Here is a 1,137,266-nt window from a genome sequence, read left to right on the forward strand (position 1 = left end):
ACATACAGTGGGGCAAAAAAGTATTTAGTCAGCCACCGATTGTGCAAGTTCCCCCACTTAAAATGATGACAGAGGTCAGTAATTTGCACCAGAGGTACACTTCAACTGTGAGAGACAGAATGTGAAAAAAAAATCCATGAATTCACATGGTAGGATTTGTAAAGAATTTATTCGTAAATTAGGGTGGAAAATAAGTATTTGGTCACCTCAAACAAGGAAAATCTCTGGCTCTCACAGACCTGTAATGTCTTCTGTAAGAAGCTTTTCTGTCCCCCACTCGTTACCTGTATGAATGGCACCTGTTTGAACTCATCATCTGTATAAAAGACACCTGTCCACAGCCTCAAACAGTCAGACTCCAAACTCCGCCATGGCCAAGACCAAAGAGCTTTATAAAGGACACCAGGAAAAGTATTGTAGACCTGCACCAGACTGGGAAGAGTGAATCTACAATAGGCAAGCAGCTTGGTGTGAAAAAATCAACTGTGGGAGCAATCATCAGAAAATGGAAGACATACAAGACCACTGATAATCTCCCTCGATCTGGGGCTCCACGCAAGATCTCATCCCGTGGGGTCAAAATGATCATGAGAACGGTGAGCAAAGATCCCAGAACCACACGGGGGGACCTGGTGAATGACCTGCAGAGAGCTGGGACCAAAGTAACAAAGGTCACCATCAGTAACACACTACAACGGCAGGGAATCAAATCCCGCAGTGCCAGACGTGTTCCGCTGCTGAAGCCAGTGCATGTCCAGGCCCGTCTGAAGTTTGCCAGAGAGCACATGGATGATACAGCAGAGGATTGGGAGAATGTCATGTGGTCAGATGAAACCAAAGTAGAACTTTTTGGTATAAACTCAACTCGTCGTGTTTGGAGGAAGAAGAATACTGAGTTGCATCCCAAGAACACCATACCTACTGTGAAGCATGGGGGTGGAAACATCATGCTATGGGGCTGTTTTTCTGCCAAGGGGACAGGACGACTGATCCGTGTTAAGGACAGAATGAATGGGGCCATGTATCGTGAGATTTTGAGCCAAAACCTCCTTCCATCAGTGAGAACTTTGAAGATGAAACGAGGCTGGGTCTTCCAACATGACAATGATCCAAAACACACCGCCCGGGCAACAAAGGAGTGGCTCCGTAAGAAGCATTTGAAAGTCCTGGAGTGGCCTAGCCAGTCTCCAGACCTCAACCCCATAGAAAATCTGTGGCGGGAGTTGAAAGTCCGTGTTGCTCGGCGACAGCCCCAAAACATCACTGCTCTCGAGAAGATCTGCATGGAGGAATGGGCCAAAATACCAGCTACTGTGTGTGCAAACCTGGTAAAGACCTATAGTAAACGTTTGACCTCTGTTATTGCCAACAAAGGTTATGTTACAAAGTATTGAGTTGTATTTTTGTTATTGACCAAATACTTATTTTCCACCCTGATTTACGAATAAATTCTTTACAAATCCTACCATGTGGATTCATGGATTTTTTTTTCACATTCTGTCTCTCACAGTTGAAGTGTACCTCTGGTGCAAATTACTGACCTCTGTCATCGTTTTAAGTGGGGGAACTTGCACAATCGATGGCTGACTAAATACTTTTTTGCCCCACTGTACGAGGTTTCTGCTAAACACTGACAGTAACACTATTCCTCCCCGCTTACTTTTTTCAATCAGATGGCCTCTGTATCTGTCCTCCCAATAACCAGGGGTAACACTCTTGATATTGTCTGCCATGTGTGAAACTAATCAGAGCCAAAACCTGGTGTGTGTGTGTGTGTGTGTGTGTGTGTGTGTGTGTGTGTGTGTGTGTGTGTGTGTGTGTGTGTGTGTGTGTGTGTGTGTGTGTGTGTGTGTGTGTGTGCTTGCAATAGCCACTGGCACCTTGTTGTAAAGTCAATGATGCTGCTTCTTGTTGTACACTACCCCGTTGCACACAGACAGACACACACACACACACACATTCACACACTCTCATACAATCTGTCTCCCTCCATACACACCCCACGAGCAACATTGCTTGTATACAGGCAGCTGGTGATGAAAAAATATTCTCTCTGTTGTGGGGTGTGTGGGCATTATTGCCTGCATAACTGTGCATGTGTGTGTGTGTGTGTTTGCAAAACGGGAATAACTCGATCGTGTCGACAGCAGCCGCCTTCCCGCCCTCCGGCACTGTGGCTCCTGATTGGATATCTCGTTAGTCAATTACCTCATTAGCGCATGTCCCATTGAGGGATCATGCTCCAGTGACAAAAATAAATAAATAAATCCATCCTTTTGTTTTGCTTGGATGCTTTTCTTCACAAGATTCCTTACATATGGGATTCCTATGTCCCACATTTGCAGTTAAGCCGTCTGCTCATTTACTGACATGACCGGTTTTTGCTAGTCCCGCAAGGGCTCAAGTCAAATAGTCAGAATGCACATCTGGCAGCGTAATGCTCCTAGCACCGGGGCGTCCTGCTGTTCTTGAGCATATCAATTACATTCAGTGAGATTCCTCTCCATATTAAAGACATTTAAATCAAACCTGTCACTGCTACATGACTGTCAGGCTCAGTCTAGTCATTATACAGTTTATCCGTCTCTTGGGTAGGGTCAATGAATAGAAAAGACAAATAAACAAAGATGATTTTTCAACACCTGTGTGAATGTACAGATGAAAGGATCTGGTAATAGGGAACTCGGTGTTGTTTACCGCTCATCTGTTGGCTTTAATACTTTACTGTTAAAAGGACAATTGATCTTTGAAATAGCAAATTATTGCTGAATCTGTGCTCAGGCTAAAAGAATTTGTATAACCTGACACTTGAAGTTTAGTGATTTTCTGAATGACCATATTGAGTACACTTTTACAGCATGGAACAGCCGTATACCACGCTGACACTTTGCTTTACTGTAAAAATGAGAGACACAAACAGTTAGAATATAGTCAAAATGCAGAGTTTGGGCCATGTATGTGAGTTTGAAAATGATTATTGCATGAGAACAGAAGGACAGTGGTGTGGTCTCTCCCAGGTTACTAATGAATTGCCTTTTTTTTCAGCTTTACTTGCTTCTATGCGCTATTGCTTCAGGATAATTCAGACATGACAAACACAATACAACATAATTTGTATAAAAAGGGCCGTTTAAAAAAAAACAACCTAGGATGTTCCATTGTCCTATTCACAATTCCCATAATAAGGCCTGTAAACAGAGAAGAAAATTGACAATTGATATAATCTGATGCCAGCTGTTGGCTTCTGGATCCAAATAGACTGGATGTGTCGCCTCTAATCATCAAAAACAAACTTTGACTGTTCACAACAATAGCAAAGTAATGGATACAAACAAATAGGATTTTGAAATGCAGCAGTGATATATGCCATATCATTTGAACCATTGGTACCACTCTGTAGGAAAGCCTACAGAGATAAATCAGGTTCAGGTCTGTCAACAACGTTGCTTTGAACAAGACAGTGATGCCTCTACCTGCTCGCAATATATAAGCTCTTCTAGATGAAGCTTAGTATGCAGCAGAATAAGGAAAGTATGTAAAGTGAATCTTAGTTTCTTGGGTTTCTAGGACATGCTGGAATACATTACATCTGTCTGCTGTGTATGTCTAGTTTTTGGGGCAATTGCAAAGAACCACTGTGAATAGTGAATTACTCATGAAAGTCTCTCTAGCATTCTCCCCCTCCATGACCCCCCCCCCCCCACCAACCCATTTTATTCGTTAGCCACAGAACCTCCTTCCATCCCCCTCTTGTCTCCCTCCTTCCCTGGACTTTATCTGCATTTCTCTAACCTGAGTGTTTTTTACCATAATTTTTTTGTCTTTCCTTCCTGTCTTCTTCCTTTTTGCCTTTTCACCCACTTTCCTTTTCTCATTTCTTCTCCTCTGCTCCTTTTGGCTCTTCTTTTGTTGTACAGCCTTCTTTTTCCTCTTTGCATCTTTTAGTGCATTCTTGCCTTCTGCTCCTCTCCTTTTCACACCCCTACATATCTCCCACCTAACACCTTTCCCTCCATTCTCTCCCTTTTTACATCCCACTCTTACTTCCATTCTACTCTCCTTTCTCTCTTTCTCTCTCCAGACATGAACCTCACGCTTGCCTTATTGATTTCTGAAAGCAACAGACAGCTAATGTAGGGCCCAGAAATTGTGCACACGGAGGATTCAAGACATCCATGTACATGCATATGGACTAGATACGCACGCAGACTCCAAGAAACAGCAGTTTTGCACTGAATATTGAAATGATGCCAAAATGATTAACACAAGTTTTTGTTTGGGAGAAAGTGAGAGAGAAGAAGGGGGAGAGAAGGTGCCTGTAGATGGCAGAAGAGTGCTTCAAGGGAGCATTTGGGAGCAGGTTTCACAAACACACACATACATTCAGGCATGCAAGCCAGTTCGCTGTCACATATTCCTGCTAACTCTCACATAGATGCATGTACACAATTTCACCAGTGTTGGATATTCCTCCACCACATAAACGTTTCTTAAAATCATTTCAGAACAGAAAAGCACACATGCCCCGTTTACTCGCCTCTTCTCCGCACACTCAGATGCTGTAAATTACACCAGAGCTGCACTCAAACTGAGAATCAATGATCAGGAAATCAAAAGCACCGTTACTAATTTAATACTATTAATTACCTACTGAGAGAGAATGGCTTGTATTGTTTTTTTTTCTATTTGTTTCTATTTGTATGTGTTTGTGCCAAACACCAACCGTAGCAGGAATGAATCCCACGTAGATGGGTGGATATACTGCAGGATTGCAATGCACAGATATGATCATGGCAGGATTAACTTACAGAAAAGTCGTTTAGATTACAATGAAGGCTGAGTTTGAAGATGGGTGTGGTCTAACACTGTTGTACTGAGTAAGTGGTGACAGAAGTGCACGTCCCACATGCTTGTTTTAACTCCCTATTGACAGACAGATGTAGTAGTCGTGACTAACATAAACCCATTGCAAGATGGTCTCTACTAATGACATGGGAGTAAAACAGACCAAAAATTATGGCTTCCCAAATGGGGGTAGCATATTAGCACTTGAGCCTCTATATAATAACACTTAATGAACTAAATTTATTTATATTTTATATATTTTAAGAGTAGTGCCATCTAGGAAGTGTAAGTGTTAAATATTGTCTGGCAAAGGATAATTGTTTTTACAGTTAGATGCTTTGAAAGACTTTTTGAGCCCTGGATTGGATGTGTGTGTGCACATCTCAGCTTGGAGTTGTTGCAACTAAGTTTTACTGGATCTAATAACATTTGATTATCAGATAAAGATAAACAACATAAAAAATGAAGATAAGGAAAAGAAATTTTAAGATAAGGAGTATGTCAGAAGACTAACTGACACAAAAGTTAACAGAAAACAGAACTGTGGATTGGAGATTGGGTTTGGTAGCTTTTACTGCTCATATTCAGCAACTTCTAGTGTTGTTTTTCATTGATACTTTATATTGTAAAGAATGGTGTGATTAACATTTCATTTTTGGTAGTTATCTAAGTAAGTAACCCCATCTACAGTACATACAGCTACACTCAACCATTCAAAAAACTTCAGCTACAAGCTCAAATTATGTCAGCTGGTATGGCTTCAAGAACTAGATCTCACAGAAATCTCAAGTCTGAATACAACTTAACCTTGAAGGGAAACCATGAGGTAACGGGTGATTAGAGATTCCTTCCTCTAAAGGGTGAATAAAAAAATGGATGTACGTGAAAAATGGATAGCCACAGAGTACACTTGGTCGTTAAAATCAATTTTAGAACAACTTTTACATCAGATGTCATGATTTAGTGTAGAATCACTGATGCCAGTATACAATTTTCTGTCTCTTTGTTTGTGTTTTGAATACAAATCAACTTGCACAAACTTTTAAGCTGGATAATTGGCTGACAGAATTCATTTAATGAAGCCAGTATCAATTTCCCAACTTGTTTGCACAAATGTTTTGTACATTTGAATATTTGTAGCACATTTTAAATGTAGACTTTTTGTTAGTTTGGCATCAACAACAATTTGACCATTGGGATTTGTTACACAGTGAATGTTGACTAACAAGAGTGGACAACAAGCCAACATATACTCTTCTTCTCTTTTTGTGCTGCCTGCAAATTTCAACTGAATAAAGACACAAAAGTTTAATCCAAGAAATTTTGAGGATTGCTGGAAAGTTGTGATATCAAAAGTGACAACACAAACTGTTTAAAGAAAAACAATGCATAATTATCCATTTTCTTCTCTCTGTGCAATTCAGGGTTGCAGATGCCTGTCACAGCTGTCACCACTTAACCAAACACTATGGATTTGACTACTGGGGCAACCTGAAGTACCCACTGTGGACCCTTGCAAGAATATACAAATTCCACACAGACATGCCTGGATACCTGGATTTTAACCCAGGACCTTCTTGCTGTGAGTAAGTTGGAAATATTATAATTCCTTACGGAAATAATCAGGTTGGTATCTTGTCTTAAATCAAACCATTACATGAAACTGAAAAACCCAGAAATGCACAGATGGGAATTTAACCTAACAAAGACTAATGAAAATGAACTTTTTGCAGAAATATTCATTCTAAATTCCCCATTATGTCCAACAGTGGGTTAGCGACACTCAATGGGATGGCTGTAGCTCAGGTGGTAGAGCAGGTCATCTACTGATCGGAAGGTTGGTGGTTCGATTCCCGGCTTCCCCTAGTCTGCATGCCAAATATCCTTGGGCAAGATACTAACCCGAAATTGCTCTCCAATGCATTCATCGGAGTGTGAATGTCAGTTGTGCTTGTGCGAATGGGTGAATGCACAAGTTGTGTAAAGTGCTTTGAGTGCTCAGAAGAGTGGAAAAGCGCTATATAAGAACTAGTCCATTTAACCTTCCTTTCAGTGAAATGGACAATGCTTGTTAATTGGAAGGTGGAGAAATTGGATTCTTTTAATATAGACACCAGGCTTAAAGATTATTTGGATTCGGCGTCAATGGAGCAAGCAGCATTGGCTCATCAAGGTCTTCATCCACCCACATAGCCTCTTTAAGCCTGCTAAGTATGAACATAAGGCTGTAACAAAAATCATAGAACCATATATAGACTTTTTTTCTTTTTTGGACATTTCTGATTTTAATCCAGGCTTTAACAGATAAAAGTCATGACACAGTGATGTGTTTTTTCCTATGCCAATTGTTTCCCTTCAGCATATAAAAAAGCAAGAAATGAATCTAAATAAATCAATACATAAACTCCAAAACTGCACACTGGAGGGACCTGACCTGTTGGGTGTTTAGTCATTGTAACCTCTTGGCCTTGCCTCCATGTTACTTTGTATTTAGTCCATTATTTCTTACCCTTCTTTCCTACCCTTTTGGGGGGAGGAAAAACAAAAAAAAGATACATTTACTGCATAGATGTGGTAAGCTAAATGTGCCTGAAGTGGCATGCTATTTATACCCACTTGCAAACTATTATGAGGTTATCATTCTTTGGTAATGACTTGGTGCATTTACACATTTCCCCTGTGGACTTTGTTAATATAAAGTGGAGGCAAGGAGCTCTGCAAATATACCAAAATAGGGCATTGCCTCTAAACATATTCAAAGCATTAGCTTAAAGTATTTTAGATGCCTTCAAGGGATCAGCAGTGCACTTCAGTCGGCATTAGATACACTCAAACATTTCTGTCTACCATTTACCGCCAAATTCCCACGTTTTCCTCCTTGTATTGATTTTATTTCAAAAGACAAATGGAGTAATTGAGTGATGACTGTTAGTTGATCATTAGTTGGCCCATGTTACTAATTATGAGTTTAATTACCATTTGCTTTAAGATGTACCTTTTGAGTATTTGTTATTTTTTTCCCCCGTTTATAATAAATTTTGACTAGACGTTCAGTTTTGGTAAGAAACCATTCCCTGACACCGGTGTAAACCAATGAACACTGTCCTTTTTACAGAGCTGCAGTGGCAAAGAGTGACACCGAGTCAATTTTAGGCTATTATTTCCGACCAAACGCACGTGAATAGAAGCGGGAGCTTACGATGAGCTCTTGAAAGCAGCATCCCTGTATCAGCGCAGAGGGAAGAGACGCACCAACCAGTACACCAGGAGAGAAGACCACAGCACACCGAGCAGAGAGAACGATGCACGTCTCCTAGGGGTTCTGACAAGAGGGATTTTCACTATCCTTTCCTCGTTTGGTTTTCCCAAGAGAACTTAAGGACTGGCTCAACATCACGAGCGAGCTCTGGTTTGACTTGTTTGGTGAGGATAATGAGACGCAGTGACTGTGACGCTTTTTTGAAAAGAAGTCGAATGAATGAGAAACGGTGAGATCAATTTCTCTTATTTGGGGAGGTAAAGGTACATTTTTTTCAGCGCAATTGTTTGTGAAGAAAGAACGAAATTAAGAAAGATAGAAAGAAAGCGAAAGGAGGTGCAGAGAAGGGAAAGAAAAAGAAGCTTTGACACACGCACGGAAGAGAGGAAGATTTTCCGAACAGATACCCTATTAAAAACAGATATCCCTGTTCATTTTTGAGATATTCAGCGGTAAGAAAAAAAAGTCAAGGGGATATACATATTTTTTAAAAGACAGAAAAAGAGGGAACGCGCAGTATACATAAGAGCACAGGAGGAGAGGCATATAAGAAGGGAAAACGCCACAGAGCCTAATATTTTCCGACTGAAGAGGAGATGCAGCTGAGGGGAAGTGTGGATTTGAAGCTCTCCCTCCCTCTCTATCACTTTTCTGCAATGGAACGGGACGGAATAGAGAGGTACTGACGACAAGCACCGCTAAAACCTAGCGGAGAGTGGATTTAAAGACAGAGAGGCAACCTGTGCGCCCGTCCCTTCCACCCCTCTGCTTCTCTGGGCTTTTTTTTTCTCTCCCTCGGTGGATGTTGACTGAATTTATTAGATTTTTTTTTCGGATATGAAGGATTTATCTAGTCTATGTTAGAAGGAGGCGGCAAAGAAAACGCACGCGTCTCCGGTTTCTCTCCCCCTCTCTCTTTCTCTCTCTATCTCTCCCACTCTCTCTCTTTCTCTCTCCCTCCGTTTTCTGGATGTGAAGCAGCATGCGGCCCGGTGAGAGCTTAGAGGGCTCGAGCTCGGCTCACGGAAGATGTATTGATGCTAATAATATTACTAATAGCGGCACGGAACGCTGTCTCACGCACCTCTCGTCGGCTACGAGGAGGATGAAGAGGGTGACGACGAAGAGGAGGATGAGGGGGACGAACGAGAGGATGAGGGACGGAGGAATGACGGCGATGCGCTGTTTTCTGTGGAGTCTCGTTCTCTGCTCGCTCTCATCGCGCGCCCAAGGTAAGGGGATGCGACACCCGCAAACACACAGACACACACGCGCATACACAGACAGTTAATAAGCGAACCCACACGCAGTCACACGGTTTGAGTGAGAATGGCCGGCAGTACATTTTTTCTTCTTCTTCTTTTAATTTTTTCTTCTTTTTCTTTACTGATGCAGTCAAGCGCGCGCGCGTTTGTAAAGAGGAAAGTGTGGGTGTGCTTCTGCTAGTGTGCGAGAGGTGTCTGCGTGCGCGCGAGGATGTCTGCGAGGTGTCAGTGCAAGAGTGTGAGTGAGAAGGGGTTGGGGATGTATGCGTGGATGTATGGTGTGTTGCGGGGCAAAGCAGAGAAAAGGGAATTGGCATACAGGTAGGATGAAGGGAAAGAGGGAGAGATGAGTGGAACAGGCAACAGCTTCTCTCCCTCTTTCCTCGTTTTCTGGTTGCTTCAGTTTGCGCTCTCTCTCTCTCTCTCTCTCTCTCTCTCTCTCTCTCTCTCTCTCATCCTTCTCTTCAATACAGCCATTGAGCTGGTAGCCAATAAATATTCTTGCGGTAGCTCTTGGGCTGTGGCAGCGAACGTGAGTTGCTTATACCAAAGTGTGTGCGGGAGTGTGTTTGTCTGTGTGTGTGTGTGCATGAGTGTGAACGTGAGTTGCTTATACCAAAGTGTGTGCGGGAGTGTGTTTGTCTGTGTGTGTGTGTGCATGAGTGTGAACGTGAGTTGCTTCTAGTGATGAGGCCCAAGCCTTACACAGCATTTTATTCCCAAACCTCCTCCACCATGACCATTTCTTCTTCTTCTTCTTCTTTTTTTTTCTGAAACTGCATTTCAGTCAAAAGATGTTATATAATTCTGGTGTCCCCCCCACCACCTCTTTTTCTTTTCTATCTTAGACACTTTCTGTCCTTGTCCTTGCTCTTTCTCTTCCCCCTCCCTCTCTCCTCCTTGTTTCACTTGCTCCCACTCTTTCCTTTCTTGAGTGAAATAAAATGTTAAAATATTCACAGCGTGGCACCCCCTCTCCTGCCTTCTTTGTCTGTCTTTCCCTGCTTTCCATTTTTAGTCCTGTCTTTCTGATCCTTTTCAAAAATGTCGTATGAACGCGCACATTTGAGTGAGCTCACACACCCAGGCAAACGCAGTCACTGCTGCGTCAGGTGAGGCTTTTGTGGTGTTTAGAGTAACCGAGTCTTAATCATCGCATCTAGAGGAAAGGATGGTGTAGAAGAGGGAAAAGATGGATAGAGAAGAAGTAGAGGAAGTAGGGATGTGGGAAGAGGGAGGTGAGCTGAGTGACAGAGAGAGGGAGAAATAACACGATAGGAAGAAGACAGAACAAGTTTAGAGACTCGAGCAGGACCAGGTTTCTAACTGAGCCTGCCCCTTCTTTGGGCTTCTGATAACACCCAGCCAAGGTAGTTTCATAAGAAAATATGGCTTCATAAGGGGATAGACTAAGCCTGAAAATTGCACAAGAAGGAAAAGGAAACCTCAAAAATCCAGCTCCAGTGGAAGCTACTGAGAACCGTTTGTCATTGTCATTGCAAAGTCTGTATCATCCTCCAGTGCGGGGAGATTGTGTGTAGGCTGACTGAACAGAAATACTATGGATTTCTACAGCGATTAAGCGAATCGACACAGGGACAGTCTAGACGTGCGGTTTTGCACCATCACAGCATGCAGTGTTGTAGTTTAACGCAAAAAAAAATAACACCCAGGAAACTCCAGACTTTTTTTGTTGCCGATTTCAAAAATACTTTTTTTTTGTTATGGTTCACTTTGATGGACAGATGAGAGATTGTGATTTGTAGGGTGCCAACTGAACAAAGGCAAGAAAGGTAGGATTTCCTCAGGCGCAGAAGATCTAATTTTAAACCCTCGGGGGCACAGATCCTGGCACTGATCTCCTCGCAGCTGTCAAGCCTGTGATAGACCTCATAGCAGCAGATATTTTTAAAAATACTTCTTGGGATAGCTGTTTTATTTAAAGCAGTCTAAAGAGTATCTTTAGAGAAATGCTAATTCTTATTAGGATCAATCGAATGTCAAAGGTATAGAAGCTGGCAAAGTAAGCGGGCAAATAAAGCCTTCTTTAAACGTACAGAGGCTGGAATAAAAAGTAAATAAATGTGTAATTAAATGTCCCCTTGATCCATGCTGACATTTTCAGGACCAAGGGTTTAAAAAGAAGCTGGAAAATTAAAAGCAGCCACCAGCCAAACGCTGTTACATTTTGGCTGTGGCTGGCAAATTAGTCTACTCCACTGGCCATTGGCAGGTAACCAATCATTGTATGGACCTGCAATTCTACTCTAAAAAGCAATCTGGAAGGTAAAGTAATGAACAAGGCGGTAATGGATTCACACGCTGCTGTAGCCAGTGGACAAAAACATTAATTTCTCAACTTGCTTAACACATTTGACACAAAGATACAGTACCATTTCTGGAGAAGTAGCATCTTTTGTCATGATGCGGGACTTTAATTGAGGAGTCGGTGTTCCTCAAAGTCTTTGTGCAATGAAAGGACTTTAAAGAGGTCATTCATGGAGAGAGCTGATGAAAGGTTTCAATACTCCTAATTTCTTTGGACTCTGTGTATCTGAGAGGTGATTATAAAAGTGCTACTCTTTCGTTATGTTTAAAATTAAGTTTTTCTTAACAGTATATCTTGAAAAAATTGCTGTAGTCGTACTCTGCTCTTCTTCTCGCCACTTGTCCTTTCTCCGTTTCATCTGTTCAGCTCTCCTCCTCCTCCCTGCTGCTCTGCTCTCCTCAGCTCATCTCTACCTCTCCTCTCACCCCTTCTCCTGTCGCCTGCTCCTCTATTTTTCTCTCCTCCGCTCAGCATTTCTTCTGTGCTCTCAGCTATCCTCTAGGCTCCCTCTCTTCATTTCATCTGTCAGATTTGTCCTGTGGCTCCAGAGGCTTAATTTACTCACCAAACATACTAAATTGCACATGTGCACATGCACGCAAGGAAAAACCCACACACATTTTTCACCGTCTCCCAGACCTAAATGTAATCTGGGCTACATTCAACTTGTCAGAATCAAAACGAGAGCTGTGTCCAACCTCTCAACCTGCATGTGCGCAGCAAATATGGATTTGAGCTGTTTTTCAGCAGTGCCACCAGAGATATAACCTTAGAGATTTTTTTAATGACACTATAGATCTCATCAGCACCCAATTTAAAGGACCAACGCTGACTAGTTGAATACGACCAATTATCAATTAGATAGTCGGGTCATTGTCTTCCAGTCATCAGTAGGGTGTAGAATTACATACTGTTTCTGCTGATAGCTAGAATCAGGCATGTGACCATGCAATTAACCCATAAGGCTAAAAATAGCTAATTTAATTTATATTGATTAGCCATGTAGTACTTTGTTCTTGCAACATGAAGAAATTGAAATTTATCAGACATCCTCTGGTAGCATCTAGTAATTTAATGCTGGTCATCAGTGTTAAATTGCAAAGGCTCTAAGGCACGGGGAAACGGTCCACCACCCAGGCTTTACAGCTCATCTCTGCATATCAAAGAATGATTGGAGCAGTCCACAACCCTGATGCTGATTATAAGTCATTGATTGATGTTGTCTATTAATATGCCCCAACTGATCATTTATCTGTGTTAGTTAGGGGGCAAAAATCACTTGATATTCTATCTACAATTGATACTATGTCTTATTGCTGAAACTCACAGAGGGAACTTTTTGTCTCTGCTAGACACATTGTACATTTGGACTATTAGAACACTGTGTTCATAATGAGCCAGAGCAGCATACTCACACAGCAAAGACTTTCTAACACACATTTAATCCTGTGGCTCATGGCTGGTTTCTCAGGGAGGAAGATGTGTCTGTCGTAGAGTCAGCCTCTTGATCGTATAAATAGTTTTGGCTTGCAGAGACAGAGAAAGGAGAAGATGAGGCGAGGTTCAACGGTAAGCATGTAAGGCAATTACCAATTTTGGTTTCTTTAACAAAAACCTGGGCTCAGATTGTCCCACTTCTTATCTCACCCTTTCCTACTGTTTAATCTTGATCATTCTCAACCTTTGTGCTGGTGTCTTTTGTGTCCTTTACTACTTCTAACCACCTTTTTTAAACTGTTGTGCTTATTGTTTCTTCATCTGTTTGAGCCTTACCTATAGAAATATTTCAGTGCCTATTTTGAAACATGACTAAACCTAAAGCACCAAGAAAAGTAAGTGACGAGGAGCTTGAAATGTTTCAGTTTTAATAATTAAAACATCCAAGATCCAGTTTTTGTTAACGATCCTGTGGGAATCTAGTTTGACAAAATGAAAAAAGAAAATGTGCTCAGTAGAGTGTAGATCTCCACCAAGCAGGTAGAGAGTCATTTGTACCCAGTCTACTTTAATGCACTTGTGTGCAGGCTAATAATCCTCACTTGGTTTTTTTATTACCCTGAAGTGCCAGACGTGCTGTCATTGCCATTTATGTTTGCTTTATTTCATGCCCAGTAACCCTCTTATTTATGTTCTATTAAGTGTTTTTTGCTGCTGCCATCTACACCTGAATTTATGTGATTTCTTTCATAGTTAACTCTAAATTTGAAGTAGTTCTCACTTATTAAACGGCGGTAGGACTCCGTACATCTCCTTGGCAGAGGTTTGTGCTCTACTGGGTGCAAAGATGTATAGGTAGTATAAATGTGCTTTTCCGATGCTTTGCCAAGTTTTTTGTGTTAAAGAACGGACTTGTAGTGTCTCCTGGCTGTCTGTCACTGTCGACTGTGAAAGAAAATTACTCCATACGTCCGTCGTTTTTGCTGTTGACAGTTGACATAGGTACTTGTACTTTCAGCCACGTCTTGTCAATTCAAAGGTAAAGAAAACATGGGAGAGAAAATGACAAAATGCTGACATGCACACTGTGCCTTCAGGGTGTGGAACACTGGCCTTCACCATTTTTAACACCAAAGTATCACAATGTTTTGCTGTTATATCACCCAGCTTTAAGGTGCTAAATGTGTTGTGAACATTCTCTTGAGATTTTTTTTCATTTATGTTATACCTGATGGTCAAACAGGAAGCATTGATTTCCCCAGAAAGTTTATTTTTATAATGTAAGTTACTTTCTCATGAATGTAATCTTGTGATAACTGTCACCCCTAAACCCATGAACATATGTGAGATTTGTGTACCTTTGATATTTTACCTTTGATAACATTAGAGGGAACTGAACTTTCAGTTAGAGGTATCACTTTTCGCTACTTTTGATGTAAATTGTGCTCTCGCCTGTTCTCTTTCCCCTCCGATTCCTTTACAACCTGCATACTTTTATGTTATCACCATAGCTGTCTGAAAACAGTTTGGCACCCGTGTGGATGTAATTTTGAATTGAACCCAAAAATCGTGACCCAATTGAAGCCAAAAAACAAACCAAACAAACTAGATCTGTAGGCAGTATTATTTAGTTGTCCCTTTTAGTTAATTTTGTAGCATTTACTGAAAACTATACTTCCCTGGCTTATGCATACTTCTGAATAAACCAGTTTAGTGAAACCTACTTTTTGAGTGGTCACCAAGAACATTTTTTCTCTATATTGACTGATCCATATTCAATTGCATTTTTCTCTCCATCCAAACCCTGCCTTTCCTGCTAACCCATTATTCCTTCCTCCTGCATCCTCCTACTGACCTCCACCCATGCTGAATTTGTAATGGCCACCTTTCTTTCATCTCCCACATCTGGCATCTCTCCTCTTACCTCCTTCATCCCCCTTCCTTCTCTTTTCTCTTGTCCATTCATCTTACCTTCTCTTCTCCTTTTCCCCTCCTACCCGAACCTCTATTCTTTTTGAATTTGTTATAAGTGTTGATTATATTATCTGGGCACACACATGGTACAGCTGTGTTAATCTCTTGCATTTTTTTCCTTCTAGCTGGGAACACGTTTTATTCCCTGCAACACAAATTGCCACCCAAATTTTGTGTTTTCTTTTAATTGCTGGAGCCAAATCTGTTCATGTATTTACAGATCTCTGCCTGGTATGCTTTTAAAAATGTCAGATTGCACATATTGAGCTGTCTCTGCTATCAACAGGCTTGTTAAATTGAAAGAAGTGATAATTTTGCCATGCAAATTGGAATAAAAAGGGAGACTGCACTCTGGTTAGCTGTTCCAGCTGTTTTAAGGTCTCATGGATCCTTAACAGCTTTATATATACAATTCCTGTTTTCCTCCAAGGTCTGTTATGAATACTCATTGACACAAGTGTGACAAGTTCAATCATAATTCACTGTAATTAAACTGAAAGGTATGGCAGCTTCCTATAGAAGTGATCAGTGAATATAATGTTAACAAACCATCAAAAGAAATAGTCTAGGAAGTGTGTTTTTAATTTACCTGAGAGTTTTACTTTTTTTCAAATTAGAAAAAAAAATACGATTAAAGGGCAATCAAATTGGAGAAATCTCTGCTTCTCTAATAATTAACGGAGGAGGTTCAGAAGATATGAGATTTCCACACAAACCTGGCACAGACACACACACTGTAGCCTCTTCATTATTTCAGAGATGACTCGAAGTAGACATGACATGAACATGTTGAGGAGGCTAGAGCAGGCACGCATACACACATACACAGGAACTTATAAATACACAAAAAAATATTGGGCACACCGAGATAGCATGTGTTACCCTAAGGGTAACTGCAAACACACAAGTGCACACACGCAGGGACACGCAGGCATAGGAGGTAGACACATGCGCACACACACACACACTCTGATGCGTTACGAGAAAGGCAGATGAGAAATTAACAAAGACAGACAGTCTCAGATCCAGCTGGTGCTCCTTCTTGGTGTGTGTGTGTGTGTCTGTGTGATCTGCTTTAATCTATGTAAAGAAACATGCAATATTGGTATGGTAGGAGGACATATTTCATTAAAGATGGATGCTTGAAGGAACATGGGAAATGGCATTGGAGAAGGATAGACGTGTGGATGCATAAACAGCAAAGTCGGTCAAAGGTTCAGTCCTTGGTGACAACCAGAGTGTGCCCCTCTCAGACAGTCCTTGAGGAGGAAACTGATTCCCTTAATGACTGTTCTCTCTGTAGAAAGTACATACAATAGCTGACATGAAATTACAACAAGAAAAAATAGTCCGTTTTGTTTCTGTCTTCACAGATATTGCATCTACTCTAACAAATTTCCATAGATGGGCAGATTTTAATTTTCTCTGTTAATCAGTAATATTGTATCTTTAAAAAAATGGAATACCGTGAAAAAAATTAATGACATGTAAAGTGAAATATTTATTGAGAATAGAAATTCAGTATCTCAAATTATTCGTTTTTTAATATGTTGATATAATCAGTACTGATTTGGACTACAGTACTTTCCAATAAGTAAAGCACTGCTGAGGTGATATTAAAGCCCAAGTTGCTTTGATAATGGCTTTAAGCTCATTTGTATTTTTGGATTGAGTGTCTCTGATCTTCCTCTTGATGATAGTTGTGGGATTTAGGTCAGACAAGTTGGATGACCAATCAAACACAGTAATAACATGGTCAGCAAACTATTTGGTAGTCCTTTTGGCACTGTGAGCAGTTGCTAAGTCCTGCTGAAAAAGAAAGTCGGCATCTCCATAAAGCTTGTCAGCAGATGGAAACATGAAGAACTCTAAAGTCTCCCGGTAGAAGGTTTCTGACTTTGGACTTGATACAACACAGTAACCAACTATCACCAACACCAGCCAATGACATGGCACACCAAATCATCACAGGCTGTGGAAACTTCACACTGTACTTCAAACAACTTGGATTCTATGCCTTTCCTCTTTTCTGTCAGACTCTAGGACCTTGATTTCCAAATGAAATGCACAATTTACTTTCATCTGAAAAGAGGACTTTGGGCCACTGAGCAACAGTCCAGTTCTTTTTCTCCTTAGCCCAGGTGAGAAACTTCTGATGTTGTCTCAGGAGTGGCTGATATTAGGAATGCAACAGTTGTAGCCCCTTTTCTGCTTTTGATGCACTGACACCTGCCTCAGTATACTCCTTGTGAAGTTCTTCAAGTTCTTGAATCAACTTTTTTGGCAATCATCTCAAGGCTGCAGTCTTCCTTGTTGCTTGTCTACCTTTTCCCACCAATATTTTTCTTTCTAGTCAACCTTCCATTGATATGCTTAGATAATACAATACTCTGTGAATAGCCACCCTTTTCATTAATGACCTTCTGTTGCTAACCCTCATCATTTGGACAAATGCTGAATCAGCGGTCTTGATGTAAGTTGCATGTATTGAAACAAGTTTTATACTGTTTAAACAGTAATTTGCTTAAACTTAAAATGAAATATTCTAATAATTTAAGATACTGGATTTTGATTTTCATGAGCTACAATGAGCTGTTACCAAAAATAAAACAAAACAAAAAAGTCCTGAAAGGTTTTCACTGTGCATGTAGTGGATATACAATAAATGAACATTTACTTTTTTAAATTAAGTTATTAAAAAACTAACTTTATACGTTGTTGTGTATATTGCTAGAATCTAAAATCTACATGTAATAAACTTTAATTTGACACTGATGTGTAGCCATGCCAACATATTGGTTGTCTTAAGGTTTTAAGGGTAAAGAAAATATATTTTTGCATGCTCCTGCATTTGTTGTACAGTAGTCATGTCTCATAGCTACCAAAAACATGCAAGCACTGGCTGTTTAAAACACCCCTGTCATAACGCATCGCTTACAGTGGTTGTCAGAGGCATTAATCTCGCTGATGGCACTGATTGGCTAATCGTTAGGCTTCCTGGGGCACTTATTAGACTTATGCCATGAAATGCTACTATGTCAATGAGTCAATTTGGTGGAGTGGACACATTTGAATGTCTGGACGCAGGCAACCACAACAATGAAGAACTGAAAAGACACAAGTGGGATGGTTGCTCATTACTGTTTAGAAAGAAGCTCTGCAGTCTTCTTCACAGGCTTGTAGGTTGCTGATCTTCCAGGTAAAAATGGTGGGGGCGATCAAGCTCTTTTTTCTGTCAAAGAGCCTCAAAATCTACTTGAAAATCCTTGTAAGAGGATATTAAACTTGAATGCAATTTTGATTAAGAATTTATCATTCATCCTATTTTATGGTATATCTTCAGCTGAAGCAGGCCTGTCCTAGTTGTTAGGTCCTAATAATTGGATATACGTCATGTCTACTCAAGGAACACTGTTGTAGGTGTAAAACATGTTACTGATAAATATAACGCAAAGCTTAAACTAACATAAGTTAGTGAGAATTATTTAGAATTTAATTTGCTCACAGTGATCTTTTCTTTTAGAGTCACAAAATATAATAGAAATATTTATTTCTCTGCTGTAGTTAGAAATTTTCTAACTTACTTAATTCTAAAGTACTTAATTCTGTATGGTTCTGTGCCTTGCTTTTTCTAACTAATTTTCTATCTTTTTTTTAACTAACTCATCAATTCACTGTTATATATATCACATTTTAGATAGTCGTGATGTAAATAATATTCATAAAAAATCTGTAGTAAGATACTAATGGAAACTAAAAATTACCATCATATTAGATACACAATTGCAACCTTCTTCACCTCCTCCAGCTAACACAACTTCACACTCCAGTATGTACAAGCAGTTTCATGAGGTCACCAAAGCCTGTGTTTCAACAACATTAAAGTTTTAAATTGTAACCTGACTGGTGCACACACTAATGTTAGCTGTATAACTATTAGCAATTATCCAGTGGCCACATTAGCTGTCTGTTAAATTATCATTAAGGTAGCAGCTAGCAGCTATTGCTAAATAATAAAACAATAATGTAATTTTGGATCTAGGCAGCAAACGATATCAGTCTTGCTTGTTAATATACAGTGTTAATATAACAGGATAACACAATTATTTGTGTCTAAAAATGTTTCTCTTAAAGTCTCAGGTTAAAGCAGAGAAAAGTCAGCTTGGCAGAAACAGTGACAGCCAACTTACCAACTCTGTTTATCAGAAGAGATGGTACCAGATCACCAGAAGCACAGGAAATAAACAGGGCGGTGTCAAATACATGTGCAGAATTGTTCTGTGATATTGAGTATGGTATTGAGTGTTAAATATTTTCTCGAGTATTGGCATTGAGTTTGAAATTCTAGTATCGTGACAAGCCCAGTGTCTAGTTGCTAAGCTTCTCGTTTTGCTCCGGAGGTAAATGGAGCTATTTTTAATAAATGCAAATACATAAATGTTCAACATAACTTGTTCCAGTTTAGGTGTGAGAAAACTTAACAATTGACGTGGATGTTTACCAATTATCACCTTAACTTAGTGCCTTAAAGAACTTGGTACTAAACAATTACTGCGGTTGTCTTTCTTCTGTTATTCCGACTGTAAAATATGTACAGTCAGATTATAGAACACTCAATCAATTTAATTTATTATTTTTTAAATCAATTTTTAACCCAATAAATCTTATTTTAATCTAAATTATTGATATTAAAAAAGTGAAATTGCAAATTGATGAGTGTACAGCAGACAAAGAAGTGGTCTGTGAACCCAGCTACATTTTTGCCCTAAATTGGAGCTAATCCAACCCTTCAATATTTCATGCAAGTTTTACATTTATTTCTTTTTTTTAAAGACAGAAAGTGTGGCACTTAGCTTAATTGATTCTGTGGGAAGCATTTGACAATTATCATGTAAAAGAATACTTTTATCTTGTATTAAAAATATATAAATGGATACACACGGGAAATTGGAGACAGAGAATGGAAATGAATGGCTTTTTTCCCATTTAGGCCTGGCATGTGATGACAGTGCTCATAGAAGCAGGCTGTCAGCAAAGATCATACACGCAAACCTTATCTAAACAAGCACACAATCTCCCTCCCTCAACACCTCATACTGTTATGCTCATGAAGATTGTGTTTTTACTATAGAATTATGGTTATTAACTCCTCTGTTCGTAAATAATCCTACAGGATTTTGTATCCTGATGCAACATTGCACAAAATGAGCAAGAAATATAGCTCATGGATTATTATCTTTATTATCATCATTAAGCTGCATTTGCATGCGTTAGCACTATCACCTTATCCTGCAGTCTTTTAAGCTAGGAGTCTCAGACCTCTGCAGGTGATGCATTTCTTCTTGAGTGATGATGTATTTCCTGTCTGAGTCTTGCGCCTTGGGAGCCTTTTTGTACTCTTGTTCATTCTGTCTATGTATGTGTATTTTCCCCTGTGTACAGGAGTCCTTTGTATGTGCGTGTGCATGCATGTTTGTGTGTGTATGTATGTGTGTGTGTGTGTGTGTGTGTGTGCAAATGCAAGTGTGTGCTTGTCGGATTTATTCCCAGAGAAGACTCATTTCCCCAGCAGGCCCTGTCAGGCTGTTTCTGGGCGCACTCGGTTCACAGCTGGAGGCAACTGCTGTCACCTGCTTACCTAACATCTCTCCTCTCTTCTCCTCTCCTCTCCTCAGTTTTTTATTGCTTACCCTCATGTCAGTCATAATATCAGTGAACTATGCATCCCCATGCAACACTCAGATTCACTGTGGTGCAACTTTTTACAAAGCAGCTAAATTGAAGGTAATTTGGTCCCTTAAAATAGGCAATAAAATTACTCCAAAGAGACTTCAAACCCTAATGTTTGCACTGTGAGTCCAGGAGTTGTATTTTTAGAGCAGTATTTAGTGCAAGCCTATTCTAAAATAGCTTTCTGTAGAGACAGAAACCAAAAAAAGCTTCACTTGCTGCTCATGTGTGTCAATACTCCACAGGGACATACATGAGCCATATATACTGTACATGCATGAAACCTTAACTTCTAAACTTCTGACATCTGTCTAATCAAGAGCAAAATCAGCTAAATTAAGGTGTATGCGCAGAGAGCTTTTGTCCAGACAAAAGCTTAGCAGGGTGTTGAAGTGGAGAGCAGTAAACGATTTGAACTTTGACCCTTGCCGTCTGTTTCTTTTTCTTCCTAACCCTACCCCTCTCTCTGTCTCACTGTCTTCCTCCCGCTTTCTTTCAGGGTTACTGGGTCAGACAGAGAACAGATGCTTAAATGCATGACCACAACCAAACCTGACACCGCACCACGCTTACTCCCATTCTGGCACCTGTCTGTGTTAAATGTATGTGACTCCCTGAAAGTTTTTTTTTCATGTCTTTGTCCCTTTTTTGAATTTGCAGTCAAACAAATAGGAAGGAAAACTGGTTGGATTAAGCACAGTATAATGCATTTTGATTGTGATCACAGGACTTGGTTGTGGTTGGTAAGCTCATGATCTGCTTTAGTGAAAGGAAAACTCATGGAAACTTGAGACACGGTGCATTTATTCACTTTTGCAAAACGATTTTATATTTCTAAACTTAGCAAACAATATAAAACACATATCGTGTCTTGTAGGTTTTATAGATGTGGAACTCCTGTTACAATTACTTTCCACATAAACATCGATAATTCTTTGTATAATTTCAATCTTTGCATTGGTTTTGGAAAAGACAGGCTCGTGTAACACTACAGCATACAGCAAGTGCTATAGATATTCAATAAGCTAAAAATGTCTTTTTTTTTTTTTTTTTTTTTTTTTTTTTTTTAAATGACATCAGAAACAGCAGTATGCGACATTACGTGATGGCAGAGCTTCAGTTCATCCTTTGTCATTTTTTTTTTTTTTAATAAATAGGACAGGGGGAATGAATGAGAGAAAGAGGGGGAGAGAAAGAAAGAAAACCAAAGGGGAGAAGAGACGGTGAGAAGGGGGGGGAAGAGAGAGAAAAAAAAAAAAAAGAACTCCTGGGTCACCTGTATGGAGAAAAAAACAAACAAACAAAAAAAACAAACAGAGGAGACAGCAAACAACAAAGAGTAACATAATAATAGAGAAAACAAAGCACCATCACAATAAACTAGCTAGTCATAGATATCAGTATTTACTAAATAATAAACGATATTGTGCAGCACGCAAGATAGACAGCGCACAGTGTGCTTTGAGGCAGCAGCCAAGAAAGCTTTAGTCCGCGTCTGTGAATACCCATGTGTGCATACCTGTGTGGATCAGCATGCTTGCATTCCAAAGGTTTCTCCATGTAATGATCTGCTAGGGAGTGTGGGGGGGCCACAGCCCCGTCCTCCAGGGTGTGAAGCGGGTATGGAGGAGATCAAAACTCCAGACATCCAGAGGCCCCCAGAACACAAGAGACCATGGAAGACCAACAGAGGGGCAGCCGCGCCACTGTTCCAGTAAGAGCTGAGGAGAGTCCCAGATGAGGGCTCGCCCAGCAGCCGCGGAGCAGAAGCCAGGGGGAGTTGCAGTGACGCGCCCGTGAGCTCCGCCGGCCCCCAGCTGTGCCTGAGTGACCGAGCCCCAGGCCGAGAGGCCGGGGGCACCCCACCTCCAAAGTGGCCCGAGCGAGCCCCAGGCCCCAGGCCCCGACAAGCGGCCGCCAAGGAGTGAGCCGGTGTGTACCCGGACGCCCACCCCCAGACACAAAGAACCACCAACACACCGACACCTGAGGGAGTCCGCCACCGGCAGGGGAAGTGGTGGTGGGTGGAGATAGGCCTCCAAACCTTGGAGGGCCTGAGGTGTCCCCAGAGAGGTGGCGTCTGATACCCAACCTGACATATAGACACAGACATACAGGCACACACAGACACAAACATCCATTCCCACCCTCATGCTCTCATATGCACTCACTCCACACTCAACCAACGTGGAGACAGACATAAAGAGACGCTGTACACACAATCACACTCCCCAAGCGTACTCTACAAACCGGGTCTAGGTATCCTTGCCCCTGGAGGGGGGAATTGCACCCAGACCCAGGTGGTGTTACCCTTTTCCCTGCGGTGGGGAGAGGCAGACCACCCCGACTCCGCAGCAGCAGGGAGGCCCCACACCCCAGACCGCAGTCGGACGGCCAACTCCTCCTACTAGCCCTCCCGCTCCAGCAGGCCGCAGAGAATGGGGGTGGGAGAAGACTCCAAACCTCCCTCCACCCGCTCATTGTAGTGTTGATGCATATGTGTTCTAAGGTGCAATTAAAACCCAGGAGGGCATGGAGCTACCTGCCAAGGAGCAGCAGGTAAGCGCATAGTCCCTCCTGCTAGCCCTCAATGACTAAGTGTATTTAAAATTGAGAGGTGGGCAAAAATGTCTTTTTTTCTTTGGCAAGCTTCCTGTGATACACTTTGTTGCTGTTGTATTTGCTGCCAATGTTCCCCTAGATTTTATGTGGTTTTACAAAAAATGAGGATGTAGTTAAGTGCCTCCTTGGCTTGAAAGTCATAGAAAGCAATTTAATCACAATTTTGTTGCTAATAGAAAACAATAACCATAATTTTGGTTGAAACATCATACCTCTCCTTTATCAAAAAGTGTGTTCTTCATAACACATTCGGGTTTCTTTGCACTATGACATTTTTGAGCACATTGTTTTTATCCTCCTAGGACCTGGCGTCCACATATGTCGACATCACATTTTGAGTTATTTAGACCAAAATACTCAATTTTGCTCTACAAGGGCCTGATATCCACTTACTACTGTTCTATCAAAATTTTAAACGAATATCCTCATATGTGGCTCTTTTTTTTCATAAAAACAAAAATGAGGTAAAAAACAAAATCTGTTAATTCTTTGTTTTTACATTCATTGGGCCCCAATATGCCCAAATATCAAAGAGAAATTAAAAATGCATGCTGTGGAAGAGTTCGGGTCTTAGGAGGTTATACCAATTCTGAAAAAAATTCACTGTGTAAAATATAAATAAAAAAGAATGCAATCGTTTGCAACACTCATAAACTCATATTTTATTCATAACTGAAGACAGAAAATCTATAAAATGTTTAAACTGAGGTATTTTATTATTTTAATGAAAGTTGGAAACACAGCAACAGTTTGCTAGAAACAGCTTCAGGAACATCTGAAAACTAATCAGGTTTATGTGAAAAATATCAATAATTTGAGTATGGATATAAATGTTTTTTGATGTTATGGTTGGTGGAGGTTCACAACTCTGAATCAAGAAATTGTGGAACTAAGGATAACGTAAAATGGTTTCTCAACATGAAACTGTGAGGACTTTGAACATTTCATTATTTACAGTGCATAAAATCATCACAAGATTCTGTGAATCCGGAAATATTTGTGCGCTAGATATAAGGACAAAAATCAGTATTGTATGCCCATGATGGTCCTGCAGCACTGCGTTAAAAAGTCTGTTCTGGAAATCACTGGAACCCTTACAGAAATCACAGAATTCACTGTGCCATCAAAAATGCAGGTTAAAGGTCTTTCATTCAAAAAAGAAGCCACATGATCCACAGCCATCTTTCCTGGACCAAAGCTCATTTAAAATGGACTGAGGCAAATGTAAAACATTCTGTGACTAGACAAATAAAAATCTGGATTGTTTTTTTTTTTTTTTTTTTTGGAAAACATGGAAACTGGATCCTCTGGACTAAAGAGTACATGACCCATCTGTTTTGTTGTCAGTGCTCATTACAAAATCTTGCCTCTCTGATTGTAATGGTGTGCATTAGTGCCTATGGAATTAGTTACTTGCACATCTGATACTATGAATGCAAAAAAGTATATACAGATTTTAAAGCAATATATGCTCCCATCAGACAACATGCTTTGCCTTGTATAATTTAGCATACTGCACCTATTATAACAGCATCTCTTCATAATAGAAAGGTCTGGGTGCTAAACTGGCCAGCATTCAGACTTTTCCTCAACTGAAAATATTTGATGTATCATGACAAGGAAGATCCAGGACTGCTGAACAACTACAATCCTGTATCAGACAAGAGTGGAACATGCTTCTCCAAACAGTCTAACAGCTGGTCTCCTCGCCTCCTAGACGTTTACAGACTGTTTCTAAAAGAAGACAAGATGCTACATGGTGGTAAACATGGTCCCATACCAACTATTTTGAGACATTGCCATTTTTTAGTTAAAGTGGTACATGTTGTACCCTCAGCAAAATGTGGATTTATAAGATTTGCAAAACATTGCAGTATGTTTTTATTCACACTTACATTTGAAAAAACATACACAAAAAAGTCTAAAGTTAAATGCTGGCAACTACATATTATAAAATTACATTTTATTTATTATGTTACATTATGTGCTAATAAATGTTTTAACTTAAGAAAATAATAGAATAATATGGCAACATATGATATGATTTAATCTTCTTTTAAAGACCTTTCAATGTGGACTTGAACAGGAATTACTTAACATAAGAATATATTTAAAAGATAAAGAAAAACTCAGTAGTACTGGTAATTTGGTCTCACAGCAACTCCCAGCCTTTCCATAAAGTCTGTCAGAGGTAATTTACTGTATATCTTCCAGCAAACAAAGGAAGGAAAAGGCTATTCTAAGGAGTAGTCTATGTCCAAATGCCTGGTAGAGGTTGAGCTGAAATTAGTTTCTGAGATCAAAAGAAATAGAACGATAAAAGGATAAAAGGGTTTGAAAGATAAAAGGAATTGAGTCACTGGATCAGGATCACACCTTTGTAGAACTGAAATCAACAGAATTAAAATCCATTCGACCACAAGGAACGTTGGACTCCACATATGTCATGGAGGTCAGCGTGTTCAAAAGATGTTTCGCTCTACTTCACACAACTGATCAGGTTCAGTTTCACCAAAATTTCTTCTTCTTTTTTTTTCCCGGCCGCGCCACAGAAGTAATCAAAGCCTGCCTCCACAAAGGATCTCTGCTCAGTTGTATATCTGAAGTAAAAGTGTTTGCCATGTGTGTAGTTTGCCACTTATTTCATGATTTATTTTTCTGTTGGAGTTAACCGAGATAATGGGAAAAGAGGTGATGACACCGGGATACAAAACCAGCTCAAAGGTTGTTGGAATTTCTTTTATGTTCCTTATCTGTTCATTTGTTATTTATGAGACTAGGCTGTATGGACTACTTGTTATGCATGCTGGCTGACATCAAGGTTTGGAGGCAACGTTTGCTAAAAGTCAAACGTGAGTAAATCCTGCCTGCATGGGAAACAAGCCAGCTGAGCAATTTGTTCTGATCTCAAAGCCACTTTAACTCTAAATTAAAGGAGTAAACACACTAAATAAAAGTTCCATTTACTTTTATTTGCAATTTTCAAGCGTTTTGCAGTAGATATTGCAGTGTCACAAAATAAAACAAAGGTCGCTCTGATTAAGTGTTCAGATATTTAAAATGTAAAGAAAACCACAGAAAAGTTTATTTAATATAATTAATTTGATGCCCTTTGCATGTGCATGTAGTGTTTCACTTAAATGACTGTTCCCTTAAGCCTTCATGCTAGTCTGGTTAAGCCATTAACCTTACTCTGCAGTTCATTTTATGTTTTCAATTATGGTTTGAATATACAAGCCAGTTGTTTCCCCACATAATGAAATTGAATAGGATTATGGATTATATGGATAACATCCATTAATTTGTTCATTTGTCCTACAGATGTGTGTAAGACATTCTTAATTGGAGTTTGATGAATTTTGGAAGCACGATAGGCCTCACCGTTTAGACAAGCCGATCTAATAGAAAAGCTACAGATCAAACCAACGTCACATTTGTTACTGGTGCTCTGTCATTTGGACTGATAATGTGTTTTAGATACAAAAAGAAATTATTTTTGTTCATACACTGAATAAGAGGTCTGGTATTGCCATAAAAAGGCGAAGTATGTGGATTTATGTGTTGGCCATGTAGTTCGCACTAATCTGCCCACTATGGTCATGAGGGGCAGTAACTCAAATTAATGATGTAAATATTACCTTGAGAGAGTTGTAAGGATTTGTATAGAGCAATTCAGTTTCAGATGTTATCATACCTGCATCTCCTATCATCTCTTCCGATGGAGAGCAGATATGTAGATATTTAAACATGTTAATATATGTTTAAAACTATAGCTTTTTTATATTTTCATTATATTTTTTATTGTGTAAAATGTGTTTTGTAATACAGTGAAAGAAACAATATAGACACCAAATTGCTGCTCCAGTCTGCATGCCAAATATCCTTGGGCGAGATACTAACCCCAAGCTGCTCTCCGATGCATCCATTGGAGGATGAATGTTTGTGAATGTTAGACAGAAAGCAGTTACATGGAAAAAGCATAGCAAAAAGTGCGTGTATGAATGGCTTTGGATGGGGGAATTAGTCAAATTGCGTAAAGCGTTTTAAGTGCTCAGAGTAGAGAAGCGCTATGTAAGAACCCCTCCATTTGCCATTACAGTTGGTTCTGCATTTAAAGGAGTATAAAATTAATGATACTCGAATGAACGCAATTTAATCATGGCGCACATAAAAAATGTGTTTATTTAACATGTACGCATTGTGTTTATGCTTTTAAATCATTATTTCTTGTTTGTTTTATGTAAATGTGTTCGTTTGACATGATAAAGAATGAGTTATTTTACTTAAGAATTTAATTACGTGGAAATGTGTGCCATGGGTTAAATTGTGTTAAACCAAGAGAGTTGTTGAAGAAAACATGGTTGTACCAAATACTGACTTTCAAGTGTGTTGGAATTATAGAGATTCTGTTTTTGCTTTATGTACTTCCGTCTATGTTTGCATGTTTCAATAATATGCTGGACCTATTTCCCATTTTCCTAGAGAAATATAAATGAGGAGTGGCCCCAAAACTTTTGCACAGGCAGTGAGTACCAAATCTAATGAACTTTTTTATGGAGGGGGAGGGCTGCCATAATAAAATAAATAAATAAATCCACCATTAAATAATTAATTAATTAGTGCTCTCAATTAAATTTGAGCTGAATTAGTCTCTCATTTTTATTTTTTGATGTTCAGATGTTTCATACATGTTAGTTATAGCAGCTTTTATTCAATAAAATCAACATTAACAATTATGATGATTTTGAAAGTCTCCTAAAATAATAAAAAAAATATAACATCTAGTCTGTTGTTTTCTTTGATGAGGATTGCATGTGCAATGTTTTTAAGAGTGATCTGGGGTACAGTTTATTATTACCTGGACAATATGATATAAATAACATAATAGAGCCCACAATAAACATATCAACATATTAAATACACCTTGTATCGCCTTCTTCTGCTCTGCAAAATCTCAGACAAATATTATTAGCAGTTACTAGCAGTCCCTTGAATAGAGAGTACAGGCCATGTATTCTACCTATGGAAATTAGACAAAGGGGAAACAGGACAGATGCAAAATCCTGCAGAGATGTTGGTATTCACAGCAAAGGTGACAGGCTCAGGTATTATAAAAGCACTTCAACTTTTGAAGTACTGGCTTTTAAAGGATGCGGGGCCTCACAGACACTTGCATCACTATTGTCATGTAACTTTGCTCAAGTTTAGTGATTTTTAAGATTATTATAACAGTTAAATTACTAGCGTGAGAAAACACCCAGTACATCTTGTTAAAGCTTATTCCTCAGTTGCTTTACTTGGGTTCTACCAACACTGGTGTTCGATGAATCTTGGCACAGGGTGGGCTGGGAAGAATCCACCCAGTGCCTTGTTCATATCCCAGGTAAACCAAATCCTAGAATGCATTTGTGGGTCATGTTTGGAGGAACCTACTTGTGATATAATCAACCTTTAAATATGGCCTTTGAAGGGTGAAAGCCCTGAATTGGAACAAAGATTGTGTACTTGGTGTTGAGGAACAGCTACTGAAAGAATCAACTCCAGAACAAAGCAGTGGTTTTGATTATGCTAGCGTTAGCCTTTCCGTGTTCGATGGGTGAGGCTAACAGACAGAATAAATTCATAATGCACTGCAGCACAGGAACTGTGAAATAATTAATTCATTAAAACTTCATGTGAAAATACAGTGATGTCAGCAACAATATTGATAATGGGATGATCTTTTTTTTATGAGGAATTTAAACACTGGGTGAACTTGGTGTTAGAGATGGCATTTTGAAAGGTTGTCTTGCTGTCTTGTGGGCCTTGAGCAATAGTGGGAACCAGCTGTCACATTTGGTTTTACAGAGAATGTGTTTTTTATTGCTTTTGGAAATGTTATGTTGCTGTGGATGTGCGGTCACTCTGCTTAATGCACAATGATGGAGTGTCAAGTGAGCTTGAGCTCTGGACTATCTCTGCTTGAACTGCAAACTTCTGAGAATCTGTTGGCAAACGCAGCATTTTTATCATCGTGCTGGACAGGTTACAACACACAGAAAATTGATTGGCCTTAATTTAGTGCCTCATAAAAAGTGTAATCTCGTTTAGAATTCTGATTGACAACCATATCCACAGTAGATGAGCCGCAGGTGCATCTTCTTCACTATTTCAGAACATGCTATGCATGCTTATTCTCCTGGAATACTGAGAATGAAACAGTAAATCACAGGTAGTTTTTCATAAAACCAACTACATTTTTAGTCCAATATTTTTAGTCCATTAAAGTGAGAGAAGCTCACACATAGCCTTTTTAATGAATGTCTTCCACTGATGGTTTATTTGATTGAGTGATAGTACACTTTTGTTTTTGTTTTGATTGAAAATTGTGTGAAGCCCCACAGAAATAACTAAAAATTTTTGAAATCCGCTCTGAGATTGTTCTATATACAGCACATTCCTATGGTATTTGCTTATTGCTTAGCACAACTATTAAAACCAGATATCACATGAGTACATATGTACACGAAAAGTCTAAATCATGCAAAAGCGGAAATGTAAACATGTTGATTGCAGAGGTAGGGGTAGATGAAACTTTAATATCATTTTACAAAAGCTTATAATAATTTTGCAAATGTCATTTTAAGATTTCAGTGAAAAGAAAAGAAGTGAATGGATAGTACTTCCTGTTTGTTGTTGTCTGTGCCCTTGGAGGCAAGAGTTATGAAAAGGAACACCAGGGGAAATAGGTGTAGGAAGTACTTAGTACTGATGTAACTACGGTGGAAACAGCGTGAAGCTGAAATTATAATCGCACCTCCTCTTCACAGCTCAGTGGGCTTTCAGGAACCTGCAAAGATAACATTTACTACATACACATAGACAGAAACTCAAACACCCATGTAGAAAGCAGCTGATAGTCAGTCTGTATAAATACACACACACACACACACACACACACACACACACACACACACACACACACACACAAGCACAGAGGTCCTAATAAAGCGATATGACTGTTCAGTTTGTAGACATTAGTCAAGTGTCTTTTGCAGTTTGATTCCATATTGCAAATGGAAGTCAACATGTTATACTTTTTAATGTTATTTAGCATTGCAGAAGGAAATTCATTTTATTTATGCAATACAGTTTTTTACAGACGCTAGGACACATTTCTCAATACTTAGGTCACGTTTGCAAAACTCCTCACACAGTGAGCACAACAGAAGTCTATGTGGGCTAAACTGAGGACCGGTTATCATTGTTTTGGCACAAAATGCATTCAATGACTACATCTCTCAAATTTCATGAATTATCTTCTCACTCAGACACAACAACTGCCAAAAATCTTTGTACGGACAGGACATTTTGCATGTGCTTACATACTGTTTTCAAAACTGTTAAACTTATGGCCAAAACAATAACACAATGCAAAACTTGAAAAGACAGCAAAATTCAACAACAATATTTTATTGAAACATATTTTAAATCTAAAAATGCAGTTTAACCAGCCACAGCTTATTCTCATTGTAGATGAACATCTACACAGGTGTTACTCCTTCAATTTTTCAACTCCTTCAATTCTGGCATGCCAGAAGATTCTGTCCTAGGTGTATTGCCCTAGATGACATAAGATGTGATGTGGATGAGAACCTGTGGCCAAATGGAGAAGACCGAGTAGATTAGCATTACTATTGTATGTGTATCAGTGGATGGTGTGTATACAAATTCTTGTATTTTGGGATTACTTAGTGCAAAAAAATAAAAAATACATAAACAAATATTAACGAATTCTGCATGATGTCTGATTCATTCCAGTAACATATATTGAAATTATAAACAGAGATGTGTCCTTGTTTTACACAAGAAAACACTGTGTAATGCTACATGTTGTTAGTGTTTTTTAGGTCATTGTTTTGTGGGTGACAAAGTGTGTTTGTCGGCTGTCAACCTTTGCTAGTGTTCTGGAAGAATGAGGTTATTTGAGACCTGAATGAAGTGTTTTGGTAGTTGTAGTGCATTTTGAATGTGAAATGAACTGCTTTGCCAAGCTGACGGTCAGTTAGGAGGATTGTGTGAAGAGTTTTGCAAAAGTGACCTAAGTATTGAGAAATGTGTCCTAGCGTCTGTAAAAAACTGTAATACAGCTGTTGCCAAAATTTCCTAGACTTCTGTAAGCACATGCATGCATGCATTAAGTCTAATACTAATTTCTGTCTTCTCACTGTCTGAACCACCATTTGTAACCAAATCATATTTTCAAGGATGTAAAGCCTTGTCCATTCATCAGAAAAATGTAGAAGACAATGGCTAGAGCTTTGGCTCTCCAATCAACAACAGACATATGGTTTAAAATCACTGCCATTTACAGTTACAGCCCTACCTCGAAGTATTTAGTATTTGTTTATCTTTTGTTTTCTGCACTTATTTTCACCAGAAACAGAAACAGTTCTTCCAGCTCTTTTCCAACCATTCTAACAGTGTCATCAGCATGTTATCCATTGGTGATTGTTTGACCTGCAGTGCTGATGGTCGCCATTAGATTTTCCAGGTTTTCTCATATTGCTGTTCTAGGAAGATGTTGAATAGTGTAGGTGCTCTGTAGGACACCAGCTGAGGTAAGGAACAAGTCCCCTGCGGTGACTTCCACAAGGACTTTGTTGGTGGGCTTGCTGTAGAACTGTTGAATGATGGTAATCAGACTATCGCTCATGTTGTACTTCTTCATTGTGTCTCACAGGGCCCCATACCAAACCCTTTCAAATGGCTGGAAGTTTGCGATGTGGAAAAGTTCTTGTTGGTGCTATAGATTTTTCTCATGTAGACCATTAATGCTGAAACTTTGGTATATGGTGTTTTTTCCTTTTTTGAACAATCCCTGCTTTTTATCTCAAGGATTTCTTTGGCCCACAGTTTCAGCCTGTTGAGAAGGATCTTCAGCATCACTTTCTTTGTGTGGCTGATAAGACTTATGGTGCTGTAATGTCCACACTGTAGGAGGTTCCCTTTCTGACGCAGAGTAATGATGATGGACTGAACCCAGGATGTCCTCTATTCTCCTATCTGCCAGATTTTATTGCACACAACAGTGAGAATGTTAATCACTACTTCTCCTCCATTTCTTAAAGGTTCTGCGGGAACATTGCCAAAACCTGCAGTTGTCCCCTTTTACAGCTTTCTCATTGCTGTCTCAACTTCTTGTAATATTGGGAAGTCATCTTCTTTTGTGAATTCTTGCCTACGCAGTACTTTTGGATCTCCAGTAATGTCGAAGCTGTAGAACTCTGCATAGTGTTAAATCGACCTTTTCCTGACATCTTCTTACTCTGTCAGTCTCTTCACACTTTGGCCTTCAGGTCACCTTGGACATTTAGGACATCAGCTTGTCTGGTCTGTTGATGATAGGTTAAACCAGGCTATAAAACTTGATCATCATCACAGTGGCTCACATACAGTCAGTCATCAATGTACTGGATTACTAAATACATTTGTTTATGAAAAGACATGTACATTAACCATTCAAATCTGTTGTGTTAATTGCAGAAGACCTACATATTGATTCTACTCTATAGTTGAAGATGCCTAAAAGCAAAAGAAAAACCAAGCTATAAAAAGGTTTAGGCTTTCTTTAGGTTTTGTACATTTTAATCATTATTTTTTTTTATATTTGGAAAAAATCATGTAGCTTAAATGATTAAAGACTGAAAAATGAACTCAGTAGTACTAGTTGTTACTCTGTCACCCCTAATGTGGTGGATGTCAAAGACAGAGTTTAGTATTGATTTTCTGTAAAAGTTGAGTGTGTGGCTACTTGTGCGTTTGTGTGAACGTGTGGATATCTGTTTGTGTGTCAGTCAGGTGGTTTATCTCAGCTTTGTGAGAGAGGCAGCAAATCTCCCTGTAATTACAATCTGAACAGCCCTGACATTTTACCAAGACTCCCCCAGGTGTGCGCATGAGCTAGTGTCTATGTCTGTGTGTGCATGTGTGTTCGAGTATGTGCTGAAGGCCTTTTGTCTTGTGGGGCTGAAACAGCTGGGTGCTCTTCGCTAATTAACGAGGAACCTCATAATTACTGTTAACTGGCCTACTATAGCTGACAGGGAGTGTGTGTGAGAAAGAGAGAGAGGGAGAGAGACAGAAAGATAGAAACCTTGAGGAGGATCGTTTACATAGGCAAATATTTCTTCAGTGTCAGCTCACTTAAAGAGCTGTCACAGTGTGCTCGAGTAGGAACACGGTGAAAAAATACCAGCCACAAAAATTACTTTCATTAATTCTCTGGATATGAAACTTTAAACTAGTGTGGTGCACAAGGTATTAGCTGAATACTGCTGCCATCCCTGGGATGGTTATCATGACCTTAAGCCCCCTCTTGTTTAAATGTTCTTCTGCCTAGAAGTCTTGCAGCGTTTGCATAAGAAAGATGTTGTACAGTGATTTCCCCTCAAGCACTATAGGAGAGCAGTCATGTTTTTTCAACATCAACATTAGTAAAATATAAGCCATCATTTTTGTTTTAAGTAGACTAACATGGATAGAGTATACAGATATATCCCATATAAATCTGCACAGATACAGTTTCTATCCTAATGAAAATGAGCTTGGTTCTTTGTTCATGTAGCTACCCACAGTTTCCTTTTTTACGCAGTCTGCAGTTTTAAGAACAGTGAAATGATTGACTGAGAAAATGGCAAATTTAAGAGATTCAATCATGATTACATCCAATGAGTATTTTTATGATGGCAAACTATCCAGTTAAGTGCAGTTATACAAATGTGCCTAGAATCAAAATACACTGATATAAAAAAAAAAAAAGGCAAGTAGACAAGAGCAATGGTAGGATAGATAGAAGAAGAAAACAGAGGCGCTTCAAATACAGAGAAAAACCTGTATGAACATAGATTATTGTTGTTACTCACTCAGTTAAATGTCAGTGCTGCCACATTGTTTTCATCACTCAGAAAGTATTGCTAGCTTTCATTGTGTATGTATGTGTGTTTTTATATAAGGTTGTGATGAACATATAATGTCATGTTTTATGTCTCACTGGCTCTATTTCCGTGCTGGAGAAAGAGTTTTAAACGCTACCTTGAAAGGTCAAGTAGATCAGTTAAGACACACACACACACGCCTACACACACACACACACACACACACACACACACACACACACACACACACACACACACACACACACACACACACACACACACAGATTACTGACCTGGAAAACGAGAGACCATCTTGCAGTAAGCAAATCTCACATGTGGAAACTCGTATGCATGCACTCATGTAGTTATATTACAGTATTACATGACTAAGTCTCACTAATGTATCCTCAGATTGGTTCATCTCGGTCTGATCGACACACATGTCACATTTCAGTGACAGCATATTGCACAGTAATGCAATCTCTTGTTCACAAAAGCAAGCTTTTTCTTAAAAGAGTGACATCCTTTTCTTGAATTTCAAATAACTCTTGGGTTTTCACTGATATAAAATTTATATACTTATATATAGAAAATACATGTGTCAAAAGGCTGAAACTTACATAAAGATGCCAGTGCCTAGGTTAACCTAACAGTCACGATCTGCCTGCACATGTGTGGTATCTGTAAATCGGTGATCAGTGATGTCATGTATGCTGGATATGTCTGTGTGTAGATTTTTTTTCCAAATGATTTGCTTGAGGTCTAAGCAGTTGGCTATTGATCTGTGTGTATGTGAGTGTGTGTGTGTGCATAATGGTCATGTCACGCAATGTTGATTTTCATGTCAGACAGCAGCGTTCGCTTCTCACTCCATTACTTCCCATTCTGTTGCTGTTTGTGTATGTATGCTTGTGTGTGTGTCTGTCTGTGGCTGCGATTTCTCGCCCAGAACAGTTCTTGTACTCTTCTTTTTGGTTGTTTTTGTTCTTCCAGGCTTACAGCTGTTTAATTGTTCCTTTACCCGAGCTTGCAGATATCAACACGCATAAACAGTGAGGTAAATGAAACGCCAAAAATCCTCCTCCACACCATTTTGCAAGCGGACTCTGTACTGTCACAAGAGAGTTGCAGAAACTACCGAATTAAGACGGTTCCAAAACAAAAATGAGCAACCGTGTTCAAAACTTTGCAGTCATGTAAGTAATGACAGATGGAATCTGTCACACTCTGTTGTAGCCATTTAAGCACGTAATGTGGCCTTTTCTTTCTTAAACAACTTAAACTTTATTTGTTAATACAAGAGAAGCCATCTAGGTAAATTCAGGGAAAAGATAAACAGATTCATTCAGACCGTAAAAATGTTACATAAAAAAATATCAAGGTCTGCTTTAACCCTGTGAGGTCAAATGCCTGATTCAGACTTGTCCAGGAAATACATTGTAACTCATGAGATGACTGAAAACCTCTTTTAATCCTTCGACATAGCTTTCCACGTATGTGCATGTCTCAAGGAAAGTAAATAAACGTGGGATCAATTCAATAAAAGGAGTTTCCGGCTAAATCACAAGTGATATAATTTAAGCCGAAATCAGCCAGGACCAATGAAATGATCACCGTTAGTTATGGAAAATCCAACATAGCAACAAACAGCATTAAACATGCAGAATAGTTTCCAGTCTTCTGATAATGTGCGTAAGTTTCCAAGTACAGTGTTAGTTTTTATTTATTTTTTGTGTGTGAAATCTCTGCGGTGAGCATGACTGTGCTATTATGCATGCTGAGCACGCTGTAGACTCTGTGGTGGCTGCCACTCACACTCTTGATCCTCTGCTCATTGTCTCTAAGGATGACATCCCCGGCGCCACCAGTCTCCTACTTTTGTACTTCCAGTGCATTTCAGGAGTTCTTTTGTGATGAAATGTTGTAATTTACTTTCACGGGAACCTTCTTTCCTTTTGACAGCCTCAACTACTTTCTCTCACTTAGTGACTGACTACACAGAATGCCTTTCAGCAGTCCCTAGACAATAGGAGGGAACTTCTTCTGCTCAGCTGAGCATTATACCTGTAGGTGGAGAGAGCTGTAGCAATAGACTGAAAGACTTTTTTTTTGTCTCTGGTCAAGACAAAAAGTCCCACAGCTTACAACTTACTGTCTCAGCAGAATTACCTTCACATCTGAGAATTTTAATATCAACAGATTAATAGTTCAAGTGCTTTCATTTGTGTGATTGGTGAGCATCAACGAAAACTTAAATTCTGAAAGGACTGACAACAAAATCTTATGCTAACCGCATGTCTTCAGTAGCTCATACACATTACTCTCACCTCTCTTTATACTTAATTGGAAATGTCAGTCTGTAATATATAAGGTGTGGCCAAAAGCTTTTGAGAACAGGTGCATACAGTTTTATTAATGCTGGAACTAAGTGCTACGTTTGACACTGTGGATCACTGCATTTTATTAGATAGGCTTGAACATTTTATTGGAATTACAGGAAATGTTTTATCGTGGCTGAGATCTTACCTGTCTGGGAGGTCTCAGACTGTTAGTTTTAAAAATGATCTCTCTGAGACCTGCGCAGTGAGCAGAAGTAACGCGTTACTGTAATCTGATTACTTTTTTCAAGTAACGAGTAAAGTAAGGGATTACTATTGCAAAAACGGTAATTAGATTACCGTTACTTTCCAGTAGGAACGCTGCGTTACTGCGTTACTAAAACCGTGATTTTCTGCGAGAATGTCTCACGACAGTGACGTAAGCAAGTGCGCCGTTAGTGACAACAGCTGTGTGCAGATCAACAATGGATCACATATCGATTGTGGGAGAGAGTATGAGCGTGCAGCGTTTAAAGCGTGGAAGTACTGACCTTACTTTGAGTTTGATTCCATAAAAAGTGACAAAAACATTAGTGTCCGTTGTGCGTGGGAAGAAAACTTCTTTTTACAGCAAAAAAACCCCCTAAACTTCCAAGCAAGCACCGAGTGCGCAATGACGTAATGGGAAACTCACAGAGAAAGTCGTGGATTCTTCAACTGACCGCGGCACACCTGCACCAGGGTAAACCTCCGCCTACCGTAGTCCTGCTTTACAGGTGAAAATAGAGCAACAGGACTGCTGAGTCTTTGACTTTATTTATTTTCTGCTGTGTTTTACTTGCATCTATTTGAAAGAGTGAGTGTAAACACAAAAAATATTTTATTTTATGTGCTGGAATGTGCAGAAAATAGCTTTAAATGTTAAACTAATTTATTCAAGTCAGAGAATGTTGCATATAATTAAATTTTTGCTTGATGCATAAAGTTAAAAGATTAAAACTGATAAAACAAGTTAAAAAAAAAGAGACTTTTCCATTAGATTACATTTTGTATGATGGATTATGTAGAAAAAGTAGAATTGGGCTGAAAGATCTATCGCTTTATCACCTCTTCAGGTTGTAAATCGTGTTTTTATAAAGTAACTAAGTAATTAATTACTTTTGAAAATAAGTAATCAGTAAAGTAACGGGATTACTTTTTTGGGGAAGTAATCAGTAATTAGTTACTGATTACTTTTTTCAAGTAACTTGACCAACACTGGCAGTTAGGCATGGGGTCCCTCAGGGCTCTGTACTTGGACCATTGCCGTTTTCTATGTACCTGCTGCCTCTTGGTGTTCTGTTACATTCTTTAATGTAACCTTTAATTGTTACGCTGATGACCTGCAGCTTTATGTTCTTTTAACCATTGGAAATTGTGCTGAAGTCTCTAAACTAGAATCTTGTCTATCTGCAATTAAGGGCTGGTTATCGGATAATTCCTTGCTCCTAAATACTGATAAAACAGAGTTGATGGTCATTGGGCCACACAAATTTCAGCACTTGTCCCAAAATTTCATCTTGAGAATTGATGACAGTGTCATAAATTGTAGGGACAAGGTAAAAAACTTGGGCGTGTGGTTTGACATGGTGCTCTCTTTCGAGTCTCATGTAAAAGAGATAACAAAGACCGCCTTTTATCATTTGAGGAACATAGCCAGAATCAGACAAGTTTTGTCAAGCGACACTGCAGAGGTTCTTGTCCATGCATTTGTGTCCTCACGCATTGATTATTGTAACGCTCTTCTTTCAGGGCTACCAAAGAAAAGTTTTAGAGGTCTACAGATGGTGCAAAATGCAGCTGCTCGCATTTTAACAAGAACTGGGAAATTTGAGCACATTAGCCCTGTACTGAACTCTCTTCATTGGCTACCTTGTCAGGTTCGAGCAGATTTTAAGGTCCTGCTGCTCACCTACAAGGCTTTAAACGGACTGGCACCGTGCTCTCTGATCTCAGGACTCTGGCCTTCTAAAGGTTCCTAGAGCCAGAAAAAAGACAATTGGAGAGTGTGCTTTTTCTTTTCATGCCCCGTTTCTGTGGAACAACCTCCCTCAAGATATCAGGCAGGCATGCTCTGTGGAGGTTTTTAAAACTAAGCTGAAGACACATTTGTTCACCCTATCTTACATGTCTTAATTCTATGGCTTTTAGTTTTGAAATTTTTACTGTTTTTAACTTGTATTGTGTCTTTTACCTGTATTGCTATGTATCGCTTTTATTTTATTTTTTTTATCTTTTTAGTTTCAAATAGTTGTACAGCACTTTGTTTGAAAGCGCTTTATAAATAAAGTTATTATTATTATTATATTACAGCATTATGTAATTTGGGTGATTTCACATTCAAGGTCATTGTTTCATTCACCTCTAGACTGTTTTCAGTGTTGCTGCTATTTTTAGATCTCTTCGTGGAAGTCCAGCTTTGTCCCCTTAAATATGAGCCTATGTGATGTGCACCGATTCTCCTCCAGTGTCTCAAAACAGTGCTCCTTCAACTTAACTTTTATTTTTGGTAAATGCAGTGAGCTGGCACACCTGCAACTTTGATTTTTTCCTCTGAATGTTTTCCATCAGATGGATATTACATAGAAGTCCACATTGACGCCCCGCCCTAGAAAACAGTTCAGAGTCTATAATCTGGTAAATCTTGGAAAAAGTCTAACACGAATGCTTCAAATTTGTCTCCTCAAACTGTCGCCTCATCAGCTGATATAGAACTATATCACAGACACTCAGCTCTAATGCTCAGCAAAGATCCGTCACATGCTTTTCATTTGAAAGAAAAGGTGAAGTTTAAGATCCATGGTAAACATTCTGGGGCACACACAAGAAGTTGTTGGCACTTCCAAGGGGTGGTTTAAAAATAAGAGCTGTGGAAGCTATCTAGACATGCCCAAAAAGATGGCCAACCATGTGAGATTGGGCAAATTTAACTAAAGTAAGGGTCTTTTTACTGTCATGGTTCTGTTCATGGTTCAGAAAGTTCTTCATCACAAGCCATATTAATCTCAAAATGTCTGGCTTCCAATAACCTAGACTCTGTGGACATTGGACTGCTTTTCACTCGGCTTTCTTTCCTTACTTACATTTTTTGATACCAGACAAACTGCAAATGCACCTGGATACCTGGATAAAAGAACACACACTGGAGCATTTTCAGTCATGGACTGGCCTCAGAACCTGTACCTCAGCATTATTTTTTTTTTTTTTTTTTTGGCCTGTCTCGTTTGGCTCTTTTGCCATCAGAATTGTTGTCTAAAGGCAAAGAAAGATGCCCAACGGATTTACTTTACCAAACTGACCATCCCAGCCTTGCCGTAATGGTCCATTTGATTCACCTTTTATTGTTTATTTTATTTTCACTTACTGAATACGGGACAGACTTGACTGGGGGAAAGAAGGGGAGAAAGAAAGAGGGAAAGAGAAACAGCTGAGAAGAGGGACGGGGGAGAAGGGCAAAAGACACCTCAGCATTATTGATGTGGGATCATTTTGACAGATGGGAACAAAAGGCATCCAACATCCAAAGAAGAGCTTTGGGATTTAGTTAGCTTGTACTGTTGACACCCTTAGCTAGTTAGAATCTAGCATACTACAAAAACTGAGGTGGTCAGCCTTTAGTCAAAGGAAGTAAGGATATAGCACATTTAATTGTAAAGGGTCATGTTGATTATTGATTAAATTTAAGTCAAGAAAAACGTAAACTTGCTTAAAATTGATGACGATTGCTTCACTACTCCTTGTAATCCGCTTAAAAGCTGCAGCTAAAATATGGTCATAGACTAAACATCTATTGCTGTCTTCATTCATTGGCTTTCTGACAGCAGTAAAGGGATCCGAAGGACCTATCCTGGTATCTATACAAAAAGCACTGCTAATATATAGTGATCCCTACACTAAGCCCTTTATCGCAGCAATTAGCCGGATGTCTTTTAACGGCCAGAGTAGAAAAGGGCTTTAGAGGGGGCAGTACAGGTGTGAGGGAGCAGCGTGAGTGCAGAGAGGATTCCTTAAATTATTCATTTACTGACTGAATGAGTCAGTGGATTACTGAGTGAATGAGCGACATACAAGCTTTTTACCTTCTGGCTGACCAACTGGCTGAGTGTTGCAGTAGAGGACTGGCTGGAAGTGAAACAAAGCAGCTTGCTGATTGTCTAGCTGAATGTGTTTCATAGAGGATGTTTGTGATGCATAAAAGATAGCTTCCTCCTTCTTTGTGTTTCTTTGTGGCGAATTTTATCTCAGTGTTGGTGTGTTTGATGAGGTGCGTGTCTGATATCAAAACAGCTACAAGGGAAGCTGTTTTCCGAGTGAAAGTATCCATAAGTGCTGAGGGAAACATATGCACGTAAATCCAAAAAGTCGTTTGGTATGACAGGGGACTATATTTAATCAAGAGACAAACAGTGTTTTCTAAATGTGTGTTTCGAAATGTGACAACACATCGCTGTTTCTGTGTGTCTGTGTGTTTTTTGGAGTGTTTTCATTGTTGCAGACACCTGATGTTTAAAGAGCTCTAATGCTCTTTTTCCAATCTGACAACAGCATCAATGTAAATTGTCCTGGGAGACACATACTTATAAACGCACATGCACACAAAAAACCCAGCTTGGGGATTTTGAAGTGATTTGTTTTCACTCTGCTTCTTGAACACAGGCAGACACACAAACAACCACCCTGAATGAAACACTGGCACTTTAACTGACACACGCGCACACACAGAGACACAAAAGCACTCGGCGAGTAAGACAAACGGACACGGAGAAAATAGATAACTTTAACTTACAGTTTTTGCCCGTTGCTTGAACACATTTGGCAAAACGTCGCTCATTGTGCCAAAACTCTAAACACAAGTAAACACGACACAACACTGGGAAATATACCATACACATCTGTGCCAAAATGAAACTCCACTCCCAAAACCTAAACTCTGCTGTCAAAACCTAACATTCCTCTGTCAAAATGTAACTCTGTTGACAAAATGACACATACTTGCATCATATGCAAACACTTACAGATCAGGGGGAACACACTAGTCTTCTTTACATAAAACACTGCAGTCCTTGATTTCCATTGTGTATTCAGAAGGCACATTTACAGGAGACACATTTCCAAACAACCAAAAACGCAAATAGACCTACTCAATAGTGTACATCGCAGTACCATGAATTCAGATGAAGCAAAAAAAAAAAAAAACCACAACACAATAATACTGCAATAGAAAAAACACTATACTGTAAACACAAAAAACCATGACAAGTGTGCATAAGTGGGCTCATGGATCCCGCCGTCTGTTGGGGTCTGGCCACAGGACCTCATCAACATCGCAAGCTATGTCCTCTCCCGCTAGGCACCGGGGAAAATACCCTCTTGCATGCCGAAACCATCCATGGATCGCTGTCACCTCAATGTCGCCGCAGGCCTGTTCCATTGCCTGCAGAAGAGGCATGCGGGCATGTGGTTGGCGGTCATATACTCGCCATCTCCAAGCCGAAAAAAATTCCTCAATAGGGTTTAAAAATGGTGAGTAAGGGGGCAAGTATACCACTTCAAATTGATTGTGGTCGGTGAACCAGGCCTGGACCAGAGCAGCCCGATGGAAACTGACATTATCCCATATCACCACAAACCTGGGCTGATCTGGTCTGTTCTGTACAACTATGTTATGGAGAGCATCTAGAAATGTGAGTATGTGTTGGCTATTGTATGGACCTAGCATTGCATGATGGTGCAGAAGTCCTCGAAGGCATATGGCGGCACATAATGTGATGTTTCCCCCGCGCTGCCCTGGGACGTGCACAATTGCCCTTTGGCCAATTACATTACGACCCCGTCGTCTTGTTTTGCTCAGGTCGAATCCAGCTTCATCAATGAAAATGTATTCATGAGGCTGTGCAGCTCCATCCATGGCCAAGATTCTCTGAAAAAAAGGGGAACATATCACTGTACTACAGTGCTACACATACAGCACCCTCACCCCATCACACAGGTACCTGTGTAGCTCTCAGAATAGATCCATGTGGTACTGATATGGTACATATTCAGCTGCTACTGGACTTCACCAATACTCTATTGTAAATGTAAGGGACAGTTACACGTACCCGTACATATTCAGCTCGAAGTCCTTTGACCCTGTCACTGTTCCTCTCGAATGGGACTCTGTAGAGCTGCTTCATGGTGATGCTGTGTTTACCCAAGATGCGTCTGATGGTGGTGATGCTCACATGGTCTATGTTGCTGAACACTCGCCTGTCTGCAAGTATTTTCCGTCGTAGCTGGTGGAGACGGATGGCATTGTCTGCCCTCACTAGGTCCACAACGGCAAGTTCCTGCTGTTGTGTGAACAGGCGTTGCCGTCCACCCCCAGAAGGTCTTCGGGTCATTCTGGAGGAATACAACCACATATTGTCATCGGTTTGCTTATTTTTCATACAGTACTTTACTGTACGTACTGTGTCATCCACTGTACAACACTGTACTTCAATATGAGGAATCAGCCACTTTGGCTGCAAAAGGAGCATTAGCACCCCGTACACTTGATATGGTAATGTGATATACTGTAGAACAGTGCTATGGAACCATCTGAGTAGAGCAGAAGGTATGGAGGTGAAGACAGACCTGTTTTCTAGTCGGAATGTTCGTATTATAGATGCCACTGTGAAGCGGCTTAGATGTGGGTGGACTCTCTGCCCAGCTTCCCTCATAGTCAGGCCATGGTTGATGACATGGTCCACCAAAGTTGCTCTTATTTCATCAGAAATATGGGTCCGTGCATGGCCTCTTCGGCCTCCTCCTCCTCTTCCTCCTCCTCCTCTACCTCTTCCTCTACCTCTTCCTCTTCCTCTTCCTCTTGCTCTCCCTCCATCCATGCTTGCGAAGTTCTTGAAATGGCTACGCTGAGGGCTTTTTGTAGTTGGCTAATTGGTGTTCGGTTTTGCAAGTAAGTGCCTTCAGGTGTGTATTTGCGTGGTTGCAATTACCCCATGTGTTTTGTATTTTGGATACATGTGTTTTCCGAATGGCACCCTGACATTTCATTTTGTGAGCGAAGTGTCTTATGTATGACATAGAGTGTAGCATGCAGGACCATGTGTGTTGCATAAAGGGGTAGGTGTGTTGCATAAAGGAGTAGGAGTGTTGCATAATTGGTACTGGGGTGCAAAGCAGCGCTTTTGTTTAAGGTAGGGGTACATGTGTTTGAGGTATGGTAACAAAAGCTTCACGTTGTGTTACTTTAGTCTGAGCATGGGTTTATAGTGTTCAAGCAACGGGCAAAAACTGTAAAAGAGAGACACAAAGTTGAAGAACGCGAGACAGACACAGAGGTGTGTACGTGCGTCATTAAAGCAGCGAGACAGAAGGTTATATTTGTGTGATGGCTGTGAAGCTGCTCAGGAGATACAAACACCAAACATAGCAGATAAGAATGCAGGTTGACTGGTTATCAGCGAGGAGAAAACTATCTGAGCCAAAGAAAGCGAGTGTGTAGTCACTCTGTCTGACATCTGAATTTTCCTTCAAGTTCATATTTAGTATTATATAAAAAAATATATGGTTTTATGCTGGCCCTCTATTTAATCACTTCCAATGATTCATGTGGAAAACAGGATCAATTAAATAGTTTGATTTGGATGGAAAATGGTTTGTTTTAAACCTAATCCACAGAGATTTCCTTTAGGTATTCCCATATCTTAGACTCCTTTTTACAGTTTTTCTCAAATGCTAAAACACATTTCACAAACGTTACCACCAGGTCCCCCAATGTCCAAACACAACACCCTTCTCTAAAGCTACATAAACACAACCACACCTTCCCACTGCAAAACTCAAACTCCCACACCAAGAGAGCAGCTCGAAGCTGTCAAAACTGTAAACACTATACACAGCATTACACACTACAGCAAAACAATTGAAAACACAATGCTCAATTTGTGAGAAGGTTCTTTGTTCCATAACTGCCAATGCATATTTTAGAAACTATACAGTAACGGATCGTCGTAGATCTCTGCAGAGGATTAGGCATTTAGATTTGTGAGTTTCATATGAGTAGTATAAATCTATAGAAAATCCTGCATGTACGTACACTACTGTAACACAACTCAATGCAAAAACAGAATCTATTGCACACAACAGTAATCTTGAAAACATGAACAGGGTGTGAAGTTTTTTTATTTACGTTATTCACACCACACACACACCACAATCACTGTGCGGCATCATGTCGCTGAGCTGTTGCTCGCATCTCGTCCGTAATGATGGTGCGAGATTGTCTTGCTCTCCCTCCTGGACCTTCTCCTCTCCCATGTTGGCCTTCTCCTCTTCCTCGTTGGTCGCTCCTCTTCCTCCTCTCATTTGAACTCCTCTTCCTCATTGGCCTGCTCCTCTTCTTCCAGGGCCAGCTCTTCTCAAAACAAATTTCCCACGTGTGGGACTAATAAAGGTTATCTTATCTTATCTTATCTTATCTCCCTCCTCTGCATCAAATTCCTCTTCCCCTGACTCTGCCTTCATCCATTGTGTTTGTTTGGAACCTTCAGCATACTGTGCACTCTGAACTTGCTTTTACATGTGGGTACAGCATTAGCAACAAGTGTCTTCAATTTTGAGTCATTGTGTGTAGTGAATGACGCCAGGTGTGTTCCCTGTGTTCAAAGATTGGTGACTGTGGCAAGCATTTTGCATCACATGGGCTTTCATTTGAGGATATGAGCAGAGTTGTTTTGCAACATGTGTTTTAGCAAGGAAAAATGTGTTTAGATTTATGAGTACAGAGGGTTGTGTTTTGTGAATTGTGTCTTCATGTGACATGTGTTTATGGTACTGGAATATGGTGGCTACATTTAGTAAATGTGTTTAGACTACTGGTCATTTGGGTTACAGGATTGGCTTTTGTGTTTTAACATTTGAGAAAAACTGTAATTCCCTTAATATTTTTATTTTTATTTTTTATTTTTGCAATGCCAGTCAGTAGTAGCAGGGAAATCATTCAAACTTTCTATCATTTTAGCTTATGGCTGAACATTAAGCAAAAAACTATATATAATTGTGCTTTTAGTTGTTTTTTAAATTTATGTATTATTTTTACTTTATCAGATTATCAGAGAATTATTCTGTAATTTCAAATCTGGACGTGCCGCTTTACCTGGAATGCAAAAGTACAGGAAAACCCACAGTGGTGTTCATTTAGGCCAGGTTACTCTGCACAGCGCCATGGAGAAAATTAACCACAAAAAACTATAAACTACATTTTTTTTCCTGTTCTGATGTCTTTACCAAGATGAATATGTAAGAAACCTTACCCAGCCAAGAATCATGGCTGTCATGGATGATCAGATCAAGAACACATTCTGGAAAAATACTAACTGTCAAAGAAAATTATTTTACAGTTTTTTCTGAATGCTTAAACCCTAACTGTGATTCCTGTAGCACAATCTCTAAAACTATTCAGACTTATAGCAAAACCACTCACTGAGTTTGCAAAACTAAAAGCACAAAAACTGCTTTGCACTCAGTTTGCAATTTTGTAACACACACTTTGCAAAACTGTAGGCACAATTCACTGCACAACACTCAATTACCAAATTTCCAACACACTCCTAGCAAAAGTATACACATGTATGGTTATCATTAACACTAATTTGCCAACTGTCTGGCACACTTTCACATGTCAAAACGTTCTTAGATAATTAGTTCACTTTGCAATCAGCCTAAGCACTATAATACAGGTAAGCTGTGTGTGCGGAGTACAATGGAGGGAGCAGAAAGAGTGAGAAGTAGAGGAGGCCGAGGAAGAGGACGTGGAGGTGAAGAAGTAGGATGAAGAGGACGACAAGGACAAGGAGGAGCAAGAGGAAGACGAGGAGGGGGGAGAGGAAGATGAGGAGGGGGGAGAGGAAGGGTAGGAAGAGTAAGAAATAGAATTGCTGATGACATCAGAGCTACAATAGTGGACCATGTAATCAACCGTAGAATGACCCTGAGGGAAGCTGGCCAACGGGTCCAGCCTAACTCGAGCCGCTACACTGTAGCAAGTACCATAAGGACATCTTGAAATGAGAATCGGTTACAGTTTTTTCTGAATGCTTAAACCCTAACTGTGATTCCTGTAGCACAATTCCTAAAACTATTCAGACTTATAGCAAAACCACTCACTGAGTTTGCAAAACTAAAAGCACAAAAACTGCTTTGCACTCAGTTTGCAATTTTGTAACACACACTTTGCAAAACTGTAGGCACAATTCACTGCACAACACTCAATTATCAAATTTCCAACACACTCCTAGCAAAAGTATACACATGTATGGCTATCATTAACACTAATTTGCCAACTGTCTGGCACACTTTCACATGTGAAAACCTTTTTAGATAATTAGTTCACTTTGCAATCAGCCTAAGCACTATAATACAGGTAAGCTGTGTGTGCGGAGTACAATGGAGGGAGCAGAAAGAGTGAGAAGTAGAGGAGGCCGAGGAAGAGGACGTGGAGGTGAAGAAGTAGGATGAAGAGGACGACAAGGACAAGGAGGAGCAAGAGGAAGATGAGGAGGGGGGATAGGAAGGGTAGGAAGAGTAAGAAATAGAATTGCTGATGACATCAGAGCTACAATAGTGGACCATGTAATCAACCGTGGAATGACCCTGAGGGAAGCTGGCCAACGGGTTCAGCCTAACTCGAGCCGCTACACTGTAGCAAGTACCATAAGGACATCTTGAAATGAGAATCGGTTAGTACAGTCACTTCGCACAAAGATTTGTAGCACTGCCATATGCCAATGAGAAACACACCAATACCATTGATGTAAAAATACTGAAATTGTTACTTTACAGAGTTGCTAGATGACCAGATGCTGGGGGCAGAGGAAGCATGTTCACTGCAGACCAAGTAACCCATATAGTCATTATGGCGATTGCAAATAATCCTATACTTGGAAATAAACACTTGTGTTTGTTTTGATGTGTTTGAATAAACACCAGTACTTGAAGTTTGGATCCCTCTATGCTTATGGATCTATGACAGAAGTATGAGCTCAAACTGACATAGCCTACCTTGTGCACAGAGAAAGCAAAAGCCAGATGTGTTTTGTATTCATACCATCAGTGTGCAGTTGGCGCATTGTGTGCTTAGTAGATGATGGCTTGTGTGTACTGTTTGATATGGAAACACCATTTTTACGAAGGTGTGAAGAGTTAATCTAGCTGTGTTTGCTTTTGCAAGAGAACTACAATGTTTTGATGATTGGGTGACAGGTTTTCTTATTTGTGTGAAGAGTTTTGCAAAATTAGCCAATGGTTACAAAAAATGTGCTTAAGCAATCAGAAAAAACTGTAACTACTTCCAAGAGTCTGATAGGAGAGAGTGTGAATTTGTGTGATGGAAAGTCCATGTGTGGGTTGCACATATTACTGCATTTCATGTTTCATTAGAGGCATAGAAAAGGCTTTCAGTAATGAGAGCTCTTTTAGTCTTATCTCAGAGAAACTTTGTTAACAGCAGCAGTTTGAAAGTCGTTTCTAGTCTTTCCTCTCAAAAAAGCCTTTTTCCTTCCAAAGTATGGCTGTGCCATATCATATCTTCTGTGATAATACCGATATTTTAAAAATGTTTACGTCACGCAAAACTGTCACAATGCAATAAAATTATGACAATGCATTTACATTAAGAGCGATCAACTTCTGATGATACTTTAAAAGGCAACTATTTTAACAACCCCTGTCAAAACACAACATTTGGCAAAATATGCAACAAAACAAAAAAAACCCTGTTATCATTAAATATGGAAGCAATAAACCTCACCACTTAAATGAAATTGTGGATGGAAACTACTATTAAGGTTACATGGTAGAAAACCAATGCTTTACCAGCTGGTTAAAAAGCTCGACTACAGATACAAGTTCCCATTTAGAAAATATTTTATTTATGTTCTATGACAATGTTGCGCAGGAAACTTTTAAAATAAAGTGTTGAGTTTTGTTACACTTAAACTTAAATTTTCCATGGCAAGCACTGCCGAGGCTACTTTTGTGCTCACATTTAACTTATGCTGGGTCACTGTGTATAATGCTGGGTCACTACTTTTGCACTACAATGCTGCTGTTGGCAGCCTGATGCAATATACTACACTGCAAATGAGGTAGTATGTCATATAAATACCCCTCATTCACACACACTTATGAATGTTGCTGCCCGAAAGCTGCAAGCATCAGTATAACATTTTGTATATTGTCATAAATATAATTATATATAATTATAATTATAATTTCAAATTGTATTGAAATATTGTGGTATAATTTTAAGGCTATGTCGCTCACCCTTATGCAGAAGCAGGTGTTGGAGTTTCAGGTGTTCATGAAAAGTGCTTTGAATTATGAATTCTAATCTCATCTTTGCAGTTGAGGGTCTTGTTACGCAAATGTTAATGTGTTAATGTTTATGCTAGAGCTAAGGAATTCAGGTGTGATCCAACACCAGTTAAAGCACATCAGATATGTAAGTATATGCAAGTTTGATGCTTGTCAATGCATGGCTTTTCTATTATGCAACATGCATGGGATTTTCAATGTCACCTCTAGCGGACTTCAAATTAGGAAAAACGAACAGACAAACAAAAAGCTAGCAAGGATCCCTGACACCACTGGCACTCGCAGAATTATTCTGTAGCACATACTGATCTAAACTGTACAATGGCTTTCTAGACGACGCAACTTTGAACCCATATTAAACCTTTAAACGTAGAAAGGCTAATGCCAAAGCAACAGCCCCAGGACCATCAAGCAGACTACAGACAAAAAGGCACCATCTGGGTCAGGTTCAGATTCCAGACGGTCTTGCTGTGAGGCAATGGTGAGCTATCCTCTGAGCCACCATGAATAATATGATTTGATCTGTTGTTTAATAATTTAAAGCTGATGGAGGGAGAGAGAGAGAGAGCGACAGCAGTTTGAAATAGAAATAAAGCCTCATATTTAAATGCCACAAAAACAACCTTTAAAATACTGCCACTCCTCTCCCAGCTTTGTTTACCTTTTGACTGATTGGATTGTCTTTAAATCGATTGTCTCATTTGACGCAGGGAACAACAGGAAAGTCTTTTGAGAGTGGTTCTCATTGATTTTGAGGCAGTGTAACCTCTGACTTTGTCAAGTTTCTTACCTCTGGAGTAAAACAGACATCTATTTTGAATGTTGAATCACTGCGAGCCCACTGAATGGTATTATTAAATATTTCAAGAAGGATTATAAATATATCTAAGATTTACGCTGCATAATCTTGAATTTTCTAATTTAGCAGAGCCATAAATACACAGTTCATGTTCCTGTTTTTCTCACTGTCCATCTGTCGACTGGACTTTCCAGTTTGTAACTTGACCAAAGTCACTTCAATAACACAAACACGCACACACATACTCACACACAGACTCCCCAGTTACATCTTATGCCTCCTGCAATACACTGATAAGGCCGTCTCTGTCTCACTCTCCATGTCTCTCTGATTTTCTTTGTCTCTCTTGCTTTTCTCTGTCTTTTTCCATTCTGTGCTGTTTTGGTCCATCTGGTTCTACTATTCTTTGTCTTGTCTTTCCATATTTATATGCCTTGCTCCCCACTATTTTTACCTTCTATTTCAAATCATGCTGGTTATTTGCCAGTTCACTTGGTATCCTGGTCGTTCTTTGCTCACAAGAAAACACATTATAACTTATAACTATTACAGTCATACATAAAGTACTGTGCAAAACTCTTGCAGGTTCTCTCCGGGTACTCTGGCTTCCTACCACTGTCCAAAAACATGAAATTCGTGGGGTTTGGTTAATTGGTGATTGTAAATTGTGTGAATGAGAGTGTAAATGGTTGTCTGTCTCTATGTCTTAGCTCTGCGACCTGTCCAGAGTGTGCCCTGCCTCTCACCTTATGGTAGCTGGGATTGGCTATAGCCCCCCTGTGACTCTGATAAGGATAAGCGGAAGTGAATGAATGGATTGGCTGACCATCTTTATTTGTCAACATATCCTGAACTCTTTTGAATGACATTCAAAGTTCTTCTTTAAATGTTGGCTGCCTTTTATTCTGTTCCCTGTCAAGATGACCTCAAACTAAATCAATAATGCTTGATCTGGGCTCTGGGGAGGCCAATCCATGAATTCATTCCACTGTGTGCTTTTCTATCAGGTAGGCTTTGAGGTCATCGTCATATTGAAAAATGAAGTTTCCAGATTGAAGTTTGAATCAAATTCTGACAGCACTTTTCTGCATTCATAATTCAATCGATTTTGGCAACATCTTAACACCACTGGCTGAAAAATCACCACAGAGCCCCACCAGACTTTACAGTTGGCTGAGACACTCAATGTAGCTCACTCTTCACCTACTCTGTACATATTAACAATGATGTGAATCAAGCTTTCAGATTTGGTTTAATCACTTCATAAAACCTGTTACTTCTGATTTTCAGTCCAGGTCTTGTGAAATTTGAGATACCTAAGCCTTTTCTTCCCGTTTTTTTTCCATTGTACTGAGACAATTGCTGATGAGGCTTTGGTAAACAGAAGATGAATATACAAAAATAACAAAGTGCCAAAAGATACACTTTAAAATTGTTTGCGTGGAAACAACATCAGCTCAATCTTTGAGTTAAGTTCATTTTTATGCTTAAATGATTCATTCATCGGTATTAAATGACTTAAAGAAAAAAGAATCATTCCTCTAAAAAAACAAAATGAGTTGTAATTCAAAACCTTTGCAAAATACTGTATTTGATGTTTTCCCTGAACTCAGTACAGTGGATGTCTAGAATCCATGCTTTGAAATTGATTTTGACTTGTGGCAGCTTTAAGCTCCATAACAACATATTTTGGAAATTATCTAAGTTGTGTTTCTAGTTGAATTCTTTGCTTTATTAGAACAAAGCATTTTAATGTATTGTTACACCGAAACTGGAGAATAACAGCAATGTAGCTGATGGTCATACAGTATCCAGAGAATTTAAAAAAGAGAAGAAGAGTCTTCTGAAGATGTAAAGAAAACACTTTTCCTGTACTTTAGAGAAACCACGATAAATGCATCAAAATCAAGTTCACATATCAAAGTGTGGATGAATATTTACACTGTGCATTGTTTTTTTTGGCAGAGGTACCATTATTTCCAGACTTTAGTAGTGTCAGCGATGTCAAAATCAGCTTGAAGGAAGGGTTGAGTTATCGTTTGAAGTAAATTTAGTTTAGTAATATACTGATGTACCATATTTTTAAAGGTTTGTGTAGGGGGTTGGTAAGGTGAGGGTGCAATGGGAAACAGGGAGGGCATGTATACATGTTAGTATAGTCCAAACTGTAAGACCATCAACTTTAAAGTGAGATGTTTCCCAGTCCCATAGGCAACCCTTGTCGCAGTAAATGCGACTATAAGAACATATATTCAGCTAGATTTCAGACAACTTTGTTTAAAGAAGACAAATTTGAAAAATTTCATGCATTTCTTTCTCAGCATTCGAGTACAAAAAGCATCATTTACTGAATAACTTGCCTCAAAAATGACTCAATTTATGTTGACTGTGATAATTTCGTCTGTGGGTAGAAAATTGCTGGATCAAATCAAGCCTGCAGCGGGACAATCAGCAGCTTGTCAGTGTGATCACTACCACAATTCAAATGATGCATCTTCCTTACTATGTGAAGATTGTAACTGTTCTAGTTAATCTTGACTGTGTCTCAGCCAAATGTGTACCTCTCCAAACTCCTGAAGAACACTCTACTGATGGCTTTGTTTCTGTTATACTTGAATGACAGAGTTGGTAAGTCTAATCAGTCGGTTTAAATTACTGCATTGGTGTAAAGCCACCTGCTGTAGAACAGAAAAAAAATTATGTTTACATAGTGTGTGTCTTAGAATTCTTGGACAGCACAGCACTCTTTGAAATCCTATTCAATTTTGTAATATGAGATAAAAACTCATTAGATTGAGAGCAAAACAGCTTATACAAGCAACTGCTAATGGCGCTCTGAAAATGTAATGCTACCCTTAAACTGTAGATATACTTACATCAGTTGTGAAACAAAGAAGCAAAGAAAAATCTCAGATAGATGGAGTTTCAAGGATGAAGATAGTGTACACATTCTAGTAGAGTATCATTTATTCCACTTGGCTTTTTTTAGCATAAGGATACAGGGTTGCATTGATACACAGATTGGTATCACATCAGGATCTTATAGTAAATATAACGAGACATGTAACAACATGTGGGGAAAAGGAGTGGATCTAATTTTCTACTTACTATTTGCAAATGCCATCCACTATAATTTAATTGTTAAAAATGAGAAATAGATTTTCTTTTTTGTGGTATTTTTGTGGTATTTTCAGACTATTGACATAAATCTTTGTGAAACAAACAAAAAAAAATCCTGCAAGCAAAGAACACACCAAAAGTTACCTATCTAAATGGCTGTGAAACAAATTGAAATTGTCATTGACTAAATTTGAAAATTCATCACACAAATGGCAGAGAAAAAAACTAGAACATTTAAAGTACATCATCTCATCCATGTCTGCCTTCACTTCACCCACCCTGCAGCGCTCCTCAGCTCTGCTCCTCAGGCCTGAAGCCGATCTGATTTGGGTGCTCTGGTCTGGATTTCATTCTTTATTTGCTCAGATGAATTCTCCACACTATGGACTCTGCTCAGTTCAACCACGATTACCCATTGGGTTGGTTTGCTCTGCACAGCCAGCAACCTACCCAGTTCTCCATACATCACACATGCCCAGCATCCCATTCATGAACTGTTCAATGCTGCAGTAATTGTTCTTCTTTTAACAGTGCCTTAAATAATATATCAGTCACATTTAGCTACCTCTGTTTCGTGTTATAATTCATATCAAAATACTCAGATACTGTAAACAATAAACGTGGCTTGGCAGCCAGGCATGGTGTGAATGCTGAACAAGATTTCTGTGGGACTGATTTGTGATTATAGATATGAGTGCTTGTTTTTTCTTTTTATCCCACACATCCCAAAATTCATTATATGATGAATCAATCCATTTTAAGATGAGTCATGAAATATTAGATGATGGGGTTTTGTTTTAACAGAGTGATGTGATTTTTTTAAACGCCTCCCTTTGCAAATAATTATGTAAGGTGAAAAATAACTGCCGATGGGTTGAGCAGTAATGATAAACTGCTATCGCACTCTTGTTTCCCATAGACCACATTGATTACACCGATCATTGTTATGTGAACATCCCAGGTTACATATGTTTGTCTCCATATTATCGCCTGCCTCTGTTCATTCTCGAGAGCCCATTTGGTTTTAACACATGAAGTTTATTCTACTGTCAGTTCTCATTGGCTATTTGTGCTCTTTTAAACGGTAGCGCCAGCCAATAGAGTTTACTCAAGGTTACCATGTCATAGCAGGTGTTTCCTGAAGAGACGGAGTAAATTAAAATGGGCCAGATGACTCAGCGATCCTCAGCAACCTGACGCACACCTACGCTCACATGCTCATGTGTCTTCACACCCACACAAATGATGCACAAAAACAAGACACAGACGCATAAATATTTTCAGCGTGTTACTCTACAAACTTTCAGACATCCTCCCCCTCTTGCTCCTTCTCTTTGTCTCTCTCTCCCACACAAACACACTCGAGTGCACGCACACGCATACACATACACACGCACACATACACATTTCTTCCTTTTTCCGCACACAATATGGCTCATGGCACACAGAACAATGAATAGTGCAATGAGTGGCATGTACAGCTTAACTTGGGCTTTGGTGTGTGTGCGTGTCTTTGTGTCTGAGCGTATTTGATGTCAGCAGGGTTGATTCACACTCACTTACCCCCCGACAACTGGAATCATACCACCCGCTTCTTGACGAGCTCACATCAATACACACACACACACATACACACACACGCACGCACGCACACACACAAAGCTAATTAGGAGTCTTCATTATTGTTGGATTATGCTGTTCAGCTCCAGAGCTACAGGCTTTTCTTTATGGGTGCAAAGGAGCTAAGGACTCTTAAGTACATTTAGCAGACTGCTAGTTTGACTTAAATAATGGATTTGTGCACAAAACTATCTAATAAAGTAGTGTAGCATTACACACGTTGGGTTCTTACCTTAAAATTTATGTTTTGGATGACAAGCTGCGATGTTAGTAGTCTAAGTAAAAGGCAAATGGCTCCATCTGTAGAAAGAGAAATTTGACAGTAATTATGATAGTAGCACATCGATGGCACTCAAGCCTCCCTTGGGGATGAAAACCACAAACCCTGTGGTTGAATCAACCTTCCTCCTAAACCACTACACAACGCCCGAATGTCTCTATCCCCAGATGTGTCCTCTAGCTCTTTCCAAGGCAACCTAAAGCATCCCCAAGCCAAATTAGACACAGTATTTGGAATAAGCCCTCCACTGTGTTTTAAGTCCACCTGAGGGAAATTCAGGAAGGAGGTTATTACCATATCTGGTCCACGTCGTTTGACTACTTTGAATGTTAAAGAGCACTAATTTGTCCTAGTTCTCTACCCATGTTCTGAAGTAAGCAGTCACCTGCGAAAATAACATTTTTTTCAGCTATGTCCAAACGTAGCAATTTTAAAACATTTTAAAAACCAATTTATTTACAGTCTCTGCAATTGGCGCTTGTTTGCTTAATTTTATTTTTTTGTCTAATTTTTTCTTTATGCCCCTACGTAGTGTGACCATAATCTAACAGACGAAAGACAACATGAACATATTGAGTTTATATTGAGTGTCCATATGCTTATATCAAATTGGCACACACTATATGGAAACTGGTGTTACGTGTCACTGCTCAAGGGCACTTTGGTAATACTGGGAACTGAACCTTCTCATTATGTTGGCTCTTCTATCCAATCTGCCACACTCAACTGACGCTCCCATGGCTCTCCTTCCCCTCTTTAAACCGCCCTGCTCCACTTTGCTTCTCTCATAAAAATCACGAAGTAAAATTTTTTTGCGTTTTATGATGACAGCGTATGAGTGTCTATTTATGTGTGCACACGTGACAGTACATATTAGTGCAGATGTGTTTGCCTCTGCTTGTGGCTTCCTGGCTGTGTATTTGCATGGGTTTGTTTGTGTCTGTTTTATTAAAGAGAGAACCCCGATGATCCAAACATCCGCCATGAGCCTGTACTTGACAACAGTGGGGAGAAAAAAAAAGCACACTTACACCAGTAATAATACTTTTTTAAAATCAGGTTCAGGGAGGGCAGCCATCTGCCTCAATCTGTTGGCAGGTGAGGGCAAAGTGAAGAGTAAAGGATGAGCATAGATGATTGCAAACAAAATAACACACAACTCTGGGTAAAATCATGGTAAAAAGAATTTACACCATTTATAATTCTAAGATTTTACCAATTAGGACATGATGAAAAAAATCATGGTTGTTAACATGTTGTAAAATTAGTTAATTTAACAAAAATTCAGCCAAAATCCAAATGCAATATGTGGAAAACTGAGTACATGTTTACTGTTTCCACAGGAATTAGGAAGGTAAGTAGCAGCCAGGTGCTGATAGTAAGTGTGAACACCTCTATGAAAGCAGAGGTTTTACCAGTTTACTGATCTGTAGCATTCAGGTGGGTGTTGACACAATGCCAAGAATGAAAGATACCAGCAATGATCTTCAAAGAAGCAATTGTTGCTGTCTTTCAATCTAATTCACAAGTGGGACATTCAAGACCGATCTTCCCAGGAATTGATGTCAAAGCAAATTCGATGCTCATAAAAAAAAAGCGCTGCATCTCAGACCCTACAGACCTCAGTTGTTAAATGTTAGAGTTCATGACAGCGCAATTAGAAAGAGACTGAGCAAGTATGGCTTGTTTGGACATTTGCCAGGAGGAAGCCTCTTCTCTCTAAAAAGAACATGGCAGCATGGCTGAGGTTTGCAAAGTTGCATCTGAACAAACCACAAGAGTTCTGGAACAATGTCCTTTGGATAGACAATTCCAAAGTGGAGATGTTGGAATCACATTTGGTGAAAGCCAAATATGATTTGGGCTTATTTTGCAGCCACAAAACCTTAGCATGTTGCAGTCATTGAGTTCACCGTGTCCTCCTCTATATACCTAAGTATTCTAAAATCAAATATGAGGTCATTTGTCTGACAGCTAAAGCTTCGCTGAAACTGGGTCATGCAACAGAAAAATGATCTCAAGCACAACAGCAAATCTACAATAGAACTAAGCCAAACTTTTTGGCTTTATGTTCTGATATGGAAAACCTTAGAGCAGATGACATAGTTTGAACATTCTGTGTATCGTGACTGCATATTTAGTCCAAACTGCCTTCCTAAAGGACGTCAGAGCTTTCTAAAATGGCACTGTGTGACTTTTCTTTCCAATATAAAGCTCTCCAAACTAGCCCATTATGCAAAACAATGTTTTTATGTATGAAGCAGCCATAAAAAGTAAACAGCACCTAGAAAGTCCTGACTTTATGTAAGTGCATGACTAACAGTGCGACAAACTGCAGACAGCTACTTCAGTTTGACAGTGGCTATGATGACGATCAAACTGTGCATGACAGCCATGCTCTACAATGTCTAGCATTATTATGAAGTTACTGGCAAAACCAGCATTAAGGGCAGGGGTAATATCAAGTTTGCTAAAAGTATTAACTTGCTGCAGGGGGCTGCTGTGTATGGTTTTATGTGGGTGTCTTTAACATAAATTCATTGTTGCCATTTCAATGAGTGAACTGATGAGTAGCTGATTATGCCAGATTCTAAATAGATTTAATGTTACGTATGTTCTAACTCCCTGCTCAGTACTAATATCAAATGTATGAAGTTTGGAATCCAAGTAACAACACATGTTTGCTTTATTTAGCGACAGCAGCAAACTCATATGGTGTTTTGCTTGTTTATAAAAGACACTGCTCAAAACCTCCATCTGTGATGCTGAGTGAGATGCGTTGGACGGTTTCTTGTATGATGTACTGATCGTTCATTTAGCCTAGGACTTTATAAGATATACATGAGTGACTGGCACAGATCAAAATGCCCACATTTGCTTTAAGCTTGTGAAGAAATCCAAATAAGCACAGAAAAACATGCAAAAGCTATTTGCTATACGTACATATGACATGTGGAGTGCAGGAGAATATTGAATTCCAAAGTCAACATTACAATTTAAAGCTCTGGAAAAGGAACAAATCATCACCCTGCAAGTATATGTATGCATTTGGGTGTGTGTGTGTGTGTGTGTGTCAGTGTTAAAGCCCCAGGTATTAGCTAGCCTAGTTTAAGGTGTCATGTGAACACACACAAACATTGAGATAGCATCATACCTGAGGGCCAAAGTTGTGCTGACCAGATGAGTTGTTTTCCTTTCATCTAATATGTGTGCATGCCTGAGTTTTAAGTTTTGGTTGTGTCTTGGGGTTTACAAGTATGATTTTTTTTTACTCTGTGTGCATGTTTGGTTTTTGGTTGATGGGTCCTATAGGGTCACAGCAATGACTCAGCACTTTAAGAACTTTCAGGAGGACTTTGCACCTTTGTAAAAGTGAGGAGGACAGGTGCCGCTAGGCTTTCTTAAGACGTGACAGGGAAGAGGTATTTCATTTCACAAACAGCACCTAATAAGTGAAAGTTCTCTTCTTCTATCTTATTTAACTTTAGCTGAACTTGTTTTTCAATAAGCCCTCCTTCACATTTCTGTCTCTTATAATCTGTTGGAAACAGTGAATAATATTTTTTCATTCTCAGAGGCAAGTTTGCTAATGAGTGGAGACTGAAGAGTTCTACTAATTTTCCATTTCATTGTAATCAAATTCTTTTTTGCCAGAACGGCAAGAATCAAATGTGCCTTTATTACCAAGTGCGTGTGATTCCTTAGTTTCAATGCAGCTCCTATTTTTTTGCTGTGAATTTTTTATGAGTCATTAAATTGTAATATTTTCCTAGAAAATGGTGTAGTATTAAAATAATGCCATCTAACTTTATTGTTCTTTTGCTGTTCCGAGTTCACTTTAGCTAAGGGGAATGTTTAAAGCTGTTTGTAATGTAGAGCTGTACAGTGAAGTTTTTTTTTGAAATCTTTAAAATTATTTTTAGCACATTTTCTAGAAAAAAAAGGAAAATTTTGATCCATGTCTTTTGTATGTAAGTCCCTGTGTGTGCATAGTATTTGTGTGTATGCGCTAGTGTTTGTGTGTATTTCCCTTTCAGGGTTTTGAAAACTGCAGCTGTGATGAAAGTAGAAAAGAGATGGAAGATAGATATTCATCTAGCTCTGTCTCCCACAATCCCACTGTATGTTTCAGGCCCACTGCCAGCCTTCTTTCTGTCTGTGTCACTATGTTCCCCCTCTTTGTGTCTTCAAGGTAAAAAGCTGCTCCCTCATTATGCACGTTTGTGCATCTGAGCACTAGAGAGAAAGAAAGGAAGGAAGTTTGAGCTTTGGATTTGCAGACCTGCATGCCGTTATGTTTTTGTTTTTTTCCACTGTGGTCCTTTACATAATGAAATGCATTTTTATTTATAAAGCAAGTATGTAAGAGTGCAGAGTAAACTTCACCATGACAGATACAAGTGAGGGCTTTACGATGTAATTATGCTCAATAAATAAACCAAAGCAAAAGGAAGGAATAAGAGAAGCAAGCTGTGGGCACTCCTGGCTGAGAGAGACTGGAGAAGACTGGGAGAAAGACAAACAGCGAGCAGATCACAGTGCAGTGTACTCGAGACAGAGGAGGAAAATATGGAGGTACAAAAGGGAGACCACAGTACGGTACACTCATGAGAATGAGACAGTGGGGAAGAAAATGAGGAAGTTTTACACATTTAAACATTAATAATAATCTTCAGGGGGAAAAGCATCAAGGTGCTGTCAACATGTTTCAGAGAGTCAAGAGAAGATCTTGCAACATTGCTTCTGTTTTCATGACTTAGTCTCCAGCGACTCAGAGATTCCACACTGGAAATCAAGTTAAACAATACCTAGATGCTAAACGATTGATAATAACGGCTCCGTGTATATTAAAAGCTAGAACCAGTATTCATAGAGGCTCTGTTGGAACATTGGCATTGGAAAGAATGGGAGAAAAGGGGATGAGCAAAGAGAAAACATGGTGATGGGATGCTCCCGGGATGTTACACTTGCATTCATTCATATGTATGCTTACATATGCTCACACATCAGGGCACTGACACAATGATTTTTAGGTGAACCAATTCAGGTCATCGGTAAATTATAAATCACTGGCTTTGAATTGCTCGTGTTAGCCAAAGATTTGAAGTTGTTTTCTGTTGTGTGATTCCAGTTTCTGTTAGACAACATGGAAATCTTTTATCCCATTATTCTGCATCTCACTTCTTTCCTTTTATACTGCTTTTGAGAATAGACTCTTAATTTTTGTGACACTCTGCTCTCTTACGCCTCCGACATTCTTGCGCAAAACTTTGATCCCACTCCTGTCAGCGTGACTGCACACAGAATATTTTCGGTTGTGCAAGGAGGTTTTCTTTTTAAAGCATCTTTAGTTGTTTGTGAGCTTCTTTTTTTTAAACTTTTGTTTCTCTAGCTCTCTGAATGCTTTCTCATTATCTTCACTTCATAACATTATGACCAACCGATATTTTGCTTTTCTTCTAAGCATCTATTTGGCTGCATAACATTTTTCAGTTGTTCCCAGCAGCCTTTTGCTAGAAATCTACCTTCTACCTTTGAAGAAGCTTTACTGCATTTGCCTCCTTTCCCTCCCCCTCTTCCCCATGCTGCAAAGTTCCCGTGCACCATCACTGCTCCTTAACTTGTTCTACCCCCTATTGTCATTACCTGTGTCTCTCTCTGCATGACCTCAATTCACAGGCAAGCTCACATCTATTGCCTCTCTGTGTCTCTATCTCCGTCTCTTGCCAGGTGTAGCTGTGCTGAGCTTCAGGCTAATGTGTGTGAGCGGCAGCGTCTATGTGTGTGTGTGTGTGCGCGTGTGTGCTTTATGAAGCATGTTTTTAGTATGTGTGTTTGTTCCTCTCTCCTCCTCTCTGGCCTCAATTTCCTGGCAGCCATTCCTTTTCTTTTTCCTCTCCCTCTTCTTTTTCTCTTTTATTTTCACCACATGCATGTTTCTCTCTCACCAGGTATATTTTGTTTTCAGCTTTAGGCTAATGTATGTGTGCAAGAGACAGCGATAAAGAGAGAGAGTGAGCGAGAGGGAGGGTGCCCTAGTTCTTGCAGTAAAACTGGAGGGGAAATAAAATAAACTGCAATCAAGGCAATAACAGTAAAATCCTTACATCGTAAAGAAATGTAACAAAAATAAAATAAAAACATACCTCGTCTGTGTGTGTGTGCTAAGAGGGTCTCTGTCTGTACTTATGATCTTAATTGTGAAGGAGATGTGGACCACTCCTTCCCTGCTGTCCTTGCTCCTCTGAAATACTCACTGGCAACTAGCACCCTAGTGGTGCAAAAGAAAATGTAAAAAAAGAAAAAGCAAAAAACTGATTGCGTTAATCAAATGATCTCCTTCTTGGTTTTATTTGGCCTAGTATGGGAGGTTCTTGTGCTCAATTTCCCTCCATATCTTAAGAGATTCCCTCGGGCAGACACATCAAACACAGCAAAGACTTGTGAGAAGGGAATGTAATGGAGTCTACTGATGGAAAAGAAAATTAGTACTGAGGCTCCAAGTAAGTCTGTGGAATGGTGCCCCAATGGCTGCAATCATAATTCATTTATTCAGTGTGATATGTAAAAGGGAAATTCCTCATAGGTTATGTTAGACTTGCGGGACAGAAAAGAAAATCCACTTGTGATTGGACAGTCTCCAGTCATCAGATGTGTCATTTGGCTTTGACAATTGGATTATGAATCCGGGGATTTTGAAAGTTATTTTCATTCAAATTGCATACGTCCCTTCACATCACATTTTAACACAGCGTGTATCCCTACTAGAAGACACACACACAAAGTCACACAACCTCACACCAGGAAACAGACGTTTGAGCGTAATCAGGGAATGCTGCTCATGCTGGACAAACATTTTTCTTTACTTTACTTTTTGACTTTTACTTTTCTGTCGCTGTTTGGTTAGGTTTAAGCTCCAAAACTATCTAGTTTGGATTAAGTCAGTCAATTCACAATATTATACAGGTGTTACAACTCACAGCAAGCTGGCTTTTCTTGGTAACCACAGTTATGCATCTCTCAACAGTGACAATACTAGCAGAGCACATTTACCTGAAGTCTCATTTAATCTTTTCAGACACAGTGACCTGATGAAGTCTTTCCAACTACATCACACTTGGAAAAAAACTGTTTTAAATTGTTCATTCAGCATATGTCACAAGTTGGGAGTGAGAATGGGTGTCGTAGTGGCACAGTAGTTAGCAGTGTCGCTTTGCCTGGTTTAAATATCCTGACCTTTCTTTGTGAAGTTCGCATGTTTTTGCTACAGTGGTGTGATTTTCCTTTGGGAACTCTGGATGCATGTTATATTAATTGGTTATTCCAAATTGGTTATGAATAAGAGAAGTGTGTAAAATAAAGCACTGTGTGAATACATGGTTAAATATGGCTTGTAGTCTAAAGTGCTCTCAGTAAAGCTCTATATACATCCTGGTATATCACAGCACAGTGTTATGGCTTGCTTTTATGCTTTCACAGATAGCTATACTGAAAATGGCTAAATGTATATCTGACAGTTACTAAGGTAACCACCAAGCATCCATGCTGAAAAAAGGCACTAGCGATGCTAATAGACAAGATTTGTATTCATGGAGGGTGAAAAAGTAGAATTGGAAGAGAAAGAAGGAATATACCAAAGATTACGTGACTGAACATATAGCATAAAAATGGTTATCACTACACTGGCTTTAAAGCACAGATGTAAGAATTGCAGCTTTCTTGGCTGTGGCCTGCCAATACCAATTCTTTTCTGTAAATGTGCTAGCACAAACAAAACACAAATCAACATTTTTTAATACAAAATATCATAAATAGAATAAATAATTAAGCTTTAAAGCTCTCTTAATAAATGTTCTCTTAATGAAAGTCTCTAAACAACTGAAAATAAAGTGCTCTGCTGCTCAAAAGAGCTACAGATAATCAAACTAACATGAGCTGCATTTAAATTACCAACCAAAAAGCAGATACAACAGATTTATATAACAAATCAAATGTCAGTTACTTAATAATTTCCCAATGTGTTTATGAATTCACAATGTAAATTCATGACATGACAAGTGATCCACATTTATTCATCCATAATTTTCCTCCTAACTCCTTTGGTTCTTTTGTTTTGTACGGAGGCCACTAACTTGTGGCTGGCTCTGAACTATGCATAGCTTTAGCAGCTTTACCTTTGTTGACTCCTTTTAAAAGTTCAACTCATTAAATTGGGTGATGGGGGAAGTGTCTGATTAGTTACAAACATTTTCATGATGGTCCCCCAGTGTTTACTTTGATGTGCTTTGTGTCTTCATTCCCAGTGAAGAGCTTCCATGCTAAAGGCATGTTAGCATGTGGTTGTGAGTGTGCATGTGTTAGCATGTGATATTTATGCAAGGGTATTTATTTGTAAAAGAACAATCCGCCATCTGTCATTTTTATAAATTTTCATAATTAAGATAAGTATGTAAGATAAGATAAACAGTGTTGGTGACTATGGTTACCAAATAAAGTAATTCACTAAATATTTGTACTCAGGTATTTCATTGGATGGTGGAAAGCAGGGGCCACTGAGATTAATTGGTTTTCCCTTGGCAAGGGGTTAATGCACATTCGCCACTGGGCTGACAGGGGGGCATTGTAAATGATGTAACCCAGAGAAATATCAGCAATCCGGTAAAGCTGCTGTCTCTTCCTCCCCCTCTTTCCTATCTTATCATCTTCTTGTTTCTCCCTCCCCTCTGTGCCTCTCAAGGCTCTCAGTCCCTTTTCTCTCCTCCCCATCATTTCCCCCTTCTCTCAGTCCTCATCACATCTGTTTATCCTCAAATACACTCTCTTCTATCATTTTAAACGTATTCTGCTTAGTCGGTCCTTTTTGCATTCATCTTCTTTTGTTCTTTCATCTCTTACTTCATAAAGCTTTTCTATTCCTCACTACTTTCTCCCCTTTCCTTACACTTCGCTTTACTTCTCTCCCTGTCTCTCCTGGAAATGCAGGGGAGAGGTAGAGCAATTGAAGGCAATATGAGATTGAAAAGAGAATAGAAACCTGAAAAGGATGGATTGAAGGGGGGACGGGGCAGTGAAGAAGAGTGGGAGGGAAAAGCAAGGAGACGATCAAAGAAAAAGGAGACTCCAGAGAGAGTTCCTGAATTAAATAGAAGATTAAATTGAATTAATATTGAATTGAGAGATAGAAAGAAGGCGGGAGATTGAAGCAGAGGCAGGTGGATGCTAAGAAACTGGCCCACATAACAACTATCAGAGTAACTAGCTAATAGATATATGTTCCCAGCATTAGGGTCTACAATTCATTTTGTTTTGTGGGAAGATTAATTTACTTCTCTCAGTTTCGTGCCATAATGACGTGAGAATAAAAATATGCAGCCTGATAAAAACTTTATACACAGAAAATAATGTGTAAGCCATTATAACCTCCTTTCACAGACACTATTTTCATTCCCAAACAGAAAATCTGCAGATGATGCAAGCCACAAAATTGCCTCAGCATAGTAAGAAAGAAATAGTAATTACCTACTTCGCTACATATAGAGGTGACAGAACTGGGTACTGTTAGCTTATTCACTGAATATGTGTGATTGGAGTCAGAGCTGCCATCCCTAATGGAATCGTATGCTTTGGTTTCTCTAATTAGATAAAAAGTTGATACTTTATGTTGTAAAGTCATTTAAAGATCTTCCTGCTGATGCAGTGAAAGCTCCTTCAATTAATTCAGAAAGAAACTTGTATATTTTTTGTATAATTTCATGAAAGCTTCTAATTTATTTTAAATTAGTGTTAAACATGCTTGCATGTTTGTAGTAATTGGAACGCCTTGTTTGGAGGATGGTAGTCTTAGGCTGAAAATATTTAACAAATTTAAAATCAATTTTAGGCACTGCATTGTGAGCGTAGTGACTGATTGCCAAAATGCTTTGGCAACTTTTAGGCATTTACTAGCCAAGTTGACACGTCTGCCAGATTTTGGTAGTCTCAATGTTGTGTTAAACTCAAATTTAACCCTGCAGTTTACATGCACAATTTAACCAGACGTTGAGGGAACTTGACATAAAATTTGAAGTTTTCCACTATATCCGTGATCTAGGCAATGAGCCTGAGCCTCCAGTGAAGTCTTCTAATATTCAAACAGCATCTTAAAGGGAACAGATCTCCATGACTTCAAAGGAGCTCCCCTCAGCCCTGCAAAGCATTTCAGCATCATTTAGCGTTCACCTTAGGATCGCTTTGGTATTTAAGTAGCAGGAAGCAGCTCTTTTTAAAAAAAAAAACTCTTAAGCCCTTAGCCCTCATTTAGCAAAACAGGCAACAACCAAAAGCTAGCTTGTAGACATATGAGAGTGGAAGCTAAATGGTCAGGCATAGTTTCCAATACTTGCCAGGGTCCAAAACCACCATAAGAATAAAAACAAGACTACTACTCTAACTTTTGAATGTACAAAATATAGGAAATATGTTTTACTAAGAACTTCAACGCATCACTTGCAAGTTAATGAGGGTTTTAAGTCATAAGGACAATTTGATGTGAACAGGTTTTGTGGGTAGATCCAGGAGTGACTAGATTTGATTTTGTTTGAGATTTCATTTTTGAGCAACATAGCCAGTTAACTGGCTGCACAACACATCTGCCAGAGCCGCTAGCAATGAGTAATCAGGCCTTTCCAAGGACAATGAACCACATTAGTGGCAGTAGATTTGAGGTTAAAGAAAGAGCTTCATCATCTGGACGTTCAGTTTTATTGCCAAAGTGAAACTTGTTCATAATGGTTTCTATGTAAAAGGAAACTTTCCCAAGCTAAGTCCTCAACAGCCAACTGAAAAATACTATCTTTTGTATTTAGCATTTCCCAGGAGTGGGCATGTGTAACTTTCAGTGAAAACATTTCCGTACCCTTCAAAGCTTCTTGCAGGGCAATTCCCGCAATGTCTTAGTTGTCAATCTCAAAGTGATTTGGAATTTTTAAGTCCTTCACAATCAGCCACGTTGTAAAGTCTTGATTGACAGCAGACAAACCCTTGAGATGTCAACCTGCCTTGAATAATGGTCTTTATTTTCTGCTTGCCTTACTTGCTCCTCTCTTTCACACCGAAAAATCAGGCACGTAGCTTCCACTCCATTTTTTTCTATTTTGCTGTGTATCTAACATAATTGAGCACCTTTCTTTGATCCTGTCTGTGCTCTCTTCTATCCGTTTGTTGTTCGTTTCCATCTTTCTCAGCCCCAACTTTCTTGATGACTTTGGGGAGCACCGTTAGCATTGGCCATCAGATAACAATGTCCTTGATCAATATATTCTCGTTGTGCATGAGAGTACACACTAGAATGTGTCTGTGTGCAAGTCAGCCATTTGTCTGCGTGCCCTAAAGTGTGTACACAGCCTTTTAAGGCATATCTCTTTAGGATCAGCATGTGGCTGAGCACTGAGCTTTTAATACCCTTGGTAAAGCTATAGGGGCCGACATTCCTCGCCTATCGTCCTCACTCCCTTCCTAATTAAGTTTTTAATACAACTTAAAAACCGTAGAAGGCAACATTACTATTCATAGAAAGAAAGAGGGGAACTAGGTGAAAGAAAGGGGGAGGAAGGAGGAGAGCAGAGAAAAACAAGCAGAGCTGAGAGCTACTGAAAATGAAAAAAGTTTAGAAAATGGAATTACAGAAATAAGAAATGGAGCAAATTTGAGAGAGTTTGCAGTAATACTGATTTAAAGAGAAGAGTATTTTCAGAAAATGCTGACAGTCTTTAAATGCCAAATTAGCTGAGAAAATGTCACAAGGTCTTAAAGGATTGCCTCAATGGAGATATCAGATAGAAATTTTGACTACATTTCACGAAAGCCCAGTAACTGACTAACTGGCTAGGCTTTGAAATGTCAGTTTATCACATGGGACATTTTTATAAAAAAAATAATAATAAGAATATGGGAAAATTTATTACAGGTATATAATATAATATGTTCCCATGGACTCAAATGTAGTTGGAAAATGACACAGCAATAAAAATCATATTTGCTAGTTAATAATTTTCACATCTGCAGCTTTGGATTAGGCTCTAATTTGTAGACTAAATTATATTGAATTGAACTGCATTGATTTGTGACTGATTGCTATAAAAGATGATCAAAACAGTTAATAAAGCGACCAGCCAACTTAGTACGCAGCATAATAGTGTGCATTACCCTGCTGAACTTACCGACTAGCCCTAACAAATACCATTGCATCAAACTGCAACAATATTCAGCTATGTATCAAAATCTCCTCCACGTGCCAAGAACTGAGGTTACCCAGCAGAATATTCCCCCTGAGCATTGCCTCTGCTGGCTGACCAGTCTATCCAGCTGCCATCTCTTCCCCAGTTAAATGAGGCACACATATCGGGTTGTCCACATCGCATTACAGAAAACATAATTCGTCACACCAAACCACCTTCTTCCGCTGCGCTGTGAATTGGTTGTGGATAAAGGTTATGTACTCTATCTGGTCCATAAGCAGCAAGCTGGGATGCACATGAGTTCTGACATCTTTCTGTCATAGCCAGTGTTATTTTTTGAGCAGTTTATGCCACAGTAGTTCTTCTGTGCAGGTGGACCACATAGTCCATTATACATGCATCAGTGAGCTTCTGGCACCAGTGACCCTATTGATGGTTCACTGGTTTTTTTCTTAGACCATTTTTGGAAGGTACTATCTACTGCATTCTGAGAACATGGCATACAGTGATCTGACTTGATGGGCTTTTCATAGTCTCTTGAGTTATATGCTTATTATTCCTGCTACCACCTGATAAACAGAAGCGAATGGACTGCTCCATTGCTACAAAACATAGCTTTCCACATCATGTGCCATTTCAAGAAAATGGCTTTTATTTCTTTTACCAGCTATTTGTAACTTGGGGAAAGTTTTGCCTGCATTTCAGTAATTAAGTGCAACGCAGGGAAGTTAGGTTTTGTAAAAAAAATAAATAAATAAAAAAGTGTAATTAATTGATTTGCTAAAAATTGAGGGCAAAGTAGAAAATTCCAAAAACAACCACAACAAACATCAAACATCACATACATAGATAAAAAAAAACGTGTTCCACAGTAGGACCTCACCTACAATGCAAGTTAAAACACAGAATAAGAGTTAGGGGGTACTATTTTTCTATTAGCTAATTTTTACATCAACAAAGTTGAAGATTAATCACAACTCGAGGCTGTTTGATCAATATATTCAGCAGGTTTTTTGTTTTTTTTCTCTCTGAGTGACATCAAAGAATGTAAGTGTTTCTTTCTTTGTCCTTGTGGATCTTTGATACACAGTGGTAATCAAAGCCCTATAGAAAACAAATAAAACATCTGATGAAAGTAAAGAAGAAAACAAAGATGTGAGTGAACTTGTGTAAGATTCAGTCACTAAGGAAGAATACTAAATCACAATGAAACCGTGAAATTAGTTTGTAACCTTGTTGGCTAAATCCAAGACATATTTATTTATAGGCTACCACCTATGGCACTGTAATATTTACCAATTCAACAAACAAAAAATAGGTATTCTCCAACATATTTATGATAAATGTGTTAAAGAAAATGGTGGAAATTGCTTTCACAATTATTTTTAATTGACATTTTTTAAGTACTCTGTGAATTAGGGTTAGATAAAGAAAGACTAAATTGCTCTTTGTTATCCCTTTGCCTGGCTGAGCTTTATTTAAAACTTTAAAGACCCTTCCTGCTTTCACAAAAATCAAAACTACATAAAAAGCAAATGTCCTTTGGTCACTTAATTTATTTTTGGAAAGAAAAACTCAATATTAACAAACAAATAATATTTGTGTCTATTGGTATACAGTAAATTTCTGGTTTCTCCAGTTTTCTTTGATTCTTTTTTTACCGATAATTATGATTATACAGTAAATAATAATGGATGATGAGCAGAGCGGGAAGTACAATAATTATTATAAGTCACCCTGTTTCCAGCGGTGGTTCATGAACTGACCTTATATTGAATGAGGTTGACAGTGAGCATTTGCAGTCTTTTTTCTTGTAATTTTGTTGCTTATACACTCATAAAAATTAGTCATTGGATGAACTCAATTTGACTGATGGCAGGTTTTCCACGTAATACATTTATTTTGGTTCAACCAAATCTACATACATCATGACAATTTAATTAAATTGAGTCAGTAGAACACAATTTAAAAGGAAAAAAATTACATTAATAAGATGTGAAAGGTTTTGGTTGGTTCAACTCAATACAATGTCATTCATTTGAGCTAGATTTTCTTTCGAATTGAAATGATTATTTTAAGTTCAACTAAATCATAATTTTAATTACCAGAAAACTAATTTAATTATTAAAATAATGACAAAATAAATTTGTTTTTTCAACTCAGTTTTATTCACTTGAATTAAAAGCAGAAACAGAATATTTTGTGAATAAACATACATTTCACATGGTCAAATTAACCTTAACAAAATCAAAGTGCTCACAAAAAAGTGCCTTACATTTGAAATGAATATCAAATCTGAAAAGCACACACCTTTGTATTACTAGGCAAGACTGAAAACAAACTGGAATTTGTAAAATCCGATTTCACGTAAGAATCATTGTATATATATTTATAGTGACACTTGCAGGTAGGTTTTCAGCAAATTCACAATGATAACCTACTAAACATTGCAATTCACACCATATTATGCCAGTCACTGAACATTTTAAACAACCCAAAAATACTTAAATACAAATATATAATGTGTATATATATATATATATATATATATATATATATATATATATATATATATATATATATAAAAGATTTTCATTAAGAACATTTTGTGTTACCAAAGGGGAGGTATTTTAATAAAAAAAACCTTTATTTCTCTAATTCAAACTTTTACAAGCTTATAAGAACGGGAACACCAACTTTAAAACACTGGAAGACACCAAACTTGTCAACATTTGTTTTGTCTCTTCGAAAATCCCAAACGCAATTAAAAGGAAGATGCTGGTTACAACCATTGAATTTTTTTTGAGCTAAATTCTCACAGTCCTTTTATCCATCTATAGTAGTATAGATTAAAGGTTACATCACTCACAACAGAACAGCAGACAAAAATAGACAACTTCTATTTTTCAAAAAAAGGGGGAAAAAAAGGTCACAGTTTGAACAAAAGAGATAAAAAGGCCAAAATCAAATTTTGTGCTGGGGTCTTGTTTGCCTAAGCAAACATCTTCAATTTCATTTGTTGCATTTGTACTGAGCCTTTGTCCATCCAGATTCATTAAATTCTTCTGACATAACTCGAAAGTGTACTTGAGGTCATTTGGATAGCTCAGATCAAGTGCATAAATCAGTCCAAAGAGAACGATGAATGACATGATGACACTACCGAGGTTGTTCATAACTGTAGTACCTTCAATGACAACTGCAACATCCTCTGGCTCCTGAATGCCTTCTCTTCTGATGGTGTAAATACCCATGACAGTTGCTGCAGTGGATCTCAACTGTTCATCCTCAGTGGAGGAGGTCTGAAAAACAGGATGTTTCAGGTTTAAGGGCTCTGTCACTTGGAAGGGGAAATATTATGCAAAACTCAGCTTTGTATCCTTTTGTGCTGAAACATGGGTCTCTACTGCCTCTATAAACACTCCAAACATGAATAAAACCCATCAATCTGTTCTCTATCAATAGTTTGGGCTAAGGTATTATGTACCTCCCTAAGGGAGGGGCTTGAAATAGAGGAGCAGCTCCTCAAGTGTCTATAGGTGTAGGTGTGTGTGTGTGTGTGTGGGGGGGGTGGGGGCTGGGTCAATTTCCCTTATTTCATGACAATTGGGGACCTTTTGAAACAGCTTGTTTTAGGCACATTATTCCGGAAACCAGAGGATCGCTGTAACGCCAGTGACACTAGTCAGTGTCTCGATGCAATCTGCTGGGTTCCTTATATAGAAGACTTTTTACTAATTGGCATAATTAACTGAATTTCATTGGAGTGTTTACTTTATGAAGTGCCTTGAGATGACTGTTGTTGTGATATACCGCTATATAAATAAACTGAATTTAAACACTGACAGAAAGTGGATGAATGTTTTCTTCACATTTACCGTGTTTATAGAGGCAGTAGATACCTACATGGCAGCCCCAAAAAAATGAACAATTGAATTTTTACTGAATCTGTCCCCTTAAAAGGTGCTCTCCAGTACAAGTTTCAACAATGACTATTAAGAGTAATACATATTTCACAATTATATTGTCTTATTTGAATATATGAGCATTTTGCGTGCGATGAACCTAACTCAAATTGAATCTAGAAAAGAAAGTGTGATAAGCGTACCAGATACTCCTTGAACAGTAGGTCTGGATCTTCATTAAAGTAGATCACCAGGCTTTTAAGAGTATGCTCCCTCTTTATGTCGATGTCATCACACTAATGCAAGGGTGGGAAAAAAAGGGTGAAAAAAATGGAATTGATTGATTGCATTTAATTGATGGGTTTATCATTAGTACTGACCAAACTACTGATCGCCATGATATCCTTGATCTTTTGGCCCTTTGCTCCTTTGCTCCCCTCAAAAATTTGCATCAGCTTGTCTGTTAAGTTGTCCAGCTGAGCCAAGAACTTCGCCTGCAGGGGTTTTGTAGTGATCTGCAGGAACTCTGCATTCACCTGGAAATAAAACATACATAAATATAGTAAACTAGAAGTTTAAATACAGACTGCTGAATCAACACACTGAAAGTTGCTAAACATTTGAACCATCAGTGAAGTTTGTCAAGACCTAAACTGTTTTTAGCTGAGTTTAGGAATATATCGCCACCTGTTGCTTTGGCATGTTCCTAGCAGCGTTTTCCTTCATTTTTGCGTTTACCTGTGGACGGGATTATTTTTTAAAACGAAAACGGAAAATCTCCGTTTTCAAAAATACCTGTGTAAGTGTGGACGTAGCCGAAATCTTTTATAATAATAAATAGGTTTGAACATCATGGGAGTGCGCATTGTGCTGCCTGCAGTTACTCTTCCGGCCACATGGTTCGCTTTTGGTAGCACCCTCAGTAAACTATGTAGTGCTTTTAAAGACACCTCAAAACGATACTTTCTACTAGAAAATGGCATTATATAATAATAAACACAGAATACATAATTTTTAGATTATAAAAAGAAAACAGTAAGAAAGAAGTTAGCTATAGGACATCATCTTTCATTGAGCACAATGGCTAGCTGCTAATAAGCTAGCACACGTTCCGACTTAAAAGTTGGCAGCTACACAATTTCTCCTCTAAAACAAGGCACTTTTGAAAAGACCTGGCTATATTGTCAAAAAAAATAGTATTCAAGCAGAGAAGAGAATGGTAGCACCACCAAAAGTTCAAAAAACAACTGTTACAAGCTTCTATGATAAATAGCATTGCCATAGATTTAGCTGATAAAGAAATACACAATTGGATATATGAAAAAATAATATTTTACCTTACCTGAAGGTGTAGTTTTATCCAAAAAGTACAGAAAGGCCAAGAGCAGCTGCATTCATTTAGGTGATCCTGAAAGAGCGCAAAATTTTCAAAGAAGGCGGACCGTTGTGTAACTCAATAACTTTGTGTTCTTGTGACAAAGACTGCTTTGAGAGAAAATAATTTAGGTTCACCACACGAATAATAATTGCAGTAATGCTGGAGTGCTACATTTGCGTTGAATGAGATTAAAAAAAATGTTTAAGCTTAAAGAGGGGCTTGAATTTATTTCTTTGAGTTTACAAATACTTAATTGCAAAAATGTACTCCTCCTACCCCCAGTGCCCCAACAAACTCATTCATTTTGTGTTCAGAATCAGCCTCTGCTGGTTTTGAATAATTTTAGGTTTACACAAAGAAAATCAAATTAATTTGGTATTTTTTAATTGCATTTATGAACAACTAACAAAATTTGTATGTGTTCTTTGAAAGGAGGACCTGAATCTGTTTTTTGAGTGTATATGAATTGAACATAATTAGACAGACTTTGTACAGAAGTTCCAATGAAAACATTTTCTAGGAAGAGTGCAAATGGCAGGGCTTTGTATCACAATGATGTAGCTGATGAATTTCGTTCCCATTAAGAAAAAAGTGCCTGGATATTTGCAAAACCATGCAATTTTTCTCAATTATGACTTTGAATGGTAAAAATGGTAAATGGTCTGCCCTGTACCTGTGCATGTGCAATGACAATAAAGTTGAATTCTATTCTATTCTATTCTATTTGTATAGCACTTTACTTGGTCCTAAGGACCCCAAAGCGCTTTACACTATACACAATCATCCACCAGAATGGAAGAAGAGAAATAAAAGAAGAAGAAGAAGAAGAAGAAGAAGAAGAAGAAGAAGAAGAAGAAGAAGAAGAAGAAGAAGAAGAAGAAGAAGAGAAATAAAAAATTAACATAAACCAGTGACACACTCCGGGGCCTGATCAACCCTGGCAGGGCCTCCTAGGATGAGGGTGTCTAGTGATAATGGCCGAAACACCCGATGAATCCAAGATCCACTAGTGCCGATGTGTCCCAAATCTTAATATGATAATCCAGATCAGATGTCTAATCCCCAAAAAAATGGTAGATTATCTTGGGTAAAAGAACGAAAGCTGAGGCACACAACGATGTGTGCTGCTGGTAAAGTTTCTGGGCTGCCTTTCCTCATAACAGCCATCCTTCAAGATTCTCTCCATTTAAAGCAATGCAGTATCATGGACTATAACATCTAGTCCTTTTACTGAATAAGTAATGCAAATTCAAACTTTTTTAAAACAGTCAAATATTATTACTACTGCTGCTAGGCTAGGGATGGGAATCGATAACTGGTTCTTGTAGAAAACTGTGAACTGGTTGTTCATTTCCTTGGAATTGTAAGTCTGCCTGCCTGTTGAGCCCACTTATCGGTTCTTGTACTCGCACTACAATCAGCAGTCTAAAGCTTGGATATGGATATTTATTTTTATTGCACAAAAGAGTGGGATTAATGGTAAAGTGGAAAACTGCATCCAGGAAAGAAACAACTGCATTATTCTGCTAACACAACTTTGGTTCTTTGTAAGCATCTGCACAGACAGTATGCTCATGCTAAGCTAGCCAAGACTTTTTCAGATAAATAAAGGCAAATATTGCAAACTACACAAAAGGCAGCCGCTAAAGCGTTTAAGTTTCAAAATAGAACAAACAAAACAGGCTACTAAATTGTCAATTCCACTTAGAAACAAAATATTAATTCTAAAAATAAATCTTAGTTTGTTTTACAGAAGAACTGACAAAACTGACTAACTTTTGTCAATATCAAATAAACTGAGAACTAAAAGGAAATTCTCAATCTCTCCTTGTTGTACAGCTTAGCTTTTCAAACAGTTTTAACAGGTACTTTAGTCTGACAAAAGCCGAATGACGAATTAGCGCTTCCAGTCAGAGATTGAGCATGCACCAGTTTATTGTATTTCCAGACTTGCTTTCGGCACAATTTACAGTGCGCGCTACTCTGTTTTTTGTCAGACTTGAAATAGCCGAAATACCTTCACACTATGGAACAATCTCTCCGGCGTTGGAACCATCACCACACTCATTTCCTCCATTACCCGAGCGGCACGGTGGCTGGCTGCTTCCCAAACAAATACAAATGTGCAGCTTGGCACTTGTGCTGTACGTAACAAGTCACGTGACGTGACGCTGCGGCTGTGATTGGTTCGACTCTGCGCTACTTAATTTGGATTGGCTGTTCTTTTTTTTTTTTAAGAGGACAAGAGCGGTGAGGCCTATCGCAATAGTTTAGTTTTTCTATCGAGAAAAAGTTATTTCGCAATACATATCGTTATCGTTCTATCACCCAGCTCTAATAAGGAGTTACTTTATCTTTGGAGGAATAAAGTAACATACTGCATTATGTTTAAGAAAAGTGTTCTGTGTAATACATGTAATAATGACTTTTTTGGGTAAACACTGATCACAAAATACGAAGGGAAATACTTAAATAAACATCCACAAACATTTGACCCACAGCATGCAACTAATTTGCATGAAGGGAATTTCTTTATTGCTGCTTAGCAACGGAGGTTAGTCTCAAAACAGAGCAAATGTGAACCCAAATCGATAAGAGAATCAATAATGGAATCTAAATCACTAATAAACCACTAATAAGAATAATCTAACAGTATTGTACTGTTCACTTATCTACTTTCTTTTTTTTGTGACTTAGGATCTAAAATCATTGCTGAATAGAGCTGCAAGCTTTGGGCAACTCTTAAGACATTGACTTTATACTAACCCTTGACATTTATCTGTAAGAGTGAGTCACAGTAAACACACTCACACACACACACAAACACACATACATGCACACACACTTGGTCTTTTTAAGGCCTTGTGGTCTAATATGAGCTGTCAGCTCTGGCACATTGTTTTGACTTGTTGGGGATGGTCCTGCAGGGTATAGGACATTATGTGTGTTTTCTCTTATGTGTAAATATTTGCATGTGTACATATTTTTTTTCCTGGCATATCGCCATTTTTTTCTGTGAAATCCCAGGAAGTGATATATGACAAAAAACATCTATCTCAGAGTACTCGGGGAGTAACCCCCAAACCAGGCAAGTGGCTCCAGTAGATCCCAAGAATGACATCCTGGAGGAGGAGCAGTACTAGGAAAGATACTGTGCAGGACCCTCAAGGTCCCAGGCTGAGTTTGGACCTGAGCTTTAAGGATACAGACCAACTGTTTGTGTGTGTGTGTGTGTGTGTGTGTGTGTGTGTGTGTGTGTGTGTGTGTGTGTGTGTGTGTGTGTGTGTGTGTGTGTGTGGGTGGGTGTGTGTGTGGGTGTGTGTATATGTGTGTGTGTCCAGCATCAAATAAAGATTATCTTACCATTTTAATCCCATTTTTTAAAACATATTTGACATGCCCCCACATACAACCACAATAGTGGGATTTATACAGTGCATACACCCCCACACAAACATACTCGTGCATGCCTTTAGGGCAGATCATATGAGATTGTTGATGATTGTTTCAGCAAGAACATAAGTCAGTCATTGCACGCAATCTGCAGAAGAAAAGGCACGCACTCTCTCTCTCCCTTTTTTCGAGTATCACATCTTTTACATATTGCATAGTACACGAGCATGTAATCACCTCCTATCAGCATTGTGTTAATTGTGTATTCTGATAAATTAATGTGTAGATGGAGAAACCTTAAGTTGGATGTATGTATCTTATAGATGTTTTTACACGTTAATGTTATAATCTTGCAGTGAAATGGTCATTAAGGGCCATTTAAGACTACTTTCAGTTTAATTATTAACAACACTTCATATTTGTAATAATAATCAAGCAAATTAAATTTGAGAATAAAGAAAAATGTAATATAATCGGTCTAAGGGCTGCAGTGTATAATCCTAAGCATTCGAATGATACAATACATGTAAACCATGGTCCGATATCACAGGGTGTGTATGTGTGTGGGAGTGGTGAGTGGGTTCAACAGACAGTGAGGAAATATGTGTCAAATCTCAAGGAAGGTGGTAAAATTGGTATGTGAAAAGTGCCGGTAAGACACTTCCCCCTCCCAGCCCCACCAAACAACTACCTTCAATTTGCCCGTAAGCAAAACACTTTACCACCAAACGCTTCAGTGAAAGATTGCAATGCACACCAATTACAAGTGTGGAAAACTGGTGGTTCTACTGGGCAACCCCCAGGTCTGAATATGTTTAGCCATATTAAAACGAAGCAGGGATTTGCTGTGTAAGGGCACGCGTGTTGAGCCTTATAAGTTTCACTTTAAAAGAAACTGTGAAATTGAGGTCAGAGAATAAAGTGATACCTGGGTCCAAGGAAAAGTTAACAGCTGCGATTTTGATTTTGCCCTTAGAATACATATTGACTTTTAAGATAGAGGTAGAAGTAGAGTCTTTATCTCTTACTGTCACTGCTTTTAGTCTGTCTCTTGCTGTCTCTTTGGTAGTCTCATCATAGCAGACTCCCCCTTTGCTATCTCAGCAGCTATCTGTAATGGGCACAAGATTCAAAGTGCAGCATTGGTGTTTGTGTCTGGGTGTTAAGTGTTTCGGCATGCCTGGCTGTGTGCGCATGTGTGCCCATGTAAAATGTCTTTTTCGTGGCCTCTCTCTCTTGCCTTCTCTTTCGTCTTCTCTCTCAGCCCTCCAGAGTCAAAGCTTCCTTCCAGTCAATTGAAGCTGTTTTCATGTCTGGCACCCTGCGCTGCTGCAGGCGATGTTCATGTGTGTCTGTATTTGGGGCTAAGGAAGAGTGCATTTCTGTGTGCAAGTTCATGCATTTGTGGGCATAGGCTGCAGCTTCTTTGACAACATGATGTCTACACAGAATAGGAGGGAAAGACTTTTTAATTTTTATAAATCAACACCAGCACAATTGGTGTGTATATGTGCCAGCAACAGTTAAATTATCCAGTGCAGTATGTTTGGCTTCTTAAGCTGGTCATGTGAATCCTTAGCTACAGAAAATAATTATAGTGTATTACTGTGTATTTAAATAAGCATAATTTAGGGTGTCTGTGGCTCAGGAAATAGAATCGGTCATCTACCAACCAAAAGGTCAAGATGTGAACTCAAAAACTGGTTATGATGTAACGTGTGCAATATAAAAAATGCTGCAATGATAGAATAAAGGGCAATATGAGCCTGTTACAACTGATTGTTTACAACCGGATCTGCTCAGATGTTTGTTGCGTTCCAAAAACATGTGCTGCTAACAAGGAAATTGCAGAGTGCCCCCTGGGCACCAGCCAAATTGTATGATTTTGGTGGTGTAGGCTAAAGTATAAAATTTGTGTCATCATCCAAAGACTTTTGGACCAAAGTGTTACTCTTAATTCAACTCAATTCAATTTTATTTATCCAGCGCCAAATCACAACAACAGTCTCCTCAAGGCGCTTTATATTGTAAGGGACACCCTACAATAACACATGTAGAGAAAAACCCAACAATCATATGACCCCCTATGAACAAGCACTTTGGCGACAGTGGGAAGGAAAAACTCCCTTTTAACAGGAAGAAACCTCCAGCAGAGCCAGGCTCAGGGAGGGGCGGGGCCATCTGCTGCGACCGGTTGGGGTGAGAGAAGGAAGACAGGTTAAAGGCATGCTGTGGAAGAGAACCACAAACTAACAGAATTAATTGGAATAGAAATTTTACACAGGCCAGTGTGACCTCTGCTAGGTAGTGGTTCTGTCACCAATAACACAGGACTGACTGAATATTTATACTAATCTAATTATTTCTGTAACCTAGTTAAACAAACATTTTCTACAAAATTAGCTTATCTTACCTTTTTTTGTTGTTCTGTTTAATGTTGTACCTGTGCAGTTGATGTAATATGCATGCACTCATCCTTTATAACCAACCCTCCTTGTGTACATTGTTAAGCAGGCACCAAAGTGTTACCATATTTATGGTGGCCTAAGAGCTTATTTCAAAACAGTTGTCTTCATTAACTTTATTCTCTTAAAAATGTTTTGTTCAGCATGTTTAGTGTCAGGAGGTGCAAAAACCAGTGTGGTGTAATTCATTAGTATTAGTTTCACTGTGATGCAGGAATTTGTTATTATGGAATTATATAATTAATATTGGAATTGATTTTAAAAAAAGTGTTTAGCTGTTTTATAAACATGTCTCTAAGTGAAGGCCTTAGTAACAGATATTCTAGCACGAGCGCTATTTGAAAGAATTTCATTAGGATTCCTTTTAATGGGGAGTTTTACTTTGTGTAAATGCTGCATTTAATTGCTTCGACTGTAGTGGCTTCAGAGGGGCATTTAGGCATTAAATGAACAACTGAAAATTACAACCAGTCAACAGCTGCTCATTTGTGGATGTGTGTGTGTGTTTTTAATATTATTTTTTATAATATTAATCCTATTTTGTTTCCTAATTCTAATTTCCTAATGTTGTCTTTCCCATAGCAAACAATTTTGAAATGACTGGGTTGTATGCATTCAGACAGTTTCCATCCACCTGGTATCCTGTTACCTGTTATGATTGACTAATATAATTACCTAAGTACTGAATTTTACTCCACTAAGATATTATATTTAAAATGCTGTTTCAGCAGCTTTTCCTGTACAGGCAGTGTGTCTGGGGCAGGATGCTGGATGTACTCCAGGCAGGTGTTTTCCACACAGGTGTAGTTTGTGACTTAATGAAGTTAATTACATTAATTGGTTAACGAAACAATCAATTATCCCATCATCCCCTCCCACATGCCATTACCTTCATTGCACTTTGCTCGGCCTCTGTCCAAGTCCTCCTTGGTTTCAAATGATTTGAATGAAATTCAAATTCAAATTTATTTGTCACGTACACAGTCATACACAGTACGATATGTAGTGAAATGCTTGGACAACTGCTCGTGACCTAAAGAGAACAAAAAAGGAAAAGGCTATGAATAAGATAGGAAATAAATATGAAAAATTAAAAAGGGTAAATTTAACTAGGAAGGAATAAAATATAAATTAAGGTTAAAAATGAAATAACTGTACAACACAAATTAGAATGAAGGGTAAATTTAACTGGGAAGAATAAGATAAAGATAAATATATAAATTAAAGTTGAAAATAAAATAACTGTACAACAAAATACACAATACACAATATAGAACTATATAAGAATGTATGAAGAAATCTAAATATAAATAAATATATACACAATAACAGCAGCTGTACAAGTATTAACCGGAAATGAAGAATATAGTGACCAGTGTTGTGCAAAACCAAAGTCCAGAAAGTCCAGTGTGTGTGTAAGAACCATATGTGTGGGTCAGTACTGTGTGGTGGTGTGATTGAGAGACCGTATCGCCTGCGGGAAGAAGCTCCTCCTCAGTCTCTCTGTGTTGGTCTTCAGGGAGCGGAATCGCTTTCCTGACCTCAGCAGAGAGAACAGTCTGTTGTTGGGATGGCTGAGGTCCTTCACGATCTTCCTGGCCTTGGTCCAGCACCGCCTGCTGTAGATTGAGTGCAGGTCAGGGAGCTCGGAGCGGATGGTGCGCTCAGCTGACCGCACAACCCTCTGTAGAGCTCGTCTGTCCTGCATGGTGCTGTTCCCGAACCAGGTTAAGATGTTTCCCGCCAGGATGCTCTCTATGGTGCACGAGTAAAAGTTCCTGAGCACCTTGGAGGGCAGTTGGAAGTCTCTCAAGCGTCTGAGGTGGTAGAGACGCTGTCGGGCCTTTTTCACCACGGTGTTGATGTGACAGGACCATGACAGGTCCTGCGTGATGTGAACTCCGAGGTATTTGAAGCTGTCCACTCTCTCCACTGGGCACTCGTTGATGACGGGGGTCTGGTAGTTCCTCTCCTGCTTAGTGCTGAAGTCCACTATCAGCTCCTTTGTCTTACTGACGTTTAGAAGGAGGTTGTTCCTCTGGCACCAGTTCTCCAGATTCCTAATCTCCTTCAGGTAGGCCGTCTCGTTGTTATCAGAGATCAGGCCCACCACGACGGTGTCGTCAGCAAACTTGATGATGGTGGTGGAGCTGGTAGTGGCCACACAGTCATATGTGTACAAAGAGTACAGCAGGGGGCTCAGAACACACCCCTGGGGGGCTCCAGTGCTGAGAGTGGTGGAGGCTGAGACATGTCCGCCCATCCTTACTGCCTGTGGTCTGCCAGTTAGGAAGTTGGAGATCCACTGACACATAGATGAGCTGAGTCCCAGATGCTCCAGCTTGGTGGTGAGTGTGGAGGGAATTATGGTGTTAAATGCAGAGCTGTAGTCTATGAAGAGCATTTTAACATAATTCCCCCTTCTAGTGTCCAAGTGAGTGAGTGATGTGTGGAGGAGATGAGAGATGGCATCGTCTGTGGAACGATTTGGACGGTAAGCGAACTGTAGTGGGTCCAGTGTGTCTGGTAGTGAAGAAATGATGAAGTCTCTGACCAGGCGTTCAAAGCACTTCATCACTACTGAGGTGAGGGCTACAGGGCGATAGTCATTGAGAGAAGCAGGGTGGGGTTTCTTCGGGACAGGAACAATGATGGACTCTTTGAAGCATGTGGTGATCACCGACTGAGATAAAGAGATGTTGAATATCTCAGTGAACACAGGAGCTAGCTGGTATGCGCAGTCTCTTAGGATACGACCTGGGATGCCGTCTGGTCCTGCTGCTTTCCTGGTGTTCACTCTCTTGAAGGCTCTCCTTACTTCATGCTCGGAGATGACGAGCACGTTTCCGGTGCTGGCAGTATCTTCCTGTCTGCAGCCGTTAGCGCCGCTAACACTAGCATTGTTGGAGACCTTAGCTGCAGCCTCGAAGCGAGCATAGAAAGTGTTCAGCATCTGTCTCCTGGATGCATGAATGGATGGATCAATTATTAAATAAAATGAAGGGTAGAATGATGGATGCGTGTAGAGACTGCAATGTTAAACTCTTGAATGGAGAGATGAAAGAATGAAGAGATGAATAAAACAGAGGGAGGAGTTAACTTTTCATGAAAGCCAGAAATCCTGGGCCTGTTCATTGAAATATTCCATGTGCACATCAGCAGGCAGATTTCCTAACCTTTACTCTCTTTTGATGTCACATCTCCCATTCTCTGCCATTTTTAGGTTAATTAAAATGCCCCTGGCTTTGTGAACATCAACTGTAGTGACTCTGAAAATTATCCAACCCTCCACTTCTCAAGATGACTAAAAATGGTTCAAATAGCAGTTTTCTGTCCAAGCTTTTATAGTCAAGCCAACAGAGACATAAAAAACAGAACACAGCAAGTGTCAAAAAAGCCTGTTTGACCCATAGACCATTAGCCATCCAGTACAGTCACAAGCAGTGTTTTTAATGCTTCAGCCCGGCTTGTATGACGTACACACACACACACATTCATCCATCCTTCTCTGAGTCATATAAACAGCTAATGTCAAACCAAAAATCACACACTCACTTTTTATCCTCTTCCTCTCTCTTTTTCTCGACTTTATAGATGCCATACCATCCACAAACACATGGATCCTCAGGTACACACAGGGGTTGTAATGTCAGGCACTTTGGTTTATCAGTCACATCAACTACAAGCTTTACAATATGGTAATTACCTATAAGCTTTTTGTATTGCACATCAGTGCTCAGAAAAAAGCGCACACTCTCACTGAGGGTCAAAGAGGAAATTAATCCCTGCATACATATTGCTCAGATGTTGCCCCTTTAAGAAAAAAACCTTCTTTCTTTATGCTTCTGTCAACAAAGTGTCTATACTTTTTTATCCACTATATCTCTCTCTCTCACACACACATGCATATGCGCTGTCTTACACACTGTTTTCTTGCTCTCACTTTCTCTCTTTCTCTAATACCATTATTTGAACCATCAGCCAGAGTGGTGGCATTTACTGGCCCCGATGCTTCCAGACACAGACACACACAAACACGCAAGTGCACACGCGTACACACACATACACACACACACAGTGTCTATCCGGGCAGGCTGCCCACTGCATGCTAAGCTAATGAGATTGGCAAAGTGCCACGTTACCAATATCAGCGGCAACCTTCTTTTACTGAACTCACACACATAAAGGGGGATAGACACACACACGCACGCACACACAGAAGACTCACAATCTGAATCAAACATATGCAAAGGCACCGACAGACATAGATGATGATCACAAAAGAAAAGAAACTCAACCAAGTGCGCAAAAGTTATGCCCAGAAAAAGATTTCTGCAGTTAAATATGGAACTGATGGAGATTAAGATGTGAGGGACGCAATTAGCTAGCAGACTTTTAGTTTGGAGGGATGACAAAAATCAGGATTGCATATATTTTGGTTTTTTCTTTGTTTATGAAATATTATCAAAGAAATTATGCCCCTTCCTCCTCAAACACGCACAATTCCCTGGTTTTTATGCCTCGCACTTCTGATAGCTTAAAAAGTTCTAATCTTACCATGAGTTGTAGACTTAGGGTAATCATTTTTCAAATAAATGTCTTCAACTTGCACTGTGAAAAATACCAATGGTTCTTGAAATGTCCTATTCTCCATCCATCCATTTCCTTCCAGCTCAGCTTGTCCAAGCTCTCACAGGGAAAGAAACAGGGTGCACTCTGTACAGGTCGGCAGTCTATTGCAGGCCTAACATAAACCGACAACCATTCATCATCACATTCACACCTACAGCCAATTTAGAGTCACTGGTTAACCTAATAAGCCCGTATTTTGGACTGTAGCAGGCACAGGAAGAACATGCACACAGACGACACAAAAAAGGGCCCCAGCTGGTGGATGTCATATTCTTTGCCCTGCAATTATTACTTAAAAGTGGATCCCTGCAATGTGGAAGCCATTAAATCATTTATGTTACTTACTACTTCTCATTTTTCTAGTTTTTGCATGCTTCTACCTTCAAAATAGTGGTTAGAAATGTCAGAAAGAATCTGACTGAACTTGGAATATGGTGCTATTGTTGGAACCTCCCGTCCACAAACAACACCAAGAGCAGATAGAAATCACTTTGCATTTGCTTCATTGTGCATGAAAGCACTGCCATGAAATTTTCATGATGTGGTGTCCCAAAAACTATAAAAGTTTAATTCTAAATGATACACTTGTTATGGATACAAAGTGCATTCAAGCTGAGAACAAGAAAACCAATGAGAGAAAACACTGGAAACGTTTTGCCTGTTCATTTGTTGTCTGTATCTTCTTAGGACCCATGTGAAGTGAGTACAGAAGAGGAAAGACTGCATGGTGGAGAAATGTTTAACTTGGACTCCTGGCAAACAGAGCCACGTCGGTATTATAGCTTAATAAGAGCAAAAATAATTATTGCTTCAGTTTATAGAACGCTGTCCTCCCCAATGTCTTTGAAAAAGCTACCGGGTACGGTGTTAAATATTTAGAGCTTCTTTCTGCCAGGATTTTGTCAGTTTTTGTCTTAAATGGAAACATTGTAATTTTGGAAATTGAATTGAAAATCCAATGTTAAATAAGTTTGGACCAAAATGTGTATTAATATAACAAACAGGATTTAAAAGTCAAATTTACAAGGAATCCCGTACTTGTAAAATTGCGTTACTGGCGGAACCAAATTATAAATCGTGTGTGTGTGTGTGTGTGTGAGAGAGAGAGAGAGTGTGAGTGAGAGAGAAGGCTTCAACAGTTTTACAAAGGCTTTTTGCCAGTGTCTGTGATGTCTGTCACTCTTTGGCCAGACTAACAATGCTTTCAGTCAGGCTATTTCTTCAAGTCATTCATCATTTACAGAATAAAATAAATGTTTTACTGGGGTCCTGAATAAAAAGAAACAGTGGAATATTGTTTCATTTGGGCCAAGAGCTGAGTGAAAGTGTACCTGCACTGGAAAATTTGCATAACTTGATTAGAGATACACAAGCACTTCAAGGAAATGTTCAATAGCTTAAGCACACTTTTTATTTAAATATAGCCTGGATTAAAGTAAACACGTCACATATTAATTACAAATGAGGTGAAATTACCATTGGAAAGTAAAACTAATTAAAAAAGACAAGAAAACAAACAAAAAAATATTAAAGATCCTCAACAGGACATGAACCTCCTGCCTTCTTCTTTGGCCTCTGTAGCTCTTCCAGAGCCCTCAGGTCATCTGGATCCCTTTTTTTATCAGTTCCCAGAGTCAGAACCAGACACGGAGAAGGTGCATTCAGCTTTTATGCTCCATATATCCTTTTTATTTGTTTTTGTTTTTTAATGTCTCTGTAAAGCTCTTTGAATCACCTTGTTGTTGAATTGTGCTATATAAATAAACTTGCCTTTCAAACAAGGCTGTGTTTTCTTAATCGTTTCTGACAAAATGGCAGCATTTGATGCATTTGGATGAGAACCTATTGGACCAATCAGCAGGAGTTCGGTGCAGTCTGTGTTAAATGTCAACAGGTATAAGATGTTGTGTGACCCTTGCACACTTGACTATTGACCTACGGTCTTTCTCAAACCTTACTCTGATACTCCTGCATGATGTCTTTTATAGTTTCATGTTTCATGTTGACTGTTTATTTACCCCCCCCAAGTGTTTCCCAAGTGTTTGCATCGCTTAGCTTTCTTTGCACTCCTATTGGCAGCCCACCTCTCTGCCAGTTGCTAAGGTTACCAGACAGTAAGGAGGGAGGTAAAGTATGCAAGGAAACTTGGAAGAAGAGAGAGTGATGAGAGACACTATATGTGTGTGTGTGTGTGTGTGTGTGTGTGTGTGTGTGTGTGTGTGTGTGTGTGTGTGTGTGTGTGTGTGTGTGTGTGTGTGTGTGTGTGTGTGTGTGTGTGTGTCACAGCGTGGGCTCATTCTTTCTATTTAGATTAAACAATCATGACAGTTAAAGTAACAAACGCTCAAACTTAACTGTTTTAGAAAAGACACTGAGCCAGTGTTTAAAAGAATAGAGAGAGCTCACTGTGCCCTGAATAAACTTTAATGCGTTCATTTGCTTAGCTTTTTTAGATTCCTGTCTTTGTGGTTTTTCCTTTCTTGAGCAAACGGTAAAACCGCATCATTAAATGCAAGTCCAGTTGAGTTGTTTTCTTTTTGTATGTTGCTGAAAAGTTGCCAAAACAGCATTAGTGGATTTTTTGTAGTGGGCAGTAAAAGAAGTAATACTGCAAACTAGGGGATGGTTGCTGTCCAAGGTCCTGAATTTGTTCTTCACAATCGCTTGATTTGTTCAATTAATTGAGTGTCAAGCAGGATCCCTTTTTTTGTTATCACTTTTTAGCTTTGGAATTAGAGGAGATAAAACACACAAATACCTGGCATCTTTGCTCTAAAAGACCTGAGTTTATTAGACCACCACCCAATACAGGTTTAAAGCTGTCCTAAATTAGCAATTACCAGAGTAATTTTTTATGTTTCTGTTATGGTTAATCCACTAGCATGCCCAAGCTTGTTAACCGGAATTATAGTTTTTAATGCTGCAATATCATTATTGTTGAAATCCATGAACTTTTAAATTTTGTTTTGCAAAAAAGCAGACAAGAATTGCGAAGCACATGATTTTTTTTTTCATTAAGAAGCCAGTTATTGTTACAGTTGTTTACTTGCCTTTCTCAACAGAACAATTAGTTTCAGTGGTTGAATGCTCTGGTTGATTAATTACTGATTTCTCACAGAAATCCAGTGTGTTGGCTCAAATTTGGGTATAAAGATATGAAGCTTAATTTATTATCTGCCTAATATTTAGCAATATCATTTTTAGTTACAAACAAGGTTTTGACGTGACCGTGGCTCAGGGGGTTGGGAATCGCATCTGTAACCGGAAGGTCGCCGGTTCGATCCCTGGGCTCTCTGTCCTGGTCATTGTGTCCTTGGGCAAGACACTTTACCCTACTTGCCTACTGGTGTTGGCCAGAGGGGCCGATGGCGCGATATGGCAGCCTCGCTTCTGTCAGTCTGCCCCAGGGCAGCTGTGGCTACAACCGTAGCTTGCCTCCACCAGTGTGTGAATGCGAGAGTGAATGAATAGTGGTATTGTAAAGCGCTTTGGGTGCCTTGAAAAGCGCTATATAAAATCCAATCCATTATTATTATTATTGACAGATTTCTAAACTATTTGTGTTTTCTTGTTTTTAATACATTGATGCATTTGTTAAATTTGTTAAGCACTGTAAATGGTGTATTCATTTTCTCTTAGCCAAGTATCACCTAATTGTTTTAGCTCTTTCCATGTTTCCATGTACACTATATACAGGTTTGGCATTTGTGTTTCATTTTTATTTGTATGCAGACAATTCTGTGTTATATAAGCAATGTTTGGTTTGACTCAGGCTCAGCAGAGGAATAGACTTTAATATACTTCAACCTCAAAACTATCAGTTCAGTGACAGTTAGAGAAAAGTCTATCCACAAAGTAGAGAACTCCTTTACTTAAAAGCACCTGTTCAATCATTTTAAACATGATGCTCCCCTTACGAGTGAGCCAGTTAAAAATGTCTAAAACAATGGTTTTTTTTAAATTATTGATTATTGAATTAAATTGATAGGGGCTATTTCACACTGAAATCAGTGACTACAAATAGTAATATAAAGCCTGTGTTTGCAGGGCAGAATAGGTTTAATAAAAGACCGTAATAGGTATGTGAAATCTAGGATCATTTTTAAACCTCCCATTCTTAAAAATGAAGGTATCCTTCCCCCTGATACTACAGTGTGAATCAATCTTAATTGAAGTGCACTGACAAATCCTTGGATTAGCACTTTAAAGCGAGCATGCAACGTCGAAACTTTCCACAGTCCTCAGGTGTTTGGGGCAGCACTGATGTGAATCTTGAGTTCAAAATAACTGAACTGGTTAGCATTGCTCCCTGAATGCATCTATTTTTCCACACCGGAGGGTTTGAAGTAAATACATAATTTCCCAACAGAGATCAATATTGTCGAATACTTCTCTGAGTTCGTAATGAGCTTCCCAAAGCAGAGGTTCCTGAGGTAACTAAATTTGATCCACACCGCTGAATTGTTCATTTTGTGTCACTGCACTCTACTCATTAACCATATCACTGTGACAGCACAGCCCCAGCTGTTGATGGGGTTCAGTCCTGTGAATTAATCATTGCCTGAAACAATCAATTTTAAGTCTCGACTGGTTTTGATCAATCAGTGACTTGGTTTACCCATGTACAGTATGTGACTGGTTCCGATGCAGTCTTAACAGATGGCCCCCTCTAATTAAAAGTACTGTTGCTGACTGGAACCAGAGCTCAGTTCTCATCTTGTTAGCCCAAAGAAGTGATTTATAGAAATGTAGGCTTCAAGTATAAGGTCAGTATGTCAGCTGTTAGAGTACAGTAGGGATGTACTTAAAAAAGATTGGCAGGACTGAATTTGTGCCTCAGAGATCACAGTGAAGATTTCTATGTTAAACCCATAATGGACAAGAACTGATGTGTTTTTATGTTTATTACTGAATATTTTTATAGCCTACCTGCTTTATTAGTTTAGATAAAATAATCAGGCAGAAAAAAGAGAGAGAAAATGATAAAATTGGGTTAAATTTGTGCTCAGAGAGCTATTATGACATTCAAACTGAAAGCCGCTTTTTTATTTTTTTTCAAGTCTTCAAAATGTCATAATTGTGCTTCTTTCCAACATGGCAATCCTGCTGGAAATACTTTCACAAATTTGGAAACCTCAGGCATTCTTTTTAGGGCTTTCAGATCGTTGCCAGGTTTGAGCATGAACACCAAATATAAACCCCGAGGGCGGGGGGGAAAAAAAGAAATAGATTACGGAAAGCAGTAATGTGGCCTAATTACACTTTTAAATTGCCAAGAAAGATTACTCAGAAATAGACCCAAATATTAGAAGATAATGGAAATGTCTGTCTCAAAAAGCAACTGCTGGAAAGAGGTTGAGGATTACAAAAAAATATTTTCCTCCATATTCCTGGAATCGAGGCAGATTTTAGGTATGGTAGGGATTTATATCTCAGTTAGAGCATCCATGGACCCTGCTGAAGCTCCCTGTAGAGCAACACTGACTCCTTATTCCTGACTGCTTAGTTTCACTTCAATGCCAGCTTCATATAACACACTGTGGCCGTAGATGTGTATGCCTTTTCGCCTCCCAAAAGACAATCTAAGAGGTAATTGGACAATAGTTACATTACAGAGGATCATGTCTGTCAGAAACACTCTTGTATCATTTGCTGCAGTGTTTTTTAATGGCAGCAGATGTTCACTGTTGTTAGTTTGGCATCAAATGTCTTTGTCTTTGTTAAGTACAAAGTGAAGAGTTTCCTAACCTCAGTCTTCTACCAGCGTTCTGTATGCAAAGATATGTTACTGTCCTTGATTATTGATGACGTTTGTTGATTTTTTTTTTATTTTTAGCATTTTTGCACCTCAATCACGTCCATATTCTCCCGTTGTTATGTTAACGAGGGCTTTTTAATTTAAATAGATAAAAGCAACTTACATTAGTAGAAGGCGCACATTAGTTGTGTTGAATCTTCTGTCATTGTTTATTAATTTGCAGTATTTTATTTTATTCAGATGCAACACGTTGGTTAAAGTGTCAGTTAGATGTCTTATTTCTGTAGTATTTCACAGCATAATTGAATTTGTGAGTTTCTTCTTAAGCTGAACAGTGGGTTCAGGATGTGGAGATGATGCCGACCACAGATAAATGGTTAAAGAAATTCGTCCGCGGAGAGTAGATAATGATATGTCCCAAGACACTGTCACGGCACTAGTCGTAATTTTGTCACACTTATTAGAAGACGTCTAAGCTGTAAGCCCTACAGATGAACTTATTTGGCTGTGATCTCTCGAGTTATAAAATATAAATATTGTGAGCCCACAAAGACAAAACATTGGACCAACAATTCAGATACAGTACCTGACAGTAATGTAATGTTCCACTGCAAAACTTTATTATAACTTTAAGGAAAAAATTCTGTTTCTTCATTATTTTTCTTTCTTTTCACTCCGCACTGTGTGTACATAATTTCGTTCCACCTCATGTTAACATGTGATGCAAATGACAAATAAAGCTCCTTGAATCCTTCTGTCTGTCTTCAAAAGAACTTGGAACAGTAAAAATAGCATTTTCTTAAATAAAAAAACAAACATGTTCATCTGAAGTTTTGCTTCAAATGAACGTTATGGAATAATGACATCATTTAGACTGGTTTGTTATAGGCATTGCCTTCACTTTGCAATTCTGTCAGCCAACGGGTACAAAATTGCCTGAGGATGGGGGGGGAAAGACGCTTGCTATGGGACATTTTTTCTGTCAGTGGCACCAGAGAGGGTGATGACATAGACTCTTCATTAGTTACACCATGCTGGTACAGGGTGTAACTAATGAAGTGGCCAGTGAGCACCTCTTTTGTCTACAGAACTGCCTTAATTATTCATGGCACAGATTCAACAAGGTGCTGGAAACATTCCTCAGAGACTTTGTCAATATTGACATGATAGCATCACACAGTTGCTACAGATTTGTCAGCTGCACATCCATATTGACAACCTACAATTCTACTGGATTGAAATCTGCTAACTATGGCTGCAGTCAACTCACTTGCTTGTTCAAGAAACCAGTTGGAGATGACTTGAATTGTATGATATGGTGCGTTATCCTACTGAAAGCAGCAGCCATCAGAAGATGTGTACACTGTTCTCAAAAAATAGGTTGGACATTGTCAGCAACCGTACGCAGGTAGCTTGTGGTGTTTAAATGATGCTTTGGGCACTTAAGGGGTCAAAGTGTGTCAAAATATCTTATAGACTACCACTAAACCACCACCAGCAGCCTGAAGTCTGGATAAAAGGTGAGACTCGTGATTTCATGTTATTTAGACTAAACTCTGATGCAACAGCACTTGAGACTCATCAGACTATGGATATTTTGTCATTTTTGGACCACTCTGAAATGACTATGCGGGAAAATTCCTGTAGATCAGCAGTTTCTGAAATATTCAGACCAGCCCATCTGTCACCAACACCCATGCCATGTTAAAGGTCACCTTTCTTCAACCTTCTGATGCTTAGTTGACTTTCAGCAATTTCTCTCGACCATGTCTACATGCCTAAATGCATTAAACTGCTGTCATGGAATGATGGTAAGGGTTTTTGTCTGTCCATTCATATTTAAAAGAACAATTATCTACATACTTGAATCCTTGTAGTTACTTGCCTAACATCCAAGCCATATTGTTACACCATACTGTATGCAACTCTTAATTGAGCATACCTTTAATTTTTCCAAAGTAGTGTTCATTGTTTCAAGCACAGGATTATTGGTAGTTGCTAGTCTAACTAGCATCTGAACAGTTATTATCTAGAATGGTATTAACTGAGAAGTTAAATTGGATACGGTAAAAAATGAACATATTCTCCAGCCTCCCTGAGAACATATTTTGCTGACTGCAATCAGCGTGTTTGCAGATAAGACTACACTCACTAATGACACAGCTAGTTATAAGTCTCCTGACAGGTGAGATTGGGAGGTGTCCTGTGAATCTTATGGACACTGCCTGGAAGAAGTAAAGTGTGCCCCTCAAATGCCAGGCGACATGCTTTAGCACTTCCAAGTATGCATTAAACATTATGTTGAGCCACTATTCCCTGTCTCCCAATTTTATTAAAATGGCACAATGCACAGGATTTATATTAACTCTAGATTCTACACTACTTTTGCCTCACTTTAATGCATGACAGTTGAATAATACATTTAGCATCTCTGCAGAATTAAAAGGGAGCTACTCTTTCCTTCCCTCATCTTTTCAACGTATGACTTAAAAGTTTTAGTGGTTGAACGAGATTCCACGTCTCGCCATGGCCGTATTAGACTTTAATATTTTACTAAAGAAATCTGAGGTAGCACTTATTGGCAATGGGAACACGGATGCTTTTACTTCAAAGAATGTATTAATGTCTAGACAAAGCTATCCTGTGATCATAGCCTAATCTTGTCTATATAAAGGAATTTTTTTGTTTTGAGTTTTCTGAAATAAATATTATAGCCTGAAAGATGTCAAATATTACATATTTTGATTAAGTTATGTCTATTGCATGTGAATAAGCATTTCTGCTTGTGTGAGTTGAGTTAGCCCACTTGGGTTTTGAAAAACTCTTATAACTGCAATTTGTGTCAATCATTTAAACATCTGAAGACTGTAAAAATATATCTAATAAAAGGTCACAGTAAACAGTTTATTATATAACTCTTGTGTTGAGATCAAAAGAGATGACACGATTCAATAACCTGATAATATGAAAAAAATAGCACGAGGGCATATAATAAGGCACTGTACACTTAGGCACATAAAATACAAGATTGACTTTATGGCTGTTTTACATTTTTGAAAACTTATTTTAGGGTTTCCAGTGCTGGTATTGAACTCTTTTATTGATTGATCCTAAAAAAGAGAGAAACTGGGTTGTTACTAATCAATCAGCAAAGTCTTGGGGTTGTAAATTTATGTTATCAGAACACCAAAAAATAAAATATATGCCTCCTTAACAATGTCAATAACTCAACAAGCGCTGAAACAGCAGATAGAACAGGTATAAAGAGGCAGAAATGTTCTTATTGGCCTCAATCCACAACATGTCCCATGATGCTGGCATCATTAAAAATCAGGAATCATGAAGTTGGTATACTATGTGCTTGCCCCAGGATGGACTATAAAAGATTTTAACTACTACACAAAAAAAACAAAAACACACACAAAACCAGGAACAGATGAGTAAAGGCACATGTGTAGCACTTGTGCCCTGTCACTCTGTACTCTGTTGTTGAATGTGATCATTTGTTTACCCATTTACTTTTATTTTAATCCTCAGAATCAGAATACTTTATTCATCCCTAGGGGGATGAGACCTAACTAATAATGAGACCTAACTTATTGAATCCTCAGATAGTTGTCAGCAGCCCCCCCACCACCACACACACTTTTACAAAAAAAAAAAGTCACAAGCCCTCATTTTGATAAGAGGTGTTTGCTGAACAGTCATGTGAATAAGTCCTTGCTGTGATTTGCGATGCACTTTTGCTGTTGAGAGTTGACTGGGTGATACTGCTTGTAGTAGCAGTCTCATATAAGTCAAGTTTTAGCCTTATGAATCAGTGACTGTACAGCACTCCAGCCTTTTAAATGACCTTTCTAACTCATTGTATGTACCTTAAGTTCGTTACATTTACTACTACATTCACACATCAGTCCTGTGTTAAATGCATGCCTGAACGTCCTCGCTTATATAACTGATGATTACTCAACTACAAATTGAGCCTCTTTTCACTTAGCAATGCTTTGTTTCACAACAGCATAGTGAGAACGATAAGTGTGCGTGTGAATGAGAGTGTGAGGAAAACAGTGTGAATTTAACCCCAGGTTGCCAGTCTCAACAGCTCCAGCCTTCATGTGAACAGAACTGTGTCAACCCTCTCATTGTCTCGGAGGGAACCCCATCCTACTCTGGAGGGTAACTGCAGACATGGGAGGGTCTTCAGAAGCTGGCCCATGTGTTAACTTCATCGTTGTCTTCTATAAGCCTAGCATAAATCTTAGAATATACACCGTTACATTTGTGATACAGGTGACATTCACCGTCTACATTATTGTTTTTGATTTTTTTCACTTTACCACACTGCACTCAACATATACAACCTCAGGTCCAAAGAAGTTAGGGCACTGTGTAAAATGTTGATAAACACAGAATGCAAGCATTTGCAAATCTCATAAATCCATTATTAGTTTACAATAGAAAACATATCAAATGTTTAAACAGAAACATTTCAGTATTTGATGAAAAAAAATATTGTCTCCTTTTTAATTTTATGGTGGTAAGTTGTTTACCACCCCATTGTCCCACTCAAGTCTGATATATGATTCTTGCTGCCCCACAGTCCTGGCTCTCTTGGGTCCTGTTGAATTTTTCGTTTCATTTCATGTTTTCCCCTTGGTGAAAGATGTGGACTGCAGGCAAGCCAGTACAGCACCCATATTTTTAGTTTTGTCACTTACGCACAGAGATTTCTCCACATTCTATGAATCTTTTGATATGTTTGCACTATAGATGATGATACATTCCACAAGAAGTCCTACCATGTCTCAAATTTCCACTATAATTTAGAGTCCAATTACCTCTTGAAGTGTCATGAACTGTGTGGCAGGCAAGAATGGAAGACCCAATATGCAGACTCCAGGAGCCAAAGATAAACTCAAAAACTCGAAGCTTTATCGCTGGCAGCGAGGAAATACAAAAATTAACTGGAAATATACATTAACCTAAACAGGTAGCTAAACAGACAGCACACACAGCTAGATGTGAGGGAGCTCACAACACAGACAAAGGAAAACACAGGGCTTAAATACTCAGAGGGATAACGAGAAGATGGGGAACAGGTGGTAACACAGCCTGGACAAATCAGAGCTAACGAGACACAGGAAGCAAAGCAGACCATGCTGACAAAGGACAAGGACTATCAAAATAAAACAAGAAACACACAAACTGAACTCAAAACACGTGCGCTTAACACTACGGATGGAGAAATGAAAACAGAGACAAGATTCACAAAATGCAAGGCATTGCTAGACACAGAGGGAGGTAAAACATAATCACTAACAGCAAGGAATAAACAACCTAACATAAACCACTCAGAGAACCTAAACTGAGAATATTCCTTTAACCCACTAGACAAAGAAAACTAGAACATAATGAAATAAACAAAATCAAAGAGCCAAAAACACAAAACACTGGGTTGATGGCCCAGGCACCCTAACATGAAGTATCGGCTTTCATACATTCATAGTAAAATTAAAATATTAAAAGCTAGAGTTAGCTAACCCTAACCCTCTGTGTTAGTTGAATTGCATAGAAGAAAATCAGGCTAATGTTTACCTGATAAGGAAGTCATATGCACAGAAACAAAGATGAGAGTAATCATTTTTAATGACTATTTTCCTCAGGACCACATGTTTATGTTTGTAACAAATCCCACAAAGAGGGAGGCTGATAGCTGTGTTTCTGACTCAGTTGTGCATTGAAACTGTTTTTGCTATTTGAAGCAAAGTTTGTCAGCAGCTATTCTACTTTTTTTTTTCCTTTTTACAAATATATACTTTTAGTTATATGCAGTAGAAAATGCTAAGGTATAATATAGGAGGAGTGTGGTTTTGCTATAAGGAGTAAACTTATAACAATTTTCTTTTCTTTTTTTTGTTCGTTTTATATCAAATGTCAAATAAATAAGAATTATATGAGGAAAATAAATAGAATAGTAGGAAATGTTTGACCTGCTGCCATGTTTGCCCATTCTGCTTCACCTCTCTGTATACTCAAAATTTATTGACAGCTGAAAATGAAATTATAATCCTGGGAGTGAATCCCCTAAGTGGCCCCTAAGCCCCTTTCAGACATGCACTCCTTTCCATTATTGTGATGGCATCTGAATGTGCCATCTTCATGTCTGAAAAAACAAGCTGTTCACACTACACTTTAGTTGATGCTGAAAATGTTGGTTGCTACCAGTGCTACTAGTTTTTTCAGCATATGGGCTGTGAAAATATTTGAAAAAGGATTTGCAAAAAGTTGTTATGAAAGTATGAATATCATCCCTAAAGCCATCAGTGTTATGTATTGTATGTCTGAAAATGGCTGTTGTGACTCCAGCAGTAGCTTCATGTTAATTTTCCAGCTGTTGGTGTATGGAAGATGATGGATAGGAAAAGGGAGGGAAAAAATTCTGTTGATTTGTTTTTGAAATGTTTTCAGGAACTTCAGCAACGTTGTATTAAGAAGGAAGTGTGGGAGAGAAGACTGTACTCTCAGTGTGGGTTTGCATGGGCGACCTCATTAGTCACATTGGAGGTGATGACACTTAGCAGACACAAATCAATAGTAAACCCCTAAGACAGCCTTTCATCCCCATTTCTTTCTGTCTCATTAACTCTTTATGCTTTTATCTACCTACCTTTCAGTAAAGGTTTTATGAAACCCCATAATATGATGTCTGTATGTTTGCATTTCTCTACATGCATGCAGTAGGGTCAATAGAACAACTGACTGCTGTAATCAGCAGTCAGTAATTTAGATTTTCCAGTAGTACTACCATTTTTCTCCTTTTCAGATTTTTAAAACACAGGGACTAACTCAATAAGTACAGTATTAATCTTTACAGGGGCAAAGCCAAGTAGTCATTCAGTGTCTTGCTGCTTTACTCCCTCCCTGCCTCACTGCTCAGAAGCACACACTCAAGGTTGTATTTACCAAAAACTCTTCTTTGCTTAAAATTCTTTCCCTGCTCTCTTTGACCCACTTTCTTAGAAAGAGGGTTTTTTTTAATTTATCAGGGAATGTGAGTGTTTGCGTATTCCCACCACCTCCTGTCCTCACTGCTTACTGTGCCTTTCCCCTTCCCTTACCCCAGAGTGCCAGAGTATCTCTAAGCTGCTATTTCGCCAGCCGCCATAAAAGTCAGCATGCTGCAGTCAGAAACATACCTTTCAAATATCATGGCTTATCACTGTGCTTTTGCATAATACTAATGTTCATTTCCAGTGCACGGCTGTAATTTCTTTTCATAGAATAGAGTAGAATAGAATAAAACAGAATTGATATTCCTATTCATAGTTGTTACAATTTTTACTTGATTTTACTTTTACTTAGATTCTGATGTTACCAAAAAGAGAGATGACAGTCAAGGAATCATAAATTGAAATAGGTGAATTTGCAAAATAATGGTAGTAGTATAACTTCCAGGCTGAGAAAGAAGCTTTTTAAAAGCTTGTTGTGAAAAACGTTTTAAGCTGGTTGTGTGTGTGTGTGTGTGTGTGTGTGTGTGGGGGGGGGGGGGGGGGGGGGGGGGTATTGGTCATTCTAAACCATAGATAATATAAAAGATGGCTGTAGCTATCATTACATGACCAATTTGGTCTTTGGGTTCCTGTTTTGAAGCATCACAATGGGTGTTTTTCCCATCGCTATCTTGGTGTTTTGAACCCATATGTGATTTGCAAGCGTTGGATTTGACTGTAAAACCGATTATCCTGCGTAACTCTCCTGCCTGACACATAAATTGCCAAATGGAGTTAATGTTTTATTTGGTACACTGGTAACAGAGACCATAAACTGATTGGGTCCTTACAGAGTTCTAGTGGCGTTTTTCATATAGACTTCTGTAGGAAAAGAACCCACAAGTATTTCCCCCTGATGGCCATTAAAAAGAATGCAGCTTTTGAAGTACTTAAATGGAAGGTTGAAATGGTTTGGGCATGTGCAGAGGAGGTATAGTGCATATATCGCATAAAGGATGCTGAATATGGTGCTGCCAGGCAGGAGGAAAATCACAGAGAAGAGTCATGGATGAGTGAGAGAGTTCATGCAGAGGAGGTCAGGGATAGGATGAAATGGAGGCAGAATATCCACTGTAGCGACCCCTAAAAGCACCAGCTGAAAAAAGAAGAGGGTCAGATTTGCTTCTAGAAGGACTTTGACTATATCCAGCATCACATTTTAAGAAAACACCACTGAACGTTTGTACATTTCCGCTTTCGAAAAAAGTCTGTTGTACAGTCTGTGAGGTAGCATAACATAAGCAGCATGGAAAGTGATAGAGAGACAGCATCTGCAGACTGTTCAAGTTTCTTTTAAGTGTTCTTTATTTTCTGGCGTTGCCTTTCAACAGTTATTCCACGAAACAGAAGAACCTGGCAGTCAAAATCTCACCTGCTTTATACAGAATTCCATTCACATCTCAACCTCATTAACCTCTACCATTGAGAAAACAGGGTAGACTAAATAACACAGTCTAGACAAAGAAAAAGGAATATAATCATTCTTCCACTTAACAAACTCATTCTCTGACTCATGAGGTTATTTTAAAGGAAATAAACAATTTTACACAAAAGAAACACCCCTTCATTTGGTTACACCCAATTGACATGAGCAATGACATCATGTCCTATAAAAACAGGAAGTACTGGGGCGGCCCTTCCTGTTCATATAGGACCTGCACAAAGGAACACACAATGGTAAGTATAAACAAACGAAAGATTCAAATCAACTACTGATGAAGTGACATTTAGCTTTAAGAACATTTGCACAGATGTAATGAATGGAACCAATGCTACCACAAACAGACCCGGGATAGTATGCAGAGGCAAAGTTACATGTGCTGTGTTTACATTAAAGCATTATGATTGACTATAAGATAACAGAACACAAAATAACAATATATGCAAGTGACAAATGGTAAACGAATTCAGTCCTAGCCACTTTGTCACACAGTTGTTGCTGGTTATTGGAGCAATTTGAAACAAATGCAACAGATGAATCGGCTCCAGTAGAAGATGTGCAACAAAACCTGCATGATATTTTCATGTCAGGAGACCTGACACTGATCTATAATTTAAAATTCTTAATGATGACGTTTTCCTGGCATGAGTTTTCACACCAGTGAAAACTGTTTAGCTAATGTAGGAACTACAAAAAGGTGATAGAAGCAATAAAAACCCTACCCTGCATCACTTACTTCAGGACTATGCTGGGGATTTTCAATCACTCCACTAGTATGTTAAAAACATGCTGTCATTTGCCATCAACATTCAGAAGATGTGGAAGACGCCTTAAAGGAACAAGTCGGTTGTGAAGATGCATTTTGACTATGGAAGGCTAATCACATTCAAAATGTAAAAGCATAAAGATGAAAGTAACAATGAATTGAGATGGTGTTGGATTATTTATTGCATTTACATATAATCTTCTAGGAGGGCATAAAAGCCCTTCACAGTTTTAAATGGCCTCAACAGTAAATCTGTGTTTCTACAAGTCACCAACAGCACTAATGGTTTCCATTCAACCATTCCATCATTCGTTTGGCCAGTTTTGAGTCTGATAAAGACTGGCTTTCTTGAGCTCAATGGTGTAAAGTAGGCTACAGGATTGCTGAAGATGTCTTGATTGACAGGTGAAGCTTTTTAATACATTCGAGAAATATTCAACAGTCATTCTGTATTTTTCTGGTTTATTTCAGATTTTCATTCTGCTTAGATTTTTTAGATATATAATAACCATTACAAAGTGCTTCCTTTATCACTACAAAGGGAGTGATGTAACCATACTTTGTGCTTTTAAACTACAATTGGTGCCCACACACTGCAGCAAGCAGGTTTTAAGTTTTAGTCCAAATAGGTGAGCAGAAATATGTTTTACACTATCTTAGAAAGTCCCTATTTTGTTGAAAATTGTAACCACCCACAAAGATCAGTGGTATATCGTGGCCTGATCTCGTCTTCTGTCTCATCTTCTGTCCCTTCCACCGCCCTGGCATCACACCTGCACACAGGCTTTTGCTTAACTCACATCTCACCAGACAGTGCTCATCCTCAAAATAACTCTAGACAACAAAAGCCACATGGGACAGCAGACTTGTTAGCTTTCACACCATTTTACCTTATACCAAGGCAATGATGGAAGGGCTGACCCTGCTGAATAAATCATACCTCAGTTTTCTTCATTTCTTCAGTAACCTATATTTACGATCTTAAAATATGACTTACCGGTATAGTGCAGCTTTGCCTCACGCTTCCTTACAAATGCTTACAGCAGTTTTACAGGACCTTAGTCTGATAATTTCTGCTGTCATTTAAAGTTTAAACCTTGGTTCTGGTTGAAGTTGTTGCTCTAGTGAGGAGACAGTAAAACTGCTCATCTCTGGACTCATAGTAATATCTAATACTTGCGTATATTATGGACAAGTTGGGATAATAAAAATTTCTCCTTTAATATCTTCCGTTTAAAGTAACAGAATGCAGTGTTGTGTAGTGAATTTAGTGGTAACAAGCCAGCGTTTAGGATGTTTTTGGATCAGATAGATAATTATAACGACATTATCAAAATTTATCACCAGGAAATAGCTAAACAAATGTATGCTGACTCTGCAGTCACAGCATTCAAGTGCTGTTTTCCTTTTTTTGGAACAGTAGTGATTAAATTATCTTAGGCTGATTATGTCCCCACAGCGCTGTATTATATAAAGAGGTTCTGCCTCCTGAAGTGGCTGCATAAAAGCAGAGTACCACGCGTCTGTATATTTCTCCATGTACCTCTCCTCTTTACCGCTTCATCATCTCTTTCTTTCTGATTCCCTTAACGCAGCAAGAGTCCCCTCTGTTCTCATCTTTTCTCCATCAGTCCCATTTGTTTACTGTTCTCTCAAATCTTGTCTTTGTCTTTACTTTTATGTGTTTCCCTCCGTCTCATTCTTGTTGTTCTCTTTTTCTCTCTCTTTATCTCTACTCCATCGCCCCCCCCCCCCCCCTCCTTCCCCTGACTGACAGTGTTATAAATTGATTTTCAGCCCAGTGTGTTCCTTCTGTCTCTCTCTAGGCATTTCCCTTATTTAGCCTCTACCACTCCAGGGTATAGTCTAGACCGCAGGCCGACTGTCAGTCAGTGGCAGTGTGGAGCAGTCTAATTCTTGGCTGACAAGCATTCCTGACAGCAGGAACCAATGGGACGTTTCAAACATGCTTACTCTCTTTGGCTATGTCTCTCTCTGTTGCAATTTTTTTTCTTTGCTCTCTCTCATTTTCCTCACATTTTCCCTTCCTGTGCACTCCACTCTTCATTCTGTCATCGTTTTTTTTTCTCAGTTTATCTACCTTTCTGCCACCGCTCCTTAATTTTCTTCATCTTTCTTTCACTCAATCATCCCAAACCACCACAAGACAATTACAGATACAATCATTTTCCAGAGCCATGCACAGCTCATTTAAATTAACTAACGTTGGACTCATGCACACGTGTGCACACCAATACATGCATTATATTTTGTCCTCTGGTGCTTTGAGTGCAGTTGTGATCTGAATACTCACTGAATGATTGGTATGTCTGCAAGGATTTTTTATTTTTTTTGGTCAGTTTGCTCCATTGGGAAATCCATTCTTTAATCATAAATGAGTGTGTGTGAGATTAGACGAAGTATCCCTTTAAGCGAATCTGGTACCACAGAGGTCCTGAGAGACATGAAGGGAGAAAGAGAGAGAAAGAGATCAATAAGAAGGAGAAGGAGAGACAGACAGAGCATGGCATAGAGGTGGAAAGGAATTTAAACTTTAAAAAAAAATTCTTCAGGGATGGATTTGTGTAATTTCACTGCACTGCTCAGGATATGGCTAATATTTTATTTTACAGTATGTGTGCACACCCACACAGATATGTCTCATATGGAGACATTGCTGCCACCCCCTAGCAGGAAATGGGGACGCCCAGAAACCTTAAGGGGGTAGTGCAGATTGCATTCAAATGAAAAATAGGATAATTTCACATTTTCTTCATTTAGCAGTCAGAACCATGTGGAAATAGCTATAGTGATCATAGGGTTCCCTTTGCAAAATGACAAGCCTAGTAATTGATTTCACCCCTTCAGAATCATCAAGCTTATTTCAGAACGTGTAAAGTCAAATTATCTTACTGAATGGCAATGGCAGATTTTTATTAATTTATATATTCAGTTTGACTAATATCATTTCCCTAGCTTCATGATGATGCTTTTCTCACTGACTTTAAAGGCTCAAGGATTCTTTCAGCCTGCACTAGTTTTCCGGACCAGGGCGTGTGTGGGCGTTGCTACTGATACTCTTGAGAAAATAAAGTGCGAAGCAGAAGTCTATTTTGCAAGCTCAAAGACGCCATAATCAAGTGTACAATCATTTGAGGCATTATTTTTCAATTTTGAATGTCTTAGCGACTGCACAAATTTACTCTTCCATCACAAATCATTGCTCAGTGGTACATGGTCCAGCCTATTATGAACCTAGAAGTTTTCCCACACCACAGATTAATCTTGCAACAACATAAGAGTGTCAACAAAGCTTTTGAGCCTAAAAAACTGAAACAGAATTTCTGCCCAATGTAATTTGGGAAATATCTTTAACATCAGAGGGTGCATGCACGCAAACAATCGTATTCACATTCACTGGCTATTCAGAACAATTTTATTTTTGAAAAGAAATAGAGCACTTTGCTCTCAGACTACTGGCTCAGACTTAAAACCTTTGGTAAAGCGTATAGTTATGGCTGGATCACTTTACCCTAAACACTGCCTTGGTTATGTTGAATAGGACTAGGCTGCTGGGGGCTTTGCAAACAGTTTGCATTTAATCATTAGTTAAATGATTAACCCCCCAGGAGAAATGTTCTCCTGGAGGTTTCTTCCTATTTAATGGGAGTTTTTCTTTTCCCCACTGTCGCCAAATACTTTCTCACATGGGGTCGTCTGAGTTTTGGGGTCTCTGTGCTATTGTGGGGCTGAGTTGAATTGAACAGAACTGAATTGAATTAGACTTCTCAAAATATTTGCTGATATGTTATTTAAAGTCCAAAATTTACACTATATCTTTAATTAGCTGTCCATAAAACTGGACTTCTCTCACAATGGTGTGACAAGTGCTGGGGTAAGTCACTTGTTAATCTCACATTTCCTTTTTTTCCTGGAGTGTTATCTTAGACATTCAAGATGAGATATTGCTTTGAGAAAAGAGATCAAGCTTATATTGTAGACCAGGGTTCATTAAATCCACTCAATTCACGAAGCAGATTTTCTTCTTTGTCTTTAAGCTTTCTTTATCCAGGGAAGGTTTTGCTGAGCACGCATGCTCTTTTCCAGCTAAACCCTGTTCCTCATTAGCACCAGCGCAGATACTCACACCTGGGAGCTACCCAGTCCAGCCACAAATCTTTTACTGTTTGCCAATTAGCATCTCGTTTTAAGTCTTCAGGGGGATATGTGTTCCTTTAAATGAATTCCTACTCAAAATCCCTTTAAGAATTAAACACACCTGGCCTGTATTTGACTATAAGCAAAGTTTGCATGTGCTAAATTGTTTGTGGAGGGCAGTGTCACTCCACAGACATGGTTATATTGGATATAATGACTTTGCACAACAAATAGGTCCAGTTATGACACACTTTCAAGGCAAAAAATACACTTCATCTTCACAGTGTTTGCCAAAATCTGACTCAATTCGGTGTGTCTCGCTACTTCTTTTAACCTCCTCTGCTATGGGTCAAAATCAGCCTAATCGGGTGCCAGTTTCGCTCACTGGGTTAAGTAGGCGACCCATACGCCGCAAGGCCACTGCAGAGGCCCGGGTTTCATTCTGCCCCGAGCCATTTCCTTCGTGTCATTCCCCCTGCTCTCTTTCCCTCCTTTCCTGTCTGCTTCACCGACTTATCCAGCAATAAGTCTGCTATAAACAAAAACAAACTTGGCCTGATCTAGCTATGGGAGTACATAAACCCAATATAGTTACTAAAACCAAACAGACAATTAGTCAGAGGAGCATAAATGCTACTTCAGGATGTCATTATAGATAATGTGTGTGGTTAACTAGCAAGGTTAGGGTTTGAGAGGACGCTTCATGTGTGCTGTGTGTGAGGGGAGTAGGGGGCAAGAGGGGAGTAAGCTAAGAATTGTGAACAAAGTAAATGGAATAACGTGTAAAAGGTTTAAATGGCAAGCATATTCAATAAGCTGTGTGAATGATGCATGGATTTGTGTGTATATTCCTCGGAATTGCCCCGTGCATGTGAAGCTATGTGTTTATGTGTGTGTTCATGTATGCTTGTCTGTCTGTGACTCTATGCCTGCATCTGCGTGTGTGCATGTGTGTAGAGGGGCTGTCAGTTTCGGTCTGGTAGTCACCATAATTAGAAGTCTCTCTTTTACCCCTGTCTCCTGCTTGCTTTTCCCTTTCTCTCGCTCTCTCTCCTCCGCTGAGTCTAGCCTTCTTTTCCTTTTACTTCTCCCTTTTCTCTGTTTCGATATTTTCAATTCTTTCTCTACCTCTTTCCTCCTCCTACACTCTCTCGCACCCTCTGAGTGATGAGTTTTAAATCATCCTTTCATTCTTGCGCAGTGATGAACGAGGGGGAAATCTGTCCTTTTCTCTTTGTTTATTCAGCTCTCCATCTCTGTCCCTCTGTCTCTTTTTCGCTCTTTATTCACCCCACCTTGTGTCCTCGGTTTTCTGTATAATGAAGATGCCTAATCTAGGCAAAGATACCCTTAGATTTGTAAGTACACACAGAATTGTAAGTCATATTTGCATATTGTGATGACTTCACATTTAATGTTCAATTTTGTTTAGAAACAAAAGCAAAATAAGCTACACCAAGCAAATAAGTCTAAAAAACAGACAAATCCAAATTCAAGTACTATCCAAAAGTCATTTGAATCAGTTATCACTTGATTAGACTCAAAGAAATCAAAGACATTTGCTCTTTGTATTTGTGTTCATATCTTTTCCCTTTATGAATTGTGGTTTCTGTTAAACTCTCCTTGAAACATTTCATTGTATGATGGTTAAGAACCACATGGGCCTTCTAGTTTTGAACTGGGAAAATGGCAGATAAGTATCTTGTTTTCTTGCTGTACCTTGCAAAATCTTCTTCTTTATTGTTGTTGTTTTCTTCCCTTTTCTTCTTCACTCCTTTGACCTCATTAAAAATATGTAGACAGGGTGACCAGCGGCATGTTAGGTTTGTAGGTTTGCGTGTTTGTGCACAGGTATCCCCTCATATGGCTTAGCTTGTCCCTCCCGGTTGCCCAACATCTCATCTCTGATTGGTTGTGAAGGGATAGAGATACCAGCCCTTAATTGGAGCCAAGGCTGCCATTGGTGATTACATCTGTCACTGCGATAGCCTTGGAATAGTCTGGGTAAATGAGGGTTGGACAAACACCACACACGCACAGACATCAGCACACACAGATGCACGCGCGCACACACACGCGCACAGACAGACACACATCATTTTGGTTGGGATGCTGTCTTGGATAATTGGTTCGAAAAGCATCCAGCGGGATCGTCCCTGCTGTCCCCATGGCCCTGGCTGCCATGGTAAATAACAAGGCTCATAAACATGAAAGTCAGGGGGATGATCATCCTGATTTGAGCTTTGCACTCAGATGAGATTGATGAAAGCCTAGAAGTTTAAAGGACTTTGAACATCCAATAATAGCATTTTTCAGCAAAACACTTTCATTTATAGCTAAAACAGCACAGCAAAGCCAAACAACTGTGGCATTAAAGGCTCTTGAAAACTATTTTAAAGCTTTTTTTCTCTTTATTCTGTTCATTTGAATGTTTGCTGATTGTAAATGGTTAAAAAACAAGACTAACAACACCTTTATAGGTTAATGGGAAAATTATTTAAAACAGGCATAAATGTTTAGCAATTTGTAATATTTTTTCTTGGCAAGAAGACATGCATTTATAACAGCAAGCGTCTTTGCTGTAGTGTCCTTCAACAGAATAATGTTAAATCCTTACCAGGAACAATGGTTTCTCCTCTGTGAGCTTACTCTGCAATCTCACCTCCCTGTGAAGTACAAGAAGTGAACAGTTTCTCCATCGGGGATCGATAGAGCATTGCAAGCAGTAGCCTGGACCGACTTCAGTCCTGGACACTCCAAGGTTTTCATCTAGCACCTGTAGTGTATTTGATATAAAAGGATCATTAAGATCAAAGGGAGAAGATAATGATACTGATGTGAACTGTAAAGTCCAAGGAGATCAATTACATTTACATTTTATAATTTAGGCATTTAGCAGGTGCTGTAACCCGGAGAGATTTAAAATAAGTACAGCAGCAGGATTAGCTTCACTTCTAATTTATCAGTACATGAACCTTATAAAAGAAAGTGCAAAGGATCACTGTTGCTGTGTTAAACCTTTCTTTCAACTTATTGCCATATCATTAGAAAATGTCTGCAGGAATTACACTTCTCGTAGTTTTACTGTTTTAGTAGAATACCACAAGCAGTGCTTCTTAGCAACAACGCGTCATCCTTTATGACTACTTAACTCGAAACCTGAACTTTAATAACTTCTAACAAACAGAGTTCTGAATGACTGACCATAGTTTAAGTCTAATACTGCACTAATATCATTCACAATTGCTTGATTATCCAGTGCTTTACTCACAGGGAAAAAAGCATTGGGAAGCAAGAAAAGCATATTTACTGTTGTCACAAAAAATATAGATTTTTTGTTGTAGTTGATGTTAGAAGTTAGTTTTGCACCTGTCCCTCTAGACCCATATTTTGCACCAATATTTTGTGCTGTAGTTGATTTAGATGTCAGGTTTGCACCCCTCCACCCCCCTAAACCCACTTTCTTTGTCTCCTCCTGCTACCAGCCTGCCACCACATAAACAAAGTCATTTAAAGAGCCTATAGGAGCTCATTAAGATCAAGTAGTATTTATCTTCTCCATCCCTGAAGAATTCATTAACTGTTTTTGATGTTGTATGGTGCGAGCAAGAGCGTAATCGGTGTCGTTTTTCATTTTCAGTTGTTGTAGATGGATGTCTCAACAAAACAAAGCAAATGGTTATTCTGTACAGCTATAAATTGCCGAGTCATGTTCAAAGGCACTGCCGCTGACTGACACACCCCTTTGCTTGTTGTGCATTTTAACATGTCAGTAATTGATTAGCAGCAAACAAAGGAATTGCCAGCTTTTGATCTTGCAGATGCCCATAGGATGAATCCAGGAGAATGCACCGGTCTCTCATTGATTTCACCTTTTAAGTGAGCTGGAAAGGTTGCTCAGTGGCAAAAGAGTTTCCAGTCACTCGGGGGACCCGAGTTCAAGCACCCCATGCTGAATGTGAATACCACTTCCTGGGGTGCTGTTCTGAAGTCCTGCCCCTGCCCCATGCCCTCACTGTGAAGGAGTGCATCACAAACTATAGATAAGCAGCGCTACCCTAGAAGAAGTTCTGGGAAGTACTTACTTCTATGATCTTCATATATTTCTATTAATACGTAATCATAGATCAGCATCAAAGACCAGGATATATCAAAACGAAGCTGACCTACTTAATATCACTCATGCTGACTCGTTGCTTCTTGGTTCATTCATTAAAAGCAATGTTTTGTATATATTTTTTTCTTTTGACTTTTTAGTGGTCTTACATAAAATAATAATGAATAATTGACTGTCACTTCTAATGGTTGTGTTTAAAAAAGGCAGTAATAAGTACTTGTTAGTGTGCGTATGTGTGGTTTTGTGTACAGTTTGAATGTGCTATGCAGTTACTACTCTGTCATAATGACAACTGAACCAGCTTTAATACACTGGCAGTTACACACTGATGCTGTTGCAACTGCACGTGCTGAGGAAGACTCATGGCTGCACTTACAATAAATAGTTGTGCGACAGTTACGAAATCCTTTTGTCACAATGGGCAGACATACGGAGGTGAAACTTCTAGCATCATCACTCTTTCACGTTTTAAAATATTGAATAATGAACATTAAACATTTTGAGAGTTCAATTATCTTGATTTATTATAATGTCTTAAGGTCACAACTTCAGTTTGGCACCTTTATGTTTTCTTCCTCTAACTTAAGATGTGCTCAAATCTCTTTTCTCTTTCAGGTTTTATCTACACATGCGGGGGTACACTGAAAGGTCGAAATGGCAGTATAGAATCTCCTGGCTTTCCCTATGGCTACCCAAATGGAGCAAACTGCACCTGGGTCATTGTTGGAGAGGAAGGAAGTAGAATCCAGCTCATCTTCTTGTCATTTGCCATAGAAGAAGAGTATGACTTCCTGTCGTTGTACGACGGACATCCCCACCCTGCTAACTTCAGGACCAGGTAGGGCAGTTTTTATGTGTTATTCTTTTCAATTTTTCTTTTTTCATTTTGTTTTTTTTAAAGCAAGCGTTCATTTTGTCAAAGGAGAGAAATATGAAAACATTTAAAGCTTCAAACTGTTCTCATCCTATAATCTCATTAAAAATGAAGCATTGAATAAACTAAAAAATGCAGAGATCCGTCTCACATTTTGAGTTTTAATATCAATACAAATTGCTTAAGTAAAAGAAAACGTCCTTCTAACAGATACTGACACTACGGATGTTGCCCGAATTCTTTTAAGCAATGTTCACATGGTGTTAAATGACCTTTGATAGCAACAGGGTGATCCACATTTGGTTTGCGGCAGCAATCACTGCCACTGCGGCTTCCTTTAGTTATTGAATTAGTTTATTGAGCTCTTCTTGCAAGAAACACAATACCCTGAAAGAATCTTGTTTTAGATAAGCTATTAAACTCTACTTGTATGATTTTATCAGTCAATCAGTGGAGCTTAATAGCATCTGTCTGTGACTCTATTCACATTCAACATGTTCCTTTAACCCTGAAATGAATTTTTTTTTGTTATTTTATTAACTGTGAAATGTGAGAACACTGTTTAAATGTTTAAATGTCACTGCACACTGTACAAAGTGTTTAGGATGTTGGTTCACAAAAAGTAACTCAATTATATAAATGCAAATTAATTTTTTTTGTGGTTCATTCACACAAAATCATCCCTTAAAGATGGACTTATTGTTATAAGCCAGCTAATCAATAACATCTCACGTCCAAATCTGGTGAGTGAAAATAATCAAAGTAATAAAAGACAACAAACATTGCAACCAATTTAGTATTGGAAGAAAGACATTGTTTATAGAGCATAGCTGTTATTAACTGTTTTGTTTGATGCTTCACTAAGTTTTCTATGTCTTGGTCACATCAGTTATTCAAATTAAATAAACAAGCAAAAATAGAAACCAACTGTGACTCAGAAAGTGAATTTTATTTTATTTTTTTGTGTGGATTTGGTCATCCATGTGGGACGACTTTTTTTTTTTTTTCAGTGAAGACTATCCAAGCTAAAGCAAGGTAAGCAACCACACGAAAGAAAATTCCCAATATTTTGTTCTTTCTTTGTGTGTTTTTCTTCACTTTGTAATGGATTTGAAGTTGGCTAAGCTTGGTTTCTAAAAGGCTTATAGTGAAGGCTGATCAAACCACACAGCCCCACAGTCCCAACAAAGCAGTTTCTAGTTTTCGTTCAAATCAGATAATCCGCATATCATATAATATAAGGTCTGATGTCACAACCTTGTTTTGCATATCTCATCGGACAAATTATGAACAGAAGCTTCCACTGTTGATGGAAAGATTTCTTTAATTACATCAGGCACGTGTGAGGCAACTACCAACAATATAGTGCCAGGAGAGAGAATCTGGTTTGGTTCAGTTGAGGAAAAAGGATTTGGGTCATGTAGAAATGAAATGAGTCGCCTTGATACTTGTCATGGGGAATGAACTGTTTTCATTAGCTTCAACAGGCATAATTTCTAATCAGCGAGCTGCACTAATCAACCTTTCTCGGACGTGGCGTTTAGGGCCCAAATTGCCATACAGAGTTAATTAAACAAGAGAGGAAAAGAATGGAACAAAACAGAAGAGAATACAAAAGGAAATAAGGTGACTAGGTGATTTTTGCCAGGTTATATAAAATTCTTGTTTCCACAAAGACAAAGAGACTTTCTCCCGACTCCAGTCTAAAGAAACTGGAGCTGGGAGAAAGTCAGAGATGCCCTCTGTGCTCTTATTGGCTGATTAGGATTCTTTGCTTATCTAAGATAACAGAAGATAATGTGTTGTGTGAATGCATTCATGTCCATAGGTTTGTCTGTGCTTGTCTGTGTGTGTATGTGTGTGCCTGTGGGGAAGATTTATGGCATGCATAATTCCAGTCGCCTTGCTACGTAAGCCAAACCTGTGGCTTATTCTCCTGCAGTCTCTTTTTCACTCTTTCATTACTTAAAACAGACATAGACACATAGCAACAAATTGTAATTTCATTGTCAACATAATACAAATTTAAGTGATTAAATACACTGGAGAAGACTGCACGATACGCTGCAAGTCATTTGTTCCCACTCACACACATGCAAATATTTGACCTTGCTCAGTAAAAACATATTTTATGGGGTGGCGCAGTGGTGCAGTAGTTATCACTGTCTCCTCACAGTAAGGTCCTCCAGCTGACTGAGGCCTTTCTGTGTGGCGGTCTCTCCTGGTGCTCTGGCTTCCGTCCATAGACATGCTTGTTAAGTTAATTGGTGATTCTAAATTGGCTGTGAGTGTGAAAGGTTGTCTGTCTCTCTGCGTTAGCCCTGTAATAGACAGCCAACCAGTAAAGGGTGTTTCCTGCCTCTCACCCTGTGACACAGTTTAGGCTCCTGCGACCCTAAATTGGATAGAAAAATATTCGATGAGCTTAGAAAAAGACACATTTCTCTATTCCTTCTTTTTGTTTTGGTTTTTTTCATATTTTTTCCAAATCCTTTACAATTTGAGAACTGGAAAAAAAAGTAAAATGCCCTGCACTGCATCTCAGCTATATAGGTATGGTGTCACAATCGATACATAAAAAATAAGAAGAATTTGTGTTATTGAAAATATGAATATTAAAATATTCAACTTTTTAATAGTTTTTAGCCTAAAAGCAGTTATTTGGGGTTTCATGGTTCAAGCTTGACCGTTGCTGTAAAAGTAATCTTTTTTTTAAAAAATGCATTAAAACTGTCACCGTTCTTTTTTTCTTTTTCAGTTAAAAAGCCTTAAATTCTTGGGTTTCTTTGTGGTAAAGTTGAAATGACATTTTTACATTTTTGTCACCACCTGTCTCACCTTGACTAGTATCTGAAAGTAAAAGCATTTTTTTAACAGTAAATATCTGTTCTTTTTAAATAACTATTATTATTGACAACATCAAAGGTGATGCTGTCTATCAACTGGAAATTAAATCTATTTGTGAATTTCTTCTACAATCACATTAATCAAGGTATAAAAACATTTTTCCCACTGCAAGTTGCCATCAGTGAGTAAAGGTCACCTTCCCTGATTTCTGCATGATAAAAAAAAGCCCCAGTGCAACTTTGAAATAACAGTTCCTCTCTGCCCCAGTCGATTATTTATTGACTCTAGCTGGAAGTTAAAATTATTGACTGTGATAAACTGGGTTTTGAACTTTGGGATGGTCTCACCTGCCTGTTCTCTTCTTGATCTTGGTGCAACAAATAGATATGATGAATGGAGTTCATATAAGCCAGGAAACATCTGGGGATCACACACTGTGACTAGCACATTCAAGACATTTTTATGCAATTAGTAACTGGCTCAAATCAGGCTTTCAGGCTGGAATTTCTGCATAACTTATTTTAAAAAAAAAATACTCTAATTCACAAATGATCCACAGTGTCTTGACAAAGTGAAGTAGTATTATTGCAAATCAAAACCATTTAGGAAACACAGCAACTCAGCCATAAAGTTACAGACCATGTAAATTTACAGAGTGGGGTCGCTGAGTGCTGAGGTGTAGGTGTCACTGTACTTTCGTCCATATAGTCTTTTTCTGGTAGAGAAACAGACGTTTTCTAATACACTATGAATCATGTTATTTCTCTGAAAAAAAGGTGTGAGGGTTTTTTTGTTTGTTTTCTTTTTTGTTTTTTACATGACTACCTACAACTTCATGGGCAGTCAGTGGAAACAGTACTTTAACATGTTTCTCAGTTTTAGTTGGTCTGTGTTTTGATTTATTTCAAGGAATGCTGCATGAACAACACAGTACTCCAATTATTCATGCAACATGCAGTTCATGCCAAATACCCTTGGTTTTCAGACTTTCTAGGCCAGATAATCAAATAAACCAAAGTCAAAAATCTGCTTTACTTAATGCAACTAAGAGCAGTGGGTCATCATCAAGAGCAACATGGGTCATGCTCAACATTCCTTCCAAATGCTTCCCTTTGAATCTGCTCAGCTGAACAATACATTTAAAGCACTGGACAGTGCAGTGCACAGACAGGGTAGTGGCCACCCATGGTGCATGTTGTTAACATCTCTGTCATTGAGGACGTGGGTTAGCACAATATTTGTATACCAGTTTTCCCACTGTGCATAGCTTTCACAAGTTTCTGTGACTGAATTTTTTTTTTTTTTTTTGAATTGAAACCATGGTAAGGTATCAGGTGGCACATAAACTGTTGGAGTAGAAGACGTGACTGGGACTTCAGAGACTTTACCAGCTGTCTGAAAATTAATCATGTGTGAGCGCCAAGAGAGCATCTGAGAGTTTTTGGCCATGCATGGATAGATGGATAAAATACAAGTATTAAATGATGGAAGACACAGTAAGGGGTTTCCGTCACCAGACTTTCAGGATTAAATTGCGAAATTACCAGATTTAGGATTTGATCGCTGTGGTGTGACTACATGGTTCTTACAGTTACTCAGATTCAATGTAAACGTTTACATTATACATGAATTCTTCTGTGATTCATTTTTAAATTGTTTGATTTTTCCCCCTCTTCGTGTTATCCTTTCTTCATCCGAATGTCCAGTCAAAACTGTTGATGTGTGTATATTTTATCTGTAGGATCCTGGCAGATGACTTAGTGGCTTTCATTCAACTCGCTTGGACTTTTGTGCTGGTTCAGATACCATGGTAGCTTTACATGTGCAAAATGCAGATACAATTGTGTTTTCCATCAAGTAAGTGCACAGTCATGTTCACAAAATGAAAAAAAGAAATGTGGGGTTGTAACAGGTCACTGCATGAATATTTGATCAGTGCAATCTGTCAGTCTGTCCATTTCATCCTGTGGCTAGATTTGTTGTGTGCAAGCAAATCTGTTTTCAAGCCATTTACTCAAGTAAACTAGGTTTGTGCAGATGCATTTCAACAATAAAAGCCACAAGAGGAAACCTAAATATAGTATTTGTGATTTCAAAGGAGCTTGCAAAGAAAAGCGTCTGGACTTCTTTAAGTTGCTTGAAGATGTTTCACCTCTCATCCGAGAAGCTTCTTCAGTTCTAAGGTCAAATGGTGGAGAGTCCCAGATATAAACCTAGTGGGAGTGACCCCCCACAGAGGGACAAAAGGACCCCCTGATGATCCTCTAATCGCCTGAGCCAAGGTGTGAAATTGGGTGTGGGTCCCAATCAGCCAGGGTTTCGGGTGTGTTCATTGTGAAACCTGGCCCCACCTTATCATGCGAATTCCTGAGGTCAGATGGCCCAGGATGTGAGTGGGTGTTAAGGCGTCTGGGAAGGGATCTCAAAACTGGATTATAGATGACAGAGAGTTGGTGTCGTAAACCCCCGCCTCTGTTCAAAGATGGTCGCTCACAGTGGACATAGATGGCTTCTTTCACTCCTCTTTCAAACCATCTGTCCTCTCTGTCCAAAATGTGAACATTGGCATCCTCGAAAGAGTGTCCTTTATCCTTAAGATGCAGATGGACTGCTGAGTCTTGTCCTGTGGAGGTGGCTCTTCTGTGTTGTGCCATGCGCTTGTGAAGTGGCTGTTTGGTCTCTCCAATGTAGAGGTCTGAGCATTCCTCGCTGCACTGTACAGCATACACCACGTTGTTAAGTTTGTGTTTTGGCGCTTTGTCTTTCGGGTGAACCAGTTTCTGGTTCAGCGACCATCTTTGAACAGAGGCGGGGGTTTACGACACCAACTCTCTGCCATCTATAATTCAGTTTTGAGATCCCTTCCCAGACGCCTTAACGCCCACTCACATCCTGGGCCATCTGACCTCAGGAATTCGCATGATAAGGTGGGGCCAGGATTCATAATGAACTCACCCGAAACTGATTGGGTCCCACACCCAATTTCACACCTTGGCTTAGGCGATTAGAGGATCATCAGGGGGTCCTTTTGTCCCTCTGTGGGGGGTCACTCCCACTAGGTTTATATCTGGGACTCTCCACCATTTGACCTTAGAACTGAAGAAGCTTCTCGGATGAGAGGTGAAACGTCTTCAAGCAACTTAAAGAAGTCCAGACGCCTTTCTTTGCAAGCTCCTTTGACTACGATGACCTGGATGACTGAGAACCTTCACAGACTATTTGTGATATCAGACAGATTCAGTGGCAGACTATCAGCAACAGCTTGAAAATATTAATAGTCTTTATGGAGCTTGAATCTATAACATTTCTGATCAAAGTCACGCATGCGTTACCATTATTACTTATTACACTGGATTTCAAATTTCTAAAAACACTTGGAAAAATGTTTCACATTTTTAATTTTTAATTGAAAACTTTCATTTTGAATTTAGTAAATGTGTAATTTACCTGCCATCTATAATTCAGTTTTGAGATCCCTTCCCAGACGCCTTAACGCCCACTCACATCCTGGGCCATCTGACCTCAGTAATTTTTCCTCTGGTGGTAATTAATGACCTTGTAACCCAGGTTATTCCTATATTTCCTTAATCTCTGACTCACTTCCACAGTGTGTCTTTGTCCTGTCTTCCTCCCCTCACCCAGATGGACACTCCTCCTTGAGCCTAGTTCTGCTGGAGGTTTCTTCCTGTTAAAATGAAGTTTTTCCTTCCCACTGTTGCCTTTTTTTTGCTCATGTTAGTGTACCTTGGCACATACAAATGCAGACATGCAGCAAATTAACTAGTAGCAGTGCTGTAGTCCGAATACAGAGCACAAAAAAAATGTTTTTATTATGATGGTCATCTGATCACGTAACTCCCAAATATATTTGATCTCATTTCTTGAGCAAGAACTGATCTTGACATTACAAAATATATTCATAAATCTGTGATGTAATGTGACGTATGCTTGGAGCCACATTACTGTGACACACACACATTCAGAGAAAAAAAACATTGCTGAATGTCACGAGAGGAAAAGCTTGGATGTGTCTGTTAACTCTATTTTTACCCCTTTTAGGTTGCGATATACTGGCTACTTTATTCCCTGCTTCCTATTTGTACTCTGACCCAGTTTGTATCTTCAATCCTTTACAGCACCAATTTTACACCTGGCTAAGTCACACCCACCCACTCCCTAAACACACAAGACACATCCACGGAAACTGAGAGACACATGGTCGCTGCCACAAAGTAAACGTACACAGGCAACGTAAATACACAGCCATACAGCAAGACATGCACCTGCTGCACACAGGCGCAGAAGGCAAACAAACACAAAGGCCATGGGAAACAGCAATGTGTGATTGGTGTGAAAAGAAACAAATACGGCCTTTGATGTCGGGACAATATTCCTGAGCAAAACCGAGTTCACATTTTTGGGGGAAGACAGCGAGAAGTGTATATGTAGATGCACAGGTATGTGTGTGTGTGCTTTAGCGTGTGAGTGAGTGAGAGGTTTTGTGTGAGTGTGAACTGAGGTGTGTTTATCCCTGAGGTAGTGGTATTTCATCTCTTCCTGCATCAGTTCTGCCCTGTAGGGGGTAAGAGGCGTGTGTGTGTGTGTGTGTGTGTGTGTGTGTGTGTGTGTGTGTGTGTGTGTGTGTGTGTGTGTGTGTGTGTGTGTGTGTGTGTGTGTGTGTGTGTGTGTGTTAGAAGATCCAAATAGCTTTGCTCAGGTTAAAAAGACAGGAAGGAACAGAAAAGGAAGTCTTTTTCTTAGCATGTCTTTTTTTGCCAAGGTTGTTCTCCCTGCATGCCCTTGTGTATGCCACTTTTTGTTGCTTGACAATTTGAATTGGTTCATTGTTGCCAGCCTGCTGTTTGACAGAGATTGTTGAGGATTTAAACATGAAAAACTAACTTAAACAAGAACACAGCAGGACATCTGTATGGTCACTACAGGAGGCTGTAGTGGCAAACATGCAATACTAAAGTGATTTTGTGCAGAAGAAATTCTTCTGTATTCTTCTAAATGAACACATAGGAATAATAGCCACAGTCTCAACAGCGAGAGTCTCTTTAGACAAACCAAAACCTGCAACAAAACAAATAAACCTTCTCAGGAGAACTGTTCCAACTTTTACTGCAGTAAACAACATTTTGGCACTGTGGGTGTCCATCAGGTAGCCAATTTGGGGTAAACGATCACTGCAAGAAAACTTGAGCAAAACTGTTGTGAGGCCTTGCTTTGATTTGTGCATAATTGCTGGGCCTTGCACAATGTGCAGGAAGACACTTTTTGATGTGAGTGCGTTTGTGCTTCATCGAGGTATCCTTTCATTGAAAGTTACACAGATTTCAGAAATCAGAAACATTTCTGTTTGAAGCAATTACATCACTGCATGTTTACATCTGTGTCTCTTACTTTTTTTGTTAATTTCTCTCATTTATTTTTGCAAAGTATGATTCAAAAAGTTTTTTTTATAGTTTTACATGACAAAAGTTACTGTTATACAAAGGAAACTCAGGGAAAGAAGGGTGTCCCAAGTCCATTAAAATACACATTAAGCTAGAATTTACCTCAACAATCAGTATGTTTTTACTTAAAATTGATATAATTCCAAGCATTTCTCATTTTTACTTCATATCAGTGACTGTCTGTGTCTCTGAACTCCTCTCTTGATATACCTTCACTTTTATCTTTTCTCATTCTCACAATCTGTCTCTGTCTTAAGCCTGCCTTTTATTGAATAGATGTAATTCACTACTTCATCTCTCTTTTACTTAATATCTGTTTCTAAACTGTCCTCTGTGTCTCTCTCTTTTCACAATTCGACTCCACCACTCCCCACCTAATCTGTTTCTCTCTCAATTCTTCCAATAAATGTCATTAATTCGGCACTGATAACCAGCTCTGTTCTTTCAGCTCAGTCTGGCACATATTATAATTAGAATCATTACAGTAACGTTAACAGTGCAATACAATATTCAGGAGTCAAATCCCCTGGTGATTGAGCTCTCTTGAGGCTTTGGAGCTCCTGTTCTTTGTGTCATCCTGTGGACACTGTAGTCTGTTGAGATTATGTCTGTGTGCGTTTATTACACCTGGGGTTGGTGTTAATTGATTCCTCCCCGTCCTTTTCTGAATGGTGTGTTCGGTCTTATGAGAGAAAATAGGTGCGGTTTCATCAGTCATGTGCAATAAAATCTCCATTACAATAACTACATTTAAATACTAACAAGGCTACCTGCCAGTGCTTGATGAGGGCAATACTTCAGAAACTGCCAGATCAGTGACCTGTGTGCTTATTCACATCTGGTTCTTTTATTGTAGAGCTTATTAAAATTATAATTAATTTAAAACATTAACAAAAACATATCCACCACAACTCTTACCAGAGCCTTTAAATCTTAACATCATAAAAGGGTGACCGAACAAATAGAAACGTGGATTGATGATTGAAATAACTGATAGAATAATGTAAGTGAGAAATGTGTGTCTATTGCATACTTTGTGTACTGAACTTTACATTTCTATAGCCTGATGTCAGGTTGCCTTTTCTTGACAGTTTGATCAGTTACGTGAAAGAAGAACAATTAGAACTTGCAGCCATAAAAAGTCATAGGAGTCTTTAAATACAATCAGCACTGTAAAAACATGTTTGCCTGACAATGCAAATGTGAGTGTTTCAATATTCAGAGCAATGCAAATGTGTTTACTTGGAAGTCTTTTTTGGAAGCTTTCTCAGCAGTGGCAACATAATAAACGCATTTGTGCAGTATGGGTTTATTGTATGTCTAAATTTTACAGTTTTGGCTTATTTTTCCTCGTTTTTTCAGCTGCTCCCTTTTACACCAGGGGTGGTCACAGTAGACGGATCCACATGTGTGATTTGTCAGATTTTTAAGTCGGATACTCAGCCACTTAAATCCTAAATCTTGTGTCTTAGACCATGGATTTTATGCATGTTAGGCAAATGTGGTAACCACTATACTTTAGAGCGACAGACTTTTTGTCATTATTGCGTTAGTTTATTCCATCCATGAGACTGACACTGCCCATGGACAACTCAAACTAAAAATAAATAGATTTTTATTCTGTGTGCTAAACCTGTTGAGCTGTTCAAGGTCCTGGTGAAACCCATTTTGCCTTGGTCATGGTTCAGTCCTCTTAACTTTGTTTGATTTGGATGGCAAACCGATGAGACCCGAGGCTATGAAACAAGTCAGCCTGTCTGATAATATTGACTGTTTTGCGAGCTTGAGTGCTTGGTCACACATGTGCGTGCATGCCTTTTCTGTTTATGTGCTCGAGTCTTACTCATGTTTTGGGACTTAGATGTTGGGATGTGTCTTTACTATGGAGAAGGGACGGGGAGTATCATATAGTATCTCATATGGTAAATCAGTTTAGCCTGATAAGGAAGGTACAGTAGTACGTATGGTTAAGGTTAGATTTCCAGGAAATAGATGGAAGTCAGTGTAATGGCTTCAGAAAACATGACTGTTTTGTGTGTGTGTGTGTGTGTGTGTGTGTGTGTGTGTGTGTGCATGAAGTTCCAGTAATCCCAGTGGCTAAGCTGGTAATCCCCTCAAGCTGCCCATTAGCCCCTTGACACAGACATATACAGACACACACGCCCACAGACACACACAGACAGACTCTACCTCCAGGGCAGTCACCCAGGTGTCAGACAGACTATTCCTCAGGGAGGGATCACTATGATCAGCCACAGAGTTGGCCCACTGCCCCTGGAGAAGGAATGGAGACAGTGGCTGGCAATACATACAGATTAAAGAGAGGGAGACAAAAGGCGAGCAAGAGATGAAGAGAGAGACAGAAAAGGGGATGTCAGAGGGAAATCAGATTTAGATGATTGGCAAAGGGAACAAGCAAAGACAAAGAATTAAAAGGAAAAGTTATTTTTCGGTGTGTTTCTGCTTACTGGACTGGCCTCTGCATCAAATGCTATCTTATCTAGAGATTTTGAAGCTTTGAAATACTCCCCCCTCCGCTATCAGGACAAGAACACCAGATTTCTGTTATGGCTGGATTTTTTTTTGTCTTGTGTAGAGCATTTCTTTTCCATTTCTGTGTTTGCCCTGATGTTGTTTCTATCTCTGAAATGACATCAGGTGATCTCTACAGCAACATTTCCTTTGAGTTAGTATCCTCAAACTGGTGGTTCACCTACGCCACAAATGGACTTTTTGAAAAGCATAATGCCTTTGTGGAAACACTGTCTTTGCTCTATCAATTCCTCCCACAGGAGCTTGTGATAATCAGTGTGTGGACACTCATGGCCCTTGGAATCTGTAAAAAGAAACAAACAAAAAAAAACAACTCACAGTTTTACCTGTGTGCTTGTCATTGATAAAGCAAGACAACTTGTGCATTTCGGGAAACTTTTTTATAGGTATGCGACATATGGTGAGAAAACACTGCCTTGATGGAATCCCATAGACACCCACCATCTCTTTGGAGTTCAGCACTGAGCCATGTGGGCAGGAAGAAGCATGTTTTTCTCATTAAAGCTCTACTATTATGAGTCATTCAGTTTGAACGCTGAACATATCACTAGTCCACGCTGATGTGGGACGACAGAAGAATTGTTCCCTTTAGTATGTCACATAACAGAAACAGTAGGACACAGGAACTAAGACTCAGAAAGCAGGGATGCTGTTTCTGTTTGCACTCCTGTCTCCAACATCATTTCTAGGCAAAATCTTAGAAGTGGTGTTCTCACTTGGCTCAGCATTGCCTAATTTGAATTTCCTCTGTGTTTAGTTAGGGCTTCTGTGTCTGTAGTATTTCCTCTTTTCCTTCTTTTAACATACACTAATAAGCCAAAACATTTTGACTGTCTGCCTAATATTTTCCTCCTTGTGTCATAAAAATAGCTCCTACTTGATAATTTGTGGTCACCAAGATACTAGCAGTTCCAATAAAATGAAATATGGATTTTCTAAATTGTTTTTCTGTCTGTTACTTCTTTTTAAGGAATTTTAGTATAAAGGTTCTTTTCTTTATTTTGGATTCTTCAGTCTAAATCCAGTTACATAAACCCATTTCACTACAGCATGGGTTGAATAGTACAACCTATAAAACAGTGCTTGGCCCCTAACAGCTTTCCTCTAGAGTAGAGTTATAGTGTTTGTGTGTAGACAGTGATTGAGATTTTCTTTATTTAGTCATCCTTAGTCGTCCTGCAACTGGTCTAGTCCAGACACTCAGCTTCAATTGGGGTTTGGTGAAATTACTGAAGACAAAGATGTTTAAACTTCTGTTGCAATCGTTCCATTGAGTTGAGATCTGTGGAATTTGGAGGCCAAGCCACCGTTTTAAATATTTTGTCAGTTCCGCAGTTTCCTTCTACTGAGGACACTGTGGGCAGTGTGGTAGGACACATTGTTCTGTTGAAAGAGGCCATGCTGTGATGCTTAGTGAATGTCACTTGAATGCTTAGACTTTGAGTTAGCACTGTTGCTAGGTGCACCCATCACCGCTGACTAGATTGCACCATTACACTTGACACTGCAGGGGTAGTTGGGGTGCTCTGAGCCAATCATCTGGCCATGATCATTAGACTCACATTGATTTCAAGATCTCGCATGCACTACATTTTGAGACAATCATCATAATTCACTGTATAACTACAGTCAGTGGTCTTAATGTTTTGGATCATTAATTTTCATAGCAGGTTCAGAAGATGAACAAAAAGGCCTAAAAAAAAAACAAGTTGGCAGTCAGTGAATTAAAAAAGCGGTGAACTACTAAAGAAATAACAGAAAAAGCTGCACAGTGCTGACAGGAAAACGACTAAGTTGGAAAACACTAAACAAACCAAATGCACAGGAACAAAGTGGAAAAATAAAAGCTCAAACAACGACATGCGCCACACACACACACACACACACACACACACACACACACACACACAAAGTATAGATGGACTAAATAAAGGCAACAACAAGGGCATGAAAAAGGGAAGAGTAAGAGTAAGAAAGTGCAAAAACAAAATCTCCATAAATATCTAACCTTCAAAATCAGGAAGTAACTACAATACTATAACTATAAAAACAACTCACTAAGTCAACGAGGGACACAGAAATAAAGAGCACGCAGGTAAAACTCTAGTACAAAGTATACTGGAAATTAAGAATTATAACAGAGACCATGAATCCACATAAATACCATAACCATACTCACATCGCTTTATATCTCTGCTTTTGGTGTACCATGTTTCAGTTCTAAGGTAAATAAGGGTAAATAGCTAAGATTTATTGATCATCAGGGTGACTTCTTCTCTAACATCAGAAATGTTTGCAGTTTTGATGTTGGTCTGGGGTATTTGGCTGTGTGTTGACAAAATGACATGGAGGAGAGACATAAAGCAGTGATCACAGACAGACAGCAGCTGCTGCTGCCCATCAATCTGAGAAGGCTTAGAAAATTCCTGGCAAATTCACAGCAAGATCAGAGATGCCGTGCTCACAGAAAATGAAAGTAATGCAAGAGCTACGACTCAGATTCTATAGGTTTTGTTTAGCATATTAAATTTTAAATTTCATGACATTACAGTTAGATAAACACTGAAAAAGTATGGCTTGTTTGGAAGGAATTAGAGGGCAAAGCTTCTTCTCTCTAAAAAAAAAAAAAAAACAAGATAGCTACATGGCCTAGGTTTGCAAAGTTGCTTCTGAACAACAATTATGTCCTAATACCTAAAACCTAAGAATTTAAAGAGGTGTTACTTTATTTTCACAATGACTGTATTTTCTGTGTTACAGGAGCAGACTTCTAAGGACCAAATCATTCTTGTGCTACAATAATGAATAAATAGTTATGGTACATTATTCCACCTACTTATACATTGTTTTTTGCACAGGGCTACGTAGCCACTTGAGAGTTTCTATGCTAATAAAAGACCCAAGCGAAGTAAGTAATTTCACTTATAAAGCATTCAGTTGGAAATTAACTTATTAAGCTCTTAGGTGAAATTTGACTTTATCGCTCCTATGATTGGTGCAAATGAGCTAAATACCATAAAGTTAATTACATTGTGCCATAGAAGCCAAACATTTGTTTGGAAAATAGGAATCCAATTATGTTGCAGCAGACACACACTGTATATCAGCTGTCCATGACAGCATCACGTTACCTCAGTCTCAGTGTTTGCTGAAAGGTAAACAGTAGTTTTTTTTCTCATTTTCTATCCTTGCCATTGTTTCCTTCTGTCATTTCCTTTGATCTTTATGATGTGACATAATAATCAATAGTGAACTCAAGCAAAAGCAAAACACATACAAAGGAAAATCAATCATCTTTTTTTTTTCCCAAAGAGATTCATTACTTCTTTCCTTGGGGTGTCTAAGTGTCTCAGACTGACCATTTCATAAATGTGGTGATTTTTCTATACATCAATAAGCAGACATTGTCCATGGTTGCCTGGTCCCTAAAGCTACATGTACAGTATCTTTTTAATTTGATTTAACAGAATACTTGTGAAACTGCACCACCTGGGTACACTTTCCTTTTAATTTGAAGTTATCAGTGTTTCATCAGTTATTCTTTGTCAGCAAAAACCCATATGAGCATTTTTTTTGCCAGGCCTGCTTCCTTTTTTGCTTCACTCATGTATGGCACCGACATGTACAGTTAATTTATCTGTTTGATCCTGGAGTAAAACACAAATGGATAACGTAACATTGCATTTGCAAGGGAATTGCGAAATTAACATATATTAAAATATTAATATATTAATATTAACATTAACATATATAAAACTCAAAGGAATTGGAAAACATAGATATTAATAATTGCTGACCTCCCCATGGCCATTCATTCTACACAAAAATAATTAAGTAGTTAACAAAGAAATGACATAAAAGCTATTCTCTCTTTTATTATCTGTCATAGAAACAGTTAAAGAAAAAAAATCTGGGCAATGAGCTACAAGAAATTCTATAATTTTATACATTTATTTCTTAGAATTTGTTCCCAGAGAGTCACGGTTATTCTTTGAGCATCTCTCTCACTCTTTGGTTGTCCTTCATTTGTTACGGCAGCAATTCTTTATCATACAGAAAAACTAATATATAGTGTTGAAATTGCACTTGTCTTGTTTTATATTATATCTCAGATATTAAATGTGTGTTTAAATTTCTTTACTCTGACAGAAAGGGGAGTTTCACTGGTTCTGCTCACATAAGATCAAAATGGGCTATAAAGCCCCTTTCGCCACAGCCTTTTAGGGTTTTCCATTTGGTAATAGTACCTGGTACTGGATACTTTTTTAGTACCTACTTGCCCGGGGTTCCAAGGGATAGAAGCAGGTACTAAAATGTGATGTCATCAGACTGCAGGCCACCAATTGGCTGGTCAATAGAGTCACTCAATGAGTCATGGGAGCCTCTCATTCACGAAAATCTAAACCACCGTTTTTGTTTCCCGAATCGGGCCAAAAGCCACAGATCGAACAGCTGGTGTATTGTTGCTTTGATGTCCACCTTTGCTGTATAGCGTTCCTGTTGCATATTAATTATGTCATGGGACGCGCAGATGCATTGCTATGATGACAAGCACGCATACAAGGTAGTACTGGGTTGTAATGAAAAACCAGTCGATCCGAGTTGAGCTATGGCGATCCGTGGCGAGTCGATCTGAGTAGGTACTAATGGAAAAGTGGCTTATGTGGCTTACAATGCAAAATGAATTTGACATTTCCAGTCAACACTATATGCACTGAAACCAGTTTGACATTTCATTTAGTTGTTTGGGTAACTGCTTGTATGCATACATGGACATGCAGTAGGACATGTTTAAAGCTTACAAGTAATGTTCTGGTAATAATTTCAATCTCCACCCCAGAGAGGGGATTGCAGAATAGATCAGAGACGGGCAGATATAAGGATACATAAACGCCCAGACACTGAAAGGCTGAGAACAATGCTTTTCTGTCTGCTCTGCTGCGCTCTCCATTATCCTTCAGACAGAAATACAAGAATTCAATTAAAAGACCATGTACTGACCTTAACACACACACACACGTGAACACACACAGTGTTGATGTATCAATTAATCACTGTCTGTCACCTGACTTATTATAGACTATGTATCCTCACTAGGCCATGAGAATTTTATATATATCTACAACGTTTGTGTGTGCGCATGCATGTCCATGTGTGTAAGATGTCCTTCCACTCTATAATGACCATTGTTATTCCCAACCCTTAAAATAATGTTTGTGCCAACAGGCCCTTTAATAGGATTTGTGTGTGTGTGTGTGTGTGTGTGTGTGTGTGTGTGTGTGTGTGTGTGTGTGTGTGTGTGTGTGTGTGTGTGTGTTTGATTCATTAGTATGCAGTGCTGTTCTGTACTTGCCTCATGTTATTAGGCATTGAAATGAAATGACTGAGTATGGCCTGAGTCCTGGGGCTCAAACTAACACAAAAAGCTAAACATTAAACTGACACAATCAGAGACACACAAACACATTCACACCGTCAACCCTGAAGACATATGCTCTCGATGTCTATTTCAATTTCCATCGAAGGCTAAAGTCATTTTATTGTGGATTCTTAAAATTGCTATTTTGACTGAAGAACGCTATTTATTTTCACACTGCTGTGAATTAAAGTCACAGACTCTGGTTGGCCCATTGCTATTGATGTCATGGTCTGCACAGGACCTGAAGACTTTCACTGGCTTTGCGCCAGATACCTATTCCACTTTTGTTAGGATAAATTAAATAAACAGTCTCATTTATTTAGCATGCTACACTGAATGCAAATGCTTTTATTCACATTTTATGTTTAATAGATTATACCCATGCCCACATATATGCTGTAAATCTTAATGAATTTATTCAGCCCTGTAACAGCAATATTTGTACTTGTCCAAAACTCTACCAAAACTAATGAGACTATGCGGTTTAGAGCAGCCAAGGGGGATTTTTATGGACAGAAGTTACATTTTCTGATTCACAATCCTTTCGAAAAAGAAAGTGCATTTGGATATTAAAACTAACTGATGAGCCATCTGTCACAAGTAGGTGGGAGCTGAGCAAGAAGTTGAGCCAAGTTGTTGATATGCAGTGTTGGGAAGGTTACTTTTAAAATGTATTCCATTACAGAATACAGAATACATGCCCCAAAATGTATTCTGTAACCTATTCCGTTACGTTACTCAATGACAGTAACGTATTCTGAATACTTTGGATTACTTAATATATTGTGGCGAGTTCAGACAAGGAGGAGACGGAGGTATCGTTTGGTCTTGCTTCCCGTGAGCTAGCCAGGGAGCACAGCCGTTTATTACATTTGCAGAAGAACACACTGCCACTAGCTAACTGCTCAGCGCGGCAACCACAACACACATAGGGCGCCCTCTGACCCCGGAAGGACACACCGTCGCAGCGAGAGGGCGTCACCCGTCACCATGGCAACATACACAAAACATAACTGTACAAGCAGAACCCCGAACAGCCCTGACCCGCTACAATATTATCATGCTTTTTACAACAACGTGAATGTACTATTGCTGTGTGATTTATTACTATTACTGAAGGTCCGCGACTCCGAACTGTAGTAAAGGGACCTCTGACTAATGCTGGGCTCACACTGTGCGATTTTTGGCCCATTTTGAGCCGATTTTTGAGTCGTGCGATCGTTTTGGCGATCGGCCCGATTTTGGCCTTCATCGTGCGTCGTGCATCGTGTAGTATACGTGGGGTAACGAGAAGCGATTGACACCTCACGACCAGCTCCCGATCATCAATCGCTTGGTCGTGAGGGTGTCACCGCAGTTTGCCACACTGCGCACGCGCAAACACAAATGTCAGCGAAAAAGACGGCGTAGCACGGCAGTGCAGCGTGTGATCTGGACACAAGCGATGGAGGCACAACCTGTAGAACCATCCGAGCCCTTTCGATGTGGCCTCACAAAATTATCACGACCACAACAACCGTGAAAATAGTTGGATCGACACTGCTGCTCAATCACAGCTGCCTGACCAATGTTTTTCATTAGCAATTTAGCAAAGTTGATGGTGGTGGTGTGTCTGTGTGAGTGAAAGACGGAGAGGGAGAGCGAGCGACAGAATTTCTGTTATAACCTTCATTTTTATGGACGCACAGTGTGAGCACTCAGGTCGCATCAGAGCATCGGGCCGTATAGTGTGAGACCCTGCATCGTGACCTATGAACTTCTAACCCCTGCGAGTCAATCGTACAGTTTGAGCAGGAGCTGAATCGCGCGACTGAAAAAATCGCACAGTGTAAGCCCAGCATAATACGGCGGGGTCCCTGTCGGCTGGTAGCCGAAAAATAGCTCTACTTTGTTGTGTGGGTCAACTTTTCTTGCGACAGACAGAGAGAGGCGTTGAAAGGCTGCTCCAACGGAACTTGTTGTTTTCGGAGGAAAACACGAACACAGTGTACAGTCGAGTCTTAATAGCTTACTTACAACTGGGCTCGTCAGGCACTCTTCTTGGCTGCAGTGGTTATTATTATATTTACATGCTTCCAGCTCCCGTTTTTGCTCGATGACTGCTCGTACCTTTCCACTCCCCTTTTTCTCCCTCCTAGCGCTCACAGACACATAACGTGTATGGCAGTCCATTCTCCCAGCAGCACGGACTACACTGAACATGATGCTACATTCTTTAGAGCTATGCTTGTAGCATTCTGCCTGTTAGCTTAGCACAACAACAACAACAACGAAAAGGCGCTCTCTCACCCAGGAAACACACAGTCGCAGAGAGAGAGAGCGTCGCCCTGTAACCATGGCAACCGTAACGCTGCCGCCTGGAACAAAAGAACGTAGCTGTCAAACAAAACCCAAACAGTCCTGACCCGCGACAAAATGAAACAGGAAAGTACCCCAGTGTATTCCATTTATTTCAACAAAGTAACTGTATTCTGAATACCACCTTTTTAAACGGTAACTGTAACGGAATACAGTTACTCATATTTTGTATTCTAAATACGTAACGGCGGTACATGTATTCCGTTACTCCCCAACACTGTTGATATGTGAAATTTAACATTGCACTCAAGGGTTTGCTGTATCAATTCTGCACTTCAACCTGCAGATTTAGATGGGTCTTGTGTAAGTTAGGCATCTAATTTAGTGTTTCTTTTTCCCTTGTTACTTTTACAATAAAGTTAAGCAACTATTTCTGTACAGGGAGTGCAGAATTATTAGGCAAATGAGTATTTTGTCCACAGCATCCTCTTCATGCATGTTGTCTTACTCCAAGCTGTATAGGCTCGAAAGCCTACTACCAATTAAGCATATTAGGTGATGTGCATCTCTGTAATGAGAAGGGGTGTGGTCTAATGACATCAACACCCTATATCAGGTGTGCATAATTATTAGGCAACGTCCTTTCCTTTGGCAAAATGGGTCAAAAGAAGGACTTGACAGGCTCAGAAAAGTCAAAAATAGTCAGATATCTTGCAGAGGGATGCAGCAGTCTCAAAATTGCAAAGCTTCTGAAGCGTGATCATCGAACAATCAAGCGTTTCATTCAAAATAGCCAACAGGGTCGCAAGAAGCGTGTGGAAAAACCAAGGCGCAAAATAACTGCCCATGAACTGAGAAAAGTCAAGCGTGCAGCTGCCAAGATGCCACTTGCCACCAGTTTGGCCATATTTCAGAGCTGCAACATCACTGGAGTGCCCAAAAGCACAAGGTGTGCAATACTCAGAGACATGGCCAAGGTAAGAAAGGCTGAAAGACGACCACCACTGAACAAGACACACAAGCTGAAACGTCAAGACTGGGCCAAGAAATATCTCAAGACTGGTTATTCTAAGGTTTTATGGACTGATGAAATGAGAGTGAGTCTTGATGGGCCAGATGGATGGGCCCGTGGCTGGATTGGTAAAGGGCAGAGAGCTCCAGTCCGACTCAGACGCCAGCAAGGTGGAGGTGGAGTACTGGTTTGGGCTGGTATCATCAATGATGAGCTTGTGGGGCCTTTTCGGGTTGAGGATGGAGTCAAGCTCAACTCCCAGTCCTACTACCAGTTTCTGGAAGACACCTTCTTCAAGCAGTGGTACAGGAAGAAGTCTGCATCCTTCAAGAAAAACATGATTTTCATGCAGGACAATGCTCCATCACACGCGTCCAAGTACTCCATAGCGTGGCTGGCAAGAAAGGGTATAAAAGAAGAAAAACTAATGACATGGCCTCCTTGTTCACCTGATCTGAACCCCATTGAGAACCTGTGGTCCATCATCAAATGTGAGATTTACAAGGAGGGAAAACAGTACACCTCTCTGAACAGTGTCTGGGAGGCTGTGGTTGCTGCTGCACGCAATGTTGATGGTGAACAGATCAAAACACTGACAGAATCCATGGATGGCAGGCTTTTGAGTGTCCTTGCAAAGAAAGGTGGCTATATTGGTCGCTGATTTGTTTTTGTTTTGTTTTTGAATGTCAGAAATGTATATTTGTGAATGTGGAGATCTTATATTGGTGTCACTGGTAAAAATAAATAATTGAAATGGGTATATATTTGTTTTTCGTTAAGTTGCCTAATAATTATGCACAGTAATAGTCACCTGCACACACAGATATCCCCCTAAAATAGCTAAAACTAAAAACAAACTAAAAACTACTTCCAAAAACATTCAGCTTTGATATTAATGAGTTTTTTGGGTTCATTGAGAACATGGTTGTTGTTCAATAATAAAATTATTCCTCCAAAATACAACTTGCCTAATAATTCTGCACTCCCTGTAAGTAGTACACTATATGGACGAAAGTACTGGGCCACCTACAGATTACACCCACAGGAGCTGCTTAACCATGGAAACTCATGCCATTAAACACATAGTTTTTGTGCTGATGTTAATGCCAGAGGAGTTTTGGATCTCTGTTGTTATTGAGTCAGCAAAGTGTTGGTGATTTTTATGCACTATGTGCCCCAGCATTCTTGCAACCTCACTCCTTGCTCTACCTGTTATACAGCTGTTGCAATTTAACCGAAAGCACCTGAATTCAAAGATTATAAAGATAAGCCCCAATACCTTTGTTGATACGCTATATATATTAAAAAGAGAAAAATGGTTGCTCCTATTACAGGTTATTGCTCAAGTCGTACTAATGCAGTAAAAACGCAGCCAGCCCACTGATACATTTATATTTACATACTGACACTGACACTCTGGACTCACAAGCACAGAAATTTAACCACAGGGTAAACTTTTAACATGATTTTTCAGTATGTCTGGAATAAACTTCAGTATTGTGTGCTTGGTGGTTGAGACACCTCAAAAAGTAGAATAAAGCCACAGCCTACAGTAAAAGACATCCGAAAAACCAGCACGGTGGCCTCATACTTAAACCAAGGTACCTTATGTAGTACTTTAAATTTAAAATGTATTGGAAAAATGAAACACACAAAATCACTTTTTAAATTTGGAATTTTTATAAAAGTTCTTATAATCAACCAAAAAGGGCCAAAAGCCTTCAGGCAAGAAGCTGCGATAACAATGAACCCCTCATCATTAGACACCTGTACATCCAAGTGTTTGCCAAGTGTGTGTGTTAATTTATTATTATTTTTTTATTGTGTGTCCACTGCCAGTGTTGGGGAGTAACGGAATACATGTACTGCCGTTACGTATTTAAAATACAAAATATGAGTAACTGTATTCCGTTACAGTTCCCGTTTAAAAAGGTGGTATTCAGAATACAGTTACTTTGTTGAAATAAATGGAATACACTGGGGTACTTTCCTGTTTCATATTGTCGCAGGTCAGGACTGTTTGGGTTTTGTTTGACAGCTACGTTCTTTTGTTCCAGGCGGCAGCGTTACTGTTGCCATGGTTACAGGGCGATGCTCTCTCTCTCTCTGCAACTGTGTGTTTCCTGGGTGAGAGAGCGCATTTCGTTGTTGTTGTTGTTGTTGTGCTAAGCTAACAGGCAGAATGCTACAAGCATAGCTCTAAAGAATGTAGCATCATGGGCAGTGTAGTCCGTGCTGCTGGGAGAATGGACTGCCATACACATTAAGTGTCTGTGAGCGCGAGGAGGGAGAAAAAGGGGAGTGGAAAGGTACGAGTTGTCATCGAGCAAAAACGGGAGCTGGAAGCATGTAAATATAATAATAACCACTGCAGCCAAGAAGAGTGCCTGACAAGCCCAGTTGTAAGTAAGCTATTAAGACTCGACTGTACACTGTGTTCGTGTTTTCCTCCGAAAACAACAAGTTCCGTTGGAGCAGCCTTTCAACGCCTGTCTCTGTCTCTCGCAAGAAAAGTTGACCCACACAACAAAGTAAAGCTATTTTTCGGCTACGAGCCGAAAGGGACCCCGCCGTATTAGTCAGAGGTCCCTTTACTACAGTTCGGAGTCGCGGACCTTCAGTAATAGTAATAAATCACACATTCACGTTGTTGTAAAAAGCATGATAATATATTAAGTAATCCAAAGTATTCAGAATACGTTACTGTCATTGAGTAACGTAACGGAATACTTTACAGAATACATTTTGGGGCATGTATTCTGTATTCTGTAATGGAATACATTTTAAAAGTAACCTTCCCAACACTGTTCACTGCGTAGGTCAACTGTTTGAATTTGTGACACTCTGTGTTGTGTAGCTTTTTGTTGTCTCCAACAAGTGAAAAAGATAGTTATTACCACAGACAAGGTTATACACCTCAGTACAGACAGACCACACACAAAGGAATACGAGGCTGTTTGTTGCAGTGAAACCTGAAAAATTGCTAAGATCACCATAAGCTGGCCTCTACAATCCAACACTAAAAAGAAAAACACATTTTATTATCTCAGTTATTTCCAGCTGAAATGCCTCTTTTGCACTCTCTTCTTAGTTTAGTATATTTTAAGAATTGTGGATTCACATTGCTGCACAATTATTGTGTTAGTAAACAAGCTTTGCATTTAAAAGCAGAGCGAGAGGAGATCTTAATTCATCTGACAGGATGGCATGATTGTCAAAACTGAATAAAAGTATCTGCATACGTTCCCAACAGTTGCAATAGAAATACAAATATAGATAGCTACATTTTACCTATTAGCAGTGAGTGATCTAATGATCTGATATTGTCGCTGATCAGGAATTTTACAGATTTGTCATTAATGGAACTAAATTTAAGTGTTTCATTCTGAAACCAACCAACCTAGCCTCCCCTGTACCATCTCGTTTTTCCCTACGTGCACCTACACTAAGTAACTACAGTATCTTTGATATTCAGCTACCTTTCCCATGACTCTCCTGTCCCATTATAGACATCAGTGCAGCAGTGGGTTGGAAGACCGATGCTGCCAGAACTTGACTGGGAGGTGGTTTACATACTACACCTTATCAAACTCACTAAGGCTGCATAGCAGAAGAAGGAAGCCATCACACTATTCCATCTGTCTCTACAAGATGTGGGATTGGAGTGGAGTAGACTTACTGAAAAAAACAGCTCGATGGCATCAAGGCAGCAAAACAACATCAAAGTGATTGAAGATGTTAATTACCACTTTTACTCCTAATGTTATGTTAGGTTACTGTAGTAAAAAGATTCAGCCTAAGTTTATATTTAGGTTAACGTTAGGACTAGCTTTACTGGTTATGCTTTAAAGTTAGTGGAAATGAATTTACGAGTCCACTGAAGAATGTTATGTACACGTGTTTCCTCTGCCGTCATATTTCTTCTTCTACATTCCCTCTCTCTCTCTCTCTCTCTCTCACATCCCATCTCATCCCGTCTTTCCTTTTTGTCTCCCTCCATCCATATATCTCTCTAACGACTGTCCCTTTAAGGTGCTGTCAGTCATGACACCTCCCCTTTAAATGCCAGCAGACACCTGCAATCTGTCTCTACCTATCTACAAAATACAGGTGTATGCATTTGCAAGCACACAAACTCTTTGTGTGTGTGTGTTAATGTGTGCCCCTTCCATTATATGCATTCATGTGTTTGTTTGCCCTTTTCTGTGTATGCGAGTCAGGTTTAATGGTAAGCGATGGTGTAGCCAGCAGCCTAAACAAGCTTTAGCTCACGGGGGCAGCACTCACTATCTGTCTAGCTGTCTGAAAAAGAGAAAGAATGAGGCAAACAGAGGAAATATTTGTGTGTGAGAGGAGGTGAGAAGTGTGTGTGGTGGGTGGAGCTTTATCATTTAATAGTGGAAGCAGCATCTCCTTTGAAACTTTGTAACACTGCAAGGATGCTGGTTACTGTTAGGGAAAGGACTCGTGAGGGAAACTAAGACTTTTAAGTGTAAGTAATTGTAAGCAATTCCTCTTTAAAAGCCCTTCTTCTTGCTGCTTAGTATGAAGGTGGCAAGTGAATATCCTTTGCATATGTTATCTATTGTATCACGACAGTACTCTACTGGCATTATTTCTAAAAGCAGTTCTTAAACAGAGCCTTAAATTATGTAAGCAAAATGTTTTTCATTTCCCCCTTTCTCTGTAGTTATTTCTGTTTGTCTGTTGGCAAGTTTATGCAAAAACTGCCAGTGTGAATTTGATTAAACTTGCTGGAGAGGTGAAACGTGCAAAAGAAGAACAAAAAAAAAAGTGCAGATCACTTTTCTTAAAATTGTGATAGGGCATTGGCCTTGGCAGAAGATTGCACTCGGAGTGCCCTTCCAGTTAAATCAATTTGGAGATGTAAGAACACAAAGCCAACAAGAATAAGTTTAAGTTTAATATGTTGCAATGCTGTTATGAAATTCTAATTATTAGCCAGCCATTCTACACTCAACATGCACGAAATACTGACGCTCATAAAAAAAATAAAAAATTATTAAACAGCTAGAGGAAGCAGATTTCCACTTCACAATTATTATCAGTGTGAGTCTCAGCATGTTTGTCTAGGAACCTCCGGCGCTGACAGGAAGGTTAATCCACTATTCAACCCCAGTCAGAGTGTCTTTCCTTGGGGGTGCACACAGAGCGCTGATGGCCCCTGTCACCTCCAAAGACGAGAACCCCCTGCCTCTGCAACACAAAAGGATTTATCATCCCAGGACATCACTGCAATGCTGGAAGAGAATGGAAAGAGTGAATGTTTGCACTGCTGGATGCCAATAAATGTGACAAAGAGAGTCTCACAGATGTGATGAGATACGCATGAGCAGACACATGGAGGTGGCATGAGAGAAGATAAAAAAGAGAGACTGTACATGCAGGTTTCTGCCTGTTTTTAGCTTTAAGTGATGTTTATTAGAGAGCATGAACATGGACTAGACCTCAGGCTGTACAGTGCCGTACAGCCTGAGGTCTAGAACTACCCTGTGAACCCTGTGAAGGAGCCATGTTCGGTTTAGTTATGTAATTATTGTCTAGGATGTCACACAAGGAAAACAGAGAAGAAAATAAATGAATGTTTTTTGTACAAAGCAATGCGTGTATTTGCAAATAGCAATTAGCCAAAGCTTTCTTCATTCAGTGATTCAGGTTTGTACTGCAATGTCATTAAAATTTTAACAGTGACCTTTGGTTAATATTAGACTACTGGCAAATGCTAAGTCAGTTTAAAGTTTGCTTTAAAAGAGAAGTTGTCAAAATATTGAACAGGAAGTCCTTGTTTGTTGGAAAAGGTTAACAAGGTTTATTATTTTTATTCACGGGTTTGCAGATTAACTCAGAGGACACCTTTCTGTATGCTGACTACTCTCTTTCACTGCATCCTTTCTCTTCACTTTCTCTTTGTGATGAATGGAAACGGTGAAACGTAACCTGACCAGGGGGGACTTTACTATGTGCTTTTGTGTATGTGGTTGTCCATGTGTGAACTTACTTATATGAGGCTAATTTTATTGGCTTGCATATGCAACCTGCTAATACACAATCAAATGGGTACACCAAAATGCACACACAGTTCGGGGCGGGTAGAGGATGACTGATTTACAAGACACGCCAGCAACTATTGACCACATGTACTCTAACCTGAAAAATGGCTGTGTGTGTGTCACAAAGGCAAGTGTTGCTAATCAATCACTCACCACAGACCCTGAACTTTGAACACTAGTAAAAGAAATAAATCTACTAGACAAGAAGTGGAGGAGTGGGGAATGAAGGTGAAAAAGGTGGGGGGGGGGGATATATTTTTGTTTTGTTTAGTTTTGCTTTTACTTTTAGCAGAAGAGGCTGATTTTGTTATTTAGTTGATAAGGTCATTCATTTTTCCAAAATAGCTTTGTAATTTGTTCTTTTAAGTCACAACAGCAAATCATACATTTTTATCTCTAGTGTTCAAAAACGTAAGTTTAACAATAACTTTCTGTACACTAAAATTACAAATTTGCAAATGCCTCTCAAATACAAAAAAAAAAAAACATGATAAAAAGCTTGTAACGGCAAATCATTAGAGTTCTTAATAATGGATCAGTATGTTCAGTTTTGTTAATATTTTTATTTTTTGTAATTAAACATTGAATTTATTGTAATCTGTCAGTTTATATACATTATTTTATTGTACTGAGCTGCACATAATCAGGCTTTGCAGTCATTCTTTATGTTCGCAGTTTTATCTTGTTTAGGTTTTTATTTCTCTTCTGTATTTTTTGTTCCTACCTGTTTCAAATTGTTCCCTAGTATACACCTGTCTGCCTATTTGATTAGGATTTTCTTGTCTTCTGCTCTATCAGACCGAACTATTCATTTGATTACTGACCTTCAGGCTCTGTGGGTCAAAATAAAACAGATTGCTGTGAAAAACAAACCTGACACTGTTTATGGCATGCCCAATATTTGCAGGGTAATTCTCTTTATTTGAGGTTCAACCATGAGTAATTTTAGACTTCTATCTTGGAACCTAAACCCCTGTAACTTGGCATAGTGTACTGTTTTCCATTAAATAAATGTTTTTGCCCTAAAATTTTGTATTTATTTTTTTTTTTACCACTAGACTGCTCTAAGTATGATCTGATATAAAACTTAGTGTCTTTGGCTGACAGGTCTATGTCAGATCAGTCCAGATTTCCACTGTTTTGTAAAGTACTGTGTTTTATTTTCATCCCATTGGGCTCCTCTGCAGGTCTATTTCACTCTCTTTGAGCTTGTGGTTTGATGCTTGGGTTGCTAGAAGGCAAATAAGTGTCTTTGACCCATAAAATTAGGTTACTGATTGGGTCATGTTGTTGTGATGTTTATGCTTAGCTAGTCAGATGAGAATCTACTGAGATAATGTCGATGCGCCATTGTGTCACAAAAAAATCATCAAAACAAACTGTAAACATAACTAGCACCTCAATCAGTCTTGCACTGTGGTCCGCAAGTGATATTTACCCGCCAGATGATGTACAGCAACCCTTTTTATTACCCCTCAACTGTAACAGGCTGACCGGGTATTGTCATCACCCGTGGCAACATGGACATCCAAGTTTATGAGTGAAATAACTCAAGAACAAAGTAATGTAGGAGTTTCAAACTGATACCATACTACTAAAAATCTCAGACAAGTTTGAATCTCAGTGCCCTTGACCTTAAGAACAGAGGTCAAGGTCTTTTAAAACAATTCATATGAATGGGATAACTTGAGAAGAAGGTGACATAGGATTTTTAAATTCACACATGTGAATCTCTACCCATGATAGACATCAGATAAGTTATTGATATGATGAATGATGACATTTACATCATTAATGACTTCACCTCAGAAACAATTTCACACAACACAAAATTTTAGCTAACTATTACTTACTCCATAAAGCCCCTTTTGTTTTAATATTTACAGTTTTTCTTTCCCATTCTCTCTCTTTTCTTCATGGCCGTGATGGTAATGAAACGGGTAACAGGAGGAGGGACTCTGCCAATCACATTAGCCATACTGCGTTGTTGCTTCTTTTTCAGAAACTAAAGCAAACGGTGTGTGTTTTCTCTTACCCTTCTGTTTTTGTATTTGTGTGTGACAGCACAGAGAAGGCACTCTGCTGATATTAGCTTCATTCACTCACTCGCTAATGTGATTTTGCTACACACAAAACACACACACACTCATGGGCATACGCTACTACACACGGTCCCATGGGAATAGACCTTGAGTGCCAGTCGCCCACTGCTCCATCTTTCGTTCAGTTTCTGTGAGAGAATTTTGGTTTTACCTCATAAATCTGAGAACACATAAATGCTGTCGCTGTGCTGTCCCGCATATTGAAAGATTCAGCTGAGGACGGGGGGTGGGTGGAAAACAGGGCAGGGGATGCACCTTCAATAATCTGAGAGCCAAATCTGGAAGTCTGCTTTGTTAAATATGCAGGTCACATTCTCCAGATGGCAAAGCTATTACTTACATGTTTTCAGGTGATTTGGCTTATAGTTTTCTCTGGAACCAGAACTCTCAATTTGTGCTCCATATATACAATACAGTCCAAAGGTTATGAGCAACTACTGTGTTCTTTAAATTAGGAAGGAGCCAGATTGTCTTATAATTTTTAGCAGTCTTGAGCAGTAGTTCTCCAGGCTTTCTGAAGGTCATTCAAAGTGTTTCTTTAGGCTTCTTTTTCACTCATTTTCAGTTTAGCCCTTTTACCTGGTAAATGGACTGGTTCTTATGTAGCTCTTAGCTACTCTTTCTGAGCTTTACACAACTTGCCTCATTCACACAAACACTTTTTCCATGCAAGTGCTTTCTATCTAAGATTCATACTCCGATGGCTGCATCAGAGAGCAATTTGGGGTTAGTATCTTGCCCGAGGATATTTGGCATGCAGACTTGAACAGCCAGGGATCGAACCACCTACCTCCTGAGCTACAGCCACCCCCCGATTATTTTTGGTTCGCTAAGCCACTTAACACTGACCTATGAATCATTCGAGTATAAGACAGGTACCTAACTCAAGGGATGAATCAGTGTTGTGTCTACACATAACAGTCAACTTGGCAAAGAACCGGTTTTAAATAGTAACTTTCTACAATTTGCTAGCAGCAGTCTGTTGTCTAATTTTCCCCATTTTTTTTATCTGAATCTGTGAAAGATATGCTTAAGAAAACAGTCTCTCAGCTATTAATCTATCTATGGCTAAGATGCCGCTCATAAGGATGGGAAACAGCGAGAAAAGGCTGAGGTTTACACAGGTACTGGACTGAAAATCAGTGACAATAGGTCTTTTGGAATGAATAAATAATAAGAAAAAAGGTAATGGCGACTTTAGTCTTTGATGTAATTTACATAATATTTTAATAGAACAGTCAGGAACAAAACCAAGGGAGTGTTTGTTTGCACTTTCAGCTGTTATGTTTTATCCATCATGGCGGGCTACAGCTGTTAAGGAAGAATACAGTAGCCACAGTTAATAAACTTGCACCAACAACCATTGTGCTCTGAACAGATGCAGTCAATATGCTAACCAAGAGTGATGCATGCATATTCTTTGCTCAGTTACATGTTTCCTAAATTGGCAGATCTGAGAGAATTTTTTTCGGCATCGCCTTTTCTAATTTTTTCAACTTATTCATAATAATCAACTTTTTAATCATTTTCCTGTTGTGATCTCTTATAACTGTCACATGGCCAAACTCTGTAACTCTCAGCACTATGAGCGCTGGTAATGTAAGATGACACACCAAAGTATCAGCCACATCACAAATGAATAATCTCATATTTAAAAGGCAGGGGTTTTTTGTTTCTGTGTGTGTGTGTGTGTGTGTGTGTGTGTGTGTGTGTGTGTGTGTGTGTGTGTGTGTGTGTGTGTGTGTGTGTGTGTGTGTGTACTGCTTTGTATTTATTACCATGACATTTGGTTCAGCTCTGGAGTCCAGATATTACTTTCATCATAAAATAAAATAGAGTACTGGGGGTATATACACATATGTGTATTGATGGATTGTTTCTGAAAGATGTGATGCATTACAAGTAAGACATTAGAAGCCTAGAAATGGGACGGAGGAGGAGGAGTGGTCAGAGATTTTATTTTCTTTGTCTCAAGAGCATATAAAATGTTGTTATTGTTGTGGTGTAGAATTCTTTCTGTAATAGCAGATTGTGTTAAACTGAAATATGACTTAAGGTGCTTCATCCAGGGAAACTGTTATTTTTCATATTTAAAAAAAAAATCACACACACAGATAATTCAAGGGGGGCATCTGTTGATTAGGGGGTAGAGCGGGTAGTTAGCAGATCATAAGGCCAGTGGTTCAATTACAGCACCTCTAGTTTCTGTGTGAAAGTGTCTCTGGTCAAGATACGGATCCTCAAATTACCTCCATTAGTGTGTAATGGAGGTAATTTAATGCCAAGAATAAAGCATTGTGTGGATGGATGAATGTGGTTTATAGTGTAAAGAGCACTTTGAGTGACAAGTAACAGTAGAAAAACCATTAAGTGCTGAGCCACTTGGACATTTTGTGCTTAAAAAACAGTTAATTATACAAGACGTTGCTAATTAATCAACTAAATTATATATATTGTTTACTAGAGTGATCAAAAACCTAAAACCTATGTCATGTGTGCACTCAGCATGCACTCAGTTTGCTAATGATATGTTGATTGTTGCACAGTAATCCCCGTTTTCAGTGGGAGAAACATTTCGTCACTTGGAGGAAGACGTCACTCAGATGACATCTAGACGTACAGAATCACGTTACACAGTAATAACTTGATATTACTAAGGTTCCTGTGACTACTGCCTAAACTTTGTGTTTTACGGCTTTTTCCTTTTACAAACTTTGCATGCACACATGCATAAACAGCATTGCGTTTACTGTAAAGACAGATAAAATGGAGAGGGAAGTGAGGCCAAAAAAGGGCAGCTTAATAATGCTGAGAAGAAAAAAACAAAACAAATAGAAGAAGAACTGAGAGAGAGGAAGACAGAGATTTACTGACTGGAGATGAGATCAGAAAAAGCCCAAAAATAGAAATGAAGCTGAGGCAGAAATGCATAGATGAGAAATAGATTAGGAATGGAGAGGAAGATTAAAGAGATGGTTGGGTACTTTTAAAAAGGTGGCCATTTGCACTTTGAGTGGTTTTGGATTAGAAGGGAGAGAACAAAGAAATAGAAAGGGAGTAAGTCAGTTGAGAAATGAGAATCAACATGTGAGCCTGGATGAGTTAAAACGATTCGGGGGGGGTGAACAGCAATGGAAAGCAAGCTGACGGAGGAGATGGAAGCTGGTGCAGGACAGTCGGCTTGAGCAGAAAGAAGTGGAGGGAGAATGATTAGTGAAGAGTGAATTTACAGAAGGGGAACAAATCTGAACTAACAACTGAAAAAAGTGGAGCATTGGGGATTAAAACAGGGAGGAAAATGGAGGTGAGATGGAGGTAAAGAAAGATGAGAAGAAAGCAGAGGAGACAGCAGACAATTAATAAATATGACAAGGAGGATGTGAGAGGGTAAAAGAAGTAGGATAGGGAGATTAAAAGATGAGAGGTAAAAAAAAAAAAGCAAACTCATAATGGAGCATAAAAGCAAGGTAGGTGGCAGAAGAAGAAAATGAAAGAAGGGCAGAGAGGAAGAATAGATTGAGGGAAGGATTCTAGACTTAACTGTGGTTGTTTTTGCTGATAGAAAGCTTAATAAATTAATATGTGGAGACAGAAAGAAAAACGGGAAGACATATTGAGAAGAAGGATGAGTGCAGGGATGTAGCAGGAGAATACAAAATTAAAGCAAGTCTCTGCGTGCTGTGAATGTTTTAAAAATGTAAAAGCACTTTGTCATAACTGGGGAAGCGTGTTATGCTAAAGTCTCAATACTAGTTAGAGGTCACAGTCAGACATCGTTTCTCTTGTTGCAGTAACATGAAGCAGATTACTTTGAACAGCTCACAGGTACAAAAGTGGCTACACTGAACTTGTCTTCTGTGTTATAGCAGGTGTATTCTGACATGCTTCAAGTGTCGTGTTTATGTGTGCAGAAAGAGTGGGGAAGAATAAAACACAGTTAAGTAATAAGCTGTGTCCTAATTGTTAGGAAGGGGAGAGAGTAAGTGGTAAGTATGGCTAAAGGAAATATAGATACAAAGGAAAAAAATAAAAAAAAAGATGGTGAGACAAAAGAGAGGGAATATATCTATATACAAAAGAAGGCCAGGAAAAAGAGATTAGCAGAACTGAAGAGGAAGGGTAACAAAAGAGATTTAGGTGGATAAATGCCACAGAAGGAAGTGGATGGAGGAGATGAGAAACTACATAGGGAGGGGAGTGAAGGCAAAAGGCAAAAAATATGAGTTTGGTGACTTAATGCTAGAGGAGAGGATGGTATGAGTAGATGTAGGCAAGGGGAAGAGAAGGAGGAGGCGAAGGAAAGAGGAAGGGAGGAAATGGAAGGAAGAATGGTAGCTGCAGGACACGAGAAAAATGTGTCGCAGTGGCAGCAAGGCGGTTTGGCTCTTTTCCCTACCTGAAAAAGCGCTGGCCTTCCATTCCTCCTCTTCGCTTCCTCCCTGTTTATTTCAAGTAATTCTGAGAGCTAAAGGCCCACCTACGAGCGGTAGTGGGTAAGCGTATTTTTCAAGGTCAGACTCAAACATGTTGAGTGCACATTAAAGGGGGCCTTGGCTTCCTACTTGACTCTTTTTTTTTTTTTTTATTGTTTACTGATCTGCACACAGATCCATTTCAGTATTACTAGCTGGCTGACCAGATTTCATAGCACACTTTGATCTGATGCCTTGACTTATTTGAAAGCCCCCATTAAAGTAGATGTTTTTTACAGGGAAATGGAGAGGGTTTTTGTGCTCTGTCTAAGAGGCTCGATGCCAGGCAGTGGTGTTGGTGAGGACTGAGAAGAGGTTTTATACTGTCTTTACTGTTTTCCATTTGTCTTCTCTGTCACTGTGGTACTGACTTCAGCAAAATGAATTCCTCTTTCTGAATCCTAAAAAACATCTATCAACGTACTTAAACACAGAGTGTATGAAAAGTTTTTTATTACATAAAAGCCATTCATTGCTAAATGGGCAACGGTCAAGGCTGTTAAAAATGTTTTTTCCTCTCTCCTGTAAGTACAAGATGGGTTCTTGTTAATCTTCTGCTGATTTATGCATTCCCTGATATTTTCCTTGTCACTGCAGGTTACTATCACCAAGGCTTTTATTTATTCCACAAAAGCAAGTGGCTTGTTTTTCTCATACTTAATGTGTAATGTGTTGATCATGTCAGTATATTATCTTCTCTGTTTATACAGGTTAACAGGTTTCCAGGTTCCACCTCCGGTCACCAGCACAGGAAATGTCTTCTCGTTGAGACTGACCAGTGACTTTGCGGTTTCTGCACATGGCTTCAAACTCAACTATGAAGGTCAGAAAGTGTCTGTGTTTGTGTTTGCGTGTCTGGCTGGTATGTAAAGCATAAATATGCTATGCTTCACTGCTGACCTTTATATATCTGATAAATTAATAGCATAAGCCGAGACCCACTCTGAGTACTAAATATCAGGTCAAATTCCATAGGACACATCTCGTTGTGGGTATGTACTGAGGCGTGTAGGAAAGATGGACACTCGCAACAAACACTCGACCTTGAGTGAGCCCTTGTTTTTCAATCAAGAAGTAAATGAAGTGGTCCACTGTGTGTTGTCTACCCCAAGCAATCCCTGTTTATTTGTTAGACATAGTGTACTCTTAAAATACCACACGTAAGGTTTTTACGTCCTCGTGTCTTCACTCAGTACATGATTTTAAGTCAGTCCCACTGAGAGCCATCCAGATGCAGAAAGTTTCCAAGAAGGACTGCTATGCCCTGAATTCAATATGCATTTTCTGACTCCCTCCCACTCAGCACAGGAAGAGACTCCCTAGTGGGTGACAAGTTCATACCTTTTTTTTTTTTAAAGTAGGCTGTTATGAGAGAGAGGAAAGCATAGATAAACAAAAATGACAAAAATGTGAGCTTACTAAAGATTATATAATGTAGACGTGGAAGAGCAGAGCCCAGATGTTTGGGCGCTAAAATCTTTCTCATACATTTATGTTTTTTAACTTAAACAAAAACAGACAAGTCAATCTGTCCTTTTTACATAACCACTTTAATATGGTGGAAGAATTTACCAGTTGAAAAATGCAGCGTTCTGATCATGCTGTGGAGGAGTGGAGTCATCGCGAGGGGAACTGCTTTTGCCCCCTTCCCTTAGGGCCCAAATAAACACTGTGGTGCCATAGTCATACATAAGGAGAGGTAAAAGTTTGCTTGTTAATTAAATTTAGCGCTCACTGTGAATCAACACCATATGCTGGGAGCATTAAAGATTTGAGATGAGATTCAGATAAGAAAAACTTTGATGTCCTCAACAATTCAGTGAGTAACAAAGCATAAAGCATCAAACTGAGGCAACCACATTACACTGGGAAAACTAGCAACACTTATTACTTGATTCTTATTGACTGAATAGTTTCTTGACATGCTAACAGATTGCATGGCAACACTATAGTCCCAATATGTAACCCCAAATGCCCTCTAAAAGATCATCGACACAAGGTGTCATTTAGGTAGACATAAATTAGACACGAGTCGGTAACATAATCATTTGCAATGTATCAGTTAACAATGCAAAAATACTGTAGAGAAGAGAATGTGAGAAGAAGGTGTTTAACATAATTCAAGAACAATTAACATAATTTACAATTAAACCTGTTGTCTTTATCATAATGTGTTTGTTATAGGTGGTGATGATGCACAACACTTGGGCAAAAATGCCTCAGCAGCTATACCTTTGAATGAGCTTCTTTGTTGTATTTTATACCTCTGCTTTCTTTTCCACCATTTATCACAAAGTGGCTACAAATGTTCAGTGAAAGTAAAATGCCAAAAACATTATATAGAGTGTAAGTTATAGTCATTCATACTACTTTTTAATACTATTTAGTGTGAATATAGCCTCTGAAGAAATGCTGTGCTGCCCTTACAACAGCAAGTCTTACAAATTAGTTCCTGAAATAGTGGTGGTTGTGATTAATGGCAATTTGGATACTATTTCATAGGAACAGGTAAAAATAATAACATGGTTAATGTTGCATGAATTCCATTTATCTGATTCTATGTCTGAATGCTGTCTCCCCAAATCCCTCTGAAACCTGGAGTGTTATTAAAAAAGCACTTTGGTCAGATCAAAATACCTGCTTTTACTTTTTGTATATGAAGCTATTTATAAATGACTTGGAATACTTAGGATACTTTCTAATAGTGTCAGTGTTAGTAAAGATGGGACCTCGTGTAGTCAGACACACACTGCATTTAGTTCATGCATGAAAAGCATAAAGCAGATGTGGGCAATGAATTTTAAAATTTGTTGTCCACACCTGGCATAAAGGATTGACACAGAAGTGCCTTAAGCCAGTATTTCTTTAATGGCCACTGAGGGCAATAGCTGCGGTGTCAAAAATAGAAGTCTCTTTGAAAGCGGCCCTCACATTTGGCCTCAGTAAACACTCCCTGGATGCCTTTATGGGCTCAGTCACACATTTAACTCATAGTGAATAAAACACTGATTAATTAGTATGTTTTTGTCATTAGAAAGGATGAATATCCAGGATACGCTCATTAGGAGATTGACAAGTTGTTAGAAGTTGATGATGAAGACACTCGTCTCCACGCTTTAAAATTAATTAGTGGGTAATTTCAGCTGTTTTATTACTCGAAACATGGTTAAAAAATGGCCTACATATGTGCTCCAAAATGGATTAAAGTCACTTACCAGAGGAAAAAAAAGACCACCACCATGATGCCTCTGTACAGTAGCCACACAGGCAGTGTTACCTGTAAACCTTTAACTTGTCAATCTAAACTACGTTTGTGTAAATCTGTACATGCACCTCAAACACACCTTATTATGATCATCAAATACCTAGCTCCTTGTCATAAGCTTGACGCACACAAATAAAGGCCTGTTTTTATCTAGATCTAACCTTTGGTCCAACCTAAACCACTAACCGAAACTCAAGCCTTAACTCCCAGTCCGCTGGAAAGTACGTCCCAACATAAAACCATCCAGATGTCCTCCCCACTTTCCAAAAAATATCCTCTTCCGAGGTCTAAACTGGTCCTCACAAATATAGATGGCTAAATGCATAAATATGTTTGTCACAGCTGTTTGCTGTTCAAAAGTATACACTCTTCAACTGCCTATGTTCGTCTTTGTGCATTCTTTGGTGGGCCTTCCGTGATATTCTCTGTGTAGGTACAATAGCTGATTGGCGTATATCTTATTTATATGTGTGTCTGGTGTGCTGCAAGATGACAATATCACTGATTGCAAAGTGTCTGGATCTAAATCTCCACACATGCTGTGTGCGTGTTTATGTGTGTGCCGGTGCCACTTGTGTGTCGAAGCAGTTGTCCCAGATTTATTCACTGGCACAAATTTTTACTTGCTACTTGGCCCGCGTTCATCCTGCGTGATAGTGTGTTTCTGTGTTGATGTTTATGCGGGCATGTGTGTGTAGCTGTGATACAGAAGGAGTTTGCTCTCAGTGAGAGCATCCATGGGACTTAGCTGAAGAGCCCCTGCTGTTGATACATTCAGATGTTTGACTTGCTCTGTGTGAATAAGGGGGTTTTAACAGCAGACCACATTGCAATATTAAACTTACTTCTGGTCGCTCTTCTATTGAATTTGAACTTTTTAGACTGTCCACAGCAGACACCTAGGCTGTATATTTATACAGCAAGTAGAAGATTTTCTCTGAAGGAATTATCCACCCAAGTTTGGACAGTTTTTGGCAAGTCATTCACAGTCCATGTAATCCTTCCGCCTAATCTGTTTCTGGAGCCATCGCAGAGTTTTGATTTTTGCAGGTACTGACTTTATGCTTACAGAAAAACAATGAGCAAAAAATACCTGCTCATTATCTTTATTACAAGCCATGAAAGTGAGTTCATCATGGCAGTATCATCCTGAAGCAGGCACTTCGCAGAGGCAGATTTAAATAATTTGGCAGGTGTTTAAAAATAGGCTGTTTGTGAATGCATTTTTGTCAACACTATAGCATGAAAGATGCATTTTCACAACGTTACAGGTGCACAGTTCAGATCAACACAAAGACGAGTTTGAAGATGGTCCCAGAACTCAATGGTTTCACAGCTGAGTGTTTTTAGTTGGTTGAAATAGGGCTGTGCGATATGACCAAAATCTCATATCCCGATATAAGACATCTATCGTCCCGATAACGATATAAACCACAAAAATGTAACATTTTTTGTAAATTCTGTGAATCTCGGGCAGCTCGACTTGCGGGAAGTGTTTCCTGCTGCGCGTCATGTAGCTGGAGTCGAGTGTTTTAACCGATGCATGAAACTATACATTTTTAGACATAAGTTATAACGGCCGCCGTTTTCTTTGTGAGCATTTATTGCACGGTGTGCTGCGGGAAAAAGCCTGTTCTAACGTTTGAGTCTAAGGTTTATTTTTTAGCACCTGGCGGCTCTTTTTTACTTCTCATCCGTGAATAATCTGCTCTTTCACGTGATTCAGTTTATTTTGAAAAGTCTCAACAGGATCTTGAGCTTTATTGTGAAAGGTTTATGTGGAACATAAACAAGCAGACACGCGATGGTGCTACTGTTGTTGGTGGTTGCTAACCACAAGGCATAAAAACAGGCGCTTGTCCGTCCGTAGTGTGGTTATATAAAATATAAGAGAAAGAGAGAACTTTAAGAAATTAATATAACCACTACAGTGACCATCAAAACGATGAAAAAATATTGCCGTAAACAGTTTATTTTGCGACACCACGAAACAAACGATAGCATAAAATGAAACGATAGACGTTTTTATATCGTCATCCGATATATATCGTTATATCGAACAGACCTAGGTTGAAATATTGATTGTTTACTTCAGGGATTTTTTTTTAAATCCCATCTGGCCTCAAAATGCCTTGGAACTCTTCAATCAGGTGTGCAAGAGAAATTGGAGAATGCGTATGATGACAAGAATGTCTGAACTTAACTGCCCTGCCTGTTGCTTCAGTGTATTGTGGATACGGGTGAATGGATAATATTGAACTGATAGATCAGTTAATATACTGTGTAACTGTGTACCCATGACATAAATTGTAATAAAGCAGCATGATTATGCCCACTTTATAAAGCAGATTGCTGTATAGGACGAATTTTGCGTTCAGCATGGCAAAGATACAGTAGGGCTGCTTTAGCCTTGGCAGCCTGCCTGCTTGGTGGGGTACACTTTGATGTGATTGTTGGACTCCTTGAACATTTCTTCCTCTTCCTCTGAAGGCTGTCAGGTCATAACTAATTCATGCTTTAGCACATACCATACAGTGTGTATATGTGCGCGTGCAAGACAGAGAGAAAGACAGTGATGTATTATTTAGCATGATGTCGGAGGCAGTTTGATATTGTGCTGATGAGACAGAATCACAGATTATCAGAGCACTTAGGCTACGTTCACACTGCAGGTCTTAATGCTCAATTCCGATTTTTTGATCAAATCCGATTTTTTTTGTCTCCTCGTTCACACTACAAATAAAATGCGACAGCAAACGCGCTCTAGTGTGAACGCTCAAAGCGGCCCGCATGCGCAAAAGAAGATGTCACACACAACGCGCTCTGTTTAGACCAAGAACAAACAGTATTGTTTGACTGATGGCCGTTAATATAAAGACTTCGGACTTTACGTTTCCCAATTTTTGCTTTAAGTTATTTTGTTATTTACATAATAATGTAAATAACCTAATAATAACCTTATTGCTGTTTAAGAGAGGAGCGGTGCTTCAAAGGATAGCTGCAGATTTCTGTCAGAATCTGCAGATTATACAGTACAAATAAAATGTTTACGTTGTCTTCCCAACAGTTTCACTGACATCTACACTGGATGGCTAGGAAGCGTTCGCGATGTCTTCTCGGGCGCTGATAATTGGCTTCAGTCTTGTGTCGGTGACGTAAAAGGCGGATTTAATGCGACTTGACCGTTCAAACAGCAGTCGCTTTCTAAAGCATCGGATATGTATCGGATTCAGTACCACATACGAAAGTGACCCAGATCGGATTTGAAAATATCGGATTTGCGCCGTTCACACTGTCATAGCATGATCGGATATGGGTCGCATAGGGTCAAAAAAATCGGATTTGATGCGCTTTCGCCTGCAGTGTGAACGTAGCCTTAGACACGCACATACGCACACTTACACCCTGTTCTTTCCCAGCATGATCGGTGTTGAAATCATTTTTTCCCTTCTTATTCTTATTTCTCCATCGTCTACTGAGCCACCTTGTGCGTTTTCATCCTCTTTCACCCATTTTAATTCCTCTTTTGACCTCTAAAGACCATGTGGTCTCATATGGGGGCATTCAATCTAGGCTTTTCTACACATTAAACCTAATTTTGCTCACTAAAGTATTTTATAGGTTTTTGTTAGTTTGTTTTTTACACAATGGGGACTTTATTGTGTTATTGTGTAAAATAAACTCTTGCTAAACTAGCGCTCATACACTTCCATAAATTTTTTTGTACTTTTAGAAAAACGTTTTGTTTAAGAATAACAGTTTCCATACTTACAAAAACACATAAAACACATAAATCCCGAATAGTTACAAAAAGATTAAAACTGTATTTTAAACAAGTGCTGGTGTCCTGTGAGGTTAATATGTTTAGATTTGTTTTTTGCTTTTCATATTACCTTTCACATTAAGGTAAGGAAAAATTAGTAGGAACAATCTGGTTGTTCAGTCTGACATCACTAGCAGTGTCTGGACCTAAACTCCGCTGCAGGTCCATATATCAAACGATCACTATGGCATTACTGAGAGTAGAAAAACTGTCTAAAGTCTTTCATCTTTAATAAAATGATCAGCGTTCTGCTCTACCAGGTGTAACAATTGAGTTTAACATCCAGGCATCCATGAAAATGGAATTTATGACATTTAACGGAGTTAGAAGTTAGCAGGGAGTTAGCTCGCTAGCTTCTATCTAAATACAATATAGCATGTCCTGACTGCGGGGTTTTGGAAACAAATTAAAATGTACAGCTCTGTTATCACTTCCAGCATAAATGAAGACAGAAAACTAAACAGCAGTGACATTTGTAGGGTTGCTGAAGTTGGGCTAGCTGGTATATAAAGATGTGCTACGTGACCGCTAGCGACACAGCTATGTTAGCATAATATAAACAAGCTAACTTTTTTTCCACTGGATAAAAGTTAACGTGAGTGTTCTCGGTGGTCAGGAACAAATGTAATCGCATGGCAGGATGCTGTAAAAGGACCAAACTTCAGCCAGGAGAACAACTGAGATAATCCATCCACAATACGAGGTTAGTCATTCATATACTGCTGCATGGGCTGGGCTGTAGTTACATCCTAAGGTTTTAAAAACTTAGCTTAAATAAATGATTAGCGGTAATAAAAGCCGAGGTAGGTCAACAGTGATCACTGACTGTTTTAGGAGCTTTTTGAGATTAAATAGAAGAAAATACATAACATTAAACATGTTAACAACACAAAAGCCATATTAAACGCAGACTACTTTAGGCCCGGAAGTAGGATTCGTCACGTATGTATGTGTGTGTATATACATATATATATATATATATATATATATATATATATATATATATATATATATATATATATATATATATTATTATTATTATTATTATTATTTTTTTTTTTTTTTTTTTTTTTGACTGAAAACTCCAAAAGAAAATCTGAGGACAACTCACCTAACTCTAAACACAGTTCCCTGATGTCTGATGTAATCATTGTTTTGAGAACATGGGAGAGAGAGCCTGTTTTTCATCCTAGAACATGCTACTATGCAGCTAATAAGTCAGCAGAGATTTCATTTCACTCCCCTCTTCGCTCTCTTTACTACTGCTGTTTTCTCCTCAAAGCCTTTGCTTTATCGTGTCTACACTGCCTGTGTTTTAACTTACTAAGATGTAACATATTTCTTATACCTTTACCTCAGAGAGAATAGATACAGTCACGAACTAAAGGGATGATATTCAGTTGGTAATTTACTAACAGGAGAGGCTCTGCTTGGTAATTTAACGTGCCCGTTGAATGTGCACCCATGGTGGCAGTCTGGTGAAGAGAGTCATTATAATAGAAACAGCCTTCATTAATCGAGTCTCTGAGTTGGACTTTAAGCCGTATAAAATTAATTTTACATTGCTTTTTGTAGCATTCTTGGATTAAGACGAGTTACATCTCTTCAGGGGTAAAACCAACCAAAAATGCCTGAATGACAAAAGTTTCTATAACCTTTGACTGGTGTTGTTAACTATAGCACCACAATTTTCCAATGCTAGTTTTTATTTCTATTTTTTTTACAAACTAAAACATTTTTATACCACAAAACATTAAATAGTTCAGAAACATCAGATCATCAGATCATAAAATGATTTTATTTCAGGCACACTCAGAAAGTTATCCAAGAAGTCCAGTATCAGAGTAATATCGGTTAAACAGCTATATCAGGCTAAATTATTTTGTAAGATGACAATTATTTTTTATTTGAGAAAAGAAGAGAGCCCCCCACCTGGACAGTTGGTGCCAGGTGGTTAGGTACTTTGGGAGCTCTAACTGGCCAGATGTCAGAAGCACCAATGAGTCCATCTGGGCATTTATCCATCAGTTCCACATTGCTACCATAGGTCTGCTGCCAACTGACTGACCCTCTGGTCATGCACTAATTTTCTGGACCTACTGTTCCATCATTATGACGTATGAACAAGGATTCAACTTTTTGTTTTAGAAGAAGAGTTTACTAAAGCTTCCTCATTTAGTATGTATTGTTTATCAAATGCTTGGTGTACATTGCAAGGGGTTTAAAAAAGAAACAGATTTTTGTGAGAAACTAAAAATGAATGCAGCTTTTTAATATTGACTACTCTGGCTTTTTACTGTATGAAATATTTGACTTTGATTTCAGAGCTGCTAATTGGATTCATTTGTCCTGTGTGCTTTTTGATAGCTTCTGACTGTTAAGTGTGACATTGATTTAGGAAAAAAGATTACACCTTTTGTGAACAGACGTTTTCACATTTTTAATTACCTTTGAGTGAGTATTTCAGTCAGATCAAAGCCTCAAACTAATAAGTGCAGACACAAACACAAACACGTAATATAAGTGGGAAATAAAATGAATTGGATGAACACATTTTTTAAACTATTTGGATCTTTTTGTTCTATTCTAGACAGACTCCTGTGATTAAAAGTCTGTCATAAATTTTGAGTTTATACTCACTTATTTGAATGTAAATTACATCCCAAATGCAACATTCAAGAATTTCTATACTTTTAATGTATTAAATGACCTTTACGAGATAATGAGCTTTCAGATAATCAAAGCGTGCAACCCTTTTCTGCAGTTGCAGTGTCTCAACCTATAATGAAAGCACTCATTTTCAACAGTGTTGTACTGTATGGGCATCGTCGTTACACTTGGAGGTACTTGGAGGTAGGTCAGTCAAACTAGACGTGTCCGGTGCTGGCTGCTTTGTCAGTTAATCTAAGTTAAGGTTAACTTTGCGGTCATTGGCTAACATTACCGCAAGACGTTTGTGCATCAGATGATCTCTTATGTTTGTAACATTCCCCAAATATTTTACTTTCATATGACACTCCTTGCAAATTCCACATGTCAAATCAATCTTTTTTACCATCCTTGGTAAAAATCCCAAATGTCTCTATTTTTGATTTAAATGTAAATGGAGCTTTTCAGATTTCTTCTTCTTCTTGTCTGTAACTTCCTTCTGCGATTTTACCATTTTATCTAGTACTAAAAAACTGAAGGTCACGTGGTACGCCCGCCCAAGATGGCAGCTTAAGTTGGAGACGCGCACTCCTCTTCCCCCGAAACCTCGTTAAAAATAGGTCAGAGCCGGTTATTTGTCTTATTTGGGATCTGCCCTGGTAAATTCAGTGGAAGGAGTCAGAAGAATCATTACGTTTTACGCAACGATTCGATTATGCCGCGAGGAAAAACACACAACACTCAGGCTACTTCACTAACTACTATGGCGGAGACACCTGATGGAGTCGATGCCAGGTGTCCTTCCCAAGATGGTGTGGCGGCCGAGCTGACTTCTATAAGATCTCTGCTTGAGCAGGTAGCACAAGACATGACGGCGGTGAAAGGTGGTATCGAGTCTCTCAAGGAAGCTGTGAACAGTTTGGGTGTGAGAGTGGATGAAACAGAGACAAGAATTTCTCGATTGGAGGACGAAGAGGCTAAAGCCAGCTCAATATGTAAGATCTTGAAGATACAGAACCAGCGGCTGCAGGAAAAAGTAACGGCGCTTGAGGGTTCCTCACGGCGTCAGAATATTAGAATATCGGGTATTAGAGAAGGATCCGAAGGCAGTAATATTGAGGATTACGTGAAGAATTTGCTGTCTGAGGCTCTGGACATTGAGATGGGAGATTACTACGAAATAGATAGAATCCATCGAGTGGGGCCAGCTTTTCCGAAGCCCACGGCGGACTCCAGACCGAGACACATTATTGTTCGCTTCCTACGGGATAAAGCCAAGATGTCCGTGCTGGCGGCTGCCAGAAAAAAGGGGCAGATCGTTTGGAAAGGCATGAGAGTTCTTTTTTTCCAGGATTACGCTCAGGAGGTACAAGAAAAACGCAGGAAGTTTGATGAGGTGCGCCGCTTGTTGCAACAGTACAAGATTGGCTATTCTCTTCGTTTTCCGGCTGTTATGACTTTTTCAGTGGATAACCAGTATCATCAGTTTTCCAACCCAGCTGAGGCTAAGCAATTTCTAAGCGGCCTGGATTTGGTTAACATTCCGGGTGATGTAGATTAAGAGGATTTGATAAGCTATGGGTTGGTTTACTTCTGAGGGGGGGGGAGACGTAAGGAGGGACACCATCTGGGATTTTTTTTTTGAGTGCCACGGACCTGCGATTTTTTTATGTTTTCATGTTTTTTTTTTTTTTTTTTTTTTTTTTTTTTTTTTTTTTTCTTCTTCTTTTCTCGTGTTTGGTTTTGTTGTTGGTTTTGATGGTATGGTACCAACTGTCCCGTATAGACCTAATTTTTGGATCATTGAGTTGTCTCATGTTACTGGCTCTAAGAGTTGTTATATGGGTAAATGGGATATTCCTCTGGATAAATTTGTATAATAATTCGGCTCACATGGTGTGATGGAGTTATGTAAAATTGTGTCGTGGAATATAGCGGGTTGTCATAATGTTATTAAAAGGAAGAAAATCCTCACATATCTGAAACAGAAAAAGACTGATATAGCCCTGATTCAGGAGACCCATCTTGATGAGGCCGAATCATTAAAGCTTAAAAGAGACTGGGTGGCGCAAGTTTATTTTAGTGCATTTTCGGCTAGAAAAAGAGGGGTGGTCATATTGATTAGAAGAAACTTGGATTTTCAGGTCTTTAAGCATTATACAGATCAGGAGGGTAGATGGGTGGTTTTGGATGCATGTTTACAGGGGCGGAAAATGACATTGGTCAATATATATGCTCCTAATTCTCCTCAGCCACAATTTTTTCATGAAGTCTGTAACATGGTGCGGACTATAGGTAACACACACATTGTAATTGGGGGAGATTTTAACCGGGTCAGGGATGTCTTATTGGATAAATCTTCTTGTACTGGACTAAGCAAGGACCCAACAAATGCTGCGGTGGACGTGATGTCAGAGGAACTGAGTCTAGTAGATATATGGAGACTTCTTCATCCTCAAGAAAGAGACTATACCTTTTTTTCGCATCCTCACTCAACCTACTCCAGGATAGATTACTTTTTGGTGTCCCGTTCTTTGGCAAGTCAAACTATTGGGTCCTCTATTGGTAACATTGCTATATCGGATCATGCTCCCATTGACCTTGTTCTTACTGACACTGATAATATTAAACCGTCACCTAGGTGGCGCTTGAATAACTCAATATTGAAGAATAAGGGTCATTGCGAATGTATAAGGGAAATGATAAAGGAGTTTTGGTTGTACAATGAGGGCTCTATTGACGACGTTGGAATGACCTGGGATGCTTTTAAGGCCTATTTAAGGGGGCGCCTTATTCAATATTGCTCCTTGATTAAAAAAGCTGAGAGGGATAAGCTGATGAAGTTGGAACAGGATATCAAGGAGCTTGAAAAACAACATATGTTGCTCCCAGAGAGGGACTTATGGAACAAATTAATTAAATTTAAATTTGAGATGAATAGCATATTGGAGAAAAAAGTGGAATATGCAATGTTTTGTCTAAATCAGAAGTACTTTGAACAAGGGGAGAGAACAGGTAAAATGTTGGCACACAGGGTTAAGCAGATAAAATCTAGTAACCTTATACCATCTATTTTTGATCCTAGTAATAATAATAAGTTGACTACTAGTAAAAAAGAAATAAATGATATTTTTACTAAATATTATCAGGAGCTGTACACTTCTAATGGACTGGTGGAGGAACAGAGGCTGTCAGATTTCTTCTCTTCTATTAAAATTCCCAGCCTGTCGGAAGATCAAAGAAGTATATTAGAAGGTAAGATTACATTAATTGAAGTTAAGCAGGCAATCGGCAGCCTTAGAGTGGGTAAATCTCCAGGTAATGATGGATTTCCATCAGATTTTTATAAGGTGTGTGTGGACGAACTAGCTCCAAGACTACTGTCGGTATATCAAGATGCGTTTCAAAGAGGGAGACTACCGTTTAGTATGCGATCGGCAGTGATCACGTTATTACATAAAAAAGGGAAAGACCCACAGCATTGTGGGAATTATCGCCCAATTTCATTAATTAATGTGGATGAAAAAATTATTTCTAAGATATTAGCTTTTAGGCTTGAAAAAGTTCTTCCGTATTTGGTGCATAGGGATCAGGTCGGTTTTGTGAAAAATAGAAGCTCTGCGGATAATCTACGTAGGTTATTGCATATACTCTGGAAGAGCAGGACTAAGCTAGACCCTGTCGTTGCCTTCTCTTTGGACGCAGAGAAAGCTTTTGATAAAGTTGAGTATCCTTTTCTGTTTCATACCTTGAAGAGATTTGGTTTCGGTCCCTTTTTTAGGCAGTGGATTCAGGTGGTATACACAGATCCAATGGCTACAGTTATTACCAATGGGATAATGTCACCCTCATTTTCGTTAAGTCGGGGTACTAGACAAGGTTCACCCTTATCACCTCTCATTTTTGCTCTGTTTTTGGAGCCTTTAGCCATAGCTTTACGTGAATGTAAGAAAATTAGAGGGGTGGATTTGGGTCAAGAAGAACATAAAACTTTTTTGTATGCAGATGATATTTTACTGATTTCAACTAACCCAGAACAGGCCGTTCCTGCAATTTCCTCAATTATTGATTCTTTCTCTGTAATCTCTGGATACACTATAAATTGGTCTAAGTCTGAAGCTATGCCTATTTCTAAAATGTGTCCGCCTGTTATGAGGAGTTCATGGCATTTCAAGTGGAAGCCCGAGGGTCTGACTTATTTGGGGATTAAATTGACCCCTGGTTTAGACAACATAATGAAAGTAAATATTTCCCCAGTGATTCAAAACATCCGTTCGCTGTTGCAGAATTGGGTTAAAATAAATCTGTCCCTTTTGGGCAGAATTAATTTGGTGAAGATGATTATTGCCCCTAAACTTCAGTACTTTCTTCACATGTTACCGATAGCAGTCCCACATAATTTGCTAAAGCTTTATAATACATGTGTAGAGGGTTTTGTGTGGGCAGGTAAAAAGCCATTGTTCAATCGGTCTAAATTATATGCTGCTAAAGAGAGTGGTGGGTTGGCATTGTCTAAGATGGTCTGGTATCATTACGCTTTCTCCCTCTCTCAGTTAGTTAAGATACATAATTCCTCTACTGATAAGCCATCATGGGTTGGGATTGAGGAAAGTCTTGTGGCCCCTTCGTCTTTAGAGGCCTTCCTTACTCAGAAGGGTAGGCCAGTACCGTTTAAAGATCCAGTACTGTCTTTCATGCAAGAGACCTGGCTTAGAGCTCACCAATATACCAACAGCAGCCCTTATCTCACCGCTAGAGCCTCTATTTGGTATAATAAGAAAGTATTAATAGGGAAGAAACCGGTCTGGTGGGAGGCCTGGGCTAGGACAGGTATTAATCAGATGGGGGACCTATTTGGGCAGACTGGCATGAAATCGTTTGCAGAAATCAGACGAGAATTCAATTTGGATCCAAGGGAAATTTGGAGGTTTTTTCAAATAAGACATTGTATTAAAGCCATTTTGAAAAATAATCTAGACCCTCCATCTAGTGTTCAGAAGATGTTTGCAACCCCTGACAATAACAGAATCAGGGCATCTAAATTTTATGGGAGCTTCAGAGAGGCACATGCTCCCAGTTTGGGGGGACTGAGGCGGTGTTGGGAGAAAGATCTGGGTATCCAGATCTCAGAGGACAGTTGGAAGATGCTGATTTCATCATGGTATGTTTGCTCACCTGAAACACAGTCTCAACTTATCCAGTACAAGTTGCTTCACAGAAACTATTGGACACCCAGTAAATTAGTCAGGTTGAAGCTCGCAGATAAGGACATTTGTTGGAAATGTCAGCAGGAAGTCGGGACTCTAGTTCATATGTTGTATACATGTCGGAAAAATGATTATTTGTGGGATGGGATCATCAACTTGGTGAATGATATTTTTAAACTTAATCTTTCTAAATCTCCAGCTATATGCGTCCTGGGCCTACTACCTGACGATAACATTCTCTCAAAAAAACAGAGATTGTGGATGCGTCTGGCTTTTATAACTGGTTGCAGGGTAATTCTTAGGCATTGGAAGTCATCCAGCCCCTGTTCTTTCAAGGAATGGACCGAACAAATGTCTAGGATGGCATCATATGAACGGGTTATGTATAGAATGAAGGGAAGAGAAGATATTTTTGAGCAGGTCTGGGGTCCCTTTTTGCGGTACATTGACAATGTCTCTTAGACATTATGATAAATGGTCTCTTAGAGGGATATTTTATGTGTCATTGGTATTTTGGTTGTTGCTTTTTTTTTTTTTTTTTTTTTTTTTTTTTTTTGCACCAGGGGGTTTTACCCTTATTCGTTTTTGTTTTTGCTGATGTTTTCCAGGAGGCGGTGTATTATTTTGTTTCTCCTGGGTTTTATTTATTTTATTTATTTATTTATTTATGTAATTTTTTTTTTTTTTTTTTTTTTTTTTTTTTTTTTTTTTTTTTTTTGCACCAGGGGGTTTTACCCTTATTCGTTTTTGTTTTTGCTGATGTTTTCCAGGAGGCGGTGTATTATTTTGTTTCTCCTGGGTTTTATTTATTTTATTTATTTATTTATGTAATTTTTTTTTTTTTTTTTTTTTTTTTTTTTTTTTTTGTTTGTTAGTGTGTTGTTTGTTTGCTTGTCTTAGTTTGTTTGTTTGTTTAGAAATGGACAGAGAACTGACAGTATGATTATTGCAGTTGTATATTTATTTATTAATGTTTCTGTCCATCCAAAAATATTAATAAAAAAAAAAAAAAAAAAAAAGGAAACAAATATATTTTTTATGATGTTAAAAAATATTTTAAGTTACAGTAAACTTAAAAAATTGTCACAAACTTAAGTCAGTAAGGTGAACATGATACATGTAGGAAGGTTGTGTCATTGTTTTTAATAACAGGATATGACAGCTCAAATGTTGCATAGTTGTTTATAGGGAACCTTCTGTTATAATATCTGATCAACATTGGTTTTAATGGCTGATTCCAGGTGTGAGAGGCTGTATTAAAAAGATTAAGAACAAAAAGGAAAAAAAAAAAAAAAAAAAAAAAGTACTAAAAAACTATTCAATTTATATTTGCAATTTTTATAATAAAATATCGACATTGAGTGTCGCTGGATGAATACAATATTAGTATCGCAATATTATGTTGTATCAATTTTTTCCTCATTTAGTTATTAGGATGTCAATATTCTCCATTTGTTTACTCAAGATGAATACATTTTTATTACCGGATTTAAAGGGATATATAGTCTCATGCAAGGGGGGAGTGGTGTTGTCCATAATGGGCATAAGCTTGGCTAACACCCTCATCTTGCCTGTCTTGGCCAATCACAGAACTGGTCTTCTTCACCAGTCTATCAAGCCGTTTCTTGTGCCACCTTCCCAGCAGAAAATAGCTTTAAAAGATAAAACCTCTATCTCTTTCGTCTTACTGGTGTTGATGTTGACTTTAGACCATGACGATAAAGTCAGTGATGGCCTTCCCATTTTTCCAGATCATTCCCTTATGAGATGCACATCCAACAATGGCTGTATCATCAGAAAACATCTGGAGGTGACAGTTAGGGATGTTGAATCTGAAGACCGATGTGTAGAGCGGAAGGGTAACGGAGAGAGCACTGTCATAATGGGCCACATTATGCATACCACATTGCAGCTTCTTCCTCAGCAGTGTGGGTTGAACTTTATTGAAAGCACTGGAAAAGTCAAAAACAAATGACCCTCACAGACCTTCTCCAGGTGTGACAGTGATTGGTGGAGGAGATAAATGTTAGCATCATCTTTCCCAATAACAGGACAGTAAGCAAAGTGCAGAGGTTCCAGTAGTGTGCTACCAGGGGTTGCAGGTTGTTGATGATTATTCTCATCAGGGTGTTTTTCAGGTTTTAAGTTAGTAGTTAAGACCATAAGTCCAAACTGTTTAACCTCCCTGAGCTGTACAGAATTTGGCACTGGAACCACACAGGAAGACTTCCACAGGATAAGGACCTTCCCCAGACTAAGGCTCAGATTACAATTGTGCATGACCACCACACACAGAGCTGATCTGCACAGCCTCTGAACAGTCTAGATCTGATATCATCTAGGCCTGTTGCTTTTCAATCTTATTTAACTCCTTCCTCCCTGCATGAAATTTTAGTTAGAACACCATCTAATTGTTTCCCACATTATAATTCAGTGATCAAAAACATCTTTGAATCACATTTACAAAATGTTTCATCTCCCGCATCAGTAATATCTTAGCATTTATAACTATTTACCATTCACAGCAGTAAGCCCAAGCCAATAACATTCAGTTAGCAGACTGATGAGTCTGATCAGACTGCCAGATGCACTGCCACTGAAACCATATCCTCAGAGGAAACCCCTTAAATATGAAATATGAATTTTTGATGATTGTCCAGCTTGTGGATACAGTTCTAGTAAAACCTAAACACTGGAAAGTCACTTCAAATTTTTGTTAAAACCATTTGCAGCAATGTCTAGAGGCACCGGCTTATGGAGCATTCTACCATTTGTTCCTCTTGGTCTTTGATCCCTTATAAGCACTTGATTGATTGATTTTGACTCCAGCCTCTTTAACTTGAACATGATCTGAGTGTAGAAGTCAAATACAAGTGTGTGTTTGGTATGTGTTTGAGTGAGAGGGTGAATTAATAGTGTATCTTCCAGAAATGTGATTAGTGTTCATGTTTTTTGGTGTGTGTGTGTGTGTGTGTGTGTGTGTGTGTGTGTGTGTGTGTGTGTGTGTGTGTGTGTGTGTGTGTGTGTGTGTGTGTGTGTGTGTGTGTGTGTGTGTGTGTTTGCGCGTGTGCACGCACGCATGCATGCGTATGTGATTGAGGTTCTGGCTGTGGCTGCTCTGATCTTTATCAAAGAGACCTGAGGGGACTGACAATACCCACTCCTCTATCTATCATCCCTCCATCTGCCTGTCTCTTTGCCTTCTCATTTTTTGTCATTCAGTCTTTTGCTCTCTTCATTCATTTTATTTCAGTTTAGTTCAACTCAATTCATTGAATCCAGGTCAGGTAATAGCATCATGGAAAGGAGAAGGTGACCCTAGCAGTGGAGGTTGATTGAAGGCGTGACACCGTCACCTATGAATGTGTCAAAAGATGAATGCAGCTTGTAATGTAAAGCTCTTCAAGTGATTGGTAAAATATAAAGTCAGTGTATAATTTCCACCTTAGCAATATGTTGAACTTTTTAAACTGTATTTTAATTTACAGATACTTTACAAATACAAAAAAAAAACCCAGATGTAGTTTTTTTATGAAGCAACAGGAGGGGAGCTTGGACTCCTTCTTCTGCACTTTCTTGAAGTGGTTTCCTGTGAACACCTGTGGGGCTTTTTTGTTATTTTTTTTGTCCTGATGCTGCCAAAGCAGCTCCAGACTAGGAGTAAAGGCTATAGACAGCGCCTGTCACTGACTTCAATTCTAGCTAATCACAATATGAATAGTCACTACTCAACCATCCTTTTGCCTTTCTTTCATTTTCTTACTCTCTTTCTGTGTATGTTCTTATATTTTAGTAATTTTCTCCCACAGATCGTGCATGGTTTAACACATATATTTAACACACATTGCACACAAGTAAGCATGTGGTTGTGCCCGCATTTGTACACAACTGTGGCTCAGTTCATACATTTAAAATGAGAACCAATATATCAGCTCAGTCCCATGAAAAAAAAATTATGTTTCATAGTCATGTACTGAGGTACGCTGTATTTGTGGGTCTTAGTACATGCATGTGTATGTGTGAGTACAATGTACAGTGTAAGTGTCCTACATATTCCCATAGCAGCGAGTTGTTGTTTATACAATGGGTGACAAAAGGAGTAAGATGAATGAGGACCATGCAACATGTAAGAGTACCAAAAGGCAGAGTGGAAGGAATGGAAAACTGAAATAATGAAACTGAAGAAAAGGGGGGAAAAAACTGGGAGAAAAAATGAGAGAAGAATAAAATGAGAAAAGCAAATATGTACCTTGAGATCGGAAAAAGCGAAATAGAGAGGCTACAGGGAAGGAAGAGGAGCTGAGTCTAACAATGTAATGTGCTCTATGCTTTCTAGGTGAACAGGAGAAATCAGTGTTTCCTGTGTGTGTCTTTGTGATCACCATCTAGAGCATAGGTGTCAAACTCTGGCCCGCGGGCCAAATTTGGCCCGCAGTCTAATTACATTTGGCCCGCGAAGCCATACCAAATTACTATTAGAGCTGGCCTACTGGTATTATACAGCTAATATATACATTGTTTAGTATTAAGCTTTGCTTGTTCCAAAGTTTTTCAGCAAAACTTGTTTGAGTCCATAAGAAGAGATTCATTCTTAAATCTGGAGGAAGATATTTTTCAATAAATATTAATGTTAGCCCGCGACCTTGTTCTAGTTTTGAATTTTGGCCCACTGTGTATTTGAGTTTGACACCCCTGATCTAGAGTGTGCATTCAGCTCCTCACTGTTACAACTTCTGCAAGGTCATCTTCAGTAAAGTGGCATCAGCTGAGACAATTACACATACCCACTTACGTAAATGTATAGTCACTATACATATATATATATACACACACACATATATACATATATATATATATATATGTATATATGTGTGTGTGTGTATATATATATGTATATATGTGTGTGTGTGTATATATATATGTATATATGTGTGTGTGTGTGTGTGTATATATATATATATATATAGATATATATATGTATATATATATATATATATATATATATATATATATATATATATATATATATATATATATATATATATATATATATATATATATATATATATGTATGTGTATATATATATATATATGTATATATATATATATATATATATGTATATATGTATACAGTGGGGCAAAAAAGTATTTAGTCAGCCACCGATTGTGCAAGTTCCCCCACCTAAAATGATGACAGAGGTCAGTAATTTGCACCAGAGGTACACTTCAACTGTCAGAGACAGAATGTGAAAAAAAAATCCATGAATTCACATGGTAGGATTTGTAAAGAATTTATTCGTAAATCAGGGTGGAAAATAAGTATTTGGTCAATAACAAAAATACAACTCAATACTTTGTAACATAACCTTTGTTGGCAATAACAGAGGTCAAACGTTTACTATAGGTCTTTACCAGGTTTGCACACACAGTAGCTGGTATTTTGGCCCATTCCTCCATGCAGATCTTCTCGAGAGCAGTGATGTTTTGGGGCTGTCGCCGAGCAACACGGACTTTCAACTCCCGCCACAGATTTTCTATGGGGTTGAGGTCTGGAGACTGGCTAGGCCACTCCAGGACTTTCAAATGCTTCTTACGGAGCCACTCCTTTGTTGCCCGGGCGGTGTGTTTTGGATCATTGTCATGTTGGAAGACCCAGCCGCGTTTCATCTTCAAAGTTGGAAGGAGGTTTTGGCTCAAAATCTTACGATACATGGCCCCATTCATTCTGTCCTTAACACGGATCAGTCGTCCTGTCCCCTTGGCAGAAAAACAGCCCCATAGCATGATGTTTCCACCCCCATGCTTCACAGTAGGTATGGTGTTCTTGGGATGCAACTCAGTATTCTTCGTCCTCCAAACACGACGAGTTGAGTTTATACCAAAAAGTTCTACTTTGGTTTCATCTGACCACATGACATTCTCCCAATCCTCTGCTGTATCATCCATGTGCTCTCTGGCAAACTTCAGACGGGCCTGGACATGCACTGGCTTCAGCAGCGGAACACGTCTGGCACTGCGGGATTTGATTCCCTGCCGTTGTAGTGTGTTACTGATGGTGACCTTTGTTACTTTGGTCCCAGCTCTCTGCAGGTCATTCACCAGGTCCCCCCGTGTGGTTCTGGGATCTTTGCTCACCGTTCTCATGATCATTTTGACCCCACGGGATGAGATCTTGCGTGGAGCCCCAGATCGTGGGAGATTATCAGTGGTCTTGTATGTCTTCCATTTTCTGATGGTTGCTCCCACAGTTGATTTATTTCACACCAAGCTGCTTGCGTACTGTAGATTCACTCTTCCCAGTCTGGTGCAGGTCTACAATACTTTTCCTGGTGTCCTTCGAAAGCTCTTTGGTCTTGGCCATGGTGGAGCTTGGAGTCTGACTGTTTGAGGCTGTGGACAGGTGTCTTTTATACAGATGATGAGTTCAAACAGGTGCCATTCATACAGGTAACAAGTGGGGGACAGAAAAGCTTCTTACAGAAGACGTTACAGGTCTGTGAGAGCCAGAGATTTTCCATGTTTGAGGTGACCAAATACTTACAGTGGGGCAAAAAAGTATTTAGTCAGCCACCGATTGTGCAAGTTCCCCCACCTAAAATGATGACAGAGGTCAGTAATTTGCACCAGAGGTACACTTCAACTGTGAGAGACAGAATGTGAAAAAAAAATCCATGAATCCACATGGTAGGATTTGTAAAGAATTTATTCGTAAATCAGGGTGGAAAATAAGTATTTGGTCAATAACAAAAATACAACTCAATACTTTGTAACATAACCTTTGTTGGCAATAACAGAGGTCAAACGTTTACTATAGGTCTTTACCAGGTTTGCACACACAGTAGCTGGTATTTTGGCCCATTCCTCCATGCAGATCTTCTCGAGAGCAGTGATGTTTTGGGGCTGTCGCCGAGCAACATGGACTTTCAACTCCCGCCACAGATTTTCTATGGGGTCGAGGTCTGGAGACTGGCTAGGCCACTCCAGGACTTTCAAATGCTTCTTACGGAGCCACTCCTTTGTTGCCCGGGCGGTGTGTTTTGGATCATTGTCATGTTGGAAGACCCAGCCTCGTTTCATCTTCAAAGTTCTCACTGATGGAAGGAGGTTTTGGCTCAAAATCTCACGATACATGGCCCCATTCATTCTGTCCTTAACACGGATCAGTCGTCCTGTCCCCTTGGCAGAAAAACAGCCCCATAGCATGATGTTTCCACCCCCATTCTTCACAGTAGGTATGGTGTTCTTGGGATGCAACTCAGTATTCTTCTTCCTCCAAACACGACGAGTTGAGTTTATACCAAAAAGTTCTACTTTGGTTTCATCTGACCACATGACATTCTCCCAATCCTCTGCTGTATCATCCATGTGCTCTCTGGCAAACTTCAGACGGGCCTGGACATGCACCGGCTTCAGCAGCGGAACACGTCTGGCACTGCAGGATTTGATTCCCTGCCGTTGTAGTGTGTTACTGATGGTGACCTTTTTTACTTTGGTCCCAGCTCTCTGCAGGTCATTCACCAGGTCCCCCCGTGTGGTTCTGGGATCTTTGCTCACCGTTCTCATGATCATTTTGACCCCACGGGATGAGATCTTGCGTGGAGCCCCAGATCGAGGGAGATTATCAGTGGTCTTGTATGTCTTCCATTTTCTGATGATTGCTCCCACAGTTGATTTTTTCACACCAAGCTGCTTGCCTATTGTAGATTCACTCTTCCCAGTCTGGTGCAGGTCTACAATACTTTTCCTGGTGTCCTTCGAAAGCTCTTTGGTCTTGGCCATGGTGGAGCTTGGAGTCTGACTGTTTGAGGCTGTGGACAGGTGTCTTTTATACAGATGATGAGTTCAAACAGGTGCCATTCATACAGGTAACGAGTGGGGGACAGAAAAGCTTCTTACAGAAGACGTTACAGGTCTGTGAGAGCCAGAGATTTTCCTTGTTTGAGGTGACCAAATACTTATTTTCCACCCTAATTTACGAATAAATTCTTTACAAATCCTACCATGTGAATTCATGGATTTTTTTTTCACATTCTGTCTCTTACAGTTGAAGTGTACCTCTGGTGCAAATTACTGACCTCTGTCATCATTTTAAGTGGGGGAACTTGCACAATCGGTGGCTGACTAAATACTTTTTTGCCCCACTGTATATGTATATGTATATACACATATATATATGTGTATATGTATATGTATATATATAGAAACATATACAGAAACATCTGTGCCGAATATGGCCTGGAAGTCCCAAGGTCAAAATGGGAGATGCCCCCAAGGGTGGTGGAGAATGACCGAGCTAAGATCCTGTGGGACTTCCAAATACAGACGGACAAAATGGTGGTGGTTAACCAACCGGACATAGTGGTGGTAGACAAACAGAAGAAGACGGCCGTAGTGATCGATGTAGCGGTCCCGAATGACAGCAACATCAGAAAGAAGGAACACGAGAAGCTGGCGAAATACCAAGGGCTCAGAGAAGAGCTCGAGAGGATGTGGAGGGTGAAGGTAACAGTGGTCCCCATGGTAATCGGAGCACTAGGTGCGGTGACTCCCAAGCTAGGCGAGTGGCTCCAGCAGATCCTGGGAACAACATAGGAGATCTCTGTCCAGAAGATACTGCGCAGGACCCTCAAGCTCCCAGGCCTCTGGTAGAGGACCCGAGCTTGAAGGATAAACATATATATATATATATGGCTTCTCTTTTATCCATGCCAATGACTACCTGTCATCCAAAGCAGTTGAGAAATTTTTTTGTAACCAATGCCATCCATATGTTTTCAACAACAAGGTTGCAAAGGTTTTGATAGAGCTCACTGGTTTTATCATTAATATATAGATATTTTATGTAAGAAGTGGTACTCGTCATATCATTGTTAAAATCAAGTGGTATTAGGTCATTATCTTGATTACTGCATGTAATTATATAATGGTAAAGTACAAAATAACTTTTAAATCTCTCAGTGTCAACCCTTCACTGAATTTCCGCACAATGTATCAGTTTGATGTCTGGATGATATAATTACATTAAATTGCTGCCAGACATCTCACTTTCCTGCTATGAAGTATACTATAGTTTCCTCTAATTATCAAATTCCAGAAAGTGACAATTTAATGTGATACCTGGATAAAACTAACCAATTCTGTGATGTATTTATATTAAGAAGGTTCCAAGTGTTTTATTGCATAGAAAGGATAGATGTCCATCTTCAAAGCTTGTCCACAAACGAGCCATTACTGTGACATCTGATTAATACTATTAAATAAAAGTCTTTCAGCACTTGAATTGGCAAGGAAGAGGTTTCTCACTAAAAGAAGTCCAGCAAATGATATATTGACCTCATATCTGAATTATATTAAACACCTTTATGATGAAAATATATGGAATAGCTGCCAAACCCCTCTGTGCTGGACAGGATAGAAATTACATCGAATGATATATTGATTTGATATTCAGGTCTGTCAGACAACCACTGGCCACCTGACTAAAATATATCCTGGTACAGAGTTAATATAGGTGTGCAGTTCTGTGTGTCTGTGTGTGAGTGCGTGTGTGGTTTGATAATAATATGGCCACCTGGCCAATGTCAGTCCATCATTCAGCTTTATATGAGCCAACCAATCAAACGGCCTCCCTTCAGGGTCTCCACCTCGGCCCATCCAATCAGCTCCTTCTGCCAAGCAAGAAGGAATGTCACCTGATTAGCATAACGGCAAAAATGAACAGGGTCATGCTGACAGAGCAGTTCTTAATGCCGTGAGTTAGACAGAACTCAGAGGCAGCATTTACACAAAACAGATCCCTTAATGCTGTCAGCCAGTTAGGATTTTCACCAAATGTATAACCATCCCAAAAAATGTGATAAGGAACATCAGCAGACTGGTCTCTAACCTCTTGTGGCCTCTCATCAGCAGATTTCATTATTTAAGGGCATTCCACTGGGTTTTTCACTCAATATTTAATCATCCAATTAATTGCTAACATGACTATCAGCCCTGTATTCTTCAGCCACTGTGCTCTGCTTTTTGTTCAGCAGATTTTGTTATTTAACTACCCCACTGCTTTTAATATCTCAACTACTGTTTCTTAATAAAGTGAACAGCAGTATTACAGTGGAAAGTATAGCAACACAGCACTCTTAGTTTAGTGTGAGAACATCTGCCACATTGAGTTTTGGCTTTTTCCCCACTAAAACTGATGCCTGAGCATTTGATTCTTTTGGTAATTAGCAGCTTGGGGAAGTCTTTTCAGGGAAAATGTTAACATTAGCAATATAATGGACCTTGTAATAAAGAACACAAGATTGCTGATCAAACCATTTCTACTTATTTGACAACAAACATTCCTGCTAAAAGCTTTCAAGATAAAATGAAGGGTTAAAAATAGTCGTCAGTATAAGAGAAACTCTGACTTAAAGGTCATTTCAAATTGATTTCTCTATCAGTACTGTCAGCATTGAGATTAATACAAATAGATACACTCACTTTCAATTCAATCTCATTTATACAGAACCAAATCACAACAACAGTCACCTCGAGGTGCTTTATGTTGTAAGGTAGACCCTGCAATAATGCGTTACAGGGGAAAACCCAACAATCATATGACCCCTTATGAGCAAGCACTTTGGCGACAGTGGGAAGGAAAAACTCCCTTTTAACAGGAAGAAACCTCCGGCAGAACCAGGCTCAGGGAGGGGCTGTCATCTGCCATGACTCACCTGCTGCTTTATTAGGTATATCTGTTCAACTGCTTGTTAAAACAAATTGCTGGTTAACGCTAATCAGCCAATCACATGGCAGCCACATGTATTTAGGCAATGGGGAGAAAAAGTGATTTAAGTGAATGTGGTATAGCCGCTCGTAGTACAGGGGCTATACCAGTGTACTGCACCTACCAGATTCTGCAGGTGGTGGTCTAATAGTGTGGGGGATATTTTCTTAGGGCCCTTTAGTACCAAATTAGAATTGTTTAGCAGCCTACCTGAGTATTCGTGCTGTATGCCAAGTTTCTCATGGCTGTTTCCTGCAAGATAATGCACGATGTAACAAGCCTGAGATGTGCAGCTGACAGATCTGCAGTTACAGTTCTGTGTGGTGCTGTCATATCTATATGGACGAACATCACTGAGGAATGTTTCCAGCACCTTTTTGAATCCGTGTCATGAAGGATTAAGGTAGCTCTGAAAAGAAAAAGGTGTCCAATTTCATACCGGTAGGTGTATGTAATAAACCAGTCATTTAGTGTACATCTATATATTTATGTTTTTAACTCAATAAAATAAGTCCTTCACTCAGAGACAACGTTTCTGTCATAGCAGATAGTATCTGTAATAATTTAGGTTCTGTTTTATGATGAAAACTACTTTTACTCCTTGATTGATTCCTTGGTGATATTGCACACCAGAGACAAATTGTGCACACACGAACATGTTTCCATCATGTACTGGCAGGGAAATTATTTAAGTTACACAAGGACCACTTGTTGGGTTGTGTTTGGTGTTAGACGATACTACACAATTGTTACAAAGACTAGTGATAGAGGAGAGTATTATGGCGAGAAGAGAGATGAAAGGAGAGGAGATTAAAAGGGACAACACTGATACAGGTTGAAAGAGCTTTAATGTTGAGGTGTTGTGAAGTGCACTTCAAAATAAAAGCTGGCACCAAACTACACATTCTGATATCACTTCAATGTTCAACTTTAGTTTTAAAAGCCAATATGAATGCTTCCATTGGTAAGCTTCTGGATCAGGACTTACATCTGGTGTGTGAACCATTCAATGAAAACTGCATTAGTAGCTTGTCATATATAAATATGGCTTGTAGTCCATGAATCCATGTTTTTGTGAAGCCTTAGGCTTTTTTTCTGAACCTGAACCTGTTGATTTTCCCAGAAGCAGTCATTAACAGTAATAGTTTAAATTCAATAACAAGCCAGCTGTGTGCATTGTAGTACCATCGATTTGGTAATAATATAGCTTTTTGTTTGCTCGTTTTCTGGAAATGTGTATTTATGACAATCTTTAAGCTTTTATTGTAGAAAAGTGAAAAACTACTTAACATCAAAAGACCACCTCGAAGGGATATACAATGTACGTAGTGTTATTAATGCCTGTGTGTCCGTGGGTGGGCTTTGTAGTTCAACTTTTTGGAAGTTACCATTCCACTGAATGTCTGTTAGCATCTGAAATTATTACATCATATATCGTATATTGCCATTAGTTCAAATCCTCCACCAACCCGTAAGTTTACTGCGCATTTATCAACCCATATTATGTTGTGTGTATTGTATTGCTGAGCCCACTTCATTTTCCAATTGTCTACTTGAAAACAAAAAAAAATATAGAAATAGAGGAAGTCTGTTTAGTTTAAGGCACCAGACCTAATTAAATACTAAAAAATAAAATATTTTTACAATGTTAACAACAGCAAGTTAGAACAGAGATATACTTAAAGACACAGACACTATAGAGGTATCCTGAGTCATTTTTAATTAATCGCTGATTTCACTACTGGCAGGCTTGTAGGTACAGGAGGGTGACTGCTTGTTGAATCCATGGGAGCTAACAACTCAAAGCAACTTTTCAGTGAGACTGCATCATTTAGTAGGTACACAGTTAAGGTGAGATTTGTTTACATTTGTGTGTGGGTACATGTGTCCTAGTATCTGTCAGTCACTTCCAGGGTATCTTAAGATGTTAAATTTAATATGTTATACTAGGGCTGCACGATTTTGCATAAAATGAGAATCACGATCTTTTGGCTTAGAATTGAGATCACGATTCTCTCACAATTTTCTTTTCCAATATAAATATTTATTGCACTTATTAACTGCACATCAACTTCTTAACAGTTGAGACTGAACATAAAAACAATAAATAAACATAAAAACAACAAATGTCTCACGTTTTGTTGTTGCCGCAAAATGTTGTACTGCTTGAAATTCCGTCTCCACCGTTGCTCAACGCTGCGTGTATAGAGCAGGTAGTGCAACAATAGAAAAATAGTTGCGGGACGGCACTGCGTAGCGTTTGTCTAGGGTGTTGATCATTTTCCTAAATCCCTCGTTTTGCACAGTGTTGATGGAAGCCATATCTTTGGTCAGGTGATAAGTGATAGCCTCCGTAATTTCTTTGTGCCTGCGGGAGTTCGACGTGTATAGGGAAGCGCTGTATAAGGTTCCCGTTATTGATGTTTGGGTGGTTGACCGGGACAGATTTTCTCCTGTCACTTTCTCGTCATCCCTGACGTGCTCTCCGTTGTTTTTTCCTGCCAATTTTAGCATCACACGGCACAGCTTCTGTATCACGTGGTATAAGGCTCCGCCCTTGTCATTTGTCAAGCAGGAAGAGTGAGCGCTTGTTTTCATGCAGATTACGTCCCGGATCAAAATGCGGTGCAATCGTTGTCGTCTTTTTTTTTTCTTTTTTTTTTAATCGTTGTCATTTGGAAATGAGATCGCACATAAGTATGAATCGAGATTGTGATTTTCTAACGATTAATCGTGCAGTCCTATGTTATACTTTAGTAAGCACATCTACTAGAGATCACACAAAAGATAGTTAGCTAGCCTGTCTCAACTGAGCAGAAACGCACATACAGATTTGATCAGCACGTACATACACATACAAATTGGTAATATTTGCCTCTGCAGGCAACAGTTTGTGTTTGCTATACAATTTAACAGCATTACCCCTGCATACCTCTAATTTGCTGTCTTCTCGCATATTGCTTTTTTGTTTGTGGACAAGTGAAAGGTTTGTCTGACAGAATTAAATATATACTGTCTCAGTGACAAGTGACAACATGGTTAGTGACCCCTGGAGACAGCAAACTTCACTGTATCGCATTTTCATCTAGTAGCACAGCCACCAGAAATATTGTTAACCAGATGATTTCTGAGGATCTGAAATTTAAATCAGATTTCAGAGCAAGAATACCAGTTGATAAATCCAGTGGCAAAAAGTCATTTACTGTATAGCATGAAGTAGTGCTTACACTGTTAAATCTAAGGCTCTGTCTCAGCTTCAGCCTGTGAAGCTGTATAAAGAGTAGAGGTAGAAGGTGTTGAAGAGGACAGTTTAATATAAAAACAAGCTTATATTGTGGAAATGTGACAGTGGATGTTACTTGGGGCATGAAGCTGTCAGTGTACTAGGCAAGCTGGTTTGAAATGGCAAATTGAGCTGACTGTCTGCTATCTTTATCCCATCAGAGAAGCCACCAGTCCTGTACAGTTCATCAAATACTATCCTCGTCTCTTTTCTTGTTTTTTTTTTTTTTTAAATATCAACAAAATGTATTTATATGTATGTAAGGCACATAAAAGGCTGTAGTAGATAAAATAATACTGAAAGGTGCATATTGAGATTTGCAAAGAAAGAGAAAGCAGTAGTAGTGTCATAAATGCCATAGAGACAAAGGCTGCTGTGGTATTGATCAGTACAAAAAGGCCTTCTGAGATGATCCGCTCTATGTAGTTCCTCCCAATGTTGGCTTTGCATCTATTTTGTTTCTGAAAATCTTCTCTCTCACGCTATCTCTTGTTTTCCTTAATAGATATTGATTTTGTTTTGGGTACATGCTGCAATTTCTTTCTTTGCTTACATTTTGTGCCAATTTGCTTCTTCTGTTCAGATAACAGCTTCTGTTTCTTTACTCTCGCTCTTTTCTCTCTGTCACAGTGTTTGAAGTAAACCTATCTTTCCAGATGACAGCAGTGCAAGTGCAAATCTCTGTGTGCAAGTGCAGACGTACATGTCTGCGTATGCATGGTGTCACTGTGCAGTGCAAGTTTAGCAGAGTGACAGTGATGTCAGACACATAATGATTTCCTATTGGCTCGCAGCCCCCGAGGCCTAACGACCCGTTATTGATCTGACCAATTAGCATTCACACCTTTAATTAATACTGAAGCCTGATGTTTGCACACAAGCAAACTCTCTCTCACACACACACACACACACACACACACACACACACACACACACACACACAGATACAGACTTTTAATTAATAGTAAGAAGAGGGGTGGCTGTGAGAAGAGATAAGAGAGGAAGAAAGGGACAGAGGTAGAAGTGAAAGATGAATGTGTGAAACAGAGAAGAAAACTACAGGAAGTAGAAAGCTGATCAGTACTCTTACTAAAATCAGTGCAGGACTCTGACATAAGAGCTAAGGCTAAGACGGAGCTTAATGGTTTACTGATTTTTAGTAATACACACAAGCTTTTCTTCATGCACTGAGAAAATTGTTATTACTTTTGCTTCTCTGTGTTTGCTATTTTGTGTGGTACTTGATGCAGTTCAGTCTGTGTAACATATTTCTTTTAACTGCAGTGAAGTAAATAATCACTGTGCTGGACACGAAGATAATCCACCAGCTATACTTCTCAGCAAAAAGCATATCAAAGAAATCCTCATAACACACAGTGTGTTCCTTTAGCAATGTATCACCATCATCTACAGTAAGTCACTTCAATAAAAGAAAACGTGTCCGTTTCTTGTGTTGCCTGTGTCACTGGACGGTTTACTATTTTGTTTGATCAAGTCTGCTCGAGCATATTTGTTCCAGTCAGAGTCAGCCCTTTTAGGTCAGATCAAATGATAGCTGATGCTGCAGAGTACTGCTTTAGTAAAAGAAAAAAGAAACAAAAGAAGCAACCGCAAACAAACTAGAACTGGATTATGTTCATTTCCGACGCCCACAGCCTGTTAAAACAGGATACATTTTGAGGTAACAGGTGTGTGTGTGGCATGTTTTCTTTTTTCTTTATATGTATGTGTGTCAGTCTAATGAAGTTCTGTTGGCAGGATGTCTTTAGGGAGATATCTAATGGTTTATTGAACCAAACCTCAGAGAAACATTGATCACAGCATCAAGGAGTTACACCCACATGGACTCAAAACACACACACCAATCCTTGTATATGCACGTGCGGTGACATGCACGCAAGAGGCCCACACACAAACACTCACGCTAGAGTGCACGTGAACGACCACACACACACACACACCGGTGAAGTGGAGGTAAAGAGCTTATAATTGACATCCCCATGTTTCTTTGTGAGCAGTCAGACTGCTGTCATTATCTGCTCATTCAATTACATACAGGGAAATTGCAAGCCTGGAAAAAAACCTAAGCACATCTTTTCAACTAACATTTTTAGATGGATACTCCATCCACAAAAATGAGGTAATTGTGTTGGACAGGGTTATTGTCTACCCTCAAAATGAATAACTTGTTTTACCCTGCCACATTAAATTGCATCCTCCCTTGGATGGGTCTAATTCTGGCATATGGAAATTTGTAGTCAGCTGCAATATATTTCAAAGGAAAACCAGGCTACTCACTATATCTGCTTATTATGAATGCGGGTTCTTCTTAGTAGTGTTGATTAAATATTATGTCCAATAATTGCATCTACAGCGGCCCCTTTAGTGATATATATGTGATATTTACTGAGCAGTATCGTAAAAAGTAGACGAAGAAGGAGGCATTAATTTAAGCCTAACTACTGGAGAACCCAAAGTTTTCACACCGCCATCCACTCCAGTAATATATCATCATTACTGTGATATTTTAATTGCCAAATAATCAGGTTATGGTAAATTCTGTATCAGAACAGCATTTATGCAGGCCAGCATATGCAACATTTATGGTCAGACAGTATACACTGACACTGGCTGCTGGAAGCTACTTCATGATCTCAATGAACACAGATAATTATTGTTCAGCCTGAACATCAAGGCACCACTATCGCAACCCTCACAGCAGCTTTTACCTTTAGGGAGAGTGGGGTGTGTGCTTGATTGTTTGTGTTCTGGGGTGTAATAAACCCAGAGAGACATTAGTGGTCTGTTGCTCTGAGTCCATAATCTCTGATCTACACTAGAAGTTACAATCATTAGCAACACAGTTGTGTGTATTAACTGATCTTCACAGCTGCCAGATGAGCTAAAGCTTTGAACAACTGTTAGTTTATCTGAGAGCTCTCCATTTTTCCCGCTTTAACTCTGCCTCACAGTCTCTCTGTCTCCCTCTGACATGCGCGCGCACACACACACACACACACGTTCTGCTACCACTTTGCCCCACGATAAATGTTTTCAGAAGTAATCAAACTTGGGCTATTTTACACATTTGTTGTGAAGTGCACTCACACAACCCAAAAGTAAATTTAAAATGAAAAGAAAATCTTAGCTTTTTAAAAAGATCTTACTATTATCTATTAAGGTAATATTTGAGATAGCAGCAGGCCTAGTACATTTATGAAGTCATTATTTGTAGGACGCTTTCAATTGAAAGATGACTATCCTGAATCCTAAGCCCTATATTTTGTCAATTCAGTTCGTAGAGCCATTCATTTTCTTCACTGCCTAAGCCGTTAGTGTTATGTATTAGATAAGAATTATGTAATGTGATGGGGTTTGAGTACTAGCTGAAATTATTAAAGCGCAACAGCCTTGGATTGTATATTTTAGACCATTATTAGGCTGTACAAATAGGATCAAAAAAAGGTTACATTAAAAACACATAGAAAAGAAAAGAGGTAGCATGTGTATCCCCAGGCAGCATGCACTTTGCACTCTTGTCATCTGTTCTATACAATTTGTGAAATGAAGCTTAGTGTTGACAGCGCTGGTGCAAGAAAGCCCTTAGCACAAATTGTGTGTGTGTGTGTGTGTTTGTGTGTTTTTCCTTATACACTCAAATTACACAATGTATGTCAGTAAAGCTTTTCAACTTGAATCTTCAAGATCTGATGTGTAACTTAAGTGCTGTCTTCCTTGTTTTAGCGTTGTAACTCATAGTTTGGAAGACCATTGTGGCCATCTCATCACCCAGTTAAAACCAAGCAGTTCATCTTTTAACACACATGACCTGCCTTAAAGCTTGCTAGTGCCCTAGTCTTCTCTATTATATGCAACAGTGACATTACAGAAGACATTAAATGATTTGTTAACACATATTTTTGCTTACTCTTACTCTGACATTATATCAACCATGTTAGTTACTAACAATATTAGAACAACTAATTATCCTGTGTATTGTGTCTGTTTTAATTGTTAGAGTACAATGAAAGAGTATGTAGGGCATCTACTGAAATGTAGCCTTTTTTATTTCATGCTTGGCTTACATACTTGCCCTCTGTTTCATTAAGTGCATCTGTTCAACTGTTCTATATAGCAAACAGCTAATCAGTCAACCATATGGCAGCAGCTTAGTGCTTTTAGGCATGCAGGCTTCGTGAGATCACCTGCTGAAGTTCAAAACAAACATACTTGGAGAAGAAAGGTGATTCAAGTGAATTTAAATGCAGCGTTGTTGTTGGTGACAGACAGCTTGGTCTTCAGGAGCTGTTGATCTACAGGGATTTTTCATCGCTAGGATTTATAGAGAATGGTCTGAAAAATATTCAGTAAGCAGTGCTTACTCAGTAAGTGAAAGGAAAAAAATGAAATGAAAATGCCTATTTGATGCCAAGGGTCAGAGGAGAATGGCCAGGCTGCTTGGAGCTGATAGGAAGGCCAGAATAACTCATCCATTTGTTAGCGCCAAGGTGGGCAGAAGTGTAGCTATGAATACACAGCACATCAGTTTCAATTAAATTCAATTTTGTTTGATTTATACAGCGCAAGTAATAGTCGCCTCAAGGTGCCTTATATTGTAAGGTAAGGATCCTACAATAATACAGAAGAAAAGAACCAGATGACCCCCTATGAGCAAGCACTTGGGAACAGTGGGAAGGAAAAACTCTCTTAACATAAAAAAGAAACCTCCAGCAGAACAAAGCTCAGAGTAGATCCAGTAGAGCACTTTTGGGATACAATGGAACAGGACATATGCATCATGGATGTGCAGCTGACAAATCTGGAGCAGGTTTGTGCTACCCTGTCATGTATGGACGAAAATCAAGGTGTCATCATCTTGTTGAATTTAAGCCATGAAGAATTAGGAAAGTTCTGAAGGCAAAAGCCGGGACTACCTAACAGAATGGCTGATTCGCAGATCCAATGGAGATATAAACCAAATTTGCTTTCTATTTACTCTCTCTATTTTATAAGTATTTGCATGCCAGGCTGGCGTTTGATATCAGTGCACATTCAAACAGCCAAAATGCCAGTTCTGGCTCAGAAAACTCTATGTTGGGTACTGAACTGCTCATGTTAGAGAGAAACCACAAATGAAGGTCTCTGGTGTAAAGTCTAATGGCCTACCCATACAAAACATTAAAGAAAATCTTTCTAGCTCTTTCTCAGTTGTATTTTCAATTTTGCTGGATTGCTTTCCAAACATGGCTCTGTCTTAGTCCCTTAGGAGGCAATTAAGCTACCAATGTACTTTTGCAACATGATTAGAACAGACAAATAGTGCCAACATCATCAGGTTGTCAGTTTCACCAAATGCAGAGCTGCGGAGTACTTATGACATTTTCAATATTAAGTGGTCATGTAATCACAACTCAAGTGGATGATTGCTGCAGGATAAAGGTGAAAATGGCCATTACCCTTACACAAACACTGCAGAGCTAGACTCCAGTTCCTATTACTGAGAGGTTTAAAATATATATATATGTATATATATATTTATTTATTTATTTATTTATTTATTTATTTATTAACCTTTATTTAACCAGGAAGATCCCATTGAGATTAAAAACCTCTTTTTCAAGGGAGACCTGGCCAAGATAGGCAGCAGCAGATGTCTCACAGTTACAGAAATTACTCAAACACAGGCAGCAACAACACACATGCAACAATAAGTGAAAGAATACAAATAAAATAAAAATAAAATTCAATAAAATTCAAATAAAATAAAAAGTCAGTTAAAATGACAATCAATCTAATTGAAACAGTTGCATGTTATGGACTTGGCCTCAAGGATTCGTAGTTTAGATTTAAAATCACTTAATGAAATGAATTCAGTCATTTTCCATTCCTTCTGCAGTTTGTTCCAGGCCGAGGGTGCTAAATGGACAAAAGCTCTTTTACCAAGTTCAGTTCGGGCAAATGGAACAGAAAGCAACAAGTAACCATGCGGACGAAGAGAATACCGACCAGCATGTTTCATTACAAGCAGGGAACATATATAAGAAGGCAGCAACCCAAGTATCGCCTTATATATAAAACTGTATAAATGAGAGTTCCTCCGACTTACCAAAGCAGGCCATCCTACCTGAGAGTATAACTCACAGTGGTGAGTCTGAAATTTACAGTTAGTGATGAACCTCAGAGAAGCATGATACACAGAATCAACCATTCGAAGACATTGAGCAGAAGCATTCATATATAGAATATCACCATAATCCAGCACAGGCAAGAATGTTGCAGCATATATATATATATATATATATATATATATATATATATATATATATATATATCTGATTTCTTTTATTAAATTACCAAAATATAAGCGAATATGTGATTAAAAGTAAACAATAATGATAATAAATAAATTTAAAAAAAAATCTGCCATAGACTTGCTGGTCAATTTTAAATGGCTGTATCTGTAGATGGCATCTCTTACCACCACACATACTTCTCTGAATGTAAAATGTATGTTTTTATTAAGGTCTAGGTCATCATCAACCCCAAGCCTATTTATTTTGACACAGTCAGATTGCTTTCTTTGTCACCTTATTGCCAAGACTGTGGAGAACAGTTTTAAACAAAGATAAAAATTACATATTTTTAGGACATAATTTAGGATTAGGGTTATCACCAATGATGAGTTGGACCCGAGAGGGTTCAGACAATCTAGTCTCACAGCTTGTCATTTTGACCAGGAAGTGAAATACATATAAATACAGGCCATTTACCATTTACCATTTACCAATGAATGTGAAAATGAATGGCTCGTTTTGTTGCTAGCGGTTCGCCACCGAGAGTCAGTTTGAGGCTGAAAAGGGAATTTGTCTGGAAAAGATCTTAGTCCTACCCCCTGCTGTTCCTCACTTTGGACTGTGGCTGGTAATAGCTGGAAGAGGCCAGAACTGCTGGTACTTGTTGTTCCATTTCCATTATCATATATCATGTCAACTCTCTTCTCTTCGCCATCACAAACGTTATATAGAAGTGTGTGTGGTGGGGGGTGGAGGTGAGGGGGTTACCTTAACTACTCTTTTAAAACAGTGCCCAGCTGTGAACTTCACTTTAGCTCCTTTTGTTTATCACACGCTGTAAGATTTTATTACAAGGACCTACATAGCAGCTCCAATGTTCTTCTTTAACTGCTTTAACACACACATATACACTGTATAGAAATAAATGTAGTTGATACCTACATATACATATAGTCACATAAACAGAAAAGCTTTCTTCTTGGTGTATAACCACATCAAGGAGAAAACTTTTACCATTCATCCCATCACTCTTTGTATTTGCTCAGCTTCTGCTCAGCACGATTCTTTTAACTGCTTTTTTTTTCATTCTTTTAATGCTTTTATAGAGAAAGGTGTCACATTTTTCAAATGGTGGATATCTCATCTTGGCATTAATCTTTTCATATTAAAAAGCACAAAGCCATGTAGAATAATTTCACATTATCCCATTCGTGATTGTTAAGCTGTCATAGTTAGAATTTCAGAAAATAACTCGAATCCTAGTATGACAGTTACTTGACAGCTCTGCAGCAACTTTCTAACAATACAGGGATTGTTTGGTGGGAAAGGTTCCACTGTCAATATTATAAATATATGGATGTATTATTTTTGAACAAAATGGGCAAAAACACATCTGACATTTTTCAACCACAACATTGGATTATTTCCAAAACTACCACATAACCCCTTAAAGTTTTTGTTTGTACAATCAAGGACACATTAACAATTTCAATCACATACCTGCTTGCGACTCTGATGCATGCTACCACAAGCAGCATTTTATTTTAGAATTAAGATTATAATCGTTTAATTAATCCAGACAGATGTACATGGAGTGCTGTCAAAAGTCTTGAGCAACCCGTCATTTCTATATAAAGTGCAGCAATTTATGAAAACATAGTGTGTACACAGCCTGATCTCTGTTAAGCAAGGTTTCTTACAATCTGTTTGAGCAACCTTTAGGAATAGTTCTCCAGGCTTCTTGGAGAACATGCAAAGCTCTAAAACGATGTTTTGGATGTTGGCTGCCTCTTGTTCCATTCTCTGTCAACATGATCCTGCTCTGCTTCAGTAACGTTGAGGTCCAAGCTCTGTCGAGGTCAGTCCATTGAGAGTTTTCCATTGTGCGCTTTTTTAAAATTTGTGTCCAGGTACACTTTTATTGCATTGGCACTGTGTTTGGGATAAATGTTGAAAAATGAAGCTGTTGCCAATTAGATGCTTTTCAGATAGTATTACATGGTATTAAAATCTAACTGTATGTTTCTGTGTTCATAATTCCATAATTTTGACAAAATCCCCAACACAATATACTGAAATACAGCACCAAACCTTGACAGAGCCTCCGCTGTGTTTTACAGATGACCGTATCACTGATGTACCTCTCTACTGGCCTCCTCTGTACATACTGACAATGATTATATGAATCAAATATATAAAAACGAGGGATGACTCGTGATCTTTGCATGCTATTGTAGATTATAAAATAATCTAAAATTGAATGGATAACAAGTGTAGTACAATATAACATAATTTTTTATTTTTTATTTTTTTTATTTTCAAATCCTCTTCCTTCAGTAGCAAGGGCAGTTTCACAGAAGGGTTATCTGTCATGATCCTGGGTCCTTTTGACCCAGCGTTTGTGTACTCTGTTCTGCCCGTGTGTTCCTGTATCTAGTCCGTGTTTTTTAGTTTGTGTCCTTTCATGCGTAGTTCCTGTTTTATTGTGAAGGTCTGCGTCTTATGTGAGTGTTTTCAGTTTGCCTCCCTAGTCTCGTCACGTTAATCACTCCCAGCTGTGTTCCCCACCTGTGTGTAATCTCCCTGTGTTCTCTGAGTGTATTTAAGTTGTGTCTTCTGTCATAGTAGTTGCTGGTTCGTCTGTGTTGTTTCCCCTCGGTCTCCCTGCATCTCTCCTTGTGTATTTCCCCGGACCTCCTTGCATCTTCGTTTGTGGTTTGTTTTGTTAGTTTTACCCAGTTTAGGTTCCAGTTTCATGTTCCCAGTGCCTTTGTTGTTTGTTTTTCCCTTCGTTAATAAATACTCACCTGCACCAGAGCTGCCGCGTCCTGGTCCTAAATATTCCACACGGCTTGCCCCGGCAATGACATTTAACTCCAGCAATTCTAAACCCGTCTCATTTATTTGGTAATGGCAACCTATTGCTGCAGACAGGAAACTGCCAATCACATTTTGCCAAGCTGTATCAGAATGCTAATGTACGCCTCACGTGCACGTTACAGAAAATTTGACATGAAGAAAAGGATGTATTCAGAACGTCACCTTGTGCAAAATAAAGGTTTGGAAAATAAATGTGCAAAACATTCACGCTGATCTTTAAAAGTAGTAACAACATGTATATTCTGGGCCTGTTATATAAAACTATTTTCTTGTGTTTTTTTTATTTATTCATGATTGCTTAATAGTGCCTCTGCTTGGATTAGAGAAACAGATTAAACAGATAAAATGTGTTTGTTGTGTAAAGTGGCAGCATGATTAAACTGTCAGGAGAGGCACACTGTATCATACAGTATGGTTTATGATGTACAACTAAGGCTGTAAAGTGGTGTTAACTTATTAGACAAAAAGTGTTTTATGATACAAGTCCTTCACAAGTCTATAAAAAGAGTTGGTCACAGTGATAAATGAATCAAACTGACAGGCAACTGACTCGGAAGTTGACAGGCGGTAAATCTAAGTGCCCCAGAAGAGACACCTGATTGTTACAGAACTCTCTAAAAACAAAATCTTTTTGTGTTATACATCTTAAAAAGTAACTTCAAAATCACATTTTTGGTTTATTTTTTATTTTTTGCCCTTTAATCTATGTATATGATTTCTTACCACATATTCTATGTTTTGCATTCAAGCATTTTACCTTCTACTGTACTCTGTTCAGGTCTGAAACTCAGTTCATCTTGTAAAAAAAATTACTGCTGACTGAGGTGTAAAACCTCTGAACTCCATGAATCACCCCCCCGTCTCTGTGCCTCTGTTTTCCTGTCTTGCTCTCTGTCCCCCTCGCCCACTTCACTGTCCTTCACTCCCCCTCACCAGTCTTCCAGTCTGCAGTGCCATTTGTCTCACTAAAAAGTCTAAAAGCATGGCAGCATTCTCTCGTGCTTTTTACCCTCTGCTCAGTTCTTTCCTCCCCACCTCTTCCCCTCTTTCTTGTGCTCTCTGTACTTGGACTCGGCTGTAATTGCTTATCTAGGGAGAAATAAAAGCCAGGTAAATGGTTACATGTGTGAGAATGTGTATGTGTGGTAGAAAGAGAGAAACTGTATAGTCCTTTACATGCAGGCCTTTGAATGTGTGTGTGTGTGCGTGTGCGCGTGCATGTGTGCGCGTGTGTGTGTGTGTGTGTGTATGTGTGACAAATGCAGATAGTTCTACAGATGGCCCATAAAAGCAGCAGCTTGTAATGAAGCAACTGAGACTGAAATCATGGTTATGGTAAACTGGGGAGAGACTGAGATAGCGAAAGAGAAGCAGACATAGCTAAAGAGAGAGAAATGAGAGGAAGAAGAAGTGTGGGTATGAGAGAATAAATAAGAGAGGGAAGGCAGCAATAAACCACTGTGAAGAGCGTGGCATAGCTGCTGGCTACTGAATAAACTAGTGTAATGAAAGTGTGTGATGTTCACAATAAACTAGGTAGGAAAGAATGAAAGGAGGAACAGGGAGATGGACATAAGGGTTGATATATTAGTATGGATAAAACAAGGGAGAAATAGAAAGGAGGGAGGTGTTGTCAAAGGTTTTTTGTTGAGGATAAGGTAGTAAGGGAAGAGAAGGGGGGAATCGATGGATGGAGGTGCAGAGAAGGAGAGGGGTAAAAACAACAGAAGTGGGAATGAAAGCCTAACAAGACAGCAGAAACAGATGGAGTAAAGAAGCTGGACAGAAAATAGTAATAGTGAAAATGACAAAGGGGGAAACAATGCAAAAAGATAGATAAATGGAAAAAGTGATGGAGATACCAGTCAAGCTCCAAGTAGCTAAAATGGGAAACTGTTTGTTAGCGTGTGCCCTGGATTGCACTCTGGACCACCAATGTTAATGTTTGTGTGTGTGTTTGGATGAGAGTAAATGTGTGCCTGATAGGATGCTCAACAACAACAAACATCCTGACACCAAGTGGGGCCATGCTGACTGGTAAAATCGATAGGCCAACGGGTCGCAACACTAGGCCAACCTGACATCCAATCACAGTACAGCACAGGGGTTCGCCACAGTGATGGATGACCATGGTTGTGTGTGTGTGTGTGCGCATGTGCGCTAATGTCCAAGTGTGTCTTGTTAGTGTGTGTTTCCCTGTCACTGTGTGTGTGGAGATAAGGAGAATGGCAATTAGAGGTGTGTGTGTCAGGGAGCTGGCAGGCAGACTTAATGACATGTACACATGCATATACGCATTTAAGAGATATGATAATAACAAAAAGAAAGCTGACAGGTTTATTTTAAAGGAAAATGAAAAGACAGGTTGATTGTGGCCACATAAAAATTCCAAATATAAATGTCCACATAATCACCCGCACTGTGGCTAAAGGGGAAGGAATGGGATGTAATTGAAAAGGTATGACAGTAAAGTCATTTTATAAATGAATCTATCAGCCGGCCAATTCAAGAGTCATATCATCCGTTCATTTACTGACATTAAATCTCCTCTATACCTGCTTTGTGAATAGTAATTACAAATTATTGCAGTTAGTATGACAGAGAGCTCCCTGCTGCTGTACTAGAGCTTTTTACAAACTTATTTTGGGTATTTTTGCAGTTCGAGGAGTAAAGTGAAAGATTTCCAGAGTTTCTCGTGACATTTAAAGAATACGTGTTGCTATACTGCCACCTCTCATTTGGGAGCATAGTCTTCCTCACCACTGCTGTTGATTTCTGTTTTTCTAATCTTTTCTCTCTTCCTTTAACATTTTGCTTTCTTACCTTTTTTGCTCTCCGTGTCTTAGTAGTTTCATAGTTCTATCTATCATGCTGGGCATCCTGCTCCTTTCCCTCTCTGCCCCACCACCCTCACCAATCCACAGTTCCCTCTCACCCCTATCTGTCTAGTTCCTGCTCCCCCTCCCTAACCCCGCATCTGTCTGAACTGTTTCATAGTTGTATCAATCAAGTTCAAACAATAAGACCAGAGTTGCTCCCTGTGCGCCCATCTACTTCCTGTTTTATGGCTTGTAATACCCCTTCTCCCCCTGTCTCGCTCTCTCACTCCCTCTCGCGCTTGTTTGTGCGTCTGTGTTGGCGGATGTTTATAAGCCTACAATTGTGCATACGTCTTTGACACAGAACTGCAAATTAAGCTAGCGGGAAGACGGGGGATTGAAAAGAAACTTTAGCATTTCCGCCCTTTCTCCGAGGCTGAATTTTCTCTTCTTTGATTGCAAAGGCAATCCAACTGCCCATTTACAGCCATCGTGCTCGGCAGTATGTATTTGTAAAGACCAGTAGGCTCCCAGCTATGTCTGTGCTTGGAGCAATACTCTGGAATAGGCTGTAATGGAGGTATTTAAACTGCATCACCACAATGCAAGTGTCTTGCTTTTCTGACCCCAGAACTGTTTTTAATGACAGACGCAATGGGACCGGGCTGTAACACCATGTCTACACAGAAGACACAGTGTGAGCTGCACATTAGCAGAGCAGCAGCAGCTCTGATTCAGTCACAGTATCGAGCTGTGGGTCACCTGTGTTTTGAAAGCCCTCAGAGCACAACATAAAATAAAATAACCATTGGTGAGACCGTGTGTGTGTGTGTGTGTAATATACGGGAACTAGAAGCAGAAAAAAACTGTTTGGATTATGGGGGTAAGCATAACTGAAAGGTTCACCCGGACTGATTGAAATTGATCGTCTGTTTAGTTAGATGTGTGTGTGATCTGACAGACTGAATTACATGCATCACTATGGCTGTGGCTACATTGTAGCTTGCCATCACCAGTGTGTGAATGTGTGTGTGAATGGGTGGATGACAGGTTGTGTAAAGCGCTTTGGGGTCCTTAGGGACTAGAAAAGCGCTATACAAATACAGGCCATATAAAAAAGTGGCTGAGCATATTATCTGAGTGATGGCTGAGATAGAAAAATGTATATTTCAATATTTTAATCAAATTAATCCCAAAACAAAACTGATAAAAGCCTTCATCTTTCTCTTTTTCTGTTATCTTTTGCAGAACTGCACAGTTCATCTTGTGGAAACCCTGGTGTCCCACCCAAAGCGGTGCTAAGTGGTGGAGGAAGATTTGCAGTGGGAGACAGTGTGCGGTACAGCTGTGTCCCTGGTTATGTCTTAGATGGTCATGCGACACTCACATGCATCACCAATGCCGGAAATGCCGCCGTCTGGGACTTTCCCGCTCCCATTTGTCGAGGTACGGACTCCACGTGTTTTTGTGTTGTGCGTGTGCAGGCGCGTGTTTATGTGTGTGCATGACTAGATGTGAAGAGTTTTTGTCCAATTTGAAAATAAATTCAAAATCGACCTCTATTTTCAAGATCTTACTACTATACATGTGTCAAATGAAATGGAAAAAAAAAAAAGCTGAAAATGTTCAAAAAGACTCAAGCAATCTTCAAGATAACAGAAATGTTGACCTCTATGTGGAATTTTATGGGGAAAAAAGCTCTTCATATATTTATGTGTACTGTGTTTAAGTGTCCCTGAGAGAAACAGTAAAACAGACAGACTGCATGTGGGCAGAACAAGGCTTGTGTGCATGCATGTGTGCAGGCACAGAGTGACGCAGGCAAGAGTGTGTAAAGTGTGCATATAGTGCGTGTGTGTGTGTCAGATCAGTGTGTGGAAGTTTACTGAAGTAGAAGTTTTTAAAATGTTTTAATTATTGCTGTATGCCACACTGCAGCATTTATGTGAATTTATAGCAGACATGCACAGTTTGCTTTAAACATAAAAAATTAAGTGAACAACTGGAAAAACCTGAGTTTGGAGTTTAGGTGTGATTTTTTTAATGCAATCCTCTTGATGACTTTGGTTGACTCAGGAAATGACACAATGCATGTCCAAAAAAGATTTTGAATATTTCCTTTAAGGTCCAATTTATAATTAAACATCTCAGATTGTTTTAAACTTGATCAAATCATATAGGGAGGTAATAATATCTATGTTAACCTGCCAGGGATTCCAGGAAGAGCATGTTTGGCTACATCTGGCACACTAACATGATCCAGGTTTTTATGTTACTCAGTGTTCTCCCCCCCCCCCTTTTTTTTTATTTATAAAGTTTTGCACATGTAATTTGACATATCAGGCCCAATACAGCAAGTACCAACCGATACAAAGATATATATCAAGAGAGATTGTGCCATTAGAATTCGGATGATAACAATAAAACAGAAAAAAGAAAAAGAAGAAAAAAAGGGGAAAAGGAAGAAAAACAAAAAACAACAACCCACACACAGAAAACAACAACAAAAAACCCCAAAAAACCAAAACAACCCCACCCCCCCAAAACCAGAACAAAAGGGAACCCCATGATACAAGTGTTTTCAATGAGTTAAAGTAAATGATAAAAGGCTGCCACATCTGTGAGAACTTATTAACATTTCCTCTGAGTCTGAATTTTATTTTCTCCATTTTAAAGAGAACATAACATCTTCCAGCCAACGTGATCGGGCTGGAGTGTGAGGAGCTTTCCAAGACAGCAAAATTCGGCGTCATGCCAGCAGTGAAGTGAATATATATATATAATATCCAGTTGCTTACGACTAAGGTTTAGGGTGGCATCTTCAGAAACACCAAAAATGGCAACTAGTGGGCATGGTTTGAGAGTAACGCTCAAAACATGAGAGAGCACTTCAAAGTAAAAAGTCCAGTATAACTGAAGTGATGGGCAGGCAAAAAACATACGAGTTAAATCACAGGGGGAGGTGTTGCATCTGTTGCACAGGTCAGGAATGCCGGGGTATATTTTAGATAGTCTAAATCTTGAGAAGTGTAATCTGTATACCGTCTTAAACTGAATAAGGGCGAGTCTTGCACATGAGGCTGAGGAATGAATTTTGTCAATTACTTTGTCCCAGTAACCTTCAACAAACTGAAGACCCAGTTCCTGTTCCCAACTCGAAGCAATTTTCTTGGTTGAGTAATTGCTTGATGCCATAATTAAAGTATATATTTGTGATATTAGAGCCTTACTGTGAGGCTTCAACTGGAATAAGTCTTCCCACCAAGGCTTGAGAGGCTGACCTGAAAACTCTAGCAAGATAGAAGATGCACAGTGTCTTATTTGAAAGTAGTGGAACAAATGGTATGAGGGCAAATCATACAAAGGACAAGTCCTCAAAGAATGACTTAAAGTCCGCTAGCAATGCAGCTCTATGCTCCTCAAGCATTAAGCTAATCTCGGCTGCAGTTACAGGTGCCGCAGATGTCGAGGTTTCTCGGTCTCGGTCTTGTTTGCCCTTTGACTTTGACATTCTTTGGATCTTCAGTAATCGACAAAGGCAAAAGACATCCAAAACTGGGATTCAAAATCTCAAAGAAGTAGGTTCGTTAGGTAAATGCTGAGCCGAGTAGCGGAGCGGACCTAAAACACGTCTACCCAGTAAACGCCATTACCGGAAGTTCCCATGTTACTCAGTGTTCTTTGTCCCTCCTTAAATGTACAGTGGACACTGTTGCTGTAAATTGTGTAGAACCTGCAGATCCCTAGCTGCTGACAGCTCATTATTTTACTTTGCCAATCAATGTTGTTGAGTCCCAATGGCTCTTGTTGTCCCTCATTTATAAAACTTTGTGTTGAAAGTTCATGGAAAAGGCAACATAGACACACTTTTCTTGGCAGTTTGAGGAACTAAGGCAATAGTATATCTGAGGTACAATTGACAGTTCAAAGATGTTTCCATATATGTGCAGCCTTAGGAGACCTGAATCAAAAGCACTCTGTTTGTGTCATTTATTGCTGGAGTTATCTACTGAGTTCATATTTGCCGTGGGTCCTAATTAAAAATATCACACACCATCATTTAGGCAGGGGCACTCTGTCACTCATTTTAAAGGGCACAGGCATGAAACTAAGTTATTTTATCTATATAATATTTAGATATTGGTTAATTGGGTACACGAATACGTAAGTATAAGTATAAAAGTAAGTATAAGGCCACTTACTTTTGTGAGGGCGTTGTGGTGTGGAAAGAGAACCCAAACACAGGCCTCGCAGGCAGATTGAGGATGTGGATGGTGTTTATTATAAATGTATGGTGAACATAACATGAGACGGGCGGACGGACGGGCTGAATGGCTGGCTGGGCTGAAGTGAACTGAAATGAAAAACTCACACACACAATTGACGATGACAAGACAGTGAACTGCGAGAAACTGAGGGTTTAAATACACTGGCTAATGATGATGATAAGAGACACGTGAGAACACAGCTGAACTGAACAGAACATAATGCATAATGCTAACATAATAAAGCAGGAAACGTGAAAACTAAACCGTGACAAAGTAAGAACTGAAAACACTGGGTCAACAACCCAGGAACCCTGACAACGTTTTAATAAAATATACATTTTCTTTTTTTTTTGTGATCAACATTTTATTGATTTAAAACGGGGTTTGGGGGGGGGGGGGGGGGGGTACAGACATATACAGCACAACTGTAAACTGCAGTAGCAAAGCAAACATTAGCAAACAAGGCATAGGGACAGCAAAGAAAAGACACAAAAACACAAAGTTAAAACCAATTATTGCCTCTTCCAGGAGATAACTCTGGATGAGAAGATTTTCCAAGCGTCAACAGTCGTGGGTCGAGCTTTATTTAATTTTGCTGTGGTATGTTCAAAACCAATAACACGGATAGACATAGTCTCCAGAATGATTCCATACAAATGTCAGGACAGAACCATTGCTTTGTAATAGTCTTCTTTGCAGAAAATATAAATTTTTTTGAAGTTGAACATCAGGGTAATGTAGGCACAACAGTAACTCACTGGAGTAAAAGTCACTCCACCTTTCATTACTGAGATTAAAATCTATTATTTGTTCATTTTCAAACTCTATATAGGCCCCTATATTTTCAGTGACAGGTATAATCCAGAAAGACCTGTCATTTTTCAGAGATTTAGCTGCAACGGAGGAGTTATATTTCGCTATATATTTCAAAATGTTTTGCATTCACACAGCCCAGCATCATCACACTTTCTCTTTCCTTCACTGTTGAAAGTATGCATTCACTGTGGTACTACTACTAATATTGGTTTTATCCAATCAGATAATATATCTCCAGTTTTCATCAGGCTTCTTTTTTTAAAAAAAGAAAATGATTACAATTATACAGTTTTTATTTTGATAGACAACTGACAGATATAATCCTCAGTCAAGGGCTTATGGCCTGTATTTTCCATATAGTCCAGTCTTAATGTCATGCTTTTTTGATTTTTCACGAGAGGAAACATTCAGTTTGTCAACTTAATTATAGGGAGATAATACTGTTATGATTATCTGACATTTAAGTCATATTGTACATTGTTGTACCTTACAGTGTAGCCTTATGTGCATGGTTAATTTGTCAGAGGTAAGTTATATTTTTAAAAAATTAATGCTCTTTTCAATTGGCAAGAACACCCAGTAGATGCAATCAATGCAGCCAACCCCCTGCGACTGAATTTTAAAAACAATCCAGGGAATGTCAGCATTATCTTACTGCAATGAACAAATCTGCTCTGTTTTAGTCTAGCTCTGACTTCCTTAGACCAATTACACATTAAACATTTTAGCCACTGTTAAAGACTTAAAGGCTTAGATTTTGGTTTTGTTTTGTGTCCTTTGACTAGTTCAGTTCTGTCTGTTTATGAATCAGTTAGTTGCCTGTAGTGGTTTAAAGTGCAGCAGAAACACCCTTCACTAGTAGTGCAGGGAAGACATGCCCTCCCATGTTACTGGGTTCAATTCTTCTAATATACAGAGATAATTTTAAGGTTCTTTTATATTATTTTTTAAGTTGCTCGGAAAACTAGCAGCAGGTGACATCTCTGAAATGATCCATTATTCCACTTTCAGATCTATTACTTGTGCTGACTAGTCACTCTTCTGTACTGTTAAAATCCAAAGGCATCAGGAGTTTTTTCTAAAGGTTTTTTCTCCCTTTCTAATAATCCTCATAAATATATCAGAGAGAGCATTTTATTTAATGACTTTTTCTTTTTTCTTTTTAGTCTCTGCATTTCATGTATGTTTATGTTGCAATTTTATCTACTTATTTACTCCTTTTATTGATATTGTTTCTCTCATTATGCCATTGTTTTATTTGGTCATTGCATTGTTTTGACTAGTTTAAGTGTCTTCTAATTTTCTGGCTCTGTAAAACAGTTTTGCTTTCCAGCCTTTGCCACTTTTAAATTAACTGTAGAAATAAATTTCACTTTGATATACACAGAGATAGTACTGGGATTTCCCCATAAATACAGCTCTACCATGAACTTAATTTCTAAAAAGTAAAGTTCATTTCAGTTCATTTCAAGCTGTTTAATCAGTGACTCTACACCTTCTTCTGTGTTCAATCTAGTCCAATAATACTCATGACTGCCAAGTGACATCGGTGACCTGAACTTCCACAGGCGCAAACTTAATTATAAAACTGAACTTTGCTGTTCCACCTGAAAGCTTTCTGGTTGTAGATCTGATAAGCAATACAGAGTCAGTCATCCATAAGAAGAAACCATAGGAGAAATCGCTTACACTTCTCATGAAGGACCCAGACATCATCATCCTCCCATGAGAAAGTGGGTGGGTTCACCGTGTTCAGCACAAATAACTATCAGTTCATGGTAAAATATCTCTTTATGCAGCCACAATACAAACTAGGTGAGATAAAGGTTGTACCACCGTGCGCTACAAGGAAAGAAGGCAAGTAGTTACTTAGAAGCACTAAAAGAACAGAAGGTATACCATTATCAAGGTTTGGAGCCTGGATCAATCCATTCTGTTATATGATATGTAAACATCCTCCAAAAACATAATTAAAAAATGTATTTCCTTATATGGCATTGTTGGACAAAGACACAACTTCTGTATGTCTGTGAAGGTTCTCAGTCATCCAGGTCATCGTAGTCAAAGGAGCTTGCAAAGAAAAGCGTCTGGACTTCTTTAAGTTACTTGAAGACGTTTCACCTCTCATCCGAGAAGCTTCTTCAGTTCTAAGGTCAAATGGTGGAGAGTCCCAGATATAAACCTAGTGGGAGTATCCCCCCACAGAGGGACAAAAGGACCCCCTGATGATCCTCTAATCGCCTGAGCCAAGGTGTGAAACTGGGTGTGGGTTTTGAGATCCCTTCCCAGACGCCTTAACGCCCACTCACATCCTGGGCCATCTGACCTCAGGAATTCGCATGATAAGGTGGGGCCAGGTTTCACAATGAACACACCCGAAATTCTGGCTGATTGGAACCCACACCCAGTTTCACACCTTGGCTCAGGCGATTAGAGGATCATCAGGGGGTCCTTTGTCCCTCTGTGGGGGGATACTCCCACTAGGTTTATATCTGGGACTCTCCACCATTTGACCTTAGAACTGAAGAAGCTTCTCGGATGAGAGGTGAAACGTCTTCAAGTAACTTAAAGAAGTCCAGATGCTTTTCTTTGCAAGCTCCTTTGACCACAACTTCTGTAGTTTTTACTATGTACACTGCTACAGTGCATTTTAAGTAATCTGTTAAGATGTGATTGAAGTGTGGGATTTAAGCTTTCAGTGAAGTAATGTCAGTAAAGTAAAAGTAAAATAAAAGTTTATTTATATAGCACCTTTCAAGATAAAATCACAAAGTGCTTTACAGAGGCAGAAAACAGACATTAAAATCTAAAACAAAACAAAATCAACCAAAAGCAAGTTTAAACAGATACGTTTTTAACTGCTTTTTAAAAGACATGACTGAGTCCACAGATCTCAAACTCAAATGGAGCGAGTTCCAGAGTCTGGGAGCCACTGATACAAACGCTCTGTCACCTTTTGTTTTTAACCTTGTATGCGGGACAACCAGCAACACCTGGTCACAAGACCTTAGGGACCTGCTGGGGTGATAAGAAAGAAGAAGATCACTTAAGTAAGTTGGAGCTCCACCGTGCAGGGCCCTATAAGTCATGATTATGATCTTAAATTGGACCCTGAACTTGACAGGGAGCCAATGCAGCTGAATTAGCAGGGGAGTGGCATGGGAGTATTTGTGATGCTTTATCAGAAGCCTAGCAGCAGCATTCTGAACACCCTGCAGTCGTTCCAGGGAGGCATTACTTAAGCAAGTAAACAAGGAATTACAATAGTCTAAAAATCTACAATCTGGTACATCTGATACGGTATACACTGGCCAGCTCAGAAACACCAAAAACCCTGAAAGACCACAGAAGACAACTGAAGTGGATGATCGCAGAATTATTTCTATGATTAAGAGAATTCATTTTCTAACATCTAACCAAGAACACTCCCAACGAGGTAGGTGTATCATTGTCTACATGTCTTTAATTAACTGGCACCTTTATGAATTAATGGAAAGGGTTTAAAAGAAGGTGCTAAATTCTGATTACACTCATGAACAAGAAGGCTAGGTGGCCAGATAACATCTTAAAGAGGCTGCACAATTCTGAAGACAATTCGTTTAGAATATGAAACCAAGATGAGCATGTATTAGAATGATGGGAAGAAAAAAGCATAGAAAAACAGAGACGCAGGTCAGGATTGGGACATCTACCACATAGTGGAGGCAACATTATGGCAGGGGGCATGTATGGCTACAAGTGGAACTGGGTCACTAGTGTTTACTGATGATGATGCTTGATACTGTTGGTGACTGCTAATAGGTGTAGCATAATGAATTCTACTCAGATTCAGCCAAATGGTGCAAAACAGGTCCGACAGCAGTTCACTGTCCAAATAGATAATGATCGTAAGCGTACTACAAAAGCAACCATAAAGTTTCTCAAGGCGAAGAAATTTGATATTCTTCAATCACCAAGTCGGTCACCTGATCGAAGCCAACATGACGTGATGTTTACCTACTGAAACTAAGTCAAAACTGAAAACAGAAATATGCACACATATTTTGTTTGTGGGTTCTAGACTTCAGGTAGTCATGAAGTAGAAAATGATTTAATAATGATGATAAGTTGATTATGTAGTTGTAGGTTTGTGCATTTGCAAAAGTAAATATATTCTTCGAAAAGAGATGATAGGATAGAAAAGTTGAGTTTATTAAATTTTAATCAACGCATATACTGAAGGAATAAAACATTCCTTACAACAGGTTTACATGCTATTTTTTTACAGCAGAAACATTTAAGAAACTCATTAAAAAGACTAACAGAGTAATTACCATCAAGTAAAGCAGAAACAAAGCACTGTCAGACTATATTTACACCAGCTACAAGAAACATGTCGCCTTTCCAGCTCTGAGATGATTCATTATAATAAGAACATGGTGGTCTTTAATAACTTTCATAAGATTGTCATATAATCATTCAATAGCAATTTAGTTGGCTTCGTTCTTAAACTTTTAATGCCCAACATCTGTATTTATGATATAATGGAAACAAAATAAATAAATAAATAAATAAACATGTACCATCCGTTTAAGAATGGAGCATTGCAAAGACGTGTCATGTTTGTGCAATTTTCCAGATTAGCACTGCCTTTGTGCTCTACCCACCATCAAAGCAAGTCAAATACATCCAACAATGTGCTGAATTGCTGCACAACGTACCTCAGTGCACAGTAAACTATGATTTGAGTCTTGGGGAAGAAGGAAGCATAGATAGGAAGGGAGTGAGAGGGAAGCAGGGGAATAGTAACTTGTCATTGCTGGATTAGTAATGTCTCTGTCACTCTGTCAGTGAGGCTAAGAGGAGCTAAGCTATTAATATGTTCACACCAAGTTTGAAGCACACAGATACACAACTATACAGCTCTGCTTTTAGCTTATACTTCTTTACCTCTCTCTCTCACACACACATACATACATACATGCCTACACCCCCCTACCAACCCCTCCAAACCACACATCATAGCAGGTCTCACTACCATCTTGTAAACCTTCCCTTTCACTATTGTTGCTATCATTCTGTGTCTGTGTGTGCATTCTCATTCCACCAGCAAGTCATCTCCTCAGTTCTCTGATCACTTCAGCTGCACTGTCCCAGTCATCTGGTAACTCCTCCCTACCACCCAAAGCATGTCTTTCTCTTCTAACTGAGGATCCATCCAATTTGTGGGGTATATGCGTCACCAACATTCAGCATCACCTCTTCGATTTCCAGCTACAAAATCACGAATCTGTCTGACAATTGTCATTCTCCACAAGATTGCTCACATGCTCTTCCTTTAAGACTCCTGCTCCATTAGTTTTCCTATCTACACTGTGATAGAACAGCTTGAATCCACCTCCAGTGTGCTTGACTTTGTTTCCCTTTCACCTGGTCTCCTGCACACATAATATATCTACCTTTTTACTGTCCTTCATATCAACCAGCTCATTGCCTTTACCAGACATTCCTGCCTCTCCCATCTTCTATTCTATCCAGGCACCATTAGCACAGTTTGCAACTGTACCCTGTGTGCCAATTGCATTGGAGGCACTTGTTATTAACATGTGCTCTGACTAATCTGGTACTAAAATCTCATTCTGAATGATGTACATGGCTAAGATTTAGTGCTGGATGTCCTTCCTAACATAACTCCAATTTACACTAGTTAGTATGTACTGCACAGTGTATGTGTGTGTGTGTATGTGTATGTGTATATATATATATATATATATATATATATATATATATATATATATATATATATTAGGGGTGCAACGATACACAAAATTCACGGTTCGGTTCGGTTCGATACTTTGGTGTCACGGTTCGATATTTTTTCGATACAAAAAAAATGTTCATGCATTTTTTATTTGTCATTTATTAAAATTATAAATATATATTTTAACTCAAAAGTACAGTTTTTAAATTTAACCCTAACCCTTGTGCGTGTTTTTTATTTTGACAGCGAATGCGCACCTGCGGACCACTTATGTGCAGCCCTGGTTATTTAGCTCATCATATTGCAGCCACAGAAATTCTTTTGTCCATGAAACCATAAAGCTGCACTTTCTTTTTGCCTTATAGTCTGATTTGTCATAACTTCTCCGTTTTGTGGTAAGCTTTTCTTTGGCTGTCACTTCTTCACCCCGACCTGTCTTATTTGGCTCAGCAGAACTGAAATGCTTTTACACATGCACTCACATAAGCTCAGCGATTCTCTGCGCGATCAACCTCTCACATGTTTAAGCTTGCTGCGGGAGATTTCACTTGTCATGTTTGCATAGTAAGCTAACGATTAATAAGACGATGTCAGAGGAATTGGTGCACAAATTATCATCACTCACAGATCAGTGCTGTCGCTCTCTATACACAGTTCGCACGATTGCAAAGTGAAAGCAAAAAAACAAGCGCAAATTCAAACGCGACTTCAATATGTCACATATTGACAGTGGCTCACCGATGCCAATGACATAATTACCCAGCTACATTTCTGAAAGAATGCAAAAGCATTGACATATATTTTTCCTACAGTAGCCCGACGGGCAGGGAAGAGATAGATTTTGGTAGCCCGACTGGAAAGATCGCTAGCTCCGGGACGTCGGGCTAGCGATATTGCGAGCCCTGTATCTGATTGAGGAATCACTCATCTTTGGAAAAGAGAGTTTATTACAGAGAAATGGCTCTTTCCAAAATAAAAGCTATACTATCCGCTTCTTCTGGGCTATATTCTCAGCAGCATAAGGAGAATCATGTGCTAACAGCTGTCTAAATGACTCGGCTAAAGTTAGTAGCATGCTTGTTGTATTTGTCTTTGCACTAGGATGATGTCGGCGTAAATGTGCAGTCATATTCGTTGTGTTCCCACTAGTGCTTTCAGGTTAATCTCGTTGAAATGACCTTAACGCCACAACACGGCAAATCTCCGTTAACGAGCTACCGCCGATTGCTCCGTGCATGGGGCTAGACGGCCAACACGTTAACGAGCTAACTGCGCTAACACACTAGTTCACACCAATGTAATTGAGCATTGCATGGCACATCCAACATACTGTTTTACTTTAGTCCATGACTCGCTTACCTTCAGGGTCATACGTCACATGAAAACCAAAATAATTCCAAACGCCAGATCTGAATGAGGTTCAATTTGCCTGTTACAAGGAGAGCTTAACTTCTGTCTCGCTAGCTTGCCCTGCGCTCTTCCTTCTGACTATGCTGTCTGTGTTGAGCGCTCAGTGAATCTGCATTCGACTACTCCGCCTAGGCTGCACTGTCAAGCCTAGGCGGAGTAGTCGAATGCAGATTCACTGAGCGCTCAACACAGACAGCATCGTCAGAAGGAAAATTGATAAAATAAATTACAAATGTTGTATTGTTCGATACATATGCGTACCGAACCGAAAGCACTGTATCGAACGGTTCAATATCGATACGAATATCGTTGCACCCCTAATATATATATATATATATATATATATATATATATATATATATAATGTGTGTGTGTGTGTGTGTGTGTGTGTGTGTGTGTGTGTGTGTGTGTGTGTGTGTGTGTGTGTGTATACATGCTATCAACAACACACAGAGGAAGTGGTTGATATCAAGAAATACTACCTGTGGCTCGAAAAGACCAGGCTGAATGACAGCTCAGAGGCTCTGATCATGGGAGCATAAAATCAGGCCCTAAGCACCAGCTCCATAGAAGCAGGAGTCTACAACTATTGACAGGATCCAAGTTGTAAACTTTGCAAAGGTGCCCCGGAGATAGTCCAGCACATTATAGCAAGATGCAATGTGCAAGTTAGGGCAGTCAACACTGACAGGTACAACCAAGTGGTTGGCATCGTGTACAGGAACATCTGTGCTGCATATGGATTAGAAGTCCCCAAGTCCCAACAGGTAATACTTACGAAGGCGGTTTAGAGCAAGAGGGTCCTTTGGGAATTCAAGTTCCAGACAGACAAGTGACATTCAGAAGTCATAAATACTTAAAATAACACCAAATCTCATCCATCCATCTCCTTCCACTGTACTACTAAAGGCTGTACAATCCCTGTAGCCAATCCCAGCTGCCATAGCTGGAGTTTAACCCATCAAAGGGTGGGGGTTCAACATCCAATTGTCAGTTGGTCTCAGTTTACGGTGTCAAGAACCGCAACCGTTATATGCTTTTACATTAGTAATATTAGTACATTTCATAGTTGCATGAACTCAACTATAACACTTATGCTGAATAAGAAGTGTAGAAGTACATCCTTATTCCTTCTGTTAAGGTTCAAAATATTGGGGATGGAGACAAGAGAAAAACCACAATAACAACACTGGTCCGGTCGGGTTGAGTCAAACGATGATTTTAATGATCACACGCGTGGGAGATGGACACTGATGCAGACAGCCTCAGATCTCAAAATGGTGGAGCATTGCTCAAACTTTTATAGCCTCTGGTGCCTCCACCTTATCATACAAAGCCTAAACATTCACATGCTTTCTCTCACACAGCGCCTAAGCTACGACCTTGGCTCCCTGTTTATCTGCTCCTGCTGAAATGGGGCAGAAAACTCCAGCACACTCTGTTCTCTTCTACTCAGACAAATTAGATTTCTTATAACTCAGCAGTATAATGCATCATAAAACAATATCATTCATTCACAACAAGTCAGCAGTTTAATGTAATGCAAATCAGTTTAACTAATGCAATAGTTATCAGCTTCTTCTAATTCAGGAGAATAATGCAAACTAAAACTACATATTAATTCACAATCTTTAATTAGGGGTATAACATGGCATAAAATAATATTATAATCTAACAATTCTCATAATGCACTTTTAATGTACAGAGGCTATGTTAGTTGAACAAAAATATAACAATATATTGCTCAGTCATAGTATTGTTAACACACACTGTAGAACAGCATGTAAGGTTATATTCTATGTGTGCCATTGCAAGTGTTGGGGCATTTGAGTTCATATGTGCATTTATGCTTTGTCAGTATGCATGCTTTGTTTGTGTAGAATTATTTAGAGGACAGAAGCATCCATGGGCATCCAAGGCATACACCTTCACACAAACACACACATATACACATGAGCAAAGCTGCCCAAGAGAAAATTTAATCATGATCTCACAGTAAAAAAAAAAAGAAAATGTGTATGAATATTCACATTTTGGGAAATTGTTTGTCTCTTGTGGGGGTGGTTTACGTGAAAGATCATCAGTGAGAAGAGGGTATACCTCGATGTTACAAAGATTCTCTGTGGTGAAAATGTGGGAATTTAAGAGAAATTGGTCCTGTGCATGTTTTCCATGGTGGTGCAATGTCTGCAAGTATAACTTAGACACACATGTATACACACACACAGAGTGAGAGAGAGAGTGAGAGACAGAGAGGGCAAAGCAGAAGGAAAGAGCCAGAAGGAACGGAAGTAGGGGGTTGTTGTTGGAATTGAAAAAGTAATAATGTGACAAAACTTGAAATTAGACTGGCTGAGAAACGGAAATGAAATGAGTGTGTGGGGGGGAGTGTGTTTGTTTGTGAGTGTGTGCAGTCAGCATAACGAGACTGATGCTGCTAGTGCTGCTGCTGCTGTTGCTACAGCTTGTGTCCATGTTTTGTGTGCTAACAGGAGAGCGCTGATTACTGGTTGAGCTCATAGTAGTAATTCTGCTGAAGTCTGATCAGGTACTTGTTTTTCCTTGTGAAGGGAAATAAAAATGAATGTTCACCAAGGAAAATGAATTCAGTGGTTAGTCTTTAGCTTTACTCTGTGCCTCTATGGTGTGTTCAGACACAATCTAAAGGTTATTTATGAGGTTGCACGGGTCCAGGTATTTCATTTTGATGCCTAATGGCAGTCTATACCAGCCTTTAAAGGTCTCTGTAGATATTCTTCCCCAGACCATCACTGACCCACCGCCAAACCAGTTATGCTGAACAATGCTGCAGGCAGCATAACGGCTTGGACCTGCCAATTCTGGTATTCTATGGCAAATGCCAATCTGGCTCTCTGATGCTAAGCAATGAGCACAGGGCCCACTAGAGGACTTTCGGCCCTTGGGCCACCCTCATGAAGTCTGTTTCTGATTGTTTGGTCAGAGACATTCACATTGGTGGCCTGTTGAAGGTCATTTTGTAGCTCTGGCAGTGTTTATCCTGCTCCTCCTTGCACAAAGGACCAAATATTGGTCCTGGTGATGGGTTAAGGACCTTCTACAGCCCTGTCCAACTCTCCTAGAGTAACTGGCTGTCTCCTACAATATTCCTCCATACTCCTGAGACTGTGCTGAGGAGACACAGCAAATCATCTGGCAATAGAACATGTTGATGTGCCATCTTGGAGGATACCTGTGCAACCTCTGTCAGGTCCAGGTAGGTTCCTACCCTAGACAAACGCAAAACTATTGGAAAAACAGTCAGAAAATGAGCAGGGGGAAAAAACAGTGGCCTAAACCCGTAAAACTACTGTTTTGGGGGCTGTCTTGTTGTTGCCCCTCTAGTGTACCTGTTGTTAATTTCATTGATAACAAAGCACCAAAAAACCTGATTAACATCCCTTCTGTTACTTAACTGACCAGAACAATACCCCAGAGGTTCAACTGAGATGATGTTATACTCTGTTTAAAAGTGTTTCTTTACTTTCTTTACTTTATGCTGGCAGTGCAACAAAGACTAAACCACACATAATGATATAGTAATGTGTCTGCCGGGTGTATTTTTTTGTTAACATAATGGTTTTCCAGCTGAATTAGAGGTTTAGTGCAGAGCAGCATTTTAAGTGAGAGAAGAAGAACAAACGCTTTAGCTTTTCTTTGACACTGGAGTGTTTTTAATGACAAGAGCTCTGCAAATAAGACTACTGATGATGAGGAATTAGTTTTGTGCCATTCAGGAATCAGATCATTTAAAAGCACTAGAAAATGGCATAGTGATTCAAAGCAAAACAACCTCAACAACCCCCTTTACATACACAAGTAGTTTTTCAGACCTTATTTCCTTATTTCTAACCAGCATTTGAACTGAAACTGTGTTTTGCAGGGGGTTTTTTTTTGGTTTTTATGGGTTTTTTCGGATCTGTATTTTTTGTCATTTTAGGCATTTTGGTGAAAATTACACAGAGATTTCTTTGTGTTGTTGTTGTTGTTTTGCTAGATTGATGTGGGAATTTTACAGTCATCATTGCAAAAAAATAGCCTATAGTTTCAAAGATAGTGCTCAAGCAACAGCAATCACTGAAGTACTTACTGTGGCCTCAAACTGGACAACAGAAGCACAGGGGAGAAATTTCAATTTGACCCACAGAATCATGGTCTTAAAGCATAAAATGAAACCAATAGATCAAACCAAAAGCATCACATGAAAGCTACAGTCTACTACTCAGCTATAGTTATAAAACCTTTAGATATATTACTGACATAAACAGTCAGCAGAATACCAGGCCTAAAAGACCACGACAAGGACATCAGGTGTGATAACACTGGCCATCATTTAACATGTGTCTGGGAGAGAATGAGGGTTTGCAAGTTAAAAAGAAATCAGCAACATAATTCTTTCTGAAGTTGCTGAAATTCTAGGTGGGTTAGTTTCCATATGTACAGATAGACACAACACCCAGACACAAAATTAGCTAAACAAGTCTCACAGTGTTTACTGCACAGATGAATTACAGAATTAAACTCTGCTGAAGTTGGTTGTTTGACTTCCACATAAACTTTCTCTGACTTTCGGTGTGGTGGCTTGTGTCAGAGTGGGACAAAGTGTGACTGCTTCCCACAGCGTGCATCTCAGTGTTTGTGCTATTGAGTGTATACTGTCTGCGTGTGTGTGTGTGTGCGTGTGTGTGTGGTTTGCTCAAGGCTTACTCGAATTGTTGTTAAGTGGTTACACTGTCACAGTAGTACTGCCATCTTCATTACAGTGTTAGCTCCTAGGTAGCATGTTTTTATGCTTTCTCCCTCTTTTTTTCATTTTCTTTCTTTTCCTTGCTCTCTCTCTTCTTATTTAGTTTCTCTTCGTGCCACATAGCAGTCTGACACAAATTCTGAGCTTAGCAATGAGAATTGGCTTTGTTATCCAGCAATGTAATAGATGAAGTGCTTTCAAGTACGCTTTATTGTATAGATCCAAGACTTAGACTGGGATTGGTTGGAAATATAACATATCTGTTAAAGGGTAAAAGAAATGTAACTGTATTATATAGATATACAGTGGGGCAAAAAAGTATTTAGTCAGCCACCGATTGTGCAAGTTCCCCCACTTAAAATGATGACAGAGGTCAGTAATTTGCACCAGAGGTACACTTCAACTGTGAGAGACAGAATGTGAAAAAAAAATCCATGAATTCACATGGTAGGATTTGTAAAGAATTTATTCGTAAATCAGGGTGGAAAATAAGTATTTGGTCACCTCAAACAAGGAAAATCTCTGGCTCTCACAGACCTGTAATGTCTTCTGTAAGAAGCTTTTCTGTCCCCCACTCGTTACCTGTATGAATGGCACCTGTTTGAACTCATCATCTGTATAAAAGACACCTGTCCACAGCCTCAAACAGTCAGACTCCAAACTCCGCCATGGCCAAGACCAAAGAGCTTTCGAAGGACACCAGGAAAAGTATTGTAGACCTGCACCAGACTGGGAAGAGTGAATCTACAATAGGCAAGCAGCTTGGTGTGAAAAAATCAACTGTGGGAGCAATCATCAGAAAATGGAAGACGTACAAGACCATCGATAATCTCCCTCGATCTGGGGCTCCACGCAAGATCTCATCCCGTGGGGTCAAAATGATCATGAGAACGGTGAGCAAAGATCCCAGAACCACACGGGGGGACCTGGTGAATGACCTGCAGAGAGCTGGGACCAAAGTAACAAAGGTCACCATCAGTAACACACTACAACGGCAGGGAATCAAATCCCGCAGTGCCAGACGTGTTCCGCTGCTGAAGCCAGTGCATGTCCAGGCCCGTCTGAAGTTTGCCAGAGAGCACATGGATGATACAGCAGAGGATTGGGAGAATGTCATGTGGTCAGATGAAACCAAAGTAGAACTTTTTGGTATAAACTCAACTCGTCGTGTTTGGAGGAAGAAGAATACTGAGTTGCATCCCAAGAACACCATACCTACTGTGAAGCATGGGGGTGGAAACATCATGCTATGGGGCTGTTTTTCTGCCAAGGGGACAGGATGACTGATCCGTGTTAAGGACAGAATGAATGGGGCCATGTATCGTGAGATTTTGAGCCAAAACCTCCTTCCATCAGTGAGAACTTTGAAGATGAAACGAGGCTGGGTCTTCCAACATGACAATGATCCAAAACACACCGCCCGGGCAACAAAGGAGTGGCTCTGTAAGAAGCATTTGAAAGTCCTGGAGTGGCCTAGCCAGTCTCCAGACCTCAACCCCATAGAAAATCTGTGGCGGGAGTTGAAAGTCCGTGTTGCTCGGCGACAGCCCCAAAACATCACTGCTCTCGAGAAGATCTGCATGGAGGAATGGGCCAAAATACCAGCTACTGTGTGTGCAAACCTGGTAAAGACCTATAGTAAACGTTTGACCTCTGTTATTGCCAACAAAGGTTATGTTACAAAGTATTGAGTTGTATTTTTGTTATTGACCAAATACTTATTTTCCACCCTAATTTATGAATAAATTCTTTACAAATCCTACCATGTGAATTCATGGATTTTTTTTTCACATTCTGTCTCTCACAGTTGAAGTGTACCTCTGGTGCAAATTACTGACCTCTGTCATCATTTTAGGTGGGGGAACTTGCACAATCGGTGGCTGACTAAATACTTTTTTGCCCCACTGTAGCTGGATAAATAGTTGTGTTGATGATTTATTCATTGTTCTAATATTTAAGAAAATTTACTTTTCTCTTAATCCTTTGCTGTTTGTCTTTGTTTCCACCTGTGAAAAATCTCATCTCAGAGCAGGAGATAAAGGATGATTCAACCCTGCACCGTATAATTCTATGTGCATGTTCACTAGCTAGCATGAACAAGTTCAAAAAATTACAGTGTTTACACAGGTAGTTTTCTCCAGCCTAAGACACAGATTTAAATTCACTCGGGCACATTCAGACTCCCCCTTCCAGCACAGACGCTTCAAGCTGAGCTGTCATATGGATTCAAACATACGCACACACTCACTGAGACGTATTGCATTCTGCACACTGGTGTTTGTGTGTCTATAATTGTGCTACATCTCTATACTGTGGAATATCTAAAAGTTCTAAAAAGTTCTAGAAATATCGCTTTCCCTAACAAGTAGAACTTCCACAAACTTTAAAGAAAGAACATGTGGTTTTCCCTACGAAGAACCAGTAAAGTGGCAAAAGAATGACATTGTGGTGAACATAACCAATGACAAGGAGAAGGTTTCAGCTGAAAAAGTAATAGTCAAAGTATGAAACCCAATATAATTAAGATAATCAAGTCTAATACTAATTCTAGCTCTAATTAGCTCAAATTAAAGCCACAGACATGATTAACCTAATCAATAATCTTGTTGCATCAGTGGTCTTTTGGGAAACTTTGGATCCTAATATTCATGTTGGTGCTAATTTCACACTCCCGCCCCCACCTCCATGGCAACGGCTCTTTCCAATATCAGAGGCGCCTCCCCTGTTAGGACAGTGCAGCCTGCCAGCCTGCAGACTCTGCTCAGCAACAACTTGAGGAACATGAAAAGAGCTCGAGGCATTCAGCCAGCCTCCTAACTCCCTACATTCCAATTCAAACAAGCATTCCTGGGATGTACTGGAGCAGGCCTGATCCACAGAGGCCAAACACTGTGGCCCACAGGGCCCTAAGCATCTGCTGCCAACATATTGTGCCAGACACCACAGGACAGAGGTCCCATGCCCATGCCCCAATAGGTTAGAGCTCTTCTGGCTGCATAAGGGAGACTTAGAGAAATGATCAGAGCAATGGTTTCCATGTTACAGCTGGATCAGTGTCTGTTAAGCGTCTGGTCAACATTCTTGTCTCTCCAGCTAGTTATTTCAAAGCACACTTATTTATAAGTGCATTGAAAACATAAATTAGAATTTATGAAGCCAGTTTCATGTATCTGGAAGGTGAGTCGATATAACACTGAAAATAAATGACTATCCTAGAGGTGGGTATAGATGAGTTTGCATATAAGTCCCAAATTAAAGACATTATCTTTCCAAAAATTAAGAAATCAAATAAAAAAGCAGTGACCAAGAGACAGTATCTGAAGAAATAAAGGCATATTTAACTTTTTCACACATCCTGACACAGTTTAGTTTTGATTGTGACAAGAACTCTAATGGCTAACTAAGCAGAATAAAACAAACCTGGAAAAAATCCTTTGCTCACGATGTTTACATCATTGACTTGGAACATGTTTGTTTCTCCTTCTTCCTGTCTCTCTGTCCCTTTCTTTCACACTCATATACCCATGCACACACACACATGCGCGCACACACACACAGACACACACATCTCTTTCAGCTTCTCCATGGTCTCATTATTATCTTGCTAATGGTTCCCTGTGGATGTAAAGCTCTGCTGATCCAAGCAGCTGGAGACGCACACACACACACACATATGCCAAGCAGACACACATGCCCATTGTATATTGTGCATGCCCAGGTAGAGAGTAAGTTAATCCAGGACCATATGTACCCAGCAGTGCAAAAAATTTGACACATTTAATAATTTAATGCCCTTCCTTACCTCTCACCACACACAAACACAGATTCATTTTGACCATAGTGCTAATCCATCTCTGTGGAAGTATGGGGATTTAATTCTGTAATATGTCCTGTACTGATACTGTATATCCTAAAGTACTGAAACAGCAATTTACAGACTAATAAATTGGCCTAAACTCTGTGGGCACATTTTACATTTAATTTCTTAAAACTTAAGTAGAGTGCCCCATAGCTAGTTTTTTCTTCAAAAAAAGTTCAGTCAGGACTATTTTAATCAAAAAGAAAAAGTTCATTTCATTTGCAGCCATGACAGTCTGGTTTTGTTTTCTGGACCTACCCACCCAGCAGCATCCAGACCCCCAATACAGATCAGAGCAGACATCACTGACTACAGAGATGACAATGATTGAATCAGAAACATGAAAAGGAACATGAAAAGCTTGGAAGTCTGTTGCAAAACACTTTGCAGACACAGCAGGATCTTAAGCACCAGAGGGGATTCATTTCTCAAAATGTATTGCCATTTTTTACATCCCAATATGCAACAATTTCCAAACTTTAAAAAAATGGAGGCTTTTTAATTAATTACAGTCGTCCTGGTTATGATACCCACTTAACTACATGTTGTTATTTGCAATTTCTAAAAGTTGCAACTTGAAACTGCAAATTGTTCAGGAAAATTCAAGTAATCGCTTTAAAGATTTCTTATGCACTAAGGAAAGCATTGTTGGAGACACCAAAATGACATAGGAACTTTGCAATGTTGCTTTTACTGTATATAGGAATATAACCAGAATACAACCGGCTGTCTGAGCCAGTTCCTCTTTTGCAAAGAGATGCGTTGCTCTCATCTGTGCAAATTGACTCCAATTGATTGCAGCGCGTTGGCAATCTGTCTCCATTTAAGTTTTTGCAAACCTTCATCATTGGATCACGATTTTTTTGGGGACAGGCTGCTTCCCACTATGTGATAGTGATGTGCGATACCACTGATTTCCTTTCCGATCCGATACCAAGTAATATTCAGGGTGGTATCGACGATACTGATCTGATACCGATACTTTGTACAAAAACTTATTTTATTTATTGTATCTGAAATTATAGCATCATAATGATTACAGGACATCAGATTACTTGTTCTTATCACTTAATAATGCAGAGTTCATCATATAGAAATAAAAAACCTGAAGTTGTGCGCTATTTGAACACCTTGCCTGCCTGCAGCACTAAAGGACTCCGTGAGAGACGTCTGTCTCGCCCTAGCAGCACCTGTCCCTGTCCTCCTCTTCAGTTCACCTCAACATACGCTCGTCATATTCTGTGATATGATTTACTCTGAGGTGTTTGACAAGGTTAGTGATGTTGCCACAACCATACATGCCAACCCTCCCGATTTTACTGGGAGAATACCGAATTTCAGTGCCCCTCCCGAAAATCTCCCGGAGCCACCATTCTCCCAAATTTTTCCCGATTTTCCACCCGGACAACAAAATTGAAAAACCATATTGCAGAATTCATAGCGCGGCCCAGCCAATTCCAGTTTCCAACAATGGCGGCAGCGACTTAGTTTTAATATTACTCTTATTTCTCTTTCTGGGTCGCAAAAAAACTTTTAACATATTTTCAGGTGAGAATGTAGCTATGTAAACTTCAAATATCTGAGCCGATCGACACATCGTTTTCAAACCCCCACGGTCTTTCGGTCTCGGGTTAATATATATATATAAGTCACTTTGATAACTTAAAAATGTTATTGTTTGGCTTTTTCAGTGTTTTATTTGTTAGTGAGTAAATTGGTTTGGCTGAGATTAAAGTTATTAGATTAGATTAGATTGCCCTGGGGCAGACTGACAGAAGCGAGGCTGCCATATCGTGCCATCTGCTTTCATGCCTTCTGGCCAACACCAGTAGGCGGTAGGTGAAGTGTCTTGCCCAAGGACACAACGACCGAGACTGTCCGAGCCGGGGCTCGAACCGGCAACCTTCCGATTACAAGGCGAACTCCCAACTCTTGAGCCACGATCACACTACCCGGCTTTCTTTAGACCACGAAGGCCGAGTCCTCAGGTGGAAGCAGCCTCTGAATTTGGACACCCCAGCTGCTTCCGGGCCGGCCAATAATAACGGTGACATTTAACGTATTTTATCCGATAAATAAACCCTGTAAAATGTATTTATCACCCCCCCAACAGCTCTTTTGAATGTCTCCCTAGTACGGCCACAACACCTCACTCTTGGAGCACTTTTTTGCCGCATGTATGACAAACCACGTCTCAGCTGTTTGTGAAGGTAAAATACGTCCGCACAATTACAATCAGCAATTGTGAGTGCGCACGCCAAGGGGCTGCGAGACATTTATGCCGCTGTATTTCGCACATGACTATGAAAGGCGGAAGAGGAAGTAGTTCCTTTGAATGTAGATAATCCGAATGTTCTAGTTTCTTTCCACTGTGTTCCTGTTAATGATAAACTACAAATTTACTCTAAATTACTAAAATATCGATATTTTAATGTGAGAATTGATTCTAGAACATAAATGATTGGTATCGGAGGAATCGATATTTCAGGATCGATCCGCACATCACTACTATGTGACTCCCATATGCAGTCACCTTGCGATTGAAAGTGGACATCTAGAGATTGAGGGTATTGTACATTCACGATCTCAGAGACCAGTTGGTCACAAAAACTAGTCACCAGTCAGTATAGATAGATGGATAGATAGCCCGAGATGCAATAAGAAGAGATGAATAACACTGACTAAGTTCAAACCTCCCACATCTGAGTACATCTGAGCCGTGTTTTCCTCAAAAAAAGTGGTTGCGAAGGATATTTGAGGTTTCTGCAAAATTGCAGGAATTTCCTTAAACATTTATTAGTAAGGTTCTAAGGAAAAATCAGAGAACGACTGAGGTCGCTAATTTTGAACCGCGGCTTTGCAAGGGTATACTGTATAACACTGCTTGCTTTTGCTTTTTTTAAAATATGCAACGAAATGTTGCCAAACATGTAGTAGACAGACTTACACAAACTTACCAAATGTGTACAGTATGGATATGTACTTAGTTTTGTGATGGAAGGAGAGTCTTGTTAAAATATAATTTCTGAGTGTGAGGCTGCAAGACTTCATTCATGTCACTTGCGGGGTTCTTTTTAAGTGGGCAGAGTGAAATTTATCGCCATATGTGAGTGTAAAGCAGCAGGTTTTTTTTTTTTTTTTTGGTTTTTTTTTTTTGGGGGGGGGGGGGGATTTGCAAAAGTTGTAATTAGAAAATAAGTGTAAACCAAAAAACATGCATTCAGTTCGCCGCACTGAGTAAGTGGACTGGCTTTAAATGCCAGCTGTGGTTACCATTAATCATCACAAGTGCTTCACACAGAAAATGTGTTTCCTTCGTAAAAGCCCGTTTACAGTTCTTTGCAGAGGAAATGAGATCTACAAATTGCATCTAACTAGGTGAAAACTGTTTAAGGTTTTGCCAAAAGAGTGATTGATTTTAAAAATTGGTTCTGGACACAGGCGGAGCGTTTGGCTCACAGAATTTGATTTCGTTTTTTAGAAGTTTTTGCTCATTTTCAAGACTTTTCACTTCGGGCCAGACATTAAGGCCGATGATTTCTAGAAGCCCCAAAATGCAAATTATGAAGAAATATAGACTCTTGGTATATTAACATTTTTATGTTGCAAGTAGTTAAAGGTCTGTTTTATTTATGGCATCATATTTTGACATTTGAAATTATATTCAAAACACTGTTCGCAGCAATAAAACTCTCCCTCTGCACCGCTCTGCCTCTCTCTCACAGATCAATGTACCAGTCTTGTAGTGACACTTGAAGTACTCTTATCTCTCCTCTGCAGACCTACTCAGTTCTTGGTACCTCTCTTCACCCCTCCACTTCTCTCTCCCCCCTCTTTTTCCTCCCTGCCACTTCCCTCCTCTCATTGATGCAGATGATGGGTGCTACCTAAACTTGGGTTAACAATGACATATGAGCCCTCTCTTGCAGGTCATATGCAAGTACTCTGCTTTGCTGACATTTTCACAAGCAAGACTGCAGTGAGTACAGTGGCTCTTTTGCTTTCTGTCACGTCCTTTTTTCTCTTTGTGTTTTTAATCTTTCTATTATGCAAGTTCTCTTTCACATGCTGTACATGTGACATATTTTGTGTGTTTGATCACTAGTTTTTACATTTGACCGCACTTAAGTACCCCAACTTAACCTTATCGGGTATTTATTTAACCATAAGGCACTACAGATGCTTTTAGAACAATGACACTCCTGCACAATATCTTAGCTGTAAAAGCATTTAAATTTAGCTGGAGGAAAATTATGTCATTGCCTAAAAGGTACAAAGTAGCTGATCTCTGAACAAATGTGAGCATTATAAAAAAAACAAAAACAAAACATGCAATGGAGAAACATAATTTATGCATGATCAAATATGCCTTCACATTTTCTTCTCAACAAAAATATGCGGGTGCCAGTTTAGCTCACTGGATTGAGAAGGTGACCTAAATGGTGTAAGGATAATGCAGAGGCCTGGATTTGAATCTGCCCTAAAGCCCTTCACTGCGTGTCTTCCCTCTGGTCTTTCTCTGAGCTGTCCTGTGTTCTCTCCACTATATTATCGCAGGAGAGGCTATAAAAGCCCAAAAATTACATTAAAAAGTCTGTGCACCAGTCACAGCAATTATTCACTAATGATTTAAATGTAATACGGTAAAGTCCTGTCATGCTTTTCTTCCAGATTTCCCAGTTGCACTAATAATGAACAGAAGCCAAAGTGTAAAAGTAATGCCAGACTCCAGTGCACATGGCCTGAAATCTCAGCAAAAACAATTATGCCATCCAGTGCAACAGTATCTTCCTCTAATACAGACCTTCCCAAGGTGTGGGCCCGTGTGGGGCGCAGAGCCATTGCAGGGGGGGCGCCGTATGAAAGGGGGGGGTGGAAACAAAACGCTTGGACACTGCTAGCACAGGGCGGCCACAGAAACGCAAAGCAAGAGATGAAGCATCGCTGAATATGTTTCCAAACCGACTTCATTCTAGAAAATATGGTGAAGCAAATCTTCCCTTTGGCTTCACCTGCACAAGTGCCAAGGTAGGTCTCCCCTGCAGATTTGGTTTTCCCTGCATCAGGAGCAGCGGTGGGCTGTTCAAATCACTGACAAACAGTATCCCGCATTCTTGATTTTTAGTTCACAAAAACTTCTTGTAAAGACTAACTACTCCTGACATGTTGGAGATGTTAGCTCTTTATACAGTAAAGTTACAGCGGGATACAAATAATATCAGGCTGATCCTGCCACAGTTTGTTGCCTCGGTTCAAATCACGGACAAACAGTATCCCACAGCTGTTTATGTTTTTAAACCCATTTTGCACAGAGGCATTTTTGAAAAATGTATTGACAGCAATGTTGAACATTATTACACAGGAAAAAAACAACTACACGTAAAATAATTACAACGTGACGCCTCTGCCTTTCTAAATGGAGGGACAGTAACTGCGTGTGTATATGTAAGCGTGTAAAACCTGCAGATAGTCAGATTAACAGTATTTTGTCTCTATCTGTCATTCTGCAATTCATCTCATGTAAACAATAACGTGCACACAGGGTGACGTGAACAAAGGCACATACCTTTGACATTGCGTGAGGAACTCTGTATTCCTCGTCCACAGGAAAACACAGAAAAGGAGTTTTAAAAAATCTCAGTTTTCTGTGATTTGAAACGGCGTTTACGTGTGGACGAAACAGCTGCGTTTTCAAAAATACCCGTGTAGGTGCGGACGTAGCGTAAAAGAGTTAGTAGTTTACTTTATTACTATCTGTATTTTTTTGTAAATTACTTGTATTTGCTTAATTGTTTGCTAAATGTTTGAGGTGTGCGTGCACGCGCGGGAGGGGGGGGCGAACATTTTTCTTGTAAAACAAAGGGGGGCCCAGCAAAAAAAGTTTTGGAACCACTGCTCTAATACATGAAATATCAGAAGTTGAGCAACCAAACTTGGCCCAGGGGTACATGTGAGATCCATGTAGGATCATAGTGTTGCCTAGCAAACATTTACCAAACACCTTTGGTCTGTTAAAATTGCCTGTTTTTAGCATTTAAGTACCTGCAACACTTTTTAAAAGCATACTGTCATGAATTATGCATCACACAATTCAACCAACTAGCAATCAAGAGGTCAAAAATGACTTGTCTTTAGTATATAAGCTTTTTTTTTTTTTCTTCAAACAGCACAGTAAAATGGACATGTACTAGTAACACTGGTTTACCATTATATTACTTTTTGGTAAGAATGGTTAGCAACAACAATCAGTGTTTTAGCAAGTAAGGAATAATGAATTTGCAACTTTGAAAGCACTTTTGCTCCACACCTCCAGACAGCTTTGATTTAACAGTTTTGGTTGCTAGCATGTGAACCCATATAGGAATCTCCTAGATTTTCTTTTACTGTTTTTCTTTTTCCCTCAAAGAAGTTGGCTACAGCAATTGTGAGTATTTTGATCAGCTTCTTCACTGCACCTTCAGTATTGGCTTTGTTTGCTACAGCTTTATCTCTTTATTGGCTAAAAGGGTTATGCAACATGCAATTGCTAACATTTCTTTTCAAATTAAAGACAGTTTCATTTGCTTGTTTTGTTTATAATCCCAGATATATTCATAGCTAATATTTAGCAGCCAACTACAGACAGTATAAAAAATGGACAAACCTTCCAGGTCAGAAAAATCAAGCCAGTGTTGAAGTGGCGTAAACCTGTTTTTTCATCGGAAGGCCACCAGATGGCGATAGCTCTTCGTGGTTCAGTATTTGCAGATTCCACTATTCGTGGATTTTTCTGTGGAACCAGTTTTTCGTAGAGCACATCTAAAATATTTGCTAATTATTTTCATTTTATTTTTATAATAATAATGATAATGGATTGGATTTATATAGCGCTTTTCAAGGCACCCAAAGCGCTTTACAATGCCACTATTCATTCACTCTCACATTCACACACTGGTGGAGGCAGCTACGGTTGTAGCCACAGCTGCCCTGGGGCAGACTGACAGAAGCGAGGCTGCCATATCGCGCCATCGGCCCCTCTGGCCAACACCAGTAGGCAAGTAGGGTAAAGTGTCTTGCCCAAGGACACAACGACCAGGACAGAGAGCCCGGGGATCGAACCGGCGACCTTCCGGTTACAGATACGCTTCCCAACCCCCTGAGCCACGGTCAGGGGGTTGGTTATGACTAAATGCATTTTTTATGATTAAATGGGGAAAATTGCATTGAAAGACAAGGAAGTGTCCGCAAAAAATCCTGAGACGTTCAAGAGAGACCTGTTGTACAATGACTTTGAAATGATATTTAAGTGGTTTAGGATGATAATTTAATGTATATTTGGTGTTTCAACTATTAAATTAGGCAGTTATAAACATTTTTAGAGGGGGTCTCAAGTATTTGTGGATTTCAGCTATTTACAGGCGGGTGTGGTCCCTAACCCTCATGAATACTGGTGGTCGACTGTACAAGTCTTTGGAAAAATGGTTTTCTCTCTTGACCTCTGGAAGTCATGTGGATTGTTTTTTTTTTTTTTTTTTTTTTAAAGGTCTACTTTGCAAATCTCCTCCATATTATGTTTTGGAAACTAAGTAGGACTGCAAATACACTAATTTTGAGGCTTTAAAAATAATTTAGAAACCAGGGGATGATGTATCAGTAACTATGGCCACCTTTTACATGTTTATGCAGCCAGCAGAACGTTTATGTCAGTTTACTCCAATAACTCTAATGTGATTGGTTTAAAATATATATTTATCATGATGGCTTTCCCCCTGTAAGTCTGCTGACACTATAACAGATACTGCACACTACAAGCAACCAAACACGCATATGCATGTTCATTCAGCCAAGGTGCAAGAGACACACACACAGAAGCAGACACATAAACACAGTGCTGTAGTCAGCAGGGGCTCATTTAGCCACTAAACGATTCAGGAGCTTCACATTGTCTAAGTGTGAGTGTGCGGATGTGTGCGTCTGCATGTGCCGTGTGTGAAGGCTTGTGGCAAACAGTGACATAGATTTTCAGGACAGCAGGTTTCTCTTCGTTTTCAACCCAGTACTGGTTGACTTTCCAACAACCTTATCATTACCATAGTTCTCTTTAAAGAAAAAACAATGCAAAAACACTCCTTACCAACATCAGCATTTCAGTTCAGCAATCTCAAGAGGACAAAAAGCTATCATAAACTTTTAAGCAAGGGTTCTCCTGGGGTTCTTAGTGATTTTGTGAAAGTGGAAAGTGGTATCATCGCAGCCAGTTGCAGTGTTGCAACTGGCGATGTACAAACATACATGGTTATTGATATTTGAATGAATTTGCTTTGTTATAGGGTTCTGCAGTGTGAGTTTGTCCTGTAATCAGGGTATTTGTAGAATTGTTTCATGAAAAAGTAGTCTGTGTTTAGTCTTTTTGGTTTAAAGCAGCGCAAATAATGGGAGCTGACATTTTTGGAGTGTGTGGATGTGTCGACCCAAATGCAGGCCCAGGACGTCCAAGTAAAATAAACAAAACTGAAATTTAAACTAGGAAAAGGCTAGGGGCAACCAGGGAAACCAGTTACACAAGGAAACAGAGAAACAGTATGACATTACAACAAACAGAGATTAGCTGAGGGTTTAAATCCATGAGGTACCGAGGGAAAGGGAAACAAGTGTGGAAGCCAACACAGCTGAATCCAAAGGCACAAATAAGAAAAAGATTAAAGCCAATAGAAATAGTTTGACAATAACAAAACTCATAGACACATGGAAATAAAAAATAACACTATTAACAGAAAACTATAAGTAATACCAAACTCGAACGTAAACTGCTTCTCAAAACCTCAAAGAACAAAAACTCTCAGAAAAACTCAAGCCAGAGGGTCCGACATCCGAGGTCCTCCAGAGTCGCAGTATTTCTGATCTATAGTAAATGTGTGTTAGGTTATGGATGAACCTGTGTGTATATACTTCAGTGATGGTTAAAGAGAATTACGATTAGTCATGGCTGCTTTGTAAGATACATAACATACTCATGGCTGCTGTGACAAGCGAAACAGTCTCTTTGCACGGACAATAGGACAATAATCACGGTTGTCACAGTGACACAAAAAAGCTGCTGTTTATACTGGCATTTTCAGAGATTTTATTGTCACGAAGGGAGAGATTTGCTGGAGCCATTCAATATATTTTTTTTTTTTTAAAAAGGACATTTAATGAAATATGGCAAATTCTGCCTACATATTTATATATATATTAGTGGTCTTTTTGTAGTATAACATTGATATGAATCTACGATGACCCTAACCGTGAGACAAGAGCGGGTAGAAGAGGCTCTAGTCTTTTACTGTAGGTAAAGTTTCCCTGATAATTTTAATTGACCCAAGGAAGACGGAAAGGGAGAGAAAGCATGTCAGTAAAACCTGAAAACATGAAAAACAGTGATACAAAAATCTATTTGTCACATTCATATTTTCTCCTCTCAGGCTTTGAAAGTGATCTGAATCGTTTTTTAAGACACTGACACATGGTAGCCGTATTTCTTGGCTTTTCATATTTTCTCTCATTTCTGCTATTGTACGACAGTGAAAGATGCTATTAACTCATTCTCAGTAATTATGAATTGGTACAAGCCTAGAGAAATTGAAAGGTTTAACTAAGCTTAATTTTCCAGGGGGAAAAGTTGCCTAATATTCTGGAAAACTTGTTGTCCTGGTGCATTACTTAATTATAATAATTGTAGGAAGTATTTATTTTCAAACTACATGGAGGTCTGCATTGTAGACAACCAAGCCGTTTTGTGTATGTTTAGTAGTTTGTGTGTGAGACAGAATACAGACCTTCGCTATCAAGCAACATGTAAAGTTCTGGATCTGCTGATCAATTCCCACTTCTTTCCCCCCCCCCCCCCCCCCTCTCCGTCACTACCCTCCCCATCTTTTTCTTTGTTGCCTTTTTTTTCTCCTTCTGTCTCTAGATACTTTGACAGGTTAATGCTCAGCTAGCATATCTGGCTTATGCGCGCACACACATGCACGCACACAGCCTGAGGTGATGTGTAACAGGGGATTTCAAGGGGGACAGCGGGATAGACAGTTTAATCTGAGAGGGAAGGGCGGTTGGTGAGAAAGAAAGAGGGAGAGGGAGATGCTGACAGATAGAGTAAGCAGAAGAGAGACAAGCGGGGGTAAAGGTTATGGTCAGGACATCTCTGTGAGAAACATGGAGCGAGTGGGAAAAAGAGAAAATGAGTGTCAAGAAGTTAGAAAAAGTTTTGCTTCTGTCGGCATTTTATTGGGAGCATAATTCACAAATTAGGGTTATGAGTTCATATTGTATAGTCTAAGTACTACAGTGCATCCAGAATGCATTCACTTGTTCCACTTTTTTTTTTTATCTCAACTTTTGATGACAGATAGGGATGAGGAATTGATAAGAATTTAGTGATTAAGATTCCTTGTTGATTCTCTTATCGATTTTCATTGAGTAACCACCGTTGCTAAGCAGCAATAAAGAAATTCTATTCATGCAAATTAATTGCATCCTGTGGGTCAAATGTTTGTGTATGTTTGTTAAGGCATTTCCCCTCTTTGTTGCAATCAGTGTTGGAGTCGTTACTCAACGAGCTCATTATTGCACATATGATGCAGAACACCTTTCTTAAAAGTAATGCAGTATGTTACTAAATTCCTCCCGGGAAAAGTAATTTGCTATACTACTTGTTATATTATTGTCATGTTACTTTGTAAAACAGTAGAAACACACTGTGTCGTAATCACAAACCCACACACTGACACAAATCCCCGATGAGGACACACATCTCTAAGATCTTTCTCTTAGTAAAATAGAAAGCTGACCACACACAGCAAAGATGAAAACCAGCACAAAGAAGCAACAGCCACAGTGATTCTGCTTTAGAAATGTGAACATGTAGAAAGGAAAGCTGTGCCCTGAGAGCTCATCTGCTTGTTATGTTAAGGGTCTGATTGCTGAGGTCAGCATTGTCTCAGCTTTCACTCGGGATTGTTGGCTGGCTTAGCGTTAGCGTGCTGTCTTTGCAGATGTTTGCAAAGAACCAGAGTAATTCCACCATTTAGGTCGTCCTTTTGCGCAATTAAAAATCAGTGTCTTTATTCATGCTCGAGACTGCATCACTATTTTCCTCCTCTTATGAGCCAATTGTAGCGTGAGTGCAACAACCGCTAAGCAGTATCGATAGGCAGGCAGACTAACAATTCCAAGGAATTGGACCACTGGGAACCACAGTTTTCTAAAAGAACCAGTTCTTGAATATCATCCCTAATGACAGAATTTTTGCTCGAAATTCTCGCAAATGTATTAAATTTAATATATATATGTATATAATGTATACATACTGTAAATATTCAAAGCCTTGCCATGATAATTTGTTGAAGCATTGCTTCATTCATCTTATCCTTGATTCTGACTTCTCTCCGAAGAACATCCCCACATCATGATGCTGCCACTACCGTGCTTCCCTGGAGGGATGGTATTGGCAGAAAACTTTGTTTCTCATGTCATATTTTTGTTTTAACTTTATGAAATTGGTGACAATTTCACACAAACTTTTTTTTTAACTTTTTCATTATGGAGTACTGTGTGTATATTTTTGGGTGAAAAATCAACGCATTTTGGAATAAGACTGAAAGATGGCAAAACGTGGAATAATTGAAGTGCTGTAAATACTTTCCAAATGTACTCGATGTGGAACCAGCTAAATAATCACGCACTCAGCTTAGAAAGTTAGAAGAATGTTAGGTTTAATATAACGTGCATGCTCTTTGATTGTGAGTATGTCCCTGTCTTTGTTTTTTAAGCCATCTGCTCAGGGGACATCTGGTGGTAAAAGGCCCTTGTACACCAGCCTGCTTTATGTCAGTTTATGATGGATCTGCCCATGCCCTGGGTGTGACAATGTGTGAGCGTGTGCACAAAGTTGTGTATAATCTCACAGCTCATTGAGTGTGATGGTAAATACCCAGACAACATAGATCCTATATGTATATGTGCGTCATTCCGGGGGCATTTGTCTGCGCGTGCATGTCTGCAGGTGTGTTTGTTCACCTGTATTTGTCTGTGCAGATGTGGGGCTTATCACAGCTCCCCTTGGGACAGTGCGGTGCTGACTGACAGTTCTATCCGTGGTTGTCATGGTGATGATGATGGATGTGTTTTGGGTTACCACGGAGACCACTGTTTAGGCATTCTATCTGCATGCATAATATAGTTTTAGCATGAAGAGATGCTGTAGCTGACAGAAAGATAGAGAACAGGCGCTATGGTAACCAAAAATAACTTAACTGGCAGAGTTTGCTCCTTGTAGCTGGTGTAACACATACGCTGTAAACATTTACAATCACAGCTTTCTCAAGGATTACACAATAAATGGGAATAGGGTTTTTTGGGCTGGATGAAGCTAGAGATAGATAGATAGAGAGATAACACAGGCTGACAGGGAGATGGGCGAGTCGGTGTTAAAAACAGTTCACGTCCTCTGATAAAGATGAAAGAGTTTGTACTATTGAATTATACAACTTTAACTATCCTGCACCTGCAGTGCTGAAGTTTTAACACCTTCATCTGCAGAAGTTCTGTCACAAAGTTTTTAGTTTTACAGTGAAAGCATAGAAAAAGATCCGACCCCTGGTGGGTTCAGAGGCATGAGATGTGTTGGAATGTGTTTCCCCCCCAAAAAAAACTTACAAGCACTTCTCAGGGCTGTGCTTATGCTTACTAAAAACAGAACCATTGTTCCTTCTCTTTCAGATTATTTAAAGTATGAGTGAGGTTCTTTTTTTTTTAGTTATGGGTACACAGTGTGCATTTGTAGAATATCACAAAAACCTACAAATTATATATATTGTGAGGTGAATGATGTTGTTTCATTATGTTTTGCTCCAAAAGCACTCTTTATTCCCAGCTACACATGTGAATTATCTACTAGTACTAGTACATGACCTCTTGTGGTTATGTGAGTAACTGCATGTAAAATGTGTCTGTGTCACCACAGACTTAGCAGGATTCACCGTGGCATGAGAAACCTGGGGAAAGTTTGGCTCATAAAGCCGTACTTATTATCCCAAATTTGTGTTCATTTTCTCGCTTCATTGTCGCTCTGCAGAGAGAGCGATAATGGGAACTCAACCACTGCAGGAGTTACGGAAGCACTTCTGTGCTGCCCTCAAAAAGTTATTATTATGACTCCATTTGTCGGTCAAAAAGAGCAGGAAGATCCCCGGTTCACTGAGGAGCGGAGGGGAAAATGTCAGCGAACAAAAAAGCATGAATAAGAAGCATAGACAACAGCTGCAGTGGGCAGTTTAATTGCTTTTAACATTGTTTCACTTTTCTATAATAAAGCTCTTTGTGTATGTTAACAAGTTCTGTTTCCTCAGGGTCAGACAGAGAAGGCTAAAGAACATGCATTCTTCTTTTAAGCAGAAGTACAGATATCCTCTCATTAAGTTGACCTGTTGATGCAACTTCTTTAAAAGAATGTACTAAGAATACAAAAGTCTTTGAATGACGTTAAGCCATAGTAGCCCCATTAAAATAACAATAAAATAACATAAATAAATGGGAATGCAAGCTTCATTTCAACCTAAATTCTAACTTTATCAGTGTACTCAGCTCGAACGTCTGTTTTGCAAAACACACGCAGAGGAAAAACAAAGTGAATGAAAAACAAAAGCAGAAAAATAGCTGTATTAGCTGTTGTCTACATTGTAGATGGGTGACTATACCTCCATGAATAAGTAGAAAAATGGGTGTAATAAGGGGTTGAAGTGGGGTATGGTAGTGTAGGAGCCCTGAGATTGGTTGTAGCGGTACTGTGTAGGGAGAAAGAAAGTTCATGGAGATATAAGCTGATGTCAGATGAGCTGTCATGGATGATTTCCAACAGCTAGACAGCATAAAACTAGTATACAGGTGGAATTCAGGGAGTGAATCTAATCAGCATCATCAGTTTAAATTTAACTTGATGTTTGCTGTTTTCTTTATATAACCTATAACATTGTTTATTGTTCCAAAAAACTCCAAAAAAGAAACTCTGTAAAATGAATGAGCCTCTGTGATCTCTTCATGCATGTTAAGCACCGGTGATGGATGCGCCAATAGGATTGCTTTTTATATGTTATTGTTCCTCCATTTAAGTTTGTATTGGTTTAATATTGGGAAGTCAGGCAATGAATTAAAATAACTACGTCCCTCAAGTGTTCTAAACCTAAACTAACGAGGCTGTTTTGTCGGGTGTAACAGTAAAAACCTACCATAAAAAGAAGCTCTGAAGTAAAGATCATATATCTGAAAGTTATACATAATATTGTTACGTCTCACCTCCTGGGTCAGCTGCCAAGTTAAAAGACCAACAGCAACTCAAATGTGAGCCCAAGTAGGCAACATCACTGGTTGTTTAATATTTAGACAGAATCAAAGCAATTGTAGATAAAAGTTAAAAAAAAAATCCAAAGTGATCTACATCTAAAAGCAGTTTTTCTAACATAGGATATCAAGCTCCATCTGTTGGTTTAAACGTGGTCTTGTGCTGCCTTACTGGAGGCTCATTGGCAGTTGACCTATTCTGCCAATTAGGTATGAATGTGCTGCATATAGATCACACAGAAAAATAACACCTAGGGATATGCTTCTATGGGGAGCTGTGGCTCTGTGTCAAACTGTCTTTGGGCCAAACACTGAACTGCACATTCATTCTCGAGAATCTTTGTGTGTGGGTAAATGTGGCTTGCAGTGTAAAAAGCACTTTCAGTGGTAATTAAGACTGTCCATTTACTATACATTCAATATTTCCTTATTTAATGTACCTTCAAGACAACTGCCAGGCACATCAGCATCTGCTTACTATGTGGTCTGTGCAGGTGTTACGAAAAGTATTAAAATGACCATTTCATTTATACCTTAATGTCATGCAAAGAGCATCAAAGGCAGCATTTCTCAACTTTTACCATTTTATTGTAAAACACAATCAATTCTCCTAGGTGCATTTATGCACAGTTTTCAAGAGATTTGGCAGGTTGTTTGTTTGTAAGCATCTTGGCAATCTTGCCTTAGATCTTGGACTCAGGGTGTTTCAGTTGCTTCAGTCACTTTATGTACATAAATCCCAGATTGACTCCATGATGTCAAAATCGTGGCTCCAAAGGGGGCCATACCATCTGCTGCAAAACTCTGTGTTCTTGTTGTCCCTAAAGATAGCGCTCTGGTTGTATGTTTGGGAGACATATGCATGCAGTATTTTGGACAAATCAGATGCCTTCCCAGTGGTATTCTGTGATGGAGAAGAATTTAAACAACCATAATGCCTGCAACTTTTCCACAGTCCTGTTTATACTCACAAAAATGTGGTAGATATGCACAATCATGCTGTTACACAAGAACACGCATTTACATGCCTGTACAAGAGCATATAAGCACACAGTTACTGCTGTATGTCTCTTAGATATATACACACAACTGCACACTGGGTTCGGGTATTTGTATCAGTAGTCAACATGCATGACTGGCTCATTCTCAATCAGGCTGTTCACCTATGCATGACTCTGAGATACACGCCCTCTGTCACACACATATACACATACATTATTTTCCATACAAATACAGCTGTGTGTTTATAAAACAAAGTCACAATTGCAGCCGCACTCATGCTCGCAGAAATGCAATTTAATGCACACAAATGCTCGCAACTGCCTGTATTTACAAAAAGGACATCAGATCAAATAATTGCACGCATACAAATAAAACAATGCTACGCAGACGAGGCTAGATGACACACATGGTTAACACTATCCCCGCCAATGATGAAATATTCCAGCAATCATTGCTTTCATATCATGCAATAGTGTTAAAGGTCTATCTTTCTGCTCTTTCTTTTGAACAAAACAAAAATATTCTGGTAGATCTTTAAAAAAAAACTAGTGATTCATTAGTCAGTGGTAAGTTCAAAACAGCACTCTGGCAGGGAAAGTGTTAAGAATGCTTACATCAGGATTGCCTTGCCACCTGTCTCTGTTTATTCATTTACCTTTTGCTATGTTTTGTTGTAATGCCAACAATATATATAGCTCTTCTTTATGGCTTGCATCTCCATACACATACAGTAAACTGTTTCTCGGTGTTTCATAGATGTTATTTTTTAATGCTGTTAATCATGTTTACTAGGTCATTATCTGACCAGATAAACTCCAGTACCGACGTGGATATAGATACAGACAGCAGACGCATGATTCTTTTATATTACATATGAATGGATAATTCTCGGCTACTGAGAAGCTGAGAGCGAGAACACCTGGTGTGGGGCCGGGGGGTATTATAAAGGGGGTCAGGGTACCTGTGTCCTTGAAGGAACTGATCTGTGTTAAACAGATGTAGTAGTAGTAGAACTTCTGTAATTCGTCTCAATAGATGGCACCTTCCATAGTCAGAAAACGGGGGTTACGCTAGTAACCAAACATACGGACAAGTGATTCTTCTGTAACATAGAATGTCACATATATTGTTGAAATTGAATTAATAGCTGTACTTAACATTTAGCAATGAATGGCACTAATGCATGCATTGCACCTGAAGTGGCTTAAGAGGCTATTCAAATTGTATGTGCAGCACTGCAAATGATAGACTGAGTTCATATGCTGACACATATATGTAGCAGTGGGCTATATGCTGGATATATCAAGTGTCTGTATTCTTTATCTCTTTTACTGGAGGGGTTGAAAACGTGAACTTCCTGAGGCAATGCATGTTTTAAACACAGACAGACATGTTGTGAATAAGGTATTAGAAGCATGTTGCATTGCGTTTCTCCCAGAGGAGAACTTTAGCCTCATAAATAATTCACAATAACACAGTCTCTCATGAATGCACACTACCCACTAACAGCACAGATGCACTTGCCCATGCAGGGTTTTGCGTGCACACACCCACGCACACATACACACACAAACAAAATGCACTTCCTGTATTGATCACTGGTTATTTAAACTGCTTGAAAGGTATTGTTCCTGTAAGAGGGTGGATTAGTAATCAACGGTTGGGGAAAAAAAGTGATAGAGACAGAAAACAAAAGGAGGAATGAGCAGAAAAGGTTGTAAAGTAGAAAGGCGAACTTGCAATATTCGTGTGAGAAACTACACTGATTCGGGGTAAAATTCATGGTCAGAGAAGGCAAAAACAGGGAGGAAAAACAAAACCGCGAAAAATCATGGGAAATCAGAAAAACAAGGTGCTTCAGGCAGCTGTGGAAAGAAGGCTTCCAGCACTTTGTTCTCCCTCCTTCCATTAAACATTGAAGAGAGACAGAATGAGACAAAACCACAAGTGAGGAAGATTTCAAAATGGGGTATCAACCAGATACACACATGCACAAATGCATACAGAGGCAGACCTACAATTTCACACACTTAATCCTTGGGTTTCCATTATATATGCTCCTCTTCATTTTTGAATGCTAATGCCGCATTCTGTCACAAATTTTGCAGCTGTGTCAGTTATTTTCGGTAAGTGATATCATTATTCCCCAGACAAAAACTTCCTTCTTAGCAAAGTAAGCACTGGAAGAATGTCCCCAGTTTTAAGGTTTCCTTTAAGTTCTATCCTTGAAAGACATTTCCTCATCTTTCAGTCCTTAAGAGTTCCCTGCCCACATCCATCACTAACACACAGTAACACTCAAATCGCTCTATGTCTCCCAGTAATGTAATCAAAAATTCTTATTCCTATAAATCATTCTCTGTGTCAATCATTTTTCCTCCTTTCCTGACTCTGTCTGCTTAACAGTTTTGTCTTTCTGCACATCTCTACCTCTGTCTTTGGCCATTATCTGTATTCATATTTCTCTATCTTTCTGCTTATCTCACCATTGTTCTCACTAATGCTCTCAACCGTTGTCTTGATCCATCTCTTCTATCCAATATTCATCTATCTTTCTTTCTTTCCATCTCTTTCTCCTGCACCCAGTGCTCATGTCGTGTCTTCTAATTGGTTTTCTTTCCTTCCAGCCAGTCAGTTCTTCATTAAATAATCTGTCATCATCATGGTTATGTCTGTGATCTGTCTTTCCCTCAGCTAACATCTCTCTCTCTCTCTATCTGGCTATCACACTCACCCTCTGCCTCTCACGCCTTTATCGAGACTCATCAGAATTTCATGACAGCTGTTTGATAGATACTACATCTCAAATGTAACTTAATGCATCTATATAGATTTGTCTGTCCTGAAAAAGCTCTATTGTTTCTTCTGCATTATCTGGTGATGCGGATAGATGAGAATGTTGTTACTCTCTAACTCCATTAGAGAACTCTCCAACTCTCTTATGGCATACTCTGTTCTTATCAGGGCCTCATATTTCTTAAATTGTTTTATTTACATCACTCCAACAGCTGTCTCAGTGTGTTTAAACATACATCCTGCTGTAACACACAAAATCAGTCTGTCTGCCAACTGCTCCTACACGATTAGGAGTTGAGGTTCAGGTCCATTTTAGGCCCCTTGAAGTTCCTACAGGTATCTGTATCAGATATGTCAATGTCATCTTGTTTCAACCACCTACCAATGAGCTCAAGTGACCAATTTCTATCATATATACACTTAAAACACCTTATCAATGCATTGTATCATTTGAACTTAATGGCAGTAACATCAACAATAACAATTTCTAACCATAAAATCTGAATTATGCATGACATATTAAGACTTCATCATGTTCATCATGTAAAAACTCAAGACCAGCTTCTGGACTTTTTGGAGAAGAATGTTTCCCCCTTCTTGTTTGATATAAGCTTCTAACTTCTTCATTTCATGATACACCAAATGTTTTTAGTTGGCGAAGAGTCTGGACGGGAGCCAGGTACCCAGACTCTTCTACTTTGAAGCTATGCTGTTGTAATAGATGCAATATGTGGGTTCTTGCAAGGCCTTCCCTCAAAAAGATGGGAGCACATGTTGCTTTAACATTTGTCTCCACTGTTCAGCTTTGATGGCGCCTTTTCAGATGTGCAAGCTTCCAGTTCCATAAACATTGATGCACCTCCATAATAACAGAGATCCAAGCTTTTGAACAAGCTGGATCATCCCTCAGCTCTTTTGTCCGGAGGACCGCTGTCCACATTTTCAATAACAAATTTCAAGTTCTATTTCGTCTCACAACAAAAGAGCTTTCCAATTCACTTCAATCACTTTTAAATGAGCTTTGGCCATGAGAACCCTAGTGATGTTATTATATGGCTTTTTCTTTATATGTTAGAGCTTTGACTTTCATTTGTGGATGGCACGGTGAATTGTGTCCACAGTGATTTCTGTAAGTGTTCCTCAGCCCATGCAATGATTTCCATGACAGGTTCATGCCTGTTTTTGATTCGCCGATGCCTAAGGTCCTGAAGATCCCAAGCAACCAATATTGATTTTCATCATTGTCCAATGTGCACAGAGATTTCTTCAGTATTGGAGAATATTTAGATCAAATTATATACCGTAGATATCTTCAGAAATCTTTGTTTTTTTCAAATAGGTGAACCTCTGACCAGCTTATCAGAAACCGTGCCACTCCAAGATGCTCATTGTATTACTAATCATTTCACTGCCCTGTTGCCAGTCAACCTAATTAGTTGTAACATGTTTCTCCAGCTGTTTCTTTGGCCCTGTCCTAACATTTTTGCCATGAAATTGACTTTCAGTTTCTGTATTTTATTTTGAATAAAATATGGCTTTTTGAGATTTGCAAATCACTGTATTGTGTCAGTGTGAACTGTGTGTCAGGCAGTGTGTGACCCAGTGCAGGACTCAGAAGACCAGGAGTACAACTCAAAAAAATGCTCTATTGCTAAACTCCAACAAATATACGAAGATAAGCTGGACCAGAGGAAAAAAATCCAAAAAAGTAACTATTCACAGAAGAGACATAGCTAAGAGGGAGGACACAATACAGGGCAAGGGAACAGGTAACAGGTGCAAGGATAGCTGAAACTATCCATCCATTCGCTTCCGCTTATCCTTTTTCAGGGTCGCGGGGGGGCGCTGGAGCCTATCCCAGCTGTCATAGGGCGAGAGGCAGGGTACATCCTGGACAGGACGCCAGTCTGTCACAGGGCTAACACACAGGGACAGACAACCATTCACACTCACATTCGGTCCCGCATTCACACTGTTGTGGAAGTTTTCCATTAAATAAAGCCTGCAGACGGTCTGCAGAGTACCCGGGGAGAACCCACGCAAACCCCACACAGAAAGACCCTGCTGACCTGATGGTGGAATTGAACTCAGGACCTTCTTTTTGTGCAGCAACAGTGCTAACCACTGTTCCACCGTGCTGCCTAGCTGAAGCTAATCACAGATAAATAGGTAGGGGAAAGCACAGGCGACAAGAGGTCACCAAAATAAAACAGGAAATGACTAACACTGACTTGGACTAACATACTTGACACATAGACTAGGCTGCCTTTCCCAGAGACAAGACTGATTTAACGCTAAGGACAAAACACAGACAAGACTGAGATAGACTGGACACTGACGAGAATTAACATCATCTTACCAAGAGCTACAACCAAAGATGACAGACTTAGAAACACTAAGAAATACAATCATACCAAGAGGACTAAATATAGGACTTGAACAGAAATTGTGCCTTAAATGAAAAAAAAAATACATCATGAGTCCACAACAAAAACTCCAAACCGTGGGTTAACGACTCATCACATTATTATAAATTTATATAAATCATATCAAATCATAATGTGTGTATTTGCCATTTGAGTTTCTTCCTAGTGGTTCTGGTTAAATAAACTGAGTTCCTGAAACTGAATAAAGAGCCTGATGAGCCTGGTTTAAAAAGAAACCAAATAAATACATAAATGCACGTAAAAGCTAAACGTTCACAGACAAACCACAGGGATTTCATTCCATTTATACCAGTCAAATATTTACTGAGTGAAAATGTCAAAGCTTAGATGCTAGACTTTTCACTCTCCTCTTGTCTTTGCTTCCTATCTTTGTCTATCTTTATCTCTTCTGATCAGTCTTTGACCTTTCTCTAGTTTCTTCTTTTCCTTTTGCTTTTTGATGAAACACTTGATGTTTCTTGTGTTTCTTCAAACACACACACACACACACACACACACACACACACACACACACACACACACACACACACACACAACTACTGTCTTTCAAAATCTCACCAACTGGAAATTTATGGTTATATCTTTTTTTTCATTAGTCGGTTTATACTTCACCTTTTCTATCCATCTTGCTGATTGCATGTATACAGTAATCTTGTAATCAAAGAGGCTTCTTATCAGATATACTGGTTGCTGTAATACAATACAGTATGATAATACTGTGTAACACAGCCTATCCGGTCGTTAAGTCTACATGTCTACATCTAATATAGCATGTCCTGACTGTGGGGTTTTGGAAACAAATTAAAACGTACAGCTCTGTTATCACTTCCAACATAAATGAAGACAGAAAACTAAACAGCAGTGACGTTTGTAGGGTTACTGAAGTTTGGCTAGCTGGTATATAATGATGTGCTACATAACCGCTAGCGACACAGCTATGTTAGCATAATATAAACAAGCTAACTTTTTTTCCACTCGATAAAAGTTAACGTGAGTGTTCTCGGTGGTCAGGAACAAATGTAATCGCATGGCAGGATGCTTAAAAGGACCAAACTTCAGCCAGGAGAACAACTGAGATAATCTATCCACAATACGAGGTTAGTCATTCATATACTGCTGCATGGGCTGGGCTGTAGTTACATCCTAAGGTTTTAAAAACTGAGCTTAAATAAATGATTAGCGGTAATAAAAGCCGAGGGAGGTCAACAGTGATCACTGACTGTTTTAGAAGCTTTTTGAGATTAAATAGAAGAAAATACAAAACATTAAACATGTTAACAACACAAAAGCCATATTAAACGCAGACTACTTTAGACCCGGAAGTAGGATTCGTCACGTCATCACTTAACGACCGTATGGGTTCAAAAGCTCAACAAGTGGGAGTTTGAAAAGGCAGGTGAGTGAAGGATAGCTCTCACTAGTCATAATAATTGAACAGAAACAAAAAGAGCTTACATTTTGCGTGGTAGGTCAGTATTTCTGTAATGAGTAAGATCCATTAGCAGTGAACCAAAAAAGGTCAGAAACACATTGAGAATTATTGATATGATTTACTGGTAGTCCTTACATATGATGCGTGTATGTATTGATTACATAGGGCTAAGTATCAACTTTAGGGTAGTCCGCTGAGCCTTTATGGATGTGATAGATCTATAAAAGGACATGTTGCAGTCACCTTTTCGTTAAAGCCTGTTTAGACTATAGACGGACTGTCAGAAACTATTTGGAAGTGGCCATTTGAGGTTTTGTCTCATAAGCATTTTTGAGAGACTGTCAACACTAGAGACATGTGGCATTTTGCTATCAAATTCCTTGTGACAGTACCTTATTACAGTGACTATAGTTGGTGACAGTAATCTAATAAGTCTTTTTAGAAAGACACATCACTTTTCATAGTTTGTCATTTTTATTTCATTTTATGGTTTTATGTGTTTCATACTTGTATATGTCCTCTCTAATCCATCCATTATCTTAGAGACTATTTTTGTTCACCCACTGAAAGTTTAAAGGTAACCTATAAAGTTATCTTGTATGAATCCAAGCACATTCATGCAAGTGGGTGAATTCTAAATGTGATGCCAGTCAGCTTATTGCCAAACTGCAACCCTTCCTGATATTATTATTTAATTAAGCTGTAATGATTGCATTTGTTTCTACTTTGATTCAGCCCACAATAATATGTTTTCACCAATTATAATGTTTTTGATGCAACTTTGGCTAAAGTACTGTACACATTTGCATTATTGTCCTCCATCTCAGTGCAAAGAAACTTGCATCAAATCTCTCTCTCTGTATCATATATAAAGCTGAACAACGACACTTGATGACAGCGTTAACAACACTAACAAGTTTTGCGAGTACCTTTTAGCATGACGCTAAAGCAAGAAGCACCCTTGGCTTACCATACATTTTCAGCACGACTATTAAACTGCTAATCATCAATACATATGAGTCATTTAGTCATAATTAGGCTGTGTGTTTAACTGTGTTTAAAAAAAACAATAGATAAAAGAAACTCAGAAATAGGAGTATTTCTGAGTAGTATAGGAAATAACAGAGCGAAAGAAATAGGATGTGAATGATTGAGTGGTAATACCGAATACGTCAAAACTTTAGGAGTTTGTCATTACAGTTAATAATTTATAAACTCTGTTTAATTACCGGATGAGAAAATGGATAAGACAGATTCATCCATCTCAATTCTGCTGTGAAGTATCATCCAGTCTCACTCTTTTTGTTCACCCACGCTGTTGTCATTTACTTCAACAAATCTTTAACTTCTGTGACCTTGCATTTTGCTTTTATTCAGACTTCTAAGCTCCCCAAAAGTCCTCGTGAAGCGTTCCTCAGTAAAACACTGAAATGTAGGCGATGCTGTCATTTATCATTGTCATTTTGTCGGAATATCATTTTAACTTCATCTGCTTGGTTCTTGGAGTGAAAAATGCTCACGTATATTCAGCAAAAGCCAAGTTATGCGATATCATCAATCTGAGGTAGAAGCTAAGTGGGGTAAGTAACAGGGGTCAAAGAGTAACATTTACAGGAGGAGGTAATCACAAAATAATGAGTTAACTTGCTATTTGTTACCAGGACTCCAAATATGATTCAGTAAGTCAGGGTCACACGATGACTGTAAGAATGATAATTATGATAGCAATCTATCTATCAATCTGTGCCGTCTCTCTTTATGTCTCAATCTGTTGATTTACCGTTTTATCACTCTTCTGCCCTAATTGGTCTAAATGTCAGGGTGTTAGTTGACTGGCAGACAGCATCTGTTCTCTGATTTGTGGACAGATGGTGGGAGGAGTAGAAGGTCAGCGTGGGTGGGTGTGCGACCTAATCGCTGTAACTATTCATCGAAAATGTAATGCTGCCAAGAAGAGCAAAGCAACCAATATGTTTACAACAAGTTTTTGAAGGGTTACAGAAAAATATGACAGACGTAAGCGGGTGTAAAAAGGAGTAGTGGAACCCACACATACAAAGGACTGAATTTGAAGTTACTGAAGTCAAGTTACAAAGAAAGCTGCTTGCTATTAGTCATACAAAGCTGAATGTAGACATAAACATAATTTTACCTGAGTGCTAGGACCTGGCACATATGTGGGCATCACATTTTGGGTTGTCTAGACCAAAATACAAAGTTTTGCTGTACAGGGGCCTGATATCCACTTACGAGGACATTATACTGCCTCTGTTTTATCAAAATTTAAAACGAATGTTTTCATATGTGGTGCTAATTTTTCTTAGAAACAAAAATCGGATAAAAATAAAAATCTGGTGATTCTGTTTTTACATTCATCGGGTCCCAATATGCCCAAATATCAAAGAGGAATTAAAAATGCATGCCGTCTTAGGAGGTTAAAGAAACTCCTGCACCTCGTGGTCGCAAGCTTCAACTTATACAGAATCAAACAGAATTAAAGCAAGATAAATGTAAATCCCCCAAAACCTCTCCTAGAACATAAGTAAAGAAATGATTCAATATCTTAGTGACCGTCTCAAAAGCAAAGCTGGTGTTTCTATGACACAATGGTAGATTCTAGGTGTGAGCAGGATAAATTCTCTAAATAAGAAAAAAAACCAGGATGTTTTGCCTTTGACAAAAATAAAATGACTTTAGTCCACATGTTTGCTGCATTGCAGAATAGCTGCCAAATAACATGTGGCCAGATGGTGCAAACGCTTTTCTTTTTTTATGCATCACTTTCCATATGCACTTACAAATCAGCGCAAACATAATTTACTCAAAGAGTACATTAAGACAGGCATTGTTCCTGGAAGTTTTAAAGGTTAATATCGGGTTCCTTTGTGCTTCAGTGAACTGAAGGTTACCCTTTAAGAATAATCCTGTATCCTATTACACATGCTGCAATGCTGAAGCATCATCAAAGGGAAATGATGGTCATACTTCTTGTCGAGAGAAAAGAAAACAAGAATGAAACAAAAAGTGCAAACATAGAACATCTGCTCCGTTTGTAGGTAAGCCTGAAAAATAATCAGCTCTGTTATGTGAAATGAACAAATGGTTAAGATCCTGCAACAGGTAAACACAGAAAATCAAACATAAGCAAATATGTGGCACTGTGATTGTTAACCTTTTTTGCACTGGAAGTCATAGTCCCTTGAGTTGTATCACTTCTACTGAAGCACATATTCAAATGGCACTTAGATAGATTAGATCTACTGCAGAATTATAAAGTTAATCAGCTTGCAGCCATTGTTCATTGTTAAATTTGGCTGTTCCCCAGGTTTCCACAGAACATTACTTAAAAACTAGAACGAGAAATTAAAACGTCAGAAGTCACATGTTACATTAATTATAGACTGTCTGCTAAACTAAAGGATTTTAAGAGGTATATGTCAGCGGAATCACTGGATCAGTTGTATCCCAAGCATATTCAGGCAAGCGAAATTGGGCAGTTAAAGCAGTACAATCAATCTATTTAATCAATAAATGGAGATAAAAAAGCAACTTTCTCACAGAGGATTTGCTAAGTAAGTAACACAGGATGGCAATCAGCAAAGCTTTTGTCTAAAGAAGGCTGTAAGTAAAGGGGCAATGATCTCTAAACCACTTAACCTGGGAGAGGGGGACAAGGTCAGTCATTTGAGGTGGACTGAGACACACTGGCTTTTCTAAGTAGATGAACAATAGTCCTGTTTACTGATTGATCCAAAACATGGTTTGTTGAGGGTGCTAAGGGTGTAATGAAGAGAGGGAGGAAATGGGATACTGCATCAAAACCACAAATGGTGGTTATAATAATCCCACCTGCACACCTCTACAGACACCTGGCCTCAACCTTTTCAAAATACTGTTTTTAGCCCATCCTTAGCTAATTTAGTTATGTATAGATTATAAAACTGTTTTATCTTTGCAACGGCAATTTGTGATGGATTTAGGTGGAAAACTGAATGTGAGACTTTGTGCTTAAAATAAAGGGAGGGGGCAAGTTGCATTTTATTTTGTAGATCCTCAGTAAAAATAGGTTGCATTGGAATGTTTATTTTTTTTATTTCCAAATGAGATTGTGTGAGTTTAAAGTTGCATTTATGTAGTTATTTTCATTGTAAAGCTTATATGCTCAATGATGCTGGACTCTATCCAAAAGCAAAGTTGAATTCTGTTCACAATACCAAAGTTTCTCTTAGTTTGGCAGACGCAATGCCATTGCGTCTGCCAAACTAAGAGAGGGCAATGGCATTGCCTGTGAGGTCTTATTCTTATACATCCATATCCACTTAACGGGCTCTGGCATGACTGAATTGTGAAAGTGACATTGAGACCGCGAGTGAAATTGCGTCCTCTGTATAGTTAGGCAACAAGGCACACAGAGTACAGCTGTGTGATGAAGATCATGTGGTAATGTTTCAGAGCAGAGGCTAATTACTTATACATAACTACCTAACCCTAACCCATTTATGTGGACGTATACCTGTATATTTCATGTGTATTCGGTCATTTATAGTAGGTAAGCTTAGGTATGAAAGGTATAGTAGGGGTGGTGAGAGAGAAAGAAGGGTGGCTATATATTCGACTTTACAGTACAAGGGTGGGGGCAAGAGGTTGATGGATGGGTGGATGGATGTAGATAAGAGAGCAGAAGGGATGGATGGATACAGCCTGAAGACAGAGGGAAAGAGAGGATGATGTAGATGGCCCATAATCCTTAGAGGCTGACAGCACACGGGGTCTTCTGTGATTGAAGTCTGTGTGAGTGTGTGTGTGTGTGTGTCTGTGCGCAAATCTGATGGTGATAGTGATCTGCCTATCAAAGTGATGCAGGAAAGGAGATGGAGTTATGGGACAGAAGGAAGGAAAGGGGGTGGAGGGGTTGCGGGGGGTGGGGGAGGTGGGATAGACAGTGAAAGGAGGGGAGAGGAAGAGATGAGGCCAGAAAAGCCATTAAACGTAAAATCAATCAGCAGAAAGACAGCGCGAGAGAGTAAGAGATGGAGAGTGAAAAGCAAAGGGAGTAAGATCTTAAAGAAAGACACAGGGAGACAGAGAGGGATAAAGAAGGAATCCTCAGATGACTGCGATATTGATGACAGCACAGTAGGGAAGACGGGATGAACGCATGGGAGAGAGGGAAGCAGGATAAGGAGGCTAAGAACGAGTGATCAAAGCACCCCGGGCCATGTGAGAGAAGGAGTGAGAGAGAGTGAGATGGAGAGTTGGAGGGTGAGGGGGATGATGAGGAAGGAGATGGTAGAGTGAGTGGGGATGAATTTGAAAAAGAGAATGAAGTATAAAGTGTGTGTGTGTGCGTGTGTCGGTGTTGGTGGGTGGGGGCTTAAGCTGTTTTCACATACGAACTGGAAAATCAGGTTGGGACATTGTCTGAAAATGTCCTTTCTCACAAACCTTCTGATGTGTTACTGTACTGGTTTGGTCCTTGAAGGACACAGACTGAACACTCGCTAGCTGTAAATTCATCGGACATTACTTGTGCTGTTCTCACACTATTGGACATCACACTAGAAAGCTCGACAGTTAAAGACTGTTGAATATCTGATCTGACCGCGTTAGACATTTGTGTTCTCACATGCACTGCTGATGTGTAATGTCTGGACAAGTTTGGGACTGCAGCGCGTGGGAGAAACAGCTTAAATGAGCCGAGGGCAGTGGAGGACATGCACTGTTTTACTACGAAAAATAATCTTCATGCAGCAAAGGGAAGAGGAGGGGTGTATAGCAAGCGGAGACCAGTAGGGAAGAAAAGAGAGATGGTGTTACAACAACAACCAGAGAGGGAGCGAGAGGTGGAAAGGCAAAGAAAAGGCCAGTACCAACTCACTGATGTGATAAGAAATGAAGGCAACATGGCAAACACTACCTCTCTTTCCCTCTCACACGCTAACACATAAAGCACCCTCTTCCATACACACACACACGCACACACGCACACTTTCCCTCCTCCTGTGGGTCAGTGCAAGTGCACTGGGGCATGAGTATGTGTTGCGCCTCCCCAGGTTACTGTCTGAAATAAAAGCGGAGAAGAGATCACAGCAGTGCACACAGACAGCAAAGCAGTCTCTGCCTATAGATTTATTTAGGTTGATCCTCCGTGATGGGATCATAAGACATTTCTTCATGGTTCTTTGTGAATCTCTCACCTAGAGCTGGGCGATAGAACGATAACGATATGTATCGCGATATAACTTTTACTCGATAGAGAAATTAAGCTATCGCGATAGACCCCGCCGCTCTTGTCCCCCCCCCCCCCCCCCCAAAAAAAAGGTCAGCCAATCCAAATTAAGTAGCGCAGAGCCGAACCAATCACAGCCGCAGCGTCACGTCGCGTGACTTGTTACGTACAGCACAAGTGCCAAGCTGCACGTGTGTTTGTTTGGGAAGCAGCCAGCGGGTAATGGAGGAAATGAGTGTGCCGACTAGAAAAATCAACCGAGCGTGACCGAAGAGAAAACAGATGATGGTTCCAATGCCGGAGAGATTGTCGAACGGAAGAGCCATAGAAGTTCCGTAGTGTGAAGGTATTTCGGCTATTTCAAGTCTGACAAAAAACAGAGTAGCGTGCACTGTAAATTGTGCCGAAAGCAAGTCTGGAAATACAATAAACTGGTGCATGCGTCACACTGCGCCACGTTATTGTTTCGGTGAAATGAATTTCTACAATACTGTTACTGTTAATTCTACTCTCTGCAGTGTTTAAATGCTTACATATACACACAGTTACTGTCCGTCCACACATACGACTCTGTTCTGCTTCTATGCCCCAGCTTTGTTTACTTTTTCCCACCGAGGCTTCTAGACTTCTGATTGGCCAACATTTCTGCACGGTTAGGAATCTAGCGCCACCTGCTGCTTTGGCATGTTCATAGCAGCGTTTTCCTTCATTTCTGCCTTTATGTGTGGACGGGATTATTTTTTAAAACGAAAACGGAAAATCTCCGTTTTCAAAAATACCCGTGTACGTGTGGACGTAGCCTCAGTCTCTGACTGGAAGCGCTAATTCGTCATTCGGCTTTTGTCAGACTAAAGTAACTGTTAAAACTGTTTGAAAAGCTCAGCTATACAACAAGGAGAGATTGAGAATTTCCTTTTAGTTCTCAGTTTATTTGATATTGACAAAAGTTAGTCAGTTTTGTCTGTTCTTCTGTAAAACAAACTAAGATTTATTTTTAGAATTAATATTTTGTTTCTAAGTGGAATTGACAATTTAGTAGTCTGTTTCGTTTTTCGTTCTATTTTGAAACTTAAACGCTTTAGTGGCTGCCTTTTGTGTAGTTTGCAATATTTGCCTTTATTTATCTGAAAAAGTCTCATGTTCCTTAAGTACATCTACCCTGTTGAACTTATTATGGGAAATAAATATTTAAATCAAAACAAGCTGCTGATTATTTCACATTTTACTTGTGAGCAACGGCACATTTAAATCTTACAAATATAGTTATTTGGCTTATATCGTGATAGATATCGTTATCGCCTGAAATGAAAAAAACATATCGTGATATGAAAAAATCTCATATCGCCCAGCTCTACTCTCACCTGTAGTTTGTCATTTGAAACAAAGTTCACCAGCAAGTGTTAATCAATCAAACATCAGATGTCTAAAAGCACAACAGGCTAAAATATGCACCCAACCACAATCTTGGGGCCTTACTGTTGTGTTAGCACAGGTTAATGGAGTTGATGATTTTATGTGGATCTTATTTCTACCCTCCATGGGTCTGAATGTTGTTGTGTACACAGCACCTAAAACAAAACCAGTGTCATGATATACTCGTGATGTGCAAAATGCATCAAATTAAACACCTATTGCTAATTATTAGCTATATGCAGATCTGTTCATGGATGCTGATTCATCCATTTATTTTTCTTTAGATAAGTGAGCAGCATGGTGGCACAGTCTTAAATGTGTACTTAGATGGTGCTTATGTAATTTAGATGAGCACTCAAAACACTTTTTACTACAATCGTCATTTGCACTTTTTTTCTATACATAAGCCTTTTGTCTAACATTCACACGCACACTAAATGATTGGAGGCAACTGGGGGTTCAGGATCTTGCCCGAGGATACTTCGACTGGAGAACCTGGAGAATTGATCCACTAACCTGTACTACCTCCTGAGCCACAGCCTTCCCCACAGTAGTTACTGCTGTTGCCTCACAGCAAGGGGTTCAAATCCAGCCTGGGGTCTTTCTGTAGGTGATTGTAGGTGATTCTAAATTGACCATAGGTGTGAAAGTGAGCGTGGATGGCTATTTGTCTGTGTTAACCCTGCAACAGACTGATGACCTGTCCAGGGTGTACTCTACCTCTCGCCCCATGACAGCTGGAATAGGCTCCTGTGACCCTGGTTTAGATAAGCAGAAGAAAATGGATGGATAGATAAGATATGATCTGGAAATAACCATAGCTCTTGATATAATAGCTTTAGGCTGACTGTTACAGACAGGTGTTGGTTCAATCTTAACAGCGTTTTTAATTGATATTTAAAAAATAATCATTATCAGTCACTTCTACTAATAATGTAATAATCAACCACATTTATTTTTTGTGTTCAAGTGAGCTTATGTGTTGCCTGTAGGTGCAGCAATCTCTGTGTTCCTTCATTATCAGGAAATATTAAATTAAAAGCTTAACTGATTTACAATCTTGATCAGACTCATTTGTAATAAAATTCTATTTTCGATCTCACTGAAGTTGTTGGCTCAAAATGAAATAATAAAGCTAGTTAGTTTTGGGCATTGTACAGAACAGAGTTGCCTAACCAGAACATATGGCCCTTTATCACTGGTGATTGATGACACAGCCGCTCGTATCATCAGCTGGCGCGAAGGTCAAGAACATTTTTTGACAATTTCGCAGCAGTACAATAGAGGCGATGAGTAACTTTTAACTGCAGTAAGCCAAGGCAAATGCAAACGGAGGAGAGACGCTCTGGCAGCTAATAATGAGATCCCAAGTGCTGTCTGGTGTAGTCACCCAAAGGTGTTGTTCCAAGGCATCTTTTGTCTTGGTCAGTGTCGGAGGATTGATGTGCTAGATTGCATCACATAATCCTGAAGTACAACCTTTAAGGCTTAACATTCTCAAGAGAGCTGTTTGATGAGGGGAAATAGAAACGTTTGATAACGTTTCATGACAAAGTGTTGAGCCTGCAGTTATAGGAAAAAAAATGTGATTGAATGATGTTAAACTTTTTTTGACCGGCGTATTGAAAGAGATAAATGAATCATTGCAGGTCTTTGAAGAACATTATGTAATTTCTGAAAGTGAAAATAATTATATGCAACCTTTATCTGAGAAGACGTGATAAAGGATTTTGGGAGTTTTGTGCTTGTTTATAATTAAGGAAATACAGTTTGAGCCAGTGTCTCACTATAATCTGGACCACAGGAGTGTTGAGCTACTGTTGCTCCAACAGTAGCTCAACACTTAAAGGGAAATAAGGAGAGCAGGCCAAGACAGCTCAGTGGGTAAAGCAGATTAACGAACCGGGCATTTTTTTTAGTTAGTTAAAGGGTTAAAATGAGAAAAACTTACATTAATTATGCTGCATTCCTTTTATACTGCAGCTGAGATAGACCAGGGAGCGGTAGGAGATGTAAGGTTAGGCACGGTAATATTTAACACTGTCACACAGATGTGTCATTATGATTGATCAGGCAGGAGCAAGCAGTATCCAAAATTAGCAGGTGCAACAAGGAAATCTGACTAGTTTCATGCCATGTCTGCTGCACACTAACAGAAGGTAATCAGAGTTGGCTATAGGTGTCACACCCTCCCCTGTGAACACGCAACAAATGTCTCTTTTTATTAGAGCAGCTGTTCCTGAAGCGGTCTCTGACCAGGCCTGCCATTACTAGATGACACACAACAGATTTAGTGAGGATCCTAAATGCATCATGTGTCAGCTAAAATGATGGCTTTCATAATGAGTTACAGGCTCCATATTTTCATACAATAATGATAAATTTGTAAAAAGGCTTTTGTCAAAGCATCTAACAGCAAGCTTTGACAATAAACAATATAATATTCATAGTATATACAGTGCTCTGAAAAATGTGTTTGCCCCTCTCTGATTTCTTATTTGTCGCACTTACATGTTTCAGATCATCAAAAAAATGATATTAGACAAAGATGTGCAGTTTTTCTATTCTGCTGTGGGAAAAAGTAATTGTCCTTGGTTGTTCAATCATGAATTAACTGTGATGAGACACATGTTTTGAAAAAAACTGAGTCCAGCATCATGAGCCACTCCCAGGTCTGATTACTGCCAGACTTGTTTAATCAAGAAACCACTTAAACAGAAACTGTCTGACAAAGTGAAGTAGCCTAAAAGAGCTCAAAAAGGAACACATAATGCACTATCCAGAGCAATTTCTAAGTCTTTGGGACTCTACTGAATCACACTGAGAGGCATTATTAACACATGGAGGAAACTGGTGAACCTTCCCAGGAGCGGCCAGCCTTGCAAAATTACTCCAACAGTGAATCAATGGCTCATCCAAGATGTCCCAAAAGACCCCAGAACGACATCTAAAGAACTTTAGGCCTCACTTGCCTCAGTTAAGGTCAGAGTTCACGGTTCAACAATAAGAAAGAGACTCAGCATAAATGGCATCCATGGGAGAGTTGGACCAAAAAGAACACAAAGGGTTGTCTCACATTTGGCAAAAAACATCAGCAACTCGACCTTTGAGTGTCTTAAAATAAACAAAATGAAGGTTTTGAAGTGTCGTACTCAAAATCCAGAATTAAATCAGATCGAGATGGTTTGGTATGACTTTAAACAGTTCGGCCATGCTTGAAAACCCCCCAGTGTGGCTTAATTATAACAATTCTGCAAAGAAGAGTGGGACAAAAATTCTCCATAACAATGTGAAAGACGTATTGCCAGCTACCACAGAAGCTTGATTGCAGTTTTTCCAGCCATGTGTAGCACAATCAGTCATTAGGTTTAGGGGGCAATTACTTTTTTACATTGGGCCAGTTAGGTTTGGATAACCGTTTCCCATCTGAGAAATCATAATTTACAAATTGCAATTTGTATTTACTCTGGATATCTTTGTTCAATATGAAAATTAGTTGCTTGGATGATCTGAAATGTGAAAGTGTGATAAATATACAGAAAATGCAACACAGCACTGTATGAAATAACACTGTCTTTTGTTATATGTAGTCAATAATACTATAGTTTTCGTTCGGATGCTAATTGGCAGACAGCTTCCAGCTCTTTTAAATCACTTTCTTGTCTGTGGTTTGTGAAGTGCTGCAGCAGCAAAACTTTATTTGATGTGAGCTGCTGCCTCCAATCATCACACAGCACACTGCTGGGATGTTTTTCAGGGAGTGCTGCAAACTCATCAATTCTAGATTCAGTTTAATTTGTCTGAATCCTACGTTTTTAACATCTCTATATGGACACATGTTCTTGCAAATAAGATAACTTATGGTTTTGGTTATTGCATTTGACTCTGTGGAGTTATCAGCTCATGTGCTCTGGAGACTAGCGTTGTTGTTACTGGTCTTAAATTGACTGCTTGTGCACCTTCCTTTACTGTGACTGCGAGTGCCATTTATCTTTGTTTTGACAAGGTGTCGCTTTTAAAAGTGAGTTATAAAGTTTTCGCTACTTCGAGTATACAGGGGTGTGGGATATGTTTTGCAAACTGTAGATGTTTGATGTATCTTACATTGCTTCGGTACTGAAACTGGCCAGCGAGCTACTTCTGGATGCCTAATAATAAGCTCAGGAGATACTAATAAGGGAGGCTGTGCGACTCATACACAGGGGACACAAACAGGAAAATGCTGTTTTGCTATCTTAAAACAATTGTTCTTTAATATCCAAATTTTTATTATTTTTTAAGGAAGTCAGACACATCGGACAAATATAGTTGCTACATCCTAGTTTAGTAACATTTACTGCATTCATTTAAATCGAGCATTTATATTAAAGCACACAATTTTATATTCTGCAGATCAATGCAAGCTTCTTTGTTTTCCTTTTACAAGTTAATTTCCTTTTGCTCAATAAAACGCACATCAGTGCACCTTGAGGATATTCCACCTGTCTGTCAGCCGTCACATCACTAAGCCGGAGGGCTGGTGGAGGTGTGTGCGTGGGCGTGCACGTCTGCCTGTATGTGTGCGTGGCTGCAGGTGTGTGTCCACTGGTGCTCGTGGACGCCCTGCTGTTGTCATGATAAACCAGTGACAGCTGTCATCCTGCAAGCAGCTCATTCCCATGGTGTGGAAACAGGCACACGCACACACACACACACACATACAATTACACAAGCATACGCATACACAAACAGATCACTGTTCATTGCACTCCTGCAAATGTGATGGGGTCTCAGCAGGTCTTGGTTCGGTGTGTTGGGTCATTTACACAAATCTCCTTACCTGTCGAGCTGAGGAATGAGAGTCTGCCTGGATAACTGAATGGTCTGTCTGTCAGTGCCTGCCCTGCCTGCCTGCCTGCTTGTCTGTCTGTCTGTCTATTTGTATGACTGACAGGTTCAAGGGCCTGTGTGAATTGTGTTAAATTAATAAATTGTTAACAAATTAATAATGCATGTCTGTGCTTCATTCTCAGCACATCAGCACCTGTAGTTCGGGACAATGCACAACATTTTATTTCCATCTCAGCAAATGTGGAACACCGCTTAATGTTTTGACACAGGCACCATTACTAATGACACAGAATCAGTGGAAATGTGTATTGTTCCTAACTTCATACTCTGATCTATTAAAAAAAGGAGTCTGGGTCTATTTTAAAATTCATTTTAACCACTTATTTGATTCATTCTGTTTCTCATTTCCTGTCTGGTGCTGTTTGCACCAACACTTTGCCTAATTCAATCTGATCTCTATTTTTGTTTGCTTGTTTGTTTCACTATATTTCTGTTTGTCTCTATTTGTTCCTATCTATTTATGTTCCCCTGTTAGCCTCTTTGTATTTCCTGTCTCTACTCAGTGTTCTGTCCGATTTCTAGTATCTTTTAGTAACGTTTCTATTCATTTCTATGGGTCACCATCTGTTGCTAGAGTCTGTGAGTCTTTGACCAAAGTTATTCTCTTCACCCATCCTGTGGGTGGAGCGTGGTTTGGTCCCTACCTTATCTCTGTCATCTGTACATGCATCCCCCCCGGGGCAGCACTGCCTGGATGAGCCAGAAAAAGCGTGCATGTATACCTGACAGTGCCTGTCTACACTCTTGTAAAGGATATGTCTTTTTCACTATATCAGTGAGTGCAGTTTAAGGGACGCGCATTTGGTATTCCTCTGTCGTGTCTGAAATTGAACTATGTCAACATGGGAATTCCATTTAATTGAGTGTCATCCCAAATTGCACTTGCTGGTATGTACGAAAACGCATGTCTGCTTTAAGAGTGTGCTACATGCAGTATTGCCTCTTTTATGTATATAACTATAAATTATACAGGTATAATTTATACCATGTTTAAAGTTTGACGCTCTCCGAAAAAAAGGTTCAACATTGTATCTTTTCTCACTGTGATACTGGCAACGCTCAATTTGCTTTTGATAAATACTGTTTAAAATGCAAAAAATAAGCATTTTCTTTGTAATATCCTGAAATGAATTGGGTATTTAAAACATATGTGTAGATAAAAGTATTTTGAAAAAGTGAATTGAGCACACTCTTCTGAAATAAGCTCCCATACAGCCAATGTCCCAGTGACACAACAAGGTCCAATGTAGTATGTTTTTTTCTCACTGAGTGTATCTGTATAAATTATATGTGTATAATTTATGCCGTGTGCACAGCGCAATCCATGTGTCTTTATCTGTTATACAATAATCAGTACTACTGTCAATTTGACAATGCTCGAAATCAGATGTGATCACCAATTAAAGAAAATCAGGCAAATCGATTTTCACATCTGTTCCATATGTTTTGAACCAAATCAAGGTTTAATTGAAAGATTAACTTTAAAAAAGCCAATTGGGAAACATTTGAATCTAAAGTTCCTAGGTGGTGATTGGAGGAGACGAGAGCGGAGCTCAGGAATTGGAGAAACTGGAAACTTACCCTATTATTGGAGGAGAGGACAGCAGCTCTGGGTGTGACAGGAACTGCAGCCTAACCCTTAAACCCCACTTCTAATTCTAACTGGCTAAAAAAAGCAATAATTTTCTATGACATGTACAGACTTAAAGGCAGATAACTTATAGTCCATAAAGGGCTGTTCAGAGTATCTACTGTACGTGCTAATTTTCATATCTGAAATGCAATGTGAGAGCTCCATATTTCCAAAATATGGTTTTAACATGACTTTACAGTTGATGTGTCATGAGAAAGTTATCCATCTCTAACAATCCAGACACAGCATAACAATCACACTGTACAGAAAAGAGTGAACCTGTAAGACTAAAAATTACAGTGACTGAGAAAAATCACTTCTTAGAGGGAGAGAGTTGGGGAGTTGGGCTGGCTGAACTTTAATCTGTAAGATTGATTAAGAAATAATGTTAGCTATATTGAGAATGAGATCTTAATTGCTAATTTGGTAAACAGACAGAATCGATTATACTAAATTGTCGATTGTCTCACCCAGTCTAATATAGCTGTGAAAATTAAAACAATTTATTCCAAAAGCAAGAAATTCAATTTAAAAAAAAAAAAAAAAAGTCCGCCCCTCGGTCCCTCCTCCTCTCCCTAATCCAGGTTTTCTATTTGTCACTCTGATTTGATTGACAGCTGAGGACACATGTGGGGGCACTGTGAGGGGCGGCAGTGGGGTGGTGACCAGTCCCGGTTACCCCGGCAACTATGGTAACCAAGCCGACTGTACTTGGATCCTATTGGCCGAACCTGGAGACACCATCTCTGTCATCTTTACAGACTTCCAGACAGAGGAAAAGTATGACTATCTGGAAGTGGAGGGATCTGAACCACCAACCATTTGGTGAGTCGTTGTATTCACTTTGCCATGCATGTGTTTATGTCCCCATCAAGGTATTGCTGGGAAAAAGAATTGCTGACTTCTTAAGTTGCAGTCGTTAATTGCAGAATGAAAACGACCTACAATTTAGTGTTAAATTGGGAGAAAAAGAGGTGCATGCAATCAGTCCTGTGAGCAAAATGAAAGCAAGCTGTAGATGCTCTTATTGCAAAAAATGCCTTTTATGACAAGCAGTAAATGGTGGCTCAAACACTTACCAGTAGAGCTTCATAGAACCTGCAGCTGGCCAGTAAAATAAAGAGTATAGCGGTTACAAGTTCCTGGTATATTTGTTGTCTTGTATAAAAAGTGGTGCTGGTTAAAAATTTAACTTTAAAAAAACCTATTTGGTTGACATTTGAGATCTGACATTTCTGCAAAAGCAGGTGTAGACACGTAGTTGCTGAGTTTATGGTTCAATTCAACCACACTTGGAGTACGGTAATAAAAAGTTAGAATGGGTAATAAAAATAAGCTAGAACTCAAGTAAGAACAGGTAATAAAAAGAAAACATTATTATAGATATAAAAGTACAGTTTTTATGGCTTGTTTTGGAGGTATAACAGTTTTGACCTGTGACCTGTGTAAGTGTGTGGGCAACAGTTTCATGTACAATATTTGTGCATGATACTTGTGTACCTCACAGGAATTAACCGATCTGTGCTAGTTTTATAACCCCATGTTTTCAGATGGTTCACTCATAACAATATTTTATCGCTCTGGCTGTTTATTGATTGTTGTTAAATTAGAGTATTGATCAACCATTGCCTTTGCTGTAACCAATTTGAATCTAATCATGCCTTCGAATTGGAGTGTAGGCATGCCTGTGTTGTTGGAAGGAAGTAATAATAGCCAGCTACCTGCTTTTAGGAAAGTGTAGGTGTATCTAGACAGGCGCTCACTTGTGTGATACTTGGAATTATGTTAAATGAAGTCAAGCTATGCTGGTCACATTTCACACATATCCCAAATTGTGATAGTCGCTATATATATAACTTTTAAGATGACACATTAAAACTAATATTTACATATTTAGGAGAATGCATTAAAAGCAAAAGAACAACAGCTTTTTGTAAAAACTAGCTTTACAAAAGCCATAAGAAGTCTCCAGTGATGTGTTCTGCCAGTTTACTTTCTTGTACTATAGAATGAAATATGCATTGATGTACTTATGTTATCATGCCCGATGGCCACAAATTCACAGTGAGGAAAAAAAAGAACACTAATATTTTCAAATACAATTAAATAATTTGTAACAAATTTTCAGCAAGCATAAAGCCATTTAGGTAATTTGTATCTTGCTTTCACTTTAAACCAGAGGCAAATACAGAACCTTACTGCTGTAAAAACTCACCTTCTAAGAATATTTACAACCACTATTTATGGCTCAGTTAGCTTGTTGGCCTTTGGGGGAAAATGTGGTGCTGGCTGGTAGTGTGTGATTTAGTCTGACTGCTGTCTTGGCTCACGTAATATATTACTGTTTAGTTATTTACTTGCTGAATTAACTCTGGAGTCACATACTAAGGTCGCTGCATAGGTTGATTTTCTCATATCATGGGTCTTCTCTGGCAGTCGGGTTGGTCATGCGGTTATAGTTTTCTACTGAGAGGAAAACAGAGACAATCTGGTGTACAGCCTGGAACAAAACTGTTACCAACCTGTCCCGATGCCAATAGAAGCACCTGCTAAACATTTACAGTTGAGGTTTTCTTTGAGGTCAGTGTTTTCTGACAGCCCAACAAGTTTTGATGCATTACATTTAGCACATGTTTAAAAATATCTGTCAGTCCGGTGGATAAATGTATAGCTGAAAACCAGGAGGGACTTAGCATGTCGGTTCTAGGTCTGCATTTCAAACAAAGTATCATACATTGCTGTGCAAAGTCTTGAGGCACCCCTTATTTCTTTATTTTTTGCCTTGAAAATGGGGAAACAGGTGCAGCACATTTATTTATTTTATTTATTCTTCAGCACAGCCGGAACTCTCTTAGGTAGCTTTCTTGTAATTTCTTGAAGTAGTCTTCAGGAATAGTTCTCCAAGCTTCTTGGAGGACATTTCAATTCTCTTTGGATGTTGGTGGCCTTTTGTTCTGCTCTCTGTCAAGATGACCCCACAATGCTTCAATAATATTGGGGTCTAGGCTCTGGGGGGTTTTCTATCCAGTATACTTTTAGTGCATTGGTGATGTGTTTGGGAATCATTGTCATGCTAAAAAAAAAAAAAAAAAAAAAACTATCTTTCTCCCTGGTTTCCTTCCTTATGAATGGCTTCTTGAGAGCCACCCTTCCACTGAGACCATTTCTGATAAGGCTTCAGTGAAGAGTAGATGGATCAACTGAAAGGGCAGATGCATCTCCCAGGCCTTTGACATTGCTTTCAGCTTCTGTTCATCTGCTTTAGATTATTTTTTAGGCCTTGCTTTCTTCTGACCACTACTCATGCTAGGGCCTTCATCTGGATCGGAATTTTCTCCAGGACCCAGGTCAGACTGACAACTTTTTCTTTTCAAATATTTATCGATTGCTATTACACGCTGGGTTGTCTCACTCGCAGCATGACTATTATGTAATTTCTTCTTTGTCTTCTTCTGCTTTACTTTCAGTTGGCAACCCATTTAATTAGAGCAGGTAGTTGTACTGCCCTCTAGTGGAAGAGAATGTAATTGTTCTTGCTGTTACTCAGGCCGGTCGCTTAGGCTACGTTCACACTGCAGGTCTTAATGCTCAATTCCGATTTTTTGATCAAATCTGATTATTTTGTCTGCTTGTTCACACTACAAATAAAATGCGACAGCAAACACGCTCTAGTGTGAACGCTCAAAGCGGCCCGCATGTGCAAAAGAAGACGTCACACACAACGCACTCTGTTTAGACCCAGAGCAAACAATATTGTTTGACTGATGGCCCTTAATATAAAGACTTCGGACTTTACGTTTCCCAATTTTTGCTTTAAGTTATTTTGTTATTTACATAATAATGTAGATAACCTAATAATTATCCTTATTGCTGTTTTAGAGAGGAGCGGTGCTTCAAAGGATAGTTGCAGATTTCTGTCAGAATCTGCAGATTACACAGTACAAATAAAATGTTCACGTTTCTCCAACGTTGTCTTCCCAACAATTTCACTGACATCTACACTGGATGGCCAGGAAGCGTTCGCGATGTCTTATTGGGCGCTTCTCCGGAGCTGATAATTGGCATCTGTCTTGTGTCAGTGACGTAAAAGACGGATTTAATGCGACTTGACCATTCAAACAGCAGTCGCTTTCTAAAACATCGGATATGTATCGGATTCAGTACCACATATGAAAGTGACCCAGATCGGATTTGAAAATATCGGATTTGTGTCATTCACACTGTCATACCATGATCAGATATGGGTCGCATAGGGTCAAAAAAATCGGATTTGATGCGCTTTCGCCTGCAGTGTGAACGTAGCCTTTGTGTACTAATCAGGTGGAACCAGATAATCTTCCACGGCAAACCTGACCATTTCTCACAGCACACCTATGTGCTGCGGCACACTGGTTGGGAAACGGTGAGATAGACCATGCTGATAAATGCTAATTTTGTGACGAATAACTCTTTGGGAATAATTTTATTGTTGCAAAAATATTATTTTAAGCCTGTCAATCTGTGTTGTATTTTATTTTCCATAGATTCAGCTCTAAAAATGTAATCTTATTGTGTGTTTTGGTGACAGGCTGCTAGTAACAAATAGCCTAAAGATACAGTGAAAATTGTCAGGTACAAGGACTGGAGTGAACATGAGTCAAAAAGCAACCAATGTCCAAAGAAAACCTCTGAAAGACCATCAAAGAACACTTAAAAGGCAGGAAAGTATTCCTCTTGGAAGCAAAATACAAAGAATTAATTGGTGATTCAAGACTTTTGCAGAGTTCTATACGTATAAGTCTTCCCGTCTAACATTGATTGCCTCGTGGCTTGACGAAATAACAATTTCACTTTGTCACTTTGATCTTTTTTTTAAATGCAAAGTTATTTTTCCAATAAGTTATTGAGCCCAAACAAATTAGATTTTCCAGTTAGCTTCAATTCAAAGAACAGATACAAATCACATCCATTCATGTGTTTGTGTTTTGTTTTTTGTTTAAGTATCCATGCTGGTTTGCATGCGAGTAGATTATTTTTTCATTGACTGTCCTCTCTGTCCTCATAGAAATTCTTGAAACTTGATATTGACAAAAAGTCACTCTGTCAACAACACTGTTCCCATGCCCCCACTCTGTAAACACTGTCTTATCAGAATGATTATAATTATGGAAGGGAGGAACACATTAAAATAACATTAAAACAGTTGAGCAGGTAGCATGCTTTATATTTGAAGTCAGCAACACCTAAAGGCAATTTCTGTTATAAGAGATTTCTGTTTATGCACTGCATTAGGAGTCCAAAGAAGCCGATCTTATCAGAGCATTTGTGGGAACGGATTACACAGACATTCTTTTGAAGTGATCTTGACAATGTCAATGCCATTAGCACCGTTAGCATTCAGCAGAAGGAAAATCAGGCCAGCTGTTTCTGGTTAAATTGACAGGAGCCTGTTGACAGTTGATTTTTCTTTGTAAATGTTTTTTTCCCAAAGCCTATTTGAGGTAAGACATCCAGATTGCAAAACATGCCCAGATGCTTTGTAAAAATAAAAAAAGGCATTACTTTAGCTCGCTTTTGAATTCATACAGCAGTGGTTAAAGCCAGTGACAAGAATTTATTAGATTTTGTTACTCTGAAGAGGTTTGTATTATCACTCACTGTATTACTGCTATTTGCATCTGAAATAGTTTCTTTTTTTCATTATATATATATATATATATATATATATATATATATATATATATATATATATATATATAATTAGGGGTGCAACGATACACAAAATTCATGGTTCGGTTCGGTTCGATACTTTGGTGTCACGGTTCGATGTTTTTTCGATACAAGAAAATGTTCATGCTTTAAAATTATAAATATATATTTTGACTCAAACATACAGTTTTTAAATTTAATGTTGCTGAAACAACAAAGGGATAAAATAATAAATCTATCTGATCGAGAAATCACTCATGTTTGGAAAAGAGAGTTTATTACAGAGAAATGGCTCTTTCCAAAATAAAAGCTATACTATACGCTTCTTCTGGGCTATATTCTCAGCAGCATATTAAACATATTAGGTCCCCATAAGGAGAATCATGTGCTAACGGCTGTCTAACTGACTCGGGTAAAGTTTGTAGCATGCGTGCTTGTTGTTTTTGTCTGCTTCCACTTGTCTTTGCACTAGGATGATGTCAGCTTAAATGTGCAGTCATATTCATTTTGTTCCCACTAGTGCTGTCAGCGTTAATCTGAAATGACGTTAACGCCACAACACGGCAAATCTCCGTTAACGAGCTACCGCGGCTCGCCCCGTGCGTAGGGCTGGACGGCCAACACGTTAATGAGCTAACTGCGCTAACACACTAGTTCCCACCAATGTAATTGAGCATTGCGTGGCACATCCGACATACTGTTTTACTTTTGTCCATGACGCGCTTACCTTCAGGGTCATACGTCACATGAAAACCAAAATAGTTCCAAACGCCAGATCTGAATGAGGGTGGGGGAGGTTCAATTTGCCATGTTGCAACGAGAGCTTAGCTTCTGTCTCGCTAGCTTGCCCTGCGCTCAGTGAATCTGCGTTCGACTACTCCGCCTAGGCTGCACTGTCGAGCGCAGATCCACTGAGCTCTCAACACAGACAGCATCGTCAGAAGAAAAGTTCATAAAATAAATTAAAAATTTTGCATTGTTCGACATATGCGTACCGAACCGAAAGCACTGTATCGAACGGTTCAATATCGATACGAGTATCGTTGCACCCCTAATATATATATATATACCCGTGTTGAAAAAAGGTTGCAGTCCCTTTAAGAGCTGACCTATTATATGTAATTGGCTCTTGGAGCTGTTACAAATAGACGTGTCCTATTTTCTAGGATTATATAAAATTGTGTTTCTATGTGCACATTTCTCATTTGTTTCATAGCTGAAATGCACCTTTTGCTTCCTTTTTCTTCAATTCTTGGAATCACCATTATTGTTATTACCATTGCTTTAAAAAGAAAAAAAAATAGGCCTGGATTATTAGAAATCTATCTTTTTCTTCAATTTGAGGTTTTGTTCAGCTATAGTGCTTTTTTGTTATTATGATACACCGACTGAATTTAATGTCACGTCCGTACAACCATAACACAGTTCTATGATGAAACAATTTAAGACGGGTAAATATCCAGAAGCCAAGTTACAGATACATTGGAAGGTGTCTTAACTAATCAGAGTGTCCCTGGAAAGTCCCGGGACTTGGAAGGGTGCAAATGAGATCCTTATTATTTACTGTGGGCAAAATAAACAACCAGCTGATTTGACATCAAAGGGAGTGTGCTTTTAAAATAGGTTCAAACGATATTTGGGTATCTAACAGATATCAGTAACAGTGTAGGTGTTTTTGCATCCCTAAACTGGTAAAAAATTATCATCAAAGTTGGCTTGATAGGTGCTACTTTTTCTCTAGAAGTTATTAAATAAACATTTGGCATGTACAAGCAAAGGCGTAGTTCACTTTAAATGACATCATTAGCAGTGGCAAAATGTAAGCTATTGACTCTTTTGCTGCATGATAGTTCTTGTAAATGCCAGCACTTGATACCTGATTTCCTCAAAAATTGACTCACAACACCAAGTACTAATATACTAATTTCCATAGACAATTTAGGCAAGAAGCTAATAGCTAAAATGCTATTTTTCATTGCAATTAGAACAGAAAGCTAATGGCTAATTTTCCAGTAATAGTGAGCGCTTGGAATAATTTGCTATGTGTTTATCAGTTGCTTTGGGGCTATCAGCAGCGTTTTCACACTCACACCGCCGTACTCAGATACAGCCTACATCCATGTTTATACACACTGTCACTTCTCACACGCATTCGCAAACGTGCACATCCACCGAGACCCTCTCCTTTTCAGACACTTGTGTCTAATCAGTATGCAGAGAGGTTTGCTTGTGCCTATGAGAGAAGTATATCACTGCAAACTAAATGCCTGTAATCCTAGCCTAACACTACACACTCATACACACAAGCACACACTTATTATTTTTTGTTGTTTCAGAGTCAGTTGCCCTTGAAACCAAGTAGAGCATCTTAAATAGAAGGATCTCTTTCTCTCTCTCTGCCTTGCTTCTTCTTTCTCTCTCGGTCTCTCTCTTTCTGTCACTCCATTCTTTCATATCTGTCTACCTGACTACAGAAAATGGCACACTGTTTAGTGCAATTAGGTACACCTACTTGACAGCTCGTCACAAAATCCATGGTAATGGTGGACTCGGCTATTCAAACTCTGTCATTTATCAATTCCCTGCTTGTCTAGAAACACTTTTTAGGGCCACTAAAACTTAATTTTTGTCAGCTTCGAGATGGAGTCGAAACCCTGTTGCCAAGTGCTTGGCGTCATATCACTGCAGGCAGGTTGATTTAACAGACAGTTAATTGTGCTCTGACACCACAGTATGATACAGATATTCTCACACAGCCATTATACAATATGCCTAATATTCATTTTGCAATTCACACACACAGTATACAGATGTACAAAAAAACAGCTGCTCCACATCGCTATGCAAATTCACAATACTTTCTGTTATAGAAGCTTTCATTTCAGTGTGTGCTTGTTTTTGAACAGCTAACACTACGACATTAAAAAACAAACTTCAGTTTGCAATCAGCCCTCATAACCCGATGTAACGGTACTCTGTGCCCTATGATCACATCTGAAACAGCAACACGTTTAATGGGGCAGTATGCATTGAACTTCACAACTGCAAAAACAGACCTTAGTGATACTCTGTAAAGTCAGAGCATCTCAGAAGTGCACGATGTGCCCACTAGATTATAGGGGTGTTAGGTGAAAATCACCAAAGTAAACATTGTTTTCTTGTTCTTGTTCTCATTAGTCACTTGTTTTGCCTATATTGGAATACAGTTCATTTTTTCTTTATAGCATTTGAAGTTATACATGTTGTTGTTGCATATTTTAATAGTAAATAGTTGCATATTATACATTTTTAACTTTGCATAGTTAGATCAACAAGGGCGGCATCAGCTTTGCTCGCTGATAACAAAAGCCATTAAAAACCATATACATCCAAGATCCACACACCATAACCCAGGAGTTTATAACGTGCTTGTTATGCTTCATTGTTGCCTGTGATGACATTTTTTTAATATAACAGAAATAGCTTTTACAGGCTTTACTCTGGCAAATAGGGCCAACCTGCTGACAATGTTTGATTTAATGGAGAGTAACAGCTAAGCACTGTGTGACTGGAACAAGTCCAGGTTAGTCACAGAGATATGAATCACGTTTCTCCCACATCATCAGTCAAAATTTACTCATAATGTACAGTGATGAAATTGCTCTGTTCTTCTACATGGCTCAGCCTTATATCGTTCTGTCTGTTCGTAGTCGTCGTAGCACATCACATGTTACAGGAGGGGTCTGCTGTTCTCATAGCATTAGCATTCGTTTGAAATATAGAAAAAGAAGCTCTGTGAGAATGTGTGTGAGTGTGTGAGTGATGTTATGCTTGCCGAGTGCTAATCAATGCTCCTGGCAGAGAGGATGCTGGGATAGCGGCAGCATCCCGAATCGGAAATGGAACAGTGACCTTGAACACAAACACACACCTTCTCTGTTTTTTTCACACACTCAGCAAACAAACACACATATCAGATCTTTCCAAATATGTATCTAAAGATACAGGAACACACAAGCATATCAATACAGACGAACAGGGAGCCATGCTAGTCTGGTTCCAGGTGTTTGAATCAAATTCCACAAGCCTGTGTTGACAGAGTTCAGTATTTCAGATTAGCCCCGTGCTGTCTGTAATGACTATGACTCAGAAAACCAAGATGCATTTGTAACGTGAAAAAAAATAACAACAAAAAAAGTAAAAAAATAATAATAATAATTCAGCCCTGGATTGGTGCATCTCCATATTTGTTTGGGTTTTTTTTTCTTGCCCAAAATGATCTGAAATCACATCAGCAACTTATTTTAAAGAGTCCATTATCATCCAAATTCATGCACCAAAATCACTCTCTTGGAGAGCTGGTAAATAAGTTCATGATGTAGACTATTTTCCACTGAATCTATTTGCAACAGGGCTTATAGGTTATAGTAGTGACCTTCACACTCTTCCTCTGAGGGCATCAATTTTTAAATCCAATTTCTGGTGGCCCAAAGCATAATTTAGGTCTACAAGGCTATTGTCTAGGCATGTCAAGGCAAATTCACTCCATTATTAACCCACACCTTTGATGGGCTTTGAAACAAATTACCGAAATCTTTTGGGAAAACACCGTCTTATTTGTTGGACCCGCACAGAAGAAGAATAGAGGAGATGCAAAAAACAAAAACAAAAAACGGAGTAGAGTGAGGGACTTGTCATGGTGTTTTAGTGAGGCGGTGTCAGGTCACGTAGAAGAAGACAAGAAAGGAAAAGAGACAGGAGACAAGAGACGAATTGGTAGAAAAGAGGAGTCAAAAAGGGCAATTGGGGTGACATGAAGAGCCAGGAGAGAAGGAGTGGAGATGAAAGGTAAGAAGGTGAGGTAGAGAGGAGACAAAAGCATAGGTGCAGAATCAGGGACAAGGAGTGGGGAGATGAGAGTTGACAGGAGAAGAGAGGTGGAAAGAAGAATAAGAGGAATGGAGGGGGAGACACAGGAAGATAAAGCCATCAGAGGGGCTCATGGGGGAGGAAAGAGGTTGTAGTCAGAAAGAGATGGACACCAAGCGGGGCTGAGAGAGACAGAAAAGGACAGACGGAGGAAGACGTGTAAAAACTAAATTCATATGACAGTTGCTGCCTGTATATAAAGCCAAATATGATCATGAGAGTAGTGCAATTTAACTAAGGCTAGCAAAGCAAGAGTCGCTGGTTTCTTTGACTTGGGTCATGTGCAGCAGGTTCACCGTGGGATTAAAATGTGTGTGGAGCTGTGAAATTAATTTCATTATAGGAGGATTATTCAGAGACGTAAACACCATACGCCGACTAAATCTGTCCATCTGAGTTCTGCCAATCTGTGCAGTGTGCAGACTATATGGAGGCATTAATTTTTAGAGTTGCTGTCGTTTTTTTTCATAGTGTCTCAAAATCGGGACAAACTGCAGGACTCTTATATAGTAGCTGGAGAAAAAGCCAGCCAATGAGACATACATTTGCCATTTTGTGAGGGCAGTTTGTGAATTTCTGAAAGTTGACAAGGGAAAAGTAATTCAGTCAAGATAAGATATTAAGATAAATCTTCCTCTGCTGTGCATGTAAACAGCTTAATCAAATTACTCTTAGAATCAAAGTAAGGTCTATAATTAGATTAGTGTATGATAATTAGATTATAGTGTTTATGCAAACAAAGTCACGTTATACACATTCACGCAGGATTAAGAAACACTCAAAATAGGTCATTTCCTCTCCAGGGCTCAGAGGCATCTTCAACTTTCACACTTCACAGATCCAAATGTTGAAGGTTTTTTTTCTGTTTGGATTTATTTTATTATTTATAACAAGCATTTTACAGCTATGCTAAAAAGTAATGGAGACGTAATGGACTGATTTAACAACACATATAACATATATATGTCACGGTTGACAACCGTGGGGATATGAGGAAAAGGAGGACCCAGGCGCGGACAATAACAATAAATCCTCAGTGTGTTCCCGACTCCCGTGACGTGTCCTCTTCCCAGTGCTAGTGTTCCTTGTCTCCGCTCCTCAGTGTCTGAGCACCCCGCACTCGCTGCCCTCTCGTCTTCACGCTTCTCCTGGGGAAAAAACAAAGAGGCAGCCGTAAGACACACACAATGCGGCAGACTAACCATACTGACTGGCCGAGAGACTAACGTGAAGTCACGCAATGATGTGGGGCGATCGTGGCTCAAGAGTTGGGCGTTCGCCTTGTAATCGGAAGGTTGCCGGTTCGAGCCCCGGCTTGGACAGTCTCGGTCGTTGTGTCCTTGGGCAAGACACTTCACCTGTTGCCTACTGGTGGTGGTCAGAGGGCCCGGTGGCGCCAGTGTCCGGCAGCCTCGCCTCTGTCAGTGCGCCCCAGGGTAGCTGTGGCTACAATGTAGCTTGCCATCACCAGTGTGTGAATGAGTGGATGACTGGATATGTAAAGCGCTTTGGGGTCCTTAGGGACTAGTAAAAGCGCTATATAAATACAGGCCATTTACCATGATCCAGCGTCGGAGAGAGCTCAGCCACACTCTCAAGTAGCTCCTCCGACGAAGCTTGATCAGCTACAGGTGTGTGATGGTCTTCGGGTGTGGCCACACCCACCAGGCCTGAAGGTGCCTGTAAACAGGTGCTCTCAGAAACACCGGCATCCACACACACACATAAACACACATATACCTGCAAGCAGGGAGAACGAGGGACAGTACACCAAAAACACACGTCCATAATTGCTCAGGGACCCTGGGTCGCACAGACCCAGGACCCTGACAATATTCGTGCTGGGTTGTACTCCCTTTGACCTCAGAATGTCATTAGTTCTTCATGTCATAAATTCGATAATGTACTGGAAAAGTTATTCAGAGATTTTGGTCTATTTTGACATGATAACGTAACACAGTTGCTGCAGATTTGTCAGCTGCTCATCCGTGATGTGAATCCCCCGTTCCACCACATCCCAAACGTGCTCTGTTGGATTGAGATCTAGTGACTGCGGAGGCCATTTGAGTGCAGTGAACTCACTGTCATGTTCAAGAAATAAGTTTGAGATGATTTGAGCATGATCCATGCTGTAATGTTATTCATGCCAAATTCTGACCGTGGTAGCTGAATGTTTCAGCAGAAATTGAGACTTAAAAGACCATTCAGCGTTCTTCCAACTTTACTGAGCTTTTATGAACTGTACCTTTAGTTTCCTGGTTTGACCTGAGAGGAGTAGCAGCTGGTGTGGTCTTCTGCTGCTATAGGCCATCTAATTAAAGGTTAGGGTTTTGATTGCCCATTCAGCAATACTCTTCTGGCTACCTTGGTTGTAACGAGTGATTATTGGTGTTGTTTTGTCAGTTGCTTCATATGTACCTCAGAGAAATGCAGCTGCTGTCCTCTGACTTCAACAACCAACATTCAAAATCACTTAAACCCCCTTTCTGCCCAATTTGAACCTCAGCAGGTCATCGTGACAATTTCTACATGCCAGGATCTGCTGCGAATGGCTTATTAGTTATTCGTGTTAATGAACAGTTGAAATGGTGTACCTAAATAGTGGCTGGTGAGTGTATTTTTTATATGCGATTGAAGGCATTGTGCGTCATGATAGGTATTAGGTCATAGCAGAAAATTACACAGGGAAAAATTGCATGCAGCATCAGTAGAGCTTCTACAGAACTGACAATACTGAAATACAGCATCAAGCACACAGCTACACTAATCCCATATACCATCCACAGGAGCAACACAAGGTCACATCATTTTTGCTGGCCATTAGTTCCTGCTGCCTGGGTTTATAAGCCACCACCACTGGCACAAACTGTACTTTGGGATTCAGGTACTGTTTTACTCACAGAGTTGAGGGGGATTCACTGCTCATATCGCCTGATTAACTAATTGCCACCCACATGGATTACCTACAGTTTGGCACATTTCTCTGTCCATTGGCTGTCTAATATGTTTCTTAAGATTGCTTGGTACAAGTTTAACTTAAACAATGCTTTGGTGTGTTTTTTTCCAGTCATCCTTCAGGTTTTGCCTATGGCTGGCAGATATTTTAAAATACACTTCTCTGGAGAAACAGCTGAACCCTTCCATGTTCTTGGTTAACTTTTCATTCAGTTTTTAATATTAAAATATAACAAATGCACAAAATAGAGTGATGTGTTTAATTTTTTTAATGCATCTAGCTCCATCTGCCTTTGGTAACTCTAGCAAAGGAAAGGCTAACATTGCAGCTTGCCCTTGTCCTTGAGCGCAGCTTCATTTGCACCACGAAATAAGAAATGAAGTTAATATTAAAAATTGGTCGGACATTAATTACAACAAACATGCGTCATCAGAGCAGGGACAGTTTTTTGTTTTTGTTGGTTTTTTCCAGCAATACTAGCCGGCAAACGCCTGACATTTACCATTTCCACAGCAAGTAACCTTTTCAGGTATTGTGAAGCCAAACTCAAGGGAGCAGACCAGAGGTCGAGGACCACTGGAGCGTGATGTATAACTGGGCCAGGACACTGCAAATTAATTCTATCATGAATACTTTTTAATTCTACCATCATCAGCACAGTCTGCCAGTCTGTGCTGATGAGAACATATTTATGTCCTTACTTGATTGTGCTTGTTTTTAATTGGCATAACATAAAACCCATCTGCTTAATAATAGCTGTGATTCTTTGGGGCATGGCCACGAGACATCTGTCCTGTTATGCTGTCAGACTATTTGACTCTTTTGGTTTGCAGGAGTTGGGATCCTATATCAATTAGGATTCTCAATTAGATTGGCATCTCTGGATTTGAAACTTAGGTCAGTGCTTTGAGGTCTTTGTTGAGGTTTTCTAGATGCTCTTGAGTAGTTTCTGTGGTGTTTCAAGACATTATGTGGAAGATTGTTACTGTTATTAGATTATTCTGTTATTATATGTTACCTTATATATGTAATCAAAGTAGTTGAATTAGAATACTGCTGTAGATCACATTATACCCTTTAATATAGAGTGTGTGAGCTGTATGTAGTTTAGTTCTCATTATACTTTTGAGTTAACAGAACATATTCACATATTAGTTCATTAGATAAATGTGCATCACTCTGTATCCTTGATCTGCTGGGAATGTGTTACACTGTTTTCTTGACATGCTTAATTGTTGAATCATGAAGAGAAGGTTGTAAGCAGGAGACTCTGTGTCTAAAGACAGGGGAGATAGACAGACCACATTCCACACCCCCACCTTACAGAAAGCAGAGAAACAACTGCCGAGGTCATAACTTAGGCGCTGTAACAGAGAAAAAAATGTGATGTTTTGGCTTTTACGACTAGCTGGGGGCCACTAGAGACTATAAAAAGCTGAGCAACCCGTCACCATTTTGAGACATGTGCCTGACCCTCTGGTAGCATCTCTCCCGTCTGGACGTTGTAATGCTCTTATTGTTGAATTGTATGGAAATAAATGATTGTTGATTGAGCATTTATACACCGAGTATTGTCCCTCCTTCAGCCCAAAGATTCAAAGAATTGGGAGAATTCAACAACTTGGTGCCGTGACCCGGATCTTTGGTGTGCTGAGGAGGTGTAGATTTGGCCTTTGGTGAGATCGTGGGGCAAAGTGAACAGAGGACCGGTCCAACACTGTGGAGAGGTGTGATTAGCCCACAGTAATGCTTCATTTTATAGTTTGTAGTCAAAAAACATCCAGATGAATGTCATTTCAAGAAACATTAGCGATACGATCAGTGTTATTCATTGCTGTAGCTTGGCGTGTGTGTCTGGAAGTGCTGTGCGCTGGATAGTCAGCGGCTGAATAGCCACTAGTAGTTTCAGAGCTAAAATTATAATAAGATAATGACACCAACTCCTTGTCTCTGTCCCCCTTTTTCTCATTGTGTGTCTCTGCTCTGATTACTGTGGTGTCCCGCAGGCTACACACACACACACACACGCACACACACACACACACACACACACACACACACACACACACACACACAAGCACACACAGAGTTTGAAAAGAGGCAGAAGCCCAAGATTGCAATGGCCTCTGGGAAAAGTCTGGGCTTAAAGAAAGGAGGGAACACACAAAATGACACAAACTCTGGTGAGAACAAGAGGAAGAAAAGAGGCGAGGGACAGAAGAGCAGAGGGTAGAAGGAGGGGGATGATAAAGAAATTAATTTTATTTAATTTAATGGGTATTCCGGGCTTTTCATCCATTTCCTAGTTGTCCTTTTAAAATGCCTGGTGGATTCAGTTTTTAAGTTGTAGATACAAGGGCTACATATCCAACATGGTAAGACAAACAGAGGGGGAAAAATAGATGAAGTGATCATGTTTTTTTTTAAAACGGCAGACGGCAGTTACACAGAACAAAAAACAACAAAAACCCCCAAATCTTCACTCATTTTATTTGGGGTAGGACTGTGTTTGATTTTGTGTTTTAAACCACATCAACAAACAAAAGAAGCTACCTAGATTTGCAGCCTGCTCACACTGCCAACACAGGCATAACTTATCCGGCAGATGGTATAAACTATTTTACACCCTGCGCTTTACTCGAAACAAATCTCAGCTATTTGTGCCAACAAAGATAAAATTGTTTAGGTAAGATTATATGTAGTTTGCAGTCAGGTGGTTATCAACTGTTATAAGTGGCTCTGTCAGTCACTTAATATAATTATTTACATAATTTTGAGAAGTACAAAGACATTTGTTTGTGTATTTAGGGGTACTTTTGAGGTGCAGTACATGACAGAAGCGTGTCGACACATGGATACCGGCTCTATACTTGAAAATTTTATAGTCATTAATCTGTTATTACACCACTTTCGGGAAGGCTTTTCACAAGATTTATGAGCCTGGCTGCAAGAAAGTGCTGCTGCCGCTTTTGAGTGCTGACACGTGGCTTGTCATCGATGTTCCGGTTTATCCAAAATTGGTTTGATGGCGCTAAGGTCGAGGCTTTTCCTCAGCTCCAAAGTCGATGCTGACTGAAGTAGCTCACCCAAATTGGTGCCACAAATTTGGAGCATAATAATTACATGCTGCTGTATTAAAATCCTCTTTCAGGAGATAAGGGGCATAAACCAAGCAATGAAACCATCCTCAAAAGTGTTCTCAACAAGTGATTTTATCACTTTAACACTCTCACAGTTTAGCTCCTACTTGCTAAATGGATAAATAATTAAACTAACAGTGGATTTTGCAATATGGTGCAGAGCCACCCACTCTGTTTTTGTTTTTTTTTCCAGCCCTCCACTCTTTACTTGAACGAGCCAATTTAACAAACACCTTGCTGCTCCGTGAAGTGGGGAGCAAGGAGGAGGAGAAAAATTTAGATGAGATAAAGGAAAGGGAGGGAGAGACAGAGCAGGGTCCTGTTGTGAACACTGATTACTCTCTGCCCACTTGAAAGTGATGGAGAGCGACACAGCAGGCGTGCTCGCGCAAGCACGAACCCCTACACACCCACACACGCGCATGCACAGAAGCATAAATACACAATGTATATAAACAATCTTGTGCACAACGAGAATTTCTCTGCATCTGTGCGCTGATTGATGATGACTTCGCCAAAATACCATCCATCTCCAAATTTCTGCATTATATGTGTGAAAGTGCATTTTCACTCTCCCAGAAAGCTCATATGTATTTGAGATTTCGTGTGTCCTAATTGGGGGAGCCTATTGAGACGGCTAGTCTGATTAAGTAGCACTCCCCTTCTATCTGATCAATAATCACACTCACATGGGTACAAGCACATATATTGTATATGGAAACACAAACTGTAACTTAAATGGCCAATGATCTTTCAATGTGTGTTAGTTACATCACACATTAAGGTGCCAATGTATATATAAAACTCAATTCTGTCCCAGAGTAGCTGAAATAAACCCTACAGTGAAAGGGTCCATTAGTTAAGGATTAATTTTATTTCAATCTATTAAAATCTCGTCTCCATATTAAACTTTGTGTCAGTACAGTACATCACAACAGGTAGCAACAAAGTAGCTCAATTTAACAGTGTATTTGAAAGAAAATGAATAAAAGAAAGGTCTTAATTCTTATGATTGAGCATGGCAAATATGTGCAAATGAAAACAATGTTGCTCTATTTTGCACTTCACACTTTTTTGGGTAGTCTGAAAACAGGTTCACTTGGTGTAGATTAGTAGCTGCAATTTCCAAAATGAACCTCTGAAGTGCAGAAGTATCCCACTCTTTATTTGATTAAAGTGTGTGTTTCACATGGCAGAAAAATAAGTATTTTATGTTATTTATAATATTAGTAACAAATAAGTATTTGTTGTATTTGTATTTTTTATTTGTTTTCTACTTTATTCTACATTACCCTTATGATCTGCTCTACATAAATTCTTTTTTTTGTGATTACTTTTAAATGTGAAGATGAATCATTTTAAATCTAACATCATTCATTTGTGAGCCTGTGGGTTCCTTCTCCCTCTCCTCCCTTCTTCTATTGTTCTCGCTGTCTCCCTCTCTCTTCCACTCCCTCTCTCTGACTCACTGTCTTTCTGTCTTTTGGCCATCGATCTTAGCCTCTTTCCGCCCTCTTTCCACCCAGTGCTTCTTTATTTCCTCCCTCTCCCTCTCTTTCATTGCCATACTGTGAGCGGAATAGCTGGTTGGTGTTTTTGTTGAGGAAGGAGGCACAGAGGATGGATGGGACGATGGTAGACCCTGAGATGTAGAGAGGGAGAGATGTTCTTTTGGTCTGGTGTATTTAATCAATTATGTTCTCTCACTCCCTCTGGCAACTCTCCACTTGATATTTTCTCTCTTGCAGACACACACACACACACACACACACACACTCAAAACTGCATAAGCGGTCACATACTGACTCTTACTATCCCAGTATATTTTTTTCTTTTTAAAAATTTGTACCTACAGTGATTAGAGCTCAAACACAAACATGTGTCCTATTTTTTTTAGTATGCCTACTTGGCAAGATAGATCACTTTCAAAATCAAATATAGTTAGTGCCATATTTTTTGGGTTACATAGTTAGTGGATTTTAAATCATACAATCAATATATAATTGACATTTAGAGCTTTAGCTTTATTTCAAGGTTTTTTTAACAAACATTTTGCATTATATTTTTATGAATTACAGCTAGTTTTATGCATACTCCTCAATTTTCAGAGGTTTTCAGAGCGCTTTTATGGCCGGGTGAACCCTGTTGCCTTGGGATCTCACAACAAATGAAGCAGTCTTAATATCTGAAGTTCAAAGTGTTGACATTGTTTTTTTTTTGTTGCTGTATTTAATATAATACCTAACCAAGTTAAAAACACTCTTGAGAAGGTAGGCATGTCATAATCCTTCACCTGCTCCAACAGAAAAAGTCCGGTCTTGTATTTGTGTCAGTGTTGATGGTATACTTGCACATAAACCACAGCATTGGACACTGATGGATAGGAAGTGTCCGAGCAGACATGTAAAAAAACTCTTTGAAAAGTACATGTTTAAAAAAAATTAAATTCAGATATCTTTTTTTTCCATGCCTAAATATGAATAAAAATACTTAAGAAAAAAAATCCTGATTGAGGTTGTCATAATTCATGAAAGGGTTAACTGTGATTTACAACGAGGTGCAAACCACTCATTACGCTCAAGAACATGATTAGAATTTACTGGAAGATGTGTAAAAGTAGCTTGCACACTTAAACACACCAAAAAATGTTTGGACAGATAAAACATAAATTAACTTCTATTAGACTGATGGACAGAAAAACATATAGAGAAGCACCGAAAGAGCTCATGATCTGAAACATAACTGTCAGTCATGACAGAGGAGATTTCATGGTATGGGAATCTATGCTTACCTGTTGACTGCTGATAGAAGTAGCAGGGTGCAGGGTTATACTCTGTAAAGACAGCAGTTAACAGTGCAAATTGATAAGGACCCCAACAACAGTATACTGCCAAAGCAACCTACACTCTAAGTTTATCAATGTAAAGAAATGAGATATCAACAAATTATACGCACAATTATATTATGTTTTTGACCAATAATATATAGGACTAATTGTAAAACATGCTGCTACATTTTTGATCTGTTATTGCTTACACAGAAATGTCATACATGAATAAAATACTACTAGCAGGCAGAAGGAGTAATTCTTTTAAGTTACCGATTTTCTTTCACAGACGACTTGATTTTAAAAGAGAAATAAGGGACTATCTCACACTAACTCTTTGAGTTTAACATCCAGTGTTTGGAAACATTTGTCACAGTAATCTGCGTTCTGACCTTTATACAATAGTGAGTGTGCGGGTTTAGACTTCTTTAACTGTGTTTCTATATGTCTGTTTCATAAATGAAAAGATTTGGTGATGCCTTTTGATCTTTATGCAACTTAAAATGTTATCACACAACTACTCTTATGCTTTTGAAAATGGCAGTAGACCTTTGTAACAAGCCTGTATTTATCCTGTGGATTTTACTCCCACATCACTGTCAAATCACTGACTGGGATACCCTGTCAGACCGCGATATTTAAAGAAGGTGGTCTGTAATAACTCAGGGCTGCTCTGAAGTACTTTTATAGCAGATATCTTGGGAGAACACTTAATAGTCACAGACATAATCCATCTCGATAGATGAATGGTTTAATAATGCATTACAAATTGTCCACATGGGGAAGATCAGATCAGCTAGCTTCTCAGCTGACGTGTTTCATATATTTATTTATTCATGTGTTAGGCTTTTGCTACAAGCTATGTCTTAACCTTTAATTATGCATGTAAGTAGTTGGTGAGCACACATGGTCGTTTTTCATTTTTCACATACAGTCATGCTTGGGACCTATGGAGCAGCAGTAATGCATCTCAAAAGCACTGGTAGGAGGAGGTGCTTCCTGCTGTTGTGGGGATACAATGACCTTTTTAAGATCCCATTCACTGCTGCAGAAAGAGTTTTTCTAATTATGGCTTAATCTCAGCTTGGAGTTGTTAAGTGACTCTTGAGCATTTGATTAAATGGTTTAATGTCACACACATGGGCTTGCTCTAATTCAATTCCTGTTTTAATATGAAACAATGAGAATACACACACTGTGCTATGATGTCATGGGAACAAGAGACCGAAAAGCTGTAAACAGCTGTAAACATGAAGAGGACACATAGAGGAGTGTGAAGAGTTCTTATGGTCAAATAAGATAAGATAAGATAAGATAAAACTTTATTGATCCCACAACGGGGAAATTTTGCGTTACATCAGCTCAGGTACCGATATCAGAAGGAAATACAAAAATACAAATAAGTACAATCAATGAAAAAAAAATAAGATAATACACTATATTCAATGGTAGTATATACGCAGTATGTGATTATGGATATGGTTGGAAATATGGAAGACATAAACTATATAGCTTGACATAACTATTGTACCACTACTATTCCTATTTATAGACATGTACACACACACATGTACACACTAAATATACATATGTATACATATACATACATATATACCTGCACATGTCCATACACATGGAAGGTCTATTATGCATGAAGTGGTGACCGTGGATGTTCACAGTGTCCAGTGACCATATAACTATATTTATTTAATAAATAATAACTAAGAATACATACAAGTATTATTTATTAATAATAAAAAGTAACCTATATGCTGTAATGCTTTCAATAATATTAACGCTCCAACCACTATTAGGGTACAAGGTTTAAAGAAGAATTACTGATTAACAAAAAGTCCTAATTTATGCTACACCACATATCCTCCTCTGGTTTTATGGATAAAAGCTAAAAAAGTCTCATAGTGCATAATTCCACTACAAGATACCACGTCAGGCACCAAAAGTAATGTTTTGTCTGTAAAATTTTACCCAAGCAACACGTCCTTCCCAAAGCCTAACTAAGATAACCTACACAATTCAGATTAAAAGACAAAACTCTCCTGAGGATCAGGGATATTAGTTGCCACCAATCTTACCACTGCTTAACCTATACTTTATATCTATTTCTAGAAACCTTAATATATGCATGAGCTATGCCAGCACAACTATTTAATGAGGTGGTAACAACCTACTAAGGGCATGTCTGTATGTCTTGTCAGAGATGCTGAAAAGATATCACGAGTAAGCATTAGTTGCAGTGGCGGCTCTTAGAGAAGTCACAAATCTTTGCAGCTGACTAGGATGCATGAACAGTTGCAGAAAAGAATCAAAAGCATGAGATATGCAATTCAGCAAGTGTAAAACAGATGCATCCAAGCAAAGTCCTCACATGCATAGTTTAAATAACGTGCAGTAGTAGCAGGAGTTACTTTTCCCTGAAGTGAAGTCCATTTAGCTGCGGACATATTAAACATTACTGTCTAAATGTGCTACTAAATGTAAAGTGAGGTTGCATTCAAAAGAACAAAAAAAATCCATCTACCCACACGATTACACAGGGCCTGGAGACTATCCCACCCCTCAGAGGTTACAGTCTGAACAGGCTGCTTTTAACTTGGTCCAAGTGGGTTTAACCTTTAGCTGCTCTTCTAGTCATCTAAGGCCAGACTAAATCAGGGATGTGTGGATCAGAGCTATGTAAGGGTCACACCACATGTTGATGATGAAATCTAAAGACGAGTCGTGGGTTTTGTCATGGTTTTGACTTTTCGGTGAAACGTTTGTGTAGGGCTTGATTATCTGGAGGACTGGGACCACTGTTAACATCCTCCTCAGCTCTGTTACTGTATCGTTGTGCCAGCATGCATGAAAAGCTGGTACTTCACACGTGGCTTTGTAGACCACCTTTTTGTGTGTATGTGACTAATAGCCAACATCATGGAATCCTACTGATCTAGGGCACAAGGTGACCCTCTCTTTGTTAACACACACACACACACACACACACACACACACACGCAGAGATACACCTTCTACCTTCTAAAGCACCTGCTCAGCACTCTTGTGTTCCACTTTTTACCACTGTTATTAGAGTGTATTGGCACTGGATAATAGTGCATACAATATAATGCTCCTATTCATGCCTTTGTGCGTGTGTGTGTTGACATTAATGGAGTGCGTCGGTTTCCAGAAGGGGACAAGTGAACATGAGAGAGGACGGTCCACTTCTCTTTCAAGACCATTCGTGTGTGTGTGTGTGTGTGTGTGTGTGTGTGTGTGTGTGTGTGTGTGTGTGTGTGTGTGTGTGTGTGTGTATACCTGTGTCTTAAATCTAACAGCCAAGGTGATAGTACTAAAAATATCTCAAAAAATGAAAATGCAATGAAAGAAAGACAGCACCTGTTGCTTGACACTACAAGATGAAAGCGCCATAAATCAAAGAACTGGTGCATCGAAGGTGGTTAATTGCCAGCAGAGATTTTATTTGAGGTTTAGATATTTAAAGCCATACAGAATCAAGGGTGTTTTATTCTGAACTGCAAAAGCATTCAGTTCCTCTAATGCAGTAGTGACCTAACACACTTCACTTTGCCAACCACAAGAGCCTTCTTCACCTTCTCAACCAATTAAGTGGTCTTATTCTCACCACTTGATGAAAGTGTTGCAAATTGGGTCCCATCTGGTAGCGCTATGTACCCTGAAAGCCTTGATTCAGCTTGCTTAAATGCAAAAAAGCTAATATTTTTAAAAGTGGTTCATTGAAGTCTGACATTTGACGATCTGAATTTGCATATACTATGAGTCAGTTAGGTAGACTGTATATAAATCTTAGGAGGAAAAAAAGACAAATAATTGCCATCCTTATAGCAATCAATGTGCAGAACCAGTACAATAGCAACTACCAACTTCAGTTTCAGGAAGTGTCATGATGACTGACTTTTTGAATTACATTCTCACCCTTTATTTATATTTTGCTGAAAAAAAAATCGGAAACAGGTGCAATCATTTAATAAAACCTGTACATGCATAGATGGAAACAAAGTGTATTAGGCAAAAACAACATTTGTACCATTCTAACAAGTCTGTACTTGCTATGCTTGCTTCTACACAGCCTGAACTCAACTGTTTACGTTTTCTTACTATTTCTTTAAGCAGTCCTTATGAATAATCCTTCAGGCTTCTTGAAAGATGTTCCAAGCTCTTCTTTGGATGACTTTATTCCATTCTTTGTCACTGCTTCAATAATGTTGAGATTCGAGCTCTGCGGAGGCTGGTCCATAACTGATAGCATTTCCATTGTGAGTTTCTTCTAGCCAGGCATGTTTTTGCTTGACTGACAGCGTGTTTGGGAAGCTGTTGCCAATCAGACACTTTCAAGATATCGCAGGGCGGGATCAAAATCTGATCTATTCATAATTTCATCCATTTTGGCAAGATCGCCAACACCACTGTTTGAAATGCAGCCCCAAACCATGACAGAGCCTTCATCGTCTTTTACAGATGGCTGTAGACACTCACTGTTGCCTCACTTGACTTCATCTGTACATACGGATGACAGTTTAAAACGAAAACTTTAAATTTGGATTCATCACTCCATGAGCCACTTGTGATAACTCTGTGTTTGTACATTTTTATACATTTTATACATATTGAATGAACGAAATGAGAACACATGACGAGTTTTTGAACTGGCTGCTGTTAACGTAGTGCACAAAAATATCATATAAATTGTATATTGCTTTTTTTTTAAGCTTGAATGATGAATAATTTATAGGCCAGTGTTAAGATGGCTTAACAAGCAACATGAAATATTCTTCTGAAAATGGTCAGCTACAGGAAGGAACTGAAAATGAGTGAAAAAGCAGCCAATGTCCAAAGAAAGAAAAGACCTTCAGAAAGTCTGGAGAATTATTGCTCAGGACCATTTATGCAAGAAAATACAAGAACGTCTGCATCCTTGGAAGCATAATATAAAAAATTAGGGGTGATTCAAGACTTTCATACATTATATCCACCAGCTACCTCCTGGGAATTAGACAGTGAACAGTTAATTAAGAGCGAGCGAGGTACCCTTAAAATTCTGCAAGAGACTGTGTGTAATTCATTCTGCATCATTACACTCACCATAGGCTTTGTTCTCACTTAATCCAAGACAGCAGCAACACATACACGACCTTTATAAACACTGAATGAATTTTAGAATATTCGTGATCCTGTGGAAGTGCAGTCTAAAGCACAGTTCCTTCGGTTATTAGCTAATTGTTAATTTACTAAAAATGTGAAGGTTTTACAGCCTTCTGAAACTATCATCAGTCTGGTTTTGGATCAGCTTTGGGTGTGCAGCAGTGTTTATTTGGAGATCAGAGCTCCATCCTCTCAGATGAGATTTTCTATTTTGGAGCTGACTGGCCATCCAGTTTCCATTCACTGCAATTGAAGTTGCAGACTGCATGTATTTTCTGTTCCCTTAATATTATACTGGAAACATAATATTTGGAGTGAAATGCCTCATATTATCGCATTCAACCACTCACAATATAACCACATCTTAAAAGCTTTATTCTTAAGATCTTAACGGTCTTTCTTTAACAAAATGAGAAGTTGTAAAGCTTTGATGTAGAGTGCCAATTCCAATAATGTGTCATCCGCCCAAGTTTATTGTGTTTAAACTCATTGAATAGCAACATAACGCTACATTTCCACTAATTGCCATAATCAGTATCAGATAAATGCAGCAAATATATGCATGCATTTACAGAAAAAGAAAAGAAAAGAAAGCCGGTGGAAGCAGTAATCTATTCGTGTTATTGGACTAAACAGAAATCACAGTGATCTCTGTGTCTCAGGTATGCTCTGTTTCCAGGTTTTTCCAGGGGACTGTAGACAATTACAGGTTCTTTCAGATGAGCGAGTATAAAGCTCACTAAGTCCAGCATCAAGCTGATCTGATCTTCTGCATAAGCTGTGTTTGGTGTTCGTGCCGGGAGAATGGGGAGGAGAAGGGCTGTGTTTTCAAATCCGCTCCAACAGTGGACTAGACTTGGCAAATATTAGGTTTCGTACCCTACAGCTGTGGCCAGACATTTGTCCTTTTCTTAAAGCCAAGCACTGGTATTACAGTTATACTGCAGCAAAATATGGGGGCACAAAGCTAAACCAGGTGAAGCATGGTGTTTAACCTATAGCAGGCGTGGCTCAGGTGATAAAGTGGGTTTTCCACTGACCGCAGGCTTAGAGGTTTGATCCTAGTCAACTCCTGTGTAGAGTGCATGCACTGCTAAGCACGTGTCTGCACTTCTTCCCTAAAAAAATGACCATTTAAATTTCAGTCATACAATCATTCTGTGTATTATAGGATTAGGTGAAGGCTAAGGTATTATAAATGTGTCTTTGTATGGATCCATGTTTTATTTCATTAAGCATTTTCATTCTGTCTTCCTTTTTAGGTTGTCGGGCACTAACGTCCCTTCTCCTATCGTCAGCAACAAAAACTGGCTTCGGCTGCATTTCGTGACTGATGGCAACCACCGTTACCGTGGATTCAGCGCACATTATCAAGGTAAGACGGGTGAAATCTGATTATCTTCACGGAGATGATTATTTAAATGCACGCTTGCACGCACACACGCACGCACATGGAGATACAGTATATGCACAGCGTGTTCATTTCTGAAAAATGAAATAGGATGTACAGTGTGTGCATATCTCTGCCTTTAATAACAGCTATTTTCAAGGTTCTGATTTGGCCTCTTTTGCCTTTTTTTTTTTTTTGGCATTTTTGTGTTTGTGTTTCTCTCTGACAGTTGGTCCCCATCATCCCTCCCTCAGATTCCCTCTAATTATGTTTGTTGACTCCAAACGTCTCGCCTTTTCTCTGTTACATTTTCTCTCACTGTCTCAATCTTACTGCCTTTCTCTCACTCTTCCCTGTATCACTTGCTCTTTTCTGTTTTTTCCCCTCTTGGGTAACTATTCAAGATAAGTGCACAGCTAGATTTCTTTGACACAAAAACCCTAACTGGTGGAAAGCACTTGGAAATTCATTTGGCATAGTCCATGTCCCCCAACAGTGATAATGAGAGTCGAATGTGTGGAACAACTGCACACATAGGTTGGAGGAGATAGTGTTTTTTCTTTTCTTTTTCTAAATGTAAAATTGCTTTCCTTACTTTCCAGCCTTCTGTTGTAGTCTTGGATTGCCTCTACTACTTTTACAAAAAAAAAAAAAAAGGTGTTTTGTGCATTCAAATTGCTAGTCCGTTTTCAAAAGAGTCCATTCGACATCAAAAGATACACAGACTTTGGTATTTTATCTTTTTTTTTTGTGCACATGTGGTACAATTACAAAACAGTACTTGTTTTAGTTTGGTTTCAATTTAATAATAATGCATTTCAACCATAATGTTGAGAAACGTAATTATATTTTGTGATATTTACATATTTTGTTGTATTTACATGTTTTATGTGCAAAGTTTAACTACTTTAAGCTAATCGCACGGTGGCATTATAGTTTGTCCGTGCGTCATTGCCCTGATCTGAGTGGGCAGCCAGCACACGCATAAATATTGGTCATGCTTGACACCGGATTATTACTGACACACTGCCTACTCGCGTCTTTCCTCAGCACAAGTTGAGAACAAGCCCCCAAAATACCAAGCACACTCAGGCAAGAAAAGAGAAGGTGTGCGCCTAACCAAAATGCCAGCTCTCAGGAGTAGCGCTTGCTCCGTATACTAACTGGATCGTGTTTGTAGAGTTTGTTTGTAGAGGAGAAACTGTGTTTATGATCATGCCGCGAGAAGTAACAAAAAATAAAATCAGCATGTGTCTGAATTGACACACTCGTACGCACTCAATGACACAATGCGAATGTGTCTGCCTCGCTCCCCTCCCACCATTTTTGTCACCATTTTTCCACAGTCAACTGTGTTTTTTTCAGACACAGTGATAAACACAGCAGTTTCTCCGAATAGCAGCCCGGTGACCTTCTGAATGATTTTGAACGAGTATTTGTCTGTCTTTGGATAATGTAGAGTTTGTTCTGCTCTCCCTGTGCACGCTTCCTGGCATGACGTTTAGCAAAGTGTTTGGAGAGTGGCATAAGCCAGCCCATAGCACTCTTGGTTAAAAGGTTGTAATGTTACATTAATCAAATCAGCTCAAAGCATGATTAATATAAAATAGATGCATGTCTGTGCATACAGGTGGCTGCTGAATGGATTTTACTGTGTTTTCTTCAAAATTAATATAGGATCGTAATTCATTTTAGCTTTTAATGCCAAGGGAGTGAATAATTTACTACTTTACTTTTGGACATTAAATCTAAGAAAACAAATGTTTTTAAATTTCTGACAACCGCATGAATTTTGTAGTGCAGTGATTCCCAAAGTGTGGGATGGGGCCCCCTGGTGGGCTGTAACAATACTGCAGCTGTGTCGCAGTAATTAAGTAAGTAGTTCAGTTTGAAATTACTCACATCTATTTTAAGTGACATATTTGTATACATTATTTATTTATATAAAAAATGTAGTAACATTTATAATAGGTGGTTATTTTGTTACTACACATTACTATTGCTCATTATGAAGTTATTATTACATTATTACAGTTTTAATGCAATTTTCAAAGAAAATCCATCACGTTCTCTTATGTTTTGATTAGAGTGAAGATTTAATTTAGGATTGAGTGGGCCTCATGGGAGTTTCTGGTTTTTAAGGGGACTGCAGCACCTTTGACTTGAACGGAATGGCTGATGTAGTGTATTGGTCACTTGCAAGATTTGCAAGACCCAACTAACAGCTGGCCAACTAAACCGAGTAAAGTGAAACTGAATTATCAATTAATCCGCAATCTGTGGGTATGATGAGCTCATTAAGTTGCATATGACCCCAGATGATACTTTACTGCAAATGTGGCTTGTATTTGAGTTTTAAAATGGTTAATACTGTGGGACAGAGGTGGGGGCATGTTTGTGATTTTGTACAAACTGTGGGTCATCGTGGTTATCCCCCGACCCCCCGCCCCTCCTCTCAGTCAACAATTCAAACATGGTTAAATGCCAAAAAGAGAAAAGACGATGGTATATTTAAACAGACATTAAGATTTAACTAAAAATTCTTAAATTATAAAAGTATTGTATAACAAGGTATTAAATAGAGTAAGTACAAGTAATTATCACCCCTTTCTCTGTAAAACATCTCTTTTGCCACGTTTCTTCCTGAATCTTCTCTTCTCTTTCCGTTCTTATCCATCGGTTTTCTTTCCATATTACTTGACTGACTGATTGACAACCTGACCACTCCACTTGAGATTTACCTATAATTGGTTTAATTGATCCTAATTAGTTGAAAAGGTTAATCAACATGTTAATGAGGGGTGTCAGTGTGATAAACGAGTTGATTAATTAGTGGACTTTTTAACAAGATTATGATTGATTGGCTACTCTCTGTCAGCTGCCAGTCATACCCATTACTTTGTTGCTTCTAACATATTAGCAGAAGGACGGGTTGGGTGGCTGAAACTGTTAAGTCACCTAAAGTCACGCAATGTTCCTAAAGCACTGGCAGATTTACTTCACAGGCTGTCCACATGAGGTTTTTCTTTCTTTGAAATAGAGAATATTATTTCTCCATGTAGAAAGAAATGATAAAGCATTGATCACATTATTGACTTTGTATGTTAATTTATTTTGCTGGCCTATATTCACTAGATAATGAAGATAGGCCAATATTGAGAATGCAACATTGCCAAAGGCAACAATTGGCAATGCTACAATAGTGATGACCTCCAGTTGGATTACAGTCTTGTGGAAGTACTTGCAAAAATATTTATGTATATTACTGCAATAATTGATTGTAGATTATTTGATTCAGCAATTTTGTTTTGTTTCTTGTATAGTGTAGTGTTTTTTTCCTGTTTTTTCCTGCATTTATTTTTCTCTGCTGTTGTTAAATTTACTCCTGGGGTGGTTACCAACTCATATTTTTATGCTATTATATTTTTCGTCTTTTTACTTAACTCTGCAGAGCGTTCCAAATGAGATGTTTTTCAGGTCTACAAAAATCAGCTTTTCTCCTGGAGAATACATTATGAGATCCTTGGGCACGGTTAGTTTAGTGTAGTGGCAAACACAGGATGAAAGCAGTTCAACATTACACTAAACGACTTAATCAACAAATATGCTTTTGCAGGGTTTTGTTTAGTTTACAAGACGCTGCTATGAGACCTCAGAGGTCCTCATTTGGCTCTGGGTGCCGCCAGCCAGTTGGACAGAATGTTTGTGTGTCTGTAAGGTCAGAAACTCTGCTCACAGAAGAATTCTCCTTCTGCTGCGGCCAAATTATGAGGTTCTGAATTAATAATAATCTCCTAATGATTTATATCCAACTTTGCAGAAAAGGGGCAGAAGGGTTAGAGAGGCACCAACAACAACAGACATTACAAAGGAAGAAAAGAGGAAGTCAGAGAGTGAGGATGGTAAAACAGTAAGGAAATCCAGAGGTGTTATTAAAACAAATTGGCAGGTAGAAGAGAAACAGAGTGATGGGGAATTGGAGGTTTAAGGGGAAAAGTCTGGAATTACAGTGGGGCTAAATATCAAATATGTATAAATATTAAAATTAAGAATATTTTATATCATAATGCCATAACTGGCTATTGTAGACCACTTCAGAGGGAGGAAGTACGTGTGAGTGCATGTGTGCTTGATTGTGTGTGTGTGTGTGTGTGTGTGTGTGTGTGTGTGTGTGTGTGTGTGTGTGTGTGTGTGTGTGTGTGTGGATCGCTTTGTTCATGCTTCTTGGACAATGGAAAAGCCCATTCATAAATTAGTGTATTTAGATACGCAAAGCCTGCAGCTCCAGTGCATGGCTTAACCAAATGCACCAAGTTAATTACCCATTTAAATGCTTAATTGATGCTTCAGAATGATTCACAGTGGCAAGGTTTTGAAACATGCCATAGGCTTTATGTTGATAGACCTAAATTAAAGGAATGAACCATTTCAATTCACATATCTCACAGTAGAGAGTCTTCGTGTTAAAGGGAAAAATCACTTCTATTAAAATAATTTGCATTTTTTTAATAGGTTCTTACTTTAATATATATTTTTTATAGGTTCTTACTTTAATTTTTTTTTTCATTCCATTTAGTATTTACACATTTGCAGTTGTCCTTGTGATGTAGCTCAAAGCAGGAAATATTTGGAAATACTAAATAAAGTACTTTAATATTTGATATATATCAACCTTCTACCTGTGAGTTCAGCTCACCTGTTCTCGCTTGCAATCTAAAGACGATGTAATGTCCAACCAAATTTAGTCTAAATTTCTGCTCAGTCATACAGTTATATTCTGTACTATCAGGAAGAGTTCATAGCTGCGAGTGCCTGAGTGAAAACAGCTTATGTCATGGTTTATCTGTGTGCTCCTTACTGTCTCCTTCACAGCTAAATACAAGTATATTAAGTATCCATTAGCATGTTTAATTGAACTTTGGTAATTATTCAGCTATGACAGCGTCCCTGGGTAAATGTGAATGCTATTTACCTCAGGACCAAACTGCCTTTAGAGATTTAGTTCCCCTAATAAAGAAAACTAATTTGCAATTTTGGCATTCGTTTTAAACATGCTGGACAATCCAAATGTAGGACTTTTGTACTGTAAAAGACGACATAAAATGTAATAGTTTTTTGCCCATGAGGGGAAGTGCATCCAATGTCATGTCACATGTCATCTTGGGACTCAAGCAAATATTTTACATTTTAGTAATCAAAACGTATTTGTGTTTAATTAACCCTCAAGACAGTGGGTAATATGTGAGGTGAAACCATAATAGATGGTGATAAAATGGGAGGAGATTTGCTCAATTCTGCAATTACAGTTTCAAACCTTAAGACAGTTACAGTGAACAAAGTAATCAAGGTGGAGTTTTTTTAAGCAGATTTTAAGTAGAGTTATTATTAACTTCTTGCAGTGTCTCATTTATTCCCCATATACAGCATATTTAATTAATTAAAAAGCAAAAAACAACAATACCTAGAAACTGGCAAAGACAAACATTCACATCCCTGGACATCCCTTCATTGCAGGGGTCTCATAGCCTACTCCCAGACCTTCTTGCTTAACCAGATTGCTGATGCAGTCCCAACCACTGCACCACTGTGGCAACTCTACGACAACAAAACGCTCAAATTCACACAAGAAATAATAAATAAGAGAACTCTTTTTCTTCTTCTTTGAAAATAGACTACTGCTGAGAGGAAGAGTAACCAAGTTTGCATTAGTGACTAAGTCGAAGAACTTTTCTGAAACCCAGCTGTTCCACTGTTATGTATTGTGACTATGGTTGAACATGCCATCTTCTAGATGTGACTGAGTGCATTGCAGTATGTTCTTACCCCCTAGAAATACACCCGAGGCTAAAGCTGAAAATAGGAAGTTCAAAGTCATCTTCCCTGTTAAATAAAAAAAGAACATGAGCAGCTCTTCTCCCTCAAAGCTAGAAACGAGTGGATCAGGTTGTCAATTAAACCCTCAGTTGTCAGTGGCCAAAGAGAAACTGCAACAACCAAACAGTGTTACAGGGAATTTAGGCTTTAAATAGATTAACTTTAAGAATTTTCAGGACCACGTGTTTTGAAGAAAAACATTCACAGTATAATAAGGTAAAAAAAAAAAAATGGGGGCATCTTGTGAGCCAGATGCCACATATGGTTTCAGTCAACCTGTGAGTCATATTTCTACTCAGCAATGCAGCCACTAAGGTACAGTCAGTCAGCCACAAACAAATGCATCAAATACAAAAATATGGAGCTTATAATAACTGCTTAGTTAAGACAGTGCTCAAAGAGTTTGTCAAAGACAGCAGCTAGTTCTACCTTTTTACATGTCTATAGACATAAAGTGTTAAGTCTAACAAGTTCAATATTTACATAACAATAACGATGACAATGCTGCCCTTTAATTTCTAACATCTAAGTTTTGTACTTGATTGCAATTTGAAAGAAAAGCTGGGAAAAGTCATGGTGTTAACTTACTGTAAAGCAAATGGTCTTGTCATCTAAAACTTATTACTGCACAATATAATGTAATGAATGAATGACCAGCAGGGACTAGTTTGGACTGTACCACAGTAACAGGGCTTAGTAACATGATGGATCTCCACTCAGCTAACATATTAGTCCACTTCATATTTCCTTGCCACTTGGTGAATTTAAGTTAAAAGGTTCTTCCTCTACCCAAATATGAAAAATTTGAGCCCTGTTTCTTGCAAAGTTGTCTTTTCTAAATGTTGCATTTTCTCAGCAGGCTAAAATAATTAAACTGTAATTACTCAAAACTGTACATCTGCCTAATTTATGCACAAGTTCTCCTTAATTTCTACACATTATAGAAATTAAAAGTATAAGCAAGGGAGTTGACATGGGTGTTGAGGATTTCAGGCCCAAACGGGGCTTAAAATCCAGCTGACAGAGTTATTAACATTGTCTAATAAACCTGTGCAATTAATGTTTTATAATAGCAGTCACTCATTGCACACCTCTACATCAACCTTTACGTGTTTCATAATTTTATTATACATTCCTGTATGTAGTCTACCAACTCACCATGGCATAGACAAGCCAAGGTTTTTTGTTTTGTTTTTTTGCTTTTTATTTATTTATTGGTTTTATTTTTATTTTGTTTTCTTTATTTCTTGCTAATATGCAAAATAGGCACCATAATGACTTTGTGCCATTTCAGCCACTGAGAGGCTAAGCTAGGGGACTGCGCAGTTGGCTCACTCCTAGAAAAACAAATGATCCAGCTTCCAGGTACAGCTGCATTTGATCATTTATTTACATGCTTCAGTAATCCATTCAAACGATTGCCTTGGAGTACCGAGCTACTCCAAGGCAATCTATACAAAGCAAGGGAGTTGACATGCAAGAAAAGGAAAGAAATGCAGCAAAAAAGTACAGACTCCTGACTCACCCACTCTTCACAAACAGGTGAATGTATTTTGTCTTCATTCATTCAAAAGCCGTCTGTGTGACAAGTGTGACAGACACATTAAGGAAACGAAGGAAAGTAGGCTACCTATTGTTACTGGCTTTGCAGCCAAAGCAGTTCTGTTTAGTTACTCTATTTTCAGGACATTTACTCTCATTCAACATTTTTATGATTTTATAATTTCATCTTAATAAATTCCAACAGCAGCAAGAACTTATAAAACATATAAGAGTCCTGGGAGCCCTTCAGTTAGCCCATTGAAACAAATTATTATATTATATTTCCACAATATAGAAACTAGCTAGATTCAAGTAGACTAATTGTCATTCACAAAGTTATCCATATCCAGTTAATCATATGTTTAATGTTGTCGGCGGTCAGCCAATCACAAGCCCGTCGGCAAGCCATCGAGTGAATTGAATACTTGCCAGGGTTTCCATTTACTGTACAAATTTCAGTCTGAACAGTGAGAAGTAATGCCTGACTCTTATTAATGAGCATTAACATTTTAGAAAGCGAGGGTGGAAGGATCCTGACAATGCTGCAGTAGCTCCCGTTTTAAAATATCTTAAACATATAAGAAAATGTGTTCACAATATTAGGAAAATGGGTAGGTACACACAAAACAGAGGCGAAGCTAATTATTACTAAAATGGTCTGATTCATGGGGAAGGTGATCTGAGAGTCCATACCATACCATCATTTCTAAATGTGCTGCATACATGAATTTTCATTGTTCCTGCTAATTTTGCTTTGACATGCTCGCACCTGCCCCGATTCTGAATTTGAGTCTCTTTCCCCTCTTTTCATCATTGCACATGGTACTTTCTGTTTTGCCAGAATAAAATTGACTATGAGTCCAAGGGTATCACACTGTTAATTGGTGCATTTTCAAATTTTTGTAATGACAGATTCCAAACAATCATAAAAAGGCTTCCAGACAACCTGGCTTTCCATACACTTCTGCCAAACTATGGCTAGGTGTGTTTATTTTCTTTGTTCCTCGAGATGCTCTATTTAGCAATGAGACGAATGAAAAAGCCTAACCAAGACTAGAGATATTTGTTGGAGGCAAACCACGATGCCACAGTAAAGTCTGTAGAAGGTTAATTTGGTTTAGAAGCTCTAATCAGCTCTAATTCTGAACTTGTGCAGCTTTCAGTAACAGTAAGACCCCTATATTCATGGCAAAACACAAGAGACTACCCCACTTTGTAGTCTGCAGGAAATGTTGTGCCTAAGTTTTGGGGAATTAGCCAGTTTAGCTTGTTTAAGGTATAACGTGAGTAATCCATGAAGATGAATCCTCAAGACATAACGGAGGGAGAGTGTTTGCGTGACTGCTCTCTTTGACCTTCCCTGGCTGTTTGAATTCTAGGTAGCACCTCTAAATCAATAGGCTGATTCTGCATCCAAAATTTTAATGTTTAGAAAGCATTTTTAACTCCTGCATCAGCACAATGAAAATGTCACACAATCTTCCTGTTTCTGCACTTTATTGGGATTTTAAGTCCAACCCCAACCTGTGACAGTTTTTTTTTTGCTACAAAAAATAAAGAAAGGCTATCCATTTTAGCAGGATCCCTCTTGAATTGAAATGTAATTGTAACCCAGTTCAATTCCAATTAAATCTGAGAAAACTCTGCAAAGGTGCATCTACCATAGTTATTTATTTGGTTTCTTGCGATTAGCCTGTAAAGTGAATGAGGAATTTTGAGCTATCCTCCCTCCTCCTGTTTGTACTGTGCTGTAGAGAGATTGTGTCTCTGTACTTGCTTAGAAACAGCACCGTAATTCCAATATACTGTGGCAAGGCATACACTTCATTGCCTTTTTGCTTACTGGAAATGTTTAATTTTGTTGTTGGAGCACAAGATGTGCGCTATTTTACCCGCATTTCCCCTCCATTATTTGCTGTTGTTTTATAACTCTTTATGATCCTGTGTTCAGTCTTTCTATATTAAAGCTGTCCCAATCCAATAGGGAAAGTAAGGCCTCAAGCATAGGTGATGTTTAACAAATATTGAAGTGTTAAATTATTAATTAAGTATTCGGTTGACATTCTTCTCTGCACGGCTCTGTGCTTTAATGTCTAACCTTACACCTTCAACACCTGGCTGAGAATATGTGTGTCACTGTGTGTGTGCTAAGAGTATAAATGTGCGTCTGGTTTCTGCGTGTGCATGTGTGTGTGTGGATTCTCACCATTTCTGTTGTCCTCTGCTCTGTATGCAATTCTTTGGATTTACCAGTGTGCGTTCCTGTTTGTACAAATGTCCAGCTTAAGCTGACAGATCTGTCTGTTGTATGACGATGTCTCGTGGCAGTTTGCGCGTCTGCTTAGATTTAAGCATATGTTTGTGTGCACGCCTGTTTGCCCGTTGTCTATGCACGTGTCAGGTACGAGCAATCTGTTTCCTTCCCCACGGCACAGACCACCAATCACATCCCCCCATCATCTCTCTTCATTACGTATTCATGAGTTTCTGTGTCTGCAGGGCTGTGATTGGCCCTTAATGAACAACTGACGGCATTATCAGTCAGCCAGTGCTATGACAACAAAATAAGTCAATCAGTACAAAAGAAACTCCAGTCAACCCGTGGTGCAGAAACATTAGTCAACTCTAGCAGTGAAACAGTATACCCCTCAGGGAGGTTGACATATTTGATATTGTTGACTGCATGGTACCTTTGATATGACTCTTGCAGTGTCTCAAACCTGCTCGTGATCAAGTGCACACATCTTGAAATTCTAAGTGCTCTGCATAATTACAGCCAAGGAAGAGGAGAGCATTTAGCACATGTAAAGCGTACAATTTGGTTTTTGTGTAAATAAATCCCCAAATCCTTTTTCTTGTCAGCCTTAGCTTAAGAACCATTAGTCAAACTGAGTACAGAGACACTGCTGGCCTCAGGGGGATCATATGAGCTCATAAATCTATGAACTACTCCTTAATCATCTTTTATATTATTGTGGGAGCTTGCATTTTACCAGTGCTGGCTTTCATTATTGAGTTGGTGTTCTGCTGTTCCTGTATCAAAGGGGCTGTTAGCACTGGGGTCATTACTGTAAGGCTAGCTAGGAATGTACTTTGTTGAATTAATGTCAGTTGTTTGCGTAGACTCACTTTGGTGATGTAATAGTATTGCTCATCTGTGGTTACAAAATAGCAATTCTACAGTACTGATAATTATTCACGCCTTCTAATTACGCTCCTTAATTGAGCATATTCAAATTATTATTAACTAGGTGTAGGGAGAAGAATATAATCAGCATTACCAACCAACTCTGCCAAATCAATATTTCGATTATTTCCTTGTGCCCAGCTAATACAGGCAAACACTCAGGCCACCTATTTTACTTACTGTGCAATTGCTATTGTTATTAAACATATGAATTCAAATAAATGTTCTTCACATATATGAAAATTCAGCACTTAAAAATCTTATGAAGTGCATCATTAAATCTAACAATTTCTAATTACAATAGGTACTACTTCAATCTGTCTTGCACCATAAAGTTTATTTGCTGTGCTTTTCACAAGCGCAAAGCTCTGTACAGCAACACAGAATAACAAAGGGTAATATTATAACTTAAAAATATACTTAATAGCAACACAAATGCAAGATACAGAAAAGAAAACAGAAAGTTTTATTAAAAAAAATTATTTTCACTGCTTTTTAAAGGACTCCTCAGAGTCAGCAAAGCGTAGTTGGAGTTGGAGACTATTCCAAAGCCTTGGCGCTAAAGACTGAGAGGCTCGGCCTACCTGGTCTTTTTTATTTATTGGTCATTTGTACATGTCAGCTACATCACCTCCTATTTGACTTTTTATTCAGTGAGTTTTATTTAAAATTCCTCATTCACTCTCACATTAACCATGGGAACGTTTGAGTAGAGAAACAAGCACAGATACATCTATGTTATAAATCCTAGCTTTCAGTCTAGACAACGGTAAATGTTTGCTTTCCCATGCAGGTACATTAAAATACCCGAGATGAGCATCTAGTCCAAAGCTGGTAAATTCAAAGTGCTCGATGCCTATCTGTCTGAATCATTGGCACAGAGACTCTCTCTGCTCCACACTACCAGTTTTAAGAACTACTGTAGGAAAAACAAACAGTGTTGTAGGTAACAGACTGGTAATGTTAAAAAAAAAAAAGGTGACTCATTGATCTGGATTCTGCACAAGGTAGCTGTAGCTTTTCGTATTTATTTTTGTTGTGCTCAAGGAATAAAAAAAAAAGATTTTAACTTGGGTCTGAAAAGCATCAGGCCTACATCACACCCACACAACATGGTTCGGTTGATTTTTTTCCTTCTCTTTTTTGTATATGTAGCTTCAGCATCTAATTTATTGCTGTGAAACTTAAGCTGAGCTCTTGGTTGTGCTTTTGCTTGTTGAATATAGTTTTCCATATATGAAATACTTTACTTCATAAATATGGTTTACATAAATGCATCTGCCCCTTCCATCTGTTGTTTGCAGTAGAGCTGCTGCTTTTAGGCTAGAATATTAACATGGGCGTATTTAACTTTGATACATAGTCACACAGGACAGGTTTTATGATGCATATTAACAGGGCTTGATACACTGAATGAATCTACATAGGCAAAAACAAATTTGACTTTTAACTATTTTTGGCCCAGACTCCCATATTCGGCTGCCAAACCGAAGAGGATGCATTTCAAGCCTGATTGTAAGACTTTGATCTGTTTTGCAACTTCCCCAGTTGTCAAAAGCAGCACGAGTTTGCCAGTTAATGTTCTTAATTTATGACAATCTGGACATTTTCAAACCTCAGTTTTATATGAAGGCAGTAACGCCAACTCTGCACTTTTATTGTTTCTTATCCCTTTTGTGTTTTATACTGTTTATACGACTTTTCTGCATCAAATAAGCCACCCAATGTCAGAAAAAGTCATTAAATCTTTGATGTCATGTCTGTATGCAGTGGAATGGAAAATGTATTCACTTCACTCTCATCATAAAATACAGCTGTTGTTCCAGAATATTTATAAAAAAAAAAATGACTTTGAAATATTAGGAAGATGGGGGGTTTCATGAAAACACTGCTGATTATATTATATAAATAAAAACTATAAAATCTGCTTTTTTATCTAAGTGATAGCTGCTATTATATCAGATATCAAGAACCCCCTCCCTCCCCCCACCCCACCCCCATCTTAAACAGCTATGAATCTGCTGTCAGGAATAATAAATGAAACTCTTTGTGTAGGTGGATTGCTGTGAAGTCAGTGTTTTTGCATTTATGTATGTGCGGTGCACAGATGCAGCCCTAGGCAGCTCTGAGACATCATTTGCTTGGAGAAGTCTCATTAACGAGAGAATTTATGGCACAAAGTGTTCTAAAATTTAAGGGAAAACGGACATTTGTTCGTGATCAGTTTGACATATTGATACATAATTTAAAAGTCTGTCCTCCAGCAACCTCTTGCCAACCAGTTGCCAACTACATACTTTTCTCTAGCAACCAGTGGTTACATGGGGATCCCTGACTGGTCTTAAGGCCTGTGTGTGGCAGATGTTTAAGTTAAACAATTATTTTAAGCCATTTCATCTAGCCCATATTTTTGTCTGCTGGTGTTTAGACTTAGAGTAATAATGTGTTAATGGCATGAATACAGTATTATTTTTACCCAGCTTAGAGAATGTATTGACCATATTATCCATATTTTAAGATTAAGTAAGTGCTTAGCATTGATTGCAAATAAGGATTGATATCTCTGACTCTTGGCGTGGATACAACACTATCATTTGGAGCACTTGAAATTGACCTACTGGTACGGTAACACAATATTACACCCCTGGAGCATTAATCAGTATGGACAACACAGGCATGTATCAATGACGCATGATATGTTCATGTATCTACATAGAGAATAATGTTGGGGTTATTGCTGACATAAAATACACATGATGTGATAGAACTGCTTTTAATATAATAGCAGTGCTATATGTGCGTATGTGTAATCGTTGTATAGTATAGCATTCGGATAATTGTTGAACATTAACTCATTCGCCATTTGTCATCCTTCAGTGGATTAGTCAAGTCTTAATGACAGCAATATCTGTCAGCCGCTCTATCAGACATTCATTAAAGTGATTTGTCACTGTACTTTGTCATTCAGGACAAGATATATTTGTGTTTTCATTATTTATGTTGATAATGTGTTCATTTATTTTAACAAAATTAGATTAGCGTAGTGTTTTGATTTTTTTACTATTTTATAAAATCAATTATTAACCCATTAATTTTGCATCTATACCTTGTAATCATATGTTCTAAACTGTACTAATGCACATGCACAACATCGCCAACCTTGCAATCGAATGATGTCACCAGTGTTAGAAAACAGAGCTCATGCCGACAGGGATCCCTCAGTTTGTTCCTTCTTGTCTGGGAGTTACTCTGATTAAAGGAACCATCTATTTTGTAACGTGCCATTATCGGAATGCTTTGATTACAGAGCTGCATCATTGTCCTTTTGATTAAAGCTGCAATTTTCCTTTACCAGCTTTTGTTCAAAATATGATGGGGCTTCCGGCAAAAACAACCTCACTTCTGATGTATGTGTCTGAGTGACAGAGAGAGAGAGAAAGATTAAGCTTCTTATGAACAAAAAATCCTGAATGGTGCTTTTGTTGAACCCATTTCTCCAACTTTCTTTCCCCTTTCGGCTTCTCGCCTTCTCTTGCCCCCTTAGCTGTGTGTTTCCACCATTTTTTCAAGTTTACTTTGCATTTGTAACTTTCTTTTCTGCTCTGCTCTTCTCTCTCTCAGTTTTGTGAGGGAGAAGAATCTGCCATTTAAAAGAAAGAAAAAAAATCCTTTTTTAGGTCAAATTTTTTTCCCCCCACTTTATCCAATCTGTTCTGATTTTCCTTCTCTTTTCTGTTTTCTGTTCTCCTCTGCAGTGAAGCGATCAGTAGATTTTAAATCGCGGGGCGTTAAATTATTCCCTGGCAAAGACTCCACCAACAAGTTTTCAATATGTGAGTTCACATCTTAATGTCCCTTTGGCTAATGAACTAACTTGCAATGGCTTGGTTAGCTTGGACTGGCTTTTTTATGTTTGTTTTTTAATTTGGTTTTACTTTTGTAAAGTTTGTCTCTTAATAAGGGCTATTATGTTCAACACATTTGTGCTTCTTATTATTCGTAATACAAAATTAATGGTGTTTCTTATTTATTAAATTACATTTGATTGCAACAATTTACAAAAGCATAATGCTGAAATTGACCCCTGATGTGAAAATGAGATCTTTTTAAACTCACAAATGTGTTGGAAAGCCTTTACGAGAGCCATGCTTTTGTGACTGCTGCGTGTTTTTGTTGTTTGATATTTTGTATATGCATTTTGGTCATGCTGTCCCACTTCTTCATTGCTTGCTTTGATATAGTTAATCATTGCTTGTTCTGATAAGTTTAATCATGGTTTGTTTTGGTCTTGCTTTAGGCTCAAGGAATGTGAATCAGCTGTAGTTAATATTGTTTACCGCCCACTCCTGCCTTCTCTTCTTCTTCTCTTCTCTTCTCTTCTTCTTCTCTGCTCTTCTCTTCTCTTCTCTTCTCTGCTCTTCTCTTCTCTTCTTCTTCTCTTCTTCTTCTCTTCTCTTCTCTTCTCTTCTCTTCTCTTCTCTTCTCTTCTCTTCTCTCACAGCCTGCAAACCTTTATAAATGAATCATTGAGGTCTCAAGCCCATTGTTGGGTTTATAAAAAATCTCCCAAGACAATTTCATGTATTTCTGCACTTTGTAAAATATATTATGTCATGATGTGTGATGATTTGGTAGAAAGGTAAACTGCCATTACATATTGCAGTCTATATCTAGAACCTTTCTAAAATAACATGGATGCACTCATAATAAGTATAAGAGCTTCCCTGTTAATGTAGTGCACTTGTTTGGTGGGCAACCACAGTTCCTTCTGACTTGAAATACCCACATATAAGAATAAGTCACCTTGGAAACTAACACAATAGGCATCCCGAAGGGAACTATGGTTCCTTTGTCATTTCATCCACTGTAATACCGATTTGGCTACATGATTACATTTTTCTCTACAATTATAACTTTCAACATTCTATGAATATGCACAAAAAGCAGAGCTATTACCAGCAAATAGAGCTCACTTTTCAACATTTAACTTAATACATGGACCTACATAAGAAATAAATCTAACTTTCTTTCACACTTCTTTACTATAGCGTCTCTATTCGGTCATTTCACATCACACACGTACGCACAGACATTATGCAACTCTTTGAAGGTTAGTTATCTGTGTGCTATAATGGTGTTGATGGTTATATACTTTTATGTTTGCCACCTAGTCTAAACACCCCGCATGGACTCACAAATATGCAGATGAAGGTTCAAAGTCATGCATTTTTTTGTACACTATAAGGACATGAGAAGATAAGTGCATATAAGTGTTAATACGAGAGCGAGAGACTAATACCGTACGTGCAAAAACACCAAGATGATGGCCTTGCTTCTTGTTAATTAGTTTGCATGAGTGATAATTATGAATTTTTAAAGATCACAGATTTTTTTTTGCTCGTTTTCCTTATTTGCTTGCGTTTATGTGATTGTATGTTTGTGTGTAATTGCCTTAAATACTGTATGAGCTGATGGGGAGGCGATGTTCTGAGCTAGGCGCAGCGTGGTGGCTCGGCACATCGCGGATCCATCAGTTTCCTTGACAGGTTGGAGAGCCATGGTCGAGGTTTGATTCTACACATATGAATGTGTACTGTATGTTAATTAGTCTGGCTCTGACTGGTTCAGATGCTAATTTGTTCATCTCTAACTGGTTTAACTCGTCAGTGAAGCATAAAGCCTGTCTGTGTGTCAGTCTGTGCCCATGTACACATGCGTGTGCGCTTAGATGTGGTTCTGTATATGTGCATGTATGTATATGTTTGTGGGTTCACTTTTGTGGGCTTTGTGTGTTTGTCTGTGTGTACACAGAACTGATACTGTAACCAGTCCCTCTGTTGTACTGTTAATAGTCCAGATGGTCAAATTAGCCGCTCCAACAAAGCAACAAAGTATCTACTCTAACAAATCCACACACACAGAGCTGCACACCAACCACCTGCTGGGTTTGTTGATACAGACTACACATGTACATACATGTTAGCCAGATAGCCCAGACAGCCTGGGTGGGAAGGTGTTTATGTGAAAACAGAAATGGGCAGTATTATCACTTGGCCAGTGTTTGTCACACCTAATTGGGTTGTCTGGCTTTTGCGGGGGGGTTAAGATAAGAGAAAAGTTTGTTTTGTTTTTTTATCAGATTTCACCAGCAATTGTCTTACAACAAGAGTCAGTGCAGAACACTAAAAAATAACCAGAAAGTATCTTAAACAACGTGGCAAGGGAGTTTTAATTTCAAAACAGTGAGACTAGTTGACTTCGTAAGCGTTCTTGAGTATAAAAAACTTGTTTAAATTTCTTGCAAATTCAGGACGTTTTCTTTTTTTTAACCCGTGTTCATTGCAAAGAGCCTTTCTTTAGATGAGGGGGACGCTGACTAATTAGAGCAGCAAAACCTATACACATAAATAAAATACAAAACCAAAACATGCAAAGTTAAAAAAAGATAATCATTTTGATATTATATTCATCATCCAAATAACACAAATAGAATTATGTTCTTCCACTCGTAATTTAATCATCCTAATGAAATTAGTAATCAAGAGAACAGTGCCGCACTGTTGTCTACTCTATGCTTTAAAAATAAACTGATTATTATACCACACTAAACTATTATTCCCTCTAAATTGAATATCACTCCTTGCATTTGAATATCAAAATAGACCACGGGCTGTTTTATTTGCTCTATAGCCGAAATAAATAAGCACACCAGGCTGATTTCTGCCTCTAGTAATATTCTGCTGACACTAGACATTAGGAAAGGATGACAGACTGGGAAGAAGCAGAAGAAAAAAACTCAAAAATCCTCAGAGGGGCCTAATTCTGTATTCACTGGTCTGAATGAAAAACTGTGAGAAAATCGAGGGTAATTTAAATAAGTTTACCCTCACCCTGATCTCATTAAGGAAATATCCTCTCACGTGGGTCGAAATAGAACATCAATGGAATGCAGCTCATTAAGATACCGTATTACTACTAATACTTTTTGCTTTGCTGCGATGTACCAGAAACAGCTCTGTGGCACGTGGTGCGTCCCTTATTTTGGGACAGAAAAAGCAGCAGTGTTTCATTTTAAAAAAGTAAAACTGTTGCTGCACAAAGAAGAAGGTCTAAACGGTCTGCTATGAGGTTATTTTATTCATAGATGGGGGCAAAGGGGACAGACCGAAAGACAAAAGGAAAATGATTAAAAAAACAGAAGAAAAACAGTACAACAGCAGTCTTATAATTAAAGAGAGATACTGAGTAAAGATTCATCCTGTCAGATCCACGTTTGTCCTGATGTTGCAGTCTGAAAGTGTTTGTGCAGTCCTGTCTGTTGTCTCTGTTCTACCTCTGTGATGTTTGGAGGGTTACTGTCAAGATTAGCTCGTCTGTGAGAGAATTAAGATCGTGTCTGGAGTGCTGTGTCATCCTTTACAGCCCACCCCACCATCTAGCCTGTCTGTTAGGCTATCTCCTGGTCGAACTTTTTTTTTCTTTCACTGCTGATTGTAAAGCGAATGAGTGATAAAGCAGGCAGATTTCCTAAGCTAAAACTAAAGGCACCCTCACATCTGTCATTCAGAGGAATGACAGATGCGAGGGCGCATTGAAGCAGTACCATGTTGATTTGATGGTAAATTTCGAATTACAGTGTATTTATGTGAGCATAAAAATGAGTTTCATAATGTATAGCAGTCAGAAAACTAAACCTTTACTTCAGAGAAAGATTGCTCGTGGAATCCAGTGAACCAAATACTTCTTCTGTCTGTCTTCATCTAAACCGTGTTTCCTCGGCTCTCCACCTGTCTGTCTCTCTGTGTAGTAAATGAAGGCGGTGTGAGACAGGCTTCTAACTCCTGCCCAGACCCAGGAGAGCCAGAGAATGGAAAACGCCATGGCAATGACTTCAGGTACAATTGAAAAACACTGGCGTAGTTGCTTTTTAACAGAAATGCACAAATGCACATCTGTACAGAATCTTTGCAGCATAAACATTTTATACCTGTGTTTCTTTTTTTTCTTACACTATGTTATTATTTTTTTTCCATTTTGCATAGCTTTGGGAGTGTGGTGCACTTTAGCTGCGGAGAAGACTATGTTCTACAGGGCAGCAAAAGTATCAGCTGCCAGAGAGTAGCAGAAGTGTTTGCAGCATGGAGTGACCACAGACCTGTCTGCAAAGGTAAGAAATGCCTTCCTTGTGTACCCACACCAGCATATACATCACAGGCACACATACAGAAATCTGCTGTAATCACAAATATGAAATATGAAACCTGCTAACTGTCCATGGGTGACTCCATGTGCATGTGTAACTGTGGTCAGTCAGTTACCTTGGCTTATCATCAGTTTGAGTTGAACAGGGCTGAGTTTACAGTGGAACGAAAATCCCATTACTGTTTCAAGCCGTTAGCTATAAAATTACGAAACAAAACAAAGTATAATCCAATGTTTGCAGTGTAGCGACTCAGTAACATGCTACGGCTGTATGCTTTCATCAGGGGAGCTATGATAGTGATTGTTTAGGACCTCAAATGAAGTAAACACAGTAGGGTGTAAACACTCCTCTACACAAGCACCAGATTTGATCTTAATTAAAATAGCACACAAATGAAAAAACACAATTACCACTACAATTTATTTTTAGGTGACACAAGTTATGCAATCACTCTGCATATGGTTACATAAGTGACTACAGACTTTAATCATTGACCTCATTGAGAATGTTTGATTTTCTTTTTCTGGATTTTTTTTTAACATTTGCTACTGTTATAGATTCATACTTACAACACACACGCGCGCGCACACAAAGACGGAAAGAGGGAGACAGAGAGAGAGGGCGTCTGTCATGTTAAATGCCAAAGTCGTTTGTCATGTCTTCCTTCACTTGGCTTCAGTCCGTGGCTGGAGACACATACTTTAACATAAAAACCAATATTCTCTGGGCATGGGTCCGTGTGTGTGTGCGGCTGTGCGTGGGCATGCATGTGTGTGTGAGAGTGGAATATTTGAACCTCTAACTAATAATTACTAACATACAGACACAAAAGGAACTAAGAAGTGGGGGCAGAGAAATCGAAAAAGTGAAGAAAGAGGGTAGAGAGACGCTGGAAAATGTCACACCTACTTTAGGCTGAAATCACAGTCTCGCTGGAATTAAAACTGACTGAATCCAACATAAAAAGCAACATATGAACAACAGTTACATTTTGGGCAAAAGGTGAGTTGCACTGTAGCGTTCAGGAGGGATGAAGTGTCTTGCTCAGAGATACCTGAGCAGGACCTCCAGGTGTTAGCCAGCTGTTGGTCGTGGTCTCTTGCCCGCTGGTCACCATATGACCTCGTGCCTCGACTTTAGCCTCAGGTTTCTCTTGTGAACCAAACACGGGAAGTGACCATCATTAAGGTTTTTGGTACTGTGTGAGCACAGATCCTTTTTAAGCAGGTAGAATATATCATGTATAACTTGTTGGTTCCCACCAATCAGCCTTATTACCATCTAACCCATTTTTAGAGATATTACAGTGCTAATACCTTTTGATTGGCTCTTTATCATCATTAATAGCTAACGGGGAGTCATTATCACTAAATATTTTATAATGAGCAATTAAATACAGCTACTGACATTAAGCCAATCAAGCCTTACATTTACCTGGATGTGATGAGGGGCTAAAGTCTCCCCAAAGGATGACTGCCAATGACATTTAAGTCACTGGTGTTGTGCCTCGGAGCAGTGAGTGGTTAAATGGGATGACCTCTATCACTGGGAAACAGAGCCATTCGTCAGCAGGGATATTTGCAGGAAAAGCGTGTGGGCAGAGTGAGACATTTCCGCAGAGCTGCTGTAACTTCAGAGCAGCAGGTGTGCATTGTTAAAGCTCTGGTGGGTATAATACACAGAAGAAGAAGAAGAAGAAGAAAAGAAATACAGAAAAAAACAACCATGAACAACTTTTTGACAAAGCCGTGACAGAGTGCACCATCCTGTTTCGTTGCTGTTGCTAAGTAACTAGTCATTTTTTTTGCCAGCTGATCTTTGTTGTTTTAAGTGTTTCACAATGGAGGGCACTGTTACTCCAACATTGTCCCCACCTATAAGCTGTTTAAAAGCAGTTCTTGCCACCTTATGTTCAGAGGCCAACAATAGGAACAGTTATATTTAATGTTCACCATTCTGTACATTATGTCTGACAAATGTACCTTTATTAATCATAGGTGATACTGAATGACCCACTACCTGTGCTGATTGTGACTGTAATATTGTTAAAAATGGGTGGCAGAACTTTTCTGTGACACTACTCCTCCCAGTACCGCTGTGCGTAACTGTTATCCAGCGTGTGTCTCTCCGGCATTGCTGAAGCAGTGAAACAGAAAGGCGTCCATCTTCAAAAGTTCCGTAAATCCGAGAAAAACCCACAGCGAGGTTGTTTGAAGGACAAAGTGCGTGTAATACGAGAATCACATCTTTCTGACAACAATGCTGAGGCTTATTTTGAGCTATATGCCAGGATCACAGGAAATAAAAACCAGAAAACACTAACCACAATACTCTGCAACTGTAAACATGGTACATATACATTAAAAGCTTTTGATGGCTTAGCTGAAAAGCAGGCAGAAGAATGTAGAGACTTCTGCTCCATCTATAAAGCTATTCAAAAAAGAATCCCTCACAGACGAAAATCTAATATTGAAATTCTGAACCTTTCTCGCTTGCCTTAAAGGCGAAGGCAGGTTCATCTTGAGCTAATAGACTGAGAGCAGAATCGCCTTTTCTGTTGTCTAGAAGTGGTCTGTTACTATCATCATCATTTAATGCCTTTTTCTTTTCTACCTTTGGAAAACTCCTTTTTTAACAGTCAGTAGCAGTGCAGCAGTAGGTGCTATATCAAAGAATACGGGGATTCTTCGGGCCTGTTACACTGAATACAAGTTCATGTGTGACTGCTTCATTTTGGTTCAGTTTTAGTTCTGGTGGAAATGTTTTCTCCCTGTCTTCACCTCCAACCAGATGGCTGCCCCTGTCTAGGCCTGTTTCTTCCTGAGGTTTCTTCCTCTTAAAAGGGAATTTTTTCTTCCCACGGCTGCCAATGACCTGGTCATAGGTGGACATATGATTGTTGGGGTTTTCTCTGTGTTATTGTAGGGTCTTACCTCACAATACAAAGCACCTTGAGGCAGCTGTTGTTGGTGCTATATAAATTACAAAGTGGCAAGAGGATCAGGAGGAGGAGCTCGAGTGGGTCTGCATGCGTTAATAAAAGGGCTACTATGACAACAGCTGTAGTGATGATGTGTTTTTTAGGTGATGGTGGTCAAGCTATGGACAATCAGCTTACTTTATTTTGTGCATCATTTGTTTCTAATTGTAATTGAAATTCTTTATCCTTCGTGGTGAGAAAAAAATTGTTACAGTGTTACAACTTCAGTAACATTATACAATGAACAATGTTTTTTATTGCAGCCAATCAAATTGAGGATAGTACGGGCTGGCCACAAGGTCAAGCACAGCCCAGCTGATTACAGCTGATTTCACCGCCTGTGGCATTAGCAAGCCACTTTGCAACCCACATCCACCAGAACCACTCATTTCAGTCTTGAATCTGTCTTAATGAGTGTCACATCTGCTCTGTTACGGACCAGGAGATCTTTCTGCTGCTCTCGCTGCATCCAGCTTTGTAAATATGTGCGTAGAATGGCAAGGAGGTCCCAGAACAGAGCCATCCAGCTAAATATAAACTACTGCAGATGGAAATAACAATCTTGTTTTTACTACATTGCGCCTAAGTGGACTATATTTGTCTGTAGTAAAGTGAATACTCCAAACAACTGTGTAAACATGCAATTTGTGTGAGTTACAACTCCAGCAGAAAATCATCGAAAATTGAGTTCATATTCTGATAAACAAATTAATCTGTTAGGTTACCAACAGTGTTTGAAGAGATTCTCTGAGGTGGTGGAAATTCCAATTAAATATTATTAAAAAATGCACAAGCCAACCAAAAAATCAGGCTCCAAATATATAAACACCACCCTGCACTGCTCTCCACTTTGGCGCCAGTGCATTCATTTTAATCCACACAATTATGAAACAGATGCAGGCGCAAAAATTTGTACTTGATCCCAATGAAAATGGCCCTATGCCTCTGTTTGCACCTCCGCTGGCAAAGGAGAGTTCAACAGGTAAGCAAGTAAACATTTGAACCTCACGGAGAAAAGTGTCCCTCTTTAGGTTACTTTATTTCATTGTGTTGAACAAAACGGTGTGAGATAAGGGCTGTGTTTAACTGAACACAGCTCAGATTTGACCTTTACAGCCAACCAGCCAATAGCTAAAGTGGAAACTCATGAATAACATTGAGAGAGGCAATCTGTCAGGAAGCATCAAGCCAGCTGACTTATTAAAGGGTCACTCCTGTCAAACACTTAAATACAGCTAAATGTCTCTTTTGGAACATTATGTGGAAAATAAAGTGGTTGCAGAAATCTGCTCTCAGTATACCAACAGTATAACCACCAGAAAGAGGTTGATAGATATATATTTTTAGAAAAACAACAACTGCAAGATGGACACAGAACAGTAATCAGTTTATTAGATACAACAGAACAAATACAAAACCAAATAAAAAAAAGTATAAAATAAGCCATCAAACTGCAATGTCCCTCTGTCCACCACTTTATGAGAGAGAGAGAGAGAAAGACTGAGAGAAAGAGGGAGTCGGTCCATGTGGCACCTTGATTAATGGACAGATGGCAAGGCCACTGAGCCAACTCTTTCTCTCTGTCTCTGTGTGTGTGAACTCCAGGGGTGTTCAGTTGATCTGCCTGAATATACTGACTCAATGAAGGGTGCTATATATCAGCTGGATAGACACAGACTCACATGCGCATATCTTGATTTCCAATAATAGAGAAGAAAAGGGGAGAAACCGTAATGCGCAGGCATTGCTCTGTATGTGTGTGTGTTTTTTTCCGTGTGCGTTAGTGTCTGTGTGTCTACCCAATTTTTTGTGTGTGTACCCATTAAAGCTCCAACCAGAACGAGGGCCAGTGGAACACTGTGTTCCAGCTTAATGATGTCATCAATCATTGTCTGTGTCCATTGGTCAATCTATCTGCTCCTGTAGACAGCCTGTTAAAAGAGTCAGTTTGACCATCCTGCAGAAACTTCTGATCTCCAATCTGACACAAACCTGATACAGATACAGCTTTTAAAAAAATCGAATTTATACTCAAACTTGATAGATTTCTTAGTTGAGTAAAAAAAAGTTTTTCCCTTTTTTCAATAAGAAAATGGCCCTGATTCTTTCCATGAAAAACAATTTAGAAGTTTGTTTTAGATTACCTGTCCTTGGTCAACTATGTCAACAATTAATCAAGTCACATTTATTTACCAAGAAATTAACTTTAGTCAGGATGTTTCCTCAGTTATCATAATCTAAGTTGTAATCTTTACCTCATTATTAGGAAAAATTGAACTGTCTTGAATCTGTTCAGCTTTTCTTAACATGCTTAGCTCAGTATCAAATACTGGCACTGGTAATTTGGATTTTAGGCCTAGATAACAGTCAATGACCTTGGACAAATGTGTATTGTCCATTTGGTTGGCAAATGGTTGTTGGAGGTTGCTGGCTGCCGATAGGTGAAACTGGTCACAAGAGTGCAATGCACCAAAAACTACCATGCCATTGCTTTGGACACTAACAGATTCCTGCAGTTATGTTTTGTCATGTTTTGCATGGAAGGGGCCAACTTGTCAGTAACGATTCGCTAACTACTTGATGAGCATTAGTGAATCCTGAAAAAGTGTTACACGAACCAGTTCACTTCCATAGTAAAACTTGTGCCTTACCGCTGCAACCAGCATGTTTCAAAATCTCTATTTTGCACTAGCTATAGTTTTAATGTCTCTCCACAACCATTGGCATGTGTTTACAGACAGTTAGATATATTTTAATGTAAACTACAGGCAACCATTTAAATCTGCCAGCAACCAAAGTAATCACAAGTTTTTCAGTATTACCTCTTTTTGTTCACTCTTTGCATTCTTTGCTTGTCGAGATTAAAGGGACCTACAAAGACTGACAACAGCATCGCAACCTTCACTTAATGACTTGTTAAATGTTTAATGCTGCAGGCAGCTGATGTCATGGGAATACTGTCTTTTTACTGACAACAAGTCTTGAGGCAGCCGCAATAGCTCACAGGTAGAACACAGGTAAGACGCTCGTAAGCAATTTATGATGGACAGCGACTGGTTCCTGAGATCAAAGCTCAGTGTCCTTTGGTATTCCATAGCAAAAAGTTTACTTTAAACTGCCTGTGCACAATATGTAAGGCAAACTAATAGAAATTTAATGGTAAAGGTATAATTGTAAAAAATTAAAAAAAATCTGATTTGATATCTGATTGTATTTTCTGTGTGACTTGTCTCTCATCCACTGTTATGAAACGGCTGTGTGCAGGCAGGAAAAGGACCCAAAGTGCAGACTCCGGAGACAGACGTGAACTCAAAAGGGCACCAAAACTAGGAATACAAAATACACTTACACAGACAGAACACACCGCAAGATAGGGGTAGATTGCAACACGGACACAGAGAAACACAGGGCTTAAATACACAGAGGAGCAATCAGGGAATGGGTAACAGGAGGGAAACACAGCTGGGGCAAATCAGGCCTAACGAGACAAAGGAAGCACAACCAGACGCATTTACATGAGACACGGACTTTCAAAGTAAAACAGGAAACATAACAGGGACTGAACTTACAGACAGACTCACAGGCAGGCACTACAGAGGGAACAGAGACGTGGGACCAGGGCAGACACAGACACGGAGATATAGCCGACAGGGGAGACAGCAACTAAGGATTACACAGAGACATAAACCATAAGACAGAACTCTAACAAAGAAACCAAAGACTAGAAATGATAAATAATATAATAGACTCAAAAACCCTGGGTCAACGACCCAGGCATCCTAACATCCACTGCTCTTTATGCTGTCTGAGGGGCAGTGAGGTAGAGGGCCAGGCAGATAATTTGGAACTCTTAAGGGTTAAGTGTCCTTGGTATGCTTCAGCAGGTATAGCAGTATGGATGATTGAAGCTAAGCTTCCACTGTGGGGACGATTCACTAACCACAAAGGCCACCCTGCTGAGAAAGCAGAGTTATAGACCTTGAGTGTAAGGCAAATCAGTCTGGAGGAAGCTCTTTTGAGCCAAAATATTGTGAAGCTAAACAGTATTAAAATTCAAAAACATTCTCAGAGCAATGTTCCCAGTGCTTATGGGGTGCATCAGTTATGCACTGAATCTATAAAACAAAACTTTGGGGAGATGTTTACAAGGGCGTTGGAGCTACACTATGGACTTTCGCAATGTGTTTCTTGCCTGGAACACCATTTAATTTTGGTTCACATCCCAGTGGTTTATGTGGGTAAGCGTGTTTGTCTAAGTGTGATAGAGTGAGAGACAGAAAAAGAGAGGGAGAGTCCTGGGGGATTCTGCTTGATCTGAAAATATAAAAACAAAGTGTATATGTTGTTACACACACACACTCCGTACTATTCCTGCCTAAAGCATTTACTTAACCACGCTCTTGATTTCAGCAATATGTATTTATCATCACTTTTTTCTTCTTTTTAATTTGATCTGCAGTTCATTATCGCTTCAATGATAATGTGGCTCTTTTGGCTTTAAACCCTGTATACTGTGTGCCAACATAAATAATTATGAGAGGAAGAGAAAGCGATACAGAGAAACACAGAGACAGACGTTCAACTTACACACACTGACAGGCATTACAATTGTGCTATTATAAATACATGTCAAATGTCTTCAATCCAGCATACTGTGTGTATGTTAACAGTGGGTCAAATGACATATATGTTTTCTAAATAATGAAACATTTGAAATTAAAAACCCAGATATCTCTAGAAACCAGTTCTGTAACTTCACAAGGTTTTAGCCACCTTAAGCTCAGACACACTGGCGGGTGATATGGTTTCTGTTTGCCAGGAATTTAATTAGATTTCTGATGGCTTGGTAAAACTGTTTTGCATAAAAATATATGAATATGTATAAATAGAAATTTGTATTTAAAATAAAATGATTTTTCACACCTATATTCTACAAAACTGACTCCAGATCCGAAAGCTAAGATGCCAACCTCATACACACATATGCTGCAATGGTTTCCACCGCCCATTTCTCACCTGTGGATCCAAAACTCTGGGTGCAGACCTACATCAAAGCAGCCATTCTGGCACAAAATAGCAGGTAAACACAGGTGTTAGTAATTGTAATAACGAAAGGTCATTTGTATTGTGGTACACAGTTTTAATTAATGTCATTAGCAACATCTGTGTTTACCTACTATTCCATGCAAAAATGGCTGCTTTAAAACAGGCTTATCAGATTGATTTTTATGGACTTTGGGTTCTGTCACACAGACTTTATGGCAAAGAAAGAACCATATCTTTCCCTGCTGTTAGGGAAGTATGAGGAAGAGAGCAAACACAGTTAAGGTCATCGAAATTCAGGATTGTGTTGATGTGCAAGCACAGTTAAGTAACAGTTTGCTGAGTTAGTATGTTAAATGTACAGGAATTTTCTTAATTGAGGTATTGTGAAGAAATTATATCAAATATCAATTTTAGTTCTTGAAAAAATACTGTAAGTGAGTTTTTGTGAGTAACAGTATGGGTTTGTTGTTGCAGCGAGTTAAAAATCGGGGAGGTGGTGTAATTTTAATTGCTTTAAGCTCAACACTGGAAAATAGTTTTATCTACAACAGCATGTAAAATGTATGTGATCATCATATGGGCCATATTTCAATTATTTACTAGGAACTTAACACGTGATGAGACCTTTACAAGAGTTTAGTGCAGTAGAAAATATAACAGTTGCCTCTGACAAGTAGTACAAAGTAGTATTAAATGGAAATATATATCAGCACAGCGCCCCACTGCCAGGTGAAACGTCCAAAAGACACAGGAAGAGAAAGCAAGAAAAATAGGTATGAAAGGTAATGAAGAGACACTGAGAACAAATGATAGAGCGTTATGTAAACCATGAGCTACATTCAATGGCTCATAAGGGGACTAAGACATGAAAATAAAAGACCTGGAGAGACAGACTGAGCGAAAGACAGACAGATGCAGGCTGAGAGACAGATGGAGTTCAGCGTAAGTTATGCGATGTTAGCTCCTCTGGTAATTCTGGTGATAAGTCTCTCTGTGCGCTATTGCTATAGCAACATCATGCCCGTTTTGCTGTGGGCACGGTGATGGGCTGGCCATTCGTTCAGGACACGCTGATTGAGCTGTCAGTGCACTCGCAAACACGAGCTTACACACAAGTCTTGAGACATTCAGTTAAATCATTTCTCACGCGCAACCCTAGCGTGCACACATGTTCACAAACACACACTTTATCTCTACATATCTATCGGTGTATAAACCGCTGTGAGCTAAACACTAGAGCAGGTCAGCTGAGGATGCTATGAGAATTAGGGAAACACGAAACAACTGGGTATGGTCAGGCGGGACTCTTGCAAAGACAGTAAGACAGAGAAACATAGAAACAGAAAAGAACTATATAAGGTTGTCTCTAAGGGGTGTTGTACTTGTTCTGACACTCTCTTACAGCACTTCACGGTTGCAGTCCATTACACACACACACACACACACACACACACACACACACACACACACACACACACACACACACACACACACACACACACACACACACACACAAGCACAAAAAGACCCGTAGACAAACATGTTGTGGCTCTTATTCTTTTATTTGTCCCTTTCCTTCATTCTGACCACCGAGTTAAAGTCGGGAGTGGGCTTTTGTCTGAGAGTATTTGAAAGTTTCCATTTGTAAGGATCTATATTATCTATATATATACTCAATTATTTTGCAATGCTAGGTGCATTTGTCTCTTGTGCAGTGCGTGTCAATATAAGCTCGACTGAATACGTACATTTGTCGCCCGCTTCTAAAATGAGACCGTCACATTTAAGCGTTGATGCTTATTCTTTTGTTTTAGGGGTTTGTGAGCACGTGTGTGCGTGTGTGTGTTTGTGTTTGTGTGGCTGTTAACTGTACGTATTCTTATGGCCTGCCACTGAACAAACTAATTATGGAACAAACGGTGCTTCAAACCAACCAGAAAATTACCTCCCAATTCTAACAGGACGACCCAAGGACAGACAGGCAGGTTCTCTATCACATCTAGTCAGAACACAAAGCCTAATAAAGGCTTAGTGGGTTTATCGAACACCTAGCATGTGTCATTTTCAACACTTCACTAAGTGTAACTTCAGCATTAGTGTTTGAGTTTGTAAGGGGTTCCAGCACAGGCACTGACTAAAATAAGAAGTAAATTTCTATGGCTCAGCAGAGAGAATCTCCACTTTACACTTTCATACCTCTGGTTGACTTTTTTCACCTCTTTTTTTTTTAGTTTCTTTTTTTTAAGACAGACTGTAATTATAACACCTGTAGTAAAGCGAAGTTGTTGACTTTCAGCAAATTGCAGGTGAATGTATCTGTCACTCAATACTACAGTTCTAGCTAATCCTGTGGTATTTCACACCCAATAGCTTCCAATTAAGCACTGTTATCCAGAGAGATGTTGCTGGCAATATCAATACCATCTATGTGACCTTCTGTTCCTCTTTCTGTACCTGTCTGCACTTGACTCATTTCTTCTTTCCCCTTTCTGTTCTTCTCTTTCCTTTCTGTCACAGTACTTCTTCCTTGCATCTCTCAGCTGTGCTAAATCCACTTTAATTGTTCTCCTCTAAACTTGAGCTGTTACCCACAATTGTTACACTTTTGCTGCAGGCTGTATCCTGAATATGTCTGGCTAAACATCACCTAAATGGTTTAATTATAAAGCTAATTGTCACTCTTTTGTTGTGTGGTGACTCAACAGCCTACAATTACTGTTGCTAAAACCAATATTAATGCTTCGGTTGCTTTTAAAACAATGACATTATGTTTTATTTTGTTTTGCTTTGTTTTCTCTCCACAGTGAAGACTTGTGGCAGTAATCTTCAGGGGCCATCAGGAACCTTTACATCTCCCAACTTCCCAATTCAATATGAGAACAACGCACAGTGTGTGTGGATAATTACTGCCTCAAATCCCAATAAGGTAAGTCTTCATTTTGATTCTATCGCTGTCAAATTCTCAAATTCAAATTTAGTGTGAAGAGAGATCAATTAATTCCAAAACACATATATCAAAGTGCATCACTGGTAATACACAAACTCACTTTAACCATAGAGACATATTGCCTGTACATGTAGTTATAGAACAAGTAATAAGTAAAATAGTTCCTACTTTCTAATTGTAGAGTTCATTATAAAGCAGTTTAAATCAGCAAGCACACTTGCAATACATTATTATTATGTGAAGAAGCAATACTTAGTATTGATGCTGTTTTTCTCTCTGCATACCCAAGCTAAAATTGGGGAAAACCCGTCAAGTTACAAAAGTGGAACTTGAAACCTCCAGGTTTGGTGTAATGGGGGCTTATGAAATGTTAAACAAGCAACAGCAGCACCAACACAGCCAGGAGTGATAAGTGCATGTGAGCTGAAATTCTGCCTTACTGTAAAGAATTAGCGCTATGCAGAAGTATGTGGAGTGTTGCGGCCTAGCAGCACAGCCCAAGTTTCCTTCCTGAACCAGCTTGAAGGTTTCGCTCCATTTGAATTTCATGCATTCGCTTTAATTTTAATTGATATAAATCAGCAGTTCTTACAAGCATTTACAAAGTTGGTTAAGAAGCATTTTTGCATAATTGAAATGGGTTGATAATAATTCACGTAGGAGGTGTTGTAAATTATATGCCAGTCAAAGCATGTCCGCATTTGATTCTGTGTGATTGGTTAATCCCGCAAAGGGGCAGACGATAGGTTGGAGGTTAGATGGATATCTGCCATTGGCCGCTTTATGTCCCACGAGAAATCTGATTGGTATTCAGACACGCACCCTTATTCGACTCGGGGCTCTGTTGTGACCACTCTGTCGTCAATGGCAACACCTGCGTCAGCACAATAGGGACGAACAAGCACATACAAGCGTGTGCACACACACACTTACATATATAACTGCTCAAACACACACTGCATATTGTTTTTGAGACAGACACACACACACACACACGCAGTCACTTTGTTGGTGCTCAGAACCTTTCTGTCTCTCTCTCTCCCCCCTGCTCTCACACACAGTGCTCTCTGTCACTGCCCAAGGCCTCTGGTTTATGGTCTAAAGCAATACATTCTCTGTTGAAGGCTATACTGTGTAGGTGACAGTTGAAGGCTACAACACTAAGGCCATTTGGACCCTTTGTGTTTCAGGTGTGTGTGTGTAAATGTGCGACACATGTTAGAGGGGTGAAAATTACTGTATATCTATTGTCTGATAAATGATAATGGATATTGCCAAACACATAAACCTAAATGAAGACGAGATGAAGCAGAAAAACATTTTGTAGCCCTTTATCTCAAAGGACTTCACAGGCCGTGCCTCGTAATGTATTGTAGTGTTCCACGCCACATCACGTACAAGCCATGCACCATCCTAAACATGTATGACATCTTTTATCCCACTACATCATATCTGCTATATGCCATACTGAATCACAGACCACACAGAACCACAAGGTACACATGTTTTTTTTATGACACTACATCACACCAGAGGTCTTCAGGGGATTATATATTTATACAGTACGTGCCATGAAGAGACAGACATCCATTCAGAACAAACCCAATGTTTGTTTGTGCATCGAGACGTATACCACACAGACCACATTCCTGGTAAAAAAAAAAGTTTTCCTTTTGCCCCAAGGAATATTAAATATTATAGGTAAATACTGTATAACAATACTGCATAGCAGAGCAATTTAAATGATTCTAAAGCTGAAGAGCCTTCAGATCATAGTACAAACTGCTGGTATCTCATCCCAAAAACAACTTTAAAACATGAACTGAGCCTGAAATTGACTTCCTCATATTGCAGTCTACCAGTTATCCATAGTTTTTGAAATCTAAGGTTATATTTCTTTATATATATATATTTCTTTATACAACCACAGGTCCTACCTGTCTTTGAATTTGTCTAATACAGTACATACAGTAGAGACTTGTTAGGTCCAGATAGCAAAGCCAGAGAGAAAGAAATCGGCCTGGCAAAGACTGACAAATCCTTGTCTGCCCACAACTCTTCTCTCACCTTCATTTATTTTTCATCTGCCTTGGTGAATTGTGTGGACATGTAAAGCTAATAGGATTCAAATTATTAATATGAAAAAAAACTCTCGGTTGTGGATTAATATCTTGTCAAACTTTTTTTAATGCTATCAGATAACTGTCATTGCTTTTCATTGTCACCGCTCTGAAGTATGTTTTGAAAATAAAAACAAAAATAATAGCATCGGTTAATCCGGTAGATCAATTTCAAAGGCATTTAGAATTTTTTAAAAAATACAACAAGGTCTAGAAGATTTGTTTTGCCAAATAAAAGCAGGCTTCAATTTAAGGGTTCTTACAAAATTAGACATTGCCCCCTATTTTCAGAGGCTCAAAATTAATTGGAGAAACTAGCAAAATTTAAAATATAAGGATTATTTTAATACTTGGATTAAAATCATTGCTAGTCAGTGGCTGTGTGAAGCCTACAGCCCATGAACTTCACCAAATGTGATGTTTCCTCCTCTAAGATGCTCTTCTAGACCTTTACTGCAGCAATCTTCCACTGCTGCTTATGGTTTATGGGGCCTGTGGGTCTCTCTGCCTTCAGTTTTGTATTTAAGAACCGAAAAGCATGCTTTATCGGGTTGAGATCAGCCCAAGAGCTTCTTCCTTGAAAGCTCTTGAGTCAGTACTGTGGAACGCTGTCTGGACCGTTCAGCAGATTTTGGCTGAATCAGAGTAGAGAGTGTAGCATGTATCATTAGCAGCTATGCAAGCCCATACTATAATGTAGCCTCCACCATGTTTGACATGTATTGTTGTGTGGTTTCTGTTATTAGCGTTTTCATTCCTTCTCCACCATTTTTTTCTTTTTATAATCATAGATGCAGTTTACAGAGTGATCTTGGTTTCACATGTCTAAAGTTGTTTTTGGGGGGAGGTGGTTTCAGCCCAGGACAGGCTTAGAGAATTCTACAGTCATTGACTTTAGTTGCCTTCTGTGGTCTTTCAGGGATTTGAATGTTGCTGAATGGGCAGGTGCACTTCTTCTTTGTAGAAATGTACTAGACTGTTAATTTGGCCACTTCTTACATTTTTTTCCTTTGTCTCTGATGGGTTTGTTTGGCCCCAAATCTTTTTGGAGCTCGTTCGAAGACTTCCAGTGTAAAGCTACAGATACAATTTCAACTTCAGATCTTTTACCTGCTTAATTTGTCATGGAATAATTATTATTATATCATTTGGCCATTAAAGCTGAAAGTCTCTGCTTCAATCACATCTTGACTATTGGATTTAGATATTATAATATAATGTTTTGGTATTTCACAAAAAAAGGGTGTATACTGTATCTCACTGTCAAGAAAGTTGGTAATAATCTACTTTAAACATTATGTTAAAAAATACAATAAGTAAAACACACTACCACAGTGCACAGGATATTGATCTGCAATTACTGCAGTCACTTTCTCTAGTTAAGGCTGCACTCACAGTTGGTGTTGAGCACATTTCAGTTAGTGTTTATAAGTTCCCGTTGGTTTAGGAATTCACATTCTGCATGCTTCAGATGTTTAGTGACAACAGGAAATTGCAGATCCAGAGAAGCATCTCGTTGAGTAAAAGGTAATTTACCAGTCCAAAAGCAGGCTTACATATGTTGGGCAGGTGGCAGAGGCAAGTACACAGTTGGGAACTGGCAGGTAAACAACAGGTAATGGGCAAAAATGACTGTGACAGAATGGGAGCAGTGATGATCTGGTGTACTGGCAGTAAAAATCTGTTCTCAATTAGGGAGCTGATGTGGCAACGAGGGGCAACTTAGCAAACAGGACAGTAGTAGGTTGATCTCAGTATGAGGGAAGGCAACAAAAGAACCCCAAACTCCTTAAAAGAGAGGCAGTCTGAGAATCACAAGAGCAAGAGGGTGTAGCCTGCATAACACGTTCCAAACAAGGGAATAGTCCTGTCTCTACAGCAAGAAGATCTCTTTTTTTTTTTTTATTACTTCTATACATCTCTGCCTGTTTCAACTTGTACTCTTTCTCTCATTCATCCTGCCTCTTCCTTCTCTTTGTCTCTTTTTTACACTGCCCACTCTCCTCCTCCTTGACTCCCAGAGGCACTGTCCTCAGAATTACCCAGATTCTTCATTAAAGAGCTCAAGCTGAAACCATCAAATTACTACTGAGAAAGAGAGAATACAGCGAGTGAGGAGAGCACTTGAGGGGAAAAATCTGTTTTTCACTGTTTCCCTCCTATCTCTTTCTCCATTGCGCAAATTCACACAGATTCTCACAGAGGTGCCTTCTCATACTCTGAAGGTAAAGAGACATAGTTTCCAAAGCTCTCCCACTCTTCTTCTCTCCCGATCTTTGCAAGCCCCATTCCCTCCATCCTTCTCTGCCTATACACCACCCTCTCTCTCTCAGGTTAAGTGTTAATGGGGTTCTATAGCTCTCTGATGTTATTGCTTCATTTAGTTTTGGCAGAATGAGCCTTTAGAGCCAATTCATTCTCTCCTGTTCTCATTTAACCTTGGGGATGGTAGGACAGCATGCCCATTACTAGACTTCACTTCACTTCTTCTCTTCTCTTCTCTTCTCCTTTTCTGTATTTTCTCCATCATTTGGTTTCTCCTTCTCCTTGAATTTCCATGTTCTGCGATATGAGCAAATCAAAACACTTCTTTCTTACTATCGTTTGGTCATGATACAGGAGATTGGATAAAAGTCTTTACATACTGTAGGTGCTTAGCTATCTTTTAGTCTTTTCATGACAGCTGGACACACACCTAAAACAGTAGCCTTTTACATTATAAAGTGTGTGCTAGGTTTCTGTGGCCCGATTCACATTTGCATGCACAGTCTAATGCATAACACATGGATACAAGATGACTACTGCAGCGCTGCGATGATGAATATTTAGTTAGCACCCCTATGATAAACACAAAGGTAGTGCATGCAAGGGCATTCAATTCAAAGACAGGAAGGAATTGTTTTAGGTAGATTTTCCATTAATACTGTAGGCATTAAATTCAGAAATGCCCTGCAGGCTTAAGAAAAAATCAGACATACACTGAAGCTAGTAGGCAAAGAGAAAAAGAAAACACTCCACTGGTTTTCTGTCATTAAAGAAATGGTATGCTTCTGCATCTTCCTGACGGGATGAACAGCATAGCACTTTTAAGGGCTCAGGTTAAAAATGTTAAACATTTATCATAGGAGAACAGTGATTCTAATGCTTTCTATAGTTCAGTAGTTGCATAGCAACAGTAAGGGGCAGGCACAGCCTTTCCCACTAGTTCCTGTTCAGAGTTGGTATCTGGAAAGGATGCACCTGGCAGTCCAAGCTGAAAAAAGTATAAGTAAGGGGCAAAACACTGAGTAGTCTCGGACTTTAACCATCAGTCTTCATCAGCTGCATCCCAGGTCTCATCACAATGGCACGATTTATACTGGAGAAGCACATTCAAGGGGAGCGTGTTGATCGGGGTTTATGGTAATGCTGTCACAGACAATCTTTTATCCCCCAGCCCTGTCAATGCCCGCTTTACATCACCGGCTGTGTCACTCACCAGGTGTTTCACATATTCCTAGTGTAACTATATCTTCAAAGTATCTTAAGATCTTTTATGGTATAAGTAGGGAGGAGCTTCGCTCACCTCATTGTCTCCACGACAACCAAAGGAAGTGCTTTATCAAGCAGAAATCCAATTCTGTCGCCTCATTGGCTAGAGGCCATAGACGGATAGAAGGAAGACATGCAGCAGCCAATTAGAGAGAGATAGAGAGGGTGGTAGAGAGAGAGAGAAAGAGAAAAGCGGGAGAGATAGCTAGTGAAAAGAGATCGACAGAGAGATGGATGTTTGCATGAACACCAACCAATTAGAAGAGAGGGGAAATATGTGGAGTTTTCAGCTTCATCTATCATAAACACAAACTGAGCACACTAAATGTAAAAAGGAACACACACATAAACACTGACCCTCACATTCCCACTAATGAGGTTCCAGTCGAAGCCGACTTCAGTGCAGCATTCATAGATGCATAAACGTAAGTGCATGCATGGATTCAGTGCAATGTGCTTATGGCTTAGCTGTGTTTAATGCTGTGTGAACTGTGCTGATGTGTCATTAGGACATTCTGTAAAGGACATATACAACAAGACAGAACAACTCTAATGGAATACTCCTTATAGAGTCCATTTCAGAATGAGGTATTTTCAGAAGCAAAGCTTTGTTACCTACAGCAAACTAAGCAAAAGGCATCATTTCTAGTGTTTCTGCATATCGATGCCCTTGTTGTCCTCAGCCTTCAAACTTTTTGTATCTGCTTGTTGGCCCGATTCATAGTTATTTCACCTACTTGGGATAGAAGGATTGTTTAAACCCACTCACTATACCAATTATTTGGTAGTATAGTCTCATCATTCACTTTTTTTGACTGTAAGCACTATAAAAATTGGAGGCACACACACACAGAAATATAGCGTGAAAGACAATACAGTAATGACTGCTCCCAGCTTACTTCATGAGCTATCAATCTGTGAATGTTGTGTGTGGAGCACTGCAACCACGATTTCATTTTCACTTCTTTCTGGCATGCACTGAACAAGTGAAACCCACTCACTTTGAATTCTCTATGCACATTTGGATGTGTTTCTTTGCTGTGCCTAGTAAGTTTCAAGATTTTTCCTTTTTATCTCAAACCTGCTGTGGAAAGCTTTTGGTAATCTCTGATCATTTAACTCAAAATATATCTATGAAGCGCTTCCATTATTTTTCCACCATTTGCATTTGATAGACCCGTACTTGTTGCTGTCAAATTAATCGTCTCCAGTGCCCATCCTCTATACTTTCAACACTGCACTAGAATGGCATCCACACGTTATTGCAGGTGCAAAGGAAAAAGGAAATAAAAAACCTTTTTCCATAAAGTTTGTAAGCTCTTGAACAGTGTTTCACTTATGGAAAGTCATTCAGCTATGTCAGCAACCATTTGCGATGTTAAAAGTGCACAACGTGACTTTTAAGTATTGTGATCATCATGATTATCCTTGTAAAAGCACGATCTGATGTTGTCTTTCTATAAAATCTGTAAAAACAGTCATATAAATGCGGCTGTTACTTCTCAGATTTGCTGCTGTGCTGAGAACCTGCTTTGAGTTCATGAGAATACAGCGATAAGTGTGTGTGAATATGGCAACTGTGTAATCAGAGCAATAGATACAGTAATCTCCACAAAGCCTGTGCCTGTCTGTTTCCGTGTGTCTGTGTGCATGCTTTCCAGAGAGATTTTAACAGGTTTGTAGGTAATGCTTTAATCCAATCTGCTGCCTCACATACTGATAAGACTGAGTCAGCACCTTGAGCAGTGGGCAGATTGTTGCTTCATCTTTGTATACACTCTTGTTTATTCCATTTCCGGTGAAATCGGGTGATGGTGCTGTTACGCTTTCCCAGTTTTTTTGGTATATTTGGGTATGTCTACATTAGTTGTTGTCAGTCAAAAGATAACTTTACTTGCTTGTGGCAGAAGAGGTAAAGCAAGTATTAAATGGCAAAAAAATGAACCCCATAAACTAAAACAAATCAGGTGACACTAAAGGAATAGCCACTGTTTATGCTCTCTCCCTTTTCATAAATTCATAGGCTAAAGTTGCATAAAAAATGAACTGTATCCATTCAGCATGCACAGTAGTGGTGTCATGTTTCTGGTGCTTAAATTGTGTAGTGAAGGGAAAAAGAGAACTGTATTGACGTCTTAGCTAAACGTAATAAATATACAGAGTTGTTGAGCGTGCCAATATGCATGCAAATATGCTTAGTGCTAATATACCAGCATACAGGAAAATAAGATCTGTGCGATGCATTTGGTTGCCTTTGAAGTGCTCCAGCAGAATATTCATTCTGGAAATCTGGAAATTCCTCATAAGGAGAGAAGAAGAGCAGGGCGGAGGCAGACTGAGGTTTCAGTCTTCCCCTGAGGGTCAAGTCAGAATTTTAGTTTGAAATATTCCACCACTGTACTTTGCTAGCATCAAAGATGTGCTCATTATTACCCCCATTTCCTCTCTTCCTCTGTCCTCTCCTCTTCCATCTGCCTCCATCTTCTTCATTCTCTCTATCAACCCTCCCCCCATTCTCTCTTCTCTTTTGCCAAATGTGCTTCTCTCTGGTCTTAGATGAAACAGAAAGTGTTGGTTTAATAATTCCCGATCAGAGTTTTGAGCTGTGTGCTGCTACTCACTGCTTCAAGTGTACAGCAGAGGTGTTACTTGCAGTCTTCCCTCCTCATTGTGCGATACTGAATGAAATCATGCCTCATTGTGTGATGCATGAATGAATTCTAATGATTCATGTACAGTATGCTCAGGTATAACTCAGAGACTGAGATGACTTTAATGTCATCACAGGTAAAAGTCTTAACATGACAAGATACAATATGTAACCTTTTGCAACATGATTGAGCTCACGCTAGTTTTAGGACTACAAGAGTGTAGATTACATTTTTTAATGCAATTATAACCAGATCAAGATCAAATCCACCATTTTCAAAATGATTGTGGAATTTTTTGAGCCAAAGGTTTTTCTGGTATAAAACTGAAATTTTAGGAAACACAGCTCAGTGCGATGACCTCCAAACTGGAATCAATAACCACGTTCCTTACTGGGTGCTGAGATTTCTGAACTTTGCTTCTTTTTCTTCTTCTTATTGTTGATTGAGTAGCCCTGATTTTAAAAAATAAAGTTATATATTACTGCTTGACTTGTGTTGGAATAATAACTCACATGAATGTGAATATGCTTGTTTTTTTCATGCATGTCAACTTTAGGTCATCCAGATCAACTTTGAAGAGTTTGACTTAGAGATTGCCTATGATACGCTAACTATTGGAGATGGAGGGGAGGTAGGAGATCCTACGACTATTCTACAGGTGTAAGTATTATACTATAAACTGACATACTTTTGCACTTGCTTTCGACATATCCAGAGATCAGTGTATATTACAGTACTTTTTTGTAATTTTAAGTGAACAGTGGTCGTCCAGGCTTTCTGAAGCTATCCCTGAAGAAATTACATGAAAGCTTGGCTAAGACAGTTCAGGCTTTGCTGAGCAATAAAGTTGCTCATGCCAAATATTTGCTTTCTGTTTGTACCTTGTGTACTGCATTCCCATGTATGTTTGCACATGTTTCAATAAATCACTGCACCTAGTTCCCATTTTACTAGCTAAAGATAAAACATCTTTGAAATCTTTCTACAATATATCTATATTATAAGTAAATGTCACTGATATGTAGCGATACAGAGACCAGCTGTGCAGATAAGCAGCAGTGCTCTATGAGAATAATCAATGAGAAAGGTACTTTTTGTCTTTTGCTTTGTCATTTTTTATTCTGGGCTTGATGCAAAGCGTCAGCGTCCACCTAACTCAGAAAGGTCTATCTCTTTGGCATAAAATAATTTGATTATATAACAGAAATCAGCATTATCTACCACTGTTCTTGAATTTGTAAAATGTAGTGCCCACAAAGATAACAGTGCCAGACCTTTTACAAAGTGGGTGATTATGGTTCACTTTGTAGATGGTCACTGTTAGCTTTTGATTATAAACAGGACTGGCACTCTGAAAAAAGGTTGCATAGCATCAGAGTACTCAAAGCAATTTGCCATACTCAGGCAGGATTCTGCAAAACCAAAGCAAAGCACTGAGCTCCAGTGCAGTATGTTCCAACAATTTGTTCAGAGAATCACTTGAGAATTTGATTATAGCTATGATTGCAATGATGAAAATGATACTTTTTTATAAATGGTAAATGGTAAATGGCCTGTATTTATATAGCGCTTTACTACTTATAGTAGTAATTATGGTGACAGTGATTTAATAGCAGTGCGTTTTGTGCTCCAGCCTATCAGGTAGCTTTGTTCCTGACCTGATAGTCAGCATGACTCACCAGATGTGGCTCCACCTACAGTCAGATGAGAGTGTCGGCTCTATCGGCTTTAAAATCAACTATAAAGGTAAGTAATGAGCATGTGTTTGTTTTTGTAGGAGAGAAAAAGAGAAGGAAATTGTGTGAATTAGATGCCTTTAAATAACTTGTGAAGACATTTTCAAACTTGTCAGACTATGTGTTTGTATACCAAGGATGAGATGGCAAAAAAAACCCTCAGTTTTTACCGATTTATTTTATATTGGTAATGTTGAGCACACCTGCTCCACATCAAACAGTAAAACACAGGGTGGCACCCTCTTTAATCACATGTTGTTGGTCACATTAAAAAAATATGAAGATGATATCAAGTTGATAAACTAGTAACCATTATAAATCTGTGGGTTGTACATTTTGCCCTGGCATTGCTCTTTTTATGGCTCAATAGCATTTTGCATTGGATATGTTGCATGTAACACAGTGTGACTTTGCAAGTAATTTTGATATCTCATCACTTGCATCGACTCTATTACTGTTAGATTACCTGTCTATATCTGTCTGATTCTACTTATTTGATATACACATCTAATGTACTTGGATTTTGTTCTTATAGGTTTCCACTTAATTTTAAATGCATTTTATTTTTGCTTTTCTAGGCACTAACTAACGGTTCTTATGTGTCTTATGTGTTCAATCTTGACTTGTATGACTGAACAAAGGAATAACAGTTTATTTTGCAATTGAAATTTAAATTCATTGGCAATAAATCCTAGAATTTCTCACTCATTCAGTACACCCAGGGGTTTTACTGCTCAGCAGCTTGTGTTTTGATAAGCTAACAAATACCTAATGAGGGGATCTTAAATCAGTCGACAGATGACTTGTGTATTTGTGGATGGCTTCAAAAGTAGTCTGAGTGCGTCTTAGCTCTCAACATTATCATCCAAGTTTTGAGGGTATTATAGTCTGAGGATGATCCTGATGCTTCAAACATCCCGGGATGATATCAGGTTAGATTTCTGTGGGAGTTTTGTCTTCATTTTTCACTACGCTGTGCAGTGGAAATTTTATTTCTGTCAAAATTCCAAAAAAGTTGAAAAGTTTGGCTTCTTGAGATGTCTCATTGTTAATCCCTTTAAGCGATGACTTATCTTGATCAAACAGAACATCTTTGTAGATGCATTGATCTGCTTTAAAAATAAATGCTTGTCTAGCAACGCATGACCTTCTTCTTAATATCAGTTAGGAACAAAGTGTTTTTCTGTTCTGTCGAATCAGCTCCTGCCAAACTAAAAATATTAACCTTTCCAAAGTTTCCTGTGTGATGGATGTAGTTTTCATTTGATCACAGTACATGAAACATAGAGAGGGGAGCTTTGCTGCAGAAATGAACTTTGTGTACCTCATTTAGGTGTCATCATCTGCGGATTTATTGTCATAATGAGGTCACAGTGCTGAGTCTGGTAATGCAGCAAGTTCCAAAAGGGGTGTGACAATGACACTTGTTTTGATATATCTCTGCCCTTTATGCTCCTTGAGTTTCATTGTGAAGTTCAAATGATATACTGAAAACACAGTGATTAAAAAGACATAACATCAAAATGATTAAAATAGAAAATAATGAAATACTGCAGATCTGTCTTTCTTAAAGTAACTCTGCAAATAACAAATGTATTGGTGGCAATTTTTTAAGCAAATAATACAATGCGCAGGTAATATTAAAAAGTTTAAAAACTAACTTGAAATCATATCACCTTTATGAAGGACATAAGGTTCCTGTCTCAATGATAATTGTGCATATGCCCATTAATTTCTCCTGAGTGATTTCACCATAGAGATCAATAGAAAAGCTAATGGAGAGAGCCACCATCTAAATGCACCCATGCTTATAATATTGCTTCATTGCATTGGCATGAGAGCTGGATTTTCTTTCTTAATCTGTACCCAGTAGTACACAGCAAGATTATTCTGCACAATACGTGGAAGACCAATGCAGTGTTGTTAGAGCGTATTCACTGTCAAAAGCCATGCATTTGTATTTTGATGTTATAAGGTTTTGTTATTTTGTGTCACAATGACCTTATCACAGCTATGTTGGCTTTTATGTTCTTTGAAAAGCAATAAGAGACTGTGTGCGCTGTGGGGACCATACCACCCGGTGTAAGGTTTATGACACTGCTACTCCAATTAAAATTCCTCATAATTATCAAAATCATTTTTATGTTTCTGTATTGGCTAATTCACCAGTGTGCACAAGCTCTTTAATCAAGGTAGTATTTTTAATGCTAAAATATAATTAATGCTGTTATCCATCAAGTTTAAAATTTACTGTTTTATTAAAAAGCTGAAAAAAAAAGAAAAATGAAGCTCGTTATTATTTTTTTTGATTGAGATGCCAAATTACAGTTATTTACTTGCAGTCCTTAACACAAAAATTGGTTTTAGTGGTTGAGTGTTATGCTTGATTAATTTCGGACTTCTCATTGAAGTCCAGTGTGTGAGCTCAAATTTGGGTATAAAACACAAATTCAGTTTGTTATTTGCCTAATAAATGATATAATTTTTAGTTTGAAGGATTTTTCCTTAAATATTTGAGGGTTTTTTTCTTTTTTTCTTTTTTTTTTGGGGGGGGGGGGGGGGGGGTGTCTTTGTTAAACTATGTTAGCTATTTAGTCACTTTGTTTGCTTACCAGGGAGTGATGCCAAGTTTACTTTTTATAGTTCAGCTTAAAAAAATAGCATAAATGTACAATTTAAGGAATCCTCAGCATATTATGTAAGAAAGGACTGCTTGCTGCTCAACATCTACTGTACTGTTATTAGACTTTTAAGTGTGCCCCCTTTAATTACATCTACATCATACTTATGTAAATGTGTTTGACATTCTTAGATTGTCAAAACCTACAAAAAAGTACTTTAAATATTACTTTTTTTTCTTTCTTTTTTTTGCTCAAACCCCCAAACCATGAAAAGCGCCAATTCTCAGTACAAGATAAATGTGTTTGTCTCAGAGTGCCGGCTCCATCACCCACAAGATTTAATATAAAGGTGGGTACTTGCCTGAGATGTAAAAAAAAAAAGAAAAAAAAAGGGGCACACTGTGTGTGTGTTTGTAGAGTACATAGACATATCCCGTAGACCTTGGCTATGAAATATAAACATTATCAGTAACTCCAGCCTTTCTGTAAAGCCACACTAACAATGCGTGTATGTGGGTTTCTGTTAGTGTGTGTGTGTGTGTGTGTGTGTGTGTGTCAGACAGGTCCTCCATCAGTAAGCCAACGAAGCTCTACCAGCAAGTCACTCACCCCTCTCGCTCCTCACATTCTCCCTCTCTTCCCCTTTTCCCTCTGTCTCATTTTTCCTTATTAGCCATCTATCTATCCACCATCCTCTCATTCCCTTCTTTTTGAAATCACAACATTTTCTCTGTCAGTTGTTCTCTAATGCACTGTTGTTTAGTTTCCCTGCTTCTCCTCCTTTCTGCTCTTTTTGCTTCTCCCATTTCCTGTATCAGACACCCCTTCTCTGCTCTGTTGTCTGTCAAATGACCAGCCCTGCATCTTTTTTTCTTTTGCACTCATTCCCTCCCTGTCTATCTCTGTGTTTCTGCTTTTCTCTTTCTCGTGGTCTCTGCCTGTGTCCCTCTCTTTTTCTTGTCACCATTCATCTATTATTAAAGCCAAGGTCACCGACCTGGGAACACTTTGACTCCACTCCTACTGCAGAGCATACAAATCACACACACGTACAAACTCACACACACAGCTGAGTTCCCATCACTTCACACCACTATTGGACGTTGTATTTACTTACATAAACCCCTGGAGACTGACACTAACCATTACTCCAGTTTACTATACTCTAACCTTAAACCAAGTGTTCAACCTAAAATTTTATGATTTACCTAACCTCACCTTGCTTTTTGTGAGTCCCTGCAGCATGACAGTGAGAACGCAGTTATGTCCCCCACATTTAGAAGTTAAGCCTGACTTTACACCAGTCTTTCAGTCAATTATAAACTATGGCATGTCACAGCTATTGATTTAAGGCAGCATTGCGACATTATCGACATTGTTCACATTAACGTTTCAATGAGTTCCTGTCTGCTCTGTGGATATATTTTTCTCGCCAATGTCCGTTCTCTGGCAAACAAAATGGATGAGATACGGCTCTCCATCACTAACAACAGACGGATTATGGACTCAAATGTCATGTTTTTCACCGAAACATGGCTGAACAACAGCTGCCTGGACAATGCTATCGAGTTAGCAGGACGCCACACACACCGAGCCGACAGGCTAGCAGATGACTCCGGCAAGACCAGAGGTGGAGGTTTGTGCATTTATATTAACAATGCTTGGTGTATGAACTCCACTACTACTGAGAGTCACTGCTCACCTAATGCGGAGTTTTTAATGGTCAAATGCAGACCTTATTATCTCCCCAGAGAACTCACTTCTATCATACTCACTGCCGTGTATATACCCCCCGACGCTAATGCTAGGTTGGCCATGAAAGAACTTTCTGCAGCCATTAACAAACACCAGAATAAACACCCCGAGGCTGCTTTTATTGTTGCTGGCGACTTCAACCACACCAACTTAAAGACAGTCCTCCCCAGATTCCACCAACATGTCTCCTGCCACACCAGAGGAGACAAGACTTTAGACCATGTGTATTCCAACCTGGCTGGAGCCTACAAAGCCACACCCCTCCCCCACATTGGACAATCGGACCATCTCTCCCTGTTTCTCACACCTCGGTATTCACCACTCATCCAACGTGTGAAACCTGCTGTGAGGACAATTAAAGTGTGGCCAGAGGGGACAGACGCAGTGCTCCAGGACAGATTTAAAAACACAGACTGGAATATGTTCACCCACACAGACCTGGACCAGTACGCCTCATCTGTACTGGATTACATCTCCAAAACCACAGACAGTGTCACCACCCAGAAACGGATCACCATGTACCCCAACCAGAAGCCTTGGATGAACCGGGATGTTCGTCTCTTCCTGAAGGCCCGCAACACTGCCTTTAGGTCAGGAGATGCACACGCCTACAGTACAGCCAGGGCTAATCTAAAGAAGGGCATCAAAAAAGCCAAACACCATTACAAAAAGAAGGTAGAAGAACACTTCTCCAACTCCAACCCCCGACGCATGTGGCAAGGACTCCAGACCATCACAGACTACAGGACCACCAAACCCTCCCCCGCATCCTCTGATGTCTCCTTCCTCAACGAGCTCAACAACTTTTATGCTCGTTTTGAGCGAGGGAACCCCACAACCACAACCAAAGCAGACATGACGCCAGACCACCAACCTATGACTCTCTCCCCCACCGATGTAGGAGCGGTGCTGAGCAGGATCAATGTCCACAAGGCTGCAGGCCCTGATGGCATCCCCGGGCGTGTTCTCAGAGCGTGTTCTGGGGAGCTTGCAGGAGTGCTCACAGACATATTCAATCTGTCCTTGGCCCACGCTGTGGTACCGGCCTGCTTCAAATCCACCTCCATCGTCCCGATACCCAAAAACTCCAACCCATCTTGCCTCAATGACTACCGCCCAGTAGCACTCACCCCCATCATCACTAAGTGCTTAGAGCGACTGGTCCTAGCACACTTCAAATCCTGTCTCCCCCCCACCCTGGACCCCCACCAATTCGCATACCGCCGGAACAGGAGCACAGAGGATGCAGTCTCCATCGCAATGCACTCTGTCCTCTCACACCTGGACAACAACAACACCTACGCCAGAATGCTGTTTATAGACTTCAGTTCAGCATTCAATACAATCCACCCCTCACAACTCATCAGGAAACTGACAGACCTGGGTATCAGTTCCCTCATCTGCAAATGGTTACTGGACTTCCTGACCAACCGCCCCCAACATGTCCGGCTGGATAACCGCTGCTCATCTACCATCACAATGAACACCGGTGTACCACAAGGCTGTGTGATGAGCCCTTTCCTCTACTCCCTCTTCACCCACGACTGCAGACCTGCTGATGGTTCCAACACCATCATTAAGTTTGCAGATGACACCACGGTGATTGGCCTCATCAGTGACAACGATGAGGCCGCCTACAGGGAGGAGGTGGATCGTCTGGCTGAGTGGTGCGACAGAAACAACCTGCTGCTTAACACCGAGAAGACCAAGGAGCTCATCGTGGACTACAGGAGGAATGCTGACCCACATCCACCCAGCCACATTAAGGGGACGGCTGTGGAGCGTGTGAGCAGCTTCAAGTTCCTGGGAGTCCACATCTCCGAGGATCTCACCTGGACGACCAACTGCTCCAAGCTGGTCAAGAAGGCTCACCAGCGCCTCTTCTTCTTGAGGACTCTGAGGAAGAACCACCTGTCCTCAGACATCCTGGTGAACTTCTATCGTTGCACCATCGAGAGCATCCTGACCAACTGTATAACAGTCTGGTACGGGAACTGCTCTGCCTCGGACCGGAAGGCGTTGCAGAGGGTCGTGAAAACTGCCCAGCGCATCGCCGGAGCACCACTTCCTGCCATAAAAGACATCTACAGGAAGCGGTGTCTGAAAAGGGCTGGGAAAATCATCAAAGACCCCAGTCACCCATCACATGGACTCTTCACCCTCCTGCCCTCTGGGAGGCGCCACAGGAGCCTCCGGACTAAGACCACCAGGTACCGGAACAGCTTCTTCCCCACAGCTGTCAGACTCCTGAACTCTGCCTCCTGACATCTGACCCACGTTAACTCATGGACTGAACATACACACACCCACAATGGACAACTGTACCCTCAAACACAATAATAACATGGACTGAACCACCACTCACAACCACTAGCACTTTATATAGCCTCTGTAGAAACTATCTACACCCTCACTTATCTTAACTGCACTACTGTATAGCTCTGTGTAAATAATCATTCTGTACATTCGATAATCTTTAATCCTACAACTGTTTACAACTTGCATAGTTCCCATTTCTGTATAGCTGTATATCCCAGATTCTGTAAAGTTATTTATTTCATTTCATATTCTGTATAGTTTTTCATATTCATATCCTGTACATAGCTTGTACTCACTACAGCCTGTACATACTTATAGTTATAGAATATTCACAACATACTTCATACCGTGTACATTATAACATACCATAATAGACCCATTTCTGTAATATACTCACATATCTATATTATTGCTAATATATATTGTAATATATCTATATCACTAAAGCACTTCTGGATGGATGCAAACTGCATTTCGTTGCCCTGTACCTGTGCATGTGCAATGACAATAAAGTTGAATTCTATTCTATTCTATTCTATATACATTTATCATGAGCTTATGCTGTGTATCTGTCTTCACAGTCCATAATGAGGTGTCAGTGAGGGTTAATAATAATAGTAATAATGCATTTAATTTGAGGGCGCCTTTCAGAAACCCAAGGTCACCTTACAAAAAACAAAATAAATAAAAGGAACAGGAGTCATAAACTACATAAAATAAGTTAAAATTACAAAACAGAGCTTGACAACCGATAAAATCAGCATTAAAGCGAATAAGCCAGTTTAAACAGATGTGTTTTGAGCTGTGTCTTAAATACGGAAAGGGAGTCAGATTTTCTTAGTGCAGGAGGAAGAGAGCTCCAGAGCCGAGGAGCAGAGCGACTGAAAGCTCTGTTCCCCATAGTAATAAGGTGTGAGGACGGAACAGTAAGATGAATAGCAGCTGATGATCTGAGAGGGCGGGAAACAGTGGTGATATGGAGCAGGTCACACAAATATGAAGGATCAGATTTATGGATACACTTGTATGTTAGAAGTAAGATTTTAAAATTTATCCTGGCTTCTATGGACAACCAGTGAAGCTGCTGAAGAACTGGGGTAATATGAGCTCTTAACAGAGTGCAAGTTATGACCCGAGCTGCAGAATTTTGAAAAAGTTGGAGTTTATGAAGGGACCTTTTAGGGAGACCAAATAGGAGGGAATTACCGGTACAGTAATCAATACGGGACGTAATAAGACTATGGACAATGATGGCAGCAGCATGGGGAGTAAGTAAGGGACGGAGTCGGTTAATATTACGTAAGTGGAAGTAAGCAGACCGGGTTATGTAATTAATGTGAGACTGGAATGAAAGAGTATTATCAAGTATGACACCCAAACTCTTAACATGTTAATGGAAAAACTGTGGGATTTGGTTAAGATAGATGGTGTACCAACAAGTGAAACTTCAGTTTTACTTACTGTTAAGTTTGAGAAAATTGGAGGAGAACCAGGATCTAATTTCAATAAGACAGTTTGAGAGGGAGGTAGGTGAGAGGGATGAATTGGGTTTAGAAGAAAGGTAGAGCTGGGTGTCATCGGCATAACAGTGAAAATTGGGTTGAGGATATAATGTATTGGCATATTTATGTATTTGTTTCAGTAGGGCAATTGATACACAGTCATGGTAAAAAGAAAGCACACAGTGTTAAGGTCCCACCCCGGCATTTCATCCATGTTGCGATCTGGACGCTAACTGAGCCATTGCAATGTATTGATTCTTTTCATTTTCAGTTATGCTGTAGATTTGGTGCTGTGCTTGGGATCATTGTGTTGTTCATAACCTGGTTTTGGCAGAGCTTTAGCTGTCAGATAGATGGTCTCACGTTTAACTCTTGATAATTTGGTATACCAAGGAATTTGTGCTCAATGATTGCAAGGTCCTCAAGTCCTGTGGCTGCAAAACAAGCTGAAATCATCACCCCTACACCGCGGTGCTTGACAGTTGATGAGGAGTTTGTGCTGATATGCTGTGTGCAACTTTGCAAACCTAAGCGGTGCTGCCGTTTTCTTTCTAGAGAAAGGCTTTCTAACTTCCAAACAAGCCATATTTGTTCAGTCTTTTTCTTTTTTTTTTTTCTTTTTTTTTTCTTTTTTTTTTTTTTTTCTTTTTTGGCCTGTCCCGTTTGGCTCTTTTGCCATCAGAATTGTTGTCTAAAGGCAAAGAAAGATGCCCAACGGATTTACTTTACCAAACTGACCATCCCAGCCTTGCCGTAATGGTCCATTTGATTCACCTTTTATTGTTTATTTTATTTTCACTTACTGAATACGGGACAGACTTGACTGGGGGAAAGAAGGGGAGAAAGAAAGAGGGAAAGAGAAACAGCTGAGAAGAGGGACGGGGGAGAAGGGCAAAAGACAAAAACCAACAGAACGGGCAGAGAAAAAAAATGCATATATCAATCACCTGGGTCACCTGCTGAGAAAGAAAAAAGAAAGCAAGCAGAAGAGAACAAGAGTAATAGAATAAACAACATCACAATGATATATGGGAATATGACAGTAAATACTAAATGTTAAACATTATTGTGCAGCACATAAGATCAACAGAACACAGTGTGCTTTGAGGTAGGAGCCAAAAAGGGTGTAGTTTGTGGGTGTGATCACCCGTGTGTACACCTGTGAGCATGGACGCGCTTGTTTTTTGTTTTTTAAAAGGTTCCTTCATGTAATAATCTGCTAGAGGGTGTGGGGGGGGGGGGGCCACAGCCCCGTCCTCCAGGGCATGAAGCAGGTGTGGAGGAGATCAAAACTCCAGACATCCAGAGGCCCCAGAACACAAGAGACCAAGGAAGACCAACAGAGGGGCAGCTGCGCCACTGTCCCGGAAAGAGCTGAGGAGAGTCCCAGATGAGGGCTCACTCAGCAGCCGCGGAGCAGAAGCCAGGGGGAGTTGCAGTGACGCGCCCGTGAGCTCCGCCGGCAGCCAGCTGCACCTGAGTGACCGAGCCCCAGGCCGAGAGGCCGGGGGCACCCCACCTCCGAAGTGGCCCGAGCGAGCCCCAGGCTCCAGGCCCTGATAAGCGGCCGCCAAGGAGTGAGCCGGTGTGTACCTGGACGCCCACCCCCGGACACAAAGAACCACCAACGCACCGATGTCTGAGGGAGTCCGCCACTGGCAGGGGAAGTGGTGGTAGGGGGAGATAGGCCTCCAAACCTTGGAGGGCCTGAGATGTCCCCAGAGAGGTGGCGCCTGACACCCAACCTGACATATAGACACAGACATACAGGCACACACAGATACAAACATCCATTCCCACCCTCATGCTCTCATATGCACTTACTCCACACTCAACCAACGTGGAGACAGACATAAAGAGACGTTGTACACACGATCACACTCCCCAAGCGTACTCTACAAACCGGGTCTAGGTGCCCCCGCCCCTGGAGGGGGGAACTGCACCCAGACCCAGGTGGTGTTTCCCTTTTCCCTGCGGTGGGGGGAGGCAGACCGCCCCGACTCCGCAGCAGCAGGAAGGCTCCACACTCCAGACCGCAGTCGGACGGCCAACTCCTCCTCCTAGCCCCCCTGCTCCAGCAGGTCGCAGAGAACGGGGGTGAGAGAAGACTCCGAACCTCCCTCCACCCGCTCATTGTAATGTTGATGAATGTGTGTTTTAAGGTGCATTTAAAACCCAGGAGGGCTTGGAGCTACCTGCCAGAGAGCAGCAGGTAAGCGCATGGTCCCTCCTGCTAGCCCTCAATGTCTATGTGTATTTAAAATTGAGAGGTGGGCAACGATGCCAGGGGTGGGGTGTACACCCTGATGGTACTTTGGACTCCGTGTATCGTGCCCACCCCCAAGATCCTATATGTATGTGTAATGAGAGTGTGAGTAATGTGAATGTCTAAGTTGTGGGATAAAATTGAGGCAGAGGCAGCCAGAAGGGGACAGAGGGGGGGGGTAGCCTCCTCTGCACCCTGGTGACATACCCCTACTCCAAGGCCCTGCATGTGTGGGTGGTTGTGGTGGAGCGGGAAGAGGGAGGCAGCTGGAGATGGGGAGGGAAGGAAGGGAGGGGCAAGTGACCCCTCCCTGGGGCCAGCTCCCCCGCTGACCCCAGTAGGCACCCCCACACTCCGCGACCCGCCAGGGAAAGGGGGCCCAGGCCCATCCAGACCGGGGCCCAGTGCAGCAGCGCCGCCCGGCCCCACAGAGCCCGGGACAGTCCACCCAACCCCACCACAGAGAAAACTGCACCCACCCCACCATCCACTCATCTTCCAGACTACATAAGACAATAAACACCCAGGCTGAGATCTTCCTCCACCTCTCCTGTATCTCCCCCTCCTGCAGAGGGAGCTCCTGAGGAGAGGAAAGCTCCTGCAAGATGTGACAATCTCCCCCACCAGTTGAAGAGCCTCCCAGGTGGCTCGATGCACCGGCGGCACCCTGCTCCAGGGCCGGGCCCCCATGCACCCACCCGCCCACAACCCCGGCAACACACCAACCAGGACCCAAGCCCCCGAGGCCCGGTCCGGGTCCCAGCCCAGAGATGGAGCGCCCCCAGAACCTCACGCCCATCCCGGACCCACCCAGGGGCAGCCAGGCTACCAGGTCAGTAACCCACGTCCGTCAGCACAGACCCTCCCCTAGCCCCGCTGCACGCAGCCGCGAGGAAACAGTCACCTGAGAGCCAACAGAGCCCCTAACCGGACATGACCGCTACCCCGGGTTGAGCCCCCCAAGGAAGATGCCTCCGGGGAACCCCCCGACGCCCTAAGCCTGTCCCTACCCCCACACCAATCACAACAGTGAAGGCGGGACCAAACTATGACCCCCCACCCCCACTAGGTGATGGAGCTGATCAAAGGAGCCCAGAGCAATTGATCTGATGTGGTGGCAGAGGCTGTATCAAGACTAATGTAGTCTAATAGATAATTTCTATATTGGTTAGAATTAAGATTATTTTTATTTTTCCAGTTCATGAGGACTGTTTTCTTGGCTATGCATAGGGCAGTGAAAACCATATGGGCTATATTCTTTTCTGAAGTGACATTATCTAAGCTGCCCAACAAACACACTAAGGGGGAAGTTGGAATGTTACATTTCAGACACTTCGATAAGTCTTCACATATCTCGCGCCAAAACTTCTGAACTGGTGGACAGAACCAAAGAGCGTGGATATAATTGTCCGGTGAATTGGTTTGGCAGTGTGAGCAGTTGTTGGTAGACGTAAAGCCCATCTTGAACATCCGATGACCTGTATAGTGCACTCTATGTAATATTTTGTATTGAATTAATTGAAGACTGGGATTTCTAATTAGATGAAAGGTTTTTAAGCAAATCTGAGACCAGAAGTTTAGGTCTAAGTTAACTGATAAATCCGCTTCCCATTTTGCAATAGGAAGTGATATTGATTCATCTGTTTTAGAAAGCATTCTGTATATTTTGGATAGTAATTTGGGGGGTTTAAGAGTAAGAAATTGAACCACACTTGGTGGTGTTTGTAGTTCAACTTGACCCGGTTTAAATTTCTTTTTTACTATGGATTTAATTTGTTGATATTCTAAAAATCTTTTCTTGTTGATCCCATATTGTGTAACTAGTCCGTCAAATGAAATAAATTCTGTTCCTTCTAGTATATGTTCTAAATATTTGATTCCTTTATCACTCCAATCTGAAAAGTTTATCATATTATTGTTTTGTAATATGTCAGGGTTGTTCCAGATAGGTGTACGTTTGCATGGGATTAATGAAGACGCCGTCAATTTTAGAAACTCCCACCATGCTGTCAGAGAAGAGCTGATGTTGATGCTTTTAAAGCATTCATGTCGTTGGATGTTTGAGCTGATAAATGGTAGGTCTGAGATCTCTAGATTATTGCAGAGTGCTTGTTCTACATCTAGCCAAGGTTCATCTAAGAGGGTGTGTTCAGTCTTTTTCTAATTGTTCTCTCACGAACTTTAAGATTTACCATCCTAGGCCTGTAAAGTCTATGCTTTACATTTTTGGCAATTTCTCTGAGCGCTGCACAATCTGACCTTGGGGTGAATTTGCTGGGACAGTCACTCCCAAGAAGATTGGCAGTTATCTGCAATGTTTTCTACTTCTCAGTAATCTTTCTCATTGTGGAATGATAGACTTCAAATCATTTGGAAATGCCCTCATAACCCTTCCTAGTTTGATTGGCAGAAAAAGTTGCTTCTGAAAGATCAATGTGCCTCAAACATTCCTCATTTTGGACTATTTCATGCTCCCAATTTTGTGGGAACAGTTGGCCCTTTTTCTCTTGCAACATGATTGTATCAGTGCAAAAAGCAAGGTCCATAAAGACATGGATGAGTGAGTTTGGTGTGGAAGAACTTGACTGGCTTGTACAGAGTCCTGACCTCAACATGACAGAACATCTTTTGATGAATTAGAGCACAGATTGCAAGCCAGGCCTTTTGCCAACATCAGTGTCTAGCCTCAGTAATACACCTTTGGAAAAATGGTCAAAAGTTCCCATAAATACAGTCCTACACCTTGTGAAAATCCATGAGTTGAAGATGTTATACCTGCAAAGGGTGGGACAATCACATTAAACCTTAAACTCTATGGATTAAAAATTGAATGTCACTGAAGTTCATTACTTTCGGCAGTGTTGATGAGTTTCTTCTTTTTGGTGGATAAGACTGATGAATAAATCATATTGTTTCAACTGTCTGACTAATATTGAAAATATGAATATGTGTTTTTTTCCAAATAGAATTACCACAACACAGAAGAAAAAAACTGTACTGAATTATCTTCTTGGCTTCATGAGATGGAAAATAAATATTATAGTGCAAATTTGCAAAAAAAAACAGCATGTGCATCAAAATAAACTATTTCCAGCTGTGCAATATGAGTCCTAACCATACCAGAAATGACACAGAAAGTCATAAAGTCAAACATAACTTTTAAAAACACCAGTACAGGCTCATAAGGCCCTGATGGTAAAAAACTACATTTCTGCAAAATGACGTCACTTCCGGCTTCGGCGGGTCATGGTGGACATGCGATAGTTCGGGCTGATGGACATAGGAAGTGTTACGAACAGCTGATCGGATCGGCAAAGCGTGTTTCTGGAATATTATGTTTTTGTTGCTGCAAGTGCTTTTTATGCAATTTTTGCAAAGCCATATGTGGAAGGAAACTGTGACCTAGGACAAGCTGATGGCATAAGATGTAAGTGCAACTCCTCTGGTTTCATATGCAAAGAAAATTATTGCGCTAGCTTACGTGGTTGCAGTGCTACTGGATTTAAAAATAGTTACGCAAAACGGAGCGTGCCCGCTCCGACCGGCTTTGGCTGCAAAGCCTTTTAAGATTCTTTGTATGACAGCTTCACCATTCAAGCGTCACCACCACTTCATCTTAGTTTTGAGCTTTTAAGTACTGAATGAGATTTGAGAGTACCAGCATTGCTTTCTATAATTTAAACCCACCAGATGCCAATTGGATTGATGCAGCAGTCAACACTCCACACAGAGGATACCCTCTGGTCCGCTTTGGAGTACTCGCTGATTCTTACCATTTGAAAAAAGGTATTGGCTCTTGCTTGCCTTCAACTCACTAAATGAGTGTTTTGATAAGGAATGTGACTATTAAATTGATTACCAGGTGTGTTATGCCTTTGTAATCACCAGTATTCACTTCTAACAATGAATTCTGAGCCAGGAAAACTCTGATTTGGACTGTGTATTAATTTTGAGCAAGTAATCTGTATTACCAGTTTTGTGTCCATAAACACAGTACAGAAATCTGTGTGTATGGATTTTTTTTAAATGTATGGTGACCTTAAAAGAACAAAAAGTGCAAATATTTGAATCATTTTTCATACAAACACATCTGAATGGTGATTTTGAGAATTAGTTTCCAGCGATGAGTCATCCCCCCCCCAGCTCCAGCTTTTTTAAATGCATCATTCTCGCATTATCCCATCATCCTGTGTTATATAATACCGATCTAGCAGACTTGAGAAGTGCAGCATAAACATCAAGTGCCTGCTTCGTGGCCAGCTGAAAAAAAGGGTGAAATGGTGTTAGTCATGACAAATGTTTTGTTTTTTTTCTCTACTGTAGTTAGGTGTTGCCAGGTTTATCGCAGTGCGCTATTAGCTTATCTGCTAATACTGCACAGGAAAGACTAAAAACATCAACGCTGATATTCCCATACTTGACTTTGAGTGTACAGGCTGCTGTTTTTCTGCTCTATTCTGCCTTAAACACAATCTCATCACTGAGCCATAATGTCAGCCGTTACTTTTGAGGTTTTTATTTTAGCTTTTTCATCTGCTCTTTATGGTTTTTAATATGTGATGTGCTTTATTGGAGGGAAGGATGTCAAGGTGGATTTTTATGGCACAATGACCCTTGATTCGTCGGATCCTTAATGTATGTGTGTGCTGAGAGAGACAGAGAGACAGCAATGTATGGCTGTCAGTGATGAATTCATCTCTGTCTGTCTTTGTGCTTCCATGCATTTTTAAGTGTGACAGCAGGTTTGTCTAATACACTACTCTTTACCTCTATCTATAATACATTTCCTGTGTTAACCCTGCCATGCTTTGCCAAGTCCTCTTCATCTTTTTCTCTTCAGCTTGAAGCAGTCTGGGTTTTTTTTTTTTCTGTGCAACCTGGATAGATGCATGAGAACTGTTTATGGACTAATCAGATTGCACAGTTATTCTAAATGGAGAGTGAGAAAGAGGGAGGGACTTTGCAACGATGCCTGACAGATAAACCGAATTATCTTATGGATATTGTTTACTGGTGGACACAGTATTTCCAAGAATAACAAAAGCTACACTGGATCTTGCAGAGCCTGTTGTATTTCAATTCCACTGTACATAGTTCAGGTATTGAGAAGGACCCTCTTGATCATACCGGATGAAACAGCATTCATTGAGAGCGGCAGAGGAATACAAATACAAATTCATGAAATATTTATTTGCAACATAACCAGAAACGTGGTTCAATTTTGCAGTCAGTAAGCTGAGTATTGGAGTAGTGAGTCAAAGCTAGATGCATTTTTTACTTTTTTCTTTTTTTGTAAGCGTATGCATTCCCGAGGTAACTCGTGAAGGGCAGGGCTTACCTAATCACGACTCTGTAAAGCGTATTTCATTTTCTATTCATGAATTATTGACTCATGTAATCTTCAGTCCAGGCAGTGGCATTGAAATGCTACATATGCTGATCATTCCATCCAAATTTACAAGGCATTTAATTGTTTCTCACATTAAGACTTAATAAATTATATATATTTCAAATTAGGCATGGCATTGGGTAACTGAGCAGGCACAATGAGCGAAGAGTTGTTTTGCTCGATGGTGGTTTCAGATGTCAGTTTCCCTGTCCACAGGATTCTCTAAATGCTAAGTTAGAATAAACAGACACAGACTGATTTCGCAATGTTTACTTACAAGATGTAATTTTGGCCCTCGCTGGTCATGAAGTAACTGATTGAGGAGGAGCTCCAGATGGTTTTTAGAGCTCATTAAGCTCTTTGCTTTTACTTTAAACAGAAGCAAGATTTAGAAAACGGTGCTTTAAAGACTCGGCAGCCTTGGTTTGCACTTCTGGTTTGATTTGATACTGTGTACTTGACGGCTGTTGCGCGTTCACTTTTATTTTATTATTATTTATTCATTTATTATTATTATTTATTATTTTGCTGTTCAGATTTGTTCTTTTAGACTTTGTGGGATGATGTTTCCAGATGGAGAGAAGTAACCAAACATCTCTAAAGCATTATTGACAAAAATGCCTCTGCAATATGTGCAACATGTCTCGTTCAGTGGTCTGTATTTTTTTTTTCTACATAGATGATTGCAGGAGTCTTTCTGAAGCTCACTGATGATCATTACAAGGTCATGAGGCAGGATGTGGGTGGGTTGCCGAGGCGTTTTTACAGCTGGCTGAAGTGATACATTTCTGCACCATAATGTGTTAAGATCAAAGAATGCACCCCAGTTGTTATTTGTCATCCTGAAGTCCGATTTAGTGAGATTTACTGGTATTTGAAAGTTACACAATTGAATAGGAAACATTTTGTGCACGTTGTGTAAGAAGCGCTGACATAGATTGTGTGTTTTAATGAGAACAGAAAATTGATGTCTTTCTTATACACATCTCCCATCAAATCAATCCTCAAAAGCTCCTCGGTGGCCTGGTTTGGAACCTGAGAGAGGCGGAAAAGAATGTCAGTATTGTGAGTGTAATAAATGAGATCATTTTTATTCAACAGAGCATCCTCGCTGATGTCTACAGTGTGAACAAGTCAATTTGAGCCACTCCCTTTAGGTCACAGAATCAGACAAGTACACGCTAATTAGACGGGCTGAATTTCTCATTTCTTCTTCACATTGCAAACCTGTTTGAGAGTACTAATAGACTTTCCATTCAATACCTCTCTTTTCCGTTGCTATAAAAGCTTCCTTGGATTATTATTTGTTGTGGTTTAATGGGTTTAATGCTCTTATTTTGTGACCTCTGTTATAGCAGAACAGCGGCAGCCTCCAGTTGAAAGAAACAGTTTGCAGAGATTAGATTATGCATATGATACATTACGCATTCATTCACCATTAGCAACAAAGCCTTAAAGCACATTTTACAGTTGTCACAAATGAGAAACAGCCAATAAAGTTTTTCCCTCAGTCTCATTATCCCTTCCAAAATCTATTAGCTTATTCTTTCAGATATGGAATAGGTAGTGTATTTTGCACACTACCCTTTTATGTGTGCCTGTGTGTCTGTACGTGCCTGTATTTACCAAAGAAGATGGAAACCACCTGCTTAATACTGTGTAGGTCATACTTGTCACACCAAAATGACTCTGACCCACAAGGTCATGGATACAGGACCTCTAGGGATGGGACTCGTGTTCTTACAGAACCTGAGTAACACCTATGGATCTTTTTTATGGTGTTTTGCTGGCTGCAGGCATGTGTTTAGATGGGAGTTACTTGTACAGTTAACATCAACCTACAGTAAATGCCTGGACGAAAGGTTTGATCTGTGTTATTCACTCTTTTTTGCCACTGGTTTTATTGTTGTACCTCATCAGGGTATGTATTTTTGTGGACAATATGGTGTGAATTGGAATTTAGCTAAATGTGCAATCCAGACATAATGTAGAAGTTACATATTCACTCACACTCTTAGATACTCTTTGAGGAGTCTAATCCCCTTTGTGAATCTGTCAGCCTTGTTGTTACAAGCACAATATGATTGTGTGTGTGTGTGTGTGTGTGTGTGTATCGGTGTGTATGATGCAAAGGAAGACACTGACTGCATATGGGGGATTGGGTTTGTTTAAGTCTCTGTGTGTTGCATGCATGTACTGTACTGTGTGTGTGTGTGTGTGTGTGTGTGTGTGTGTGTGTGTGTGTGTGTGCGCGCATGTGAGGAAGAAAAGCAGTAGCAATACAGGAATGTTCCGACAGCGTGCCGCTTTCTCTCCAAAGTAATTTGTTCTCAATTCCTTCGCTAGGTGTCTTTGCGCGTGTGTGTGTGTGTGTGTGTGTGTGTGTGTGTGTGTGTGTGTGTGTGTGTGTGTGTGTTCACGTGCAAGCAAGTGTGTTAGGCAGGCTGTGATTGGTTGAGTCTGTGGGTCTCATAAAGACGATGTCATGATGGAAATTAATGCAATACATCACAAGCACGCACACCGAGACACACATTCGCAGCAACAGTGAAACACACAGAAATGCGCACACACTCAAAAAGACACACACCTTTGCTTCGTGCCATGGGCCACTCCTGTAAATAATGCTGAAAACAGGAAAGCAGAGCAGGGGATTAAAGGAGAGGAAGGCTGGGAAAATAGAAAGTATGTTTCCTGATATCCCGTATACAACATATTATAAAGAGTTATGGTGACACAGTGGAGCCGTTATGTAGAATCAGAAGAAGGATCTGTCCAACCTTATGGTCAGAGTCAATGTTAAAAAAAAGATGTGTCATGAATACTTGCAAACTCAGGGGAAGGAGGAAACAGAAAGAGAGGGATACAAAATCTGCTCCAGGCTACATGAACTGAGAAGCAGACGCATTTCAGAAATTCGCCTGACTCAGCGAAACAAGATCCAATCACCTTCGAGTAAGACTAGATTCAGTTGGCAGTGTGTTTCTGTTCAAAATGGATGATGAGCTCTTGTAGCATGACATAGTGTTGCACAACACAGTAAGATAACCACGGAGGATTTGAGACTGATAGCACTGCATGGTTGCACAAATGTTGTTAAGGCCAGACTCTGGGAAGAAACACTCGGTGTGCTGACTGTCAAAAACAGTTAATTTATAATTTAGCTTAAGTGACAAAACTGAAGTAACAGGTGTAAAGCTGAGTTGCAGATATAAGGTCTAAAGTTTACAGTGTCTTGTCACCCTTGAGTTTCTTCATAACACCAAAAACTACTTCAAAAGTACCGTCCACGTGACCCAAGGTGTCCTCTACTGCCGCGGTCCCTAACCTTTTTTGTGCCACGGACCGGTTTATGTCCGACAATATTTTCACGGACCGGCCTTTAAGGTGTCGCGGATAAATACAACAAAATAAAACCAATGCCAAAAAAGATGATTTATTCATAGCACATTGGAAAAAACCCAGGGAAACTGAGTTAACAATAAAAACGATTTAAAAATAACAATAAAACCCCCGAAAACCATAAATTTCACGCCCAAGCCTCACCTCTCACAGCCCAGTACCAAACGACTCACAGATCAGTACTGGTCCGTGGCCCAGAGGTTGGGGACCGCTGCTCTACTGCTGTCAGATTGTACAGTCATGGGTTACAGGCAAGATCTTGTAAAAAAAACAAATGATGATAGAAGTATTACAAAAGTGATATGTAAATAATGCAAATAAGAATCAAGTAATGATTGTAAACAAGTAGCTAGTTTCACTAAATTTTCCCAACACTTTGACCAAGTTTGGCAACCTCTGTGACTGCAGTACTCACAAATTGTCTCAGTAAAGTTGTTTTCTATTGCTGGGCTGTATGTAGTGAGCACTTTATGTCAGTCCCAGCTCTTTCTTCAGTTTTCCTTTGGTATGTGCTACTCTTTTTCTTCTTTTCATGCTGAATGATCAAATTACTTTATGTTTCATCTACTTGGCAGCTGGATTTTTTTTGCCATTTTTCATGTTATCTTTTTATGGGTTGTTTTTTCACAGTGACTGAAGTGTATAGCATATGATCGTAACGGTTTAGGTTAGGATTCCTGTCAACATGGACTGTTTATAGCCGTCTTTGGGGACCATGCTGCTGTTCATGTCTTCTTTTGAATCTGTGTCATTCCAGAAATAGACAAAGAGAGTTGTGGAGACCCTGGAACTCCTCTCTATGGAATAAGAGAAGGTGACAACTTTTCAAATGGAGGAATCCTGAGATTTGAATGCCAGTTTGGGTTTGAGCTGATTGGAGAAAAAACGATCTCCTGCCAAGACAACAATCAGTGGTCTGCAAATATCCCTATATGCATATGTAAGTGTTAGAATTATTTGTAATTGATTTTCAGGTATATGACAGCATTGGATTGAACTAAAAAAATGTGGCATGTGCACTGCTGTGATGTTGATAAATTTCATTGTGACCTGTCACTGAGGCGACAGTACAGAGTTTATTATGGCCTGGGGCGCATGATGACCGATGACGCTGTGGAGATGAATATTTAACAGAAAATTTCTCTCCCTGTATGCCTTTCCCCTCCCTCATATGCTTTCTGAAAATTGTCTGTCTCTCTGTCTGTTACTGTCTGTGATTTTGTACTTCTCTTCCTCCCACAGTCCCCTGCATGTCCAACTTCACTGCTCCCTCAGGAACCGTCCTCTCACCGGATTACCCAGAAGGCTATGGGAACAACATGAACTGTGTTTGGCTCATCCAATCAGATCCGGGCTCCAGAATACACTTGGCATTTAATGACTTTGACCTTGAGGCACCTTATGATTCCCTAACAGTGAAAGATGGCGAGACAAATGATGCCACGGTCATTGGGAGGTTCTCTGGAGCTGAGAGTCCCTCCCATCTGACGTCTAATACCAACACACTGAGGCTGGAGTTTCAGGCTGATCACTCTATGTCAGGAAGAGGATTTAATATCACATACAGTAGTATGTATTCCATCCTCTTTCTTTGGCCTAAATCTAGGCAAATGAGCAACTTTGTTTTCTCTGCTAAAAATAGAATTATCATAAAATGCTTCACATGAACGAAATCCAAGTTAAGCTTGAAATCTGAAATTTAATTTATAGTCATATTTTTTTTCATTTGCAAAGGTCAAACCCCAGAAACACAGAAATAAAGGCACTGTTAATTTTGAAGCAATATAGTGCTATATATATATATATATATATATATATATATATATATATATATATATATATATATATATGATTACACTTTACACAGTACTCTGCAGAACTCTTGGGCCATCACTCATTTCATTATATTTTGCTTCCAAGGAGTCAGACTTTCTTGTAAAGTGATCTTTAAAGTGATCTTGAGCATTAGTTCTCCAGGCTTTCTGAAGGTCTTTCAAGGTTTTCCTTTGGACAATAGGCTGTGTTTCTTTCATTCATTTTCACTCCTATCCTTGTACTTGGCCATTATCAGAGGAAAGTTACTCGAGACTGACCGATAAATAATTCAAGCATAAAAAAGCACTAACTCAAATGATGAACCGACGTAACGCAAACCTCATGGTTTGGGGCTTCATTTCATCCAGTGATGTTGGGGATCTTATCAAAATTATTGGTATTATGAATGCAGAAAAGCACCATCACTATTCAGTACCATCTGGAAATGATCTGAACACCTGTAACAGCTTCATTTTTCACCATGACAGTGGTCCCAAATACAATCCCAATGCAGTAAAATAATACCTGGAAAAAAGAGACAGTGGAACTCTATCAGTCATGGATCAGCCTCCCCAGAGACCTGACCTAAAAATTGTTGAAGCATTGTGGCATCATCTTGACAGAGAACAGAACAAAAAGCAGCCAACATCCAAAGAAGAGCCTTAAATGTCCTTCAAGAAGCCTAGAAAACTAGTTTGCTTACTTGTGTTGGTGACCATACCAAATTTTGACTTCCAGGCCCATTAGGATTGTACAAACAAGTGTGGTTTTGCTTTATATGCTTCATTTGGATGTATGTTTGCACTTTACAGTAAATCGCTGTACATATTCCCTATTTTCCTAGCAACGTAAATGAGGGGTGGCTCAAGACATCTGCAAAGAGCTCCATGTAAATCTTGGCATAACTTCTAACCAAGATGTTGAAAACCATGTAGTAAATATTTCAGTTTGATTTAGATAAAGCTCTTTTAATTCACTCCCAACTAGAAGTTTCAGTAGCGCTGAAGACAACGGGTTATAGAAGAGAGGTCCTGTGATTATTATAGCAGCTAAGAATAGAGGTGTAGGTTGCAGAACAAAGTACTTGCAAAGGCAAGAGAAGCTTTAAAGGAACATTTTTGGGCAATTTTTTGCTTGTTTGTTGTCAAACGTAGACTCAGATGACAAGATGGATACCATTTTCATCTCTGTGCGTCCAGTACATAGAGAGGTCCAGGATGTATTTAGGCTTGAAAGACTTGAAACAAGAGGAAACAGTCAGCCTATTTCCGTCAAAAGTGAAAAAAAATTAATCCTCCAAAAATTCATAAATGGTCTTTTTTTAAACATCATATCGTGACTCTTTAACCTGCATTAGAATAGACATTAGAATTTTACCCGCAGTTAGAAGCTCCGTCTCCCTTACATTGTTGTCATCTGTGCAAATCTTTGGAGCTGATCAAAATCTATGTGATGCGTTGTTGACTAGCTTATAAGACATCAGGATACAGCATGTACACCAAAAAAGATCTTGCCCCCGCTTGCAGTCTTTGAGCTAATTTAGGCAAAACACGTCTGGATCCCGGGCAACAGAAATGGAAATTGATATTGATCTTTGCATCAGGCTGGGTTTGACGGCAAACATATCTGCCAAAGTGTTCTGTCCACGAGTTTTCTCACACTCTATTTGCGATATCATCTCACATCATTTTGTGTATATGACTTTATTTTTTTTTCTATGACTGCATCTTTAATTCTTTATCAACTAAAAACACCAAGCTGCTTCAACTGGCAAAACATGAGCATTCATAGGCTGGACTTTGCCTTTTATCAGGAGCAGATGCATATAAAGCATCAAGCAAACATACTGTATTATGAGCAATGATCATATGTGCAAACAACATGACGGGAGCATAAAACAGACAAAAGAAATTTTAGATATTATGCTGGCAAGGACCGAACAGCAGAAGACTTCAAGTAGCAGCATATAGATCTGCATCATCACTTCTGAAATATTTCATCAAAATGATGAGCAAAATAGCCTGTGAATGGCTGTAAAGTATAGGTCTCATATTCTTTAATAACATTTCTCGTGTGTGTGTCTGTCTCTCTATGTGAAGCGCTAGTCTCCAATATCTCCCTCATCATATCTGTGTCTCCTTGTAACTTTTTTACCACAGCATTTGGCCATAATGAGTGCCCAGACCCTGGCATTCCCATCAACGCTCGCCGCTTTGGAGATAGCTTCCAGCTTGGCAGCTCCATCTCTGTGGTTTGTGAGGACGGTTTTATCAAAACCCAAGGAACTGAGACCATCTCCTGTCAGTTAGAAAGAGGAAAAGTCATGTGGAGTGGGCCTATTCCTAAATGTGAAGGTAAATATTGGCTGGATTGCTGCTTAAACTATTAACTAGGGAACAATATGCTATCCAAGATCTCATCATTAATGCTGTAAAAACTCTGTGGAGGCAGAAATTATATCCTGTCAGTTCAACAGAAGGAAAAATATGGAGGTGGCCAGTTAACCTAAACACCCAGGGAAATAACTGTTAATAAACTGCTGCCACACAAATAGCTAATAGCTTACCAACATTCTGTCTGTAGAAGTACTTGGCAATTTAAAATTCTCTCTGTGTGGAAGGAGTGCAGCAGAGATGACCGGCAGCTAAAAGTGAAAGTAAAGACACTGGACACTATGTGAATGTGTTAAACAGAACTGTGACTTCTTTAAATGTCAAGTAAAGTCGCGGCGCAGCACTTTGCCTGAAGTTATTTATATTATTCGATTATATTATTACCTTAAAGTAAAGTCGCATAAGTTCAGAGTGTAATCAACAGCTTCTGTAAAAGTTGTTGAGTACAGAAAAGTAAAATGCGAAGTTGACCTGCGATTCTCAAACGGAATGAAGAGATGTTCGCTAGAGCACAAGTGCTTTTGAGATTGCTCCAGTGGTAAATATAATTAGCTCAAGATATTTTCAACACAGCTATTGGTGACAGAGCCTTTGATAGTACAAAGAAGGGTTGTGTTAATTATGCTCCAGGTCATTTAAAGTCCCAAGATCCATTGTATCTAATGTGTGTCTATAACCACTTGGATAGAAAATCCAATTACTTGTATTCAGGAGGTACAGACTAGAACAAATTGACTTGAGACACTTAGTTAAAGTTTAAATAAACTTGGAAAAAAAGAGTGCAGCAGAATGGCTCTAGGCTAATACTACATTGTAATAACTGTTGAGTGATTGTTCATGTTCCTTTTAAGTGTTCGTGTATATTTACATAATATGAATAATTTATGTTAGCCTTGCATCATGTACTGTAGACATATTTCTGAGCACACAATTTATCTTTATTTTTATTAAATATTCAAAGCTGTGGGTTGCTTCATCAGAATCTCTGTCAAGGGCAAGAATCTGAATCTGTTGCATGTTTTTTGGAGTATTTAAATGGTAATTAAACCTACAGTATGCTATGTATATGCTATTTGGCCAAAGCATCAAATACCCGTGTCTAGTGTGGAAAATGTTAATCGCACTGACAAGTTAACTTATATGCATAAAACTGTTCTCTTCTCTTTCCCTCATTTTCAATAAATATTTTAGCAGATTTTTCATTTTTCAGCTTGCTGTCAGCCAAAAGCCAACAGTGTTAGTGTCCAGCTGGTGAACATAATAGAACTTTTTTGCAGCTCAAAGAAAAAAGAAGTGTGGAAATCGTGTTTCCTTTTGACCCAAGATTATGAAGTCCACAGAAGTCCACTGTCTTCAAAATAAATAGTAAAATTGAAGTTATGCTTTTGCACAACTCCAATGTAAAAAAGAAAAACGATAAAAATGTAAATATAAATATAAAAATACCTACTTATTAGTAGCAGGTGGGCCTGATTTGCTAAACTTGACTAAATATACAGTACTGTGCAACACTCACCCATCATTTATTAATTGAATCTTAAAAAAAACCCAAAAAAACCCAACAAAAGACAACACAACTGACCAGCACAAAATAGCATTTTGACATCAGCGAGATGATTCAAAAAGCACTATTAGCTAAAAACTTGGCATAGCATGGTGTACAGTCTGCCCTTAAAAAAACTGAGGAAACTGGACAAGTGGAGGACAAAAACTGAAGTGACTAAAAATGATCTACATTAGATGATTTAAAGTCATGTCCTGAAGAAATATGAAATAAAATCCAATAAAGACCTGAAACAGGACTTGAATGACGCATCAATATATCCAGAGGAGGTCAGATGAAAGTGTCACACCCACAGTGGAGGCTCTGTCGTGGTTTAGGGCTGCATTTTAGTATCAGTCATGTATTGGTCTCCCCAGAGCCTGGACCTCAACATTATTCAAGCAGTGTGGGGTTGAATGTCTACTTCTAAATGACCACTGTAAGAAATTACAATAAAGCTTGACTAAGTCAGTTCAGGTTGTGCTGATGAATGAAGATGATCAAATATTGACTTTCTACTTTATTAGAATTGTACACACTCTGTTTTTGCCTTATACACTGGACTTCTATCATTTACATGTTTCAGTGTATTACTGCAAGTGAGCAGCGACTCAAATCTTTTGCACAGTATTGTAATTTCTTTTGTTATACATTAATTTGTACTTGGACACATTGGGTGTCCTGTACTTCTTCTCTCACTTGCCTCTTTATTCTCCCCTCACAGCCCCATGTGGAGGCCACTATTCGGCTCCAAGTGGAGTGATATTATCTCCTGGGTGGCCTGGTTATTACAAAGACTCCCTTAACTGTGAGTGGGTGATTGAAGCAGAACCTGGACGTGCCATCAAAATCACATTTGACAGGTGGGTGGCATACAGTAACTCTTTGATTCTGAATATTAGAAAGAGCTTTGAACAAGCAAGAATGAAGATTTACAAGATTTAAAGTTTATGGACATTCGCCTACAATATCACATGACTCATAATTCTCTAGGCTGTAAATTTTTGACAAAGCTGTCTTTTGACTAGGAAGGCAGGCAATATTTTTGTTCAAATGATGTTTTCTCTGGGCTGTGAACTGCTGGTAGAGCCGAGACATAGACTGTTGTTTACGAATTGTAAAGTGTATTTATGGTGAAAAAATTGGCTCCAAAACCTGTAAATGATGTGAAACCTTTAAAGAACTTTTCATTATCTCATCAGTGTTTTTAAATCACAATCAGCTATAATATAATGTCCTGACATTTTATCTTCACAGGTTCCAGACAGAACTGGGTTATGACTTCTTGGAGATCCATGATGGTCCAAACCTCCTGTCTCCTCTGGTTGGCTCCTTCAATGGCACCCAAGTCCCCCAGTTCCTTTTCAGCAGCAGCAACTTTCTTTATCTGCTGTTTACCACTGATAACAGCCGGTCAAATGCTGGCTTCAGAATACTCTATGAAAGTAAGTTAGATGCATACACTATATATCTATGCACATATAGTATGTGCACATGTGCATATGCATTTATAGCTGCAAATTTTACACAAAAAAATGAAAAATACACGTGCATTTAAAACTGATCCATTCATATGAAGATACTTTGTTAAATATATTTTACAGTGGGGCAAAAAAGTATTTAGTCAGCCACCGATTGTGCAAGTTCCCCCACTTAAAATGATGACAGAGGTCAGTAATTTGCACCAGAGGTACACTTCAACTGTGAGAGACAGAATGTGAAAACAAAATCCATGAATCCACATGGTAGGATTTGTAAAGAATGTATTCGTAAATCAGGGTGGAAAATAAGTATTTGGTCAATAACAAAATACAACTCAATACTTTGTAACATAACCTTTGTTGGCAATAACAGAGGTCAAACGTTTACTATAGGTCTTTACCAGGTTTGCACACACAGTAGCTGGTATTTTGGCCCATTCCTCCATGCAGATCTTCTCGAGAGCAGTGATGTTTTGGGGCTGTCGCCGAGCAACACGGACTTTCAACTCCCGCCACAGATTTTCTATGGGGTTGAGGTCTGGAGACTGGCTAGGCCACTCCAGGACTTTCAAATGCTTCTTACGGAGCCACTCCTTTGTTGCCCGGGCGGTGTGTTTTGGATCATTGTCATGTTGGAAGACCCAGCCTCGTTTCATCTTCAAAGTTCTCACTGATGGAAGGAGGTTTTGGCTCAAAATCTCACGATACATGGCCCCATTCATTCTGTCCTTAACACGGATCAGTCGTCCTGTCCCCTTGGCAGAAAAACAGCCCCATAGCATGATGTTTCCACCCCCATGCTTCACAGTAGGTATGGTGTTCTTGGGATGCAACTCAGTATTCTTCTTCCTCCAAACACGACGAGTTGAGTTTATACCAAAAAGTTCTACTTTGGTTTCATCTGACCACATGACATTCTCCCAATCCTCTGCTGTATCATCCATGTGCTCTCTGGCAAACTTCAGACGGGCCTGGACATGCACCGGCTTCAGCAGCGGAACACGTCTGGCACTGCGGGATTTGATTCCCTGCCGTTGTAGTGTGTTACTGATGGTGACCTTTGTTACTTTGGTCCCAGCTCTCTGCAGGTCATTCACCAGGTCCCCCCGTGTGGTTCTGGGATCTTTGCTCACCGTTCTCATGATCATTTTGACCCCACGGGATGAGATCTTGCGTGGAGCCCCAGATCGAGGGAGATTATCGATGGTCTTGTATGTCTTCCATTTTCTGATGATTGCTCCCACAGTTGATTTTTTCACACCAAGCTGCTTGCCTATTGTAGATTCACTCCTCCCAGTCTGGTGCAGGTCTACAATACTTTTCCTGGTGTCCTTCGAAAGCTCTTTGGTCTTGGCCATGGCGGAGTTTGGAGTCTGACTGTTTGAGGCTGTGGACAGGTGTCTTTTATACAGATGATGAGTTCAAACAGGTGCCATTCATACAGGTAACGAGTGGGGGACAGAAAAGCTTCTTACAGAAGACATTACAGGTCTGTGAGAGCCAGAGATTTTCCTTGTTTGAGGTGACCAAATACTTATTTTCCACCCTAATTTACGAATAAATTCTTTACAAATCCTACCATGTGAATTCATGGATTTTTTTTTCACATTCTGTCTCTCACAGTTGAAGTGTACCTCTGGTGCAAATTACTGACCTCTGTCATCATTTTGAGTGGGGGAACTTGCACAATCGGTGGCTGACTAAATACTTTTTTGCCCCACTGTATATTGTGTATTTTTAGACAAATTCTTAAAAGTATGCTTCTGACCACATTCACACTAGGTCTCCATGATCTCACAATATCACACTACTAAAAATTAGACATCATCCTCTGTTTGGTTCACACCAGCTGTAATGCATATGAGATATTAGACCACAAAGAAATTGAATTTGGGTGTTGCTGGCACTGGCATGAGCAGGGTATTCAAGCCACAGGCTCCCCAGTTCCTCCTGGAGGACTCCAAAGTGTTCCCAGGCCAGATGAGATATGTGCAGTCTCTCCACTGGGTTCAGAGTCTACCCCAGCGTCTCCTCCCAGTTGGGTGTGACCAGAAAATCTCCAAAGTAAGGTGCCCAGGCACCTGAACTGAATTTTTCAACAAAACATGAAAGCATTAATTGTTTGTACAGAAGATAGATATACTTTAAACTCTGAGTTAAAAGCAAGAAGACCCCAAACCACCCACCCATCCACCCCCTTGTTTTTCTTCCATTTACTCAGTACTAATGGCGTAGACCGCCAGCATCTTCAAACTCCACCTTCATTTTTATCTGAAGTGCATGTTCAATTTGACAGCAGATGGCATGTAAACACTTGAGAAGGTAAACAAAACCACTTCTGTTGTGGTTCTCACCTCAGTGGCTGTCACCAGGACTACCATGATGATAATCAAACAACAAACAGTCTACCTTGCACTGCATATTTTTGTATTTTTGTTTATCTAATGTAACATGTAATGTTCAAATGATTTTTGAATCAAACAAAGTGACTCTTTTTGTCAGGCGTCACAGTGGACAGCTACTCGTGTCTGGACCCCGGCATCCCTGTCAACGGTATTCGGTACGGACAGGATTTTTCCATCGGCTCCACGGTGTCGTTTGGTTGTGACTCTGGTTATAGACTCAGTCATGAGGAGCCGCTAGTGTGCGAGAAGAACCACTGGTGGAGCCACCCCTTACCTACATGTGATGGTAAATATTTCAAAAGAGCTTCTAATTCAGAACAGAGTGTACTGTGGAAAATGTTACACCTCATGCAAGTTTGTTAAATGTTCTTCTCCATTAGAGCAAAAGCTGATTCTCTGCTCACTCAGAAAAAGAAGATTGTTTCCTTTTATTTGGCATTGATGGTATTAGTATCTTATGTAGGAATGGGCAGCTATTCCCTGCTAGATACACTCACAGGATAAAATGATTTGCTTTGTTTTATTGTGCATTATTATTATAACAGCACTATATTTTACATCTAATTCAATAATAAGGTTCATTAAATAAAAGGGAAGCATTTGTCTTAATGCTGGACATAGTGTTATATAGACACTGGACAATATGCGCAGTCTGCTCTGTGGTAGCACATTCACAATGCAGCACAAGGTCAGCTTTGCTGCTGTCCTGGTAAGGATATTTTACAGTATAAGTATCCACTGCTCATGAATGATCAGACAGTCCACCGAAGTCATAATCACTTCTATAGACCAAAACATTTTTCAGACAAAAGCAGATTATCTGCCTTATCCATTACAAAAGACACAAAGTGGATGAGGTGTGTGTAAAAGGGGAGAAGTTGAGCCACCATCGCTGTTTGGGGAGCTGAGTCACACCACTGGTTGATCACATAGACACACACACACACGCAGGAACAATTTGCAGTGAAGGCTGCTGTGGCTGATAGGAGATGATTTGAGGAGAAGATTAGAGATCTGTGGGCAAGTACTGTGCATGTGTTCGTGTCTGTGTGCGCACGCATGTGCACTGTGTACGTGCGTGTGCGCTTGTGTGTGTGCGCTTGTGTGTGTGCGCTTGTGTGTGTGCGGCGCTTTTATCCATGTGCCTCCTGTCACCTCCTCTCCTGCCTGAACCACGAACACAGGAATGTTTGAGGTAAGGTTGACGAGAGCCTGTGTTGGCTGTCACATCCTCTCTCTTCTCTCTCAAATGAATTGGGAGGGGTGAGGTTGGTGGGGGTTGGGGGTAGGGTTAGGTAGGGAGAGTAGGGAAACCTGTCTCTGTCTCTCCCTCTTTCTCAGTGATTGTCTCACTCTTTCTCGTATTACGATGGTGGAGCAGGAGGGGTGGGTGAAGAGAAAGATGCAACACTGCTGCATCGGTTATGCGTTGGCTCGCTTGGTTCGGCTTATTGGCTCATTCACTTGTGAACCACATTTGAATTGCACTGTTCCTGGGACTGGCAGCAGTTTCCTCCTAGGAGGCAGTTTGAGCATACAAACATCAAGCAGGCTGCCTGGAATTTGCAGACTGAAAGCCGTTAGACGGTGTTTACACAATATGTGCCCATACAAGTGTACGAACTATTTGCTTCTGCGGTTGGTAAGAAATGGGATAGAGTGATGACTGACAACTAGTGCACATTAAATTCAAGCAAGACATCACCAAAGGCAGCCGACTCAGCCTTGAAAGCTTTTCAAGAAACCAAATGTTCGTCATACTCTACATTTGAAGAGATGAGGGCAAGTAAGTATATAATGTAATATGGAAGACATAACAGTAATATCACCCCAGCCAGCCGAGCACAATGGCTTAGTTTTTGAAGCGAACATATATGTGCTATTTATACTTGAATAGGACCTATTATGCCCATTTCCAGGTCCATGTTTTTTATTCTTAGGGTCCATTGGAGTAGTTTTACACGATTCACAGTTCAAATAATTTATTTCGCACAAGACCTTTGTAAAGTCTCTGAGCCTGCGTTACTGATAAAAGCCATTACTGCCCCTCTGCCCTTCCCTTTGAGCCAGCTTTCTTCTAAATGGCTGCTGAAGAAAACAAGAAAAATAGGTCTGTATGCATTGACGGTGAGAGCAGTGCCTTTGACATGACTGTTATAATCATATCATACCGACATTAGAAGCGGAAAAGAAAAAACTTTCTTAAACTGAGCATTTTGAGAATTCTGAAGGGTAGGCTTTGGGGTCACAGAGGTTACTTGTATATATGTTAACCTTATTAGCTGAAAGATTTGTTTGATGCAAGTATTCACCATTGCAGACCTCTGCAGCAGTGCAGTACATACTGTATTTGACCAGGCATTTGAAGGCAGATCTAAAAGGCAGAGGGCGAAAGAATGAAGTGAATGGGGAAAAAGAAAAATCTGATGCGGTGTTTCAAATTTCTCACACAGGCCAGCCTTCAAAATAAACAACTTGTGGCAGAAAATGTTAATAATTAATAGCGCTCTATATGTGTGCGAGTGTATGCTTGAATCTATGTGTTTGTTTAGTTTGGAAATATTCTCACTCCTGACTTCTCATTCCTCTTGTTTTCGGTGCTGGTGTTAAAACCACAGTGGCTCAGTGTAAAGTTAGTGATCCCCTGTTGTGATTTGAGCACATTTTCAATTCCTGATATGTTGTAGCAGTTACAGCAAGAGTGAGCAAGAAAAGAAGCAAAGGAAGGGTTTGTACAGATTTGAGCTGGGGTGTAGTTGTCAGATTTGGTGGTTTTCTGCTCCACACTACAATTCCTGGTAAAATGTCCTGTTCACAGAAATTTCAGCAGAACTTTCAGGATTGACCCTCTGCCTGCTTCTTTTACTCCTTTTTACGGCATTTTATAGCTGCATTGTGAAAGAAAATGACTGTTCGGCCAGGCCAGTGTAAGATGAAGCAAGTGGAGCAACAAAAAATTGAGCACCTGGCAACATACTGTCTGCGTGCATTAGTATGCATAGAGTGAGCTACGGCCATTTCCAATCTTTTCTGGACCTGGTCTGAACTCTGCATCTCGGCACAAGCACGGGTCATAGTGTGGCCATGCTGTGAGATTCTGAATGTTTTAAGTAGTCTCCAGGAAACATTTGTCCTGCTTCACTGCATCGAATACCACTGACTTGAATCACTTGGAATAAAACTCAACCGAAAAAATATTTCAGACAAAGGACATTTTACAGTTCTTGCACACAATCAATGTACCTATTACGCAGCATTAATGTTGTGGAAACGTAACATAAAAAATTATTCCAGCCTTGTTTTTCTTCGGCTTATGTCTCAGTTTCCTGACACTGAATTGCAAAGCGACAAAATCTTGCAAATATATTTCAGATTTCTCCTCCACACAGTTATTGTTCAGATGGCCACTAGTTATATAACAATAAACCTTGCCTTTTAGGTAGTAGCTCTAACTATATCAGATGATTGATGTATGTAATATTCAGCGAAACTAGTCTGAACATCTGAACTTGTCTTTGCAAAAAGGCAATGAAACACAGTATGATTGTGAGGTTGTGGTTAATCACTGCAGCAATATCAAGTTAGCCATATGGATCTTGAAGCTGGAGGTTGTTACTGAACAAAACAGATGTGCATTTGCTGTTCTGCTAGAAATAACTATCATTTAGTGCATAAAAACTACAGACACACAAGTGGACCTGCATGTGAGCATGTCGAGGTCCATAGAAAGCCTGTCTGAATCCAGGCTACCAAGAATCCTCCCATATTTATGCAAGACCTGCTACAGTCTGGTGAGCATGCCACTTTTTGTACTATGCAGAGCATTGTGGTCACAGTCACCGTACCTGGCAGACAATCTACAAATTGAAGAGATCACCAAATTTGCATAAATGGCATACAGTTCAACTCACCATTTCTGTAAACAGGAAAAAAAAACCCACATAGCTTTTGTCACTGGTGTTATTCACCTTTTTAAGGAATAACAGTCATCTGTGTCGCTAATCATTGTTAGGCGTTGGTTTGTTTCAAGAACATTAAAATATACCACAAAAACAACAAATGATGCATTATTTATCATTCCAGTGCAGTGTGTGGCAGATTTTACATTATTTATGTCATTATTTTATGTCTGTGCAACAGTGGGAGGAATAAATCTGAAAAATATGACTTCAACATTTAAAGGAAAGTTGTAAGGGAATACACAGTGAAACAGTGTTTTCCTACTCCCCAACGTGTGAAAGCACACACGTTTGGAGCTCACACTGCATGCAGACCTTGCTACCCACTTCTGAGAAAATGTCTCCCCGTCTCTCTCTCATGCTCCCTCTCTCCCCTTTGCTCCGTCTTCCTCTGCCCCTCTTGCAGCATTTGCGTGTGGGTATGCTTGTGTGTACGTACTATAGAAGTGGTATTAAAGGTCCACAGGGAAACATTATCTGTTTTAGCTATCAACAATCTGATGCTAACCTTCTCTCTGCCTCCATCCCCTGTCTCTGCTCATCTCCCTCCCTCTGCCTCTCTCCCCCCACTCTGTCTCTCTCAATCTATCCAGCTCTATGTGGTGGGGATGTTAGAGGTCCCTGGGGTACCATCCTTAGTCCCGGCTATCCAGACAGCTACCCTTCATCTCTCAACTGTACCTGGACCGTTGAAGTCAGCCACGGGAAAGGCAAGAGACACACATACACAGAGATCCACACTCCTTAATAGAGACAGACAGAGTGTGACACAGTACAGCAAGCTCAGTGGTTCAGTTGCTGCTATGCTACATCCACAAACATACATTGTTTTCTGTGGCTTATAAAATATTCAGGCGCCATTTGGAGGCAATTTGGTGAAAGCAATGTCAAAAGTAAAATGTTGCCAAAATAAAGTCAAATAAAATAATGATCTCAAAAATAAATCGTCACTGATTAAAGTTTGAATATGCTGCTGTCCCAGTATAATGACTCATACAAATTATAAGTCGAGGTGCATGAACCATCTGAGGATAAAGCAAACTTTGTCTGTCTTCTGACTCGTCTGTGCTTGTGTCTCTAACAGGAGTCCAGTTTCAGTTCAGTTCTTTTCACCTGGAGGACCAACATGACTACCTCTTGGTTACGGAGAATGGGAGTTTCCTGCAACCTCTGGCTCGTCTGACCGGCAACGAGTTGCCTAGCAACATCAATGCTGGTCTCTATGGCAACTTCAAAGCCCAGTTGCGATTCATCTCTGACTTTTCCATTTCATATGAGGGCTTCAACATAACTTTCTCGGGTAACTTTCCTTACTGGAGTTTTTCATTTCAATCCAGCGAGTCTACATTCAGTTTTACCCTCAGTTTAGTCACTTCAAGGGTTTCTGTTTGTCTTAATTTGCTCACTGGAACAATGCTGTAATGTTGCAAATGTTGAAATGTTTGAGATTATGAAACATAACTAAATGCAAAACAGTCATGTAACAGCTTGCTGTGTGAATTGTGCCAGTAAAATAAAATAAAATAAAATAGTCAAGCTGGACTTTTGCCAGGTTCACCCTAGAAATTCATGCAGACACCACTGTGAAATTATGGCTTCTCTTTAAAGAGAAGTGAGCAGAGCAACATTTATACCAGAAAAGACAATTACTGCCTCTTAAAATGAATGTTGTAAATTATAAGTCGCAGCCTTACGCCAGGTTGTAAAGTCACTAAAGAAATGCCATTAAGTTCATTTATGTGGCAACTTATCACAGAGTGCTTCTAAATAATAAAAATGGATATTCAGTGTTCATAGGATCGAATTTCTGACATACTCACAGCCACAAAAGCACAAACGTCTTTAGTTTAAAGCTTAAGATGAAGTGTGAGTGCTGGATATTTTATATGTTATGAATGAATATGATCATTACCTAATTTTAAAGACTGCATGTGCTTCTTCAGCCCATGTCAAACATTGTACCATGCTTTGTCTGGCCACAAGTTTAATATTGAGAATAATGAGCCTTCTTTAAACTACAGACTACATATAAAAGATGGGCATGGTTACCATGACTACATGCAGTAGCTGAGAAGACCCAGTTAATTAGTGCTAAATAATCTACAAATAAAATCCTACAAAATGATTCACCAAAGAGCACAAACATCTTAGAAAAACCGACGATAAAACGCACATAAAGCCTAGTTATTTATACGCTAATTATTTTGGAACGCTTCACACCAACACCACAGTTAGTAGACTGTGCATTTAGCATTTATGTCTGGTGTAAAATTCAACATTTTACAATAGAAGTCATTGGAGTCAAGTGACCTTCAAGGAAATGCAGTTTTATGGCAGTTGCGTTGTTGCATTGGCTTCATATCTCACAACCTTGCTGTAAAACCACTGAACCAACTTACTATTTAGTGGCTAGTTCAGATATGCTTTTGCTCCAAAGTGTCGATTTACTTAGCTCTAAAGATTTCCTGAAGAAGAAACAAAAAGGGATTCAAACTGAACCTTGCAGATCTCTACAAGTCATAATCATAGAAAAAGAAGCAAGGCCGACCTGGACGTGTTCACCCACTGCCTACATAATTCTCTCAGTCAAGTAACATCTGCAGTGACGAAGCATTATCCATGTATAATCATCTACAACAACAGACTGAAAATTGCCAAAAATAATATATGTATCCAAAATCTTAAACAACTTATTTTATAAACTTTGGTTTTGAAAACTGTTTTAGAAATTGGCCTCCAGAATACTTTGGGGGCTGAAAAAGTTTCTTTTTTGTTTGTTTTCCCACAAGTAGATAAACAGATAATTATTTTCATGCCAGCTTTTTTTACATCTTAACATTCAGTTGTGTCTTCTGCTGTTATTGACTTTTTAAAAAATGTGTCTTCTTGGGCCACACGTGAATAACTCAACCAACGAACTGGTGTGCTCAACTCTAAATTACTTAAGAGTGCGAAAGGTGCCGAGCTACAAAACACAGAATATTATGAATAATACAAAAAAAAGTTTTGCTGTACTCTGTTGTTGTTGTTCTGATGGGGTTTTTTAGTTTTCACTATCTAAACTGACATCTTACTCCATAAATTGAGGACTACGTCTGTAATCTTATAAATTACTACAGAAAAAAGCAGATGGCTACACAATATTAATCTGAGAGCAATCCACTATTAAATGATGGTATGTGAGGAAAGGGAAAGAACAAGATGAAGACAGGAGCCCCTAACCTCATCAGAGGTCAGAAACATGCTGTTTTAGCTCTTTTCTCTTTAATGCCACCCTCCAATCATGCTGTCTTCTGATTTGCTGTTGCTCAGTGGCAAAGAGAAGGTTTGAAGAGCAGCTCGGTGGGGCTTTTATGCCCACAGTACCTATAATGATCATATTAAGAACATCCTACATCAATGATATCATGCAGAACCAGAAGTAGATTAAAAAAAAGGATTGGGTCTTGTGCCTAACTGTCCTTTCAGTACCCTCTCACTGACTCTGTAATAAAGGAGCAGTGGCCTGACTACACTGAGTGATATTTTACTGCCACCCAGATGGCATAAGCTGACTCTCAGAGTGCAACACATGGGAGGTGTCATGGGAGATTTGACTTGGCAGTGTTAAAATTCTCAACACGCACTTTCTTTCAGCAGTACACCCTAAAAAACACATCACATCATCAGTCTTAGCCAACTGAAAATAGCTTTGAGTCTCTATCTTGCTAAACACAAACTCAACAAGTTCAGCTCAGGGCGTGCTGGAGTCGACTCAGATCGAGAAATCGTGCCCTTCTTGTTCATTCCTACAGTCATGCAAGGATTATATTTTAATAGACTACATATTCAAGAGTTTCACAAGAATTACTGAATTAATTAAAAGGGCTTGTCCAGTGAGAGGGAGAGACTTCATGCCCATGAATGTATGCATGCATTCATCCTTTGGCTAATCCGAAATTGTTATTTAAGATTAGCCCAAGATCTTGGCCTCATTGTAAGTATTTACATTATTAGCTTAGCTAATTCTTTCATATTGCTTGCGTAATCACAAATATTATCATGCACTTGTTCCAGAATTCTATAAATAACATTAACATTTTATGTATTTACTTGCAGAAATTATGTCATATCTCCTACAGATAGTATGTGTAACATATGTGTCTGGTTATGGCTTTTTAGTCAGAAGTAAAGAAAAGTTATTTTACCTTTTGACCTGCTGTCTGTTAGTTTATAGTAATGTGTTCAGTGTCATTCAATTATTATTTTTTCTGCAGAATATACTTTGGAGCCATGTGAGGACCCCGGCATGCCTCGTTTCGGCAGGAGAAATGGCTACAGTTTTGGTGTTGGAGACACTTTGTCTTTTTCCTGTAATATGGGATACCGCCTGGAGGGTTCACCAGAGTTAATCTGTCTGGGAGGCGGGCGAAGAATGTGGAGCGCCCCTTTACCTAGATGTGTCGGTACGTGTTTAATTGTTACTGGTCAGGTGTCGTGGGTGTCTAGTTGTTTGTTTGTGGGTGTCTAGTTGTTTCAAATATCATAAATAAATAAAAGTAAAAACTAGAGATGGACGGATCCGATATTACGTATCAGTATCGGTCCGATACTGACCTAAATTACTGGATCGGATATCGGAGAAAAATAAAAAATGTAATCCGATCCATTAAATATCACGAAAGCACCTCACAAAACTTGCAACACGCCGTAACTCACCTCAGAACGTTAGCACGTCGGAGCAGTATGCATCACGTGATAGAGCGGCTGTGGCATGCGGGACCTGTCGGTGGTCTGGATAGCATTTGGAGCTTCGCTAGCAACCCGGCATTTCATCTCCGACAAAGTTATCCCGAGAGAAGTAAAGCAAGTGTGTAAGTCCATCTCTGAATGTTTGTAAAGCATTCCTGCGTTAAGCTTAACAAGCGACTGCCTCTCGCTCTCCGGCTGCTACTTCAATTGTGAAACTGCTTAATGATCAGCTGATCGGCTTTTCTGTCGCGAGTCCGTGTCTCTTGTTTGTTTTTGGCCCACTTTGCACCAGAAAGAGGAAACCAGCGGCTGAACAACAGCAGCACGTTTAAGCTTGATCAGCTATTGTTAGAATGTATTTAATATTACTTTCTACTCCAGGATCTTTTTCTACGTAGCTGACGCTGGTAACTGTGCAGGGGCGGATCTAGCAAAGTTTAGCCAGGGGGGCCGATAGGGCATTAACAGGGAAAAGGGGGCACAAAGACATACTTTTCTTTCTTATTCTCATTTAAAATGTCGAGCTTTTAATAAATAATTATCTGACACCCAAAGTTTTAATTTGATGTAAAATGAATAGAAGTCAATTACTGTATATAGTGACTATTAAGTCTAATATATATACCCTAGTAAGCTATAGTACTTTTTACTTTGGGAAGGTACCATCTGTGCAGTCTGCAATTTTGTTGAAGAAAGATGTTGAATCTATTTAATATTTCTTGAAAAATAATTGATTTCTGTGCATTTTTTTTCACACTGCATCAAATTAAGGTTGATTACGTCGATTAAGCATCATGAGGTGGAGCGTGAGGGGTGGTTCCCTATTTTTTATTTATTTATTTTTGTTGTTGCTGGGAGTTGGAACCTTATTAGTTAGGTTGCTTAATATTTACGCTAAGTACTCTTTAAAATACCAGAATAGTGAGGATGGTGTAGGTTTAAGTTTATTAGATTGATCAGTATTGCTGAACTATGAAATATTTTTTTTGTATACAGGTATAACAGAATAGCTTTAGTGTAGTTGTTGTTTTAAACTTGAGTATGAACTTGCAGACTTGCAAAATGCAGCAAGATATTTTAAAAAACAGTTTTGTTGATTAAAAAACACTATATCGGATTCATATCGGTATCGGCAGATATCCAAATTTATGATATCGGTATCGGTATCGGACAAAAAAGTGGTATCGTGCCATCTCTAGTAAAAACCAAACACATATATATGTATCTAATACATAAGATCCAGTAATAAAAAAGTCGCAGTGAACAGTTTAGTCCAGTGGTGCTTAAAATAAAACAAAAACAAGTCATGTCTTTATATAGTTGTATAAAATGTCTCAATAATTACATAAATTCAAACTCTTAAACCGATGGAAATCAAATAGAAATAACTAGCAGAACACCCACTGTGAGATCAGGGGAGCAAGGGACCAAGTAACCCTTCCCATAACAGGGTAACTTGTGCAAACCCTGGAGCCAAGCCTAGGGCTTGAAGGGAAGTGCTTGGTGCTTTGGTCTTAACCCTTGGGGCTATGCTGTACCCAGTCTGAAAGATCCATATGACCTTTCTACCCACAAGAGGGAATATAGAGTACTGGAAAGATGAGTCTGACTGCTAGTCAAGCCTCAGGTTCTGGAGTTCATGAAACATCAGTCAGCTCTTTACATTCTTAAGGATACAGCCACGTCCCTCATGCTGCCCTGTGGGGAGTGCAGCAAGAATCAGGAGTGTCTGGCTCATTCCTGCAAACTATTCAGTCTTCTATAGCTGTAGCGAGAGTAGGATTTCCATTGTCAGCTATAATTCAGCAACCAAATTAACATTTCTACAAGAGCCTTACCCAGTCAGAAGCAGCTCAGGGCAGAGCCTCATTGAGATGGTTTGGGTGTCTGACTTGGACGACCCATGGGTGAGGCATCCTAAGTGAGGTGCTTGGGGTATGTCCCACTGAAAGGAGGCCCTGGGGAAGATCTAGAAGGTGATAGAGAGACTGTATCTCTTAGCTGTCTTGGGAATATCTTAGTGTGCCCCCAGGAAGGATGAGGTCCGGGCAGGACAGATGGATGGATGGATAGATGAAGAAGTAAATAGTGATTACAGTTAAAAAGTAACTCAGCTTCCCTTGATATAATCAATATAATTTATTTCCTTACCCATAAACCAACACAAGGCTCAGGTCTTTTGAAAAGGTTGTTCTTCCACCTATGAAGTGAAAATTATAATTGACCTCTGGCTGTAGCTACAGAAACATCCTTAATGTTCAACTGTTCCAAAAAATAAATATTAAACGGTCAGTCCAAACTTAATGGTACTTCAGAGAACAGCGTTTGTATCAGCCAATTTCCAATTAGTGGATGAGCAGAAAATGCCAGAGATATTTCTTCAGGAGTCCCTAGCAGGCTGACATTTATGTCCTGTTCACATTGCTTTATCACCTTTTATAATTTTGAAATTTACTGGCAAGGACATTATCTGAAATAATACAGATTTTTTTTTTATACTGGAAAAAGTTGTAATTCCCCCCGATACTTTAATACTTGTTCAATAAACTGAAGTCATAAAGCTAGACAGAAAACAATATTAAGATATACACACTATATAAAATCTTTGAGACAAGAGATTTGAGACAAACATCTTCGAAGTCAGAACACAGACTGAGAAAGGCTTTTACGATGTGATAAACATGCAATCAGATTTACAGTAGGTTTATGCACCATATTGAACACTAATCCAACTCAGTGTAACTGTAGCACTATGCCAGTAACACACACAGCAAACAAAAAGTAGCATGTACTACAATGTGAAGTAAAAGCCCAGTGTTTGAATGCATGAAAAAACAAGGATGGTGGTTTTATTATTAAAATGTATACTCAGAGTGGCACAGATTGCACTAAAAATATGCCTATTCGAATAAAAAGTCCTTCACCTGTGGACTGGAAAATGTGTTTCTATGCAAGGCTGTATAATTTTTTTTAATAATTAATCAATGCACAAATGAGCAATTGGTTTAAAGGACAAAATAATAAGTTCCTCACTAGGTTTTAAAAACATAGAATAAAAACAAGCAGTTCATATCTTGGATGCCACACATGCACATTTTTTGTCAAGGAAAATGCATTTAAATCTAATTTGTTTGGGCTAATAATGGAAGATGAAAGCAATCACACTGATTAAAAAGAAGAAGAAATACTGAAATATCATGCTTTTTGCCTGTCTGTGTCGGTTTTGAGCTATTCTGGGTGTATAAGGACTACTCAGGAGATTGTCTTTGATCAAGGCACTTTCCTCTCAATTGCTACCTTTACTCCAGAGAATTACTACCGCCTGCTCTTAAATAGATAGGATAAGTCTAATTTAAAGCACAAGTTTATCAGTGGGAATCATTATCATGTACAGTTAACCTCAGGGAATTCAGGCGAGAAGTGTGTAAAGTAAGATTTGATTTGGGTACAGTTAGTAGTATCTACAAGTGACAGCAGTAAAAGCACATAGCGAAAGAGACTGCATTTCTGCACTTGCTCATAGAATTAGTTATCTTACACATAATATTTTTGAGAAATTACAAAGAAAGCCAGACCAATCCAATTCTAGTAAAAAGCAGCAACACTATACGACTTTTTAATTTTAGGCTACATGTGAGTAGATTTTACTCTACAATCTAATTTTCAGCTTTGCATGATGTTCTCAGCGCCATTATACATGGCTTTGGTTCCTTCGTTCTTTCATCGGCGTGACAAGACTTATAATGCAGAAAGGTGGGAGTGATGTTGTGTGCTGCTGTTCTGGGGTGTAGTGCAGTTTGCTATATTTAGTTTCTGCGTATTGTGTTGCATTGCTGCATGATGGTACACATCACAGTTGAAGAACGGAGGAAGAAGGAAAGATTAGAGGACCAACAATAGGTTTTTCTTATGTTTTGGCTATAAAATAACTTTTTAGTTAGGGTGGGTCTTTTGTTATTTTAATTAACTGAGGGATATGCTGTGCAGGCATGAAGTATAACTTTGGTGGTCTGTGTTTGTGTTTTAACAAGTGGCTCTTTTTAATTCTTTACAGCATTTTTTTTTCCCCCCATGAAAGAGTTGGAGAGCTTCCAGAGATGTTTCTTTGCAGTTTGAGAAATACAATGTTCTTTTGTCTTGTTTTTTTTTTTCTACTTTTTTATTATTATTTCTGGATGCCATCAGAAGCGGGAGGAAAAAATAAAAAGAGGAAACAAGAGATGGAAGAGAATGAAAACTCAGGAGAAGTGGAAAAGGAAAGTTGATTGAAGTAAAGGGGAGCAAAGGAGGCACTATTCATAGAGTAGAGAGAGCGCAAGAGGGAGGAAGTTAAAGAGGAAAGAGAGAGAGAGGGTGAAGAGGTAATTTTCTAAATGGAAACTATAGCAGTGTGATTTATTGACGATATGGCAGCTGTAATACGACCATTACACTAGTGGAGACACAGAGAGGGAGAGGGAATGAAAAAGAGAGGAAAGGGACATAGATACTGTACATGGAGGGCACGAGTAAGAAGTGCAAAGAATAGGCAACTTCAGGTGAAGTTTGCAATCTTATCATTCGCATTAACTGATATATGGGGATTTTTAAAAAATTCCTACAGCCTTTAGTTAAAATATTTTTTCATTTATATTAAGAAGAAAGGAATTTGACTGATTATTACTCTGAGCACAGCCTGCGTTCCCCCTAGCTGCACAGAAAATGGGCAAAAACTTTTATCTGGTAGGACCAAACGGCTTTAAAAAGCCACAAGCCTCTTTAGTAAGCTGCAAAACATAGCTTTTGTTTATCATTAAAGCTTTAAATGCAGGTCAATTTGCGGCACAACAAAAGCTTGTTCACATGACCACTCCACATCATTATAAGCCTCTTAAGAATTAAACCAATGTCTCAATATTGTGCATTTTTTAATTGTCTCCTTTCTGTCCTCTGTCTTCAGCGGAGTGTGGTTCTTCAGTCATGAATAATGAAGGGATACTGCTCTCTCCAAACTACCCAATGAACTACGATAACAACCACGAGTGCATCTACAGCATCCAGGTCACAGATCTTAACGTTTCAGGATATACATGACATGAGTTTTTATTGAGAAAAATAATGGTATTGATCATTGCCTGTGTTTAAGAGATGACAAATGTATTACCAGTCTTCAAACCTTTGTGAGGGTTTGTCACCTGCTATGTGGGTCATTAGTGCTCATTTTGATTTGATGTTGACCTCAGGTTCAAGCTGGGAAAGGAATCAACATCTCTGCAAGAACCTTTCATCTTGCCCAAGGCGATATACTCAAAGTAAACTCACTCACACATACGCATATGTGGTCATTGCTCTTGCCAGATATCAGTGTCAAACACAGATCAGCAAAAATAAACGAATTAAATTAGTTCATGCTGCATGTGATGCATCCGGTGTGCATTTTGCTGTTCTTACAGATTTATGACGGTAAAGACAACACAGCCCATGTTCTCGGAGCATTTACTGGATCATCCATGTTGGGGCTGACGCTCATTTCCACTTCAAACCACCTCTGGTTGGAATTCTACAGCAATGCGGAAAACACAGGAGAAGGATTCAAATTGGTGTACTCAAGTAAGTTAGCAGTGAACACCGCTGTTTAGTATAGAGCTAAGGCCTAATCTGTTTCTCCAAGACTTCTTTGAAGATTCATTCAGGAGGTGACAAAAGAACCCAAAAGAACAACATGTAAAGAACTTCATGTTCCACTTGCCTCAGTTAAGGTCAGAGTTCATGAAATGGGAGTTTTAGAGTGGCATAAGACTTAAGTCAGATTGAGATTCTTTGACATGACCATAAACAGGCTGTTCATGCTCGTATCTGAATTAAAACAATTCTGCAAAGAGGAGCGGGACAAAGTTTCAAGGCTCACTGCCAGTTATCACAAATGCCTTATTGTACATGATGCTGCCACAGGTGATATAACCAGTTATTAACTTATTAGGTTTAGCAGACAATTACATTTTCACACAGGGCCAGGCAGGTTTGAAAATCTTTGCTTAATAAATAAATTAGTCATCATTTAAAAAGCACATTTTGTATTGACTCTGCCAGTATCTTTGTCTAATCTTTGATTTTTTTGGATTATCTTGGGCAGATGTAAATACATTTTAGCCGTATGTCTCAAATTATTAACCAGTTAGATGCCTCATGACAACTGCTGATTTCTGATAAATCTAACAGGCTCACTAGAACAGTTTAACTCTAAACGGTTGGATGGATCACAGAAGTAAATGTGAATTTTTCCACTGAAACGATCAGAAGAAACATGTCGCGTTTGATTAACAAAGCTTTCAGCGTAGGACGAAGTGGTAAAGGTGTGTTTTGATGTTCACCAAAGCACACCCACATTTGGCAGTGCCCTCTTAGACGCACAGTTGGAATTCTAATTGTTTAAATGGTGTCATGAAGGGTGATAGCTTAGTATTATTCGCTTTGAAGTTGTGTTGTCTCTGTACTGTGTTGGCGCAGAGGATGGCTTACTTAGACCTTTGCTGTTTTCATACTTTTCCAGGTAGAAGTTATTTTGCCATGTAAAACAAAGCACATTAGCAGCAGCAATTTTGAGATTGTAGTACTTTACCTCTGTTTGTTTGGTGTTACATTTGATATAGAGGCTGTAATTCAATGAAACTCCCGAGATGTGGTCGAATGAATAATGCATGGTGGTTTGCTTCCTTATACATATCTAGCAAAGAGAGAACAATTTTAGATAGGAAAACTGTTCACACTTCATGTCAGGATGATGACAAATGTGCAATTGTTGCTCAATAGTAAGTATAGCTTTCCAAATAGCCATTTTTTAAAAGGATTTAGACATGCACCTACAGCAGTCTGCCAGGAGATAACTCAAATCCCGGTGCACCTCGTCTTCCAGGTAATGCCGTAGATCAAATCCCGGTTATGGTCTTATAAGGATAAGCTATTTATATACCTATTCATATCTCGCTCTCCAAAACTGCGAACAAATTTTCCGAATATTACCATGGAAACTGAGCTTACACTGACTGTGAAAAACAACATTAAATTGGATAAGGTGTATACACGCTCCAGTATCATTCCTAATAATGGTATGTCTCATGTATCTTTTTCAGTTTCGTTATTAAAACGGGATGAGAGCTTAACAGGATCTGTGATACCAGCATGGTCATAAACAGAATCCTTGAGTGAGCCAGATATTAAGGGAATATTGCTGCGCATCTAAATAAAACTAATTCTGTTTCTCTTGTGGGCTTTGGATTTCCCTTAGTGAGTTTTTTAAAAAGTACGTACTGTGAAGCTCTTTTTTATGACTCTTTCTAGGTTTTGAGTTGTCTCATTGTGAAGACCCAGGCGTGCCTCAGTTTGGCTTCAAGGTCAACGACCAAGGTCATTTTTCTGGGAGCAGTATCACATATAGATGTGAGCCTGGTTACACTCTACATGGGGCTTCTACGCTGAAGTGTATGACGGGTGAAAGGAGAGCCTGGGATAACCCTCTGCCTTCTTGTATAGGTACGTCCTTTAGTATCTGAAGCCAATAACACTGTGAAAGAAGGTCTGATGAAAACACACAAACACACACAGAGATTTTTGAAGGCATGCAGAGTCCTCCACAGATGCATTGTGTTTCCGACCTTGAATAACATTCTTTAATAAGCTTGGGAGGGAGAGGTAATTTTATTTCTAAGATTTAAATTGATCTTGTTGCATTTAATGCTGTGTAGTGTGTGTTCCACAGCACTTACTTGAATAGATTCAGAGTTACGCGATAGCTGAAAAGTGTGTTGGTATCATTTCAATAAAAAATCAGAGCAGGATCTTTCCAGTGAATGAACGTCAATGTAATTATAAATTCTTTACGTCTGTGTATTGTGTTCTTTAGCTGGGATGGCTATTTATCTAGAATTCAGCTAACACACACACACCTTTAGGTATCAGGAAGCATAATTATACAAGGTTTGCTCTGTAATAGATTAGAAAGTGACTTGCAGCTTTATGCAACATTTGATTGCAGGATGTTAATTCAGTTATCTGGAAGGAAAACAGATGGGGGCCAATTTCCTGTAGAATCACCTTTCTTGATTTTCCCTGGATATCACACGCTGTTGTAGTTTTAAAGTCCCAATGAAAAGCCTATTTATTCGGCATTATACCACCTGGAATCCCTCGGCCCAACTGATGCACTACCTCTTCTGCGGTGGCAGATTTTCTTTCTGTTCCTGGCGCCTGCCCTTATATTCTCCCAGTGCTGTGTTATGTACTCAGACATGCCCCGACATAAAGCACACATAACCTCCAGGCAACTCTCAGCACACGAAGAGCTAAGCGACAAACACTCTGTTGAGAATTTCTTCATAAACTCATTTTATTCAATTTGATTTGGCTTTGTTTAAAAGCATTCTGTGGAGCAAACTCCCCACTTAGTATCGACACATTGCTTAATACTCAATTATGCCATCGTCGCCTTTTTAATTCATTTTCCAAGGTTTCAAACTGATGCAAAGCGACCGTCCGAAGTATTGATATCGAGAAGTCGACCGTAGTCTTTCACTGGCTGTGCAGTTTCGGGCTTCTCTCGCTTGGAAAATAAACACACACTCACATATTTATCAGTGTACTGGAATGAAATACCTAAAACGCTGTGATTTGAATATTATTTGAACTTAATTCGGATGTGTTGTTATTCCTTCCAGTTAGCACATGGTTGAATGATTGCATCCTCTAATTAAACCCAAACAAATGTTAGGCTTATTTAAAGTGACAAATAGAATGGCTGCTGTTGCTGCTTTGCATGGGAGCTATAAGCATAACAGCCAGTCCAGTGTTTTAGGACCTTTTTTTTTCCCTTCACTGCTGCCTCTGAACTTTCTGATTTTGGATTCAGACTAATAAGTCTCCCTCCTTCACACTATCAATAATGAAAGACTCATAAAACTACTGGCTGAAATGCTCTGACTTTATATTTTAACAGTGACACGCTGTGACTTCATCTAACCTCCAGTCTTAATATTATATTTCTTCTTCTTATTACTCACAGGTTTTCCTTCTTTACCCCCTTGGTTCTCTCCTTTTCTCTCCCTCTTTCCCTCTCCCTCTCTCTTTCTCCGTCTTTTTTCCTTCCAAACTCTTAATATCGCTCAGATTACCTGAGATAATATATTCCAGTGATGAAGGGAGGAGAGCCTGAGGGAGGGGGAACATGGAGAGGGAGGAAAAGCAGAGAGTGGATGAAGATTGTGAAAATATATAACCGAGAGAGACAAAGAGAGAAGGGGGAATTATTTTCTGTTATATAATGTGCTGTGATTTCTTTAGGGAAGAATGCAAGATCAGCACTTTGTGTCTTCTTCCTCCTCTTTTCTCCTCTTCTCTTCATCTCCTGCGTGTGATATAGAGTGAGAAAGGCAGAGAGACTCAGCGGATAAGAGTTAGCTTCTTTCTTTATCCATTTGTCTCCTTGGTGATCGTTTAATCAGTGGCCTCTGAGGTGCACCTACTGGATCTGATTGCCTTGACAAACAATTGCCACAGACAGATAAATGGTTGGCTTGTGACAGCGCACATACACACACATCAACTGGCCATCGGTTGGGCCGCGGTGATTTGTAATGTTGTCACAAAGGCGCTAATCAAAGAGATGTTTACAGTTTGTTTTAAAATAAGTGTGTGTGACGTTATTTATCCCTGTAGCGGAGTGTGGGGGTCGTTTTAAGGGTGAGTCGTCAGGGAGGATCCTTTCCCCCGGATACCCTTTCCCATACGACAATAACCTTCGCTGCACCTGGACCATCGAGGTGGACTCGGGAAATATTGTGAGGTACAGATGATCGCATTAAGGCTTTTGATCGATACGTTAAGCATAGTGTAAACTCATGTGTGAAGTGAAACATATTCTTGCTTTAATTAAACTTTATTCTTATTTTACAGCCTCCAGTTTCTGGCCTTTGACACTGAAGCCAGCCATGACATGCTGAAGGTTTGGGATGGGCCACCTGAGAATGAAATGTCTTTGGCAGAGCTCAGTGGGTCTCTGCTCCCTGAAGGAATCCACTCGACCCTGAACACAGTGACGGTTCAGTTTGAGACTGACTTTTACATCAGCAAGTCTGGATTTGCCATACAGTTTTCTAGTAAGTGATGAAATTAAATCTAACCAGAAAGATATCAAATATAACAGATAGGTATCATTTAGACTACTGTTGTTGTGTCTATGCTCTTCAATGGGTAGTTCCATCAATAATAAAGGGAATAAAAAGCTATATAATTATGCTGCTTCAAAGACCTTCACCTAACTGGAACAAAATTAACTTACGTAGGACCCATTAGTTAGTGGAAGTGGTGCTGTTTTTATGCGTTGGGTTAAAGCATTAGATACCTGGTGTGACACAGTTTTCTGTAATTGTTCCCCTCTTTCTCCTCTATTCCCTGCTTTGTTCCTATCCCCTATCTGTCCAGGCTCAGTAGCTACAGCCTGCAGGGACCCAGGAGTACCGATGAATGGCAGTCGTAGTGGAGATGGCCGTGAGCCGGGGGATTCAGTGTCCTTTCAGTGTGACCCAGGATACGAGCTCCAGGGGGACGACAAAATAACCTGTATACAAGTGGATAACAGATACTACTGGCAGCCCAGCCCACCTGTCTGCATAGGTGAACACTCCAACTTTCATATATTCTATAGGGACGCACAATAAATGTACTGCATATACAGCTGGAGGTATTGTCTCACTCAAGGACACATGTGTCTTTGACTTAAAGGAGAGCTGTATAAAAAGGGCACGCTTTATTCTATTCACATATTTTCATTCTTCTGCTATTTAATGAAGCTTTTCATTCAGTAGCAGTTTTCTCCACACTCTGTTGCATGGTACACAAAGGGTTTTGTTTTTTTTTCTGTATGGTTGAGCTTGAGAGAATATTTAAATGTTATGACATTTCAAGGCTTTGTCAAAATGAATGTCAATCTTGACCTGTGTTCCCACTTTAGCTCCTTGTGGAGGAAATCTAACAGGCTCCAATGGATTTATACTCTCTCCGAACTACCCGCATCCTTACCCTCACTCAAAAGATTGTGACTGGCTCATTGCTGTCAACCCAGACTACGTCCTGTCACTGGCCTTCATCAGGTAACCTACAATGCTACTTTCCAGTTCAGCTCGATTGAGCTTTTTAAAACCTCTTTACTAGACAAATGTTACTGCCGAGTGAAATGTGAAATGGAATGACAGTAGACTAAAAGCCTGTCCAAGCTGAGCTGGCTCCATTTGAAGACTGAAAACCTGGATATCCTTTTTTGCTGGCAGTAAGTTCTAATACTAAATTTTCTGGCAATCATTTCAATTTGGACAAAGTGTTGGAGCAACAGACCAAAAGACTCTTTTGTAATGGGTTGGTGAAAATTACAATTTTTAGGGTATTTTTCCTGCAGGTAAACGAGAGTAAAGTGAAATAATCAACCTCGTTTTTGCTTTGTGCAAGATTGAAAACCATGTAAAATTATGACTTTTTTTCAAGAAGTGGGAACTTTTGCATTTATGTGCTTTGGAAATCTATTGAGCTTTCACCACTTTCAAAAGCTGTGCTTGCTTTGTGGTACGAATCACAAACAAAACAACTCTAAAAACCACTGAATTCATGGTAGATACTTTGTCCTTGAATTTTTGTTGACTTTCTTTCTCTTCCTTGTTTGTCTCTGTCTTCCTCTACCTTTAGTTTCAACATTGAGCCAAACTATGATTTCCTGTACATCTACGACGGTCCGGATAGCAACAGTCCGCTCATTGGTAGCTTCCAGGACAGCAAACTCCCAGAGCGGATAGAGAGCAGTTCAAATACAATGCTTTTAGCGTTCCGTAGTGATGGATCGGTTTCTTACACTGGATTTCACCTGGAATACAAAGGTATAATGGTCTGCTAACTGTACCACATCTCTCATTTAAATTGAATTCTTACTGAATCAGGCAGCACCTAAAACTACACTTTGCATTCTCACAGAGGTCATATTAATAACACAGGCAAATTTTGATAAAGTTTAATAGGCAAAGAAATTTGAAGTATAATCACATTTAAAGAAGAGAAAGGAGTGCATTTTTTTCCTGCAACATTTAATAGTTTATAATACCGTGCAATAGTCTTGGGTCACCTCTCATTTCTTTGTATTTTACTTTTATTTAGGTAAATCTATGAAAAATGTCAAAGATAACATAGTTTGACAGGCATAAAATAGTATTTTTGCACCAGCTAGGTGATTCTCAAAGGGCTGTTTGATGAAAACTTGACATGTCTTGTATTGTGTCCTTAAAAATTGAGGAAAGTGGACAAAGGCCTGAAACAGAACCTGAGAGATGCATCTGGCCCTTCAGTCTGTCTCCTACTGGCCAAAGCATGATCAGAAATGGTCTCAGTGGAAGGGTGGCTGTCAAGCGTATGTCAGACCTACACTGAAAATCAGTGGCAACAGGTCTTATTGTGAATTTTTGATTTGCATCAATGTGTGCTGACAGGCTAAGAAAAAAGATACAACAGTGAGTGCCTAGAGTCATCTGTAAAACACAGTGGAGGTTATGTCGTGGTTTGGAGCTGCATTTCAGCCATGGGTTGGCCTCCCCAGAGCTCAGACCTCAACAATATTGAGGCAGAGTGGGAAAATCTTGGAGAGAACAAAAGTTTGACAACACCTGCAGAAGGCAGGTGTCCTTCAAGAGTACTATCCCATATGGAAAAGATATATATAAATCTTGTAAAGTTTGTATCTGTCTTGTGTGAAACTTGTATGAAAAGCATACAAGAGTGAAAACAGATATAAGATCCCTTGAAAAATTATATAATGAAACTTGTATGTTTTGGATACTTACTAAAACAATATATGAAAGTAATGAGAAAGTGGCCACTTTCATGAGTAATCACATATAAGTTTTTACTATTTCTTTTCCATATGGGATTCCTCAGAACAACTCAAAGAAATTACAAGAAAGCTGTCACAGTCTGGCGAGGGCAGACTGTAGGTGTTGGCAAAAAGGACCCAAACGCAACTCCATAAACTGAACGTGGCGTAGATTTAACAGAAAATAAGCCGTTTATTGAGGCCAGCAAAAGGGGAGTACAAACAGCAGGACACAGGTGAACACTAAACCATAGCCTAAACTGGGTGAACTAAAGCTAAACATGAAAAACCTTAAACGGGGTGAACTGACATAGAATGCTGAAGTGAGGGTATGGATGAGCAGACGACCTGACAAATGACATGCAAAAACAGAGGACTTAAATACACACATGAGGTGATCAGGGGAAGTGGAGACACATGAGGAAACAGCTGACTAACATGAACCTAATGACAGGAGCAGTGAAGCTAAATACAAAGAACCAAGAACACACGACTCCTTCCAAAATAAAACAGGAAACATAATGAAACGCAGATATGACAACCAGAACTTGACAACGTAAGACACAGACATGAAACACATGAAGAGCAGGGGAGACTTAACATGGGTTGGAAACACGAGGGGGAATTAATAAGAACTAAAATCACCTAGGCATGGTAACAAATGAACTTAGAAAACCTGAAGGGCTTAACATAAACTATAAACATCAAAATGAACTAAAACTCAAAACACTGGGTCATAAGACCCAGGACCGTGACAAAAGCTTCCCTACGAGATTCGGGGCTGTGTTGAAGAATAGTTGGGGTCACGTCAAAATTTGACTTTCAAGCTTGTTAGAATCGTACAAACCGTGTTTCCATGTTTTCATGCACCAATATCCAATTTTCATAGAAAAATATACAAAAATGGAAGTGGCACACTACAGTACATTTACCTAACTATATATCACTATATATATGGCCACTACATGAGAGTCAGTCTTAAGTTATTATGTTCTTTTCTGTTTTAAGGATACAAACAAGGAAAGTTGAAACATTTCAACCGCAAGGTTTTTTTTATAGCCATTGATTGTTGAAAAATAATTTCGAATCTTTAAATCACCTCTGCTTGATGTTGTTTTCTGTCATTTGTGTTTTTCTTAAAGAAAGCCATTTGGGAAATTACTTCAAGATTTCCACAGTAAACATAACAGAAACTCATGATGACACAATTTCAGCAGAATATAACAACAATATTTTCTTTTACCTCACACTAAGACCACTCACACGTTGGTGTATATAGAGCTGGGCGATATGAGATTTTTTCATATCACGATATGTTTTTTTCATTTCAGGCGATAACGATATCTATCACGATATAAGCCAAATAACTATATTTGTAAGATTTAAATGTGCCGTTGCTCACAAGTAAAATGTGAAATAATCAGCAGCTTGTTTTTATTTAAAATTCAAATTCAATTTTTTTTTTTTTATTTGTCACGTACACAGTCATACACAGTACGATATGTAGTGAAATGTTAAATATTTATTTCCCATAATAAGTTCAACAGGGTAGATGTACTTAAGGAACATGAGACTTTTTCAGATAAATAAAGGCAAATATTGCAAACTACACAAAAGGCAGCCGCTAAAGCGTTTAAGTTTCAAAATAGGACAAACGAAACAGACTAAATTGTCAATTCCACTTAGAAACAAAATATTAATTCTAAAAATAAATCTTAGTTTGTTTTACAGAAGAACAGACAAAACTGACTAACTTTTGTCAATATCAAATAAACTGAGAACTAAAAGGAAATTCTCAATCTCTCCTTGTTGTATAGCTGAGCTTTTCAAACAGTTTTAACAGTTACTTTAGTCTGACAAAAGCCGAATGACGAATTAGCGCTTCCAGTCAGAGACTGAGGCTACGTCCACACGTACACGGGTATTTTTGAAAACTGAGATTTTCCGTTTTCGTTTTAAAAAATAATCCCGTCCACACATAAAGGCAGAAATGAAGGAAAACGCTGCTATGAACATGCCAAAGCAGCAGGTGGCGCTAGATTCCTAACCGTGCAGAAATGTTGGCCAATCAGAAGTCTAGAAGCCTCGGTGGGAAAAAGTAAACAAAGCTGGGGCATAGAAGCAGAACCGAGTCGTATGTGTGGACGGACAGTAACTGTGTGTATATGTAAGCATTTAAACACTGCAGAGAGTAGAATTAACAGTAACAGTATTGTAGAAATTCATTTCACCGAAACAATAACGTGGCGCACAGTGTGACGCATGCACCAGTTTATTGTATTTCCAGACTTGCTTTCGGCACAATTTACAGTGCACGCTACTCTATTTTTGTCAGACTTGAAATAGCCGAAATACCTTCACACTACGGAACTTCTATGGCTCTTCCGTTTGACAATCTCTCCGGCATTGGAACCATCATCTGTTTTCTCTTCGGTCACGCTCTGTTGATTTTTCTAGTCGGCACACTCATTTCCTCCATTACCCGCTGGCTGCTTCCCAAACAAACACACGTGCGGCTTGGCACTTGTGCTGTACGTAACAAGTCACGCGACGTGACGCTGCGGCTGTGATTGGTTCGGCTCTGCGCTACTTAATTTGGATTGGCTGACCTTTTTTTTTTTTTTTTTTTTTTGAGGACAAGAGCGGCGAGGTCTATCGCGATAGCTTAATTTCTCTATCGAGTAAAAGTTATATCGCGATACATATCGTTATCGTTCTATCGCCCAGCTCTAGGTGTATATACATGTGTACCATGCTAAATTCAGGATGAAAGAGAATTATTGCTCTCTGCATAAAGTGCCCGTTGAATCAGTGTCTGTTGAAATAGTCTGTCAAGGAGGTGTGAGTTTGATTCATTTGCACAAAAGAGTCAACACTGACTTTGCATGGACTGAGAAATTAAGTCTTAAGTTGATGCTGGTGGCCACTAATCTTTTGGGAGGGGGGCCAAGGCCATAATTTACAAGGTTCATGTAGCACACAAAAGCCGGGGGATGAAGTTATCGTTCTTGCTCCATCTTGGCAAAGACAGCTAAGTCAAACAGACTGTTACAAAGGCCAACGGAATGCCTGCCTCATTTGATTATTGCAAGAGACTTAGTTATTATTAATTTGCCCTATTATTCATGTGTGCCTGTCACTTTTCCTTTGCCTCATGTTCTCTCTAACTCACACTTGTTTTTTCTTTACTCCATCTAGCCAAGCTGAGGGAATCTTGTTTCGACCCAGGTGTGGTTCTGAATGGGACCAGGCTGGGATCTGATTATAAGCTGGGCTCGACGGTCACCTTCTACTGTGAAGCAGGATATGTACTGCAGGTACAGCCACTTGGATGACTGAGGGGTTGACTGAATTTGGGATTTTGGGATTTGAGTAGCTGTTTCTTAGGTTGCTGGATGGATTGTTCATTGGTTTGTTGAATGGCTGGGCGGGTAGAAATTTTTAAACGGTGTTGGTTGGCTGGTTAATTAGTTACGTGGACTGGTTTTCTTACATTTTCCTTTTTGTCTGTTTACAGGGTTATTCTACTCTGACATGCAGTATGGGTGATGATGGCAGACCTGGATGGAACAGGGCATTACCTAGCTGTCAAGGTAAAAAAAAAAACCATATATGTCACTCACTCTATTTAAGTAGAATTTACTTGTATGGAATTCATTGTCACTGCTATCTGTTTGTGCACACGTCTGAATCTCCAGCCCCGTGCGGAAGTCGTTCTACGGGATCAGAAGGGACTGTTTTATCTCCAAATTTCCCGAGAAACTACACCTCCGGACAGACCTGCATCTACTCTATATCCGTACCAAGAGAGTTTGGTGAGCTCAACAACCTATGCAGTACATCGTAGTACAGACATGCAGCTGTGTTCAGCTTTGAAAGTTAAACATGTGGCCACAAGTTTCTTTTCAAATAATTATTGTATTGCTTTTTTTTTTACGCTGAAAAAAAAGAGCAGCATTAAATCTTTTCAGATTTATTGCGGGAATCTTGTGGCGCCCTCTGAAAAGCTTCCTCAGTGTTTTGAAAACACGCAGAAACATCAGTTATATTACAAGTGATAAAAAATGTGCTTTCTAGCCATTAATTTGTCTCTAGGCCTGAGTTTCATAATTGTAGTGACATTTAGAGATGAGACTGCCACATTTGAGTGGTGGTCTCAAAGCCAGACATAAATAAGGATATGAATATTATAGCAGATTCTTCATGTTACAGTGAGGCTGTGCTGAGAGGGTGATCATTAGGGGGGGGGGTAAAAGGCTTCTGCTGGAAAATAACCTGTAAATAATTCCTTATTTTTGCCACAGCTGTTAGGAGTTTTGTCTGGAATATTTTGGTATATTCATATCACTCAAAATTCAAGCTGAATACAGAATTGCATTTTAACGTATTCTAGTGCGACTCTAATCTACACGTGTGAGTGGAGCATCACTGTATTTAACAGCTCTGGAGAGAGCCTGCAAGTGGACACTAAGTTAGATTTGTGTTGTCGAACTAAGAATGCCATCAATGTGGAGATGGACAACTTATATTTGTGCCTACAATATCAGTTACAACATCATAAATGAACAACATTGTTGACTGATTATTAGAACTATTTGCTCATTGAATGTGAATTAAGCTTTAATAAACAATCAGTAATTGGTGGGTTATGTCCAATTATGCCCTGGTGGTGTTATGAATAAATCTCAGCTCTCCCTAAGGCCATGGATGGTTGATGTCTCATTATATTTCACCTCCATGTAGAAATTCTGAGTGAGAGGAGCTAACATTTGGTTGGTCTGCGTGTTGTATAAGACACACAGAGAGAGCCTTCCCAAAACTCCCACACAGAGTGAAAAGACAGATTGTTTTGTTAAGTTGCAGCACTGCCCATAATTTTTAAGCAGCTGTCATTCTTGTGTAAAATATCTTGTTTTTAATTACAGCAATTGAATGGTCCAGGCTGGAGGTTGCAGCAGTCCTGCTGTTTGAACTGTCAGGCGATCAGAGATGTAGGAATCGAAAAAAACTCGGCTGGTTAATGGTCAATGAGGTTTCTCCCTTCGTGCAAATGCCTCTTTCAGTTTTACCAGCACGTAGGGAAAACCCTGGGCATATGTCCTGTTGGAGATGCTATACCTCCTGTTGGATGATTACGTGGCAGAGGACACCCACTCAGGCAACTCATCAGTAGGCACGGGAGCTCCACAGGGATCAGCGCCCAGTTTTCTCTCCAACTGATGTTAGGAAGTAAAGAGACCTTTCAAATGAACAGTCAAACATTTAAAATCACCTGATTTTAAATTCAGTGGATCAGTTCAGACTTTGGTGGACTCTAAGAACTAGATGGCTGACCCGATCTCTAGGGTCTATATGATTTTACATGCAGAGGCTTTTCTCTAACAGAGAGCGATGAGGTTAACATAGCAAAGGACAACACTGCTGTGATCATTAATTCCTTTGTGTCTGTGAATGTCTGTGACTTTGTGTGGGCTTTTTTATTAGTACCGCTGAGGTGTGTTAGCTATTCCCTGTGTACCATCATACTTTATAAATTCATGAATCTGTGTGCAAATGTTGACGAATGTGTACTGTATTTTGAAACAGTTTCAGGTGTGAACTCCTCCGCCTGCTGTGCAGTATGTCAATATCACAGCAAGGAATGAGGGAAACTAATCGCTCTGATTTCCTAAAAATCCTTACATAGTGGGCAGTGATGTCTGCAGGCAGGCAGAAACCATGACATGCCAATAAAACATGACAATAAGAGGGTAGTTTACCATATAAAGCTAAACGCTTTCTTAATGATTTGTTTTAATCCCCTTTTTGACTGTGGGAAAAATTCGGTGGCGACTGAAAATCCATCGTTTCCATCCTGCTTTGCTTGTCAATAAAACAACATGAGAATTTTCACGAAAGCACAGAGGATCATGGGTGAGCCAGAGCTATGTTTCCGCAAAATGTGACTGAAACCTTAAAAGAGATCCTCAGAGAGAGGCAGCCTTGTATAAATTGACCAGTGACCTTCTTATACCAGCATATCCTTGGCAATGTTCAGATTTAATCCTTAACACCTCAGCCTTTGGGGCCAAAGTGAGAGCAAGGCGGGGTGTGGAGGTGATATATATGTGCATGTGTGCAGTGAGTGGAAGAGAAAGCTCCAGATCGGTGTAATTTATCCCAGAGGACTTTTTTTTTAGATAGGACATGTGCTTCGAACAATAAAACTACACCTACCAATTTACATCTTCAGGTTACTAATGATTGGTTTGATGGTACAGTGATCATTCGAGACAGAGCAAATTGTACCTGTTTGAGAAAATACCTCCGGGACTGTCTAATGCTACCTGCCCGTACAGCTGCACTCTGAAATTTAATCTTTTGTTACTGTATGGAAGTATTGGGTGTATTTCCTTCCTCCTTTCCTACACATCTGTCTTCCAGCGGTAGCATGTCATTAATTGCCAAGTCCCTGCAGGTGTTCTTCGCAAGGAAACGTGATTGGATCAGTTTCAGTGTGTGAGTGGCACTTCAGAGTTGACAGGTTACCGCCTTTGTTATATGGCTTTCACTCAAACTTGCAATACAGAAGAAAGGACAGAAAAGCGTCTTGCTCTGCTAGCGTACGTTACCAAATCCAAGTCGGTCTTTGCAAGATTAGCATCTCCCGCTAGCTGACAACACTGATACACTGTTGCCAATTGATGAGGAGAAGGGTGTGGGTGGCGGGGTGGTGGTGTTGACTACAGCATGATGAAGGCAAGGTAGCGTTTTGACTAATAAGTGTTATATAATTTTATACCAATAGTTGGCCTCAAATAGAAGGTGACACTGCAGCTTAATAACATTTAAATTAGGTATTACAGGTTAATTTTATCATTGGAAGGTCAGCAGCAGACAGTGGCATGGAATAATAAGTTGCTGCCATTCAGTTGCAGTTAATTCATCTCTTTCTCTCTTTTCTCCCCCATTTTTACCTCCAGTTCTCTTCGGCCAGTTTGTGTTGTTCCAGACGTCTCTTAATGACGTGGTGGAGATCTATGACGGACCCACTCAACAAAACACACTCCTGTCTTCTCTCTCTGGGTCACACTCTGGTAAGGATGGTTGATTTTAATTGTGGATAGTTGAACAGATGACAGTCACTCAGCCTCAGCCTCATAACGTGTTGTTGCTTCCACTTCATCTCTAGGTGAATCTCTCCCTCTGAGTTCAGGAAACCAGATTACAATAAAGTTCACCACAGTTGGACCAGAAACCGCTAAGGGATTTCATTTTGTCTACCAAGGTCATTATTGATATTATTATTGCCATTTCTATTATAATGATGAGCATTTTTTTTATTACTATGCATTTATTACCATGCATTACTGCATTGTTTGCTACTTTTTCAGTTAAACAGAACATTTTGATTGTACACATCATCTTGAGTATGCGTTTTCTCGCCCTTTGTTACATTTATTTAAAGAAAATTTTAATTTGAAATTTTAAACATGTTTCCCATATGCAGTGACAGTGATACACTTCAGTTTATTCACTGGGGCACTTTCTTTTTTTTCTCCTTTAGCTGTACCCCGGACTAGCTCCACCCAGTGCAGTTCAGTCCCCGAGCCACGCTTCGGGAAACGTCTTGGTAATGACTTTGCAGTCGGCGCCTTGGTGCAATTTGAGTGCAACCCCGGTTACACATTGCATGGCTCTACTGCCATTCGCTGTGAGAGTGTACCGGACAACCTGGCGCAATGGAATGACACTTTGCCAACATGTATAGGTAAATATGAATCTGAAAATCAGACACAGGACAGAAGAGTTTGTTTATCTATTTCTGAATGCAGTATCAGCATGATTGCACAGTAGACGCTCATAACTGAAAAACAATTTAAAACAAATACAAACAACTGCAATCCATATGCACTCTAGTCATATATGTTATCCAGATAGGCTCTTTGGTATCTCTTTCTGTTAAGGGCATGGTTGGAATGGCTCACTTTGTCTTGCTTTCCTGTAATTTGTCTACAAAGTGTTGTTTAACCTCTGGTTTTTTTCTCTCCTTTCTCCTCTACTATGCTCTGTGCACTCACTCCTCTCTCTCCCAGTTCCCTGTGGGGGCGTATTGACCTCTCGCCGCGGGACTATCCTGTCGCCTGGCTACCCAGAGCCATATGACAACAACCAGAATTGTGTTTGGAAGGTCTCTGTCCCAGAAGGAGCTGGAATACAGGTAGTAACTGTCACATGCTGCTTCCTGGCTGACCTATGTATCATTGGCTTAAAAGCTGAGCAGGCAGGATCTCAGGGAAGATAAGATATTATTAGAAGGATGAATGGATGGATGGTTTCTGAGAGAGGGGCCATCCAGAGATAACTAGATAGGATCTAATCATGAAAGATAAGGCCTGATTGCATGTAAGCTAAACTGCTATCACGGACAAATACAAAGGCAAAGATGCCTTTTACACAAGGTGCAGTCCCTTGAAATGACAGGCACCTCAAAGTGTTTGTATATCCCTTTGATTCCTTTCCTTCCAGCCTTTGATTTAAAAGTAGAATGATAATTGTTTTTGAAGCTGCTCCGTCTCAATAGATTGTTTTGTGAAACATTTAGATTAAAAACAGTATGTGTGGGTTTTAATTCTGTCAATTTAAGCTTAATAAACTGTTGAACATTGTACCAAATGCAGTTTCATAGCAATCTGGGGAATTTTACTAAAGACAGACAAAAAAAATCTAAGAATCACTTGTGTTTTCTTTTTTTCTCTCTCTCCAGATACAAGTCGTGAGTTTTGCCACTGAGCATAACTGGGACTCTTTGGATTTTTACGACGGTGCTGACAACCATGCACCAAGACTGGGAAGCTACTCTGGTAAACTTTTTTCCATCATTTTTTTATGGTGTTACTCAAGTAGAACTCTATAGTGCTGGGAATAGTTCAATATTAAATGCACTAGAAGTGACATACTCGAAGAAAATATGGGAATTTAAGATTACAATAATGTACAAGGTACATGCACGAGAGCCCACAGTTACGCTATTTAGTCTAAAAGGAGTGCAGTCCATCTTGTGTGAGATTTATTGAATTTGTATATATTTAGTGGATAACAATACTGCATTTTCTAGCACAGTACACCAGTAACCATCAAACAACCTATTTCTGATTCCCAGTTTTGCATCATTGAAGATCTATAGTGGGCTGGGAAATGATTACTAAGGCATTATATATTAAGGTTTATACTGCTCTTATGGAAGTAAGTCTGATACCAAGCAATTGAGTTTTCAATTAGAGATTGTTATGCTGTTTATCAAATGCTTCAGATAATTTCAGGAAGCTTTTCATTCCACTGATAACTAAACAATAAGAAGTGGATTGTATTTTAGGCTGATCACAGCCAGTCTTGACAGTTAAATAAATAAAATGTGAAATCTGCTCATGTGGCTCCCTGCAATTTGAGTTAAGCTGGATGCATTTAGCGTCTCAGCAGGAGCTGAGTTACATACCCAGTAAGGCCTGTGTCAAAAATCTCCTTTGAAAGATATGTAAAAAATATCTTTTGCAAAACTAATTGATCCTCTTACAGCCAAATTTCCCGTTAGGAGTAAAGATGATCTGTCAAACTCAGTATTAGTGGAATTATTCATATTTGTTATTGGTCCCAAAATTTACTGCACTGTGTTGTTAGCGAAACCTTTAAGATAACTTTTCTGCACTAATGATTTTCTTATCTTGTCTAAATGATGATATTTGTTTTTCTGCTTCAGTGAAAAGCAACAGTGTTATGTGAGTCATAAATCTGTTTTTGGGGCTTGCAGAACTCCTCTGTGTTGGATATTTGTTTTTGGTCTATATCTTTTGACTTATTTAAGCTGCTACTAAGTCCTGATGTGCTAAATAGAGGGCACGCTGGGCTTTCCATTGATATCTCATGTGTTTGGGTGGCTTCTTTTAGCTGCAAAGAGGAAGGAAATCACACAAGAAGTTCAATGGGAAAATTCCCTTTTCCTCAGTTCTCAGGAGGATTTACAAACTTATTGCTCTCAGTATTTGTGTTTTATACAAAATTGTTGATTTTCACTTGTACCTGCCATATAATTACCTGAAACAGTAAGCGGGTCCAATGCAGCTGCTCTACATTGCCTCATGCTACATGCATACCAGAGGAAACTGTGGCTAGAGACTGCAAAACGTCAAATTATTGTAACTGTGTCCAATGAACTTGCGATCTTGTTGCTTTTAAAATGGCTGCTTTAAACACGGGGACCAGCTCTGCGAACACTTGCTGTCAGTTGTGTCAAAATGGACAGAAAGACAAGAAAGCAATAAGCTGTGTAAGTTATTCGCAGACATCCTGCGTTAAAAAAAAATTCCCAGTCACTGCTTACATTCAGGGTCCTGACAGAACCTCATAGTTTCAAAACAGAAATTCAGAAATTGCCCCACAAATAGTGACGCAGTTGCTGGAGGACAGCGATTTAACTGCAGAATGACACAGGTGCACAACAACCCGCATTTTATTCAGTTCATTTCAATTTATATTTACTTATATAGCACCAAATCACAACAACAGTTTTCTCAAGGCATGTTTTAAGGTAAAGACCCTTCAATAATAAAGTGCTTTGCTGAGAGTGGGAAGGAAAAACTCCCTTTTAACTGGAAGAAACCTTTGGAATAGCCAAGCTCAGGGAGGCGCACTGGTTAGAGGTGAGGGGAGGAAGACAAGACAAAGTTAGGGTGTGGAGGAGAGCCAGAGATTAAGAATAACAATGATTAAATCCAGAGTGACATTTATATAGGAACATAAGCAGAATACAACCAGTCAGCAGCTGAGTTGAGACTTCTGTAACAAACAGATAAATGGCATCTGAGTCAGACCACACAGGTTGCGCTCCACCAGATGACCTGTGCAATCACCTTGCAATCAGAAGTGGCCACCAAGTTTTGGATGCAACATTCTCAAACTCTGGGTGACGATTCTTTGAAGGAACCACTTGCAAGTGCAAAGAAATGCATTTTCAGTGCAATCCCTGGGCAAGTACCAGTTTTTCGTACCTGCAAGAAGGTTGCTGTCCTATTTTCACTCTAGTGTGACTAAGCCATAAAATGGAAATTCCCTACAATTTCCCAGCACCTCATGTCCAACCAAAATGTCTGTTCAGTTTGGATTTAACCTGTATTCCAGATTTACTTTTTCATATAATTCAGACCACTGCCCAAAGGAGAAGTCATAATCTCCTCAGGAAACCTATACTGCTTTTAGGGAAGCAAAGTCATCTGGGTACCTCCTAGTTGTATTAAATAATCTATGAGAGGACTTGACATCTTTATAGTAAGCTAGTTTAGAGATTATATGGAACACAATTAGAATAACATTATTCTATCTGGATTTCATGTAAAAATATAATTAATGAATAAATCTTTGTAGGGTTTTTTATTAGGGTTAATTACAACTCTTAATTAATACTGTCATCCATCCTCAAATAACTGCGATAGTTAAATCAATGCAGTTAATTATTTTGGCATCAATCAGGAATTATTATTATGGGGAAAAAGCACTTTTTATTTTCCGTCATGATAATGAATGATAATGTAAAAACAACAACAGGGGGGCTGCAGACTATTCAGCAATGTGCTAATTATTTTCCCTCACAACAGGCAACCAATAACATCTACTGACCCGTTTCACTGCTGATCTGTCTCTGTTTCTGGCACACCTGCCAGCGAGCACAACACAATGCAAATCGAGCCTTTTTTTATTCTGAAGTGGTGATTGCGAAATATAAATCCACAAGTAGCTTATATCAGGAAATGTTGTTACCACTGTTGCATCTTGAAGCATGCCAAGAAAAATAAATGGCATTTCTGCTAATAAGGAGACTGGAGTATGCTCATATTCCTTTGCATAAAAGATCATCTAATACGTTATTTTGAAGGGTCGTGATTATACTGACGTGCTGTGCCAGCTTTGCTTCAGTATTGCATCCCCATTTTCTTTTTTAACTTTGTACTCTCCCCTGCCACGCTAAGTAGGTCAAACCAACATTTGAAAAGTGGTTTAAAATAAAACAGATGTCTCAAATAAAAGTAATTCCCTTCTCCCTCCTTCGAGAGCACTTCACTAACAAAAAAAAGTAAAAATGTAGGTTTGGGAGGCCTTTGTTGTCTCCTTTGCTGTCAGATAACTAAGATGTGCTTTAAAGGCCTTAGTTGAAAAATGAGGAAAAAAATGTGATCATGGCCCTCTGTTCCTCTTCTCCTTTTCTCCCTGCTTTCAGGCACTACTATCCCCCCTCTCCTGAATAGTACATCTAACAACCTCTATCTCAGCTTCAGCTCTGATATTAGTGTCTCAGCTGCTGGATTTCACCTGGAATATACAGGTACATCTATATCTTTAAAGCATTTTTATCAGAGGCATGCAGTATTTCCAAATAATCATGTTATTTTTTCTTATTAGCTATTGGTCTGGAGTCATGTCCAGAACCTCAGACTCCAAACTATGGAATTAGACAAGGAGACAGGTTCATGGTGGGGGATGTTGTGCAATTTTCGTGCGAACAAGGATACTCTCTTCAGGTAAAAAATCCACACGTTGGTCCTTCTTTTCATATTAAGTGGCAGATGAACATAAATCACAAATACTGCTAGTTGTTTAATGCAAACTGATTTCCAGATATCTAGGTTTTTTAATGTAAAAGCATGTTCAGCTTTGCCACCATTCATTCTTTTTATCCACTGGCTGCATAAACCAAAAATTATTTAAAAGAGTCAAAAGGAAACCCCACTCTCAAGTGGTTTACACAGCTCTTGCTAAACATACAACTCTGATGTGGTTTGCATAACTCCTGAATAATGCATGTCTCTGGTGTGGTCTGCCCAATTTTTGTACAGTATTCTGTCAAGTTCTGCTTAATATACAGATCTGTACTATTAATGTAAATGCACAGTGATTAATGGAAAAAATGTAAAACAGCATGTTTAAATCAGTGCAGTCACTGGCAGGGATTTCTTTAGTCGTTTCTAAGAAAAGATTGTGGTTGCTTTTATCATTTTAGGGCAATGCCCATATAACCTGTATGCCCGGACCTGTTAGGAGATGGAACTATCCTGTACCGCTGTGTATCGGTAGGTGTTTCCTCAACATTACACCCATCCACACACACATACACATATGCATTCAAGCCTGGATGTGCTGGGAAACATGCAAAACTTCAGTGCTGCAGAAATGATGCAATCAGCCTCCACCGCCTTCACTGGCTCTCTGGGAAATAAGCTGTTTGATCAATTTACTCTCCTGTGATGAGCTGATTATTTGGTATTCTGTGCAGAATACTACTGACCCAAAGCTAAATCAGACCCTGCCATAAACATGCAGAGCGAACCAAAGCGTCAACATGCACAGAGGCAAAGTCTGCACAAACAAGCCCTGGACACATTTCAGCTCAAACAACGCTAACATGTTTAGCGTGTGCATTAATTAAAGTCAACTTTTTATTTAAACTTGCAAAATATCAGGTTATAGATATAAAATCTCGAGTCAGTAGCGGTGTCTTTTGAAAAGAGAAGCATGTTTGCTTCCTCCTGTGAGGTCAGCCTCCTGCTTTTGATGTGTTGCTTTCAACGCTGAAACACTCTTTTCCTTTTTTCCTTCTTTCTGTGTTATTTATGTGTGTGTTTGGGTGTATAGCCCATTGTGGTGGGTCTATGACAGATGTAAGTGGAGTGATTCTAAGTCCTGGTTACCCCGGCAACTACCCCAGTGGATTAGACTGCACATGGATGGTGAACTTACCTGTCGGCTTTGGTAAGAAACACTGTCAACTTTTGAGTAGAGTTTAAAACAAGTGTTTTCTTTGAGTTTGTGTGAGAATCTGTTTTCTCTGTCTGTAGCACTTCTTTCTTGTTTCTCTGTTTGCTTTTGGTTTTGGTGATGAGATAAAGTGCAAGTATTTTTCAAGAGACTTTATCCGTATAACGTCACGCGTCGTATTGCTTTTTTCTTTCCCAGGCATCCATCTCCAATTTTTGAACTTCTCCACTGAAGCAATCCACGATTACTTGGAGATCCGTAGCGGAACGCTGGAGACGGGCTCTGTCATTGACCGATTCAGCGGCCCAGTCATGCCCAAACCTCTGTTCAGCACCACCCACCAAACCAGCTTTTTTTTCCACAGTGACTATTCACAGAACAAACCCGGGTTCCACATCACGTATCAAGGTAAACGTTGCTTCTAAAAGCACCTCTCCGACATCTTGTTTACAGCGATCATTTCCTAAGAGAGACAACAAGAGCAGACCACGACTGTTGCCGACGTGGAAACAACTGTCTCACTGTGACTTGATTTCTCAGGAGCGATTACCGTAACAACGAATTCATCTACTGGGATAAAAATGTTTCTTGACTACAGAAGCAGCTTGCCAAAAAGATTACTGGGTGCATGCAGGTCCTCAATTTGGATTAATTTCAATGATGAGAGGAGTTTTATATTTATTCTGTCTGGCACTAAAATGGTTTGAGTAGTCTTATATTTATTATGACAAATCTTGTAGATAGCCTAAATATGTTTCGCCTAATTCCATTAATGTGAATATTACAGTGGCTGATGAATAATACCTTTTATCTCTTGACAGCAGCACTGCCACAGTGTTTTAAAACGGGGAAAATATGAATACCCTCAATTTCATTTTACCCATTACCATTATTTCTCCCAGTGTTTGTCTGTCTCAGTGACATGTTTTCCTTCCAAGCCCTGGCTATTGTAGCACCGGCTGCGGACAATTATGCAACAATTATGTTTTAACTTCAAGCTGGCGGATGTGATTTGAGAATATTTTGGCATCGTGTTAAAAACGAGAACTATCTTTTTTGATGCAGGATGGCCGCATCTTTCTTTTTTTTTCTGTGACAATTTTAAATTCTAGCTGAAGATTGCAGATTTTTTTAAGCAAGCCAGAGGAATACAGAGTTACAGTAGTCATTTTTTCTTTTAAATTAACTTTTCCTTTAATTACAAAGTAAAGATCATTTAGCATTTGTCTCCGCAAACAGCCTATGAAGCTCATCGGCGTGCAAAAATCACCCTCAGCTCTGAGCTTTATTCCCTCGTACTGACGCTCTTGGGTGGAAATAGTTTAACATGGAGAAAAGTAGTGCTCTCGCCAGTGTCGCTTCTCTCTCTCATTAACCAACCAGAATCAAGGAGAGGCGGGACTGATGGTATCGAAGCTGTCAATCATAACAGATGAGACGCTTACCTTGGCTGTCACTGACATGCCTGTTAATAATGACTTGACAGCAAAACAAGTCACAAAGATGATGAGTGTTTTTTAACTAACTTTTTGGACAAGCAGCTTTTAAATAGGATGATTAAGATTTTTTCCTTTTTTAAACACATTCAGGGTACTTTAGGATACTCAGATTACACTATTAACATGTAATCTGAAATGTATACAATTTACCAGCAACACTAACTGAGAGTAATTCTCCTTTGAGCTTCGTATGGTTGTATGGTTGGCTGTATCCTGTTCCACTTTTTTTGTGCTGAACGATGATTCATTATGCAGAGTTAGAAAGGATCGATTTGCTGTATATATTTATTTTGCTTGATTTTAGTTTTTTCAACCAACTGACTGTTCACAGTTGAAGCTGCAGTTCATACTGTGGCTCGTAGTCATGAGTTGCACATTACAGGACTAAATTAAAAAAACGTTTCTGCCTCGTTGATTTTTTTCTTGAATAATTTATGTTATTATCTCTGCAGCCTACCAGCTCCAGAGTTGCCCAGACCCTCGACCGTTTCGAAATGGCATCGTGATTGGCACAGATTTCAGTGTTGGGATGACGGTGTCGTTTGAGTGTCTGCCCGGATACTCTCTGATTGGAGAAGCCTCGCTCACATGTTTGCATGGAATTAGCAGGAACTGGAATCACCCATTACCACGATGTGAAGGTAAATTACGTGATTATTCTTATGCCTACTCATCTTTTTCTTTGATCAAAGGCGATTGATCATTTTAGCTGGATTTCAATTGAGTCTCCTGCATCTTTTTGTTGTCCTCTCATACAGGCTTACAGGGCACTTAATAATAATGTATCACCACATAATAAATCATAATGCACGGGTTTACAAATTCCAAAAGAAGTATGAAGAAGTTTCTCTATGAATTCTTTTTATAATAAATTCCTTAATTTGTTAGACATACATGTGCTTTCATCAACTTTCACTCTCAAAGATGCCTTTTTTGGAGGATATGTGGTGCTATCATAACAATATAGTCTCTTAATGATATAAACACAATATACATATATATAGGGACAGATATTATTACTGTTGTAAAGATTAATAATCTCACTCTCACTATAAATTATCTTACTCTTATTGTTTTGTTTACTCCACACATGAAAGAAATCGTTCTAATTTCAAGATGATAACATTTCATATTGAGCCATATTGTTCTAACATCAGCACAGCTGAGAGTCAGCTGAGCTGTGGGACAGAAATAAAAATGTAATGACAATTTATTAAAGGTGTTAAGGTGTTATCCAGTGGTCATTACATGAGTGATAGAGACATTTTCTTTCACAGCGATCCCGACAATTATTGAAGCTTCACAATGGCAGTTCTAATTTGCGGGTAATTTATTAAGGGCAATTCTGTTAATATTCTCACTTGCAGCACTCTGCGGTGGTAACATCACGTCATTAAACGGAACCATTTACTCTCCCGGCCATCCTGAGGAATACCCAAATTTCCAGGACTGTGTGTGGAGCGTTCGAGTTCCTCCTGGACACGGGATTTATATCAACTTTACTGTACTGAGCACAGAGCCCATATATGACTACATTACTGTCTGGTAGGTGCTATTTACTTTTTCAATTAGCACGTTTTATATTTGCTCTACTTCTTAACTGACAGTATTCATGCTCATTATGTGCTATTATTATAATGCTATCCCTTCTTCTCGCTGCCTCAAGTGAGTTTAAGTAAGAAATGTTTTATTTGACTGAATAACTATTTAATTTGTACCACATAACTTTCTGTTCACACACACTTTCTTTTCTCTCTCTCTAGCCGGATGCTACGCTCTTTAAAATCTTTTCAGAGCTAACCACTAATTGGCTAAATTCCTGCAAGGTTACTATGACTGCAGACACCATGTCATGCATATAAAGTCACTCTGATATAATTTTCTTCTTGTCACGGTTTACCCATTTTTGTTTTTAGCCATAGGTCTTTCTCTTCTTTGGCCTGTCCCTTACACTATCTTTAATGCTCGGCCAGCCTTATATGTTATATACAATACATCGTTCGCTTCCCAGCTAACCAACCTTGACTTCTCTCTTCATTATTCTTCTTGAGGAAAACAGCCATTGGCAACACTAGACATTTTGTCAATGCAGGTGCTTAAATGGTGCTTAGATACCACGCTACATAGATATCTGCAGGTACAAGGTGGTAGCAGAACCATAAATACGTTGCATCGTTTATTGCTACGGGTGCCATGATGCTGCCCCTTTCTCCAGAGTCCCTCCACCTACTCCTGTTTCCTATAAAAAGACAACAGGGTGCGATGTAGCCGCATAGGCATTTGAGGCAGGGCTGAGCAAAAAGAACACAACAGCAGGACAAGACGTGGTTTGCTGCTGATACATTTCCTTGCAAATCGTGTATTTTTAGACCAGCACAGAAGGACCGAATGTCTGGCTTGTTCTGTTGTTATCCTGTCTTTCTGTAAGCACTGCCAACCTTCCAGATGTCCAGGTCTGGCTGTTTCTTTAGCCACACGGAAACTGTAAAATTGTTCTAACAAGAAACTTTCTCTCCTCTTTAGAAAGTCTGAGAACTCTCAACTTTTTAGGTCAGCAGAAAATATAATGAAAATTAGATTTTAATTTAGCTCAGATTTAAATATAAAAGGTATTTTTCTCACAACATTCACCACCTGATATTCCAAGATGCCTTTATTGTCTGTAGAAGTCATGAAATTATAGATATGATTAGCTCCGCGCTTGCCATGCTGTCAAAACTGCTTTTACAGTTCCGTTTTTCCTCAGACTTGAGAAGAAGCCTCACAGGATTGCAACTCTGTCAACTGTTTCTCACTCCAATATCAAATCTAACTCATTAACCTAACTTTCTAGGAATAAATCAAGTTTTCAAGCTCAGTTGGTGATTTGATTTGGCTGTAAAATGTCAGAAAAGCAGGAATAAGACATTTAGGAATAGAAAAACAGCAGTTCCTTGACTGTAATGTTTAACTTGTTAGCAAAATTGCTGCAGCTTACTAATTCATTTGATCCATTGCTTCACTCCTCAGAGTGCTACAGGATGGTGTATAGCTCAGTTATATCAAGCAAATCTGTAATTTCACACTTATTGCTTTATGGTATTGTTTGGCTTCTACACAAACATGACATTGCAGACCTTCCTCTTTAGCAGCTATCCACTGAAAATAGCAGCTTGTTTTCTTCAGCAGTTGGTGTGTGACTTGTTTAGCTCTAGTTTTAGTCTATAGTTGTGCGATATCCAGCCTGTCTTTCCCACACCACGACACAGTTGAAGCATGTGCCGCCCACCCACAGCTGATTGTGTGAATTCCATGAATTGGTCGCACAGCGTGTTTCTGACCCTTTGGTCTGTCAGAAAAGTGGACGGACTGAAGCAAAGACGACACAAGAATGCGGTAAAAATTCCCGATCTTAGTCACGCAATCATGCTGGCTCCCCATAGAGAGCGCGGTGTCAGTGGTAGAGGTGTGATTTTCACAGCGGTCTCTTCAGTCCAGAGCCAGCCGACCTGACAGTCGCTTAGTCTGCTAATTGGTCTCAAACTGGGAGGCTTGCTACAGCGATCCACTGCAAAAGTTTCCATATATGTCACAGATGTTTCTATATATTGTGCAACCTTATCTTTAAAGCCTATTCTGTACTGAAAGTGTTGCGTTGACATACTAATAAATGTTAGCGAGCGAGTGCATCAGCTGTAATCAAGCAGTGGAAGGCAATAAGTGCAACTGCTCTGATGACTCTGAGCCACCCAATGCGAATCAGAGAAGGGGATGATTCTGTTCATAACCTGGCAGGTATAATTAGTCTCTTCCAAAAACACTTAACAGCAGGAAATAATCATTTAATTTAACTTCATGATTATGCTTTTTAATCACAGATAATGAGTCTGATATTGGTTAGTTCCAGTCTGACAGCTGGTGCTGTCATTAAAGGTGAAATATGTTCACTGAGAGCATGACCTGCCATTTGATGGATAACCTCCTGCCTGCCTTCTCGGGTAATTGTGTGACTTTTTGCGAATGCCAGGCCCATATTAGTGGGAACAGTGAAGCCAAGTCTACACCAGGACTAACATTTGTTATTCTTATGATCTGTCAACAGTTCAGTCAATATTTATGAACTCATCCCCAAGCAAGAACAAGAGAGCCATAGATTTGTGGGTTGTGGTGTTATCAAGAGCTGTTACTTTGTCAGAGAATTTGAATCTAAATTTCAGAGCACTTCTTATCTAAATGAGCTTTTTGACATTGTGGTTTGTATTGTTTTGAGAAGGAAGATGAGCCCATAGCCATGCACAATCGCTGTTGGAGCCAGCACTTTGTCACACAATGTCCATCTGCATTTGCAGTTAATGGAGCAGGTCTCATAAAAAATCGTCAAGTCTCTTCTGTCTTTGTTTCTAGCCTTGGAGCAACCATTTCCTGAACATAAATAGCCATCTAACTGTCACCGATGACTGCAATAACTTATTCAAATTATATCTTAGGTGGACGTTCAAGCCCATTGTTCTATAAAGAAAGATCAAGTCCACTCGTTTATGGGCCTTTATTCTCTCGCTGTCTTCTTGGTCACACAGGTTTTGTGTATGTTTTCTTTGTGTTTCATTCTGGGGTTTTTTACCACAGGGATGGTCCAGATCAGTCTTCTCCTCAGATTGGACAGTTCAGCGGAAACACAGCTTTGGAGTCCGTCTATTCAACGTCCAACATCATCCTCATCAAATTCCACTCGGACTTCTCTGGAGCCGGCTTTTTTGTCTTAAGTTATCATGGTAAGAAAGAGACCACATTATCACAGAGATAATGATAATATCAGCCTGCCGTAGAAGCATGTTACTTGATTGTCTGCGCAGTTACAGATGATGCTCTCATTAGCGCTTTTCTCTGTAGTTGTCTTTGTTGTCCTGAGGTATGGCAACAGTGTAGCGCAATCATTAGTTCTAGCTCCAATAGTTTTTTGTTGAACTGAACTCTCTTTAACTTCACAGTCAGATCTACTTCCTTTGACTCATTCTGACTCATTTGAAATTGATCTTCCTCTCTTTTCCACATCCTATCACAGTGATTAGTAATTAATATTCTTAATGTTATGAACCGAGTTGATAATAGCAACACTGTAGAAACATTCTCTTTGAAATGACTAAACTCGTCATTTTCAAGCTTTCGTCTTTCCGACTTTATCTTTGAGTGCGGACTACTGAGGAGTTTCACTATACCACTATCCCGCCCACTGTTACTACCCAGTTATTTTTAAATGATGCTTAAAAATGACTCCAAAAAAATGTTAATACAAAGTTTGTGATGTGTGATTCACTTTGGGGCGACACTGAAAAGCTTTTGAGGTCTCGGCTGCTCGAAGAAGAGATTATTAAACCAGTTGGTAACATTTCCAAATGTGTTAAAAAAAACACTTGGTAATGCTTTATGATAATTTTTTTTAGAATGATCTTACCATAAATAGACAATACAATCTGTATTTTTGTTTGTTTGTCCATGAAACAACCAACATTCGAGCACAGGTACATCTTTACGTATCTATAGATATTATGACATCATCATGTTGCTTGGCAAAATAACCCCTGCTGCTCATTATAAAAGTATACTATTTTAATTTTTCAACATTAACTTCTGTTTTTGCAAACAGTGAATATACTCATGTCTGAGTATGCGGTGATGGTGATGTTTATGTATGGCATCAATATTACATTATATAATTCTACACAATAACCAATGAAGTCATGTTTTATATCAAAAATGGAATGCTTGCTAAATAATTGTATAAAACTAATTAAGGAAATGGGATTTTAAGGCATAGTTGTGTGTGTGTGTGTGTGTGTGTGTATATATATATATATATATATATATATATATGTATATATATATGTATATATATATATATATATATATATATATATGTGTATATATATATATATATATATATGTATATGTATATATATATGTATATATGTATATATATATATATATATATATGTATATATATATATATATATATGTGTGTGTGATGCAGATATTAATAAATGCACCATTAACTAATAAATGTCTAATAAAGTAGTGCTAATCTTAATACAGGAATAAGATTGCTTAGTAGAGGTTTAATGTAGCCTAATAGGCTTGTTTGTTTGATGCTGTTTACTGTGGTTCTACTAAAGGTAGCACTGCAAGGGATGGAACTTTTTTAGCAACTGAAAAGCTCATTAATCTTGTTTTTGTTAAACTTCCAATTAAATGATGGTTTCCTGTGTTCTTAGACGCTGTCAGATTAAAAAGCACGTTGATAGCTTTATCTCTTTATCTCATACAGTAGAAAAAAAAACAAAGTAAGCAGCAAACCTGCAATTTACTCATAAAAATGTGTGTTGCATTGGTTCACAAAAATCAGCTATTGAGTGTTTGTCTTTTGCACCCTGTTAGTAGAAAGAAGTGTTTTCTATCTGTCTTACACCTTTTTAAAAAAAACAGTCATTTTCCCTTCACAGACTTTTGGAGTATTTGTCCTGGTCCTTAGCTGCTCTTTCTCCATTCCTGCACTGTCTGTGCCATTTAGGTTTTCATCTCACCTTAATCTGTGCTGTGGTCCTTTGGTGCCTCTGTATTTCTTTTTGTTTTCAAATACTGCTTATGGTGAAAACCACTCCATTCATCTAAAGATTCCTACACATAGCATACTGTACATTAAAGTACATAAGAAATCATCAAAATGTTTAGAAGCAGGGAAATGCAAAACTCTTTTTTTTATATTACATTTAATTATCATCTATTGTCTTTTTAAATTTCATTTAATGGGTGAATCTATATTTTTACTGACTAATGTTTCTGGTATGTGTCATTATGACACAAAAGTTAATTCCACAATGGTTTTACTTTAACTAAAAGATGACAGGCTTTTTTAAAGATGACAAAATAATGTTTAAAGAACCTCATGAGCTCTTGACAGCCGTCATAATGAATTGTCATCAAGCTGAAGATGATGCTATTTTTCAAAATAAAACCTAATATTTTGGAATAACAAGAACGTCACTACACTGTAAAGATGGCTGCTTGTTTTTTTTTTATGTCAGGATAGTTTTGGTTCCTGAAAAATTTGAAAGCTTCAAATGAGTCACTTTTTTGCACTCGTTTCATCCGTCACAACACAGTTTCTCATTGGTTCTCCCGCATTCTCTCTCACAGATGTACCCACGCCTCTTTATTTTCCCCCCCGAAGCCTGTTTCCTACTTCTCAAAAGTTTCTGTTCAGTGCTCTTTAGTGAAAATATGTCAAGTTGTTTTTGAACAGGCTTCCCTTTTTCAGACAGATGACACATTGTTAATGAATTTTTGTTGGCAGGTTTTAACTGTCAGTTGTCACACTCACACAGGAACAGCACCATCTGATGGATTCAAGTTTACTTTCAATTTCTGCTTTATTGGACGATGAACAGCAAAAAGTGACAGGGAAGATGGATAAAATGGAAAGGGGGTGACATGTATGGCAGTAGTAGTTAGCATTATTTGGTCGCGTCTCTTTTCGAGACAATATTAGAAGAAAACAAGAAAGACAGCGAGAATGAAAGAAAGATGAGAGCAGAGCAGCCTATTTGATCATCCGTACAGAACTTAAATTGTTGCATAATAATTACCAGAAGAATGGGAACCTTTCATGATTCGCTGCACTGACGTTTTCTTAAGCAGAAACTTGTCACTATAAAGTATTGTTCTTAAGTTTTCTTTTGAGTGTCCTTCAGTGACCTGTAAAGAAATTCAGAATGCCCTAGTTTGAATCTGAGACAGCTACTAAAGAGAAAATTTAGTTTGAAATGCCAAATAAGCGCCAAAAGAAGGATCAAGCCACCGTTTGAGGATATTCATCTACTTCAGCGCTCCCATCGTTGGCGGGATTACATACTTGTTATTCTTCATTTTCATCAGTCAACTCAGTGGAGTGGTTGAATTCAAAGGTGTGGAGCTTCCATACACAGACGAGGGCCACGCACGGGTGACTAGCATCATGAACACGAGGCTGAGAGAGCCAGTGTATGTGACACGCATGTGGAAGTAGCTATAAAAATGGTCTCAGAGCTAAGCGAAATCGATGACTGCTAACAGTGATCCTTTCATCGCGCGTAGAAGCACAGAGCTTGCTGCACACACAAACATAGACATGCACTTGCTCAAACATTTACACACATCCTGGCGCGCACTCATAGACCACAGGGCTTTGATATGCATTAGAGCATCAGAAGCTATTGGCAGGTCTCATTTTCATAGTCAATTTCATCTTGACTTACAGCCCTTAGCCCTCTCTCCTTCGCTCGCTTCTTGTCCTCCCTTTTTCCTGTCTGTGTCTGCCTCTATTCTCTAACTCGCTCTCTCTTTTCACTCTTTCTCTCTCTCTCTCTGTTAGCAAGTGATCTACAGTCATGCAGTAATATTGATTACAGCCTTCAGCTCAGTGACTGTGAAGTTAATTCCTCTTTATGATTCAAGACAGTGCTGTGTCTGTGTAGCTGATCTGTTCTTGATTCCATACTTTGCCCACCATTTGAACTTAAAAAGTTCAGTTAAACCGATGCGACCAAGATTGAATGTCACACTATTCTGTCCTTTCATTGCACTTGGAAAAAAAATTACATTTAAATTTTAACACGGGATCCTTGAACACATTTTTTATACATTGTTCCTTTTTCTGTCTCCTCTCCGTTTCTGTATCTCCCAGCCTACCAATTAAGGGTTTGCCAGCCTCCTCCAGAAGTTCCCAGTGCTGACATGCTGATGGAGGATGGCGAGCTTGAGATAGGTGAGCTGTCTGTCTGCCTGCCATTGCTCACAGATGTGTCACTTTGATGGATAAAAAGGACACGATAACACGAATGAAGACTTAAATCAAGGATGATTGGTGTTATATTGTGTATATATATTCTGTAATTCATTTTTTATTGGTTTAAGACACGCACTAATCCAATCATATATACTCACTGGCCTCTTCATTAGGTACACCTGTTCAGTTGTGCATTAAGACAAATATCTAATTTGCCAGTCACATAACTGGCAATAACTGAATGCATTTAGGCATTGAGGCATTAGGACAAGCTGCTGGACTTTAAACTAAGCATCAGGATGGCAGATTTTCCAATACAATCATATGTAGGGTCTAGAGAAAATATCCAGTGAGGAGCGGTTTGCTTCGTGACAAGGCTTTGGTGATGCCAGAGGTCAGTGAAGAAGGATGGCCAGACTGCTTCAAATTGATAAGAAAACAACACTAACTCAAATAACTGCTCTTTACTACCAAGGTATCCACAAGAGCATGTCACACAACACATTAAACCTTGAAGCAGATGGGATACAACAGTAAAAGATGATACCAGGTGCCACTTTTGACAGCTAGGAACAGCAAACTGAGGCTACAGTTCACACAAGCTCACTCAAATTGTACAATAGTAGATTGGAAAAATGTCATCTGATGTTTTTGCTGCAATATTCAGAATAGGGTAAAAAATTTGACATAAACAAAATAAAAACATGGATCTACCCTGCCTTCATTCAGTGATTTAAGCTGGTGCTGGTGTTGTAATGCTGTTGGTGATGGTTTCTTGGATCACAAATCTCACAATGGGTTCACTGTACTCAAATGGCCTCCACAGTCATCAGAACTCTATCCCGTAGAGCCCATTTGGAATGTGCTGGAACAACAATGGAGGCCCAACTGACAAATCTGCAGCAACAGTTTGATGCTATCATGTCAGTGTGGAGCAAACTCTTCGGGGGGATGTTTCCAGCACCTTGTTGAGTCTATACCACAAAGAGTTAAGAAGGTTCTGAAGACAAAACAAGGTCACATTCAGTAATAACATATTATAACCAATAAAGTGGAGCATGGGTGTACTGTGTATACAAATAAAAGTCCTGTACTGAAGATGTGGCTCGAGTAAAAATTGCTCCTGGCATGTGATAATATTTCATGTTTTTATTGCCAATCATCAAGCTGAAGTTTGTATGAGTTAAATTTGTAGCAATTTATAACAATTCATCATCTCAACAAGTTGATAAGATGCTTTCTATTGAAACGTTTAATTCTAAAGTCATTAGAGTACATAGGCTGTAATGTAAAGACTTTCTTGGAAATGTGTTGAAATCAAGCACTCAAATGTACTTAGAGTTTACCACTCTAAGCTATGCTAGCACCAGCTCTGTTTTCTATAGACACACTGATTTTGTGTCTCCAGGCGACATCATCAGGTACAGATGTCATCCTGGATTTTCATTGGTTGGCAGTGAGATTCTTACCTGTCGCTTAGGAGAGAGGCTGCAGATGGATTCACCACCCCCAACATGCCAAGGTCAGTGGATGCCAGTACAAAACCAGTTTAAGTTACTATTTTCAGCTTGACACCGTCAAAAAAACCCATCAAGCTGTGTAGTCATTCAATATAACAATTGGCTTTGCTATTTATTTTTTACTTACAGTTCAGTGCCCTGCACATGATGTGCGATACGACTCCTCAGGTGTCATCTTAAGCCCTGGCTGGCCAGAAAGCTACCCTAACCTCCAAATGTGTTCGTGGAGTGTTACAGTGGAGAAAGGATACAATGTCACAATAACCTTTGAAAGTTTTCACACCGAGAGAGAGTTTGACGTGTTGGAGATTTTTGATGGTAAAAAACACAAAAAGGAACGCAGATTTCAACATCAGAGAGCCACACATCACACTCATAGACACATTTTTGAAAGAATGCACACCGCTGTATTATACCAAATGTCACTGTATTCTCATGTCTCATTCCTTCTATTATTGCTGTCTTTCTTTCCCTGTCTCTCTCTCCATTATTCCATCTCTTTCACTTTATCTTAATCCCTGTCAGGTCCCACATCCAACAGCCCCACCTTGGCGACACTTAGTGGTGACCTGCCAACACCCTTTAACCTCACAACCTCTGGACACCAGTTCCTAGTCCGCTGGTCTTCAGACCATGGCACAAACAAGAAAGGCTTCAAAATTCGCTATGTTGGTGAGTACCAAAGTATGTATCCCAACTTTATTTTACTACTACTTTTAATATAATGCATGAAAATAAGGACAACAGCAGACAGAGGCAGACAGAAGGAGCTGTTTGTACCATTTAATTTGCACAATAAATATTTAAAGATGTGAAAGTTTGAGAGCTTATGGGAAGAAAGTTCGTGAAAAAAAAATATCACAATATCTCGCTGTACCTTATTTCTCTATCTTTAACATATGTTTCTAGCAAACTTCTGTCTGCCTCCTAAAGCACTTTACTGAAATGCGTTATAGGTTAGTTCTTAAGTTTTATCTGTGTGAAGACATCTTGATGAGCACAGATGCTGTTTTACAGCAAGCTTTGCATTTAGGCAATCTCGCACCTGGGCCTGCTGAGTAGCTTTAGATTGTTGGGTAATGAGGCTTGAGTGCCTTATTCAAGGACATTTTTGACAGTTAAAGGGGAGGAGACAATTTTACCAGTTTAGTTTGCTTATTCACTCCATATACTCTAGCCAGGAGGTTGTTTCTTTAACCTTTGAAACACCACTGCACTGTATGATGAATTATGCGCAGAAAAATAACAGGAAAAAAAAGCTAAACGCGCTCACACTCGGTAACCTTCTTTGGTGGCGGTGATTAATGTGAGCATCTGCAAGAAATGTTAAACATATGCTGTAAGCCTACTAATACCGGGGTTCAACATCGGCTATGTTTTTAACTTGGAAAATCAAGCCAGTGCATGACGGTGAGTGTACTTCCTCCTTTGAGAAAACATAATGTGATGAAATTTTAATTACAATGAGAAAATTTAGTCCTCTTGTCAGGTAGTAAAGTAAAATTTTCTCAACATATTATTGTCATTATAAAAAACATCCATGTGAGATTAAAATCAGCAGTTTAATGCCATCAATCTTAAAACTAGCACAGGGGAAGAACCATCTGATGAGATATTGTCAACTGGCTGCTTTGCTATATGCTGATTAAACTTTCAGTGCTTTTAGAAATAAACTGTGTCAGACATGCTTACTTAGAAATCACTGTACAAAACTGTACAAAACTTCCCTGGCACTGATTCTACCCCAAGAAAAAAGGGGTGAACAAAAAACCCTCACAACTCTTAAGTGGTCTCAGACTATTTTGGTTCAAAACCCAACCACACAGATACTGGGGCAGTAGCATACTAGAGGGACAAAACAGGCTTATCACTAATACATAAGACAAGTTAAGATGTTGTTGTGGGGTTCTTGCCCAGTTTGGAGAATTACAGACCATGCACTGTGGACCAAGGTCTGGGTAATATTGATATAATAAGACCAAGAATAGTGTGTGTGTGTGTGTGTGTGTGTGTGTGTGTGTGTGTGTGTGTGTGTGTGTGTGTGTATATATATATATATATATATATATAAAAAGATGTGTGAATCATATAAAGATACTTACTGAAAGTGGAGGTGGGAATGAGCCTAATAGGTCCACTTAAAATTGACAGGTTTTTGGCAGTTGCAGCACGAGTCCCTCCAGATGCCATTATTGTCTGTCGTAGAGGATTAATGTTTCCCTTTATTAAGAATATTTAATAAAGCTACCTATAGCAATCAATGACTTTGCGGGCGGTGTGTCCAGTAATGTCTCATGTCCGTTGTAACTGCACTCGCTGGTTGTTCAGTGAGAGGGCTCTGCCAAGAGCGACTATGTGTAATTATAATTGACATTCATATAGTTGTCACATGGCTCCTAATTGGGTGAAAAACTTTCTTTTAAGATCGCCTGGAAAGGTATGAGACCTGTTAGGAACATGACCATCAATATCTTTAATTAGACTCCTTTCTCTAATTCATGGCTCATTGAGGAAAAGCATCGAGCTCTTCAAATCACAAAGCACGTCTTGTACATGATCATTTTGGAAAAATCAAAGTCCATTAGTCTTCTTTTGCTCGACATCCTGTTGTATTATAAATAAGTAGTGACTCACATTAATACAAGTTTCAGGAAATTATCTCAACCTTTGTAATTTCATAATAGCAGACATGTGAGAATCTCTGCTAGTGAATCTATTATTACTGCTAACCTTTATAATGGTGCATACCTGCATGCAGATATAGTGCAGCACTATCTACTGAATGAGCTTTACCTCTTTTGTGTTTATTGTGCAAGTTTCTTTGTTGATGACAGTAACCCTCCCGGTCTGTAGCAATTTCAAATCCTTGTTTTTCAAATGTGCTTTTTTCCACTGCAGCTCTGTACTGCTCCACCCCAGACTCCCCGCTCCACGGCTCCATCTCCTCACAGAGCGGCGGTCACGTTAACAGCGTGGTGAGGTGGGCTTGCGACCGTGGATACCGTCTCATAGGCAACGCCACAGCAACCTGCCGCCGCACATCACTTGGCTACCATGCGTGGGATTCTCCTGTACCTGCGTGCCAAGGTGTGTTTGTCTCTGTGAGGAAAGTGCGCAGAAATGATACAACTGTGCTGAAGAATTTAGTATCTGGAATAAAAGCATTAGTAAATTCCATTGAATGAAATGAAATGGATACTCAAAAATAATGCAAAAATCCTGAAATAGACTATTTGTTTTGACTCTGATCCATACTAGAGATGGACCGTTCCGATATTACGTATCGGTATCGATCTGATACTGACGTAAATTACTGGATCGGATATCGGAGAGAAATAAAAAATGTAATTCGATCCATTAAATATCAAAAAAGCACCTCACAAAACTTACGACACGGCGTAACTCGGCTCATAACCGTAGCACGTTGGAGCAGTGTGCTCACGTGATAGAACAGAGAAGTAAAGCAAGTGTAAAAGTTCATCTCTGAATGTTTGTAAAGCATTTCCATATTAAGGTTAACAACCGATATATGGAGCGAGTGCCTCTTCTCTCTCCCTCCCTCTCCTGTTGCTACTTCAATCGTGAAACTGATCAATGATCAGCTGATCGGCTTTTCTGTCGGGAATCCATCTCTTTTCTTTGTTTTTGGTCCACTTTGCACCAGAAAGAGGAAACCAGCGGCTGAACAGCAGCAGCACGTTTAAGCTTGATAAGCTGTTGTTAGAATTTATTTAATATTACTTTCTACTCGAGGATCTTTTTCTACGTAGCTGACAGCTGGTAACTGTGCAGGGGCGGATCTAGCATAGTTTAGCCAGGGGGGCCGATAGGGCATTAACAGGAAAAAGGGGGCACAAAGACATACTTTTCTTTCTTATTCTTATTTTAAAATGTCTAGCTTTTAATAAATAATTATCTGAATCTTACACCCAGTTTTAATCTTGTGTAAAATATATAGAAGTCCATTACTGTATATAGTAACTGTTAAGTCTAATATACCCTAGTAAGCTATAGTACCTTTTCCTTTGGGAAGATACCATCTGTGCAGTCTGCAATTCTGTAGAAGAAAGATGTTGAATCTATTTAATTATTCTTGAAAAATAATTTATTTCTGTGCATTTTTTTTCACACTGCATCAAATTAAAGTTGATTATGTCAATTAAGCATCATGAGGTGGGTGTTGGTTCCCTATTTATTTTTTTTGCTGGGAGTTTGCAACCCTATTTGTTAGGTTGCTTAATATTTCTGCTACTCTTTAAAATACCAGAATAGGGGGGATGGAGTAGGTTTAAGTTTATTAGATTGATCAGTATTGCTGAACTATGAAATATTTTTTGTATTTTTTACATACAGGTATAACAGAATAGCTTTAGTGTTGTTGTTTATTTAAAGCCACGATATGGAAAGTTCTGCAAGATGGATGTTTGGTGAAAATTAATTAGATTATTATTTTTTATTTTTACTTTAATAACTTAATAAAAGTACATCTTGGAGCTGATTTACAGATATACAAAACATTTGCTGGTTTTTGATTCCGAATAAACATTTCAAAGGTAGACATCAAACCTGCCTATATGACAGGCATAACTGTGCATTTGAGTTTTTCTGTGCCTGTGTGCTTGTTGTCATCTTACAAGTGTACATCCATCCTCCCTTAGCTGTCTCATGCGGGGTACCCAAGGCTCCTATAAACGGCGGCGTTTTAACATCTGACTACTCCGTCGGAACAAGAGTTTCCTATTTTTGTAACGATGGGTACAGACTCTCCAGTAAAGAACTGACGTCAGCCATCTGTCAGCCTGATGGAACATGGAGCAACCACAACAAGATGCCGCGATGTTCTGGTTAGTAACACCCACGTACCGGCAGAATATCAACAAAATGAATGCCAAATCTGAGTATCATCGCAAATGTAAGCATATATGAGTATAGCAAACCGACAGAAAATATGTGTTCTTCATTCAGATTTCATGATGGTTTATTTTCCTCTTCATACTGTCTGACTCTGCAGTGGTAGTATGTCCCAGCATCGGGTCGTTCTCTCTAGAGCATGGCCGCTGGAGGATTGTCAATGGGTCACACTACGAATACAAGACACGTATTGTGTTCACCTGTGATCCGGGATACTACAGGCTAGGCCCCGCCCACATCGAGTGCTTATCCAACGGAGTTTGGAGCTGGAGGAATGAAAGGCCGCACTGTCAGGGTAAGCGACAAAGATAATCAAGGAGGGAAGAAATTTCACAAACTGACCTGTAGCAATGGGTCTGAAAACACCTGAATTCAAACAAGAAGAGGTATAATAATAATAATAATAATGGATTGGATTTATATAGCGCTTTTCAAGGCACCCAAAGCGCTTTACAATACCACTATTCATTCACTCACATTCATACTTGTTTTGACGATTTTGTTCAAAATTTCTGCCAAGAACAGAGCCGTTTTACAAAGTTTAAATGGATTTAAAATATATTTTAATGTCTTATTTCTACTAATGTGACGACGGTTATTTACAAAGAAAACTTGTATGCTTTGAATTTGTTATCTAACTCAGAAGAGTCACAGTGACATTTCTAAACTGAATATGATCTATTATTTCTTCTGTGGGGATTCTGTGACATTTTGAGTCAATGTCATTTTCCTTTAAAGAATTCTGTGACATTCTGAGATTTGCTATTATTTTCCTTGCCAGGCCTTTCGATGTGTGAGGACGAAAAGGAAAAAAAAAAGAGAGAAAAACACTATTGGCACCAAATTTACCTGATAAACAGCTTGCCAGCATTGGTAGCATTTCTCACTGAAGCCAATGAGCTCTAGCAGCTACACAAATTAACTTGGTGCTAAACTGGTGCACAACTGCTTTTAAATTGCTTGTGCCTGACCGTGTGTTTCAGTTATCTCCTGCGGTGAGCTGCCATCCCCACCCAATGGAAAGAAGATTGGTACTCAGACAACATTCGGTGCTACAGCCATTTTTACCTGCGATGCTGGCTTCATGCTGGTGGGGTCAGCTGTCAGAGAGTGCCTGTCATCTGGGCTTTGGAGTGGAACTGAAACACGATGTTTAGGTATGTACCAACAGCTCCAGGAGTGTGCTGAAAGATATACTATAATATAAATTATAGTACAGGGTGGGCCATTTATATGGATACACCGTAATAACATGGGAATGGTTGGTGATATTAAAGTCCTGTTTGTGGCACATTAGCATATGTGAGGGGGCAAACTCCTCAAGATGGGTGGTGACCGTGGTGGCCATTTAGAAGTCGGCCATCTTGGATACAACTTTTGTTTTTCCAATAGGAAGAGGGCCATGTGACACATCAAACTTATTGGTAATGTCACAAGAAAAACGATGGTATGCTTGGTTTCAACGTGACTTTATTCTTTCATGAGTTATTTACAAGTTTCTGACCACTTATAAAATGTGTTCAATGTCCTGCCCATTGTGTTGGATTGTCAATGCAACCCTCTTCTCCCACTCTTCACACACTGATAGCAACACCGCAGGAGAAATGCCAGCAGAGGCATCCAGTATCCGTAGTTTCAGGTGCTGCACAAAAACTCAGGGAGCGTGCCAGCTTCAGTGCATAAAGAGGGAAACACATCATCATGTAGCAATTTCAAATATCCAGTGGCCTTGAGGTTTCCATTGATGAAGAATGGACCCACTATGGTTGTACCCCATATACCACACCAAACCATCACTTTTGTTGTTCCAACAGTCTTGGAGGGATCCATCCAATGCGGGTTAGTGTCAGACCAATAGCGGTGGTTTTGTTTGTTAACTTCACCATTCACATAAAAGTTTGCCTCATCACTGAACAAAATCTTCTGCGTGAACTGAGGGTCCTGTTCCAATTTTTGTTTTGCCCATTCTGCAAATTCTGTGTGCCAATCTGGGTCATCCTCGTTGAAATGCTGCAGTAGCTGGAGCTTGTAAGGGTGCCATTTGTGAGTAGCTAATATCCGCCGAAGGGATGTTCGACTAATGCCACTCTCCAGTGAAATGCGGCGAGTGGCTACGCTGTGGGCTCTTGCTGAATGAAGCTAGGATAGCCACTGATGGTTCTTCATTAGTGACAGTTTCCTTGCGTCCACATTTTGGCAAATCCAACACTGAACCAGTTTCACAAAACTTAGCAAGCAGTTTGCTAACTGTAGCATGGGAGATGGGTGGTCTCGTAGGGTGTCTTGCATTGAAATCTGCTGCAATGACCCGGTTACTGCGTTCACCAGATATCAACACAATTTCGATCCGCTTCTCACGTGTTAACCTCTTCGACATGTCAATGGCTGTGAATAAAGAGAAACTTGTAAATAACTCATGAAAGAATAAAGTCACGTTGAAACCAAGCACACCATTGTTTTTTTTGTGACATTACCAATAAGTTTGATGTGTCACATGGCCCTCTTCCTATTGGAAAAACAAAAGTTGTATCCAAGATGGCCGACTTCTAAATGGCCACCATGGTCACCACCCATCTTGAGGAGTTTGCCCCTCACATATCTAATGTGCCACAAACAGGACTTTAGTATCACCAACCATTCCCATGTTATTACAGTGTATTCATATAAATGGCCCACCCTGTATATCTAGACACTAATATTCAGCCTTGGGCTTACAGAATACACTACATACATACTCGCACACACAATGAAACACCTCCAGTAGAGACGGAGCTGCAAAGATGTGATTTTTCAAGTCAATCTAATGAGAGCAGGTATCGACTGTAGGTATGTGCCTTCCTCCTCATGTGTGGCTGCACAGCTGCTTCTCTCTGACCTGGTCCACCACACAGGCAAAACTATCAGGAGCAAGCTGCTGCTGTGCACTCACTATAAATTCATTTTGAATTTTCTCTTTTTATATAATCCAGAGAAAAAAAGCCAACCCCGCAGCTTTCTTCTGTCAGCGTGCCAGCCAGAGGTAACAGATGTTACCACACGATGTTGTCACTTCTTCGTGAAACCTCAGTAGAGGCAGCGCTTCCCAGAATACTTCACAGGCTGAGGGGGGATATGAGATGCAATTTATAAAGGAATGGTTCAATGAAACTTAACCTAAACTGATGAGGAGGCATGATTCTGTCAAGAAATAAATAAACCAAGTCCTGAAAAGTGCTATAAACAGCATTTTCCTTCAATGACTTTTCTTATTAGCCTTGATTTGCCTTCACTGTGCATATTTTGCAAATTAAAAATGCACAACTGTAGTTATTTATGCCATTTTTAGTAGTTAAGGCTAAAAAGCAAAAAATGTGAACTTTATTTCCTTCCCATAATCCCCCCCCCCCCCCCCCCCCCCCCCCCCCCCACACACACACACACACACACACACCAAAAAACCCACATTTAAGCTGCTTTCTTTTTTAGGTGTGTTGTTGTGTGATACATTACTTGAAATGAAATGATTTCTGTCTGCTCTAACTTTGTAATTTTGTTTGTAAATTTAAACTGATTTCCTATTTGCCAACACACAGTTTTCAGCAACATAGTCAGGAAAGTAAAACGTGTAACCCGCTTGAATAGTGCCCTTTAACCTCTGTAATCTACACCTCAAACAGAATTTGAAATGGCAAGTTATTATCAGGCAGCCCGTTCATTTCTCCTCTGTTCCACTTCCCTGGCTGTGTTTAAATCGTTGGCATTTGCTGACACCAGGGACACGGTGCAGGTTTTATCTACTGTAAAGAACAAAATCAATACTCAATTCAAAATCCCTGAGAGCAGAAAATACACATTCTCTTTTAACTTTGTGGAACGCCTTTTAAAGCATTTTGGGGTAGCTCCGTGCATCAATCAGACCTCCGTGAATGAATCTGATCAAGGAGAAAAGAGGGCCCCACACGTCGCTTGTTAAGTTTTTACCAAGTTTGATTGTTTAAAAGCACAAAGATGCCTTCATTTGAACACTGAAAGTGTTAGAAAGGGCAGTAATACAGTTGTGAAAATGTTGAAGTGGGAACAGAGCAGCTGAGCCTTGATCATAGCGCAGAAACTGATCCAATTTGCTGTGTTTGCTTAGAATCACACAATGAAACTGATTCGGTGTGCAAGCCCTTAAGCCAAGCTGTTATATAACCCCAAGAGACATTTTATGGATGAAATAAAACGGGTATATTAAATTTTTAACTATCTGAATATCTGCCGAACAGCCACCCACTATAGCACCTGCTCACAACAACAATAAGTAAATACAATGCAATAAAAGACAAAAGACACATTTGTGGAAATGTTGACAACCAGGAATCAAATTTTAGATACTAAAAGTGCAAATGAATGAAGTTGTTTTAGTGTGTGCAGTCTGACCCCTTCCACAATCTCTCTCTTGCAGCTGGTCACTGTGGAATCCCAGAAGGCATTGTGAACGGCCAGGTTATCGGGGAAAACTTTGGTTACCGTGATACGGTCGTTTATCAGTGTCTCCCTGGGTTCCGACTAATAGGCTCATCAGTCCGTATCTGTCTCCAAGACAACCAGTGGTCTGGACAGCTACCCATCTGCATACGTAAGAAAACACATGAGCTCACCTCTGAAAAAGATTCTGACACGTATTTGTCACACAATACACCACGGTAACCACTAACGTCTATAGTGGTTACCGTGGTTATTACTTTAACTCCTTATAAAAACCTTTTTTTTTAGCACCGAGGCATGATCAGGAAAATTATGACGAATTTGGCTGTTTGCTACTACAGATAACAAAAAAAAATGAAGTCAAATAGAGGCAATTTGGAGGAAGGGTTTGATAAAGAGCTCAGCAGTTCATTTAAATTTTGGATGTTTTGCTTGCCTATGGAGTTGAAGAATCAATATCATACATCTTAGAAATCACTTTGGAGGCATACCAATGAAAAAGGCCTCATGTTTGACAAATTAAGATCTTCTATGTGAGACAACATTTGTAAGGTGTTGCAGTAGAACGCCAAAGAAAAACATGCAAATTGTCTTGGTAAATGTGATGAATGATCTATCTGTTTCTAGATTATGATTGATATTTTTCTTGGGTCATCAGTGCAACTGCTGAATTTTGATGTCATACCTTAGCGATTCTGTGAAACTGACTGGAAAAGACTGGTTTTAAGAAGTCAGGCAAGGTAGTCCAAAAGGGAAGCAAACACGGGATTTTTATGGGGATGTGTCCCATGTGAAAGTAAAAACTACTGATGACATAATTTTATATCATGATGATCTCCTTTTCATTATTATAATTGTACCTACTGTACCCTGGAGAGGTTTCCAGTCCAGACAACCATTTGCACTCAGATTCACACCTATCTTAACCCCACTGCTTGTACCTACGCAGACATTGGGAGAACATGCATTTCTGCACAGAAAGACCCTGACCACATGGTGTATTCAGACTCAGGACTCTCTTGTTGTGAGGCAACAGTGCTAACAGCCGGATCACCATGTGGAATTTTATACTCAGACAACCCAATTTTGGATTTTTGTCATACAGATCTTATAAGAATTAGATATGAAACATAAACTTACTTACATACACTTCACTGTTTGGGGGTAATGTCAGTACTCCTGGTTAAAAACACCCAAAATGAACAAAATTCTCCATCTGTTTAAAATTTTTTCAGAAAGCACTGAAGGCAAACATATCTCATCATCATAGTTTTTCAGTGTTATTCTTCTGAGCTGCAAACTTATGACAGCATAAAAGGGAAGCTGAAGAGTTGCAGTTAACCTGAAGTATTAGTTAACATTAGTTATGATGATGTGGAAGCAATCCCAATACGGCGAAATCCAGATCACCAAGTAAATCATTCAAATTTTAAGTAAGTGGAATTTGGTCGAATCAGACTTTTCCTTTTTTGAAATATAGTTTGAGATCTTTTTCTTTGTTTTCAGATGAAACACAATTACCTCAAATTTAAGCTCTTTAAATTTGCCCTTAAAGCAGCAGAGCAGACATGTAGCGACATGGCTACGTATGGCTATATGGTTTTCAGCATTAAGTGAAGCCTTAATGCTGAAAACAACTGTAGGTTTTGTTCAGTGGGAAAGATGAAGAAGAACATTATGCACAGGATTAAACTCACTTTTGTCCCAACTATCAGAGAGAGTCTTTTTCTATAAAGCTTCAGATCCTAAAAAAAGATAAAAGGAACATTTTTTAATCAGCATATAGAATGAAGTCAGTAAAACTTCAGGGATATTGATCTGGTCAGTTAAGTAGCAGAGGGGCTTGTTAACAATGAGACAACCCCCAAAACAGGAATAGTTTTACAGGTGGAGGCCACTGAATGGTGTGGATGTCGCTGACCAAACAGTCAGAAACAGACTTCATAAGGGTGGTCTGAGAGAACGATGTCCTCTAGTGGGCCCTGTGCTCAAGGCCCGGCACCATGGAGCCCAGTTAGCAGTTACCCCTGGCACGTTGTGCTTTTCACAGATGAGAGCAGGTTCACCCTGAGCATATATGACAGACATGAAAGGGTGTGGAAAAGCCCTCGAGAACATTATGCTATTTGGTTGTGGGTCAGTTATGGGGAGGCATGTCTATGAAAGGATGCACAGACCTTTATCTTTCCTGACTGCCAGGTATCGGGTATAAGTGTCGGGATGAAATCCTTAGACACACTGTGCTGGTGGAGTGCGTCTCAGGCTCCTCCTGGTGCAGGACAATGCATGTCCTCTTGAACTATGTGAACAGTTCCTGGAGGATGTTTGCCTTACTTAAATTCAACACAACATCTCTGGGACATTATGTTTCAGTCCATCCGAAGGTGCCAGGTTGTACCTCAGACTGTCCAGGAGCTCAGTGGTGCCCCGCTGCTGATGTCGGGGGAAATCCCCCAGGACACCTTCCATCATCTCATTAGGAGGCCCAACATTGTCGGGCAAGCCTTCAAGCACTTGGGCCCCATACAAACCACTGGGTTTGTAGTGTAGGTGCTTTAATAAACTTCACATCATTTTTTGACTTAAATTTTTGGGGTGTCTTTAAATTCAGCCCCTCGTAGGTTGATAATTTTCATTTCTTTCAAGCAAGGTGGCATCCTTTCCCCCCCAGATATTACCCAGTCTATATCAGTATAGATATCCAGCATTATTTTTTTCCCATTGAGATTTGATGTGTTTTCTAAGTGTTCTTTTAATTTATCTGAGCAGTATATTTGTCAGCTAACAGTTAACACTCTAAGTGTTAAGAAACTGTACTGTAGTTTCAAACAGTAGATGCATGTTTGAGTTAAAGATGGCGTAAAAGCAAAATGAATATTTCAGTAATCATGACCAGCAGTGGCATTACCTCTAACACTGTGTACGAATGCACCACCAACGTCGCTACTAGTTTTTGTCAGTAAGATCAAATTTTAAAAAGAAATATAGATATTTGGGACTTTTTTCTTACTTTTATTTTTACTACAGCCAGTACATAAATATTGTTTGAGAGCTATCCTCATTCGAAGTATTCACAGAGTAGACTTGAGTAACTGTGGCTTCTCACCAGAAATCTTATCGGGCCAGAGGGTTAAAAATGCTAGTATGCCTTAAATGAGATAAGTAGTTGGGTTTAAGAATAAAACAGAGTGGCCTAACTTGCCCAGGCTACTGTGAAAATCTAAAATTGGTTACTTGCTGTGAGCATAGTGAAGGTTTTTAGGCATCACACAGGGCACATTTGAGGTGGTGATGATGAAGCCAATTAAGGGCACCTTTTCCTGAAAGAGGCAGCCCATTTGTTCCCTAAATTAAGACAGTCTTTACAAAACGGAGGTGGTGTCACAGTGTTGATGATTCGAGAGTAGACGGAGCATTTGTTTTTCATTATTACTCATAAAACAACAAACAATGTACAAAATAGGGCCTTTATTATATGCTTTTCTTTGCGTTCATCTGTGTCTATGTGGTCCAGATAGTGTCTGTATCATTCTGCATATCTCGGAGTGCTATGCTGTTTTTATTGAGGTTATTCATGCAGGAGTTATTGAGGGAAATCATTTTACAGCCAAATTATACTGTAATTATGGAGATGAGAGGCTCTTGTTTAGAGACACAAACACAGAATGGTAATGAGACTATTTTGTGTGTGTGTGTGTGTGTGTGTGTGTGTGTGTGTGTGTGTGTGTGTGTGTGTGTGTGTGTGTGTGTGTGTGTGTGTGTGTGTGTGTGTGTGTGTAGCTGCAGGGCATGCTGATGGTGTCAGATAAATTTGTATCTTAGGCATGCAAACAAACTTCTGATTCTTCCTGATCAAGTGCTTTGCCTCCTGCCTCTCTCGTCTACTCTTGTCTTCATTATTTCTGCTCTGCTCTGCTCTCCTCACCTTAGCTGTTCTTTCTCCCTGTTGTCTTCTCATCCTTTAGTGTCCTCTTACTCTCTGTTCCCTGACTTTCTCCTTCACCGTGTTTTACCACCAACTCCTTTTCTTTTACATTGGTTAGACTCCTCTCCTCTCCAAATAATTTAAAGGTTTGTAGTTTGCGAGGTAGATAAGAGAGTGACTGGCAGTAACACTAAAGTGCCTGTTTACGCAAACATCACATGAACGCCGAGAAGGCTCAGTGGATGAAACAAGAAGAACAATTATGATGCACGATTGCAAACAGTGCACACTCAGTTCTGACACAGAAGATGGTGAGACCTAATATCTCCAAAATAATGACCCTAAATTAGGATCCCAGCTTTGCCTTCTCAGTCATCTGACATTTTCATAAATATTTATGAATGACTGTAGGAAAGGCATACATATTTGGCCCAAATCTGCACTTGATGTGGTTTTCGAGCCAGAAATACAAATCTTCTGATCTTCATGTCTGGTTTAGATTATATCTTTCTGTAGCTTTGATGTCTAAAAGTACATTTTACATGATTGGATTTTTGCAATTTAGTAAGAGAATGACACACAAGTGGTACGAAATGGTTTTGCAGTATAAAGTTATGTATGTGAATGACATTAGTGGGTAAGCTACAATTGGGATGTATTGTATAAGCTACAAGTGCAGAGGTCTTGAGCCACTCCTCATATCTCCTAGGCGCCAGAGTTTCTTTCAGCTTTTTAAGTGGTCTAGAGCAAAAGTGCTCCGGGCTTTGTGAAAGTCTTTCAAAGTTTCTCTTTTTCAGTTTCTCATTTTCAGTCCTGTCATTATGTCTGATGATTTTTGGATGACAGTTGGTGATTTTGGGCAGGTGGGGTGGGGGTGGGGTAGCTGTTTGTTAAAAGGAGAAGAAAGAAATTTTAAACTTTTGTTTAAATCGTCATCAGTATTTATGGAGTAGGTCAGGAAAATCACAACAGTATCTACGGCTATCTGTAAACCATGGTTGAGGCTATATCATGGTTTGGGGCTGTATTTTATTCAGTGATGTTTGAGAACTTGTCAAAACTGATGTAATTATGAACAATGTAAAAACAAATTTTGATCCACCACCCAGTATCATATGAAAAGAGTCTGTTAGCAACAGCTTCAATTTTCAGAAGGGCAATGATCTCATTCTGAAAAAGTGATGAAAGTTTGCCTAAGAGAGTCTAAGGAGCTTGGAAAGAAAAGCATCTGGACTTCTTTAAGTTTCCTTGAAGACTTTTCATCTCTCATCCGAGAAGCTTTTTCAGTTCTAAGAGCAACTGGTGGAGAGTCCCAGATTTTAAGCCCTATGGGAGTGTCCCCAAGAGTGTCATGGACTCCCTATTGATCCTCTACCTAATCACACGAGCCAAGGTGTGAAAACGGGTGTGGGTCATAATCAGCCAAGGTTTCGGGTGAACCCATTGTGAAACCTAGCCCCATTCTATCATGTGATGTACTGAGGTCAAATGGCCCAGGATTGGGATTGGGAGTCACTGCACCTAGTGCTTCGATTACCACTGGGACCACTGGTGCCTTCACTCTCCACATCTTCTCGAGCTCTTCTCTGAGCCTTTGGTACTTCTCCAGCTTTTGGTGTTCCTACTTACTGATGTTGCTGTCATTCAGTATCACTACGTCTGTCACTACGGCCGTCTTCCTCTGCCTTTCCATCACTACAAAGTCTGGTTGGTTAGCCATCACCAGTTTATCTGGCTGTATCTGGAAGTCCCACAGGAAATTAGCTCAGTCACCCTAGGGGGGCATCTCCCATTTTGACTTAAGGACTTCCAGGCCATACTCAGCACAGATGTTGCTATAAACTATGCCGGCTGCTTGGTTATGGTGTTCCATGTATGCCCTGCCTGCTAGCATCTTGCACCCTGCTGTTATGTGCAAGATTGTCTCAGGGGCGTCTTTACACAGCCTGCACCTGGGGTCTTACCTGGTGTGGTAGACCCCAGCCTCTATGGATCTTGAACTTACAGCATGTTCCTGTGCAGCCATAATTAGTGCCTCTGTGCTGTCTTTCAGTTCAGCTTTGTCTAAACTGGTGTAATTTCTAGATGTCAGCCACTTCCTCTATCTGCCTGTGGTACATACCATGCAGGGCCTGTCCTTCCATGATGGTTCTTCTCCTTCCTCCTCTTTCTTGGGTTTCTGCTGCTTGAGCTATTCACTAAGCATACAGTCGGTTGTGGCCATCTTGCTGATGTCCGTCATCTCATTGTGGACAGTGGCTCTGACACTAACTAGTCCTTGGCCTCCTTCTTTTCTCATAGCATACAATGACTCAATTAACAAGATGAAAAATTAACAAAACAGTCATCGGTGTTACTGGCAGAGCTGTAAGTACACTAAATGTGGCTTATCAAGAGTGAAGACAGTCCCAAGCAAATGCACTGATTACTTCTGTTCAATAATTGCTTGCTACAAACTAAATATTTCAACTATTTTAGTAAATAACACCAAATCATAGATCTCAGCATATGTTTTTTTAAGGATTTAATTATCTCATTGAAAAAAACCTATCATGGGATTACACATCAACATGAAAAACAACAGAATGGTGTCACTCTGTAGAAACAAATCTGCGTGCAAATAAACGTGTTCTTGTCTTACACTTTTTCCCTTAGCGATCAGCTGCGGCCATCCAGGAAGCCCCATATATGGCCGCACGGTGGGAAACGGCTTCAATCTCAACGATGTGGTCAGCTTTGTTTGTAATCGGGGTTATGAAATGGAGGGGCCTGCACGTGCTCAGTGCCAGGCTAACCGCCAATGGAGCCACCCACCCCCAACGTGTAAAGGTGGGGAGAAAAGTTAAGTGTATTCACCCCTAACCTTATTTATCCCCAACCTTTAATACCACCTTAGTCTCTTTCTTTATTTACAGTTAGTGCCTTCTCCAGTAGCAACCATCCTCATTTATCCCCATCATTTGTATCCACCTCAACTCTACCTCTAACTTTGTTCAGCTTAATCTCCTCTATTATTACCATCGTAACAGAAAACTTACATTTCTTGATAAAAATACATCTTTTTTCCCTTAATTTCGATGAAGTTTCGAGGTAGATTTAGAGCTCAACATATGTCTAACCTGTTCATGGCTCCAGTCTCAAGAATAAAAACTTTTTTTCAGTAAGCTATGAATCTCATACCCTGATTGTCCAAATAACAGTCAGAGCAACTCAAATTGCTTCACTCGCACGAGTTTGTACACAAGCTACCGGCCTTCTGCCCAGTTTACAGAATAAAGTGCCAATGAATTGGGTAAAATTAAAATGCAGCACATTGATAACAAGCCATAACCCTGCTTGAGTTCTGGATCCATTACAGACAAACCTGCCTGACCACCCTTTCATCCCTTAGCATCTACTGCATTAACCCTCCTAAACTCCACGTCTGATATTTTGTTCCTTCTTCACCATGTCCTCCTTGGTCTGCCTTATACTACTCTGCAAAACCGCTTTCCAAATAGGGAAAATGAAGAGGGGGAAGAGAGATTGCCCTCTCTGGTTCATGCCAAATAACACATGCTTTTCTGTCTCTGTGTCTGTTTGTGCTTGTGTGTCTCTGCGTGTGTCCCTGTGTATAGTGGTCAACTGCTCTGATCCAGGTATCCCAGCCAACTCAATCCGGCAGAGCAAAATAGAGCATGGCAACTTTACCTTTGGCACAGTGGTTTTCTATGACTGCAATCCTGGGTATTACCTGTTTGGATCACCTGTACTGACCTGTCAACCTACTGGACAATGGGACAAACCGCTACCTGAATGCATAGGTTAGTATCGTTCTCTCTTCCTCACAATCTTTGGAAAGACAGTATTTTAGCAAGACTGGGTTTGGAATTTATTGAAATGATTCTTGCATTTTTTTTTCATTTTGTTTCTTTTTCATTTTGTTTCTTTTTATATGTTACTCTTAAAATTCCCTTAAAGCCTAGCAAGCAGTGTCATGTCAGCTTTTTAATCCTTAATCCTTGCATATATTTTTAATCTGTCCTTAGTTCTTGACAGAAGTAGCTGCACCTCCTCTCACAGAGCTTTGCTGAGTCAAAACGAGTCATCCATTGTTTTCTTCATTTCTCTCCTCTGTGGCTCTCTAGTCGTAGACTGTGGTCATCCCGGCTCTCCCCCAAACGGTGTGCTGAGCGGAGATAAGTTTACATTTGGTTCAACGGTTCGGTATTCTTGTCTGGGCGGAAGACAGCTGAAAGGAGAATCATCCCGGACTTGTCAGCTCAATGGGATGTGGAGTGCCCCCATGCCATTCTGCTCTGGTAACCATTTTAACCTCTGTTGAATACACAGACTTTAACGTCCACCCTATCAGAAAGACGAATATATAGATAGCAGTTGTAGATGAAAATCGAAACGTCTAAACATGCAGACTGAAGTGCGGAGAGCTTCATGCTTTTATATCCAGCAGACACTTTCCTGAACCTTTCAGTCAGGGATAATGGAAGGGATGGGTGAACATATGGAAGGAAGACTTGGCACTAGAAAAGAGAGTATATCAGTATCTGTCTGTTAAAAGGGCTCCGGAGATTAACTTTACCCCACACTTACAGTCACCTCAGTCGTGGACTCTTAACCATGTGCATTTCTCTTCTGGTCAACTAACCATGAGCCAGTTTCACTGTGTTTCAGAAATGTTTAACCTGCTTTTATGAGGGATTCTATGATATGATCGATACAGTGTAGTAAAGTAAGTAGGTTCTTAAAGTACATGTTCAAATACTGAAATATTTCAGCTAATTTGTAGTTTTGCATTTTCTCAAGTATTAGCTGTATTTCCTTTTCTACAGTGAGTGGATTTTATTACAATGTTGTGGAGTGTAGCTGCAACACTCATTGTTCTGTAAAGTGCTTTACACAAGCTTTCAGTCTCTGCTGTATTTGCTGTATATGCATATCTCACTACTCACTGGGCTAGACCATCTCTCCAGACAGAAAGCCTCCTTACCTTCCCTCATGTGTAAACAAACCATCTAAGTTATGTGACACTCAGTTGGCCTGCTGGGGGCATGATTGTGGCTCTCCAGACTGAGAGGCTCCCAGCTGCCGCTTATATAACAAACTGAGTGAAAATGCATTCCAGACGAGTTGACTAAGAATACATTGTTATTTACAGCAATTGCCCAGGGAGACTTGGGGAGTGAGGCAGGGTAATAGTTTAAGAAGCGGTGATTCATGTTTTCACCTGGCAGGTCCATACCAAAGATCTGCAGACATGAGAGTTCAGTCCAACAGCAGCACAGCTTGTTCTGTTATTCTGCCTGATGATAGCTGATGAGATGACGCATATATGAAGTGATGCTGTTTGTGATATTTGATGATATTTTCAGGCTGTGAGCGTAGAGCTACTTGAGACTTGGCTCTCAAAGATCTTAGATTTGCAAATTCAATTCACAAGCCGACCTTGCCACTTATCTTGAATATTTATTTATTAGGCCTATGAAATGAAAGACCTTGGCTTTTGCCATGCTGAAAATAACAAGTTGTTATGCCACAGTTTCTAACAAAAGTATTCAAACAGCCTATGGTATTCTAATAATCAGCATGCCAGGGAGAGTTTCAGCCTGTTTGGAATTTATTTATTAACAGTTCAGAGTTGGCTGAATTTGTATAATTGAACATGACTTGGGTTTCATAACTGAGCCAAACTGTAGTTGTCTACCATCTGCAGAAGCTTTAAGCAATACCTGAACATCTTAGGATTTTTACACTTACATCCTGTCATGCTGAGAGCTACACGAGATTTTTTAAACCACTCACAGGTTTGTCCATTAAAAATGAAGCTATAACTGGGAAGGCTGGTGAAACAGCTTTTCTCCCTTCAAAGGTTAAACAAGCCTCTAACCTCCAAAACCTAAAAAACTCTATGCCCTCTACTGTTTGCTTGATCCGAACAAAAACCTCAAGTAAAAGAAAGGTGTGATTTCACAGGACACTGAGTGTGCCACTTCAGTAGGTCACAAATAGTCACTTTTACTCTTAAATCCTTTTTCACATTGAACAAATGAAATGCTGTATTAATTCCTCTTTCAAAGCGTTGGATGGATTTCATTACATTTGGCCAGAGCCAGGCCAATGTTTATCCTGTGTATCCGGAGTCCTAATGCTAAGGTATTAGCTGAAAGCTGTAAAGAAGAGTGCAAAGCAAAAAAATGCATTTTCCAAAATGTTGAGCTATTCCTTAATCTGTGCTTACTGGAAAACTAAGTACCTTCATCCATCCATCCAACAATTCATCCATCCAGCTTCTGCCAATTATGCAGGGCCAGGTCACAGGGGACCAGACCTCCTTCTCCGTAGGCAACTCCTCCAGGGGAACACCTTGGATTCCCAAACTAGCCAAGAGTAATAATCTATCCACCATGTCCTGAGTCTAACCCTGAGCATTCCTCCCAGTAGGACAATATCTCACCCAAGAGTCAGATGAATGAACCACACTTTTTGATGTGGAGGAATAGCAGCTCTACTCCAAGTCCCCCCAGAACGACTGAATCTTTCACCCTATATCTAAACGCTTCTTTTGCCCAATTGTATCCGCAGTCTCATTCTTTTGCTCACTATCCAGAGCTTGGTACGATAGGTCAGGGAGGGGATGTAGATTGACTGGTAAACCACAACTGACCAGTATAGCATCCACATGACTGCACATGTGGCCCGTTTCAATCTCCTGCTTCCCTGACTTGTGAACAAGACCTTGAGTGTGCAAGCAACCATTTTTCCAGCTGTGAACCGTGGTCTCAGACTTCGAGGTGCTAGTTCTCCAGCTGCTTTACACTTACCTGCGAACCCTTCCAACGTGACCTACCATCTGATGAAGCCAAGAGAACCACAACATCTGCAACAGCAGAGATGAGATCTCGAGGCTACCAAATGGAAGCCTTCAACTGCTTGGCTCCACCTGGAAATTCTCTTCTTAACCCTTTAAAGCAGGGGTGGGGAACTCCAGACCTCAAGGGCCGTTGTCCTGCAGGTTTTAGATATCACCCTGTGTCAACATACCTGAATCAAATGATTAGTTCATTACCAGGCCTCTGGAGACCTTCAAGACATGTTGAGGAGGTAATTTATCCATTTAAATCAGATGTGTTGGATCAAAGACACATCTAAAACCTGCAGGAGGCCTGGAGTTGCCTACCCCGGGTTTAAAGGGTAAATTAGGTTAGAGTTTAAAGGGTTAAAGATTATAAAAAGATGAATTTTATTTAAATCTTTTTTGGTTTCATTTGTTCAGGTTAGTAGGGTAAGTTTATATAGATGTGTAAGAGCATCTACATATGCTCTTTCCCTCCTGTTTTTACATTCTTACCTGCTATTTTTTCAAGTTTCTGAGGCAAATAAGAGAGACTTATTGAGTAGAATATTATTTATTTACATCTGAGAAACCGAGTTTAAAATCCTAAGGCATTACAAAAGATGTTATATCATTAAATGTTGTGTCTCTGCTACGCGTAAGCTCAATTTAGCAGCAAGCCTCTAGATATTTGTACTATAATACAAACAGAGCCAATGTGAATTAAGGTTATTTTTTTCAGAAGTATGAGTCAAAAACACAAAAACGCAAGCAGATACTTGTACACTTTGAATTAATTGTCAACAATAAATGTGAATGGAGGCAACAAATTGAAAACATAATTAGCAATCCAAATCTAACAAACATGAATCAAGTTATGATATTATTCACACTCACACATAATCCGGTGCAATTTTTAGACCGTTAACAAAATAGGCAGTACTGATCTGAAATGTTTGAGCAGAAATATATTAGTCCAGGCCTTGGTATTTGTGTGATGATGTGAGCTTTTTTGTGTGTGAAAGTGTGTGTTCCCAGGAGTGTGCTCTGCTTGTCAGACACAATTTGCTGACCAGGCAGCTCTAGAAGGACAGAGCTAGGATCTCTCGCACACACTCACAAAGACAAACACATGCACCGCTGCCTATTTACTCATCAGCACACATGCACACACATGCATATGCACAATCTGTATGATATTTAGAAGCAGCCATTAGATGTTTCTTTTAAAATCCTTTGTCCGGTTTGCAGTTTTGTTTTCCTCACCCTACAAATAATGAACCAAAGTTGTTTATTTCTCCATTTCTTTGCTTTGATAAGTTGGAGTCATTTTTGAAACACAGCTCATTATACAGACAGTGTGTACTGACTCAAGGATTAGCATCTTTAAGTGTAATCCTTAATTCGGTACAAACCAGTAAGAAACCTGTGAGGGACCTAAGTCTGTATCCTTTTTTGTTTCCATGTAGGTGACACTACTGGTTCGTGTGGGGACCCTGGCATTCCCTCTCATGGTTCAAGAGAACAAACAGATTTCAGGATCCGTTCTAAGGTCTACTTTTCCTGCTCAGAGGGATATGAACTTATAGGTTCTTCAGAGAGGATGTGTTTCCCGAACGGGACCTGGTCAGGCACGCAACCCTTTTGTAAACGTACGGGGATATTTCTAATTGATTTAAATCTATCCTGAAATGGTACCTTGTCAATTATTCAATTATTATGAACCCACACGTGTTTCAGTGTTTCCACTGTCTTAGAGGTGACACTTGCTGAGGTCTTTTCCATTTCTCTGTCCTGCAGCTGTTCAGTGTGGTAACCCTGGCACTCCCAGTAACGGCAAAGTATTTCGTTTGGATGGAACAACATTTTCTCACTCTGTCATCTACTCGTGCATGGATGGCTATCTGCTCACTGGTCCCACCACCAGGCAGTGTCAAGCCAATGGTACCTGGTCAGGCACACAGCCCAACTGTACTAGTAAGTTATCTGCTTTGATTTGACCAATAGGTTGATACATATATAAGTACTGTCTAGTACATTTGTTGGTGTATTTTCAATATTTTGTCCATGCAATCATGAGGTGACTTTGAAGAGTTTTCAACTGTATGCAATAATTACACTCTATATATGTAATTGGTGTATTAAATCTCTTGTAATACCATGAAAGTTTGCAACCAATAAATATCACCAAATTCTGGGTGTGAGATTAGAAAGCACAGGCGACGCTGTTTTATGTCCTCTTTTAAATTATGATGCCACAGTATAGGAGTAAAGAAATAAGCCTCAAATCTTTATATTTTTATTGCAGACAACAGAGTGACTTATATAACCTTGATCATCGTTTACTTGAGTTAATTTTGCTTATTGAATCTGTGGGAAAAGTCTCCAAGCGTAAATAGCCATAAAACGTAACCTTCTGTTACCATATGAGACAGAGGTGGGACCAAGTCATTGTTTTGCAAGTCTCAAGTAAGTCTCAAGTCTTTATCCTCAAGTCTCAAGTCAAGTCTCAAGTAATGTCAGGCAAGTCAGAGTCGAGTCTCAAGTCACTGGTGTAAAAGTCCGAGTCAAGTCACAAGTCTGAAACTTTGAATTTCAAGTCCTTTCGAGTCTTTAAAAAAAACAAAAACGAAAAAATAATGTTGCAGTTATGCTAAATGTAAATATTAGACCATGTAATTTTTAAATCTGTGTTTTTCTCAACACATGACAAAATAGTGAACTTAGAAAATATACACAAATTGTGAAATTGCACCTCTTTAAAATGCAGCTCAATTAAACCTAGCTCCAAGAATAATTTTCACCGACAGTTCTGAGATAAGCTGCATGTTATTCTTGGATGCGGTTGTAGGACCGGTGTTCCAGATCTACTGGCGTTTAGATCAACTGGCGTTGGTCGAACAGATGTGTGGCAGTCTTGCGTTTCAGGAGCTCCTACCGACAAACCAGCAAAAAAAAGCCAAATGTGTCATCTGTGACACTTGTGAGGTTGTCTCAAACACACTCCGTCAGTCTTGATGCTGTTGAACAACAAAATGTTTAAAACTGTGGCGAGTTTACCTGGTGATATCCTCATGCGCGACGCGATCGCGAAAACAGCAAACAAGTAACACCACGCCGATGTTGTCCACAGGACAGCAAGAGTAAACGATCGGGAGACTCTTGTCGTCGTTATCGTTCCCCTCGCACGGTTTATTTCTCCGAATTCAGCGTTTTTGCTTCACAACTACAGCGTGCTGTTTACTTTGTGCACTAACATGGACTCGAGTCAACCAGCGCCACCTCTGGCCAAGTGCCACAGCCTACAGCCAGATCAACCTGTGACACATCTGCACCACGTTTGAATTCGTGTCATGCACATTTGTACCTTTCAATTGTGTCTGTTTGTGCGTCATGCAAATAAACCTTTGGAAAGAATGAAATGATATCATGTATTTATTATCAGCCTACATTTGTACAAAATGCCAAATGACATACACAAAGTCATAGAAATCACCACTCCAATTGGTCATCATGATTTTAATATTCTCTTTTTCCATAACAATGAAATACGCCTTGGACAAATATGACACATCAATATTTCATTAGTGTTGTCACATCACATCCTGTAAGCATCGTCTGTCTGTGTCTTTTCCCTGAAAATGAATATTTCCAGCCAATATAGGCAATCCATCAACATGGCTGGAGTTATATACAGTCTGTATAAGTGTGGTTAATCTAATGAAGATTTGTAAGGAGACGGCAGTTACTGTGAATTCACAGCAGTTACACAGTGATTAGTAATAAACAGCCAGTGAGAGTGAGTGGATATGACTGTTCCCACCACTAACACATGACCATAGCCCACTACTAGATTAACTTGTGACACATCTGCACCTGCTGCTATGATCACATTGAGTAGAGGCTGAGTGGCTGCACTTACCCCTGGTACATCCAAATCTACCCACAAACATGTTGAAAGATGCAATGCCAGCAATGTGGATTGTCAACACTAAAAACAATCGGTAAGCAAAGACAACAGGGATCGATTTTTTCTGTTTATTTAGCACCCACAACATTTGTAGTCGCCTTCTGCACAGGGGAAGTCCACACACACCGTGTGGTACCACTTTCCACAGAAGGTGCAATCTGCAAGATTGAATGAGGTTGTCAGGGTCATTGTCTGACTGTTTATTACTAATCACTGTGTAACTGCTGTACATTCACAGTAACTGCCATCTCCTTATAAATGTTTATTAGATTGACCACACTTATGCAGACTGTATATCACAACCAACTCTAACATGTTTGTTTGCAGAGGGAAGACACAGGCAGACTATGCTAACGACATGTGATGTTACAACACTGGTGAAATATTAGTGTGTTCACGACATTTTTCGTATGGGCAAAAGTATTGATATCAGGATGGTGATTCTTATGTGTATGTCATTTGGCATTTTGTACAAATGTAGGCTGATAATAAATACATGATATCATTTCATTCATTTCAAAGGTTTATTTGCATGACGCACAAACAGACACAATTGAAAGGTACAAATGTGCATGACACGAATTCAAACGTGGTGCAGATGTGTCACAGGTTGATCTGGCTGTAGGCTGTGGCACTTGGCCAGAGGTGGCGCTGGTTGACTCGAGTCCATGTTAGTGCACAAAGTAAACAGCACGCTGTAGTTGTGAAGCAAAAACGCTGAATTCGGAGAAATAAACCGTGCGAGGGGAACGATAACGACGACAAGAGTCTCCCGATCGTTTACTCTTGCTGTCCTGTGAACAACATCGGCGTGGTGTTACTTGTTTGCTGTTTTCGCGATCGCGTCGCGCATGAGGATATCACCAGGTAAACTCGCCACATGTTTAAACATTTTGTTGTTCAACAGCATCAAGACTGACGGAGTGTGTTTGAGACAACCTCACAAGTGTCACAGATGACACATTTGGCGTTTTTTTGCTGGTTTGTCGGTAGCAGCTCCTGAAACGCAAGACTGCCACACATCTGTTCGACCAACGCCAGTTGATCTAAACGCCAGTAGATCTGGAACACCGGCTTTAAAATCGCATGACAAAAATATCATACACATTAAAAAAAAACTGTATCACCAACATAGCCTGGACAACATTTGCTAGTTAGATGAAGTCAGCTATCTCATCTTAGCATATTTATATGCATATTTATAATTATACGGTTCTTGGAGTGAGTGCATACACTCATGAAGTTTAGTAACTTCAGGTCACTGCAACAAGCCCAGGTACAGTTTACCGACGGATGGGTGCAGGACCTTGAAATGCACCGTGTAGAACGAAAGACCATCGTACGTATCATAAGTTTACCAGTCTCACAAATTGTCCTCATAAATACACATTCCTTAACCGTTTATTAATAGGACCTTTGAGCTCAACGGTAATTAATTAGTAGTGGAAATAATTTCTGGTAGCGTTACAGAAATGTAGCAGTGACAACAATATTGTATGCTGTAATCACCGCGCGGATAGGAGGCGGCTGGCTTGACAGCGGCTCACAAATGACGGCTCACTTTACCGCAGTCTGTAATCGCACTGGGCAATTAGTGATACAAAAAACCTGTTTTATCCTGTGAATAGAAGTATATGTTTTTGTCAATGTACCATAATAACAGAAGCGAAACGCAATATTGTGTCAGGACAATTCACTATTTATGCACAATAAATAAAGGAGCATAGCGCGACAATTTCTGTTCAGCGCCAGACTTGCTTGTAACCTATATCACTAATTATGTTATGAAAATGACGTATTAACTACTAAAAAACACTGACCTTCGTGTAAATGCTTGGAGCAGACTAACCTGTGAGCTGGAGTGTTCTGGGACGTTATATTTGGTCTTTGAATGGCTGCAATCCAGGCCATCCGTCGCGTCTTTGTTACTTCGGAAACATGGCTTGAACAATTTCTCTTCAACGACGTAATCCGATAACAACCGATCTCTTTACCCGTCGGCTTCCCGTGGCTGTCATGCGACCGGCTATTGCAGTTAATAATACAACGGCTTCTTGACATTTTTGTGTTTCTTTTTATCGCTGTATAACTGATTTTAATTGAAAGCCTGCGTGCGCTAGTACCGCTTGCCACGAGTTCCCAGAATCCTTTGCGGTTCTACCCGTGAATGACGTCACATTTTCAATCTCTATATAATATGCATGTTAAATTTTATATTTGGGGTAAAATATCAAGTCTTTTCAAGTAAACCGGTTCAAGTCCAATTCAAGTCCCAAGTCATTGGTGTAAAAGTCCAAGTCAAGTCACAAGTCTTAGAACATTTTTTCAAGTCAAGTCTAAAGTCATAAAATTAATGACTCGAGTCTGACTCGTGTCCAAGTCATGTGACTCGAGTCCACACCTCTGATATGAGATATAAGCAAAGTCATAGTTGAGCAAGTGGAATTTACTTAACAGATAAGTTGTTTTTTTAAGTTTATTTGAATAATTTGTCTTATTTCAATTAAATACTGTGCACTCCAAAAAATGCTTGAAGGTTTACTTTAAAAAGTTATGTCAAGTGGTTCCACCCAACGGTGGTAAGTAACGTCTAAGAAATTGACTGTTTTACTCTAAAATGTTGAAGATTCAACAAAAAGCCACTGAGTTAATTTGCCAAAGGAAAGACAGTATTTTGCTGAAATGTAAAAAATGACTCAAAAAATAGCAAAAAACAATAATGTATTAAAAGAAAATGCCTCTAACATATATCTATATACTGTGTCCAAAAGTACTTCTTGATAATAGGACATCACAGAGAATTCCCAGATTATATTAATGCTTTCCAGTATCCAGATATGCAGTAGCATGAAAAAATAGCTTAAATCAGAAATGCTATAAATTCTTCGATATCGGTTCCCAGATTGAAAAAGTATATAAGAATACCTGATTTAAAGGAAATGGCTTTTACAGTAGACTACTCCACATCTATTAACAGGCATGACACTATCTGGGGTGGGTTTAGAAGCATTTAAGCTGCCTATTAGACTATGAAGGACAGTGCCTAAAAAGTACAGTCTGGGGAATCCTAATGCTCCTTAAAAGAGTCCCAGGACAACCTCGGCCATTTTTAATATCATTGTTGTTTCATTCATGAGAAGTGAAACCCACACAGAAATGTGATGAGATCACACAGTCTGATCAGGAATTTGCTATCGACTGCAAACTCACCACTTTCAAGAGAAGAAGCTTTATTGGAGATAATTACTTAATGTTTTCCTTCTACTCTAATATAGCAGTTTTAAAACTAAGATTCCTGAGGTATCATTTTCTGATATTTTCATCTAGATTTAATCTGATCTGTACTTTAGGGCCTGAATATTTTTCACACTTCACCTTCTTTGCACCCTAACTTACCTTTCCTCTTTCTTTATCTGTTAGTTTACTACATCTGTCACCTTTGGTGTCCTCTTTCTTTCACTTTTTATTATTAAATTACCTATATGGATAGAGTCTAGATTAATGAATAGAAACAAAATTAAATTTACCTTGTGCCATAGTATGACCTATAAAGTAATTTTGATCTCTATCTCATGTTGTCCACTTTAACCCCACTTGTCCGTCTCCATAGTGATAAACTGTGGCGACCCTGGCGTGCCAGCTAATGGGCTTCGCTATGGAGAAGACTTCACCATTGGTCAGAATGTTTCATTCCAGTGCCAACCGGGATATAGAATGGAGGAGGATGGGTCGCCTGTGAGGATGTGCACACAAAATGGGACTTGGAATGGAAATATGCCACTATGTACAGGTAAATTATACATTCAAACTCTTAACTCTGTTCAACCCTTAAACAGTACTTATACTGCTATTACACAGTAGCAAAACAGACCCTTTAAATTGCTCTGTTCCACTTCAGATACTCCCATTACTAAACATCCTATTAGCTCTGTTCTGGCAAACAAAAACACACATGCAGAACCTAATAATATCAACACATAAAGCTAGCTCGCTAGCTAGCATTGGCATTGCTATAAAGGCTAAAGTATATAAAAATTGTTTGGTGGTCCCTTTATTTGTGCTTTGCAGTAATGTTGTAGGTAGTTGCAGTGCTCTGCATATAACTATAAACCTTAGAGTGAACACACTGATGCAGTTAAATACATCTTTATGTTGTTTTTATTTTTATTTATATTTTTATTCTTATTTAAATCCAACAGATTTGTTCATCATTATACGACATATGTTTGTTTAATAGCAGTGGACAGATGCAAAAGTTGTGCTTTACTGTATACCCGCTGTTAGATCTATTTTACTGTCAAACAAAGCTGTAGTTAAACTTAGATAAGTTCCACTCATCAAGTCGTAGTGAAGCTGTAAAAAGTTTTACGCAAAGAAGAAACAGGGATGTTTGCAGTGCAGCACCATATACTAATTTCATGCTAGTGACTGTCAGCAACCACTTGCCAACCAGTCACAGAATAGACTTACATACAGATTACAGTGTAGCAAACAGTGGTTATCAGACAATCACTCACCAGTACTCAACAGTATGACTGTTTTATCATTTGATGATAGTACCATAGACCTGTGGTCAGGCTTGGATGAATAGGGATTTAAACAGAGTGTTTCTTGAACATAGCTATTTTGGGGCATTTGTAGAAGATTGTGTTTTTTTTGTATGCCATAAAACAATCAAACAATATTGCTATAGAGAGGAGGTTCTGCTACAGAAAAATCCTACTTTAAGTGAGCTCCAAGTACACCTTAAACTATGTCTAACCCCAGTTTTCTCTGTATTGACAGCAGATTCTGCTAAGTTTGTAGTTAATGCCTCTAGGAAAAGAAATAACAAATGCAAGCAGTCACATCACTGTCACCTCTAATACAGCTGTTAATGTACACAAGTCTCACATGATACATTTAAACTGAATTGAATGTAAGCAGTTACTGGATGTAACTGAAAGTCTGGGAAGTCCAAGATAAGAAGATGTTTATGTTCACTTTTTACTAAAACCATAAACTTATTTTTAAATCAGTGGTTAATCGACTACTAAAACCTTAAGTCTTATTTTCTCACGTGATTTTACAGTGCAGTCATGTAAACTAAAAAAGAGCATCAACTGCAGCTGTTCTAAACAACACTTTTCCCGCTTCACTCTCTTTCCCAACCCTTCCCCCTCTTTTTCCCCCAGCTGTGACCTGCTCGGCTCCACCTGCCATCAGTAATGGGGTACTGCAGGGCAGTGACTTTGAATGGGGCAGCAGCGTGAGCTATAGTTGTTCACCTGGATATGAGCTCTCATTTCCAGCTGTTCTGACCTGTGTCGCCAATGGCACCTGGAGCGGCATGCTCCCGCAGTGCTTACGTAAGCATCACATTGAACTTTGGTTGTAAGGACACATCAATTACACCCATCACAAATGGAGCAAAATCTACTTTTGTCCTTGAACTTCCATAAAATTGAGCACATTCACCATTTCTAGCACCACAATTGAAATGGGACTTTGTGTGTTTGTCTCCGTGTTTGCAGCCAAATTTTGTGGTGACCCGGGGACTCCAGTAGGTGGTTTCAGAGAGGGACGAAGTTTCATCTATCAATCAGAAGTGTCCTTCAGCTGTGCTCCGCCTCTCATACTGGTCGGCACAGCAACTAGACTTTGTGAAAGCGATGGCACCTGGAGTGGAACGCAGCCGCGCTGTATCGGTAATCCATTCGTATTCACTTGACAACCATACAAAACATTCAGCTCATTGAAAAATGGTAATTAGGAAGACATTAGCTCATGAGAAGACGTGGTGCTCTGAACTTTTCTACACATCACTCGGCAGAGCTGTAGAAGGTCCGTTCAGTCTTTAACCTCCCAGCTTCGTCATACAGAGTCTGTGTGACATCCAATTGTGTGCACATGAGAAGAGAGCATTTGATAGATTTCACAGCGAGAGAGCGGCCGTCATCTGTGCTACCTCCTCCTGCTCTAACAAGGCAGCTCTCTAGCCAAAAACAAACAGTATTTTCAGTAGTGAGAAGTCAGCGACATGTTTAACTCCTTTTCTGAGCTACATGTGGCAAAGAGTGGCTTCAGGCAATGTCCTGACCTGACATTTCCTGGAATCCATCTGCTCTTGTTAATTATTTTAGTTTAGAGAAATTTATAGGCCTGCTAAACTTCATGCACTTGGCTGATATGTGAACTCTATAACAGGGTGTTAAATATTTACTTTTATGCTCCTTTGATTTTCCATAATAATGTGATCACTCAGTTTTAATTGCCATAAGGTAGCAAAATGACTTTAGGTCTTGGTTAGAACTGGCTATTGTTAGATTATAGCCTCTAATTGGCACAATTTTGCTTTTAAATAAAGATCAACCTTATGAATGAGTAAGTAAACAGGGAGGCTAGGAAAGCCACTTCTGCTTTAAGGTTTTAATATTTAAACTGAAACTTGGTCTCTATCGAAAAGGTCTACAGAGATATGCAATGCTGAGACCCATAGAATGCTCTACACTGTGTTTCTTAATAAATGTACAAGTTCATAAAAAAATCACCAGTGTTACTGTGCCAACTAAGTCTTCAACATGTTTAAAATACAATACCAAGGCCTATAACCTCTGCCAGAAGTTTATATAAGATTTTACTGATTGCTTTTTAACAGTTCCTGACTTCATCATCAATCATTTATCCCCACATGAGCTGGAGCACAGCCTAGCATCCCCAGGCAGGGGTGTCTTACCCACTTCAAAGTCAGGGTTAAAATTAAAAGGCGGTGTTGGTTTAGCCAACAGAGCTTCCAAACTTCTGAGTGAGATTTCTCAAGAGGTCACTCTAGTAAAATGCATATCGTCTTTTTAAATAACATATCAAAGTGTAATATTACAGACTTGTTTTTAATGTGGCCCCTTTGCGATACATACGTTTCCTTTTTGATTAATAATAATCATTAATATAATGACTTGATGTTACTTTTTTTCATTTGCTGGCTATTCTAGTGTTCGTCTGATAGCCCCCTGCCTAATGATCATGACAGTTAATGACCCAAAATTATGAACCTGACAGCCTCATTTTTGTTTACTCATGAGTATTCTGTGCCGAGCAACTGCTGTTCTTTAAAAGTTAGTGTTACATCAACTTATTGGAATAGCAATGAATAGTGACTCATTTGAGACAATCTTAATAAATGGAAGGGCAAGAGTACCTGAAAGGAGAACTTGGATATAAGTGAAAATATTGTTCCTTCCAGCGGACTCTCTCCCAAAGGCCATTTGCAAGCATACCATGCAAACATATTCCCATATGTTTTCTCTGTTGGACTGTAACAATGAAAACTCATTTATATTACAAAACTACAGCACTGTGCAAAAGTCTCGAGCCACCTCTCATTTCTTTATATTTTCCTGGAAATGGGTGCAGTGTTTTATTGAAATATTTACAAGAATACAGGGAAGTAAAGTTTATGTGTCAAAACAGAGATTGAACAGTACTGATAAGCTTGAAAGTCAATATTAGGTTTGACCACCTTTTTATTCTTCAACACAACCTGACCTCTCTTAGGCAAGCTTCCTTGTCATTTCTTTAAATAGTCTCCAGGAATAGTTTTCCAGGCTTCTTGAAGGACATTCAAAGCTCTTTTTTGGATGTTGGCTGCCTTCTGTTCCAGGACAGACCATCCACTTTCTTCTACAGACATTGTAGACAATCACTATATAAGACCTGTTTTCCACTCATACATCAGCCTTGAGTGTCACCCTTCCACTGAGACCATTTGTGATGAGGCTTCAGTGAACAGTAGATGGATCAGCTGAAGGTGCTCTTCAGTTCCGCTCAGGTCTTGGCTGTATTCCTTTTTCTATTTCATAAGGACATAACTTGCAGACGTTGTTCATCTGCTGTAGATTTTTTCCTCAAAAAAAAAAAGTTTCCTCAAACTTTTTAGGAGCACTCTGCACACCGTGGAGTGTCCCAAGCTTTTGGCTAATAGCTCTTTGGGAATTCGTTTGTTTTTGCAAAAACACTGTTTTATTCCTGTCAAATTGTGTTATCTTTTAAATTTTTCATAGATTCAACCAAAGAAAGTGAAACAAATTATGTGTGCTTTGCGATCGGCTGATCATAACAAAGAGCCTAAAAACACAAGTGGTTCTTTAGTTTTTTGTTACATGTAGACACAGCACTGGTTTATTCCCTTGAGTTAAGAGTCTTTTTATGCTATAACTATCCTTGGGTCAGTGTTAAGGGAGTTTAAGTGAGTGACTTCCTTATGCTTTAAAAATTATAAGAAAGTTTTGCTCTGTGGAAGCAAAATCTAAAAATGAGGGGTGGCTTGAGACTTTTGCACAGTATTGTATGCTGTGTGTATTATACTAGACATAAAGTCAACTTTAAAAATATATGATGTAATACTGTATACTGCATATATTGAATATCGAATTCCTTGTCTCTGAGATCTGATTGCTAGTGGTCAAAGTTCAATTAGCAACATATTAGATAAAATTCAGAATTTAAAAGTAGGGCTATAAAACCTGTTTTGGAACTTACAGCAAAAGTGCTTGCTCAGAAGTTGAGTTAACACCAGCACATGCTGTAACTTACAGTATTTAGTAAATGCCTTCAAGAAGCAGACATCCACATCCAACTTCAAACAAACGGCTGCTATCTGGGGATTAAGAAGAAATTGAGAAGGGATATTCGGCACACTTTACAAATGGTCCCTGTGAGTCAATTTACCAGCCCATGCAATGTTTAGAGCAACACTTGGCGTGTCTGATTCAGAGCAGGTGCATGGTAATGAATTTTAATAAATGAGAGCTATTGTAAATGCCAACAAAGACCTTTTTTTTCTTACTTTGCAGCACTCAATAAGGGATACAGCCACTACTTTTACAGCTGCTCAAATGGGAAACAGACTATCTGAAAACAACGGGCTGTCTTTAAATTGTTACCCCATCTGATATAAAGACTTCATCTATAACTGCTGCAATAAGAACTAGTTTCAGTTTGCTGCTGCTGCCGCTGAAGGGAGATCTTTCTGTTCTGTATCATAATTGCTTTTGTAAATGGTAAATGGTAAATGGCCTGTATTTGTATAGCGCTTTTCTAGTCCCTAAGGACCCCAAAGCGCTTGTAGACTGAGACTGTTAAACACACGCAACCACAAAGTGACTCTCGGTGTGTTTTTATGGGCAAAGTGATCTGAAGTGTGTGTGTGTTTTGGTTGATTTATTAGTTTGTGATGTTAGTGTCTGATGTGTATTACTATGTGACTGAAACAGAATGAGTTTTGACCTAAAGCAGCCTGCTCTTTAAATGAGACAGATGAGGGAAGAAGCAGTTGGCAAACGGAGGTCTGGTGACATGGAAAGACAGAAAAAGAGGGGAAAAGAGCAGTTGTACAGCGAGGTAGAAGAAGACAACAGTGAAAGAGAGGAAGAGGGCAGACAGATAGGTACAGGAAGTGAGGGAAGGAGAGAGAGAGAGGTGGAGAGTGAATCTGTCATTTCAGAAGCTGTATTGAATTGAGCTCTGCGTCAGGATGTGCTCTACATGCTGATGACCCTTCCACATGCGCACACACAAACTCACACACACACACACTTAGAGTGGGCCCTGCTTCGTTTTCTGACAAAGTGCTACTGCCCCCTGCTGTCCTGATGGCATATATAATCCACTGTTACCATGACAACAAAAGGGAGGAAAGGGAACTTGAGAGGGATGTATAACGCTGCTGCTAATTTATCTTTCTCCTATTTTTTGTGTGTAATTACTTCCACTCGTGTGCTGATCTTTTCAGAACCAACCAAAACCAGCTGCGATAACCCGGGAACACCACGCTACGGCTCCTTGAATCGGACCTATGGTTTCAAGGTAAATCTGCACTCTCAGACTAGTGCCGTGTCTTTCTACCCAAGAAGTGAACCCAGTAACTAATAGCAGCTGTTGCAAATGAAAGAGAGAGGAAAGAACGAAAGGCAGTAGAGGGAGTCAGAAAGAAACTAAAATGTTAAGACATTCCAATGCAGCGCTTTAAGATTCTTATCCACCGTGCAATGCCATCAGGGAAGCATCTTGTCAGTCCTAAACCACTTGCAGCAGAGGTGTGGACTCGAGTCACATGACTTGGACTTGAGTCAGACTCGAGTCATTAATTTTATGACTTTAGACTTGACTTGAAAAAATGTTCTAAGACTTGTGACTTGACTTGGACTTTTACACCAATGACTTGGGACTTGAATTGGACTTGAACCGGTTTACTTGAAAAGACTTGATATTTTACCCCAAATATAAAATTTAACATGCATATTATATGGAGATTGAAAATGTGACGTCATTCACGGGTAGAACCGCAAAGGATTCTGGGAACTCGTGGCAAGCGGTACTAGCGCACGCAGGCTTTCAATTAAAATCAGTCACACAGCGATAAAAAGAAACACAAAAATGTCAAGAAGCTGTTGTATTATTAACTGCAATAGCCGGTCGCATGACAGCCACGGGAAGCCGACGGGTAAAGAGATCGGTTGTTATCGGATTACGTCGTTGAAGAGAAATTGTTCGAGCCATGTTTCCGAAGTAACAAAGAGGCGACTGGATTGCAGCCATTCAAAGATCAAATATAACGTCCTAGAACACTCCAGCTCACAGGTTAGTCTGCTCCAAGCATTTCCACAAAGGTCAGTCTGCTGTTGTAGTTAATGCGTCATTTTTCTTAACATAATTGGTGATATAGGTTACAAGCAAGTCTGGCGCTGAACAGAAATTGTCGCGCTATGCTCCTTTATTTATTGTGCATAAATAGTGAATTATCCTGACACAATATTGCGTTTCGCTTCTGTTATTATGGTACATTGACAAAAACATATACTTTTATTCACAGGATAAAACAGTTGTTTTTTGTATCACTAATTGTCCAGTACGATTACAGCATACAGTATTATTGTCACTGCTACATTTCTGTGATGCTACCAGAAATTATTTCCACTACTAATTAATTACCGTTGAGCTCAAAGGTCCTATTAATAAACGGTTAAGGAATGTGTATTTATGAAGACGATTTGTGAGACTGGTAAACTTATGATACGTACGATGGTCTTTCGTTCTACACGGTGCATTTCAAGGTCCTGTACCCATCCGTCGGTAAACTGTACCTGGGCTTGTTGCAGTGACCTGAAGTTACTAAACTTCATGAGTGTATGCACTCACTCCAAGAACCGTATAATTATAAATATGCATATAAATATGCTAAGATGAGATAGCTGACTTCATCTAACTAGCAAATGTTTTCCAGGCTACGTTGGTGATACAGTTTTTTTTAATGTGTATGATATTTTTGTCATGCGATTTTAAAGCTGGTCCTACAACCGCATCCAAGAATAACATGCAGCGTATCTCAGAACTGTCGGTGAAAATTATTCTTGGAGCTAAGTTTAATTGAGCTGCATTTTAAAGAGGTGCAATTTCACAATTTGTGTATATTTTCTAAGTTCACTATTTTGTATGTGTTGAGAAAAACACAGATTTTAAAATTACATGGTCTAATATTTACATTTAGCATATAACTGCAACATTATTTTTTCGTTTGTTTTTTTTAAAGACTCGAAAGGACTTGAAATTCAAAGTTTCAGACTTGTGACTTGACTCGGACTTTTACACCAGTGACTTGAGACTCGACTCTGACTTGCCTGACATTACTTGAGACTTGACTTGAGACTTGAGGATAAAGACTTGAGACTTACTTGAGACTTGCAAAACAATGACTTGGTCCCACCTCTGACTTGCAGTATGGTAATGGCTCCAGACATACAGCCAGAGTCATAAAGAAGCATATTCAGTGACAACAGGAGCAAGGAGTCCTGCAACAGATGATTTGCCACCCACAGAGTGCTGATCTCAAACAGTGTGGGATGCTTCTGAAACTACTTGAATTCCCAAACCCAAGAACTATAGGAAATGCTTCAAGATTCTTGGAGAACAACCTGCTTACCTATTACCAAAAAATTATAGTCATTTCAACCAAATAACTAATAATTCACTGTTAATTTGTTATTTGGCAGGAAGAAAGCAAGTAAGATATTTTATAAGGATTGCTACCTGCTACCGCACAGGAGGGAAAATATCTAATGGTTGATAAATATTACAGCATTGCCAGGTAGCAAACTTCATTATATGTTTGACTTTTGATTTGTCTCAAATTAAGTCCTGATGAACGGGGAATGCAAGTTGATTTTATACTTCTAATATTTTAAGGAATACAATGGATGCTTGTGCATTTGCATTGACATGCCACAACCACAACTAAACATCTATTTTAATGTACTTCATATTAAAATACTGGTCTTTATCCACACGAATTCACCTGTTGAAATACGAGTAGCATTTATCCTAGCAGTACAACACTATGATGCTCCTCTGAAGATATTCAGACTCCTCTTTACCAATCAGATCTGTTACAATGTCTCTAATGGCTTCTGTGTGCACTTCTGTCTGTGTCCTTATGCCTAGGTTGGGAGTGTGGTGTCATTTCAGTGCCAGCCTGGTCATTTGATTCAGGGATCTTCCTCCAGAACCTGTCAGCCTGATCTAACATGGAGTGGGACGCAACCCGAGTGCATACGTACGAAACACACTGTTTCAATTTGTCAGCCGCTCACCCTTTCATCCCTTCAGACTCTCACTGAAGTGTAACAATGTATCTGTCTAAACCCCGCAGCCCACGCCTGCAAGCAGCCGGAGAGCCCACTCCATGTGGACGTGGTAGGGATGGATCTTCCTGGGTTTGGCTACACCTTGGTGTACAGCTGTCAGCATGGCTACTTCCTGGCGGGGGGTTCTGAACACAGGGTCTGCAAGAGTGACAGCACTTGGACTGGAAAGATGCCGATATGTCGGGGTAAGTACTTCTGTCCTGCTACAGTCATTTCCATTGTTCACATTTCCTTTAAGTGTATCTTTTTTTGATTATCTTATCTGGAGCATTTTAGCTTAAGTGACCAGATAGCAGTGTTTGAGCATGTTTAGCCCAAGGAGACTTTGTCACTTCACACACAGGGACAGACAAGCCATCTGGAGTAGGGGGAGATTTCCTGTTGGGTTGATCAGCCTTTGGATTGGTGGTGAGCCTGGTGGTTCAAAGGCAAAACAGATCAAAAATGTCCCATGGTGTTTTGTCCCTTTGCTAGATTTACCAGGCAGGACCATAAAGGTGAAGTCATGCATTAATCCTGCTTTATCAAGCTCAAACTACAACCTTGTGAGCCATCGCAGAAGAAATGAAAGAATTGCAACATAACCATCCCGTACTGTACATAGTTAATACTGTAAAATATTAATATCAATAACAATACACTGCCTAGCAAACAATGCTACAATTATCTCTTCGTATTGTCTCACAAATTATGAAAAATGATGGAAACACTGAACATTTGAGCCAAAAAGTTTAAAGTCCACTCTTCAAATCTCACAAAAAGGTCAATTTGGTAGGTGCTTTGATCATATAGAAGAAATCAGCATCATCTCTGCTACAAATATATAGTTGGCACTCTTTAAAATCTTTTCTTAGTATTGACACATGCTCACACACTGTCTTTTCTGAAACCTTCCACCACGGCTACCACCCAGCTGCCCTGGAGTAGTCTTCAAAATTGGAGCACTTCTAAATCCAATTTAAGGTTCTCGGACAAATAACCTGTTCCTGGCTTGCATGTATTTGTTGCCAACAATAGCTGCATCTTGACGTGATAGTACAAGCTGCTGATGGTGAATAGAAAAAGTGTCTTGAAGCCGGTTTTAAAAGGATCTAATATACACAGCAGTTATTGGTCATTGATCATTAACCTTATTTGCATTTCAATCTACAAGTAACCAGTAAATAGGTTTGTCTTGCTCGACCCTTTTTCGGCCCACTTCTCACTCGTCATTGTGACCAAGAGTGACTGCCGCTGCATTTTAATGTGGTTACTTGTTAGTATGAATTGCACTCTCCCCTGGATAACATGGTTGATTAGGGAGGTTGGCTGCAAACTAAAGCATTTTAAAATATTTCGTGCTGTGCCCCTGCTGCCCTGCTCAGGAGTTTTGATATGACATTATCTTCTTTTTCTCTTTCTCTGGCTGTGTGTGTAGCCGGAGAGAAGAAAAAACCTGTGAAGCCAGTAACAGGAACCCCCAGCCCCAAACTAAACGGTCAGTTCTACTACTATCTTTCCTATTCCAGTCTTTTCATTCCTTGTCTATTGTTGACTTATCTATTCTGTTTTAGTCTGGCTTAATCTGTCGTTCGATAAATTCAGCTCAGCTCCTTTTCACTCTGCTACGTTCTGCTCCACAGTGCTGCTCTTGTTTTTCTTATGCTCTTGTCGATTTTGTTGCACTTTACTGCTTTCTATGGTAGTTCTAAATAATTTATTTTTCCTCACTACACAGAGAAAGGTAAATTAACTACTGTGAAATTCTGCTCTTCTTTATGCTTGTCTTTTTCTGCCATACTGTGTGCACTTATCTGCATAAAATGCACACATGCTGAGCAGTTATATACACCAGTTTGCTACAACATTAAAACCACCTGCCTGTTGCCTGGCGAAAAGTTTAACAGAAAGAGTTAATAAAGCAAAGGCAAGGAGCCCAGTAAAAGAAGGCTTAGCTCACTCTCTCTATCCAACCACCAGGACGCCCTGCAGAGAGCAATAAAAATGTAAGTAGCATAGATAAAGGGATGAAGGCAGGGCAAAACGGCAAAGAAGAGAGCCAGTTTAGCTAACTATGTTGAGGTCAACAATGCAGCGAAAACTGAAGACAGATCATCACCTTAAGTAGTAACAGCAGACTCCACACAGGTGAGTGGCAGGAACCCCAGACAAGTCACACCCCACAAGGCCAGATTAATGACACACACAAAACTGATTCATGCAAGACAGAAAGAGAGAGGGAGACAAACAGAGAGAGAAAATGATGAGTCAGCACAGGAGGACAGTACCATCATAGGGGTTAATGCTGTTTAATGCTGATTGGTGCAGGCAGTTCTTCTCATTTTGTTTTTTAAAGATTGGAGCGGACCGTAATCTAATTCATATTCTCTTCTTTTTCGTAGTTCCAGATGATGTCTTTGCTCCCAACTACATATGGAAGGGTTCCTATAATTACCGTGGGAGGAAGCAGCCTATAACACTGAGCATCACCAGCTTTAACTCCACAACGGGGAGAGTCAATGTTACCCTTAGCAACGGCAACATGGAACTGCTCCTGTCAGGCATGTTACGCTAGGTTTAATTGTTCAGTAATCTACTGAAAGCACTTTGAGTAGATTACCACATAAGTGCTGTGACATGACAGGCCATCGTTGTAATAAAATATGCTGTATTGATCCATTGGCAAAACTGTAAGCAAGCAACCAAACAGAATTGAGAGCACTTTTATTCTTTATTGTTGCTTTTTGTTAATGATTGAAATTCATTTCTTTCTACTATGCTTCTTTGCAGCATTGTTGTACACACACATTCACTCACTCACTCACTCACTCACTCACTCAGACAGACACTTACTCACACACATACCTCCCAGGGTCGCACAATAGCGTCAGCAGGGGGTTAAGACCCTATTAAAACACAAATCCTGTTGAAGCTAGAATTGCTTCCTGGAGTCGCAGAGTGCACAAACACCATATCACAAAACCGCGCCGCTATCAGACATTCGTCTTCTGGCTTAAAGGAGCAGCTTTAGATCAATAACAGCTAAAGCTGCACTCACACAGTCACAGAAAGGCCAGTGGCCAGTTACATAAAACTTGCATGTTTTTTTCTGTTTAAGATGTCAAGTTTTCTTTACCCAGGGAATATTTTGAAAGGCAGCAGGGGTTTGGTGTTTTGGGAAATGTGCATACTTTGTATTTTATTTCCAAAAGTGAAGCTGGAAGAATATATCAGTTAGCTATATTTGTATTAGATTGGAGACATGAAAAACAGCCGTCGCTCTCACCTTTTTATGAGTTCATGAATTGAATTTCTTCGCTTAACTTCAGTTTCCTGGTTTTCTCTTTAAAAAAAAATCATCCATTTTTTAAAATAAACATTTTCTTTATTTTGCAGCTCCATTCAGTTTGCTGTCTTCTTTGTATCCCGATAAAATGTCAGAACTAACGACATGTATTTTGCTGGTGCACCAGACAAAGTAGAAACACGTGCTGTAGGATCTAATGAACTATAGTGAGCAAGCCATTAAACCATGTACCATGTGCAAACCAAGTATAAATCACGTGTTTATTCTTCACCCTCTAGGAGTGTACAAGGCGTCCGAGGCCAGGCTGTTGCTGCTGATGTATCAGGTGAATTATGTGAACCAGGGAAACCAACTAAAAGATTCAGCCATCTCTCCCGCCAAGATTATAGATGATTCCTGGACCATGGATGGATTTGTAAGTCCCAGCCGATAAAATCAACCTAACCATATTCAGTTGAGCTGGATTTACATTGAAGCCATTTGACTTTGTGTAAATATAAGTCAGTGAAATATTTAAACTACACCAGCTATCAGAGACTACCATCTCTGCCAAGGCCAATGTTCTTTCTTGCAATTTTAAACACAGCCCTCCAGATCGGAGCCAACATTTAATGTGTCCCTTTGCCTGCCCATGCACCACCTCATCACCAGGTTTCACGACATTCGCTTTGGTAGTTTTTGTGAAATCTTGCCAAAGGAGGAAAAAGAAAATAAACAAGGCTCCCTGAAAATACACCTTATACAAAGATTTCAGCAAAACCCAAACATCATCTTCGATTCATTTGCTCTGTAGTGTTGACATGGAACCAGAAGATAACCATTCTTTGTCCCTCTGTTTTTCTCTTCACAGTTGTTTTCCTTTCCTCTCCCGCCTAAACAATTTCTCAACCGCTCTTTCTTTTTAATCTACAGGTATCAGCAGAGCCCGATGGCTCTAGTTACGTATTCCAGGGTTCTATTCAGGGAAAAGACTATGGACAGTTTGGACTGCAAAGATTGGGTAATTCTCTTTCGATTTTGCCAGCAGCACCAAATAATACTGGCTCCTTTGGAATTCAGCAATGAATGACTACAATTGATAGTAAAATCAGGCAGACTGCTTCAAACTAATTCAGTAAGTAATCTTGGAGCTTCTAGCGACTTTATTGCTGCAACAGGGACAGCCATGCAGTGCATTCTCAACAAGAGGAAAAGCTGCTCTTTAGACTTAAAAGGTTGGAGCTGTGCAAGAAGACTACAAGCTCCCGAGTCCAATGTGAGCTGCAAGTCGCCTGCAAGATGCTAAGCAGATAATAATCATTATCTGGTAGCATCCACGTCCACTTCCAATTACCAGAGCCCCTACCTTAATTATCATAGTTACAACTAATAAAAATTTGGTTGGTTATTTGCTGAACAACTTAGCTTGAAAGCCTTTTGTTCCAAACCCGCAACAATATTTCTTGTTGTATCAAATCACTTTGATGACAGTGTATTTCCTGGTTTGTCGCAGGTCTGAATATGTCGGAGAGTCAAAACTCGCCACCCCCCCAGCTTGGTACCAACAGCAGCTCTGTGGCTATCGCCATCCTGGTGCCTTTCTTTGCTCTGATCTTTACCGGTTTTGGCTTTTATCTCTACAAACAAAGGTATGTGTTGAAAAAAGTAAACCTGCACGTATCCCTTTGAAGTGTCATTCAGCTGCATTTCAGCAGCTGAAAGGAATACATTCCTGTCATTGCATCGTGGTTTCATTTGTGTTTTCCATTAACAACGTGCAAAAAGTAAAAAGGCATTGTTAACATTTTAAGAAGCTGTCTAATTCGTGATAACAATGCCTTACTCAATGGTTTGGTTGTTGCAGTGCTCAAAGACAGTTAAGTCACTGTCTGTTGCAAACTGTGCCGCAAAACAACTCTGTTTAGGAGGTGATAAATTGGATTTTTCAGAGATATGGTTTAAGCACAAATGACTTGTGTTCGCATTGTTAACAGATGCAAATAACTTCTGTTCTGCTGTTAATATCTAAAAAAAAAAAAGGCTTGCTGAAGGAATTAGTTTTGGATGAGCTGATTGGAATCTCACTAGGCTTCCTAAAAGTGCAACACGCTCTCTAATCCTTCTTAAGGCTTGTTTACAATGCTTCTACTCTCAAGACTGCATTCTGTATTGTCCACTGGCTGCTCAGTAATGTTAACATGAATAGGCAATTAGAGCATTTCTGCTTCTTCAATGGTGTATTTATGATTTCTTTATGTGTGTGGTTTTCTTTGTTGTTTTTTTTCACAGAACCACACCAAAAACACAATACACAGGATGCTCAGTCCATGAAAACAACAACGGCCAGGCCGCCTTTGAGAACCCCATGTACAACACCAACGCCAAGGCTGTGGAGGGGAAGGCTGTTAGGTTTGATCCAAATCTAAACACCGTATGCACCATGGTTTGAGGATCGACTGACCTTACTTGAATTTAATGACTCAGATATCCAATGGGACCACGGCCGGTAAGAGACGACGAAAGACAAAAGCTCCGTGCTTCGATGCAAACTTCACCATGAACGACATGGTCTGCACACTGATTACAAAAGACCTTCATTCCCAGTCCAGAAACCTAATCGAACCCAGCTCTCCAGCTGAAACCAAAACCCAGCATTGGTTTCCGTCACTGAAAGCATTTTGTATCCGCAAATGAAATTTGAACAAGTATGAACACAAAAGGTCTGCTGCCTTTGATAGAAGCAAGCAGCCAGTGTGAACTCAATGGGAGATGTAACATCAAGAGATGGAAAGGGATACTACTGAATGGAAAACCATACTGGCTATTATCTGTCTCTAACCCCAAGACTCAGCGGGTCACGGATTCTTTATAATTGGATTCCAAACCAGATACATCCATTATACTCTAACCTCTTATTTAACCTCTCTCACTATCTATAATATGAGTACTAATGATTAAGCCATGACCTGCTAGTTGGACATCATGACATGTTATCACAACCCAATGCCAAATTTTGTATGTCACACAAAGTTGTGAAGAGGACCCAGAGTGGGATCTATGATCACTTGTGCCTGGAGAAAGAGAGCGCACATCATCAGAGCCCAGCTGTAGTTGGAAATCAAAGAGATAATCCGCTAAAAAATATTTTTCATATGTAACATGTTGTCAAACTGACTGTATTAAACAGGTCCTTAAATATGGAAAAAAAAAAGAACAAACGTAATCACAATGACCACAGATGGGGAGATGTGACATGAAGATGATGTCATAAAAGACACTGTGATGTTAAGAAAACTGTTTCTATCTATTTGGTTTCAACACTGACAGTACAAAGAGAACACTGTCACCAGCAGACCATCAGTAAACCGGACTAATGCTTTGTGAAGAGGAAACTATGTCTGAAACAACCATGGAATACAACACCCTAACAGCCAGACAGGACAACCTCCTGTCTCCATTACAACCAGAGGCTGGTATTACCAGCCAGTATTTGTCTTTTTTTCTATTGAAATGGGATCTAAGATGGCTAATGTTAGCAGACAGTTGTGAATGTTGCTTTGAAAAGAGACTAACTCCTAAGCGAAGGATAAGGGCATCCTTGGAGATGGAGCTGTAATCCTAACTGAACTGGGATTAGAGCACAGCAAAACTAAAAGGAGTCTAAAGGGGAGCTAGCACTTAGAGAACGGATGAGAGACTGTCTCATCTAAAGGATAAACTGCCTCTTCCCATCCAATGGATAAGAGAGGAGGCTAAGGAGATGGAGACAGACCCTAACTGAACTGGAAGTAGACTAAGGGAGTCATTAAGAGAAAAAAGAAGATTTTGAAATTGTAACCCAGCCAATCAGAGCCTGTCTAACCTGAAATCATTTACTGGGAGAGGTCAGCCCTCCCTCTACATAATGAATCAGATCAGACAGAATATGAGGTAAGATGTTCCTGATCCTGCGAATTTAAATGGATTTTGACCAGAAAGACACTAAATGGATACAGAGGACTCTGATGGACTAACAAAGAGAAAGACTTTGACAAACAGAGAAAGCTCTGGCACTAAAGCACATTTCATGGGAACACTACCTGTCTGCCCGCTGAGAGATGGACTAGCATAGGGACGGAAAGGTTACTGACAGGGTGAATGACAGACACAAATGATGACAGGTACACATACAAAATCTGGAGAGTCAGGTAGAGACAAGTGGTATTAACAGTCATGCAATGAGACAGACAGGTTCAAAGAAGATGAGCCTGGTCTCGGACTGTTGCAGGCTCCATCCATGTCTCCACTTCGCAGACAGTTTAAACACAGATTTACAGGCTTACAGAAGGACAGACAGGAGGCAGAGACAGACATGAACTGATAGACAGGCTAAAAGAAAGGCAACAAGGTTGTAACCCTACAATTGTGGACACTGTTCCACTGTAATTCTGCACTCTGAGAGTGCTTATCTTCTTTCTTTCTTACTGCTGCAGAATCTTCTGATCTGTAAATCTATTGCATATATATATTCGGGAGCATTCACCACCTATATTTTTGTGCTATATATTTACCACAGGGGAGGGGCTAAAGGGTAAAGACAGATTATAGCAGAGTTTTTAGAAAAAAAGAAAGAAACATCGGAATAAAAGACATAATTACGTGCTATTCACAGAAGTCACAAGCAGTATTTTGGTTTCTTTGTAACATTAAGCTGGTTTATTTGAATTCATTCTGTATTTTGAAGACCCTCACACATGCACCGTCTTTCCCACTGGGGCAATTATGAGCATCAGTGGTATTGTTGTTGTCGTTACTGTTGAGATGCAAGGTTTGCCAGCAACAATTATGCTTTTTAAATGGGTTTTAGTCTACATTTATCACAGGTGGCAGATTTCCAAAACATGTTAGAGTTTGTACTTGTTTGCCATTTTTCCGAATCCTGCACTGGAGATGTTGGACAATAAAAATATGTAATTATCTCCACTGACACACCAACAACATTTTAAGGGTGAAGCTAAAGACAGCGTAACAGCTGGGATTTCTGAACTAGCTGGCGCAGTGAGGACACAGAAAATAGTGAATTAAAACTCTTGTACTTTTAAAAATAGCTGTTTATTTAGTTATGTTTGAAATCTATAATAGATTACTAGTATACTTCAAACCTTTCTGTCATCATGGCAACACAGAAAATCGAGCTTTTAATGGAGCCCATTTGTTTGATAGACAAACTCTCATCCAGCTCCGTCTCTGGATATTTTTATCATCTCTTACAGTACAAGGCCACAATAAAAGAAAACATACAATTGGGCTGAAGTGCTTATTAACAATGAAAACTGATAAAATTGCCCAAAATTGAGTTTTTAAATAGATATATTGATCAAATTTGAGTTACATAACATGTCATATTGTGTTTCTATTATATATTTTATATAAGGAAACGGGACAAACATAAAAGAGATTAACAAATACTTGCAATACTTAGGATCTGTTTTTCAATACACTTCAGAATTATGACAATTTTTAAATAAATTTTATTTAGTTGCAAAACATACACAGTTTAATCTGCAGGAACCAGGATGTTATATCTCACTTGTGGCAGCTAAATGTGTCTGTTGCCACATAAAGTGTGTATAAATTAAAGACTACTTAAATTACATATTATTAGTAGATGTTGTTTGATAGTTGGTGCACCAACAAATAGATGATGCTTTTTGTTAAGCCCAAAACATGTTTTAAGGACAATATATGAGGAAAATATGATTAAATAGACAACTTGATGGCCTTCTTGTAAAGTGATGCAGCAAAGCTACTATTAAAAAATATATTCAGCTCACAGCACACATGGCATCTGAACCCTACGTATGGATTTCTTTCGTGTCTCAGTATCTTACTCAGGATGCCTTCAGTGTGAATCAGAATCACACCACAGACAGACCTGATCGTCTTTAGGTGATCTTACAATCTATTTTGCCCGTTTTCTAACATCCACATCATGTTAAATCAGTAGACCCCATTTGACTCTTTAGGTTTAAAGGTTTGCATTATCTTTGGCACTACAAGTCTCCAACATGAGTGTTGCTCAACAACAGACAGATTTTAATGACACGCATGTCTGTGTTCAGTGAATGTCAAATCTTATAATCTATTTATAATCATGAACTGACCCATTTATCATAATGCTCGACTATTTGAAGCCAACGCTTGTTTTGTTCTTTTTCTTATTTCATGCATATTGCATAAAAGCAGCCATATGATCTCAATTTTATATATTTATTTATTTTTTGTTGTGATTGTTGTTGTTCCAGTGTGATCTGCCACCTTTTGATAAACACTCTGCAACGTTTTCTATATTTTGCCCCTATCTGCCACTGTTGTTGCACTTGATATCAGCCTTTCTAATGATTTCATGTACCATAAATGAACCACTGCTGAGAGATGAGTAGATGTTTGAGTTTTTGTATGAAACCTTTCAGAGTAAATCAACTATCACGAGGGAAGGGCCTGGTAGTAAACCATATTAATTGGTCTTAACAGGAGGCAGAAATAGAAGTATCAATCAGCATTAGTCATTGTTTTGCAGCTTTGTTGCTCATTGAATAAAAGTGTTTGTTTTTGTTGTTTTCTTTTTGAAGAATCTGGTTTCACGAACGAGAGGCTGAATTTTGTTAGTTTTGGGGTCCCGCACATGATGGATAACTAGACTTTTTAATGAGTCTGGGTGCCAGGGTGAACAAAAACATCCACTTTGTTTTAAGAACCCCCGCTGCTGTGACCACAGGCGCCAACCACATCCAGCTGACAAGAAAACTCCTTTTAAAGTCGTTACTGATTTAAAGGCAAAGGTAGCTGCGGCTTCCTTGTTTATCCATGCTGTGACTGTGCCGCACTTCATCGCTATCATGACATCGTTTCTTATTACAGGTCGGACTGATTGTTACCGCTCTTGTGGTTGTTGTTGTTGCTTTTGTTGCCGTTTCTTCAGTATGAATCTGACACAGTGCCTACCAAAAACCACGAGACCCTCCCTTTCACTCTGTCTCCCACGCACGCACACATGCATACATACAAACACACACACCTGCTCCAGCGCCCTCTGCTCCCCTCACTCATCATCAGAGGTCATTTTTTTCTAAGCTTCAGTCTATTTTGCCACAAGCTTTTCCTACTGACTGACCGCAATAAGACCCTTGTGATTTGAAAGACTTAAAGCCGTTCCTGCCTGGGGGACATTGGAAATATTCACCATTTGAGAAAAAAAAAAAAAGATGAAATATAGAATAAAAAAGTGTTTTGTACAGAAATATATTTTTATGATGAAATAATTTGTAAAATGTATGACTCTATTATGTAAATTTTCAATGCAATGTAAAATTAAAAAAGGCTAATTGCTTTTGTAAAAAAAGAAAGTGTGTTTTTCATTATTGTCTCGTTACTTTTAATGACTTTCTGAAAACTGGAAATTGTAACCACTTTAGCTGAGTTATGCCTAGCAAACACCTGAACATATTTCTCTTTATGAGGAAAGCAGCGTTGAGGCTACAGCTTAAAATATGTGAGATTAAGTGTTGCAGTGTAAATTGATGTGAAATTTAAATGTTGCTTTAGGTGCAAATGTGACTTGAAAACTAGTTTTCAAAGTCAGGAAATCCCTTGCAGGGGAAATACAGCAGGCGCAATGTGTACTGGAATGAATGTAAATACAGCGTCGCTACAGTATCTCACCTTGAGATGAGCTCCCTAAACTTCTTCCATTCAAGAACCGTGGAAGTTCTTATCACTGGAAATCCAACATTATTATTTGCTGCTGCACCTTGCTGGAAAAGAAGCAAGAAATAGGGAAGAGGAGACAGCGCAGTTTTCACTGGTCAAAAGGTAGTTAAGCAAAGGCATGCACACATTTGTTCACGTATATGCAGTAACAATAGGAAATTAGAAGAGCCACTTCATGTTACGATATAGCAGAATCTGCATCTGGCTAATATTCCCTTTACAGGTGAAGAAGACCCCGACATACTTAAGCATATTCATTTAAGGCATATCAAGAGCATCGATACCTGCGCTGGTATTGGTATTGAATCGATACTAGCACAATTGGATCGATACTTTGCTTCTATTCGCTAAGTTTAGTATGTAGCTTGTTGAATAGTGTTAAATTAATTAATTTTTTAGAAATAAAAGTTTTGTGTTGACTGTCACGTGTGGTGTATTTATATCTTATACATTTAAAAAACAGAAGTTGACTCAAAGTGCTTTAACATAAATAGACACCCAGAGTGGAAAGCAGTGCAAATAAATGTAAACTCGGCTTCTCATGACACTCATCTTTTATCAAGATGGATGTCACATTTAACCTGAGACTGAATTTTGTGTAATTTCTATACAAAACTTAACACAAATATGAAAAAAAGTTTTCAAACCAGGCTCCAGATGCTTTCAGCGTCAACTCCAGACCGCCGACAGGTCTCGCACACAACAGCCATTTTATCACTTGACGCATACTGCTCCGACTGCTAAGGTCACTACCTGGGTTATGCCATGTCGCAAGTTTTTTGAGGTGCTTTTGTGATACTTAATGGATCAGATTACATTTTTTTTCTCCTCGATATCCGATCCAGTAATTTAGGTCAGGATTGGACCGATACTGTATATCGGATTGGCCCATCCCTAATATGTATTAAGGCCATGGTAACTACATAAATTGCAAAAAACAGAAAATAAAAGTGCAAAAAACTACAAAAAAATTGAAAATCGTTTTTGTTTTCTTTTTGTTTTTTACACATATTTCTAGTTAGAGAAATTTCAGAGGTATATCTCTCAAAACTGTAAATGCAAAAAGTTGCACAAAATAGTTTCCAACCACAGGAAATTTAATTTACATTTTAAGTGTCTTCATAGTTTTCTTTTTGAGATACATCATTTTTTTTATATATAGTGCAGGAAAAACAAAATAAACGAAATAAATATTATAATGCAAATTTAGCATGTGCATCAGAATAAACTATTTCCAACAGTGTCATTTGAGTTCTAAGCATCCCAGTAACTATACAGAAAAGCATGAAGTCAAACATGACTTTTAAAAACACCTGTATAGCTTTATTAATGCCCGAAGGGGAAAAAAACTACGTTTCCCCACGAGATATAACGTCACTTCCGGTTTTGGCAGGTAATCCGATTATTAAGTGATGATGTGACGAATCCTACTTCCGGGCCTAAAGTAGTCTGCGTTTAATATGGCTTTTGTGTTGTTAACGTGTTTAATGTTATGTATTTTCTTCTATTTAATCTCAAAAGCTCCTAAAAAAAAGTCAGTGATCACCGTTGACCTCTCTCGGCTTTTATTACCGCTAATCATTTATTTAAGCTCAGTTTTTAAAATAATAATAATGGATTGGATTTATATAGCGCTTTTCTAGGCACCCAAAGCGCTTTACAATACCACTATTCATTCACTCTCACATTCATACACTGGTGGAGGCAAGCTACAGTTGTAGCCACAGATGCCCTGGGGCAGACTGACAGAAGCGAGGCTGCCATATCGCGCCATCGGCCCCTCTGGCCAACACCAGTAGGCAAGTAGGGTAAAGTGTCTTGCCCAAGGACACAACGACCAGGACAGAGAGCCCAGGGATCGAACCGGTGACCTTCCGGTTACAGATGCGATTCCCAACCCAGCCCATGCAGCAGTATATGAATGACTGACCTCGTATTGTGGATGGATTATCTCAGTTGTTCTCCTGGCTGAAGTTTGGTCCTTTTACAGCATCCTGCCATGCGATTACATTTGTTCCTGACCACCGAGAACACTCACGTTAACTTTTATCCAGTGGAAAAAAAGTTAGCTTGTTTATATTATGCTAACATAGCTGTGTCGCTAGCGGTCACGTAGCACATCATTATATACCAGCCAAGGCTGGACTGGGACAAAAAATCGCCCCGGGCATTTTGACTAGAGACCGGCCCACCAGGATAAAGATTGAAAATGTGACGTCATTCAGGGGTAAAACTGCAAAGGATTCTGGGAACTTGTGGCAAGAGGTACTAGCGCACGCAGGCTTTCAATTGAACTCAGTTACACAGCGATAAAAAGAAACACAAAAAATGGCAAGAAGCTGTTGTATTATTAACTGCAACAGCCGGTCGCATGACAGCCACGGGAAGCCGATCGTTTTTTTTTTAATCGGATTACATCGTTGAAGAGAAATGTTTTAAGCCATGTTTCCGAAGTAAGAGCCTACGGATGGTCTGGATATACCAAATATAACGTCCCAGAACACTCCAGTTCACATGTTAGTCTGCTCCAAGCATTCCCACAAAGGTCAGAGTTTTTAGTCGTTAATACGTCATTTTTCTTAACATAATTGGTGATATAGGTTACAAGCAAGTCTGGCGCTGAACAGAAATTGTCGCTATGCTCCTTTATTTATTGTGCATAAATAGTGAATTGTCCTGACACGATATTGCGTTTCGCTTCTGTTATTATGGTACATTGACAAAAACATATACGTTTATTCACAGGATAAAACAGGTTTTTTGTATCACTAATTGTCCAGTGCGATTACAGCATACAGTATTATTGTCACTGCTACATTTCTGTAATGCCTACCAGAAATTATTTCCACTACTAATTAATTACCGTTGAGCTCAAAGGTCCTATTAATAAACAGTTAACGAATGTGTATCTATGAAGACGATTTGTGAGACTGGTAAACTTACCTTTGTTCGTACGATGGTCTTTCGTTCTACACGGTGCATTTCAAGGTCCTGCACCCATCCATCAGTAAACTGTACCTGGGCTTGTTGCAGTGACCTGAAGTTACTAAACTTCATGAGTGTATGCACTCACTCCAAGAACCGTGTAATTACAAATATGAGCGTGGTGAAAGTTGGGCAGCACGCTAAGGTATTTTGTCCCTCTGTGTGCTCGTAAGGGTCTAACCCTTTCACTGGTTTGATTTTTCCTCGTATCTTTTCTTTGTCTTTTCGTCGAGTCTGTCTTTGTACGAACCGGCATTGTTCTCCTTCGTTTTGTACATTCCTTTTTTGTGCGGCAAAGAAAAACAAGAAGGTATTGGAACCGGAGAATGAACGTTTTGCGGTGCTGCAAATGCTTGCGTTTGATGCGGTACTTGGATTGTTTTGCCACGAGTTCCCGGCATGCAATGCGCGAAAATCACGTGATTGCTAAACAAGGGGGCGGGTGCATTCGGCCTCCTCGGCTGTAATTGGTCCAGCCCAGAGTCGATCATGACCAATTGGCCAATCCAACACCTTTCATTATATATACCCTTCCTAAAAAAAAAAAAAAAAAAAAAAAAAATCCATCGGCCCATAAAAACAAAAAATCGCCAGCGGCCCACCGGGCAAATGCCCGGTACGCCCGATGGCCAGTCCAGCTATGATACCAGCTAGCCCAACTTCAGTAACCCTGCAAACGTCACTGCTGTTTAGTTTCTTGTCTTCATTCATGCTGGAAGTGATAACAGAGCTGTACGTTTTCATTTGTTTCCAAAACCCCGCAGTCAGGACATGCTATATTGTATTTAGATGGAAGCTAGCGAGCTAACTCCCTGCTAACTTCTAACTCCGTTAAATGTCATAAATTCCGTTTTCATGGATGCCTGGATGTTAAACTCAGTTGTTACACCTGAACAACGCTGATAATTTTATTAAAGATGAAAGACTTAAGACAGTGTTTTAACTCTCAGTAATGCCACAGTGATCATTTGATATATGGACCTGCAGCGGAGTTTAGGCTCAGACACGGCTAGTTATGTCAGACTGAATGATCGGATGGCGGACATGCGATCGTTCCTGCTGATGTCCAACTTAGGAAGTGTTATGAACAGCTGATCAGATCGGCAAAGTCAGGAATATAATTTTTCTGTTGCTGCAAGCGCTTTTTATGCAATTTTTGCAAAGCCATATGTGGAAGGAAAACGTGACCTAGGACAAGCTGAATGCATAAGATGCAAGTATAACTCTTCAAGTTTCCTATGCAAAAAAATAAAAAATTTTTTTAAAAATTGCGTTAGTTTATGTGGATGCACTTCTACCGGGATTTAAAAATAGTTATGCAAAACTGAGCGTTCCCACTCCAGTAGGCCTTAAAGGGTTAAAGACATTTAAGGTGTCCAAAAAAAAAGTTTCAAATTGCCTGAAAACTGAACGTTGTGGTTGTTTTATTAATTAACCGAGAATGCAAAATAAATAAATAAAGTTAAATTTTCATATGTGAATAAAAGGCCAAAGAAAATAAAATTTGTTGGCTACTGTGGCACTATGTTAAAGGCAGAGACATGAAAATAGTAGCCCCCCATTTTATTTGATGCTCAGAGACATTTTCTTTTAGTAAGGCCACTGCAATGTAAGTTTTACTGTTGTATAAGTTCCGCCAGCAGAGGGCGCTCGGTCCTGTACGCATCGGTAGCTGACGCTACACTAGAAGAAGTAGTGTCAGTGGCGAAGAGGCAGCGTACGGCCTGCGCGCCAAAGAGAACTGATTGTCTTATTTTTCTGTTTTTACAGGTAAGCTGGGTGGTTGATAATATAAACAGATGTTATAAAAGTGACAGACAGCAGTGGCGATTAATGATAAATGTCTTGTGTGTGGCGAATGTTAAGCTAAAGAGCTAATTTCCAAGTTGGTCCAGTTGTTAGCCTGTGCCGATCCAAGTGTTAGACTGTACCGAAACTGTGAGCTCGGTGCAGGTGTATTTTTGGGTTAAAGCCACAAGATATATATTTTGCACAATAAGAGAAAGTGTGAATTGTTTTATGTTTAGTTCATGAAGAGTGAATGCTATAGAAATATGTTAAGAAAAACATTTATTTGAAAGGGATCTAGTTTATTAAATACAGTTAAGAAGACAGGTTCATAAATAGATTAAAACAGTAGTAAAAACAAGATAAAACTGTAATGAGTTCACTATGTTGTTCATGTGTATAGTAAAATGTATTTGTGTGATTTAACCAGTTTACAAAGGTGGTGCATGTGAATATGAAACTGTATAAGTTACTTGTATAAAGTAATGTCAGCTACACTAGAAGTAGTGTCAGTGGTGAAGAGGCAGCATACGGCCTGCGCGCCAAAAAGAACTGATTGTCTTATTTTTCTGTTTTTACAGTTTTCTGTAAAAATAAATATGTTGCACGGGAGATGAGTTGGCCCATCATTTCAACAGTGTAACACTACATTTAGCTAAATTTTTCAAAATGTCAGTGTAGATGTAATAATAATAATAATAATAATAATGGATTGGATTTATATAGCACTTTTCAAGGCACCCAAAGCGCTTTACAGTGTCACTATTCATTCACTCTCGCATTCACACACTGGTGGAGGCAAGCTACGGTTGTAGCCACAGCTGCCCTGGGGCAGACTGACAGAAGCGAGGCTGCCATATCGCGCCACATATCGATGTGGACAAAACCTTAGCTGGGCAACTCCATCTGTTGATAGTTAAGTAAATTACTGTTGGTCAGATGAGTAATCATCTGTATTGGTAATAATCTGTAATGTCTGTCAGCTGCCAGGGACCTCTACTTCAGCTGAAGATGAGAACGATGCCTCTACAGCTCTGAAACTGCAACCACCAGCTTTTCGTTTGGTTAAATGTTGCTCTGAGGGAAACTAGTTGTTAAGGAGATGCAACTAAAATAACTAAATGGCTCACAGTCTCTGGTCTAATTCATCCCAAAGGTTTTCTTTTTGGTTGAGGTCAAGACTCAGGCCAGTTAAGTTCTTCCACACCAAACTCACTCATCCAGGTCTTTATGGACCTTGCTTTATCCACTGGTGTGCAGTCATGTTGCACACCAGTGGGGCCATCCCCAACTGCACAAAGTTGGGAGCATGAAATTGTTCAAAATGTCTTGGTATGCTGCAGCTTTAAGAGTTCCTTTTACTGGACAAGTACTGTTGGTAACTCCTGGCAGCCATCAAACCCAGACTAGTTTATAGGATGTCAGGCGGAGAAGCATGATTTGTCCCTCCAAAGAACATGAGTCAGCTGCTCGGCCATGGAAATCTCCTACACACCAGTAACAAACTACATTTTTACTAGTGGCCACTTGATACTGCCTGTAAAAGTGAGTAAATCCCATGAGCTCCAACTTTATAGCATTAAAAAAGCATGTTTACAGCCTGGTGTAACAGTTGGCTTTTCCTGCGAAAGATAAGTTCTCACTTCTCATAAACTCCATTTGCATTATTTTTTATGGCTCATCCACCTCGATACCTGACTTAAGTGTGGCTGGTTTGATTGGCAGACACTGACACCACTGGTGCTTGGTAGACATCTGAAACAAAATCAAATAAAGAATTCAGGAAGGTGGGATCTACTGTGGTTGAAATTGTACTTTCAGATACAGAAAAATAAAAAAACATAAATAAAATCTACGTAGACACTTTTATGTTCTTTCAGCATCCTGTTTTGTATGTTTTTTTTTCTGGTTTTTCTCATTCGTATGTTTGTCAGTGCAAACATTGAAGACCGAGATCATCAAATAATTTATCTGAACAGGTTTCACGTCTTGTGCTACATGGTGACAGATGAAATGTGTATTTGTAAACTGGTGAATACTCAATGTTAGCAGAGACGCTTGATTGTGTTGCTGACAGTTTTATAAGAGAAGTGTGTAGGGTACCATTTGCTTCTTATTTTATTTACCTAATGCATCCACTAGATGGTGCCAGGTAAGCTCTGTAACTTTGTTTTGAACAGTTCCCTATGTCTGTGTTTCCTACATCATACCTTATGTCAGCTGATCAGAGACAATGATGCGAAAAGAAGTTAAACTAACTTGAGACAACATCAGCGGGAAACCAATTTTTTATTCAGAAAGCATGGCCTAGATTTTAGACGTTTTTTTTAAGTTTCCTGAAACCCTTTGATGTAAAAGTTGTTCCAAAGCCTGGATGCAGATCAGAACTCTTCACGTCTGTTAATCAAGTTGCAGCAATCTGGAATTTGTTCAGCTATCTGTGCTCCAAATCTGAGCAAAAGGAAAAAAAAATATTTGAAGAACAAAGTAGAAAATAAAGTATGTTTGATGTGTGCAGTTGCCCTTGATTTTCTTCAGCTTCGCTGTGCTGTCGGTAGATGGAGCCAGGTGACCTGAGAAAGTGCCTTCTGCAAAGACTGCCAGCCTTTACAATGTGCTGCCAATACGTCGTCTGTTTATATATTTATAAAATCCAGGAATATGCCATTAGGCAGTCAGTGCTCTCATGGAGTATTAAAAGCACACTTTGCACATAATTACACAGAATTAGATGGAAAATTCCAGAATGCTGTTTATCAGTCAAACTGTGGTTTGCTATATCTTAACAAAAATACACAATTTTTCTTCAGGCTTTGCAGCATTTATATGTAAATATCCCTCCAGTCCCATAAACACACTGTGACTGGAAAAAGCAATCCGATCTTCCCACTTCACATCAGTCCACAGTAGACAAAACAGCAATAAGAGAAATATAATTACACAAATTAAGATTAGATTTTTTTTAACACTATTATTTTATTTATTTATTTATGCCCATTTTCTCTACATCCCTACTAAGCTGGCTGCTTTCTGCCAGTAATTGTGTTTGCATTTACCACGGAAAATCAGCAGATGGCGCCATCTTACCTCTAAATGCCTCCACAGTCGTATCTGTGGAACAGCTCTGTGTTGGCAGCAATCAGCTGCAGAATAGTGGTACTGATGAATCAACCAAAAAACGTGTGGATGTTGAATTATCTCATAATAAAATAAACCTGCACCTCATTATGACAAACTTAGTCACAGGTGTCGTGAAAAGAACAAAAAATATGAATGTGTGACTTGTTCGCTGTGAGCTACTAGCATACAAAGGGTGAACATTGAAGAAAAAGGCTCAGCTCGGTTAAAATGTATGCTTTTACATAGCAGGCTAAGGGAATGGGGATGCTTTAAATATGACTGCTGAAGTGTTTCTCGAGGTTTATCACCTTTAAACAGTAATACTGCCCAGTACTGCAAAATATGATGTCATGGTTTGATGTGTGCATTTGCACTTGGTTTTATAGACTGTGTGTCATCAGTGGATGGAGCTTTGTGACCTTTGGTACTTAATTCTTGTACCTAAGTCAAAAGCATAAAACATATCAGATATGCTGCTTAACTTTACAGATGGACTAATTGTGAGCAGTTCAAACAGTTGCTGTATATTTCTTCCTGACACAGATTGCATAAAATAAATTCCTCCAAAAACTGTCTTTCGCCGTCTTGAAATTCAGTAGCACTTTCCTTTAACACTTTCCTATTTTAAATACTTTTTAATTATGCCCTCTCTGGCGGAGACGCTGTGTATTACTCTAAGTGGGACAAGCCGAGGCTGCAGGGTCCAGGGGAAAGGATAATGATGCAGTGAAGCTCCTCGAGAAGTCCTTTGGTGTATGAAGCCCTTTTGTACCCATGTGAGTAGAGAGCAGAGAGTGTTGAGAGGGTAATTGGAACAAAGTCAAAGACAGAGATCATAATTTATCCCTACTGATCCATTAATGAAAGGAAAAGGTTGTTTGGGACCAGGTGCAGATGCAGTTATCTACGTTTAGCATGTTTGATTTTACCCTTTTAATTTAAATTATATTTCCTTTTGTTTTCAGCCATCCTGCAGCTTCCCTGTTGGAGATTTGAGACGGGATACAGTTTCATCACTAGGAAAACACATACAGATCATAAGGTAATTCAGTTTGGTGGTGAGGCGTCATAAAGGGTTAATGGAAGCATTAAGAAGATATTATTAAAAAAATATAGAAACTGAGCAATTTGTAGTACTTTTTATAAACAATTCTAAACCTTTGAAAACCACAATTTTTAATAATAATCAAACAAAAACCAGCTTTCATTCTTTTGTCAATCGTCTGCTTTTTATTTTTATTATACTCTCATTTGAAACTGCACTTTCTTCTGATCTCCGGGCTTCCTGCAGTCTTCTGACGCAGAGCTTTCCCTGATTTTCTCCAGCTTTCTGTCTTCGACTCCTCTCAAATCAATCTGGGATTAAGCTTGATTACACGGATACCCCTCTGGGACGCTTTATTTCAATGAATTAGTCGAGTGAATGAACAGAACTGCAACAGAACGGTATTTTGTACTAGCCACATAAATTATGCATAGGCGGCAGATATCAGCTAGCCTTGATCATCTTTTTTTATGGTTTGAATTCATAGTGAGCGAAATTGTTAATTGCCAGCCTTGTCACATATAATCTGGAGTGCGTTTGATATACAGTCGGGATGCGGTCCATATATGTTGCTTATATATTCATGTAGTGATGGAGGTAGTGTGAGTGTAGGAGACCTAGATGAAATGTTTGTATGCTGCTTAAAGTTTTACAGTCCGTGATTATTGCCAGAATTATTGTAAACAAACATGAAACGTGCTTTATTTGTATATTTTGCATCTATCCGTTCTGTTAAACTACACAAGTTTCATGTAAATGCTCTAATTGAAGCTGACCACAGTGATAACGTTCATTATTGTGAACGAGCCCTAATTACTCCTACTTTAACAGGTAAGGACGGAACAAAAGAAATTCCACATTTTTTGCAATTATTAGAAATTATTTCACGGATAGATAAATTTCTACACTCTCCCCTTGTTATTATTGAATGCATATGAATGTTAAAATAAGAGTTTAGTGAGTCAGAAGCATAATTTTCCATGCAGCAGTTTTTATTGTGTCTTTCCCAAAAATGGATTAGGAACAGCCAGAGAATGGGATATGGGTCCGACACTCACCTGTGTTTTTGTGGCAGCACCATGGGTCAAGTCAGATCTCTGGAAATCTGTAGCTGTTGTGAATAACTCTTTAAGGCTTTAAATCCTGATTCTACTATCCTAAAGATATTAGAAATTTAAGTTATTAACCAAACTCTATACATTCTATGTGGTTGGATGCTTGTTTTTCGAACATACGCTCGGTTACAGCCGTTTCCTTTTCCCAAGCACGAGTAAAGATATGTGTTCACCCTACACTGGCTGTATTTACCAATTGATTAGCATGACATGCTCAGCCATGTCCTACATCGAGAGGCTGCAGTGTTAGATTAAATGCCGGCTAGATCCTCATCAGGGAAAAAAAATCAATGGTTGTTGTTAAGGGCGAGTAGCGTCCGACGGGAAGGGTGGGGGATGGAGGATAGTAGAGTCACTTTACATGGTGTGTCCTGGGCTGTTTACACTGTGGCGCCTGCGTGTATTGACCTGGATAGGAAGCCTGGGTAAGGATTAGCAGGAGAATTTGTCACTGTGCTTCTCTGGCTTGGGCTTTCTTAGTAGTAATCGCCTCTCGACGGAGCCAAGACTCTCCTGTGTTTGCACAAATTTCCACACAAGTCATCTACTTCTTGTTTTATATTTATTTAGATTTAGGCTTCACATTATGTTAATGTTTTCCAGCCAGCCACATGCAGTCAAAATAAACTGCAAAGGATGATGATTTGCCAAGATGTGTTTGTTTGCGTGTGCACTGTAGTTCAACATGACAAAAAATGAGGAAGTTTTAGAAAAGGCCTTTAGAGGAAAAAGAAGTAAAGGGAATAAGTCTGCGCCGTATTATTCAAGATTTGGACATCATCTTACAGACAAATCTTGCAAAATCAAACACAATGAAATCTGATCTGTATGTGGGATAAATATCAATGAATTAAACAATAAATCTGAAGAATAGATGTGCAAATAAGGACTGAGCTCTCACCTCTGTTAGACAGAGACTGAGTGGATCATAACCAAGGTCCAGCACGCCACACTCGAAGCACTGCACACAAGACAACGCAGCTAATGATGCCTTTTCCCACCGAGTCCACATTGGTTAAACAAACTCTCATATCTTTAAAAGGATAGAGACGACAATGAGAAAAGCTGGATCGTTTCTGTTGAATCTGACTTAAACCTCACATAAAGAATTGTTCTCTGCGGCACCCTGGCATAGACTTTATGAGGCAAGCTAAGGAATGCAATCGACTGAAGTTGGAACGCACCCTTTGTTTTACCTCCTTAAAGAGAAGCTGAACTACTTACCCAGTCTGCTAGTCCATAGCCAGTGTCTCTGATCTCCTTGCTGTTTCACAGAGGTATGCTCAAGACAGCTAGGCAACATCTCCTTGCCTCAGAAAAGTTCAGCTATCTCATCTCACTTCAAGTGAAGAGGTTGGCGAATTGTCCCACTGTCACAAGTTTTCTTCCTTTTTCTATGGACCGTATCTCAAGAAATCATGGGAGTATTCCTGAAGTATGCCACAGCCCAACTATGCTCCCCCAAAAGCAAAAACCTCATTTTCTTTTGCCATTTTCTTTTTCATGATATGACCTATAAAAAAGATATTGACCCTACAATAATACAGAGAAAACCCCAACAATCAGGCGACCCCCTATGAGCAAGCATTTGGCAACAGTGGGAAGGAAAAACTCCCATTTCACAGGAAGAAACCTCCAGCAGGACCAGGTTTAGGGAAGGGTGGCCATCTGCCTCGACCGGTTGGGGGTGAGGGGAGGGTGGCAAGCAGAGGTGGGACCAAGTCATTGTTTTGCAAGTCTCAAGTAAGTCTCAAGTCTTTATCCTCAAGTCTCAAGTCAAGTCTCAAGTAATGTCAGGCAAGTCAGAGTCGAGTCTCAAGTCACTGGTGTAGAAGTCCAAGTAAAGTCACAAGTCTGAAATTTTGAATTTCAAGTCCTTTCGAGTCTTTAAAAAAAAAAACGAAAAAAAGCATGTTGCAGTTATATGCTAAATGTAAATATTAGACCATGTAATTTTAAAATCTGTGTTTTTCTCAACACATGACAAAATAGTGAACTTAGAAAATATACACAAATTGTAAAATTATACCTCTTTAAAATGCAGCTCAATTAAACCTAGCTCCAAGAATAATTTTCACCGACAGTTCTGAGATAAGCTGCATGTTATTCTTGGATGCGGTTGTAGGACTGGCTTTAAAATCGCATGACAAAAATATCATACACATTAAAAAAAACTGCATCACCAACGTAGCCTGGAAAACATTTGCTAGTTAGATGAAGTCAGCTATCTCATCGTAGCATATTTATATGCATATTTATAATCATACGGTTCTTGGAGTGAGTGCATACACTCATGAAGTTTAGTAACTTCAGGTCACTGCAACAAGCCCAGGTACAGTTTACCGACGGATGGGTACAGGACCTTGAAATGCACCGTGTAGAAAGTAAAGACCATCGTACGTATCATAAGTTTACCAGTCTCACAAATCGTCGTCATAAATACACATTCGTTAACCGTTTATTAATAGGACCTTTGAGCTCAACGGTAATTAATTAGCAGTGGAAATAATTTCTGGTAGCATCACAGAAATGTAGCAGTGACAATAATATTGTATGCTGTAATCGTACTGGACAATTAGTGATACAAAAAACCTGTTTTATCCTGTGAATAAAAGTATATGTTTTTGTCAATGTACCATAATAACAGAAGCGAAACGCAATATTGTGTCAGGACAATTCACTATTTATGCACAATAAATAAAGGAGCATAGCGCGACAATTTCTGTTCAGCGCCAGACTTGCTTGTAACCTATATCACCAATTATGTTAAGAAAAATGACGCATTAACTACAACAGCAGACTGACCTTTGTGGAAATGCTTGGAGCAGACTAACCTGTGAGCTGGAGTGTTCTGGGACGTTATATTTGATCTTTGAATGGCTGCAATCCAGTCGCCTTTGTTACTTCGGAAACATGGCTCGAACAATTTCTCTTCAACGACGTAATCCGATAACAACCGATCTCTTTACTCGTCGGCTTCCCGTGGCTGTCGTGTGACCGGCTATTGCAGTTAATCATACAACAGCTTCTTGACATTTTTGTGTTTCTTTTTATCGCTGTATAACTGATTTTAATTGAAAGCCTGCGTGCGCTAGTACCGCTTGCCACGAGTTCCCAGAATCCTTTGCGGTTCTACCCGTGAATGACGTCACATTTTCAATCTCTATATAATATGCATGTTAAATTTTATATTTGGGGTAAAATATCAAGTCTTTTCAAGTAAACTGGTTCAAGTCCAATTCAAGTCCCAAGTCATTGGTGTAAAAGTCCAAGTCAAGTCACAAGTCTTAGAACATTTTTTCAAGTCAAGTCTAAAGTCATAAAATTAATGACTCGAGTCTGACTCGAGTCCAAGTCATGTGACTCGAGTCCACACCTCTGGTGGCAAGACAAAAGATACACTGTAGAACAGAGCCAGAGACGAATTATAACTCCTGATTAAATGCAGAGTGGTGTAGTCTGTAGTTTGTGAAAGTTTAAGACTTTGGTAGGTCTCGCTCTTAACAGTCTAGCATCAATGCACAATGTTTAGGATCAATCAAAATAATGCCTCTGTCTAAAATAAAGCAGAGCTGACTGAAGAGGGAAATGTTTTTGTTATGCATAGTCATAATTTTCAAAAATACGTTAAAAATATTTTTCTTAAAATATGTATTTTCATGGACTGTAATATAAACTAATGACATCTTTAACAGCTCAGCTATGCTCCCCAAAGCAAAAAGCTCCCTTCCTTTTGCCAGTCTTTAGATGTGACAACCAAAAATGCAGATCAATGTTTAAAAAAAACGAAGAAGCATGGACTGTCAACTACAAACTACACCAAAAAAGTCAACGACCGTTACTGTGGGTAGCGCTTTAAGAAAAATAAACAAAAATGATATCCAGTATGTGCTGTAAAAGTAAAGCTAGAATATCACAAGTATTCTGCACCTTTCCTCAGTTCTTTGAGTGGTGCTTGATGGTGATTTCTTTAATTTATTTTTTTTCTCAGTGCTTCTATATAATTATCTTATCTTTTATTTTTCTTTCTTGAATTTTTTGCTTTCTTTTGAGTAGAAATGGGATTAAGTTGTTTGCAGTAAAGGTTCATGAAAGTGTTTCCAAGACCACATGAAGAAGAGTACAAACCATATCTTAGCCTGTTAGAAGCTGATCTGATCATCTGTGAAGTGCTTTTGGTTTCCTGCCTTAATGGCTCTAAGGTAGGTAAATACCTTCTGAGCCCTGCCAGACCACAGTGACACCGTTGGCCTGGCATGTGTGAAGACAGACTCTGTCAGCTACAGTGTTTTGAAGAAACAAGTCATGTGCAGTAACTGTACTGTACTGGTCCTGCCTGTCATAATATTGTGTCATTTCAGCCAGTAGAGTCTGCTAGCTTGGAAGCACTAATTAGGTGCTAGCAAAATAAACAGAAAAAAACATCAACATTGTTTTGTAGACAATACTTTACTGTACGGGACTGCAGCTAACCATTGTCTTTATTATCATTGTTATATTTTTTTTATTGTACATTTGTCTATAAATTTCTCATAATGAAAGGGTGATGCTTTCAAATATCCAGTTTAGTCTAAGAACCACCTGAAACATTACTATCCTGTTCTATGTTTCATGCAAAAGCTTCGAATGCTCTGCCAACATTTGCCATCTTTGTTTAAAAGTGAATCTGTGCTTATATACGTGCCAGTTACTTGTTGTTAAACTAATAACTAAGTAAGTAGTGCCAGTTTTACAATTACTATGCTCAGAGCTGTTCAGGAAGTTGGAGAACATATTTTAGAATGACAGCATTAACTTTAAAAAAATAAAATAAAAAGTGCAGTAAAACAAAGATGAACGTACACTTGATGCAGGACCGCAGTTTTCTGTTCATGCTTGAAACATTGCTGTTTAACTGATTTAGGCAGAAAGTAAGCTTCTGAAAATAATACGGTTTTAGCTTTGTTTACTCCACCGATGGCAGCGCAATAAAAGATGTCTGACATCAGCTGTAGCAGATTTTCTTAGGTGTCCTATAAAAAAAACAAAAGTACAGCTTGTTTCAGTTCAAAGCCATAATAATTTAAAAAAATCATTTGGTCCTTGGCAGGTTCTACTATTTTTAAATGTAACCTCAGATGAACAATAACACATTTTACATGTTTTATACTGTGTAATGATTTATTTAACAAAGACTTTGCCAAAATCGCATACAAGCTGTAAAAAACTAAAGCCCAGTATTCAGTAGCTTGTAGAACTACTGTTAGCACCAATAACTTGAAGTAATCATGTATTCTTACCCATATTGCTTCAGTTCACTGAGGTTTGTGGGCATTAGTTTATGCCCAGTTTTATACACCTTGATTCCTACTTTTTCAGCCATTCTGTTGCAGATTTGCTGCTGTGCTTTGGTTCCCGTGCATGAAACAATCAAAGTAAAGCTTCACCTGTTAGACAGATAGCCTCATATTTTACTGTACTAGAATACTTTGGTATACAGATGAGTTCATGGTTGATTCAATGATGCTAGGTGGAAAGATCCAAACTACAAAACAACCACAAATCATCTCCCCTTCACCACCGTGCTTGAGAGTGCTAATATGCTATTTAATTGTTGCTAAATCTGGCTCTCTGCATTATGTCAAAACATCTTCGGTTTGGTCTCATCTGTCCAACAACATGCTCAACAAGTGTTGCTAGGCTAGCTAGAATGCAAAGTCCTTCAGATGCAACTTTGAAATCCTGATCCATGCCGCCATGTTCTTTTAAGAAAGAAGGCACCTTCTTCTGGCAGCCCTTCCAAATAAGCTTTACTTGTTCAGTCTTTTCTTAATTGTGCTCTCATGAACATTCAGTACAATAACCGATGCCTGTAGAACCTGAGATGTCGCTCTCGGGTTATTTTGCAGTTTTTCTGAGCATTGCACGGTCTGACCTTCAGGTGAATTTGCTGGAACGTCCACTCCTGAGAAGATTGGTAGCTGTCCTGTTCTCACTAGTCATTAATCTTTCTCAGGATAGAATGATGGACTTCAAATTGTTTGGAAACTGTCCCATAACTCTTACAACACTGATGAGTAGCAGAAATTGCTTTTCTAACATAATTGCTGATGTCCTTCCTCCTTGGCATTGAGTTGAAACACACCTGAACGCTCCAGACCAGCAAACGGCCAAAATTGCTGCTCTTATAGAGGTGCTCACACTTGTCGAAAATCAGTTAATCAAGTGATAAGATTGTATTTAGGTTTTTCTTCTTCTCTTCTGCACAGTGATTAAGTTTTTATGAAATAAATATTGACACAGTACAGTATCTCACCTGTTGTTATTCATCATTCACAGGTTCTAGTTACCAAATTTTAAGATACGGTGAAGAGTAGAAATTTTTATTATGTACTTATATGTAAATTTCATGTCGAATTTTTTTCTTGCCTTGACTGTGTTTGGACGTCAGGTGATGCACCAGTGTTTTATCTTCTGTGAAAATATGTATCTTCTTATTGGCTGTCAAAACAAAAGTTTGAATGCACCTCAAACTTAATCTGAAGTCAGTGGTTTAAAATTATTTTATTAGTAGTAGTAGTAGTAAGGAATCATAGATCATAAATCCAAAAGAAACTAAAAACATTTTTAGCTGTGCTTCTGGAAAAGAAAGTCAACAAAATGCTTTCACCTTAACTTAAATTGACATTTATTCCAAACTGCATGTGTGAGTTTTAAAACCCAGTGAGTTGTATACTTTTTTTATTGGTTAGAATTTCTCAATTATTGATGTATTGCGGCGAATTTCTTTGTTTTTTTTCTTTGTTTTTTTTTTTTCTAATTCACAAATAATAGAAAATGACATGGGTGAATGCAGCAGTAACATTTCACCACACTGGATTTTTTTGTTACCAAAAACCTGGCTTACATTAATTATTTACCAACTGCCTTTACTATAACTTGAATGATTTTATCCCATTTCATTGTGTTTTAGTCACTGCTGACAAAACAGTGGAAATATTGACTCCTTCCCACTGTGTATTTTGCTCTCTCTTAGCTGTACACACCTCACACTCTCTCGACTGCGCGACTCTCAGCTACTCAAGGACAAAGAGGGAATGACTTCACTGTTTTGCTGGTGTATGTCTTGTGTTTCTGGGGCAACAAGGAGATTATTACTGCAGAAAGAGCTGTGGGTGCTGCTGGTGGTGCCAGATAATTATGCATAAACAAACGAATCTTCAGAAAAGATGTGCTGCCAAGGCTCTCTGGCCATGTTAGAAGTGAACCAACAGGAAGAAGAAAATTTTTTTTCATATCGGTTACTGACTGGGAGCAGTTTCATATTATCGATCATACATCCAAATGAATGAATTGGTTGCCTTTTGTATGTTTTCACTTACAAAGCTTTGTACATGGTCACATGCTTTTTCTTTTTTTTAAACCAAAATGGCCTTATTCATTGAAATGTATTTTCTATATAACATTAAAACAATATTAATGATTGAAAAAAACAACACATGACGTGAAAGTCAAACATTTTTAACGGGTTTTTTTTTTTAATGTACTGTTCTCAGTATAATATCAGTTAATTGGTTGTAACATATGTAGATATAAAATTAGTTTTAAAAAAAATCAGTGTGTTCTACTCCGTGACAAAGGGTAGCAGATGAGAAAATATGAGTGAATATGATGAGCGCGCTTCAGGGTTGACATTTTGGGCAAAAAAACAAATAATTAATTAAATACATTCTTCAAATTTCTCTGGCAATTATGGTTGTGCATGCTGTAAGGAGCATTTCAACCTGAGAGTGAGCTGATGATGCTGCTGAGCTGCTGTGAAGTGCTTGTTAACAAGTGATTTATGAGTCTGGCTTATTACTGTGAGATTTCATTGATTTGTGGAAAGTTCCTACCCCCCACTTATTGTGTGATTTGCACAGAAGAAGTCCAAAGGTTGGTCAGAACTGATTTACCTAATGTTTAATTAGATTTGTTATAAATCTTGCAGTCACATGCGCATATATAGACATGCTATATGGTCCAAGGGTTGGGCTTATGTAGGGGTGCATCTACAAGAGCAGGAAGTGAAGACTTTTGAAACCTTAAAATCATCGCTTCCTTCGAGGTAGCTTGCAGTTTGTACCCTCCAATTTCCCCTCACTGACTTCCTGCATTCTTTGTCCTAAAACAAACCCCTTCATCGTAGCATCCAGATAAAGCAAAAGGATAGCTGGAGAAGGACCTGCTGGGGTGTGGGATTGCTTATAGGGAAGCACCCGAGCGCTCGTCTGCTGGATTTGTTTGACTCGGGTAATTGAAAGTGTTTTAAACTATTATAGCAACTGGAGGGCTTGTTTAACTGTCGAGCTGCCAGTCAAGCGGGTGGGCCAAAAGCCCGAGCCCGTCAAGGCCTGTCAGTCAATGGAAACGAGAAGTGTCGGCTTAATGGATTTCTCCACACTGCTCTGTCTGCACGCCCAGCAGAGCTAGGAGAGAGGGAGGGGGGGGGAAATCAATGCATTGTCATGTGTGAGTGTTTGAGGCATCAAACGACCAGGTGGATTGGAACTGTACTTGCCTTACGTCGATGTTGAGATGCAATACAGGCAGGAGGTGTTGGTTAGAGTGTGTGTAAATGCAGTGCCTCTATCACATACACCAGCCTGTGTGTGTGTGTGTGTGTGTGTGTGTGTGTGTGTGTGTGTGTGTGTGTGTGTGTGTGTGTGTGTGTGTGTGTGTGTGTGTGTGTGTGTGTGTGTGTGTGTGTGTGTGTGTGTTGCAGCTTCCTAAGAGGACCAGGCTTTCTGAGATAGACAGACGTTCTCTTCTTGTCTCCAGAGGCTTTTGCTGTGATTTGAGGTGTAAGAGGGGTCATATCACCCTCCAAACAAGTTTGCTTTTCATTTTATAGTCTCTCCACAGGTGAAGAAATGCTCTTTTGTCTCTGTTTTTGTTGCCTGTTTTTCTTTTGTATTGTGTGAGTATATATAATTGTTAGTCTCCAGTATATGAGACATTACATATATGATATATGATATTGTGTCCATGTGGTTAAAAACCACATGGACACAAACTTTTGGGACAAAATTGACAATACTGTTGCGCTTTGTGTAATCATCAAGGAAATAGTTAAATGTTAAGGTGGGCAGGCCTATGTAAATGTGTTTAATGAATGGATTGATGGGTGGGTGGGTGGATATAATTTTTTTTCTCTAGAGAAAAAAAATTATGTAGCGATGTATGATGTCACTAAATATTGGTACTTTAAAGTATTAATAGAGGCCATTTCTGCCTGACACTACACTGAATGATTTTACTCATTAGCAGTGACATCAGGCATAAAGATCTCATACTTAACGACTCCATATTAGGAGAATATTACTCGTGTAATTCCCCAAACTTGCAGTCTAATCTAAACCGGTGTGTGAATGGGTGAAAAAGGATGACCTAGTGGACATCTTTCCTCTTCTGCAAAGCCTGCTGCAAAGCACTGACACCGACTAAAGTTTTGACACACCCACGCAGCTTACCGCCTTATGAGCACATCAGATGTGCATTCATTTTATTATTTCTAGTCTTGGTCACAGCGAAAGGCTGCCATGGCACGTACCTTTGCTTCATCTCAGTACCACCTAGTGTAATTTATAGCCAGCAGATCCGACTCCAGCGCCATCATTTTTAAACGCCCCTTCTTTTATCTCTACCAAATGATCGTATTAACCACTGCCAAAGACTAACACAATGCAGGAGGAGACGTCTGTGTTGAGCTAAACCAGACTACCTTCTGAAAGGCATCAAATCATTTCACCATGTTGAGAGCGAAAAGTGGTAATTACTTGTAATTGGGGCTTCAAATTCTTCACTCGCTCGTCCCTCTTTTAGTAAATTGGATGATTTCCTTTTTTTTTTCTGGAGGGATGATAGATACCTCAGAACCTTTTAGGGGTGGGGGTGGTGGGGTTGGGCAAATTGAAAACAGTTTTTCTTCCATTTGAAATGTGTTACTGCTCATGTTCTTCTTTTTCTGCCGCACTGTCTTGCACTTCCTTTAAGGTCTGATCTGATTAAAAGAGAAACATTATTACTGTTGTGTTGTATTTTTTCGTGATTACAACTTCTCTCCCTGTCTCTCTCTTTTTCTGCTGCTTTAACCTCCAGATTTTTGCCAGTATGAAAGATTTTTCTTTGTTTTTTTTTTACTTGAAAATGTCATTACATATAAATTACCTTTTCATGGAGTATATACAGTAACAGTCGCAGTTGTACTGTGTGGTTATGTATATAAAGTCAATTTCTTTAAGCATTCTCTTCTTTTCCATTAAGCATACAAAGAATTCAAGAATTCAGATTTGTTTTAATCCCCCTAAAAATCAAACATTTCCTATGAACAAATGTACCCAGCAGTGTTTATTTTGCTACAAAAATGACTTTATAATGACTTATTCTTCAGTATTTTTGCGCATTAGTCCTGGGCTCTGTAAATGACTGAACAAATAATTGCTTTCAGTTGTCATTTGCAGACCATCTTGTAAGACATGATATAATCCTTAAAGTCAATCATAACATAATAATAATGCAATCCATACATCTTGATGGAAATATGTTTTATTGCTTTTAATGTCTTACAAAAAGACCGAAAACAATTAAAGATATATCACAGAAATGTAGTGGATTGTCAACAGAAACACTTGCAGCACAGATAGTTTAAAATACACAATGCAAGAAATGTACATAAACATTTAAAATATAGGTGAACAAATGCTTTAGCACCTACATAAATCATCAAAATATTTAACAGGATTTTGAATAGAATTTTTTTTTCTGGTTAGCACACAAATTGATGTGTTTCTGATCTTCATATGTAAAAATAAATAAAATGGGAAAACAGGAAAAGAAAGGAATGTGTGGCAAAATTAAAGCCAGGAGGGACGAGAGCAAAAGATTCGAGACAGCGCTGGAGGACTTTTCCTTCTTGTCTCACTAAATCAAGTAGTGGTGTCTCAGCAATATTTAAATTGTGCTGCATGGAGTTGTTCGAGCCGTTGTTACTAGATGTGGGTCCCTGTGTTTCACACACATACACATCGAAAGGACTTGTGAACAACTGACCTTGTGTAATGTTTTTAGATTAAAACGCTGAGGCCGAATAGAAGCAGACAGTGTTCTGCACTGGTGTGAGACTAATAATAAAGAACACAGAGGTTCTGAACTGAGTAATCCAATTTGACCTTGTCTATGAATTGACGGTCCAGTGAATAACATTCCTCTAAGTGAGGCTCTGGCAGAACTCATGACCCACTTTTAGGGTCTCAGCTCACCAGCTGAAAAACACTGCTCAATGACATTCAGATTGGCTGTGGAAAAAACAACAACACTGAAGACGACAGAAGCTTTTTGTTTGAGTGTAACACTAATGCCTTTGAAGTTGAAATACTAGCATATCAAATCAACACAAATCAACACCCTTTATGTTCTGCAGGCTGTTCACCCCATGGGTACAAAAACCCTAACTCTATTGGTGTGAATATTAACTCATTATGTCAGTGTTGCTTCACCAACTTTAAAGCAGCATATAATTTAGTTAAACTAAGTAATATTTACAATACCTAATTTTAACAAGCTGGCTCAGAAACAACCCAAGAAGGGTTGAGTTCATGACATGCTATAGCTTGGATGCTAATGCTTACCTAGCTTTATCTGGCTAACATTAGCAATGTTAGCTTGCCAGCTAGCTGGTGTACGAATGGATTTGCTTCTTTTGGGTAACATTTATTGTCAGTATAAAAGAGGGATGTAGCTTTGAGATCAGAAAAATGAAAATAATAAGTGACTAAAAAGCTAAATAGCTGTGGTTTCAAAAAGACTTTCAGTCTCCAGTTTTACAGTCACTGTTTTGTTTTGTTTTTTACCAAGATGGCAACAGTGAAAACATTCACGTGGAGCCTTCGGAAATCTGTGGATAATATCACTGTACCTATGCTCACCTTCAATTTAATTCAGTTCAGTTTAATTATATAATGCCAAATCACAACAGTCACTACAAGTTGTATTATTATTGTAATAATACACAGAGAATCTACCAATCCGATGACCCCCAATAAAAATGCACTTTGCGACAGTGGGAAGAAAAACTCTCTTTTATACTACTGATTTATACTACAGTTAAATCAAAATGTAAATGCAAAAATTTAAAAAAAGCATGGTTTCAACTTACTTACCTGTTTGCAGATATTAATAAGCCTGTTAAAAGGCCATCATCAGTTGCTTTCACGTCCAGAATATGCCCAGCAGGTGGGCACTTTTACCAGTTAGCAGGCTGTCATTGCCTTAATTTATCGCAGTTGGATGAACTAGCTGAATGGGTTGTGTGTTTCAGCTTTCAAAGAGCATTTAAGGAAGCAACCAAACTCTACAAGGCTGGGATGGTGCTGGCACTGCACTGACATCACAGTTTTCTTTAACAGCTATTTAGTGCTTGTGGTAAAAGGTGTGTTTTTTAAAAAAATCTTCAAGAACGTACCATGTAGTTGAGAACATTTACAGTGACACTAGAGGGCAGTGTCCCCTGCTGAGGTTGTTAAGAGATAGTGATGCCATTTTTTCATCTTAAAAGGAATTCCAGAGATTCTGAAGTAAACTTAATAAATCATAAAAGGGTGTAGCTACAGATGCTGGCTTTATAAGAAAGTGATTTATTGGAAAGTGCTTTCTTCTTAAATCTTAATTTTTTAACTTGCACTGTTACCAATATAAACTTTGGTTTTTATTACCCAGTGTACTATAATTTACTATATATTTACCCGGTAAAAAGAAAGGTTTACTCTTTAGATCTCTTTAGATGCTGAGATAATTTCAGGGGAAAGCAAAAACCCACTTGAAAAGAAATTGGATTTTCTCTGTATATCTGATAAACCTTGCAGCTTTATGCATATAATTGCCTCTTACTCTCTATATGCCCCCCCCTCACACTGTATGACTATGTGAAGCTCATAGCAGAGGGCCCACTGTGTCCTGCCAGCAGTGGAAACATCAAAAGGGGCTATTTGGCAGAAGCTTGGGGGGCTAAGCACATAGGCTTGAAGGAGGAATAACACAGAGTGAGGTGTTATTATTACAAGGCTGATTTAGGACTATTATGGAGAAGCTCTTTGGGGGTTTCAGTGCTAACCACCATGATGCATGTACACACGATCGTGCATGTGAGCAGAATGTGTGTCATTTACATATCGACTTCCCTGGCGTACATTTGTAAGAAAAAGTGAATTCTCACAACAACATGTGCTGTGTTGTTGTGAGAATTTCCAATCTAATAGTAACATATACACAAACGTATGCACGCGGAGGGCTTGGAGGGAGATAGATTTGAACACTAAGAAGGGAGGGGTGTGAGGTCGTCTCACGGCGAGTAAATCACATGTGACAGAGCCCAAACTCAGCCGAGGTGTGTCTCTTGACACAGTGTGATGGGGCGCGCTCTAATGCATTACTGTCCAGCAAGGTTTTGACTATGCAGGCGCCTATATGTGTCCGTATGTGCAGGCGAGCGTGTGTGTGTGTGTGTGTGTGTGTGTGTATGCATCTGGGCCCTCTTTACTGCGATGTTGTGAGCAGCCAATCATTTCTTCCAGTCTAATTAGCACACATGTAAATTCAGAGTAACTGTGGAGCACATCCAGGGAAAAACCAACTGCAGCACAGCAGCCTGCTCATGATGTGAAGGGGTTACTTTGTGAGTGTGGTTCAAGGATTATACTAGTGTAAGAGAGCTGTCCACCACTAGAAAAGCACGACTCATGGCCAGACCTTTTTGTCGCATGCTTGTGCTGCCCCCTCCCAAGTGCCAGTAACCATTTGACCATCATCACCACTAGCCACCCTGCTCATTTCAGCCTACGATATGTCACAATGAACACACAGATTGTTTAAAGAGTAAATATTAGCTAAATTAATTATGTCCAACAATTGTAATGCCTATTTTACAAATTTACTATAATTTTACAGATTTTGGTATTATTTTAAATTCTAATCAGACAACAAATTATATTTATCTTAATATAATTAGTATTCTTTTCTATTGGAAACACACACAAACACACATACTGAGGATATGGTGGGTGCATATCACACCTGATGTAACAAGACATTGTTTCCTCGTTGGCCTGCGGGAAGAGGGACAGGAAAGGATGGAGGGACGCTGGATCGGAGGGGATAACGACAGGAAGAATAAACACATGAATAAATAACAGCAAAAGGCAAACAGAGCCGAGCCATCAGTCCGATTTGGCCAAGGCTTGTCGCCGCTTGTTCACTCACAGCTGGGAAATTCACGGTAACTTGGTTTGGTTGAGGGTGGGGGGGGGGGGGGGGGAGTCTGAAAACTGGACTCACCTCAGTGTCAGTAGGAGCCAAATACATGTGGCACACGTCAGCATTCAGGGGTTTTTTCCTCCTTGTATTGCACTGCAAGAAGAAAAGGAGGCGCTGGCGTGTGTGTGTGTGTGTGTGCGTGTGTGTGTTGGTTTGTATGGTGGATAGTTTTCTAGCTTTGGAGGAGGTCACAAAAGACAAAATTATATAATAACAAGAAGAAAGCTGTTTTTAAAATGACAAAACAACAAATCAAATATCAATCCATTTTTCCCTAATTTGCTGACATTTCACAAAATAAGTCAAATAAGTTGGTCCTAATAAAAGATTAATCCTATGCTGTAGCCCGAAGTAAAAAAACCTTTGAGTACTAAACATTTTATATCCATCAGGCTCTACAGTTCACCCTTAGACTAAAGAACTAGGATTTATAGCTCAAAAGCAGTACATTAATAGTTTCCCTCTGTTAGGACTGATACATCTTTGTCATATGGAAGGAGAGGGGGTGGTTGAGTACATTAGTGAAGCTGAAGCAACACAACACTCATGCTCATAAGTTAGCAGAAGCAGGGTTTTTTTCCAGGATCTGTCCGACGGTTCAGGCTCTTGTACGTAACTCCCCAAGGAGACTTATAGGGATCTGTTTCTCTGGGCCTATCTGTGTGCAGAAGCAGTAATAAATACACATCTTATATTCATGTGTGTGCGTCCGTGTGTGTGTGTCTGCATGGCTGACTCAAAACCGACCCTTTGAAGTGAAGTAACGATGAGGGGAAGTTAATTACGTCCCATTATGCAGGCTGGGCGCGACCATGCACCAGTTAAGGCCATGTTTTTCCCTTTAATTAAGTAGAAAGCCAAGCGCTCGCCTGTCAGGGAGCTGCTAAAAGAGCATTTCAGAGGAAGAAACCCTTGGGGCGCTGATGAGAGGGCGCTAGGACTGGCCACATGTTAATGGTGAGGTGTTAGCATCGTAAACCACGTTATCACTCGCCACTCTCAGTAGTCTTGCAGAAATGTATAAAAGGAACTCTCTGAGATGGTCTCCAGGGGAAAACTAGCAAAGCTCCTTGACTTTGAGAGTTAGTGCTTCAGCACTACAAAGTGTACAGGACCGGGGGAAGTTAAGGAACTTTTTTTTAACAGCTTTAAAAAAAAATGTGCCTAAGCGGTAAGTTCTTAATTAGAAAGTCCCTTGGATATCTTGTAGAAATGTAGCAATTCTAGAGAACTTAAGAAACTTGATTATCATTTCTAGCCACAGATTCTTTTCTGAAATTTGACACTCAGGTTAATAATCCCTCTATCAAAGCTGCGGCTCGATGAATTCACAGTTGAAGGAAGTAAACAAGTTTCAGTCACAAGTTCATTCGTCCATGTAAATATGTAAGATCGTTATTTTGAAAAAGGAAAAATCTTTTCAAGCATTTTTATCACTGCGCAAATGTGGATAAAGTTCTTTTTAAGCAAAAATATAAACTTTTAGAAACTCTTGGAACACAAAAAAACTTTTAAAACTGATGATTTGGTGTAATATTTTGCTTAGAAGATCAGATTCGAGTGTTAAGTTGAAAAACAATATTTTATCCAAAATGTAGAAGATGAAAAAAGAGATGTGCTATGACTTGTGTAACAAATCAAATATAAGACATTGAAATTGCTCTTTGTATCATTTCCAGCCACTAATGTAAGATTGCTATTTCTAAAACATCAATTAGTAACTGATATTAGTATTCATTACAAAATCAGTGAAAGATCTTACAACCAGGACGCTCTTCAAACATTCAAATACCCAATAACGAAAAAACGGATAAATAAATTAGCAGCATTTGTTTAATTCATTTTTTGAGGTCTTTAACAAATAAAAATAAAACATGACCTGATGTCAGCCTTAAGTTTGATTATAGAATAATAATTTGTCATATAGCTGTGAATGAAGCTGCCTTGCAAAAGAGAAATCAAACCCAGATTTGCACTCCTCACAGCTAGCAGTACACACCAACGTCCAGTCTTTGACAGACAACAACTGAACATCTTGTTGGAGCACTTTGTTGCCACCTCATTTTCTTCACCTGACGTTAACGAGCGTAATTGTTAATATTCACGTGCAGGGTTTTATAATGTTGATTTCTTGATAAATGAGTCGATTGCAAAGAATTAACTTGTCAGTTTCTCCTGGGACCTGTGACTAAAACTAACACTGCAGTCTCTTTAATTGGTGTGTGTCTGTCTTTTCAGTGTGTTCTCAGTATAGGACAGTGCTGCTGTGTTGCAAGAAAGCATGTTTCCGAGGCAAGCAATTAGATAGAAAGTGACAGCATGAAAGTATGATGATTACTGTTACACAAAAGGCACATTTATCCAATAGAGAGAATAACTGGGATAGATGATTTTTTTCCCCCCTACCAGTGCCGTTATTTTGGTCACTTCACTTTATTCGCTTAGCTAATCCTCTCTGACGACTTTCAGTCTTAGACTGCCTCAGCTGTCTCTTTTATTTCCCCTGCCTCAAATATTTTATCTGATACCCATCTATGGTGTCTGAGGTTTCATTACAAGTGTAATACGTCTTGACAATTCTCTGAATAAAGTGTATTTTTTTCCCTCTCCTCCATCCTTTCCTTGAGGAACGGAGTCGGTACTCTTACCTTAATATTAACTTAATGTTTAATGCAATCAAATCAGCGATGAATATTTTCATTGTGCCTCATCAGTACATAATTATTCCTGTTTAAGATGTTTGACCTGCTGCCGCATATCGTTACATGAATGTTTCCACCAACACCTGAAATTATTTTATAATTCATGCAGTGTTCACGCAAGAAGGTTAATTAACACGAACCACAAGTGCCAGAGTTGCCAAAACACAATGCAGTTGACTACCAAAGGGTGGTGCTAACCACAAACTAAATTAATCTACACAATTTGAAAGTTAAGATTAAGACACACTTGATACATAGTAACAATAAAATATATATTTACTCCCCTTTATGCCCTTGTTATACGTATTGTCTGATAATGACGTACATGGGCTGGCAACACAGTTTTACAAATACACACATATGTATAGACATAAGTATGAGAACACACTCTTTCTTACTCACTCCACACATATTGACCAGTCTGGGGGGTCAATGACTGTGCAGATGACAACTGAGTTGTTATTAATGGCCACTGCGTTCCAATACCTCCGTGTCTGTGCTGGGAAAATAGTCTGTAGCCTGCCCGCACTCTTCCCCCACACTGGGCTCCAACTGTCTGGCTCCACTGTGTAAAAAGATCCAGGCTTGTGTCTCTTCTTTATCCTCTCCTAACCTCTTAAGACCAAGGAGAAAGAGAGGAAATCAATAATAAAAAAGCTTCTGTAAGTTTCCAACTAGTTGTTACAGAAATGCATTTACAATAAAATGCATTTATCAATTATTCTTTATCTTCAGGTGAAAAGTGCATTTAAGAGGAATCGCATGATTAAGTTACATGCACAATTATTTTCAGGGGGACACTTTAAAACACTTTACATTAACTCATTCCAGGGTCCTGATATGACACGCTTTTCTGGGACACTAAGCAAATTTACTTTCATTGTGATTTTTCTTTAAACTCAAGATATCTGCTGTGAGGATGGGAGGAAAAAGTATATTTTCCCCAATTACTCCCAGTTCAGTAACTTCCATGTTTGGACTAGGATTTTTCTACACAAGAGCTGGAAACCTAGTAAATGAATTCAACTAAAGCAAACTATAGCAGAAGAAATCAGGGCAGCATCTGATTGTGTGTCCTGGATAGAAGACGGAGTGTTGAAGTAGCGGAGGAGGAGGAGGGCCTGCAGCTTCTCACACAGTCCGCTTATTGGAGAGCTGTCATGTGTGGCAAAACTCCAACGAGCCATTTTATTCTCTCAGTACTCACAGTACAGCCTCCTTTTCCCTCTTATATCCTGTGGCAATAACCCCTTCATCCGATGATCTGTAACCATTATGCTGTTTTCCTGCGTTTTCCATCTTCTCCTGACTTTTAGGTTGTCTGTGGCCCTGTCACCACCCTGCCTGCCACCCAAGTAGATCTTCGACCTACTTGATTTCTCTCTTTTTCTTGACTGGATTAGACTTTGATTGGATTTACCTCCTCTTTGCACTTGTTTATTTGATAATATGAACAAATGTACAAAGCAAAGAGACAGGCATTGTTTCCAAATTCGGAAAACTTGATTTTTCATTCTTTTTTTTCTTATCCTGTTTTTTTCCCCCTAAAACTGAAATTCATTTGCTGTTTCCACACTATTGGCAGACACATCTTTTGGCTTCAGGAAAATCACATGAAACATTTCTTCATTATTATCTGACATTTTAAGAAGGAAATTTATGAATCAATTAATCTGACTGAAAGAAAATGACTGGAAGATTAACTGATAAAGGGGGAAAATGTTACCAGTTGTTTTAAGCCCATTTTTATAAACATATAAAACACAATATCAGAGATTTTAACACTCCAGAAACCTCGACTGATATATTACATTTTTTTTCGTTCATACACACATGCACTCAGAATTATACTTAAGTTACAATGCATCTGCTTCTTTGATACAGTATATATCAAATTTGGGGGATGGTAGCCTTTGTTAACCCTCTTGTTCTTTGACTATCCTTCACAGACACTGAATTTATAGTGATCACAATGATGATCCATTTCGTTTCTCCTTTTTGGCTAACTGGTGTTCCCCCCTTGTCAGATCCTCTTTTCCTCCTTTACATCCTGCTCTCACCCCCTTTATTTCTCACTCCATCAGGGTTTATTCTTCCTGACCCTTGTCCTGTTTCCATTTCCCCTTACTCTCTCAATCCTCCATCCTCCTCACTCCCGCTCTCTTTCACCCCCTCTGTCTGTCTCTCTCCGTCTCTGGATGGGTTCCGGCTGCTGAGCTGGTGGGGCTGGTGGCCGGTGTGACGGCTCGGCTGTCTGGTGTCGCGTGCGATCAGGGCGGACGTCGCGCGGCGAGGACGATCGGAGCTGAGCGCCTCCGCCTCACCGCGGGTCACCTTTCACGGGCAATTAGTGTCGGAGCAGAGGCGTGCTTGCCGCTTGTCGGCCCTGCTTATTGTGAAGATCAACGGCAATCAGTCTCCACACTCCACTCTGCTCTCGTTGCCTCGCTCCCTTCACATTTCTGCCTCCAACCCCTCACTCTCTCTTCCCCTTGTCTTTCTTTATTGCCGCTCTATCTTTCTGAGTTTTCCCCTGATGTGCTTTTGCAGCTCTCCAGCTAATGGCTGCTGTCTGGCAATATGTTATCCGACTGTTCAGCTCCCTCTTCATTACAGAGCTTTTACTTATTTGCCCTTTGTGTTAAAAATTATATAACGCTATGAAGACACTCCACAGCCGAATGCTCATCTCCCCCTCGCTGCTGCTCTTTTTTCTCCAGTGCTGACTTTGCAAGAATTACTGAGAATTTCTTGATGTTTAACTGGGAAGTAATAAATCTAAGACGAAGGTTTGTTTTCACTGAGTGATCAGGTCAGCATAGCATAGACTGTATAGTGAAGCTAGTGTGGAAGTGACTTAAATCTGCACTCTTTCCAATGGCCATTAGGGGGCTACTTGTTTAGTCAGGGTTAACAACCCACTGACTTGGATGATGACCTCAGTAAACACTTTTTTTGGATGCATTAACAGTCTCAATGTCTACTTTGACATTTTCCTAAATAAAAAAAAAAGATATTTATGTTGTAAACTATAGATTGGAGTCTATGCTATGCTAAGCTGGTGTGCCAGGGGTGGCTGTAGCTCAGGAATTAAGTGGGTTGTCTTCTAATCAGAAAGTGGTTCAACTGCTGGCTCCTTCAGCCTGTATGTCACATTCTTGGGGAAAATACTAAACCCCAAGTTACAGTGGGATTGTGTAAATGTTAGGTTAAAAGTGATTAGGTATAGAAAAAAAAGCTAATTTTTAAAAGGAAACTTGTGGTTTGTAGTATTGAGATTCTTTGATTTATTTAAAGAGATCACACGTATGTATGAGATGTATTTTATAAGATGTCATTATTTCAAAATAAGAGGGTTGAACCTTAAAAGACAACAACTGATTTGTTTATATCATTCTTTATTTAAAAAAGAAAAAAGAAAAAAAAAAGTACCATCAGGGATCTACAAAGTGGTGTGAACTGGGTCACCTGAGATCGACTGCTTGTATCTCCACCCGCTTACCTGGGGGAGATCTTGGTATTATCCTCATTTAAATAAAAGTTCTCAGTGAGGAAACACCAGCTCGTCACTTTTGTGATCATTTCCCCCCTTCAGGTGTTACAGTGTTTGATGTCACTAAGAAGTGTTGTAGGGAAAAAAGAGGATGTTAATACTATTCTGCGTGTTAAAATAATGTGCATAAGCTGGAAAGCTTTGCAGTGTGTGTGGTCGCGTGCGTGTGTGTGTGTGTGTGTGTGTGTGTGTGTGTGTGTGTGTGTGTGTGTGTGTGTGTGTGTGTGTGTGTGTGTGTGAGCAAAGTGCAGCCAGTTGTCTATGGTAGTGCCATAGTGGAGTCCTGCTGCCGTTTTGTGTATTTTCATGTGTGCAAACATAAACTAATTGCACAGAGTTAATTGCAGATTGTGTATATTTTTAAAAATATTTCATTCCTGTAAAAATTCTCAGTGTCGAAACACCAACTCACCACTTTTGTGATTATTTCTCCCCTTCAGGGGTGTAACACTTGGAGTGCTCACACTGAGTAGGAAAGCACTACCGGTCCATTTGACATTTACATAGTGACTAAGTATGAGTGTGCAGTGTTCCTCCATTTCTAAGTAAGTAAGAAACACCCTTGCTCATTATGTCCAGTGATATGATGAATACGGTCCCAGCACTATGTGTCATACCTGTGAAGGATCATTAACAGTTTCTATAAAATATTGTGCTTATCCTCATTTAAACAAATTGACTATACGATCCATTTAAAAATGCACGATGATGTTATTTTTCAATGTATAATAAGGTATTACAACTAATATTTACAATGCACAGTTCTATCACTTTAGCACTTTTTACACACAAATAACTGATAATGTTTGCTGCTTATATCTCTTATTAATGAGATGGTTGTTTTATTAGCCATACCTCAATGATAACTTAACAGATGGCTAATGTTTATATTGGGCAGTTGCTAATAGTTAAATGGCTAACATTAACCTGTGGCAATTTAATATTAATACTTAAGTTTTGCTGAAAGAAGAGCTTTACTTACCTTTTGAAATTCCTCAAAAATATTGTTCAGCGTTAAACTTCAGCTGTCAGTGAGGGGAGGGACTGTGAAGTTGTGTGTGAACTGTAAGAGGCGAAGACAGCACTGTTGGTTTGATGCTGCAGCAAACGATGGCTAATCCACTAGTAAGTTTTAGTATCTATTCATATTTATTTATTTAATGCATTTTTTGCTGTTTCATTAAGGCCAATAGATTTATTTTTTTGTTTCGTATTCAAGTGTTTTTGAATGTATGAAAATAGTTGCATTAGGCTTTTAACCTCCTAAGACTCAAAGTCTTTCATGGCATGTATTTTCAATTTCTCTTTGCTATTTGGGCTGATTGGGACCTGATAAATGTAAAAACAAAGAATCACCTGATTTGGGTTTTTTTTTTTACCTGATTTTGTTCCTGAGAAAACTGAGATCCACATGTGAGGACATTCTCTTTCAATTTTGATAGAACAGTGGCAGTATAATGTCCCCGTAAGTAGATATCAGGCCCTCTAGAGCAAAATTTAGTATTTTGGTCTAGACAACCTAAAACGTGATGTCCACATATGTGGACGCCAGGTCCGAGGAGGTTAAAGTACGTTTTCAAAAAAAAATTCTTGTGTCTTCTTTTTCATATTAGATGGTGTTTTTTTCCTAATATTTAGTCTGATCATAAGCAAAGAATGCGCTAAGTTTTACAGAATGTTTGCTGTCGTGTTTACAAAAATACATAGTCCGGTAGCAACTGTAACTAATTACATTTTTTCTTAATTGTTATTATGTTTATTGTGTCTCCAGGTATAACAATAAAATTGTAAAGAGATTGCATTCATTGTTGACTGGCTTGTGTTGATGAGCATGTTTTGTCTTTTGTTGGTTTGCTGTACTGTGGACTAGCATGTCATGACCATCCATCTGTATGTTACCGCTGTGGGTCACAGCACCTTTCATCCTAATATTTCAACAATGATGCTGTGCTTTACAAAAGGTTTGAAATTAGTTGCCTTCTAATGACTCCAACCAGTCCTTAAATTTTATTTGATATATTGATTTTCATTGATTTATTTAAATCATGCCGGTTGCTTGTTGCATGGATGCGACTCAACAGTATTAGTATTTGTCTGTTCTTGATTGCTGTCAGTTCTCCTCTGTCAGTATGTCGAACTCAACCCAGGATTTAAAAGTGACACAAAATGTTTTTCATAGTGGGGTCTTTGGGAAAAGCTTCAGAGCACTACTACTACAAGAAAGAACAGTCACAGCTCAGCGGGTGTCGCAGGAGTGTGTTGTGTGCAAATGCATGCAGAGCTATCAGCAAAAGTAAATGTGATTCTTAATATACATTGTGTCCTCCATACATACATTATCCTGTGAATTTATAGTGCGTACGCTGTAACATTTCTGTCTATTGAAACGCCCACTTTCTCACATTCAGCTATGAACACAGCAGAGAAAGAAATCAAGCAAAAAGGGCAGTCTCATTTGCATATTAGGGCTTCATTAGATAAAGCTAAGGACAGCAAAGAGTGCATCTTGAGTCGCAGTGATGAATAGCTGCTGCATCACAAAGTCGCCTCAAAGTAGTCTCATCGTAACCCTCATTTGCATCAGTGCCATTTTATTTATATATATATATATATTTAAATATATATTTATTAAGTCTCTTAATGGTGGACACTTATTGTTATTCCAGTGTCCTCATGAGGGACCTCTGCTAGTCTTCTGCAATTTAAATAGTCTACATCTGACAGTGTTAGTGAGGCTGTGAAGGAGAGAAAAAAGTTGTGATGAGGACAACCAAAAACTTTAATGTGAAGAAAAGGTGTTAATTGCAAGTTGATTAAATGAAGAGCCGATACTGCATAAAGTAGAAGTCTGCTTTTCATCACAAGAGATAAAAGGTTTTCCTCTTTTGTTTCATATACTTACACGAGGCTTGGGATAGCAGGAGTTTTAGGAATCTCAAATGAATGATATAAGGATTAAGGTGAGCACACTACACAGTATGTGGTATTAATTGAATTTCAATCTCATTCATAACTTTTGCCTTCCCGCAATTAAATTAATGTGATCAACTGATATTGAAAATGCATGTTAGCCAATAAAACACAAAACAAAAGCAAATGAAGGGCTCCTAAAATCACCGCTTCTGCATGCACTGATCACAGCGGTCCCTGCCATGCAGGTTTAAGTTTGCTGGATGTAGTCTGGATCAGTAACACCGTGTTAAAAATCAAATGTCTGACACTGCAGAAGGTGAAGAGCTTGTTAATAGAAGTCGATCATCATCTGTTGTTTTGAAATAGAGTCAAACACAATTGTGTCTACAATGCAGAGCATCTTCACTAACTCGTTCAACCACCAGGAAACACATCACAAATGGAAGTGTAATGAAAACTAAGAAAATAATGCAATGGTTCCTCATGTGAATGATCAAATATCAACTTAAAAATCAGCCTGTACAGTGCGTCAGTGTGTCCCTCAAACGCACACACACCGTAATCACCAACACAGTTGCATTTGGCCAAAGAGAACTATCCAATAAACACAGTGTGTAGTGAAGACCCCCGAAAAGCTCAGCATACTGGACAAACATCCTTCACACAGTTATTTTTCCAAGGTGCCAATACCTGCACTGTGTATGCAAAATGACACAAATTATAGCGGGATCTCACAGCTATGGAGTATTTTGTTACAAGGTCACATCTTTCATGCATGCACATGCAATGCAGTGAAAAACCATATTTTGCTTCTATCAATGCAATAAATAATCATGATCTCAAAACTGATCAAAACAATCGTCATGCTCAGCCTTTACAAATGTAACGTGGTAGAAAAAATATTGATATCTCATTATAGAAAATTAAGTCTAAAATAATACACTCGTCCAAAATGTCAATAATTTTTTAAACATAAAGTTCAAAGCTCTCTAAATGAGTTCCCCAGCCGCTTTGACTTACTTGTCTCTACTACTTTTACTCTACTATAGCTCCTCATGGTGGTGCTTATCAGATGAATGGAGGTTAAATAACCTGAAGTACACGAATTTCGGAAGTTGGGACTCACTGTGCGGGGGGGCGGGCAATGTCATTGACAGCCTGATGGCAACATTAAGTAAGGATCCTATAGTTGTTATTGATTACAAACCAAAGACTGGATGCTGTCGGCTGTGCTTTGTCTGTTGTTGACTCTGCAAAGCTCGAGATGCTGTGATATTATGTCCTATTATAAAAAGGCTCAAAACAACTAACCTACTTCTAATCAAAGCACACAAAGAACCGGTCCACGAGACGCACAAGTCCAATGTAAGCACTGTTGGATGAGCGATATCAGTATAGACAGTGCCCTGTTAAATGATTAAATTAATTTGCTACAGCTCAAAACAAGAACAGGCCAGTGACAGTTGCTGCTGAAACTGGCAAAATGGTGACCTGCTAAACCTTTGCAGTTTTGGACCGCAATACATGTTAAATCACAGAATTCAAAATATAAGTCAAAGCTATACAATTACGCCTTTAGTAGTCACATTCCTCGGTGAGGCCTAATTAAACCTGATTGAGTTATTCACTCTGTAATCATCAGAGGAGCCTCAATTACCACCTCGAAACCCAACCTCTTCTCTGACTCTTTGATGAGAAAACTATTTGCTAAATAGCGAGCACCAGAGAAAGCTTCGACATCATCATAAAGGTGAAATATATCAAAGTCTGCCTCTTTCACAGGTGATCAGTGTTGATGGTAAATAATCCACATTGGGGATTTTTTTTTGTTTAAAAAATTCATTTGCTCTCCAGGAAAAAATAAACAGTAAACATACTAAATAAATATTTTTTTTTCCTTTTCCATTCCTCACAGCTCTCTGTTAGCCCCTCTCTTTTATATATATATATATATTTTTTTTATAAATGGACCCATGGGCAGTTGCATCTCCCAGACCTCATGCCATGCTGCTTTTGAACGCAAACCTGTGCGGATGGGCCTCGAACAGCTGTTTCATCTAGTCATCCAGGGCCTGACGAGATTTGACTGGTCCAGTCCCAAGTGAGTCCTGCATCTCAGCGGCTAGCCATCACCCTCCATAAACACACCGAGCCCAAACAACGTCAGATGTTGGCTTGCATTTAAACGATGGTCGTTCTGTGAAGGGAGGCGGGTGGCAACTGAGGGAGAAATAAACAAACTCAAAAAAAAAAATCAAGAGCTCATGAAGTGAAGCTAAAAAAAAAAAAATCTCAAGAGACTTCGTTTTTCCCTTTTTAAAAATCAGATTGCCGGTGATAGGTTAAACTGAATTTGCAGACACACTGATGCCGTATCACTCTCTTCTCTTTCTGCATTTACGGGTAGACTTTTTTTCTTCCAGCCTTTATTGTTTGATTTAGCAGAGGAAATCTGTTGGGTGCAAATATTTATTATTTAGCACTAATGCATGCTGAACATTAGATGACATAGACTGACAGTTGGCTTGATCCCATTATTGGCTTCATCCCGTGGTCACATATGCAGCCATGGTTAAAGGAAAGCATACCATCTTGGAATTCTAAGAGTCTGCTTATCAGAATATAAGCAAAAAATACATCTAATCCTTACCAGATTTTATTAGGCAAATATAACATGAGATGAAAAACAGCGTGTGTTGTTGTGGAGGAACACCCTTCTTCAGAACATTGCTTCCATTGATTGAGGTTTGCAGGCATTTGTTCATGCACAGCTCTCTTAAGGTCCTGCTTGTTCCTACTTGTCATTACAACACCTTGATTCTTAATTCTTTCATTCATTCTGCATGAGACGAGTTTATAGCTGATATAATAATTGCAAGGTGCTCAGATCCCGTTGCTGCAAAACAAGCCTAGTCATCACCCCTCCACCACTGTGTTTGACAGTTCGTCTGAGGTGTTTGTGCTAATTTGCTGAGTTTTGTTTTCTCCAAACACGGTGCTCTGTGGACATTGTTCCAGAAGTCTTGGGGTTTGCTCAGATGCAACGCTGCAAAACTAAGCTGTACTGCCAGGTTTATCTTTTTCTAATTCTACTAATAATGTTGAAACTTTTGCATTTTAACATTTAACATGCTAACTGAAGGCTGTAGAGTCTGAAGTGTAGCTGAGGGTTCGTTTATTACTTTAATTCATCTTCATGGATTTCTTCAGCATTTTCTTAGTGTTTTGATTCTTTAGTTCTCGAGTTTCGGCTTCTATTTGTATTAGAGTTTATTTGATCCTTCAGCTTCTCCCTGCATCTCTTTGCCCTAGGTTAAATTCACTTGTGTTTTGTTTCTACTTATCCCTTCTTTTACTTTCTCTCGCATGCATTTCCCGCAGTTTTACTTCCTGGCTGTTGTTGTTTACCTTCTTAATGTTGTATAATGACGACTTTAACAGCGCTCGCTTCAAGTTTTCTACACTTTCACTGCATTTTGGCTGATTTGCCCTTTAAATAATTAATAACACAGTGTAAAATTTCATGTTTTATTATTCGTCTAAGGATGTATTTACCTAGTTGTAAGTCCTGCTAAGGACCAGATTATTTTTTTATTGCATTCTGATATCTAAACGTTAAAGTTTAAAGATTGTGTACTTTCTTTTTACCAGTTTCTTTCTTTATTGTATTGTAGTATTGTACTGTAAGTTCATATACTGAGAAACAGTTCATAGCTGAAGTAACCAAAGGTCTGTTTTGTGTTTTTGCCTTATTCACTTAACAGAATATCAAAGGCATAATTTTATTGATGTAAACAGACCAAAATGAGCATAAATGCATTACTATAAAACAATCCTGCTGAATAAAACATTACGAAAGGCTATTTTAGGCAGAATTGCCAAAAGAGCATTTAGGTTGTCCTACTCTACTTCTAAGATAAAAGACAATGGCTGGTTGGCTTAGAAGCAGTCAGATTGAAACTGTTGCTGCAGTTACATTGACAGCCGTGTTTCTCCTCTAACACATGGAATATAATGGTGGCCATTCATTTTGCACCTCTTTTTTATTTTCAAAGGAGAGCACATAGTTGGTTGAACAAGTAAGTACGGTAATACCAATACCGGTCTTACTACAAGGACAGTAAAGCACTGCCTTAACACTACCATTCAGCTTTTATTTCAGTACAGCAATACTTAAGGGTGAAGCTAAGCCCGCTTTCGGGACTACCGTTCTCTAAATCTTGAACGCCGGCCTTTTTTGAAAGGAGGGGTAAAAAGCAAATTCCCAAGAGCTTGCAAGAAGGAGTTTAATTTCTATTCCCAGGCGCTGATTTATGTGATTTTTGAGGAAGTTTTGCTAAGCAGGCTAATGAGAAGCACAGTGCTGTTGAATGATTTAGTAGGGAGATGGAGCACATACTGAGAGAAAGTCTAGAGACGAATTCTCTTTTTATTCCCTAATTGGTGAGAGGAGGAAGGAGGTAGTTTTGCAATAAGAAAATGACAATTAATAGTGTGTTGCTCACTGTACTGGTGCTGCATGCTTCACAATTAGACAAAAAAAATGCAGCAGGGAATCATAACATGTCTTTTTAATGGTCTCAAGGATAAAATGTTTATTTTTAAAGAGATAAGAAACCTTTATTGTCCTCTTCTGACAGGGGTATTCTAAATGGGTACAAGAATTTCATGTTTTGAATAAGACGAAATGCACTATAATACTGTTGTTTTGTATCGTATCAGCACCAATAAGTGGATGTGCTGCTATCAGTAACGTGGAGCTGAAGACATCTACAGCACTGGAGGGCTGTTGCACTTTACATTTGGTAAAACCTCATATTTACCTCTTATAAATTAATATTTAAGGAGAGCTTGTAGATTTTTATGAGTCTATTTGAACATTTTTTGCCATGGTCATCTCGATGAATGTCAGTAAGGCATAGAGGACACAGGTGTTTAATTTAAAAAATGGGATTTTATTGACCCAAAAATATTAAAGATAATTAACAAAGCCAAAAACTTAAATAGGCAGACCATTAAAAGACGTCAACTCAAGTATCAACTAACAAAACCTCAAACAAACAGAAGACAAACTGACCTGCTGAAATGACACATGAGGAAACGTAAATACTGGTTTAGCTAAACCATATGACACACAAGGGGAAAACATAACGGCTGCCATATAAGCAACTAACACAAAACAGTTAACTCCAAACACCCACCCAGGCAATGAAGCATGTGGTTCAGTCCAATGAGGCTGTCAGCAGTACTTCAGATCCACAAGCCCTTTGCCAACCAGGAAGTAGAAGTCAAACCCCAGGTAACTCAAACAAAGAAAGATGTATTTATATAACATAAAAGAGGATTTTGGCCTTGCAATGTTGATATGTGTGCACTCCCTATAAACACTCTAAAGTGTGATTAGACAATAGGTAAAATATATTTAAAGTAGTGAAGCAAACTAGTGGTGAGGTGTGGAGCTTAGCATGTGTGGCTTGCCATCTCAGTGAAATAGAAACATTGCTCTATCAAGAACTAGCTGGTTTGAAAGTAAATGGATTGCAGCTGGTTGAGGATGGATGCACACCCTCACATTTGGCTTTTACCTGTGTTTCAGTTCTTTGTAACGCAGGTTTTTGACTGTGAATAAAAGGGAAGTTTACTTTTTATCCCTGTTGTCTTTAGCCCAGTTGTAACAACTCTTAAAGCTAGATTGTGCATTTTGAGATGACTCTGTGTTAGTCTCAAAGGCAACAAAGGGATGGTTTTGTGGGAAACTTGCAGTAACACAACAGTTAAAGAAATACTCAGACCAGCCTGTCTGGAACCAAAAGCCATGACACATTTAAAATTTAAATCACCTTTCTGCCCTGTTCTGATGCTTGGCTTAACTTTAGCAGGTCATCTTGACCATGTCTACATACCTAAGTGCACCGAGTTGCTGCCATGTGACTGGTTAAACATTTTAACAAGCATCTGAACAAGTATACCTAATTAAGTGGCCATATTTAGTGTTCTGCTTGTCTTTAATCACTACCGCTGATAGTCTGTTTTTTAGTGGAAATTGGGGGAATTATTTCCCAAATATTACCGAGTAGGGTTTTTTGGGCTTCTTTTCATTTTAAATAAATGTTATTTAAATGTCAACCACAACACAGCTAATCAGCAAATGTTAAATCCTAGATCTTAAAGTTTTGTGCGCTCAACTTCTGCATAAAAAATTGATTAGTTACCATCTTAACATGAACAGTTACAAATTCTATTTAGATAAGTCAGTGGGATTTTTTTTTTGGGGGGGGGGGGGGGTTGATGATGCTAACCAAAAAAGCCACTCATTTGTTACACTGAAGTGCACATTTTAAAACAAACTGAAAATCAGACCACAAACTGTTACGCGTTTGTTTTCCAATGAAACAAGTATTTGTTCAAATATCCAGAGTCCATGAACTCTGAACAGTTTCTTTTTGTTCAGTTTTGTTACTTATACTCAGTAGATGGGGGGGAAAGTGTGTTTTAGAACACAGCATGACAGAGAACAGGAAATGAAAATATTCTCTGATGGAAAATATTTGATATACATTTTGACAAGCGCACTCAAAGATTAAAGAAATAAAAGGTCCAGTTATTCTGAGGAAAAAATAATAATGACAAAAAAATGGCAACTGATGTCTTAATGGAAAAATACTGATTAGTGGGGGGAGGGGGGGGGGATAAGCAGATAACCTGATTTCTGCCATGTGATGCATACATGGGGAAATCTGACTTGTAGGTGCGTAAGAAGGGATACTCCCAAAACAGGTTTTGATTGTAAGTGGATTTGCTGTTCTTGTAAATACGAACTTTGACCCCTTACAAGTGTAGCGGAAGGAGGATTAGCCTCATGTTTATTCAGCAGGTGTAACAGCCTCTGGGACAAATCACGCTCAAGAACGGCTGTCGCCCCTGGAGACTGAGCGAAACACCTAAGGGTGTGGAGCTAAATATGGAAATTGCAAGACATGCTACAATATGCATATTCACTATTGTACAGTTCTTCATAATAAAAGGAGCTCCTTGTCCACATTGTAAACTGTACTGTCCACTATTTACAAATACAGCTGTGCAGATTTGAAGCTATTGATATCTGAGGAATGAGTATAAAAGAATCTCCAACTCGTATACCCGCAGAGTGACTGAGAGCCGTGTCTGTGTTTTGTGCCTGCCTACCACAATGCTCTGTTTGCTCAGGTTTGCTTAACTGCGGCTGAAGTTGTCACTGTTAATGTGGGTTTGTATTCAATCATCCTGTCAGCTTCTGAGAGGTACGTGAGTGACAGATTTAAGAGGAAGACGAACTGGGGGCTAAATTCAAGGAGAGCGATTTCTTTCCAGTCAACGTAAGATCTCAGACAGATGGGTGTTAGCTGCCGAAAGTTAGACAACACCGTCTGGTCCAGTAAACGCATTGACAGTGATCAACAAAGAAGTGTTGTCTTACCTTTTTCTTTTTCTGTTTTTAAAAATCGTCTTCGGTCTCAAAGATCAACTGCTCGCCTCTCTTTTTTTACTTGCGTTCGTCAAATGTTCACTGTCTTTTTTTGTGTGTGTCTGTGTAAAGCTGCTGAAGTAAATGAGATTTCCCAAAGAGCTATGTTCGCAGAGAAGCACTCAAAGTGATATTGACATGTTGTCAAGCCAGAGCCTCTCTCTAAGGACATCTTGGGTTGTTGACGGCCCTGAGCTGCGATCATGATTTTTTTCCCCTTCTGCTGTTGAGTAATTTCAGCTTGTCTCCTAGAAATGATTTGATTCTCCTATTTTTAGTCCAAACTCCTATCTTCCTCAGTCAACTCAGTCAGAAGTTGTCTAGAAACACCTGCTATGAGCATCCTTGGAGATCACCTGTCTGCAATCTGGTCAATTGAGGGTTTATTTGAGCTAGAAATGAGAATTATGATTATTGGGGTAAAGAGGAAAGTAAGGTGAGACTTGTTGTTGTTTTAAAATCTGACTGGAAGATTGTTGAAAGATTTTGTGCTGTTTAGTGATCTATTAGTGGAGTCCTTGTCTTTCTCCTGTAGGTGGATATCGAGTATCCTCCGTGGATCTGTCTTGGAGAATAGCAAAGCAGACTGAACATGTCCGACAAGGCTTTGAAACGTTAGGCCCAGAAATTAGGTTATCAGTCAAAATACAGGCAGCCGTTCCTCGAGGAACTCAAGCTGCTATTTAGAATACCTTTGTCATTCAGTCATTCAATGATGTTCTGGAACATCAGTGGTTGGGATTGCACATTTAATACTACATCTGTCTACTTCTAGTTCTGCTTTTTTCCTTGATGCCTCATGTCAAACACTGGCTGTACCGATGTCTAGATGGCATATACTTCTGTTAATTATTATATTCTATTGATCTTTCAACTCGATTGGAGCTGTTGGGCACATTTTGGCTTGTTGTTCTAGCAAGGTTAAGTTTTTACACACAGTAGCTCAATAATTTCACATTTAAACCTGTGCTACGTGGCAGTATTACAGATTAAATCCTTTCCTATGTATTTATCAAGATTGTTCAACCTGAAGGGAAACATGTCTCGCTGTTAGCTTCTCAGCTCGTGTAAGTGATTCAACCTAACTTTGTCACCGAAAATTAGGCTGGCAAGGTTGGTAGGACTGATCTGAACCAAAACAATGGACTGACAGATGCTAACGTGCGCCACAGAGCCAAAGGAACAAGTCAGAGTTAAGTGATTAAGTTTCACCACCACGATAGTCATTTAACAAATTTCCTTTCTTTGTTCATGTAAAGATATGACTAGTGGTGATTTTAATCTAAAAGTGATTGTATGTGAAAAAGAGAACATGTTGTTAATTAGTTTTAAATGTACTTTTACGTTATCTCATCTACAAAAATCTACAACCCTTTCGATAGAAGAACGTGGCTTCATGGTGTGTCAATCGTCTGATAATGAAATGGGACATTTGTGCAGTATGAAAAAGACATATTGCCATCATGTCGCAGTTACCCTCAGGATGAAGATGCACAGTCAGAGCCCTGCAAGGTTGAATGGTCGAGGTCATCAGGCAGCTGGGTGACATATTGGTCTGATATTTGGCTCTTTGGGCACCTCGTGGGCCTTCACCCCCACATCTACTCATCCCTTCCGGAAGCACATGAGGCCAGACTAGCTCAGATGAGGAGCTCATGGCTGTTGACCATAAAAAGAACATCAGGGCAATGAGGCACAAAGAAAAGAAGGGAAAGTGTAGAATACAGAGGTGGATGAAGGTGGGGGAAAAGAGAGGGAATCAAGGGTAAATTGGGTACACCTAAAGATGAAAATGCGAGAGCCTGATGAGAGCAAAGGATAGAATAAGAAGAAGGAAGATAAGTATATGGCACAGGGAGACAGGAGGAGAGAAAGAGAGATTGTGCACTTGGGCCAAATGGGAGCTGCACTGCTCCAGCTGTGACCATAAAACAGCAGGTGGATGCCATCATTAGGTGTCGCAGATAAAGCTGTGTGGTTCTGTTGTTGCCAGGCACTCATCCACTCTAGAATCAAGCGTTTGTGCCATGACATAAAACATGACATTGGAAAGAAGAAGAAAAGCCAATTACACAACTTAAAAACAAAAAGTGCAGTGGAGTACAGGCTATGTATATGCCTTTAGAGCTGAAGACTTTGAGAAATAATTGACTTATTTTTGGCCACTGTGTCAAAACGGAGCTTGATCTTGCTTCTTCATTGGAAATTACGTTTTATATTAAAGTAGACTGAACATTTTGGGAGTTTTGTTATAAAACTACATGAATTAAACAGTGTATGTTGACACCCTGTATCAGTTGCATTGTTTGTGCTTTAATCAAATGGATGAAATTATATTATTTCTTGAAACACCCTTCAGTCGTGTTCCAACTTATCAGCATTTTACAAAACCACTTGATCCTATTTTAATTAGGACTGCTGTAATCTAATTATGTGAAATGTTTGCAAGATGGTACACCCCACCCACCTTCGTCTGCTCTTGTTTTTTCTTCCATGTAAGATGGTGCAAGAGATTGGAATTTCGCTGGAAGTGTACCTAAGAGCTGTCATCTGGGATGATAGTTTGATGGCAGATGAGAGGTGCCATTGCAGCACCCTCCAGGTGCCCTCAGGGCTAAATGGATGGCTGCAACATGGCACTTTCAGAGGGTGCTTCTTCACTCTGATTTGTCTTCACTAGCTGTGTTTTCCCCGGCATTAGCAGACATGTCTATTTGGAATGCATCACTCTTTTAAACTTTCTGTGTCCCAGCTTTGCACTAACCTCAAAGATACGGCATAGTATTCATAGTCTAACTACAGCAAACTGACATTAAGGGTAATCATTGACCGTAGTTACTGTGTTCAGTATTAGCGGTTTGAAAGTTAGTACAATAGCTCCTCATTCTTATTTAGATCGATGACTGACATGCTTGAAATCACTGAACTCTTAAATCCTTAACGAGAGATGGTTCCCAACTCAGCTTCTTTGCTCTTGTTTTTGTTTTTGCTCGCTTTTATGAATACAATATATTCATTCAATTAACTGTTGTAGACAGAAGAAACTTGTTAAATTGAAATATAGTCAATCACTGCTAACAACCACTCACTGAGAATCGCTGTGATGTGGATGATCTTCCTGATTCTGTTGTTTTGACTGCAGCAGCTCACGATGCATCTTTTGAGTTTTTGATTGGTCTTTCACTGGAGTTCAGTCTTTTTCCCTCAGTGGCCTCAGCGGGGAGCGAAGTGGTGTGTGGAAGCATGTCATCCCCTGATTTCCTTTTAAAAAGCCGACCCTGATGCTTTTAAATACATCATCAAGGCAATGGGCTGTCCAAGTCGGTTACAAGTTAACCAAATAAACACTGACAATGAAATTAATAATGCATATTGTTTGCGAATGCCTCAGCTGGATGATTTGACTGATGTATGCAAAGATGGTAATTTATTGAAAGTAAATTCATGTAATTGTGCAGCGGAACTTGATGAAGCAAAAGAAGGTGTCAGCACGGCTTCCATCATCATCAGAAGAAAGAAATCATTAAAGAGCAAAAACAAATCCAACTTCAAAGGACGGTGCAGAACAAACACTTATTTTATGGATGTGTTTCATTTAGACCAAAGTTCAGAACGGCTGTTATGGTAAATATGTCAGATTTGTTGTTAGTTGTTTGTGGATGTGATAGTTTTGGTTTATTTATTTTTCTCACAGTCCACAGGGATATAAATGCTCACTCTGCACATATCAAAGAAGTCAGTGTAAATTTGATTTGAAGATCAGGGGAAACAAGAGCTAAAATGTAGTTGTCATTGTCGAGACACATTTCCACAACGAGAAGCTCCAGTGGCAAGACAATCACAGCGCCCGACTTGGTTAAGATAGTTTACATCTTCGCTAGTCTCTTTAATAATCATCATGTCAGCAAAATGTGTAAGAATTATGCATTTTGCTTGCTACATTTAAGTAGAACAACTGCCAAACAAATTTTCCTACTGTTATGAGTTATTTAAAAGAATAGTTGTGCATTTTAGTGGAGCTTTGGTAATATAATCTGGACCAGATTTGTTGACCCGAGTGACCCGTGCTTGCTAGATTTCATAAGACCGTCTTGATTCCATGAAGATATCCTCAGTATGTGAGCCCGCAGCAGGAGAACAGGCAGACAGTCATGAGTTTACCGGATCCGTATTCTCTTCTAAAGCTTTGGAGCTGTGTTGCAATATGAGAAGGAAAATACATTTAAGTTGTGTCTAGGTCCTGTAATTTAATACACTACCTTTCAAGACAGAATCAGTATGATGGATGAGTTATAACAAGTAGAAGACCAACATTTTTCTCTTCAAAACTGAAACACTGAACTGGGTCCCAAATGGCCAAGCCCAGAGCTTTTGTACATCTAATCCATCCCACTGCCATGTTCTTAGGATTTCCTGCTTTATGTACACTATTTTTCAGAATGCTACAAGCACTATAACAAAATATAGTAAACCGAACATTTTAAAGCCTCAGTCACAGAAAGTCCAGTCACTAGGGAAAAATGCAGATTCACTGACTGGTTGCCAAGCGGTTGCTGGACCCCAACCGGTCGCCACTCCTTGAGCCTGGTTCTGCCGGCGGTTTCTTCCTGTTTAAAGTGAGTTTTTCCTTCCAATATAAATAAATAATAATAATAAATAATAAATATAAAGCACCTATGGCGGCTGTTGTTGTGATTTGGCGCTGTATAAATAAAACTGAATTGAATTGGATGTTTTTTCACTGTTGCTAGGTGAAATTAGTCATTAAGAGGCTGTTGCACCAAAAGATTTGCATGGAAGATGGCAATTTGTCTGCAAATATTTGCCAACTACTTGCTGAGTGGTAAACGTGCCAGCATGAGTAATGTTTGGCTTCATTGTAAAGGTTTTGCTACTGCAACTATTTCTGTGATGGTGATTGCTTAATTTCCGGTTTGTCACAACTCCTCAGTGACAAGTGTGTAGACAAGTCAGCATTTTGCATGCCAATTAATGAAATTGTAGCAATCTGACACCAGTTTTACAACTGCCAGCAACCTCTTGGCAGCAAGTGTAACCGTCTTTCCCTTGGTAGTAGCCACAGACGTTTCAATGTTAGTCAGTTAGCAAAATAACCTCAAATTATGAAAATACAGAGTCTTTAGGTTCGGGACAAGATTTTTGGTTATAGAAAGCAACCCGTGTAAATAGCAAAGAGGACACATTCGATGTGTTTTGATGAAACAGGAATTTTTATCTGGCAACAGGTAACAGGACAAGTATATTCGTCATGCTATGCTATTTAATTATTTTATAGTTTTTATTAATATAAGTACAGAAAAGCCATCTATAACCTGACTTGCATCCGCCTGTGTTATTCCCTTGAAAGTTATAAATGAGTCTTTAAATATTTGACAGAAATTGAAAAAGAACTTTGTTCGTCTTTGCTTCTACATCAGAATGGCCTACTTCTGCAAGGGTCTGTCAGACAGAATTTGACAATTTATGTTGAATATGAATAAAGTATCCCATATGTTCTGGACACATATTATCCGTGCATTATTAAAAGCGATTTTCTGTCAGCCATTAATTAAAGCTTGTGAAAACACAATAAAACAATGAGATGTTGGACATGATTAAAGAAACTGTAGTTTGCTGAAATCATATAAAGAGTAATGAGATAAGAGAATAAATTATTGTCAGTCAGTGTCTTTTACATTCTTTGTTGGCACTGGCGAGCGAGCTACTTCTGATTGAAGGAGTCTTTGTTGTAACTAATTTGAATATTTGAATAGTTTGTATATTAAACGTTCTGGCATGTAAAAGCTCATGATGGTGCTGTATGACTATGATGTCTGTGTCTGAATGTTGAGGGCACCCTTAACAGACGTATGCTGACGTCTCTCTTTGTTATGCACTATCTCATCATATTCTCCAAGTTACCGTGTTGCAGAATGAAGGGGAACAGGATCAAGGGCCCAAATGCAGAAACACACCTAGCAGGCAGTAGCCGTTGACTGATTTTAATTATGACCAAATGAAGCTTATAAGTAGACATGCACAGGACAGGTGGAATACAAAGACAGGAAGAGAGAAAGGTGGGAAACGGAGTTCATTAATAAGTGACCTGAGAAGGCATTAAAATCTGAGGGCGTCTGGTGGGCAGAAAGGGAAAATTACTCACTATGTTTATAGTGCAGCGTAATTTACTAATTAGAACAAAAATAAAGGTTCGGGAGACCACAACATCATAGATTTTGCACCAATACCGGTAAAGTTACACAATTTACAATAACAACTTAATGCCATCATAAAAATAATAAAAAAAATAGCAACAAAACCAACCCACTCATATACAAAATTATTAACCTATATACATTTAAACTCCATTATTACAAACATTTAATTACATTTAATTTTGAGTCACTAACATGGTGGTAAAAGTCTGTTTCATGTAAAATATTAACACTGTATTTTGCTAGAAGGACAGACTTAAGTGGCCTACAAAACTTACTATTAGGTATGACATCTGTTAAATTATGCTAGCTTAAGCATTGTCGCAATCTTAGCCAATTTTAAAGTATGGACCTGGCTCTCTCACAAAAAAATCTAAAGGTCATGTGTATTAATGGATAACAGTGCAAAGCACTTCCATACTACCTTTCTTATCTAGAAGTTACTGCAGAGCTAACACACCTGCTGCACTAGTCACCATCTTCCAAGTGTAGTTTCTCCTTTGCTTGTGGGTTTTCTTCTTTTTCTTTAGCGTCTAAGGACAGAGTAGAACACTTGTAGCCATATGGATACATATATGCATGTTGCCTACTGTATGGTACTTTAAAAAAAACAAGGTTTTCCCCTTACATGTATCTTCTCCACAGATGTCAACACGTAGTGCATGAACACAACTTTTGAATTTAACTGTGCATTTTTTTACTCAAAGATTTAAACTGCTCCACTTGCTCCTCTAAACCTGAGCTGATATAGCTTTAAAAAAAACTGCTTTGAGCAGTTTGCTTTACAGCTACAAAAAAACAAAACAAAAAAAGCACTGATAAAAATGTTGAGTGTACCTAATAACACACTGTGGAATTACTTGGTTGGATGCGTGGAATTTTCTTGCTTGGAATTTGGATGAATGAATGGTGATGAAGAATTGGAAAAGGTAGAGTGAAATCTCTCATCAGTTATTCTTCTCTGTCTTTCGGCATATTAATTTGATTTCAAACCGCCAAACATGGTGTCATGGTTTTCTGACAGGGCCTTTGGAGAGAGTTTATCTCATCATTAATTAAGTATCATATTTCCCTACATGCTGCCTGTGCTTAATTAGGAAGAGGGGGTCATTTGGGAGGGCTTATTAACTGGAACAAATTTGTTAAAGGAAGGAGACCGAGACAGATAAAGAGAGGGAGAGAGAGTGAGGGGAGAGGGGCGCCTCTGGGTTCAGTCGTCACTGACAAGGCTTGGCTTCCGTGATTGATAACTGCACCAGTCACCGCTCGAGTCAAACTGGGAGAGATGAAGGAGTAACTGGGGAAGAAACGGAGGGGAAGAGAGGAAATCTAGGGGGAAGGCAGAGGCAAAGGGGTGGGGGGCTGGGAGGAAATGATTGGAGACATATGCTAGCTCTCAAGCAAGATAGAGTTAGACAGAGAGGAGGGAGATGTAGGACGAAGAGGGAGGGACACTGAGATATGAAAACAAAGAGAGAAACGGAGAGAAGGGGATGCTGGGAGATGAGATTGATTGCAGCGCTGGGCCACGTCACAGAAGCTTTATTTATCGTATCCCAACCTCCCCGCTATTCACCTGGTATTTTTAGAATGCTAGTTGTGATGGAAATTGGAAAAAATGTTAAGTGCACTGTTTGAGCGTGTCGTATTCTCAACTCCAATCGAGTCTATTCTGCATGCGTGCTAAAAGCCAATACGGCAATGGTGTCAGATTCATGGGTGACACTGTTTCCCATTTCCCTAATTCGCTCCGACAGAATGGGTTTGGCCAGGCCAGTAAAACAACAGATGTTTTGCTCAAATGTGACAAGCGGATTGCCAGAAATTCCCAGTGGCGGTGCATGTGTTTGGAGCTGACCTAGCACAAGTTTTAGCAAACTGGGAACAGCAGGGGATGATGAGACTTTTGGGCACAACAGTGGCAGGACATCAAAAATTTAAGCCAAACCAAAAATAGCTGAAGCTTTATTTTATATGGTGTCTTATTGTTGAGTTTCAACAACATACACCTAATTCATGACTCATCCCAGAGTAGTCTGTCTCTTAGCTGCTTAATTAGAAACTGTAGGTGGTGCAGTCTACCAGTCTTGGTTTGACGGGAGATGTACGTCGTGCTGAGGGATTGATGCATGGAATATATAAAAGACACAGTAGTTAATGACTGAGCCATGATGATGATGGAGTACAAAAATATTAGTAAGAACGAATCATTGCAATCATTAAAGTGAAACATCTTTGCATTGCACTTTCAGAGACTGGTAGGGCCTCTTTTTTTTTTTTTTTCTCGCCGACCTATCGTCCCACAGTTGAGTGGTTGAGCCCGGTTTTACTGTGATCCCACCTTCTTGCGTATCTGTGGAGAGTGGTGTGTATGTTTAGCATCACAGTGTCTCATTTGATTCATATTCTATACATGCATAGGAAAATACAACACAGACACCAGAAAATTGTTAGTTGCTCAAATCATGACAAAATGTTTCATATGTAATTCATTATTAGAAGAGAGCAAGCATCCAGTTTCATGTAATTATTCCACGTAGCCCACTTGAATGTCTCTGTTAAATGTTTACAGCATAATTCTTTTTTTTTTGTGACAAAAACTTCACTTTAATCCAGTTTGTAGTTAAAAATGCTACCTTGTGAAAAAGGTCTATTTAGTCCTGTGAAAAACAAAGTACAAGTAAGAAGGTAAGTAACAGCCAAGTGCTGGGTATCAAATGCACTTGATTAACTGAACCACCTCTATAAACGCCAAAGTTTGTCCACCTTTTCTTGTGTACAATATTACGTTTGTTAACATAATGTCCACACAATTGAAAGGCTAGAACGTCCTCATACGAAGGTGAGACTAATGCTCAGAGTCTTTTTGTAACAGTTACCATAAGAAACTCTTATCTCTAAAAAACATGGCCGCAAATATGCATCTGAAAAAGACACAAGACAAGTGGAGTCGTTTTGCCAGAATGTGCAGTGCCATGTTTGGTGAAAACCAAACGTAGCATATCAGCACGGTCACAGTAATGATGGGATGATGCTTTAGGCTTGCCACAGGGCACTTTTCAGTCTGTAAGTTCAGTTGAAACTATTCAAAAGTCACATGTGAGGCGATCTGCCCGACAGCTAAAGCTTGGCTTAAATTTAACAGGACTTTGATCCCCAGCAAATAAAAACCAGGATGGCTGAAAAAGAAAAGAATAGCGTTGTTACAAGGTCTAGACCTCAACGTCACTGAAAGCTCTTATAAGAGCGGTGCATAAAGAAGTGCCCAGAATTCCCCCACAGTGCTGTGGAAACTTGGTAAAGTCATACATAGCAATTACTAATGATCATTAATTGCTATTGTTATTGATTATTAATGTTATGGTTGCTAAAGATGGTTCTATAAGCGAATGAATCATGGGACGCACTTTGTTTTTCACAGGACAAAGAAACCTATGTAAACTGTCATTTTCACATGACTATTAATGTTGGCGTTCTTAGTGTACATTATGTAGCAAAGGGGTTTTTTTCCACAAAGGGCTTTTTTTCATTTCATTCATAGGCATGTGTATGAATAGAAACCAGTTGTTCAATGTCCTTTTGTCTCCTTTTCAAAAGAAAATAAAGCAAGAAAATCTATGCCAATAACCAGAGCAACACATTCTGGCCTGTTGGAGAAAAACAAACTTTATTGGTCTGAGCAACATTTTCATGTAGCTGCACTGCAAACTTCTGAGAGCCATTAAATATTGAGTGGACTGTCTTTGAAGGCAGGGGCAAATGCTGCTTCATTGATTGACAGGGTTGGCCTTGCCTTAATAGAACATAATTGGGCAATTTTGAAGGGTCTCTGAGAAATGACCAAATAATAACACATGACTTGTCTTGAGACTTGTTTTCTCAGATAATTGTGCAAAAAGCATCTGGCACACCATTAGTTCCATTTTCACATTAGAATAATAATCCTTTTGAACTAATAAACTCACTCAAATGTCTGTACTTGGGTGGCGAGGGCTGCAAAAAAAAGTAAATACTGTATGCTCCACAAAGAAAGTGGGGAGAAAAGGGATTTTAGGGAGGTAGAAGCAAGATAACAAGATGTAGACTTCTTCATTGTGACAAAAATTACATTTTCACCCTTCACACTTCACAAGCGTTTTACCCATCAATTCAAAAACGGTTTTTCAAATCACAATAGCAGAATATGCACAAAAAACCTCGTTGAAAACACTTGTCATCGTGACTCCTCTCCTTTGGTGTTTCTAAATGTCACAGCATTAATGAAAGTCAATTCTAAGAGATTACACTAAATTAAAATATAGCGCGAGACCTAAAAAAGGATGAATCAGTCTTTTCCAGTGTTTTTTCAATTACCAATGCTAATTGAGCTGCAGATGAATTTTCCTGCAAGTGCTGAAGAATGTTCGCTTAAAAAAAAAAAAAAAAGTAAAAGAAAAAAAAAGGGTCTTGTGCTTTGCCCTGCCTTCATACCTTTAATGTGTAGAACAATAATGTTTCCCCTGGGGGTTGTTATTGTTTTGGTCTTTGTAGCAATGAGAAATTGCACCAATATCATGTCTCAAATTAAAGGATAATTAAAAAAATGTTCTTTCAAAGTTATTGCCGTCCATAAAACTTTGATTAGGCAAACATTAGCCACATTAGGGCTTAATGGCCATTGCCCCTGTGATTACCATCAACAATTTTATGTACTGCACAAAGCATATGAGCAAATGAATAATTAAGGATGGACGGGGGGGGGAAAGAGTTTGAAAGAAGCAATAACACAGATAATATTGGGTTGTTTTTTAAGAACAGTGTGTGTGGTAGGTAAAGTGAAGCGGTGTACTTCAGACAGCCTTGTTCCCAGTGACCGCATGACGGTATCTTATATATATGACTCAAGAAATTGAACATTTTTCAGCTGTGATTACACACCTAACATTTAACTTAAACATATAACCGCTGTATAATCATATGGGTTATATTTAAAATCACTCAATTTTTTTTTAAAGTGTAATTTTGCACCTTTTATTGGCGAGGCGAATCCTAGATTTAAAAAGGAAAACTTATTAGAGCTGAAACGTTACTGTTGCACAAGCTAGAATCCAGTCTGGATTTCTTCAAACAGTAGTGCAGAATTCTAGGATCAACGGCACTATCAGCAAGCATTCAGTTGCACTTTTGTCCTATAGTTAACTTAAATTATGTTTTTGAAATATTGTCCAGGTGCACTCTAACACTGCAGACAGGTTTTCCTTCCACATCCCATTGACTTCAAGTCAATTTAAGTCGAGGTGCTGAGGGACAAATCCACAGTCCTTCTCTCCAAAGTGTTTGTCTTGCAGAGTTATAGTAATCTGTTGGCAAATTTCCCTTTTTTCACTCCGGAAAGGTAATGAACTGCTAACTGGGGAAACAAATTAGCTGAATTTCAATAAAACATTGTTCCTCTGTAGGAGGTACGTATGACTTAAATATTCGGTATTAACATAATTTTTAGGCTTTATATTAGTTAAAGGATTTTCTGCAGTTGAACTGATCTATTAACGCTTTCAGAAATAAATGCTACTTGAATCACTTGAATGTCATTGAATCTCAACATATATCCATCGACCTCTACCAAAGTTTCACCGTTCAAAACAGGTAGAGGCTTAAGTTATCCTGTGTGCCATGCTGTTTATGTTTCCAGAAGTATTTATGAGCATTTTCATGGATACAGTGTTCATGCTGACAGTAGATCTGAGTGAGATGAAGATCAATTATATTTACTAATTGATCAGTTCTTTTTTTTTTTAACCTTTTTTTTAACCTGTCCATAAGAAAAGAAAAATCTTTTTCTTTAAATTTGTCTTATTTGAAGCAACGCTTTAGTCCCTACAATGCTCAGTTTCCACACGATATTAAATCCAAACTGGAGGGAGATAAGCGAGATTTTCTTTGTGCCCACTTCGGAATCCATAAATGATTATGCTTTCATGTTTCTTCGTGATCCTAATAAAGCACCAATGGCCTTCCATATCACCTGAAAAATAAGTCCAAGGACAATGGGCATTGCTTAGGAAAGGCGTGGCTGTCCACTTTGAGAAACGACGGGACCGAACAACCAAGATTAATGGAACTCAGATGGCTTTTAATTAGAGCAGCTGTGGTCATTAATTATCTGCCCACAGCACAAATATTTTTATATTTGGGCAAAGTGTTGATTTATTTGATTTTGTTTGCTGCTGGATCTAGATGAATGACTCTTCATTTCAAATTTTGCTAGCGCTAATAGAAAAGGAGAGGGGAAGATGTGTTCCCTAGTTGGTCAGTCTATTTCAAACATAATGTTGATGATGATATGACAGCGGACATGACATAAAGCACAGTAGTCTGAAATTCAGTTAATAAATCGTGTGACGCGTTGTGAATTATGCTTCATGTAAATACTGCATCATGGCTTCCACTGTGTCTACTACTTTAGAAGTACTGGTTTGTTAGAATGTTTATATAATTAACATGGACACTGTTTTATTAACAGAGATCATAGGTAGAAATTCCTGATCCAACTTACTTACATTATCCAACAAATGTAAGCCAACTGTAGTGGCAAAGACATTTAACACAACACTTGAATATCTACATTAGTCATCTGGTTAGACGAGGAGGTGTTGATGACAGATCCCATCTGTAATAAAATGAAACATAACAACTAGTGAAAATATGATTGATGAAAGAAATGTCATTTCCCCCATCATGTGGAAAGGTTTATATTTACTCAGTGAGTCCAAATTTTTTCTTTGTAAAAATCCAAACGTTGCTTTACTATAGATAATAACAATGTGAAAATTCATACGGTGCATCATGGTACTGTTTAAAGTATTGTAACGCTGAAAGAATTTCACCAGGGTTTATGTTAAATCATAAAACACCTTAAATTTAGCCTTAGCGCTTGGCAACCCAACGCTTTAACTTTGCAGGGTGGCTGTAGCTCAGGAGGTAGAGCAGGTCACCGACTGATTGGAAGGTTGGTGGTTTGATTCTTAGCTCCTCCAGTCTGCATGCCAAGTGTCCTTGGGCAAGATACTAATGCCAAGTTGCTTTCCTCTCCATCGGAGTATGAATGTGTGTGTGAATGTGGTTAGATAGTGCTAAGTTTAGAGAAAGTGCTTGTGAGAATCGGTGTGACTGGGTGAATGTGGCATGTTGTATAGTGCGCTTTGAGTACTCTGGGAGAGTAGCACTATATAAGAATCAGTCCATTTAACTTTATGTGGTCGACCACTTTGTAGCTGAGATACTGTTATTGTCATTCGCAGTTTACCATGGAGTGTCCAGTAGGGAAGATTTCACAACGTTTCACAAACTGTCTTGTTGCAAAAGTGAAATCCTGTTACAATAACAAGCTTGAATTCAGTCAGCTCTTAAAGACGACCCATTCTTTCACAAATATTTGTAAAGGCAGACTGCATGGCTAGGTGCTTGATGTTATACACCTGTGGCACTGGGACTGAAAACACCTCAATTCAAAGAGTTGTGGCCACAATACATAGAGTGAGGTTGATTCAGATCCACAGAGCGTGTGTCTGTTACTTCATTTTATATTATTGCCAAGCTGTTAACAAGACAAATGAACACATCTGATGACCCAGTTGATGAATTAGGTACAAGTTAAGGTCCATTCATAATAAAGCGTTCAGTAGTGGTCGTAAAATGTTTTTCTCTCTGCTTGTACTGGAGACAGGGTGCACATCTTTGATCAAGGCTCTCTTACAAAAAAGCAAAATGCATCCACATTTCAGACTTCAAATGTCAAGCTATCATAAAAAAGACACATCTGAAACCTCACATTAAACCTGAACAAAATAACAAATGACATTTAACGACAGCTATCGTATACATTCATAAAACTGCCTCGGTGCATACGACAGGTTTCATAACCTGGTAATGATAGTCCACGTCACTCCTGTGCACACATCATTAAATATGGGTAACACAAGAGGTCGCAGTTTATGGATTTATGTAAAATTAGTAAATTTTATGTATCTGTTTCATTTGGTGACATGATTTGAGATCTTGCTCGGAGGTATTTGTGACGATGACGGATCTGGTTTGCACCTTCAATGTAATTGCAAACCTCTGAGACAATAAGTGATTATAATGAACAAATAATCCAGATATTCACCTGAACACGAGCTAGGGAAATACAATGGCGAGAGCAGAAATTAAAATTTAATTATTTACTGCACTCGAGCTTGGGAAGGCAATTAAGTATCTGAACTATGTGGCCGAGGGATATTTACTATTTCTTCATTGTAGTGTTTTTTTTAAGTGTGGCAAGCTTTGATGCTATCACCTCCTTATTACCACTAGCAGTTTCCCACACAGCCTTTCCTGAAGTTAAACATGTGCATTTGTGTGAACACAGAAATGATACATCGTTCAGTGAATGCACTTAATGACAGACCGAAAGGCTGTCATTTTCACTCCTGAATTGCGATTATTAAATAATGGTATAACCTTTTTGGAAACATATATTTTATGGTCAATAGGCAAAAGTTGTTTATGAGCAAAATTTGAGGGGATGTGTTATAAAAGATTACAAAAGGAAATCTCCTGTTCCACCACATCCCAAAGGTGTTCTGTTGGGTTGAGATCTGGTGACTGTGGAGGCCACCCTTTGTCATTTGTGACATGATGTGTGCGTAGCCGGAATCAGCCTGAACCATGGAGCCGTGCTTTCATATTGTTCACAGCTATTGAATATTGCAGGGGCAGCACAGCGGTGAGGTTCTACCTCACTCTGAGAAGCTCGTGAGTTGGACTTCACCATCTGGCTGGGTCCTTTCCATGTTTGCATGATATGCAGTTACTGGGGTTAGGTTAATTCAAAAGTAAATTACATTTTATTTATATAGCACCAAATCACAACAACAGTCACCTCACTTTAAGGTGTGAAGGTATGATAAAGACCCTACAATAATAACTTGCCCACAGGTGTGAATGTGAGTGTGTCTGTCTCTCTGTGTTAGACCTGCATCAGATTGGTGATTGACCTGGTGTCCCTAATAAAGTGGCTGTGAATGTACGTTCCAGTTCATCGCCGTGAATAAATTCTGATCTGTGTGCAGAGTTGCTGGTAACGCTGAACTAGAAAAGACACACAAGACTGGAGACATGTAGTTCTGTTGGTGTGGTAAATGGACTGGTTCTTATATAGTACTTTTGTACTCTGTCTGAGCACTCAAAGCGCTCGGCTTATTCACACAAGCACTAACATATAGTCACATTTGTGGGGTTGCTCAAAGATATATGGAATGCAAACTGGAGCAGACAGGAATTGAACCACCAACCTTCCAATTAGTAGTTGACCTGCTCTACCACCTGAGCTACAGTCACCTCGATGGATTATTATGAGTTGATTTTTGGGGGGGCTGTGGTAACATTTGTTAGTCGCTACTGTATGCACCACATATCCTGGGATACTGATTTCTGTACTGGATTGTATTGGGATTAATGGCTTAAATGAGCCGTTTCATGTGGTTTAAAGAGCTTTTTTGAATATGCTATTAGGACCTTGAGCTGTAGTATTTGTACTAGGACTCGTAGTATAATTCACATTAGGTTCAGGTTAGACATCCCTAGTTTAATGGATACACACAAAGCCATTATCAGTGCTGTGGATCTGTGTGTTTTAATTGTATCTTGCAAAATATGAACAATGCTGTTCATCAAATAATTCAATTAAACGTAGTCATTGATCTTTTGTTTATAAAGTTTCCTTGTGAAGTATGAGTGCTGGTCAGGTTTTAATGTCCTATTATACACTGAATACCCAAAATTATTAAATACAGGAACTAAGTGGTTTTGTTGTTGTTGTTTTGTTTTTTTACTTCTTTTTTTGATGAAACACCAGCAGCAAACAAAACAAAATAAAACCTTATTTACATACAACATTCCCTAAGCCACTGCTTTTCTCATATGTGCAATTAAGGACAAAGCTGCAAGTGTTAATTTGCTTGATGTGCACTTCTCACAAGCAGCAGTGCCAGCTAAAACAAAACACCAGCACCAACCAACAACAACAATAACACCTGGAGGTTTTTCTATTAATTCTGGTTAACAAACACATCCTTGAAGAGGGACAGTGTTGTTTTTCCTATCACATATTTCTTCTCCATTCCCCGTGTTCCTAGATGTAATATGCATATGAACACTGGAGCCTGTCGGATATAGGAGATCAGACGAATCGTGGCGGGGATCAAAGGGAGCTATCTGATCTCATAAAATCATATTAAAACCGGTTGCCTCATTCCAAGACACCACGTATTGATCACAAAGGAGACAAGTCGGGAGTATTTTTTGGTTCTAAATAAAAATCGGGGGCCGATGAGAAGTGAATCAGGAAATATACGCGTGCTGGGGGTCATTAAAATTGCATGGCAGTCTATGTATTCCACAAACAATTGGGTGCTTAACTCGAGGGCAGAGAAATAAAAACACAAGGAACGCATGTTCATAATTGCTTCTTGTATCCCTCCTTCCCAGCGACACCCTCCTGAGCGCATTCATCCTTCATTGTATTTATTTCCTTTTGTTGACGCCGCCATTTTCAATACATGCACAAGACAATAGGCAGGCAACATATCAGTAAAAATAACCCTCCTGTCAAGGTTGCAGAGCCGGTTGCATCTCAGATGCTATGTTGGAACTAGGTGTATAGACTGATTTGATTATACTTTGCAGGCGGCGGCGTTACCCAGTTTGACTAATAAGTACTTTTCAAATCTGCCCCTCTCCTTCCCATTCAGCGGGAGCGCTTCGGTTTCTCTTGGAGTTAACCTTCACACACTATCATTACTGTCACTCTCTGCTGAAACTTCACAGAGCAGCTGATGTGTGCGTGCGGGCCTACACGAGAGTTAAAACTCACTGTTTGTCTTTAATTCCTCTCAATTACAGGTTCCCGTGATGTTGAAGCTGCCTGTTTCCACTAACGCAAAAACGAATGCAGGACTTTTTTTTGAGTTTTTGTTATAAATGTGAAACTATGCCGACAGGTACATTTTGAAAAGCCTGAATGAGTCAAAGGAATTTGTTTCAATTCAAGCGGCGATCCCAATGATAGCACGTACTTTGCATCACGATTCAATTTTGAGGAAAACATGATAACTTTTCATATAACAAAACGTAATGTTTTAAAGCTGTTATCACTTCCTCCTGCCTCAGCATGTTCTTCCTGGTGTAATATTTAGCTTCCTTCTTCTTTTGTTGGTTTATTCTTCAGTTTTGTGCAGATAACAGTACAGATGTAGCAGCAATTGGAGAGCAGAGGTATACGGTGCTGTCCGACATCAAAACAAGTTAATCAATCGGACAATGGTGAAAGGAGAGAGTTACAACAAAATCAATTCACTCTTGTCAATAGTACTTTATCAAGCTTAAATCCTAATTGAAAATATACTGCATTGCAACCTGCTAATATGAGTCAAAGGCCAGGAATATTGGCATAACACATGACAGATGTCCTCTCACACAAAACGCATAAACGTGAACTGAGAGAACAAAGAAAACAATCAGGAATGCAAGACCTGTATATATTGTACCCAACATGTATCCATTTATCCATAAAAGACAGTCTGATGTATTTAGTCAAAATAACCCCATGAAACTGAGGTTAATCCATGTATTTGACTGTGTTAGTCATTTTTGGAAAATAAAATCTGTATTAAATCACTTAACATCTAAAGTTACAAAGTAAGTGACCTTTTTCCTAAATGTAGCAAACTCAGTGTCCTGGATTTTTGCTCTTTCTTGACTTCTGCAGAACTGCCAGGTATACAAAAGTACTTTCATTTTTCTTATGTGGCTCCCTGCCTAACAAGTTTGCACCACAATTCCCACATGCACTCCAAGTTGGAAAAAAGGCAGAACACATAAAATAAATTCAGCGTCCCAGCTCGTGTAAGTTGGACTCTCCGAGCAGGTGGTAAATCAAAAGGTGGATGAAATAAATGTGTTAAGTCAACGTGGTTTCTTTCAATGAATGTAGAGGACTGGGTTGTAATGTTTGGGGGATGTATGCAATCAGGGTATGATGCTGTATCTAGGGCTGCAGTTTTTCAAAGTGAATTGGACTGGGTAGTAAAAACTCAAAAAAACATTGTGAAATTCATCTATAGCCCAATGAATGTCAACATTCCAGTAAGTTACAAAAAGAAACTAACAAAGACGTCTTCTTTATTGTTGAATATCACCCCTAAAAAGAAAATAAAAGTCAGCACTAATAAAAACCTTTACATTGAGAGATGATTGTTTTGGTGAGCTGCAGCTATAAATAGAACTGAATTGGTCTGGATAGTAGAGAAAGAGCCAGAAGCAAGTATTACCATACTATACAAATGAAACAATATATTTAATAATGAGATAGAATAATTAAAAAACAATATTATGAAAACTGAATCTTTTCTTTCCATGTTTATTTCTCGCCTCTCGACTGATGACAGCACAGACTGGACTGGCCTTGACTTCTGACCGTCACTTGAGTTTGTGCAGTTTGTCGCCGAGGGCTGGAGCTCCTGGTTAGCTAAAGTCTAAGATGGAGCTACTAATTGTGCTGACTTGGATAACAAGCGTCTTATTCCCTCACTGAAGTATTATTGAGAACTGCACCCTGCAGGATAGAGATGGCTTTTATTTATCATGTCACGTGGAAAATTTATCCTTTTTCTTTCTCTTCTTCTATAAAAACACCTTTTCCTCTTTCTTCGTCTTCAGCAGTATCAATCACGTCCTTCTTTCTGCTTTCTTTTTGCCTTTCATTCTCGCTGTCTCTCTGCAGCATTATCCACCCAGTGTGACTTCACCCATCCTGCCCTCTGGTGACACAAGCTGCCCTTGTTAAGTGGCTCCAGTCCCTCTCCTCGTTTACAGGTGAAATCTATTCTCACACACAGGCCTCAAGGGCCCAACTGGACTGTAACAGAATTTCTCCACCCCCGCTGGGCCCCAGCCACAAAGCTGAGAATAAATGGCTAAGGTGCCAGGGCTGGACAGAAAAATCAATGCCTGTTTATACAGACATGACAGTCCCGGCGCCCAAGCAATTCTCATGCTTGCTCCTCTAGACGCTGTGTTATACTGTTTTTTTTTTTTTATCTTCTCCTCTCTCTCTCATGTGTCGTGCTCTTTCCTCTGCTGAGGACAAAATGTGTGCACTCCTGAGAGGACGGAACAGTAGGTGATGCCGCTCTGCTCATTTTGTCCTCAAATTGTTCTCTCCGCATGCTGATGTATTGAATGAGATCAGCTGAATGTTTTTGATAGACTAACTGTCACAAAAACAGTTTCATTGATGTTTCGCTGATTAAATACAGAGCACACCGTGGGGCCACGTGCTACAGCAGGATACTGTTTCTCAACTGGAGGGTCACAACCCCAAAAGCGTTTTACAGACATGTAGAGACAGGGTCGCACAGTGGACTCGAAAATGTTTAAATGCTTCAGATATTCTTCTTTATTCCTTTTATTTACCCTAATGAGCATAGGTTTCATGACCTTGATCTACCTTAAAAATATTCCTTACTACCTGCTTTTATGCTCTTTTCTCTTTTAGGACAAAGCACAGAGCTGAGGCATTAGGAATGGTGTGCATGTGACTCTCTGTATTCAGATGATGGACACATGAACCACGTTTTGAACTGTTGATCAGACAAAACAAGCCTTTAAAACATGACTTCTTACATTTCCTGGCCATCGCGAAGGGTGCTTTCACCATTTGTCTTAATTAATGAAGAAAATAAGAATTAATTGTAGCCTAGATCGAGTGCCAATAATGCATCTGTTTTCAAAGAAGAATAATTGTGGCAGGGTTGTCCATTGATCCAAACATATTGATCTTAGAGTATTTGAAACTTTTTAACTTGCATCATTACTGTGACAAGCCGTGCTTTCTGTCAAGTTGACTCGAACAACGCACTGCCCAGAGAGCCCGGCCTCCTCTCATTCAGTGGGTCACTCACGCAGTGTGCCTGCTTCTCATCACATGTCATGTTACAGCACTGTCTTTATCTTTTATCGAGGACAATTCATACCCCCGGGTGTTGCGGCAATTCTTTTTTTTTTTTTTTTTACCCAATGGCATCAATATTTTTTAAGTTAAAAATTCCAGAGTGGCGACAACGCTAATAGCAGCCATTCTTTATTCTTCATTCCAAAATGTTCCCTAATACACATTTTTCATCCTTCACTAGTATTTGTTTTTGCTGCTGTTGATCTATTCAGCATTCTTTGCCTTATTCTTTCTTATTGATTTTTTTCTGTTGTTTTTTGTGGATGTCTTTGATTTTATCTTTGTTCGCTCTCGTGTCGGTGTCTGCGTCTCAACTTTGTATGTGCTGCATGTGCTTTGTGCAGCGGGTTGTGCGATTCTCAGGGGGAGGTAGCACATACTTGTAACTCATTCTGATTTATGCCCCCTGTCTAAATAAAAACATAAATCACAGCACCTGCCACAGAAGTCACTCTCACAGTGGTCTAGCTGGTCCAGCTCTGCTCTGGGTTGTGCTGTTTTACCCCGATGACAGAAACACAATTGATTCCCTCATTGCATCAATTTGTCGCCTAATCTGGTGATATGTTGATAAATTTTACTGCTTCGTCAATTAATTTTCCTGAAAAATGGCTCCGGCCGCGGTGGACACATCAGTACTAAGGCGGTGGAAATAACGGTGACAAAATTAAGTGATAAAATTAATTGCCCCCTATCCCGTCTTGTGAAAACATAACTAATGAGGGAGGCAATTATAGTTGCATGTGGTCTCCTTCAGGAAAGATGGAGGGGGTGTTTGAAAAAATACTTCTATGGTAATTAGACAAGTGGGAGCAGAAGGATCTGGGGAAATGGTCATCTGAAATAGAGGGTGACTACAGAAACAGCGCAGTGGATAGATGTTTGTTTCAGCTCTCTGTCACTGTTGCGAAGGACAAACAAGTGGAAGAACCCTTTCAAATAGGAACATTAGTCAAATCAAGTGATAGTATTAGTAATCCCCCTCCTCTGTGACTAATGACTGTAGAGGCATGCTGGCTTCTCATTGCTTACTATATAAAGCAGAGACTAAAATTATCTCCAGTGTTTCCTCGTCTAATGATTTCTGCTACTGTATGACTTTGATGCGTATAGTTTCTGGTTACTTGACTCTCGTAGAAGTGGCATAAATTAGAGATAGATGTTGTTGTGATTGTTGTCTACAGGAGAAAGGGAGGTTTATTAGGAGGTTACTTCCACGCTGTTATTCCCAGAAGCTGGAGAGATGTGTTCCATGAAAGGTTCGACATTCACGTCAAGCCTTGTTATTGTACCATCAACGTTGTGCTTGTTATCAGCAACAGACGCTGTATATGACTGAGATAGGCGGTATATTTACACTGGGTTTACATTTAAATGTTCTCTTTCTCTCTCTTTTTATTTTTAAAGTTTAGATTTAATATATTTCATTGTCCCAAAGAGAATGCAAATCGTAATCTCTGGGGCCCCTCGGTCAGTGAAGAAGATCCTGTAGAGTATAAATAACTGGGCACCTGCAATTATCATGAGCCAGTTTTGTACTCTGAAAACTGTTTCCACGTATGATAACCTTTTCTATGGGCTTTATGCAAAGTAAGCAGGGTAGTGCATAATACTAAAAGCACTACTACATATATAGCATTATTGCACAGTTTAGGGGGGACATTCTTCTGCAACTTTACAGTTCAAAAAAGTCATATTTATCTAGCACTAGTCATTGATGTATCTCCTCAGTTCAAGACTGAAAAGTGAACAAACCCCCAGTCAATCCCCGGGAAAAACCCCATCCATGTCGTTGTTTTGGTTGCTAGCAGGTTGCTATGGTGTCCAACAGTTTGCATGGTAGATACTGACATGCCTGCAAACATTTGCGTACTGCTCACCAAGCAGTGGTCGAATTGTGAAAAGTGTGGTACAAACAGAAAAATACACTGGACTGCATTGCATTAAGGAACAGCTTTTACTTTGCAAGCAAATATTCTTCAGTTTCAGTTTGATCCACACTGTGCTCAAGTACAATGGCTGCTGTTTGCAGAGCAGTTGGCATCTATCATGCAAACTACAAAGAACTATGAGAATCTGGAAGTTTCCAAAGGTGTTTTTTTTTTTTTTTTTTTTTTTTTTGGTGCAGCGCCCTCTTTACCCAGTTTTACCCAAGTTTGCCCAGCATTATCCAGCAACTACTAGCCAACCAGTCTGCCAATACACTTTATTCCCTAATGACCAGAGGTTGCCAGGGGGTCTCCAGCCAGTCTCTAGGCTTCTGTGACCAAGGCCTCCCTTTAGCCAACACTCTTATTGGCTATTCCTCTTTAATAAATTAGTTAGGATATCCTTAAAAAATGATATTTTAAAAAATTGTAAAAGACCCTTGTGTCCAGACGAGACAAAAACTGAAACTCTTCAGGGATCCTAAAGCCACATACACATGACTACAATATTAATGTCTGATCTGATGGGCGATCGTGGCTCAAGAGTTGGCAGTTCGTCTTGTAATCAGAAGGTTGCCGGTTCGAGCCTCGGCTCCGACAGTCTCGTCGTTGTGTCCTTGGGCAAGTCACTTCACCCGTTGCCTACTGGTTGTGGTCAGAGGTGGCGCCAGTGTCCAGCAGCCTCGCCTCTGTCAGTGCGCCCCAGGGTGGCTGTGGCTACAATGTAGCTGCCATCACCAGTGTGTGGATGACTGAATGTAGTGTAAAGCGCTTTGGGGTCCTTAGGGACGAAGTAAAAGCGCTATACAAATACAGGCCATTTACCATCTCATTGTTAAAGTGCTGCTAAGAAGCTTTTTGTCGCCAGGTTAGATTAACCAGCTTCTTCAGAGTTTGGTTCTCCTTCATTATTGATACCATTGATATGGTAACGCCCACATTTTGAGGAAGAGACACTGACAAGTGATGCAGTATTTTAAAGTTAATTATTTTCAGTTTTCAGATTGTTGGGGGACCACTAAGCAAAAAAACCAAAAATGCTCTACACTCAGGGTTAGGGTGTTTTTGTGCAAAGGATCGTGATCACTGATATTTATTGGACGTGTAAGGAAAATACAGGCTGAGAGCAATAAAACAACAGTAACCCCATTAATAAAAATGACTTTATTAATCATGCAATTGTGATCATCAGCTGTAATACATTAGTTTGCATGCCTAATTTAGATGTGTAATTTAAATTTAATTTAAATGTGACTAGAGCTTTTCCAAAAACCTAAATATATTAAGTAGGCTGATCATAAAAGTCTGAGCATTTATATTACCATTAGATTCTTAAACTTAAAGCCTGACCTTTAAATGTCGCACTTCCTGTGAAAGTTCTGCTACATGTAGCAATTTGAGAGGCTTTAAAGAAGTTATCACAGCACACAGGAGAGGCATTAACAAAAGTATATTAGAATGGAGAATTCATTTTAAAACACTCTTGTGTCTGCAAACAACCTGGAAAGTCACTCTCAAGAGCACAAACATCATTAATACATTCATTAGGACGAGGTTAAGCTATTGAATTTTGAATGCCAGGGATACGCAACCAGGGAGACGCATTAACGTCTAATAATCACTATTTCTAGGTTGCTGGGCTTTTTTTCTATCTTTTAAAAAGGTAATGAGATACCTCCATCAAACGAATTCCCCGTGCAAAGGCGCTATTTCTCAAAGGAGCTCGACATAAGGGTGATTTCCTTAACAGTTGTATCAGCACTTGGGCCACTTAATATCTCAGAGAGGTGATATTCTGATGGGGTTGTTTTTAGAAGCGAAACATGCACAAACAAGACAAGTGTGTCTTGTGTTTGTATGTAAGCTGTATGCATCTTTGCGCTTCGGAGGAGTTAAGAAAGAGGAAGCTGTAATTCAACCAAGTAGTAAGTACCTATAGGATGTACACGGTTGCTCCTTATTTGAGCTTAAACACAACTTTGCATACTTTATTTTATAATATTTACATATTTATATAACATTTTATATGTTTTTTATGAACATGTTGGGTGAAGATTGAACATTATTAAAATAGAAATTGTTAGAAATGGATGAAAAGTATGTTCACCTGTCCAGATTCATCACCAGCAACTCATGTATTTATAGTCCTTTCTTTCTCCAGTGTCAGTTGTCAGTCACTCTGTCATCCTACCTGTTCACCAACACTTGCTCCATCTTCCTTCACAGCTTGCCTCCTCATGTGTCTGTATTTGTTTGTATATTTTTGCTACCTTTTGGGGTTTTTTGCTTTGTTTGCTTGTTGGATTTTCTTCTGTTGGTTTACCAGCTAGTGTTCAATTGTTCTTTATCTCACTAGCTTGTTTTCTGTGTCTTGCTTTTGGGTCTGAAATCCGAAACATAACATTTTTCCCTGTTTGCTTTTAAAATTCTGACACTGGACTTACAATTACATGAAAACATGAAGCCTTACCAGACGCATGCACTCAGTGATTGCTTTATTCGTACACTTTTCTGTTAAGAGATTGGAGCCCCTTTTTACCTACAGAACGGTCTTAATTCTTCATGGCACAGATAAAGCATGATTGATATGTGTTGATATGTTAGCATCACACAGTTGCTGCAGATTTTTTTGGCTGTGAATCACCTGTTAAAACATCCCAAATCCCCTTAACTGAGTATATTAAACTCATGGTCATGTTCAAGAAACCAGCTCAGGAAGATTTGAGCGACATGACGCACTAGGCTGTTGGTTGTATTGAGTGGTTATTTGAGTTACTGTCGCCTTCCCATTAGCCCGTACCACATCCATACCACATTCAGAGTCGCTTAAATTAACTTTATTCCCCATTCTGATGCTCCATTTGGTCTCAATTTAAACAGGTGTACCTAGCAACATAGCCAGTGAGTATAGGTTTACCCTACTTTGCACGAAACACTCTTTCTCTAAATGACAATGACTCACTTGGTGTGGACAAGTTCTGTCCTTTGATTTGCTACAATATGTGTAAATAAATAGGAAACTTTTTTAAAAAGGCTTTGTATATTTGACCTCGATGAGTAGCTGTGTGTGTGCCTTCTGACTAAATGGCAAATGGTTCGCTCTCTGAGAGAGAGAAAAAATGTGCACGTCGAGAGAGACAAAATTGCAGCAAGTCAACTCTACTAAAGGATTAAACAGAAGCTGCCATTAAGAATAGGTGTCTGTTTAAAATATAAATCACCCGCTTCTAGTTCAAGTTGTTAACTAAATAATTTAGCAAGAGGGATGCATTATCGACTTGATGTAAATGTGATATGAGTGGAAATCGGGATGTGTGACTGAGATGATAATTGATATGATAATGGAGTTAGGAGAAGACGGGACAATGGCAACAAATAATAATGAAAAGCTAAATAAAAGATGGGGTTAAAATTGTTAGTGGAGCCGACTGACACGCTAGAGAAACTTTACTGAGCCAGCCGTGGGGGTGCAAGAAGTAAAACGCAGGAGAAACAGACTGCCCGAGACACTCGGAGTACCAGTGCAATTCACAAGTTGCACAATGAGAGAATATGTTGAAATACTCCCTCTTGTTGAAGGCCTTCATCTCTCAAATGGAATGAAAGAGACGCCCTTTTACCCTCGGCATCTTAAACATCAGTAATTTTTTGATTTGCGTGCGATTAGGTTCAGAATGGAGGCCAGTATCATTAATGAGATCAAAAACTTGTGCTATCAAACACAGCTGATGTGGCCTTCAACTCTGCCTCAGACATTAGCTCCTCTTTCACTTCCTTTTTTTTCCCCATTCCTTCGGCATGGGAATAAAAGGATGAAAAAGACGATGGCGTGAGCGAGTGTGTGTGGGACTGTGTGTCTGTGTGTGTGAGTGGGGTGCATTAAAACTGCTGAAGTGCAGAGAGCAGCCCCATCTGGAAGATATCGGACCTAAATGAAGTTGTACAAAACCATTCCATTGATAATAAAGCTAATTTTTATGGCTCTGACAAGTATGTAATTATGTGCAGTGGTGCTTTTCAGATTTTATCACAGTCAATAAACTACCACGCTAATTTCATTCCTGTTTTGACATATTTACATGGAAATATTCGATTTGGGGGAATTAGGGGCCTTGAAAGCCGCTGATAGATGGCTTTTAATGATCTGTGACCCTCGGCCTGTGGGCTCATCTGTTTGTCGGCCCGTCGATCTCGCGGGAGATGTGCTTGGTGTTCTGATCTCCTTAGACGGAGTGCCATCTAGACAGTGCCGGCCAATAAGCCCTCAGTGCTGGCCCCCTTTTCTTGTTGGCTGATTTGTCAAGCTTGCTGATCTGGAAAGATTAAGAGGAAATAGTCGTTTAAGTGCTCCTTTTTATCTGTTATTTATACATCATAGATATTATCAGTGGACTTTCTTTTTCTGTTTTTTTACTGACCAGCCGTACAGTTTGGAACACTTTAACATTTAGTTCACATAAAACTGCTGTGTGAGTTCCCAAACTTAGCCCTTGCACTGAAAAACGCACAGCAACACACAACAACGCATGCACACCGAGGTCAACCCGGTCGACCCCGTGCTCAGCCTAGTGGTGCAGATAAAGTGCAGCTGGCATCACTGGCCAGATTCATTCTGCTGCTACAGGGGTCATCAGGGGTGACGAGGTCCACTTATGGGAGGTGGAAATTGGTGTCAAAAGTGGGAAATTTCTCCCCCCCTCTTCCTGTTGCGGCTGAGCACGTACAGCGTCTCGCAGGAGGGGAGCCGGTGTCATAAAAAGTCCATCAAAAGCACCAGTAATTACCCAGGAAATTGACAGTGAAATTGAAAAAGTTTGTGACCACGAAGGCAACCCATTCCCCACCACCTCCACGCCAAGATTCCTGCGGTGTGACAGCGGCGCTTTCGGTATGGTGATGTGTTGTTTCCGGTACCGACACTGTTCACTACGATAACCTTTATTGTCGCACGTCTGATTCATCAGTCACTCCATTCAAAGTTCAAGTGCGGATCCAGCTGTTTGGGAACAGCTGTAACATGGCAAAGAGTTTAAATGACGTCTTTCGAGCGACGCTGAATGTCTTTTTTACAAACAACAATTAAAGCACCTAGGAAATGCACCAATCTGAAGAAGGAGACGATAACTTAGATGGTTGTTTCTAAGACCTTAGTCACACAGTCACAGTAGATACAGAGTGCTATATAGCCTATATAGTTTTATCTTTTTTTTACCGAGCAACCCAAGCAACAGTGTTGGTTCTCCCTATAGAAGACATCAAAGAACCTGACGAATCCGGACCTGAAGAACTGTCATATTCATATTAATTCTTTGTTACTGTTCTCACTTTTCATCCACATTCAAGGGTATAAATGGCGGCATTAAGAAGAGGAAAAAAAAAAAAAAAAGTAAAATCATATTTTAAATTGTTCCTCCAAGGGTTAAATTAATACATTTTTAAAAGTCTTTCTCTATTGCCAGTTATTTTTGCATGTTTTTGAAAGCCACTGAAGAATCTTCAGCATTCATGATAAGGTGACATATGAGAAGACTCAAAGTGCCTCGAGCATTTGACTCAAACCCGATAAAGATGCACAAGACACATAAGTACATTATAATGCAGCTTGTCAATAGTAATGAAATTGTGACATGTTCAAGAACGGCCATGCGCGAGGAGGCCGCATTGTTCCTCTGATTTTAATGCCAATCTCCATAATCAAGATGAAACCACACACTGCCAAAACTGGCATAATACAGGCGCTCGCCGATGAGTGATTGATTGAATATGAAATAATGAGGGTTTTCTGGTGCTCTACTGGTCATCTAAAATTCTGAATACAAATCAAATGGAAATTTTATGCAATGAGATGTATTAATGGGATTCTGGAAGTGTTTTAAGGTCCTAATGTACAGCAATAAGCCGCATAGGTTGTCTCCGGGAGATGAACAGTTGTTGCTGTTGATAGGCCATTTTAGTGCATTACTGTCAAAATAATGCATGTCTGTCTGCATATATTCCAAGGCTCTATTACCCTTAACTTTGGATAATTACAAGAAGACTGTTTTTTGTGTGCATGGATTTTCCTTTTAAACTAATAAATAATGATTATTGAGTGTACCATTAATGTCACTTAAGCGACTGTGAAAAGCTGTAGGTTTTCCAAACATTGGTTTGATTTGTCTGGGTTTTCTTTAGTGTATTTGCAATTAGGTTAAAACAGTTTGTATGTTTTTTAGAAGTTAAATACATGTAGTTATTTTAGTTGCATTGTGAATATTATTTATTGGTTTAGGAAAAACTGTTTTTATGATTTGATAATAACAGAAGTTTTTATTCCTTTTTTTAGCAAATGTGCACAAGGAGCAACCAGTACTATGCCTATTAAGGACAACTGGGGCAGAGAGGTTGTAGATGTCATTCTGCTTGATTTATTTATTTCACTGATGTTAAGCGATATTTACAGATTATGGCCTGCAAAATTGCACATTAGAAGCACAATTAACATTTTTGTAGCCCAGGGCACTGTGGAGTAGATCGCAGCTGGTACCAGAGAGTACTGTCAGTTTCCCATGTTGCAACTGTGCATCGCGCTTCCCATGCAAGGAAAAATTTAACATGGGTAGAAAGGACAAAAGCCCTCATCACATCATTAGCGTCCCTGTTAATCTGTCTGCGTTCATTTAAATCTCGTTTAAGTACCTGTCCAGCAATTAAACTGAGTTTAAATGGAATGACGCTGTTGTGATTTTTAAATGGAGCGTCATCTTTTAGCCGACATATACCTTTTAGAGGTGTGGCCACCGCTTGGTCTGTAACCTGGGATTAAGATGCAACCTTGGCAACACACAAAGGATTGGCAATAGATGATGCATTGCATTGTAGAGAAGAATAAAAGAATATAAAGAAATGACTGAAATAAAAATGACAAATTGTTACAAGATGTCCTTGCTGAAGAGCTAAACAGCTGTTCTGAATTAGCTAATGTAGTGCTACCATGGGTAGTTTAGAACGAAAAAAGTCCAGGAAGATTTATAATTATTTCAATGTAATGATCCATAGCAAGTCCTGTTTGCTTTATTATTTTTTTTCTCTTTTAAATCAATGTTAATCTTCTGAATTTTTAATGTAAATAGATGAGCGTGAAAAATGCATCCACGAGTACTTCTGTGAAGTAAAGACTGTGTATACTGCAAAGACAGGCAGACAGGTATTGTGATTTCTTAAAAGGTAGAAATTCTGTAAACAGTACGTTGTTCAGGTTGTGTGCAGGGTGTGATTTCTGAAAAGAATAGCAGGGATATTATATGATAATTATGAACTATTATTGAAAAATTAGGAATATTATTAACTAACTGCAGCTTTTACAAGACTACTATAGCATATTTTTAATTAAATTAATATGCTTAATATTTCCAATCAGAAGTCTGCAGGGGAGCTAATCAAACATAAGAATACAAAAGGTTTAACGGACACGGTTTAACTCTTTCTTCTACTTAGTGCTATTTGACTAACTGTGTCGTGCCTTCAATATTTAATATGAAAATGAGCTCAAAATATTTTTCCTCTACTCTTTTGTGAATTTGGTTTAGATATAAAACAAGTCTGTCTACAAGCCTGAGTCATGCTGCTTCACTTGACTGCGACATATGTCAAGGAACATTTAAGGGGAAAGACAGTCTCTTGTTTGTTCATGCGACAGACGTTAGTGAACGTTCACTGGTATAGACTTAACAATCTAATCCGAATAATTAATTTGAGCCATACATCATTCCCAATCATGCAGGCGCCTGTTAGTTCATATGAGAGCTCTAAATGTGCTCGAGCATTGTAGTATACAATAATTACAAGTACAATTTGCTCATCCTTTCTCTGTACATATATTATGCTCTGCAAGTGAAAAACTTTTCCTGTACAAATACTGGATTTAAAACTGGGTATCGCAATTTTTGCTCAAATGATTTCCTATCCTCTTCTTGGTTGTAGATGCAGTGCACTTACTTGACCAAAGTAATATTTCAAAGTGGATTTGCTCTTTATGATACTGACGTAGGCTGACTCTTAAATACTCTTTAATGCATGTTTTATGTGGATGACGATTATGGCAATTCCATTTCTGAGGCAGTTGTGTGCTAGTGATCTCAAAGGATGTGTACTTCTTCCCATCTTTTCAGACTTGACCTCAGCATGACACTTAAGTACAGATGAACATTTAAAATATTTGACTGTTTTCGGTGTGGGTTTTTTTCACCACTACAGATGAGCTATGTAGATTCAGAGCAGGGTGAATATTTTTATTTTATATTAATAATGACATATAGCAGTTACTTGAGTTTTAATTTGACTTGTATGGCCTCACATGACCCATTTCCCTGAAGTGGGTAAATGGTTAAGAAAATGGAAGAATGGACGGATGTCACAGGATGACTTGTAAAGACAAACGATCCTAACAACAGGGTTTGAAGACTGGCTTTTAAGACAAATTTAAAGTCATTTTTATTTTAAAATGCCAGGACTGGAAAAAAAAATCAAGTACATTGTATTTGTATCATGAAACCAAATTTAATATTTGACCCTTGGAGAACTGTGGAAACGATATCACGTTAGAAACACAATGAAGTAAAAGTCACTTTCTCTAGCTCAGCCCCCAGAGCCTGTCCTTAGTGGTGTGTCCAATATTGAGTGTGTCAAGGCGGCATGCTTTGGGATAAGACAAGCTTGAATAACACGGCTGCACACCTATAAGCCAGGCATAAAGTGGGATTTGGCAGGGTTCTGGTATTTGGCAGGTGGGGGAACCCAAGATCTGGTGTAGCGGTGGAGCGTGAGGTGATGAATCACTTAAAATGAAGTCACATAAAAACCAGTATGAGCTCCAGTAGATTTTTCTTTGTGTACAAGCTGTGATCAGCTGACCTGTAATGCTGCTGCTCTAATGTTCGCTGCTCTTTGTGAATTTAGCCAATTGAATTCAAGCTGATATTAGAGCAGCTGGTCTACAATCCCTTGATAGTATAAAAGCTAGATTTACTTTTCTACAATCACCTTGAATATACATTGATACCCACTACTCCTGATATACCCTAACAGCACCAACTTTTTGTAAACTTTAGGACAGTATTGCAAACTCACCAGTTTTACCTGTATTAAATTGAACCCTTTTAACAACACAAAATTATTACACTTCAGTTTATTTTGCAAGATGTTTCACTACTTGGAAAGAAGCTTAAGCAGTCATTACGCTTAAATATAACCTCTCATCTTCCTTGTCTGTCCTGTCTTTCTTTCAATCATATTATATATAATTGAAAGAACATTTTTTTCTTCTCCTGAAAACAGCCACTTTGTCTTTGTTGATACTTTAGATACTTGAATAGTTGTATTTGAAATTGTTTTCCATTTTAATAACAATTTCAGGCAAGTTGTTTATCTTAAATCTTTTTCATTAGCTAGCTAGCTAGCGAGATGCTAGATGCAATGCTAACTAGCTAGCACTCCAGCCTCAGCTTTACATTTGTTCAAAAGGATTTGAATGGAAAAAAGGGATGTGTTGAGGATGTAAGAGGGTCCAGGATGTCATTTACTTTTCGCTGACCAAGTATCTCCATGTAGTGAGCTAGAAGCAGAGCCAGTCTGTAGCACATGAATTTAAAGTATTAATCTGCCTGTTGGATTTAATTACTCCTTTTTTGAAAGTGCTGAAACATCATTCTGGTTCACTTTAACCTATGCCTATAAGTGTATCTTCAATGCATTTAGGGCTGATTGAATGAATATAAAACTGCTATAACTTTAATTATGTCGCACATTTAGGTTTGGCTACTACTAGAGTCTTAAACTTCTCTCATTTAAGCAAAAACTTAAAGCTCTTTAACAAGTTTTGATTGAAAAAAGTCTGAAATCAAAAATGAGTTATAATGGTAAAAAGATTAACAAGATAGATGCTGCATTAAGCCAAGTATGATTGTGTCCTGTCAAGATAGCACTCGAACGTCCTGCTGAGAAGCAAATGATTTCTGATGGCTATCCGGGCTTTTTCCTCTCTTTAAAGCCCAGATCAAATAGGCTCACTCTTGTCAGCGCCTAAGCGAAAGAGCTTCCCATATGAAATAACGATTGATTGACAGGCAGACATAAGCTGGCTTTTTAATTTCCATGCCTCACTTCAAATTAAACCTCCACCTGGGATAAAAGCATAGGCTATCCTGCATCAAGAACTCCCAAATGATAGGAAATGGAAATTCTGATTAGCAAAGGACTCAGGATTTTCACTCTGCTTGCTTTCCCAATAGTGCTGATGTTTGACATTTTTTTTCCAGGCAGATAAAATAGTGATGACAATTGTCTTTTTAGGGATTTTATGAGCATTAGTTGAACTGATAAAACACATATGGATTTGAGTGAGGTATTCTATTTGGCGAAGCTGCGATCCTACAATTATGTATCAAAGTATTTCAAGCAAAACTAACAAACAAAAAAATGCATGCAGTTTTCTAAAATTGCTCAGGTTGTTGTAAGTACGTCTTTATTTTGATTTCAAAGCGCACAAAATTGTACAAAAACCCCATTTTCATCGCTCTGGTGCAGTGAAGAATAAATTCACATATCACCGCTAAACACACATTGCCTTAATATAAACAGCTCTTTGTTGTGTGGGCTTCTGTATGTGTGACAAGACTGAGTAGTCACCAGAGAGTAATAGTAAATGTGCTGCTACTTTTATTGTGTGTTTTTTATGAGACAACATACATTAAACCCGCTGTAGCTGCAGTAAATAAAGTGTGTTGTAAAACTGTGTTCGTGAAAAAGCTTGTAAACATAAACAGCTGCAATGAGGTCAACATCAAAGTAATTGTAATGCTGTATGAGCAATGAAATACAGCTTAATGCTTCAGGACAAAATAGCTTTGCATTGCACCTGCTGCTGTACAGTACCACTTAAAGATGTGTGGTGGCAGTACAACAGAGGAATTACACAGAACCTTAGCAGGCCTTTGGTATTCAGTTCATTACTTAAATCCCTGTTTTCATGATTTAATAGTTACGCAAACATTTACTGTTGAAAGTGGCCCACAAATTGTGCCTGATGCTTCATATTACTGCAAAGATCACTCACAAAGCAGCACAGAAGAGTGGAGCAAGCAATGAATCATTGTTTCCTTAAACAGTTGAACACTAAAGAAAAGCCAGACAAAATATTAATGTCATTGCTTGTCCCTCCAAAAACAGCCCAGTAATGGCACGATCAGGAGCGACCACTTTCCAATGTTTCCAGTGTTTGTTATCTTAACTTCACTCTATGTAAGTATCTCTCAAAACCTTGTCAAAAAAAATGTATTGAAGTTTTTGACCTCTCAGCTATGAGGGCAAAGCAGCAGCCACACACAGGGATGTGACCTGGTTAGTCTTGGTGATGCTGGCAACTTATCTGCTTTTAACCTGTGGCGATAACTTACAGAGGTTTACTCATTTACAAATGCGCTACAAGTGAGTATTTATCATTAATAAACAACAGCAATTCAAGCAATGGCAACAGTTTGACACATTTAAGTACAATTTATTGGAAAATACATTTTTAATAGATACAATCTCAACAGAAAATTAAAATGTTGGACATTTCTACTTGCTGCGACAGATGCTTGTTTTTATTTTGCCGATCAAGTTTACAGTGGAGAGTTTCCACATATATTCGGTGTCATCGTAAGAAGTAGTGGCCAAAGCAAAAAAATGTAAATAAAAAGTAAATTTGCATTTTTTTGTACAGTGTACAGCATGATCAAACTGCAGGTGACCCTGCATTTCCATTTGTCCTCATAGTGTAAAGTTGATCATATATATAAAGATGTACAATAAAAAAAGTAACATATCTGTGTGGCTATTAAGACGTCTGTCTCACTATTATGTTTTTTTTTTAAATATATATCAATTTCCCCTCCTTAAATGGCTCGAACGCATCACTTTAACTGGCTGTATTTTTGGTGTTGATTTATGCGCAACAACACGAGGAGAGAAACTTATCGGAAGAGGCTTTATTTACCAAGCTGTTACCCGACAGTCTGCCCTCTGCAAAGTAGCAGATACTGTAATGTTTAGCTGATGCTAATTGAAGTTTATTGATTAATGTTTTAAAGCTAGATTCCACTTAGCCGTTTGGAAATTTGCCTCAGAAAAAGTTACACATTTGCAGTAAGATCAAGAAATTTAAGCATCTGATTTCCTGCAACTTCCTTAAATTTATTTACAGAGACAGAAACGACAGCCAACTTTGAGGTTCTTTTTACTGATCACGTTTCATTATGTTTGGCAAAGGGGCCTGCGCCATTACCAAGAGTAATATCATAAGTTATAAATGAAGCAAACGGCAAATGGCATAACACATCAACACTCAAGGCTTCACTGCTCATTTAAAGCTGTTTGAGTGTCACTGCACACTACATAGGCCCAGACAGCATTAGACGGAGAGCAAAATGAGCTTGACGTGCACTTCTCTTCCTTCAGCATGACTTCATTTTATACTGTGACTCCAGCTTCGCTGCAACCCAGCTCGTGTCAAGCTGTTACAGACCAACTCCGCACACATCCTTGCCCGGATAATCAGTGGAAAAGTTGACTCGGCCCCATCATCAGATGTTTTGTTTCTTTCAAGCATGTTTTAAGGATTAGCACATAAAAGCAAGTGAAGGCCGTGGTCTGTCACGATCACTGTGGGGGGATTTGTGGATCATTATACGAGCTGCTTGCTAACATGAGGCTTCAGGGAAAAAGCTGAGCCCCCCTACCAGGGAACTTCATCAGGGGGCTGAAAAAGTTTTGTCATCTGATGTTTAACATTTTATCGTTAGCAGCCGTCTTTTATCATTAACAGTGTGACTCTTTGATTCACCCCATTTTGCCTGCCTTGTTTAACTCTTTAGCCTCCCTGCATTGGGGCACACTACTTAACAGTCCCACTTAACTGTTAAGTGGGACTGTTATTTAAACTTATTTAAAGTGAAAATGCAGCAAAAAGGGGGACAGAACAGCAATGTCGTTTTTTTTTTTTTTTTATTCTTTGCGAATTTTTTTATTTCTATATAAAATTGCCCATTAGCCTGCTGATGTCTATAATAGGAATGTTTGGAAAATATTCGGTTTCTAGTCCAAATCTGTACCCACATTAAAATAGACAGTGCATGTGATGCCACAGCATCTCTGCAGGGTTAAGGTTAGGACTCTTCAATTCCAAAAGATGAATTTTCTTCTTTTTCAGCCACCCATTTGTTGAATTAGTGAGTTTTGGGTCATCGTCTCTCTGCCTCACCCAGCCCTTCCTATAAATCAAGTCACGAACTGCAGCCCTGACATCATCGTCTAAAATTCCTTGATACAAGTTTGAATTCATTTTTCATTGCCATGTGTCCTGGAGACCAGATCATGACACTCCCTCCTGCACGTTTCACAGTTTAGATGAAGTTTCAGTGTTGGTATGAGGTGCCTTTTATTCCTACAAACGTAATGTTCTGGATATCTGCCAGAGTTCAAATTTTGTGTCATTTATCTGTAAAACATATCTGAAAACATGGATAACACATTTCATTAGTCGCAGAGATTTTTGCATGGCCATGCATTTTCCTATATTTGAAGAAGTTTTACTTCCTGTGGACTGATAAATTCCAAGGTCTTTTGCAGTATATCTGATACCTCAAAAGCTGTGTGACCTTTTCTTTCAAATGTGTACCTCAAGCAGCTCACTTTAGTTACTTGTGTCTAGCCTGAAAAGATAGGTTTGTGTTTAGAAACACTACTATTATGAAAGCAATGTTTTAATTGGGTAATCTACAATATTTCTGCTCTGCAGTGAGGCTGGGTTTTAGGTTGTAATAACATAACTTTAATTACGTCACATATTTTTCATCATAGAGACACAGAAGCATGGAACCACATTCAGAAACATACCTAGTATCTCTGCACTCCTATTAGATATCCTTCGGCACGTCCTACAAGTTGTTAGGGATCAAAGTGCAGAAAGAAATTAGTCCGGGCAGTTTAAAGAAGTATGTTTAAGCAGTATGTACAAAGAGATCTACATTTAACTCCCAGTGATCTAATTAATATGCCATGTAAGCCACTCGGATGTTATTACAGAGAGAAAGCGTCACAAAGGCCATAGCTCATTCACATTTCTGTAAGGTGTAAGAATTGAACTTCGGGTGAGCTTTTAATTTGGAAACTAATGTTATCTTCTTTTGACTAGCAGTTCAACATTTTCACAGTGGATTATGTTGGCTCACTGCCCATAGGGCTAACTCCTTAGTTCCCTTCACATCTTAAGTGCTTTTATCTACATAGTTTTTTTTAGAGTGAAGACGCAGTGGTTGCATTAATTAAGGTGATTATGCACGTGATTTTATTCATGACCACAGTAGGGTCCGCAAATTTAAATTTTGACTTCTGCACATCTTAAACTTTTAACTGAAAATGAGTCATTAAAAACATCAGAAGAGAAAACCAGTTGCTTTTTCTTTCTCAGGAATTATGATCTGAAGCAGACATTCCTTTTGCTGGCTGGCAAGGAGTCACCTGTAAAGCTTGCCAATCACTGTGACTGACAGTTCTCAAGTTGAAGAGTCTATGTTGATGTCTATGTTTTTGATTGGTTTGTCAGCTTTTATCTGGGGACCCTATTTGGTTTTTTTTTTTTCCACAATGAAAGGACATGTCTGTCAAGATGACTGACAGGCCTCAGGCCCTGTGTGGAAAAGCAGTCATTCCCAGAAGCTCACTCCGCAACTTTCCACTAGAATAGAGTGAAAATCAAACCCAACCGTATGTCAAATGATGCACAGTTGTTTGCCAAAAGGGGCTGTATGTGAATTTAGGAAAATATTTCCATAAAGTGTGTGCTTTGAGTAAATCAGAAGGAACAACAATTGCATTTTGTTTTTGCTTATACCGTGTTAACATATAGCATCCCGGTATTTTGTAGTTTTATATTTTTTTTAAAGAAGAATTTTTCTGCAGCAACAAAGCAGAGCAACATGTAACATGTAAAAGCTTAGAGAATGAGTCACATACCTCTTATTCCTTGATCATCTTCTTTAGGGACCCATAACAGTGTTACATTAATTAAATAATATTTCAGGACAATGTTAAAATCATTTAATCATCTTTAAATTCATTACTCCATAGCACCATATGAGAAAATGTGTCCTGCTTAATACAAGAAGAGACACCTGCGAATGTGCAGCACATAATATCGGTAGGATTTCCCTCACTGTGTATCCAATATTGAAGATGGGGAAAAAATGAATGTGGCAGCATATCGTTTAGCTTCCTACATGGTCAATATGAATTACATTGTCGATGGATTTCCCCACCGTTTTGAAATTTCAGAAAAAGAGTAAATGAGATCTCTAATTAACTGCATTGACATGTTAATAATATTGAATTAATTAATGAATTAACACACACACGTACACACACTCGCTGACACCAAAGTGCAATAAACAAATATATAATGCCTGCTTTATTGCCTTTCTTGGTTAATGTTACCTCAGTTATAAAGATGTGATGGTTCATTATGTTGAAAGAATCACAGCATTGTGATGTAGTTGTTACCGAGGGCAACATATTGTGATATTGCAGCATCACCAGTTAACTCTGTGATTTCTACACCGATTTATTATTCCTGCTAACGTTTTGGCGGTAAACAAAAACATTTGGATCTCCCACCGTTTCCTGTTTTACTCCCTTAAGCCTGTTCCCTGTTCCACCAAGCTCAGCAAAGCTGTTCATTAGTGATCTAGTAGTATCATTAACATAGTGACACTATTGGACCTTGCTGTTAACATAAAGCGTCCAAGGTGAAATGGTACACAGTGTTCGATTTCAATTAATACGTTGCTCAACTTGAATTGGGAATGCAATTGGAGTGTGCATTAGCGGATGAATTTACTTGGACACCTTGAGACAGATGAGGTTGTCAATGCATTGAATTCCATTGTGTTCTTGGCAAATGTGGCTCTTTGCAGCTCTGCCAGCTGCCATTATTTGTGTAACTTTTGATCTAAGGCTAATATTCTTGCACACGTTGGATCTAAATAGTTAGTTTTACCTTGTTAAGATTAGTCCACGTGTGATTAATTATTATGGTTGTTATAAGCCCTATGGTCACATTTACAAGGAATAGGGAAGGATTTGTCTTTGCGATTGCAGGAAATGCTATGACTACACCCGACTGTATGAAAAGTAAAAGATGCTCCAAAGTTTAAATTATTGTCTGTTGTCAGTAAATAAAAAAAAACAAAACATTTTATTCAGAGCATGCTGACAGAGAGTTAAACAAAGTTTTAAAATGCTGCAGTGATGTTAGTTTAGTCTGAACCATGGTTGTTATAGTTAATTAAACTAAACTAACAACTAAAACTAGATATTAAAAAAAAACGCCAACTAAAGTAAAAATGAAAACTAAAAACTTATTAGATTTAGTATTTGTTAGACTGGTAAAATCTTCATTACAACTGTTTTGATGAGGCATTGATGAGTATATTTATTGAGACTCTGAATGTCTACAGGACTGTGAGTAAACTGCTTTTAAAATGTTCTGTGTTTTTTTGCAATAGCTGTACTGATTTTACTTATTCTTTCATATGCCCTCCATACAATATTAATAAAAAAAGGACTAAAACTAACAGTGAAAGTAGTAAAAATTAAACTAAAACTAAATGTTTTCAAATGATAAATGCTAAAGTGAAACAAGAAATTCTACAGAAAGGTATTAGAAAATACAAAACTACAATAAAATGTTCTTTAAATTAATTAAAAACATATTTTTATATAACTTCAAGATGAAGTAATGTAGTGTAAGCAATATAATTATGTTAATTTTTTTGTTTCTTTTGCTTTTCTATACGTACACATTACATCATTAATGATAAATCTCGCTTTCGAAATTTAAAATCTACCTGTTTTAAATCCTTGGTCCAGTGTGCTGTCAAATCCAAAGTCTGGAGAATTATTGCTCTTATTTGTGATTCAAACCTGCTCACTAATCGTGTTTAGCGTGCTGACTTTAACCTTTAATCCATTAATTACACCGAATCAGATTATCTCACTTTTATAGTTTTTTGGTTTCAGTTGGTAACATCATAGCAGTCAGTGTGTGCAGTTCACATGCTCTGTATGAGTGAATTTAGCACGTTCAAAGAAATCTGCCATCTTCGTGCGACTTTGCCACAACACGTGCATGTGTGTGTTCCTTAAGCAGCAGGGGAGGATGTTCTTCCATCTGACCCGCAGCTCCATGGGGCTTTATCTCTGCCGGTGTTCCACATTATTGATAGCTGCAGTGATATTGACAGGCGTTGTGGTGGTAGGAAAGGGAAAATAGGAGTTTGATATGACATATTGTGCCTCTCAGCAGGTCCCATAAATAACTTTGACACATTTTTGTATGCATGGGAAGGCCTCTGATTCAGCCTCCCATAAAAAATAAACTTCTATTATGGAATGTATTTGTCAAGTGGTGCAGTGATGGATGGACTAGTGTTTAGCCCTTGGCAGGTGGATGGGACCCACTACAGCAAGCAACAGCAGAGGTTTGTGGGGAGGATTTGCTGAGGAACTAGTGGTGGGAGGTGGATGGGTGTTGGTGTAATTATTCAGCATGAAAGGGGATCATTTCAGCACCTGCTTTCTCTTTCCCATCAGGTTTTATTGTGACAGGATCTTGTCCTCTTGTACAGTGAGAGGCGAGCGAGAGCAGAAATAGAACTAAGACGACATGTGCAAGATAGTCTTTGGCCCGGAAGAAGTCAGTCTGCGTCATTCAAAATTTAAATCTGTGTTTTTGGACACCGAGTAAGGACTACATAAAGGTCACAGAAATAATTTGAGGTCACGGGACAACTGATAGGAGATGGTAATCATTCACAGTTATTGCAAAAGCCCTAATCGCAATAATACAGTTATATAACATGATTACTCGTTAACTTCGGAGACATCATGTATTCGTTGGATGTATGTGAATTACTGAACTCTTCAATATGGTGAGAAAGAAAGGGTCAAGCCACAGAACGGGTTTATTTCACTATGAATTCACCATCTTACAAGGATAAGCAACAGCCCCAAACACGGAAGGTCTGTGGGTGCAGACAGGAAGAGGTGTTGTAGATGGCAGTGAAGTGAAGTGCCTCGGATAAACCATCATGAAAGCCATGGGGAGAACGACGGAGGGCAAACTCCCTGTAGGTACATCTAAAGAAGCCTTTTTAGAACTTTTACTTCCTCTAACTGGATCTTTTTGACCACAGGCTCTCTTTTAATTATTGACATGAATATGGAGTGAGTTTGAGCTCGAAAGGGATGAAAATCCACTGCAGTAAAGAAAACAGGAGCATTATGAAAAAATACAAAACTAAATTATATATATATATATATATATATATATATATATATATATATATATATATATATATATATATATATATAAGTCCTATAAGATTAATCAGAAATTTAACAGTTGATTAATATAAATCATATTAATCTAATGACTAATGTTTAATACTAGATACCGCTTTGTTTTTAAGATACACGAAGCAGAAAAGTTATGACCCAATGTTGTTAATAAATAAAAATGTCACCTACCTACCAAAAATATTACTCCCAAAATAAAAGCATGTTTTCTTTTTTTCCTAATTTCACAATGTTAAATTATTATATCAAACTCCCCATATTTTTTGCGTATTACTGCAATTAAACTATGCGAATGCATATTATGCGAATCTGCTTGTGTTTTTGCTGCACATTGTAGCAATGTGTTTTTGTTGTCTTCAACAAGACAGTGAAAGGAGAACAACATCCCACATGCCCCCTTAAGCGTTGTTGCTTAGCGTCATTGATTCATTTTTCTGCCTCAGGGCCCCACTGGGCATGTTGGATTTCATTTCATGTCTTCATCTTCCATGGTCGTAAAGACGTCTTGACACAAATGGAAAAAACAGACACGCAGGCACATACACACAAAAATGGGTGTAGCAAATAGGAATCTAATCTCACCAACTAAGAGTTTATTCAAGGCTCCGCAGCCGAGCATTCGTGTAGGGTAGCTCTGCTATTCCTGCTGAAAGTATTTATGCATTAACACCTCTAAATAAGGGGGAGTAACCCTTTTTTGATTGCCATCCATCCATCCGCTTGTGCAATTCAGGGTTTGCGGGCGCTGGAGCCCATCTCAGCTATCATAGGGCGAGACTGTCGAGGGACAGATTGTTGATATATCACATGGCTAACAGAAAGAGACAGACGACCATTCACATCTATGGCCATAAATCACCAATTTTAACCTAATCTTTGAACTGCTGGAGGAAACAGGAGTACTCTGAAAGCACACCCACATGGGGAGAACTCCATACAGAGAAGCCCCAGCTGGACTGGTGCTTTCAAACCCAGGACATTCTTGCTGGGAGGCCACAGTGCTAACCACCTATGATTGTATAGTACCCTAAAATAGCATCAGGATGCTACTGATTATACAAAACATTAGCAAGGTTATTCTTGCTAATTGCTTTCTCTGTTTTCCAGAAACAATAAAAGAAATAAGATGAGTAATTTGCATATTTTAAGGTGATTTTATTGCTTCAAAGGTGCACAGAGTCAATTGTAGTTGATAAGGTATGTGGGGATGTGGGAGAGTAGCTTACGACAAGCTTGTGAAAATGAGAGCCTTAATGTCTAGTCTAGCGCTACAATAATAGACTGTTTTATTGTCTCTGTATTGATGGCATTTGACTTCAGTGCCTACAGCATTACCCGCGTACATCAGGGCAAACTGTCTTTTGAAAGCCTTTATTAAGCAAAGGACTCGTTGCTGCTACCTCCACTTACATGCTGAATCAGATCATAAAAAAATCAAAAAGGAAAAAAAAATCAGGTAAATCTGTGCAGTGGGACTCCTTTTTAAGCAGTCGCCTGTGAACTCGCTGAACCAGAAAGCATGTGATGGAGAACACTTAGACCCTCTCATCCATTTCACATTTGTTCCAATCAATTATTGAAGTAGACAGCCAATTACAAATGAGAGGATTTGAGTGCCCAGCTTTCGTTTCTCCAAAGGCTTGCATTAAATGTCTCCTCGTGGTGAATAATTAGTGCGATTAATTTACTGTTGGGCGCAAGAGGTGTTTTCATCTGTCCATCGGCAAACGACCGTCCCTTATATGATTTAAAGTATTAAGATGAGCAAAGGATGGGGGGGTGCTCGTCAGCGTGCTATAACAGGTTGAGATGAAGTTCTAATTGTGTTTTGATCCATGTGATTACATATAGCATTCTAGTTTTTAATCTGCAATTACTCCCTTCTTTGTCCCTCTAATTGAGTACCATTGCATTCAAATGAGGGCAGTTATAAAGGAGCTGAGTGTTAAAAAAAAATGCATCAAACATCTGATGTTCTCAGACCCTGGCAAAAAAAATCAAAGACTTTTTATTATTTTTATTTATTTATTAATTTACCATCTTCCGGTTTGCGATTGATTAAACTTACAGTTTGTTTAATTTGATGGCCAGATTGACAGCAAAGTAATTTATCTGTCTGCACTGAGTGACAGGCCATAATGGACTGACATTTCATGGTGATGCTCCGACTCTGGATAATTTCCAGTTTGCAACTCATCAAGAACACCCACACTATAATGAAAGCTTGAAAAAGGATGTGATGAAACACTAGATTTATTCGCAGTCACAATGAAGCTTAAGAAAGACGCGTCAGCTTTTTAACGTGCCTGGATTTGCATCCCCCCTGGAAAGCCCCCTCTCTTCATTTCTAAAAGTGGAGCGAGCTCTCTATAAAAACGCTTTGTCCTTGCTCTCAATTACAATCTGAATTAAAAGAAACAAGTAGAGGACAGAAACTGCAAACTCCTGGGTTAGTGAGCCTCCCACAGGATCGAGGAAAGCACAGGTGCACAAGGTCAGCACCCATTTTCTCTGGAGACTCCCTTAAGGCCAAAAGTGCCTATGATGGAATAGAGTGGCAACAGAACAGACAGGACAACTGCTGTAGGCCCGCGGCACTCAATCATTCTCCCAGTCCAACAATAGAGCTCCATATCACGAGCTCCCAACAGACTGCGAGCCACAATACGTCCACCTGGTAACTTTGGGTTTTAGATTCACTTCTACTCCTTCTGTATGTCTCCAGAGATTGAAGTTGTGTACCCACTCAATGCTTAGTGTAAACAACCTCACTATTTTAGTTGTATCATCAGCAAGTCATAGGATTTAAAAATAAGATGCCTTAAAGCTACATTCCTCACTATATCCCCATCAAAAATCTGTAAAACTCAGTGAAGCTCGAATATGATCTCATTGGGATACAACACACAACATAAACTTCATCCCAATGTAATTGTGTACTTATGCTAATCAACATTAAAACCACCTGCCCAATATTGGGCAGGTTGCCCTTGTGCTGCCAAAGCAGCTCACCCTTCAGGCTTGGAAAGAGCAGGCGAACTTTTGGGCTCTCCGGTGATGGTTGGCATCAGACTCCTTTGGATCCTGTGGGTAAAGGCTCTCCTGTGTTTTGCTTATTATAGGGAGAGAATGTGTGTTCGCTCAGTGAGACACAAGATACAGAGTTTAGCTTAGCCATTTACCTCAAAAGCGTTTAAACAAAGGGTGTAATCCTGCAGATTTAAACTCACTGTATCTAAAGCAGTTTGTGGGACTTTATTAAATCAATGGTCCTTAAAAATAATTTATGTATAAATGGTACAATTTGTTTTCCCACCCTTAGGTTGTACCTGGATTTATCACAAAAGTTCGATAAGCCTGCATCCGTTATAAAAGTCAGAACACAGAGCTGATAACTAATAGGAATTTATCTTTTTAAATAATTAGATAAACCTCCTAAATCCTTATTTTTCATTTTAATCCTTTATGATGAGATTTGCTGAATAATAGGAATTCAAAGTGTTTACTCACTGTGAATGCAAACGCCGTAGACGTTACCATTTAGTTACCCTCATGTTTATGCTCACAGGTTAAAGGGATGTGATGTGTGCAGCATATGCAAGGCTTTGCATGCAGATGTGACACCATATGTCTTTATTTGACAGAGGGTTGACGCTCTGTCAGAACCATATCATGCTAATTTGAAAATCTGGTCCCTACATATGCACATAAGCCACGAGCAGAATCAGACATCTCTTTGTATTGTGTGTGTGTGTGTAGTAAGATCTATTGTTTGACCCGCACCGCTATCAAGAGAAACAGGCACACACTCTACATCGACCCTCGACTACTTGTTTTATTCACATCCCTGAATCCACCCCACTAGTATTCCATCATTTTGATTAAAAGACTGATTCTGTACTAAAACTATGTAGAAGTTGGGAGCTCTAGCAGCCAGTGACATTTGAGGATTCATATATTTTCATAAACTTTTAACAATGTCAGTGGGACATGTCTTCAATCTTAGCCTCACAATGGCAAAGGCACTCAATCTTTCTTTAGGTCTCGACAGAACATTTGAATACGAGTGCAGGGTTATTAATGTAACAGTTCACAAGGAAGGCATCGGAAGAGTTTTTCATAGGTACGACTTGAAAGACTTCCACACCTGCCAACACTTGGCTTTCAAAATCTGTTTTTTTTTTTTTTTTAAAGAATTAATAACTTATTTGTTAATCTAGTTACTTGGGGGCGGGATGGGATGTGAGGTGCTTTTTCCCAGTCTAATTAGTGTATATTCATCACAATGCTGATGTGTGAAATAAGTTTGATGACAGTAAAGTTATTTTCTTAACTAACTTTTTATAATAACCAACATGAAAGCAGTAAAGTGTGAAATGATTTTAGTGACACTGCTTTGTGTTTTTACTAGGTTAGTTTTTACATTCTTGCACTCTGTAGATGGTGCATGCACATTTGTTCTCCAGCACCTCTTTCCAATCACAGACCATTTGAAACAACTATCATGTCCACCAAAGACAACGACTCTCCAATATTCACAACTGAAGAGTTTGCGATCTGTTATTTATTCTTGTGTGTTTTTAAGGTTTTGCTCTTTATAGTGTCTTTGCAGAAAGGAGAGCTGAAGTTAGATCAGCTAATTCAGCATCGAACTAGTGTGTCTGCGCAGAGATTAGCTGCCCACACCGCTTCGGTTTGGCAACTTACATGATATAAACGAGCATACAGCTTAATCATCGTCATTTACAGTGCTGCATGGCCAAAATTCAATCAGTATTGAGATCCCAATTTTTTGTCACGATTATTTTTTTTCGTTGTACTGATAAAATGTTGTCGGCCCACTTTTACGTATACATAACACTGGATTCACATCTATGTTGTGTACCATTCCCACTAATGCACAAATATTTGTAGAGAAATAAAATAGGTGCTCCGTAATAAATTAATTTAGGAAAATCTGAAAAGATTTTTAATTGAAAAGTTGCACCAAAATGTGACACAAAATTTAATTCACAGGGGACTGCTTTCACCTTTGCAATGTGCTTCATTTCTGTTAATTAAAATTCACTTGCAGAAAAATATGTTTTTTCAGCTAAATAAAAGTCTTTCACATTATTCATTGTACCTGCATGATGGATGTGATGAAAACTTTAGCCAAGTACTGAATCACCCCCTACCTTTCCCCTGCAATGTCTTGTGTACAGCTCAGGTTTTGTCACTTTAGATAAAAAGGGTAGACCAGATCTTTTGTCCAGTGTGTTTCTTCAGGCCTTCATTACTCAGTGTGTTTATTTTATATTTATCTTTGGCCAAGTGGAATACAATTGTGTTGGCAACTTCAGTGCGTCTTTGTGAACTGCATGCATACAGTGAGCAGCTGTACAGGCTTGTTTTTATGGACATCTAAGTTGTTGTTGGATGATTCAGCTTAGCAACCACTGCACTGTTTTTCCTGGCCTTCATGCAATCATTGTATTGCAGTTTGTGATGTGTTTTCAGATGTCTGTATAAGTGCATGTGATTCCTTCTTAGTGAACATGTATTAAATCCAAAGTCTAAACAGCGAATGATGAGCCACTTCAAGGGCCAAGTTTTTTACTTTCTGCCATGGCAGACCTTTAATATTTTGTTGTATATCTGTCTTTTAATGTAAGATTACTCATCCAGACTAGTCCAGGAAATTTCAAGCTGCGCAATCCAAAACCCACCCTGAGAGTTTACATCTACTTTAAGTACAACTGAAAATTTGATGCTCTATTTTTTGTTTTGTTTTAACTTTTGGCATCCTTTATTCAGACAAAGTGAATGTTTCCCCAACTATTTAATGGTTTTAAAATATGTCCGCTGCCTGTGGTGTAAAACAACGTATTCAGAAACATTCAAATTCTTGAGAGCTTATGTCTTTGTCATGGTTGGCTGTGTGGCAGGCGTGCAAGCAGGAGTGGTGGATCCAAAATGCAGGACTCAGACACAGAAGTTCAACTTAAAGCACAGCTTTATTGCTGGAAACCCTCTTACTAACTAAAGGCATCAAAAGACAAACAAAAACGCTGGTGGACTAAAACACTGAAGCAGAAAACACTGAACTGGAACTGGAAACAAAACACTGGTAACACGGAGGCAAAACACACACAGCTTGTTGAGGGTACGACGCAACACTGACACAGAGAAACACAGGGTCTAAATACACTGGGAAGTAATGAGGAGAATGAGACACAGAAGGAGAGCACAGCTGGGGGAAATTAGAACTGACGAGACAAGCAAGGCAGGACACATTCACATAAGACACGGACCTTCAAAGTAAAACAGGAAGGATCACACAGAGACGCGAACTTGACACAGTGGAGACAGCAACTAAGAAACACAGAGACATAAACCATAAGGCAGAGGACTCTAAGAACCGAGAGGCACAGAGGGGAACTCAAACATGCAGACACAGACTTACACAGAACAGAGGGGACATAGAGAAACATGAAGGGCAAGGGATCGAAACTAGAAACTCACACCAAGTACAATAATACAAAAATCACAAAGAACTAAAACGCTGGGTCAGGAGACCCAGGACCCTGACAGTCTTGATGCATGCTCAATTGTCCAGGTAAGTAAATCCTAAGAGGTTGATTCTGTTCATCTGGTCACAGCATTTTCAATGGGAGAAATGTTTCGTCACTCATCCAAGTCACTTCTACAGCCTCAGCGGACTGCAGGTTTCCCCGACCTCATAAACAATACAGTTGCACAATAACTGAAACCAGCCCACTGAATGAACAATAGCTGTGAGGGGACTTGGATGAGTGACAAAACGTTTCTCCCATTGAAAACGCCACGTCCGGATGAACAGATTCAACTTTTTGAGGTATTGAGAGCTTAGTTAGCAGTTGGCAGAGCTAGCTAGTGCTAGCTACAGATATAAACATTACATTGAAAGCAACTGCTGCCTTTTGAGGCAAGATTGTAGACAAAAGCAATAACAAGAAATTAATCTCATGAAAATATTTAAGTTTGTAGTAGAAACTATTCAATTAGAGTAGAAAAGGTTCTATATAAGTATCACATTTAACAATTGTCAGGGCAAATTTAGATTTCTGTGCTTTGAAGTCAGTCGTAGTAGTAAAGTCTATGCTCGATTGCTAGAAATTGCGGGAGAGGTTGACAATCAAGTTTAATCTAAATGGTGGTATTGATTGTTGAAAGTTTAAATCAGAAAGGCAGAAAAAAAGCAGATGCACCATTTTTTCACATCACATCTCACAAGTACAACTGCTCAACTATTGTGCTCTACTTTGTTTTGCTGGAAATATTTGTGTTTTTCCCCATTTTCTTTTTTTGTTTCCACCTGGACAGTCACATCTTCCTACCTTTACCCCCCTTCTCTCTCTTTATCCTTGTGTATCACAGCGTTCTTGTCATAAGAATGAATTGAATTTGTCCCCTTCACTACAAACAACAATAGACAGAGTAGGGACCTTCAGGAAAACAAATCACCACCCGCTCTTCCCGTTGGGGATTGAATGTTTGTGAGTCTACTGTCTATGCACGTGCGCATGTGTATTGCTGATGAGGCTGAAGGGGCAGGTGAGGAACAGACCTATGCCAAAGAGGTACCCAGGGTCATTTATTAACATGTCATCCTCACAGTGTCTGTTGAACCAGCAAGAGATCGAGACAAATGATGTTAATAATAATAAGTAGCCCTGTGGTGAAACTAGGAGGTCTGCACTGCTGTCCACGTAGGGCACCTGATGCTTATTATTAAAATTAAAAGGTGATAAGTTAGCGTCTGCACTGCTCTATCTAGAAATGCAAAAGGCATCAAAAGCTTAACAATGGGACTCGGGTTCCTACATAAGATGAATGCTCTTTTTTTTTTTAATGTTTCTACTTCATTTCAAGGCATTATGCTATTACTGTTATAACTAAGTACCACTGTAGGTTATATGAGTTGTGTCAGATGTTTAAATTAAAGATGGGTACAATTTCAAAAGACAGACTTTGTGACAAAAGCCAAAAATATCACCGATCCATCAGTAGATGCTCTGGCTCATTGGGCGGGATGACTAACTCAGCCCTTAGTGTGACACATCCACATTCAAGGACACTTCTTATATCCTCAATCATGAAAAATGCATTACTCGGGTATCCTGAAATCTCATGTGGGTTTGCCATTAGTTAAACCCATGTCATAGTGTTAAACAATGAGCTATACTAAATAGGTGGCACCTAAAAAAAGTTCAGAGTTTCCATCTAGTTTTGTTGTAGATCCCAAATATTGGATTTACACACGCACACAGTACCACTTAATTGTGCATCTTTAGGAGTTTTTGATAAGATTGCTCACATTCAGAGTAGTTTAAGTGATATATCACAATAATACTTTATAGGGCTATGTTCTGTCATGTAGTTTATAACAAAGCTCATCCTATTTTATTGGCACATTCAGAATATTGCAATGTAGTTTCAGCGTAAATAATCTAGAAATAATGGTATTAGTTAAATGCTGTTATTTGACGTGGGAGATTAATTTTTGTATTTTAACCTCCTTTTCTTGTGGCAATTAAAAAAGTAAACTATAATATGCTATCCCACATTACCTGCACAGTCCAGTAACAACAAAATACAACAGAATAAAAGAACAAAAAGTTAAACAGAAATATGTGATTAATGAATGAGACGGAGAAAAAGGCACATCTCTGTTAGAATGTGCAGCAAGATCCGATTATTAAAATGGGAAAACACTGAAAAGGTTTCAGTACTATTCATATCCACGTCTTGTAACATTCACTGGAGTCAGTCATTTTCATGCAGCATTCATAATTTTATCGCACAAAGACATTTGCAAAAGGGAACAAGCTCAAACCTTATTCTCACATAATAGGCCCATTGACAACATAGTAATTGAACCTTAGTGCATGACCACTGGAGGCCTGTTTCAGCTATTCAGACCACGAGAATATTCCTTTTATGACCATGTTTAATTAATTGTGGAGGAAGGGAAGACACAAAGACAAAATGGCTTGGCTTTAATTGGCTTGACCGAACATTTTCATTACAGAGAGGGTATATCTATCTCAGACAGTTTCAAAGACAAAACTTGGTCTTTTCAGGAAATATTGTGCTTTATGGGAGTATGGCAGCGTGGGTGATTTGTAGCTACTTTATGCATAAAAAACAGAAAGATATGAATGGATAAATGCAATATCTTTCATTACCAAGATTTGCAGTAATGGAGGCGCTTCTAGTCAGTTAATTTAGCTGTCTGATGTTATATAGTAAAAAAAAAAGAAGTTTTAATTTCAATGTATTCTAGCCTGACAACACAGACACACGCATATGGAGAGAGAGCACCTTCTCCTCATGTTTGTCACCATCTTGGTCGTAGACTGTTGTGGGATGGAATCCTATTCTTCAAACAGTATTCGTCACAAGTCAGCCAATGTGGATGTGTGGGTCACCTGGCAAACTGATCCCACAATGTTCAGCGTGGTTGAAGTCAGTCCATCCTCTCCACTCCCAGATTTTGCAGATAGTCTCTGTGAAACCAGACTCTGTGTGGCGAGCATTGTCATCTTGGAGGATAGTTTTCAGTTCCAGACCAGATTTGTCAAGGTTTTCATTGCTCCAGCCCATATATTCAACTCTGCCTACCTGCCTGCTCAACCTACAAATGCGTTTTCCTTTCTAATGTGGAACCATTTAGGGGGAAATAAACAGGCTTTCCAACAGTTTAAGATTTATTACAAGAGGCACTGTTACAACAAAGAAATCCCTGAACAAACACAAATGTTCTCACTTTTTCTACGAAGTTTATATACACAGAAACTGCTTTAATTTTTGATCACACATTCATAAACGAGCTGAGGTTTTGGTAGCATCGCAGCTGCAGATTGCACTAAAGGTCTCCTCTTAATGAGCTTTGTGACATAGTGTGTTATTCTGCTGGGATCAACCATCATAAGATGGGCACACTGTGGTCATGAACAGGATGGACATGGTCAGCAACAAGAGGTAGGAACAACAGCCACACCATTACACCACCACCAGCAACTTGAACCATTGATGCAAGTCATGATGGAGTTAGTTTTCATGTTGTTTATGCCAAATTCTGTTTCCAACTCCTGAATGTTCCAGTAGGAACTTTACACAGCAACCTCTGTAAATCCTTGAGATGGTTATGAGAGAAAATCCCAGTAGATCAGCAGTTTGGGAAATACTCAGACCACTGTCTGTCCCAAACAGCCACGTCACAATCAAAATCACTTAAATAACCTTTCTTCTCCATTTCTGTAGGTTATCTTGAGTATGTCCATCCATCCATTTTCATCTGCTCATCCAATTCAGGGTCTCAAGTTCTCCACCCTGTACAGGCCAACAGTCTATCACAGGACTGTGTGTGTATGTAAATGTAGTACATCCATATTAGCGATCGCTTTGTTCCATTATGGTCCATATGAATGTAGGTGCTTTAATGTTGTTTTTTGTGCATGTGCTCTAAGCTTTATCAGATATCCGTTTAATTTATTAACTAAAGAAGCTTGGTGAATCTGCATTTCCTGAGGCATTGTGAGTGAATTTAGCATTCCATTAACTGCTACATTTTACAGCTGTCATTCAGATTTACCTGTGGTTATGAACAAATATGCTGCTGCTATTGTAAGCCTTATCCCAAAGCAATAAACTGTATGTTCATGCAAATTCAGAGGCGTTCAGTGGTGATTATGATAAGTGCAGTAATCTCCTTATCTCATCACAGTCTCTTTGGTTACTGAAATGTGCTATGAAATGCATCAATACACACAGAAATTGAGCAAAACTGCAACTAATGCCACAGTCTTTCTTCCTTATGTTCTCCTTACAGCGTTATGCTGATGGTGTGGAACTACACCAACTACATCAATCACAAAGTTGGAAATCTGCTAAAAGTGCAGTTACCGGTGCAGTTATTTTTCGCAGATGCAAAAGAAATGTGGAAGCCTTGTTTCACACTTGTTTTACCAGCTGGTTGCCGTACCTTTCCATACAGCATCAGATTTGACAAAGACTTGCAGGTCACGTTTCACCAACCGAAGGAGCCCTTTGTTCAGAGTCGGTCATTCCCGGTATTGCGTGATGAAGACAACAACAGCAGATCTGCCCGGCAACAAACAGGTCAACATCAATATTTCACAGCATTTCAGTCACAAACTTCATATTTAATAGCCTGTCAGTCAGTGCTAATTACATGGTGAAGTAACTCTGGCCTGTTGTTCCAACAAAAGGTTGTGATACATTCTGTTGTTTGCTAGTAAAGCACAACAGTGACCCTGATGACCTTGCAATAAATTACACCTTTACTTCAATATGAGCAGATATTTGTTATATCATCTGCGCAAGGACACGGGCTACAATAGCAGCAGAGTGACAGACACAATAAATAACATTTAAGGACTCAACATGTCACCTGTAAATACCCATAAATGCCATTACCTCACTTCATAGCATGTAGCCATAAACGGGTGATGAATAGAGTCTTCCAGTGCATCAGTACAACAGGTTTCTAAGAGCCCATTGATTTTGGATTTGAAAGTGAGCGTTAACGCTGAGCACTTACACCAACTTGCTGACAGTACAGCAAACACTCCCACAAAAGCTATTAGCACCTTGTTAATGCTTTCAGCGCCTTTTCACATAAGCCAAGGTCACATAGCCTTTTCAGTTTTGTCACGCGTCACAAACAGTCTGAGATTATATAAATAAAAGCATATGGAGATGGGTGGGGGGTGGAAAAAATAGAAAAGTTTTTGTGGTTAATTATGCCACATAATTCAATTTTGATTAATAATTAATGTCTCCTTTCCTAACTAAATATCTATAATTAATCAACAAGTCATAGCAAGAGAACACAAACCTGAATACTTAATTCATAGAGGAGGCTGACATCGCTAATTGCTGGAGTAATCAAAGCTCCACCCTTTGGGATTTGACGAAGAGATTGGTAAATGGGGGTTAGCGTGATCCTTCATAGCATTATCATGACAGCTCCATTTATAACCAGATGAATATCATAGATGACAAATACAGTAAATGGCGAAAGGCTTGCTGCATTAGGCTGTCTGAATGATAAACTCGACTGATTGAACCATTCGAGGGGTTTCACTTAAGACTGACTTGTAGCTGTTTCACACACGCCTCCTAAGTAGCTCGCGGTGTAATAACTCAGTCAACGCGAGAGGACCTGTGTCTCGCTGTTAGTAAAAGGGCAAAAAGATGGCTTTGGAGTTCAAAGCGACACCGGGACGAGACAAACATGTTTGCTGGAAACTCGTCTGCATATAAGGTAAAAATGTAAAGGCATCATTTCGAATGTATAAAAATCAATTCCATGAAAAGCCTGAAATAAGAACTTCACTATCAGATCGTTATCAGAAACTATAAACGAGACAACATAACATGCCAGTTGAAGATCAATTAAAAGAAGCCAAAGGACTGAGATAACATGTTGGCCTTGAATAAGTTCAGAATTTCCTCCACATGTATATAAATGTGTCATACAATCTGGCAACTCAACGGTTAGGACCACTGAGGTATAATCATAAATAATAAATAAATCAGGAGGAGCGGTTTCCTTCCAGGATTTCCTTTTAACGGACAAATTGTTAAGTTTTATATTTGTACCAGCTGTAAAAATTTGGGATTGGGCTCAGACCACAGATAGCAAAAATTACAGATGTTACAGAATAAAATACAGTATAATGAGTGAATGATGAATAGTTGCAAGTCTAGTAGAAATGGTAAGAGGTAAGAAGAAAGCCCAGCAAGGAGTCTTTGATGATGAAACACACTAGGAATAGCTGCTAAACATATTTTTTTTATCCAAGTCAAACGTGATGTAAAACAAGAACTAGATTTGTCTTGAAAATTTAGAGTTGAAATAACACATGACTAAAGGCTCATTTGCATGGAGTGTGTCTCGCAAAGTTTGAAGATGGGACTGTCAGACTCCATTTATGTATTGTTATCACACTAAAACGCTGCTATCCGTTGCACATGACCTCCAATAAGGATACACATGAATGATAACAAAGCTTCAAACAAAGAAATGTTGCAGAGTTGAGACTTTTGGTGTGATCTCAGTTTGAGGTGAAAGCTAATTTAGAGCTGCAGCGTGACCTGCTCGATCGGAGATTACCGGTTTGGAAAGTAATGTGTCAAACTTTGCCGACAATCTCAGGACCGTTACTTCACAGGAGACCGCTCGTGCCTCGGTTTATTTTTATTGAGCCTGATTTTCTAAGGGCATTGGCGCAGAGGCTTTGTGCAAATTCCTGCCACCTCCAACCACCTCTGGCACTGTTAAAATCATCAAACCTAAAAGGCACTGTTGCCTCCTTAACGACTTGTGGCACACCTTTTCTTGTGATCCTGATTTGCTTAATTCTAATTTTCAACATCTCACACTATTCTTTTTAGAAAAGGTATTCTTTCTTCATCTGCTGATTTTGTTTAATGTCAATTTCTACTTAAAATGGGCATCTATTTTTGTCACCAGACAAGATTTATTACCACCACACAGGTGACAGCGAACTTGGCTGAAATTAGAATACGTTTTGTCCATGACATGGGCACATCCATGGAGGGGCTGCAACCTTGTAGGCTGTTTCCTGCTCAAGGGAAAGGCACCTGTGAGTGTGTGTGCGTGCTCTGAAGGATACTGTATGCAGACATATATAGTATATAGAAGAAGCGAAAACCCGTAAGAGAAAAAGTCAGAATGTGGAAATGCAGGTGAGCTGGGGAATTAGGGATATTCTTGGGCAGAGTTTAGGGGACACTTCACTGATGTATCTCCACTGGCCTGAATTCACAGTTGGGGTGTTTTATCTGCTTAACGGTGTCACCTTCAGAACCTGGCAAACTAAATTTCCAGTGCAATGTAGCAGTAACATTAATACACTAGCCTTGCTTGATTTAATGTTCCTGGGTTAGACATACAAATCAGTCCAAAGCAATCTTAAGAATTTCACTACTAAAGTGTCTTTTTGTCCTTTGATTAGTAAGTGCTGAAAGGGCTAAAGTGGTAGCATTGCTGAGCTACTAATGCACAAAAACTGGCTGAGAGTTGTCCATCATTGGTCATGATGCCCATAGGTTGCACTTAACATATCATACTAATAGAAGACAAAGTATAGTTGCTGCAAATTGTTTACGAGGTAGTAAAATCTTTCCCTTGAGAAGTGATCTGTAAGAGATAACGGCGATATATTTTGAGGTGACATGCTTTGCGTACCTACTCTTTTGCAGCCGAGCCAGGAAATCTTTTCACACTCTTTCACATTTCCACTCTTTTTACTCCCTCGCAGGTTTCTACAAAATAAAAGCGACAATCTTTGGAGATGTTTCCTCTCTCACCTCCTCCGCAGGGGTCAGATTGCTTTCCTTCACAATGCTCGCGGAGCGCTTCCTGGGGGTCAAGAGGCTTATTTTGTTAATTGATTGTAAGCGTTGTATGACAGCTCCCTTGATACTGGTGAACAAGTCTGACAAAGAGCCTGGTCACCAGCAGCAGTGATTGATCTGTGGGATCGATAGCTAGCGGTTAGTGCAAATACAGAAAAGGTTCACGTTGGCTGCTAATGGTGATGTTTGCGGGTTTCCACCTGGTCTAATTATTTTCGAAGGCACTGACAGCTGGTAATCCTTCGCTGTTTGTCTTTTTTTGTCGCTTATGGGTAAAAAATGGCACTTGGACTCATCAGAGAGATAAAATTTCCCCTAAATTACATAAAAAAAGGTTGTTTGTTCTGGGGAATTGGTTTTGTTAATGCAACTTTTGTCCCCTTCGCAAACTGGTCTGTTTTCAGCTATGCTGTTTACAACCTGTAACCTTCCATCAGGGCTGTGAGAGGAAGTTGATAAAAGGACAATGAAGGAGGATGGTATTACGATGGAATGTAACAACGCCATAGAGTAACCATTAATCCGCTCCCCTTTTTCCCCCTTCACACTCTACTCATTTGACCATTTCCCCATCACTGCCAACTTCAGGAGCATCAAATTACAAACAAAAAAATCAGCCTTCGTCACAGCTGAGGCTCACACGCGCCAAGTTGGCAGGCTTTGGCGGCGGGCATCATTCGAATGTGTCTGCTCTGATATTTCCCCTTTATCTCCCATGACCTGATAATGTGAACCCTCTAATGAAGCTATTGTGTGCCTGTCCAAAGCCATTGTCTTCCAGAGGGAACTTTCTTTTCTCTATTCGACATGTGCTACCCTCACTGATGAGCACACCTGTAATGGCCACATCTCTGGCTTCTGACTTTGTATGCCTTATCATTGTTCTCAGTTTTGGTCAGTCTCCTACTATCTGCACAGGCAATTTATTCTTCTCTTCCGACGCATTTTCTCAGTTTATCTTTGTAATTGTGGTTGTTTGATGCCCAAACCTGCTAGGACAAAAAGGTTACAAACGCTGATTGAAGTGTTAATAGTCAATGTTTACCTAAAAACAGGAAGTTGATGCATCTATTAACACCTTCATTGTGCAGTAGTTTTGTTGTGTACACACTTGGGATAAGAAATTATCACGAGATAGAGCTCACTCTGAAAAATCGTACATACAGTACAGCATATTTACAAGTTGATCAATTCTAGCATGTTGGTTAGAATTAACTGAAATAGATGTCCTGCCTCTTGCATGCTCTGCCCATATCTACACAAAACTGATTATTTTCAGCAGTATGACTGAACCAGACTACTCCCTATGGTTTGCAGTATGTTACAAAGGCTAATTTCAGACAATGGCTGGTTGTTCTGACATTATCCAGAGTGTGAAAATGGTGAAACAAAGCTTGCATATAATATATTTGGTTGAGATGTCTGTTGTGCTTTAGCCACTCAAAATGCTGGCTGACTGTGACATACTTTAAACTGGACAGTGTTTTGATCATTGTGATGAAACCAGCTGATTTATTTTTGTCTCCAGAATGTAAAAGAATGTACTTTACCTCCACCGGCGCTCATCTGAGGTGGTGTCTGCGATGCTGTTATCGCACTGCGTACTTTTTGTTACCCTGTTATTGCATGCACAAGGAAAACGTATGTGAAGGTGATTTACATTCATGTCTAACACACTTGTCAGAGACTGAACTGACTGCTCACGTTCATGTTTAAATGTCATATTCCACTGCATTCCCCCTGACAAAGTCAGAGATATTTCTTCTTTATCCATAAGAAAAATAAAACACAGGAGCGTGGATGAGTATGTGACTGCCTTCTTTCATTTTTCATTTCCTTATGTAAACATTGTTGTGTTAGAGGAATATCATTTTTCTAAGATGCAAGAGTAAATTTTTCTTTCATGCCAAGATTTCCTGAAACTCATACCAAGAGTGACACACTCAGTGTGCTTGCAGACAGTGAGAGCCAAGCAATGAAGACACCTTTGATGAAGCAAGCAGAAAAGCCTTTGATGTAGTGTGAGTTTATGAGGCTGATTCCAGCTGCTTTGTGCTCCTCAAGGCCGTCCTCCTACGACTTCTCCCACCAAATTAGAAATGGCACCTGTACACCTCCCTTATTCTTAAACAATCAGCGTTCGCTGTTTTCCTCTTGTTTGTCTGCTGCATTGCCACATAACATATTTGTTCTATTATGTACAGCTCACCGTGGAGGTTGTACAGAATTAAGCAGTGGCAAAAAGAGAACCACGTTAAAAGCAAGTATGGGACAAACATTCGTCTGTCTCTTTTCCTCTCTTTTCTTTTCATATTTAGCTTCTGGCTAAATATAAATAATAGTGGGAAATATTCTGGGTCAAATTTGACCTTTATCTTAGCTCAGGAATTCTAGCCCCCCAAAAATCCCTTATAATAAGTTTCACTATCAAATTTGGTACCACTGATCTATTCATGCATAAACAGCCTGTCTGACTTTGATAACAGGATGATTAATCCTCAAATAATGCTTCTGAGATCTATAGTGATCAATATTCATTAATATTAGCTGGCACTCAGAACACAAAACATAAAAATGGGTTATTGCTAAACACTCTGTCTATTAAAAGCAGTGGTGGGCAACCTTGCAACATAGGGCAGCATCAATATTTTTATTTATGTGTGTTTTGAGTCGCTTTAAGGAAACATTCTAAGTATATAAGAGCCAACCACTTACCCACCTCTGGGTGCTGGGTGGATGTGTCGATGACCAGCTGTCACAGTGTGAGAGGCGGGCACACTGTAGACAGACCACTGTCCATCACACGGCCAGCTTAATTATGATATAATTGACCAAGTGGATACATTTAAATTAGAGCGATGATACCAAAGTTTAACTAATATGTGTCAACTTAAGCCCTTTTCAGTATTTCATATAGATATGAACTATAATGTTTAGCCATTATGGAATGAGAAACTTTAATTTTTTCATAACATGACATAATTATCATATTTATATTCAGTGAAATGCATATGATAGTCTTTTTTGTATTCTAAGTCTTGTCAAAACAATATTAAACAATAAAAGGTTTAATATTGGCCCCTAGATATATAAGACTAAATGCATATAGAACATAAATTTGGCATTCAGTACTTACATAAATGTAGTTTGCATTCGCCACTGATTATATTTTACATCCTTATTAAATGACAGAACTCTGTATTTAATACTGTAATTTTCAAGCATGACAGTGCTGGTAAATGTTTCTTAAAAGTATAATTGATATTTCAAAAATGTTCCGTCTTACTTAGTCTATGCTGTTGTTTGTTTGCACCGCAGAACAACATAGTGCGTACAGCGTTGGAGCATTTTATATTTTTCAGGTGTGCCTGCTTATGATGAAGCCACTACAGAAGTCTCATACTATCAGGAAACAGCTGTCCAGCTCTAATCTTTTTATGAGCGATATGCTGTTTTTAATGAAAGCCCTCGCAGCTCTCCACAATCAGCTGGCCATATCAGAGCTTATATTTCATCCTGCTATTGTGATGTCATCACCAGGCGCAGGCATAATACATAATTCCCTGTGTTATGACAAACTGTGGCCTCAGGCCAGAGAGGTATATGAACGCTTTTGGGCCCATGTCAAGTCCATGCCATTTGTGCAGGAACAATCGCTCTCGGCTTGTTGGTTGATCATATGAAATAAGGGCTGGCATCAAACAACAAATAGGTCAGGGCCATTTGAATAAAAAAGTGAGGAAGTCAAACGAATGGCTTTGCAGCTTGAGATGCCAGTGGTTCTCTGTCTCACTCCTTTCCTGCGTAAATGCAGTAGGCTTCATTCTCAAAATAGTAAAAAGCAGTGGCATAGTTTTTCTTTCGCAGTTACCCTGAACAGCTTCAGTCAAAATATAAATATATATTGATATATTACTGGTATATGTAAGTTATATTTTAATTAAACATTATTTGTGTCCTTTAATTGGTCAACATATAAACTGCTACCATTTTTTGTATTTCTATATTCAAGCCTTTCAGAAACCTTGCATCAAAGCATCAGTGGAGGTTTGTCTGGAACAGCAATATGCTTTTTATTCAGCAGTTATAGTATTTATTTTACTGTATATATCTTTGTTACTGTCAAGGCTTAAGAGACTGGAGGGAAAGTACTTAATTTTGACAATATGTACAAAAAACCAAAGTGAAAATGTGATTAATGCTTTCACTGTAATTACTGAAGTCATTTGGGGAACATAAATGTACCGAATGGGGTTCATTCCTTGGGCACCGTGAATGCCCAGGGAAACCATCAAATAGAAATACAGTTGTTATTTTTTTTTGTACTTGTGAAGAACGACTGATCCACTAGCTAAAACCAGTGGCTAACTCGTTTCTCCATCTTATCTCAGGTTCTTCCCGTGGATAGAACTCAGCTTCCCCATCTCAGGCTACAGCTGGAGGATCCCCTTGCATCACCTACAACCAGAACCTGCACACGGACAGCTGGGTTGTGTACCACTGCTGAGCTCACAGAGACTACAGAGCTGAAGTAAACAGTGAAGCTGGAGTCCATCCATGAGAGGAGAGACAGGTGAATGATACCCAGGACCTCAACAAGTCTTGGTCCTGGGTACTTACCTGGGAAAGTAAGTCCATACACTACTTTCATATGAAGCACTTTAAATAGATATTTCAGTTTGGTCCAGGATAGCCAAGTGACTGCAAGGCAAACACTGAATTTAAATAGAGCTATAGTGCTACCATGGCTAAAATAAAATATAATATTATATCATATCATTTTAAAAAAGGCTGATTAAATTATAGAACATGATTTGACTGCAATCCTAATGCTGAAGATTTGGGGTTCCGCCTTGTTTGCTAAAGCTCTTTTCACAAGCAGGCGGATTAATGCTGCATATGAGATTCTCACAATTGTGATAAAATAACAAAAATTCCTATTTTAAAAAATGAAATCTATCAAACTCTCAAATTACTGTTTGGAAACCTGAGCATAAACACAGGCTGGTAGTGAATTCAGGGAAGCAGAGTGTTTGCTGTTGTTTGCAGTGAGCCGGCCCCACCCTCCACTGGCTCGCTCTCAGCCCCCAAAATCTTTATCTGCTACATGATGCATGAAAGCGCAGTGCCTTCTCAAACAACTTTACATGACCCCTGACCCCATCTGCACAGATGCAATATGGCCTCGCTGCCACCATCCATTTCGGCCTGTGGAGTAGATTCAATGAATTTTTATTATGCCGCACGTGTATGTCACTCGGTTCGACTCTTTCTTTTGATCCTCATCGCCACCAATGTGTCTTGGAAATACATCACTTGAAGATGTTAGATGTTTGTGGCTTTTGTGAAAAAAAAAAAAAAGAAGAAGAAGAAAAAAAGAGCTCCAGTTTCACGTTCCATCTTTTTATTTGCTGAAATCTAAAGTAAAATCTGCACAGTAGGTAGTACATATTGGTTTTTTTATTTGTTTTCTTACTTCAGATGACAATTCCAGCAGGATTGTGACAGGCAGATTTCCAACCAGGCTTTCTGGCAAACACCAAACTGAAGATAGATTTGAAATTCTGTCCTTTATAAATTTTGGCTATCTCCGTTGAAAATCTGGCATTGTCGTTTATTAAAAGCTTACATGTGTTCAAATTGGTCCTGTCCAACAATTTTTGCCTGTTCTGCTGCTTTTGGGTGCCCGGCGTTGGTTTTTGAGTTGGACCGATATTTCTCTGTGTTGAGAAACTTTTTTTTTTTCATGTGAATATTTGCGAATTTAATATATTTCAGGACTGCAACAGTTTGCTTTCTGCATCAGCAGCCTGCAAACTGAAAATGGTGATTTTATGGGATTGTGTTTAAATGATGGTTTTTAGGGCTGTCACTCAGTCTGCACCACTGAGAAAAGCCTGTAAGTTCATCTACCTTATTCAGTGTCTTTTTTTGTTTCCTTCTGAAACCTCTCAAATTGTCAGTGCCAGGCAACAACTATATGTTCCCCAGAGGGAGCCCAAATATCCAGGGAATCAGGCGTCATTTAGCCTGTAAGAGCCTTTTTCTTTCCCTGACACTCTGTATTGCCTTTTATTTCCCCCCCTCTCTTCTACTCTCGCTATCCTCTCTGCCTCCCAGCTGTACAAACATTCAATCTCATTAGGTGGTCTCATTCATTCTTCCCTCAGCCTCCTCACTTTCCAGCCCACTGTTTTTGATGAGTTTTTAATCTTTTGCGCTTTACTGGACGCTGATGTACAGTATACAGCTCTGTCTGTGTTTATTTTCACTGTTTTTTTAATTTTATAAAATCGGCTCGCAATGCATCTATTTTATGAGACGGCAGAAATCTGAATATAATCTCTGTCCGCTTCTTCACGCCGCGTCTTTAATCGTCTTCCCTCTAATTGCACCATATAACACTTCCTACCTTCCTGACTGTCCTCATCCTCTTCAGCCTTCTCACTAAACTCATATCCATCTCTCTTACTACACTGTCCTCATTTACAGGGATCGAAATCAAAAAAAGACCAACTTTAAGTGTCACCCTGCTTTCTAGCCAGATTTCATAATAAGATTTCAGATTAAATGCTATAGTAATGGAACACTAGCCCATTTATTTTACAGTGATACTATTTTTTAAGAATTAGAAGTGATGGAGTTGTTGAGTTCGATTTTAGCGGTGTAATGAAACGCTTCTGAGTGAGTGCACTTTCATTTCGAGATCATATTGGACCATTTGCTCCCTTTACAATTCACAGCCCTGTGTTTTGGGAATGAAACCATTTATATCCTTGCTGGTGGGCCCCAAGCAGATACATTGTTTAACTGTCACAGATGACAGGGATAAAGCAGGGATAAGGACATAGTACTGTAACATGGTGCCGCTGTGCGTATGTGTGTCATTGTAAGCGTTTATACGCCTCTACTTATGAGAGTGACTGCATAGAGTACCGCAGATAAGACTGTCTTTTTACTGCACAGTCCCAGAGTTGTACAATAATGCGCACAGGGACAATAAAGATTTAAACAAGCACACTTGCTGTTTCTGCTTCTGTACTCACCGAACACTATGTGCACAAAGACTGAGTGAATTGAATTGGGGGATTTTTCTTTTAATATATGAACAATAATCTTTCTCAACTGTCCAATACATTTTTTTTTTTTTACAAGAAAAAGGGAGAAAAAGGATTATTATTGTCTGGTAAGTTAAGAGTGAGCAGAGCACAAATAAATGCCATTGCATTGATGTGTGGAGGTAGTTTGAAGAGGATTTAGAGACATTTTAATCGAGAATTCACATCAAATTTACCTTAACTTTCAACGTTTGAAGGGCATAAATGATAGAGTAAGTCATAAGCTACTCGTTTAATTTTCAGGGGGAACTTTGTGGGCTCTTCTGAGCAGATGCCTATGTCTTCATTAGACTTTGTGTCTAATGACGTGCTTTGTCTCTGGGTCTGTGTTTCTACAACACTGTTCCATTATCACTAAAAATAAACTGCTAACATCCAGAAAGGGCTATTTGTTTATCATACTATAAAAATGGCGTACTTTATGTCCCTGTACATCTTGTTTTATATCAGTGCTTATGTAATACATTCATACATGTCCTTTGTATAAGCGAGTGTGCGAGAGGAAAGCAGCAGCTGCCAGGATGTGATGACTCAATTTCTTGACAACCCTGGCACTGAGCAGCTATTTGGAAAAACTGAAGGAGATACTGGCTGATGAGGAACTGCAACTGCCTATTAATTTGAGCAAGGGGAGGGCGTGTGGGAAGAAGAGGTCGCACAAAAAAAGTCTTTGCTAGCTTGAATGTAGAAATCTAACAGAGATAATATTCTATTGCTCCATTGTTTCTTTGTTTTGCTACGGTGTTTTTTGGGGTAATTAAATAAAAGCACCGTTTGTTTGTCAGTTTTCCCACAGCAGTATTTTCACCTACAGCCTTCCTTGATTATCTTAAACTTTTGGCGGCGGAACAAATTCTGTTAGTTAAAATGTGACGTGTAAAACAAATGACTAGCTCCTTAGATTGTTCTTCTCCAGAAATGGTGTACCCACTGTCATGTATATCACTGTCCTTCAGCTGTTTGTTAACACAGATATCTACTTAGCCAATCACATGGCAGCACCTCAATGCATTTAGGTACGTAAACACGGTCAAGGCAACCTGCTTAGAATAAGGAAATAAGTACTCTACTTTGAGCATGGCATGATTGAGAATGGTCTGGGTGGAAATTCTTTGTTTGAGGTCAGAGGAGAATGGTCTGGCTGCTTTCAGCTGATAGGAAGACAACAGTATCTCAAATAACTACCTGTTACCACAGTATCCAGAAAAGCGTCTATGAATGTACAGCACTTCGATCCATATGGGCTTCAGCAGCAGACTCACATCTGCCAAGAATTGGAAACAATTTGCACGGGTTCACCGAAATTGGACAACAGAAGATTTGAAAAATATCGCCTGGTTCAATGAGTCTGTTTCCGCTGTGACTTTCAGATGGTAGCGTCAGAACTTGGTGTAAAGAACGAGCAAGCATGGAGCTGCTGCTTTTGTGACATGTGGGGGTGTTTTCATGGCATTCTTTGGGCTTCTTTGAAACAACCAAGCATTGTTTAAATGCCATGGCCTAGTTGAATATTGTTGCTGACCATGACCATGCTTTTTTATACCGATCATCTGATGGCTGGATAACACATCATTGGCACAAATTATCTCAAACTGGTTCCATGAACATGTCAATGAGTTCCCTGCACTCAAATGGTCTCCACGGTTACCAGATCTCAATCCGATGGCGCACCTTTGCGATGTGGTGAAACGGGGGATTCATATCATGGATTTTCATCCAAGGAATCTGTATCAACTGGGTGATGCTATCATGTCAACATGGACCAAAATCTCTGAGGAATATTTCAGGTACCTTGTCGAATCTATGCCACGAAGAATCAAAGCACTTCTGAAGGCAGAGTCCAACCCAGCACCTGCTAAATATAACTGATAAGGTGAGTGTATGTACATCTACATTATTGACTCCAAGCAAAAAACACTAAAGTATGTAAACCTATCATAGACTCCACTGAGAACTGTTTCAAGGTCATTCAGTGGACATAACAGCTTCCTCCATATGTAGCTTATCTTCATCCAATCCCTGTATCACATCTGACAGAGAGAAAATAGCCACGTTCTATGTACAGTACAACACACACTCGGTAATCTAGTCGCTATGAGATATAGATAACCCCAGAAACCACAGGTAACACACAAACAAATCACGAGAAGTTCACTTTATCAGCAGCCAAAGGAGACCTGGCAACCTGTCTCCGTGCTATTGTTAATCGTTCTTTCTCTCTCTCTCCAGCCTCCATCTGTCTTTCCCCCTTTTCTTCCTCCCATGATCTCTCTCGCTCTCCTCCTTCTCCTTCCCACTTACTCCTTCCCTCTCTCACTCCTTCGTTGAAGCCCACAATTTAATAACCTCAAGTGCTGTCAGAGGAGGCATTGAAAAATGGCTTCTATAAAACATAACGGCCTTAATCAGAGTGCGCCGAGGATTCTCCCTGCTGCTGCTGATTCCACCCCCTCCTCCCTCCCTCCCCCCCAATCCCCGCCTCTAATGAATTAATGTTGAAATATGCAGGGGCTCAGTAGTCATTAGATGTGCGCCGTGAGACGTGATTTAAGATGGCTGCCTTTATGTGTCTGCCAGGCAAGATGGAGCGGGACGGGCCCGGCTGGACAGTGATTGTCTTAACTGACTGAGCCAAAAATGCTTAAGATCACCCTTTGTTGAGGGTGATAAGTTACCGCGTATGTTTTTCTCCCAGCCTTTTGTAGGCCCAAATTGTAGGCCCAAATTATGTGATCAAGAAAAAAAAATGGCGTGTTCTTTTCGTGTGAATATGACCGTATATCAAGTGGGATACAGCGATGTGGGCTGATATGTTGAGGAGATTCATTTTCTTTATCCAGCAGCCAGCCAGATAAAGTATCCTTTATCCAGTTAGTCAGGTCTCTCTTGAAGGAGAGACTTTTAATCTCGGTGAGATTTCTTTTTTTTTTTTTTACTTGGATAAATAAAGTAGCACAGTGTGACATGCTTTAGCTATAGCATACAATCCAGTAATTATATGGATTTCCACTCCTCCCTCAAAGCATAGATTAACCCCTTGGATCTGCAATCTTATGGTCTGGTAGTAGCCAGACTGTGATGTTCCTGCTCATAGCTGGGCTAGGTCAACACATTGATTAGCTCAGTTTGTGAGATCATGCAGGCATTACATTCACTGCCATTTCTCTTAGCAGAAAAAGCAGGGATGCTACTAAAACAGCTCATCTGTCGACGTGTCTCCAAAAGTCGCAGCCGAATGGAAATCTCGTGACCCTGAAACTGAGAAGGCGACGTGGAATTTCAGCCATCATTAAGGTTTTAAGCTACATCTGTGATTTTCCTTCAGTCAAAATCTTTTCTGCGTTTGCAAACTACTTTCAACTTGAAGCTCATGTGAATCAAACTGTAAAGTGAGTGATTTTGTGCTGTTTTGCTTACAAAATCTTAATTAGTGATGCTGACTTAATCATCTGATGCTGTAGGATGAGCTATTTTGGTTGAACACTTGATGCATCAACTTAACAGCTGTCAACTGTGTAGAAAAAACGACGTTTTGAAGGAGGATCAGTAATAAAATCCAGAAGCAATACCAAAGGAAATTGCTGCCACAGTAAACTGATTTGATGAAGAGAGAAAACCAAAATAAAACACTTTTGCCACGTTGCCGTTGAAGATTCGGGTCATGAGTGACCACAAATGACAACTTATGATGATTTTTTTTTTCAATAAAATAATCTAAACATAGCAACAGAACACCAAACCTTGTGAGGGAGAAACATTTCCAGGAGCCACCTCATAATCCCAACACTGATTCAGCAGGTTAAGGCTCAGTGTCGCTCACTGATGTGGACTGAATGTTTTGTCCTTCTCACCAGTTAACCAGCTACAAAGCCAACCCCGGGCCTCGGACCAGTACCGGTCCGTGAGTCGTTTGGTACCGGGCCGCGAGAATTGAGGCTCAGGTGTGAAATGTATGGTTTTCAGGGGTTTTATCGGTTTTCAGTGTTATTTTGTTATCGTTTTGATCGTTAACTCGGTTTTCCTGGGTCTTTTCACGTGTGTTATGAATAAATCTTCTTTTTTTCAGTACCGGTACTAGTTTTATTTTGTTGTATTTATCCACGACACATTAAAGGCCGGTCCGTGAAAATATTGTCGGGCATAAACTGGTCCGTGGCGCAAAAAAGGTTGGAGACCGCTTCTCTACAACCATCAGAGAGTAGTGAGAAAAGAGAAAATGTGAGTGACCTGCAGTTCTGTGAGTAAAAATGCCTCGTTAATGTCGGAGGGTAAGAGGAGAATACCCAGACTGCTTCAAGCTTATAGGAAGACAACAGTAAGTCAAAAAAACCACTTATTACAACGAAAATATGCAGAAGAGCATCTCTGAATGCCCAACACGTCTAACCAGAAGGCCTACAGCAGCAGAGGACCACACTGGGTGCCACTCAGCTGTCAGCTATGAACAGGAAACTGAGGCTACAACTCACCAAAGTTGGACAACAGACAAATCTTACCTGGTGTGATGCGTCAAGATTTCTACTGCGACATTCAGTTGATTTATTTCAGGCAGAAAGGGTGTAGGCAGCTTATACACCCCTACCTCTCATACTAATAATATATTTTTCGCCAACCACAAATTGACAATACAACAGAACATAGTATTTCATAATTACTTTAATTTCAAATAAGTGAAATATCAATAAACTTCTTAATTAACATTTGAACATGATGAAAGTTCCATTTAACTTCAAAACATTACTGTTGTTATTCCATAAATTTACTCGCGTAACAGGAAGCAATGCTAAAGTCTACCTGAGCATAGTTGCTGACTGTGTCCATCCTCTTATGATCACAGTGTACCCATCTTCTGATGATTGCTTCCAGCAAATCTGCAGCAACTGCATTATGCCATCATGACATTGTTTTCAGCACCCTGTTGAATCTGTGCCACATAACATTAAAGCAGTTCTGAAGGTTAAATGGTGTCTGACTAGCAAGGTGTGTCTAACAGAATATCAGCGGAGTGTATTTGCACTTAATGCAGTTTTAGGATTCATTTCTGTTCTGTTGACCCTTAAGAGTCACTGCACCACAGGCTGCCTGGACCTTGATTTGAGAATAAAAGTAGAAATACTTTGTGATGTGATTAATTTGATTAATGTAATTAGCATTCTTTTGCAAGTCTTATGCACTTTGCACACCGTGAAAGCATGTGTAATTTTACGACTACCTCGCCTAACGAGGTAATGGTAACATACTGATACCGTAACATGTTCTCGAGGAGAAAACTAAAGATGTTATAGCTGTTAGTCATACACCTCACCGCTGTGCTCCACAGAATTCATGAGAGCCACGATACGTCAAGACAAGCCTTACCATCAAACGCTCTTCAGACAGATATTAAAAAAGGAACATCAAAGTGAAGATGCTGTAACTTTTCTGAGCATTTTTTTGACAATGTTTCATTACTGCTGGGCAGGTCTATAATCTATTTCCTTTGAGACTTCCTTCTTAAGTCAAGATCACACAATTATGAGAGCTCTCATTCTGACGGCGGGGCGGAAATTAATTAATAAATAAACACTGCATTTTTACATTCATCAACATGCGGTAAGAATAGCTCTAATTATCACAGGTGAATTAACACTTTCATATTTGTGTCAAAAAATTAATTGTATCCCTTAACAGCAATTCCCAGGGGAAGTTAAAGAAGAGAATGGGTAAGGTAAGAAGGGAAAAAAGAAAAACAGTGCGGACCACCAAGAGTGCTAATTGCTGCTTTCAAAGCCTTGCATCAGTGTTACCGTCTTTCTACGAGAGTGTACAGTGTCCCACAGAGAGATGATGTAGGTAGAACCTTGTTACAAATACATAGATGTCAAGTCTTGATCTGCAGTACCTGGCAGGGAAGTTCTCTTCATCTTCACTTAACCAGGCAAGCTGACCGAGAGCGAGCTGTATTTAGAGCAGCAGCAGCGACAGGTAACTGTTAAATGGCAGAACTTACGACTGAGTCGTCTGCATGTGTGGCAGGCTTCCCCTAATTTTGGGCAAGTTATAAATCTTAGCTTTGAATGTGATTTTGAGTGTGTGTTTATTCACGGGTATATGTATCAGTTATAGCAGAGGCTTCCTGTCCCTGCTCCTTTCACTCGTAATGTAGGGCTAACAAGCATGACAGGGAATACCGAGTCTCTCAGTAACGAGCTTCCTATGGGGAAGCAGAGAACAGATAAGGGTCAGAGACATTGTAAGGGAAAGATTCATCATTTGAATTCTGCAACACCAAAGATAGTGGCTATATAACACGTGCCCCACCTCTGTCCACCAAAAACCAGTTATCTCCAATGTAATAGCCAAACCAGGAAACCTGTTCAGTCAGTTGTGCTGTTGCACTGCCATAACAACAGGGTACGATTTGACCTTACTCTTCTGTGTCCAAAGAGTTACACAGAAGAGTCTGGGAGATTTTGTGTATATTAATTCCTCCACTGAACTAGTTGAAGTTCACTAACATTACAGTGGCAGCAGGACTAAAAGACAGATTTCAGACCATCTGCTTTAGGATCACTCTGGTTCCTGAATTATTTTTGTTGGGAGGGGAAAAAAGCTGTATGTAAACTTAAACCTTAATCTTTAACACGACGCTAAAATGATCTGTCACACATTTAGAAAAGTTCATTGTAAACAATACTTCAGTAACTACAGTCCCAATCATTTGTTTCCTCATTAGTCTTTTGATTTTTTCTTTCAGGTTTTCTGAAAATCAGTTTCCAAATCAAAGTGAGATCTGAGTAAGCGTGTAAACAGCAGGTACACAGCTCCAGCTTCACATACTGTAAGTGGGCAGCTCCTCTCTCTCTCTCCTTTAAATCTTTCAGAACATAAAAGACGACTAAAGAAGAAGCCCGAATAACTATTTGACAAAATGCTGCAGACTCACTCACCTCTTAATGTCCCACCTTATACTGCTTTTTGTGAGTGACAGAATTGCTGAGAGGACATGCCCTATGTGGGTGCTTTTGACCGTTTTCCTTTTTGAGTGTTAATGTCTGAGTGAATATCCGTGTACCTGACTGAATGACAGAAGGGGTGAGAGTGAGTGAGGGATCACTTCATGCATATGGTCTCCTTGTGTATATGCATGAAGTGTGTACGTGGTCAACCCACTGGTGAATACCACTGCATTAGCTAGGCCATTAGCGCATTTAGCTGTCTGTAATGCCCGAGTGTTAGTGACACGTTTGGGTCCCCCTTCCACTTAGGCACTACTTTTGACAGACAGGACTGACATGCCAGATGACAGTGTGGTAGCGAGCATTTTTCTTGTTGACATAAAATCCCATGAAAAGACCAAAGCCTGTGTAGTGTATTTATACTGACCGAGAACTGTTAAAAATGAACAAATGAGCCACACAGATTACAAAGCACATTGGTTCTAGAGCATATTTTAAGCTAATTCCTTATACACCGTTCTGTTGCTATAAAAATATTTACTAAAGTGCAACGTTAGCCACTAAAAATAATTCCTAAAAAGACACTACTGGCTGCTGTTTAGTAAAAAATCTTTTAAGTAAAAAACATATTTGTGAGTTATGTTTCCAACAAGAGCAAATGGGAAGTTAAAATGCATTCATACAGTATAGCACTGAGAAACGTAAGTAGGCACGATGTGTGAGAAATTACATGCACAAGACTAAAGTAATAGCTGTCTTACTGATTTTATATCTTTTGGATATTTGTCACATTCACGTGTTTCAGATCTTCACACTAATATTATAATTAGACAAAGATAACCCGAGCATGTACAAAATTCAGTTTTTCATTCAGTCAGTCTATCCAAACCTGCCTAGCCCTGTGTGAAAAAGTAATTGTCCTTAAACCAAACTGGTTGTGCCACCTTTGGCAATAAGAGGTGCAATCAAGCTTTTGTGATATTTGGCCCACTCCTCTTTGCAAAATTGTCCACACTAACGTTTTCAGTCGTTTTCACAGAGTTGCGCGTCCACATTGAAACAGCCGAAACGCTTACGTTCCAGTCCTGTGAATGTGTGAAACGCAAGAAGATTTGATCTGCCTCATTTCTGTTTGCCGCTTATTTACTTTCCGGCTCTTTGAAACGTTGCGGCAAAATGTTGAGGAAAAGGACCGAGTTTTATAAATGGACTAACAATGAGGTGGAGTTGTTGTTGCGAGTAACACAAAAGTACAAAGTTGCAAAAGCGAGTGAGAGTTAAAGAATTTGAAGGAAAGCTATCTGGAGCATGTACTGATATTAATCTTTAATATGGCTGTCAAAATTCAAAGCAAACAAAACAACTGCTGTATCATGCCCTCTGCTATCTTATTTTAATTGGTCACATGACTGCATCATATGACTAACACGTATCATCGTTTTAGAAAGTCTCCGTTTTCGCTGTCCACACTGCGACGCGAAAGCACCGTTTTGAAATGTAGGCGCTTTCGAGAGCGTTTCCAAAACGCTGCGTTTTCCTTCAGCGAAAACTCCGTCTCAGTGTGGGTGGGAGGCCAAAACGGAGAGAAAGCGATGCATTTTCAAATAAAAACGCACTAGTGTGCACGTAGTCTGAGTCTAAACTTTAACTGTATCCTGCTGCTGTAATGAATCAGTAAATGCCCAAATGTTAGACGTCTGTGTGAAGTACTATACATTGACCTGTGAACAAACAATTTCTTCCTTTTTTTGTTTATTAAGCTACCAACTCCAAGGACACACTTTATTTAAGCACGTGTTAAGTTAAACTGTAGCTAGATTTAATGCTGCAATCTGATATTCTTAAAGGAAACAGTGGAAACGCACACAACATGGTATAATTAAATGCAGAGGACGTCACCATTAAATGTAATGTTGATAATGGTCATGATTAATGCATGTAGGCCATTTGTGCATATAAGTTTGATAAATTAATTTGGCAAGAGCCAAAGCCTGTGCCACACCACGACACCAACAGATCTGGCAACGTCCCCCTTCCCAAGCTGCTCGATTGTTGTTATAACTTTGGGTATAAGGTAAAAAGAAATCTACACCAATGCCTTACTTCACAACACAGAATAGTGAAAAAAATGAAAAAGAAAACTTAATGGAATTAAAAAAAGAAGAGGTGACAGAAGACACTGGGCCCAAACTGCAGTCTGCTGTCTAGCCTTTGAGCAGCAATGGTGACGTGCATGTACATCCCATCCCAGAAACCCAGCTGGATGTTTCTGGGATCTCTGACGTCAAGTTTAGTCAAATCTTGGGCAATGCGGTTAAAAGAAATATCCACACCAAAAGAAGAAAAAGGTGCCTTACTTCACAACAGAATACTTTTTTTTTTTTAAGAGAGATAAAAGAGAAAGTGAGGGCAGGTGTGCACAAGTCTACACAAAGGGGATGCAAGCAAATACTAAAAGTTGAGAAAACAGAGGAAGCTCTAAGCAATCAAGGAGGACACAAACAATAGATTCCTGCAAAAGAACATAAGGAACCCCGCTTTGAAGTAACATCTGAAATCTATCCCATAAACCCATCCACTCCAAAACAATGATATTCAGCTCTTGTTGACACAGAAAGCTGCAGTAAACTGAGAGCAGTTAAAGTTTTAGATAAATAATTAAATTACATAATATAATCTTACAATCACACTGCTGGTCGTCTCATGGCTTGAGTGACTCTGCAGGAAGAAAACTAAATTAATGAATGAAATTAAATATTCGAACTAGTACAGAATACTTAATAGAGAAAGCAATGTGTAAATGGATAATTGAGATGTTCACTATTAACATGTGACAAAGCCTTAAACAGACAAGTGCATCTACAAGCAGGAAATAAAGTAGCTAAAGATGTCATTTAAAATTGGTTATCTGCTGAATTGTCTTTTATCTGTAGACACAACACTGGTTCATCCGATGAGTTCTGTTTTTTTTTTTTTTTTTGCTTGAATAATGTCTGTGGTATAACAAAAATGAATAAATTCTTTGTAAATGGTCAGGTATAAGAATAGGACTAAAAAAATCCAAAGAAAAACATTTTTTAAGACCTTCAGAAAGCTTGGAGAACTTTTGCTCAAGCGTTCTCTGGACTCCTTTCTCTGGACCGATTGCTGCCATTGCTACACCTCAGCATCTAGATGTACCTAGGGGATAAATTTGAAAATCCCTACTTCCTTCTTAAGTTATTAAAGTCACAAGATGTTTATAGACAGGGGTGCACATAAGTGGTCCGCAGGTGCGCATTCGCTGTCAAAATAAAAGACGCGCACCAGATAAGAAGTTGCAACGCGTGTTTGCATACATATAAAAGGCACTGGTTTTGTCCGCTAGAGTGGGATTTTCATGGCATATTCTGCACCACATCTCTGTGCGTTCATCATTTGTTTGAAGCCAGCTCACCTCCTGCAACCACTTTTCCGAGAATACGCGCTTCTTTTGCGGTTTGGACTCCTCTGACAATTCTTTGGAGGTGGAGGAACACCTAAGTAACTGCTTAAAGGAGCTTGCTTCTTCGACATCTTTAAGAGTTCTAAACAAATGTCTGTCCTCCTGAAAATCTTATGTATGCAAACACGCGTTGCAACTTCTTATCTGGTGCGCGTCTTTTATTTTGACAGCGAATGCGCTCCTGCAGACCACTTATGTGCAGCCCTTTTCATAGAGCTTCACATCAAGAGTTCTCCAGTTATCATGTTCATAAAATCAGGTGTCCACACCACTCACCCAGCCAGGCTTCCAACTCCTTGGAAGCACAATATAAAGAAATCTGGGGTGACTAGATTTTTGCACAGTACTATTTAGTACTGGACTTTTTTGTTTACTTGCACTCAGAAATTAAGTGATTAGATTATATGGGTTAAAGACTTCGTAAAGCAGCTGTTTGTGGCCATAACTCAAGACAAAATTTACACAGGTCTGATGGCATTTTAAGTCTAGACCCGGCTGCGTTTGGGCCATCATTTTATTTGGTCTATTTTAGCGACTTTCACACAGCTGCAAGCTTCATTTGGCCCATTCCAAACAGGCACATTTTGATCAGGCACTGCAGCAGTTTGTTCCCCTCTAATGAGGGAGTCTGAACATCAAACAGGCAATATGTGAAGGTTTCATCTGATCACAACCTGATGATCCATCACTCAAAACAGGATTCATCCCAAGAATCGTGCAGAGAGTAGTGAGAGTGCTGCACGAGAAAACCAGAGCAGATCAGGAGCAAAAAACCTCAAATCACCCTCAGTGGGAACTAAACAGTACACTTGGCACATAAACCATGGAAACTGTTTTCTGTGCTTATTGTTATCATTAGCACAGGTTATAGGCATAATAAATTAAATGCTAAATCTAGTTATTTTTAACACCTTCATGGCAAGAAGTGGAAAAGTCAGAAGATGCCAAATATGAATACCAGCAACAGATAACAACATGCTAGGAGAGTATATGCAGTATCTGTGATTTAAAAAATTAAGTCTAAGTTCAGGTGTTACACAAAAATATATGATCCTTGTAATTCTCCAGCATCTGACTGCATGTTCGCAGTGTCACTGTCAGATTAATTCTAAAGTGTAAAGTAAAACCATGTGTAGATGATGTCAAGTGCTCCTCAGTCTTGGTTCAATATACTGCACACTGTCAGTTCACCATAAATGAGGCCATTTGATGAGCTAAGTTTGGACACAAGGGCGTAATGGCTGCATTAAAGAGGAGACTTGGGAGAATGGATGGCCAGACATCAGTCACTTTAATCACCTTTTTCATTATTCAGTGGATGGGTGCCACCTGGTCATACATGAAGGGTGTCAATGGGATCTGGAGTCTGAAGAAGGGTGAGACATACCTAACAGGGAGCCATGGAGAGTTTGGTACACTGAAACCTTTTTAATTTTCAGCAGAAGCAGGAATACGTTTGTTTTGCTGGGCGACTATGTGTGCCTTTTTTTAAAAAAAAAAAAAAAAAAAAAAAAAGATAATAAATACAAGAATAGCATTGGATCTGTGTCAGTGTAACATCATTATGATCAAAATCCAAAGAACCTGAAGTAGAAATCTGTACCTTCAGTTTCTTTGCTTTATGTGTTTTGTTGACCTGGGTCAACCGTGCAAATTTAAGCCCTAGTTTCTGCAGAAGAGATCTAAATACCCTGGATTTTGTTAAAAATGACCAGCTATGATGTTAAGAGATCATCTGCTTTGTTTTTTTGAAAGGCAGCGCAAGTAAAACTCACTTACGCCCCAGTTTAAACATTTGAATTCTGGATAAATGTCAGTATGCAAGAAAGGTAACTCATGCCTACAGGATGATCCACACCCTCACATTTCAATGCAGTCCTACCGTCCACTTTTCACAGACACACACCGCAGAGGAGATAAGAGAGAGAATAAGCTGTCAGCAGGCCGAGTTCACCAGTCCCCTCTATATTCTTCACATTACTACAGAGGGAACAATGTGTCTGCGGTGGCAGGTGGCCATAGTTCATAATGTGCTGATGCTGACCAAGTGTCAGTTTGATCCATGGGATCGGTGAGTGGGACGGGGCTGTGGCTCCTGAATCCTTAAGCAAGCAACTGTGTGGTACTCCTATGGGGACGGTCGGAGACATGATACAGATGAGACCGGCAACTATCTGCCTAATGGCAGACAGATACAAGGCGGAGAGAGAGGGAAGGAGGGATGAAGAAGGAGGAAGACAGCATGCAGGACAGATGAAAGGTTGAGTATCACATTTGAAAAAGGCACAAAGGCAGATACTGCACTTGTTGTTCTGTGTTATTTGTCTTCATAGGCTAGTAACCCTTAAACTAATGTACTGTATCCGTCCCACAAACAGCAAATGTCTGCAGACCATTCTGTTTAGGAACAGCCGTAGCAGTTGATGTTGTATGTTCGAGTGCACGGTTGAGGCTGATGCTTTACCTCAATTACCTGCAAGTAATTTTTTGCAAAATCCGGCACACCAACATAAGCTAGCAATGGATGGCTAATTTTTCTTAGAGCACTTTACATCATGTCAACTTTGAGGATGTTACTACACACAGGTTGCTAGTTTCCAAAAAGGAAAATAAATGAATGTTTTTAGTGATTCTAAATGGTCTAGTGGTTTAAAATGTTGACCATTCACCCCACGCCTGTCATATAGCAAACAACCACAGATCGTTGCTAAGTCCGCTACTTAGTAACTACCTGTGCTATCAGACTAATAATACTTGAATTTCTTTCACAAAAACTGAAGCACAAACTTCTTGGGTTGTCTGTACCACACAACAAATCACATTATTTGTCAGATAATTCAATTAAAAGACTCCAAAAGGAACCAGCAAGCACAGTCGAGAGATTCATTTTAGTTGCTTGAATTTCAGGAGGCGGGGCCTAGCAGACAGCTATCAGCTACAACTCCTTGGTTCAGCATATCAGGCCTGAACATTACCCAAATATATGAGTCATAATACATCTACACATATACCAGTTCTGAGAGGGAGGGGTGTGGACTTATCCCTAGAGAGACAAAGAAACATTTTGTTGCTGTTAAATTCAAAATGTGAATATGTGTGAAGTGGTTTGCTTTTAATGTGAGTTTCAAGTTGAAACTCTAGCATGGAGCATTTTTGCTGGCTTAACTTTTTGCCCCAGAGGTTGCTGCTAGGTTAAAGCATTGAGTCCAATCTTAAACCATTAAAAGTGATGCAAACAGCTCACACTAGTGCTGAGCAGTGAAAATGAGATCGCTGTTCCCTGGCGGCAAAATATTAATGCCACAAGATTTACACAGTTCATATCAATGAGATAAAGGATCGCTTTGTTTGTTTGTTTTTTGTATGCAATTCTTAATGGTCATGTCTAAAGAGCTATAATTTGGATAATAACAATTTATCAACTGCCAATTTGAAGGCAACAAATGACAGTATTGCCACCAGAATATGTGGTTCCCCCGTGACTCACTGACAGAAATGTACTCGGTTTCAACTCATTGCTTAGCTGTCCATCCTGCACCTTTAGTGTTTTCTGAAGACTTAACATAGACAACAAAAATTGGCTAAAATATATTTAATATCTATAAATAAGTAAACTGACTATAAAGTCATCAGTCAGTCATCAGCTTTATTTGCCACGTTCAGGTTGCCCTGCAGTGGAATGGACCCGCTACTGTTAACTGCTTGTTTCCCATACCAGCCATAGCCAAGATCCGAATGAATGGTTGCGTCAGGAAGGGAATCCTGTGTTCTTTGCCAAATATAATATTATCAACAAAGAGATTTCCATACCAGACCAATAGGGGCCCAGGTTGACAATGACTAACATGTCATTGTCAACCTGGGCCTCGATTGATCCGGTTTGAGTGGAAACTGAAGCAGCAGAAAAAGAAGCTATAACAACATGAATTAAATTCATTTATTTTAATTAAGGTCTGTTGACTGGGCAGTTTGACTGATTAGAGTCTGCAAAAATGACATCCATCAGAATACATTTTTTTAATACGTTTGTATTCTTTTGAATCTATGTGCACAAATCAAATGATATACATGAACACTGTGTCAGTCTTGTAGAGACCGCAGCAGGTTAGGTAGGGAGATGTACTTTTTAGCGCTGCCACAAATAAACTGAACTTGGAAGGGGGGAGAGGACGTAGTTAGGACACAGTTGTTTACACAAGCACACACACCTTAAGGCAACGTCTGCTGTGAGCAATGAGCTGAGTGAGCATGATCAAAGCAACAAAGTACAGCAGAAGAGACACACACATCCACATATCTTGAGCAAAAAAAAAAAAAAGTGTAACTCACACACACATTGACAGAGCTACTTTATCAGTCCCAGGATCTGACTCAACAGCATTTACATATTCAACAAACTGTCACATCCACAAATGCACACAGGAGCCCTGGGCATTTATTTGAAATAGATTAATATATTAAGTGATGCATGAAGTATGTGCAGACTGACAATAAATTCATCGTTGAGATGTTTCATTGTCATCTAAACAACGCATGTGATAAGCTGTTACTGTGTTTGACTGTGGATCTTATAAAATATGCATGTAAAGCTTGCTTGTGTGATTTAATTATTTATTTTTTCATTCCAATCTCAATTGCTGGTCAATGAACCAGTAATGAACATCAGTGTCTTTAGTTAGTCAGCGCCGGGAAGGTCAGACGATGACGTTGCTGGCGATAGATAACGGGAAAGGAGGAGGAAAATCCCACAAACATTTAATTTTTAAAGAATGTCTCTGTACTGTTGCTGTTTACCCTCCGCAACATCCCTGACCCAGCTCATCGCCTCTCATTGTCGCCACCCTCCACACCCCTCCCGCGCTCTTCTTTCATTTCCAAATGCGCTCTCCCTCGCTCTCCCTCTTTTGGTCCCGCCATGCGATTTATTGCGCAGGGCAGGCAGACAGCAGAGAAACCTCCCTGTATGGAACGATCTGTCATCTCAACATTATCAGCCAAACACACCGCCTTCCATATTGTGCTACAAGGGCTTGGGCAAATTGCTATTTTTATGGGACATGATAAAGGAAATGCTACCTTATGTTCACATTTTTTACTGCCCCGATGTTAGAGCAGGACATGCAATGATTCACTATATTGGAAAGTAGTTTGTGTACTTTGTAAGGTGTGTGTGTGTCGCTGCGTTGGTGGATTGGTGGGTGGGAAAGAAAGAGAGAAAATGAGCATTAATATGGCTGTAAAATTGTCAGCCATTAGGCAGTTCTATAGTTTGATTGTCGTGTCAGTCATAACAGCAAAGAGGCGCACGAGTCTTGCACGGCTGGTTTTAATTAAAGGAAAAATCACGAGTGATAGATTAATCTCATTTACAAATGGCAGCACTACTGTTTTCGGATTGTTTAATCTCAGTTTCAAATAGTTCACACGTTTGTATGTGTTTCTTTTTTTGTCTCATCTATTTTGGTCAAGTCCTGGTTGTCGTATATCAGCAAGTCCAAAAGTCAGGATAGGCAAGATAAAGAGAGGGGAAAAAGTAAATCTGAAGGCAACAAGCAAACCTATTACCATGTTCTGTGGGCAAGATGAGTGCATGTTGACTTCATCTGTCTGTTCTTTTTCTCCTCTCTCTTCTCCTTCCCTGTCTTTTCCTCTCCTTCAATCCTTCTCTCCCCGAGCCCTCGGCATGCCTGACAGCCAGCGCTGCACCAAACTGACAGGCCCTCAAACCGTGGCCAAGAAAGCGAGCGTTAATTAAGTCATTGCCGGACTGTAATTTCCTTGAGAAGTAAAAAAATTTCTTCACACGCGAAAAGGTTACCAAGACCTTTTCTGTGTCAAAATTACCATGCGTCATGAATATTAATGTGCTTAATGAAGACAACCTTTGGTTCATCAAGAATGTTCCAGTAGCAGGTGCCAAGCTGATAAACTCACTTGGTGAAGGCTGCCCCCCCCCCCCCCCCCCATCTTTTTCACTTTTTTCCCCATTGCTTTCTTCTTTTTGCAGTTTTATGTCAGATCCTTAGAGAGTCAGTTATTTAAATCAACATCTTCCTATCAGAATTTTCTGGCTCACATGAAAACACATACACATTAACACACATATCTTTCTTTTTATTCACTTTCAGGTGTCCTTGGGCTCGTCTCTCTGGCCTGCTGACTTTGGTTGTCAGATTTCCAATACAAAGATCGGTCTCAAAATGTTTATTTCTCAGTCTCAGTTGATTTCACACATCCTCTTCTTTAGTCAAATGTCTGAGAGTTCAAATAAATGTGATGTTTTCTTTAGCTGCTCAAGTTCAGTCGGGCCTTGTAGCAAGATAATTATACTCCGTCCTTGACATGTTTCAGACTGGCTTTTGCTTTCATCACTAAAGAATGTTAAAATAGTTTAAAACACAAATGAAAATTATTATGAACCCAAATTTCAGTGTAATAAAGGTTCTGTTTTTAGTTTTGCGGATTTTTTAAGATTGAGTCAGACAAGCTCATGGACGCTTCTTGTCATTAGTATTTTGCTGATGTTCAGTTGTGATCTTACTAAATATTAGATACAAAAAGTATTTAATACTCAAAACTGATGGGACTATAACACACTTGCTTTGGTAAAAAAAAAGAAAAGAAATAGATGTATACACTGAGCTAAGCCAAAACGCTAAAAACAACATTAAAAACGTATTATTACTTAGCAACTTAGCATTAACTTAGCATATGCTAATGGACCAAGTTACAGACTGGCAAACAAATATTTTTGTTTGCGTTTTTAAAGAGTTATATAAAACTGTTAAACATGTTACTTACTGAAATGTGCGCTACTTTGTATCATGCGTAACACTGCAAACATGCTGACGTCACATTAGCTTTCATTCTGGCTAACCTTAGCAGTGCTAGCAACAGCAGCTGTTGTAGAACGTGATTTCATCTAGCTTTGGTATAAAAATTCAGTTTATTCTGACACTATATACAAAAATGTTACCATACACTTTCATAGGACCAGGAGGTTTTTGGGTTTTTTTTGCAACCACAGCTATTGCCATCTGGCGGCCATTACAGAAAGACTGCAGGTTTAAGGCTCTTCTGCATTGACTTTATTCTTTCTGACCTACTAAAAGATGTCGATGTTTTATTTGCCTGTGGTCCAGACCTTAACCCCTCTGAGCATCTTTAGGATGTGCTGGAGAAGCAGTCCAAAATGAACACTGGGAGATTTTGGCGAAACTTAAAGTTTGTGACGCTGCATAAGCTTATCAAAATGATGCCACAGCAAATGCATGGCATCACCACAGCTAAATTGACTCTAATGAAATATTACCTGTGTGTGATGTTTTTCCCCATCCAGATATAAAAACATATGAAAAAAGAAACAGTTTGTGTTATTTTACTCATGTGTGCTACGAATGAAACTTAAAGGCTATTTGCCAACCAAAATTAAAGATTAAAAAGAAAAAACTTCTAAAAGGTAAAACAAGCTATTGCAAGCAGCTTTCAAGAATAGCTTGTGGGCTGTGATCAAATAGTCTACACTGAGTGTAAAACTGCATTTTTGCTATACTTACCATTACCGCTTCATATTCTGATTTAAAATAGTTATTTGACTCAAATACAGTGATTTGCATGGGTTGTTGATTTTTATTCAAGATACATTCAAGATACATCTTAACACATAACCAGACACATGCACTAGCTCGTGGACAGTGACTTATCACTGGCTTTCAGCATCTGTCATTGCTCACTTTATCACTGAGTTGTGCCTAGTCGCTGTATCAACACACATTTATTCTCTGTGATTTTAAAAATACCAGTGATTTATAAATAGTAATGGCCATGTTGCATCTTGCTAAGCAAGAGGAAGTCACCAAGTGTCATCAAGAGAGCGTTTGATCTCTCAGCTCTGTGGATGAGCTGCCCCTGCACTCCTCCTCCTCCTTAGCCACACCGCTGCCTATTATTTCAGTTGTGTAATTGAGATGCAGAAACATTGACAGAACTCATTTACTGCGATGGAGAACTGTGTAATGTGGAAAGGAACACAGATTATTACATCAACCCGCACACACACAACAGCAGACAGATACACATGGTTGTAAAAGTGAATGTAATTTGGCACCACGTTTGAAGAGCATCTTAAATTGTTCTGCGAGGATGTGAACTTGTAGTCGTACGTGTAGCCGTGGAGGCAGAAGTGACCAAAGGTGCCAACGTGCTGGGCCACTCCTTCCATGCACAGTTTGAACTTGTACACAGGTGTTTATTATGAGACTCCCGCATCAGTATGTGTGTTAGTGAGCGGCTATTGAAACGGGATTACATGTTTATCCATCTGGAAATATCAACAGCATCTTTTGAATCTTCTTTTTGTCTCTCTTGAACATCCTCTCTCCCCTCTTTCTCTATCAGGATGACAAAGACGGTGGTTCATCCTCTTGAGACAAAGGACCTCAGTCACACACATGTGGACACACACAGACACACACATACACCAGAGCACCGAGGTCTGCTGTCATACACCTCTCATTAATTCCTACCTGTCAGCCGGCTCCCCCTACCGTATCGGCCCCCCGAAAGGTGACAGCTTTCCAATGACTGACAAAGGCTCTTTAGGTGATACAGAAGATCCCTAGCAACCGCTGGCTTCTGTAAAGTGCCCCTCAAATGTCACTTTTGCTGCTCGGAGACGTGCACACTCACACACCCACACACAGTATTTTTAAAAAAGAGGCCTGCTCTCAAGTCTTCAACCATCTTTGACATCCCGAGGCTATGGATGTCACAGAGGCCTCAGCTCTTAAAGCTTTTAACATCCGAGAGAGATGGCGTTGTTTGACAGCGCTATTGGTGGATGCCATTGTTGCGTGTCGTTTTCTCCCCAAGTGCATGGGATTTGCTTGTTTTTTCTGTTGTAAGAGGCAGATAAGGAAGAGCGAGAAACAGAACCAAACTTTCCCTCTGTGTCCATTCAGCTGTCATGAGTTGAGTGGCAACAGCGAGCAATATTGGTGTCGGCTCACACTAGCTGGTAAGGGGTCAAGTACAGAGAAATGCTGGCTTCTCGTATTGACGTCATTCAGCTGTCGAGGCTGATTCCATAGAGCAGCAGTGCCTGTTTCCAGCATTGTCTGTATTGCAGAGCTGATGATAGTAGGCTGAGGCATTTGAAATATACGACTATTGTAAAACTTCACACCTGAGACACTCAGAGGTGGGTGAGAATAACTAGCTTTCTCAATGCCCAGCGAGTGAAAACGTGTCATTGTAACAAACAGGGATTACTTATTTGTCCAACATAATATTAAAAACAGTTTTTGCCTGTTATAGTGATTGTAGTTGAATGGAGATTAATGTACAATACACATGAATGGCTTGTTATGGCTTTCAGAGCGGACAGTGTGTGCAGACTTTCTCTGTGGTCGAGCTTTCTGAAATAAATGTTCTTCTGTAAGACGCTCGAGTAAACCTGGACCCATAAGATTTCCATTATGATTACAGTCTTGTCCACACAGTCATATCTGATATTTGATACCTTAGACAGTTTTAGGTGATCAGTAGCCGGTGTGCTTGCAGTTCTTCCATGGAAGCATCAAATGCTGCCATTTTCTCTGTCATCACAGAGCTGCACACAGGGTGTCCTTTGGAAAAGGTGTCTTCATGAACTAGCTGCTGCAATATTTAGTGATGAGAGGCACCAGTTCTCTTTTAAAGAGCGACTAAGTCTGTGAAGAACATGGAATTCTGAAAGGAAATGGCATTAATGGCAAGAAACCGTTCTTCTTTTTCCAGTTTGTCCCAACCATTCAGTCCTAAGTCCATTTTGGATGGTGCTTTTGATGTTGAGAAACAGAATTGTATAAGTAACATAAAAGCTCTTTTTGTGAATAAAATATTTCCTTTACTATAAAATAAAGGGAATTTGCCACAGTCACATTTTTCCCCTGATTTTTCCAGGTTAGTAGCTTTGCTAAAACTAATGGGTAAAATAACATAGTAAAAATAGCATTTTTGCATTCAGCAAACAATTGCAAATAGTTGCCCTGAGGTTGATCATGCAACACTCTCTTTGTGAGCACACAGGTTGCCTGGTGGGAGGCAACCCGTCTCCAAACAAACAGATTCAACGAATCATCCCATATGGAAAAGATATATATAAATCTTATAAAGTTTGTATCTGTCTTGTGTGAAACTTGTATGAAAAGCATACAAGAGTAAAAACAGATATAAGATCCTTGAAAAGTTATATAAATGAAACTTGTATGTTTTGCATACTTTACTAAAACAATATATGAAAGTAATGAGAAAGTGGCCACTTCCATGAGTAAATCATATAAGCCTTACAGTATATGATTCACTATATGAAGTAGGCCACATCTTATGCAAGTCTTTGATAAGTTTTTACTATTTCTTTTCCATATGGGATGATCCAATTAAGACTGACTGCAGTCATGTTGTCTTTCTCCATTGCCAACATTTTGCAATCACTTTGAGTCAGCATGCGCCAATAAGCTGAACTTGTCTAGGACACCTCTTTCCAAAAGGGGACTGAACTCAACTGGTTGTATTGTGGTTATTTTCCTATATAAATGTAAGGCTGCTGAGCTCTTATTGCAGTTTACTGTCCTGTAGCAACTGTGTCATTATTTTAGAAGAATTTTGTAGACCTGTTCTCCATCTTTAAAGCAGTGAGAATTCAATGCACAGGGTCACAATAATTTTGGTTAGGCCGATGTCTCCAACCACTTCTCTAGTGTGACTTTAGCACAACACACCCTCCTTTAAAATTTACCTGAAGAGTCACCTTTCTTTACAAAGTATGTTTCATTCTAAGCCTTTGAGAATCTCCTTAATCTCCTTTTTTTAATAATCAGTTACTTAGTAAGCAGAATCAATCTGTTTCTAAAATCTACTCAGGAAAGGGATTTGGAAATGACCGTTGCAACAAAGCAATGGAAAGAATCTCTGGAAGCTTCTCACGTTTTCCAACAGTAAAGTCTCTAAAAGGTGAAGATCCAGTGTGTGATACATACAAACTGACTCCAGCCTCATTCTTTCTGACATTGCCCTGATTTGCCAGTTTTACTGGGATTCAGTATAACCGTCAACTGACTTCTTACAACACCTACCTCATGATAAGGATCACCGTGTATGTATGCATGTACAGTGGGGCAAAAAAGTATTTAGTCAGCCACCGATTGTGCAAGTTTCCCCACTTAAAATGATGACAGAGGTCAGTAATTTGCACCAGAGGTACACTTCAACTGTGAGAGACAGAATGTGAAAAAAAAATCCATGAATTCACATGGTAGGATTTGTAAAGAATTTATTCGTAAATTAGGGTGGAAAATAAGTATTTGGTCACCTCAAACAAGGAAAATCTCTGGCTCTCACAGACCTGTAATGTCTTCTGTAAGAAGCTTTTCTGTCCCCCACTCGTTACCTGTATGAATGGCACCTGTTTGAACTCATCATCTGTATAAAAGACACCTGTCCACAGCCTCAAACAGTCAGACTCCAAATTCCGCCATGGCCAAGACCAAAGAGCTTTCGAAGGACACCAGGAAAAGTATTGTAGACCTGCACCAGACTGGGAAGAGTGAATCTACAATAGGCAAGCAGCTTGGTGTGAAAAAATCAACTGTGGGAGCAATCATCAGAAAATGGAAGACATACAAGACCACTGATAATCTCCCTCGATCTGGGGCTCCACGCAAGATCTCATCCCGTGGGGTCAAAATGATCATGAGAACGGTGAGCAAAGATCCCAGAACCACACGGGGGGACCTGGTGAATGACCTGCAGAGAGCTGGGACCAAAGTAACAAAGGTCACCATCAGTAACACACTACAACGGCAGGGAATCAAATCCCGCAGTGCCAGACGTGTTCCGCTGCTGAAGCCAGTGCATGTCCAGGCCCGTCTGAAGTTTGCCAGAGAGCACATGGATGATACAGCAGAGGATTGGGAGAATGTCATGTGGTCAGATGAAACCAAAGTAGAACTTTTTGGTATAAACTCAACTCGTCGTGTTTGGAGGAAGAAGAATACTGAGTTGCATCCCAAGAACACCATACCTACTGTGAAGCATGGGGGTGGAAACATCATGCTATGGGGCTGTTTTTCTGCCAAGGGGACAGGACGACTGATCCGTGTTAAGGACAGAATGAATGGGGCCATGTATCGTGAGATTTTGAGCCAAAACCTCCTTCCATCAGTGAGAACTTTGAAGATGAAACGAGGCTGGGTCTTCCAACATGACAATGATCCAAAACACACCGCCCGGGCAACAAAGGAGTGGCTCCGTAAGAAGCATTTGAAAGTCCTGGAGTGGCCTAGCCAGTCTCCAGACCTCAACCCCATAGAAAATCTGTGGCGGGAGTTGAAAGTCCGTGTTGCTCGGCGACAGCCCCAAAACATCACTGCTCTCGAGAAGATCTGCATGGAGGAATGGGCCAAAATACCAGCTACTGTGTGTGCAAACCTGGTAAAGACCTATAGTAAACGTTTGACCTCTGTTATTGCCAACAAAGGTTATGTTACAAAGTAATATAGTAATATAGTAATATAGTAGTTGTATTTTTGTTATTGACCAAATACTTATTTTCCACCCTGATTTACAAATAAATTCTTTACAAATCCTACCATGTGGATTCATGGATTTTTTTTTTTTCACATTCTGTCTCTCACAGTTGAAGTGTACCTCTGGTGCAAATTACTGACCTCTGTCATCATTTTAGGTGGGGAAACGTGCACAATCGGTGGCTGACTAAATACTTTTTTGCCCCACTGTATATCTATAGGTATGTTGTCTCCTCCAGGCGGGTCAGTCTGCATGAAACTGTGCAGGAACGTCATCATCCGTCCAGCAATTATTAGCATCTTTTTAAAAAAGAATTTAAATCCTAGTTCTTTTGATTTTTTTTAAACGGTTTTTTACGGTTTCCATTTCCATTGTATCACACTTAATGTATGTCACCCATACATCACTTAACAGTCACTGCAGCAGAATTTTGTTTGACTCCTCACTAAATACAGAAAGAATAATTTGGAAAAATAAACAAAATTATAATATCACTGGAATTAAGCTGAAAATAACACATTTTTAGCGCAGGGATTGAGTCTCCTAAATTGGCAGATCTCACCATGTTGGACTCGAGTGGTCGAGGGAGTTGATGAGACATCTTAAATTTAAGAAATGAAGATTCACTGTATGTGGGTCCTCTGATAAATTTGAGAAATCCTGACTATATAAAAATCAAACTTTAATGACAACTATCCTGTTTATATGTAAAAGCAAGCTTTTTTGTGACAACACTTTAAGCCTGCCTCTTTGCAAAATCAAAAGTTGCTGTGTTTGTGCAACCTGACTGTATACAAGGCAGCCTGCAACAGTTCTCCTGTGGACTGATGGTTACTTAAAGATGGTTTTTTTGGAGCTTGTGCAGGTGGTTTGTTCCCAGGACCAATGAAAGAGTGTATGAATTTGCTTTGATTTGCTACTATGACAGGTGTCCCGGGCATATAGAAGTGCCTGCAGAGGCTCATGGGTATAGCAGTATGTAGAACAGTTTGTCACAACAGCTGGCAATAAAAAGTATGAGAAATTTAAAAAAAGAAAAAAGAAATAAGGGTGCAATAATTAAAAGCAATGACCTGGAGATGAACCTACAGTGCTGTTACATGATCAAGTGGACCAGGAGTTTAGAGAAAGTATTTTGGAACCAGTGGTTAAGAGTCAAAGAGTGAAAGGCCTGAAAAATACCTGCGTCTCATTTTAGCAATATGGTTCAATAAAGCAAACAACCGAAAACATCTGAACTTTACTTTTAAATAAATAATAAATTGCACTTTTGAATTATACTGATCAATTTAAAAACGGCAAGATTAAAAAAGTCGAACACAAGCAGTCACAAAACAGCTGGATCTAAAAGAATTTACTAATGATGTAGATAAGACAAGCATCAGTGTGGCATTCATTGATGAAGTTTAAAACGGGAAATATATGCGAGAGAGTGATTGAGGGAGCGAGCGTGAGCTTATCAAATTAACCAATCTGCCACACTGTGACTCAAATGAAAATCACAACAGGATGCCGGTGCTTAGAGCACCAAAGCCTCGGCTCTGTACGCTGTTCAGCGAAACTAAACTGGACGCTTTTGTGTGATTCAGTGTGGAAACCATGATGGTTACGAACTGTGAGAATGGTATTGTTTGAAATATGCAAGTAACAAGTATACTGGACCAAAGCGTTGACTTATTATTGTGATTTTTTTTTTCAGGTTGAAGTTCTTAAATAAATTACTTTGCTCTCATAAAAGTCTTTGCTGGTCTAAAGCAATTTCTCATCTGCTGCGAACCTCAAATTGAACCGATATAAAACTGATTACTTAGGCTTTCCTAGTTCAGTGAAATTTAGCCAATAAAAGGTCGTATTTATGGCCTTTGTTGCACTGTGCGTTTGGCCACATCATCAAAGGCTTTTTCTGAGTGTATATATTATAGTAGCACCAAACTAATCTAGAACGATAGTCATATTCAGCATTTCATATGTTAACTGATATTTAGAGCTTGTTAAACACCTCGCATGGCTCTTAAAGCCTGACATTGTCATTCCTCAAGTGGAAATCTTAGCGAGGAATAAATGAGTAAAAGCAGGTGCTGCTAATAAGAAAAAGTGCACCACAAAGCAATTATCACGAGAAATGAAGCAAAATGATTTCAGCGGATGTCACGAAGGTGGAAATTTACCCCATCAGTAAACCAGATGATTGCATTAGTACAACCGCACAACCACAAAGTGACAAGCGCTCAGAGCCAACAATCACCTTCTGCACCGACTGAGGTGGATTCATCATGTGGTTGTACGGTTTACAACTGAGTACAAATAGTGTGTGCAGGTGCACATTTGTAAGGATGGTGAGTGTAACTTGATGTTTATGAATGCGTTAAAAATCTCTCATTGTGAAAACAAGCTCTTGATATGAAAAGAAATGAAAACTTTAGCACCATTTGTTTTTCACAGCGTCTTTAAATACTTTATCGTAAACTTATTCATCTTATATCTGTTCGTTTGTCTTTTTCTGTGGTAATTTTCTGCATAGGAGTCAGCAAAACTGAACTTTGAACCTCGATACATGACGACCACGGTGATTCTCCCAGTTTTACAGTATCCCCCGTCTGTGGCAGCATCACCCTTTAAGCATAAGGGGAAAAAATGTTGAAATATATGGCTCAAGCTTTCCTGCAGAAATTAATTATGTAACCTATTGTAGCATACCTCCAAAGTTCACGGTGCATGAAAAACTTAATATGCATGGCCTTCACCTTTACAGGCTCATAAAACTGTAGAGTTGTGCTTAATTTTTTTTTTTTTACTTATTTTACAGTGTGACAGAAATAATTTATTAAGACCGACATATGATAATAACACTCTGCTTGGGAGAGATGTTAAAAAGTTGGGTTTGATGTCCACTCGCACAGCCGCAGAAAGGTCAATAATATTTTTTAATACGCCTCTAATGATATTCATGTTCTTAGTCATCACCTTTAAATTAGATTTTGTGAGGAGCAATGGAATTAATTCCACCGTCTAAAAAAAATCTGAAGTTATGTGCGTCTGTGTAAAATACGTTGCCATTATCAAGATATAACTGAGTAGACATATATATGGATAGATAGATAAAGGCTTATGGGTTAAAAAATACTGCATGCACTTTTGCATTAGAGAGAGTTTGATTTCGCTCAGCCCTGCAGTTTTTTTTCTCAGTTAGAGTGAAATGTAGCAAAAACAGTATAACACAATCTGTAAAGGCAGAACTCTTTATTTATCAAGTGGCTCTCTGGCACATCAAGTATTGTATTTAATACTCTGTAGTACTTTACTGTCACTCTGGATGTGTATGCTGTTGCTGTTTGACCTACATCTCAGCTGTGATGTTTGTGTGAAAATGAAAAAAGGTAAAAACGCCACTTTTAAATGCTCCCTCACGCATGTATCACAGACTGGACTCATCAAGTCAGGGTTGTGCGTGTTCTCTGACCAGGGCAGGTCTGGCGGCCCTGCCTACTACTTGATTAGGCCACTCTGACAACCCAGCAGCCTGGTAAGGTCAAGCCCTACAGAGTGTCAGAGAGGTGGGATGATGATGTATCTCTCTGATGTCTCCGTTTTTACCCTCTTGACTTTGTTGTTTTTCTCTTTACTCTTTTTGCCCATCTGTTGGGGACGCGTCTCCCATCAGAGCTGGACATCTAGAATGTTAACCGTCTGCGTGCCTGCAACAGAGCATTGCTTTGTATCGTCTGCAAGTAACAAACCGAAAAGAGACTTGGTGGATTCAACGCCTGCTTCACCTACTACACCTGTTGGTTTGTCTGACACACAATAGTTCTTGTAGCATTTTTTTTTCATATGTTTCAGAGGCTAGTTGTACAAAAACAAAGTAGTCACTTAACCGTTGCTATGTGGTTAATGTCTTACTAGATGTCTCACGTGTTTCATGTGAAAATAGAGATATAATTTTTCACATATCTTAGACAGACTTTTCTTTGCATATTGTCAAAAAATGTTTTAGCAAAATGTTAAAATAACCTAATTGCATTTTTTTCTAACATGTAACATCCTTTGTATTAGTTTTCTACCGGAGAAAACTTGGTCTACACATGGTAATGAAAGGCTGTTTGGGATGCTAGCCCAGTGGTTGGGCTTGCACAGGTATTTTGTCTCTTTTCATTCACGTTATTTATTCACTGAATTAGAAACAGGCCGCATTTTTAGAATTTAAACGATAGAATTATATGAATATATACATGTAGGTCTATAATTTAATGGTCAAGGACACAGTTCAAATCTCACTCACCTCCACACAGCAGACCAAATACTGTGTCACGTAGGCGTTAGTGTTGGATTGCTGCTTACCCCCAAATGACAGATGTGTAATCCACAATCGGAAAGGGATTTTTTTGATTTTCACAGGGTAGAGAATTAAAATTTTGATTGCTATATTTAATTTTTTATTGAATAGACTGGATACTGAATAGACTGAATACAGCAGCGCAAAGATTTTCATCTTTTAATGCCAGGTTTGGAGCTAGGTATGTGGTTATAGTTTATCCATTATGCCAGACCTTCCCAAAGTGTGGGGCCCGCCTAGGGGGGGCACAGAGCCATTGCAGGGGGGGGGGGGGTATGAAAAGGGGGAAGAAAAAGAAAAACAACGCTTGGACACTGCTAGCATAATGGACAGGTTTTTGACAGGGTGCCCACACAAACGCAAAGCAGGAGATGAAGCATCGCTGAATATGTTTCCAAACCAACTTCATTCTAAGCCAAAGACTAGAAAATATGGTGAAGCAAATTTTCCCTTTGGCTTAACCTGCACAAGTGCCAAGGTAGGTCTCCCCTGCAGATTTGGTTTTCCCTGTGTCGGGAGCAGCACTGGGCTGTTCAAATCACGGACAAACAGTGTCCCACATTCTTGATTTTTAGTTCACAAAAACTTCTCGTAAAGACTAACTACTCCTGACATGTTGGAGATGTTAGCTCTTTATACAGTAAAGTTACAGCGGGATACAAATAACATCAGGCTGATCCTGCCACGATTTGTTCCCTCGGTTCAAATCCCGGACAAACAGTATCCGACAGCTGTTTATGTTTTTGAACCCATTTTGCACAGAGAGGCATTTTTTAAGAAATGTATTGATAGCAATGTTAAATATTATTACACAGGAAAAGAACAACTACACGTAAAATAATTACACCGTGACTTCTCTGCCTTTCTAAATAGTAACTGAGTGCGTGTAAAACTTGTTGATAGAGACAAAATACTGTCACTGTTAATCTGAATATCTGCCATTATGCAATTCATCTCATGTAAACAATAACGTGGCGCACAGCGTGACGTACCTTTGACGTTGTGTGCGTTTACGTGTGGACGAAACAGCTGCGTTTTCAAAAACACCCGTGTAGGTGCAGACGTAGCGTAAAAGAGTTAGTAGTTTATTTTCTTACTACCTGTAATTTATTGCAGATTACTTCTATTTACTTATTTACTTAATTGTTTACTAAATGTTTGAGGTGTGAAATAAACTGCAGTGGAGCAAAATATGGGTGTGTGTGGTTGGAGGATGTGTTTGTGCGTGCGTGTGCGCACGGGGGGGGGGGCGCGAACATTTTTCTTGTAAAACAAAGGGGGCCTAGCAATAGTTTGGGAACCACTGCATTATGCCATGCACAGGCTTAGTACTTTACATGCCCACAGGATGCTCACACCGTGTATTCATGAACTTACATGAACTGCATTTTATCCCCAAAACAAAGAGGTGTTCTTTTCTCCCGGGCGACTGCAAGCGGTTTGTAGGTGAGAACAGCTGCTGTGATCCAGATGTTTCGCCCTAAGCCATTCATCCTACACGCTGCTTCTTCTGTAGGAGCGTCTCTTCCTGTTAGAATGTAAGCGGGCGTTTCACCTGCTAATTTTGCTGATGGCGCTAGTTGAGCAAGTGGTCGGGGGATTGGCTATTGTCAGTGTGACCTCAGCAACAGTTTCCATCACGTCTGAAAGCAAATGGGTGTAAATCACTAAATAAGAATTCAAACTGCATCTTAACATATCCACACGCCTCAGATATTCAGTGAGTAAGGATACAAAAGGATGCCGCTGTGCCAGATTTCTCTCGTTTCCCCTCTTGGTTTTGGTTTGCGCCTTTGCGTCAGCGTCTCCATATGAACAGTGAGAGAGGCTAGAAGTTTGTGCTGTGTGTGTGTGTAGCAGCAGGTGTATATGTGGGGAGCCGTGCATGGGTGTGTGTGACTGTGCTCAGGTGGCAGATACCCTCGGTAAATCATTTCAAATCCATTTATTCAGAAGCCTGTGTGCAGACGACACCTGCACAACGCTGCCAAAGATGTGCCACAATGTCAGCCACTCCGTTTGCAGCTCTGACCCCACCGGCTGGCGTGTGCATGAATGTGCACATGTTTATGTGTATGCATGCTATGTGCTGTGTCTAGTAGTATTCAGTGTTTGTCTATTTATGTTAGGGTAGGTGACTCTGTCAAATGTGTCTTATTCTAAAAGAGAGAGAGAGAAAGGAAAAGCAGCAGGGGAAGACTTTCTGAGTGGCTGTGTTATTGCTGTGTTGCTTTCAATGACTGCCGCCTTATATCTAGCATCAATCCCGAGGATAAGTAGTTAATTTAATTACTTTAATGAACAAACTGATGCTAAAAAGGAGGAAGCTTTGGTTCCTAAATAGCAAATTAATTTTTAAAAACCGCTAGAGAGCAAATTAATGTTATTTTTAGCTTGGATTTATACTTTTTTTTTTTGATATGACAGCTGTCTTAATCTGTGTTCAAAATGAGTTCGTTTGCGTGTGTCGTTTGCACGGTGACAGTCAGTTGTGACAGTTGTAAAGTGTTCTTGAAAAAGCGCCCGACGTGGACACTCAAGGCAGCCAGACGAAAGATTTGCGGGCTGTGATGTCTGTGTGTCAAATTACTTATCTCGCTAAGCATATGCTGGCACTTCAGAATCATATACTTCAAACCGGGATCCTTCAAAAGCATCAAAACGGACTGTCTTATTCAACACATCAGTCATGTAGCCAACAGCAAAATGAGCGAGATGTCATTTGCACTCGACAAAAAAAAAGAAAAAGAAAGCTTCCGGAGACATTTTAAAGACGCTCTCGATGACTGTTTCAATTTGGAAAGAGCGGTAATGATATCGTCTCAGCTGCCTTTTGTGCTTTTTTTTTTTCTGAAGATACAAGTCCACGACAAAGACTACTTAGATGTGCACTTCAGCTAAAGCTTTGCCAATTATTAATCTGAGTCCGGAAGACAATTAGTAAATCACTGCAGCACCCATTATCCAGCTGTTGCCCTAGATTTCAGGATTTTGTTGGGTTTTTTTGAAGAGTGAGGCAATCTCAGGGTCAATTTAGCCTGCCGCTAATGACAAAACACGAAATAATGATCCACGCTTTCAAACTTTGCACGCGCTTTGTGCCAATAACAAAGTCGTCTTTTGTTTTGAAAGTCTGAAATAAAATTATACAAACAATAATGACCCTCCTGCTAGATTATAAAAAGAAAAACAACAAAAATGTCTTTGCCAAATGCTACTGTAGCGATCCCCCTCCTTACACCTCAGCTCTCACAGCGCACCGGTCCTTGAGCTCGGTGCAAATATCTCACTTGGTTTGTACTGTTCCAAGTGTTGCAGAGGGCTAAACTATTTCATACTGCGTTAATTGGCCAGTGTCATTCCTGACGTTTGAATAAACAGAGAAAAAGAGGGAAAGCTGAGACAAATGGTGGCTAATTAAAGTGGTGTGTGTGTGTGTGTGTGTGTGTGTGTGAGAGAGTATTACAGAGTGAGAAACCAGCTGACAAAAAAAAAGGAGTGACGAAACACCCCGTCTGACAAAAGCAACTACTTTTTTTTGTGATGGAAACTTAAGATGAATAGAGTAAAAAAAAAGAAATCATTCTGCTTTCTTTGAAATCCTCTGCCTCTCTAATTGGGTTTTATTTAACGCTGACTGAGGGAGAAAGGAAAGTAATGATTTGCCACGTATTAAGAACAGGCGATTTTTAAGCCTTTGGCTGGAAGTATTTTTGAGAATTGTCATTAAAGAAAACAAAAAAACGTGTATAGTAGAGCCATCTCTCTTCTCCTGACCCTCACCGCTGCAAGCAATCTGATAAAACTCCCAGGAAAACTAATCTTAAAGAAGAGAGAAGAAAAATAAAGAGAAAGTAGGAAGTAGGTAGAGAAATGTTTGAACTCCCACCCAAGGGGGGACTCTTGTTTTCAGAGGTAGTGGGTTGGTCCGCCACATCATCCCCTGGGGGAATTCTCCTCCTCACCATTTCTCTGCTACTCTACAGTAGCCTCACCTTATGTTACAGTCCCTCTCCATCTCTCCTTGTCTGTGTGTGTGTGTCTGAAAGACTCACATGTGTGGGTGCGCACACATATACAAACCTTCAAACACTCGCCCAGCCCCCCCATCTCGCTTTTCTCACATTTGACCACTTGTCAGTTGATGTTTATGGGCCATTGTTTGCAGTGCTGATGATCATTGTCACCGGTTGATTCCATTACACGTAGCTCTCTGATGGATGGCGCCTACCCTGGCGTCCACTGATACGGGTGTCCTTGACCACCGGGGCAGACGCAATGAAGAAAGTAGGCATAGAAGAGGAGACTTGATCCTTTATTTAATTTTTTATTCACTAGGAAGTGTATCTCACGATCCGATTTTATGAGTGATTTCCAGGTGGGAGAAAACATTAAATGATTTCAAAAACTGTGGGCAAAACACAAAACGTGACAAAGTTCAACGCTTTAATAGCTGATTGGTAAACATACCAAAGAGGAAATGGTGGAAAACACACAGAAAATACAGAACAAATCACACATCAAAGCATTTTCTGATCTGATGACAGCCCTTTTCCTTTGGCAGTGCAGTAGCTGAGGTTTGGTTTACAGTTTGTACACAAAAACAACCTGGAATTCGGGGTTTGGGTTAAAACAAAACAAAAAGAGCATGTAGTGAAACGGGAAAAGCGCTGTTTTGGATTAGCATGACTACTTCAGTAAGCATTCACAGACATTGTTATTTTAATCAGAAACACAAATGCTAATGGTAGCAAGCAAAGCCTTTGATTGTATTTGCAGTTTTTACAGTTTTAGGAAAAGATGGTGAAACGGATTGCCGCACACCTTTTCTATAACATAAACCAGGTTTATGCTTTGCTCAGAAAAGGAATATATTATTATATAATATATTAATGTATATATTTAATAAAGTTTGGGCCCATGCCAACATCACAGGATCCTGCTATTTGTCTTGGGAGACCTGCATACTGCATGCATGAAGTGCCAGGGCCAGCACCTACGACGTCACACCACACGATCACATGTGAAACCAGTATACAGTATGCTCCAGCACACAATGAGTCAAAGCACCAGCCAATCAAGATCTTAGAACAGTGGTCCCCAACCCCCGGGCCACGGACAGGTACTGATCTGTGATTCGTTTGGTACCGGGCTGCGAGAGTTGAGGCTCGGGTGTGAAATTTATGGTTTTTGGGATTTTTATCAGTTTTTATCTTTATTTATTTATTATTTTTATCATTAACTCAGTTTCCCTGGATCTTTTCCCGTTTTCTGAATAAATCTTATTTTTTTTTGGTACCGGTACTGGTTTTATTTTTTTGTATTTATCCGCAACACCTTAAATGCTTAAATGACATAAACCAGTCCGTGGCGCAAAACAGATTGGGGACCGCTGTCTTAGAAATCTCAAATTTGACCAAAAAAAGGTATTTGTAAATGAAAACAAAGCTTGTTATATATTAATTTCTCAAAATGTTTGTTTTAAGTGAAAAAAATACCACCATGGCATCTAGAGCAGGGCAATATGACCAAAAATATTTATCACGATATACATTTGAAAATTTGCGATAACGATATAACTGATGATATAATTGACACTAGACAAAATACTTTACAACTCCTCAACTTTATTAGTGCAAAAAAACCCATCAATGTATTTTCACTTAAACAAGCAGCTGTTTTTATGTGGATTAAAGTTATATAAAAATTTAACAGTGCAAATGCAAATTTCTCGCTGACAGTTTAACCAAAAGGCATTTCCGGTGGAAATCGGCCGACATATCCTCAGCATAACCATGTATAATATCCACAAAACTTAAAAAGAGGTTATACACACACAATACAGTAATATTATGTTGACGCACAGTACGTATCACTCCGCGAGACTCCTGCCTACGATAGCTGTAATGCTCCGACAATCCATCAAGCGGTGCGGGTTCGTAGCTTAGCAAAGTCGTACTGAAACATTTGACAGATTTTTGAGCGCCGTGTACCACATAAAATCGTTTCGAGGTCAGTAAACACAACCAGAATTCATACATAAACAACACGGGATTATAAGCAGGGCTGCACATAAGTGGTCCGCAGGTGCGCATTCGCTGTCAAAATAAAAGACGCGCACCAGATAAGAAGTTGCAATGCGCGTTTCCGTACATATAAAAGGCACTGTTGTTGTCCGCTAGAGTGGGATTTTCACAGCATATTCTGCACCACATCTCTGTGCGTTCATCATTTGTTTGAAGCCAGCTCACATGCTGCAACCACTTTTCCGAGAATACGCACTTCTTTCGCGGTTCGGACTCCTTCTGACATTTCTTTGGAGGTGGAGGAACACCAAAGTAATTGCTTAAAGGAGCTTGCTTCGACATCTTTAAGAGTTCTAAACAAATGTCTGTCCTCCTCCAGAAAATCTTATGTACGCAAACGCGCATTGTACCTTCTTATCTGGTGCGCGTCTTTTTTTTTTTGACAGCGACCACTTATGTGCACCCCTGATTATAAGGGGCATTGTTGATTTTCAGAAAAATCAAAAGATTGATTTTAAGTGTGCCGTATTTTCCAAAAAACACGGTAATAACGACGGCCTGCTAGCATGCTCTACCAAAAATATTGCTTTATTGTGTATCATACGGACGATAGCTAAACCAGCTCCACACCACTGAACTTGCAGCATTTTTACAAACCAATTCTGGTTCATCCAACGATCCGCTTTCGCCCTTCTCATTCTCTGTCACCGCCATGCTTTTTCCGCCATGTGCGTATGAAAACAAAGGCACTGCGCATGCGTGTTTTACCCATATTCTATTGCGATATTTCATTTTCTTACCATTGCCCAACATTATACCGGTATTACCGTGAATGGTATGATATGGCCCAGCCCTAATGGCATGTTTGGGGCTTTCTGCTTGAGTGGAAGACGCATGAACTGCATGGACATGAACAGCATTAAGGTTTTGCATGCAGAAAAATTGTATTCAATCATTTAATTGTATAAAAGACACATTGTATTTGTTTTCTTGGTGTGCATTTGTGGCATTTCCTTTCTTTTAGGGTTAAATGCACATTAAAGAGCTGGGTGTGCTTAATGGTACCCACCTGGTTGTGCCTACAGTAGCTGCAGTTTTAAACAAGCAGTATATTTACACATATATCAGTGACTAATGCACGGCCACTGTACGTCTCTGCAGAACAATATGGCTAGTCTGTGAATTGTCAGATTGCTAAGCTCAAGAAGCAAAATGTTGGCTCTTTCCTCAAGAATCCTTGCATCGCTTTAAACAAACTGCTTTCCTTGGCTTAATAAAGACTTAAACTGACATGAGTGATGGAAGAGACTGACATGCAATCGAGCTCTCTTAATTGAGTTTGATGCTCCCTGATTATGACTTTAATTCATATAATTAAAAAAAGTTCACATGGTAGTTGTAGTAATTTGTGTTGCTTTACTCTGGTCTTAATTACATTATCGAAGTGAGTGTAAACAAACTGTCTGTGGTCTGGCCTCTTGCGGTGCTCCAGTGTCACAAAATTATTAGAAAATTTCTCCGCCACCTCGCTGAATTAGCGCTCGCAACTCACCGAAACCGATGAGCCAGAAGCGACGCCATCGCTCAGGAGCCACACATCACCGGCTGACGACTGCAATCACTGATGGGAGAAGACGGGCTTGGATTTAACCAGGCTGCCGCCAGGATGTAGTGTCAGTGAGGGATTGGCCATGAAGGAGTGTTGATAGCTAAAACATTTACCGTGAATCCAGCTATAGTCATTTTTCACACGGGCGAGGCATCATTGATCAGGACGATATCTCGCGCAGGGGAAAGTGTAGTTAAAGGCACATGTTTAACAAGCTTCACCGGCATTTTCCAAAAACGGTCACAGAAAGACTTACCATTAATATTCTGAGCAAAGACAGAGCCCCTTTCCATTTCTCAGATCTGTCTTTTGTCAGAGCGCTTTTCTTATAAAACACCTTCCTCGTATCGGACGACGTTATCATGCGAGATTCTGCTCTTTGATGTAGAAATTAGCTCCGCTTTGAGTCCTAATGATTCTTAACTTTTACTATCATCCTGCCCGTGTCCCTTTAAGACAATGCCACTGTGCAATAAGAAGGAAAGCCCAAGCCTCCAATAACACTACCACTAATGGAATTGCAATATGCAAAGCTATGCTAATTTTATGCATACTGTCAACCTACATAGTGGCCGTTCTTCATCCGTTTCAAAAGATGCGACTGCAATTAGACGACAGCTGATTGAAATCATTTGCCTTTTTATGATTCCGTTACTTTTGAGAGCTGACAGTGTGTTGTACAATTCACTGACAGTATGTTTTCACCGCACGCACAGATTAACTGCTAATATTGACCCTGACGCAAACCAACGGGTTGTACATTTCAAACGAGATGCTCGCTATCATGCCGGTTTGCGTGCGGTGTGTCATTTACCGTAGTCCCTGATTACCTGGTGATTTATGCTTTATATAAGGCTCGGGGAGCTTTCAAAGACACACGTGTACCATACCTTTACAGTGACTTAACATGTCTGAGACAGAGGAATTGAAATGATAGTTTAAGGGCTGCAGGGAAAAGAGAAGACTTATCAGTTAAGACTTGCTTTGTATGTAGGATATTTTTTCCCCTTCTCTCCTTGGAAGGCAGGGTGCAGTTGATGAATTCTTAAGCAGATCTTGCTGATAATTGTATTTCATAACTGTCATGCGGAGAGGGACTGTCCGCTGAGAAGCTATTTGTGTCACTGCATCTCTCTCTCGCTCTGTCTCTCCCCCTCTCTCTCTCTGCAGCCTCTTCAATAAAACTCAAATCACGACAGAGATTGTTAAGTCTACCTCCAAGATTATTAAATCCAAATGGAGAATTTATGGGTGACACTTCATAACAATTAATCTGAGATGCTTGATTAATAAAGTTTGCCCACCCCAGCCCCCCCTCTCATTCTCTTCTTCTTCTACTTCTTCTTTCTCGCCCTCCCCATCACTAAAGTTGTCCTGTTTGAGTGGGATGGAGGAGGAGGGGAAGAGACGTACGGGTGGCAGGATGGTTGTCACGGACGACATGAGTGTCATTCTTTTTGATTAATGGAGCATTGTGACCCCGCCCCTAACCCCCCACCACCACCAACACACACACACTCACACACGCCTCTTTCCCGAGCATGCCCACTCTCACCTCTGCTAGGGCCCCCCACACATCCACCTTCAATAACAGGTAAAAATAGATGTGGGCCAAGTTATGCTCTCCCATTTACTCCTTTACTAGACATGATTTGATGGTGAGGGGGGGCAGAGATAGGAAGGACAGAAAGAGACAAAAACTACACAAAGGGCAGGAAGATGGAAAGAAGGATAGAAGTGAAAAGGACAAAACAATTTAAAAAGATGGACCTGTTTAAAAAAATCTGAGAGAAGGGGTGAAATGGTTAATAAATAAGGGTAAAAAGGAAAAAAGCAACAGAGGAGACAGAAAGACAGGATTTTTTGGAGAATGTCACCTACCTAACCTTGTCACCATGTTAAGTCAGCTGTGATTAATTAGTTGAATGAGACTGAGCAATTAGGTCAGGAGTTTGGGTGTGTATGAGTATGCGTGTGTGTGTGTGTGTTCATGCATAACTTTTATTTATTTATTTATATCAAGACCATTTTATTGCCAAACGACAGAATCTGGGAACAGAAACACTTTTTCTCCTTTATTTGCCTCCCTGACAGCCTGTTTCCACTGCTCACACGCTCCGCTTGAATCGCAGACACGTTTAAGTAGCGAAAGCCCATGTACAATTTCAGGCACTTTCAAAAACACAACGTAGATGTTTTTGCATTAATCATCTTTGAGATTTGTACGTCTCCACGTGCAGGTTTGCTGAGATTTCAGGTTTTGCTGTAGATTTATTTACAGCTGGTGCTTTGTTTGCGATACATAAAACCGAGGCAAACATCTCGATGCGCGAAGGTTCTGTGACGTATTACGGCTAAACTGTGGCCCTAGATTCGTTTAAACGAATGTGAGGATAAGAAAACCCTGGGACAAATCCTTGAACCAGTAAAGGCTTACAAAAGATCATATTTAACAATGATGGCTATATATTTTCCTTTTTGCAATTAAAGAGTCCCTCTGTGTAATTTAATGCTTCTTTTCAAGTGTCGGCTCCCCTGAGACTTGGCCTGTAGCTATGCCATCGCTCTTGGTGATTATCATTAATGAATGTCGGCGAGGACCATCCCTCAATGTGACTAGGGAGGAAACACAAGCCCTAATTAAAGGTTCCTATTCATAAATATATGCCTCAAACTACACAGATCGACCGGCGCTATGCACACAAGTCATGTTAATGTCAGAAAAGCACCTTTTAAAGAGCATTTTCTCCCTTAATGTACGACACACCAGCTGCGGTGACAGATTTTAGCAGCCGAAAGCCCCGCAGCGAGGGATGTGTGCAATATGAGATTTGCAGATTTAAATTCAAGAGTAAAAGGAAAAGATTAGGACGCCCTAATTTGACACACGAGAGGACCTGATGACAAAAATGCTCGATTTCTATCTATCTATCGTCTTACTGCCCGAGTTAGCATTAAGATGTAGTTCTTGCAGACTGCTTTACGTTTTACCGCACGTGGTTGAAAGGAGCTCATTGTGCTTAGAAGTCAAAATATAAAAAAATTCACAAAACGAAATGTTATACAGGTTTACATGACGTCACTGGAGATGAAAGTAATCCCGACTGCTTGTGTACTCTCGCTGAAAATCATTTTAAATTGCTCTAAATGTGGACTGACGACTGCTCTCGTAAACCCAATTGGTTGCGTTGTCACACCAGTTTCCCAGACAAAGCTACTGGTAATTGTTATGTGAAGAAGATAATGTTAACACTGAGGATAATATTCCACATTCTGTCTGAATGTTCTTTTTTCTCCCCCCTCCCTCACTGACATTCGAAAACTCTTGTCGGAAAAAGAGCTGGGAGAGACAAACATTTGGCTGCTTCTCTTTCCTCCTTAATGGCTGAAAAATGCTAATTGGCGCGCACGTGTCAAGGAAAACAAAAGGCAAGGGAGGAGGAGAGGGAAGGAATGTGCGTGTCAGAGAGGCTGGTATTTTGAAATGTGAAATATGTCACTTTATTCAGCCAAGTTGGGACGGATTTTTAGCAAGGTTGTTTGAGGAAGTGGGAAATCTCGTCGTTTACACCGTTTGCCTGAGTAACGTTTGACCCGTGGTGGTGTGTAGCGTTTAAATAGGGTTTTTTTTTCTTTTTTTTTTTTGGGGGGGGGGGGGGGGGGGCATCCTGATGCTCTGCATTTACTTTGCTCATACTTTGTTTCCGCCACAGCTAATGTAAACACCCTGAAGCGGCTCAGTTCAGGTTCTGCGTGCTGTAAAATAACACCTCGAATCCCTCCGAGACTCCAATCCTTTAATAAACTTGCATCTGTCACCGCTGCACCGCACTTCATCACGTTCTTCGTCCAAACTGACAGAATCAAAAAAAAAAAAAGCCCAGGTGGGGATTACAAACCTTTAATTGCATTGTCAAAACTACAGCAACACATTTTTTTAAACTCTTCACTTTAAACAAGTCATGGAAAAAGTAAATCTCTATATCAAAAATATAAAAAAAAAAAAACCCTCTCCTTCACTCCATACTCACACTTGGCATTTTAATTATGCAGTCTTATCTGATAGATGTGGAGATATATCTCATGTCAAAGTTAGAGCCTGTTCTTTATTAATTTTTTATTATATATTCTTATATTCGGGCTGTCAATGATTGTCGGGAATCTGATAGGACCCTTCATTGATTGAAGATTATTCAAGATTATGAGGAGAGGTATTATCATAAGCCGTGAGCTTTCAACATTCGAAATCTTAACTTATTTGAATGATTCTAAAAGCAAAGATTACACCCTATTTCAGTCCACTATAAATGCGTTTATGAGTCCAGCAGTGTGCCCTGCAGACGGTAACAACACCCCCAACAGCAAATCTGCAGTGCACTTATCATACTTGTATGCCAGCAGAGCCCAAACCTTTTGACATCAGAGGTCTTTGGCTGCAAAAAGCTTGAACGGTTAGCCACAGGCCAAAAATATGCAACGCCGCATTAATTATTTATAAATATTAAGAGGAAGGCATTAAATTCATGCTTTTTTCCAGCAGGATTTTTTTTTTCCAATAATCTTTGCCATTAGCATGATTACATAAAATAGATCCTTAAACTGAAATGATAAGCATAGATTTTTCAGAATAAAAGCACAAATGAATGCCTAAGGGTAACAGATATGTTTCTAAAATGTGAATAAAGCAATCCTGCAGATTATGTTAGTCTCAAAACCTTTTTAGTATTAATAATTTATCCGCTGATATACATTTATAGTTCTGGTGTGTTAACTATCATTTAGCTTATTATTAAACTAACGGTTGGTGTGGTCCATTGTGTAATTCATCAAATGGGAAAAAATTACAACAATTCCTTCTTGAAGTACTAAAGACATTTACAAAAAAATTTTTTATCTCTCAGATATATAAAAGTTATACTTTTTGTATAAAGTTTTTTTTTTTGTATAAAGTTTCCCATTTAAAACAAAAATCAAACAAACTGTAAACTAAAGTGGCAGAATTAACAGAACGTCACAGTTTGCGTAGCCTCAATACAAACTGACACTGCCCACCCTCCCCAAAGTAAAAGTAAACAAACCGTGTGTGGCCTAAACACATATTTTTATTTATTTATTTTATTTCGATTTTTTTCCCCCAACAATGCTCTCTAAGATGCTGACTACGATGACAAAGATGATAACAAATGGAGCACAAGAGTTGAAATAGTACTGAAGGAAAAGATAAAAGAGGAAGAAACTAAGAGGATAAGTGGAAGACAATGGATGGATGAATGGATGTTTACTGTGTTGTGTGTTTGAGTGCCAAGTACGAGGGTACTGTGCACAAATTTGATCAAAATGTGAAAGAACAAACCTCAAGGCATAAGTGGATTTATTCACTTTTTTAACAACTTTAGATTCTACAAAAATGTATTAGACGGCGTACAAAACTAGGTCTAAATAGTAACAGAGCCCTGCTGTTGAGCTCTCTTATCAATAGTATAAACTGAATTTAAAAATGACCATTACACTGCCTGGAAACAGTAAACAAATACACATATAATTTCCTACTTTTTCCTCAGTGTTCTTTATGTATACGCCAGTCCGGCATATAATTCACAGATTACTTTTGACTGCAGCTAGAGCAACAACACAGTCGTTATTAAAAGTAACAGCATTCGCTCGGCAAAATAATTGCGTTTGGCATTATTTGGTCATCTGAGACTATCAGTGTTTTCAAAGTGCCTCACCTGATTTGACAACCCGCAGGACTTGTTTGCATTGTGATCCGCTAGACTGTATAAACAGCTTTGCTTTGCATCATCATGTCAGACCTAGAAAGAGGAAAAGGAAGGAGACAAAAGGAAGCAAAAACTATAACGTATGTAGATATACACAGAGGCTGCATGGATGTTCTCACAGCTCTGAGAGGCTATCTCCATGCAGAAAACGCGTGACATGTCATCGTGCTGTCAGTGAGCTGTAGTTAAGTGGAGGAAGGTGCTTTGTGTGTACAAGTTGGGGGTGGGAGGCGGGAAACAACTGTTTCTGTGTTTGGCAATTCTCGTTCGCACACATGGACACGAGTGGCTGAATCACAGTTAGAGGATCTACTATAGCGAGCAGTTTGGATCACAATCTCCAAATCGCAAGACACCGACTTTCACTTGTACACCTAACACCCTATATGTTAGGTGAGAGGTTACACGGAGAGGGGCATTTATTAAAACGCGCGTGTGTGTGTTTCAACAGGCTGTTGAAATTCAGCTCCAAGGTCACTAACGTATACGCGTCCTCAAACAAGATGAGGGAATAAGAGAAAAAGATGGGAAAAGAAACAATACTGCAGCGTCTCAGTGCATGTGCAGGGATGTTTTAAGTGCTGAGATGGCTCTCTGCCCTTTTCCCTGAACCACACGTCCCCACCCCGGCCTCAGATCAGCTCTTGCACGGCCGTCTCCTCTCTAAGCCTTTTGCTGCCCCTCCGCAAAATTCTTACAGATGCAAAAGATCAAAAGTTAATGTCAATTAATCTATTAAAAAAAATTTTTAAACAACTATTACATTCTTTCTATTTCATATTTCATCATTATTGACTCAATTCAGATTAGATTTCCGTGACCTCTTTGTAGCATTTTAAAGTTCAGCATATATCTGAAAATGTAAAACTGATCAAACTTTTGTTTTTCATTATACTAGTATTGATGCTTATTACTGTTTTTTAGCAGTGGATTAGTTTGTGGCGGTGGCTATGCAGCCAAACTGGTTCTATATTACTGCATTAATAGCTTCATCACAAAACACAGCAATGCAGCATAAACATATATAAGAATAAGCAAAGGTAAGATCAGAATTATTATAATGAGGATAACATATACTACAAAACAATAGATATTAAATCATTACATTTGTTTTCCAGTAAATGTGTGTTCACGTTCAAAAATGTAGGAAATGAAACCTACTAATCAGTCTAAATAAACAGAAATGTGTGTGTGTGTGTGTGTATTTATATTCCACAGCTGTGTTAGCTTTATATGAAAAGCACCATAAGATGGAGAAAAGCAGCTCTCCTGTCTGTCCGCAGACTCTGAGATGGAAATATTAGTGACGTAAGTCTGTTCCATCAATCAGCAGCCAGGCAGGGACAGACAGATGTTGGGGCGGTACTTGGTATTTCTTTTACCATATAATAAGCCACCTCAGACGTGTTCCCTGCGCAGATTAGGAGTTCTGCAGACAGATAGGAGGCTTGCTCCAAAATAAACTCGTCAGTCGAGAAGCAGAAAACTTCTCTGCTGTTCGTGATCCATACTTACTACCCGGTCACTGTGAAAACGCCAAATTACCTGAAGGATAAATTAGGAAACTCACCCGGAATTAGTCAAAGCGGGAGTGGAACGGCTGGGAGATTTGTTTTGGGGTTTTTTTAAAATCCAGTTTCTTCCTTGATCCGGTCCAAACCCTCTGCTTTACAGCCTGAACTGAAGCCGGTGTAGCTGGATGAATAATAAGTCCGACGCCTGGCTGCAGACGGAGCGCACACAGTCTGTGCCAGATTTCATGGCATCCAAGTTATGCTGTGATTATCACCGCACCCTCTATCGGGCTCAGTGTAAAGCAAATTTCAGACTTTTCCTCCTCTCCTTCACCGTGCTCCTCGGCGCTTGCCGCATCAGTCGGCTATACCATGATGCCTCATTAGAAATAACACTAGCCGAGATTGTGTGCTCTTTATAAACACTTTATGGTGGATAATAGTTAGGATGGAGTGTAGGCTATTAATGGAGCCTCTTGCGGATTCAGAGCCCCTCCCCTTCCCTCACCAGAAGCCCCACTTTAAAAAGGTGTAACGAATCGATCTTCAGCCTTCTTTGTCCCCCTAAAGAGGTCACCAAAAATATCCACATTTTTTTGGTTTTGTTTTTGCAAAACTTTGAGACCAAAAACTGACAAAGGAAATGCTGCAGCAGCATCTTATCTAGCTGAAAACTCAAGTGCAAACATTATTTTTTCCTGTTCTCCAAGTAAAACGTTGAAAGAAATTTATATTCTTATACATTATTAGAAAAAAACCCCTCCAGATTCCAAGCAGCTTGTAGTTGAATTATTGTGTGTTTGATGCTTGAAGTTGCAAATCTAACGGTTAGCCTGGCCTGGCAAATATCTTCTTTATTATGTAGGATCAATAACATCTGCCTGGTGCTTCAAAAATAATCAACAAATGTATTTTCTGTAGGTAAAAGATATGCCCCGAGTCCTCATTTCACTTAAAACTTTATTTGGCTGTAAGTTTGTGTAGCAGTGACTGTTACATCAAATATCTCTCTCACACAAACATACACACACACACACACACACACACTTTTCTTACTTTTCCAGGCACCTCTCATTTCTATTGTCTGGAAACGAGGTTGCACATCGCCTCCTCGTGTGTCCAGGAACAGGACGCACCTTTCTTGGGGACAGCAGGGCGTTGAAATGAAAGCCGTCCCAGTGAACAATTAACAGCCGCAGATTGACAGGTGGGCTCTGACTGTCAGGGTGACGCTTGTGGAGGGGTGGAGTAAAGGAGAGGCCGGAAAGGCAGCTGGATGTGTCTGTCTATCAGTGGGAGCTGTCGGAACGCACCACGCATCACCAATGTGCGCACATTTCACTGCGGAGAAATATCCGGGGACGCTCCTCCTTGCGCCTTTAAAATAAATAATAACAATAAATAAAAATCAGGGAATAATAACAGCTGAGACCCGGAATCTGCTCGCTTTTTTCCTCTTTCTATCTTTTTTTTTCTGTTGACTTTGTGACAAATTCGTCAAGTGTCCGTGTTGACAGTCGGGCGGTAAGCGTATGTGAGTAGCCTGTTTCTTTATCCAGTGGGTGCTTTCAGGGAGATGGGATGTGAGTTGATTGCTCCGGGGTTTCCACACGCTCACACTTGACTGATTGACATACACCCAGCCCGCCTAACGTGTCACTCTTTCCTCTCCTTTTTTCTCCCCTCCTGATTTCCTCCTGTAGCTGGAGGAGACCGGAGCTGTGGCACCTGGACGGAGGGAGAGATCGCAGTTTTGGACTCATCTTCACCGCGGAGTGTGAGTTAATACGCACGAGCCGGATCTCCGTTTTCTTCACTCTTGCTGTTTACGGGGGGATGAAATTGTCCAGCCAGCGGGGCGAACGTATTTTTGATGGAAACGAGGCGACTGGCTTCAGGCAGCTCTCCCATATAATCCCTGCCCGACAGACTGAGATCCGCACGGAGCTTTCTGCTAGTTTTCAGCACGCCAGCCTGCGATGAGTTCTTCTGGCAGAAGTTAAAGGACGAGCCCCCATTTTTTCCTTTTGATTTTCTTTCTTTTTTCTTTTTTCTTCTCTAAACGATCCGCATCGTTTTCCTCGCCGGACAGCCCGATAATAACAACGATCAAAATAAATCTCAGAAACATTTCTTCAGCTTCGTCCCCAGCCGAAGAGCCCAATGAACCGCTGCTGGCTCTGATTTCGTCGCCTTGCGCCGGTTTCCTCTCCAGCTCGTCCGCTATTTTGATCTCTGCATGAAAAGTCCAGCGGAAAGTCTCGCAGCAGCATGCCGAGGAGAAAGCAGCAAGCACCGCGGCGGTCAGCAGGTAAGCCCCGGCTCTGCAACCGAACACTCCCACCCCCCACATCAGAAAGGCTCCAGCACGCACACTTCGCTCCCTCCCCGGGTAGGATACAAAGCCAGGGATCGGCACAGATGTGTGTACCCCGGACAAGTTCACGCAGTAGCTCCAAAGGCCTGATGCAGGACACGATATAAGCGCTCAAAGACCTGACGTCCGTGGCTTATCGGTGAATTGTAGCTCAGAGTGAAGCAAAACAAATGTGAAGTTTAATCTGCGCAGTTTTCAACACTCAACCCAAAATAAAGTTTATTTAAATAACCTAGAGCGTAATCTCCGATCTCTATTGGGAACGGTAGCGTGTCCTTAGTTTAAGCAGCCATTATTCAGTGCCAACTTTTCCCGTTAGAAGCAAATGCGCTGAGCTGCACTTTAGTTTCAAGCTTTAAATCTGATCCTCCACTAGGTTGCCAGCATCCAAGTTCTCCAAACAAAAGCTCATCTTATCTCATTTTTACAGGCTTACGTGCTTGATGCGTTAGTGTCAGAAAAAAAAACAAGAAAGAAAAGAAAAAGAAAGAAAGAGGGGGGAAAGGGAAAGTAGCGTATTTTCAGCTTGTGTTCCGCTCTGGGATTGCCATCCTTGATTTGATGCTTGATTGATCGCCTGTCATGCGACTGCCTTTGATCTATTCATTCCTGATAAACATCAGTAAATCATTCACCATAGAGACACGCATGCGCCCGGCAGCTGGACTCCCTCAAAGGATAACTTTTTGGCCCCCACAGAGGAGCAAAGAAAAGACAAATTGAAAGAAAAGTTCTCAAGCGGGATAAATACTTTGCGTTTAATACCCCAAGGGGGAGGGAACAAGGGAGGAGGGGTGCTGGGGCGTAGCAAGATCACAGGGTGAACTCCTATGGTCACTTCAGACCTGACCTCGTGTTCATCCTGCAGAAACAGGAAATGCTGTTTAACTTGAGTGCATCTGATATTAAGCATGGATAGAAAAGTGAGGAGAAGTTGTTCTGGAAGTCATCAGAGGAATCTGATTGATTCAGTGTGGTATAAAAATGCAAGTTTAGTATAATCAAACTAACAATTGCTAATTAACTTTTCCAGTTTTGGCAGGCTGTGTATTAGCTTCCTAAATATGAGATGGAAAACTGTAATCGCACTCTATAAACATAGCTTAATGTGATTTAGAGGAAGGTGTACTGTGAAGTGCCAAAAGTCCTGTTTTCATTTGAGAAAAGGGAAAGATCAGTGAAGTAAATTCCACTTTAACAGCCTGACTTTTGACAGTCCGGCCTACGTGTTGTCATTAAGTTGACCAGACGTGAGCTGCTCTGCGAGAGAGTCGCATGTTTGCCTGATTCCATTTGATGTCCCTGCGAGAGACAGCTGTGATTGACATGCATTTCCAAATGACGGGGGAAAGAGGAGCCTTTGAAGTTCATGCAGTAATGACCAAAGCCGAATAAAACAGCTGTAGAATGTTAAGCAGGCAGTGGAAATGTGAGGTTAAGCAGACTTAATCAAGGTTGTGACGGGAAGACTTTGAACTCGGTGGGGCTGTAATTTCTAATTGACGCGAGGCTTTAGTGATGATAGAGAGAAATGTGTTTGAAGAACAAGCCTGCATGGTGAAAATGAATAGTGGCGGTTTATATACCTCTGCCACAGCTTTGCTAGCGAAAACCCCCCATAGGAGAGCAGAAAACATGGGGGGGGGGTGTTGTTATGTTTTGTCTTTTCCAGACTCTTCTGGTCATTTGGCTGAGCTCTGAAGTGGCCCCATTCCTGCTCAGCTTTTGAATATTGATTCGATTGTCTGCTTTTTCTGACAGACACATACATCACAGGCAGTAATGGTCAATCCTAACTTGGCAGGCTTTGTCTCGACATTATTTCCAGTACTTGACATATGGTCAATCCAAAAACTTTTAACACCTCCGCTGATGTGCGTGTGCCTGCGTGAGACTGTTTCCTCAGTAAAACGGTGTACACACCTATAAACACAGGCTATTTTTATAATGCATTACCAGATATTTCCACAACCCAGATTTGTCACTTTAGAGTTGCACTGAAACAAAATGTTGCATATGCTCCTCAGAGAGAGAGAGCGGGAGACAGGGTTTCAATAGCTCTTTGTATGCCATTTCAAATGGGCTCTGTTTCATCAGTCACAGTGATGATTTTAGACCCTGTAATGGCGCTGTACCCTATCTAGTTTATGACCAGTGACAATACATCAGTGTTCTTTCATTTGGAACCGCATTACTGCATCTGTTAGTTTTGGCAGTTGAGTTCAGTGCAGAGCAATTTGAGCAGTAGAGACTTTTGCTGCAGTCATTTGTCGTCATTTTCATTCTTTCTTTCTTTCTTTTTCCCTTTTCTTTTTTCCGTCTCCCTTCACCAAAGTGCAGCTATGTACATGCATTCCTTGAGTAATTAATGGAAGCTAAACAATGCAGCGATGTGAAGTAACAATAATCAAGGATGAGAATAAACAAGTGTGGTGAGAGATTGATTTGTAAAAATAAACCACACTAAAAGAGCAACCTGTGTGGTTTTTCTTTTTAAATCTTTATACGAACAGTTTGCTGACTTTGCCCATGCTAGCTTAAGGTAAAACAGCTGCAAAGAGTGCATGTGTTGCCATTGTGCCAGTGTTGCTTTAATTTAAGTGCAATTAAAGTCGGGCCTGAAACCATTACCCAACAATTTAAACGTCACCAGCGAGTTTAGTTGCTTATCAAACAAGAAAAATATCCAACACTGACTGGATCTTGACTCTTGTTTATCACAGGAAATCCAACATCTTTGGGTTTTGCCTCGTTTGGTCGCATTTTCCTTTGTATTTTTGGACATTTTGCAGATTAACCGATGAGTCGAGATGGTTAGCTAAACCATAAAAGGTTTAAAAGCACACAATCAATGCTACAGACTCTGACATTAACTTAAGCTCGTGCCACTCTTTAAAGAAAAGGACCTCTTAGACTGTTTAGTAGCAAGGTTGTCTTCAAAAATGACAGCACGTTCTATATACTAGACCAAGATAACCAGCGTTTAGTTTAATTAGCAGATAGGCGATACTTTATATAACATTTACAGAGAAGCCATAACTCCAGATTTGCCTCGATGCAGAGGTCACAGGTTTGATTGCTGCTTGAAAATTAATGGTATTGCCGCATGTCTCATCCTGCTTCTAGTTTGCCAACCGCGATATCTTAAATCAAACACTGTCACTCTAAGTAATGAATCTGTCAACTAATCATTCAACACGTGAGCGTGATTACAGTGTGACACCGTGTTAGATGTATTCCTCGGGATTTAAAAAGGTCTAGCTTCAAGAAAAGAAAAAAATAAGGACGAAAGGATCGTCTTGATTACGTACCCCGCACCACGCTCACTTTTACTGGCTGAAGTAAAAGAGAAAGAGGAAGAGGGAGCACACTGTGAAGTGACCAATCCACTGTGAGCTGAGCAGGATGCAGCTCCATAAATGTCTATATACTCACGCGTGCCCTGTTTTCAGTTCCTGTTCGCAGTTAAAAGCCCAAGTTTCGAAAGATTTGATCCTGATCCTGATCCTCATCTCCTCTGACAGCCGAGCGATCAGTTCCTGTGCTGACAGAATTAGTGCAGGTCACGATGAGAGAGAAAGATGCTGCTACGCTGTTAAACATGGCTGCGTGGCCCTTTCAGAAGACAGTAATTGGTTTTCCTTTCTTGCTCTCCTGATAAATTTGTAAGGTAACTGAGTAGGTTTGACTGTGTAGCTAATTAGAAGTTTAGCACTCTAAACATAAATCACTCAGGTTATAATCACAGACTGTGGATGCTGTTCTTTTTTTTTTCTTTCCTTTTTTTAAATATGCATCATTCGACGTGCGCTGTAAACTAACTTCACTGCTACATTTTAATGATTTCTTTGTAGCTTAGCTCTACACATGTTTAATTAAAGCACCGTGCAGCATTCAGCTACACCGAAGCCACAACAAGCCAAGATGCACACACATTGCCTAGCCCTGTGAGCGTCTTCACTGACATCAGCGGCTGCCTTCTTCTCTCCTAAATAGATTGCCCTATGCTGCCACTATCTCTGCCTCAAAAGGAGTCTCTTAATTATGACTCGGGGGGTGGGGGGTGGGGCTTCTCTTCTCCTTGACGGCATCGTTAGCTGTGGTCCCTAATTATCCAGGTAGCTGACAGATCAGTGACAGGTCCACCGATTACTGCTGACAAATTCAGCAAGGTGTCAAGTCTGCAAGCTGCCTTGATAAAAATCAACTCGGAATCACCCGCTTCTCATGTGCCCACCTCAGTTGTTCAAGTGTAAACTCAACAACAGCTGAGGTGGCTCCGAGTTTGCCTGGAGCATCACGTGACAATCAAAAACGCGCCGGTGACAAAGAAGCCGTTGCTCTGATCGTGGGTAACTCGACTCAAGTAGCCATGCGGTAGGCGTTAGAGGCCTTTTAATAGTTTAACGTGAATGCGGCTTTCCGCGAGTGTGAGAAGATTTTCTTAATGCTCTGCCTTTCCCTCTGATCTTTCTGCTAACAGCCTTTTGGTTTGTTTGACAGAGCAGGAACAAAGTTCCTAGCCGAGCAGCGTTAATACATTTTGTTGTTGCTACTTGGCATTGTATTCCTCTGCAGGAATTTAGCTCGCGGCGTCTGTCAGCTGAGAAACAAGCACAAAATGATGACTATTAGAACCTTATGTTAGTTTTATCGGGATGCTTCTGATAATGGATTTAATGACATTTGTCAGGGTTTGAAGCAGTGCTGAGAGGGGGAAAAACATATGTGGAGTGAAAAGTGTGTTTCTTGCTGTGAATGTGTGTGTGAACCAATCTGCATCACTGGGCAAGATGAGGAGTTTGCTCAGCCCTGTGTGTGTGTGTGTGTGTGTGTGTGTGTGTGTGTGTGTGTGTGTGTGTGTGTGTGTGTGTGTGTGTGTGTGTGTGTGTGTGTGTGTGTGTGTGTGTGTGAAATATTCAGATCCTGTGATAATGCAGTGTAGGTAAAGTGTCATTAACAGGTGACATTGACTGAAGGAGTCGCTGGATATATTTGCTATCCCGCACTCTAGTTTCATTTGCATGTGGTGTCAGGAAATCAAAGACACACACTAATACGCACACTCACACAACTCCGCTCTCTGTCCTCATCTTCGTGGAGGTTAAGTGACAAATGAAGATCGATGACTGCTCTTATGGAAAAGAGGGTTGAATTGAAAATATGTGGGAATTAGCCTCGCCAACCGAGTGAAGACATAAAGGCATTCAGAGCCGCGGGCGCGAGGTAAAACTATCCCCGAGCTTAATGAGGTTCAGAGGAAGCAGGAAAACCTGGGTTCTCGCTCAAGCGCAAACACGAGGAGCCGTGACAAAGAAATAAAAGGAAAACAAGGTCGTCGTTACAAGAATGAAACCCCCTCTGCCTCGCCGAAACACATCCTGCGCTTATTTGTTGTTTCGGCGCCTGTTTTGGATTCGTAAAGATACCTTGGCTACGATTCAAAACAGCTGCAAAACAAAAAGCCACAATTTACAGTGGGGATATAAAACATTAGGAAGAGGAATAATAAGAAGGAATCCGTTCACATGACTGGACCCGAGGGGGTTTTAGGGCACCGGTTGCTAATTATTGTGAAGCATACATATGAAGGAAGCGTTTTCCTGCTAACTGAGAAAAAGGGAAAAAAGCTGAGCGAGTGGACAAGCAGAGATAACGTCTGTGTATATCCTCAGAAGCAACCAGTGAATCCAAAAACAGCTGATGCAAGATGGGAGTCCTGGAGGCACAGATCAAACATATGACTTTCACACAAGAGAATAGGTGTGACTATTAATATTTTTCTTCCTTTGGTCGCTTGGTTTAGGAAATCAAACCTATCCGGATGAATCTAGCCTTTTACCAAGTTAACTCTTGTTTATCAGGGTGTCATTCCCATCCCGTCTATACATGATTGGCTGCTAAATATTACAGTGATGACACTGCCATCTTTCAGTTCAGAGACTTCACAGCCGCTTTTTCAAACCATCGCAAGAAATCTCCAGGCCGTTCATAACCTCTGCTTCACTGTGACAATCAGGATTTATGGACAGAGCTGCAACTTACTTGAATTGCTCTTATTGCCCACTATTTTCTTTCCCCTGTTACTAATTTTCTCTCAGAAAATAGTCAGTATAATTTCAAGATTACATCTTCTGGTACATTTATTCAATCAGCAATGCAGAACATTCAGTGAACTCTCGTGTATCAGAAAGAAAATCCACCACCAGCGACTGAAAACAACTTTTTTATTTTGCATTTGTTTGAAATTAAAATCATTCCCTAATTTATTCATTTGACACAATCGGTTCTTTTATTTGCACATTTACTTTAAGAAACTAGGAGATCCAGTTAGTAAATGTAACTGAGGCCAACTGAAAATAACCACAGCACAGCACTGAAGAACTGGTGGGTTGTCAAACCCCCAGAGAGAGGCCAGCTGCACTTACTTTGTTCTACACAAACACCAAACTCAGTTGTGCTCTGTCACTACCTCCGATAACGCTGATAATTAAAGAAGCAGGCAAAAATAATTATTAGGCCGAGCGTAGACGACGCAAAATGGATGCGAAACAAAAAAACTGAAAGAAAAATGGCCAGTCGTGACTAAATACAGGACGATGGGAGGTCCAGGGTACACTCAGAGGTCAGTGTGGACTCTGGGGAGCACCTGTCTGCCTCCACTATAGTATACACATTGTGATTTGTGTGCTTTGTGTGTCTGTTTCTCTGTTTCCTCATATTTTCTAGCTCAAAGCAGAACTGCTTTAGCATGAACGCATGTTGCATCAGTGATTGATTGATAATGCTTGCTGGAACACTGGAGTGACGAGGCTTTATAGATCTGATTCGTCTTTTGCATTTTGCTACGGCGATCTTGGAAATTGCTTTGCAACAACGTTTTCCTTTCATCTCTCCTTAATATACTGGAAATTGCCACGATGGCGGTGCCTGTTGCTGTAATTAGGCGATCGCGCGAGAGATAAAACTGGAGATACATGACCGCAGTGAAAACTATTCTTAGTACTCAGTCAGCTGTGGTAAGCGTGAAAAACTGATGTGATCCAGAGATCTTATAAGAGAATTTGACAATAGCACAGTACAAGATGTTTTGGGGGTGATTCTATGCAGGCAGTTTTATGTCTCTGTAACCACTAAAATGAAAGGTAATCAAAATAACTGTCCCGAAGAGTTTCAATATGGCTGCCAAGTAGGGCTGCACGATTAATCGTTAGAAAATCGCGATCTCGATTCATACTTATGTGCGATCTCATTTCCAAAAGACGACGACGATTGCACCGCATTTTGATCCGGGACGTAATCTGCATGAAAACAAGCGCTCACTCTTCCTGCTTGACAAATGACAAGGGCGGAGCCTTATACCACGTGATACAGAAGCTGTGCCGTGTGATGCTAACATTAGCAGGGGAAAAAACAACGGAGAGCACGTCAGGGATGACGAGAAAGTGACAGGAGAAAATCCGTCCCGGTCAACCACCCAAACATCAATAACGGGAACCTTATACAGCGCTTCCCTATACCCGTCGAACTCCCGCAGGCACAAAGAAATTACGGAGGCTATTACTTATCACCTGACCAAAGATATGGCTCCCATCAACACTGTGCAAAAAGAGGGATTTAGGGAAATGATCAACACCCTAGACAAACGCTACACAGTGCCGTCCCGCAACTATTTTTCTATTGTTGCACTACCTGCTCTATACACGCAGAGTCGAGCAATGGTGGAGACGGAATTTCAAGCAGTTTTCAAGCAGTACAACATTTTGCGGCAACCACAAAACGTGAGACATTTGTTGTTTTTATGTTTATTTATTGTTTTTATGTTCAGTCTCAACTGTTACGAAGTTGATGTGCAGTTAATAAGTGCAACAAATATTTATACTGGAAAAGAAAACCGTGAGAGAATCGTGATCTCAATTCTAAGCCAAAAAATCGTGATTCTCATTTTATGCAAAATCGTGCAGCCCTACTGCCAAGGCTAGCTTCTGTAAGGGCTTTGTCTGAGTCGCAACATTCAAAAAACAACAACAGTGTTTAGGTGAGAGAGCGACCACCGGACGGCTGCGCTGTGTGGCCTTGAAGTAGAGTTGCTTCTGTTAAGCAGCCTTGAACATCTGGGTTTAAGAGGGGCGGGTGGGAGAGGGGAAGAAGACAACAGAGGGTCTGAAGAAAAGGTATTAAAAGTGACAGATGAACAAGACTTGGGGAGACGCTCTCCTGCAGCAGCAGCTGTGACTGCTGCCATCGCTCTGACAGGTGTCAATTAAGAATTACTGCAGAGGCCCTGTAGTCATTTTTTTCCTGCCCGGCTGTCCGTCTGTGCGCCTTTTTGAGAAATAGCGCTTTACCCTTGTCACTGCGTTAGCGCTTAGCCACAGTCGCCCCAGAAAATGAATGCATTGGCTGGCACTCTAATCAATACCCAGTGTATTAGCAATTATTTTGCACATTGATTTATGTTGGGGCAGCGACTCCCAATGTGTTGTTATTAGCTGCTGATTATATGTGCCTCCACTATACTGCAAGACATGCACGTCAGCACATACGCGTTCTCTGCTGCTGTTAGGCAGATGCATTTTAACCTTAGAGGCAAGTACGCGTTTAAGAATAAAATAGACAAACGAATGCTTTTACTCCCTTCACGTATTTCAAGATAATTTAGCAGGTCAGTATAACTGTGCTTGCGTTGCCTTCTTATGGATGGGCAATGAGCACGGTTTTGGTTTATGGCTGATAGAGCGATGACACCATCGGCACTTTGGTTGGTTGCTCATCAGTCTCAATGTCTTTCACTGCATATGAAACAACTTGGGGGCTTGACTCTACAGCTAAAACGGGGAAAAAGAGTCTTTTTGGCAGGGAAGCGACGGAGGTGAAAAGGGACAGGGACAATAAGCAGAAGCTAAACACAGAAAAGACTGAACCTCAGACGGGCATTTACTAACTAAAGAGAGCTCTGGGACATGAGAAGGTTCAAAAGCAACATTCAGTTGGAAATAACAAAATATATCAATTTATTAGCGTAATGCAAGTGGCAGTCCTGCCTTTGCAATAGTTGCATGAAGTTGGCTGCATGGCTTTTCCATCATTCTAGCTCAATTTGGAAAGAAAGCACATGAATAAAACCTTACTGCAAACGTAATTCACTGTTCTTTTCATAAATGACTTTCTCTCTGGTGAAGCTGTTTTTAGTCTAAAAGTATTTCAAGAGTCCTAATATGAGAATGATAGAAAACTGCTTTGTTCTCAGATACCCCAGGGTGTAGTAAAAATACTAAACATATCCTGCTCCGGCACAGTGGGAGCACTTGTGCCTCCTCTCTTTGATATATAACTGTAAAGTAAATACATTGTGGTATTTACAGACATTTGAAGCCAACAAAATAATAATAGTGAGTTATATTTCCATCTTGCTGTTTAACTTTGCCACACAGCAGTGTGCTGCTGTTTCAGAGGGTGCTGTTAGCACCGGCTATATCAGTATGTTTCAAGGTGTTAGCCATTCCAGGAAAGGCAAAGAAAACTCCATGTGAGTCTGTAAAGCAAAAATGCAACCACAGCTGCAAAGCGTAGTGGAATCAGTTCTTCAAAGCGAACAATAAAGGCCGGCAGAAGATTGGTCAGGAGTGGGAGCATAATCAGACCCCCCTGTAAAAATCACTACATCAAATAAACATATGCGCACAAGCTTGTGGTTAGGTTTCTCGTTTCCTCTGTCAGGTAGAGTAAAGCTGGCAAGACCCAGTGCTGTATATCACCAGAAGGCAGGTTACTTGTTTTTATAGCAGTTGATAAACACTGGCCTCAGCATGTCCAAGCGGCAGCCAGTGCAAGTGGACAACAGTCAGGGGGTGGAAATTTCTATCCCCCCAAGGAGAGTTTATGTAACTGATAACGTGGGTTGAGAAGCAAAGAATATGATTTTTTTTTGGACACTAGTTTACTGCAGATAAGCTATCTGGGTAAGGATACAGTTAACAGATGACACTTTGTCCTTGAGAGCGGGCGCTGAGGAAGGTCACGCCGTAGCCTTGTGTGGTGTCACTGCCATCCCTCTTTCCTCCCCTTTACCCCTTCATCTTTATCTCAGCTACTCCCTCCGTCTTTCCGTCTATCTGCTGTGTGGGACTTTTTTTTTGGTTTTTTGGGGGGGAAGGGGGGGGGGTTCCTGGCCCTCTTCTCTCTCTCCCTATAAGCCTTTTCTCATCTTCCTATCTGTCATCAATCTCTATCTTACTGACTCAATTCTCCTCTACCCCGCTCATATTTTCTTTCATCTTCCTCCCTGTCTCTCGCCCTCATCTATCGCTCTCTCTCACCGGATGCTCAAGAGTCAGTGAACTGGTTACAAGAACATGAACTCGACATCTGAAAAGGAGAGTGTAATACTTTCCTCTTTCAGGCCCGCTGGCCTTGTTCTCATATTTCAAGAGGCTGTTTTTTTTATACGTCTTCTTCTCAATATTCTAATTTCAGCAACATCCTGCAGTCACACTTGTGAGTTACAAAAATCCAAAAGTCACAGGGCAGTGAAGACTTGTGTCATGTTCTTTGAAGTCTAAACACATGACTATCACATATTTTCCAAGAGCAGTTCCTATTAAGCAGACAGTCTTTCCATAAAGCATGTTGTTCAGGGAAGAAGGGGGAAAAAAATCAAAGCGTATTTTGTTGGTTTGGTACGATTCGTTTTTATCTGCTCCTTTCATTTAAAAGGATCCCAGTGACCACAAATTGCTTGGTAATCGCTTAACAGTCATCAGCTTCAGCGCAACACTTGACGGGCAGTTGAAAGGGGATATAATGTTTCAGTATCCCGGTCGATTCAACAACACCACATGTTACCTCCAGAAAATTCCTCCCCAGTGCCGCTGTGCTGTCTCAGACGGTGACAGTCGCAGGGGGTATAAGCTGTCCCTCTAAGTCGTCTGTCTCAAAAAGAACAGCGGGAGGCCTCTCGCACAGCCTCCCGTGTCACTGTGTCTCTTTCGTCAGTCACTCCCTCACGCGCCAGACCGACTGTCTGTCTAGCTCACTGGCTGGATGTCCACCCAAGCATCTGTTTCTGATCACCCGTCTCCGCGCGCGAGCCTGCTCGAGCGATGATCCCAGCGTTGACCTGTTTACCTGTCTGCCTCTGGTCCATCTGCCTCTCGTCTCTCTCGTCACGATGGTGCACGATGACAGGACTTGCCGCTATGTCAGAGTAACAAGCCAGAGAACATGTTGACATTGAGCAACGCTTGCGTGGTGCGTCTGCACCGACACTGAACTTTGGCATAGACACAGAAAAATGACCGACGTGCTGTCTGCTGGAGTTGCTTCTGAAACTTATTTATGAAGTACTAACCCGAGGCGCCGAACATGAGGATTATATAATGTTACTTTATTGAATGTTATGGGAAGATGTTTCCATTTTTTTTTTTTATCAGGTACGCCAGGCTGACTTCCCCTTTACCCCATTTTGTTGTTGTTTTTTAATATATATATATATATATATATATCAATATATATTTTCTTGACTGGGGAATAAATAAATCTCACACCAGGAGTGCATAAATATAAAAACTGTGAAACTTATGAGAAAATAAAAAATAACAGAGACTATTGGATTCCATCAACAAAAGTTTCAATAAAAAATTTTTTGCCTCTTAAATTTTTGCATGACTCTGATTTTACTCTTATTTTAATATCATTGCTGTTATTTTTGCTTCCACTGTTACAGGCTGTGTATTCCTTCTGTGAAGCTCTTTCTGGCATTAACCTGTAAATCGTGTTATATAAATAAATATTGCGTGTTTATTTGCTAGTGCGTTTGTTGCAGACACACAGACTGAATTATAAGTGAGGTTAGTTTTGTTCCCAATTTTTTAAAAATAAGTCAAAGTCTTTCTCTCAACCACAAAATGTCCCCTCACACACATTTGGACTAACTCTTCAGAACTTTTAGGCTGGAACGATGTCGCGACTAACTTTTTTTTTTTTTTACCCTCGAGTAACACATCTGGTTAGCTGTGTGTGTGTGGCATGCTGGATGTTTTTTCCTCAGTGTTTTGTGGGTTTACTGATGTGTTACAAAGTTACCTGTGAGTACAGAGGGGGGCTAACTTAATGTTTGAACATAACATTTTAGCTAATATCCATAAGCCTGGGTGCAAACTCAAAACTCCTGGATGTCTGCACATTATTCACCTTGTAACTGACTGAAAGTTTTTTATTTGCTGGAATTTGGTAACATAATAAATTTATCTGGGATTTTTCCTGAGTATTTCAAATTTTCATAAAAGCATATTTAGGCTTTTTGGACGTAGTAGCTGCTTACACAAGTGTAATATGTTTGCCACATGGCAATTTAAAGTTTGTTCTTTGCCTTTTAATTGATATCTAAGTTAATTTGATTTAACAGAATCAAATCCTGTCTTCCGTCTTACCGTATGATTTGGCTGCTGCCTGCTGTTTCACCTTTGTGAAAGTCTGTGTAATATAGCTGTCATCTTCCTGAATAATTACAGTATTTTTGGCGCTCAAATCCAAAAGTCCAAGAATGGCCACATTCCCAGTTTTATAGTGTCTGTGAGTGTGAGTCATTTCTAGGTAAATGTGACACACTTTTTTCCTCTCCATCTTCTAAGTCTATCACTCCATTCCTCATATTTTGCACCTTCCATTTTTTTCTGAACTGAGCTGAAAATAGACCGAGCGCTGTAAGAAAATACCGTCGTATTAACTGGGATCAAAGTCCCAACAATAAGACATCTGAGTGGACGGCAGCCATCAGCTTAAATATACTTCACAAACCAGAATACTTGATTGCTGAAAATGTAGCACATTGTAAATCTAATACTAGAAGCTAAATTGAATTTGGGTTGAGAAATGGAAAATTTGGATTCAGTACGCTGCACACTCAGATTTTCAGTATTGATTAATTTGGCCTTTAGTTTCTTTGTCAGTCGGCGCAAAAATGTCCTTTCCAAGTCCAAAAAGGAAAAAGGGATGAATTTTTAAAATCTCTTATCACTGCAGAAAAAGCACTAAAACAGCAATGCTGGAGCAAATGTGTACTTCTTTTGGTTGTATGAGTCTGAAATATGTTACTCAAGACTGCAAAGGTGAAATGACCACAGTGCAGTTGGTGTAAAACTTAAACATTAGATGCTTTTTTTTGTGCCAGTCGAGAGAATAGAAACCTCTCTTCTTAGTAGAGTGCGGTACTGTGCGTGTCCGGGATGTTTAATTAAACTTCCTCAAACTAAACAGGATCATGGAGCAGAATGGCCTGAGCTGATTAACATCACGTACATCAAGGTCAGTCAATTACCCCGTTACCTCATTAGACTCTCCCCTCCCCTCAGTATTTATATAGTCAGCCAGCCAGACAGACAGACGTGATTAGCTGGCTGTTGGGGAAACCACTGAATTTCAGTTAAGGAGATTTGTACTTGGATACTGACTCCCTGTTTTTTTTTTTTTTTAAAGAGAAAATAGTGCATTTGTGAAACCCATTTTCACTGATCTTCAGTGAGCTCAGACTTTTACTGAGCAACACACCAGTCTCTGCTGATTTCATAAAAACAAAATAAAAAGGTGAAAGTCATGTCGAGGTAGCATGTGTCCATGTCTATTTTGGAGTGAAATCTACTGTTAAAACATCACAGCAGTTGCAGGAGCGCATTTAATTTTATTAATCCTTTATTTATCCAGGTTAAAAATCTCATTGAGATTAAAAATCTCATTTCCAAGAGAGACCTGGCATCATAGCAACAATACATGACGTGACGCTCGTGCTGGTTATCGTATGTCTAAACTTTCACTTTGAGAGGGAAGCCTGTCTTTGGAGAAGTTAGCTTAAAACGATATTTGTATTCATGCTTTAAACTGTGCTTTAAAAAGATAGCATTAGCTTTACAATGCCACACAGTAGACCTACTTTTGAAGCACTTCTGATGGCACAGTCCTGAGCGGGTGGAAATGTGCACCCCTCCTCTGGATATTTGGGATCTATTATGTATGGAGGAGCTGAGTGTCTACAAGACCATGGCCAGAGAGCTAGACAGGACAGAGCGAGGCACTATTGTGCATGTGCTTGTGTGTCTGTGTGTGTGTGAGGGGAAAGGGAGGGGGGACAGAAAAAGAAGCAATAGCAGGAGGGGCATAAAGGGGTGAAAAAAAAAAAGAGGAGAAAAGGAGACTGACAGTAGACAAAAAAGAACCAGAGAGGAAAGAGGGGGGAGGGATATGAGGGAGTGGAAAAAGAGGAGGCAAAGCAACAGAGGAGTGAAAGAGAAATGACTTGAGGGGTTGAGGGATGGAGAGAGGTGAATAAAGCGAGAGAGAAAAGTATCAAGGCAATGAAGAAGAAAAAACAGAGTCGGAGAGACAGTGAAAGCAGTTGAGTAGCGGAGGGGAGAGAAAGAGGGGAGGATGTCACCCATGGCTGCCACTCATCACTCACTGCTTAATGACGCAGTTTTTTTTCTCTTCTCCTTCTTCTTCTCCTCCCGCTTCTTTTCTGTGGGAGAGAGGGGGAGGACAGAGTTTGGCCCGCACCCTATCAAACAGGGTCATACAGAGTTCACAACCTCCAGGTGGGACCGTCCTCCTCCTCCAGGGAAACGTTTGCGTGCCTGTGTGACCGCCTAGTGCGTAGTTTCAAAGATTATCTCTGGATCCGAAGACATTTTGAGGATAAAATCTAGACGGACGGGGAATTACAGTGAAAGTTAAGGATGCTTTACATTAAAAACCGAGAACTGGAGTGAAATTCCGATTTTTTGCTTGCCCGACAGTCGCAAATGCCTTGTGCAAAGTTTGTCTTCGTGTGTTTATATGTGTGTATATGGGCATGTTTGTTTGCACCAGAAGCCTCTCTTGACTGTCTGCCGCTTCCTGCTGGGACCGGCTTGAGTTTTGATTCAGTTTGTGTGTTGGGCGTGTGTGTGTGTATGTGCACTTAGCTCCACTTGTCCTCTCACTCATTCCCGTTTCTGGGAAGCATCAGCCGTTTAAAACTCAAATGGCAGGATTTTTTTTCCCCCTCTCCCCTCGCTCTCCTCCTCACACCAAATTTGGGGAACAGCTGGGGCGGCCATGCCGATGATTTGTCTCCTTCTACCCGTCCTCCTGACAGGTTGAGAGCATGCACACACTATTAGGCGTGCACACACACACATACAATTAAACATGCTTTCAGTATCACAGACAGACAGGCACAAACACACATAAACACACTCGCACAGACACAAAAGTAGACTCAGTATAAGAGGCCGTGTTCTCAGGGTGCTGCCAAAACACTCTGATTTCCTTTAGCCTAGGCGGCCATACATCAGCTTGGGGCCTCCCAGCCCGGATGGCAGGGGCTGACAGAATGACATGTGTCATTTATCAAACGAGGGGCGCCAGACCTCAGGAAAAGAACAGACCGCCTCATGACAAAGCCCCCCCAAGAGCTCTCCTCCACTCGCAACGAGGGGAGTGTGTCATGGGGTAGACACTGACAAATCTACGGAGATAGAACACACATGGATGCATGCTGACACCAACACGCAAGCGGAGGAAACGCACACTGAGAGGCACTTCCAGCTCAGATGCAAACCCACTGATCGCATATTATACTCAAGCTGCTTTGTGGATTTTAAACACATTGTTTGGTCGTGTTTAAAGAACGACAAGACTTTGAAAACACAACTAAAAGAGGGGGGGGGGGGGGGGGAATCTATATTTTATAACGTGTTTGGAAGCGAATGTACAAACACACATACCCACACATACACCCACATATATGTTTTCCTCGCAGCCAAAGAAGCCCCAGCCAAAGCTTCTCCTGTTGCCAGCAGCAGACCCGTTCTTCTTAATGAACGCTCATTGGCTGCCGAAAGGAACTCTCTTAGCTGGCAATGCAGCTTCATCTCCTTCCTTTCATATCTGTGCCACCGCATACACACAATAACCCATTTTTTCTCCTTCATTATGTCTCCCTCTCCACTCCTTCCCTTTTCCCTTCCCTCTCTCTCTCTCTATCTGTCCTGATCCCCCCTCCACCTCCTTTTACTCTTTCCATAGCCTGTTCATTTGTCTTCATAAGCCTAATTTATTTTCTCTGCCAGATGCAAGCTGACAGCCATCAGTCACTCTCCCACACATACTGACGCACACACCTGACCTCCTGACACGCAGACAAATACACTATGCGCAAATGCACAGCTCTTTTCTCACTTTTTTTTCATTTGCCCTGTCTCTATTACACACACACACATACAGACACACAAACACAGGCCATATTACCTCACGCTGCTCTGAGGTAAGCTCTGCAGTCACATACCCTCTGTTTTACCCCTGTCCTCCACCCCCTCCAACCCCCAAAACCCTCCCATTAACATTACTGAAGATGGATGCGTCTTCATAGCGGAGATTGATTGCGGATATAGAGTTATGGTGCCATTTATGTGTGTGTGTATGAGTGTGTTAGTGTTAGATGGAGGGCACTTTGGGAGGCGGCGCTGGGAGCTGAAATGCGAGGGAGGCAGGCTTTTCTCTCCTTTCCAGAACCTTCCAGCCGTTCGTTGTCTGTCCGCAGTCTGATATTGTGCTCTGTTGAAGGATTGCTTCCTCTCTTCCTGCTTCTCTCTCTCTCTGACTGTGAAGCCGTTCATAACCATTGTACACACACACATACACACACACACGGGCATGCATGCATACTCGCACAGGCACAATTAGGGTGAGATGGCCACTAATACTAGTCCACTTTGAAAGCCCACTACATAATTTACTGACTTTCTCCAGGGACCCTTTCTCTACCCCTAATGCCCCCCCCCCCATATCATTTTGTCTTTTCTCGCTTTATTGCTATGGTCATCAGGAAGTGGGGGGGGTCCACACATACACCCTGTAAACTGCTGTGTGCTTCAGCTTTTTCTTTTGTTATATATTTTTTGTTACGCGTCTATGCTATTCATCATGCTTAAGTCCTAAACTAGTGTTGAAATGAAACAGTGGAACTTTGTTTAATGGAGCGCCAGACTTCAGCTAAGAACTCGTCACTCGAGCAGACAGAACGAAGAAAAAAATGTGGCGATGCATAAAGGATAACGGTTTTGATGGTGCACAATTGCTGGAATTTCCCTGGTGACACATGCAGTTAAAAGCACTAAAATGTTTGGGGACATTTGGCTGTCCTGAGCAGCCTCCTGCTCTGAGGGTTTGCCGTCCTAATTAAATTCCCTAAAGTGACTTTAGGGGTTTTTAAAGTTATAATTTCTTTGTCTGTCTGTTCGCATGTTGGGAAGGGATATGTAAGTCTATATGTAGGTCTCTTAGGTCTGGTTCTTACAAAGCCCTCTGCATTATTGTGTTCTGAGCGCGTTGCAGAGACGTAGACAAGGGCAGAAAAGAGCTGATGAAATATTGTGATGCAGGCAGACAAAATAAAATCTGTGTGAGTCGCCTCACTGTCTTATACTAGACTGTTAAAAAGTTTCAAGCTCAGCTCACACAGCACTATAAAAGACAAATTGAGTTATTTTCAATATATTGGTCACAATTAGGGGGGTTTTCTTTCTACTATTTCTGTGTCCAATTTTACTTTATGCATCAAACACAATGAGAATTTTAGATTTTAGAGATGTACAGATTCTGTTTTATCTGAATTGCTATTATTGATTTTTGCTCAACTAGATTTTCTTTCTCAGATATAAACAGCATACACAATCAAAAATCAACTAAATTAATAAACTTTACAAATCGCCCTAAACTACACTAAGGTGCAGGATCTCCTGTTAGGGAAACTGGGAAAAAAAGTGCTCTGCAGCTGGAAAGAGGTACAGACGATTAACTGAAAATTTGTCGCTGTGCGCCACCTTTATCTGACACATTTCACCTTATCAAACCAAAGCAGGTGCAACACATTTATAGAACAAAACCCATGTCAACCAGCATGAATCAGACCAGCTCATAATCGGACATATGAAAGGTTATCACCGGTCCTGGCTGAGAAGTCACTGACCAATCAAGTGGTGCATCTTTAAATGCATTCATTTGGAATTCAAATAATGCTAAAAAGTTCCCAATTAGAAAATTTCATGTGAATTCTCTGTTAAGTCATGTAGTTAAACAAATAAAAAATTGGTGCATGACTTGCTAGGATCTCACTTATAAATTACAAGCTTTAGATTAATTGTGCAAATTCACATACAGCACGTGCGTTCTTTTGCTAACATTTAATTTCTAATCAATTCTAATCTACCGGCCTTAGCTTAGCCCCTTTTCTGCTGTTCACGCACCTTTACATAGATTATACAAAATATGTTTGTTTATCATGTACCCATTATAGCTTTTATGTGTTGATCTTCTTTCTTGAATCCATAACATCCCAACTCAGAACCATCCAAAGAGTAAATGAATGCACTGTTAGACACCCGTCAATGGTACAGATACTTTATATTTCAAATAAACTGCTTGGGCATTTTGTCTCTTTAGCAAGAGTGTCTTGTTTTAATGAAATTGCGAACATTTTAGCAAATAAAATGCAAGGGATGCAGTAAAGTAGCCCAGTACAGAGGCTAGAGTAATTGTGAAATAAGTGCTAGCATGTTAGCAGTGTGCTACCTGTGTAAGGTTAGCTTATTGGCTACATTAAATCACCAACTACCCCTGCAGGTTTGTCACTTCCCTACATATCTTTGAGAACATGTTTTTGTGTTACTGAGCCATTAGGGTGCTTCTTCTCCTTTATTCTCTGCAGAGACTGAAAGATCAGATTCATGGAAGTGTGTGTGCATTTTTTTCCTCTGTGTTTCTGTTCCTTCTTCGTGTTTTGTTTCTTAGCAGTGTACAAAGTGGATGGCCTCTGTAAATTGAGGGGAGGGCTGACAGCACAGCGAAGGTTGATTGATGGCATATTGTGCAACCGGACTCAGCTAGACCAAACTGGTTAGGTGGTGACCCTGTTTTGGCCCTGTGCCCTTTTGGTTTCTTTCATTTTTTTTTTAAATTCTAGCTGTTTTTCTCCCTCTCCCTGTGCCTCACTGTCTACCTCTGTCACTTGCACACACACTCAGATATACAGAATACATAAATAAAGACTTCTTCCTGTTGCTTCTTCTCCTCGAGCTCCCCTCATCTTCATTGTTGCACTTAAACTCGCCGTTGCTATCATTCTTTGTCCGCTGTTTCCTTTCTTCCTTCCTCAGCCCACTTTGTTTGTCAGCGCTCTTTCAGGACAGGTTTTGTCCCATGAGTCATATCGTCAGGGTTCATTTTACAGCCCTTATTCATATATTCTCTGTCAAAAAAAAAAAACTTTTAAGAAGCACACCGGAGCCAGTGCTGCCTCTGATTTGGTGAAACTTCCCAGTCGCCAACCAGTTCTTGCCCACAGAAGAGCTCATCAACAACCTTGTTTGACAAATTTAGGAGAGTTAACCTAAACACTGGGCACACTACTTTAAACTGTGTTTCATCCTGTTTTTTTCCTGCAGTGATTTTCTGCCTCTGTTCTCCACACAACCATAGTGATTTATGGTAATTATCCATCTTTGGGGTCATCCATCAACTGGTTGTTGCTAGGCAATGGTAGCAGCTGTTGTTTAGTCGGGGGAAGCTTTGCTGTCAGGGGCAATGCAGGTGAATTCAAAAGACGGCATCTATGAGGAAAAGACAGAGCTCTGTTATTTCACGAGCCTGTTGGTTTTGTGCTTCATTCCTTCGTTTTAGATTTAAACAGAACGCCTCTTTGTCAAAGCAGCGGCCACCCCCGATTAAACAAAAATTGAACAACTGCAGGAGATTAAAGATATTGCGCGTTCCCCAGAGGTGTGCACTGCAACAGAAGATTAAGACAATACAGGTATTTTCATTTTCACGAGGTTACAATTTAAAATGAAGCTTGTTTATGTGAAGAGAATAAAAATGGCAGAGGGGAAAAAAACGGTAGAGGAATTGATAATGTTTTCTCAAAAAGAGTCTGTTTAGCAAACGGCATCTGTCTGATACAGCCTACATTAAAACGGTTCTTGGCATACGTGGAGTAAATCTCACTCACATCATCTTTAATTAGCATTAGTAATGCTTTATCCGTACTTTGCCTGAAAACAAACCAGATGGTTCGAAATGTGTATGTAGCACCGGAGCAGTGTTCGATGGTTAGGTGTGTGTAGGGTTTGGAGGGAGGGGGTTGGCAGAAAACTTGAGCACAGAGGGCTTTAATCTGTGGCGGCAATGATCTAATGGCTGTTGTTTCCTCTTAGAACAAGCAGGCACTGACAGTCCGAGGAAAAGGTGATTTATAGACCACAGTCGGTGTCGCGGCACGTCAAAAAACTGGCTCTCGGAAAAGCTGAACAAATAAGGAGCACAAAATGAAAACAAAGACGGGTGTAGAAATTCAAGAAAACTGGCAATGTTGTTCTTCACATTTGTTTCTTTTTTTTTTTTTTCTTTTAATCCATCACTGATCTATTATGTCAAATGAGTAAAACTCTAGTTAAAAGGCACTGGCTATGATTTAAAAAGGCTTTTAGCATCGTGAGTAACTGCAAACTGTTTGGAAAGGGTTAGGTTCATCATGCAGGGTCAGGCAGCCGTCTTATCAGTCGACTAGTCATGCTGCAGAAGTGGCGACCCCCCCAAAAACATCCATAACTGCAAGAAGAGCGCAGACACCTGCAACAGATGGTCTGGCCCCTGTAGAAGCTGATCTCAACATCACTGTGTTGGTCTCAGATTACATTAAGAGAAACAGAAGACAGAAGCTCGCCTGTATCTACAGAAGCAAAGTGGCAAGTTCTTTGTGATCCTGGGTTCAGCATACCCTGAAAACCAAGCACTGATTTAATTTAGTTATTACCTTTTTTGGGAAAGTTAGTGGCCAAGAAAAATACGCGGGGCATCATTTTTGAAAGCATCCATTCAGGCTTAAATCTTTTGAGACATGTGAAAGCCAAGCCAGAAGTGTTCATTTATTTTTTCAGGACTGTAGCTCATCTGATATTGCTGTGGCTGACAACCACAACAATTGCCGTTTGCCCATACGGCCATCAGCGTGAAGAGCAGACCGGATGGGTTGCTTTGTTTTCCCCAACCAGCAGAGCTGTGGAAGCTGAGAAGGTGGATTTGTACAACACATGAGCTATTAGAAGCCCCTGAGCTATTGTGCCATATGGTGGACTATTCTATGTGGGTTAGGGGAGGGTGGAACCGAGGGGTGCTGTTAGGTAAGCTTTTTACGTGCCTGGCCGAGGAAGCTGTGGGTTATATTACAGCTCGCGCCTGGACCTGGTGTCACGAACTGGCTGTAATGTCAAACATGCCCTTGAGTTTAACCCAGTGAAGTTTCCTTTATCACATGTACAAACGAGATATAATAATCAGAGAGAAACAGGTTACTACGCAGAAAGTTAATGTAGTGACGATCAACTCGTTTTTGGGTTCCACCTTTTTGTGAAAATTGTATAAAGAAATTTAAGTACGTTGACAGAAACCAAGTTGGGCTGAGAGAGACTTTTGGTCTGTGCGAGTTTACCACAGCATTGTCCGCAGGCTAGTCCACAGAGAGTGTCAGGTCCTATGAAACCACAGCGGCAGCTACCCCAGACAGAAAAAAAATCTCAGGAATGAACAAGGATGGGAGAGAGCCGAGAGAGAGACAGAGATTGCCTGACATACTAAGCATTACCATAATTGGCTTTTCTACATGATAGGACAGAGGAAATAATAATGTCATTTTATTTACAGCCTTCTCTCTGCTGAAACACGCACACACTCATGCACAACGTACAGGTCAATGACACACACTGATCAGGCCTGTCCAAAGCCATCAGAGGTGAGTGGCAGGGAATGGAGGGGCCGGTGACAAAGCGAAACGGGAGAGAGAAATAAGACTGCCACGCCAGAGCTCCTGTTTTGAAGGGCCGCTAGACGCTGTGAGGGAGCCTCGGCGGCCGCCCTGCTGCGGGTGCAGCACTCCGCCACGTAGGGTAAATCAGGAGGCTGAAAGCTGGCGGAATTGGACATTAGCACTGCAAATGAGAGCCGGGATTGCCCTCTTCTCTGAGACAACATGAATAAATGAAGAAGGTTTAAAGGGAAAGTGTGTGCAGCGTGTGTTGTGTGTATGTACAACTGACTGAGGAGGGAAAGAAGAGCTACGCTGGCTGTGGCAGTGTTGTGTCGCACTCAAGTTACTTAACAGCCGGTTAGGGAGTTAGTTTTATTATAGATTGATAAAAAGATAAAAAGATGTTTTTAAACTATGAGGTTAAGTTAAAGAAGAGTAAAAAGTAAGACTACGTTAAGTGTAATATCAAAATTGTTTAACTTTTAGCATGAAGCTTCTTTAGCCATAGCTGTAATGCTTATGTGTGCACAGTCTTGGGTTTTAGATATATTTGAGTGATGTATCCAAACATGGCAACGGTCACCAAAACTATACTTAAGTGTTTATTCAGCCTTGTTATAACTTTGTGTTTCAAACTTGCATTAAAAAATATGAGGTTTTTCAATTGTGGACCTCACACGAGCGTATTGGCTTTAGGCAGGCATGTAGTTTTGGCAGAGGAGTGCAGGTTTGCATTGTGTGTGTGTGTGTGTTTGTGAGACTGGGGGATGTCCTACTGTGGTGTCACCTGTCTACAGCAGGAAATCCTGGACTTCGGGCACAACAATAGTGACAGGCTCCTCTCCAGACACAGATGGCTTCGCTTTCCCCCCACTAGCCACATTGCATCTCTGCTTGCACCTGACACACTGTGACACTTGTGACACACACAAACACGCGTGCACACATAAAACTGATCAGCCACACCTAGCTTAGGCAAACACGCACACACAATGACAGAAATGGCAGAAGCTGATTTCTCACACCTCTCTCACCTATCTGCTTTGCTGTTAACTTGTTTCGCTGTCATTTTTTTCCCCTGTCAGATATGCACACGCATAAATGCACGTACACATACACACACACAAACACACACACCTCTTGTTCGCTGGCCTAAACACATCTTTTTTTTTCTCCTCTCTTTTCAAAACTTCCCCTCTTTTCCCTATCCTCACTGACAGCACAAAGTGGGCTTACGTTTTTGACTGACAACCACAACAGACACTCCCCCCCCCTTCCCCTCCCCTCCCCCCCCCACCCCCCCGTTTTAATCCCCTCCCTATCCCTCTCTCCCTCCCTCCCTCCCCGTTTCCTCTTTTGTTCTGAGTGACGCTCGAAAGCCGCCATGTCAGCATCTTTTCCATCTCTGATTGCCTTATTAGCCGGCGGTGGCACCCGCAGCTTTACTGACACAGATGGTGAAGGAGCAGGCTTGAGCAAAGGGGGGGGAGAAAAAAAATGGCTGACTTGTGTTTGTTGTTGTTACTTTCCCCTCCCACCTCTTCTCAGGCTTGTTTGTGTGGACACTGACACCTCAGGCTGACACTGACACACTCCTGACACTGATGCCTGTCAAGGCAACATATGGAGGATAGCAGGGAAAGGGAAGAATTTAGTGGTGGTGTGCCTTCTGTGTGTGTGTGTGTGTGTGTGTGTACTGCTGTCAGGTTTCTCTCACTTGGTCTGCTGATTTGTCTTTAACTACTTTCACAACTTTGAATGGGTTCACTTTTGCATTTATTTCAATGCAGCAGGCTGCAGCTTGTTAGGGAGAAAAGGAAGAGTTCAAAGAAGTCCGTGCAGCTGCTTTGGGAAAATGTTTAATTCTTCTTTTAGTGATTAAATGAAAAAAATACTTCAGTATATCCTGTGGACAATTAAGAGCACACAGTTGGGAGCAAGAGGAAGAATGTATTTTGATCATGCACTGTTTCTCACACACACACACACACACACACACACACACACACCGGGCAGCTGTAGGACCTCCAGCTTTTCCCAGGCAGCAGTAACTGGCACCTCACAAACATCAGGTATTATGTCCATTCCGATTATGGGATAGAGAGCTACACGCTGTTTGAAGCTGACAGCACATCTGCCTCCTCACTGGAGACTGATTCTGGCATCTCAGACAAGCATCTTACGAGGGATGGATTGGAAAAGGTGCCTTAGCATATTTAACCCTAGATTCTTCCCTGCCTCGGTGTAATGTTCCCCTTTTAATCTACCTCCCTGTTTTTCCTTATTATTTTTTTAGACAAAGACAATAAAAAGTGAATTTTAATTCACATATCACTTTTTTCCCTCCAAGCTGAGTTATGGGCAGTTATTTGGCGGGAGAAGGCAGCCATTTCCATTGATACTATAATTTTTTCTTTCCTCTTTTAAAATGGCACACTTGATGCTGTGAGTACTCAGGGAGCACAGGCAGTAACAACACGGCTTGTCATGTCCACTGGCCATTTCCTAGCATCACGCTGTGAGGACTTCCACAGCCGATGCCAAGTTGACTTCAGCCAACCATGGCTTGGCAAGGCTGATGCAGCTGGCATTTTACTCCACTATCTCTTACTTGTGAATCCATAGTATGTGCGGCATGTTGGAAGAACTGAACAAATTAAAGTCAGGAATAGATCTGTGGTTGCTGAACAGCAACAAAATAGACAATGAAGACTATGTTGCTGTGGGCTTTGTGCTGTTTGGCATCTAAATTAAGTGGATAAGCTGTAATATTTGCACGAATGCTGTAATGTTTTTTAAAAAGAACTTCTAAATGAACATTCACTAAAAAGTCATTTATCTATCTTAGTTTATTTTCCCTGTTTTGTTTTGTTTTAAACTTGAATATGTCAGACTCTCTCCATTCATTGGATTACTGTGGTTTTGTAATTATGGAAATAGATCATTTCCATAATTCATTGTCATTGTAGCAAATAAATGATGGACCAGGTTGTTCCCCTACTCGTGTGACTGCACTGACCTGGAGTATTCCCCTCTCAAACGGAGAGGTTTACTGGAAAAGGATCAAAAATAATTTGTTGTGGACTTTTATAAATAAAAATCAGATCAAAACATTGGAAATATTGGAATTTCTGATTGTTCTTGATTGCATCGTTGCTTGGCTGTTTTTATGCACAGTCGAGATTCTCCGCCTCTTTGCTCAGTTTTTCCCTCACATATTTTCTTTTAACCGTGCTAGACTAACTTTGGTGCACACCCTGTTTTGATTCGCTCTCTAAAATAAGTGATATTGGCTCCTTTCCCCACCCTCTTTAAGCAAGCTTTCTTATTATTGGCTGCCACTCACAAACAGAAGTGTATATATATGTATTTATATAGTGCCAAATCACAAGAGTCACCTCAAGGTTCTATGTTACTATGACTCGGTACTATTACTCAAAATCAACTGTGTGGCTGAGATGACCTTATTAGGGATACACCCCCTTTTTGATGTCATGCAGAGCTAGGAGTATAAAAGCTGTCTGCAGCAGAGCATTTAAAGCCCTCTGAAGCTTCAGCTCTCAGGTGTTACTTCTTATTATATGCACCTCGTCATTGTAAACTTTGTTCATGTTTGGTATGATTAGCCACCGTTGTTCCAGTGTGTGTTTATGTAAGACATATAATAAAGAAAAGAACAGAATACTTTAAATCTTAAACTGTGAGGCCTTGCACACTTTTTCCTTTCGTTTGTTATATGATTAGCAAAAGCGTGTCTTTTCCATTGTGGAGTACTACCACAGAATATATATAATCTTCTCTGCCTAATTCAATTTCTTTTCTATGTTTTTGCTTTTTTTAAACTTGGTGGATAAATTTCTTGAGTCATGTCTGCTCCTTGCCCAAGATAGGTTGTAGTGTTCAACAGTTCCATTTGGCAGTGCAGTGAAGAGGACTATCTGTCATTGTCAAGACATGGATGTTTGCCACTTTATTATATCTTTGTCCTCTACAGGGACTATTGACAAAAATCTCTTAAGGATTATTGCATTCACCACCTGCATATAGGGAGGGCCAGAGGTGTATTCTTGTGTTCAAGTGTATTGATTTGCTAAGACATTTGTATCTAATCTCGGTTTTCCTCCTTGCTTTGTTTTCCAGCTTATGGACCTGAAGATGAATTCAAGGGTGGCAAAGCCGATGAAGAGGAACATCTTCTGGATGATGGCCTTTCCCTGGATGGTCAAGATGCAGACTATTTTTTCAATGATGAGGAAGACGCAAGAGATCGTTATAGCTGCCAGAACTCTCCACTCAGCAATGGCACTAACCCAGATGCTGGGTATGCTTCTCCCCTCAGCACTACCAGTGATCAGCTGGTGGACCTTAAGACTACCCCCTCCTTAGGTGATCCGGACAGGGTGGAGGAGAAGCTGGGGGAAGGTAGTGAATCCATCAATGGCCTTTCACTACAGGACAGTCTGGAAAAGATGAAAGCCGTCTATGCAAACCTGATCTCGGATGCCTCTTGGTCCAATGTTGCTCTGGACATGCTTAAAAATAAACAAGGAAACAGTATTTCAGCAAGCAATGGCAGTGGGAGCAATCACAAAGGGAGCAATGGATTCCTGAACAGTCATAGCCCGGGAAATGTCCATGTAAAGAACAGATGTAGCAGTAACAACACTTCAGTAACAACAAATATTACCACCAGCAGTACCAGTGCAAGAACAGTGTCGAGTAACGGCAACAGTGGCATCAGTGTAAGCTCTGGCAGTACAGGAGTAGCATATGATTGGCATCAAGCAGCCTTGGCTAAAACTTTGCAGTATAATCCGTATCAACTCCTTCCTGAGCCCAGCCTTTTCAGCACCGTGCAGCTTTATAGGCAAAACAACAAGCTGTATGGCCCAGTGTTTACTGGAGCTAGCAAGTTTAGGTGTAAGGACTGTAGTGCTGCCTATGATACTTTGGTAGGCCTAACTGTACATATGAACGAGACTGGCCACTACCGAGATGACAACAAAGATGCAGAGGATGATCGAAGCAAGAAGTGGTCCAAGCCACGAAAACGTTCCTTGCTGGAGATGGAAGGCAAAGAAGATGCCCAGAAAGTTCTGAAATGCATGTACTGTGGCCACTCTTTTGAATCACTGCAAGACCTTAGTGTTCACATGATCAAAACAAAACACTATCAAAAAGTGCCTCTAAAAGAACCAATGCCAGCCCTCACCTCAAAACTGGTCCCCCCAACCAAAAAAAGAGCGTTTCAAGACTTGATGTCGCCGAGCTCACCAGAGTCCGTCTCATCTGGCATACACCTGGGAGAATCTCCAAAAGACCAAAAACTGGCCAATCCTTATGTCACTCCTAATAATCGATACGGTTACCAAAATGGTGCTAGTTATACTTGGCAGTTTGAGGCACGAAAGGCACAAATTCTCAAATGCATGGAATGTGGCAGTTCGCATGACACCTTGCAACAACTGACAGCCCACATGATGGTCACGGGACACTTTCTTAAAGTCACAAATACAGCATCTAAAAAGGGGAAGCAGCTAGTTTTTGATCCTGTGATTGAAGAGAAAATACAGTCGATTCCCTTGCCTCCCACTACCACACGGCTCCCGCCGCCCAATGGTAAGCCACACCCTGACTCCCCATTGCAGCCCTCCAGCCCTGAGGAGAAACACGAAGAAAAGAAAGATGAAGATACAGAGGACGAGAAAACTGAAGTTAGGGAACCAGAGAGACAAATAAAAGAAGAAAAAGAAGACCTCCCTGAAAAAACAGACAAACCTGAAAGGGCCAGGTCATACCAGTACCTTACAGAAGAAGATTTAGAAGAAACACCTAAAGGTGGGCTGGACATCCTGAAGTCTTTAGAGAACACAGTTTCAAGTGCTATCAGTAAGGCCCAAACAGGTACACCAACCTGGGGTGGATACCCCAGCATTCACGCTGCCTATCAGCTCCATGGATCTCTGAAGCCTTTGCCCTCATGTGCACAGGTTCAACCTTTGTTCAGTAGCACTAGTTTGAAGGTAATGTCCTCTGAGTTAGGCTCTCTGATCCATTCCCCAAATAGCCCCTCTCCACCCCCAAGTCACAAGAGCAATGTGCTGGCCATGGAAGAGCTAGTGGAAAAAGTTACAGGGAAAAGCTTAGTGAAGAATGAGAAAGAGGAAAAACCTGTAGAGAATAAGTGTAGATCTGCAAAGTCACCAGTGCTAAATCCTAAGGACAAACAGGCTTCACCATATCCTGAAAACCTCTCAAAGATACTGAAGGACAGTGAATTGGAGAATCGGAATGAGCTAAAGGGCAAAGAAAGAGAGCAAACAGAGAGTAAAATAAATATAAAAATAAAAACTGAAGCGGATTCGCCCAAAAAGACAGTAAGCAATGGCTGCAGTAACCTGAGCATCATCACTGATCATTCACCAGAACAATCCCTTGTTAACCCTCTTAGTGCTTTGCAGTCCGTCATGAACAACCACTTGGGGAAAGCGGCAAAAGTGTCCACACCCTTTGTAGACCCATTTGCAATGCTTTATAAGATCAACAACTCTGCCCAGATTAAGCAAACAGATCCTATGAGTCACTACCACAATGATGACGACGTCAATGATGATCAGCCCATCGACTTGACAAAATCCAAAAACAGCAATGGAAGCACAGCTAAGGGGACTCTTGCGACACCTAACAGCAATGTAAACAACACCAGGCCGGTCTTCAAAGATTTCTCTCAGACATCATCGCCACCTCTAAGAGAAAATGCTTTGATGGACATTTCAGACATGGTGAAAAATCTGACGGGTCGTTTAACACCAAAGTCTACAACCCCATCTTCCATCTCAGATAAATCCGATATCGATGGCTGTACTTTGGAGGATGGCATGGAAGAGCTATCTCCCATTCAAAGACGGAAAGGCAGACAGTCAAACTGGAATCCCCAACACCTCCTGATTCTTCAGGCCCAGTTTGCCTCCAGTCTTAGAGAAACCCCGGAAGGAAAGTTTGTAATTAGTGACTTAGGACCCCAGGAACGGGTCCACATCTGTAAATTCACTGGTCTCTCAATGACTACTATCTCACATTGGCTGGCCAATGTAAAATACCAGTTAAAGCGGACAGGGGGAACAAAGTTCCTAAAAAACATGGACTCTGGCCAGCCTCTGTTTTTGTGCAGTGACTGTGCTTCCCAATTCAGGACTCCTTCGTCCTATATTCACCATTTGGAGTCCCACCTTGGTTTTACCCTAAAAGACCTTTCGAAGCTCTCCATAGACTTAATAGAGCAGCAGGCTGTCAGCAGAATAGAGGACAAGACTTTTAGTTCACCTGGACTCACAGAAGAGGACACTGCCTCAATATATCAGTGCAAACTTTGCAATCGGACATTTGTGAGCAAACATGCAATCAAATTGCATCTTTGCAAAACACACGGAAAATCACCAGAGGCTCATCTCATCTTCGTGAAAGAGCTGGAAAAGTTCGATAAACAATGAAGTCAAATAAAGCCGATAGCATGATAGATAACTGTTGCACTATGACTCTAAGCTACAATCTGTCGTAACAGATAGTGCCAAAGCTGTATTTTTACAACACATGAAAATCGCAGGAGCTTTAATACCGCACACGGTAATTTTTCAGCTAATAAAACATGGCAGGAGCCTGCACTACAGAGGCTCTAGGCCATACAGTAAACAGTGAATTTTTTGGGTGACAAATTAAAGTAGCAATGGCACTACATAGTCACTGACAGATTGTTGCTTTCCTAATGCACTGCATCTTATCTGAGCCTTTAAAAATGGTCCACCTGTTGTTTTACAACTAAACCATGCTCTTATTTCGATCACTGTTTCAGAATCATTTTCTAAGATAAATATATTTCAACACGACTTGCATATTATTTATGAGACAGTTTGTGCATGTTTTCATGTAAACCAGTGAGTGTATTATGTCTTATGAAAATTTCAGTCATGACAACAAAACTGAAATACCCATTTAGCAAATTTTGGATACAGCTGTTTATGTAAAGGTATATTGGGAAAGAATAAGAGTGTTTTAAAATGTTAAGGTGATTTCAGCACTTTAAGTGTCAACTGATGAAGAATTGTACGAGTAAAAAGGACAACACATTACTCTTTTTAGTTTTTATGCCCTCGACAAACATTTTGGGGAGCTGATCATAAAATTGTTCGGTTTGCCATCAAATCACAGTAAGTTTTGCAAAATATTTAGGATATTTGTTTATCTAGTAAAATATCATTTCCTGGTTGTTTCAACGTGTACAGTATTTGCTTTTGAAGGCTACCAATTTTATCATTGTGAAGCTACAGTTGTAAAGTTAATGAAGTTTAAAACTTACTGTATAAATAATCAGCAAGTATGTATACATGTATGTCAGCATATCTTGCTCTTTAAAGTTCTGCATTATTTGTACTGTGTGCATTTTTACAATGTTATTTTCTACACAAATGTGAGGCTGTATAAAGCTACAGGATCGTGTTGGACCACGACGTCCTTTTTTCAGTAACCAGTAAGTCCCTAGGTGTGGTCTACATAACGTGACAGAACTTACTGGCATCTGTTCTGATGCTTGGAAATGTATATAACATTTAAAAAAAACATTCTTCAGTGACTAATTTCCAGGTTTTGTCATCAACCCAGTTATTCAGAATGGCATTCTTTTATTCTCAGTTGTAAAATAAATTCCATGTCCTGGAATAAGATGCAGTGTTGTCTGAGTGATTTTCAGAAGAGTATAACACAGATAAACATGACTCTACAAACATTTTTTCACTATTTTTGCTGAACTTATACATTGAAGTTCCATCAATTTAATTTTTAAACCTAATATGCTCATCAAAACACATCCGTGTTTGTCCAGGGAATTTCGAGCAGGACAAAATCCAAATAAGACCTTTGTTATCCCATATGGAAAAGAAATAGTAAAAACTTATATGATTTACTCATGAAAGTGGCCACTTTCTCATTGCTTTCATATATTGTTTTAGTAAGTATCCAAAACAAACAAGTTTCATTATATAATTTTTCAAGGGATCTTATATGTGTTTTCACTCTTGTATGCTTTTCATACAAATTTCACACAAGACAGATACAAACTTTATAAGATTTATATATATCTTTTCCATATGGGATGGCTTCAAAATAATAGCTCTTTGATGAGAGAGGTTGACAGTTGGCTTTTGTAACAGACTTGCAACCAAAGATAGCCAGGAACAAAATTCTAACCGCGGTGTCTAAAAGTAGTACGACTGGTGTTATGGCTTACATATTCTCACCAACCAATACAAATGCAGCAAAACAGCTCAAAAACAGCAATTGTTTAAAATCGAAATAGATGAATAGATGGAAATTAAAAAAATATTGGTGATTCCAACAAAAATGAAAATCTAGTTGTGGTGAGTTAGCAAAAGCTAAAGTAAAGTCCAGGGACTGGAAATGGGTCATTTTTAGTATTTAGGCCCGGATCATTTCCTGTTACAAGCTGGAAACAGTGGCGAAAGCTAATAATTATGTTAACAAATAGTTCATCAATGTAAAATGTAGGGAATATTTGTAACAACAGACCTACTCATATACTTAACTAAGCTAAACGTGGACATTTTAAAGATGCTAACCAAGGCTGAAGCTGTACAGAGCTCAGAGCCAGCTGTTTGGAATGAGCCACTGATCAAACCAGTTGTTTTGTTATATAAATATTTTCCATCTGGTTTTTGTTTGTAAGGGTAAAATATGTCACCTATAGTAAAGGCGGGTGTACAGCAACTCATTTTCATTTAATTATTTATACTTCTTTCCAGTTGCACAGAATTGCATTTTCATTTTTTGTCAGTGAAAGAAGCTCAGTGAAATGAACCAAATGAACCAAACTACAGTGTCCTGTAGTCTGGTTCATTCCTTTTATTGAAAAAACTAATAAAAACCCACCATTTTTTTTTCACATTGACACTTAAACGTGATCCCCGGGGAATGAAAATGAGAATTGAAAAAAGTGGAATTTATAATAAATCTGTTTTATACATGCACTGTCACACATACAGGAATTATTAACATCTATATGTCTATACGTTTTATTCAGATTGGCTCTCCTGTTAAGGAGGAGATAAGTTAGACATGTCGTAGGGCTGTGTCGCACAGTGTGGCTTACAATAAACTTATAAGACTTCTGAAATCTTGCTCCAGACATCTTAAGCTCTCTACAACAGGTTTCAAGGATGCAGTGTTATCAGTCATGTTGCAGGGTCAATATTTTTTTTATGCTCAGTTCCTGATTTTTAAAGATGGGGCCAGACTGAATTGGGTAAGCAGTGTAGGTTTTGTCCGCTGCTGATTCAAACTGAAGAAAGTGAGCCACATTTTTTTTTTCCAGTGATACATTTTTTGACAAATCTTCAAAAGTGTGTTTAAGTTAGTTTTTTGTAACCTTTGGGCATTGTTTCGGTTAACTTAGAACTACTATAACAACAAAAAAACAGGTTTCTAACATTCTGTGTCAATAATGACCGAACTTCTCCTCTAACGTAACGTTTCATATTCTTGTTGAGCCCATCCATTACCGTATATACAAGCAGCTGTTCAGAGAATTAAACCAAATGTAAATGAAAATCTTGTTTGTCACTGAAGAAAAATATATTGTTTACCACTTTACACACTGTTGGTCCAAAAAGCCACTGAATAAAAACTTGCATACAAATTTAATACATGCCTTGTTACGATGGTATACTTCATATAGGATTAAATTGATGTAAGGTTTTTCAATTCTAGTCAGTAAATGTCTATGAGCAATTTCAAACAGAATAATCCTTTTCACAAGCAAGTGAACAAAACATTGTCATAGAAAACAGGATTTAACTTAATGGTTTAACACAGAGCCGAGCTTTATAGTTCAGCTAGTGAGACACCTGATAAAAGAGGCCATGACATGTCTTCACTGAAGGTATTTAAGTCGACACGCTCCCACCCTGCGCTGCTCTTGAACACTAGCCCGAGGCATTTCTCCCAAGAAACAATAGCGTTCCAGTGCCTTGCAGCGTGTTCTGTGTGGCAAGGAAACATAAGACGCAGCAGTGATAAATACGGAGCAGAGTCACAAGCAATAAAGTCTCACGTAACAGCAATGTGCTGAAGTACAATTCTCAAAAGATCAGCTAATGTGCGTAGATACGACTGACTCGACAGAAATGTCCAGGAAACTTTATGCACTGAAGTTTCCTCTGGGTTAAAAAAAAAAAAAGTAAATATTTCAAAAAAGAGAAAAAATTACTTGTTAAATATTTCACTGTTACTATTTGACAAATCCTGCAACACAAGAAACAATCCCATGTGTCATTTGTTCAAGCAGCTTATATCAAATAATAGCTTAATGTTTAATTGTAACGTGAACTGTTACCAGTGACAAAGATGTCTTCTGTTTGTAGTGACGACATTTAAAGCAAAAAAGTCTGCATAACAGTGAATTTATGCTTCTGCGTTCAATCTGTGCCATAGTTGCATCATAAACACAAACACTCTGAAATGCTATTACCTGACATGTCCTACCCTTGAAATGTCATTACAGCTTGCACAGGTTTAAATGCTGGCAACAGTGTCGACCACTTGCATAAGCTACATTGTGAATTCTAGATTCAACAGGGAAGTCTAAATTAAGTTTAAGAAGAGGAGGAGGTTGGGGTGGATGGATGAGTCAATCAAACACTGCATTTTTTTTAAAGGGAGATCACCGTGTCAGAATGATTAGTTATATCTGTATATCTGTACATAATACATTTGATAGTTTACAACAGATGGACCTACAGAGAGCTGATGTGATGCCTGATGAACTTCAATCACAAATATTGTATTATTGAACGCCACAGAATAATTATAATAAATAAAAGCAGATGAATAGGTGTAAAAAAAATCTCTCTTCTTTTATGTAACTCAGAGAATGAAATCCTTTTAAAGCTACATATGCATATATAACTCATTAAGAGATTTGTGAAATGATAGTTACATTGTATAATTATAAATAAAATACACACTATGCTTCCATAATTTTAATCTAAACTTCCTTAGGAGATCAGTAGTAGAGCAACTTGTGAAAACTGTCCTCTCCAGCATCACTCACTCGGTACATTCATTATTATGTTGTCAACATACAGCTCTGACATGTCGCTTCGTATATGTCCTCTCACACAAACCGTCTTTCTCTTGTCACAACTTATACAAAAGCTCCACGTATGACTTTGTCAGGCAGTCAGTGTTCTGTTTGTTCTTGCATGACTCTTGTTTGCTTAAAAAAAAAAAAAGACACAAAATAAATTGGCTCCGTGTCATCACCATTATCAGACGAACAGAGGCTCACAAGACAGCAGCGCAAATCTGATGTTAAACAAAAGGCTGTTTATGACAACAGGCGTCATGATGCAGGCTGTTATCCATTTATAATAATCGAAACAGAACGCTTCAAGTCGCAGTAAGCTGTTCTGGTACTGAGTAGCAACATCTGTACATCCATGAAGAATTACATGTCAGGGAGCGACGGCGCGGGCGGCCTTTGAATCCTTGTGACACGCATACATGTGTACTCGTGCCGACAGCGAGGGTTTGGCGAATTAACCTCGTCCTCTTCCATCCCCTCTCGGTGCTCCCTGAGCAACCTGTACAGCAGCACCTCGCTTTCAAAATGCACGCTCGCTATAATGAAACATAGGGGTGAAAATCTCTCTGCTACAGCACCGTGGCAAAGCGGACAATGTGCTTTCATTTAAGCAGTTTCTGCTGTGAGGCTACAGTTAGTAAAACCACATGATTTTTTATTTTCTTTAATTTTAGGATTATATATATATATATATATATATATATATATATATATATATATATATATATATATATTTTCCAGATACAGACGGACAAAATGGTGGTGGCTAACCAACCGGACATAGTGGTGGTAGACAAACAGAAGAAGACGGCCGTAGTGATCGATGTAGCGGTTCCGAATGACAGCAATATCAGGAAGAAGGAACACGAGAAGCTGGAGAAATACCAAGGGCTCAGAGAAGAGCTCGAGAGGATGTGGAGGGTGAAGGTAACGGTGGTCCCCGTGGTAATCGGAGCACTAGGTGCGGTGACTCCCAAGCTAGGCGAGTGGCTCCAGCAGATCCCGGGAACAACATCGGAGATCTCTGTCCAGAAGAGCGCAGTCCTGGGAACAGCTAAGATACTGCGCAGGACCCTCAAGCTCCCAGGCCTCTGGTAGAGGACCCGAGCTTGAAGGATAAACCGCCCGCAGGGGCGTGCTGGGTGTTATATATATATATATATATATATATATATATATATATATATATATATATATATATATATATATATATATATATATATATATTCATTCATTACATATATATATAACAACTTATAATATCTTAATTAAAAGCACACAAAGAGGAGAGAAAATCCATCAAGTTTATTCTGCCTGTGCTCCTAAATGCTGTAATAATTAAAGGAGACCTATACTAGCATGTCCCATTTTTGGATAACATTTGAAGGTGACCGTGTTTAAAGAGTTTTTAATGAGAAGTTGAAACAGTTCATGTAACTTTTTATAATTCATTACTAATATATTTATTAAATACAGAAAACAATTTGGTTACCTTGCAGCTAAGTATGTTTTTTTCTTATAGTTTTTCCTTCTCGTTGGTAAAAATGATAAATATTGGTAATGGATCAATAAGTATTTGATCATTCCTGTCAATCCAGCCCCTAAAAAACTGTACTCATAAATACACACTGAGCCACCCTTTAAATTGCAGAGTGTCGCTTAAAAATATTGTTTGTTAAAGTCGTTTCAGGTGTTGCACTCTATCTTAGTAGCCTAAAAATGTATTACTTACAGCCTAAGCGATGAACCAAACTCAACTTGAAAGTTGTAAGATGTCAATCAAAACCAAACTATTTTTCTCAAGTAACAAATACATACACCTGAGGTGTCAGACTTATTTCTTTCCGCCGCAGCTATCCTGACAGCAGAACAATATAGCACCTTAAATTTTTGTAAAAACATTAAGTCTCGATGCCAAATTTGAAGTGAAGCTGAAGGTCTAAAATCACCAGAGACATCTCATCATGGACAGAGAGTTGAATCTTGATTGCTTGTTGACAAGTTTGTCCCCGCTGAGATCTGCAGGCAGTCAAAAGCATCTTGTAAAGTGTTGTGTACCTGTCAGGAATGAGCCTTGTTTTGGAAGATACAGACGACATAATTCATCAGGCCGAGCGAGAGGCTCTTGAAGAATGGAGAAGTGACAAAGTCGATTCTTTTGAGAATAATGACGGCTGCCAGCGTTCTGAATGGATGGAGTGTCTTTTAGGATCTATCAAAGCTTTTTTTCCAGTGATGTAAAGCCCACAGGTGTGATGCACCGCACCATCGCTAAAGATATTTATATATAGGTGTGTCACTAAGGGGGAATCCTATCATTTCTCCACTCCATAGTTTAATTTTTGAGCGAGTGCTCCACAGGAACTTTCCAGTTTTTGAGATGTCTTTGTGACCAGAGATAGTGCGCGTCTACCTGCTTTATATTTATTACAGTGTCAGTTCTTTCAGCATATTAAAAATTACTTTATATTATGTAATTAAAGACCTGAGTCTGTGCCAACGTATGTGAATAAAGGGTGAATCTGTGTAAGTGTTTTTCTCAGAGAAATCTCGAGGCAGCAGATTGTGCGCGTGTTTGTGCTGGAATTTAAATATGTGCCATTTAGCACCTCAGAAAAAGTAAATAGGTTACACTCGCGGTGCTGTGGTTGCTCTCACAAATTCCTCATTATTTTGAACTATTCCTGGGTTGGGTTGCCAGGTTTGAATGTCAAATGTCGTATTTATTTCATCTTGAGTTGAGCGGGAAACCACTGTCATGCGGTTGGGTTTAGACCCTTGGACAGTGTGACGAGTCTCATTCACATTCTGTCCAAACCTGACATCATTTGCATGAGAATAAGAGCAAACTCTGCAAACGTGACATGTCCCAGACAAGGGATCACAACTTGGCTGTCATATTAGGCCGGTAAATTCAGGTGACATGGATCCTGTGTCCTCATCTGGGCCAACCTGACAGTGGTTCATGTTCCCTGCTGTCTTTTTCTGAGGAGCTTTGTGAGGGGGGGGGGTTGCTTTTAATCAGCATGACGAACCCTGCCACCCCCTGCGCGCACGCACACTCAAACACACAAGTGAGAGTGGGCATATGCTGAGGGGCAGTGGGCTGGCCGTTGTGCCATCATTAGTCCAAGCGTACACGGTAAGCTTCTGACACATGTCGAAGGAGCTTCATTCGACCTACAGACGATGCATCCACATTATGCAAAGGCAGCAGTGTCTATATGTGCAGCGCTACTGTCAGAGGCTTGAAGAACTGAGGGAGGAAGTGCAGGAAACTGGGGGAAGAGAGAGGGGAGGCGCAGATCTGGGGAGAGAGAGAAGCCACAAATCAATAAGAGAAGTGCAAGAATCAGCTCCAAGTAATGATTATGAGCTTCAAAGTCATCTTTCTCAGACAAAAAAAGATAATCTTTCATGTTTTGCATGCAAATTAAATATTCTTTTTGCATAAAATTACAAAGCGAAGGATATTTGTGTTTCGGGAATGTTCAAAAACATACATGTAAATGAAAAAGAGGTTCCCTTGCTTTAAGTAAGTAAGATTATGATTCGACTGCATCATCATGTGAGATTTGTTTGAGCATTTTTATCAAAAATAACAGTGTTTTTTTACCTGTGCCCTCTGGCATTTTAATGACTCACTCTGAGCTGGACTGCTTTCAAGTTAGAGACACAGTAGGGCGTGTGTCAGCACTGATCACGTTCTGGAGTGCTGGAGTGCTATTGTCACTGACTCAGTGACGCCTGCTCTGCTCAGTCACTGGAAAACCTCGAAGTTGTTGTTATTGGTATATTTGGGGGAGTTAGTTTGATGTATCTACAATCGTTTTATGTGTCAGAACATAAGAAGAAAAATCATCCAGTCCATGCCAGGTCTTAAAATGATGTAAATATAAGATCAGATAAACAATCTTATATTGGACACGTTATACCATGACACTATTTAATTAACAAAAATTAAGTCAAAATGCAGAAGTAATTTGTGAAACATTAGGATAGTAGCAAGGTCCTGCTATCAAATGCACTTGAAGAGTGTGCATCTCTATAAAAGTAGATTATTTTATCTGTATTATATCTTTTAACACAATGCCAAGGAGAAAAGAACTTCTCAGTGATTGCAGAAAAGCAATTGTTACCCATCTATCTGGGAGTCATTATTTACAAACAATTTAAAGTCCATCATTCATCACTGCAAAAAATTATGGTGGAAAACATTCAGGACAGCTGTCAATTATCCCAGTAGCTGTCGTAGCAAAGTCACCTCAGGGTCAGAATGTCCAATGCTCAGAAAAACTGCAAAAAACCCAAGACATACATCTCAGACTCTACAGGCCTCAGTTAGCATGTCAACTGTTAAAGTTCATGAAAGTACAATTAGAAAGAGACTGAACAAGCAGAGCTTCTTTTGAAAGGTTGTTAAGGGGAAGCCTCTTCTCACTAAAAAGAACATGGCAGCACAGTTTGGGTTTGCAAAGCTTCATCGATACAAACTACAAGACTTCGGGAACAAGGTCCTTTGAACGGATGGGACCAAAGTGGGGATGTTTGGTGATAATGCACACGGCAACGTCTGCAGAAAACCAAACAGTCAACTGTCAAGCATGGTGGTGGAGTGGTGATGATTTGGGCATTTTATGTTGGTTTTTTTCTTGGTTTTTTTTGTTGCCACCCGACCTGGGCACCTTCCCATCATTGAGTCTGGAATCAAATGTGAGGCATTCTTTCTGAGGGCTAAAGCAAAGTCGTGACACACGACAGTGATCCCAAGGACAGCAGCAAATCTACAACAGAAACGCTGAAAAAAAGCGATTTGAGGTTTTCCAGTGACCCAGTCAAAGTCCAGACCTCAACCTGATTGAAAGTCAGATATGCATTAACGAATCCCCACAAACCTGAATGAACCAAAGCAAAGTTGTAAAGAAGAGTTGGTCAACATTTCATTCAAGTCATACAGAAAACTTTAGTTCAAGTTATTGCTGCTAAAGGTGGTGCAAGCTACTGAATTATGGGGTGACCAGAGGATTTTTATTTATCACGTCTTGACACATAAACCTTATAACACTGAGCTGAATATACATATATTTATTTTTTGTATTTTTCAAATGTTACTGCAGTCTTTTTCTCCTAATAGTCCTTTCTATTTTAAAAGCAACAACTATATTTAGTTTTTTTTCTTCCTATCTTCCTCTTGACTGGGTACAGCTGAGTTGGTGCTTCAAACGCAGCTTTAGCATTTCCTCTGTGTTACAGATGTCAGGCTGCCTTTTATTCCAGCAGACACTGATAATTTGAAAGTCTTAGTTTTGCTGTGTTTTAAAATTATTGGCTGACTTAAAGGTTAACAGTCATCTCATCAGATGAATATGCACTCTGTTCTCAAGACAGACTGCTCCTGTCTGTAGCGACACAGAGGTAAAAGTTTGAAAGAGTCTTGAAGCACAGGGGTCATAATAAATTATCATGTCATCTGTGTTCCTCTCCCCTGTCTTCAAAACGCTGCCCAAAGACTTACAAGTCTTTAGAAGATGTGTTAATAGAATAAGTAACAATGCCCAAAGTGATATTGAGGCATTTTTGCAAGTCCACAGTTGAGATTCTGCTTTCATTGCCCACGTCAATATCATGATTTAGTACCAGGCCCTGCCAGTCCTTTGTCACTTGGGCACTGCAATCTTTCTCTGTCAGTTGCCAGGGGGAAGGACTGAGATTCAGTTTTTCCAATAAAGCTAAATGCATCGCCAACAGCGCATGGTCCAATAGCTCATGAATATGAATATACATATAAATAGACAAGTTGAGGAGGCGGATGGATGTTGGCCTGTCACTTTTGCCTTGCCTAACATCTCCACCGAGGGTAACTCATGTCCTGGATCCGCAACACAACCAACTTCCTGCAAAGTCAAACCAGGCCTCCCCCATTCTCTCTTTTACTCTTTTAAAGGCACTACATATGTTATATCTCTGTTTTTATTTTCTAGCCCCAAATTAAGTTGCTATCACTGGCAAGTGTTTGACATCTCTTTAATTAACAGTTATCCAACAACCATGATCGCAGCAGAAATGAGAGTGACAGGGAACTGAAGGGAGGGGGTGGGCGGTGGAAGAGCGGTGACGAGCGTGGACATTGCACTAAACTGAATTATACGATGAGCTAGTTTGGGGAGCTGAGCACACCCACATAGCTGTTTTAGCAAAGAGGACTGGCTGCATAAGGGCAGATTTAATCTGAGGCCATTATAAGTCAAACGAGAGATCGAATTTGAGATGTCTATCATGTGATATGAACTCTATAAACAGCACTGCTGCAATCTGGGGACACTGTGACTGTAAACATATCAGTGTGGTTTCCATTTTTAAGCGAGTTTGCAGTCTCATGGCTTGCTTTTACCTCGTTTAAATCAAATTAAGTGATTAGCTTAACTGTTGATGTGTTTGACTCTCACACCATTTATTTTTGCTTCTTATTTTTTAGTGGTTTCTATGCAACAATAGCCTCCACAAGATGTAACCATTGTAACATCACCTATTGGTTTGTGGACTAAAGACGTGTGTTTGGCATTTCAGCCGTCACCACCTTGTTTTTTCTATTTTTTGTGAGTGGTTGAATTTGGCCTGGAGAGGGAAGCACTTTAAGTAGTTAGTAGAGAAGGACAATATAAATGCCTCGCTATTTCATTCTACATTTGGTTTAATTCTGCTTTATTTATATAGCACCTAATCACAACAGCAGTCACCTCAAGGCCTTTATAATTTAAGGTAAATGTCCTACAACACTACAGAGAAAACCCCAACAATCAGACAGACCCCTTTGAGCAAGCACTTGGCAACAGTGGGAAGGAAAAACTTTCTTATAACAGGAAGAAACCGGGCTTAGGGAGGGGCAGCCATCTGCTGCGGCCAGTTGGGTGTGAGAGAAGGAAGACAGAACGAAAGACACGCTGTAGAAGAGAGACAGAGATAAATAATATAATCAGATCTGTGGAGTTGTCACAATAGAAAATGAACAGGATGGCAACCTCCTCACAGCTATCACAAATCAGTGGTTGCTCTGCGATTTTATTCAATTTCTTGCATTCAGGGACCAGCTACAAGTGGTCGAGGTAACTAACTAGTTGGTTGAGGTTGAGCTTGCCTCGCCCTCAACCTTTTTGTCACCACTAGGTGACCACAAGGTGCTTGCACTGGTCATCTGGCGGGATGTCTCCACACAATCGTGCTCTGATTGACTGTAATCACAATCAGACAGATTGGCGAAGGTTTGCAAATTATTGCAAAAACTTCCAATTATAAATGGAGACAGACAGCCAACACATCACATTCAGAGCACCAATCTTCTACAGTGCGTGTCTTTGCAATAGCGGACTCCTCTCAACTTGTTGTTTTCTGCTTTATTTGGGGAAGCTGTGGCTCAGGTGGTAGAGTGGGTCATCCACCAATCGGAAGGTCAGATACTGAACGGAGGTAAGATACTGAACCCCGAGTTCCTCCCAAAGCATCCATCAGAGTGCAAGCGAGCGAATGTTAGTCAAAGTGTTTATATGTAGAATAAAGTGCTCGCACAAAAGTGTGTGTGAATGAGGAATGAGGCTTGTAGTTAAAAAGTCCCCTGAGTGGTCAGTTATAGTAGAAAAGTCGTAGTCAATGCCATTTTGCAGCAACTACGTCACTATTTGTAGAGTAATTTCTATGAGGTTCTGGCCGGACTCTGAATGTAAGTATAAATGTGAATTTGTGTGCACGTACACATCAGCACATTTGCAATTTTTTCATCACAAATAATTGCCAAATTACTACAGATTTCATGTAATGATGCATAACATAATACAGTTTTGTGGATCAGATCTCTTTTTTTATTAATACTCCAGAGTTAGCCACATTAACAGAGGACTGTGGAACCTTAAGAGGCATTTGCAGTAAGTGGAAGATCCACATTGCCTTCAACCACTCCTGATCAGAGATGGGCCAATTACTTTTTTCAAGTAAAGAGTAAAGTAAGGGATTACTATTGCAAAAAAGGTAATTAGATTACTGTTACTTTCCCGTAAGCACGCTGCGTTACTGCGTTACTGTGACGTAAGCGAGTGCGACGTTCATGGCAACAGCTGTGTGCAGATTAACAATGGATAATATATCGAGTGCGGGAGAGCATATGACTGTGCAGCGTTTAATGCCTGGAAGTACCTGACCTTACTTTGAGTTTGATTTCGTAAAAAGTGACAAAAACATTAGCGTCCGCTGTTCACTGCGTGGGAAGAAAACTTCTTTTTACAGCGAAAACCCCCCCAAAACTTCCGAGCAAGCACAGAGTGCGCTGCCACATAATGGGAAAAATTCACAGAGAAACTCGCGGATTCTTCCACTGACCACGGCACACCTGCACCAGGGTAAACCTCCGCCTGCCACACTCCTGCTATACAGGTGAAAATAGAGCAACAGGACCGCTGAATCTTTGATTTTATTTATTTTCTGCTGTGTTTCACTTGCATTTATTTGAAAGACTGAGTGTAAACACAAAAAGCTGTTTTATTTTATGTGCTGGAATGTGCAGAAAATAGGTTTAAATGTTAAACAAATTTAGGGGATAAATCATGCTTTAAAAAGTAACTAAGTAACTAATTACTTCTGAAAATAAGTCATCAGTAAAGTAACGGGATTACATTTGGGGGGAAGTAATCAGTAATTAGTTACTGATTACTTTTTTCAAGTAACTTGACCAACACTGCTCCTGATACAGAATATATATATATATATATATATATATATATATATATATATATATATATATATATATATATAATTATAATTTTAACACATTTAATGATCAGTGCTCAGTTAATACAATAAAAAGTGAATCTTGCACTTTTATCAAAATGAATGCAGGTGTAACTGATACGCTATCTGTATACTTACCTGTGAATAAATCTTTTTATTTTATTTTATTTTAATAATTTGTTGGTATAATAGGACTATTGTGTGTTGTTGCTTCCAGTCAAGTCAGCTGCAGTCATGAGCCGTTCTTTTTTATTTCACTCAGCTTCTCAAACATGACTCCTGCTCAGCCTCATGCACTGTGGAAAATGTTATTTTGCTGAATGAAAATTATTAACCTTAGATTTACCAAAAAGCTTAATTCAAAGCTTTTTGATCTAATACGAGACCCACACTGTTTTGAAACTGATCGATTCTCACTTGAACTTTGCCTTTATGCATAATGCAAACATTATTTCAATTCAGTGTTCAGGAATTACGCTCTGTGTAACACAGACAAACAAATTCTTGTTCTTAAAACGAAACCAAAGTCTTGCTGCATGCAAGATAAAGTCCTGTTACTTTTGTGGGTTTTCATTTTGGAGATTCATCTTGTCTTATCTTCTAACTAAAATATGAAGGTTATTAAAAATTGTATCTGCTGGTGCATAATTTGAAGAATGCGGTTTCAAGCATTCTTCTTGGGGAAACTACAGTTATTGCTCTTGTCACACCTGTCCAAGACACAATGCACGGAGCAGCTCTGCTTTGTTTGTCAAGATACTCACCAAACTCTGCTCTCCAACTCCTGGTTTAACTCCCACACTGTCAGGTATCTGGCTTCCTTCTCCACCGCCGTGGGAGTATTAACGTATGACATCTACAATGGCCCTAACACAACACGCAGAGATTGAGTTCCTCATGCTGCCTGTACGCAACTCTTCTTACCTTCACTCTGAGTTAAGCCAACCCCAGTGCTGGGAAAGAGATGTGACAAAACCAGGGGGAAGGGAAGTGGGAAATAAGGCAGAGCCAAAGCCGATCTGCCACTCAGCGACAGGCGTTTTGACAATCATAGGCTGTCATCACGTTCTGATCAGACCTGTCAGCAAGAAATGCGGAAACAAGACAGCACTGCAGAAGGAACATCCACATGCCCCCCACCACCCCACCTCCTCCCCACAGCCCTCCTTACTGCACACAGATATTCAGAGTTGTGTTATTTATGTACACACACATCATACAGAGACATGCAAACACATCAAATGTGTCAGAAAGTGCTAGGTACCCTAAGAATAAAACAGGTTTGGTTACCGAGTGTAGAGTGAAGTGGCTGCGCTCTGCCAGTGCCGCAGGGATGTCCAGAAAACCCAACGTGATGCCACACTGTGTCTTTCCACAGTGACAGCTGGGGAAGGAAAAGTTTTTTTTGTTGCCTTTTTTTTCCTTCCTCAGCTAGTTAAATAATTTCAGCACTGAACGGCGCACAGGTAAAGTTCTGACAAACACTCGGGCCCTATCCATCTTTTTAGCTGCGTCGTCCTGCTGTAGAAATATTAAAGTGAGAGTAAATTACATTGAAACATTTAAGTCGCTTGTTAAAGTAGTCCGCCTCCTGCCAGCGGCGTAGTGTTTACTGCTAAAAAGCAAGAAATCGGCAGCAGTTTGAAAACAAAATGGAGCTATAACGGAGAAAAATTGAGAGAGTGCCATTAAACAGATCCAATTATTATTCTCTGTCCAAACAGAAACAGAGAAATGAAATAACATCTGTCATGTCATCTGCCAGTCAGGGAAGCCAGGCTGCCATCTGTGTGAGTGATGGGAAAGGAAAGTGATCTCAAATCGTTTTTCATTTTTCATTTTGAATTATTTAAAGACACAAAGTGAGAGGACAATGTCTCACTTGTTTTAAGGAAATGTGATTTTGGATTTCTGTTCACTGTTGTCCCAGATATATTTTTAAGTTTTAGTCAGAGATCGTTTTATCTAAGATTTCAAATATTTAATACGAATGTAATGTGTTTTTGTTTGTAAAGAATTAAATGTGGACCAAAAGACAATCTAACTGGATTCTTACTTATTTGTTCCTAAACCTCTCTGAAAAATGCAGAACGCAGACTGAAATATGAGCTAACCACAATCATGCTAAGAGGTGTAATAGTGCATATACAGCATGGGAGCTACTCTTGATTATATGTTGTTTCTTAAAGATCAAAAAGGTTTTTTGCCTTTGGGAGGAAAGTTTGCCGCAACTGAGAATGAAGGAAGTGCCTTAAAGATTCGTTTTGAACACAGTCGCTGCCCAGCTGCATTTGGCTGTGAGCCTGCCTAACTTGCCTTTCTTTGCCAGTTTAGCGGCGGGTATCAATTTGCGACGAGTCCGGCATCACATTACAGAGCTTTGTTTAACATCAAGAGAGTCTGTCCGAACACCCCATTCATTAGCTGTACATCTGTTACTGCTTATGATCAGCAGAACGCCAACAGCCACTAAAGCTGCAGTACTGAGAGACATCAGAGAGGCTTGACTGGCAGCTGTCAGCTTCACAATGACTGAAAGTAAATGTTAACGCCAGCTTCTTCTACAGTGCAGTGGATTCACTGATGATGATGATGCACTAGATTTAGTGTGTAAATCTTTTACCTTTATAGTTTTATTTATTCATTGATTGAGCCAACAGTCAAATTGATTATGTTGCTAAATTACATGTGTATTCACCTGGATATCAGCTGTTGTTTTTCACTTTTTTTTACTCACACATGACCGTATTTGGACACAAGGGTAGAGCAGATAAGTTAGTTTATCTTATCTCCAAAGTGCATCTATTACTGATGCTACTTCTGACTGGTTAAAAACAGACTCAAAACTAAATGTGGCAGGTCCTGAGACTTGTCAGCCACCCTCCTGGAGACTCTATTCTGCTCCAGAAACCTCTGTGATTGTTTAGGTCACCACCAGTTTTGTGTGGCCGCCTGCAGTTTGTATGGACGACACCAACTTGACCAACTTGTCTGCCGCATTAACCAACTGCTCACCGAGTGATGGTGAAATGTGAAAAAATGCAAACAAGAAACATCGAGTGTTCATCTTCAGCGTTAAAGTTGTGACTTACTCCCACAACAAACACAATTCACATTACACGGCTTTTACATTCTCTGGTTTGTCTCATTTTTCTCAAAGCTATTTGGTCTTTTGTGCAAACTAAAGGCTAAGGCCTTAGCAGAAACACTGAACAGCTGTCTCCTTTAAATACAACAGAATTTTGAACAAGTGAGGACACTGTGTGCTCATAAGCTTGCTGAGTAAGCACTTAGGGTTTGGGTAAATGTGGGAAAAAACCCCAATAAATATTATAATATCCCACTATATATAGTGGGATATTAGAAAGAACACCCTCCGGTCCCTCTTCTTGAAGATGGGAACCACCACCACGGTCTGCCAATCCAGAGGTCCTGATATCCATGCAACAATGTCCAAATTTCCTTCGAAATGCTGTTGAAACTCTGCTGACGGTAGGAGCTGAAGATCTTGCGGACTGGGGCCTCTGCCAGGCGTTCCACCAGGTGGTGATCAGTTGACAGCTCAGTACCTCTTTTCACCCAACTGTCCAGAAGACGGATCTGATGATACGATTACAACATCGATCATCGTCTTCCACTTATCCAATTCAGGGTCTCATTGGGGTTGAAGCCTACCCCAACAGTCATCGGGTGAGAGGAAGGATACCTGGACAGATCACCAATCTGTTGCTAACACATTGAGACAAACAACCATTTATGCTCACATTCTCACCTGATCTTTGTTGCTAATAAAGTTCAATAACTATGAAGGCTTCAATAATCTTACAGTTTTTGATCTTTTTATAGATTTAAATGTTATTATAGTATCTCTTTTGACCTCTGCCTCTTCTTCCAAGTCTTCATTCAATGAAGGATAAAAGTGAAATTAAATAGAGAGTAAATTTTATGCAGAGGTTAACAGTTTTAAAAGTAAATGAGAACAAATGGAAGCAAATAGGAATAATGAGTTTGCTATTCAAGTTTTCTTTTAATGTAAGTAGATTTGTTTAAGTGTTTGCGTTGGGCTTTTGCATAAAAATCAAAGTGTGACTGAATTTTCTATAAGAAGAACAGGTGCAGAGTGAAGAGTTAATGTGTCTGCTTTAATCCAACAGACACATTCAAGAAGCAAGGGGAAGAATACATGAATGCATGCAGACATTAATATGCTTCTTAAAGGGAAACTTGACCCTCTCATACCTCTTAGCATTACTTAAGAGATATTTGAAAGCTCAGATCTTTAAAAAACTAACTTCTTTTACATTTTCACTTTGCCATTTGAAGGCATCATACGATTGTTCAGTCTCACACATTTTTCTTGCTTGTTTTTTCCTTTAGCTGTGATCGAGCATCGTGATGGAAAAAAATAAAATAAAAAATTCTTCATGTCATCTTCACATAATTAGAAATATCTGCACACAATGGTCAGTTCTCAGAGTCGCACCCTCATTGTTCTCCAGGTAATTATGACAAGAGGGAACCAAAGACAGCAGCGGTGTGGCAGGCGCACGCATAAGAAGGTCCTCTGTGTCATCCTCTGAAGACCCTGCCTGCTGGAAAACCAACAAAAATAACAACCAACAAGACAACACACTCGGCTGATTTGACTCGGTGCTCTCGGTACAACTTTCTGTTCAGAAGCTTTTTCTCTCACTCCTTCTTCTTCTTTTTGTTTTTAAGTTAAACAGCAAAACAAACAAGCACAGCTCCCACAACCTTGAGAGTGACTGTTAGCCTTCATCTCATTGACTTTTATTTTTTCCTCTCTTTTTCATTTCTTTTCCTCCCACTCAGGCATCACTCGAACAGACACCAGCCCGCTGTTTGATGATCCCGCGTTAAGCGCTCGGCAGCTGAGGAAGTTGTTTGCGGTGGCTCTCCGTGTCAAGGTGTTTGCAGATATTAAGTGATTGTTACACACAGACTAATTAAAAAGGTGAATTTCAAAAGCAGTAAATGAATATGCAAATGGTCTGTGTCTGCGCCTCGTTTTCTGAAGTGGTGATAACAATGTGGCTCTAAGCTCTTCTCTTAACTCTAATTTTCCTGATCCACCATGACAAACAAACAGAAACGATAATCCTATTATATTTTTAATGGCACAGTTTTGTTTTCTCAAGGCAGTTGGTGAGAGATGTTGTTTTTTCCGCGCACGGTTTTCTTCGCCGTCACTGACAGAACTTGAAATCAATTTTCAGCCATTTCTCTTTCAGTCTTCACAGTTTTTCATACTAATTCTGCCTTTCTCTTTGTCTTCATTGTGATGCGTGTACGTACGTCCTTGCAGCGGTCAACTAGAGAGAGCACTGTTTCCTTCTCCAGGGCAGAATTTACATTAAGTAGCTTAGCTTTACTCTGGGTTATTATATGCTGCCATTTTTCATTACTGTAGGAGAGATATGTCCATTTGTTCTGGAAGGTTTTTCCAAAACCTTGACATTTGGAATATTCTGTTGTCTTTCTTATTAAAGCATTTAAATTAATGTCTCCCGTGAATTGTTTTGGGGCTTTATTCGCATAGAGCACTCTGTTTTATTAACCTCAAACACAACAGGAGTGTGTTTGTACTTGTGGCTGACAAGAAAGTCAAAGCAAATATAATTCAACGGCTTCTCACAGCTAGGCATTGCAGGCAGCAATGTGCCATCTGCATTAGAGGTTGAGTAATTGTTTTTAAACCTGTATGGGCTGTGAGTGATCTGCCGAGGCCACATAGCAGCTCTGTTCCAGATGTGTCAGAAGAATTTGAATTATAGTATTGGAAGTGTAAGATTACAACAAATTATTGTGTGCAAGAAAGTTACATGGAAGAGGAGACTTTGTGTTGTGGCAGGCAGTGGTAAAAGCTGCCCAATATGCACTTTATGATTGCCATAGCAACAATCTAGGCAGTGGATATTTGCTCAAAGAAAGAGGAACGTGTTTTCGAAATCAGATGTAAGTCACTGCAAGTCAGAACTGCATTCTTTTAAGTCTGGCTTTCCAAATAAATACTGAACTAACATTCGTAAGAATTTATTTTCCTACCAGTTTTTTCTTAATCGACGCCACTGTCTGCAAAGGCTGTGCGTTGGCTATGTTGCATGTTTTGCTTTTTGGGTGATGTTTGGTAGCTTACAAGACTTCAGCTTTTTTCCTGTGAAACCAGCTCCCAGTTTAGATTGGGAGACAGTCTCTGCTTTTAAGAAGCTTTCCTTTTTGATAAAACTTGTAGTTACAGCTGGATCAGATGGCCCTGAATAAGCTCAGTCTGCTGCAGGACTTCCTATGAAATGTTCTTTTCTTCCCCTATGTGCTTATAATGACAACAGCAAATTTTCCCTTTATCTCACATAGTTTGTGTTTGCTCCTCCGTCTTGTTTTCTCTTTCCCATTTCCAGAGAGATGCTGGAGGCCACCTCCTGGTAAAAGGGAGTTTTTCTTCACTACCATCGCCAACCACTTGCTCAAAGGGGATCTGCAGATTTTCTTTTTTTTTTCTTTTAATATTGCAGAGATTATACCTTGCAATGTTTAGCGCCTTGAGCTAGTTGTTGTTATGAATGGGTGCTATATAAATAAAATGGATTCAAACTGAACTGAATGGTTGGAGGGAGAGTATCGTGCAGTTTAGTCGGATACGGTCCACAATGCATGAACTTAATACTCAATACCAACTCAAAGCCAGGTTTCTTGAACCTTTCCTAAAGTGCTGTTACAGTCACAGATTCTGGATGTAAACCTTGCTCTGTGCTTTGTTTACTGACTGTCATAAATGTGACACTCTAAAATCGGTTAAAGAAATCCAGCAAGTCAATATTTTACTATGGAATCATAGCTGAGAAAGAATTTAGCTGTGCATAACAACACTACAAATGTATTTTCGAGAGAGGCTCGCCTCAGAAACAAACATCTGCTCATTAACGTGTTTCGAAGCTTCAGTGGCGTCGCATAGTTGTATTCAGTTTGCTCAGGATGTAATGTGGTTGAAGGCTCTAGATCAAGCGAGCAAATGGACACCGGGTTCATACCGCTTTGTCAAACTCCCGTTTCGAGGGTCGAGACACTGTCAAAATATTTTGACATTCAATCAGGATTTCTTAGCATTTCTGTACAAAGAACTTTCCTCCACTGGTAAGACAGGTACCACATGTGTCTACACACAGTTTTGACAGTCACATCTCAGCCTGCCAAATTCATACAAATGGCCACTCATGTTTGCATTCAGCAGCACCGGTCACAGCTGCTTGAATGTCTGACAGGCACATCTAGAGTTCAGCCACCCTGTCTGTGTTGACAGCTACTGCTATTAAGAACACCAGCAGTCCACGGCTTCCAGTCGGGCTCCTCGCTGGTTTAGAGAACACAGGGTGAATGTGTTTTGCTTTAAAATGCCACAGATTTTAAAGTGTTCGTTTACTAATTTCCAGCTGAATGTCGGAGGTAATGGCCAGATGAAGGCTTTGGTTTGAGACAAGAGGCAAGAAACAGCAGCGTGACAGCTTCTTCGGGTGTATAGTTCAGTATAAGTAACTTCTAGGACATTTGTGCATGTATTAAACCATAAAAGAGCTAAAAAAAAAAATGCAATATGAGCGCAAAATGTCAACCCTCGAGGATACCGTCAAGAAAGAGTTTTGGCATGGCTGCCTGTTTCCTGATGACAACCAATGGCACATTCATTTCCCAACTAATACCTGAACTAAATGACTTATTCCTCCTGAACTCTCAGAAGGCTTCTAACTGTGATGGCATTATTTTACGATTTTCTCTGCCATGTGCCCTAATCAGTGAATAATAGCGTTAAAAATTCTCAGCTTGAATAAACACCAGCGAGTGCTTATGCTGACAATGTAGGAGTTTCATTTTAAAATGTTTTACCTTCTCTGCTGGAAACGAAGAAAAGTCAACATGTAATTATTGTGGAAGTGTTTGTTTGAATCTTAGTCGACAGAGGTATTTAAGAGTCTGAGCCAAATCCTTATGCAGTCTCCCTTGAACCCGACAGAAGACACCGAGACCCCTTTAATCTTGGAGGTAATGCACTGACAAGCTCTTCTGACGCACCTTTCATTTGAAATGTTTTAATGTCTCTTCACATTCTGCTCCTGTCGTCTCCTTCTCCTTTGCTTCTCCGGGCTCCTCACCCCTCTTTCAGGAGGTAGGCGTTGTCAAACGTATTTAAAAAAAAAAAAGAAAAAAAGAGGGAGCTTGAACTAACTTCTGAGGAACATCAGTCCAACCTTAATCAGAATGTTAGTGCGGCTTTTTAGAGAAGTTCATTTAATAAAGTGATGGCATTTGGAGGAAAGTGCTCAATACCTGCATTCCCGGGGGGGGGGGCGGACCCAGTGTCTTCTCGTCCATTAGTGGATGGTGTGTACAGTATTGCATGAACCCCACTAACATCCCCTAAACTAGGCAAGATGCTGTGCACGACTCATACTGGTGTAAAACCGATGCAAAGATGTGGCTTTTTTGTGTCCTCTCTGGCTTTATTGCCTGCCTATTGCTACCATTTATCTTTTTCTTGTCCACGGATGGATGGATCTGTGTCTTACATTTCTTTGTGGTAATTTTGTTTGCAGTCTCTTACTGTGTGATTTTGCAAATGGGTTTTGACTACTTTGGTCCTTTGGCCTTTCCCAGTGGTCCCGCTTAGCAGTTCATCAATCTGGCTGAAAGTTCTAAATGAAGCCTAAACAGCCACATTCGTTTTCTCTTTTCAGGTATCTTCTCTTGCATTAATAAGCTAAAATAAATAAACCTATGATGTTATTTATCCATGTCTCTTTCATCACTGAGTCTGTATAACAGACTTTACCAAGAGCGATCCTTAATCTCATGCACTTTGTTAATTGGAACCTCTTAACTGTCTGTTTCTTTTCAGACATCAGACTAGTGTAAGAGGATTGAAATGCTTCACATACTCTTCCTTTGAGACTGATTTGTCTTAATACCAAATGAGACATGAGAAAGATTTTTAGGCTTGTTTAGAACAGTGGGAACAAGGTTGATGTTGACGAAACCGCTCTGCTTCCCACTGTGTCCACCACAGGGGTTTGCAACTTACCATATGGTCCTGAGACATTCAGGTTTGGCTCTGATCCAAAGCACGGTACATTTTTTATATCGTAATATATGTTGTAATAAAAGAATCCATAGCCGCAAGCAGTAGATCGTGTTTTTTTTTTCACCAATTACTCTGAGCTGTGTGTGAGTTTTAATTTTATGCTGACCATAAAGCGCTCCTCCTCTAAGCGTCAGTAATTTAAAGGCCCTTAATTTTAAAATACCTCGAAAATTAGGCAACACTGAAATCATAAACAAGGCCATAAATCCTCTTTCAATTATACGTAAGGTTTAACATATTAGAAAAGAATCATCTGGTTCTTACATGGACAAAAATTAAGTCAAAACGTGGAAGCATTGTGTAAAAAACGCCCTTACTGCTTCCACAGGAGTTGAGATGGTAAGTAGCTGCTAATCAAATGTACTCGATAACCTGATCGTCAGTGTTGTTTCTTTCCTGGTCTGGAGTATTCATGTGTGTGTTAAGAAAATGCCAAGCAGGAACATTTGGAATAATCTGAGAAAAGAAATCATTGCTGTCTGTCAGTCAAAGAAGGGTTATCTGGTCATTTCCAAATCATTTAAAGTCCATTATTCTACAGTGAGAAAGATTATTCACAAGTGGGACATTCAAGTCAGTTACCGATCTTCCCAGGAGTGGACGTCCCAGCAAATCCAACCCAAGGTCAGACGGTGCAATGAAATATTGCGAAAATCAGCCCAAGAGCTACTTCTCAGACTCCACAGACCTGAGTTATCATGTTAAATGTTCCAGTTCATGACAGAACAGTTAGAAAAAGACTGAACAGGTATGGCTTGTTTGAAAGGATTACCAGGAGGAGTGATGATTTGGACTGGGTTTTTTTTTTTTTTTACCTGGGCACCTTGTAGTCACCGTGTCAACCATTAACTCCTCTGTATACCAGAGTAGAGTCACATATGAGGCCATTGTAAAGAATAGTGTCCAAAATTCCTCCGTAATGGTGTGAGAGACTGACAAAGATATAGAGAAAACCATTACAGAAGTTATCCGGTTGTTCAGTCTGACGTCACTAGCCGTGTCTGGACCTAAACTCCGCTGCAGGTCCATATATCAAACGATCACTATGGCATTACTGAGAGTTGAAAAACTGTCTAAAGTCTTTCATCTTTAATAAAATGATCAGCGTTCTGCTCTACCAGGTGTAACAATTGAGTTTAACATCCAGGCATCCATGAAAACGGAATTTATGACATTTAACGGAGTTAGAAGTTAGCAGGAAGTTAGCTCGCTAGCTTCTATCTAAATACAATATAGCATGTCCTGACTGCGGGGTTTTGGAAACAAATTAAAACGTACAGCTCTGCTATCACTTCCAGCATAAATGAAGACAGGAAACTAAACAGCAGTGACGTTTGTAGGGTTACTGAAGTTGGGCTAGCTGGTATATAATGATGTGCTACGTGACCGCTAGCGACACGGCTATGTTAGCATAATATAAACAAGCTAACTTTTTTCCACTCGATAAAAGTTAACGTGAGTGTTCTCGGTGGTCAGGAACTGTAATCGCATGGCAGGATGCTGTAAAAGGACCAAACTTCAGCCAGGAGAACAACTGAGATAATCCATCCACAATACGAGGTTAGTCATTCATATACTGCTGCATGGGCTGGGCTGTAGTTACATCCTAAGGTTTTAAAAACTGAGCTTAAATAAATGATTAGCAGTAATAAAAGCCAAGGGAGGTCAACAGTGATCACTGACTGTTTTAGGAGCTTTTTGAGATCAAATAAGAGAAAATACAAAACATTAAACATGTTAACAACACAAAAGCCATATTAAACACAGACTACTTTAGGCCCGGAAGTAGGATTCGTCGTGTCATCACTGAACAACCGGATTGCTCCTGAAGATGGTTCTACATGCTATCGAATCATAGGGTGTACTTAATTTTTTACACACTCCTCCTTTGGTTTAGGTTTTGTTCCTCATAAGATTTTTTTATTACCTTAGAATTAAAAGAGTCTGTAGTTTCCCTTTATCATGACTGTACATCGCTATTGAGTGGTTTTCTTAATTATTTTTTAATGAGGAACATAATCTGTGCCTCCCACAGTCCAAAGACATGCATAGGTTTAGGTTAAGTGGTGATTCACAGTTGACTGTGAGAGTGGATGGTTGTCTGGCTTGTTATGTTAGCCCTCAGGTTAAGCCTAAGGTGTACCCTGCCTGTTGCCCTATGACAGCTGGGATAGCCTTTAGTCCTCCAGAGACCCTGGACTGGATAAGATGGCTTGGATGGATAAACAGTACCTGTGTTATGTTCACGGCCTTTTTTTCCTTTTTTTAAAGTGGAAAAGTAAAATTTTCTACATGAGACAGAGTCTGTGGATTTAGTCAGATTCAGGGGAAATATTATTGCTTCATATACAAATATTATACAGTTCAGTGGCCATACAGGCCTAAACCTGTAACCCTCTTCTGTAAATGCATATAGATACAAATGCACATCACGGAAACACACACACACACACACACACACACACACACACACACACACACACACACACACACACACACACACACACACACACACACACACACACACAGATCATTAATGTATTTCACTTCAAAGTCTTGGCAATTTTTTGATGACATTCACACTCCTCCAGGGTCAAACAGCATCTCACTGCCTCCGTATCAATTATTAAATATTTTAAGAAGCATCCCACCTCCACCTCCATCACCCCCTCGAGACCAATGCTGTTATCATTTTTGTCAGAGTCAGTTTCCATCTGCATTTGTCATCCCCACACACATTTACGAGTTATCAATCGCTGTGTCAGGATGCAAAATAACTGATGTTCTTTGGGGCAGGATTGGATGGGACTATCTCGGGCTTTCAATCAATGCATATTCTCTCTCCTCCTCCTTTCTCTTTCTCTATCTCCCTCTCTCTCGCTCCTGTGCCACAACTCCCTCATAAATCTCAAAGCATTGTGGGGCTGTAATATATTTGTGGGGGGTGGAGGCTCTGCTGTGGGTGTGGATGGGGTTGGGGGGTTCTGGGTGACAGAAGCAGTAGTTATATTATCAAACATTACACCTTAGGGTGAACACGGTATCAAGGGCTTTCAGACTGTGTAAGCTCAGCGCAGAGGCAAAGAAGGAGGCACGACTATAGCGCGCAGGACGAGAAGGGATTACTTTCTGTCGTCCATAAATCAACTCTCCAGCTAAACTAATCTTTCTGGCTGGATGGCAGAGTAAATACACAGGGTACAGGGATGTAATGTGTGCTTGATGCATCTGGTTATTGCTGCCTGGCTGCTCACAAGAAGGGTGAGAGGCACTCTGCCAGCAGTTACGAGTTTGTTACTGTATGCTCCTCTGCCTGCTATATCCTTCTCTATCTTGTTTCAGATGGCTGTGATGGGTCAGCCAGCTGCACAGCTCTTCATCATATGTGTGTACAGGTGTGCGGATATTATCACAGGCACACAAAAAGAATTTAAGCTCTATAATAGGAGCAGTGGTCATTCTTTTCACAGACAAATGAGAGGCAGAGAATCAAGTCCAGAGAAAAGTTAACATGCATGCATTAAATGATTTCCCTTGGATACCTACTTACTTTCTTTTTTCCTTCCCCAAGGCACGAACCAAGGTGGAGATATGTGATAGGTGCTGTTTGTCTGTCAGCAAGACTAAAGAGGAAATAGCAAGCTGGGTTTTATGAAACTTGGCAGAGCCTAAGCAAAGAAAAAACAACATTAAATGTAACCGCGGGTGTGGTTAATGGGCAGAGGATGCACTCCCAGAGCTCCATTACATTTTATTAAATACAATATTTAACATAGTGGTTTATGTGCTTTTCAGGTGGACCAACTTCCGTTTCTATCCAAGGAAAAGTCAGCACGTGGAAAATGTGTTCATTTAAAACTTTTCAGAATCAGATTCAGAGTACATTATTAATACAAAAATACAAAAAAGTATAAATATGACTTTTAAAAAGCAATACAGTATGAATGTGAAATTTAGAAAAATATGAACTGTAATACAGTAAAATAAATATTCCAAAGTTTAACAAAGTTAAACAATGTAATGTAAAATGATTATGTTACTTAATTGCTACTTGTGTCAACACAAGTAGCAATTAAGCAGTTACATGTTTGTGTTCACTTATATATGGATAATGCTGATAGAAGCTCGCTGGTTTCATTTTCTATGAGCATTGAGATTGGCATTTGGACGGGTCTGAAGGTGAAAACCTGTGCTCATTGGCTAACCACCTTGTCAATTACACGATGACTGGAGAATTTTATTACATAGTAGGACCAAGATTTCCACAGCATGTCTTTTATCTGTGTCTCTCACCCCAACCGGTCGCAGCAGATGGCCGCCCTTCCCTGAGCCTGGTTCTGCTGGAGCTTTCTTCCTGTTAAAAGGGAGTTTCTCCTTCCCACTATCGCCAAAGTACTTGCTCATAGGGGGTCATTTGATTTTGGGGGTTTTCCTCTGTATGTATTTTTGTAAGGTCTATCTTATAATATAAAGCGCCTTGAGATGACTGTTGTTGTGATTTGGCGCTATATAAATATTGAATTGAAGATTTACAACATATACTTAATTTTGTTGTTGTTGTTTATGACCCCGAATAAGTGACTGAACACATAAATTCAGCACGAAAGTGTTTGTAGAAGTCTACACAGGAGTGTAAGTCATTTTGCAACTATAGCTATCGACGTCTGTTGGACTTCAGACAGAATGCAAATTTAAGGTGCTTCCATATTGGCTCAGTTTTTCCAACCCAGAAACCACATCCATGTTTTATGCTATGATATTGCATAGTGTGCACTGCTGCTCCAGCCGGGCAGCAACTTTTTTATTTGTGCAAGCTTCCTAGCTGTTCAAATTTCGGAAAACCAACAAATTTTAGAGCGTCCATTGACTTTCATCAGTCATGCCTACAGCAGCTGAAAAACACCATATTACTGCATTTTTCATCCAAAATAGTAGTCCTAATTATTTTATTAGCCTGTGTCACTTGGGTCAGTAGCATCATTCTGAGGAATCGTTTGCAGAAAACACAAAAATTATATAATATAATTATAGTCTTTTCAGTATTAATTTCTGGTAGGTGATTTTATTAGCTTTGGACAGAGTCAGGGTGTTTATCAGTTTTCTCCAGATGTTGATTTTTAATTAATCAACATATTAAGCAGACAGATATGAATGATATTGATCTGATCGAATTCATGGGAAGAAACTGTAAATGGTATAAGCATATTTATCAAAATGTTATATATTAAATTAAAGGTTTTAATATTTTTAAATATAATATTAATATAGGCATCATATTTTAATATTTGACATTTAAACTGTAATATTTAATTATTAAAAATCTAAATATATTTTTTTTATCCTAAGAGGCAGCGTTCGACCGTGTCTGTGGATAGGTCTTTATTATAGGGTGGGAAAAATGACCTACATTACATTTAGCTTATTTTAATTGTGTAAAATGTTTCTAACATATGCAATAACATGTTTTCAGTTATAAAGAACTGAGTTTCTCTCTTCTTTCTTGTGTGTTTGTTACTTGGAAAATAAGACTTTAAAAACCCTCCACAGCAGTTTGACAGATGGTTATACAATAGTAATGGCGGTAAAGAATGAGGGCATTACCATTTGAGAACACAGTACACCTGGGGCTCCCTAATGTTAGAGCAGTAGGAGGGGCAACATAATGAGAAGCCAAGCCAGGTCTTCACAGAAGCAATTTAAGTTCAAATCAGACCTCAGGGAAACAAAGAAAGCCCTGGTGACATGTAGCCTGCTCAGACTAAATCACCTCTTACATTGTGTCTGGGTTCACCTGATAAGTTGTTGGGTTTTTACATTTCCTTGTGAAAAGGATTTTGTCACTGCGGTTGAGAACACCACGAGGGACTCGGGACCTAAATGACTATCTGGAATAGCAGCACGGACAATCCTGCATCCCTATGGAAAACAATAATTGACCCAGAAGATGCATAAATGGCTGTGGAAATTCTAACAAGGCGTATTTCTGTTAAAAATGATCTCAGCAGAGTACTATTTCATTGTACAGTTAGGCTGGAAGTGCTCAATGAAAAAAAAATCTGCAAAATCGCAGTTACCGCCTGTGCCAAAGTGCCGTGGCTGTACTAATCATCATTTAACATTTTAAATCAAAAATTATAAAATATGCGACACTGACAACCTCTGAGTTCTCAGGACTTGTCAAATATCAGTAAACTGAGCATCCTTTAATATAATCTCCCCCATTTTTCACTATTTTCTCAAATCTGACACATTAAATACTTATTTTGATTGACTTAAAAATATCTAGGTTGCAAATTTCAACTGATCTTAATCAGATTTAATACATTTCTTAAATTGTTATTGTTTTTTCCACAGGTTCCTTTTCCTGTCTCGTTGTGTGAATAAGTCTGAGGAGTTTCTGGTGATAAGTGAAGAACAGATTATTGACAAAGGTGGAGATCAGCCATCGTGCACGTCAAGCTAAATGACAAATCAGTAGCTGTGGGAAGGAAAAAAATGAAGGAAGGAAATGTTTACAGCTCTATGCTTCAGTCTTGATCCTTTCAATCTTCAGATCACGTAATGTTTTTGTTTTTTTTACTTAAATCCACAAAATTACAGATAAATAAAGCTGTTACAATACAAGTAGCTAACAGCAACCTTTTCACTGCAATAAAACTGAATCTTTAAAGGTAAAGGTGCTGCTCGAAAACTGGTGAAATACTGGAAGCCTTTTGTTCAGATTACCTCAAAAACTGTAAGTGTGAATTTTAACTGTTAGCTTAAACCTTTCGCTCTACTTAACTTGAACTCCTGCAGGCCAGGAAGATGGTATGATGGAAAAAAGTGACATAGCAAAGCTTGAGTTACACTGGAAAAACCTACATGATCTAAAGGACAGCAGCAGCATTTAAAAGCATGCGACGACTCTTGAGTCATGATTTTTTCTCAACTAGCACATTAACTGTTTTTCTCATTGACTGATTCTTTGTTCCTTTCATCTTGATTTCTCGTTTAAAGTTTAGTATTCATTATTATTATGTTTATGCATGTATGTACATTTAAGAAAAAAATATGATGAAAATGCTAAAGTCTGCCTTAAAAGATGTGATGTGGCTTGTAGACAAACCTTTTGGATCTAATTTAACACCTAAAGCCAGTTATAAGCTGAAATTCCCCGACGTTTATAAATCCCATAATTTTAACTGATTTAAAACTTACTGGACATGCCCATCCTGGGAATGTTAACGTTAAGGCTCTCAGCCAGGTACTTCTGATCCACAATCCTCACTTATTCTCATCAAACTCTTTAGTCGTTTTCCTGCAGTGCTGGTATAGTGGAGTCTCTTTGGAGGAAGATACTGAGAATAACAAGCTGTTTACTTCAAGTTCAACAGTGCCTTCATATATGAAAACCACCAAAAGAACAAAAAAGTGGGGAAATAAACTAGAAAAAGATTAAAAACGTAACAAAACAAATTAGATGGAAGTAGACGCGGATAGAATGGGCAGGCTGGTTGTAACTATATCTCCAGGAGACGTGGATCATGTATCACACAGAGTAAAACCCCAACAGGATCTGTTGACCTTCCTCCTGAATGCTAACGTGCACTCACCTCCTTTTCATTCCAGCAAACAGAGCTGTTTGCCTCCACGTCGACTTCTATGTGTCTGAACGTCATTGCCTAGATCCAACTGGCCAGCTGCAATATTGCATTATTCATAAAACATAAACACGCAAAATGGATTCCTCTGGTCCACTCCCCACCAAAGTCAGAAGATTAATGAGTCACTCTTTAGGTTATAATTCAAAGTTCATCCTCACATACATCATATTTTGAAGCACATAGATTATAAGAGAGAGAACATTTATCATGCGACAGGGCATACACAAGCTCCCCTGCACACATAACACACACACACATGAGTCCCGTCTACAGTCACACACACACACACGCAATTTGTTTTAAGCAGCAGGCCTCACCAGAGTGAACCTCCTCTTTCACATCCAGTTATTCTAATTTTATTCAGACACGTCTCTGAAGCATTAAAGGGCCATTTGCACAAACAGATGAAAGATAATAGTCTAAGAAACTGGTCATTCCTATACTCTGCTGCCCTGTGAGAACAAGACAGATGATAATCATTCATCACAATAATCAAACCGTGAGGCACGCGCAGGATCTTCAGCGGCTTCCTAAAATATCTGAGTCGTAAAACTGGTGCTTTGAAACAGGAGAAGGTTCAGGCAAACAGCAGATGGCCGGTTAGAGAATTTGAAATGAAGTGATTTATACGATTTTAACTCATTCCCCTAATTAGAAAATGCTTTCGAATAGACGATATCGCCTGTGAGGTTTTTCTTCTTTTGAGCATATTGAGCACCATTTATGTATTAATGAGAGAAGGCTAAATAATAGAAACACCTCACATTATAATGCAATAAACCTTAATAGCACCACACAGATTTTTAATTATAGTTCTAAAGAAATATTACTTATTATGTTTTCTGTTTTTTGTTTAGCTGATATTATTCTTTTTTGAGAGGTGCCTTTAAGAACCAGTGTGAAGCCATATTTGTTGAAGGAGCAGTCTGACCTTCTGGGAAGTAGACTTATTTACTTTCTTGCTTAAAATTAGGGGATGCTGAAGATCTGTCTCATAAAAGACTGTCATTTTGCTTTTTGAAATACTGGGTAAAAACTGGTAAAGGTGACTAAAAATGTGCAGATGATTTCTAAGGCATAAGCAGAAACCGTCCAAGAGCTTCCAATAGTCTTGAACATCTTCTAAAACCCAAGTATGTGGTTAAATTCTATTTATGCAGATCACATAAAGACTATAGTTAGAAATAATGGGAAACACATTTTGTTACCTCTATGCCAGTGGAGGCAGTTGTTTTATTGCTTACTCAGTTGAATCCAGTTTTGCCTTCAGAACTGCCTCAAAACTTTGTGGCATAGATTCAGCAAGGTGCTGGAAACATTCCTCTGAGATTTTGGTGCATATTGGCACGATAGCATCACACCGTTGCTGCAGATTTGTCGGCTACACATTCATGATTTGAATCTTCCGTTTCGCCACATCCCAAAGGTGGAAATTTGTGCCAAGTGAATATGGCCACACTATTCCACCCCCAGCATTCCACTCAACCAGAAGTATTGATATAAGGCAGGATGGATCCATATATTCATGTTCTCCACAGCAAATTCTAACTACCATTGTAATCAGATCAGACCAGGTAAAATGAATCAAGTCTTCTCTTGTCCAACTTTGTGAATTTTAGCCTCAGCTTCCTGTTCTTAGCCGATGGCAGTGGTGTGGTCCTGGTGTGGTCTTCTGCTGCTGGAGACCATCTGTTTTAAAGTCATGGTTATTAGAGTTACTGTTACTCCTTTGAGCATGAAGCAGTCTGACCATTCACCCATGACCTCTGAGATCCCCCATATGGAAAAGAAATAGTAAAAACCTATATGTGATTACTCATGAAAGTGGCCACTTTCATGAGTAAATCATATAAGGCTTACATGATTTTCTCATGAAAGTGGCCACTTTCTCATTACTTTCATACATTGTATGTATTGTATGTATTTCATACATAAGTATCCAAAACATACAAGTTTCATTATATAATTTTTCAAGGGATCTTATATCTGTTTTCACTCTTATATGCTTTTCATACAAGTTTCACACAAGACAGATACAAACTTTATAAGATTTATATATATCTTTTCCATATGGGTCAACAAGGCCCTTTGCCGCTCACTGGATATTTTCTGTTTGTCAGTTTTGGAAAAACCTCAAGAGGGCAGGAAAATTCCAGAACATCATCAGTTTCTGAAATATTGGCACCATCCAGAAACCGCAGCCACTTAAATCACCTTTCTTCCCCATTCATTTTGACCATTAATGGGAAGGATGATGCTATATTTCATCATAGTTTGGTTAAATCTACATACTTAAATGAGTTGCTATTAAACGATCAACCGATTAGAAATTTGCATTAAATGTGCCGTTACTGTAAACAGGTGTACCTAATAAATTGTAAATATAAATTTATTTAAACAAACTCCTGGCAAGAAAAAGGAGATTACCAAATCAAACGTGTAACAAAATTACGATGGTGTTTAGCATCAATGATGAGGATAACGTGCTGTAAACGTTTGGAAGAAAACTCTCAAGCAGAACCCTTCAGGACAAGTCGGAAAAACTTGCGCAGTGACAGTTACATTATGGACTGTATAAACATGCATGAAATTGACAAAAAAAAAGGAATGGCAGCCTCATCAAAAATAATTCATCCCAGAATACAAGTCTGGTACATTGGATTAGCTGCTGGTCACAAATGAAACACAGACTTCATCAACTTTCTAGCAATTTGTACTGACAGCTGATAACCTCTCAAATATCCCGGCAAACATTAACCCTGCCTCTCAAAATGATAGACTGTATTATGTTCTAATCTTCCCTCAAATACTTGATAAGAAAGGCTAATTTGAGTGCTGATGGAGTTGAGAATACAGCTGAAGCTCAAGAATAGATACAGATATGGTATCGTAATCACAAAGAGGCCTGACTGCACATATTTAGAAACAAATTGGGCTCTTCACAAGTCCAATCACACTTTTGGAGAGTTGATGCCAGAAGATTGAATTCTCTCTAAATTGGCATGCCAATGTCACAGATGCCACTTCAAATGAGGTTTGAACATATATTCATTCTGTAGCTCATTGGCTTATGTTAATCCTCTCCATTTGCCACTTGTCAGAGGCAAGTGTCTTTTAGCGTCGCCATCCTCTCCCAGTCTTTCTGTAACTCACACAAGATGTGTCAGTCTCTCAATCAAGCAAAGGGCTTTGAGATCAGCTTAAACTTTTCTAGCCACTGATTAGATAATAAATTATGCCAGAAATGTATCCAATTTAGCAAAATTTAAGCGCTTTGTAGAATGATTTATAGACCAGGGGCTATGTGGAAGCAGCGGATGTGTCCACCCAGCATTAAGTATAGAACCAAGACCAAACATCATAAGCAGCTACAGGCTACACGGCAGATGGAGCCATGAAACTCTACACCCTGCTTCCTATACCTCATGACTGCTGTAGAGTTGCATTACTGTTAGTTTGGTATCTAAAACTGCAAGCAATGCGGCGTGGATTTGTAACACAACCACGGATACTGCTTTTTAAAATTGCATTGTGTGGTTTTCAGATATTTCACTTTTTTTTTAAAAAAAAAAAACCTTAAAACTGAAAAATATCTTTATACCTTTTTAATGTATTTTTTTAAAGCTTCAGTCAAACTGTTGTAAAAATTGCACAGCAACGTACTTGCAAGCAGTAAAAATCTGTGCTTTTCCAGTGATTGCAGTGAATTTTTTGCTGCCATAGGCCAACTGCAAGTAGTCATGGCAACCAATTGCCCACACGCAACCTCTGAGCACCACTTTTGATCACTGGTTGCCTGGGTGGAGACGACCAGAAATTGGCAAAAGTGAATAATTACTGTCTAATTTATAAACGCATTGCAGTATATCTATTTTCAGAAGACTCAACTCTCCTGGTTGCCGACTGGTTATACTCTGGTTATATTCCTGTGTTAAAGCAAGGTTTGCAGTTAAATTCCGATCCTGCAGCAACTACGTCAATTTTTGTGGAGGAATTTCTAAATTTCTGTTTCAAATCTACAACGATCAAGCTGGACTATGAATGTAAGCTGTAAATAGGAATTTCTGTGCATGTAGACAGTGACAGATTTGCACAAAGATTTATTATAGTTCCTGTCACACCTCAGATAGATTTAATTTATTCAACCATACAAACTGTTAGCAGACTGACTTCATCCAGCTGCCATTTTTCACCATGTTGATGCACTAAAGAAGGCGATATCTGACGACGCATGGTTGTAAACTTTATCCCAGCAACAGGATTACAACTTCATTGCGCATCGTTGCAATAATTTTGGTTGTGCCACAGTCTCCAACCACTATGTGGCCATCATAATCCGATTACTTTTTTTAAGTCACGAGTAAAGTAAGGGATTACTATTGCAAAAAAGTAAGTAGATTACCCTTGCTTTTCCGTAAACATGCTGCATTACTAAACTGTGATTTTGTTTGTGAGAGTGTCTCATGACAATGACTTAAGCGCATGCATGTCCATGGCAGCAACAGACGTGTGCAGATCAACAATGGATAATATGGAGTGCGGGAGAGAGTACGACTATACAGCGTTTAAAGCTTGGAAGTGCTGACGTTACTTTGAGTTTGATTCTGTAAAAGTGACAAAAACATTAGCGTCCGCTGTACACTCTGCGTGGGAAGAAAACTTCTTTCTACAGTGAAAAATTACGCTTCAAATCTGAGCAAGCACCGAGCACGCTGCCAAAGGAATGTGAAATTCACAGAGAAACCCCCGGATCCCCCCACTGACATGACCGCTGCGGCACCGAGCGAACCTCCACCGGCCCCACTCCTGCTAAATAGGTGAAAATAGACTTAAGATCGACAGGACTTAGTGCTGCTGAATCTTTGATTTTATTTATTTTGTGCTGTGTTTTACTTGCATCTATTTGTTAAAGTGAGTGTAAACACAAAAAATTATTTTATTTTATGTGTTGGAATATACAGAAAATAGGTTTAAATGTTAAACAAATTTCTTCAAGTTAAAGACAGTTGCATATAATTTAATTTTTGCTTGATGCAATGTGAATAAAGTTAAAAGATTCAAACTAATAAAACAATTTTTAATAAGAGACTTTTCCATTTGATTCAGTTTTATATGATGGATTATGCAGAAAAATAGAATTGGGCTGAAAGGTCTGTTACTTTATTACGTATTCAGGTTGTGTACCATGTTTTTTTTAAAAGAAACTAAGTAATAAAGTAACTAATTACTTTTGAAAAGAAGTAATCAGTAAAGTAACGGGATTACTTTCTTGGAGTAGTAATCAGTAATTAGTAACTAATAACTTCCTTGAAGTAACTTGACCAACACTGGTGGCCATCGCATAATCAACCCTGTGCTGCTCACTCACGTCACATTCAAGCTGAAATGTTGGTGATAAAGATTCAAACAAGAACAAAGATGCACTTGAGAATTCGTTGTCACTTTACACCCGACCACATTTGAACATTTCTGCTCACATTGAAGCATCAACAAGAATTTAGTTAAAACGTGAAAAATTAGCATATCAATGCTACGGTGCAGTTAGGTAGACAACTAGATTGATCACCTGACAATGTCTCCAGGCTGTAACATATATTGAACGCACCTTTGGCTGCCATGTCAAAGCTCCGCCCACTCCTTTGCCTTGTGCACTTTCTAAACTGCGGTGTGTGCTGAATCTGAAATGTAGCACTCTTAAACAAATCTACCACCAAACAGGATGAACTCTGGCCCATTTGGCCCGCGAGGCCATACCAAATTACTATTAGAGCTGGCCCGCCGGTCTTAAGCAGCGCATGTACTGCTAATACTACAACTCCCAGAATGCTCTGTTGGCGTTTTGGCGCGTCAGTCAGGACAGGACCCATTAACGCCCTCTCCTCTGTTGACTGTAGTCATAGCAACCACGCGAATACTCCCGCGCTACCTCTCCCAAAATGGCGAAAAGAAAGAACGAAAACAGGAGCTTCCTGGACAGGTGGGAGACAGAATATCTGTTTACCTATGTAAAAGACAGACCTGTTTGTCTTGTATGTGGAGCTCATGTGGCTTTAACCAAGGAGTACAACATTAGACGACACTATGAAACGAAACACCAAGAGAAGTACAAGGACCTGGACATGACTCAAAGGCGCCGGAAAGCAGAAGAGATGAAAAGAAGTTTTGTTTCACAACAGACTATGTTCAAAAAAGCCATATCACAAAGTGAGGCTGCTGTAAAGGCTAGTTTTGTTGTGGCAGCAGAGATCGCAAAATCAGCCCGGCCCTTCAGTGAGGGAGAGTTTGTGAAAAGTTGTATGATGAAAGTTTGCGACGTTGTGTGCCCAGAGAAAAAGCAAGCATTTTCAAATGTTAGCCTGAGCAGAAACACAGTAGCTGATCACACGTTAACTTGCCAACAATCTAAATAACCAGCTGATGGAGAAGGGAAACAGTTTCGTTGCATTCTCCCTCGCTGTGGATGAGAGCAGCGACGCCTCTGATACTGCCCAGCTTTCAGTCTTCATCCGTGGTGTGGACTCAACTCTCTGTGTTACGGAAGAACTTTGAGGATTAAAATCAATGCATGGAACAACCACAGGGAAGGAAATATTTGAAGAGGTTTCCAAATGTCTAACTGAAATGAAGTTGCCATGGGAAAAACTTGTGGGGTTAACGACAGATGGTGCACCAGCGATGTGTGGTCAAAGGAGCGGACTGGTGGGCAGGGTACGGGAGAAGATGCGAGCGGAGAACTGTGCAGGTGAGCTGACTGTTTATCACTGCATCATACATCAAGAATCACTTTGTGGCAAAGCCCTAAAGATGGAACATGTTATGACCGCAGTAACACGAGTAGTTAACTTTATAAGAGCCAAAGGCCTGAATCACCGCCAATTCAAATCTTTTCTTGAGGAGTGTGGTTCGGAAGACGTGCCGTATCACACGGAGGTGAGGTGGTTAAGCCGAGGGAAAGTACTGAACAGATGTTTCGAGCTACGCGAGGAAATATTTCAGTTTCTGGAAAGCAAAGGGCAAGACACAGCTGAGCTCAGGGAGCAAGAGTTTCTGTGTGAGCTGGCCTTTATGTGTGATATCACGAGCCATCTCGATGCGCTGAACCTGCAGCTTCAGGGACGGGGGCGTATCATCACAGATATGTACGCTGCAGTGAGGGCTTTTAAAACGAAATTGTGCCTGTGGCAGAATCAGATGCTACAAGGAAACCTGGGCCATTTTCCCTGCTGCCAAACGATGAACATGCAAATCTCTACTGCTGTGTTCCCATGCGTACAGTTTGCTGAAAAACTCTGTGTACTCAGTACTGAGTTTACCCGGCGGTTTGCCGACTTTGACGCCCAGAAATGTCGATTTGAACTGCTCAGTAATCCTTTTACAGTTGACGTGGCAGAAGCACCAACAAACCTCCAAATGGAGCTGATTGAACTCCAGTGTAGTGACACGCTGAAATCAAAGTATGATGCTGTGGGCGCTTCACAATTTCCACATTTCATCCCTGACACAATGCCTGGGCTCCGCACCCACGCTGCTCAGATGCTCTCCATGTTCGGCAGCACTTACCTATGTGAGCAACTATTCTCCTCAATGAAGATGGCCAAAACATCTCACAGGAGACGTCTGACCGATGAACACCTTCACTCGATCCTGAGGATTTCCTCAGCTCAGAGCCTGAGCCCAGACATTGAGGAACTAGCATCCAAGAAGAGATGCCAGGTATCTGGCTTGGACGCATCAGAGTAGATCAGTGTGTAGCAAACTGAGCTATAATTACCATTTTCTTTGTGCAATTTGTCTTGCTACTCCCAGACATGGGCTTGAATGGTTTCACGTTTAATGATATTTTTATTAGTTAAGTGGTTTATTATTGTTATTTTATTTTTACATTTATTATTAGCCTGGGGAAAAGGTTTACTGCTAAAATTTAAATCAGAAGGCTGCAAATACAATTTTTATTTAAGAAATGCATTCCAGTGATATGTTATTTAATTGGAATTTCAATTTTGCATGTGTGCAATATTAAGTTATATATGTTTATATAAGTTCTATATCGTTCAGTATTAAGCGTTGCTTATTCCATATTCAGTTTTTCAGCAAAACTTATTTGAGTCTTTAAGAAAAGGTTCCTTGTTATATCTGGAGGAAGATTTTTTTCAATAAATATTAACGTTGGCCCGCGACTTTGTTCCAGTTTTGAATTTTGGCCCACTGTGTATTTGAGTTTGACACCCCTGCCTTAAGGTTTATTCTGGGTTTCTATTTATGAAATCACCCAATGGCCTCAGTGAGCACTTCATGCCGGATGTAGAGTTTTACTGCAAATTGGGATATCTCATCTTGTCAGATCACCTTGCAGGATTTACTGCACTGCTTCTCCTCATCAAGGTACGTGTTTGTTGCTTGGTGACGTCATGTCTAGGCCTCGGTCACATAGCGCTTGTTTGCAGTAACATAAAGCTTTGGGGCTGGTGACAAAGGTACGGTACACTCTTTAAGATCTGCACATGGGATGTGTTTGTCTTTGATGTCTGCGCGCTGTGTGTAATATTTGCGTTTGTATTATGTTCTTGTGGCGCACACAGCTATCTGTCCCTGCTGTTTGGAACTTTTTCTTTATTTTATGTGGCTTTTTAGTGCATACTAGCTTTGGGGATGTGAACATGAATATTGCAGACAACTGTATGTGATCATGTTCCATTAGTATTTGTTTCCTGGGAAGTTAGCAAAGTATTCTCAAAACACAGGTCATGAGTCAGTTTGTTTATTATTCATAATAACTAACAGACAAGCTGTTTTATCCTTCAGACTGCTGCTGCAGCTGTCTTCAGTTTTATAAGTACTTATGGTCATCTGCTGCTTATTTAGAGCTCATCAAGCTTTTAGTCATCTTCTGCATACTAATGTGTCTGACTTTCTGATGTGCACTATATCAATTACAATTATCAATAATGATTTCCCTTCATTTGTATGTATGGTAATTATAGTGGGCCAATGTCCAAGGACCAGACCATATTTGTTAGAAACACACAACTGTTGCCGATTATTTATAGTAGTACTACAGGTACTAATAGATGTACAGTAGGGTCCATAGTTTGTTGGACAATTACACAACTTTGTACTTTTTTTTTCTTTTTTGTTTGTTTGTTTTGTACACCATTACAGTAGATTTTCAATCAAACAATCAACATGAGATCCAAGTGCAGACTTTCAGCCTAGTTTTCAGTTTCAAGGGTTTTAACAAAATCTTAGTCATTTTTATACACACTCCTTTTTACGAGGCTCAATTAGTGGACAAGCCATCATAATTCTAATGATCAGGACTGTTTTTAATTCTTCAGTAAAAACTGTTTGCAGTCAGTGACTGCCTGAAGTCTGGAACCCAGAGACATCACCAGATGCTGCGTTTCCTCCCGTGAGAGGCTCTGCTAGCCTTTACTGCCGCCACCTTCAGTTGTTGCTTGTTTGTGGGTTTCTCTGCTTTCAGTTTTATCATCATTAACTGAAAAGCTGAGGTACTGAGGTGAGATCACGTGACTGACTTGGCCATTAAGTCCCATTTCTTTGCTTTGAGAAACTTTTGCATGCTTTGGGTCATTATCCATTTGCACTGAAGTGCCATCTGATCTGATGTAGCCGATTTCTGTCTGAACAGAGAGTATAGCCCTGTACACTTCATAATTGATCGTCCCACTTTAATCATCATAACACTGATAAACAGTCGTGGCTTTGTTCCACTGACAGTCATACATGCCCATGCCATACTTCAATTCAATTCACTTTTATTCGTACAGCGCCAAATCCCAACAACAGTCGCCTCAAGGTGCTTTATATTTTAAGGTAGACCCTACAATAATATATACAGAGAAAAACCAGCAATCATATGACCCCCTATGAGCTTTGGCAGCGGTGGGAAGGAAAAACTCCCTTTTAACAGGAAGACTGGCCATTACCTTACCTCCACTATGTTAATGCACTCTGCTTTAGATCATGAGCTGTTTGTCCTTCTCCATACTTTTTTCTTTCATTTCATTTGGCCACACGTTCACCTTGGTTTCATCTGTCCAATCTGTTCTTGATTATACACCTTGACATTGTCAATGACACACCTACCTCCTTGAAAGTGTTCTTGACTTGGTTAGGTGCTGTTAAGTTTTTTTGTTACCAGAGAAATAATTCTGTCCGGTACTTAAGTCGTCTTCTGTGGTCTTTCAGTCCTTTTTATGTTGCAGAGCCGGCCCGTGCTTTCCTTCTTTATAAGATTGTTGATTGGGCCTAGAGCTGGGCGATATGAGATTTTTTCATATCACGATATGTTTTTTTCATTTCAGGCGATAACGATATCTATCACGATATAAGCCAAATAACTATATTTGTAAGATTTAAATGTGCCGTTGCTCACAAGTAAAATGTGAAATAATCAGCAGCTTGTTTTTATTTAAATATTTATTTCCCATAATAAGTTCAACAGGGTACATGTACTTAAGGAACATGAGACTTTTTCAGATAAATAAAGGCAAATATTGCAAACTACACAAAAGGCAGCCACTAAAGCGTTTAAGTTTCAAAATAGAACAAACGAAACAGACTAAATTGTCAATTCCACTTAGAAACAAAATATAAATTCTAAAAATAAATCTTAGTTTGTTTTACAGAAGAACAGACAAAACTGACTAACTTTTGTCAATATCAAATAAACTGAGAACTAAAAGGAAATTCTCAATCTCTCCTTGTTGTATAGCTGAGCTTTTCAAACAGTTTTAACAGTTACTTTAGTCTGACAAAAGCCGAATGACGAATTAGCGCTTCCAGTCAGAGACTGAGGCTACGTCCACACGTACACGGGTATTTTTGAAAACGGAGATTTTCCGTTTTCGTTTTAAAAATAATCCCGTCCACACATAAAGGCAGAAATGAAGGAAAACGCTGCTATGAACATGCCAAAGCAGCAGGTGGCGCTAGATTCCTAACGTGCAGAAATGTTGGCCAATCAGAAGTCTAGAAGCCTCGGTGGGAAAAAGTAAACAAAGCTGGGGCATAGAAGCAGAACCGAGTCGTATGTGTGGAGGGACAGTAACTGTGTATATGTAAGCATTTAAACACTGCAGAGAGTAGAATTAACAGTAACAGTATTGTAGAAATTCATTTCACCGAAACAATAACGTGGCGCACAGTGTGACGCATGCACCAGTTTATTGTATTTCCAGACTTGCTTTCGGCACAATTTACAGTGCACGCTACTCTGTTTTTTGTCAGACTTGAAATAGCCGAAATACCTTCACACTACGGAACTTCTATGGCTCTTCCGTTCGACAATCTCTCCGGCATTGGAACCATCATCTGTTTTCTCTTCGGTCACGCTCGGTTGATTTTTCTAGTCGGCACACTCATTTCCTCCATTACCCGCTGGCTCCATTACCCGCTGGCTGCTTCCCAAACAAACACACGTGCGGCTTGGCACTTGTGCTGTACGTAACAAGTCACGCGACGTGACGCTGCGGCTGTGATTGGTTCGGCTCTGCGCTACTTAATTTGGATTGGATGACCTTTTTTTTTTATTTTTTTTTTTAAAGAGGACAAGAGCGGCGAGGTCTATCGCGATAGCTTAATTTCTCTATCGAGTAAAAGTTATATCGCGATACATATCGTTATCGTTCTATCGCCCAGCTCTAATTGGGCCATTCTTAAAGTTCTGCCACCCCGATGTTCTCCCTCAATTTCACTTGTCTTTGGGTTTCATATTTAAAATTAGTTAAATTAAAGCTATAAAATACCAGTTCAACACTTTGAGTAAGCTTGAGATATTTTGCTTTCTTCATTAATCATGAAATATTACCTGGCCATGAAACTGCTTCTCTGTCTGTGATGTAAATGTATATTATTTTTGAGCCTGTGAGCATCACGACTGTTCGATTTCAAATCCACTGTGGTGTTGTGGCAAAACTAAACTAACTCAACTGTTTGACTTTAATCAAATTTGTTGGAATTTCAGTTGAATTTCTTTAGAAAAGGGTTGTTTTTTTTGCTAGCCTTACATTTGTAGGTTTGTTTACCAAATTTGGGGTTTTAAAGAAAGAAAATACATGCCGGGGCTTGATGTTTCATCTAGTGCTTTGTTATGGCTAGTCTTCAGTATGCACCAACTTTACTTTACTGTGCTTATGCTGAGCTGTACCAGGAAACAATCATAGAGAACTGCTCTCAAAAACGGAAATCCTCATTTATTCCAACATGTTATGTAGGCATCAACAATCCCCTTTCAAGTACAATTTATATTGTTATCTGTAGTGTTAAAACAAACACTGACAGCCGCCCGTTAAATTCGCACAAAGGTTGTTACAGCAGTAATAAATCCCTAATTTGATTACAAGATTAAACAGTTTTTACAACACAAAAATTCCGTAAGGCTTCAATTACAGCTCTGATTTTCCCATTTTATGTTTAGACAATACTCACAAAGCCACAGATCATATTCTCTGCTACTACAAACAATTCCTTGTTATTATAAGGCTGATTGCTAAATGTTTCCCTTGCTTTCCTTTTCCCCCGTGTTTTCACTGGCTCACACACTGCATCTGCCGCCCGCTTCCCTTGAGGAGCATTGTGGGTAGGTCATATGATCTCACACTACTCATCATCTTCCCTTTGATGAACAAATGAGAAGTCCTGTGCCCTTTGAAGCATTTTTGTGTGGCACATTCAGGCAATTAATGCGTGCGTAAAAAGCCAAAGCGAGGATAGATGAGAGCTGATGACAAGGATGGCGGCAGGAAACGAGAGGAGTCAGAGTGGAGGGACAAGGCAGCGAGAGAGGCTGGTTTCAAGCTTCATCACCTCTTTCCAGGTGTCTCTGCCCGCATGATTTCTTCTGTGCACTGCAATCAACTTCCTTAATGAAATAAGTAATTAACATATTATAATTGTGCTGCAGTTTTATTTGCTGGAAATCATTTTCCACATCTAACACTATGCTAATTTAATCTGTTTCCCATTCAACAACGTGACCTTTTGTGATTAAGTTAATGGCAGATTTTTTTTTTCATTGTTCTCACACGTATGCGTGAATGTATGGGAGAGACTAAAAATGTCAAGATTTTAATCTTTTTGCTGCGGATACTTGTATTATTTTTTCTTAATGGAGAAAAATAAAGTAGTGTCTGCATTATTATTATTTTCTGACTCACCGAGTGTACATAAATCAAAAAGCAGACTCGCCGCGCAATCTTGTACACCTTTATTTCGATTCCTTTGTTTCTATGCATGCATAATCTTCTTGAAAAACTTACAGGCTTGATGCAATAACTCTTGCAAGGACGTGGCCATTTTTATTAGGCAGCACTGGGCGACTACGGCCACTTTATTAGGTACATCTGTTCAACTGCTTCTTAAGCAAATATCTAATTAGCCGATCAATCTGATTGGCTAATTTCAACTCTTAGACAGGGTCATGGTGAGCTGCTGATTTACTGAGATTTTCTCACACAGCCATCTCCTCTAGGGTTTACTGAGAATGTCTGAAAAAGAGAAAATATCCCATGAGTAGCTACAAGTTGGATGGCAAATACAGATGTGGTTGCAGCTTTAACACAATTTAACATAGCTCCACCTCTATTCTGGAAAAAAAGAATCTTTCTGGCAGCAGTTGCATTTGGTCTTGTGATATCTACTGGAGGGGTTGATTTCTTTTTATTCTGATTGGGATTATTTTGATGCTGCCACTAAATAACGTTTAACCAGAAAAGCGGGACACACGAGTGTTTAAAAGCTAGCTGCTTAATATCGTATTGATGCCTCCACGCAGCCAGAACAGCTCTGCCTCTATTGCTGCATGAACACAGGACCTCTTGGGTTGCTTGTAGTGTCTGGCACAGAGACGTGGGCATCCAAGGCCATAGGGGATGCGCCTTAGTGTGCAACATGTCAAAGGAACGTCCGCATGAAAGCCAAGACCCAAAGGGTTCCCTGCAAGAACTGAATTCTTGAAGACGATCGGCATTATCCGCTTCTCCTGTCGGTGGTTTTAATGCTGTGACAACACAACCTCCTGCTGTATTGCCAAATAATTTAAAAGAGAAGAACAACTGTGGTTTCAAAGTTGCTGGATTGATGCATTATTCTGACACAATACAGTGTTTCACAAGCTGCTGTTGGCTACAGAGCATCCATGTGTTCACGTTATTATTCCAGTTCTTGTACATCGTGCTTTGCTTTTAAAGTTTTTTTTGGTTGTTATTTGTGGCGCTCTCCACTTTACAATGTGGCAGGCAGGATGTAAAAAATATTCTCTGAAAGAGCACAATTCTGTCATCGACACAAGAGCAAAAAAACTCAAGCAGTAATCTGACTGCATATTGTTTGAATGTTTTTGGGGTTTCCAGACAGCCAAAGAGTCCCCTGGCTCTTAAGTCCTTCTACTGGCTGACAATCAAACTCATCAGGCCTCGCTCTTTCCAAGAAAACAAGCTGCCTTCAGCTATCAGCAGACTAGCAATCATGCTCATGGGAGACTGCAGTTACGGTGATCACATGAGACTCAAGCTATCATGATCACAAGCTTTCGTGTATGGGAGATTTTACCCTCCAGAAGAAGCAAAATAAATATCATTTTACGTAATTACAAAAGGTCAAACAGCCTGCAAGAGATGTAGGAAGTGGAGAGGAAGTAATCAGAGCAGCAGTCTGGCGTTAGGAAGACTGACAGAATATGTGCCAGCCAGTAACGAGACAGCGTATCGCTGAGGTTCTTGTTTTGCTCCGTGATGGCTCTGAAGCCTCGGGGTGCACTGACAACATTACCATACTCTTCACCTCCTATACACAATGCTCGTGTCATCATCGCCTTGGTGTGGCGTCGCCCGTTTGAGACTTTGACACTGTTGCTATTTTAGAGTGTCACTTAAGGTTTCAGGCACAAGCTTATTAGTTCAATCAGACTCAGAGCGGATGCTTAGTATGTGCCAACTTAAAATCAAATCTGGGCACGCTGAATCCCAACTTCGCCAAATCTCTCCACGTGGCTCTTATAGTCAAGTGTAAAATTTGATTTTAGAGAAGAAGGTGATTTACGGCAGTGACACGTCTGAGAGGAGGCCTCTCTGGTGTTTGAGGAAACGTGCTGGATTTTTAAGGTAAACCGTGTCGCCGAGAGCAGACACGGGAAATACAGCCGAGCAGCTCTCTACGTGTTGTTATTTTCTAGTTTCATTGTCCATTTTGATGCGTGCCTACTTAGCTTAATTCCCCTGGGATTTCCTTTCCTGCAACATATCCTTTTCTCACTCTCTACTTTTCTGCACAGTGGAGTCAGTCACGAGCATGGCGACTTCCTGGCTATTGATTCTCCTGTGAATAGGACCAAGCCCAACAGCTGAGGTGAAAATAGATTTGTTTTGCAACTTTTGCTAGCACGCTGCCTTTTTTTCATGAAAACTGTGAAAAGGATTGTTTGTTTACGTCCCAGCAGTGGACATACCACTTTCACATTTTCATACTGAACACATGCAGCATTATTTACAGCAGATATCCTGTTTATACTTGACTGTATGACTTCTTTTAAAACAATTCAGCCGCTAATCAGACACGTAGGTACAACTGCCCTTAAAATCACTAAAAATCCTTTTTTAAGGGAAGGAAATTCACTAACATATTTTTTTAAAATTCAACTGTTGATCAATTTCCTTTTTAATTTTGCGAGTTATCGTGCGACAATCAGGTCAGAAAGTAGTTAAAACAGGCCCTTTCAGACCCAGAGGCTTTCTCCATCTTTTATGTACAGTCTACTCTCCGTCTTTAAACCCACAGTGAAAAATTTAAAAGAGATTTGTAAAAAGTAAGGCAGAGAAGGTCAGCAAATAGTCACAGATGAGCATCCATCCACCCGTCCTCTGATGCTTATCCCAGTCTGGGTCGAGGGGGCAGCAATCTAAGCACACCGAGGGTGTTCCCAAGCGAGCCAAGAGCTGTAATCTCTCCTGAGTGTCCGGGATTTATCCCGGGGCCTCCTCCCAGTTGGACATGCTGGGAAAGCTGAATCCCCCTCAGCTAGCTCCTTTCTGTTGGGAGGAGTAGCAGCTCTTCTTTAAACCTCTCCTGAATGAGCTCCTCACTCTACCTCTAAAGCTGCTGAAGCTCATTTTGTCTTCACAGTCTTATAGTATACATAAAAAATAACCCTTGGTATAGTGTGGAAACATTTAGTGTAAAAATTCTATGAAACTATGGAATACTCAACACATTTTTCACTGATACTACACATAACACATAAAATATTAAATTCCTTGTATTTAAATATGTAAAGGACATTATCCATGCAGTATGCACAGAAGCTGATTCTGCTAATTTACAGTGTCTTACATTCTGGCACATAATAATTCACACAAATTTCTAACACTTTTTTTTCTGTACTCTTGTTTGTAATTGAAGAAACATCAATGCAGAGGATAAAAATTCTGTCTGGGTTTTGTGTCAAACAGCTCAACATCTCATCATGCAACTTGTTTTTGTTTGTGGCATCAGATACGTACGACGCTGTGATGGATGCATACAGTTCCCTCAGTGTGTCAGGAAGGGAAACTGTATATATTCACATTCACAATGTGTTGGCGTCAATCAAGCAACATGTTAAACATCTGGTATGCGAGCGATCGAGAAAACAAAGGGTTTCTTTGTTTTTCTTCTTTCTTTTAACTGAAGCAAACAGAATAAATATAAAATAGCAGGACTGCACCGCAGGAACGCCTCCATTTAGTAGCATTCTCATGATTTTCAAATCGTAAATCAATGTATTTTTTTTTTAAGTACAGTAGAAGTAAATTGTCTATTTAGTTTTATTCTAATGATTTCACTGCATGTGTGAGAATGCATGTGGACGTGTTTATGTTTGTGCCCGGAAGGGGAAAAGAGCTTCAGGTTGGCATGGCACAAGCTTGTTATTCTACCCAGCACTCAATCACACAGCAGCTCCATGAAAAGAGAATAATGTTGGAGAATCATCCTTCTTGGTGCTTTCCTCTTCTTCGACCTCTGTGTTCTCTCTCCCTCTCTCTGTCTTTCTCTTTCTTTTCCCCTGCAGTGTGTGTGAGTGGTATCCATCTGTCAGTTGTCAGTGCCAGGGAGTGATACAGAGAGCTGTCACTTCTCATCAGCCTGCATTGGTGAGGCCTTTTGCAGCTGCCCTGCCTGACTCGGGGCCAGAGGAAATGCGTATGGGGAAGAAGGCGGGGTAGGGGGGTTGAGAAGAAAAAGAAAAGAGAGACAGGCCAGAGAGGCAGACTAGAGAGAAGGGTATTCAGGGGGCAGGAAAGCAATTAATTTGGAAACAATTGAAGGAAAGATGAAGAGAGACTGGAACCAGCACAGGACACACAACAGACTGTAAATATCACATTACCTTAATATGCTCAACAGTATCAGTATGTGCTCTGAAGGGCATTCAGCCACCCGTGACCTTTACCAGCCTCTGTTGGTGACCAGCAGGAACTGCAACAATGTGAGAACACATTTCCTTCAGTGTTAGATCCATGTGAATTATTCCAAAGAGAGATGATGAGCATATCTAAATGGAATTATCACACAGAAGGAAAACACAAAACACTGCTTTGTTTTGGATCTGTTAACCCAAAACACACATCTGCAATAAAGCCTATATCTCAACACATTATTTTAAAAAGAATCTTTTTTTACAGCACTGTGACAGAGACAGTAGCTGATATTAGCTTCCTCCATTTAGGAAGAAGGGAACACTGAAAGCCCATCTGCTGATTTACCTGTTCTTACTAACCTGACGCTCTGGTAAACTACTTTAATGAAAACACTATGGGTTGTGATACCACAGTAGAAAAACGCATTTTACTGTTTGACTTTTCTTTTAGCTTGATTTAAAACCTTTAATGTTTTGATGTTTTCTTGACTGAATAAATGTGCTAATTGGTATTTGTTGTTTCTGTACTGAGCCATAGAGCTCTGTAGGGTACATTTTTTTAATGTATTATTTGTATTATTTGCAATGTGTGCATATAGTCTGATTGTGTGCAAATTGTTTCGATGTACGGTGGCCCTGAGAGGTCAAATGCTCTGCCACTTAAGAAAGGAAATAGAAAAATGCTTAGAAACAAGAAACTTTGAATGAAATACAACAGGAATAGAAAATGGAAATGGATTTTATTCACATTTTGTTGTGTTTGTTGTGCTTTTTGCTGCATTTTTCAGTTTGCTGTTTGATCTCTCACAGCCACCGTATCTGTGGAAGAACCGGTCAGTCCCAAAAAACTTGTGTGGATGGGTCACTAAACAGATGTTCTAAAAATACTTCACTATAATAAAAATCATCTTCTTTCTTTGTCATTCTCTCCCAAACACAAACTTATAGAAGCATCCATAGACACACCAGAGGGTGTCTCTGCCACTCTGGTATCTATGGCCCTGGAGGAGAGTTACAGACAACATGAAGAAATCTAACTGTGAATTAAAAATGTCACAGTTACAGTTAAGGCAACCTGAGACAACAGTTGCAGCTTTTGCTGCCGAAGTGACCACTGTGCGTTTAGATGAAGCGGCCTTCATTCGGTAATGTTTGGAACATGTTCTCGCACTCTCATCTAATCAAATGTTTATTTAAAAGATCAAAATAATGACTGTACAAGAAAGGCTCTAGCTTACAGCGAGGGCTCCACATGTGAATATTTCTTCACCTCAGTCCCTCCCAGCCTTTTAGATGAAGCGACCTTCAGGAACATTGACATGACAAGCATGACGAGTCCTGTGTAGCGGTGAGGGATCCGAGTGCTGAGCCTCAGGGGCCCTCACTGGGAGAAACACTTCTTTTCACTTTATCTTTCATCTCTCCGTTGAGTCTTTTCAAATAACTCAATAAAGAAACAAAGATCATCTACACCTGCTGCAGCTTTGGTACTGATTGAAATGCAGTTTTACTCCAAAGATAAAGATTTTTTTGTTGCAGTCGGGGAGAGTTTACTTTTTATGAAACAAGCAGAAAAATGTGTGTTTTATTTGCTTAAAGTGCAAGTGTATTTGTAAAGAAGTTTGCAGGAACTACAATACAATTTTTCTTCATGTTTGTAAGAGACTTGTGTCGTCATTCTGTCCTTTCTCCTTTTCCCCCCACTTTTTTCTCTTTTTTTTGTGGTCAAATTAGGATGACTAATGTCACAACATGATTGCCACCTTCAGGAATGCTATAATTCAGAACAGAGCTATGATGTTGAACATTTCAGCAGGAAAAATGTTCACATTTCAGCAAATTGCAGGCTCAGCACAGTTTATGAATCATTTGGCAACACGACATGAACGGAGTCAGAGCACCAGTTTTACAGCCAGAAATCACCTCGGTGATGAATAACGCACATCGGCGGGAAAAATGTCATTTTATTGTGCAATACTCTGAAAAGGTAAGTTCAGCACCATTTTTATAGCAAAGTCAAGAGGCTGCCTTTGCGGGCGACGTAGTAAACACACACAATATGTGGACTCTTTTTTTTTTAACAGTCATATTTATCATTTAATTTCCAAACAAGCTTGTTTTTCTGTATTATGGACATTACAAATTGCTTCTAGGGTTTTTTTTTAATAGAATAATTTAGAGTTATATAATGATTTGTCTTTGTCTATATTTTTTTTTATCTGTTTAACTTGCGTGATGCATTAATAAATGATTGCACCACTTTTTATACCACAACAAATATTAATGATTAAGACTTTCCTCAGTTCACTTGTATTTTTAATCCACACCCTGTATATCAAAGATGTCAGTGCGGCCAGTGCAGAAGTAGCTTAAAGCTGCATTCTTTTTCTTGCCACCAGGGGGCTGCCACAAGACTTCCAGTTCTTAAAGTCAGAGGGGGAAAGACCTCATTAATCACTTTCCTAATGCTTTACAGCAGGGGTGGCCAACCAGTCAGAGACCAAGAGCCACTTTTTTTTTACTGTGTTACCGCAAAGAGCCACATCATACGCATGGGCACACATGAACATCACCCATCCTTTCCTCTCTCTCTCTCTCTCTCTCTCTCTCTCTCTCTCTCTCTCTCTCACACACACACACACACACACACACACACACACACACACACACACACACACACACACACACACACAAAATACACACATCTCTGCTCAGCCAGATTTATTGTAAATGTCACACACCAACATGTTAATGACAGAAATGGACTCCTACAGTACTAAAACCACAGGCCAGTCATTTTCAACAATGAACATTGTGTGCACTGTCTCACACACACAAACTCTCAGTTCAACCAAGTCCACAAACAAAAATATAATAATCTACAATAGCATTTACTTTTATAATGCATGTTGTTTAGTGGGACTTCTGGCATTCCTTGCCTTGAACAATCCTCTTTAAATCTGGCTTGTATTCCGTTGTTGTCACTCGAAGCAATTCTTTCACATGTGTGTCAGTCAGAACAGATCGATGCTTTGATTTCACATGTTTTAGGGTAGAAAACACAGACTCGCAGACGTATGTTGACCCAAACATTGACAGTATCTTAAGCGCAGCCCGTTTGACATTGGGGTATTTTTCCATTGGCACACTTTTCCAGAACTCAATGGTCCCTTCCCTTAAAGCAGGTTTCAATTGGTCCTCTTCACAAAGATCGATCATCTCCAACTCAGCCGCAGCTTCATCTGTGACTAGCGGGACTTTCAAACAGCCGGTCTCTGCATTAAATGGGTCGACGAGGAACGTAATCTGTGGCCTTTTCAATTGTAGATCATGGAACCGGGTCACGAAGCTTTCGTGCAAGTTTTCAATCAGCGTTGCATATCTGGCTCTTTGCTTACTCAGGGCAGCACTGGCGACTTGCCCGCTGGCTTTTAGCAGAGTGGGAAAATGCGTTAAATCTCCCTTTTGAATATGTGTCTTGAACAGCTTCAGTTTGTTGACAAACGCAAACACACTTTGCACCAGGTCAGGCAGCATTTTTAACTTACCCTGCAGGGTCAGGTTCAGTCTGTCCAAGTGACACAGCATGTCGACCAAAAAGGCCAGATCCATAATCCACTTGAGGTCCGAGAGCTCGGGATAGTCCTTGTCCTTCTTTTCCATAAACAGTTTCACGGCATCCAAAAGCTCAAAGAAGCTCTGACCGCTTCGTAAATTTTTGGAAAAACTGTATCTGCTTTTCTGCCTGACTTTTCAAAGTGGCCAACTCGTACTTGCGAAGTTCAGTCCCTTTTGGAAATTCCTGGTCGATGTTAGCATGGAGTGAGCTGAAGTGGCGCTGAAGATTTGAAGCTTTGAAATGCGCTAATGACGTCTGACATATAAGGCAGAATGGCTTACCATTGCGTTCAACAAAAAAATATAAACTCTCCCACTCTGTTAAAAACGTCCTGTGTTCATCTTCATATTTTCTTTTTGCTGTGCATTTTTTTCCTGCCATTTTAAGGGCGAACTTGCTCCTACTGGGAAACTTTGCGGTATTTTCATCTCACACACATGCGCATTTGATGAAAATACCGTATTGAACTCAAGCGAAGCGAACGCGCACATTTTAAAACAACAACATAAAAAAAATCAAAACACAAACTTTGATATGAACGTAAGAGCCGCATGAAACCAGGCAAAGAGCCGCATGCGGCTCGAGAGCCGCGGGTTGGCCACCCCTGCTTTACAGGCTCAATCACTTGTTTAAAGTCACACTAAACAAAATATTTCGGTCGGAAAAGGTTCTAAGATGGCAAGAGTAAAAACTCAAAGTTAAAGGCTTCATAATCGACACATCGCAGTGGCTACGTACACCTAAATGACTGACTGTGGCTCTGGCAAAACTAGGTCTGTATCAGAAGTAAAGTCAAGTTTGTCACAAACTAAGCTGTACCATCATGGCAAACAGGAAACGCACACAACTAACACTTAACAAACTGAATTTAACCGACCAAAGACCATTTGCCCTATAGTTTGTTAGTGTGGGTGTGGGTCGTTATAAGCATAATATTGCAGTACAGTTTAAAAATATCTGGTTTTAATGTCGCGAGTCCCAACTCTGCTTGGGTCAGCTGATTGCTGTGTTTGTGCCACTCCAAGTTCCTAACTGGCTTCTTGTAGACAAACGATGCAGCATCAACACTCATATCATGGTTGAAGGGCGATCCTCCCATCTCTACTTCTTAAAAGTTTCCATTTATCAGCCCGTTTTTAATTTCAGATATCGATAAATAGCTAATATTGGCTAATATACCCGGCCTTCTGATATATGTGATGGGTGTTAATGCGTTTCGCAAACTCTTCACTAGCTCCATTTCTAAAAAGCTCCTGATTCGGTCCAGTCAATCAGAAAATGATCTTAAATCAGAATTTACTTAATGAGTTTTCATTAAGTAAAGATGAGTCACTTGGTTGTGGTCAGTGGAATGCTTGCTAGATGCTCATCCTCTGAGGAAAATTATATAATTAAAATCAGCCCGGACGACTAAATAAATCTGAATATTATAATCCAGCTGGTATACACAGCATTTTTAATTCTCTTGGGCATTTCCTTTTATTCCACAACTGACAGCAGAGAAATGAGACCACACTCAAACCAAGGATGTCTCTGTTCGTGATCACCATTAAAATCGGTGTACCAGGTTTTTTTGAGATATTGACGGCTATGAAAGGATAAACACATACACCAAAGAGCAGTTTTAGTCGACTTTTCCATCTGTTTTATATGAATATACGAACATTTATAATCCCACAGCCTGGCCCAGTAAACGTAATATTTCTCTGATGTCTAACTATGTCTGTGAGTGTGTGCGGTAAATTTTGTGTGTGTGTCTTGGATACGTGACATTAGCAGGATAAATAAAAATCAAATGCTGTTTGGAGACAAGAAAAACATTGCACACCTTTAAGAAAACTCTTCTTCAAAGCTTCACCACCAAAGCTAGAAATTCCTTCCTGAGGCATCAGTGAAATCAAAAACAACAAACACCGCACTTATGCTCCTGTTTAGTTACTCAAATGTTGTTTCTTCTGCTAAACTGGAGTTGTGCTACAGCAGGAGAGAGAACAAACCATCAAGAAAGTTTCAAAGTTCAAACACACGTATGCTCACTGTATCAGTTTTTGTCTTTCTTATCTCAGCATGTTCACCGCAGACACGAGCAGACTGTGTTTTTCTTTTCTTTTTTCCCTTTTTTTTGTCTAATGTGGGTTTGTGACAAAGGGTTGGCAAATTGTGACAAATTGCTTTTACCTCTTCTTTGGTGGTTGGCACCATCGTGACTGAGTTTGAATTACGATCTGAGCTATTTGCATAGTTTAGTTAACGTGAGATTAAAGGGAGTTATTATTATAACTGCATTTAAAAGGACAGAATTTTAAGGTAATATTACAAAAAAGCTCATTTCCACAAACTAGACAGACTCCTGCTGAATGAGCTTTTGTAAAATGTTGTTTTCTCACACGCGTTGTTACAAATGCGAATGTTGGTTGTCGACGGGAGAGGTTTTTTTGTGCGTTTCCGAAGATGCCTACACGTGAGCGAGAGAGGCAAACTGAAAGAGATGCGTGGAGCTCTTGCCCTATATACATGGTCCCCAAGGGAAGGGTGGAAAATCTTTGATAGTCTTTGAGTAGGCATTTTGTCATGTTTTATATCATTCAACTAATAAAACACAAGTCCTTGACTAAAGACTCGGGCTCCCTCTGGACGTCTGCTCTACATGGGGAGCAATTGTTTGCCTTGACTCACTCCTCCATCTCTTCCCACATCTGCAATTACCTAATGCATTGTTTACTGCTTAAACATGTTCGTTTACCATACATTAGAGATTCTTGCCTGGATGATTTTTCTTTTTTTAATCCTACCATAAGAGAACTGTAGCGATACTTATTTAAAGCTCCACTTGGCACAGTATCAGGGTCCATTACTTCCTCTTTTTTTCTGAATATTTATAACAAGGAGGCAACTGTAAGCTCAGACAAAACATGCCAGATGGTGCTAAATAAAGAGTTAATGCTGTTTGGAAAATGAAATGTCTGCTTTTGAACCCATGACCATCATCACCTTGGTTTGTTGGAGGTAGAGTATTAGTAGTTTTCACAAAGTAAAGGGGATGCACAAATTCCTCGAACAGGTTGTCAATGCAATCTTGAGTTACTTTGTTGCATTAGAAACGCTCCAAAAGGCACCAGCACCTCATAAAACGGTCCAGTTAGGTCAGTCAAATTAACCAAAGGGAGGCATAGAAGACAGCTAGCAGCTAAACCTCTATTAATGCAGAATGTTAAGCTTTAATAAAATTTAAAGAGTGAATATTAGCATTGTCAAAAAACTAAAATTGATGACAAGAGTCTAAAATCTGATGAGAGACCTACTTGCAATAATAAAACAGTGTGCTATTTTGCCTCCTCTTGGCACAAAACTTCAGTGTCACTGCAGACATTCGACCCCTCCCCTCACTAGCAGATGAACGCATAAATGGTAGCACAACAGACCTAGAAGAGCATCTTAACGACTGTCACCGTGGTCTGTAGGGCTCTGTCGTATCATATTGTCCACAATATAAATTTTTTATGTGATATAAAAGTGCAATATCACATTGCTATAGCAACGCCATGTGTTTATGTTTTTTTTGTTTGTTTGTTTGTTTTTCCTTCCCCCCTGTGAACAACAACAAGACAAGCCTGGGCATGTTTCAGAGCCACGTGTCAGATTTAATATTTAAAAAGGGAGCTATCGCCAACAAAGCACAGTGCTGTGCAAAAATGTGGACTTCTGGAGTCAGTCTCAAGTAACCAAATGAAGAAATCAAGAAATTTAAATTAGGTGTCAGAGAGTCAGTAAAGGCATTAAGATATATAGTTTTCAGTCTAATGTTCAGTCTGGATTAAAGTGGATGAGCAACCAACCATTTCACGACCTGACATTGTCAATCCACTGTTGTGCTGCCTATTTGCCTTTCAGTTCTGAGTACTATGGTCAGCGTCTTAACTGTTTGATTGACACATCAGCTCTATTCCTTGATCTGTATCATGCAGATTAATTTAAAAATAAAAATAAAAAGGAGGTTTTTCTGCATCTAATCCAACAGTTCTGCCCCCCAGATGTTTCTCTGCCTTTGAGGAATTTTAAAAGGAGAAGGGGAATTTCATTGTTAAGTGGGCTTGGACACAGTAAAGAGCCGAGAGCTGGTGTTTAACAGGACTATTAACAGCAAGATGGGAGATCGATACAGCAAGGTAGTGAGGAGGCGCATCTCTGTCATCGTGATGTGTTATTAGTGCCCGACAGTGGAGGGGTCTGGCTTCTTTCCAGTTCCTGGGCCTTGTCATGTACTCCGCTCCACAGCAATTAAACCAAAACCCCTCTTTTCACTCTGCTCTACAGATTCAAAGCCTGTAAATAACCATTTCATAAATTACAAAGCATTAACAAGTGTCGCCGCACGGCGAGCTCTTTGACATAACAAATAATACCTTTAGCTCAGAGATTTATTTTGGCACCGTGGAGATAATATCCTCTCGGTCTTTTTAACAACTGCAGTATATGGCTGTGATATCTTCAAGGTCTTGCATAATGCAGCTCTCATATTCATAACACAGTCAGGTTACTCTTTATTTGGCGACAGATGCTATTGCTCCTCCTACTGTTCCTTTAAGGGGCCAAATGATGCACAGCCAATGCAGCACTGTTCCAGGATTTCTTGAGGTGACAGAGATGGCAGAGCAGCTTTACTAGGCATTTTCAAAAAGAAACCTCAGATGTAGTAAATAGTATCCATAAAAGAGAAAAACCAAAGAAAGCCTGACAATATCTTCACATCCAAGTTGTATGAGAAATCCATAGTCTGCTGTTCTGAAACATTAAAGGATGTGACCAGTGAAAGTTTGTGTGCGCGCTCTGAATCATGACCTTTTTAATTTTCTGGTATTTCTGCTAATGCTGTGCAATACTGCAAATTTGTAAATACTGTAAATACAATACAATACCAGTACCGATACCTTTAACTCATAAAGGCAGCTTATGTAGGGGATAGCAGTGTGTCATTATTTATCATCATCAATTTGCCAAATTCTGTCTACTTTTTGATGACCACTAACTCACTGTGATTTTTTTTTCTTTCCAAATTTCTTAGTCAACACAACAAAACACACGTGTCAGCTTCTCATGCATTTTCAAACAGGAGAGCTGGAATGTAACTATGCCTTTATCTAAAGCATTTTGGGTCTGCTTCTGTTGTTTAAATGTGCTGTATGCTATAAATAAAGTGGATGTGACAGTCAACACACAAAAAAAAAATCCAGACATTTTTTATGTGTACTATGTTGTGCATGTTCGGGTGGATGCTATCGAGCGGGGATTGAATCGATACCAATACCAGCATTGTTATTGATACTGTCGATAATTTGGATCGATATGCCCACCACTAAGTCCTGCTATTAAACCTAGCTCTTTATGCAAAATATGAAAAGAAGCTTACAGACATTTTCCCCTAAAATAACAACATATTGTCACAAACCTAAAGTCCTATTTATTTATTTGTATCTCTGGTATGTGTGGGCAAAGATGTGAAATCTTCCTTTCTTTCAGTATCTCACATAACACTCAACTCTGCCTTAATTTTCTTTTGGCCCTGACTTTAAAGTGCATCTTACCCTCATACTTTTGCACTTACTGCTGAAGAAAGCACATTCATAAATGTACTGCGAGATGCTGGATTACATGGCACTGCGGTTCAAGAACACGATGGAATTAATTTCCAAAGCAGTTTCACGGCACACGAATGCACCACTTACATTTACGACATGGTTGTGGACAGGGTGAAGAGAAAAATGCATATTTGTTTCCTTTTCTCAGATTCTTTTTCGTTCCCGTCTTTAGAATAAATACATTGCCGGGTTTCATCTTTAGCCGCGCTTTCTCTGCAGCTAAATGCTTGCAGACGAATGACTGTAGCTCTGATGGGTAAAACCCAAAAGCGCTGCCACAGGTTAGATAATGTTTCTCTTTATTTTTCCCGTGTTGACACAGAGAAATAAAAATGAAAAGAGAAGCTGGAGGGCAAAAACCAGAAACTCAGGGATGTTTTTCGTTTAAGAGAATCGTTTAAAGATCTGCAAAACAACAGATGACGTACCTGCTTACAAATGATTCCCCATCACACAACACGAAAATGTGTATTAATGTATATGTACAGAGAGTTAAACACTAAACTCCCTGACAAAGGCTTGTACACCGGACCACATAAGAATTAGGTTTATTTTTTCAAAGTAAAACAGGACCATGTAAGGAGGTACTGCTCTGTGTTGGGGGTCTGGAACTGACAGCCTTATGCCAGTGGTCTACTTTCTCCAGTGGCAAATATGCGAGGGTCCGAGACATTTGTGTACACTCTGAGGCGTTCTGCGTGCATGCATAGGGGGTGCCCTTATAGTGGGCACCTCCTATGCATGCGTGTACCCTCCAAACAGTTCTAGAATAGCTATTTATATTTTGTGTCTGTAGATGTTTGGGTCTTTCTTTATTTTTATTTTTATTTTTTTTATGAAATTAGGTGACAATGTGAAAAAGTGTTTTTCCAGTAATCGTAAGTTAAAGGTGCTGGGATGCTCTTTACCCTCTGAGATGGTAACTGCAGTGCTCACTTTGTATTCCAGATGCAAATCGAACCTGATTAGTGGAAACAAGCAGAAACAATTTTAAGCAATTAATGAGGTTAGTGAAACAGTGGTCTTAAAGATGTGACGTCCTTGTGTCAGAGTGACTGAAAGGATTAAGCTGATTCATTTTATGCATCTTTGTTACCAAATTGCATCATATTGACTTTTGCCAGCACACCCCCATTTGCCAGGAGTGATGGATGTAGGAGGTCCGAGATGATTGTGTTGGTTTGATTTCAGTATTTTTAATGGATGGTTCAGACTGCAGCTTGTGGGTGTATGTGTGGGGATGAGGCGGGGATCTGTTTGATGAAATGTAAGGTGGTGACTCTGTTTTAACCTTGCGGTAGCATTTTGCAACAAATCATTGGATTTTTCCCTGTTTGTTGTTAGTATTTTACTACATTAAAGGCACATACATTCATTTTTTTTCACCCCCTACCCTTTGGAAGTGTGTCATAACTAAGTGTGCAGTTACTGCTCGAGTTTGTCCTCCAGATGTCTCTGTGAACTCCAGATGCTCTCAAACGCCATCTCCTGCAATCATCCTTCTTCATTCCCACTAACAATTAGATAATGAAATATTGATTTTTAGTTAGATTCATATTGATGCTATTAGCTTTGCATTGATAAATCACTGATGCTGGGAGCCAGACCAGGAAGACATTACTGTGTGTTAATCTGATGGATATGCCTTCTTCTGTCCTGTGTGTCTCTACCTGGCCTGTCACACGCTGTCTTTACTACATATAGAATAGCTTCATATCATGGCCCAAATAACTTGTATTTCACTGTATTTGAGGTCTTGTGTTTGCAGACAGTTGAGGATTTCCTTGTTGATTAAGAACACTGTAAACTTAAAGTTCATACTCCTGTAAAAACCTCCTGATGTAAACAAACCACTTAAAATCACCAGGATTCCTGCATGAAACGGTCATAACATATGACCTAATCTTTGTCAGTGTCATGAAGAAAGAAACACAACAGAATTAAGCTAATAACAAGCCAAAAATTATAGTAATATGTATTTATTTAAAAGCTTATGTGGCAAAAAAAAAACCAACCCTCCGATTTAGACCCTCCTTTACCAAACTGCTCGAGCTTAGCCATAATTTTAGGACTTCCAGGGGAAACGGCTACATCTTGAGGTCACTGCACAGCATCATTATTGGGTTAAAGTGCTTAGCTCTGACTGGGCCACACTGAAAGGCAGATTTTCTTTGTTTGAAGTCATTCTGTAGTGGATTTACCTCCAATACCAGGGTCATTACTGAGTCTCCTCTGTATTATCCTGTAAGATACCAACTTGGGAGGCACAAAGAAAGCAGCCAGCCTCAACACAGCTTTCTTCTTGGTGTGTCCTGCCATCCTTTGCATTGATGCATCACAACTTTCTTATGCTAGGCTGAGATATTAACTGCTTCATTGATTTCTTTTGGTTTAGCTATTACGCTTCACTTTAAAAAAAATAAAAAAATAATAATTTTTATAAAAAAAAAAAAACACCCAGCACGCCCCTGCGGGCGGTTTATCCTTCAAGCTCGGGTCCTCTACCAGAGGCCTGGGAGCTTGAGGGTCCTGCGCAGTATCTTCTGGACAGAGATCTCCGATGTTGTTCCCGGGATCTGCTGGAGCCACTCGCCTAGCTTGGGAGTCACCGCACCTAGTGCTCCGATTACCACGGGGACCACCGTTACCTTCACCCTCCACATCCTCTCGAGCTCTTCTCTGAGCCCTTGGTATTTCTCCAGCTTCTCGTGTTCCTTCTTCCTGATATTGCTGTCATTCGGAACCGCTACATCGATCACTACGGCCATCTTCTTCTGTTTGTCTACCACCACTATGTCCGGTTGGTTAGCCACCACCATTTTGTCCGTCTGTATCTGGAAGTCCCACAGGATCTTAGCTCGGTCATTCTCCACCACCCTTGGGGGCATCTCCCATTTTGACCTCGGGACTTCTAGGTTATACTCGGCACAGATGTTCCTGTACACTATGCCGGCCACTTGGTTATGGCGTTCCATGTATGCCTTGCCTGCTAGCATCTTGCACCCTGCTGTTATGTGCTGGATTGTCTCTGGGGCATCTTTACACAGCCTGCACCTGGGGTCTTGCCTGGTGTGATAGACCCCAGCCTCTATGGATCTTGTGCTCAGAGCTTGTTCTTGTGCTGCCATGATTAGTGCCTCTGTGCTGTCTTTCAGTCCAGCTTTGTCCAGCCACTGGTAGGATTTCTGGATATCAGCCACCTCCTCTATCTGCCGGTGGTACATACCGTGCAGGGGCCTGTCCTTCCATGATGGTTCCTCGTCTCCCTCCTCTTTCTTGGGTTTCTGCTGCCTGAGGTATTCACTGAGCACTCGGTCAGTTGGGGCCATCTTCCTAATGTATTCTTGGATGTTCGTTGTCTCATCCTGGACTGTGGTGCTGACACTCACCAGTCCCCGGCCCCCTTCCTTCCGCTTAGCGTACAGCCTCAGGGTGCTGGATTTGGGGTGAAACCCTCCATGCATGGTAAGGAGCTTTCTTGTCTTTATGTCAGTGGCTTCTATCTCCTCCTTTGGCCAGCCTATTACCCCAGCAGGGTACCTGATCACGGGCAGGGCGTATGTGTTGATGGCCCGGATCTTGTTCTTACCATTCAGCTGACTCCTCAGGACTTGCCTGACCCTCTGCAGGTACTTGGTGGTTGCAGCTTTTCTAGCGGCCTCTTCATGGTTCCCATTCGCCTGTGGGATCCCCAAGTACTTGTAACTGTCCTCTATGTCTGCAATGTTGCCTTCTGGTAGTTCAATCCCCTCAGTTCTGACTACCTTCCCTCTCTTTGTTACCATCCGACTACACTTCTCCAGTCCGAACCACATTCCAATGTCATTGCTGTATAGCCTGGTAGTGTGGATCAGTGAATCGATGTCTCGTTCACTCTTGGCATACAGCTTGATGTCATCCATGTACAGGAGGTGGCTGACAACTGCTCCGTTCCGTAGTCGGTATCCGTAGCCAGTCTTGTTAATGATCTCACTGAGGGGGTTCAGGCCTATGCAGAACAGCAGTGGGGACAGAGCATCTCCTTGGTAGATCCCGCACTTGATGGTGACTTGTGCTATGGGCTTGGAGTTGGCCTCTAGTGTTGTACGCCACATCGTACATATATATATATATATAAACTGAGCAGCTTCTACACTCCTCAAATCAAGCTTACATCTTATAAGCAGTTTTTCTCATATGCATATCTGCAAATCTAAACTCATAAAGGTGTAGATTACCTTAAAACACTTTCCAGCTTAATGGAAATTGATGCACCTTTTTTTCCCTATTTACATTTTTTTTTTCATTGACTGACTGGATTCTCTCTGAATATTTGGGACATGTTTAATATGTGAAAGAAGTTTACAAAGAACTGTGTTATTAATTTCTTTTTTTCTTATTACAATTTAGTGGATGCTTCTCGTCAACCGAGTCGGACTGCACGCATTCAGGTAGGAATCACATATCTGACCCGGGTCACATGATCTAACAATCAGGGTGTACAGAACATTTACAACCACCTGCTGAGGCTGCTGGGAAATCTCCTTATCGGTAGTGTCCACCTGTCTGAGGCAGCGCTCAGTATTTTAGCCCGCTGCCTAGTCATTACTGTCACAGTGGGGTCTCAGTATGTAAAACTGAGGCACAGCAATGCACTGTAAGGCCAAATTAAAACCTGCTTTTATATGGAAATATGGCAACATCCACAACCAGAAAGCCAACGCAGAGCTTCATGAAGCGCATGCAAAGGTTTCAAAATCAAATAGATGGCAGAAGATGTGACAAAAACGGTGTAAAATGCAACATGTCTGTCGTTTGCGACATAAGGCCGAGATCAGCGGTTGTAAATATTATTTATTTCTTTGCTCATTCATTTATTTATTTTCCGTGGCATGAATAGAAAACTGTGGCTGTTTAATTTTAGTGATTTAAGAGGCTTGAACAGGTAAAACTGTGGTTTGGTTTTGTTAAATACAAAATAAAGTGGAAATAACAGTTTTAAAAATGCTTGCTAAATTTCTGTGTAACACTTTATACTTACTACTGTTAAAGGAAAAGGTGGATCTTCTCTGTGATCTTCCTCCTGCCTCACAGCTCCATCTTCAACGTCCACTATCCCTCCTCTTGCGCATCACACCACACCATCTTAGCTTTACATCTCTAACTTTCTTTCCTAATTTTCTCTTTCAGGAGATTTTGGGACCAAGGATTAGTCCTAAAGTCCTACATTATCTTGTGACCCCCTTAGATTACGTTTGTAATTTCTGTTTAGCGACCTTTGTGTGTATAGGGTTGAGATTTTCTAACCAAAAAAAGCAGCATGTTTAAGAAACATCTTGCTTCTGTGCTTACACTGATTGCACTTAATTTAAACCCTAAAATCAAACTTTGATTGTTTAAATAATCACACCCAGCTGTCACCTTTCACACACTAATTAAATCTTACCTTTTATTATCCTTAAGCAGAGCATTTGCCAGCGGAGTTCACGACAGTATTTATTATCTGCTTACCAATTTTACAATTTTATAGAAGAGGAATCTTTTCTCTAATCTCCCAGTGGCTTATCATTGTTTTAATTATTTTCATGTATTATAATGTGTGAGACTTTTCTTCATGAAATCAGAGAACTCAAAGCCTCATAACTTTCGTATGATATCAAGATTGTGATGTTTTTCTACAGAGCTGACGTCAAGTCTGATTTCAAGCTTTAATTTCAAACTAACCAAATTCAAGTGAGCAAATTCTGACCTTTAATCCACCCAAAAGAGCATTTTTAGGCACTTCCTATAATGAAAACACTCAGTTAGAAGGACTAAAGCTCTTAGGTTCTCTTAGCAGTAGCTCTCACACACACAGAAAGCACTTCCTGACAGCTGTCACTCCCATTGGCCACCAAACCGTCTCCCCCTCTCTGCCCGACAACATCCAGGCGTTTCCCTGTCAGACAACATATGCCACTGCATTTCTCCTGCTCCTAGCTGCCTGACATTATCTACTCCCAGTCCCTGTGGCCGGCACCAGCTCTCAGCCCCCTTGCTGGTGGCTCTGCGAACATGATCTCTGATGTCTCTCAGGCAGCAAACTGATGCTGTCACTGCACCAAGATTCAACACGACCCGCTGACAAACACATTGTGACAAGGACACACAGGCACACACAGTGTACACGCAGACGCACAGTTGTGCTCATGTCTCGTCAATATGCTGCACAAGAGTCAGTGCAAGTAATGCCTTTATTCAGTTGTTATTTTCTCCTCTGTCAGACCAGGTCAGCGGCACACACGCCCCGACTTAAAAATTATGCTTTGATGTACGTTTGTGAATTTTTATAATTGACACACAAAAAAGGAAGAGCTGCTGAAAGTTGCACGAGGAGTTTGAGTTTAAATCTAAAAGATCTGCTGTAACTGTGTTTTTATAAGACCACAAAGGTGGATGATGGGGAGAAAGGTTTAATTCATCAGCGGTCGTTGTGATTTCTTTGCTGTGAGTTGTACACACAGACAGCATATAAAGGAAGTCTCACTGCAAATAGGAGAAAGAGTTACTTGTTAAACAGTGTAGAAGAAATAAGGTATAAAGCCACTTATCCAAGAGCCATGAGTAAACAAAAGCGGCTTTCAACTCCTTCATTTGTTGACATTGTCTGCCACCTGCTGGTAGAAGTGATACACTGCAGCAAGAATGACCCCAATTTTTATTTAGTTTTGTCATTTTGTTTATTAGAGCAGAAGAAATGCTTTGTACTTTATTCGAATATATATTGTGCAGACTAGAAGAAGAGAGCTGAGTCTGTTAAACTGCTGAGAAGGAACGTGACACAGTGACGTGAGGCTTCTGAATGAAGATGATGTGTGATGGAGAAAAAAAATCCAACGCCATCGCAGATCGGCATCAACCAACTTTATTTGAATTTTACAGTCAGACAAAAATTGTTGATCTGTCGAAAATATAAATTCTGAACCAACATAATAACTATGAAACATGTTTACATAGTCACAAAAATGAACCCAGCGAGAGCTCAACTGTAAGCTGGAGGTTTGCATAAGAGTTCAGACTTGCGTAAATATCCCTCTCTCAGTGCTTCCTGCCTCTTTATGCCAAACAGGAGTTACAGTTACAGGGTCGTTGCAAAACACAGGCTCAGTGATACCTGCTGTGGGAGCATCACACCCCGCTGACCCTGACCTCAAAGGTGACGAAAATTCAACATGTTTTTAACATGTTCTGCTACTACAAATATCAAATACTTTTAATTGTTGAAGCAAACAAACAAAGACCATTAAATAAAACTATCATTTACAATATTATCAAAAAGAAGAAAAATCTCTCCACACAGTCAGTGCTTTCATAATTATGGATTCTTAAGATCGCCCAAGAATCCATAAGTTGATGGCTTTTAGTTAAATGCATAGACTACGTCTCTATGGGATATGAATACACTGAGAAGGAGGAATTGAAATGTAAACATACTAAAATCTGCAAACAATGAAACACATGAAAACAACTGGAGACTGAGGTGAGTTTTGGATCAGTAGAAATGCTCATTGCTAAAAGTTCTACTTCTAAAAGAAATAAATCACAGCATTAAATGGCTACATCACTAGAATAATGCCAAAAGAAGTGCAGATGTCTGCGCTCTAATTGAAAACATAAGAGCAAATTGTTGCATTTAAATTTTAAACTTGGATTTAAAATAAAAATAAAAACATGGCAGCACTTTTCATTGTTCACTGGTTGTTCTGAGACCCTTTTTGAAGACTGGCTTCAATGACGAGCGCGAGTGCTCATTTTTCACATCAATCCTGGACCTAAAGTTTGGAAAATGGCCAACGACTTTTCATTAACAAAATACAAGATAAACACTAGGGCACCGTTTCTGGTTGTGCTGTTTCACTGGTCTGCTGAAGTTACTGTAAACTACAACGGAGCAGTTTGTTAACCTGAAGCAGAGCTAGAGGACTCGATGGCATTGCTGTGCCTGAAGCAACTGAATTACATATCTGACCTTAGGAGAAATACTGATTCCAAACTGACAGGAAAAAAAAAGCACTATTTCTGTCTTAGGCCCTGGTCACACAGGGATAGCGACCGTTTGGCAACCACCTTTCAACCATCAGTTGCTAGGGAAAAATGGGTTGCTTGTTGTTCTGTGAAAACATCTGCTAAAACCTTAGAGCAGGGATGTCAAAGTCTTTTTACACTGTGGGCCACATACAGCCCACTTTGATTTTAAGTGGACTGGACTGGTGAAACTACATGAGGAATGTGTAAAACTGGAGAAAAGGTTTGGGTAGGGTTCAAAATATAAAGTTTTGAACACTGAAAAAAAAAATCATATATATTAAAATAGCAGAGCCTTAAAGACCAGGCAGTGATTAACCCTGTCAGAGATTTTTAGTAGAGACACCTGTGTGTTATTAATTTGAAGCTCCTACGTCTCCTCATTCTCGAGGTATCGCATTTACTGGCGTCCACATCACCAGGCGGGTGGCTGCTTGTTGATATTGGTCATCAAAAAGGTGCCGCAACAAAAACCTTGTTATTGCTTTGGTCTCTCGATTGCTGTGATCCCCTGCAGTTTATACAGAAGATGTTGCAAACAGTCGCCAACTACTTGTGTCGAGTGTCAGTCAAACAATGAAAAGTGGGAGTAGTGAGGTGCCCATATGCCGCATGGCTGAGAGCAGCCAGCCTGGGTTTGCATCTGACCTGTGGCCTGTGCCTTCCCTGCTCTCGCTCCTCTGCTTTCCTGTCATTCTTCACTGTACCCTTTCAAAGAAAGCTGTAAAAAGGCCAAAAAATATTTAAAAAAGAGAAGTGGAAAAAGTGCAAACTGGACAATGTAGAACATTTACCTTTAAAGTAAGAGTTGTGCCTTCTGAAATGTCTTGGTTAAAGTGACAAGTTGACAAGTGCTAGCATACAAATCAACATTTCCAGTGTAAACAATGAGTGATAGCATTAATATGCTAATGACCAAAGCAATGACAAGAAGATTTTTGGTGCAGCACCCTCCTCGCGACACATCTCACTCAGCAACCTCCAGGAACGACTCACCAGCTGTTAGGGTACCAAAAGTCTGCCAGGGGTTTGCAAAGGGGTCTCTAGGCCTGTGTGACTAAGGCCTTGGGTCAACACTTGCATTTTAAAGGAGAGTCCTTTGAATTTGCCCAGACTACTCTTGAGATGGTGCATAGTGACAAATAACTTTTGACCAAATGAAAACTGGCAAACTCAAAACGTTGACTCAAAAGCTGTTTGCGGTTTTTAAATTATTATTATTATTATTATTATTATTATTTAAATTGTGGGCTGAAAACACAAGTGACACCATGTTATCTGCAACAAAAATCACATACTCAACCAAGAAAATTAAAAACTTAAAAAGAAGACATTTGTACATGAAACAAAACAACAAACTTAAACTCGACACTGATATACAGCAGTTAAAAACATGTATTTGCATCACAGCTGTTTTAGTGGAATTATGAGTTGTAAGATTTGGTATGTTGTATTGCTCTGCAAGGATCTACTTTTTGTAACCAAAAACAAGCAGATATCTGGGCCTAAAGCCAAGAGAACATCTGTTTAGCCACATAGTTGTGGCTCTACATTTAATTTCCACCTGGCTGTGGTACTTCTACAATGCTTTCCTGTTGTTTTGTACAATAATCCTGAACATTTGCCTCATTTTCACCAAATAAAATAATCAAAAACACATCATATGTGTTTATTTAACTATCATATCTACACTCGTAACATGCTTAACACTTCAAATCAAACAGTCATAATACAAAATCAAACAAGTCCACCGCATTGCTTTGCATATATTGTGCAGATTCCAGAGCCTCTGTGCTCTCCAGGAGTTATGGCTAGTTCCTTTGAAGAACAGCAGGCCTCTCTTTTTTCAGCAGTTAGAACTTTGCAGCCAAGAGAAGCACAATGTTTCGTTACGTTCCTTTATGCAGAGACCCTGAGGATGAAGTGGAGTGGCTGTTCATCTGCAGAAGACAAGTGTGAGTAACACTAGTTAGCACTGGCACAGGTTTTCAACTGGTTTGTTTTTGAGGGTGGCTGTAGCTCAGGAGGTAGAGCAGGTCAACTACTGATCAGAAGGTTGGTGGTGCGACTGGTCCAAGTTACTCTGATGCCTCCAATGGAGTATGAATGTGTGTGAATGTTAGTAAAAAAGCACTTAAGCATGGAAAAAAGTGCCTGAATGAATGAAGCAAGTTGTATAAAGCACTTTAAATGCTCAGGTAGAGTAGAAAAGCTTTATATAGGAACCAGTCCATAGTCCCTGCAATAAATCATTCATTATCTCAACTTCATTTTCATTAAATTCTGCCCACACCCCTCACCCCTGCAGTAGCTTTACCCACAGTTTGAGAACCGGTGGGTCGGCTTTAGCCCTTTAGTTAAGACAAAGGTCTATGAGTGTCCTCACAAAGATGGAAATGAGCGATGCACAAACGCTGTATAAGATATGGAGAAATAGAAATTTTTAAAAAATCTTTCACAAAGTCATGTTTCTCCAGTATTGTTTTACACCTCACATACAACTGTTGTCTGGCTTAGAAATCCTCAACCCTGAAGACAGACAGTGCCCATCACTCGTGTTCAAAAAGTTGCCCACACATTACTCTAGGGGGAATAGGAGAAAGCAAGAACAGTTGTAGGTAGCATCAGGGTAGGCCTGACTGACAGGCTGATGACACACCATATGGAGATGCTGTGCGAATTTTACCCTGAGGGGGACAACAATGTTTTTTTATTATTTGTTTGCCTCATCCCTGTCAGCTTCTGTTACGGAAACGAGAAGGAAGAGACAGCCAGGTTGTGGGAGCTGACAGCCACGCACGTAGATACAAGACAATACGCAGACGCACGTGTGCGCAGAAATGACAGACTGTGCTCAGACACAGACGAAGTACAGACACAGAGCAGGAACACGCAGTTGGTAAAGACATACTGTACACGGGGTGAGCAGGGACTTTATGCTGTACTTCACTCTGGAAAGTGAGATAACTGATCTACGGTTAACTGGCTTGAGTTACCTTTAAGATGAAACTGTAGTTAAGCTTTGAACTGTGATACAAATATAAAGAGAAACACTGCCCTGCACCAGATAACTGACAGGATTTTAAAAACATAAACACAAAGTTAATCAATAATGATGTAAAGGTAGGCTTATGTTTTCAGATATAATTGGTTTGGAGCACAAAATGCTATTTTTTCCATTTTTAAACCATATTTATATACTTTATAAGTATATATCCACCAACCTAGTTGTATAACCGATTATGATCATCAATGATTCGAAAAGTCTTAAAGATTTTAAAATGAAAGATGCAAAGATTATTTTAATTCACAATTCTTTTTGCCTGAAATACAAATCTAGAAATTATCAGTAAAATCAAAAACATACCTGTTTGGAAGCTTCAGACGAGGAATGGACTTCATTTCCAAAGTTTCCATTTAACTGCATCGTTGCTGTGAAAGTAGAAAGTAGTGAAAGAGCATTGAAACATCTGTTTCTCATTCTGAAAGCAGTAGATTTTTATAATAGAAATCCTATTTCCTAAAACGTTAGGCCTCCATCTAAACCAGGGGTGGGGGAACTCCAGGCCTCAAGGGCCAGTGTCCTGCAGGTTTTAGATATCATTAGTTCATTACCAGGCCTCTGGAGAACATGAAGACATACTGAGGAGGTAATTTAACCATTTAAATTATCTCTGTTGGATCAAGGACACATCTAAAACCTGCAGGACACCGGCCCTTGAGGCCTGGAGCTCCCCACCCCTGATCTAAACAGTACTCAGTTCTTTGATCATTTACAGCAAATAAAGCAGAAAGCAAAGCTTCCTCCTTACCCTGTGAAACAAGCCTGGGATCAACAAAGCCCCAGTGCTGATAGAGAGCTGCCAGATCATGTGGACTGTAGTTTTTCAGGATACTTAAAATATCGATGTCCGTTGGCGTTTCTCCTGTTGATTCACTCTTTCCCTGAGATATTCGGAGTGTATCTAAATATGCTTTGCTTCCGTGTAGCCCCCACATATTCATGGCAGCCCAGAGATCAGAACCTTTGGGACCTGAAGAAAAGTCACTTGAATGCCTGCGAGAGTGGAGCTTATCTGTGTTAGAGGAAGAAGAAGAATTCCCACTGCGATTTCTTGCCAGCATAAAACCCAAACCCTCCTGTGGGAAGTTCCCCTCCACAGTGGCTCTGTTGCCTCTTTGTTTTGGGCTGCTGGTAGGCTGCAAGCTCTGGAGACTCTTGCTGTTCACAATGCTGTTCACAATGCTGTTTGATGAAGTAGCTTGGGTGCTGGAGCCTTTAGATCCACCCCCCACTGTTCGGTTATGCTCCTTCTTTTGATTTTGGAGTCCAACCTTGCCACTAGACTGTGTCGCATCTGAAGGTCGTGAGTCCTTTGACTGATGCTTGGACTTCAGGGTGCTTGATTGATTCTTGTGGGACGACTGCTTATTGCTGCTGCTGCTGCTGCTGCCATGGTTTGTGACCCCGGGAGGCTGTGTGCGCTGCGTTCTTGGAGTAGGCAAAGCTGGACAGTCCTTGCCTTCGAGGAAGGGTGGCGGCCCTGTGCGTCTCCACTGAGAAGCACCTGCCTTTAAACTCTTGAGACTATTAATGCTAGGTGCCCACTTGGGTGCCATGGTACTGCTGCCATCCACCCTGTGGGCAACACGCTGATGGATCCACAGTACTTCTGGGTAGTTGGTGGTGTGGGAGCAGTATGGGCACTGATGTCTCACCAGGCCCTGTGTTTTTACTGAAAAACTAACATCAGTTATGGGTAAAGAAGAAAGATTGAGGAGGCTGCTAGCATCGCCAGTAGCATGTCCCTGCTCTTTCACCTCTGAGCCATTTGTCTTTTCCATTTTAATGTTTGACTCTACTAACTCCTGGCTTGGAGAACATGAATATGGATTCCAATATGGCTGACTGAGCAGGATGCTCCTGCTTCTGAGGTAGTCCATGTATCTTGAGGCTTTGGAACCACTTCTGCTTATGTCCAAATTGGTGCTCTGTTTGCTGTAGGAACTCAGGAAGTCCTGGTGCTGCGTGTGCAGGTGAGACCTGAGTAGCGCGGTGTCAACAGTGTGGAAATCACAGTGCTCGCAGAAATATTTCTTTTTATCTGCAGGTAAAAACAGAAGGGGACATTCATAACAAATGAGGTCAGTTTTTTTTACATATACAAAAAGACTGTATAATAAAGACAGAAGGATCACACATCTAGCTAAGGAAGGAAAAAACACCCCTAATTAGACAAAAAGATAGAATTATGTATTGTGCTATTATTAAATGTAAATTGTGTTTATTTATTGGTCATTATAAATGCAGATGCCAAAATATTAGCAAACAGCTAATATTGGCCCTATTAGCTTTATTTCATGATTACTGGTGCTGCCATGATGAGTATTGACAGTCATTGTGGTAAGTCAGACTGGTAGAACATAGCATCAGCACGTTTTAATAGTAATAAAGAAATTTGTCATTAGTCTAAAGATATTGTACACAAATAGAAGCTGTTACATAAAATTTTCCATATTGATATTTTGTCCCACCCCTGACACACAATTAATAAATCTAAATCTGAATCTACAAATCCAACCAAAACAGTTTTTTAAAGATTTGTTAAGACAATAAAACAATTATTAATGCTGAGATTTATATATTAAGAGTCCCTTAAAAATATTAGGTAAGGTAACCTTACTGCGTTTGTATGTTTACAGACATTCTTGTGTAAAAAAGGGCAATTACTGCTGCTGTAATCCATTTAGAAATTCGCTAGTGATCTCTCCTTTACACAATATATTGCCAATTTAACTCATTTTTGTACTAGAGTTGTAGTTTCATTTACCTTTCAGAAATCAATTTGTATAAAATACAGCCCTTAATTGATGCTTTGATGCTTATAAATGGTAAAAGTACAAAACTGTTCTAAGTCTGATCAACGAATATAAACTCTTGTCTAAGCTCTGTCGTGGATAATGTATTATGGTGTGTTGTGGTGTATTCGGCTCACCTTCCTGGTCTAGGCTCTTGATGTTCTTCGTCTGTTTAGATGAGGAGTGAACATCTTTAACGTTTTTAGTCTGTAGTGCTTCATAAAATGCTTGACCAAGTCCATTCAGCAGAATAGAGTCCTTCTGGCTAATCTTTTTGTCACCACCTTTGTGATCAAGGCCTGCATCACCCTTCCTCTTCTTAAGATTGGAGCCGGCTGTGTCATTTGGCTTTCTCTTCTTCTCTTGCTTCAAGGGGACGTACTCGCCTTTTTCTATGTCATATGCCACTTCCGCATCAGCTAATCTCTCCTCCCATCCCAGACATTTTTCTGTAGCCTCCACTAGCCGTCCTCTTGTAGCTAACTGCCATGACTGGTAACTACAAATTGGATCCAGCTCAGGAATTCGACTGCCCGGCTTCACTTCTGCAGGGCTTTCCCTGGGTCCAGCAGAAATGAGGTTCAGGCTTTCCAAAAACTGCCTCTTAGCATCTTGCACCTCGGAGGACTCCACATTTCCTTGTGTTGGATTCTGCATCTGAGTGCGGGTGTGGTTCAGTTTATGCAACTTTTCATGTATCTGCAGTGTCCTGCGGTCATTGAAGAAGTTACCGCAGCCTGCACAGAGCTCATAGAGGCACTCTTCATTCGTCAGTAATGCTGGGTCCTGAGGAACCCCGTTGATGGTGGCAGGCGGTTCGTTGCTTTTGCTGCCCCTTAGCTGGGCTTTCACTCGATGAATGCGCATGTGACTTTGGAGGAACCACGCTTGGCGAAAGCGTCGTCCACATATCCGGCAACCGTGATCCTGAGAGCCACGGTGCCTTTTCATGTGGGACTTGAGGAGTAATACCTGAGGGAAAACCTGGCCACAAATGGTGCAGGAAAAAGGTCCGTCATCACCTCCATCGCTAACCTCGACACCATCTTTAACCTTTTTCTTGGTTGTTTTCTTCTTGACCTTTCCATTAATGTTATGAGCTTTATCAGGTGGGCTGCTGAGCTCAGGAGGGTCAGTTATATCAGCATCCTCTTTTTGCCCTTCATCTCCATCCCCCTCCCTGTCACTGAGGTTTTGGCTCAAAAGGCCCAATTTATGGCTTCTAATATGGGCCTTTAGGCTGCCCTTCTGAGCTGTCCTGTGCTCACAGTAGGGACACTTGTAAGGCTTCTCCCGAGTGTGTCTTCTCATGTGCTGAGATAGAGAGCTTAGAAGTGGAAAACTGCGACCACACACCCCGCAGGTGTGGCATGGGGTTACCTCATCCTCTGCCTCCACTTTAGCTGTGTGTTTTTGTGAAACATCCTCCCTTTCTTCTGTCTCCATCACTTTTCCAAGACCACCGGTCATCAAGAATCACCACAGCTGTTTAATAAATCCTCTTTGAAACTCTAGAAAAGTTATTCTTCCAAAACTTATTGAGTTCTCAGCACAGGTAACAAAAACTTGCCAAACATCACAGCTTTAGTATCCAATCCCGATCTCTGAAGAGAAGTTCCTTCATCAAATGGCATGCTGTTTTTATGATACCTGGAAAAAAAGAAACTGAAATGAGTCCCATGATAATTAAATTAACTACCAAAATTCAGAAAAAAGCCAGTTAAAAAAAGTCTGTCCAAATGGCTTTAAAATAATATGAAAACATAAATGAAAATACAGTATTTAAGGAAAAAACAGAGATTGCACAAAGACAACGAGCTTGAAAGTTAATCCTTGGTATGACCACCTTAATTCTTTAGTATTCTTCTGCTGTAGATAGTTTTCGAGGTCTGCACTGCACAGCATGCTGAGACATGCCAGGTTTTCGGGTAATAGCCGTTCCAAAATCACCAAAATGGTGCAAAAATAGCGTTTTATGTATTTTTTTCATAAATTCAACTAAAGAAGTAGGAACACTTCATATGATTCCATGACAGGCTGCTGGTAACAAAGTGTCTAAAGATACAATTTAATGCAATAGTTGCTTTTTTGTCCAAGTTGACACAACATTGGTTTTTATGTGAGCTCAGTGTTAAGTGGCCTAACAGATGAATAAACATGGTCAGGTACAAGGACTGAAAATGAGTGAAAAAGCAGCTGATGTCCAAAAAGAAAAAAAGGAAAACTTTAATTCTTCAGAACTGAGAAGCCACACAGAAAAACTATTAAAGCTTAAAAGTGAATGTGACAGTGGCCACAGCATTTGTGACTCACTATCTTATAAACCAGATGTCACGATCCTGGGTCTTATGACCCAGTGTTTTGAGTTTTAGTTCATTTTGATGTTTTAGTTTATGTAAGCCCTTCAGGTTCCTAAGTTCATTTGTTATCATGCTTAAGTGTTTCTAGTTCTTATTATTTCCCCCTCGTGTTTCCAACTATGGTAAATCTCCCCTGCTTTTCATGTGTTTCATGTCTGTGTCTTACATTGTGAAGTTTGGGTTGTCATGTCTACGTCTCATTATGTTTCCTGTTTTATTGTGAAGAGGTCTGGTGTTTCTGTGTTCATCGTGTTCAGTTTTACTCTTCCCCTGTGGCGTTGTTATGTTCATGTTGATCTACTGTGCCTTTCTGTTCCATGTTTCAGATCCCTATGTTCTGTCTCCCCCAGTCTGTTAAGTCCACATGTCTTGAGTTCCGTCAGTGTGTTTCCTGTTTTACTTTCACAGTCTGTTCTATGTTAATGTTTCTAGTTTTGCTTCCCTTGCCTCGTCCTGCTTAATTACTCTCAGCTGTGCTCTCCTCCTGTGGCTCATTCCCCCTCGTTATCCCTCAGTGTATTTAAGCCCCATGTTTCTCTTTGTCAGTGTTGTGTCCTCCATCATAGCTGTGTGATTTTTCCCTGTGGCTCCTTGTGCTTTAGTTTTTCCCAGTTTAGGTTTGTGTTAATTTTGCTTCAGTTTGCCTTGCCCTTTGTTTGTACCTTTTTTTCCAGCCATATTAAACGGCTCGCTTTTTGTTAACATTCAAGTTTTGTTCCCTGTTCCTTGGAGTCTGCATTTTGGGTCTTTTTTCAATTCATACAGTCTGCCCTTGCCAGACTGTGACACCAGATTGTATAACAATCTATACCAACAAGAGATTTGCAACATGTAAAAAAGCACTGCAGTGAGAGTAGACACCCCTGGTTTAATTTCATATCTTTAAATAGAATAAACTGATGACTGAATAACTGAATAATATTTTGGTTTAAAAACTGTTTAAGATCAAGCAGTTGTTGATTCACATTAAGGTTGTTTTACTCTGTGCTAAGAGAGGGTGAGAGCTCACTGAGGCAATTTGCATCACGGAGATTTTGGAATAACCTTTGTCCTTTACTGGATGAACGACGGCTGTCTGTACCTATTAGACCACGGGTCAGTGTCTCAACATGCATGTGTCTGTCAGACCTTTGGTTGCTTATGCCGAAATTGAGTGTGTGAGGTGAAGCATGAAGAGATGTATTCATTCCTGGCCGGCCAGGATGAGCCCCCAGGGGCCATCCACTCTAATTCACGATCAATAATCCATTATCAACAAACTTCATTTTAGAAACTCACTTACTCGCACATACAGAGCACGGATTCTGGGCTGAGTGCTGATGCAAGATTGTAAGTAAAAAGGTAAGAATGTATATTTGTAACTTTTAGTATCAAAATAATCTAAATCTTTAAGGTTTTACACACAAATCATTGTTGAGACTGCAGGTATAGTGATGTAGCATTTGTCCAGATCCCTGACCTGGTTTATACCTATATTTTTGGCTTTTTTTTTTTTTTTTTTTTCAAGGATGATGATTTTTTTTTTTTTTTATCTTAAAATAGCTTGCCTCGGACAGTAATGTTTTATCAAAACTCCAAAAAACTTTGGCAACACGAACACAAGGCTAATCAGCACATACTGGGTCATTTTTGCATGGCCTGCGATGCTGATTCATAATCATATATTTAGTGGTGAATCAAACAAGATTCAGTAGCAGATAGAAATGTTGGTGACCGTGAAGTTATAGGAAATGGTATTTAAAAGGGTTAATTTAACACATTAGCTAAATATTATCATATAATACATAAAATAACCATAAAATTGAACTTTTTATGTTTGCAGCACATTTTTTTGGAACAGCCTAGGGCTGGGCGATATGACCCAAATTTCATATCTCGATATTTTTTAGCTGGATGGCGATATAAGATATATATCTCGATTTTTTTTTTTTAAAGCCATAAAGTAAGAACAAAAAGAGAGTTCTTAGTCAAAGCTGTGTCCCAGATGTCACACAGGCACTTTTATTAACATAGAGCAGATGTACATAAAATTTACTCAAAAATAAATTATGAGCATTTATTAAATAATAATGCTCCATAAATAAAAGAAAACAATGTTGTTTTTATGCATAACAAAAAGCTCACAATTGTGCAGTCAGAATGTAAACTAAAAGACGCTGAGCATAATAACATAGACAGATTTCACAGCTGCTCTGTTCCCAACTTCTCCTGTGTGACTGACAGCCTGGAGTTTGAAATCCGCTTCGTAACCACGTCTCTTAACAGGTGCCATTTATGGTCCTTATACACACACAATACGGTAATATTACGCTGAAGCACAGTACGTATCACTCCGCGAGGCTCAGCCGTAATGCTCCGACAATCCATCAAGCGGTGCAGCTCCGTAGCTTACCAAAGTCGTACTAAAACATTTTGACAGATTGCTGAGCGCCGTGTACCACATAAAATCGGTTCGCGGCCATCAAGCACAACCAGAATTCATACAAAAGGCGCGCTGTCAACTTTTGAGAGAATGAAAGGGTTTTAGGCCGTGCAGCCCCTCTGGGCTGCATGGCGTTAGCGTGGTTAGCTCGTTAGCGTGGTTAGCTAGCTAACACGTTGACGCGGTCCAGCCCCACACACGGGGCGATGCGCAGTAACTCGTTAACGCAGATTTGCCGTGTCCATCTTGTTGCTTCCTGCAGGTGAAGCGATGGGGGAGGAGGGGGAGTTGTGTTGAGTGAAGGAGAGGCGAGGCCGAGTAACGTTGCGTAAAGACAAAAGTGGACGAAAGAGAGGCAAACTTGCGGCTCCACAAGTATAATTATAACGTAACATAGACTATATCGATATAAAGGATATTGTCACATCTTATATCTCGTATAAAAATATATCGATATTTTTTAAAAACTCGATATATCGCCCAGCTCTAGAACAGCCTGTCCAATATATGCTTTGAGACTCATCTTGAACAGGTCAGCTGCTCATGTTCGCAACATGTTTCTTTTTCTACTCATATAGGGAACTGTTTTTTTCTTTTTTATCTGAACGACCAACTCGTGAGATACAAGATTCTCCCCTTTTTTTTAAAAAAAACCAAAACAAAACATGATCACTTCCAGGGAAACACTGGGGGGGAAAAATAAGTTTGTTGTTCTATGAATTGACCTCATAAACTTTAGAACAACTTCAGTGTTTTTTTCCATAATGCACATGTAGGCGAATATATTTCATCATAGTCATCAAGTTCACCAAAGCAAGAATCAAAGTAGTTACCAGGAAAATTATGGAGATGGGTAAAAAAACAGGACATCTGCCCTTTTGTGTCATCTGGTGAAGTTATAAAGACACTGGGAAATGATGTACCTGATATTTGTTTTGTTGTATATACATCTGCTGCACCTGCTTTGGCTGGTGGGGTAAAACATGTCAGGTAAAGGTGCCTGTAAAGCCACTCATTCTCATTTAATTATTTATTGTTGTTTATTGGAGAGGTTTGGGGATGCCCAAGTTCAAACCATCTCAACCTTTCCTCTCTAACTTTGCCTATAAAAGCAATTTGTGCATCTTTAACTCTGCTAGCTCCCTCTCAGCCTTATTCAGTCTTATTTTACTACAAAATATGATATTCTGCATTGAAGAAAACCAGGTTTTTGCTTGTATATGCTGACAGTTCTTAGAAAGAAACACCAAATTGACAAAAGTCTCTATCAGCAGGTCAAGCTTAGAGAAAAATCAGAATTGCTTAAAGAAAATTGGAATCTAGCGATAAATCTTTCATCATTTTAGAGATAAATGATCTTGTCTGCCAGGAAAATGAGTTTGATGTGAGAAGCTCCTTTAGAGACTTCTTATCAAGACCTCAAAAAATGACAAACATACAAGCAGCTGTGGTGCTCTACATAACGAACAGTGCATGGCAGAGGCAGCCTGATGTAGCTAAACATGTTCCTCAGGCAACGACGACCATTTGTTTGGCTGTTTTTAGTGAAAGAAGGTACTCTAGCTCAGCCAGGCAGTCAAAAGAAAAACCTGCTATTGTGTCAGCCGCACCAGAACTGTCACATCGCCTCATGTCTGGCCCTCCACCCCTCATTAGGGGGTCGAGAGAGTTATTGTTAAACCGAGGAGGCCTGGGCCTACCCATCACTGTCTTCAAATGGGCGAAGAGGCGAGACAAAAGACAACGTTTGTTTGTCTCGTCTTTCTTTGAATGCAAGGGGGAAAAATAGGTACACATACTCATAAAGGCTAAAGCAAAAACACTGACTCCAGCATGATTTCCAGGAGGTGAGGTTGTTCGTCTAATTATCTGCTGTATGTGCATCTGCATCTGTCTAAATGCGTGCCTGCCTGCTTGCTATCATGTGTGCTGATCCGCTCACGCTACAATGGGTGCTGAACCCAGAATCTGGAGGAGTTTAGGAGGGTTTTTTCTGGACATGGCAGGTGTTTGGCAGGCAGACGCTATCAGATTAACGCACGGGCAATGTGGCACACTGTCTCCAAGAGGGGGGAGGATATGGGAGAGAAACTGGAAGGTGGCAATTAAGGGGTTATGGTTAAGGCGAATGTAATGAGTTAACACAATGGGGATAAAGTCAGAGAGCTGAGGGCAACAGATGGGAATAAACAGGCCATCAGAAAGGAGGTAGCCGCCTCTACAGTATGAGCTTATGCCTTTGTCAAAGCAGCCTATCTGCTTAGTGAGTGCTAATATTTGCATCTGCAGTGTCCTACTACTGCATGTGTACACAACAAAAATAATCGTGAAAACTCCCCTTGTCTTACCCCCTCCTCTCCTTCCTGTACTCGGCTATCTTTTCCACCTCTTCAGCCTTTATCCCATACAACAGTCAAAGCCCATTGGAGGATCTGTAAAGTAATGCAGATAGCCAAACATGTTGCTCTGGGGCTTAACTCATTTCTTTTAGAATCCCTCGCTCCATTTTTCACTCTCTTTTCTCTGGCTGATGAATAGGCACGTCCAGTCAGCTGTCCGCACACTGATTCATCCTGACGTCCCAACCAGCTCAGCACAAACTCCCTATGGTCAGGGCACTGATGCTGAGAGCCTGCGTTCTGCGATGTGCGTGTGTACTCGCATGAAAATATCCACAGCGTTGCATGTTTGCGCACTGACTGTGTGCCCGGTTGCTGCTGTGGACTGGAAGTCTCCCATCTAATCTTTAAAAACACCTAAAAAAGCCTCAAATACCAATTTTTCCTTTTGCAATAAAGAAGTGTCCACAACAGCTGACGTCTGCGCATTTCTGTATTTGCAAACTAGTGAGAGATGTGAAAAATCATTGCTGTGTGTATACCCCATGACTGTGTGCATGCATATGTGCACACAGTGCAAGTGTGTGTGTGCATGTGCTGAAGTCATCCAAATATTCACATCCACAAACCTGTGCCAACATACCCCTGACTGGAGATGGCATGTGACTGTCCTTATGCTAGTGTTCAAAGCCACAGTGACTCGCTAAGCCTCACCTCGCATCTACCGTTTTGTGTCCAGTAATCCTGTCCACCAACTGCAAACACAAATGAAAATATTACACGTTATCTTTGCTGCAAATATAGTCTGAGTCTATATTCAGGATATTTTCTATCATATTGTTCCCATCTTTAACTTATCCAGATGGACAGTACAATAAATTTAAGAAAAACCTTTCTGCCCATCAGTCATTCCTGACAGTATGATTAATCTTGTGTCAGTTGTTAGCGGATTACAGGAAATACAGTGTTGCACAAGGGATATTTCACAACAAATTAAAAGCAAAGTCGAGCTTGCCACATCAAGTCCTAGTGGACCAGAGATATCCTCAGAACTGATAATTATCACATCTTTCATTACGAAAATTCTGAAAGTGTGGGGCGGTTTAAACCTACAAAATGTTCTATTCTTACATGCTGAAGAAGAAGGAGGACGCCCACAAGCATAGCAAACACTACATGTGGAAGATGGTGACTCGTGCAGCTGCTGCAATAGCTGCACCCCAACCCGATGATAAGAAAGGCAAAGAAAGGCAGCAAGAGTCAGATATGGAAATACTTTGCATTTGCAAGGAGGATGATCGGGGAGTGATTATTGATTCACAAAAGCCAATGTTCAATGATGCTACTGTGATTTTTAGAACAAGCAAGAAAATAGTTAAGAGAAGAACCTAAAAGCCCGACATCTAGACCAGTTCACAGAATGAAAGGCGACCGAGTTTCAGTTCAGCATTTAAATATGCAAAGTATCATGTTCTCCTGAAATACATATTACCATTTTGTTTTTAAAAGCAAGAACTGCTGTTGTGAAGTTAACTATAATGGCTAATGATTTAACTAATTTTACCTTTTAAAGTTAAGCTACTCACATTTCAGTCCATTTCCTGTTATCAAAGTAAAATCTTAACATTTCTTGTTCTGTACTGCTTTTATTTACAGATAATGTAATTTTGTAATGTTCAAGTGTTTTTTTTAATAAAGGAGTTGGGTATCGGGAATCATGTAATTCTACTGGTATTGCTACTGACTTCTACATCGCCAGTGTGTGAATGTGTGTGTGAATGGGTGGATGACTGAATGTAGTGTAAAGCGCTTTGGGGTCCTATGGACTAGAAAAGCGCTATACAAATGCAGGCCATTTACCATTTACCATTTACATTTCTGGCATAGATATATCTATAGTAGGCACAACTGAAACTCAATGATCTGTAAAGATTAATTACTTTACTCACTTTACTTTTAATTAATGGCCTTCAATCCCATAGAAATCTACGTGAAAGGGGATTTCTTACTTGACCTCTGTAGACAATTTCCTGCCCTTTTTATGCACTCAAGTCATTCACTGTCGGATATACTGAATAATCAAATTCACAAAATTTGTAGATCTTGATCATACGATGGTTCAAAATGGAAGTATGAAACCACACACTCGCACACTCGCAGCTGTCAATCACAAGTCATTGAGCATGTGGTCTCACAGTCAGACCCGCCCCTTCTCGAGCCATCTTAGTTTCTGCAACCAAGAAAGCGACAGCAGAAACGCTCAAGGCTTTAGATCAGGTGATGTCACAGCAGCTACGCCCATCTTTTATCGATCTTTTATGATTACCTACTCTTCAAAGCAAAAAGGGCCAGCTTCTGGTTAATTGATATAATAATTTTTTACTTTGAATGTCAATGTTAAAAAACAATAAATAGTTGAGTAGACATTTAAATATTGCTGCCCTTCCAAGTTAATGCCAGAAATACTAGTGGATTAAATGTATTATTTATTTTATTAATGTTCAACAGCAGGTCCCAGTTCACTACCCGTTTCTCTCTCTCTCTCGCTCTCTGAGAAGGGGAACAAGTAAACAGATGATAGCCATGCTAACCGGCGCTGTTGTGCAGTACTCTGATGTATGAAACAAGCAGGTGTATGTCAGTTTTGTGTCAGGGTGTCTTCTGTCTTTTAGACTCGTCAATTCACCATTTTTTTCTCTGGTTAGTTTAAGATAATTTCTTACAGGTTTTGTGGGCTCAACACAAACTCCAGGTGCAAGCATGACTTCATGTGTAGCAACTATACAATACGAGTCAGCAACTGGACATCAGATATATTGCCTTGAATACAAACTCGTCCAGTTAACAAAAGAAATATCAGTGTGTTTTAAAAAAAAGCCTTCCTTCTATCCTTCAGTCAAATACCTTCTATAAAAATATAAAGAAATATGTGTCATCATAAAAATGTTAAATGTCAAGATATTTTTCCACTTGCGTGGTGTGACTGCAGAGCTAACAATGACTTTCTCAGAGTAATACAGGCATGCTTCTTCCCATCCTGCCAGCGTGGCCTGAATGCAGCAGTAGAGGTCTTAGAATAACCTAGTGACCACAGAACAACCTCATTAGAGTGAAGTCTTGAAAAAACTGGCAAAACAAGATCAACACACATTGATAAAAGTACACAGCTCAGTCCTTCCAGACAACTCTCCATCCCACCACAGCTGGATTATCCTTTTACAGCTCACAAGCAACTCCTGTTATTATTCAGGGCCTATGACGTTCCTAGAATGACTTAATTGCACAAAAACAGTGAGGCCGCAAGGCGCTGTGGGCGACCAGCCTAATGTACCTAAAAGATTAGACAGCCATGAGCTCAACAGTCACAAGCACGGACAAACTTGCGCACATTCGTGCCCATCCCCCTTCTTAGGCAACTCTCCACTTGGTTACACAACATATACAGGGATTACTCTTCATTGCATGAGATGAGCTGCTCAATGAGTGGCTTTTATCATGGATGCCCCTTTGTGCACAAAAGGGGGCATCCGTGGCATGACAGAGAAAAGACGGCAGCGGTTTTACCTGCTGCAGAAATACACAGTGGTCTCATGCAGACATCAGAAACTACCTGAGCAGCTCCACTAAAGAGCAGAAAAGCAAAGATGAAGAGTTGTCATTTTTAGGGCTATTTTCAATAGGTTATTATTACTGTTGATTTATCCTCCATGGTAGGCCTGAGGATCCACTGTGTACCCACTCTCTTTTCGGTTCGGATTGGCTAGTGTGGGAGACACTGGAGTATAATCTGCTGGCATTAACTTGCTCTCTAAAAAAAGCACTCTCGACAGGGATTAGATTATCATGGCAAGGTCAACTCAAACTCACTCCGACTGTCTCCCTTTATGTCTCTATCACTCTGGTTTTACTTTATCGGCCTTCCTCTCATCGTTCGGCCTCCTGTCCATAGGTGTAAATTCGAAGACACTGATTTCATTGTCACCTAAATGCGAGTCAAGCCACTAAGTAAAAGAAATGACAGCAGATTAAAGGAGATTAAGCCTACAGAATAAGGCCAAGAGAAGCAGTAAATCAGAACACTTATTAGAAAATGTTTTGTTGATTTAAATTATGTAAAAGTATTATTGTTTTGTTAAGCCTATTTATGATTATCATCATATTCTAGTTATTTTTCTGGTGACTGACTAATAGGTTCATCAAAAAGGAGGCTGTCACTGTAATCTTATGCATCTTAAATTGGAGATAAACTTTAGCTTGAGTTGATCCTCAGACTAATGAAGATTGAGCCCAAATAATGGACACAGCCACTTTAACTGTACAGTAAATATTATTTTTATGACAGGTTTGCAGTCAGAATTAATGTCTGCATGCAAAAAGTGCATCAGAGGCTGAGGAGGCTGAATCACTCCCCTGCAAATCAGAAAGAAATTTGACATAATTTTAACTAAAATAAATACAAAATGCTAAAGCTGATATTTCTAATCAAACGTACTTTAAGTTGCTTTGGTTTTGCTTTTTCCTGACATCTAATGTTGATCTCTATCTGCGTAAAAGATCATAATTCTCAAGTTACGTAGTAGATAATGATTTGTAACGACATGTGTGTGTAATTTCCCGTTTCCTGATGATTAAGGTAAGGATTGAAAAAGCGTAAGGGGATACCTGCTTAGCGATTTTACCCTGGAGCAAAAGACAGCTGGCAGGAGGGTCTGGATTAGGTTTCCCATAGGGGTATTGCATCTTTTACACCACCACTTCTTTGGAATAGAATGAGCCGATAGTAACCTGATTCCTCCAGACCCATCCAATCTCGTCTCATTGGTCTCAATGGGACCAAACAGAAGGGATCTGTGAACGCCTTACTCATCCCTCCCATCTTCCATCTGCCAGTGTCTGCACTCCAGTTCCTCCACCGGAGACTTAAAGGCCATGTTCTTCTTTCTTTTCTTTATTGAGGAACCTATATGAATCATCAAAAACTATAAATGTTCTCCGCCCATTCAATTCTTAATTGTGCTAAAATAAAGAAACGCTGCTTTGTGGTTTTGTAAAAAATGACGCAGTAGCTAAATTAGTGTTGCCCAAAGAACTGATCACAATAAGCTCCTAAAGAAAATTCAATTTGTTTTACATTTACATTTTCAGAATTTTTTTAACATAAATATGAATATTTTTCATTTGTAATTAGAAGACAAATTTCCTGATTAATTAATTTGGTGTCGAAAAATTAGCAAACACGTTATAAAAGTTAAAACTTTGAACTTTAGAAAAGAAAAGAAAAAGCATGTTTAAATATTTTACATTTATAATTCTCTTTTTTTGTTTAGGAAAAAATAGCAATTTGAGTAGATTTACTTGCTTAAATTTTAAATGCTTAAGCTTGTCCCTAAAGATTTTCTGTAGGATGATGTTTCTCATCTGTTTACATAAGGCCCAGGTAATGTGACCACCACCACATGCTCTGAATGCAGCATGTGATCCATCTGTATGATGTGCTGTTAGGTAATCACATCAAAAGAGAGGATGCACACTCAGCAAGAACGCGTACGCCTTTTAGCCACAGATTCACCCGCTGCAGACATTTGGCCCACTGAACAGTGCAGATGTTTTTACGTCTAAGTGTAAAGCTCAGTTTCCTGTGTTTAACCCACTCAGAACTTGTTTTCTTTTTTAGGGGTTTTTAGTTGTTTCATTCTGAAAAAACTAACTCCACTGTGATTTGCATGTATGTTAAACATAACTGAAAGATTGTTACACCTACTATAGATGTTACACTGAGAAATAAATTGACTAAAGCCACTTTTCCCTCAGGGACGAGGAAATCTTTCAAAGATGGTTTAAAGTTACATGACTGCATGATCTGGATTGCTTAAAACATTTGGGGCGGAGAGTGTCTGTATGAAAACAGTAAGTGATAACAGAGGTTGTGATCAACAGCAGCACTGCAGCTCATGTTTGGCCATTTGTGTTAATATGACTTTTTTTTAACAACGCTACAGGAAACTGGTTGAAGTGTTTGCCGCACGACCAAAAGTACTGAGACCAGGTGCAGTGAACTTGGAATTTTACTGCCTTTGAAATGGCTGTTTCAAAGACTGGGTTAGGTAGGCAGTTTGTGATCAATCTGAAAAATTACAATTATAACCTGAATACAACTAGTTGCGTCGGGTGCCCTATTGCAAAGACACGTGTTGAATGGGAGTTTCCCTCATCAGTGTTGGCAATTAGACGGCAAATTATTGGAGACGGGTTGCCTGTCTCCAGGAATAGCCTTATGATCGAAAGTGGCCACCCAGAGGTTGAGGATGTTGCACACTCAGCCTGTGGGCGACCAACTGGTAACGCAGCCACTTCAATCAGTCGCTGAATGCAAAAAAAAACAATCAAACAAAAACTACAACTGAAGTTTGTTGTTTGTTTTTTTGTAGATTCGAGGAGGTTGTCATCTTATTTCTCTTTTGGTGTCACTGAGACACAAAGCAGAAACATGAAAACATGCTGAGTATTTACTGCTTCATGCTGGATTCACAGGGAACAACGGTTTAATGGTTTCAGGGATTTTTTTTTTATTGTAAACTGAGGTTTGTAAAAATAATTTAAAGACTAAGAAGCTTCATTTTCATTTGATGAGGTCATTGACATTCACCCCAGATTAAAGTGCTGCCCACTAAAAAGAAAGGAAATTGAAATGATTATTACCACCCATTTTAAAACTTGTGTTTGTGCTTATTTTCACTTACAATAACAATTGCCTTTGTTTTGCAACCACAAAACAGGTTATTACATAAAAACATTAGCATGGGCAGTGTCTTATTTTCAACACAATTTCCACACAGAATTTCCCAATCACTGCATCCCTACTTTCAGCCCACTATCACAATGGGTGCTGCCCAAAGTGGAGATGGCCTGACCCCTCACATCCTCCTGCCTGCGCTGTCTGCACCCCTCCCCCTTCCAGCAACAAGCCTCTGTCCAGACCCCCGGCCTCCTGACCTAATCTAGATGATTAAATCATTTTTTCTTTAGCACAAATTTTGTCCCCCCCACTAGTCTTGTCTGGTAGTTGTCGCACACCCTCCCCTATTGATCGCCATGCTGAGGAGATTACCCTAATAGCTGGGATTACCTCCCCACATGTTGGCTGGTTACTCTAGGGGAGGAGGGGAGGGCTGGAGATGGTGCATGATGTGCAAGTGCAAAGAGGGAGGGGGGGAGTAAAACATATTAAAAAATTAAAATTAAAATCTAGACCTGGATTTGTTTGTTGCCTGTGAGTACTATAAAAGACAAACCAATATTACTCTCTGTGGGATGTAAATAAGACTTTTAAGCACCCACATAACAATCTTTATCATTCAGTGCTATGCTGTGCATGATCAGTCATAAGACAAGAGCTTTTTGAGGCAGGGGTAGACAAACAACACCCTCCTAGCCCTTTCTGACAAAAATTGGGACCGCTCCTCCTGCTTAGCCCAGCTGAAATCCAGTTTGAGTGCTAAATCAGCCTCAATCTTTATAAAAGGTTAAAAGTTTCAATTATATTTTGTTATAGATTATTATGCGCTATTTTTTGTTTCTTTTGCTTTGTTTGGTACTAATGGTCAGACAAAAGAAGCAAAACACACACCATTTTTTTGACTTTTGGACCCTACTCATCAGTCCTCTCCTGATAACAATACAGTTTAAGTGGCCCATCCACATGTTTCACTGAGGCCTCTGTGGTGTGGAGGCTCGGTGGGTGTTTTAGCTCACTGTTTCTAACAAGTGCAAGGGGTGAGAGTGGTTAGAAATCAAGATGTTAGACCCACTGTGACACGAAGGCAGGCGGGCAGGCTGAGAGAGAGGCTGGAGGCCATTCAGACAGTGCAGAGCAGAGAAAAGGAATTCCGTTAATCCGCCGCTGATCCGGTACAATGGCAGCCTTGTTGTCTGTCCCGTTTGCGCTCACTTACTCACCACAAGTTTGCGTGCGTCGACCGCCTTCACAGCTGTGCCCGAACAGCACCGGAGATGATGGTAATGGTTAAAGAAGCGATAATGTGTGGAGCTGGCAGGGAGGGGGTGTCAAGTCGCTACATGTAGGAAACAGCCTCGCTTCACGGGACACACGACTTCTCCCGAGTGCGTTACAAATAACTGACATCCATATTTAGTTGCCAACTAACCGACGGGGATGTTGTAGTCAACTTTCGCCAGCACAAACTCAAAACGGAGCACTTCTCGTATAAGCTGCTCCCGTCCGACACCCCACCGGGTCTCTTTTGTTAGTTAACCGTCGTTTGGCTTCACTCCTTACCTCCAGAGGGGTTAACGATAGGCGGCAGGTCGCTCCTGAAGGAATCCCATCACGGACCGAGCTCTCGCCTCGCAGCGGATAAACACTTGTCCACAAACCGAAGGGAGGGGAGCGGAGGAGGAGGGAGGCGGAGGGGGGCTATCCTTTGAGCGGTGTGCTCATCTCCTTTCTGCTCGGTGGCGTCAAAACTTCCGCGTATTTCAATCACAGCGGTGCACCTGAACCGCGGTTCCCGTTCCGCTCCTCGGCTGCTGCGGCGGCCGTCGTCGTCGCCGGGGACATGAGTGACGCGAGAGATAACGTTATTAACGTTAATAACAAGCAAGGGCGAGTGATCTCTGCGTGCGCGCGCCTCGCTTCCATTCACTGCAGCTGAGCCTGACTGCTGAGAGGTGACCGGTGCGCGCGCGTGCGGAACATTGAGTGAGGTCGAGCTCGTGTTTGCGGCCCAAATGGAGGTAAAAGTGTGCCCACACCGCCACTTCACTAATGCCACCTTGAGTAGAAACGAGGAGTTTACGGTTTGGATTATTGTTTTGCGATGTTTTGCAACAATAGTTGCAATAATAATAATAATAATAAAATAAATAATATATAGACTTTTCATATAAGCAAAAAACTTTAAATCCTATTTTAATGGCTTATTAGTTCACACGTTATATGATTTAAAGCAGAGGCGATTCTAGGATTAGAGCTTTGGGGGGTGCTGAGCACCCAGAGAGCTGCCCAGCCAGGCAAGATAAATCATATAATTCTTAAATTCATCAAGTCTCCCTGTCCCTGGGTCCTCGTCTCAAAACATGACATCACTGTTTTGTACATTTTAACACAATTTAATCCCCACATTTGTGAAAGAAAAGCAAAACACTTTTTTTGAAAAGTCTGTAACAAAACCATCAAATCTGATAAAGGTTATTTAAATGCTGCAAAAGAAGAATGGATTGGAATAAAAAAAAAATACATATCCTAACCTTAATTACTGGGGGAGAATAATGAATTATGCACATAGTGAGTAAAAAGCAAACTGAGTGCATTTTTTGGACAGAGATTCACTTTTAATGTGTATGTATAATATAATACAGATACATAAAAAAACACTCCCAAAACAGAATAAATTATTACAAATAAAAATCTTTACTGCAGACACTAATTTTACTAATTTAATAATACTAATTTTGTGTCGTGAGATTTATGGGTTTCATTCTTTCATAGTGGTACTAGGGAGAGCTTGACATTTTTATCAGGTGGTACACGCTGTAAAAAGTTTAAGAAACACTGATAAGTGTATGTGTGCTTTTGGAAAACATTTAAAGTTGCGGTACAGAATCTTTGAAACAAGCTGGCTTGAAACATTTTTAGAATATAAACAGAGCACTCTGCTTCTCTTTACAGCTCCTCACACCACCAGGGCACCGTTTGGCACTTTCTGATAGTGTGCAAATGTGGCGCACGTACTGCGGCAGTCATACAGACAACTGGACGGTCCAAAAGTTGGTCTACCCATTACTGGCTGAGGTTTTAGTAGAGTTGTGTCTGAACCACATAAAAATATATTATTAATTTTAATCTCCCCGATCAATTATAATGTTATGTTGGAATGTTGTTAAAGAGGGTCAAAAATGTTTCAAACCAGTTTGTTTTGCAGATTCTGTATAGCAGCTTTAATATAGGGAGAACACAACTTCCAGACTGTATGAGTAAAATAAGGTTTTTTCTCTTTGTCAGTTTGCAATGGCAGATCGTGGCTCAAGAGTTGGCAGTTCGCCTTGTAATCGGAAGGTTGCCGGTTCGAGCCCCAGCTTGGACAGTCTCGGTCGTTGTGTCCTTGGGCAAGACACTTCACCAGTTGCCTACTGGTGGTGGTCAGAGGGCCCGGTGGCGCCAGTGTCCGGCAACCTCGCCTCTGTCAGTGCGCCCCAGGGTGGCTGTGGCTACAATGTAGCTTACCATCACCAGTGTGTGAATGGGTGGATGACTGAATATGTAAAGCGCTTTGGGGTCCTTAGGGACTACTAAAGCGCTATATAAATACAGGCCATTTTAATAGTTTCTGTTTTGCCTGTCACTGTTCCCTGTCTGTTTTCTTACCTGGTTCTTCCTGACCTTGTACTTTCTCCTCACATTCATCTCTTTCCTCTCTCCCTCTTTGGACTGAAAATCATACACAAATAGATTGTATTCAATTAGATGAAAAATTACATTAATATGAAAAAATACTATTAAGATCACTAACAAAAAGTCCTCTCTCAGTTTACTTTCAAGCAAAAGGAAAATAACCAAACCACGTGAACATCTAATAAAAGATATAAATACACATCCAGTCATCCACCCATTCACACACACATTCACACACAACAGGAGTTCTAAGGTTAATGGGCATTCGGTCAGTTAGCTAGTTAGTATCCATTTAAAACAGGACAGTGGTAAAAACAGTAGGCTACGGACAATTTTAAGTTTTAGGTTTTAAATAGCCTGCATACATTTCAATGGGAGCAACAGGACGGTCAAATGTCGCTGATTTTACTACAGTGTAGGACTTGTTGTAGGGTAGCAAACATCGCCTGAAAACAAGTTTTTTTACACCCAGGTTACCTGGGTGTAATGTTTTTCAGCTAAAAAGAAACATGTTCTGACTCCTACCTAACTATATAAAGAGTAACTGAAGGTTAAATGCAGCTAATATGTCCTGTTTTAAGCCAGGCACTAACACCTCCGCTCCGCAGCGTCTCAACCACCATCGCTCTGGCAGCAACGGTGCTAGAGCCAGAGTAGGGGAGAGGCGAGCTGGAACAAACCATTTTGGGAGGGGGGTTCTATACTTTTGTTGTTAAAATGTTATGTCTCAACCAAGTACTGTATGCTTTTTATATTTTTAGCAGTGTGTCACACAAACAACAAATATTGTCAAAAAAAGTAAGAAATCTTTGGGGTGCTTTGATTCATTTTGGGGATGCTGAAGCACCCCCAAAAATGGGCTAAAATCGCCCCTGATTTAAAGTATATTAGAAGCATATAAATTAAAAACTTCCTCAAATAAATGGTATAGATTTTAAATGCTAATATTTGCATATACAGTCGTTCTATTACATTTTATTTACATAGCACCAATTTAGAACACGAGCCACCTTAATGTACTTTATATTGTAAGGTAAAGACCCTACAACACCAGAAAGAAACCCCAACAATTACACGAACCCCTATGAGCAAGCACTTGGCAACTGTGGGAAGGAAAAACTCACTTTTAACAGGAACCAGGCTCAGAGAGGAGGAGCCATCTGTGAACAACTGGAGATTTTAGCAGCTAGCAGTCTTTTTGAGTTTGATTAAATACAGCAATGGTGTATAGACTCACAGAGTGAAAATACGTGAAAGAAACATCAATCGGAAATCATCAATCTGTTTCTAATGATAGAGTTAATGCAAATGTCCGTGGGGAAGCAGAGAGAAGCACAACATAAAAGTAATTTGAACCTCTACTTTAGTGAAGGACTTGAGTAAACATACCACGTTACTTTCCTACTACTTATCCAGGTGTTTTGATCACTGTAAAATTAAGAGTACTAATTAATAGAGGCAGACAGTTGATGCAGGTGCTACTTTGGGGGCAAAAACTTTATTATTGCATGTTTTTCTTCTTTATTCTGCTAGAAGAATGTGACAAATCCATAAGCTGAACAGTAATGTGTTTATTTAGACATACTGTTTAGTGAAAGTCTGCTAAATTTTTACCATGCCTTGACTGTACAGCACAGCAGCTTGTTTAGAACATGTGGGCCAAATGTCAGAGATTTTCACAAATGAGTTACCTTTTGAAATCCTTTAAATAGATGATGTAAGAAACAAACTCTCTGTCATGCCAGTTCCAGCAGTATTGGGATCTATGGCAGTGAAGCATATTTTCAGAGACCATATTCTGCAGCATATCTGTCATACTGAAAGTGAGGACATATTTCAGTAACTCCTTGATGTTTTCATCCCAACCTTATTTCATTTGGCCACTTGGGGGTGCAAAAAGACTGCTTTTATTTCCAGTCATCAAGTTGCTTAAAGTACTACTACTGCTACTTATTTCATATTGTGTAAATCTACTATGCAGTATATGTACATCTATATATGTTAACATAGGCATTGATTATTAATGGATGGCTCATATGAGTGACTGACAGACATGAAAAATGAAAACTTAAGCTATGGGAAGGTGTAAAATATTCAGTTTGTTTTTTATGCTATAATGTGTCTTTCCACGACTTTGTTCACACTATCAGAGGCATTTCTCATAGTCTAGGCTCCCCAGTGATAGGCTAGACTATCTGAGTTATAGTCACCACAACATACAACTGCAAACATTACTATAAAGGTGAATCGATTTCTCTTTTTCAAACAGTTTTAACAGAAACATAACTTTACAAGCAGTAGCGGTGTTTGATACGGGCGACACGGGCGGTTGCCCGGGGCGGCATCGTGGTGGGGGGCGGAATCACGTGCATCGGCAAAAAATAAAAATAAAAAAAATTGCTCGGACCCATGCTGCCCCGATGTCCTGCCAGCGCATATTGGGAATGGTATAGGCACCAATCGGTTTTCTGCCGCCCATTTGCTGGGAGTAAGGGCGCCCTCCGTTTGCGAGGTGCGCCTGCTGCTTGCGGCACAGGGAGGAGAGGGCGGAGCGGCGGTGGATTCTCAGACCGGCTGGAGCAGCATCTTATAACCAACCAAAATAAAACTAAATAAAAACAAACTAACAAACACGAAAACACCAGACATTGTGATACAGACTTATAATTTGCACCGATGTTTTTTCGAAATTCTATACACGAAAAGTGAGCGCGAGAGCCCTCGGTGCGCCTGCTTGCTGCTGAAGTCAAAGTAAACTTTATTGTCATCTCCGCTACATACAGTCCAGTATATAGAGACAAGACGACGAGGCTCCAGTTACAGCAGTGCAAGTAAACAAACAATATATATAAGAAGTTTGATGATTTAAAGTCTCACACACAACCCGTGGAAAGGGGAGTGTTCGCCCAGGACGCCAAATAGGACCACCACTGTTTACAAGCAGTTATTTTGGGGCTGTTTTGTAGGTTTTAGCCACATGCACTGGTCCCAGTAGAACAGCAACAATTTAGTGAATACCGTGTGCATTTCATTTTAATTATGTAAGAATCTCCAAGCTGCCCATTGCTTTCATTTTCAAACGTATTGATTTAGTATCACTGAATTTGAATGTTAATAAACTGCACTTACCTTACATGGTGCTTTTTATTCCTTTTTTTTATCCTACTATCTGATCACTAAAACAACTTTTTATGGTCACTACAATACCTCAAGTTTCGTTTTTAATTTGATTTTTTTTTCTTGGTATACTTTGCATTTATTGCCATCAATAGGATTACTATATCTCATTAAATACTAAAGAAATAGAAAAACAACCTCAAGTAAAAGTAATAATCTGCAAAATCTGCAGGCTATTGAAGCCTCAAAGTAAATGTGGTCAGGCTGCATGTTGCTGGCTCAGGCATTTGACACTAGGGGACTCACTCAATCACGCTCTCATTTACATTTAGACTCAAGTTATCTGCTGTTTTCTCATTTTTACACAGGGTGGCGACAAAGCCATGTCTCATTCTGCCCACAGACCTTTGTGCTCCCTGAGGCAACTCAGCTGGCACGCTCAGAGATGGACACACCATTGTGGTGTAGGTGGGATCCATACACTTAAATAGTCCTAGATTTATGGCACCACTGTGGCAACTGTGGGAATTAATAAGTAAATCCCATTGAACTACATTTAAGTGTATTCATCACATCTGGGTATCTGTTTTGTTTGTTTGACACTGGGAAGAGTGATTTATTACCATGTTTAGTTACTGCTTTGGAGGCCCGCCTGAAACACTCAGTTAGATAAATATTTTCAGATTTGGAAATACTCACATTCTTCCGATGATACAAGATCTGCAGGAAATTATCCGGAAATTTCAGGGGATTGCTTAAGCTTAGCTTGGTGCAATGTCTGCAAACAGGATGAAACTTTTAGCCTGGCTCTGGTAAATGTTAACAAAGACCATCTAACAGCTAAAGCTCAAATGATAGCACAGCATATAATCTTTCACAAAACCATAACCCAATGTTTTCAACATTTGTGTTTAATGCAGTTTAATAAGAACACAGAACATAATAACTGCACAGCTTTGGAGATTATTATAGACAAGCCCTGGACAATAACTAATCTGCTATTTCAGTTTTTTCAAAATATTGTTTGCAAAGTTCTCACACAGCTCAGAATCCTCTTCTTTTGTCGCACTATTAAGATAAAGACCGGTCACTGAGGAAAGTACACAGGCTGGAACTAGCATGCAGTTCCTGAAAACCTGTTGCTGGCAGTAAAAACAGGAACACTGAGAGCTGCTTGTTTTGTTCAGCCAGTTTATGGCGATGCCTCAGCTTAGACAGAGCAGCATAAATCAATTTCCCCACTCTTCCGCTTTTTCCCACCTAATCTCATTTCGTAGGTCACTGCTGATGTCCCTTCCACTATCAACAATTTGTAACAAAGAGTCATCTCGGCTGCTCAATCTAATCTCCAAGCAATGACTCGGATATAAATAGAAGAAAAAACAAGAATACAAATTAATGCTGTTGTACTTTTGTGTTCATAATCTTGTGCTCATAATCAATATGTCAAACACATTGTTACCTGTAGCCGCCTGGCAAAGATCCTTAGAGGAAGATTAATCATTCAAAGTTATAGGATTCTGTGGAAGAAATTTACAGGAAAACTGTAGCCTTTTGGAGCTAAATCAAGAACTACCGTATGGTCTATATACTGTTGCTTTAGAAAAGAATAGCAAGTAAGAAATGTCTAAATGCTAAAATGTAGTAAAGCAAGAACTGAATAATTGAAATGTTATTACTTTTTTTCTCAAGAAATCTAAATGTGGATTTTATGTTTTATAAAATCTGTTATTCAGAAGTTTTTGTAGTAAAATTAATAAATCAATTTACAAATTAAAAGACAGTGTAAGAAAAAAATAATTCAAGTTTATAAGCATGTCTCAGTTCTTGCTTCTTTACTTTACAATCAATGTCTTTTGAAACCAGTCAAAGAACAATTACTCAATAAGTAAGTACTATAAATACTAAAGTGTAAGTGTATCTACTATGATACACTTGCGTATATATGCAAGTTGGTGAAGACTCAGTGGTTTATCCTATCATCTTAAAGAATATTCCTTGCTCCACCTAGAATCAGGGTCATTTATGTCCATTTAGGTATATGTGGAGCTTCTGCAGTGTGACTTCGCGTGGAAGGGACGTTTCTTAGTGTTTCGAACTTTTTAGCTGATTCTGAATATGCAAACTGAAAGACAGAATGGGGTGGAGCTGCATGCACTCAGAGTGGGTTGCATGGACATTCTTGCTGTTGTCTGACACGATGCAACAGAGGCTACAAAAACCTGCTGAAGACCTGCCACCTTTTGATAGTCGGGTAAGATATAATTATGTAAATTTTATTTCTATTTATGAAGTCGTGGGTAAAAAACTTTATAACAAGCTGAACTGGATTATTACCGTAATCAAAGACACAGTCTTTGTGTTTTATTATATCCTTTTCAGTTGCAAGGTGGGATATAAATGTAAGCTTGGCACTGTGCCAGTGTTTCTAACTTTTCTTTAAAAGTAAAGTCCTCACAAGAACAGGGAAACGCGTTACATCTGTCTGCTTCTCTCCTGCTTACTCACATCAGCCAGCTGATTACAAATCCCCGTTCACACACGTTAAAGGACGGCTGTGCTGTGGCTTCGGCTATGTTCACATGTAAAACCAACGCTCATGGAGAAAGACCGAAGCTACAGTCACACTGTTAAACGTTAGTTATCGGTAAGGTAACTAACTTTTCCTCGTTTTCGACTTGACAACCTTCCAGTGTTGTGCCAAAAAGTATTTCCCGGCATTTCCCCCCCAAAACTTAATGAATTTAAACGCTTGATTGAACGAAAATCTTTCAAACAAATCTCTTATGAATGATGTCGTGTCATTTTGAGCAAGAAGGACCATTCCTATCAAAAAGTGAAAGCTTTTTCTGGGCAAAGTGGCTGTTAGATATTATTTATGTATCCATCAAAAGTCTCACTGACATTAAAAGTTTATTTTTAAAGACAGATTTAGCCAAGAGGGCGACAGAAACTGTAGCAACTAAAACTCACAGTTCAATGATCATATTTTAATCGACAAAAAGCAAATCCAAGTTGATTATAATGTAAGTAAAATCATTTTTTGTATATATATATATAGCGAACACTTTCATTAATTCTTCACACTATTTACCAATATGATTATCTACCCTGATATAACATATTAGATCGAATGAAACACATAGAAAGATTGGAAATCAGGTGTTGGCAGACAAAAAATGGAAAGAGGAGAATGAAGAGATGTCGTGTAGCAATACACACATTACAAAAAAAGGATAATGTTTTAAAAAGCATAGAAACACATTGTGTTCGCCCCGCAGCTTGTAAATGGGACCGTTTAAAAGATGGCAGATGTTTTTGTTTTTAAAGTCCCCTGTGGTGAAAAATGTTCTGGTTATCAAGAAAACTTAAAAAAAATAAATAAACTTACGTTTTTAAAATGTTTAGATGCAAATGTGAAAATATTTATTTTACCCCGTATAACACTGATAGCGATGCTCTGTAATGTTTGCCAACACAGATCACATGCTACAGCCTGTAGATTAGTGTGAAATCAAGCTACACAGAACATACGTTTCTGAACTTGGAAAAAACCCCTGTGCATGCGAGACAGTTTACCTCTGCAGGTTGATGCCATGATTTTTCAAGTGAAAATGTTTTTAGATGATAATGTACTCGTATATATGTCTATGTAATTAAAGTACTCGAACAATTAATTCCTCTAAAGCGATAAGAAATTCACTCTAAAACTAAACAACAACAAAAAATTAAATCCAGGAGTGTATTTTAATGTAAAAAAACATTTCGATTCTTATGTTTTCCTTTTCGCTCACAAATAACAGGTCTCCAGGAGATCTGTTGATCTCTGAGCTGATTTTTCAAAATATGAGTATTTACAACTTTACAACATAATGAAATGAAAAAAAATTACTGCGCTTGAAAAGTTGAAAAGAAATTTTATTAAAAAAATAAGAACTTATTTTTGTTTAAAAAGAAATCCTTGTTCATCCGAGGGGCTTTTCCGGCTTTGACCGTCTCAGGGTCCCAGTATATTCACATATTGAGGTCATCTCATGCTGCAGCTTAAAACTTGTAAAATTCAAAAGGAATATTTCTTCATCAAGCAACACTTGCAACACATCTGTTATCTCCAAGATAACTGATAAGTGATTTACTAATAAATCGAGCACTTATCGGGAATATAAGCAATGTGAATCTATTTGGCTGTTGTCAAAAAGAACTTTTATTTCATACAAGAATAACTGCGCCATTACAAACTAATTCTGGGGCTTTTCTGAACTCTGTGGCTAACACTTTAGTGTAATTTGTTTATCTGACAGAGCTAATCTACTTATTTGCTCATAAACTCCAGCGCCTATTATGCAGTAATAACTTCCTCTTTCCTTGCAGGGACCGATGATTGTCATCTAATAAACAGACTGCCAAGACTTACATTTTTAATTTATTGTAGTTAAAAAGAGGACAAGCGGACACATCTCGCCATCTTCAGGACAAACTTCACCTTCACTTTGACAAAATGTCAAACATTGACTTGCACAGACTTGAGCTCTACAAAAGCATCATGAGCAGTTGCGGTTCAGGCACATTCTGTAACAACTCTGAGCTGATTTTTCAAAATATGAGTATTTACAACTGGCTGGAGTTTCCTAATCCTCCCCACTGGCTAAGGATTGTCATCTCTGTGGTCTACTTTATTGTGGCTACAGCTGGAATACTGGGGAACTTGTTAGTAATGTTCCTCCTCTACTCTACTCACACCATCACCACAGGCAATATCAATTTCTTTGTTTTTAACTTAGCTGTGGCTCAGCTAATGTTTTCGCTGGCGTTACCATTTTGGGCTGTTGATACTGCGCTGGACTATAGCTGGCCCTTTGGCTTGGGCACATGTAAGGCCGTGTCCTTATTCACTGGGCTGAATGTGTTTGCTAGTTGCTTTTTCCTCACAGCTATGAGTTTGACTCGTTACTGCTATGTGGCAACTGCTCTCAAACCAGGCGCTTCCTTCTGCAGCAGATCCTGGACTTTCCCGCTGGCCACAGCTTTTATTTGGGCCGGAGCGCTCATTTTGGCCGTACCCCGAGCTGTGTTTGCAGAACTGAAAAATGTGGGCCTTGGCAACGACACAATATGCCTGCTCCGTTTCCCTGTTACAACATGGCTCGAAGTAAACCACCTCCTGCGAGTTGTGCTGGGATTTCTGCTGCCCTACACCATTATCATCCTCTCCTACCTGCTTCTGATGCGCTTCCTCTGTCGGCATAAACTGAAAGGCGGCAACTCTCGGCGAAAGACTGATATTTCAAAGTCGGTGGCAGTGGTGGTGTTCTCCTTCTGGGCCTGCTGGTTCCCATACAACATCCTCACGGTTTGGAGAGCCCTGATTCATTTTGACGTGGTTGATATCAGCCCCTCGTTCTACTCGGCTCAAGCGTACTTTTTCCCTCTGGCCAACTGTCTGGCTTTCACCAGCAGCTGCTTCAACCCCATCATCTACTGCCTGGTTAGAAAAGAGTACCGTGCGGCTCTCCTTAATGTGCTTTTCAAATTAAGTTTAGCCATTACGTCCAAGGTGCCCTATGGTATAAATTCTGAGGCGGGGTCAGGGCAAGCAGGCCAGCTGGGTATTCCAGTCAACAGCATTTTCAGCCACACGTCCCAAACTGACACGAGGAGATACGTCCCTCTGTCAACACTGCCAACTGTAACCTCCACGCTGTGAGGTCACAGAAACACTTACACCTTTATGAAACACGATGGAACAAGGATGGATGCTTTCCGAGGTTTCAGTGTGCAATACGAAGGTTTCCCATCTAAGATTGTGCAAGATACATATTTGAGATATGCTGTGATACTAAAGCTGCACCGAAGCTTTTGTGTCTGCATGAAGCTTTGTGCTTTAGTCTGTAACACTTTGTAAAAATGTATTCACTAATTCAGTATAAATCTAATTAAAAGAGGTCCTGGTAGAGTGCACGCCCCATGTGTGGGGGCTGGGTCCTTCCCGGCTTCCGCCACCAGACCATTTGCAGCCTGTAACCTGTGTACTGTCTCCCCACTTTCCTGTCATGTAACTATCACTATGTAATTAAGGCAAAAAGGGAGGAGATCCTTCCACTGCCTACATTGCTTTGCCAGGTTGATTGCTTAATCTACTAAAATGAAAACTGCTCAGCTGTATATGCAACTACACTCTCATATAGGGTTGAGACGTGATTCCACGCTTAAAATGTCAAGCAACTCTTGTCCTTTTTTAGCATGTAAAACCGCCACCTGCAACAGCTTTCAGCAATCACACGGTAATTGCTCTAAGAATGGCTCTTTCTAGTGTCTTGTCCAATTTCTTTTCACTTGCATCTTCCAGTTGCTTGTACTATTTCTTAAAACACTATACAATAGTTTAAATCTTATGTGTAGATGTATTTGGAACAGTTAGTCAAAATTGTGATTGTGTTGGTTTTACACTGTGCGAGTCATTTGTTTGAATACAAATAAAAAATAAAATCCATCTTAATCTTAAACTCGTGAGTTTGTATTGTGTGTTTGCTCTTCACTCAAGTGGTCCAAATGATGAGGTGGGGAAACAAAATATTGAGCACATCACCAGTTTTCTAGGTTTTCTAATATATTTCTAAATATGAGATTTACATCAAATTCACACCAGATGTCAGTAACAACCCATCCATTCCACACATGCAAAGAAATCACACATGGCAGATCTTGTAAGGTGATGGGAGCAGGCTTGTTTTTCCAGCACATCCTATACTCAAAAACTGACACACTACTGACTGTAGTGTGGGGGAATTTGTAGGCCAATCATCTTGGCCATTTTTGCACATTCTGTGCTTTGTTTCTGGGTGAAATGTGTATATCCCAGGAGAAATTTGCTCTTTTGTTTTTCAGTTCACCTGTCAAATATGGCTGATTTCTGTGTCTCACTTCCTCACTCTCTCGAAAGAAGGATAAAAATGAATATATGTGATTAGTGGTCATAAAGCAGTCTGACACTGGAGTACGCCACTAGATGGCACTATTGTTTTATCTTTAAAACCAGATGAGGCCCAAACTCACAGCATACTAACATTCACATTTCAGAGGAGGCTGTTATCCAGTGAAAATATAAATTTAGTATTTTTTTAAAAATACTTTTTTCAAAGATAGGAAAATATGCTAATTTACTGTCTTGTCTCTTTAACATGTAACAGGTTAGCTTAATAAAAGTAACGGCCTGTTTTACTAATGAAGAAAAGTGTTGATTAAACAAGTAAGGAATAATGCAGTAATAGTGTTACGGTCACTCTGTGGAAGACAGCAGTTGAACAATGCAGCATGACAACAATGTTTGCAACCATGTGCAGTGTACTTGCTTTCAAAGATGGGGACTAGGTGCATGACCAGTTGCAGACAGTTGGCTCTTTAAAGCAACTTTGGTGTTCAACATGTTGATAAAGGGGGTAGTAAGACCGATTCATGTCTGATATCACTTTGCAATTAAATGGGCCAAATGGGGTCAAGTTGGCATCTACGTGCAATCTGTTTGTGATAATGCGGTGATTAAGTGAGATAAATCTGCAAAAATCAGAAATCTGTTGCCATCTGTCGATGTCTACATAGCGAAATCTACCTTTAACAGAAATTCACATTAACTGCTGCCACTCAGAGCCAGACCTTCAAGCTCAAAGGGGGAGCTTGGATTGAAAGTGACTGGACTTGTTTAAGTTAAAGAAGTCTTCGCAAGCTCCTTAGAGTACTATGACCTGGATGACAGAGAACCTGCACAGACATGTCCTCCACAAATAGTGACTTAGTTGTTACAGGATGGCAAGTTAAGAGCAAAATGGCATAGGCACTGGGAAACCTTGCTGTTATATAGGAGTATAACCAGAAAACCACCAGTCTGCAACTAGCTGAGTTGAGCACCCTGTTTAGATGCCTTGGGGCAACTGTTGTTGGGATTTGGTGCTATAAAACTGAACTGAATTGAAGTTATTGGAAAACCTTTGTCAATCTGTCTGACAGTGATTTTGGTCAGTCTGAGTTGGACCATGGCCTCACTTCACGATTCCTTGGAAACAAGTTGCCTGACACCAGGTGAAATGTGCAATCGCTAGGCAACCAACACTTTATTTTTTCTCTCAGTTGCGAGGAAGTTACCATCCTTTTTTTGTTTTTACTTTAATGTGACTGAGGCATTAGAGGTGTGGATTTTATTTCTTTCAGACTGAGCCTGGCTAGCTGCATTTCTCCTCCTCCTAATTGTCCACTTTCTCCTGATTTACGTTTAACACACAGACACGAGAGTGATTTTAATGTAAGGACAAGAAAGCAGGAGAATACTGAAATATCGAGCTATTCCCTTAAGATGCTACATTGAGTCCATTACCTTCTGCATTTAGCTAATCCTCAAGAATGGCCTCAGAAATCCTCATGGTTTTAATTGTATTTTATAAAGCAACTTACCCCGATAAGTAGCTTATGCACGAATTATTTCTGTCAGTTTTTAACGATGCATAGAGAAGTCATCATAAAAAAAGGAGATCTCTCTGTGTTTTCACATTTAAATGAGCTTTATTGACATTGAAAAACATGACTCAATTCACCATGAAGCTGTGGGCTTCTGCAGACATATAAGTGTGGCAATAATTAGCATAAATATATTACAAGCCAACGGGACTTGTGAAGGAGTTGCTGAGAGGAAACCGAAAGAGCAGCAGAAGCTGTGAAACTGATTCACCTTCATTTTCTTGCAGGGTACCAGACATTTGGTTATCTGCAGTCCTTTGGCATCATGCAGATCTCTGATGGAGAGCAGCTGACATCCCATTACCCACTCAGCCATTGAAATGACAAGGGAAAATGCTAAGCCAGGTTGTTACTTGAGGGGATGGATTATGATTAGCCTAGTTGTGACACAAGGAATCTGCGAGTTTGCAGAGGACAAGTTCTGTTGTAGTGCATTTTGACTGAAAATAGTTTGGTCTTTATTCCTTTGTAATGACAAAGAAGCTGGCGAAGCTTCTGGCAGTATATCTGAAAGTTTAAAGCATTAAGAGGTATACATTTGGGAGGTATTATAGCAGCTTGAGTAGCATCAGTAAATATAGATCGACTTTGAGGCCAAGCTTGTCAACATTGGAAGATTTTATGACTTTGCTGAATGCGAAACTAAAATGTTGTTATTGTGGTATTGCACCAAATAAAACACTGAACTCTCATTGTAATTATCTTATACTGTGTCATACCACAGCTGCAGGCAGTTGGCTTAGCACAAAGACTGAAAATAAAAAGCAGCAGCTGGGTCTGCCTAGTACCTCCTTCAGCTGAAAAGCTAATTGATATGTTATATTTGTTTAATTCATACAAAAATTCATTTGTACAATACTATTTTTCATTTTTTTAGAACTTCATTGATTGCCTGGCACCACCAGTCTTTGTGTTGTATAAGAGAACCCAGTTTTCCCAATAACGGAATAAGTGCGCTTCCTAATTTGTAACACTTTTTCTTTAAGAGAAGCATTTGTTTATTCATTTAGCTCCTTACTTGACTACTTTAGGGCATCAAAACAAGATGAAACCATCTGGAATTTTATCGCCCTCTAAAGATGCCACAAAAAACATGTTTAGCACACACATTCAGCAGCATCCAAAATTATCAGGGGTTTGATATCGTTTTTCTTATGTTTATATTAATTCTCCATGTAACTCTGTGTTTGGACTCTCCTGGTGAAATATTTGGCTCTTTTTAGAAGCAACACGGCTGCTGAGAGTGAACCAAAACAGTAAAGCTGTTCAATAGAGAGTAGAGCTATTGGTTGATATTCTCTGTGGGTTTGTCCTTCTGGATGACCTCTTTCACATTTCACTTAGACATTTCGACTGTTTTTACTATGAAATATTGATTGGTACAGCTGTCAAGTTCATTTACTGAATCTTAATTTTGCTTATTTAAGACAAGAAATGGATTCAGACAGAGGACTGGCACCTCCTCCACAATGAGTGGGAGACTAAGAATGATCTGGGGCTGTGCGTGTGGATTTTTAATCAACTGCTTTACTGAAAAGCTCAGAAAATGTACCCCAGGCTGTCCCCATAAAAGTCTCACAGTGACTTTTCTGTCTTTTCAAATGTGCTTTTATGGTTCTTAGATATTGAATCTTACAATTCTCCAAACTGAGCGCACAGTCAATTTCAGTATACATATCAGATGTGAATTCGGGGTTTTTTATGTAGCACCAAACAACAACAACAGTTGCTTCAATAAATTTTCTAAAGTAAAAACTGCAGTTTTGGAGAGAAAACCCCAAAAATCAGACAATCTCCTAGGAGAAACACTTGGTGACGGTGGGAAAGAAAAACTCATCAACAGAAAGAAACTTCTGGTAGAACCAGTTTCAGGGAAAAGAGAAGAGAAAAAAAAAGCACGGGGAGACTGAATAAAACATCCACAGAGAAGATACCGCTTAATGACATGCAGCAGTGGTATATAAACCACCATGTTTATGAAGTTTTTAGGGTCAAATACCGTAACCTCGTTTTTGTCTAAATTTAGAAGTAGGAAATTAGTGGCCATCCAGGCCTTTACATTTTCAAGACACCATAATTTAATTAACCAATTTGCATTATCTGCCTTAACAGATAAATAAAATTGGGTATCATCTGGCTAGCAAAGAAAATATATGCAACATTTCAGATAATACTGCCTAAGGAATGTATGCATAATGTAAAAAGGAGTGGTCCCAGCATAGAACCATGTGGAACTCCATGGGCAACTTTCATGTGTTAAGAAGATTCCCCATTAAGATGGTTGGGATCAAACGTGTTACAGTTCAGTTTAAAAGTAACTTACTCAAGTACTTTAAATAACAGATTCTTGATTAGGGATTTAATAATTTATTTAAATCACTCAGAAAAATCACCTGAAAAATGAATACATTCCCTTTGTTCAAACAAAACAAATCATATCAATCAAGTATACTTACACTAATAATAATAATAATTACAAGCGCAATCATACCTACAATAACTACCATTATAAATAAAACTACCAACATTAAACATCCACCACACAACATCAGGGGACTGGAGGGTATGGCTTATCAATGGGGCATGGCTTATTTCAAAAGAAATGTCAAGTAAATTAAGGTATTACATCCACTAGGCCTAATTCAAGTCAGAAATCCCACTGACTCTATATTTGTGACACATTAGGTCAATTGTGCAGAATAATAGCTGCCAAGAAAAATATTTTGCTTCATTCTAAAATGCTATACATCCATTTTAGAAACATAAATATGTTGATGTTAAGTACCCTTATTTAAAATATACAACATATATAATCTCATTTATTGTCATTTATTATCTTGTGTAGCTGCAGCAAAGCGGCAGTTATTCTCCCTTGGGTCAACAAAGGTTCATACGACGTCTAAAATATGTCATGATTATGTAAAGATAAAGCACTTCTTCAGTAGCATCTTATATAATATTCCTCATCAAGTCTTGTTACAGTGGGGCATTTGTCACATTTTTTTTATTTGGACCAAGAAAATAAACTCCTCTTCCTCTTATGTAACAAACGCTAAAAGGGAAGGTGTAAATTAAACTATTTGTAAGAATGAGATGAGAGCAGAGAGCCAGCCCAGATAAAAGCAGAGCGGTTGCTTTAGCGTTAGCACAAACCCCTCATTTAATGCGCTCTTTGAACTTTGTGTTGCTTCGGCGTTGAAATTTGTAGTTCGCTATTCTGTGCGTCAAATCTCTGTGTTCCTCATAACACCTGAGAGTCAAATACCTGGAACACGCTCAATCTCATCCCACGATTCAAAAAACATTAGTATGACTGCAATGCTAATGGCACTTAAATACAATAGCAAACAGGACAGACTTTAGAAACGGTCCTGCGATGGCAACGGTTTCATACAGGAAATCCAAAAATAGAATTAAGCAATTAAACAAGCAAAATTATAACTAGTTTGTTAGCAGTAGCTTTAAAATAAAAGGAGGATTTTTAGCTTAATGGAATAAAGTACCCTCTCAGGTAACGTTACGAAACAGAAAAACAACCTTAAATTTCAAAGGGAGATGAGGGGAGGATTTCAGAGGTAGCACACTGTACCACTGCAGCTAATACAGAGAAAGTTTTCAATAATACATGGGTATACCATTTTTATATATATATATATATATATATATATATATATATATATATATATATATATATATATATATATATATATATATATTCTTTAAAAACATTTTTCGCAGATTATGGATTGCAGCTTCTTGTAAAGTGAAAACAGAAGTGCAGTATAACATTTCAAAATACTGTATTGCAATGCAGGCCAGATAAATAAACGTATATTTCCAAAAGAAGACTGCTTAAAACTGCAATCCAGCATTTGTTGAAAGCACCACTGCTAGTTTGGTTACACAAAGTAGGCGAGCTATTAAGACGAATCTCTTGTCGTATTTCATCTGGAGCAAAAATGAACTTAATCAGCTGTCGTCCCACGAACGCAGCCGCAGCGCTGCAGTTTCTGGATTGCAGCATTAAGAGTTAGAATAATATAAGAATCAAATTCTTTTTTTAAACCACAACTTCAACATGCCTGAAGGCCTACCCTTGATTCGAATACATTTTACATATAAGAATAGATATACATGAAGCTATTTTATACAGTTCTGGTAACATAAACATTTAACTTTGTATCATTGATATTTATCTTGAAATAAAATGTCTTTTTAAAGGCAAAGAGGTTAGGATAAATGATATCAACCATGAAATTTGCAATGTAAATGTTTCTAACATACAGAGTTAACCAACACACTGCTTATTAATTCATCACCTGACTACAAAAAGAAAAAGACATTTAATATACAAAGTTTACAGCTTTTTTGTATTGGCATTGTTATTTTGGGCCCTGTGGCACAGACTGTAAGGCAGTCAAATCTTATGCACATATACTACATATCCCTGCTTGTAAACGTCTTATTGTTCAGTTGGTTTCACTGTGTCCTCTCTCGTTTCTCGGATTTCTGACCATTTCTCACTATACTCCCATGTTGTATAATGCAAAAGGCTGAATGCCACACTCTTCTGGAAAAAAGCAGAAGAGTCAGCAGGTTGGATTAAAAAAGATGCCTTCCAATTAGAAAGCCGTGTCAAAGTAGTTTTCTTTTTTTTGTAAATTTTGTTTTTTGTACATCAGTATATCTGACAGCAAACCGACTTGCTCGTCCTTGCATTTAAAAAGCACATGCAGAACTGTTGCACACCTATGCTTCAGAGACATTAAACACAACAGATGAGTAACTCACTACTTGTTATATAAGATTTGCGTCCGGGTGCACGTCTCGTTTTAAGACCATGTTTGTTAAATTTTCTTTATTTATATTTCACTTTTCAAACCAGGGTTACAAAGTGTCAAGCAGCAAAATCAACACAAAAAAACCACATTAAAAAAAAGATACACATAAAAAAAAAATACCAGGCATGATAGGCTGGTTTAGGCCAAGTTAGAACCACTATGCTCAATGAAATATTCCTAAAGCCTAAGGTGATGCTTTCAAATGGACATTTTGCATCGCTAAGAGCAAAAAGAAAAACCCAAAATAAATCCAGTTTACTTTGTAAGAGAAGCATCAGCCTAACACTGTTTGATAATCTCATCATGAAAACGGTTGCTGGTTAATTTTGTTAGTTCACTGAATTGCTCATTATTGCAGTTCTACTTGAAAAGAGCACACAGGCAATTAAGGTAACCAATTAAGTTCCTATGAGGTCAGGAAAACTGTGACGAGCTGTGTTAGTGTTATCTTTTCAAGACATTTCTGAAAACATATCATAAACAACAAGAAATTAAGTAGTAACATGACTTAGGATCTGCTGGAAGTTAGCACAACAAACGTCCCAGACCTTTAGGCTGTTTCCGTCTTTATTAAACGTGGGGAGAGGTTAACCTTTGGACCATTAAGTTATAGATCACTTTCTTTAAAATGTTAAACTAAGGCATTGGCCTTGGCCAGGGGAGTTAGGTAGTTATTAGGAAGGAAAAACTGTCATGTCCCCAGTCCCAGTTTGTAGCACAAACCCTGGGAGTCTTCAAAGACCTGTGTTTCAAAGCAGGATTTAGCCTCATCCAGGTAACTTGAGGCTTTGCCCTGGATTTCATTATTACAAAAGGCGCTAGACTTTTAACCCGTGTACATCACCTTGGCAACTTCTGCTGCTGACCTGCAGTCCAGAGCAGGTTATCTTTGAGATCAGAGATCAACAAATACAAAATCAGTAAAGTATCAACCAATTCACTATTCCTGGAAGATCCCTCAGAGCACCTATTTGTACTTGTGGACTTTATACCAAATTATATTTTAATATTTGTTGCTCTTAGACCCTTGAACACCAGCTGCAGGAATAAAAGCTAAAACCATCCTGTAAGCAACAATATTGATTTAATGGCGTATCTATCAGATTTCCCTGTGACTCAGTGACAGAGCACTGATACTGCTTCAGATAGGTTCAACTTTCTAAATACAGCAGGTCTTTCCAGCCTCACTAAAAAAAGCACTTAAAGCGTACACACATTCATGCACTGCTTTTAACACTACTCTACAGCGCCTTTCTACTGTTTTGTCTGCAGCTCTGTTGCTTTACATCTGTATTGTGTTTAGCTCTTCATATTTTTCTAATATTATAGTTTTGCTTACTTTTGTAAAATCAGTCGCTCTGCTGCTAGTGGTCTCATGGCTGCTAATGCCACCCCTTTAACGTAAACGTAGCTAGACGGATAAACTCTGGGTGAACTTATTAAGTTGATAACCACCTTGATGTGACCGCTGAGCCTGACTGCAAATGTTAGGGTAAGTGAAGCCAGATATCCTGGGTATGCTTAACTTGCTCCGTAGCACAGGACTTGGTTCAAGCACAGATGGCATCACTGACAGGATCACTTTCTCTGATCAGCCACACCAAGAAGGCTAACTAGTTCTCTCACACTGTATAAAACTGGTGAAGTGCATCTTTAAACCAAATGTTTACATTCTCCCATAATTTTTCTTTAATGCTGCGTTGAAACACTTTGTAGCACTGTTTTGAAATGTTAGATTTACTGTAGTTTATCACAATTATCACTATTAATAATACTATAAAGTTAATTTAAGCTTATTTTTGTAAAGTATTCGCCGTTATTGCAAAGATTTTAGTAGCTTTACGAAATAATTTTTCTGTACACTGAAAGTCAAGGCTTTACACTGCGTGCCAGGACAAAGTAAACCAACGAGAAGATTCAGATTGTACTTAAACACTTAAGGTGACTGTAGGACTTGTTTGGCATCTTTTTAGATGGAATGCATGGACTAAAAAGGATGCAAAAAATCATGATAACCACCTTTTCTTTTTCTTTTTTTAGTGAAAATACTTTTGCAATGACAATATTTTACTATATGATTTCACCAGAGCCAAATAGTAAAATATGTCTTTGCTTGGGCCCTGCATCAGAGGATAACAGCTGGCAAATGATTCGACGCCTGTCGCTCGTCACAGGCGTCACCATGAAGGGATATTGTGCTTATAAAAAGCCTATTTTACATTTTGTCTGCAGCCACCTTAGCGAGAAGAAACCGTGCTGCGTGTAGGAGGGAACACCGTGAGCACATCTTTATCCCCCAGAGTTTTGCACACCTCTTCTTACTTTTTTCCCGATTAAATAAAGAAACTCAGTAGGTATAGTATTGCCATTGTTGTGGCACTGGCTCATAAGAAGATTCACTTCCCACATTGGTCCTCGTGCTAAGCTGATTGTCAAGTTCTGGTACAGGCTAAGTTTGAATATGTGCAATATTTTTTTTTTTGTCATTATTTATTTAAGAATGTGAGTTGACGCCTCCAGTAGTCCTGCTGGATCCACTGCAGAGCTTTGTCTTGATGGGGGTTGTTAGAGAAGGGTCTGAGTCAGTCTTCTTACACTGAAGTGACCATCATGAACTCTGGTCACTTTGGAACTGGCAGTCAGGATCCATATCCCTGGCTGATAGACTAAAGGGAGAGAAAAAGGGTCAAATTACTACTTTTCTTCATTTAAATCTTCATGAGGGTGGGAAATAGGATTTCCAGCTGAGAGTTAGATGACAAAACTGATACCACACATGTTTGTATAGCATATAAAAAGCTGGTTAGCTTTGTTTAGCACAAAGACTGGTAACAGCTACTGTGGTTCTGTCAAAATCTGTTAGCTGGTAGGCAGTAGGTGCTTTCACAGTGCAGAGACTTTTTCAGAGTCACTGTCAGTCTTTATAACTCAATGTACTCGATTATTATTAGGTCGTTAACACAAAGTAAGTACTTATATTTAATGCACAAGAGTTGCCAAAGCAAAATATAAAATGTTGGTTAGCAATTACCCCTAACTTGCTACTGGCCATCTGCTATAACAAGAGGTTATGTTATGGTATCAGCTGCTCTCAGGTCAATACAGCACTTCAGACCTCCTATTAGTGATGAGAATGCAAATACAGGGAAAAAGACTTCCAGGCTATTTAGTTCACAGGTTGCACTCCACAGTTGGCAGTCACAGTCAGGTGCAGTACTGTGCAAACACATCTTGAGCCACCATTCATTTCTTTATATTTTGCTAGAAAAACTGAGAAAAGGTGCAAACTTATTAAACTTATTAAATGGACATAAACCAAAAACAGAATGTACAGTTCTAATGATCTTTAAAGTCAACACTTGGTAATGACCACCTTCATTTTTCAGCACAGCCTGAACTCTTGTAGTCAGCTATCTTGTAGTTTCTTAAGTAGTCTTCAGGAATTGTTCTCCAGCCTGCGTGAAGGACATTCAAAGATCTTTTTGGGATGTTGGCTGACTTTTGTTCTGTTCATCTTCAAGATGATCTCACATTGCTTCAGTGATGTTGAGGTTCAAGCTCTGTGGAGGCCAATCAGTGACTGAGGGTGTTTTATTGTTGTTCTATCCAGGTATGAATTTACTGCATTGGCAGTGCTGAAAAATAAAGCCGCTGCCAATCAGATGACTTCCAGATGATATTGCACGGTAGATCAAAATTAATATTTTTCTGCACTAATGATTCCATCAAATTTGAAAAGATCCCCAACACAACTAGCTGTAGACACAGACTGTTGTACCTCTCTTCTGACCGCCTCTGTAAACATTGATGATCACTTTCAATCCAGTTCTTGTGTAATTTGTCATACCTCAGTCTTTTCTACCCATTTCCCTTCCTTAAGAATGGCCTCTTGGGTGGCCATCCTTCCATAGACATCATTTCTAATAAGGCTTCAAATGCCTGATGAATCAGCTGAAGGGCCAGATGCATCTCTCAGGTCTTGTCAGGTCTTTGCTGGATTTTTCCTGTTTCTACAAGACATGACTTACTGTTCATCTGCTGTAGGTAGGTTTTTTTTTTTAGGCCTGACACTTGTTTTTTCCCCCTCCACACTACACATCATGCCAAGATTTCAGCTAATAGCTCTTTTGCAATCACCTTGTTGGTATAAAAATACTGTTTTATGCCCATCAAACTGTGTTTTCATTGCCATTTTTTGTAGATTTAACTGAAGAAATTGGCACAAATTGTGTATGTAAAAAAAAACCTCATAAAGAACTGAGGGGTGACTCAAGATTTTGCACAAGACTGTAGCCACCAGAGAGGTTTGGACTGAAAGCAACTATTGCAAAACAACCAGCAGAGGTTCCAGACCAACACATAACCTACTATTCACTTTTAATCTAGAGTAAACCAAAACAATGCAGGCTCAGTTTCATAGATTTTTTTTTTAGTTTGATATTAGCTTTAATCCAAATCTGCTGTTAATACATCAATAATGAGGCTTCTGAGGTGCATGAAAGACACCTTGGAAAAGGCCAGAGTAGCTTTTTTCCCCCCAGTTTCCAGTCTTGGTGTTAAGCTAAGCTAACGTTTGCTAGCAGCAGTTTCAAATCTTCTATAAAGATTTTTTTTCCATCTAATTCCTTTGAAGAAGGCAGACAAACATGTCTTAAACCATTTGTTTAAATTTCAGTTTCGGTCATGAGGAGGCTCATCGTAATTAGCACAACTCCCCCGATCTGAAGGAATAACATTTCTCAACACATTTATTCTTCTTCAGCGAGTATTTACCCCATGACAGCACTTTGAGCTAAAAGACTAATCCTACTTAGCGCTTAGCCCAAATGAAACTGTTTTACTAGGGTCTAAATTTGGTTGCAAGGTTTGATTGTTTTTCCTCATCACTCACATTTGTTTGAGAAGTCTGGTGTAAAAACATTTACAATCTCACAGCAGGCCCATTGAAGATTTCTATGTGTGGTCTGTATTTTCGAGAGGCTATTTTTACTGTTTGCTCCTGACACCGAGAGCTTCAAAAGAAGGTGACAGTATATTTTTAAGTACAGCACATTTCGGCACTAACTCAGCAGCCGCGCGCAGCCTCTTCACCTGTGTCACCATTCAGCCCACATGGTGCATTCATGAAACCAAGCCCTGAAGGATTACTGTGATGCTGCTGGTGAGTCACAGTCAAGGTTTTCTAATGATGAATGCGTGTTTTTGTGGTAAATAACATTCGGTTTCTGTGTTGAAGACGTGCTATTCCTTCACATAGACACACTCAGTACATAAACCCCAGGTGTTGATTTTGAGAATCAGCGCCATTCCCCCTTCAGGCGTGTGCAGTAAATGGTAAGATGTGATTTCAGATGTGACATATGTACTTTTGAAAGATGGGGATAAGCGGCGTGTATGACAGCTGCAAACTTTTCCCCTGCACTGGCTTTGCGGCAAATGCTCTGGATGTGATGCAAGAATGAAGCAAAAGTGTTTTAGGACATGACTGGATTAGCGAATAGGGATGATAAAAGAGGTAGACACAGGCACAAACCTGGTCTGTGAGGATTCGAGGCTTAATATCAGGAATGGCACCCCCTCTCAGCTCATCTTCCACAGCCATGAGTCTGACAACAGGGAAATAGAAACAAACATACCGGTTGACAAAAATAGAATAATGAAGCCGGTGTTCTTCATTTTTACTGTAGGATTATGCGGCCATATGATGATATTAAGGTCTTGACATGTTTGTGGGCACATTCAGCCATCCTCAGAGCTGCCTGAAGCTGAATCAGAGCCTCCGGAGGCTCTGATTCAGCTACTGAGGAAGTTCACATTCAACTGCGGAGATAGAGAATTTGTGAAATGAGTGTGTTTAAGACGGTTAAGTGTACACCCATCTTTTCATATGGTTTCAACCCAATGAGATGACATGTTAGCTTTGTGCATTTTGTAAAAATGTAGCTTTCAGAAAGGAATTTATTGTGGTACACCAGCATCTCATTAGTTATAAACTCAACTTCATTCCAAGTAGTATTTGCCCCAAAGCTATCATCTTTGTTATTCTGGCCTGGTTTCCTCCTCCTTTTAATACTTACTACAGTAAAATCAATGAGTGTTAAATAACTTGACACATAACCACACCAGAAGTGTTTACATTGATATTCTAGTTTAATGGGTGTGAAGTTTCTGGCATTAGTTATATTTAAATGTACCACATTTGGGAATTATGCCTAATTTGCTTTGTGTTTGAAGGTTTGAGATTATCTCGACTCTACTCAGCAAGTAAACGGTACCCTGTGGAAACAAAAGTCTGATGCCATTTAACCAATGTGGAGAAAGGAGAAAAACAAAAATAAAACAAGAACAATAATGATGCTGTGTATGCGAGTCACATCTCAAATGGTGGAAAACTGCAAAAACAAAATTAAAGAAAATACTGGCAGCTCTCAGTGCTTCTCCTCAGCCCCCTGGTAGATGCAATTATGATATCAATTTCAAAATCCTACCTTTTTCTTCATCAAACTCACAAGATTATTAGAAAACTTGACCTCTGTCCTTAAATTTGAGAACACTGAGAATCAAACTCAGAATAATAATGAGTTTTAGTAGATGCACCTATGGTTTCAGTTTTAAACTCTAATGTCACCTCGTTCTGTAGTTATGGCATTCACCAATACCCCATCAGTCTTTTACTGCTGATATATAGCAGCCGGATAGATGTAGTCATACTAAGTGTTAGCAACATCAGGAAGAAGGAACATGAGAAGCCTGAGAAATACCAAGGGCTGAGAGAGGAGCTTGAGAAGATGTGGAGGGTGAAAGTAACAGTGGTCCTAGTAGTAATCGGAGCACTCGGTGTAGTGACTCCCAAACTGGGCGAGTGGCTCCAGCAGATCCCAGGAACAACATCCGAGATCTCTGTCCAGAAGAGCGCAGTCCTAGGAACAGCTAAGATACTGCGCAGGCCTCTGGTAGAGGATAAAAGCTTGAAAGATACTAGGCCACCCACAGGACAAGTGTGTAATTTTTACATATATATTTTTTTCTTTTTTAAGTACTACACTACACTACACTCTTCATACCCTTTCTTGGACTTATTAAACAGAGCCAGCTGCTGATTGGTGAATAAACCTCCGATTACAGGTTATGCACAGCCAATATGAACGGTCTCCCTCGCTGTTAGTTTTTTTAATTTTCCTGCAGTTTTTGTGACGAATGACACATTAGGTGGGAACGGACCATTAAAGTCTAACCACTCGCACAGATGGGATGTTTTAGTCTAATGCACTAGTGGCACATCTATAATAAATCTGTTTCCTTCGTTCTTTAATGCATTTTGTTTCATGCAGTGCTCCCAAAATTTCAGCCTTGCATACTTGTGAATATACAGCATGTATGTATAAGAGTGGCGTGTACATAGGTGGACTACATCTTATGCAGAAGGTGCAATGTGAAACAGATACAACTCTGCAAGGTGGTGTCAGGGGAGCATCGGATGGCAGTGTGTAGGTTGACACACAATCGAGAAGAAGTGAGTAAAGACAAAGATTAAGTGATGGAAGTTGAAGAAGGAAGAATCCTGCACAGTGTTGGATGAAGAGTACAAAGGTGGTTGACATATTTGATGTGGAGATATCTAGGAGAGAGGGCAGAGCATTTATTGACCAGAGTGGTTAACTCGATTTTAGCACATGAGATGTCTAAGGAATGTAGAAGACATGCACTAGAACCAGTTTTAAAGAACAAGGGCGATGAGAAGAGATGTAATAACTACAGGGGGTGGAATAAAGCTCATGAGCCATACCATGAAGATATGGGAAAGAGTTGTTGAAGCTAGGCTGAGAGGAGGCTTGGAGTTGGTGGCACTAACTATAAGACAAGTGGTGGAGGTGGAACAGCTGAAGATAAGATTTTCATTGGAAAGGACCAGAATGGACAAGATTGGAAATGACTACTTCAGAAGGATAGCTCGGGTTGAGCTTTCCAAAGAGGCAAGACTGACATGGTTGGACATGTGCAGAGGGAGGATTGTAGATCCATCGGATAAGAGACGCTGACTATGGAGATGCCAGGCAGGAGGAAAAGAGGAAGACCACAGAGGAAGTTCATGGATGTAGCTGAGGAGGACATGCAGAGTGCTGGGATGAGATGGAGGCAGATGATCCACTGTGGCTAATCCTAATGGGAGCAGCTAAAAGAAGAATACTTGTGATTATACCATACTGTGCATAAGGCTTGAGTGAACCCTCATTTCTTTATCTTTCGCTTTGAAGGAGGCCGACTTTCTTGATTTTTTAAAAAGTGATCTTTATTCAAGCATAACTGAAACATAGAAACTCAAGGGATGAATGAGTGTTGTGTCTACACATCATAGACAACTTATCAAAGAACCAATTTGAAATGGTTTCTTCAGGAACGTTGTTACTAGCAGTGTGTTCTCATTTTTTTCTGTTGAATTTATGAAAAATGCCAAAGATTGCACCGTTTGAGAGGCATAGAATATTATCGTTGAACCACAATGGTGATTCCTAAAAGAGCTTTGAGGAAAATCTCTCCTTGATATCTCCTTGACAAAAAAAAAGAGACGTCAGGCCTAAAAAACATCTACAGCAGATGAACAGTATCTGAAAGTCTCATCCTTAAGACATACGGAAAAAAAAATCCAGCAAAAAACTGACACAGGAAGTGAGAGATGCATCTGGACCTTTGGTCAGTCTATTGTTTGTTCACTCAAGCCTCATCATAAATAATCTGAATAGAAGAGTGGCTGTCAAGAAGCCATTCTTAAGGAAGGTAAGCAGGAAGAAAAGGCTGAGGTATGGCAACAGGTCTTAAGGAGTGATGAATGTAAATTTCAAATTTGAGATAAATGTTTACAGTCATCTATAAATATTCAGAATTTAAGATAGCGTTATTAGAGATCGCATGAAAACTGAGATAGGTAATATTAGTTTTGAGGTGCCATGCAATACTATCTGGACATCATAACAGCAACAGCTTCATTTATTAGCATGACAATGATCCCAAACACACTGCCAATGCAGTAAAAGCCTACCTGGATAGAAAAATACACAGTGGAATGCTATCAGTCATGGATGGGCCTCCCCAGAGCCTGGACCTTAACATTATAAAGCAGTGTGGGATCATGTTGACAGAAAACAGAACAAAAAAAGCAGCCAACATCCAAAGAAGAGCTCTGAATGTCCTTCAAGAAGACTGTAGAACTATTCATGAAGACTACTTAAAGAAATGACATGAAAGCTGCATCAAGGGGTTCAGGCTGTGTTGAAGAATAAAGGGGCGGGGGGGGGGGGTTAAAATTATATTAACTCTGTTAATTGCTACATCTATTTACCATTTTTCCAGGCAAAATATAAAGAAATGAGCAGCGCCTCAAAACATTTGCACAGTGCAGTATCCACTGTATGTGCTGTGTAACATGCGTAAAAATAGGTGGATGAATACACAAAAGGTGACGATCAGTTGATTTTACACAAAAATTCCACAGAGTCAAAGCAGGGGGCGTTTAGCTTGGCGTAAAGAGTTTTCAAAAGTAAGTGAGTAAGTAAGAAATACATAGTGAAATCCTCTGAATCCTATAAAAAAAAAACCAACAGAAATCTAAAAACTAATGCTAACGCTACGGTTAAGCTAATGCTAACTGTCTCCAATCTTCTCTCTAAACTCTCTGCAAGAAAGAAAGAGAACGTTTCCCAAAATGCTGAACAATGATACATGTGGCATGACGCAAGCTGCATTTCAGTACTTAATATTTAGTCATAGTTTGTGAAGGTCTTTGAGTTTAGTTTCGAATGGCATTTAATGCTGCTTCCTCCACTCAGCCGAGCGGTGTTATTCTGAGCTTCAGAACAGCTAGAGGCAATTTCTGGAAACCTAGAGAAGCTGGTGACCATCTTTTAACCACCTTTTAGAGCTTCAGTCTACAGCTCGCAGTGCTTTTAAACAAAATGGACTGCTAATGACAGAAGTCTTTATCTGACCAGGTCCCATGAGTGTTGAGTGTAACCCATGCTAAAAGCACCATTTCTGTTTCATCGCACTCCACTTTACAGTTAGATATTTTATTGTGATGTTGGGCATTATTTTGAAACTTAGTGTTGACTTAAAGTTTTGGTGTGCGAGCCAACTAAAAAAAATGTATATCAGTGTGATAAATCTCATTAGCACGATGAAGCCCGGCAGTAACTGGCACAGCCTCACGTCTACCAGCCTGAGCTTGAACGCCACACTAATCACCTGTTGATGATGCCTTTGATTTGAGAGTCCTTCTCCATTTGCTGCTGCTTCAGGCGGCGCTCGCTGTCTTCCAGGCGGTTCTGATACTGCTGCAGGATCTTGTTGGTCTGTTGTTCCTGCGACAGAAGTCGCTGCTCGTATTCTTCAAGTTTGCGATGAGACATCTTCAGTCGCTCCTTTAACGAGTGAATTTCTTCTTCGTATTCTCTAACCTGAAAGAATGAATGAAATAATTGCACTTCACTCATGTCATTATTGGTATTCCGAAAAAAAAAAATCCTGAATGATGAGTGATTTTATCCATGGAGACGACACTTTGTTGTTCAGTTCTCTTTTATGCTGAGCAACAAGTGGGATAAATGTGAAGTGGAGTAGTGTTGGGCTTTAATGTGCACCAGTTTCAATCTCTTAAGCACTGCATTGTTTCTAAAATAGGCGCAAGTGTGGGAGTTATTCATTATACAAAATGCTTTCTGCCAATACCCCTGCATAATTGTGTTAAAGCTCCAATCTGGAGGCAAGAGAAGCATGCATATGTATAAAAATCAACTGCACTCTTTTTATATTTAGCCAATCTTCCATTTGAGGTCATCTCCTTGTGCACCTCTGGGCTGCTTCCAGCGTGGCTGCTATTTTTACAAGTCCTGTTCTGACCATTTGTGCATATGTGTGATTTCACAAGGGAACTCAAACTTGTGCACAGAGCAAATATCAAATTCTGCATCAGTCTGATTCAACTGATCCACACAGAAATGAAAGATCCTCACACACCAGTTTGTCTTTTTGTTGATTTTTACTGTGTTGTACAATTTGTACCCTCAGGGCCAATCTGTCAACGCAGTATCCTAAACATTATGAGGCATCTGAGGGAGAACATTTGGTTGACGACCTCAGCTGTGACAGATGCCAGCATACGACAGTCCTCCCGCATTCATTGACTTTAAAAAAAAAAGAATTTGCATTTTTTGTGTTTGTTTTATTTTTTAAACACAGCAACACAATATTCAGTCATCACCATGCTTTATAATAATAATAATAATAATAATAATAATAATAATAATGGATTTATATAGCGCTTTTCAAGGCACCCAAAGCGCTTTACAATGCCACTATTCATTCACTCTCGCATTCACACACTGGTGGAGGCAGCTACGGTTGTAGCCACAGCTGCCCTGGGGCAGACTAACAGAAGCGAGGCTGCCATATCGCGCCATCGGCCCCTCTGGCCAACACCAGTAGGCAGTAGGGTAAAGCGTCTTGCCCAAGGACACAACGACCAGGACAGAGAGCCCGGTGACCTTCCGGTTACAGATGCGCTTCCCAACCCCCTGAGCCACGGTCGCCCCAAAATTTCTTTATAAGAAATTTGAATCTGCACAGCTGCTTCTTCTAAATTAAACTTCAGTTAAAGGATCCTGATCAGACACAATGAAGGAGATCCAACACACATCGCAGATGCACAAGTGGTCAGAATGTGACAGCAGTGATCAAAGTGATTCATGGCTACACAAGGATGACACCTTTACAGCCCTATAAAAAACTAAGTACATCTTTAAAGCTTCTATAGGAACTAAGAGGGTAAGCAGAGGGCAGGTGCTGCTAATCAAATGCACTTGATTAACTGATCTTCAACAACTGTGAGCTCTTCTAGAAAAGCAGAAGTTCTGGCAGTTTGCTGGTCTGGGGCATTCAGGTATTAGTAAACACAATGCCACAATCTTCCTCCGAGTGGACGTCCCAGCTATTTCATCCCAAGGTCAAATGGCAAAATGCTCAGTGAAATGACAAAAAATCCGAGAGATACATCTCAGACTTTACAGGCCGCAGTTATCCTGTTAGATGTTAAAGTTTATGACAATAAAATTTGAAAACGACTGAACAAGTACGGTTTGTTTGGAAGGGTTGCCAGAAGAAAGCCTGTTTTCTCTAGAAAGAATAAACCAAAATACTTTCACAACAAAACCCTTTGGACAGACCAGACCAAAGTGCAGATGTCTGGCCATAATGACCAGCACCACGTTTTGCAGGAACCAAACACCAGCACAAAACACCTCATACCAGCTGTCAAGTGGTGGAAGGGTGATAATTTGTGCTGGTTTGCAGCCACAGAGCCTAAACACATTGCATTAACTGAGGCTACGTCCACACGTACACGGGTATTTTTGAAAACGGAGATTTTCCGTTTTCTTTTTAAAAAAATAATCCCGTCCACACGTAAACGCAGAAATGAAGGAAAACGCTGCTAGGAACATGCCAAAGCAACAGGTGGCGATATATTCCTAACCGTGTAGAAATGTTGGCCAATCAGAAGTCTAGAAGCCTCGGTGGGAAATAGTAAACAAGGATGGAGCATAGAAGCAGAACCGAGTGGTATGTGTGGAGGGACAGTAACTGTGTGTATATGTAAGCATTTAAAAACTGCAGAGAGTAGAATTAACAGTAACAGTATTGTAGAAATTCATTTCACCAAAACAATAACGTGGCGCACAGTGTGACGTCAAAAAAGGCGCACACCTTTGATGCTGCGTTTTCTGTTTTTCTCATCCACACGTAAATGCAAAAACTGAGTTTTCAAAAATATCCACCCTGGCCGGAGTTTTTAAAAATCTCCGTTTTCAGTGACCGAAAACGCCGTTTACGTGTGGACGAAAGGTGCAAACGTTATGTGTATTATTTGAAGAGGTGTAGGGGGGGAAAAAATTGCTAACCCTTTCCAGCCGTGACTCATCCATACTCTTTGAGTACTCTTTGAGTTGGCCCTCACGGTCCGGCCGCAGGCTCTCGATGTCAGCAGAGAGATGTGGCATGTTGGACACCCAGGCAACCGTCCGCTCATTCAGGGACGGGGTGTTCAAAGTGGACTGAGAACCCTGAAACAAGCACGTATTGGTCTAAGTAGTTAGATTCTGTCCCATGACATTTAACAGTGATTCTTGTGTATATTTTTGTTGTTTTGAAACTCACCTGCTTATTGACGACTGGCTTGAGCAGATGCTGCTGTGGCGGCTGCAGCTGTGACTGCTGAGGCTTCTTGGTGCTTTTTGTGGGCGTGTCCGTTGCCTCCTCTGCGCCTGCCGGCGGGACTTGGTTCTCTTTGGCGGAGCTCGTCTGGTACGGGAGCCCAGGAGCCGGACTGTCTGTCACCGACAGCTGCCCGTCCTGCTGCGTCTGCACCGTCGGCTGCTGCGTCTGCTGCTGCTGCTGTTGTGGCTGCTGCTGAGCCTGCCGGGATTTTGGCTGACTGCCGCTCGAGTTTGTTTCAGAAGAGTTAAGGAGGAGGTTTCTGCTCTGAGGACGGACCTTTGGAGGCGTGGAAGTGGCCGGGGTGTTAATGGACCGCTGGGACTTGAGGTGCTGGGCGGCGATGGATGTCTGGCGGACAGGATGGACTGTGGTGGGAGGCGTGGCCAAAGATGCAGGCGTGCCTGTGCCTGTGGGTGTCTGAGATGTGACGCCCATCAGGTGCTGCTGCTGAAGAGACTCCTAAGAGAAGAGGAGAATTAAAGGCAAATAATTAATAATACTCACTCAACCTTTCTGACTTATTGAACAGAGGTGCATGTGAAAACACAAAAGCAGCTGATTGGACATCAGCCTGTCTTTAACCTTTACTTTGCTCTGTATTTAATGGCTACTACCTCAGTGCCACACATATTAATTGAAACCCAGGGTTTCTGGGTTCGGCCTTCAGGTGAGTATATAACCACCAAAAGCTGATGTTTCGTTCTGACACTGGAGACATAAACACACCCGCCCCAGTTAACCCGAGAGGTGTGGATGGTCATGAATAGCCATTTAGTGCTAAAACATCAGACGTATGCATATGAATAAACAGATAGATGGAAAGGTAATGAATTCATAAAGCACTCTCCTGATTACACCATCTGCATTAATACGCAGGAGGCTTGTGATGTTTGTTCCATTAAAGCCCCACGCATCAGGACAGAAATAGCTCAACTACATGACACCGTCATTAAACGCTATCATTTTACACAGATGTCATAGTAAACTTGTCACTGTGATGGATCAACAGCCCCAAAAAGCCAAAAAGTTCATTACAAGCCGTTTCATTTACATTTTTTGTAAAATGCGAGAATCTCTAAACTCTATTAAACAAATGGCAGTTTAACTTAATTGCTTTAACTCAAGTTTTCAATCTTACGACACAGACTGATTAATAACTACCCGCGTAGTATCTGCATTTCAACACTTTTTCCTGCCCTATTGACCGACCGCGAGTATCCAGCTCCGTCGAAATGAGGACACAGTGTGTGATGGATGTCAAGCGCTCTATAAAGTTCAGCAGAGCAGGCGAGTGAATGATACTTCAGTGCGTTGTCTGTAGCCTGTCAAGTACCCTTAGGTTTCTGTCGCATTTGCATATCATGCAGCTCAGGAAAGGGCCATTTAAAAAAACAAAACAAAAAAACATTTGAGCTTTATATGAAATCTGACAACCAGTCTCAACACAGCGAAAACAAAAGTGCAAGGAGGACCTAATGGACTCCAACTGCTAATCTGAATTCAGTGACTCAGTCGAGGTGTTAAACTCACACTAAGAATAAATGGCAAGTATGTTAGGCAATTTGGCTGGGAATTACAAAAAAAACAACCAAAACAATACAGATCTTTTTTAACAGAGCTTGGCTGTGGCCGTCCTCATCACAACATGCAAAAGACGCAGTAGTGATATTTTAAATCATATATTTAGGGAATTAAAAAAAAAAACAAAAAAACTTGTGCAACTGTTCTGAATCACCTCCTGTTGCTCTATATTTGCTAGGAAAGTGGGAAATTGGCGAAGCATTTATTCAAACATGGAAATACATGGAAATGCAATATATGAGGTAAAAACTGCTATATAATTCTAATGAGCTTAAAAGTCAGTGTTCGGTATGACCATGGTTATTCTTCAATGCAGCCTTAACTAACTGACAAAGCTTTATTATAATTTCTTTAAGTAATCGGCATGAATAGTTCTCCAGGTTTCTTGATGGACATTCACGGCTCTTTTTGGATATCTGCTGCCTTTTATTCTGTTTTATGCCAAGATCCATGACTGACAGTGTGCCATTGTGAGTTTTTCTATCCAGGTATGCTTTTACTGCATTGGCAGTGCATTTGGGATCATGCTGAAAAATAAGGCTGGTTCCCAGATAACATTGCATGTCTATCAATTTTAACCAAATCTGCAACACCAGTGGCAGAAATGTAGCCTCAAACCATGACAGAGCCTCCACCATGTTTTACAGATGACTGTAGACCCTCATGGTTGTCACTCCCCTGAGCTCGTCCATATATAATGATGATAACTTGAACCAAAAAATTACAAATTTTTTACTCAATCGGACCTGTTGTCATTGATTTTCAGTCCAGTTGTGTAATCTGGCATACCGAAGTCTTTTTTCCATGCTTCCTTTCTTTAATAATGGCTTCTTCACAGTCACCCTTCCACTGAAACTATTTCTGATGAACAGTAGTTAAACTGAAGGCCCAGATACTTCCTTCAGGTCCTGTGTTAGCTCTCTGCTGGATATTTTCCCCGTTTCTTCAGATACTGTTCATTTTTTGCAAATAATTTTTTAGGCCTACCGCTTCTTTTTCTGTTGTCCTCTTGTTCAGTTTCCTCAGATTTTTTTTAAGGACGCACTGCACACCAAGCTAAGATATGCCAAGGTTACAGCTAATCAGTCTTTGGGAATCACCTTGTTGTTGCAAAAATATTTTGCTTTTGGGCCTGACAAATTGCGTTATCTTTGGCATTTTTCATTGATTTAAATACAGGGAACAAATGATGTGTCTATAAAAACAAAGTAACAAAATGGCAAAATATAACATTTAAATTATTTTTTTGCTAAGTTATATGTTGTGTGTAGAAAACACTGGTTTATCCCTTGAGTAAGGTGCCTTTTTATGCCTTAATGATTCATAGTTTAGAGTTAAGTGAATCACAAAAACCAAACAAAACACTCCTCCGGTTTCTTTTTCACTCATTTTCAGTTCAGTCCTTGTACCTGACCATTTTCAAAGTCCAAAGAAAGCCTGATGAAGTACCGTTCAAGACCATTTTTGAGAAAAAGTGAAAAAAAAATGAAAGTCTGGCTCCTTGGAAGCAAAAATATAAAGAAACAAAGTGTTACTCCAGACATTTGCACATTGCTGTATTACAACACAAAATGATACCCGTTTTAACAAAAATAGCCAGCATAAATGCATTGTTTATATAACTTTTATAATATAATTTTTTTAATTAATATATTCTTTTAAGAAACAAAGGGGTGCAGTACTATTTAATGCTTTAAATCTACTCTGACATCTCCAAGGAGAGCAGACGCAAAACATGCATGTAAAACAATGAAAACACTGATGACAACAGATAAAGATGGCATGAAAGGAGGAGGTTGCAAAGTGGCTTGCAGATACAACTGTTGTCAGGCTAAAGCAGCTTAAATAGTAAGTCCTCTAAGAGATTTGCTTCATATGAGATCAGAAAAATCAAAAAGCATCAGATGAGCCACCATATAATTTTTGAAAACTCAAAAAAATCCTCATATTTAAAAATTTTCCAGTCTAATTTTTTTGATGTATAGAAATGGCTGCAAATTCCTAAACAGTTAATGACATACATTTGTTAAATCCCTTGAATTAAAGCCCAAACTCTGGACTTAAATCACGTATTATGGATTGTTTAATTTAAAATCCACTGTAGCTGTCTTCAGAAGCAAACTGCAAAAATGTAGTCACTGTCCCTATACATATGAGCCTAACTGTATATGTTTTGCTGTTATTTATGAAACCCAAAGAAACATCAAACTTTCTTATTCTATGTGTCAGGAAAAATTAGACTCCTACCTGAACCTGCAGCGACAGCTGGTGCCAGGCATAGTCATTGCTCTGATTCTGCCGGGTGAAATCATCACTGTAGCTGTGTGAGTGGACGATGCTCGGCTGTACCAGACTGCTCTGTGACCGCAGGGCGGACAAGTCCTCGCTGCGAGAGAAAGCACTGTTGCCAAAGGCCGGTGGGTAGTCGTGATGGCCATTCTCAGGCTCAGGGGCGAGGAGAAGAGGAGGGGGAGGCTGGGCCGACTGAGCCGGGGAGTTCTGGGCGGCCAGATGGAATAGTGGGTTCTGGAAAGACAGGGGGAAGTGCATAGCTGCTGCTGCCTGCTGCTGTTGCTGAGAGATGGATTCGGTCGGGCCCCCTACATGACCCATCTGGCTTATTCTCAGACCAGAGCCCGCTGAACCACTCGGCAAATGCCCGCCCATACGAAGAGGACCGCCGAGGTTCCCAAAGCTGTGGCCGAGACCTGCGATGGAGGCCTGAGAGGAGGTGAGCATGTCTCCCACAGAGTTCAGGTTGGAAATGCTGTTCATACGAGAGTCCTGAAGGTCCATCATAGACACACTTTTGTTTACACTGTGGACCTGAGAGACAGAAGAAAACAATACAGCACCAAAGAGAAGCATAGATACTAATAAATAGCTTTTTTTGGCTCATGGCAAAGAAAATATATGCCTATATGTTGTTTTTAGGATGACCATCTGTCAAGATGGGAAAAACAGCTCTGGGACCAATCTGAAGCTCATAGATATGGTTACTAATGTGGACTGTCCCTTTTAAATAACGAACAACCAACCAATTTGTTGTCCGACATGGGACGCCACTGACTGTTAACAGGGTCTGAATTTCTCAGACTCTAATAGAGTCATTAGTGGTTTGTTGTTTATCCTGGGTGGTATGAACAAGTGTGGCAGTCTGGCATCCATGAAAAAAAAGATTTTTGAAATTTATCACACATGCAAGGTGACTGACCCACAGTACCTTCGGATCAGGTTCTGTGATGTCCGAGCTGCTCGTGCAGTACGCAGGGCTTGATCGAGCCAGGGGTGGGCGGGTCACATAGAACACTTCCCTCGACGAACGAAGGTCGCGTTCAGCGTGCCGCCTCATGTTCAGGTTAGACGTGAGGGATTCTACAGCTGACACTCCAGTAGTGGGGGACGGCAGGCGAGAGATGTCTATTGAACTAAAGAAAAAATAAACAGACACCTTACCAAAGAGCTCCATCAAGATATTTCTGCTCATTATCTTCGATTATCCCATTTGATTGTCATGTGGCTTTGGCTCAGGTGGTAGAGCAGTTCAGCAGTCCAGCAACTGCAGAGCTGGCAATTTTTTTTCCTTGATACAAAGGAGGTATTTTAATATTGTAACCCCTGTTTATTGCTTGTATTGATTTAAACTGATATATATATATATATATATATATATATATATATATATATATATATATATATATAAATAAATCTGAATAATCAGATAAATAGCTTAAATTTTTTCCAAAGTGTAGCAGTCGAATTTGAAATCGCACATTTGAAACTAAATAAAAGTGCGTTTTTCAGTAGTGAGTGATCCAGCAGGGTAGAATGGGTGACACACAAAATGAACTCTATAACCATAATTTCCACACCCCATCTGAAGTACAAAAAAAATAAATAAATAAAAACTGTATACGTAGGGAGTATTTATGGGAAAAGTCTTAGTTTTCGATTTTGGCGGACTGATTTTATTTTCCTACTAGACACTAGAGGCCTTGTAGCAAGTAATGCATTACAACTATGAGAGTACAGTATACACTATAGAAAAAAAAACAATTATCTAATCCGACGAATGATTTCTGTCAGTGTGATACCTCTTGGAGTTAACGCCGGCAGGTGTGTCATTCCTGATGTTGACTTTCCAGGTGTTTCATCACTGTCCTCTTAAATTTGCAATGAGCAGATTTTAAATGAATTTTTACAGTTTTAGTTCTGGTCTCGTCCCTAACAAATAAAATGTTTGGTAAGGTGAATTTAATTGCAGTCATTGTGGAGGAATTTGGGCCCACTCTTTTGAAGTTTGCAGGCATTTCTTCATGCACGGCTCTTTTAAGGTCTCATCACAGCATTTCAGTCTGATTAAGGTCTGGACTCTCTTAGAGATTCACTGCTCTGCTTAGTGTTCATTGTTATGTTGCATGACCCAATTTCGTTTTCAAATCTAGAATATTTTGGTATACAGACGAGTTCATGGTTGATTCACTGACTGCAAGGTGCCCAGGACATGTGTCCACAGGACAAACCCAAATCATCACCACTCCACTGTCGTGCTTAACAGTTGGTATGAGGTTCTTTTTGCAGAGATGCTGTGTTTGGTTTTCTCCAAATGTGGGGCTGTGCATTACATTTAAACATCTCATTCTGGTCTCATCAGTCAAAAGGACATTTTCTTGTTCTTGCTCAATCTTTTTCTAATTGTACTGTCATGAATTTTAACATTTGACATGCTAACTGAGGCCTGTAGACACTAAGATGTAACTTTTTGTTTTGTTCTTTGTGCAGAGAAACTAAAAATAAGTTTCCAGCATTGCGTTTAACACACACCTGAATGCTCCAGACCAACAAACTTTCATAAAGCTGATCACACTTGCTGATAATCAGTCAATCAGGTACCTTTGATTAGCAGCAGCTGACTGCTACTTACCCTCCTGTGTAAGCAGTAAGGGTGTACTTATTGCACAGTCATGTGCAAATGTTCTTTTCACATGACTGCACTTTGCGTTTAACAAACACAAAATATGCGCCACAAAATGTAATCACTGTTATTCACGTTAAAGGGCCATTTAGACAGGCAGTCATGGCACAACAGTCTCTTGACAATCTGACAGCGCTAGCATGAATGAAAGCACACAGGGAAAAAAGCTTAGGCAGGAGAGTCTGGGAACAGATGGTGCCCACATTTACTGATTGATAAAATACTTTAAAAGCCTGAAGAGGTGCATTAGCATTAGCATTAGAGGCTCTTAGAAATACACCCGTGTAGTCCTGAGCTAATAAAAACTCTCTTATTATGTATTCTTGGCCTTTTTATGTGTTGTCGCTAATTACACCCTTGTGAAACTGTCTTTATGTGGGTTGAGTGAGCATAATATATATTGTCTTGATAGAGTCACAGCAGGGACTGATCCTGCTGTGGCTTTGTTCCCTTTGGGTGTATGCAAATATATTTTCATGTCCAGAATCGCTGGCAAGAAAAAACACAAACACAAGAAGGTACCTGTTTAAGTCACGCATCATAAGACTTTGGAAATCAGAGGACATAAGACGATTGAAGGACGGGCGGGAGAAGAGTCTGTCCTTCGGTCGGTCCGGCTGGTGATTTGTCGGCATGTGAAGCTGCGGGTTCCTCAGAGCGACGCTGATGTCGTTCAGCAGTCGAGGCAGGGGTCCAAGTTTGAGTATAGCATCCTGCAGAACGGACAGGTTTTCAAAATCAAGAATAGACAAAAAGCTCAAATGGTTGCAAACAGCAGTTCCCACACTCTTTTTTATTTTCCCGCTGCAGGCTATTTTATTGACTATGTTTTAGCAGCACTGCCAACTGGGAGAAAGATCCAACCGGAAAAAAGACGAGATAAAAAGGTAAAAGGAATTATCTTGTGTATTGATGAGCTAGGTTTTAATTCATTATACTGCTGGTTAAGGCTTGACAGGGAGTGATTTTAAAAAAGGGCGCAGAGACAGGAAATTGCCATACAAATATCTTAAAGCTATAATAAATATTTATTAGAGATTCAATGAAACTGACTCATATTCTACTTTATTAAACATGCAGCCAGTCCACACATCACATCAGTCTTTTGGGGGTTTTTAATCGTGTGTTCCAGCTTTCATTTATAACTTGCATCCTTTCACTCAGGGGTCTTATTGACAGCTCCATTCAGCTAGCTAACTATCAGGAAATTGAGCATTGCACAATTCCTGACATGTTTACGGATTCAGAGGGCCACCACAGGGCGAGAGGTGGACAGATGACAAGTCTTGTAGGGCTAACACACAAAGATAGACAACAATTCATGCTCATATTCACACATATGGCCAGTTCACTTAACCCGATGCATGTCTGTGGACTGTGAGAGGAAGTTGGAGTTTAATTATAAAACCAATTATATCTCAGTTTTTAGAAAGCTGATTGCTCTCCTGTGTTTGTCAGAAAACTATGGTTCACTTTCCACTAACAACAACTTTCAAACAGACACCAAATGTTTATTTGAACTCATCGAGTTATTCCACCTACCTTGCTAAGCTGGCCCATGACTTCCCACAGTAAGCTGTGGAGCATGGATAACTCTCTTCCGAGGTCAATGTAGCCCTCGAACCCTCCTGCGTTTCCTCCAGTGTCCAAATTGGAAATCTCATAGAGAAACTGCTGCATGGAGCCCCACTCCATTTCCAGGAACTCATTCATGAAATACATGTATTCCTCCTTGGGTCCAAATCTGCACACACATCACAGGCAACATTTGTAGGACACGTGAAGACAAGAGATGAATTTGGAAACACGCTGCGCGCTCTGTTAGCGGATCTAAAGCGTAGGGTTTGAGCTGTTACAGTTTTATATGAAATACACTCAAAAGGCTTGTTGACTTTCTTGTTGTTCTGTAATTCTGATATTATGAGTGTGTTACAGCACGCTGCACCAAATAATGCGCAAATCACTTAACTCTAATGTTTAAATAAATGCAAATGTTGTATTTTATGTTTGCAACATGTGTCAAAAGAGCCAGGACAGGGGTATGTTTACCACTACATTGCATCACTTTTTTCTTATAACGGCACACTGTGAGCATTTGCTAACCATTTTCCTATTCTTGCTTGATGTAGGAATTCAGCTGCTCAGCAAGTCAGAGCACCTTTGTAGCATTTTTCATTTTGAAATGCATCAAATGTTCTCAGCGGGTGACGAGTCTGGACTGCAATCACCGGTTTTGCAACTGGATTCTTGTACTACAGAGCCATGCTGCTCTAATGCTCTAATACATGCTTAATGTGTTTTGTCATTGTCTTATTGTAAAAAAAATAAATTAATAATATTCAAACAAACAAAAACTAGACCTTCCCTAAAAAGATTATATCTGAATGGTAGCATGGGTTTGCTCCCAAAAGCTGCATGTAGCATTCAGGAAGCTTTTACAGAAGTGTACTATTTCACCCCCATACCATCACGGATGCTGGCTTTTTAACTTTATACCAAAACCAAGACTCTCTCTTTTGGCTTCTTTCATAGTTTCCAAAAAAAAGTTTTTAATCAGACCACATGACAGTTTTCTTCTTTGTCTCATTTATGTTTTCCCTTTAATTGGTGCAGTTAATGACGGATTAAGACACCTCAACATGTGTATCAATAAAGATGTGGTTTAACGACCATTGCAATTGGTTCCGAGTTTTTCCGAGCGTAGCTTCAGTAAGTAAACTGGAAGTTCTGGAAGTGGGCCGGAAACCCCTCCCTTCAGGAAAGAAAAAAAAGGGTTACCCTTAATAGGCAACCAAGCGGGAAAGAGCTAACATGTGTTTGTGGATGCATAGATGTTTAGAGCAGGGGTATCAAACATAAGGCCCGAGGGCCAGAATTGGCCCAGCACAGGCTGAAATCCAGCCCACTGGGCACTGATGGAAAATGTCAAGGAAAGCATAAATTTTGGACTTTTACATGTATTTTAATAGGTTTTACAGCTTTATCCACTGATAGAGACCATCCCAGGGTCTCAGAGTGATTTAGTAGAGGTAAAAAATTAAATGAGAGAAAAGTCCAAAAATTTAAATAAAAAATTTCCCGGAGGTCTTTTGTTTTATTTTGTATTTTACAGTGTGTCCACTTTTTTTTCTTTTAAGTGATTTTTAAATTTTCTGTTTCATAATTATAGGGCAGTCTGGGGAATTAACTACTAAAGCTTTTTCTGTAATTTTTCATATTTATTTCTTTAATTTTAAGCCCAAACAAGCATACTGATTTATTTTAATTTACTACAGCAGCATCTCGTTATCGTGTAGAAAAACTGAGATGTGCTGTTGAAATTGCAGTGCTTGTTCTTATATCAAGATATATCAGGGATTAAATCTGTAGTTAAACTTCATTACACTGACAGAAAGGGGAGTTTTACTGGTCTTGAATGAAAGTGTGCTGTATGTGGCGCACGATATAAAATGAATTAGACATCCCTGGTTGTTGAGTGTAGTGACAGAATCACAGTTTTTAATGTTGCATTAGTTGGTGACCTTAAACCTCACAGAAGGAGATTTCCCTTGTTTCTCTGAACCTTTTAAAACATTTTATACAGTAGACATATTAAATACCTAAATTCTTATTTTAACTCAACAAACACTACTGTTAAATGATTTTACTTTGTATCTTATTACAAAAGTGTTCTGATCCAGCTTTGTTTAAACCATGTTGCTGGCATCAAATTTTAATAAGTACAAGAACTGAAGATATTCTGCTTGATCGCCTGATTTTCAGTACGCTCGGTCCAGACTGGTCAGCCTTACGTATGTCGTATTACGAGCCTGCCTGTTTCATGGATGCACAACAAAGCACAGCAGGCAAATAGTCGCTCACACACCCACAGCCACACGCTATAAGCAGCCAGGTGTTGTTACAGTTTGGCTGTAGCCATTAGCACGTTCTTCACTCTGAGCGAGAAGTTCAGTAAGCAAGTAAACAGCGAGGGATCATCATAAAAATGTTCAAAACAACAAACATAATTACACACCTAATCAAACCCCCGGTGAACTTAGACATCTTAAAGACACTAATGAAGGCAAAGCAGCTAAAGCTAATGCTATCCAGAGCATTAGCTTTAGCTAAGGCAGCCACAAGCTAGCACTCTCGGTATGAGCGAAGGATCAAAGCAGTTTTGAAGAAAATTATGGAGGCAAGTGAGGAGGAGAAAAGGGTGGATTTTTATTGTTATATGAATATGTTGCACACACACTTTAAAAACTTATAACAGGAATCCTAGTGTGCACTTTAAGACACTCCAAATTAATGGCCCGCAATTTTCTGATCAAGTTCACCTGAAAATATTTGTACTGGATTAGTTCATAACTAAGGTCTCTTCAAAGATACTCTTTTATATAAAATGTGATTGGCTACTTTTGATGTTTTATTATATGTACGTGTGGAATTAAAAACTCAGAGTATGACTGGAAGAAATTACTTTCATTATCTCAGTGTCACCAAAGTGAGTCTCTTTTATCAGAGTGTTGTTTTGATTTTTTTTCTGTAACTTGTTTGACAAAAAAGTGCCCATCCAGAAGGTTAAGTTTAATCAGTTAATTGTTTCAGGTCTGTAACTGTTAGAAGGGATAATTAAGAATAAGCCTGAGTTTCATCTTAAAAGTTATTTTTGGTATAACAGGTGTGACCTTGAGAGCACATCCTAAACAGTTCTTTAAAGCCGTCAAATAAATTACCACTGTGTGCGATTTTGATGTCCTAATCACAGGGGCCTAGTTACACCAGGGGAATTCGTTATGATGTTCAAGACAATTCTTTGAGTGCAGAGCGGTGGCTCAGAGTTCAACGTCGGTGAGTAACAGCTTATAACACCCCTCCCCCACCCATCACCTTCACTCAATACCAGGTTGAGATGCAAATGAGGAGACTTCACTCAGGCAAGTCTGCTGGACCAGACGGAGTGAGTCCCCTTGTCCTCAAGGCCTGTGCCCCCCAGCTGTGTGGAGTCTTTCATAAACTGTTTATGCTGAGTCTGAGTCTGCAGAGGGTCCCGGTGATGTGGAAGACATCATGCCTCGTCCCTGTACCAAAGACGCCTCGTCCCAGTGGCCCCCAGGATTACAGGCCCGTGGCACTGACCTCCCACATCATGAAGACCCTGGAAAGGCTCATCCTGGACCAGCTGCGACCCATAGTAAGACCACATCTGGATCCCCTTCAGTTCGCTTATCAGCCTCGTCTCGGAACAGAGGACGCCATCATCTACCTGCTCAATCGTGTCTACACCCATCTGGACCAGCCGGCGAGCACTGTGAGGGTCATGTTTTTTGACTTTTCCAGTGCTTTCAACACCATCAGGCCGACCCTCCTGGGTGATAAGTTAGCAGCGATGCAGGTGGATGCTTCTCTGGTGTCCTGGATTGTTGATTACCTGACAGGAAGACCACAATATGTACGTCTCCCACAGTGTGTGTCTGACAAGGTGATTAGCAACACAGGGGCACCACAGGGGACTGTCCTCTCCCCCTTCCTCTTCACCCTCTACACCACAGACTTCAGCCACTGCACAGAGACCTGCCATCTTCAGAAGTTTTCTGATGACTCTGCGGTGGTTGGATGCATCAGCAGGGATGATGAGACAGAGTACCGGGCTGTGGTCGACTCCTTTGTCACGTGGTGTGAGCAGAATCATCTGCAGCTCAACGTGGCAAAGACCAAGGAACTGATCGTGGACTTCAGGAAGACCAGGAAACACTTGACCCCTGTTTCAATCCAGGGGGTCAGTGTTGACATTGTGGAGGACTATAAATACCTTGGAGTACACATTGACAATAAACTGGACTGGGCTAAAAACACCACAGCACTTTACAGGAAGGGCCAGAGTCGTCTCTATTTTTTGAGGCGACTGAGGTCCTTCAACATCTGCCAGAAAATGCTGAGGATTTTCTATGAGTCTGTGGTGGCCAGTGCGATCCTCTATGCTGTTGCATGCTGGGGGAGCAGGCTGAGGGTCGCAGATGCCAACAGACTTAATAAACTGATCCGTAAGGCCAGCAATGTTGTGGGGATGGAGCTGGACTCCCTCAAGGTGGTGTCGGAGAGGCGGATGCTGTCCAAGATAAAGACAATGTTGGATAACACCTCCCACCCACTCCATGACATGCTGGTCAGTCACAGGAGCTCGTTCAGTGAGAGACTGAGATTACCGAAAAGCACCACTGAACGACACAGGAAATCATTCCTGCCTGTGGCCATCTCCCTGTACAACGCATCCACTTAACACACTGTTTGCTGCTACAACTACACATGTTTCTTTTCCAAATATTTATTTATAAGTGACTTATGTATGTATGTATGTATATATATGTATATATTGTACTATTCTTAGTTAGCGTATTGTCTGTCTTGTCTTAATGTTGGTTTAAAATGGAGCACTGTAACAAAAAAATAATTTCCCCCAGGGATCAATAAAGTATTCTGATTCTGATTCTGATTCTGATAACCTGGCAGTCAAAACTGCAAATCTCTATTTGCGTGATGTCAGTCTGTGACACCCATCCCACCTAGCACAAGTGTCAGACGCCTGCAGATTTAAAACTGAACTGAATCAAATGAGTGTAATGTCACAGCTGGCGTAAGAGGGCAGGTGAATACAGACACTCACTTGCTGAAGCTGGCCAGGTTCTGCATCACCTTGGCTATGAGCGTGAGTGTGCGGGACGTGCGTTCAGCGGGATACTCCTGCATTAAGTTGAACAGGGAGGGTGACATGATGGCTGGGCACATGAAGCGAAGAAACAGAGAGGAGCTGATGAGGCTGTCAGCGAGATCCTCTCTTCCGCGCTCAGCACATCTGGCTCTCCATGAGGCAAAAACTTCTTTCAGCTCCCGGGGAAATATGCTGAAACAAGAACATGATTTTATTTCCCACTGTCAGGGAGAACAGCAAGACAAAATGCTATAGCTTATGCGAAACCCTTGGGAATTCAAGGTCAGGAGACTTAAAACATACAGAAAAGAGCAGTTTTCCTTGCTCAAAACAATGTATTTGTTCAGGGTTTATTTTAATAATTCAGTTTCTTTTCCTCAGTTTAAAAAATGTTTAATATCCTTTTTAACTGACTTCTACTTAATTCTGCAGCTTTCAAGGAAATTGAGAACATGACTCGTCTGGGCAAAATGTACGGCAGACTGAAAGTTTCAGTCCTCTGTTACTTTCAGGCACCAATTAATATGCAATGAGAACAGTTCTGCACATACAGAGCTTTCTGAGGGCACAAGACTGACCAGAGAGAGTTGATAATCTTGCAGAGTAGGAGCTCGCAGCACATTCGAAGGTTGGCTTGATGGTCAGCGAGGACTGATGGTGGGACACGCATGGGGTCCACCTCGCAGTTCTCCTCAGACTCATATAAGGCTCGAATAAAGTCACCTACAAAATGTAGATTACGTAGTCTTTACTTTTATAGGAAAAAAAAACTATATACAAAAAGAAGCTGCAATGACAACTGAACCTGCACACAACTGCACATACTGTACATTTGTTTCCTTTTCCCTAGAAAATGGCGCAACTAAAGTAAATAAATGTAAAACTGTGAATATAACACTGCTTTAATAATGGCTGAATCTTAAAAACATAAATATAAAATATGCATAGTTTTTACTTTACAGATTGTTTTATAAATGCAGAGGAGTATTTCAAGGATTAATAAAAGTGGTGCTGCACGCACACACAGAGATGCACAGCTTAAATTCTCACCATTCTTCATTTAAATAATGAAAAATAGGATGAAAGTGGAGATGTCTAAATGTGTTTGATTTTAGCTAGTTTTTATAAAAAGAAAATCAGCTAGTCTAACTAGACTTGCATTAGTTACACTTGTCTTACACCGGACACCCCATTCATTTGTATTTTGAGATGTAAGCTAACAAAAAAGACATTTGCATTTAATGTTGTGCCACAGAAATCCTATTAAAATATAATTTGTCTCTGCTGATGCGACAGACTATTTTTCATAGAGACTGCATTTCTGAAATTGAGCCACGACAAACGGGAGTAATTGTGCATGTCACAAAAACAAGCACAACATCAAACAATGGCACAATCGGTTACACTAAATGCCAGATGCTACTTATGCATGAACTTGGCCTATTTTAGTAAGAAGTAAAAAGGTATTTACTTAGAGCTTCAAGCACACACACCTTCATTCAGTCAGCAGGGCACTGATAAAGCAGCCTTACCTATAGCCTCCTTGAGGTATCTGTGACCTATCAGTTTGAGGTACTCTTCCACGGCCTTTGTAGCGAGTGTGTTTTCCCGAAAGATCAAGTGCTCTCGCTCCATGAATCGATCCACCTCACACATCGCCATGTCTGACAGGAACTCCTGAGAAGAGATTACACTTACAGTGCAGCTGAGTACACATACAGTTAAGTCTATAAGACACTTTTGTTTCGTAGTTTTGCCTCTGTACACCACCACAGCAGATCTGAAATCAAACAATCATACTGTGCATGCATTGAAAATTAAGCTTTAATTCAAGGAGTTTAACAAAAGTATTGCTTGTCAATTAATGATCTAATTACTTTTTAGGCTCTGAAAATGCCTCATATGCCAAGCAGGCATAACATTATGACCACCTGCCTAATATTGTGTTGGTCCCCATTTTACTGTCAAAACTGCCTTAACCCATTGAAGCATAGATTTCGCTAGACCCCTAAAGGTGTGCTGTGAAATCTGGCACCAAGATATTAGCAACAGATCCTTTCAGTCCTTTAGGTAGCGAGATGGGGCCTCCATGGATTGTCCTTATTTCTCCAGCACACACCCACAGATCTTGGATCTTTTGAGGCTAGGTGAACACCTCAAACCATTCCTGAACCATTGTTGCTTTGTGGCAGGGTGCACATCCTACTGAAAGAGCCATCAAGAAATACCATTTCCTTGAAAGAGTGTACATGGTCTGCAACAATGCTTAGGTAGGCGGTACATCCACGTGGATGGGACGACCCAAGGTTTTCCACCAGAACATTGCCTAAAGCAGGGGTCGGCAACCTGCGGCTCTTTAGTCCTTATACTGCGGCTCCGCGTGGTTTGGGAAAATAAATGACAAGTATTTAGCTGAAGTGTATTTTTTGTATTAGTTCTTTTTAAACTTGTAGTTCTAAATTGGAAGATTATTGTGATACTGAAATATAAAAATAAAATTATATTTTATTATTTTTCGTCGCTCAAAATAAGCGTCACACTCGCGGAAGCCGGTGTACCCGCCGAAACGCTGTGCATTTACTGAGACTTTCAACCCCAGGTAGGCCAATTATGGATCTTTGGATCCACATTATGTCAGCAGCTCCACCGCGAACTATGTTAAAAACAAACACCGCTCACGCCTCACAGATGACAGCTTACAGTTCTGCGTAAAGATGAAAGTGACTTCACTGTGCGCAGAGGTTCAGGAGCAGAAGTCCCATTGTAAACATATCACGGCAGACCCGACGATGTTTCCATGAACATGCTTTTCAGCATCTCTTTATTGACCACTTTTCACACACGGTTGCTGTACGCATAAAGCCGGCTGTAGCTTTTCAGCTCACAGCCCAACAACACAACAGCAAAGAGAGCACAGACTTTAAGGTGGCGAGGCGTGATTGCGGGTGCCGCTCAGGTGCGTCCGACTCCCATGCAGCGGCACTGCAAACTAAGCCTCGCCACACACATTTACCATGTAAAATAAATATAAGTAAATAAATAAATAAATATTTATGCAGAATTTTGCAAATATTTATTTTTCAATTTTTTAGTAGCAGAGTGCTTTACACCAATTATTTTTTTAATTGAGGTCAAGGCTCTGCTACGCTCCAAAAGCTCAAAGGCGATATAAGGGTGGCAGTACACAAGTTTTTCTTTGCTACATGGATCATTTTAGTTCAGCTGGGTGTCTTTCCTTTTTATTATATTTCTTTAAGAGTTCAAAATGTGTTCATTGCATAAATAAAATGTAATTTTCTCTTTAGCACTTCATAGATTTCATAAGCAACACTCTTTATTTGTTCACACAAAGCATAAAGGTAAAAAACAATATATACAGGATCTTCATTTTAGATGTCAAAAAGTATTTGCGGCTCCCAGTGTTTTGTTTTGCGTGGAAACCGGGCCCAAATGGCTCTTTGGTTGCTGACCCCTGGCCTAAAGCATCACATTGCTTCAGCTGGCCAGGTAAAAGACCACACGCACCTGGTCATACACATGAGGTGAAAGAACACATGACTCATCAGACCAGGGCACGCTCTTCCATTGCTCCGTGGTCGAGTTCTGATGCTAACATGCCCATTGTTGGCGTTTCAACAGTGGACAGGGGTCAGCATGGGTACCCTGACTGGTCTGTGGTTATACAGTGTATCCTAGAAATGTATTATCAGAACCAACATCAACATTAACATTACAAATAACTGACCCTTGGCTGCCCATGAACCTGCCGCTGGTTCATCACTGTTCTTTCTTGGCCCACTTCTGTAGATATTGACCACTGCAGACTAGGAACACCTCACAAGTGCTGCAGCTCTGGAAATGCTCTGACCCACTCATCTAGCCAAAACAGTTTGGCCACAGTTTGTCAAACTTGCTCAAATCCTTATGCTTGCTCATTTTTGGAGCTTCTAACACACGTAACAACTAAAGTAAATAAGCACAGTGTGCTTTGAGGTAGGAGCCAAAAAGGGTGTAGTTTGTGTGTGTGAGCACCCGTGTGTACACCTGTGAGCATGAGCGCGCTTGTATTTAAAAGGTTCCTTCATGTAATGATCTGCTAGAGGGTGTGGGGGGCCACAGCCCCGTCCTCCTGGGCATGAAGCACGCATGGAGGAGATCAAGACTCCAGACATCCAGAGGCCCCAAGAGCAAAGGAGACCAAGGGAGGGGCAACCGTGCCACTATCCTGGAAAGAGCTGAGGAGAGCCCCAGATGAGGGGTCGCTCAGCAACCGCGGAGCAGAAGCCAGGGGGGGTTGCAGTGACGTGCCCGTGAGCTCCGCCGGCAGCCAGCTGTGCCAGAGTGACCGAGCCCCAGGCCGAGAGGCCGAGGGCACCCCACCCCCGAAGGAGCCAGAGCGAGCCCCAGGCTCCAGGCCCCGACAAGCAGCCACCAGGAGTGAGCCGGTGGGTACCTGGACGCCCATCCCCGGACACAAAGAACCACCAATGCACCGATGTCTGAGGGCATCTGCAACTGGCAGGGGAAGTGGTGGGGGGAGATAGGCCTCCATACCTTGGAGGGCCTGAGATGTCCCCAGAGAGGTGGCGTCTGATACCCAACCTAACACATAGACACAAACCAACAGGCACACACAGATACAAACATCCATTCCCACCCTCATGCTCTCATATGCAATTACTCAGCACTCACCCAACGTGGAGACAGACATAAATAGACACTGTACACACAAACACACTGTAATATCTGTAATTCCTAAATTGTTCATTTAAATCTTTTTTTTTATAAAATCCCTTGAATTAAAGCTCAAAGTCTGCAGTCTTGATTGTTGCTTGATTTAAAATCCACTGAGCTGTTGTAAAGAGGAAAAAACACAATAAAATGTGCCACTGTCCAGAAACCTTTGGACCTAACCGTACTTCTGTAAAATTCTTGCAAATTAAAAAACACAAATCAAACAGAAAAGAGGGAGACAAGAAAATAAATTATTTAAGATACACCAACAAGCCATAATTTGACCTCTCTTTACCTTTGTCTTCCCCGTGCTTTGAAGGATGTGCACCAGTGCAAATGCCACCTCCTCTTTGCTCTTCACACTCAACAGAGGCTCCAGAACCCCACACAGTGTTCGGTAGTTGTTGGTAATGTACTCCGCAAACTCCTTGTACAGCTCCATCGGGAGGATGTTCATTGTCTGGTAGCGAGACTTGATGCGTAGTGAGGCGTTGATAACTTTGGTACTTCCAACACCGCCACTTTTGGCCAGAACACTGGACTGAATCACCGGGTACCACTGCTCGACGAACTGCCTGCCGGTGATGCTGGATATGGGGATGCTAACAAGGCCAATGTATGTGCTTTTTTCCTAGATTTTTAAGAAAAAACATGTTTATTTCACGTATTTATTGCAAATGTTTAGGCGAAAAGCATTAAAAATGACTTCACGAGACACTTCCGTTACCTTGCGTCTTTTTTTGTCCGTTTCCTTGTAGAGGTGCAAACGAAGGCTACGAATGGTAGGCAAATTGTTAAATTCAAAATGCTCGCCCCAGAAGACGGTGTCGGTGCGGGGCTTGCTGGTGGTGCGTGCATACAGCATGTCATCCAGACACAGCTCACAATAATAGCGTTTCTTAGCTGGAAGGTCTCGCGCTTCGATGATCCACAACTTAAGGACATTATCCACCCGTCTGCTGTTATCCTGGAAGTGAAACGAGGAGTTCTGTTACTGCATTATAACAGTCCTTACTTAAAACTGTCTCATAATGTTGCAATGTAGTCGATCCTTTTCAGTGAGAGTGTAATACTAGGATGAAATATAATCTGTTCTACTGAATCTACCTTGTTGGGCTTGATAGCTCGTTGCAGGTTTTCGATCCATTTGTCTCTTTCTGAAGCTGAACGGCAGGCAAAACATTTTGTCCCTGAACTAGTCGTTACCTGTGGATAAAACATATCACTTTTTTGCGTTCATGATCAAGAAAGATTCCTTAGAAAACTATAGTTAACAATGATTTTTATTTTTGATCATCTTTAGTGTTTTTCAATTAACTTAGTTCAGCTCATAGGACTTTTTGTTGGAATCTGTAACAGTATTTGTCATCAAGAAAGGGGAAAAAAACATTGTCAAGGCCACCAGTTGGGCACCCTCTTTCACTGGTGTTCCACTGACAGCGCCATGACACCACCAGAAAGCTCAACTGCAATACCTGGCACCCCAGGTATATGCCCGTTCTGCTTTTACCCCCCATGGCAGACATTTCTTAGCCCAGTTAGAGTCCTTCCTCTTCTTCCAAAGCCTTTTGCTGCTTTGCTCAGTTGCCTCTGAGTGACTTGATAACTTGTTGGAAGGCCTGTCCTTGATCCCCCTCATGCTCTTCAGAAAAGTGGCTCACCTCATGGCCAGAGTTCCTCTGCATCCCACCTCTACAGGGGACACCTGAGTACGCCAGCTGTGTTGTTCTGCCTAGTTACCTCTCAGTGTTTCAGGTTTTTAGCCACATTTCTACACTAAGATTAGCCCAAAGTACATAAAAGTCTCTGCATGCGCACACACTGAGCTCTGCAACATCACAAATGGACTTTTGTGTCATTTTCTTATATTATTATTTTTTTTACTTCTCTCTAGTAACAGTTTTATTACATAACAAACTGAAATAAAGACAACTATGTCAATCAGGTTTCACTAATTCTAATTTGGGATTTTGCAAAAACTGCCTATATTTGGCTTTTTAATACATAGCTGCACCCCCACATGGTCTTACTTGCACATTATTAGCAGCTTTATAAACATCTAGAGTGGCCAAGACCATAAGGTAAATAATATGTGTTCAGGTTCTACACGAAGGTCAGCTGCTATATGCTGATTTCAGGTTTATACGTCTATAATGAAGCAGTCTTTTCTCTGAGTACGTTCTGCTATCTAAGCTGAGGTCTAACATCTAGGCTGTCTGATTTATCCATAAACAGATGCTACATCTTACACAGTCTCCATCACTTTCTAATAGTAAAGTTAGCCCTCGTATCAAAACATATCGATTCTCCTGCAGCTGAACTGGCATGCTGTTGATGGAGAGAAAAACTTGCGCAGATCTGATCATTTCTGACTCACTAATTTGTGCTGCTCTTACATCATATATCGCATCGGGTCACTTGTGAAAAGTATTTGCTGCCCATGCTTATAGATCACTTGCAGAACCTTACACTCCATTGGCACATTTTTGCAGCCTCGAGGTACTTAGTCCAGTTAGTAAATCTGGTCCTGTGTCTTCAAATTACTTCTTTTTTTTGTGCTTTTTGGTAACTCCGAACAGACCAAACTCTATCAATTCTCAGTTTCCAATTTTATATAATTAACTCAATTATTAAAGCACTAATTCCATAAACCACTGGGTCACCTCATTTATTTTTCAAGTGAGGTGTGAAGTGGCTTTGTAGTGGCACCTGAATTGCAACATAAATACAGTGAGATAAAACAAATCCAGCAGCAGGGAGGTGAAACCACGGAGAGGGAAAAGGTTAAACAACCGCAACGCACCTCAAAGCAGTACTCTTGTCCTAAAATGCTAGAATGGACGGGTTTGATTATGGCGTCTTCATCCAAAACTAGGTCCAAAGCCTCTGCGGCACTGCTAGGAGAAAGGAGGGACTCATGGGAGTGGGATTCTTTGAAGCTCTGCATCAAGCGAGTCCTAGAGAAGAAGAGGAAGATATTGACTTACTTTCAGAATTCAGATGTGATTATGGTGGTGTTTTCACACAATATGAGTCACTGTAGCTCAAACATCCTCATGTGTCACTCCTGCAATTTCAACACAATTATTTTAGATGTGATCCTTTTATAATGAGTTTATGGAAAAAGTAAACCACACCAGATTTTCAGTTCTTGCGTTTTCAGTTTGGTGTATTGACTTTGCTCATGTGACTCATAATGTGTATTAGGAAACGGCCTATACCAGCCCAGCTCGTGGTGTCGTCTGAAAATGCAAATATACCTTTAACTAAACTACAGTAACAAAAACTGAATTTAAAGGTCGATATTACCGTCTAGTAATGTAAATTCAAGTGCTGAGAAGCAGCTCAGCAGTGTGCACTCTAGTGCAGGTATAAAAACGCAGGGAGGATTATGGCTTGATCATGGAATAACCTTTGAAGAGGGCAGCTCTGTCAAAGAACAGAAAAAGTGGTGGAACTGAACGCAGAAATGTGAAAGAAGCTGTCTTTAACAGGCAACAGAACTGGGAAAAAATGGAGCAAGGAAAGGGATTTTGTTGCTCACAGTAATGGGAAAAGGAGGAAACCTAAATATAAACTATTGTTTAACTTGCTGTGTGTGTTACCATCTCAACTAGTGAGTGGGCGCCTGTCCTTTTGGTTTAACTGTAGCTTTTCAGGCTGCAGCAAACAGAGACTGAATGAGAACCATTAAATTGATTTGCTGGCAGACAGACATTAGAGATGTAGAGGGCTATGGGCTGCTCTATAGTCACGACTGGAGGCTCAGTTTAGACTGAATGGTTAAAAATTTTATTTTTAAATTCTGTAATTAAAAATAACACTCCTCGCTTTCTAGTTAGACGAGAACTGGAATTAACGGCTGATTCCAAAGATATGGAAATAGATTACCCAAAATGTCAGTCTATTCCTATAATGTTTTCCAAAACTGGCTTTAATGAAAGAAAAAAAAAAAGGAACATACAGTGTTTATAAAATCTTATTAAGCAAACACCTAGCTGTTCTCCTAACAAACAAAATCCTCGAAGGCTCGGTCATTAACCCTTTATATACTCCATGCAAGAAATAAGAAAAATACAGTGATTTTGAATGTTTTTGAGCTTTAGATGTTCCTGCAAGCCAAAGCAACGTTAACCAGCTAGTGAAAACTGAGATTTAGTCTTGCGATTTTTAAAGGTGTGTTCCTTTATCACCTTTTTTTCCTCTTAGATATCGTAGTATTGTGTCACTGTTTGTAGGCTTTTGACTGATAAACATTTCTGTACGGTTAAGGTTATATCGCCACATCAAGTATGTTGTTGTGGCATTTGCATTTTGATGTAGACAGGGATCTTTTAAAAAAGAATGGGGAAAAATAATGTATTTGTGAACAAACCTTGGTCAGAAAGTGATCAAGCAAATTTCTCACAATGGAAGCTTTTCAAAATTAACTTTAAAGTACGATTAGCAAAAGAATATGGGGTCTAATTGCACCAAAAGTATGACTCAGCATGTAGTGGTGCTTTGAATGCACATACTTAGCGCAGCATCAGTTACGCAGGTCACACACATTTCATTTGATAGCTGTTATTGCAGTTACTACACATCTGCAAGCCACTTTACAACCCACCTACATCCCAGCTTTTCTTTCATGTTGTATCTGGCCTAATCAATGTCATATCTGTAGTAACTGATGCCTGGAGTAGCAGTAACTGGTCCATGCACATTATATACCCTTATGATGATCCCAGAGCAGAATCACGCTGCTATAAATATAAATTACTGCAACAGGAAGTAACAATCTTCTGACTATCCTGGTCCTGACTGAATGGATAATGATGCAGTAAAAGGAGAAGAGAAATTTAAGGCTGCATTTTAATACTGATCAGAAGACGAGTGAATCATCATGTTAAGGGAGCTGACGGTGCCATCGCAGAACGCAGGACATGGTAAACCGACTTGGCAGCAAAGGCCGAGCAGCTGCGTTGGAAAGCTAGAGTGTGAAGTTGAATGCTGTGGGTTTATTGCAAAGTCAACTTAACACTACTGAGTGAATTAAGCGTGTGTGGGCAGAACGCGGAGCAGGCTGTGAAGGCAGCTGTCTGAGGCAGCGGTGAACGGCTGTGGTTAGAGGGGAAAGGCAGATCGACCAAGGCAGACTTTAACCCCATCGCCGTTTAGCTCCCGCCACCACCTCCTCCTCCTTCACTGCTGCCCCCACAGAAACCCTCGGGTTAATGCAAAACTTGCTTTAACATCTGAACCGGCAATCTGAATTTTACAACAGAGGATTTCTACGCGCTTTGCAAAAATGACACACTGATTACTTCCAGGATCGGTCAGCCACACCTGCCCTAAATGCGTCTGTTACAGCATCTCCTGTAGTGAGGGCAAAGTGTAGTGTCAGCATTAGATTTTTACCTTCTCCCTCTCTACATCTTTGTACTTCCCATATGTGCATCGTGACTGGATTGTGTGAGGACTGCATAAAATTTTGATCACAATGCAAGCGAGAATCCATCGGGATGTGACCTCAGTTCAGAATGCAAAACAAGAAAAAGCTGCGGTGAAAGCCTCTAGAGCTGCAAGCTATTGCATCCCGACAAGAAAAATCACACTAGTGTCTCCACTGCAATGCCCAACGGATTTCAACACTACACTCATTTCAGCTCTATTTTCCTGACTTTGTGCTGATGAAAACCAGTGATTCTAATTGTATATATGTGCAGGCTTCTCATACAGACATCTCAATAAAAAATACATGAGTATGAGTACATATTTAAATAAATGTGCATCTAATTAAGCTGCTATTGTTTAATCTTTTTGTGCAGACATAAAACAAACTGAAGTAACAAACCTTTTCCGTGTTGTGATAATACAAGCCTTCACCCCCTATTTATTTTCTGTTCATCTGTAATAAATCGCAGCTCAGAGAGCATCGTTGCAATGATTGGATAGACTGCTCTTCTATTAATATCACTCAAATGAAGATCTTTCGTCACTGGCTGAAACCATCTGTGAAGGTATCGCTAAAGGCAGCGTCCTTCTTTCAACGGGGCTCTGCTTTTGTGGCTGATAAGGAGCTACAGTGGGAGCGAAGGCTGTCATGAGCTCCTCGGAGATTCATACACATTCTGCTTGAGCCACTTGAGGACAAACGTGTCCCTTTAAAAGCACAAAATAGATTTGTGATGAAAGGATTAATGCATATCTCTAATCACGGTAACACAAATCTTAATGATTGCATGTGAGCATGACATGTGAGTAATAATCCGAAGCGCAGGTACGGTTGATTTAAAGACACCGTTTAAAGAAACGCCCTAAGAGAAGAAAAGAGCATTTCAATCAGTGATAATGGATTTAATATTATCATGCATAGAGACCTATCATAGAATAGCCAAATAATGATGTCAGCATTGATGTAGCCAGTTCAGTGTTTATACACTTTTTGTCACCATTAAAGTTAAAACAGTCCCTTTTTTACCCATGTTGCCTAAGCTATATTTGGAAGCTTTAAAGCCAGCGTGCAGACCCGTTACTTTTTTCTTTTATTGATCTGTTGTCCTCCATAGGCCTTTTTCACAGCAGACATCACAGCTGGAAAAGTGCAAATACAAAAAAATGAAAATTAATAAGTGGCACACTTGAATAGAAAAGAGTCAAAGTTAATCTTACTGGAAATAACACCGACTTCTCCAGCTGTGATAAGTCAGATGTTTGCTGCAAAAAAGGTCCGTATAGATTAATCATTTACAGACGAATGGTTCTGGATGAGTGTTCGGACCAGGCGCCTGACAATAAAATGTATTTTCTGTTGGTTAGAGCTTGCTAACATTTTGGCAACTGGTCATTCATACCAGAGTAAGTAGGGCTGTAACAACAAAATCCCTGAGTTTACTGAAATGAATCAGCTTGTCAGTCGGCTTGTAACAGGCAATCTTAACTGATTGCCTCTCTACTCTACTGACATTAGCAACTCAACGAAAAGAAGGGGAAAAAAAACCTCACGGCTTTCAGGAAAAAAGTTAAGAGGTTTTGCCATTGTGATGTGAAGTAGCCACTGAAATAACACACAGTGCACAAAAACAGAATTGTCAGACACCCAAGAAAGAACAGATTCTGATTGCTGATGGTTTAGCTCCCAAGCTCGGTGCATAAATGGACTGTATCCACTATCTTAGTGATGGCTATGATACAATTGAGCTCGTTATAACCAGGACGTTACTAATTCCACACCTGCTGGCGATATCTGCAGTCTAATTTTTCCAGCTTACATCAGCTAGCAGAAAACAATGTTAATGTTTACAGCCTCTGGTTCTTTATATTCAGTTGCGGTTTGTCTGTGTATCTTCTGCATACTTTAACTTCCTTCAGCATTCAAATTCATGCTCTAATCTTTTTTTTTATCTTTTGTTTTTGTCATAAAATCAGTGAAATGGCAAAGCAGTAACTTTCCAGGTTGCCTTTTGTCTCTGGATTACAGACCATTACCATATCAAAAATTCTCTTTCAAACTGCAGCCATGGCCTCCTCTGACTTATTATGAATATTGGATGAACTGTGAGCACATTGTCGCTCTGAGGTAATAATATTTAAAATCTGGAATGGAGAGCAATGGACAGATCACAAACTGGAAATATATATTATGATTACTTACCTTTCTTGGTCAGCACTACGAAACCGGGGCAAAATCATCTGTCTGAAGCTGCTGGTCCGGTCAAGTTTGGGCTGACTTTTTGCCCTCTTGATGGAACCCTTCAACCTTCGATTGAGAAAGCTCTAAAAATTAAAAAAAACAAAAAAACAGGAGGAAAATAAGTTATGGTTTTACAGTGGGAAGTTTACAGAGGAGCTAGCTACCCTATGGGGTTTTCTACACAAGCATAAAGCTTACATCACATACTTGAGCGTGCATTGTATGGTTTTATTGTACTTACCGGCTGTCTGAAAGGCTGTGGGGTCGTATTGGGAGGAGTTTCCATGCTTGACTGTCTTGCAGAGGCAAAACTTGCCCTGCGAGATTGGTCTATGAAGAAAAAGTGCCAAACAAAAGCAGCAAGAATAACAGAGTTAAACAAATAAGAAATGGAAAAGACTGAAACCTTCAAAAATGCAGGAGCATAACTCGAACACAATAATTATTAAACGCTGAGACTTTGTGGGGATATCAGGGATTGAAACCAGTAAGAATTTTGTAATTTTAAACTTACATCTACTTAGTTCAAGCCATTTAAATTTATCATTTATTGTGTCTTTAAATTGGGTTGTATTTACATACACATTCAGTTCAATATTTATGTCAACCAATGTTAAGGCAACTCCAGCTAGTACAATCTGGCAGCCAGCTCTTTATTGTTACATTTTGTTTCATTCTCTCTGAGGTCACAATACAGTTAGTTTTCCATTAGTTAGAAATGTTTTACTGCTTTCACAACAAACGTCCTACTCATAGCTTGCGTCATTACCTTGCAGCTGCCACTTCAGTCCCATCAAGAAAGGAAAACATCATCAGAAAACACTGACAGAACACACATTATTAGCAGGCCAGATACCAGCACAGAGAAGTTCAAGCTGAAGAACACCAGCAACAAGAACATACATCTACAGCCCCCCGAGAAAAACACAAAAAACAACACAGTGTCTGAAAAAAAACTGCATGCCCAAACAGATATTCGTCATCAGAAGGGAAAACTTTTTATATCTAATGCCAGTGGAAAATGACGCAAAAAAAGAAAAAGAAACCCTGATGTGAGAACTATATTCGGAGGAAGACCCACACTCTGATGAGTCATCTTGAAACCCATGGTCTTGGTTTGACTTTAGGCTAGTAGCAACTGAGTAAACATGGTGATGGATCTATCTTTGAGACTTTCTCTGCACGAGTGTGTGTGTGTGTCTATGTGGTGACCTGGAAGGCAATTCCAGCGCAGAGGAGCGTGAGGGTCACAGAGTACGAATATATCCATCCCACATTATCCCCATCTTTAAATATGAACGACAGAAATCTAAGAGAGGTATTCATTAACTGTTCAAGTTCCTCAAACACCAAGTTAAAATAGTAACTGTGGGAAAAACTGGAACACTGATCTCACGATAACACTCACATAACACAGAATCAATAACCAGTTTGTTGGATTTCATCAGACCGCAAGGCCAAAATGTTTCTGTGTTTGCTGACACGGTCAGATTAAACTGGTTAAATTAAGATGCGTCAACTTTTTCCTTTACTTATGTCCAACTAATACCAGTTTACCATTAGGACTATATGGAGCTATATGATATTGGTTTTAGCACCACAAATAAATGCACTCTCTCCAGAGATTATAATTAATGATATAACACCTTACCACCCACCATAAAATGTGATGCAGCATTAAAAAAAAAAAAAAGCCAGTCAAGGACACAGATCGAGAATCCCAGCTGTGCACAAAAACAGCCAAGCAATGAGGCAATGAAGAACAACCAGACTTTCCAATATTTCCTCTATTTGCTCTTTCTTTTACTGACTGCAGAATCTCAATCAAATTACATCTAGCTAACCTAGCTAGTACCTAGCTGTTCCTGTAACACATTTTCTATAGTTAACATGATAATGTCACCATCTTTAATTCCATTGGCCACTGTAATCATACATAGAAAATCTAATGTCTTGACTGCCCTATCTGTAAGTAAATATCAGGCAATGGCCTATAACTGTTTAGCTTTAGCTAAAAGAAATAAAACAAGGTCGCTCTAGTCTAAGGTTACAGGCCATAGCTAGCAAATACTCTGGAACATAAACATCAATAGAAACCACAACATTCAGTTTTTAAAATGTAAACAAATTACTTAATCTATATTTTGTTAATCTGATCCCAAATGTACCTTCGCCAACTTCGCTAACATCTTCAAAGCTATTTTAAGGCAGAATAAAGCTAGCATGTTTCCCTCTCTCTGAGTCAAGCAGATGCTAATCACCTCCTGGCTATTGCAACAATCACATCATACATATGATATCACTTTATATATATATAGTCTTCAGATAATAGGCTGCTTGTGTACCTTTATGTGCAAACCTATGGGAGCACAATCTATATTTAGCCTTTCCTCATGTCCCCAAGAATGAAGGTTTTTCTTAAAAAAAGTTTTATTTTTTAAAAAGCAATCACATTTTCAGCTACACACTGTTCAGCCTTTCACAAGTGGGAATGTGCCATGTCAAAAGCTACAATACGGCCCGCAAGTGAGCCCAGGTTGTGCAATACGGTCATATTCCCTTTTATATGCATGCATTCTTTTAAGCTAGCTTCAGAGCGTCCATATGTTTCACAGCACATAAGGAAACGTGATCGTGTTTCATGTTCACAGTCGCTCTGCTGTTCTATTTTTGTCTCTGATTGATCTGCTGGAGCATTTTATTTATTTATTTATTTTTCCTTTAGAAGTTACCCATTACCCACGGGAGCCCTTTTTTCTTCCCTTTGCAATGCAGAATCAAGACACTCTGTCATCCTATGATTTCCTCACTCCCAAAGCCTCTAAATAGGCGACTCTCCAGGTTCTATTCTGAATCCCAGCTAATTGTTTGGTATCCATGGAAACAACTCCAAGGGCTTCTACTTGAACTGCAGAAGATACGGGCACACAACTGCACAGTAAAGATGATGAAACACACCAACACGCAGCACAACGCATCTGTTTCTCCCGACAGACGCGTGAGAAAAATGCTCAGACCTGTCGGCCCGACCACGAGGGATGGGCGGGAGCGGAAATCTTCCTCGATCGTTGTGGGGCTGAATCCCAACTCTGCCTCGTGTCTCAGCGCGAGAGCAAATGGATCAAATGACCAAGCAGACAAATATTTAGGTTGTATTTTCACCTGCCACTGAGAAAGTCACTTGCAGCATGCAGTGATCTAAGGAAACGTGACATATCAGAACACATGGATACGTTCGCATCGGCTATTCTGAATGTAAATTGCTGTCAGGACTGAGTGCGTGGGTGGCAACAGCCTCTAGCTAACTGTGATACAGAGAGAGAAAACAGAAAGAGGAAGACTGTGAGTGGGTGTTGGAGAAACATACTCAACCTTTAGCATGTATATCTCTATTAATACATATCTGGAAACTTTGCTTTTATAGAATCATTTGAATAAAATCATTTTCAGGTAATAATCCCCCCCCATCCTCAATCAGGTGCGAAAGCTGATGTATATAATAATGAGTTATCCTTGAAACTGACTGATCACGACAGCAATTTAACAATTATGATTTTTCTGCAGATGTCTACAAAAAAAAAAAAAAGATCAAAACTCTGTTGATTCCAGAAAACACACTTGTGAAATCTACAAAAAACACTAATAACCCACCAGTTCACCAAATCTACCAAATAAGCATTAGCTGAACCAATGATGCCGTCACAACAGGCAACCTCACTAATCCTGCGTCTCATGCCACCTTACATAATAGGACACTTCAAAAAACACTGGACCGTAGCATTACTGGTGCTCAACAAGACTGAGGGGCTGCAGCCATGCCAGAGCCTCTAATTCTCCACAGAAGGTGATTTGAGGTAAACACTAACATTAGCACGCTTTCACTCATAATGACAATGCTATCTTGTCAGATGTTTGCATCCTAGGATGATAATATTAGCTATAATGAGAACTCTAATTAGACACTAGACAACTGTTTTCCCCTCACTTAATCTGTTTTCTTGCTTTTAGCCTAAATAGAGGATGGGATACATACAGACACACACACAACTTACTCGCTGCTAATTAGAGCTAACTCCAATATACAGTGAAGCTCATTAGTTTTAAAGGTATTTGATCATAAACCTTTCTATTTCTGATGATGATACCTGCATGAAAAGTTAGGGGACTGTCAGAGTTTAGTAGTCACTTCCCTTAGATGAAGAAAAAAGAAAATTCAGAGGATCACCAAAGGCAGCTGCAGTAATTACAGTCTGTGGAGCTCAAATCTTCACAGCAATCAGTGTAATGAGAGGCATAGTGCTAGCATGTTAGCTGAAGGCTGGTATCAGATCTGCAGGTACCCTGAGATGAGGTATTCAATCAGTATCAAGCAAAAAACTGAGTCTTTACCTAAAATAATACCATAATTAGTTCTTGGATTTTGGCTGTAATCAAACAAAAAAAGAAAAAAAAAAGACAGTCCTAAGACTCAACGTGAGCAGGTTTTCACACATATTATAAAAGCTGTTAATAGCCCCTCGCAGTTTTATTCGCTCATAATGTTATTTTAGAGTTTGTGTCTCTGAAGCGCACAACTATGACTCAAAAAGAAATAAATAAACAAGTAAAAGTATGGCTCAAATTCCCACAGACCATAGCAGAGGAAAATGTAGGTTTCAGGGTTATTTAGTCGAATGTAAACACAATGCAGAAAACATATTGTGCTCGATTTATGTAGGTTAAATAAAGTCAATAGGTTTATAAAACGGCGTCCTCTTTGTTATAAAAGTTTTTAAAAATCAGTTTAAGACAATTAAAGTGCTTTTACTTTTAACACCTTTCCATAGTTTCTCCCTCTGACATAGTACAGTACATAATCGCTTCTGTTTGTTTGTTTGTTAGCAGTCCCCGCAATTTTTTAACTTCACAACAATATACCAGGTCTTAGGGGACACGAGTACCTAGGTTGGCTAAGCTTGACCTTCATTGTTAGCACCCAATGAAGGTCACCTTGAAAAAAAGCATTTCTTGAAACCATATCAAGTAATATGTCATATGGAAGGGCTTGGAGAGAGCTGTGCAACACACTTTTTATTTTTTCAATATGACGCCCTACAACGTCACAATATCAGCATAACAGGCCACGGTGAGCATGCTGTAATAAAAACATAAAATAGTATAGCTCTTGGCCTTCAGGGAGAGTTGCTCTCTCTCTCTTGTTACTGCATCTCTATTTTCAAGCAGGATAAAAATCCACATTCATGCTGCTATGTTAGACGGCCTTTGAGGCCTACGTCCGGTTTGTCCCGGAGTGACAGTGTTTCCAGTTCACACGCACCAAATCTCGTTATGTGTGGTCTGAAGCATATGACAACAAGGAGGCTCCGGTGACTCACAGACCAGGCCTGCTGGGGCAGATGTTGTTTTCATGTCATATGGAAGTCTCCGTAATTGCCATATTCCAACGAGTAAATACTGCCATGTCAACAACCAACCCGTGATTATGCCATGGGAAGTTGCTCTTTTTATGACAGCTCCGAGTACCCATAAAGTAAGCCAAACTGTCAAGGTAGCGGCAGTTAATCCTACCCTAATGGTAATGTAACAATAGGCTCAGCAAACTATGGATTAAGATTTCATCACTGTCTATTCGGGCTGCACGATTAATCGTTAGAAAATCGCGATCTCGATTCATACTTATGTGCGATCTCATTTCCAAATGACAACGATTTAAAAAAAAGACGACGACAACGATTGCACCGCATTTTGATCCGGGACGTAATCTGCATGAAAACAAGCGCTCACTCTTCCTGCTTGACAAATGACAAGGGAGGAGCCTTATACCACGTGATACAGAAGCTGTGCCGTGTGATGCTAACATTAGCAGGGGAAAAAACAACAGAGAGCACGTCAGGGATGACGAGAAAGTGACAGGAGAAAATCCGTCCCGGTCAACCACCCAAACATCAATAACGGGAAATTTATACAGCGCTTCCCTATACCCGTCGAACTTCCGCAGGCACAAAGAAATTACGGAGGCTATTACTTATCACCTGACCAAAGATATGGCTCCCATCAACACTGTGCAAAACAAGGGATTTAGGAAAATGATCAACACCCTAGACAAACGCTACGCAGTGCCGTCCCACAACTATTTTTCTATTGTTGCACTACCTGCTCTATACATGCAGTGTCGAGCAACGGTGGAGACGGAATTTCAAGCAGTACAACATTTTGCGGCAACCACAAAACGTGAGACATTTGTTGTTTTTATGTTTATTTATTGTTTTTATGTTCAGTCTCAACTGTTACGAAGTTGATGTGCAGTTAATAAGTGCAACAAATATTTATACTGGAAAAGAAAATCGTGAGAGAATCGTGATCTCAATTCTAAGCCAAAAAAAATCGTGATTCTCATTTTATGCAAAATCGTGCAGCCCTACTGGATATTAAGTTCAAGTGAATAGAAGTTTTGTACATTTAATAACTTATAATAACCAAATATATGTTTTACAATGTCTGACAGTTAACCCTTTAGACAGGTCATGACTTTCACTATCATAAGCTCTGAAATGGTTTAGATTGTCTATAATATGATACACAACTTCATAATTCAGTGAAACAGCTGGCTGGTATTTTATTACAGGGTGAGCATGCTGATTGGCTGAGGTCTTTCTGTGTGGCATTTCTATGTTCTCCCTGCGCCTGTGTGGGTGCCTCCTCCCCAAGACGTGCATGACAGGTGAACTTGTGAATCTGTACTGGCCGTAGGTGGGGATGTGAGAGCGTGCGCTTGCCTGTCATTCTGAGTTAGCCCTTCATGAAGTATCCTGGCTCTATGACAGCTGGGACAGGCTCCAAGGAAGAAACAGTCTGGATGTCGTTGCATGTCCCGTACATTTATATGCATATTGGATTTTCCAGCTACATCAGTGATAACCTTTAATCCAGGTTACAGTGAGATTTGCACATACACAAGCATATTCAGTACAGTGCATAAGTCTTGAGCCATCCCTCATTTCTTTACATTTTAACTTTGTCGTAGTTTTTTTAAAGTTTCTCTTTTGACACCTGACCATTTTCAGATTAATTATTTTTTTGTTGGCGTTTAGAAGGCATCTGACTCAAGAAATGAACCAGTGTTGTGTTGAAACAAACTTAAAAGAACCTATTTTAAATTGTATCTTTACGCACTTTGTTACAATTAGCCTTTTTTTTCCTTTTTAAACACGTCTTAGGCGAATATAAGAAAAATGTCAAGTTTGACAAGCATCAATTTTCACCAACAAGGTGATTCTCAGAGAGCCATTATCTGAAAACTTGGTGTGTGTCAGAATGGTGTGCAGTGTGTCCATAAATCAATTCAGATAACTGGACAAAGAGGACAAAAGAAGAACTGTCAGGCCTAAAAAAAAAAAAAAAAACAACCCTAATCTTTAGCAGATCTGAGACATAGATCTGGACCTTCCAATTGAGCCATGTACTGTTCACCGAAGCCTCATCAGACATGGTCTCAGTGAAACGATGGCTGTGAAGAATCCATTCTTAAAGAAGGGAAACCAGGAAAAAAGGCTGAGGTGTGCCAAATTTGACAACAACTGGACTGAAAATCCACGAGAACAGGTCTGATGGAGTGGTTCAAATCTACATCAATACAAACAGAAGAGCTCAGAAAAGGCGCAACAATGAGTGTCTACAGTCCTGTGTAAAAAGGTGGAGGCTCTGTCATGGTTTGGGACTGCATTTAAGCCAGCGGTGTTGGGGATCTTATTAAAATTGATGGCACCCAAAAAAGTGCTGTCAGATTTTGATCCAACATGCAGATCAAAATCTCCCCAGAGCCTGAACCTCAGGATTATTGAAGCAGTGTGGGACCATCTTGATTAAGAACAGAACAAAAGTTCTTTATACCACAACGCTTAGAAATTTGTTACGAAAGATTTTAGAGATGTTTTTAAAAATAAACTTTTTAAAAAGTGTATTCAAATGTTCAACTGGTGAAATGCATCTCCCTCTACATCACAGTTTAGGGCAAGGGTTTGTGATTCTAGTGAGAAAACAACATTCTAATACAATTATGTCGATTTTTTTTGTTTAAACTAGTAAACTGGTCAAATATAAACTAAAAAGGATTAAAATCACATTTGAAACATGCAGCCTCATTAAAGTGTGTAATTTAAGAACGAGTCAAAGTGTTGATGTATCTGAGATTCTCTCTGCGCCCGTATGATGAAAGTAAACGCAACTTTGTTCATGATGGCAGAAAAACTTCACTTTGTTTTTTTTAATCACTTCATTACACTCTTGTTTCAAGTGTCAGACTATAGTGTTTAATCCAGTAGTATTTATGGCTTTTTCCAGAAAAAATAGGCAACTGAATAGGCCATGGGCATAAAGGCATTCACTATAATCTATAAGAAGAAATAGAGAAATATAAGAAAACTGCTTGCACGGCTCATTAACACAAGAAGCAAGTGAGAAATGTATTTTAATGTATTTTAATTTATTTTGTGTTCATTTGTATGAACTGACTCTTCAGAGCCAGAGTTTAACATCTAAACGCCAAGTACGACCCATGGTTCATCCACCATTGTGAATTCGAGCAGCGTCACAGGTGCTGAAAAGCAAACGCAGACGGTGTAATGAGTGTAGAAAGTTAAGGCCATTCATTTACAGCAAGCTGTCCAAACAATCATCCTGCATGACTGACAGAAGCAAAACCTCGCAGCATCAACTCCGTGGCTCTTTGACAGCCCGGCAGCCTTGCCCCAGGAGGTTTGACACGGTTTAAGTGTGAGCAGTGATTTACCAAACACAGAATGACACGGGAGATGGCGAGCGCAGAGAGGTACAAACTGCTGGCATTTAGAGAATCAGATAAAGTATAAAGTCCTGAAGTGCCCGCTGCATTTAAATTTGAAGTGAGAAAACATTAGGGCTGTTTAGGAGACTTAAAAACCCTTTCGAGCGAGGACCCAAAGATGACGGTCTTACTAGCTCGGTTTCATGAGCCCAGCACATACACCCAAAAGACCGAGATGCTTTAAATTCAACACGCCTCACAAAAATGTGGACAGCTGGCTTTATTCTAAGTAGAAAAGCGACACCTCTGACTCTTCGGAGCCACTCTGCTTCTAAGTTTAGAAGCAGCACTGTAATCAAGGAGAAGTAAAACGCACAGAAGAGCTGCAGGATGAGAGAGGAGAGGTGGGTGGAGGGGTTGAGGAAGCAGGGGCAGTATGGGAGCGAGGGAGCCACGGGGAAGAACCTGCGATCGGCTTGAAAACTGGCAGATATTTCTGGAGAAACACTGAGTATTCTGCAGTGTAACCGCTACTTCTGAAGGCCAAGACAGTACTGTATAAAAATGGCCTCTGAGCGGAGGAAGACACAAGAACAGTAACCCGAATAAACAATCTAAAGTTGCTCTCCATCACGTGTGTGTTTTCTGTCTCTCTCCTGCCTTGTTCCTCCCTCTGTGTGTGTGTGTGTGTGTGTGCGCGTGCGTGCGTGCGTGCGTGTACGTACTAGCCAGGGGAAGTGTGGCCTAGTTACCATAGGAACATGTTCGCAGCTTGTGCACTGCTCTCTATCCAACTACCTCCGTTTTTGCTAATGTATTTAGAAGCTCTAATGCTATGCTTGTAGATGAGCAGATCCAAATTAAAGAGCTGAGAACGAAGATCAAGAAGCAATGTGGATACCGCTCTTGATATCGACCCCGCTAAGATATTATATTATTTCGTGAAAGCACACATCAAAAATGAGGCGATTCTCAAAAACCATCCCCCCTACAGTCGCCTCTGACCGCCCCTTGTTTGTTTTGTTTCTAACATGTTTTTTTGTAGGCCTTAATGTCGAAAGCAAAGACAACAGCTTTACACACTGCGCCGACTAATAAAATGATTTCTCTCCCCGTCCCTGAAGGGAAAAGAAATGACTGCTTTCATCTGGGGAGGTAAAGGGAGCACAGTGAGGAGGAAGGAGGAATGAATCAAAGCCGAGTAAAAAGGCAAATGGCGCTATCAAACCTAGAGGATGTCAAAATAAAACTCGGAGCGCGGCTCTGACGGTGAGTGATGCTCCAGTGGAGGATCGAGTGGTTTAAAAAAATAAAAAATGAAATCATCAATGTGCTGAGGTACTTTTGTAAATCTTTATAATGCTGAAAAGGATTGGGAAACCATGGCAGAGGGAGGAAAAGGAAAAAAAAAAAAAGCAGGGCGGCATATCTGAGGCTAGTGCATGTTAAACCCTTCATTAACCACTAGCAACAGCAGTGTTGATGCATTTCAGAAAGAACAGAAGACTAAGGGGGAGGAGGGGGGACATAGAAAAACATATATAACAGATAAAAACCTTACTGGACCATGACAGACTGGAGAAGAGGCTAAGAAATGACAATACGCAAAGCTGACGACGGAGAAAAAAAAGGAGACTTTGACTGGGTCTTGGCTAAACTGACTCACTTGGGGTTAAAACTCCAGGTCCACCACCACAGCAAGCCTCCGCTTGACCAACCAACCCAAACTGACTCTGATGGGGCAGCCACGTCTTTGAAGATGTGTCCATGCAGCTATATGGCACAGACACAAGTAGAGTTTTCCCTTTAGTTTTTGACATCAGTGAACTAACAATCCCCCAACCCCCAAAAACACAACAATGACAAAAAGTTTTAAAAACAACCAGAGGAAAAAACGTGAACCTGTTATTGTGCCTGAAAATAACGGTAAAGCAACATTAATAGAGAGAATGTGTCAAACTGTACAAATCAAATGAAAGAGAAATGTAATTTTATAGATAGTAGTAAACAGCGCTGAACGTGGAGTTGAAATGACTTTTTACTGTGCAGTAGGTGGAATCGTTCTTCATCTGCATGGTATGAATGTCTTTGAGGTTTCTGTTGATAAAATGTTGCTGTAGACAAACAGCAGCGGGAAATTATCTTTCAGGAAAAAAAGAAAAGAAACAGATGTTTAGCTGTATGACTCAAATGCAGTAATATGAGAGGTACCATCTGGGGCTGCTGTGGAGCATGCGAACACACAAACTTGTCCATGTCATTAAAAAGATATCAGTTTTTGGGCTGCAAAGCACGGCATGAGCTTCTTCTTCATCCACCCCATCAGATCTGCCCTTTTTTTTTAGATCTGCTAGCTAAATGTCACGATGCTGCAGAGCCACAAGCAGCTTCCATGATTAATTGATAAGCGTTCCTACAGACATGGATCCCCTCCAGGTGTGGTGGAAGAAGTATAAAAATATCCTGCTTTGAATGATGATTTGTTTGTGATATGATTTCTCCAACAAAAAGTTCAATTTCCTGCTTTTAAATTCCCTAAAAGGACATTTACGGTAGCTGCCTCTTAAAAAAAAAAAATCAAGTATCAATGAATATGCTAATGTGCTTTTTTGTTTTGTTTAAAAGGTTAAAAAATACTTGATATTACACATCATATTTTCAGTATTTAACAAATGAAGGCTTCAGATTTTCGCATTATACTCAATTTAAGATGCTTACCGGAGCAGGGTTGACCTCCAAATTACACAGAGAAAGAAGCTTAAACACACAATTTTAGCCGAACCCACCTTAAGCAGATGGATGTGAAAGAAAAAAAGCCCTGAAGCTACACTTTTCTGTACAGTGACAGTTTGTCATCCAAGAGATTAAAAAAAAAAAAAGTGAGTGGATGGGGTTAGCACACTTTTTTTTAATTTTTTTTTTAAAATTCCTGGTTCTTAAAATAAAACTCACATTACAGGTGAGATTTTTGCAGTCATTTTGAAAGCTTTAAATAAATATTCTATGACATCAGGAGAGTCCTAATCAGGGCATCTGACTGATTCGTAAAATACAGCTGTATGAGATGCTAACAAGGGAGACTACCCACAGAAATCTGAGGTGGGTTATGGCTTTAGTCACACTAGAGCAAAAACAGAATGGCAACCAAAAATAAATCTCTGGTTCTTTAGTGATTGCGTTGCATTTTTTCTACATTCGGCACCCAGTTGCATGCAGTTGCAGTTACTAACGGACCACCGTGCAACAACCTCGATCCCTGGGTGACCACGTTGGATTGCAAGGTGAGGCAACCTGTTTCTGAATAATTTTGATCTGACTGCAATCACTCCCAGATTGTCAAACGTTTGCAGATAATCACCGTTTAATCTATAAGCACAGACCTTTCTCACTCACTGTGTTTATACACCTCTCTGCATTTAATTATCAGTTATTATTGATCTCTGGCTCTCTTCCACAGCACGTCCTCACCGCCAACCGGTCGCAGCAGATGGCCGCCGCTCCCTGAACCTGGTTCTGCTGGAGCTTTCTTCTTGTTAAAAAGGAGTTTTTCCTTCCCACTGTCGCCAAAGCGCTTGTTTATAGGGGATCATATGATTGTTGGGGTTCTCTATGTTTTCTCTGTACTATTTATAGGGTCTACCACACAATATAAAACACTTTAAGGCAACTGCTGTTGTGATTTGGCGCTATATAAATAAAAATGACTTGAATAGATTGGCAATGTGTTGCAATCAATGTGAGTCAGTGTGAGCCGATGAGCATCTGTGCAATAGGGGACAAAACTGGTTGCCAGCTGATTGTTTTTATATAGGAATATATGGTAAAAGGCCTGTATTTATATAGCGCTTTTCTAGTCCCTAAGGACCCCAAAGCGCTTTACATATCCAGTCATCCACCCATTCACACACACATTCACACACTGGTGATGGCAAGCTACATTGTAGCCACAGCCACCCTGGGGCGCACTGACAGAGGCGAGGCTGCCGGACACTGGCGCCACCGGGCCCTCTGACCACCACCAGTAGGCAACGGGTGAAGTGTCTTGCCCAAGGACACAACGACCGAGACTGTCCAAGCCGGGGCTCGAACCGGCAACCTTCCGATTACAAGGCGAACTCCTAACTCTTGAGCCACGATCGCCCCACCAGAACACAATGTTGCTGAGCACCTGTGTCAGTTCACAGCTACTTTATGTGTTTCTACATGAATTTCTACATGTCTGTTTCAAATCTTCACCAAGTTAATTACCCCATTATCACAAACAGATTGCATTTAATTGCCAACTTGACCTCATTCAACTGCAAATTGAAAGCAGACTGAGTCCATCTCATTGCTATTTCCTTCCCACCCTTGATGTAACAAAGTCACTTTGAAGACTGGTCGCAGACTGGTCAACGTCTTCAGAGCAACCATTGCAAAGGCAACAATATTGCAGGCGATTGCACACGGTTGCAATAAGTTGTCGTGTCGCAGTTTCCAACTACTGTTTCCCCTAGTGTGACTATAGCATGCCTCCAGTGGCTGTAAGAGAAGAGATTAAGAGGAGAAAAATGTGGGGACAGAGTTGAGGGGCAGCTCTGCGAGAGCAAACTGATGAGTATTATAAGGTATTACGTTGTCAGACCGTGTTAAGTTGGAGGAGAGGCTCAGGATAGGAAAGAATTACCAGAACTACAAAAATATCTCCACTTTTTTCTGTTAGCTGGCTGAAAAAAAGAAGAGGATGAGAAATAAATCCATGGCCTGAGGCAAAAGAAAACAATTTGAGAAAATTGCAGGACAGGATCTCATTGACAAGACTCCCAACTTTTTTTTTTTTTTTCAGAGAACATTCAGCTAGACTGTCAAAGCCTTGCTGTCCTTGGCAGCAAGAAGAAGCCCCCTCTGTGCATTGTATTGAAGATGGCTGAAGAACAGCAGAATTACGACGGAAACTTGGTACTGGAGCAGAATCAGCTCTTTGCCGGCTGCCGGGCTCCCAGCTGACAACTGTGACAGAGTGGCAAGGAGTCCAGATTCTCAACAGTTCATGAGAAATTGAGAAAGATTAATAGACGTCCGTGATTCACGCCTTTCTATTTCAGCTAAACTAACAAAATAATTTCTGGAGGAGATGTAGGAGATAGGCGTTTCTTATGAAGATACCCATTTCATATGGAGGAGGATGAGGAAATCCTGCGAGGGACAATGAGTCAGACTGAGCCAAACTTATCTTGTTCCATCAAGTGTGCAGCCTTAGACATTTCATTAACTGAAGCACTGCTGTCTCCACTACAGTATGCTTTTTGGTTAGGATGGGGAACGGTTTAAAAAGAGCCTACTGAGTGCAGAGACGGTGTGACATAATGGACCATGAAGATGGTGGTCATTCACTGTCCCAACATCAATCCGTTGCCAGTAGAGATGGAGGAATACCAGCAATAAATGAAATCACTCATGCGTAGTTTGGCAAATCATCTATTGCTCCCAACTACACATACTGAACCCAGTACAAAGTCCAGTGAAACTGGGACACTTGCTGGCAAAAGCCATTTTGGCCTAATAATAGATATTCACTAACACCAGTGCTGTTATGTAACGAAACGAAACCTTGCCAAAGTTCTTGTTGTCATAGTAAACTGACTACCTGACAGGGCTAAAATAACCCAGTTAAATGATTTTGTTTTTTTCTATCTTTTAAAAAAATAAAGACTGAGCTCTTTAAACTATCATTATGGATAACCTGCATCCTCTCCACAGTCCATGCAGGTGTTCAATGTGCAACACCCACAGATAGCTCATTAAGAAACTACAGGTGTCAGTGAAATTAGTGCAAGCAAAGTCTCGCTGACTCTGAAGTAGCTGACTGCCAAGAGAGAGCAGCAGGTTTGTGCATTGATTAAGATGGAAGTTCCCCTTAAAATAAAGTAAATTAATGAATCTTGTTTTTCTTAGCGTGGGGCACAAAGTGTTGAATGCAGCTGAGATGCATTAGTACTGCAAAAAGAAAAAAAAAAGTGCCTCTGGGGAAAATCTCTAAAAACATGAGCTATGACATTTAAACACTTATGAATAGTTTTTTTTTCTACATTACATGTTATGAATGATTTTCTTTCTACCAATCAGGAGGCTTCCTGGGCAAAACTACTGTCATATTTAGTCTTGTTCCCTACAAACAACATAGCAAACACTGAGAAGTTTGTACGTGCAAACCATAGACTGTATACAAAAGATGGACACAGTCTCTGGGTCTGTGAAGTGAAGCCAGCAGGGGGAGACTCAGCAAGAACATCTGGTTATATAGAAGTCAATGGGAATAGAACCTTTTGTCTCTCTTGATCTTTGACTACAGTAAATATTTTTCCAATGAGCACACTGGCTCAGTTAAGACTTTTACCTATTAATGAATAAACATGATGTTCTTCTGCTCCAAACAATGCCTCTATTAGAATGGAGGATAAAGCAGCGCATGCCTTAGGGCTTGTGAATGACAAGTTGCTACCAAATTAGCATGGAGCGTTTCTCCAATTTCTCAGCCAGATCCACCGCTCACTCCTCGTGTTCATACCACCAGGGTAGTGATGGCAAAAATGCTCAGGCATCGCGACAGATCACTAACAACCAGGAGGCAACACTGAGCTTTTATATACAGTCTGTGGTGGCACAATAAGTGGGTACTAGGGATACTGACAGCATGTTGCTAATTTAGAAGGTGGTGTACTACATGTAGCGCTTTAGCCTTAGCTTATACTTTGAGTAGTCCCTAACCGCTGTGAATACCAGCGGTTAGGGACCACAACTGCCATTGAATACCTGAAATACGCAAATACTTGAGACCCCCCTCAAAAACACTTAAAAACACCAAACATACCTTAAGCTATCGTCTTAATGAAAATAATTGGCGAATATTTTAGATATGCTCTATGAAAAAAAATCCACAAATAGGAAAATTTTCTGCAAATTTTCTCTAATCCAAACCAGAGGGTGAGGGTGGCACGTTTTTTTTTTTTGTTTTTTTTTTTTGGGGGGGGGGGGGGGGGGGGGGGGAGAGTTTACAGTCATTTACTTAAAATCACCTGAACAGCTTTAATATTTTGAGAAGAATTTCTAACAATAAACTGAAAAAGCAAAAATACACACATATACAGCACCAGGTTTTGTGTAAAACTGTTTTACATCAGGCGTGATGTCACACCTTGGCTGAACCCTTCACAGGTCACGCATCCTGTAAAGCATGACCTTAAAAACGAGTTCAGTGAGACAGGCTGAACCAGGACACCTGCCTGCTGTGTGCAGGTCTGCTGAGTTTCACTTCTGTATGAACAGCTGGTGCAGACCCTCCTGTCTTTGCTGAAGATATGCAGGCTGTGAGGTGGGCTAGCATCACCATACCAGCTGTCACTAACACTAGGTGAATACTTCACAGGGAGATCAATGAAATACTGTGCATTCACACAGATCCCTAAGTTCCACAACATGACATTTTCCATCTGTCCACACTTGAGAATAACACTTACCCAAAATTATAGGACTTCCTTAAGAAGAAATCTTAGTTACATCTGTGGATGCAGACTGTATCCGGTGGGCTTTGCAGGGCACTTGGGAGTGGGGGAGCGGGAGGCTGAGGTTGCAGGTTTACTTTCTTTTTGGGATGAAGGTAGAATCAGTTTGTGCAGACCTGAGAGACGGTTTCCAAATGAAAGCCCGATGCTGTCCTCTTTGAGAGAGAGTTGTGTTTTAATCATGAGGCCAACTGGCAGAGCTCCTCTTGTCCCTCACCTGTGCTGCAATGTGTCCATACGTGCTTCTGTCCAGAGCGAAGGCTTCGGGGGGAAACGTGAAGCCGACTGTCATAGGGATCCCTTCAACTTCAGCTCAGTCCACCACTGAAGCCAAATCCTGCCCCTCAGCAGCGGCTCCGGTGTGCGGCTCGGCAGCTCTCATCTGCTTCTCCTCCCTCTCTTCTCCCTCTGCTGCTCCCTGTCCTCCAACTCTATTACGATCCAGAAACTGTGATGTGATAAGAATGCGGCTTCCTCGGCAATAAAGACAATCTCTACTGGGGAGCGTTTTTGTCATCTTAATTGTTTGTCCCGGGCGCATGTGACTCCAAACAGCCCCTGCGTCGCGGTTTTTTCTTTTATTTAATTTTTTATTTTTTTTATTTTTCAAATCTGTGGATAACGTGAACTCCTGTTAACGCATTTGTGTCTACCGATCAACACAGCCAATTATTTCATCATTTGTCGCTTGTATTTACGTTAAAAACGGCGGATTGGTTACGGTTAAAGCCACGGAGGTCTGCGCATCACTTACATTTAAAAGAATGATTATTAAGGTTGATGTCTGTGGGGCTATGCCAACTCTAAGCAGCAGCAACAACCACGGTGCTGCACATTGCGCGCACTAAAAGAAAAAGAAACGCACAGAAGCATTAAAATAAATATCCTGGCGTATTTACAGGCGAGATCACTGAAATGTGTAGCAGCACTGGAACAAAGTCTGATTCATGCACATTGTTTCTGGCGTGCTCCATGTTTCTAGCTAATCTTGGAAAGCGTCTGTAGATAACCCTGCGTGGCTCAGCGACGTCCCCATAATCCAGAAATTGATTACGAGGAGGAGGAGGAAAAAATTAGGGGGAATCCGGTACCAAATTGACGCGGTGTCCTTTGCGCTCCTGCAGTCCGTCAGCCCCTAATTGTAATTTAACTCCAGTGCGCGTAAAAAGGTGCTCGGTAAACGGAGGAGTCTCTCCCCAGAGGGCGGAGATAGAGCGTAAGATAGGCATACAGCGAAACCACCGCCTCCAGAGGCAGCAGAGTCCGCCCTGCGCTGCACCATCTCTGGAGTTTGCAATCGCCACAAAACGCAACGAAACGATGACGGTCGGCAGCCCACTGTTCCGCCTGTTATCGACGAAAACGGTACGAGTTGGAAAGTTCAGCGGAGTTACTTCTTGAATATGCAGAGTTAGTGTTTGCAGTGGGGCTCACACGAGAGTAGGGATGCTGCACTTCAAGTTTTTGCATCTGAAAATATTTCAATGAACTTATTTTATTTATTTATTTTTTGCTTTAATAGCTGCTGTGACGAGTCCTGTAAAAAAACATTTTACTGAATCGGTGCAGCTCAGAAGGCAAAAAGACAGAGAGCCCTCAGGGACTGTGGAAATTGGTTTGTGGTAACTTAATTTCACCTGTGGCATCTGGCGTAAGCACTACAACAACTGACTAGATGATTTGGTGCATTAGTGTCCAATCTTTACAGAAACCCCCCAAAAAGATGTAATTGAACAGCAATTAAACACAACACATTCCCAAATTAACCTGTAACCCAGTGTTAATCTGGCTACTGATGATTCACATAGCACGGAGGTGTCTGCTCAAAGAAGCAACATATTAAAAGGAGAGGTTTGAATTTTAAGAAGCCTTTAACAATGCTCACATGCCAGCTCAGGGACAAAGTTAGAGAGGCGAGGCTGAGATGGCTTGATCGTATACAGAGGAGGGATGGTGGATATATTAGTCAAAGGATGTTCACTCTGGAGCTGCCAGGCAGGAGGAAAAGAGGAAGACCTCAAAGGATGTTCATGTAGTGAAGGAGGACATGCAGAGTTAAGATGTTAAGACATCAGGCTAAAATCTAAAATGTAGAGAATCCTGATTACAGCATTATTTTCCCAAAATTGGAAAGCTTCACAAATAGTCTCAACAAATTATGCAATAGCCTCCACAGGCTGAGTAGCACTCCACAGGACAGATAAGCTGAGCAGCTCAGTGCCTGTTTATGCCAAATTTTAGGATTCAGTTAGCCAAATAAAGGTGGTATTTTCCAGTGTTTGATATTTTTTTTTAGTAGCTCAGTGTCCAGACAATGGTTCATCACTGAAATGGAGAGGAGTTTTAGCAACTCAATTCAGTCTTTTTTTTCTTCTTCGTGTACAGAGAGTGTAAATTTGGGCTGTTTAACTGCTAACCACTGGACAGCAGAAAGATGGGGACTGGGTGAGGTTTGTTGATTTTGTCCCCAGCTTCTTAAATTTGTATTGACTTGTTTCACATCCAGAAACTTACAATATAGACTCATTAGTTACATCTACTCAACTGCTTGTCAAAGCAAACATCTAATAAGCCAATGACATGGCAGCAATTCAAATCAATTAGGCACACAGACATAGTCAGGATGACCTGTTGAAGTTCAAACTGAGCATCAGAATGAAGAAGAAAGGTGATTTATATGACTGTGAATGTGGCATAGTTGTTGGTGCAAGACAGGGAGGCCATCTCACAGAGAAAATCAGAAACCCGGTGAGCGGCAGTTTTCATGGTGAAAATACCTTGTCGAACCCATAGGTCACGTGAGAATGGCCAGACAGCTTCAAAATGATAGTAAGGCAACAGTTACTATCAAGTTAAGCAGAAGAGTGTCTCTAAAGAGAGCTACAGCAGCAGAAGACCCCGGCTCGCACCAGGAGCCACTTGTGCCAGTTAGGTAAATGAAACTGAGGCTACAGTTCACACAAACTCTTCAAAACGGGACAATCAAAGATTAGAAAACCACTTCATTGTTTGATGAGTCTTGATTTGTGTTGCTACATTAAGATGGTAGAATCCGAATTTATGAGCACAATGGGTACGTTCTGCAGGATAACGCATCGTGTCTCAAAACTCAGATTATCCCAAACTGGTTTCTTGAACATGACAATGAGTTCACTGTACTCAGATGGCCTCCATATTCAGTAGTGCAGCCTTCAGACTCGATGGAACAGAAAATTCACATCATGAACAACTCCGCAGCAACTTTGTGATGCTGTCACATCGATATGGAGAACAATCTCTGGGGAATGTTTCCAGGACCTTGTTGGATCTGTGTCATGGAAAGTACTAGCAAGATGTAACAAATAAAGTAACCAGTATACAGGGAGTGCAGAATTATTAGGCAAGTTGTATTTTTGAGGAATAATTTTATTATTGAACAACAACCATGTTCTCAATGAACCCAAAAAACTCATTAATATCAAAGCTGAATGTTTTTGGAAGTAGTTTTTAGTTTGTTTTTAGTTTTAGCTATTTTAGGGGGATATCTGTGTGTGCAGGTGACTATTACTGTGCACAATTATTAGGCAACTTAACAAAAAACAAATATATACCCATTTCAATTATTTATTTTTACCAGTGAAACCAATATAACCTCTCCACATTCACAAATATACATTTCTGACATTCAAAAACAAAACAAAAACAAATCAGCGACCAATATAGCCACCTTTCTTTGCAAGGACACTCAAAAGCCTGCCATTCATGGATTCTGTCAGTGTTTTGATCTGTTCACCATCAACATTGCGTGCAGCAGCAACCACAGCCTCCCAGACACTGTTCAGAGAGGTGTACTGTTTTCCCTCCTTGTAAATCTCACATTTGATGATGGACCACAGGTTCTCAATGGGGTTCAGATCAGGTGAACAAGGAGGCCATGTCATTAGTTTTTCACCCTTTCTTGCCAGCCACGCTGTGGAGTACTTGGACGCGTGTGATGGAGCATTGTCCTGCATGAAATCATGTTTTTCTTGAAGGATGCAGACTTCTTCCTGTACCACTGCTTGAAGGTGTCTTCCAGAAACTGGCAGTAGGACTGGGAGTTGAGCTTGACTCCATCCTCAACCCGAAAAGGCCCCACAAGCTCATCTTTGATGATACCAGCCCAAACCAGTACTCCACCTCCACCTTGCTGGCGTCTGAGTCGGACTGGAGCTCTCTGCCCTTTACCAATCCAGCCACGGGCCCATCCATCTGGCCCATCAAGACTCACTCTCATTTCATCAGTCCATAAAACCTTAGAAAAACCAGTCTTGAGATATTTCTTGGCCCAGTCTTGACGTTTCAGCTTGTGTGTCTTGTTCAGTGGTGGTCGTCTTTCAGCCTTTCTTACCTTGGCCATGTCTCTGAGTATTGCACACCTTGTGCTTTTGGGCACTCCAGTGATGTTGCAGCTCTGAAATATGGCCAAACTGGTGGCAAGTGGCATCTTTGCAGCTGCACGCTTGACTTTTCTCAGTTCATGGGCAGTTATTTTGCGCCTTGGTTTTTCCACACGCTTCTTGCGACCCTGTTGACTATTTTGAATGAAACGCTTGATTGTTCGATGATCACGCTTCAGAAGCTTTGCAATTTTGAGACTGCTGCATCCCTCTGCAAGATATCTCACTATTTTTGACTTTTCTGAGCCTGTCAAGTCCTTCTTTTGACCCATTTTGCCAAAGGAAAGGACGTTGCCTAATAATTATGCACACCTGATATAGGGTGTTGATGTCATTAGACCACACCCCTTCTCATTACAGAGATGCACATCACCTAATATGCTTAATTGGTAGTAGGCTTTCGAGCCTATACAGCTTGGAGTAAGACAACATGCATGAAGAGGATGCTATGGACAAAATACTCATTTGCCTAATAATTCTGCACTCCCTGTATGTTTAAGACAGACATTTATTTTAGAAAAAAGTGAAACTGCCCTGTAAAGACCACCGTGATGTTTTGTTTGCCTTCACAATAACCAGTAGTCCAAACAACAGTAAAATCAATGTCTGCATGTGACTCATTTGGATTTTAATAGCCTGTAATGTGTTATTCTGATCACTGGGAAAGGGGAAAAAAGCCAATCCATCAAACCTCTCCATATAGGTCCAGACATGTGGAGGCAACAATTGTTAGGATTTTTTTCCTTTTGAATCTGCGATGTAAACATGTTACATAAATATGTATTGCTAATTGTTAAATCCTGAATGTGTCATAGATCATTTCGTGGGCATATATAAATACTGTGTTACATAAATCCTGAAAAAGAATTTTAACCCAGTTAGGTTTTTTTTCCCCCCTCTCTACACCACAAGAACGAGGCTGGTGGCAAACTGGGAATACAAAACAATAATTATTTTTCCTAATCATAATTAACGTTTGAATGAATCAGCAAAAGTTTGATCGGCTCCAAATACGACAACAAAGATGATGAAACCTTTGCGTTAACATAGACTCGCACAGCAGCACTATGTGAAATATCTCTACATTTTTATTGGGATTTAAAGTGTAATGCATCTGTAGCAAACACAAGACAAGTACAAGAAGCAGGAAACAAAAATCATTGACGCTGCTGAACGTCTATCTCGGGACACCGGACGGGACACACCGTCTTCCAAATTACACTAAAACAACAACCGGGGGGGAAAAAAGCCCTTCGAAGTGGAAGTGACACATCCTTACTCTTTCACTCTCAACCCTTCCTCAATCACTCACATGCACAAACACATCTCCATGGAAACTGTTAAAAGAATAGGTGGTGTGCAAAAAGACTGACAAAGCATAACATATACTAGAACTGGGGCGGTCAGCGTGAAAAACATTTATAGGTAGGGGGGGGAAAAAGGGAAACTTTTATAGGATCTAAGCAGAGAGGGTTCATTAAATGGGAAGGAAACACAAAATTAGGCCAGCTGTAATGTATAATAATTACATAATTTAAGTAGCTTGTCCATTTCAGACTGTGTGTTTGATTTAGATGGTGGGGGGGGGGGGGGGAAGGCATAAAGCATCGATACACGACAAACAGCAGAAGCCTTCTGAGTAAACACGAACAAATGAAAGTTACTCGGATGTTGCGGATAGCAGAACAGAGGCGGTGGGCATTAGAAGAGGGGAGAGGACAAGAGAAGCAGTACAGCAGAGTACAGCACAGTACACCACCTACACTCGTCTCCATGGCAACTACCACACTAGAACGAGTGATAATGCAGTTCCCTCTCTTCCTATTCTGAAAACTGTTCAATTGGTACCATATGCCCTGTGCAGTATGTGGGAGACAAAGCTTTCGCTCGTGCGCTGTTGCAGATAATACGAGGAACGGTTAGAAGTGTTAAACTGCGACGCTGTAAAATAAAATATGAAACAACAACACTAAAGGCTAAAAATCTTAACTGCATAGATTACATCGGTCTATCCACCAGAGACGCTGGCTTAGCCCGACACTGAATTCATCATCATGGTCGCTTTAAGGGATAACTTGTTATTCTTGAATAAATGTGTTAGGTTGTTGTTTTTTTTCTTTTCTTCACCAATGTAAGTGGCAGTGTGTGGGCAGACGCCGCTTTCAAAGAGCAAGCATTGAGGTTGATAGAATTGGAAAAAGCACAATAAAATGACTTTATTTTTTTTTCCTGTCTCCCCGACTGTGTTGGTTCCTGCTGTTGGTGTTAATGTGAAGTGACATTTTTCGTGCAACGTCATCGTTGAAATTTGCATCCTCAGAAAGTGCTGAATGCAGTTCGGCTCGGGGTGTTACTGCAAAACTTTGTGGCAACAATGCGAATATGACAATGCACAAAGCGTGCACACACATGGTGTGCTTGGTTATGATTTGGGTTTAAGCAGAAAATAACTAGGGACATTACTTCATACACCGAATCCTCGCTCTGCCTTGCTGAATATCCCTCTTGTGGACTCATTTTGTTTTCTCAAAACTGGCTGGTTACCTCCCAAAGCAGTACAGCTGAAAAACATGAATCAATTTGTTGTTTCCTCACATCAGTTTAGAGGGATCTTTTTTTTTTGGTTTACTCTCATGATTAATGCAAGGTACAGTAAGTCTGTCAGCTCAGCATATGACAAACACAGGGCGAGTAAGCCTGGCTGTCGGATGGCCTGCTAGGAGAACTTACAGATGGCTGATCTGCTTCTGCTTCCTCACTTTGCATGCGACATTGTTTGCATCTCGACTGAGAGCATCTGAACAATGGAGGAGCTTTTATCTTTTTTGACTCGTTTCTACGGTGACTTGACTCTCTTCGCTCCTCTCTTTGTAAATGTGACATTTTGGTCTTAATGGCAACTTTAAATCAGCATTCATGTGTATGTAAATGACATTTAAGTAATGAATTATTCACTTCAGTAGATCACTGCCTTAATAAATGCACCATCTTTCATCAGGTGACGGTAATTTTAAAAAGGTCTCAGTTTACACAAGTGTTTCCGATCAGTTAACACATCCAAGGGGGGGGGGAGGGGATATTTGGAAAGGTGACATCCTTGTTCTCATTTCCAATACATACTTATGAGTATGCACAATGTACTTTTATAGGCACTCTTTTTCTTCTTGTTCACTTTATAAACCAATTATTTATTTATTGTTCCCTCAATGTGTTTCATTTTTCCAGCTCTAAGCAGCTTCTTTTGGAGGCTGAGCTTCATTATGTAGATCTATTCAACTGCTCGTTTACAAGTATAAGCCAACCAGTGCATTTAGACATGTAGACAGACATGTCTAGGATTTCTAGAGAGTGGTCCAAAAAGGACAAAATATCCACGTGTTGACGCCAGAGGTCAAAGCAGAATGGTCACACTGTTTTTGAATCAATAGGAAGGCAGCAGTAACTCACAACCACTCGTGACATCCAAGGAATGCAGAAGAGCATCTCTGAATGCACGCTGAGGCAGCAGAGGACCACACTAGCTGCCATTTCTTTCAGCTAAAGAACAGGAAACTAAGGCTAGAATTCACACAGCTTAGCAAATTCTAACAAGTCACCCGATCTCGGTCCAACAGAGAACATTTGGGATTTAGTGGAACAGGAGATTCACATCATAGATGTGCAGCCAACAAATCTGCAGTAACTGTGTGATTTTGTCATGTCAACATGGACCAAAATCTCTGAGGAATGTTTCCAGCATCTTGTTGAATCTATGCCAAAAAGAATTAAAGCAAAGGGGGGGCAGGATGGTGGTGGGGGTCAAACCAGCACTGGCAATGTGTACCAAATAAAGTGTTGTTAGAGTGTGTAATATTAGAACACAGCATTTAATACTTACAGTGGTAGAATTTGGCTCTGTCACGTTATCTAGATAACTAAGGTTCTGCTTTTAGATTATTAAAATTTTGAAACATTTTTATAATGAATGTCATCAGGCGATTAAAGATTTACACATTCTGAACTATCAGTACCTCATAGGTTCACAGGTTACTCTAATGCGTCAGTACAGAAGCAAATGAATGAGTTTTGTTGTCAGTGGTTTTCAAACTTACACACAAATGACCCACAGCTTGAGACTGGGAGTAGACAAACCAAGTCTAAGGGGTAGGACGCTAGTGTATTCCTAGTGCCAGCTTCAAGCCCAGATAAATGGATGTGTAGCTTTGTGAAGGGCATTTGGTGTAAAATCTACGCCAAATCAAATATGCAGTAATATCTGCTGTGCAGAGTTGAGATGAGCTGAAAACAAAGAAGCCTGGTTACTTATGCACCAGAACACAGACTGTTCAGAGATGCTGTGCTCAACATCATCAGGGCATTTACTGGAAACACAGGTAAGAATCTGCTTGAAACAAACAAGTTTTCCTGCAAAGGCAAAGCATCTGCCTGAACCTGAAACTCCAAACGAGATCAGAGACGGCTTCACCAGTCATCGATTCTGCTCCCAGGTGAAGGCTGAATGTAAATCTCCTGTGATACAGCTAAAAAACAAAACAAATTGCTGTTTCTAATAAAATAAATGTGAAACCTTTGATTATCTGAGGCCTTGAAACTTAACTAGAAAAATTTGCATTTCCTGCGAAAATGCAGTGTGGATGCTTAAAGCTGAAGCTGTATGCAAAAAGTAGCTGAAAAAGCTGAAAAGTTGCAGAAATTGTAAAAACTTTGCAGAAGCAAAAGAAGTTTGCTAAAATGGAATAACTTAGCAGAACTGCAATATCTTAGAGGAAACATAATACTTGGCAGAAATACAATAGCAGAGCAGAACTTAGCAGAAATATTGTAACTTACCAGAAACATGATAACTTCTCAAAAATACAAGAATTTAGGAGAAATAGTATAAGATAACAGAAAGAATATATTTAGCCAAAAATACTTAAACATTACAGAAACACTATGATTTAGAAAAATAGTACAACAGAGCAGAAATATTGTGATTTACCAGAGACACTGTGATGAACTATGAATATTGTAATTTTAAATTAAGACTATGTTTTAGCACAAATATTATAATTTGGCAGAAATACTATCATTTAGCAGAATTACTATATTAAGCACAAATCCTATAAAAAGCAGAAATGGTATGATTAAGCATAAATACTACATTTAGTAGAAATACTTTGTTTTAGCACAAATCCCATAAAAAGCAGAAATACTGTACTATGATTTAGTAGAAAAACTATAATTAATCAGAAATACTAAATTTAGCAGAAATACTATATTAAGCACAAATCCTATGAAAAGCAGAAATAGTATGATTAAGCATAAATACTACATTTAGCAGAAATACTATATTAAGCACAAATCCTATAAAAGCAGAAATAGTATATTAAGCACAAATCCTATAAAAAGCAGAAATACTATATTAAGCACAAATCCTATTAAAAGCAGAAATAGTATGATTTAGCACAATAGTAATAAGTTAAACAGAAAAATCGGAAAAGCAAAATGGACAACTGAAAAAATGCTGAACATGCTGAGGGTCCCTCAAATATACTTGTTAAATGAAAAAAATCAGCAAAAAAAATATATAACAGCCACACAATCAGAAATATGTACACATAAGGAAACACACATGCACAGAGAGACACACACACAAGATCCAATTCAGTCAACCAGTCTAAATATATTGAATTTGAATCTTAGAATGAGATCATCCCATTAAAAGCTTTTCTCTCTCTCTCTCTCTCTCTCTCTCTCTCTCTGTCACACACACACACACACACACACACACACACACACACACACACACACACAGGGAGAGAGAAGTAAGTTTCTAGGTCAGCCTGGGAGCTGCTGAATTTGAATCCACCAATCAGAGAGCCTGTGGACTTTTTCCCGCCAAAACAGGTGCTTCTGTTTACACACGCAGCACAGAGACACACAGGATTTTTGCAGTCTATTTCTCATAGTGACGACTCCCCTCAAACAAATGACCATAATTTCCTAACTGTAGGGGCTAGAAGGGTCATTCTTACACCGTTTTGTTCAGAAGAGATGGGGGAATCTTCAAGTGTTGACAATTTATCATTAAAATATGAATTTTTAGAGATATATGACATGGATGACTTGTTGACTTAGAAGCCACGAATTCCCCAATATGCAAATTTGAATGCCTGGAGCCCACATACATGATTGGCTGGCTGGGAAGCTGTGCAGGCCCTGATTTGTGGATTTGAATTCCTCAGCCCTCAGATATGATTGGCTGGCTTAGAAGCCATGAAGGCCCCAATATGCAAATTTGAATGCCTCAGGACACATATGTGATTGGCTGGGAAACCGTGCAGGCCCTGATTTGAAAATTTTAATGTCTAAGTCCTCACAGAGGATTGGCTGCCTGGGGACCTGGCAGAAATATATAGAAATAGTATGATTAAGCATAAATACTACATTTAGTAGAAATACTATGTTTTAGCACAAATACTATAAAAAGCAGAAATACTATAATTTAGCAGAAATACTATATTAGGCACAAATCTTATAAAAAGCAGAAATACTATAATTTAGCAGAAATACTATGTTAGGCACAAATCCTATAAAAAGCAGAAATACTATAATTTAGCAGAAATACTATATTAGGCATAAATCCTATGAAAAGCAGAAATAGTATGATTTAGCAGAAATACTGTATTTAGCACAAGTACCGAAAAGTACCAGATTTAGCAGAATAGTAATAACTTATTGAAACACAAATGCACAGAGGGACACACAAACACAGGCTCTAATCCAGTCAACCAGTCTAACGATGTTCAATTTAAATGCTACAATGACATGCTGCCAAATATGGGTAGGGTTCTCTCTCTCCCACTAAACACACACACACACACACACACACACACACACACACACACACACACACACACACACACACACACACACACACACACACACACAGACACAGAGGGAGAGAGCTGCCGAATTTAAATCCACCAATCAGAGTGGCTGTTTACGTTTTCCCGCCAAAAAAAGTGCATCTTTTTACACACGCAGCACAGAGAGGCACAGGATTATTGCAGTCTATTTCTCATAGTGACGACTCCCCTCAAACAAATGACCATAATTTCCTAACCGTAGGGGCTAGAGCGGTCATTCTTACACCGTTTTGTTCAGAAGAGATGGGGGAATCTTCAAGTGTTGACAATTTATCATTAAAATATGAATTTTTAGAGATATATGACATGGATGACTTGTTGACTTAGAAGCCACGAATTCCCCAATATGCAAATTTGAATGCCTGAGGCCACATATATGATTGGCTGGCTGGGAAGCCGTGCAGGCCCTGATTTGTGGATTTGAATTCCTCAGCCCTCAGATATGATTGGCTGGCTTAGAAGCCATGAAGGCCCCAATATGCAAATTTGAATGCCTCAGGACACTTATATGATTGGCTGGGAAACCGTGCAGGCCCTGATTTGAAAATTTGAATGTCTCAGTCCTCACAGAGGATTGGCTGCCTGGGGACCTGGCAGAAATATATAGAAATAGTATGATTAAGCATAAATACTACATTTAGTAGAAATACTATGTTAGGCACAAATCCTATAAAAAGCAGAAATACTATAATTTAGCAGAAATACTATATTAAGCACAAATCCTATAAAAAGCAGAAATACTATATTAGGCACAAATAGTATAAAAAGCAGAAATAGTATAATTTAGCAGAAATACTATGTTAGGCACAAATCCTATAAAAAGCAGAAATACTATAATTTAGCAGAAATACTATATTAGGAACAAATCTTATGAAAAGCAGAAATAGTATGATTTAGCAGAAATACTGTATTTAGCACAAGTACCGAAAAGTACCAGAAATACTATGATTTAGCAGAATAGTAATAACTTATTGAAACACAAATGCACAGAGGGACACACAAACACAGGCTCTAATCCAGTCAACCAGTCTAACTATGTTCAATTTAAATCCTACAATGACATGCTGCCAAATATGGGCAGGGTTCTCTCTCTCCCACTAAACACACACACACACACACACACACACACACACACACACACACACACACACACACACACACACACACACACACACACACACACAGGGAGAGAGAAGCAAGTTTCTAGGTCAGCCTGGGAGCTGCTAAATTTGAATCCACCAATCAGAGTGGCTGTTTATGTTTTCCCGCCAAAAAAGGTGCATCTTTTTACACACGCAGCACAGAGAGGCACAGGATTATTGCAGTCTATTTCTCATAGTGACGACTCCCCTCAAACAAATGACCATAATTTCCTAACCGTAGGGGCTAGAACGGTCATTCTTACACCGTTTTGTTCAGAAGAGATGGGGGAATCTTCCAGTGTTAACAATTTATCATTAAAATATGAATTATTAAAGATATTTGACTTCTAATGCACCATAACTGAGTAGAGCGAAGCAAAAACTGCCTTGACTTGCCCTCAAACAACGCTTTGTAACTCGAAATCTATTTGGAGTATCGATATCATTCTTTCACCGTAAGAGACAGCAGGCTTTGGTGAACAGTCATGGAAATGTTCAGGTCTCTGTGGAAATCCAAAAAAAAGTTATGACGAGAGAAAAAAGTGGTTCATTTCCAGGGTTTGAAATCTGAAGAAATCTGAGCGAAGGACAAATTTCCTACCCTCAAACAAGTCCAACTCATTTCAGAACGGTAATAGGTGAGAAAGAAATTCTTGAATTGTGAGCGTCAGGGGTGTCTGAAGATATTCGGGGACAAGCCTCATGTCTTAACTTTGCTTCGTTAAGGAGATATGACGATTCGAATATGCCTCTCATTACAGAAATGCAGCGGTGATTTTGAACAAACTCTCCATTGACTTTATATGGAGAGTTTTCTGACATTGTGTTGGTCTGAGGAGATTTGCGAAAGTTCTATGAATACCACAACAATGATAGTGACATTTCCTGAAAGCCAGCAAAAATAACTACGTTTTGATGTATAATTTGTGGAAGTTGAGTGAAAATTGAGCAAGTAGCAAACAGTTGTTCGGACATGAAGAGAAGACTGCAAAAGCTTCAGTGTCACACTGGAAGCCAAGAGCATAGCAACCATAACAACGCATGTATTTTGTGAAAAATCACAATTTTGCAACCCAAAACTTTAAGAGGCATAAAAGTAAAACAGTAAAAGATTTGAAAAAGCTGAATCATACCTGAATAGCCCAATAATTTGTGAACATTTTAAAGTTTGAATGGTTGTTCTAGGTGAAAATATGAGGAAGTAGTTAAGTTTCAAAAACAAGCAAATTTTAGCAGAATTGCAGAAGTTTCCCATTCATTTCAATGGGACAAATTAAAGGAAAAAAGTGGAATATTTTAAAAAGTATAATAGTTAAAAAATAGCAAAAGTCATAGCCGGCATTAACAAAAATAGCTGAATAGTTTAAAGTTTGAACGGTGAAAATAGCACAAAAATTGTGGAAGTAGTTCCACGGCGAAAAGTGTACGGAAGTCCTAAGAATAATAAAGAATAAAGAGAAACAGGAACTCAATAGTGTGGATGCTTAAAGCATCCACACAATTAATTGTATTTGGGGGGTTTAAGAGTGCTGGGACTATGGGACATTGTGCAGGGGAGTAGTTCGGTGTAGAAGGGGTCAAAGGTTTCACACTAGTCAAGCACTCAGCTGTGTTAAGGGCTTACTCTGTCTCTCTGTGATTACACACAGAGAATAAATATAGAAAAGCTAATTTAAGGTCCCAAAGGGATCAGCAAAGCAGTATTGTTCGAGACTGAAGCTCAAGCAATTTTCTGCCATTAACAATTCAGAGAGGAGAAAAAATTTTTTTTATAAAAGCCTCACAATGAACTAGAATATACTCTGAATGCTCGATGAGACAGCCCTGTCTGCATAGAGGCAGATAGAGGAAATAAAATAAAATTTAAACTATCAGACTACACATTAAGAAAGAACCAGGAGATAAATGTGGAAGAAACTGCCTCGCTCTCACCCATAAAAGAGAATATCTTATGCTTGCTTCTGTGTTAAAAATTAAAATGTATAACAGGAGGGAGGATTTAAAGCTTTGATCAATTAAAAGTGTCTCAGTGATTTGTCAGACGCAGACAATTAATTAAACTCCAGGGCCCAGGTTTTCCAAAACAGTCTGATGTTTTTTTAGTTACGGTGCTGGACTGAAAATTAAAAACCAAAACATGACATTTAGTTCTTTGCCTTCTATCACTCAAAAACAAAAAAAAAAACAAATACTAAACTGTAAATTAAGACGGGCATGACAGATTAAATGGATTTTAGCCTGGTGAAAACAAAGATGATTTTATGATGATGGGCTTATTTTCCCAGTTTTTCCTGTGGTTCCCGCTGTGCAGACGTCCCATTTTTTATTATAAAGCAGAACTCGTTTAACTCTCAATTATTACAAGTTCCCAAAATTTATTTTTTTGATGAGAACATTTGCAAACACAAAAGTAAAAAAAAACCCATAAATCTAAAACAAACAAACTAAATAAAAAGAACAATCACAGCTGCCACTGTGCAGATGCACGCCTTTTTCAGCTGATTTCCACACAGACTTCACAAATAAGACTTTTTACATTTTAAGGCCATGCGGCAGCTGTTTTGGTTCTACTACTGTTTGTTTTTTTTCCTTTTAGCAGCTCAGTGACAGCTCAAACCCAAAATGTCAGTTTTTTCCACTAGACTCCTCGTGAGCTGTAAGGACAGAAATAAAAACAGTGTTTTCGATCATTTCACTGAGAATTTCAAACAGAAACCAATCCTTTATCCTCTTTTTGAAACTAATCTATGTAGCAGCCGCACTCTGTTTCATAACCATTTTCTGCCGGGCGCCCTTTGCTGCTGAAGAGTCAAGTACCGTCGACCCTCCTGAAGTGTTCGGAAATCCATGAGCGGCCACGTATTTGCGGTATGCTTCCCGGATGATGCGGAAGGCTCGTGCGTTAGCGTACGGTATATCTGTGACTGGGTCTCGGTACAGCGCGGCCTTGTGGGTAACAGGACAAACCTCCTGGATGGGCACTTGAGGACTCGTCTGGGAGCTTGGCGGGAAGGCGACCTCAAACGCTTCGTCGTCACTGAATGTTATATAAGTGCGGGAGCACAGGCCTCCGGCAGACTGCTGGGAAGGTGTGGTGGGATTCTGCGGTGCAGTCTGGGGAACGTCCTGGTCCAACCTTTGGGAATATGACAAAACCAAGAATATATGTTTTTAAACATAATTATCAGACAGTTGTGCTCATAAGTCTACATGTCCTGGCAGAATTTATGATTTTCGGCCATTTTTCAGAGAATACGAATTATAATACAAAAACTTTTTTTTCCACTCATAGTTAGTGGTTGGGTGAAGCCATTTATTATCAAGCTGTTGTGTTTGCCCTTTTTATATGAAAAGAACGACAGAAAATACCCAACTGACCCCGTTCGGTCAATGTTTAAGCAGCAGATTACTCCAAAACAGAATCAAAAGAAAAACCAGGTAGCATCGAGTTTCTACGTACCCCTCAACATCAACATTTTCTTCTTTAAGGACTGGGTTTGAGACGAGGGGCATAAGGACTGAATGGTAACGGATGGTTGGTCCTTCAAAACGCCGCTTCTTGTGGACTTGTTTCTTCTTGTCTGCCTCCAGACGTTCGTAGTTTTCTGAAGACGTGAAGTAAAAATCAGCAACACTGATGTGTTTTGTTATACCGCACAAACAGCTTTAGGTAAAGTATTGGTGGAACTATACTGATTTACATTACAATCACGGGCTCTTCCAATCCTGATTAATAGATAATTATAATGTTCAGCTTACATAACTGGCAACGTGATACTCAGTACTCGCACATCCTGGAGTGCTTAACAGGATGCTTTCTGTCTGGTATCATTTCTGTTTTCTATGTTTCTGCTAAGACACACTAATCTCGACATTGGTTCTCTCTTTGCATAACAGGAAAGATAACCAAGAGTCCTGAATTACCCAAAGTTTGTGCAGATATTTAAAGAGTAACTCTCCAACATGTTCTCACCAAGTGATCGAATGTTGATCTCGGCTGTTATTTTCGCCTCAGCCAGCAGCTCTTCCTGGGTGAGGGGTCGGTCACGATGAGCGCCTCGTCGCCTTCGCGGGGCGTCCTGGCGTTCTTGTAAGCGCAGATTCGTCTTTCGTGTATGTTCACTGGTGGACTGTCGGACAGACTTCCGAGCTACACAAGAATTAAGAAATGCAGTGTTAAAAAAAAACAGCTGAATAAAACTTTTTAAACATGTTTGTAACTTTCCCACAATATTATGATCCATTCACTGAATGCACACAACTGGGAGGTTTATGCATCCTTCTTTTCAAATAAAAGGAAAACACTATGGAAGCATTAGTAGGAGGTTTAGAGAAATCTTACTCTCTGCAAAATCTTGGAATTCTTGTGGAATCCTCCTTTTTGGCTCCACTTTAGTTTTCTCCGTCTTCTTCTGCTCCTCTGTTCTTTTAGGTTTGGGTTTTGGCACTTTTATTGGTTCCTTGGATTAAACAAAGACAGAGAGCATTTTCAATTCGCATCTGTTTCACTGACATTCAGTTTGAGGAAGAAGATGAAAAACATTAAATGTTATGCTATAATCACACATTAAACATGTTCATGCCAGGAAATAAAAAATATATTAATATTAAAAACAATGCAAACTGTTATGTTAAAGGATTTTTTTTAAATCAGTTTGTTTTTAACAAATGTTAATACATGTCATTTGACAACCAGTGGCTTCTGTGGAGCTGCAGAGCAGTTTTAACCTTCGGCTGACTGACTGAGGTCATTTATATGTGTCAGTATGACATTTTTAAATCAAAAATCTTTCCTACAATGATTTTGTCCTTCAGCTCTTCATAGATTTTTAAAGGATTTGGCCCATCTGTGAGCCAAGGATAATGTACTGTTTAGATACCACTTTTCTAATCTCACTGAGTACTCCGATTCACTGCTGCAGAAGCCTTGAGGCAGATACTTAATGCCAATATGATGTGGAAAACAGCGAAACTGACAGAGATAAGAGGCTTAACTCCTTTTACCATAAAAATATAAAACATCATTAATTATATGTTAGAATATCTGGCACAGATAAAGGAAACAGCAAAGGTGAAACAGGCACAAACAGAAACAGAGCCACTTAAAAGAGTATTTCTGTGTAAAATATAATGGGGACATTAGTGGTCCGACTTGGCCATTAGTTGCTAAAAAGCTTGTTCACCTGAGGGATAAGGAGCACATGTGTGCAACTGTACCCATGTGGGGCTGAAGGACAACACAGCGATTAAAAAAAGGTGGTAAATAGTACTTTTCCTTTTCCTTTTCTTTTAAAGGGAAAAACAAATAGTTTCCATCTTTGTTTTTCAAGTCCGCTGCAAAGTGATACATGATGACACAAGGTATTAGGGCAATTAAATTCAGCTTAGCTCAAAGTTTGATTGGTCCTGCATTACCTTGTAAGCTTTGGTGACAACCCGACTTTTCCTTCGAGGTGCGTCCTCCTCCTGGTCACTGTCCGGCTCGTCACCCTCATCGATGTCGAAGTCACTGTCAACCTCGTCCTCTGTGTCTGAATGTTCTCCGTGATACTCATCATCTCCCGATTCCTGAACGACAAACAAATGGAGCAATAAATAAAAATCAGGAAAAGAAAAGAACAGCAGAACAAACCATCTGCAAGTAATCCGAGACATACCAGCAAAGACACCAAACACCAAATTTCCTCTGCATTTTTTCTAAGTGTAGTCTTCAGGCCTATTGATTAAAATCTTACACTTTTGTATCTGGCAAGTGTGTAGCTATGTATGCAAAGTCACATCCCATTAAGAGATTCAGTAATAAACAGATTATTTATTTTTAATAAAGATGTTTCCCCTCATTGTCAAAGCTACATCACAAAACTCAAACAAGCAGCCTTAAGCCCAAACCAGGTGCAAAGATAAATAAAATAACACAAATGCATTATGTGCACTAACAATGTGAATTTTCACATTTCTTAAAATAAATGTGGGTCATTTTGAAACCCAACATCCAACGACAGTAAAGATTTAGAAAGCAGCACAAGACAAAAATATCCCTGAAAACTGAACAGATAAAGGAAGCGTTTGCACACACAGGCACGTTCACAGTGCTTTATCAAAGTCCCAGCAGAGATGACTGAGGCATCTCAGGATCTGTTTGTGATTTTTTTATGAAGCCACTCTTGTCAGAACTGCCAGAGCTGCCGCTGCCAAATCCCCCTACACAAGGTGACCCCTGAACCAGCAGCTGTTTGAAGAAAATTAGCCACACTGTAAATTGAGGAAACAAATTAGCATCTTCAAAAGCAAACCATAACGTGTGAGATTGCTACAGCATCAAATGTTCTGACAAACAATATCACACAACTTTCTTCTCTCTTCAAGCGTGAAGCGGGAAAAGCTGGCATCATCTAAGCTCTGTTTACAGCTGGTGTTCAAACTATAATTGTAAGGCCAGCTCTAAACTAAGTCACGGTCACCATTTCGAATGAACAGTGGTAAGACGCACTCATTTTTAGATGTGTCCTTTTAATTCACCTCATTTCTCTTATAGTTCCAAAACTGTACTCTCAGATGTGAGAACCCCAGCCTGATGAAGAGCTTTCTCCATCTATCTTTCCATTTTGTGCTGCTAATCCATGTCCAGGTCATAGGCACAGCAGTCTAAGTAGAGAAGCCCCAGACCTCCCTCTACTGGGTCTGCTCCAGGGCTACCTCCTGCTAATACACACTCAAAACACCTCCCCTGGGAGGCATCATATTCCAATTCTTGACCCACCCCAACCGGCTCCTTCTGATATGTAAAGTAGACGCTATACTCAAATCACTGAGCTCCTCATTCTTTCTCTAAAGCCGAGCCCAGACACCATTTGGAGGAAACTGATTTCTGACGCTTGCATTTGCAATCTCGTTCTTACCCACAGCTCGTGGTCATAGCGAGGGTAGGAACACAGATCGAGTGGTAAAATCGACAGCTTCGCTTTCACACTCAGTTTTCGCTCTTGTCAAAATCCAAAATCTGATGAGATTGTTTTTCAACATTACTACGGAAATGATGGCAGGAATGGTTACTGTTAAAAATCACAATCAAACACGACTCCCCAATTACCAGTGAGAGTTAATCAACTTTTAAACCACAACCTCAGCCTAGTAGAGAGGAAGTAAGTGCTTTCAGCAATGCACTACTAAATTTATGATACAAGACCCAATAAACCCCAACAAATATAAATAAATAAACATTTTATTGATCTGCCCTAACAAGAACATGATAAAACTAAAATAGCTTTTAAAATTGCTGTTTACATGATGCACATAACCCTTTAGTCAAGAGCTTCCTGACAAACTCTTTAAAAGTATTGAAGTATAATGCAGCGGCCCTGCCATATATGATACTCTCATTAGGATTTAATACTAAAATAAACGTGTGAAGATGTGCTGGCTTGTCTAAAAGGTCCGGATCGTGTAATGCTGTGAGAGTCTGATTTATATCAGTGAGACCCACTCCCAGTCATGTCAGTCTCAAAATAGTGAGAGATGTCTCCTGTACTAGTGCATGGTCAGTAGCCTGGCAGAAACTAAATTCTTCCGTTGTATTAATGTGTAAATAATATAAATAAGTGAGTTGGCTGCCGGCTTCATTGTCGGGCAGCAAATAGGTATGAACCAATTTCCCCAAAATTGAGCAGCAGTATTTCAGGCATTGCAAAAAACAATAAACTTTGTTTTTTGCAGGCTCTAGTTATTAACACTGGAGCCGGCTAATGCTAACTCTTTATTATCGCGCTCTGTTTATCAGTTTGGTTACTCACATCGTTGAAGCCTCCGTAAGTGGTCTTGTAGAACTCATCCTCTTCTTCAGCATCCAGTAGTTTGGACATACGGTTTCCCGCAGTCTTTCTGGGTTCGCGGCCAACTGCGAGGCTCATGATTGTGGTTTCAAAATATGCTAATCAATGCTAAGCTACTTAGCTCGTTATGTTACGCTAAAAGATATAGATCGTTTTGCGGGAACCTCTTTGACCTCGTCGTTACTCAGTATATTTGCTTAATTTTATGTTGGTGCCCATATTTTTTAGACCCTTTTAAATTCAAGGGATACTTTATAATTTTTCTTATAAGAGACGATAAACACTGACAAATGAAATGTACAACTGACCGCTAGCTCTCGTTTAGCAAGCAACCATATCCGGGACTGTTGATCTACTTCCGGGCTAGCGGGCGGACTAAAAGTTTATTTTAGTTGTTTGGCTTGACATAGGAAAATATAATCAATTACACAGTTAATGCGAAGCTTCTATTAGAAAATATTCTATTCAAAAATTGTATAACTGTTTCATGAAACCGAGGTCTTCTTTTGCGCCGAGAAACGTATGCGTTGTCATGGCAACTCTGTAATTTTAGCGCACGATAATGACTGCACTACTCAGCAGTCTCTATCTACTGTTAAAGTCATTTATTTATTACGCATTTATTTATTATATTTGTTTATTGTTATATCCACCCCTTACCGTTTTAGCTGTCAGTTAATGCAGCCAGCTCCACTCACCGGTGAAGGTAAGATAAGTACGGTCTACTCGCCCACAATGTAAGTACAAAACTGCTTATGGAGATTTTTTTAAACCTTGCAGTTCACATCTAGACGCATTAAACCAAGTGCTGTGTGTGCTGCTCCTCACTGGATGCTGTAGTGCTGTAAATTTTTAAGTAAGTACACCAAATTTGTGAAAGCATAATCACTTTAATTTTTGTAAGTTCTTGGATAGAAAAATGTAAAAAACAAAAAACAACCAACTTGCATTTCACACATTTATTAAATAATAAACAGTGCAGAAATTAATCAAGAAAAGATCACATGCTACAGAAAAGAAGCTGCATAATAAACTGCACATTAACCTTAATATAAGGTTAATACCGCTATTGTTAGATTCTCCATATCTCATCAGTCCAAATAGTCCACCTGAAGTCCAATGTAATTGTTATTTTAAGTTTACTCTTTAATTTATTTTATCCTCATTTCCTTATTTTTTTGTGTTGCAAGATAAACATGATCATGGTTTGTCAGGTCACATTTCTTAAATGCAATTTAAAATATTATTAATTAAGACAACATGCTCATTATTATCAGATTCAAGCAAAAAACAAATAAATTGAAGCATCTTGCAGTTTATTCACTGATACCTACTAATATCAGGTGAATATATTCTTTGCTTATTGACTCATAACAGCTTCATGGTAAACCTCCCCGTTTCCATATAGCTGCTTGTCCCTCCATTACTGCTCGACATGGCGCTTCGTGGCACATACGCGATTGTGGCTGTGTGTTTTATCTGACCTTTGCCCTTACTCCAGAAGAACATGAAAATGAAACAAACACTCACAGAGCTGAAAAACGAGAGAAACCCTATGGTTGCTGCTATCAGTAGGGTCTTTACATCAAAATTGAGTTTCTGATTTCCGTTCACACCTGGAGCAGCAGATGGAAAGGCAGACCAACCTTTAAGACGAAATGGTTTCTTAGAAGATGATGGAAAGGTTTGGACATGAAGGCTAATGGGCAGGCTGTCGTTTCCCGCTGCGTTTGATGCCACACAGAGATACTTGCCACTATCTTGAGGCTGAGCATAGCGAACCTCCAGCGAGCCATTGGACAGAGCTCGTACTCTGCCGATGGGTGATAAAGATCTTAGCTGTGGGTTTAGCCATCTGACAGATGGCAGAGGGTCACCTTCGGCACTGCAGTGAAACACCACTGTGTGTCCCTGATCTACTTTCATCACCTGAGCTTTGCGGTTAAGAATTCGAGGTGGCCGACAGGTAAGCAAATCCGGCAGCTCAACCTCAGGGAAATCCAGAAAATTCCAGCCCTGCAGCTGGACTGAGGTAATGCAAGTTGGCGGACTTTCACCAAAGTCCATGTATAGTCGCCTTTGCACCACCCAAAGCAAACGGCAGTCACATGCCAGTGGGTTGTTATCAAGCCCCAGAGTTCTTAGGGTGTCCACTGAATAAAAAGCTCCAACCTCAAGTGTGGTAAGACGGTTTCTGGATGCATTCAGCAATCTGAAGTGGGCCAAACCCCTGAATGCTCCGATTTCAATCCTAAGCAGCGATCCCCCAACAAGATGTAACTCTTGGAGCCGGAGCAAGTCTCCGAGAAGGTTTGCATGAATGTAGGTGATGGGGTTAAAAGAAAGGTCAAGGTATACGAGATATACAAGGTGATGTAAGGGGATGTAGGGGAAGGCACTTAGGTTGCCGTGTTTAATGGTTAGTGATGTGAGGTTTAAGCCAAAGAGACTGTTCCCTGACAGACTCTCCAGCCAGGGGCAATGAGAAATGACAAGTTCCTTTAGGTGGACTAGGTGGCGGAAAGAGTAGTTTGGCAGCGTAGTGAGGCCCAGTCGGTGAAAACTAAGGCTTCTCAGCACGCTAAGTTGTGTGAGCGCTTCCATTGGCATAGCAGTAAGGTTGCAGCCATCAAGGTGCAGCTCCTGCAGACTGATTAGTCCTGTAAAAGCTTGATGAGAGACATAAACCAAGTCATTATCTGCAGCTTTCATGAACCGCAGGGAAGTTAATTCACTGAAAGTAAAGTCGAGGAAAACAAGAAGCTGATTGCTGCTTACATCCAGTAACTGGAGGTTTGTTAAGCCAGCAAACGCTCCCACTGGGATAATCTTCAGGTGATTGCGACAAAGGCGCAGAGTTCTCAGACTCTGCAAGCCAAGAAAGGCTTCCACTTCAATTATTACCAAAAGATTGTCACTTAAATCCAAGTCCGACAGCTGTGTCAACGTGTGGAACTGCTGACGCACCAAAGTCTTAAGCGTGTTGTGGGTTAAGTTTAGCAGCCTGGCTTCCTGTGAGAGACCATCAGGAACTCTGGTAAGTTGGCCACCAGAGCAGTTGACTTCCAGCACCGTAGCATTACAGTGGCAGGATGGCGGACACAGCCAACGCGTCTCAGATGTCAGTGCCACCCCTGCTGCCAACAGGTAGAGAGCTCCCCAGCACAGCCGTTGGTGGACAGCGCTCCTCTCGAACATCTGGTGACCTGTGTGCACGAGTGAGGGGATAGATAAAGTGAATCACAGGTGAAAGGAGTCACGGGTCTTTCTGTATACATTTCTTTACTCGTAAATGATTATTTTTGTATCACCACTGCCAGTTAGGAATAGAGCAAAGAGGAATTGGGTGTCAACTTGTCAGATGGATGGTGGCAGAGATCCATTGATGGGGTTAAATTAACTTTATCTAATGCCTGTCTGACTTTAAATCTGTTTAAACTCTACATACAATACACTTTAATTTACAAAACCTGTTTAACACAAGCGATGAATGTGGCAGATGTTAATTTGATCCTCATTCTTTGATTTACTCTCTAAAGCTCCCGAGGCCCTTTGAGATCTATGTGCCTGGAGAATTTACACCAACAAGGAAAGTATTAAAGTGCCCCACTTCAGTGGAAGGAGACAAAGCTTCCCCACTCTCATAATTCCATGGCTAAAAGATTTAACGTTGTTCCTACACAACATTAAGTATAGTGTCAGGCGGGCTCCAACAGTTTTTGTGTTTTTGTTGTTTGTGTGTGTGTGTGTTTTTAATAAAACTTGATATTCAGCTCTTTCTCTGCTCATCTCCATTCCAGCTCCCTCTCTAGAAGATTAACTAAATGGCTCTAATTAGGATAAACAGCAAATGTGAATATTTGATTCAGTCACAATGCTGAAAGAAGCCACTTATCCTCAGTTAAGTGGCAATATGGTTGCCAAGCACTTATTAATTTGCTTGTCTAAGCGTTTTAGACACCACCACCGTCTCCCCCCCCCCCCCCCCCCCCCCCTTCCCCCAAATATGAAGAGAACACAATTAATACGATTTGTGGTCTTCTATGGGAAAAATGATCTCTCCTGCATGATCATGCATTTTGACTAGATAAGCCAAAAAAGATGAATGTGGAGAAAAAGATTTATAATTTTAAATCCAAGCCATAATAACATTAAACAAAGACCTTTAATGTATATAGAAAAATAACAATTTCTTACACGTGGCAAAAGTTTGTTGAATCATAACTAAACCCACTATTTAATAATGTGATCCTTTTGCTTGACAAACAGGAGGTGTATATGGAAACAGCTCGTACCCCTGAAGCCTTGTAAGGTGATATTTTGTCGTTTATTTCACACAAGATTTAAAAATCAGAATCAATCAGAATCAGAATACTTTATTGATCCCTGGGGGAAATTATTTTTTGTTACAGGACTTACAGGACCTTACAGGACCTCATGTGTTCTGATAGAGTTTCCTTTATTTGTAGACCTACAAATATTGGGAAATGTGCTTTTGACTGACTTTAAGTGTTAATAATTTCAGCTCATATAATACCTTTCATTCATCAGTTTCATCATTTTTCTCCTTTATCCTCACTGATGTGACATTTAAGCCAGATTCACATCTGAAGTGCTCTCCAAAATCATCCGTCTGAAACCTCGACACCTGAGCGATTCACTGAGGGAGGCTGGGAGTTGAAAATTTGAGCTCATTATTTTGTTACAGTTCTCAAAGCTCAGGGACAAACCTCCACACTGTGGATTAGTTTAAGAAACACATTCTCCTCTAATGTGAACAACCAACGACAAAATAAAGATATTAAATTAAGATTTTAACTTCTCGGTGAACCGATACTGCAGTTCATTCAACAGAATCCATCTCTGTATGAGATTATCGCTTCACCGCTTCTCCTTTATCTGTTGAGTGTTACCAGACAAAAGTTGCATCACGCTGACCTGAATTGCCCCTTCCAGGTTGCTCGTGCAAAAGCACGGTGCACCTCTCCTCTAAGAGGCTGCAGTCCTGTGGATAATTTTATTTCAGCTTCAAAGCTCTACTCGGAATAAATTACACCCAGAAAAACAAGAGCAGATTGCACGCTCACTGTTTTTGTTTGATTTTTGTGGATAGAGGGAGAAAGAGTAAACCGGCACCACATGAGGCATCACGTACGAGAGTTATCTGTAGTTCCTCGGTTACATGCCTCTCTGGGCAAGATTATAATGTGAGAGTAGCACATACTCCCTGGCCAGTATTACAATGACTATTTTAGATTTTTAAATTATTATTATTGTTATTATTGTGCACATTCTTCAGTTTCTACAAATGATGGAACTCATTTAAGGTTTATTATTTACAAAGATTGTAAAGAAGGACTGGTGAAAGCTGATTAGAAGGTGGCTGTACTTTACGTCAGTGTCTTTTTAATTTTTTTTGGCAAAGGTTTAGTAAAGTTCAGAGCCGCTGAATTATGGATCACAAATAATTCTGATTATTTATAATTTTCTTTAAGATGTTTGTAACAGAAAGTCTCGCAAAGCTTTCACAAAACACAGAAAATACAATAGTCTGCTGTGCAAAGGTTGTCAATCAGACATTACATAATTGAAGACAGTAGCAAACATAGTGCCAGTAGTTATGGAAAACAAAGGTCATGATCTTATTATTCCTAGAACTGTGATCACATAACAGAGACATGCATGACTGGAAGGACGCCTATTACAGCTACTAAAATTTTTTCAATCTCAAATCATCATAAGCTCGTTTTATGTATTTTTATTTTACTTTGCCACATCCGCCAGTAGGTGGCGGAAAAAGCAAAAGCATTTCGGTGCCTAGAGGAAACACTGTCCACAGGCTTGGTGCATAAGTATTGCCAAGGTAGTGTCTTAATGTGTTGCCAGTAAACACATAATGGTGGCTCTGTGGCTGAACATGTGAACATGTAAACAGTTGTATTCCTGTTAAACTTTAGTTGCACGTCGGTAAATACGACGAACGTTGCAGCTCATCAGAAAATGTGCTGTTTGGATTCCCAAGAGCACGAGAAAGAGAGAGAGATAAAAAAGCAACACCTTCAAGTGTGAAGCCACCCTCTGTTTTGGCAGCTCGGCTCACACGTTGTTGTGCTGAGCTGCACAGAGCGTGGCACATGTAAGAGAAGAGATGGTGTGAAAGAAAGAATGATGTCCATTATGTTTGTGACATCTCTCACAAAAGTGACTGCAGATAAGAAAGTACTCGTATGTGCTGGACCTAAAAAGGTTCATTTGCCGCACTGATTTTCACATTCCTGCTGATTCTGATCCTGATTTTACTCTTGTCATCTTTGCTTTCTTAGAATTTCCTCAGTCATTTTCCACATGATACATCCATATAAAGACGCCACAGTGGAGTGCATGCATCTACTTTTCAGGTAATTTTACATCAGCACTGGTGTCTGCGTGGATCTTGGGAGCGGAGTCTGATTGCTGGTGGTGACGGCAGCTCCCGGTGGCATTGAATCACGGAGGAGTACTCCTCCTGAATTCCTCTGGGAGGGCACATGCTTGAGACTGAGAATAGTTTACAGGTGTGCCTTGGCAGTTTAAAAAACTCAGGATGGTGGTGCAAAAAAGGGAGTTGCAGTAGTTTGTAAAGAAATCAAAGGAAAAGCAAGCAGCCAACTCACCTTCTCTTCAGACTGATGGGTTCATCATTGTAATAGCTCCATTTTTACATGCAAATGACTTTTCTTGTGCTCTTTGTTCTTTTTTTTATTGTTCTGTTTTATATTGTTCTACTTTTATACCAATAGAAGAAAACAGAACTAAAAAAAACCCAAAGTAGATGTGCCAGTCTCTCAGTTCCTCCTTACGTCAGTGCTGATCAAAAATCCAATCCAAATGTACCAAGAAACTTCCCGGAGCAATCAAACACATCACCAAAAAAAAAAGCTTCATGCTCCCATTCCTCAAACTGAAACTCTGAGGGAAGCGCGATGCAGTAGCTCAGTCCTCCTGTTGTTCCGCTGTCCTCATGGCAACAACAACCTGGCTGCGGACGCGCGGGCGCTTGGTGCATGCTGGGGGATTATATGCACTAGCTCCTGGACTCCATCCAACACAGTGCACTGGATGACGGGAGGCAGGCACAGGTCAGCCAAATGCAGAGATTTATGTGTAACACCAGATGGGGATGAATTTCAGCACTCACACTTGGAAATAAAGGAATATCTTTTTAACTCTTTTGCCCCATCGGAGGCTTCTTAAAAGTTTGATTAAGACATTAACCACAAGTTCCTCTGTGGTTGTAACACTGTGGCTGTTCATCCAGTTTAAAACTAATGTAAGACTCCTGAAAAAGGAGGGACATTAGGAAAGGTGGGATTTCTAACAGTTGATTGGTCAAGGTCCATGAGACGGTGTAATGACCATGCTTTCTTTTCCACATCAGACTCAGTTTGCCCACAGCTGTTCCCTGTATCACACTATATCATTCTAGCAGGTGGGAAATGTAAATGTACAGCTTAGTATTAAAATTTAATGCAAGTTTGACTCAAAAACTCAGCAAATCAACCAAACCTTGTATGGCCACTCTTAGAAAATCAGGTTTATTGTAACAAGCAGGACTGTAACTGCTGCTGTTACTAAACTGCAACCTTGAGCTTTGTCTTTTAAGTTGTTGTCTTGACAACTGGAGACAATTTTGTATGTTAATGTAAAGCGGGAAAAGCAGGCCTTTCAAAGAAAGCAGGCTACAAAAGTATGAATAAGGTGCCCATTCATGTAATTTCCCATTCATTCATACAGTGGACTGATGTTTGCGTGCTGCTTCGAACACAAGGATTATTTTTTTTCCTCACATGTGGAGCTAAAGCCATGAGGCACAATGTTGTTTCTGTGAGGCAGCAGTGCTAGATGTTACATACCGTGGTGGCAATACTTAACCGAGGTTTTCATTTTCCTTAAATTCCAATTAAAATCTAAGAGTAAAATTTAAATTTTAATGTTTTTTTCTGGTATTTGACTTAGTTCAGAACGTCTCGTGATATTACAGCTTAAAATCCAGAAGAAACTGTGTAACTGTTTATCTCTCACTGCCTTTTATGTTTATGTTGGCAAATTTTTTGGCCTTAGAATATGTAGAAAAAACTAGTTCAATTTTATTTTTGATTTTTGGTGAGACTTTGAATCGAAAGTCAAAGGTCTGTGTTTTTATTTCCATACATTGCTTGCTTGTATGTCAGTAAAGATTGTCATCTTGAATGTTTCATTGATCAAGTTCCCACATTAAGTGTTTCCTAATTCAGTTATTTTATTTATTACTTGACCTCCAATAATTATCCCAGGGGGTATATAAGTCGTTTTTTGAAGTAACCCGTGTAGGGTTAGAGAAGTGTTTAGTGTGATCTGGAACAACAGAGTCATTTCTGTTTATAAGTGTGGTAGAAGCTAAATTTTGGGACCAGGCGGGAAAGTACGAAGAACTAGTGTAGCAATATCATCATCACAGTAAACAACTGTTTCATGTCCAAAACAGAAAAAGCTCTGCAGAGACTTTAAGCAGCTAAATGCATTTATTGAACCAATAATTAAGACTAATCGACACTTGCATGGTTAGATTTAATAAACTAATTATAGTCTCACTATAATTATAAAAATCCTGTTTTTCAATGGTCGGTTCAATTACATAACAAGCTGTTCTGCATTGTTTAGGAGGGGCTAGACTGAAAATGAGAAGTGACACAGGTTCCCGAGCAGCCAGAGAAGCAGATTCAAAATTATTATCATTATTTGGTGTTAACTATTAGAGGTGGACTATAACATGTTCCCTGATTTAAACTTGCTAAAGAGGCAAGATGATTCGACTGTTTTCCTTTCCCTTCTGTAACTGAATAAATCTCCTTTAATCGACTGTAAACTGGGAAAACATAACAGGTGTAAATGATTTTCTGCATTTTGAGTTTTAGTTGCTAACAGCCACCTACGCTGCCCTCACTCTTAATTGTACTTTGCAAAGAACTTGCTGAAATTTGAAAGCACTCCCGCCGGATTCAGCGAAAGCCAACAAAACGATCAGGTGTTTGAGTCGGGGGTTGAATTCCCTCTCCGCTCAGCTGCATGATTGTGAGATGTAATGATGCAAAACATGCACAATCACCAACGAAGAAGAGCTTGTGCTGAGTCAGGAACTTACCATCTGCTACCTTAAGGAACCTGCATTCATCAGCAAATCTCCGTCCAACCGGGCATTCAGGAAGAGGCCGGATCAGAGATGGAGACCAAAAATAGCAAAGGCCACCTCAGATCTCCACGTTGCATAATGTCCTTCTGTCCAGTTCTCTTCATATAGTTTCGTCATTGCAGCTCTCCGCTGTGCAGACCGCTGCCATGCCTTTGGGTTTTTACAATATTGTACAGAAAGCTGACAGGAAATGAGAGCGAAGACGGCTAAAAACTTGGTGACCAGCAGATCACGGTATATAGCCACAGTCTCCAAACCACTAATCCCTCTTCTCTTGGTTTACTATCCACTTATTCACGTTGCAGTCGATGATGATCAGCTCACATCTGTTCTTTACATTCTGATCCGTTTGTCTTCTTAAGAGGATTTTGTGGCACGCTATTTATTTACCAACAAATGTACAATCATCAACAGCATCAGCTCGCATCTGCTAATAACACTTTAATTGGTCAATGCACAAAAATAAGCAGAGCACACTAACATATAAAAAAAATTCTATGTGGATTTTTTTCCTTTTTATGTTTGTTTTAAATTGTGGTCTCACATTGACCCTTTTTGCATCTCTGAAAATGCACTTAAAATGCCTCTTAGGCAGTGGACACCTTAGACCCAAGAACCATGAAAAACATATCTATAATGTGTTGTTCAAGATGTAATAAGGACTAAATGTGTTTGTGGCTCAGGAGGCAGAAAGAGGCAGTCTTCTACTAATCTGAAGGTTTGATCCTTGGCTCTTCTCGTCTATATGTCGAAGTGTGCTCGATGTTGTACCCTGGGCTGCCTATATAAAAGTGTGTGTATGAATCTTAAACAAGGTGGTTAGGTATAGAAAAAAATGATGATGGATGAATGTGGGTGTGACTGGGTGAATGAAGCAATTCAGTAATTTACTTTTTCTTGTATGGCTTCTGGACATTCAAAAGTCAGCAACAGGATCACCTCACAGAAGAAGCATAAGCAGCCTGAAATGGAGAAGCTCAGGTTGGGTGGGTTGCAAAGTGTCTTGCAGAGGCAACTACTTGCAAGCTAAAATGGATCAAACAGCATGCCCCATGAGATCTGACAGCAGGATGTGCAGCAGGGAATTCACTGATCGGCTGATCCATCAGTCTTTCTTGCTGGGATTGATTCCCCAACCTGTCAGAGCTAAGAATCCACAGCTTTATTTACATACAACTTTACCAAGTACACTCAAGAAGTAAATACAACAAGCATGAGAGGAAAAGGAGAACCTGTCATCTTCTTGCGGTTATTTGTGGTAGTCTTACAACTCTTCTCTCTTTTGTATCCCAGTAGTTGTTAGAAAAAGTCACATTTTAGATGAATGGCTGCTGCATGTCAGAGTAGAGAAGCTGCTCCTCTGCACTGAAAGGACCAATATACTTTTTGGAGACCCGCACAGATACAACACAGACCACATCATATTGAATGACTGGATCATGGTGCATCCGGTGGTTGTTTCCACTTGTATACAAAAACAAGACGTGAGGAAGTTCACGTCAAATTCAAGAATAAAAGAAAAACATTTGAACAAGAATGATCAAGAGTTCTGGCTTGACGTTCAAAACAAGAATCCAGAAAGAAAGAGCATTTTTTAATACGCCTCTTTTAGTTTTCTACAAATCCACAGCATGTTTGAAGGCAAAGAGCCCTGATGATTAAACTGCAGCTTTCAAAACAGACTCGCTCTGACCCTGTGTAATTCGATTTAAATTAGCATCATTAGGCAGTAAATCTGGATTTTGCTTTTGGTTGTGGCAGAATAATAAATTAAGCTCATGTGCCCTTTTCTCATTTCAGCTAACAGCTACAGTACGTCAAAATATGATTCAAAGTCGTGATTAATTATAAAAAAATCTCCCTGAACTACAAAATCAGTTTCATTTCTATCAGTTTATTCTGAAACGTTTTCATTTCGCACGTATTTCCCTCCACACGCAGGGGTATTTTCATCATTTAACTTTCACCATGTGCAACTCTCATACGGGAAGCCTAGTTTGTGTGGTTGCAGCTGGTCGTAAATTACATTCACATGACGAGGCAGTGAGCAGATGCATAAAAGCTCGCATCAGGAAATAAAACTTCCTCTTTTTAGGCGTGAAGATCTAAGCGTGCTCAAACCGGGTGAACTTGTCTTTCTGGGCGAAGTCATTCTGCAACAAGGTGAGTGTGACTCTTTTCTTTTTACACGTCTTGTTAAATTAATGGCTTGTTTAAGGTTATGGATGTAAGCGAATAATCATATGGTGTCGGAAAAGATTTACTGAGAAAGAAGCTGGGAGATTACAGTAAGAGATTACGGCTTGAACTTCTCTGTTTTGCAATGGAGTAATCTTCAGACGTCTGCTCTGTAGATTAGAATCATGTTTACAGGCTCTTCTGCTTTTGTTTACAGACTGTGTTTCATTGCAAATGCAGTGTTGTGGTTTTGTGCACTGAATGCTAATCATGCTTAACCCTTTCACGCATAGTGGTTACTACAGTGGACAGCTATTCAAAGGCTGATTTCTTGTATTTGTGTCAGTGTTGATGGTATACTTGCACATAAAGCACTACATCGGGCACTGATGTGCCACTCCTTACCCTGCCACCCACTGGTCGTTTAATGCTACTATAGATGTATGACATGTTTCATTGTAATTTTTGTTTTCTCACCCTTTCATGCATGAATTATGACAACCTCAATCAGGATTTTTAGTCATCTTTTCATGCCTAAAGATGCCTAAAAATCCTGATTGAGGTTGTCATAATTCATGTATGAAAGAGTTACTATGTTTGCGTGACCATTTTCAGGCTCAGTGGTGACGGAAACCTGGAGTTTATCATTCTGTGTTTGAGTTGTATACATTCCCGCACTGTTTATACTGGGACTCTCTTGTAGAGTTTTGTAAACCTGAGCCGAGATCTTCTCAGAGCTCCAACTTTTCACATCTTTCAGTTTAAAGGAAAATACTTTTACTGCATTATTCCTAAACATTATCATTATCAACATTTTTAGACCAAAAGTAACCTCAGGTGCACACCAAATCACAGAAAGTTAGATACTGAAATTTCAAAATGCAATCCAAGTTGCCTAAGTTGAAGGCAGCAAGCTTTTGTTGTTCAAATTTAGATCATGAGGAAATGATTGAGAGGGGGTAGGGCTAAATAAGTATATACTTTTGCCTACTCCTTTTCAAACAACTGCATGGAATGATATTATGAAATGTTGGTGAATCTATATGTTTGAAATAAAAATAAACTGAACTGAACTGAACTACTGAAGTGATTAGCTGATTAAACAAGGATTACATCTGCTTTTCTTTTTTCCCCTTCCTTTTCAGTATGCACACTTTGTGTGCTGTGTTGCTTTTGGCCTTCGTGGTCCTCGCCTGTTCTTCGCCCGCTGTGAACAAATTGTGGGAAGAGTGGAAAACCAAACATGGAAAAGTTTATGATAATCAGGTAGGACTTAAACAGACATTTTGTCTTTGTTACCACATATTCTGGCAAGGTTTGAATGAGACAGCGCGGATTTGTGTTTCAGACCGAGATCGACTTCAGGAGGGCAGTATGGGAGAAGAACGTGCACTTGGTGTTGAGACACAATCAGGAAGCCTCGGCAGGGAAGCACAGCTTCACGCTGGGACTGAACCACCTGGCTGACATGGTAGGATGCTGCTGCTGAGAAGACAGGATGTCTAAACTTTCTAAATCTAGATAACAATCTGTTATTGTGCAGTCGTTCATTAGTAACATTAAAACAGCTTCAAGGCTCATGGATAGAATTGCATTAAATTATCTAAAACTATCTGCAGTCTGGAGTGACCACAGGAAAAATATCTGAGTGCTGAACAAAGCTGTAGCAACAGTAGAAGACAGAAGAGGAACAAACAATTGCAGGATCGGTGCACTTGGTTTGGCATTACCATGAATTCTATGTAAAGTAGAAGTGAGATCTACTACAGAATAGGCGCTCATACGATTGTGGTAGTAACTGCTGACTTTAACCACAGCTGGTTTCATACAGTGACTGTAAACAACATTCAGAAACTTCATTGTCATCATTTGTCTTCTCATCCTGACAAAAACCATCCATCTTAGTCTGATCTTACTGGTCCTTCTCAGTCCGAGTCTGCTCTGCAGTGGTCCGCATACCCTGCAGTGTCTACACTCAGTTTGCAGCATTTAGTGGCAAAACCACTACAACAAACATGTGCTGTACAGCTGAAATCGGTCAGAATAATAACAGTAATTTGTCTAGTTATTATTATGATTTTTGTTCCCTGTATTTCCCTGCACAGGAAAATCTCTGGGTTATATTTTAATCTCAGTATATTGAGGGGCACATTTTGAACATATTTGAATATCAAGTTTTTAAAATATGTTTTAATATTAGGGAGTTGAGTTGCCTCCAGTCTATATTATGACTATTATGGCCTTGCAGCCACACTTTGAGCCACATATCGAGTATAAAGTCAAAAATCTCTACACAGACGGGATTGGTGTCTCTCTCTCTCTCCTTGTCTTTCTCACTCATGTATTAACCAATATGTAACTATTACACAAATCACACTCCCAAATCATTGTATAGTTGTGCTGATGATGGCAGAAATTTTGACAACAAGAAGAAGAATCAACCAAACTGAAAACATTTAGCAATTCTGTTAAACTGAACAGCACGAATTGCAGCGCCAGACTGGAGCGATCACTCACAGGAGCGTATCTGAGAGACCTCTGGTGGATACAAACATTTTAACACCGTGTAAACATAACCATATGTTTGCCATCAGAACCTCAAGCGCATTCATGCACATTGATCTTTTGCTGGTGCAAGATGGACGTGAATGACCACCACTGTTAATCTGCAGATAAAACTGCATCCCCGCGGGCTTAATTTAAACCCTAACCTGTAGAGCAGCTCTAATCTCCCTTCATACAATCAGATTAATTTAATCCAGTATGGGCTGGGCCCGCCTGGACAATCAAGATGCTTATTTTTATGTACATAAGGACCCTTATGTAATGCTGGAAATATATAACAGAATATAGAATAAGGGTTGCAAACTGGTTGGTTCTGTGCCGTTCTGGTTCAGGTTGGACTTGCATAAACTATTAAATGAAATACTTTGCTTATGTGCAAATGTCTGAGAACCTTGCATTTTATGTGGACTTTGTATTTTAAATAAAAGGATCTCAAGAAAAAAGTTTCATCAAATGTTTTGCACATTGAAAGACCAGAAACACAAAGTGCAAAAACCTTAAAATATTAGAGCAACATGTCAGTGTTACAGTGTTGATTTCTTGTTCCTGCATGGATAATATTTTAAATGAATGAATGGATTGTTAATATTAAAAAACAAGTGCAGAAACAAGAGAGGAATTGTATTCTAAGTTAGAGGGGTTTTGTTTTTGATTAAAAATCCAGGAAGCCCGAGCGGTAAAGCCTGGATGGGCGTGGCGTGTTGGCTCTCTGCAGGAAACTGGCAGAAATGTTTGGGACACATGCAAGCTTTTGGCCCGCTGTCAGAGGACAGAGTGCTGCAGTTGCCTGGGTGAATAATGTGAGGCAGCTGAAATACACTCACATGTAAGGAGAAAGATTCTGTTTTTAAAGCTGCTGTGAAAGATAAAATGACACAGAGCCTTATCTGCTACAGCTGGACCGTTCACCTTTTGTATTTTATGCTCTTCGTCAAAGACAGAGGTGATAGTTGGAAGGGCAAACACACAGCCAGCATCTCCATTAGAGATTTGTTAATGCCAAGTGCAAAATTCAAAGTGGATGGGAACAGAATGAACTGACTGAGTGGAGCTGTTTCAATGCTTCAGCTTGCTTTTCAGTCGATGATGGGTTTTAAACACATTCGCAACCCGAGATCGGTGCTGTGTTTATACATTCGGTGTCAAGTGAAAACAATGCTGTTGTGCAGAGGTGATATTTAATGGTGTTTTCATTTTATTTACCGCTGCCATTTCTTTGCCCCCAAGACAGCTGAGGAAATCAATGAGAATCTGAACGGCTTGAAGCTGGAGGAGACCGTTAATTTCACAAATGGCACTTTTAAGGACGTGAGTGACTCACCGTTACCTGCGAATGTGGACTGGAGGAAAGAGGGCCTGGTGGGTCCTGTCAGAAACCAGGTGAGATCGGGTGTTGTAAGAAAAGGAAAATCATTAACGCGATCCCGTGACAAAAGTGACACTTTGTACTGTTTTTATTTTCTAAGGGTTTGTGTGGGTCATGCTGGGCCTTCAGCTCTTTGGGAGCTCTCGAGGGCCAGCTGAAGAAGCGCACTGGTACACTTGTTTCCCTGAGTCCGCAGAACTTGGTGGATTGCAGCACCCAGGACGGAAACCTGGGTTGCAGAGGAGGCTACATCACGAAAGCCTACAGCTACGTCATTCGCAACGGAGGCGTTGACTCGGAGAGCTTTTATCCCTACGAACACAAGGTCATCCTCGACACGCACAAAGAGAACTGTAGGAAAGAGGGTGGACAAACACAGAAAGACTGACAGTGCTTCTGTCTTTTCATAAATGTCTCGTTTCTCTTTGCAGAATGGGAAATGCCGCTATTCTGTCCAGGGCCGGGCTGGCTACTGTTCCAAATTCAGCGTCCTTCCAGAAGGAGATGAGAAGATGCTGCAGAAAGTTTTGGCATCAGTGGGGCCGATCTCCGTGGCCGTGAATGCCATGCTGGAATCTTTTCATATGTACAGTGGAGGTGAGGAGGCTAAAAGCTTCACGGTGCAGGAGATTCTAGTGAATTTTACTTTATTTGCTGGTCTCTGATCCAGAAAAAAGGCTTCAATCCCAGAGGGATAACTCCTCTTGATTTTCGTTAAGTGGCTTAAACAGAATCATGCATTCATTCACTTGAAACTGGTGGAGCCCCCTCAGGGAGGTCATACATCTCCTACTTTCATTGCAAAGTTTGCACATTACCGCTGCTATAATTTTAGGTTTGTCAGCCCTTGGGAGGCCCTTAGCACTGACCGGCTGTACCACATATTTTTTACCTTATGTATTTTTTTTAACTTACACGCCTGCATTTATTAGGTTTATACAACGTACCAAGCTGCAACCCAAAGCTGATCAATCATGCTGTGTTGCTCGTGGGCTATGGCACAGATGGAGGACAAGACTACTGGCTGGTGAAAAATAGGTAAACGTACCTCCGATTGTTAACCTGTAAAATATTTCCGATATTTTGAACCTAGATGTGAATGTTTTTGTCTTTTCAGCTGGGGAACTGCATGGGGAGAAGGAGGTTACATTCGGCTTGCCCGGAACAAGAATAATCTCTGCGGCATCGCCAGCTTTCCAGTCTACCCTACAGTGTGAAAATATGGCCCACTAACTCAACTTAGTTTATTTAAATTATTATTAAAGACCAGTCAGTGTCACTGTGTTTTATTTCACATCACCGCTAAAGATGCTTAAAGTCCAACCAACTGAAATAACTTTTCATCTGATAAAAAAAAAACAATATCACTGTACTTTAAATGTCTGACTACATACTCACACATGTCTGAGACTGAAATACTTCAGCTCTCATTCAGTAGTGTTGTTTCTACATTGTACTCTATGTATTTATTTACTTTCTGCATGTTAAACCTCACAGATTTAATAATAGTGACAATGACAAGTGAAAAAATTGAAAGATTCATAACATTTTGTGCCATGTAAAAATACTTTATGCACATTCGCTTATTTGTACATTTCTAAGCACAAATTTACACTCAAGAACAATAAAGATTTTGTCAACTGATCAGTTTTAATTAAAGTTGGAAGTAGAAGTAGTACTAAAGTAGAATTTTGGGGTATCTGAACTTTGCTTGACTATTTTTTTTCCTGAAAACTTATTGCTTTTACTCCCTGCATTTGTTAATCAAATAAGGACTGCTCGGTGTTATCTTTTAAACTGGAAATGTGAAGCTTAGATGTAAGCCCACATGCTTTTAAATCAGTATGTGGCTGGTGCACAGTATACAGACAGCATGAACGGTATACAGTCAGTGTAGAGAACGGGCATCAGCCAGGACAACTCATGAAACATCTGCTCACATCTGGTTGAATTCAGGTGTGTACATCTGCAAAGAGCAGCTAGTCAGCTGATCACAGCCTATACTTTAAAGAAAATCTACTGAAGTTCTCAGTAAAAAGTGAGTTGTGATTCTCTTCCCCACACTGAGCCATTACAACTGATTTTAGTTCCCCCACCCTTTGATTCCACTTTAACCTCAGACTGGACTCCTTTTCCCATTTAGAGGCAAAGAAAACGGAGCTTTTTTTTTCTTCTTTTTCTCTCATCCTGTTCTACATAAATGAGTCAAGCTGTTATTATCAAGCTGATATTATTTTATCGTTACATTAATACATTAATATAGCACAATGTTCAGTAAGCTTGTATAAAAATAGCCAGTAAAAATCTCCTCCAACGAACTACTTCTTATTTTTAGTACATTTCAGAGCCGATACTTTTTCCACTTTCAGTTCAGTGAAAAGGTTGAATCACTACTTTAACTTTTACTGGAGTATTTTTCAACACTAGTGCACTGTGGCCACAAAGGGATGGACATGGCAGGCATTCACTGCTTTTTACCAAGTACCTGAGTAAATCAGTGAATGCAGGTTTGATGGGTTTTTTTCAAGTTTGTCAAATAATCTGAACTGCATACAATTTATGTGGATGGCTCATATGACAGCCCCTCTCAGTGCTAACATACTTCAGCTGACTTTAAATGTAAATTGATACCACCTGTAAACTCTGCTGCTGCAGTCCACTTAAAAGCAGGAGCCACACTGCAGGCTGTTTGCTTTGTCACACCGTGGTTGGAACCCGTCTTCTTCTTTTCCCAGATTCTGAAAATGTTTCAGCGCCTGCTTTTCACAGTCTTGTGTGGATTTGCAGTGGCCGATATCAGTTCGCAAACAGATCGACACTGGGAGCTATGGAAGAAAACGCATAAGAAAGTATATTCTCACCAGGTAAAACAAAAGTGGAAAAATACCAAGGTGCTGAATCCTGTAACTTTAACAGGAATGTTTCATGTCTTCATCTATATAAGTGTTTAGCTGGGTTCAGTTTAAGCATATAAGTCTGTTTAAGCTTTATTTTAGAACAAGAACCCACCTTGTGTTTCATTAACATCAAGCTGTTTGGATGTCTGAACTCTGGCTTAGTTACGGTGCACATATATGCCACAGAAGATTTGGTGTAACATTTATGTTCCAGATTGAGGAGTTGGGACGCAGATTGATTTGGGAAATGAACTTGAAACTGATTAATCTTCACAACCTGGAAGCCTCACTGAATTTGCACACTTACGAACTGGCAATCAACCACTTCGGAGACATGGTGAGCATTCTCCTCAAACTTTACATCACTTGATGGTGAATGGTGTGTAATTTCTCCATGCTTGCAGACCCCTGTGGAGATCGCTGGCACTCTCATGGGCACTAGGGTACCATCTGACCTGGAGATGGTTGCTGCGAGCTTCATAAAAGTCAATGCTTCTCTACCAGCTTCAGTGGACTGGAGGGATAAAGGCTTGGTAACTCCAGTCAAAAAGCAGGTGAGGTCCTAGCTGGTCCCCTCAGATATCCACACATGTAACAGGAAACCTCTACATTTTTAATCATGTCACGAGTAACCTTTCTTTTAGGGTTCTTGTGGCGCTTGTTGGGCTTTCAGTGCGGCTGGAGCTCTTGAGGGGCAACTTAAAAAGTCTACAGGCATTTTGAGATCTCTCAGCGCTCAAAACCTGATTGACTGCACCACAGATTATGGCAACCGGGGGTGCAATGGTGGCTTAATAGCACGTGCCTTCAAGTATGTTGTTGATAACCAAGGCATTGCTTCTGAAGATGCTTACCCCTATATCGGAAAGGTGAGTCAAGCTTCCACTTGCAGGTAGACTGTGATTAAACCTAGATGTTTCTCATGTTAAAGAGTCTACTACTTTTCAGCATAATCAGTGCAAGTACAACCCACTGTATCGGGCTGCTAACTGCTCAGGGTATTGCTGCTTACCAAGGGGGGATGAGTTTGCACTGAAGGAGGCAGTGGCTCTTGTGGGGCCCATCGCTGTTGCAGTTGATGCTTCCAGGCCACAGTTTCGCTTCTACCATCGTGGTTGGTTACTTTATTAAAATGATGCACAGATTGAATCTTAGTCAGAGTTCCTATATTTGCCCTCCTGTAACCAACAGGCGTGTACATGGACAACACGTGTACCCAGAAAGTGAACCATGGCGTGCTGGTTGTGGGTTACGGCAGAGAGAAAGGACAGGACTTCTGGCTAGTCAAAAACAGGTTGTTCTGAGTCACTGGTTGATGGACTGGGTTTCTTTGTTTCCTTTAATTTTGAGTTTCATGACAGCAGCTGCTTTATTTGTAGCTGGGGTGTACAGTTTGGAGAAGAAGGCTACATCAAGATGGCTCGGAACCGAAACAACCAGTGTGGCATCGCTCACAATGCTTGTTTTCCTTTTGTTTGATTAAGTTGGGTCTTTGTTTTATATTTTGTTTTTTGTTTAAATAAACTGGATCACTGACATCTTAACATGTTGGAAACTTTATGAATTTGCTATAAATTTAAATCTGAATTTGTTCACTTCTATGGATCTACATTATACAACACTGGTCAACCCAGGGTCTCCCTGCCCTTTAGTAATTAAGGCTGGGAATTTGCTATATAAATGCCAGCTGACAGTTCCCAGTCTCATTTTATTTCAATTTGTCAAATTGTATAAATGTGGCATTTAAAGAAACTGTTTTGTGGCTTGAGGCAAGTTTAAATGGGCTCTTTAGATCCACAGTCCTCTTGACTCTCATGAGCAGCCCCTGCTGCACCTATGACTCAACTGCAGCCAGTTTCTGTAAAACAGGGCTCCATTAAACTGCAGGTTTAGAAAAGGTACAACAGGACTCCTGAGTTCAGATGTTGAACCTGCACCAGCAGCAGTGACATCAAACGTACCCCATCAGTGATTCATGGGCCCCAGCCAATGTTTTTCTTCAATTAGACACAAACTAGTTCTAAATCATCATGGAGAGCATTGCTCCCAACTGGAAAATGAAAAAGCATCAATCACAATACCGCTTTGACCTCCAGGTATCTGGTATTATGAGGATAATGCTGCGCTTAATTCAAGTGTCTGAACCCACAGCTGTTGTCTGCTTCCTGTTGGATTGCTCTGCTCTGTGGGTTCTTTATATCTGTTTGGCTAACGATCTCTCTCTTTTCATAACTCTGCTGTATTTGATCATCATTCTAAATATCTGCAGAGGTCTCTTTTAGTTTTTACAGCCTGAGCTGCTGGAAGCTCTGCAATCTGAATATAAGCTGAAATATATGCAACTGATGCAGAATTTATATATTTTTTTTAAGTTTAACACTGTTCAATATTTGTTTTATATTGGCTTTTGACTTGGTATCACATTTTTGGGGGCACCTTTTCACTAATTGTACTTAACCCTTTTTCTATATTTATGGCTTAATCTGTTCTATTTCTTTTCTCAATTTCTTTTGATGTATCCTTATAGGCCATTTTGAACATTCATTTCTGATGTTTTGCCTTTTAAATGTCATTTAAAATGGCTTATTGCAAAATTAGTTTTATTAATCTTACCAGCAAAACAAAATATGTTTACAATAATGAAAACATCAAGATGTGATTTTAAAATCTTATTTCACTATATTTTGCTTCTTAGGAGACATTGTTTTTAAAGTGGTCTTGAGCCCTATCAACCACAGATGAACAATATCTGAAAACCATGTCTAATACCGGACACGCCTGAGAGATGCTCCATCTATGTTCACTGAAGCCTCATCAGAAATGGTGTCCATAGAAGGGTGGCTGTGAAGAAGCCATTCTTAAGGAAGGGAAATGGGGAGAAAAGGCTGGGGCATGCCACATTACACAAGAACTGAAACGAAAGAGGAAATTCTTTAGGTTTAAATCAATATGTGCCGAGGTCGTCACTGTATATGACAGTGTGTGTATACAGCCAGCTATGAAACACTGTCGTGGTTTCCGTCAAAGGTTTTGGAGATCTAGTCAAATTTGATGGAATTTACGTCATCTGTAAAGTGTCTGATTGACAGTGACTATCCATACCTGGATAGAAAAACGCACAGTGGAACACAATCATGGATTGCCCTTGTTTTTACTGTACTTAAATGCATGTTTGCACATTTCAATAAATCCCATTTCCCACTTTTCCAGCAAAATACAGAGAAGCAAGGGGTGACTCAAGACTCAGCACAGGACTGTACATTGAAAGTACAAAGAGAAACGTCTAAATGAAGTGAAAATTATCTGATGGTGTGAAATGGAGTACAGGACACTGGTTTTCTTCAAGTTTTATTTCCATTATGATTTTATTCAAAGAACTGGATAAATAGCACAAAAGTGCAAAACCCAGCATAATGGACAACTCTCACATAAAATAAATACAGCACCTTTTCAGCATCACTAAAATATTCTCAATATCCAGAAGTAATAAATACTGAATTTACCAAGATGTTCAGTCTTGATTTACAAAACACAAAGACAACACACAAAGTTTTGTGTCATACCAAACTTTTTTTGGAACTGTTTCCGTAATCTTTTTGTTTCACAATTTGCATACTTGCACATACAAACATCTACAGTTTCTACACACAGTACACTGAATCTTGAATTGAACTCACATTTAGAGTAGAACTTTTTATCAGATAATAAAACAGCTCAGAGTCAAACTAAAGAAAGCAAACAGAAACGCCATCGCTCCAACTACAGTGATGGATCCTTGCAGTTCTCTGCAGATGCGGGAGGTGTTTCTCCCACACTTTTTAAAAGACTGCCGTCATTAAGGGGAAGTCGTATCAGGCTGGTGTTTGCTTTATTTTGACCGCACCCAATATCTCTGCCTTCCTTTATGGATAAAACTCAAATCAGCAACTCTTTTTATAGTTTATACATGTATATATATATATATATTTATTTATATTTATATAGAATGAAATTCTACACGTAGCAACATTAATCCGTAAACTTTTACAGTTTGGACAGGAGCTTCAAGTTGACAGAGGGCGCTCTTTTGATGAGTTCAAACCCGTGGTCCTTTTGAGTTTGACTTGATTACTTAAACCTCCCCCTTTAATACAGACTCACATAAACAAACAAGTTTATGTCAAATTACACTTTTCATGCACTTCACATTGAAAGTGTCCTTCCCTTTCCAGCCAAAGCTTATCTTCAAGATCACAAGCAACCTCCTCAGAAATTCAAGCATGTATATTCACATATATATATAATAAAAACAAAAAAGGTTACCTGGTTCCAAGGTAAACAAGGAGCACAGTCACCACTAACTCACTTTCAGAACACATACTCGAGTTTCACCAGTTTTCACCCCACTTTGATTAAGAACAATCACTGCAAGCAACAAATCTATGTCATCATACGACAATGAAAACACTAGTTCTTGCTTTGGACAAAAACAGCTGGCATACAGGACGTCCAAGAAAGTCAGACAATACGATAACGAACATGCGTCACAGTCGTTTGAATACAGAAGGTTTAGGGGGTGAAGCCGTCTTTATGAATTTAAGATGCGATCCCTTTCTCTTTTTTTCCCTTTTCTGCATGTTTCTAAAACTGAGGAGCAGACTGTGTGTTATTTCTGGCTGCCTTTCAAGGGACTTGTTTCAAAGGCTGTGTCAGCAAAAGAGCACCCGAGTCTGTTATGAAGAACGACACACTGATTTCTACACTGCATATATAGGTCTTTTTTTTTCTTTTCATAGTGTAAATGTATTCCGTGGTCCCCAACTGAGCTGTAATCATCACAGGGATGAAAACAGAATTGCAACAGAAAAAAGTAGAAAAATATGTGACAGACGATTTAGTCAGCAGACGCACACAGACACACATACATCCAAACAGTCTTTCCAACAGGAACAAGATGGGACAAATCTGTTCATTAAACACATACATCTTTGTACACAAACAGCAAACAACGGAGGGGTGTACTACAAAGGAAGTTAAACATAGCCAGGCTTTCTTTGGCTTAAGCCCCAGCTGGAGATAATGTGTATCATAATGGAGGTTATCAACTTTCTCTGGTAAGCTGGGCTTTCCGCTTCATGGTCTTTGTGCACTCATAAACATAAAAATGGGGGTTTTACAGGTACAGCTCTTCTTCTGCACAAAATGATACCTATGAGTGTCCTCCCTACTCCAATCATAAACGTTATCAGATCATTATGACAAACTGATGACTTTTAGCTTGACGTAGCTTGCTAATGTGCTAATCTCGCCCTGACCTTGTAGTACACCCCTCAGGTATGATCCTCAGCATGTAGATTTGAAGAAAGATTTCAAAGAAATAGGTTTTAGAGATAGTATCATTTGCATTCTTTAGTGAGAAGATAATGTTCTCATGTCTTTATATGCTGAATATGAAGCTACAGCTGGCAGGCAGTTAGCTTAGCTTAGCTTAGCTTAGCTTAGTTTAACAGGAGAAACAGCAAAGCCAGTGTAGCTGTTCCCCATCATGTCCAGGCCTTTTTGCTAAGCTAAGCTACCATAAGTGAACAAGGATATTTGTTTACTATAGAGGGGGCTGATAACAGCACTAACACACACATACACACAATCCAGAGGACGTTTTTCGGTCAAAATGTCACACTCTCTCACTGATTGTCAGCACACAAATAGTACACAAAATACTGTCATATGTTTACAGAATGAAGGTGTACACAATCAGCTTCGCTTTAAGGGTGATTCTGATTCTTGAGATGAGGTCACAGCAGGTTTTTACATGTAAACTAAGAGCCTGCGTACCCTTAAAGACGAAAGAAATAAAAATGAGTTACAAATTTTCATCTTTTCCCAGCGGGAATGGACGCAGTGAAGGAATGTCTGATCAGGAGCCCTTAAAATAAAATTATATTCTTGTTTCTCTTGCCACACTGTCTAATTGTTCACTTTTTTAACAGCTTCTTTTCCCATTTGATTTGTGCTTGTGATGCAGTTTTTCTTGGGTAAATGAAGACTGCTTTGTTTGCGTGTTTTGATCCCCAACAAAAAAAATACAGCAAACAAAAGAACTAAATCAGTCTCCTTTCGTTGTTTCGACTTCAAGAATTAGCTTTCCCATTCAATCAGATAACTTATGTTCTGACTAATTCTCATATGGATTGGAGGTGAACTACACTACATGTACAATAAGGATAACAGGGATCTAAATTCTTAAAAGCCAGGGTTTTGGTTCATATGTTGCTTTTCCTTTAGAGCGGATGAATAAGATAATAATAATGGAGATATAATTGATTTTACCGCAGGCCTGATTGCTTTATCCTGAAGGGATCATGAAGAAAAAATAAAGAAAACTGAAATTATTACTACAATGTTGATTCCTGTCCTTGTCCTTGAGACCCGGAGGAGACACAAACCCAGCCTCAGCATCCGGTGTAAAATCTGTGCCAGATCAAACGTGCAGATCCATCTGGTGTGGGAAACAAGGTAGCCGCCGAAAGTACCGCACAAACATTGTGCTGTTTATTAGTTATCTGAACAAGCCTTAAACATTACACCTTTTACAGGCATTAGCAAGGGCACTGAGAAGATGCTTTTGTGGCAGGATACTGTGGGTGTTTACGTGGAGATTTCAGGCTAGTTTTTACAATAGTTACACCTCTAAGGTACCTTGATAATGTGTGGCCACACTGCTTATTCAAACCGCTGCTGGACAAGTAAAATTCCCACTGACGCAAATGACACTGTCATTTGCATGAAACACAGAGATGTAAATGAATAAATCAGAGTACAAACAAAAACATGCGCACACACACACATACACACACCACTAATTTAGGCAAATACCACAAGTATCTGCTCTCACAGTTTAGCACTTGACCAAAATCCGTCCCACAGACGTTCCTCGAAAACATCATCAAACTGACACACGACACGGAGGGAAAACATCAGCTTTGACACCAAACACAGAGGAACTGGATCAAACTATTCCCATTTACAACAGAGAATCCTGTGAAATGCGTCTTCGCCTGCCTGCATTTCGAGGCTCTGAGCAGAGAACTGGAATTACTCAGGGAGAGAAAAAGCACCTCGGCTCTCTGTGTCTGAGTAACAGCAGCCTCACTGGAATGTTTTAACAATATTTGGTAGAGAATAACAGCGGTCAGCAGGTCAGGCTTCAGTAGGAGGCAGTGATCGAGGGTCACGGGAAAGTTTTTTTTGTTTTTTAACAGAAAATATGTTCACCCTGAAATTCATTTTGAGAACTTTTGCAAGCAAGTCTATGAGCAACAGTCTGGATGCAAATGTAAACTGAACTGTTCCAGTAACGTCACAGCACATTAAACAGAGGCACTGGACGCCAGTCACTGAGGTCGAGGACAGACGAGAAAGCAAAACGGAAAACTCACCACATACACTGACTAAATCATTCTCGTTCCTTCAGAAATGGCTTTTTTAAATCAGTTTCCTCTCATCATGTGATCGTTCTGTGTCACTGAGCATCTGTGGGAGCACATTATCACCCTCTAAGAGTGGCTCTTCCATAAGATATCTGATTCTTTTTCTGAATATTCTGAATACCTGACAAAGCAGCGGAAATTAAGTGATCATAAATATAACATCATCTTTTTCTACCTCTGTGTGTTCTCCTCTTTGAATGATGCAATCCACATTTCAAAGGATTCTGGGCTTACAATGGGGATGGCAGTCTGTTTTTGTTGGTATGTGACAGCAGAGCTGAAGCTCTCAGGGATGTTGTTAGTTGTTAAACACGCCAGCTGGACTCTGCTGCCCTCTGCTGGTCGTTGGCTTTACTGCAACACTTGGCCTCTCGTTTCGGGCAACTTTGTGGCAAGGAAACTGCCGGCGGCGAGGGCGCCGGCCGCAAATAGGATGGGTATGGCCTTGGTGATGCCCACAAATGACTGGAAGATGCTGATCCCCAGCACGGCCGCCAGTTTACAGAGGGCGTTCAGGAAGCCGAACGCTGTGGTCCTGGAGACAAGAAGAGAGGGACACACAGACAAGAACGCACACACACGGTAAGGAGGGTTTTTAACAGTATTTATCACTCACTGCTTCATATTTGACCTATTACGGCCATATTTAAGATAATCAAAGTGAAAAAAAACTTTCCTCTTTCTCACACACAGCTACACTTTTATATGAATCCCACCAGGACATGACATGAAGAGCCTCTAGAGGAGGACTGGCCAACACCGATTCTGCTAATAAATTTTATTGACATAATTTCTAAGTGAAGCCAAGCGGATGAGGGTTTCCAGTTTTGCGGCCCCAGAATCATCTCTCCAATCCCTGCATATGAAGTGGTTTATCTGGCTTCATCAAGGGGTGGCCTCCAGCATGCAGTGGCTCGGTTTGTAGCAAAATGTGAAGCGGCAGGAATGAGAACTGGTACCTCCAAATCCACAACCAGGACCCAGGGCAGAGGATGGATGTTAAAAGAAAACATATTGTTAAAGACCTTGAATAAATGCGCATTTGGGTTAATATGGTGGTCTTAGAAGCATTTAATTTACTTTTTTTTACTATGTTTGATTTGCTTTTCATCATAAAAAATATGCCAATTCAATATTTTTAATAAACAGCCAATTCAGATTCAACTCGAGTGAGTGCTTTTAAAAGTGATTCCCAAAGGTCCTTAAGGGGGATTTAAGTGGCCTTTATAGATCTCAAACCTTACTCACACTTTGCCTTGGGTGACCTCACCTTGAGGGTTAAGAGTGCTTTGACCCTTAAATCCTCAATGATTGTAAAGACCCACACCTTTTTTCACACCTTGGCTCATGTGATGACCCATACGTTCAGTGGGTCAACAACCCTCAGTATCACTTCCAAAGAGGACAAGCCCCTTCAAAGACCTGGACTCAGCACTGTTTCTTAGAACTGAAGAAGCCTCTTGGATGGGAGGGGAAACATCCTTGCAAACCTAAAGAAGTCTAGCTGCCTTCTTTTTCAAGCTCTCAAGGCTCAAGGCGTGAGCTGGGTGACTGAGAAACAACACTGATGTGGCGTCTCAAACTTTTGCCATCCACAGCAGATTTGTTGGTAAAAATTCTGGTATCACTCAGCAGAAACGAGTCCACCTCCATAAAGATCCTTCTCTCTCCAGAAAAGAAACTACAAATAAAAATTCAAATTCTTAAGGGATAACAACCCTGAAATGACACTTTTGGACGGCATTTATAACAACACAAAATGAGTGAAAGTGCAACCAGACAGACAGTATTACTCTGTCAGAAAACAGAAACCTCAGCAGTAGTAGAAACATCTGCTCTCGTGTTACCTTTTATCCGAGGGGTAGAGCTCCACTGTTATCACATCCAGGGCATTCCACGAGGCGATGCTGATGCCACCAAATAGACATAAGAGGGCGATCATCCCCGACTCGGTGTTTCCAAACATCAGGAAGAAGCAGCTGACACATGATATGACGCTGGACCCGGCTATGTAAAAAGAGGGAGCAGTAGTTACGTTAAACCGAGTCGCCTCTGCACTCATAACTGAATCCTCCACCCAGATTAGACTAACCTACCCAGCATCCTTAACCGCCCAATTTTATCCATTAATAGAGCCGAGACGATGTTGCCAGGCAACACCGCCAGGGTGCCGAGAAAGTTGACAAAGTAGATCATGTAGGCATTGTTGAAGTCGTCGCTGAAGTCGAGCATGCAGCCCTCCTTGTTGTGGAGAAACGTGCTGTTGACCAGTTTGCAGTTGACGAGTCTGTATTTGAATAAATCTGAAGGCATAAAAGGAGGGGAAAAAAATTGAAAATGATTAAATAACTTCATAAATTTGTGAACATCTGTGATTTCCACTGGGTAAAGAAGCTCTCCTCAGCTGAAAGAAACTCCTCTGCATGTTTCTCCTCTGATTTAAAGAAGAAAAGCTAAGTAAAAGATACAACCTTAACTTTTTGTTTAGAGCATAAAAAATATAAAAGATTTACGCCACGTCCCGAAGAATGTCTGACCCAATCCAAACCAAATAAAAGATCAGTTTTCCTCAAACTGGGAAGGAGGGGATTAAATATCCCTTAGCAAAAGAAGCCAGAACATTACAGCAGCCACCACACAAGCATCTGTTTTTAATAGGGGCAAAACACGAAAGCAGCATCCAGGACAGCATCTCCCATCGTCACAAAAACGACAGCAAAGGTCAGGAGACATTTCTGTAGAAGATAAAGGGGATTAGTTCTGACAGGCTTCTTAATCAATAACAGTTTCATTAAACGGAGTCTGCAATAAAAGTGCTGAATGATCGTAAAATTTTAGATGCACAAATGACACAAACATAAAAGAATGCGTTGCTGGCTTCATCGGGGAGAAAGCTACAGCTGCCGTAAAAGCTGCAGAAGAACTGAAGCTGAATAAATCTGCCACAGCTTGAGACGGATAGCCGCAGTATGCTAGCAGAGGAACCGTTTCTCTTTAGTTTCTCACGTTTCCCAGGTCTGAATGTGACGTGCTGATTTAAAGCACAATCGGAAATCCAAACCACACGCGGCTCAGTTGCTTTTTAAACGATTTGGTCTCCGCACACGGGGAATTTCTGGTTCTGATCAGCCATTCAGCACATTCTTACATCTGTTTTATTCTTCCTGACAGGGTGCTGTTGTACAGACAGCCCGATCACTCGCACCGTGTCATGCCTTTTGTTTTGACTTTAAGATGAAATGTAAGCATTTCTCACATAATTTATCTGTCAGGTGAAACCATCAGCTAAATGAACAGAGAATCTCACATTTGAGGATTTGTTAGATAGATAGATAGATAGATAGATAGATAGATAGATAGATAGATAGATAGATAGATAGATAGATAGATAGATAGATAGATAGATAGATAGATAGATAGATAGATAGATAGATAGATAGATAGATAGATAGATAGATAGATAGATAGATAGATAGATAGATAGATAGATAGATAGATAGATAGATGGATGCTGCCCGACCATGGTGAGCCACGCCATGAAGCTCCTGGTGAACAGATTTGGTGCTGATGTTAATGACTTTTAAGCACTCTGTGTCTCAGCGCTCGATGACCCTACACTATAACTTCATACCACCTCCTAAATGCTTCCACTTTGCTTTGCTTAATTTTACACACCGGTGGCAACAAGACTAAAAGCACCTGAATTCACAGATTAAGAGATGTGGCCATATAGTGCATGATCTGCTACGTACCTATGGAAAGCCATGGAAAGCAAGTTTATAATGTTCATTAGTGCTCCTGCACACGAGGAGTCATATTTACCTGTGTTATAAAACAAGCTGGCAATGAAGGTGCAGTTTCTAAAGAAGGTGTGCGTGGATGTGATGTCCTCAAAGTAGCACTCTTCAAACACGGAGTCTTCAAAAACCATGGACTTCATCTTCAGGTTAAGGAATCTGTGATCAGGAACATTTTTTTATTGCATATTTTAAAAAACAATATTCTCTACTTTGGCATTAAAGTAATTAATGTTGCCCTGAAACAAAAATTACTTGTCGTTGAAGTAGTATCCTTGGCGATGCACTTGGTTTTCCAAGGTGAAGTTAAACGTGACGTGCTCCACTCGCTCCTTAGTGAAGGTCTTCGTGCGCGATTCATATTCCTGCTTCTGGATGTACTTGATCATGTCCGGAAACCACACGGTTAGACCGTAGTAGCTGGAAAGTTGTGGGAGTCAAGAGAGATTAAATAAGCCCCAAACGGAGCACGAGAAACAGTAGACAGCAAGGAGGTTTTCTTTTTTTTAGATTACCTGAACGACATAGAAAACCAAACAGCCATGAGCATGAAGGTCGTCCGTTTATATTCTGGCCTGAAGCAGGCAAGGATGTTATTCCGTATCTGCAACAAGTGAACACGGAGAAACACAAGAGCAAAGCTCATGAACAAAAAAGCTGAAAGCAACATGACAGCGGCTTCCACATAAAACAAGAAAACGCTGCTTCAACTCTCTCATTGTTCAAACTTTTTCTTGTAGTGGGCATTAAGCAGGCATTAAGCAGCAGCGCGTAGGCGTGTGTGTGCGTAGGAGAACGTAGGCTGCGTGCAAATTCAAATCAGGCAAACAGCCTGGTGAAGGATTTTTTTGCCCAGAGCATAAAAGCCCAGTGCAACAACATGCTGCTGAAGTTTAAACACATCAAAGCCAAAAAATCCACACAATACCTCAAAAATGCATCATCTTTGTGTGCCGAGTGTTATCACAGAACTTGAATTTGGGAGAAACTTTGCAGGCGGACAGGTCAATAAATGCTCAAGCAAGTAGCTTATTATCCCTTTAATATACTCAAAAAAAATCAAAGACAAACTAAAGGAAAAGACATAATATTTTAGCTACACTTGGATTTACTTCCACCTGTGCTTGCATGCACATTGCTTTCATCCACTGAGGCGTTTTAATGCCAGCCCTGAGTTGTAAAACACCTCAGCTTCAGCACTCTTGAAAATAACTGTAATTTTGAGGAAGCTGTGATCTTGGGTGGGTGCCAGAGGGGGCCTTTTTTATTTCACACTGTTAAAGCTTGGCCCTTTAGTTACTGCTTTTGCTCACAAAATCCAAAATACCAAATTTCCTGGTTACTCAAAAAAAAACAACCAGTTTAGAAGAACAACATTTGTAGGCTGGACAAAATGTATGTAAACTGTATTTTTTAATTAACTTTACTCACCTGTTGGGAGAGGCTCATAATCTTCAGTCTGTAGCGCTGCCAAGCAGGCGTGTCGGTGCCAACGTCCACCAGCTCATCCATCTGCTTCACAGTTTTGATTGTGGTGACCTTGGACCAAAGTCACAAAAGTCAAATTAGAGATGACTTTGGCTCAAAAATAATGTAACTACTGCAAGAGACTTTCTGAAAAAGAGGCTCTGAAAGTCACCACCAGATATTACAGAGACATTGACTGTAATAACGTTTACTGTTAATCATAAGCCTGATGAACATCTCTGTAATGGGTAAAGCATCTTTAAATGGACTGGGAGCTGTTACAACAATGTATTTATTCTGTTCCTGTTCTCATGACTTGTTTAACCGGAATACATATTGTGGGAAATCACACATTTGTATGATTTGTGGGTCGATTTTAATAGGTTTTATCTCAACAGGAAGTAAAGAAGCAAATCCTTGGAGCTTATCTCGAAGATGATTTACAAGCAGTTCAAAATACTTGTAATAATGTAAAGTTTTGTCCATCAAGCATCAACTGAAACCAAATACTGCAGTTCCTCAAATAGCCACTAGAGGCTCACTCCCGTTCCCTTAGAACAACGCGTGCCCCCTCCAACCACACCCATATTTTGTTTTCAAACTTGATTGCAGTTTATTCCACACCCCACAATAAAATAAACCACGAAACAAACTATCTTTATGGTGTAATTATTTTACGTATAGTTGTTTTTTTATTTTACTGTTTAAAAATATTCAACACTGGTATCAATACATTTTTCAAAAAAATGTCTCTCTGTGCAAAATGGGTTTAAAAACTGTGATAATGTTTGTTTGTTTGTTATTATTTGTATCCCACTGTAAATTTACTGTATAAAGAGCTAAAATCGCCAAAATTTCATTATAAGAAGTGTTTGTGAACTTAAAATTAAGAATGTGGGATACTGTTTGTCCGTGATCCCAGCACGTGCTCCCGAAGCGGGGGAAACAAATTCTTTTGGGGGTACCTACCTTTGCACCACCGTTGTGCAGGTGAAGCCAAAGGCAAGATATGCTTCATCATATTTTCTAGTCTTTAGCTCGGAAGGAAGTTGGTTTGCAAGCATATTTGGCGATGGTTCATCCTCTGCTCTGTGTTTGTGTGGGATCCCGGTCAAGAAACCTGTCCATTATGCTAGCAGTGTCCAAGCATTCTTTAATTTATTTATTTATTTTATTCATAACTCGCCACCCCCCTGCAATGGCTCTGCGCCCCCCTTTACTAACATGCTATCCCCCTCCCCCCCAGGAGGCGTGCCCCTACTTTGGGAACCACTGCCTTAAATCCACATTTCAGAAATGGCCAAGTTTACATTTACAGCTTTCTACATAAAATACTTTGAACTTATCTACATCATGTCCTAATGTCCTAATGACCCATCTGCAGTTAAACTGAGAAATGTGCAACACAAGCCAGCTATTCAAAGTAAAAGTAGCTATTCAAAGTAAAAGTATTCAAAGTAAAAGTAGCGCCTCATAAAACTTGTTGGCTGTAGCCCTGATGTAAACCTTCTCCATGTCCTTTCTGCATTGCTCATTATCAAGTTGTACCATAGCTAAGCTAGTAGTCTGCAAGTATTTGCAGACAAACATGAAAAGCTACAGGTAAACAACCTGTTACCAAGACAATTCCTGAGAGGTGTTCGGTGCAGCATCTTCATTTAAACTGATTTCACCCAGCAAGAGGTAGCAACCTCCAGGAACCACTGCTGACCAGCTGGGTATTTCACATTTCCATAGCAACCAGAGGGTGTATCACATCCAACATGGCAGGCAACTCTTGAGCAATGTGTGCATGATGTCATGTGACAAACAAACCTGTGTTAATACATCTTCTGCACCGGTTAAATTTGAGGCCACAAACCAGTGGGTGATGTCATAGTGGTTACATCAGTCCTTTATATACTCTGTGGTTTTCATTGCATCACATAGCAGCAAGTTTCCTTTGCACAAGTCATCGGCTCTGATCCAAAGTCAGTGTGTCTTTTTGTTCAGCTTACTCCAAACTAGGGGCGTAACCCCAGGCAGCCAATGGGTATCTGACCAGAGACCCCGTCTGTTCTCCCTGTCCCACACTTCCCTCTGCTGTGAGCGCTCTGAGAGATTTACATTGCTGTTTTCTCACTGATACTTACAGAAAACACCCTCTCTGGGTATCCCTTCGCTCGCATGTTTGTGTCGTGAACTTGCTTCAGAACCATCCAGCCTTCGTCATGTTTGCCATTCTGTTAAAGATGGCATGGATTTAATAATGAGAAACATATCAGCAGCTATTACTGTAAGACAAAGACTTAACTGTTTAAACAAGCACATCTGCTAACCTCTAAGTAGAAGCGTGGGCTCTCTGGCATGGCGTTAAGGGCAGCGATGGCTGCAACTGACGGAAAAGCGCACACTAGCACAAACACGCGCCAGCTATGGAACTGATACGCCGAGCCCATCTGGAAACTCCATCCTGAAAGGAAAAAGCAAGCCAACACAAAGAAGTGAGCACACATTTCCAAGTAGTTAACCTTCAGTGCAGTGAAAATAACATGTTTTTAAAACTCACTATGAAGCATGTTCTCAAACAGAATTTAGAGGTCAGAGGTCACCCTCAGTGCACGGTTTCTGGGCAGATCACTTTCTAGCAAACAAAGTCAGCTTACGTTTTACCCTCGAGCTTTTCAACTGACTGACAAATCTCCAAAAATATTAACATCTTGGTGGGATTGTTCATACGTACATGCATAATAATAATTGTAAAATAAAGAGATTGTAATATAATATTTAGAGAGCTTTATTTGTATCTCATAGGCATTTGATGATGATCAGTCAGCCTGGGCAGAGAAAGTAAGGATCCATAACTATCTGTTTTCTTTACTCTGATCACTGTACTCACCATAATGTGGGATTATAGCCCAGGCCATTGCAGATGCATATATTCCTCCAATCATCCAGAACATGCAGAGCCAGCTGAGGTGCTCGCCACGCTTCTCTTGGGACAGAAATTCAGAGTAGTACGAGAAGACGATGGGAATCGAACCACCGATTCTGCAAAATTCAGAACACAACTGAGCCTAGAGGTGAAGTGTTTGTATCGGTGATACTATTTTTGATATGTATATGTGTGTTTGAATAGATGGGCTCTTTCTTCTGTATCATATCAAGAGTCAAGCAACATACTTATGTTATTGTTTTTAAAAGTAGAGCAACTGTTTGCGAAACTTTCCAACTCGTGGCTCTCTCAGACCTTGAATGTGCAGCAATTGCTGTTTCATTTAGCCACTAAAGCTTTAACACAACCAGTGCATTAAATGTCTCTGTGCTTGTGTGATTATCATCACCATGGTGCAAAACAAACTCACAGGAGCTCAGCGGGAAAACGACTGGTTTGAGCCCAAATGGAAACGATGTCAGGCTTTCAATTTGCCAGTTCGCTAAACTTGAGAAACTCTGTTTGAACACTTTGCTACACGTTGTAAAAACTAAATGAATCATCAAAATCATTTTGTGCTCGTGCGATTTCACTGTTAAAATTACATTTGTGCAGCCGGATAAAAATTAAAAGTTTCAAAAGGGAAGGGACTAATACTGCAGTTATGGCACACTGTGCAGTGAAAAAGTAATTACCCCCTAAACCTAAGAACTGCCTGTGCCATCCTTCGCAGCGAGGATGGCACTTTCACATCACTGTGGAAGAATTTTGTCCCGCTCTTATTCATTTATTTTTTAGCACATCAGAGGTGGACTTGCTGGTATGTTTCAGGTCGTTGATGCTTGAGCTTCAGGTACGAAGTTATAGCTGGACATTCTCCTTTAGGATTTTCTGGTAGAGAGAAAAATTCATGGTTCCATAAGTTGCCCTGAAGCAACAAAGCAGCCCCAGATCATCACACTATCACCACCGTGTTTGACAGTTAGTATGACGTTCTTTTTATGAAATGCTGTTTTAGTTTTATGTCAGATCTAATGGGACTCAAACCTTCCAAAACGTTCAGCTTGTAGAGTTCCTTGGAGATGCTCCCATACATGCCATTTTTGCCCAGTCTCTTTCTGGTTGTTAAATCACGATCTCCGACCTTAACTGAGGCGAGTGAAGCTTGCAGGTCTGCATTTGTTATTCTGGGACCTCCTGGATGAGTCATCAATGTGCTCTTGATAGGCCAATTTTGGTCACCTGGGCAAGTTTTCTCCATTTGTTGAAATGGCTATCACCACGTTTTACTGGAGTCCCAAAGCCTTAGAAATTGCTCTAGGCCGATAAAGGTCAGTGACTTTGCTTCTAAGCTGTTTCTTTAGATCGTATCACATAATGTGTCCCTTTTTGAGATCTTTGAACTACACTTTGTCAGACAGGTTCAGGTTAACCCTCTAAAACCGAACCTGTCGCTTATATCAGACAGGAGTTTTGCAACTTTTTTTTTTCTGCTCTCAAATACAGACTTAGCTGTAACTCTGTCTGTGAAGCTGGACTAAAGAAATAAGTGCCTAAAGTTTTGAGAACATGTCTACCGTGGTTGGTTGGTTGTGGCTAATAGACTTAGTTTATGTTAGCTAGCTAGTGACAGAACCGATAACTCAGTGGGAAGAAGGGGACTAAATCTAAAACTCTGTTTAAGGGGAACACTTTTGAGCTGCTCCTGTCTGCAAGAAGGAGTTTAATTTTTAAACCACAGATTTGCTTTCCACTTTCCCTGTCTGCCTCTTTAGCAGCAACTGCTGTTAGCTTGTAATGTTTGGGTTTGTGAAGCACCTTATAAATGAGGACTGTGTAGACGAGAGACTTTGAATTCATCATTTAACAAAGATGGTCCGGGTAGGTTTGGGCAGATTATTGCCCCTCAATAAATGAAATGATGATTTTTTTTTTAAGTCAACTAAATGGCACGGGCAGAAACAACAGAAGTATTTTTGTTATTATAATTATTTTAATTACCCAACACCCGAGAGGAGGCGGCAAAACAGAAAGGTGCTGTAACCCTGGACAAAGGAGGAGAAGAAGGAGAAGATACTGTTGATAGAGAGAGAGATGAGAAGAGACTGCCGACGGCCTATCCGGTCAGCCAGAGCTCCCCATAGGAAAGCGCCAACCATCATCCCAAAATATACAATAAGACCTGCAGAGAGAGCAAAGGAAATTCAATTGTCAGACTACAAAGACTTGCCGGCTCATGATAACTCTACTATATCTCAAATCAGATTGATAGTTTGATGATAAACATGCACATTTCTTTTGTTTCCCTTCTGAGGGAAAGGCTGAGAAAAGAAGAAAACATAGAAGTGCCAGTGTGAAGCTGGCTGTAAAAGCGTGTTAATCCCCACAGACTTCCTGATAAAAGATTTAACCACTGTTTCATGACTGTAATCTGAGTGACTGAAAACCTCTTAACCATGTTTGTGCTGATGATGCCTTTGGGGCCATTTTAATGCATTTATCTTTAAAATTATATGACTCTAGTGGGTAATTGTTCTAAAAGACCATCCAAATATGGTCATTTGATCTCCAAAGAATCAAGATAGTGGCAGTTATGATGCTAAACACCACACTTTAAACTGACCAACCCGGTGGGTGATGTCATGGTGCGTATGAACATCTTTCATACACGACCCCAACTCCCCAAAAGGTTGGATGCGGTATAAAATGAAGATAAAAACTGAATAGCTAGTTAGGATAATTGGCTGCCGGTCAGTAACATGATTGGGTTTAAGACAAGAGGCAGAGTTTCTCAGGTTCAGAATATTGTTCCTAAATGTAAAATTGCTAAGAATTTAAATACCTCATCATGTATAGTACCAAATATATCAAACGATTTAGAGGCTGAAAATGATGCAGGATGCTTCAGGTGCTCAGGCAGAAACAATGCATGGGCTCAGGAATCATTGTCTGTGAACACAGTTCACTGCGCCATCCACAAATGCAGATTTAAACTGTTGTGTAAAGAAGAAGCCATACGTGAACATGACCCAAAGACTCAACCATCAACTTTAAGCTAAAATAATTTAAAATAAACTGAAACAAAGTAGAAAACAGTGAAATAAAATACATAAAAACATGGATTCCTCTATTCTGCATGTTTTAGAGCAGCGGTCTCCAACCTTTTTTGCGCCACGGACCGGTTTATGCCCGACAATATTTTCACGGACCGGCCTTTAAGGTGTCGCGGATAAATACAACAAAATCAAAACTAGTACCGGTACCGAAAAAAAGAAGATTTATTCATAACACACGTGAAAAGACCCAGGAAAACCGAGTTAACGATTAAAAACGATAACAAAATAACGCTGAAAACCAATAAATACCCTGAAAACCACACATTTCACACCTGAGCCTCAACTCTCGCGGCCCGGTACCAAACGACTCACGGACCGGTACCGGTCCGAGGCCCGGGGGTTGGGGACCGCTGCTTTAGAGCAGTATAATATAATCTTAAACAGCACGCTGCATCTATTTCAACAGCATTGATTCATAGTAGAAGGGTCTGTGTGCTAAAGTGACCTGCCATAAAGTCCAGACCTTTCCCCAACACCAAACATTTGGTGGATCAGGAAAGAAAAATTGCGAGAAAGACGACCCACGACTGCTGAGCAGCTAGAACCCTATCTGAGACAAAAACGGGACATTTAACTTCCAAAAATCAGCCAAGTGGACTCCTCATTTTCCTAATGTTCAATGTTTTCTCAGCTCTGTTGTGAATAAAATGTGAGTTTATGAGATTTGCAAATTATTGCATTCAGTTTTCATTTACATTTCAAACAGCATCCCAACTTCTTTGGAGTGGTGCAGTGTATGTTAAAGAGGCTAGTTTCAGTCACTCATTGTATCTTTGAAGAGCTCATTGTTGTTAAAACTATTCTTTGGAATATTTATTAAAAACTAAAACATAAAACAAAACGTTTTTTATGAAATGTTTAACATAGACGTTGCTGCATCCACCGAGCGCTCTGCCTCTCTCTCGCTTCTTTGCTGCTGCATTGCTGTGTTTCTTTTTTGCATCATTACACAACATTATCTAAATCAGTCTGGTGGCATGAAACCATTGGCAGGAACCTGTTACTGCCTCACTTGTGTGTGTAAATGTTTGTCCTTAAAAAAATGAAGACCAGTCATTTTTAAAAACAAACAAACAAAAAAAGATTTTTCCCCAGAGTTGATACACATCTCACGCTCTGGTGAGTATTTCAAGTATGCTGCATGTGGGTTCAAAAGAACATGTCGCCAAGAGCAACAGTGTGACTCATTTAGTTTTTTAAATAGTTCTTGGCTGAGAAGTAAAGATCATGCCACAGAGGAATGAGTTGTAGCAAGCCTTGGATACACAGCCAAGGTTTGTTGACGGGGACTAATGTGTAGATTATTAACAGCACTGTCATGTATAAAACTGATAATAAGCCTGCTAAACATTTGCAACAGAAGGAGCAGAGTCCTACCTAGCATGCTTTTGTTGGGTTCAGACAGACACATATCCTTCTCAGCGCTGGGGAGCACAAACCCGACCACAAAGATCTCCACGCCATCAGCCATGAGTGCGAGGCCCAGGACGAAGTACAGGCTCCACTGGAACTTCCCGTGGCCACATTCTTGCAAAATGGTCTCGTACTGTTGGGCCAGCTCCTCTTGGTCCTTCCTCCTCTCAGCCTCGGACACGCCGATATCTCTGAACTGCTGAGCTCCGGCTCCCACCGATCCTGGACCCCCAGCAAGGCTACCTTTTCCTGAATCAGCCCTGGGAATTCCTTGGTACTCTCCCTCATAGATCTCGTCATCTTCATCGTGACCCTCTGTGGAGTCACTGTGGCCGCCCTCATCGTCGTTCGCTGCCTGGCTGTCTCCACGGTAGTAGCCTCCATCCTGACTTCCCTGCATGGGGTAGTTATCGTCATCGTCCTCTTCAAAGCGGCTGTAGGAGCGCTTGCTGTACTCATCGCTCACTCGATCAACTGAGCGACCCACTTTCTTGGCAGCTTGCCGCTTGACTTCTTTGGCAATGTCTTTGGCTCCTTTTATGAAGGCAGTCCGGTTTTGGTAGCCGTCCTCCATGTTAAAGAAGTACAGAAGACGCACAACAAGTCAAAGGTTTAGCTTGAGAGGCCACCTGTACGTGCTGTGGCTTCAGTTTGATCAGGACACCTCAGAGCTGACTCCCAATTTGCTTGACTGGTTACAGGTTGAAGCTGTCTGCAACAAAAGCGAGAATTTACATTGGTTAAAATAACAAGTCAGGCTTGGTAACAAAAACATCTTTAATGGAAAGATGCTTTTGTTAGCAAGGGACTCATCGGATACTTCCAGTGCATCTATTTATGTTTCCTGTAGACCCAGAGCCAAGTCTGCTTAAGTGACAAGAAAGAAACAAAAAATGACGTGTAATGAATTCAAAGATGCCACAAAAAGACACAAAAAACACAAACTCTAGAGAGACTGGCTCACTCAGCTCAACATTAAATTCTAACAGGGCGCAGTCCAGTAACATGAACGTTTTAGAGAGGCCCTACAGAAGTTAAATGTGTCGCTTGACCCTCGTTAGACTTTTTAGGTACACCTGCGGCAATTCAAATCAAGATGGTGAAATCAAATCAAGACAAGATGGCCTGCTAAAGTTCAAACTGAGCATCAGATTGAGGAAGAAAGATGATTTAAGTGCCTCTGAATATGGCATGGTTGTTGGTGACAGACGGGCTGTTCTGAGTATTTAAAAATCTGCTGACCTGCTGGGATTTTCTCACACGACCATCTCTAGGGTTTACTGATGATGGTCTCAAAAAGAAAACAGGTAAAACTGCCTTTCTGACATGAGTGATCAGAGTAGAATGGCCAGACTGCTTCAAGCTGATAGGAAGGCAACAATAACTCGAATAACCACTCGTTCCAATCACACTTCAAACCTTTATGCTGATGACCTACAGCGGCAGAAGACCACACTGGGTGCGACTGCTGTCAGCTAAGACCTGCACATTGAAACTACAATTCACACAGGCTCATTCAAAGTTAGACCGGGAAACTTTGAATGAGCCTGTGTGAATTGTAGTTTCAGAGTCTGGATTTCTGCAGCAACATTTAAATGGTAGAGTTAGAATTTGGAATAAATAACACAAAAACATGGCTCCATTCTGCCTTGCATTAATGGTTCAGGCTACTGGTGATGTAATGGTTCATGGCACATTTTTTGCCAACTGGGCTTTGTTTAAATACCATAGCCAACCTGAGGATTGTTGCTGACCAGGTCTATCCCTTTATGACTGGCACACCCTGTCACAGAGCTCAAATCATCTCAGCAAGTTCACTGTACTCAAATGGCCTCCACAGTCACCAGATCTCAATCCAGCAGAGCACCTTTGGGATGTGGTTGAACAGGAGATTCTCAGCATGATGTGTGCCGACAAATCTGCAGCAACTGTGTGTTGCTGTCACGTCAATATGGACAAAAAAGGCTCTGAGGAATTAAGGCAGATTTGAAGTAAAAAACAGACCAACCAAGTGCTAGCAAGTTGTACCTAATATAGTGTTGATATGTACAAGAATATTATACGACTGAAGCCAATGAGCTTGCAGTTTCGCAGTCAGACCCGTCCCATTCTCATCACATTTCATCACCAAGACGATGACGGCAAAAACTCATCTCACAGCTTCAGAAACTGCAAGTTTTTCTATAGTCTAGGGTTAAAGCGGAAGAGGCAGCATGAAACATTAAACAAGATCAAAGTATCAGAATTCTAATAATTCTTTCTTTTTTATTTGATTTTGCATTGCACTTAATAAATTGTCACAATCACAACCTTTTAACCTTTTTCATTTTAACAGTTTTGAATGTTTCCACAAACTGTAATGAAAAACTGCTGTTGATGCGGCGTTGTGTTTTACATCTGAGTTTCATAATCCATCTCTGCCTGTCATGTTTTTATCTTTAAACTGCTTCTCTTTTCTTTTATCCACTTATACCATCTAACCAGCCTGTAATGGTTCCCATCCAGACTACACCTGTTGCCTCTCCATATTCACTCAGTGTGCGTCCTCTGCTGAGTCACAGACAGGCCTGAGCAATAATTACAGGGTTAAACATCAGGCCTTGAAAACAGTGAATCTAATTGATTGTTCTTGGTGCACAAATGTCCTAAATGCCTCATCGTATGCTGAAGAGCTGCTCTGTGTGACTATGGCTCAAATGGATCTGACACTATTGTAGAAAAAACCTGAAATCATATAATCTCTAAATGTTCTTTATTTGAAAAAAAGGAAAACATGCAGATTGGATGGAAGCCGTGTGATAAAACAGACCAAGCTTGAAATTGAGGGAAAAACAAGCTATAAAACTGATATCTATTTTATTCTTTGCCACAGTGTCACGTTGCTTTTTGGAAAACGTGCTGTTTAAAGAACAATTTTAAAGGTTCGGTTCAGGTGGTCCGTATGCTTCTGCAGGGAGACGCTACAGGCGGGGTCACTGTGCAATAAAACCACTTGTCACTTTTAATTTATGGCGCAGCGAAAGTACGGACAGACGGTGATGAGACATCAGTGTGATGTCACTTTCTCCCAAAACGAGGTCTGACAGGTAATAACAGGCCTCACGGAGCAGTAAGTGTTTGTCAGTTGTACAGTACACATCATGTACTTCATCAAATACTGGTATATTTACATTTATTTTAATACTTCTGAACTAAACCAGTGAAATATAAATATCATTAAACTATGGCAATGGTAGATTTTTGGTTTGAGGCATAGTTTACATGTTCGTCAGCTACAGAAACCCAAACTGTGTGACGCATATAAAAGCGTAAAACTCTTACAGCAAAGAGTAACAGCTTTTATTTAATTAAAAATATCTCTGTAAATCTTTGCAAGTTACTGCAAATGAATGCAAACGATTAACCAAGCTGTATATAACTGTTTTATAATAATAGCAATAATAATAATAATAATTCTTGAATGATTGCGTTCACACAAGTAATCAGAACCAGAAGCAAAACCAGGGGGTTTAAATTACTTGAGTAATGACGTCTCGCTGTAAAGCAATGAACCGAGCATTTTGAACATCTTCTTCACTTGTGCAGTTAGGTCCATAAGTTTATGGACATTTACACATAAAAAATATATATTGTTGCTTTTACAGTCCAGCACGGGTGATGTAAACCAAACAGTCAAGATGTGGGTGTATTGGATCACCCATGTTGATATTTTTCCTGCATCATCATATTAAAGTTGGTTTAGGATCAATGTCGCAGTTGACACGTTAGCTATATTAAAAGCGTTCTTGTTTATATAAAACTCTCTTCTGAAGCAGTTGTTAAGCATCTTAAGTGTTTTTGTCATTACTTTATACAGTAGATAGTAAATATATTAGAAAGCTATATTTGCTGTTGCCAAATTTAGGTCACTCCTTTTGGTTTCTTGGTAATAGTTTTTATTAGCATTAGCTAATTTCTTAGCTAATGCTAACATCTTAGTTAATGCTAATTTCTTAGTTAATGCTAGCTGAATGCTCAAGCCACGTGATTGGTCAGCTTCAGTGTTGATCCTTGACCAACATTATTATAATAATATATTAGTAACACCAACACAAGTGAAGACTTTTACCTTTAACTCAAGGTTTCAATGATATTGTATGAACTGTTGAGGAACAGCTGCTTTGCGTCATCAGTGGTAGTTGTGTAATGTTTTACACATCTGCTTGGCAAGTGAAAGGTCACTGGTTCAATACTGGCATTACGAAGGGCATCAAGCATTAAAAATGCTGCGCTACCTGCTGTGATGACCGTTTTGTGACAAGGCAGTAGCTTCTTTACTCTTGATTGACTGATTCAAAATTCACTGCGGGTTAAAAATTTAAAGTTAGGTCCACCTTAAAGCATTCACTGGATTATTGTTCATTTTGACTGTAATGTGGAAAACATTTTAGAAAAAGTACACCATGTTGGATTTAGCCAGATATCGAGTTAGAGACTGAGACTTATTAGGAAAACGTTAACTGAGAGCAAAAGTTCAGTAAACAAACTTAAATGCAATTTTGGATTATTTTTGTAATGAGATTCGCCCCCTGCTGGCCACTAGAAAGCACGCAGGTTCAAGTCTTCCCTTTTCAGACCAGAATGCGTATCTTTCGTATACAGTCTGTGAATGCTCTGAGCTATTTTCATCTATGGCATTCAGTCGTCGTTACTTATCACCAAGGACAGAGTCAGAAATCGTAGTAGGTGGCAAAAAGAAAGCTGTAAATGGAGCTTTAACCTTGATAAGCGAATCAGCTCAAGATTAGGCCTACCATTAATTAGTGGGAAAACAAAGAAAAAAACATTTATGTTTATGCCAGCATCTGTAGCATCTGTCCTGGATGTTATAATCACACACTGTTGATTTGTTTTTTCTAAATTTCATTCAGAAGATGATTTCCCATCAGAAGGCAGCAGATCCATCAATGTCAGCATGACAAACAGATTTACTGGCACTGATCAAAGGAACCCTACCAGGCCTGGTCAGCCAGGCTAAACTGTAGGACTCTAACCTAATAATATCCTGGATGGGCACATTCACAGCCCATAATCTCTATGCACTTTAAAAACAAGCATGCGTGCCTGTATGTCAGTATGACCAACACACTGAAATCAAGCAACAAAATCACAAAAATGCTTCACTTTATTGTGAGGCTTTTTTGCAACCGTGCTGGACCTGCGCAGATGTTTTTACTTGGTTTGACCTTTTCTCGGGACACTGAGCGTCATCAATACCTCTTTATAATCACATCATTGCACAGCCTCCTGATGGAAGGAAAATGCAACACTGTTACCGATAGCATTAATATTGCCTCGGGTCTAATGCCTGCCGAGAGATAGAGAGATCAAAGAACTAACTAAGATGCCTACGGGAAGATTTTAAAAGATTTGCTTGGTGCTAAAAAAAAACAAAACAAAATCCACATTAACTTCACACAAGGGGACACTTATAAAATAGTAAGGTTATGAGGATTATAGATGAGACCCCTGAAAAACTAACAGTCTGTGTAGATAAAGTCTGGATAGATAGATAGATAGATAGATAGATAGATAGATAGATAGATAGATAGATAGATAGATAGATAGATAGATAGATAGATAGATAGATAGATAGATAGATAGATAGATAGATAGATAGATAGATAGATAGATAGATGCAACAGGTACTTCTTTCTGTGTTTTTTCCATTAAGAAACCAAAGAGTCAATGCTAAGACTTGTCTGACGCAAACAAAAGCTTCGAGGCCACTTTCGTCTCACATTTCCTCACTGCTGTCAACTTGACAGCCTCTCTACAGCTCACACAGCCTGCAACACACAGGCCTGTCACTGGAGGGAAGAGGAAGGCCTGAGGATGAGGAGGATGTCTTTGTATTGCTTACTGCTCTCTAAAGCTCTTTATTATTCATTTATTTATTTATTTTAATTCCCTCATTCCAAAACCAGTGAGCAATAAGTCAGCAGCTGTTTATCACTTCATTGCAAGACCACGCAGGGCAGATAGTCATCAGCATCTCCTGCAGGGTTGTTAAAGGGAGATTTCAGCCAGCCTCCTTTGTGGTGATAATCTGGACACCTGATAACATGGCTTCAACGACAGTCAAAAGAGATCCCCAAAATCGCTCCTGCAGCCCTGATATTCTCCTCTCACAGGCCTGTTCCCAACAGTGTCAGCCTGTCAGATCTGTACTGTGCTGTCCTGCTTTCACGATTTGTATATTTCACAATGTGGATACATGCCTCGGATTAAACATGGCCAAATTTAAGCCTTCGGTGCGGTCGTAAATGTCTTCATTTATAATAAGCCGTAAAAAGGGCCTTGTCGCCAAAAGGGCCAATTTGTACAGCCCTACAAATGCGGATGGATTATAACTATAAATCTGTTACAGAAACCAGCCGATTGTCTCTTCGCTTGCGTCCTGACATATGCCCCCATTCTTAGAAATCACACTGCCATCGGCTTGTCACGACTTGGATTAGATTATAGGGCCAAGTCTCGATTCACAAAATCGATCCTAATTGCCGTGTGAAGCAAACACACCCATCGCCCCCCTCTCTTCATGTTTTAATGCAAACATAAAAAGAAAGAAAAGAAGAGGGAGAGGGGAAAGAATCAGCGCCATCAGCCACTAAACGCTAATTAATTTCACCTCACCTTAAATCCTACGATGCCAGGGTCCCTCTTCAGCTTGGAGATGGTGGTGATGAAGAATGAGAAGGAGGAGGATGAGGATGGTGATGCGTACGAGGCTGTCGCTGTGAGCCGAGTGGTGACGATGATGGTGGTGGTGCTGCTGCTGCGCGGTTTGGAGACGGAGAGGAGAAGCCCACGCCATCCACACACACTCACAAGAGTGATGCTCAGAGGTTCCCCTCCCCCACGCGAAACCCTTCACACACCCCACACGCCCCCCTCCTCACGAGCGCATTTAAACGCCCCTCGTCGATATGGAGAGTTTTGGCGCAAATTGTTGCGCACAATCTGCGCACACACTTTCGCCAGCTTTACGTAAGACTGCGTTTAACGAGCAGATTTTACACCGTGGGGCTGGAGACTGTTCCTGCGTGATTAGGATTTCTCTGCATGCAGCAAATTAGACTCGACCATCTGCTTTTTAAATATGCATCATTGTCTGTACATATATCAATATCGCACACGTGCCAGTGCACCTGACTCCTCTGTTGCCATGCCGACCACTCGCGTATCCCTGAGTGCATCAAGAACTGGCAAAACGAGACCTGAGCCCTCTCGATCAGCCTCCGAGGCTCAAAGAAAAACAGAAATGTGGTGTGGACATAAGACATCTAAATGTTTTCATTTGTGTGGAAACGTGTGGGAACTACGTGAAAAGCGTGTTTTACAACTAAAAGAGGCGACTGCTTTTAGTAATCAGCGCGTAACACCTCATTTAAGACAACATTTTTCAGGCAAACATCTGGTTAGAACACCTGCACCAATCATCTAAACGGGGGGCGGGGGTAGAGAAGCATACACAGCTGCAGTAAGCCCTGATTTGATTTTTTTTTCTTAAGGTATGCTTGTCCTTTACAGTTAAATACCTGTAAGCACAGCAAGACCTTACAGTACTTTTTGCAGTTCACATCCTCTCATCATGGGTATGAATATCATAGTAATGCTGGGCTTTAAAGATTTCTTTGAAGTATTTGTTTTTAGGGTGTAATGATTCCACAGCACACATCTTTAATGACTTTAATAGACAAGAGCTGGGTGCACAAAATTGAATTTATTTTGAATTTGCTCTAATCCACAGTGTCAGAAGTATCCATGCACAGTAAATTTCACTGAGTACATCTGACTCAAATTGAATAAAATTTTACTCTAAAAAAGACAGCATTTGATCCCAGTCTAAATGGAGTAAAATTTACTCTTCCTTAAAATTTACTCCTTAATAATTTACTTGGTTTAGTTTAAAATAAAATAAAAACTAATTTTATTCTAAATAGAACAGAATTGTACTCTGAATGGTATTATAAATAGAAGAAAAAATCACTTTATTTCACTATGTAACTGCATTATAATCATTCACTGCAAGGTTTTAAAGGTGCAATAAATAAATCAGAAAAAAATATTTTTATTTTAACAGCCACCTTTATTATTCGGAGGAAACAGTATGGTACAATACAAAAACTGTAACTGCTTGTTGTAAATCAATTGCTTTACAGCAGAAAAGCTCTTTGACATAAATTACATGAGGTCCGTCTCTTGTGCACAGAATTTGAAAACCATTCGAATGCTCATTGAGACACACAGCTTCTTGTATGGAAACAAACGTTTGAATAACCTGTGGTGTTCGGCGATCAGGTGTTTCAAGAAAATACTGATGCCTTTTGATAACACTGGTGAAAATACAATATTCACTATTTGAAGCAACAGCAGTAGCAAATACCAGTGCTGACCATTTGGACAAACTATGTCTCTAAAGATTAGTGGTAGATTCCGAAGTAAACACCAGGACTGGATGGCGTTTAACCCCAAGTCGATTGAGTCCTCTCCCAACTTCACTGTAGGTGGTTTGTTGTTTTGTTCCATGTAGCCATAGTTAAAGCTCTTAATTCTCCTGCCCACTTCCTTTGATGTTGTATACTGATCATGTAACGTAATCAGTTTCATTTCATATTGTGCCACTCCCTCCAAGACATCATGCATAATATCAACAGAGAAATTTTCACATGTATTGAAGTACTGCAATGAGCTTAGAATGCAAGACTGTTTAACATCCATCACATAAGGAAGTCTCTACAAAACCAAACAGGCAGTGAAGACCAAGTTCCATGTACTGGGTCATACGGGGGAACCTTAACTCCATCCCTCTCCGGGATTTTCATATCCTTCACAGTTGGATCAAGTATCTTAGAGAAGCCATATGTTTGGGATGTTGAACTCCTTGGCAACTGTGAACATAATACAATTGCATTACACATTTGAAATAAACACCAGAACAAGCAAAAAAAAAAAGTGAAATTAAATAAACTGAACAAAATAAACCTAAACATTTGGTATAGCAGCTATTATAACATCATCATCAAAGCTTGACTGATTCACACTACGAAACACGCTGAAAACCTTAATGTTTTTTTACTCACCGCAATCCAAAAACGATCAGTAGGTCAGTTGGCCTTCAAAACATATGTACTTCTGTTGTTCTCTGCACTTCATATGCACAGCTGGCATCCTTAATGATATGAAAAGGATATTTTTCAGTACAAATTCTTACAAAATTGAACAAAAAACACAAATATATTCCATGTGTGTCTTACAATCTCGTGTTATATTCTGATAATGTGAATGAATATAAAAAATAAATAATAATAGTAAGGGCAAACTCAACGTTGCAGCAGTCGGAAGTTTGTATAATACCAATCTAATACACTAGGGGCTTAAGAAACGTCTAAAACTGCAACCATGTATACTTTACAATTCAGAGTAAAGCAGGCGTGCTTTCTAGCTCAACAGGTGAAACATCCACAAACGTCAATCCACGATAAAACACACATTTATAACAGAACACATTAGGTTAAAAAAAAGTGGATTTGCATGCCTCAATTTGGTGTAAAACACATGTGTTCACAGACCTTTTTGGATAAAAAACTGGTGCACCGGATTTGTTAAAAACACACTAGCCTGGTCAATTATACTACCTAAAAGCAGCTATTGAGCAATGCTAAATTTAGTTTAGTGACATATATACCTTAATGCTGTCTGCTAATTACTCATAATGTTGACCTTTGCTTAACCTATGGAACTCCAAAGTGTTCAAAATTAAATAAATAAATAGGTCAAGATGAAATAAATAACTACGTGAATAAATAAGACACAGATATGTAATGTGAGAATGATATTGTGAAATAATGGAACACATTTTGAAAAAAATGCTCATTATTGTGAAATATATTGCATTCTGCTATATAAATTTACTTATTATTGTGAAATATTATTTCATGGTCATTATTTTTCACAATAACAGAGAATATTCCTGAGGCATTTTATTTATTTCCAGCCGTTTTTAGTCCAAAATGACCTTTTTTCAAAGTCAGTCTTTATTTCAAAATCCCGTTTTTCCCGATGGTCTATTTATTTCATAATGCGACTTTTCAGCAGAATGACTTTGTCTGTCAATCAATGTAAGTGGGCTGGACCTTTGCACCTATTGGCTTATCGTTTACCATCGACTAGTTTTCCTGGATACCGGCTCCGCGGACGGCTACTGCAGCTAGCAACAGCGTGCTAGGTCAAAAGTCACGGAGGATGGCGGACTGGTGTGAACTTCAGCCAGTTCTGCTCATTTAAGCAAATCAGATAGAGAGGGATCATTTACCTGTAGATACTGTTTTGAGTCGTTTAGATGTTTCTGAAATGCTTGGGATGATAATTGCTCTTCAAGATGTTCGCATCGATGACAGCATTGTCAAAGGTTTAAGATCAATTCAGCACCGTGTTCGTTTGGAATACGCCGAGGAAGAACAGTCTTCAAATGTTGGCCGTCCACGTCTAGAAATCCCGGTGCAGCACTCAGGACTTTAGTGCTGTCCGGGATAACCGTCGGGGTAATTGCCGATACATTTTCTGTGTCTCCGGGCACAATTAGGAGGAAAATGACGGAGGATGGTCTAAGGTAAGTTTATGCTGTAATTGAGCACCTGTGTGATTCTGTACACAGCATTGTTTAGGTGTTGACCTTAATTATGACGTTTGACAATGAATTATTATCGCTTACTTTTTTTTGTTACTGTCTAAACTAAGTGGGGCAGCTACGGCTAAAGCTATCGGCGCCATCTCGGCGTTGAGACACGTTTAGCAGTGTTAGCTGTTAGTGTGTTAACTCGGAGACTGGGGTCAGTGGAGCCTGTAGGAACCTTTTACACAGAGAGTAGACCCACCAGCTTTCCACAGTCTACTTACTTATCACATCTTGTTAGACAACAGGGTCATTAGTGCTTTAAATAGTACATAGTTGAATGTTTCATTGCTGTTTGCAGTTGATTGTTCTCTGATAACGCATAACAAGGTTGATGTTAAATAGCGAGTTTATTGAAATGGTTTTGTCTATTTCAGCAGCATTATAGATATACTTTCTCTGGTGTCTTCGGTAAAGCTAAAACAAGAATACATTTACATCCTTGGTTCTTTCAGCATTAATTGGAAAACTTTGAGATTTGCTGTGCGCCTCCCAAGCCATTCTCTTTTATCCCACCTGTCAGGTATAGATGGCAATACTTTAAACAAAGTTAAATTTGTTATACCTGAAGAGAACCAATCCTGACCTAGACTGGGTGAATGAATAATTAGTTGGTAGCCAATGCCTAAGCAACTCACATAGGCCCTGGCAGACTCAATAAGTCCATCTAGGAACAGCTGCAGGAAACACCTCTTCAGTTTAGATTTAAAACATGTGCATGCTCTTTCAGGTTGATGAGGATTATGGTGTGGACTGGACAGGACAACATAATCGCTGCCCATCAAATGAGATCACCATTCCTGAGATTCAGCTCCCAGATGCACTGAATGAACAAGACCCTGCTGTGCTACCAATACTTCAAAATCACTTGTAGAAAGACATTATTACATTTAATCAGTTTCTATGTCAGGAGGATTTTTTTTTTTTTTTAATTTCTACAGCTTTGTAGCTAATACTGACTCAAAACAGCATAACCAATTTCATTTTCAACAAAACAGTGAGTGGCTATAAAACAGGATTTGTTTTATACAGCTGTCACTTTAATGATATTCATTTCTTGGTTGGATATACAGTACATGTCAACTCTGAGCAGATTTAATACAATGAACACAGTACAGTAGTGTAACATCTTAATTCAAATAATTTTTTCTAGAAATTTTTTTTGTATCAGTAGCAAGTATAAACAAAACATATTGTGTAATTTATAATGTACAGTGAACAACTGATTTTGATATCTGAACTCTTCATCAGTTTATATTTAAAAAGCCATAAATGCACACCTGTACTCTGTATTTTTCACTGTCAAGTGTATTAAAAAGAACTAGAACTCACTAGATTGTCCGTTTCTTTGAACACCGAGTACAGTAATGTGATGCAAGAAAGAAGAAATGGTCTAATTTTACCATGTGGTTATGGAATCAATCGTAAACCAGACCAAAACCTGAGTCAGTAGAGTTGAGACACACCTGAATGTCCATTAGAAATGACTCATAGGTACAGTAGTGTGCAGGAAGACGTAGTACTTCAAAACCGGTGGAAGACTTTGGAAGATTGCTGTTGACCACTTCCACAGTCATTTCTCGGCAAGACTTCCCATCCTGTCCAAAACTTGATGAGGGCTTTTTGTTGTGCACAAGATGCTGCAACAGAAGATTGTTTTAAACTATAATGACATCCTATATTCATTATTTTGAATCTTTTATGGAGAAATACCATAAAAGATGACCACTTACATACAGGGCACCAGACATTTTTGCCCCACTCAAATTGCTGTTGTAGCTTTTATAGATATTTTTATGTTAACAAAGCTAAAAGTAGTCTACATACAATTCTAGTGCAACTGATAATGCCACCACTCTTATGTATTGCATGGAGCAAATGACAAAACAAAATTATACTATAGCGTAGAGCTGGGCGATAGAACGATAACGATATGTATTGCGAAATAACTTTTTCTCAATAGAAAAATTAAACTATTGCGATAGACCTCACCGCTCTTGTCCTTTTTATAAAAAAATAAATAAAAATAAATATCGTGATATGAAAAAATCTCATATCGCCCAGCTCTACTATAGTGTACTTTGTTAATGACCCAAGATCACTGGACTGTATGTAATTTACCAAAGTATAATCAGAGAAAACCAATGGCAAAATACCTATCGCAGCAGACTTACCATTTTCAATGAAGGACCGAAGGTAACCTGCCACTCTGCATTTATCCTCGAGAGCATTCCTCTTCTTCCTCATCTTCATCTTCTGTGGCAGGCCACAGTCATTTTATAGCTTTACTTATCTTGTAGTCTTAAGAGCATCAGCAACATTAGGTGTATTTTTATTAAATGTAACCCAGCTGTTCAACTAACCCACGCATACAAAACAGTATATTGGTGTTTTGTGTCAACAATTAATGTTCATCCTTCATAAATTAACCAAATAGCTTTACTATTCAGATGTTAAAAGATGTGACCTGACCTTACCTCACAACAGGGAGCAGTCTCTGATTCCCTTGGTAAGAAAGGAGGAATGATGTCTGATCTTTCTGTCAGAAGCGGCCATACCATGGTTTCCTTAAGCCCTTTCCTCAGCTGCTTGACTTGACGACTTGTTTGTGTTATGACCTACAACGGTGAGACCAAACCAAAACTGAAGTTGGAGTCTGTAAAGTGACACACACTTTAAATGTTAAATATTTAAAGAACATCCACTGTACTAGTAAAAGCATTTTCAAATTATACCCACTTACAAAATCACTACGTTGAACTAAAATTGCTTTCTTTTCTTTCACATAGATTACTTGTCTTCCATATTAGCACAGAAGATAAGCCACTTTAAAACAGTCATGAATAACTATTACCTACAACAATGTAAATAGTAATACAGACATTAACCCAGAAGACAATTATTTTCTCTTACCTAATTTATAGAATTCTTTGCTATGATAAAAAACAGTATTCAAAAAAATCTGTGACTAAACTGATTAAAAAGCTCATTTTTGCCAGACAGACAGACTAACCAAGCAATAATAACATATCGTTACTTACCCTGAACAGCGTTTCGTGGAGTGGAGCTAGCTGTGATAGCGTTAGCATTTGCTAACGTTAACCCTGTGCGGTTGTGATGAGAACTTGGACCAGGGACCACTTCATCTCCAGTACACTGCTGCAATACGCAGACTGAGGTGAAGACGTTCAATCTAAGCGGTTAGCAAGTTCTCTGAGTAACTCAGAAACGGACTTGTTTCCTGCAGCCATGCCCTTCACAAGAATTGATACACCTGTAACGTTATTCGCGCCCAGTGTTTTGCATTTGTCGGTGCCTTAAGTTTATTTTGAGCTGCATACTGCCGCCAGCTGCATAGGAGATGCATTGCACCATTAAACCTAAATCGACAATTCATGTGCTATTACTTATGTCTGAGTAAAGGAGCAACCAATCACACAACTGGCTCCGCCCTGTCTTTCTTGATTGACAGACAAAGTCATTCTGCTGAAAAGTCGCATTATGAAATAAATAGACCATCGGGAAAAACGGGATTTTGAAATAAAGACTGACTTTGAAAAAAGGTCATTTTGGAATATAAACGGCTGGAAATAAATAAAATGCCTCAGGAATAATCTCTGTTATTGTGAAAAATAATGACCATGAAATAATATTTCACAATAATAAGAAAATATATATAGCAGAATGTAATATGTTTCACAATAATGAGCATTGTTTTCAAAATGTGTTCCATTATTTCACAATATCATTCTCACATTACATATCTGTGTCTTATTTATTCACATAGTTATTTATTTCATCTTGACCTATTTATTTATTTAATTTTGAACACTTTGGAGTTCCATACTTAACAGGCGAAAGGACACTTTCTCAGGCTGAACTCAGGACACACACCCCGACACGCACGCACACATGCACACTGATACCACACTCCCTTCCCCGGATCCAGCGCCTTCTCCCATGCTTGCTCCCCCCTAACCAACCTTGTCACAAACTCGCAAGCTTTAATGTTACTTACAGGCGTTACCTTTCAGATAAACAAAAAAATCCCCATTTTATCCTAAATGAAATCATTATTAAGCACTTTACTCACTTACCTGGCTCACCGCTGACAGTTGTCTCTGTTCCACTGCGGGACAGCAGCAGAAAGGAAACTTAGGAAACTTAGGAATTTCCTCCGTTTTTTTTTTCTCTGTTCAACTCCAGTGGCCAATCGAAATGATTACAATCCAAAATGAGTAAAAATTATTCTTAGATGAAAATGTTAACTCTGGAAAAATCATTCTCGCCATTTTCCTGTGTACATAATCCCCACTAATGCTTAGTTAAGTGAGCCTTTTCAAATTGCACAGTGTTTTTGGTAGCAATCAGCAAACTTCTGGCATAATTCTAGCTCGATATTTGCTCATGCTTCTTGGCAGAATTGGTAGTTCATTTAAACTGGTAAGTTTCCTGGTACCGACCCAGCTTTAAATTGTAGCCCACAGATTTTCAGCAGGCTTGAGGTTGGGCTTTCCAGAAGGTTAGCCTGCTTTATCCATTCAAATCCAGTTTTGATGTGCGTGGAATCATTGTCCTGTTGGAACACGCAACTGTGTACAAGTTAAAAACATCTAGGACTTGGTTTGAAGTAATACGCCTTCTTCATTTTTCTATACACTTTGTGCAGTGTACCAGTACCACTGCTAGCAAAACAGCCACACAGCATGATGCTACCACCACCATGCTTGACAGCTGGTGCTGTTGTTAGGTGTGAAATCCTCACCTTTACTCAATTTTTGTCTCCTCTGATCATAAAACCTTCATCCAGGAGGAGTTTGGTTTATCCATGTGGGCAGCTGTAAATTTCATTCAAGCTTAAAGGACCCTCTCAGTGTATGTCTTCACTAGGCACAGTGACACTGTCATTCCAGCAGTTTCCAGTTCCTCCAGCTGTCCTGGGTACACCCCCCGGACCTCCTCCCATGCCCCCACAACAGCTCACCTAGGAGCAATAGTTTCAACAATTCTTCTATAAGATTTCTGAGCACACAGATGCTCCGGGAGGAATAAAACTATACTTTGAAAGCAACATCTGATCTGTGTCCCTTTTAGAGCCACAAGTCTGTTATTTGATGCTGTGTTTTGTTGTCAGAGTAAATAAAAACAGTAAAGAATTGTACTAAAATTTTTATTTGTTGTTCATCTGTACAATGACCAAAAAAAACCCAAAATACAAACAGGTGGTTAAATTACTCTCACGCTTACAAACTAAGCCTAAGGATGCGTTTTTTTAAAAAAAGCAAAATGACAGACAGTTATCTAACAGGAATTACGATGGCATCGGTGCTCTCAGAGGAGCCCGTGGGGGGACACCTGGGGGCCTCGGTGGCATCGGAGGTCCTCTCTGGAAGCCAAAGGGAGGTGGTCGAGGAGGACCGGCACCATAGCCAGGTGGAGGCATGGGAGGAGGAGGCCCTCTCATGCCTGGAGGGACAGGAGGGCCTGAGAGAGAGAGAACAAGTGGTCACAGTCTGATAAAACCGCTGTAAGACGCTACCAGGAGCCGGGGTTCACACCAGAAACCTTCTTGCCATGACGCAACAGTGCTAACTGCTGTCTTGCCATGCCGCCCAACATGATGTTACATCTTATTCAGCTTCCTTCCCATATCCTTTCTTCTGGGTATCAGAGCCCAGATTTTGTGCCACAGCTGGCTGGTGTAACAGCAATAATACATTTTTTAAGGCTTGGCTCACAAATTTTAGTAGGGTACCTTCACAGGCATCAGCATGAGTCAATGAACATTTGACTGCTTTCCAAATCATCTCACAGCTCAAATGTTTATTTTATATGCTAAATTATCAATGTGTTTCATCAACAACAGCGCAACCTGAGCGCAAGACAGCAAAACCATTTTCAATGCATAATATCAGTTGTGTTACGGAGAGAACCCTTCAATGATTCTTTTTACAGGGAAATGTTTCTTTGAAGGACTTTTCCTCTTATTTTGGTGCTCAGAGAAACTTTTATTAGACAACAAAGACTGAAGGAGATGCCACAGCGCTTACCTGTGGGAGGCCCATATGGCGCTCTGGGAGGCATGCCCATAGGTGGGGGTGGAGGCATGCTGGGGGGCGGCGGTGCCCGGGGGTTTGATCCTGGTGGAGCAGGAGGCGGAGGCACCATGCCAGGAGGAGCAGGAGGAGGCATGGGCATCTGAGGCATACCTGCATGGCAGCAACAAAGCAAGCTCAAGCTTAACATTTGTCCACATGGACCAAACTGGTAAGAGTGAAACTCCAGGTATATTTAAATACGCCAAACACAGGTAATCTATAACTGATAACGTCATGCAGGCTCATATGTACAAGAACTACATAAAAAGCATGTAAATATACATATCTAAACTTTTATAACGTACTACTGCATTACTTTCCACAAGGAATGAATATGGAAACACATTGAAAGCATAAATGTAGCTTTACCTGGATGCATGCTGCCAGGAGGGAACGGTGGTGGTCCGGGTGGAGGTCCGCCACCACCCTGCGGGCCTGGTGTCACAGCTACTGGTGGTATAGCCATAGCAGGGGGCATTGATGGAGGTATCGATCCAGGTGGAGGAACAGGAGGGAAAGCACCAGGAGGTGGCATGCCTGCACGCAAACAGGTTGCATTTGCAAAGTGAGTCTCATATTTCACATTTGAGCAGAGCAATGTGACTTATAATGATCTACCCATGGTAGCTAATGTAATATCTATGAAGAACTTCATTAAAGGACCAATCTGTCAGCTGTCATGTTCACTTTACTCCACACACTGATCAAGATTAGTTAGATTAAAAATAATCTCTTTATCACCTACTGATAAAAGAGGCATCATCCAGAGCAGCACAGACACACTTCCTACATCATCTTAATGCTCATGATGGAAACTCATCTACTCCCATGACAGCCTGTAATCTATAACAATTAATCACATACTGCTGCTGTTTAGAGATTATCCCGAGAAGAACAAAAGGAAGCACAACAACATGACCGCATATCACCGGCATATCACCTGCTAATTACTCAGAATTTATTACTTCTTAGAATAAAATGATCACAATAACTGAGCGTACAGGAAGCATGAGCAGCAGGTATAACGTCCTGTCTATTTCCAAACAGGATCTGGTCAACAATTGGATTGTGTGTGTGCAAAAGAAGGCAAACTCACGCTTTCGTAAATTAAGTTTAACTGACGCCGTTTGTACTTTAATCGATAGTTTAACAGAGTAATATAATTAACTTCCATGAATAACGAGCCCAAGATGGGGCTGGCTGTTGAACAGCAATTCTAAGATAATCATTCAAGTACTGCATCGTTCTCTTAGACAGACAAAACTATTTAAAATATATCATCACAGCCCACTGGACAAACTCTGTGTAATAGATACTGCTCTTTTTATTTAATGTCCAACCATTCAGATGTAAAGTAAACTACAGGAAGTTCCATGTGAGCATAATGTGAAAAGAGATTAAAACGTATGAGGAACAACTTTTATTCTTAGACCACTCCAGTTTGATTACTTCTTTTTCCTGGAAGTAGGTCAAGTTGTACCAGAAACCCAAATTCATCTTGTAAGCTAATCACTTAAAATCGACACCTATTAACTTCTTATTAACGGAAACAAGATTTTTCCACATTACCTGATGAACGGTGCCTGAAATGTTGTGTAACACCCCACAGCAATGTTCAAATGCCCAAAATGCAATAAAACAACTTCCATTTGCTTACCTGGAATGGCCATCGCAGCTCCCAGCGTGGTCAGGACTGGCGTTGGAGCCGTTGGCGGTGGAGGAGCATCTGCAAACAGCTGGTGAGGCCTGTCTGCCTGGGAGAGAGGATTCTGAGCGGCCAGGAGTCGCTCTGCGGCCGAGCCGTGACGCTCTCCTTTGGAATCTTTCTTGAAGGCATACGACACTGTGATGGGCCTGTTGCAGAGGTACTGGCCGTTCATGGCCTCAATGGCGGCATCGGATGCATCGAAGCTGGCAAAATTGATGAAAGCATAACCCTTAGAGTTGCCGGTGTCTGGGTCTCTCATGATCTTTGGCGTCTGGAGGATCACACCAAAGGCACTGAACGTGTCGTAGAGCAGTTTCTCATCAATCTCTGGGTCCAGGTTACCGATGAAGATGTTAGCACCGACATCCAGGTTTTTGTTGTGTGCAGAAGCTTTATTAACCCTGATCGGTTTGCCATAGAGCTTTATCATATTCATGATTTTGATGGCATAGTCGGCATCCTCTTCACTGAGGAACTCCACAAAGCCATAGCCTGAGAAAGTAGCAAAAACTGTTAGATGAGCTTGTTTTTAGTGATCCTTCAAAACACGTACCAAAAAGGTGATCTGATTACTTACCTTGATGTTGGCCTGTGACTCTGTCTTTGGGCATGTGTGTGTTGACCACAGGACCAGCCTGCAGGAAAAGCTCCCATAGTAACGGCTCAGACACTTTCTCATCCAAACCACCAACATATACAGTAGCGTCTAAAACATGAAGAGAAAATAAACCTCATAATGATCAGTGCGTCATCACAGGTCGTCAATCTCTTTTTCAGTGGACACACGTGACATTAAAGTAAAAGTCGATGGAGAAACTTCAAGAATAGAAAAATAGCTAATATTTGGAAATAAATTAGTTAATCAGTGAGATCCAGTCGCTTGTGTCCTTTGGAAGGCCTGTTAATATAATTCAGCCAGAAGATGTGTACAGATAACTATGCGTTGTGACCGGATAAAAGATTTATAAATTATTTACTTGCTTCTTCTTAAAGTTCCTTTATTGCCTCTCACACTCTCCTCACATTTATTATACGTGTACAATATTTAATCAGGAAACTCACGTTTAGTGTTTACATCTAAAATACCTATATCTGTATACCCACATCAAGAAATAAAATAGCCCCGTATAAAATCAGCACGATACGAAACAAAGACGTTTAATATGTTTAACATGACCGCCGAGTCAAGCTATAAGCTATGTTGTTAGCTTCTTCGGCTACTTGTAGTTGTTGGTCAACTAGACGTTAAGTCTGCTGCTAATTTGTTTGGAAGAGTCGCACTTTAAAACAACCAAAAACCATCGCTGAACTGGCTTCTATATAAGTAACAAGTAAAAGGATTAAAAAGTCTGTTTGCAAAGGAAAATCAGCGACATGCTAAGCTAGCGACAACTCAATGTTTCCATGTGATCTGCCATTTGTTTATCACAAACTGCTGTCTAAAGGAGGCAGTCGGTACGTAAAAATGAGCCGGTTCCGGTGAAATGTACCAGCACTTTTATGAATGAGAAGTGCAAAGAAACAAAACAGAGTTTAATGATGAGTTTACCTTGGTTTCTTTCTGAAATTGGTCCCGCTGCCATGTTGAATGACCAACGCAGGGGGAGCGCAGCACAATAAAACCCCGCCTCTTCCGATGTTGTGTACCGGAAGTATAAAACAAAAAAATAATTTAATTTAATTTAATTTAATTTAATTTAATTTAATTTTTTCTGGTATGATATTAAATGTCGGATTTTAAAGAACATTATGTGAAAAACGAGTTCATTTCAGCTAGAATTGAATTTAATTATTTTTTAATGCTTCTGGACACAATTTTCCAAAAAAAAAAAAAAGAAAAATTCCAAACAACTTATTATTAATTTATTTTAATTTAATAATAACAAACATAATTAATTAGTTTCACAAACACAGTCCAGGTACTGAGTAGCTTAGTTGTAGTTAGGTAGTCAGTGGGGTTGTAGTCTCATTTAGGATTCTAAAGGATTCAGGTTAAAAGCTCTCCCTCTTTCTTTCTGTCCTGCACACGGTAGGGTAGCATTTCGTTGATGGCAGTATGGACAACAGTCTGGATCCCATGCGATCATCTTGGCTGAATCATTTGATTTATATGTCACCCAGATTTAGGAGATTGAACTTAATGGTTCAATCTCCTAAATCTCCTAAAACGACCCCCATGAGAACCAAGTGATCCCGGTCAGGCGCAGCTCCCTATCCAGTTGGTGATGCTGCCATTCAAGATCCTGAGCAACCTGGACAGGGGTATCAAGTCCTTTGATTATCTGAGGTAATAGAGGAAATTAGTCTATTAAAGTTGTTTTTACTTTGATAACTCTTGTGGGCTCTGAAAGAGGAAAGATAAATGCACCAGTATTGCTCTGTAATGTTAATCGTGTTTGGTTTTGATGCCTACGATGCCTAACTAAGATTGTGGGTGGAAGGCTGTTATGCCTTCTGGTGGCATTTGCAAGTTATTGCATAATTTAAAAAAAATAAAGTGAATGAAATCAGTGCTTTTATACTCTAAAAATCTGGAATATGCATTTTTATTAATTTGGAATATTAAATTATTACCACTGTGTGTGTGTGTGTGTGGCCTTGATTTTCAGTCACTGAAAACAAGTGGCTCGACACAGTGCCATTTGTAACAGCAAATTTATTACATATACATATAAATCTACTAAAAGTATAAACATGGAATACAAAATGTTCATAGAAAATACAAACAGTAAGGACCTCGAGAAACACTCTTATAAAACAATACTGTATAGAATATGAAACATATAAAACCAGAACTTAATCAACACATCATGCATCAAAGCAAAAAAAACAAAAAAACAAAAACATGTAGAGCCAAAACTGTTTTTTAGCAAACAAATGGCAAAAAACAAACATACGGTTCAAAAAAACTTCAATTATATTGATAACAAAGAAAGATCAAAGGCATTTTTACAGAAGGAGCCTTGAGATTAATGGCTTGTGGCTATAAAAACAAACAAACTATAAAAACCAAACAAACCAGAAGTTGAGCATCTAAATTGAAACAAACAGCCTCAGCCTCCTTCCCGTTAAGCAGTTCATTAAAACACTGCTTGAGATTTCCTCATTAATCACATTTACTTTTCTTAATTGAGTCAAAGAAGGATAAAATCCCTGAAAGTGTTTCTGCATATGAAATCCTGGCAATCTGTTTAGTACCAAGTTTAAAATTTACTGATTTGAAATTTACACATTTGAAAAAGTTGAAGATATTAACCAGGATATATAAAGATGACTTTTTCTGTCAATTATAAATTTGCATTATTAATTAAAGAGAACTGCAAAGTCAACATTTTTATATTTGCACCACACACATATGCTGCAAAGTGGGCACAAAAAAAGAAAACAGAAACAGAATCAGTATATAATGTTTATAAATTTATACCAAAGGTAATAATATTAAATACATCCTTCACAATCGCCATGTAGCATATTAAGGAAATTATTTGAATAAAACACTCTGCAGGTACTGGAAGTATTACCCAGCACAGATGCCACTTCAGACTGTAATTAAAAGACGGACATAGCCACCATGTCATCACCCACTGGTTTGGAAGCCCTGCATTTGGCATTTTGGACTGTTTTGATACCAGACATAACAAACAAGTGGTGAGAAACTGGGACTGTTGTGGACGGCTGGATCAATAAGCTTATGAAGAGATAAAAATGAATACTGAGCAGAAAGTAGTTCAGCTTATTGATCCGGCCCTCCACAACAGTCCTGGTCTAGCACACACCGTATTTTATCATAGTCAACACCAGCTCATAATTTACCAACAGACATCATGCTGTGTGTTAAAAGGGACCACAATGACATAAGGAAAGTAGTGACTGGGGTCAGTCATTCCAGAGGAGTTGACAATTATAAAGAATGCAGGTTGAAGGCACTTCTGCACTGGCTTCACTTTTCAGACTACAGGGGCTTGTTTGCTGGAAAAAAAATTTTAAAAATCGCCATTCCTAACTTGAAATTTCAAGTTAAGTTGAAATTTAGCTAGCTCTGCCAATCAGAAAGCTCTGTGAAGGCAGATCATTTCCTTGTCATCAGCTGTCTAACACTTTGACATGAACACACCTTTATCCATTTCTGCAAAGAGCCATTCAACGTTTGCTATACATTGGTAGCTCACAAGCTTCTATATTAGCAGAGAAGCTATGTCCATCTTTTTTATACAGTCTGTGATTCAGACCAATGAAGTAACATTGGTCAGATTTTGTTACCTTTGGGGCCGAGTGTGGGAACTTGTTTACATCCGTTTTCAGTCTTTATGCTAATCTATGGCGAAGCGGCTTTATTTAGCTTCATATTAACCAGACCGCCCTTCGTGTAACGTCAATCAAATTCTTAGAGTAAATTTCCCCCAAATGTTTGAACTATTCTTTTAAAATTCTGTAACAGTAAGAAATTAACCGCATGTGTAAAGAGGACTGTTCAAACATTGCTAGCTACCATTTTCATAAAGGCACAAAGACTCCAGAGATGAGTTATAGAAACTTCCTGCACTTTTTCTTTGTTTGTTCTTTCTTTATATTTCGTATAATCGGGTTCTGCTCCTGCTAATAATCCAGCATTCAGCAGCAAGAACGAGCCCTCCTGTTGTCTGACTTTCATTACATCCAAAAGAACCATATCACATCAATTAAAACTTGTGTGGGGTCTTTTTAATGCTGCTTGTTAAAACGCCTTTATCCCTACAACATATAAAAATGCATTTTATAAAGACGAACAAATATAAAGTTATGACATTTATGGGGAAAAAATGGTAATAAATGCCTGTTATATTACATTTTTTTGGCATGCAGACATTATAACACTGCCAAAACCCAATTCCTTCTTCCAGTATCTCAAAAAAAACTTAGACCACAGAAGCTGGCACTGTTCTGACTACAATGACTCAAAACTGATGGTTCAGCTTTTAAAAAAAAAAAAGAGAAAAAAAGCCCAACTCATTCTCTGGCCTCCATTTTTTAACTGCTGAGACCCTGACCTACATTTAAGTCCTAACAAACACTCACTTTGTTTGAACTCCACTAGCTGACCAACACAATCTGCATCACAAGAGCAGATTTTGCAGTTTTTGTAAGTCGTGTTGCTTTGCAGGTCCTTTTTGCTGATAACGCATTAAAAATGATACATTCGGCTAGTGTCATCGTTGCCAAGCAAGAGACGAAGCTTTAAAAAATGCCTTTGCAAGAAAAGCTGAAGTACAACGGCATAGTGGTGGTTTAATATTTGATCTTTTTTTTTAACCTGAGCTGCTGTCAGAGCATCAATTACCTGCTGACATGTTTCTTCTTTTGCAAATTACCCACAAATTATTATTACATGAGTCAATAAGCGTATTTCTGTGCTTACTGGAAGTCTAGTATTATTAGAGGCTGCTTCCCATAAAAAACCTGTAGGAGCAGGTTGCACATCCATTACAGAAAACCGGTGATATTAGCTGGGATCTTTTATCCCCTTCATTCATATCTTGCTGAGTGGGTGACCTCTGTTCCTGTGCTTTATTCATGAACAAACACAGGCTTCTTGCATCATCAATTTTGGCATCTTCCCATCCCAAATACTACAACCAACCAAAACAAACCAAAGCCGAGAAGAAACACAGGAGCTATACCTCATTAGGTTTTGGTCTGATGGGTCATTTTATGCCCCGTACATTCACTGATCCATAAAGGTTTTGTCTCCATAGGTCTACTTTGAGTAAGTACAGTATGAAATAATGAAAACAAAACATGTAAATCCCAGTCACATTGAATGCCGAGCACTTTTACAGGCATCTAGAAAAAAAGCACTGTCATCCTGTAATTACTAGGCACAAAGAGGTAACGGGCTATAGCGGCTAGTATTTGTTTTATGGACAAGATGTGCATACTGTAAGTCAAGGCTTGATTACCTGGTACACGAAACAAAACAAAACCTAAAACGTTCTGAGAAGTCACCTATGAAGTGATCAGTACTGTTACCAGGAATCCTACGGAGTGTGAAGGCATGTTTCCATACGGTTGGTTTAGTGTGATGGCAGAGTGGCGGTGTTGGCTGCACTGAGCTGACCCACAGCTAACATGAGGATGTCCTTCTTCTCTTTGTAAAAACGCAGTTCTCTGCCCGCCAGCCTGGCGTCCTCTAGTTCCCGCTCTGTCGTGGCCAGCTCCTGCGCGATGGTGCCCGCTACGCTCTGCTCTCGGTTCACCCAGTCGGCGGCCATCTGAGTGCGCATGTCATCATCCAGAGCCCGATGGGAGTAGTGAGCCAGCACCTCCTGCAAGTTCAGCCAGAAAGTCATTTAGAGTCAGAAGATGTGATAGTGGGAAACAGCATTCCCAATTAGATATTCCTCGAGTTATTCAGATTCTGATGCTGAACCTAATAAAACTTCATTTTAAATTTCATAAGACATGAAATTTCTTTATAATTTTTGGTGAAAATGTGAAATAAGCACAGTAAACATGCACAGGAATACAGTATATATAAGACAGAAACAGAGTTATACAATCCTAACAAGGTTGAAAGTCAACATTTGGACCACCTTTATTCTTATTTGTCCTCTAGACTTCTTGAAAAACATGAAAAGCTCTATTTTGGATGTTCGCTATCTTTAGATGATCCCACACTGCTGCAGTAATGCTGAAATCCAGCCTGTGGGGAGGCCAATCCATGGCCCTGATAGTGCTCCGCTGTGTGTTTTTCTATGCAGGTATGCTTTCACTGCACTGGCAGTGTGTTTGTGATCACTGTCACACTGTCATGCATTCATAATTCCATCATTTTTGACAAGACCTCCATCACCACTGGCTGAAATGCTGCCCCAAACCATGACAGAGCCTCCACCATATTTCACAGATGGCTGTAGGCACTCTCTGTTGTCTCTCAAGAGAGGTCAACGTATGTGCAGACAGTTTTTTCTACTCTTGGCTCTGTATGATGCCAAAAAAGAGTTTTAAATTAGAAGAAAAATGCAAAGAATTCATTTTTATGATCATATCATGCACAAAGCTTCGACTACACCGCACCTCCTTTTAAAGCGGCTTCATGTGGCTGCCTTAAAAGGAGGGAGACCCTAACTGGCGCTACAACAACTTTCAGAGGATGGGCTAAGGGGCTGTACAAAAGCCCAATTTGAGATAAATGGGGATTATTTTGAAACACACATATTTTAGGAGGCACATGCTTTGTTTTTGCTCTTTTTTCACTCACTGCTCATGGTGAGAAAGATAACTACAAATTTATCTAGAACAGTCCTGTCACAGAGAAAAAGCCCTGCTAAACGCTGATCGGCCACAACATTAAAACCACCAGTCAGATTTTGTGTTGGTCACCAAAACAGCTGTGGCCCATCTGGGCGTGGACACAGGACCTCTTTGGGAGTGTTTTGGTGTCTGCCACTGGGACGCTGGATGCGGATCGTTTTGGATATGTGGGTTGCTGGGTGGGGCCTCGATTGATTGAATCTGTCCCGACTCTTACAAAGGGAAAAGAATAGGAATTTGGGCTTTTCATTGTGGTCCTTGAGCTGTTCCTGAGCAAGTTTTGCATTTTGGTGAGGAGCTAAGAAACAGCAGGACATTGCACTGTGGAGATAATCTCTTTTTTTTTCACTTCACCTCTCAGTAGGTTTAATTTTGTGACTGATTACTGGGAAATTTGTTCATTAAAAAAATAAAATAAAAGTAGCTGAAAACTGTTACTATTTTTGTATAATAGAAGGCATTTGTTGGCTTTACCTGTCGGGAACATTGTCGTTCTCTCATGGCTTTGAGGCTTCCGTTCCAGTGCAGCAGCTGGAACACAGTCATCAGCTCCTGGAAGACAAACACAGCCGAGACCAAGAATAAGAGACCAGTAATTCAACACTGTGGGGCCAAACTAACTACATATTATCACTTTTGGGCGAACATTTACACATAAAACTGCTACTTTTATGCATACGTGTTCTGTATGTAGCTACTCTCATACAGGCTCTGGGCCTACATTTATCATAAGTTTTCTTTTTGTTTGTTTTTTTAAAAAGCTACTTAAAACACGCACCTGAAACTCCAGCATGGACTTTCCTTTATTGGACTCGAGCATGAAGCGAAACGCCCCGATCCCTGTGTTGGGGTTGTCGGCCTCTTCTCTGTTTCCCTGTGAGCATAGACAAGCACTTAAAGTCAAGTCAGCCACAGGTTGAGCTCACATAGTAAATGCTACTTACTCATATCTCCCTACAGATATTTGGCACATATTTGTGTTGAGTTTGGGAGTCAGTCCAATGCAGTGTAATTTTCCTTCATTTAATTTTGAGAAGCATCAGCTATTTGTATCCATAGTATACACTTTCATAATATTTACTATGTGTAAAAAAACAAAACAATCCATGCGTATGATGCCAGCAACTGAGCAAAATTAACCTAATACATCATGTTTTTGGAAGCGCGTTCAAATCGACCATCCTACTTGACTGACAGTCGTACAAACACAACTTTGAGTTCTCTGCAGTTCTTTTTTTAAACTTACATTAAAGGAGGCCAACGCCTCATTCACGCTCTTCTCAATGAAGTCGTCTGTAATCCGACGCGAGGGATGTTCGTTAAAAACGGAGTTCATCAGGGCGATTTTGGCGGCGCTGCGTCTCGCCTCTGCCTTTGTGGGACAGAACTGTCAAACAGCAAAGAGAGCATGTATCAGTGGACAGATAAACAGTCAAAAGGCCAACGACAACCCGGCCGGTCTTTAAATGACTCTTTGTGGCTTTGAGCTTGCATCCATATTTGGTCTTGTGGTTTTAGGAATGCTTGCAACAGAATAACCAAACCACAACACATTCACTGACGTTCAACCAAAGACAATGGCGTGTTTTTACAGTAACGTGCAAAAAAAGTCTTGAGCCACTCCTCGTTTTTTTATATGTTGATGGGAAAGCGGGAAGGAAAATTAGAGTTAATGACCTCGAAAGTCAGTACTTGGTATGACTACCTTTATTCTTCAACACAGCCTGAGCTCGCTTTGGCAGCTTTCTTGTCATTTCTTTAAGTAGTTTCTTTGGATGTTGGCTGCCTTTTTGTTCGGTTTTATGTCAAGATGATCCCAATGATGTTGACGGCACCTGGGAGCCCAATCCATGACTGATAGTGGTCCATTGTGCGTGCTGAAAACTGAAGTTGTTGCGAATTGGATCCTTTTCAGAAGGTGTTGCATGTTGAATCAAAATCTAAGGGCACTTTTCTGCGTTCACAAGTCCGTCAGACTGAAATGGAACCTCAAACCATGACAGAGCCTCCACCTTGTTTTACACGTGACTGTAGACACTCATGTAATTTGGCATAACTCAGCCTTCCTTAAGAATGACTCCTTGACAGCCAGCCTTCCACAGGGACATTTATGATGAGGCTTCAATGAACATTAGATGGATCAGCTGAAGGTCCAGATGCATCTCTCAGGTCCTGTCAGGTCTTTTTTGGATTCCTTTCTATTTCTTACGTAAATAACTTTCCAATACCGTTCGTCTGATGTAGATAGTTTTTAGGCCACTTCTTTTGTCAAGGCATTATGCCAAGTTTTCAGCCAACAGATGTTTGGGAATCACCTCGTTAATATGAAAATATAACTTTATGCCTGTCAAACTATGTTATTGTTGGCATTTTTACAGACTCGGCTAAAGAAAATTGAACAAATGATGTGTTTTTGTGGCAGGATGAAAGCAACAAAGTAGTTAAAGATACACTTGGTTGGTTGGTTAACTGCAGAGTTGTCTGTTACGTGTAGACACAGCACTGGTTCATCCCTCCTGTCAGGTCTTTGAGAGTTTTTTTTAAGGACGTGACCTTCAGATACTGTTCATATGCTCTAGATAGTTTTTTAGGCTTCCTGCTTCTTTTTTGTCCTCCACTGCGCACCATCGAGACGTATACCAAGTTTTCCAGTAATAGCTCTTTGGAAATCACAAATATATACAATTTTATGCCTAAGCTTTCACATTTTTCATGCTCGACTAAAGAAATGTGTTCTTGTGACAGGCAGCAGTTTAAAATTGTAAGATGTCTGTTATGTGCAGACATGCATAAAAAAACGTTCCTTTGAAACGGAGTAAAAAAGCAGCCAATGTCCAAACCCGCTTTAAAAATTCCAAGGAAGTCCGGCTCCTTTGGAAGCAAAGTATAAAGACTTTCATACAGTACTGCATATTTCATAATATTCACGCTAACAGAAAGCAGACACTGCACCTGGAAACTTCCAAAGCAGCTGCCGCCTGGAAGGCTAACATAGCAAACATAAGGAGGGCTGTTGGACGGGACCATTTCATAAACAACGAGGGCTCCGTTCCTCAGGTCGGCTCCTCTGGTCAGCTTCATCTGCCAAAATTCCTGCAAAGCCTCCACCACGTTCACTGCAGGACACACAGATAAAAGAAGAAGCCCTGTTACATCACACTAATACAAATCATTAGTGCAGTTTACATGTTTTGGTCTGTAGCCGTTAGGCGAGCTCTGCGACATCCTCTCTAAACAAAGATGGAAAGGTGCAGGGGAAGGTCGTCTCCAGGATGCCACAGGGTTTTCCGGAAAGATTTTAGGTGGCTGCCCAGAGGAAATTCTGCATCACCTCAGAGGAGAGGCTTGGAGAAAAACACTCGACTCTGGCCCTCACACGAGAGAACGGAGTTCATGTCATCCACAAGGAAACAAAAACAACAATGGAAAGCTGCAAACTCTGCAACTGAGTCATAAATGATTACTTGGGTTTGGGGTCTGTTGGGAAATATGTGTGCAGCCAACACGATTTGAACGAAGTTACCGCCTGAATCTTGCTCTGGAGGCCAGGCCACTTTGTCGAACATTAAAAACAAAAAATTAAAGCTTCTGTCAACAAACTACAAGCCATATTTTCCATACTATAGAGCCCTGAAGGACAATCCAAATCATTTTTTAAACACACACGGCTCTCTTGCTTTTACTCTGTGACACAGTTTTTATCAAAAGTTTTAAAATGTTTTAGATACTTTAAATATTTTGGTTGCTTTCCATCAGGGAGGCGCCTGATCTCTCCTAAGCTCGCTCTGCAGGATGACAGATAATGCGTCCAAAGACACAGCCAGAGTTGTAAAGAACCATCTTCAGTGTCAACACGAACAAGGAGAGGCGCAACAGATGGTCAGGCCCCCACGGAGCCCTGATCTCAAAGTCAAGTCAGTCTGGGATTACATAAAGAGAGAGCCTAAAGAAACGGAAACAGCCTAAATCTGCTCATTAATGTGGGCAAGAGTTGGTGCTACTTTAAAGACAGTTTTTTTGTGTGTTTAATGCTTTTTACATAAAGTTAAAAAAAACTTATTTTACAAATACTGTTTTTTGTACTTCCACTGCAGCTTTTGTCCAGAATCTACTCTATTTTAAAGTCTGGAGGTATGACGAGATATTGGATTTGCATTGCGGGTCTGCAGCCTGTAGTGCAGCAACTGGGGCTAACAAACCAATTCAGGCTTGTGACAGTGGTTTATTAAGGCCTCTTGGTCTGTTTTTATCCAATTCTGAGGATTTCCTCCATAACAAAAGTGCAAAGAGACAGGAAACTCTCGGAGATATCGAAGGATGTAATGTGAAGCTGATCCAAACTACAGTCAAAGAACATCCTGCAACTCCACTTGAAAGTCCAACGAAATCTTTTCCAAAGGTGTATTTGCACACATGCCCCCCCCCCCCCCCCCTTTTTTTTCTTATAGTACTCCTTTAAATACACTTAATAGGCCTTTTTGAAATTGCAACTTAATCGCTTGAAAGCAAAAGTATAGGAAAGCCTAATTACATCACCTCGTGTGTGTGTTTTACTGCCAAAAGTCTTCAAAAAATGCTGCCAATAATTGTGTTAAGAAGCCTAACTGGCATGCAGGGGGAGAGGCTGTTAGTTAGGGACACATGGGGACCATCTTTTGGAAATAAATCCTATTAGCCTGGGACAGGCACACATGTTAACATTACTTAAGCTTTTGGTCTAATGATAGTTTTAGGAAAACTCTGATAGAAATCAGTCAAGTACTTTAAATTAAACTGGATTTTTCAAGTAATTATTACTAATGATGTGCATTTTGCACATCATGAAGTAATAATATAAAGTTTAATATAAAGTACATAAAGCCTTATAGGGGCACTGCTCTTTCATTTTTCAAGGTTATTATCGATTTCCACAGTGTCTATTCTTGTTATTTACCGTGTAACATGAGTGTAACGGCTAATTTATGAACAATAGTGTATTGTTCGTAAATGCAAACCCCTGCAGCCCCTGGATGTTAATCCTGTGATGGAGTGACTGGAGCGAATATCAAAGGAAACTTCACGGTAACATTGCATCAGGTGCAAATGACCACTGGTGTGTTTACACACCGGAGATAAAGGTGGAAATTACAGGAGTTTGTTCTAAGTGTGGTGGAGGTTTTTTGTGCCTTCCTTCCAAACAAATGGCGCAGCTGAAAGTGGTTTCCAGCTCTCCAAAAGTCCCCTCCCCAGCTACAGCCTGAAGCAGTATGACACGCGTTAACGCCGCTATTTCCAGGACAGTGTCAGCAGCGGACATTACCTCTGCCGTAACCCTGCGTGTGTTTGGCGAAGCTGCGAACCACAGCCTCCACCGCCTCCTTCAGCACGGCCGGGTTCCCCGGGTTACAGTGACCGCTAGCCCCCGGCCCCAGCCCCGCTCCCATTCCGCCGTACAGGCTGTGGAGCTGCAGCGGAGGCGGCGGGGGAGGAGGCCCGGAGGACGCCGCCAGAGAGGCCGGAGAGGACAGCAACGGTGCGATGGGGACCGTAACCCCGGGCCGGAGAGAGGAGCGGAGGGTCCCGGTCGCTCCCGAACTGAATCCGATGCCCGGCTGTAGCCGCTGATGGCGGACACTGTCCGGGATAACGTTGGATTCCATTGTCCCGACGTAACGTCTGCGGAGTCCCGGCTCTGGAGCAAATCTGTAGCGAGGAGCCCGACGGCTTGAGCTGAAAAAGTGAGCTTTAAGAGCTGAATGAGCGAAGTACGGCAGGGTTTTTCTCAGTCACAGCCTGTAAGCGCCGAGCCGACGTTGATTCGACACATAACGGAGCTGCTGAGTCCTCACTCCCTGGATTAGACTGCGGGACTGTCAGTCAAGTGCTGCCTTCAAGGACCCCTCGTATCCTGTTTCTTCTACACTGTGAAATGCATTTACAGTCAGGCTGTACACGTTTTCTAATGTGTGTTTGTAAGCTGGTATTCTTTTAATTTTATTGCACCTGTTCATTGTTACACGGACTGTGTTTTTAATGGGCTAATTTCCTCCCCCCCACCTGTGTTTGCTTGTTTTTGTGGAGTATTTCCTCATCCTAGCTGAGGATCCAAGGATGCAGGAAGCTTTACTTCCTGGGATAGTAATAACACACTGACCTTAAGTTGTTATAATATTATCTTTGCATTCAGATTGTAATACAAGCGCACAAAATATTCTACAGCTAGGAAACACCTTTTTTTTTATTTTTGTTTAGCTCTGATTTAGCTTTATGATGAAATCCTACCAGAAATAATAAACCAGCTTCTAGGTTATTATAGCTAGTATGGTAAGCTAAACTAAAAAGTGAAGCTACATGTAAAAAAAATAAAATAAAAAAAAAGTTAAATAAAAGGAAAAAAACTGGACATTTAAAGAAAAAAAATTAAAGCTAACTAAAGCGGTTTTGTAAACTTGAAAAGCCAACTAAAGTTGAATAAAAATAGAGAAAATGTTAGTAGTTCTTCTTTTTGTTAATTTGATCAAATTAAATTAAAGTAAAACAAAAAACGTAATAGATGTGGCACAGGTGATCGAGCAGGTCGTCTACGGGTTTGTGGATCGACAGTATCCTTGGGCAACTGTCATGAGAATTCCAATGTTTTCTGGAGGACGTGAAGGCAACAGTGGAAAATCAGAAAATATCAAGCCAAGAAATCTGAGCCTCCTCTGTTCTCCTCTGGCTCCAACAGAGAACAACTACAGTGCGGGTTTACAGCTCCAACTCTGCTGAAGCATGTGATTAAAACTTGGATCAGACTAACTCAGTTTACTCGATAAGAGGTGGAAAAAAATGATGATCTTACTTTGAAATACTGAAACATAATGCAACTTTGTACTACCTTAACTCTGAGCTGGAGTGAGGGTGAGACCACCAACCTAGAGCAGAACAAAGACTTGAAGAGGAAATGGGACCTCCTCTTGTGCCTCCTAAATATTTTTTAGGACTTTGTGGGTCTTGTGTCATTTTTCATTCTTTCTGCGGTCTGCGATGAAGCCAGAGAAGTCCAAAGGAGGAACTAGTCCTCCCTCACTTTTTTTGTTAAACTGAATCTGCATTAAGTCAAAGATTGAACCTAATCTGTTTCCACTAAAAAGCCCATTTTAAACAAATTAGAGCCCAGTGAGAAACTGGAAATCGCACAAAGGACAAGAAAAACCGTCAGAAATAGTGTTTACTGCAGAGTCTGCAAACAGCTGAAGGATTTCTGCAGATGCGCACTTTATAACTGTGAATGAGTGTGTGCCTGACTAGTGCATGCTTTTATTTCCCGACCCCAGTTCATAACTTCAAGGTCCATGGCTTATGTTCACTTCCTCTGACATTTGTCTGTTGATCCTGTTCTCCAGTTTTCTAATGGGATCTTGTGTCAGCATGGACTGAACTCCACGATGGATACAACTTTGATGATGGAGGTTTCAAGATTAGGTCCAAGCAAAGCTGCTACGGGTGATCCTCTGACCTAAATACTGAGCATTCTCACTCTTTTTTTTCCTTCTTAAATATTCAGTTTGTCTCATTGTTTGCTATATTACAATTATTATCATTTACAGACATCTTGAACATGTGCTGTTCCCTCTAAAGAGACCTGTGAAATTTCTGGTTTTAGAAACACCGCAGACATGCAGGAAATTTAAGTAACTTCTGAAACAAGCTGTTTTAGCATCTCTCGCTTTCTTCTGATTGGCTGCCACTCATAAACAAAGGGTTTGAGCAGCAGGTTGGTGGGGCTTCTGTGCTTACAACTGTGCATCTGATGATTATAGACATCACACAGAGACAAGAATAAAAAAAGAAACTGGCAGAAAATGAGTGTTTACAGCTGTCAGAGCCAATCCCTGTAATGGACTGGCAACTTGTCTATTTCAGTATCTATCTGCACTTACATTTCAAGCCATTACACATTTAAATTTTTGTGATTACAGCTTGTAGTAGCTCATGAAAATACAAAATCTGGTAGCGCAAACTAGTAGAATAATTATTAGAATGTATTTAATTTTGTTTTGGGGGATGCAGTGCATCTAGAAAGTATTCACAGCACTTTTCTTGTTCCACATTTTGTCATGTTACAACTTTATTCCAATGTGCATTAAATTCATTTGTACCTCAAAATTCCATGAAAAACTTTGTTTAAAATTCTTGAAACTTTATTGAATATAAAGAACAAAAGTTTAACATGTACCTAAGTATTCACAGCCTTTGTCATGACACTCAGACTTGAAGTGAGGTGTATCCTGTTTCAACTTACAATCCGTCATTGTTCCTATAGCTTAACTGGAGTCCTGTGATGATTTCAGTTAATTGGATGTGATTTGGAAAGGCACACACTTGTATATACGAGGTCCCATAGTTGACAGTACAGGTCAGCGCACAAACCAAGCCATGAAGTCCAACAAATTGTTTTTAGATCTCGGAGACAGGATTGTACCGAGGCGCAGATCTGGGGAAGGGTACAAAAAAATTCTGCAGGATTGAAAGTCCCAATGAACACAGTGGCCTCCTCCATCACCCATAAATGGAAGAAATTTGGAGCCAACAGGTCTCTTCTTAGAGCTAGCCTTTAGTCAGGTGACCAAGAACTTGACGGTTACACTGACAGAGCTCCAGCTGCTCTCTGGTGAGATGCGAAGCATAGGGTCATCATTTCTCCAGCACTTCATTAATCAGGCCTGTATGGTAGAACAGCCAGGTGGAAGCCACTCCTCAGTAACAGGCCCATTACAGCCTCTCTGGAGTTTGTCATAAGACACCTGAAGGAATCTCAGACCACGAGAAATAAAACCCTCTGGTCTAATGAAACAAAGATTGAACTCTTTGGCCTGAATACCAAGGAAACCAGGCATCGCTCATCACCTGGCCAATACCATCCCTACAGTAAAGCATGGTGGTGGCACCATCATGCTGTGGGGACAGTTTTCAACAGGAGGGACTGGGAGACTAGTTAGGGTCAAGGGAAAGATGAATGCAGCTATGTAAATAGACATCCTTTATGATAAACTGCTGCACAGCACTCTGGACTTCAGACTGAGACGAAGGTTCATCTTCCAGCAGGACAATGACCCTAAGCACATAGCCAAGATAACAAAGGAGCGCCTTCAGGACCACTCTGCGAATGTCCTTGAGTATGCAAGCCAGGATCCCACACTTGAACCCAATTGAACAGCTCAGTGCACAGATGTCTTCAGAAAAGGAGCTACAGCTGTTGTATTCCTAATATCAAGCTGCTCTTGAGCTAGAGACATAGTCAGAAGTGGGCAAAGAAGAAAAAGGAACTGGATTGTTGCTCATTGGTCCAAAGTTCTCTTCAGGTGAAAGTAAATTTTGCATTTCGTTTTGAAGTCAAAGTCCTGGAGTCTGGAAGGAGAGTGGAAAGCCACAGAATCCAATGTGTTTGAAGTCCAGGGTGAAGTTTCTGCAGGCTGTGATGAGTTGGCATGCCATGTCATCTGCTGCTGTTGGAGGTGGTTAGCCACTGTGTTTTATCAAGTCCAGAGTCAATGCAGCGTCCACTGAGAGATTTTAGAGCACTTCATGCTTCCATCTGTGGACAGGCTTTATGGAGGTGCAGGTTTCCTGTTCCAGGAGGAATAAGTACCAGCCCACGGTACCAAAACTAGCATGTTTTTCTCACCGTGTTATTACCGCCGGGTCGCCTAATCTGAACCTCACAGAGAGTCTGGGGGAAACATGAAAACAGCCTGGCCTCAGCAGCGCCAAAACCCGATCACCTCCGTGTTACACCACCCTGATGCAGTAATTCTTGCTAACAGAGCCACAGTCAAGTACTGAGTATATAAATTAACTGGATGAAATATTCTAACAATCTGAGACACTGGATTTCTGTTTTTCATGAGCTATAAGCCATAACCATCACAACTAAAACAAAAAACTTCATATGTTTCACTTTAGATATAATGACAATAACATAAATGAAAGTTTTCCTTTCAGGCATAACTTAACAGCATTAAGATGCTCTTGTATATAGCTCTTCCACAATTGGGTACAACATTTAAAAAGTTGATAGCAGTACATCAGTTTTGTCTATTTTAATATAAGAGGGCAGCTTAGTACATGATTCACTTTAGCAGCAGCTGCTTTACTGAATGTTATTACAGCTCTGAGTACGTTAGTGCTTCTTTCCCGCTGAGTTGAGCGCGTAATGCAATCAATCATTTTTATGGATGAGCGAGAGCCTCAGGGGGTCAAAGCTTAAAGGAAAGACAGAATCAGGACACTTTTTCTTTTTTCATGCTGACATCTTTTCGAGTAAATGCCCCCATTGTTCACGTCGTAGCTCTGCTGAACTACTTTATTCCTGCTGCACACACTTTAATGTCAAGTGATGCATCCTCACGTCGATTGCATACCACAAAGCAGATGGTTCTGTGTCTGGAGCACTTTTTAGAGACGCAAACAGCTTAAGCCAATAGGACAGTGCAGGCCTGGACACAGAGAATAAATGCTGGGTTGCAAACATGGTGCATGTTTCCACATCTGGTTTTGATCAAAGCTTTACGGTCATAATCTCATTTTTAAAACTCCACTGCAGACTTTTCCCACCAGATGAATAGAGGCTCACGATACATTTGTACAAGGTTTATTAAACAGCTCGTGTTGTTTATGCTCCCTGCTCACATATTTCTATCCAAACACATGTATGAGATTGTTTATTACTGGCTGGGGTGGGAAGCAGTCGGGAATTAATCATTTTACAGCAGCTATAAAGATAGATTGGAGGCAATAACACCCTGCTGGATGTAAGCCAAAGGTAGAAGGTTTACATTCACATGAATGAGTGTAATCCATGACAGTGCTTCCTAAAGAACAGCTGAATGAGGCAGCTTGAAATATTTTTTTTCCCACTTAATAAAAAAAATGTTCTGCTTAGTAATTAATTAGAGTAATTAAAGATGAACAAATTCAAAAAGGGTGATATTTTGTGTTATACAGCATGAAGTTAGCATGCTAACATTTGGTGTTATTTTATTTTGCAGGTACCGTTATGGTCAAAAGTTCTTACATCCACTCATCATGGTCATTTCAAATTTCATGGTAATTTTAGCTTTTAGTGATTTATTGAACTGTTCTTTATCCGGGGTGGAATGATTGTACAGCATAAATCTTTGATGACTTTAAAAGACAATGGCTGAGTGTTACTCACTTTGGATCTTCTCCAATCCACATGGGGTCGAAAGTATAAATACAGACTTATAAGTGTTTATAATCGGTTAGATGTCCCTCAGCATGATGCACGGCAGCCAGATAGTTTTGGTAGGCATGAGCAAGCCTCTGGTATAGTTCTGGCTGAATATTTGACCACTCTTCTTGGCAGAAAGTTAATTTCCTGGTATGAAACCAGCTCTGACGTGTAGTACACAAAGTTTCAATAGGGTTGAGGTTTATGCTTTGGGAAGACCATTCCTAAAGCTTAATGTTAGCCAGCTTTATCCATTCCCAAACCAATTTTGATGTGTTTGGGATCATTGCTCTGTTGTAAAAGCCAACCGTGTCCAGGTTTCAGGTGTTGATTTGAGGGGAAGTTGAAGAGTAGTCCTCCTCCATCGTTATTCTTTGCGCAATGTAACAGTACTGGTAACAAAACAACCCCAAAGCATGATGCTACCACCAAGCTGCTTGACAGCTTGTATAGTTTAGTGTTCTTAGGTTTCAAAGCTTTACATTTACTCTTCCAAACATACCTCTTGTCATTGTGGACAAATAGCACAATCTTTGTCTCATCTAACTATAAAGCTATCCTCCAGAAAGCATTTGGCTCGTCCATGTGGGCAGCAGCAAATTTTAGTTGAGGTTAAAGGTGTTGATTTTATGGCAACACTTCTTATTCGGTCAGCAATCTCTCAGTCCATGGAGACTTAAAACTGGCAGCAGTTCATGACAGGCTTGAGCCTTAGTAGTTCCTGGGTTGTTCCAGAACATCTTAACCAATTTCCTCTCATTTGAGGGTGACAGTATGAGTCTTCTCCAAACCTTGTAAGAGTGGTGCCACGTTCAAATAACTTGTATTTATGTTTAGAAATGGCTTGAAGAGACCTTCCCAACTAGTGTAAATCTACAATTCCCTTTCTTAGATCTTCACTGAGTTCCTGAAAACAGGAGCACAACACTGCCATCAAGCCTATGATAATCCATTGCCATATATGTTGATGTTAATGTCACCAAAAGTCTTCTCAGAGATGGCCTTGCTGTCGTAATGCTGACGCTGTTAGTTATGATCAAGTGTTTTCTTCAATCAGCGTGATAAGATGCACAGTCATGTGTTTACTGAGTTCCTTGGACTTTCCCATTGTTCTGAGTATAGGTTTATCTAAAGACCTTGCAATAATTAAACGTTTTTATGATGTCAAAAAGAAACTACCAGTTGTTCTCTAATGAAAGGTTAAATGTAAAGTTAAAAGCCCCAAATTACAATAACGTCCATGCCTCTGATCAGTGGATCAGTGGATGTGAAGCCAAAAAGTAACTCAGACCTCCATTCTTCGTACTGGCCACCAGGGGGCGATAGCTGTGATGGCAAAAAAACAAACAAAAAAAGCCAAAAACAAATTCCAGTCCTGAAGACGTCTGAGAGAAACTAGCTCTCAAACATGATCTCCGTTAACATGTTGCTGTTGACTTTGTGGTTTCTGGGACTCATTTTATTATTATAAAATATTAGGACATTTAAAAAACAGAAACGAAGCTTTTTTCAGAGAGCAGAATTATTCAGACACAGTGACCTGCCCCTTGATCATTACATCCAGTTTTGAAACACCAATGACAAAAAGACTCATCATAAGGCTTCAAACCGGGACTAAATTAACTAATGGATGACATCACGACAGCTGCGTCCATCTTTTATACCACCTATGCTTCTTAAAAGGCAAAGCTATATTATTTCACCCATTGTTCGCTGGTTTCATGTCACCAGGTCGTCTCTAGTTGCTTCCTGTAACTGTTTTACTTTTCAAAGATGAACATAAAATAACAAAACCCGGGACGGTAGAAACTTGTGCTTCAGTATGTGGCTTACATATTACTACACCATGGGTTTTCAATAGTTCTTCATCTGCTTTAGTTTGGTGCCACCCCAGTCCAAAAATCATAGAAAGGCTCCTGGCTTAGGGAACTATAGAAACAGAATATACAAATGGCAAGATTTTTGATTTAACCTCTGTGAACCACACATGGATTTATTGAATTTATCCAATAAGATGATTTGATCTGGACCAAAGTGGTCTTTCTTTAGAGAACTCCATAGTTTACCAAAGAGTCCAGTGCTTTGTACACACACTGAAGAACACATCAATAAACTAATCAGTCATAAGAACTCAGTTTACTCAATATACTCCTGAGCTTTCACAATGTGTGCACATCTTACTGAGAAATGAACACAGAAGCACAACACTGACATCAACCCTGATTTTATAATCACACGTATCACATCTGTTAAAGATGATGTCACCAAAAGTTCCCCCAACCTCACTGGCCTCACTGTGGTAACCTTGATACTGTTCTTGATGATTAAATATTTTTGCCTAATCATCATGATAAGAGCCACACTCATGTTGGCTGTTGGACTTTGCTTGGGTTTGCCCAGCTGGCAGACAGAGCAGCAAGGTTCAGCATCCAGTAATGTTTTTTTTCTTTCTTTCTTTGTCTCATCCAATCAGATCTCCGTCTGACAGGAATGCATCATCACCCTGGGCTATAAGAAGTGTAAGAGTCCTGAGTAAAGCCACCATCTGGTCCACATTCTCCTGCAGCACAGGTGAGTCTGATTTATTTTCTAATAGGTTTGAATTAAAACCTTTTCTCTCCTTTCCCCCAAAAAGCCTTAAATTGTTTATATTTTCTGAGACTTGCTGTAAAAGTGCACCTCGTAGTATGTGAAATGTCAGCATTTAACAGTGACGTGAGGCAGAGCTCAGAGGCAGCAAAAGTTTATTTAAAGACAGGCATTAAATAAGCCAACTCCTACAAACATTTACTATGCTACTTAAATGCAATAATAGAGCAGAACGTAATATAAATGCTGGAAATGTAAAGAAAATGACTTTTAAAAGTACTCTCATGTGTAGGATTGATCCTTAAAGTTATATTTTTACATAAAAATTCTGGAAGAGGCACTTTTTATGTGCTTTAAGTAAATTATAGCATTTCTTTTGCTAGTTAACAACCAAAGAAGCAAGAAGCTCATTAAAAATAAACAAAAAAAACCTCATTCCAGTTTCTACCCAGGTTGAGCTTCAAGGCTTAATTTTCTCTGTGATAAATTATTTCAAAGGTTTAGAGTATATAAGCTATAATCACTGACTGCTGAAGTTTGAAAAAATACACAAAACATTGATTCTGTTTCCATGTGACAACAAGTCAAACCAGGATTCCTAGACAATAACTTTGTCATTGACTCACCTGATTAAACATGGTGTGGATTTTGTGGGTGACTTCAGGCAAATACTGCTTTTTAACATCTAACGCCTCAAGCGCACTGCTCACCAAACGTTATGTGTTGTGCAGGTGTAATCCAGTCAGCAGTCATGAAATTCTCCCTCATTGTCGCCGTTGTCGTATTTCTACCACTCATACTCTACATGTATTTATACCTAGATTGTCAATAAATGAGAGGTGTGAGCATGTAAAGAAGCCTGCCAGTAAACATGGCCAGTGGTGCGTTTCTGATTTCTAAATGTAACAGTGAGTCATTTTCTACCCTAACAGGACTTTCTTGGAGGAGAGGAAAGCCCAGCTGGAGCCTCTGGCCATTCAGATCCAGGAACAACTGAGGGCCGCTTCCACCAACGTGGAGGAGCAGCTCAAACCTCTGGCCACCCAGTTGCAGCCCATGTTTGAGAACCTCCAGAAGCAGGTGGAGGCTATGGTCCAGACAATGAGAGATCAGGCCGCTGCCATCGGCAACTAAATGAAAACGATCAGCTTCTCTAGCAGACGTGCCACCACATCACCATCTTTTGTCGTGGACTGAATTCATAGAGCTGCTCGTGTTGGATGGCTGACTTGACATCAGGGAGCCTAAAAATGTGTTTCAGTGCTTGTTAATGTTTGACTGTTCCTCCTGTCACAAAAGCACAAATAAAGAAAAAGACTTGAAACACAACTTCTGTGGTGGTTTCATAATGTGAACTAGTGATGCCTCAGATCGAGCATGTAACAGATGTGTTTTATTATTCGTTTTATTCAAGCAAGCAAAGGTCAGGGGAAAATTGACAACAACAGGTCCAAACATTCAAAAAAGAAATTGATAAAATGGCAGAAAGGAATGCTTTCAATCTTTTGTTCCACAGAATTCTCCTTTAAAACCCCTCAAAACTGAGCATTTTTTATTTGAACTTTTTCCCTTTTTTTCCCCATCTTTCATTCAACAAACCAGACCTGATGTTTCTGTTCATTGTAGGCCGGGCTGGAGATTTGTTTTCATTGTTATTTTTTTTAATATATTATTTATTTTCTTTTTACTTTGTTTTGTGTGTTTTTCAACTTTTTCCACTGTGAAATTCTTTTGTCCATCGGTGAAGCTGGTCTCAAGGTTCCACACTCCTGCGGAAAAAAAAAAAAAAAAAAAAAAAAATGTGACGTTTTCTATTTACAAGAGGCTCTAAATGAAATGAAAGCACTAGCCTCTCCTTGTTACAGCAGCTCTGAAAAGTCATACCTAAACACTTGGGACACCAGCTGAATTGGTCACTGTCTTCTGGGCGGCTTCCTTGGCCTGATGAGCCTGCAGTACAGCCACAGCCTCATCCACCTAAACACAGCAGGTCACCTAATGTTAGCAACAGCGAGCACTCTGCTCTCCTTTTTAAGAGGAAGACTCTTAAAATAATTAACGGCCTGACATTGTTGATAATAACTTGCGTAAGTACTGACCTTTGAGCGGAGAGACTCTGGGGACTCCAGCATGTGGAGCAGCTCTGAGTTGTCGATCTCCAGCAGCATGCCTGTGATCTTGCCTGCCAGGCTGGGGTGCATGTTCTGGATCAGTGGAAACAGACGCTCACCTATTGGAGGGACACATAAGAGATTTAAAGACAGGATGAACAAAGAAAGGCCGTGCCTGTACTCAGTACTACTGCTATAGATAGGCTAAGGCTACATTTAGTCATGGAGAGCTGCTACTAAACCTTACCCAGCATCTGCTTCTGCTCCTGAGGAGGAGCAGCAGCCAGCATGGAGGCAGTCAGAGGCTCCTGTCCCTGGACGTGGACTGCAGGCTTTGGGAAGATTGGAAATTTAAAAAAAAAAAAAAAAAAAAAATTTATGTACATCCCAGTTTTTCCTCAGTTGTAGGGCAGAAAAAAAGCCATTAGTTCTAGATAATGAGCATTCCTACCTGCTGCATGTTAACTTGTGGCTGAGTGTTCATGTGCTGTTGGGTATTGCGAACTCCTGCTGCATACTTGTACTGAGGTACTCCACGCACGGGGGTAGCTGCTGCGGCAGCTGCAGTGGCTGGTCGGGGGCCCATGGTCTGAGTGGCTGAAGGGGGGAAAAAAGAAAAAGAAAAAACAAAAAGGATGAGCATGAAATATAATAACTAACAAGCAGAAGAGTTACAGGACACAACTGTGTGTGGACAGTGTCAGTGGACTGACCGACTCGCTGGGTGGTCATCATGCGGGGCACCTGGGAGGAAGGCCGCACTGTGCTGAAGGTTTGAGGGCGAGGGCCTGAGGGACGTATTCCACCCGACATGTTCTGGAAGTCTATGGACAAATAAAATCAAACTGCTATTAATATCCCATTTATAGTTCATTAGTTAAATTCATTCAAGCCCAACACACACTCCAGAAGGTGCATTTGAATATTTTAGCAGCACAAACATCTCATTCTCATTTCAGCTCCTTTTCATACTTGTTCTGCTTTCTGACCAGATAAAGTGAAAAGTATGTAAATGAAAACAGCTTTATTGGGAATTTGACTATATTAAGAAACAGTGCTGTCTCTGAACATCTCTAAATGAGCCGTTCAACTGAAGTAGACTATGGACACAAAACGCAGGTGGTCTGCTGATTTTTGCATAATTGGTGAAAATAATAGACAATCTGTATTTTACAAAATAACATATCTTTCAAGTCTCTTTTAAAACAAGAATAAATATCAACACAAATATTACAAAAGGACAACCTCTGAATACTCACGCTGTGGTCGAACATTTTGGGTGGTCCAGCGTGGGCTCGGGCGGAGCTGGGCCATCTGGCCAGCAGCTGGGTAGTAAGCGGCACGGTTCTGGGCCTGGGGGATGGCTGCCATGAAGTAGCCGGACGGCGGGGCGGCCTGGTACGGGTTAATGACTGGATTTGGCACTGCGCGCACACTGGCCATGCGCTGCATGTACTGGTTGGTCAGGTGGGCTTGACGCTCCTCTTTCCTCTGGGCCAGGGCCACGTACAGCGGCTTGGTGGCTACGATACGTCCGTTCATTTCTGTCACAGCTTTGGTGGCCTCCTCTGGGGACGAGAAGCAGACAAAGCCAAAGCCTTTACTGCGCCCTCCTTCCATCATCACCTGAGAGAGAAGAGAAAAGGCATTTATAAATACTACATAGTCACCAACTGCCAGTATCATAATAGAGAGCATTAAAAGATCATTAGTGCCAGCTCATAAAATTCTATTATCGGTCATACCTTGGCACTGGTTATGGTGCCGAATGGCGAAAACTCCTTCCTCAGACGTTCGTCGTCTATTCCATCGTCAAGGTTCTTCACATACAAATTAACACCCTGCAAATAACCAAAAGTAATCTTGTAACTTCTTATAAACACTACATATACAAAGTGATCTCCAGCAGATGTTTTTGTCTGCAGCACATTTTTATCCCCAGGATCCACGGTGAAGGAAAGTGGGGCCCATGAACTACAGTGTCACTGTTGCAGCCATTTTGGCCAGTGCAGCCCACCAAAGAGGGAGCACTGAATTTGACAAAGCTGCGGTCTCTGGGCAGACTTGTCAAGAAGAAACGAACCTGGTAGCGAGTCATGCGGTCTTGCTTCATCTGCTCAAATTTGCGCTTCAGCTCAGTCTGTCGCTCCACCTTCTTCTGGGCGCGGCCGACATACATAAGCTTGCCGTTCATCTCCTTCCCGTTCATCTCATCCACCGCCTGAAGAAAGCATGAAATCGGGTCAAGTTTGTGAACATTTTCTGGCGGATACGATGTTTACTTTTTTTGTTGAAAGAAATTAAACGTGGCTCACCTTTTGGGCATCCTCGTGTCTTTCAAAGCTAACGAACCCAAACCCTCGAGACTTTCCATTTTCGTCCGTCATGACCCGGATACTCATGGCATTACCTAAGAAACAAAAAAACCTTATTGCCTTCCTTTTTTTTTTTTTTTTAAATACCTCTTTATGCCAACACTGGAGCAGCTGAAACCATTTTAAAGTTGGGACACGCCGACTTACCATATTTACTGAAGAGCTCCCTCAGCTTCTCATCGTCCATCTCATCGCCAAAGTTTTTAATGTAGACATTTGTAAACTCCTTGGCTCGGGCACCCAACTCAGCCTCGCGCTCTTTGCGAGATTTGAAGCGGCCCACAAACCTGCATTAAAAGGATATTTTAAAACTTACAAGCGCATTCATTATGGGGGACAGTAAAAATTAGTACAGTTTAATTACTGCATAACTGTTATGACTTATTTGTATATTACAGCTATACACTTTTATCACAAACAAACTTCATCAACATTGCACTGAAACATCCAACACTGTTGGTTAACATGACTCAGCAGCTTTCAGAAATTATACATCCAAACACCTGGAAGCCAGTGAATACATTCACTTACACTTTCCGGTCATTGAGCAGCATGCCATTCATTTTCTCAATGGCTCGTTCAGCCGCCTCCTGAGTCTCAAAATGCACAAACCCGTAGCCTTTAGAGCCATTCTCGTCACAAACCACCTTACAGGAAGAGAACACATGCAGCTTTTAAAAACACACACAGACACAAACATGCAGCAACAAGTATACTTAACCTGAACAGTCTGTAGGATCACACTCACATTAAAACATTGTTATTATTATATGGTCATGTTATTGTATATGAATGTTTATATTGTTTATATTGTTATTGGTTGTGTATATTTGTGTGGAAATATTCTATGTACATATATTGTTTAAAATTCAGATCAGATGCATAACTGCATTTTATTATTTTGAGTTGTGCATTTTTCCAGCGATGATACGTTGAATCTAACCTGTCTCACTGTTACCTTTTCTAATATTTCTGGCTATGCAGCCAGTTTTATCACGAAAAGTATACCCTGAAAAATAACCTGCATATTATGATTTGTAATAAACCAATTAGAAAATCTAAACACGGTCTAATGAATGAATGTAAATCTTTCTCTGGATCCAGTGTGTCACTTTACATCCAAACTGACTGGTTCAGGGATGCAAACCCTCTCCTCCTTATAATCTGTTTTTCTCTACATCTCCACATTACTATGTTGCAGCTACAGATCCAAATTGACGCGTTTTTCCATCTTTCGTGACGTGAGGAGTGAGTATTCCGGTGTCAGCAGAAAAGGTGAAAAAATGTGTTAATGGGAGAATGCTTTTCACAACTCTGTAGCACATAGTCTCTAGTAGAGCTCTTGCATGCGAATACAATCATACGACCTGCTGAGCCACCTCCACCTCTGCTTTCAGGTTACCTGTAACAAAAGGGAGAGAAAGGGGCAGAAAAGCTTTACCTTGCAGGACAGGATGTTGCCAAAAGCGGAGAAGGTGTCATAAAGAGCCTTGTTGTCAATGGACTTGTCAAGATTCTTGATGAAGATGTTTCCCACGCCGCTTTTTCTCAGTGATGGATCACGCTGCGACCACATGATGCGTACAGGCTGCCCCTTTATCACGTCAAAGTTCATGGTGTCCAGTGCACGCTCAGCTGAAGAGAGAGGGGGGGGGGGGGGGTTAAAAGAAATGATTAGGTCTGAGTCATCCATTGTGTTTGGGTGTGATAGCAACCAGCTGATATGCAGGTTAGTCTTGAGAGGGGGGGGGGGGGGGGGGTTGTGAAAAGCTGTTTAGCAAACCAATGTGAGAAATCTTGATTTACAAGATTTTTTTCCCCTGAGCCATTTCAAAGAAATGAAAGCAGCATTAATTCTGTAAAGGTGTTAAGGCACATTAGCATGTGTTAGTCCTCCTTTCAGGTATCATCCCCCAGGGCAACTTCACAGTAGGTGCTTTAATCGACTTCCTTCAGTTCAAACTGGTCCTTCTGGTCACAAGTACATCAGCATATGTACATTAGTAACCTCTTGCGTTCTCCCCACTGAGAGCAGCACAGCAAATATTACATCCTGTGCATTAATTGGGGCTAACCTTAGTTCATCTGCACCTTAATCTCAATATTAAACCCCTCTGGTGAATCTAGATGCTGTCAAGCATCCCCACTAGTTTCCCCAAACTTAGACAAATAAACCTGAAGGCATTGCTGTACATATGCATTTCAACTGGCAACAACTTTAAAATCAGAAAACATCCTACAAATAAAGTGTGTGTGTGTGTGTGTGTGCGTGTGTGTGTGTGTGTGTGTGTGTGTGTGTGTGTGTGGGGGGGGGGGGGGGGGGGGGGGGACACAAGTGGAGTCAAACCATTAGGTAAATATGAGATGATGGAACAACATCTGAACAAACTGAAACATGGTCAAAATTCTGGCCATCGCTGTTGAAGATTAGAAACATACTCAAGAGTCCCTTTTCTCTTTGCTCAAACAGTGTTAGGCAGAAAACGTTTATAGAGGTGGATGGAGGCAGATTTGTGGCCTCTAGACAGAAAAGCATTTTGCAAAAAAAATAAAAATAAAAATAAAAACTTGTTTGAAAGTCAGCACTCTTATTTTTCCCTTCCTTTAAGCCTGAGATCTGTGGACTCATTGGTTTAATTTAGCACTTTGTGATTTTTGTCTTGAAAGGTTCTATACAAATAAAATTTTACTTACTTATTTTTCCCTGATGCTGATAAATGTTTACACCACCACTTCTAAACTGTTGTCTAATCGTTTTAAGGGTAAGAGTTGGGGTGTTGTCCGCACAGAAGGGAGATAAAAGTGGACCAAGTATTCGCTCGGCAGCCTGCAGCAATGCTACATTACTGGGGAGGGCTGGGCGGACTCGGTGCTGCTACGCCACTGCTGGGAGGTTCACATGAGGAGACCCTACCTACAACATGTCGGCCGCAGTCACGTGTAGTAGGAATAGGCTAGCTCTCACTTGTCACTGATTTCTTATAAAGCACATTTTCTCAAATGTTATATTTAAATAAATTACTTACCGTCCGCCGGTTGCTGGAAGTTTACATAGGCGTATCCCAAGGAACGCCGGGTGATCATGTCCCTACAGACCCGGATAGAGAGGATTGCTCCGGCTGGGCTGAATTTCTCGTACAGCATGGCCTCGGTCACATCTTGATGCAGATCTCCGACGTACAGGGAGGCCATGGGGTAACTGGGAGCACTGGGGTTCATTTTCCCGTGGCTGTGGAGGCTAGTAGAATAATCGTACGAAGCTATATGTTCTTAAAGAAAAAGTTTGCGACGATGAGCCAATACCTCGGTTGTCCAACGGTCGCTAGCGTCACGTCGGTTCGGGGCAGAACGTGATACAACCGTTGACTAGTCAAGTCAGTTGCAGTGTTTTCGGGTAAAAGAATTTATAAGACGGAGATGCTAAAATGGCAAAACGTCGACTTCTTATTGGCTTAAAACTGTCATTCAAACCTGACATGCAGAAATAAAAGCAAATATAGCGGTACTTGGCCTCGCTACGGAATCAGTAACACGTCGACTAAAAAAATTCGATACGTTAGGCAGCCCCTGCTTGTACGTTACCGTCCAGTCCTCGAATGTCTCCTCCAGCTTCACCGACTTGTTACAAAAAGAAAAGTAAACGGAAAAAAAAAAAAGATTTTTTGGCGTTTTTTATGTTTTAAATTTTTTTTGTATTTTTATTTTTTTATAGAATGTGTGCCGAGCGAGCTCAGGAGCACACACGCACTCACACAGCACTGACAGCCGGGTTTGAGGGGGAGGAAGTCCTCGGGAAGTTGTCTGATATATACTACTGGGCGCGTCACCGAAATGGACCAATCATTGTTTGGCGAGAGAGAAAGAAAAAAAAAAGATAACAAAGGGGCGTTGACCACTACTCTAGGCGTGATGATGAAATCATGAAAAACGTTTTGTTAAATCCTCAAAATGCCTGATTGTGCCCACCAGAAAGCTCTCTTGTTAAGTGATGATGCAGAAGAACGAGCTAAATTCGCGCTCTTTAGTATCAACTGGCGGGAAAGGCAATGCCCATATTCATATACATACATGCAACATTCCCAACTGCTAATCAGTTTTAACACTGAAACTGCGATAGGCATGGCTGAGACACCCCTCCCTCATTTGGCAAGAGTCTGAGGTTATTTAGGACTATATGTAAGGGTTTTAAGGAAGGATGCACACCCCTTTAACTCTACATTATTAAGCTTTCATACATATTTAGTGACTTAAGTCATTAAATGATACCTTTACAGAAATGAAAGAGAGCTTCAGTGACTGTCACTGATCAAAGGTGAACAGACCCACTGATCTGAAGTGGCCCACTGATCAAAAAAAAAAATACCCACAGATATAAAGTGAATAAGTGAGAATATTTTCTCCCACATTCCACCTAAATGCATCACATGTGCCCTTTAATACATCACTATCTGCAGAGGGCAGTGTTTTCAGTCCAGGAAGCATCCATCTCTCGTCAGACCAGAATACAACTGTGTCTGATCTTTAGTGTTAATTTTGCACCTCAAACTGCTTTATAATTCTTCTACAGGCAGTGATATGATGAGAGTACGAGGTTTTATCCCATATAAAGGGTGAAATTTGACATGCCATTCAAATTTTATTCACTTCAGCCACCTAAAATCGCTTAAATCTTCCATAGGAATTAATTGGTCAAGTAGCAGCTATGGTGCAGATGATCAAATACACTCGAGTACGTGTGAGCGCTTCTATAAAAGCAGACATTTTGACATTCATGTGTGTGAACACAATGCCACAACCTTCCCAGTAGTGGACATCCCAGCCGGAACAAGGAACAAGTATGGCTTGTTTTAAAGTTTACTTAGGAGAAACCCTCTTCTCTCTCTCAAAAGAACACGAGTACAGTAGGTCTTTGTTTAATTGAGTCGAAACAAGGATGGATGAGTTCTTGGACAATGTTCTTTGGACAGATGATTAAGATTACGCATGGCAGTGGAGGAGTCCTAAAATGGGCAAATTGCACTCACTCATCCTACTATGAACTCCTCTATATGCCAAAATGATTTGTCTGATAACTAAAGTTTGACCAAAACTGCGGTCATTGTCTTGCTGCAGACGCAAGCACAGCAGGAAATCTATAACAGAATGGTTGAAAAACAAAGGAATCAAGGTGTTACAATGGCTCAGTTATGTCCACACCTCAACCTCATTCAAATGCTGTGGTGGGACTTTCAACAGAGGTGTGAATTCCTGCAAATCTCCATGAACTGAAGCAACACCCTAACATTGTAAATAAAAGTGGGCCAAAATTCCTCCATAACAATGTGAGAGAGTGATAAAGTTCAAATTAACATAGCCGAGGTCTGTTCTACAAGCTATTGAGTCATAGGATGTGCTTGACTTTTTCCCCACATGACTGCTTGAAGCCCTGTGGAAACTTTTCACATGACTGTATGGAACAGCCCTCATTTCTTTGCTTTAAACATTATTTCATGCTTGGGCCATTTGTGGGTTTGTCTCAGTGAAATCTGTGAACCAACAATTCACATCACACATAAAGAACAGAGAAACCGAGCACACCATCTTAATTTGAATGTTTTAATTCCACTTACATGAAAGCACATAACCAAATAACATACCCAAGAGCGTTACTCGCCGAATCCTGCATCCCAACTTTTTTTAAAACCAAGATACTGTACTTAGAAGAAACTGGCACTACTTTGTGATCACTAAATGACCTTAATGCAATTTCCTATCAACTTACCTAAAATTCTCATTTTTATATTTGCCATGGTTTGAAATTTTGCCTTTTCAAAATGTACTTTCAAGGAAGATAAATGTAACTGTATTCCACCTAATCCTAAACAGAGATTGCCAGTTTTAAAAGCGATGCCTAACCCTCACACCAGACTACTGAGAACCACATACATTCCAGGAGTCAAATCAATACTCAATAAGGGAATAAAATAAACAAAAGAAAATACAAAAAACACCTGAATAGAAAAAGAGTAGAAAGCCACATAAAAGCACATGGCAAAAAGTATCCTCTGCACTGCTGAAGAGAAAATATCAAAAGTTACAGTATCGAGCCATTTTATCAAGTTGTTAACTTTATCTTAGGCTGTCTATATAGCTTGTCACGTGGTATGCAAAACTGCAGGACATTACAGTCTACTCGTTTCACTGATGAGTGAAAAGATGTCAGTAAAATGGAATGTAACCCTCTCAACAAACCAAAAGTAAATTACAGCTTTTGTAAGTGGTCATTCATATAGAAAACCTTTCCTATGCCTGAAAGCACTGTAAAAACCCATTGAGCCATGACACATGTACCATCCATTTAAAAAAAAAAAAAAAAAAAAATCTCTACCTGCTACACTGGACACTGACAGGGCCGTATGGATACAAGCAATACCGTAATAGGTGAAACCTGCCAACAGTATGTGTGTACTGCTATTGTCAGATGAAGAAAAAAAAAGTAATGAATTCAGACTACTGTGACCATTTTTTTCCCCTTTAACACGTGCCTCAAAGGAGTTTTGTGGACTAAAGTGTCACAAAGGTTGTAAATGTTCAGTTCAAGTAAAAACATACAAATTATTATCAAAGTTACACTTCGAGGTTGGTTGGTTTGCTTTCCTGCAACAGCAGCGGTTTGCTACAGTGAATAAGGTTCGAGAGAATGGGGCAGATTTGGATCCAAAGGAGGGATTTCATTTGGACTAAAAGAGACAAAATTATTTAAAGGAAAAGAATTCTAAAGGAAATGAACATCCACTGGGTCACACAATGAGTTATGTTAAAAAAAATAAAAACAACCAATCTATTCCATTCTTTTCCCTGTGGAGGTGTTGATACACTTAACACATACACTTCAATGCTTCAATGTATCTGCACACACATACTGTACTTTACACACAGAGTGGAGTGTAAACATACATATTTGTGCATGTATGTGGACACACAACCACACACACACACAACTTAGGCTGGTGAGAGGTTTTAAAAAAAAAAAAAAAAAAAAAAAAAAAAAAGGGAAAGAAAACTGCGGGGTTTCTTTTCTCGTCTGAAGTTCAGTTCTTGTCTTCAGCTGGCTGCTCCCCCTCTTCTACCTCAATCCCGCCCTCACCGCTTGGGTCCGACATCCACAGCTGCATTTAAAAAGTGCAAGATAATAAATTTAGCGCTCATGTATAAGCATAAGGGAAAACCAAATTTTAATATAGTTTCATCAAGAGGAGACACTCACAGTCAGGTTGTCACGGAGCAGCTGCATGATCAAGGTGCTGTCTTTGTAAGATTCAGTGTTGAGTGAGTCCAGCTTGGCGATGGCATCATCAAAGGCCTGGAAGAGACACAGTGAAACAATCAGGACTTCCAAAACCCAGAGTACAGTCTTGAAAGTGCCTACAGTGAGCTTGTATTAGCAGGGCCAAAAACAATAAGCTAAACAGAAAGCAACAACAAGCAGCCATTTATAGATCTCTAGGATAAAAGGGTACATCTGTGTTGTGCCTGATACTGTAAACTACTTTGATTATATGGGGTGGTCTTTTAGAAACAAGTACAAGTGTTTGCACAAAACTGTGCTCTGGCAGACCATTTATTCACAAATCCATAAACACACTCAATTATTTTAGCCTTTTCCTAACTGTATCGAATGACAAAAAAAAAAAAAAAAAAAAAAAAAAAGTGTCCCAAAGACGTCAACACAAGAAGTTATATAAAAATCTAGCGGCGAGCTGTTATGTGATGCCAGGAATGTCCAGACTACTGCGGTGTCCATCAAATTATTTATTTTTTCTTTCAATAGTATGTTCTCTCATAGTGTGATGAAAGGTATTGCAGTGAGGTTCAGCTTTACCTGTGGTTGCTAGGATATTTAAAAGTAGAACAGGAGGCAGAACCTTAAGCTTTCAGGCTCCTCTTCTGTGGAACCAGCTCCCAGTTTGGATTCGGGAGATAAACACCCTCTTTACTTTTATGATTAGGCTTAAAACTTCCCTTTTTGATAAAGCTTATAGTTAGGGCTGGATCAGGTGGTCACAAACGCTTCCATAGTTATGCTGCTGGGGAATTCCAATGGTGCACTGACTGTTGGTTGTTGGCTGCCCCTGCCAGAATTATCCATCTGTCCATTCGCTTCCGCTTATCATTTTCAGGGTCACGGGGGGAGCTGGAACCTATCCCAGCTGTCTTAGGGCGAGAGGCAGGGTACTCCCTGGACAGGTCGCCAGTCTGTCGCAGGGCTAACACTTAGACTGGAGACAAGCAATCGCATTCGCTCCCCCATTCACACCTATGGGCAATTTAGTGTTTCCAATTAACCTGTCCCCACTAACTGCATGTCTTTGGACTATATTCGCGTAGTTTCTCCCCGGGTACTCCCGCTGCCAGAATTATCTTCCTCTTGAATTCGTTTTTTTCCTTAAAGTGACCTTTGTTGTATTTATAAATAAATCTGAACTGAGCTGAAAATTGAATTCAAAATACGAGTCCGTTGCTTTATTGGAGGGTTTTAGTCTTCTTGCCTGGGCACAGTAAATTTGTGGGATCCTGACATGTGGTTGCCATAGGTTAACATGGAAATTACAAGAAATTTCTAAATGATAATCATTAGCAGCTTTATTTTACTTTATAGCAGTGACTTTGGTTTAATAGTGTGTGGCGATACTAACAGATTCCATCTAAACCTAAATCTCACTTTGATTTGATTGGTCACCGTGAAATAAAAGTCTGAATGAATTATATCACTATTTAAAAAAAAATTCAAAGCTTTATCCCACACCCGACAGTTACACTGTTACCCCTATCTTTAGTCTTTGAGTGACACGGACAACAGAAGACCCAACGGCCAACCAGTCACTCCTGTTATACCCGTTTTACTTCTCTGAAGTGTGCTGGCTGTAACACATTCATAGTTCGTACATTACAGTGCACTAACTAAGCATGGTCACAAAAAAACAAGAATACAGGCAGGCACAAAGACACCCAGTCGAGCACTTACTGTCCGATCATTTGGACACAAGTGGACCCTAACAGAGTCGTGGAAGTGGAAAGGCTTAATGCTGTCTTTGGTATCAATTACATTAATCAAGGGTCTGTACTATTATCAGCAATTCCTCAGAATGTTGTGAAAAAGAAACGCTGCCTTTACTCCCCCATTTTTCAAGGTCTCCTTTAACAAAATCCTAAAGTATAAAGAGTACTGTAAGCAGAAAATTTTAAAAGACTCATCATCCTTTCCGCTGACAAACTAACAGTGTAGTTTCAAGCATAACCTTATTTCCACCAAAGGGTTAGGGTCATACCAATCAGAGTCAAGTCAGAGACATGGAGATTAGCAGCAGTGCGAGGACCGGAGATAGCAGAATATCAATTTAATCTTCAGACTCATGGCAATGATAGGCACAGAAACCACTGAGTGACACTCAGCTACGAGAGAGTGCACGCGTGCTACTAAGTGTATTTATTATTTTTATGTATCCATAAGGTGATATGCATGACATTAATAATGGCCTCAAAATCAGTACCTGTACACCTCTGGTGGAAAAGTGGTACTAACATCATTTTCATGATGCTTCAGTGCTTTTTAAAGAGAGGGACAACAAACAGAGGACCCTTCTTACCGTCTTGGCCAGTTTGCAAGCCTCCTCAGGCAGGTTTGCAATCTCGTAGTAGAAGACGGAGAAGTTCAGCGCAAGGCCCAGGCGGATGGGATGTGTAGCCTCCATTTCCTTTAGGCTGATGTCATAGGCATCCTGGTAGCCACCTTGTGAGTTCTTAACAATTTCTGCACAAGCAAAAAAGCAGATATGGTTTCAAATGAGAAAAATTATTTCTTGGAAACCACACACTGAATTTTTAGAAGTTAGACAACAACAAAAATACATTAAACAAAAAGTAAAATCATCTGATTAATATTTCTATTCAGCTCCACTGTCAAGTACAGGTCCTCAGAACCAAAAAGATGAAGTATCCAATCATTTGAAAGCGGATTTGATGGATATTTTATGGAATATGTAACAAAAGAACACAATCTTTTACAAAACCACCCAAAATTAACAAAAGAAAAGTAATCTAAAATGCCTTCTGGCAACTAGAAGCAGCCAACACCCTGCTGCTGCTGCAGTTGCCATGACAACCTCGCAGCAGCACTTGCCAGCATTTTGGCGGACAGTTGTAGGTCAAGGACGAGAAGCGCGTTAGCATTCTGGCTAAAAACAACACCTGAACCAGTCCTAGGGTCTCCTACCCTAAAAAGGATGTTCAGGACGCCCAGTCAGCACACGTTCATCCCACCGACCGGCAGCTGCGTGACACACCACCGCATGGTTTTCATAAACCCTGAACATAAGCACTCACTATCACTACCTTGAGTGACTGCACGACAGGATAAGAAGAAGGGGCGGTGTATGATGTCTGTTTTATTTACCGTTCCTCTCGTCTCCGGTAGCCACCTCAGCCAGGTAGCGGAAGTAGTCTCCCTTCATCTTCAGGTAGAAGACTTTGCCCTCTGCGCCTGATGCTTTGGGGATCAGATATTTGTCGAGCAGGTCCTGCGAAAAGAAATGTGGAAGTTTAACTCTAAAGAACACGTGCAACACACACAAACCCCAGCAGTTATAAGTGAGCCAGTGACATTTTTAACTCCTTTTCCCTAATGGCTGCCTCACTGGGCCAGGGTGCTGTTATGGAGGTGCTCAGTATCATTCAGTTACTTCATCCAGAGGGGATTTGCTCACATGGTTGAATGTATTCCAAATCCACCACCATACACTGGAAGTCGCAACAGCAGTTCTCATGCTTTTGAGATCAACAGCGATCACGTATCTGCAGCAGGTGGAGAAGTGCTCCACATGCTGCTATGTAGATCTCACCCAGGCTGCACTGCAGAACAAGACCTACTGTTTGCTGCAGTCCAACCGAGCTTTGCTATTTTTTCTTTACAAAGTATACTTGGTAAATAATTTAAATATCTTTTTATAAGTTTGTAAGAGTGAATGTGTCTCCCTTTATATGTGCATTTCCCCATTTCCACCACAATTAACATGAAATATGTAGAAATCACTCGACAGGTATGTTAAGAGTACACACCTGTCCAGTGAAACTATGAGCAGGGAATATTCCTCTTCCTTTAACGTAGCTGCCAATCATATTCTAGGCCTTAAAATTCTAGGCTACACCCATCTGATTCATCATGTGGACTTTGGCAGGAAGTGCTGAACTTTTTAGTCCTATTTCATGCGCTGCAATTTTAATGCGTACTGGACGCTTCCTGTGTATAAGTTAATATAAAACATCAAAGACAGTTTCATTTGAGTAAAATATACTAATCTACTATATCTACTTATAGTAGAGCTAGATATGCTTTACAACATGCAAACTTTCGTCTATGGAGTTGAATCAGTGTAGTGGGCCTATATGTTTAAGTTTCCTTTTAAAGGTCACAAGGTCACAGGGCTGTGAATCCGCAAATACAGGATGTATCCAAACTACCCAAATACTGAAGTTTATCTGTGTGATATTCAAACAACTGCTAGGAAGAGTGCCTTCATTTGCCTACTTGGTGCTTTGTGTTCATAGTTCCAACTGTGTAAGATGGGCCTAAATACTACAGCTAAGATATTCAGAGGTGAACAGCGACGTAAGTAAAGCCATATTAACCTAGACAAGTGCTTGTATGCTGAGAACTATGACTAATATTTAAATCCTGTTAGCTGCAGGTTTATATTGTCCCTCTTTAGATCCCTACCACATAAACACAAGCACCACAACATACCTGTAGGTGTCACTAATGTGTAAAAAGCATGGTTCTACTACTACTTTTTGTAAGGGATGTGTGTTTGCTTCCATTCATAAGGAAGCTGTTCTTTTGTTTATATTTTCTTTATTTTATATTTTATATTTTCTTGCAACAAGCATTTAGCTTCAACACCTCTGCTCCTCCTTACCCGAACTTCCTGGCAGATCTGTTTGAGCTCCCCCTCGATCTTCTCTCTGTACTCCTTGACCAGCGTGGCCTTCTTTTCGCTTTCAGGCGTCTTTTCGGCTTCAGCCTTCTTTTCGGCTTCAGCCTTCTGCTCGATGCTGGAGATCACCCTCCAGGAGGACCTTCGAGCTCCGACCACATTCTTGTAGGCAACAGAGAGCAGATTGCGCTCCTCGTTGTTGAGCTCCTGGTTCAGCTCTGTGACAGCCTTCATGGCTGCAGCCATGTCCTCGTAGCGCTCAGCCTGCTCGGCCAGTTTGGCCTTCTGTACCAGCTCCTCTCTGTCTGCCATGACTGTCATGTGGGGGTGGAGGAAGGAGAGAGGAAAGGGAGTCAGGAAGGACAAAACAAACAGGACAGGAGTTAAGGACGGTGTGTTAAGGGAGGCCAAGCAAAGAAATTGTAGAGAGAGAAAAAGTAGATTTCATTACTATATGTGAATAATGGAGGACTACTGTGCAAGTAAATGTGCTGTTATTCCAGCATAACCTCATTTCTCAGGTATGTGTTAAACATTTTGACTGTGAAGACATCCCCATTTTTAACAAAAAAAAAAAAATTATATATTACAGTTAGTTAACTGTGAGAAAATAGAACATTTATAACCTTGAAGCATATTACATAATCAAAAACTGACAGGACTGTAGCTAAAACAACAGTGTGTCGGCTGTTAAGAATTCATGGGAACACTGGGTGTGTCCACACCAGCAAAGCACCTTTTTTTTTCTTAAATACAAATCAATCTGCTTGTCTCGTCTTCACTCGATCGGGCACAGACTTGATTTAAAGTGGTGACTAAATCATTTGGACTCTAAGTCTTTAGAAATACAAAGGGGGAAAGTGCCTATAATCACGACTTGTACAGCAGATACAGTTTTAGGCTTCTTCTGACTCACTATCCTGAAGACAAGAATAGGCAAAATGTCATAATAGATCACAGGAAAAGTGTAGCCGGCATGTAAAAAAAATTATAAGTGGTTATGAAATTCCAGAAAATTTACATTAGATGATGGACATTTCCCCAGAAATCAGTGGTCATCAGTGGTTATTTTTTTATTAGTCTACAGACTATTTTATATCATTTAGTTCTTCCATCAAAATGTCCCACAGCATAAGTTGTCAACATTGTCTGTTTTCCTCTACAGCCAGTTAACACGCATGCCACAGTGCTGAGCTAATCTCAGACTAGTTGCATATTAACTTCGGTCAGTCAACGATCTGTTTTAGTTTTAACTTAAATGATTGTAAATCGGCTCATAGCACAGGACAGGAAGTCTAATTTACTGTAGTAGAATACAGACAGTAACCTATGCTGAGGAACTCGTTTCCTTTTTAAAAAAAATATGTAGACCCCTTCACAGGTAAAAGATGCTGCAGTATAAAAGGACTACGTGTGCGAATAAATGTGCAGCCTGTTTACAAAGCAAAATATATAAAAGAAAAAAAAAATCCCAAACCTATGAATTCATTTCAAAAGCCACAAAATGGGTGAGAAAATTTTCCCTGCACGCTGCCACCTGCACCCCTTAGAGGAATGTCGGCCACCCAGTTTCACGTCACACTCATTCACACACCTGCCCACCCAGCGCGTACCATGTAAGGCACGAATGCAGACCGAACAAAAAAAATCATTTTCAAGAGCTTAATAAACGATATGGATTACACAGTCTCTGCGTTTAATTTGGGGAAAGCTTCCTAACGCTGCAGGCGGCTATAGGATAATAAGTGTGTCACTGAGTCGGTTAGAGGAATGAAAGGAGCCTCGCTTCGTTCAGTCCTCAGTGAACGCCCTTTTTCGCTTCCCGGAAAGCAAACCAGACCGCTTCTTCTAGCCACAGTTATTCTCACATTTTAGACTGCTTCATTCACAAAAAAATGCCGCTTAGCAGGGACGAGAGGCGTCCTCTAAAAACAGCGAGCGAACAAAAATAGATGGGTTAACGTTGCCGTAAGTAACGCTTCCCTGTCAGGCGAGCACCGAACAATGACTGAGCAGCGCGGAGCATCAACGATTTCCACTTACAGCCGCTAGATGCGGCGATTAATGCAGGGTTTAAAAAGATACCTTACCAGAAGCACAAGCAGGGACTCTTTGGATAAAAACACCACCGAGCAAGAGCAGTAAATAGATGTAACTAACCTGCGAGTGTCGTTAGACGGTGTTGTTCCTGATTCCCGGCCGCACAGCTGATGATCTCTCCCGCTCATCCACGGGGTTTCCCTCCAATCAAAGACACGGCAGCAGGGTCGAGCCCGGATGGGTGACGTAAGAAGGGAGTTGCTATGGTAGCCAAATCTAAGGGCAATTTTTTTTAAGACTGCGCCGAATGAGCAAAAAACAAATAAACGAATCTCACAGAAAATTAACAAAAATATGATTATGATAATGTAAAACATTATGTAAAAAATCTTCTAAATATAGATTTAATTTTTTTTTTTATATTTACGTACAAACGGCATAAACGCTTGGTTTGTCCGGTACGCCCGCAAGGATGCTTGGGAGATGTAGTTTATAGTTATTATAAATCAAATGAAACTTTTCAGGAGAATTTATACTTATATCTACCATACTTATATCTATCAAGACACTGGAAGGAAAAACGTTTGTGTTTTAAAAAAAATAAATCCTTTGTGAGTGTGTGTGTGTTTGTGTGTGTGAAAGGTCATTATGCAAGAAGATAGAAGCCAGGAGGAGGAACCCGGAAGTGGGGCAGGATTGACATAAAGTGGTTTTGTCTACCTTATTATATTTTCAAACGAGCATATTATTGGCCCGTGGCTTAGATATTAATGTAATTTCAGTTTCACTCTCATAATTTGCCGTTTAATAGAATAGAATGCCTTTATTGTCACTATACAGTTGTACAATGAGATACAGAGCATCTCCTACTCAGTGTAAACATGCTGGGGGGGTACAGTTCTGCAGCGCTATGTACTCTGCCTTTACGGCCGTTTGTGTTAGCTGTGCACACTTGCCCACAAAGAATACGCATTTTTACTGAGACTGAAAACGTGATAAAAACGATTATGATAACGTGTGCTCTCTATATATGTCATTACTTTTAGAAACAAACACTAAAATCGCAAAATGGCATTTAATTTTTTTTTAATCCAGAAAAAGCTGCAAATAGCGGTGTCTTTGTACACCTTTATCATGTAAAACTATACCCATCAGAGCTTTCTACAAGGAGTGGTCTAACATGTATAGAGAGGAACTGATAAAATGAGGAAATTATGCAAAATTATGTTGGTGTCAGGCTAATATTATGTATACTGAAACTGTTTTATCTAATGCCTATATAAATACTGAGGTACTGTGGCTCTTCTCAGTAGAAAGGCTTCTTCATTCAAATGCCTTGACCCATTGAGTAGTCCAGACATCAGTCATGTTTTTCTAGTTATTCTAGTTTTACAAATTTCAGGTTTAGGTCTATTGTGATGGATCACTTCCCCTGACCTTGTAAAACTGGTTGAAAGTAGCAGCGATCCAAGCAAGTCTGTTATCAGGGTTGGGGATGGACGAAGACACCAATCAGACCCTGCAGTACTTTCTTAGAGACATAAATCATGCACAGAAGTTTTAGAATTAGAGGTGTGCTAATCAGTGGCCAAGCAGAACTAGAGTAAGGTAGATAAGCAGTGTTTGACAAATACAAATAAATATTCCCAACCTCCTGCTGGACATGTTGATCACTAGCTATTATTACACCACACATAAACTAAATGAATGAAAATATTGTTCCACAGAAACACCGAAACAACACAGCAGGTGCCACGATGCCCAGACACTGGAGTTGAGCTGGTGCTTCAGTGTTTCTTTCTCACTAGTGCGATGAGAGCTGAAAATAGATGATCTATAGCCACAGGGAAATTCTTAACCTAATTAAGTTGTAACGAGTTTGTACGAGTGCTCTCATTTTTTTCCTGTGACTCTTGCATGTTGAGATCAAAGACAGGCTGTAGAAAAAAAAATCTTACATATGTGTATGTGTTTATATGAATGAACATGTGTTGTGTTTTTGATTCACAAGTTTACAGATGGGAAGGCAGGATGTGGATTATGTGTGAGGAGGCTGGGGAACAATGTGGGTTGTGAGTCATTTGGCCGAGCTGCTCAAACAACTAAAACAACAGGCAGCGTCTCACTGACCGTGGTGTGTGTGTGTGTGTGTGTGTGTGTGTGTTTGTTACTTCTGAGTAGTCAGAATTAAAGGAAGTCAAGCCACATTTCCCCCTAAATGATTTAATTATGACAAAGAAGACAGATGGTGTGGTCTTTATGGTTTGAGTGACTTCACACATGAAGTGCAATGGTGTGGTTGTAGCCATGTCTGCATGGTTGGCTTACACACTATATTCTTGCAGTTATTGTGTTTCAGCTGAAGTGAAGCGTTTGTCATTACTGGACATGTTAAAGACCTCTTTATGCAGACCGAGTTGCATAATGGTTTAGAGGTTTTTGATTGTTAACTGCTGCACATTGAGCCATTTCAGCTGATCCAAGGTAACAGATGCACAATTTGAACTTGTTTTTGATATTTGGTACCGATTCTGTCACTTCCTGTACATATTTGTGTTTAAACCGGTGAGTAAAGCTCTGTGTAGCTGGGAGAGGAGATTAATTTATTCAGTTAAAAATGTCAGAACCTCCTGGGATGATGTTCATGTCAGCTGCCAGTTACTCTCTGTGAGTCATCCTGCCATCCCTACAGTTAAAGCTCTGTATCCAGATACATTCAGTTCTTGGTGGGTGAGAGCTGATGACACATAAATGACATTCATTTACATAAAAGTTTTATGATTTTCCTCATTTTCTGTCGCACAGTAAATACTATTAAAGTGGTGGATGCTTATAATAAACCGGGCCAGCCTACATGTGAGTAAGCCGTAAGCCAAAAACTCAGGCTTCACACATTTTATTCTACTCCCGGGGTGTGTCCGGTATTACTCACTCAGCCTATGCAGCACACCCAAAGCGTCCCACACTGCCTCACAAAAAGGAGTGTAAAACCAGTGGTCATTATCCAAGCACAGTATGCTGTCATGCAATGAACTGAAGTAAAAAAGACAGCCTTACAGTCACGAGACTAAAAATGTAATAACTGTGTAACTACCAGTATTTATTTATCCAGCCTGTTTTCATCTGTTTTGCTCGACAGTTACTATGTAACTAACAGCACAGAGAAAATGACGTGATCAGTGATCACTGTACACTCACTGGCTATTTTATTAGGTACACCTGATGGTTAAAGAGGTATCACAGAATTAAAAAAGGTGCTGGAAATATTCCTCAGAGATTAATGTCAATGCTGACATGATAGCATCACAGTTACTGCAGATTTGTCAATAGAGCATCCCAACAATGCTCTATTGGTTTGAAATCTGGTGACTATGGAAGCCATTTGAGTACACTGATCTTATTGTGATGTTCAACAAAAGTTTGACATTATTTGAGCTTTGTGATATGATATAATCACGTATCAGATGGGTACACTGGTTATAAAGGGAGCCATAATACTCAGGTAGGCTGTGGGGTTTAAACCATATGCAGCCTGAACTATTGATACAAGGCATGATAGGTCTATACCTTCACATTATTGACACCAAGTTCTGATTCTACCATCCTAATGTCACAAAGGAATTTGAGACCGAACGATTGCCCAGTCTTCTTCCAGTTTTGGTGAGCTTGTGTGAATTGTAGCCTCAGTTTCCTATTCCTACCTGACAGGAGCGGCGCCCTGTGTGGTCTTCTGCTGCTGTAGCTCATCTGCTTTTAGGCTCAATGTTTGCATTCAGAGATGCTCTTTTGCATGTCTTTATTATAGTGAATGGTTACTTGAATTGCTGTTGCCTTCCTATTAGCTTGAAGCAGTCTGGCCATTCTCCTCTGAACTGTGACATCAAAAAGCGGATTTCACACAGAGACATTTCACTGGACATAGCCATCTGTCAAAAAGAGGAAATGTGGGAAAATCCCAGTAGATCAGCAGTTTCTGAAATACTCAAGAGTAGCCCGTCTAATACCAATCACCATAAACCGGTTAAATCACATTTTCTCCCCATTCTGATGCTCAGTTTGAACTTCAGCAAGTTATCTTAACCATGTCTAAATGACTAAGACATGAGAAGCAGCAAATCAGAGAAAGTCAGATTAAAGTTGAAGGAGCCCACAGAGCTTGTTTTACACAGGATGCACTGAGCTGTACAGAGGCTCAATATAAGATGCATAAGAAAGAATTTGAACTGAATCTAGCAGAGTGCAAAAAATAAAAACATGGCACTGGAAATGATCTCCAGAGATCCACTTTAAAGCCGTTTTCAGGAATGGAATCGAGGCTCACGCCTGGACTTGTTCAAGGTTGTCCTTTCCTCACTTATAGCCCAAAACAGTAGATAATCCCATCTCACTATTGGGAATACTCAGTTTGGTTTAAGAAAAGGCGGTGCCTGGAAAGAGTGGAGCTGGACGCCCACTCGCTCGCTGTAAATCCACGGTAATTGCCCAAGCTAGTCTCACAATCGGACATCGCACAGACTTTGTTCTGCCCAGATTCTGAGTCAAAGACCATTAATCCCGAAGGGCAAACAGGTTCTCACATGCAGCCTCGCTGAGTAATAAGAAAAGAAACAGTCAGGTTTAGAAGGCAGGAGAAAGTAAAAAAGAGACTTTGGAAGGAAGACAATAAATTACTCGGCACAAAATTAAACAACCGACACACAAGCAGAGTGAAGGAACACAGGGACTGTTTGTGATAACATTACCTGCTTAAACACATAATGTATCAGTGAAATTCATCCTTGCCAGAAAACATTATCACACAAAGCAGAGCTACAACAAAGTGAACCTTTAATAAAATGACTTAACAATTCATCATTGGAGCATACATTCATTGGTTTACAATTCATCCAGCAGCTTGGAAATGGCTATCAAAATGTCACTTTTTTTTTTACTGAAACAATTACGAAATTATGATGAATTAAAATGAGAATATGCAGTAATAACCAGGCAGACACGACCGAGGACGATTTACGCTCTGAGCACTTATGGATAAAGATTCACAGTCCCCGTTTCCATTCAGCGCTCAAAGCACTAATTAAGAAGACGAGGTCAGTTTTGTCACCGCTGTAACTTCAGCAAACACTGTGCATTTATCTCGAGCGATCAATCCACCAAAGCTAAAGCGTAAAGAGACAAGAGCGGGCAGCAAGAAATACTCCAATACGCCAGTTTGTTCAGGGAAGCTGAATAAGAAGCCATCTCCTTTTACAACTTTTCATCGTTCACAGGTCGTACAGGTCTGCTGTGACATGTATTCGAAGACGAGCACACCGGACTCGACCCGGCCTGTTAAAGAATTAATAGACAAGTGCTTCATGTTGGTCACGTGAAATCATCCGTTGCTGTCAGACTGAGACGAGAGCAGAGCCGGCACAGGGTTGAAGAGTTTAGTATCCATGTCGACGACCACCTACGCCTCCACTCCCTCTAACTCAGGGGGCAGAGGGGATTTTGGGTGTTTGCTCTCAAAGTGCTGCTTGAAGGTTTTGGGGTCCGGCATCTGAGACTGTGAGAAGAAATGAAACATCCAACAGTTGTTAAAGGAAAGGAGGATTTGGAGGAAAAGGCACTGCATTTGGTTTCAAATATGACTCCCACCCTCATTTGGGAGTTCTGAGGGGTCATACTTACTCTGCACACAGCGCAGGTGAATACGAGCGCTGCCTTGGCCGCCGTCTTTTGATCGTGACCTTTGGCCTTCTTCATCTCCGCCTGCTTCTTGGCGTTTTTCTGCTGGGACTGAATCTTCTGATGCCCTCGTGCCATGCTGGGAATGCAGAGAGAGGAAGATGTAAGGACAGAATACTTATGCATGAGCAATCAGTAAGTAAACAACTAATTACGGTTATTTTTGTGTGTAAGGAGCAGCTTAATAATACCATGTTTGCTCATAAACAATTAGAAAACAGTGATCAATCAAGGACTTCCTTAAATGCAGTTTAGGGTTTAATGCAGCAGTGTCAAACATAAGGCCTGGGGGTCAAAAGAGGCCTGGCACAGACTCAAACGAGCCCACTGAATGGCTTTGGAAAATGTGAAGTATGGCATAAATTTTGGACTTTTAACTGTATTTTAAGTTTCAGTTTTACAGCATTACCTTCACTGATAAACATCACCCTAATGGTCATATTACACCAAATTAAGTTATAGATAAACAATCACATGACATTTTTACGGTCTACTATAGATAGTAAGTAGTTAAACTTCTTTATGCTGACAGAAACACTGATTTCACTGCTTCGGCCCACTTAAGATCAACACGAGCTTTATGTGGCCCACAATGTAAAATAAGTTTGACAGTATTAGTGCACTAAACATTACAAACACTTACCATTGTGATTTTCTCATTTCAAAGAGAAAGTAACTTTCCCCCTTTTTGGGGGACCAGGACCAGGTTTGTCAGCTTTATGCTACAAGGTAATTACATTTTGGCATTTTTACAAGCTTTACAACCAAAGGAACAAGTTTTCTCATGCTCTTACAGGCTTTTAAATGTTGATCTTAGCTTTAATTGACTAGTTTAGCCTGTTCTCTGCAGATCAGATTGTCAGTGAGTGAGAACCTTGCTTGATAACGGTTTGGGTGGATACCAGTAAAGGTTTGGTTATGTAACCAAGATGTCTGTCGAGGCTCATAACTACAGGACAAACAGTCACTGAGTGTGTGGTACCTTTAACCCATAGACCAAAAATAAGGTTCTGCTGAACAACAACACAATGCTGGGCCACAAAAAAAAGCAACAGATTTTATCATTTAGATTGCTTTTAGGGGGCAGAAATACACCCCCCCCCCCCCCCACACACACACACACACACACACTGTGACTGACAGACTGCACTGTGGGGGTCCAGGGACTTGGTAATGTGGCCTTGCTCACTAGACGCTTCCATAAATAGCCCTCTGTTGGTCAGCAATGTTGTGAAGTGTTGTAAAACCACGTTAACGCCATTTTTTTTTTAAACAAGCTGCTCTTTAAAAACTAAGTAGCTCCACTGGTTCCTGTTAGTTAGTCATTAAAAATGGCTAATGTCGGTGATATATTTACTCAGCTCTTACTGCTTTTTGAGGTTTCGTCGTTTGTCTGCTGCTCTCCTCTGTTTTACAACACAATTTGCAAGTTAACGTCACTTTGTCTTCACTAATCCAGCTGCTAGCTGACAGTTGGTAGCGTTTACACTGTACGTGCTATTCGTGTTAGCTTCGCCGACCGGTTTAACCATATGAAGATTTCACTGCTCGCCGGGAGTAGCATTCTTACAGACAAGCTATATACTCTTATATTATAGCGAATAAATGTTTACAGAGATAAGAGCCCTTACCTTTTAAAAATGGGAGTACGTGTCGTTTGCTAGGTGCCTGCACACTCAAATGTGACAGCTGCACAGTTCACACTAACAGGTGAACGTCACGCTCTGTTCATTGACCATGACAAGAGTCGGTAATTATATACTTTCACTGATTTTAGCGACTAAAAATGTTTACTTAAGAGACTGTATTTGGACAAAAATTATAAAAACAAAATACAAGATAAAACATTTTCTCATCGTATATAAAACTGCATTGCGAATTACAGGATAAGGTAATAATCAGTCATTAAAGATATCAGAAGTGCACCTGTGCTCGTTTGTTCATTAAGTATCATTGTAACATAATATACCATAAAAGTCCTCTTCGTGGTCAGCCAAAATTCTTTTTCTGAGATGCAGAAAGTAAAGGAACAGCATACGAGGTTAACCAAATCTAAATAAAAGGTGAGCTGATATGTACAAATATTGAAGGGATCCCTGAATGCACCGTTGTTCAAATCGACGTGCTGAAGACACAGAATGTTGCCACTGTCGCCCCCTAGTGTCTGAATTACAGAGGTACAAGTGTTTAGATCAGTCACTGTAGTTTCATGTACAGGATTCCACACCAACACTGACTGAGAAATCAAGTCAAGCTTTTTGATTTAAACATAATATGATGGGCCTTGAGTTAAAATTCATTGTGTACCCAGTTTTGTATCATTAATACTGATCTTTAGAGCACAAAAGTGCAAATATTACGCTTGGGTTTTCATCTTCATTCATTTATTTTGTGAAAATAAATTTTGTGAAAATGTAAAAGTAATCGTTTCACATAATTGGACTTATTTTATTACCATTAATTAAAATTGGACATTAGTCAAAATTGGACATTATTCCTCTGTACTGACACATGGTAATCTTACTATTGTATACACTGCTCAAAAAGAATAAAATCTTGATGAATGAAATATTCAAATAGAAAATCTTTATTTACAATATTTAATTTGTTGTGAGCAAATGAAGAATAATTATCAACGTCTGCATTTTCAACTCTAAATCATCAACCTTGAAAAGTTTTCCCTGTAAAGTTTTCCCTTAAGCTGTGAAAATTATGAAAATGGGAAGCAGGCGCAGCAATTTATTGAAACATCTGTAAACGCATATGGAAATACAAGATAAAAGGCAGAAACAGTGTTTGTACAACTCCATCGAATTGAATGTCAGTAAGTTGAAGAACAAAGATGTTCATACCAAAGTATGAACATCTTTGTTCTTCAACACAGCCTGAACTCTCTTAGCCAAAATTTCTTGCAATTTCTTGAGGAGTAGTTCTCCAGCTTCTTGAAGGACTCTCATCCAGACCTCATCTATGTACAGTCACAATGATTTCAATCAAACATTTCAGCAGTCTGTAACTCTGTTACCACTGATTTTCAGCCATACTTCCTTCCCCTGAGACCATTTCTGATGAGCCTTCAGTAAACAGATGGATCAACTGAAGGTCCAGATCTATCTGCTGGATTTTCTTCCTGTTTTTTAAGAACACGACTTTCAGATACTGCTCATCTCCTGTAGATTTTTTAGGTCTGCCACTTCTTCTTTGCCCTCCACTTATCCGGGTTCCTCTAATTTGTTGAGGCCACACTCCACACCATACAGAGATATGCCAGGTTTTCAGCTGGTGGTGCTGATGGTGCTATTTTATATATGTCAGGTCAGGTAACACTTCATAATAAGGTCCATCACTAAGGGCGTAATTCACCTGTAATTAAATGGAATTTCAACGCACTTTATTTGAAATAACAATGTAATTATATTTACCTTAAATACTCAAAAAAATAAAAACTCAAATACTTACACTAGAATAAAGGGGTAAGCTGTGATATTTTCATTTTGCTGTAATTATTATGAAGTGTTTCATCACTGGTGTTGTCTCTTCTCTGTGTCTTTCACTGGGATTACAGGTGGATGTTTGCTTGCTACACAAGCAAACAGTTGGTACAGAAAGAGTCCCAAAATCTCCACAGTAAAAGAAATGAGCTCCCTCAGAAAAACACTAGGGGGCCTCTTTGGAGGAGGAACCGGCCGTGCTCCACAGTGAACACTTGTATGATGTGTGGAGGAATTTGTTAGTGTGCCACCAGCGTCCACTAACACTGGAACGCACATGATACCAGGAGTAAAATTTAACATCCTGACGTGTCATCGTAACAATCTCACCTCAAAGGTTTGCTGCACTTTTACATTTATCATACATATTTTAACCACGCAGTGCTATGCAAACACTGCAGCAGCACGGCCTGTACGCACCATCATGTGGTTCACTGTGCTGCATTAGATGTTTATCTCTTCTGTCGTTGACACTGGTCACAGTGAAGCTGTTCACCGCCACTCGTTATTTGACTAAATTCAGCTAATATGTAAATGTTCTGCAACTGCAGTCATCACACGATGGATATGCAGACAAGTTGTCTCGATAACACCAAATTATTAATAAGAGTGTGAATAAAAAAACAGGAAAAAACCTGCTGTTTGTGTGTTTTTGTTCATTTCATCACATTAGAGTAATCCAGCCACTGTGTTTGGGTAGGAGAGAGAGAGGAGGATCTATTTTTATCCACTATCAGGCACTATGGTCCATATTCCTGTTGGAGATCATCTCAACAGGTGTCATGAATTTCTTGAGAGAAATATTATCATTGTGAGAAAAGCCTCCAGCAGGCCTGTTGCGCACCCCCTCCACCTCCCCATACCAAGAAAAGAGAGATAATCTTTTCAGTCTTTTGTGAAAAGAGGGAAATATCTCTCAAGAGAGAAGGATGTGATTATGCTTTGAGAAGGGGGGCAGACAGTAAAAGAAAGAAAAGCGTGTGTAGGGGGTGGGTTGACAAAAGCCACACATTGCTCAGATTCCCCCACCCTGGAGGATGTTGTGCAGGGACTTGCTAGCTTAGGTTTGGGGTGGGGTTCTCCAGCCTTAGGGGCTGTGTGAAAGCAAATCTTCCAGGTGTCAGCTTCAACAGTGGAGGAGAATATTATCTGGCTGTCCATTGTGAGTATGAATAAGCAGGGTTTGCCACAGACAGCAAGAGATGTGTTTTTTTCTCCTCCATTTGGGTCTTCTCCTCCCACCATGAGGGCTTTCCTTCCTCACACCCAGATCATGGTGTAAATTACTTTTTTGCTATGTTGCTGTCAAATGTTTACTTTTTTTGGTTGTTTATACACTTTATACGAGGTTAAGCAGAATTAAGAAGAAAAATAAAAGAGGCTGGCAGCAAAACCGCACACAGAGGGAGAAAGGTCCCCTGTCAGAGGTGAACAAGGCCTCCTTTTCTCCTCTGGAGGCTGTTTAGTGTAGAGGAAGTTGGATTTCATCTTCCCCATTAGCCACTTCCTCTCACTGCTCCCCCTTTCGCGCTTTCCCTTTTTTTCCGAACCAACAGGTTTAGCCGCAGTCCACACCACGGCTCGCATCACTGTGACATGCCACAATGTTGCCAGACCAGTCAGGCTGTACACAAGCGGTGACACAGTCACAACAAATCCACTAGCCGACAACTTTCACTGCTGCTTCAGCAACCCGGCTTTATTGATGTAAACAACACGGGAAGCGCTCGGAAGGTTATTTCACGGCAAGAAAAGAAAGAAGAAAAGAAGAAAGAGACATCAACCCGATTAAAGATTAAACCGCCGATATCAACCCAGTCTGAGGAAACGAGTGTTTCTGTTCATTGTTTCATTAAAACTGATTCCGAGAAATCACATCACAAGGGCATATCATGCCTTCGGGGAGAGGGAAGTTAATTTCTTACCTCCGCGCAGTCACACACGCCTACATCCTCGCAGAGTGCAGCTGAAGGAGAGGTGAGGTCTTGGGTCAGGCAGACATAAGCTGGTCAAACAGAGGCTGATTGTGAAGGTGGTGACAGCTCACCAGCAGCAGCTCTCTGATATTTCAACTGTGACCGTTGGTGAACGGAGTCAGCAGCACTGGAAGGCAGCTTTAGCACAAATTTAAAGGAATTTGTAGTTTATCAGACAAAGCAGATCTTTTTTACGGTCCTGGAAGTTACCAAAATCTGACAATGTGAAACTGAGGTTTGTACATTGCACACGGTTAGTTTAAAGTGCTCTGACAGACTAATTAAAGGGTAGAAAGAGGGTAAGTAAATAGGTTGGAGACTATGGCACACACACACACAAGGACACACACAAAGAAATACTGAAGGATTAAAAAATGAAATATGTGAAGAGCAGTTTATAAGGACAACAAAATGTTTTTATGAAAGTTTTGGACAGTTTTATTAACTATAATCCTTTAGAGACCAGATACCAGTAGAGCGCTGGTTATTTACAGAGTTATCAGAAATTCAGCGAATCGATCCGTGGCTCACACACTGAAGTATCTTTTGGGCAGAAGTCCCAAATTTCCCCTAAAGCATCCATCAAGGAGTGAATGTTACCAGAAGTGCTCACACAAAGAGAAAAGTGGTGTATGAATGTTTGGGTGATTGGGTGAATGTGACTTGTAGCAGGAAGCACTTTGCGTGCTCGAATTGAGTAAAAAGGCACTGTGTCAGTACCACTGCAACGCTTTGTTTCATTACTGAGAAAAATTGGGCTTAAGGGTGGTTGGACTGCCTGCATGTGCTGCAGACCATCAGAGCTGCAATGCTGGAGAAATTGTGGTTTCTAAGTTACCTCAAGGATCTTTTCTGTTGTGGTTTTGCAGTGTAGTGGTTTGCACAGTCACACATTCACCTAATGAGTGAAAATGCCCCGATTTGGTCCTGCGAGGTGTCTGGTGCAAAAACCTGCCAAATCAAAAATGCAGACTTAACTGCTCTGGTGACTCTTGGTGAATATGGGAGCAACTTAAAGTAGTAGTTTGAATGTCATTAGGCAAGCTGCAGAGGTTGGGAGTCTATCACACAAAGACAAAGAAACACTTCAAATTAGAATCACCAGTTAACCAGAGAAGTCTCTCAGTGGATTGTATGAGGGAAACCCACGCGTCCAGAGCCTGCATCAATGACACCCACTGCATCAGCAGCACAGAGACACCTGGGACAGCTCGTTACACTGACAAAGTCAATCCATCCATTTTCTTAACTGCTTGTTCAATTGTGGGTGGCACCGTGTCCAGTGTGTACCCTTTAGGCCTATGATCCCCTCCAAACCTTGAACTGGATAACCAGAAGAAGCTTAATGGATGTCATCAGTATTAATTCTGACACCAAAGCTAATATTATTCGAGCACCCATGCTGCAGTCAACCTTATCCTCTATGTTTGGCTTCATTCATGTTCAAGCATGTGTTTGCAACCCCTCATGTCATTCATCCACCCCCTCCCTCCACCTCTTCTTGATCTAACCTCCATCTGAATGTCAACATCCCCCCTCCTACATGCACACATACCCACACCCCTGTCTCCTTCTCAGCTGTGGGCTTCTCAACTCAAACAGGTAGACTCAGACACAAAATCCCAGCCAAGTCCAGACAAGCTGCTGCTCCTGCGAAAAAACGCCTGGAATGCAGGATACACCTTTCACCTCACAGTTGCACACACACACACACACACACACACACACACACACACACACACACACACACACACACACGAAAAGTATGTGGTGGCTCGTGGCCCCTGACTTTCCAGTCTTGCTTTGGCCTGCTTGTGGCAGCTTGTACGTTAGCCCTCGCACGATTTCAGCTGTCATCTCGCCCCATGGCTGAGATTCCAGCAGGCGGGAGTCATGTAGGGGGAGGTAAAGATAAGAGAAAAGCACATGTACAACCATTATTTTGATCTCACTCTGTTTTCTGTGCAGCGTTAATGAGTCGTGCATGGATTATGAGTCAACACAGACTTGGGTGCATTTAGGTAAAAGCCGCTCTTGTGTAATGTAACAGCCCTCGCTGTAATTTTGCACCTCTCTGGTGTTGTTGAATCTATTTCTTCTGTAATCACATGCATCTTAAAATGCAGCAATAAAGCTGGAAGGAGGTAGGCAACAGAGCTGAATAGAACATTTTTATTTCCTTCTTTTGTCTCTCTGTTGCTCTTTCACTCAGTCTGTGTGTTGTCAGAAGAAAGGGACCCCACCTGTATTTATCTAGCAGTCCCATTTACACACACACGTACACAGAGAGAGCTCAGCCAAGGCCCAGGTGCTCTGTAAAACAAATTGGACAAGGGAGGATAGTAATCACCAACAGGGCACGCAAACACACGCATCCTCAGACACACAAACAGGAACACACATGCACGCACACACACTGCTGACGGTTTAACTGAATCTGAAACGTAATTTTTGGATTTCCATATAAAGGCGCCCGAAAGCATTCATAAGCAAAAGGCTGGCATGTTGTCATGCAAACACTTCCATCAAACCAGTTTGGAAACGTCTCCCCAGCCGTTTCTCAAGCTTCAACAAAACTCAGGTGCAGACTTAGACAACTGCTCGGGTTCGGAGGAGATGAAACGTGATTTGTTTCCCCCTGAAATGCAAAGGAGAAAACAAAGGCAGCAGAAGAATTTCACTTTTTATACGCTTACTTAAATATTTATACCACTAATACTCTATAATAACATATAGATATACAGGTCCTTCCTTTAAACTTCTCTTTGAGTAAAATAAAGGAGTTTTATACTTTAAGCCGTATCAGTAATGCAGATTAAACAGAATCACAGGTCTACTGGGATTTTCCTTATATATGAGCAACACTCAGCACAGAGTCATTGTCTCCCAGTTTATTGCTAATTTTTATGGAAATTTCCCAAAATGGTAAATGATATAACTCAATGAGAGGTTAAAAAAACACAGGAAAATTAACAGTAAAAAAGTAGCATGGATAAAAATGCTTCAAACTGGTGCACTGAACTGTATTTTTACAGATTTTGACTGTGCACAGCACTGCATTTTTTGTGGGTAAATATGCACATTTTAAATAAAACACTTCTCAATCCTGCGACTAAAAACATACAAAAAGATGTAACAATGTAAATTAAATTATACTCATTTTTGTTGATGTAAAAGCAAATTATGGTGAGGCTACTGTGAACATGTGTTACAGTCTTTGTAACTCAGTAACTCTGTAAGAGCTAAGAAAAGCTAAGAAAAAGGGGGGAGGGGGGTGCAAATAAAAGGAAATCATTTTCAGCTGGATTCATATGTTTGACTCTCTGACACTCAGGACTTGGGAGAAAGATAGAAATGAGATATTCTTATAGTATGGGGTTAGATTACCTGTCATCATTCTCTTTTACTTAGACTTCATGGTATTAAATTCATTAATGCATTACACATTAAAACTCATGTCCAGGGGGTCAAAACCTAAAAATAGAAGAAGCTGTAAATCTGTTTACAGCGTTATCTGTTTAAAATCTTAAACTATTTTACCATTTATTCAGCTTTCAAAAATAACATATATCACAATTGTGCTCAAATAATTAATTTCCTACCACTTATCCTGTTTCTCTTTGACCAAACAAGTCGACATATTGTTTATATACTGAGTATATATAGTATAGTTTTATTTGCTGTGTCTCTGCTCTGTGAATGGACACTTGTGTCCATCAACCGTCTTCATTAAAAAAAGAAAAATGAAGTTTTATATTCAGCAATTATAGATTGTTTGCACCCCACCTGACCACTTCCACAGTCATTGTATGACACGCACACACACACACACAGAGACACACACACACTGTTTGCTCTGGCAGGGTATTCCTAAACACTGGGATCTCCTTATACAATAGCTTCATTAAGGGGACAATGGCATTGTGTCAGCTAATGACAGGGCTCCTCCCTGCCTTCGCTCTGCTCTGAGATTACCTGGAACACAAACACACACACACACACACACACACACACACACACACACACACACACACACACACACACACACACACACACACACACACACGAGTCACTATTGAAATCTGAGGGGTCAGAAGTAAAATCAGCCGATGGGGGAATGAAAGACAGCCTGAGGCAGTGAGTGGCCAGTTCGAGGCTGTGCAGTCACGCCTCGAGTCCTCCTGTTTCAAACATAATCAATCATAACAGAATCAAATCATATCTGAAGCCGTAAAAATCCGTAAATCTAATCTGTTTCCTGTGTGTCTTCGTTTTCTGTGTCACTGCGGCGTCTTTGCTTCGCTCGCAGGTAAGGTGGGCCTCTACCTGCCCCCAGCAGCCAATCGGATCTCCTCTCCCCTCGACAGCAGCCAATCAGCGGGCAGACTCGCCCTCAGCCTCAATTGTTCCACTGTGAAAGAATTCAGAGCCACAAAGTTGACCGGCTGCCATTAAAAGAGAGTCATGGCAAATATCGCAATGCGCTAAGTATGACACGCTGATGTTTGTCACCGTAATCTACGTTTAAGGTGAGCGAGAGAGACGCAGAGGGATTGGCTGCTGCCTTACCTGCCCAGGTGGAAGGAGCGGAGGAGAGGCAAGCCAAACACAAACACAGGGAGAGAGAGAGAGGAGAGAGAGGGAGAGAGGGGCAGGGAGAAAAGAAGCGGGGCGAGAAAAAGTCGACTTACCTGTAGCCCAACTTCTGGCAACTCACTCTCACTCTATTACCTGCTCCGACTTGAAAGTCCAGTTTCACAAGGAAGAATCGTAGAGGAAGCTAAATATGTCACAGGAGACAGACAAGTAAGTGATCGAGCCAGAGGAGAGGATCTTTGCTGATTTCTACATGCGGGGGGGAGAAAGTTGTTCAAGTGTTTTCTTTTGAGTCTGTTATTAAAACGAAGCTGCTTTAAACCCGGGATTACCTTTGTTTAGGACACACACACTTTAAAAAATAATAATAATAAGGGGGGTGTAAAATGGGGCTCGCGTACCGGTTTCGCTCCGTTTGGACTGTTTATGACAGATATGAAGCTGTTCTAGGGCCTGGAGGAGAAGCTGACAAGCTTGGCGCCGTGGATTTCATTAGAGGTGAATTCGCCATTTTTGACTGATGGGAAACCCTTCAGGGTGCAAGGACTGTTATTTTTAAACACTTTAACTAAAAAAATATACTTTTTTGTGCTGCTTTTGGATATCATTGCATCGTTTCATTCCCTCCTCCTATTTAAGGCCTAGAGAGCGTGTTGGATCTGCTTGTGAATGGGAACAGTTTGTAAAGCCTGCTGGTCTCTTCTGTTGTTTTCTAACGGGATATACAAACTCCTTTATTTATTAACAGTTATTTTAAAGAAATCAACCTTTGGACTGCAGCGCTAAAATTTTAATAGAGTCAGAAGGATTTTGCTCTTGAAAATTAAAAATTAAAATTGTTATTTTTTCCTTAACAATCATAATAATATTAATAATACAGACAAGATGTTACAGGTGTCCTGCTTTCTCCAAATTCTGTGTAATTTAAATTGTAATTGTGTCTAATATTGTTATAACAGGGATTAACTGCATTAAAAATAATCTTATGCCTTATTTCATTTAGTTAGATCATTCCCAACACGATAATCAATTATTATTTCATCCATTATCATCACTATTAGAAGTATATGTTGCAACAAATATGGTTGTCAAAGTGTGGCTGCCCATAGTTGATTTTCCAGTTTTTCTGCAGAGCTGCTGTCTCCCGCATAAGTGGAAGCAGCAGGTGTCTGCCTCTATTTTGACACACAGCGTTAACATTTACTCAAACCCAGCAGATTAAAGCTCCAAAACTCCTAAACATCGCTCAGACGTCTGCTTTCCGGCGACCCTCTTTCACAATACAAGCTCGATCCAAAGGCAGGAGCATTATTTATTTGCAGCCGGGTAAAGAAAGCATGCCATCGTGCCTTTTTGTGTGATTCAGTATAAGGAAGACACAGCGGAGCTTCTCTTTTGCCCTTTATTTTCTGTATAAAGCTTTTGCATCACTGGTCGCAGTGCACAAATAGAGAAAGCGGATCTTTCATACACTTACACAGAGATCTATGAAAGAAAAAAATTCTCATTAATATTTCCTGTGTAAATGTCTAGAAGTGTGTTGAAGCCACAAACATGAAAGCCAAATGAAAAATGGCCACTGTCAGACATGACAGGAGCATTTCGTTGTGCAAGTTGCCACATTCGGAGCCTTTCCTGTGATTGGCTGAGCTCAGAGAGATGTTGTGGCAACACTGTGTGTATTTAACTGGTCTCTGATCTGATCTTAAGTGAGCCTAAAGAGCAAAGAGGAAAACACACAGAGAAAAACAGACAGGCGTGAACGCTGCTCTAGCTAATTAGTTCATCCATCACAGTTCAGCCTGGAAAATAACAGTTGTCATGTTTTTTTGATCGCCTACCAAAAAAAACTGTACATGTGTAAAACAGTGTTTAAATCCCTGTGCTTCTCAAGCAAACGTCTGGTAGTGGTGGTCCCCAACGAGAGGAGGGCGTACACCAGCGAGGATGAGGCGTGGCGGTCGTACCTGGAGAACCCGCTGACAGCCGCCACCAAGGCGATGATGAGCATCAATGGAGACGAGGACAGTGCCAACGCCCTGGGTCTGCTCTACGACTACTACAAGGTGCCCAAAACCCTCATAAAGAGCACCTGTTGTCCTTTCATGCATCTGTACCATTAATGAAACATTCAACATAGCAAAAGTGATAATGAACTCGGTGTGTGTGCAAGTAAGCCCTGTCTAAAAGCTCTGAACACAGTTTTTCTACTGATTGACGTTTATGATGTCACTGAGATCAGATATCCCCAATATGGTCATCTCAGGCACTCACCTGCTGATCAGAGCTTTTTGTTTGTGAGGGGCAGCCAATCAGAGGAAAGCTGGCTGAAAGGAGATGAAATAATAATTAAAATGTAGCAGCATATTAATTAACATATTTTGGACATTTCCTTTCTATTTAGATTTGTCAAATAAGTTAAATCAGACCACAATGACAATTGTTTTAACTGAATCGACTGAAACATTACACAGCACAGAGGTCTGACGTAAACAGGTGACATGTTGCATGTGGGACACTAAACTGGGAGCTACAGCTCCCTTATAGGCTTGACCGAGAGTGACTTGACTGTCCTCCTTTTCTCTGTAGGTGCCCAAAGAAAAGAGACTTCTGCAACTTTCCAAAGCCACTGAAATTACAGAGGAACAGGAGAAGAGGTCAGTGAACACTCGCCTCGTTCGGAACACCACGAAAATACGCCCAACATGGTGGTCGACGTTTCCAGCAGCAGGTGGAAACAAACAAGGGCGCTCAGTGCAATGAAAGTAGACAGTTAAAAAGATGTTCTATGAAAACTGTTTAATACAAAAAGCCATTTCTTCAAAAATTGCTTTCAGTTACAATAGTAGCGAGTCATCTAATCTAAGGTCGCAGTGATATGAGACAAACACCAGGAGCATGAACGTGTGAAAATATCACAGATCAGTGAGTCTTGTTTCACTCCAAGCACTGATACTGAAAGAAAGAAGCCCAGACTGGACTGAAGCCAATGAAAGGCTCCCGCTCCCTGAGGAAAAAAGAAGAATACAAAAGATTTGATGATATAATACGCTCCGGCTCTGGGAGCAAACTGCTGTTTTCTACTTACTATCTGTAAAAAGGGAAACATCGCCTCATTTCCATTTAGACAACATGCTGCGTGAGTGTTTAGAGAAACTGTGCCTGGGAGCATCATTACATTTATTTTATTATTATTTTTCAGCTCTTCAACGCTGACTTGCAAATTAGTGCTAACCTTTAAATGAAAGCAGCTTCTCATTGGAGTTTTCTTCTTCTACATAAACCTGCATGTGTTGTATTTTAGTGGCGAACGCATTTTTACATCTTAAAATATGAAAAGGGGACTTTTTTAAAGACCTGCATTGACCCTCTGTAACCATGTTTATTAGAGTTAAGCCAAAAAACGACCCCCTGAAGTTAAAAAACAGCAAAGAAGCACAAAATACAGTCGCAATGTGATTTTTCTGGGAATCGGCTAAGTCACTGCTGTATTCATATAAATTACAAAAACCTGCATTAAACATCATCAGATTATAATCAGTGGTCTTGAGATCGCAGTTCATCAAATGCTTAGCCTTTTATGCCCTCCATGCAGGCTTTTTACCTGCATGCAACCAAAACCTGATTGTTCATAAACCAAAAAGCTTCCTGAAGTGCCAAAGCTTTTGCCTCCTGCAGACAGATTTTGCATATTCATATACAGATATCTATTTATAGTGAATGCATGTTTTACCTGTTTTATTCCATTTGTTGCTTTAGCGTACATCAAACCCACACAAAAGACACCACAGGGAACCTTTCTTTTACTAAAACGAACATCAGTTTTAGGGCTACTTATGATTATTTTTTTTATTTTATTTTTTTTTTGTTGAGGCCGTAAAGAGAGCAGCAGACATTTACCTCAAGATGTAGCTCACCCAATAATTTTACTATCTAATAGTTTGTGCGTTTCACAAGGAAACACATGTAATCCTATTAATTTCATGTTTTTATTCAGGCCGATGTTGCAGAACAACCCCAGCAGCCAAAGCGAGGTGGAGATGGTGGACAACCGCGTTCAGGTCCTCAAGTCCGTCCCCGTCAACCTGTCCTTGAACACCGAGCACCAGGAGACCAAGCGGGAGCAGTTCAGCGGCTCGACGGGGTCGGGGGACGGAGGCTCTCCGGCTGTTGCCGTGGTGAAGGCCGAGGTATATGCGCCCGTCTTCATGCCAGGAGGGGGGGCTCACTACAGGGTGGAAGGAGAAGACTCGGCGCGGGTGATCTACGAACAGAGTCCGTATGAGGTGACCACGGTCAGTCACAACTCGTACGCCAAAGACGACGAGCAGAGCCCGCCTGACAGTCCGTACGAAGAGGAACGAGACGCGGTGAGAATGGAAAGAGTGTGACATGAACAGACACTGATGAAGATAAACATAGAATCGGCTTCTTTTTAAGGGAACACTGAACAAAAAAAGCACACTGTTGGTGCTAAACTTGTTGGGCATTGTAGTTTATGTGCTGTTGATGCCAGTAAATCTACAAGATAATCAGCGAATATAGCAACTGTCCAAAGCTGCTCAGTAGACCACAATGCATTGCAATGACAGGATCAGGTCTGCTTCTTTTCTTCTTTTTGCTGTGTTGTTATTATAATCCTATAAACCACCGCTGCATGAATGATGAGGTGCTAGTTGGCATGCCGGGAAGAGAAATAAAGCAGGCACTAAAACAGGAAATGTAACACAAGAGGACTGCTGATGATTTGAACTGTATATGCTGGACAGAGACTGATAAATGTACAAATATGAATCACTCAGAGGTTAAAGGCTCACTACATTCGTCCATCCGATGTGCTCCCTGTAGCTCGGAGGTCTCCAGCTGACCAGGACCTTCACGTCTTTCCACCTGCAGCATTGTTTGAGCAGTTCCTCTAAAATGTGCCTTTATATTGAATAATTTCCTCTTTTTCTGTGTTTTTGTGCCTTTTCAACAGAAGTACCACTCGCCTTCCTCTCTAGCCACAGGTGACTTCTTATTTCATCAGGAGGGAATGTAAGTGACTCAAGCCCACCTGCTATCACAGTGGCTGTGGCGTAAATGTTCACATGCAGACCATTTTGTAACCAGAAGAGCCTTTCGGTGCGATTGTCATTTCCAGTCACGGGGCTCTCGGTGTGTTTGTGTGTACAGCGACAGCTTCCAGTACACGCTGGACGCCACGCGCTCGCTGCGTCAGAAGCAGGGCGAAGGGCCGATGACCTACCTGAACAAAGGCCAGTTCTACGCTGTGACGCTCAACGAGCTCAGCGCCAACAAGCGCCTCCGACACCCCATCAGTAAAGTCCGGGTGAGCATGTCCACATCCGTCTTTAATCTCTCTTTCGGCATTATGACCTGTAGCAAGTAAAATTGCTAAAATTGCTAAAATATAAACTCAGATGTTATGAATCGGATACTGCCCAGAAGAATATGTGGAGATCAAAAACAGAGCTAAAACAAAGGTAAGAAATTAAGGAGAATCTGTTGTTCTTTTCCTTATTTTATGTGATTGGCTGCTGATCGTATTACACATTTCTAAACTCCCAAATGAGGTCACCATATGCAGGAGTAATCCCCTTGAGCTAAAAGGCTTCAAGCTCCTCCAAATGTTCACTTTTAAAGCGGATTTTCTGCTATTTTCTCTTTGTGGTGTCAATAAGAGTATTATCGCTAATGTAGTCATCTCAAGGCCCGGCTCTGGCTGCAGATGGAAAGTGCAGATAAACTCTCAGATTAAGATAGAGTCCAGTATGAAGCTGTGAAATAGCAAAATATGTGCCTTTAACTTCATAAAATGTGATTTTTTTTTCATAGCTTGGCCATTATGATGTGAGCAGTTTGGCTAGGATAAGCAGGAAACAGTTAACCCTAATCACTCAGACAGAGTTTATTAAAACTTGGGTAAATTTTGAGGTGATCATCCCCTTTTTGTTGTTATATTGATGCAACTCTCTGGAGATAATCTGAGTCCAAAGTTACAAATAAAAGCCAAGCTGTAATATAAAAATGAATGTCAGATAGGACTGGTGTTGTCTGACTCATAAGTCGTGTTAACGTTTTGTTTTCTGTCTCGTCTCCCTCCTCAGAGTGTGATCATGGTGGTGTTCAGTGAGGATAAGAACCGAGACGAGCAGCTTAAATACTGGAAGTACTGGCACTCCCGGCAGCACACGGCCAAACAGCGAGTCCTGGACATCGGTGAGACTTTCACTGCCTCCCTCCATCTTTTTGTCTTCATGTTCCTTCCCATGTTGAACAGATGAGTGAATGAAAACGCACAAAGCAAAGGACAAGATGACACATTTATGCTGGAATGTGCTTAACCAATAAACACAGCATTGCTAAACTGAGAGCAAACAAGCCTCCACCCAGATGTCTGTCTGTGGCCGTACAGCTGCCCACCATCAGACAAAAGGCTGGGCCGTCGCACACGCACACACACCTGAGTCTCCTAATGTCTACGTATGGCTGAGACCCACCACTTAAATCCTCTAATCTCTTTCACATTACCTGGGAGACTGAGCAGAAATAATTGTGAAAAGAGAGAAAAACAATAATCCAAAGCAGGGTTCAACTTGAAGTTGTGAAACTCCGTCTCACAGCGTTTCCCACGGGTAAACGCGTTCTCATCTGAAGACTCGTAATCGTCACACTTTTGACCTTTTGTCTGCCGTCGATTTTCAGTTGATGCATTTGAATTTGAACCGTCTTTTTCTACGCCTTGTTGAATGAGTGTGTGTGAGAAGCGAGTAGGCGGTTTGCCTTTTGACAAGCTAGGGCCTGCTCGGAGAGCGGAGATGTAGAGGTATGTGGGAGAATTCGATGGGAGAAGCACACACAGACATAGGCAGCTTGTCAGGACAGGGAGAGGAATGCTAGCCACACTGTTACCTTAGCTGGTCGTGGTCTGTTGGAAGTAATTCTTCCCCAGTTTAGATCTTCATCTTAATTCTTATATTTATACAACCCGAGACAAGTCCCAATCAGCCTACAATTCACACACATCTTTACATCTGCCGGGAGAGACGATCCAGAGGATGCCAAACCCGTTAACATTTTGGACTTCTTTCATTTTTAGTCAAGAAAATATTGGTCAGTTTGCTCTCGGATGGGTAGATCCACTGGAAGAACTGAACATTTTCAAAGACAGTTGTGTCAGGACCACTTTAGTGAAAGTAGGCTCTAATCAGAGACAAAAGATATATGATTAATGCTGCTGTTGTAGTCATAGAGAATTCTGGCCAATATTTAGCTTGAATATATTAAGTCACATTTAAATAATATGTTATGAGCTTTAACTTGTTGCGTTTTTAATGTTTGTTCTTGATTTTTTTAAGCTGATTTTGTAAATGTTGTGCTCCATTTTTTCTCCCTGGTTTTGTGAGTCTGTTCTGTTTGTCTGTCTGTTGGTCTGTGTGGTTGGGCCGGCCCGGCATGCGTGGATTAAGTTAGGCAAGTAAGCACGATGTGGAGCAACAGTTTTCTGACAGTTGTTTAAGGTATATTAGTAAGATAAACATATAATCAAGAGTTCAACTGGAGGCTTGTTTTGTAGTTGTAGTTATGTGTGGAATAAATAACCTTTTCCCCTTTTTTCCTTTACATCCACCTTGCTTTTTATTACGTAATGACGTGCACGCTTCCTCCTGAAAAGCTTGGGTTAAAAACTTTACTTTACAAAGAAGATTTGAAGGTTGCAGCTATAGTAGAATTCAATTTGAAGTGGTAAATCCCAACTTCCAAATCAGAATTTTCAAGTGGAACACCCATCAAGTCAAATTTCCAACTCAGGAAGTTGGAGAAACCCCAGCAACTCCAACTTCACAATCCAAATGCATGTTGACATTAGTAAAACTGTAAAACAGCAACCACTGCTATGTATTTGTGGCTTGCTTATTTAGTGTGTCACAAATACACATGGAGCTCAAGAGCAAAATAAAGTCTGGACCCACAAAGGTCAGGAGTGACATCTGATTTCCGAGATAAAAGTATGCACAGCAACTTGGTTATAGCATGAGGACAAGGAGCTAGGATGGAGGATGGGTTGCAAAGCAGCTTGCAGAGGCAGCAACTGAGTTGAGCACTCAAAGCACTTTCTAGGATTCACATGGGCCAACTCAGGATTCAGTATCTTGGCATTAAATGTTTTCCTAAAGCCCTGTGGAAGATCCATTATTGACTTTTAGTCGTGTTTGTTTGGTTTACTGTGTATTCAGGACAGACAGAAAGTATAGTAGTCTTGATGATAAACAGAGCCTCCTGTTTCCTGACTGTGACCACGGATTTGAAAGTGATATGAGGCATCTAATAACAACATTTCTCAAAATGCTGAACTGTACTTTTAAAGGGATCTAGAGCCACTGTGCTGTTGCTGTGACAGGGCACCCAGGCAATCCTAGAAGATAAAACCTCAGTTTGCAAAAGGGCTCAGTGTTCAGATCCTGGATAGGAGCCCACTTTTTCTAGACGGGTTCCCAGACTACGATAAGTGCAGAAATGATCACACAGCGGACGACAATAAAATAAGAGATTGTTATAACTAAATGAAACGAGAGATGAGTCGCAAAACTTAAATAAAAAAGAGGTTAACTAAAGGGAAAGCATGCTAATTTAGGTGTTAATGAGCCAACATAAGAGTTTCTGTCATCCAGGACTGCTTTGCCCAGGTGCACCAAATGTAGCTGTCTGCTTTCCTGGTCCCTTCATAGACACATAGGAAAACACAGTTAAGAGAAAGAGTAAGATTATATGGCACATTTTATTATCAAATTACATAAATAGTCTTCAAATAACTGCAAAGCAAGAACTTGAATTCATCTCAGCATTAACATGATTACTTGGAAATTAAAGGTATTTTACTGCTGTTTTCATGTAATCGCATGTGTGCGTCTGTTTGGAGGAAGTGTGGTAGCTTTTTCAGCCTGCAATTCTTTGACATCCTGTTTGGCATTTGCTAGTGTAATGAGTTTCTGTTTATAGGTGTGCATATATGATACAAAGATCGTTATCATGTATCAACAGAGAGATATTATCTGCACACGGACACGCTGATCTTTCAAAAAGTATACATTCGTTAAAGATCATGCTGACAAACCAGGCCAGCGATCGAGGACGGGCCGTCGTCCCCGCAGCTTCAGCTAGCTCAGACTGCGCGGCGGTAACTCGAAGATATTCGGTGATCTGAGGTGAATAGCGAGTCGTGGGGGTTAGTGGGGATGAGGCGGGATCCGTCGTGCCCCTGGGCAGCGTCACAGAATGGATCATTTGAATGAGCCTACTTAAAGTGGGCTGTTAGCAGACAGGCATGTTGTTGCTGCTCGCCTTGCAGCTTTGTGCACCTGTTCAGAAAGCAGGAAGTATTGCTGTAACGGTGGTTAGGTTGAGGGAGGAGATGAGCAGTCACTGACAGAGGGGGCGGGGGGCATTGAACTGATCACAATTGGATCTCATCCTCCCACACGAAGATTTTTATTCCAAGGCTATTTCTTGGAGATGATGGATGGATGATGGATTCTATACTTTACTTAGTGGCAAAAAATTGTGTGGCAGGCAATGCTTTCTTCATTATCTGCATATTTGTGGCGTTCCTTCCAAATAACGATATAAACCTTTGGAAATGGGCCACATGAGCACAAATCTCTCCGCAGTTTTACAGTCTAAATCCTCAAAATGAAGGGACGCGTGAAATCTCTTTGCTAAAATAGACAGACGTAAATTCATTCTTACAGTAATGATAGTCATGATTCACTCTTTACATTGAAATAAAATCCCGGGCCACATGTGAGTCATTATGCCAGCATACCACAGCCCTGCAAGTCCATCCTGTTTGTAAGTCTGAGGTCAACAATATGAATCTGATGCACTCATCTGACTGGCTTTTAATGTGGTCCTCTGCGGCCAATAGTCTTCTGTGTTTCCTCCTGCTGCCTTTGAAGCCCGAGTCTCTGTTTGCTCTTGCCGATAAGGCTTTATCTCACAAAAGTGAAGCGTGTCATTTCATTGCTTATCTTAAATAACAATAGCTACCTGCTTTTATTGACCGGTTTGAGGGGCGGTATGACTGTTTGCTGAAGAACTCATACTTGAAATGAACCGTGTCCCCGTGTGTCCCCACAGCTGATTACAAGGAGAGCTTCAACACGATCAGCAACATTGAAGAAATCGCCTACAACGCCGTCTCCTTCACCTGGGATGTGAACGAAGAGGCCAAGGTACAAATTTATTACGGCTGGGTGTGTGTGTGTGTGTGTGTGTGTGTGTGTGTGTGTGTGTGTGTGTGTGTGTGTGTGTGTGTGTGTGTGTGTGTGCGTGTGTGTGTAGGAAATAAATGTCATTGTAATTTTCCCAGAAACTCCATAGTATTTACTCTTGCTGGAGGCGTGTTGGAAATAAGAAAAAGCAGTGGGACAGGTTTTTTGAGCTGATTCAGTTGTTGGCAAACAAAAGCACTTTCGAATGTGATGCAAGCACCTGCCTGACCCGTAGGCATCACTAACGCTCTTGCGCTCATTTTGAAATCAACAATTGATTCCTAAAACGTTGGCAAATGGTTTCTGCCGCTGTGATCGGAGTGGTTTTGACTGCGTGTCATAAAACTGCCGGGCAGTGTTGCGTAGCTTTGCTCTGTTTGTCCTCCTTTGTGGCCACTCCTTAAACGGAGCCCCGCCGGTGTTTGAACTCCAGAGTGCCCCCAAGGGCCAACACACACACTAGTCTCCGTCCCCACCCTCTGTTGTTTGTTTTGCCCTCATTTCTGTGTGAGCACCAGCGACTGTGTGAATCACTCCGTGTTGTGTGCCTCTTTCATTGTAATAGCAGCCTGGGGACAAAGACAGTGCTGGAGAAAATGCAAGCTCACTTCTCTAGATAAATATTTGCTCTGTCTGTTCATCTTTTTCTGTCTTTCTTTCCTTCTGTCACTCTTTTTGCCTCTCTGAATCTGCACAACTATTGAGCCTGAACGTATGCATGTTGAACCACGGAAACAGGTGTACTGCCCTGCTAGTTTAGTGTATTTGCTCTTCTCTGTCAGGACTAAAAGAAAACCAGGAGGACTTTAAAGAGACAGAGTCTTTTTCACTTCCATGATATGTTTTTACACGCCTGATATGCCTGATAGCAAGTTGAAAAACACTGCTTGTCAAATGAATAAGATGTAAGGCAATAAAGAAGAACACAACACCCAGAGGCTGAGCCTCAATTAAACACAATAGAACTATTTTCAGAGTAAAGCGCAAATGATATGGTGTGCACGCCTGAAACAGAGGTTCCTGCTTTAAGTGCTTTTTATTTGAAGAAAAACTTATGTCAGGGGCCGCTTTAGTCAAAGGAAGATTACAACTGTTATACTGTTCTATTGTGTGAAGCCTAAAGAGATCAAAACAGCTGCAAAACCCAGAACAACAGTTGCGACATCAGACACAGCAGAAAAAAGAGGGGCTTAGGTGATGGTGGGTTGCAAAGTGGCTTGCAGATGCAACGTTTAAATACTGTGCCCATGTCAGCATGTCCTTTGACATTGTTGATTTGACTCATCAGCAGTGGAAAATATCGAATATTAAGAGTTATTGGCCTTCTTTTGTTGAGCTGCATTCAGAAGTCACAGTTCTGTCACCAAGAAATCACAGTTTTTGTCCCAGTTTTGGGAGATTAATTTTTATTTGTTTCCATTCAGTTTAACCTTTGCTTTTAGTGACAGGTTAGGTGCAGATACCAAAAACTCCTTGGTTAGGTTTAAGAAGAGGTTGTGGTTTGGGTTACAATATGGTTGTTTACACCATTATCCCTGCAGACTGAAAAGTGATGCCTGCCCAGTGACAGCCAGGGACGTTTGCAAGCACCACCTTGTAATGAGTTGAGAGTAACATACCTGTTTCACTATTTTCTAATGCCCGTGGGTCACGGCACTGAAGCCTAAAAACACCTTGTGTCTATCAGAGAGACACAGCTTTGTTAAAACAGCAGGATTTGACCCGCCCGAGCATAAAAATGGACCAATGCTACATAATATTTAGACACAAGAGCCCATCTGTCTAGAGAGAAAAGTTATTATTGTACGGGAAGACAAACAAACTACTCTGAGAGAAATGGGAGATTTTTTTGTTAGCCCTTTGCACAAGTACTTGATTATTTTTATTATATTTATTTATTATTTTAAACTTTTAATGGAGTTTATTGCTTCATAAATAGAAACCAGAGAGAGTGCACAGCATAAGTTCCCATGTAATATTTTATTTTCATTTTATGAGGCCGAGTAATCTTCCTACATGTCACTAAAGTACATCTCAAGGATTTAAGCTGGTAGTCTTCCAACAGGGTGCTGTTGAGAAACAGTTACTCGATCTTTATCAATTTTTTTCTTTTCTTTTTAGCGGCTCACCTTGCTCTGCCATGTATTTATAAACGGGTGGTGCAGTTAACGGTTGTAGCTTTGGTGTTTAAATAGAAAAATCAGAGAAAATAAAAGTGAGAGAAGTACTGCAGAGCAGAGAATAATAAAAGAATGGCGCTTTAGCATTGACCCTGCCTCTTCTCCACAGGCTTTCCTCTTGGCTGCTGTAGATAATGGAGTTTTTATGGTTCAAGTTAATGACCAACCTCCTTGGCTTTTGTTGTACTGCACATTTATAACACAGACCAAAGATTGATGGCGATGTGTGCCGAGGCTTGACGAACAAGAAAAGCAGAAACATAACAGATTTTTTTTTTTTCTAACTGATGGGAACACCACCACATGAAAAAGAAAACAGTTTCTCACTGATCTGTTATCTCTGTACTTTTGATTTTTATCTGCTGAGAAGAAAACACATCGCAGGGGAAAGGAATTTTGTTTGTTAGACACTTAACAGCCAAGTGTCTGTCAAAAAAAGGGGGGGAAAGGCTCCCACTGGCTAACTAAAGGTGTTTCAGAGCTGACAAAACTATGTATGCCGAACATTTGAGTTTTAAAATTAAAACATGCTGGCTCGCTTTGGGATTTAAATATGGACAGACTCTAACAAGGTGCTGGAAACATTCCTCAGACATTTAGATTCATATTGAAATGATAGCATCACACAGTTGCTGCACGTTCTGTGATGTGAATCTCTCATTTCACAACATCCCAAAGGTGCTCTGTGGGATTGAGATGTGATGGCTGTGGAGGCCATCAGAGTACATCTGAACTCATTGGGGTGATCTGAGATTTTGCGTGTTATACTTCTGGAAGCAGCAATTAGAAGATGGGTACATTGTGTTTAAATGATACTCAATTGGTACTAAGGGGCCCAAAGTGTGCCAAGAAAATTTCCCCACACCATTACACCTACAAGCAGCCTAAATCATTGATGCAAGACAAGATGGATCCAAGGTTTCATGTTGTTTATGTCAAATTCTGACTCCACCATCTAAAAGTTGCAGCAGAAGTTGAGACTCATCAGACCGGGCGACATTCTTCCAATCTTCCAGAGTACAATTTTGGTCAGCCTAAATTTTCTGTTCTGAGCTGACAGAAGTGTCACCCAGTGTGGTCTTCTGCTGCTGTAGCCCATTCAGAGATGCTCTTCTGCATACCTTGGTTGTAAAGATAGTTATTCGAGCTCGTGATGCCATCCTGTGAAGCCTAGAGATGATTGTGTGGGAAAATCCCAGTAAATCCGTTTCTGAAATACTGTCTGACAGCTGTCTGATGCTGGTTGTCTTGACCATGTCTGCATGCATAAATGAACTGAGTTGCTGCAATGTGATTGGCTGATTGGATATCTGCGTTAAAGAGCAGCGTATCTAAAAAAGTGAGGACTGAGTGTACTTTTATTCCTAAATTGCAGAGTTAAAGTATTTTAACATTTCCACCTCTCCTTCCTTGTTCTGTGTCCCTGAAGATCTTCATCACAGTGAACTGCCTGAGCACAGACTTCTCGTCTCAGAAGGGGGTGAAGGGTCTTCCTCTGATGATCCAGATTGACACTTATAGCTACAACAACCGCAGCAACAGGCCGCTGCACAGGGCCTACTCACAGATCAAGGTCTTCTGTGACAAGGTGATAGATCACTTCTTCTGTATTTCTTTATATGTGGAGTCCTTTAGCCAGAACCAAATGCGCCTTATTTGTTTAGTAAGTTTGATTATTCTTATTTTCTTGACTCATTCATTTCTCAGGAGAGATTTTAAAGGGACAGCCCACTCCAATCGCACATGTGCATGTTTACCCTCTGGCCTATAATGCCGTTTTTGTCCATCTAGATTGTTTTGGTGTGAGTTGCCCAGTTATGGAGATATCAGGTGTCTGCCTTTTCTTGAATACAATGGATATAAAAATGCACTTGCCTTGTGTTACTCAGGGTGACAATAAATACCCTCAAAAACTCTTTTCATGAACTGTGACCTGTTTCCTTAAAAAAACCCTCATTAATCTTTGTTGTGAGCTGTTTCTTTAATAATTAAAGGCGCCTAAAATTTGTGACTTAAAGAAGTTGTAGTTTAAAGGACTATAAATGAAGTTCGTGCCTTCATTTTCTGTACAGATTACATAACAGCTCAAACAGTGAACTAAATTCAGAAGCTTGAACAGAAATACGCTACTGTGAGTTTAACTGCTGTCTGGTTTTGCCTCAGTTCATGTGGCATTGACGTGAAGTCATTAAGATAAAGTTACTTGTGTGTTCTGAGCTGCTGGGAGTTACCAGTAAGGGGCGCACTCACTGTAAAATATTCAGACAGGTAGCTGCAGTGAGGCAGTTATATCATGACATCAGTCCTCCCTCTAGTGGTCAGCTTATGCATCCTCTGCACAAAATGAAGCTCACACACACACACACACACACACACACACACACACACACACACACACACACACACACACACACACACACAGATGTGTTTTTTTTCTGAGGCTTGTTCGTATACACAAACTGATGTCTCTTTTCTTTTTGTTTCCAGGGAGCTGAGAGGAAAATAAGGGATGAGGAGAGAAAACTGTTACGCAAGAAGTCGAAAGGTACGAGCCGAGTGAGAAATAATTTAGTTTTGAATGAAAATGAAAAAATAATCAGAGAAAATTATAGCTCCAGGGTTCAGTTTGAGGTTTGCAAATCACTGTGAATATATCTCCCCTTCATAAGTAATAATTGTTGCTATTCATATTCTGCTTTTTTCATTTGGACTTATCTCCAGGGAAAGACGGAGGCGTCGGGGTGATAAGTGTCACCAAGAAGTCCGACACCACCTATTTCAAGACCATGACCGACTTGGATGCCCAGCCCGTGCTCTTCATCCCCGATGTTCACTTTGGAAACCTGCAGAGAGCCGGACAGGTAGGTCACCTCTTCTTTTTCAAGCAAACTTTGTATTTTTGCAAAAAGGTAACCCAAAATATCTGAATTTCACACATGTCCTTAGAGTAGATAAAGAGAGCCCCAACTCAGTAGGTGGCAACATGAAAGAGGAAACACAATGGGATAAACAAAGACCTATTAAGAAAACTGGATAAAAGGAACAAATAATGGCGTGCCTGCAGAGCCTACAGGCTGAGAGGAAGCTTACCTCGAGTCTGTCTTTGGCAGAATTAAACAAAAGAGATGAAAATATATGAAAATGTTCAGTCATTAATATTATCTGTGAGTGGTGAAAGTATGTGAACCTTGAGGATTAGCAGGTGAAATGAGAATTGGGTGTGAAGTGATACCATGTTTTTATATAGCGAGCAAGGATCAAGGTCTGATCTTTTTAATATTGTGGAGGAAGTGTATCGTGGCATGAGCAAACAAGACCTATGAAAAAGCGTTTTTGTTGCTTCTACGGCTGGAAAAGGTTACTGAAGCGTCTCTGAGGAGTTTTAACTCCATCAATATACAGTCAGACACAAATAAAGACTCGGTGGGTTCATAAAAATCACTCCAGATGTGTAAAAGCTGTAGCACAAGACTGAAAAACAAAGGTGTGCACAAGAAGGCTACAAGAGAACGCTACTGCTGTCCATCTGCTCTTGGCCAGAGGAGCCCAAAATAAAGTTTAAGGGTATAAATAAGAAGCATTATGTTTGGAGATATGAAAACACTGAATCCAAACACGCAAGAATTCAACATCCCTCCATATTTCAAATTCAAATTCAAATTTTATTTGTCACGTACACAGTCATACACAGTACGATATGTAGTGAAATGCTTGGACAACTGCTCGTGACCTAAAGAAAACAAAAAAAAGGAAAGGCTATGAATAAGATAGGAAATAAATATGAAAAATTAAAAAGGGTAAATTTAACTAGGAAGGAATAAAATATAAATTAAGGTTAAAAATGAAATAACTGTACAACACAAATTAGAATGAAGGGTAAATTTAACTGGGAAGAATAAGATAAAATATATAAATTAAAGTTGAAAATAAAATAACTGTACAACAAAATACACAATACACAATATAGAACTATATAAGAATGTATGAAGAAATCTAAATATAAATAAATATATACACAATAACAGCAGCTGTACAAGTATTAACCGGAAATGAAGAATATAGTGACCAGTGTTGTGCAAAACCAAAGTCCAGAAAGTCCAGTGTGTGTGTAAGAACCATATGTGTGGGTCAGTACTGTGTGGTGGTGTGATTGAGAGACCGTATCGCCTGCGGGAAGAAGCTCCTCCTCAGTCTCTCTGTGTTGGTCTTCAGGGAGCGGAATCGCTTTCCTGACCTCAACAGAGAGAACAGTCCATTGTTGGGATGGCTTGGGATATTTTGGGATATTTTGCTGGATCTGTGCCCGGAAGGATGAAACAATGAATATAAGAAGCAAATTATAACTATAAATTATACAATCAAAGAAGAATAAAATTAACCTGCTTCCTGAAAGTCAGTATTCCAGACATCCTTTTCTCCAGCAACACTTCCCAGTATTTCCTGGGGGAACCTGGGGCATTCCCAGGGTTGACAAGATATACAGGGTGTATCAAAAAGAATAATCCGATTTCAAAGTGCTTTCATTCCTCAGCCATTTAACCAGTAACGATCAAAACACGTCCTCTTTGCTGGGGAAGCAGAACAGCAGCCGTGACTCCAGACATACTTGCACGAGACGAGTTTGACTATTGTTTGGACATATGCTGCATGTCTGGAATGGGACACATTACACATTTACATGTAAAACTTTACATTCGGCATGGATTTTAAAATTTACTGCAAGATACACCACCCTGTATAATAGTGTTACGGCCCCTTCCTCCAAGAAAACCTAGAAAGGGAGGCCCCCAAGGGGCATTCTAACCAAAATCTCAAAGCATATCGACAAACTCTTTTTGACCTGGAGGATCAACAGTTCTACTCCAGGCTCCTTCAAGAGCCTTACCCTATCCCCAAGGCTCAGCCCAGCCTCCCTGCACATGAAAATCATTTGGGGTGGCCGTAGCTCAGGAAGTAGAGCAGGTCATCTGTTAACTGGAAGGCTGGTGGTTTAGATCCCTGGTTGCTTCAATCTAATGCATCCATCGGAATATGAATCTGTGTGAATCCTAGATAGAAGAAGGGCTTGTGTGAATGAGCAGGTTTAGAAAAGCTATATAAGAACCAGATGGTTCACCAGTTGTTGCCTTTAGAATCTCATCCAAACCTGGTGCCTTGCTACTGGGCAGCTTCTTAACTTCCCCAGCAACCTCTGCCATTGTAAAAGTCTTCCTTCTTCACAGAGGACTTTTGGCAGGGTTTAGGAGTTCCTTGGTCAGAGGTTCTCCTCCCAAACTGAACACGGCTTGAGCTAAGCCCTGCTATCCAAGTCCTAAAAGTTCCTAATCCAGTAGAAATCTTGTGTAAGGACCTCAAATGTCCAGTTTATATTCAGAAATCCATCAACATTGTGGAGTTAAATATACTCTGAGCATTACACCTGATCAGTCACCTCGAACACGGGGTGAAGTCATCTTAGAAGGTTCACATACATACCCCAACAGAAATCTGTACTACTCGAGAAGTTTCTCCAAAAACAACCGAGCAAAACGTTCTCGTCTCATTTGCTTAACTGTTTTTTAAGGAGCCATGTAAATCGTATATGTGCAGAAATATAGAAAAGACTTTTAGATTTATTTCTGCGTGTTTTTATATTTTCAATAAGATTAATTTCTGCCACTAATACCTAAAGCTTCCTTTTCAGGTGTTTACCTTCAACACAGAGGAGATTGAGAGAGAAGGGTGAGTACGCGTCAACACGAAACTCCTGTTTTCATACAAATATAAGTCATGCAAATGAAAGCAGTTTAAGTGCACATCACCGCAATGGAAAAAAGAAGACGTGCTTGCGCTTGACCTGACGCTGTTCTGTGTTTACAGGAGTGTGGTGGTGAAGAGGATGTTCAGGTCGTCAGATGAAGATCTGTGCCCGTCTCCTCACAAGCAGATCAAAGAGGAGGCGCACAAGAGAGGTACGAGCACGGCCGCCTTCTCCTACACCTGGACGTCATCTCTTCTGTCTTCTTTAAGTGACCTTCTAGAAATGACAAAGTCCAGGAAGGAGAGCAGGGAAATACGCAAGAGAGTTTGACATTTCTAATGATTAACGATGCAATTTATAACAAATCAGGCCCGAGAAAGGGAAACACCGTGCCCAGAACCTTTTCCATCCAGATATTTTCCATCATACGTAACACGAGCAGCACTATTTACGCTTAGTAACAATTCGATCATTTTGATTTAACTGATTATTTGGATAAGCAACATGAAACCGTTCTCAGAAGCATCTATGATTTGTCTCACCGGGTAATCTTCTGTATGTTAGCAGATAGAGGTACATTTAGCAGCTGTTCTGGAGCTTCACAGATGCTTACGTTTCCATTTCTTCCAAGCACTTCTTCTTCTTCTTCTGTGAGACTGAAAGTTCATTCCTTGCAAGGTTCACTGAGTCACACCACCTCCTTTTGCAGCCTCCCGGCTGTTATGAAACTGCATTTTTCAGATTTCCGATCGCTTATTTAGTCTGTAAAATGTCACAAAAACAAAATGTGTTTGTGTGGCCCCGAAGGACTGTTGACATCAGATGAAAAGTAGTAAAAGGATTTATAAATGGTTGCTGATTAGTTTGACAAACACAATACCTCTAAGTGCTTCCGTCTGTGCACTCCAATCATAGGCACATTATTATGTATATAAACTAAAAGGTGGCCTGCTCTCCTCCCTCCTGTCTGCAGTGCTGCTGTATGTCAGAAAGGAGACAGACGAGGTGTTCGACGCTCTGATGCTGAAGTCTCCCACGCTCAGAGGCCTGATGGATGCTGTGAGTGATGCCTCTCTGTTTGTACGTGGGAACTAATGTCAAAGGCACAGTTTGTTTGCAGCCCGAGCGCCTGTTCATAAGCTGCTTTTTTATTTTTGCTTCTTTTCTGTTTTTTTTTCTCATCGGTAGATATCAGAGAAATATGGCGTGCCGACGGAGAGGATAGCCAAGGTGTACAAGAAAAGTAAGAAAGGGTGAGTGAGGCAAACAAAAGGAAGAGGAAACTAACTTGGAGCTTGAACTTTTTCCACACGAAATCAAACTTTTGCTGTTTTTGCGGCAGGATCCTGGTGAACATGGACGATAACATCATCGAGCACTACTCCAACGAAGACACCTTCATCCTCAGCATCGAGAGCTACGCAGACGCCTTCAAGATCATGCTGACGGAGATTTGACAGCTTGTTAACTGACTCAAGAGACTGTGGGGGAAAAAAATCAAAAGAGACACTGTGACTGGTTGATAAGCTGACTGGCATTACTGGAGACAGTCCACTGGAGCTGTACAGATGCTTTGAGGTCAACGTGGAAACACGTGATATCTCTCCCACACTGTTACACTATGAAGCAAATTGCATTTCCTGATTGTCTTGTTGAAAGGACGTTCCTATGAACTGGTTTGGGGTTAGATGATGGACCACAGATTCGTATTCTCCAGTTTCACAGCATGTTTGTTTTGTATAAAAGAATATGTATGCTTAACCTCATTCTGTACAGACTTTATGTTGCCAAATAACACATCAGGAGTAGACTTGTGAAATGCCTGATGTACTGTATTTAGCTGCAGCTTGATTTAGTTTACCCCAAGTAATTTAGTAGCTTTGCATGCTGGCCTTTTTTTGTTAGATGTTATTTATTAATGCTTTAATGAGATTTTAAATTTCGCAATTTATCCAAGAATTTCAAGTGCTACATTTTAGTGACTTTTAACTAGTACTCTTTAACAGTACTCGTTAAGTTTTAAAATGTCATATCCCTTCATTTCAGCCGTGTTGTAGTATTTACAGGTCAAAATAAATATGATTTCTAGTCCTAAATGAGAATAACATTTGAAGACTAAAAACAATCTCATTGGAGACACGCGATATGCTGTTGTTGTTGGAAACTCAAGTGTTTGGTTGTGTTGAAAAATTAATAAAGGTATGGCGATATCATTTTTTGGCAAAACTGTGATTAGGAGTCTGTGAGTTAAATGCTAGCATGCTCACTAGTACACAAGGAAAGACTGTTAGACTAAACATAGAAAAGTCTGGTTGCCAAACTAATAAATTACATATACAAGTGTGTTTTCTTTGTGCATTTTAAAGCAGCTCAACATTAAACACAATGAATAGAACTGGAGTCAAAGACAGCAGCTAGAGCTGTACTATGCTATGTATGTATGTATATATGTATATATATATATATATATATATATATATATATATATATATATATATATATATATATATATATATATATATGTTAAAGCTTTTAAAATTTAGGTGAGTTGTCTACATTTGAACTATTATTATTTGTAATCTAGAGGATGTAATGTGGAATGTTAGTATGCTAACATTTTCCAGTTAGCGCGGTACACTAGCTAGCTAAAGCTAATAAGAGTTTATTTTATTAAAATAATATTTAAGCTTTCAGCTGCTAGTTTATTCACAAGGGATCACCAAAGCGACTGTTTCACGCTTCATTCTTACATCAGATACTCTTTTTAATGTAATCCTAAAGGGATTTTATTTCTCCTCCCAGGATTGATCCAGGCATTTTCTTTTAACTTGTTCAGTGAATGTATAAACTATAATGTGGAGCCACTGATATTTTTTTTTTTATAAAATATTTAGTTCAACTTTTGTTCTCAGAGAGGCTCCAAATGTTTGAGTTTCATTGCAGTTTCATAACAGCTAAGAAAGAAGCTGTCCAAGATGTTGCTGTGACTTGGTGAACAGTTTTCATGAATATGCTTTCAGTTTAACAGAAGTCCTTACAGTGAATGGGGTCTTGAACACAGTGTGCCCGGACCAGGCTGTTCTCGGTGAGTATTGTTAATTCCAACCGCCTGGGCAGCCGAATGTTGGCAAGGCAAGGTGGCTGTTAGGCCAGCAAGACTTTGCATCTCCATAAATATCAGAGCACATTTGCAAATAGCTAGCTTGCAAATTCCAAGAGATGTTTAAAGGTCACACCACTACATTGTCACCTAAAAACAAATCTTGAAAGTATATTTGGCAACACAGAAACACAAGAAAATCACATATAGTTTGTAGTACTTTCTGCCACCATTGTGATTTAAATAAGAATGCATTCTGGGACAACTGGTTACCTGATGTCCTCTGCTTTAGTCTTTTATTTGGGATCTGTTTACCTTTACTTGCTGTGCAGGGTACCAGCACGTTAGGGTCTTGATGAATTGCAGTGACAGTTTATTTCATGATGCTTTGTATTTTCTATTAATTATTAATTATTTCATTTTGGCATTCGTATTGGCACCTATCAGGTATGCTAGCATGTCATTTTCTCATAGTTTATCACCATGTTAGCCTTTACCAATTAGAACTAAACACAAACAACACACTAAAACTAATAAGACTTTATATAAATTGGTTGGAGTCATTCTGTTTCCCCATTTTACATCACCAATAAATATTGCACTTAGTGGAAACATGATAAAGGGCCCTCTGTTCAAACCTCCAAAACAGGAGTGATTTTACAGTTGGAGGCCATTTTTGTCATTCCTCATCTTTTCTGTTGTTGATTTTTGTTTTGTTTTTACTAGCTTTGTATTTGGCTAGGATCTGTGTTACTAGTAGTAGCATGAGGCCATACCTGGACCCTACCAAAGGCTGCACCTGCAGTCCTCTAGAAAAAGTTAGTCTCAAGAGCATGGAGGAAATTCCAGGAGACAGGCAGTTACTCTAGGAGAGCTGAAAAGGATCTTAGAAGGTCCTTAACCCATTAGCAGGACTGGTATCATGCCCGGGCTCATGTGGAGAGGGTATCCAGGTAGTTCCAGGAGGACAAGGGAATTGATACACTGATTGGCCCCCAAGGCTGCCTGACCTAAATCCAACTGAACACCTCTGGGACATTATTTTTTTGGTCCATCCGACAACACCAGGTTGCCCCTCAGACTGTCCAGGAGCTCAGTAATGCCCGGATCCAGATGTGGGAGGAGATCTCTCATCATCCATCAACTCATTAGTAGCATGCCCCGACATTGTCAGGCACACGCACAACCACATGGGGGCCCACTGTGGGTTGGTCATTTCCATTTCCATTAAACAATATGGCATTCTTTAGTTCCTAACACATTACCCAGACCATATGAATACAGATATCCAGCATTATTGTTTTCCACTTTTTTTAAGCCTTGTATATAATCTGTTGGGGATTATAAGACTGCTATGGCATGAGGAGTCAAAAGGCCACAAATTATAACTAATTAATCCTGTGGAGAAATATGTATTTGTAGCTGTCATAACATCACAAACATAACCCATGTGGAGGTGCCTGCAGAGAAAATTACAAAGTAATTAATGGACGTAGACATTTTTTCCAGTCAACTTCCTTAACAGTGTGTCTTCAAATTAAATATCATTAAAGACAGTGAAAAAACAATAAGCCTTTTTCCCCATTTTATCTTTATTTTAATAACAAAATGGACATCCTACACAGAACACATTTTGCAAGTTAACAATACAAAATCTACAAAATGACAGTTTTTTGGATTTTATTTTTTTTGTTCGACAGGTCACAGCTGTACAGTATAAACAGATACAATACTGTGTTTTTTTCTTTTCCTTTTTTAAAATTCCTCTACATTTGGCACTTGACCACAAGATGCTATTGAAATGACATGTGAGACTGTAGTACCAATCGCCTCATTGAAATGTTAACAGTGTTAATTAAATTATTATCATTTTTCCACCTTAATATCACATTTATCCAGACAAGAAGACTTCCTTTACATCATGTTCAGCTTTAAATCCTAAAAAACCTTTTGCTTGAGAGATGCTGACTTTATTTCACCCTTGTTTCATCTGTATTATTGTATGGCTGTTTTACTTTTAATGTTTTGTGTGTTTTATTAATTTCACTTGTATTTTTAATGTGTATTTTATACCTCATGTGAGCTAGTGTGTTGTAGTTCTTTACTATGTATTATTTATTCCTCCGCACAGCACTTTGGTCCATTGTGGTCATTTTAAAGTGCTTCACAAATAAAGGTGGTTATGTACGGTAACGTCAGTGCATCGACCTGTCAGTTAAGCAACCGTTATCATTTACATCTGTCACAGCATCAATTTGAAATTGATTGATTTTTTATTTTTTTGCACGTGAGACAAAAACTGCACGTTCAGGACACGACGTCACATTTGCGCAAGAATGTAAGATTACATTGGAATTTAAACATCGACGCTGAGAAGTGGAAAAACTTAACTACCGGCATTTTATTATCTTACGTCAGTGTAGGAGACTTTTAAAAGTTTTAAAATGCAGCAGATGATATTCAAAGCTGAATGCATAGCAATATGTGTGGTCCTCTCCTTTTTTTTTAACATCTCTAGCATAAATATGAGTGAATATACTGTACAACTTTCTTCCACATCATGTTTGTCAAGAAAAAGAAAATGTTCATCATCACATTCCAATAATTTATATGTCAATATTTTAAAATGAATCTCTTCCATTGCAGCGAATTGCTACAATGTTACCACAGAGTAAAAGAATATATAAGTACGTACTATATATATTCATATAACATCTATCTTTGATTTTCAAATTATATACTTGTTGAACTATAGTTGAAGGAGAATCACAGCTCGGTTTCTATGCATATGCCAAGTTCGTGTATTCGTAGTTAAAATTAATGTGTGTACATACTGTATGTGTGGGTGTGGATACAGAACTTGGCATGAAAAGTCACTTTCAAAGAAGCAGATGGTTGTAATCTGTAGTCACGATATTCCCCTTCATTTAGACATCTGAGTCAGTTTTGGTTCCATGTAACATTCCTCCAAAATGTACAAAAAAAATTCAAACAAAAGACAAAAATAAACAAAAAATAATAATCTTTCATCCCCATCTACAATTACTCTTTGGTTAAAAACTACAATTCCCAGATCTTCAGTCTACTGTAAGCTCAGAACGCTTTTAGGCCCACGCTTACTTACTTCATTTTTTCCAGTGTTGACATGGATTTACACTGCAGTACTTAAAGAACCACCCAGTCAGTCAGTCACACAGAACAAAGCCAGCATGACTCCCTTTACATCAGGAATAATGCTTTCAATAACAACAAAGGGGAGGAAAACAAACAGCCAAAACTTGATTTGGCTCAGAGTACCTCACAAATGTGCTGAATTATCCTCACTGGCCGTCCTCTCAGACAGAAAGCACAGCTTTCACTCTGCGTTTCACAAGTCTTTGATGGGATTTCAGTTCTTTTGACTTATATCTGTACCTTATGTGAGATAACCCACATGTGTTTGTCTGGAGTTTTTGACCAGGCGTAGAGGCGCATGAGCCGTGTGTGCATGTAGGAATCTGAAAGATTATATACTATTTGTAGCATGTGCATGTTAATCTGTGTCTGTTTGCGTTCATGTGCCTCTAAAGCTCGAGGTATCCCATGTGGAAGAGAAAAATCTCAGGTGTGTCAGATGGGAGAGATTTTGAAAATGTGTTAAATCTATTAAACTGCAGTGGAAAAAGTCCTTTTTTCGTTTTACTGCCCAGCACTGCTGGGATCACACTGAAGCAGTCGGACAATGGAGGGATCGTTCTTCGCTCCATCGACGAACTCCTCCAGGGACAGTTTACCTGTGAGAGACATAAATGACTTTAACAGGTGCTGCAATATGAATAGTTCAATTTTAAAAAGCAGCTTCAAAAAATATATATTCACTATTTTTTCAGCTCTTTTTTATAATCCATGAACTGCTGCAAAAGCTGGCAGGAGGAGGAAGAGACAACAAGCACAACAACACCAACTGTGAGTGGGAACCAGTTTTTAAGGACAGACACAGAAAAATCAAGAAATGGATTTGTGCTTAAAATGTAGCTGCAATAAAACTAAAAAAAAAAAAAAATTGGAAAAAGCAGTGAGCCATGAAGTAACAGGCCTCCTCTCCTGTAATGGCGCAATTTAAAACAAAGCAGTTAAAAAGACTGATAACTGCTGCTGCTGCCAGTGAAACAGTTTCCTCTAAATCTGAAGAGCACCTTCAAAATTTAGATGTGCGTTGTGTGTGTGGGGTGGTGTCGTAATCTGGCTCTCTTTATTAGACAACCCATGCAAACAGAAGGTTTGAACAGAAGGTGGGTGGGGCTGCTGTAGACACAGTCATAGCTGACTGATCTCATTGTAGGGAGATCCTGTCATGATTCCAGGGTTCTGTGTGGATTTTGAGCTTTTTTGTTTGCTTTTATTATTAACATCACTGTTAATGTTATTATTAAGTTGTGATTTCGCTTTAGTTTCACTGCTGTTTAAGACTTGCTAGTTTTGTTGTTGTTGTTACTGTCAGGTTGAGGGTTTCCATACTTGTAAATGTGATCGTGAGGCTGCGTCCACACAGGAAATCATTTGTAATGCAAAGGGGGCAGATCCTAAGATGAACTTTTCTCAACTACAAGGCGAGCGATACAAGCGTCTACCCATTGGGGCACAGATTATAAGCGACTGCAAGGTAATGCATAGGTTGCAGGGTTACCGTGGCAACTGGAGTCTGGAATCTCTGTTGGCTTCAGAGCGATAGGCGATGAGGGAATCACTTCCTGTCTGGACGAGGCTTTACTTCTTATTGAATTTATGGAGTTTTAGTGGGCTAGTGTCAGTTTTGAATTCTTGGTTTTTTGAATTCCTCTTCCTGGGTTTTTTAGTTCCCTCTGTTCAACCCTGTGGCTCTTCTTCCTCTTTAGATCTTATTTAGCGTTTGCCTCCTTATAGAAGTGCAGTTTCACCCTTTTTTAAATTCCTTGCTTTCGACCTTTTTACTTCCCGCCTTTACAATCGTCTTGATTGCCTTCACATTTGTTTCATTCCCCATCAGCTCTCAGTGTATAAACAGTCCCATTTTCCTTGCAGATCATCTATTGATGTTGTCCACGTTTTCTGTGTTGATTTCTGATTTTCAAATACTTACTTAGTGTAGTATTTGGACTACAAACAGCCAATAAAGTGCTTGCTTTTGATAAAACTTAGTGTCCTCTCTCCACTACCAGAGCTTATACATACTCACGCTGAGTATGTATAAGTATTGTAGACAAACTATTTGAAAACTGCAATGTTGAACATGAGCATCCTTTGCTGACATTAATAAATGGAAATAATAAGAACAGATAATAAGGAAGCCTTACCATCTCTATTTGTGTCCATCTGCCTGAAAATCTTATCTGTGCGTTTCTCAGGTGTGGATTCGTCCTCAGGCATCTTCATCACAGAGGAAACCATCTTGTAAATGGCCTGAAGACAGATGGGGGGAAAAACAGTTTCAGTATGTACATTTTGAGGGAAAAATAGTACCGAAATAGTGTTTCGTGCACTGAACAACAAAATAACCTTAATGTCCTTTTATGCAGGTTCAAACTTTCTAAGAGTGGCTGTAATGCATTACAAACAGATGATATCTCAGTGGAAAACTGGAGTCCATTAAGCACAACTGCAAAGTGCACAAAAAAAGATCATCTTAGTGACCCATTGATCAACTTATCTCTGCAGGGAAGAAGCAAGATAGAGTGGCCCTTTCATTTATTTTTCACTCTTTGCTGCCTGATTTCACCGCAGGGAAATAAACAGAAAGCGTTCATGTAAATAAAAAAAAAATAAAAAAACAAAAGAAAAGAAATACTCTTTGACATTTTTGTTTTAGGTTTTATTAAATATATGGAGCAGAAGAAAATTTCCGCAATAAAAAAAAAAAGGTTAAAAAAAATATGAAAATCACTTTTGTTAATTCAGATTTTGTTAAATCTGAAGGGTTGTGGGTGGCGGGTTTTTTTCCCCCCCACCTTCCTTTCATTCCTGCATCTCTGCATGGGATGATTTTAATGGGAGAACAAGTGAAACATTTGTTGTTATCGTGAGGAATTTTCTCATCATTGCAACTGAAAATTAGATGGTGATTAATTTCATCATCTCATAAGCTACTTCTTTTCCACTAGTACCCACTCGGCCCGCATTTTAGGGTGTGGCATGAGGTGGCAGAACCTGGTATCCCCCCACTATCTCTGCCAGGATTCCAGGTGAGCTGAGTCAACCCACAAATGTGACGTCAACAGAATGCATGCCGCTGATTGGCCAGAAAGCGTTCCCACTGGATGAGTCATGAAAGCATAGAGGTTCTTGTAATTTATGGATGGACAAATAGGTCCTTCGACTGGATTAGCTAAAAATCTCTAGTTCACCGCTTTTTCCTCATAATATGACTATAACTTTTTTTTTTTTTTTTTTTTAAACAGTTTTATTACAAAGAAACTTAATTCATCATGGTAAATGGCCTGTATTTGTGTAGCGCTTTTCTAGTCCCTAAGGACCCCAAAGCGCTTTACACAACCAGTCATCCACCCATTCACACACCGGTGATGGCAAGCTACATTGTAGCCACAGCCACCCTGTGTCTTACAGACTAAATTCAAACTCGGCCTGCGTGGAACAGCTAATGTATCGGATTATGTCCAGATATAGGCTCCATCTCACCTTACGCATGCGCTTTAAATAAACAACACCGACTTTGGAGAATGGGATTACACCTTCTTTGGTACTCGGCTCAATTTAGCGCCGCAACGTGTGATGTAACAACATGTGTACAGGATTGCTGGGTTGTGTGAGAGCGTGCGTGATGCTCCGACTGACGTCTGAAGCATTCGTCCAATAAGGCGAGGAGCCTGTTTCCTGTAGAGTAACGATGGGGAAGTGCGCAGCTGTCCCAACTAGTGTTGAGCCAATATGACAATCAGAAGGTGGACCACACATCGCAGCCGAGTCTTTTTTAGGGAAGCAGAGAGGAACTGCTGGTTTCTTAAATTACACATCGTTGCTTTCCCCGCTGTGGGCAGTGAAATGGTTCAGAGCACAAAAGCAGATATGATGCAGCAGCTGGTATGGATGGCTGAGCAAAATATTGCTCCACTGCAGGAATAGTTTTATGAGCAGGGGAGCATGATGGCATGCAGCTCCCTCTAAAAAGCCTGAGGGGTACATAAAGCTAGAGAAGCAGAAAGATGGAGGGAAATAAAGTTAGAAAGGAACAAAAAAAACAAAGCAAGACCCACCGTTACGATCTCGAGCATCTCGGCCTTGCTTATGTACCCATTCCCGTCCAGGTCGTACATACTGAACGCCCACTTCAGTTTCTGGTCCAGCCGACCACGTGAGGTCACGCTCAGAGCGATGATGAACTCCCTGAAGTCTATAGTCCCATCTCCGTTGGCGTCAAATGTGCGGAAGACGTGCTCAGCAAACTTTGAGGCGTCACCGTAAGGGAAGAAGTTGGCGTAGATCTTCTTGAACTCCTCCATGGACAGAGAGCCGCTGGGGCAGTCCCGCAGGAAGCCCTTGTACCACTCGGTGATCTCGTGCTCGGTGAAGTCCGTGTTCTCCATCAGGTCTTGCATGACGTCGGGACGGAGCTTGCTGTTCTGTTTACCCATGGTCACTGCTTGCGTTGAGGCTGTAGTCGGTGTGAGGGCAGCGATGCTTTAGACTGCTGACAGCGGAAAACAGAAGACATTAAAAGGTTGTTAGAAAATCATCTGCAGTGACCTCGAGGCTTACTGAGACAGGAGGCGGGAAGCAGATATAAATGGGAATAAAAGCGCTTAATGCATTTTCACACTTTAACTTTTCCGCGTAAATATCTCATATTTACATAAAACCATTCATCACAAGCTTTTATTTTTAGGCAAGGCAATAAATCCACATTTTACAGCCGAAAAACGGTTTTGCTCTGTCATATGAGTGAGTGAATAGCTCAATATACATTCATCACCCACGGAACAACAGCTTCATTCGCTGAGTCGAGTTTGCCATCAGCTGATAAACATCCAGTCCAATATTATCTGCTAAATGCTGGTCTCCCTCTGTGTTTATCGGTGCATGCTGCAGCCAGAAATTAGCCTGATGAGAGCAAAAAACAGTAAACTGCAGTAAACCTATCCCTTAAGGTGTTTTGGCATGAAGACTTTACTAATCCCACACCCAGAAAATTCACATGTTAGAGCAGCACAAGGGTCAGAAAGAATGAAAAATAGGAAGGACAAAAACAGTATACAAATAATAATAATAATAATAATTTGTACCATTTATAAATTTTATTTAATGCCTTTGATTAAATTAATGTCACTGATTAAATCTGTTTATATTCTCCACTGTTCTTTCTTATCTTTCTGCAGGGAAATCACTTATGTGGCGCTGAACTAGCACATGCTCTCTTATCTTATGTGATTTTATCTTTTTCATTTATTTGGTGGCTGATTAAATGGAAAAATGCGCGCGCACACACACACACACTAGATAAAAGGAAAGCATAAGCTTGATCTTGTGCACAAGCAACTGCAACACAAGACCATTGTATGTTCTCATGGTGTAGCACTACGACAGATGCACAACCACACCTATAACATGCCTTTCTGCCTGTGCATGCATCTCTGCAGATGCATCTTTCATTTCCTGCATGAACTCTGAGGCTCATTCGCAGACACAGCTATTAACATCCTCTGTAATCGCAGCCAAGATGGCTTATTGAGCTGGTATCAAAACATCTGACAGCTTTTCTTTCATTTTGATTGAGGAAAGTAAGATAAACACAGTGTGACAAATGTTGCACTCCTCCATAACTAATAATTTGGTGCAGAAAGGAAACTCAGCAGAGGACACAGTTCATCGTCTTCCCCTGTAGCTAATTTGTTTAGCACCCTCCCTTGTCACACTGCTTGCTGCTGAGTTCTTCAGGCTAAAGAAAGAGGGAAGCTGTAAAAAGCTTAGCCGAGGATAATGACAGATACAATCAGCAATGTCAGGTCGGGTCGAAGCAGTGGAGGTACTTTGCTCCAGGAAGGGTAATAAAGTTCCAGGACCTCTCTGTTTACACTCAGGCTTTTGGCCTTTTTCCTATTCCAAATCTTGACAATGAAACTTGTAAACCTCATAAAATGTAGCAAAAACAAACACATGTGAACTTATTAGCTCACAATAACTACACGTTAGTCTATTGTAAGCTCTTGAGTGAAACATACAGGTACAGTCTTCAGTTTCTTAATCATCATCATCATCATGTATGCAGACAGTTTTCTGCTCATTTAGCTGATCCATTAATTCATTGACAGAGCTTCATACACACTGTGGAAACAGCATGAGCTCTTATAGCTAAGAGGATTAAGTCAAACTTCTGCTACAGAAAAAAAATAAAATTAAAAAAAGGCAGGAAACAGATTTAACCCTCATCAGTTCATTTAGCAGTGACAGTAGTTTAAGTAATCCTGCAGCAAGTGTGAAAGTGTGTGCGCGCGCCTTGAATTAAACAGTCTGTGTTTTTATTGGTTTTTCTTAAATCCAATTTCGTCTTCTTTTATTTCACACTCACACATTTTCCATAAACAGGCGGCTATAATCCTCTAATTAACTCAGAGTAAACAATGAGCGCAGACAGTGCGGCAGCCACCTCAGACGAGCTCCCTGCTGTTTTACCAGTAGTTCACTCCCATTCTGCGGCAGCGGGAACAGAGATTAGCACCTGTTTACACACCTATCCTGGAGCAAAACGCCACACGGAGGGGAGGGGGTCTCCGACTGCACGGTGGATGTACGGACAGGGAAGCGAGTCTGTGCCTTTAAATTAGACAGACGCAAACAGTCTGGAGCTGAAGGGTATAGCTGATATATGGACAGAGAGGGGGGCTTTATCCTTTCATAAACCCATTAAAGACACACACTAATCTGAGGACACCGTTCCCTAAACATTACACTCCTCAGGATTCTGCTGGTATCTGCAGGATGTCTTCTAGATCTTTGGCGTTATTTTTAACTCTTTTTAAACCGGATTTTAAGGAATGCTGCTTTTTGCTTAACCTGCAGGCTATAGCCTGCTGTGGACCGCATGTTTTTGTGGAAAATTGGTAGTCTGTGTATGCTACACAGAATTTTACCAGTGTTTGTTGTATAAGTAACAGAGCACATTAGCTGTGTCTGGTTACGTGAGGGCAAAAACACCTCGACCAATTGGTAATGTGGGCTGCTCTTGTTTATGTTTGTACTGCTGTTGATCCTTCAGCTCAGCCCCTGGAGATGTGGCAGAAGTCACAATGTCTTTGTGGTGAAGTGAAACTGAGTGTGAAAAAAGCAGGATGAGGATACAGATTGAACCCTTTCCCACTGAAGCCTTAGTAAGTAAGCATTAAGTCTGATTCCCCACAGACTTCTGTGGAATCTGCACCAGCCCCCTCCTGGACATCAAAAAAAGTGCAGGTTTGAGGCACCGTGACCATCTTTTATATACAGCCTATGGGCATTCAGTGATTCCTGTAGTGAGTCTGGTGACCTTTACGGCTCTCCTTTTTCAGGCACATCTGTTCATTATCATACTTCTAATAAGCTTTAATAGTCCTAAAAGTTACTGTATGAAATTAAACCTTCAGGGTGTCAGTTCATAAATTATTGAGCCTGCAAAAAACATATCAGCTTATTTTGTTTATTTTCTTGTTTTACTTGTTCACCGCATTTAGAGCAAAAATAAAAACCTCACATCATGTTACTGATTCACATGTAAGAATCAGAGTGCAATATCTCTAAAATTAGAAACATCCTGCGATACTGAAAGGCTAATTTTGTTAGTTCACTTCTGTACGACCCCAAAGAGTCATGAAGCAGTCACTCTGCCCCTCAGTGAATGGTTGTCCCGCAAGAAGTAGTGATTCCTTACAGACATTTTATCATCCAAGAAAAGATAACACAGTATTTACAGCTTAGGACTAAGAAGCAAGTTCTGCATACCCAGGATTGCTAAGACAACTGCAAACCGAGTGAATAGATGATCCGGGTTTGTTGGAACTTGAAGGCAATCAATGTTAATAACCAGTAGTACCCATTAATGGTCTAAACAGTCCCCCATCAAATCATTTCCCGCTATGAATTCCAGACCCCCAAGTGTCTTTGAACCCCACATTTAAAATCCATCTTTATAAGAAATCTTATCACATCCAAAATACATTTTTACGCCTAACATACAAAAACACAGCTTCTGTTACGTACGTGTGCCCAACCCTCTGGTTTAGTTTAGTTTCAGCTTAAAAAGATAAGATAAAATATTTTATTTTCCATTTGTACACATACACCGAGGACACAGAAATCTTGGGCAGAGATTAGAGTCAAAGCCAAATAAATTCAAATATGTGGGACAATATGAAGTCATTTCAAGTATTAAACAGTAACTTGTGAACTGACTGTGGTATGAAAAAGTATTGCATGATATTGAAATATATATATTGCACTTCTAGTTTAGCTGCTCCTTATTTTGTTTTTTCCTTCAGCTCGACTGTGACAAGAAGCTTATCTTTTATATAAGCTTATATATTTAGCTTATCTGCCTTTCTGAACATTTATTTTTCTCCTACATTTTCTGACATTTCCACTTCATTCATAAACTCATCCCTTATCTGACGCGTTGACTGGTGCCACCGCAGCCTCGAATCTGCATTTTAATTGCTCGATGGATTCGGGTACATTTTTTTGATTATTTGGTCCTGCGTAGTCATGACGACTGACCCTGCAATCACTCCTGTTTATCGCTGTGAGTGGGCCCAAATAAACAAGAAAAGAAAAGCGCATAATTAGTCAGAAAAGAATGAAACGGCACTTCCTACAACGACTGATGGCTTGTTAATTTGCTTGCTTTTAGCTGCGGTCCTAATCACACAGAGTCCCTCCAGCTTTGCTGTTTAAACATTAATATGGAGGAACTGAGGCAGCTAATACGTCCTCTCTCCATTACTTTAAACCAGAGGGGGAAGGTTAATTAGTATTGCCCTTAATGGCTTTACAAAAAAAGGAAAGAGCAGAGGTGGATTAAAGCATGTTGACAGTTTAAATATGTCTATGTGTTGCTTTTAAGGTTATTTTCACTCTACATAAAATTTGCTTATTGTTGCTAATTTTCCGTACATACCATTAAAGAGCTGAAATAATCACAGAAGAATAAACTGATATAGCAGAGACAAAACTGGCAACTCAACTCAAACCAGTGTTCCTCCCTGTTCAGGATCTGTACATCCTCATCATTGAAAGACTTTAGGCCGATCTCCAAGTTACCTTAGGGGGAAAAAAGCTATTTACACCCAGCTGAAGGCCTTCCTGAATGAATATCAAATTTTGAAAGTGTTCATTTATATGCTGTTGACTGTCAAATCTATTTTCCTTTAAATTATTGGTTCTTGATTGTCTTGATGACATCAGGGGATGGACAGCGCTGAATTTCCATAATTTTTACAGAAATTTACAGAGGTCCTCCTTTTTAAATCCTGTGGCTCCAGCTGTATCCCTACCTTTGACTTTTCTTCTTTGGCCCCACATAAAAAAAAAAATCCAGCATCACTAATCTAAGTATAAAACTTGAGTCACATGTCAACACTGTGCAGGGCTTGCAAAATCGCTAGCCCGACGTCCCGGGGCTAGCGATTTTTCCAGTCGGGCTACCAAAATCTATCTCTGCCCTGCCCGTTGGGCTATAGTAGGAAGGAAAAATATATGTCAATGCTTTTGCATTCTTTTGGAAATGTAGCTGGGTAATTATGTCATTGGCATCGGTGAGCCACTGTCAATATGTGACATATTGAAATCACGTTTGAATTTGCGCTTGTTTTTTGCTTTCACTTTGCAATTGCGCGAACTGTGTATAGAGAGCGACAGCACTGATTGGTGAGTGATGATAATTTGCGCACCAATTCCTCTGACATCGTCTTATCAATCGTTAGCTTACTATGCAAACATGACAAATGAAATCTCCCGCAGAAAGCTTAAACATATGAGAGGTTGATCGCGCAGAGAATCGCTGACCGTTATGTGTGTGTGTAAAAGCAGCAGGATATATATTTTAGTTCTGCTGAGCCAAATAAGACAGGTCAGGGTGAAGAAGTGACAGCCAAAGAAAAGCTTACCACAAAACGGAAAAGTTATGACAAATCAGACTATAAGGCAAAAAGAAAGTGCAGCTTTATGGTTTCTTGGACAAAAGAATTTCTGTGGCTGCAATATGATGAGCTAAATAACCAGGGCTGCACATAACTGGTTCGCAGGTGCGCATTCGCTGTCAAAAAAAAAACAAAAAACGCGCACAAGATATGAAGTTGCAACGCGTGTTTGCATACATAAGATTTTCAGGAGGAGGACAGACATTTGTTTAGAACTCTTAAAGATGTCGAAGAAGCTCCTTTAAGCAATTACTTTGGTGTTCCTCCATCTCCAAACAAATGTCAGAAGGAGTCCGAACCACAAAAGAAGCACGTATTCTCGGAAAAGTGGTTTCAGGAGGTGAGCTGGCTTCAAACAAATGATGAACGCACAGAGATGTGGTGCGGAATGTGCCGTGAAAATCCCACTCTAGCGGACAAAAACAGTGCTTTTTATATGGACGCAAACGCTCGTTGCAACTTCTTATCTGGTGCGCGTCTTTTATTTTGACAGCGAATGCGCACATGCGGACCACTTATGTGCACCCGTGTAAATAACATAATGTTCTGCCGGGTGTGTTGTTGGTTTTCTCTCGATTTCTGAGTCGACAAGCGCCTTTGTTACTGGGACCAGTCATTTTAAGAAAGGCCCCCATTAGAACCCATGAGAAATGCAAGAAATGCATTATTGCTCAGTCTGCAATATCTTTCCCAGAACAAACACCAATTGCAAATAACATACTAAAAATAAACCTGAAAAATCTGTTTAGAACAGCGTACTATGTTGCAAAGAGTGAACTACCACTGGCAAAATGTAGCAGTCTTTGCAAACTTCAAAAAGCTAAATCTTGGTTCCACTTGTCTCTTACCCGTGACTTCAGTGGAAATTTCAAATTCAGGATCTGACACAGACTGATTCATGTCCTACACAGTTCTTACAAGTTCATATAAATTTCTGTTCAATTAGAACCAAGTATTTGAGTTGATGATTGTAATTTTTATACAATGTTGTAATTTGTTTTTCAACAATTTTTTGATTAATGTTTTGTTTCCTTTACAATATTATACATTAAAGTATAATATTGTAAAGGAAACAAAACATCAATCAAAAAATTGCTCTCTTTTTTATTCGGGCTACTTAAATTTATTTTGGGCTACCAAAAACTGAAGAGTCCCTGCCCGAAGGGCTACCAGGGATTTTGAAATTTTGAGAGGCCTGCTGTGGTTAAGTCGCCTATCTTTCAGATGAGGTGGCTATCAAAATTCAAGTCCATCCTGTCTAGAAGCCACCTAGAGACACTGATCCATGCCTCTTGCCTGGATTATTTTAACTGTCTTTTGATTGGAATTAGCCAGGCCAGACAGGTTCCATCTCTCGTCGATTTTAAAACTTCATGGCTTTTACCCAGTGTGAGCTGCTATCTGTCTTGTACTCTGGCCCTTTGTATGTACCTGTACCATACGCAGGTACATACAATTATAAGTTAATTCATAAAAGCTAGTTAATTCACTAGCTTTTATGAATTAACTTATAGCTGATTTATTGTTTTATTCTGGTTCTCTCATTTTTATACATCGCTTTGGTCAGCTGTTATGTTGGAGTTTTTTAAGTGCTTTAGAAATAAAGTGATGGTGATGATGACAAAGAGTTATCAGACTCATAAAATCAGTGATTTCACCACATCTTCCAGCGAAAAGCAGACTAAACTTCGAATGGCACAAAGGCTGATGAGGACACAGCAGCCTTGAAAAATTAGACGGTTTGCTTTGAGGCTATGAATTAATGCTCCAATCCCCTTTGTCCCAGTCTAATTTGTATTTGCACATTTCTCTCACAGAGCCATGTTGCACACTTATTACGAGCCAAATAATTAATATAATGAAAACTTAACTTTAGGTTTATCTGTGTCTAGTTTGCATCTCCTCTGCGTTTTTCTTTTCTCTCCACTGTGATCTGTGACTGATGAGATGATTTACAGTTTAACTGGTAAGTAAGCACAGGCCAATTAGAGCAAATGTTTTCCTGTCCTTTTTATTACCGCTCATAAAAAACTAACAAACTATTTCATACAAACATATGTATAAAACTACAAGACAGATTTAAGCACATAAAGTTATTCTAAGTATTTAGTAATGCACAGTATTACTCCTATGATGATGTGTGAGGCCGTTTACACACCACCCTGCAATTATGGGTAACCACAGGAGTTACAGCTGCAAACAAACCCAGTTTACTACCATCATTATTTGCTCACAAGCATCTGAAACCATCTCTGTGGCACTACATTTTTAACTGCAGGAGCTACATTAGCCAGAGAAATCTAAACAGTGGTGTTTGTTTAATATCGGACATCAACAACTTCTTCTACTATTTCCGGATGGTTAGAAAATTCTGATGTCAAAACAATTTATTTGGCAAGTAAACGCACGTCATGATGGGTCACGATCATTTTATTTAGGGTCCGTGTAAACAGTGAAGATCTGATCTGAGCTTTAATGAGACTGAAGAAATTTTGCACATGTAAACATCGCTAATGTTACATTAACCTTTTGCTCTGACCCCCGTCTCCCTCAGTTAATCAGATGTAATTAAATCCAACTTAAATTAAAGCTTAGCTGCAGCAGGTTTGCCATTAATGATGTGTTTTCGATTCAGGCATGGATGGCTCTCTCTCTTCCACTATCATGCACAGTTCATGCAGCCCTCTGAGACAGTCGAGAGGAACGGCTCTCGGTTGAAGGTCTGTGTGTATTTTAAAAGAAATACTGATGGGAAAAAAGCTGAACATCTCTTCAGCCAGTCACCCTAAGAACTCCGCTATTTCTAGCTCTGTGAGATCACTGCCAACAATTAACCGGTAAGGCTCTTACCTGGTGCTGCAGGCGGACCAGCGATGGCACTAGGGCTGCCACGATTAGTCGACTAGTCACGATTACGTCGACTATCAAAATCGTCGACGACTAATTTAATAGTCGACGCGTCGTTTGAAGCTTTGTAAGATCCCAAAAGACGCAGGAATTAGTAGGATTTAAGAGTGTAATAACGGACTGAAACAGAAGATGGCAGCACTGCATGTACAAGGATGCCAGCTGCCGTTAAACCCCGAAGAAGAAGAAGCTCTGTCCCAGAATTCATAGCGCGGCCCAGCCCAGTTTCCAACAATGGCGGCAGCTAGTTAGTTTTAATGTTACTCTTATTATTCTTTCTGGGTCACAAAATAAACGTTTAACATATTTTCAGGCGAGAATGTAGCTGTGTAAACCTCAAATATCTGCTCAGTTTATCAGGACACCACATATTTTCAAAAGCGCTCCGACGTTTTCGGAGACATCTGTTACCCACTAGCTCGATAGCGAGCCGGGGGCGAGGCTCACTAGCGCCGTGAGAACACCGGACTCCCGGCAGATCATTTTCAAACCCACTGCCGTCTTTCGCTACTCAGGTTAAATATATATAAGTCACTTAGATAATTTAAAATGTTATTGTTTGGCTTTTTTTAGTATTTTATTTGTTCCTGAGTAAATCGGTTTGGCTGAGATTAAAGTTATAGTTCTTACACAGCTGAATAGACGTCAAGCAGACAGCTGATTATCAGAAGTGTGAGATGCTGGAAAATTTACTCCGGTGTCCCGTTATATTTTAGATAGCAAGGAGTTGATTAAACTTCACTGAAACAATCTGCAGATTTCATTAAAATTTAATAAACTATCATCTTGTCTTTATTTTTAGTTAGCACAGACCTTAAACACTTAAAGCTGTAAGCTAATGATAGTTATATAAGAGCAGATGCTGCTGGTGCAATAAGCTGTAGTTTTACGTCCAATGGATGATGATCTGATTAGTCGACTAATCGCAAAAATAATCGGTGACTAGTCGACTATCAAAATAATCGTTTGTGGCAGCCCTAGATGGCACCGTTACATAACTAATGCTTTGACAAGTAGACGGATCTTGCGGTTTAGCCGGGCTCTCCCTCGACCATCTCATAAGGTCAGCACAAGAGTGTGACTCTAGTCTAACCCGAGGAGGGGAGAACGGGCCTGAGATAGAGCCGCTGACCTCAGCCTGCACAGGTGTTAGTGAAGCTCTCCAGAACAGGCTGTCTCTTTCAGTGCGGCCTTGACGGTGCACACACAGCCACCATGAGCTTTAGTGTTCGAGGTTTGAGGTCTTTAGCAGAAGACGGGATACACCTGCTGGGCCTCCAGGCAGATTTAACTCCAAAAACAGCCCAACAAACAAACTGCACACCTGCAGCACCAGCATCATCAGTGGCACCAACAGGAGGATCAAAGCCAAGAGAAGAGAAAATACACCTTTAAATCCACCAAGAACTACACCGAAATCAACCGCATGTAGAAAGGAAGATTCAGTACTTACACACATATTTAACCTTTTTTTGGCATAAAATAGATCTTAACATGCTTAAAATGCATCAGTCTGACAGCAAGTGGGCTTAGTTTTCAGAGAAAGTCAAAAGCCGCTGCTGTAAAGTTGGATTTGAGCATCACCACAATCCCCGTTTTATCTTTTTCTAGTCTTGAAAACAAAATCCAACGAATTGCACAGCCCTAGTATGCAGACAGCTCTTCGCACTGTACTACACTTGACTCATTCGTGCTGTTTGACTCAAAGGGCCTCCACATGGCATTCGTCCCAGAACATCTCATTGCCCACTTACGCAACAGCCACAAGGCTCCATTTATATCCTGCAGGTAAATCTTAACCCCACAGTCCAACAGATAATCCAAGAACAGATCTGAGGAGGTCAACGGAGAGCGCGAGAGGCCGAAAGAGACACGATCGCAGATAGACAGTTTATGAATGACACATTCATAATGAAATATGATGCATCTGTGCCCGCGCTGCAGAGCTGAGGGCAGCTATCCTTGACCTAACAAGCAAGCAATTATTAGACCTACGGGGGCGGCAATCCGATCTCCACCCGCAATTCAAAAGTTTGTTTCATCTCAGCTGTGATAAGATATTAAAAATGACACTTTTACCATCTCACATTAGACGAGGACACATGTGAACGCCCCCAGAGGCTCGGTTTACGCAACGGCAAACCGACGTCACAACCAGCCTCTTTCGTCTTTGAGTAGCTTATCTGCAGTTCTCTTCCACTTCATCTGCGTTTGAAAGAATGTGTGATCAGATGATTGTGGCTGTGTAACTCTTTAAAACTCTTATATATGCTGCCTTCTAGGCTTTAGTACGACCTTCAAACCTGAAAATCACAGATCTTTGTCCCCATGTTATTTTTGGTGGGGTTTTTTAAAGTGCTTCCATATTCAAAAATTCAGGCCAGTCCACGTTAACTAGCACGTAAATCCACCACTTTAATGGATAAATGGTCAAAGATGTTACCAGGTGATTTGATGAAGCATGAGGCAAAAATGATAAACAAGACAAACAAGACAAACAAGACAAACAAAACAAACAAATAAACTGTCTTATTTCTGCAGGAGATGTGCCAAGAGGAGGCTGCGACACATATTCCAAATGAAAGGGAAATACTGGACGAGGTTCAAGCAGCTGGCAGCTTTAAAATGTTCTTCATCTCACGTCCTTTCTGTTTCTATTAAATTCGTTTCATCCTCGCTGCCAGTTTGCTTTGTTGAGTTCAACTTGACTGACGTTTGGTGCATGAAAATGAAGTATGAAAGCAAACAACAAGGCCTTGAAAGCCTTATTTACAAGCGCAGTTTTAGTTATAGATGAACTTCGGAGTTATTCCAGCGGAGTGAAGTGCAAAGCCGACAAACTCCTGCATTTTTTATGGGAGAAACGAAGCGCAAAGACACACTGAAGCATCATAGGTAGTCTCGTGCAGCTGGAAAAGTGAGGTTTCGCTCATGTCAAAGGTTAAAACACATAAATATAAACATCTTCTGGCCACCATCCATCAGCGATCACATGCTTGATGATCCCGAACATCTCAAAGCACCTCAGATATCTGCTGCAGGCCGCATAGCTCTGGGAGCACACACACTCACGTTACAAGTGACGACGGCTGTTCGGTGCAGCATGCCTTAGCAGCTCCTTGAATGTCTCCGAGCAACTCTATCTGCCGTGTTATTTAGCATAAGGTCAGAGTGGGATTGCTGCTGATTATCCAACACAGTCTGAGGATGTGAGTGAGGTTTCACTGGGTTTCTGCCGGTGAAACAGGATGCACAGACCAACAGTGAAACTCAGTTGTAGTAACTTAGTACGACAGCGACTCAAGGTTTAGGTTTAGGAAAAGTGAAACAACTTAAAAGTCAAAGCAGGTTGGTAAACTTAATCAACTCCAATTACATGTGAAACATCATCCAGAGCTGAATCAATGACTATTCAGCTGAAATGTTCTGACTTTGGATTCTCAGATTTGATCACTTCGTGAATTTCTTGGTGACATGATCCCAAACATATTTATAGACCACTGGTCAAAACACACAGACCCTTAATCATTCGTCTTAATCATCAAATAAAGTAGAAACGATTCAGAGTACATGAAAACAATCGCTCGCTGCATAAAATGTAAAAGTTTGGTATTAAAACCGAGACAAAAACTCAAATTACTCTTAAAACAAAAACTAAAGCTCTTCATCCACACAGGAAGTGATTCTCAGTGACGTGACAACCAGAGAGTGCTGAAAGTCAACAACCTTCAACTCCAAGAAAATAATGAAACGCTTTTCTCGACTCTGAGACGCATAAATGAAGCCACTGCCGATGACAGGATACTGGTGATTGACTTATGATAAGATATATAAATACATCAGAGGGTTTCCAGGGTAACCTGGGCCTAGCGACTAACCTTCAGCGTGAGCAACAGCTTTAAAGTTTTAAAGTTAGCCACTTCTGTCTTCTAACACCCCCTATTGTTTGTGTTTATCTTAACAATGCATTTATTACTACCGGTGTGTCATTTCATCGGGGGGGGGGGGGAATATCATTATGTCTCTGAAGGAGCTCCAGCTTCTGACTGTGAAAGTCTGGGATGATGCTGGTGTTTTAAATAACCATTTTGTTTTCTCATTTGTTCATGTAAACAAAAGAAAGTCCTTCTGCCTTTCACCACATACTCTTTAAAAACTCAGCGAGCACAAATCTGATGTGAAATAACAGAAAAATAACAGCTACTGTTTTTTCCAAGGATACATATCAGACAAGGGAGCCAATATTCCAGCAATTTATTGGTAAATCCCCAGAAAATAAATAAGTAAATAAAATAAAACCAAATTTATGTGCCTAGCTGAAACATATCCACAGTTTTATTAATGGACATACAGAACAGACAGTTAATCCATCTGCTCCTCTAGCTTTAACTTCATGCTTGCGCGACGAACCTTTTGGCGTTCGACATATGCTTAACGTGCACTTTGCTCTCCAATGTCAAAAACGACTTCTTCCCTTCCCACGGCAACAACTTCATCATAATTCAGCGCACATGAGCTCCCATTGTGAGACAGCGTTGTGCGTCAAGGCGCTGCAGAAAACCACAATCATGACACCGAAGCCATTATGAGGGAGCGAATGAGAACAAGATAAAAACGAAAAAAAGAAGAAAAAAAAAAGGAGCGTCTCTGACAACGACTCCAAAGGAGGCAGAGCTGCAGAACGGACAAACGCCATCACACACTCACAGCAAAATGCCACTGATTGCATGAGAGGGCCGCTTATTTTTGCACAGAGTCTCTAAATGTGAGTCTCTCCCTGAAACAGCCTGTTGTAAAGACAAAAGGCTACAGAGATGGAAATGTCAATCTATCAGATGACTAAATAACTCCCACCCCTCTCAGTCAGAGATATCTGCATGCCAGAAATGTGGCTTTCTATCCAAAACACAGTCCATGTGACAGGTCGGAATCTGTTTCTTCTCTCTCGTGTTATCTCCAGCTTTCTCCTTCACTTCCTTTTATCCCCCCCCCCCCCCAGTCTACTCTCTCTAAAAAAAGTGTAATTCAATTTAAAGAGGCGCAGACTGCTGCTCAGACAAGCCTAACTACAGACCAGGCTACCAGTGCGGTCAGTCTGGCCCAAAACAAACTGAGAAGACACCCACGCCGGTGAAAATAGAACATCTGTTCAAATTTAGCACACATCTGTGAGCATCCTGAAAGCGTTTGACACCAAGGGGGCCATTATCTCGACTCCACCCTCCACAGGTCTTTCAATTATCTTGTTATGCTGTATTGGCCGCTCGAGCTGTTGAATTACTAAAATCGAATCAGAAGTCTGGAAGCTAGAGGTTTCGTGTGTGAGTGTGTTTTCTGTTTTCTTTGCATGCGAATGACCCTCCTTTCTCCCATTTCTTCTGGACCACTGAACTCTCGGATTTATTTCTCGGCTTCTGTGTCCGTTAATGGTTTCCCCCTCACACCACCTCCCTGTCTGATCCCCCCGTGGCCACTTCACTGGAACCATCAGAGGAAACTCAACCGTAATGCACCACAGTGTTTACATCAACAAATGAAACCAAAAAGACGCCTTAAAAAAAGAAAGAAATTTGCACGAGTTCAACTGAAGCCTGGAGGAGCTACTTGGAGATGGAGCTTCAGTCAGTTTAATCCTACATTAGCTGCTGGTCCGTCTCATGGAAACCTGAAACCAACAGAGTCAATATTTTATATATTAATTATTTACTCTACATGCTGTTGGGAGGAAATCTTCACATAATGGGCACCAATTGCTACCAATTGATTGCTATTAAACAGCAAAAATATTCAGCTTTTTTGTTATGAGCTAACCAAATTAATCAATCCATACCCATTTAACTCGCATTAAATTTATTAATTACTTTTGCTCAACCTCAGGAAGAGTGAGAGGGATGTTTTATGTGTGTTCTATAGGAAAAACAAAACATGATTTGTGTCAGGTTAAGCCAGAGTCTCTTGATAAAGCAAAAGATTCAATTCATTTCAGTTTTACTTATATAAAATTGAAGCCTTTTACCATCCCTCAAAAGAAATCAAAAGGACAGCTTCTACAAGTGGGATTTATTTTATTCTAAATTAAAATACACGTTATGTTTGTCAAAATGCTCAGACTTCTGTTATTTAAGCTAACAGAGACTCTTTGCCTTAAGTATATGCAGCTCAAGCAGGCTTACATGTGGTCTGCAGTGCATGCAACTACACTAAACAAACAAAAAGCAAAAGACTCAGATAAGAGAAGCAGAAGCCTGCAAATATTTGAAACGCTTTCTGGTGGTTTCTCAGTGGCTTTCCTTTTTGTGCGTTTTCCTTCTGGGTCTTCTTCCAACAGCTTATTAGTGCACTGACCAGACACCCCACACTTTAACCAGAAACTCTGCAGAAAGCAGATTGCCCACTCACCTGACAAAGGTGAAGCAGCACCACCAGTCCAGTAAAGCTACCCTTGCCCTGCTTTAATCCACTGGCTAACTGATGTGCATTTGCTGAAATGAGATACCCTGCTTCACTCAGCCTTGTGTGGTAGCAGGACTCCCTTCTTTTTTCACTTCCTGTTCTCACTCCTGCTTCAATCAAATGGAGAGTGCAAAGACTGAAAACGAACACCTCTCTTCTCTTCAGGGGCTCATTTAGGACAAGAAGCACCTTCATCCGATTAGAAATGTAGGTAAAGCTTTATCCGCTGCTAGCGTCGCGAAATACCTCTGCAACTGCAAAGTTATGTTAGAAAAACATGTGCAAAAAAGGCTGCTTGTTTTGGTCATTTAAGACAAGCGAATAAAAGTGGAGGCAAGCGCTTTGGAAGCGGTACAAGGACGCTTCTTCAACCTGTAAAGTCATCTCACCTGAGTGCGGGGAGGGAAAACTGAGGAGGGGTGGGAAACAAAGTATGAGGAAGCGGGCAAACTGCGAAGGAAGAGACGAACACAACATCAGCGACCGCTTACCTCGCTTTCAAGTTGCTGTGGGGGGCTCGTTAGGAGTCTCTTTAGAAGTCCATTATTAGTACGAGGACGGTGAACGTTTCAGAGGAAGCAGAGCTGTGCGGTAGGTGAGCTGGAGTTTCCCGGGTGCTCGCAGTCCAAACTCTACCAGGCTCTTTTCCCGATCCGCTGCACACACTCTGTTTAGCCCCACAGCCTCTGGGCGTGACGTCAAGGCTCGGCATCACGTGGAGCGGCAGCGGCCAATGGGAAGCCACGGTTTCCTGGCAACAGGAGCCCGGCACCTGAATGGCGATTAGCATTTAAAAACTGTAGCCACAAGTTGTTCGTTTACTAAAGAGTATATCAAATGAAACATAACCCCACTGTATTTAATAGCATCTATGTGCTTATTAATGTTTATTAATGTTTTATAATGGTCTATAAACATATAGAAGTAATTGTTTTATAAGTCATTTTGTGGCTAATGGCCACCTGATGCACATACACAAGAATACAGATCAAGAACCTGTTTAAAATAATTTAAAAAGCATTAAAATAACTTATACTTTTATTTACTTATTAATTGCTTACAAATTATTTACCATTAAAAAAATTAAATAACGCTGCACATACAGCGCCACCTTTTACTAAATATTTACACAGTTTATGGCAGCTCCGGCTCTTATTTAAACATTTTCTCCAGTTTTGCATGCGTTCTGTATCTTTTACCTGCCGTACTGTTTGTTTCTCCCCTAATGTGGGATGTGTGCAAACTAGACCTTCGGATGGATTCAAATGATAAAGATAAACAGCTGACACTAAGACTACATTTTCAGTCATTTGCATTAAAGTTCAGCTTACTTGCTTTGTTTTGCATTCTCTTGATCAGCATAAATGCGCTTGCTTATTTCTGAGTATTGCATGAGGAACAGGAGGGTGATTAAGATGATAACCACCATCCATTTGCTGTGGCCCAGTACAGGTGTTCCCATGCAGGCACATTGGGAGCCATGCTTTGGCTAAGATGATTAAAGGAAGTCAAAGCCACAGGGATTATTCAGACTGTGTTCCAGGGAGTATATTCTTAATGGCCTTATGAAGTACACCGAGAACCCCCTCCCTCCTGTCGAGTCAGCAAAATGCTCATCACACTGATCACAGCAATCCATTACCTGTACAAAACAATGTTCGATGAACATTAATCACATATCCATGCACAGGAATCATCTCAGCTTCTTTTGATCTCTTTCTAGTGTTGAAATATGTAATAAAGGATTACAATAGAATTCAGAATAATTATTCAGCAGGGTGATGGCCTCCCTTGCTCAGATTCACTTAACTTTGTTTCCTGAATAGATGAGCTTATAAACATAGCGGTGGTGCTTGCAACAACAAAATCTGATCATGAAACACCATCTGTTGAAACAGGGAGATAGCGAGCACACCCAGTAGATCATTCAAAGTTTAACAAATACAGTTTTGTGCAATCAGTATGATCACAACATAAGCAGCTTCAACTGTTGATACAAGGTAGGATGGATCCATGCTTTCATGCTGTTTAGCAAAAACAACAAACATAAAGGCTCATCATCATTTTTGCAGTCTTCTATTGTTTAACTCTGGTGAGTTTTTGTGAATTGTAGCCTCAGTTTCCTGTACCAGTTTACAGGCGTGGCATTCAGTGTGCTCTTCTGCTGCTGTAGCCCGCTGCTTACAGTTCATGATGTTGTGATTCAGAGATGCTCTTCTGCATACTTTGTAACAAGTGGGGGGGTTTTTAAGTCCCTGTTGCCTCTCACTGGTTATTTTCTGTTTTTCAGATCATATTCTGCAAACTCTAGAAATGTTTTTGTGGAAAATCCCAGTAGATCACATTCAAAGTCACATCAGGTCCAGGTTCAGATTCCTTTATTGTGAATTGTCCAATGCAAACACACAGAAAATCACAATTTTATAAGTGATTATAGTGAAACAGTCACAATGATAAGTGAAATAAAATCATTTAAGATAGTATTGCACTCTATAAGAACATTGCCACCCACTGCACATCTGGATCATTGCATTGCGTTATTAACTATGCGTTACACAGAAATCTTCGATTGAAATCATGTTTCTGGAAATGTGATTGTACAAAAATATAACAAAATTAGACTGCATTTAAAAGTTTGGGTTTTAACCGTATATGCAAACATAACATACAGACAGATGGAAAAGCTGCTAAAATCTCAATGCATCAATTTTCAAGTTTGAAAATGGTACAAATTTAAACACGAATGCTTGTTTAAGGACAAAATGCAGTTAATGCAGTGACATTAATGTCTTTCTAGCACTGTTTGATGATATAAAGCCGCAGTTCTCTGTTGCTGCCTTTAACCGATTGTTACTCTTAACTGAGGTGAGAGCTCATCAGCGTGTTTGACCCGGGGCTAGAGTCCCTGAGTATTGTGTGAAGCCAACACTGCAACCTCTGACTAATAGGTTTGCATAACATTGATCTGACTGGCTGTCCATTGAAGAGCTGCACACACACACACACACACACACACACACACACACACACACACACACACACACACACACACACACACACACACACACACACACACACACACACACGCACACTAGTGAAGCCTGGTGTGCCCCAGCTCAAACAGCAAAGAGTCTTTCTAAATCAGTCAGCCCATGGCTCTACACGGGCTCCATCATTAGGTAACAGCGGCTTTACGGATGAGGCTAAGTAGGCGGTTCTGGATGGAGAAGCCACTGAGCAGCACAGCAGAGGCCCAACAACCTCTTCTTAATGATTATCTGTTACCTAATCAGACAGAGCCAGCCTTGAGCTGCTGAACCTGCTGAGGAGTGTGGCCAAAGTTTGGAGGTGAGCTAAGCTGTTTGGCAGTCGTCCCTAGGCTGAGGATTGTTATCTTATTAAGGAAAAGTTGCACATTCAAAAAACTTGCACTCAGATTCTCATGGAGGATTGCATCATGATGTCTTTGCTGCTCAGTGAGTTTATATTCTTATTTTCAAAAATTTCTCCCGGCACTGGTCCGAAAAGTTATTAACAAACTGATGCTGTATAGACATGTCTGATTTCCAAGTATTATTTATGTGTCTTTGTATTTGCAGACAAATGCTAGTTCAGAGAGAAGCAATGAGAACACAAAAGCAGCTTCACTGAGTTGACCTGCGACTTCACTGTGCTGCGCTGTACGTCATGCACGGCAGGCTAATGCTCAGGCTGACTGGATTACCCAGCAGGTGAATTTATTCTCAACCAGAACACGATGCGCGTTGCGTGCCAGGCTTCTTCACAGCGACTCAGGTGTCAGCTTTGCATGTATGTGTGTGGTTTCTGCTTCTGCACGACATCAGCACCTGCAGGAGGGGATGTCCTCTGAAAGAATAGCCCAGCTTCACAGAGTGGCCTGAGTCATTGAAGACAGGTGTTTTATATATATGAAATAGTCCAACTTTTTACTGAGAGAAATGGATTGCAGATGTCCTCTAGCAACGACAGACTTGTCTGGATCTTGTGTAAAATATACAGTTTATGCAAACAGAATGCTGTGATTTGTAAATTATTTTAGGCACAAAGTCAGCACATCGGTTATTTGTGGATGGATTTCTGAATTTAATGCCAACAACATAATTTTGGGGACAAAAGATAAAGTGCAATATTAGAAGTCTATCAGGAGGGATTTGCCGCTGTGTATGCAAACACTTCACCAACCTAATATTTGTCATCATAAGATTACCAAGATTTAGAGAATACAGAGAAATCTTTGCAAGAAAGAGAAAAGGCCCGAAACCAATACCAATGGTACTAAAAACAAACATGTTCCTGTGATGGAAATCTCAGTAGGGATTCAGGAGCACTTCTTAAGAAAAACTGTCCTGTTGTTTAACCAATAAAAAGTTTCATTTTGATGCACGCACAACTAACTTTTGTCCCCCGTGTAGTTATTCACAGAGCGATGAAGCCAAACCTATCCTTTCTTCTCAGCTGTCAGTCTCTGCCTCCCTCGTTTGTTCATGTCACTATTACCCTAATTAGCCGTGAGATCTTCCATCTGTTTTCATTTATTTATTTACTCAGTTATTGTTCATTTTTTAGAATTGAACAGCCAAATAATCAGATACTTTTGTTTGTTCAAATAATAGTAGTGAAACAATGTGGAGTATCTTTTTGTACCTTTAAAAGTACAGTCGATATGATGTACTTGTTTGCATTGTTGCAGTTTGTACGTTGTAGAGATAAGTCTCCAGGATTTTGATCATTAATGTAAGTGAAGAAAAACTGACCTTTAAATAAAGGTCAGGTATGCGGTACTCATTACACCTGGAAATGGGTTTGCTTTTCTGGCCTCACCAACCACTCAGATTTTTCACTGAAGCTCATGTCTGCACCTAAAGCCACCAGGCACATGCAGGGAGTAAAGAAGGTTTGTGCCGTGAGGTAACAGGGCCAATATGCACTCATTGTCCACTTCCTTAGGTACACCTGTTCATTTTCCTTGTTAGCACAATTCACTGCATTCAGGCACGCAGCTGAAATTCTAACTGAGCATCGCTACTTGTTAAAACCAACATATACAGAAGAGCATCTCCGAACTTTGAAGCAGCAGAAGACCACACCAACCTCCGCTCCTGTCAGCTAAGTGCAGGAGACTGAGGCTGCAGTTCACACAGGCTGATTGAAATTTGATAACAGAAGATTAGAAAAAAATGTTGCTTGCATCATCTGATGGCTGCTGCAAAGCTCAGATCATCTCAAACTGGTTTCTTGAACATTACAATGTTCAACAACAATCTAAATCCAGTAGAGCACCTTTGAGATGTGTAACTTTGGGAACATTTATTTGACAGAACTTGAATAAATGGTAAAAGCTTTTAAATCTAAGAGTAAATATGAGTTTTTATTGCATTTCTTTTTATATTTAAATGAACACAAACCTTTGCACCTTACAATCTAGAAGAAACTGTGCAAATGTGAACTTTTTACTGCCGGAGCTTTATGTTTCGCTTTAGTTCTTGACTATGTTTCACATGGTAATATCAAAGTCCACTAATTGCCCTCGTGGGTACATTCATGCAAGGGAAAAAAAAATCATCTAAATGAAGCACATTTTTGTGTTTTCCTCCACATTTCAAATATACATGAAAAACAAAAATAAAAAATGTTGAAGTAGATAAGACAGCACTGAATAAATATAAAAGTCCTGTGTCCTCTCCATGGCTTTTTGTTTTATTTTTATCTGCTCATACAGAGAAAAAAAGGCACGACTTCAGAGCTGTGTGCTGCCGATAAGCAGAGTAAGGATGGGCCTCATGTCAGCGATCTATTACAGGCAGTGTAGTTAAGGACTTTTCCTTTCTCTGTTCTCTCTTTGCTGTGTCATGTGAAGTGTGACACCTAAGGCCAGCTGTAACACCTGTCACCTTTCTTTAGACATGAGATTCGAACATGCAACGCCACAAACTCTGTCATAATGAATTGTGACGTGTTTATTTGGAAGAACTGGTATTTCCCCAAAAATCCAAACTCTCCTTTGACCTTCTCATCTGACACGAATCACGTGATCAGAGACGAAGAGCACTGAAAGTGCTGTGCAATGAGGCGGAGATGTAATCGCTGCGTTTACCATGTGAGTCAGCACATTGCTAAAAGGCCACCTGCTGTCAGATGTGGCAGCAGATGGAAGTGGAGCTTGGCTGGAGATCTGAACTGGCTTAATGAAAGCCTAAATGACTCTTGGCCACAGAAAGAGAGAAGCTTGCAGCTCCGTACACGCTTAAGGGTGAGGTTGAGCTGGATGGGAGGAGCCGGTGAAGAGGAGAAAGAGAAAAGAAAAAGACAGACACAGGTGTGGAGGAGGAGTGAAAGGACAGAGGGAGAAGAAGAGGAGAGCCTGAGATTATGCAACAGTAAAAAGCAGGAAAGCTGCTGATCTGCAGTCGCCTTGCACACATGACCTTCCCTGATGCTTTGATGCATAACACACACACACACACAGAGGCAATTACATCAAAGCAAACACCTCAGGTTCATCAGGTGAGGGTGATATGTAAAGCTCTGCAGCAACACTACAAAATGTGTTTGATCAAACAAGAAAAGTGGCCCTAAAATATCCCTCCTCAATTTTAGCATTTCTACCTTATCTCAAAGAACTACAGCTGCAGAGCAGTATTCCTGGCAAACTTGTGTTTGCTTACAATGCATGTATGACAGGTGGTTAGACAAGCTTTGTATGCAAGCTTTGCAAATATTTTACCGTCCAAACTAGGGGTGTTATCACTGTGTATTTATGACAAGCGTGATACTTGACTGATTGACTGATTAAATGTTTTATTTCTGACATGTAAATATGAAAACAGAAAATAAACAAAGCAAAAGAAATACAACGTTGAGTTTTTTTATACAACACAATTTACATGCCTGAAAAAGAGTAGGGTGATGTTTACACTTATGTGATCCTACACTGCTCAATACTATTTAATAATTTACAAATCATTGTTCACTGATTCATAACCAGACCATATGCAAGTGTACACACACACACACACACGCACACATATACACATAAAAAAATATCAAACCAAAACAAGACACTACATTCTTACATTTTGCTACAAACCCTGCATTAATTTGAAAATGATCATTTTATATTATTTAAAAAGTATCAATAGTTTTAAATGATGTAATGTGAAATCATGTGATGACACAACATTTCACAACACTTCAAACCAAAATACATGCATTACTTTCTTACTTTCTTTAGTAAGAAAGTAAGTATTTCACACTGTCTGTGTACCTTTCTCTAATTATACTTACTGACATGCAGACTTAGAACAAGAGTCTTTCTCCGCTCATGTACTTTGTCATTATTTTAAATTTAAGAGGCTAAACTGCTAAGTGAGCATATCTTCTATCTCCCTAAAAAACAGTTGTTTACAAGAGATTTTAAAAATGTAATAAAATCTTTAAAAATGTATATATATATATAATGTTACATATATATTTAGCAAACTGCGTGATAGAGCATGGCTGCTGCCTGAAGATTCATAGCTTTAATTTGTTGCAGAGTCTCAAGCAGGTCTCCACTCCACGCCAGAGTCACAGATTAATGTCTGATTGCCACCTAGTGGTTGCATGCTCAAAGTAATCTGTGTCCTTGTGGAAATCCAAGTATTTGAGGCTCAGAGAGGAGTTCAGTGCTGTAAGAAGCTTTTGGTCGTTAAGAGCTCTTAGTCAGCACAAAGAGGACAGTTTCTCTTCCTCTGCTGGCAGCTTCATAGTTTGTTTCAAAGTTCAGCTTTCAATCAGTAAATCTTTTAAGATATTTATTAGACTCAAAAAATTCTGCCTTCCGTCCCTTAAAGTACGTGACTTCTTGTGTATGAGTGCATTTTCTGAAAGCAGTGACCATTGTGTCAGACTGTTTAATTGAAGTTTGGGCTCATCTCACCGTTCAACAAAATCATCGAGAACTGCGACTGGTCCCAGTCTTGCATGTTTAAAAATGCTCCTATTTCCATCCGGCTCTGACACATATGTGTTTTCAGGGTAAATGATGTAAGGGTGGGAGCACAAGCTGCTGTGGGGCCAGTCGAGGAGCCAGTCGAGGAGCAGTTGTGTTAGCCCCGAGGCAGACTGGTGACCTGTTATAAGTGTAACCTGCCTCCCCTCCTACAGCTGGGGTAGATTCCAGCCTTTTCTGTGACCCTGAAATGGATAAGCAGAAAAAAATGTCTGAGTTACTGTAATATCTTCTTCATCTCCCACAGCCTCAGTTTTCCTTAAATTTTCTGACTTCACCAGTTTTTCAGGACTTTCATCATGACTGATGTGAACGTGACCCATCTGAACTCTTTTAGAAATTTGGGATAACTGGATGCACTGGCTTATATTCTTATGGTTGAGCATATGTGGGTTGTTTGGTGAAAAAAATAAAGCTTTTATAGCCTCCAGTTATGCTAATTAGGATGAATTGCATGTGTACAATGCATAATATTTAGGGGGTTAAACACTGTTCATAATGTAAAAATTTGTTATTTGATTTTGTGCTAATGACGCTTTTTCTTTTTACTCTGCCCTTGTCATTAAATGGTTTCCAGATTACTTATAAACTAGGGCTGGGTATCGTCACTGATTTCTAGAATCGATTCAATTCCGATTCACAAGGTCCCGAATCGATTCGATCCACGATTCGATTTAATTCGATTCGATTCAATTTAAATCTGGGAAATTTTGACAGTCAGAAATATAATTCAGATCAGTACATTTACATATTTTTGTATCTATAAAAAGGAAGCTGACACTCGCAAGACTTTATCCAAGCTGTGAGCATCACAGCAGATGCCTTTGTGTCAAAGTAGCTGAAGATAAAACACAGAAAAACATGTAGGTGATTTTCCTGGCCTGGGATTTTATAAAAAATATTCTGCAGTACATCAAAAACGAAAGAAAACCATTAATTAATGAACATTACCTCTGACGTTACAGCGGTTTTATTAGAGACACGGCTAAGCATTTTGCATTTTGAATAATTTTAAAAAGTTTAAATTTGTTCAGTATTGAACAGCAGAAATGAGGTTTTCTTTTCGGAAGAATGTAAAAGGGAAAAAAACAGCGGCTGACAGCGCTGTAAGCAACAGTAGACTTGTGTGTAACAAGCAAGCGAATAATGAAGAAAGCAAAACTGTTCGAGAGAGAGGGGGGGAGGGAGAGAGGGGGAGGGAGAGAGGGAGAGAGAGAGAGCTGCGCATCGCAATGGAAGCAAAACAGTAAAAGAGTGAATTCATGACGATGTTTATGTGAAGCGTTTGGATCTTCTTTTGCTGCTGGTTCGGTCAATATTGTTTGGAGAGAGATCAAACTAACAGCCTTAGAATCAGCGCATAAAGGGCGTGAACACAAAGCGCGGACCCGGATCAGCGAGCTGTCGGCTTTCAGCCCCGACTGTGAGAAAGGCGACATCTAACTGATTCTGATCCGCGGGTCACGCCCTGTGTTTAAGTCTATGTGAAGAATCCCTGTACCTGCTCTCATTTACTGTTTGGTGGTTCTTGAAATTTTGTGAGATGTCACCAGAGATTCTGGCATTTCGGACAAAATAAATTTATATAAAAAAATCGATTCAGGATTTTAATGAATCGATTTTACGTTATCCAAGCCAGAATCGATTTTAATCGATGAATCGATTATAAAAACCCACCCCTATTATAAACCAAATGTACTCTAAACTTCCTTTGAGTTTCATGGACTGTCTCTTTATGGACAGTGGCGACTGACCTTTGATCGTTCTCTAAGGCTGGTGCACCAATCAGCATCCAGGAAACAGCCACCTGCCCAGTCGCTGGGAACAGTGGTTTCTTCCCGTTCTCTCTTCTCCGTGCTGGAGGGAGTACATGTCACAATGTGCTGTCAAAGAAATAATCCTCGTAAGGTCTTATGTGTTTAATATTTCTCTAGAACAAGCTCTTTTCCCACCAGCTCGCTCTTCATGCCAGTTTGAGGACGCAGCAGAGACAAACCACCCAGGTTTCAGCTGAAAGGTAGCTCTCTTACTTATTTTAAAAACACTTGCTGACTTCCGGTTTATGTGACTATGGCGTAGGTCGCACCGAGCGTAGCTCCTGCAGAGTCTAGTTATTATCTAGCATTTCCAGGCACTTTTTGACGGGTTTTTTCTTTTTGTATAGTTCCGAGACAAGACTGTTTTTGCCTTTTGTGTTTACAATGTCGCGTAAGGTTAATAAGAGCGCAAGCACCTCTCAGCCGAACTTGCGGCCTGCTGCTAACACTGCATCCCCGCCTCGTGGTAAAACTTCGCCACGGCCTGGGTCACCCGACACGCCGCTCGTCGATACGGAAAAATTCACGAAGGCTGAACTCCTCTCTGAACTTCGTGAAGAAATTTCATCACTGTTTAAAAAGGAACTGACGGCAGCGTTTGCGGAGAATCTCACGTCTATCAGGTCCGACATACAGCAACTAAAAACGGACCTTTCCTCAGATATAACTACCATGCGGCAGGAATTCGCTGGCCTCAGGAGCACGGTTACGGGGATGGAGCAGTCTCTCTCCACATGTACAGATGATATTGTCCACCTCCAAGCCAAAGTTGATGCGATGTCAAAGGAGTTGGCCAAATTGGAGAATAAATGCGAGGATTTGGAGTCCAGGTCTCGCCGCAATAATATACGCATTGTTGGTGTGCCAGAGGAGAACGTCCTGTCCGCTACAGATGTGTCCGTGCTGTTGATGGAGGCATTTCAGCTTGGGAAGGAGCCGCTTGTAGACAGAGCCCACCGAACTTTGGCCCCCAAACCTAACACCGGTGAACGTCCCCGTGCTGTGGTTGTGAGGCTGCACTATTACGCGGACTGTGCTAGGATTCTCCAGAAGGCCAGCGAGCTGCAGAGAGTGCAGATAAATAATATGACCATTTCTGTGTTCCCCGACCACACCGCTAAGACAGCGCGGGCCCGTGCGGCTTTCAATGAGGTCCGTCGCCAGCTTCGCGGCATCCAGGGAGTCCGATTTGGGATCCTCTATCCGGCAAGACTACGGATCACTTATCAAGGAATGCAGCGCGACTTCGTCTCGCCAGATGAGGCCAAGGAATATATTAAGACAATAACCACAAGATAAAAGATATAGCAGGACAATGTTTGTCTGTTTGAAATAGCGTATGATCCTAATCCAAACATCATTGTGGTAAGCTAAGTTTGTTACTCTGCCAAACACTTGTTTTGTTTTACCTGTCTAATAGTAAAATATAATTGGGTTATTTTTATTTTATTTTATTTGTGCCTTTTAATCTATTGAGAAAAGACTCTGTTGGAGCTTTGGTTTGACACGGTTCGTTTCGTAGTCGGGAGCGTTTTTGTTCAGATTGCTCCGGGTGGGAGCGTGCACTGCCGTCTCCGTCGTTTGGGGATGGGGGCTTTTGCTGTGCAGGGGGGAGGCGGGTGGGTGTGTTTGACGTGTTATTTTTATTCTGAAGCTGTACTTTTGTTGTTGTGGGTTTGCGTTGTGTGTTTGTGTGAGTGTGTTTTTCCCACTTGTTCTTTCTTTGGGGGTGAAGAAATAAGTATTTTCTCTTTTGTCTTTCTGCAATGATCAGCACTTCAGGTCAGTCCTTAGGCAATAGTGGTATTAGATTTTTAACTTGGAATGTCAAAGGTATGAATAGCCCAATTAAACGATCTAAAATATTTACGCATCTTAAACGTTTAAAGAGTGATGTAATGTTTTTGCAAGAGACCCATTTGCGAGATCGGGATCATCTTAGGCTCAGGTGCCCATGGGTGGGTCATACTTTCCATTCAATGTTTAATTCAAAAGCCAGGGGGGTGGCGATCTTAATAAACAGAAGGGTACAGTTTACAGCCTCTGAGATTAAAGCTGACAAAAACGGGAGGTATTTGGTTGTTGTAGGCACCATGTACAATGTACCCGTCCTCTTAGTCAATGTGTATGCGCCAAATTTTGATAATCCAGGTTTTACAGATGCACTTTTGAGTAGTCTCCCTTCCCTTGATACTCATCTTTTGATATTGGGTGGTGACCTAAACTGTGTTATTGATCCTGCCTTAGATCGTTCGAATCCTCGGACCCTGACCCAATCCTCTATGTCCAAGTCTATTTCTGAGTTTATGTCTCAGAATGGTTTTGTAGATCCCTGGAGGTTTTCTAACCCTACTGCCAGAGCGTACTCTTTCTTTTCTCAGGTACATCAGTCCTTTTCGCGGATTGATTATTTTTTTGTGGACGGTTCCCTTATTCCAAAAGTACTGTCATCTACATATCATCCTATTGTCATTTCCGATCACGCACCACTTAGCGTTGACATCAAGCTCATAGCCCAGTCCTCTTTTTCCTCACCCTGGAGATTTAACTCTTTGTTGCTTTCGGATGAGGGGTTTGTTACCTTTATCAAATCCGCAATTGATGAATTTATGGTGTTTAACGACAGCAATACTGTTACGAGGTCATTGCTTTGGGAATCTCTTAAGGCATATGTGCGTGGGCAAATAATTTCTTTCTCTGCCCATTCCACTAAAAGCCACAAAGCCAAACTTCAAACTTTGACTACACAAATTTGTGACATAGATAGACAGGTTGTTGACAGTCCCACTCCCGATTTGCATAAAAGACGACTTGACTTGCAGACTGAATTTGATTTACTTTCTACGGCAGATGCTGAACGTCTTTTACTTCGTGCGCGTGCGACTTATTATGAATATGGTGATAAGCCCAGAAGGCTTTTGGCCCATCAGTTAAAACGTCAGGCCTCGTCTCGATTAATTTCCCAGATTAAAGATGCGGCAGGCAACTCGGTCTCTGATTCAAAGGAAGTAAACGAGGTGTTTAAGACGTACTATTCCTCCCTATATGAATCTGAATCTGCTGCTGACGCCTCAGAGATGGATTCTTTTTTTAACGGTCTTACAATGCCCACTGTCGATCCTGTTATAGCTGAACAATTAGATGCCTCTCTTAGGCTGGATGAAATTGTGCATGCAATCAAGACCATGCACAATGGTAAGGCACCAGGACCTGACGGGTTTTCAGTTGAATTTTTAAAAACTTTTATAGACAAGTTAGCCCCACTACTTCTTTCAGTGTATAATGAATCTTTTGAACGTGGTCTATTGCCCCCTACATTGTCTCAAGCACTAATTACTGTTCTCTTAAAGAAGGGTAAGGATCCTACGTCTTGCACCTCGTATAGGCCTATTTCACTGCTGAATGTTGATGTTAAAGTCTTGGCTAAAATTTTAGCAATTCGCCTTGAAAAGGTTCTTCCTACTATTATTTCAGATGAACAGAATGGCTTTATTAAAGGCCGCCAGCTGTTCTTTAATGTCCGCACGCTTTTGAATGTCATTCTTTCCCAACACTCAACCACTAATCCAGAAGTAGTTATCTCACTTGATGCTGAGAAAGCTTTCGATCGTGTAGAGTGGAGCTTTCTCTTTGCGGTCTTGCAAAGATTTGGTTTCAAGGACAGATTCATTTCATGGATTCGACTGTTGTACAGGGCACCCCAAGCCAGTGTCTATACAAATGGTGTTTCCTCTGGCTACTTCTCATTGTCACGCGGGACGAGACAGGGTTGCCCCCTGTCCCCCCTACTTTTTGCTATTGTAATTGAACCCCTATCTGTAGCTTTGAAGGCCCTTCCTCATTTTCGTGGTATTTCCCGGTCAGGCCTTGACGTAAAATTGTCTTTATATGCAGATGACCTGCTTCTATATGTTTCTGATCCCTTATCTAGCATACCATCGATTGTGTCTCTACTAAACAAGTTCGGCTCTCTGTCAGGTTACAAAATAAATCTTCTTAAAAGTGAATGTTTCCCCATAAATTCTTTAAGTCTTACACTTAAACAATCTGACATTCCTTTTAGACTTAGCCCTGCTGGCTTTAAATATTTGGGAGTTAACATGACTCGTACTTTGTCTTCTCTATACTCTTCCAATTTCTCCCCTTTAATGACTCAAATTCAATCAGATTTTCAGAGATGGAAATCGCTACCTTTGTCCCTAATTGGTCAGATCAATGCTGTAAAGATGAACATTTTGCCTCGATTGTTATTTCTGTTTCAGAGTATTCCTATATTTTTACCTAAAGCTTTTTTCAAAAAGTTAGACCAACTAGTTACATCGTTTTTGTGGGGAGGGAAACACCCCAGGGTGAGGAAATCATTATTACAGAGACTGACATTTGATGGTGGTCTTGCCTTGCCTAACTTTTTATTTTACTATTGGTCCTCTCATGTTCACAAATTGACCCATTGGCTTGAATCTCAAGACCTGCTGTGGTGCAAACTGGAACGCCTGTCGTGCACTTCCTCATCCTTAGAAGCTTTATTATTCTCTCCACTACCACTTAAGCCTTCTCATTTCACCCAAAATCCCGTGGTACAGTCTAGTCTAAGGGTCTGGTCACAATTCAGGAGTCATTTTAAGTACATCTCTGCGTCAGTACACATGCCCATCACGCAGAACCATCTGTTTACTCCTGGCCTCATTGATGGTACCTATGTACAGTGGAAGCGTCATGGTATTAATACATTTAAGGATCTCTATAAAGATGGCACTTTCTTAACTTTTTTAGACCTGTGTTCAGAAACAAATCTTCCGGCTACCAATCTATTCCGTTATTTTCAGGCATGGCATTGCACTTCTGCTCTCTTCCCCTCCTACCCTCTTCTCCCAAATGTCCAACCATGGGAGGAATTCTTATCCCTTAAACCCAATAAGAAGTCAATTATATCTTTAATATATAAACAACTTATGGATTTAAATGTCCATTCCGTTGCTAAAATTAGGGGGGCTTGGGAGCAGGAGTTAGGAATAATTTTTTCGGATCAGCAATGGGAGAAAGCAGTATCCAATGTCCGTTATAGTACGTCCTGTGCCAGGTTACAACTCATCCAGTTCAAGGTGTTGTACAGGGTTTACTATTCAAAGTCTCGTCTGTCTGAGATTTACCCACAAGTGATGGATCAGTGTGAGAGATGTCATGCCACCCCATGTGACCTAGGCCATATGTTCTTTCTGTGCCCAAGACTCCATGGCTTCTGGAGTCAGTATTCAGTTATTCTTTCCAAAGCTCTTGGGACCCAAATCTGCATGGACCCTTTTCTAGCTGTTTTTGGGCTTCCAGTCAACACTGGTCTAACCGACCCTACACACTTCAAAATATTAGCCTTTACATCACTTTTGGCTAGACGTTGCATCTTACTCCTTTGGAAATCTTCAAAGCCACCTTCAGTTTCTTTTTGGTTTAGAGATGTGATGTCATCTCTTAAATTGCAAAAGATAGGCCTTGTGGCGAAGGGCAAATACAGAGAATTTTATTCTATCTGGGGCCCCTTCGTGGACTATTGCAAGTCATTAAACGCTCTACCAGCTGATTAATATCATGTCTCTTCCCCCCCCCCCCCCCCCCCCCTTTTTTTTTTTTTTTTTTTTTTTCTCTTTCCCCCCTTTTGGGGTTTGTGTTTGTTTTGGGTTTCTTATTAGGTTTTGTTTTGTTTGTTTACTTAAGCGTGTGTGTAGGTGTGCCTGTGTGTGTGTTATTGTGTCTGTTCATGTAAGAAAAACTAAAAAATATGTGAGGGGAACAGATTGTGTTGTCATTGTAAACTACTGTACACTTGTCTCTCAATAAAAATATTAAAAAAAAACAAAAAAAAAAAAACACTTGCTCTCCAAGCACACAGGAATGTTTGGAATAATTTTGTCAGCCTACGGGCTCTTTGTTACTGAGCTCGTAATTAATATGCATAATATCACTAACTTTTCAGCCAGAATGAGCAGTCTGTGCTATACCCGGCGTGTAAGGAACCTGTGGGCTCCAGCACTTGCCTCTTGGGTTCTTAAGGCGACGATCCCGCACAAACCTGTGTGCCAGCTAAAGAAAGTAATGGTATTGTCCAGCTTCTCATTTACAGTGAAGACATTCAGGAGATCCTGTGACCTGTATCATTTAGTATCAGATTGTGTGTGTGCAGCGTGGAAAATGATGGAAACGAATGATGTTGGGTCAGAAATTTTGAAGACAACAAGGTAACCAAGTTTTTAGATCCAATTAAAATCAAAGATCCTCTGGAAAAGAGCAGAATTCTTGAAACAGGGTTTATTAAACCGAGTCATATGAACAGCAAGACAACACATAGCAAAGCTAAGTGATAACTAAACCTCACTGTACATTTGACATGCAATCTCTGAGCCATTATTATTATCCTCTACACTCCTGCATTTCACTTAGATCTATTTGTTGATGGCATCTTGATTCTCGTATCTTCTTTCTAACCAAAATATGCTCTTATTTATTTATTTTTCTGTCACACCCTCCACACCAGATGTTCTTAGATCATCACCACTACCTTCTATATTTGCCAAACACCACACAAACCTCCCTATTTCATTTATTATGTGTTTGTGTGATTTATTTATCTGGTTTTCATCCCAGCTCTGTTATTATTAATAGTATTAATATTAGTTTAAATTATTATTGCTATTATTAATTTGTATATATTATAATTATGATCTAGTTTATTTTATGCTCCAGATCCAATTCATCCTTTTTGCACTTGTATTCAATTCAATCAGCTCCATTTTCAACTTATTTAGCTTTTAATCTTTTATTAGGCTGATAATCCAGTAAGGGATCTACTATCCCCATTTATTCCTATTTTATTATTCTCTTCTAGTCAGTTTTGCCCCAGACTCTTTCAGTCTCTCTGTATTTTTGCTTAACAAATATGATCTTTCAAATTAACTTCCTTAAACAGTGATAATACTATTTTTCAGCAGGAGTATCTATTTTCCTCTGTTCAACAATTCTTAATTTTTATGCAAACCTATTTCTTTTCACTACTTTGTTGCTCCTCTCCACACACCTTAAGGATGATTTCTTAATTTCTTTCTTTATTTTTATGTGGAATGCTCCTGACACAACCCCAAAGGGATTTGTGTCTCTGGGCGTCTTTCACTTGTTAGGCAAGTGTGTAAAACCACCACAGTTTGGAGCCACTCAAGTGGGGCAGTGACCTTAACTAAAAGCTTCTTATGAAATGATGAATAAAAAAAATAAGATAATAATATTGAATGCTAGCTGCTTTTATTGCTGTTGTTGTTGTTGTTAAAGCTCCTTTTGTCAAGTATATCTGTCTATAACTGTCATATATGTCCGCACGCGTTGTTTAATAAGTCTACACCTGTTGAATTTGGTTACACATAAGGGTTAAGATATAAAGGATTGCCTCGTTACTAATTTTTAATTGTTACTTGATTATTATCGTTGTTACGGTAATAAGTAAACAATCACATTATGAACAAACGTGATCGAAATAACTCTCTCTGACTCTGTTTGCATGAAGAGCCTGAGGTATTAATAATGCTTAAAGCTTTGAAATAAATATATATATATACATACATACACATACACACACACACACACACACACAGTGGGGCAAGAAAGTATTTAGTCAGCCACCGATTGTGCAAGTTCCCCCACTTAAAATGATGACAGAGGTCAATAATTTGCACCAGAGGTACACTTCAACTGTGAGAGACAGAATGTGAAAAAAAATCCATGAATCCACATGGTAGGATTTGTAAAGAATTTATTCGTAAATCAGGGTGGCAAATAAGTATTTGGTCAATAACAAAAATACAACTCAATACTTTGTAACATAACCTTTGCTGGCAATAACAGAGGTCAAACGTTTACTATAGGTCTTTACCAGGTTTGCACACACAGTAGCTGGTATTTTGGCCCATTCCTCCATGCAGATCTTCTCGAGAGCAGTGATGTTTTGAGGCTGTCGCCGAGCAACACGGACTTTCAACTCCCGCCACAGATTTTCTATGGGGTTGAGGTCTGGAGACTGGCTAGGCCACTCCAGGACTTTCAAATGCTTCTTACGGAGCCACTCCTTTGTTGCCCGGGCGGTGTGTTTTGGATCATTGTCATGTTGGAAGACCCAGCCTCGTTTCATCTTCAAAGTTCTCACTGATGGAAGGAGGTTTTGGCTCAAAATCTCACGATACATGGCCCCATTCATTCTGTCCTTAACACGGATCAGTCGTCCTGTCCCCTTGGCAGAAAAACAGCCCCATAGCATGATGTTTCCACCCCCATGCTTCACAGTAGGTATGGTGTTCTTGGGATGCAACTCAGTATTCTTCGTCCTCCAAACACGACGAGTTGAGTTTATACCAAAAAGTTCTACTTTGGTTTCATCTGACCACATGACATTCTCCCAATCCTCTGCTGTATCATCCATGTGCTCTCATGGCAAACTTCAGACGGGCCTGGACATGCACTGGCTTCAGCAGCGGAACACGTCTGGCACTGCGGGATTTGATTCCCTGCCGTTGTAGTGTGTTACTGATGGTGACCTTTGTTACTTTGGTCCCAGCTCTCTGCAGGTCATTCACCAGGTCCCCCCGTGTGGTTCTGGGATCTTTGCTCACCGTTCTCATGATCATTTTGACCCCACGGGATGAGATCTTGCGTGGAGCCCCAGATCGTGGGAGATTATCAGTGGTCTTGTATGTCTTCCATTTTCTGATGATTGCTCCCACAGTTGATTTCTTCACACCAAGCTGCTTGCCTATTGTAGATTCACTCTTCCCAGTCTGGTGCAGGTCTACAATACTTTTCCTGGTGTCCTTCGAAAGCTATTTGGTCTTGGCCATGGCGGAGTTTGGAGTCTGACTGTTTGAGGCTGTGGACAGGTGTCTTTTATACAGATGATGAGTTCAAACAGGTGCCATTCATACAGGTAACGAGTGGGGGACAGAAAAGCGTCTTACAGAAGACATTACAGGTCTGTGAGAGCCAGAGATTTTCCATGTTTGAGGTGACCAAATACTTATTTGCCACCCTGATTTACGAATAAATTCTTTACAAATCCTACCATGTGAATTCATGGATTTTTTTTTCACATTCTGTCTCTCACAGTTGAAGTGTACCTCTGGTGCAAATTACTGACCTCTGTCATCATTTTAAGTGGGGGAACTTGCACAATCGGTGGCTGACTAAATACTTTTTTGCCCCACTGTATGTATGTGTGTGTGTATATATATATATATATATATATATATATATATATATATATATATATATATAAGATTAAAAACAATAAGTGAGCTGTCATTTTTAGTAAATAAAGACGTCCAGTTATGTAATAATATGATCTAAGTTTAAATGTTTGAATAAGAAATCCATGTTAAGGAGACATCTGTCGTTTCAAGTCATACTGCTTTTAAGAGCCCTTATTTTGAAATCCTGCGCGTTCCTTAAAGAGTTCTTCCTCTCTGAGGAGCACCCGGGAAAGAGCTCAACAACTGTGAGTGAATTTACAACATAAACAGGTTTTGTGGGTCGTGCTGCTGAGCCTGGTCCAGGGGTGGGCTGTGACCGACAGTCTCACAGAGCATTTAACCTAAAACACTGAGCTAATGAAAAACGTGGTGATTTTAAGAAAACATTAGGGCTATACCTTCCAAAAGTACACCTTGTCGCCTTTTCTTAACAACTTTTCTTTGACTTCGAAATGTCATCGAGGTCAAGGAAAGAGAGTAGGATGGTACATAAGGGAGTAGGGAAAAGAGAGCTGAGAATCCTAACGACCTTAAAATGATCTCCGTGAAGCTAACCGCCGCTTATCTGCGGCTTAAATTTTCTTGCGCTCCTGCACTAAGTTTTATGGTAGCGCTTCTCCTTCGTTGCTTATTTTTGTTCAACAGACTAAAAAAAAAGGATTGACACATCAGAATTACGTTTATTATAGTGTGCCTTTGAAGACACAGTAAAGGGGTGTGTGTGTGTGTGTGTGTGTGTGTGTGTGTGTGTGTGTGTGTGTGTGTGTGTAAATGAAGAAATGAAAATGAGGATATGAAGAGAATATGTTTTTTAATTTTTCATTTGATTTACTTCTATTGGAAATTCAGTCAAATCTTGTTGCAGTTGAGAAGAAATTTCCTTTAATTTCTCTGGAATCTTGCGGCATCTTTGTGAATGTTGGCACACAGGTAGGGTTGCCAACCGTCCCTTAAAAAACGGAATCGTCCCGTATTTCGAAACAAAAGTACACGTCCCGTATTGAGCTAATAAGGGACGCACTTTGTCCCGTAATACAGTGAGAATCAAAAGTAGTCTATAAATGTTAATGGAATTAACGCTTTGTTTGAAAACATAATTCCCAGCCCCTCTCCTGCTTTGTGACCAATGAGCTGACAGTGTAACCGGTGTGATTCTGCGTTGTGTCTGATAAAAAAGGTAAAAGAAAGAAAGACCTCCAAGTAAATAATTTGCCCACTCCAGCTCCTCTCCCACAGGGGAATTGTAGAAAAAGGGGCTGGCATTTATTTTTACATTAAACATAAAATATGCATTTACACGTAACACATTTGACATAAGATAAAACAAAAACAACATGAAATCTGACATACCTGATAAAAAAGGTAAAAGAAAGAAAGACCTCCAAGTAAATAATTTGCCCACTCCAGCTCCTACGACCAAATACAGACAGTGGGGAAGAGGATTAGCTCAACCCACCACAGCTCCCAAGCTAGCAAGGAATACATATTCATGCTATCATTTATGGCGCCTAAAACACATTTATGACACACACATACTACACACTTATAACATCTTACAAAAACAGGCTCAATAATGACAATAACTGAATTAAAATCGCAATCATAAACATCAGGGTGGTTAAATATGAATTATGTGTGCTTTAAGGTGCTGGAAAGAAATGACACCCACCTCTCCCACAGGGGAATTGTAGAAAAAGGGGAGAGGCAAAAGGGGTACACTGTATTTATAGTATTGCACCAAAGAAGAAGAAAAGAATGAGGAGGGGCTCTAACTGATAATGAACACAACTACAGGCTTGGAGGTCCTAAAAGTCAGGTATAAAAGGAGAAGTTTGGAGGTTTAGAACACATTTTGTGTAATTATAACAATGTTATTTATGACTCTGTTACATTCACCCCCCAAGAATTACACAAAATCCTAAAGGGTACACCAAAAAAAATATAAACCCACAATAACAGATACAGTGGCCTCAAACAAATTCACATCGCATATACAATGAATTAGATCAGCAACATAGCTTCCTCCAAGGAGGATAAGAGACCTGAGACCTGCTCGGCGCCTAGCAAGATCCCAGGACTTTCTATAGACAAAATGAGGTGCCATTTACACCACACAAAACAGGCCATAATATCTATGGGCGTCACTATCAGACTGCACAGACTGACAAAATACAATGAACTCTGTGCCTGTATTATTCTTTTCCAAAAACAATAGCAATGAAAAACATACAGAAATAAGCAAATTCACACATCAATAACCGCTGCTTGAACAGGTTCAACACCAAGGAGTGTTTCAAGTTGAGCCATTGATTCAATCAAGCGACGAACTGGTTTAATGATTCTACCAAAACGTGTGGTAAGTCCTTGATCCACGTCCACATTTTTGGGTTCAAGAGAATGAAAAGTGTGGGACGGGAAAGCAGCAGGGGAGCCTGGGGAGGCTCCATCACCAGCCAGCCCACCAAGATCAGAAACACCCATTATGGGAGGGGTCCCATGAACGCCATCTTCGACCGGGTCAGCGGCAGATTGCTGATGGATCCATGATAGTGTGCGGTCATCACACTCGCCAATGCTGGAGACGGAATCCACAGTCCAGGTGGCAGGAGGTACAGCTCCTGTGCCCCCAAAAGATGTCACAGACCCATCCAGGTCAGACTCAGCGGGGCCACTGACAACGCTCACAGCAGGATGTGCAGCATCGTCATTCAGTGTTGTGTCCAAGGGCAAAAAGTTAACTTGAAGGAGCAGGTTGCGATGCACCACACGCTCATGACCTTCTTTGTCTCTGATACGGCAGATGTGAAGAGCAGGATCCAAGTCAACTACCGTGTACACAACAGGTTCCCATTTGTCAGAGAGCTTCCTTTTTCCTCTGACTCCCTTGTTTGCCAACAACACCTGGTCCCCTAGTGAAAGAGGCAGACCCTTCACTTTTCTGTTGTACTGGTCAGACTGGTGTCTCTGCTCCATTGTGCTGTGTTCCTGGGCTCGGAGCATGGCAGAGCGCAGGTCATCCATCAGTGACTTGACATAGGTATCATAGTCACAAATGGTGTCATCATGAAGGACATCCCGAAACATGAGGTCAACTGGCAACCTTGGCACCCTCCCAAACATCAGGTAGAATGGCGCAAAGCCGGTGGTCTCGTGTGCCGTACAGTTATACACAAACGTCATGGACTGTATCATCTGCGGCCATTTCTGCTTACATCTGGGGGGGAGGGACCGTAACATGTTTCCAAGGGTGCGATTAAATCTCTCTGTGGTACCATTACCCATGGGGTGGTATGGTGAAGTGTGGGATTTGGCAACGCCACCCAAAACCAGAAGCTCTGCAAGCAGCTCACTCTCAAAACTAGCTCCCTGGTCAGAGTGAATGCGCTGAGGGAAGCCATACACACAGAAGAATCCATCCCAGAGCTTTTTAGCGACTCTCTTAGCTGTCTGATCCTGGCATTGGAATGCATGTGCTAATTTTGTGAAGTGGTCAGTAATCACAAGGACATCCACAGACTTGTTGTTGCTGTCCTCAGCTGACCAGAAGTCAATGCACACAAGTTCCAGTGGAGCACAGGTCTTAATGCTTTCCAACGGGGCCCTAGCTGCTGGCTCTGGGGTCTTGCTGAGAACACACCTGCGGCAATTTCTCACATGACCGCGCACATCCTTCTCCATATCATACCAGAAAAAACGCTGACGAGCCAAGGAGAGTGTGCGAGGTTGACCTTGATGACCAGCATTGTCGTGTATGCCAGACAGCACCACTTGTTTTAGGGAGTCAGGTACCACAAACTGGAATCTCTTGTGTTTGGTCAGTGGGTCCCTCACGACTCTGTAGAGGACACCATTGAGGAATGTGAGCTTATCCCATTGTTTCAGGAGCCGCAACGTATGTTGGTTCTCATGACAGCGCTCACGTCTGGAGGGTCTGCGCTTACGCTCAACATAGCGGGCTACTCTGGAGATCACAGGATCCCCTGTTTGATGAGACAGGAGATCAGCACGGGACAGCGCATGAGTAACATCACAGTCAGGTGGACTGATGGAGGTTAGGTGACCAGCGAGGGATGTTGCACGCTGGCGAGAAGCAGACTCCCACTCACAGAGCGAAGACATGAGAGAAGACACGTCATCAGTTGACAGAGACACATCAAGCACAGCAGAGGGTGGAGCACTGCGTATCGATTGAGGTTGACAGGTCAAACGGAAGGCATCTTGGACACTGGCATCTTTCACACCACTGACTTGCTCTAGCAGCTCAAAGTAGGGCTCCGACAGGAGCCGCTGGGCCAACGGCCTCACAAACGGTTCCCTGCTCAGGGTGTCTGCCACAATGTTCAGCTTTCCAGGAACATATTTGATCTCAAAGCAGTATGGTGCAAGCTTAGAGACCCAACGCTGTTCACAGGCATCCAGCTTTGGCTTAGTCAGAATGTATGTGAGAGGATTGTTATCAGTCCAGACAGTGAACCGATGACCCTTGAGCCAGTGGCTGAACTTATCGCACACAGCCCACTTCAGAGCCAAAAATTCGAGCCGGTGTGCTGGGTATTTGGCCTGACTGCGGCTGAGAGACTTACTAGCAAAGGCTATAGGTCTTGCTCTCTCCTCACCAGCTGGCACCTGGGATAAGACAGCACCCAGCCCATCCATGGAAGCGTCAGTTGAAAGGATGAATGGCCTCTCAAAATCAGGATGTGCCAGCACCGCACAGCTGAGGAGTGCACCTTTGAGTCCCTCAAATGCTTTCTCACAAGCAGGAGTCCAATCTTGAGGGGTGAGCTTGCGAAAAGTTCCAGGTTTCCGACTCCCATGGCAGCCTTTAGTCCTCTTCTGACCGGCAGTTAGAGCAAAGAGTGGCTTCGCAATACGAGAGCACCCTGGAATAAAATGCTGGTAAAACATCACCATGCCAAGGAAGGATCTCACTTTCCTCTGAGAAGGGGTGCAACCGTCACCATCCATAAGGTCAGTCTTCTGAAAATTGGCGATAACCCTCACTTTATCCTGATCAACCGAGACACCACCAGCATCCACGACATGACCCAAAAACCTCACAGAGCGTCTGAGAAAGGGACATTTTTTCTGCGCCAGCTTCAGATTGCTGGTCCTCAGGCGAGAGAAAACAATCTCAAGACGTCTTAGGGCCTCCTCTTCTGAAGGCGCAAACACCAGCAGGTCATCAAGATAACACAGGAGGCTGGAAAAGTTCAAATCACCAAAGATGCTGAGCATCATCCGCATGAAAGATGCTGGGCTGTTGCATAGACCCTGGGGAAGTCTGTTGTACTCATACAGGCCAAGAGGTGTAGTGAAAGCAGTGTACCGTCTGTCAGACTCATGGAGGGGAACGTTGTAGAACCCAGATGTGAGGTCCATGGTGCTGAAGAAAGCATTCCCACCAAGGGCAGCAAGACAGTCAGCCTGATGGGGCAGTGGGTGAGCATCCTTAATGGTTTTGGCATTGAGCCAGCGGAAGTCAGTGCATATCCTCAAGTCACCTGACTTCTTCCAAACCATTACCAGTGGCGAGGCGTATTCGCTGGTGGACTTACTGATGATGCCTTTCATCTCCATGTCTGACAGCACCTCTCGCAACTTGTGATAGTGAGCCGGGGGTACTCTGCGATAGGGAAGCCTGAAAGGGCGGTCGTCAGTGAGGTGGATACGATGGACAAAGTCTTTCACCTCACCACAGTCCAGTTTGTCTCTAGAGAACACATCTTGGTAAGTCAACACAAGCTCCACCAATTTCCTCTTCCACCCATCTGACACTTCACAGCCCTCAATATCAATGTCAGCCAACCCAGCATCTTTGAGTAGCTGTGCAGAGTCAGGCACAGAGTCTGATGAGGGGGGAAAACTGGTATGCTGGTCAGAGTCTCGCAGAGACCTTGAGTGATGGGCAGGTCCTCCACAGCAATACAAGGAAAGACATCCGCAATCTTAGCATTGCGACGAAGTGTCACAGGGCTCTCTGTTGGGTTAACGACTTTCATAGGGACCCAACGATCTCCCCACATGGGTGTTATAATGCGCCCCACCATTATGTTCTTTGGAGTGGAACGGGCTGACGTGGGTTCCACAACGACAGTACTTCCTGGAGACACGAGGGCAGAAGGTGGCAGCTTTCCCCAAACTACATATTCTTTTTGTGGCAGGAGAGTGACACTCTTCCGCAACCTGACTGTACCTACTTTATCTGGCAACACAGGAGCAGACCACCGTGAGATACAGCTCAGCAACTGCAGGAAGTCTTCACAATCAGTGCCAGTGTAATTGGAGTTAATAAGCTCCCAGTACTTTGTATCAGCCTTCATCTTCTGAATGATGGGCCGGATCACATTGCTCCCCACGATGAGCTCATCTTTTTGCCCAGGAACCACAAATGTTGGTACAAGAAACCTAGTCCCATATACTTCAATGTCCAAATCATAGATGCATTTCGGTTGTGTGAGAAGGCCACCGCAACCAACCAGCACCACATTTTCAGGGATATGCTGCGGAATCAGAGCAACACCAGCGGCTCTTAGCTTGCTATCAGCCTCTTCACTTAGTGTGCATGACATACTTCCTGAATCAAGCATGCTTGTCAGGGAACACCGGCCACTGACCGACACTGGAGTGTAAAACAACTCACTAGCCCTGCCAACTCTTTGTGAACCCATAATAACAGTCTTCTCATCAGAGAGGCTACTACAGCAGTTAACATATATGGCTTCTGGGTCTGTTGCATTTCTGAGGGTTTCATCAACACTGCCCATGCTACCCCTCTCGTTACATGGGCTGGCTAGTTTAAAGCAGCATCGGTGGGAGGAGGGACTGAAACGCTTGGTTTCTGGTGCAACTGTGGGCATTCACGCCTCATGTGTCCAGGGTCAAAGCAGCTGTGGCATAGCTTGTACAGCCTACAATGCACATGGGTTGTGTGTTCATGTGAGCCACACACTCTGCACGAAGCACGATGAGCATTGCGGTGCCCATGGGAATGACCTGTGGGTTGTGGGCACCTAGGACCAGTGGCTAGTGATGCAGTGCACATGGACAGAACCTTGTCAAACAGTGCTACCATCTGTTGAACACCTGGCTCAGCTGGAGGAGGGCCAGAAACTGGCAAAGATGGGGGCATGACATGTAGAGTCAAAGGAGGACAAGCAGAGGGCTGCTGCACACTTACCATGCCATCAGAAGAGAGAGGCTGACATGTGGCTGCAGAGGGAACAGAGGGCATAGGATACGAGGCTGGCTCATGTGTTACTGGGACTGCTTGAGCACCGCTGGAGTGGGGCTGGCTGTTAACAGCGACAGGGCTCTGATGCGGGATGGACAGACTTGCTGTATTATGAGACAAAACACTAGACTGTCTCATTTTCCTCACATAGTTGTCCAGACGGCTCTGAACCTCAGCTGCAGTCCACTCCTCAGGGGCCTTCAGTTGAAAAGACAACGTAAGACTGTGGTCAGGACAGTGATTAATGAACATCGAAACAACCTCACTACTGGGGTCCTCTACCATCTTGCCGCGCCTGCGGAGACACTCATCAGCAGCATCAATAGACTTGTTCAACCGGATCCAGTAATCCATGGCGTTCTCACCTGGACGTGGCACAGTACTGTAGAAATCTTTCATGGGCAGGCTGGAATATGTCAAGTCGCTGAAGTTAGACCTCAGTATGTCAAACACAGCAGTAATAGGATCATTCCGATTCAACTCAGGGCAGCAACGAAGTGACACCTTGACCACATCTCTGGCTTTGCCAGTTAGTCTAGACATTAATATGGCAAACATTTCTTCATCTGTGTCACAGCTGATTCTGTGCAGATAACATCTCATCATGTCCTCCCATTCACCGATGGGAAATAGATCTGTGTTGTCACCCTTGAAGTATGGTGGAGCTTTGGTGTCTGACTGAACAACAACCTTCAGCTGGGACTGGTCATTGCAGCTCGAGGGCACATTCTGGGGAGACTGTGGCTGGGTGGGGGCTGGCTGGTGCATAGAGTTAAGAGAGGATGTGATATTTTCCCCAATTTGCTTTGCTAAGTCAGTGATCAAGCTGCTCAACATGTCACTAGTGACAGCCTGGGTGTGTGTTTGGCGTTCGCAAGCAGCTGGTGTGGAGCTAGCTGCTGGCATTAATGGTGAGTGCATCACTGGCTGGTCTACAGTGTGGGCACCAATACCCGGGACTACTGGCCTACCCCTCCCAAAAAAACTTTGGAGCAATCTGATGACCCCTCCCCAAACCAAAGGTCATATTACTCCCCGCAGAGAACAGATCAGGCAAAGCGCTATCCACAGTTTCCTCACTTAACATGTTGGCCCAAGTGAGATATCACTGTTCAACAGCAAAAAAAAAACGAGCCTAACCCCCACACACAATTATGCAAAACTTCACAAAACAATGAAATGTGGGGAGAAGAAAAAAAACATCAAAGAATCAAAACACCATAGAAAATAAAATGTTGTTTTCTCCTCTCAATTAAAACAGGCTGTAAAAGCCAATATCAATAGAGAAAAAAAAATTACAATCCGCGCCTGTATAATTTGAGGCAACAATATGAAACAGTGACAGAAATGATCACCTACGTATTTGCCCTTTAAGTTCACACGTGACAGAGATGCCTGCAAGCCAAATTACGGGGCATCGATCACACACGCGATATAAAAACCTGTGAGTCAAAGCGCAGGGCACAGGATTCTGGCACACAGCTGCAGAGAGGAGGCGGGAAAACAGCGGCAGCAGAAGGAGGAGGGGTGGATCGCGGATTGGCGATGTGACGGGTCAGCGGCACCAAGTGTAACCGGTGTGATTCTGCGTTGTGTCTGATAAAAAAGGTAAAAGAAAGAAAGACCTCCAAGTAAATAATTTGCCCACTCCAGCTCCTCTCCCACAGGGGAATTGTAGAAAAAGGGGCTGGCATTTATTTTTACATTAAACATAAAATATGCATTTACACGTAACACATTTGACATAAGATAAAACAAAAACAACATGAAATCTGACATACCTGATAAAAAAGGTAAAAGAAAGAAAGACCTCCAAGTAAATAATTTGCCCACTCCAGCTCCTACGACCAAATACAGACAGTGGGGAAGAGGATTAGCTCAACCCACCACAGCTCCCAAGCTAGCAAGGAATACATATTCATGCTATCATTTATGGCGCCTAAAACACATTTATGACACACACATACTACACACTTATAACATCTTACAAAAACAGGCTCAATAATGACAATAACTGAATTAAAATCGCAATCATAAACATCAGGGTGGTTAAATATGAATTATGTGTGCTTTAAGGTGCTGGAAAGAAATGACACCCACCTCTCCCACAGGGGAATTGTAGAAAAAGGGGAGAGGCAAAAGGGGTACACTGTATTTATAGTATTGCACCAAAGAAGAAGAAAAGAATGAGGAGGGGCTCTAACTGATAATGAACACAACTACAGGCTTGGAGGTCCTAAAAGTCAGGTATAAAAGGAGAAGTTTGGAGGTTTAGAACACATTTTGTGTAATTATAACAATGTTATTTATGACTCTGTTACAACAGCACACTTATGACAATTCGAGTATGACAATTCAGATTACCGCTCATCTCATTGGTCGAGGAAAGGTCGCTTACGGAGAAAATACCGGAAGACAACAGATGACCACAACAAGAAGCATGGCCAACAGGGAAACAAACGCCGACACTGCGGTGCAAGTCTCGGACGACAGTACACCTAAAGCTGGGCAGACACTGTGCGATTTTTTCAGTCGCGTTATTCAGCTCCTGCTCAAACTGCACGATTGACTCGCAGGGGTTAAAAGTTGGTAGGTCACGATGCAGGTCTCACACTATACGGCCCGATGCTCTGATGCGACCTGAGTGCTCACACTGTGCCTCCATAAAATGAAGGTTATAACAGAAAATCTGTCGCTCGCTCTCTCTGTCTCTCACTCACACAGACACACCACCACCATCAACTTTGCTAAATTGCTAATGAAAAACATTGATCAGGCAGCTGTGATTGAGCAGCAATGTAAATCCAACTATTTTCATGGTTGTTGTGGTCGTGATAATTTTGTGAGGCCACATCGAAAAGGCTCGGATGAGCTTTCCAAAGTTCTACAAGTTGTGCCTCCATCGCTTGTGTCCAGATCACACGCTGCACAGCCGTGCTGCTCCGTCTTTTTCGCTGACATTTGTGTTTGCGCGTGCGCAGTGTGACAAACTGCGGTGACACCCTCACGACCAAGCGATTGATGATCGGGAGCTGGTCGTGAGGTGTTAATCGCGTCTCGTTACCCCACGTATACTACACGATGCACGATGAAGGCCAAAATCGGGCCGATCGCCAAATCGGTCGCATGACTCAAAAATCGGTTCAAAATGGGCCAAAAATCGCACAGTGTGAGCCCAGCATTACACTCACACAGACACACACACCACCACCATCAACTTTGCTAAATTGCTAATGAAAAACATTGATCGGGCAGCTGTGACTGAGCAGCAATGTAAATCCAACTATTTTCACGGTTGTTGTGGTCGTGATAATTTTGTGATGCCACATCGAAAAGGCTCGGATGAGCTTTGAAAAGTTCTACAAGTTGTGCCTCCATCGCTTGTGTCCAGATCACACGCTGCACAGCCGTGCTGCTCCATCTTTTACACCAACGTTTACGTGTTTGCGCGCGAGCAGTGTGAGCGGCTGTGATGAGACCCTCACGAGCGATTGATGATCGGGAGCTGGTCGTGAGGTGTTAATCGCTTCTCGTTACCCCACGTATACTACACGATGCACGATGAAGATCACTCAAAAATCGGCTCAAAATGGGCCTAAAACCGCACAGTGTGAGCCCAGCATTAGAGCAGCAATGTTTGTTCCCCTCAGAGAAAGGGAAGAATGGGAAAAGGAAAACACCTGGCTGGAAAAAGTTAATATGGGCATGTGCAGTGAATATCAGCGCTATGTGGCCAGAAGTGTGATAATATAATTTATTTTGTGTAATAAACGACTGCAAGGATAGATGATTACAAATAGATGACTAATACATAAAAGTAATACATAGATGAATAATGATGATGAGTTAAGATGCGTAATCATGGGAACAAGCGGGTTTACAAACAGGAGCAGCTGATTAGCATTAGAAAAGCTGAAATAATACCTCAACTGAAGCCAATTGTACTAAATGCACTAAATGTGCACTGTTACAAGAATGTTTTTCTTTCTATTGTTTTCTATTATTTTAAGTTAAGCAGGACAGAGTTCTTTTAAAGAAAGATTTACTTATATTCTCAAAAGTTAAGCATGACAGGCTTCTGTTTAAGAAGGAGACCTGTTTTATCGTGTTAATGTTGTCATTTTGAGCTAAAAATAAATGGCTAAATGATCATTTGTTTCACATGTGTTCATATCACAAAGAATAAACATCTACTTAAATCAAATTCAAGTCAAATGGTTAAAAAAATAATTTCACACACAAAAAAAGAGCTAGAAAATTCACCACACTGGGAAGGGTGAAGACAACTGGGTCGCCCGGCCCTGGCCACGAGGTGTCCCTTATTTATTTTTCAGGGAGTTGGCAACCCTACACACAGGTAGAGTAATCAACTGAGAATTTCATGTCAACTATTATGTCCTTTAATTTCTCCAGAGTCATTGAGTGCATGGAGCTGAAGCTCTGCACACATACAGTGTGGGTGTCCCACAAGAGGAATTAGTTGAAACTTTTTTGTTAATTGGTAATTGTTCTTCATAATTCTGGGTCACTCAGTAAGATTAACTTAAAATGATTAAGTAATGAGAATAATTTAAGGGCTGATCCATTTTTAAATACCTTCGGAAACTTACTAAACAGATTTAGATCATTCTTCCAGTCAAGTCAGGGTTAGCCTTGAAAATTCTGCATTTGTGAATACAAATATTTCAGTTAAAAGCAAATTGGTAGTATTCATTGAACAGATTCCAGTCTTGATTATTTTCACAGTTGTTTCACATCCTGGGGCAGGATGAGTCCCCTGGCCTGCAACCATAAGTACTGCATTGTAATACACTAAAATAAAAGATTTGCCAACTCACGATCACAGAAAATACAACCATGTACATCCATTTTTTTAAACTCCATTTGAAAAGGTTTTTTTTCTGTTTGGTCACCTGACTCCATTCAAAATCTTTAAGAATGCAGCGATTCATTAGAAACCTTCCCAAGCAAAATGCACTACGAGCTTGGCTACGTAATGGTGTCACGGCAGCTGTCAATGACGTGGGTCTGCCGTAGTGAAACTACAATGTTCAGGAAATGGACTAGAAAAAGCAATTCTTATGTACTTAATACTAAATACACGTCAACGTTTGACAGGTACCACCGTAGCATTGGTTACCAATGTCATTCACTTTACCTGTCAGTGGTTCTAGTCATCTGGATGATACATTTGGGGATAATAAAAAAGATAAAACTGGATTTTAACTAATGTCAATGCTAGGCAATAATCCAGATCGTAGTGTAAAGTTTGGAAACAGGTGGGAACTGGTCCCAGTGCCTTTCTTTTCTGTTTACCCTCTCCTTTACGAATCCTGTGCTTTATCCAATCAGACGATGGCAGAGGACAAACCGTGGGCTCTGATCTCAGAGGTGGGCGAGCAGGGTTTCATCGAAGAGGTCACTGACATAATAAAACAACACTTCAACATAATCTGCCTCAGAGACTTTCTACAAAACCCCCAGCAGCACGGCCCAAAGATCCAGGCCATACTGATGTGGAACTCCTTCCCTGCAGCCGAGCCGTCGCTGTTCAGCTCGCTTCCATCACTAAAAGTGGTCGCCAATGGAGGAGTGGGCATCGACCACCTGGATGTGCCGTACATTACCAGTCTCGGGGTGAAGGTGGCCAACACGCCCGGCGTGGTGAGTGTCGCCACTGCAGATATGGCTATGGGTCTGCTGCTGGCATCCGCAAGAAAGATAGTTGAAGGTGAGGTCAAAGGTTGAAATCTGATCCCAGGGTGGAGCAGTTTGAGTAAAACCCAAAGATATTTAAACTGGAAATATGGCAATGTTTCTCATAGGTCACCAAATAGCTATTGACCCCAAGACTACCAGTATACCACAAAGCCTGGTGGGAGTCGAAGTCACCGGGTCGACTCTGGGGATCATCGGAATGGGACACATCGGATACAAAATTGCTCAGAGAAGCAAAGGATTTGATATGAAGATCCTGTATCACAACAGACACAGAAGGTAAGCACCAATTCATCGAACAGATCAAAAAAATCCTGCTAAAGTGACCTGAATAGATACACAGTACTTCACTACTGCCAGAAGTATTCACTCACCCAATGCAAAACTCAGATGTAGCGTTGTAAATAGGGATGGGTATTGATAAGATTTTCACGATTCCGATTCCGTTTTTCGATTCTGTTTAATGATTCGATTCTTTATCAATTCTCTTATCAATTCTTTTTAAAAAAGGAGAACACTGAGGTCGATTAGCTTAGAACTTTGTTTAATATCTTCTCTTTGAACAAGATAGAAATTTAGGAGTAACATGGCCTTACAAACCCAACAGTGAGATCTTAAGAGATCCAGCCTATGGCTCTTCAATGGGGTGTCACAGGGTCCCCAGGAAAAAAAAATTGTAAACGTAAAATAATAAAATAAATATTCTTCTGTAGCAATAACAAAGTATAAAATAAATTATTCTGTAGCAATTACACAAGAATATCCAGTAATGTCCCTGCCTACAATTAAACACATTCACTTACTGAACTTTCGTCTATCCTGGCCCGAAAGGAGATGCTACCGGTAGACTGCAGCGAGAACTGCCAGCATCTGAGCCAGCCAGACTCTGTCTGTCTCTCTCATCATGGTCACCTAAATGCACAGTAATGGCAGGCTTTGTAAAAAGGCAGATCGCGCTAACATAATATGCACTGTTAGTTGATTATTCACCTGCCGCATTAACGGGAGAGGACGTGCAAACGTTACCGCTGCTGCTGGGTTGAGATTCACGAGTCCGGAGCGGAATTAAAAACACGACATTCATTTGAGGTCATCGTGTGTTTTGTGAGCAAATGCTTTTGGCACTATAGTGTTTTTGAATCCCAGCTTTTAAAGAAATCTGACATTAATAAATGTGGCAGCATTAACTGTACATTTGTGATTGCTTTTTTTTTTGTGCTGTTCAGGAGCGTTGAAGATGAGCAGTCAGTGGGGGCGAGTTACTGTGAGAACATGGATGACCTGCTGAGGGAGGCCGACTTTGTTGTGCTCGTTGTCAACCTTTCCCCTGAAACCAAAGGCCTGATCAGCCACAGGGAGCTGTCCCTCATGAAACCCACTGCAACCCTGGTCAACGTCAGCAGAGGTGAGGATACTGTGACTGCGAGTCTTCACCAGTCTCTGAGTTTCAGCCTGATTTTGTGACTTTTCATGTTTCAGGTCTGGTTGTTGATCAGGATGCTTTAGTCAAAGCTCTGCAGTCTGGAGAAATTCGAGCAGCAGCTTTAGATGTGACTCATCCTGAACCTTTACCCAGGTAATATGTCTCTGAAGACACCCACGCTCTGCAGCCAGAGCAGTACATCACATAATAATAATGATGAACTCTTACATGTGAGGCACTCAAGGTTAATGGCTTCTTGCATACAGTGTAAACAGACTCTTATTAGAACAAAACAGGGCCTTTAAGTTGTGTTTTAAGCCATGCAGTGCTGGTTTCAGTGTGACGCTTGAAGAATCTTACATTTAATATTTTTTCAAGATGTACAGTTAAGTCCATTATTTGTCAGACAAAGACAAAATCTTTGTAATTTTCCCTCTGTTCACCACCCAGTGGATTTTAAATCAAACAGTCTGATTAAGACGCAGACTTTCAGCTTTAATTCAAGGGGTTCAACAGAAGTAATAGATTAACTCTTTAGGAATTACAGACATGTTTATATATACATTTACACATTTTTTAGACACTCAAAATTAATTGGAAAAACTAAAAACAAAAGCTAAATATAAGGACGGGTTTCAACAGTTGTTTAAAAATCCTCTGCTGTCAATGACTTACTGAAGTCTAGAACCAATGAGTGTCACCAGATGCTGTGTTTTCTACTCTGCCAGAGCTTTACTGCATCCGCCTTCTTTTTCAGCTGGTTTGTGGGTCTCTCTTCTTTCAGTTTTGTCTTCACTATCTGAAAAGGATCTTTTATTGGGTTGAGATTATGTGACTGACTTGGCCATTGAATAGTATTCCATTTTTTTGCCTTGAGAAATTCATGAGAGTATTTTTTCATTGTAGATTGTGACAATATTACACCTACCTCCCTGAGAGTGTTTGTGATTTGGTTAGGTATTAACAATGGAAATGATTCTGTCATCATGCACTTTTGTTGTCTTCTGTGGTGTTTCAGTCTGAGCCGTTTTTCCTCGCTCTCTCTGATGTGTTCATTTTGTTTGGAGAGGAAAATATCCCCCCTTTACCAGCCTGTGCATGCAGTCACACAAAATGGGATGAAAATTAAAGGAAGCATGAATGAACATCAGCTGTCTCCTGATGCTTTTCTTGCTGTGTTCTGTGCAGGGATCACCCTCTCCTCAGCCTGCCTAATGTACTCATCACACCCCACGTTGGCACCTACACCTATGCTACAATAAAACGGACGGTTCAGTGCATGGTGGATAATGCCGTAGCAGCTGTGAATGGCCTACCTGTTCCCAATGAAGTCAAGTTGAAATGATTTTAATTAATATTGCCAAGAATTTTTTCTATTTTTTTCTGTCCCTCCTATAAAAGAAGGTGAGCTGGTGTTAGTTAGAGATTTATTTTTGGCTCTTTGGTTTTATTGTGGACACTTGTTGGGCAACAAACTGTAAAAACGTAGGTTTTTGTGAAGAATAGGACAATATTCCTGCTATAGGATAAACTGTGTTGAATCTCTGACTGACTGTTGAAACTTTAATTCGTTTGAGGAAAAACTGTTTCATGTTCACGTTAGCAAAAAACTTGCAATAAAAGTCAAAGAACGAAAGAAAAGTTGCAGCTTGAATGCAACCACTCTTAGTTTATTAATCGAGTTTAAAAAAAAAAACTTCTTATTTTTACATGTCACATGTTTTTAAAGTATGTTGATGTCATTTCAGTGGAAAATATGTGTAATTATTATTATAATTCTTACTCATTATTATTACTCACTTCCTACTAACACAAGGCCTTTTAGGTGGGTGGAAAGTCTTTTTGGGGAAGTTGCAAGGCTGATATGTGACTGCTTGTCAAAGAGTGACCATCTTTTCCTGTTTGGAACCAGGCTGATAACTCTGACCATGGTGCACTTATGCCCTGGACTGCTGGCCAGAATTACATCTCCAGCTTTGAAAGAAAAATAAATCTTGTGTACCCTATTTTCCGTGTGAATGTGGTGGTTTTCTACTGGTCACTATTGGAACTCATTTCTTTCTTTTACTGAGGCCATTGTGTTGCCTACTTTTTAATTCAATTCAATTTTTATAACTTAATGTTAAAATTATATAGCGCCAAATCACAACAACCGTTGCCTCAAGGTGCTTTATATTGTAAGGTAAAGACCCTACAACGAAAAAAAGAAAGAAAACAGAGAAAACCCCAACAAGCATATGGCCCCCATATGTGCAAGTGCTTTGGTGACAGTGGGAAGGAAGAACTCCTTTTCAACAAGAAGAATAACCAGGCTCGGGGAGGGGCGGCACCCTTAATCCGCAACTGGTTGGGATTAAGGGAGGAAGACCGAATAAAGACACGCTGTGGACGAGAGCCAGAGATTAATAATAATTAAATAATTTAATGTAGAGAGGTGTATAAACAGAATACGAGTGAAAAAGTTGACTGAAGAAGAAAAACTCAGTGCATAATGGGAATCCCCCAGCAGTTTAGACCTACTGCAGCATAACTGCAACCCTAAAATTTGCTGGGCCGCTAGTGGTAATAATGTAATAAGGTTGCAGAAAAGCAACCTTATTACAAGCAGAAAAATGTTTCTCATAGGTCACCAAATAGCTGTTGACCCCAATACTACCAGTATACCACAAAACCCGATGGGAGTCGAAGTCACCGGGTCGACTCTGGGGATCATAGGAATGGGACACATCGGATACAGAATTGCTCGGAGAAGCAAAGGGTTTGATATGAAGATCCTGTATCACAACAGAAACAGAAGGTAAGCACAGTTTGGACAGTTTATGAGTTTATGCGACAGAAAATTCTGTAATAACTGATCGAAAATATCCTGCTATAGTGAAATGAATACACACTATTCAAAAGAATTAAAGGAACACTTTAACACAAAATTAAATCAGATCTCAGTGTGAAGCACAGGGCGCCCACCCTGGACCTGCCAATTCTGGTATTCTATTGAATATGTTAACCAGGCTCCAGTGAGCACAGGGCCAGGATGTCGGGCCCTCAGAACCCCCTAATGAAGTCTGTTTCTGATTGTTTAGTCAGAGACATTCTCTCCAGTGGCCTGCTGGAGGTTATTTTATAGCTCAGGCAATGCTTATCAGGCTCCTCCTTGCACTAAGAGGCCAATACCAGTCCTGCTGATGAGTTAAGGACTTTCCAGCTCTCCTACAGTAACTGCCTGTCTCCTGGAAGCTCCTTCATGCTCTTGAGACTGTGCTGGAAGCAAATCTTCTGGCAAGTATTGGCGTGCCATGCTGGAGGACTTGGACTACTAGTGCAGCCTTTGTAGGGTCCAGGCATCATGATACCAGTAGTGACACTGAGCCTAGCCAAATACAAAACTAGGGACAAAACAGTTTGAAAAGAAGAAGAGAGAAAAATGTCACTAGCCTCCGCCTGTAAAACCAATTCCTGCTTTAAGGTTTGTCTCATTGTTGCCACTTTAGTGCACCTGGTGTTAATTTTTATCATCACCAAAGCATTTGATACTGATTAAACTCCCTCTGCTACTCAACTGATCAATATACCAGAAATTTAACTGACTTGATGCTGTTTAAATATATATTAAATATCCCAATTTTAAATCTGACGTTAATACAGTGTTTATTGTACATTTGTGATTGTGTGTGTGTATTGTTCAGGAGAGTTGAAGATGAGCAGTCAGTGGGGGGCGAGTTACTGTGAGAACATGGATGACCTGCTGAGGGAGGCCGACTTTGTTGTGCTCGTTGTCAACCTTTCCCCTGAAACCAAAGGCCTGATCAGCCACAGGGAGCTGTCCCTCATGAAACCCACTGCAACCCTGGTCAACGTCAGCAGAGATGCGAGTCCTCACCAGTCTCTGTGCTTTCAGCCTGATTTTGTGACTTTTCATGTTTCAGGTCTGGTTGTTGATCAGGATGCTTTAGTCAAAGCTCTGCAGTCTGGAGAAATTCGAGCTGCAGCTTTAGATGTGACTCATCCTGAACCTTTACCCAGGTAATATGTCTCTGAAGACACCCACGCTCTGCAGCCAGAGCAGTACATCACATAATAATAATGATGAACTCTTACATGTGGGGTACTCAGGGTTAATGGCTTCTTGCATACAGTGTAAACAGAATCATTAAGTTGTGTTTTAAATGATGCTCTGCTTGTTTCAGACACATTAAAAAAGTTTAAAAAGCTGCTTGAAGACCCTTACATTGAAATCTTCTTCAGTTGGTTTCATAATTTGTTTACCACATCTGACTTTAAAGATTTCAAATCTTGTCTCGTCTGACCATAGAACAGTTTTTCACTTTGCCTCAGTTCAGTTTAAATTAGATTTAGCCCAGCGAAGACATTATTTTAATTGGGGAGATGTGGGCTGGAAGTAGTTCACTTTCAAAATAAAAGCATGCAGACACCGTGAAACTCACAGAATAAAAGATTAAAATTACTTCCACCCTGTGACAGATGTAGGGATATCCATGATAGAATCAGGCCTGCTTTTAACGCCTTGCCCACAGATGACGGACATCCTGTATCGATTTTTCAGCCTTGTCTGTTGCGCCCAGAGATTCCTACAGATTCTCAGAATCTTCATAAAGTTTACATTCAGGAACATTATTCTAAAATTGTTCCAGAATTTGTAAACTTGATTGTTGACCCTCTGGCTATCTTTACTTCTGAGACACTCGGCCACTCTAAGGTGCTCTTTTTATGCCCAACCATGTTACTGACCTGTTGCAAACTGACTAATTAAAGCTGTTTCTCTTTAGTAACTTACATGTCTGATTGTTATGCAATTTTCATCTTCTACACCACCTTTAATCTTACTTTAAGCACAACAAGCTGGAGAGGAATATATTATCCCTTTACCACATCCTTGAAGGCATCCTTCATTTAAAGAGAAATAAAAATAGAATAAAAATGAAAGGAAGCGTGAATGAACATCAGCTGACTCCTGATGCTTCTGTGAAGCATGTATATATATTTATATGTGCAATTCTGCCGAGTGTAAATAAATTATGTATGTTTTTACCACACATACAATAGTACATATAAGGACAGAAGGAGGGACGGACGGATGGGTGGATGGATGGATCTATGGATGTATGTATCGATAGATAAATGAACACAGCACAGTTGAGGCAACAGAGTTGAGGATCTCTAACGCGCAGTAAATCTTTGCAGAGCTACAGTCTGACCGTTAACATGCCTGATCGTAATAGAAACACATAAAACACCACTTTAAATGACAGTAAGTTAAAAAAAACACTTGGAGCTTTAAACAAATCTGTGGATGCTTGTTAAAGAAGTCTACTTAAAACTATTAAAAAACAAACAAAGCTTCACTGTAACATTTAACTTGGGCATCCCCGCGTGGTACTGAAACCGTCATCAACAGTCGACACAGAGCCGAGCAGGTCCACAACGCGAGGAATGAAAATAGAAGCGAAAGTTGCCTTGGGATTGTAATTTAGACGTCTAACTTTTAATTTAGTTTGTTTATCTGAAGGCTTGTAGGGTCGTGTGTGCCTGCTGGCTGAACAGCACCATGTTTATCTCCTCGCAGAGCTCAGCACCCTCCTTCAGAGATTTTACCCTCGTCATGGTGAGTGACGGACGAAAATAATCCTCCCATCAGTTCCTGCTTCATGCTTTCATATGAGACTCGTGTAATCACCAGGGAAAAACAAAAGCTTCACTTCTGTGATTTTCATCCAAGAAACTGGCTGTGTATAAAAATACCTTTAATTCCTACACGTGTAATGCAAAAGTCCTGTTAAACCCCTTGGATTCAAGCTGGGTGTTTGCGCCACGGTTACAGCCTTATTGTCCACTGTGGAGGGACGCAGAGGCACAGTCTTGAGCCAGCCCTTATTTCTTTGTATTTTCAGAGCAGTCTTTTTGTGTGTCAAGCCACTAAATATTTACCTGTGAATCATTCAAGCTCATAAAAGACACCTAACTCAAGGGATGAATGACAGACACATGACACTACGCGCACCCTGTCACGATAATGCATGGCAACGTTTATTCCCATTGTTTTAGTTACATCTATGGAAAATGTTAAAGAATAATAGTACAAATTTGTTTTTGCCTGCTGTATTTCCATGTATGTTTGAACAATTTGTTGCACCTGTTTTCCATTGTTATTGCAAAATATAAAGAAATAAGGGGTGACTTTAAACTTGCACAGTGCAATAAAACTACAAAAAAAAATGCAACTGTCCTAAAACTTGAAAAAAAACTTAGAGGCCTAGTAAAAACTGGACCTCTCTAACGCATGTTTTTCTTTATCAGATGTTTTGCACAACTAAAATGTGCTCAGGAAAAGGAAAAAGTGATTAAAACGATTCTCGCCTTCTCTTTACTTTTGTTACTTCTCTCCCTCTTTCCTCCTCCAGCCTGCGGTGGCTGTAGGTAACGTGGGTCAGCTGGCCGTGGATCTCATCGTGTCCACTCTGAACATGAGTAGGGTGGGCCACATACACACTGACTGTCTCATCCCGATGGCCGGGAACAACCCGTATGCCAGCAGCAAAGAAGATGGCGAGGAGCTGCACACTCCTGCTGAAGGTACAGTTGGGTCACTGCTGGTGCCTGTCTAACACAGAGATGTCGACATTTCTGATCAGAAATTAAAAACAAAAACAAAACAACTCAGAAATGTTCCCTTCAAGTCTACTGTCTCTTTACTGCTGTGCGCTGGGATGTCCGCTATCCCAACTGTGATCTTCTGGTTGTTTTTAATCAGCACTGTCTTATTAGTTGACATTAGTCCTGTTGTTGTCAACCATCAGTCAGGTGATCAGCAGTTTTGTCTGCAGCTGCTGTGAAGTCAAAAGAAAAGTAACCCTCTGTAATCCACAGTTTACGCAGCAGCAGAACTGAAGCTGGCGGTCCTTCAGATCAGAGCACCAATTCTTCAGGTAACAATCAGTCATCAGTATGACGTCAGTTCATTCTCTGAGTTCCTTTCATACTGTATGCCTATTGTTGTTTTCTTTTGTTCTACCTTTGTTTAAACTGCAGTCAAAGACCAAAAAGTTTCGTCAGCTGCTCGTGTCCTGGATCAAATCCAGCGGCTTCTCCAGGACTGTCGTCCTCTCCAGCAGCCACGCCTACCAGAGAGATGACCAGCAGCTGCAGGGGTAAGTACGACGCCATCGCCTTATTTCTTCACTTTTGCATTTTTCAATCATGTCTGCTCAACAAACACGTGTCTCTGCTAGCACTCCTTTGAGGTACCTGGTCACGCCGTCCCTGCTGAAAGGGAGCGCGGACGCTTTGAAGGAGCTGGGCTGGAGGGAAATGGAGCGAGTCCCGGCCTTCCCCGGACTCACAGACGGAAACACGGAACCACGACTCTGCATCCCCGGAGGAGGCATCACCAAAGGACTTTACACAGACAGGTAGAGACAGGAGACCTGCAGGTAGACAAAAGATCATCAAAAACACAGGGAGCTGGTTTTAAAATAATTTTTATTTTTGTGTGTAAGAGCATGGGTCACTGTTACAGTTTAATAATTATTCCAATATAAATCACAATAAAGGTGTGTTCAGACACTTTTTCAGTATGTTGAAACGCCTCAGTAAGACTTCCTTGTTAATATTATTTGTGTTTGTGTGATCACGTGTGCTGCACAGTTGCAAAGAGGACCTCCCGCTGGCTGTGCTGCTGCTCTTCTGTTCAGAAGGTGACAACATCCCCGATGCCTTCGCTCTGGCGAACCACCTCAACGACTGGCTCCATCTGCTGGACGATAATGTAAGTGACACCACGGCGCAGCATTAAAGCAACCTAAAGTTTCAGAGGAGTGGTAATGTCACTGTGAGGAGAATCATTGTTCTCCAATTCTCCTTTCAGAGCAAACAGCCCAACAAATGGAAGATCCCGACTTCCTGGAGTCTCCTGTTTGGAAACGGCATCCCGCCTGCACTGTTCTGATATGTATAGTGTTTTAGTTTTTTACCCTCTATAATTTGTGTTTAATGCAAGACGTTTGCTCCACATATTGTCGTTTTCAGACCTCAGCAAACTCTCGACTGGGGTCAAACCCGGTGACTGATGGCAGCGCTGACATATAGAAAGATGGAAATTGCCCACATAAATCTCCCCCGTCTTGGAAATGTATCTTAAATAACTCAAACATAACAAAATAAAATGTACAAATACAGGATGTGACCCAAACATTCACTTCTGGACTGCTATTTCCTGGTTTAAAAAAATGTTTTTCTAATAAAAAGTTGCTACAGGAATGTGGTGTGAATTCATCTTGATTGTGGATCACTGGATTAAGCCTCCACCCACTTAACTGAAAGTGGTTGGCCAGGCTCCATGCTGTATTCCTGGCAGTCCCACCTCTCTGTAATTTGATTCTTTTCTACAACCTATAATGGTAACAACAGCACAACGCTCCGATTCAAGCCATTTTGTGGTTTTCCTTTCAGTCTGAATCATTTTCTGTGTGTAGACCACTTGTGGGAAAGGAATGTCCTGCTGACAGCAGAGATTTTTTTTAAGGGAGAGCAATAAAATAAAGTCCTGGATCTGAATAATTTGAAAGAAACAAGTAAATTTGAACTGAGGACATTAAATAAAATGGTGTATAAGCAGTTGAGGATTCCTAGTATAGTTTTGTATCTTGGATTTGTTTTCAGTTTCATTTTCACACTTTTGTTTGCTCATTTCAGTTCAGTTTTTACTGCTAATGATTTTTCAAGTTATTACTTTTAATTATATCTTTTTAAATTAATATGGGGGTATTCATCAGGGGCAGATTTAAGGAGTTCAAAGTATTTTTTGTAATAAAAGCACTCTACTAAGTGCCATTTAGGCATAAATAAGTTATTAAATATGTACACACAAGCCACTTAATGTTTATTTGATAGGCATAATTGACCACATTGAAGAAGAGGAAAAAATAATATTGTTTTGGTTATTTTTTTGTTAGGGTACAAAAGATACTCACCTGTTTCTGTAGTTATACCTTTTCAATTGCTCTAATAATCCAATCAATCAATCACACGGCAGCAACTCAGTGCATTTAAGCATGTAGACATGCTTGAGATGACATGCTAAAGTTCAAAACAAGCCTCAGAATGAGGAAGAAAAATCATTTAAGCCACTGGTGAATGTGGTGTGGTTGTTTGACGTGCTGGTCAGAGTATTTCACAAACTGCTGATCTGCTGGGAGTTTCCCACATAGCCATCTCCAGAGTTTCCAGAGAATGGTCTGAAAAGGATAAAATATCCAGTGATTTTCTGGATACCTTGTTGGTGTCAGAGGAGAAGCAGAGGACTGCTTTGAGCTGACAGGAAATCAGTAGTAACTCAGAATTACTGGTTACAAATGAGATATGCAGAAGTGCAAACCACGCTGGGTGCCACTCCAGTCAGCCAAGAACAGGAAACTGAGGCTTCAAAACTAAACAATAGAATAAATTTGGAAGTATATTTCCTGGTCTGATGAATCTGCTGCAACAATGAGACAGTCAAAACTGTCCTGTCATCAGCAGTTCAGACTGCTTCTGGTGCTGACCACGCCCACTTCCAAGTCTTGTTTTTATTAGTCGTCCCATTTCTTAAGCAAGAAGCTGCATTTTGTTTTCTATATAGTTTTAATTCAGGTTTTTAATTCAAATATTTTAATACTGACAATATTTCTTATCCTAAATTTTAGGATTCTCTCACATCCTGAAATTAGATAGAAGATTATAAGATGCCACGGAAGTAAACCAACAAAATACAACATAGAATAAAATTTGAACACAATAAATTGTTCATGGACAAACACAACTATTTTAAACTGGGTTTTTTTCTGTTGTATAGCTCTTACTATATTTACTGGGTCTCAGCATTTACAACCACTGTGGGCAACAACCTACATACTGCTAGTTTAGCTTAGTATGAAAACTAAAGGAAAAACTGACAAAAATCTATCCTCCTGCTACTAAAAATGTTTAGTTTTACATCTTGAACACCAAATCATCATAAAATTACATTTAAAAAATGACTAAATATAATTTTATGGATGGTTATGTGTCTTTGTAATCTTCGTTTAGCTTACAACTGATAATTTTAGCTAACCAAATACTAATTCTTCCAATTTATCCAACTTCTTTTCATCCAAAAGAAGACATATATTATTGTTTTAATATTATTATTATTATTGTTATATTTAATTAATATAGCACCAAACCAACAGGTTTGTAGATAAATAACCACAGAAGAACAGTTTGTATGTAAACTAGATGATACCAGTTTTAATTACAGATTACACTCTAAAAAACAAAAACAAACTTAAGACAATTTGTTTCAAAAGGAGAACAAGTCAGCTTTAAATCAGCTTTCTACTTTATCCAGGTGTGTAACATAAGCTTTCGTCCTTTTTTCTTCTTCTTTTGGTATTCAGGGTTTCCTTTACAAGCAAAAATATGTCATTTTGTACACATCTCTCTTAAAAAAAAAAAGAAGAACACTATGTACATCATGGAAACATTACATGTCACTGAATTTCTCACATGGGAGCGAGACAGTGTGTTTCATTCAGCCGGCCCCACATCACCTGAAAAACTTCAAGTAATTTATTATAAAAAATAGAACATTTTTTACTTTTGCCTCTGAAAAAATGTTTTTTACCCTTTTCCAAAAATACACATATAAACAGCATTACAAATTGGCAATGCATAGCCCCTATTTTCAGTCTGAATTTCATGAATGTAAATGAGCGTAAAAGAATGAGAAAGCTGCAAAATAATATTATTAATGCCAAAAAAGAGAGCGAGAGAAAGAAAAAACAAATCTTTTGACTCCGGAAGCAGCATTGACAGTTTAAGGTTGAGGTGTGGCCAGAGGGGTAAAGCGCTGGTGTGCTTGTCTTTAAACGAATGTCAAAGTGTCCACTGTAAACAATGAGGATGAGAGATCGGAAAGGTGAGCCGGAGGTGGACGTGATGTGTTCCTGATGGTAGAAGAAACAGAAATGTTGGCTCTAACTAATGATGATAGGCCGGTATGCAAGGAAAAAAAAAGACACACAAGCAATGAAAAGGAAAAGGAGCGCTAGCTGAGGACATGGAGGTGAGGAAGATTGGGAGAGAGCTGGAGTTCCCTGCCGATGTTGGCTTTGCTGCCAGAGTTGTGGCTACAGGTGGAGGTGGTTAGTAGTCGCTGGTTTTCGCCCTGTGAAAAGAAAATAAAGAAAAATAAGTTCCTGTTAAACTCAAAAAAACTTTTTTCTGTCGGTCAGTGAAGCTTAAGAGTGATCAAAGGAAGCCGTGCTACGAAAAATCCCGTTAGTATCTTAGGCTTGGCCGAGCTGCCGTGATGAAACCGCAGAAAGCAGGAATCTAAAGATCACTTTGATCACATCAACATCAGACCGACTATCAGAGCAGCAAAAGCAGCTGTTATGCTTAATAAAACTCGTCACACTCACAGGGGGTTTCCTGCATACAAAAATCCCCCCCAAAAGAAAAAGATCACCACAACTGTTTATTTGTTTATGGCCAGCAATACCATAGTAACCTTTTGTAACTTGAGGTCTTTGTCTCAACCAATCATATTTATGTACCCTCCAAAGGCTCGATGAGAGCCAGGAAAACCCCCGAGTGGTTCAGAAGCTTTCAGCTGAAACACGAAAATGTTTCGTTATTTTAAAGCGTCCAAAGACATCCCTGTTTCGTTCTTTGCTTTTAGGACTAGCTTTGCATTGCCTTGCATGTGAAAGACTTTAGATACCAATATGATATTTCAGTGCCCAGTGTTTGTTTTAAAAGGCCAACCTCCAACAGTATCCAGCTGCTGAAGTTGCTCGTGTTTCGACTGCTGGTGTGGTTTGCCCTGTGCTGCTGATGATGCGTACACTTGGCTGTGGTACTGTATGAATCTGTGCTTCTGTGGGGAACGTTACCAACACACTACTGAAGTTCAGGTATACAGAAATGCTACAGTGTAGTACCCAGCCGCACCCAGAGTACAGTAAAGGTAAGGAGTCTGTGTTAATTCAAGTCTATCATGCTCGAGTAAATTCTATTTCAACAAACAATGGCAGTGATTTTTATTGCACTTTCTGGAGGGTGCCAGAAATTCCTCTAGGCAGGAAAAGCCCTGCACACAACTGTAGTATGTAGTCATAGAGTCAAAGTGAGCTACCAAACCAGCTCCTCCAGTTCCAACGTGCAAGGGTAAAGACGTAGTGTAATCACAACCAACAATGGTATGTTACGGATACAGCCAAGCTTTTCCCCACATCTCAGAGAAATGTTCAATATTTTTGTAAAGTAAAGCAAAAGTTGCCCTCTCCATTAGATCTAATGATCAGTGCTAAAATGAAGAACGTAGATGACTGCTGTAGAGCTGGAGTCGGGCCTGAAATTACACTTACATTAACTCTGACTGCTTTAATAACACATCAAACTACATGTGTGTAGTTTCAGCCTCTTCCGTTTTGAGGTCTGGGACTGTTGGTTGGATAGAAGTAAACACTGAAGCGCTTTACGTAACTTACAGGCACTTCAACTATTTCCAGACACACAAGCAAAGAAAAAAGAAAAGAAAAGAAAACGATCTAAAAATTAGTTGTTAGTTGAGCAACAGGAAGTGTTTTTGATCTTCCAGCCTGTTTAAGTAAGAAAAGCTGCTGATTTAATATTCAAACTTTATAAAGTCCAAAACACAATTGATGCACTTCACAATACACAAATCCACTAGGAAAACAGACACAATAAAGTCCTCAAGATAGAAAAAACATGCAGCAAATCCAGACATATCCACTCATTATTTTAAAAAGTTAAGCCAAAGCAGATGTTCTTTAAACCTGCATTCTTTCTATGTGGGGGGCAACTGTTTAGGGAGGCTTTCCGAATTCAACAAGATTATTTTAATATATTTTACTGTCTGCATTAAGTTAGAAGAAAAAGGATCACAAATCAGGGTACGCCTTAGCAGAGCCACAGGCAGCTGCAATCAGCTGTGTACTCTTTAGACTGTTTTTTAATTATCATCCTGAAAATACATCAATATATCTTTGAACTCTTTGATTTGTGTGTTTGAGATGCACTTCTGGCTGCTTCCTCTCACAAATGTTACAATGACACAGGTGAGGTTCCAGAAGTAAAAATCCCATTCATGTTCTCCAGGAGGATTTTTGATTATGGGCCATAAAACCAAAAAAACAAAACTAGCCTACCCACAATCTTAAATTGAATCGGCAACGTCTGTGATTGGTGGAGGCTGGTGTTACCGTGGCAATGTTTAAATCTGCAGATTGCTTAGTGGGAAGAAAGTTCAGAAACTGCAAGAGCTGTCACTGCAATCGGGAACAAAGAACTGTACCATACACACAACTACACTATCCTTTACTAAACACAAACACACACACACACACACACACACACACACACACACACACACACACACACACACACACACACACACACACATATATATATATATATATATATACACACACACACACACACACACACACACACACACACACACACACACACACACACACACACACACACACACACACAACACTATTATTTTACAGCAATACAGAAATGAAAAGAATTCAGTTTGATTAGGTTTTGCACTATTGGGACGAGTAATTTCTTCACCATTAATTGTGTACCCAGTAATGCACCTTTTTTCTTTTGTTTTCCTTTAATTTTGTGATCCCAAACAAAGATTTTTATGGTCATGCTTTACCTCATGGGTTGTTTGGCTTTGATCAAGGCCTAAAACTCTCAGTATGAGGATTTTAGGAAAAGTAAATAGAGAAAATGAATGGGGAAATTCACATCTGGAACCAGAGCCTTTTTAAAAAAAAAAGCTTTTCTGGTGTTTCACTGCTACTTTGGCAGTGCTGCTTATTTTGTGTGTTAGCCAGCAAATAGCTTAAAATGAGCTTTGTGAAAACAGAAAGCAAACTGCTGTGAGCAGCTAAGACTGCTGATTTTTCAAAAGTTAGCGCTGACTGCATCTTGATGTGGCGTTTGATCCATAGAGGCGCACTTTCAGCTGCTTACAACAACCGAATATTTCAGAAATACATCGACTGACAAAACACCGAGTGGATTTCCGCTGGAGCACAGGTATCAAGATTTTAAAACTGAAGCTGTGGGCGTTTGACCATCAGTAGACTCAGCTGGGTTTTCAGTCAGACCCACTCCTCATTTGTCAGAACGGCAGGATGGAGGGCTTCATCAAAGGTCCAATCACTGATGTATTTTTCTATAACTGCCAAGGGACAATCTATGCTTCTGCCTTCTCTTTCCAGGCCTCCTTCCTTGCATGACTTTTATTTTCAAAGCAGAGGTTGTTGATTAATCTTTCGTACGCCCACTTTCTTGACAGGGTTTACTGCAGAGATAAAACGCTGACGGCAAATTCAAATATATGATGCATAATAATAATTAGCATTTTGCATTGTTCCAACCGAACCTGACATTTCAGAGTTTCGAAAACCAACAACCACAAATGTACTCACACTCGCGCAGCATGCTAGAGTGCAGCCAAAATTAACAACTCCAAAACCACAAGAGCCAAGCAAATCATCAAAGGAAGAACAAAACCCCAAGAGAAAACACGGCAATACACACTTACATACACACACCTGCACACACGCAAACACACAGACCTCCATGTACAAGAGTGGGTGTTCTTTCTTTTGTTTTTTTTTTTAAAGCTGCGGGTAAATTTCGTCCGTTAAACGCGCTCTCCGTGGTTGTCGTTGCTGCCTCAGAGGGGGGTAAAGATACACCGCCCCCCGCCGGACAGCCGAGCTCTTGTCATGTGCAGCAAATGCAGCCCAAACTGTCCAGGAGAACCACAACAACAGTGTAAGATCTTCACAGAAATGGCGCCGTTTTGCCTGTATTACTGGAACAACGCTGACATGTCACACAACAAAGGCTGCCTTCTCAGAAGTGATTCAGTGAGAAGCAGTTTTTTTTTTCTCTTGAGGTGCACTGTCATCAGAAATAAGGTGTCAACCTGTGCCTTCATGAGAACGTAAGCTGTGTGTCAGCTGGCTAGGCTAGAGGAGTCGATGCATAAGAATTATGAGAAACAGAAACAGAAAATTATAAAAGCTAAAAAAAATGAAGTTTCAAGACCGACTTGGGGTAACTTCTGCTATTAGAGGTTTAAGTCACACACTGGGAAAGCCTGTGTATCCCTTAAAGTAAATTAAAGTGTAGCTGAAAAATGACTTGTATCCTCTTGTATTTGACATCGTAACAGTGGTCAAATAAAAATTCTTCTCCGCTGTCTACAAGAAAATAAAGACCTAAGAGAGTGCAAAATCATTCGATGCCTCAATTTATGCATTTTAACACCTCGCTTACTGCTAAAGCCATTTATTAAATACAACACAGTGGTGTACCTGACTTCCATTGGGGTAATTAACCCCAATGGACTACCTAAATTTGCCCACGTTGATTATTTTTTACACACATATGTAACGCTTGGCAGTCCAAATTTCAGCAGGTACTGACATGGTGCATGAAAAATCATCCCAGAGAACACCAACTTGATGATTTGACTATAAAAAACAAAAAAGAGAGTAAAAAGTGGTTTAAACCAAAACTTTAATCACCTTTTTCTCTTCCTCTCAGAGTCATTTGTCCTGGACTTGCTTTGGGGTGTCTTGGCTGTGCTCGATTTGGAGATGCTGTCTTCCCTGCGTCGTTTTCTGCGTAGAAAGGAGGAACGCAGGTAAACAGTTGTTTAGTAACAACGGTACATTTAACTTTTTTTTACACATGTAGCCTGTAGCCAAGTCCAAATGACACCAAACAGAGACGGTATAGTTTAACATTTTGTCATCAGTTTTTACTCCTGGTTTTATAGATTCTAGTTTTTCTCAGATTTGTTTCCAGAGTGGATTTTCTCATTTCAGTTTGGTTCTCATTAGAATCAGTGTAAGTTTCAGTATTTTCAGTTATTATAATGTGGGAAGTAATTGCCTGGGATAGAATAAAGAAGTCAGACCAGTTTTAAAACACACTTTATAATGACAATCGGCTGTGCTGACAAATGTGACCAAACTGAAAAAGTCTAAAACTAAAGATGTTTCCTCTAAGTTTGCCATTTAAAATTTAAGTACAAAGTGTCATTTCAGTTAATTTCATTGTTTTGTTTGGTTTTTTAATCCCAGTTTAATTTTTTCTTCTATTTTTTATGGGTTTCATCGGATTCACTTTACATCTATCCTCACTCTGACATTCATACTTTGTTAGAAGTTGAACCAGTAATAGGTCAATCAGCTGATTATTGGCTGATAATCTACACACGCTTTTTGTTTATCAGACTCACTGTACTGACTGTGCTGTGCTGCCATCGAGCTCCTGCTCCTTGCAGGGAGACTGTGCAGGCGCTTTGCCGTCCTGTCTGTAGTCCCCTCCGTCCTCCTGCTGGCTGCCATTGTGCCGCTCCGTCGGACACCTGGCCTGTGGCTGAGGTGCAGGGGGAGACTCTGATAGCGGCTCCTGATCTTCCTTGGATAATTCCCGCCATTGATTCTACACGGAAAGATTGACAGCAAACAGGATGGGAACAGCAGTACTTTTTTCCAGTGACAAAACATTCTGTGTGTTTCCACTCTGTAAAATGACATTGTGCAACAAAAGTATATAGAGCAGGTTAGGTTTATGAGGTTAAATACGTAAATACAACGAAGAGCGCCTGGTGCTGCATGTAAAGGACTGTCTCAGATAGCATTTTTCAAGGATAAGGATTCAAAGACAATACAATGTAAAATCTGTCTACCTTTTAGGACTCTCAAAAGAAAACAAAACCTAAATTTTAAGAAGAATTTGGTAGTGTGTATCGCAGTCTTCTAAACCTATTAGCTCTGAATACATTACTGCTGTGTCCTTGTCTGCTCTTGTCTTCATCTCCACAATAATTGCTGAAGACAGAGAGCAAAGACGGAAACAGTTATTTTGTAAGTAAAGACTAAAAGTTGACTTTGTATTCGGTTTGTAGCAGTGTTGGGGTAATGTATTACACATTTATTGTTAGTTAACTACTCCCTCGAGGGAGTAATTAGTTACACTACACGTTACATGGCAATCGCCATGGTGATTCTACTGTAGAAACATCAACAGGGAGTAATGGAGGGTATAGTCTGACTGCTCAACACTTCCTTTGTTACGTGTTGAAGATCAGGCTCTGGGTGCTGGGCTGAGGACTGCATGCACTCAGCTTTAACATCACTCTGAGTCTTGCCTAGCTTAGCATTTGCATGCTGTCTGTGCAGATGTTTGCAAAGAGTCAAAGTTGTATTGTATTAGCATATATTGTATTAGCAGTATAATACAATTGTTTCCATCCTGGACGCAGTTTGCGCTTTACAATTGCACACTCGCCCTTTTGCGCAACAAAAAATTTATGTTTACTACTTCAACAAGTGCGCAGGAAGCAAAAAGCAATAATTTTCTTGGGAACACATTGCACCCAGCAGGATCATAGTGATGCACACCAACCAAATCAGTGTGGCCATAATGTGGCTCCCTTACTGACAAATATAGTTCCCTTGATTTACAACTTGGGGATTTTGTAGATAAATAATATTCCTTCCATATAAAGTAAACAGATACCATGCGTTTGATTTATATTTACTGCTATACTTGTGTTTATCTATGTGTCGTAGAAAAGCTCAGACTCAACACACAGTCTGAGTTTAAATGGAAGAACAGAATACCAATGTTTTAGTTATCATTTTCTTGCATTGTAATTCACACTGGGCTTATTATAATACTTTGTTTGAGCCTTCAGATCTCAAGTTGTCAGCCTGGCTTTCCAATCCCCAAATATTCCACCATCTCTCTTTGACTAATTCACAAAGTAAGCCCCCAGTAAAATATGAAAATATTTCACAGTCTGCTGATTCTAAATCTTTTTCAGAAAAAAATAACTCCTGCTAAAAAAGTGGGACTACACACAGGCCTCCAATTTTACACACGAACAACGGATTGAGAAAGAAAGTCACCTAATTGTTTTTTATTTTTTTATTCCTGTCTGGAACAGCTACCTGTACAGATGAGTCTCCCATGATAAACTTTGCCCCTTCAAGGACAGCCATGTATGAGAATCGCAGCTGATCAGGAGTCTGAATCAGGCCCATTCGGTATTTCCTCATGTTCAGCAGGATGCTTTTGATGTCTACTGATGAGGGGTCTTTCCTCTTGTCCATCTAGAAGATACAGCAATAATACACATTTCCATTAACCAGAAGGAAATCCCAAATCTCTTTATGTTAACCCATGTTTTCAAAGGGAAATCCAAATCAATTTAATCTCCATTATTTTTTCATCTACAGCATAAACTTGTAAATAACCTGAATGTTTGAGTCTGTATTTTTAAGTTAATCCTGTATTTATTCAAAGCACTGTCTGTTTTGGAAGGCTATAGTGAGTAAACTCTCACATAAAATAAGGACAGTGAATGGTTAACTACAGTACAACATTATCACTCTGGAAGCCTGCCAGATTCTGTCAATGAAACACAAACACAGTGACAGCTTGCCAGCTGGTTTAGAGGAAAAAGGAGCTTTCTGACATTTCCCAACAGGCTTTATTTCCAGGATGTTATATAAACTATCAAAACCTGCCTCTAAAGCTACACCTTACTGTGCTCTTTTAGGAGGAAGGGCAAGCAAAGACAGCCATAATTTCAGTGTAGAAGTTTTAAAAATATTTTTGTACCCTTACACTGCGTTTTCTCAAAATGCAAAACTGTGTTGTATTTGGAGTGTGGGATAAACGTAAATGTACTTCACTTTTATTTTTTCGGCATTTTTTCTCTTATATCTATGTGCTTAAGGTGCGTCAGTCAGACATTCAAACACAATTATTTTCATATTTAAGCGCCAATAGATTCATTACGAAAGTTACTGAGCTCATGCCATTTCTTAACATAAAGTGCACATACAAATGTCAAATAATAACTTGTGTGTTAATCTTTAAAATAAGCACAGGTCAAAGAGGGCAAACCTCGCCCAGGGCAGCGCACCCTCTGGGCAGTATTTACATTTAAGAGAACAGTATTGTATTTTGTGTATATATATTTTGTTTTTGTTTTCTTTGTCCTTTTTCAACGTAAATAAGAAAATGTGTAGTACATTGAAAATAACAGATTCTGAGGTCAACTCGAAGGAAAGGCATATGTGAAATGTAAAAGTGAGGTCAAAAGTCAAACCTGACACAATTAAACTTCGATCCAAACTATAAAGTGATTTTTAAAATCCCCATGTATCAGTTTCATTTCTTAAATGTTGCCAATACAAACAAAGGCAGCAGAATTTAAGGAGAGTTTTAAACACAAAAGATCTTTTATGGCGGTTTGACCTTATTTCACCTTGAAGAAGAGGACAGAGGTCCAAAGTAACCATATACTTAGAATCCCCATATAGCACTGCCTCTATGTTGTCAATACAAACAATGGCAGTAAGAAACACATTTTAAAATATCTCTATATAGCATTATTATCTCTTTGACCTTTAGCTCAATCTGTTGACTGTGAAGGAAAGATCAGAGGTCAAATGTGGCATGATATGATAAATCTTTCTATATACCATACTTTCTATATGTTGACAATACACTGCAAGCTTCTAAGACTTGTAGCTTCTAAGTTATAAAGCTTTTTTAGTAATTTTCGACCATTAAATCAATATGTTGACCCTGAAGACATTGGTGGATGTAAGCCAAATTTTAATGGACCATTAACATGACCCCACTCTACACCCCTACAAAGTTTTATCAAAATTCATTCAAAGCTTTTCAAGCTATTGTGCTTACAGGCAGAATGACACACACGCAAACACTACTACAAAAATAATCTCCTTGGTGGAGGTAGCAAAAATACATGAAACGCATTCAGTCGGAGCTTGCGTAGAACAAAGACCCAGGACTTACCAGGACCAGGCATGTGTCAACTAGTGAAAACGTCCCTGAGCGTCCGATTCCAGCGCTACAGTGCACCACAGCTGGTCCTTGATCTGTGCCCAGTGCTCCAGATTCCCGCACCTTAAAGAGGAAGTTTAGGAAGGAAGCCGGGGACTCGGGGACACCAAAATCGGGCCACGTTGTGTAATGAAAGTGGTAGAGCTCCCTTTTCTCCCCTGTCTGTGAAAGGAGATAAAGCAGGGCTCACTAGCAGTTAAACTCTAAAACTTTGCTCTATGTGTATTTACACTTTCAGTTGTCTTTATCAGTGCTGACTGGGGTAACTGGAGGTTACTTCAGTTTAAGAACTGGACTTGGCAAACAAGTCAGCAACAACACTTTCAGTTTCTTTTTGTTGAATAAACCTGCTCCTGAAAAAACACCAATCCAGCAAAATAAACTTGGCTGTAAATTTCCATTAAGAACGCTCCTTTTGGCGCTCATTTTAAATATGATGAAACAAGTAGCTGGAGGATTACAGAAACTCAAAATTAAATGATTTGATTTTACGCTGTACTTTGTGCATTTGCCATTTATTTAAAACGTATCAGACTGCTCTCTTGCATCGTTTGCACCTCATTTACATTTTCCATCGACATCTTCCCACCTCCACACTGCAAAACCTTTGTTTGCGTGGGAGAAAAGCTTTGTAAAAATCTGATAAAAAAACAAAACATAATAATAATATGTGTCATTAGTGAATAAGGGCAAATCTTTGGTGTGAAACCTCTAAATTTTACTTCTCCTTCGCCACCTTTTGCTGGTAATTCCCCACACTGAGTAATGCTGTGGCCTACTTGAATGTTCTGCAGCTCCAGCCTTCTGGTGGTGTAGTAAGACTTGGTGTCTTCTGACAGCAGTGTGACCAAGAAGCGTGTGTCTCTGAAGGCCATCTCCCTTTCCTCTGCTGTGGGCCAGTACTGGGCACACTTTTCCTATCACATGAGAGGAAACACACACATTAAAAGGAGAAGTAGAAGCGGCTATTCAGGGACGCTGAATAATAACTTTACACACATTGCGGTCAAATATCTTCTTAATTCTACCCGGTGACACTGACGCTAACGTCACATGACACAAAACATGTATAACTCTGCGTAAAAAAAAGTATTTGTGTACTTCCTTCCTGTAGACGTTTATGTCAGTTAGTCCCTGCCAAATGTAAAGCCTTGTTCAATTCCAATTCAGCAAGTCTAAGTTTATCACTCAACTTTGCCAATCTACAGAGAAGATCCTTGTGAGTTTAAAAATATCTGTTGATTAGGTGCTCTGTATCTTTCATTTCAAAGAAAACCGGCACAGAGTGAATCTCATGACCCAGCAGGATCCACTTCAGCTGCTTTACGGAGAAACAGAGAGGTCACAGCTGCTCTGCACGACAGACTTTTAGTGTGCGTGTTTAATCTGAACATTGCAGGATCACTGGAGTTAGAGGAGTTGAGAGGTTTGGCTGCATCCCAGATCCACTCAATACATCTGTGTGTGAACACACTGTCAAAACACTGAATTCCAGTAATCCTGCTGACAGGAGGAGGGCGAGAGTACATACAGATTAAGCCTCTAAAATTTATAAACCCACATTTTTTCACGTTTCATGTTGCAGCTCTGCATCCAGACAAAAAACAAACAAACAAAAACACAAAAACACATTTCTCCCACTCAAATGGAGCTTTTCCAAAATGGCTTTTGCAGTGTGTAAATATAAGGATGCCAGGTTATTGTTTCAGTGTGTGCAGAGTAACACGAGCGTGTCGAAAAAGACAACTTAAGCCATCCTTGCGAGGTCTGTCGGCCAGTGTTGTAAGAAAAACAAATTCCTTCAGGTTTCATGCCAGTATAGGCAAAAAAAACACAGTAGAGCTGTTATCAGATAATGTTGTGATTATGAAAAAAAGGGGCTTAATATCACATTGTGACATCTCAGGAATGCTGGTTTGGAAAATAAAAACAAAAGATTGCATTTTCAGCCAGATTTAAAATCGCTACAGAAAAGGACGATACTAAGATGTGTAAGGAACCGACCCTGTTGAGTAAACAGCTGTCTGTGAGGCCTCAGTTGGGGGGTTGAGATTATCCATCGCCATCACCGACTGCCTCTTTTTACCAAATGTTGGCTTTTTGTTGCCAAGGAGGTCACGTGATGCTTAGGTCTGTCCATTTGTTTGTTTCCCTGTTTATTAACAGGATTACTTAAAGCTTAGTGAAGGATTTGAATGAAAATATTTACCAGAGAGTGTGGGCCTGGGCCAGCTTAAAAGTAATTAACAACTGAAGTCAAGTCAAGACTTGGATGTGGGAATTTCTCTACTGTTGTGATGAGACGAGGGAAAATTGAACCCTTTGCAAATACACATCAAACCGAAACACTGTGAGACCTCGCTGTGAAGTTCTTAGGAAAACGTCATTGGATCCATGGATGCAGTCATGATTATTGGATATTTCATCGTGGATGTAAATGTGGTGTGTTACTTGACATCTGACCATTTAAAAAGTTTAATATGAGCACTAAAAAGTGCTTAAATTATTTCACACTACCAGCAAGCAAGTAAGTGTGCGTGTGTGTGTGTGTGGCTGAAGATAAAACAGTCGATCTCTTGACAAGTTTTTCTGTGGTCTATTTGATATTTCTGCAAATTTCTGTGTGTGGGTGCACACAGTCGAATAACAGAAGTCATACCAGAGAGTGTAATCTGTATCTGCTGTACTCTACACTCACCGAGCCTTTCTCTATGACTCTGTTGAGCATGATGACTGCTTTGGTCTTTTGCTCCCAGATCATGAGCCAAAAGTGACCACAGGTGTTCCTGAGGGGGCCCTGTGGACAAAATAAATAAATAAATAAACAGAAAAACAAACAAACGCTTCAATCAGTTACACAGCTGGAAGAGTGGGAGGTCCACAAAACAAATTCATGTGATGTCTATGCTTTGAACAATAACATCAGATCCACTCAATATATTAGCCATGCAACACACAGAGGTTGGTCTCTAATCTTATGGTCAGCATGCCGCAGAGATTTGCCGCATGACAGCAAGAGTTAAAGATCAAAACTGCTAAAGGTTACCATGTGGCTGAGCTGAGTAAATTATTGGTGGGCTGAAAACCATCAAAATGTCAAAGGTCTTTCATGAGTCTCTTAAAAGTCTGCCTTTATGTTCAGAATACATAAGACAGAGGTACAGTAGTCAGTAGTCTCTGCTGCATTCCTGCTAAACAGAAATAAAAAATACAAGTGCTTAAACATCAAGATGACCGGCTCATTTCTTTGATATTAAAAAAACCCTGCTCCTTCACATCAGGACCTCTCCAACATTAGACACATTCAAAACTCTTTGAAAACTCTTTTTTATTCTTCAGCATTTCAATCATAATGAGTTTCAATTTATGATGCCTTTTTTTCAAACTCTGTTGATAATTTTACAGCACTTTGTTTTTAAATGTGCTACAGGAATTAACTTGACCTCACGAGCCATTTCTCTGGAGTTATGCTGAGGAACATTTTACGCGGTCTTCAGTCGTCAGCCACAGAGAAGCCCATCATCACAGCCAAGAAAACATAACATACGGGATTAAAAAGAAAGAAAATTAAAGGATTAAAAGTTTAAAAAAAAAAATCATCATCACATTTATTGATGTGGAAAGTAACTGCTGCAATTTTGGTTATAGTTTTAAATGTGTAATGATTGCTTTGTGTAACTACTTTCAGCTGACTCTGATCAGACTAGTGGGATGCTGTAACATTTTAACAAACCACAGATGACTCATCTCCAAAGAAGCAATACAAGAAAACAAAAAGTGTGAAAAAAAAATAACCCACTGGATGTTATGGATGACTGACAGAACTCAAGTGTGTAAGACTAGACTAAAAAATGTTGTTAGTCAACATCTCAAAAATATCCTCCGGCCCAACTCTTTACAATCTGTTACTGAAGTGAGAAACACGCGATACAGGGTTGTCGTGTTTAATCGTGAAAACGCTCAGTAGCTTTAAATTAGCGAGGTAGCAGTCAGTGCATGGTGAGCAGAATCATAAATAAAGAGTCTTATCAGCCCGGGCTGTTTAACTGTGGTGATCACCGTTGAAGTCATTTGTCCTTTCATTTCCTGAAGACTTGAAAATATTCAAATCTGTGTAGGAAGAATGCACGTCTGGTTAAGAACCAATGGTAAAGGTTTTGGTTTCATACAACGTTTTGCACCAACTGAAACCCGTCACATGATCACCACAACTCTTGTGGCATGAATTCCTGACTCTTAAAGAGAGAATTTCAGCTGATATTTGTAATAACTGTGTCCTCAAAATGTCAACAACTATTAGTCACGCCAGATAACGTAGCAATAAAAAGAATTTCAAAGGCTAATTATGTGAAAACACCCTTTAATTCTTTTCAAGAAGCAATAAAAGATCAGTGTTCCTTCTGATAAATAAAACTCTGTTAACGTGAGTGTTTCACAGCTTCTAGCCTACCTCTCTTCTCTCGCTTCACAAACTTGTGGTATTTCTTAGGTTTCAAATGACTTTTATCTTAATGTCATTATATAATATGTTGTTGCAGTCATTCTGATTTAATTAGTAAAGGCTAAAAAAAAATCACTGACAGAGTTAGTGATATAAAGAAATATTTTCAACAAAACTGCAATTACAACCGGTGGTAGAGAGATTTAGACATCATTATCCGACAAGCAGCAACCCTGGCAGCCAGCCTGCAAGCTGGATGAGACGTGCTGCTTCCAAAAGCATCTCTGTATTTCAGCGATTGTTTTTAAACACGAAAGCTTCAGTTCATGTGTAATATCCACAGCTTATGATGTAACTAAATATATTTCCACAGTTTTCAGGATGTCTTTTGCCATATCTTGTTCTTTGAGTTACTAGCAAACACACAACCACAGAAGATATACTGACCACACCGAGTATAATTAATATATACCATATCTTAGTGTTATATTAATATCTTATACAAACTGCCATGCTAATACAAAGTCCTGAATTTAAATATAAAGGATGAGAGAGGTCATGACAGTGTTGGTAAACATCTATTAGCACAATATTGATACAATAAGCACTACTGGACTTTCATGACGTTGAATTTAAATTGGCCATAACGTCAATGACACAGTAGCTCATCCGTCACAATCCTTTACAACTCACAAAAAAATGTGACCTTGACTTTCAGCACAGTTTAAGTGAAGAGCTATTAGATAATCACCACGCGCATATTTTAGTTCACTAAAATATGACAAAAACTCAGAGGAATAGTGGTTCTTGTGAACTGTGTTAGAGACGGCCACAGTTCACAAGAACTTGCTGTGGCATTAGACACGGTCCTTTGGCTGGATGAGCAAAGCAAATTAAACTAAACAATAAAACTAACAACAAAAACATGTCTGAATTAGTAAAAGGAACAGAATTACTAAGAAGTATTTTTAAATCTGTGTAATGGACCTCAGAACCTGTGCAACCAGACATATGATAGCTCAGCTGCCTCAGTAACAACAATGTGGATTTTGATTAACTGTCTACTTCTGACTGCTAATCTCCATATCAGGAACAACTGAGCTAAAATAATAAATGAAGCCGCCACAGGTGTGCCATGTGTGTAAAGGATTTGAATAAGCACATATGGATCATTATGGAACTTCCTATGACCAGCTTTCCTCATATGGGGGGGTTTACTTTTTTAGCTATAATGCACCTTATACTTCACTCTGCTCAATAAAGTTCACCCTTTATATACCATCGGCTCAGCGGCCAGTCCATTTCACAGCCACTCTTTAACTGACTGTAATTCTGTCACTGTTTGTCCTACAGACAAAATTCAAACTGATCCGGAAGATAGAGAAAACCAACTTTATGGCAATATTTGATGTATCATGGCAACACAGTAGTATCTACAAGGTACTGTAGTCTGAATACAGACAGGGAAATCAGCTCTGCCTAGGTTTTACCATGTGTGCTTCACATTACCATAACTCATCAAACATTTTGGGATAGAGAGAAAATTCAAATGCCAGCTCAAAGATCAGAATTATTTTGTAGTTTTACAGCCACAGTAATTGGGGATTAAAGGGTCAAACACTGGTAACTGTATTGTCTTATGGTGTAAAACAAACCAAGTGTCCCCATAAGAAGAAAAAACAACTTTGTTTGGTGATGCTTAGTTTTTATACTGTCAGGTCCAATTAATCCAAAATAACTAGGAGAAATTAAAATTGTATTCTGAACAAGAGCTTTGGTCTCAGGAGGCGCTGGAAGCAAGAAGGACCACTTCAGTTTCTGTTTGTCAAACAGGGTTAGGTTACATTCAGAGGTAAGTCTCATTAATAACCTCTTACAAACAGGTCTATTCACGTCTGCCAAGTCAAGCCAGTAACCTGAATATTACAAAAAAAATCCTAATGTTCCCACTTTAATGCAGACTTTAACTCTTTGCTTCTTCTTTGATGTGAGAATGGGGGTAAAAGTGTGAGTCGATATCTCTAAACAGGTCGCCCTTAGTCAAATTCTCACCTGGAAGTTCGTTTTCTTGTGATAACAGATTGAGTTACTCAGCTCAGGGATTTGCTGTGCCGTGTTATGTCTATTTCCACATGCAAATAACTCTGTCTAACAGCAAATGAAACATCCAACCTGCTTTATTTATTTTGAGCTCTTTTAGTTTGGGTTTTGTGGATTTTTAGAAATTGGAGGCTGAGGTTAAATAACAAACCGGGTGGTAATTGTACACAGGTTAACATAATAAATAATTATGAGGAGAAGAAGGGCATATGCAGAAACTATTATGCAAACTAGCCACATGTACACAGTTTGATAAGAACTGGGGGGAAAAGCCACATTCATATAAATATTACAGAACTAAAAGTGTATATAGAGAGATATTTTAGGGCCTAAATAATCAGTCAGTGTTAATAAATAATGGACTATATGGACCTAAAAGCAAGATCCTTAACACTCTGGTGTCCAAACTACATGACCGATTTAAGATGACCTAGCATCTTAACCTTATCCTCACCGAGTCTAAGGTTTCAACTTGTGTCAAAAGCGCAGACTTCAAACTAAAAACATGACAGAGCAGTAAAGTATGTTTTAGTTTGAGGCATCTAAGTCCTACTGCACAAAAACAGATTGAAGCCAACAAAATAACCATGATTATGTTGTCTATCTTGTGGACCCATGTTGTGGAAGCTTATTAAACACTTTATGATGCGCTAATGATACTGTTAAACTACGTAAAATAGTACATACAAAAGCAAAACGTGTTCTGAATCACATTCAGCGTTATATTTTGAACATCTCAACAGATATTTGGGATTCAGGTATTTGCTTTAGTTTGATAAAATTCCAAGCACCATTTGTGGGGCAGGATTAGGGTTAGGAGATAGCACATATAATGACTTAGACCTCAGAGGGTTAACCATGGTGTAGAACTCCTTGGACTTGCCTGAGTCAGGATGTAACTCCTCTGGGCTTCCTCATTCACTACCAGACTTGCATTGATGTAGTCATTCTCTGTGTTCTTCAGCTTCACCCGACTGTGATCGACTGCAAGTGGGATAAGGGAAATGTTATTTGGGCATGGGCTGTGAATTGACAGGTAAACAGTCTGGCCTTTATACAAATGTTTACCTACATGGACTGACATCCCGATATCTGTTTCTGTTGCGATTCTCCGGATACTTTGCCACTTTGTAGGAACACTCGTGGGACTGGTTCCTGATTTCCTGGACAGCGGGAGTAAGGTTTAGCGACACAAAAGAAAAAGTAATGAAACAAATCACTACGTGTACCAAATTCAAGCGGTTACATTTTCAGTTCCGCCCCTCTCTGAGCATTTTCACTAGGCATATATTATCACATGAGAGCAATCAGAAAACCAGTTGGTTTACTCGTAAACACACGCGGTAACTTTCGGCAGTCATTACATATGAACTAAGAGCAGGATCTTCCCGGGGGGAGAGCGGATTTAACAGTGTAAACAAGTCCGTAGCTATGTAATGTAGCTAATCGCTTCAACCATATGCACGGGCTTATGACATTGACTAAGCTTTCGGTAACATTAAAAGTAAAGTATGTCAGCGACTTCTAAAAATAACGCAAATCATGAAAATGAGCTACAAAGGAAATTATTTAGGAAAGACGGTTATAACTTTATAGTAAATGCATTCCGGACTGTTAGTTTTACTCCAATAAATGCGCGCTTTAAGTACTCACAATCCGCGTTAGCTTTGCGGTTGCTATGCTAACAGACTTACTGAGTAGAGTTTCTGCCACCGGCCCTCTGAATCTATCTCCTCAAACTTCTGGTCCATCTTCACCGTAGCCGTGCCAATCTGTTCCATAGCCGGTTGGGTTGGTTAACTTTTTGACTTTCTACCTCATTACTTTATTTAGGACAGAGAAACCTTTACCCGAACAGTGAACCCTTGCCCTCGCCGCGGAGCTCTCGCTGAGTGTTTGTCCGTTATCTCTCTGCCGCAGTTGTCATCCAAAAGTGAGAAAGGTGCGCATGCGCCACAGAGGTCCCTCCAGCGGTTAACGAATCAAATGCATCAAAGATGTTTAGCGAACAAACAAGATGTCAAACTCCAAGAAAACTTTGTCTGAAGGACTAGTTTACAGTATACATCCACGGAGTTCTATCTAATTTCATATTAAAAATGCACTGGTGCGCATTTTTTTAAGCTTTTTTTTTTTTAACCATGCTCCCTTTTATAAGTTGTCTGTTGTGTGTACGTGTGTGTGTGTTGGTGTGTGTGTGTTTTACATTAGTATTTTGTAAATTATTAGAATATCTCTATGCCACTAAAGCTTCATTCAGTATCTATTGCTCTGATGGCAAATAATCCGTTTTATTACCTCTATCAAATAAATTAAAAGCCTGGCAGGCAAATAAAGATTGCTTGGGGGGCCGGGAGAGGGGGGGGGGGGGTATTTATTAAAGTATTTAAAACTAAAACATTTTAACAATGATTCAAAAAGCAAATGTATCTTTGACATAGATACATTGTTATTACATTATGTAATTGGAAAATAACAGTGTTCACACTTTTAGAAAGCAATACATTTTTAAAGTTTCAGCATAAAGTCATTTTCATTTAAGCAAATATGTCGGCTGAACTGCTAATTAAAGAAAATATCTAATAATACAATTACATGGCAGCAACTTAGTGCATTTAGACTATAACTGGTCATAGTGTAATGGGGTGGGGATATTGTTTTGCACACTATGGACCCTTTACTACTAACTAAGTACTGCTTAAAGACCACAGCCTATCTGAATGTTTTTGCTAATGATCCCTGTATGAGCACAGGGTACCCATCATTTGATTGCTGCTTCCAACATGATAGCATACCATGTCACAAAGCTCAAACTGGTTTGTTGAACATCACAGTGAGTTCACTGTACTCAAATGGCCTCCACAGTCACCAGATCCCAATCCAATAGAGCACCTTTGGGAAGTGTTGGAATGGGAGAATTAATAATATAATATTTTGTCAATATGGATCAAACACTCTGAGGAATGTTTTCAGCACCTTGTTGGATCTAGGCCAAAGAAAATGAAGGTAACTTTGAAGGCAAAAGGAGTACTAATGAATGGCGTTTTAGCAATGAGTTATTACAGCAGAGTTATTTTTCTTCATATATTACACCAATGACAGAAAACAAAAACAACACAACAATTACAAGTTTCTGTTAAATAAAACAAAACTCCCAGGAGGACAAAGTACACTTGGGTAACCTGATTCTTGTTAGTCAAAGTAAGCAAAGGGGTCAAATGAAGCATTTCTAATGTTACAGAGGTTCACATTTCCCTTTTCACCTGTAGCAGGTTTGTCAAAGCTAATGGTTCAACTGGCTTTTTGTTTGTTTGTTTCTGAGGGAATGAAGGATCAGATAGAGGACCACAGAATTTCAATTTATATAGTTACTGTGATGTACACCGTCTGCACACCGTCACAAACTTTAGTGAACTTTTTAAAGTTGGGCAGTCATGGTCATGTTAAGACATGTTACTTATCAACAACTAACAAATATCAGCTTGCTTTGAGAAGAAGAAAGTTGTTCTTAAGACAACATTTTTAAAAAACTACTATTACAGTGACGTTCCCTTCTTTCTTTCTTTTTTCCCCACAGTACAGCAGATGTAAAGGAAAGTCCTGGTGTTGAGACCAGACACATAAAAGTGTTCTCTGTGTAGTCGACCACTAAATATTTGGGTTAAGACTTGTTAGTGGTCATGGCAAAAATACAGTCAGTGTTATTTTTCGATTAGGATGACTCATAAAAAGAAGTTGAATGCTGGAGTTGTGGGTGTGTTACAAAACTACTCAGCAATGTCCGCAGGGGGACAGTGTTTCCTCTGCTACGTAAACACAGGCATGGTCAACGTGTCAAGTCATCAGCTGCAACAAGGAAGAAGTTTTCTAACTCAGTGAGTTATTTCACAAATAAAAGCTTCGTCCGGGAAAAGTAAAAGTAGGTAAAAAAGTAAGAGTAAAATGTTAAAGGTGGTAAAATTGTCCAGGTGATTTTATTTGGATTTGCAAATAATATGTTATTTTACTCATAAGAGCTTATCAGAAAATAACATTTTAGCACAAATTAATCCAAATTCTTAATATGTTTAGCCTTTTTAAACAAAATTCTTTATTTTTAGATGGCAGCTTATTTAAAAAGCATCTGACAAGATAAAAGTGTCATCTTCTGCCATTTGTAAGTTTTACAAATTAAAGAAACTTTAGACAATTTGGGAGAGATAAGATACACACATTAAATGGTAGACAGACACTGCAAAAACAAACAAACAAAACAACCCCAAACAAACAAATACAATATTCATCCAAATTAAATAACACTTTCATTTGAAAGATAATCATCAATAATTTTGTATGACATATAGTGCCACAAATGTTTATGTCATGCACTTTTTTGTATTGTGTGTCGAACATAATGCAGAATGCAGTTTGTCCTACTCTGCTGCAACCTATTAAAAAGCTATTAGAAATTGTAGACTTTAGAAAACAAGAAGAAACTGAATTGCTAAAGATTTGAACGAGGATGTAAGTGTTCTCACTTCCATTTATGTGTGTGAATGAGAGTGAGACAGTGAAGCTGCAAGGAGTAAAGGTAGTGAATTATTGAGACAAACAAAACCCCAAAGAAAAGGCTAACGTTTGATCATTCCCTGTAGGTTTGATATCCCCTGCTGGATCACATATAGAGACAGGTGTGGACACTTACGGTAGACTGAGATAGTTTGGACATGTGCAGAGGAGCAGCTGCATGTGTATGTATATATATATATATATATATATATATATATATATATATATATATATATATATATATATATATATATATATATATATATATGTGTATATATATATATATATATATATATATATATATATATATATATATATATATATATATATATATATATATATATATATATATATATATATATATAGCTTTACATCGGTTCTTCCACCGCTTATTAGAAAAGCCTTTATCGTGAAAAGCATTTATTGTGAAATTATCATATTACATATCGGAAGTTTGAATGTTGTTTTATTTTGGTGTTTAACTTGACCGCGGTAATCAGACTCGGGGAATGTACCTCGGCTGTCCTGCCAGGTTTTTTCTGCTGCTACACATTTTCAGGTACTGCTTCCTGCGAAATGGAGACAACGGTGTACACTTCAGCTGTGAAGTAAAGGAAAATCAGGGGGAGGTTGTACGACGGTAAGTTTTCACCTCGTAGCTCGAACCAGCTGAGCTTTTGTAAGATCAGAACTTCCTTCTCTTCGAGGCTGCTGGGATGCTAGCAATTTTTTTTTCTTTTTTTTAGCTTTGTTAGCTTGTAAAATTTCCTTGTTAAAGTGGTGGTCGACAGAAACCTTTATCCGACACCAAATAAAGGTTTACGAGCGCGAAGGGGTGCTTATATAAACCACCCACTTGAAGTATTTGTTAGTGAGTGAGCATTTGGCTTCGGCTCAGCTGCTCAGCAACTCTTTGGGCGATTAAAGTTAAGTCACTAGCCACCCGTAGCTAGCAGGCTAACCCTGGTTAGCCAAGTGGAAATTGTAAACAATATTAGATCGTTTCTGCGCTGAGCTCCACACGACGAGTAAGGTATCTCATGCATGAACGTTTTTACTACTTTTAAAATAAGTTGACAGAGCTGGGTCTTTCCAGCTTTTAGTTTAGGGCTCTAAAAGCCGTGGCCACAGTTGAACTTTCGGAAAATATGCAACTTTAGCCAAAGTTCTTCTGCTTTTGTGTTTTGTTAGACATTTAGGCTAATATATATGTATACATATATAGTATACATGTATGTATGTGTGTATGTATGTATATATATCTATAAGTGAAGACGGTTTACTTCTCTGTTTTGGGGGTTGTGGGGGAAGGTTAATGATTTTACACTAAGTAACCTGCATGTAAAATCAATTTAACTATTACATTATGATCTCAATACAGATACTTCTGTACATTGTTTACTGCTGTCGCTTTGTATCACTGTTTTAATTAGTAGTAGCATATCAGTTGCTCAGTCCTTCCTCGATGGCGGTGCTGACTTTTAAAGCATGCATGTTAAATAAATTCAGGGCATCTTCACTGGGGCTTTCCGTCAGTGAGTCACGGTGCTTTTGCTTGCTCTTGATCCCCTGTAGCATTTCACTTGAACAGAATTAATTCCAGATTTGGGATTTGTACACAGAACCAAACCATTTGTGCTGTAGCTTTAGGAAAACTTGGTCAGTTCGGTGTTTTAATGTAGAAACTCAAACTTTACTATTCTTTCAGCGGCACAAGTGACTTGGTTAGTCAGCTTTTTTGTTGCTGTAGTACTACTGCCATGTTACACATAAATATGTTATTGTTTACATCTCTTGAAACTAGGAATTTGTTTTAAAAGAAATATTACACATATCTTATGCACCTGCTATTTTCGGATGAGAAAATCTGTTTTTAAAAAATGTATAAATAAATAAAGAGATGACTAATAGAGGTCAGCCCCTCGTGGAAATTCATCAGAGAACTTTATTTACTCAAGCATGATTTGCATTTTTCCTTATTACATGATCAGAACACCTTAGGTTTCTGTCAGGTAAGGTAACACCGACTCATTGTGTCCTCGCCTGCCTTGCCTTTAATAAAAAGTACATTCTTAGCTAGGTAAAACCCTTGACAGGTGTATTGGTGGTTTCTAAAAAGTAGGTTAAAATGTTCTTCTTGTACTTTTATGATATAATACATTTAACTTTTATTTGCAGCCAAGTTTGGGGACAGAAAACAAGAACTGGTTTCAGCTGATGACTAGTCTCAAATTGTCAAATCTGCTGAAATGAAACTCCTTCAAAGCTTCTTGGTTTTATTTTATTTTATTAGTAACCTGTGGCCGAGCCACAGAAGACCCTTGAGCTGAAGCAACATTTGCTCTATTGCAGTATTCCCTCTTATCTTATTAGAATGATACACGTATGTTGACTTTTTCTGTGGCTTGTTGAATGAACTAGCAAATAAGTATGTGCTGGGAACTGACAGAGAATATTTAAACATCTTTTTTTTTTTTTACTGTCAAATAGGGTTAATAGGGTTTTTAGGGTTTTCTGCTTGTGACAAATGATTAAAATGTGAGTCTTTTGTTATGTGGGAACAGTAATAGGTTATATTACAGCTTTATCTTTGTGTTTATGATTATGTAACCAGGAATCCAGATAACATAAAATAGACTTCTGAAGAATATCGTAGTAAATGTGCATAAAACTCATCCTGGTCTTAAAGCAGGACATATTTTAATCTTCAGCTTAGTTCTGTTATATCCCTTCTACTGTAGCTTTAGTAGACTTTGGCAGTAGAATTTCAGCCAAATAAATTTAGAGGCTGTGAAATCAGTGTGTCCATGGCATATATTGCACAGTGAGCCTCATCTCTGCTGGTGAATTGTGAGTCGTTGTTTATGGGGGTTTCTTTCCTCCTTCATTGTAGAACAGAAATAGCTAGTGCTGTCCCCCGCCCCCCCTAAATTCACCAATCTGCTTCCTGCTGTTTATAGTGAAAAGTCTTTAGCGGACAGTGGAGGGACTGTTATGTTATGTATTGATGATGAGATGCACAATGTGGAGAACTGAAGGAGTGGATTCCCCTAATGTCTCCTGTTCTGCCCTAAAGTAATGAGTGTTGGCCCCCAAAAAATATGACTTTCGTTCCTGGGAATCTCTTGACATCATTCATGACATCTGTGTTTGCCCTTTCACTTGCTGTAAGACTTTGGCTTTGTAATGTTTACATCAGGCTGGCATTATGTCTTCATCACCAACTTTGCTGTTAATTCAGATGATTTAGAGGGTACATGAGCTTCTGTGGTATTCTTGGAGGAAGAAGAGCAGGACAGTTAAGACTGAATGAATAACTCGATTTCAGACAACAAGTCATTATTGAACTATAAATTAGTAACTAACAGTGGACCAAAAATTGGAATCCTAAATATCGACCTACGTATGCCAAACACTTTAGGAAAGCATCACCGGTCTAGTGAATTCAGCACAAGGAGGTTTTTTTTTCTCTTATTTATATAGTTATTATTTTTCCCTTGAAAAGTTTCCTTTCTGCTTCCAATCATGGTCACATTGTGGCACAATACATGTCCTGCCAATGGCTTTATACAAATCCACTGACCCGTAATGATGGTAATGCATCAGCAAAGAAAGGGAAGAACATGACTTGCATCTAGTAAATATGCTGTATTTCCTAAGAGAGTGTGACTCAACTATAGAAGAACACTGCCATTCATTTGAAGTAGGCTTATTTTAAAGTTTGTATTTCTTTTTCCTCTCTGGTTGCTAAGTATAACAGCTGTTTTCTTGTTAAATATTTGCATAAGTCAAACACCACTGTGTCAGTTTTGAGCACTGTAAAATATTTTAGGTACTTTCTAAAATAAAGACCTGGGTGATATTTAACTGCGGTTTCATATTTGAGAATTAAAGGGGCGGCGACACAGGATGTGACTAGCAGCAACCAGAAATGACGCGGATAATGATATTCAGCGATTTCAGGTGACAACCAGTGAAATAACAGCTGGCCACGTAAAGGTGGTGTGTCCCCGTCCAAACTAAGAGATGGTATGGATATAATTGATTGACATGTGACAGGCTGATAGATTAGAGAGTTACTTAGGCAGTCAGAGCATCAAATGTCCACTAGCCCTCAAACACCAGCTAAGGAGTGAGGTACAAAACGCGAATTGGTTTCTTTGTTAACTGGAGACTAAAACTGAATGCAAGTATCACGTTTGTTACAGTGATCTCTTGAAAAATCTGCTCGCTGAACATTTCGCGTCTGTCGTAGCTCATATGTGTCTGTATCTATCTGATAATGTGGTTACTTTGGAGTAGGGCTGCCACAAACGATTATTTTGACAGTCGACTAGTCACCGATTATTTCTACGATTAGTCGAATAATCAGATCATGCATCCATTGGACGTAAAACATACAGTTTATTGCACCAGCATGCATCTGCTCTTATATAACTATCATTAGCTTACAGCTTGAAGTGTTTAAGGTATGCGCTAACTAAAAATAAAGACAAGATGATAGTTTATTAAATTTTAATGACATCTCCAGATTGTTTCGGTGGAGTTTAATAAACTCAGCCGTCTGCTCCTTGCTATCTAAAATATAACAGGACACCGGAGTATACTCTCGAGTATCTCATACTTCTGATAATCAGTTGTCTGCTTGACGTTTATTCAGCTGTGTAAAAACTATAACTTTATTTCTCAGCCAAACCGATTTACTCAGGAACAAATAAAATATATAAAAAAAAAAGCCAAACAATAACATTTTTAAGTTATCTAAGTGACTTATATTAAATGTTTAACCTGAGTAGCGAAAGACGGCGGTGGGTTTGAAAACGATTTGCCGGGAGTCCGGTGTTCTCACAGGCTCGAGTGAGCCTTGAACCCCGGCTAGCTATCGAGCTGGTGGGTAACAGACGTCTCAGAAAACGTCGGAGCGCTTTTGAAAATATGTGGTGTCCTGATAAACTGAGCAGATATTTGAGGTTTACACAGCTACATTCTCGCCTGAAAACATGTTAAATGTTTATTTTGTGACCCAGAAAGAATAATAAGAGTAATATTAAAACTAACTAGCTGCCGCCATTGTTGACAAATGCGTTGGGCCGCGCTATGAATTCTGGGACACAGCTTCTTCTTCTTCGGGGTTTAACGGCAGCTTGCATCCTTGTACATGCAGTGCTGCCATCTTCTGTTTCAGTCCGTTATTACACTCTTAAATTCTACTACTTATTCCTGCGTCTTTTGGGATCTTACAAAGCTTCAAACGACGCGTCGACTATTAAATTAGTCGTCGACGATTTTAATAGTCGACGTAATCGGAACTAGTTGACTAATCGTGGCAGCCCTACTTTGGAGTATATGTCATGTTGGAAACTGAAGTGTACACAGCATCCAGTGACACAGACGTGCATTGCCATAGCCAGTCAGTTGTGAAAGTAATCACAAATTTCACAAACGTTATTGGAAGTTAACACTTGAATTTTCAGAGCATCTGGATAGAAATCACCAAGCAACTTGGCATTCGTGATGGTATTTATATCCTTTTGATTGATTGCATTGTTTCTTCTTCTGCCATTTTTCTAATTGACTGGAAGAGAAAGGATCACCTCGAGTAGAGATATCCCACTGCTAACCAGTGTTTTGGCGGCAGTGCGGGCAAACCATGCATAAGTATAAATGCTGACAGCGGCGTTGGCTACATGGCAGGCTCTGGCAGGCATAATTTCAGTTTTGTTTGTGTGAAATGAAAAGCAGCGGCATAAAGCCAAAGATGGGCATTGTCAACATCCAACTAAAGTAAATGTTGTTAGGTTACAAGATTTACTTGGTTATTTCTTTATTTTATTACTTTTAAAACTTTATTTGGTTCTGTTCGTTCAGGCTTTTAACACAAACCTTTTAACGTCTTTAAAATACATATTTCCCTGATGCTTAATGGAGGACTGGACGAGGGCATGCTTGCTAAGGGTGAAAACCCCTCTCCAGAGGCCCTCTGTAGACCAATACCTCCACAAAGAGACACAACCATAGCACTGTAAATTAACCATAAGCCTGATCAGAGGGGAGTTTAGGCCTGGAAAGTTCTTCAACAACCCTGTGGTTATGATGGCAGAGTTCACAACCCTGCTGTGCTGCAGAGAGAAATTTGCTCTCAGCTCTGTTTGGAAATGCTTAAGATTTCAGTCGGTATATGGCATTAACCGTGCTGACGCAAAGCTCGATGCACAACAGCTCCGTGGTTGGGTTCATTATTTCCCGTTTATGGTTGGATGAAGCAGAGCTCACTCAGAGTGTCTAATGTCCATTCTTTATAACACAGCCTTATTATTTACTGTGTTTATATTACAATGTGTTGGCATGTAGAGCTTAAAGAAAAGTTTGTTTATAATGTAGCTTTGCAAATAGTTATGTCTTTTGTTTTGTGTCTTGACTTGTGAAATTTAAATGGTTCATTTTTCTCGTTTATCTTTGTTTGAAGCTCACAGAGATGAATAGATATCCCTTTGTGAAATAGGAAAATGATATCAGCACTTCCTGTCCTAGGTGGTAGAAAGTCATATTTCCCTGCTGTCTCCATGGTGATACATGAAGATGAATGTCATAATGACATGATAGAGTTTTGCTACGCAATCATTGCACTTCAAAAGAAGCTGTTTTCTCATCACTGTGTAGCAGATACAGTGGAAAAGTACCTCGCCCTGTTGCCTGTGACTCTGTTTAGTAAATAGTGCAGCATCAGAGGCATTCGCTCATGTACAGCCTGTCCCCACTCTCTGTTTAATGTCAGACATTATTATTATTATATTTGTCTGGCAAATAATGGGCTCAATAGAGTCATTACCCTTCAGGTTTATTTCGATGTCCAGCTGAGAGAAAGTTGGCCTACACCTTATGAGTGCGGGGAAATTGAACAATAACCAGTTTGAATTTGCTTCCATGCGTCTGATCCCGTGGATAGAAGCAGTGACAGCTGTACAAAAGTTAAATTATTTCTTCTTGGTGTGATATGTAAACACAGCTATGTAAAACAAAAAATAGATTTTCTATAGCGTTTGTCATCTAGTCTCTGGGCTGTCCCCTGGCCCCACGCCATGAACTTTGAATGCATTGTCATGATCAGGAAATCTGTCCTCAAGCTGGAATGTAACCAGAAGTTGGCGTACGTGATAAACACTTTTCTGAGGAACATTCAGAGCCACTTATTTCCAGTCTGGGATGGTAAAAGTATTTTTATCAATATCCCAGGGAGCTTGCATCATCTTTACCTAAATATAGACTCACCAAACTCACCGCCAAAGGTTTTCCTCATAATGCTATCACATTACCAAAAAAGCACCCATAGTCAAGTGCAAACTATTTTAAATCAACATGAGACGGGCGTCAGATGATGAGAGCCGAAATGTGACGGACTGGGTTCGGTTCAAAAATAGAAAAAGTAGATTATAAAAACAAAAACTGGCCAATTCATGATACAGGAAATGCCACATCTGGGTTGACAGCTTAGCTGTTTAAAGTACAGGACCGTAATTATGTTAGCCTAGATTCCCAAGGCACAAAACAAATGTTTTCTGGTTCATTATGAAGGGTGTGTGACTCTGGGTTGGGAGGTGAGAGAATTCAGCTAGGCACTCAGTGAAACAGATATATAAATGCCAGTTTAATCAACACAGTATTTCTATTAGTGTCTAGTGTGCTGTCCATCAGCAAACATTACAGATTTATGTGCCCCAAATATTAGCTAAATTGTTATTTATTAGTAAAATAAGTGACAAAATTCCTCTCTGAGTCTGAGTGCACCTCGTTTGGGGTAATTATGGTTCAACGATGGCAGTGAGCAGGCAGTTTGTGGGCAGCTTTGAACTGCCCATTCACCTGCAGTGTGTCAAAACTATGTGGTACAACCGGTCTGTCGCTTGTCCAGTTGTTGGTCCATCAGCATTGTCCACTGTCTGCGCTTTTCATGCTGTATGTATTTATTTATTTTTAAATCTTTGAGGTGGGGGCTGTTACGCAGGTCGTAGAGCGCGTCCTCTACCAATTGGAAGATCGGTGCATCGATCCCTGGCACATCCTGCCCATTTACCCTTGAGCAAAATGTTGGTGTGTGAGTGTATCCGAATGTTGGGTATAAGTGCTTAGATACAGTAGAGTATAGTGTAGTATAGTATAGGGCTGCTCGATTATGGCAAAAATGATAATCACGATTATTTTCACTGAAATTGAGATCGCGATTATTTGACGATATTTATTTAACCCTTTAAGACCTACTATAGAACCAAGTCCGCCAGAGTTTTTTTAAAATTTTTTACATGTTGTAGTGCCATTTGTGGGAGCATTTCAAGTTGCTAAATAACTGTTATAGCCCATATTTTAATAATATGTATGCATTAAGTCCATAGTAACTACATTAATTGCAAAAAAGTGCAATAAACTACAAAAAAATTGAAAATCGTTTTTGTTTTGTTTTTTTACATATATTTCTACTTGGAGAAATTTAAGAGGCTTATCCTTCAAAACTTTAAATACAAAAAAGTTGCAAAAAATAGTTTACAACAACAGGAAATTTATTTTGAGTGTCTTCATAGTTTTATTTTGGAGATACACCAATTTTTATATACACTGCAGGTAAAACAAAAAAAACAATCCTATGATGCAAATTTGCAAAGAAAACAGCAGGTGCATCAAAATAAACTATTTCCAGCAGTGCAATTCGAGTTCTAAGCATCCCAGAAACTATTCAGAAAAGTCAAACATGACCAGTAGAGGTTTTTAAGGCCTACAAGTAAAAAACTACATTTCCGCGAAAATGACGTCACTTCCGGTTTCGGCCAGGAAATGGCGGACATGAGACAGTTCGCGCTGACATCTGTTTCACTGTGGGAAGTGTTATGAACAGCTGATCGGATCGGCAAAGCGTGTTTCTGGAATATTATGTTTTTGTTCCTGCAAGCGCTTTTTATGCAATTTTTGCAAAGCTATATGTGGAAGGAAACCGTGACCGAGGACAAGCTGATGGCATAAGTTGTAAGTACAACTCCCCCGGTTTCATATGCAAAACAAATTATTGCGCTAGCTTACGTGGTTCAGATTCTACAGGGATTTAAAAGTAGTTACACAAAACGGAGCGTGCTGCTCTGACCGGATTTAAAGGGTTGACAATGACTTTAAAAAATAATATAAAATAGTGTGCAACACCACTGAAGTTTTTTTTTTTTTTTTTTTTAACCTCTCTTTTCAACCAACGGCAGTCACTCTCCTCTCCAAATAACTTCTGCTTAGCTTTCCGAGCTTCCCTCGGGTCCTCTTAATCAGCGGTCTCCAACCTTTTTTGCGCCACGGACGGTTTATGCCCGACAATATTTTCACGGACTGGCCTTTAAGGTGTCGCGGATAAATGAGGGAGGGGCTAATAATCGGCTCAGTCATTTTTAATGATCGTTGAAAGCCCAGATCGTAATCGTGATTAAAATTCGATTAATTGAGCAGCCCTAGTATAGTATGAATGTGTGTGAGATTTGGTGAATGAGGCTTGTAGCAGAAAGCTCTTTGAGTGCCCAAATTGAGTAGAACCGTGCTATATATGTACCAGTCCACATCTCATGTTTTTTTTTTCCCTTTTCTTTTGTTATCTACACAAACAGATCATGGTGTCATAAATAAAGCATTATGGCTCTTCTTGTATGTAGTATACAGCTTGTTGAGCGGCACTCATGTGACCAAGTGGAATAATAAATAAATCAAGTTGACAGCAATAAGTTATGTTACTGTAAGTGCAGTAAAAACTTCCCATATGGAAAAGAAATAGTAAAAACTTATATGTGATTACTCATGAAAGTGGCACTTTCTCATTACTTTCATATATTTTTTTAGTAAGTATACAAAACATACAAGTTTCATTATATAATTTTTCAAGGGATCTTATATGTGTTTTCACTCTTGTATGCTTTTCATACAAATTTCATACAAGACAGATACAAACTTTATAAGATTTATATATATCTTTTCCATATGGGTTCTGAGCAAGGCTTATACTGAAATGCAGAGAAAGTGTCGTACTAACTACCTAGAAAGGGTTGTCCTGTGGATTGTTTCATTGTCACTGATATCTGATCTAGTTTCGTGAGTCTGATATTGGATTCAAATATTGAATCAGTGCAGTCCAAGTCTGTATAAGCAGCTTATGACCCAAAATCTATAAGTCAAGTGTGTCACATTCAAAATACCTGCAGTACTACAGTAGTCCAGACTGTAATACAAACACTTCGGTTTGTCAGGCGCAGGCAATGCTTATGACTGTTATTAGTGAAGCCGTTTGTCATTCTGTCTTTTTCACAAAGCAATATTACAGCAATAAGAGCTACTGAAGAAAGAGACACAAGAGACGCTGGACTTTCTTATTACATAACACAGATAATGACAAACTTTAACTCCAAGGACATAAATTGAAGTTGATAAAAGGTGATAACTTGCAATACATGAAAATATTATTCCAATGCTAATATCAAAATTCAGTCTAAAATTCATATTCTGCTGTGTGTTAAATGTGATAATATTGTATCATTGGGTCTCTGGTGAGGTTGATATGTGTCCTGTTGTTTTCACTTTATCTGAGTTTAAGAGCTACTTTTGGAATAAAAATATTATATCATATGGAAAACATTTAATATCAGTTAATATGTACATTAGATTAGAGCTTGTCCACATGTCTGTAAAACCAGTGGTGACATTTTGATTGGATTCGAGGGGATGAAGCGTTCCACTGGTGTGACCTTACCGCTGAATTAGAGCTGGGCGATATGAGATTTTTTCATATCACGATATGTTTTTTTCATTTCAGGCGATAACGATATCTATCACGATATAAGCCAAATAACTATATTTGTAAGATTTAAATGTGCCGTTGCTCACAAGTAAAATGTGAAATAATCAGCAGCTTGTTTTTATTTAAATATTTATTTCCCATAATAAGTTCAACAGGGTAGATGTACTTAAGGAACATGAGACTTTTTCAGATAAATAAAGGCAAATATTGCAAACTACACAAAAGGCAGCCGCTAAAGCGTTTAAGTTTCAAAATAGAACAAACGAAACAGACTAAATTGTCAATTCCACTTAGAAACAAAATATTAATTCTAAAAATAAATCTTAGTTTGTTTTACAGAATAACAGACAAAACTGACTAACTTTTGTCAATATCAAATAAACTGAGAACTAAAAGGAAATTCTCAATCTCTCCTTGTTGTATAGCTTAGCTTTTCAAACAGTTTTAACAGTTACTTTAGTCTGACAAAAGCCGAATGACGAATTAGCGCTTCCAGTCAGAGACTGAGGCTACGTCCACACGTACACGGGTATTTTTGAAAACTGAGATTTTCCGTTTTCGTTTTAAAAAATAATCCCGTCCACACATAAAGGCAGAAATGAAGAAAAACGCTGCTATGAACATGCCAAAGCAGCAGGTGGCGCTAGATTCCTAACCATGAAGAAATGTTGGCCAATCAGAAGTCTAGAAGCCTCGGTGGGAAAAAGTAAACAAAGCTGCGGCATAGAAGCAGAACCGAGTCGTATGTGTGGACGGACAGTAACTGTGTGTATATGTAAGCATTTAAACACTGCAGAGAGTAGAATTAACAGTAACAGTATTGTAGAAATTCATTTCACCGAAACAATAACGTGGCGCACAGTGTGACGCATGCACCAGTTTATTGTATTTCCAGACTTGCTTTCGGCACAATTTACAGTGCACGCTACTCTGTTTTTTGTCAGACTTGAAATAGCCGAAATACCTTCACACTACGGAACTTCTATGGCTCTTCCGTTCGACAATCTCTCCGGCATTGGAACCATCATCTGTTTTCTCTTCGGTCACGCTCGGTTGATTTTTCTAGTCGGCACACTCATTTCCTCCATTACGCGCTGGCTCCATTACCCGCTGGCTCCATTACCCGCTGGCTGCTTCCCAAACAAACACGTGCGGCTTGGCACTTGTGCTGTACGTAACAAGTCACGCGACGTGACGCTGCGGCTGTGATTGGTTCGGCTCTGCGCTACTTAGTTTGGATTGGCTGACCTTTTTTTAAAAATTTTTTTTAATTTTTTTATTTTAAGAGGACAAGAGCGGCGAGGTCTATCGCGATAGCTTAATTTCTCTATCGAGTAAAAGTTATATCGCGATACATATCGTTATCGTTCTATCGCCCAGCTCTACGCTGGGTGATCAGGGTGATTTTTCGGGTCAGCACATGGTATTAAATGAATGGAATCATCATCAGCGACATGTTGACTGTTAGATGCTTTTTTTTAAGCTGATGGACTTGTTTACCTTTGGAAGTGGAAGAAACACTTTGTAATGATGGTACTGGAAATGGTTGGAAAAGGATGTTTGTTTGGGCGAGGGCCAGGGGTTCTGTTTATAACTTATCAATAGTTCAAAAATGACCAAAAGTATTTATGAAATTGAGGCTTGATGTGCCAGCATGCACTCACAGGGCAACAGCGTAAAATGTTCCATTGCAGTTTGGCTGTGCACCTAATTGTCTCTTTGCAAAATTACAGGCAAGAGAAACCTGGATTTATTTCCTTTATTGCAGCTCAGCAGCCAACATGTTATTGCTCTGGTCTCAAGAGCTTTACGTGTTAAAACCATTACCGCGGTAACGCCAAGTGACACTTTTTACTGCTATTTCCCCTTCTTCATTTTGACACACAAATTATAGTGTGGCTCCAAATGAAAGGCAACTATGTGGCCTTACACTGACCTGCATCTTCATTTGAAAACCATGGGATTAAATCATCTCACGATGGTAGTCATAACACTGCATGAGCTGATGCGAACTTGGCGATTTCCTTTAAGAGTTGACTGAAGACTGAAAGCATTTATTCTATCTCAATAGGATTTTTACCCTGAGGTTGTCTCAAGAACTGGGACACCATCCCAGTGTGTAAGCCTCGCTTGCATGTGATTGCCCCTGAGCCACAAAACCTGAATACATGCATGTGCGTGTGCTCGCACAATCGTGCATACTGACCTAAGTCACATGGAAAGTCCCGCTCAGGCTTGGCACATAGAAGAGGAAGGATTTTCCAGTTTAATTATGCCTGAGGGTGTAATTTCACGTTGACTTGTGGTTTGCTTGAAATTGCTCTTCTTTTCTTGGTAAAAATTTCCTCTTGCTCCATGTCTTGGTTACTTCGCCTGGTGTGTCATTACATTGTGTTATAATGTAGGACTGCAGGATTCAGGCATCACCTACACTTGTGCTTCCCATGTTGCGGTTCGCCTGCTGTATGATAACTTGCCTTCAGGGTCCCTAGTCTAATAGGGCTTTGGAGTTGACGTCACGCCGCAATGCATTGTGGGAGCGCAGCGCCATTTTCGGGGTCTACGAATCAAAAAAACACACTATGTGTTGGAACGACGACTACAAGAAAGATGCTTAAAAGCAGCTCAAAAGAGAGTGAACTGTATAGAGACCGATTGCGTCCAGAGGCGAAGCAGCGGTACTTGCAGAAAATAGCGTGCATTGGAAATGTGGACCCGTATGAAATACAGCCGTGGAGTAGAAACCCCGAACACCTAGCGCGACTGACGTAGCCTGACATATTTTCGTACCTTGTCTGTGGAGTCAGCGCGTACAAGTCGTCATTCAAACAAAGGTAAGTCAGCTCGAGTACTGCGTGTGAAATGCGTTTGATTTCCCTGCAAACATTCACATTAGTGCAGCATAAATTCATTCATGAGGGGAAATTACAGTGAGAACATGTGGAGGCTGTTAGAGGGATAACAGTGAGTTCAGTGCATTGATGTGACATTGTCCTGAAGGATTTAGTTATTCTTTATGGTTAAAGAAATTGCACTAATTTATTCATATTTATTATAAATAATCCTAATTATACATCTTGCTTCCATGTTTGTATCCTGTGTCACTAAAAATACATTTTATTTTAGTTTTATACATTGATTAATGACCTGCAGAATCTCCTTATCATATTAAGTGATTCATAATTGTCACTTTATGCTTTCCCCATCTCTAAAGTGATGACATCCTTGCATTACATACTTTAGGTTCATTCTCTGCAGGCAGGTTTCTGACAGAGAACAGACAGATTTACACTAACATGCAGCGATGGACACATAAAGAAATGAAAAATCACATGTATGTGCTAACTTTCTAAACACTTTGTTACATTTATGATAAAGTAGATAAAACACATTTATGTCGGCCATGGCTCATTAGTTCTTGTCTTTAAATGAACTTTGTCTGTGTGTGTTTCAGGTGCTGCACTCTCAAAGACTGAATGAACCAGCATTGCAGCCATGGGTCACTGTGAGCATCACAGGGAAGGTTGAAGTCGCCCACTGCAGCTGTATGGCCGGAGTCGCAGAGAACTGCAGCCATGTCGCTGCTCTTCTGTTTAAAGTAGAAGCAACAGTCTTGATCGTGGCACAAGGACTGTTACAGATGAACCTGCTTACTGGGTTTTGCTGGGTAATGTGACCAAGATACAGCCAGAGGTTGGCCATAAGATAGACTTCTCCTCTTCAGCTGCCCAAAAAAAGGCTCTTGATCAAAACATAAACAGACCATCCGTAGTGACAGGTAAAAGAAGCCGTCCTCAAAAAAGGAAAATCCCACCTGCTACTGTGGAGGAGTCTAGATGTATGCCTGTAGTGCACTGCCGTGTAAATAATTTGCATTTACTGAATATGTACTGACTGAGTCCCACTGTTCAAAAGTTGAATAAAGAAACAAACTAATTTTTGCCTCTTTTTATTTTATTTTATTAAAACCACCTTATAGAGCATCACATCAGTAACAGTGTAGAATCCATGTCATTTATAGTTTACAAATGACAAAATGTTTACACAAAATCATGAGTGTTTACATGATATCACCCACTACTAACATTACTTTATTTACTGTATCTTTTGAAAAAATAACAGCACAAGACTTAAGAACATTTAACAGGAGCAGGTTTCATTCTTCCCTGGTTTTATTATCACACTGTTCACCAAACGCAGCAAACCTTCACCATCTTATCCAGGAGGGTCACCTCTTCACCCTCACATGGAAGAAGTAATCTGATTGGCATGGTGGTTTGTTTGAAGCAGGTCCCTCGTGTAGCACTGGGACCCAGTCACGATGTTTCATCCATTTCATAGGCTGGTTTGCTGCAATAATGCCAAATAATTAGCAACTCTATAAATAGACGGTAGTTCTGCAAAATCACTCAGTAGGATGTTTGTTCTAATTTGCTATGAGCTCAGAGTGCATTGAAAATGAAACTAATAGGCTATAAAGAGTGATATGAACATATTTAGAACTTACCGGAATGAAACTGTCTGGAGCACCAACAGATATTTGGAGATGGAAGAGAACTGGAGCTCGTCTCACAGCTGCTATCCAGGCTGGACGCCTTCGTTTGCTAACATCGATACACGAGCTGCCTCATGTTGCTTCCAGGTTGGGAAAGAATGAAAAGATAAACCCTTTTCAAGCTTAATGTCTTGCTGGTCGTGCGATCGAACATTGCAGCCGACCACACAGCAAATACGAACCATGGCTGTTGTGTGTGCCTTCGCTCCCTTTTCACTTGCGCTAGACCCCCAAAATGGCGGATCGGGCCAAAATCCTTTCCACGCCCACCCCCGTGACATCACGCTCCAAAGCCCTATATATGGAAGATTTACTGCTTTTGTTAGTCAGTGACACACTGTGCATGTGTCACCTTGCACACAGCAGCTTTTCATAGTTTAAATTTCAAATGCAGAATCTCTTATTTAAAGAAAGTAAAAAAAAAAAATGGAGTCACCAGTTAAGGTGTATTCTTCTTTACAACTTTCATTCTTTGGCTGCAATGCTACAGCCTAATGAGATGCAATTATGGTTGGCACGCTTTTTCTCCTTTATCTTTATGTGACAGTTAAATGCACAGCTTAACGTAACATTAAAAATACTTATGAGGTAAAGTCAAGAAAAAATGTCTGCTGGAAACGTCTAGTCTTCTGCACACTGTCTGTTTGTTGTAATTTCTTCCTAGCAACCTGAAGTGCTGTACTTAACAAATATAAAGTTTAATTATTGACCTCAACCAAGTGGTTAAAACAGAAAGAAATACTTCTATATTTTGTGTCATATGATGACAACAGTTGTTAACATTTAAGGCTGGACCAATTCAACATTTCTATTTCTAAAGGCTCCAGTGATGAATTTGTTGAGACCGGTTATTTTATACCAAATCTTGATGATTCCACATGGATTTCAGTGAAAAGATTGAGCCCACCATTACACAAATATTGTTGTGTGGATTTTAGTGCTGAGAAAACTATCGTTTGTGGGGGATTTCACACATCAGTACAGCTGATGTGCACGTAAACTGAAGGCTTCAGTCACACAGGTCTAGAGACCAGTTGGCAACCACCAGTCATGAGTCAAAAGTTAGTAATTATTAGTAAGTAAATACTAAGTTACTAAAGCCCCATTTATGTAGGCCTGGAGAGCAGTCCCATCTGGGAAATATTCACCAAGCAATAGTGAAACTCTGAAGAGTGCATTGCAAACCAGTAAAGGCTACAGTTAAACTTAAAGTAAAAGTTGCACTGTTTTTGATACATGTTGGTTTCAGTGGGAGGGCACAACTTTTACTTTGAAAGTAAACGTTTTGTCTCACTACCACACCTTGTTTAGCTTGTGGGTGTCTGCAGATAAGTTGACATCTTTCATGCAAACTGCAGGTGACCACAGCAATGTGCGAGCAACCAAAGCAATAACCAGAGGCAGCACCCTCTTTGCAGCCAATTTCACCCAGCAAGCTCCAGCAACCACTACACATTTTTCCCTAATGACCGGAGGTTGCCAAAGGGTTGCCAGCCAGTCTCTTGATTGGTGTAATAAACTTGTACATCAGATAAACATATATAACTCTACTTATTAAACTAACAAATGGCAACAGACTTCAGATAAAAACAATGAACAGTTAAATATTTATTGGTGTTTATCTGTTAGATTTTTATGTCTTTAGACTGCGGCATACTGCTGTCATTTACGGTCATAGTTTCTCCTCTTCAACACACACGCATGCACACACACACACGCACACACACATATGTAGAGCTGCCAAGAGATAAGTGAAATAAAATACTATTCATTGAGTTGATGGCAACACTTTATATTACAGTAATGCAGTAAAAGCTTCCCAACAACGGAAACATCAAAGTAACTTCCCCCTTGCTGTGTGTGTGAGAAGGAGCAGCTTATCATTAATATATATGAACGTTTATGCACTAAGGGTTATCCTTATTTACATTATTCATTATGTTAATGACACAACTGGGAATGTGCAAGGAGCATCTAACTGCAGGTGAAGGGCTGTGTAAATAAAACTGGCAGCTATTAACCATAATTAAAGTCTTTTATATTATAATAACATTTGCATTGTAGCCATTAGGTATGAGGGCATATGCTAATGGTAGGTACTTATCAGTTTTGTCCCAACAGTAATACAGATACAGTCCTGCATCTGGTTTAATACATTATGTGTTGTCAGATGTGCGTTTGCCAGTGTATTGCATACATCTGTCATGTTCATACGTGCGTTTCAGGATATTTGTCTCTGAAGAGATGGGACTCTTATGCCGTGACACTGTCTGCAGACTACTGGCTGTATTTAGAGCTTGTAGATGTGCAAAAAGTCAGCCGAATTTAGTTTCAGTCAGCATCAAAAGGCTACTGGGATGCATTTGAGTTGTTTTTTTGTTTTTTTTTTTCTTTCTTTTTGAACCTGCCTGCTGCTAAACTGGGAGATAAAAATGGCAGTTTGGGATCAAGAGTCATTTGATCCAAGCATCTTTTTTTTTTTTTTTTTTTTTTTTTGGATGTTTGCAGATTTTATTGGGTGTTGTCAGTCAGAGCTGAGTGTGAACACCTGAAAGACTGCATTTCTGAATTTTATTGCATTTATAATCTTTTAATGGCCTTTTTAAAAATGCTTCAAGCTCGTGATCAAACCACTAACCAGATTCACTGAAAGTGTTAAAATGTTACATTAATTTAGTTGAGTGTATGTTATTATTAGGTGCCGAACTGAATCTGGTTTCAGGCTCTGCAACTAAAGACTTTTTTCTTTTTAGCCTTCCCCAACATTAAAGTAGTTGATGCTGACTTCGGCCTACATGCCATGGTACTTAAAGGTGGAAAAACAGCAGCCAGTCAGACTGAGGTTTGTAGGTTACGAGAGTGCATATGGTTGCTTTGTCCCAGTTTAGATTTGCAACAGGCTTGTTAATTAGTCACCTTTTGGCTCCCGCTGGAATTTTCCTGAAATTAGTCCCTAATGGCAAACACAAGTTTGCAGCCTGCAGCAGCCAGTAGAAATCCCTTTTGTCCTTTATATTGCTTTAGGGTTTTTAAAATACTTTGCAATTCATGATACAAACATGAGCACAGTTATACAAACATGAGCACAGTTATATAGGACATGTCAAGTGAGGGCAAACTTGGAAAGCGTTGATTTCTGTAATTCTGTTTATTTATTTATTTATTTATTTATTTATTTATTTATTTATTTATTCATGTATTTTTTTTTTAAATACTGCGAGAAGATAAAGGTGTGGAAACAAAATTGTGTTTAGAAGAGCGTGCATATTTTGCTGAAAGCAAAACAATCATGGTAAATTTTGTGTTGGATGGATTGGATAAAAATAGGCCAGGTCAGGTGGAAGGTGGTTAGGATTAAAAGAACTTCATGAAGCATTTTTGATCTCATTTGCTAGATTGGATTAGTCAATGAAATTTAAGACTCGCCTCTGTTATGCCTGTTATTTTGACCCTTAAACCCTTCACATCCACCACAAATGCGTTTTCACGCTGCTTTTACAGGTGAAGAGCTTATGCTTAAGTTGTGCAAACAAGCAGTGAAAGTACTTAAGGCTAGGTGAGGCTGCAGAGAACTACAGGCACAGCTGTGGCTGCTTTTGAGATCTATGGTGGAAACGCAGGATTTGTCTTGTTTTGCCTACACTTGACTAATACACACTCGAGGGAAAGCATGCAGCTATGTGAGAATAATAGCATGCACACACTCAGAGGCACAGAAGACACGCCTGAGAAAATGCCTGCAGTCTGCCAGAAAACTCTTAAACGTCAAAGAAGTGGTTACGCTTTAACACAGAGGCCAGTGAACAGCCTCACGGATGGCTGTCTTGCTTTTAAGATTCTCTTTAGTTGGATGGTTGTTTTGCATCTTGAAATAGTGTTGCCTCGTTTTGCAGCCAAGTGGTTCTGTTTTTGCAGCAGATAATTAAAAATTAATGTATTTGACTTCAGCACAGCACCTGATATTTTCCCCTCTCTCTTTTTTCCTCAGGTTTGTGGCCTACATCTGAACTTGTTCATCTTGGCCATAAAGGAACCCCTTAAACTGGTGTGACTTAAAACAAGGGCAGATCATCTCACACACCTGCACACCTCCTAAATCAGGTTCCTGCCACCATGTCCTAGATAGCAGTCTATTTCCTGAGCATCTTCCTTAAACCCTAGTCCCTCTTTCCGTCTTCCTTCTCCGTACCATCTCTAATCCCCGATCCCAATGTGGTAATTGCTGGTCACAGCACCAGTGGCGCCCAGTTTGGCGTGATGAGCAGCCTGCACCAGCAGCATCATGGCAGCACAGGCTCAGAGCGAGATCTTCACTCTGCTGGCTCCTCTGTTAGCCTCCCCACAGTTAGAAAGACTCCCAAGAAGCGCCGTCTTTCTCTCCATGCAATCTTTGGGCGCCGACGCCGGCCCGAACGTGACCCCAAGCGCAAGGCGAAGGCTCTGCAAGCTGAAGTTGGGGTGGATGGTGTCGTCAGCCTCGAAACTGCACAGGTAGAGACTTTGCAGGATAAAACTGCAACCAACTCTCCATTAGATGTAGCGTCAACTTCTTCAGTGCCAGGGTCTTCGTCAGAGCTGCTGGAGTGCCCTTTGTGCCTACTGCGCCACGCACGCGATCACTTCCCAGACATCATGACCTGCCACCACCGCTCCTGCGCAGACTGCTTGCGACAGTATCTGCGCATCGAGATCTCAGAGTCACGAGTCAACATCAGCTGCCCCGAGTGTGCTGAGCGCTTCAACCCCCACGACATCAGGATGATCCTGGGAGACCGAGCCCTCATGGACAAGTACGAGGAGTTCATGCTGAGGAGGTGGCTGGTGGCTGAACCTGACTGCCGCTGGTGCCCAGCCCCTGACTGCGGGTAAGAACCACAGCTGAGGGATTAGATGGCCCCTGAGTGAATAACACACAGGACTAGTTGGTGTAGTTCAAACATAATACACAAGGCAAAAACTTGGGAAATGAAGGCTTTTAGATTTACATTCAAATGTAACTGAAGAGTAGGAAGGAAAGTTGAGATTTGCAGCACTAATTACAACAAGGCACGTGTAAATTTCAGACAGCTTCCAAAATTTTAAGCCTGTGATATTATCCTGAAAAACCTGCAAATTCATATGGGCCAAAATCTTAGTTTTAATTACCTGAGATGTGCCTGATCTTCTGTAACTTTGATTAAACCAGTGCCCAACTCCTAAAATAACACACTAAGGCAGAAGATCAAGGAAATTTCAAGACTGTAATCTGACCCTGTGAAGTTTACTCCAGCTTCTGCATTGATGTCTTGGCTAAAAATAACTCGTAGCAATAATAGCCGCATTTATTCTGTCAGTCAAAAGCAGCGAGCAGTCAGTTTATGATGATGCCCGCTGTGTTCAGACTGCAAATAGGTTGTAAATGAGCAAATATTCAGTATATAGCCACAAATGAAGGAGCATGTATAACAGTCTGAACAATACATGAACTAATTTATGGTTGGATCAGGTGTATTTTACTTGTTCTTCACTGGCCTGTGCACTGTATGTCCTCTACTGGCCAATAACACGCCGTTTTAGCTTCTGTACAATTAAGTCCTTCTTTCTCCTGATTGGCTGTACTTGGCTAGCTTGTAACCTTGTGCTTCTAAGCACCGCCTCCCATCAGTGTAGCTGTGCCTTAAATGACCATATAAGGAAATTCATGATCAGCTGACATCAGACTAGAAGACCCACCACACAACAAGCATTTTGAGTAGTATAAAGGTTTTTATATACACGGACCAGATTATCTGAAATTATGGCAGTGTTTTAGTATAAACATTCAGCATCATGTGACAGAAAATAAAGGAAAGCATAACACACCCTTCAGTGATAATAATCTTAAAATAAGGCGAAAAGTTATTTAACCTAAAATAACAAGTTATAAGCTGAATGAAAAAAGACAAAACAAAAACCCTATTTCAATTATTAAAGTTGGAAAAAATTTGCAAGTATTGCAAGTTGCTGGTTTGGGGTAAAAACGAGCTCTGCAAACCTCCTAAAAATGTTAATAAACTGCTGTTTCTTGCAGTTGGAAATCTTTCTTTTTCTCTCTCTCTCTTATATGTCAGAGGCAGTACTGGGTTAAGGTCAGTTCAGGGTCTTGTATGTTTCGAGCCGGGAGGGACTCAATAGTTTGCTCACAGGGTCCTGAACTGACCTCCATACGTCTCTTGCTTCTCATTGCACCATTAGGCCGTGACTGCCTCCATGCACACAGCATACGTGTACTGCTAATGTACCCTTACATCAGTGTGTATTTGGTTTTGCTCCAGGTGCTGGCTGCACTATTTTGTTGTTTTTTGCTTTGTTTTTTAAATTTTTGCTCCAGTCAGCCATGATCAGTTCAGCTCTGTTGTTGTCTGCTTCAGAAATGGTTTCACCCTTCACTCACTCTCATGATCGTCTTGCATCAACAGTGCTGACCCTTGTCTGCTGGAATAATGGCTCTTTCATGAGTTTGTTGCAACTCAGCTACAAACAGCTCGACTCTGGCTTGCTGCCACTCTCCTCGCTGGTTAATGCTCTCAGTCTTTATTGTTGTATAATTGTGCAAATTACTGGGCTCTGTTGGTCAGCTCAACTGTGAAGTTTGTCAAATTTGAGTCCTCATTATTCCTTAAATAAACAGCTGAATCATCTTTATGCAGTGAAGTTTTGCTCAGTTTCGGATGGTGTCCTATTTAGTTACATGCAAGCATAACCGAAACAGTTTTTCTATTTTGGGCAAGCTTGGGGTTTCTTTTAAAAGTTGAGCCCAAGTATATCACTGTAGGTGTTACACTACCAGTTAAAACTGGTTGAATTATGGTCTGACAGTAAAATGTATGTGAGGAAAACAAGATGGGGATAATACCAAAAGGCCATTTTGCAATATTTTACCACTTTTTACAACGTGCCATCGGTTCACCTCACCAAGGTGTTAGTGTAGACTGTCTAGAAACTGTGCAGACTGGCTGTTTTGTTTAAGTACATGTTCACATTCAGCCTCTACTGCTGCTTGTCAAATGTGTCAATAAGAGGATAACAGAGTTTATCTGTTAATGCTTACATTCACTTTCATTTCTTTCATCAGAAACTTGACATGTGATGAATAGTTTTATATATTTACTCTACTGCTTCTATTTTTTTGTATTTCTTTTTTAACTTCCTCCTTCCTCCACTGACCTTGAAGAAATGTTAGATGTAATTATATAACTTTGCATTTAAGATAACTCTAATCTACCTTTTGTAAGGTTAGCCTTAAGGGTTTAGTATGACTAACTTGTCTTCCAAACTTATCATTTTGCTTCATTCGCTAACTTATAAATCCCATTGATTCCCACCAAATAGCGTGCCTCTTTAAGTTTCCAGCTGCAGTTGCTGTTGCTCCCTTGCTGTCAGCTGATGTTAACGGCTATATTAGATTAAATGCTCATCTCATGTTAACAAAGATCTTGACTCACAGCTGTGTACGTCAGACGGTGCTGCAGCGTCTGTTTAATTTGAGTTTGTTTTTTTTTGTCTTTTTTTCTTGGGAATTCATCCTAAACTGAGCAAGAGGCTCGTCCTCCATGTTCTCCTCACACAATCACATTTAGAAATGTGGAAGATGATCAGGGTTTGAGTGGAGCAACTAAGAGTTCCTTACAAGCTGCTTGCTGTCGCACTGTTTTTGCTTTTCCTCACGTCCCCGTGATAACCATCATGCAGGATCCTGAATGCCTCTGAGTTTAAATGAAGCTGTCATATCTGCTGCGGTATCTAACACAGAAACCATCCCCCATGTCTCACCCCTGGAGGGACACGAGGGGGGCTTTGAGTCAGCAAGCTCGGGGGAAACAGTCACTACCATTCATAATATTCTTGTCACTGATATAAAAGCAGGTTATTTAAAGCAGCAGTTGTGATGGGATATAAATGACTGCTGCAGCAACGGGCTTTTATGGTGTCACTTTGTCAAGTTTTATGTGCTCATTTATAAAAAGAAAGCCCTCTAATAAGCCACTGTGATGACTGATGTAGGTTGCTATGGTGATATGCCATCCTCCAGATTTGATTATACCTGTAGCGGCAAGTCCATTCTGTCTCACCAAATTTTATTTACCATCATTTCTCTTTTTAGTTATGCAGTCATTGCATTTGGATGTGCCAGCTGCCCAAAGATCACCTGCGGGCGTGAGGGCTGCGGGACAGAGTTCTGCTACCACTGCAAACAGCTGTGGCATCCCAACCAGACGTGCGACACCGCACGGCAGCAAAGGGCCCAACACTTCCGGCTGAGGAGTTTCAGGTCGTCCTCACTCAGCTACAGCCAGGAGAGCGGCGCTGCAGGTAGCCCACAGATAGGTGCTACCATACAAAGCTCTCAGATTAACCTGACCTGTTCTTTGGCATTACACATTAAAGGACACTTGTGATAAATTCACAGTGCACAGAAGCTTTATCATTTTAAGCACAATATTCAGTCTGTTTTATTCTGCACCAGGTGATGACATCAAACCATGCCCTCGCTGTGCAGCCTACATCATCAAGATGAACGATGGAAGCTGCAATCACATGACCTGCGCCGTCTGCGGCTGTGAGTTCTGTTGGCTTTGCATGAAGGAGATCTCTGATCTGCACTATTTAAGGTAAGACTTCCTCCGCCCTATGCTTTTCTTATTTTTTAGGTTTCCTTTAATATTTACAGCTTAATATTTACAGCTCTCTTTTTGTCTTAGCCCTGTGAAACTATTTTATCTCTCTTGTCTCCTCCCAGTCCATCGGGCTGCACCTTCTGGGGGAAGAAGCCGTGGAGCAGAAAGAAGAAGATCCTGTGGCAGCTTGGCACATTGGTGGGTGCTCCTGTGGGTATCGCCCTTATTGCTGGCATCGCCATCCCTGCAATGATCATTGGCATCCCTGTCTATGTGGGCAGAAAGGTGAGAGCTCCCAGCAGGCAACAGGGGTACAAAATGTGTGTATTCAGAGAAGTGAGAAGTGGTGAAGATCTTGCAGATTAGTACAGAGAGGTTGTGTTATGCCTGTTTTTTTTTTTTTTTTTTTTTTTTTTTGTACCAGTTTTGTGTTCCTAGTACAGTATCTTGCATGTAACAAGTTTGTCAAATGTCAGCCTTGAGATGTGGGGACAAAAGGAGGTGTGTGTTCATCATTTGTGGCTTTACTGCAAAGCGTGTGAAGTTAAATCATACTGAACAATTATTCCCATCAGATTCATACTCGCTATGAAGGCAAAGACATCTCCAAACACAAGAGGAACCTGGTGATAGCTGGCGGCGTGACGTTGTCTGTGATCGTGTCTCCTGTGGTTGCCGCGGTCACTGTTGGTGAGGAAAAATGTCTTTTTGTTTTGTTTCACCATCTGTGCCTTCATATTGTGCCTTGCTTGTACCAACACACTGAGTTTAAACATGTTTCGCCCACCAGTATTTTCTTAGTTAATCTGCTTACCTTACCTAAGTGTCAGTCATAATAATTTTTGTTCATGTTGTGTTATTTAGGAATTGGCGTTCCCATCATGCTTGCGTACGTCTACGGTGTTGTCCCGATCTCCCTGTGCCGGAGCGGAGGTTGTGGAGTCTCTGCCGGCAATGGGAAAGGAGTGCGAATTGAGTTTGACGATGAAAATGACAACATAGGCAACGGTGCTGCAGCCACAGGTGAGAGTCTTATACTGTACACAGGCTATGGGAAGAACTTAAAGTCACAGTTCAGATAATAATGATCCGTTAATGAATAATTAAAAATGTTGTTTTAAGCACCATGGTGCTCTGCATTTAGCTTAGGTCAATTTTCAGGTTAAATATTTAACAGGGTTGATAGAAAAGATTACTGTATGAGTTTGTTCTCACGGTTAGGAATGCATACCAGTCATTACTCTTACATCTGGCCATGCCTTTGTTTTTATGCGCATGACATTCATTACTCAAAGGGCTGTTGATGGAAGATGCAGAAAAGTATTCAGGGCGTGTGACTGTGTGAAATGACTGGCACGATATCAGCAATTGTGATGAACTAGGGGCTCTGCGTGACGGCGAGACGTGTTGTTTTCTCGCAGCTTCTGTCATCAATGAAAGTCATAATTATTAGTACAGATGACAGCGAAGACTTTGACCTTTTCAGAAACATAAGGTGTGAGACGTGATGATGTCCTTTTGATTCCAATGAGAATTTAATGATGTGTTGTTCCAGGATGCATGGTAAAGTCATACCAAGTTCACTCCTGAGTTTATTACTTATGTGTGTCCACTTTGACGTTACTGACCATGCTCCATTTGTATTAGTTTCACTTCTTTGGGCATTTATAGTCACAGGATACAGTAATACTATATCAGAAAGCCACATTGTTGCTTTAGTTTTGTCCATCAAACTATTCTGTAGCCTAATAAAAGCTCACACTGTGTCCCCCTTTTCTCTGGTCAGACACAACCTCAGTAGCGGAGACTCGCCTCAACAACGCCAGCCTCGGCGATGGTGCGAGTGTTGGTGGTCTGACGGGCCTGAGCCTCAGTGTGAGCGGAAGCAACATGGAGCGCTGCGGCGTAAGTTCCACCCAGCGGGATAACATGAGTGACAATGCCAGCACCACAGCCCTCGCTGGGACCAGCATCACCGGAAGCCTCTCGGGCAGCTGCTACAACCGGTAAATGGACTGGACTGATTGTGTGATAAGCACGCCCAGATGAGCCCAAACAGAACACTGTCTGAGGGAAAATCCAATAGCTATTCTAAATTGGTCGTACTTGTGAATGGGTGTCTGTTGGCCCTGTTAATGGACTCCACTTCTCGCTGACAGCTGATGAAAGCTGTGATAGGGTTCAGCTCCCCTTCTCGTGACCCTAAATTGAATATAAGGGGTTAAGAAAACAGACAGATGAATTAAAATTAACCCATAACTTCCTAAATTTCCTTAACTCCTTTCTTTAACTCAGCAGTGCACTCAAAATAAAAGCTATGAGACGTCATTCTTTACTTTCATCACTTAAAAGAAAAAAGCATGTTAGTCTTTTTTTTTCTTTTTCTTTGTATTATTTTCTCTTCATCGTAGAAATTTTGCACTTCTATGTGAGTGGCAAATGGTGCAGTCGCACAATGTTATCAGTGTCTGTGTAGCTTAGAGCTTTCCAAGCTCCTTAGACCATTTTATCAGTGTTAAATGTTTTAGGACTGAAACTACATCGATGGGCTTGTTGTTCACTTGTCAACTGGACTTTCTAGTTGTTTTGACTGCTTTTACTTTTCCAGGATGGAAGTCCAGGCCGACGTCCAGAAGGAACGCTGCAGCCTTAGTGGGGAGTCTGCCACAGTCAGTCTGGGGACAATGAGCGACAACGCAAGCACAAAAGCCATGGCGGGGTCCATCCTCAACGCCTACATGTCTCTGGAAAGGTCAGCACTCAGATTATACACATCCTCCTTGTTCTAGTAGGAATTTGGTGACCTAGATTTGTTAGACTTGTAGGCAGCTGCCCTATGATCCAATAAGTTAAATGTAGGTGATTTGATTTTGCAGAGACAACAGTCTGGAGGTGCAGGCAGACGTGGAGTCTAAGCAGGAGAAGGTGAGACACGGAAGCGCCAGCAGCAGCCTGGATGAAGCCAGCTGTAGTAGCAGCTCTGCTGGCCTGAAAGGAGCTACGTGCTCGTGTCCCTCCACCTGTCGCTGTGCTCAGCAAGCCAACCACTCCTGCCCCTGCCCGCCGTGGTCAAAGGATGCCTCCACCTCTGGGGTCAAAACGAGCAAGGGCAAGCGTTGGAAAAAAGCCAGCAGCATCAGCAAAGGAGAGGCAAAAGTTAACGAGATCCAAACAGACATGGACACTCAGCTTCTGGAGCAGCGCAGCACTAATTCCTCAGAGTTCGATTCTCCGTCCCTGAGCGGCAGCCTTCCTTCTGTGGCTGAGTCGCACTGTAGCCACTTCTCATCTGAGCTCAGCTGCTCAGACCCCGAGACCTCGAGACCGGCTCCTGCACCCTGCTCTCCCCCGATGGACGCCCACCCTCATAATCCCATCAGCGCCTTCAGTGACGTCACCATCACGCCCATGCCAGAGGTGGAACACGACCGCCTGGAGCACTTCCCGCCTCAGATTAGCCACTCAGCCTTCACCTGCCGCCTGCTGTCTTCATCTCCACCTGCTTCGCCAAAAGAGGGAAGTAGCGGGACGTTTCTGTACATCAGCGAGGAGAGTGTTGGTGACACAGAGCCAGAGAAGGATGAGAGCTTGAAGGAGACCATTTGCAGCGCTGTGCAGCCTGTAAACCAAACGAGAAAACGCTGTATACAAACGGACATCTAAAGGAGCTCTTCAGGCATGATACTGCACAAACACAGCAAGCTCAGTTAGCCTTATCACCCAGTGCCACTGTTAAACGCAGGCACCGTCCCTACCCTCCATGCATCTTGGGAAGCTGGTGATCAAGATTAAGGCTATAAATTAATTATATATATATATTTTTAGAAATATCTGAATGTCAGGGTTGAGGTTTAAGTCAGAGATGGAGAGAGAGGGATGGATTTCAGGAGCAACAAGAACATGACCAGATGTGTGACATCTAAGCGAGATGTTAAAGCACCCAGCAGTGCTTCAAGGCCTATAGTAAGTAGAGTTGCATGTACGGGGACAGGTGTGTAAAGCAAGTTATCAGGTGGTGCAGAAGGTCCAGCTTTCATGATGATCTGCAAACTCTTTTCAGTCCTGGTGGGTTTTCCAAATCCCACAAACCAGATTTGACCCTTTCCCTCCCCAAATAAGAAAAGAAGCAGAACTGAAAAAGCCGGATAAGAGCAAATAAAATGTCTTGACAAAACTGAGCTGCTATAAAGAAAAAAAATCCACACCAACTTCTCCTTGAGCACATTAGCAAAAAAGAAAAAAAAAAAACGAGCAAAAACCAGAGGGATGTGTCCCCGCTGTGGTCCACCACCAGCTCTTTCTGTGAATTCTTTAAATGGCAGCGAGAAACGCCGGAGAGGAGTCGGAGAGGAGCGTGGAGGCGTCTGCCAAGCATTTACACTTTAGAGGGACCAGCTATTCACCCGCAGATTTTATGGTCTGCAATCATATATAAGAAAAATATTATCTTTGCTTTTTGTTTAAAACGTGATTCCTGTCATGTGTTTGCTTATTTTATTTTCCATTTTGGGAAAGTTGGTTTTAATGTTGAAGCCCTGTGTTGGGTCCAACTGTTTATTATAAGCGGGTGGGAACTGTGATATCAGAAATACTCAAATACTCATCCCTTGAGCTCTCCTTTTTTATTTGTTGTTGTTTTGGTTGCACCTGTGCAGATATAAAAACCTTCACTGCAAGCTTTGAATTGAATCGTGCGGCGTATTTAAGAAAAGGGATTTTTAAGCTGTTCCTTGTAAACAAAACAAAGCAGATCCCAACATTTCAACAAGCATTTCAGACTTGTTTTAAAACTAGAACTACTAGAAGTACCCACGCAGTAAGAACAAGCGTGTCAGGCACACCGCAGCAAGTTGCAGTCAGAAGTTTATCCGAGCACATAAATCTTAATCAGTATTCAGTAGCGAATGTACAGTAGTAATGTTAAATTGTTTTCCCCTCATATAAATCAAAAAGCTATTTTTTATTCAGAGCTTTGGGTGTATTTTAACTACAACATGTTCATGTGATGTTTCTGAAGACCTTGAAAATGATTAATGCAGATAATTTTATAATTATTGAACCTACAGTGCCTTTCGGGGGAGGGGGAGGGGTTTTATTGTGTTTTGTTTTTGTTCTCTGTGTGTTTCATCAAATGATAAATGTAAAAACAATTTGATAGTTATTATATTTGCCACATAAAATGCACCAAAACTTGATAAACACCATTCCCAGAATGCTAATGCGGACTGTCGCAGTAGCTGGTGTTAACTACCAAAGAGCCGCTCTCAGGCCGCTGCAGTGGACACGTCAACAGTGACAGAATAATTTTTTAAGCAATCTACTTTAGTGCGTAGAAATTGAAAATCAGAGCAATAAAATATTGGATTAAACCCAGTACTCACAACCAAAATGTTTATCTGAATTTAAATCGTTGTTAGGATTATTTGTTTTTAATATTCCCCTGAAGTAGCCAAAGTTTTTAAAGTTTATGTCATGCACAAGTTGGCAATAAGATCCCTTTAATCCAAAGCAGTCGGCATCATGAGTATCGTGAGCACAGTGACACTACAGGCTACAGTAGCTTTCAGCAGCTGGAGCACATTTTCAGCCCGACCACAGATTGCTCCTCTGTGACGTCAGGCAGCTCGTGGTGAGCTGGCTATCTGCTAAAAATAAATAAATAAATAAAATGTTTTGGTAAACCTCACAAGCCTCTAGCTGCAGGTTATTCCCTCCGTTTTGTAACCTACCTGCTGCTGAAAATGATACAACTTCAGAGTCAAATAGATCCTCCGAGGTTTTATTATTTGGAGACGAGTGGCAGGTGTGTTTTCTAATTGGGTCAGATAAGCTTATGATATTTTAAAAAGTATGTATTACCTAATTATTTGCTTTATAATGTGCATGCAAATGCATATCGTTTAATAAACTTCACAATCAAGCTTGCTGTGATCGTTTTGTGTTCATTTATTCGTGTTTCAATTTGAAAAAACACAGGCACATTAATGCATTCTTGTAGCAGTTTATTTACATTTGCATTCAGTCTATTTACATACAGTACATGCTTTTACATTCATGAATGAAGCTTTACATCAAGATTTTTTTTTTTTTTAAGATAAGCCTTTTATTTTTACAACACAAAGGAAAACAAGACTGGAAAAAACTAACCTAATATTTTTATACTTGCAAAATAAACTGTGGCACAGTTTGCTACATTTTAAAGAAATACATAGCGGATGTGGGTGATTTCAAAAGCTTCTGCTCCTGTGGAGAGTTGACAGAGGTGATAAATTATGTTTGCAAAGCTTGGTAAGCATCTAATTTCTCCTTTTCAAACGTGTGTAAAAGTACATTTCAGCCTGCACACAAATGCAGGCTGAAATGTGGGAGAATGACAAGCCTGAGGGTGGAAGCTGAAAAATGACTTTCCATGGAAGCCTTTTCTGCCAAAGAAAATTTACGGTACATTAGTCAAAATTTTCGTTTAAGTCCTATTAACTCAATTAATTACTTGAAACTGGGGAGGGGAGGGGGGGTGAGATAACAGGTAAATAATTGAGATATATGAAGTTTTTTTTTTGTTTTTATTCAGAGCTTCTCGCCCCCCCACCCCCCAAAAAAAAAAAAATTGGTGGAAACAAGCTTTCAATTTGCAAGCATTGCTGCTTTCTCTTATAGGCTAGGCTCCCAACTCAAACAAACGAGTTATTGATGTTTTTACTTAAATAAAGTACATTTGTATCACTGTAATAAATAATTTTCTTGTAATATGACAGTTTTTGATAAATATATCTGGGTGTTTAATCAGAGCCTTATCGCCTGCCTTGTTGCAGCAATAAGGGCACAGACATGCGGACATTAGCTTTAATTTAACTACTATATACCTACACAAAAACAAAACAGTCATTAATTACATTAATTACTGAGCTACAGTACAGTGCATTGTTCTGTAAACTGTAACACTAACCTAAGCAGGGCGATATTTAAACCCAGAGAGGTACGTGAACTAAAAGTCGCTTAAAAGGGACTTTTAGTTCATGTCCCACTCACTCAAAATTTTTATTCAACATTATTTGATTTGCAGTTAAGTGACCGTTATGTATCTTATTGGTCTTTTATCGTCTGTCTGAAACAAGTCTTTTTAGTTTCTGTTTCTTTAAGGCCCCCCCTCCCCCTCACTATAAGCCCAAATTCTGATTGGCTGCCCTTCGACTTGCTTCTAAACAGAACCCAGTGCTTGTTAGCTCCGCCTCCTTATTCAGACATAGCTAGAGCTGATTGACCATATAAGGAAGGGTATTCCGAGCTGACATCAGCTCAGCGCTAGTGTTAAACACAACACAATGATTACTTTATAAAAGATGATGTAATTTTTTGAAACAGTGGTAATATGAAATTCCAGCAGCATTTATCAGGCATGAAATAAAGAAAAGCATCATGGGTCCACTCTAAAGTGCTGACCTCAGACTTTTTTTTTTAGCTAATCTAACCGGTGAAGCTTAAATTCACGTTAGTGCCTTTTAGGGCACTTCCCAACACTAATAGTGATGATAGTTTATGTGATGTTGTTGGCTTCTTATTTAAATTAATAGCAGCTCTTATCACACTACATGTAAACAATAACAAACGCTTTGGAATAAAATAGCTGAAGCTTTCATATCTTGCTGTGCAACACACAAACACACACTGCCTGCACTGCACTGATCCATTCCTTTCAAAGCAGATTAAAAAAAACGCAATCAAAATTAAACATTTAATCTTGGCGCATTTCATCCTAACTGTGGTAAAAATCTCAGTAAGGCACGCTTGATACGCACTCTCTTTCCCCTCTCTCAACACTCTTTAACAAGTAAGAGTGCTCTGGAGCCTGTTACATGAAACTGGACATTACATCATAACGTGAATGATTTATAGTGCGAGCGGGTCACAAGTACCTTGACATTAGCCTCTTTAAATAAAGCTTACCGTTATGTAAGATTGTGTACTCAGGAGTTACGTGTGGTTCGCACACATTGCAGATGAAGCAGAGCTGAAAAGCTGGTCGTCCACGGTTCTCGTCCCAGGAGTTCAAAAATAGTCATTTGCATTTCTACGCTGCTTATTTGCTGTAGCCGATTGCTTTAAAAGTCCTGCAGCAGTATGGTAAGTGTCCACACCTGTCTCCACATGTGAACCAGCAGGAGACATCAAACCTGCAGGAAATCATCAAAGGTTAGCCTTTTCTATGAGGTTTTGTTTGTCTTAATAGTTTGTAACATACTTGAAGCCTTATCTGGAGATAATAAAGTGGTAAAGCCATGTTCCTAACTAATTGGAGACGTTACAAACACATATGGGATATGTCTGGATCCAGACCTGGAGGCTTGTCAACTACAGTGATTAAAGCATCCCATACTTGTTTACCAAGTATCAGCTGCCGTACCAGCAGAACAGTTTCTTTCTTCAGGTTTCAAAACCGTCAAATTAATCCTCCACACTCTTCTTCTTCTTTAGTTTGTTTCCTTCAGGGTTCACCACAGCAGATCACCTGCCTCCATCTCACCCTGTCTCTAGCATCCTCCTCTGTCCTACCAGCCCTCTGGACGTCCTGCTTCGCTACATTCTTGAACCTCCTTTGTGGTCTTTCTCTTTTCATCCTGCCTGAAAGCTCCATATTCAACATCTTTTATCCAATATATCCACTATCCCTCCTCTGGAGATGTCCAAAACATCTCAGCCTCACCATTCAAACTTTGTCTCCAACCCGCTCAGCCTGAGCTGTCCCTCTGATGCACTCTACTCTTTCTAATCCTGTTCATTGTGGTCACTCGCAATGAATAGCTTATCATCACCTCGAGCTCCACTTCCTGCCATTGCCACTGTCTCCAAATCATCTAAACCTCCCTTTTGCTGTTGCTCCTTGTCACGTTCCCTAACAGTCCGAGGGATGTGAGGAAAATAACGAAGCATGTCCAGATTGAAAAACTGAGACAAGTAGGCAAACGAATAAAGCAAAGGTTTTTATTAACAAGTAAAATGAAAGAGGCAAATGTGCCGCTATCACCTTTAAAGGAAAAGAAGCATAAGAAAGCAAGTTAAAAAGGTTAAATCTCCCAAAACACCCTCCTCTGACACTCATCTCCACCCGCTCCACTCTGCCTGCAGCCTTGCTTTGGACAGTTCACCCCAGGTATTTAATCTCACCCACCTTCACTACCTCTCCTCCTTGCATAAAGGGACTGAACTTCCAGTATAGTTTTATAACCTTGTGTTGCATAATGACAACTACAATGAAAATTAAATCTAGTAATTGAGGGGCTTAAGGCGACATGATGAACTTGTTTTACCCTTGGTGTGTGCACGGTGTTGTCCATCAGGCTCTGTCTCAGCAAGCCCGTCACCACCTCGAGCTCCTGCTCCGCCTCCCGGACGTTTGGGTCCAGTCGGAGGACTTCCTGGAGGTCACTGCTAGCTGAAAGGTAGTCCTAGAGGATAGTCATTCATACAGAGAAATCAGGAATGGGAGGGGGAAGAAAAATCCAACGCATTATCTTAAAATGACAAGGAAGAGGTTTATGAGGGGGCGTGCCGGCACCTGTAAACCTTTAAAAGCCAGGGCTCGTCTGTAGAAGGCTTTCTTGTTGTTCGGCTCCAGCTGCAGCGCCGAATCGCAGTCCTGCCGGGCCTCTTCGAACCGATTCAGTTTCAGGAGACAGATGGCTCTGGAGGAGAAGTAAAGGATTTGTCAGACGGTCTCTGTCAGTGATGATCAGTATGAGGATCAGGCTACGCATGGTTAGATTACTCCACACTGTTTCAAATACAAATGAAAAATCTTCAAAATATGCACTGTAGAAGAGTAGGGACAGATGCATTTTCCCCAACATTTCGCACAATATCTTGTTAATATAGAGATTTTTGCAGGATGTAATATTTACAGGGAATCCACATGTGTCCAGCAGTTTAGGCTTTCATGTTTGCAACACAATATTTCATCTGAAATTCCTTTCAAATATACCGATACACCTTCATGGGGCTTTATCCAGAGCAACAACTGGCAGTGCATCAGATTTGACATGCCAGGTGGTCATATGGTGCCCTCTACTGTTCCCCCTGTCTACCTGTAAATGGAGAATTAGCTCTGAGCTCTGCATCGCTCCCTACCGCGAGAGGCCATTTTTCTGTGCTGACAAAGTAAGATCAAAACATGCAATTTCATTGAAAACTTGTGACACTGACGAGCAACTGGGGGAATGTGAAGGTGAAGAACGACTCTCATTTAAGCCTTTGCTGCAAGAGTAGAGAAACTGGCATTATTTCAGCGGATTTTTACACAATATTTGAGCTGAAGCTTCTTACTTGATGTAAGCAGCTATTCTGTTATTTTTTGGGGGGTGGCGATCAAACTACCCACCTTTCAAACAGTGTTTCTTTTGTAAAGTAATTCAGGCGCTCTTTTTGCAAAGACCAGTCAATTCTAGCGTCTGTTTGGGTTGTTTTTTTATACCTGTTTGTGTGGAGCGCACATTCGTCAGGTTTTATGGCGAGACATTCACTGTACTTCTCCAGGGCCTCCTGGAAGTGGCCTTTCTTGACCAGACTGTTGCCTTCCTGTTTAAGCAAAGTGAAGTGGGCTTCTTTTCTTCTGGCTGTTGGCAGAAAAATGTTTTTTTTTCCAACTGAAAAAGATAACTTCATAAAGAGTTCATTTTCTTCAGTGCAAGTTATTGATTGGTTAGACAGATCTGGGGCAGACTGTACTGAATGGTTTGTCTTTCAACAAGCCTCTTCTACAATTTCTTCACACCGTTTCAGGCCTTAATAAATCCAGCCTGTCGGCAGCAGTCTCTGTGGACCAGCGGAGATGAGTCAACTCCTCCTTAGTTAGCGATCGGCTGTGCTGAAAAAGCCAATGCGGCTAATGAGTTGTGGAAAAGACACACGCAGCGGTACTTAAACATAAACACAGACTCACAGGTACACAAAAAGATAACATTAATCAAATGACACAGCTACTACTGCCAACTCTCGAAAAAACGAGCTCAGCAGGCATTAAAAGTAATATACACTCACTAGCCTCTGGATTAGGTACACCTGTTCAACTTCTCTTTAACAAAATTATCTAATCAGCCAATCACATGGCAGCAACTCAGTGCATTTAGGTATTTAGATGTGGTCAAGACGGCCTGCTGAAATTCAAATTAAGATTCGATACAGAAAACAAAGGTGATGTGAGTGATTTTCTGTCTGAGTATTTCTGAAACTGTTGGCCAGCTGGGATTTCCCCCCACAAACATCTCTAGAGTTTTTGGACAATGGTCAAAGAAAACAGAGAAAACATCTACTGAGCCAAAGTTCTCTGGAGAAAATGCCTGTTGATGTCAGAAGTCAGAGGAGAATGCTTCAGGCTGAAAGGAAGGGAACAGTAACTCAGATAACCACTTGTCTCAACCAAGTCATGCAGACGAGCATCTCTAAATGCACAACAAATGAGGAACCTGAAGCAGACGGGCCTCAGAAACAGAAGAGCACACCTCCTGTCAGCTAAAAACAGGAAACTGAAGCTACAGTTCATACTGGCTCACCTAAATTGGACGACAGACTGGAGAAATGCTGTCTGGTCTGATGAGTAATGATTATTGCTGCAACATTCACATGTCAGGGTCAGAATTTGGCAAAAATACATGAAAGCATTGAATCAATCCCACCTTATATCAACAGTTCAGGAGGTCCAACCCAGTAATAACAAAGTATAACTAATAAAGTGTTCAGACAGAGTTACTTTAGAAAGCATTCAGGCCCAAAGCACTATAAAACTACTGAATTAAAAAGCCTGAACCAGCTTTTGAAACTCTTTTTAATTTTTCTCTACCAAGAAAATTCTACTTTCATCCATTTACAATTGAACCAAAGCACAAAGTGAAAAGGCCTGCATGCTTTCTGAAGCAGCTCGGTGCTGAAAGCTTATTTTTTTCCTTTAGCTGAGACGTCCGTCGATACCACAAACCACTCAGTGCTCTGTTGCTGGGAAACTAAATTGATATGTGGAGCATGAGTATTTGAGATCAATCACCTCTGAAGCTGATACAAGCTGGGAGTCAAGCTGTAAGGAGATAATTTAACAGATACAATCTAATAACATTACCAATAACACAGTCAAAACAGACGCGCTGGCACCGGCGCTGAAGCGTAGTGGCAGGTTAGGAGGTTTCGGGGCTGTGGGAGAATAATAACACAAGCTTGTGCAATCTTTGATTACAGGGTTATTTTGATGCTAGCTTGCTGTAGAGGTTGTGTTTAATTCTTTTCAATCCAAGCATCAATAGATATGTAATTTCCTCTGGCGGATAACACAGCTGTGTTTGCAAATGCCGAGAGAGCAATAGCTTTAATCATCGCCACTAACGCTAGCTCAACTAATAAATGCAATGCTCATTTAACTTGTGTTGTTGCAATTAAAGGCATATTAACATATTAATGAACTCGAGGCTTCATTAAGTCTAATTGTTTTAACGGATAAAATTATAATTGTCAGAATTTTAATTCATTTTAACTCTTTTATTAAGGAGCACAGTTTGGTGTTGTTTTGTGTTGCGTGTTTGCGGTTTTATTTCCTGTTTTGGGGAAATCAACATGAAGACAGAAACAACACAAACGTGAGTTTATGAATGAATGAATTGAACATTTGAGACACTCAGATTGACTTGTTGTATTAGAGAATTGTAGATGTACACAAACAACTGCAGATTCTAAGATCATCAGTCCAATTTTACATAAGTACAAGTTATTCAGATGTGTCACAACTTTGCTAATGTCCGGAAGAAGACCCAAACTGTCACCCTCATATGAGAGGAAATTGATTTGAATGTTCAGGAACCAACAAGGCTCAAGCCATGAACTGGAAGCTACTGGGACACCAGCATCACTGTCCAGTGAAGTCAGTTTTACACCACACACTGAGATGGTGCTGATCACAAAAGAAGCCTCTGCTCCAAAATCGACACCTTCAAATTTGCAAACTCCTTCTGGAGAAAAGTTTAATGGTCAGATGAGACAAATATTAAACTATTTGGCCTCAATGGTAAGAAGTATGTTTGGAGGAGTAAAGGTGAGGCTTTCAAGCCTAAGAAGACTGCACTAGCTGTCAAGCATGGTGGTGGTAGCATCATGCTATGAGGCTGTTTTGCTGCCAATGGTATTGTTGGATGGAAAAATGAAGAAGGAGGACTACCTCCAAATTCTTCAACTTCACCACAACAGTTGGATGTTTGAAACCTGAACACATTTGCATGTTCCAACGGGACAATGATCCCGTTCCCATTATGAATGGATAAAGCAGGCTAACATTAAACTTCAACCCCGCTGAAACTTTGTGTAACACACGTCAAAGCTGGTTCTGAGCCAGAAAACCAACTAATTTAAATTAAGTTTTCTGCCATTACAATCACTCAAATATCTACCCAGAATTATTCCAGAAGCTTGCTGATGGCTACCAAAGACATCTTGTCAAGGTGCAACTTGCTAAAGGACATGTAACCACATATTAATGGGGCTGTATGTATATATACTGCTGACCTTGTTTGGATCAGAGAAAATTCAAAATAAATTCAAACCAATCCAATCACCCAATCCTTATCTTTTAAAGACATTATGATATGTGCAGTACAATCATTCCACCCTGGAAAAAGAAACGTTCAATGAACTCATTAAAACCGCAAAGTTACCACCACATTCTTGCTCATAATGAGCAGATGTGAACTTCTGGCCACAACTTTATTTTACCACAGTTTATAATAACTTAAGATGCTGTCTTACATTTCTTATTGTTGGCATGGCGTCATTCCTCCTCAGTATGATGGAACAAAATGCATTACTGTAGGAGGTAGTGATTAACAGTGCTGCGTATTTGCTGTGACAAATTTAAGCAGCACACATGTTGCTTTTAACACTTACAACTTCGATCACTTCCTGTCTCCTTCTGTTTCTGGCTTCATATTCATTCAGCTTTGTATGTGTTAGATCGTGTGTTTGGAGTTTTTCATTAGACAAGTACAAGTAAACAGATTTATCTGTTAGTGTTGTTGTGAGTTTTACAGCCTTATACTGCTCCAAAACTATTTACATATATTTGCATTTATGGCACATTTGGAGTCTCCTGGTTCTTGTGAGCAGTTCGAGCGCAGAGGAAACTTGACCTGGATTGTTCCATTACAGCAGCACTATAGTCTGTGTGGATCGTCTTTACTTTGCATTATTGATAGTACACCCAGACAAACACACACACACACACACACACACACACACACACACACACACACACACACACACACACACACACACACACACACACACACACACACACACACACACAGAGTCTCTCAGCTAGAGCACCTTCACCACTACTCAGCATTTGCACGCTGATTCTGCTCACTGACTTCTGCTGCTGCTTTATTGTTCAATTATTTACTGTTTCTTTTAAAAATGCTACGTGAATGAAATCACCCAAAGAACTGTCTTTAGTCAAGAAAATCTGGATTTCTTTAAAAGGCTTCTTTGTTTGCATCAGATGTGCTCATCACATTTAACCACTTAAACCCACAGGAATGGTTGTTCCTCACCTTCCTCCTGGGCTGCTCTGGCGGCCCTGGCCTGGGCCTGCTCGATGCTGATTGGTTTCTCTCGGTGTTGCAACTGCACAGACAGGGGGACGACGGGAATCTCTGGAAGCTTCTGTCTCCACTCGGGCCCATCCTGCTCAATCAGCATCTTTGTGAGCCTGTCAGAGAACAAAGAGACTGAAACTAGTATCGCAAAGTGTTTCGCATTAGCAAGACTCGCGCAGGGACCCAAAGGGAAACTGAAATGACTGAGACGACTTGGTGTTACATAAAATCTGACTAAACATGCACCAGCACATGAAGCGGCTGAAGTTTCCCGTGTTTGGATTTTTGTGTTCAGCTGACCTGTGGATGCTGTCGTGAGCCGCCTGTATCCCTGTGTCTAACTGCAGGACGGTCTTATAATCCACGTAGGCCTTTCTGTAGCGCTCCAGTGACTCATAGGCCATGGCTCGACGCAACAGAGGCTTCAAGGAATAGGGCTGCAGCTCCAAAGCCCTAAGAGGATCAGAGAGGAGAGGCGGAGACTGAGGGATCTGAACATGTGAATGAATATTTGACCGACAGGCTGTCGCAGCCTTTAGAGCAAAGAAACAAAAAGCAGGAAGCTGCTGGATCCAAAACTGCATCACTGTGGATGATCTACATGCTGTGTTCCACAGTTACAGAGAAAACAGTTACAATCAGGGTGTGGAAAAGCAGCTTGTCATTCAGTTTTCATGTAAATAATATTGAATTTAAATAAAACACAGCCCACGTGTCCCCAACTGGGTAATGTCAGCTTTTGAGTTTTGCAGGTTCATGACTTCCTCTAGTTTTGAGAAATGATTTTGTTCTAGTTCAGTATTCTTCACGGTCTTCTGTTAATGGTTTATTTAATATGAGCTTTTTTATTTGTCCCTATAGTTCTTTGCTTGCTTGTAGATGACTTAAGGTTTATTGGTTCCCTTTTGTTAATCCCACTGTGTCCCTCCAGTCTTGTCTCTGTCTCTTGTCTTTCACTGTTAACTTCACATGTTCGAGCCTTTGTCGGTATCTTATTTCCTGCTTCGTTTTGGTGGTCTTTTGTCTTTTGTGCTTTGTATCTAATTCATATTCTCTTGTCTCATTATCCCTGATTTGTTCCTGCTGTGTCTCCCACTTTTGACTCTGTTAAAATAGTGAGTATAAGACAAAAAAGCACAAAAAGTCCCCCTTTAATAAGTTATTCATAAGTTTTCTTGGCTGATCTCTTTAGCCCAATCTCTATCTATGCGTTTCTCTCTTTATAAGCTGGTACTGGTAAGAGTAGATGTTCCAATCAGGCTGTAATTGTTGCCACTTTGGGAAAATTAAAGTGGCAACAATTGTTTGTGGCATTCAGAGCCTTTTCAAACCAGCTATCTCTCAAATAAAATCACACATAAACTTAGCACTCCACAAGATGGTTACGACCATGACACCAGAACGGTTCTGGTTCTGGCCATCTTTTAAATACAGTCTGTGATCTGACAGTTTTTTGGGGTGTGATGTCAGATCTGTGGATTCATCTCTCAAACCTGGAAGTTATAACCAGTAATAAAACCGACACTAGTCACGTACTTGTTGCAGTCCTGTATGCAGTCTGTGCTGTTTCCCTCCTTCAGGTAACAGGCTGCTCTGTTGGAGTAGAGAATACACAGGTCCTCTGGACTATCAATGCCTGCAAGGGGACAACCATAATCACATTTCTGAAAGACCAGATTCATTTACGTCATCTTGTGATCTGAAAAGCAGGTGTAAGGCCATGCTACACATCCATATTACCAGCAGTTCTTTAGACTTTGTGGCCTAAAGTGCTCGAGAGAGAAGCGAAATCAAGAGAAGTGAAGCAGTTCAATTGCAAGTGTCCAGAAACGCTGAAGGGGTGAAAGGCAGACAGATAAAAGGCTGTGTTAAGAGATCCCTCGGTAGAGTCATTTTCTCCACTGTCCTTTCCACTCTAGTGCAGTTTCATAACCGCTGGGAGAGCATCAGTCTTATGTACAGCTTCCACAACCCACAGCGCATCATCATTATCATACACTGTTCTCACCAGCTTTCTGATTGAAGTCTATGATTAATCAAGTCTAAACGTTTGGAATCTGGCTACAGTGCAAGTGCAGAAAAAGCCTTCACACTTGCCAGCTACAAGAGTAAAAGTCAGCTGAGTGCTCTCTGTGCAGCGTGGCATTGAGCCTCACGTAAAAGCCCCATGCATCAGCACACGACTTCCATCGACAGCAACTTGTCTTGTGCCAACACTCCACTGCAATCACAAATCACCGGTGCAGAGACGCCTTGTGTCTCTGCTTCATGCTAAAAAGTGAAGTGACCTGAAGTCATCCTGCAGGCTGACTGGAAAAACAGTGGTATAATGCATTCAAAACTGACACGGGATACGTTGGATTGTGGAACCAGGTGACACTGAGTCAACTTGTTTGTGATACCCTTACCAGGGCTAAGTCACAGATGCTACGAGAGGGTGTCTCTCAGGCTCTGTGACACCCATCTGCTGTTTTTGGCGACTCTACACTGAGTCACAGAGGTGGAAAAGCTACTCCAAGGAATCCAAGGATGAAAATAAACAAGAAATAACTTTCTGGTAGCAAAATTACTGTTATTTTCTAAAACTATACATGGTTTAATCAATGAATCAAGAAATTAGCAGTTAGATAAAGCTCCTCTAACTATGCTATAGTATCGTGGCTATAATCAGATTTGTTTATCCCAGGATCACATGCTGTGTAAGAGAAAAGAAACCGCTCATGTCACCCCCCACCTGCTTCAGCACATCCCTCAATGGCCTGGGTGTACTTCTCCAAGGCGTCTCCAAACTGTCCGTGTTTGAAGAGATGGTTCCCTTCATTCTTGAGCCGGGCCAGGTGAGGAGGTAGGGCCCCGGCGGGAGCATCCAGGTAACTTGTGTCCACTGCAGGGCTGTCCTCCTTCTTCTCTTGCCCACCAGCAGGGCTGTTTTCTCTCTGAGTGCCATTGACCGCCCCCTTCTGTGGAGCCATGTGAGGCTTTCCCCCGCTGCTTCCACCCCCGCTTCGTGTCCCACTCCCTGCTGTGGCCTGATCCGCGCTCGCTGCCCCTCCTCCGCCGCCCGGAGGTTTCTCCTGCGCGTTCCCCATAGCTGCAATCCCTCTGCAGTGTGCTCAAACTCTGCCTCTACCTCTCTCAGAGCCGCAGCTACATCTGAGCCTGGATGGGGATTTCTGCTGGACACACCCCCGACATGAGGCGTCAGATGTGATGTCAGCGAGGGGGAGGGGGGAGTGCCACAGCGATGCAGTGCTGCAGTAGGACAGCTCTGAAGGGAGAGCCTCAGTTTAGACTTCAGAGCAGAGGAAACCTGGACCAGACACACACATGCGAGACACTTTGATGCTTTAATTCATCAAATTGTAAGAAAAAAAACCCATTATAATTTCGATTATACATGATTTACGCTGTATTACTGGAGAAGAAGTAACTGACAGGCAACATTTTGACACAGTGGAAAGATATAAATGTTTAATTACTCTTAGGATAATTGGAGTGAGCTGCAAATCTGATCAACAGCAAACAAACAGAATATTAATCATGTAAAATTACATTTTGTTGATGGAAAACCCAGTCCAGTAATGAAAACAATCATTGAATCCAGTCCTGTTTGTCACCTAAAGGGTAGTTCAGCAAAGTAATTACTTTGTTGATGAGAACACGTTGTTCATAACTCTCTCAGCAGCATCTTAGCTGGAAGCAGCTCTCTGTCCAGCACCGGGAAATTAAATCAGGCTTATTTTCTATTGGTCAACATTTTGGCATGTAATTACATCAAATCACAGGTTCACACAAATGTTTTATTAGAATCTTTTAAAGATGGAAGTTTGAAATGAAATAGCTGCTAAACCCAAGTGCAAGTAATGATCCCAGTGAAGGCTTTGTTTGCTATTTGATTTGGTATCTCATCTTAATGAAACACATCATTTTAGTTTTTTGTTATTATCTATTATTTGTTGTGTCTTATTTGTGTAATATGCACCTTTTTGCACCTTTGAGTAGAGAGAGCGCAACAGTTTGAAATCTTTGTGGTAAGCCAAACTAAAAAGTTGCCATGCAGATATTAAGGGACTAAATGAACAAAAAAAACAGATTTAGATTTAAATCAACTTAAAAGCTAAACTTGGGGAAACAGTGTAATTTAAAGAAGTTAAAGCTATCATAGTGCTGCTTTAGATCAAAAATACACTCAATGGACACTTAAGTACACCTTGCTTGTACTGGGTTGTGTCATGTTTCGGCTGTGTGGCAGGCAGGAGAGGACCCAAACGCAAACTCACGGGGACAGAACTTGAACTCAAAAGCACAGCTTTAATTGCTGGAAAAATAGAACACAGGCAATACAAAACTAAACTGGGAAAGCTAATCATAAAGTATACCAGGAGACTCGGGGAGAATCACACACAGCATGAGGGAGACTACGACACTGACAAAGAGAAACACAGGGCTTAAATACACAGAGGGATAACGAGGGAATGAGACAGAAGGAGAGCACAGCTGGGAGTAATCAGGCTGGACGAGACAAGGGAAGCAAAACTAGAAATACTCACATGAGACATGGACCTTCAAAGTAAAACAGGAAACACACTGACTGAATTCTAAACATGCAAACTTAACAGCAACTGGGGAGACAGAACATAGGAACCTGAAACATGGTACAAAACATCACAGTGGACATAACATGGAACACAGGGAAGCCATATGACAAAGCCAAAGAACTAAACCTATGATAACCATAACAGACCTATGGAAACAAGAAACAGTACAACAAAGGACTCAAAACATAAACCATAATATAAAAACACAAGATCTCTTCAAAATAAAATAGGAAACATAATGAGACGCAGACATGACAACCAGAACTTGACAACGTAAGACACAGACATGAAACACATGAAGAGCAGGGGAGACTTAACATGGGTTGGAAACACATGGGGGAACTAATAAGCAAATGAACATAGGAGACCTAATGAGCTTAAACATACTATAAACATCAAAATGAACTAAAACTCAAAACACTGGGTCATAAGACCCAGGATCGTGACAGGTTGGTCCCCCTTTTGCAATCAGTTACCTTAACTCTTTAATTCTTCTTCTATTGTGCAATTTTGGTGAGCCAGTATGTTTCCTGTTCTTTGTGGACAGGAAACTGAGGGACCCAATGCGGTCTTCTGTAGCTGTAGCCGGTCTCCTTCAGGGTTTTACGTTGTGCATTCAGATACGCTCTTCCGAATAAGTCGCTTGTAAGCAGTTGTCATTTGAGTTACTGTTGCTTTTTTCTTTCTTTTGTTTTTTTAATCATCTCAAAACTCTGTCCAATCCTCTCTGGCGTCAATGATGCAATTTCACCTAGAGAACTGCTCACTGGATATTTTTTCTCTTTGGGAGATGGCTGTGGGAAAATCCTGGTAGATCAGCCTGTCTGGTACCAATAACCATCCTACAGTCAAAGTCAATAAAAAAAAAACCTTTGGGGGTGAGGGGAAGAAAACATCGCAGTCTCATTTAATCTTTATTACTATGAAAAAGGCCAAAAAAACAGTTTGCATTACACAAAATCAGGTTACTTCCCCCTGCTGCATTTTGTTATTCTGAAAGGCAGAGTCCATTTCAGGGGTCGAAAAGCTGCAAACATCTCATAGCAACAGACCAATTACACGTGACTACATGAATATAGAAAAGTCTACAAGAGCTGAAACACAAATTTTCCTGTCGTCATGGAGATGCTACTACCGGTAATTAAATCAGCTCATCAGTTAGAAAAACTGGGAAAAAACAGTCTTGACCAGTTAAAATAGTTATTATTTAATAAACCAAAACAAACTTTCATACATTTTTGACAAGCAAATGTATTGTTTAGACCGAGAATAAAATGAGTAGTTCACAAATCTGAAGCCAGGTCTATTTATTTACATGATCCCACACTACAAACAGTAAACAGAGTCAAAACTGCTCCTCTCCTCTTCTTCATCGGGCATCGAATACAACCACTGAAATCAGAGAGTCAAGGAAATCCACAGCAAACGTAGCAACCAATTCATAAAATATCAATCAAAATCAAAATATCTGAACACTCTTTAGCAAAAAGACTCACATCTGAAATAAACAAGTCAACTGGTCATTTTTAATGTTTTCACAAGTTGTCTTCATGCACACAAAGTCAAAAGGATACATCTCTTTGTTCTCTTCTTGTACATGATCCTGTAGCCACACTCTCTGCATCTGATCGGATCGCGGGCTTTGATTTCGTTCTCGGTGTGACATTCTGCAAGTGACGAGAGAAAACATGGTGTTATGTGGTCAAGTTCAGTTTGAGCAGAGCAGAGCAGCGGGCAACACCCCCTCACATAGTTTTTCTGCTTATGTTAATGACAGAGAAAGTTTGGACCTATGCAGCTACTGAGTCAGCAGAGTGTTGGTAACTTTTATTCACTTAGCGCACGCCTCTGAATTCAAAGAGGTGTGGCCCAACATTTAGTCCATAATGTGTAAGATGTATTCATTTCAGTTCATTCAGATTGTTACTGAGTTTTTACACCTTGCCAAAAAACTTATTAGAACTAAAATCAGGGTGGTTCTTTTTCCAGATGCAAGATGACCAACATTACGTAATCATGGTGAAATAATTATTATTGGTTCCAAAATAGTAACATTGTATCAGACTGTAAAGGAGGTTTAATATTTCCCACTGTAAACATCTAGTGAGCCTAATGTGTATGTTATGTCCTCCAGATGTCTCCACCACAGTGGATTAAATAGTAAAGACACTATTCAAACACAAGAACATCATGTAACTCTCAGTTAGTACTTGTGTTTTGCACCTGGAAGCACAAATACCCACAAGGTAAAAAAAAGAAAAAGAAAATCATCATACATACATACAGAACAATACAATCAACTTATCCCAAGCTAACTATGATTAAAACAGAGATTAGAAAAGGAGTAGGGGTCATGAGGCTATAAAGGCACCTGAGATGTAATTTCAGTGAACGGAAATTCCACACATGCCAGGTATCACAGCTTTGAATGCACAGACCGGTTTACAATAGGCAAGTTTTGGGCTCCAAGTGTTAATTAGTACCAATACTGAACTCATATTTATAATTACAGACGGTAGTTATGCGAATTTTCATGTATTAGGTAAAACAGGACATGATATAGTGTGCTAGACGGTTTTCTCTAAAAACTAGTGTTGTAATACCTGGAAAAATACACTCTTAGCGATCTCTGAAGCATTAACTACGGATTAATCCTTAATTTATTAATGTCGGAGAGGCTAGTTATACACTCTAAATTGAGCTGTAATTTATTATTTGTCAACTTATTATGAGAGAATTGTTACTATGAAGGAACAACATTATGAACAATATGTAAGGTCTATGCGGTGTAATGTAAGAAAAACATCCAGAGGAGAAGCAGCCGTGATGGCAGTGATGAAAGGTTTGCATTAGAGCAGGTAAAATCGTACTGTTTGCATTACCAGCGGTGGTATTACTAAAGTAAACGTTGTAACATACCTCCACATATGTAGATCATAGGCTGCTGCTTGGGCGGCTGTAGATCTTTCTGCGTATCCATTTCTGATTCTTAACAAAAAAATAGAGACAGAGAGATAACTGTTAACAACATGCTACCAGAAACAGCATGGTACTGCCCGAAACAGACTAAAACAACCCAACCGGTATTTAGAGCAAACAACAAATATCTTTAAAGTATCTAAAAACGCTGCATAAACCTAACAGATACGGAGTACACAGGATGGAAAGATAATAACAAGGTTTCTCACCGTTTAAACACGTTAGCTGTTAGCTGTTTACCTCTCTTTTCATACTCCACAAGGCTCCTGCCTGCACATGCGTAGAACAGTCGTGCACCTCACAGCAAAGTCGCTTGTGATTGGTCGGACGATGTCTTTGAAAGAGACCAGAGAAAGCAATTGTATTTTTGTGAACAGCTCTATTATCAGTAACATTTTATTCACAAGTTTCAGTTGTTTAATTGATACAAATTATTCAATGTTTCTAAGGAGAGTATTTTAAGCCGTTTTGTTTGTACTCCGCTCCAGCAGGGGGCGCTGCGTTGAGGCCGTAACACCGTCATCTGACGATCCCTCAGCTGGCGCTGCTTTAGTTTTTGACAACAACGATTCAGTCGACAATGTTCTCGTCCTGACTGCTGGTCCCAAAAGTGCCACGAGTCCCTATTAGTGTGTTTTCTTTTTAGTTTTGAAGTCGTACATCATGGAGACGTCTGCGCCCAAAAGGTTTGTGTTAATTTGACTACGCTAAAAATGCTATTATTAACGAGCTAGCCGAACAGCTAACGCTCGGTGGATGTCGCCGAGCTAGCTGATGCTAAGCTAACTTATCGTTGCCAGTCTTCTCTCAAACTTTCAGTTCTGTTCACGAATGTACAGACCGTTCCTCACACAGAGGCGCTCTTTCCTGAGCCCTCAATTGAGTGTCTAATAGATTTGGCTAATGATGTGGTCGTTTTATGTTCCCAAGTCTCTGTAAGAGTGTTTTGTTCAGTGGTTAGATTTGCACTTGAAATATCATTCAATCGCATGAATGATCGCACTGAATCAGTCTCTAGCTTCCCGAGTGTCCTGCAAAAATTGAATTACTGTGTCTTTTTATGTCTAATATTGTTGCCTGTATTTGTAAACAGGCTTTAGTTATTAGGCTTTATGAAGGGGTTAGACATATATATATATATATATAGTAAAGACGTGATCTCTCTTTATGAGTCTGCGTTATTGTTATTGACTTTCTTGGACACGTAAAATGTCCTTGTAAAAGTTAAAGGTCCTCCATGTTTTGGCTTGCCTCTTTGCGTGATCTCTATTAAAAAAAAATACATTTTGAATGTCAGTAAAATTTTTTATCCAAATAAATAAAAGATATATAAAAGCCACTTTGCCAAATACTGATTGCAGCTTCTACTGCTTGCTCAGAGTGACTTGAAATCCTTTATAAGAGATATATGCTTGATAGATCACAGGCCATCATTTAGAACTGTTTAAATGTCGAACACGGTATTTTTTTGGCACGATTCCTGAAGACAAACCAGTATTACACGTTACTGATTACTTAGTTGGTTTCTGTTCTGTGGTGGTTCATGAGTTCACAGGCTCAAAAAAAGACAATGCAAGTTAATTTTACTGAATAGCTTTTTAACCACAAGGCGACAGATCTGAAGTCTTTGTATGATTGCTGTACTATTTTTAAATTATGAGATCACACATGTTCAGATGTGCAGATGAGAAATATTTATTTATTCCATTCCATGAGCAACCCTTTTGTTACAACACTATAAAGGATGAATAATAACAATAATAATAATAATAATAATAATAAAGTAATATTATTAAACATTTAGGTTGACAGAGTTTGGTAGGAAAGATTTCCTATTTAAGCTATGTGTGTGTAGTTAACATAATCAGAGATACTAACTAGCAATAAAAACATTTTATCTTAAATAACATGATTATAATAGAATAGTAAAAATTTTTAAATGAATGATAACAAAATCAAAAGAAATTAGAACTGCTTTGGAAATCATTGACAAAAATAAAATTAAGTGTGCGTAATATAAAGACAATACACATATAAAGTAAATAGTGCTTAAAAGTTTACTATAACATTCATAAATGTACAATGAAATTAAAGAATGAGTCTACAAAAATAAATATTTGAGCAAAATAAGTGATGATGATGATGATAATATTAATAATTATTATAATAAATATAATAATAGGTATTGAAATAGTTATAAAACACTATGTGAAATTCAGACTGAATAAGTTTTTTTTATTTTGGATTCAAGAAAAAACGGCAATGTTTTCAGCTCCTCTCACCTTCAGTAAAAAGCTTCTCTGAAAGACTTTGAGGACACCATACTTGAACGTTTCTGTTCTGCTTAGTGGAAATTAACAGGAACAGCAGGATGTGAGGGCCTTTCCAGCTTCATATAGTGCAAACTTTTCTAAGGGGTAGTATAGAAATACCCTTTTAAAGGAAAAACACACACAATCTGTTTGTTGTCTTAGTCAGAGCTCATGTAGGATCATTTTTAAATGACTGAATCATTGATTCATTGTGTTTGATTTATTCACTAGAGCCAGACTGAGGAACCTTATTGAAGCTTGCGTTGCTCAGGGGGAAACAACCTCCTTTAGTCTCGTATTGCACGTGATAATATTTTTGATCAAGTCAGAAAATAGTGAACAGTGTATGCTGGGTTGTGTTTTCACTTTCACAATAACTTTTTTTGTCGATCACTTTGAACTTAACTAATAATGACTTATTCCTGTTTGGCTGTGGTGCTGATTTTTTTTTTTTTTTATCTGTGAAGAAGTATTACCTCATATTCTGGTGTTTGAAAGCACCGATACACAAGCCTAAAAATATCTTTAAATGACAGCAAACAGAAATAATAACAGGTTGCAGTCTCAGTGTGTTTGACATTTATGTCCAGACTAAAAATCACCCACAGCCGTTCATTTATTTACAGATGCTGAAACGATGCCGTGTCTCCTGTTTTGTAATGTTTAGATTTGCCTTTTCCACTTATCATTGCTTTCACTTTTATATTGCTGTCTTATTCCCTTTTTACAGTAAGCTGAAAAAGCTGAGTGAAGATAGTTTGACGAAACAGCCAGAGGAAGTGTTTGATGTTCTCGAGAAACTCGGTGAAGGGTAAGAAGTCTTAACTTCCATTTTTACAGCTGACCATTGCATAATAAATCGTTTTTTAAGCGCTGTCAGTTGTAATAAAGTACTGCAGCCATACATGTGACTTTAAGCTTTGTGTGTGTTTTTAGTTCCTATGGCAGCGTGTTTAAAGCCATTCATAAGGAGTCCGGCCAGGTGGTGGCAATCAAGCAGGTGCCTGTGGAGTCAGATCTGCAGGAAATCATCAAAGAGATCTCCATCATGCAGCAGTGTGACAGGTGGGACAGCAGTATGTCTCATACCATACGCCCATTTTTGCCCTTGAAAGCAAGGTTTTTCCTCAATATAAAAAATGTGGCATCCAGTAAAGTGGTTTGAGAGAAAATCATTGTTTATTTGCAGACTCAGAATACATTTTTGCTTATCATCTGCCCTAAATAACAGGGAATTGCACAGTTGTTCTGTTTAATTAGATAAGAGCCTGTTAGTGTTAACTGTACGCAGATCAGTTGCACTTAGCCAGCCTTCTCTCAAAGGTCCATTCTGAGCCAGGAAAAGCCTCAAAAGACATTTTACAGAGATAATAAAGGAGGAAGTATGACATCATCATCATAGCCCATGTAGCTCTCTCGTGTCTGGATCCATGAGATTTTTTTTCTCACTTCTGCTCTATATCTTCTCCTTTGATAACCACTCCATGTTGCGTTTCCTCCCCAGCCCCTATGTGGTGAAATACTATGGCAGCTACTTCAAGAACACAGACCTGTGGATTGTGATGGAGTACTGCGGCGCTGGCTCTGTCTCTGACATCATCAGACTGCGCAACAAGACGGTGGGTGTCTACGCTGAGCCGCAGCGACGTGTGCAACTGCGCTAAAACTTTATTTAAAAGTGCCTTTGACCTGTTGTCAGTAACGACTACAATGGTGGCTTTAATTCACTAGTTTTTGTGTCAGGAAGAAAATATTTTTTGATAAAGTTTCAATTCAAAGTGCAGTATTTATTACGACTTAAAAGTGAAAAGATCTCCAGGTTGACCTTGTCTTTAACTGAACTCAGCGAACTAATGATTAAAAAAAAAAACTACAGACAAGTGCAGCAGTTAATGGTCTGTTTGTTCATGTTTGGTTTTTAATCTTCAATCTCTCAGCTGACAGAAGATGAAATTGCAACCATCCTTAAGTCGACGCTGAAGGGACTCGAGTATCTTCACTTCATGAGGAAGATCCATCGGGACATCAAAGCAGGAAACATCCTTCTTAACACAGAGGGACACGCCAAACTGGCAGACTTTGGAGTTGCTGGACAGCTGACGGTAAAATTGCAGCATATGTCAGTAGTGATAAGATGAAGTAATGTTTGCCAGCATGATACTGTTTGTAATTTGCTTCTGAGGAGTTCTCGCTTGGTCCTGTCATGCTCTAAAAGTCTGGGGGTAATATATATTCCCACTCTGTAGGACACCATGGCAAAGAGAAACACTGTGATCGGTACTCCATTCTGGATGGCACCCGAGGTAATTCAGGAGATCGGCTACAACTGTGTAGCTGACATCTGGTCCCTGGGCATCACATCCATAGAGATGGCAGAGGGTAAACCTCCTTATGCAGACATTCATCCAATGAGAGTGAGTGGAAACATTTGTTCTTGTTTTAAATGTGTTGTGAAAAACTTTTATCCTCTTTTTTAATCCACCCTAATCCTGTTATCGTGTTTCTGCAGGCAATCTTTATGATCCCGACCAACCCTCCTCCAACATTCAGGAAGCCGGAGCTCTGGTCAGACGAGTTTACAGACTTTGTCAAGAAGTGTTTAGTGAAGAACCCGGAGCAGAGAGCGACGGCCACACAGCTGCTACAGGTAAGAAGATGACCTCGCCACCACATACATGGATTACTACTATTATTATGTTATTTGAACAGGGAAGGACACTAAGTTGCTCTTAGTGTCCTTCCCTGTTCAAATAACTGATACAAGATGAAAGCAAACGTATAAAATAGAGAGCAAATAGTCTTCCCCAGATACCCTGGAGATTTGTAAATATGGAAAATTTAATGCCGCCTCAGGCACATAGAAACATCAGAGGGTGTAACACATGATGCTGGGTGGATATACTCGTATGGAAATACATTTGCATGTAAAATATAGTTCATATAACTTTTATCTTTTTGGTCTTGTGAATCTCCAGCATCCATTCATCAGCCAGGCCAAGCCAGTTACGATCCTGAGAGACCTGATAACTGAAGCCATGGAGATGAAAGCCAAGAGGCAGCAGGAGCAGCAGAGAGAGCTGGAAGAGGAGGATGACAACTCGGTGCGTGTGGTGATTTATTCACAGAAAGGTCTGGGGTGAAGAAACCTCAGATGTAATGCTGCATGTCTTAACTCTGTTCTTTATTCCATCCAGGAGGAAGAGACTGAGGTGGATTCTCACACTATGGTTAAGTCGGGCTCAGAGGGCGCCGGAACCATGCGCGCCACCAGCACTATGAGCGACGGGGCGCAGACAATGATTGAGCACGGCAGCACTATGCTTGAGTCAGACCTTGGCACTATGGTCATCAACAGTGACGATGAAGACGAGGAGGAAGACCAGGGATCGATGAGAAGTGAGCGGATATGATGTCTGCCTGAATGAGACTGTCTCCAAAATATTCTGTCCAGAAAGTTTATTTTGTTACCTTCGAGTTTAACCCATTTCCTCCTCCACAGGACATGCCACCCCCCAGCAGCCGATTCGTCCTTCCTTCATGGATTACTTCGACAAGCAGGACAACAAGGCGGCCCAGCAGCAGGAGAGCTACAACCACAACCAGGCACAGGAGCAGCAAGGCTACCATATCCAGTCCAAAAACGTCTTCCCTGACAACTGGAAGGTGCCTCAGGACGGAGACTTTGACTTTGTGAGTGTCATCCGTGACTCTGTTGTAGTGTTATTCATTGTGGAAATGTTTACAGCAGCAAAACAGAAGCAGCTCTGAGTGTTGTGACTCATTTTTTCCGTCTGTTTTTTGTCTGTGTTGCCTCTCAGTTGAAGAACCTGGACTTTGAGGAGCTGCAGTTACGCCTGACTGCCTTGGATCCCATGATGGAGCGGGAGATTGAGGAGCTCAGGCAGCGCTACACTGCCAAAAGGCAGCCCATCCTGGATGCAATGGATGCCAAGAAGAGACGACAACAGAACTTCTAAATGCCCCTTCTGACCCTGTCCTCCTCTAATCTGGATTTCCCTAAGCCACGGTAAACAACAAATTCTGTCCAGTGATTTCGGGGGAACCAAAACAATCTCATTGGATGCCCTCTGCTGTTCTGGCCGCCTGTTAGCTGACCTCTAAGTGAAGTAAGATGCTTCCTTTACTGGATGATGTCTGTTTGGTTCTGGGAATCCACACCCTTCCAAAAAAAGAAAAAGGAGAACCAAGCTGTGGCTGTAACACATCTGAGAGTCACACAAAGAATTTCCTCTTTAATCAGCAAAAAGCCTTTTCTTCAGCAGGAGCAGCGAGCGAGGTCAATGGCATTACCCCCACCCCCCACCTCCCCGAGACTTTTTACCTTCACTGTAAATAAAACATAGAGCCTAGTTTGGAAATACCTGCGACAAAAGCTGTGGAGGTTCATCCATGACCAAAGACAATCGAGGTGATGTTGATGATGAAGTTGCCTTAAAATATTTGAAACCTGATTTTTCAACATAAGCAATGTAGTAAAACGACCGAGTCTTTGGATGGTCACGTTTGTTTCCTCAGCTGGAGAAGAGTTGGACGAGAGACTATTGAAAGCTTAGAAAAATCCAGTGAATGTCAAAGAACAGATTGCGCATGTTTTCAGCTATTTTGTGGACCAGCTTCTCTTTAGTCTGCATTATCTTTTATTTAAATTAGGTGTTTTTCAGGTATGACGTTCTGGGTTTCCTTATACACCCAGTGCACAGTCTATAGTGGCAGATCTGAAGCATCTTTTAGTGCCTCGTAAACACACACGACACTCCCTCACTGCTCTTCATCCTCAACACCCTGAAACGTTAAACAAACGTAATTTCCAAATAGGGGGAAAAGGTGAAAGTCATTCCTAAACACTGCACAGCATTCTTTAAATGTTTACGTTTAGATAACTTTGATTTCTTTTGATTGTTCCACTTTGACTGATTGACTTGAGGCAGCATTAAGAGAGCTGAGTGACGAGGCCAGACCCTGAATTATTGCATAAATGGTTTAATTGCTGTTTTCCAATTTAGGAAAAACACATCAGGTTGAGAAAAAAAGACTCGAAAGACGTAACGGTTGTACTTAAAACCAGAGCCGCTACATCAGCCACACACGTGATTTCTACTTGTTCTTTTTATTTTTAGATGATAATTTTTCCTCCATTGGTTCAAGTTTTCTTTTTCTTTTTTTTCTTTTTTTTACCCTGCAGCTTTTTTCAGCTATCAGTGAGAGTGCTTTCTGTTTCCTGATATTTGAAGGGGAGAAAAAGACAAAAAATGTGCTTTGTGGGTTTTGGGACACAAGCTTTGGCTTCTTTTATGTGAACATGAAGGCTTTTTCCCCTGTATTTTTAATAAGTGAGGAATGTTTTCCTTTCTTATCATAAATGAAGTCAGCTGTAAAATTTCCCACACGCTGCATATGCTTGTTGGACCACTTTAATAACCAAATTCAAAGGAATTTAATCAAAAAATGAAAAGAAGGAAAGAATTTGTAGGTTTTTACTCCCAAAAATCATTAAGCTTGTTGAATGGTTACTACATTTTTTGTTTTTGTCTATGTATCTGGCTTCTGGCTCTAATTCAGCTCTTCTGCTAAAGTATGTGTTACTTTTTAAGCGCTAATAATGACCCTGTGAATGAATGAATTCATCCTGTCTTAATGTTAAAAACGTGCAGTGAATCTGCTGGTTGCTGTTACATATGAATGTGTTTTGTAGGTGAAGCAGATGGAAACCCTTCATGAATTAAGCCTGCAGTTCACACAAGCATTCACTTTATTTATTAACCGCTCTGCTTTCTTTTCTTTTCGTGACACTGGTTTAAATATTGTGGCTGATTTGGCTGTTAATATTTTGGCCCTTGGTCATGTAAATGTGGTTGGACTATGCATGTTTATACTTAATTTTGCTCTGTAGTAGAATGCTGTTGTATAAGGAAAGAGTAATGTTTAAGAAGAAAATGTGGGCTTCCTTTAATTTTGCTTTAATTAAAAACTATTGAACACTGAAAAGTCCAATAGTTTGTTTTGGGGTTTTTTATGATTTTGTTTTGTTTCTTTAGAACTGGCTGTAATATGTACAGTTACCTAAAGCCACCTTTTGCTATATCATTATGATTTTTGTCTTCATTTACTTCACTTATTCGGTTTATGTAAAGATTGAAGGGTGTAGAGTGGAATGTAAGCATTTAATTTATTATGTTCTGTTTGTAATACTTTAATAAAGTTTCAAAAATGTTGAAAAAGTAATAAAAGTCACTTATAGTTAACCAGAGCTGGCTTTGGTCTAATCTTTAGATGTGGATGGATTAATACCAACATGACATGATTAGATACTCTGATTTCATTATGTAGACTTGTGTTACTTTTTTTGGAATTGAAAAAAAAAAAATACAACAAACACACACTATGAAAAGTGCATGAAAGTTTTTGTGTTGACTGTCACATCTGCTTTATTCTTAGCCTCTAGCACAGAGAGACAGGTACATTTACATTCCTGGATGCCAAAAAATATGAAAAAAATTCCCATGAAAAGCTGAATAGTATGTTTTGTGTTAACTAATGTGGAAAATAAAAATCGCTGTGATTTAGTGGTGAATTAAATCTGATTAATTAAATCATGACCCACTGGCTCTCGTTATCGACCCTGTATTTACTTGGTTTCGGATCGATATCAAAACTTCGGGCAGTACCGCTGATCTTTGCCTTCATAAAGGCAGCTTTGACGCCCTTCACCGTAACTCTTCTGCCAAGGGCGCATTTCATTTTATATTTAACGCCTTTTTATAGCTATAAGCGCGCCTGCTGCTCCTCTATTCAGTGCGGTACGGCAGACTTTACGGAAACAGTGTTCCTTCTTTTTCTGCAGCTTTTCTTGCACAGTTGCATTAATCACAGCTCTTCGGAAAGGTTGGCAGCAAGTTGAAGAAATCTGGGAAGCATGTCTGCGCTCAACAGAAGGATCGTTAACACTGCGTCGGCCCCGGCTGCCATCGGCCCATACAGGTGAGACGTGGGAGCACAAGGACAGTCCGATGTTTGATCAGGGCCTGGTCTTACAGTTCAGTGAACTCACAGAGAGAACCAAAGTTAAAAGTTTCTCAGTGGGGCAAAGGGGCCCCAGCATAGCAGGAAACCGAGTAAGGTCGACAAGCAGCTGGCTTATAATGGCTTCAATTCGTCGCCAAATCATCTACACACCAAAAGCTCCTGTGAGGCAGGGAATATACAGGTAAGGTGTCCCGAAGAAAGTGCTGGGACTTGTTCTAAATCCATCATAACTCGATCGAAGTTCACGTGGTTTATCATTTATTTGGTGGATGTCACTCCTGTCAACCAGCAACAGGAAACTGAGGCTCTAGTTTACACAGGCTCACCAAACCGGACAGAAGATTGGAAAAATGTATCCTGGTCTTGATTTATGCTTTAACATTCGATCAAAATTCGGCAAAAGGGAAGGGGGAAAAGAGGGGAGGGGAAGGGAAAAGGGGAAAAAAGAAAAAAAAACTATGTCAATGTAAATGAGATATATACTTTGTTGCCTGATTTGAATAAAGAAAGAAAAAAAAATTCGGCAAAAACAACATGAAAGTGTGGAAAGTGGAAGTGCCTTGTATCGGTGATTCAGCCTGGTGGTGCAATGGTGTGAGGAAATATTTTCTTGGAACTGTTGGCCTTTTGTTTCACTTTCTCCTGCTGAAACATCATCCTGAGAAAGAAACGTGTGTGTGTGTCGTCCTCAGCCAGGCGGTGATCGTGGACAGAACCATGTACATCTCCGGTCAGCTGGGGATGGACGTCGCCTCCGGGAAGCTGGTAGATGGAGGAGTGCAGGCTCAGGCCAAACAGGTGAAACTCACTTCTGCCAGTGTTTAGATCAGCTACAGCAGAAGTTGCATCCACAACAGATTCCTAAAATACGAACAAATCTTTCCCATCGTGTCCTTCAGGCACTCATCAATATTGGGGAGATCCTTAAAGCTGCCGGCTGCGACTACAGCAATGGTGAGAAACTGAGCTTCTCCTCGTATGTTTCACATGTTCTGAAATTTAAACACGAGCTTTCAGAGCACATAAACCCTTTCATTTCAGTGGTGAAGACTACTGTGTTACTCGCAGATATAAATGACTTCAACAACGTCAATGAGGTCTACAAGACATGTAAGCCAGCACTATATTGTTCCTTTCATTTTGACCACACTAGCAGGGAAAATGACAGTGTGACAAGTTTAGGAGTCACCTGACCGATGCGCTCACTTAGCTTTTTCTCTGCTGCTCGACAGCAGCCTTCTACTCACATCCTCCTCGCTGATCATAACAGTCAGGTGTAATGGAAGCTCCAGCACCCAGAGAGTTGTAAATAGACACCACAGTGCAGGCACACAACTGTAACCCAACCTTTCCCAGCAGGCAGTGCTGCACTAGGCATTTACTCCCATCTTTCTCCCTCGCACTGCCACCGAAACCACAGGCAGGTTACTTTCCCTGACCGTGGTGAAAGGAAGGAAGGAAGATGTTTCATTAAAACTCTGTTTTGATCCTTTAAACTCAGCCTTTACTGGTTTATAAAAATTGGTTTAAAACTTAAGTTAAGGCAAAAATGTGCCTTTCCAGGTTGTCTGTGTGTGTTACCATCCTCAGCCGCTGCTATACACCAGACAAAGGAACTTTCTACCCAGCAGCTGCAAAGCACCTGTGCTTGTTGTTTTATTGCTTATCTATAATACATGGGTAAATAATCTAACCACTCATAAATAAAGCCTTTCATATTATTAGAAGCTGAAATGAACCATTCAAATTGAGATTCATAGTTGGGTTCACTGATGGAAGTGAATAACTTCACCGTGGTTCTGCAAATGCATGCAAATCTAATGAAAATGTTTTCCCTCCCCAGTTTTCAGCAGTAACTTTCCTGCCAGAGCTGCCTACCAAGTCGCTGCTCTCCCCAGAGTGAGTGTTAACCACAGCTTTACACACCTTTAGCATTGTATTACATTATGACACACCCACTTTAAAGTCACTGCTACTGTGCACATATGGATGATGTCATGAATTTCATTTTTATGCTGATTGGAAACAGAAAGGTTGAAAAAGGAGGGATTTGCATTTTATTTTAAACCACAAATTAAACTATTAATCCTGTTTTCCGGACTTAATTTGCTTACACTGTCACACAGCGGAGACTCTGCTGATATTTGGACAAATGAGTAAATGTAGTGTAAATGCTGCTTTTGGCCAAATTCAAGTTATTGCTGCTAAAGTTGGATCTACAAGCTACAGAATTATGGGGATCACTTGGTTTTTCATGGGACTGCAGAGATGTGTATAAAAGCTTTTTGCAGGGGTTTTTTGAATGACTGTGTGCGTGTGTTCATTTTTGGACACTATTATAATTTAATATTTCGCCTCTGCAGTCATTTCTTCAACCTGCGTCTCCTCCTTTTCTCCTCAGGGTGGGCTGGTGGAAATTGAGGCGATCGCTGTTCTCGGTCCTCTCTCCGACTCCTGACTACCCGGCTGCATTACTAACAAGCTGTAGCGCCACCAATTATTATCATTATAGATTCACTGTGGAAGCTTGATTGTATTTCCAGAGAACACCTGAAGAGCCACGAATTTCACCAAAGTCTTTTTCAGTCTTTCAAGATTTAAATTCAGAGCAACATTGAGTTGTTAACACTTCACAGCCTGCTCGTTAAACAGACAGTAGGGATCCAGTAGGAGTGGACACAACATCAAGCCTCTTGGCTTCTGGTTTGATAACTTCACTCATTTAAAAAAAGAAAAATGCTGTAACACATCAGTGTGACATGTTTGCTTTCATCCTGCATCAAATTAAAACACAGAGAATATGTGTACTAGGTTTTTTTAAGGTGATCTTTTTATTTTTCAACAGTTTATTACTAATTACGGATTTTGGGGAATACTAAAAATCATGACACATCAGGAAAAAAAATCTTATAAAGGACGTGAAGCGATGTCACTGATGTTGTCACTGCTGATGTGACGCTATACCTTGTTTATGGTAGTACCTGAACTGCCATAAAGTTATGTTAACGCTGTGCTTTAGATTACAGCCAGGAGTGTGGCAGAGGAGGAATTTTGCACTTTCATATAAAATCCACTTTTGGACTAAGTAGATCAGTTAATGGCTGGACTATGGAGGAGAAGTTTTTGCAGAAGTTCCTGTAATAACCTACCAGGAATCTGCACAGTTCAAGTCCTTTATTTAGGTGTGGGATATTCATTAATCGCCACCACTTTGGTGCTAAGGGGCCGCACCTGACCACGTCCCACTTCCCTGCTCAAGTATGTTACAGTGGCCTTGGCAAATTCACACTTTGTCAGGTTGAGTGTCAGAGCTTATTAATCTTGAAATCTGCATGACACACTGGCAGACAGAAAAGACCATTCGGTGAAAATATCAATTCTGGGGATCTGGAACATGGAAAGTAGAATATCTAAACAACATTATTGGTGTGTTTTGCCTCAGTGTTATTGATATTTATATGCTTCTATTTTAAAAACTGTAAACTCTCACTGTGGATGTAAGAGCCAAATTGTGGATATTTTGCATCCACTTTATTGTGTAATATTTTAATTGATTGTATTTGATGGCTTAGGCCCCAGGAAGACTAGCAACCACTGTTGTGGAAGCTAATGGAGTTCCTTATAAATAAGCAGACAAATAAACACTATTCTAATCTTATATTACATTCTTAGCAAATTTACAGCAAATGAAACAAAGCACAAAGTCACAGTTGTTTTTTTTTTTATTTTATTTTTTTATTTTAATTTGTGGTTTGACGCTGTTTCTTAACGTAAAATGTCCTGTTGTAATTGGACATTTTGAGATAAGAAACAGCGCCAAGCCCCAACAACACTTCCCTCATGGTGCTTTATATTGTCAGGTGAAGACCCTACAAGAATGCACAAAAACTAACCCCCTAGAGCAAGCACATTGGCGACAGTGGGAAGGAAAAACTCACTTTTAAAAGAGAGAAACCTCCGGCAGAACCAGGCTCTGAGATGGGGGTGGCCATCTGCCTCGGCCAGTTAGTGATGAGGGAAGGAAGTTGGGGTTTTAAAATGTAATTTAGGTTGCTGAATTAAAAGAATATTTGATGCCAGTTTAAGAGTTTTGTAACATAATCACGTGCACGTTTCAGTTCAATTTTAACGTGCACATGAGAAAACCCTCAAGATGACATTTTGGCTCCTCAGCTTGGCATGTTTTTTGAATATGCTGACGACCGCTTCGTCAACCACTGGGTTGCTTGACCTCATTAACAGTATTGGAGAAGGCCACTTTTCACGGAGATCATTGGCTACTTTCAGGCCGAGTTGTTCAATGTTTTCCATGGACATTTTGTAGCTTTTGGACAAAATTTTGTTCCAGATCTTGTGGGAAAGCCTCTGTACAATAAACTCTGATGTTCCTGCATTCCATGTAGCTGCCTCATTTTCTCCCTTCATAGCGTGCATTACCAGATCTTTGGTGACATTTTTCACAGCCTCCTGGTACTCTTCCCTGTTTTTAGAGACACTAAGTACTCTTGTTGGTAATGCCAACAGGTGTTTGGTGAAGGTTGGGACAGTAATACTATCAAGCTGTTCCCTCAGATTAAAAATCAGATATTTTTCCTTGCAGTTGTGTGTTTTGCAAAGATCCTTGAGAATGGCCTTGTCTATGTTTTTCAGACATTTGGGGGATAGATCCAAATGTTTCAGCTCAATTTCAGGCCAAATTTTTTCAATCAGGCGATCGCTGATGCAGTCAGCAGTGAGGCGCTCTGTGAAGAGCTTGTATTTAGTGGAGACTTGTTCTATGGCCTGTGAAACCACCAACTCAATCACTTTGTTGACACACAACTTTTCCCCACTCAGACAATCAGATGAGGACGACTGTGGGGTTGCCGTCTCCTGTGTTTCAGTCTGAGACTCTACTAATTCTATTCTCTGCGTGTCCAGTTTTGTCTGCATTTCTGGTATGTTTGTCTCTGCCTGACTTTCTTTAATCTCGCTGGAGTCCTCACTCTGTGGCTGCAGAGCCTTCTTGTCCTCCTCCAGTTCTTTCTGTTCTTTCTCTGCATCCTGACATTTTGTGATGGCCTCTTTGACTTCTTCTTTTGTGTCATTCACCACTTTCTGTTCTTCCAGGAGTTTCTTAATTTGTTCCTCCAGGACTTTTTTCTCCTGCTCCAGATTCTCTCTCAGTGTTTGTTCTTTCCACAGAGCATTCCACATAGTTTCTTTCAGATATCTTTCATGTTTCTGGAGCTGCGTGAACTTGGCAGACAGAGTGTCCTTCTCCTGTTGCAGCATCAGGATTTCGTTGTCCCTCTGCTGAAGCTGCTCTTTCAGACGGTTCATCTCAAGGTCAAGGTTGCTGACCTTTTCCTGATCTGAACACGTCTGTTCCTCTTTTTCTTTGGTGGCGCTGCTCACCTGCGGTTTGCGCGACACTGATTCGTCAGTGACTCCTGCAGCTTGGTTCTCATACAGCTCCAGCTTGGTGCGCATGTTTGAAATTTGAGTCATCATCTGTTTGATTTGCTGTCTGGCTCTACTTTCACCCTCTTTTAAAAGTTTGTTTTCAGTCAGAGAGTTTTGCAAGGCTTTCCTAACCTGCATGAGGTTGTCGAGTGCACTCTTTGGCAGAGTGAAGACAAATTCTGGTTTTCCTTCCTGATTGCTCATTTTTGATATTTAACTTTGAAACAAATTTAGCGTGTTACACTAAATAAGATATTCAAATGTGAATTCGATATTCAGATGTCAATCAGGGTTTGAAGTTGGCTGTAGCAGAACAAAAGTTCGTCTAGTGAATCGCTCGTGACTGTAAGTAAGAAACGTGCTTGACCAGTGTGCTGTTTCACCCCTATTTATAGAATTTTGGTGACTGTGATGTCATGGCCTGATTCTCTTTGCTTTGATGTTTGAAAATAGGTCCCGCCCATTGAAAATAGGTCCCGCCCACAGGCTCTCAGAATTTTTCAGTTAAATTCATACATTAATTTGAAATATGTTTTTGGTTTTTTTTTTTAATTTTAATTCATCCCTCTTCTAAATTTAACCTAAGCCCATTTTCAGAGCGCTGCGTGTTCATCACAGCCATAAATATGTTAGAAATGAAGAGATTTCACTGTGTTCAAGTACCAGATTTAGTGCTAATTTTATTCAGTCATCCAGTGTTTGTTTAGCTTGTTCAAATGTTTCAGGTGCTGTAGAACATCTGATTAGTATTGTTCATTAATGCTTGTTTCCTATTCCTGTTCAAAGTAATACTCTGCGCACGCAGCCAGTGAGAAAACGTCTAACGCTAGACCCGCCCCCGGGAGTCAAGCTGCTTGCATCTAATGTCTCTCAGTTACATAGTAAACAAAGCTTGCAAGGAATCACGAATCCAGCATCATTACTAAACATCTAACAGGTGCCAAAAAAAAGAGCAACATTGAGTTGTTAACACTTCACAGCCTGCTCGTTAAACAGACAGTAGGGATCCAGTAGGAGTGGACACAACATCAAGCCTCTTGGCTTCTGGTTTGATAACTTCACTCATTTAAAAAAAGAAAAATGCTGTAACACATCAGTGTGACATGTTTGCTTTCATCCTGCATCAAATTAAAACACAGAGAATATGTGTACTAGGTTTTTTTAAGGTGATCTTTTTATTTTTCAACAGCTTATTACTAATTACGGATTTTGGGGAATACTAAAAATCATGACACATCAGGAAAAAAAATCTTATAAAGGACGTGAAGCGATGTCACTGATGTTGTCACTGCTGATGTGACGCTATACCTTGTTTATGGTAGTACCTGAACTGCCATAAAGTTATGTTAACGCTGTGCTTTAGATTACAGCCAGGAGTGTGGCAGAGGAGGAATTTTGCACTTTCATATAAAATCCACTTTTGGACTAAGTAGATCAGTTAATGGCTGGACTATGGAGGAGAAGTTTTTGCAGAAGTTCCTGTAATAACCTACCAGGAATCTGCACAGTTCAAGTCCTTTATTTAGGTGTGGGATATTCATTAATCGCCACCACTTTGGCGCTAAGGGGCCGCACCTGACCACGTCCCACTTCCCTGCTCAAGTATGTTACAGTGGCCTTGGCAAATTCACACTTTGTCAGGTTGAGTGTCAGCGCTTATTAATCTTGAAATCTGCATGACACACTGGCAGACAGAAAAGACCATTCGGTGAAAATATCAATTCTGGGGATCTGGAACATGGAAAGTAGAATATCTAAACAACATTATTGGTGTGTTTTGCCTCAGTGTTATTGATATTTATATGCTTCTATTTTAAAAACTGTAAACTCTCACTGTGGATGTAAGAGCCAAATTGTGGATATTTTGCATCCACTTTATTGTGTAATATTTTAATTGATTGTATTTGATGGCTTAGGCCCCAGGAAGACTAGCAACCACTGTTGTGGAAGCTAATGGAGTTCCTTATAAATAAGCAGACAGATAAACACTATTCTAATCTTATATTACATTTTTTTAATAGACGGTAAGCATTATACATATTTTATTTGGATTTCATACATGAATTTATCTTTTGGCTTCCTGTTTTTTTTGCTAGTGCTAGGCTACTGGACGACACCATTAGCTAACCGGTGTTCTCTATACAGAGAATTGAATGCCAGTGTACAGCCCCTATCAAACGTTTAAGATCACTTGGCAAACCAATATATATTTAACATGGTTTTATCTTAACAAGATTCCAAGTAGAGCTTCAACATGCAACAAGAAGCAATGGGATTGAGATAAAGCTTTTTTTGAGCATACAATTTATTGAAAACAACGCTTAAACTGAAACAGACTATATTATGAAAGAACAGGTAACTATGGCTTCTCTTAAAAACGTGGTCAAGCAAAATTCCAGTAGCTCCCCTGATCATTTTACCAACACAAAGAAGGAGAAAATGATCTAAATATCTTAGCCCAGCACAAATTTAGCTCTTTTTTAAAATTACTGTTAATCTCCACAGACAATTTCAGTCAGTTTCCACACCTATGTGCCAGTTAATTATGTTTACAGTTGATATTTTTATTCACTGATACATCACACAACCATTAGGCTAGGTTATTTAGATCATTTTCTCTTTATGTTTTTTGTACTTCAATGGTCAATATATTCACAACATGAACCTAAAATTTCTGTAAATATGCCAAAGTTATGATACATTAAAAGTCTGCTGGTTTGGCTTTATGTGGAGTGTCACACTTCACAACATTTCTCTTTTCTTGTTCTAACTCTGCCTCTCGTTCTCCCTCAGTTCTAAAAGCCGTCGGCTCGGCCTTGGCTATCGCCTTCACTGTGATGACCTACCATCGCCCGCTGGGCTCCTTCCTGCCTGACAAAGAAAACCAGAACATAACCTCATCAGTCATCTACTTTTTGAGAACCTTGTTCTCATCTCTTTTCGCCTCACTGCCCTCGCTCTTTTCGCCTCCGTGCTGCCCTGCTTCACCTTCATCCACTTCATCTGCTCTTGGCTGGTTTGATTCTTCTTCGCTTGGCGATCCAAGACGAACTTCATGGAAAGTCCTTGTGGAGAATGGCTTTATTGAGCCACTGTTGGCCTCGTTTGGTATTTTGACTGGTTTAATGTGGCCGAGACAGGACTGCGCTCTATCATGGGTATACACTGACTGATATTTGCTCCTCAATACTGTGTGGTGCTGGAAGACTAGCACACATCCTCATGATTTTGTGATACAGTACAGAATACGTTCAGCTTGTCAAATTTACATAAATCTTTGATTGTTACCAGTGTGACTCTGAAGTGCTGTACTGTATGTTTGTAAGTTTTCTCCCCAGCAAACACAACAACCCAAAAGGCAGAGGAAGATGGTAACCATAGCACAAAAAGTTGGACTTCTGGACATACTAAAAGAAGGTAGAAGTTACCGTATTTTTCGGACCATTATAAGGCACACTAAGTGAAAGAAAACAGTCAGACAAATCAAACTTTACTCAATTCATTCTTCTTGCTTCCTCTACTTCCGTAAGCTACCACTGATGTTGAATTATCTCGCAGCTGTTCTATTCCCATGTTCTGGACCTGAAAACAGGGTTTGATCTTTGTTTTCATTCTATAATACTGCACCTATTTTTCTAGGAAGGTTTGAACTTTGAGGGTGTTTAAACAAGATACAAACGTGTGAAAATTGTCTGGCTGCTCCTGTCTTCTAAGACTTTAAGTTAGAAAGAAATACAAACTTTTCTGTTAATGTTCTGTAAAGGCAAAAAGACATTTATGCAATAATCATGATTTTTCTTTCACATCTGTTTTAAACCATGGACTTAAAGCCCCGACTGTGTCTGTATTAGTGTTTGAATGTATAAAAAGAATGAACAGGTGAAAGAGATCGGCTGCAGGCTCAGGAGAAGGAAAATAAACACCAGAAACAGAAAGAAGGCAAAACCAGAGATAGGATACTGTAAAAGAGTGAGACAGGAAAGAGTGGATATCGTTTGATTATATTCTAAAATTCATCGGTGAACGTTCCGACTGTGTGCTTCTCTGCAGATGTCAAGATCTACAGGAGTCTCTCTTGAGCTCAGCCAGCGGCTACAGCAACTACATAGGGATCCTCAACTGGTGTGTTGTCATGCTGGTGAGTTAAACCTCAGTACATGTCCACGCAGAAATGAAAATGTACACCAGCGTGGCTTCCAAAACTGCATAAGATTTAGAAAGTAAGACCCTCATTCAGCTAAATCTTACAGGTCTGGACAGTCCTTGTTAGTCTTTCCTTCTGCCTCAATACTCACTGTACTGCCATCTAGTGGTGGCATACTAACATGTACAACTCCTTGTGTTTGTAAGCTGGAGCTATTTCAATTGATCATGGATCAAAGTTGGATCTGTAGTTATATCACTGTGGATTCATTTTAATACACCATAATGAACAAATTAAAATTAAATGATACTTGAAATTTAAATTGTTGTCCTTATTCCTCTGCCTGTGTTTTTTGAGGTGCAATTGTGGCACAGTCCAACGGGTCAGCAGTTAACACCAATGTCTCCTATATGCCCCGTATAGCCGTTGCCATTCTGCTTCATTACCACATGCTGAAACCTTTGAGCCTCAAAATGCTGCCTGCAATAAATATATTTAGATTTGACTTATAGTTTGTTTTTTGTAGTTGAATATTGTGTATCTGTCATTCTCTAAGATTCTTTAGTGAAAATCTGAAATTGTGATATGCCGAGTTAGAACATTTTACTTCTTTGAGTATATTGTGAAAAATATACTCAGCAAAAAAAATTGACCTAAGTCTGTGTCTTCCAGTGGAGGATCCCAAGTGTTCAGAACTCAATGAAACTGTTCCAGGTGTGTAAACACAGAGACACTAACTGCATCACTCACAGTGGCTCCAGGAATAAAGCAAGAGTCAAGAAATATTTGCCTGAAACTGGAGCGGCCTTCAAACATATTTAGATTTGGCTTATAAAGAAAAGGTATCCTTTTATTTGTTACTTCTTAAAGGAAATTGATCTTTCTAGGATGGTGGAGCAGCTGCTGAAAGCTGTGAGTATCAAGACTGCACATCAGAGACTTTTTCATTTATACGTCAGACTTGTTCTAAATTAAATACTTGACTTAATCCCTTGATTCTGGTGTTGTTGCCTGTTGTTTTTTGTATTGTTTTAACATTTTTGAAGTGAGATTTATACTGTCTCAAGAGTTACATTTGTTAAGCAACAGTAGTTCAACCTTACCAACCTAGACACCTTTTCCTCTCTCCTTTTCTAATCCTCCCCCTGGCTGCCTCCTCCCAGGTTTCTATCCATCTAATATATTCTTCTGTTGGTTTTGACATTCCTCTCTGAACTTTGTGGCAGAGCTGCTGCAGTTTGGAGACCGGGAGTTCTACAGGGACTGGCGGTGAGTCGTCAAGCATACATTTTCTGTGTGACTCCCGAGTTAATGTGATGGCGTGAATTGATGTACGTCCTGAGATTTGATTTTCACCCAGGTGTCATCCACATACCTGAACCAATGACTTGGTGGTGTTTCCATGGTAGGAAAACAAAGCCCTCTTTTCCACCTTTTCCATGTACAAATTGGCCACAATGAGTGAAACTGGGGAACCCATGGCACACCCATGTTTCTGCCTGTGGAACTGACCCATTGTTCCAAAAGCAAACACACTTGGTCGATGCTGAGAGTGTTCCTGTTGTTGAGGTTGGAATCATCCTGTAATCTCTTACGAACTACCTCCAACGCCTCCATGACTGGGATGCAAGTGAAGAGAGATGTAACATTGTACAAGACCATTGTTTCATCTGCCTCCATAATGACATCTCTCACCTTCTCAACAAAATCCAAGGTGTTCTGGATGTGGTGTTCAGAGCTGCCTATCAACGGGTTGAGGATCCAAGCCAGAAAAATAGAGATGTTATAGGAATTTATGAATGAACATGTGTAGTAGATTTGTGGTCTGCTTTCTTATGACAGCTGGCCTTGCATACAGGTCTCACACACATGGCAGGATTTCCCTTTATTTCATGCTGTCACGTGGTAGTTAAAAAAGCCTCTTTATTAATTTGGAGTCTTAATGAAGCCTTAAAAAACTGCGCTGCATGCACTTCTTCATGAAAGTAGCCACAAGGGGGCAGCTTTGAGCCAAGATGGTCAGAGCTTTCCTCAAATCAGTGGCCAGTTATTCTATTTAAATTATATAAGAGCTCATTGTGGTCCATTTTCAGGTCAGTGTGAGACTTTCTGCTGAATTACAGAGTGCTGAGTGTTTTAGATAGATCGGTGGGTTGTTCTGCGTCCTGGTGCGTTACTATGGTAATGAGGCTATGGTTAAGGAGGCTGCTCTTAAAAGTGAGGAAGTGAATTCCCTCCTCTGTGTGTGTGTGGCCTGCTTAAGGACCTTTGAGGAAGTCAGTTAATGTCTCCCAGAGTTTGTGGAATGAGGAAGTAAAACAGATGATGAATGATTCTTTCAGAGGACTTTTATTGTGAAAATGATCAGAGGAATAAACTGAAACTCACCTCAAATTGTTTTTATTTGTGGACATGTTTACACATTCCTATTTATGAAGCCCGGCGTGTGTTACAGGAATACTAATATGCTGTTACTGTCCCTAATACATATAATAAAATTATCTGGAGCCTATCAGTGATCTAATGGAGGAAAAAAACAATATCCTGTGGCCACTTTGCACTAAAAAGGCCCAAAGCAAGCCAAGAAAATTCCCCCCAAACCGAACTGAAGAAGCTTCTTGGATGAGAGGTGAAACGTCTTCAAGCAACTTAAAGAAGTCCAGACGCTTTTCTTTGCAAGCTCCTTTGACTACGATGACCCGGATGACTGAGAACCTTCACAGACATTTCCCCCCAAACCATTACACCAACACTAGCAGCAGAAGCCTTAATCATATAAGGCAGGATGTTCGTGAGCTGGTGCAAGTCCTAGCTTTAGTTTCCTGTTTTTGACTGACTGACACCCAGAGTGTGGTCTTCTGCTGCTGTAGCCCAGGTTCAGAGATCCTCTTCAGCATACCTTGGTGGAAAAGCAGTTTGTGAAAGCTCAGTGTGAACTTCAGCAGGTCGTCTCGATCGTGTCTACATCCCTAAGTTCAGTTGCTGATGGGCTGATTTTGATATTTGCATTAACAAGCGGTTGAAAAGATGTGCCTAATAAAGTGGCCAGTGAGTGCATATTTTAAATAAAATTTTAAAAGTGTGTAATTCTTCCTGATGACATCCTCCTCGCCGATCATAACAGTCAGGTGTAATGGAAGCTCCGGCACCCAGAGAGCTGTAAATAGACACCACTGTGCAGGCACACAAGTGTAACCGAACCTCTCCCAGCAGGCATTGCTGGACTTAATTGGCTTACACTATCTCACAGCGGAGACTCTGCTGCTATTTGGACAAATGAGTAAATGTACTGCAAATGCCGTTTTTGGATTCGGTCAAATTGTATAAGCTAAACTCGTATTTTCCTCATGTTCAGTCCTGTTTTTCCACTGTTTGTTCAGTTTGGGTTAAATTTACATTAAACGCCAGGGAAACAGCTGTGCGGGGAAAAAGCACATCCTCACAGTTTCAGAGAAGCTGAATTCAGAGAATGCAGAGGGTAAATAGCAGACAGGTGCTGATCATCAAATGCACTGGATTATCTGATGATCAGCAAGTGTGAACACCTTTGTAAAAGCAGAAGTTTTGGCAGTTTGCTGGTTTGGATCATTCAGCTGTGTGTTATCAAAATGCCAAGCAGGGACATTTGTAATGATCTTATAGAAGCAAATAATGCTGCCTATCAGTCTGACTTTAAGAGAGCTGTATATAAACAAATACCTGCAAACTTCAATGAACTGAAGCAATGCTGGAAAAAAGAACAAGGCCAAATTCAAGTTATTGCTGCTAAAGGTGGATCTACAATTACAGAGTCATGGGGATCACTTGGTTTTTCATAGGACTACAGAGATTTGTACAAAAACCTTTTGCGGGGGATTTTGAATGACTGTGTGTGTTCATCTTTGGACAATATTATCATTTCATATTTTGCCTCAATCTGCGTCTCCTCCTTTTCTCCTCAGGGTGGGCTGGTGGAAATTGAGGCAATTGTTGTTCTCGGTCCTCTCTCTGACTCCAGACTAGCCGGCCGCATCATTAACAAGCTGTAGCGCCACCAAGTGTCATTATAGATTCAGTGTGGAAGCCTGATTGTATTTCCAGAGAACACCTGAAGAGCCACGCTGAATTTCACCAAAGTCTTTTTCAGTCTTTCAATATTTAAATTTACAACAGAGCAACATTGAGTTGTAACTAGTAAACAATTGCTACAATTCAAAGCAATTTCCATCTTCTACAGATCATTAGAAGAAGATAGACAGGATACAACCTTTTACCTTAAAAAGAAATGGGAAGCTGAACTGACCATAACAGAGAAGGGATGGGTTAGTATGTGTGAAATACAACACAGTACAACGAATTCGCCGTTGCGGAGGGAATTTTGCTGGAAAAATTTGACGCGTTTTTTTCATTACACCCAAAATTATAAGTAAACAAAGTCCACAGAAATGTTGGAGACTGTGTGGACATTCATAGATGTCCACACATTCAGTTGTTAACACCTCAGAGGCTGCTCATTAAACAAAGAGTAGGGATCCAGTGGGACTGGACACTCAGATGGAAAAGCCCCAACATCATCTGAACCTCCTCTTGGCTTCTGGTTTGATAATTTCACTCATTAAAAAAAAAAAAAAAATGCTGTATCACAGTGTGACATGTTTGCTTTCATCCTGCATCGAATTAAAACACAGAGAATATGTGTACTCGGTTTTATTTTAAGATCTTTTTAATTTTTCAACAGCTTATTGCTAATTACAGATTTTTGGGAATACTAAAAATCATGACACATCAGGAAAAAACCCTCTTAGATTTACGCCTACTTTAAATATGATAATAAAATCAAAGCTAGCTACCCCTCACCCCCCAAAAAAGAAATATAATATCTTCTAATATCTAATATACTTTGGCTTTCGTTTTCACAGAAACAAACTCTTAGGTTTCAAGAATAAGTTAAGGACATACAGTTTATGGTGCTATTTCATTACAGATAATAAATAGTAATCTAAGCTTCTCTCAGCTGTTTACTACCTGTTACAGATAAAGAAACCTAAGTGCTGTTGAACTCTATTCACAGTCAAAGAGGAGAGACTGCAGACATCCAGGAGGAGGAAGAAGGCACAGTGGTGACTGAGCACCCGGACTCAAAGTGGTTTCCACGGGGTCTGGATCTTGGCAACAAGACAATGTCTTTCTTTCTCATACACACACACACACACACACACACACACACACACACGGACATACTTTCACTCATGCGTGCAGATAAACTCCTCTGTGCAGTCGGTCATGTCGCACGTCACTCACTGGGAGCTGGAAAAGAAACGCAGAGAGGAGGACGCATATTGGAAGAGTTCAAATACCAATTTGTGGATCATGTGACATAAAGAGGAAGCTGCCGGGATGCTCACCAGGTGTCTCGTCTGTTTTGGGCTCTGAGTCAGTCGCTCCGGCATCCCCTTTTTCTGTTTAGAAAGACAGCAAATTAAGACACGAACAAGCCGTCATATTTAAGCTGTGTTCTTCTTATTTTGGCCTTTAGGTGCTGACCAAACACTACTGTCCTCCTCTGTCCACACAGCTGGTACAAACTCTCCTGAAAACACTTGTCCCCAGTGTTACTGCACCACACACACACATTTTAGATCAGTTTGTTTAAGGTATCAGGTTATGTTATGTGAGGTTTATTAGCCCTATGACAGACTGGCCACCTGTCCAGGTGTGGTGGGCTCAAGCAGAAGAACAAAGATGAGTGTATTTTTCCAGGTTTGAGGTATTTTGTCTCTTTCACCAAGTCAGAAATGTGAAACAGCTCGATGGACTGTTAGGATACTTGCTGCCAGCATTCTCGGTTGCCTTATGATTACATTTTTAAAATATATTTATTTAAAGCCCATATTTTGACTGGACAGTGGAAAGAAGAACTGACCTTGCGACAGACTAAGACGTGCTAAGCTATTGTAGTTTAGAGTTAAAAATATAAACATAGAGCTAGAAAAACTGTGAACATAAATCACCCCCTTTCAAATGTTTTAGCACTCTAATCCTGTCAGATTTCCAGCTTGCAGCATAATGAACACAATAACCAGAACCGAGTTGAAGTGTTAGCATGTTTGCATGCAAACAAACAAAACATCTGACTGTGTTACAGCACACTCCCAAAGTATTGTTGTAGTCTGAAGTGCAGATTTTGCATGAACTTGAACTAAAGCCTCCCTCCCAAACAGAAAAGGAAATTAATCTCCATGCAAACACCTTTAATCTGAAGGTGTTAAAACTTATATTGCAGAACTAGGAATAGCAGATTTCCAGCAAGTCGTTCCTTAAAAACAACCTGTAGCTGCGTCAGAAGTGGACGAGCCGCTCTGTCAGCTCTGCTTATGTGACACTCGATCCTCTCTCTCCACTGGCTGTGAAATGGAGGCGTGGAGGCTCAGCCGTCCCGACATCGCTCGTCGCTGGTGGAAGCCCTATATGTGTTGGAACGCTCTAGTTTCTATGTGGACTCAGATTGCATCTTAATGATACCACAGTGACAACAAAGTGTTGGCAACACAAACACATGCTCCATCCAGCATCTCTACACAGGGCTGTGGCCATATTTGAACTCAAAGTGAGTGAAGTTGGATGGCGCAGGGGGTGAAGATCATGATTTTCTAACTATAATGATTAAATGATGAACAGTTAATCTGTGAGACACATCCATGAAGATTTTATGGTAGCATTACTTCATGAATATTTTTTGTACAATTTTTATTCCACTTTTGGAAACTCTAGGAAGCCTACAGTCTGAGAGCAAAGTGCTCTGTTGGGATAATATGGCTGTATGAGGTCTATAGTCATGATGGGGACTAAGCAATCAGTGCTTTGGATCTGGAGACGCTAATATTGTCTCTCTTTCCAGTTACCGTCAGAGTGTTTAGACAATCTGAATTGTAAAAATATCACTATAGTCTAGGACTATGAATGTAAGTCTAAGAATAAACTTTATCACAAGGGAAATTTTTAAAATTAATTTTAAAAGTAGAGCGACTATCTGTCTCCTAAACCCTGACAGCTCTAGGAAACTCTATTAAACACAAGTAAGCCAGAAGGCGGAGAACAAAGTGAGGTCTTTAACATTTGATGGGGCCTGATTATTCATGATTTTGCATGTGAGGAGACAGGTTTTAAATTCAAGTCTGGATTAAAAAGGGAGCCAGTGAAAAAAAGCCAATATGGGAAAAACATGCTCTCTCTTTCTAGTCCCTGTTAGCGCTCTCACTGCAGTGTTTTGGATCAACTGGAGGCTTTTCAGGGAAATTTTAGGAAAACCTGATAAGGAAAAGGAAATCCAATAGTCAAGTCTGAAAGTAGCACATGCATAAAACAGTTTTTCAGCATTGCTCTGAGACATGGGCATTCATGCTTCTATTTTGTGGCTAAAAATTACTCCAAGAATCATCACAGATCTTAGACTGAAGACACAAGAATACATTTTTATAAATAAGCAACATTCACTTAATTTCGCCCACTACAGCAGCATCGAGTCTCATAGAAGCTAAAACCTCTAAAAAGTTTGGTGTTTGATGTTTAACCTGCCACCCTGCTCGGCCCGCTTTACTGCAATGAACACTTTGCATCAGACAAAGAGGAAAATGAAGTTGACCTCATCATCATTTGCTACCTGCTCGTCATTTGCATCACTAAGTAACTTTGTGATAGCAGTGAGTGCAATGCTGCTCTTGTCATGCAGCTTCCTACAGAGCGCTTCCATGTATAGATGATCGCTGGCGGACAGGCATGCAGAGCTATTATCACAATGCAGGTCTGAAGAGCCTGCTGAGGTGCTGTCTTGGAAGTTACAGCAGAAATTTCTAATTTAGAGTCCTACTCACAGCAGAGGGCTGGGAGGCAAAGCAAACACAACAAATGCTTTATTTCCAAGTTTAAATCACACAAATATCCTCAATGCTTTTGGCCAAACAAAAGCTATCAGCTATTTTTATCCTCTATCAAAATGTCAAATCCCTTTAGTGACAGCTGCCAGGTTTTAATAAATGTTACATTTTACAAGGTAAACCCTCAACAACATCACGCTTTGTGTGTGTTTCAGTCAGTGAAACTTCAACAAGTAGTCTAATCCACGACTACACAAAAGCGTGTAATTAAAAGAATTCATACGAAAATATAACCTGATCAGTTAAGCTTGTGCAATATGCAGACAGATCCTTTAATAGGTACTGATCATAGGTGTGACCTGGAAACGCATTCTTGTGGCCACCCCGGTGTGTTCATTAGAGGCCAAAGTCATGCCAGTGTGTTGTTGGATACTGCGTAGTTACTACAGTTGCGGAGGAACTAAAAACGGAAGAGACATTACGTACCTTTGTACTGCGGCATCCCATGTTGAGGTGGAATAGCACCGCTCAGGTTACTGTTGTACATTTTATCCATCACTTGTTTGGACACATTAATTATGCGACTACTGTGGTAACTTGTTCAAGAGGTGTCAAGAGAGAAAATCTTCCACTCCAAATGTTCTGAAGTGTCATTTTAAGTAACCCAACTTATGCACGCACACACAGGTTCTTGTCCTTGTCTGCCCGATACGTTTCACGAGGATGTGAGCAGCGATTCCCATAAATGTTCACCTTTGCATGAATTACAACGAGCATTTATAATGTGCATGTTTATAAGCTCAGACTGAAGATACAGTGGTGTTGTCATGTGCAGAAGAATTCAAAATAAAACATTAAAACATTACAGATTCTAAGAATATATGTAGTAAAAGGCCTTTTGTGAGTATTTAACCTCATTCCTGTTTGTGACTCCCGCCTACCTGGCTCTGGGGCAGGAGCTTCAGCCTCTGAGGAGCTTGCTGCTGTCTCAGCGGTGCTGTCTCCTGCTGCTGCTGAAGTCTCAGCGGGCGGGCTGCTGGCTGCATCCTGAGACTCTTCTGCTGCTGGTGGAGTTGCAGCTGTGGTGTCTGCAGACGCGGCTGTCACGGCAGGCTCTTCAGCAGGCTCATCTCCAGGCTTGGCATCGCTTCCCTCAGCAGGTGTCTGGTCTGGAATAGTTTCACTGTCCTCAGCTACATTCCCATTTTCATTGGCCGCTCCTGTTAGCAGAAAAAAGCATGAGCAAACATTCATTCAGGCCGTTTATTTGGATAATATGAACAGCTAGTTTTATAGATTACAGCTGCAATATAGATTACAGTAGATATATAGTTTAAACACAGTAATAATGGCTTTCACTTAAAGCCAGACATATTATAAGGTATTTATATTATCAATATTAGTGAAAATATGATACAATGTTGACAAAAAACTCTGTTTATATCATATATGTACAATAAGAGTGAAAGTCCCGAGCAGTGACTGTGAGCCACAGCCTCGTATAGCACAGTTTGACACCAGGGTCATTTTCACTTTTGGTTACCAATGGTGATCAGGTTCTGCGGATAATTTTCAGTGCTCCTTTAGCTGAAATTGATTTTAAACACTCATAGTATTTTTCTATAAAGCTTTCTGTTTCACCTCACAGATCGTTGAAATCAGTGGACCTTGAGTTAAGTTTAATTTACCAATTCAAAAGAAGTCATTTGAGGACACGGTGGAATATAGAGATCTAAAAAACGAAGCATATCTGCTAAGAACAAGCATTCCTGAGTGATACTCTGGTAGGATCAATATTGTGTTTCCTTTGCCTCAGTTTATTTTTTGCTTGTTTTCCCTCCATGATGGCATCACAGGTCACAAAACCAGAGGGAAGAGTTCATCTGTGACCGGCCCATGTTAGGCCACAAATATTCTATTAACATCATCCAACAGTGGATAACTAATTCTATTTATTTTTGACTGTGAATGTTTGAATGCAAACCATGGAAGCAGGAAGAGCTGAGAATCCATGCACTGCTTCTAAAACACAGGGCTAAAGTATAAAAAGCAAAAAAAACAAAACACAGCACGAAGAACCAATGCTCACACATAAAAGGAGCCTGACAGGAAGTTAATGTTTCTATTACTGAGGTTAATAAACACTTAAATACTCAAACAGCACAGTTCTATAAACAGGTTGCTGCGTGACAGGGTGCATCACTTCCCTGTTGACTTTTTTCGGAAGAATTTGCATTGCAGGTATTTGCATGGATCACAAAAGTCTTAACTCTCAACTTTTAATATTCTCAAAGCTCCTCGAAGCTTGGCGAAGAAGCAAATTACTTCTTGAAACAGGTGTCACGAAGGAGCAGTGACGACAACATAAAACTTCAGAAAACATTATTCTACATGCTGTCTTTGTGATTTTGGGTCATAATTGGAAAAGTTGAATGAAGGCTGCTGATTTAAGGGGACCAATAAAGCCCACATAGACTGCATGTAAAAGATAAGATAAGATAAGATAAAAAGAACTTTATTTATCCCGAGGGAAATTCTTTTGTCATACACATGCTCAATGCAGCAAGAGACATATCAAATAACTGTAACAAGTAACAATACAAATATATCCTGGATGTAGATGGATAAACTGATCAAGCCTAATTCTAGACTAGATCCTCTGTTCATTTTTTGCCATGTCTGTCTGCACTGAAATAACTTGTCTTTAAATCAACTAACTTTTCCTCCTCCTCCTCTGTTGGGAGTGACAAGTGACTTTCAGTGAAACGAGTCAGGCACATGCAAACTTAAGAAAACATCCTGATGGATTTCCATGTGACCTCTAAGACACTATTTCCAGAGCACAGGCGGGAGTCACAAACAGGAATGAGCTGTTTAATTCCATGCTGCTGGGAAATTTACTCACATACTTATTAAGCAAATTTCTCCTTGTCACTTTAACAGGGTCAGTGGTTTATCAGCTAAGTCCATGAAAGTACTGACTTCTGTGTATGTGTCTCCATGCTTTCAGGGCAGTAAGCAGCCTGTAATGAGTGCAAAGAGACACTTGCTCAGAGGTGGTCTCACTTAGTGAATCTTTTACCAGTTTTTCTTTCACTTATGTCAAACAATGCTTAAGCCTGCAGAACTGCACACTCACATTTCCACCATTCAAATGCATCAAAAGTTTTGTAAAAAATGACACTTAAAAAAAATTGAACATATTTTTTTTAATCTTGAAACGCACCACAGCCGGGGCCATCGCTGACCTACTACAACAAAGGAGCGTCCAGAGTGGCTTCTCCATTTCCTAATGAAACTGTAGACTGTCACTAAATCTGCTTTCGTGCCCCCGTCTCTCTCGAAGAGAGGACAGAGCCAGGAACCACCGTTAAATAATGACAATAAACTTTCCCATCCTGTCACAGTGGAGCTCTGCCTCATTAAAAATAAAGACATCAGATGCTGTACATTTGCATTTAGACCAAGTCCTTATCAGAACAGTGCTCACTTCAGTATAATTAAAGGGATGATGCAACATTCCTACCAGCATGTTAGAAAGTTATTTACTGTGTTGACTGAATGAAAATAACCATATAAATTTGTTAATCAAACCCTTTTTGAATAACAAATCTGAATTCAATAGAAAGTAAGTTTAGAAACAGATGCAAAGTTATTTTTTAACTATATGATGTCGTTTTTTTTGGATGAGAGCTTTGTTTCCAGTCAAACTCTCACATATTTACTGTGACAAAATAAAACAATATCAAATTTGTCCACTTGCAAGATACTTGCAGTGAATGGCACATATCTCCCGACTGGACAGATGTTTATGTTTTCAGAAATCTCACTACCTTTATTTAATATCATATACTTTACAAGTATAAATGTTTTTTGTTCTTTTTGTTTTTTTCTTTCTTTGTCTCACCTGTAGTGCTGGCTCCGTTGCTCTCCTCGAGCTTAGCGCTTGGTCGAGTCGTATCTACCGCTGAAGTTTGGGTACTGGTGGAGCATCCCATCCTGCCCTGTGCACACAGAGGACTGTGAGCTCAAAGTTAAGAGGTGAGGACTGACTGTGCCTGCACTGATGACGTCGTGCATATATATCGCTTCTGTAAAATGAGAAACCCTCGGAGGACAGCCTAAACGCACCGTCTGGTCGCTAAATTCCTTCAGTTCCGTGCGTAATTACGCACATTTCCTGCAGTAAACGACTTCAGGTTGTTGTGTTGTGGTTGCAGGTCTCCAGTTGGGCACGCAGGTGAAATGTTGGCTTTTGTTGTGTACTGTAACTTAGGCTGTTTCCCTGAGGCTGGCTCAGGGACGAAAATACATTATTCAGTCAGAGCGCAAAGGCCACCTCTTGGGGCGGGGAAAGTGAAGCGCGACGCTCTCGCCACACCAACAAATAGCTCTACTGCCGACGTGCCACTGAGCAAACATCAATAGTAAATTGCCCTAATGCTGGTATAGCTTACAAAATATTTAATTTAGCCTTGAGTTTGTCATTTTTTATATTAATTAGCTTGCTTAACTGTAATATTAGAATTTAAGTCATGATCATTTTAATTATATAGCAGACGGTCTTTGACCCAAAATGCTTAACAGGCGCACACATCTGTAATTCAGGTCTCAAGAGCCTAATTGTATAATTACATTTGCATAAACAGACAACATAATAAAATGGATAATTAAAAAATAATAACAAAAAACATATATATATAAAAACAGTCAAAATAATAGAAAACATTTGTGTGACCAATCCACGCGGGACCTCAGACTTGACCAAAAGCAACTGAAAATATGTTGGTCTTAAGAGCCGATTTAATTTTTTAAATTGTTGAAGTTCTTATGAGGTGTGGCAAGCTATTCCAGAGTTGGGGGAGCAATGTCAGCATTTAGTTTTTAAACATGAAGATGGCACTGAACTCAATGAACTCGAGGCAAATTACGGAGTTAAAAAGATTCCATTCACCATTTGATTGTCAGAAGTATAGAAAATATTCATAACAAACCAAACTAATAATCGATGATTGATTTGATACTAAAAATCGACTTAAAGCAGCCTAATTACATTAAAAGTAGGACACTGGGTGAAGAGGACTCAGTTAGATCGCTGCAGCGAATTTCAAAATAAAAGCACAACCGTTTGGAAGTGGTAAAGTACAATCTTTAAACAACACATCGCTTTTTAACACTGATTAAAAATAGTTAATCTTCTGAGTTATTATTTATTATATTATGCAAATGACATTTAGTTGCATGAATCCATTTATGTATTGCTTTTAATATTTAGGCATACTAAAGACTACCATAATACACATTTTTTTAATGTAAAACACCACAGATTTGCTTAAGTTTAGCTATAACATATTGTTTAATTAATTAATTTTTTAGTAAAAGGCTAAGTAAAATGTTTCAAATAGACGCGTTTGTCCACTATATATCTCACTGCAGAAGTATCTGAAAACGACCCTTAGCCGCCTGCCCAGTCCTGTTCTGCGCATGCTCGCCGAAGTGATACGAGCGCAGTGCACCATGGGACTTCCTTTCTCTCCGAGGCCATATTGGAGTTAACTCACAGTAAGACGAGCTCCGAGTTTTATTTATAAAATAAATATGATTTTCGCCACATTTTCACATTTTGCTGTGACCCACTCTTTAACGACAGTCCTCTGCTATCCTCCTTCTGCCCGCAGGTTGGCCGGTCCGGACTAAACCGCAAACATGGTGGCCGCAAAGAAGACGGTGAGCGAGGCCGGAGTGCACGCGCTACTGCACGGCCAGGCTTCACGTGGAGACGTGTAACTGCCGGGGCCTGCTAGCTAGCGCTGTAGTACTCCGCTTAAAACTTGATATTTCTACTCAGTGTCACTTAGTGTTAATTTTTTGCTGCTTTAAATCTTATGAAATACTTGATTGTTATGACAGTGTTTATTAGTGGCCGCCCGTTTAGTTCATGTTTAACTGTACCGGTAGTAGAGCTAATGCTAATTCATAAAATCTAATAGAAAATGACGACAGCAACGTGGACCCTTCCCCCTTTAATATAAAGTTAAAACATGTTTAAATGTGTGCGCTTTTTATGTGTCCTATTATAGTTATCATATTTATTATATTCGATATGTAGTGGAGTGTGAGAGGTGTGTAGCTCCTGTACTGTCACCGACTTCAGATTTTGATATATGTGTGTGTCTGTGTTCAGAAAAAGTCTATGGAGTCCATCAACTCCCGTCTCCAGCTGGTGATGAAAAGCGGAAAATACGTCCTGGGCTACAAACAGTCCCAGAAGATGATCCGTCAGGGAAAAGCCAAGTTGGTTATCCTGGCCAACAACTGCCCAGCTCTCAGGTATATTAAGACTTTCCTAAATATATTTTTCTATACACTATTTTAGCTAAGGAATTGAAAGGGATTCAGTGTGCTACAAAGAACTATGACAAGTTTAACAATAAAAGGAATTCTTTATTTCTTTATTATTTAAAAAAATTTTTTTAAGTGAAGTGAGGTTAATTAATGGGAGGGCACTGATGCAAACATAAATTGGTATTACCTTATTGAGCTGCTACATATGTGCTAGTGAATAAGACGACATTCACCAGTGAATGTTTCTATTGTTTGTTGTTTCACATCAGTATTATTCAGGCTAAATGTTCAAAGATGGCGTAATAATGAGCAAAAACATAAATAGTTCAACTAATTTTCAATAGTAAGAATCTGTGTACCTGCAAAGTAAATGACCAATTATCAACACTTTCTCTAAATCTTACTGCATTGATCATAGTGTATGTATATATGTCTGTATGTACCCTGCCTCCATTGCCACTCTGAACAAAATTTTACACAAACATCGTCACACATGGAGAGGTTATTTAGAAATTATACACCCCAGTTGTTTGGATTTTCATATCTATTATCTTCCTGTGAAGGTGGTGATACGTTTTCCGTTTGTGTGTGTTTGGTTTAACGTACGTTGCTTGGATGCAGGCGTGAGGCAGGTGGTCTATCAGATAGTTGGTCCCATCCTTGTAATTTCTGTGCAGGTTGGAAGGTTGTACTTGTTGCGCTGTCTTTTAGTGCAGAGGCACAAAAGTATACATGTGTAAACTTAATTTTCAGTAGGTAAGGACAGCTACATGTTTGATGTAATCATACTCATGTGATACAGCTAGCAGATGCCAGTCATAATTCAGAAAAGTTTGGGATCTCTGCTATTTATTGTACACTAATTGTCTCCAATATTGATTTGTAGAAGCTGCTGAGATATTCATTACAATTTTAACAAATTTCATCTAAATGTTGATTATAAAGTGGTTAACTCAAAAAAACAATGTGCAGAAACTTCTCTACAGTCAGTATAATCAAGTGTTAGAAGGATCTATGGCTGTACTTATCTGCACTTGTTTCTTTATATTTTAAATTGTCTTGTGTCAGCTTTACCCTTTGTTGCAGTATTTGACCACATGTGCGTTTGGCTCACATTTACCTTTATTACCTGTCCAGGAAATCTGAGATTGAATACTATGCTATGCTGGCCAAGACTGGTGTCCACCACTACAGTGGAAACAACATCGAGTTGGGCACAGCCTGCGGCAAATACTACAGGGTGTGCACACTGGCTATCATCGACCCTGGTGAGTACTCATTTTTGTTGTGAAACCTATCTTCACTGAACCACTTCTTAACCTCCACAGGAATTAGATGTTATATACGCTGTGGGAGAAAGTGTTAAAAAAGCCCAGTGGGATGTTTGAGGCACCAGCTGGTGTGCATCACTGCCTGCAAGTTAAATTGATTTGTGGGCGGCGAGTTCACAAACATAAATCTAAAAGAATTTCAGCCAAAACAATATTTTAGTTCCCTAGGAGATATTAAACGTTCCAGATGTAACTATCTTAGTTAACAAGTACTAGAGGGACAGCATTTAACACATAATATGGAGAGTAGCCAGGAGGGAATGATTGTTTTTAGGTCTTTGTTTTAGCACCCTGTTCTTAGTTTGAAAAGCCACTGGAACAAATGACCATAATCCATGAATCAACATAACATTCAAAACAAGCTTTAAAATGACAGTAAATATCTCAAAAGTGACAGATCTGACACTGATATGGTGGACTTCCCTGGGGAGTAGATTGACACCCCTCCTCCTCTCTTGAGCCTGTTAGAGGCAGATGCTGTCACTAGTCCCACTCAGGACTAGTGGTTTGCTAGATGAATGCTAGTCAGAGCTTTTAGTTGAACTGCCAGCACTTTACAGTCAGTTTATATAGAGATCTTCCAGTGGCAACATTTATCCTCACAGTGTCATTATTGTTTCATTTGTGTGGGGCATTTAAGGACATGCAGCATTTCTTCAGGCGGTATAAGTGTGCGTCTTTGTATATGTGGCAGTGACTCTGACTCTGCTCCTCTTTTCCTCTTCAGGCGATTCTGACATCATCAGGAGCATGCCGGAACAGCAGCAGCCTGCTCAGTAGATCTGTTGTTATAAATAAAGTTGGTGTTAACAGAAAGAAGCTGCTGTCTTTTCATTTCTGATTGCTGTAACCTTTTCTCTCCTGTGTAGACAGTTACAGGAAGCTGTTTAAAGAGGTCTTTCTTCATAGGATTGTCACCTCATAAACCACCAGGATCTGACCATTTATCACACAGTCAAAATTATGCCATTTTATTTTGTTTCCCCGTCACTTACATAAAGCTTCGGGATGACTGTGTGCTGCACTGTGACTGTATTTGAGTAAGGACACTTCAGTCACAGGCATTAAAAGCTTTAAAAGGTGTTGGCTACATTTGTTACACATAAAGTTGATGTCCTCTGGATCTTCAATGCTAGAACCAAAAACAAAGTGGTGCAGGTCTCTTGTAAACATAGCTGACTTGATTTTTAAAATAAACCCCTTCTCTAAATGCAGACTTAATAAATTTAGCCTCCTGGTTGTCAGTCACTCTTTAAAAGCCTCAGATTAATATTGTCGATGTAATCTTTTATGTAACTCATCTGGAGATTTTAACCGGCATGAACAAGTGTAGGTGATGAGCAGCATCATTTCTCAGCGCTTGTGTAACGTCAGTGTGTTGGACAAGTCTTGTATGCTGTGAGTTCACATGTAGCAGGGCTCCCGGCAGTCACTGAAACGCATAACTGGTGTTAACCAATCCATGAGGCTGTGGAGTTTCTGTGTAGCTTTTTACTTCTACAGAGGTCACGGCGTGGCCACAAAAATCCTCTTCTGTAGCGGATGCCTTGCTGAAGGGCAGTTTGGTAGCGTGGGTGGATAAAGCTGATTAATCCTTTCATGTTTAACTGCTGATGCACGTCAGACTGAGGCTGACTCGGGCCTTTTTTATTTTTTTGGTGCCCTAAATTGTAGCAGTTGCATCAGTTGTATTAAAAAGGAGAAGCCTGCTCTCAGGATTTCATCTGAGAGAGAACCACTCAGGGAAACATGAACAATTCAGAGCAATGGCAGATAGACAGGGGGCCTTACATATGACAGAATAAAGAAAAGTTTGCCTGAGGAGCAGAGAAAACAATCTGAGGATGACCATGTGATGTGATCTTAAGGCTCTGAGCACACTGGGTTTATCTCCCATAGACCTATTTTTAGAAAACGGCACATTAAAAATGAGATTTTAACAAAGTATCCAAATCTTTCTTAAAACAATGGAAATGTGCATGGACCAACTTAGTGATTTTAAACTTTAACATCACCATATGTGTTTAGCATTGATCATAATAATTTTAAAAATGCTGGTAACCCCCACACATATCTTACATCCCCAGCAGCCAGGGCTTAATAAAAACTGGCTCTGGTTCGAGCCTTGAATGCAGCAGACTAGTAAAGATGCCTTTCAAAGTGAGACATCCATGGGTTTCACTGAGGACTGAGACATCACACCTCTGCTGATCAAGGCTCCCCATTAAAATCAGAATTCAATTCACAGGTCTGGTTTTGACCTCTAGCACTCTGAATGGTGAGCATCAGCGAGCAAGAGGGCTCTAATGGCACGCGGTTTGTTATCAATCCCTACATCTAATGGAGACAAAACCTTTACAGTTGTGGAGATCAATCTGTGACCTGTAATCTTAGTGGACTCGTTCACAAAGCAGCATGGCTGGACTGGCGATTTTTCATTTTTAATGGCCAATGGTCTTTTTTTTGTTGTTTGCTTGTTTTGGGGTTTTGTTTTTTTTGGGGGGCGGGGGTATAAACAGTGAAAGGTGGTGGATTGGCCAGATGCTGGCCGATGTGTAAAAATAACTCCGTTGTTTGGTGGTGGCTATGGTGGAGCTTCCACAGATGCCAGCGGGTAGATGAGGGAAAGGGGAGGCAGGAGGAGGAGAGACCCGAGGCAGCCGCCGGTCCGAGTGTCAGGTGAACTGAACTTCAGGTGAGAAGTTATCAGAATCAGAATCAGAATACTTTATTGATCCCTGGGGGAAATTATTTTTTGTTACAGTGCTCCATTTTAAACCAACATTAAGACAAGACAGACAATACACTAACTAAGAATAGTACAATATATACTATACATACATACATACATACATACATAAGTCACTCATAAATAAATAGTTGGAAAAGAAACATGTGTAGTTGTAGCAGCAAACAGTGTGTTAAGTGGATGCGTTGTACAGGGAGATGGCCACAGGCAGGAATGATTTCCTGTGTCGTTCAGTGGTGCTTTTCGGTAATCTCAGTCTCTCACTGAACGTGCTCCTGTGACTGACCAGCATGTCATGGAGTGGGTGGGAGGTGTTATCCAACATTGTCTTTATCTTGGACAGCATCCGCCTCTCCGACACCACCTTGAGGGAGTCCAGCTCCATCCCCACAACATTGCTGGCCTTACGGATCAGTTTATTAAGTCTGTTGGCATCTGCGACCCTCAGCCTGCTCCCCCAGCATGCAACAGCATAGAGGATCGCACTGGCCACAACAGACTCATAGAAAATCCTCAGCATTTTCTGGCATTATAACCTGCAGTCTAAGTTTAGGTGTAGTTTATTTTCATTGTGCCAACTTTTTACAGTTAGTTACAATAACTCATACTGTGTACTAGCTAGCATGACAGAGTTTCTATTCAGCTGGGTGGGTGCTATGATGTTACTGATAGTGAACTTTATTTTATTCATAAGGTTAGTTCATTCATTCATTTTATTTTGTTGGTTTTATCTGATATAAAGCACGTCACAGTTTGTCTTTTAAAAGGTGCTTTAAAATACATTTACTTACTGTGGGAAATATGGGACTGTGATCTTTCACATGTTTAATCAAATTACTGAAATAACTATTTGTTTTTACTGCTGTGTATACCATGAGACCAATTTAAAGCTATAATCAAACTGGTGACATCAGTTATAAATGCATACATGAACTTAGAATGGACGTGCATTGGGAAAATGTGTTTGATGTACTATTTAGTGCAAATTTGAATGTTTTGAGCATGTGGGCTGAGTGCAGTGCCTGAAAACCTGCTGAAAGATACCAATGATATAATAAATTAATCTCTTAGATGCTGTAACAGTAAGTTTGCTGCACCTGCCCAATGACCCAGAGAGATACAAGCTGTCCATCATCCATCGAGTGCTTTGGCCCAGTTTTCTTCCACTCATTGTTTCTCTAAGCCATTTTCTCATTTCCCAATTAAACTGAATGAAATAATTTCTGGTAATATCATTCTAATGAAGCAGGTGCCTTGTGTGAAATGAGGACGATATCAAAGGACATCGGCGTAACTTTGGGGGCATCAACATGAGTTTTTGTTTTTCTGGGATGTCACTTTTTAACTGAAATAAAGTTCTTTGCGTCACATTGGCAGGCCCTGTATGTTATACTGATTACTTTTCAGTGGTAAAAAGCATCACTTACTCTAAATCTGAGTGGACATTTACTGGGATCTTTGTCCATTACACTTCCCTCATTGTCTGGTTGCACATACAGAGCTATTTTAGGTCTCTCTTTTGTATCTAATTCAGTAAATCTATCTTTACTTGTTTTATCTGGTTAAAATAATCCTGAAAAACATTTTGGTGAAGAATTTCAGGATAGTCATTCTGTACAAATCCTTCTGCCAGATGTTGAAGAAAAATATTTTTTAAAAAAACAACAAAAAACCCCCACACACAAAAAAACAAACAAACCCTTTCTGGCTATTGTGTCCCTTTTCAAAGAGTCCTTTTGAATCAGATGTCAGTGCTGCAGCCCTGCCCTGGACAAGCAGTTCAGCAAGAAGAGGGACAGAATGTGACCCAGTTTATTTTCTGTCAGCGTCCCAGTGGCAGAAAGTAGGTGAGCTTGTCTGTCTGGGATCGCACCGTCAGACCCAAGGTAATGCCGGCCACCATTATGAAGCATTTTAAATCCGCTCTCATCTGCCAGCTTGTTTGTACACAGTTGCTCTGAGGACCTTTTCCCCCCCAGTAGTCTCAAAACAAGGCTGCTTAAAGGTTTAGAGCTGCTGCTGAAGTATGAGGAGAAAAAATGCTGGCTAAGTTTGAAAAAAGCTCAGACACAGACATAAAAAGACATATTCCACACTTTATTTAGATAACAGTATTTCTTTAAATTAGCTGGCTATGTTCAGTTTCAGCTCCATGTTTTTATTTTTGGAATCCAATAATAGAAACACGAGGCTAGAAATCAGCTGGGATATATGATTCAGTTTATTACTTGCTGCAGTGATTCCCAAAAAAAATGCCTTAGGAAAAGCACCGGTTTGATAATTTTCTGTATCAGTATGTTAAATGGACTCCCACCTCACAAAAAAAAAAAAAAAGAAGCCCGTTACACTGGGCTCCCATTCATCACAGTATATAAAACTAGTTTGAGCTCCTTCCATTCGGCTCCTCCCATTAAAGCCAACTTTATTCTGATTGGCTGCTCTCTGTAAACAGATGGCCACTGACATCAATCAGAGCCAAGAGGAGAGAGAAACAGTTTAAAACCCAATGCAGAGATTATTTTCAAACAGGGTGAGCTCATTATGCACAACTGTGAAAAAAGCTTCTACAAATGTATGTCTGACAGAAAATATGAAAGTAAGGAGAATCTTAAGATGTTTAATTTAATTTCAATCCCTGTCTCTCACCAACGTGGCTGAATGTACCGGTAGGTATGATGATACTCATTGTATCAGGTCACATGATAAACTGCACAGGTATTGGTCTGATGTATTATCAGAATGAAGATATTAGGTTTGAAACTAGAGATGGACTAATGTTTCTCATTCTAGGGTTTCCTGCTAGATGAGTAACAATAACGTACTAACAAGTAAGAGCCTGTTTGCCGAAGGGAAGAGCATCTTACTACAAGAGGTTAGTGAGCATAAGCTGGGTATTGGAGGATGGCATAGGGTACTATTTGACTTAGGCTGGGGACCCTGTTTAAACTATTTAGAGCCTGATATCTCTATTATTATACATTTTTGGTTGTAAAAGTGCTTTCTGTGGTGCTTTTACTTTAGGTGAAAACCAATCAACACTTCCTGGAAAAAGAAGAAATTAAGTTAAAGCATAACAGCTCCTCTATAAATAATTTCCCCCTCGAAAACAGACTCAAATTCAGCACGGACTAGATGTTTTAGCTTTTTTATTATTCAGAATTAAAGACGTGAGCTCATGCAGATCCAACAAGAAAACAGAGGAGAACAGTCTCATAGTGACTAATAAAAAAGAGCCATCAGCCATCCACTGGTCCAGACACTGTCCAAGCATTAAAGCCTGCAAAACTTAGCAGAAATTCTCCAGACTCATGAAAATGTTCACCTCTGCAACTTTGCAGACAGATCACACAACAAAGATGGAAAACACAAAAACAACCACAGATACAGCAGTTTTCAGTGAGCGCACACTGAGTTTAAAGTGCAATTTCATGTTCAGCTTTGTTGGATTTGCAGAAGCAGAGGCCATAATTCACACAAACAAGGATGAGGACAGAGGGGCTGACACATGGCTACACTGTGGACTACAGTATTAGTATCAAATAGAACAAAACTACTTCATGGTGCACATACAGCTGTGGTCAGACGTTTACACACACTCATCTTGAACATGAATGTTAGGTTAAGTTTTGGCTTTTATAATGATATATTTGAGCTGTTGTTTTTCCAGGGAAGAATGATTATACAGCTTAACTCCGTAAAGCTGTAAGGAGAATTGTAGATTTGCACAAGGAAAGGCAAGGCAAGGCAAGTTTATTTGTATAGCACAATTCAACAACAAGGTGATTCAAAGTGCTTTACAGAGACATTAGAAACAAGAACAAAGTTAAAATTGTCACACAGTTGGGTTGTTCCAACAGGGCAATGACCCTAAACACACATGGATAGAGCAGGACAACCTTAAGCTTATGGAATGGCCTTCCCACAGCTCTGACCCCAACCCTATTGGAAATCTATGGACTACATTTAAAAGTCGGTTCCATACCAGGAAACCAACCAATTTAAATTAATTTTCCTGCCAAGAAGAGTGGTCAAATATCCAGCCAGAATTATGCCAGAGGCTTACTGTTGTCTAACAAAAGCGTCTAGTTGAGGTACCACTTGCTAAGAGACATTTAACCAAATACTAATGCTGCATGTATACATCCGAGGCTATGAGAAAATTCAAGATAAATTGTGCATCTAGTTCTTGTATTTTTAAAGTAACTAAAGATGTATGTTGTGCAATCATTCCACCCCAGATAAAGAAGAGTTCAAAGAAATCATTAAAAGCCCAAAAGTACCAGGCCATTCTAAGTAGATGCAAACTTCTGACCACATCTGTATTTCCAAGCCTAACAAGTTGGTGAATGCACTGTTGCATAGACTGAATAATAAAATGTAATCCATGTAAACTGATTAAATACATTATATACTGTCTACTGACTGTTTTCCTAAACGGTTCTTGACAAAGGACAAGCATTTGCACTGTTTAACTAGCGTCATATAATGTATACTGATTTTGTGTTATTATGCTGAACTACTGCTTTAGAGTCCCATCCAATGTTTTCATTTCAAGAAAGTCACCAACGCAGGAAACATCTCATCGCCGCATGGGAAAACTACATGTTACGACACATACATGACCTAGGAGTTACATGATAATGTCACACGCAGGCAAGCGCACATAAAAATGTAAACACACACATAGAATCTGCATGTGCAGCAGCATGTCACAGAATATTTATAGGAAATGCCCTCAGCCCAGCTAAGTTAGCTCAACTAAAAAGATCAGCTCACACACCATGATCCATGTACAAAAAACAAACAAAGACGCAGTCGATGCTGTTGCAGCCAAAACTCGACCACAACACGAGACAGATGGGAACATTTCCACATATTTATCATTATCATTACTCACACACGTTTCTGTGTATTGGGTTTTTGAATGTGTGTCAGGTTTGTGCTAAGGTCTTCACTGGATTATCACAAACCTTTTCAATTTTGAACATACGAAGGAGGCGGCGAGGAAGGCAAAATGGAATACTGGGATTTAAATCAACGGTGCGAACGGGTTTACGCGGCCAGTTGATGGGTTATGGGTTCACATACTGTGGATACAAAAGGAAGACGAGTAATTAGCGGTCGCAAAACCTTTCTTGAAACACTTTCCCAGCAGGACGAGCAACATCAGCACGCCGGAGATATTTTATAAGAACAGGAGATCCTTTTAGTATTCGTGTGATTTCTCTCAGTTTTTACTGTGATACAAAAACATCTTACAAAATTTACATTCAACTAAGGAAATTTTTCAATTTCTGAAAAAAGTGCTTTTGTATAACTAATAATGTAAGTTTCCTTCTCGCTATTTTTGTTGCTTTGTCTCTATTCAGGTAGTTTGTTTCTAGACAAAACACTGCAAAGGAGGTTCACAGTAATGTGGGTTAACAGTTGGTGGCCAAACCGTTGCACTTTTCACGTGAAGAAAAGTGCACATTAAGTCAGGTGATCAAGGCGTGCAGGAGTCACTTCCAAGGAACAGCAGCTACCCAGAGGATTGGCTGAATTAGCGTTGGCGGTGGGGTTGTAGTCTGAAAGCTGATGTGATGCTGTCCTTGGAAGAGGACAAAGGGGACGAGAAGAGGGGGCATATGTCACAACAACCGGGAGGGTGGTGGTGGAGGAGGGGAGTAGAGTTTATGGCAATACTGGCTCAGGTCGGCCTAATTTACTCTAAAGTTGGCAGGAATCCAAGCTGGACCAGCATCTAAGACATTGTTTTTCCAACACGATGCAGCCAGCATTGGAGTCCTACTGCTGTAAGGAGATGTGGTCGGAGGATTGGGGTACATAATCCAGCAGTGAGGGTATATCTCATGCCTCCATATACTGTGGGGGAGGCTCCTTTGGTGGGATGGCAACAGCTTCCTCGTATGGTGGCAGCAGAACCTGAAGTAAGAAAACAAAAGTAGCTGAGTTCCAAATAATCACTTAAAAACATGCTGGCACTCTTTGCTTTCACTTCCACTTGGCAAGTGCTTACACACAAGTTGGCAACATCCATACAAACTGTGAGCGACCACCTAAATGCTAGGTGACCCATGCAAAGAGTTTTCAGGGCAGTATAGACTTCTCTCTGAACAATAAATACAGAATGAAGCCTCACAAAACCACTCACCAGCCAGTGGGGAATACATATTTTTCCCTAGCAAGCAGTGGGCACCAGGGGATCACTGACCAGTGTCTAGAGCCTGTGTCAGTTGAGCTTTAGCAGCTGATTTCACTGCGACTGCCAGCAACATCTAGCAACCAGTTGACAAATACTCATTTTTTCCCTGGCAACTGGTGATTGTTAGGCGGTTGCTAATGGTCTCTAAGGCTGTGTGACCAGAGCCTGAAAGCGATGTGCTGGTACTGTCCAGAGCCTACATGTTGTACCCATTTACTGACAGCAGGGGGCCAAAAATGTGAACAACTGGTCCATGGGATGCTGTGTTTATGCTGTTGTTAATAGACAAAGAGCTTCATTGTAGTCAAATGAAGCCACAAACAATTAAAGCAGTTTACATTTAAAATGTACTGTAAATATTTCATATTGTACAGTTTGTAGAGGAAAGAGGAAAAACACACAAACACACACACAGGGCCCTGCTTTACAGGCCAGGCTGCACTCCTCTCTCTATCAGAGCTCCTTCTCTGTAAATGGTGTTATAAAACCAGTACTGCTGCTAATTCAGTGAAAGTGTGAGAAAAAAAAAGAATACGCTCCGAGGGGATGGAACTGTGAAACAGCCAGGGATGGCCGGCAAACATATCACAGAGAGGGTTTGAAATAAAGCAGACAAGCAGACAATTATGTAACATGTCCAGGAGAAGGGGAAGGACAGAGGCATATAAAGAGAAGGGACAGAAAAAAATCCCAGAGAAAGAGAGAGAGAAACGACCCTTGTGCATTTTAATGGCATTTATATAAAAGCACTGCAGATAAACAGCTGGGTACTTGATGTTGGTGCTTGTAAAAAGCCATTTAGACACACCTCCAGCTCCATAACAGTAAAAATAGACGCAATGCTCCATTCAGCTGTGTGTGGACACAGGAAACACAGCGATAAATCCACATCATTATTAAGGCCAACGAAAGCTATTTTAACCTCTTTATGTGACACAAATATTTGTTGAACTTAAACCATTTGTTGTCACATAGCTCTCTTATTGAAATTCACAATGCTTATGCGGCAGCCTTCAGGTTTTTCAGCTTTCAAGTCTTTCTTTTAAAGAAAAATAAATATTCTGAATAAATATTTGAATTTTTTGGATTTTTTTTACATTTATTCAACTATATACACAATGATAAATTAATACATTTATATATACACAGAGAGATGTTTTGGTTTACATTAGCCAACTAGAGTGTTTCTTTTTAGATTTGCTTCTTGTATTTAATTAGATGTTTAGGTATATTCATACATTCACTGTGATTTTCACATGATTTTCACTGATTTTATAAATAATAAATGAAGGAATCTCTGTACGTGTCTCTCTGTGTTGACCTTGACCTACTTCACATTTGCATGTGCGTTTCTGGGGACATAAAGAAGTCTAATATCAAGGCAGTGACTCTACATTTACCTGCTAAATTATTTTCTTTTTTCTTCGAATATATCTAAGAGTCAGTATAATTCTAGATTAAGTATTTGCTTGTTTTCTTAATCTTCTAATTTAATTACACTGAAATAAACACACTTGACAGTGGAGAGAGTGACTGGCACGTATCTGATAGTTGCTAAAAGGCCATATGATACACAATATGACTTCAGCCCCTGCTGGATTAGCTGCCGGGTGTGCAGTCTGTTTCACAAGGTGAAAAACGTCAGCAGCGTGCAGCAGGGCCATGGCGGCACAAGGACAAAGTGACAGATGAAGTGCTGCGTACTGAGACGACAGCGGCTGTGAGACAGATTAATGTCTTGTGTATCATCCTGGAGGATTACAAACGGACAAATGGAAACCGTGACTATGGTAAAGCCTTTCAAAAACCTTGTGAGTGATCGCTGAGGGGGAGCATGTGGAGTGGACTATACCTAACTCTAAAAAGCTAGCCAATCACACCTCAGGACAACCTACAGGGTCTACGATACAGTGTCCCATCACTGACTATATACAGCATAAACTAACATTAAAGAATTTAAGTACAATTACTAGCCACTGTATAACCTGCAATGCAACTTAAGTACATAATGTGACACATGTAGACAATTTATACATTTTAACCAGAAGGCTCTTAATCACTTTCATTTCTCAATATAATAGCGCCTCACTGGTTAAACCTTACTATATAGTAATTATGTATTTATATAAAAAGTTGGACTCTACAAGATTTTATGCTCAACACATACCAGCTTCATCTTTGAAAAAGGCAAATTTATCCAACAAAAATGACTACTGCCGTATTTAAAGAAACATTTTTAACGTTCACTTTGGTGCTACTGTAAGTTGGCTTCATGTACAGCCAGCAAAAACATTTTAAGAGACAATAAGTTCACTTATGAATGGATCACTTTGCTTTCTGCATTCTTTTTAATAGATAATTTAACTGAAATAACACAGACACTGAAGAAAACATCTAAATCTGAGGTTAAACAGTTACACTTTAAAATCTATGACCAGTAACCAATCTATAAACATTATTTTGTCCATATTATTATTTTGTTTATGTATTTAAATCAAAGCGACTTAGAGTTCTTTGATTTTTTTCATTCTGAATTTATGAAAAACTTCTAAAATGCTCTTCTGTGAAGAGTTTGTATTTTTATTGCAGCTAAATAATCCCTGATTATTGTCGAGACTAGAATTTGATATATTTTAGTGAAGTTAATGTGTCATACAACGAGATGAAAGTGACTTTTCTAAGTGTACATTTTTGCTAATATAATGAACAGAGAGCTTTCAAACCAAAGTGTAAAAATCAATGCTGTGCAAATGCAATAAAATGAAGTTCTGACAGCAGAAGGACTGTTAGTGTGTCCTTGAGGTGAGACGCTGGTGGGTGGCTAAGCGGACTCACCGTGGTGTCGTTTGTGGTGACATAAACCAGGACCTCCGTGGTGCCCCTGCCGCTCACATATCTGTAGCAGTTCCACACACAGCCGATCAGGTAGGCCTGTCACAGGAGGTGAGAGCAAACACACAATGACCTTTAGAAACACTCTTCATCATTACAGATGCTGCTTGCTGTGATCTCATCCATTTATCAACATTAGGCATGACGATGGCAGAGATGCATCATATTGCTGTTACAGACTGGTGACACATGGTGATTCAATTCAGCTGTTAAAAATTAAGACAGTTTTATGTTTGGACATTTTCCTGGATGTGCCTCTAACATTTGACCAAAAGCTTCTCTGAGCCTTTGCCTGCACTGAGGTTTGTTCAGCTTGGCAAAGGAAAAGGAGTTCCATTGTGTATGTGTGTGTGTGTGTGTGTGTGTGTGTGTGTGTGTGTGTGTGTGTGTGTGTGTGTGTGTGTATGTGAGCAGCCTGCTGAGTCCTCTGCCAGCAGTAAGAGCAACTAACAAGAAAGCCAAGCAGAGCATAGCCAATTACTTTAGCATCTTCTGAGCTGACCTCCTCAAAGAAAGCAGCAATCTACATATATTTAAAATGCTGACAGCACAGCTAGCTCTACTCCTCGAGGATGTTTATTGGGTTTTTGTTTATCATTTTTTCTCTGCTCACTATTCAATATTTTTTTGTTTGTTTATGAGGAAAATAATGAGTAGTTGCACAGTGGCCTGGCAAAATCTGCAGTTAACTATCTTGTCCTTTTACTTTGTATGCCTCTTCTCTCTCTCTCTCTTTAGTCACAGAAACATTCATCCATTCACATTTCCTCTGCTGCTTCATCTTCAGCTCCTTTCTCCCTCCAGCTTTTCCTCTTCCTGCCTGTGACATTTATGCCAAATGCAGTCAAGTGGAGGATGTTGGCTTTAGCAGGGACTTTAGCAGGTGTTTGCTATGTTCTGACAGCTGAATGTGTCCTTGAGGACTCACATCTGGCGTCTTTCCAGCAGACTCACATATGATCTACATAGAAGGCAGCAGCTCATACATACTGCACATTCAACCCATTAATATAAATGAGCTTCAATCCATTTTTCTTGGCAAACGGCACAGATCTATAAGCTCTTTTTAAAGCAGACTTTTTCAGGGAATAAGCAGCCAGGCTATCCCACACACTGAAAGCTCAAGATTCTAAGACATGACATTTATAACTCTTTTGCCTGCGAGTCCACTAGTGTGTCTTCCAGTGGCTGCTTCCTGTCATAAAATTCCAGCTCCGGCTTTGGATATCTGCCGAGAACACTTCTAATCTCAGCTTAGAAGGGAAACAACTTGATTTGATTGTACAGATGACTGCAACTTCATGCCCCATCTCGTCCAAGAGCCCCAGAGCATCGCTCCGCCTGGAAAATCATCCAAGCATTAAAGGAGAATTTGTTTGATGGGAGTTGGTTTCCTGCTGTCCCTGACCCGCTGCTCTCTGACTGTGTGATGAGCTCAAGAGGAGCATTTACAATAGCACATTCATTAAACATGCCATATGGTTGATTCAGCTATGAGATGAGCACAGTGTGAGACTTAATTGCCTTAATTACACTACAATGTGAGGAACAAATGATAAAAAAAAAAAAAAAAAAGGATGTTTCCAGAGTGAACAAATACTCAGTGAGTGTTCTGGAGTATTTGTTTTCTGTGTATTTGTACAGTTTTATACGAGATACAAAAGCAAGCTATGCTAGAATATTTATCCTTACCTTGAAGGACAGGATGCAGCCGATGAAGAGGAGGACTGCAAAGACTAGGCACATGTTGTTGGTGGACATGATATCCTCTTTGTATGGAAATGTCCCCGGCTAGAAGGGAAAGTGGGACAGGAGAAGATGAAATAAGTCAAATGTAAAAAGCAAAGAGAAATGTTGGACCTAAAACACACAACTGGCCCTTCAAAACATAAATAAAGAAATATAAAATAAAATAAAAAATCTCAGTTACTCAGTATATTAGCACCTAAGCTAATAACTAAGCATCTTAAATTCCCATTAAGATGAAGACAGCTGTTGAGGTGGATATTTTAGTTGGAATGAAACAGTCCTCACCAGCTGCTGGAGATAGTCCTGCACCGTGTTGGGGTAAACCACCACACTAATGGCTACCAGTGTATTAAGGGCAAAGTCAAATATTTGGTAGCAGAAGAATGGAATGATCCAAGCAGCGTGTTGCTATAGAGGAGAGATTCAGATCAGATAAAAACACTCGGTTAGTTTTCCCAAGTTCAGATTTGTGCTTGAATGTCATTTGCTTTTGTTCGCTCACCTTGTAAGCACCGTATGTCGCCATGCCACATATAAGAATCATGAGTAGGGATATTGCAGTGGCTATGCAGATATCTGAGGAAAGATAAACATACAAAGCAATGGCATGAGAACATGTCACCTTTAATGCTTTCTCTGAAAGACATTGACATTGTACTCATTGGTGATCAGATCAGTGACTGATCTACTTTACAATTAAGCTCTGATGGTATAATGGTTAGAAAATATATGAAAATTTTCTGTTTGAACTATACACACTGTGTTGAAAGGGGCAGATTAGCTTTGTTTGATTTTTGTAGGACTAGATTAGACCAGCTAATCAGAGTTCGTTTTTATCTGTAGGAGTTTTTGATGACTTGTTTTGCTCCCACAATAAATCCTGCAATTAATAGGCAACGTTAATTACCCTGTGGCCTCATTAAAGTAAACTATCCACACTGCAATCCTTTAAAATTGACCATAGAAAACAGTGACAGGTAAAAAAGTCATATTTATACATTTATAAATTATAAATGAATATCTGGCATCACACCAAAATTTAGCTGGGAGACTTAAAAAAAAAATTAAAAACATCGCTGCATTTAATATTAATTTGGGTTGCTAGGAATAAATTCAATTGTGAGTAATATTACAGGTTAAAAAGAAATATTTATGTGTTAACACTCTTATAGACTCCTACACCTTTTCCAGGTTGTTTCCGTGAAATCCATTTGGGGTGAAGGCTTTTCTGCTGAGGTGTGCTGGAATTTTTTAGATTAACATATATTCATGTCATGAAATGTTGTCACGGTAAATGTTTTACAAAAGAAAATATTTCTGATATCCAATAATACAGATCAATGTTAATTATCAGTCTTCCGGTGCACTATCAACGTAGCCAGACTCCTGTTCACTTTTCCTGCTACCTGAAGCCAACTCAACAAACAAGAGAACAAGTACACCTTTCAATACCAAGCATGACTCCAAACACCACAGATCACATGCTAGTATCTACATCACACAACACGATCAACATGTGGGTATCATTATGCAAGAGTTGTCCTTCTCACGTTCACATTACAGCTGTGAGAATCCCGATGCAACACTAGTCGCTATCAGTGTAGCTCTCAACAAACATCGCTAACATGTGGCCGAACCAGGATATCTGTGTGTATGTGATGGTGTGTAAGAAGGATCCCAGATCACTACTGGGAGACGCTATACTGACTAATAAGTGCTTGTACTGACAGTGAACTATATTAGTTATTATTCCATAACTTCACAAGCTTCACCCTGGTAACACCCAGGAACAGAAGACATGCTTTTAAGCAACACAGACACAGAGGTTCTTACATACTGCATATAAACAATAAACAATACACGCATACATAAACAGACTACCACTCTAACCAGTGCCACATAAGCTTTGTGAGAGGAGACTCTGTCAAGATGACCGTTTTAATCCGAAAGAGAATTAGAGCAGTCATTTTTAATCAGAGTAGCCGCTGACAGTATCTGTGGTGCTCCAGAGGCGACTGTGATGATGATAGCTGCTGGAGGGGAAGCACTGAAAATACACATGCACGCTGATTTGTTCTCTACGGTGCCCAGCTTACTCAGCTATGTCTGTGCTGAGAGCAGCGTTCTCAGAAACGAAGTGGTTGGCAGAAAGGACAGATGATGCTACAGCTGCAGAAACACGTGGAGTTGCATGGACATGACAGTTGATTTTTAACGAACACCAGCATACATTCATATACTACTGTTAATGAGCTACGAAACTGATGCTGCTGATACATCTTCAGCATCGACTGATCATAATCATTCTTGGCTTCAACTTTGCAGAAATAAATGTTTAATTATATGCGTAAAACTACCGAAAAATGACTTGCTTCTAGCGCTGCCATCTAGCTTCTCAGGTAACATTTTCAGTTGAATCTCTCATGGAAGGAGAGGAATTGAGTAAAGTAAACACCACACGGGTTTTCCTTTCTATTCCTTTATAGTATAACTTAGTTAGCCACTAACCAACCATCTTTTACTTGGTCAGAAATCACAGGAAATTCCTACAGACACAAAATATGAAATTCTGGGTCAATGTCAATACTGATATAGTCTATCCTTGTTGTTTTTAAGCACAAATATACAGCACTTTTTATACGTCTTTGTAAAAAATTATCCTTCTCAGCTGCATATTTCTTTGAACCTGAGTATGCTATTTTTAATAAATGTATAGCATTCATTTTTTCTTATGTTGTAAATTTGCTCTGTACAGTCTTCTTCTTTTTTAATGCTATATTCTTCACTTTTGTATGGCTCTGCATGCTCCATCTGTCTGTTACTTTGCTGCTGGAATATGTGAATTTCCCCATTGAGGGACAAAAAAGGATATTTCTATTCTATCTTGTTCTTATTTTTCAACAGGAGCAAATACAGACAATTTCAAAGTCTTTCAGCTCTTCATCACACTGTTTTCCAAAATTTAGTCAACGCAAAATTTACACAACAAATAAACATCTGTGCCTGCTTTTTTATTTGCTGATACATCACATTAGTTTGGCTATTTCCAGTCTGTTAAATAATGAGAGACAGACACATTAGCTTTTCTACACATAAACCAATACATGCATAATCACTCTCTACAGGCTCATTCTGAATGAGAAAAAGTAAAAATCCACACAAGCGTTTTTGGTTCTACCCTTTCTGGATATGGCTGACAGCAAGAAATCCAATCAGTGAAATCCAATCTCTGAAGCACAAGAACAGGCCCTAACATTCACTTCTAATATTCAGTGGTACATCTAGAACAACCAGAAATGTTTGATTTAAAGTTGCAACCAACTTTTTTTTTTTTTTTAAATCTCCTATATATCCACTAATAAATTAATCAATCAGTTCCCTTGTGGATAAAATATCAGAAAATTGTCTTGTTTTATATAATCAACAGCCCCAAACACAAAGCCAATCACTTCACAACAGTAAATCCTTAAACTGGAAGAGCTAAAACAAGGCATGGGTTGACTTTCTACAGTCTGAATGCTTCGTTGAGGACATTTATCTTTTAATAACGGGAGGATTAGCTGCAACTTACTCGCATCGTCCATGACGTCGATGTCAGTTCCCAGCTCGGAGCTGGTAAGGTGGTAGCGGTACTGAACTGGGTCATTAAGAGCTGACAGCAGGATAAGTAAGACCACCGCATTGATGAGCTGTGAGGACAGGAGAATCGATATTACAGTTGACCAAAAACGTGCAGTTAGTAATATAACTCAGATAATGTGACAGCTGATTAGTAATGATAAGTTAAGATGCACTGAGCGAGTCAGGCAACTATAAAATAACTCTTGTTTTCCTCTTACACCTTCTTGTATTATTTATTAATGCAACTTGCACTACTCTCTTGCACAATATCAGTTTTTAAAAAATCTTTTCTTTAATTTAACCTCATTTTTTATTTTGTAATCACCTTTGTATATATAAAAATATTTGCACTACCTCTACCTCACACTATAAAGTCCTCCCTACGGATCTATGGGACTTATTTATTGTTTATTTATTGTAGACTGTACTATTGATTATTCTTTATCCTGCTCCTGTAACACAATAATTTCCCTTTTTGGATCAATTAAATATCTATTTATCTGTCCTGAATGAGGTATCATTTAGAGGTAGGACAAGGTGCAGATATATTTAGGAGACAGGTGTTCAAAAAGATTGGTGACCAGTTTGACAATTGCCAGACAATAGAAAACAAGGCAATATATCTAAACTGCTTTCTCCCCTCTTTCCTCATAATCATCACTGATTGTTAGAGCTCTAATGTTATGGGTAATTTAAGGAAAGTGGTATTGATGTACTGCTGAGCAGCTTCAATACAACATACTGGAATTCAATACAACAGAAAACCATAGGACTGGGAGAACAAGCTCATCGGTCTTATGTCACCACTTTCACCTCATGTGAACACATCTCATGGAGGTTTTTGTTGCTTTTTATGGCCTTGTTGATCGGTAGTAGCTCAAAATAAGGGAGGCTTATGAAGATCGGGGATTTCACCAGTCTTACCGAACTATGTTTACGACTTTAAGTTATCCTTTCGGGTGGGAAATATCGGAGACAAACTATATTTAACTGGGTAAACATGTGTAGAGATGGAAAAGGAGGCATCAACAGCCTAAAACTGTAAGCTTAGGATTATTTTAGGAGGAAACACAAAAATAAAAAAGAAACGAATTTGTTAGACACTTTGTTTATATGCTTATATAGCCAAAAAACAACAAAAAAAAAACCCCCAACAGATGCTAAAGGTTATTTTGCTAACATTTTTTAATTATTTCATACGCTGGCACCCTGTTTTTAACATAAGTGAAAAACATGGAAAACAGATGGAGTTAGCTGTCTAATTAACATGACTCGATATTTATTAAATATTTTTAGAATTTGTCCCACATATTCAGCCATCTTCATTCACGTCTGGGACCTGACGTGAGATGAAAAAAACAGGACTTACCATATACCATATTCCCAAAATAATGGTGCCTGTTCGTACATGGCAGCAGAGGCAGCAGCTCGTCGAGTACCACCGGTCCCACGGCGAAATCATCTTTTTGTCCACACACTGAATTTCAGGTTATTTCATGAATGCCGTCGAAAACAACCGACTAGTCAAGGCTACGATAACCGAAAAAAGGTGGGAAAGATAACGTCTTCGTTGCTAGGACCGCCGCCACATCCAGCGTCTGTTTGAGATGTTTCAGCAAGTGGGAAACACAGAAACAGAGAGCCGTTAATCTGGCTCACCCGGAGTCACGTGACCACGGGAGGATTTATTTATTTTTGGCCGGGATGCAAACGCTTCATAATCACGAAATGTTTCAGCAGCTCTTTGTTTGTCCAGTTTTATCTTCCACGACACATATAGCTTAATTTTATTTCCTTTGTTAAAACAACCAAAACGTTAAGTAATAGAAAAAAAGTAGAAAAAGCTCAGCATTAAAAATAAGAACAAAACAATTCAACAGTTCAACGACCTTAAAAGTCAATATTTAGAACAGCCACCTATATTCTTCAACACAGCCATGAACTCTCTTAGGTAAACCTTCTTTTCATGTCTTTAAGTAGTCTTTAGTAATAGTTCTCCAGGCTTCCTGAAGGCCTTTTAAAGCTCTTCTACCTTTTCTTACCTTTTCTTACCTTTTTTTGTCCCACACTGCTTCAATAATGTTGAGCTTTGGGAAGGCCAATCCATGACTGATTTAAATCAGATATTTCAAATATGGATTCACCACAGGATCTGTGATTGCAGATTTTTTTTTTTTTTTGGCATACCTCAGCCATTTGTCCCCGTTTCCCTTCACTATTAAATGTCAAACTGAGTTGTTTTTTTATTGATGATAAATGATGTTTTTTACGACAGACTGCTAGTATTACAGTAATACTGCTAGTAAAAGAGTACAATCAACAGATACAATTCAAATTTATTTCTTTGGTAAGATGTTATGTGTAGACAGCTCAGGTTCATCCCTTGAGTTATGTGCCTTTTTGTGTTTAAATGATTCATAGGTCAGTGTTAAGTAAATTAACAAACAAAGAACATTCCTCTGAACATGGTCAGGTACAAGGAATGGACTTAAAGAGAAAATGCACCCAATGTCCAAATAAAAACTTTGAAAAACCATCAGAAAGCCTATTGCTCACGACCATTTAATAAAAAAAAAAGTTAAAAAAAAAAAAGTGTGGCTATGCCAAAAACATTACTGATTCATCACTGATTTGTTTTTTGTTGTTGTTGTTTTTTTTAATATTTTTTCATTATTTCAGGTTTCAATATATAAATTTCTAACTAAATCTGTTTAATCAAAAAAGCATTGTGTTCAGAAAAAGGAACAACAGGTCAAGAGAGACCGTCACGGCCCTCTTTTTTGACACCATATGCTTAACACTGAAACCAAAAGAGATAATTTCATTGCACCATTTTTTTCTTGCTTAAACAAAAGCCTCAAAAACCTATAGATTGATGTGCTTTTTGTAATGTTAAGAGCATGAAACTCCAGTTAATCTTGTGCCATTTTGTCTCTGTCTGTGCAAACATCACAGACCAAGCCTGACAGATGGGCCAGTGACCACAGCTCTGCTAAGCTCCAGTGGGTGGACAGCATCATCGGCACATTAGGGGATTTTCCTCTTCTGCTGCCATGACTTAACACCGATCAGACATGCTGGAATAAGACAAAATCTCAAAGTCATGGTCCCATTTTCCAGGCTGAATAGATTTTCCATATTAATTGTGAGTGTGTCGGAAGTTTTATTATACAAAGGAACGGTCCAACTGTCTATTCTTTTTTAGAATAGATGAGCAAGTTGCTATGTTCTTGTTTCAGTTTGTAGCTGAATCAGACCTCTGCATTTCAGACACAGGGATAGATTTTTTTTAAAGCAGCATTAGCAAATGCTTTTCATAGCAAGGCTTTTAGCAACCACAGTACCATCCATTACAGAGTGACCTTCTCTATTAATACATCTGCCTCTCATACACACACACAAAAAAGAAGAAAAAACCCCACAACAATCCCCCCAAAAAAGGGAAGAATGGGGAAAAACCATGATGGTCCACTGAAGTGAATGCGAATGGACAGTGAGCCAGAGATTGTGAGAGATTAAAAGCCGGCAAATCCTAAATGAACTGAGAGATAAAGGATGGAGAGAGATGAAGCGAAGGAGGTCAGGCTCTGTGAGCGTGCCACGCGACTGCCTAACCACATTGACGGATGCAGTGTTTTGGCCGCAAGAGGGTCACTGTAGCCAGGGTCTGACAGAGTCCTGACTAGTGACACAGATTTGTACTGTAGCAAGCAGTGAGTCCTCACTTTAATCATGCCAGAATTGGGATTACTTTGACGGCAAACAAACTACATTAGAAAGAAAATACGAACAACAGGGAACTGTTAACAACTGTTAACAACAGTAAACAGAGTAATGGTACCATTGAACATTACTTATTGATTTAGCCATTCCATACTTGATGGTTAACATGGCACTATTAGTAATACTATTTCTATGTTTCAGTGTCACTGACTACCATCTGTATAGGCTACATATAGCAGTATATAAACTATTAACTGCTAATATGAAATATGACATTTCTCAAAGTCTGCACTTGGATAAAAGTTTAGCTCTCTGGCAGAGTGAGTGCTTTTTAAAGGCAGTTTTTATAAAAGAAAGCTTGCGGTGTTCCACAAGGCAGTAGTTAAGGGCTACTTTTATTTTCAATTTTTTGAAAAGTATTTTGAAGATAATGTCAAAAAAGTATGCATGTTGATGATGCAACATATGCATCACCTAAATTAGTAGTAAGGAAAATTTATGTGTTGGACTTGCAAGGCATTACTAAAAGGCTGCAAATTAATAATACTATATAGTTCATATATATATATATATCAGATCTGGAGCATGCTACTGGCTGATCATCTGGTCAAGTGCTTTTTAAAAAACATCTTAAAACCCCCTCCAAAATAAAACCCTGAAATTGCATTGAACAGAGCAGCCAGCTCTTCATTATTCTTGCTGTACAAATGTTTACAAGAAGCATAAACAGCTATCCTGGCTAAATGTGGAAGATAAATTTAAGGCAAGCCTCCTGGTAACCATGCAAACTGTTTTATGGAATCATACAATAGACTTCTTTCATGATGCCATACACTCACTGGTCACTTCAATAGGTGCACCTTGGTAGTCCTGGGTGCGACCCTCTTTTGTCTCCTGTACAGTCTTAATTCTTTATTGCATAGATTCAACAAGGTGCTGGAAACATTGGACAGATATTTTGCTCCCTATTGACATGATAGCAGTGGCTGCAGATTTTGTGGCTGCACATCCATGATGTGACTCCATCTTTCCACTATGCCTCAAAGGTGCTCTCTATATGTTTGAGATAAGGACTCAACATGGTCAGCAACAATACTCAGGTAATTGTGGCATTTAAATTATGCTCAGTTGGTACTAAAGCGCCCAAAGTATACCAAGAAAACATATCCCACACCACTACACCATCACCAGCTCAACAATTGATACAAGGCAGGATGGATCCATTATTTCATGTTGTTTACATGAAATTCTGACACCACTATCTGAAAGCCGTAGCAGAAATTGAGACTTATTAAATCAGGCAGTGTTTTTTGGTTCAATTTTGGTGACCCTGGTTATTTTGGTTAGCTGACTGGAGTGGCACCTCGCATGGTCTTCTGCTGCTGTAGCTCATCTGCTGTGAGATTTGAGGCGAAGCTCTTCTGCATACCTTGGTCATAATGTGGTTATTTGAGCCTGTCTTTCTCTGGCCTGCTAACTGAATATTTTCTCTTTTTTTGAACCATCTTCTGTAAACCCTAGAATAGTTGGTTGGCACCACCAACCATGTCACGTTCAAAGTCACCTTTCTTCCCCATTCTGATACTCATTTTGAACTTTGACATCTCATCTTGACCATTCCAACATGTGTAAATGAGTTACCGCCATGTGACTAGTTGATCAGATAGTGTTAATGAGGAGTTAAACAGGTGTACCTAATAAAGTGGCCAGGGATGGTATGTTTTCGCATTTGGTTAATTTTTACATATTAAAGAAAAGTGGCAAAGCAGCTGTTTAAGGCACAGGTAATCGATCAAATCAACAATACACTTCACATGAGAATCTCATGTTAGGAGAATCTTTTTAAAAGAGTTAATAACACCAAAAACCTTCTTCACGATATGAAGGGAAGGGAAAAAAAACATTTCCATGACAATGTGATACAAGCACTTCTCATTTAATTTTCATCTTTACCAAACAAACATAGAAATTTCATTTTTATCTCCTCATTAAACAAAACCCTTCACAAAAAAACATTTCCTAGAGACAAGTATATAAATACGTTGATTGAGTCATCATCATATTCATCAGTAAAAATTTAACAAAAGGGCACCTGAAACCACAGTGACATATCACTTTATCCTCTGCAATCTACCAGGTCTACCAACAACTACCACCATCAGCTGATCGATGCCTTGATGCACTACATCTCACAAAAACATGGTAATGTCCCCTTAAACTGGATGCCCACATGAAAGCTGCAATTCGTCTCCATACAGAAAGCTATTACAGTATAGATACTGAGTGGTACTATGAGTGGACCAAGTACTAACATTTAAAGCAAAAGTTTGATCACTTTATCTCATTCTATTATCAAAGTCATGCAAAATTAAATCAATTCTGACACCAAAACTTGCAACTGGATGGAAACTATAAAAAGGACTCCAACGCACTTTCTATACAACTACAAGTTAAGGCAATGGAATTAAATTCCTTTTATATATGTCTGTAATTCTGTGAGTGTATGTATGTGTGTGTGTGTCTTGTTTAAAATCAAATAGATGTGGAGTTAAAGCTGCTCCACGTCATATCTCTAAGTATATCCTCATTCTCAGTTTAGGTCAAAAACATTTAGCCCATCACACATCTTGGAACAAAGGTCCAAACTAAAAAGATTAAAATAGTTCACAATATGCAAAAGATGATAAAAACATTTCTTCAAAATCAAAAGGAACCAAATACAGCCTTTTGCACAGTGCAATTACAGAACTGGAAAAAGCCCTTACAATCTGTACATATGGCATGGCTTTTTCTAGCACAAAAGTGGAAGAAATGTTTAAAAAAAAATCACAAGAGTTCAGAAGTGATCATTAGGTATGGAAAAAAATCTAAATACAATCCAGTCAGATAAAAGACAGACATACTCAGGGCGATATTGTTTATAAAAGTACAGGGATTACACATTTGTAGTCCTACTGCAGTATAGTTTAATCCCACTAGTAACTTCACAATACAGTGCCTCCCGGTGGTTCATATCAGTTACTGCAGCCTAGATGTACAGTTAAGTCTCCAATGGGGATCCAGAATCAGTTGTTTAATATCAAAAATCCAATCTGTCATTCAAAAAGACTATATATCATATCATTTACTAACTTTCAGCCTCCCAACATTTCCCTTCTGACACCCTGAAGCTCAGACAGAAGTGTTTTCATTTATTTGTAGCAAAGCTGGGTTTTGTGCATACAGTTAGACAGGTGTACAGTTAGGAGTTGGACAGTAATGGCTGTGCTTCTATGGCTAAGATGCCTTTCACACCAGTGTAACTGACATTGACCACAGCTGCCACTCATTCAGTCATTAAAAGCACAAACTACACACCCTACAGCAGAGTGTTTTCACTCAAATGACAGAAATATTAGACAAAAGAATACACAAACCTATCTCAAAACAATACTCACATGCCATATGTATGCTGACAGAGCCGTGAGTTGTGGTTCAGTCACGCAAGAGTAAAAAAACAGGACAGCAGCCTCTTTTTAGGGTTGCCTGGTGATTGGATTTATTTAATATTTATGTTGGTAACGACTGCAAGTAGTTGTGGTGACCAACTGGTCGCCCAAAAGTTGAGCATGGAACACCCTCAGCCTCTGGGCGACCACTTTCATTCGCAAATGTGTCTTCAAACAAACATCATTATTCTCAGACAGATTGCTGAAGGTTTTAGAATGATGTTGCAATTAATCCAAGTCAGTCTGCACTGATGGCGATGACACAACTCTTTCCAGTATAGGACTTGACTAGGCTGGTTTTCACCTGGTTGTATTCCTATATAAAAGCAAAGTTGCCAAGTGCCTATATCATTTTGCAGCTACATCACTGTCCTGTAGCACCCATCAGTACCAATCAATGTGTCTAATGGTAGTAGTCACCTGAACACCCTTACAGCTCTTAATGACGGATGTCACATCAAACCCAGTATAAAGAGCAGGAGTATCTTAATCTGTCAGTGTACATATGGGCATGTGAGTGAGATAGGTATATTTCTCTGCTCCATAACCTTTCAATAACTCATAGGGGGCTGCTGCACAGAAATCAAAACAAAGTGCAACACTGTGTGGAACCAAAAAGTGTGGTGTTCTGGTAAAAAACAGAAAAGAAAAAAAAAAAAAATCACAAAAGAAATAAAAATTTAAAACCCGTTTTATTTTTTGGGGTTAACAATTACATACACTCTCAGAGGGGGCAAATAAAGTCTCAAAACAAAACACCTTTGCTGTCATTAAATATGTACCTCCACTAAAAGCCCACCTCACCCCAAACTCCACTCTGTTTGCAGTATAGCAAATAGTGCAAATTAGTTAAGTTTTCAGTCCATAGGACTACATTTCATCTCTGAATTTCGCCAAGCAGGTGATACCTTCCACCTGTTTACTTTTTTGTTTGTGAAACTGATCTCTGAACTGTGTACCTGGTAATTATTGCATGTGACACGTTTAACAATCATTTGCATATGCTTTGTCTGGACCTGTGAGGTGAATTCATGTCTCCCTTCGGACCTTTTTCTTCTGGGAGAACTTCGGAGGCTCCGCAATCTGCTCTGACCTCTCTGCACGGAGATGAAAGAAAAAAAAAAAAGTTTTTCAATTGAAATTTAAGGGCATCCAGTTACAGAACATTTCCTCAAACAAAAGTAAATTCAACAGTGTTTCAACAATGTGTATTATTCGGTTTTCACACGTGCTCTGAATAAATGATCTGATTGACTGAACAGCATCATGTGGGATGACTAACAATACACTCAGCTGGTCTGCATGTTTCCTGTGTGAGTACATTCATTAATGTAGAGACAAAGGAAAAGGCTGCACAGGCTGCTAAAATAACCCTACCGTAATTACAAGAAGAGCTGGACAGAGTAAAACAGAAACGGTCTTAGATTTTTTTCTTCAAAAAAAGTCAACCAAAGTTAAATCTTACATTTTCTTAACTTGGGACTTTTACAGTGTTGGGCCAGAAAAATTTCAGTATTATTAATTTGTCACATTAACGACGTGTCATTATAGTAAAGTTGACCAAGTGTCTTTCCAATGTAAGCTAAATCTCTCCTAAAGTTTAAATGAGCTGCCACTGTCAGTCTGGGTTGCTGTGGGAAAGCAGGGTTGGCCTGTAAGGCAGGGTTAGGAGAGGTGTGTTGACAAGTTGGTGCCGCCCTTCTGGCAGCTGTAAAGAAGTACTGATTAGTGCATCCGATAGAACAGCAACTCTCTGGGATTTTAGCTAAGTGAAACTGAAAGATGTTCAATGGATGGCTGGAGGGCAAAGGACCGCAGTACTGCTTTTGCCCGCCAGGTGGGCGTGTCACGTGATAACTATGAAATAATGACCTTGGGTATATACCCACAGATAGTGACTTGTGTTTAAATGAAACCTAAACAAGCCGCTCTTAGAAATGATTACAACACAGTGAACACAGATTTGGAGTCAGAGATGTTGAAACCTACTCTGAGTGGAGGTTATGCTGGCATTCTGCCTTTTGGAGGGCAGTGCAGGAAGCTCTTGGGGTTTGGGTATTGTGTTGACTACGTGCGCCGTGCTCACCGTCTACAACCCAAAAAATGATTATATTACAACAGGTTAAATATTCACTTGAAGACCTGATTTTATCAGCTTGGTTTGGTTTATTACCTGAGCGTCAGATGCAGCCTCCTCTTCTGTTTTCTTCTTCTTTTTCCTCTTCTTTTTCGATTTGGCTTCTCCGCCGGACGGATCCTCTGTGTCCCTCTCATCCTCCAACACCTGACGCAACAATAAGACATACAGATCAATTTATGTGAAGCCTATAATAGAAACAATACAGTAAGAAGCCAGAATTAAAACAAAACAAAACAAAACAAAAACCTTATTGGGGACAGGCTGTTCTTTCTGCACAGGAGCTGGTGTCACCAACACGGGGGGCTCTTCATAGTTTCCCCAATGCTCCACTGGGGCATTCCAGTCAGAGCTGGGATCTGCTGCTGCCATCCCATCTAAAAAAACAAATCACACAATACAGATGGAAGATAGTTAGATGGTAAAAACCTGAAGAATCTTTTTAGGAGGATTTGATGCATAGCTACTTACTGAATCCTGACCATTCATCATTAACCTTAGGGCGGCTTGCCCACTGCAGATCCACTGAATTTGAAATTGGATCTGTATGAGACAGAAGGTTATTTGTTAATTTATTTATTTTAATGAGGGACGTAGACTCATTAATCTAGCCATGACAATTATCAATCAATCAATAAGCATCCACACTGGAAGCGATTAATCGCCTTGAAGCTGATGGCTGGTTGCTTGCAGACATTTCTGTATCTAGTTGCCTTGGTAACCCTGTAATGTATTTACTGCCAGGTCACATGCCAATCAACGGCATCACGAGCTTTCATTGTTAGTCACTTCAGTTCCGTCATTTGCAAGCCTTATCCTGGGTCCCGCCCACTCTGTGCTGGCAGCAGCACTTATTTTCCCGAGTGTCACCGACTCGCTTCCAGTGTGGACACAGCTGAAAGGTCTGGTGTGTGACTGGGTGACAAACCTGTGGTGTTTAGTCCCAGCATGGAGAAGGACACTGGGCTGAGGTCAGGCTTTATCCGGCCATCAATGCCACTCCACGCTGTTGCTGACAGCACACAGAAAGACAGGTTATGCTGGTGGAATGCAAACAAACTGCAGCGGAGATTAAACGTTAACAGCATGGTTTCTAATATGAGGCTGGAGTATCTTGTCTTTTTTCCACTGGCATGTTTTCTTGAACACCTCACAGCATGAAATCCAGTCTCCTGGAGATAAAATAACTAAATAAATCAAAATCACATTATACACAAAGAAAGGTCTACTCTAGTTTTACCAAACATCCTGCTCAGTTTCATGATAAATGCACTGTGTTTACCTTGGCAGGCTTACAGTGAGCTTGACATCCACAAGGTTTGTCTGACAATAATCCATCAGGACAAGCCGGGTTATTACTTGGGCTGCCCTTGTTGAGGCAGCAGTTAACTCAAGTTTAAATTTTCAAAGATTTAACCTGCTGTCATAGCTGCTTACTAAATGTTAGCTCAGGTTATAATTTCATTAACAGACTGTCTTTATTTTCACTACACCCTGACCTTATGTCAGTGGTGCCAGTGCTGTGACAAAGCCAGTTCTGTCTCAGTGTCTTCTGAGAACTAGCCCACACTTGGAAAGCATTAAGAAATGATCTTTACATAGAATTTAGAGGATTTGTGGGCTACATCTGCCAATTATTGATGAGTTTCTTGCAGTAGGGTCTCTCACAGCCACTGAGTTTAAACTGCTATGCCTGCGCCAGCTTTTCGACCTGGTTTTATTCTCTCTTCTGCTGAAACTGATGCTAGATTGACCACCAGAATCTGCACTAGTGGAAAAGGGGCAAAGGTCATTTCATTTCATTATCAGCTCTAATGTTTCGTGTAGAGAGAAATCTCCTCCAGTATGTTCAGTCTAGAATCTCTTATGTCATACAAACTATTAATATCTACATTTGTGGTGTAAAAAGGTTTACTCAGATCTAGATGGTACCTTGTGACTCCTGAGCCCACGGCTGGGGTTCTGGCTGGCCCCTGTAATGTGTAGCTGCTGAGATAGCACTCCACTTGTTTCCCTCCATAGTGCTCATCTGACCTGGGATCTTCAAGGACATATCATTCCAGCCTCCACCATTGACCGAAGGTTCCTTCCTCCAGCTGGAGGAAACTGAGGGAACATGCAAACAGGAAAGACCATCAGAGTCCCTCAGTAACAGTTTTGTTCAAAATATGTCACAGGAGGGGAGTTCAGACCAGTTCACTGACAAGAAAACAACACTTACGAGCAATATTGAAATTTCACTGGACTGAGCAGCTTGAAAATCACCTCTGTGATACCTTAAAACTCTGAATAAGTTCACGTTTAAGAGAGCCTCATAAAAAAATGGTTTACCTTTGTCTTTAACGGCTTCACTGGCTGTATCTCCCTTTCCAGTGGTTCTTGAATGAAAAGACTCTGAAACAGGGTTGGAAACAGGGTTATTACCACATAATACTGTGTGATAATGCGGGTAGACTATATATCAAAATTGCATACTGAATATGCTACCTTCTTCTGTCATTTTAGAATAAAATACATTTGCCTTAATGCACTTAGTTGCTGCAATGTGACTGGCTCATTAGATACTTGTGTTAATGAGCACCTCAACAGGTGTAGCTAAAAGAGTGGGTGGTGACTATATTTAAACATAGTGAATTCCTTCTACATGAATACCATGGTTTCCTCTGTTCCTCTTGTTAACTGCTGCTGGTACAGTTGCCTCCACGTGCGTTTTTGATGCTTCCACACTTCCTGAACCGCCAGAGTCCTCAGGACCCTTTTCCTTCCTGCGCTGCTGCCTCTTTTCTCGGTTACTGACTTTTGTCTCCCACACACCTGGATGACACACACATACATGCACCCCAAAAATAACACGACATTCTAAGGGAATGTGGTATATATCGGACTATGAAGGATATTTGCTCATTACTATATTTTAAAGAGTCTGGCTGCAATCAGAATGACAGGACATGCATGAGAAGCACATTCTGCATAATATTAAAATGTCCTTTTGAAAATGAGAAGCTATTGTGACATTTCCGCCTCAACGGTTGAGCTGTACCGTCATCAGGTTCCTTCCCATCGTTTGAAGACAAAAGCTGAACTGGTTTCACATCTGTCTTGTTCTTCTTCTTGTTCTTCTTCACCTGCACCGGGGCTTGCACCTCCGGTTTCTGTGGACAGAAATAAAAGAACAATCAAGTTACCTCATAATAACAACTTTACTGCACTTAATGTCTTTTATTATTTATCATCCCAACAGTAGTCTCCAAATGTATTTTTTCACTGCACAGAAGTGGAGTTTTAGCAGTATGTCACCAGTAATAAAACTATCTTGCAAAACATCAACAAAACTGAGCAATTCAGGGAAATGCTGCGCCTACTCTGCCCACCACTGGTTTCACATTTCCTTAATTTTGATCATACCTTCTCAGTTTTGATCTGTGCTGGCAGCTTAGAAACTGCCTCAGCCACTTTAACTTCCTCTTGAGCCACAGTCACTGGCTGCCCATTGGACTGAGACTTCTGGAGGGGTGAAAAGACACAGATAAGAAACATACAGCATGACAACCCAGAAAAACAGGGAGTGCTAAAGAAAATATCAACTTACTTAAAATAAAAACGACAGTTTTTGCGTCAACACTAAATTATTAAGCCTTATATGACTGGTTAATAACACACTTATTGTCTGTTAGCTTGTTTTAAAAGTTATATTTAACAGGTTAAACAGATTATCGCTTTCTAAATACGAGCTTCAAAGAAGCGCGCCTGGGTTGCGGACGTCTTTAAAACCATTTTCACTCATCAAAGCGAAAGTTGAAGCTTCAGGTGGCTAACGATGACGTATAAACTAGCTAGCTAAACAGGAGTATCAGGTGGTTGCAAACACCGATAACACCTTCCCTTTCTTAATAAAATACCCTACCTTCATCCATATGCAGTTAGATTACGGGTTTATTTTTGTCACTTGTAAGTGGGTCGTGGAATTGTCCCTAGATGGCCTAATTTGTGCTGTGTAAACAAAGTATACGACGAGCTATACGACCGTCAATTCATACATGCCAGGTAGCTAGCTGGCTAGCTAACGCCAAACTTAACCGCTTTTGTTAATAAAATAATAAAATAAGTGTCTAACTGAACTGTTTTGCAGAGGGAGCACTTAGGTTAAGGAGTTAAATGAACACCCGCGCGTGTTGTGACTGACTCGCTGTGATTAGACGGCTCGGTAAAGGCTGCTGAACGTTGTGTGGACTCAGATGCTAGATTTTCCTCCTTGTTTCTCCCTTTTGTATGTGCTCATGGTTTTGTATATGTAATTGTATGTGTATGTGCATTTTATATGTAAACTTGTTTACTTTAAATAAAGTTAGTTTAAAAAAAAAAAGTAAAGGCTGCCTGCGGTACCTTTTCTACCGTTTTCTTTTTGTTCTTCTTCTTCTGCTCTTCTGGTTTGGCAGTTTTAGCGAAACCGGCCTTGAGGGGCTCACCGCCGCCGCCGCTGCTGCTGCTCCTGCTGCTGCCGTGTGTGACCGGGGATCCTCGCTTTTTCCCGGCGAGCAGCCCGCCGCAAACAGCGGCCCACGACAGACTGATCAGCAGCAGAAGACCCGCCGCGGCCGTGGACAGGATGACCCACGTCGGGTACAGCTCGGGCTTCAGACCCAAGTCAACCCCGAATCGAGCCCGAACATATCCCTGTCCCGAAGACAGCAGCTCCTTCAAGTGGCTGGAAAGCAGCTCGGCTTTCTCCAGCGCAAGACCTCGCAAGTCTCCAGCCATCTTTCAAAATTGCGCATACACTAGCTGTAGCTATCATTTCCAGCGCCCGTGCTAACGGAGGAGTGGCTAATCTAATCTGACTGTTAACATCAAGGCTACAAACAGCAGCATATCAATACTACATCTGCTCAGTATTAAAAAGCTCACACTCACAGGTTTGTCCAGGACAGCATCATGCACTTACACGAGCCGCTCTGTAAGAACAGGAGCTTTTCTGTCTTACCCATGAATTTGAAAATTACCCATGCACAAAATACTAAAACACATATGCTATATAAATGACACCTGTCCTGAGGTTAAATGTACACGTAGTTGTTGAAAAAGTGGTTCCAAACAATTATTTAAAAATACAAAATAACAACTTAAAAATATAACAACTAAAATCAGTTACAACCCACTTTTTCTGCTTTGTGTTGATAGACTCTTGTAATTGTTAAGCCTTAAAAGAAAGAGATAAAACAGTGAGACGAAAAAGAAGTGACACAATCCAGTCAGGTGTTAACTCCAAAAACACTAAATCTTTGACAAATTTTGTGTTTATCCGATCTTTATGTCTAGATTGTGTCACTCTAACCAGTTTAACCCACATTACAAAAAGACAACAAATTAATTTTTTGAAATTTCTTTCTTTTATTTCATTTAACTGCATTTACCCTTCACTTTCATGCGTTATTACATTACACAGCTCACGTTTTATTTCTGAGAGAACACTAATATTAGCACTGATTTGCAACCCAGCTGCTCGAAATCCCGTGAGTGCACATATAAAACATTACTGTACAAACATGTTAACAACATACCGAATATTATTAAACAATACATCCGTGGTCCTGAGTATTTTGTTTGAGTTAGACTTATGTCATAATCTGTGAATTAAAAAAAAATCCATTCATCCATGTTATCTTGTGCAACACTGTTACTCTAATATTAACCCTGGTGCTTTATAATTTGAATAAAATAACCATAAATGTTTTTCTTAGCTCACAAGGGAGTAATCTATTGCCTTTGTAGCATAGTTTCAATTATTTTCTGAAAAGTGTACAAAAAAATGTATTCAACAAACACTCAAAGATAAATACTAAAATTACAAAAAAAGGTAGGTTCTGAAAGTTGTTTAAATGAATGAAACTGTATGAATATTTAGTATGACGGTGATTATCTTTAATTTAAAGGTTAATAATTTCTAAAACAATATTTATAAAGTCCACTTTTTCATGTCACAGCATACAGCAACCAAAGTATTGCATAAAAAGTGTAGCTTTGATGCCTGAGCTGAAATAATATTTTTGGATGGTTTATTATTTGTTCTTCTTACATGCATAAAAGAAATTTAGAAAATAAAGAGTCCTTTTTGAATTTTTGAAGCCCACATTGTCCACCAATCATAAAATGACCCACATCACATTTATTTCTTGTCACCTACATTTGAGAATAAGGCTGTTGTTGGTTCTCAGCTGTACAAACATTTACCTCTTGCATTCATTTACAACACCTACACATATTTGGCAAAACATTTTTTATTGTATTTTAAAAGTTAGAAAATATTAAAGCAATTTGCCATAGAAACAAGCAACACGAAGCAGAAAAGTAAAAATATATTCTGTGTTTTTATTATCCACAATGCTCAGTGAGGAAAGAAATACTATTTATGTCACCTCCCTCATTATTTTATCATGATGGCAAAATGTTGATGCTCACCCATTCTACTTATAAACTGTACTGGTTGCTAAATAATTCTCCATCTCTAATACAAAACAAAAAAAACATCCCAAAAAACAATAACAACAAAAAAAGAGTACAGCCTTCACTTCGTAGCACTGTATCAGTATTACAGTAAGACTTGAAAACCTCTGTTGTATAATAACTGTATGGAAATAAATAAATAGGTTGACCGAATGTAACAAATTTACAGTAACATGCCATGTCAGTTTTTAGAAGTCTGCGTCTAGTGTGAATTCACCGTCCATCATGCTCGACATGACTCCGAATCTTTGATACTCTGCCACCCGTTTCTCAAAGAAGTTGGTTTTCCCCTCGAGTGAGATAGACTCCATGAAGTCAAATGGATTTTCAGCTTGGTAAACCTTGGATTAAAAAAAAATGAGGAAAAAAGACAAAAATAGGTTTAATTTCACCCATTCCGGTGTGCAGAGGGTTTTGAACGAATGATTATTAGCATTACCTTGGTCAGTCCGAGATCAGTGAGAAGCCGGTCAGCCACAAACTCGATGTACTGCTTCATGAGGCAACTGTTGATTCCTATGAGATCTACTGGCAGGGCCTCTGTGAGAAACTCCTGTATATGAATAATAACGATTAGTGACTTATAGCACTGGTACGACCTATTAAGATTTTATTGCTTCAGAATGTCATGCTGTAAAGCAGCGGTGGGAAACTCCAGGCCTCAAGGGCCGGTGTCCTGCAGGTTTTAGATATCACCCTGGATCAACACACCTGAATCAAATGATTAGCTCATTACCAGGCCTCCTGAGAACTGCAAGACATGCTAAGAAGGTAATTTAGCCATTTAAATCAGCTGTGTTGGACACATTTAAAACCTACAGGACACCGGCCCTTGAGGCCTGGAGTTCCCCCACCCCTGCTGTAAAGCTACAACTGATCCACTGCAATGTGAGTTAGTGCAGACAAAATGAACAGGAATATGAGGTGAATAGCATTTAATAAGCAAGCATATAATGTATGTAATGTGTAGCATTAGCTGACCTGTTCGATGCTAACAGCTTTGGTGATGATGTCTCTGACTCTCTCCTCTGATGGCTTTTTCACCAGGTAGCTATACAGCAGGCAGGCAAAGTTGCAATGCAGACCCTAGCAAAGAACAAAAAAACATGTCAGAACAGCTGATCTGAAAAAATGTGTATTCATGGTGTACTTAGTCCCAGGTTTATTTTAGGAGACTTGTGTTTACACAACAGCATTTATTACATCAGCTTGATCTCAAGGAAGAACAATGATGGTCATGGTTGATACAGCACCCCCTGGTGAATTGTAAGAGAACTGCATGTCCAACAACTACTATTTTGTAATTGTTAATTAATAGGGTGATGATTAGTTTCAACACAGTGAATGCTGAGTGAAAGAAAACCGGGTGTCAGCAAGATGTAAAAGCAGTGTTTTCAGAGTCTGCCACCATACAGTCAGCATAAATGACCAAAAACTTGTTATATTAACTAGTTAGTTGATATGAGGCTCTTGATTTTTTATAACAATAAGATATTTTGAAAATCTGACTCTCAAAACAGCCAGTGCAGAGCTGCTGTTGTACAGTGTTTGCTATAACAGGGAAATATCTGTCTGAGGGCATTTTCCAAAGAGCGAGGTGAATGTGCAGTCATGACTCTGCTGCCAGCTTTGACAGTATATTGGTGTTTATGATTGCTGTTTAATCTTTCATGTTTATTCTTATCATTTGACTTATTTTTAAAGACCAATGTTGTCTTTACAGCATATATGAATTATACAGCTCTTATGAATTTGGCCGCTGAGGCTGCTGCACAAAGTTAAGGAGTCATACCAGTTATAAGCATGACAATGCAGGTAAGGGCAGACATACTGTTTCTATTTCTGAAGGTTTTCCACAGCAGTTCAAACTTATGGTCATTATGTGCATCTACTCATTTAGTCACATAAGACTGACAACAGACAAAGCTAGATGGAAAACACTCTGTGCTACGCTGTCATTTGGAAAGGAATAATTACATAGATGCCACACCTCCATTTTAAATATGAGCTGCTTCTCTTACCCACAAGTATGTCTGATTCGCTCACAACTCAGGGATACTTTCAACACATCAGAACACATATTTTTGTGCGTGAATTAGTCTCACCTCGTCCCTGCTAATGAGCTCGTTGGAGTAGCTAAGGCCAGGCATTAACCCCCTCTTCTTCAGCCAGTAGATAGCAGCAAATGAACCAGAGAAGAAGATGCCTTCCACAGCTGCAAAAGCCACAATCCGCTCCCCTGGGGCACAAACGTCAAAAATGACTGTTAAGTGATCAAACACGAGGTTCCTTCTAGGACAGTTTGATGTTATATTTAGTTTTCAGTTGTCGTGTTTTTGTCAAGTTTTGTTTCTCCCTTACCAAATGTGGATTTGCTGTCGTTTATCCACTGGAGGGCCCAGTCTGCCTTCCGTTTCACACAAGGCATGGTCTGAATGGCATTAAACAAATAGTCCCTAAAACACACAAACATGAAAACACATGAACTAAAGACTTTTTAATGTGTAATTATACTGTAGTAACAATATGTAGGGAATAGTTTATTTTGTTTGTCTTTAATCAAAGACACTCAGGAACAGGGTAAAAATAATGCAACAAGACTCATGGAGTTTGCTGAGTGTTTAGACTTAAAAGCATCTGTAAACAGTCTGTTGATGAGTGACGTTTGTTGTTTGAAGGCACATCAAAGTTGCTGCAGCTGGGAAAACAACGGCAGTTACCGCAGAACGGTCTCGACTTAACCTGTGACAAACAGGTGCAGGAGTCTGTTCCAGAAACCAGGCTCAGTGAAAACTCTGAACACCTAATAAAGGTAACTTAAACAGTGGATCAGTCACCAGGTAGTTGCCTTTCTCTGACCCTTTCCCTCCTGCTGGGCCTGACACAGCTGTCTGACAAACTATTTAGTTTCCTCATTCAAAGCACAAACTGGAGAGCACTCATTTGCCTACGTTTACGTCTTTAGACTCTCTGAACATGCAGTGAACTATTTATCAGCTTTTAATCTGTCAGTGAGACAAGGCTGCAGTCTGAATATATTCTGGAAGCATTTCCTGTTGAACTGCTTACATGTCTTGAAATATAATAAATAAATGCTGCCAAACAAGACTTTTTAAAACAGATGTAAAACATTCTTACTAGGTGAGACTGACTTTACAATCAAAGATTAATTACAAGGCATCTTTAATGCATGCTTTCATGGTGCTACATGAATAATATTTATAAGCAGAATGTGATAGGATTCAAGTTTTATCATCCATTATGAAAAAATAAAGCTGGGTAAATGATGATTTGCTGGACTTTGCTGAATAAAATCTGACAGGCTGTGTATTAACTTCCTCAACTTCCTCTTTTTGTTCTGTAAACAACACACTCTGCGTTGAAATTTTAGGTCTACTGTATTTAAACCCCAGGTGCTACAGTTTGTTGTAAATCTCCAGAAAGTTTACAAAAGCACCTCATACAGAAGCGGGTTAAGGATTCATACTTTCATTACAACATAAACACGACACAAAAACTATTTTCCGACTTGCTAAAATAAAAAATAAATAAAACAGAGCCACCACGAGTAACTGACCTCTCCTTCAGGTCCCTAATGTAAGTGTTGATGAGCATACTGTACATCTCTGAGTGGACAGTCTCTATGAGGATCTGAAAGCTGTAGAAGGATCGCGCTTCAGGGACCTGCACCTCCTGGCTGAACCTCTGCACCTGTTGTGTAGATTAAAAACATTTGCGATGAAGCGTGCAAGTCCCACAAAACACTTGAACCACACCAAGTAAAAAAAAAAAAAAATTTAGAGTGCCATCTGCATTTATGTTAACGCATCAAGTACGGTTATCTTTTGATAGCCATTCTTGATGTGTGACTTCATTTTTGAGGGCTTCTAGTAATATCAGTTTCATTAATTTTGCAGTTCAGCTGCCAATGCATCAAATGAGCTTGTTCTCAATCTACATGCAAAATATATATTCTTGAAATTTCTTTAGAGGCCTGCAAACTAGTCTCACCAGGTTCTCATTGACGATACCGTCGCTGGCAGCAAAGAAGGCTAAGATGTGGGAGATGAAGTGTTTTTCCTCTGCCTTCAAACGGTCCCAGTGTGCCAAGTCTTTGGATAGATCGACCTAAAAAAAAAAAACCCATCAAAAGCACACCTGTTTCAGTTCCTTCATTTCATGTGTGGATATCAATATGTGCACAGTGGAAAGTAGCAGCAGCAGCAACTGTCAAAACCTGATGGTTAGACATTGTTGCATTCAATATTTTCTTCCTAAGATCACTCAGTAAACCACTCAAAGTACAGTACCCACCTCCTCCACGGTCCAGAAAGAGGCCTGGGCCTGTTTGTACATCTTCCAGATGTCTCGGTACTGGATGGGAAAAATGACAAACCGCCTGGGGTTCTCTCGGAGCAGAGGTTCTTCCTCCGTCTCCAAGCCATTCTGGCAGGCTGTATCATCTTCTCTGAAGCCGTTCTGCAAACAATCCTTTACATTTAGTTTGGTGTCTGTCTCGTTTTTGTTGCATTTTTGACTCCTAGTCGCTGTTTCTCTCGCTACACACAACTCGTTTTACGGATTGTCCCTTTACTTACAACACGGAGCACTGCGCTTGCGCGTTAACTCTTTACAAAACAAAGGACATAACATTAACGTGTCCACTTGAAAAACATAAATGAATAAAGCAAGATATTTTTGGTCGCCTTCCATACACATTTTAAACGCTTTAGTTGATTTATTTATTTATAGTCGTTATTTCCTTAACCTCAAACACCGTGACTGACAGCTAACACGAGCAGGAAAGCACTTTCACAGCTAAAACTTGCCGTAAACCCTATTATTTGTCACATTTAGCTAAAAATATGCTTTTCCGAAGCTACAAAGGCTTTAGCTCCCCATGTTTCAATAAAGGGTAAGGTTACTACACAGCTACAAACCTAGTTACACAACCGACGTCCTCGATACACACAGTAACAATAAACGTTTAAGCTAGCTGTGCTTCAGGCCGATAGTAATGAGCTCCAGTACCTGAGAAGATGACTTTTTCACCGTCGGAGTCATTCTGAGGACTGGATTTGGGTTTTTTATTTAGCTAGCTTGTACTCGGTGCCATAACCCTGCGAACGTAGTTGTAGCTCTGTTGATTTGACACTTTAAATCCCCACATACGGGGGTATAGCGCCCCTAGCGGAAATACTAAGAAGTTCACCTTTAAAACAACACGTGGTACGGGTAGCACGATAAAACTTCCGAAAATGACTAATACCGTGATTTTTACCTACTCATCTCACTTGCACTATTAGACATCAAGCAACACCTATGAGTAAAGAGATTAAACTAAAAAAGAGCTATTTGTTACAGGAAGGCAAGACAAAACTGTAGTTTAGAGTAATAAATTCTTTATTTGAATAGAAATGTTATTAATACATGCATTGTAAACACCAAAAAAATGTGGAATATCTTTCTAGAAGTGGCAGCATGACACCGCAGTGTGAATTCAGAACTGGATACAAGTGAATGTGAACCTACTAATCCAAATCACTACACTGGTATGTTGTGTATCCCCAGTCGAAACACATCATTCGTGCATGCCCACGCACAGTTTTGGGATTTCAGCATAAACACTTGATGGAAGGCCATCGGTGGATCATCATCTACCTGTTGGAAATAATTAACAGCAAAATCGTGAAAAACTAAAACTGTAATGTTGGCAGGAATATAAACTTAAATCACATCAGCATAACTCATTAGGACTCTAAAAACACTGCAGTAATGATAATAAAGCACATTGTATTGTAATGTAGAAGCCATACATGTTGTTCAGAGTTAACATACAGAGTAAAAACAGCAGACCCACACACACTGGTAAGAAGTTCTCTATCAAACACTTAATGAACTGCAACACATCATTTATCTACATGCTCTTCAGAAAGTGAAACAGTCATTTGTACTGGGAAAGTGCAGCCTGCCACAGCCAGACTATCATGAAAATAAACATAAAACTTCCCTGCCACCCTGCATTTCACTGGATTTAAAAATGTAACTCTTCCAACCACAAGGGGGCAATCTACAAAAGCTGCTTTCTCAGAGAGAGTAGTATTGGATCCCAACACTCAAAACAATGACACCTGCAGGTCTGAATGATGATTTTAGAATAAAATGTAAATGTTATTTTTTTTGTTTGTTTTTTGGGGTGAACAAGGTCACATGATATACACAATGCCACTGATATTTGTTCCTCCTCATCTTTTCTGACTGAGCACAAATTGGGTAAAAAGACCCATTAGTGAGAACATTTTGTGTACATTTGAATAAATTCTGACCAAAACTGTAGTCGGAGAAGTGATTTTACTGCAGATGCCTTGACATGGTGTAAGCTCATCAGTAAGCCAGATGAATAAAAAACATAAAATAAAATGTGAAGAATCATAGAATACCTGTAGCTGTCCAAACACCATGATGAGGATACAGCTGTCTACTGTGGGCTGGAAGTCCTGTTCTGTGATGATGTGCTTAATGCGCTTGAAAGGCAAGTTCTGTGAATTGTGAACAATATTATTGTTTAGACTGATGTGCTGATGAAAGGAGAGGCGTAAAAATATTATTAATAAATTCACAGTCACAACATAACCTGGATTAGAAGCAGCATTTATGGAGTTTCTTTGTGCATGCCGGACCAACAACCTGCTAAAACAAGATACTTACTACTAGTTTGCCAGTTATAGCTTCTCTCCCCTGAAAAGGTGATCCTTCCCACGTCAGACAGGCATCAGGAGACTGCAGAAACATTTTTTCTTTCATAACTATAGGCTCAAAATATTTTTAACATCCAGCGTGATGGAACTGAATAGACATCTGGAAAGCTTACATAAAGGTTACCCAGTCCCATCCTATTGGTATTGTCAAACTGGTTGTAATACTCCTGGACAAAGCCCTCTCCAATCTTTTGCCAAATTTCTTTCTCACAGGCCATGTTTGCAGCTTTGGATCTGTAAAAGAAGACAAGCTAAGTAAAATAAGTCAAGAAATGAGAAGAAACTTGTGTTTATTATTTACACTTAAATAAGACTTTTCTGGTGTCTAATGTGCCTTAAACAAAATATGTATGTAAAAATGAAGGGCCAGTTAAATGACTATCTTAATGGACAGCCTTTTGAAATTGCCAACAAAGGTACTGTCTAATTTAACCCTGCATTTAATGTATTTATATTATTACAGACAGGATTACTTCAGATGTTTGTCACTGTATTTTACAACCTCAATCGCAAAAAACCTATACATAAAAGGAACACAATAAAACATATTTAATGTTTAAACTCAGAAAAAAAGTGCCATTGTTAAGAAAAGGGTACATAAAATTGCAATTGTGAATAAAATACAGCCTTATGCGGTTTGGAAATCACTGTTTGCATTTTGTTTGTGTTCACATTTTACACAGTGTCCCAACATTTCCAGAATAGGACTCATATTTTATTGATTTACACACAATTTCTTATACCATTTTGTTACGTGTGTTGTGTTTAACCTAAGTTTAAGCTGCTGTAACAAAGCAACTTCCCGACTTTGGAGATTTAAAAAAAAGAAAGAAAATATTATCATCTTAAATAAACTTTATTTTCAACCACTGCGAAGGACTGCAGGCAGGATGTAGATGAGTGTCAGGGGTGACTTGTGACATAAACATAGAAGAAAAAGTGAAAGGGAAGGTTTACAAGATGATAGTGAGACCTGCTGACAGAAAGACAGGAGTCTGAGCGGAAGATGTTAAGATTTTCAGTGGGAGTGAGCAGGATTACAGATGAGTACATCAGAAGGACAGCTTAAAAGAGGCATGCTTTTACAAAAAAGAAAAAAGAAAAGAGCCCCACTCATATTTTAAATGAAAAAACAATGGGTTGCCTCTCGTGCTGAAGGATACAGATGTGACTGCACAGCTGGGGGGAAAATGAGGCCTGCTTCTTTAAGTGGTGTGGTTTCTTCGTGCTAAAGTTTCAACCAGCTGCAGCGACTATAGCAAGAGAAGCAGATTCAAGTCTATTGGGAGTTAACCAAGTTGCTGTCCAGGTATTTTCAGACTAGTTGAGATTAGTTAACGCAGTCGGGATTAAGCAGAATATAAATCGGAGCTGTCGCAATCCTGCCGTTTGTTAACCAGAAACCCAAGCTGCGGTCTCAAAGTTTTGGCTAGCCTCTGCTGCCTTTACCGAGAACTGTTTTTAAAACCTTTGTCTCCACATTAACCTCATTAAACTCGTGTCAACAAAGGCCTCAGTAACCCGTCATCTTCATTAGACACTTGACTCAAAAAGTACTTTACCTTGTCCGCTATTTTTGCTTGCTTTTTTTTTCTCCAGCAGCAGACGTTTCGGCGTGGGGAAACGAGTCAAAACGAGGCGACCGGAGTTCCCGCTTCCTCCGACTTGTGACTAACGCGTGACGTCAGCACAAGCCGCCCAATGAGAGAGCCTCGCAGTTCTCCGTCAGGAGCTTTTCCTGCTCACCGAGTCCCACCCTCTAAAACACTAAAACCCAGGATCGCATACATGAAACAGAAACGAGCTTGTCTCAAATATTTTTTAATGATTATCTCAAAATCGTAAACCAAATACATACATGTAAAATTAAACATTTTTAATATCTAATTTGGCAAGTAATCAAAGAACCAGAGCTGAAGCTGTGACCATTATTGGCTAAACTTTGCAAGAAAGGGGCCGCACTGCATTAATCTGTTAGGTACTGTTGCTCCCCTCTCCATGATGAGGTCCAAAGTTCCTCTTCTTCCTATTTAGACTGCAGCTTCATCACTGGCACAAAACATAATCAGCAAGTGACAACTAATCTATAATGTGCTTTTTTTCCTAAAAGGTGCAATCAAAGACGTAGCCTCGTGTCAGAGAGAGGCAGTAAGATAAGGCTCGAAATAAAGTGAATACTTTGAAATGGAAGACGTTAAATGCTTAACAGGATAAGATCAGTATTGCTCGGCGGGTGGGGGTGTAGAAGAGACAAAGAAATACAGCTCAGTTCATAACAGCGTGCAGGTCTTTACAAACACTATCAACAGGAATGTAAGTCATAAAAACAAAGCTGGGTTATTTCTCTGTGTATTATTTGAAGATCTTATTGTACCTTCTATACAGTGCTCTACAGGCGAGTGGGACGACTTTGTCCTCCTGACTTGCCAGAAATTTAACATCTTACATTTTCTTCACCATTAGTGAAAACAAAACCAAAGACCCATTCAGGCACTTTAAAAATAATTTTGCTACAGTTCAGTGTTTGTTGCTGCCAGGGAAAGGACTTTCAGGAGCACAGATTGTCTGCACCCACTTGACTTCCAGTGACTTGTTCAGAAAGGCTGCTATTGCTTTGTTGAAGCCACTGCACCAATAGATCCTCCTTGCAATAGGTGGCAGTAAAAGTCATCTGTGCAGTTTGGCCCAACAGGCCTCTGAGGTTAGAACCGAGTTATGTTTTGAACGTTCAAGCGCGTCACTGTTCCGGCTGTGACGTGAAATAATCATCTGTCCGAAACACGCTGGGGACTTCTTGACGCTGATGTGGTGCTGGTCGTCTTGGACTGGCTGGTTTCTGAAAGCAAAGAGACAAAAGTTAAAAACCTAATAAATGAAGTGTGGTTACAACTGCTGGGGGAAACCTTAAAAAGAACACTGACTCCGCAGGCATGATGCTGTTCTTGAACACCATCAATCTTAATCAGACATAAATAAAAACACTGTGGGTGTTTTTGTTTTTATGAAATCTGAACCTTTACTCATAATGATCTCAATGAAGTCTGGATAGTGACTACAAATGACCTGGGTGGCCTTGATCCCAATCTCTGGACAAACAACAAACGTTGAGCAAATCAAATTCTGTGTGGATGCAACTGAGGTCACTAATGGCAGATCGCCAGTTTCCTCCATGATCGTGGTGGAGGCAGTCAATTTTTTTCTTTTTCAGAGGCAATAAATGGCTCAGCAGATATTTCACTGTCTAAAAGGAGAGCACCTAATATTTCCCCAAATCTATTTCATTCTATCCCATTTAGACCCAATGTGGAGAAAGTGGGCAGGGCATGTGGTTTTAGCCATCAGCAGCATTTGGGATCCTGGCTAAATGCATCAAATGCATCTCGGGATAGATGCATTTGATGCACAGCTATGGGTCTTTTGGGAGATTTTTTTTTTTTAATCCATAAGCATTTTTCGACTTCTCCTTCTTCTTTGTAACAGAAAAGCTATGAAGACAAACCTCACTCCCTTTGCTTCATTCCAGTGGAAAAGTACAACCAAATAAAGTATGATATTAATTTAAACATTGTGAAAAGTGCTGGTTGTTACAAGTAGCAGCAAAAGCTCTGGACTGCAACCGATTATTACAGTACATTGCTACAGTAAGAGTGGGCAGCCCACAGCTGAACTAGTTTGGGAACCTTCTAAATAATAAGTTTTTGTTTAATCCTGCAAACACCAAACTCAGTGGATAGTGGAGAAAATTTATAATTCACAAGTGCAGAAATTGGCTCTTACGTTTAAGAAGCCTGGGACAGTCATTGTGCGGAGGATCTTCTTGAAAGCACCCGGTAGTGTTCCTAGCTCTCCCTCTGCCTGTGTGACCTGCTCCTCCATTGCGCTGACATTGGCTCCCACCATCTTTACAAAGGCCTGCAGACACAACAGCATATTTAAGATTCACTACAAAAGTTACAATATTCAATTTACCTGTGGTTGGCAGACAGAAAAGACAGCTGACACAGCTACGCTTTGTCCCCAGTCAAAAATGACTGTGCTGTTACACCAATGATGGACTGTTACGTTATGAAGCAGACATGCAGATGCCGACCTTGGCTCCACAAATAATTGTAGTCCAGTCTGACTCTTTATTACAAATCAGGAAATATTAATCATATTTTGCAATGAAAAACAAAAACAAATGTGTCTTTAATTTTAACTATAGATTGTGATAGATAATTTTTTAATATAAAAAGGTTTATGCAGTTAATATACAGTCATGTGAAAAAGGAAGTTTACACAGCACTCTATCCACTTCTATGAAAAACTTACAAACTTAAACTTGGCGTGCACCACCTGAGATAAGGGCTGAACAATGAGCATAAGAACACCGTTATCGCTTCAATAGGAATTATGAGCCCAAGTAGCTGTCAGGTGATAAAATGCACTTGATTAACTGATCATCAGCAAGTGTGAGCACCTCTGTAAAAGCAGTTTGGCAGTTTGCTGGACTGTAACACCGAAGTGTGAGTCAACACAACCTTCTCAGGAGTGGACGTCCCTGAAAGTTCACCTTAGGTTTGCAAAGTTGGATATTCGAAAGTACTCTAGAGTCAAATGTGAGGCCACCTGTTTGACTCTAGAGTCAAATGTGAGGCCACCTGTTTGACAGCTAAAGCTTGGCTGAAACTGGGTCATGCAACAATGATCAATGATCCCAAGCACAGCAGCAAATCTACAACAGAAAGGCTGAAAAAGAAAAGAATTAAGGTGGTGCAATGGCCCAAACAAAGTCTAGACATCAAACCGATTGAAATGCTGTGACGGGACCTTAGAGAGCTGTGCATAAATGAATGGCTGCAAACTGATAAAGTCATACAGAAAATTATTACTTCAAGTTATTTCTGCTAAAGGTGGTTCTACAAGTTGCTGAATTATGGGATGCACCTAGTTTTTCACAGAACTGCATAAGTTCCTCTGAAAAATTTCACATGACTGTTTATCATGAAGTAAATTTTATTTTTGTCTCATCACAAGTTACCTGATGAAGACATTTAATGACATTCAGCTGAAGAAATCGTGAGTATGAACTCAAATAAACATAGTTTTTGCAAATAAGGTCCCCTTTGCTGGTAGATTACCAGACATTTGAATGCATGGTAAGCTTTTACATGAGGAACAGGAACTAATACTTCTACCTTTTCGGTACACGAATGAATAAATAGAGGAAATAGAAAAACAAACAAGTGGCTCAGGGTCTCCATTTGTGAGGATGATACTTTCTGTATTTAATTATGAATAAAAACACTGCACACAAATCAATATACATCAACTCACAATCATGCATTTCATATTAGAGTTGTTAATGCCGCTTGCAGTTTGGCAGGATGCCTCTCTGAGGAATCCGTGTGCATTATAAAAGCGGCAAATGAATATTTTATACAAAATAAAATGAACCGTATGAAACAGTCGCTTTACCTCCAGCTTATCAATTCTTCTGTATATCTGTCTCATTTCATCAGACTTCTGCTGGATTTGAGGTAGGTTTTCATTCACTATCTGCGAGGTATCGTTACGGATCTGTAGACAAAACAAGACAGAATATCAGAAGCAAATTATCCGCGTAATCTAAAACATGAGATGTAAGACACACTTTTATATTCTGACTGAGCTTACCATATCCAGCATTCCAACAAACTCATCCACTCTTGTCAGCATCTCTTCCAAGCTTTTCTCCAAGCACAGGATCTATATAAGACAATGATTTTAAAGTAAGGGTCCCAGAGTGTGTGAAATATGTCATAGGTATGCTGCCCACACACAAGCTTCAATACGTTTAGATTGCATGGCCAAAACACAGCAGCCTTTGTGCTCCTTCTTCAGCTTCTCTGTAACATGCCTTGTATCATGCATATCCACTTAAGACTCAAGTCACATGGCTTGGGCTTGAATCAGTTCTCAGGCCATTCTTCTAATGACTTTTGAAGTGACATGAAAAATCCCACAACCCAGTTTTGACCTTAACAGCAGTTACTCGCACCTTCACCCAGATTCAAGCCCCTCGAGTTAGAATTAAAAGCTTGTAAATATATGACTTTTCAGAAACTTTTCCTGCCATCAGATGCTCTAGCAATCATTCTGGCAGCAGCGAATCATCTTTGTGGTTTTCCTCCTGCCTGGCACCTCCATATTCAGCATCCTTTGTCCAATATATCCTCTATCCCATCTCTACACATCTCAAACTCTAGCCCTTCAAACTTTACTACTAAATTCCTCAACCTGCGCTGTCCCTCTGAAACACTTGTCCATTCTGCTCAATCCCAGTGAAAATCTGAACATCTTCAACTCTGTCATCTGTCTTTTTTTTTGGGTCAGAGGCAAACTGAACAAACCATAAATCATAGCAGCACCTCGCAAATCTTCTTTTACTTTTGCTGCTATCCTCTTGACACTTGTCTCTATCTACTTCCCCCATACTCTCTTCCTCACCTCACTTGTGCCCTGTCCATCGCTTTGGATGGTTGACTCCAGATATTTAAACTCATCCACCTTCACTATCTCTGCTCCTTGCAGCTTCACATTTACACTTTCTCTCTCATTCACACACATGCATTCTGTCTTGATTTCATTGACTTTCATCCCCTTTCTCCCGAGAGCATACTTCCTGTCGGTTAATGGTGAGGCATAAGTCATGTGAAGGCCAGATTCGACGTTAATGCAATTTAAAAAGTAAGCTTCAATGTTTGTGAAAGTCTACTTATACTGGTATTTCCCCTTTTTCTATCAAAGTTCATCAGGGGCTAAATTGTTACTCCAGCTGCTGTTCTGACAGCCTATAATTTTTTGGTTTGAGTAGAGTCCGTGCAGGTACGTGTCTTTTTGGGGCTGCATATTTCTTGTGAGACTCATTAAACCCAGTAAAATGTGGGCCACTGTCTTAGTATGTGGTGCTGGTGGACCGCACTACGCCAGTGCACTCGTAGAGCATTTAAAACACAATTCTTTCTACTTTGTACCTGTTTTTGAAATTAGTTGGCCTAATTTGGGACTTCCGACATAATCCTCTGCAATACATCTTTACAGGCCAGCTGATGTAAGAGGAAAGCCAATCCTATCACTACTTTCGTGTCGCCTAGCAACTGCCATTGCCAACACCGTCCTAGTTACTGACAAAAGTAACGTGAAACTTTCTTGTAACGGAACGTTCTTGTTGTATAAGAAAATGCTAGGTAGAATAAGACATATAGTCCTTAATGGAGACGATGTAAACCAATTTATTTGGTACTCAAAATGAAAGTGGAACACTTCGTTTACAGGAAGACTGTGTAGGGCTGCTGCGGTACTGACAGTCAAATCATAAACAAAGAGCTAAACATAGCTTAGCTGCTGATATAACAGCACGCACCTCGTCTCCTGCTGTCGCCCTGATGTAGGAGGAGTAGCTGAGCGCGGTGTGCCTCAGCTCCTCGTCGTCCTGCTCTGGGTCGTGCTTGTCGGTTGTCCCGGGCTCTGCAGCTTCATCGAGGCTCGGGCTTTGAGAAATAACGTTAGCTGCTCCTGCTACTCCTGCCCCCGCCGCTGCTCCAAAGCTGGGGCTCTGCGACACCGTCCCGCTGCTGAGGATTTCGCTCACCATCGACAAACTGCTCGCACTCTGAGAGACGATTCCGCTGTCTGTGCTGATCTCAGCGCTGGACTCCTCCAGGGGAGACAGCAGGCCCACCCTGTCAACCCGTTGATGGTCCATGTCGCTTGTCTTTCTGATCTACTGCCGTGTTTTGCCTTGTCAAATGACTAGATCACGTGTGTCGCACAATGGACGGAAGCTCGTAAGGGACAAAGGTGTTTTTAGTGCAGCAGAAAACGGAAAATGTAAATAAAGAAAAATACAATATAAATAAATAGAATATAATGGAATACATTCTCAATGGTGGATACAAGCGCCATTTATTTGCATGTCTGCCCCTTTGGATTCATGCATCAAAATTAATAAATTCCATTAGCCACTTGAGTTTTAAAAATGTCAAAGTTTTTCAGTTTATTTCCCATCATTTTCATCTTAGGACACGGCAGTTTTACAACAGAATTCCAACCACTGGATCAATTTTAGAGGTTTTACTCTTAAATTTTAGTGCTTTTAACTATAAGGCAAACTTACAACTTGAACACTTCAAGTAAAAAGAGATAACTGCAATGAGATTTGTTATAGTGCAATGAAAAAGTATTTGCCCCTTTCCTGATTTCTTAGTTGTTGTTGTTGGGTTTTTTGTTATTGCATATTTGTCACCCTTAAACATTTCAGATTATCAAATAAATGTTAATATTAGAAAAAGATATCCAAAGTGAATAAAATAAGGGAGTTTTAAAATTATGATTACATTTATTAAGGAAAAAAAGCTACCTGACCCTGTGTGAAAAAGGAATCTCCCCTAAACCTAATAACTGGTTGTGCTATTCTTGGCAGCAAGAACTGCAATCAAGCCTTAGTGCTAAGTGGCAGCGAGTCTTACACATCTCTGTGAAAGTATTTTGGCCCACTCTTATTAAGGTCATACCATAGCATCAAAATCTGATTTAAGTCCAGACTTTGATTTGGCCACTCCAAAAGCTTAATTTTGTTTTGTTTTTTTGGTTTTCTTTGTAAGCCATTCAGAGGGGGGCTTGCTGGTGTGTTTTGGATCATTGTCCTGCTGCCAGATTTGAGATGAGGGCATTAAGCTTTTTCACCTTTTTCTGGTAGAGTGCAAAATTCATACTTTTACTCTTAGAGTATTTTCTGTAGGTCGCCAAGTTGGTTTGGGTAGCCTAATCTAAACTGCCTAAACTGGACATAACATTAAAATTGGGTGAAAAGCTGGGTACAGGCTAACACAGAAAGGCAGATAACCATTTATCATCACACCAACAGCCAATTAGAATCCCCAATTAACCTGACGGGGTCTTTGGACAGGTTTAAACCTGTGTGCTGATGCACCACTGTGGTGCTCCGCTATAAAGTTAGTAAGATTAATCACACAATACTGAACCCTAAGTTGAATTTCACAGCAGTGATCACAACTATCTACTAATCCACTGTGAGAACTTATTTTGTCTTACCATCCAAGTCTTCTCCCCTCTACATAAACATACACTGGAAGCTGCACATCCACAGACACATCTTTAACTCTTTCATACACATGCAAACTCATATGGTATGTATGTATTTATCTTTCCCAAGGACACTTTAACATACGGATGCAGGAGCTGGGGATCGGACCACCGACCTCCTGTATGTGCCACCATTTTTGGGAGGGGCATCGGTGGCAGTTGGGTAGCCAGTGAGAAGCATAAGCATAATCAGATGTGACACCCCTGTTAGCAAATAATTTCTAAAATCGATTTCTACATGGATGAACTTGTATGATTTGACACCGAGAGCATTGAAAAGAGGCAAGTGTAGTTTACTTTTGGGAAAAGATTAAATATTTATGTTGTGGAAAGTGCTGTAGGTTTTTTTTCCAACAAGCACTAAGGACTCTTGCAATAGAAAAAAAAAAAAAGATTGTCTGGTCTGATAAAATACAACAGTAACTTTTAACATTTCAGTACGTGTTATTCCAGTGTCGACCAGCATGTGGCAGAGTGAAATACGGCATGGGGACTTGGGGGAGTTCAGATGTCTGACGCAGGTCAACATGTTTTGTATGCAGAAAAAAAAACCTGCCTATGATCAAAGGGGTTTAACACGTTTTAGCATACAAAGTATCCAATGAAAAGGATTACCTGTCAAATCCGTCAGGCTTGTGCAGACGTTTCCAATAATTCCCTCTGAACCTCAGATCTTCAGTTGGACGTGTTCATGTCCAAGAAAGCATTAAGGCGGCCACGTCTGTTTATTTTGAGTTTGTCGGCTTTAATCGGTGTGCGCTTGAATCCTATATTCTATCAGCTGAACATCTGTATCACATGTGGGGAACATAACATAACTGTTTCTAACTGTAACTGCCCTTCCTCGGCTGACTCTGATAAAAGGACACAGATAGTGAAGACTGATTGCGTGACAGTTAGGATTTCAGGTCTCCGGCTAAACCCACAGTCTGCTGACTGACAGTGCTGACTAGTTGGGTGTGAAGGATCTATTAGATGTATGAGCAGTGTGGCACCCTGAACAAACACAGGAGGAAAATATTCATTAGCAGAGAAGTGAAAGATGTTTGCTGCTGGAGGGCCTCTGACATGCATTCCAGTTGCATATCTAGGTTGGAAGCAGAGGCTGTAGCCAAAAGCAAAATGATGATAAAGCTGTACCCGACTCAAGGAATTCAACCTTCAGATAGTCTACATCTTGACTTTGTGATGTCTAAAGTGAATTATTTTGTGAAACAAGACCTTAATTTCTTATCTTCTCCTTCAGCCTGACTACTGCTTTCTAAAAGCCTAGGATTTGTGGCTTTCACTGTAGCTTTTAATGACTTGAATGAGGTGCAGATGACATCACTACAGACTCATCACCTTTAAATAGCCACAAGTCTTTGTGGTTTTACACGAGTCAAGATTACTTTTACTTAAGCTTCAGAAATGGTGCTCCAGAAATTCACACCACTTACGCCACACTGTGTGGTTATGAGTTCCTAGTTACTCTGAACTGGAATGTCAGCCTCTTTGCTTCACCATCAGCTTTGAGTTGAATGAAAATCTTCTGGCCTTTAGTTTGAAACCAAAACTTATTTTTCCATTTTGTTTAATACAATTCATGCAGTCATCTGTGCTTAACAGCATCTTGTGTCTGTTCAGTACAAAAATACATTTTAAAGTAAATACACTCACTGGCCACTTCATTAGGTACACCTGTACTATTGCTCATTAGCGCAAATATCTATATAAATTGTATATAACATAACTCATATCCATTTTTGCATGTAGATGTGGTCAGTAAACCAGCTGAAGTTCATGCAGAGCATCAGGATGTAGAAGAAAGTTGATTTAAGTAACTTTTAAGTGGCATAGCTGAAATACTTAGATGGGCTGGTCTAAGTATTTCAGAAACTGCTGATATGTTGGGATTTTCCCCAGACAGCCATCTCTAGAGTTTACAGAGAAAACAACCCCCCAAAAATAAATAAAACAATCCAGTGAGTGGCAGTTCTCTGGGTGAAAATGAGTTGTTGTCAGAGGTCAGAGGAGAATGGTCACACTGCTCTAAGTTGTAGTAACAAATCACTTGTTAGAACCACGGTGTGTAGATGATGTTGTTTTCAGAGATGCTCAAGCTGGTGATGTAGCTGTGTGGGGTATATTTTCCTGGCATGCTCTGGGGTCTTTAGTGCAGAGCGACACACAGCCAAAGTGTTGTTGCCAACCATCTCCATCCCTTTATGACCACACTGTACCCACGGCTGCTTCCTGCAGGATAACACACCATGTCAGAATTCAAATCAAACCTCAAACTGGTTTCTTGACCATGACAGTGAGTTCACTGTACTCAAATGGCCTCTATTGTCATCAGCTCTCAATTCTTAAGAATGTGGTGGAATGGGATAATGACATTAGTCGAGAAATCTGTAGCTATGATGTGATGCTATCGGGTCAATATTGACCA

The 1,137,266-nt window shown here is 39.9% G+C and overlaps 34 protein-coding genes, 1 long non-coding RNA gene, 1 other non-coding gene and 2 pseudogenes across 54 annotated transcripts; 13 read left to right on the top strand and 25 right to left on the bottom strand.

Annotated features, from left to right (window-relative positions):
- Positions 1–8,778: 8,778 nt before the first annotated feature.
- On the top strand, positions 8,779–426,568 carry csmd3b (CUB and Sushi multiple domains 3b). The gene is made up of 72 exons (XM_085395224.1): positions 8,779–9,336; positions 106,806–107,028; positions 140,008–140,120; positions 181,530–181,727; positions 237,960–238,167; positions 263,305–263,417; positions 277,791–277,868; positions 281,843–281,930; positions 282,078–282,202; positions 293,069–293,190; positions 302,070–302,173; positions 303,147–303,259; positions 323,261–323,443; positions 323,746–324,072; positions 326,478–326,672; positions 328,979–329,117; positions 329,512–329,699; positions 332,238–332,426; positions 336,693–336,809; positions 337,184–337,399; positions 340,356–340,544; positions 345,770–345,870; positions 346,053–346,121; positions 346,263–346,419; positions 348,148–348,339; positions 350,518–350,644; positions 350,755–350,957; positions 351,283–351,474; positions 351,812–351,950; positions 352,537–352,724; positions 356,906–357,024; positions 357,225–357,300; positions 357,406–357,522; positions 360,670–360,783; positions 360,879–360,974; positions 361,254–361,457; positions 361,783–361,907; positions 362,454–362,550; positions 365,955–366,059; positions 366,137–366,255; positions 366,735–366,804; positions 367,367–367,483; positions 367,688–367,897; positions 369,441–369,629; positions 370,356–370,533; positions 373,594–373,739; positions 377,684–377,764; positions 379,194–379,307; positions 379,435–379,623; positions 379,831–379,977; positions 382,204–382,392; positions 383,964–384,149; positions 384,317–384,511; positions 385,200–385,373; positions 388,643–388,816; positions 395,246–395,419; positions 396,208–396,393; positions 396,718–396,891; positions 400,889–401,071; positions 401,220–401,396; positions 407,000–407,179; positions 408,564–408,737; positions 408,903–409,076; positions 413,159–413,232; positions 415,864–415,975; positions 416,072–416,251; positions 417,484–417,543; positions 418,448–418,606; positions 419,631–419,767; positions 420,265–420,352; positions 420,845–420,980; positions 421,621–426,568. Exons 1-72 carry the CDS (start codon positions 9,087–9,089, stop codon positions 421,778–421,780), a joined length of 10,905 nt encoding a protein of 3,634 aa, XP_085251350.1. The 5' UTR covers positions 8,779–9,086; the 3' UTR covers positions 421,781–426,568.
- LOC146643768 (uncharacterized) lies at positions 32,334–43,865 on the bottom strand. Its single transcript, XM_085396898.1, has 5 exons — positions 42,836–43,865; positions 42,139–42,654; positions 41,521–41,577; positions 40,814–40,892; positions 32,334–32,506 (listed from the first exon to the last, which is right to left on the bottom strand). The coding sequence occupies exons 1-5, from the start codon at positions 43,601–43,603 to the stop codon at positions 32,334–32,336; spliced, it is 1,593 nt and encodes a 530-aa protein (XP_085253024.1). The 5' UTR covers positions 43,604–43,865.
- LOC146643769 (uncharacterized) lies at positions 69,704–71,912 on the bottom strand. The gene is made up of 3 exons (XM_085396857.1): positions 71,414–71,912; positions 71,237–71,329; positions 69,704–70,430 (listed from the first exon to the last, which is right to left on the bottom strand). The coding sequence occupies exons 1-3, from the start codon at positions 71,582–71,584 to the stop codon at positions 70,035–70,037; spliced, it is 660 nt and encodes a 219-aa protein (XP_085252983.1). The 5' UTR covers positions 71,585–71,912; the 3' UTR covers positions 69,704–70,034.
- Positions 426,569–431,754: 5,186 nt separating the features above from the next.
- Positions 431,755–605,469, top strand: LOC146643770 (teashirt homolog 1-like). 4 transcript variants are annotated; one of them, XM_085395898.1, is made up of 6 exons: positions 431,755–431,835; positions 435,939–436,015; positions 487,151–487,242; positions 527,562–527,798; positions 574,243–574,850; positions 600,889–605,469. In XM_085395898.1, exons 5-6 carry the CDS (start codon positions 574,811–574,813, stop codon positions 604,236–604,238), a joined length of 3,390 nt encoding a protein of 1,129 aa, XP_085252024.1. In that variant the 5' UTR covers positions 431,755–431,835; positions 435,939–436,015; positions 487,151–487,242; positions 527,562–527,798; positions 574,243–574,810; the 3' UTR covers positions 604,239–605,469. The 4 variants fall into 4 exon arrangements, with proteins under 4 accessions (XP_085252024.1, XP_085252023.1, XP_085252025.1 ...); XM_085395897.1 differs by lacking the exon at positions 487,151–487,242; XM_085395899.1 differs by lacking the exons at positions 431,755–431,835; positions 487,151–487,242 and adding an exon at positions 435,692–435,749.
- LOC146643771 (uncharacterized) lies at positions 568,902–572,951 on the bottom strand. The gene is made up of 3 exons (XR_014909330.1): positions 572,596–572,951; positions 570,975–571,058; positions 568,902–569,099 (listed from the first exon to the last, which is right to left on the bottom strand). It is a non-coding gene; the product is annotated as an uncharacterized LOC146643771 (long non-coding RNA).
- Positions 605,470–640,408: 34,939 nt separating the features above from the next.
- LOC146643772 (general transcription factor II-I repeat domain-containing protein 2 pseudogene) lies at positions 640,409–643,081 on the top strand (annotated as a pseudogene).
- An 11,716-nt stretch (positions 643,082–654,797) lies between these two features.
- Positions 654,798–655,547, bottom strand: LOC146643773 (general transcription factor II-I repeat domain-containing protein 2A-like). The gene has a single exon (XM_085395396.1). The coding sequence runs from the start codon at positions 655,545–655,547 to the stop codon at positions 654,798–654,800; it is 750 nt and encodes a 249-aa protein (XP_085251522.1).
- Positions 655,548–668,012: 12,465 nt separating this feature from the next.
- On the bottom strand, positions 668,013–690,866 carry LOC146643774 (zinc finger protein 516-like). 4 transcript variants are annotated; one of them, XM_085396589.1, is made up of 6 exons: positions 690,459–690,866; positions 682,877–682,917; positions 675,179–676,691; positions 672,995–674,287; positions 672,550–672,614; positions 668,013–671,122 (listed from the first exon to the last, which is right to left on the bottom strand). In XM_085396589.1, the coding sequence occupies exons 3-6, from the start codon at positions 676,509–676,511 to the stop codon at positions 671,072–671,074; spliced, it is 2,742 nt and encodes a 913-aa protein (XP_085252715.1). In that variant the 5' UTR covers positions 676,512–676,691; positions 682,877–682,917; positions 690,459–690,866; the 3' UTR covers positions 668,013–671,071. The 4 variants fall into 4 exon arrangements, with proteins under 4 accessions (XP_085252715.1, XP_085252716.1, XP_085252712.1 ...); XM_085396590.1 differs by lacking the exon at positions 690,459–690,866 and adding an exon at positions 689,971–690,079; XM_085396586.1 differs by lacking the exon at positions 682,877–682,917.
- A 9,209-nt stretch (positions 690,867–700,075) lies between these two features.
- Positions 700,076–702,031, top strand: LOC146643775 (relaxin-3 receptor 1-like). The gene has a single exon (XM_085396214.1). The coding sequence runs from the start codon at positions 700,189–700,191 to the stop codon at positions 701,392–701,394; it is 1,206 nt and encodes a 401-aa protein (XP_085252340.1). The 5' UTR covers positions 700,076–700,188; the 3' UTR covers positions 701,395–702,031.
- A 5,903-nt stretch (positions 702,032–707,934) lies between these two features.
- Positions 707,935–758,557, bottom strand: LOC146643776 (ras/Rap GTPase-activating protein SynGAP-like). Its single transcript, XM_085395941.1, has 19 exons — positions 758,404–758,557; positions 748,197–748,285; positions 747,917–748,038; positions 743,084–743,237; positions 741,388–741,486; positions 741,008–741,247; positions 740,576–740,911; positions 737,079–737,223; positions 736,125–736,269; positions 735,502–735,738; positions 730,398–730,599; positions 729,378–729,568; positions 727,104–727,308; positions 726,128–726,706; positions 722,240–722,758; positions 721,984–722,145; positions 719,276–719,487; positions 714,570–714,642; positions 707,935–711,702 (listed from the first exon to the last, which is right to left on the bottom strand). The coding sequence occupies exons 1-19, from the start codon at positions 758,555–758,557 to the stop codon at positions 711,676–711,678; spliced, it is 3,891 nt and encodes a 1,296-aa protein (XP_085252067.1). The 3' UTR covers positions 707,935–711,675.
- A 20,547-nt stretch (positions 758,558–779,104) lies between these two features.
- vps72a (vacuolar protein sorting 72 homolog a) lies at positions 779,105–784,914 on the bottom strand. Its single transcript, XM_085396719.1, has 6 exons — positions 784,540–784,914; positions 782,165–782,317; positions 781,092–781,209; positions 780,723–780,899; positions 780,210–780,354; positions 779,105–779,885 (listed from the first exon to the last, which is right to left on the bottom strand). Exons 1-6 carry the CDS (start codon positions 784,654–784,656, stop codon positions 779,495–779,497), a joined length of 1,101 nt encoding a protein of 366 aa, XP_085252845.1. The 5' UTR covers positions 784,657–784,914; the 3' UTR covers positions 779,105–779,494.
- Positions 784,915–785,946: 1,032 nt separating this feature from the next.
- On the bottom strand, positions 785,947–787,776 carry LOC146643778 (leucine-rich repeat and immunoglobulin-like domain-containing nogo receptor-interacting protein 1 pseudogene; annotated as a pseudogene).
- Positions 787,777–795,885: 8,109 nt separating this feature from the next.
- Positions 795,886–801,435, top strand: LOC146643779 (cathepsin K-like). Its single transcript, XM_085395277.1, has 8 exons — positions 795,886–795,949; positions 797,110–797,230; positions 797,313–797,435; positions 799,757–799,909; positions 799,996–800,220; positions 800,327–800,492; positions 800,828–800,933; positions 801,013–801,435. The coding sequence occupies exons 2-8, from the start codon at positions 797,111–797,113 to the stop codon at positions 801,110–801,112; spliced, it is 993 nt and encodes a 330-aa protein (XP_085251403.1). The 5' UTR covers positions 795,886–795,949; position 797,110; the 3' UTR covers positions 801,113–801,435.
- A 1,169-nt stretch (positions 801,436–802,604) lies between these two features.
- Positions 802,605–804,321, top strand: LOC146643780 (cathepsin S-like). The gene is made up of 7 exons (XM_085395278.1): positions 802,605–802,759; positions 803,007–803,129; positions 803,197–803,346; positions 803,437–803,661; positions 803,741–803,906; positions 803,984–804,086; positions 804,172–804,321. The coding sequence occupies exons 1-7, from the start codon at positions 802,640–802,642 to the stop codon at positions 804,269–804,271; spliced, it is 987 nt and encodes a 328-aa protein (XP_085251404.1). The 5' UTR covers positions 802,605–802,639; the 3' UTR covers positions 804,272–804,321.
- Positions 804,322–806,132: 1,811 nt separating this feature from the next.
- LOC146643781 (synaptic vesicle glycoprotein 2A-like) lies at positions 806,133–829,782 on the bottom strand. Its single transcript, XM_085396293.1, has 13 exons — positions 829,644–829,782; positions 822,933–823,680; positions 820,441–820,621; positions 818,404–818,555; positions 817,844–817,977; positions 817,658–817,747; positions 815,490–815,597; positions 814,574–814,662; positions 814,314–814,478; positions 814,084–814,217; positions 812,358–812,564; positions 812,109–812,268; positions 806,133–810,796 (listed from the first exon to the last, which is right to left on the bottom strand). The coding sequence occupies exons 2-13, from the start codon at positions 823,540–823,542 to the stop codon at positions 810,613–810,615; spliced, it is 2,214 nt and encodes a 737-aa protein (XP_085252419.1). The 5' UTR covers positions 823,543–823,680; positions 829,644–829,782; the 3' UTR covers positions 806,133–810,612.
- Positions 829,783–838,839: 9,057 nt separating this feature from the next.
- On the bottom strand, positions 838,840–843,127 carry sf3b4 (splicing factor 3b, subunit 4). The gene is made up of 6 exons (XM_085396079.1): positions 843,041–843,127; positions 842,069–842,197; positions 841,441–841,983; positions 840,153–840,320; positions 839,736–839,894; positions 838,840–839,169 (listed from the first exon to the last, which is right to left on the bottom strand). Exons 1-6 carry the CDS (start codon positions 843,072–843,074, stop codon positions 838,997–838,999), a joined length of 1,206 nt encoding a protein of 401 aa, XP_085252205.1. The 5' UTR covers positions 843,075–843,127; the 3' UTR covers positions 838,840–838,996.
- A 1,016-nt stretch (positions 843,128–844,143) lies between these two features.
- On the bottom strand, positions 844,144–854,606 carry lix1l (limb and CNS expressed 1 like). Its single transcript, XM_085395939.1, has 6 exons — positions 854,081–854,606; positions 851,734–851,897; positions 850,028–850,168; positions 849,560–849,655; positions 849,256–849,333; positions 844,144–847,793 (listed from the first exon to the last, which is right to left on the bottom strand). The coding sequence occupies exons 1-6, from the start codon at positions 854,418–854,420 to the stop codon at positions 847,542–847,544; spliced, it is 1,071 nt and encodes a 356-aa protein (XP_085252065.1). The 5' UTR covers positions 854,421–854,606; the 3' UTR covers positions 844,144–847,541.
- A 9,349-nt stretch (positions 854,607–863,955) lies between these two features.
- LOC146643784 (polyadenylate-binding protein 1) lies at positions 863,956–870,859 on the bottom strand. Of its 2 annotated transcripts, none has more exons than XM_085395462.1 (14): positions 870,095–870,859; positions 868,510–868,703; positions 867,600–867,715; positions 867,216–867,355; positions 867,009–867,103; positions 866,777–866,914; positions 866,439–866,534; positions 865,953–866,319; positions 865,407–865,517; positions 865,145–865,290; positions 864,941–865,025; positions 864,682–864,812; positions 864,467–864,559; positions 863,956–864,351 (listed from the first exon to the last, which is right to left on the bottom strand). In XM_085395462.1, the coding sequence occupies exons 1-13, from the start codon at positions 870,285–870,287 to the stop codon at positions 864,467–864,469; spliced, it is 1,905 nt and encodes a 634-aa protein (XP_085251588.1). In that variant the 5' UTR covers positions 870,288–870,859; the 3' UTR covers positions 863,956–864,351. The 2 variants fall into 2 exon arrangements, with proteins under 2 accessions (XP_085251588.1, XP_085251589.1); XM_085395463.1 differs by lacking the exon at positions 870,095–870,859 and adding an exon at positions 869,763–869,784.
- Positions 866,607–866,743, bottom strand: LOC146643785 (small nucleolar RNA SNORA5). Its single transcript, XR_014909460.1, has one exon. It is a non-coding gene; the product is annotated as a small nucleolar RNA SNORA5 (small nucleolar RNA).
- A 3,216-nt stretch (positions 870,860–874,075) lies between the features above and the next one.
- LOC146643786 (14-3-3 protein beta/alpha-A-like) lies at positions 874,076–881,317 on the bottom strand. Of its 2 annotated transcripts, none has more exons than XM_085395357.1 (6): positions 881,198–881,317; positions 879,020–879,351; positions 877,501–877,624; positions 876,695–876,858; positions 874,315–874,410; positions 874,076–874,216 (listed from the first exon to the last, which is right to left on the bottom strand). In XM_085395357.1, exons 2-6 carry the CDS (start codon positions 879,347–879,349, stop codon positions 874,139–874,141), a joined length of 792 nt encoding a protein of 263 aa, XP_085251483.1. In that variant the 5' UTR covers positions 879,350–879,351; positions 881,198–881,317; the 3' UTR covers positions 874,076–874,138. The 2 variants fall into 2 exon arrangements, with proteins under 2 accessions (XP_085251483.1, XP_085251484.1); XM_085395358.1 differs by having other exon boundaries at positions 881,128–881,203.
- Positions 881,318–885,887: 4,570 nt separating this feature from the next.
- On the bottom strand, positions 885,888–892,242 carry znf706 (zinc finger protein 706). Of its 2 annotated transcripts, none has more exons than XM_085396856.1 (3): positions 892,221–892,242; positions 886,748–886,883; positions 885,888–886,622 (listed from the first exon to the last, which is right to left on the bottom strand). In XM_085396856.1, exons 2-3 carry the CDS (start codon positions 886,880–886,882, stop codon positions 886,527–886,529), a joined length of 231 nt encoding a protein of 76 aa, XP_085252982.1. In that variant the 5' UTR covers position 886,883; positions 892,221–892,242; the 3' UTR covers positions 885,888–886,526. The 2 variants fall into 2 exon arrangements, with proteins under 2 accessions (XP_085252982.1, XP_085252981.1); XM_085396855.1 differs by lacking the exon at positions 892,221–892,242 and adding an exon at positions 888,436–888,560.
- Positions 892,243–896,366: 4,124 nt separating this feature from the next.
- On the top strand, positions 896,367–917,274 carry grhl2b (grainyhead-like transcription factor 2b). Of its 2 annotated transcripts, none has more exons than XM_085396851.1 (16): positions 896,367–897,077; positions 898,762–898,933; positions 899,457–899,524; positions 900,865–901,237; positions 901,846–901,904; positions 902,043–902,199; positions 902,978–903,089; positions 907,008–907,102; positions 910,751–910,909; positions 911,809–911,866; positions 912,043–912,182; positions 915,005–915,042; positions 915,181–915,272; positions 916,035–916,120; positions 916,250–916,314; positions 916,404–917,274. In XM_085396851.1, exons 1-16 carry the CDS (start codon positions 897,058–897,060, stop codon positions 916,516–916,518), a joined length of 1,809 nt encoding a protein of 602 aa, XP_085252977.1. In that variant the 5' UTR covers positions 896,367–897,057; the 3' UTR covers positions 916,519–917,274. The 2 variants fall into 2 exon arrangements, with proteins under 2 accessions (XP_085252977.1, XP_085252978.1); XM_085396852.1 differs by lacking the exon at positions 896,367–897,077 and adding an exon at positions 897,111–897,365.
- Positions 917,275–917,969: 695 nt separating this feature from the next.
- LOC146643789 (neurocalcin-delta B) lies at positions 917,970–941,343 on the bottom strand. Of its 2 annotated transcripts, none has more exons than XM_085396854.1 (4): positions 941,146–941,343; positions 925,388–925,818; positions 923,474–923,579; positions 917,970–921,934 (listed from the first exon to the last, which is right to left on the bottom strand). In XM_085396854.1, exons 2-4 carry the CDS (start codon positions 925,763–925,765, stop codon positions 921,840–921,842), a joined length of 579 nt encoding a protein of 192 aa, XP_085252980.1. In that variant the 5' UTR covers positions 925,766–925,818; positions 941,146–941,343; the 3' UTR covers positions 917,970–921,839. The 2 variants fall into 2 exon arrangements, with proteins under 2 accessions (XP_085252980.1, XP_085252979.1); XM_085396853.1 differs by having other exon boundaries at positions 917,971–921,934; positions 925,388–925,821.
- A 9,172-nt stretch (positions 941,344–950,515) lies between these two features.
- Positions 950,516–976,141, top strand: LOC146643790 (uncharacterized). 4 transcript variants are annotated; one of them, XM_085397106.1, is made up of 6 exons: positions 950,516–950,682; positions 972,347–972,725; positions 972,820–972,991; positions 973,939–974,117; positions 974,192–974,288; positions 975,324–976,141. In XM_085397106.1, exons 2-6 carry the CDS (start codon positions 972,350–972,352, stop codon positions 975,478–975,480), a joined length of 981 nt encoding a protein of 326 aa, XP_085253232.1. In that variant the 5' UTR covers positions 950,516–950,682; positions 972,347–972,349; the 3' UTR covers positions 975,481–976,141. The 4 variants fall into 4 exon arrangements, with proteins under 4 accessions (XP_085253232.1, XP_085253230.1, XP_085253234.1 ...); XM_085397104.1 differs by lacking the exon at positions 950,516–950,682 and adding an exon at positions 959,954–960,005; XM_085397108.1 differs by lacking the exon at positions 950,516–950,682 and adding an exon at positions 969,440–969,583.
- Positions 976,142–979,543: 3,402 nt separating this feature from the next.
- Positions 979,544–982,338, top strand: psmg2 (proteasome (prosome, macropain) assembly chaperone 2). Its single transcript, XM_085396850.1, has 7 exons — positions 979,544–979,755; positions 980,552–980,723; positions 981,018–981,076; positions 981,180–981,298; positions 981,380–981,559; positions 981,795–981,915; positions 982,015–982,338. The coding sequence occupies exons 1-7, from the start codon at positions 979,699–979,701 to the stop codon at positions 982,093–982,095; spliced, it is 789 nt and encodes a 262-aa protein (XP_085252976.1). The 5' UTR covers positions 979,544–979,698; the 3' UTR covers positions 982,096–982,338.
- A 2,047-nt stretch (positions 982,339–984,385) lies between these two features.
- ptpn2b (protein tyrosine phosphatase non-receptor type 2b) lies at positions 984,386–1,002,585 on the bottom strand. Of its 2 annotated transcripts, none has more exons than XM_085395661.1 (10): positions 1,002,360–1,002,585; positions 1,001,738–1,001,828; positions 1,001,549–1,001,649; positions 996,823–996,921; positions 994,904–995,041; positions 994,077–994,286; positions 992,195–992,356; positions 990,484–990,680; positions 989,756–989,851; positions 984,386–985,332 (listed from the first exon to the last, which is right to left on the bottom strand). In XM_085395661.1, the coding sequence occupies exons 1-10, from the start codon at positions 1,002,444–1,002,446 to the stop codon at positions 985,311–985,313; spliced, it is 1,203 nt and encodes a 400-aa protein (XP_085251787.1). In that variant the 5' UTR covers positions 1,002,447–1,002,585; the 3' UTR covers positions 984,386–985,310. The 2 variants fall into 2 exon arrangements, with proteins under 2 accessions (XP_085251787.1, XP_085251786.1); XM_085395660.1 differs by having other exon boundaries at positions 990,475–990,680.
- A 3,116-nt stretch (positions 1,002,586–1,005,701) lies between these two features.
- LOC146643793 (E3 ubiquitin-protein ligase RNF19A-like) lies at positions 1,005,702–1,033,655 on the top strand. Its single transcript, XM_085395340.1, has 10 exons — positions 1,005,702–1,005,853; positions 1,024,567–1,025,443; positions 1,028,701–1,028,909; positions 1,029,064–1,029,208; positions 1,029,337–1,029,499; positions 1,029,790–1,029,904; positions 1,030,079–1,030,237; positions 1,031,001–1,031,220; positions 1,031,823–1,031,966; positions 1,032,091–1,033,655. The coding sequence occupies exons 2-10, from the start codon at positions 1,024,836–1,024,838 to the stop codon at positions 1,032,875–1,032,877; spliced, it is 2,550 nt and encodes an 849-aa protein (XP_085251466.1). The 5' UTR covers positions 1,005,702–1,005,853; positions 1,024,567–1,024,835; the 3' UTR covers positions 1,032,878–1,033,655.
- Positions 1,033,656–1,035,216: 1,561 nt separating this feature from the next.
- spag1a (sperm associated antigen 1a) lies at positions 1,035,217–1,047,011 on the bottom strand. The gene is made up of 8 exons (XM_085395341.1): positions 1,046,570–1,047,011; positions 1,045,372–1,045,471; positions 1,044,136–1,044,288; positions 1,043,791–1,043,948; positions 1,039,680–1,039,821; positions 1,038,768–1,038,894; positions 1,038,520–1,038,657; positions 1,035,217–1,037,385 (listed from the first exon to the last, which is right to left on the bottom strand). The coding sequence occupies exons 1-8, from the start codon at positions 1,046,922–1,046,924 to the stop codon at positions 1,037,380–1,037,382; spliced, it is 1,179 nt and encodes a 392-aa protein (XP_085251467.1). The 5' UTR covers positions 1,046,925–1,047,011; the 3' UTR covers positions 1,035,217–1,037,379.
- A 2,609-nt stretch (positions 1,047,012–1,049,620) lies between these two features.
- polr2k (RNA polymerase II, I and III subunit K) lies at positions 1,049,621–1,051,711 on the bottom strand. Its single transcript, XM_085395746.1, has 4 exons — positions 1,051,622–1,051,711; positions 1,051,353–1,051,421; positions 1,050,008–1,050,100; positions 1,049,621–1,049,825 (listed from the first exon to the last, which is right to left on the bottom strand). Exons 2-4 carry the CDS (start codon positions 1,051,411–1,051,413, stop codon positions 1,049,803–1,049,805), a joined length of 177 nt encoding a protein of 58 aa, XP_085251872.1. The 5' UTR covers positions 1,051,414–1,051,421; positions 1,051,622–1,051,711; the 3' UTR covers positions 1,049,621–1,049,802.
- A 209-nt stretch (positions 1,051,712–1,051,920) lies between these two features.
- On the top strand, positions 1,051,921–1,060,004 carry stk3 (serine/threonine kinase 3 (STE20 homolog, yeast)). The gene is made up of 11 exons (XM_085395745.1): positions 1,051,921–1,052,098; positions 1,054,455–1,054,535; positions 1,054,661–1,054,789; positions 1,055,229–1,055,343; positions 1,055,662–1,055,826; positions 1,055,971–1,056,138; positions 1,056,234–1,056,371; positions 1,056,700–1,056,825; positions 1,056,919–1,057,120; positions 1,057,224–1,057,414; positions 1,057,543–1,060,004. Exons 1-11 carry the CDS (start codon positions 1,052,076–1,052,078, stop codon positions 1,057,699–1,057,701), a joined length of 1,497 nt encoding a protein of 498 aa, XP_085251871.1. The 5' UTR covers positions 1,051,921–1,052,075; the 3' UTR covers positions 1,057,702–1,060,004.
- A 559-nt stretch (positions 1,060,005–1,060,563) lies between these two features.
- Positions 1,060,564–1,063,569, top strand: LOC146643797 (2-iminobutanoate/2-iminopropanoate deaminase-like). 2 transcript variants are annotated; one of them, XM_085396486.1, is made up of 6 exons: positions 1,060,564–1,060,723; positions 1,061,461–1,061,566; positions 1,061,668–1,061,722; positions 1,061,810–1,061,878; positions 1,062,612–1,062,667; positions 1,063,170–1,063,569. In XM_085396486.1, exons 1-6 carry the CDS (start codon positions 1,060,659–1,060,661, stop codon positions 1,063,224–1,063,226), a joined length of 408 nt encoding a protein of 135 aa, XP_085252612.1. In that variant the 5' UTR covers positions 1,060,564–1,060,658; the 3' UTR covers positions 1,063,227–1,063,569. The 2 variants fall into 2 exon arrangements, with proteins under 2 accessions (XP_085252612.1, XP_085252613.1); XM_085396487.1 differs by lacking the exon at positions 1,060,564–1,060,723 and adding an exon at positions 1,060,817–1,060,949.
- An 11,473-nt stretch (positions 1,063,570–1,075,042) lies between these two features.
- On the bottom strand, positions 1,075,043–1,082,643 carry LOC146643798 (uncharacterized). 2 transcript variants are annotated; one of them, XM_085396278.1, is made up of 5 exons: positions 1,082,342–1,082,643; positions 1,082,118–1,082,214; positions 1,079,152–1,079,430; positions 1,075,742–1,075,795; positions 1,075,043–1,075,643 (listed from the first exon to the last, which is right to left on the bottom strand). In XM_085396278.1, exons 2-5 carry the CDS (start codon positions 1,082,206–1,082,208, stop codon positions 1,075,630–1,075,632), a joined length of 438 nt encoding a protein of 145 aa, XP_085252404.1. In that variant the 5' UTR covers positions 1,082,209–1,082,214; positions 1,082,342–1,082,643; the 3' UTR covers positions 1,075,043–1,075,629. The 2 variants fall into 2 exon arrangements, with proteins under 2 accessions (XP_085252404.1, XP_085252403.1); XM_085396277.1 differs by having other exon boundaries at positions 1,082,118–1,082,642.
- A 1,021-nt stretch (positions 1,082,644–1,083,664) lies between these two features.
- On the top strand, positions 1,083,665–1,086,705 carry rpl30 (ribosomal protein L30). Its single transcript, XM_085396461.1, has 5 exons — positions 1,083,665–1,083,772; positions 1,083,889–1,083,937; positions 1,084,395–1,084,540; positions 1,085,693–1,085,823; positions 1,086,614–1,086,705. The coding sequence occupies exons 2-5, from the start codon at positions 1,083,917–1,083,919 to the stop codon at positions 1,086,664–1,086,666; spliced, it is 351 nt and encodes a 116-aa protein (XP_085252587.1). The 5' UTR covers positions 1,083,665–1,083,772; positions 1,083,889–1,083,916; the 3' UTR covers positions 1,086,667–1,086,705.
- Positions 1,086,706–1,091,764: 5,059 nt separating this feature from the next.
- On the bottom strand, positions 1,091,765–1,104,736 carry laptm4b (lysosomal protein transmembrane 4 beta). The gene is made up of 7 exons (XM_085396676.1): positions 1,104,472–1,104,736; positions 1,103,053–1,103,170; positions 1,099,984–1,100,057; positions 1,099,767–1,099,889; positions 1,099,425–1,099,523; positions 1,097,676–1,097,771; positions 1,091,765–1,094,560 (listed from the first exon to the last, which is right to left on the bottom strand). The coding sequence occupies exons 1-7, from the start codon at positions 1,104,562–1,104,564 to the stop codon at positions 1,094,486–1,094,488; spliced, it is 678 nt and encodes a 225-aa protein (XP_085252802.1). The 5' UTR covers positions 1,104,565–1,104,736; the 3' UTR covers positions 1,091,765–1,094,485.
- A 4,009-nt stretch (positions 1,104,737–1,108,745) lies between these two features.
- On the bottom strand, positions 1,108,746–1,117,319 carry mtdha (metadherin a). 2 transcript variants are annotated; one of them, XM_085396226.1, is made up of 12 exons: positions 1,116,834–1,117,319; positions 1,115,856–1,115,954; positions 1,115,491–1,115,602; positions 1,115,103–1,115,264; positions 1,114,782–1,114,844; positions 1,114,383–1,114,556; positions 1,113,379–1,113,456; positions 1,112,922–1,112,993; positions 1,112,700–1,112,827; positions 1,112,487–1,112,597; positions 1,112,303–1,112,402; positions 1,108,746–1,111,410 (listed from the first exon to the last, which is right to left on the bottom strand). In XM_085396226.1, the coding sequence occupies exons 1-12, from the start codon at positions 1,117,206–1,117,208 to the stop codon at positions 1,111,343–1,111,345; spliced, it is 1,542 nt and encodes a 513-aa protein (XP_085252352.1). In that variant the 5' UTR covers positions 1,117,209–1,117,319; the 3' UTR covers positions 1,108,746–1,111,342. The 2 variants fall into 2 exon arrangements, with proteins under 2 accessions (XP_085252352.1, XP_085252351.1); XM_085396225.1 differs by having other exon boundaries at positions 1,113,379–1,113,462; positions 1,116,834–1,117,312.
- Positions 1,117,320–1,119,073: 1,754 nt separating this feature from the next.
- rrm2b (ribonucleotide reductase M2 b) lies at positions 1,119,074–1,124,138 on the bottom strand. Its single transcript, XM_085396402.1, has 9 exons — positions 1,123,983–1,124,138; positions 1,123,266–1,123,430; positions 1,122,963–1,123,079; positions 1,122,529–1,122,662; positions 1,121,313–1,121,407; positions 1,121,057–1,121,190; positions 1,119,933–1,120,037; positions 1,119,391–1,119,504; positions 1,119,074–1,119,292 (listed from the first exon to the last, which is right to left on the bottom strand). The coding sequence occupies exons 1-9, from the start codon at positions 1,124,013–1,124,015 to the stop codon at positions 1,119,140–1,119,142; spliced, it is 1,050 nt and encodes a 349-aa protein (XP_085252528.1). The 5' UTR covers positions 1,124,016–1,124,138; the 3' UTR covers positions 1,119,074–1,119,139.
- Positions 1,124,139–1,124,336: 198 nt separating this feature from the next.
- LOC146643803 (nuclear transport factor 2-like) lies at positions 1,124,337–1,127,412 on the bottom strand. Its single transcript, XM_085396119.1, has 5 exons — positions 1,127,272–1,127,412; positions 1,125,823–1,125,943; positions 1,125,660–1,125,731; positions 1,125,392–1,125,490; positions 1,124,337–1,124,612 (listed from the first exon to the last, which is right to left on the bottom strand). The coding sequence occupies exons 2-5, from the start codon at positions 1,125,925–1,125,927 to the stop codon at positions 1,124,496–1,124,498; spliced, it is 393 nt and encodes a 130-aa protein (XP_085252245.1). The 5' UTR covers positions 1,125,928–1,125,943; positions 1,127,272–1,127,412; the 3' UTR covers positions 1,124,337–1,124,495.
- Positions 1,127,413–1,127,524: 112 nt separating this feature from the next.
- On the bottom strand, positions 1,127,525–1,133,732 carry bloc1s4 (biogenesis of lysosomal organelles complex-1, subunit 4, cappuccino). The gene is made up of 5 exons (XM_085396118.1): positions 1,133,094–1,133,732; positions 1,131,365–1,131,436; positions 1,131,167–1,131,268; positions 1,129,487–1,129,621; positions 1,127,525–1,128,545 (listed from the first exon to the last, which is right to left on the bottom strand). The coding sequence occupies exons 1-5, from the start codon at positions 1,133,433–1,133,435 to the stop codon at positions 1,128,447–1,128,449; spliced, it is 750 nt and encodes a 249-aa protein (XP_085252244.1). The 5' UTR covers positions 1,133,436–1,133,732; the 3' UTR covers positions 1,127,525–1,128,446.
- Between the last annotated feature and the right edge of the window lie 3,534 nt (positions 1,133,733–1,137,266).

The sequence above is a fragment of the Rhamphochromis longiceps genome, linkage group LG22, assembly GCF_057381845.1.
Source record: "Rhamphochromis longiceps isolate RC_006_pf linkage group LG22, R_longiceps_female_GT1.1, whole genome shotgun sequence".
NCBI classification, from domain to species: domain Eukaryota; kingdom Metazoa; phylum Chordata; class Actinopteri; order Cichliformes; family Cichlidae; genus Rhamphochromis; species Rhamphochromis longiceps.

Coding starts and splice junctions, on each gene's coding strand:
- csmd3b (XM_085395224.1), top strand. CDS start 9,087: ATGCGGCCCGGTGAGAGCTTAGAGGGCTCGAGCTCGGCTCACGGAAGA. Junction 238,168..263,304: donor TCTGAACCACCAACCATTTG/GTGAGTCGTTGT, acceptor CTTCCTTTTTAG/GTTGTCGGGCACTAACGTCC. Junction 379,624..379,830: donor CGTGTTGGAGATTTTTGATG/GTAAAAAACACA, acceptor AATCCCTGTCAG/GTCCCACATCCAACAGCCCC.
- LOC146643768 (XM_085396898.1), bottom strand. CDS start 43,603: ATGGATGGAGGGAGAGCAAGAGGAAGAGGAAGAGGAAGAGGTAGAGGA. Junction 41,578..42,138: donor AGGCCTGCGGCGACATTGAG/GTGACAGCGATC, acceptor ACTTGTGTTTAG/AGTTTTGGCACAATGAGCGA. Junction 32,507..40,813: donor GCCAGTTGGTCAGCCAGAAG/GTAAAAAGCTTG, acceptor AAAATCTGGCAG/ATAGGAGAATAGAGGACATC.
- LOC146643769 (XM_085396857.1), bottom strand. CDS start 71,584: ATGTTTTATTTCCAGGTGAATGCAGAGTTCCTGCAGATCACTACAAAA. Junction 71,330..71,413: donor TCATGGCGATCAGTAGTTTG/GTCAGTACTAAT, acceptor CCCTTGCATTAG/TGTGATGACATCGACATAAA. Junction 70,431..71,236: donor TACTGTTCAAGGAGTATCTG/GTACGCTTATCA, acceptor CCTGTTTTTCAG/ACCTCCTCCACTGAGGATGA.
- LOC146643770 (XM_085395898.1), top strand. CDS start 574,811: ATGCCGAGGAGAAAGCAGCAAGCACCGCGGCGGTCAGCAG. Junction 574,851..600,888: donor AGCACCGCGGCGGTCAGCAG/GTAAGCCCCGGC, acceptor TTTGTTTTCCAG/CTTATGGACCTGAAGATGAA.
- LOC146643773 (XM_085395396.1), bottom strand. CDS start 655,547: ATGGAAAAGAAGGACAAGGACTATCCCGAGCTCTCGGACCTCAAGTGG.
- LOC146643774 (XM_085396586.1), bottom strand. CDS start 676,511: ATGACCGGTGGTCTTGGAAAAGTGATGGAGACAGAAGAAAGGGAGGAT. Junction 674,288..675,178: donor CAAGAGCCTAGACCAGGAAG/GTGAGCCGAATA, acceptor TTTTACCTGCAG/ATAAAAAGAAATATTTCTGC. Junction 672,615..672,994: donor TCCCAGGCTTGTTTCACAGG/GTAAGGAGGAAG, acceptor CTACTTTCACAG/CAACGATGCAGTTAAATGGA.
- LOC146643775 (XM_085396214.1), top strand. CDS start 700,189: ATGTCAAACATTGACTTGCACAGACTTGAGCTCTACAAAAGCATCATG.
- LOC146643776 (XM_085395941.1), bottom strand. CDS start 758,557: ATGTCAAAAACTAAAGGGAAAACTCTACTTGTGTCTGTGCCATATAGC. Junction 748,039..748,196: donor CACAGCCTTTCAGACAGCCG/GTAAGTACAATA, acceptor TTTAATTTTTAG/AGCTTTCTCAATCGAAGGTT. Junction 740,912..741,007: donor CGGACAAAAAAAGACGCAAG/GTAACGGAAGTG, acceptor TTAAAAATCTAG/GAAAAAAGCACATACATTGG.
- vps72a (XM_085396719.1), bottom strand. CDS start 784,656: ATGAGCCTCGCAGTTGGCCGCGAACCCAGAAAGACTGCGGGAAACCGT. Junction 781,210..782,164: donor TTGTCACCAAAGCTTACAAG/GTAATGCAGGAC, acceptor GTTTAATCCAAG/GAACCAATAAAAGTGCCAAA. Junction 779,886..780,209: donor GAAAATGTTGATGTTGAGGG/GTACGTAGAAAC, acceptor ATATTCCCAAAG/GTTGGACCAGGACGTTCCCC.
- LOC146643779 (XM_085395277.1), top strand. CDS start 797,111: ATGCACACTTTGTGTGCTGTGTTGCTTTTGGCCTTCGTGGTCCTCGCC. Junction 799,910..799,995: donor TGGGTCCTGTCAGAAACCAG/GTGAGATCGGGT, acceptor TTATTTTCTAAG/GGTTTGTGTGGGTCATGCTG. Junction 800,934..801,012: donor TACTGGCTGGTGAAAAATAG/GTAAACGTACCT, acceptor TTGTCTTTTCAG/CTGGGGAACTGCATGGGGAG.
- LOC146643780 (XM_085395278.1), top strand. CDS start 802,640: ATGTTTCAGCGCCTGCTTTTCACAGTCTTGTGTGGATTTGCAGTGGCC. Junction 803,130..803,196: donor TCAACCACTTCGGAGACATG/GTGAGCATTCTC, acceptor CCATGCTTGCAG/ACCCCTGTGGAGATCGCTGG. Junction 803,347..803,436: donor TAACTCCAGTCAAAAAGCAG/GTGAGGTCCTAG, acceptor CCTTTCTTTTAG/GGTTCTTGTGGCGCTTGTTG.
- LOC146643781 (XM_085396293.1), bottom strand. CDS start 823,542: ATGGAGGACGGCTACCAAAACCGGACTGCCTTCATAAAAGGAGCCAAA. Junction 818,556..820,440: donor CGCCTCCTCTCGGGTGTTGG/GTAATTAAAATA, acceptor TGAATTTTGCAG/AATCGGTGGTTCGATTCCCA. Junction 817,978..818,403: donor GGCTATAATCCCACATTATG/GTGAGTACAGTG, acceptor TTTTCCTTTCAG/GATGGAGTTTCCAGATGGGC.
- sf3b4 (XM_085396079.1), bottom strand. CDS start 843,074: ATGGCAGCGGGACCAATTTCAGAAAGAAACCAAG. Junction 841,984..842,068: donor AGTCACAGGCCAACATCAAG/GTAAGTAATCAG, acceptor CTACTTTCTCAG/GCTATGGCTTTGTGGAGTTC. Junction 839,170..839,735: donor GCCATATGGGCCTCCCACAG/GTAAGCGCTGTG, acceptor TCTCTCTCTCAG/GCCCTCCTGTCCCTCCAGGC.
- lix1l (XM_085395939.1), bottom strand. CDS start 854,420: ATGGAATCCAACGTTATCCCGGACAGTGTCCGCCATCAGCGGCTACAG. Junction 850,169..851,733: donor GCTGCTTTGGAAGTTTCCAG/GTGCAGTGTCTG, acceptor GCTGTTTGACAG/TTCTGTCCCACAAAGGCAGA. Junction 849,656..850,027: donor AGGCGTTGGCCTCCTTTAAT/GTAAGTTTAAAA, acceptor CTATGCTCACAG/GGAAACAGAGAAGAGGCCGA.
- LOC146643784 (XM_085395462.1), bottom strand. CDS start 870,287: ATGAACCCCAGTGCTCCCAGTTACCCCATGGCCTCCCTGTACGTCGGA. Junction 866,915..867,008: donor GACACGAGGATGCCCAAAAG/GTGAGCCACGTT, acceptor TGCTTTCTTCAG/GCGGTGGATGAGATGAACGG. Junction 865,026..865,144: donor CACAAGTTAACATGCAGCAG/GTAGGAATGCTC, acceptor ATCTTCCCAAAG/CCTGCAGTCCACGTCCAGGG.
- LOC146643786 (XM_085395357.1), bottom strand. CDS start 879,349: ATGGCAGACAGAGAGGAGCTGGTACAGAAGGCCAAACTGGCCGAGCAG. Junction 876,859..877,500: donor TACCGGAGACGAGAGGAACG/GTAAATAAAACA, acceptor TTGCTTGTGCAG/AAATTGTTAAGAACTCACAA. Junction 874,411..876,694: donor CTTGCAAACTGGCCAAGACG/GTAAGAAGGGTC, acceptor TGTCTCTTCCAG/GCCTTTGATGATGCCATCGC.
- znf706 (XM_085396856.1), bottom strand. CDS start 886,882: ATGGCACGAGGGCATCAGAAGATTCAGTCCCAGCAGAAAAACGCCAAG. Junction 886,623..886,747: donor TCACCTGCGCTGTGTGCAGA/GTAAGTATGACC, acceptor TTCTTCTCACAG/TCTCAGATGCCGGACCCCAA.
- grhl2b (XM_085396851.1), top strand. CDS start 897,058: ATGTCACAGGAGACAGACAA. Junction 899,525..900,864: donor ACAGAGGAACAGGAGAAGAG/GTCAGTGAACAC, acceptor GTTTTTATTCAG/GCCGATGTTGCAGAACAACC. Junction 910,910..911,808: donor TCAAGGTCTTCTGTGACAAG/GTGATAGATCAC, acceptor TTTTGTTTCCAG/GGAGCTGAGAGGAAAATAAG.
- LOC146643789 (XM_085396854.1), bottom strand. CDS start 925,765: ATGGGTAAACAGAACAGCAAGCTCCGTCCCGACGTCATGCAAGACCTG. Junction 923,580..925,387: donor AGATGCTCGAGATCGTAACG/GTGGGTCTTGCT, acceptor ATCTGTCTTCAG/GCCATTTACAAGATGGTTTC. Junction 921,935..923,473: donor GATGGACACAAATAGAGATG/GTAAGGCTTCCT, acceptor TGTCTCTCACAG/GTAAACTGTCCCTGGAGGAG.
- LOC146643790 (XM_085397105.1), top strand. CDS start 972,224: ATGTCAATGCTAGGCAATAATCCAGATCGTAGTGTAAAGTTTGGAAAC. Junction 972,992..973,938: donor TATCACAACAGACACAGAAG/GTAAGCACCAAT, acceptor TGTGCTGTTCAG/GAGCGTTGAAGATGAGCAGT. Junction 974,118..974,191: donor CCTGGTCAACGTCAGCAGAG/GTGAGGATACTG, acceptor TTCATGTTTCAG/GTCTGGTTGTTGATCAGGAT.
- psmg2 (XM_085396850.1), top strand. CDS start 979,699: ATGTTTATCTCCTCGCAGAGCTCAGCACCCTCCTTCAGAGATTTTACC. Junction 980,724..981,017: donor GCTGCACACTCCTGCTGAAG/GTACAGTTGGGT, acceptor TGTAATCCACAG/TTTACGCAGCAGCAGAACTG. Junction 981,560..981,794: donor AAAGGACTTTACACAGACAG/GTAGAGACAGGA, acceptor TGTGCTGCACAG/TTGCAAAGAGGACCTCCCGC.
- ptpn2b (XM_085395660.1), bottom strand. CDS start 1,002,446: ATGGAACAGATTGGCACGGCTACGGTGAAGATGGACCAGAAGTTTGAG. Junction 1,001,650..1,001,737: donor ATATCGGGATGTCAGTCCAT/GTAGGTAAACAT, acceptor TCCCACTTGCAG/TCGATCACAGTCGGGTGAAG. Junction 992,357..994,076: donor TTGACACATGCCTGGTCCTG/GTAAGTCCTGGG, acceptor TGTATCTTCTAG/ATGGACAAGAGGAAAGACCC.
- LOC146643793 (XM_085395340.1), top strand. CDS start 1,024,836: ATGAGCAGCCTGCACCAGCAGCATCATGGCAGCACAGGCTCAGAGCGA. Junction 1,029,500..1,029,789: donor CTGTCTATGTGGGCAGAAAG/GTGAGAGCTCCC, acceptor TATTCCCATCAG/ATTCATACTCGCTATGAAGG. Junction 1,031,967..1,032,090: donor GCCTACATGTCTCTGGAAAG/GTCAGCACTCAG, acceptor TTGATTTTGCAG/AGACAACAGTCTGGAGGTGC.
- spag1a (XM_085395341.1), bottom strand. CDS start 1,046,924: ATGGGGAACGCGCAGGAGAAACCTCCGGGCGGCGGAGGAGGGGCAGCG. Junction 1,039,822..1,043,790: donor CAGAGCAGCCCAGGAGGAAG/GTGAGGAACAAC, acceptor TTCTGCCAACAG/CCAGAAGAAAAGAAGCCCAC. Junction 1,038,895..1,039,679: donor TGTGCGCTCCACACAAACAG/GTATAAAAAAAC, acceptor CTTCTCCTCCAG/AGCCATCTGTCTCCTGAAAC.
- polr2k (XM_085395746.1), bottom strand. CDS start 1,051,413: ATGGATACGCAGAAAGATCTACAGCCGCCCAAGCAGCAGCCTATGATC. Junction 1,050,101..1,051,352: donor TATGATCTACATATGTGGAG/GTATGTTACAAC, acceptor CGTCACTTGCAG/AATGTCACACCGAGAACGAA. Junction 1,049,826..1,050,007: donor CAAGAAGAGAACAAAGAGAT/GTATCCTTTTGA, acceptor CTCTGATTTCAG/TGGTTGTATTCGATGCCCGA.
- stk3 (XM_085395745.1), top strand. CDS start 1,052,076: ATGGAGACGTCTGCGCCCAAAAG. Junction 1,055,344..1,055,661: donor TCAGACTGCGCAACAAGACG/GTGGGTGTCTAC, acceptor TCAATCTCTCAG/CTGACAGAAGATGAAATTGC. Junction 1,056,826..1,056,918: donor AAGAGGAGGATGACAACTCG/GTGCGTGTGGTG, acceptor TATTCCATCCAG/GAGGAAGAGACTGAGGTGGA.
- LOC146643797 (XM_085396486.1), top strand. CDS start 1,060,659: ATGTCTGCGCTCAACAGAAGGATCGTTAACACTGCGTCGGCCCCGGCT. Junction 1,060,724..1,061,460: donor GCTGCCATCGGCCCATACAG/GTGAGACGTGGG, acceptor TGTCGTCCTCAG/CCAGGCGGTGATCGTGGACA. Junction 1,061,879..1,062,611: donor CAATGAGGTCTACAAGACAT/GTAAGCCAGCAC, acceptor TTCCCTCCCCAG/TTTTCAGCAGTAACTTTCCT.
- LOC146643798 (XM_085396278.1), bottom strand. CDS start 1,082,208: ATGGGATGCTCCACCAGTACCCAAACTTCAGCGGTAGATACGACTCGA. Junction 1,079,431..1,082,117: donor CAACGGAGCCAGCACTACAG/GTGAGACAAAGA, acceptor TTCTGCTAACAG/GAGCGGCCAATGAAAATGGG. Junction 1,075,796..1,079,151: donor AGCTCCTGCCCCAGAGCCAG/GTAGGCGGGAGT, acceptor CTTTCTAAACAG/AAAAAGGGGATGCCGGAGCG.
- rpl30 (XM_085396461.1), top strand. CDS start 1,083,917: ATGGTGGCCGCAAAGAAGACG. Junction 1,084,541..1,085,692: donor AACAACTGCCCAGCTCTCAG/GTATATTAAGAC, acceptor TTACCTGTCCAG/GAAATCTGAGATTGAATACT. Junction 1,085,824..1,086,613: donor ACTGGCTATCATCGACCCTG/GTGAGTACTCAT, acceptor TTTCCTCTTCAG/GCGATTCTGACATCATCAGG.
- laptm4b (XM_085396676.1), bottom strand. CDS start 1,104,564: ATGATTTCGCCGTGGGACCGGTGGTACTCGACGAGCTGCTGCCTCTGC. Junction 1,099,524..1,099,766: donor AGGACTATCTCCAGCAGCTG/GTGAGGACTGTT, acceptor TTTCCCTTCTAG/CCGGGGACATTTCCATACAA. Junction 1,097,772..1,099,424: donor GCTGCATCCTGTCCTTCAAG/GTAAGGATAAAT, acceptor CTCCTGTGACAG/GCCTACCTGATCGGCTGTGT.
- mtdha (XM_085396225.1), bottom strand. CDS start 1,117,208: ATGGCTGGAGACTTGCGAGGTCTTGCGCTGGAGAAAGCCGAGCTGCTT. Junction 1,115,603..1,115,855: donor CACAGATCAAAACTGAGAAG/GTATGATCAAAA, acceptor TTCTGTCCACAG/AAACCGGAGGTGCAAGCCCC. Junction 1,115,265..1,115,490: donor TGGGAAGGAACCTGATGACG/GTACAGCTCAAC, acceptor TGTGTCATCCAG/GTGTGTGGGAGACAAAAGTC.
- rrm2b (XM_085396402.1), bottom strand. CDS start 1,124,015: ATGACTCCGACGGTGAAAAAGTCATCTTCTCAG. Junction 1,123,431..1,123,982: donor TGAAAAAGTCATCTTCTCAG/GTACTGGAGCTC, acceptor GATTGTTTGCAG/AACGGCTTCAGAGAAGATGA. Junction 1,122,663..1,122,962: donor GTATCGTCAATGAGAACCTG/GTGAGACTAGTT, acceptor TCTACACAACAG/GTGCAGAGGTTCAGCCAGGA.
- LOC146643803 (XM_085396119.1), bottom strand. CDS start 1,125,927: ATGGCCTGTGAGAAAGAAATTTGGCAAAAGATTGGAGAGGGCTTTGTC. Junction 1,125,732..1,125,822: donor TGGGACTGGGTAACCTTTAT/GTAAGCTTTCCA, acceptor ATGTTTCTGCAG/TCTCCTGATGCCTGTCTGAC. Junction 1,124,613..1,125,391: donor TGGTGTTTGGACAGCTACAG/GTATTCTATGAT, acceptor TATTTCCAACAG/GTAGATGATGATCCACCGAT.
- bloc1s4 (XM_085396118.1), bottom strand. CDS start 1,133,435: ATGGACCATCAACGGGTTGACAGGGTGGGCCTGCTGTCTCCCCTGGAG. Junction 1,131,437..1,133,093: donor GGGCGACAGCAGGAGACGAG/GTGCGTGCTGTT, acceptor TGTCTTATATAG/ATCCTGTGCTTGGAGAAAAG. Junction 1,129,622..1,131,166: donor GAAGAATTGATAAGCTGGAG/GTAAAGCGACTG, acceptor TTGTGTCTGCAG/GCCTTTGTAAAGATGGTGGG.